Genomic DNA, 1,153,433 nt, shown 5'->3' with positions numbered 1-1,153,433 from the left:
TGTTCGTCCACGCTCCAGGTCATGTAGCAGCACTCACCATCTGGTTTGCATAACACCCAATATCCTATGTAATTGCGAGCATCCTGGCGATAAAAGAATTTTGAACCTGTAGGAAAGATGGAACTCTGCTTTAGTTGTGACTGCAGCACTCTGAATGTTTGTGTGTTCCCATCCGCCTTTGTTCCCATGTCTACTAGTATTTTAATTCCTATTGTTTTCTGGTTTGTCTTTTTACATTGTGCTATTGCTACTCTAATGACACAGAATTGGAATAATACTAACACTAATGCAGCTATGAGGGCTTTTAGACCATTCACCTTCCAAGATTTAATCCAGGAGAAGATCTACGCCAACTAGTCGTCCTCTGCCATCTTCTCACATCTTTATTGCTTCTGTGAGGGTCCCATTTTGCCCATCATTGGCAGTTAAGTATGTAGAGCAGGACGGCCCAATGTTTGTGCAGACGCTGCCCTCCATTTTTCTGATGAGGTCAAGGACATATCTATTCTTAAGAGTCATGAGCCTCATGGCCCTGAGCTCCTCCTTTATGGCTTTGAAGCCCTTTAATGTTGAGTTGATTGACCTGTAACAGCTCCCATCATGTAATCTGCAACCACGTGGCATTCACGTTTGTTTGTATATCAGGAACGACAGAACATCTCTGTCCTGCCGAACAGCTTGCGCTTCTCTGGTATTGCGTCAAGTTCTGCTTCCATCTTCTTGGAGATGTAACTTCCTCTATTTGCTCTGCTCAGCGCCACCACTACTTTCTTCCTCAAGTGTGCATCAATTTCGGCGAATCCATCTATCTTTATGTCCTTCTGAGGCACTACCAAGGCTGGTGTCTTCAGTAGCACCAAGGAACAGATTCCTTCCCAGTCTGGGGGCAGCTGCATGTAGGCTTGGGACCCGCAGGCTCAATAGTGATCCATGAGTACTGCTGATCCTATTATCATGCCAGGTATCCTCGAAATGTGTTTGCAGCCTCTGTTTTCTCCAACATTCACTGGACCATCATTCTGGTAACATAATGATGTGTTGTTGCGGGGTATTATGGGTAAGGGACCTACTTCGTTTTCTACCCTGGTGAGCAACTTTGAATACTCTGCCCAGTCATTGGGGCAATCATCATTTTCCTTCTGCACCACTTCCACTGAGACCTTTAGGAGTGTGTATGCTTTGCCCCCCATCAGCCCTTCGACCCACTCGTCTCCTGTGAAGTCCTGTCCATATACCAGCAGTTGGGGGCCCTCCCAGCATCCTAGCATTTCCCCTATCTTTTTTCTTCTGGTTTTAGGCAACTGCAGCTTTTTGTGCCACTATCCTAGCCTCCCCTCAGTGTGGGACATCCAGTATGTATTGTAGCCTTTTGTTTGTGTTCCAGTAATCTTCCATCATTGTCTGTGTCTTTATGTAGCTATCCTCATATGGAAACGTTTTCTGTGACATCCATCTTAGTGTAGCCCACTTCCCCTGAAATTGGCCCCTAGTGTTGCAATGCGCCAGATGCATTAGGCCCTGCGCTCTAGTTTCTGGGATCTCAGTGACTATGAATGTCCTGGAGGTACTCGTGGCATAGGGAATGAGCAGAGAAACATAGCATCTATCCAATGAAGCCTCTCACCCCACGCGGGTCATGTGCTGGTACCACATGTTATTGGTGGCATGGGCTGAACCAGTCATATAGAAGCATTCACATGTTTGAAGTTATTAATGATATGATATGATATGGTATTTGTAACACGCCTATACACAATTGTTTCAAGGCGCGACGAGGCAGGGAGGGGGAACAAAGGGAAGACAGACAACGATCCTACTAGGCCAGGTGTCATTCAGATCGCGCAAGTGCATGGGTAGAGGGGAAGGGAAAAGTGTAAGGGGAAAGGGAGAGGGGAAAGTGTGGTACAGGGGTAGTAGAATAACAAGATAAATAATAAGGGCCAGCTGGTGGCAAGTGCAAGGTAAGTGCAGACAATTGCTGGGAAGGGGGGCTGTAGGGATACAGAGACATTCCCGCAGTGCAGGGGTTGCCAGGGAGGCAGTGCAAGGGGAGAGTGGCTGGGCCAAGGACCGAGATCGGTGACAGTGGCCAGTTGCAGATTCAGTGCAATTTCAGTCAGGAATTTAGCAGGGGAGAGGGGGCGAGAAAGCAGAAGCAAAGAGGAAGGTTTTGAGGTGCTTCCGGAACCGGAGATGGTTCTCCTCAAGTTTCAAGGAGGCAGGAAGGCTGTTCCAGAGGGAGGCACCTGCCGCGGAGAGAGATCTACCCCCAACTCGTTGCTTGGAGAAGCGGCTGACCCTGAGGGAGTTGGAGGCAGATGAGCGAAGAGCTCGAAAAGGAAGATATTTAGGAAGAGAGAGTTGAAGGTATTCTGGCCCCAGACCACAGAAGGCCTTGTGTACAATGCAGAGGGTTTTGAACTTAATCCTCGGAGCCAATGCTTCGTTTGAGCCTCTTTATCTCTTGGTTGACTTTGGTTGTGTAAGTGATTTCAATCAGGCACACACCAAAGTCTAGCCCAGCATGTAGTGCGCAAATGAAACCCTTATTTATTTTTATCTATAAGTTCAATATTCTCAATGATATACCACTCATATCACACACTCCTCAAAATACCCCCAGGTTACACTGAACCAGGAATCAGGCTAGTTGTAGAGGTAATCATATTTTTAATGGGGAACAACAATCACCAATGGGGTGACAGGAACAATGAATATCTTTAATGCACTAGGAATAAAGTAATGAGCACAAAAAGAATGCAGCAAAGAAAAGAATACTTCTGAGTTGGTTTGGAAGAGATAGGGGTTCCCCTTGCAACACCTTTCAACCCACCAATAGGCAATTTAAATAGATGTGAGGAGAGAGCAGGTATTCAGGAATAATGCAGACCAAACCAAATATCACTCCCACCTTCCCCCCCTTAAACACAAGAGAAAAACGGATTTGACTTTTCAACCGTCAGCATGGCTTTGAAATTGGCTGAGCAAACACACAAAATATGTTCAAAATGCTTAAATTATTATAAATTCCTACGGGAGCTGCTTTGAGCATATGCAAGCAAACACAAGCAATGATTTAATCAAAAGGAAACAATTGAGATATCAAAGGCCAAGTTGGAAATAATTTAAAGGTAATTCACAAGTGTAAAAACTTTTCCAAAGGTCAATTCACGGCAAACTTTTACTTAGTGCGATTGACCCGTTATATCAAATATCGCATGTTTCGCAATGCGATTTGGAGTTGTAGATGTAGCTTAGGATGTTAGGTACAAGTGGGAGTTGAAATTTCACTTCTATCTTAAAAACTGAGGCTGTTATAGAGGTTTTAGTGAGAGGTGTTTTTCGAAAATAAAGACACGAATTTGGACAAGGACTTCAGTTTAGAATCAGAAAATATGGCTTATGCTTTCATTCAAGGCTAGAGCATTCAGGTTAGGCAACCAAGTCAGGATGAAGTAAGCTCTGAGACTGATTCATGACTTCAGTAACAGATCCCCATCACCTTCCCCAGCGGCACCAGTCCAAACACCCAAAGTGGGATTTATGGATCAGAGTTACAGAAATAAAGATGACTATAAAAATGGCGCTTTAGCAACTAGACAGAATAAGATAGCACTAAAGATTTTGACACTGTTACTGGTTAGAAAAGTAGGGATAGTTCAGAGATCAGAATGGAACAAGATAATACAAGGTATACAATAGTTCTCTAGCGTCCTATTAATACTCCCAATCCACTGGGATCTAAGATTTTTGGACAGTTACGGTTCTGGTCAATGGATTGGATCTATCAAGGAAAGACAGCACATCAGGGGCGGGACTGGATCAGCTAGGCCGGTCACCGGAACTGCACAGGAACTGCCCTTCTTGTTTCTGGGTATTTCAAATCTGGTGGATGGCGAGTTTATCAGGCAAGCATTATGGTAGCAAGCGAGATAGTTTTAGGATGCTAGTTTCAGGATGCTTTCTCACACCACAGCGCTTCACTGGGTTGTAAAGATTATTTTGAGGATTGAGAACTAACTGAAATGGTTCAGCTACTGCTTAGCCTGGTCCTTGGCATCTGGAAGGATGTTGAATGCTGGATGTTGAATGCCGGATCATAGTGAGTCCCTATGTGTTGTCAGATGTCCCTATTTATCCTTTCAAATGACATCACAAAAATGGGTGTATGGGCCGGCTTAACTAAACTCACCCATGTGGACTGGGCTTGGATCAGAGCCTCATCTCCGCCTTGCATCTGAGTGATTGGATCAAGGACGGATGATGTCACATTTATGGTTTGGCTTTTACAGTCCTTAGAAACCTCCCCTAGCCACTAGTATCAAAATCGAATTTTGTCCTAAATACATATTTATACATTTGTAACCTCTATGAAAATTACATACAAGGATTTCATATTTTATGGAGTATCTGGTCATCAAAATCCCGCAGCTGTGAAATCTTGTTTCGCCTTTTTGCAGCATTTTGTCCATTTCTTCATGAAAACAATTTCCAACCTTTCTCCAAATTTCCACAAATATGTGTGTTTACCATAGGGATGTATGTGTAAAGTTTAACAATTCTAGCATAAATACAGTTCCCATAAAATCACATATATCGCCATTCCTGTTCAGAATATGCTACACAGTTCCACCACATTTTGAAGTGTAGTGCCAAAAATTAGACTAACAAATCTGGCCTTTTGATATTTTTCACCATTTCTGATAACAAGTTATAAGTCTCTAAAAATTGTTCATTACATGTTCTTTAACAGCAAATGGTCCGCCTTTTGTCCCTCCCTGGAGCTCAAGGTGTAGCCCCCACCTTTGGGAACCTTCTGCAAGCCAGGTTTATGACGTCTTCACACGTCCATTTCCTGGCCTGGAGAATCTGCCATTGTTCAGTCTCTGGCTGTAGACAAAGGTCTGTCCTACCCCATAATTATCATATGCCAGTGAGTATCTGCTGAGAGGAATTCCCTCCCCGTGGGGGGAAACCTGTTTTTCCACTTCTTGCAACCCAGCCAGGCTAATTTATTCTTGATTTCTTGACTTAAAATCCAGCAGAAAACAAACTTGTTGCATCAAATGACATATATAAATTACATTCTTAGATTTCAACCTGTGGGATCAAAAACAACTGAAATCTGTGTTTCTTTCAGCCACAATCCTTTTATATTTGCTAATCTGGCAGACTTTTAGTTTAAATAACTTTAAAGTTTAACCAGGATAGCACATTTTACAGGAACTGTCATTCACAGGTAGCCCAGTGTGCTGCACTCAGATTTTTGACAGGAACTGTCATTCACAGGCAATCCAGTTTTGCTGGAAAATGTTTTGCTCTTAACCTTTCAGGACTTTGTACATTCACAGTGCTTCATTAGGTTAAATGAATTTTAGAGCCAAGCAAGATTTTGAATGTTGAGAAGTGTTGTGTACAGGCATTTTGGAGTTTTAGCAGCAAAGTTAAATGTCATTTACAGGCGAATTTTGGAGTTTTACTTGCAAAGCGCTGTTTTTCACTCTGCACTCTGTTTGCTTGTCATGGAGCCCACTGGCACTTTTTCTGCAGCATGTGCTCTATTCCATCACACATGCACCATGGGTGGCAGGTTGTGCAGCCATCTTTTTGTGTGTTGAAAAACGCCGTTTTGGAGGTTTTGTCACACACAGAGGTTTTGCCGCCATTTCACTGTTTCTTGCACCATAGATAGCAGAGTGATGCTGCATAATATAGCAGAGTCAATACATCCCACAAATCCCCCCTCACAACTTCATTTTGACTTCCAGTCGAGAGGGAATTGGGCGATTGGGATGTTCTTTTCTGTCCACGTGGAGAAATTCAGTTACGTCTCCTATCACTGATTGAGGCAACACGCTCTCCTTGCCGGTTCAGGTTAGGATGGGACGATACTCCGGATTCCTTGGGTCCCCGAGTGGTCCTCCTCCTTGGTGATTCTTGGGATGATTCTTAGTTCAAATGCTAGAAAACAGAACATAGCATGGTTATGGAAATGTGTCCACGACTGTGTCCACACATCTTCGGGGGATGTCAACAGTGGGAAAGACACTTGCATTCCTTAACAATTGGCCTTATTCCCCCATCTATTATTCAGTGATAATTTACCTATTTTCTCAGTTGTAATCAATGAATATTTAATAATTTTTCTAGCTGTCCGGATTTTCCCCCTCTAGGTTTCCGGTAAGCCCTTCCATCTGCCGCAAAGTATGCCTGGGGTGGCAACTCTTTAGCTGGTTTATGTGGACTCACTTGTCTTCCCCTTATGTCAAATTGCCCTTGGGGATGCGGATTCTGTAGGCGAATGGTGAGATTCTGTCCACAATTTGAAAAGGACCCTGCCAAGTTGGGAGGAATTTGCGCTCTTTGGCTTGGTTCCTTTTGGAAATTGTACAAGTAGACCCGGTCTCCAACTTGATATTCGTTTTTAGTTGTTTTAAGGTCGTAGTGGGTCTTCATACTGTCTGCAGATCTTTCTAGATTCCGCTGAGCATAGCAAAATCATGCTGAAGGTGTTTTCTCAGATTTTCAACATACTCATGAATTGAGGAGGCATTTATCAAGGTCTGCTCTTGGGTTCTGTAGAGCAGATGCTGTGGCAGCACCATCCTTCGTCCAGTCATCAGCTCAAATGGATACATTTTTGTTGCAGAAGACGGGGTAAATCTGATGGCCATCAGGACAAGGGGTAATCGAGTGTCCCAACTTGGCCCAGAATCTGCCACATACTTTTTTTAATATGCTCACAACAGTTTTATTGTACCTCTCAACTCCACCACTAGAGGACTGCCGTTAGGCAATGTGTAGTTCCTTTTTACCTCAAGTATCTCTCACATCTTTGTCATCACTTCCCTAGTGAAGTGACTACCCCAGTCTGACTCAATCCTTTGGGGTAGTCGAAAACACGAGAAGATGTGATTTATCATCAGAGCAGCTGCTGTTTCTGCCTTGCAATTTGGGGCCGGGAGACATTCCACCCATTTAGTAAACAAGCATGTTACTAGAGGAGCGAATCACGGGCCCGATAAGATCGACTTGCAGATCTGACCAAGGCAGTTTCATCCCCCTCTTTTGGAGGGGAGCACAGTGTGTGAGTGATGTTGGCTGAAATTGTGCACACACAAGACACCCCTTCAAGTATTGGTCGAGGTCCTTCCCCATGTGTGGCCATTATGCAAACTCTCGTAAGATTTCTAATGTTGTATCAAACCCCCGATGACTGGAGTGGCCGCATCATGGGCGTGACTTAGCATCAGGCTTCGTAATGAGGTAGGGACCACCCACTGGTCATGGCCAGATATGGATCTCCTCACCAACAAACCGTCTTTGATTCAGAACACTTTTGGACATTTCATCAACACTCTGAGGTCCTCTTTCCCAATGCAATCAGTATCCGTCAGGGGAAAGTTCTCAGGGTCCTCAATGTGTTGATAAAACTTACCAATTATTTGATCCCCTTTTTGAGCCATAATCAAATCAGCATCTGGGGTCTCCTTACTACATTGGGCAGATGAGAATTCATTGTGAGCATTTGTCTGCAACCTAGTGATAGCAGTGACCTGGATTTCCCCCAAAAGGGACTCAATCTCAAGTAGATCCCCTTGGATGGCTCTGGTTTTGGCCAGCTGATCAGCTAGGTCATTTCCAGTTTTGTCTGGTCCCTCTACTTTAGAATGACCCTTACTCTTTTTCCAGTAGATGGTCATCCCATTTGAGGTGACCAGATCATCAATATTTTGTATTAATTTTCCATGTTTTAATGGTTTATTATTAGCACATAACATGCCTCTGGTTTTCCAGTTAACCAGGTGCTCCACGAACCCGTTTTGTACATAATCTGAATCAGTGATTATGACCAGTTTGTGGAGTTGGTGTTGGACAGCAGTGAGGATGGCTTGATGCACAGTCATCAGCTCTGCCACTTGACTACTACGGGGACCAATTTTGTACCCAGCGGAGGGTCCTGGGGCATCATTCCCCCATGCATTCCCCACACCGGTCACAAGTTCCTTTTCCTCATTGTTGTCAACATGGTAGGAGCACCCATCCACATAGACAGTGGGCATTCCCTCACACTGGTCTTCTTCATAGACTTTGTGTGGGGAATTAAGGTATGCCTCCATGTTGTCCTTGATTTTAAGACTTTCGTCCTTGAGACAGTTTTCTCTGGCACAATCATGCAAGTCAGCCAGACCTTGCGCGAGGGGACTCTTCTTGTTTTGGCCATATCTGACCTCCACAGGAAAGCCTTGCATTGACAGAATCCAGGAAATAATTTGGAAATTACTCACATTTCCGGTCTGGATTCTGTCACTTAGAAGATATTGCAGCGGCTGCTGTGGAGTCTCCACTATGATGTGTTCCCTCTGGATAAACGGGCGGTAATTTTTCGTTGCCAGGAGTGCCTTCTCACAATCGTTGAATTTTTCCTCCACAAAGGATAAAGTCTTACTCGCATAGGAGATTACTTTATTGGACCTTGTCATGCTTTTGGTATAATACTGCAGTCAAGCATGTATTTGAGAACCCTGTCTCCAAGAAGAACTCCTTGTTTTTGACAGGGTAAGCTAGGCAAGGTGCTTGTGAGAGGCTTCTTTTGAGTTGTCTTACTGCCTCGGCTTGTTCTGGACCCCACTCCCACTTGACCCCCCCCTCAACAGATGGATCAGGGGTCTAGTGATCTCTGCGTAGTCCTCAATTAACTTTCTGCTGTAATTAGTCAGTTCAAAGAGGCTCCTTAGCTCCCGCAGAGTTGTGGGATCTTTTAGTTTCTGGAGTGCTACTACTTTCTTTTCCTGGGGACAGAGACCCTCAGGAGTTATCTCATGCCCCAAGAAATTGACACGGGTCCTGCACCACTGTGCCTTTTGGAAAGAGAGTTTTGATCCGGCAGCCCTCAACTGTGTCAGAACGGATCTCTGCTATGTGTTCCTCCACAGTTGAGCTTTTGATTAGAACATCGTCTACATAGGCCAGGTTACCCCTTTCACCCAAGTCGGGCATGACCTTATGCAGGAAAATATTAAATTAATTGCCGGAGTTGATGTATCTGAAGGGAGTCCGGGTCCAAGTGTACTGCTGCTCCCCGAAGGTAAAGGCCAGCTTGTATTGGTCTTCCCTACTGACAGGTACAGTCCAGTACCCATTGGTCAAGTCAATGGTAGTGTATACCTTTGACCCCTGGATCTGGGCCAGCCCAGGGTCAATGTAGGGAAGAGGCCATCGGGAAGTGTGGACCCGTTTGTTGAGCTCCCATAGGTCAGCACAGAGTCTCCACTGGCCGTTTGGTTTCAAAATCCCCAGCACCGGATTATTGAACGTGCTGTGCACTGGACAAATTATCCCACGGGACTCCAGGTTCTTAATTATTTCTGTAAGGGACTCCATTGATGCGAGGGGCAAGCAATATTGCTTCACAAACACTGCAGTCATCCCAGGGTCCGTGGGAATTGTTGTGTGGATTTTGGTGTGACCACAGTCATATGAGTCTGCCGCAAAGAGATCTTCAAAATCTAAGAAAACTTGTTTCAATGTTTGCTTCTGCTCCAGAGTCTCACAGGCATCAGCTAGGTTGACTCTCTCTTCAAACATCTGCCTGAAGCCCAGAAAGACTTCTGGTTTGGCTATCTCAGCTGCCTCTTTCAGCTGGGTGGAGAAGTCCCTAGTTAAAGGACTGACTTGGATTGATGGCTTCAGGTGGGGAAGGCAGTCCTGGTGGGCTTGAAAGATCTCCTCATCCCTCCTGAAGTCACAGGTCACCTCTTCCTTACCATAAGGGCAGGAAGAGTACACCAGGAAATTCCCCCCATGCCGGGTGAAGATCCTGTCTGGGGTTGTGTCACTGTCACTATCACTGTCAAAACAGTCATTGGGGATTGGTCCTACCAGTTTATTACCTCAATCTATGGAAAAATGTCGGTCATCAACCACCATTCCAATAATGGTGTCTGCGCCCAGAGTGATACTCCTAAGGTCGCTGTTATCCACCACTATTGGAATGGTGTTGTGTTCTGTAGTGACTAGTGACGTTGGGTTTAACCCCAACCTTTGCAGTTGGAAACGGGCATTGAGGAGAACGTATGCGTCAGGATTTTTTAGTTTTTGTCCTCTTTTAATTTTTACTTTAAGTAAATTGTCAGGTCCGTTCTGTGATGGTGACTTCCTCTCCAATCTGAATTTCAACTGCATATGGCAGCAATTGAGCTGATCGAAATGCTTTCTCTGAGTCATCAAAGTCCATGGGATTACCCGCTAATCAGGACCAGGCTTTGAAGTTTATAGGTCCAAACTAATGGCAAAGTGAATGAGAATGTCACTGCCTAAATAAAATGCAGCAGGGACATCTCGCACGACCCAACAATTATGGACTATGCTCTTGTTGCCTATGGAAATTTTTAGCATACACCTGCTAGGTAGGAGATGTTTTGAATTGGGTGTTTACAGGTCCATTTCCTATTTATCTATCAATTTAAATGTGGAAATGGCTGGATCTTTTAGGAGTTTCCGGAACATGGCCTCACTGATGAAGCGCTTACCGTTGTTCATGCACACTCGGGCGAGAACAGAGTCCTTCCCCCCATTTAACTGAACGGGGATGAACAACTGTTCTCCAATTTTCTGAATGTCCGCCAAGCTTTGAGCTGGTTTCTCATCATTTTGAACTATAGCAGTGGGATTTTCTGATTGTGAATTTGTATAGAATTTCAGAGTATTCCCTTCCAGTGTGGAATGCTACTTGAGACTGGAAGGAAGGTTGATTTTCAGAAATAGAGAGGACTTCCCATCACCAGTTTGTTGTCCTACTGCAATTACTGTCACATCAGGCATTTGATTGTTTCGCAAATGGAATTCAATTTGGTCAGGTTTTTGTTCAATCATGCGGCATGTGCCATTTAAACTAACATGGTTGACACTATGCTTTATGACCTTGTTTACACAATCTATGAGGGGAAACAATCTAAGCAGGATGTCGTTCCCTAGTAAACATGGTGTTCCCTCTGGAGTCACAACTATGACCGGGTGTTTCACCTTGTGTCGTCCAATTTTAATGTCTAAATCCGCAGTCCCCTCGACGGGAATTTAATTCCCATCAATGTTCTGAAGTTGTCCAGGAAGAGGGGTCAGAGTGATCTGGTATCTCTCCCCCGTACCCGAATGCAGCTGATCAAAGGCCCCTTTTGACAGAAGGGTGGCTTGGGATCCATTGTCCACCAGTGCCAAGAATGTACATTGCCCCTGTATTTGGACTGGGGCATGAAATGTTCCCTCCTTTTCCTCAAGGGGGCAAAGATAATGCACCTTTTGGGCCAATTGGTGGGTTAATTTCTTTGCTCTGGATTCTGACAGAGGGGTAGTTTGGGCAGAATTTTGTTTGGGATTTTGGGAACCTGTAAGAAAAGGGGACAGTTGGATATTGAGGAGTTTTGGACTCCCCTGGTTCTGATTCTGGGCTGCCCCCCCTTTTTGGAGGCAGTCACCAGAATTGGTTTGGCCCAGGTGATTTTCTGGCTAGTCATTCTGGGGTTCAATGCTGGGCGGCTTTAACTCAATCCCCACATCTACCCAGCCTGAATTAGGATCTCTTGGGACCCATTTTTCTTTGGGAGGAGTTCTCCCATCCCTGAAGGAGAAGATCCTTTTCCCAGAATCCTCCGAGAACCCCCCTCCTTCAAATTGGGGGATTCTAACCTCCTCCACAAAATGGGTCTTTTTAGGCTCTTTATTTCTCCTACCCGCCCTCTTTTCCTTAGGTTGCAGATTTTCAGGGGCAGGAGATTTTGGTTCCGGTTCCTGGGTTTCCAGGGGCTTTTCACAAGTGGGGAAGGATGCGTCCTCTAATGCTTTACACCCCCCTTCCCCCTGTGCCTCCTCCCTGGGAACCGGTGGGTTGTCGGGGTTCTCTCCCCGTCATTGCTCTGGAGTACCAGACCCATGATTTGAGGGGTTCTGGGCCGCCATGTTCATCTGAGGGTTTTGCTGAGCCCTCAACATGTGACCCAGATCCTGTGCCAAGTTCTGGACCTGGCGCTCCAGTTGGGACACCCGCTCTGGCTGGTACGGGGTTCTCTGGTCCATCCTAAGCTGATCACGGGAAGGATAACTGTCCCTTCTCCTATAATACCCTTGCTTGGGATAGTTCTGGTACCCCTCCACCCTTGGCCTCCCCTCTCCCGGAATGGCCTGTCTAGGCTCAGGAAAGTGGGGAAGGAAAGAAGGGTTGTTTTGGGGGTTGCTGTTTGGCGGGTACGGGGGAAAGAAACTCAACCCGGCATTTGGGGGATTACTGCCCTCATGAGGAAAGTTAGGAGGGAAGTTTCCTGGGTTGGTAGCTGCCTTTTTGGATCACCCCCCCCCCTTGGGCTGGGGAGTCTGCTGCCCTTGTAACGGGGGCTGATGTAGTCAGGGGTGTTAGGGGTCTCATTTGTGGGGTTACCTCCCTGACTACCTGTTTGGGATTGGCCTGAGGGCCTTCTGGGTCTTTGGTTAGGAGGATTTTGCGCAGGAATGTGTTTAGGACCCCCATCTCCAAATCTAAAATGGGGGCAACCTTCACCTCCGCCGCCTTAACAGCAGCAGGGGTGTTGGTTGGTTTGGGGGTTTTATTGGTACTTTTATTTTCCACCTGTTCAATGACCCAGTCTAGTGATCTCTTCTCATGAAAGTCCCTCACAAGCTGGGTCATGATGTATTTAGGGAGTGCATGAAAGAAGGTATTGATGAACTCCCTACTGTATTTAGGGAGTGCATGAAAGAAGGTATTGATGAACTCCCTACTGTCTGTGCGCACCCTCCTGGTGGTCTGCGCAAAGGCACATTTCAACTCTTGTACAAATTCTTGTGGGGCCTGGTCTTCCCCACATTTCAGATTGTAGCGGCCTTGCAGGCCTCTTGTGGGGTTTCTGAGAAATGCTTTAAGACGGCCGCCCTATAGGTGGGCCATCTTGAGTGGTTCTGATCCTCCAGCCCCGCAAAGAAGCTGGAGGATTCTGGGGAAAATGTCCACTTGACATATTGAATGCAACTTTGGCTATCCTTCAGGTGGAAAGTATCCATCATTGCTCATACAACTTGAGGTGCTCCCACACTGAATATTTAGCATTTTTACGATAGAGAGTTATGACACTCCTAATGGCCTTGATTTGTTTCAGGGGACCTTTCAGTAGGGCCCTCTTAATTTTGTTGGCCTTTTTAGTCTTAGTCACCCTTGTCCACTCATCCTCTGACTGAGAGGCACTGCTACAGGAGGTGGCTATCTGATCCTCCAGGCTCTCCCTGATTCTGCGAGCTTGGGAATGGCTGGCAGAATTTGGGGCCTAGTCTCTTGAGACCTGTGGCACTCAGAAGAGTCTTCTGACTCTCCCTTGCCCCCAGGATTGGCTGAGTACCCCCCACTGCCCTAGCTGGGAAGAGGTTTTTAGGATGCTCTTGGTGGGTCTAGTTTCATGACGTTCCCCACGAAATTTGACAGACTGATCCCTTGGTGAGCGATATTTTTGAGGATCCAATTCTCTGATTCTTCGCTCACTGGAGTCTTCTTGATCAGAGAGGCTAGCCCTCACATTTGGGAATCTGTACAGCGATGCCCGCAAATCCATTTCTGGGAGGCGCTGATCTGTCAGTCCCATGTTTCCCATTGTGCTGAAGTCTACCATCCCCGTGGCCCTTGTCTCATATGAGCTAGTGAACATGAGGGTGGCAGAGTCCATTGAACTGTAGGGATTAAAGTCCCTGATGACAGGGGTCCTGAGGTTATGCTCGGGGGTTTCTCTTTCCCATCTTACCTCATCTCTTTCAGCCCCATTCCGTGATGACATGCCAAAATCTGACCCTTTTGCTCCTCTATTAAGGCCTTACTGGTCTCTATGATTTGTTCCTGCACAGCTATCTGCTTGTGTAGCCTTTCATTCTTTTCACAGAGAGCCACATTGTCTCTCTGTGCTTCCTGCCTAGATTGGAAATACTGAGCCAATTTTTGCTGCAGGAGACTTACCTCCTGAGTTTGGTCCTTATTGAGCTGATTGTTCTTGGCCAGAGCATCCTCCACCCGTTTAGTGAGCTCTAGTAGCTTTTCATAATCAGTTTTGATTTCACTAAACTCATGAAGGGCCAGCTTTCTTTCCTCCAACTTAGTTTTTAATTGGCTGACTTCCTGGCCTAAGGCGTCCGTTTCCTGAGTTAGAGTGCCCCTCTGCTCAGCCAGGTCATCCCTCTGTTTTTTAAACGCACTAGACTCCTGGTGCTCCTCATCAAATTCCTCTTGAGAGAGGATGTCTTTAATAATTAATGTATTGTTTTCCTCTTTCAATTTGTCTATGCGGTCTTCTGGGACAACTAACTGTTCTGCGCAGACTGTTAAAAGTTAATTGCTGCTCCACCTTTTGTTGACTCTGTTGTAAAGAGTCAAACCTTTCTTGACACTCTTTTTGCAGTGTCTGTACCTGGGCATCTTGCTCTGCATTCTTTTGCAATGACTTAAAAAATACTCTGATAGAAGACAGCGCCAAATCCAGTTTTTCAAAAACAAGTGTTTGATTTATTGCATTAGAGTTGCCCTTGTTGATGACACGTGTTTCGGCTGTTCTAAAAAGCCTTTTCAAATCAGGACCAAGTCACTCCTTATTTATGCAAGCTTATAACAAAAAATAATAAATAATAGATAGTATTGATAAAATTGGACAGTTTGCCAATTCAAAAAATCATACAAAATAACAGCATTGTTAAGAGTAATTAATCAATATATATCACCATTATGTGGATTAAACCACCAAACAGAAATATAAGTAAAATTAAAAGACATTGAAAATAGGTGGGCTGGATGAGGAGAGGGTAGGAAGAGAGGAGGGGTTTGGTAGAGAGTCAAAAAAGGTGGAATTACATTCATAATATATATGATATGCACCAGTATTCAATAGACAATCACAGAGAAGCATGGGTTGGAAATGGGGAGGATTCATAGGGTGTAGACAACAATCAAATGGGAGCGGGTCAAAGGAATGAGAAAAATAGAAAAAATATATATAGAGTTAGTCCATGTACTTCAATGTAAATTTGTTAACAAATCACCTTTCATTTCATGAGGTAATTAAGTAGTGTCACCTTTAATTGCATATTCCCATATGTTAGTCTGTCTGTCATTCGCCAATAATTGGGTTCAATCCCTTTAAAATTAATGTACATGTTGAGACCCTTTACATGTGTCAGTTATAACTGTGCCCATAACATATACATGTCGCCTTGACAGACCAGGCCCACAAAGCCAACACTACTCACATATTCTTTTGCAGTGAGATAGCCAGATCTTTTAGTTTGGCGATGTACTGCCTAGCCTCTGTTTCAGATTCTTGGCTATCCGGGAGCCTTTGCTCTGTAGAGTCCAGATTGGTCTGGATTTTCTGCAGTGCTTCCTCTTGCCTCTTTGACAAATCTATATGGTCTGCATGCTTTTCCTGTATGATTCATATGTGTAGGTACAGGTAGGCTACTATTTTGGCAATTTTACACTGCTCCTCTTTTATTTTTGGGGCCATATACAATTTGCTAAGCGCTTGATGTAATGGACCCTTGTCCTGCCAGGTATCATTGCAGTGACTTGTTGTTTTATTTCCTTCAACATACCTGTTCATCCTGTTCTGGCCATTCACCCCTGACTAACAGTTTGTGCAGGAAGTGTTCCCTAGTAATATTAATTTGTACTGGGGTTGCCATTCCAGAAATATTAATTTCCTTCTGACGTATCTCAGGGTTAATTTACCTTTGCAAACAGGTCCAATTATTTTGAGTATTTCTTTTGAGGGGTGCTTGTACAGTGTAGCACAGTATGCCAACCCAACAAGGTGTATGTACCCCGCCGGCTAGTATGCAGTGTTGGACTGTCATGAGTGGTATGTCAAATTCAGGATCCCGGACCCGAGCCCCCAAGCTGTAAGTGATTTCCATCAGGCACACACCCAAGTATCACCCAGCATGTAGTGCGCAAATGAAACCCTTATTTATTTTTATCTATAAGTTCAATATTCTGAATGATATACCACCATATCACACCCTCCTCAAAATACCCCCATGTTACACTGGACCAGGAATCAGGCTAGTTGTAAATGTAATTATTTGTTTATTTATTTAGAATTTAAAATCACAATATATTTTTAATAGGGAACAGCAATCACCAATGGGGTGACAGGAACAATGTATAATATCTTTAATGCACTAGGAATGAAGTAATGAACACAAAAAGAATGCAGCAAAGAAAGGAATACTTCTGAGTTGGTTTGGAACAGATAGCACTATGGTTAGGGGTTCCAATTCCAACACTGGTCAACCGGCCAATACGCAATTTAAATAGATGTGAGGAGAGAGCGGGTATTCAGGAATATTGCAGACCAATAATGCAGACCAAACTGAAGATCACTCCCACCTTCCTCCCTTAAACACAAGAGAAAAACGGATTTGACTTTTCAACTGTCAGATGGCTGAGCAAAAACACAAAATATGTTCAAAATGCTTAAATTATATACGGGAGCCGCTTTGAATAGATGCAAGCAAACACAAGCAATGATTTAATCAAAAGGAAACAGTTGGGATCTCAAAGGCCAAGTGGGAAATAAGGTAATTCACACGTGTAAAAACCTTTCCAAATGTCATTTTGCAGCAAACTTTTACTTTTGCGATTTTTGATATAACCAGTCATTCGCACTGTTTCGCAATGCGATTTGGAGATGTAGCTAATGATGTTAGGTACAAGTGGGAGTTGAAATTTCACTTCTATCTTAAAAATTGAGGGAGTATAGAGGTTTTAGTGAGAGGTGTTTTTCAAAAATAAAGACACAAATTTGGATAAGGACTTCAGTTTAGAATCAGAAAATATGGCTTATGCTTTTATTCAAGGCTAAAGGGTTCAGGCTAGGCAACCAAGTCAGGACGAAGTAAGCTCTGAGACTGATTCATGACTTCAGTAACAGATCCCCATCATCTTCCCCGGGGGCACCAGTCCAAACACTCAAAGTGGGATTTATGGATCAGAGTTACACAAATAAAGATGACTATAAAATGGCGCTTTAGCAACTAGACAGAATAAAATAGCACTAAAGATTTTGACACTGTTACTGGTTAGGAAAGTAGCGATAGTGCAGGGATCAGAATGGAACAAGATAATGCAAGGTATACAATAGTTCTCTAGCATCCTATTAATACTCACAATCCACTGTGATCTAAGATTTTTAGACAGTCACGGTTTTGGTCAATGGATTGGATCTATCAAGGAAAGACAGCACATCAGGCGCGGGACTGGATCAGCTAGGCCAGTCACTTGAACTGCACAGGATCTGCCCTTCTTGTTTCTGGGTATTTCAAATCAGCGGGATGGCGAGTTCATCAGGCAAGCAGTATGGTAGCAAGCCAAATAGTTTCAGGGTGCTAGTTTCAGGATGCTTTCTCACACCACAGCGCTTCACTGAGTTGTAAGGATTATTTTGAGGATTGAGGCCTAACTGAAAATGGTTGAGCTACTGCTTGGCCTGGTCCTTCGCATCTGGATCTGGAAGGATGTTGAATGCTGGATCAGAGTGCTTTGCTGGAATCAGAAGAGTGTGTCCCTATGTGTTGTCAGATGTCCCTAATTATCCTTTCAAATGACATCACAAAAATGGGTGTATGGGCCGGCTTAACTAAACCCGCCCCTGTGGACTGGGATTGGATCAGAGCCTCATCTCCGCCTTGCATCTGAGTGATTGGATCAAGGACGGATGATGTCACATTTATGGTTTGGCTTTTACAGTCCTTAGAAACCTCCCCTAGCCACTAGTATTCAAATCGAATTTTGTCCTAAATACATATTTCTACATTTGTAACCTCTATCAAAATTACATACAAGGATTCCATATTTTATGGAGTATCTGTTCATCAAAATCCCACAGCTGTGAGATCTTGTTTCGCCTTTTTGCAGCATTTTGTCAATTTCTTCATGAAAACAATTTCCAACCTTTCTCCAAATTTCCACAAATATGTGTGTTTACCATAGGGATGTGTGTGTAAAGTTTAACAATTCTAGCATAAATACAGTTCCCATAAAATCACATATATCGCCATTCCTGTTCAGAATATGCTACACAGTTCCACAACATTTTGAAGTGTAGTGCCAAAAATTAGACGAACAAATCTGCCCTTTTGATATTTTTCACCATTTCTGATAACAGGTTATGAGTCTCTAAAAATTGTTCATTACGTGTTCTTTAACAGCAAATGGTCCGCCTTTTGTCTCTCCCTGGAGCTCAAGGAGTAGCCCCCACTTTTGGGAACCTTCTGCAAGCCAAATGTACGACTTCTTCACACGTCCATTTCCTGCCCTGGAGAATCTTCCATTGTTCAGTCTCTGGCTGTAGACAAAAGTCTGTCCTACCCCACAATTATCATATGCCAGTGAGTATCTTCTGAGAGGAATGCCCTCCCCTTGGGGGAAACCTGTTTTTCCACTTCTTGCAGTCCAGCCAGGCTAATTTCTCCTTGATTTCTTGACTTAAAATTCAGCAGAAAAGAAACTTGTTTCATCAAGTGACATAGATAAAATACATTCTTAGATTTAAACCTGTGGGATCAAAAACAACTGAAATCTGTGTTTTTTTCAGCCACAATCCTTTTATATTTGCTAATCTGGCAGACTTTTAGTTTAAATAACTTTGAAGTTTAATCAGGAGAGCCCATTTTACAGGGACTGTCATTCACAGGTAGCCCAGTGTGCTGCACTCAGATTTTTGGCAGGAACTGTCATTCACAGGCAATCCAGTTTTACTGAAAAAAAAATGTGCTTTTAACTTTTCAGGACTTTGTACATTCACAGTGCTTCATTAGGTTAAATAAATTATAGCGTCAAGCAAGATTTTGAGTGTTGAGAAGTGTTGTGTACAGCATTTTGGAGTTTCAGCAGCAAAGTAAATATCATTTACAGTTGAATTTTGGAGTTTCACTTGCAAAGTGCTGTTTTTCCCTCTGCACTCTGTTTGCTTGTCATGGAGCCCACTGGCACTTTTTCTGCAGCACGTGATCTATTCCATCACACATGCACCAGGTTGTGCAGCCATCTTTTTGGGTGTTGAAAAACGAGGTTTTGGCGTGCACAAAGGTTTTGCCGCTATTTTTCTGTTACTTGCACCATAGATAGCAGAGTGATGCCGCATAGTATAGCAGAGTGGGTCAATACATCCCACAGTTGGGATGGGGTTGTTACTTCGGTTAGTAGGGAAACAGGTGTCATATTGGCATACACAGGTTCAGGTACATAATACATTGCCGCTTTTTTTTAATGCTAGGAGGGTAAAGAGATAGAGACAGCAGCATGCAAAAAATGTAATCACGATTGCCATAGTTTTATATTGCATGTGTGGTATGTGTGCATGTCCATTCTTTGTCTAAACGCAATAACTCTGTTTAGCAATGTACACAGCATTATTGATAATAACCATTTTTGTCATTGTTTGCGTTTCTCACCCTTGTGTTTAGGTGCTACACTCTTATGAGAAAACTGTGTTAGGATCGCTATTAGTGTGCACTCAAAGATGAGCTGAGAACAGTTGAGGCTTTACTTTCAAATACTGTTTTGTTAAACCCTGTTTATTTCTAGATGTGAGGGCTAGCATATGTTTTGACACAGATAGACATTTGATTTGGACTTACAGACACAGGGCCTCATCATGAATTGAGCGACATCCCAGCGCTAGATGTGCTGGGTTACCGCCCAATACAATTAACATTACTGCAACTCTGTCAGGCGCAATATGTGCCGGATCCCGAGTTGTAGGGGGGGTGGTAAGTCCCCATTCCCATTGGGTCCATTGAACTGAACAGGGTTGGGGGGTGATATTACCGCCGGCGGTAATAGCGGCATCAGTAATAGCACCGAAAATGGGCTTGAAGCCGGTAGAGTCACCTCCAGCTCAGAGCTGGAGGTGAAGGCCCCGGGACATGGGATTGTGCAGCACGGTAAATGCAGCGGGAATAGCGTTACCACCACATTTTCCCACTCCACCCAACTCATGATGAGGCCCACAGACTTTCCTTAGTTTTCTTTGGGCAGGTGGAATCCATACCTTAGTTAGGCCTTACATCATCCTGACATTTTAATATAGGTCTTGGAAACTTGAATTTCGTTGTCTGTGTCGTCTCTCTTGATACCATGCCTGTCCCACAGTTCCTCGCTTTACATGTCCATTCGGCATAGTGCAATTTATTTGCTTTAAGGATTTCTGCTTTGTAGATCTGTATCTGTTCTTGGTATGAGATTTTGTCCTGTCCATTGGAATCTTTCCTCCAAGATTTTTCAATTTTCCTGTTTGTTTTCTTCAGGAGACTCTGAGATGGGTGAGATCCATCTTGCTGCAATTTGTTTGGGAGGGGGGTGAAGCATGTTATCGGTGCTACATCATCTAATGCATCTGAGATCCATTTTGCAGTGTCTTGATCATTTCTTCTGTTAGATGTATTGTTGATGGTGTTAATATGCAAATGCAATGTCCTAAACTTAAAGGGAATTACAGACTGTGAGGCTACTCAAAATGTGAGGGTTCCATATTTTGTTAGTGCCCCTACTCTTTTTTATTAGGCCTCATTTCCACTGCATCCAAAATAACTTTTTTAAGTTGCCAAGTGGCTGGATAGCAAGGTAGTCAAATATTAATCATATTAGTTATTGCTTCAAAGATAAGGCTCCTGTTATCCTTTCAAATGGAGTCTATCCCAGGGAATTAGAGCACATGGAATAATTACAATGTATGTCTTTAGCATGAAAACACAATAGTTGCAAAAGACGTGTTCTGGTGTGAACTAGACCTCGTATTGAGATACTGCCAAAATACTGAATCAGGCTTTGGATATACTGCTCTCTACGGACATCTTAGGACTGCCTTTGTGGCTGAGTTGCTTGGTAGCACAAATAATACAAGCAATTACCTCTCAAACGTGGAGTCTCAATTACATGTTTTTCTATGAGGAGCTCTCTTTCCCAAGTAAGAGGAACGTCCCGCAAACTAACAGTTTATGTCCTTGGCCTAGCTAGAAGGATGAGTAACGGGGACAGTCACATGTATCAATGTGGTTGTTGCAAATATATGTTTCACAGTGAGGAAGCTGCAAGGTCTGGAACAATCTCGGGTGCCAAAATGTCTGGTGTCATGGGAAAGGATGTTAGTGTATCTACTATTGTTGCCAGGAGGTGGTGATGTCACTCTTTCGCTAATTGCCTTATTGGGTCATCTGCAGCACAATGGATTTGGAATATCACGTGTAATGTACTAATCAATAAAGTAGGGCAATGTATGTTGTTCTTTAGGTTTGTAAATGGGGAGAGCTAGTAGGAGAATAGGCATTTGCATTCATTTAATTTCTGGAATGTATTGTAATTTTTAGTTTTTTGACTATAAATATTGTAGCCCGATGAGGGTGGGTTGAGAGTTCTCAGCCTTTGGGTCACTAGAAACTGACTGACCCCCCCCGGCCGATAACTGAATGCATCAAAATCTGTCACGCTACAATTTTGCACCTCGTTATTGTTTCCTGGATTTATTTGGAGTCAAACAGCTGTTCTTCCAGTTTCTTTTTCTGATTGGTGTCTGATTTATGTGGTTGTCATGTACTTGCGTTGGAGCATGTATGATGAAGGGTATCGTAAGTTGGTCACTCAAGAGATTGTTTTTTGGGGGTGCAATTGTAACAGTTTTTTTATTGTAGAAGATTGAATCCAAGGTGTTTCCGGCTGAGTGAGTTACCCCCTTCACCAGTTGTTGTAGGTGTAGTGGATAGTTGTGAGATCAGAGATTTTGCAAAGCCTGTTTTCCTCTTCAAACCATATACTGTAGTCTCCTAATATGACCAAGTGGTTGTGGTCAATGGTGATGACGGTTAAGGCATTGATAAATGTTTCTGTAAAGAATGAGTTGTATGTGGGTGGCCTGTACATAGGTAGGAATGATAGGATGGTTTAATGGTCCAGAGTTCAGTGGAGGAAGGCCGATTCACAGTTTGGAATATTTTAAGAGAGTGCTTTTGGGAGGTTTAGATGATCTTTGTATGCATCGGCTAGGCCAAGTCCCCTTTTTCTGACTCAGTTGGCCTGCCTGAAATGTTGAAATGTTTAGCGAATGATTTGTGTCTAACTACTGTGAAATCCTCCATTAGCATGGTTTCTATGAGGGATAGGATGTCAATTCCATCTTCTCTCAGGAGCTCAGTGCTCTGTGCTCTGTTTTGACATTGATCTGACGTTCATTAGATTGCAGTGAATCCTCTTACTTTCCAAGGTTTGTTGTGTCAGTAGGTTGATCTGCCATTGGTTTGAACTTTCTTTCACTCGAGTGGTTGGCTCTGATGTGTGGGTTGTGGTGATAACTTTCTTTATTTCTGGTTCTTTATTGGGAAGCTTGAGTAAGTTGCATGTCAGGTCAGTGATGTCTTTGAAGGTGGCTGTGTGTTCATAACCTCGAGTTTGGTTGTCTCTCCAATTTTTGTGACAGTGTGTTAATGTGGTGTGTTGCTGTTCAGGTTTTTTGGTACTTGTTAAGTCCATGCATGGTGTTTTCTTCTTCTTTCCCTCTGTAGTTAAAGTGTATTTGGACTGCTGGTTGAGATGGTTTGTAGGCATATAGAAATCATGAGACAGAGTGCTTTTGGTTGAAATGCTGTAAAGGAGCTTTCTTCCATTAAGGGGTTTTATAAGTGGGTTCCCGATGTGTTTAGGTTTCGTGATGTAGCAGGTTGTGATGTTTTTTTCCCACTGTTGTATGCATTCTTTTAAGTACTTAAGATAGTGACATGTACTACTTATTTGTAAATAACATTTACACGTGGAAGTCCTTATTGGCCTCCCCTGTGCCAATCAGAAATGTTCAGAATGCAGTCAATTACTGCTGGTATTGACTGTATTGTAGACAACCTGACTTCAGGAGCAGCCAGAGAAACAATTCTCTGCATTCAAGAACAATAATACAATTTCTGCGCAAGATTTCTTTCAACAGGACACTCCAACCTAATTGAACACAACAAAGCAAAAGCTAGAAAAAATTTACCAACACTTTCACATGTCTAAAGAAAAACAAATCATGTTAATATTGCACCTAAAGCAAGCTCATTCAAGTTTACAATTCGACTGCTTACCTTATAATGACAGCATGGTTGTTTAAACAATACAAAATTAAATCACATTTAATTTACTAACACATTTTGTATAATTTACTCATTATTAAACTATTACATTTTACTTTACCACCATAACTCCGAAACCTTCATTTGCTACTAGCAATATGCTCTAATATGCATTGAAGACCTCCGGAGGGGTAGTTATCGTTTGGGATAATGACCTTTCTCAGCTTATTGCCCTTGGTTCTGCCTCAGTTCATAACTTTGCAGCAGGTCATTATCCCATGATATTCACCCCTCACACGGTCTTTAAGGCTTAAATAGATCATTCAAATGTTCACATCTACATTGTTTGCAACACAAAGGGAGCATGCTCCAATTTTAATAGTGTCCACTGCCTGAACATGAACATTCTGTCATTCTGCCTGATCCCATCCCATGACTCTCTCTTGCCAAACCTAACCCTAGCCGCTTAAGAAGATCAGCAGGGGAGATGGAAACGCCGGCCCTGAGATTGTGGCAAGATTCATAAGGTCAGTCTCACTCCGTAAGTGTGTTACTATTGATCAGTTGCAAAATGGGTAATGAGAGAAGGGCAGGGAGAATAATCATCCTTATTAAGCTTAGCTCTGCCAGACTCTGTGTTAAAGGCAGGGGTGAGGAAGGACCTATAGAGGGAGGTGGTCAAGGACACTGCAACTGTTGAGCAGTAGATCAGGCCTCCACATCCCTTCACCTGCAGCTCCCGCTCAAACATAATGCAAGAGTCACAGATGAAGGGAAGGGAAACCTGCTCTGCTTTGCCTGGGGTGAAAAGGGAGCTCGTATTTCAAAAAGAAATAAATTAATTTTTTAAGTCTCTCTGACTGACTTCAAAAAGAAATTATTCCCATTACGGTTTTACGTAATGGGAATAATTTATTTTTGAAGTCAGTCAGAGTGACTTCAAAAATAAATGATGTCTTTTTGAAATGCGAGCCCCTCCCCCACCGCTCCAGTACATGGAGTCATCTGACGCCTCTGCTCTGCGACACATTCGTTGAACATGGGAGTCAGAGGCCTGCCTGATGACGATTTCCTCAGACGAAAAGGCAAGGACATGTATATTGCATGGGGTGCCCAGCCTCTCTTTTGTTCCTTAATGAGAGGAGCTGACCCTAGCTGGCAGCCTATTTAGCCAAAGAGCCGTGCATGCTTAAAGCGCTGCCTGCAGGTGTCTTCACGGTTAATTAGGAACAAGGAGCAGCATCTCTTCTTTTTCATAATCAGAAACTCGACAACTGCAGACCACTCTTTAACCATGTGCAGCACTTTGGCTAAATGGGCTGCCAGCTGGGGGTCGTTGTAAATGGGGCTAGTCGTGCAGGGCCCCTGGCTGAGGAGTCTTTAAAACATAACGGGCATCCATGATGAAGCAGGCATGATGTGTGTTATTTGTGGCTAGACTGGAATTTTGGTACAGCCAGTTTAGCCCTTTCTTACTGTGGCATAACATTTTTACTGGGCATCAATAATAAATCAGGCATGATAACTGTTATTACCTATCTAGACTGGTATTGGTTGTATACTAATTAACCTTTTCACAATTGACCTTCGGGAGAAATGACTGCAGGAGAATTGACCTAATTTAGAAGGTCAATTAGGACATATATGGGGGAAACCCCCCCCGCAACCACCCCACCCAATCCAAAAGGTCAATTGTGCAGAAGGTCAATTAGGACCACTATAATTAGGTCAATTCAATTGTAAAAGGTCAATTTGGGTAATGCCCTGGTATTTAGGTGCGGCCAGTCTAGCCTTTTCTTATTGTGTCATTGCATATTTCTTGGGCACATATGATAAGGTAAGCATCGTAAGGTTTACTACATGGTTAGATTGGCATTTTGGTGCAGCCAGTCTTGGTATGACTTACTGTGGCATAGCATTTTCTACTGTGCATTATCAAGGCTACAGCAAACATAAGCAAATTTATTGCATGTCTGGCCTAAATTGTGCAGCCAGTTTTGACATGTTTTCTGATTGTGACATTGCACTTCTAAGAAGCAAAGCAGTAAGATAGTCCAGTGGGTTTAGCGCTCGCTGCTGCAATTTGTGTGATCTGGAGGTTCGCAGGTTCGAATCCCGGCTAGTCCACCTCAGCCTTTCATTTTCTGTAGTTGATAAATGAGTACCAACTTTGTTTGGGATGATAATTGTATGATAATTGTATGTAAATATGTGCTATTGTGTGTCATGTCACTTTCGCCACCCCTGGCATGTTGGTGAAATGACGTCCCTGGAAAGGCCATTGCCATCTACGGTGGGCATCTAACTGTGGTGTAGGTAAATTAACCCACAATAAGGACTACCGAGACATTCGCTAATGTGTTGCGCCTGACATTATTATTTAATAATCGACAGCAGTCCAGCGGGAAAAGGATATCCTGCTCCAGTGAGATGGAAATGTCAGTTCCTGGATCCCCACTGACTCAAATTGAACATTCATGAATTCTACTTGAGCTTCTGTAAACACACGATAATGAGGGAAGAGAAATCAGCACGCTAATGCTCTCTCATGAGTGCACTGGGATTCGGCACAGCTCCTGCGTACTTTCTCACTGTTAATCGGAGCAACCACAAAAAGAACGTGCATTTTATCCTTCAAAAATGTGCTTATCTAGGCCTGACAGGATACGTTTTTTAACAGAAGAAATTGTAACCAACAACGAATAACAAACGAGCAATACAGCTCTCCTGCAAGTGTTAGTTTAAAATATGTATATTTAATATTGTTTTCCATAGGAGAGACACAAAATTAAGCAAAAGAAAGAAATAACAGTCCTTTGCAATGTGTTTTCTGGTCACATATAGCTCCATTATAGAGCAACTCAGAACGTATGCCTGCTTCTTCCCAGGCAACCTTCCCCATCCTTCCCTTTCTGTGGACCGAGCTACCCTCTACTCTCTACCCTCACCCTCCAGGCTGCATACTTGCTCCACTGCCTTGCAATTTCAGTGCAACAAAACCCTTGAACTTCACCGAACAAATCTTGACCTGAAGTGACGATAAGGTGCTGATTCAGTCAGTTTAGATTTGGTTTCAGATCAAATTGTATAACATGGGGCGTATTATGAACGATCGCCTGTAGTCAGCGCTAATGGGTTATCATCTCGGGAAATAGTGCTGTGCAGAGGAACTTGGCAGAGCTGTCCCCATCTCACCACTATTGTTTGCATTTGTAATAAACACCTTTGTGGAAGCAATACACAGATCAGAGGGGGTGACAGGGATTCGAATGGAGGAGGAGAAGGGGGAGGAGGAGGAGAAATACAAACTGGGGCTGTCAGCAGATGATATTGTACTTATTGTTTTGCTAACCCTGCCCAGAAGCTTCCACTGGGTCCAGACATGCAGCAGACAAGAGAGATATTGAGGATTGCTCCTTTTAAAGTTTGTGGAGAAAAAATTAACTACCTGGAAATAGGGCTATGTAAAGACTTAGGGAAACTATATCAGGGGATTCCCCCCCCTCCTTTGTGGGAACAACTTAAGACGGATATTCCGCGGTGGGGTACTTTGAGGTTTGGGTCTCTGGGATGACATAACACAGTTAAGGGGAACGACCTTCCCAGGATCCTGATTTTGTTCACACTGTTAACTATTCTGCGCCCATTCTATACAATCATCTGAGTCCAATGAAAGAAAGACTGTGCGTTCGGATGGAAACCACACTGCTACATCAAGTACCAGTTGGGAAGTGGCTTTGGGTGCCAAGGAACTGTTTTTCCCGAAAATGGTGGGGAAGAGATCCTACATTCAGCCCATTGTGGCAAATGTGGACGAGCGGCAGAATTACGAATAGGCTTTATTGTGGCCTTCTCGGTTGACCTCACTACGAGCCTTGTGGTTACTGGCAGAGATAGAGGCGAGGCGGTTTCAGTCCAGGTTACTTTATGGTATTTATTGAGCACTGGCCTAGCTTCTTGAAGCAACTGAGAACTTTAGAGAGGTATACAACAATACCGATACACAACAGAGCGCTTTACAGAGGTATACAACAGTACAAAGGGGGTTTGGAAAGGGTGGGTCTGCTCTGAAGAGATGGCACGTTTTGACATATACTGTTTGGAGAGGGAAACTCTCTCCCTTGCTCTGTTTGCAATTGAAAGGGTCACTTTCACAGGAGACGTGGGAAGGGGAAATCGCATGACCCCTGACAGGTTTTGAACAGATTTTGACCCTATTTCGCGGCACAGGATTAATTACATTGATATCTAGATGTACAGTGAACGTGCAGAGCCCAACCTCAGACAAACTGAGAAGGAAATGGTTTTGCAAGTATGGATGGATGGATTGTGGTAAGGAGCAAATCCTTCAGGACATCCAAAACTATGTAATTAAACGTTTTGTTCCTAGCATACATATTAAAACACATATGTTATCATTCAGTCTGCATGCACTTTCTGTTTCTAAAAAAAAGAAATCGACTATTTATTGGGAACAAATACATATTGTTTTTTTTTTTTTAAAGAAGACATACCAGACAGATATGCATACCAATAAATGACAAAGGCAAAATACTTCAATCATGAAGCAATCATGTCACAGGCACACACATCATTCATACAAACGTACAAAGGGCAATTCAAAATAACAAATATCAATTAATTTGCGTTGAAACTAAATTAGCTATATACATAGTGGATGCCTAACTATTCCACAAGTAATTTTATAACAGCGGTAAGTGCAGGGTGGTGGCTCAAGTAAGTGCAGAGAGGCAGGGGACTGTAGGGTTGCAGATACAGTCGCTAAGTGGGTGGGAGGCCTGGAGGCAGTGCAAGGGGCTACTGGTCATGCAGGAGCTTGGTGCCTGTGAGGTTCAGTGGGTGGCAAGGTAACCAGTTAGTACAGCAGACAGGAGCATCAGCAGTGCAAAGAGAGAGAAAACAGGAGCAAAAAGGAAGGTCTTGGGTTGCTTCCAGAACCTTAGGTGGTCCTGCCCAAGTTTGAGAGAGGCAGGGAGGCTGTTCCGGAGGGAGGCCCCAGTCGAGAACAGAGATCTACCCCCCACTCTCTGCCTGGAGAAGCGTCTGACATTCAGAGAGTTGGAGGTGGATGAGCAGAGAGCTTGAGAAGGAAGATGCTTAAGAAGAGAGAGTTGGATGTAGTGTTGTCCCCGGCCCCAGAAAGCCTTGTGGACAATGCCCAGGGTCTTGAACTCGACCCTTGCAGCCACAGGGAGCCAGTGGAGAGATTTCAGGGCTGGAGAGATACGATCCCTGGGGTTGAGGTCAAGGACAAGTCTTGCAGTCCTGTTCTGGATTAGTTGCAAAGAGCAATGAGTAGAGGCAGGTAGATTTAGAAAGAGGCTGTTGCAGTAGTCCAGCCTAGAGAGAACCACCAGGGATCTGAAGACAGTGAGTTTCTGGGGGGAAAGTGTGAAAAGGAAGAATACCTCTGAGGAGGTGCAGCTGTTAGTGTGACTTTTTAGAGATGTCTGAGATGTGAGGAGAGAAGGAGAGGGTAGAGGGAAGATGACTCCACGGTTCTTTGCCTCACAGGAAGGTGAGAGTGGAGTGCCCAGGTTGGGCGGGCAAATGGCCCCTCCAATTGCAGCCACATTTCCCATGGCAAGCACAGGGAGGCTTCTGCACTATATGTCAGAATTGGGGATACCTTCTGCTTATAAAAGTTAAAGACCGGTATTGGGGAAATATTTCCAAGTTTTTTGTGGATCACCCTACGCTGTGTTGTTCCTGACCTTTGATTAACTCAAGCATTCACTGAGCATCAGATATGCTTGAGTTAATCTTAATTCCCATGCACTTAGTGTTATCCAGTTTACTAATCTCTTCATTCGCCGAGCACCAAGTGAATTTCTTTTTTTTCCTCTTAAACTCTGCAAAACTAAAATAGCAGATTTACATACGTTGATCTTTAAACCGTTGGCCCGTACATATTTTTGCAAGGACTATGTTTACATTGCAGACCAATCTGGGTCTGATTGAGGATGATCAAGTTGTCTGCATAAATAACCACCCTGTCAGCTCGTCATTTATCTTGGGTGGAAAAGAACCATCCTCCATCATTGCATCCTTTATAGCCGAGATAAACAGGTTAAAATGTTCCAGAGCCGGCGGGCAGCCCCTCTTTAGGCCTCTCTTGGCAGGTATCTTCTTAGATAAGAGCCCCGCTTGGTTCAATTTTCCCTGCATTGAGGTGTCAGTATACAAGGCCATAATAGAGGATAGAATGTCTGATTGACAGTTCTAGGCTGCCAATATTGCCCATAATAGATCCCAGTCAATGCTATTAAATGCCTGGGCAAAGTCAACAAACGCAATATAGATTTTCGTGCCCTCGTTTAGTGCTCTAACTTTAAAGATGTTTAGCAGCAATAGGTTTAAACTGCACACTACCCCTTTCACAAATCCGGAATGTCTCAGATAATAGTGTCCCGAGTCAAGGACCCATCTCTTCAATCGAGATAAAAGTAGGGATGCAAATATCTTACCCAGAACATCCAGGAGGAGTAATTTTTTGGATTGGTCCTAATGCCCTTCTTAAAAATTGGGATCACCACCACCCTTTTCCAAGAGTCAGGGATCTAGCCCTGGAACATGATCTCAGTGTAGAGGTTCATACAAAACTCCACACATTCTTCTGGTGCCTTCTTGAGCATACAATTTGATAGACCATACGGGTCCAAAGCCCTGGAATTACTAGCCTTTTTAATCAAAACTATGACCTCCTCCTGTGAGATACTCAAGTCCCATAGCCCCTTTATCTGCGGGGGCCGGGTGCTCCAATTTTAAAGATTTCTCATGTAGATCTCCATAAAAAGCCACAGAAGCATCCTCATTTACTGCACTGTACTGGAGGGTCCTCTGAGGGGCCCCTGTTTCATTTAGTAACAGTCACAGGCTCCGTGAATCTTTGCTCAACAAAACATTTAGCATTTTCTCTGCATCATTTTGTAAAGTTATGGCTTTTTGCGAGATTAGCCAATTTCTATCTTTCTGCCTTCGTTTTTTATTAAATCCCCCTTTCCTGGATTTCTATTGCATTTTAGATGTCTAATATCTTTAATTAGCTCACATTTTTTAGCTGCTATCTCCTTATCACATTGGTGTTTCGGTTTATACTGGGGTTTACCCCCTGCCTCTTTAAACTCCCAATAGTCACTCAAGAGAGGTAAATAATCGTGGCTGGTGTTCTTGCAAGTCAGAGCATCAATGTATCGGTTGCTCAGCAAGGTCACCTCGTTGTGAATTAGAGAAAGGCGATTTCTTCCTGGGGCTAGTTCCACACTGATTTTCTACTTATCCCCTGCCTTATGGGTCATTAAGAACAATGACAGTTTAACCAGCTCATGATTGCTATGCAGCATACCGACGACCTCCAGTTTTTTAACCATTGGGACGATGTCATCTGAAACAAAGAAAGAGTCCAACGTTGAGTGTTGGCTGCCGCTTCCCCATGTTGGTGCTCCTGGGATATCCCCCGGGGTGTAACCATTTAGCATATGGAAGTTCTGTTCTGCAATTTTATTCAGACAGATTTCAGCCCTAGATGCTTTCTTTTGCCTCAGAATTGGATCAGTATTTGAACTCTCTATTTTCTTCACAGTCTTCATACAATTCATGTTAAAGTCCCCACAAGTCATGATCATTGGATCCACAAAACATGCAACAAAATCATCTATCACTTTCATGACCATGTCCACAAAACAGATGTCTTTCCAGACTGACGGGTTCCAGTAGCTATTTAAAAATTCTCATGAAGCTGAGAGCCTACACCTTCGCCATTGCCCATTCCACTACTGCTGTTTGTATGTATGGGTTTGGATTATGTGATTCTATGATTTTTATTCCCAAATCCTTTTTAATTAGTGTCAAAAGGCCTGTAGTGTGTCTCCCTTAACCACCCTTTAAGGCTGGATTTAGGAACAAGTTGAAACCCTCAACCCCTGGGGCGACCGAGAGCCTGGTTTCCTGAAGGCACAGGATATCAAAGACATCAAAACCATTTCTGGTACTGTTAAACAGATGGCTGAAGACCCTGGTATTCTGTGACCCAATTACCACTTGCTCTCTACCGAGGGGCTCCTTGCATTAACCTTGCATTGCATTAACCTTGCATTGCCTTTAACATTCGGCATCCCCAGATGAGCAGATGAGCCCCCTTGCGCCCCCTGGCCTCTCTAAAATCTTGGCCCTTGATTTTGCTGCCCCCAGGCCCTGTGTGCTGCCTTTCAGCCCCGGCTCCCTCTGCTGCTCTTCCCCGTCCCAAAGCCCGCCTCCCAGCCCTTCCCCACCCGTGATTGGATGTCTGTATCAGGCACTGGGGAATATGCTTGCTGCACCCGGGGATCACGCCTTTAACATCCAGTGTCCCCAGGTGAGCATGTGAGCCCCCTTGAGCCCCTGGCCTCTCTAAAATCTTGGGCCTTGCGTTTTGCTGCCCCCAGTCCCCATGTGCTGCCTTGCAGCCCTGGCTCCCTCTCCTGCTCTTCCTCATCCCAAAGCCCGCCTCGCAGCCCTCCCCTACCCATGATTGGCTAGTTCCCTGGCCTTAACTGTTCCTCCCAGGGCAGCGCTCTGCCCGTTGCAGCCCCTGCGGCTAAGGGCCCCGAGGCAAAGGGCGGCTCCTACATTGGCAGCTCCAAGGTGTGTCTGCAGGTGTCTGCAGGGGAAGCCAACGAAACCAGCAGTCAACCGACACCAACAAAAACTGTGAGCGTGGCATGGGTAGGGTGTAGAGGAATTACTCTACTCCAGAAAGCCCCTGTCACTCTACCTTACCTCTCCATTACGTAGACTGCCATAGACTTACACCATGAACACCTGCCTAAATCTATTCATGGCTGGGACTGTAAATATTGCATTGCATTACACACTAACATACTCGCAAAAACTTTAGCCTGCGTCATGTCTAGATAGAAATATGACTGTTAGCATGCACCAAACTTAGATGGAATTCTTAACTTTAGCCTACGTCACACCCAGATAGGATTGTGAATGTTAGCATGTGCCACACTTAGATGAAACTCTTAACTTTAGGTTGCGTCACACCCAGATAGGATTGTGAATGTTAGCATACACCAAATTTAGATGGAATTCTTAATTTTAGCCTGTGTCACACCCAGATAGCATTATGTATGTTTAGCATGTGTTGCGTCTAGATAGAAATCGGAATGCTATCATGTGCCACACTTAGATGGAATTCTTAACTTTAGACTGCGTCACACCCAGATAGGATTGTGAATGATAGCATCTGCCACACTTAGATGGAATTAGATGTAATGCTTAACCTTAGCCTGTGTCACACCTAGATATGATTGTGAATGTTAGCCTGCACCAAACTTAGATGGAATTCTTAACTTAAGCCTGCAGCGCATCTAGAAATGTGAATGCTAGCATGCGCCACACTTAGAAAAAGCTGTGAATGTTGCCAAGTGCCACACTTAGATAGAATAGTGAATGATAAGCAAGCATCACACCTAGACATAATAGCAAGAACAGCAAGGCCAATGAAACAATCCACTAACGATTTCACTCCTCTGCATATACCTCTCAAACTCTAACCAAACACAACCACAAGCCTACAACACAACAACCCATGCAAACTTCACTACATTGCAACAACAAAACAAAGCACACAGACTTGCACAACAGCACACGGTGACTACCAACCGTAAACTACCACAAGCTCAGACAACGGACCCACCGGGCTGAGACTGCCAACAGCACATCACTGCTTTCTTGCACTTTTCCAGCTTATTCCCACTAACTCACCCCCCTTCCCTTTTTCAGAGCCGCCAGAGCACCAGGGGACCACTCCGGTGGGGATAGTGTGCGGTACAAATATCCTTTAACATTAACATTAACCGTTTCGGTTTACGTTTAAGGCACCTGCCACCCACCCCCAACTTTAATCCATGAGGTGGCTACATCTTGGGTTTGCTTGCACCGTTATCCTCTTTGAATCCTGTTGTTGGTCAAATGTAATTTTAATTGGGCGTTTCCCCAACGGCGTATCCTCTTTAGACTGTAAATCAACTGCCTTCCCAAGGGTCCCCTCACGCTCTCTTACTACTCTCAAGGTCGGCCCTCTTTCTTCTATGGTATCATCAACCCGTTGATTTCCTGTCCCGGTTCTGTTTTGTGAGGTGTCTTGAGGAATCGTTCTGCCACTTATGTCAAAGCCCAAGGCCATAGATGTTGTGCTGACTCGAATAACAGATTACAAATTAGTTTCAAGCTAATATGTAGGCAAACAAAGTCAGAATTCAGTGGAATGGGAAATTCTACTGCTCTAATGCCTCCCGATTCTATTGCCTTAAGAGACGGGATATGATGAAGGAGTTTTAGGATGTTTGTATGATTCATCCTCAGACCGTCGTTCACAGACAACATTCTATCCGGATATATCTTTTGTGTCTCATTGCCATTGCCTGGGGGAAATAGTTGAATGATTCACGGGCATCTTGATTTTTGTGACACTGAGTCTTGAGCTCCTTTTTAATCGTTGATGCGTTATTTTGAGGTCTGTCATGGGCTGTTTGTTCCGGGCACGCAACATAACCTTATGGCAAATAGTTTCCACTCTCTACTACCCGAACATGATGGAGATCTCACTCGGTTCATAGGTATGAGCGGGTATATCCCCTATGGCTGTTGGGTTTGACTGAGGTAATAGGACCAGTGAATATCTATTGTCCTCTCTGGCTATGAACAATTTATGTTCCTCCTTCAGAGTTAGAAACCACACAGCTGACTGCTGCTGGATTGGCAAGATTACCTGGGAGTTCCTTTCATGATCAATCGGGGGTGTGAAGAGCTCAGAGATCTCCCCACTCTCTTCCAAGGGTGGGGAGTGAGCGACTCCTGTTCAATATCTTCAAATTCATAGACTAACAGCTCCAAAGGTTCCTGGTCTATCTGAACATCCACCCCATGTTGGTTGATTTCATTTGGGTTTCCTCCCGTCTCACTATTTTGATCTAGTGTGTGTAGTACTGGTTCTTTCTCCTTTCTTGGACGTCCATTTTTTTCCTCCAGCAAAGGATTTTTTAAAGTTTCTTAACAAGCCACGGGCGCCATTAGATCTAGGTGGTTTTTTCACTGGTATATTCTTAGATTTGTTTGTTGTTGTTGTTGAGCTTGTACGGAATGTACATTATTTGTGGCCATTCGCTTCTTATTTTTTCTTGAATAGAAGATTTCATAAGTATTGCCTTCAACTTGCTCCTCTTCAGCCAGCGCAGTGTCAGAGAGCTCAGTCTCGCCAACCCCAGACACAATAGCAGCTGCGATAGTCCCTGCTCCGAGGAGTTTGATGGAATAACATAATAATAATAATAGATGGTGAGGGGATTCTGGGTTAGAGCTTGCTGTTCTCAGTATAGTCCACAGGGGAAATCAGAGAATGGACATTTGAGTTTCTTTAAGAGTGCCTTTAGGCATTTTTTTAGATGATTATTTCCCCCATTTCAAAATAAATCTCTCTTGCCGCTTCTAATTGCAATTTTTAATGCGCCCCCACTTCCGCCATGTGATCAGACAGTAGTTTCTGTAATAGGCTATCGGACTCATGTTCTCTATCCAGGCGACTTTGCAAAAGAGTTGACAAAGGCTTTGATATGGATCAGTTTGGAGTATGCCATAGCCAACAATGTGGCTTGATCTTTATAGCTATCATTGATAGCTTCATAAAGTTTCATAAATGGCACAAGTGTGATTATCAATGCTGACATCAAGCTGCATTGAGTTTGTAGATATGGTTAGTTGTCTATGTTGTTCATTCCAAAGCTTTTTTTGTGCAAATCTGCAAGCATTTACGTAAGGGCCAGGGCACTGCCTTTGTTCCAACGAAGAAGAGGAGCCAGAAATAGAGTCCAGTGTGTCTTTTGATGCACTGCAGGACTGGGCATTTCCTCGGCTGGCCGTGTTTCCATTCCAACCAACAAGCTCCTTCAATATTTCCGACTTTTCAGACGTAGTTTGGGAGGAATCAACACTAAGTCGAGATCATGAGGTAACTTGTTGGTTTTTTTCAATTAGTAATGATATGGAAACAATATCCTTAATCAAGCAAGCATTCACTGAGGTTAGTTCAGGTTCCGGTAAGGCCAGAGCTTTAAGCAGATGCTCATCCACCACACCGTGGTTTGCCAGATTTTTGAATCTCATCCACACACCAACTTTTTTGCACCACCCTGATAGACCATGGTATTTTTCCTGTACAGGGGGGCATAGATGTTATCACCACACCCTTGAGAGGCATAATCAGTAGAGTCAGTGAAGGTTTCAAGCAGAATTTTGTTTACAAATAGAATCTGGTTGGAGAGTTAATTTAAAGGCCCCCCCCCTGCAGGTTTCCTCCGGCTCCGTGCCCGAGGATCTGATTATCATTGCAGGTACTGCCTTGGGCAGAAACAGTGATGTTTTTGTAATGTTAGTGTGGGGTGACTCTGTCAAATGTAGCCCTTGGATTTTTTCAATTTCCAAGCAATGTGCCTTTTCCCCTTTCTTCTCAATTGGGGCCTCAGCGGGTGGGACCGACGGGGAAGCATTCGCATCGAAAAGAGGCGAATCTGGATGCGAAGGTCGGCCTCCAAACCAGCTAAATGCACAATAGCTGTAGTCAGAAATTGCATGCTAAGATGTGACCTCCCATCCAAGCATGCCTCCGTGGTCAGCTTAGTAATTTTGTTCATTGCCAGCAGGGAACCTAGGTCTTGGCGTGCAATTGTTTTTTTTGGTTCCCAGCGGAGATTTCCCTTTTCCCTTTGCTCTGGATAAAGCAGAGGACCAAGGAAGCAACGTGGAGGAAGCTCCACATTCCGAGCCCTCCCCATTTTTCAGTCACCGTGAATTTACCATATTCTCATTGGTATTCCCCTCCACCTCAGTCTCAAGCTTGGATAACATTGGCAACCTTTCCCCTCCTCCCCCGTGCTTGTTCTGCTCACCTGGTCTTCTAGAGGTGGCTTATCCCTTGCAGATAGGCAGGCTTGTCTTCTCAAAATCGGGGAGGTGGGCAAGGCGAGTCCGCCCGTTCACCCTCAGACATCTCTCATTCTCCACTCCGCTCCACTCCTCTCATTTTTTACACATCAGATTTTTTGGGAACAGGGTGGAGAGAATTGAGAATGCTGCTGGTCAATATTCTATATTAGGTCTATAGAGTCTGGCAATCTGTTCACAACCGTCCACACCTTCTACAAGTACAATTCAAAACCGCACATTGATAGCTTGCAGCCTTCAAGGGAAATTGCCAGAGCCTTTCATTGCAAATATGCCAAAACGAAACTTGGGTGAGGAACAGGTAGAAACTACAGACTCTGCAATAGAGGTTGAGGAAGTCCTTGTGCTTCTACATTGTTGCAGCAGTCAAAGTCCCTGGTTGTGATGGACATATATTCATTTTGTTGTGAGTTTTCCCACTTTGCTATCACCATGTCATGTAACATCTGGGATGAAAGAAATATGGAGTTAACTCTAACCCAAAATGCAGCCAGCACTGATCTTGAAACCAAGAGGAGACGCCATTGAATGGGGTAATTACAGGCCTATATCACTACTACAGTTTTAATATGAAAATTCTGGCCACAAGTTGTACTTTCCAATTGCAGAAATATTCACGCTTTGCAAACTAGATTTGCCAAAGGCAGATACAGCACAAACAAAACAAGGTTATAGCATGGTTCATTGTCAACATGTGACGTATGGGGGGGACATTTCACTTTCCAAGGTCATTGACGCTGAGAGGGCTGTTGACCCCGTTAACAGGACCTACATGGATCATACCCTTGAGAAATTTGCCTTTGTAAGTTTTTAGGTATAGTTTGAAAGGGCTAGACTAGGACCCTAGTGTGTGGGTCTCTAATCAAGGGATTGTATAGCAGTTTAGTGATACACAGCAAGGATGTCCACTACTGAATCCTACTTTTTGATCACAGAACTGAACCTATTTTGGTGGCAATCCACTAGAATCGGTCCATTACGGGGATGTTGTTATACAAGGAAGAATTGAAAACTTTTATTTAGAGGACTTACTGACTGTACAGTTCATCCCCTTCGTAGGATTTTTGAGGAGGAGGCTCTGTTGATCAGGTCAATTGGGCTAAATCAGCTGCTTTTTTTTTATCTAAAAACTGATTTAAGCAATACTTGAAAATGTCCAAAGGTGGGCAGGGGAAGATGTTAGATACTAAGGAGTCTAGGTTATAATGGAAATCTAACATTGCTGGCTAACAACGCACTAAGTTTTGGAAGCAGGACGGAAACATACCAAAAGATGAAAACATCTGCATCTGACTGTGTGGGGTAAAATTGGAATTATTAAACTGGTGATTTTGCCAAAACTATTACACACATTTAAAGCTTTACCCCTTCCTCTAACTGCAGCTAACCGTAAATAAAGATAAACGGTGCTGGGGGCATTCTATGGGGGATGGGGGTGAAGGGAAAAGGGCAAAGCTGGGCTGTATTATTTTGACCTTACTAATTGTATGGAATAGCATAAAGTGTTTCCTCCTTCAAGTTATTCATTATTGGGTCAAGAATTGTAGTGAAGGTAAGTTAGACTACAGTCACCACATACAGTGCTGTGTGGCGGAGGCATTAGAGACCATGCATCACAATGGCAGCTCTTATGTCAAGTCTGTGTCTGCAACACCAAACAAAACTGCCGGCCTAATTTTGTAGTTACCAGAATAAATTTGGCTTCTCAAGCTCTTAGTGTGAAGTGAAGCTCTCAGGGTCATTCACTTCCTTCCCGGCTTATATAAGTAGAGGAATCGCAGGACTGACTGCCTTTTTCAAGCACAAGGGATACAGCCACCATTTCACTCCTAGGCTCCAGGAGGAAAGTCTGTTTACTGGCCCACTACTCATGCTGCACCCGAGCCTGCCAGTGCAGCAGGGACGACATCTTCCACCTCAGATCCTCCTGTGTCCATCCCGGTGGATGCCCCGACTTGTTGCGTACAATGGCTCTGTCATTTCAGCCTCCTGGATGACATCCCTGGTACCCAATTGACAGGCCTGGGGCTTAAATAGGTTGGCCTGCTCTTGCATCTAGACACAAGGCATTTGCAGGGTAGTCCTGCTCTTGGCTTCTCACTCTATGCTTGCTCCAGCTGTTTGCATGAAGCTGCATGGTTTGTTCAGGAGACATGTGGCAAGAGTGGGCATTGTCTAAGGACTTGTGTGCTGAGTGTGAAAACACTCCCAAGGTTCGCAGACCCCAGGGGCGCATGAACAATACCAACTGCTATACACTATTTCTGTGCCCACCCATTGCCCTGTGTTATGCTTATTCTGAACAGGAAAAGATTCTATGGGGGAGTGAATGAAGAACTCACCACATATACTCTAGTTTAGATTCTGTGAGCTGTTACTCCATTCCTCCAGTGGCATGTTATAGCCCAGTTCATTTAAACATTTGTAGCTCCTGGATTGGATACCTTTGTTGGGTACTGGAGCCACCTTGGATGCACTTAGGTGAATACTATTTGTCGGTATGCTGGAGGAAGCAGTGGACAGTACTGCTGGAGTGTAAGTGTTTGGTAGGCCGATGACCACTGCAGTTTGCAGATTCCAGTCTGGGTCCAGCAGTTCAGTGCCTTTTGATACAGTGGGCTGTTGGTCCATATATGAAGGTGTTTTATAGAAAGGAATTTGCTTAGTTCACTTTTTCCATTCTTATGCCATGGACCTTACTTCTTGCACACGGAGAGAAGGAGCAGTTTGGGGAGGCAAGGATGACGCTGTGAGCCAAGCAGATGAACCAGTAAGTTATTTATTATAAGTGAGAGCGCAGAGAGCAGTGGGTACATCAACCATCAGTCACCAAGCTCTCTGCCTAACGAACCATGCGTTCCAGAACACACATGTGTTCTGGAACATCAACATCAGTAACCAACATCAGTAAGACGTAACACATCTTCCCCCTCACGAAGGAACAGAAACAAATTAGGGAAAGGAAACAAGAAATTGGGAAATAACAACAGATTGTAGAAATTAGTAATTGAGACAGCCAAATCTATAACATGATATGGGCTAAATCACAAAGCCAATGAATAAAGTATAATTGATCACACGCAAAATCCTTAAGCTTGGTGGGAAACATTTTAGTTTTCCCACTCACAGGGCACTCAGCGGACGTTCCATCATCTGACATTCTTACAAAACTTTCACCCTCACTGACCACAACTCCATCATCACAGTTCCTGAATGGAACCAACCCCTCCTCGCATAAACCCAACCTACCCTTGGGCCATACTTCTCCTCCATCCACCACCACAACACTGTTCCTCCCTGCTGCAATCCTTTTAGGCCCCAGGAATTTGCTCTCTAAGCATTTGAGACCATAACTGAGATTCTTTATCAAAACCCAATCCCTAACCAGCCACTCGCATTCCTTAATCTTGAAATGTTCATCAAACACGCCTTTATATTGACACTGTACCTCTTCCACCATCATCATCACCTCTTCTTGATCCACACTCACAGTGCACGCCAACCCCATTCATCCCGGACACAATTTCATCCCCAGCTGGCGTCCTTTCAACGAAACAAAAGGGGACACTTTAGTCACTTAGTGGGATGTGATGCAGTAGCTCCATACCATTTGTTTCAAAACAAACCGCACTCCACAACAACTGCAACGCCATAGCCAACTGAATGCCACCCTAGAGAAACCTATTGACACATTCCACCAGCCCATTTGCTCTGGGGTGGTACAAGGCTGTGCACCTGTGCTTAATTCCAAACTGCACCAAACATGTCCTCATCATTTCCGAACAGAACTGCACACCATTATTGGTCACAATTTCTGTGAGAAACCCCTCATGAAAGAAAATCTGCTAAAAAAATGCCATTGATAACACAGTGGTTGCATCCCTCATACCCTTCCACTCTATCCATTTCGAGTGGTAATCAACTAAGACAAAAATGTACTTGAACACTTCACCCAGCCCTTGAATGGGTCCCATTATGTCCACTGCCAGCTTTGCCAAGGCTTCCTGGGCACCTACACTGGCCGGAGTGGTGTCTCACACACCACTTCACTCTTGTCACTTGTTAAGCAGCTCCTACAATTCCTTATTTCTCTTTCCACACCACTATCCATTGCTGGACGCCAGTAATTCTCTCTCGGCATCCTTTTCATGCTATTGGCAACACAATGCCCTTGGTGAGCAATTCCTATCAATTTGTCAATGATGCCTTCAGGGGGGAATCACTTTATGACCCCTCCTGAGTTTTCCTCCAACCAGCACTAATTCCTCCTTCACTTCATAAAAACGTTCAGGTTTCCTCTCAACATTGTTCCTGCTGGGCCACCCTGCCCACTCAGCCACTTTGCTAAACATTACATCATCTCTCTCCGCCAGCATCCATTCTTCTTCACTCAAAGCACCCTGCTCAATGCCGGGAACAATCATTTCCTCTTCCTTTCCTTCCGTCTTTTCAGCATCATTGCCACATTCCACTAGAAGACGAGAAAGACAATCCCCTTACCAGGCACACCGCATGCCTGAAAGTCATAATTCTGCAACCCTAATATCCATTTATATATCCTGGGCAGACCTGTGTACCAATTTCCACAAGCTAACATTTGTACCAAAGGTCTGTGATCCGTTTTCACTATAAACCGTTGGCCCCACAGGAAGAACTTAAAATGCAAAATAACCCAAAACACAGCCAAAGTTTCTCTTTCAACCACTGAGTATTTTATTTATGCACCCCTTCATGGCCTAGACGCAAAGGTTATCAGATGCTCTTCCTTCTCACTGTCCTGTTGCGACAAAGACGCTTCCAATCCCAATAAACTGGTGTCCACAGTCAACAATGTCTTTCGTCCACTCACAAACCCCCCTAAAGAGGGTACATCAGAGATCCCTTTCTTAATCTCTTGCAATGCTTCCCTACATTCATCTGACCACGTAAAAGTAACCCCTTTCTTCAATAGGAAAGATTATGTAAAAATGTGTGATAAAGCTCTGCCATGCCCATAAATGATCTCAAATGATTTGTATCTTGTGGTGCTGGGGCCTTACTCATTGCTACTACTAAACTGTGTTTAGGAGATAGTCCTTGAGCCAAAATCCTGTGCCCAAGTTACTCTACCTCACGAACCCCAATCTAACATTTACTGCACTGCACTGTTAAACCAGCCTCACACAACCTCTCAGGCACACTCCTCAACACCTCGTCATGTTTCTCGATACAGTCAGCAAAAATGAGAATGTCATCCTGAAAAACCATCACGTTATGGACACCCTCCAAAACTTTGTCCATATTGCATTAAAAGACAGCCGCAGCTGAAGCGAATCCAAAAGGAATCCTAAGATACTTAAAAGTTCTTTCCGTGGTGATGAACGCTGTTACATCCTGACATTCTTGTGACAACGGCACCTGGTGGTAAGCAGCAGGCACATCCATAACCGTGAACCAACTCGATTCTCCAAGTACATTCAGAACCTCAGATAAGACCTGCAAAGCGTGTCTCGCCACTAAAATGTTTTTGTTGAAGTCTCTCAAATCGATGCATAAACTGATCTTCCCATTGCTTTTTGCCACTAGGACAATCCATCCCATGTATATGTTCTATCAGTCCTCTTTGCAAAAGTCCAATAGGTTCCCAATGTAGTTGCTCCTTCATGTCGTGAGGAACAGGCCATACCTTATGTATCAGTGGCTGTGCCCTTGACTTCATCTTAATACAGTGCTCAAAGTCCCTTAATCTCCCTAGTCTCTCCGGGAACACCATGGGAAATTTTAAGGCCCATTTATCATCCACTTCTGCTATCGTCACCGGAACAGATGCACCTGCTTGGATGCAAACCCCAGGTTCCTTTGTTCCTCCAATCCCAGTAAGGATGATCCCTTCTTTGCTACAAGAATATCTGTGGTGCACTCCCTGCCTTTGTAGCCAATAATCACCTGAGACGATCCCTACCAGTTCATTCTCTGTCTCACCATATCCACAGGGCTGATTGCTCTTCCCTTGACAACGTTCCTGTGAGCGTATCTTTAGAAATGATAGTCCAAGAAGAAGCACTGACCACCTTTATTGAGAGGTCTGAGCCAATACCGTGAAATTTATCTGCAGGACCTCCCATTCCTGTGTCTATGCTCCACTGTATTGATGGTATTCTCCTTACACATGTGTGCAAAGTGACCCTTGCACTTGCACCTAATGCAGTCTGCATTCTAGCTGGACAAAATACATTGGCCTCTCCATGCCTTGGGTTCCCACATCTGAAGCATTTCGGTTCCATTTTCCCCTCAGTGTTCCTCCTCTGCCTTAATGCACACCTCCTGGTGGGCTTTTCTATTTTCATCTCCTTCATGTATTGTGTCATCTGCTCAATGCTCCTGGTGAGTTCCACAACCTGTTCTAGGGTCAAATTTTTTGCCAATAGCTTTTCTTGCACCCTGGCATTATTGGTGCACCTTACAAACTGATCTATGATGAGGGAATTTGTGAAAGCACCAAACTCACAGAAGTGATTCAGTGCCCTCAACATAGACACGTACCCTTCCACTGGCTCCATTGGTTCTTGTAATCTCTGAAAAAACGTATCTCTCTCAAAGGTCACATTTTACTTTGGTTCAAAATGTTCTTCAATCTTACTTATTATTATTGCGAGGGTGAAGTCATCCAGGTTGCCTGCCCCTTCACCTTGCGGTTCTGGTAAGCCATAAAATATGCTGCAGCCCTCTTGGCCCAGATTATGTAGCAACAAAGCCCGTTTCATGGAAGGATTAAACTTGTCCCCACCCAAGGCCACAATGTAGATTTCAAACATTTTCTTCCACCTCTCCCACCTTATAGGCCATGTCCCGAGTTCAGCTAAGAATGAGCGTGGAGGACATATTGCTGCTGTGGCCATGGTTAATTGTAGGTGTAACACTATTTCTTATTTTTTTTTTACACTGAATTGAAGAGAGCAGACCTAAAATAGCCTCAGACCTTGAACATAAACAACAAGCACTGCTATCACTTTGAAACATCCATAGGCCTTTTAATTGTGCGAGCAACAAACACTGCTTTCTTTTTCAGCCTTTGTTTCCCTTAGCTTGCCGCGGATTGCAGCTTTGGAGTTTTCGTAGCAACCTCCAAACAATGACCTTCATTAAGGGAGGACGCTCGTCGACGTAGCATCCTGCGTTGAGAGGTCCTTTCCTCTAATGTGTTTTGGGCCCGGCCACATCACCTTCCAGGCCTTGGCCTCCTTTCCTTGTCCCTCCTCCAGGCACTGATTCGGGAGTGGGAACGAACACCTCCCTTCTCACCTCAGGTCCAGCGAGTCAGGGAAGAGAATCCTTCAGGTACCGGCTGCTGCACAGAGATGCCTCTATGCTCTCTTCCGCCCCCTTGTACCGTTTCCAGTCCTCTCCGCCAGTGTGGGGAGGCAAGGATGACGCCATGAGCCAAGCAGATGAACCAGTAAGTTATTTATTATAAGTGAGAGCACAGAGATCAGCGGGTACCTCAACCATCAGGCAACAAGCTCTCTGCCTAACAAACCAAGCGTTCCAGAACACACATTCTGGAACATCAGTAACCAACATCAGTAAGACGTAAGAGGCAGCTCTCTGGATTTTGTATAGAAGGCCCCAATGCCCTTACTCAGTGGCTCCCTCTTTGCAGGCCAGTAGCCAGGAGTGTATGTTTATTCTAGGTGTATCAAAAGGAACACACAATCTGGGATGACCTCCGCCCTAGGGCTTACTTTTAAAGTACTGAATTGTACAATACATGTTTGGCTAATAAATAGCACAGGTATCGAACGGCACAACCACTGCTCATTATATATGATGTTCTTTATAGATGATGTGCCAGAAAAAAAGGTCCATCAAAATTGCTATGGCAGTGGTCATACTGTACATCTGACCTATTTTTCTCAAGAATAACATACTTACAACACTTGCTGGGAAAATTGTGACAGAATGTCATCTGGTGAGGGTGGGATAGCCAGAGGTTTTTTTTATTTTTATTAATGAAATGATGCAGGTAATTCTGTTTCTGAAAGGGAGTGCTGCTAATCAGACAACCCTTTTATTATACTCTGAGATTTATAGTTAACTCAAGTGGCTTTGCTGAGACAGTGGGCCTCATTACGAGGTCGGCGGTAACCCACTGGTGCCACTAGCAGGTTGCTGCCAACCCGGAAACACTGAATCCGCCACCTGATTTGCCGGTGCCACCGGGACTTTACAAGTCCTGGCAGCGCGGGAAGTCAGGCGGCAGATTTGGTAACTCCCCATTCCTGTCGAGTCCCATAGAACTGGAGGACATTGGACATTGGAGTTGGGAGACAGAAGCACCAACACCATTGTAAACAGTGACAGTGCTTCTGTGAAAAGTCTGCCTGCAGGGGCCATTGCGCCGGGCAGGTCTGACCCTGGTTGTTGTTTCATAGTTGATTTTTTCCACATGATAAATGTGGACACTGGTGTGCACCAAATACCTGTTTTAATTTTACTTACTTTACAATACTCGTTATTATCAATAAGGTAGTAAATAATTGCTCGTCTTGCTCCACTGCTGTGGATCCAGGCGTCTTTGTTGCCTCTGCACTAGAACCATGATCCTGCGCACTTGAGGTGAAGGTGCTAGACAACCTTCCTGGAGTGGAAGTGCAGAACTAAGTACTCACTGTGTCCCTGGAGACCCTGGATTGGGTCTCTCAGCAACCCAGAAGTCCAAAAGCAGCTGTTTGCAGAGACATCTAGCCGGCTCATCTGTGCTCACCTCAATGAGAGCCGCTAAAGGACCCAAAATTCTCCTTTTGACACTCTGTGCTCTTCAAACCGCTGATCTGCTATATGAGCCATCCAGATGCCAGATCAACCTATTGAAGTGGACCAATCTGATCTCTGGTTAGTCTCTGTGAAAGCAACTGGCAGAACTCCAACTCAACCTACCTCGTAGTTTTGAATGCTGACTCGACTCTGCAAAAGCATTGATTCACCACTGACTCCATCGCTAAACTGAACCGCTGGAAGTCATCGAATCAATCATCTCGAACTCTAACTGAATCCAACGTGTGCCCGTGCCTCGAAACGATTTAACAACGACTCGCCATTGGGACCACACAATCCAATCAGTTACTGTAACAAATATGCATGAGAAACCCTTCATGTGCTAGGGATGACTTACCCATTAGTTCATGTGCCAGCAAATACCTGACCTCCATTTAATATGAACTTAATATCATTTTATATCTAACACATCGTGATGGGTTAATCCTACTTCTAAGTGCTGAAATAGTAGGTGTTAAGGTGTTCTCCTTACTAAATGTAATGGCACAAGGTGTATCTTACCCATCAGCTACAATGTACATGTTGCCTGCCATTCTATTATTGCATCATAGATCAGTTGACCCCTTAATTTTATTGTCATACAATGCCCGTACATTAATCACTGGATGCATAATGTGGGCCCACCAGTTACTGTACATTGATTATCTAATCATCAGTACTGTGTAAATAATGTTTGCTCACAGGTTACTGTGCCACAGAATGCCTTGCTAATTATTATTCTGACAAGGAGGGGCGTTTACCAATTCATTTGTATGGCGTGCTTACCTATCATTTACTGCACATGGAATTGTGTTGCATTGGTTACTGTGCCAAATAGGGCATTCCCAGCAGTGCCTCTGTACTTGCTGCCTCTGCATCCTTTTCTGCACATAGAAAGCGCACCCATCATTCCTCTTGCCGCGCACAAATTTCCCCCACGTTATGTGCACTTCATTACCTCCCGGTAATTGGCAGAATTAAGTTAAAAACACTTTGTATTGCCCACCATGCAGAGGAGCTGAATTTCTGCAGAACAAATTTTGTCCCCATGCACCCTCCAGAGTTCTTTGCTCAGCCAATGCTCTATCTATCCAGATTTCTCGGTTTCGACTCACCAGAGTTGGTGGCCACACATTTTCCATTTCAGCTGCCACTCTGTGGAATACGCTGCCACTCTCCATTCACACTGTTTGAAGACCATCTTTTGTTTTGCCACCAGGTGAAAACATTTATTTGTTTATCTTTCTCAGCCACCTCTCCTTCCCCCTGGGATACTTTCCTTCCTCTGCACCACGATGCCTTTGGGCGACCACTGCGCTATACAAGTATACCTAACATAACATCATTTGACCTGGCTAAATAGTGTCCAGTTGTGTGTGTCTGTCACAATGCTTGGGAGTTAAAAGTCTGCTGATACAGTGACACTCATCAATCATGGCAGCCACTGACCAATGACCTTTAATGTGTCTTTTTGATGCTTCTCTAGCTCCCTTAAGACCTTTCTCTTTCTCACACTCTTCCATATGTAAAAGTTACACAGTTTGCGCAGATGGTTGGATGTGACCATCACATGTGTGTGTGAAGTCTTCCTCATAGATGTGATACTCCTAGGATGGCAGACTCATTGGGTGCAAGTCTCTAACAAATGTGGCATAGTCAAGCACATGTGGTCTAATTTGTACACAGAGAGTGGTATCATTCACTGGGTGGGAGTATCAAATAGCCCAGTATCACTCATTGGGTGTAAATCTCACAACTTGCAGCCCTGTTTCGCTCATTTGGCGTGAGCCATACTTATGGGAGGATAGTCTCAGATTTTGATCTGAATTGGACATTTGTCAGTTTAGTTAGCTAAGTCTCACTCACCATGTACACAACACTCACACTCATCGGATGAAAGTCTTACACCCTGCACCACCGCCCCTCTTCTTGGATGTGAAAATCACACATTGAATGAGAGCTTCTCTGGGTACACGGCATAATCTGTGGAACGTAGACTCCCTCAATGACCATCTCTTACTCCTGGTAGCCCATCCCTGCAATATGGTGTAAGTCTCACCCCTTAGAGCATTGTCTTAATGATTATGTTGGAGTCTTTGTTGTGTTGACTGAACTCTCCATCCTGACATATGGGGAAGCAAGCCACCAAAGACCTGGCTGGCTGGTTGAGCTGCTAACTGACTTGCCTCCCAGAGGGGGCATCAGGAGGGATCCTACCAGCTTCACACCCTCAAAGAGACATGGTTAATTAGCCCCAGGACACCTCCCCTACACTAAAGTCAAGAAGGAATTCAGATCCCTGGGAGCATTGTCCAGGAATGAAACGGTCCAAGGACCGGAACAACAAACTTCCACAGGGGACTGCTCACGAACCTGTAACAATACCAAAAGCATTTCCAATTGGTGCCATGTGGGTGTCACGTGAGTGTGGCATAGCACTGGGTTGCTGCACACTGGCCACTCTCAGGGACTGTGGGGGTATTGCTAGCTCATGCGGGAATGAGAAAGTCAAGTCCTGACAAAGACTGAAGACAGGTACTATCTAGAAACCCTGGGGAGAAAGTGCTAATCACTGTGATGGCAGTATCCTCTCTCACGTTTGTGGGGAAACCAGATTAGCAGAAGTTACACCTCCCTTTAGTAACGTTTCAGATAGAGAAACCATACCCAGGGCAGGAGGTTGGTTAAACATTGCCTGGAGATGGAATGCAGGGTTTGGGGGAGAATACTTATTCAGATGTAAATGCTGAACCAAAGGTTAAAGAGAGACCTGAACAAGTGATCGCTGATGTCTATTAGAGACCTAAACAAGTGAATGCTGGACCTGATGTCTAGAGAGACCTGATCTGGTGACCACGGATCCAGAGGCCTTTAAGAGACCTAGTGCGAATACTCAAAAACCCATGGTCTGGGAGATACCTGATGTGAATGCTAATAAACCTATTGTCTAAGACAGACCTTTTGAGAAACCCCCAATGCCCAGTGTGACCCTACAAGTGAATACTGCAAGTCTTTGAAAATCTGAGGAGAAAGGTGTGGAGATTGATACCCGAGAGAGGTCTTAAGAAATGTGGTGAAAGCAGAGAGGCTAAAGAAGAATTCAGACTGTGAGTGTGACTCCCCAGGAAACATTTTTGTTTTGTTTTGATTAACACAGAGAAGGACATTTAAGATAAGGCTTTTGAGAACTCTTTTATTGGCCAAGACTTAGTTATTTGTGTGGTTGCTCAGGAGCTATTAAGAATAGGTTTGGGAACTAGTCTGTTTACTACTACATTGCGCATTGCTTTATAGACTAGGGTGTTCCTGGCTGGACAAGGTATTAAAAGACTAGGCTAGTTACTTTCTATCTTTGAAGGTGTGGAAAACCTAAAAAAAAAACTCATGTTTGAGTTGCCAGAACCCTGACACTTTCTTCTATAGAAACGTGCTTACTATTTCTAGTTACCTCCTTAGGACCCATAGTCATTTAGACCAACCCCTTTCCTGACAAAAATACCAACTTTGATGAATCACACTTCTAGAGCATCACATGTCATTGCCTGGCCTTACCACACGTTTCACACTTTAAAGCACAGTTGCACTGATTGTATCACACCGTGGGCACAGTTAGACTCATTGCATAAGTCTCACAACTGGGTGTACGGTCTTAATCATTGTTCAGCCTCACTCCGGGGACAAAGATTCACTCACAGGGTGAGATAACTTAGTTTCCTGCCTGATCTATTTGTGAGCCTCAATACAGGGAGAATCATCTCACTCATTCGGTGTGAGACGCCTACCTCATTTTACAAAAAGATCACAGTCATTGGTTATGAGTCTTTCACATGGGCGTACAGACTCACTCCTAGTCCGTGTGTGTTACACCTCAGAGCAAGGATTGTGACTTGCATTCCTGTGAGCTTGATCCTATACCTTTGGTGCAAATTTCACAGTTTGAGGGGGCAGTCTCAATCATCCAGTATTATGCTCATTTGGTGCGACTCCTACTCTTGAGAACAGTCTTATTTACTCTACTTGAGTCTCACATGTTGAAACTGAGATGTTGATTGGGTGTGTGCCACACAGCTTGGACCGTAGTATCAATCACTGCCTGGTAATCCCATTCCTGCTCTTCACTTTTGGTTGTTTGTGTTAATGGAGTCAGTCTCAGGCTTGGGGAAAATCACATTCATTTTTAAGCATTAACATTTGCACACAAAAAAAGGAGCAGGGTGAGAGCAACTCTAAGGCCAACAGGGACGAAACGATCTTCCCAGATAAACTCCAATGGAAAATATGCTCTACATTAATTGCTCAAAAGTATCTAACTCCTCGCATATAGCCACCCAGTGTTTAAAATCTTAATATAAGTAATTTTTGTGTGAATGTCTTAGCACACATTTGCCTTATGGAGAGTAATTAGAAATGTCATTTAAGAAAATTGTCCTTTCATTTATCCTCTACCTCGTCTTTCTCTCCTAGTATCCCTACCTCTCCCTGACCCTCTCTTCCATCCAGGATTAAGATTCTTTCCACCTCCTGTCTTTCCACCTCTTCTCCTGCAATATGTATCCATTGCTCTCTGTCTCCCCCTGTGGTGAAGATGCCTCTCTGCCTATCGAGCTCCTTGTGCCCTGTCTTGTCACATATCTGTTTGTGCTCATCTCTCTGTCACGTTTGTGTCCTGCCCCACCTCAGTGGTCGAAGTGGTTGGGAGTGGTGGTCCTCTAATTTTTAATATTAAGCTTTACCGTTCCTATACTTTCATTTTAAAAAGAAACCGTTCCAGAATGGCTTAGTTTTAAAATAAAAGCGTAGGGAGTAGTTGAAACTTGTACTTCAGTGCACTGAACTGAACGTTTCCTTAAAGAGCAGGTGTGTTTGTTCAGGGGTTTGCATTCACGTGGGAGGGGTGCAGCCGGGGGAGTTGCTAGGTCTGGAAAAGACCCGGGGCTAAGCTGATGTTGGAACTGTTGGGACTGGGTGCTAGCTAGCCTTTTGGCTGTAGCTCCTGAGATTCTATCCGGGGCTACAACCAAAAGATCAGGGGCTACAGCCCTCTTAGCCCCCCCCTAGCAACGCCCCTGGGTGCAGCAATGGCGTTTGTGTGGAAATGGTTCAGGCCAGCAAGGAACAGTTCTACTACTTCTTTTTGAATACTTCGACTACTGCCCCACCCTATTTGTGCCCCATCTCTATTACCAACCCAATAATATTCATATGTACGCTCTGTGTCTCATCATTGTACTCTCTCCCTCAGTCTACCAGTCTCTCCATCTTTCTCACTCTCGCTTTCTGTCAATCATTATTTGTGCACCTTAACCCTATCTGCTCCATCTTACTGTGCAAATCTTACCTTGTACATATCTGGCGAGAAGGCTGCTCTTTAGAAATCTTTCCAGAAAATAAACACTGTCTTGTCATTCTTTTTGGGGCAGGCAAAAAATAATTTGGGCTAGCCGGCCCCTGCAGGCCTCCATGTAGCTACAGCCAGCAGTACCCTGCACTTAGCAGGTCCTCTTCAGTATCAGATACCACAGTCATCCTTAGCCAGATGAAGGCTGGTTTTGGGTCAGTGGGCTTAAAGATCGAGAATTTAGAGGTGGCCTGAACACAGAATTAATGGTGCTCAATGTGAGAAACTGATAGGATATAAAACTCATGCGAGCTTAGACAGATGACCTTAAATGCTTCAGGGCAAGGGAGGGAACGAGGGAAAAAACAATGACATTCTTACAGGCCATGAACAGTAAGGATGTGAAATTAACTATCGTACTCGGCCTGACGACATTTCAGATAGTGCAAGAGCTAAAACATAGATAAGGAAGGGAGGGGGAGAGTGTGAAGGAAATGGAAACAGACAGGCGATTACCATGCTAGGACTGACAACATTTCTGGTAGAGCCGGAAAAAAAACAAGAGGTGAGGGAGTGGGGTGCAGAAAGGTAGGGGAGGAACAAAACAAGCGACTATCATATTAGGCCTGACGACATTTCAGATAGTGCTGGAGGGTGGTTGGGCAGGAAAAACCAGTAAGGGGAGGGAGGAGGAGACAGACGAGGTTGCTATCATACTAAGTCCAGGGACAATTCTGATAGAGTAAGTGCATAGAAGAAAGTAAGGGGAGGAGATAGGAAAAGGGAGAAGGGAAAGAAGGAGAGAACAGAGAGTTAGCAGTCAAAAGAGTGGATAAGCAAGAGGGGAGAGTGAATACAATTGCTGAAGTCAGTAGTAACACATAATGTTGCAAGCCAGGATACAAGATGAAGATGGGAACAGCATGATTCAGGGCCACCATGAGTACAAGATGCAAAAGAAGTTCAGCGTGAGAGTTGAGAAAGGGTGACGCACCATGAATGAATGAAGTCCATAAAAGTCAAATCCAGCTTTGTCCACAAGACGGTAATGGTGAAACCAGGATGTATCAGGACAGACTCCTGCAGAAGTAGGCTTGAGTGGGGAGAAGGGGGAGCAGGGTAGAAGAATCAAGCAAAACAGGCAACACCTGTGTGCGAGAATGGGGGGACACAAGGGAACATCACGGGGGGACCAGAGGGAGTAACACATGTTGGTGCATGCCTACCTGCTGTCTGAGCAGGGGGTCGGGCCCTGGGTCCTCCTGGTCCGAACAGGTCCAAACAGGAATTTCCCTTTTCTTCGTCTGCCCTTCGCTTAGGACGCCTGGGTGAGAGACGCCCTTGATCTAATAGTTAGGAGCAGGAAGGAAGAGGCAGGGCTAAGAAGGTGGGTGGTGCTTGCTAAGTGGTGAAAAAGAGTGGCAAACAGGAAGGCACCAGGTGGGCGGGGCTTGGTAAGTGGTGAAAAAAAGTAGCAATCAGGAAGGCACCAGGTGTTTATTTATTTTATATAGCGCTCCAGACCCAGGGGTAAAAGGGCACTTAAGGATAGGTTACAGAAAGAAGTACAATATATATAAATTTTGCAGTTATACATTTTTAGAGGTAATATACAATATACAACATATACAAACAATGGTAGTTAGAGCATGCGGTTAAACATTTGTATCGTACGTACAGTATATACATTTTGTATTGTGCTTAGTCTGACTTGGGATTGGTTTTATCCATTAGCCAGCCAATCACTAATTTCTTGAACAATTGGAAGGATTTGGTCGATTTGATGTTCAACGGCAGGGTGTTCCAAAGTTGAGGGGCAAGGACCGTAAAACTAGAGCCACCGGCTATTTTAGTGGTGAATCTGGGCATGGTGAGGCAGTCTATTGGAGGATCTAGTAATTCTGGTGCTCGGCTTCAAAGTGAGTTTGTTAGTGAGATAGGGGGGGCTAGGCGGTTTAAGGATTTGTAGGTGAGGCAGAGGGTTTTTAAGTCAATGTTTTGTTGAATGGAGAGCCATTTGCAAGATATTCTTATGTGGGAAATGTGCTCTCATCTGGGAATGTTTAGTGCTGCTCGCAGCGCATTGTTTTGGAGAACCTGAAGTTTATTGATTATAGCTTGGTTGACACCTAGGTAGAGGCTATTGCAGTAGTGAAGCTTCGATTGTATGAGAGCCCTGACCAGTGTGAGGCAGCTATTCATGGATAGAAAAGGTCTGCAGGCCCTAATTAGTTTCCCGGTGTAGGCGGTGGCTGAGGCGGTCATGTTGACTTGTTTAGAGAGGTTGGTATTGGCATCAAGGTAAAAGCCTAAGGTTTTCACGTTTTTAACGACTGGGGTGGTGTTAATATCGATGATGATGTTGGTGTAGTCAAGGCTGAGTTTCTGTAGGTTGTTGGGTGATTTGACTAGGAGGAGCTCGGTCTTCTCATCATTCAGGCAAAGGCCATGTGTGGCCATCCATGCCTGAATGATAGAGAAGATTTCATTAGTCCTAGTGACGTCGACATTGTAGTTGCCAGTCATGGTGAGGAGTATCTGGGTGTCATCTGCGTAGTTGGTGTAGGTGACACCCAGATGGTCCAGTTTGTCAAAGAGAGGCTTTGTAAAGATATTATATAGGGTGGGGAGACACAAGATCCTTGTGGGACACCGCAGGTAATGGGGATGGGGTCTGCTGCAGCCGCAGATGAAAAGACCCTCATGGTTCTGTTGGCAAAGAAGGATTGTATCCACATGACAGCAGAGGGGGAAAAGTGGGCAGCAGATGAGAGGTGGTTGCAGAGTATTTTGTGGTCGACCAGGTCGAAGGCTGCTGAGAGGTCTAGAAGGCGTAGGATAGCTGCTTTGCCTTTGTCCTTGATGTCATCAATCTGACTTTTGAGGTCAACAAGGGCAGTTTCTGTTCCATGTTGAGGTCGAAAGCCAGATTGACGCAAGCCTAGCAATTGATTGGACTCTAAGTAGTCTTGAATTTGCAAGTAGGCAACTCTGTCAATGATTTTTAGCAGGAAGAGGACCGTGGTGATAGGCCTGTAATTAGTGGGAATGTCAGGGTCAAGGGATTGTTTTTTTTAGAGGACGGAGAACCCAGGAATGTTTCAGGTTGTTAGGTACAGAGTTGGTCGAGAAGGATAGGTTTATTAGTTTGGAGATGAAGGGGGATAGGTCTCTCGCTGCATATTTGATGATCTGGGCGTGGCAGCTATCCCCTTTGCAATTAGAGGGTTTGAGGGATGCTATAATTTTTTGGATTTCAGGTATAGTGACCTTTTTGAACGTGAAGCCAGATGTGGTATTGGTAGGGGTGGATATGCTAGGGGTGGTGGCGTTACTGTTGGAAAGTTGTAGTCGTTTGGCCTCGATTTTGGTTTGAAGACCAGTGATTTTGTTGGCAAGGGCATTTTGGATGCTAGTGCACCATGGTTTGTCTTTCACACAGATGTCCGTCGGTGGGTTGGGATTTTCTAGTTCCTTCAGAATGGTGAAGAGTTCTTTAGCAGAGGATCCTGCTTTGTTTATTCTAACGTTGTAAGCTTCCTTCATGGTGCAGATTATCTCTTTTTTGTAATGGGAGGAGATAGTCGTGAGATTAGTTTTGTTCTCAGCTGAAGGAGTTATTTTCCATAGGGCTTCCATCTTGGCTTTCTTTTTTCTGAGAGTTTTGAGTTCAGGTGTGTAGCAAGAGTTCAGATGAGCTCTGGTTTACCTTTGCGTAACTTTAGTGGGGCAACAGCGTCAATGGCATTAGTCATGGCGTCATTGTAGGTGCTGACTAGAAGATTGAGGTCAGCAGTGGCTGGGAGCGTGTTTAGGAGGGGGAGAACCAGTGGTGTAAGGGTATCCGCAGTAATGTTATGCTTGTTTCTGGTCAAGCAGGCTGGTGCGTGGGGGCACTGCTTGGGGTTAGGGTTGTTAATGCTAATGTCAAAAGGTATGAGGAAATGGTCAGTCCATACAAGAGGTTGTGGGGCTTTGCAGGTGATATTGCAGGTATGGGCTGCGACCCAATCAATAGTTCTGCCTTTCTGATGGGAGGGTAGTGTACTGACTTGAGTAAAGTCATGCTCAGATAGGGCGTTAGCCAGGGAGGCGGCGGGAGAGTCGTTAGGGTCGTTGTACCCTAGATTAAAGTCTCCTAGAATGATATTTTGGGAGAAGGGCTTAGAGTTCTCGGCTATGAGGGAGGTTATGTCTTCCTCGAATGTACCTGTGGGACCTGGGGGTCTGTATATTAGTTGCAAAGTAATTGTACTCTTAGGGGTGGTTTGTATTTTGATGGTGAGGTGCTTGCATGATTTTAGTGGGAGGGAGGTAATAGATCTAAGGTCGAGTGAGGATTTGAATATGAATGCTACACTTCCTCCGCAAGCATTAGGTCTGTCAGCTCTGAGGATAGAGTAATTGTCGGGAACAGCAAGGGTTAGGTAGGGTCCTGCTGCTTCATGCAGCCATGTTTCTGTAGTAGCAAGGAAGTCGAGGTCTGCTGAGAGGATGATGTCAGCGATTTCGGTGGAGTGAGCAACTAGGGATCTGACATTGAGTAGTGCTCCTTTTAGAGATGCCGTGTTGGTAGCATTTGCGCTAATCTTATAGGTAGCCTTGGACATAGGTGTTGCAGGAAACTTGCTGGATGTGGTGTGGAGTCTAGAGCCTAGTCTGTTGTTGCGGGAAGAGAAGATGGGGTTGGTTGTGGGGCGGTATCCTGGTGGATAAATCTTCATTTTAACAACTCAATAGTTCTATTTATACCGACTTCACCTCCTCCATAAGAGCAGCATGCTGCAACGTCACTGATTTCTAATGAGGCTACCCAATCAGGGGCTGCAGCATATATATATATAATGCCCTCTACAAGAAGAAACCCTATTTTTTTTCCTTTCCTGCCCCCGTAGCAGGCCAACACATTTTTTGAATGTCTGTCTAGTACTTCTTCTTACAAAAGTTAATCAAGTTACCTGGAAGTTCTACATCATCTACTACTGGCTTATGGGAATCTGAAAACTGTTGTTCGTGTTCTTAACGAGTGATACCTAAGCTTTCGTTTGGTCAATGGATGTCAAATTGTGTAGGCCACGGGCCTGCAACCTTTTACTCTCCAGATATTTTAGACGAAAACTTACATGGGCCATAGCCCGCATAGTCTGGTCAAGCCAACAGTCTGGTAAGGGATCATGGAAGTCATAGGGCCTCATCATAAGTTGGGCGGTATCCCAACTGGGATACCGCCCACCCGTCCGGCGGTATTACTGCCGGATGACGGGTTGGGCGTTAAACTTTATTTTTATTCCCAATTTTCGGAGCAATTGCAGCTGGCGGTATTACCTGAGCTGCAGGTAAACACGCCATACCCATGACTGGGCGGACTCTTAAATGCAGCAGTAACCCCGTTACCACCGCATTTAAGGGATACTGCCCAACTCATGATGAGGACCATAGTCTAGACCACCTAGAGAACCGCAGGAGTCAGACCTCTAGTGCATGTGCTATGCTATTTAACCAAATGTTTGTTTTGTTCAACTGTTTTAGCTGTAGGTTCATACCATGTTCCCCGCTGCCATGCCCATAAAAGTTGTATACAGTGTACTGGGACTGACGCAAGTTGATGGGCATTTTTACTTCGTATACAGCTCCTTATCACCACCAATTGTTTATACATTATCCAGGTAACATTCAGTGAGTGCAGTGATGTATTTGCTCAGTCTTATGTTGTTTCGTATTCAAAACCCTTTCTCTTCATATACAAATCTGAGCATCTTTAAAGCTTGCTGCCTGGTAGGTTGGCGTGAGCACCTTGAAGAGCTGTCTTCTACTCGGACACTGAGGTAGTGGCCAGCTCTAATTTATGCTTGGTAGTATTATAGGGTAACATGTTTATGGGTGGTTTCTTCACTGCTAGTTGTGGTGGTCCAGCGTTCTGCATGGTTGGGATACAGTGTATGGGGAGCATTGTTGAGGTACAAAATTGGATTGCAGCTTACACTGTCAAAATGGCATATTAATGCAAGCAGCAAACATTGCCATTTTTTGATGCACTGCGTGGACCACTGGGGCGGAACATAGATGGGCCACATTGAGCTCCCTTGTGCTAGGCAGTTGGAATGTGCACGATTTAAATCCTTACACCAAAGGCCACACAATCTTTGTTCCCTTGATAGACTGGGAATAATTATTGCATTTCTCCAAGATATTTCCCCAAGAAATTAAACTTGATGGGCTCAGGAAATGAAACCATTGTGAAAGTCTAGAACTCTTCACCTTTTTAGGTCGTAATCATTATGCTGCGGAGATGTAGATATCCTTATTCGCAGGACCCTTCCCTTTGTTCGGGATGCAGTCAAACTTAATAATGAAGGGAAATGTGTTCATGTTTCAGATGCAATGCACTGGATTCACATTACACGAGTCAATGTGTACGCACCAACAATTGACGGCCCTACATTCCTTTTTACAGCTCATGAATAGGTGTCATAGATTTGTTATACAATTTTGGATACATTTGTAGACAGGTCAACAGTCACCTCCACATTGCGTAGGTGCTTCGTGTGAAATCTTTAATTCCACATCACATTTAATGCTGGTGGGTGTGTGCATTCTAGGATAAATATTTTTATATCAAATCCAGGCTTCCTGCCATTTCAGAATGCAAAATACTGCCCCGTACCTATTCCAATAATCCGCCAAGCCAGCTCCGGGTTGCTCTTACTATATTCCCCTTAGCATGTCCTCCTTGGTGATTTAAACCTATTGCCAGCTGGGATATTAAATTTAAAAGTGTATTTTAGAGCCCTGATCCTTTAGTATTTTTAAGGCAATGTTGGTTCGGTATGCCATGCGTCCAAGCTTTACAAGGCCTTTATTATATTACTGTGAGTTATATGCATTGGGCAGAGGGAGAGGTTCTTAAAACAGCTGGGCACAAGCTCTCTAATCTGGTGTGTTAAGACGCCTTGAAAATCACAATACCACATCACAACTCTTCCTCACACCATTAAACGAAACCTTGACAAGTTGTACTCCACTGCAGTTAAATCAAATTCCCAACTAAAACTGGCAGGGTGTATGGCAAAGGTGATGGGCCAGGCAGGGTAGTGCATGGTTTCTTCATAGAGTCAGAGTGCCTACCTCAATCTCTGCGATCAGGGGTGAGGCCAGTAAGGTCTGAACTGGCCCAGAGATGGTAAAGGAAATCTTCCCTTGGTACTTCACTAGCCTCTATTCTAAAAGAAAAACCTAGTAAGCACAGTGTATTTGGAGTGCATACTTATTATACAGTTGCACATCATCAATATCGATTATCTCAATGAACCTGTTACTCTATAGGAGATTGAGTAATCAATGCATTCCCAACATCAAAAACCCCAGGTATGAATGGCATACCATCTGCATTTGACAAAGATGGTGTCCTTTTTCTTGCCCCTCTTCACTTGAAGCTATGGGAAGAAGAGATGGAGAATCTTTCATGACCACCATTCAGTTCGGATCACTCAACGGTTAAAGCAAGTCAAAGGGTCCACTGGCTTGGGGCTAGTATCACCCCTCAGCCCCCTGTGATGAATCAAGGGAATTCGTCCCTTCTCCCCAAGAGGCAGCCCCCACCCCCCCACTGAGGCTAGGTAGTTGATCCCCCTACGCAATACCCTCCCTTAGGGGTAGAGGCAAGTTGGGCCTCACCAGGCGAGACTTCCCCTTAGGGGAAAAGGACTTACATTCCTGTGAGGGACTACCTAAACCATTTCACATGATGGCCTACATGGTACTATCTAATATGCCAAATGGTTTTAAGTCCCGAGACTTGAATGAAGAGAAAATGGACTTACAGCATTATAAGGAAGAAAAGGAAATTGTCCCTTTAAATGAGAACCTCCAATTATCGGGAACGAGTGCGCTGATGGAGTCCACACTAAACAAAGGCGAGAGAGAGGAATGCATACACAGGCAGGGGAGGTCCCCTGGGTGCGTAACACCCGATGGAGGCGGAGCGAGAGAGAGACACAGAGCCTACGACAAGCAGGCTGGCCTCGAATGGCAGAAGAGGACGCTGGAAGCCCATCTTGTGCGAGAAAGGAGAAACATGAGCAACGGGGGTTCCTACCTCGGTAGTGGCGTGACCATAAGGAGTTCATGGTGGGTAGATTACCCCTCCAACTACACCAACACCACCAAGCACAAACCGCAGCAAACGGTCTTGTTAACCGTTATGTTATTAAAATGTTTAGAGCGCACCTACACCAACTGGGGCATCCTAGCGCTAACAAGATAAGGAACTGAAAGCAAAACAATCTGAAGAAGGCGGGCAGCGAGGAATTAAGTTGAAAACAAGTAAGCCTTCAGGGCCTACCTAAAGGAGAGACTATTAACCATCACTCGGCGAGACAGAGAGGTGGAATTCCATAACTGGCACGCTGCTACGGAGAACGAGCGGCCATCAACACGTGCGAGTTTGAAACAGGGTACCGGTGGAGAAACGCAGAGAATGTAATGACAGAATTTGGCCTGAAGGTATACAGGCTCTCTCCCATAGAGACCTCACGTACGGCTGTAAATTTGTCTTGCTATCCACCAGACAAAGGCCTTCTGGGCCTACAGACCCAAGCTACTCCTCACTGATGAGGTCCAACAAGGCTGAAACATGTTTGGGGATGCTTGTGGTCTCGTGCAGAAGGGATGTGACTTAGCAGTTCGGGCTGGACTGCCCCTTTTAGGGTGGGACCAAGCCTGATTTGCATATGGTCTTTCCCCTTTTGTAATGGCTTGGCAGGCAAAGAACGATGGTCTGGGGGGTTACCCAGAGAAATGCCAGTGGTTAAGATTGATACTAAACCTTCCAGCCATCACCTTTTGCTAAAGTCACCCTTAGTGGGACGGGTATGCCCAGACGTGGGTCCTGTGCCTGCTGGGCCTAGAGACCCAAGCTACTCCTCACTGATGAGGCCAACAAGGCTGAAACATGTTTGGGGATGCTTGTGGTCTCGTGCAGAAGGGAAGTGACTTAGCAGTTTGGGCTGGACTGCCCCTTTTGGGGTGTGACGAAGCCTGATTTGCATATGGTATTTCCCCTTCTGTAATGGCTTGGCAGAAGAAGAACGATGGTCTAGAGCAATGCCAGTGGTTAAGATTGATTCTAAACCTTCCAGCCATCACCTCTTGTGTTTCGCTAACCACCAGTGCAGTTTGTTAAAAATCGGGGAAGAGGAACAGAAATAGGAGGCCCCAAATGCCAGCCTGGTGGCCGAGTTTAGAAGTACTTGCAACCGCTAGAGGAGAAAAGCCGGTTAAGCAAAATATAGTGCGTTGCAGTAATCCAGGGAGCCAGAAGTAAGAGAGGACACAACCAGACCTCAGAGAGTGGAAGGGTTGTAGGGAAGAACTTTACAAAGTATGCGCAGCTTAAAATTGACTGGCTGGCAAACCGCACTAATCTGGCTCAGCATCGATAAGAACTCAGAGAACTTAACACCCAGGTTCTTAATAACTGGGGAAGGAGAAGGCAAAGGGCCAAGTTTGGCGGGCCAGAAGGCAGGGGACTACCCAGACATTTTCGGCGGGAACAGACTATCATCATCTCAGTTTTTTCTCCATTAGGGCTAAGCCAATTCTTACTCATTCAACGATGGATCACCAAGAGTCAAGAACGGCACAACTCAGCGAAGGCTACCAGGAAGATCAAGCCGCATCAAGATCTATATATCATCGGCATAGGAGAAATACCGAAATCTGAAAGAGTTAATCAGTTTAGGGAGAGGCTGAATATACAGATTAAAGAGAAGAGGGGGGAAGAGCAGAGCCTTGAGGAACACCACATGAGAAGGGCTTAGCCACCAAAGTGAAAGGAGGAAGGGAAATAGACTGGAAATGACCAGTAAGAAATGTCTCAAACCAGTCCAGGACCTGGCCCGAAATGCCGGCTGATGAAAACCTCTCCACAAACGAACAGAAGAGAGGAGTGACCAAAGCTTCAAGCAGCTTCATTGGAAACGAGAGAAGAGAAATAGGGCAAAAATTAGATAGAGTGTGCGCCTTAGATATGGATGAGTTTACCTCTGAGGTGAATGCATGCTAGATCCTAGGGAAAATGTCTTTAAAAATGCTGAGTGGGATGGGATCAGCAGGAGAAGCTTATTTCGAGCTGAGGGTCGGCTGAGGTAACGTTGGATTCCCCGAAGACTGGAAAGGTGTACCAGCCATGAAGGGGTGAACTCGCGCACACAGTGTCCACAGATGGGGATACCAGGGCAGGAGTGCCGGAAATTGTCTGTCTGATAATGATTTTATCATCAAAATAAGTGGACAGTGAGTCACAAAGCCTTTGGGAAGGAACCATCAAGTTCAAGTTCGGGGACGGGGAGAGGAGAGGGAGTGAACCAATTTAAATAATTATTTCAGAGAGTTGATGGCAACTTCCACCCAAGCAGCAAAAAACAAGCACTTGGCTTGCATAATGTCGAGTTGGTAAGCAACAGTGGCTTTGCAAAAGGATAAGCGAGCCATAGAGCAGTTGGAAATGAACCACTTGCGTTCTGCTTATGGGCAAGCCGAAGCTTGCGGATGTCAGAAGAAAACCAGGGGAAATCGCGACACAGAGTAAAAAAACGTCCATGCTGAGCGTGTCCTGAAGAAGGAGAACAGTGCATACATAATTAACATGATAAAGCATAGCAATCCCACCCCCAGAATGGGGGAGGGCCCTATCCAGGTTAAGTATGCGATAATCAGTGGGTATGGTATGAACCAGGAGAGGAGCAGAGGTATCTTTGAGCCAAGTCTCCATAACGAACACAGGGTCAGGGGAGCGATCCTGCAAGAGAGCATGGCAGCCAGCAGCATGTGCCCGATAGTGAACGTGCATTGAATAACAAACATTTGACAATTTGACAATATGGTGGTTCAGCAGTAGGTGCCACAACCAGCGTGTCAGGCAACCAGCCGGGAGGAAGCACAGTTTCAGAAGGGTCTATATTAATAAGAAAGCTGTGCGAGAGAGAAGGCTTTTTTCCAGGAATAATGGCACACAGCCCATCCGAAGTACCAAGATGTTGTGAAGGAGAAAGAAATCGCAAGAAGAGGAGTATGGCGGTGAAACCAAACCCACCAAAGAGAAGGTCCCAAACCAATACGGGTCCCGGAGATGTTCCCATGGAGCAGTGCAGGTAACTAACGAGAGAACAGGAAGTCCGGGAGTCCAAAAGAGGCGTGTTGTGTAATATGAGGTACTGATCCCAGTAAAAGTGATGAACACCTGAAACAAAAGCTAATGAACTTGAACTGTACGAATGTGAGAAATAGAATCACAGAAGACCCTGATCGGGAAGCCAATAGTGCTTGGGGATCACTACCCTGGGAAGAGGGGGGAACTATCCTATTATTCAACAACAAAAGAGTACAATATAACTGAGAAAACATTGTGAACTGAAAGACAGAGAAATCCCTAAGATAAATAATATACAAAAGAGACCAGGCTGGAAAAAGCTGAACTATAATTATCCAAACAGCATGAGCCACAAAGAGAAATATACTTTACAAAGGTAATCAAAGTCCATTGACCCAGATTCGAAGATTCGATAAAGGTTAAAGAAACACATTTCTAAAGAGAAGATAAAAGCCAACAATACCTAGAGAGAACTACATGAATTGATAAAGAAGGTAACAAAAGGTGATTACAAAATTGCATTTTAACAAGAGAAAGAAAGAACACAACTGCAAGAAGCGATAATCAGGAGAACGGACTCATTCTCCTGACCGTAGTTTGTTTCGAAGAGTGTTTGTGTCAGTTAGGGCTAGTTTGGGCCGGCAGACCTATTCCTTTTGGACATTCACCGATGGCTGACGAGCACCTTAGTTAGTAAAATAAGTAGGGACCACCCCATAGTCACACGGAAAGATAGGTCTTATCCTTATTATTTAATAAACACACGTTGGAAATGTCCTCAGAGTGTCCACATCCTTCGTCTGACCAACCATAACCCCATCACTGGTTAATACAGATCTGAACATCTTTGATGAGATCTTAGCAGATGGGTTGCTGAAGCACATGTCCCTCTTGGTTCCCCCTGGATCAGTCTTGTTTCATCCCAGTCAGATTAAATGCACTTCATTTGCTATGGCACTTTTATGTCCTAACCCAGCCGAATACCTAGACACAGGCTGTTGGTTGCATTTTTAGATGCAGAGAAAGGCTTCAATGTTGTGTCATTAGCATATCACTTTGCCAGTCTAGTGAAAAACCATGGCTATTTACTCCAGTCAACTCAGTTAGAGAGTACAAAGCAGGCCACCAATCAGATGGCTCCTATCCGTGTGCGGGTCCAGGCAGGGGTACCCTCTCTTCCCACTTTTATGTGCTCTTGCCATGGGACCACTGGCATCCTTGTTCAGAGCAACCCTACTCAAAACAGACTTGCAAAAGGAGGCAACATGGCTGCGATTTCTCTTTATGAGCACATCCTCATATATTAAGAACCCATCCCACGTGAAGTTGTCAATTTGTGAATATGTGGTCTACAGAAACTGCTTGAAGTCTGATATATTTCAAATAACAGACTCTACTTTCTGACCAGGATTGTATGGATGTCTGCCACTCCCTTATCCCCCGTCCAACTTAACATCCCTGTGCATACGCTCCTTGTCACACTCTCTCTGGGGACACTGCTGGGACTCCCATTATCCCTCCACCTATATCCTGTCCCTTCCCACAGTTCACCTCATCCATTATCTGGGGGATAGCACCTTTCATCCCTCTTCCCAAATGTATCGAACACCCTCACCCTTATCTCTTCCCACTCCTCCCCCAGCTCACCCCTCACAGTGCCAGATCTCATTGCCTTTTTCCACTCCCTACTCCTCCAGCATGCTGTGCTATTTTCAGCCCACCTGCCTCCTGGCACAGTGCCTATTTTTCAAAAACATGTAGGCACTGAATGGGGAAGGACAAAGCACAAACACTTTCCACTAGAATGGTAACATCTTGGCCAGAAAGGCTTGGGGACTGTAGTCAGATACTATAAGGTTTCTGGGAGTGCGGATTTGCAGGAGTGACACCAGATTGAAAATTATTGAATCATTATGCACCCTATACGATTTTCTCTAAATGTCTAAAGATGGGCTTGCCTGCTCCTCTCTGTTTCAGGGAAGATTTAAAAAATGATAAAACTTCCCAAACAATTGTATTGTTTTCAGGACCCTTCACTTTCACATAAGTAGGGGTTCTTCAAGAAGCAGACACAACTGAGAAAATATTGTGGGGTGTGCAGAGTATTTCACTCTTGCAATCCATCCATGTAAAAATCCAGGGAAGTGCCGTCGATTCGTCGCCTTGCTGATATGTACCCAGAAGGAGTCTTTGTATCACTGGGGAATTTTTCGAATGAGATCTGGGCTAGCCAGATTGCACTTCTTCAATTCTACCTCATGCATAAAGAATTGTGGGTGTACTGACCAAGAACCTTGCACTATTTGTGATGCTGGAAATGCTTTGGAGGGACGGGGCCTCCTCGTCCTTATCCCTCTACTTCCCTCTATGTGTTTTTCTGGTCTGCCACAAGAGCCTGTTCTGGACCTCTGGCAGTGCAACTCTTCATTTTTATTATAGGTGGGCAAGGCCGCCTAAGGCACCGATGTATAGTGGTACATCTTGGTACCCTTAGTATGTGGTTTTAGGCACCAGTGTGTTGCCCCCACTGAGCAGGGTATGGGCTGGTGGCAGCTACATGCCTAGTTTGCAGTGGTTCCGGGTCTCCTTCATTTTGGATACCCAGGGCCTGCCATCGGAATCAATGGATTCCTGAACAAAGGTAAGAAAGCCTCATGGCTTCCTGCCTTTCCCTGCTTGTTTCGCAAACTCCTTGGAAGCCCTGGCTCTGTCCCCTTCCCCTTGATTGGATTTTGGGTGGAAGGACCATATATGGCTCTGGGGCTGCCACTGCTAGACTAGCAGAAACCTTCCCAGGGACTGCCTGTTTCGGTACACCCAAGGGGTGGGACCTGAATGAATGGAGAGAGGAGTCAAACCAAATTCTGTGTTGTGGGTGTCTGGTTTTGGTTGTGTGTCCCAAAGCCTGTGGTCTGCATGAGCCAGTCCTGTCTGAAACTGCAATGAATTCAATGTGTGCTCTAAAAGTCTGTTTCCATTGTTTTGGGTAAATGGTCTGTGAGCCTTATTGGGTGATGCATGATGAATGCCCTATTGTGTGATTGGCAGATCAGGCCTATCTCAGCCTGAGTGAATGGGGGATTTGTGTATAACAGAAAACCCCTCACTTACCTCTGTGTCAGAAGCCCAAAGTCAGAAACTTGTATCTTGAATCCAGTTGGAGGAAGAAGTATGTGGCTGCAGCTCTTCAGGAAATCCAAATGCTGCTGTGCGGATTCAAGGACTGATCAAGAGAGGACCTGGGAAGGTAACCTCTTCCCATAGTTATGAGAGTACATTGTGCAACTTCTGTTCTTAACCCTAAGTGTCCTGGAAGCCAGTCCTGAGTGCCTGCCGTCCTGCAGAGGTATATTCGTGGGTCCAAGAATATTGATTGGACATCTTAAGCCCAAGAAGTCCCCCAGCACAATCCATTGCCCGGAGGCTATCCGTGACCAGAAGCAAGCCAGTCTGCTGTGTATCGCCCAGAAGAGGGGGTACCCAAACATAGTGCTGTTGGGTGCCTGCAGATTGTCAAGTTCCAACTGACTGAAGACCTCTCCAAGTGGCATTGCAGCTACTATTTCTGTCCACTTTTCCATAGCTGAAGAAGTCCAGTATCGCCGTCTGCAGAGAAGTGGCTTCCAGTGGGTTTCCCGCAATTCGGAACCAAAGAATGAATCCTGAGGGTCAAAACTTGGTAGTGGTCCGCAGAGAAGTCCAGCGCTCGAATCAAAGTTGCCAGAAGCCATCCTGCCATCTGTGTGCTGTGACTGCAGAACCAAAGAACCGAACAGCAGCCAACTGTGAAATATGGAAACCAGACACCTACTTCCGTCACTGCACCTGTCACCACCGAAGGTCTCTGACAAAACCCAAAGGACTCATCCTCACCTCCCAAGCCTTGTCGAGGTCCACAGGGAGTTTCATCTTTGTGGGACATCCACAGCTGGTGAAGCAACCCGACCAAGGAGACCACAGCTACAGACCTTCACTGCTGCCTTTCTGACACTGCTTGGTTCCCTTCTCCTGCTAGATAGCAATGATCCAGTGATGGCTTCTTGCAGATGGGGTCCATCCTCATGGGGCATCATCAAGTTAAGCTGACAAACTCCACGACTTCGCCTACCAAGGCACCGAAGGTACTGCTTCTTCCCTCAGGGTCCATCCAGGGGTCTCAGATTCATCTTGGGCCCTGCCCTCCTGTTGCTTCCCAGGTACGCTGGGGTGGTGGTACCTGTAGAAACAAAAGCGACAATTAATGAACACATACGTACTGGAAATTGCCATAAAATCAAAGTATAATTTATCTTTTCTTACAGGTTGCCCAGGTGGGGAGATCTCCACACAGAATTGCATTTCTACTCTGAATGGTATTCTGCCAGTATTCTAAAGTATTACCTGCATTTCTACATTTATGTCTGTGGGTTGAAACAGTGTTTAGTAATTGTAATGCTTTTTAATAACTGTTACCAGTTATTGGTGAAAGAAGAATAACTGTGGTACCACATGGTACTATACATAGAGTTAACTATTTGAGTAGAATTTCATAGTGCAAAGTGAGTCTTATTTGTATATATACACCTAACATTTATCCTTTGATAAAAGAACTTTGTTAGCACATAAAATAGTGTGAAGACCATCCTTTGTGGGGCTATGGGGATTCACTGTACCTAAGAATCAGCCTGCATCACATCCCTTGAGTCTGAGCCCTGGTTGCTCGTCCATTGCTACACTTTGAGAGCCTTGGCTAGGGTACCTCTGTGCCCCACCCCAACCATATAGTGGGTAGTACCACATACATCCCCCTCCAGTCTTGACACTATTCATGTGCATTTCCAAAGCAATACATTAATTGTGTCCATGCTCTATCAGACGGTGTAAGACACCATTCCACCTGAATCATCTAGAGTTAGCTCTAAAAGGGAGATTCAACGTGGGGGTTCTATTACCTGATAAACAGTGGGCTCGAGTGTGCGCAAAATCAAACACTCCCCCTCATCTCACAAGACAGGTGGATTTAGGTGGAGCTTTTAAACGGGATATGTTATGCCTATGAGACAGGCGTCCTTATCGTGGGAGGGTGCAATCCAAAGTGATGTGGATATAAGGGTATGCAGTAATAAAATCGCAGCACAAATTTTGCCTTTACAAAAACATTGCGGCAAAAATGCTGTGGTTTGACCCGGTAAAGGTGTACCCCATTATACCATTTAAGGGGAGCAGGGGTTGCGGGGGGAAAACCACAGCCTTTTGCCGCAATTTTTGTGTAAACAGCTATTTTTGCCGCGATTTTAACACATGGAACCGATATAAGCAAACCACTGTTTACCATAGTATTATGATATTTTATTTATATTACGCACATACACAAGTGTTTCAAGGCACGACCATGCTTTGGGAGTGCCGTTCAGTCCATTCTTTTGGTCAGATGTTAAGGCAAGTTGACTGATCTCAATGGTCCATGGTGCAGGTGCAACATTTAGATTATTGCTGTATGGAGTGGCTAGAGCCTATGATGATATATGATATGATAGGTTATTTATAACGCGCCTAATATCAAGAGGTTTCTAAGCGCAGACCCAGGAATTGGACTTGTGTTGCTCCGTGTCGCCTTGCTTCCAAGGTGAGCGCGTTGCTGCTGAACCATCCCCCCCCCGAGACCTTGATGGGTTCGCATGTAAAGAATATAAACCATAAGACTGAGGATGTGACGCAAGACCCTGTTGATGTGAAGCAAGACCCTGTTGAGAACAAGGCTACACTTCGTATAGGGCTAACACAGCATCAGGCTTGGAAACAAGACTCAGCCTCGCTCTAAGCATGACAGGGATGTCATCTGGGTTGGTGGCTACCAGGCTGGTAATGCTTAGGTATGTTGGTCTTTCCACCGGATGCAAGGGGAACATGGCATGTGGTTAAGAAAGGTGAGGAAGGAAAAGCAGGAGATGTGGTTTCACTAAAAAGTGTTCAAGATTAAAGGATGCCTCACTAGGAGGCAAGATGTTCAAATGTGACTAAATGTATCACGCCATCTATCTATGATTTTCATTGTTTAAAACCCTGTCAAAATACACTGCAGCTGAATGTTGGCACACCATTATTTGGGAGGGGGTACTCTTCTGGTTTTCTTGTATCTCTACAGCTGTAAAGAAATAAACTGTTGCCCGCTGCTTTTGAGAACAGAGTATGGAGGTGTGTGTGCCAACCGTTTTGGTGTGATAAAGCCTTGGATCATCATGAAAAGTTAAGACAGAAATGGAAGCTGCAGTCTCCCTCCAAAGAGCAGTGCACACATCTGGAAAGGTAAGAGGCTGAATTCAAACCTGAGGAATCGCAGAGGAGGGTTGCCCTTAAGGTTGGCTTTTTTTCTTGTGGCACAAAGCCACATTATTAATATTTAATGCAGCGGGGATAGACACAGTCTGGGGCAAGAATGAAAATAAGACTGGGACTAGTAACTAGACTACTAAGGAAGGCACCTCTGGTTTGTGTATACATGATCAATATAAGAGTGTAAATAGAAGCAATAAGTTACTTACCTGTACCTCCTGTTCTACAGCATTGGTATCTTTCATAGATTCACATGTCGTTTGAATATTCCCCATCGTTACAGCGGGAATCCTTGGTAACATTAAAGCAGTTTAATTTGAAATGAAGAAAACTGTAGTCACTTTAGTGTTCTCTCAGTGTTGTTTTGGGCCATTTAACCATCAACCACTAGGCAGTGCCTCCTATAGCTCCACCCTTGGTGGCCATCATCAGATTCTCATAACACACGTTATAGTGCCAAAACAAATCAAGGAGAGCCAATTGCGAGGTAGGAGGGAGGGTTGCATGTAAATCTATAAAAGCTACCAATGCAGCAGAACACGAGTTTCAGGTAAGTAATTTATTCCTTCTCCAGCATCGGATCTTTCATAGATTCATATGCTATTTGAATAGATTATATGGCAGTACAAAGAGATTTCTAAACATGTAATGCCACGCTGGGAGGACGATGAGGATCACCTTCAGAAAAAAGCTCACCTCAGGTGAACAGATATTGCAGGACAGCCTGCTGAACTCAAGATTTCTCCTTCAAGTTTTTGTCAGCTCAGCAAAACATGGTGAAGGTGTGAACAGACCTCAACCTTGCTAGCCTGCAGATGTCAATGAGCAGGTCACCAGAAAGGAGGGTAGTGGCAAACAAGACCGCTCTAGTAGAAAATGCCTTAGGCCAACTGGGAAAAGGCCAGTTGGCCAGGTTAAGAAAATGAAAATGCAGGCAGAAAACCATTGGGAGATGGTGGACCTGGCCAGCCCATTGCAGATGTATGTGGGTCCAAATGTCATGAACAGCAGCGAAGACCTTTGAAATGGCTTAGAACGAGCAGCATAGTACTTACCAAAGGCTCATCGATGGGAAACTATGAGGGTACAGTAGTTCCAAACATACAGTTAAAAATTAATAAGTCCTTAGACGTGTACAAAACAAGGGAAGGCAGCAAGATGAACAGCACCTGGATGTCACCCACCCTCCTGGCAGAGGTGATGGTGACCGAGAAAGCCCTCTTCCATGATAGAAAATTGATGCAGTTCGAATGGATCAGCCTTTTGTGATACAAATTGCCAAGAAACAAATCAACAGGTGTTTATGGCCTTTATCGACCTGAATGCAGCTTTTGATTCTGTGAGTCGTCCTCTACTATTAAATAAGCTCGCTAGAGATGACTGTCCAGCGACCTTATACGACATCATACATTTACTGCATCATGATACGTCGATAAGAGTACGTATTACACTTGATGGTTTATTAACAAACAGTATACGGACTTTTCGTGGTTTAAAACAGGGTTGCTCCCTAGCTTCAGCAGTATTTAATTATTTCATCTATGATGTCAAATTTGCGTTTTCTACTGTCATATCAGACTCCCCTAGACTGTGTAATCGAGAAGTTCAATCACTTATGTACGCAGATGATCTAGTACTTATATCCAGAACCCAGGTGGGGTTACAACGACTTCTTGACACGTTCCATCAATATGTCTTAGCTAATGAATTATCTGTCAACACGTCCAAAACCCATATCATCCAATATTCTCCCAAGCGTACAGGCCCAGCTTCATATGTGTGGTCCATAGGTAATACCCCACTTAGTCTAGTCCCCAGCCATTGTTATCTAGGCATGATTTTTGAAGGGCTGCTAAAAGCAAATGGGCAGATTGAGAGGATTGAGTCCAAGCTACTTGCATCCATTTCCCAAGCTCGTGTAATTATGTACAGATATGGTAAATTCTCTATTCTTCCAGCATGGCATTATTGGACTAAGAAAGTTGTCCCCACATTACTATATGGCCTGGAAACTCTTCCTGTAGATTCTGCTTTTAAATTCGATCAATGGGAAGCAAAATACTGGCGTGCAATTCTCCATCTACCGCAATGCGTCCCCATATCATGGATGAGATATGAGCTTGGTCTAACCTCTCTTGAAGCCCATTATAACTGGCGAACATGTTCACTCTTTGGGAAATGCTTGGTGTCCTCTAATGAAAACGTATTATTAAACACGCTTTCTCGCCTTGTATTCGCGATAAAAAAATCTAGATATATTTCAGAGTGGTTACTACGAGTATATCAAATAATGGTAAAAGCAGACGTCTCACTCGATTTGTTGTTGTTGAACCCTGTTAAAGCCAAATTCAATATCTATCAAACAGACTGGATTAAGACACGTGAATTAAGTATCATGTATCGTCACAGTGATCCTGCTCGCTTTCCTCCAAAAAAACTTAAAACTCTCCCAGCGTACCTAGTACGCTCTCCTGCCCTAAAATATAGAGCAGGAATAATGCGTCTTCGCTTTAACCTATGGGCCACTATGGAAGTCAGGGCTAAACGTAGACTAGTGAGTCCAGAACAAAATATCTGTAGATTTTGTCAAGCCTCACCGAAAGGTGAAACATTGGCTCATTTATTTACAGAATGTGTATCTCTTAGTGTTAACAGACAAATTGCCTTTGCTAGGCACTGTCAATACTTGGGTAATGTCTCACAGGATGAATGCTGGTCGGTTCTGTTGAGTTCAAACAACATTGCAATCCAAATAGCGGCTGTTAACTTTCTCATCAGTCTTAAACTAGACAATTAATCTAAGCGAGAATTTAATTAAATGTTGCATACTATAGCTTTTTCAAACTCTTTTAAGTGGTGAATAATGTATATAAAAATGTTGTCTTTTAAGATTTATATAATGTTTGCTGAAATCTATGTTAAATGTTGTACTCTTTACTTTTTCTTTTTCTTGTGTTTGAAAGGTTGATTAAATTCAACCAAATCAATAAAAAAAAAAAAAAAAAAAAGATACAAATTTTATGTCTGTCCCATGTAGAGACTGAAAAGGATGCCCCATGCATTGTGTCCCTAAGCAGGAGCCAGTGCTAGTACTGGCGTAAATCCAAAGCAGGATTTTAGGAAGTACTTTAATGAGCAAAGAGGGAAACAGCAGCCATGTGAACTTATGAGAGACATGGGCTAGATCACTGCATATCATAGAGAGCTGATAAGACAGAGTGTGTTGCAGTTGGAAGTGGAGGGTGTCTGCTCCATATGCAGCAATCCAAACTCTGAAAGGGTTCCTTTTGCAGTCGTAGCAAGAAACAGCAGCAGACGCTTGAGCTTTCGCCAGCATGTCTCTGCAGTAGTAAGGCATGTATACCTGGTTGAACTTTAAGGAAGTAGTAGCCAGGATGTAAGGTGGAGTGAGGCGGGTCGAGGAGGCAGACCTCTCCCTAGTCCACAGAAAAGAGGTTGAAAACTGGCAGGAGCCTGACTGGCGGTGCCGATGAAAGAGCCAGGAGCAACGAAAATCAAACTGACTTGGTCATGCAAGGGCCACCAGAAACAGTTTGCACCGCCGGTGCAAGACGGTGTACAAGACTGCAGGTATGAGAAGAACTTGTTTGACCATGTAATTAAAAAGTGTCACCCAAGCTGCATGGTTGCAGGAATCGACTCTCAAAGGCAAAGCATTTTGAATTGGCCCAGGTGGCAAGCAGGTCTATGTGAGATGTACCCATATTCAAAATATGCCCATAACTTGACAGTGGAGCGGTGCCTTCTTGTGGCAGGAATGGAGTTCCCTGCTGAGGGAATTGGCTATGGAGTTGTGGATTCCTGATAGGTGGATAGAATACAGAAACATCACTTGAGAAATATGCAATTTCCAGAGGAATTCTGCTCTGGTGGACAGGATGTGGTTTGTGTATGATGAAAGGAGCACCCTGCGTGAAACAGGAGCTTTCAGAAGAGCAACATGAAATGGATATGTGAGGAAAAAGAAGCCATTTCAATAATCTGTAGTCTGTTGCAAGTGGGTATCTGCGAACTCCTGGACAGATCGCTTGGTTGTAGCGGGGGATTTTTGTGTCTGGACTAAGGCAATCTTGTTGCTGCAAGAGTGTTTTGGCCGGAATGGTGTTCACCCATTCAGAGTACCGGGTAGTGGTCTAAGGGACCTTGTCAAATTGAACACCCAGGAAGATAGCATGTGCTGCCAGGGCCTATCCAAGGAAATGCAGTAGGGATATTGAATTGCAATTGATGGCCTGCCATAAACCAGCACAAGAACTTGCGACAACAGTGGTAAAAGAGAACATGGAATAAGTGTCCTACACATCCAGGGATGATGGAAACAAATCTTCTTCGGGGAGAAAACAGCTCTTTTCTTTTTTGTTTTCCATTTAAATGATAGTGAGCGGAGGAATATGTTGAGGTAGCATAGGTTTCCCAACTTTGCTTGGACCAGGAAATAGTGCAAGTAGGGACCCTGATCTTTCTAAGAATGAGGAACTTGTTCCGCAGCTCTTTTAAGCAGGAACACTACTACCACTAGTTGAAGTGTCTGAAAATGTTTGCTGGCTTGTCGGCAGGGAGAATTGTTGGCAGCCTTAGTACTAACTGAGAGTTGCAGTCATTTGCCAATATGAAAAGCATCAAGTTGACTGCTGATGTTATTCGTCTCCATTGGAGGTCAGAATGAAGATAGGCATCCGCCCACTGTGGTGCCAAAAAGGAAGGGTGTCAATGGGCAACAGTAAAGCCTGTTGGATTTGCCTGTAGGTTGGGAAGAGCTGCGATATATATGGAACCATCCATAGGGCTGAAACTAGACTTGCTGCATAAAAGGAGGATTAAGCCTCTTGGGCAGACTTGAGGGACTGGCTCTATTGTCCCTTTTCTCAACATGACCTGAAATTCCTGTAGCAGTTGTGCCATGTGAGGTTCTTGACCTGCGACTGGAGGAATGCAAGTGCACCTGTCCTGAAATTTCAAAGCGTGCCCTTGCAGAAGAATGTCCAGCACCTATTTGTCTGTGGTGATGTTTCTCCACTGTTCGACAACGTTTGATAGTCAGCCTCCCACTGGGGTGTGAAAGTGTGGGTGCCGATCCAAAGCCAGTTCAGGCCTCCTTGGTCAGCTGCGTCCTGGCCTGTTTACGATGCTGGCCTATGCTGCTGTAGGTCTGGGAGCGCCCCCTGTAGGCTTCCTTGGTGGAGAAGAGGGAGGTCTGATGGTAGGGAGTAGTATACCCCTTGAAGAACGTGGAACCTGTTCCCCTTAGGGAACAAAAGGACAAACTTCTTTGCTGCAGGGTCCCCAGAGAGCATGCTGTCTATGTGTCGGTCTTAATAGCTTGAAGAGGCTAATCCACTGCCTTCCCAAAAAGGTTGTCTCCATCAAAAGGCATGTCCATAGCCTTGGGCTGCATGTCCACTTGAGCATTCATGGCCTTCAGCCATCCCTGGTGCCGCAGGGCCCCACCATTCCCCATCTGGTGGAACCCTGAGTCTACCATGTCCAGCACCACTGTAATAAAATTATCCAAACCATACTTACCTTCCTGGAACAGGACCAGGGCCTCTGCCTTTTTGTCATCCAGTAATGGCCTGAGCTTGTACCACAGCTCCCTGTCATAACGTGTCAGGATTGCAAGAGCATTGGCAGCCATGATGGTTGAAGCTGCGGTGTAGATGATGTGCTTGCCCACTGCATCAAGCTTCATTTCCTCCTGGTCCAGGGGCACCATTGAAGAGGGTGAGGGACTGGATTAGCAGTTCCTGGCGGCAGCAGACAACACTGAGTCCGGAAAAGGCTGCAACCTGAGACACCTGGGAGCTGAGTCCCAGACCCTGTATTTCTTCTCTCGCCTGTCTCGCTTGGAGGATGTGGTACTTGGTGTCTTCATAAGGGCCTCCCAGATGTCATCCAACAATGGAACCGACACCAGTCTTGCTCGAGGACTCACACGGCTGAAAGAGAAACCCCTTCTTTTCCTCCTGGACCAGAGTGAAGAGTTTGGAGGACTTTGAGATAATGGCATGGCAGGAGCCAATTTCGTCCGGTGGCAAAGAGCTGGTGGGCTCATCAATACCCAGAGGTTACCAGTCCACAGGGACATAATCTTCATACTAGTTCGCATGAGTAGCTATGTCAGTGCCAGTGGCCGTACACAGTGGCTCTTCCTCTACTGTTGGCGAACACAGAACAGCCCAAAGGTGTCAGCACTAGTCTTTCAAATTCATTTATATTAGTTCCATCAAAATTCCCAGAAATGCTGTCATTCCATCTACCGAAAAATAGTGCTCTAAGCGAGGCGTAACAGGGAGTGCTAAGAGGTAAGGGATGTATATACCAACCCAACCCTCTTTCCCCATGCTGAGGTAAATGTGAGCATACCCAGCAGTTGGTCTTATGAGAATAGCATGTGTTGCATTCATTATCATCAAGAGAGTATTTTTGTCATAGCCCCCTCTGTGTTTAACGTCCCGGCGACGAAGAATATGAGAAAGTACATGTGGCGGAATCATGGTGTAACACTAGCAGTTGGCAGTAGAGTATCAAGTGGATGCGTGTGTTCCATGTACCATAACATAGGTATCAAAATCATTGCACTTACAAACAATTACTGTGATCAGTATCCTTTTGGTCTTGGAGGACCTTGGCCCTCTAGGGACAGGCCCAATTTCAACAAAGTGATCAATGTTTTCATTGGTGCGAGTGGCAGCCCCAAACGCGGGCATAGTTCTACAAAGTTTCTCAGTGTCCGTTAAGAAGCCTCACTGTTAAGCTTTTTATAGTTCATCCATCAGTGGCGCTTGACCACGTGGGCGATCGTGCTTGCAGGTAATTCAGTCTGCTCTTACCCACCACTGCCTCGTTCATACGTTGGTATTTCGAGTGCTGATCAAAACTGATTCCAAAGCACTGTGGTGTCGGAACAGTGACCTCCTGCTTGTCCCCTCAGGGGCCAAAGTCCTTCCCCTAAAATAAGGTAGCACCGGGAAAACGCGTGTCAGAGCCTTGTTCCAAGCTCATACACAGTTGCTCCGTTTCCTAGCCCTCTTCCCCCAGCCCTTCAAGTGGCAGGGCCGGAGGCAAAGGCTACTGTGCAAGTGTAATTATTTTCTGTTCCGTGGACGTAGATCAACCATGCACAGAGTGGGCTGAAAACAACGTGCTGTTGTCTGCAGGGGATGCAGAAAAAGTATAGGTCAGTGATGAAGACAATGAAGAAGGCTGTGATTGTGGTGTTGCATTCTCCGAAGGCCTCACGGGCTCGGGAAGCAGATTAAATTCAGATTTGGTATCTTTGCTGTCAGTCAGAGCTGATGCATTCTGGGAGTTGGAGTCATCAACCTCTTTTTCGTCCCATTTGTCGTATGGCAAAGGAAGAGGAATTCTTTTCACATGTGTCTCGTGGATCCAGTGTCATTTGCTGCTCACTGGGACAGCTGTCTGTGTTGTCAGGAGAATTTGGAAAGGGCCTTTCCATCGAGGTGCAAGACAGGTACCTCTTTCATAGTTTTTGATAAGGACCCAGTCCCCGGCCGCAATTGATGACCTGGCCCCTCGTATTCGACAGGAAGGGCCTCACGCACCTGCTGATTAATCAAAGGCAAGTTTTGAGTCAACTGATCACAGTAATCTTACAATAATGGATACTCTATTTCCCCCAATTTCTTAGGCCTGGGTGCATTCCACACATTAGCTGGTCTACCTATAACGATCTCAAAGGGAGAAAGTCCCGTTTTTGACTGCGCAGTCATTCGAATTGACAACAAAGCTAGCGGTAAAGCGTCGGGCCATTTGAGTTTACTATGAGCACAGATTTTTTCAGTATTCCGTTGTGACGTTGCACAAGTCCGACACTCTGCGAGTGCCTGGGCGAGTGAAAATGCTTATCAATCTGTAGGCCTGCACATATCTGCAGCTGCAGATATATTACAGCTGCGATAAAATGTGGGCCATTGGCGGACCATATGACTCGTGGCAAGCCAAACCTCAGAAAAAATTCCTTGAGCATGGACTTGGACTTGAATTGATGTGCAATCTCTGAGCGGGTATGCCTCAACCCATTTGCTAAAGGTGCAGACCACTACAAGAACATGCTTCTAATTTTTGCAACATTCCATCTCAATGACGTCAAAGTGAATTACCTCGAAGGGCATAGAAGGACCACCAAAACTTCCCCTTGGTGTAGGTGTTCCCTTCCCAATATTATGTTGCAGACAGATCATGCAATTCTGAACCAATCGTTCAGCAATCTTTAGAATGCTTTCGTTGTACCAGACAGGGTCTAATTGCTGACAAATCATTCTAGCACAGATGTTGTTATGCTCACCTGGTATCCACGGGAATGCCACCCAGCCAGTTGGTCGCTGGTATCCTTCTCAGTGATTCCCTGGTATGGTTCTCGGTGGAAGTTCTGCCTGGAAATACAGGAGGACTGTGTTTAGGACTGGCCGACCAAGGTAAGTTTTCCCCCCACCTTCCGTATGACTTCAGCCCCTCTGGGCCCTCTTCTCACCTTGTTGTAGAAGTTGGCGAGCTCTCCGTCCTGCTTTCTGGGCAGGGGCTTGTTGTCTTTCGTGGGCGTGTGCGGACTAGTTACTTCACTGACAGCGCCCCAAGTAATGTCTTTCAGGTAGGTCTTATTGCTGTTTATGAGTTGTTATTCTTGCATGCCTTTCTCTGTTTGATAATGTCTCTTTTTATCTCCCTTAGATGTGCAGAGCGTCCGCGTGCTGAACTGGCTAAGGTGGGCCTCCCCGGTAAATGATGGCGCACAATAAGCGCTATGATGCGGTAAGTAAGCGCTTTGCGCAGCGCTGCAATGTCTTGTCTTCGCGGACCTGTGTTTTCTCCCTTTTTCGTAGGTCGCGGTGTGCTCCCAGCACGTGTGGATTCCCGGAGCGATGCCGGCCGAAAGGCGATCAGCCAGGTAAGTCTTTTAAGCAATTTGTGGTTGAAATGTCTCTAATACCTCCTTTAATGATGTCTTTTCTTCCTTTTTCAGGTCCTTTGGTCCGGGCGGAGTGCAGATCCAACGGAGCTACCCAGGAGCTGTGAGCAATGAAGGATGGAGATTGCAGGTAAGATGTTGCTGCTAACGATGTTCTTTTGTCTTTCTGCAGGTTCAAATTTCCCGGTTCGTGAGTAAGCTGGACACGGTGAGCGTCACGTTGCTAGCTGCAAAGTAGTCCAGGTAAAGTAGTCCCCAGGCCACCACACCCAAAACACTATACCGCATAGCTTGGTTCTTAGGAATCAAGCAATGTGGATGCTTCCATGTTGGATGAAAGCCTAAATAAAGTAGTTCCCTGAGCAGATGTCTTTCAATGTGTATGAGCCTGGCGCCAAAGGTGCCAGGACTGGCCCCAAGAGGGCCCGAGACTTGGATGCCAGGCCTTATTTGAGATCCGAGTCCTGATTCCACCTGGCCAATGGGCTTGCCAGTGGGGATCAGGGCTGAGGGTCATGAAAGATGTGTGTCAGGTCATGGGCCATGTTGACTATTGCAGTTACATAAGCATTGGACAGCATCCATCTTTGTTTGTCATCATGCACCCAACAACCCTGATTGTCTAATTTCGCTGGACCCTCTGACCATTGTTTAATTTCCTCGGAAGTGGCCTCCGCCTGTATCTCTTTCACGCTACTAATGCCTTCTTCCACCATACAAGTGTTAATAACCAATTTTGCTGAATCAAGGATGAACATTTTCGAATGTAAATCATTAAGTCTGTTTGGCAATTCTGTCGGCAAAAGCGTTTCCTTTCAGTATCTCGTCCATCACTTTCTGGTGTGCGGCACATTTTATTATTGCTAATCATGTAGGAATCGCAAGTGCAGACAACAATTGTACTATTAAATCACCATGCTGAATGTTTGTCCCATGTGATGTCAGGAATTCCCTCTCAGCCCAGAGGCGACCAAAGTTATGAACCACCCCAAAGGCATATTGGCTGTCTGTGAAAATGTTTACGCTGAGCCCTTCAGAAATCTCACATGCTGTAGTCAAAGCAATTATCTCAGCAGCTTGTGCCGAGGTGTGCAGCATTCACTCACTTTCTACAACAGTGGTCAATGTGGTGATTGGATAGGCAGCAGTAGATGTGCCATTCGGTAACTTAAAGCAAGAGCCATCACAAAACAGCTCTCCATTTGGATCTTTCAAGGGTATGGGCCTCATTACGACCCAGGCGGTAAGTTACCGCCTGGGCCGTGACTTTACCACCATGGCGTAAACTACGTTTACGCCATGGTGGTTGGCGGACTTACCGCCCCATTCCGACCTTGGCGGGGCGGTAAGTCCCCAATCCCCATTTACCCTTCCCCATTCCCATTTTTGCCCCATAGGGCATAATGGGAGTGGGGAAGGCGTTAATTACGCCACCGTAAATTACGGTGGCGTAATTAACTCCATGGTCCCTTAGCGCCATGGATTTTAACACCTGCTAAAAGCAGGTGTTAAAAGCGCCATGGCGCTAAGGGACCTCATAATTGGCGGTAAGGGGTCGGCGCAGCTAACGCTGGCGTAAACCCCTTACCGCCAGGGTCGTAATGAGGCTGTATGTCAGTTAAATCAACTCTCCCATTCGTATCTTGTTCGGTTACAAAAAGACAATCATGTGACGTACTGTCACTATTCTCCATTTCTTGTGGAGAAGGCAATAATTCGGCCGGATTCAAGGAACAACATCTCTTAATTTGGATATGCAGTGCGAAGAGGATTCGCTCGTATCTCATTAGTCGAGCAGATGTAAAATGTTGCGTCTGTGTTCTATTTAGTAGAACGTCCACTGAGTGGGGTACCATCACGGTTAAAGAATTACCTAAAACCATCCCCTCACTTTGTTTAACTGACACAGCAGCAGCAACAGCTCTTAAACAACGTGGCAAAGCGCATGCGACAGGATCCAACGTAGAGAAAAAATACCTGCACGGTCTATTTTTGCCCCCATGGTCCTGTGTCAAAACAGCCAAAGCACATCTTCCACACTCATGGACAAATAAAACAGACTATTTCTCATAATTAGGCGTACCCAGAACTGGGGCTGAACACAATGCAGCCTTGATCGAATCGAATGCAGAATGTCAATCCATGCTCCATGGCAAAGGCGAAGGAATATCCTTCTTCGTCAGTGCCAGTATAGGCTTAACTATACAAGAAACATTTGAGATCCATTGTCTACAATATGAAGCCATGCCAATTAAAGCCCTAACTTCCTTCTGTATAGTTGGAATGGACATATCAGAGATGCTTTGTATAGGTTCAGGTGTTAAACGTCTACCCACCTTTGATAGGAGGTAGCCGAGATAGGCAACCTCCTGTTGACAATACTGAAACTTCTTCAACTAAGCCTTGTGACCATGATCTGCTAAATGGCCCCCTATCCCTGGGTGACCTCTAGACCTTCTAGTAATGGTGCCATTCGATCTCTGCTGGAGAACCGGGCATTGCACTCGCTAATGGTCTTCTTGTCTACGATATGCGCACTGGTTAATATTCAACGGACCCATCTGTGCGTTACCCTGTGGTGTATACTGGCCTCCAGATTGTGTATTCCCCCCCTTCCAGCTCCTCTTGTTACCCGATGTAGCAAGACTCTAGTCTTCAATTCACCTTTCTTCTTCTCTACTTTCTCCTTCTCAGCATTAACTCCATTCTCATAATATTGTGCCATGTGCAACACTTCAGACTGTGATTTCGCTTGCCATGCACTCTCAGTAGCAATACTGTGCCCTTCTTGCAAGCTTCCTCAGAATCTGCTGCAATAAGCAGATCATCAATACATTGCAATAATGTATACAAGGAGGGCAAATCAAGCGTATCAAGATGTTCTTTCAAAGCCCGACAGTAAATAATCTGACTCTCAGTGCAGCCCTGCAGAACACATGTGAATGTGAAAGAGCGTCCCCCTAACGTGAACGCAAACAGATACCTACTATCAGCATGCAGAGGAATACTAAAGAACACATTTTTCAAATCAACAACACTAAAATGTGTAGCCGTGGCTGGAATCCTAGCCAAAATAGTAGTGACATCGGGAACAATCGGGAATTGTGGGGCAACAACTTTGTTAATCGCACGAAAATCAATTATGAAATGAAAAGGAATCGCATTCCCCCCTTTCTTGTAAACCGGAAGAATCGGACTGTTACACACACTCCCTGTAATTTCCTCAATTACTCCTCTGTGTATTAGGTCTGAGACAATACTTTTCAAGGCCTGCTCTCCTTCGACCGACATTTTATACTGTGGGATACGTGGCAAAGTGACACCTGCTTTCAAAACAATTTTAACTGGTTCTACCTGCAGAATTACTACATCATTGTCATTCACTGGCCACAAATATGCTGGAACCTTACTGAATTCAGTTGGCAAAGGCAAAGACAGGACTTGCGACATGGGACGTTGTTGCAACAAAATCGACAAATACACTCCATCTGGAGAACAATAAATCACAGCATTCAATTTCTTCAACCGATTTAATCCCAACAAATTCTCGCTGCAATTTGTTGTCAGTAAGAATGGACAAGACTCAGTGAATGGACCTAGCGTAACCGGTACCGGCGCGAGACCGGGCTGACTACTGGCGTACCTGAGAACCCTACAGAAACATTGCTCTGGCCTGACAGTGGTATATCTGAAACACGCTGATGGTCAATAGAACACTTTTGTGCCCCTGTATCTACAAGAAAGATATATTCCCTATTCACAACTTTCATCTCAATGTAGGGTCCCTTCTGATCGACGGGAATAGGTACTGGTTTCAGACCCTACTTTGGGCTGTCCTAGTGAAACAGTACATCGTGAGATGTGAAATCTTCTGAATAATAAGCATTGGAAGGATTATCAAAGACATTCCCTCCACTCGTGGTGTTCTGCTATTGATTCCCTTGGTTGTTTTGGGACTGTGATTGAGAATTATGCGTGAACAGATTTCTTTTTGGGCCCCCTATCCCTGGGTGACCTCTAGACCTTCTAGTAATGGTGCCATTCGATCTCTGCTGGAGAACCGGGCATTGCGCTCGCTAACGGCCTCCTTGTCTGCAATATGCGCACTGGTTAATATTCAACGGACCCATCTGTGCGTTACCCTGTGGTGTATACGGGCCTCCAGATTGTGTATTCTCCCCCCCAGCTCCTCTTGCTACCTGATGTAGCAAGACTCTAGTCTTCAATTCACCTTTCTTCTTCTCTACTTAATCCTTCTCAGCATTAACTCTATTCTCGTAATATTGTGCCATGTGCAACACTTCAGACTGTGATTTCGCTTTTCATGCACTCTCAGAGGTCATAATTAGTGCTTGTATCTCTGGCAACAATCCTTGTACAAACTTATTGACATACAACCTCTTGGTTCCGTACTCAAATCTTGACCACTAAAGTCAGCAAACACTACCTCAAATCTATTAAAATATTCCGTTGCAGCTTCTAATATGCCCTTCATACAGGCCGTAAGTTTGTCCCAAATTATCCTCTTCTCAGGTACCAGAGTATTCAATTTAGTCACTATTCGCGAGGGCAGCATTAAAATGACCTGTGGTGGTTTCTTGCCGGCATTCCTCTCTCTATTGACTCAGTTCAAAGCATCCCACGTATCACCCAAACAGTGCGCATCATCTACGGATCTAATTTGCTTTCATATGTCAGCAGGAAGGATCACAGGGAACAATAAATCAATATCACCCAGGGTAAAAACAGAAGAATTCAGGACAGATTCTATTTTCTTGTAAAACCCAGCCAGATTCTTTCTAATGTCAGGAACCGACTGTTTAATTGTATTCACTTCTTGTCTCGAAAATGGGACATGGACAAACTGTGCAATATGTGCTTCAATGGTACGAACTGGAGTCTGCCAAACGGCAGGAGTCTCTACCTTCGGAACAAATGTCGGAGGCACCGCTTGCATGGGCAATTCTAAAGTGGGAAGATCTAAACGTCTATTAAACGGTAAGGCAAAATTGAGCGACAGAGATGTCGGTGCAGTGTCGGGTGAAAATGCACTTTTATAAATGACCATTAAATGAGCGGGACAACATGCGTTTCTCTTCATACAATAATCCTGTAAATATTCTACCATTACTTGCAACACTTTCCTCTGCACAGCCGGCGTATATTGACAAAACGTATCATGCACTTCAGTGCGTCTCTTGTACAAATACGCATTTCCTCACTAACGGGTTTCAATGGGGGAAGGAATCACTTCTGCACATACGAAGTATGTTGCTCATGCTTATCCATCACATCTTTATGTAAATGATCAAGTTGTCTCTTAAACACAAATATCCGTCCTACATGTTCTCGTACTTTCGCAGCGTTATCTCTCGAACGGGCAAGGAAAATCAAATTGTGCAAATCTTGTGGCACAACTGTATCAGACATATCACCCCACACCTCTGCAAGATAGGCTCCCATTCTTTCAATCAGTACCTGCTGTTCGGGAATGCCCCCATGATCACACATTGCACTCAGAGCAGCGGTTTCGTCAACCCTTATCTATATATGTCTGAGCCCACTGTTTCAGTTCTTCCCTTCGTTCTTTGTTGATCATACTACGGGTCTGTCTAGGATCAGTACTTCCTTTATTAACTACTACCGGTGGAGCAGAACCACTTGGCAAAGATAACACATACAAATCATGCTCTGTGGGCGGCGGAGGAAATGACGCTGTTGGCGCTGATGGAACTATGGGGATGGAGGCTTCAACAATTGGCATGGGTGCTGGTGCAGGAGTAGCAACGGGAGGCGACGCATAGGGCGGCTGTGTAGTCGGGTCAGTACTTGGATCAGATCTACGCTCATTCAATATTTTGTTTATTAACTCGTCTGATGTATGCAAATCGTCAGATGGGTATATCTTCTGCACATCTAATTGGAAGGCCCTATCCATACTTCAAATCACTTCAGATTGCTTCTGCTCATCATGCACTAGCGCTTTCTCTGCATTTGTCATATGTCTACGTGCATGCTTCTCCCTACTTTTCAGGTGTTGGGTTGTTCCTTTCTCCAATCTCCAACAGCGTCAAATGCTGCAGGCCTAGCCTTTTTCTGTAATAAGATGGACTCTAAATGCTCTATGCGGGCAAGCTCACAACTGCCAAAATCTGGCCACTGTTGTTCAGGTACATGTCTGGTTTGTGTATGCCAAATTGCATTGAATACGATTGCCCCTGAACTGTGTCGAACAGACATTTCATATGACAATTTCCCACGCATAGTTAATTCCCACTCTTACCTGGGCGTTTGTACTTGCAAGTGCAACACTACCAACAAACAAATATCAGGATATTTACGAATCGGGCACGACTCACCTGATTCCAACCAATTGTCCTGAGGACGCACATCGGTGTGGCTGGCGTGTCTGGCAAAACAAGCCTCGATTCCAGGACCTTCGCCATGATGCCCACTAGGCGCGGCCCGTCGTCCAGGGATCGGCTGTGTGCAGATCTGCAGAGAAATCACTTCTCACTTTGCAGGGGCGCCCCATCACTCTCCGATCCCGGACCAATGGCCTCGTCCTCGACTCTGCGATGGGGCATCACTCGGAGGGTCCCTATTCGGGCGCCATTTTGTTAGGCCATATAAGGAATTAAGGCTTACACCCATATACTAATGGCACGCCAGTCACGGGGTTCAAAGGCAAAACATGTTTTTATTCCAAGTACACATTTGGCCAAGTGGATCTCAACACCCCACGACGTGTGCACGCAGACACTGCGAGAGGAGAGAGAGCGAGCATCAGAAAAGCTTCAACATATATACAGGTCAATTTGCAGTATCAAAGCATTGCCCACCACCCCTGCATGTAACTCATGAGCTAGGGTTCACAAATCATATACGTAGTTTGTTCGCCTAAACATTCAACATTCTTTGCCGCCGTTTCCAAGACGATTTACTGTCTGGGAACAAGGCGCATCTGAATGGCAGAGAATATCTTGTTCTCTCGCAAGGGGACATTCCTTGCTCCACCAACTAACGTTATCTTGTTGCTGCTTTCTTGGGCTAAGTTCAGACAGTTCTAAAGCAGAGAAAATACCAGCTTCCGCGGAGGAGCACATACAGCCTCACGTAATTCTTATTTTACTGCCTTCTACAATAGCACTAACGAGACTGGATTGCACCTGGTTTGCTGATTAGTCGTGCTCATGCACAGCTTCAAGGTTCTACGATGCAAGACAAACAATATATTGCAGTTGCTGCCGATGTAAACATTTCAGAGTTCAAATCGCAGCTACCTTACCACGTTTTAGGCCTATGACATAGAATATTGTGCGGAGCATCAGAGAATAGAGAGACAACAAAATGGCGGACAGAACAAAATGGCTTCTCAGTTGTCACTTTCTGGTGCAGCTATTCGTAATGCTACAGTGTGATGCAAGTGTGCGTCAGGCCAACATATTACCAGGCGGTATTACAGCAAACACGTTTTCACAGGTTCAAGGTCCAAAGTCCAGAACCAGATGCGACAGGCAGGCACCCTATGGGTCAGCCTCGGCTGACGCTTTGGCCGGGGAGGACTCATGGTTGGAGGTCCGGGAGGACTGAGGGCCAGCCCAGGCACAGGGGCAGTAGGCAGCCTCTGTTGAATTACCACCACCAAAGCGTGCAATGTGGTGAGGATATCCAGCAAGGCATCCCTGGGTGTTGGTTGGGGTGCGAGCAGTGCAGCCGGGAATGAGTTGGGCTGAAACCCTGTGGCGGGGGAAATGGCTGGTATGGTTCATGATGTGGAGACTCCTCTTAGTACATGGGCCCTTTGGCCCCCTTCATGGTTTGAGTAGAAATCCTCAGGCAGGTCATCCTAAAAACTACTATAGATGTGAGGAGATTTCCTTGGCGACCGCACAGGTGCTGAAGGCGATACACTTGCGGGTCTCGGCAGGAAGTCTGGCGGAGGCAGCAACTACCTCACCCCACCAGAGTCCTTCAGGAAGGAGGCACTGATGGAGGTCTGCAAAATTAGAGTCACCGCCAACGAGGTCCTGGTTGTTATCGCCAACAGAGACCGTGGAGGCAAAGAAACCCTCAGCGTCATAATTGTCAAAAAGGTAGAAACGACTGTAGCTGCTGAATTCATTGACAAAGGAAGGACTGATTTTGTTAACGGGGTCGCCAAAGAGGTGGTCGCTGATGGAGTGGTCACCGATGGTGCCGTCGACAAGGTAGTGGGCTTGGCAGACAAGTCGTTGTCATTGACGAGGTAGTGGGCTTGGCAGACAAAGTTGTCGACAGGGCCCTTTCTGCCGATGGTGAGGGAGTCGCCTATGGGTCTCTGCCACAGGTCTGTCCTTCGACGACTTGTCCTTTGAAGAAGACTTGTGTTTGGAAGGATTTAGGGACTTCCTCGAAGACAGAGGTAACCCACCAGTCGGTAGGCTGTCGACAGGGACCCACCCCCTCCTGAACCAGATACTGCACCAGCAGCGACCTTCGTGACAGAAGATGAGTGATGTTTTGCCTTAGTTTGGATCTTCTCGGATGGGGCGTCCTCAAAGGACCTCAACCTCTTATTCTTAGGGGGAGCACTCTCATGGGACCTGCCTATGCTTGACGAGGCAATACTGCACCCGGAGGCCACACCAGAGGCCTTCTTCTGGTTGATCCAAGTCACTAACCTCTGGTAGCAATCTCTTGGAAGCCGTGGCAGATCTCGCACCCGTCCCCTTTGTGCTCAGGGTGGAGACAAAGGCATGTGGGGTGCCGGTCCTCAACCTAGACGTTCTTCAGGCCACAGGATTTGCAGGCCCTGAAGAGACTTCTCTTGGCCACGCTGGACATGGTTGAGGTGAGATGTAGGCCCAAGACTGGGCCTGCCAAAAGCACAGAGAAGATCCAACATTGGAAAGATGATCTTTGCTGATAAGGGTCCCCGCTGCCGGTAGTCAACTTGTGATGGTTGATGAGAGATAGTCTTCTTCTATCAAAACTATTTTTTAAAAAAATGTTCAAGTAGCGATGCACAAGGACTTCGAACATTGCAACTGGGGTAAAAATCTGAAGATGGGCACCTGGAGTGGAGCTTAGGACAAGTGTCAGTGGCTGGGGCAGTATGTCCCAAAGGACAATGATTGGTTATAGAGCAGACAAGCAGTTTCAGTCTAAAGACTGCTTTCTTTTTACAGGGAATTCCCTGCCTGGCAATGGGGTATATTCATAAGCATCATGCTGGGAATCCTCTGTAAAAACAAAGCAATAATTAGGACACATTTAAACATAATGGAGCATACACAATAGCACAAAGTTTCTCCAGCATGAATCCAACTTATGTGCCATTATGTATGATCCAGAATGTTTAGATGTGTCCTAGTTATTCTTTATTAACATTTTCAAACACTCCAAGTTGATGTCACATATGCATGCGTGTAAGGCACCACTTGGACTGGGGAGCTAAAAGAAGTTCATGGTAGCTGTTGGTTTCAAGGTAACCAGGCTCTCATGTCCTTGGAATGGGAGCCTGTTGTCTGTCTTTACTGTCATGGGGATTCCCCATTCGCTAAACAGTTCATCTAGCACTGCAGCTGTGTGGTAGAACGCTGTTGACGGCACGTGTTTGACAAGGGGAAACCTTGAGTATTCTTCTTCTATGACCAGCAGGTGCCCCCCTTCAAGTGGGCCGTAGAAGTCCATGGCTATTTTCTGCCATGGTCTGTCTGGCAGGGGTACTAGCTGCAGTGGGCACGGGGGCCCGTTTGATCCTAATTTTTGGCAGGGTCCACAATGAGTCAGTGCGTCTTCCACAATGCCGTCCATGTATGGGAAACATTCCTGGTTCCTTAATATTTTCTTTGTGTTCTCTATCCTTCGGTGACCCTCGTGAGCTATCATCACTAATGTCCTTCTGAGGCCTTTGGGGGCTACTAGTCATTTCTTTCTTAGCAGTATGCCTTGTTCTGTCGTTGCCAGCTCTGTTTGTACTTTGGCTAGCCTTGCCAGGTCTTTCTTGTCAACCTCCCCTTCTGTGAAGTGTTCTGTGCTGAGATGTTTCCATTTGTTTTCGTTGGTGAGGCGCACAGCTGCCTGTATGGTGGGGTCATCTCTGCTTCTAGTCCGAAGGCTTTGGTGGTGACGGCAGCGGGGAGGGCATTTGTGGATAGGTACAAGATGTCCTCTGCCTTCTGTGCTGTGGTGTTTTCTGTTCGTCCTTCGGTGTGTCGGGATAAGTAGTCCACCGGGTTGGTATCCCCCCCCCAATTTGTGAATGATTTTGTAGTGGTACGCCTGGAGTCTGATGACCATCTCTCGTTGCGAGGGGGCGTTTTGGTCTTCGGGTTGCCGAACAGGGATAGCAGTGCCTGGTGGTCGGTGATGAGAGTGAATCTCCTCCCAATTGTGAAATTTCTCGCAGGCCCAAATGGCGGCCAGGCTCTCCCGTTCCGCTTGGGAGTATGCTTTTTCAGGGTGCGAGAGAGCTCTTCTGGCATATGCTACGATGTTGTGTTTGTTGCCGTCCTCAGGTCGGACTGGGCTTGGATGGCGCCAAGACCCACAGGGCTGGCGTCAACCATGAGGTCGGTGTCCCAGGTTGGGTTAAATTATGCCAGCTGCCGTCTGTTGGCTAGCTCTGTTTTTATGGCGTGGAAAGCATCCTGGCACGGTTTGTCCCATGTGAACACGGAGTCTTTCTTGAGGAGGTTCCTAAAGGGGTCTGTGATGGTGGCGTAGTTCGGGAGATAATGGGCACAGTATCCCACCATTCCGAGGAATTATCTCAGTTCGGAGGGTCCGGTGAGGGCTTCCAGGTTGACACTGGTGCAGATTTTCTCTGGGTCAGCTGTGATTCCTTGAGCTGAAAAGATGTGGCCGAAGAAGGCTGGTTTTGTTGATGGCGCCCTTCGGGCCATTGAGCGAGGCCGGCAGTGTGGAGGATGTCACACACAGCCACCAGCGCTTTGTCATGCCGTTCCTGCGTGGTCCCAAAAATAGGGATGTCATCACTGTAATTTAGGGCAATTAGCACTGGGGAGATTTATCTTCGGATGGTCTCCTGGAAGATCTGCGCGGCTGAGGAGATCCGAAGTTAAGTCGTTTGTACCTGAATAGGCCATCGTGCATAGCAAAAGTGGTGATGGGCCTAGATGCAGGGCCAATCACCAGTTGATGGAACCCTTGGGTTAGGTCCAGTTTGGAAAAGTGTGTGGCTTGGTTTAATCTCACGAACATGTCTTCTATGCTGGGCCCCTGGTGTCCTTCTCTTTGGATTGCTGCATTTGGGATGCACGGATCAATGAATAGGCGTATCCGCCCGCTGTCTTTTGGTACCACGACTAGAGACGACACCCATGGTGTGGGACCTACCACCCGTTCGATGATGTCATTTTACAGGAGTAGGTGGAGTTCTCGTGTCACCTGTGCCTGGAGGTGGAAACCGACCCTGCGAGGTTGTTGGAGCACGTGGATGACATTTGGCTCAATGTGAAGACTGATGACGGTGTCCTTCAGCATGCCGATGCCATCAAACAGTTTAGGGAATAGGGCTTTGAGCCCTTCCATGTCTATTGTCTGGGGGAATATCGATTGTATTATCTGCATGTTTGGCGGGAGGACCAGGATGACTTCTGACTTCTGACTTCTCATACTGAACATCGATCAAGGACAGAGCCCGGGGCCGTTCAGTAGCTAAGGAGGCAGTGTCCTATCGAGGGGCTCTATTACATGAATGGTTGTGGAAACACTGCGGCCTCTGTGAGTCAGGTTGCAGAGGAATTGTCCTTTGGACGTTAGCAGCTGGGTGGCACCCCACTGGAAAATTTGGGCGCGAGACTAGCAAAGTAGGTAAGCATCCGTTATTTCAAGTTGCAATGCGCAAGGACTCCCAACACTGCAAATGGTGTAAAATTCTAAAGATGGCCACCAGGGTTGGAGCTTAGGACAAGTCATTGGCTGGGGCAGTATGACCCAAATGACGATGATTGGTTATAGAGGTTATAGAGGAGACAAGCAGTTCAAGTCTAAAGCAAAACTGCTTTCTTTTTACACAGGATTCCCAGCCTGGCGATGGGGTATGTTCATGAGCATCAGGCTGGGAATCCTCTGTAAAAAGAAAGCAATAATTAGGACACATTTAAACATAATGGATCATACATAATAGCACCAAGGTTCTTCAGCATGTATCCCACTTTTGTGCTATTATATATAATCCATTATGTATAAATGTGTCGTAGATGTGTCCTAGTTATTCTTTATTAACATTTTCAAACACTCAAAGTTGATGTCACATATGCATGCTTGTAAGGCACCACTTGAACTGGGGAGATAAAAGTAGTTCCTGGTAGCTGTTGGTTTTAAGGTAACCAGGCTCTGGTATGGTAGAGGTAGGCGCTAAATAGCTCTCAGCAATTTCGTACCTTGCACTGTTATATTACTATGTCAGACTGCTAGTTAAAATAATAAAGTTGCCAAAATACCACAACATAATGAAGCTGGAATCACCACTAAGTGCTGGGGCTGATCCCCCAACAAGCCCCTTCCCCTGCCCCCCTCCCTCCCAAATTAAGCACTGGGAAACGGTAACTGGAGCTGCTGATGTATGCCATTAATTTTGTGTGTTCAGTTTCCTGAATCATGAGGTAGTTCGGAAAAATGCTTTACTCTATTACTGTCTTGATGGGCGGGGGCTCCTCTCTTTAGTGATATTCACCCTCCTCGTGTTACCCTGCCACTTCTTAGTTCATGGTGTTTTTTGCACCTGCTGCGGTGCTCCAACAGCATGGAATTGAGAAGCAGTCGGCCTTATGTCCAGAGCACGTATTCGTAAGCCTAAATGCATGCTGTTAGTTCAATACTGCATCAAAGGACTTCACATATTAACAGTGCACCATCGAAATGTAAAACGCGCCCTTCAGTGCCGCGGTCAAGCACTATCTTAGTATGTAGGTCTGATTTGTTTCACAAGGTTTTATTTGAAACAGGTTAAGTGGAGTCCCATAAATATATGTTTCTTAAAAACACAGAGGGTTGGGACAGTATCATGTTTACACCACTCCTGCAAGCACAAACCAACTGCTGTCTGAAGGAGAGTTAGCAGTAACAGGTACACACCTTTAATTTGGAAGGTTTGTACACATAGTGAACATATCATGATGCGAATGTAGGGCTGCAGTTAAAAGTAAAAGGGAGATGTGTATGCGGCGTGGAGAGTATTGTTGGGGCAACTGTTCACAGCAGCGGACGCGATGCATAATAATGAGTAGCGAGTTTTAAAGCCATTCGGTTAATTCTTCGTTTTCTGAGTAGTGTTAGATGAGCGCGGGGGGCTTGTTTACAGACCTTAAGGTCTAAGGCGTTAGTGCTCTAATGGGGCTGGACTTTGCACATCTGCAGGGCACTGGACAAAAGGGTAAAAAATGGTTTATGGTTAAAAAAAAAACTATTCATCCTTTAATAACAAACATAAAAATAAACACATTACAATTAATTACAGAAATTCAATTTTCAAATACCATAAATAAAAATATATAGCCAGGTCAATGCCATTGCATCCTCAGCTGCCTATACGACTAAGCTAATCAATGCAGCCAGAGCTTTTCTAGCCCCGAACATTTGCCTCACTATTGCTAGAGCCATCATTGGAGCCAGGCTAGTCTATTGCAATGTCCTTTTCGCCGGCACTTTGGCTCACAACATCCGCAGGCTCCAAGTGATCCAGAACAATACGATCCATGCGGCCTTCAACATCCCTCGAAGGGAGCACATATGCAAGTCTCGAAGAAATGCCCACTGGCTGTCCATAAAGGAAAGGATCATCCTCAAAACACTATCCATCACACACAGATGCCTTTCTAACTCTGCCCCTCCCTACTTCTTGCTTCCAATATCCAAGCGAGCAAAATGCAGAGGTTCCAGCTTCCCCTGTGGGCACGCACCAATGGAATTCGGTCCATCCACACCTAAGAGCAGAGCAGTACTACTGGGTCTATAGAAGAGTTGCTCATCTAGAACTCTGACTTTGTTCCACCTATACACCCTGTTAGGGAGAATTCTCATTTATGGCTAATTTCCCCTCACCTAGTGAGTCCCCCAGCAGCTTTGCTGGACTTCTGGAGTTTATTTTTGTTTCCACTTGGTAAGAGTGAGAGCTTTTCCCCCACTCTTACCTGTGTTTTGCTGTGTGTTTCCATCTGTTTTTGTGATTGTGGACTCTGAAGTACACCACTTCAGTAGCCCCCTTATTAGTGTGTGTCACACAGCACCTTCTGTGCCGTGGCACAGGGTTGTCTTTGAGACTTCATTCGACTCCATTTCTGAGGCGACTACTGTCCCCGAGAAAAGGGAAAAGCTACCATTAACTTTACTTAGTCAATCTACCACAGATGCAGTACAGCCCATATTCCATGGAACTGGAAAAGGTTAACTCGTATCCCTTTTTATCTGTACCTCCTAGAACATTGTTTCGCTCTTTTAACATTTAGACTTGGCTGGTGGCAGTGGCATCTACCCTAACTTTTCTATCGCGATTATATTAGATAAACGTGGTACTGTTCTTGGCTATTATATTAGCATCGAACATGAACCCGCTTGAACAAATCTTCTTTCTTTTGGCTCCGGTAGGCTTTATTCACCATTTCTTTTTGTTAAAGTCCTTCTTATGTTTTACTTTGCGCGGCAAACTAGGTTCGCCTTCTTTGTTCACAGTCTTTTGGTGGGTTTCTGCCCAGAAGCCCTCCTCAAGGCGCCTGGGTGTCTAGGTGGGCTGAATGTGAGGGAGGGGTGTAGTCGCCCCCTGCACAGGGTAACCTAGGAAACCCAAGTCGCACTTTGTCATGATTGGCCAGGGTAGTTGTCCGGGCTGGACAACCCCCCTGCTGGGTGATTGACAGCCAGGCTGCGTGAATGGGGGTTTTTCGCATAAAAGGCGTGTCTCTTCGGCTAGAAGTCAGAGAAACGCCACTGGAACTACAAGGAACTGAAGAGAAGCGGAGAGAACGACGGCTGCTGCAACTACCCCATCCCGGTGAAGCCTTGCTGCTGTCCTGAGCTATCTGCCCTTCAACGACTCAGAGAAGATCCAGTCCGGAGTCTTCTTCCCTTGAGCTTGGTGGGGATAACCAGCTCATCTTCTTCAGCCAGAGGATCCTCTTCCGTGGTCAAAATCGCTGCACACTGCTGTAGTGGTCTGGATAGCCACCTGAAGAGCCTCTGCTGTTTTTAAGGAGCGCACCTTTTATTCCGTGTCGCTCCTGCCAGCCTCATCCCTATGTGGTGCAGACCCCCTCCTTCAGACGTCCTCCCTTCTCGACAAAGCTCCAGGAATCGTGGGTCTGCGGGAAACCAACAGGAACAACTGCCAGGACACCAGCTCCACCATTGAAACAAAGTACTGTGTTCTGTTGAGGAAACTGGGTGAATCCCTTTTTCTTCATTCCCAAGGTTTGACCTTGTCTTCCCTCCTTCTTATAACTTTTGCTTCCGACCATTGACAATATCGAAGTACTTTTGGCTCCGTTGAATCGTGAACTGTTAGACCGTGTGATCTTCGTTAACTGGCCCCGGTGTCTTTCGACCCTGGCTCCGGCCCTTTGACTTTTGAACTCCTGTCACTAAATGTTTCTTGATTCTGCCTGCCTAACCAAAATATTGCCTGCGATTTTTGCCTCCAACTCCCTCTGGGTATCTCAGGTGCTAAGTGTGTTTTTGCCCCGGTAGCACTTCATGTCACAGATACGCGTTTGTTTAGTAGACCGAACTGTCAAAAAGTGATCGCAATCGTATCCGCAGTAACATGTATTTGTGCCTAACACCGGTTCGTGTCAACACAGGGTACTTACCTTGAGACTTACTGTACAAAGTGAATTGGTTAGTTGTAGTATTTTTAACATGTGGTTTTCATTTGAGTTTAATGGCAGTGTTGCGTTTATAACGAATGGTTTCAAAATAAATGTAATTATATTTTTCTACCTGAAACCTTGAGTCAGTGTTTGCTTAAGTCACAGTAATTGTGGTCCCTTTGTGTAATCTCTGCTACTGCTCATATACTCTTGAGATAAGCATGGCTGCTCCGCCACTGTTACCACTATGACATAGTAGTACAGGCTTGTACCAAAGGTAAAACTTGTATCACCACCTGAAGTCTTAATTGTGTGTAGTGGTCCCTAAGGGCACTGCACAGGATTCTGCCTAACACAGCCTTTCCATAAACTATGTGTAATTGGTTGTAACAGCAACCAAATACCTAAGGGTTATGTGCACTTAATAAATGCTAAAATAAATAAAATCTATAAAAATTCATCAAATAAAATCACATCAATTCTAAAATCATCTCATTGGATTTATGAACAAGTAAAACCATACGTATTTAATCAGTTAATCACATTCCTATTAATGAAATACCCACTTCACCTTTTACCCGTTAGCAGCAAACTCTTTCAGATTCAGTGCTTTAATGAATCCCACAACTGCTACCACTATGGTGGTAGTTCGCCCCGCCAAACAAGTAAACCATAATTGGTTAGCTTTATCACTCCTTGAAAAGTAGAGGAGTTTTTTTAGGTATAAAGATCTTAGGCCTTTTAAATCGTCACATTCATTTAATCAGTGTCTAAGTGTCTCTCTACTTCCTACAGATTTACAAAAACAGCAGGCTAGTTGTTCATGCACTAGCAGTCCATACCTATCCAAAATCTCTTTAGACAAAATCAAATTCCAGCTGAAGCAGAGAAAAATACTCTATCTGGATAAATACTAAAGATACAGGGCAAAATATTCCCATTGTTCTATAATTGGAATGAAGATGGATTAGCGAGGGGTACTTATGCATGGACTCTTGCGCTCTGATCCAGTCTTGTTGATATAAAGTACTTCTCACTTTCGCTGGAGCAAAAAACTATTCAGAGAAAGAACTGCCTAGGGTGTCCAATATGTTAATACACAGTTCCTGGGTTATTTTAATCCAAACACAACCCTGTTCCAAATAGATGTAGTTAAAATTCATATACAAAGATTTCCCCAGCGGGCATCGAATTTTACGCATTGTCGACAATCTCCAATGTGCTCTCGCTCTTAGTGAGACGATCCCCAATTCATATCTGATAGCATCAATTAGCAGTGATTTGGGTAATCTCAATGTCTTCTTCCATTTTTTCCCTTCCAATTCAGGTAGATAGCATAACATAATAAGAGAATAAGTTTTAATGCTATACAAAGGTTTGGGCACTATTTTGGTTTCATAAGAACGAACTGCGGATTACAGTGTGAATTTACCAAATCTTGTATCCACCCTAACCAACTGGTTGGCCAAACTAGAGGCTTGAATTTTGAACCACCTAAGACAAGTAGACAGCAAAGGCCCTGAATTGATAAAAAATCGCAAATAAAACAACAACAAATTAACATTAGACACTACATCATTCCCAATATGCCAGCAACATTTGCTCTTTTTCCTAATTTTAGTTAGCTTGATAACCTTTGATTTTCAGGGAATTACCTTCTACAAATTCCACAAAAGCATTTATTAATCGCTGCAGGCCAGCCGTGATACAATCAAATAATAAATAATCATCTGCATAGGCCAACCAGCAAAATCTCATCCGCATAGGCCAACCAGCAAAATCTCAGACTATGAAGTTTAGGCGATACAAAGGATGCAGGAGATAACTGTTTATCGGTACCTGCAAGATAGAAGGTAAACAGGGAGGGTGCAAAAACGCAACCCTGCCTGACACCACTGGCAGTCACACTTGTGTGTGAGAGATCGCTTGAATGATTCAAACGCACTTGGATGTCTGTGTTTGAATACAATCCAGTAATTAATTTCAGCAATCCTGGAGGGATACCCCATGAGTGTAACATAGCCCATAAAAGCCCTTGTTCCACCGAATCAAAAGCTGCACTCAGGTCCAGCGAGGAGACATATATATATTCTCATATCTCCCAGTCCAGGCAGGGTTTTATAAATGGTTCACTGCAAGACCATTCAAAGTGGTTCCCATATTTCGCCTAAAACCAATCTGCCATTTTCCCATGATACCCGTCGCATCTATCCACAACTCCAGATGCAACAGAGGGATTGATGCAAATACCTTACAGTCAGCATTGAGAATCGCGATTGGCCTGTAGCTCAGAGGACTGGATCGATCCCCTGGTTTATATATGGGGGACTACGTAAGCTGTGGACCACGTGTCTAGGTACACTCCTGTTCTTAAAATATTTCCAAAGAGTACAGATAAGATCTCAGCTCATGCAGTCCGATCCCGCTAAATACAAGGTAAGATAGTCTGTTTGGACCAGGTGCACACAAGGCACTGATCTATGTCAGTACCTTGTGTACCTTCTAAGAAAAATCTTCAGGGACAAGATCTACAGGATTACTCACCCACTCAGAGACAAGATCTACAGAATTACTCATCCACTGAGGCACCACCGACTTACCCCTAGATTGATCTTCGAATACCTTGGTGGAGTGAGACACCCAAGCAGATTCAGGCACTGCATTAATTTGATGGTTGGGTTTGGTCACATTAGTAGCGTTAATGTATTGCCAAAAAGCTTTTGTATTTTTTCTTTCACACACTTTAACATCACCTCTGCATCTCTCTGCAATCTGTTCGCCCTAGTCTGGAACAGTTTTTATAGCACTTCTGTAACTTATTAATTCTGCCTAGCTTTTCATCTAAAGAGATGGCCCTCATCTTTTTCAACTGAGAGAACGTATATCTGGTATCCTTCTTACATCTAACAAAATTCCTCATTGTATGCATGACAGTGTACCTTTCTTCCTTTTTTTTTAACATTTTCCTGCCGCTCTCCCAGTTTCGACTAAAATGTTTACAAAATTAGGTGTGAAGGTTAGAAATGTCCCATCCTCAGCTAGAGTGTTTGGATGGTTACTGACACTCAAAACCCCCTTAGGATACCAGGAAATCTGGTTACCCGCCACATTAAATGAGGTCTCTCACACACCTTGAGTGTGGTCCCTCTTCACTCAGATTCATGTTACAACAAGTTTCCAACATGGTATAATCACTGTATGGGGTAAAAATAACTTAAAATTTGGCACAATTTGAGGAAAAAGATTCATCCACAAACACGTAGTCTACTGTAGATTTAATATGTTCATTTGTCCATGTTGGCACTAAATGTGTGGGAGAATTAACACAATCATTCAGAGGTACCAAACCAAATCCTCCCTAACAAAACCATCGCCTCCCATTCCCTCTTTTATTCTTGCTCCATTGTCCATTTTTGCCAATCTCTTACCAGTATTCTGGGTGTACAGTCTGGGTTTAGATCATCCATCAACATAACATGAGTTCCGGGGTAGCAGTTATTCCATTCAGAAATGCATTCAGTGATACATTTAAGCATGTCCTCAATATTTCCCACCAGTAGACATTCATCACTAACAAATTCAGAGGCTCTTCTTTCAACAACCTCATATGCGTTGCCAACACACCCCAACATACATCAAATAATCCAGCCTTTTCAATTATTCTGGATGATTTAATTTGCGTAAACAATCCACCATATGGACGATCAATGAGCTCTTGTTTGCTGATTGAAAAAACACTGCATAACCAAACGATGGAGGGATGGTTAACCAAGTTTCGTGTAAGGCTATGATCCAGAAGGTTTGAAGTTTATGGCCCAGTTCAGGAGAAGAGATCAATCACCTGTGGCCCCTAGTATTTAATGATAACATATTAATTTGAGCACTCTAATAGTTGTCCATAACTTCATTATGCTCCTTTATGGTGCATAGCTTTCAGCAACCAAGACCAGTTATTAGTAGATTCAGAGTGTTCTATTTTTTGTTTCAAATATTCTATTTCCGCTCTTGGTGTCTGCTCGTCCACCACCCCGCCCTCATCTGTGTCATGGTCCCACTCTCTTTTATTCAAGCGTGAAATGTCAAAACCAGATACTCAAATGTTATCTCTTTCTCTCAAAATACAATAAAAAACAAATCCTGAGTTAAAGGCTGATATTGAGCACTGTGTCCTTTGCTGATCGATAAAATCCACCCTACTTATATCATTAGATGAGACTTCCGCCAAACTAGGAATTCCTGACAATAGATGTAAAATCGTAGTTCATCTCATTATAACTCTTTTATTTTCTGTTAGAACACTTTAAAAAACGATTGTATATGGAAAATCTTCAGGGCGGATTGACGAGCAACTACGCTTGTTACTTTGTTTGTGTTTTGCAAAATTTGTCCCACTAGTAATATCATGGCCGATTCCACCCATTCGGGCTGGACACCCCGCCTGGAGTCAAGAGCCAGTTGACTTGGAGATTTACATACAGGTAGTTTCCTGCACCCAACCCAAACCATCCCTGCAACTACTAGAGGCGGTGCCAAAGTTCTTGGGCCATTACCAGAGTCTAGCTTTGATACATCCAGGGTCTTAGCAGCAAGTGAAAATCGTCTTGAGGCTGGCCCTTACCTTCCCATAGCTAATTGCCTGGTCTCGACACCTGCAGTGGCCCCTGCCAACCCTGTGGTAGAGCATTTCCCACGCCCATCTCTAGTAAGGTTGCCAGTCAACCCGCTACTTTGGGGTGGCAAGGGACTACTGAATAGCAAACCATCAACGTAAGCTAAAGTATCTAAGGCACAACAATTGCATTCCATTCTACCGTCAGTATTTCCCACTCCACCATACTCAGTCAAAATCATTGTCTGTTTACAACTACCATGCTTAATGACTTCTCTCAGTTGTTGGAGACACGTTGATTTTACAATCGATTCTGTGTGGTTTACTTTTGGTGAGAGGTTTACATTTTTCTCTTTTTTGGACATAAACTCTCTAACAGTGGGTTGATTTGGAAACTAACTTATAAAGTGTTTTGTTGAACGGCTGTTGGCCTTCTCTGCATGAATATGCCTAGATTTCTGCTGATGGCTAGTAGCCTTTTTCACATGATTTTTCATTTTTTTGGCATGTGTAGGTCACCATAGTGGGTAAAAGCGACTTATCATTAAAACCGGAAACCTCTGTATCAAATTCCCTAGAGGTGTTATCCACTTGTGGCCAAGATTTAACAAAAACTACATCATCCTCAAGCTTAATTGGGGACGCAACAGTAGGTGACAATACTCTCCCCCATTAATGACACCGCTCCCACACATTTAGTGGATATAAACACAGAACTAATGTTGTTTGCTTACTTCAAATCTGATGGCACTCTGTCAACATGGTTACTCTCATTTTCAATATATTAACACCCCCTTGTTCAATCACTACTTGTTTGTGGCAGGAATCATGCGCCATGGCGTACCCCTTGATGAGAGCTTTAATACTTCAAGCACCCCCGAGTTAGCCTTAACATCAGTCTTCAGGCCCTCATACAAAGAAACCAAAATGCAAAGGATTTGGTTATTTTCTATTACTGTCTCATTTGTAGGTGTATTCCGTCGAAAATTAGTTCCCGGAGTCGCAACAGATGGCCATATCAATGGGTCTAAGAGGGCCGGGGGGAGGAAGAGTAAAAAACTATTCTAATTCTTGTGCAAACCTATCACTACTCTGAGTTAAAGTATCTTGAGCCATAAAATCCACCAAGTTATTTGTGCGACAGAGAGATATCTGACATTCGTTGACCTCTGGTGAAACTGCACAAGGAGTTTAGAAGGACCCAACTGATCACCAATACTCTGCGACGCTCTTGCACTTGTCATTTCATTAAGAGCCTCTTTAGAAAAATAGAACAACGTGATTTTGTCATTTGTTTTCTTGGTTAAAACGTCATGTGGGTGCTCTGCCCCTCTGGCTTCTGCCCCAGCCGTGCTTTCTCCCATCCTAATACTCAACCCAGTGACCACTCTCCGAGATTGGCCATCCTCTGGAGAGCATGGGAGAGGGAGATTGATAGCTCTCAACATGTCATCCGAGATATAAGCCCGCCACCCCAGCTGAGCCATTGAAATGTTCCCACCCCGGAGATCATACATATGAGGCTGGCCCATTACAACTCCAATTAAGTGTTGCTTAATCCTTACTTAAATTAATCTGTGGACAATTTTTTCACTTCGGCCTCACTTGTTACCATGGCTGTTTTCCTGCCACAGATGTTTCCCCCAGGACTGTGTCTCAGGCTATGAGTCAGATAATACGACCCCCACTCCTCATAGTCCGTATGCTCAAATTCGTAACAGTATTAAAGGACAGGAAAAGCCCTGAGGTTCTCAAACATAGACCACAGAATTGAGCGTGGTGGTCTTGCCCATCCACTCACAAGCTTAATCCATGATCTTTGCAACCGGGTCACCATTGCCACTCCAGCCGCCCCAGCCAAACTGCAAAACTGAAACCACACACATCTCGCCCCTCACACTGTGTTGGAGTTTTTAGTTGGTTTGATCCCTCCTCCCACAAATAGTCACTAAAAGCAGACTTCCGCACCAGAAGAGTTTCTCCTGCAAAACTGCAACCACACACGTCAGCTCATTTGGTTAAAGCATTAGTTTCATTTGTTGCTAATGTCAATCTGGAAAAATGAATACCCTTCATTTGAATGATAGATGTAACTTGATGGCTGTGGGCCAACCATCTTATGCACCAATTATAGAAATATAATCTGCTATGCTTGACCGACGAGCGGCCATTTTAAATGTAGCAAGAATCGCCATTTTGCTTGTTAACCATTGCTCATTGCTTTCTGTCTAAAAAACTGCTTTGCAGCTTGCAATTCTTGCGGATTCTGCTTACTCTGCTCAACTGTTAACATTGGTGTCTGAATATGAAAGGACAAGGTCACGGGACTGAAGAGTTTGCTGAAACTCCTCATGAGTAGCCCAGAGAGGAATGCCCACGCTCCCTCTCTAGCCTTGGGAGGAAGCTTCAGGGCATTTAATCACTTCACAGCTGCCAGCCAGTCTCGTACGATGGTAGAATATGTTAGAATAATACAGTTAAAGTCTAGAATTATGCTTTTCTTACGGCCCCCCTTCGCAAAACCCTTTAGAACGTGTCGGCTCCCAGGGCACGAATAGTACCTCATAGATAGCAAAGCTTGGAATGTGGCTCTTCCCCCGTGTGCAGCTTGCTTCCAAGAACAGAACCACCGTGTTCTAAAAGATGCCTCCGCACTTTCTAATTGCACATTGTTACTAGAATAGACATCGAAAGCATTATAATCGTCATACTCGTCGGATATGTCCATCGTCATCCCGAGTTCAAAGGAACTTAATAAAGAGGGGTGTTGAACATGACTTTGCTGATTGTATGATATGCATTTTGTATATATGTAACTGATGTACGTAATTCGCTCTCTTGCGTCCCTCGAGGTCTAGGAAACTCACGTCGCGGAACGTGAGATCAGAATTGGCCAATTGATACTATCTTTTGCTTGCAATAAACCCTAGCATTGGGAATTTGAACCTCGTGTCTGGCGCATCTTTTCGTGTATGGTTATTGCCTTGTTTCCATTGCACGAGGGACCCCTAGGGGCCCCTTTCACGAAGGTCATTGTTCCAAGGCCAGTTTGAGAATTCTACAGAGGTTAATACATCTTAGGAGTCTGTAGCAACTAACAGTAAGTTGTTTAGCATTGCACTGTTAATTGAAAGAGTTCGTTGGGACCGTTATTTCCTCAAATATATTGGATTAAGACATTTTGCTGGGTTCTGTGCTCTTGATCCAAGAAAGGTAAACCTTTACATTAGTAGGTTTGAACATTTAGCAGAAGTTATTTAACCTAAAGGGTCCGTCAGCCAGGACTGGTACTAACTTTCACGAGTCCGCTAGGTGAACAGATTTGTAGTGCCACAATTTATTGCAGATCCCTTAATGTACATAAACATTCGACATCAGAAGACACAGTACAGGAAGCTACTCTACAAGGCACATCACCAGACCAGCTTCTCCAGCGCATCATTGCTCGAGGTTTCCATGTATAAGCCAACAGTGCAATATAGGCATGCTAGCTACTGTCAAGCATGTCCCAGAAAGTACACAAAAACTAAGACACTACCTGAGAAAGTTACATACTAATACATACTTTAGCAAAAATAATGATTAGGACTTGAATTTCCGAATAGAATGTTACAATAGCAGCCTGTAAAGGTGTATGATTCTCAACAATCTTATTGGGTTTGAAATCTGTACCCACAAAGAAGAAACTGCAATTTAAAGTCCTCGGCGTGAGTCATTGCACAAACATACAGGTTTATGCTGCCCAGCCCATGTCATTTGCATAATGCTCTGTACAATGCTTGTTGGTATAAAGCGAGACGGCAGGGGCAGGTGCAGCGGCTGTGCTCCGCTCAGATTTCAGATATTACCTGGAAGTGTTGAGCTGGTAATGCTACAAGCCTATCCTGCTGACTAGGAACGAAAACATTTTACGTGTACCGGGCAGGCCTTGTGCGCAAAATGCCCCCCTGAAATAGGGACACCCCAGCAAAATTATGGGACGGCCGTCCACCCAACCATTCCCTTCCCGCCACACCTTCCCTCGTAAAACCCACTTACCTTGGGGAGGTTAAAGAAAGAGAAGGAAAATAAAACAACATCTTGCCAGCTTCTAGCTAGCCATAAAAGTCACTCGCCACCTGCATTCTACACAGGTATGCAGTGCACCAATTCTTACTCGCCAATACCAGTATTATAAGCGAGTAAGCTGTATGCTGCAGAGGTCTTGTGCAGGTGCCTAGACAGGGTAGGGTCCGAGAGGCCAAAGCCCACCCAAAATCTGCAAATGCCCATTCAGCCGCGCTGTGTGGGTGTTTACAGATGTTAATGTCACTGCAGTGGGCCCAACTACATTAGCTTCAGGCACCACTTGTTAGACAATCCTGGCGTCGCCTCTGGTCTTTTGGCTGCATAAGGTATGAGAGCAGTGAGTTTGAAGAGCAGCAGCAAGGAGGAGTCTGCGCTGGTTGCTATAACAAGATGTATTGCTATAGTGGCACAGCTGGTCTGGGGTGTAGGCCCATGGTAAAGAGTTGGGTTCCTTACAGGAGCTAAGCAGAAAGTGTCTTTTGGGGTAGTCAAGTACATACTAGCGCAGGGGGCAGAAGGGAGCTGAAGTTCGTGCAGTGACAGCACAGAGACGGCGTTAGCTGGTTATAAGTGTTGGTGTAACAGAAAAGTATCCAAAAGTCTCGGATACTCCCGTTCCCTTTACACCTTGGTACTGAATATTCAGTCAAAAATAGGTAGAAACGTTGTTATTTATATCTAAGGCAAGAATATCCATTAATTCTTCAATATGTATGATAGAAAGAAAAGTTCGATTCCACAGGAGTTCAAAAAGTAAAACAATGTTTCTTTATGAGTAGTGTCATCAGTACAACAAGGTTAGGGACCCAGGCTCCCTTCATCAGGTGCAATTGAAGGTGAGGGTGGCGCTGGAGAGCCTGACAAAGATGGCGGGTCTCTGTGAGCTCTGTAAGGCTTAGAGTGGGGACCCTGCAAATCCTGTCAGTATCCTGTCCCTGTGGTGTGTCGGCTAATGCACAGACTCGGTGAAGTGCAGAGCCTTCCATGAATCGGCAATCCCCTGGATTGATGAGGCTCGGAGGAGCGTTCACTAGCTGAGGCCAGCGGTCCAGCTTTGATCTGCAAGGCGTCTGTCTAGCTTTGTGGTGCGCGCAGTTGTGAAGGCAGGCAGAGGAGCGGGGGCTGGAGTATGCCCGGTGCCTGGAGCTGCCTGTGGATCACAGCGAACAGTGATCTGGGAGGTTGAAGCACAGAGAGATCACCCCTTGAGGGCACAGAAGCATCCGCTGGGTCCGCAAGAAGGTGTGCGCAGACTGCCGTGGAGCTGCCCTAAACAACCAGCCATTAACGGGCAGGAAGCCCAGACTGCAGCTGAGGTGGCCCTAAGTACGGATCCCACCGCGAAATCCAACACGCTGAGGCTGCCTGGCTCAGTACGGGGAGCTGGATGTCTCTGGTCTCGATCGGCTTGCGGGCTGTGGTGCAGCGATGGAGGTGGCTGAGGGCCTTTGTGTAGCGACTGGCAGACCTTGTTTCCCCGAGTCTGCCTATGTGGCTAGGTGAGGCCGTGGAGCTATGCTGCTCTGGGGGGCCCTAGTGAGCTACTGATAGCACACAACTATTACTGCACAGTGGTCTCTAGGTGCTGCAGATGGAGGGAGAGCTGAAGTAGAGGGCTAACTGGACCGGCACTGCTGGAAGGGCGGACCTGGGAGCTTGGAAGGTTAATTGCTGGCTTGGGGCTGTTGGGTGAGCTGTGCACTGTGGTCGTTGTTTGGGGCTACCTGGGCCAACGAGTTGCAAATCCCCTGACTGGTGGGACTGGAGATGCAGGATCTGCTCCATCACAGAGCGGCCCACCTGAAGACGTACCTATCTTGACTGGGCTGGAAGGGGTCCTCTGGATAGCGCCTTGGGTGCCGGACAGTGCACAAGGTAGGGGCCCGCTTGAAAATGGTGACGGGCCAACAAGAATTGGAGCAGTGCATGGGTGGTAGGGACAAGCAAACTCAATTGAAAATGTCTACTTATGTGGACCCCACCCGGCTCCACCAGAAGAGACAGTTACCATGGGAAAATTACTGGCAGCCATTCAAGACTCTAGGAGATCGCGTCAGGGCAAGGTGCAGACTGTGACAGTGGAGTTATCATTGGTACAAGCAGACCTCAAGAAGATGGGTGGGAGTCACAGAAACAGAAAGGAGGGTGGGCAAAGTTGAAGATGTGGTCACGGTACTGCAGGTTAGGTTGAATGCGCTTGCAACGGCGATGAGAGCCCTTGAGAATCGGGCATAGGACGCTGAGGGCCGAACCAGGCGTAGCAACATAAAGATCCTGGGGATTGCAGAAGGCAAGGAGGGTCCTAGTATGGAACTATACATGGAACATCTTTTTGGGGATGTGCTAAAGGTCAAAGGACTATAAATGCAGTTTACTTTTGTGATGGCACACAGCGTAACGAGAGGGCAGCCCCCAGTTGGTGCTCCTACAAGACCAATTGTGGCAAAACTGCTGCACTACAGAGACTGCAACACAATTCTACAGGATGCACGCATTCAGTTTACAAGATGGGGGGGTGTGTGTATCATGGTTTTTCCAGATTTCACCCAGAGGTGCAAAAACAGCACAAATCCTATGATGTGTTAGGAGAAGGCTCAGTGATCTGGGTCTGAAATACATGTTCTTTCCTGCGAAGTTAGAGGTACTTGCAAATGGCCAATCCCACTTCTTTCAACATCCGGCCAAGGTATGGGACTGGTTGGAGTCTGAGAATTGGGGCAAGAAGGCCACCCAACGTGGGAGTGGCCGTGGATGGGGCATGAGTGGAGCGAGCACTTCCCGCCAACCGGAGAAATCAACAATAGACGACAACACTGGGAGAATCTGGGTGTCTAGAGATAGCACGATTGAGAGCCGGCAGAAGGGGGGCCTGGCTGGATCCGGTTGCAGTGTTGTCCTCGATGTGGTGGAGACTGGTGGAACAGGTCCTACAGATGTAGAGAACAATGGCTGAGGGCTGCAATATGGGGTGTTGGGTGGGATCACTCTCTGACCTGTGTACTCGGATGGTCTATTTACTTGTGCAGGGGTTTGGGGCACTGAGAAATGTTGGTGGCACAAGGTGTTAATGGGTTTTGACCACTCTGGGCATTATGGGAGCACAATGTTGGTATTTGCATAGGGGTATCCACCCTGAGCCGAAGGGAGTGAAACGCCACAAACGTTCTACCTTCACCTTTGTAACTGGCCTTGTTGGTTGGAAATTAGGATTGAGGGGGGACCTGCAGTTTTAAAGGGTCTTGACTGGTCGCAGAGTCTTTGGGGGCCAACTCTGTTGCTTTCCTGATCCAGTGTGCTAGCCCACTTTTGCTGACTATCAGTCAATCCTTTAAAACCTGCGTGAGCGGCCGCGGAGTCTGGTCACAGAGTCCTTGGGTCTTCGTGCTCTGCGGGATCACGAGCCACGACCCGACAGTGGTGAAAGAAATACAGTCGACACCGGGAAGAGAGGATCAAAGAATACCATTGCGTCTGCACCCGACTCCCTACCACCTTCCCAAAACGGAGCAGAACTACATTACCAATGTAAAGAAGATGGCAAACAAGACAAGTCCGCGCACCAGATTGTGTGGGAAGGAGGATCCTACTGAAATGACCATGCCTCCGCCCATAACAGGTCCACTGATGGCGGAACAGCTGGTACCCAAATCCCTACACAAGACGTTGAAACACTCCTCTACACAAGAAATGCAGCCAGAACCGAAGGTGAGTGTAAACAACCCGGCTCCGCAACTTGAGAATGCATGTGCAATCGTGGCTAAGATTACAGACATACGCGAAGGGAGAGGGACGGCTCATGTAGAACCTGGTGTGGGGCTCAATGACAAGTGTATGCAACATGACAGAGAAAACCGAGATGGCAACGGCACAAGAGGCGGAAAGACACATACTTCCCGACTGAAACGTAGAATTAGAGCCCGCGCCACACAACTGTGCTAGCACGAGCACGACCACACCGGAAAACATACCACAAGTAGAATGAGACAATTCTATCAAACTGCCCGATGAACATGAAGACGCGCAAGCAGATAGAGCAGAGCGCAAAGCCCAGACCAAAGATTCCCTAATCACCAATATAGCGAAACTGAAGCTAACCCAGAATTCATGGACTCGATGACGATGCCTCCAGAGACGTTACCACAGGGGTGCAGTGCTGACGAGACAAGCAACCACCGAGAAGAGGGAATGGCAGTGCACGCCCAGCAGGCCAACGGTAATGAGGCTCAGATTCAAACTGCTCTGCAGCTCGAGATGATGGCACATCCTCATGCAAACACAGTGATAACGAACTGTCGAAAGCTTCCCCAAGAGAAATTAACAATAATATCCAGGAACATGAAGCTGGAACAGCAACACAACCAAGAACCTGTGAAGAGCACGCAGAAAGAGCAGCATACATGGGCACCTGATAAAAGAGGTGACGTGCCATTAGAGCTTTTTCTTTCATTGACATAACAAGGGTGGCAAAGAATGTTCGCCCAAGGAATGAAAGCGGAAGCCAATTCGTTCCAGATGAACCAACCATCAAACACGTGCGTAGTGCGCCTTTCCCTAGATATCACCGAAACAGAAACTCTCATGAGCAGTCACAAGAAAAGGAGAGAAGTTTTCGGTGCACCAAATGATCCGAAGGAGGCATGAACCCCAAATTACATCAATGCCAATGGTCAGAAGAGCTATAAATAATCAACAATCAGCCCTACAGCAAGACTGACCTCATAGAACAACCAACGACCAGGTGTTACAAAACAGTGAACACGGGAGAAGTGCCAATGAAACCCCACACCTTCAGCGTACACATGGTAATAATGACAATAAATGCCAGTGTGATACAATAGAGCATGCACAATGAGATAATAGTCCGACCACCATGTTAGATTTGAAGAACATGCTCATTTGGACTACCACACAGGCCATGATTCCCTTTCTGAATTTACAAGAAGCAACAATCGATGCAACGAAGGACCAAGCAACATTATTTGCCCTTATTCATTCTCTTTGGATCTCTTGTTTTTTGTTGTTTGTCTCTTTTCCTTTCTCCTGTGTGGGCCCTGAGGCCTTTGGGTTAGTGGTGCAGTACAAGAACACAGATCAAAAGATAGAAGCAGATTTACCTTGAAACCTTCATCACAAAAATCCAAGAACGCCTAAATGCAGAAGCAGAGGCGAGTGTAACGTGGCAAACAAGACTCTTTGACATTGCAAGAGCCAATAGAGCTGATAAAAATCAAATAATGATCGAGTTAACAACTCTGATGAAGAGAACATCTGATAACGCGATGAATACAATGCACAACAATTAGATCAGATGGGAGATTGAGAAGATAAAACAATCGATGAAACACAATTTAAACTTAGTAACTAAGGACGATACAACATCAAAGCCACCTTTGAAAGAGTCAATCCATGAAGGATAAGCAGCAAACAGCCGCAAAGATTCAGCTTGAGCCCTTTGATATCTTTGCGACAACAAAACGCAACATGCCAGCTCCTCAGAAAAAAGAGAAATGGAAAAAACCAACAACAAGCAAACAGGCTCGAGGGCCTTCTTATGCAAATTACAAACGACAAAGACGAACCTACTTAAAGAAACTAGCAAAAAAGCTCTCACAGATAAACAAAGAAACAAAGCTGTGAAACAAACCTACGGAGATCTCCACACCCGGGTCAATAAACCGGCCTCTGAAATACAGCAATGAAACCCTGAAGAGTAAATCCAACAAGAAGATTTTCTGAATCTAACGACACACACAGGAGAGGCCTCAGTGTTGATAATAGATTCAGAGACAGATCCGAACGATGCATCCTTGATAATCCTCAATCAATATCAGGATGACCTCTCGATTCAATCTATATCGGTCGAACTCTCCTGCGTGGATATTTCGAATGCCGACTTAGAATCAACAGTGATGACCCAAGGGACAGTGATAGACCTCACATCTGAACATGAACAAGCAGGGCTGGAGAGTCTGACAACGCGACACGAGTACGATATGTACATGGCGGCCTCGACCAGAGGACTGAGAGCCATGAAGACTGGAAAACACTATGAAAGAATCAACGGCTGGAGTGGAACCGACTTGCAATTACAGACATTTCTGGATCCTCGGAAGCATATAACACCAAACAGAATAACAATAGAACGAATTGAAACAACAGAGGAGACATTGATCTTAAACAGAACAAATGTATTACGGTTGTTTCAAGTTATACCCCAGCTTAAAGTAATACGATCGGAAGACATCAAGCTGGTCCGATTTCTCGATGAATATACCCAGGAAAAATTTGAGATCGACCTACAATCCGAGTACACAAAGAAACTCATTTCAGAAACAGAACCACATCTTTATGGGCTAGGATTCGATTGCAGAGAAGCACGATGGAACAACGCCAACGAAGGGGCGAGGCCAGCACATAGGAAACAAGAACGGCATGTGGCTGACTCACATAGAACTACAAAGGAGGTTGATGGAAAATAAACCAAGCCGACACATGAACAATCAATACAAGATGAACTAGAAGTAACGGGTAAGGCGAGTAGAATGCCAAGATCAAACTTTACTAAACATTTTATATGGATCAGGATGACAATTGGAGGGCAGCCAGAAAAAACAGCTGTGCATAGCAATTAGACGCACAACAGACCACCCGCTTGTGTTCATGGAACACTTGAGGACCTGGCCATCTCTTCCAGCAGACGATCCCAGAATTTGTGAAATCTCATGATATGTTTACAAGAAACATGGCTTGGATTTGAACCAATTTGCGATGGATTCATTACCCATATGAACCCAGCTATTGCTCGTAAACAAGGCAGATCTTCATCTGGTATGCTGACAATGCTAAAGGTCGATTCACATCTGAAAATTCTAGATTCAAGCAATCTGAATCCATGGGCCCAATGTTCGATCATAAAACTAGTAGATGATTCCCCAGGAAACGACACAGATCAAAAGAAAGACAAACAAGTGAAAACAGTGTGGATCTTCAACCTTTACTGGAACCCCATGGCAATTATTGACACTATCTTTCTTGACAACGTCTTCACGGCCATGGATGAAGCAAGTGTCAAATATAATAACATGGAATTCATTCTATGTGGTGACTTGAACATCAATTTATACGATCCAAAAGGGCACCTACTCGAGCCTACGAAATTAAATGGACAAAAGAAATGGCAATGAGAAACCCTACGCTAACTGGCAAAGCAACAAATAAAGAAGGTCACTTAATACCAACCTGGTCGTGAGGCAAGTCCTCAGCCATAATAAACTACATGTATGTATCATCTGGTATAAAGGTCTGCATGACCAATATTGGAAACATACCTTCACTTAACAGCGACCACCATCAATTAACAATATCATGGGATGAAAGTATGTTGCAAACAAAGAACCATTTACTGCCACTGTTAGAACTAACGGACTGAACAGACTGCGGTTAAAACCAAACCAAATAGGCCAGCTGTCAGATAATTTCAGGAACACTGCCTGGAAAGGGATGTCAAAACTGAACTAAGGATGGCTCCTCCATTCATTCCAACAACCTGCAACAGGGAATCAAAGAGCACTGTTTCCCCATAAACACTGTTTTAACATCCAAATCAGGGGGAAAAAGAAGGAACTTTGCAAAAAAGTGCGAGAATTAGTGAAGCAGGATAACGAAGTTAGCAGGCAGCGAATAAAAACAGTAAAACAACGTTATAATAACTGGCTTAAGTCCATGAGAATGACATTAAAACAAGCCGATGCGGAAAATATTCCGGCAGCTGTCAAAAACAGAAACTCTAGAAACCTATGGTCTCTGCTGAACCCCAACTCAAAAAGCAAAGATTTCCTAATGCAGGATGTCCCGGAACTAAAGTGGATAAAACACTTTACACACCTTTACAAGTAGAGGAGCCATTTCAACAGCTATGACGCACACAGAACATCGGAGAAATGGCAACCAGCCTGGAGCCAAGAAGACATCCTGGAGACAATCATTAAATTGAACGCTTCTCGAGCACCAGGTCTGGACGGTCTTTATAACACAATCATAAAAATGGCTCCAGTGGAGTGGACAAACGTTGTTGTCTAAATATTCAGTTTAATTGTGGAAACTAAACAAATTCCAAAGACCTGGAAAGTGGCAACACGGATCTCAATTTTCAAGCAAGGCAACAGGAAGGACCCGGCCAACTATAGACTGATCGCCTTGCTGGATCCACTGGGAAAGCTGTTCGCCTCCTTCTTGTTGAAACAACTTACATCCTTGGCGAAGAACAATAACAGACAGGCTGTCTGGCAAACAGGATTCATCCAAAAAGTTGGCACTAACATGTAACCACTTCCTACTAAATCTGGTTAAGCAAGAAGCCATCATGATGAAAATCCAAGTATTTGCATAATTTGTCAACCTACAAATGGCGTTTGACGCAGTAAACAGACAAATGCTATAAATAAGCTGCTACATTGGAACTGTCCATCTGAAATCCTGGAGCAGATAAAACAGCTTTACTCGAATACAACGATCCAAATCAGGTTGTCTAAAGAAGGAGTAAGGCCGATAAAGACATGGAATGGATTGAAGCAAGGGTGCCCCCTAGCTGCCACACTCTTCAATCTATACATGTCAGACTACGAAGAACAAACATATTCCACATTAATGAATCCACCAAAAATCAATTCAGTGCCACTGCCTGTCATGATGTATGCAGATGGCATTGTACTGCTTGACAAAATGGCCAGAGGACTACAAGCTAGCGTGACAAAGATGGAGGACTACATGAAGAAGAACAAATTGAAAATAAACATTGTTAAAACCAAAATAATGATGTTAACAAAAACGTCAAACACGAAAGGAAGCACTCCAAAAGTTGTACTGCGAGGGAAGATCCTATCAGTAGTGAAAACCATCAAATATTTAGGAGTCCTGATCAACTAATCACGAGACGAAAAAGAGTGGAACGAACACCCCGATACAAAGGCACCATCGCTTGCCCGACAACTCCATTGCAAATACCTTGGATTGTCACTTAAACCAATCATGCCATTTTATAGACAAAAAGGTAGTCCCCATCCTGACCTTTGGCAGTGAAACAATGCTTAACCAACAGCATACAAAGTGGCAAAAACATGAAGCCACCTTTTGGAGGAAAGTCCTCGCCCTTCCCCCGGCTTTTCCCATGCCAAGAATTTGCTTCGAACTAGGATCGCAATCCATAGAGTCCATGGTCCTGTGGAAACAACTGGACCTCTATAGAAAAGTGACGAGCGAAGAACATATACCAGCAGTTGAAGTACTCTGGGACAAGCCAAATCCCATGAATGTCAAAGCCCTGAATGTCTGGAAACGAGAAATAGCAAAGAAAATGGAGAAAGAAGAATTATTGCTAGAAATGCTGACATTACGTCCACAATATGCAAAACAAATGATCCAACATAATGATTGGATAAAGACCTTACAGCAAAAAGCAAGATAACAGCTCAATTTGACCTGTGACATAAACGTAAGACCTATCAACCAACTTCCAGACTAATTGATAATCTTTCTGGACCAAGCAATTTGCGATACATTCCTGAAACTTTGCTTAAATCTACTCCCGACAAGAGAACTCCAAGCAAAAGCGAGAGGATTCCGCCAACGTTACAACATTGCCGTTTCTGTAAACAGGAGTGATAGAAATGTTCTATCATTTATTGATAGAATGCCTCGCATTGACAGAAAAGAGAAACGAATTCCGCAACTTCTTGAGGATATCTGAGTATTAGACGGAACCAGAGGAAAGATGGGCACAGATCCTGCTAGGAAAAGACACAAAAGTGATCTTTACCATTGTCCAATTCTGGAACAGTATTATGAAGATCTATCCTAACAATCCAGCGAAAAGAAATTAAAGATATCCTGAAGCAACAGCACTGAGCTCAGAACCAGTCAAAGATGGAACAATAATAAAGTAACTGGAACAGTACTAAAGATCTAGCTTAACAATCCAGCGAAAAGAAATTGAAGATAGACTGAAGCAGTAACACCGATCTTGGAACCAGTTAAGGATGTAACAATAATTACGTAAATGCTATAAATTAAAGGATTGTGAACAAACTACATTTTAATACAAAATATTTTTTAAAAAAAGGGTCTTGAGGGAGGTTTGGGGGGAGGGGTAGGATAATGGGGAGGCGCCCTGGGTTGGGGTGGGGATGGGATGTTATTGGTTTATGGTTCACTTGTTTGATCTGTGAGGGAGTTGAATGGATGCGGGATCTTAGCGGGGTGGATACAAACTGCTGTCAATGTGTGGAATGGCTATGTTGAGGCTACTCAGTTGGAATGTGAGAGGGTTAAAAAATGTAATTAAAAGGGGCAAGATCCAGTTGTACCTTCATAGGCACAAAATTGACTTGGCTATCCTTCAAGAGACTTATCTGGATGCACACGGGTTGCAGGAAGTTCAGAAATGCTGGCGAGGGGTGGTGGTTGGCACTACATTCTCTACTTATGCCAGGGGAGTGCTGGTTTGGATTAGGGACGCCATGTTGTTCAAGGTTTTGCAATCTATGGTGGACAAGGAGGGCAGATTTGTGGGGATTGAGTGGGGTTACTGGGGACAGTGGTGTTCTTGCTTGGGATATATACCCCTAATGTAGCTCAAGCTGAGTTTTTTCACGGCTTGCAGGACTTGCTAGTGCGCCATAGGGATGTCTGGCTTGGGGACTTCAATTGTGTACTGAATGGCATGTTAGATGTGGCTAGTACCACAGTTAGGCCAACTGGTGCGGCAACGAGAACTCTGGTGCATGTGGTTGGTGACCTCTGTCTGAGAGATGCCTGAAGGGAGCGCCATGGGGTTGAGTGTAGCTACACTTACTTCTCTGCTGTCCAAGGATCCTATTCTCAAATTGATTATGCATTTCTGGGGGGAAGAGACGTTGGATTGGTTGTCTAGGGCCGAGTACTTAGATAGGTCATTATCACACCACTTGCCTCTTCTGGTGGTGTTGGTTCGTAGAGAGGTTCCCCCGCTCATACCAACATGGAAGTTTGACAATCGGATGCTGAAGGATGTTGGATTCAGGGCTTCATTGGGTGACATTTGCCAGTTTATTACAGATAATTGGGGCACTACTGCATGTAGATCTACTGAATGGGAAGACTTGAAGATTTTTATAAGGGAGCTGTGTATATCCACTAATGTGGGAGTGACTAGAGTTATAAACAAGTGACTGGGTTGGTTCTCCCAGTTGGCTGGAAGGACCTACGTGGAAATCCACTCTAGTTATTTCTTTGATTCTTCACAATATATTTTCATGTTCATTGAAGATTCTTCAACAACTTTGTCCATTCAAATATAGTTCTCTTTATTGTTCAAAACCACTTTACGGTAGGCCTATTGCAATGATTATTTCGTCCAATGCATTTTGGTCTTTATATAACCTTCTTCAGGGACGGTTATAAGCAAATAGAAAATAATAATAATGATAATAAATGAAGGTTAATGTAAATGCATCATATAATTTAAACATTGTTCGTATCGCTTGAAACCATTTATAAATGTACCTGTGTTGCAATTTCCTTGTATTCTTGGCTTTGTTCTTAAATTCTTCCTTTTGGAAAAATGTTTCCAAACTTTTTTTATCCACTCTCACTTAGTTGTTTTTGGATTCTGTACAAAGGTTGGATAAACGTTCATTCTAATTTTACTGCATATTGCATATGCATTACTTCCATAGTATATAAAAATGTGTAATTTAGCAATTGGCACAACTCATACCTTTTCTTTAATCTTGCGTGCTCCTCATAAAATGGGTTGTTCTAGATGACCTGGATAACAAAAAATACACCAGTTGCTAAATTCTATTGCTTTTGATTTAATAATGTACACAAATATCAAAAGGATATAGTTTCACCTCCCTAATTGGGGAGTCTTACCTATTTCTGATCTGTCTCTCAGAAGCAGGGCACCTCGCTCACTTGGACATGTGTTGCTGGTTGCCCTGTCTGCTTTTATATTTACAAAATGGCGACGGCACACAACGTGATGATGTCATCGACGTGAGGACGTCATTGCGTGCCAGCGGCCATTTTGGAATCATTATTCTAGTTGAAAGAGGCTTTGTTTTACTAATCAAGCCAATTGCGCTTATTTACAATGCATTTTCTTGAATGACGTCTTTTTTCTTTTGATGCTGATGATATTTACTCATTATAGTGGCTTAATAAATAACGGAATGAAAATAAATATAATTCCTGCTTGGCAACAGTAAGTGGTGCAACCTCAACACTAACCCATGAAACTGTCCCTAGTAATTTCTTTTTTTTTTTAAAAAACGAATTATTGAATTACGTTAATCCAATTGAGTGTTCCAAATTTAAAATAACAAATAAGATTGTGGAATTCTTGTGCATATTCTAAACAATCAAAGATACTTACATTTCTTGATGTGATACATTTGTTACAGTATCTAGCACACTAATTTCAAATAGCCTTCATTAGTACTAACAAAAAAACAAATTAATAAAGAAGCATGTTAACGTGTTTTAGATGAATTAGTTCCTTTCTTGACAGCAGGTTTAGTACTCGTATTTGTAAGTGTAACAAGCTCCTCAGTGTCCTACTTCTATTGAGTGCTATTCACTCAATTGTTAAGCAGGTTAAAGGAAACATGAATAATTACATTCTTTGTTAAGACCTCCTGGATGCAAAGAGTTCAATTTTTCTATCCAATAGGTTTCTTTTTGACTTAGAAGTTTGTTGATATCCACATTGACTCTGTGTCTTGGTTTTATCACATCTAGTATTTGGAATTCAATTTGTGCTATGTGATGTTTCGCTTCCTTGAAATGTCTCGATACAGGGATTTGTGGGATGTTTTTACCCATGCATTCGAGCCCTACCACAAAAACTGTGCATTACTGGCATTGAAAACATCATGATGGCCAGAGCTTCCCAGAAAATGCACAGGGAAATGCATGAAGAATAGGCTGCCACCCATTTTTGCCGATGTTATGGGCACAGAAGGGCACTACCTAAAGCCACCATTGGGCTACACACAGTAGCCTGAAACCATTGCAAAAGGGGCAATGCTGATTGCCAAAAGCAACCCACAACTATTGGGAATTCATTCCTTCAACTGGCACAAACTTATTTTACTGCAGAACCACACCAGTGCCATGTGCTGAACCTGGATAATATACTTCCATGTAAAATCTCTTGTTTGGAATGCATTCATTCAAGACTGATCCAAAAAATGGACGCAGTACCGATAAATACCTCAAGGCGGCGCTAGCGGTCTAAACTCTGACAGGGAAACTGCATGTCAGGAGTTGCAGGAGAGGCCTTTACATCAAAGGCTGGGAGTTATTTAAAATCTTAACCACATGCTGTTCCCAGAAGACAATCTGATTTAATTAACAGACCAAAAGGCTGGGAACCCTTCTCACCTCAGGAAGCCCAGGAAACCACATGGTCATACTAACCAAATGCAAAGTGGCTCCCTGGTCTACTCACCTCAGCCTCCCAGAGACCACACAATAGGCTCTTGCACTTGAATAGAATATGCTGATGTTGACTGTACACAAAGAGCTCCCAGCAGAAGAGACATGTGATCACTGACCCACCCAAGTCTTGGAGGCGGACTCCAACACTCTGAGAGCTTAATTGAAAGCAAAATATATATTTTACAGAAACACTGATAACTCTTGGTAACCGGATGACAGAAATGTGAAATGTGGGGAACCTTAAAATGGAAACTTTGCCTACAATTCAAGCCCAAACTCCAATTTGTGTAATGTTCTGGGGCAAAACCCCGCCATTTATTGACACCACAGGCACTGTATTTAAGCTAGACAAATGGAAAGTTACTGAGATATGTGTAGTAGGGGGGTGTATATGTGTATCAATTTTAATGAAAAACCAATGTTGCATAACCCACTAAAAAGCGCAAAATATTGCCATTTCTGGATGCAAGCTCTTAGAAACGTCAGAGTTTGAACAGAGTATACCTCATGTGATACGTGATGGGTGCATGTAATTTCAAACCACTGTGTATCTATGAAATATGTCTTAGGTCAAATATAGATTTGTGTGTAATTTGACAGGGGTGTGTCCTTTCTGCAAGCCATTAAATGACATCATTCTGACACACAATCCTGCTCTCCAGTGAGAACGCAAAGAATTCTCCAACCTATCAGAACTCTGAAGGGGTTGGGCCTAGAAAGCTAGCCTCTCCACCCACTTTCAAACCACATAAAAAGGGACCACTGAAATCTAGAGAGGACTTCATTTTCCATTTTCTTGCGGGAAGCTTTGCCGGACCACACAACATCCAGAAGATACCAGTTCCAGACTGACTCCAGCTACATATTCCAGAACCTAGAACTTATACTTTAGAACCTAAATCAGAGGCCTAAAACCACAAGCTGAGTTCTCTGCCGCAGGCCTCAAATCATTGCAAGCTACTCACAGCCGGGCGAGCTGCTTGTATCCCTTGCCAAGAACTTTTGCCAGGACCAGTGCAGAGATCCAGGAGCCGTGCAGAGACCGCTGTATCCGGACAGACCAGCGATCCAGAGTGACCCAGACCGCTGTGAGCAGAACCAGAGAGCTCACCCAGATCACTGTGAGGTGCCGAGACCAGAACCGGAGTCCAGTCCAAAACCTGACCAGATCCGTGGCGAGGCCTATTTCAAAAATATATTGTGATATATGTTTCCGCAATCACGATTCACGCACTCGCGAATTTTGTCGTGATATGCGATTTGGCCCGATTTCTTTACTTGTAAAAAGATAGCTGCTTTTGCCTGAACTGCTAAAATTCGTTTGCATCTTAAGAACCATCCCTGAATCATTGCTAAAGTGAGCCTGAACTCATCCCAAGTAGCTACCACTCCCCCTGAACCTCCTAAAGGGAATTAAAAGCATTTTCAGCATATTTTTCATCCATTGCCATCACATTTAAAAAGCATTTTGGGCCTGTGTTTTAAAACTCATACCGGTTTTATCTAAGCTTGCTGGGGGGGAACTGAATTTCGTATTGTATTTGATTGCATTCCTGAGAACTCTGTGCTCCTCTTTCCATCTACTTCCATGTCTTACATTGCATAGGGGAGGGGGGTGAATTGCCAGAGAAAAAGTGATTATTTTATCTTTTGCTAAAATCATATCAAGTATTTCTGTACTGCATTTTATTCCTCATTGCTTTTCCCTTGAAATCATAAAAGTAATTTTGCTACTTTATCCATCCTATACTAACTCCTCATTGATTGTAAAGAAGTGTGCTAGTGCCAGATTACCCATTGTTGATCAACATCATATGTTTAAGTGTACTATCAGATATTAATTTATTATAAAGTGTGATATATATATATTGTTTAAATTCTCAAATAAACCTTTTAAACTTGCAAAACAGAACTACTTCTTGGGTCAGGGGGATTCTAAGAGAGGGGTGTTATATAGGGGTAGTCATCCAGAACTCATGAACTGGACATAAAGATATATCAATAAGGGTTTCCATTCAGTATCCCAGACTAGGCATTGACTTAGCTGTAGTGTTGAATTGAATCTTCTTACAAATTGGGGGCTCGAGCCGGACGTCTGGGTTAGATCTATCACTTGTGCAGCTTAATACAGTGTGCTAACTGACGGGATACATACATCCGGTCGGATCACCACGCTGTTTTACGCTGTAAAACACTCTTCAAAGGGACACTCTAAGGAAAAGGTCTGTTTGCAAAAATAAAATACTCATTTCAGTAAGTCAGGACAGAGATCAATCTCTAGAATGACAACCTTGGTAGACATGAAAATAGCGAGGGAGCACCTCCTACATAAGCTATTTGTGAGAGGTGAGTGGACTCACCAGGACCAAACGGTCTGGTTGCAGGCCATCGCGCAACAGGTCACTGAAACAGGGTCAGACATATGGAGAGATCAGGGTCCATTACATGTGGCCCTGAGTGAACTATATATGGCTCCTAAAGCCAAAGATGAACACAATAAGATTGCCAGGATAGCGGCATACCTGTACCTATATATGGGAGACATGCAGGATAAATGTACTGAAAGCCAAGATCTGCCAAATAGGCGACAGATGGCGTTAGAGAAGGTCCAATCTGACCTGGTCTCTTCTGAGCAGAGGCTGCAGAGGAGCCAGGAGTTAGAAAATGATAGTAGGCAGTATATCATTAAAATAAAAGAGGATATGGACATCCTGCAACAGGAAAAGGCTGACCAGGATACCAGATTGCTGGCCTTGCAAAAGGAGTACCAAGAAGGTTTGGACTCCCAACTACTGAGCCAGAAAAAGCTGGAGCAACAATTAGATTTCAATAGGGTATGTGCTGAGCAGGTAGTCACTCTGCAAAGCCACCTAGATAGGGAAAAGGCAGAAAGCAATAAATTGATTCTGAAAGACCTGGATACCCAGGCAAGGTTTTATCAGGAGCGCCAGAGAGCTGGTGCCTTCCAAAGGCAAAGGGACGACCTGGCGGCACAGATGCAGACGCTTAGGAGAGGGACACCTTAGGCCAGTAAGTCTGCCATTTAAAAAGGAAAATGGAAGAAAATCACCTGGCCCTCCAGGGACTGGGTGACCTCCAAAAAGAACACCAGAACTTGTTAGAGCACACCAGGAGGGTGGAGGAGGCTCTGGCAAGAAAGAAGCAGGCCAGTAGGGAAGGGACTCAGGAGGTAACCCTCCTGCAGCAAAGACTGGCCCAGTACTCCAGGACCAATCAGGAGGCACAGAGAGAAAATGAGGCTCTCTGTCAGCACAATGATAGGCTCCAACAACAGGTAGCGATGCAGGAGAGACTGATAGAGTCTAGTAAGGCCTTAACTGAGGAATTGAAAGCGCAGGCTCTTGCATTGCAACAGGGAGCAGGGGCGGATAGAGACCAGGTTCGCTGGGAGAGGGAGACTCCTGAGCATAACCTCAGGAGCCCTAGTACCAGAGGCCTTCATATCTCTCAGTCCCTGGACTCTGCCACCCGCATGTGCCCTCGCGCACATGAGCCCAGGGCCACGGGGTTGGCAGATTACTATCCAACCAGAAGTATGGGGCTCATAGGCCAGTACCTCCCAGGAATGGAGGGGCGGGCATCCGGGTATGGCACCCAAGCACAGTGCAATTTAGTGGGGAACCCCAGGAGAGTAGGCCCATTAAGGGCATCCTGAAAACTTCTGCCCAGTTAGGTCAGTGGGGGGGTACCCATCAAATCCTGGCAGCAAGGAGGAATCTGAAGACTCCTCTGAATGGCGCAGGACACAGGAGACCAGGTCCCCACATTCTGCCAGCCATTCCCAGGCTCGCAGAATCTGGGAAAACCTGGAAGAGCAGACAGGAACCTCTGGGAGCAGTGCCTCTGAGTCAGAGGATGAATGGACCAGGGTTACCCGAACCAAAAAGGCCAATAAGGCAAAAAGGGCCTTGCTTAAGGACCCATTGAAGCAAATAAAGGCAATAAGGAGTGTCATCACGCCTTATCATAAGAACGCCAAGTATTCCGTTTGGGAACACTTGGAGCTCTATGAGCAAATGATGGAGACTTTCCATTTGAAGGACAGCAGTAGCTGCATCCAGTACGTCAAATGGACATTCTCCCCAGAATACTCCAGTTTCTTTGCGGGGCTGGAGGACCAAAATCATTTAAGATGGTCCACCTATAAGGCGGCCATCTTGAAACATTTTTCTATTCACAGAAATCCTCAAGAGGCTCGCAAGGCAGCCTACAATTTGCAATGTGGGGAGGATCAGGCCCCACAAGAGTTTGTGCAAGAATTAAAGCGTGCTTTTGCGCAGACCACCAGAAGGGTGCGCACGGATAGCAGAGAATTTATCAATACGTTTTTCCATGCCTTACCCAAATACATATTGACCCAGCTCGTGAGAGATTTTCATGAGAAAAGATCTTTAGACTGGGTCATTGAACAGGCTACCCGGATCTATGAGGTGCAGAAGCCTATCGAAAATAAAAATAACGCACCGAAAAACCCCAAAACCAACAGCACCCCTGCTGCTGCCAAGGTGGCAGAGGTAAAGGTTGCCCCCGTTTTAGATTTGGAGATGGGGGGGCCTAAAAACCTGCCTGCACCAAATAATTCACAGCCCAGAAGGCCCTCGGGCCAGTCACAGACAGGGAGTCGAGAAGGTAGTCCCACAAATGGGGTCCCCTGCTCCCCTGACTATGTAAGTCCCCGCTATAAGAGAAACCGACCAATCCTGGGTTATGTGTGGACTCCTCCAGTCCAAGGGGGGGGGATCCAGCCAAGCACTTAACCCAGGGAACTTCCCTCCCAACTTCCCACAGGAGGGCAGACATTCTCCAAATCCTGGGCAGAACTTTTTCCCCAGGTATCCACCCAATTTCCCGCCCCAAAATCATCCATCCTTCTTTCCCCAATTCCCTGAGCCCAGACAACCTAATCCGGGAGAGGGGAGGCCAAGGGTGGAGGGGTACCAAAATCTTCCCAACCAGGGGTACTACCAGAGAAGGGATAGCTACCCTTCCCGGGATCAGCCCAGGGGAGAAAATAGAGCCCTGTATCAGCCTGAGCGGGTTTCCCAGTTAGAGCGCCAGGTCAAAAATATGGCACGGGATCTGGGTCACATACTGAGGGCTCAACAGAACCCTTAGATGAGCATGCCACCGCGGAATGCCCCAAACTCTGGACCTGGTGCTCCAGAACAATGACGGGGGTAGCACCCCGATAACACACCGGTTCCCAGGGAGGAGGCACAAGGGGAAGGGGGGTGTAAAGCCTTGGAGGAAGCTTCCTTCCCAACTTGTAAACAGCCCCTGGAAACCAGGAACCGGAAACAAAATCTACTACCCCTGAAAGTCTGCCACCCAAGGAGCAGAGAGGAGGTAGGAGAAACAAAGGACCCAAACAGACCCACTTTGTGGAGGAGGTTCAGGTCTTCCAATTTGAGGGAGAGGGATCCTCAGAAGATCCTGGGAAAAGGATCTTCTCCTTCAGAGATGGGGGAACTCCTCCCAAAGAAAAATGGGTCCCAAGGGATTCCAATCCAGACTGGGGAGATATGGAGACTGAGCTACCGCTGCCCATCATCTCATCCCAAAACCCACAACACCGAAATCCCCTGATTCAAACCCATCCTGGTGACTGCCTCCAAAAAGGGGGGGCGGCCCAGAACCGGAACCAGGGGAACCCACAATGGCTCTGATCTCCAGTTGCCAACTTTTTCTTTCAGATTCCCAAGGCTCTCCACAGAATTCTGCCCAAATCTCTTCGCTACCAATGTCCAAAACCAGAAAGTTAGCCCAGCAGTTGTCCAAAAATGTGCATTATCTGTGCCCCCTTGAGGAGAAGGAGGGAAGATACTATGCCCCGGTACAAGTACAGGGGCAGGGTACAATTTTGGCACTGGTGGACACTGGATCCCAAGCTACCCTTCTGTCCAAAAGGGCCTTTGAGGAACTAAATGCAGGAAGGGGGGAGAATTACCGAATTCCTCTCACCTCTCTTCCTGGACAACTGCAGAACTTTGACGGGAAGGAAATTCCCGTTGAGGGGACTGCAGACTTGGACATTAAAATTGGGCGACACAAGGTGAAACACCCAGTCATAGTTGTGACTCCAGAGGGCACCCTTTGTTTACTAGGGAATGACCTCCTGAGAAGGTTGTCACCCCTAATAGATTGTGTAAACAAGGTCCTCTGGACCCAGACTAGCCGACCAATAAAATTAAAACTGAGTGTCAACCATGTTAGTTTAAACGGCACCTGCCACATGGTTGAACAAAAATCTGACCAAGTAGAATTTCACTTCCAGAACAACCAAACTCCAAACTTGACAGTAATAGCAGTAGGACAACAGACTGGTGATGGCGGGTCCTCTCTATTTCTGAAAATCAACCTTCCTTCCAGTTTAAGGTGGTATTCCACACTGGAAGGAAACACCCTGAAATTCTTTACTAATCCACAATCAGACACTCCCACTCCTATAGTCCAGAAAGATGTGAAATCAGCTCAGAGCCTGGCTGATATTCAGCAAATTGGAGAGCAGTTGTTCATCCCTGTTCAGTTAAATGATGGGAAGGACTCTGTTCTCGCTCGAGTGTGTGTGAACAACGGTAAGAGCTTCATCAGCGAAGCCATGTTCCGCCACCTCCCAAAAGATCCAGCCATTCCCACATTCAAACTGGTAGACAAATGGGAAATGGACCTGGAAGCACCTAATTCCCAACATCTCCTGCCAAGCAGGTGTATGCTCAAAATCTCCATTGGCAACAAGAGCATAGTCCATAATTGTTGGGTCGTGCGAGATGTCACTGCCGCCTTTTACTTAGGCAGTGACATTCTCAATCGCTTTGCCATTAGTTTGGACCTAATAAACTTCAAAGCTTGGTCCCGATTAGCGGATAATCCCATGGGCTTTGATGATTCAGAAAAAGCATTTAGGTCAGCTCAATTGCTACCTTATGCAGTTGAAATTCAGATCAAAGAGGAAGTCACCATCCCAGAAAGGACCCGACAATTCTCCCTGGAAGTGAAAGTTAAAAGAGGACAACATTTGAAAAACCCTGATGCTTACATACATCTAAACGCTTCCCTCCAACAGCAAGGGTTGGGGTTAAACCCAACTCCATTAGTCAATATAGAACATGACACCATTCTAATAGAGGTGGATAACAGCGACTTAAAGAGTATTACTCTAGCCGCAGGCACCATTATTGGAATGGCGGTTGATGACCGACATTTCTCCATTGATTTAGAAAATGAACTGTTAGGACCAATCCCCAAGGACTGTTTTGACAGTGACAGTGAGGACAATACAACACCAGACAGGATTTTCACCCGGCATGGGGGGAAGTTCCTGGTGTACACTTCTTGCCCTTATGGTAAGGAAGATGTGACTTGTGACTTCAGAGGGGATGAGGTGATTTTCCAGGTCCATGAGGGCTGCCTTGCCCACCTGAAGCCTCCGGTCCAAATCAGCACTCTGACCAGGGACTTCTCCACCCAGCTGGAGGAAGCCGCTGAGATAGCCAAACCAGAGGTCTTTCCAGGCTTCAGGCAGATGGTGGAAGAGAGAGTCAACCTAGCTGATGCCTGTGTGACTCTGGAACAGAAGCAAAAGTTGAAATAAGTTTTCTTGGATTTCCAAGATCTCTTTGCGGTAGACTCATATGACTGTGGCCGCACCGACATCCACACAACAATCCGCACGGACCTTGGAATGACTCCAGTGTTTGTGAAGCAATATCGCTTGCCTCTTGCATCCATGGAGTCCCTTATTGAAATAATTAAGAACCTTGAGTCCCGGGGAATAATCCGTCCAGTTCACAGCACCTTCAATAACCTGGTGCTGGGAATATTGAAGCCAAACGGCCAGTGGACACTCTGCGCCGACCTCAGGGAGCTCAACAAATGGGTCCATACTTCCCGATGGCCTCTGCCCTACATTGACCAAGGGCTGGCCCAGATTCAGGGGTCACAGGTATTCACAGCAATAGACCTGACCAATGGATACTGGACCGCGCCTGTCAGTAGGGAGGACCAATACAAACTGGCTTTTACCTTTGGGGGCCAGCAGTACATATGGACCCGGACTCCCTTCGGATACCTCAACTCCGGCAATGAATTCAACATTTTCCTACACAAGGCCATGCCCGACCTGGGTGCAAGGGGTAACCTGGCTTATGAAGATGATGTCCTCATCAAAAGTTCATCTGTGGAGGAACACATGGCGGAGATCTGTTATGTTCTGACCCAGTTGAGGGCCGCCGGAGCAAAACTTTCCTTTCAGAAAGCACAGTGGTGTAGAACCCGTGTTAATTTCTTGGGGCATGAGATTACTCCTCAGGGTCTCTGTCCCCAGGAAAAGAAAGTGGAAGCACTTCAGAAACTGAAAGACCCCACAACTCTGCGGGAACTAAGGAGCCTCCTTGGACTGACTAATTACAGCAGAAAGTTCATTGAGGGCTACGCAGAGATCACTAGACCCCTGATTCATCTCCTGAAAGGGGGGGTCAAGTGGGAATGGGGTCCAGAACAATCTGAGGCAGTAAAACAACTCAAAAGAACCCTCTCACAAGCGCCTTGCCTAGCTTACCCTGTCAGAAACAAGGAGTTCTTCCTGGAGACGGGGTTCTCTAATACGTGCTTGACGGCAGTATTATACCAAAAGCATGACAAGGTCAATAAAGTAATCTCCTATGCGAGCAAAACTTTATCCTCTGTGGAGGAAAAATTCAACGATTGTGAGAAGGCACTCCTGGCAACGGTGTGGGCATTGAAGAATTACCGCCCGTTTATCCAGGGGGAACACATCATAGTGGAGACACCACACCAGCCTCTGCAATATCTCCAAAGTGACAGAATCCGGGCCGGAAATGTGAGTAATTCCCGAATTACTTCCTGGATTCTGTCAATGCAAGGCTTTCCTGTGGAGGTCAGATATGGCCAAAAAAGAAGAGTCCCCTCGCGCAAGTTCTGGCTGACTTGCATGATTGTGCCAGAGAAAACTGTCTCGAGGACGAAAGTCTAAAAATCAAGGACAACATGGAGGCATACCTTAATTCCCCACACAAAGTCTTTGAAGAGGACAAGTGTGAGGGAATGCCCAGTGTCTATGTGGATGGATGCTCGTACCATGTTGACAACAACGGGGAGAAAGAACTGGTGGCCGGCGTAGGGAATGCCTGGGTGAAGGAGTTTCCAGAACCCTCCGCTGGATACAAAATTGGTCCCCGAAGTAGTCAGGTGGCAGAATTGATGGCTGTGCATCAGGCCATCCTCACTGCTGTCCAGCATCAACTCCACGAACTGGTCATAATCACAGATTCGGATTATGTACGGAACGGGTTCGTGGAGCACCTGGTTAATTGGAAAACCAGAGGCATGTTATGTGCTAATAACAAACCTCTGAAACATGGGAAGTTAATCCAAAACATTGATGATCTGGTCACCTCGAATGGGATGGCCATCTACTGGAAGAAGATCAAGGGTCATTCCAAAGTAGAGGGACCAGACAAAACTGGAAATGACTTAGCTGATCAGCTGGCCAAAACCGGGGCCATCCAAGGGGATCTAATAGAAATAGAGTCGCTGTTGGGGGAAATCCAGGTCACTGCTATCACTAGGTCCCAGACAAATGCTCACAATGATCTTTCAACTGCCCAATGGAGCAGGGAGACCCCAGATGCTGATTTGATTACAGCTCAGAAGGGGGATCCAATTATTGGTAAGTTTTACCAACACCTTGAGGACCCTGAGAACTTTCCCCTGACGGATACCGATTACATTGGGAAAGAGGACCTAAGAGTGTTGATGAAATGTCCAAAAATGTTCTGAATCCAAGACGGTTTGCTGGTAAGAAAATCCAAAGCTGGCCACGATCAGTGGGTGGTTCCTACCTCATTCCGAAGCCTGATGTTAAGTCACGCCCATGATGCCGCCACCGCCGGTCATAGGGGGTTTCACACAACACTGGAAATCTTAAGAGAGGTTGCATACTGGCCACACATGGGCAAGACCTCGAACAATACTTGAAGGGGTGTCTTGTGTGTGCACAATTTCAGCGTGCGCCTCTCCAAAAGAGGGGGGATGACACTGCCATGGTCAGATTTGCAAATCGACTTTGTAGGCCCTGTGATTCGCTAGTCTAGAGGAAACAAGTACATGTTGACCGTTACATGCTTGTTTACCAAGTGGGTGGAATGTCTCCCAGCCCCAAACTGCAAGGCAGAAACAGCAGCTGCCCTGATGATTAACCACATCTTTTCCCGTTTTGGTCTACCTCCAAGGATTGAGTCAGACAGGGGTAGCCACTTCACCAGTGAAGTAATGACAAAGATGTGGGAGATACTGGGGGTCAAATGGAAGTTACATATTGCTTACCGGCCAGCTTCTTCTGGGGCAGAAGAGAGATATAACCAAACCATTGTGAGCATATTAAAGAAGTTTGTGGCAGATTCTGGGCCAAGTTGGGATATCCGATTACCTCTGGTCCTAATGGCCATCAGATCTACCCCTTCATCTGCAACCAAAATGTCACCATTTGAGTTGCTGACTGGACGCAAGATGGTGCTTCCTCAGCATTTGCTCTACAGAACCCAAGAGCAAACGTTGATAAATGCCTCCACAACTCATGAGTATGTGGAGAATTTAAGGAAACACCTTCAGCATGCTTTTGCCTATGCTCAGCGGAATCTAGAAAGATCAGCCGAGAGCATGAAGACCCACTATGATTTAAAAACTACCCGAAAGGAATATAAGGTGGGTGATCAGGCCCATATATACAATTTCCAAAAGGAACCAGGCCAAACAGCGAAAATTCTTGCCTACATGGAAGGGACAGTTTGAAATTATAGACAAGATCTCCCCTGTAGCCTACAAGATCCGCATCCCCAAAGGCGGTTTGGCAGAGGGGGAAGACAAGTGGGTCCACATAAACCAGTTGAAGTGTTGCCATCCCAGGCACACTTTGCAGCAACTGGAGGAGTCCTCTGTAATCCCAGAGGGTACCGCTCCAGAGTAATTCAATTCCAACCCTAAAATATCCTACACATAGCCTATCAAATTCTGTGTTTCTCAAGTTTATGTGTTCCTGTCGCTTAATTTAAAAAAATGTGCATGTTCATTTCTGTTGAGTTCTAAAATATATATGCCACCCCACTATATCAATGGTGGGGGAGAAATGTCCATGAATAGGTATTGCCGCTTTTCCTTTGTCGTCCTAGGAGAAAGAAAACCTGGAGACTGGCCAAGGAGGATGATCCGGAGACCGGGAGCAGAGACCCAAGGGGCCCGGGGTACCGTCCAATCTTCCCGGCGAGGAGAACCGATCGATCCGACCGGATGGAGAAAAAGATGCTGAACTGTGCCATCTACCGGAAGAAGATGAGGAGAACATCCCAGATCTTGCGAGTTCCATCAGTGAAACAGAATGGCCAACGCAAGAGGGGGGCTTGTGGGATGTTTTTACCCATGCATCCGAGCCCTACCACAAACACTGTGCATTACTGGCATTGAAAACATCATGATGGCCAGAGCTTCCCAGAAAACGCACAGGGAAATGCATGAAGAATAGGCCGCCACCCATTTTTGCCGATGTTATGGGCACAGAAGGGCACTGCCTAACACCACCATTGGGCTACACACAGTAGCCTGAAACCATTGCAAAAGGGGCAATGCTGATTGCCAAAAGCAACCCACAACTATTGGGAATTCATTCCTTCAACGGGCACAACATTATTTTACTGCAGAACCACACCAGTGCCATGTGCTGAACCTGGATAATATACTTCCATGTAAAATCTCTTGTTTAGAATGCATTCATTCAAGACTGATCCAAAAAATGGACTCAGCACCGATAAATACCTCAAGGCGGCGCTAGCGGTCTAAACTCTGACAGGGAAACTGCATGTCAGGAGTTGCAGGAGAGGCCTTTACATCAAAGGCTGGGAGTTAATTAAAATCTTAACCACATGCTGTTCCCAGAAGACAATCTGATTTAATTAACAGGCCAAAAAGCTGGGAACCCTTCTCACCTCAGGAAGCCCAGGAAACCACATGGTCATACTAACCAAATGCAAAGTGGCTCCCTGGTCTGCTGACCTCAGCCTCCCAGAGACCACACAATAGGCTCTTGCACTTGAATAGAATATGCTGATGTTGACTGTACACAAAGAGCTCCCAGCAGAAGAGACATGTGATCACTGACCCACCCAAGTCTTGGAGGCGGACTCCAACACTCTGAGAGCTTAATTGAAAGCAAAATATATATTTTACAGAAACACTGATAACTCTTGGTAACCGGATGACAGAAATGTGAAATGTGCGCAACCTTAAAATGGAAACTTTGCCTACAATTCAAGCCCAAACTCCAATTTGTGTGATGTTCTGGGGCAAAACCCCGCCATTTATTGACACCACAGACACTGTATTTAAGCTAGACAAATGGAAAGTTACTGAGATATGTGTAGTAGGGGGGTGTATATGTGTATCAATTTTAATGAAAAACCAATGTTGCATAACCCACTAAAAAGCGCAAAATCTTGCCATTTCTGGATGCAAGCTCTTAGAAACATCAGAGTTTGAACAGAGTATACCTCATGTGATACGTGATGGGTGCATGTAATTTCAAACCACTGTGTATCTATGAAATATGTCTTTAGGTCAAATATAGATGTGTGTAATTTGACAGGGGAGTGTCCTTTCTGCAAGCCATTAAATGACATCATTCTGACACACAATCCTGCTCTCCAGTGAGAACGCAAAGAATTCTCCAACCTATCAGAACTCTGAAGGGGTTGGGCCTAGAAAGATAGTGTCATGAGCACTGTTTCCAAGGAGTCAGGACAAGCCCAACATCCCCGGAAGCAGGCTCACAACCCCCGCCCCTGGTCCCAACCGACCCCTATCGGGGCCCTCTGGACCATGTCCTGGCGCCGTTGGCGTCAGGCTCATAAGAATCACCGGTCCCGGCGCCAGAGGTGCCGGGCTCATACTTTGCATAAAGGTGCTTGGGTGGACTTACCTGTAGCAGACCATGCTGCATACTCACCTTCACAAGCCCTGGCAAAATGAAGCCTCAGCCTTCTGCTGGGTGGGACTATTTTTCCAATCTGGAACTACTTTCTTACCTGGGTGGGGCTGGCATCACTCCTTGACTCTGGAACACAGGAACTCTTTTTCTCTTGGGCGAGGCTGAGGAGGAAGACACCTAATCACCTCAACACTATTTAAACCACACCCGATTGGAAGAATGTGCTTCGCGTTATTCTGCATCTGCAGCAGGACACTCACCGAGTCAGCTCCAGTCTTCTAGTGATATCTTCTGCTCCAGCCTGTGAAAACAAGTCAGATCTTCACTTACGATCCAGTCTCCGGCCGCATCTGTCAGCAAAGGAACATCAGGTTAGCAAAAGACAATGCTTTAGCAGCCGCGCTTACTTACCTGAATCCACGGCATCTTCCGAATCCCGCGGCCTCTACCTGCAAGACAAAGAACTCTGGTTAGTTCAAAAAGGGGGGAATTGGACGCAATTATATTTTCACTTACCGGAGCTGTGCGCTCCTCGCCATCTCCTCTTCTGCTGCATCTCCGCACCTGCAAATCAAGAAAAAGACATTAAGAGGTGCGAATAAACCTGTCAGCAAGCATATTACTTACGTGCTCCTCCACGTGCACGGACCTTCATACTTACGTGCATCCGTATGCTCAGCATATAGCATTTCGGCACCTAAGAAACAAAGGCAAAGACTTCATTAAAAGGTGCTCTCGAACTTTACAAACCGACCAGCATCCGCTCGTGCAGAAAACGACGGCATTGCTTCTTCAGCAGCTTTAAACCCTCTGAGGCTACAAGAGACTTAAAGCAATCCCAGTGAAGTAACTTGAACCCAGCGCCCCTGCATGAGTCGCAGGATGGAGAGCCCAGCATTTACATATCTAAGGTGAGAGCTCATTCAGACTGTGGGCCTCAGGGGAAAAAACGAATAAGGAGGAGAAGTCAAACCAACAACCAGCCATTAATCCCTTTTTCTTCCGCCTGCAGACACCTTACTCTACAAGTCAGACATTCCATAAGAGGAGGTCCGGTCCAGAGAACCATCCGAGTCCTGCGCTTCTCAATTGAAGACACGGTAACTGTCCAGCCAGGATCTGCGCCTCCGTGGGAACCAGGTGAGCGTTACAGAACGCGAAGCCGTCCAATAACTTCCTACCCAGGCGCAATGGAAACTTCATACACTGACCAACTAGCCCAGCTATTAGGGGAATTAAGAGCAGAGGTACATGCAGCCCGCCAGGAAATGAATGCCCGGAGGAGAGAATTAATTGTATCAAAAGAACGAACTGATGATCTTGCCAGACAGTTGTTACAATCACAAGCGGGGCAAACCCCTTTGCCTACAGGAGGGAGCTACATTCCTGCAGCCTCGGCCAGTCCGGTACAAATCAACCTACCCGGAAACGTGCCTTTGGCTCCGCCAGAACGCTTCTCCGGTGATCCTTAAAGGTTTGCGGTTTTCATCAACCAGTGCCGATTGCACTTTCTGTGTAGACCAGCTGCTTTTCCGACGGACCAGACTAAGGTAGCCTTTGTGCTTTCGTATCTTAGCGGCAGTGCTGCTGATTGGTCGGTCCCTCTAGTAGCACAGGATGATCCGATTCTTCACGATTTCCAAGCCTTCCAGACCAGCATGGAAAGACTGTTTGCAAGACATTCCCAGGGCCAGGCCTTGGATAACGAACTCCTTTCCCTACGGCAAGGCAATCAGGATCTCCTGGCTTATATTGCATCATTTAATAGGCTAGTAGTTGAAACCAGATGGCCCGAGGACAAGAGGATCACGCTGTTCCACAGAGGTGTGCGGGGAGAACTCAAAGATGTTCTAGCCCAGGTAGTGAATCCTCCTCAGGATTGTTCTGAATACATCGATTTAGTGGTCCAATTGGATCACAGCTTGCAAAATAGGAAGGCAGACCGCTCCAGGTTCGAAACTCGAGTGTTTTCCAAACCACAGATTTCCACCAAGGGAGCTGAAGCCGTAGAACCCGTGCAAATAGGGGTCATGAAGGGCCCTTTAACCCAGAAAGAACGCGACAGGAGAAGACAGTTGCAGTTATGCCTCTATTGTGGAAATTCAGGACATTTCCTTCGAGAATGCCCAGTGAAACCTTCAAAGAAGACAGTGGGAGCTTCTGATAAAAATACCGAAAGGCCCGAGCCGGGAAACTACCTCGCCCGACAAGTGTAGAGGTCCGCTTGCCGAGCGTTAAAACCAGTTCTTTGACCGCGCATTTCATAGTTCCAATGGTCCTGATGAATCCAGAGCAACCGGATCGTTTGCATGCTATTAAAGCATACATTGATAGCGGAGCAATCGGTAATTATGTAGACCACGAAATGGCTTCCAGGATGTACCTACCCCTCTGTCCTAAGGCAATTAAAGACGTTATTACCACAGTGGATGGTACGGAAATAGCTTCTGGACCAGTGACCCATACCACCACGGAAGTGACGTTATTAAGTCAAGATGGACATTGTGAGGTGATCATGTTCGATGTGATCAAGGCTCCTCAATTCCAAGTAATATTGGGGATTCCCTCGTTGGAGAAACACAATCCTAAAATTGATTGGCGAGCAAAGACAATACGGTTTCCAGAGTGTGCCCCCACTTGTTATCCTCGACCCAGTATTGGACTAGCAGCGACAACACCCGAACGTCCGCAACTGCCTATAGAGTATCAGGAATTCCAAGACGTTTTTCAGAAGGAGCAGGCCAATACTCTACCTCCCCACAGGTCGTACGACTGTCAGATAGACCTGATACCCGGATCCACTCCCCCCTGTAGTAGAATTTATGCTCTTACCGAGCCTGAGAATCTTCATTTGCGACAGTACCTAGCCAACGGATTTATCCGTCCTTCAAAGTCTCCAGTATCCTCAGCTCTGTTCTTCGTGCCGAAAAAAGAAGGTGACCTTAGGACCTGTATAGATTATCGTGCCCTGAACCAAATCACGGTAAAGAATAGGTATCCCTTACCTCTAATTCCGGAACTCCTTGACCAAGTTAAAAACGCCTGTATATACACAAAGCTAGATCTTCGGGGAGCGTACCACTTGGTACGGATCAAAGAAGGCGACGAATGGAAGACGGCCTTTCGCACCAAGTATGGACTATTTGAATACCAAGTGATGCCCTTTATTCTTTGCAATGCTCCGGCCGCCTTCCAGTACTTCATGAATGACGTTCTTAGAGAACTTATAGACGTTTGTGTAGTCATCTACATTGATGACATCCTTGTGTACTCATCTTCTGAAGCAGATCATCGGAAACACGTCAGAGCTGTTCTTGAAAGGCTTCGCCAACATAAACTTTTTGCCAAGCTTGAAAAGTGTGTTTTTCAGGTCACCGAGGTCGAATTTTTAGGTTTCATTTTGACACCCAACGGGGTCCACATGGACTCGAGAAAAGTTGACGCTATCATCAAGTGGCCATCACCAACTTCCGTGAAGGGAGTCCAAAGCATGTTAGGTTTCGCCAACTTTTACCACAGGTTTATCCCGGAATTTTCACGAATAGTTCAGCCCATTACGGCTCTTTTAAAAAAGAATAAGCGTTTCGAGTGGACAGCAGCGGCAGAACAGGCCTTTCAGGAGTTAAAAGCCAAATTCATCTCAGCACCTATATTAAAACAACCGCGCCCGGACTTTCCTTATATCTTTGAGACCGACGCCTCCAGTTTGGCAATGGGGGCGGTTTTATCGCAGAGGGATCCAGAAACCAACCAATTACACCCTGTGGCATTCTGGTCCCGCAAGTTCTCGGCGCCCGAAATCAACTACACCATCACTGATAAAGAACTTCTAGCTATTAAGTCCGCCTTTAAGGCCTGGCGGCACTACCTCCTTGGAGCCAAACACACAGTCACAGTAATCACCGATCATCGCAACTTACAGTATTTGAAGACCGCTAAAGCTCAATCCTCCAGACAACTTCGCTGAACTCTGTTTTTTGCCGAATTTGACTTTGTAATCACTTATCGTCCAGCCAACAAGAATGGCAAAGCAGATGCCCTTTCCCGGATTGGAATGGAGGAACACATGGTCAATCCTGAACCCGTACCTATAATTCCCGAACAAAGAATCCTGGGCCTGGTCTCCTCGCAATCCATCGAAGAAATCGAAGCAAAGGCCAAACAACTTGTGACTCCTTCAGATCTACAGAATTGGCAACAGAAAGGAAAGGACTTCACCGTGACTAGGGATTTGCTTTATTTTCAAGGACGACTATACTTACCTGGTACTGATTTAGCAAGACAGGTAATCTCTTGCTACCATGATTCTTTTATGGAGGGACATCCTGGCATTGCCAAAACCTCAGAAAAGATCAAGAGACACTTCTGGTGGCCGTCATGGAGAAAGGACATCAAGGACTTTGTAATGTTTTGTGGAGTGTGCGCCCAAAACAAAAGTCAGAAAGAAAAACCAGCAGGCCTCTTACACCCACTAGACATCCCGCCACACCCCTGGCATACCCTTTCCATGGACTTCATTACTGATTTACCCTCATGCTCCGGATACAACACCATTTTAGTAATCGTGGATTTGTTTTCTAAAATGGCCCACTTCATCCCACTGAAGGGCTTACCCTCAGCTTCAGTCCTGGCCCGAGAATTCCTCGAAAACATTGTTCGGTTACATGGTTTCCCTTCAATTTTGATCTCAGATAGCGGAAGCCAGTTGATCTCGCACTTTTGGCGAAATTGCTGTTGTCTAGCTCAAATCGATGTGAGACTTTCAACCAGCCATCACCCCCAGACCACGGGCAAACCGAGAGGACAAATCAAACTCTGGAACAATATCTACGGTGTATGCTGCAACAGTCAGAAAGTAATTGGAAAGACATCCTTTGGATCGCCGAATATGCCTACAACAATTCGATCCATTCAGGAACCGGAAAAAGTCCCTTTTACCTCTTATACGGGATTCACCCTCGAACCTCCAATCTTGATCCACCTCAGGATCTCGGAACACCTGCCGTAGATCATCTACACACTGCTATCACTCAAGCTTTCAAGGAAGCCACGACCCATCTTCAACTAGCCAAAGAACAGTATAAAAAGGGAGCAGACCGACATCGAAGGGAGGCCCCCCAATACCGGGTTGGAGACCTAGTTTGGTTATCCACTAAACATTTAACTCTTAAAGGACCTCGCACCTTCAATCCAAAATATCTGGGACCATATCCTGCCACCGCCATAATAAATCCAGTGGCTGTCAAGTTGGGCTTGCCGTCCCACATGAAAATACATCCAGTTTTCCACGTATCTCTACTAAAACCAATGCAGCCTGGAACCCGATTGACTAAAGCTCCAGAACCTATTCAAGTTAATGGAGAACTCGAATTTGAGGTTAAAAACATCCTGGACTCCAAGATCATCAAGTCCAAGCTATACTATCTGATTGACTGGAAGGGCTACGGGCCTCAAGAACGATCATGGGAACCCTCTGAATACGTCCACGCACCTCGCCTAATCAAAAAATTCCACCGAACTTTTCCCGACAAACCAAAACCCCCGGGGGAGACAATTTTGGGAGGGGCCTTGAGGGGGGGTGCTGTCATGAGCACTTTTTCCAAGGAGTCAGGACAAGCCCAACATCCCCGGAAGCAGGCTCACAACCCCCGCCCCTGGTCCCAACCGACCCCTATCGGGGCCCTCTGGACCATGTCCTGGCGCCGTTGGCGTCAGGCTCATAAGAATCACCTGTCCCGACGCCAGAGGTGCCGGGCTCATACTTTGGGTAAAGGTGCTTGGGTGGACTTACCTGTAGCAGACCATGCTGCATACTCACCTTCACAAGTCCTGGCAAAATGAAGCCTCAGCCTTCTGCTGGGTGGGACTATTTTTCCAATCTGGAACTACTTTCTTACCTGGGTGGGGCTGGCATCACTCCTTGACTCTGGAACACAGGAACTCTTTTTCTCTTGGGCGAGGCTGAGGAGGAAGACACCTAATCACCTCAACACTATTTAAACCACACCCGATTGGAAGAATGTGCTTTGCGTTATTCTGCATCTGCAGCAGGACGCTCACCGAGTCAGCTCCAGTCTTCTAGTGATATCTTCTGCTCCAGCCTGTGAAAACAAGTCAGATCTTCACTTACCATCCAGGGATCCAGTCTCCGGCCGCATCTGTCAGCAAAGGAACATCAGGTTAGCAAAAGACAACGCTTTAGCAGCCGCGCTTACTTACCTGAATCCACGGCATCTTCCGAATCCCGCGGCCTCTACCTGCAAGACAAAGAACTCCGGTTAGTTCAAAAAGGGGGGAATTGGACGCAATTATATTTTCACTTACCGGAGCTGTGCGCTCCTCGCCATCTCCTCTTCTGCTGCATCTCCGCACCTGCAAATCAAGAAAAAGACATTAAGAGGTGCGAATAAACCTGTCAGCAAGCATATTACTTACGTGCTCCTCCACGTGCACGGACCTTCATACTTACGTGCATCCGTATGCTCAGCATATAGCATTTCGGCACCTAAGAAACAAAGGCAAAGACTTCATTAAAAGGTGCTCTCGAACTTTACAAACCGACCAGCATCCGCTCGTGCAGAAAACGACGGCATTGCTTCTTCAGCAGCTTTAAACCCTCTGAGGCTACAAGAGACTTAAAGCAATCCCAGTGAAGTAACTGGAACCCAGCGCCCCTGCATGAGTCGCAGGATGGCGAGCCCAGCATTTACATATCTAAGGTGAGAGCTCATTCAGACTTTGGGCCTCAGGGGAAAAAACGAATAAGGAGGAGAAGTCCAACCAACAACCAGCCATTAATCCTTTTTCTTCCGCCTGCAGACACCTTACTCTACAAGTCAGACATTCCATAAGAGGAGGTCCGGTCCAGAGAACCATCCGAGTCCTGCGCTTCTCAATTGAAGACACGGTAACTGTCCAGCCAGGATCTGCGCCTCCGTGGGAACCAGGTGAGCGTTACAGATAGCCTCTCCACCCACTTTCAAACCACATAAAAAGGGACCACTGAAATCTAGAGAGGACTTCATTTTCCATTTTCTTGCGGGAAGCTTTACCGGACCACACAACATCCAGAAGATACCAGTTCCAGACTGACTCCAGCTACATATTCCAGAACCTAGAACTTATACTTTAGAACCTAAATCAGAGGCCTAAAACCACAAGCTGAGTTCTCTGCCGCAGGCCTTAAATCATTGCAAGCTACTCACAGCCGGGCGAGCTGCTTGAATCCCTTGCCAAGAACTTTTGCCAGGACCAGTGCAGAGATCCAGGAGCCGTGCAGAGACCGCTGTATCCGGACAGACCAGACCAGAGATCCAGAGTGACCCAGACCGCTGTGAGCAGAACCAGAGAGCTGACCCAGATCACTGTGAAGTGCCGAGACCAGAACCGGAGTCCAGTCCAAAACCTGACCAGATCCGTGGCAAGGCCTATTTCAAAAATATATTGCGAGTACCTAGCAGAGCTGTGCAGAACCAATCTCTTAGTTAAAATAATCTAATCCAAACTATTTTAATCTAACCAGAAATGCCTCCTAACTGTCACCTGTCATTTGTAAAGCTGCACCACTGTCATTTGTCAATTCTGCAGCTGCAAAGCTGTCACCTGTCATTTTGAGTTTACTTAAAATCAGAAAAACTACCTTTATTTAATCGTCCGTATCTCTGGAACCATTTGGGCTACAAACTTGGTTTAACTTTCCTCTGAAAGCTACTCCTTATACTTTTTCCGCAATCACGATTCACGCACTCGCAAATTTTGTCCCGATTTGCGATTTGGCCCGATTTCTTTACTTGTAAAAAGATAGCTGCTTTTGCCTGAACTGCTAAAATTCGTTTGCATCTTAAGAACCATCCCTGAATCATTGCTAAAGTGAGCCTGAACTCATCCCAAGTAGCTACCACTCCCCCCGAACCTCCTAAAGGGAATTAAAAGCATTTTCAGCATATTTTTCATCCATTGCCATCACATTTAAAAAGCATTTTGGGCCTGTGTTTTAAAACTCATACCGGTTTTCTCTAAGCTTGCTGGGGGGGGGAACTGAATTTCGTTTGTATTTGATTGCATTCCTGAGACCTGTGTGCTCCTCTTTCCATCTACTTCCATGTCTTACATTGCATAGGGGAGGGGGATGAATTGCCAGAGAAAAAGTGATTATTTTATCTTTTGCTAAAATCATATCAAGTATTTCTGTACTGCATTTTATTCCTCATTGCTTTTCCCTTGAAATCATAAAAGTAATTTTGCTACTTTATCCATCCTATACTAACTCCTCATTGATTGTAAAGAAGTGTGCTAGTGCCAGATTACCCATTGTTGATCAACATCATATGTCTAAGTGTACTATCAGATATTAATTTATTATAAAGTGTAATATATGTATATTGTTTAAATTCTCAAATAAACCTTTTAAACTTGCAAAACAGAACTACTTCTTGGCTCAGTGGGGTCAGGGGGATTCTAAGAGAGGGGTGTTATATAGGGGTAGTCATCCAGAACTCATGGACTGGACATAAAGATATATCAATAAGGGTTTCCATTCAGTATCCCAGACTAGGCATTGACTTAGCTGTAGTGTTGAATTGAATCTTCTTACAGATTTGATGTTGCCTGTATGTATATTTGACCGGTGTTCGTTCTACCGTACTTTAGCCTTTCATGTTGTCTGCCCCACATAATATTTGCCAAAGGGGAATTTGATACTGTATATCGCATTCATTGTGTCACATGTTGCAAAGTTCTTCAAAAAGATTCTTTGTCCTGAGTTTGGATGGAATATGATATCTCCTTTCTGAACCATGTTACAATTTGAACATTTCAAACATGGATATGTACCCTTTCTTTATATTTTCTCTTTTGAACCTGGGCATCACTTCTTATTAGCATATCTTTAAAGTTCTTGCTTCTAGTATAAGCAAACATAGGTGATGCATAAAGATTTCCCAAAACTCGGTCTTCTGAAAAAAATTTCAATGTTTTTAGATAATCTTCTTTATTCTGTTGCTTTCTCTAGAGTATTTGGTTACATATATTAATGGTGTTTCTTTAATACTTTGTTCTTTTTCCAATATCATTTTTCTATCCATTGTTGCCACCTTAGTTATTGAGTTGTTTATCTCTTGTGATGGATAACCTCTTCGTAAGAATCTTGTTGCCATTTCTTGCATTTGTTTTCCACATTCTACTTCATCTTGTACTATTTTTGTGAACCATAAGAATTGGCTGTACAGGAGGCTTTTTAAGGTATTTGGTGGATGGAAACTTAATTGGTGTAAAAGATTGTTACGATCGCTTGGTTTACGATACAAAGTTGTCATGAGTTTGGAATCCTTGTACATCAGAGTAACATCTAGAAAATTAACTTCATGTCGGCTGTGAGTCGTAGTAAATTGTATGGGTTCATCAATCGTATTCAAAAACTCTGCTAATGAAGTCAACTGTTCTTCAGTTCCTTGCCAGATTCCAAAAACGTCGTCAATGTACCTCCCCCAGTAATGGAGGTGTTTTTTCCAGGTAATGTGATTCAAGATGTTATCTGTTTCAAATTTGTACATGAAGCTGTTTGCATAACTCGGAGCCGTGGTTGCTCCCATTGAATTGAAGTTCTACTGGTCTGTAGATAGTACTGTTCCTTATATCTGAAATATGAGTTCTGGGAAATAAATTCTAGCAAAAGCATTAAGAATTCTTTGGATGCTCCTAAATCTCTGGTATTTAGCAGAAGCCATTCCACCGATTCTTGACCATGGTTATGCAGTATTGAAGTATACAAGTTTCGTACATCAGTGGTAGAGTGTAATGTCACCTTGTAATGTTATGGTCGTAAGGATATTGAGAAAATGAGTTGTATCTTTTATATAGGTCTTTGTGTTTTGTTTGATGGGTTGCAGAAAGTAGTCCAAATATGTTCATAATGGTTGAAGAATGCCATTCCTCGTGGACACGATGGGTCTGCCAGGTGGTTTGGATAATGTTTTATGAATCTTTGGAATGGTGCAAAATACAGCTATTCTGGGATTCGTCGTTGTTAGAAACCGACATGTTTTTTCTGTTATCCAATCTTTCTCTTGTGCTAGAGCTTGTAGGTATTCTACGTTTTTCTGTATTTCATTAGTAGGATCTTTATCTATAGAGCTGTATACGGACCTATCCATTAATTGTTGTGAACATTCTTCATTATAGTCCTTAGTATTTTGTATGACTAGGGTTCCCCCTTTGTCAGCTGGTTTGAATGTAATATTTTCATTTGAAAACATTCTTTGGATAATGTTCAAATCTTTTTTGCTGGAATTGCTGCTGCGGGATTGTTTATATGATAAGTCTTGAAGTTGTTAGTCACCATTCTTTGAAATATGTCAATTATTGGATAGTTTACTGGTGGTATAAAGGTGCTTTTTGGCTTAAATTCTTTATAGTGTGTGTTTTGCGGTGGGTTCTCTGTGGAACTGTCTTCCAGTGTGGCAAAAAAGGCTTCCAGCCTTAGTTTTCTGGAGAAATTGAAAAGTTCAATTTTCTTTTCAAATAAATTGGAGTTATATGTTGGGACAAAATGAAGTCCTTTTTGTAGTAGATCGTTTTCTTCATTACTTAATGGATAGTTCAACAGAGTGACCACTAGTTTTTCCTGAGGTTCTGTCGAGTGTTCGGACGTTGTTGGTTTCTGTCTCCGTCCCCTCCTGGTCCTTTTCCTCTTGGGCCCACTCACCCCTCACTCTGGAGTGACTAGAGTCCTCACGCAGGAAATTTGAGGCCTCAAATGCAAAGTGGCACGGCTGGACCAGACACTGGCGAGGGCCCAGCCTGATGAGATGAATGCCACAAAAAGGGAATTACATGAAGCAAGGGAACACATGAACGCCCACTCTTACGCTGGGTAGGTCATCAACATGCCGAAGGCGATAGGGCTAGTAAATTGCTGGCCTGGTTGGTTAGAAAAGCAGTGGTGCGAGGGGATCTGCGGCCTAGATGGGTCAGTTGTCACAAATAACGATGGGATATGTGCAGCAATTTTATATTTCTACGCTGAATTGTAGCAGGAAAAGGAAGAATCTAACGCTCAGCTGTCAAATCGGTGGATAGATGAGGCTGAGCTAGGATGTCTGGACAATCAGCAGAGGGAGCAGCTGGAATGGGAGGTGGATGTACAGGATGTAACTAGAACAATCAGTGGTCTGACCCAAGGTAAAACCAGAGGGATGGACAGAATATCAGTTGCAGTATACCGAGAATATGCGGATATGCTTGCCCTTAAGTTGCTGGAAGTTTTTCTGGATGCTAAGTCGAGAGGGGGGGGGTCTGTCATTGTCCATGCTAGCAGCCCTGGTAGTCAACGTGCCTGAGGATGGGAGGGATCCAACTGAGTGTGTCTGATCAACCCCTGTCCATGTTAAACATGGATGATAAGATCCTGTGCAAGGTGTTGGTGGGACGATTGACCCTGTTTATGCAGGCCTTGGTCCACCCCGCACATACTGGGTTTATCCCAGGGAGGGCTACTATGGATAAGCGTAGGTGTCTATTCCTGGTCTTGGACAAACAGACGTACCAAGGAGAGGATGGCAGTGATCAGCTTAGACTCGTACAATGCATTAGATTTGGTTTCTTGGGATTTTCAGTGTCTGGTTTTAGAGAGGATGGGACTGGGGTTCGGGTTCATTAAGTGGGTGAAGTTGCTGTGCAAAGGCTCGACATCCCGGGTGCAGGTGAACAGGGTGATCTCTACCTCGTGGTGTTTGCGTAGGGGGGGGGGCGCGGCAGGGCTGCAGGGCTGTCCGCTTTCCCTGCTATTTGCTCTGGTCATCAAACCGCTGTGGAGGCACAAGGAAATGGGTTTACCAATAGGGGTGGTCAGACACTGTATATTGTTATATGTAGATGAAGTGCTACTATATATTCAGAAGCCAGATTTGAACCTGGGGCAAGCCATGCAAACAGCAGATAACCCTGCCTAACTCCTTGACTAAGGTGGTTAACAAATCCAAGTCAGCCATGTATGTGTTGCCCAGGGGAGCCAGCGAAGGACTTGGGCATTTTGGGATGGAAATGCTGGTCATGGGATTTAAATAGTTGGGGATAATGGTTAGTGTGGACTGCAAGCAGAATGTTGGGAGACTTCTGGTAGCATTAGAGAGGCTTATTCTGCAAGTGTCTATGTGCACTCCTTGTATTCCTATTGTTTTTTGTAAATTACTGATAAGTAATGCGGTGCTTGGGAGAAAAAACAACCCTGACACAAGGTTGTACAATCAATTAGAAACAGCAGATGTCGACACATTTGTGTAACTCTCCCGTCCCCTGCACACCCAATTTGTATTGTAAACACAAACAATCGCTCCATTTATAGTAAGTCATTCAATAATACCTCTTGGTACACAATGTTCAATACTGTTGTCTTGTTCCTTATTCACAATAAATTCTGAAACATAATTAGTTCATTAAAATCATCATCTTTTTCAGTAATAGTAATTGAAATCAACAACAAAATTATTCCACAATATTCAAAATGTTTTACATATGAATGGATCAATAGTCTTGGTAATGTTACAAACCCTTGTGTATTTCTCTACGCGTTTTGGGAAATATTTCCCTTCTTTAGGAGCTGTCTATTCAATTATTTGTATTCTTTTTTCATATCTAGAACAGATCATGAATGACAATCTATTTAATACCATATTTCAATTCTCATTTGCATTATTACAAATATCTGTCATGAACCCTCTCTTAATAATAACCTGGATGATTCCGGTTTGCACCACTTTTCTAAATATGACCCACTTTTCTAAGTATCTTCCCTCTATCAGAATTCCTATTATGGATCAAGGTTCCTCCTACAAACCAAAAAAGTGTTGAAAAACATTAAAACCTCTACTCTTCATTACTGTTTATTAATATCTAAGTTGTTAAAAATAACTAATTCTATGCTACTCGCCTTGACATCCCCGGCTGCTTCGATCTTGGCAAGTACGAACTTGTTGAGGTCGTTTGGGGAAGCCTCGGGACTAAAGATTAATGTTAGTAAGTCCAAACTTCTAAATCTAACGCTGAAGGCTCCAGAGCGGGAGGATTTGAGGGCGACCACTTCATTCATTTGGAGCCCGGGGGGAGTGCGGTATTTGGGGGTGCGGATAACAGCACACCTGACCGATTGGTACTCTGCCAATTATCCCTCTCTACTGAGGGAGATTAAAAGAAATTACCAGCGATGGAAAACCCTTAGGGTTTCCTGGCTCGGGCAGATAGCCGCGATTAAGATGGTCACTCTCCCGCACCTGTTATATTTTTTTCAGGCAATTCCTCAACCGATTCCACCGGGGTTTTTTAAGGAGTTGGGCTCACTGACTAGCGAATTTCTATGGGAAGGGAAGAGGGCTAGGCTGCGACACCACTTTCTTATGGCATCCAGGGGGGACGGGGGGGCTGGCACTACCAAATTTTAGACAGTATTATGAGGCGGCGCAATTGCGGGTCATTAGGGAGTGGCTGAGGGGTGAAGTTAATGGGCAAGGCAAGTTGTGGGTGAGGATGGATCGAGCTGTGGCCCACCTCTATCTGGCAGAGGTGTTGTGGCTGCCCAAAAAGCACACACCTCAACACTTATATGAGTTCCATTACCAAACTTATGGCGGACGTATGGGATAGACTAGTGGGATCCAGGGGAATCACTTCCTTTCCTTCACCATTTACTCCTATTTTTGGTAATGGGGAATTTACCCCGGACCTGGAGAAGGGAGCGGTCAGGCAGTGGCAGGAAGGGGCTGCAGGAAATTGTGCGATATGTTTCTAAACGGGGAGCTACTGTCTTTTGAGGAGTGCAAGCGGGAGTTCGCTATACACGAGACAGAAAGGCTAAGGTATGCACAAATACGGCATTGGGTGTCACAACCTGAGACTAGAAAAGGAGCAACCAGGGAACCGACCTACTTTGAGAGCTTTCTCCTGTCCAATGATGGCTCTAAGGGTCTAATATCTAATCTGTATAAGATTCTAGAAGGGGGGGGGTGTAGAAGATAGGTGGCCTTATATGCAGGATTGGGATCGGTACTTGGGAAGGAAATTTAATAGGGCAGATTGGGAAAGATTGTGGAAGAAAATACCAAAAATGGCGAAAGCTTCCCAACTGCAAGAAATATGGTACAAGGTATTGCTCGGGTGGCATTACACACCAGTCCGTCTACAGAAAATATATCTGGAACCCTCGGGGAAATATTGGAGGGGTTGTGGGATGGTAGGGACGGCTGTTCATGTCTGGTGGGACTGCCCTAAAATAGAACCATTCTGGAGGGAAGTCCGGCGGGCGCAAGATCAGGCCTTTGGCCCAGGGGATGGGAGGACTCCGGCCCAGATCCTCCTAGGCGTCAGGGGTGTCACTGGGGTAGGAGAACCTAAGACAAGGGAAAAAGCTAAAGCGATACTGACATTGGCAGCTATGATGTTAATAGCCCAAAGATGGAAGAGTTCCCATGTCCCCATGCTCCAAGACTGGCTGCTGAAAATTTGGGAACTTGTGGCCCTAGAATGGGAAACATACGCTATGGACAATAAGATCCAGAACTTCGCTGTAGAGTGGGGGGAATTAATGACTTTACTTAAGCATGACTTTAGGGTGATGTGGTGTCCGCAGCGCCTGAAACTGTTAGAACTGCAATGAACGGGGAGGGTGAGCCTGGACTGCTTGAATTTTCTATGAAGGGATGGTCAGATGCCTCAGGGGAAGGAAGGGGGGTGGAGGGTTTGGGGAGGGGAACATTTTCGTTTTTTTTCTTTTCTTCATAGTGTTGTAAAATTCAATAAAGAGAATATTAAAAAAATGTAAAAAAATAGCATCTTTGGTTTTTAATTGATGTGTGAATTAGTTGTCTTCACTTAGATGTGTGGGGCGTATTACTCATGAAAGTATAGTCATGAAAGCATGTCCCATACAACGCACTTGGTTAACCATTTGCGGCCACCACGGTCGGCTTCTTGATTCACACGGATCGGCTCACATTAAGCTCCCAATAGAGGACACAGGCAAGGCTGTTGCATCCAGAATCGTATAGATTTGCGTCATTTGGTCGGCATAGAGCACGTTGTGGTATTGTTTTCAATATACCTATACCATTCTTCATCCCTTTGCAGGATTACATTTCTCGAACTTTCTGTATATTTTCTCAGCTGCATTCCTAGCAACATGTGCTACAGCATATGGTTATTTATTGTGATTGGAGCATCCCTACTGGTGGTTCCAGCTACACATAATTTAGATTTTTTTTTCACAATTCTATTCATTCTTTTTTTCCCTTTGATCACAGTGGCTAGTTTACTAGCATTGGACAATGTATTTCTTATTTTCGGTATATGGCTTACTGTACTAGATTGTTCTCCTCACCACAGGGTTCAGAGACAAAATCCAGATATACTCTTTTTACACAAGGGTGGCTCATTAACTATAAGACTTAAGGATACATTGTTGCAATTCACTACTAAAATTGGAATCAGTTTGGTTTTCTAATGGCTGTATATGATGAGAATTGGAAACTGTTTTTGAACACTATAAACGACAGTTTGCTGTGAGAACATTACTGTATGTTATGCTGACACATTGTCATGTTACACTGTAGACCTTGAATTGTACCTGATTAAGGGAGCCTGGATCCCAAAACGCAGCACGATGATGACCCTAATCAAAGAATCATGTGGAATCGAGAATTTCTTTCTACCATAACTATTGAAGAATGAATGGATATTCTTGCTCTAGATATGAATTACTAAATGTGCCTACCTATTTCTGACTGAATCCTCAGTATGAAGTTGTGCATACTTTTCTGTTTCAGTTGTATTTTCAACCTAGTGTCACGGTTGAGTTACCTCCTCTGCACTCACGTTTTCTTCACTTCATTTGATCGATTCATCATTATTTGCTAGGTGTGCACTTACACTAGGGGTGATGTTGCTCCATTAGAAAAGTGCTGAGCCATTCATTTTAAGGGCTTCCCTTCATTCATGGGCCTGCAGGGAATGCAGCAGCTGGACCCGTCTCTCAGATGCATACATTTTCATGGGAGGGAAGTGCTCTGGACCAGACATGTTGGGGAAATCAGAACATGTCGTAATACTCCTAAAGCAGTAGGATGTCCCTTGTATTTCTTTAAAACTGCTCATTGTCACAGAGGATCCTAAACCTACTAATGGGTAATATCCAACAGCATCTCCATCTATGAAAGATACTAATGCTTGAGAACTGGTGTTACAGGTAAGTAGCGCATTGCATAACTGTCTTCTCTATGTTTTACTGCAGAGGTCACATACGTTAACGTCTTTGTGCCCGGTGTTTTACAAGGGCCCATAAGAGGCTGCAGCTAAGAGTGAGGAACTCTGGTGGCCAGGCCTTATTTTGCAGTCCAGCACGCGCCATTTTCAATTTAAGACGTGAAAAATAAAGCTACAATGATTCTTTTAGCTTAACTTGTTTCTTCAAGGATTCATATGGCAATGAGTGTATTTTGCAAGTAAACTTTATCATACCATATTACTGCAGGCCTTGAAATCCAAAACGTAAATACTTGTACTAAGTAAACATTGGGAAGCGTGTGGTCGACTGCTTAAATTGCAGAGTGGGTTAAAATCACTGCTTTACTATTTAGACAAAGTGTGTAATCCAAAGCAGAATATGCAATCCCAGTCAGATGCACTCATTAGAAATAATTACGTTTACACTAGGCAGGGGGAGGTGGGAATGACGAACAATTGGGCCATGATTTTAGTGGCCAAATGATAAACTCATTCTCCTTTGAAATTACCCACCATGCCGTCACCTAGAAGTGCATTACTGTTCCATTGGCCCTACCTCGATCCCATATCATTTAGTTGGACAAAGGGATATATAGTCTCAACAAAAGCTCACCCCTTCTCTCTCATCTTGCACAGTCACTTTCCTCACCTTGGACCATTCCTTCTCATGCCCTTACTCTACCTTTCATCTGGACACCTTTGAAGATATCACCCTCTTGCACCCTCATTCCAACTCTCACCTTTGCTTGCAGCCCTTACTTTTCCCCTCATGCCTCCGCACACACATTTTCTCTTACTCTCACCCTTTCTCATTCACATTTCCTCGTGCTCATCGTCGATAATGCCCTCTCAATGGCTTCCTCCCTTTCTCGATTCCTCTTTTCATTCACACCTACCATTTTCAATTAGGTGACATTGTATGTAAATATGTGCTCTGTAAAGCGCTTAGATAAAGGCTCTATGTAAATAACACATAATTATCATTAATCTCCTTGTACCTATTGGCTTTGCAAATGCTTGTTTCTGCTATGTGATGTCAGGAAGGAGGATTTTGATATTTGTTTCTGCATATAAGAGAAACAAACATTGGCTTTGATACATGGAACTATTTTGGCCATGCAGGTCCCCCGACAGATCCCAGGCAAAGACAAAACCACTTCCTGTTCAGCCTGTCAAAACACCACAGAAGCAAGTAACCCATTACTTGAGAGCTTCCTCTATGAAAATGTACCATTAGTGAACCAAGGAAAAGATCCCAAAGGCAAAGCACCCTTCTTGGCAACTGCTAAGAGTTCCCAAGGAAGGACAAACATTAAGTGAAAACAAAGCATCATTCTGGCGTTTCTTTTGAACCAGGGTACGTCTTGTGAATAGTCGAGCCCGCAGACCGCCTGTCAACTGCCTTGTCATCCAGGAAGCCTTTGTCGACTGAAAGACTCCAGTCCGTAGGAAAAACTCCAACAGACAAAGACCAGTAAACAGGTAAGACCTCATTGCAGGCACAGCACCTCCATAATTGAAGACGGGGCACCAATCCGCCCATCAGCCATTAGGTTTGGGTCTATTTGACCTAAAACATTTGACCTAATCACATTTTATCGAATTTATTTGACCTTTTATTCGGTCTAAAATGCGGGGGGAGACCCCCACAACCCACCCCCCTCCACTCAACCTAATCTATATCCTTACTCACCCCATATATATTTAATTAAATTTGACCGAAAAACCGGTCACAAAAATTCGATCAAACGTTTTAGGTCAAATATTTTTAGGTCAATTATGCTAATACCACCCATTATGGTCGAGCCAAAGCCAACACAGGGAACGTTCACCCAAACACTCCTGGGCTGACTGTCAATGGGAAACATAATTTCCATTTGACAGTTTAAGATACTGAGCGTGCATGGCCAATGGGCTGTGCAGGGCCGTGGATATTTTGCTTCCTCAGCTTTGCATGGCCCATTTGGGGATGCAGACTAGGGAACAGCAGTCCAAAATGTATCTTGGGGGCTCTCCCGCACATTTAAGCCTCCCTGGTCATTATTTGGGAGACGTCTCGGCTCCCCCACACTTGCCTTTAGGAACCAGAAAGCCCAGAGCTTCCTGGTTCCAGTTAATGACGCGTGAGAGTCAGAGGGCCTCTGTGGACGATGGCATCCGGACATGGGAGGCAGGTAAGCACATTTTTTTTTGTTAACATATGTGCAAGTGCTTGTATATGTAAGTGTGCGCAAGTGAATGAGCGTGAGTTGTGTGTGTGCGTGAGTGAATGGAGAAACGAATGGACGTTTGAATGAGAGTGTAAGGAGAGAAGCGGATGAATAAACGTGTGCATGTCTGCGTGGGGAGAGAGGGTGTTTGGGGTTGGGGAGGGGGAGGCTGCAATGTCATACCAAGGTACACACACTGTGATGATCGGGGGGGCCGCCGGTGTCATGCGGGCCCCAATGGCGTATATGCCCTGCGCGCAGCAACGCCGCGCAGGAACAGATACCGAGGCGTCTGCTCGTTCCGGCGCTCCGGCTCCAACTGCCGGGCGCCGCCTTTATTATCAACTATGCATGCGCGGCGTATACGCCGCGCATGCGCATACTGTGTACTACGTACACAACATCCCTCCTTTTCCCCCCAAACAACAAACCATCAAACATGGGGCCAACGTGGCTCAAACATTGTATACTTAACAGACTTTTGTTGCTCAGGTCGCTGAGTCCATGATAAAGTCTTGGAACCTTTGTGGAGGGCGGCGCCCCTCTCTGCGGGGGTACCTGGGCGGTCCCCGTTCGACATTCTCTGGCTCCGCAGGGTCTCCGGGCGTGTCGACGTCCTCTGGTGGTGCGTCTGCCGCCTGCCTTTGGCCAGGGTCCAGTTCTTCTTCAGAGGTTACTGGTCCTATACGTTTGAAGAAGGACACATTTCTGGTCACTGTCCCACGCGCGTTCGCCGCTGTGACCATGGATCCCTTGATGTGGGTAACACCCATCGGGTGTGTTTCATATGTCATTGAGAGCTTCCCCTCTGGCCTCCTGTTTCGGACCAGGACGGTGTCTCCTACCGCTATTTCTTTTTCCGGCAGCCTCCGCCTCACTGTCTCCTTTTCGTTCCTCGCGGCCCTGTCCGCTGCCACCTGTGTGTCATCAATCACCCCCGGGCGTCGCTCTCCCGCTTCCGGTATCAGCCCTCTGGGTATGCGCTTGAATAGTGCTTCGGCGGGCGCGATTCCGGTGGACTGATGTGGGGTGGACCGGTACTCACGGAGGAATTCGATCAGATTATGGCGCAGGTCTTCCCCTCCATTGACGGAGATGCGAAAAATTTTGTTAAGGGTCCGCATGAACCGTTCAACCTCTCCATTGTCTCTTGGCCACAGTGGGGTCACTTTACGGTGTTTGATGCCTCGTTCTGCGCAGTATCTGGCGAAACGCTGCCCTTGGAATGGAGCGCCGTTGTCTGAACAGATCTCGAGCGGGAAGCCGTGGGTGGCGAAGATTTTGTCCATGGCCAGGATGGTGTGATCGCTGGCGGTGGATTCTACTAGCTCCACCTCCGGGTACCTTGACCACTGGTCTGTTACCACTACGAAGTGTAGGCCTCTGCCGGTCGAGCCAAAGTCTGCGTGGACAGTACCCCACGGCACGTCGCTCCGTGGCATGGCTTGGATGGGCGGGCTCTTTTCTGCCGGACTCGCGGCTTGGCAAGGGATGCATGCCTTTACGAACTCGGTCACTCGGTGTTCCAGGTCGGGGAACCAGACTTTCAGCCTCAGGCGCGCCTTCATCTTGGCCATGCCTTGATGTCCTGTGTGGGCTAGCTGGAGAACCCTTGTGAGCAGGGATCTGGGGATCACGATCTGGTCACCTCGTAGCAGTAGGCCGTCCGTGGACACTGAGAGCTCGTGTCGAGCCTTCCACAACAGTTGCAGGTCCCTCTGCGTCTCTGGGTGTCTTCTGGCGTTGTTCAGGAGGACGTCTCGCCATTCCCCTGTGGCAACCGCTCTTTTCACTCGCAAGAATGCTTCGTCAGAGTTCGAGTCATCTGCAATGTTCTCCCTCGACAGGGCCACTGGCAGGGCTGACTCGACGACGAGATGCACAGCGTCCGCCGCGTCAGATAGCTCTACCGGATTCTGGGCGTCCCTCGTGCCGGGGTGGCGGGACAGGTAGTCTGCGGGGTTGTGGGTGCCCGGGCGGTACACCAGCTTGACGCTGTATTCGATGAGCGATAGCATCCATCTTTCGATCCGGGGAGGCGGCTTTGAGGAGGTGCCTGACAGGATGGGAATCAGGGGTTTATGGTCAGTGACCACGACGACGGGTTTGCCGAGGATATATATCCTGAAGTGTTTGCATCCCCACAGGATGGCAAGGGCCTCTCTCTCGATTTGCGAGTAGCGCCTTTCCGTGTCGGTGAGGGCCTTGCTAGCGTAGGCAATGGGTCTCATCGCTCCTAGTTCGTCGGCCTGCATGAGGACTGCCCCTAGACCTACGGGGCTGGCGTCAACCACGATCTCTGATTCCCGGCTGGGGTGGAAGTAGGCCATCGTCTCCTGCTCTGACAGGGCCTCTTTGATGGCATTGAATGATCTTTGTTCTGCCGCTGTCCATTGCCACGGTACGTCATTCCTGGTGAGTGCTCTCAATGGTTCTGATAGGGAGGCTAGGTCTTTGATGAATCTGCCACAGTAATTGACCATCCCCAGGAAGCTCCGAACTTCTGCAGGAGATGTGGGCGGAGGCGCATCTCTTATGTCTTTTACCTTGCCGGGGTCAGGTGAAATGCCGTTCGCATGGAAGGTGAACCCAAAGAATTCCAGCCGATCTTTCAGGAATTCGCATTTTTCCTGGTGTAGTGTAAGACCTACCGCCTGGAGTCTCTCAAACGTGCGTTCCAGCCTTTTGAGGTGTTCGCTCTCTGACTTGGCGAAGACCAGAATGTCGTCGGACATGTTAATGACACCCCTCAGGCCGGACAACGCTCCTCTTATTGCGTTCTGGAAGACCTCAGCCGCGGATGAGATCCCGAAGTTGAGTCTCTTGTATTGGTACAATCCTTCGTGCGTTGTGAACGTAGTGATGTACCTCGACTCGGGGTGCAGTTCCAGTTGATGGTAGCCGGATCTGAGGTCTAGTTTGGAGAAGACCTTGGCGCCTTGGAGTTCTCCAACGATATCGTCCAGGGTGGGCGTGAGGTGGCGCTCTCTTTTGATGGCAGCATTGGGTAGCCTCATGTCTACGCAGATGCGTACAGCCCCTGGTTGCTTCGGCTTCGGGGCCACTACGATGGGTGAAACCCACGGGGTGGGCCCTTCTACCCGTTCGATGATGTCTCGGTCCATTAGCTGTTGCAGTTCCGCCTCCACTTGTGCCCTCAGGTGAAATGGAATTCGGCGGTGCTTGAGGGCTGTCGGCCTTACGGATTTGTCGATGTGCAAGCGAATGGGGTCCGCGTTCAGCTTGCCGATACCCTTGAAGAGACTCGCGAACTTGTGTAGCATGCTCTTAAGATCTGCATGGTATACCCCAAATGTGAAATGCACGATGTCGAGCGCTTCTGACGCCGCACAGCTTAGCAGCGAATGGGGGCTGACGTCGGTGACGAAGAATCTTGCCATGATGGAGTTCTGTCCATGCGATACTGGGGCAATAAATGCACCTTGGATGGGTAAGGGGGTGTCGCCACCGAATGCATATATCCTCGCTGTTGATGTCGACAGTTCTGGTGGGCCTGGCAGGGCTACGTAGTGTTTGGTGGCTAGCACGCAGACTGAAGCCCCGGTGTCGATGAGGATGGGGGTGGGAGTGCCCTTGATGTCGACGGTGCATTTGGGTTGGCGTTTTGTGCTGGAACATCTCGCGATGCTGGAGATGAAGAAGACTTCTTCCTCTTCCTCCTCTTCTTCTTCTGAGAGATCTAGGTCTTGCAGGCCTTGATCAATGGAGGAGATGCCTCTCACTCTGCGGGAACTGCTTCGCCCCACTCTCTCCGGTCCTCTCGTCGTTGTGACAGGGGCAGCCGCACGGCACGTTCTGGCAAAGTGACCCGGTATACCGCACCGGGCGCATGTTCTTGACTTGGCTGGGCAGTCACCGCTGTGGGGGAGGTCATACCCACAGTTCGAGCACGATGGGGCGGTGCTTGGAGCGGACGCGGTGTCGGGCTTTCTCGGCGCCCACCTTGACCTGTTCGCAGCCGACCGTCCTACTGCAAATGCGTCTTCGTTGTGCCCTGGTCGCAAGGCAGCGTCCATTTTCGCACCTCTGGCCTCTGCTAGTTCGTGTGCTCTGCCCAGGTCCAGGATCTGCTGGAGGGTTAGGCCAGGCTCCCTCAACACTTGCCTCCGAAGTTTACTGGAGCTGCACCCCTGCAGTAATTGGTTGCGGACCATCTCCTCTTCGTCGGCCCATCTGCACGAGGTCGCCAGGTGTCTCAGGCGGGCGCAGAATTTGTCCAGGGGTTCATCGTCTAACTGTTTCTCAGCGCCCATGACGAACCTGTCAAAATCCACATTGGCCATGGGTAAGAAATGGTCTTTAAGTGCCTGCTTGACGGCGTCATAGGTGACCACGGGGATGGTCAGGGAGTCATAGATCTTGTGGACTTCTGCGCCTGCTGAATAGATCATGGTCGCAACCTTTTCATCATCGTCGTTAACCCCTGCTGCCCTGAAGAACATGTCCAGTCTTTTAACCCACAGCAGCCACCTTGGTCCTAGCTTGGAAGGGGGTCCAGTGGCATCAAACTCTGGCATGGGGCTAGGGAGCTGCGGGCTCTGCGGGGAATCGGGGCTGCGGCACCCTCATCGTCTGCGCCGTCGCCCGTTTTCTTTTGCTAGGTACTCACAGGTGGTAGATGTGGCCTTGTGGTAGTGGTGGGAGCGAAATCCTCTTCTTTCTTCTTGTGTGCCACAGCCTTGCACCAGCAAGACTGTGGGTGTTCCAAAAATTGTTATTTATTTATTTATTATTTTTTTTCCTCTCTGCTAGCGCCGTCGGCGAGTGGCGCACGAGCACCCTGTTGGGCCGCAACCACGGTCGCCGCACGTGACGGGGAGCGGATCGAAGAAAAAAAAAAAAAAAAATGGCCGCCGGTGCGTCGTTAGTCCGTGACGCGGCGGGCTTAACACAGCGTTGCAGCCGGGCACGGGAGTGGGCCGTGGCTCATCCTCGTCGCCAGTGTGATGATCGGGGGGGCCGCTGGTGTCATGCGGGCCCCAATGGCGTATATGCCCTGCGCGCAGCAACGCCGCGCAGGAACAGATACGGAGGCGTCTGCTCGTTCCGGCGCTCCGGCTCCAACTGCCGGGCGCCGCCTTTATTATCAACTACGCATGCGCGGCGTACACGCCGCGCATGCGCATACTGTGTACTACGTACACAACACACACCTTTTCACCTTCACAATGAGGTTGATGGGGTATGCCAGGACATTACATTGCCTGTTTTTATGGCCATCAAGAGTAAAAACAAACATGATTCATGTTCCATTTACTGTTGAAACCCATTTTGTTTTGTTGCACAGTAAAAATAAACACATATCCAGACTGGTCCACCAACGTAGGCCAGTCCCGTCAAGGCAGCGTGAGGCCGAGTGGATGGGAAGTCAGAGCGGGGCTGCAGGTAGGAACATTTTTTTAAAAACATGTATTTGTGTGCGTTTATGTATGCACGGGTTTGAATCTGTAAGTGGGTGCCCGAATGAGAGAGTATATGTTGTTTCGGTGCATGTGATTATGTGAGAGCGTATGAATGCTGTAAGGGTGCAAGGGTAAATGTGAGCGTCAAAGTGAATGAAGAGAGAATGAATGTGTATGAATGAAGAATAATTGCTATATAAACGATGACTGCTGATGCACGTGAGTGAATGAGCAATCATTGATGGGTGCGTGTGTGCCAGCTGGGCAGCAGGCTTCTTACTGGGGGTAGAGCAGAAACCAGAAGGACTTCTTTTTTCAATAGTGTTAACCCGTGACTGGTTGGGCCGCTAGGTAGGCCTGGATAAACAACACAGGAGCCGTGGTCTCGTTCAACCTTCTCTTTATTCTCCTCCTGCCAAACTGTGTTGCTTTCCCCGCCGTCCCTGCCGCCTCCCATTCCCTCCTACCGCCCTATGGTTTTCCTTTCTTAAAGGGGCCCATCATGTTCTGCCTGGTAAGACCTCCCCCCTCACTTAGCGAGAAAGTTCCTGGTCACATCTGTTCGATCAGGCGCTGGGGCTTCCGTGTGGGCTGCTGGGGCCGGCCGGGTGATTTGGGGGTCTCGCCTGAGCTTGCTGCTTGTGTTGCTTCCGCAGGATCCTCTTCGTCATCCTCATCTACTTCGTCCGCGGATTTCTCTTGCAGTTCTGATTCTTCTTCGAAGAGCTTGCAGAAGAATGAGACATTCGATTCCTCGTTATGTCCCCTTGGTCTCCTGTTGCGGCCCTTTGATGGCTGTGACTACAAGCAGGTCTGGGTCATACCGGGTGTCTGTCTTTCTGCTGTTTTTGCCGCACTATCAGTTTCTCCTAGTCAGAGCTGTTGTTCTTTGCCTTTCCTCTTTCAGTCAGCCCATTCCTTGGCTTGCCTCTTATCCTCGTCTCTCTCTCGGATCTCTGTTTCCTGCTCCGGGGTGTAGTCCTCCACGTGGGGAAGGCGGGTTTGTGGCTTGTACTTCACCATGAGTTCTGCTGGTGTTCGTCCCGTTGTTTCATGAGGGGTGTTCCGATAGCTGCGCAACATTTGGCACATGGCTTGTGGCTGGGGCATTTGGTCTAGCATCGCCTTTTGTCTGGTTCTTTTGATTGTGGCCATACATCTTTCCGCCATCCCGTTGGCTTGCAGCCACAGTGGCGTCACCTTGTGTTGGTGAAAGCCTAGGTGGGTGACGAGTTTCCAAAAATCATGTCCTTGGAATGGGGGCCCGTTGTCTGTCTTTACTGCCATGGGGATTCCCCATTCGTAAACAGTTCATCTAGCACTGCAGCTGTGTGGTAGAACGCCGTCGACTGCCCATGTTTGACAAGGCGAAACCTTGAGTATTCTTCTACTACAACCAGCAGGTGCCCCCCTTCAAGCGGGCCGTAGAAGTCCATGGCTATTTTCTGCCATGGTCTGTCTGGCAGTGGTACTAGCTGCAGTGGGCACGGGGGCCTGTTTGATGCTGCTATTTAGCAGGGTCCACAATGAGTCAGTGCGTCTTCCACAATGCCGTCCATGTATGGGAACCATTCCTGGTTTCTTAATATTTTCTTTGTGTTCTCGATCCCTCAGGGACGCTTGTGGGCTATAATCACTAGCATCTTTCTGAGGCCTTTGGGGACTACTAGTCGGTTTCTTTGTAGCAGCATCCCTTGTTCCGTCGTTGCCAGCTCTGTCTGTACCTTGGCTAGCCTTGCCAGGTCTTTCTTGTCAACCTCCCCTTCTGTGAAGCGTTCTGTGCTGGGATGTTTCCATTTGTTTTCGTTGGTGGCGCACGGCTGCCTGTATGGTGGGGTCTGCTCTGCTTCTGGTGGCGAAGGCTTTGGTGGTGAGGGCATGGGGGAGGGCATTTTTTTGGATAGATACAGGATGTAGTCCTCTGCCTCCCATGCTGTGGTGTTTCTGTTTGTCCTTCAGGGTGTCGGGATAGGTAGTCCATTATGACATTTCTTGCAGGCCCAAATGGCGGCCAGGCTCTCCCGTTCCGCTTGGGAGTATGCTTTTTCAGGGTCAGACAGGGCTCTGCTGGCATATGCTACGATGTTGTGTTTGTTGCCGTCCTCGGGTAGGACTGGGCTAGGATGGTGCCAAGACCCACGGGGCTGGCGTCAACCGTTAGGTCGGTGTCCCAGGTTGGGTTAAAGCATGCCAGCTGCTGTTGGTTGGCTAGCTCCGTTTTTATGGCATGGAAAGCATCCTGGCACGGTTTGTCCCATGTGAACACAGAGTCTTTCTTGAGGAGGTTCCTGAGGGGGCACAGTACCCCAACATTCAGAGGAATGATCTCAGTTCGCAAGGTCCGGTGGGGGCTTCCAGGTTGACAATGGTGCAGATTTTCTCTGGGTCAGCTGTGATTCCTTGAGCTGAAAAGATGTGGCCGAAGAAGCACAGGCTGGTTTTGTTGATGGTGCACTTCGGGCCGTTGAGCTCGAGGCCGGCAGTGTGGAGGATGTCGCAAACAGCCACCAGCGCTTTGTCATGCCGTTCCTGGGTGGTCCCAAAAATGAGAATGCCATCACTATAATTTAGGGCATTTAGCACCAGGGAGATTAACCTTCGGATGGTCTCCTGGAAGATCTCCGCGGCTGAGGAGATCCTGAAGTTAAGTCATTTGTACCTGAATAGGCCGTCGTGTGTAGCAAAAAGTGGTGATGGGCCTAGATGCAGGGTCAATTACCAGTTGATGGTACCCTTGGTTTAGGTCCAGTTTGGAAAAGTGCGTGGCTTGGTTTAATCTCACGAGCAGGTCTTCTATGCTAGGCCCCTGGTGTCCCTCTCTTTGGATCGCTGCGCTTGGGATGCACATGTCAACGCATAAGCATATCCACTGTTGTCTTTTGGTACCACAACTAGAGGTGTGTGACCTACCACCCTTACAATGTCATTTTGCAGGAGTAAGAGTTCTCGTGTCAACTGTGCCTGGAGGCGAAAACCGACCCTGCGAGGGTGTTGGGCACGGGGATGACATTTGGGTCAATGTGAAGACTGATGACGGTGTCCTTCAGCATGCCGATGCCGTCAAACTGTTTAGGGAATAGGGCTTTGAGGCCTTCCATGTCCATTGTCTGGGGGAATATCGATTGTATGATCTGCATGTTTGGCGGGAGGTCCAGGATGACTTCTGACTTCTCATACTGAACGTCGATCAAGGATAGAGCCCAGGTGGTCCGGTAGCTAAGGAGGCAGTGTCCTATCGAGGGGCTCCGTATTACATGAATAGTTGTGGAAACACTGCGGCCTCTGTGAGTCAGGTCGCAGAGGAATTATTCTTTGGACGTTAGCGGCTGGGTGGCACCCCACTGGAAAATTTGGGCGTGAGACTTGCAAAGTGGGTAAGCATCCGCTATGGCGTGATATAGGTGTTCATTCATGACATTCACGGTGGCTCCCATGTCTACGACAAACTGGTTATGTGTGTCTCGAAGTTGGAGGGCTACTTTGGGTGTCATGGTGTCGTCCGATGAGGTGCTTATATGCCTGACATTCTCTGCTGTACCTGTCGTAGGGGTAGGGTTGGACTTCAAGTTCCTGTGGCTCACTTGAAGGCAGGTTCTCGTATGGATGGTAAATGTAGCGTAGGGCTGCGGGCACGCTCAGGTCGTGCTCTTGGAGGGGTCCGGGTCCCCCTTGGTAGTTTGGCTCTAGGTTGGCTTGGTAGTCCTGCACATCGGTATCGGGTCATAGGCATCTGAGTGGCACCTGGGTGGCTCGATGGTCATGTCTTCCATGGCTCTTATAATCTCTTGACTGGCTGCCACTGTGTTTGAGTACTCTTCCTGAAATGATATCTGTGGGTCTCTCTCCGGCTCATCGGTCCCTGGGTTCCCTGGTTTGCTCCGGGTATCTGGACGGGCCTGCCAGCGGTGACGGTCTGAGGACAGCGGGGTTGGGGAACTTCTGTCTGCACATTAACTGGAAATGGTTCTCCTGGCCACAGCGCATGCACCTATGCTCTATTGCTGGGCATGGGCCCCAGTGGGGGTCTTCAAATCCACACCGGCAGCATTGCTTGTCACTCAGGGGGTCACTGTTGTGGGACTCTCAATCCTGGTCTCCCTGGGAATCCTGGTCTCCCTGGGAATCCTGTGTACCTGGTATATACTTGTCAGTCCTGCTGCTACGGCTGCAATCATGTCGCACCTTTGGGGGGGCCTTCAATGGCTGCCGCCTGGGCGTCAACCCTTTCGTAGATATGTGCTAGGTTGATGATCTCCTTTAGGGATAAGTGTTTCTTCAGCAGGTGCTTTCTGAATAGCGACGAGGTGCACCCTTCAATGATCCTCAGGCGGATCACTTCCTCGTCATTAAAACTGGCAAAGTCACAATATAGGATCTTTCTCTGTAGGCGGATAACAAATGACCCTATGGACTCATGTGGGAGCTGGGTGCATTGGTTGAAGGCATACCTCTCAGTCTCGGTTGGGGAGTACTATCAGTTTGTTGTTTATTGCGGTGAGGAGGCACTGGTAGATACTTCTTTCTTGTGCGGGTATTGTTTTGATTATCGTTTTGATTTCCTTTCCTGCCAGGCAACTATGTCTAGCTTGTTGGGCGAGTCGCTGTCTCCTACCGCCCTCATGAAGTCCTCAAATTCTTCAACCCATTCTTCCCAGCGTTGGCCTTGGTCGTGGTGTGGGTGCAGAATAAATGAGTTGGGTCTTCTTAGAAACGTGGCATGGGACGTGGGCCCCATGTTTGCGAGGGCACGTGTTCCCACGTCGGCTGCTTGCTGTGCTTGTTCCACCATCTTGCAGAGGCTGTGTTGTCAGGCTCTTGGGTGATTTCTTTGGGTATTTTGCTTGTTCAACCCGTGGGCGTATAGGCTGGTCATTGGGCACTGGCACTGGCGTGTTCCCACGGCATTGACTGGTGTCCCCGTGGGGGTCGCTCCTGTGCTCCTAGTGTGGGGGTGGGTAGAATATCAGGCTTCCTTTGGCTCTGACCTTTACTTGGCTGCTGGTGGGCCAGGTACCAGGCTTTCTTTGGGCACTGGCATGGACCTTTATCTGTGCGGCTGGTTGTGGGTCTTGGGCGCGATGTGTGGGCTGGTGTCGCCGCCCAACGGTGTAGCTCCGGACTGCCTTGTTCCCTGTGTGCAGCTGCAGTGTTCCATTTTGTGCTCTGCCATGCCCGTGGTGTGTGGGCTGGGTAGTCCATTCGGGCTGGAGGTGTGGTCTGCTGTTCTCCTCTCCTGTTGGCGTCCTGATCCACCTTACCGTTTGTATTGTGGCTTGTGCGCACGTGGCTCCCCCACTGGCCGCTCTGCAGGCGCGTCTTGGTCCGCTGTGGGCGCCGTTGTGTGTAGCCCTTCTCCTGCTGCACCGATCTCTTGACCTTCAACTGCCAGCACACAGCTGCTATTTATTTGGGCTCTGGGTCCGCTGTGGTCCGCACTCCACACCGCCGTGTGCTGCCCCATAACTGCAGCATAGGTTGTGTGCTCCTTTTTTGACACACGGGACTCTTCTCCTCTGCTGGCAAATGGGCCGCTTCTCTCTCTCGGGCACGTCTACTGTGGTGCACGCTTTCTTCAAGGGGCTGCTGTGCTCCTCTCTCCGGGGCACTCCACCCCCGTCGTCCTGCTAGGCCGTGGTGACATGCCACTGCCTCCCCTGCTGGGTGTTCAACACCCGTCATTCTGCTGGGCACTGTCGGTGGCTGACGCCACCAGCCACACTGCTGGGTGGATGGTATCTACCCTCCTGTTACAAGCTGTGGTCGTTCGATCACTTTGTTGCCAATTGTTACCCGTGACTGGTTGGGTCACTAGGTAGGCTTAGATAAACGACACAGGAGCCGTGGTCTCGTTCAACCTTCTCTTTATTCTCATGCTCCCAAACTGTGTTGCGTTTTAATGGGCATAAGATGACGGCATCACAATGAGTCTTCCTATGTGGTACTAGCCCACATTGGTAGGTCTAATTCAGACACATTTTCACAAAAGCATGGCAATTTTAAATGGGCATCAAGGGTGAAGACAGCATGAGTGTTCCAAAGGGGTATTAGCCCACATTGGTGTGTCTAATCCGGACATATTTTCTTACGGTATCATTGCACTTGGTTACTGGTAAAGCCAACAGGCGTATGTTTTTACATTTTAACACTGGTATATATGGATGCAACCTCCATGGGGTATGTATAGGCATAGACAATATGATCATCATTGCTTTTTATACTTGCATATATTGTGTGCAAAGTCATCATGAACATGAGCTGGAAAATGCTCTTGTGCAATGTTGTAAACTTGCAGATATGCAATATTTTTTCCAGGCATTAACCTAAAAAAAAAAAACATTACACACTACACTCAATTATTTGCAGACAGTCTGCTAAAAATTCCCAATTTTAACCCAATATTTAGTTCGCTTAGTTCGAGGCCACGTCAATTCAGTGAGTCACTCCCATATATTTAGGAGAAACATTTCCACCCCTAAAATTAAAACTTCAGTCGCAGATTCTTTGGGAAATCAGACTCTGAAAGAAGTTGCAGCAGTTCCAGTCCTCTTTCTATTATGATCGAGTGTCGAAGTTAAAATTTTCCAGAATCTGCGGAACAGCCACAGAGTCAGTCGCAGTCTCTTTGGGTCTTCGGGCTCTGAGCGCGACCCCACTCTACGCGGTCCATTTGATTTGAAGTCGTGGACCTCTATTGGTGTTTCCAGAGCCTGGAGTCCGGACTGAGCCTGCCAACTACCGTGGACCACCTCGAATTGGCACAAACAACAAGAATGAGCTACAAGAAGAACACTGTTAAAGAATTTTCCCCGGACGTAACATTTCCCTGGGCCAAGGACCCACCATAGAGGGAAAACAGAACCGGGTCTAAACGAAGCTCTGTTGGACACCAAGAAACAAGTACCTATTACACAAGCCTTTTCTAAACTCCCCAAGGCGAAGAACATATCGTGTCCAGCGGTACTTTCGAAAGAAAGATCAGACTCCTCATGTTCAAAAAAATGTGGTGCTTCAGTAAATTAAGGTACGCGTGCACAGCACAACTGTTTCAGTTTTTGACATTTCAGTGAACAGAATTTTGTTGTACGGAGAACAAAAGACGTGACATACATTAACAACTCACAATCTCGACATTCAAATCCTCAATTAACAACCGTCACTCTGAATGTATCCTTTCCCTTTCAGCCAAGCCCGACGAGCCCTCGCAGGCCGCCGGCCTCTACGAAACAGGATCTGGGCAGGCTACTGTAGTCTGAGAGGGGCGCGGACGAGGTAAACCGGCTTGGAAGGGGCCCGATCAGGGCTGGGCAGTGGACAAATCCTCGATAAGGGAGGCGCCGACCACGCAGTGGGGTGAAGGCTCCGCCGATCTGGTTAGTGATTCCCCCGATGCACGCGTGGGAGCAGGAGGGGGCATGTCCAGCCGCAGACGCTGTGTCTACAGTCGAGGGCACCCTCAATGGTGTAGTCCAAATGCCATACTCTGTTGTTATGACGCAACTTCAGCAGATGAGTGTCAAAGTCCCTGAACAAGAAGATTCAAAACAGAGGCAAGAAAAAACTAACGAGCAAGCTCACACGGCAGTCTCTTCTCTAGACAGTTTAGTACAAAGGCAGTCACAGGAGAAAACATCACAGGCAATTAAATTAAAATCAACAAATCATCAATGTCCAGTGGAGATCAATGAAAAACAATCAAAAGGAAAGAGAAAGCAATGTGTGCTAGAGCACTAAGGCTGCAACTGCAGGAAAAGAAGACAGTTAACAGCTCACAGACTTATGAAATGGTTCATCAAATGATGAATAGACCAGCACACCTCTCGCTAGACATTATGGAATTAAATTTATTGATGAGTCCACACAAGATGTGAGGAGAGCGTGAAGCCCAACAAAGACTTTACAATGTCACACTACCACCCCGCTATTTAAATCAGAAGGAACAACACTCCTTTTTTCATTGGAAAGATAAATCAAAGGAATTACAGGAGCAAATGAAGAAGGGCAAGCACAGGAAAAAAAAAGCCTATATCCAACACTCACAGAATTTGACATGTGAATGAGAAATCCTAGAAGACGACCAGGAGATCCCTGTCCTTGCTCGTTTGCCAACAACAATGATGGAATTACAGAAACGTCTGATCACTACAACTGTGCAGTCATTAATTCCATATCTAAAACTTTTTTGGGATTTTTTAAAACTGTTACAAACAATCACACCCACATTAGGTGCGCGTTCCTCATCCGTCAACCTCCTCCCACCACCCCTCCCACCAGACCCATCCCTCTCCGTCAATAGAGTTGGTGGTGGATTGTTTCTTCCTCCAAGTGCCATGGTAGGTGCGCTGGTTTTATTGTCTGGGTAAGTTAAGCCTCCGCATCTTGGATGCGTTGTCTTCCTGACGAGGATGATGCGTCTCCACTCATTTGTGAAACACCGTTTCAGAGGTCAAGGGGATCCCTGGTATGAATTTTACCGGGAGGAGGGGCGAGTATCTCACTTGGACTTAGAATTTTTGGGCGAGCTTCCTCCAGATCCCATAGGTCACAAGGACCACGTTCATGGTATTAAAGGGCACTGGGAGCTGGCTGATGATGACCACCCTGAGTAGATTGGGAGTTGCCAGGGCACGCTAAATTTGCACGTGTGGTCTGATGAAAAGCATTGCGTACCAGTGGCTTAGGAACTGCGCCTGGGCCACCCAGAAGTATCTCTCTAGGTCTGGAAGGGCTAGTCCTCCAATGGTTATTGGAAGTATTAGTGTCAAGTGGGCAACTCTAGCTGGTTTGCCCACCCACAGTAGTTCAAGGACCAGGCTCTTGATTCTTTTTAAAAAGGATTGTGGGATCAGGATGGGGATGTTGGCAAAGAGGTATAGAAGTTTTGGTAGGATCACCATTTTGACTAATGAGGCTCTCCCGCACAGAGTCAGAGGGAGAGACTTCCAACGGTTTATCTTCTCTTGTAGTGTTTTAAACACTACTTCGTTATTGTCTCGGACTACGTCTTGGTAGTTTAATGACATTAGTATCCCCAGGTAGTGAACCCGTGAGGTCGCCCATGCGAAGTGATAATCGTCAGTAAATACTTTGGTGGCTGGGGTGAGCGGGAATATGATAGATTTAGTATGATTAATTTTCAAACCTGATATTGCCCCGAATTTAATTACTTCTCTCATGACCGGGTTTTCACTGGGGTCGCGGATGAATAGTGCTACATCGTCCGCGTATAGAGATATAATTAGCCTGTGTGAGCGGATGCTGAGCTCTCTGTGAAGTTGTTGAGAACGAAGATTTGATGCTAGGGGTTCCATTATCAGTGCAAATATTAGTGCCGACAGGGGGCATCCCTGTCTAGTGCCTCACTGTAATTGGATCGTGGAGGATCTCGCTGAGCCCACTACTATGTTAGCTTGAGGGTTTTTGTACAACAGAGAGACAAGACTAATTAATCCGGCCCCCAGGCCCATCTGGGTGAGTACTGCAAATAAAAAGGGCCATTCTACCGAGTCGAAGGTCTTTTCGACATCGAGCAGGACAGCAGTGGCCTGGTGAGTGGGGTTAAGGGCCTCAATGATTCCAAACAACCTCCTGATGCCAAATGTCATACTGCGACCGGGCACAAAACCTGCCTGATCCGTGAGTACGAGGGCGGGCATCAGCGGTAGTAACCTGTTTGTGAGAATCCTGGCCAATATCTTGTTATCAAGGTTTAGAAGGGCTATGGGTCAATAGGAAGCACAGTCCTCTGGGGGTTTGCCCATCTTGTGCAGGAGAATTATATTTGCCTCAAGGGTGGACTGTGGGAGGGAGCCGATGTCTAGCGCCTCTCCATATACCTCCACTAGAAGGGGGGCTAGTGTGCTGGCAAAGGCTTTGTAAAATTCACCCGTCGGACCCTGGGGCTTTGGTGTTTGGAAGGGTTTTAATGGCCTCTACTATCTCCTCTGCTGTGATAGGTTCATTGAGGGGTTTGCGCAGCTCTCGCTCTACCCAGTAGAGTTCAGCGTCTTCGAGGTACCTTTGCAGAGTGTCAGTGTCTGAGATGTAGCTTGAGGAGTACAGGTTTTGGTAAAAGGATTTAAATTCTTTGGCTATTTCTTCGTCTGTGTGTGCAAGCGTGCCTTGTCTGGTCCGTACCCTTTCGACTGTCGTCGGCTTCCTGTCGGCATTGAGTAGTCTTGCAAGGAGGGCACCCGGTTTTTGGCCTTCGCTGTATTGGCGAATCAGACTGTTTCGGCCAAGGAATTTTAACTCCGGTTCCGCCATGGATCTGAACGTTTGTAGCTCTTCTTTTAGTGTTGCCTGGTAGCGTGGGTCGTTCGTGATAGAGATTTTAACCCTTTAAGTGCCATGGGTATTTCTCCCCAGTGCCAGAGCCTTTTTTGGTGATTTTGGTATGTGGCCATTCAATGGCTTGTAACTTTTTCGTTACATGAGATATCTCGGCCAAATTTGGCTCCTTTTTTTCCCCACATGTAGGCGGTCGTAACGCCACCCAGGAATCCCAGGTTGCTGTAGGGGGGTGAGAGAAAATAAGGAAAATGTGCGAAAATTTTGGGTTTTTTCAAAAAATGCCAATAAAATGATGTACAAAGAAGCCTGTGGTTTTTTTCCTTGTAAGAGCTAGGAACAAATGGTTTGCTGTGCTGAGTTCCCCAATGTGTTGGCTTTCAGGAACAGGTTGAGTGGAAATGGAAAAAAATTATTTTGATGGGGTTATCAACCGTTTTGTGAGAGGTAGGCGATTTTTGCCATTTTTGCCAATTGGACATGCATGGACGGAATGGAAGAAAAGGGCAGGAAAGCCAAATTGGAGGACAGAAAGGCATATATTTCTGAAAAGTAGACAAAATTCCAAGTTTAGGAAGGGGTGATTTGCATAGGTCAGGCAACAACTAGGTAGGGGAAACTGCCATCGAATGGGGGAAAAGCGGGAAAATGACTGAAAAAAAAGGTATGTGTTGGACATGGTTGGCTTGGTACGGCAATGGCTTCTATGAATTTTGAGAAAAGCAATGCTCCGCTACATTCCCCCGACTCTTGCAGTTAGGAGAACATACCATTTTTGTAGTGTTTGTACAAAACAAGCAATACCACAAGCCAAACACTGAGCCATGGTACACAGGAGTTTTACGCTCACGGCCTGACCAGACGCACTTAGCATGTGTAAATTGGGAAAACCAATTTGGTGAGGAACAGCAGCCATACATTTTTTGAAAGACCACAGGCAGACCTTTTCAAGGGTAGGTGACTTGTGCAGGTTACAAAAGTGTATGGTGGCTAAAGCAGCGACTAAATGTAGGTCACATTTGGAAAAGAAAGGGTTGTGAGACAAAGGGCTCCAGCAAATGGGTCAAAACGTTATGAAAACCACACAAACACAACACATGGCCTACCGTCCCGCGTTCCCACAGGTGTCCCGATGAAAACGGTACCCCACATGTGTGGGTTCACCTACCTGGCCGGCAAGGGGAAAGCCTAAAACACAAGTAACCCCAAGTCTGTTTTCAGAGGGAAATCTCAGACATTCTGCCGACCGGCACAACGTACAGATATGGGCCTCGGGTGTCCAAGCCACCGAAGAAAACGAGGAACCCCATGCATTTCTGAAAAGAGGACATCCGTGGGAATCCGCAGAGGTATGATTTGCGCACATCGCCCCAGATTTTTTTACCCAGACACCCCTGCAAAGTCCGAAATGTGGGAAAAATATGCAATTTCCGCACATTTTGCTCGGCTCACCCATCGAAACACGCCCCCAACAACACATGGCCTACTGTTACGCGTTCCCACAGGTGTCCCGATGAAAACGGTACCTCACATGTGTGGGTGCACCTACCTGGCCGCCAAGGGGAAAGCCTAAAACACAAGTAACCCCAAGTCTGTTTTCACACCGGAAATGTCACACTCTCACATCATACAGATATGGGCCTCGGGTGTCCAAGCCACCAAGGAAAACAGGGAACCCCATGCATTTCCGAAAAGAGGACACCCGTGGGAATCTGCAAAGGTATGATATGCCCAAATTGCCCAGATTTTATTACCCAGACACCCCTGCAAAGTCCGAAATGTGGGAAAAAATACGCAATTTCCGCACATTTCGCTCGGCTCACCCATCGAAACACGCCCCCAACAACACATGGCCTACCGTCACGTGTTCCCACAGGTGTCCCGATGAAAACGGTACCTCACATGTGTGGGTGCACCTACCTGGCCGCCAAGGGGAAAGCCTAAAACACAAGTAACCCCAAGTCTGTTTTCAGAGGGAAATCTCAGACATTCTGCCAACCGGCACAACGTACAGATATGGGCCTCGGGTGTCCAAGCCACCGAGGAAAACAGGGAACCCCATGCATTTCCAAAAAGAGGACACCCGTGGGAATCCGCAGAGATATGATATGCCCAAATTGCCCCAGAATTTATTACCCAGACACCCCCGCAAAGTCCGAAATGTGGGGAAAAAAATGCATTTTCCGCACATTTCACTAGACGCACCCATCGAAAAACGCCCCCAACAACACATGGCCTACCGTCCCGCGTTCCCACAGGTATCCCGATGAAAATGGTACCTCACATGCGTGGGTGCACCTACCTGGCCGGCAAGGGGCAAGCCGAAAACGCAAGCAACCCCCAGTCTGTTTGCAGAGGGGAATCTCAGCCATTCTGCCGACCGGCACAACATACAGATATGGGCCTAGGGTGTCGAAGCCAGCAAGGAAAACAGGGAACCCCATGCATTTCCGAAAAGAGGACACCCGTGGGAAAGCACAGAGGTCTGATTTGCGCGAAGCGGGCCAGAATTTATTACCCTGACACCCCCGCAAAGTCTGAAATGTGGGGAAAAAAAGGCATTTTCCGCACATTTCACTCGACGCACCCATCGAAACACGCCCCCAACAACACATGGCCTACCGTCCCGCGTTCCCACAGGTGTCCCGATGAAAACGGTACCTCACATGCGTGGGTGCACCTACCTGGCCGGCAAGGGGCAAGCCGAAAACGCAAGCAACCCCCAGTCTGTTTGCAGAGGGGAATCTCAGCCATTCTGCCGACCGGCACAACATACAGATATGGGCCTCGGGTGTCCAAGCCACCAAAGAAAACAGGGAGCCCCATGCATTTCCGAAAAGAGGACACCCGTGGGAATCCGCAGAGGTGTGATTTGCGCACATCGCCCCAGATTTTTTTACCCAGACACCCCTGCAAAGTCCGAAATGTGGGGAAAAAAACGCTTTTTCCGCACATTTCGCTCGACGCACCCATCGAAACACGCCCCCAACAACACATGGCCTACCGTCCCGCGTTCCCACAGGAGTCCCGATGAAAACGGTACCTCACATGCGTGGGTGCACCTACCTGGCCGGCAAGGGGCAAGCCGAAAACGCAAGCAACCCCCAGTCTGTTTGCAGAGGGGAATCTCAGCCATTCTGCCGACCGGCACAACATACAGATATGGGCCTCGGGTGTCCAAGCCACCAAGGAAAACAGGGAGCCCCATGCATTTCCGAAAAGAGGACACCCGTGGGAATCCGCAGAGGTGTGATTTGCGCACATCGCCCCAGATTTTTTTACCCAGACACCCCTGCAAAGTCCGAAATGTGGAGAAAAAAACGCTTTTTCCGCACATTTCGCTCGACGCACCCATCGAAACACGCCCTCAACAACACATGCCCTACCGTCCCGCGTTCCCACAGGTGTCCCGATGAAAACGGTACCTCACATGCGTGGGTGCACCTACCTGGCCGGCAAGGGGCAAGCCGAAAACGCAAGCAACCCCCAGTCTGTTTGCAGAGGGGAATCTCAGCCATTCTGCCGACCGGCACAACATACAAATATGGGCCTCGGGTGTCCAAGCCACCAAGGAAAACAGGGAGCCCCATGCATTTCCGAAAAGAGGACACCCGTGGGAAACCGCAGAGGTGTGATTTGCGCACATCGCCCCAGATTTTTTTACCCAGACACCCCTGCAAAGTCCGAAATGTGGGGGAAAAAACACTTTTTCCGCACATTTCGCTCGACGCACCCATTGAAACACGCCCCCAACAACACATGGCCTACCGTCCCGCGTTCCCACAGGTGTCCCGATGAAAACGGTACCTCACATGCGTGGGTGCACCTACCTGGCCGGCAAGGGGCAAGCCGAAAACGCAAGCAACCCCCAGTCTGTTTGCAGAGGGGAATCTCAGCCATTCTGCCGACCGGCACAACATACAGATATGGGCCTCGGTGTCCAAGCCACCAAGGAAAACAGGGAGCCCCATGCGTTTCCGAAAAGAGGACACCCGTGGGAATCCGCAGAGGTGTGATTTGCGCACATCGCCCCAGATTTTTTTACCCAGACACCCCTGCAAAGTCCAAAATGTGGGGAAAAAAACGCTTTTTCCGCACATTTCGCTCGACGCACCCATCGAAACACGCCCCCAACAACACATGGCCTACCGTCCCGCATTCCCACAGGTGTCCCAATGAAAACGGTACCTCACATGTGTCCTCTTTTGGGAAATGCATGGGGTTCCCTGTTTTCCTTGCTGGCTTGGACACCCTAGGCCCAAATCTGTAGGTTGCCCACATGAACAAATTGTGCTGTGGCGAAAGGCTTGGGGTTACCAGCGGGTTACCCTTTTCCTTTTGCGCCCCCGGTAGGTGCACCCACTTTGACTTACGCAAATCGGCCCAGAATGTAATACCCAGAACCACCAGCAAAGACCCACATGGGAGAAGGGTGCCCAAGGCCAGGGATATTACCGCCGACTTTGCTGGAGCCCTGGCTGCCCTGCGTTACAGCTTCTCCCCACCAAGGAGTCTCGGCAGTGTGCCAATACCTCCCCGAAGGAAAAAGCTGTAATGCAGCCCAGCCGCAACTCCAGGACAGTTGGAGGTGATCTGCCCAGACGGGCCATTCCCACCCACACCACCAACAATCCAGCCCCAGTCTCACCCACCCCACTGACAGTGGGCCCTAACTATAGAATAATAAAAAACAGTACTCACATAACGTTGCAGATGCTCGGGTACAAAAAGCTGTAAACAAAACAAAGAACATGCGTTACCTACGGTCACACCAGCAAAATGTAGCCCTCCCCGGGGACAGATGGGGGGGGGGGGGGGTTGTCCTGCACTCCTCCCTGGGCTCAGGCGTCCTTCCTAGGAGCAGATATCTGGTCCCAGGAAGGGCTGCATGACTTGGCACCCACTCCATTGCGGGTGGGGGGGAGGGGGTCAACACCCCATCCCATTAGAAAATTCCCTGACCCTTTGGGGTGCCCCACCGCCCCCCCTAAAAAGCGTTCCACCATTTTCATTTTTTTCCTTTGGTAACCCAACTCCCCTTGGTGCAGAGGGTCACATTGGTGTGCCAATCTGGCGCCGGGGTGCCCAAACCTTACTGCCCCACCCACTGGGGGGGCCTGTCCCACCATTTTTGGGGGCCCTCTCCCCCCTCACCCCAAATGGCTGGGGGACACACCTCATGCAACCCTCCCTGGGGGCAGATATCTGCTCCTAGGAAGGGGCATCTGACCCCAGGGAGGGATGCATGAGGTGAGGCCCCCCTATCTGCGCCCAGGGAGGGTTGCATGAGGTGGGGCCCTCCATTTGGGGTGGGGGGGGTTGAGGGCCACCCCCGTTGTGGTACATCATGTGCTGCCAATTTAGGGTGGCCCTCAGCCCCCCCTAAAAAAGCAGCCTGTGATTTTGTATATTTTTTTTGTTTACCCAACTTTGCTTGGTGCAGGTGGCCACATTAGTGTGGCTTTCTGCCCCCAGGGTGCCCAAACTCTACTGCCCCATCTATTGGGGGTCCTGCCCCACCTTTTGGGGTGCCCCCCCACCCCCAATGGCCGGGGGACACACCTCATGCAGGCCTCCCTGGGCCTCCTCCAAACGGCTGCGTGAGGTACACCCCACCTCCATTTGGGGTGAGGGGGGAGAGGGCCACCCCAAAAGGTGGGGCAGGACCCCAATAGATGGGGCAGTAGGGTTTGGGCACCCTGGGGGCAGATAGCCACACTAATGTGGCCATCTGCACCAAGCAAAGTTGGGTAAACAAAATAAAATATACAAAATCACAGGCTGCTTTTTAGGGGGGGCTGAGGGCCACCCTAAATTGGCAGCGCATGATGTACCGCAACGGGGGGTGGCCCCCAACCCCCCCACCCAAAATGGAGGGCCCCACCTCATGCAACCCTCCCTGGGGGCAGATATCTGCTCCTAGGAAGGGGCATCTGACCCCAGGGAGGGCTGCATGAGGTGAGGCCCCCCTATCTGCGGTGGAATTACTTTCCGTTTCACGCCGACGTGAAACTGAAGGAAATCCAACCCCCGGGCAGTGAGGGGGGACCTCCCCCTCACATAGCCCGGGGGTTGGATTACTGTTTTGTGTGATCCCTGCTTTGCAGGGATCACACAAAACAAAGTGCCGAAAAGGACGAGCTATCTCATCCTTGGCACTGCGTGTGCACTGTCAAGGACGAGATACCTCGCCCTTGGCACTTAAAGGGTTAAGCTCTAGGTGTTTTAGACATTCCTCGCTGGAGGCAAGCTTGTGTCGGATTAGCTTAAGGATGCCATTCTCCTTTGCCAGGCAGACGCCTCTTATGAAGAACTTCAGTGTTTCCCAAATTGTGCCCATCGAGTCCACTGTGCCTAGATTTATTTCTAAAAAAGAGGAGATTTTGTCTTGTAGTTTTGAAGCAAACACTTGGTCGTGTAGGGACCCAGGTTTGAAGTGCCAGTGCAAAAGGCGCGATTTAGGGGTGGACGGGTTGCATACAAGGGTTACCGGGGAGTGATCTGAGAAGGTTTTAGGTAGGATTTGAAAGAGCCCCCAGTGAAGAGGTCCCCTGGCCGAGACAAATAGGTAATCAATTCTGGAGCTGGTGTTATGCACTGCCGAGTGGAACGTGTAGTCGCGTTGCTCCCCGTTGCTGTGTCTCCACGCATCCACAAGATCGTAGGCTCTGCATATTTCTTGCACCTGGAGGCTAGCTTTAGAGATGGTCGAGGACATGATCTGTGACTTGTCTTTCGTGGGGTCTAGGGTAGTATTTAGATCGCTGCCCCAGATGATCGAAGAGGTATGTGCCGAGAGGTGTGTGAACACCCAGTCAAAGTTATTAGTTATTTGTTCCATCTATGTTGGGCCCATCAAAGTTGACCAAATTGATCTTTTTGCCTGCGATGATCCCTCTGACCAAAAGAGATCTGCCTTCAGTATCCTTCTCGCTGTTTATCAGACGAAAGCCGGCTTTTCGGCTAATTAGGATCGCTTCACCTCTGGCATACGACGAAAATGAGGAAAAGTATCTATGACACATACTTTCAGGAAGTAGATGCATCTCCTGGATCATTGCCACATCGATGTCGTGTCTTTTCAGATATTGTAGGATCTTTCTTGTTTTTGAGGGGAGGGTGCCTCCCCTAATGTTCCATGTGGCGACTTTGAATTATGCGATTGACGTGCGGGTTTAAGCTAGTGTTGCTGCAACTGGCTGGAGAGGTTGCTGCGTGCTTTGTGGGATGTTTCAACCCACTGGTCCAGGCCCTGCTGTGCATTGCTGCCAGCAGCAGAAACCTCAGAAATGGCCACTGGAAAGCATGCTGCTTGCTAAAAATCACCCAAAAGTGCGCAGTAAAAATCTGAAAAATAGGCCGCCATCCACTTTTGCCTATCTTAGTGAGCACAGGAGACCACTGACGAAACCCACTACTGGGCTACCACAAGTAGCCTGAAACCACTTGAAAAAGCAATTCTGATTGCCAAAAGAAACACAGAGCTGTTTGGAAATCCGTTTTTTTGGTTGTCAAATTTGGTTTTTTTGGTTGTCAAATTTGGAAAAAATCATGGCTCACAAACCACCCAAAAGACCCAACCTTCTTGTTGGGTGTTCCACATCATGCTACTTCAAAAACCCATACAATTAGAATATCAGCAAGAATCATACGTTATCAGAACCAAATCCACTTTTAAAGATACTTGATGGAAAGAAATCTGTCAAAATGGGTGCAGTACCGTTACTCGCCTCCGACAGACGCTGGCGATCTCTAAATCTGACAGGAGAAACTTGTGTTTTCAAAGTTAAATGTGTCAAAGAAGAGATTTCATCAAATGCCAGATAGAGTGCCACACATTTGATTTTCATGTTGAAAAAGACTGGAATTAAATAAATGTTGTCTTATTTTAAATTTATAAATGTAATGTCACAAGGAACTATTTTACAATTGACCACCATAAGGTAACCTGATTTAGCTAAAACTTCCAAAAGGCTTTCTTTCCCTGAGAAGCTCCCACCTTGTTCATTCCCACCAAAAGGAGAGGATTTCGCATTGCCATGTTAATCAGAAGGGGAGGAGATTGCTGCCCAGAGAAAGAAACAATGGGTTCCTTGAACTGAATAGAAAATGCTAATTCGGGTGTGACTGACAACAGCAGCTCTGGCAGGGAGGCAGGTGTCACGCTCACCTGATTCCCACGGAGGCGCAGGTCTGGCTTCGAGTGCTGATGCTTCTTCAATGATGAAGCGCAGGACTCTGATGATGGGCAGGAAGGGCCCCTCTACTCTGGCTTTTCTGGCTCGCAGGAATATTCCCCTGTGCGTGAAAAGGGAGTATTACCTACTGACGGAATAATGCTCAATGCTCCCACTCCCTTCCAACCCTCCTCGATACCCTTCCAAGATTCCCCGTGAAGTCTCACCTTAGGGTCTGGAAGGATGAGTTCTCCATCCTGCTTCTGATGCAGGGGCGCGTTGAAACCCAGTTACTTCACTGGTTTGAGGTTTGATGGGAGTTCAAAATAAGCTTGACTATTCAGGTGAGGCGCTGTAAGAGTTCTGTTGCAAGTTCAAAAGTTCAAGCTTAATAATAATGTTCATTGTCTTATTGCAGCAAGCGCTAATGCTTATGTCTTTTTCCCCTTAGGGTCCGGGGTTCGGAATGCCGGAGATATGGCGACGACCCGAAGTGTAAGTTCCGGATGAGCGTTCAGGTAATGTCTTTGCATTTGCTCATTCAATGTCTTTGTCTTTTTTCCCCATTGGGGCCGGGGTCCGGAATGCCAGGAAGCGGCAGGACCCGAAACGAAATGGGAATGACCCAACAGGTAAGTCTTAGAAGGAAAGTGAGCTTTTCCTATTTCCCTTCCTTCTCTCACCTTGTTTTCTTGTCTTTTCTCTCTAGGCTATGGGAAGTGGGTGCGGATCCGGATGATCGCTGCTGAAGATGGAGGCGCCCAGGAAAGGTGAGTGAAATGCAGCGCTGCAGCGATTGAAGCGAAATGCTTTTAAAATGATGTCTTCCCTTTCAGGATCGTCGGTGTGATGTCCCCGTGATGCAGCTTTAGCAGGTAAGGTCTTCTTTCTCTGCAATTCTCTCTTATCTCCTTTTTCAGGCGACCCAGGATGCTGACAGGCGTGGCTGAAGTCCAGATGCAGGAGCTGACACGGTGAGCATCCAGCTGCGAGGAGCAGAACAACGCGAAGCGTGAGTTGCTGATCGGGCGTGGTTTAAATAGCTTTGGAAGAAGTTCCAGGCATGTATCCTTCCACCGATCAGGTATGCATCCTTCCCCGGCCACACCCAGGTGGAAAGTAGTCCCACAGGTAAAGTAGTTCCATTCAGGCCTCAAGAGGGCCTGGATGTAGCAGCATGGTCTGCATCAGGTAAGTGCACATTAAAACACTTGAACACATGTCTAGCTTTATGAGCCTGGCGCCTAAGGCGCCAGGACAGGGGTCCAACGTGAGCCTGGTGCCTAAGGCGCCAGGACTGTGTCCAAAGGGCCCCAACTTGGGCCCGCTGGCACTTCCCTGGGGGGAATGATGCCTGCCTCTGGGGTTGCTGGGTCGGACCTGGCACGTGACCCTCTGACTCAGCCCAGCTTTGGAGGCGGGCCAGACTGAAAATGTGGATTGAAGTTGAAGTAAATGTATGTTTTAGAAAAATGCTTATAGCAAATTGTACTGAACTGACAAAAATATGAAACGTAGAGATTGTTAAAATGAAAAATTCGCTCACAGTTTAAGACTAATCTGGAATCTGTGTGATGTTCTGAGACTGAACATCGGAAATTATTCATATTCCAGCCATTGTGTTTATGTTAGGAACATGTAAAATTACAGGAATATGCCCAGATGGGATGTGTATGCATGTATAAAAATTGGTGCAGAACTAACATTGAGAAACCCACCAAAAGTGCGAAAAATGTGTCATTTATTAACTAAAGCTCGCAGGAAGATGAGAGTTGGACAGCAATGTACCTTAAACAATCTGTCATGTAATTATGTATTATTAACAAGTTGTGCATCTTGGAAATATGTTTTGGGGGGGAAATAGATTTCCTAAGTAAAAGCAAAGGGGAGGGCTTTCCTTTGGACCATAAACACAGTGTCACTCTGACACATATGACACACTGCTCCTGTCTCAAATCAGGAGAGGGGAAATTCTCTGACCTATCAGATCCTTAGAGGGTTGGGCATAGATAATCAGCCTCCCCACCCCCTTTGGAAATGGATAAATAGGGACTGCTGAGGACAGACAACACACACTTTCACTCATCAACCGATTTCTTGGCGAAGCACCCTGCAGGAAGATCCAGAATCTAGAACCAGACTCTAGAACTTTGAAGCAGAGAGGCCTAACCCAAAAAGCTGAACTCTTCTCAGCTGGCCTTCAGAATCTTAAGCAACCTGATTTTAACCCTTAAACTTCCAAGGGGCACCGCATAATCCAACAGCCTGGCTGAGCTGTTTTGCTGTTCTAGCTAAGAACCCTGTGCTAGAACCAAGATCCAGACCCACAGAGCAGAGTTGTAACCCAGAACCCGTCAGATCCAGTCCAAGAGGCCACGCAGACCAGAGGGCCTTGCTGAGAGCAGAACCCAGTGCCTGAGACCTGTCCGGTGGCGAGTGAAGTCCAAACCCTTGACCAGATCTTTGTCGGGCCCATTCCATTCCAAAGCCATAGGAGTGAGTATTTAGTATAGAACTGTCCATAGTCATCTCTTAGTTTAAAGTAATCCTATTCAATACATTTCAACCGATCCAGAACTGCATTATAGAATCGTGTGTCCATCCTGAATTCTTCTCATTATATTGTCTGTGATAATTGTAGCGATAATCATCTATGCGCTGATATTTTTGAAGAAAGTCAAGTGTCCTGACACACAACAATCAGAGTGGAAGGCATCCTGTTCTGGTGGTTGTCCCGTTGGGTATCTTGTACTTTCATAGCTCCTTAGTATAAGTCCATCTTGGTTCCTAATCTTTAAAGCGCATCTTTCATTTTGGAAATCTTGACTTTGTTTCTGAAAAATCTACCTTCACCAAAACCTCTAACTTTTGAACCGTACGTCCTAGAAACAAAGTTTAAATGTCATTTTGAAGCCAACATTCAAACGACATTCCAATTCCTCATAGTTTTTCTGTAATCGCATTTTCTGCATGCAGAAAAGTTGCTGCGATTTGCAATTTGGCTCTATTTCATTCTATGTAAAACAGCAGTTTCTTGCTTTCAACTTCTGAATTTCGTTTTCCTTCTGCTAATCATTCTACAATCATTGCCAGTGTTGACCTGAACCAATCCAAAGCAACTCTCACTAGTCCTGAATCTCATTTACCGAATTAAAATCATTTTTAGCATTTTTCCCTTTCATTGCAAATCACATTTAAAAGCATTTTGACCTGTTTAAAATCAGTCCCGTTTCTCTCTGCTGGTTGGGGGGAATTGGGATTGAACTGCATTGTTGATTGTTACTCCTGATACCTGTGTGCCCCCATTCCATATCTTCATATTGCATGTTGGGGGGAGTGAGTAGTAACAAGGGAAAGAGTGATCATATTGTCTTTTTATTGAAGTCATATCAAGTTTATTTCTGTGTTGCATTCTTTCATATCACTGCATTTCCTTGAACCCATACAAAGTATTCTTCCTATTCCTACTCCTAATTGATTAAAGAGATTGTTGATATTGTAATATTACCCATTGCTGATAATTGTTCATATGTGGGATATTCAGATATTATTCATAAAAGTGTAATCTATATATTGTTCAATTCTTCAAATAAATCTTTTAATTTGCAAAACAAACCTATTTCTTGGTTCAGTGAGACCGGGGGAATTCAAAGAGAGGGGCGTTACTTAAGGGTGCATCGTCCAGAATTAAACAAACTTTGACATACAAATATATAAATAAGGGTTTCCATTGGGCATCCCATACTAGGAATTGACTTAATTGGAGTGCCGAATTGAAATCACTTACAAATTGGGGGCTTGTGGCCAGAATTTCTGGATTAGACCTTCCACTTGTGCAGCTTAATATAGTGTGCTAACTAATAGGATACATAAATCCTGTTGGGCTAACACGCTGTGTTACACTGTAAAAGCACCCCTAAAAAGGGAACGCTCTAAGGAAACGGTCTGTTTTGCAAAGTAAAATAAACTTCTGTAAGTCAGGAAGGAAATCAACATTTCCAAAATGGCGACATTGGTAGACATCAAGATAGCACCTTTTACATACGTTATTTGTGAAAGGTGAGTGGACTGAGCAGGACCAGAATGTGTGGTTGCAGGCAATCACACCACAGATCACTGCAACATGTTCAGATATATGGAGAGACAAGGGTCCCTTACATGTGGCCCTGAGCGAACTATATATGGCCCCTAAGGCCAAGGATGAGCAAAACAAGATTGCCAAGATAGCGGCATATCTATATTTGTCTATTGGAGCCATACAGGATCAATATGCTGAAGGCAAAGATCTGGCAAGTAGGCAACTGATGGCATTAGACAAGGCCCAATCTGATCTGGACGCTTCTGAGCAGAGGCTGCAGAAGAGCCAGGGGTCAGAAAATGAAAGCACGCAGTATATAGTTAGAATAAAAGAGGACATGGGTATCCTACAGCAGGAAAAGGCAGACCAGGAAACCAGAATTGTGGCCTTGCAGAAGGAGTACCAAGAAAGTTTGGACTCCCTACTGCATAGCCAGAAACAAACTGGAGCAACAGATAGATTTCAACAGGGCATGCACCAAGCAGGTAGCCACCCTGCAAAGCCAATTAGATAGAGAAAAAGAGGAGAGCAATAAATTGATTTTGAAAGACCTGGATACCCAGCAGAGTTTTATGAAGAGCACCAGAAAGCTGCTGCCCTTCAAAGACAGAGGGACGACCTGGCGGCACAGAGGCAGGCTCTTACTCAGGAAAGGGACTCCTTAGCCAGGAAGTCTGTCACTTAAAAGGGAAACTGGAAGAAAATCACCTGGCCCTCCAGGGACTGCGTGACCTCAAAAAAGAGCATCAAACCTTGTTAGAGCACACCAGGAGGGTGGAAGATGCCCTGGCAAGGAAGGAGCAGGCCAGTATGGACAGGACACAGGAGGTAACCCTCCTGCAGCAAAGACTGGCCCAGTACTCAAAAGCAACCCAGGAAGCACAGAGAAAATGAGTCTCTCTGTGAGAATAATGACAGGCTCCTCAGACACATAGCCATGCAAGAGAGACTGATAGAGACTAGTAAGGCCTTGATTGAGGACCAGAAAGCTCAGGTTCTGGCAATGCAAAAGGGAGCAGGGGCTGATAAAGATGAGGTTCGCTGGGAAAGGGAAACACCCGAGCATAACCTCAGGAACCCTACTACCAGAGGGCTTCATCTCTCCCAGTCCCAGGACTCTGCCACCCCCATGTCCACTGGCACACATGAGCCCAGGGCCACGGGGATGGCAGATTACTATCCAGTCAGAAGTATGGGACTCATGGACAAGCACCTCCCAGGTATGGATGGGCGGGCACCCGGGTATGGGCACCCAAGTACTGTGAAGATTAGTGGGGAACTCCAGGAGAGTAGGCCCACTAAGGGCCTACTGAAAACCTCTGCCCAGTTAGGACAGTGGGGGGTACCCATCAAATCCTGGGGTCAAGGAGGAATCAGAAGACTCCTCTGAGCACCCCAGGACACAGGAGACTAGGTCCCCACATTCTGCCAGCCATTCCCAGGCTCACAGAATCCGGGAGAACCTGGAAGACCAGACCGACACCTCTGGAAGCAGTGCCTCTGAGTCAGAGTATGAATGGACCCGGGTTACCCGAACCAAGAAGGCCAATAAGGCAAAAAGGGCCCTGCTTAAGGACCCCTTAAAACAAATTAAGGCAATAAGGAGCGTCATCACACCTTATCATAAGAACGCTAAGTATTCTGTTTGGGAACATTTAGAGCTCTTTGAGCAAATGATGGAGACTTTCCATTTGAAAGACAGCAGTAGCTGCATTCAGTATGTGAAATGGACATTCTCCCCAGAATACTCCAGTTTCTTTGCGGGGCTGGAGGACCAAAATCATTCACGAGGGTCCACATATAGGGCGGCCATCCTAAAGCATTTTTCTGTTCACAGAATTCCCCAAGAGGCTCGCAAGGCAGCCTACAACTTGCAACGTGGGGAGGATCAGGCCACACAAGAATTTGTGCAGGAGTTAAAGCGTGCCTTTGCAAAGACTACCAGAAGGGTGCGCACGGACAGCCGAGAATTTGTTAACACTTTTTTCCCACACTCTACCAAAATACATCATGACCCAGCTAGTGAGAGATTTTCATGAGTAAAGATCACTAGACTGGGTCATTGAACAGGCCACCCGGATCTATGAGGTGCAAAAGCCCATAGACAACAAGAATACTAAAAAACAAAGCCCCAAAACAACCAACCCCCCCCCCCGCTGCTGCTAAGGTGGCAGAGGTAAAGGTTGCCCCCATTTTAGATTTGGAGATGGGGGGGCCTAAAAACTTGCCTGCACAACAGAATAATCCCAAGCCAAGAAGGCCCTCGGGCCAGTCACAGACACGGAGCCAAGGAGATAGTCCCACCAATGGGATCCCTCATTCCCCTGACTATGTAAGTCCCCGCTACCAGGGGAACAGACCCATCCTGGGTTATGTGTTGACCCCTCCAGCCTAAGGGGGGGGATCCAACCAGGCACCTAACCCAGGGAACTTCCCTCCTCACTTCCCCCAGGAGGGCAGAAATTCCCCAAATCCTGGACAGAACTTCTTCCCCAGGTATCCACAAAACTTTCAACCCCAAAATCATCCATCCTTCTTTCCCCAACTTTCCGAGCCCAGACCACCTAATCCGGGAGAGGGGAGGCCAAGGGTGGAGGGGTACCCAAATCTTGCCAAACCCGGGTTATTACCAGAGAAGGGATAGCTACCCTTCCCGGGATCAGCCCAGCGCCAGGTGCAAAATATGGCACAGGATCTGGGTCGCATGCTGAGGGCTCAACAGAACCCTCAGATGGGCATGCCGGCACAGAATGCCCCAAACTCTGGACCTGGTGCTCCAGAACAATGACGGGGCAGCACCCCGACAACCCACCAGTTCCCAGGGAGGAGGCACAAGGGGAAGGGGGGTGTGAAGCCTTGTAGGAAGCTTCCTTCCCCACTTTTAAAAAGCCCCTGGAAACCCAGGAACCGGAAACAAAATCTCCTGCCCCTGAAAGCCTGCCACCCAAGGAGCAGAGAGGGGGTAGGAGAAACAAAGATTCCAAACAGACCCATTTTGTGGAGGAGGTACAGATCTTCCAATTTGAAGGAGAGTGGTCCTCAGAGGATCCTGGGAAAAGCATCTTCTCCTTCAGAGATGGCGGAACTCCTCCCAAAGAGAAATGGGTCCCAAAGGATTCAAATCCAGACTGGGTAGATGTGGGGAATGAGCTAGCGCCGCCCATCATCCAATCCCAGGTGACTGCCTCCAAGAAGGGGGGGGGGGGCGGCCAGAACCAGGGGGAACTCAAAACTTCTCCCATCTCTAGTTGCCACCTTTTTCTTTCAGATTCCGTAGGCTCCCCACAGAATTCTGCCCAAGTCTCTTTTCTCTCAATGTCCAAAACTAAAAAACTAGCCCACCAGTTGTCCAAAACGTGCATTATCTGTGCCCCCTTGCGGAGAAGGAGGGAAGATACTATGCCCCGGTACAAATACAGGGGCAGGGTACAAATCTGGCACTGGTGGACACTGTATCCCAAGCTACCCTTCTGTCCAAAAAGGCCTTTGATGAACTGAATTCAGGAAGGGGGGAGAAATATCAAATTCCTCTCACCTCTCTTCCTGGACAACTTCAGAACTTTGACAGGAAGGAAATTCCCGTCGAGGGGACTGTGGATTTGGACATTAAAATTGGCCGACACAAGGTGAAGCACTCGGTCATAGTTGTGACTCCAGAGGGCACCCCTTGTTTACTAGGGAATGACCTCCTGAGAAGATTGTCACCCCTAATAGACTGTCTAAACAAGGTCCTCTGGACCCAGACTAGCCGACAAATAAAATTGAAACAGAGCGTCAACCATGTTAGTTTAAACGGCACATGCCACATGGTTGAACAAAAATCTGACCAAGTAGAATTTCACTTCCAGAACAACCGAATTCCAGACCTGACAGTAATAGCAGTAGGACAGCAAACTGGTAATGGGGGGGGGGTCCTCTCCATTTCTGAAAATCAACCTTCCTTCCAGTCTAAGGTGGTATTCCACACTGGAAGGAAACACTCTGAAATTCTTTACCAATCCCCAATCAGATATTCCCACTCCTGTTGTCCAGAAAGATGAGAAATCAGCTCAGAGCCTGGCTGATATTCAGCAAATTGGAGAGCAGTTGTTCATTCCTGTTCAGTTAAATGAAGGGAAGGACTCTGTTCTCACCAGATTGTGTGTGAACAACGGTAAGAGCTTCATCAGCGAAGCCATGTTCCGCCAACTCCCAAAAGATCCAGCCATTTAGACTGATAGACAAATAGGAAATGGGTCTGGAAGCACCAAATTCCAAACATCTCCTGCCAAGCAGGTGCATGCTCAAGATCCCCAAAGGCAACAAGAGCATAGTCCATAATTGTTGGGTCGTGCGAGGTGTCACTGCCGCCTTTTACTTAGGCAGTGACATTCTCAATCGCTTCGCCATTAGTTTTGACCCAATAAACTTCAAAGCTTGGTCCCGATTAGCAGATAATCCAGAGAAAGCATTTAGGTCAGCTCAGTTGCTGCCTTATGCAGTTGAAATTCAGATTGGAGAGGAAATCACCATCCCAGAAAGGACCCGACAATTCTCCCTGGAAGTGAAAGTTAAGAGGACAGAAATTGAAAAACCATGATGCTTATATTCATCTAAATGTTTCTCTCCAACAGCAAGGGTTGGGGGTAAACCCAACACCACTAGTGAATATAGGACATGAAACCATTCCAATAGAGATGGATAACAGCGACTTAAAGAGTATCACTCTAGCCGCAGGCACCATTATTGGAATGGCGGTTGATGACCGACATTTCTCCATAGATCTAGGAAATTAACTGTTAAGACCAATCCCCAAGGACTGTTTTGACAGGGACCGTGATGACAACACAACACCAGACAGGATCTTCACCCGGCATGGGGGGGAACTTCCTGCCCTTATGGTAAGGAAGATGTGACCTGTGAAGCCACCAGTCCATATCAGTACTTTGACCAGGGACTTCTCCACCCAGCTGGAGGAGGCCGCTGAGATATCGAAACCAGAAGTCTTTTCAGGATTCATGCAGATGGTTGAAGAGAGTGTCAACCTAGCTGATGCCTGTGAGACTCTGGAGCCGAAGCAAAAGTTGAAAAAAGTTTTCTTGGATTTTCAGGATCTCTTTGTTGTGGACTCATACGACTGTGGTCGCACCTACATCCACACATTTCCCACGGACCCTGGCATGACTCCAGTGTTTGTGAAGCAATATCGCTTGCCTCTCGCATCAAGGGAGTCCCTTACTGAAATAATTAAGAACCTTGAGTCCCGTGGGATAATCAGTCCAGTCCACAGCACCTTCAATAATCCGGTGCTGGAGATATTGAAGCCAAACGGCCAGTGTAGAGACTGCGCCGACCTTAGGGAGCTCAACAAACGGGTCCATACTTCCCGATTGCCTCTTCCCTACATTGAACAAGGGCTGGCCCAGATCCAGGGGTTACAGGTATTCACTGGAATAGACCTGGCCAATGGATACTGGACTGTACCTGTCAGTAGGGAGGACCAATACAAGCTGGCTTTTACATTTGGGGGCCAGCAGTACACATGGACCCGGACTCCCTTTGGATACCTCAACTCCGGCAATGAATTCAACATTTTTCTAAATAAGGCCAGGCCCGACCTGGGTGAAAGGGGTAACCTGGCTTATGTAGATGATGTCCTCATCAAAAGCTCAACTGTGGAGGATCACATAGCAGAGATCCGTTATTTTCTGACACAGTTGAGGGCTGCCGGAGCAAAACCTTCCTTTCAAAAGGCACAGTGGTGTAGAACCCGTGTAAATTTCTTGGGGCATGAGATTACTCATCAGGGTCTCTGTCCCCAGGAAAAGAAAGTGGAAGCACTCCAGAAATTGAAAGATCCCACAACTCTGCGGGAACTAAGGAGCCTCCTTGGACTGACTAATTACAGCAGAAAGTTAATTGAGGGCTACGCAGAGATCACCAGACCCCTCATTCATCTTTTGAAGGGGGGGGGGGGTCAAGTGGGAATGGGGTCCAGAACAAGCCGAGGCAGTTGACAACTCAAAAGAAGCCTCTCACAAGCGCCTTGCCTAGCTTACCCTGTCAGAAACAAGGAGTTCTTCTTGGAGACAGGGTTCTCTAATATATGCTTGACTGCAGTATTAGACCAAAAGCATGACAAGGTCAATAAAGTAATCTTCTATGCGAGTAAAACTTTATCCTCGGTGGAGGAAAAATTCAATGATTGTGAGAAGGCACTCCTGGCAACGGTGTGGGCATTGAAGAATTAACGCCCGTTTATCCAGGGGGAACGCATCATAGTGGAGACTCCACACCAGCCTCTGCAATATCTCCAAAGTGACACAATCCGGGCCTCTAATGTGAGTAATTCCCAAATTACTTCCTGGATTCTGTCAATGCAAGGCTTTCCTGTGGAGGTCAGATATGGCCAAAACAAGAAGAGACACCTCGCGCAAGGTCTGGCAGAGTTTATGGCTGTGCATCAAGCCATCCTCACTGCCGCCCAACATCAACTCCACGAACTGGTCATAATCACTGATTCAGATTATGTACGGAACGGGTTCGTGGAGCACCTGGTTAATTGGAAAACCAGAGGCATGTTATGTGCGAATAACAAAGCCTTGAAACATGGGAAATTAATTCAAAACATTGATGATCTGGTCATCTCGAATGGGATGACCGTATACTGGAAAAAGTTCAAGGGTCATTCCGAAGTAGAGGGACCAGACAAAACTGGAAATGACTTAGCCGATCAGCTGGCCAAAACCGGGGCTATCCAAGGGGATCTAATAGAGATCGAGCCCCTGTTGGGGGAAATCCAGGTCACTGCTATCACTAGGTCCCAGACAAATGCTCACAATGATCTCTCAACTGCACAATGGAGTAAGGAGACCCCCCGATGCTGATTTGATTACGGCTCAGAAGGGGGATCCAATAATTGGTAAGTTTTATCAACACATTGAGGACCCTGAGAACTTTCCTCTGACGGATACCGATAACATAGGGAAAGAGGACCTCAGAGTGTTGATGAAATGTCCAAAAATGTTCCGAATCCAAGACGGTTTGTTGGTGAGGAAATCCCTAGCTGACCATGATCAGCCGGTGGTTCCTACCTCATTCCGAAGCCTGATGTTAAGTCACGGCCATGATGCGGCCACCGCCAGTCATAGGGGGTTTCATACAACACTTGAAATCTTAAAAGAGGTTGCATACTGGCCACACATGGGGCAGGACCTCGACCAATACTTGAAGGGGTGTCTTGTGTGTGCACAATTTCAGCCAACATCCCTCACACACCGTGCGCCTCTCCAAAAGAGGGGGATGACACGGCCATGGTCAGATTTGCAAGTAGATTTCATTGGGCCTGTGAATCGCTCCTGTAAGGGGAACAAGTACATGTTGACCGTGACATGCTCGTTTACTAAATGGGTGCAATGTCTCCCGGCCCCAAACTGCAAGGCAGAAACAGCAGCTGCCCTGATGATCAACCACATTTTTTCGTGTTTTGGACTACCCCAAAGGATTGAGTCAGACAGAGGTAGCCATTTCACCAGCAAAGTAATGACAAAGATGTGGGAGATACTTGGGGTCAAAAGGAAGCTACACATTGCTTATCAGCCAGCCTCTAGTGGTGCAGTAGAGAGATATAATAGAACAATTGTGAGCATATTAAAAAAGTGTGTGGCAGATTCTGTGCCAACTTGGGATATTCGATTACCTCTTGTCCTAATGGCCATCAGATCTACCCCTTCATCTGCAACCAAAATGTCACCGTTTGAGCTGATGACTGGACGCAGGATGGTGCTTCCCCAGCATCTGCTCTACAGGACCCAAGAGCAGACATTGATCAATGCCTCCACAACTCATGAGTATGTTGAAAATCTAAGAAAACACCTTCAACATGCTTTTACCTATGCTCAGCGAAATCTAGAAAGATCAGCCGACAGCATGAAGACCCACTATGACTTAAAGACTACCAGGAAAGAATACAATGTGGGAGACCGGGTATAGTTATACAATTTCCAAAGGAACCAGGCCAAACAACGCACATTTCTGCCTATCTGGAGGGGTCCTTTTGAAATTGTAGACAAAATCTCAGTCGCCTACAAGATCCGCATCCCCAAAGGCAGTTTGGCAGAAGGGGAAGATAAGTGGGTCCATATTAATCAACTAAAGTGTTGCCACCCGAGGCACACCCTGCAGCAAATGGAGGAGTCTCCTGGAACCCCAGAGGGGACCACTCAAGATCCATACAATTCCAACTATAAAATATTCCACATATAGCCTATAAAATACAATAATACAAAAGTGTTCCGATTATCAAAATGTATGTGTCCGCCCCACTACATTAATAGTGGTGGGGAAATATCTACAAATATGTTTTTGCTTGGTCATCCTAGGAAAGATAACCTATAGGAGAGAGAGAGATAAACTATGTAGACAGAAACCAAGGAGGATTACCCAGGGACTGGGGGCAAAGATCTGAGGGGCTGGAGTATCGCTCAATACTCACATCAGGATAAGATGCAGAACTTTGCCATTTTTGGAATCAGAAGAGATGAGGCTGACATCCCAGTCTTGCGAGTTTCCATTGATGGACGGTCAACACCAATCACAAGAGGGGGGCTTGTGGGATGTTTCAACCCACTGGTCCAGGCCCTGCAACATTACGGTGGATTGCTGGCAGCAGAAACCTCAGAAATGGCCACTGAAAAGCATGCTGCTCGCTAAAAATCACCCAAAATTGCACAGTAAAAATCTGAAAAATAGGCTGCCATCCACTTTTGCTTATCTTAGCGAGCACAGGAGACCACTGCCGAAACCCACTATTGGGATACCCACAAGTAGCCTGACACCACTTGAAAAAGCAATGCTAATTGCCAAAAGAAACACAGAGCTGTTTGGAAATCCGTTTTCTTGGTTGTCAAATTTGGAAAAAATCATGGCTCACAAACCACCCCGAAGATCCAACCGCCTTGTTGGGTGTTCCACATAATGCTACTTCAAGAACCCATACAATTAGAATGTCAGCAAGAATCATATGCTATCAGAACCAAATCCACTTTTAAAGATACTTGATGGAAAGAAATCTGTCAAAATGATTGCAGTACCGTTACTCGCCTCCGACAGACTCTGGCGATCTTTAAATCTGACAGGAGAAACTTGTGTTTTCAAAGTTAAATGTGTCAAAGAAGGGATTTCATCAAATGCCATATAGGAGTGCCACACATTTGAATTTCAAGTTGAAAAAGAATGGAATTAAATAAATGTTGGTTTATTTTAAATTTATAAATGTAATATTTTCACAAGGAACTATGTTACAATTGACCATAAGGTAACCTGATTTAGTTAAAACTTCCAAAATGCTTTCTTTCCCCGAGAACCTCCAACCTTGTTCATTCCCACCAAAAGGAGAGGATTTCGCAGTGACATGTTAATCAGAAGGGGAGGAGATTTCCTCTGCTGCCCAGAGAAAGAAACAATGGGTTCCTTGAACTGAATAGAAAATGCTAATTCGGTGACAACAGCAGCTCTGGCAGGAAGGCAAGCCATTTGACCCTCTGACTCAGCCCAGCTTTGGAGGCGGGCCAGACTGAAAATGTGGATTGAAGTAAATGTATGTTTTAGAAAAATGCTTATAGCAAATTGTACTGAACTGACAAAAATATGAAACTTCGAGATTGTTAAAATGAAAAATGTGCTCACAGTTTAAGACTAATCCGGAAAAATAACAGGAATATGCCCAGATGGGATGTGTATGCATGTATAAAAATTGGTGCAGAACTAACATTGAGAAACCCACCAAAAGCGCGAAAAAGTTGTCATTTATGAACTAAAGCTCGCAGGAAGATGAGAGCTGGACAGCAATGTACCTTAAACAATCTGTCATGTAATTATGTATTATTAACAAGTTGTGCATCTTGGAAATATGTTTTTTTGGGGGGAATAGATTTCCTAAGTAAAAGCAAAGGGGAGGGATTTCCTTTGGACCATAAACACAGTGTTACTCTGACACATGACACACTGCTCCTGTTTCAAATCAGGAGAGGGGAAATTCTCTGACCTATCAGATCCTTAGAGGGTTGGGCATAGATAATCAGCCTCCCCACCCCCTTTGGATATGGATAAATAGGGACTGCTGAGGACAGACAACACACACTTTTTCACTCATCAACCGATTTCTTGGCGAAGCACCCTGCAGGAAGATCCAGACTTCAGACTCTAGAACTTAACTCTAGAACCAGACTCTAGAACTTTGAAGCAGAGAGGCCTAACCCAAAAAAGCTGAACTCTTCTCAGCTGGCCTTCAGAATCTTAAGCAACCTGATTTTAAACCCTAAACTTCCCAGGGCCACCGCAAAATCCAACAGCCTGGCTGAGCTGTTTTGCTGTTCTAGCTACGAATCCTGTGCTAGAACCAAGATCCAGACCCGCAGAGCAGAGCTGTAACCCAGAACCTGTCAGATCCAGTCCAAGAGGCCGCGCAGACCAGAGGGCCTTGCTGAAAGCAGAACCCAGTGCCTGAGACATGTCCGGTGGTGAGTGAAGTCTAAACCCTGATCTTTGTCGGGCCCATTCCATTCCAAAGCCATAGGAGTGAGTATTTAGTATAGAACTGTCCATAGTCATCTCTTAGTTTAAAGTAATCCTATTCAATCCATTTCAACCGATCCAGAACTGCATTATAGAATCTTGTGTCCATCCTGAATTCTTCTCATTATATTGTCTGTGATAATTGTAGTGATAATCATCTATGTGCTGATATTTTTGAAGAAAGTCAAGTGTCCGGGCGCACAACAATCAGAGTGGAAGTCGCCCTGTTCTGGTGGTTGTCCCATTGGGTATCTTGTACTTTCATAGCTCCTTAGTATAAGTCCATCTTGGTTCCTATTCTTTAAAGCGCATCAAACCCTTCCCTGAAGTCTACTCGACCGAGACTGGGCCTGAAACACAGGATTGGTGGGGTTTAACTCTATATTGTCCCTGCATGCTCGAACCCCTTCTTCCCCGGGGTCCAACCCTTACCCTTGGTCCACACCTCACCTTGTTTTCTTGTGTAGTGTGCTCTCCGTCCTGCTTTCAGCGCAGGGGGTGCATTGATTGATGCGGGCTCGTTGCTGCCTAGTTACTTCACTGGCGAGAGTCCGTCGGGTAAGTATAAAGAGTCTCTATGAACAGTTCTCCAATTCTCGTTCCTTTCCTTCCCCAGGTGATTGCCGGCATCCGGGGATGACGACGTGCTGCTCGAGTTGAGTAACACTGAAGGTTAGTGAGGGCGCGATGTGACCTCTTCGTACTTGTATTGAACAGAGTTCGTTTTTCTGTGTATTTAGGTGCCGCAATGTTTTCAGTGTGGACGCCTGTTAAGAAAAAGAAACGCGGTGAGTAGCGCAATATGTGGCGTCTCTCAATGCTTTCCAAAGCTAACCTGGTGTTTCTTTTCCCACTTGCAGATGGAAGAGAAGCTCCGGAGATGAAGTTTCCCCAGAACGGCTTGGATTCAGGTAAGCGTTTGAATCTAGTACAGTCTTTAAGTAAGCAAAGGTTTGCAGAATGCTTACTAATGTCTTCTTTCTGTTCTTTTCCCTAGGAAGCGGCGTGCCGGCAAGAAGATAACACCGCCGAAGGAGCCCGCAGAACTGAAGAAGCGATGGAAGATGGGCAGATGCTCCACAATGTAAGGCAATTCCTAATGGTGTTCTTGTTCTTGCAGGTGCTGAGCGCAGATGAAAGGTGTACGCCTTCTGGAGACCGATCCGAACACGGTGAGTGTCACGCTGCAGGTGCAGAGAAACGCAAAGCGTGCTTCCCGGCCTGGGCGTGGCTTAAATAGTTTCTGGGTATCCCAGGTGTCTCTGGGCTGAACCACACCCAAAAAGCTAGACTGCATATGCAGTTCTAGGAACCGGAGCAAGTGGGGTCATCCATCTTGTCCCACCTATGCACTACAAGTCCAATGCTCACTGCCATCCTATGGAAGTGTGTGTGTGTGTGTCTGGTGCCACCGGCTCCAGGTCTGACTCCAAGTGGGTCTTTGGAGGGATGGAGAGGCCCTTAAGGGCCAGGTAGATGATCGTGGCCTGATTCCTGCACAACATTTTGGAGGGCTGGTGACATGAGGGGCAGGAATCATGACAGCCACTGACCTTGAGTCGGTTATGTTGGTTTTCTGTGGAATCTTTCCCTCTGCGCACGTGCCTTGTTGGAATTTGGCCCCGGACATCCTGCATGATCCAGAAATGCATTTGTTTCCTCTGGTATTAGGAAGATGTGGACTTTACCACCGTGTTGTATTCTCAGCTGTGCAGGGAAGAGCATAGAATACGATATTTGATTGTATTTGAGAGTTTGTCTGATGGACGTAAAGGATCTCCTTTGCGACTGGACTGCCGGGGAGAAGTCGGGGTAAAAGTGGATCCTGTATCCGTCGTGGTGTAGTTCGCCCTTCTCTCTGGCCAGCCAGAGAATGGTATCATGGTCTTTATAATTGAGTAACTTCGCAATTATCAGCCTGGAGGGAGCTTCTGGGGTGGGTTTAGTGGATGGGATTCTATGGACTCTCTCCACCACGAACATGTGAGAGAGGGCTTCTCGACTGAACAGGGTGGTGCAGAGCGACTCAATGAAGTCCTCCATTTTGGCTTGCGGTTAGTGTTCTCTCACTCCAACAATCCTGATGTTATTTCTTCTGGAGCGACCTTCCAAATCTTCACATCTGGCGTTAGTTGCTTTCATTTGCGTTTCAATTTGGGTGACTTTTGCCGCGAGGGTCGCTGCGCCATCTTCTAGACTGGAGACGCATTGTTCTACCTCGTTCAGGTGCTCGGTCTGGGTGTCCATTCGGTGCTGAAGGAGATCAACTTTGGAGGAGAGTCCGTCCATCTTGTTTAAGCTTCCAATGCCTGCTTTCAGGTCTAGTAGGAGTCCTTTGATATCGATGGCGGAGGTTCCTCATCCATTTGGTGTGAGTCAGGTATTGGGGGGTTCCAGATCTTCCTGTAGCCTGTGGGTCTTAGGGGCTGTTCCAGTCTCAAAGGTGAGTTTCCTCTGAGATTTGTCAGTTTTCCCCATTGGCTTTTCGTGGCTGGAGGTGGCCCAGCGTGAAAAGTGATGTTCGTGGATGAATTGGCTTGCGGCTGCAATGTCTTGGCACCGGAGTGAAATGTGAGTTGTGTGGGGACAGCTGGTGATGGAGAAATGGCCCTCTGGGGCAAGACAGCTGGAAGTGGTGCCTGGTTCTGGTGCAGTCTACGATTGTGAGGCACCTGGGAGGGCCTATGGGTTTAGTAGTAGGATCTGGGGGGAAAGTACGCCGCCTTCCTGGTGGTGCATCTTTGAGCTCGCTTCTCTCGGCCGTTGAGTAAGAGAGCTGATGTCTGCGGCCGTCTGTTGAGGGAGGGTGAACTGAGGCGCGGAGCTTGCGTGCGGCTGAGGGGTGATGCTGGAGGGGAGCTGGCTTGAGGGGCGCTTTTTTTTTTAATTAAAAAAAAAAAAATTCCCTCTCCCCCCTGGATTGCAGTCTGTTCGGGCGTGGGAAGAACACAGTAGTGGTGCGGGGGCCCAGGCTCTTAGGACATGAGCATGCGCCGTACCTGCTTGTGATGGATGGGCAGTGGGGCGTCCGTTGCGGGCTTCCTCTGGTCGTTCAGGCACCATTGCTGGATGGCTGCCGCCCGTGGGGGAGGGCCCCCGTCTGAGGCTTCCGAGGCACTTTTTTCCCCCTTCTTCCCTCCTCCTGGGCGCGGAGCGAGGGGGGCGCCGCATCTGGACCTAGCAGCGCGATAGGGATGGGGGTAGCTCTGAGGGCTTGTGTCTCCTGTGCCCCTCCGCTACCGCTGCGGGAGCAAATCCACCTCTCCCACCGCTCCTCGGCATAAACCACGGCCTGAAGGCGACCCGTGGTCGTCATGGCTGCTGGCGCTGGGCCGCGATGGTGTCTCCGCAGGGGAAGGAGGTGTGGGGGAGGCACTCACACCAGCCCCGGCCGCTGTTTGACGAGGCTCACCTGGATCGTGCCTCTAAGGAGTGTGTTGGGGGCCAGCCATAATCTCCCGCCTGGTCACAGCGCGGTTGCGGGCAGCCCCTTGTTGTCTCTCGGCCCCTGGGCCCGTAGACCCGCCTCCGGTGTCGGAGTGGAATGGCTTCATTTGGGGTGGCCACTTCTCTGTTTTTACACGGAACGTCGCTGGTATACTGGGTGACGTGCCGCTTACGGGGCTGGTAGGTGGTCAGGGCAAAAGGGTACTGATTTGGGTCAGATTCATCAGGATTGATGTTGGGCCATGCGGGAGCTCGCTAAGATGCGGCCATCTTGGTTGCCCTCTCCATATCTAAAACTTCATGAAGCGAACGTTGAAGCAATTAAGGACCCGGCAACTTTAATCGCCTTGATGCATACGAAACAGATCCACATTGAAAACTTCATCATCCAAATACAGCAATGTCTAGATCAAGAATCTGAGATGAGTCGACTATGGCAAAATAGATTGGCTGACATTGCAAGCGCAGACTGAATAGAAAGAATACAAGCAACAGCCGCCCTCATGTCTCTTATGAAAGAAATGACAAATTTACAACAAAACTGACTAAATCTCCTGGTCTGGGTAAAGTCCCAGCCCAGACTGAACAACAGTTATCAGCAATAAAGCCGGAGAATGTGAACCCCTCGACTGTCACCCAGTTACAACAACAAGACCAAAAAAGGCAATGCGAGCTATGTCGCAAAACGAGCCTCAGTCTTTCGAGATATTTACAAACCAGAATGGACAAGGGAACATAAAAGGAAATAAAAATAGAACAAAGAAAGGCCAAACTGGATCACGTGCGTTCCTATGAAATCTGACGAATCGGCAGGTGAGTCGCCTTTTTTTCGAACATGATGAGTTTGATCTTTCTTTCGAAAGTACCGCTGGACACGATACGTTCTTCGCTTTGGGGAGTTTAGGTGCGGCCAGGACTGGCATTCTGTACAACTCAAATACCTTGCAAGGAAATTATATTAACAAAACGAGGTAAAACAACAAGCTGAATTACTGGAACTGTCAAAGTATACAGTAGAATCGAATTCGGATGACTCAGTCTAAATTCAAGAACAGGATGTCATAGATATGATTCTTCTGGACCAATATCGGTCTGTTCAAAATACTTCTGAGCAACACAGAGCTCACTTGTGATGAGATATCAGGCGACTATTTACAAAGCGATCTGAATCTGGAGAGGACAACAGCAAGTAACTTAAACCAACTCAGAGCACAGAACATTTCATTAAGAGATCGACAAAGAAATGTGGCGGATACAGTTCCACGCCCACTAACCAAAGAAGAGAGGCAATTTGTATATCCACAGTTGAAAACGCCAATATTTGTGGATCCACTAAAAGTGCATGAGAAATATAGAAATGCCCGACGTATATACTACAACCAATAAAATTACTCTACACAACAACTATGATACGAGTAAGGCTAACCAAGGATGGGGTATTAACCGCATACATAGAGACCTGGAATGGCCTTAAACAAGGATTCCCGCTGGCGGCGACGCTTTTCAACTTGTTCACAGCAGATTTACAACAGGAAATGATTTTAGAGATAACAAATCCGCCAAGAATAAATTCAACAACCTTATCCTTGATGATGTATGCGGACGACATCATTTTGCTCGATAAGAAGCCGAGAGGCCAACAACATAATCTTGATGCGCTGGGAGAATATATGGCTAAAGATGAGCTAAAATTAAACATTTCTAAAAAAAAAAAATCATGGCCATTACAAAACCTCAGCAGAAGGAAAGAAAGCCAGTGCTATACATCGATTCCTGTCCCCTTAATATAGTTACAACCTATAAATATCTGGGGATTGTAATCAGTCACTGGACTCATATAAACCGATCATAGCATTTTGTGGAATAAACCGATTCCCGTTTTGACCTACGGAAGCAAAACGTGGAAAATAATGCAGTTGCCACACTCCTTCCCTGTGGCACGGAACCGTTTTAAGATAGCTTTGCAATCCCTCACTTGAATCATAATATGGAAAAAAAATAGATAAATACCGGAAGATAACCAGCAAATAACAAGTCCTGCACTCGAGGTTTTCAGAACTAAGACTGAGTCTTTCAAAAATTTCTTATGGGGTTCAGGGAAAAGACCTAGAATAGCTTGTTATTTGATAATTTCAAGTGTAGGCAATGGGGGCTTTGGTTACCCTATTCTTGAAAACTATTAGCAACTAATTTAAAAACAATACTTGCTACCAAAGATGCAATCACTTCACTGGTTGTGGACAGGGAATTTGCATGTATGAGGAGGCCTCCATCTGGCAGAATCCAGGACTACAGATTGATATGTTATGTTGGAGAAGTTGGATTAATAAAGGTATATTGCTAATAAGAGCTGTCTAGTGAGGGGAGGGAATGTTTTCTTTCGAGTTTTTAAAACCGTGTGCTAAGGAGATATCATTTGTTAAAAAATGTAATAGAAGAGAGATTATTAATGTTTGATGTACCTTTGTCAGAAAGACTGGAGTGATTTAATTTACCTTCTGTTGCTCCTCGGGTGGGGTTAAGTTATTCAAAAGTCTTCCAGATAGAAATTTGCATGGGATAGTTTGCGGACTGCGTGGTCTGAAGAAATAGGTGGGGACATTATGATGAAAGATTGGGAAAGTTTATGGTAGGTCCCGGTTAGGATGAAAATTAATTTGAATCTGTGTTATATTTAACAAAGGATCTTGCTGCGTCATTTATGGACCCCAGATAAAATGCACAGATTGGGATTAAAAATTGATAATGTATGTTGGAGTTGCTCCAAGGAAAAAAGGAACTATGCTTCATATGTTGTGGGGTTGTGTAAGGGTTAAGAGTTTTTGGAGTGATATTCTGGATAGGGTTGATTTAGTTTGGAAAATAAATTTGCAAAGAACACCATTAACTGTACTTTTGAAATCTTCAATTGTAACACACCATCTGAGTTTTGCAACATTATTTTGGGTTAATAAGGTCCTTTTGTGTCATGATGCCTACCCCCGGGCATCCGGATCAAGCCCATCAGCCCCGGGGGCAGGCATCCAGATATTTAATAAAACGCTAGCAGCCCTGGCTGTGGGCTGTCTGGGTTCAGTCCTGGCGCCTTAGGCGCCAGCCTCATAATAGAAATCAGTCCTGGCGCCAGGCTCATAGTCTTTATTTACCTCATGCAGACCATGCTGCAAATGAATCCAAGCCAACGTGAGGCCTGGATGGGACTCTTTTTTACTCGGGTGTGGTTCTAGGGACTTCTTACTTGGAACTACTTTGGAGCCTATTTAAACCACGCCCGAACAGCAGCACATGCTTCACGTTATTCTGCATCCAGCAGCGTAACGCTCACCGTGCCTGCAGTCAGCATCCAGTCTTCAGCCACGCCCCGAATCCAGAGCTCTTAGCAATAGAAGAAAGAAGAAGGACATGTTAGAAAACAGATATTATTTCAATCCTTACCTGAATTCCGGATCCATCACGTCTTTGAACTTGAAAAGGACATTATTCTACATGCGTCGCATCGCCAGCAGCAGCGCCGCACCATACTCACCAGTCCTGACAGCATTTTTCGATCCGGCGCAGCCTCCATCATTTTCTCCACCGAATTCCACCATCTAGGGGACAAAAGAAACATAAGGTGAGCCGAAAAAACCAACAAACACAACCTCTCCACCATAGACTTACCTGATTAACAACCGGAGGCATTATACTGTAACAAACCGCAACTTCTTACACTGCACCTGTAAGGAGAGAGAAACCAGCAATTTAAACACACGCATCTTTTGCCAGACAGTGTTGGGTAATACAGACTCTTACCTGAACACCATCAGCTGCCACAAGACAATCTTCCCTTGGACCCAGCTGCAACACAAGAAAGGAATGTACAAGAGTGAACATCGGACATATTGAACTCTGAACTGTATACTTACGGGTTCTCGGCTGGAACCTCGGAGTCAATATTCATCTGGAACTCTTCCACCGCCTTCAAACCAGTGAAGTAACTGGTATCTACGCGCCCCTGCATTCCACACAGGATGGAGAGCTCATCATTTACAAACATAGGTGAGCTTACTGAAAGTGAATCAGTGGTGATTAGTGGGGAGAACAGTGGGGTGCCATTACTAGAATCCACGGGTGGCTGAATCCCTTTCTCCACTCTACTTCTACGGGTCAAGCAGACGAGGTTAGGCGGTCCAGTCCAGTCTGTCATCTCTGCACTACTCTTCACGTTGGAGGAGGTCGCAGCTGTCCGGGTCCGATCGACGCCCCTGTGGGAGCCAGGTGAGCGTAACAGAACGCGAAGCCTATCTACAAATCGCCACCCAGGCGTTATGGAAACCTCCGAAACAGACCAACTAGCCCAATTATTAGGGGAACTTAGGGCGGAAGTGCACTCTGCGCGCCAAGAGACTAATGCCCTCAGGAGAGAACTGATTGTGTCAAAGGAACGCACAGATCTTGCTAGACAACTGCTGCAAAATCAAGCTGGGCAAATACCCCTACCTGGACTCGGGGGGGAAACCCAGCTCCTGTTTCTTGGAGCAATCCTGTGTAAGTAATCCTACCAGGGGCTATTCCTTTGGCTCCACGCGAACGCTTTGCTGGGGACCCAAAAAGGTTTCCAGTGTTTATGAATCAATGCTGCTTACACTTTTTATGCAGACCTGGAGCTTTCCCAAATGACCAAGCCAAAGTAGCCTTTGTACTATCAAATCTTAGTGGCAGCGCAGCTGACTGGTCAATTCCACTAGTCAACCAGGATGACCCTCTTCTTCGGAATTTTCAGGGTTTTCAAAGAAGCATGGAAAGACTGTTCACCAGACATTCACAGGGACCGGCCCTGGATAACGAACCTTTATCCCTATGACAGGGTAATCAGGGTCTGCTAACCTATATCGCAACCTTCAATAGGTTGGTGGTGGAAACCGGATGGCCTGAGGCGAAACAAAACATTATTTCATCGTGGGCTTCGGGGAGAACTCAAAGATGTTTTGCCTCAAGTTGTGAACCCACCTCAGGATTGCGCAGAATATATAGACTTAGTGGTCCAGTTAGACCACAGACTTCAGAATAGAAAGGCTGTTTGAGCCAAGTTCGAGAGTCGGGTATGGGTTAAACCCAATGTTACCCCCAAAAGGACCCTTAACTCAAAAGGAAGAGAAAAAAGACGGCAGATGCAATTGTGTTTGTACTGTGGAACCGCAGGACATTTTCTACGGATTGCCCTATTTTGTTTTTTGATTTTTTAATTTGATTACAAACTTTTCCATTGTTTCTTTTTCTTTGTGCTCAATTCAGTATTTAAGCATCTTTTGCATTCAGTTCCAGGATGCTGGTGAGAAACAAGGTAATTGTGTATATGTATTTGTTGTTTTTGCCGCTGAGGATAGCGCCCCATCTTTCTTCTGTACTCATTTGTTGAGTTGAGAGATTGAAGTAGGTTCCGAATTGTTTGCGTTGTTGTGTGAGGACCTGACATTCCATAACCAGGTGGAATATGGTTTCCGGTATGGTTTCGTTTTTGCAGAATCGGCAGTAGTTTTCTGTTCTGACAATTTGCCTTGTTGTTGCAAGGTAGGATTTTGTTGGTAGAATATTCAGGTGAATTCTTAAAAATCTTGACTTGATGGTTTGGTCCAGGAATAGAAGAAGATACGGTGGAGGTTGATGTATTTTTCTGTTGTCCATGTTACATTAAAGCGTCTGTTTGTAGGTATTTTTCAGTTGGATAGTGTTGATCCAGTCATTCTATAGAAGTTTAGTTTTGGCATGTTGTGGCCGCATGATTAGGAGTTCTTCAGTTATTTCTTCCGTTTCCATTTCTTTAGTGATGGATTTTTTCCATGTTTCTAGCACCGTGTTGTTGAAGGCGTTCGGTTGCGATTTCAGAATTTGGATTGCAGGAGTTTTTCCATCAGATAGGATTTTTCGATAAATGTCCAATCTTTTCCATCGTACAATAGATCCTATAGATTGGATTGCCAGTTCATGTCGTATCCTCGGCATTGGAAAAGTCTGGAGGGAGATGGAGAATCTTTCGCCAAAAGGTTGACTCAAATTTCATCCAGTTTACTTTTTCGGTGTTTATCATTGCTTCTGTTCCATAGGTTATTGTTGGGATGTATTTCAGTCTGTAATAAGCGATGATAGGTCTGAATGAAAATTTTCCATATTTTCTGTGGAGTATGCAACCTTGGCGTGCCAGTGTTTGTGCCTTTTGATCTAATGTGTCCAACCATTGTTCTTCAGTCTTTGATTGATTGTTATGCCAAGGTATTTGAACGTTGTGACGCTTTCTAAACAGGTTCCACTGATGTTGAATACTGGATGGTGTGTCTTTTTCGATTGTGGTTTGCTTAGAGTCATTGTCTTTGTTTTTGAGATGTTGATTGTTAATTCATTATTGGACATGTAATTACTCAGTGATGTTAAGGCGACTTGAAGACCAGAGGCAGTTTTATCAAGCAAGACAATGTCGTCGGCATATGCCATGACAGGGACAGGAGTGGAATTTAGTTTTGGCGGATTTGTTTGAGTACTGATTAAGTGCTGGTTAATATCCGATGTAAACAGATTATAAAGGGTTGCTGCTAAGTGGCACCCTTGCTTTAGGCCATTCAATGTGGTGATCGGTTTGGTGGTTGTGCCTTGCTTAGTAAGTCTTACTTTTATCAAGGTTTCTGAAAATAGTAAGATAATTGGTTCCAGAATGTTTGAGGGGCAGTTCCATGTTTTAAGTTTCGCCCATAACTTGTGCCGTGATATAGCGTCGAAGGCCATCTTCAGGTCAATAAACGCAGCATATAATGTGTTCTTGTTGTGGATAGCTTTGTATTTGATGAGATGTAGGAGCAGCAGATTGATATTGGTTCCTACGTTGGCAGTGAAACCCGTTTGTCGTGTTGAAATCTGGCCGTTTTGTGTGGCCCATGTGTTTAGTTGTCTTAGTAGTGTTGTCGCAAAAAGTTTTCCAAGTGGGCCCAGAAGGGCGATTGGCCGAAAGTCTTGTGGTTGATCGCGGGGTCCTTGTTTGTGGATGGGAACGATGATGGCTGATCTCCAAGAATTTGGGATTTGGTGGAGTCTTTTTATGATGGATATTATCTGGCACATGAAGTTTGCCCATGCTGGAGGGTCTTGCTTGAGTACAGCATTTGAAAGTCCGTCGGGGCCAGGTGCTCTTGATGTACTTAGAGTTTTAGAGTTTTAATCATGCAAATCAGGTCATCGTAGTCAAATCTTACTGTCCATGTCGGTATGTTATTTGTTTCTTCTTTAGGTTGAGATGGTCGGGTTGCATAGATTGATGAGAAGTGTGCAATCCAGGTTTGTTCTGATATGTTGGCCGTTAGCTTGTGTTGCTTTTGTGAGTTGTCATTAAGGAGGTTCCAGAGTTCTCTGGAATTGTTTGAATTATATGTCTTCATTATTGTTTCTGCATCTGTTTGCAAGAGGATCTTTTGGTGCGATTTTTTCCAGTTGTTGTATCTTTGTTTCAGTTTTGTAATCTGCATGATGTTTTCTGCCGTTTTTTTCCTTCTTCATCTGCCTTAGTGATTTTGCTAAGCATTTTTTCTTTTCAACTATTTCATGGTTGTATGTATAGAGATGGATTTTTTGAGGTCGGTTTCTGACAGTTTGTTGGAAAGGTAGTAGGAGGCAATCATAGTTCAGTTTTTCTGTGTCTGTTTTCTTTGAGGCAAGGAGTTTGATCGGTAGTTCAGGTATCGCTGCTTGAGGAATGCAGAGCCTTGAGAATGTTCCATCGAGTTCTACTGGGCACGATATTGGAGTTGCAATTAGATTAACGAAGGAATGTGAGTGAACTGTTAGTGGACTATGATTGCTTTTGTCAGAGACTATTGGTTTGGGCTGACTTGACCGATTCGTGCAGGGTTTGAGAGAGAAATATGTAGTCGATGGTTGCAGTTGAAGCTCCTCTAGCCCAGGTTGGGACATACAGTGTCGAGTTGTTCTTCGCGTGGTTTAAGTGGATGAGATCCCCAGCAGAGATCTCGTTCATCCATCTAATTGCTTTTGGCGAGAGTTGAGTTTGAGGAGTGCCGTTCTGAGTAAATAAGTGAATGTTGAGGTCTCCGCAGAGTATTAATTCAAGTTGATAGTGAGTTCCTGCTAGTTTATCGATTGTGATAAATACTCCATCGATTAATCTTTCGGTTGTTATTGCTGCAGGATTCCAATATATGTTTAGTATTGCAATTCTTGTTTCTTTTTTATTTGTGAGTCTGGTGATTGTCAATCATCTTTATTATTGTTAGTTGTGTCCACGGGTTGATGTTTTCGCTGGTCAGTACTGTCCATTGAGGATGTATTTTGATGAGTGCGAGTAGTCCTGATGCTGGTCTTCCTTGTTTGACTATTGCGGGCTTGAGATAAGTGAGAAATCCATCACATGCTGGCGTTTCGCTGATCCAGGTCTCTTGTAGACATATGATTTGATAATTTTCTAGATCGGTTGAAGGATGGGTGAACAAGTGGAGGTTCCCTCTAGTGTTCTATGAGCAGAGTGACCATGTGACATCTTGTCTCAGTGGTTGTTATGATTGAGAGTTGAAAGAAGATCTTGAAGATACGGTTTCTATAGTAGAAGTTTCGCAGTCGTATATTCTTTTGAAGGCTCGTTCTGATTTGTTCCGATCTTCAGGTTGTTGAGCGCGAGTGTTGGAGGTTAGGGGTTCTGTGTGATCAGCGCTGTACTTGCTCATGTGGGTTCTTGGTTGGTATTTTCTTGTTGTTGTAGAGGCCCAGCATTTAAAGCCAAGATTGAGGAGTTGGCAGCGGTTTGATAGGATCAACTCTTGGTCTCTTGGGTCAGAAAGTTCTGCAGTTATCTTATCTAGATGATTGTCGTCTTTGAATGTTATGAGATCAATTTATTTTGTTGTTATTTTTCGTAATTGCGGAATTGCACCGAAGAGGCGCAAGATGTTGGTTCTGTTCAATATTAGTTGTTCAGATCGGTTTGTGTCATTTTCAATATGAATTTCATAGATTTGATTTTGCTGTAACGGATTGACGAATGAAGGCAGCGAGCAATCGTTGGTGCATGAAGCTCGTGATCTGATAGTCATCTGAGATTTGGTCGTAGGATTCTGCTACTATTGAGATTAAAGTGTCAGTTTTGGAGGATAGAGTTGAGATTTCTTGAAAAGAGTTTTCAGATATTTCTTCGTAAAGGTCCAATAGTTGCGGTTCGTAGCCAGTAGTGTATTCGTCTATTATAATGAAGCTTGAGGGCTCTGCAAGGTGTCTAGGCGGTGGTGTATCCTCTATTAACTGATCTTCGTGCGTTGAGATGTTAAGTAGTTCTTCATCGTTGTTGGAGGGATCAGTGGTTCTAGGGTTCCGCAGATTGTAGGGGCCTTATTAGCCCGCTTCTGTTTTGTTGTGTTGTCCAGTTCGGAAGGACAGCAAGTCGTCTCTGTTGATGGTTGATGTATTTGATCTGTCGTCTTCGCTGTCAGTATTGGGGGTAAGTTTTCTTTCATCTTCACTGTTCTCAGGAAGGCTCTTGAGCCTGTTTGCCTTTTTTTGGTTAGGTTTTTTTTGTGTTGGTTTCGTGGCCTGTGCTTGTTTTTCCTTGGAAAAATCTGGTATTGCCCTGTAGAGTTCTTAGTTGAGGAATTGGGATCTTGCGGTTCTAGTTGTGGGTTTATGACGTCTGCAGCCTTCCCTTGTAGAGGGCAATTGTCAATGGTTCGAGCTCCGTGAGTTGGCAGTTGGAGTGTTATCAGGAGGAGCCGATGGTACTTGCTTTATCATTGAGTTCACCGGATGCACTGTTTGATGTTGATGGTGTGCTGTAAGGAAGGCTAGCACTTCTGAGGTTAGTTTGTTTTTTTTCTTGACGGTCGCTTCTTGCTATTTCTGACAGGCGCTGTTGCCATTGGTTGGATTGTTCTGCTTCAAAATTCAAACGGGATTCGATAGAGTTGACATTTTCAATGTAGATCTGTTTTGAATGTATGAGAGCCAGAAGGGTTGCTTGATCTTTGATGTTGTCGTTCATAGTTTCGTGTAACTTCATGAAGGGGATCATCAATTGGGCATCATCACTGCAATGAGCATGTTTTGTAAGTTTAGCATAGTGGTTGGAATTCTGGGGTTGCTGGAATCCTCGTGATCCTATTTTTTGGTAGTTTTACTTCCACGTGCACTCGGTTGAGGGGTAGGCTGTTGGTTTTTGGTCGAAGGATCAGGTGTGTAATAGGATTCATCCGTGTCATAGTTGAAGCGTGTGGGAATGTTTTGGATTCCTTTTGAGTTCGTTCCAGATTCTCTTTTCATTGGTCGTTGACCAATTTCTTGTATCGTACACGGAGTCGAGGTTAGATGCGATTGATGGTTTCCTGCGATTTTACCAAATATTTCTTTTCGTTTGTCTAGGTTTACCATGATTGATTCTATTTCTGTAATGTCCATCGAAAGTCTTCTTGCCTTAGTGATTGTTTGGGTTGCAGCATATTCTGGCGGTTGAATGAGTTTGATGGAGTTGTGAGTGTGAAGCCATGCCAATTTGGCTAATCTTGCTTTTTCTTTCTTTGTTTACTGAGTGATACTGTTTGGAGGTTTTTGTAAAGTAGAGGGAAATCCTGGTTCATCTGATTGTGATTTTTCGAAGTCAGGGATAAAACTTCTTGGGTGGCAAGCTGGGAAGTCTAGTGAGATGAAGTGGGTATTATATCTTGTGGTTCAGGAGCAGAGATGGGCGGTGGTTGTACTCCTAGATGTGATTTAAGTCCTTCCTGTAGGACAGAGGCATTGCTATTAGAGGTCGTTCGTGAAGAGTGAATGTTCGCAGTATCCTTGGTGGTAGTTGCTAGTTGATCCCTATCTGCACTTGTAGGGTTATGTTGATTCTGAGTGGGTAGTTGATTGCAAGATGGCAATGTCTGTATTTCTTCCTTTTCAGTATAGGTTCGTAATTTAGCTTCTGTTGAAGTGAGGTTATTAGTTGGTTGGGTGGTAGAGGATATTGGTTGTAATGAAACTGGTTCTGAATGGTTCTGTTGCTTCTGAGTTGATAGTTGGTTCCAAGGTGTAGATGTCGGTATTTCTTCCTTTCAGTATAGGTTCGTAAGTTAGCTTCTGTTTGAGTGAGGTTATTAGTTGGTTGGGTGGTAAGGGATGTTGGTTGTAAGGAAACTGGTTCCGGATGGTTCTGGGTTTCGGAGACTTGGAGTTCATGGTGATCAATTGTGGTGTCATTGGTATGAATTTGTGCTAGGATGTTTTGCTGGTTTGGTCGATTTGTCTGCATGTTCTGTTGTTGAACGAGCTCGGGATTCACTCGGGCAGTCTTCGTTGTTGGGGGGACTTCCGGGTTGGGTGCATGATCGTTGTCCAAGTCTATCTGCTCTTTCGGGTTGATCGAGTCCATTTTTGGTGTGTGGGCTCTCGAAAGGGATTGTTCCAGGGTTAATTGCGAGGAATCTAAGGCAGACAAGGCAGCGGTGGTGAGGCAGCGGTGGTGAGTTTTGTTCTTTGTCTTGTTTTTTGGGCACACGATTGGTTGCCGTTTGGGTCGGATGATCAACATTTCTCCTTTGTTTGTTACCAGGGATTCTGTGAGGTCCAAAGTGTGGGCCTTGTGAGCAATTGTGAGGTGTGGAGAGAGCAGGATCCAAGGGACGTGCCCTTTCGGTCTCCTGGGTAGGGGTTAAAATTCCTTTTGGCCTTCTTGCCTGACGTAAGGAGCGGCGGTGTTGCTGTAATACAGGATCGGATTGTTACGTCCTTTCAGTCTTCTTGGTAGGATTGTGGCACAAGGTGTGTTGAGGACTTGTTAAGTGGTTGTTAGGATCCAAGGGCCGAACCCTGTCGGTCTCCTAACAGGTGAGGTTAGGTAAAGTAGATAAGGTGTAGCCGCAAATGTGCTGGAGGAGGAGTTGTTTCTGTGTTAGGATCCAAGGCCGAACCCTTTCGGTCTCCTAACAGGATTGCTGGTATGATGTTGTGCCTGTGATCTGCAGGATCCAATGGACGAGCCCTTTCGGTTTCCTGAGCGAAAAGGGGCTATGCTTTCTCTGTCAAGATCCAAGGGACAAGCCCTTTCGGTCTCCTGGCAGAGAGGTTCAATGCGTTGCAGTCCCTTCAATGTGAGTTCACCTTTCAGACTGTTGGTCCAGGGGGCGACCCTTGCCGGTTTCGTGGACAGGAAGTATGTAGAATGCTCTGTCAAGATCCAAGGGACGAGCCCTTTCGGTCTCTTGGCAGAGGAAATCGATGTTTAACAGTTTCTTCAGTTCGCTCCGACCTTTTAGTGTATTGGTACAAAGGGTACAGCTTTGGTAGTTCTTTGTTCTGCAAAGGTTGGAAGCTCGTATAAAAGGGTGACAAATTGGGAATCTCTTTGGGCGAGTTTTTCGTTTTCTGCAGCGTAGGTGGAGAAGCTGATACAGATAAGTGTTGGATAACAGTAGAGGGGTTTTGCTGTTTTGGTCTCCTGGGCGAATTGTTTGAGTTAATTTCTTTATAGCTTTTGGAATAGCAGTAGAGGGGTGCTTCGGTGGGTGTACAGCGGATTTGAGAGTTGAGGAAGCTAGTCAGAGGTAAGCTTCTTTTGAGATCCCGCTGTATGATGTGGTATAGCTTTTGGAATGGCAGTAGAAGGGTGCTCCGTTGGGTGTACAGCGGATTTGAGAGTTGAGGAAGCTAGTCAGAGGTGAGCTTCTTTTGAGATCCTGCTGTATGGTGTGGTATGGAGGGCGTTGTCAGAGGCTTTGCTGTGGTTGGTAGCGGGCGGGGTCCCTTCTGTATTCGCCAGCGGTGGTGATATTCACATCAATGAGGTGGTGCGGGTGGAGGTGGATTTTTGCTCATAATCAGGCTGCGAGGATCAGGGGCTCTCAGGAGAGTTCAGTTGCAATTCAGTTTCAATAGCAGTTGCAGTGCTGAAAGTGGCCACTAAGTGGAGGGAGGCGGTAGCGAGCTGTGTAATTGCTTCGTTTGCTCCGTAGTAGAGTGTAGAGTCTGATGACACGGCACCGAGTGTCGCAGCCAGGAGAGGAGCTCCGGGGGGCTGGGAGCGGCCGCGGACCGCGAGCGGCCGTCGGAGGTGTGCTCGCTTTGCTGTTCTCGCCTATCTGCGATGAGTAGTGGCCAAGCTGTCTCTGCGCGTGCTCCGGCACTGAAAGCAGTAGGAGGGTCGCGAGGCCCGTCAAGACGCGTGCTCTTTCACTTCAGCACGGGTGGTCTGCAGGGTTCACCAGGCCCGCAGGGTGGGAGAACTCGCCTGGGAGAGAGTGCAGGAGGTAAGATTTTTTTTTGCAAGATGGAGGGTTTCATTTCTAATACGTTGGTACTACTTGCTCCTCTGTTGTTGTGTAGACTCTACGCGCCGCCGAGTCGGCCGAGCAGGACGATATATATATATATATATATATATATATATAATTTTCAGGCGTGCATAAATTTACTCGAGGCAGGATCGGCACTGGTAGTACGTCGAGCTGCGAGGTCTTCTGTAGACAGGAGGCCTGGCGTGCGGGTTGAAAGTGGAGTTGAAAGTGATGGTCGCTGGGGTCTTTATGTGCCCTGGGTAGGGACAGGATCCTGATAGCTGAGCGCACTCCGATGGAATCAATGAGATCAATGAGGTAAGATCAAAGAGTCAGCAAACAGTTGCCGTGAGAATGGTCGAGGGCTGCGGAGTCCGTAGAGCCCACAGAGCACAAAGACAAAAAGACTCTGCAGCAGACTCTGCGTCCGTTCCGCGGTGTTCTGGGTATTTTAAGCTGGTAAAAGGTAACAATAGAAAGTGGACTGGGACAGCCCAAAAAAAGTTGAAGTCAGCAGCAGGCAAACAGTAGAACCTTCTCTCACACAGACAAAAAGACTCTGCACTATAAAACCACCCAAGAAAGTAGTAGGAGTTGCTGACAAAAGTCAAATGGAGCCCGATTTGGGAAACGACCACGCCGACAAGCGTAGAAGTCCGCTTGCCGAGCTTAAAGGACACTCAGACCTCCCACCTAATTATACCAATGGTCCTAATTGATCCAAGGCAGCCATCACGTATGCACGCAGTAAGGGTATACATTGATAGCGGTGCCGTAGGAAACTACATGGACCACGAATTGGCCTTAAGGATGAATCTACACCTTTGCGAAAAAGACCGCTTCGGATGTCATCACTACAGTCGATGGAACTGAAATTGCCTCTGGGCCTGTAACTCATTCCACTACTGAGCCGACACTGTTGGGTCAAGATGGGCATCGAGAAACTATTGTGTTTGATTTAATCAGGGCCCCGCAATTCCCAATAATTCTGGGTATGCCATGGTGGGAAACACATAATCCTTGTATTGATTGGCAAGAGAAGAGAGTGACCTTCTCAGATTGTGCACACACCTGTTACCTGGAAAAAACCTTGAACAAAAGCCTGTCCACCGTTACTAATCCAGTTGTGCAGTTACCTCAGGAATATCAAGAATTTCAAGATTTTTTCAAAAAGAACAGGCAAATACCTTACCACCTCACAGATCATACGATTGTCAAATCGACCTAGTACTCGGTGCACAACCTCCAGGCAGTAGAATCTATGCCCTTACGGAACCCGAAAATCTTCACTTACGACAATATCTGGACCAATACCTTGCTAATGGCTTCATTCGTCCATCCAAATCTCCTGCATCCTCAGCTCTATTCTTCGTGCCTAAAAAGGAAGGTGACCTTAGATAGTGCATAGACTACTGCGCATTAAATCAGATTACGGTAAAAAAACGATACCCTTTGCCTCTGATCCCCGAATTACTAGACCAAGTAAAGGATACTTTTATCTACACTAAGTTAGACCTCCAAGGGGCATATCATCTGGTACGTGTAAAGAAAGGCGATGAATGGAAGACTGCCTTTCGCACCAAGTACGGGTTATTCGAATACCAGGTGATGCCCTTCGGGTTGTGCAATGCACCAGCAGTCTTCCAGTATTTTATGAACAATGTCCTTCGTGAACTCATGGACGTCTATGTTGTCGTATACATAGACGATATTCTAGTGTACTCCTCCTCAGAATCAGACAATGTTAAGCACGTTCGTGCAGTCCTTGAGAAACTATGCCAGCACAAGTTATACGCAAAATTGGAGAAATGTGTTTTTCATTCTACAGAAGATGAATTCCTGGGATGTATCCCGACTCCAAAAGGAGTTTGAATGGACTCTCGAAAGGTGGACGCAATCCTCAAGTGGCCATCACCCAGTTCAGTTAAAGGGGTACAAAGCATGCTTGGATTTGCTAATTTCTATCGCAGATTTATTCCTGAATTCTCACATATTGTACACCCCATCACAGCACTTTTGCGAAAAAACAAACGTTTTTTGTGGACTGAAGAGGCTGAAAGAGCCTTCCAAGAGCTAAAATCGAGATTCACGTCTGCACCTGTCTTAAAGCATCCACGCCCTGAGCTTCCATACATAGTTGAAACTAATGCATCCAGTTTAGCCATGGGAGCTGTCCTGTCCCAGAAGGATCCCAAAACTGGTCAACTTCATCCAGTAGCATTCTGGTCAAGAAAGTTCTCAGCACCCGAATTAAACTTTGCGGTTACTGATAAGGAGTTATTAGCCATCAAGTCCACCTTCAAGGCTTGGCGGCATTATCTTCTCGGTGCCAGGCATACCATCACTGTAATCACCGATCACAGGAATCTGCAGTATTTTAAAACAGCCAAGGCCCAATCATCGCGTCAACTTCGGTGGGCATTATTCTTTGCCGAATTCGATTTCGTGATCACTTATCGACCAGGTTGTAAAAATGGCAAGGCAGATGCCCTATCCCGAATAGGGATGGGAGAAGTATATTCGAACCCGGAACCGGTGCCTATAATTTCAGAACAAAGAATTCTTGGCATAACTACTCTACACACTCTAGAAAACATTCACTTAAAAATCCAACAACTTTTCGATCCAGCAGCCCTGCAGGACTGGGTAAAGACAGGCCAAGATTATTCATTCATCAATGACCTGCCTTACTATCAAGGACGTCTTTCTACCACACAAGGAACTACAAGAACTAGTCATCTCCAATTATCATGACGCCCTTATGGAAGGACACCCAGGTATCACAAAAACTGAAGCTAAAATTAAAAGACAATTCTGGTGGCCCACCTGGCGAAAGGACGTAAAGTCATTTGTGATGTCTTGTGGCATCTGCGCCCAAAACAAAAGTCAGAAGAAAAAAAACAGCTGGCCTTTTACAACCTTTGGATATTCCACCTACACCATGGCACGCCTTGTCTTTAGACTTCATTACAGATCTACCTCCGTGTAATGGATTTAACACCATTCTAGTTATTGTAGATCTTTTTTCCAAAATGGCCCACTTTATTCCTTTAAAAGGATTACCTTCCGCTTCAATTTTGGCCAAGGATTTTCTCGAAAACATTGTTCGAATCCATGGATTTCCTTCCGTATTGGTCTCTGACCGAGGTAGTCAATTCATTACGCAATTTTGGAAGAAATGCTGTCAATTGGCGCAAATCGACGTAAGGCTATCAACCAGTCACCACCCCCAAACTGATGGTCAGACGGAGAGGACCAACCAGACTCTTGAACAATACCTACGTTGTGTGCTACACCAAACCGAAAGCAATTGGAAAGATATTTTCTGGATATCCGAATACGCATACAATAACTCCGTACATCCAGGAACCGGACAAAACCCCTTTTATACCATATATGGACATCATCCTCGAACCTCAGAACTCGATTCGCCTCAACACTTAGAGTGCAGATGAGTCACTGCAGGCATTTCTACTATTACACAAGCCTTTAAGGAAGCAATAGAACACTTGAAACAAGCAAAGGAGAAATACAAGAAAAATGCTGATCGACATAGAAGTGAAACTCCACAATACCAGATTGGAGATCAAGTTTGGCTGGCTACAAAACATACCTCTAAAGGGAACTCGAACTTTCAATCCCAGATATTTGGGACCTTACACCATTAAGGCCATCTGGATCAAGCCCATCAGCCCCCGGGAGCAGGCATCCAGATATTTAATAAAACCCCAGCAGCCCCGGCTGGGGGCTGTCTGGGTTCAGTCCTGGCGCCTTAGGCGCCAGGCTCATAATAGAAATCAGTCCTGGCGCCATAGGCGCAAGGCTCATAGTCTTTACTTACCTCATGCAGACCATGCTGCAAATGAATCCAAGCCAACGTGAGGCCTGGATGGGACTATTTTACTACATGGACTATTTTTTACTCGGGTGTGGTTCTAGGGACTTACCTCGAACTACTTTGGAGGCTATTTAAACCACGGCCAAACAGCAGCACATGCTTCGCGTTATTCTGCATCCAGCAGCGTAACGCTCACTGTGCCTGCAGTCAGAATCCAGTCTTCAGCCACGCCCTTCTCGAATCCAGAGCTCCTAGCAATAGAAGAAAGAAGGAGGAAAGGTTAGAAAACCGATATTATTTCAATCCTTACCTGAATTCCGGATCCATCACGTCTTTGAACTTGAAAAGGACATTATTCTACACGCGTCGTATCGCCAGCTGCAGCGCTGCGCCATACTCACCAGTCCTCACAGCATTTTTCGATCCGGCACAGCCTCCATCATTTTCTCCGCCAAATTCCACCATCTAGGGGACAAAAGAAACATAAGGTGAGCCGAAAAAGCCAACAAATACAACCTCTCCACCATAGACTTACCCGATTAACAACCGGAGGCATTATTCTGTAACAAACCGCAACTTCTTACACCGTACCTGTAAGGAGAGAGAAACCAGCAATTTAAACACACGCATCTTTTGCTGGACAGTGTTGGGTAATACAGGCTCTTACCTGAACACCATCAGCTGCCACAAGACAATCTTCCCTTGGACCCAGCTGCAACACAAGAAAGGAATGTACAAGAGTGTACATCGGACATATTGAACTCTTTGAACTTTATACTTACGGGTTCTCTGCTGGAACCTCGGAGTCAATATTCATCCGGAACTCTTCCAACGCCTTCAAACCAGTGAAGTAACTGGTATCTACACGCCCCTGCATTCCACGCAGGATGGAGAGCTCATCATTTACAAACATAAGGTGAGCTTACTGAAAGTGAATCAGTGGTGATTAGTGGGGAGAACAGTGGGGTGCCATTACTAGAATCCACAGGTGGCTAAATCCCTTTCTCCACTTGCAGGAGAATACTTCTACGGGTCAAGCAGACGAGGTTAGGCGGTCCAGTCCAGTCTGTCATCTCTGCACTACGCTTCACGTTGGAGGAGGTCGCAGCTATCCGGGTCCGATCGATGCCCCCGTGGGAGCCAGGTGAGCTTAACATTTTGGTGGCGACACAGCAAATTCTGCACCTTTGGAAAACAAGGAAAAAACCATGTGTTGAGGAATGGATAGTACCGGTGCAGCTGCTTTCACATTTTGAAAAGATCAAATTTGATGCGTTAAATAGAAAAGAACTTTATGAAGAGCAATGGGGTGTATTTAATGAGTTTTATGCATGGATTTTGTCAAAACAGGTTTTATTTTGATTTAAATCTGATGGAGTGAATCATTTGATGGGGGATTAATTGTGTCGTCTTGTTTTGTGTATTTGCATATAATATATTAGCTTATTTTGATTTTGTCTCATTTCACAGTAAAATGGTCAGATTATTATTAATTGTATATTTGTAATCTTCAAATTGTTTGTTTTACCTGTGCTAATTAAATTTCCGTTTTAATATTTTATTGGTATTCTGATAATTATTTTAGCTTATGATCTGTGTTGACATGTTACTGTTTGAAAAATTTAAATAAAGTATAAAAAAAAAACTAAGACTGACGCCATTGGCACGAGAGTACTGACGCAATGGAAACAACAAATGATACAAATACTCGCAAAAGAAGATATTGCAACTGAAATGCTGCAATTGAGACCAGAAAACGCTAAGAAAAATATCATGTATAATGACTGGATAGCTACTATCAGATATAAAAATCAATATAAAGAAAACCTTGTATCTGAAATAGAAGAGCTCTTAATGAACTTCCACCATATCTTCTGCTATTTCCAGACAATGGAACACAAGCGTTGTTCATGAAACTACGTTTGAATATTCTCCCTACAAGAGAGAGACTAGTGAGAATCAAACAACAAGACCCAAACCGCCAATACTGCAAGATATGCAAAACCCAAGATACAATAGAGACGCTGTACCATCTCATCATGATCTGTCCTGACCTACAACAGGAGAGAAATGTATGCAGGACCTATTTTGAGACTAGACACGAAATACTTAGCCCAGAGGATAGATGGGCCTGGATTCTGTTGGGCCAGGAAAAAAAGATGGTTTTTAGAATTTCTCAGTTTTGGATTAAGATTATGGACATATTTGCTAAAGAGGAAGTATAGCCACTACTTATGAATGATCAGATGGTCTAAATGTATATGAATGATGAGTTATAAGATAAAACGAAAAGTTTACATGTAAACTAAAATATTTTAAAGAAAATCAAAAAATATTTACCAGCCACCACTGTCTCATTGAAAGACAAACACCCATTGATGGGTAGAACCTCCTTCATGAGCTCATCCTCAGTTAAATAAATCCCTGTTAACTGTAAGGCATTTCATAGACTAAGAATCACCCATATTCAATGGAAATACATTCATCGTCAGTATCCAAGAACTTTCACAGACGAAAATTCAATGATGCTCATCCACCACCCCAGGTCTACATAGTAGTGCTCTGTGACCAATAAAGGAACTATTGAATCAACCACATGTAATACTGAATGGAGCAAACAAATCAAAACGTTTCGACTATTGCTCTAGGCACCAGCTCCCCCCAAAAGTAGCTCATAGGGAAACCAATCCTGATGGCAGTGTTTTCGGCCCCCACCCTGCTCCCACACAAGCAGTATCCAAATGGTCTGCAGATTACACTGACACCTACAGACCAAAGTATTTAAAGGCAGAGGCTAGATATCAACCGGGCCACCTGTACCCTGAGCAGCTCCCAGAGCACATGGGGTCGCAGAGACATGGCCTTGCCATGCTTGGGAATCCCAACAAGTGTCACAGTGGTCTGAGGGACTGGGATACATGCATTCAAAAGAATAGTATTGTTACAGACTTTACTAAAGAATTTTCAAATCAATGCCAATCCTAGGAAAGTAAAAAATTATAAGTTACTCACCATAGTGACCAACATACTCCTAGTCCATAGTTCCATTTACTCCATACTGTATGGGCGTCCATCGCTAGGGACGGGAGACAGAACCCTTTTCACCTGAAAAATCATCTTCCCCTTTAATTTAGATGCACATTGGGGCGCGGGCTCTGGGAGCATGCGCTCCCATGACTCTGCCCCCCAGCACCACTCCTCAGTCCCCTTTGACGCATCGACAATATTAACATTGTCCAATGACACCAGTTTTATTAAGGTGTTGAGGGGGGTGGTGGGTCGTGTGGAGGAAATGAGACTATGGACTAGGAGTAGGTTAGTCACTACAGTGAGTAACTTATAATTACTCCTACATTCCTTCCCCTTTCCTCCATACTGTATGGGTGGGTACAACTGAATGTAGCCCCAGGGCGGCGAGGTGCTTCCTTAAGAAAACAAGTTCCTTAACACTGCCTGACCAAATGCAGCGTATGACCTTGAGCCGACAGCCAAGCAGTTTTGCTTACAGAATGCTGGGGGTGTAGCCCATGTAACCGCCTTGCTGATAACCTGCCACGGAACATGCTTCTGGAAAGCAACCAGCATGGCTTTAACTCTGATTGTGTGGGCATGCATATTTGCTGGAAGCGGTTTGTGCTTCCCCTCTTAAGCCTCCTTGAGGGACATACCCCTCCACCTTGCTATGGAAGCTTTGGAGGATTGACAGCCAGGCTTTGACGCACCAAAATGTGACAAAGAGGGCATCTGATTTGCGGAAGCTCTTGGTCCTGGCTAGGTAGAATCTCTGCGCATGCCTCACATCCAGACAGTGCAATATCCTCTGAGCGTCATCGTTGGGGTTCGCAAATAATGTTGGTAGCACTATCTCCTCATTTATGTGAAAAGAGGAGACAAACTTAGGAATGAATGTGGGGTGAGCACCACCTTGTCCTTATGAAAAGTAGTATACGGCTCTGAAGCCACCAGCGCCTGGATTTCACTGATCCGGCGTGCTGATATAAGGCCCGCCAGGAGAGCCACCTCAATGGTGACTAGTCTGATATCCACAGACACTATAGGTTCGAATGGTTTATGAGCCAGGGCATCCAACACCACATTGAGGTGCCACACGGTATGGTTTCTTGATAGGCAGATACAGCCTGGTCAGGCCCGCCAAGGGCCTTTTGCCCACCGGGTTAGAGGATAAGAACACCTCCTCAGAGTTCCTGTAGGCTCCAATGGACGCCAGGTATCAGCACCATGTGTCTACCTGCACCCCAGATCTACGAGGTGTGCAGAGAAGGAAAGCACGTCATCCAACATGCAGGTCAAAGGATCGACTTCCGTTAATTTAGCCCAGTGACCTGGTCCACTTGCTTTTGTACTGGCTCCTGGTTGCAATGCTCCTAGCATCTTGTATAACATCTAGGTTAGCTTGTGACAGATGCAGATGCCTCAGTGTGACTTGCTCAGGAACCACGCTGCGAGGGCTAACTTCTGGGGGGTGGGGTGGGTGACCGTGTCTTCCTGCTGAGAGAGTAGGTGTGCTAGTCCAGCGGAAGGTTTAGCGGGGGCTGATCCAAAAGTCTGAGTAGGTCCAAGAACCATGGCCACCACCAAACTATCAGAATGATGCAGAGGTGCCAAGTCTCCCTGATCTTGCAGATTACCCTGTGTACCAGAGGAGTGGGGGGGGAAACCATATGCATTCATGTTGTTCCACTTGATTTGCATTGCGTCAACCAGAGAGCCCATGCCCTGTTCCGGCCAGGATGCAAACTGAGGGCACCTCCTGTTGGCCCATGTAGCAAAGACATCAACTTGAGGGTGACCCCACCTGTTGGAAATCCCCTGAAGGACCTGTTCGTTCCACTGCCATTTGTAGTTGTCCGCACCCAGCCTGTTGAGCCTGTCCACCTCTAGGTTGGATTCCCTAGATCAGTTAAGAACAGTTTTAAAAGAGCAGCTACCTGCAGACTATAGTCCCGGAGAGAACCATGGCAGGGACCCTTTTCTCTGAACATTGTTTGAACACAGTTTAAACACTTGCACGATTTTTACTACATGCATTGCTGCGGTTTATAGTCATAATGTCAAAACAAAAATGTCGACAAACAAAAATGTCGAAAAAAAAATGTAGAAAACAATGTCGACATCCTATACATATAATGTAAAGTCATTTTTTAGAAAAAAAAATGTCGACAAAAAAATGTCAATTAGAACTATCAACACCTCACCCAACACCCCCCCTGCCACCCCCCCACCACACCCCCCCACCCTCTCACCCCTCATACTCAACACATTCTAATTATATATTTATTTTTTCAATAAATAAACAAAAAGAGTATCATTTACTATGGGGGGTCCCCCCCAACCCCCCCCTCACCCAACACACCCTGCCACCCCCCCACACCCCCCCACCACCCTCTCACCCCTCATTCTCAACACATGGTAATTATATATATTTTTTTTTTCAATAAATAAACAAAAAGAGTATCATTTACTATGGGGGGTCCCCCCAACCCCCCCTCACCAACACCCCCCTGCCACCCCCCCCACACCCCTCATTCTCAACACATAGTAATTATATATTTATTTATTCAATAATTAAATAAATAAAAAGAGTATCATTTACTATGGGGGTGTCCCCCCAACCCCCCTCACCCAACACCCCCTGCCACCCCCCTCTCACCCCTCATACTCAACACATTTTAGTTATATATATATATATATATACAATAGAAAATTTCGAAAAAATATTGAAAAAATGTCGACATTGTTTGTCGACATTATTTTTTTCGACATTTATTTTTCGAAATTTTGACTGTCGACATTTTTACTGTCGAAATTATGACTGACCACCGTTGCTGCAGCTCATTGGGAAACAACCTTGAAGCGCCCAGCTCCGCCCCAGCCTCCCAAAATTCTACATACTGCTAATGCACGCGCATTGCGCGCATTTCGTTAGAGCAGTTTTACAAGAGCAGTTACCTGCAGTTAGGCGCAGGGCTTATACTTTAGGAGATTTACTCTTGCTTATTTTGCATGTTTTATAAGTGGAATTAGTATTTTATTTGAGAACCCTGTTGTCACCTTCAATGTATTCGCAAGCAGATTCTACTGTTTTGATTAATGAAAGTAATTCTGTACCTTGTGTTCGCTGAGCAGGGGGCCCATGGTCAGTGCACCTACTGTGCTTTTGCACAATTATATTGGTGGTTTAATTTAAATGTTATTCTATTGTATCTTATTTTGTTTGTTAGTTGAAGTATTGTTATTAGATTATTTTACCGAGTGTACTACGGTGTGCTGAAGTTTGGAATCCCAGGTTCGCTCTGCCCCAGTTAAGGATACTTTTCGACCTTTCCCTATAAATACCATTTGGTTTGTGCTAGTTGCTTGAACTCTGTTATTACCTATTGTAAATTGGCTTAAATAGAGTTGGTACAGCTTCAGCGTGTTTGAACCCTTATGGCTTTCACATTAAAAACAGATATGCCGCTCTTAAAGGAGGCTCCAGTGGACCAGCCCAGTGTACTCCAAAATCCACCACGAAAGTTATTTACTTTTCGCGTAACAGTAAAACAGCTGATAATGTCCGGCCTGCATTACTAATGGCGGATATTCATAAATGTTGCACAGCATATTCTAAGAATGCTGAGCTAAAGCGGACTCAGATTCCAGCTGCTACGAAACAAATAACCTAGTTTTGCTAATCAAGGCCAAGTCGGGGGAGATAGTGATGTGTCAATCTCTCCTACTGATTCTCTACTTCAAGCCGGAGTTCTAATACTAACATCCTTGCAGCATTCGCGTTCTATTGCGGAGGTGATGGCCATCTCGGATGACGACTCAACTCAGGGGAGCGAGGCTGTGGCGACTTCGCCTCCTTTGCTGAGCTGTTTCAATCCTGGCATAGTTTGTAACCTGAGTGTTCAATCTTTGACTTCTCATGATATGATCTAGTAAACGAGCAAGATTCTACCCAGGTTAGTAGCGTTTTTTCTCAATCTCCTGCTATGTTCCCCCCCCCCCACAGCCCAAAATACTTCAGCCTTTGTCCTTGTCCTTTATACAACCAACCCCAAGGAGAAATATAGCAACTATGGGGCCCTCGCCTGGAGGTAAGGAGGGGAATTATGTGGTGGGCTTAGAAACATCGCTGCAGTTTTTGAACGCAGCCCTGTTTGCACTTACAAGGCTATACGAAACCTTAGACGCAAAAATAAGTGTTCAACATGAACTCCTATCTTCGTTAATAAAACAAAAGCAGTCCTCAGACCTGTTCTGGTGTTAGCTCCTGTCCTTAGAGTCGGGACGTTCTATTGATTGATTGCTCTTTGACGCAGCAATCACATTTGTTGCAATTGGCTAATTCTGAAACTAGCCACTCAGACAAAATAGCTGTGGTGGCCTTGAAGAAAGTCTTAGGCAGAGCTGAGAATACCCCTACTATTGACAAGGATCAGGAACAGCACTGTCTGCAGGTCCTATCTGACACTAGAAAAAAAAAAGCAGAACCTTAAGCATGTCACTCAGGCAAACTCTGTTGCTCTTGGTTCTGCGGCTATTAACACAGCTGAGGGTGATTTAGATTATAGAAAACCATTTGCAAACTATTCTTCTTATCGAGTTCCTCGTCCGTGGTCGAATGGAACAGACCGCCCACCCTCGGAAGGAAGGTCCAGTATACACTCCTGGACATCAGGGTTGAACTTAGCCAACCTGAGCCAAGCCACCGTCCTCATGTCGGTAGCAATGCAAATGGCATGACCTGATGTATCAATGTGAACCACTGTAGACTCCATTAGATCCGGTGCCACTATTTTGGCTTCCGCCAGCCCTGCCTTGAAGCGAGCCTGGCTCTGAGCAGGGAGTTCAGGTAAGAAGTCCGCGATCTCTCGCCAGAGCCTCTGGTTGACCACTGCCAGCATGGCATCCACATTGGACTGGCACAGATGGAGAGTAGCGTTGGAATAGATTTTCTTTCCGAACACCTTCAGGATCTTTTCCTCCAGGAGTGCAGCGGCTGATGTAGCCACGGACGATTGCAGCTTAGAGTAGAGTGAAGCTGCAGCAATCACTGAGGAGTGTGCTGGGGGTGCACCGAAAGTAAGAGGGGGTCCCCTTCCAATTGGCTAAACTTAGCGTTGAGGCACTGATTGGTAGTCTGGGTGTAACAAAGCTTGAGCCATCCTTTTTTGGCAGGCGCCACCATGTCCTTTTGCAGTGGGATCCCCATTCTAGCCGTGGGGTGTAGAGTGAGACCCTCTGCCAATACCCCCACCTCTGGTTGTTCCACCTATGGCTGTGGGATCCCCAAATACTCAGCAAGGCTTGCCAACCATTCATGAAAGGCTTTGGCTGATAATGGAGTGTCGGGGTCCTACTCCTCATCAGTGTCCACCATTGTGTATTGCTGGTCCGGTACTGCCGGTGGAGTGCTGGGATCAGGAAGCTGCAGCATACTAATGATCAGCGCCGGAGGCTGCTGTGGCAGCAGAGACAGGGCTGCAGTGACTGGGTCAAGCATTGGAGCCGGTGTAGTAGGGACTGGTGCGGGCAGTTGAGGCTCCGCTGGACCCAGAGGAGCTGGCCCCAAAGACGGCATGGTCGTGGGTGCTAGCGGCTGTATCATAGAGAGCATGTCACTGGTGACATCCCTAAGAATGCAGCCCATCTGTTGGGACCTCATAAGTGTAAGGAATACCTCAAAAAACCTGTCTTCACAGGCCGGGGGAGCGCCTGATGGCACCGGCATAAGTGCTGGGGTCTGAGGTGGCTGCGGTCTAGGCATGCCCTGTCTCGCTGTATGGGGCGAGGTGCATCTGCCCGGCGAAGTAGAGGGGTATGCCGTGAGACAAGTGCCAGGCGTAGACCAGTCCCACATGGAGACTCGTTCCCCTAACTGGTCCCCAAAGGGGGACGGTGTTGGGTGAGCCGCCATTTTGTCTGGCCCAGCGGCCATTTTGTCTTGCTGCATATCTCGTGCCTGCATCGTGGCACTCTCTGCGCTGGGCCCGGCTTCCTCCAGTATGCGGAGCAGTGGAAGTTGACACCTACCCTGCACCTCAGGACAGGGCCTGGTAGGCGGAGTGCCTTCTGTAGCGCCTGTAGTGGTGCATAGAGGCGCACCATCAGACATCATTCCAGTGTTAGGGCGGAGCGCCTCAGGCTGAAGCCCGGTAGCAGAACCTTGCGGTCCCTCAGCGGAATCATCAGTAGGATCTCACGACCCCTTGGCCTGGAGGCCGGTAGCTGAAGCAGCCTTGGTACTTGTGCTGGTTATAGGACCTGTTAGGTCCCTCCCGCTTGTGCACTTCCCCGGGAAGAAGTCGCCCTTGCGGGGTGCAGAGGAGAATGGTGCACCAACCTTGGGCCTAGTCTTCTGCTTGACAAACGCCTTTAGGTCCTCTGGTGGCGACCTACCGAAGAGCTCCCTCCACCTGGCTAATCTGTTCTGGCGGTACAGCCTTGCCAGCTGTGATCAGAGCGGAGGCAGAGGGCGTGGGGGTCAGATGTTGGGAAGGGACCCTCCCAGGCTGAACACCTGCTGAAGCCCGCCATCGTTGAGGGGGAGCGTCAGGGAAGAGCGTGGCGCCAGAGGACAGAGCAGTACCAAAAGTTCTTCTCCAGGGAAGAGCATGTGGAATAACTAGGCCAAAAGCCTAAACCAGGAGCGCAGGTCAAAGCGGTCCGTTCCAGTTCACGCGGAAAAGAGGACTGAGGAGTGGCGCAAGTGGGCGGAGTCAGGGGCGCACATGCTCCCAGGGCCGACCCCCTCCCCTCCCAAGCACATCTAAATTTAAAGCGGAAGATGATTTTTCTGGTGAAAAAAGTTCAGTCTCCCATCCCTAGCAAGGGATGCCCATTCAGTATGGAGGAAAGGGGATGGGACGTAGGAGTATGGAACTTAATAGGGGGCGGGGCTAGGTACTTGTCAGCCACTGGTAAGATGGCAGCTTAAGTGTGGAGCTACTAAGCCACCAGTTTAAGTGTGGAGGCTACTAAGTCACCATTCACCCCCCCAACCCGCAGCCGGGTTGTGTGGAACCAGGAGCGCCAGAGTTCCAAAATATGGCGGTCAGAAACACCAACGCAGACCCTGGCAAGACACTGACCTGGTCACAACAGGTGGAGGCTGGCGCGATGGAGAAAGGGCTGCCGGCGTCCTTCTCGGTCTAGCTTCCTCAGTGGGAGTTGTGGGATATATTTACCCACTCAGCAGTACTTCCTCCACATCACCAAGCTGCACTTCAGCAGAACCAGCATAATGGTTGTGCTGGCTCCTGTCAGCACCATTGCCTCACACCAAAACTGCATTTTGCAGCGCCAAAAGGATGGCTGCACCACATTGCCAAGCACATATTGGGCAGGATGGAACAAGGAGGCACACTGAAAAAGCTTGCCAGTGTTTTCTTACATGTACAAAAGAAGGGGGGAGGGGTGAAAAAGCAGCGCTGTTTTGCTGCAAGCCCAAAATTCCCATTGAAAAAAGGGAATATTTCACCTTTAAAATAATGCCACTCTGATGCTATTTGTCCCTGTTCTGCATCACAATACCTTTTCTCCATCAGAAAAGAGCCTTATTCCTGAAAGACAGGCTGTGCCAGCCAAACCTGAGAAAATCAACAAAAGCTTTCCTTCAGCTACACGGGAAACGCTTAAATTGTCCTACAAAATTGTCAAAAATCACTGCTTCAAAAGAAAATCATAGCTTTATGTGCACATGTCAATTTCATGAAGACTTTTGCCTTGTACCGACAAAACCATGTAGGAATCCAGATGGAAGAGCAAATCAGAATTTGAAAGGTATATGCCAGCTTTCACCACATGTGTCTAAATGAGCTTTTACAAACCAGAGAGAAAAAAATTCCTGTTTTAAAAAGTACAATGATTAATGAAAGCTTGTCTGTGCCTAGCAATGTAAATGGGTTTGTTGCCAGGGAAACATATATAGGCTGTTTTGATTCAGGACAAAATAAAATTAAAATAAAACTGTTAAACTGCCTGGGCTGGATTTTGCAAGCTCCCAAAACAGGTTCTTCCTGTTGGCAGAGCTAAGGCTTCCCCCAAAAGGGAACCACCATAAATTTCCAGGACACGAAAGTGATCATTGCTAGGTTGGAAAACTTTGACTGACCAGGACAAAAAAAGTTCACATACTCAGACTTTGGTCTGGGCAGGGGCCTCTTACAATAGCACTTTTACGACACGGATGTGCAAAGTGGAAAATCACACTTCCTTGTGACTTTTACCAGAAGCTTCAAATGTAATCTCTGAAAATCCTGGACTTAGCGGAATGGCCTGGAAGCAGTGCCCATATATGGGGAGCAATACTGAACATTTGTTTCCAAAGACTATTTTATCAATGAAACTTGTAAGACTTATCTTTGCAGCAGAAATTTGCAAAAATGTGAAAAGTTAACCATTTAAATGTGATTTTATGGACTTCAATTTAAGACATCATAGACTTCAGACACATGGGGAATAGAAATGGCACATGCCATTGCAAATTTTAATACTTATATGCCTAATAATAATCTATACACGTGCGTAAAGTTATATAACTTTAAGTAATATAATTCTCACTGAAAAGCGAAAAAACTGGTAGAAGGGTGAAACAAGGTCCCACAACCGTGAGGATTGGACTGCTATGCTCTACATACAATATGCAATCTGCCCATGTGATTTGTTAAAGTGCCACAAATGTATAAATGTGTAAATTCGGTTAGGACTGATTTTTGGCAAAAAGGACTGTGGGGTGGCTTTTTACCTCATAAAATGCAACCTCAATCTGGGACACCTTCTCGAGGAGGCAACCAACATTGATGGTCCTATACGCTTCTTGGTGGTAGGCCTAGATCAGTTCTGCCCACCAATAATTCTGTGATGTCACCATGCTCTATAAATAAGTCACAGAGCTCTAGACACACTCTTCTCCTGAATTTCCAGCACCTGCGTTCCTGATCTTCCACATTCATCCTGCCAGACTCCAGATTCCATTACAAGGCCAAAGCAAAGCTGACCAATTTCACTGCCAGGCCAAAGCATAGCTGACTCTACTCCAGCAAAGGCCTAGAATAAGAAAACCCCACTAACATCCCATCAAAAAGGGGAAAGGTAGTGGTACCTTAGCATCCCGAGACCAGACCAGCTTGTCCACTACCTGTGCCATCCAGTGACCCGAATTGCCCAGCTGCACTTGCCATCCGGTGACCAGACCTTTGCCCAGCTGTCTTGCCAGGAGAGTCTGCTGCCTGGTGACCCGAGCGGTGCAGTGACCAGAACCCTGTTGACCTTTCCAAAATTCCCAAACAAAAGCGTGGACTGTGAGTATCCCACATCCCATAACACAGTCTACCCCATCTTGACCAGTTTGTCTTTGTTCCACTCTCTAAGCAATCCTATCCCTACCCTGGTAACTTGTTAAAACTGTTAGAATTCTCTGTGCACCCGGTCATTGAATTTCCCAGCGTTAGCGCCACTTTCCTATTTTTCCTTTGTTCTGCATAGGTTATGGATTTTCACTTTTAAAACAAATTCTCTTTTTCACTGCTCGATTTTCCTAAAAACTAACATCACTCTACCTTCCATATCTCTCTCAATTCACCAGCTAGAGACCTATTTTCACCTCTATATTGTCCTTGTGATCTACATCTATCCCCCAGTCCAGAAACTGCATTCCAATTCAGTGTTTTCCACCTGTTTTTTTGCCAAAACCGTTTTACATTTAAAGCTGAAAAAAAGCATAAATGCAACATTTCCACATGTGAATTCGGCTGCACTGGGTTTTCACTTTTAACTTGCTTTGTAAACTGTATGCTTCTATTATACTTTGCCTGATGGTTGCTAGTGATAACATCCCTGATGGCGAAACTCCCGCACTTGGTGTTCGTCCCTGTCGCGAATAGGTCGATCTGGGTTTGCCCCATCGCTTGAATAGTAAATCCACTTGATCCTGCCGCAGTTCCAACTTGTGGCACGAGCGCAGCTCCCTGCTGAGTGAGCCGGCGATGGTGTTCTTTATTCCTGCCAGATGGAGGGATACCAGAACCATCCCTTCGACGACGGCCCAGGGCCACAGATCCTGGGCTTCCTTGGATAGGTCTGGGGATCTGGTGCCTCCCTGCTTCTGGATGTAGAACATCGTGGTGGTGTTGTCGGTGAAGATCCTTACCACCTTGCCCTTGAGGGACGGAAGGAACGACCTGAGTGCCCAGAACATGGCTCTAAGCTCCAGGACATTGACGTGTAGTGACCTTTCCTCTGGGAGCCAAAGGCCTCTTGCGTGGATATCTCTGGTGTGCGCTCCCCATCCTTCCAGGGAGGCGTCCGTCATCACCGTCTCCTGATGTGCCAGGGTCTGGAAGCCCATACCCGCCACCAGATGCGTGCAGGTGCCCCACCACCAGATTGCTTGGCGGAAGGTCTTGTTGAGCGAGATCCTGTCTTCGAAGTTGCCTGCCGCTTGCATCCAACGGGCATCGAGGATCTCTTGCAGTGGACGCATCCGCAGCCTGCACAAGGTAGATGCACGTGGACATCATGCCGAGCAGGGACTCGATGGACCTCACCCTGGCCACGTCCATGGTCGACAGCCGTTGCACCTTGCCCAGGATGGCCTTCCTCCTTTCCTCTGATGGAGAAGCCAATCGCGCCACTGTGTCGAGCTTGGCTCCCAGGAACAGGGCGACTTGTGATGGTACCAAATGGGATTTCGCGAAGTTGATCGAGAATCCCAGATCTGTTAGCAGTTGGACGGTCTTTGCTGTGTGCACGACGGCAAGTTCCATTGTCTTTGCTCAGATGAGCCAATCGTCCAGGTAGGGGTAGACGTGGATCCCCTGCAGGTGCAGCGGCACACAAACTGGTGCTAGGCACTTGAACACCCTGGGCGCCGACTTCAATCCGAAGGGAAGGGCCTTGAACTGATGGTGTCTCCCTTGGACCACGAATCGCATGAACTTTCGATGTGCTTTTAGAATGGGGATATGAAGTAGGCATCCTCCAAGTCAAGCGACGATAGTCGCCTTCCTCCAGCTGTCCCAGTAAGTGTTGGAGGGTGACCATCCAGAACTTCGGGGACTTGATGTACTTGTTCAGACGACGAAGGTCCAGGATGGGTTGCCAGCAGCCGGTCTTCTTACTTACGAGGAAGTATCGTGAGTACACTCCGGTGCCCCAGAGCCTCTTTGGGACGAGCTTGATGGCCTGTTTCTTCAGCATCGCCCTTACTTCCAGAAGCAGTTGAGGGACGTGGTTTTCCTTCCTGGCCACAGGTGGAATGCAGGGACACTTCCTTAGAAACTCGAGTGTTCCCGCGGGCCAGGGCATCCAGCACCCAACGGTCAGTGGAGATGGACTCCCACACGCTGACTAGCTTCGCCAGCCGGCCTCCCACCGGGGTGCATAGGTGAGGGCCCGACGCTACGGCCAGTTCAGTCCTGCTTGGCAGCAGCCTTGCGGTCTTGGCCTCCTTGGCGACGATGAGATCCTCCCGTCTTGCTGCTTCCTCTGTAGGCCTCCTGCAACGAGGAGCAGGCCGCCTGGCGGTAAGTCGAGGAGCCGCCACCGAATCCTTTGGAGGCACCCTGCTTGCCTCCGGAGTTCCAAAAGGGCGGCCGTCGTTGCTGAAGAACACCCAAGGCCCGAGTCATCTCCGTGTCGGCCTTGATGGCCTGCAGTGACTCATCTACTGTCTTGCCAAACAGGTTGTTCCTGTCGAAAGGCATGTCCAGAACACCAGTCTGCACGTCTTGGCGGAAATCGGTTGCCTTGAGCCAACCATGTTGGCGAAGGCAAACGCTGTTGCCCATTTGGCGAAAACTGGTGTCAGCAAGGTCCGTGGCCACCGTTATGTTGTGGTCCGAAGCCACCTCGCCTTCCTGTAGGATCTCCAGGGCCTCAGCCCTCTTGTCATCCGGGAGGAAGTCCAGCAGGGGAGCGATCTTAAACCACAGCTCCCTGTCGTAGTAAGCCACAATTGTGAGGGCGTTGGCCGCTTTAATCGTCGTCGCTGCCAACGAGATGACCCGCCATCCCATGGCGTCTAGTTTCTTCCCCTCGCCGTCCGGCGGGAAGGTCGAAGTTGAAGCCACCACTCCCGCCGCTTTATTCAAGGCTGCCGCAGAGACGACCAAATCCGGGGTTGGCTGCGCCCTAAGGCACATGGGGCAGAATCCGGGATCTGGTACTTCTCGTACCGGTCTCTCTTGACAGGAGTCGTGGACGGGTTCTTCAGGAGTGACAGCCCCTCGACCCAGATGTCGTCCAGTAATGGAAACGAGAAGACAGTCTTCCTCTTGGCCTCACGCCGTTGATGGAGGAAACCTTCCTTCTTCTGTTCTTCTTGGGTGCAGAGCTGGAAGAGCTCAGATGCCCTGGTGATCATGACCTCCTCAAACTTCTTGTTCAGGATCTTAGCGACTCCAGCCAGCTCCTCTTCAGAAGCGGCATCTGTGTCCGTGATGGCCACCGGGCACCCCCCACTTTTTCCACCCAGTGTTTCACAGGGGTCTTATCGATGGGCTGAAAAGAGGATTCCCTCTGCGGTAGCATGGAAAACTCTAGGCCCGAGGTCGCCTCCACTGGGGTAGCCTCCACAGGCTTCGCCAGGGCTGCCACGACTCCCTCGATAGAGGCCTTCGCCGGGTGAATCAGGGCCTTCTTGACTTTGGGCACGCTCAAGGCCTTCACCTTGGGGAGGGTCACCGCCTCGCTCCCCCTCGGCTGTCTCTGTTGGGATCAACCATGGCTTCTCCCGAAGCTTACCCGGGTTCTCCGATTTCCTCTTCCCCGAGCCAGAGCGTTGGCTCGTGGTTGATGGCGTTGGTGAAAGTGCGCCCTGCCTGGCAGCCGAAGACCGCTCGGACTTCTTCTCACCTGCTGCTGGGCACTTGCCTTCCAGCCAGTAGGTGAGCTGGATACGCCGATCCCTCAGACATGTTCATGCAAAACGCACAGTCCTTCACCATGTGCGTTTTGTCTTCGTGAAGGCAGTAGAGCCATCTAGAATGTTCATCCTCCTTGAAGACATTCTGCAATCCGCATCCAGGGCAGCTCCTGAACAGCTTGGATCCGGGCGTTGTTTCCTTTGTCCTGGGCCATGTCGACACGGGGCAGGCCTCAAAGATCTTCCGGGATCCTCCAAGAAGCGAAACACGACGAAAACTTCGCCCTTGAGGGGTGAAGAAAATTCTGAAATGGGTCCCCGTTGATCGGAAGTAGACACGTTGGAGCTTGAGGCTCAATTGACCGAAAAAACGAGGTTAAACTCTTTGAAAAAATTGCAAAACGCAGTAAAAACTCAAGAGCTACAGGACGAGGACTCCCAACACTTGAACGTGCGGTAAAAATCTGAAGATGGCTGCCAAAGGAGGGGCTTAGGTAGAGGGCAGACATTGCCTGGGGGCAGTATGACCCAGAGACCAGTGATTGGTTATTAGGAGAAAGACAGTTCAGAAACGAAACTGATTTTTTCTTTACCGAGGATTCCCAGCCTGACGACGGGGAATATTCATGAGCATGTGAATGCATGCCAGACCCCATGCTGAAGAAATATTGTATTTCACCAAACGGCCTGGTTCATGGTCCATTGTGACCCGGGATATTTGTAAAAGGGGGTGTGAGACGTGTCATTTATCGGCTCAATTTGAATTCATTGACATTAAAGAAAAAGCATTCCTATTGAGCAGCACATACCAGGCTAAGACCAATTGTCCTGGTCCAGTGTGTGACCCCCGATTGGTATCCTTAACAGAGTACAGCGCTGCAGCAGCAAAGAGCCATCAACGCGGTTTGAGCCGCAAGGAGGCTTAGTGCTCAGAAAGGGCCAAACTGGGCCAGAGGGCCCGGCACAACCATTTGGTTGGAAGAGGCAACAGCGTAGCGGTGAGCGAGGCTGGATCCTGGTGGCTTCATGAATGCGAAGACAGCAATGGAGGGCCGAGCTGCAGGCTTCTCCCCACCCAAGCTGCTCTCTGTACCAGGAGAGGTGGTGCTGGAGGCCCAACAGTGATGGTGTCGGCCGAGCCAGGGTCTGACTGGCCGGAACCTCCTCTGCAACAAGAGCCTAGACTGCATTCCATGCGAGCACGCCTTAGTGGGTGCTGTTTCTGCTGCCAGAGAGGTATATTGGCGAGGGAGGACGGCTCCCAGTTCCCTTAGTATTATGTGCAGGCTATCAAGGTTGGAGGAGATAAGGGGCGGGGTCAGGCACATATTTTACACTGATGGGCTTACTGGGGCCTGGGTTTGGAGGCACTACCTGCGTAGTGGCTGCATGAAACTGACGTCGCCTGCTTTACAGGAAGGCACTAGCTACAGCAGACAGCATGCCCATATGGCTAAGGGCAACAAGAAATGTTTAAGTGTCTGTCATGGATTCAAAGGCTCATGAAGATTCTGCGTCATCAGGCTGGGAATCCTCGGTAAAAGAAAAAAGTTTCACTTTGACTTTAAAACTGTTTTTCTACCCTTAACCAATCAGTCTCCTCTGGGTCATACTGCCCCCAACCAATGGCAGTCCCCTCCCTAACCCCGCCTCTGGCAGGCATCTTCAGATTTGGTAAGAACATAAAGTGGCAGTATGACCAAGAAGAGCTGCTGAGGGGCCAGACGGAGGGTTTGCATGTGAATCCATGCCAGACCCATGCTGGAGAACAATAGTTACAGGTAAGCAACTTGTACCTTCTCCAGCATGGGGTCTGGCATGGATTCACATGCTCATGAATAACACAGCGCAATATATATGACAACCACAGGAGGTGGCAAGGTGCCTTTATCTACAAGCATTGGATGCCATTTGGCCATTGTTTGTTACACGAGGCTCTTTGCCATTCCAAGATGGCCGCCTCAAGTGCCTGTACCTCCTCCACCCCTCTGAGTTCGTATCTACCAGCCCTGATTGGCCTCTTAGCAGCAGAGGGAGCCAATCAAGTAACTGGATAGGCGTGAGCCAGCCTCTGTGAAAAGGCATTGTGAAAAGGTATCGTGAAAAGGTATCGTGAAAAGGCTCAGGTGCTGACTAAGCTGACCGAGCGGCAGGCTGCGCCAGGACATTAAGCCCGACCACCATTAGTCCTGTTTACTGCCCAGTTATGTCCCTTGGCTCCTGAACCTACCCAGACTATCCACTGGACCTGACCCTCGCAGCACACCATACTTCATTGGTGTTCCGTCGCCGTACTCCATCCCATTGAGGTAACTTACATGTGAACACTGATTACCTGCTACATGTAACTGTGATGCCAGTTGGCCCATTGGCAATAACACTTGATAATTGCTCCCAAGTTATGCTGTATATTATCTAAACCCAGCCACCTGCTGCATCACCCTTTGTCAGATATACTCATTGTATGGCCCCACAGCTGTACATGCATATGCATTTACATGTTACTGTGCCACACTTGATAGCTGCATTTAGCTATTTAATTGTGCACCACCATTGAAAGTATCATTTAGCCTGCCTGCCACTTCACTGTATTTTTGATATTTGCATTTAGCCTGCCATTGTATGTTGCATTTAGCATGCCATAGAAAGTTGCATTTAGCCTGCCTGCCACTACACTGTATTTTTGATAGTTGCATTTAGCCTGCCATGGAAAGTTGCATTTAGCCTGCCTGCCACTTCACTGTAGTTTTGATAGTTGCATTTAGCCTGCCATGGAAAGTTGCATTTAGCCTGCCTGCCACTTCACTGTATTTTTGATAGTTGCATTTAGCCTGCCATGGAAAGTTGCATTTAGCCTGCCTGCCTGCCACTACAGTGTATTTTGATATGTATCTTGATTGTTCCATTTAGCTATCTATGCGGCATCTAGTCTCCAATTGCTGCATACTCATCCTAGTTCAGCTTCGCCACCTGACCTACACACCCCACTTACAACCAACAAAATGTGCATCTACACAGTACTGCTGAGTCATTCTCTCCCTTATCAATTCTTCCACCGTTCTAAGTTTTACCCCTAGCGTGGCCCCCATAGGCACTATTGCAACACCTTCCAGTATGCCTTACTTCATAACCACTCTGCGCTACTTCTCCAAACCATGTAGCCTCCCTGCGAGAAATACCAGACTACGCGCCAGACTACCTAAATTATATGAGCCTCGAGCCAGAGACGCCACCCAGTCTATACTGACTAACCGCTCCCCAACTATGCATACGACCACTATCACCAACCTACCTTTGGAAAGACCCAAGCATAACCCAACTAATACCTTGACTAAGCATAAGGTGCATAACACAGACTCTAATCCTACTCGCACCAAAAGTACCGTCTCGCCCATAAGAGGCGCCCTAATCAATGCGCGCTGTATAGTAGCCCATGCCACAGACTTAGCAGACCTCATTCTAGCAGAATATCTAGACTTCATAGCCAGTAGCGAGTCCTGGCTCCATGCAGCCGCAGGCCCAGCCCTTTCGCTAGCCATTCCCGATGACTACACCATCCTCCGTGCGGATAGAACAGAATCTAGAGGTGGTGGCCTGGCCATCATTGCCAAAACACACCTCAACATTAGACTTCACTCCTCGAACCACCTCCCATCCTGTGAATCACTCACAGCTAAGCTGCCTACCGCCAATTCCCAAACCATATCCATTCACTTATTCTACAGACCTCCTGGACCCCTAGGTTCTTTCGAGGAAGACCTCACTACTATCCATACCAATAACCTAAGAAACACCTCCCAGTGCCTCCTCCTAGGTGAATTAAACTTAGGCCTAAAAGACCCCAAAGACCCCCAGGCCACCCTCATCAACAATACACTGTCAGAACTAGGCTTTACCCAAAGAGTGTTCACCCCTACCCACAATAAAGGGAGAACCCTTGACTGGGTAGCAGACCATAACTGTGTGGCCTCCATTTCAGCTAACTCCCCTCAACCATGGTCTGACCACCATCTCCTCTCCTTTGCCCTCGAAGCCTCAAGCCCCATCACCAATAATGTGCTAGCCTCAGCCATCCCTATGAGAAGAAAAATATCAGAGTGGAAAAACTAATCCCACTCATCTTACCGACTCTAAACCAACTCCCAGCTACCTCCACCCCTCATGACCTTGTAGAAGGTTACAACAAAATCATGAGCTCAGCCCTTGACTCTATTGCACCGCTAAAACTTAGAAAATGCAAGCCGAAAAAACACCTGAATTCCGGGTTCTCCTCTCACCTTAAAACCCTTAGACTCGAGAAACGCATAAAGGAACAAGCCTGGAGACAATCCCCCACAGACAAGAACAAGTTGATTCTCAATAAAATAACATCCACCTACAAAAAATAAGTCATAGCCGCCAAACAAGAGTCCTACAACCAGAGAATAACACAAGCCAATTCTAGTACCAAAGAATTATTCACTATCATTAAAGAATTGGAAACACCTGTTTTAATCCCAGACACATGCGTAAAAGAGAAACAATGGTGCAGCAGTGTCCAAAATGCCCTGTCTAACAAAGTAGCAGGCCTTCAAATTAAAATTAACAAAAAGAAAGAATCCATAACTAAATTGACGAACTCCTCTAACACTACCCCGTTGCCCACACCCCAACACCCCATTCCCAACCCACTTACCCGCTTCAGCTTTTCCAAAGTCTCCACCCTAGAAGTGGAAAAAATCATTCTCAGCCTTAAACCATCAAACTGCAAGGGTGACACTTGCCCTTCACAAATCATTAAAGATGCAGCAAGAGACCTCCCACCATTCATTACCAAACTCCTTAATGCCTCCTTTTCCTCAGGCACCATCCCCAGCAACCTTAGGGTCCTGGGTCCTCCCTCATCTCAAAAAACCTTCTCTTGACCCTTCTATACCCACCAACTACAGGCCTATTACCACTGTGCCTCTCTTGCTCAAAATATTAGACAAGACAGCATACCAACAAATACAAAAATACCTTCAACAAAACCATCTCCTGGGTATCCGGCAATCAGGCTTTAGACCCCAACATGGGACAGAAACAGCCCTAATCGATCTGAAGGCTCAAATTGACACCCTGAGAGATAATGGGAAAACTGCTCTACTGCTCCTCTTAGACCTCTCGGCAGCATTCGATCTAGTAGATCGCAAAATTCTATGCAACCACTTGGACTCAGCTGCCCACTTCTCCCAAGAAGCCATCGGCTGGATCGAGTCATTCCTAAGTAACAGATCTATGCATGTCTTCTCCACCTCAGCCGCCACCGACCCCTTCCCAATCACTTGCGGAGTCCCTCAGGGATCTTGTGTCTCCCCCACACTGTACAACATGTTCACTAAGCCTGTTTGATGATCTCGATGGCCTGGGTATCACCTACACTAACTATGCCGATGATACCCAGATCCTCATCCCGTTGACGCGAGATTACAACCATGATTTGGCCTTGGTGAACAGGTTGTACCTCATCATCCAGGCATGGATGGCCTCTTATAATCTATGCCTGAATGATAAGACCGAACTCATCATCCTCGGTTCCACCCCCAACGTCACCAAATTGGATCAAAAATACACCAGCTTCATCATTGACGGGAACCTGATCATGGTAGCCAAAGAAGTGAAAACATTAGGAATATACATAGACTCCTCCCTCTCCTTCCACACACAGGTCAGTTCCATGGCATACACATGTAAGCTAATAAGAGCAGTCAAACCCTTCCTATACCCACAGAGACGCATCACTCTAGCCAGAGCTCTTGTACTATCAAAACTGGACTACTGCAACACCCTTTACGTAGGAGCCAAAAAACAGGTTACCAACAAAATCCAGATGTTGCAAAATAATGCTCAGAGCAGCGCTCAGCATCCCTAAGAGAGAACATATTTCCATTACAGACACAATCCTGCTAAAAGTAGCCTCCCTAACTCAAATGCCTCAACAATGCTGCCCACCACTACCTAGTCGACAGAATAAATAGATATACCCCCAACAGACCCACAAGGACCTCAAATGCTAATCTGCTCACAGTTCCCAGGTTCAAACGAACCAAAACGGGCGGCAACAGCTTTCAGGTGAAAGCAGCCCAACATTGGAACTCCCTACCGCCTTCCTTAAGGACTCCTCAATCCTACACCCACTTTAGACATAACTACATCCAGTGGATAAAACACGACTGTTGACTGCCTAACCTACCATGCCACTGTAAACCATGTAAATATGTAGATCTTTAAATTGTATATCACTGCCTTTATTGTAACTGTTCCAACCAATGTACTCACTGTAACTACTGTACAGCACTGTAACTAAGCTGAGAATAATCTTGTTTGCTCCTGCGCCCTCTTACCCTTGGGTCTGGCGCGCAATATAAATGAATAAACTAAACTAACAAAAGTAATCACCACTCACCCCTGGAACACTCACCTCAAGCGAACAGGTTGCATAGCACTGCCTGGCCGACTCTAGACGCCTCCCCGTAATCCCTCTCGACGCAGTAGAACCTTGGAAAGGTATGTGTGGACCTCCATGGCAGCAGCCCTGCAGATGCCGTGCAGGGCTACTACGGAAAGGAACGCAGTCACAATTGTTCTGGTGGAGTGGGCTCTCGAGCAGCCCCGCAGAGGTCGGTTAGCCAGCCGATGACAGTGCATGCGGCAGCCAGAGTAGCCATCTTGAGATGAAGCCTTCCATTATTTACAGGTCCAAAATTGACAAACAATTGAGAAGTTGTGCCATGTAGAAATACAAGGCACGAGAAACATCCAGCAAATCCAGGGTCCTCTCCGCTAAGGACAAAGGTTTCAGGAAGAAAACAGGCAGCACCAAAGGCTTGTTGAGGTGTAATTCCGACAACCTCCAGCCTGAAAGAGGGTTGCGTACGCAGCACCACCATCGACACATGGAAAGTCAGATACAGCTGCTTGCAAGACAGGGCCTGGATCTCACCCACTCATCTGTTAAGATAGATTTCTGAAATCCGACCTGGTGGGCAGAGGTTCAGAAGGGCAGCCTAGTTTCTTGGAACAGGGTAACCTTCTGGACAAGCCAGACCAATCAAGGTAGCTCTGGCGGCGGTCAATCCTACGTCTCAGGAGGGGTCAGGGTGACTGAAAGACCTCAATGAGCACACAGAGTAAAGGACACTTACAAATCACTCCCAGTCAGGTGTATATACATTAAAAATACAGATATATTTATTTCAAGGCCTTTGAGTTTCAACACAGTAGTTATTAACAGTAACACTTTCAAACCAACACAATCCAACTAAAATACATATATACAAGACAAAAAGGCCCTAAAGGGTTAATGCACAAAATGGGTCCACAGCCTAGAAAAGGGGAGGAAGCAGGTAGTGCTAAGATGTACATGCAATTCTGGAGCAAGCAGTAGTGCAGCTGGGCGAAACAGGGTCTTTTGTAGGGTCTGTAGCAGCTCAGGAAGGCAGGAGATGTGATGCAGAATAAGTTCCCACTATTTGAGGAGGGTCTCCCCAACAGGGCAGAGCAGGTTCCATGACTTTGCACTAGCAGGGGAAAGGAGAGGGGCCCTCATGGGCTACTTGTGCGTAAAAATGGATGGATCCGCTAGGGGCCACCGGTAAAGGTTGCCATTACTCACTGACCCCAGGCGCACTGCACACCAAACTTTGGCAGTCGAGTCCACTTTGGTTGCAGTTTCAAATACGGCAATCTCGTGGCTCTGCGGCTTTCAGCGACAAAGTTACAGCTTTGATTCCCAAATGGGACAGTGGCGATTTCTCCGCTAATGGTGGAGGGATCAGGCCAGTTTCGCTGTAGCAGGCTTCAGGGCACAGAGGGTCACAGCTGCAATGCAGTTGCAAAGTTCGTCACCACGGCTGGGAAACACGGTAACCACGTGTACTACGATTCGGGCGCTCTCTTTACTCTAGACCTGGGAATGCCAAGTGTACAAAATTCGGTGTGATTGCTGTGATAATAGAGCTTGCGATGTACCAAGTTTCAAGGGCCTCCTCGAAACAGCAGCGGTATCAGAGCAAAAGTCCTGCACAAGCTGGTCAGCCCACTGGTTGGCCCAGGGACACTTCAGAGAAGGCTTACTTGCAGGGTTTGATGAAGGTGCCGAGAATAGTTGGTCCCACTATTACAATGGGTCGAAGCGCCTTCGCAGACGACCTGGGACGATCAGATGCAGAGGTCCAGCGGGATGACACCGGAGTCAGGGTGCCAAACCTTCCAGTGGGTCACCAGCGGTTCCTCGACTCGGCTTCTTAATTTCAGGATACTTGGATCCTATCCTTCGTTCAGTGAGAACTCCAGAGATCGACATGGTATGGTTGTTTGGAGCCTTCTTTTATCCAAAATCGCCTTTGCGCCAAAATGAGGAGCCAATGGGAGATTTGCTCACATACAGGCATACCATATGTGGACCAATCATGGCCCAGGGTGGTCCCAGGCATTCACAGCACACCAGACTCTCTGGCACCCATGATGTGTATTGGAACCAGACAGACCAGCCCACATCCTGGAAGCTCACACACAAGGGGAAGGTGAAGGGGCAAGATGGCCAAAGGGCAGGACAAAAACTTGTGGCATGGACATTTTGGAACCAGGCCAACTATTTGAGCCAAACACGATTTACGTCGCAGGAAAGCGTTAAAAATACATGAAGATAAGCTGCCACCAGCCCTCTCCAAGGCACACCTGCACTTCTCCTAAAAAATCCTTTGAGAGTATCTAGGGCCTTTAGAAATTACAGGAAGACCCAAGTGCACTATACTGTAAGGTACATTGTGCACTTGCAACATGTTGCAGAAAGGTTGCAACACTGACAAGGACTAAGGGAAACAAAGTTTTGCAGTACTGACCATCTTTAAGGGCATGTCTGTTTCCCCATAATAAAGTAAGCGAAAAGCCCAGGGGAGTGCAGCAGAAGGCTGTGCTCCTTTGGCAAAGTCAGACTATGGTGTTTAACATCAGCAGAAAGTTGGGGGTACACAACTGGGGGGAAAATTACATATGAAATGGAAATCTTTCCAAATTTAAGGCAAGAGAAACTAATCCAAGTAATCCAAGTAATGTCCCCGCGGCTGAAACTACCGCGGGCAAAACGTTCGCATGAGAAAGGTGCAAACTACCAAAAGTTTGCAGCTTTCCCATGCGCACACACATACTCACACCCACACCACACCCATAACACCCCTCCACCCACACCCTCAGCACACCCCCACCCACACCTCCAAAATAAACAAACCCCACTTACCTTCATCTTCACGCTGGGTTCCTGCAGCGCCAGTTCCCTTTCACTTCCGTGATCGGGAACCGGCGCCACAGGGTCCGGTTCTTTTCTTTTTTTTATAAACGGAAGGCTGCAGGGGTGTCCCCCACAGCCCCTGCACACTATAAAGTATAGTGAGTGGGGCAATGCAGGGGACACCCCCGCAGCCCCCGTTTTTGTTTTTTTACAATACTACCACCAAAGGTTCGAACTTTTGGTGTTCGCACCTCTGGTGGTAGCATTTTTAGATTTTTTGGTCATTGCGACCATTTGTTTTCGCTAAAATCGTTGTGAGCCCGAGAAACATCCAGTGAATGCAGGGTCTTCTCCACCAAGGACAAAGGTTTCGGCAAGAAAACAGCCAACACTAAAGGCTCGTTGAGGGGGAATTTCCGATAGAACCTTCATGATGAAAGAGGGGTGCGTAAGCAGCACCACCCTCGATATGTGGAAAGTCAGATATGGCTGCTTGCAAAACAGGGCCTGGATCTCATCCACTCATCGGACTGAAGTGATGGCCACGAGGAATGCCATCTTGTACAAGAGAAACTTGAGTGGGGCTTGATGGATATGTTCTAAGGGTTCCCCCATAAGTCTTGTCAGGACTATTTAGAGTTCCCATGGCGGGGTCGGCACCTTCACCGCGGGAAAGATCAAAAAAGCCCCTGGAGAAACTCCTTTACAATTCTGTGGGCCCACAACGAGGAACTTTGCAGGGATCTGGTGAGATGGCGGCCAGGTGTACCTTGATGGGACGCGTGAGCTAGTCCAGCTTTTGCCAAGGAAAGCAAGTATGGAAGCATCTGTGGGGCCATGACCCTCAGAGGGGTAATCTTCTGCGACCGGCACCACGTAAAAAGAAAGCTTCCACTTATGGCTGTAGCACTTTCGTGTCGACTACACCCTGGCTTTGGCGAGGACCTCCCTGCAGTCCGCTGGCAGCTCCTAACTTCCAAACTCTAAGGCTGCAGGTTGACTGGAGGCGACACCGACAGGCTGAGTAAGTCTTGATAACAAACCTGCCTCGGCCACAGCGGGACAACGAGTATCATCCTGCACTGTTGATCACATGTAGCAGGTGAGGAAATGGAGGAAAAGCATACAGAAACGGACCCTCCTACGGGAAGAACGCATCCCCCAAGCTCCTCGGTTAGTACAAATCTGCGGGTGAACTTCTGGCATTTGGCGCTCGACGCCGTGGCAAAGAGATCGATCGGGGTTCTGCCTCCATTTGATGAACATGTGATCCACCTGATCCTGATGAAGTTCCCACTCACGACATGCATGTAGTTCCCCGCTGAGGGAGTTTGCAATGCGGTTCTTGATGGGCCCTAGGAAAGACTTGAAGGCCCAGAACACTGCCAGAAGTTCTAGTATGTTGATGTGCAGATCCTGGTCTTCCGGAAGCCACAGACCTCTGGCGTGTAGACATTCAGTGAGAGCCACCAAACCTTCCAGAGAGGCACCCTTGGTGACAGTCTCCTGGTATGGTGGGGTTTGAAATCCCATCCCGTGGGCGATGTGGGAGCACCCCCCCCCACCACAATCACCCGCCATAACTCTTCATTCATTGAGGAAGATCTTGTCCGCAAAACTACCAGACACTTGTATCCAATGTGCATCCAAGTATTCCTATAGTGGTTGCATCTGTAACCTGGAGATACGGACGAGGTAGATGCTGGACATCCTGCCTAGCAATTAGTTGATGGCCCGAACCTGTGGCCGTCTTTGTCGACGATAGTCACTGCACCTTCCCTTGAATGGCTGCTAGCCTCTCCTCCGAGGGTGATGGCAGGCAGGCCACTTTGTTGAGTCTGGTGCTGAGAAACAGTGCGTTCTGCGATGGCCATAAGCAGGACTTCGGATAGCTTACAGAGAACCCCAGCTCTGTCAGCAGTCGGATGGTCTCCTTCGTGTGGTCAGTCAGTTCCCAGGAGCGTGCGCATATCAGTCAATCGTCCAGTTATGGGTATAAGTGTATGCCCTGCAGACGCAGGTGGGGCACCACATGGGCCAGTCACTTTGTGAACACTCTTGGAGCCGACTAAGTTGAATGGTAGGGCATTGAATTGGTAGTGTTGGCCTTGTACCGCAAACATCTTTCTGACCAGAAAGTATCTGGAATAGATTCCGGACCCCCGGAGCTGTTCAGGGGCAAGCTCTGTTGTACCTTTCCATAACATGGCTCGCACCTCTTCTAGGAGCCGAGGGATGTGCTCCTGATGGGGAACCAATGGCATATGAGGGCACCTGTGTTGGAACTCCAAGGTGTGTCCCTGGGTGAGAGCATCCAGCACCCATCTGTCAGTGGTGATCTTCCACTCGCTGACAAAGTCCATCAGCCGGCCTCCCAATGGGGTACACAAGTGGGGGCCCGATTGTTAAGATGGATTTCTGAACTCTGACCTGGAGGGGCAGAGGTTCAGAAGGCCAACCTAGTTTCTTGGAACAGGGTAACCTCTTGAGAAGCCAGACCAATCAGGGTAGCTATGGCAGGCGGTCAAGACTAAGTCTCAAGAGGGGTGAGGGTGACTGAAAGACCTCAATGAGCACACAAAGCAAGGACACATACACATTACTCCAGAAAGGTGTTATATTAAAAATATAGACACATTTATTACAAGGCCTTTGTAGCAAAGAATCACAATAATACTGAAATAAACACACATCACAATCAACACGATACATATACCAGACCAGAGGGGTCTAACGGATTAAGAAGCACAAAATATGTAGTCCACCTAGATGGGGAGGAAAACAGGCAGTGCAAGTAATCTTTAGACCCAGTTCCACATCAAGAATACACCTAACTAAGAGGCAGTCCAAGCCCTACGAAAAGAGGAGCCTTATGCTCAATAGTACATGCACACGTTTGTGCCACTGGACAAAATAGGGTCTCTTCAAAGGTCACTAGCAGTTCAGGAAGGTGGGTAAGGTCGATGAAGAACAAGTCCCCACTATTAGAGCAGGAGCTCCATTTACGGGCAGAGGCAAATTGATAGTGCGGGATAGTCTTGCTATTTCGCAACAGCGGTAGAAAAGAAATTGGCTCCTGCGTTAGGGGCCAGAGGTTGGGGTATGGACTACTCACCGGTCCCCGACACAGGCAGACCCAGACTTCGCCAGTTCAGTCCACTTTGCTGGCAGGTTCGAATGCGACAATCAGGACGTCTCGACACTGTAGTTTCCGCGGTAGCAGGCTTCAGGGTCAAGAGGGTCACAAGTGCAGCGAACTTGCACAGGTCATTGCCACAGTTGGGCAACACGGTAACCGCGTTTAATCCGGTCCGGGCGCACTCGTCTCACTTCAGACCTGGGAATGCCAAGTGTACGAAATTCGGTGTGAGGGTGCCGTGGACACAGAGCAAGCAGTATACCCAGTTTCGAGGGCTTCCTCGAAACTGCGGCGGAGACAGAGCAAACGCCCTGTGTAAGCTGGTCAGCCCACTGGTTGGCCCAGGGACACTTCCGAAGAGGCTTATTTGCAGGGTTTGATGAAGGTGCCGCGAATAGTTAATCCCACTATTCCAATGGGTCGAAGCGCCTTTGCAGACCTTCTAGGATGATCAGATGCAGAGGGGTCTCGTAGGACGACAGCTAGCTCAGTGTGCCAAACCTTCCAGCGGGTCACCAGCGTTTCCTCGACTCGGCTTCTTGTTGCAGGATACTTGGCTCCTTATCCTTTGTTCGTGTGGACTCAGGAGATCGACCTGGTAGTGGTGTTTTCGGCCTCCTCTTATCCAAAGTTCCCTTCGCGCCAAAACGGAGAGGATCCAATGGGAGATCTGCTCACAAACACTCTCTATACGTGGACCAATCCCGGACCACTGTGGTCCCAGGCATTCAGGGCACTCCAGACTCTCTGGCACCAAGGATGTGTATTGGGAACAGACATCCCAGCCCACATCCTGGAGGCACACACACAAGGCATGCAGAAGCCCGCAAAAGCTTTGGGTTTCGCGGGAAAGTGCATGACCAAACAAGGACTGACCCGGGTCGGCTCGAATTGGGGAAGGTGAAGGGGCAAGATGGCCAAATGACAGGATAAAGAACCTCGTGGCATGGCCATTTTGGAGCCATCCCACCTATTTGTGCCAAACGCGGTAAGCGCAGATAACATGGCAAAAAAGGGTTCAAAACATAAGATAAATGATAGCTGCTACCAGTCCTGTCCGTGACACTTCTGCACAGTTCATAATAAGTCCAGCGAGAGTTTCTAGGGCCTTTGGAATGACTAGAGACCCAAGGGTGCGGTAAAGTAAGTTACATTGCACTCTTGTTCCATGCTGCACAAAAGCTGCAACATGAGGAAAGGACTAAGGGAAACAAAGTCTCCCAGTACTGACTGTCGTAAGGGCATGTCAGTTTCCCCATGTCAGTTTCCCTATAAGAAGTGAGCGAAAGCCCAGAGGAGTGCGGCTGAGGGCTGTGCTTCTCTGGCAAAGGTTAGATCAGGGTGTAAAACAGCAGCAAAAGGTTTGGGGGTAATTTCAAATTCAAATATGAAATCTTTCCTAACACCGATGTCTTGGCCAGTTCAGGCTGCTTGGGCGCCCTGCCTGTGGGCGACGACACTGACCTATGCTACCGTAGGCCTGGGAGCGACCCCTTAGACTTCCTGCGTGGAGGATCAGAAAGGTTGTCTGTACGTCGAGGAGGATCCCTTGGATGATCTGCGCCATTTCCCACTGGAGGAGCGAAAAGACAAGCAATGCTGCAGCAGAGTTCAAAGAGAACGTGCTGTCTCCGTCTTTATGGCTTGAAGGGATTCGTTGACCGCCTTCCCAAAAAGATTTTCACTGTCGAACGGCAGGTAGAGCACCTTTGTATGAACTTCCTGGCGAAAGTTAGCTGACTTCAAACATGCTTGCCGACAAAGGCAAACGTCGTTTCCCATCTATTGGATACCCGAGTCATCGATGTCTAGTGCCACCATATTGGCATGGTCTGACACCACCTCCCCTTCCTGGAAGAGGGCATGAGCCTCTGGTTTCTTGTCATTGGGAAGGAATTCCAGGATAGGGCCCAGCTTGTACCAAAGCTTCCGGTTGTACCGGGTCAAGATAGCCAGAGCATTAGCCGCTTTGATCATTGATGCAGCCATGGGATAGATAACTCTTTCCCATGGTGTCCATGTTCTTCCCCTTGTTGTCTGAAGGGACAGAAGATGCGAATGCCTGGCTGGCTAAACGTTTTCTTGCGGCGGCCATCACTACCGAGTACAGCAACAGTTGTGACCTCAAACACTTGGGTGCAGAGTCCAGCACCCTGTATTTGTTCTCCAACCGGTCTTGTTAAATCGGAGCCGTGCATGGATTCTTCAGGAAGGCCTTCCTCTGAAATGTAGTCCAAAAAGGGTACAGCCATGCTCATCTTCCACTTGGACTCCGGACCCCGATATAGGAAGTCCTCCTTTTTGGTTTCCTCGGGCACCGGCTGGAACAGCTCGAAGGCCTTGGAGATCACTGAGTGGAATGATCCCACCTCATCTGGAGGAGAGCCTCTGAGGGTAGTCCAGGTGCGGCGATGTGCCATCTGCCGCGGGACGAAATCCACATCCTTGTCGGTTTCCGTGGCCGTCTCCGTGCCAGTGTGTGTGTATCCAGGTCCGCTGCTGGAGTCAGGTCCTGACGTGGTGGAGGTGGCTGATGCGGCCGCAGGTGAGGCTTCCTCTTCTTGCGAGAAGGCTGGTCAGGGGTCTGCGGAACAGGTGCTGGAGGCAACCATGCTGGATCTCCATCACTAGGGTGTGGAGAGTTCACAAGGTGTCCATGTCCTTCGGATGATGACGAGGGAATGATTGAGTGCTAGGCCATGGACTGTCGTCGTCCTCGTAAACTGTGAGCGAGCGCTTGGTCGTCAACCATGGAGGAGATGTCCATTGGCTGAGAGTAAACCTTGGAGGGCTGTTTTGGGGCCCCCTTGACACCACCATGGGCCGTCTTCCTTGTAAACTGTGCGAGTGAGCGCTTGGTTGTCATCCCTGGAGATGTCTGCTGGCTGAACACAAACCTTGGTGGGCTGCTTTCGGCCCCCCTCTGCCCTCCCCTTTTTACCTCCTGAGGGTGGTGTACGGAGACCAGACCCGGCACCGCCTCCCCCCCCCCCCCCCCCCCCTCAGGGGTGCCCGCATCGTTTCATTGCAGCCTCGGTGGCCGTGTTATGCCTGGGAGGCATAGATACCCTGCACTGTAGAGACCACCCTTGCCAGTTCGGTACCACCCACCACAGCAGTCGCCCCAGAGGATGTTGACAAAGCAATCGTCAGCGTCTTCGGCTGCGCCTGATGAGCCCAAGAGGCCTTCTCTTCCTCCGGCCTTTGTTTCTCAGATTTCTCCCATAACTTGCCTGGGGTAGAGGACTTCCTCTTTGAGGAGGAACTAGATGGCAGGCTGGCTAAGGAGGTGTACGCCGATCGTGGTCTATCCGACCTGGGACCCGCATCAGTGGGAAACCCAGCGGAATCTGTCTTGCGGTTCTTTGCTTTGGAACCCCACGGATGAGGCACCCTCAAAGAACTTCAACATCCTCGCAGAGGGAGAGCGCTCCTCAAACCGACCGGTCCTAGGTGAGTCATGATCCTGCCCGGAGCAGGCATCACTCGACTTGAGCAAATACCCTAGCCTGCTATACCTGTCTTTCTTAATTTTCTTCGAGAAGCCCAGGCATATCATGCACCATCCTCATTGTGGTCTGGGTGCAGGCAGTATAGACACTTTAGATGTTTGTCCTCCACAAAGACGTTCCTTAGTCCCCATTGGCTGCAGGGCCTGCAAAGTGTCAACCCCTCCTTTTGCTCCTCCGTCATGGTCGGAGGGCACGAAGTAGGCCCAAGACTGCCTTCCAGAAACTTCGATAAACAATTGCCCATCAACGGATCCCCGCTGCCAGCCGATGAAGACAGGAGCACACGGGGTCCAATGGGACAAAAATAGAACTTTTCTATGAAAAAATATGGGGGAAAAAAGTACAAAATAGCTCAGAGAGCAACGCTAGGACTCCCAACACTGAAGCGTGCAGTAATAATCGGAAGATGGCTGCCAGAGGCCAGGCTTAGGGAGAGGACTTTAATTGGATGGGGCAGTATGACCCAGAGGACAGAGATTGGTTTAGAGGAGAACAAGTTACTTTTTACCTTGTAACGTTCTTTCAACGGGATGTTCCTCCGACGTATTCCTTATCTTTGATAATACGTTTCCAGCTTGATGGCCTCAGAAATTTTTTTCTGTAGAGGGTGCCTCGCGTCGACGTCCGCTGAGTCGATGTCCATCGACGGCCACCGTATCGGCGCCGACGTCACCATGCCCATAAATAGCCACGCGCTGCGTCCGTTGCTCAGTTCCGTTTTGTAGCATAAGAAAAGTCATGCCTGAATTGGTCATTGACCTTGAAGGAGCGTAAGCTGCAACCACAAGGGAAGTATCGCTGCAGGGATGGATGGGAGGGGCGATCAGGAATACGTGATTGTGTCCTCCGACGTATTCCTTATCTTGGATAGACTTCCATAGCAGTGGCATGTAATTGGAGGTGGGAGTGAGAATGTTATGTATCCCTTTAGGGATGGACCGAATGTAATACGGCCTTGCCAAATCTGGTCTCTTGAGTAGTGGAGGAATCCAGATTGTAAAATTATGTGAATGTATGTGCGGACGACCATGTGGCAGCCGCACATATGTCTCGGACCGGCACCCCTCTTTGGAGAGCCAAAGAAGCTGCGATGGCCCTGGTTGAATGAGCCGTGAGCTTTTGGGGTGGCTCTTTCCCTGCCAGTTTGTAACATTCCAGAATGGCCAAAATAATCCAACTGGAGATGGTTTGCTTTGTTATGGGTAGTCCCAACTTGTGACCTGAGTATCCTACAAACAGTTGGTCTGCTTGCCTGATCCTAGCCATTCTGCTGATATACAAGCTGAGAGCTCGCCTTGAGTCCAGCCTATGTATCCTTTCCTCCTCTTTCCCCGGATGGGGAGGATGGTAGAACGAAGGTAAGGTAATTTTCTGAGTAATATGAAATTCAGAAACCACCTTTGGGAGGAAATTAGGCTTCACCTGTAGGACAACTTTATCCTTGTGGAAAAATGTATGTGGGGGTTTACAGGAGAGAGCTTGTAGCTCGCTCACCCTCCTAGCAGATGTTAGTGCTACCAATAGGACAGTTTTAAGCGCGAGAAATCTCAGCGAACAAGAGTGAAGTGGTTCGAATGGAGTGCCCATTAGGAAGTTTAAGACTAAATTTAAGTCCCATACGGGAACCTGGAATGGTTTTGGGGGATACACATTAGTTAATCCCTTGAGAAATTGTACCATTAGAGGAAGTTTGAAATACGATGGTTCCTCCGCAGTGCGCTTGAAGATAGAAAGCGCTGCGAGATAGCCTTTTACAGTGCCAACTTGAAGGCCTGAGTTTGCCAAGTAGAGTAGAAACGATAACACCGTTGGTGTACCACATGAAAAAGGGTTGATATTCTCTTCCCTACACCAGCTGCAAAATTTGTTCCAACAGCAGCGGTATAAGGACTTTGTTGCTGGCCTTCTGGCCGAAAGACACCTCCATGACATCAGGGAGATCCCAATCCTTGTACCTCACCCTTTCAGAAGCCAAGCATGAAGGTTGAGGGTTCTGGCGTCTGGATGGAGAACCTGACCTCCCTTCTGCGAGAGAAGATTCTCTTTGAGTGGAAGACGGATTGGAGGGCAGATGGACATATCTAGAAGGTTCAGGTACCACGTTCTCCTGGCCCAATCCGGGGCAATTAGGATCATGGTTTTCCGGAATCTTCTCAACCTCCTGATCATTTGAGGAATAACAGGGACTGGTGGAAACGCGTAAAGGAGCGGAAACTCCCAGTCCACTACGAACGCATCTCCCAGAGCGCCTCTCGGGGGAAATTTCCTTGAACAGAACAGATTTCACTTCCTGTTGGTGCTTGTGGTGAACAGATCCACCTGAGGGGTTCCCCAAAGGGCGTAGATCTCTTGAAGGACTTCCTGAGCTAGCTCCCACTCGTGGGAGACTGCTCTGCCTGCTCAGAGCATCCGCTGTCAAGTTCTTCTCTCCGGCTAGGTGGACTGCCGATAGAGAGCTTCCTTCCCGAATTGGCCAAAACCAGAGCTGCATCGCCTCTCTGCACAGTGGCAGTGATCCTACGCCTCCTCTTTTGTTGAGGTAGTGCATGGCCACCGTGTTGTCCGTCATTATCAGGACATTTCTCCCCTGTACTGATGGCAGGAAAGCTTTCAGCGCTAGTCTGATCGCTCTCAGCTCCAATAGGTTGATGTGTAGTCTGGACTCCGATGGAGACCAACGACAGCTGATGGGCAAGTCATTGGCATGGGCTCCCCACCCCGTGAGTGAGGCGTCTGTGACTACTGTTATCTCCGGCCATGGTTGCCAAAACAGTTCTCCTTTCAAGATGTTCTCTGGATAGGCCCACCATTGAAGGTCGTGGGCTAACTTGTCCGGAATCCGGAGATCTGTCATTCTCCCTGAGAATTGCGACCACTTCTCAGTGCCCACTGAAGAGATCTCATTCTCAGGCGAGCCTCTGGCACAAGGAAGATGCAGGATGCCATGAGGCCTAGCAACCGCAAAATGTCGAAGGCTGGGAGACGTTGGGCATTTTGAAACTTGGTGACCATCTGTAGAATATCTTGAGCCCTCACCTCTGGTGACGAGGCTTTTCCCAGGGAAGTGTCCAGGACCGCTCCAATGAACTGGAGTCTCTGTGATGGTATCATCTGTGACTTCTTTAAATTGAGGGAGAAGCCCAGTTTGTAAAGGAAGTGGCAGACATAGTCTAGCTGGATCTGAGCTTGTTCCGAAGATACAGCCCTGATCAGCCAATCATCCAGGTAGGGGTAGACGTGGATCCCTTCCCTCCTTAGACTCGCAGCCACTTCCGACATTAGCTTGGTGAAGACCCTTGGGGAGGAGGTCAGCCCAAATGGCAGAACTCGAAATTGATAATGAGAGTCGCCAATTGCGAACCTCAGGTATTTCCTGTGTTTTAGATGGATTGGCACATGGAAATAAGCATCCTGAAGGTCCAGAGATACCAGCCAGTCCTGGAACTGGAGGGCCTGAAGGATCAGAGAGAGTTACCATATTGAACTTGTCCTTCCTGAGGAACTTGTTCAATTCTCGTAAGTCCAGGATGGGTCTCAGTCCTCCGTCCTTCTTTGGTATGAGAAAGTAGGGGGAGTAACAGCCCTTGTTCCTGTCCGCTACAGGTACCGGTTCTATGGCACCTTTCTCTAGCAGGTCTATAATTTCCTGCAAGAGGAGCGAATCTGGAACTTTTAGCGAGCTGTTCCCCGGTGGATGACTGAGGGATGTGTAGAAAGGGTAGGCAGTAACCCTGGGCAACTGTCTCCAATGCCCAAGCATCTGATGTGATAGCCTGCCATTCCGTCAGATGGTGAGTTAACCTGCCCCCTACAAGTGTATTGTGTGGAAAGGCCTCAGAGTGGTTTGGGGCGGCTGATGCAGATGCAGAGGATAAAGAGGCACCTGCTGCTGCTGCGTCCTTAGTACTTTTGACCCGTCCACCTCGGGTGGATCTCCTTTGGCCTCTTTGAGCCGGGCTGTCCTCTGTCTTTCCCGAATGCGGAATAATAGCGAAAGGACCTTCCTCTCCCAGAGGTTCCTGAGGGGCGAAAAGGAGTTTGGGGGATAGCAGCTCCTAAAGATTTTGCTGCTGCTTTAGAAGTCTAACTTTTCCAGACTGTCATCAGCCTTTTTTCCGAATAGTGAAGAGCCGTCAAAGTACATATTCAAAAGTCTGGCCTGTACATCTGGAGCAAAGCCAGACTTTCGCAACCACGCATGCCTGCGGATTGTTGTACTTGCCGCCATGGCCCTGCTGATACTGTCAGCGGAATAAATGCCAGTTTGAAGTGATTAGCACATGGCATACTTACCTGTAACTGTTGTTCTCCAGCATGGGTCTGGCATGGATTCACATGCTCATGAATATTCCCCGTCGTCAGGCTGGGAATCCTCGGTAAAGAAAAAAAAATCAGTATCAGTTTCGTTTCTGATCTGTCTTTCGTAGTAGTAACCAATCACTGATCTGAGTCATACTGACCACAGCCAATGACTGCCCTCTACCTAAACCCCGCCTCTGGCAGCCATCTTCAGATTTGGTAGCACGTGAAGTGGCAGTATGACCAAGTGAAGAGCCGCAGAGGGATAGGCGGGAGGGTTCGCATGTGAATCCATGCCAGACCCATGCTGGAGAACAACAGTTACAGGTAAGTAACTTGTTCCTTCTCCAGCATGGGGTCTGGCATGGATTAACATGCTCATGAATAAAGAATACATAGCAGTACACACATGCACAACCACGGGAGGTGGCAAAGGCTCAACATTAAGCATTACATCAAACTCAAGATTAAGCAATTCTTACCGCCTCACCAGGCTCACCTTAGACGAACAGATTGCGCAGCACTGCTTGGCCGACCCTGGACTCCTCCCTGGAATCCCGATCGACACAGTAGAATTTCGTGAAGGTGTGCGTCGACCTCCACGTAGCAGCCCTGCAGATGTCCAGCAAGGGCACACCAGATAGGAACGCCGTGGTAGCTGCGATCGCTCTGGTGGAATGGGCTCTCGGACGGCCAGGCAGCGGTCGGTTTGCCAACCGATGACAGTACATGATACAGCCGGAGAGCCATCTGGAAATGGAGGCCTTTGAGAGAGCCTTCCCCTGATTGACAGGTCCAAAGTTCACAAAAAGTTGTGACGTCTCCCGAAAACACTTCGTGGGGTCCACGTAAAACTTCAGCGCTCTAGCCAAAGTTCTTTCGGCCGGCGACGAAGGCGACGGGAAGAAAACAGGCAACACCAAGGGTTTGTTGAGGTGGAAGTCCGACGGCACCTTGGGCATGAAGGAGGGGTGCGTCCTGAGCACTACCCTTGTGTCGTGAAAAGTCAAGTACGGGCGCTTGCAGGAGAGGGCCTGGATCTCCCCCACTCTTCGTGCAGAGGTGATGGCCACAAGAAACGCTGTTTTCCACGACAAGAACTTCAACGGAGCTGAGTGCAGAGGCTCGAACGGAGGTCCCATGAGCTTGGCCAGCACCACATTGAGCTCCCACTCCGGGGCCGGAGCCTTCACCAGCGGGAACGATCTGAACAGTCCCTTCATGAATTCTTTCACCAGACGATGAGACCACAACGACGTCCGCCCCGTGGTTCTGGTGTATCGGGAGATCGCAGCAAGATGAATCTTGATGGACGTGTGCGCCAGTCCAGCCTTGGCCAGCGTCAGAAGGTACGGCAGTACTTTGGGAGCCGTAATCCGTAGAGGGTTAATCTTCTGTGCGTGGCACCAGACAGAGAAGCTCTTCCATTTGTGTCCATAGCATTTAAGAGTTGAGGACGCCCTGGCCTTTGCAAGAACCTCTCTGCAGTCGGCCGGTATGTCGTATCCTCCAAACTAACGCTGCAGGAGCAAGGCCTGCAAATTCAGCGACTTCGGGTCGTGATGGAGGATGGCGCCTCCTTCCCTGGAGAGAAGATCCGCGTCCACTGGCAGCTTGATTGACGGGGACGCTGACAAGTCCAGAAGGTCCGGGAACCATATCTGCCTCGGCCACGCGGGTGCGACGAGGATCATCCTGCACCGTGACCTCTTGAGCTGGTTGATGAGCCAGATCAGCAATGGAGGGAACGCGTATAGAAACAGGCCCTCCCAAGGGAACGAGAAAGCATCGCCCATGCTCCTCGGCTGGGGAAACCTGCTGGCGAACCTCCGGCACTTGGAGTTCGTTGCCGTCGCGAACAGATCGATCTGGGGGGTGCCACACCGTCGGAAGAGGCGGTCCACTAGATCCTGTCGTAGTTCCCCACTCGTGGCACGAGCGCAGCTCTCTGCTGAGCGAGTCGGCGATGGTGTTTTTTATCCCTGCCAGATGAAACGGCACCAGAAACATCCTTTGGGCGACGGCCCAATGCCACAGATCCTGCGCCTCCTTGGACAGGGCAGGGGATCTGGTACTGCCCTGCTTCCTGATGTAGAACATGGTGGTGGTGTTGTCGGTGAAGATCCTCACCACCTTGCCCTTGAGGGACGAAAGAAAGGACCTGAGGGCCCAAAACACTGCACGGAGCTCCAGGACGTTGATATGGAGGGACTTCTCCGTCGGAAGCCAAAGGCCTCTCGCGTGCAGATTTTCGGTGTGCGCTCCCCACCCTTCCAGGGAGGCATCCGTGGTCACTGTCTCCTGGTGGCCGGGGGTCTAGAAGTCCATGCCCGCCGTCAAATGCGCGCGGGTGCCCCGCCACCGGATCGCTCGTCGGAAACTCTCGTCGAGTGTGATCCTCTCCTCGAAGCTGCCCGTCGTCTGGATCTAGCGCGCGTCCAGGAACTCCTGCAATGGGCGCACCCGGAGCCTGCACAGGCGGATGAGATAAATGCAAGAAGACATTCCGAGGAGGGACTTGATGGCCCTCACCCTGGCTGCGACCGCAACCAGCATCCGCTGCACCTTGCCCAAGATGGCCCTCGTCCTTTCCTCCGACGGAGAGGCCAGAAGCGACACTGTCGAGCTTCGCTCCCAGAAACAGTGCGTCTTGCGCGGGCACCAGGTGGGACTTGGCGTAGTTTATGGAGAATCCCAGGTCCGTGAGTAGTTGGACGGTCCTTGCCGTGTGCTCCACGGCGAGCTCCTTCGTCTTTGCTCGGATGAGCCAGTCGTCCAGGTAGGGGTAGACGTGGATCCCCTCTCGGCGCAGCTGCGCTGCCACCGGTGCGAGGCACTTGAACACCCTGGGTGCCGACCTCAATCCGAAGGGAAGGGCTCTGAACTGGTAGTGACGCCCTTGGACCACGAACCTGAGAAACTTTCGGTGTCCCTTTAGGATGGGAATATGGAAGTAGGCATCCTCCAAATCCAACGACGACAGGAAATCGCCCTCCTCCAGTTGACCCAGGACGTGTTGGAGGGTGACCATCCGGAACTTCTGTGCCTTGATGAATTTGTTCAGTCGTCGTAGGTCCAGGATGGAACCCCATCCGCAGTCTTCTTCACGAGGAAGTATCTTGAGTAAACTCCGGAGCCCCAAAGCCTCTTTGGGACGAGCTCGATGGCGCCCTTCTTGAGCATCGCCTTTACCTCCAAGAGAAGTTGAGGGACGTGATGTTCTTTCCTGGCCACAGGGGGGACGCGTGGGCACCTCTTTAGAAACTCGAGCGCGTGACCCTGAGCTAGGGCGTCCAGCACCCAACAGTCAGTGGAGATGGACTCCCACACGCTGACGAAGCTCGCCAGCCGGCCTCCCACCGGGGTGCTTCGGTGGGGGCCCGACCCCACGGCCGGTTCAGTCCTGCTTCGACGAGGCTTTGCCGCCTGTCCTCCTTGGCGACGATGGCGGGGTCCGCCTGACTTGCCTCGTCCCCTGTAAGCTTCCTGTGATGACGAACGGGCCGCTTGATGGTAGGTGGAAAATCCACCGCTGGAACCTTTGGAGGCACCCTGTTTGCCTCCGCCGCTCCGAAAGGGTGGCCGCCGTTGCTGGAGAACCCCAAGAGCCCGGGCCGTCTCCGTGTCCGCCTTGATGGCTTGAAGGGAATCGTCCACTGTTTTCCCAAACAGGTTGTTTCCGTCGAACGGCATGTCCAAGACTCTGGTCTGCACTTCCTGACGGAAGTCAGTAGCCTTGAGCCATCCACGCCGCCTAAGGCACACGCTGTTGCCCAACTGGCGAAATCCAGTGTCAGCGATGTCCGTCGCAATCGTAATGGCGTGGTCCGACGCCACCTCTCCTTCCTGCAAGATCTCTAGGGCTTCCGCCCTCTTGTCGTCTGGTAGGAAGTCCAGCAGGGGGGCCAGTTTGTACCACAACTCCCTGTCGTAGTGGGCTACGATAGCCAAGGCATTGGCCGCCTTAATCGTCGTCGCTGCCGACGAGATGACTCTGCGTCCCATCGTGTCTAATTTCTTTCCCTCGCCGTCCAGCGGGGAGGTTGACGTAGAGGCCACGCCCCCCCCCGCTTTCTTCCTGGCCGCCGCAGAGACGACCGAGTCCGGGGTCGGCTGTGCCCGAAGGCACAAGGGGGCCACGTCTGGGACCCGGTACTTCTTCTCGTACCGATCCCTTCTAGCCGGCGTCGTGGATGGGTTCTTGAGGAGGGCGAGGACTTCATCCCAAATATTATCTAGTAGTGGTACAGCGAGGACCGTCTTCCTCTTGGTCTCGCGCCGTTCCTTCTTCTCTTCCGGGCAGAGCTGGAAAAGCTCGGATGCCCTGGCGATCATGGAGTGAAAAGATCCAATCTCGTCGGGCGGGGAAGCCCGGGTAGGAGGTGACGACGGGAGATCCTCGTCGTATGTACCCGTCGCGGCCGTGTCAGTCCCCGTATCATCCCCACGTGTCGTGGACGGGGAGGAGGGCTGAACAGGGCGCGACGGCTGAAAAGGAGGTGGAGGATGAATCCTCCTTCTCTTAGGGGGGAGGGCTCCCAGAAGGGCCTGGCTCCGGGTCCCCCGTCGGGAGCGGTTCCTCCGTTGGTGGTAATGACAGTCTCGTCCTTATCTCCGAGCAAAAGGACTGTATAGCCAACAAAATGGCCGCCGAGTTGTCTTGCGGCACTGGTTGAGGGAGATCCGGCGGGCGATCAGAAGCCCCGTCGGCATCTTCTACGCCCTCGTCTTCCACGTCGGGGTCCCTCCCGACAGGATGGCCTTCGTCCACGCCAGAGCCGTGGGCTAAGACTTCGATCAGCTCCTACTCAGAGGTGGAGGCCAAGTCAACGACAACCTCCTGCCCCCCCTTTTTCTTCTCCGTCGGAGGTTTCACGGGGGTCCTGTCGATGGGCATGAAAGAAGACTCCCTCCGCGGTGGCAGGGAGATTCTGGGCCCCGGGGTCGCCACCACTGGTGTAGCCTCCACAGGCTGAGCCAGGGCCGCCGCGACTGTCTCGATAGAGGCCTTGGCCGGATGGATCAAGGCTTTCACCACCTTAGGTGCGCTCACCGCCTTCTCCTTGGGGGGAGGGTCACCACCTCGCTCCCCCTCCGATGGGGCCTTAGGGCACGACCGGGGTCTCTCCAGGAGTTTCGCAGGGTGCTCGTCCTTCCTCTTACCCGAGCCAGAGCGTTGGCTTGTGGTTGATGGCGCCGGGGAGGATGCGCCCTGCCTGGCGCCCGTAGAGCCCGACCGTTCGGCGCTCCCGGTGCCAGCGGACTCGCGGTGCTTGGCCTTCTGTTGGACCCCCGTCACCGGGGCGCCCTCAAAGGTCTTAGAAGACCGCTCGGACTTCTTCTTCTCGCCTGACGGGCCCTTTCCTTCCAGCTCGTTAGCGGGACGTTGATGGCGGTCCTTCATGGTCCGCTCCGACATATTGCCGCAAAACGCACAGTCCTTCTCCACATGCGTCTTGTCCTCATGTAGGCAGTAAAGGCAAAGGGAGTGTTCGTCCTCAAAGACATTCTGAAGCTGGCATCCAGGGCAGACCATGAACAGCTTTCCGGGCGTCGAGCTTCCCTTCTCCTGGGCCATGTCTGAGAAACTTCTGGAGTCCTCCAAAAGCGTGGCTCGACGAAATCTTCACCCTTGAGGGGCGTAGACGAATCCGACACGGGGCCCCGTTGATTGGATGAAGAAACAGTGGAGCTTGAGGCTCTTCTGACCGAAAAAAGAGACATTTTCTGAGAAAAAACTTGAATAGCACTAACGCTCGAGAGCAATAGCACGAGGATCCCAACACTTGAACGTGCGGTAAAAATCTGAAGATGGCTGCCAGAGGCGGGGCTTAGGGTAGAGGGCAGTCATTGGCTGTGGTCAGTATGATGCAGAGATCAGTGATTGGTTACTACTACGAAAGACCGATCAGAAACAAAACTGATACTGATTTTTTCTTTACCGAGGATTCCCAGCCTGACGGGGAATATTCATGAGCATGTGAATCCATGCCAGACCCCATGCTGGAGAAGGCTTCTTTTTCCTCTCCTTCGGGTATGCAGTCAGCCGCTGATTAAGCACACTCCCATAGTGTGTGACTGAACCTGGCGAGCGTACAGGTGGCGTTGATGGACTTCAACGCCATACTACAAGCAGAGAAGACTTTCTTCGCCATAGAATCGTACCTCTCATCATCTCTATCCTGTGGGACAGTCGGGTAAGCGGTCCTACCGCTAGATGAAGTTGCCGCTTGAACCACCAGGCTCTCTGGAGTCGGGTGTTTTGATAAGTATTCAGGGTCAGCAGCCGCTACCCTATACTTGGCTGACAATTTTGTATTGACCGCAGGATTAACTTCAGGAGTTTCCCAATTAGATGTAATTTTCCTTTGCAAGGCTGCATGGAAGGGGACCACAGGGTCCTCCTGTGGACCTTTGTCTATGTCTGTTAAATCATCCTGTTGATAAACAGGGGAAGGCGCAGACCAACCCATAAATTCAATAATTCTTGTCATAAGGGTTCTATAGGGTGTTTCGGCATGTTCCCCTGGGTCTGGCTTAACAAATTCCACTTCTGGGGAAGTGTCCAGCCCACTTGCCTCATGTAGTGACTCTTGTAGGTCCTTCAGCCTTCTTTCCTCAGAGGTGAAATCCTCTGAAATAGGCAGTGTGGTCCTCTGTAACCCAAATGTTTCCTGGTCAGAATCTTCCCCCTCTTCATAAATTGAAGATAGTCCAGGGTACTCTGAAACCCATCTCTAAGGCAAAAGGAGCCAAACTCGTCATTATTGGGCGAGAAAACGTCGATGTCGTCAATGCCGATGTGACAGGCTTCAAAGGCGCCGAGAACGGCGTCAAAAAAACTGGAAGGGGTCTCGACGAACTCGAGAGGATCGGGATCCTACTCAAGGACATCGACGACGGTCTTGGCGTCGTGCCGGAGGCCCTTGGAATCACTGTTGGCTGTGGAGTAGCCTTGGTCTTCTCTTTCATCGGCGTCGACGATTGCGTCGAGGAACCCTTTGACAACGGCGTCGATGGCGCCGATCCATGCGTCGAAGGAATCCTCGACGACTGCGTCGAAGATGGTGCCTTCTTACCCGATGGCTCTCGGGTGGAATGTTTCGCCGGGTGCTGCGACTCGCGGCGTTTTGATTTTTTTGGGTTTTTCACCCGGGGTATCACCCCTCAGCTGTCTTCGAGGGGGTCGAGGCCGCGTTCTCGAAGACGCTTAACATTTTCTTTCTGTATTCCTCCCACTCAGCTTGAGAGCTGTGTTTTGTGGGACAGGAGACCCTTTCTGGGGACACAGAAGACGAGGAAGAGGATCTTCGACGTCTTTTTTGAGTGTCTTGATCTCGACGAATGATGGGAGCTACTTCGAGATCTAGAATGGGAATGTTTTCGACGGCGAGGAGACGAATGCCTCGACTCAGCCGAAGAAACCTTCGAGGAGGTTTTTGACTTACCTCTCGAGCTTCCCCTTGCGCTCCTTCAAGGCTTTCGCCATCATGGACATGCAGTCCTCACACTCTGAACAATGGTGCTCGGATCCCAAGCACCACAAGCAGATCCTGTGTGGATCCGTTATCGACATTTTTTTACCGCAGTCTCGACATTTCTTGAAGCCGGATCGCGCCGTCGTCGGTTCCGATGAAGATGCCATCGAGAACGAGTGGGTATTATTCGAGTAGATATAGAGTTATCCTGACTGAACTGAGCAACGACATTCCGAGGCCCCACGAAGCGCGGGAAAACGGAACTGAGCAATGGACGCAGCGCGTGGCTATTTATGGGCATGGTGAAGTCGGCGCCGATACGGTGCCTGTCGAGGGACATCGACGGACGTCGACGCGCAGCGCCCTCTACAGAAATAAAATTCCGAGGCCAGCAAGCTGGAAACGTATTATCAAAGATATGGAATACGTCGGAGGACACAATCCCTTCGAAATACAGTTTTAAAGTCAAAGGGAAACAGTTTTTTTTCCTTTTACCGAGGATACCCAGCCTGATAACGGAGAATATTCTTGAGCATGTAAATCCATGCCAGACCCCATACTGGAGAACACATGCAACTCAACCTTGACCGCAAGTCCAGAGATAGTGGCAAATCCACAACACGGCAGGGGCTTCAGTGACATCCATCGGCAGGCTGGTGAAATCATGATAAAGCCCCATTCCTCCCAGGGCAACAGGGCAGCTGTAGCACCAGACATATTGCTGATACTCTTTCAGCTGAAAAAGGAATTTGAATCCTTGAACAGCAAGCTAGAAGCCTAACATACAAGGTAGACCCTATGCAGCAACAGATCGATAAGGTAAGAGGCCGCATAACCGTCGATATAGATCACACTCGTGCACTGGAGGACAGGGATACCCAGAAGAGGTGAGCACTGCAGCATCTGCAGTCCTACATGAAAGTGTTTGTGTTGTGGGACTGACTGAATATGTCTCGTCAAGCAACATGGAAACCTTTATTGAAACCTTCAAGGATATACTAAAGGATCCTTCCTCTTTCACCTCAATACCTGACAGAGGGCACAGATCCATGGGCAAGGTTCTGAAGCCAGAACAAAACCCTCACTCAATAATTGCCTGCCTACTCAACTACTGCAACAGGGACACTATCCTGCAGAGCATGCAAGCTGTAGAGCTCCCATTTCAAGAGGCTCGGATCTCCTTCTACCCGGACCTCAAACTGACCACACAGAAGACTCTTGCGTTCATCAAGCAACTTTTCCAGGATGAACATCAAATACGCCATGCTATTCCCAGGGAACAAGAAAATCCTCTTTCACAGCTCCACAGAAGGTCCACTCCTTTCTCGTCTCGCTGCCCCATGGCGTGCACTCGGAATATCTTCTGTGGCAAGACCCAGCTGAAGTGGGCATTGCTGAGACAACCAACTGCAATATTTATTAGGTGAATGATCTAGCTGTTCCGAGATGTTTTTAAAATTCTAAGTAGGAATGTAATGCATCGGTTTAAATTGTTTCAATAATTTCTCAAGGAACTGGTGGTTCCGACGTCCCCATCCAGGCCTCATTAGGCCCGACCTCTAGTGCACCAGTAGACCTCAGCCGTTGTTGGAAATGGGGGACACCACTGCTAGCCAGAGAGGGCAGATTGGGGAAGGGGGGCGCGTTTAAAATGATGGGTTGTTTGTTGGGCAGGGGTCTTCAAGTGTACTGTTCTATAAAATGATATTGGCAGCTGTTTGTAATTGTTTAGCTATTCCCAACTGTCAGTTGTATTAGTTTAAGGGGCAATTGGATGGCCAGCATACATCCACAGATAGATAATGGGGAGCCTGATTTTTTTGTTGTAATGTCCGGGGCCTAAATGTGGTCAAAGCTAGGAAGATTCAGGCTTACTGTGAGCAATAACACGCCAAGATACTACAGATCCAAGAATCCCACCAGGCAGGACCACACACAATTTCTTTTTCGAAGTCGTGGGGGCCAGCTATTTCATGTTACTCATCAAATTGCCAGGGGGTGCAAACACTGATCCACCAAACCCTTCCATTCACTGTGGAGATTGTAGAGAGAGATTAGGAGGGCATTTACATTCCAGTACATGGGTACCTGTTTGGGCATGTATTCCACTGGTCAACATGTACACCCCTCAATCCCCCAAAACTGACAATCCCGAATTCTACTCAACCCCGTCAGACAAATACCTGAAATATGTAGGCTCCCAGATTTGGGCGGGATATTTTCATACAATATTGGACACTACCCAGGAAAGGTCCATTATGAATGTATTCATTTCTAACTCACCAAAGCCTGCAGGCATCAGGGTGCACATAGACACACAGGCACTTCAGCAGGACAGGACAGAGGTGGGTAACAGGAGGGATTACTCAAAGAATAACGTTTTGAAATATTTTCTGAGAGTAGATTTGTTTTCCGACCGCATGCTTGCTGGGAGAGTATTCCATGTGTGGGCAGCTCCAAGGGAACAATATCTGCCCTTTCCTCTGGCTAGTTTCACACCGGGAATGGGAAGGAGCTTTTCTGAGCTAGATCACAAGGTCCTGTTGGGGTTGTATCGCGTCACTGCGTTCTTACGATAATCTGGGGCACCACCATATACACATATATGAGTTAGGACAAGGTTTTGAATTGAATCCTCTTTTCCACAGGCAGCCAGTGTAACTCCCTCCGGAAATTCGCTAGGTTTACTTTTCTGGAAATGTATATTATCCGGATAGCGTCATTCTGGATAATTTGTAGTTTATGAATATTTTCCTTGCTGGCTCAAATAAATAGGGTGTTGCAGTAATCCAGCAAGTGCAGTATTTTAGCTCTGAAATCTTGCAGTTTTCATGCGAGTCAAGTGGATTAATTTGACGTAGGACTTTGAGATGGTAGTATGAATTTTTAGCAACATTGTTGACATGCACATCCAAGTTGAGTCATGCCACCAAAACTGTGCCTAATGTTTTTACTTTTCCAACCACTGGGATGAGGCAATCTACCTTCAAACTTGAAAATGCCTGATTTAGATGATCACATGCTTGTTTGGAGCCGAAAATCATGAGCTCCGTTTCAGGAGTTGAGGCACATCCAGTTTACTATCCATTCCCTAATGGTTGCGTAGATGTCGTTTAGATTAGTTGAATCAGTAGCTTAATTTCCACCAAGGACCATTATGAGCTGGAAATCATCCACATAGTTGGTGAAATGGAGACCCTTTGTCTCCAGTTGCTCACAGAGGTTTTATATAAATATTAGGGGGCTTGTATTTATTATATGATATTTTATTTATATCGTGCTCGTACACAGGTGTTTCAGAGCGCAACCAGGCAAAGGGAGGGGAACAGGGAAGAAAACAAAAACAATCTTACTAGGCCCAGTGACATTGAGAACGCGCAAGTGCATGGGGAAGGGGAAAAAGGGGGAAGTGCATGGGAGGGGAGAAATTGGAAAGTGCAGAGCAAAGGAGAGAACAAGATAAATAATAGGTAAATAGGGTGATCAGAAACAGTGATAGTGCAGTCTGAGTAGCAAAGTGCGAGGTTAGTCCAATAGGGTGTATCTGATAAGTGCAGAAGAATGGGGGGGGGCTGTATGGGTACAGATACAGGCCCCAGTGCAAGGGTTGGCCAATAGGCAGTGCAGGGGGGGGGCAGGGTGAGCAGGCATCTGGGTCCGAAGGACAGAGGGTGGCCAGGTGGCGAAGAGGAAGGGCTTGAGAAGCTTCAGGAACCGTAAATGGTTCTCAAGGTGGCAGGGCGGCAGTTCCAAACGGAGACTCCAGCCGAAGACAGATCTACCCCCAGCTTGTTTCTTTGCAAAACTACTGAACCTGGGGGAGTTGGAGGAGCGAAGGGCTCGAGAGGGGAGGTATTTACGGAGGGATAGTTGAAGGTATTTTGGACCCAGGCCCCAGAAAGCCTTGTGGACAATGCAAAGGGTTTCAAATGTAGTCCTTGCATCCACTGGGAGCCAGATAAGGGATGTCAGAGCTGGAAAGATACAATCCCAGGGCTTGAGGCCAAGGACAAGTCTCGCAGTCCTGTTCTGGATTAGTTGTAAAGGGCAGAGTGTGGAGGCAGGTAGATTTAGAAAGAGGCTGTTACAGTAGTCCAACCTAGAAAGAATCAGAGCTTGGGCGACAGTGAGCTTCTGTGGGAAGGAGAGGAAAGGAAAAGTATCTTTAAGGAGGTGCAGCAAGAAGTTTGACTTTTTAGAGAAGTCAGATGTGTGCGGAGAAGGAAAGTGTGGAATCAAAGATGAGACCCAAGGTTCTTAGCTTCGCAGGTAGGGGCAGGAGGGCGGCCAAGGGAGGCTGGCCAGAGAGTGAGGGGAGAGGATGGAGAGGGTGTACCAATGAGGAGGAACTCAGTCTTGTTGGTATTTAAACAAAGATCATTGCCGGCACGCCAAGTTTGAATGGCGATTAGACAGAGATGAGGGAAGGAGAGGAGGTAGCTGAAGGAAGCCTGAAAATGAGTTGGGTGTCGTCAGTATAGCACTGGAAATTTGACCAAAAAATGGAAATGCAGTAGGCAAGAGTTGCCAGGTATTGGTTGAAATGCCAGAGCGAGAAGTTATACCCCCTGGGGAACACCGCAGGTAGATAGGGAGATAGAAGATAGGAAGGACCCAAGTCGTACCTGGGAGGGTCGATCAGAGAGAAAAAAGGTCAGCCAGGCCAGAGCCCGATCAGTGATACCCAGGTTGTCACAGGGACGATTGAGCAGGGTGGTATGGTTGACCATGTCGATAACTGAGGAGAGATCAAGTAGGATGAGGACAAAGGGAATGTTAGAGTCAAGGTTGGAGAGCAGGACTTCACGGATGTTCAGGAGAGCAGTTTCTGTACTTCTGGCCGCTCTGAAACTGGATTGGTGGTCAGAGAGCCAACAGAGTCAGAATGAAGGTTAAGATAGGAGATGGCAAGCTTTTCCAGGAGCTTACCCAGAAAGGGAGTACTGGAAATTGGACGATAGTTAGCTGGACAAGAAGGATAAGCTGTGGGTTTCTTGAGAGGATGAACAAGCAAGTGCTTCAGAGGGAAGGGGAGAGACAGCTGGAGATGAGGCGAGGGAACCACCTATCAGCGACAGATTGGCCCGAGGGCCTTGCACCATGACAGTGCCATTTAGGCAGACATTAATGGTGACTCTGGAGGAGTCAAAGGATTCCATACGGACTTCCCAGCGGGTGGCACCATTAATGGGAGAGGAGGATGCAGGACAGAGCACAGAGATCATATGAGGGGTCCAAAGATCAGGCGAAGGAACGACAAAGAGGATCTCAGTTAGGGTTTGTCTGGCAGAAGTGCTGGAATAGGTATCAATGGGGAGACCTGGGTTGGAGGCCAGGATATCCTTATTAAATTTCTTCTTACCAGACTTAGTGAGTAGGAGAAGGGAGGGATAGTTGATAGTAAAGCAGTTTGAGTAGATCAGAGAAACAGATAGCGCCATGGGCCGGTAGGGAGAGGGGGTAGTGGGAGAAATATGCAAGTGCAATGGTAAGGAACAGTCACCGGGCTAGTAGGTTACAGTTGAGGGCCAAAGTGAAATTAAAAAACGCACCCAAATTTGCTTACAGAAAAACACACAAATTTGATTTTCTAAAATGCTCCCAAATTTGCTTATAGAAGGGGAGGGTGAAGGTTCAGGAAGAGAAAGGAATAAAAGGAGGAGAGAGCTAAACCCAAGGAGAGGAAAGTAATGTCGAGTTAGTACATACTTTTAGACCCGTCCACGCACAAGCCGGTACAGTGCTTTTTCCGGTAGCATCACAGTCAGCTGGGCACCCCATAGGGTAATGCGAAGTGCATCAATGCTCTTTTAGTGCATCTACTCTTACCACTCTTACTATTCAGCGTATTTAGTACTCCATTGACCGGTCACTAGCATTCCTATACTTTTGTTGGTAATTTACTAACTGGTCCAGCTGAGTGAGCCCAAGCCCCCACCTCTCCTTTTTTCTCGGGTGCTGTCCTGCCTTATGAGTCCGCCAAGGCTAGTTGATTAGTTTCCTTCTGGCTTTTGTATTCCAGCTAACCAGTTCATATAATTTTGGACAGCCGGCTCCACACCACAATTGATCAGGTGGTTATTTTCTGATGCTTACCACTGAAGTGCAAATCTCACAGTAGTTGGAACGACATTCTGGTGGGCCTTCCTATAGCATGTGGCATGCAACTGCTAGTCTTTTTTGGGTACTTGGGCCCGTATTGCTTAATTTTCATTCCTTTTTTAATTCAGGTTCTGTTAATCTTCCCAATATTGGTTGGGGCTACTCCACCCCATTTACATTTTGGATGTGGCAGTCCACACACAAGGTTAGTCCATGAGCACTTTTGTGTAGTTCTAAAGGTGCCCTGGGCTTTCGGCATCACACGCTCTTTTTATTAGACTCGGCTTCACCAGGGTGTTGTCTGTCTGCCACCACCAAGCACAGTTCTCCCTGGTTGGGTTTCACTAACCCCTTTCTCTGGTCTTTAACTCTGTGGATTGGGGACGTCTTTATTGGGCTTTATAGACGTCCATTGTGCTTTTTTATTTTTAATGTAGGCTTTTCTTGCCAATATATTTTAACTGCACAGGTTGCATGTGTTGTAGGCACTAATGTTATTACAGTTAGGTTCTGGGCAGGGCATTGTCGCATATTTATGCAGTTATGCTCTTGTCTTGCAGTATGGTTACATCTTCCTCCTGATGAAGACGTTGACAAATCAACATTCCCTTTCGAAACCGGTCAAGCTAATTTCAAAAGGATGCGATCCTCTCATCTTCCCGTTTAGATCCACCTTTGCGATACATTGTTTCATCTAATAAGTTCTATTGCTGACTTTAAAAATACAAAAATAATCAGATTGGTTGTGGGGAGAATTTGTAAATCCCTCTTCCTAATGTTAATGGTTTTGGTATATCTTTTAGCATCTGTTGTATGTTTTAATGACACCGTTTGTTGAGTATGGTTTGAATGTTGCACTATGAATGTACAGTGTTGCAGACTTTTTTAGCTATTTTTAGGTACACCCTTGCTGTCCTGTTGTGTTATATAATAATGAAGTGTGCAATAGCATGTGATTAATTGACTTCCTTGAATTTTTGTATCATGTCAAATAAATTTTGGTACACCATTGCAGTAAATAAATTCGTCCTCTGGACAATTTTTTCAGGTTTCTGCATTACAATAGTACTCTGGTCCAGAGTTTAGAGTTTTCCTGCTCCTTTCAGTGATTGGAGGAAAGAAAGAGTCAAAGTAATCCAATTACATGGCTGAGTGAGCTGGCAGCCCCATGAACAAGGACCAAAGGGTTGGGCTGTTGTAGTAGCGTCATGTTGCAGCCCGGTAAGCGGACAGGGAACAGATGGGGGCCTTAGGAATTGGCCTTCGAACAAAGGGCCAGGTCCCACCTCTCTGTCCAGCCAATGAGAAGATGTAGAGGGAGTTAACCAATCAACAAGGAGCAAGTACAGGCTGAAGAGACAACATGGAGAAATTGACAGCCATCTTGGAATGGGTGGATGGGACCGGATATCTAGGCCCAGGAGTAGAAAGTCTCACAAAGTTAGGAGCACACGAAGTTTGGAAAGGCGAACAAAGCTTGTAATCAATCACGTGATTCAGTAGCAACAGGAGATGCAAGTTCAAATAAAATGTTTTAAAAATTGGAAATTTCTCCAGCTCTCTGAGGCACTCCATAATCAATAGGGGCTGAGTCAGCTAAAGTAGTGCCCCCGCAGATTTTGCACCTTTCAGTCAAAAAAGGTGTATTCATTCAATGGTGTGGTTGGAGCAGTTTCAAGTTGTTGCAAGTGTTTTGAGCAGGCGTGAGTAATCTAGCAAGTCAAACGTGGCAGATAGATCCAAAAGGATCAGCAGCCCAGTGTCGCTTTCGCCCAACCTCTCCAACATTTGGGTCTGCAAGTCTAGCAGGGGACTTTCTGTCCCATGGTTGATTTTGAAGACCGATTGTTTAGGGTGTAAAGCCCCGGATGTCCCAAAATGTGCCTGTAGTTGCAAAGTGGCAACCTTAATCAGGATTTATAGCAAAAAATTTTTATTTGTGATGCAAAGTTAGTAGGATCACTGGGACAAAGACAAGGCTTCTTCACAAGGAGGGTTACCGCTACTTCCTGAATTGCTACGGTGGATTAAGAGGATTCAAAAGATGACCTAATTCTTTGTTGAAGGATAGCATCTCCGGCAGGGGTCAATAGATTAAGAGCAGGCTAATACAATTAATGTTGTTAGGGATCATTTTTACATGTATGACTTCACATCCTGAGCATTCAATATTTGACTTATGATTGCCACTCTGCCCCCCCTTGCCCATAGAATTTTTTTTTATAGAACATGTTATATCATGGAGGAATAGCTAGGTCGATACTTGTGCCGCTTCCTTCCTGCAGCCATGTTTGTGACGAGCATGATGTCGACCCTGTTATCGACAATCTACTTGTGTTTTTCTAGGGCATGTTCGGCAGCGACCTGATGTTTAACAGAACATTTCAATCAGTTGGTCAAGGCCCCTGCATGGTCACCCTATGATTCCGATTGAGTGTGGCGTTTATTGTTCTAGTGTTATTTTGCACTGAGAGGGAGGTGAACTGTTCCATACTGCCATTTGCTATAGCAGCTTGCTTAGACGAGTGGGTTCCTTCTGGTTCTAGGTCAATTACAGTTCCAGGGATATTTACCCGGGAGTAAAGTATCAGTGGTAGCTAAATTCTTAGAGCGGGCGGTAAAGCTTGTGTGCCTATATTTAGTAAAAAAAGCTTTTTATCAACACCTCTCTGTATTTTGTGTGCTGCGAGGAGCAGCACGATTTCGGGATGTAATCCCATAGTTCGTGAGATTAGATCAGGAGTGGTGTCTGTTTATCCTTGTTCGTAGAAAGCATATGTGAGGCAACCCATCCCAATCGCACCTGGACATGGAGCGGCGCGCGTCATCACGAACGTGACAACAGAAGGAATAGCCCTGCACGCGCAGGGAAATGCAGTTTTGTAGTACTGCATTCCGGTCACAGCGTGGCCAGCAGCATGCCAAGGCTGCTCGGCTCACTGCAAGCTCTGCTGCAATTTCCTCAAATACGCAGAAGTCGAACCTAGGTGGTTTCACAATTCCGTAATGGGTTTTACTTTTCCATAAAGCACAATCTTGCAATTTTCAATTTATAAATCTTTCAACACAATTTCTTAAAATATAATCAGTTTTTAGGCATAACTGTCCAATTACTCAAACAGTGAATCATTCGTCCCAATTTGAATTATTTCCCTAGCGTTCCTTTATACACCATACATTCAAACTCACAATGCACCATTTTCTTACACTGGCAGCACACGGAATACACAAGGCAATGTCCTTTCTCAAAATACAGGATCTCTGACATACTCTTAATGGGTAACATACAGACCTTTCTTTTTACCGTTCAGTGCAGAGACATGCGCTCCCGCATATACCTTAACTACCCTAGAACTGATATGCAACACTGTGGACTGTGCCATACTGGACATTTTCAGACCACTCTCCCATAAAGTGGGCCCTCACCTTTGATAAAACACTGTGGAAAAAGCCCATGTGGCGCTTTAAACCCCAAGCAATGCTCAATGTTGCTTTCAAGAGGGAACTAGATATGGCATCAACTACCTACTTTGAGGCTAACCTGAACTGGGTACCACTGTTGGCAACAGTCTGGGAAGCCTTCAAAGTCCATATAAGAAGGATACGTATAGGACCAGATATGGGCCTTCTACATGTGGTAAGACCGGAACTAGATGTGCTGCAAAGGGAAATTAATTGTTGGAGCTGCAATTGGCAGGCTCTCCAGAAAGGGTACTTCTCCCTATGCTGAAGGATAACCTGGATAGATACAGGCAAACTGCTGACTGTGAAGTTCGGTATATGCAGGGCCCTGTGATGGGCCCATACCTATGTGGGGGCCGGACACGGTAGCTGGGCGCTAGGATGGGTCACCAGTGGCCAAAAAGGGAGTGCAGACATTGCAGCCCTTGAGGGTGCAGGTGGGGTGTTAAAGACCTTCCCCACTGGTATCCTAAATACACTCCGGGACTTCTACACCAATATTTATACAGCCGATGATGATGTCCCCCTGGACAACCTGCATAACTATTTGCAGAGTCACACCCAGGTAAACTGGGTGTAGAGGCGATGCAATCGCCCAAGAAAGTTCTGTTGGCAATTAAAGACCATCCAACAGTGAAGTCACTGGGCTTGGATGGTCTAGGGGACGATTTTTACAAGAAGTATGGCCCACAGCTGCCCCCCCCCTCTCTCCCATATGGTGATGGTTTGGGTGGAAGCCCTCACACGAGGAGCCCTCCCCAGTCTAAGAGTCACTTATTACCCTGATCCTCAATCCTAATAAAGCCCCACCTATCAAGAAATTCAATCTGAAGACTGACACTGCATGCTATCCACCAGTGCTCAGTAATCTGGTGTGTAGCTTGAAAACAGCATCTCTCACATGCTGTCAGACTTGATCAGTTTGCCTGAAAAAGGAAGATTCGCAGATCTAGGTAAACATAGCGCAGATACCCTCCTTGCCAGTGTGTGCACTTAACTGCACACCTGACATGGCATATATAAATTCAGGACAGTTTTTAATATCGTTTACAACAGACAAGTCAATGCACCCTTCACAAATGCAAGAGTACATTTGTTTTTCATTCACAATAAGAATTTGAACCTCTAACAGTATTTGCATTGCAACATTTAGTTTACCTACTTTGCAAGATCAAAGTAGCAGACCGCTTCCATTGTGAAAAATATTTTCATAATTTGTATGCATAATTGCAAAATGCTTTTCAATAGCACTCTTTTTCCCCCGCTGTATCTTAGGCACCGTACTTTAAAGATGCACATTTTCTTGTTACACTGGAAGAAAGAATGGTTTCCCTCTCTGGATGGAAATGGTACATCTTTTACCTTTGGTTGGATGGTGTGTCTGCATCTGCCTCCACGATTTGAACAAGGGTAGTTTGTAACTTTTGGCACTGCATGTGCAAAAACAACCTGATGAGTATATCAATGCCTTACATTTTTTTTTAAATGTCCGGATATACCACGCTCTACTTTGTCAAAAAATTAAATCCTCTGCCAGTTTAGCATATCCCCAATTCATGCAAACTGCTCACATGCCAGGTCACAGAATTCAGCCATGGAAAAGTAGGCCAAATCCTACTTTGACTACCCTTAAAAGTTATGTAAAATTAATTGACAAGATTGAAAAAACTGAACATGTGGGACCCATGTGATCAAGTTATATGCAAAACAGGTCTAAATCACAAGGCTAAAATAACATTGTTTTATAGCAATGACTTTAAATGTACACAAACCATACAACACCCAACCAGACAATATATGAATCGTTACATTAACATTTTGAGCAAGGAGTGTATGGTTGTAGTGAGGTGCCACTTATTCATAATGAGCAGTGACCCATCTGCCCTTTATGAAGGATGCAGGTCCACAGAACAGCTCCCACAATCGCTGCCTCATCCGGCAGGTATACAGGATATTCTTTTGCATGACCAATGTGCCATGACTGGCTTTGCACATACAGCTCAGACATTTTGGAATTTTCCATGGTTAGAGAATTACTTATACAGTGTACGGCATCTGGCAAAACATTTTTTATAGCAGAAACACTGCTCATAAATTGCACCATTTTAACCCAGTACTGAAATCCTGAAAATCTCCTGGCAGACTTTGAACATATTTGTACAGGTTCCCCACAAATCTCTGTAGATCTCCCAATTTGTTTACATAGCCAAAGGGGATCAACACTATTCATTTTTTTCCCATCCCATGGCTCTCAATGTTTTCTCCCTGCATTCACTACCCTGTTTTCTACAGTGTTCTGTTAGTAAGTAGGTGCAAGCTACATTAATCATATACATATCAGAATATATACATACCACAACCACTGCTCACTTTCACCACGCAAATACTTAATTCTTACTCTTGTTTTGTAAAAAAAACAAAAAAAAACAAAGGCTGAAACAGAACTCTCAAATCATGTTTTCCTAAACCCTGGCATTGATAGTACATGTCATTTTACATTCCGGTTTAGTTTTATACATTTAAAGGCATGGTCTAGTAAAAAATTTTATTGTCCCTATGGGTCGGCCATGTTTAAGCCTAAGTGGCTCGATTTCAGAAAACTTTCCTATGGACCTTACCCGAGTTTTCGTCCATTAAACGCATGCGAAAACAGGCACCAGGGAGCCGCCATTTTGTGATAATCCTATCACTTGCAGCATCGCCCTGGCTGACCTGCTTCTGCGGCACTAAATCAATTCCCCCGCCCCTGAGCCTGACATTATCCAAACATTCATATTCCTCGCCTCTCTCCGTGACGTTACTGTGCTGTGTAGGCAAACACGCCCAGTCGTCTTCTACGCGACTCCACACAGAACCCGGAAACCAACATAGACCATCTCACAATACAGCGCGCCACAATTCGGAATATGAAACTGTACTTTAAAATCAAACAGCAACACGGTACATTTGGTAAAGTACATTTATTTGACATTAAATGTTTAGAGAATATTCAGCAATTGCCATATGACCTCCGAAAGCCATTTAATTTCTTTTGTCTGTATCCGCCATGGTACACAGGGTGTTGCTTTTCGTAAAAAGAAGCACTTTGGAAGCACGGTGAACCGCAAGGCTGTTCCATCAACTAGGCACTAGTTCATCGTAAAGGTTATGTTGCTTTTAGCCACTAGTATAGCGTAAGGGAATGTGGGCCCTTGGCGATCGTCCCATAAAATTGTCAGTGTGCTCCAGTTGTTCACACAAAGCTGCAGGTGTCTACTGTAAAAGCCATCTGCTGGTGTCTCAAACCGATGGCAGTAGCAGAAGGGGAGCAAATACCTGTTATGAAAACAAAAAGATTATAATTAGTCTCGCCAGCCGATCTTCATTAATATTACTCATTTTATTTATTACAGCCGATCAGAAACTATTTGCTTGCAAGGATAGTTCAATGGAGTATGTTCGGCACTAAAATCAATGCGAAAAGTAACAAAATAAATCGAGGCCAACACACAATGATAAACAACAGTCTACATGCGTGTGGAATGATATATATGATATGGCATTTGTAACGCGCCTATACTCAAGTGTTTCAAGGCACGACGAGGCAGGTGGGGAACAAGGGCAGACAGGCAACGATCCTACTAGGCCAGGTGTCTTTCTGATCGCGCATGGGGAAGGGGGGGGTAAATATGCTGTACATGGTTAGTTGAATACAAATTAAATAATAGGGCCAGCTGGTGGCAAGTGCAAGGTAAATGCCGGGAGAAGGGGCTGAAGGATTACAGAGACAGTCCCGTAGTGCAGGTAGGAAGTGCAGGGAAAATGGCTGGGCCAAGGACCGAGATCGGTGAGACCAGTGGACCTGCATGCCCATGTGCCCACTACGAACACGTTTTCCTTGCTTTTCCTAGCTCTTCATTCATTCATTTATTCATGCATCCATTAAATCTTTATTCCGGTATAAAAGCGTGTAAAGATTTACTTACATTATATTTGAAATTTCCATTGTGTCTCTTCGTAATGCAGTCTGTAAAACGGACCGTGCTCTTGACAACGATTTTTCGTATACTGAACTAAAAAGAAACTCAGTCTAGTTTCTGGATTTTCTGCCTTATCGTCTTACGTTATTTCGCACCCCCTTCAAATGTAGTTCTTTCGGCATGGTCCCTGTCTCAAGGTCAAAAAACAATAGACCCTTATACTTCCAGTGCGACTTGTGGGCCTCATCTGGGCGCTAGCTGAAAATCAAAGCCGCTGTCCTTCGCATTCTTTATTTGCAACATCACATAGTATAGGCATCTGTGAGAACTTGAAGTTCAGAATCCCTCTATGTAGTGCGCCTCAATGTGCAAATGCAAACTGGCTTCTCTCCCAAATGCCACGGCCCGCTTGGCGCGTTCTAAGTGTCCCAATTTTGTCCCCGTTGTCTGCGAGCTTTGCAGCCCAAATTGAGACATTGAATTTTTGGCGGAAGGTCAGGGAAAAAGTACCACAGGAGTGGAGTTAAAAGTAAGATTTATTGTTTGTTTTATTATTTGCAATACGCAAGCCTCCCCTCCGTTAATAGTGCGCAACAGTGCGCAGCATTTACATGAGATGAGACATGAGAAAAATATATACATACACATATATGAGGTGAATATAGAGAATTCAAAGATGACACCCAGCTTGTTCGCCACCCATGATGGTGAAGATAGGGGTTAGGGTTACAGGTACACTGTACAATAACATTTATTTACAAAAAGACAATCGTATTGCAATTATTTAAACCGGGATTTGTACTTCACAACCAGCTGTGCTTCGGGTGGGCATGGCACAGTCGCAATGTTCGGTGGCAATGGATCACTGCTCTGCACAGAAACGTCCAAAATTCCATTATCTGTGCTTCTCTAACACAGCAACAATAAGGCCTTTCACAAAGTCGAACTGCATTTCATCATAGACTGGTTTGATCACCCATTGCTTACTTCGTTTTGAAAACACCTTAGTGTAGCGAGGCATCCTTACTTTACCCCTAGTCCTAGATTGTTCACGTCCGACATTGCTGTTATGGGCCAAGACCGCTAGTAGAGTGCGATGTTTCATGCCCCGAAAGCTAAAATGCAAGCGCTTTGGCCTGTACTTTAGGCACATATTGTGCGACGGAATTCTGTCAGTCCTCTCAAATCTCTTGAGAGTTTTGTCAAAAACAATCTTCTCAATGACTTTGTGTGTCGGTGAAGATGGAATCAACCACTTCTTCCGTGCCTCCTCTGGGGACAAAGGGCCATGTTCACATTGGTGGAAATGTTGATTTGCTGTCCAGCGGTGAACGTTGGTACAGTGGTGCATCAGTGACCGCCATTTTTCAAGTAGTATTTCCACTGACCCTTCACAAGTATTTGAGCTCCACCAAAGATGGTTGGTGATAGAATGGGACCACTGCAAAATACTTTCAAAACCCTTTTTTCCTGCAGCCGATATTTTCTTACTGATTGATTTAGCAAGATGCCATACTTCAAATTGATGATTAATATGTGGGAACCGCTCGCTCATTGTCTTGGCAATTGAAACATGTCTGTCCTTGGCTATGAGGTCGATGTGCATTCCCCTTGATTGTAGATATTCCACTGATTTTATAAATCCTAGTTTCCCCATGGCCACTGACGATGTACATTGTGTTACCTGCACGACCACCGAACTCACAATTTTCTTACTATCCATTTCCTGAAAGTTGTAGGTGCAGTACTTGGCAGAAAATCCAGGGCTGTCGCACTGTCCATCGCCGGCTAGCCTGAATCTTTTCCTTCGAATGTACTTGCTAGAGACAATTGTTCAATTTTCCAAGCATCACTAATGGCCGGAAACAGATAATCACGTTGGTATATGTAGTCCAGCGCTTTAGAAATGAAATGGAGTCCCACAAACTAAAAGAAAGCCTCTAACTTTCTAAAACTGGAGCCACTAAAAAGTGATGCAGCTGCACACAGTAGATTGCCTGCTGGCAGTTTCCCCAGCATCGGTTGTGCAGACCATGAGAACCTATGATTTAATCTACAGGCAGCATTTATTTTGACGTTACTGCCTTTTATTTGACGAGTCACATTGATCAATGGCTTCCCACATACTTTCCCTCTAATGGAATGCACGCATTTCAGCATACTTATAATTTCCATCAAACAACTGTCGAATACAATGTATTTGCTCTCTTTCATTAGACTGTCTTCCTGCGTCAACGTTGTTTCGGCCTGTGACGTTGTGGAGATTTCAACACATTGGAAAGTAATATCGCTGATATCAAGTTCTGATGCGTCTATGGATGCTGCGGCTGGTTCATTCTCTGTCATTTCGACATCTATTACTTCAAAATTGATGGGAGAACACAACAATGTCGACAGGTTTTTGGGTGGCAAATTTTTGGCGGGTGTAGATTGTGTGAATTGATCTGCAACTACTTCAGAGCTATCTTCAATACATTCAATAACATCTTCTTGTGGTGGTGCGGTCGCACTGTAGCTATGGTCCAATGCAACTTTGCTGTAGTCTCCAAACACAGTTAATTCATGTTCTGGCCATTGGACATGAGCATCTCGAGCCTGAACACGCCTCGCCTCAATTAATAGTTCCTCCATAGTGTACATGGTCTGGCAAGCAACATCTCTCATTCGCTTCACTGTCTGTGTATGTATAGTTCTGATACCCACGGGTAACTGGAGTAGAGATTGGAAAAGGGATGTTCAGTTTAAACACAAGATAAAGTGTAGTCCAATTGACTGGAAAAAAACATAAAATAGTCCCCAGCACAAACATTTTTTTAAAGTTATGAACTGTTTGTAACTAACCTTTTTTTGTTTTTTTTTTCTTTGCAACTTTTTTGACTCGACCTTCAACATCTGCACGCTGTAGCTCCGATTCTTTTCCGCATGTCCTCCCTTCCTCTTGCGCTGCAACGACTATATTTTCTGTATCCGCATAGGCAGCACGGAATGAGGCTCCATCGTCTCCCTGAAACATAGTACTTTCATTACTATGTATCAAAATATTGTTAGCATGAACACACGGGTACATCTCAATAGCCAAACACGATTTAAACATTGTGTGCAACAATCAAACGACAAGTATTCAACCAGTGATGATCTATTTCGATGGAGCTGTCAGTATCCATACCTCTGGCTCTGCATGGACTGCCATGAATGGTTGTATTGGAGTGGAGGCATCCGCATCTCCCTGAAACACAGGACTTGCATTAGTATGCTTTTCAATATTGTAAACATAACACACACTTGGGGTCGACGGCACAGGTACATATAAAGAGATAACCACAAATGATGCATTGGCTAAAACAACCAAGGAAAATATAAGTATGCAGATTTCATCGACTTATTTCTCCGATTCCTTTACATCTGCATCATCTAAATGGGATGTTGTGATTGTAGTGGAAGCTGCGTCGTCTCCCTGAAACACAGCACTTGCGCTAATAGGGAACAAAGTATAGCAAATGGAATCACGTTATATGACCACGCATGATGGAGCTGTCAGTATCCATACCTCATGCTCCTGAAGAATATCTATGATGTTGCAAATGTAGTGCGCACTTCCGAAAGCTGTTGTGCCGATTCGTATACACATGGTCCCGCTTCCACTTCCCCTGGAATTACTTGAATGTCAGGCTCTGCATCAAGTGCAGGAGTTGACGCTCCATCAACTGCCTGAAACATAGTACTTGCATTAGTAAGGATTACAATAGTGAAAACATAACACCTGGGGTCGACAGCACAGGTACATATCAACGGCTAACCACGAATGAAACATTGTGTAGAACAATCAAACAACAAGAATTCCAGCTCTGATGATGACGCTCGATGGAGCTGTCAGTATCCATACCTCCTGCTGGTGAAGAACATCTAGAAATGTTGTAGATGTGGCGGACGCTTCAGCATCTCCCTGAAAGACAGTGCTTGCATTAGTATGGATAACACTAATTATAACTGAAAACAAACACCAGTGGATTATAACTAAGGTGTATATCAATTGGAAAGCACTAACCAAACATTCAGTAAAATAATTACACGATAGAATAAAACTATTACTTGACATGCATAAAACAAGTCTGTAGCGGATTAGCCTAGTAAGATTACCTGATACGCGCTAGAAGTGGTTGATAACTGCGACCATGTGAAGGATGTAGAATGTTCTTGCTTCAGATTCAAGGGATAGTCAAGAAGTTGTAAAGGTAAATTAATGATTGATAATGAAATGCCAATATTAAAAATAGCCATGTAAGGCGACAGAATACTTGAAAAATGCTCAATACAGCACAGTTCCTTGTTCCCATATATATATATACACATTGCGTTTGTGGGTTTTGAAATCGAAAAAGAATATATTGATAAATGTCATTATTCAAAAAACTATACACTCATATCAATATCGAAATTATTACAAGGGATAGAACACCTACAATATCAATTAATCCATTCGGCTACCTACACACTACCGCAAGGCCTAAAGCTAAATCCGGACACTTGACTCACTGGTGGCGGAATGTGGACGAATAGAGTGGGAATAGCGTTTGAGCAATTTCCGTGTCGTTCGCCGTTTATTCTTCTTTGTTAGCCAAGATGTTGTGTACATGTCCAAGGAAAAGTGCCGGCTGCAGATGCGGTATCGATCACCCCTCTTGTCCTGTAAGACTTGTTGGACTCTACTTTCCAGCTCATCCAGTGGATATCCGCAATGTCTGACCCATTCTCTTATTCGATCAACAGTTTTCGGGAATACATGCATTGTAGTGCCTTCAGATTTCGCATGGGTATTCGAAGGGCAACCGCTAATCGAACAGGCAGGCATTGTTGATAAATCTGAAAAGTAAATATCGACATTATTATACAATCTTCAAGAATAAAGATTTGATACAAAAGTAAATGAATCATACAATGATCAATGCAAGGTTTGTTTTGGTCGCGGGAACTATACCAGTTCATTATGTGCGGCTTAGTATTTGCATAAATTGCAGAAATGTATAAATGATGTGTCTAAAATCTGAACATGTGACTCATCCCTTGGATGTTCTGTCTTGCACGAGAAGGAAGGGAATAGTTTCTTACCTGTAACTCCATTTCTCCAGCATTGGTATCTTTCATGGATTCACATGCTTAGAATATTCCCCGTCGTCAGGCTGGGAATCCCCGGTACATTATATAGACCCTTTCCCTTAGGAAAACTTTCGACGCTTATGCGTCCTATCCACCTAGTTTTGTATCATGCGTGCCCGCGCCGTCAGGACGCCTTGATATAAATACAGGACCCGCCCCCGCGCTCCCTCAGATTTCGACCCCCAAAGTCGTGGGGGAACCAGTTTGCATGCCCAGGGGAGGCAGGCGGGCGCATGTGAATCCATGAAAGATACCAATGCTGGAGAAATGGAGTTACAGGTAAGAAACTATTCCCTTCTCCAGCATTGGATCTTTCATGGATTCACATGCTTAGAATAGATTACATAGCAGTACCATCCCGAAAAGAGGAGGCGTGCATGCAAACTCGCATACTTTGCTCACAATGCCCGTTCCCTATGGTCGTGTACCCATCAGCAATTGTTAACATAGAAAACGAACAATATTCAATCATAATTGCAACAAGATCTAACCCCTCAACCGGGGCTTACCTTATTGGAATAGGTGTCGAAGCACCGCCGGTCCCATCCGAGTATCTTCGGCATGTTGTTGTGACAGGCAGTAATGGCGGATAAAAGTGTGTGTAGCCGCCCAGGTAGCCGCCATGCAGATGTCCCCCAGAGGGACTCCAGACCACAGCGCCGTCGACGATGCCGCCGCTCTAGTTGAATGAGCTCTTGGTCGTCGCAGAGGCGGCTTCCCAGCCTTGGAATGGCAGTACGAAATGGTAGACGATACCCATCTTGACAGTCCTTGCTTTGAAATGGCTTTGCCTTTAGCACCCAGAACATAGGCCACGAACAATTGCCTCGTTTTCCTGAAAGGTTGCGTGCGATGAAGATAAAACTTGAGAGCCCTCTTCACGTCTAATGTGTGTAACGTGCGCACCGCTCCCGAGCATGGCTCTGGAAAAACGTAGGTAAGACGATAGAGGAATGTTTATGGAACACTGAAGGAGCTTTCGGTATGAACTAGTGGCAAGGACCACCTTGTTCTTAAAAAATCTTAAGTATGGTGGGTCTACCATTAGAGCTTGGATTTCCGAAATACGTCGGGCTGAAGTGATGGCCACCAGAAAGGCCAATTTCCACGACAAAAACTTTAGAGACGACGATGACATTGGTGCAAAAGGAGGTTTCATAAGAGACGCTAACGCCAGATTGAGGCTCCACACCGGAGGAAATCTCTTCTCGGGAGGGAAACTCCTGAACAACCCTTTAAGGAAGTGCTTAATCAGGCGGTCGCTGAATAATGGTGCGGAATGTCGTTGACGTGTAAACCTGGAGATGGCGGCCAGGTGTACTTTTATCGACGACACCGATAAGCCCTTTTGAGCTAAGAACAGCAAGTATGGAAGGAGCTGTTCCGGCGTAATCGACTGCGGAACCAACCCTCGTTGATCCCCACACCACTGACAAACTCCTCCATTTGTACGAGTATGAAGTGTTTGTGGAAGGTGCTCTTGTCGCTTGCAGAATACGACGACACTCCTCCAGAATCGTTAGCTGGCCAAATTCGGCGAAGTCAGGAGCCAGGCCGTCAACTTGAGACTGTCTGGGTCGTGATGCCAAACGATACCCTCCTGTCGAGACAGAAGGTTGGGGATCTTCCTGAACCTCATTGGCTCTGCCGCCGCTAAGTGCAGCAGGTCTGAAAACCACACCTGTCTGGCCCAATACGGGGCCACCAGAATCACCCGACATGGGTACTTGAGGATCCATTGCAACGTCCTCCGGATAAGAGGAAATGGAGGGAATGCGTACAGGAATTTGTTCGTCCATGGGAAGGAGAACGCATCCCCCAGTGAGCCCTGCTGAGGCCATCTGCTTGCATACTGCGGGCATTTCCTGTTGTCCTTCGTCGCGAACAGATCGATGGAAGGATGTCCCCACTTCTTGAATACATGTTGTAGTTGCTGGTCGTTCAGCACCCATTCGTGAACTTAGTTCATTTCCCTGCTGAGGGCATCTGCCTCCACATTTCTCACACCTGCCAGGTGGAACGCCAAGATTAGCATGTTGTGTTGCAGGGCCCAATGCCAGATTTTCTGTGCCTCCGTCGACAGGGACCTGGAACGTGTTCCTCCTTGTTTCCTTAAGTAAAACATTGTAGTCGTGTTGTCCGTCATGACACGCACCACAGAGTCTCTCAGTTGAGGAAGAAAAGATTTTAGAGCCCACCGCACTGCTCTCAGTTCTAGCAGGTTGATATGCAGGGAGGACTCTTGTAACGACCACCGGCTTTGTACCTGTAACGTATCCAGATGAGCTCCCCATCCGCTCAGCGACGCATCCGTCACCACCGTCTTCTGGAACTCCGGTTCCATCAGAGGCATTCCTTTCGTTAGATGAGTAGAAACTCTCCACCAACAGAGTGCTTGTACCAGTTGTTCGTCGATGACCAGTCTGTCGGACCAGCGACCTTGGCTCTGCGCCCAACGGTCCGCTAGGAATTCCTGGCAAGGCCTCAAACAGACGGCAGTTGTTTATCAACGGAATGCAGGATGACATGGTCCCTAGCAGGGACATGTATTTGCGCACCGACACCCTGGTACCGCATCTCCATTCCGACGCCTTGCTTTGTAGCTTCTGTATTCTTTCGCTGGATGGTCTTACAAGGCTTGTGTGCGTATGAAACTCCGCTCCTAGAAAGACCAAGGTCCTCGAAGGCTCTATGGAGGACTTGCTGAAGTTTATCGCGTAGCCCAGTTCCTGTAAGAGGGACATCGTGGCCCCCAGACTGTTTCGTGTTTGTTCCATGGACGAGCCTCTGACCAGCCAGTCGTCTAGATAGGGATAGACATGGTGACCGTCCTTCCTTAAATGGGCCGCTATGGGGGCCAAGCACTTGGTGAACGTCCTGGGGGAGGACTTGAGACCTAACGGGAGGACCTTGAACTGAAAATGCTTTCGCCCGACGACGAACCTTAAATATCTCCTGTGTCGTGGACGTATTGGGATATGAAAATATGCGTCCTGAAGGTCTAGCGACGACAGATAATCCATGGGTTGCACTGACCTGATAACCTCCTGGAGCTTTAGCATTTTGAATTTTGAGCTCTTTAGCCATTTGTTGAGTACCCTCAGGTCGAGAATGGGCCTCCATTTTCCATTTGGCTTCTTGACGACGAAGAACCAGGAATAAACCCCTTGTCCTTCCTGTGCCACAGGAACCCGTTCTACCGCTCCTTTTTGTAGCATAAGCGCCACCTCTTGTCTTAGAACTCGAAGGTGGGGCTGGGCCGAAAACACTGGCGGGAGACTTTGAGGCTTTTTCTTGAATTGCAGCGCATGACCCATGCGAATCGTGTCCAGAACCCATCGATCTGTGGTGATGCATTTCCATTGGTCGATATGAGACTCGACCCCCCAGGACGTTCCGAAGGCCGTCATTGGTTGCTGGTTTGCTTGTCCTTCGTCGACGAGGGACCCGAGCCGCGTCGTCTGGAGGCTTGATAATCTCTGCCTCTACGTGCCGACTGGGATGCCCGTCTGTAACCTTGTGAGGAGTATGAGGGCCTGTTAAATCCACGGTCCCTAGAGGCTCCAAAGCGGGAGTTTCCGGAAGCACCCCTGAAGGGGCGAAAAGAGCGAAAACTTCTACCTGTCTGGAGGGCGCCAAGAGACCTAGCGGTATCCGTGTCTTCTTTCATCCCCTTCAAGGCTTCATCTACCTTGTCTCCAAACAGATGTTCTCCTTCACATGGCATGTCTAGGACTTTGTACTGGACTTCAGGTCTAAAAGTAGTACACTTGAACCATGCTTGTCGAAGTACTACGCCATGATTGATTTGTTTGAACCCAGACTCTGCTAGGTCCACCGCAATATTAATTGCATGGTTCAAGGCCTCCTCGCCATCCCGTACTAGCAACATGGCTGCTTTTCGATGTTCTTCCGGCAGATGTTCTAGGATAGGGGCTATTTTATGCCACATCTCCCTATCGTAACGTGATACAATCGCCAAGGAGTTGGCTGCTCTTACCGTCGTGGCGCCGACTGAGAGCACCTTTTTCCCAAAGGCGTCCTGCCTCCTTGCCTCGCTTTCTGGTGGGGTTGAACATTTTTGCTGTACTCTGGCCTTCCTAGCCGCTGCCGCCGATACCACAGAGTCTGACAGTGGCTGTGATGTTAGACATTTTGGAGTGGACTCCGGAGCTTTAAACTTTTTCTCAATACGCCCCTTAATAGCCGGTTCCGAGAACGGATGACGCATCGTCTTGAGGCCTTCTTGCCATACGTGGTCCAGGATTGGGATGGCAAATACCGATTTCCTCCTTTGACCCATGTGATCAAAAAGAAAGCAATCTTTCTTTTGCTCCTCAGCAATTAAGCCGAACTCGGAACACACTTTTCCCATCATTGCATGGAAGGCTCCCACATCATCCGGAGGAGATGGTTGTGCCTGGCTCCTCGTAGACTCTACCTCTACATCCGAATTCCATGTTGGGTCTCTCGACGGCGACAGGGAGATGTCCGACCCTGAGTCACCTCGTATAGAATCGGACTCCGATAGCTCACCCTCCCCTCCTGCGCTCGAGGACGATCCTTCACCACCTGGGAGGCCGACGGGCTTTTGGTCGTCGAGCGAGCTGCTTGAGTTTGTTCGTCGACGGAAGGTGCAGAAAATATCGACGATGAAGTGCCAGGCTGAGGGATCTGCGTATCCAGACGCTGCAGGAGCTTCTGAAGTGTATTAAGCACATCCAGAGACAAAACCGTCTGGGGGGTCAGCAACGTCGAGGATAGAGGGACCACACCCCCACTCGCACTCGTCGTCGACATATTGGAAGGCCGTAGGCCCAAGTCCGACGGTTGCATAACCATGCCACATTCTCCTTCCACCGACACCCCCGACAGGGCCGTGTCTGGCTGCAGTAGGACCTCAGGGGGGGCCGGGTCACAAACCTCTGGCTGCCAGGCCATAGATTGAGTCACCGTCGACGAAGGAATCCCCACCGCTGCTGCCTGAATAGTAATAGGCATCGTCAGCGACACCGGGGTCGACGAGCAAGTAGCCGGCACCGAGCCTTTAGACTTCGTAGCTGATTTCGTTGCCGACTTCCCTGCTGAAGCGTCTCGACTCACGGAAGACCTAGGACGGTCCCCTGAGGAGGATTTTGATGCCGCTTGCCTCTCCGTCTTAGAGGATGAGGAGGAGGAGGTCTTTTTGTGTGATGAGGAAGACCCAGCATGCTTCCCCGTATGCTTGTCCGCAGGGCATTTTTCGACAGGCCGCACCTTCTTCGAGGGAGGTTCTGACTTGCTCCTGGAGGCCGTGGAGCCAACTTCTGATGCCGGATAGGCACCCGCTCCGTCGTTAAGCCAGTCGACCAGCCTTCTTTTCCGGTCTTTAAGGGTTTTTTGGGAGAAACCCTGGCATATCGCGCATGTATCCGCCGTGTGGTGCGGGTGGAGACAGTAGATACAATCCATGTGGGCATCACCTTCATAGACTTTTTTGAGTCCACATGTCGCACAAGGACGAAATAAAGCATTTCCGGACATATTTTTTCCAGAATGCAACGTCGCCGAAGCGAAAATACAACCTAATTTCGATTAGCAGTAACCACGAGGATCCCACTACTTTGAAAGACGGTTGAAATCTGAGGGAGCGCGGGGGCGGGTCCTGTATTTATATCAAGGCGTCCTGACAGCGCGGGCACGCATGATACAAAACGAGGTGGATAGGACGCATAAGCGTCGAAAAAGTTTTCCTACAGGAAAGGGTCTATATAATGTACCGGGGATTCCCAGCCTGACGGGGAATATTCTAAGCATGTGAATCCATGAAAGATCCAATGCTGGAGAAACATGCTTACATTATAGACTGGACCCCCGAAGGATGCAATTCGATGACAATAGACAGATGAAAATAAATAGATCTATTGATAGCATAGCAATGGAAACTCAAGTCAGTAGCAATGAGACCAATGAACATAGCACTGTTGTGTACTCTACTCGCAAATAGATAGAAATTTAAAAATCTGAGAAATATGACTAGGATACATGGCCTTACCTTGACCAACAAACAGTTGGATTCAGCAAGCAGAGCAGTATGTTGCAGGAGAATAGGTGGGTAGCCACAGGTAGCACACTGATGGGTTTGCTCTAAGCGGTCACAGAAGTTCACTGATAGCACGACAAGCAGATTAGCGTAGATCTCAGTGGTTGCCAGGTAGCACGTTCAGGAGTTGACTTGCAAAGCACAAAGATGTTCTCATGAGACATATCAAGTGGTTTATAAAGTATTAGAAACAGGGGTGTGTTTGTGAATGAATGACGCATGTATGTCGTGGTCTTAGGGGGGGGCGGCCTGCTTGAAGGGGAGGCCTGGCTGGAGACACGGGGTCTGAGGAGGCCATGTGAGCGATGGCCCCTGGGCGTGGGATACCTTTTGAAGTGTACATGCCGTTTGGCACCTTGACCGTTTGCACCCGTCACAGCCCCCCATGCCAGCGCTCATCCCCGGGTGCGAACCGCCTTTGATAGAGGGGGGTGGGATGGATGGGCCTGGGGCGTGCAGATAAGGCACAGGAAGACTGCTCAATGGAGACACACTTATTTGGATTGCAGGGGGGTGGCCTGCTTCAAGGGGAGGCCTGGCTGGAGACACAGGGTCTGAGGAGGCCATGTGAGCAATGGCCCCTTGGCATGGGATACCTTTTTAAGTGTATATGCAGTTTGGCACCTTGGCCTTTCGCGCCCCCCATGCCAGCGCTCATCCCCGGGTGCGAACCGCCTTTGATAGAGGGGGGTGGGATGGATGGGCCTGGGGCGTGCAGATAAGGCACAGGAAGACTGCTGAATGGAGACACACTTATGTGGACTGCAGGGGGGGGGGCAGCCTGCTTCAAGGGGAAGCCTGGCTGGAGACACGGGATCTGAGGAGGCCATGTGAGCAATGGCCCCTTGGCATGGGATACCTTTTGAAGTGTACATGCAGTTTGGCACCTTGGCCTTTCGCGCCCCTGACAACACCCCATGCCAGCCCTCATCCACTGGCACGAACCGCCTTTGATAGTATATCGCTGCTTATCAATAACAAATGCCACATACCGGAGATTCTTGTGAGCACAGACCCACACTTCAACCGGTGTATTATAGTGGTCAAGACCCTAAGGACTGTATAATCCAATGGTAATTGTTAGTATAGATATATGTGTGACTTTTATAGAGACATAACCTACTGAAAGACTTTGAACAAGTGTTATTTAGTGCATGCATTATCGAGAATATGTTATGTTAGCTTAGATAGATAGTGACCACCCTGCTTCACAGCGACCAGACCGTCACCCATTCGGAGCACAGATGTCTGACATCCATTCTTGAATGGAGACACACTTGATTCATTTAAAAAATCGAAACAACCTTTGTTAACATATATGTGGTGTTTTATTTTGTATCTTATTTTCATGACACAAAAATACAAGACTTTAAAGATTATACAGGTCAGGTTGCAGCACAGCGAGAGGAAATCCCCTGTCCTGACCGCTGTCATTCGGGAACGTTTCTCTAATGGCACGAATGGCACAGGCGGGTATCACTTCGAACGCGGTGTCCAAGCCTCCCATGGAGCCACCATGGTAAAGGAACGATAGGCCACCAGCCTGTACCACCTGTGAAAAGGAATGAAACAAACTGTTTTTAAATGACCAAGATAAGTTTAATAAACGTTTGTTGTCAATGACAATTCTTATAACGAATGGCATTCTGCACGGACAAATGCTATCTAGACAATGCACACTATTGAACGACTTACATACGTTACAATGATATGTAGATGTAATTTTGGATATAGTTGAAGAACATGAAATAGGAGGGGCATGACAAGCAGAGTGTACTTACTCGTTACTCGGATTACGAGGACGAACAGTTGCGAAGTTTGTGCATAAGCACCATCATTATTCTCAACACGGCCCGTGTGAGGCAGGCTGCCCTGAAGTCTGGCAGCTCGGTGATGCATTGTGGTCGTGGCTCGCCTTCCGAAATGTAGGCCAGGAATCCCGAGTTTTCTCGGCAGCAGCAGTTCTCCTCGGTTGGCATTAGCTTGCACCGATTGCATGTGCACCAGGTGGAGAGGCCGTCCATGCGACTAGGCCCAGGCTCTTCATCTGTTGATTCGTCCTGCCAACTGCCATCCGAATCCCCATCGTTTACGCGTGGTTCCCTTTCCAGTAGTTACTCCTCGGTATACTCTGGCTCGTACATGTAGGGCAATATTGTAGCCATTGTGTGGTAAACAAAGTAAAATAATTTACCGAGATGGTACAGGTGTTCACACGGGCTACAAGCGGCGAAGGGAGCTGACCAGAGCACAGAAACGAGTCATAAAATACTCAGACGAATGGAATCGAAAATCTGCTGCTGTGTGTTGTGAAACGGTCTGTTTATACTTATTGAGGAAAGAGGCGTCCTGCCATTTCCATGGCAACACGTCATTAGCTGAAGCGCAGCGAATGTTGACACAAGACGTGCTTTGGCGTTGGGAAATGGGCGGTACGAGTCTGCTGATGACAGGCTCAGGGGTGGGGGATATGGTTTAGTGCCGCAAAAGCAGGTCAGCCAGGGCGATGGGGCAAGTGATAGGATTATCACAAAATGGCAGCTCCCGGGTGCCTGTTTTCGCGTGCGTTTAATGGACGAAAACTCGGGTAAGGTCCATAGGAAAGTTTTCTAAAATCGAGCCACTTAGGCTTAAAAAAACATGGCCGACCCGTAGGGACAATAACATTTTTTACTAGACCATGCCTTTAAGTGGAGAAGCACCAAAATGCAGTGCAGCTGGTCGTTTTCCACATTTACTTAAATCTAACATTGCCTTTAGCATTGGGGCATGCATAGAGGCGACTTTCTACATCTCATGGTAAATATCAACGTATTCTTTAATAGAGTTGGGAGACTACTGCCTTTAAAAAAAAATGTTTTTAAAAAACACGGTTTTTCCATAAGCATCAACTCGAAATACAAGATGTACCCTTTTTCTTGCAAGCTGTGACCCACATGTCTTTTCTACGTGCACACACAAATACACTGAGCAAAAACCAACAGCATTAGCTTTATTTTCCCCATTCTGATTGACAGCCTAAAATGACTAGCATGCAAAATAATACTAACTGAAATAAATCTAAACAGTGAGACGGAAATCATCACGGCCCCAGCGTTGCTTCACATGGCATGCAGATTTATGCACCCCTTCTCTTTCTAATCAGTCATCATGTGGACCTCTTGGTGACAATGGCCACAAGAACACATTTACTTTTGTTATTGATAGTTAATAGCTTGTTGGGCCACTGGTCCGAGCACTTCAAGCCCAGATGAAGCCTCTCCTCCAACTGTGGACACAGCTTTTCACTATTTGCTTTGCAGGAGAGGGAGGGGGAAGAGGCCAAGGGATTTAATAAACCTACAGAGTGCTCATTTTGGTATCTCATGCAAAGAGCTATTGGGAAGCCTCAGGCGAGCTACCTGTGGCCCGCGTTCTACTGGAAACCACGGCCTTAGAGCAACTGCACCACTAAGTGCCCAGGAGGGCACTGCCTTTGTTGGTTTGGGGTTGTGTCCCTCCTCAAGATGCTCATACTTAACAAAATGATAGATCTTTCAAAATATCACAATATACCCAGAGAAGCAGCTTTTTTGACCAACTACAATCACTTCTAGTCCACCCGATATGGCGCCCCAAAAAAGCCCAAATACGTTGGAATGTATCAACTAGATCATTCGAGCAGGGAGACATGTCTGCTTTTGATATGGAGCTCTACTACTTGACTGCTCATGCCCACTTTGCATAATACTGGATGCCCAATAATCTTCCGTACTGAGTCAAACGCATAACAGCACATACCCTCAAGTTACCGTCTCTACCCATTTATTTGGACAGGCATGACGACAGTAAGTTAAACCGTTTTAGTTACACCTTAGACTACAAAAAAAGAGTACTGGCATGACAGTGGCATATGCGCCCAAAGTGGAATTATGTGGGGACAGTTCCCTGTGACAAGTGGATCACGGACTCTTGGACGAAACTGGGCATCATATCTAGTAAACATTTACTGGGTAGGCTCATTTGTTACGAGAGCCCAGTTTATAAAGGTAGGTGGGTGGAAGGCTTGGTCCTATTTTTCAATAGAGGGAAGCTTTCCGAACCAGGGAGCCCAGTTTTCCCTCCAAACACCCACAGTCCACTCACCTGAAATTCAAAGTGGACTCATGGGTGTGCAAACAGGTGTTCTCCACTCTAAACAAACACACCTCCTCCCCAGTTCAACACAACCACCTACAATGGCAACAAGACTTTCAGAAGGCCATTGATGAAGCCTTGAAAAAACAATGCACTGCAGGGTCACCCTAAATACATGCTTATACAATTTAAGGTCATACATTGTGCACACCTCTCCTGAGCACATCAGGCAAAATTTGACCCAACACAAGACGAAACCTGTAAGAAACGTAGTAGTGAAGGGGCATGGTTATACCAACTGATAGGGCCCTGTACACACATACAGATTTATTGGCAGGAGGTTCTTCCCTTAATTGACAAGATATTAGGTAGAGTGGTTTCCCCAAGGCCCCAAGACTGATTGTTGGGAAGAGCGTGCTATTTTTGTGCCTGCTCCTAGCAAAACACAGGATCCTACTTACATGGTGGCATCGAGTCCCTCCAACTACAAAAGAATGTATAAGGGACTTGATCTGGAGTGCCGATATAGATTACTGGAACTTGAGGACCCCCCCCCCCACTGTCGCAGAGGTCTGCCACCTGATAAGAACTCAAGACTATCTGAAGGCTCTCATTGTGAGAAAGGGGTTGGAAACATCCCGGCGGAAGGATCATGAGAAGTGACCTTCCCCTAAGGAGGTGGGGCAAGAGTGTTCTTTAGAATATTTATAGCATGTGAACATACTGCATACAAGGTCCCTCATGTGGAAGATTATTATAGCAATGTATACAAATTTGAATTTTAAAGGCGTTTTGTGATTAAGTGTAGCCAGATTAATTGTATTGTGTACTAGGTATACAAAACAGGGGCGGGGGGTCCTGGGAAACTCTCTACCAGCACGAACACAGCCCATTGACTTGTTCTTGGGTGGATGGCCCCTGGGAAGAGTCTCAACCAAGTCTTTAGCTCACTGTTCTTTTCACAGAGAAGACATTTCCACACATATCAGTCTTTGTCCTTCCCAGGGGCGGACCAGCACTGAAATGCCAGGCAATTCTCCTCTGAACAAGAGTACCACAGCAACCCCATACACGTGTTTCAGCCTAGTTGGGCATCATCAGTGAGATGAAGCTGTCTCTCTAAGAGCAAAGAGCAAGGGGGGCACGTCTGAGTCCCCTGGTAACTTATGGTGAGACCCAAAGTTACTTGGTATGCAAAACAGGGGGGTCTAGGAAACGACCAGCACGAACACAGCCCATTGACTTGTTCTTGGGTAGATAGCCCCTGGGAGAGTCTCAACCAAGTCTTTAGCTCACTCTCACTTTTCACAGAGAAGAAATGTCCGCACATATCAGTCTTTGTCCTGCCCAGGGCCAGGCAATTCTCCTCTGAACAAGAGTACCACAGCAACCCCATACACATGTTTCAGCCTAGTTGGGCATCATCAGTGAGGGGGTTGCTGTTGGTACTCCCTGAATTCTGGATATGCGGGTCAAATACACTTTTTGGGCGCATTTCCAGTGAGTCTTCATTGGTCACCTTAGGTTCCATATCAGACCGAGTCAAAAAATAGCTTTAGCCTTACTTTTCTCAATCTGTGTAGGCAGATTTTTCTCCTGAGAGAGAGAGGTGTTGCAAGTAGGAACAAGGGAAAGCCCCTTATTAAGTATGTTTAATTGTTCGTTTGCTTGAGATGTTGACTACCAGATTATTAGTCCTTACTTATTTTTCTTTTTTGTGGGCTGTTTCCTTGCCTCTCCTTGTTTTTCTCTTAAACCTAAAAACACACAACTGGCAGTTCTTCTCAGTCGCCCTATCCGGTGGGGATGTCGGATCTCTCGAAGGAACCGTTTCCTCAGGTTGATTGCGTTCTCTTGATTTTTGGGGAGCTGATTTTTGTATTGGTTCACCAATACTGCTATCGCTACTATTGCCAGAGTTTGAAGAGTCTGTATTTTGTGGTCTATTGCGATTAAAGATTCTTTGGCGATAACATTCCTGCCAGTTGTAAACTGTCGTTTAAATAGTCAAAAGTATCTCTTAACACATTTATGTTCCGATTTGAAAGTCTACAGGTGCTAGAACACCCGGCATGGTCTTCATATATCCTCACGTGGAAAAGATTCATAGATGACATATTTGGTATTTGGTGCGGTACAAGGGATGACCTACAATCACTCTTTGAATATATTAACCTATTATTACACCCAAGAATTAAATTCACAATATAGATCGGCAAACCTTCATTACATTTTCTGGATGTGAGCTTGTTGATTACTGAGGGAAATATCACTACATCAGTATACCATAAACCAACAGATGCAAACAGCCCACTTCATTTCTCAAGCTTTCACCCAAGGGCAATGCTCCAAAGCCTGCCGTACAGCCAGATTTTGCGGCTGAAAAGGATTACCTCTAACCCAGAAGAACTTGACAAAGAATGTACCGCACTAATTGACAAATTCCATGACAGAGGATACCCCTCTAACATTCTAGTAGAGGCTAAAAATAGAGCCGTGACTGTAACATGAACTGACCTTCTAAAAACAAAAACACAAGTGAAGGAAACACCCCTTCTCTTCATATCGAAATTTGAGACAAAGCTTTAAAATTTTCAAGAGTATTAAAAAAAACACTGGAACATCTTGCATAATGACTCCACTCTCCTAAGGCTATTCCCTACAGCACCAATGATGTGTTTCAAAAGGGGAAAGAACATCAGAGATAAATTGGTAAAGGCTGGAAGGATACCCAAAGACAAACAACAATTCCTAACAACTAGAAAACTTGGAACTTTCCCTTGCTTGGGATGTACACATTGTAATAATGTTATCAAAAGAAATACAGTAACTCAACCAAATACTGGTAAACAAATTAAATTGAGAGACTACTCGACTTGCTTATCAGCTGGAGTAATCTACATGATCAAATGCCCTTGTGGGAAAGTCTATGTTGGACAGACAAAAAGAACTGTGAAACTCAGATTGTTACAGCGTATATTGGATTTATGCTCACTCAATCAATACTCACCAGTGGCCAGACACTTTAAACATTCTGTTGCACAATTGAAATTTCAGATCCTAGAGGTTTTGAAGCGCCCCCCTAGAGGCGCTGATTATCAATCACTGTTACAAAGGGAATCATATTGGATTGACTTGATGCACTTGATCCATCCACAAGGTCTGAATGAAGACCTCACTAAATTGCATTTTATGAGGATGTATAATGAGAGCTCTTGTAAGACAGCATTTTGCGGTTTCCTTTTTATGTAAATACTCAAATGCTTTGTTTATGACTATGTTGAATATATTAGTGATAGAAGTAATTTTGGGCTTTCTTATGTCTAGATATTAGATGAGACAAACACCCCCATTTTAAAAAAATCTATGCTATCGATATCTGCGCAGAAATGTACATGAATGGTATAATGTTGAAAATCCTTGAATATGTAAAATGTGTGCAACAGCTGTGGTCCACTTGATCCTATGTAAGATACTCTGAATATTGCACTGCATGCATACAAAAAGGTTAAAATCGCAAGCTCGAACATATGTGATCTATTCTGAATTTTATCTAAAGATGCGAGTATGCTTTAACATCTGTAGGCGGGAATGACCATCTATGAGGCAAACACGAGCTATTGGAATATTCAATGTTGGCCTGTAGTCCTTTCTCCTTCTAATACTATTTATTGGTAATAGTTTATCTTTTTTCGTCTACCTTTGTAGACTTTGCCTTTATTCCATCCACCTTCTAATACACTGAGATGCAGAACCTTTTGGCACTTTTCCGTCATTTCATTACGGGACTTTATTGTCGTATAATTCATTGTAATGGCATTGGTCCATGTCAACATCATTTAAATTTCTTATTTTCTCTTCATAATGGATTGTCATCTCCATGGTGAAGGATTACAGTAACCCGTATTTTTTCACATTTCCCCTTAGACACGCACTTAGAATGACAATAACTGTGGAGGCTTTGGTACCACTAGCAAACCAGTCCTCTCTCTATATCTATTACCTTAGTAGTACGACGTCTTACCATTTGTAGAGTCTGCTCTCTATATCTAATAACTGTGGCTCTTAAAACCCTGAGCAATATGGCACGAGGCATTTCCGTGACTATGGACTCAGACGCCAGCTTTAGCTTTCTGCTATTCATATCGCGTTCGACTCGAACAAGGTATGTGTTGAGGCTGACTTATGCTAGACAATTAGGGACTCCCTACAAAGTGTTATCTCGACGCACATCCGGCGCTTTTTCACTATAGAATCGGACGGATTGTAGGGTGTACAAACTCTAGATAAGTGCTTCTGAAAATCTGAAGATGATAGAGAACTCGGCAAATATTACACAAGACTGATTTTTACAGAAGGTATGCATTTTTTGTCTATCTCTGAGATGAATCGTGTAGTTGTACGCTCTATACAAAAAAAATGTAATCTATAAATTCCCTCTGTTTACTACTTCTTGTAGCTCAGCTGAGCACACAGACTGGGACCTAAGGAACAACGCACGTTGTAATAAATGCGTACATTTTGTAACGCTATTCCAGAACAATATACATCGAGATATGATAAACACTATTCTGCAGGGTATGTCACTTTACATTAATTGCGTACTGGAGAGAGAAGCTCACCTCAGATCTTTTGCATTAAAGCATTTGGTGTACTTCACCCATGACTGAAATGTAGATAATCTTATCTACATGCCTACATTTTTCTAGGCAGGCATTTTCTCTGCGCCATGTGAACTCTTTATAACTGAACAGCACGACGAATGCTACTGCTGCTGATCCCGGCTCCTTCACGTTCCTTTTTGGATCCTTACTCTTATTACCTCATAGTAGGTATGTTGCCACCATTTTACTCCTCATCTCTCTTCTTGACCAGTCAGGAATATTTAAATTAGTTCATCCTCTCCTCCAATTGCTTCTTCACGAGTTTTTGAATAAACAGTGCCTTCATTGGATCTTCACTCAAGGGGCTTGCGCCAATTGTGATAATAGCATGTAATAGTTATATGGTATTAAACAACCATAAATCAGACACGTTTTACCTGTCAGTTACATCAGGAATGAATATTTGTAATGAATGAATCTCCAGACCAATGGCCTAATGTTGAAAAAATATATGGATAGAAAAGCTTATAAATCATTGAATTTCACGATCACCAGGTTGCATTTATTATGTATTCTGTAATAACTGGATTGTAATACTGTAAATTATCTTTCCTCCAATAGTCCATTTTGGCCATTGAAGAAGGGGGATACTCCTCGAAACGCGTCGCCCCTGACCATGGACTCTTCTTGTTTTTATAAAATATGCACCAATGCTGGATTGATGGTTTATATGTAAATTCATCTTTTTCTTTGAAATACAATCCCTTTTTTCCCATAAAACTTGTCTGTTTATGACTAAATTATTCTAAATGTAGAATATAGAACTAATTGATCAAATATTTTAAAAAACACTCTAGTAATTGGATTTTATCCAACAACTGATAGTGTGCAGGGGACGGGAGAATTCCTAGGCTGAATCTTCACCATTTTTTCTTGCGATTCTGTGTAGCCAGATTAATTGTGTTGTGAACGAGGTAGTCTGTTCTTATTAGATTGGATTTTAGAGAAAGATGCTTCTCTTCTTTTAATGAATTTTATCATTAATGTTTTAGGAAAGCTCTGCGCTCCCATTCTCACGCTGAAGCTGGAGAAAGTTGCAACAACCAATATGATAGTTTTCTTCCTCTGAGATCACTGCTAACATGTGAACCAGGATGAGCTAAGCACTTTTTGCTCGTTCGTCCCCATAAACGTGCAAGCCACCCACCCCCATTTAGAGTGATTTATTGCCATCCTGACCCGGCGCTCCCTGTAAGGTATTTCTTTCAAGTGCCAGACCCTCGCCTGCGCTGCGAAACCCACCCAACGCACCCACTACTAACCTTAAGCACTTTGCCACAATATATGTTTTTACTAAAGCTTAGGAGATATGTGAAACACAGCTTGACTCTTTAAATGCACAATAAAGGTCAAGGCCTCCAATTAAAGCCACGAATGACCCAATTGTACTGATAATAAATACTGTGTGTGATTTGTGTAGAAATATGAAAAGTAGCATAAAATGTTTAGATAATTTGTTATTTAGTGTTTTACGAATGCAACATATTAGCTTAGGTAGTGACCACAGTGACCGGACCCTGACCTGCGTGGAGCACAAGATATGTGACGTCCATCATCTCGTCAGACACTCAGCCAATCAGGAGGAAGAAATGCCACCCACACCTACAGCACCACACCGCCTGGCCAATCGGGTCCATTTAGTATTTTTTGTTAGAGTTACTTTAATTGATATATGAGTGGTGATGTAAATGGTTTTGAGGGCTTTTTTGGGTTATTTCCTAGCTGGAGAAATAAACCATCCTTTGAACTCTTGCAGCCGGTTCTCAGTGCCTCATTCCCCGACAGGGGTTGTGTTGGTTATTTTATTTTCTCTTACACGTAGTAAGCCGGGGAGAGGCACCTACAATAGCCTCCAACATTACCTTGTGTATGAATAGCTTCATATAGTTGCAGCACATTTAGTAATACTCTACAAACAGCGCCATTTTCCTTGTAACGTATCCCCAGTAATTTCCTGCTAACAAACTTACCATTCTCCAGCTTTATGCCGTGTGTTACAGCTAACAATAGCTTCTCCTACCTTTCAACTTCAAGCAATTCAAGTCCCACCTACAAACACCCTAACAACTTTACTGGTATTACAAACCAACAATCTTTAGCCTTCATCATATTCGTCCTTTCGCCTGCTAGCACCAGTTTTGATTGAATGGTAGCTAGACATAAAAAATAGCTCGAGTGCTGAACAGTTAAGATGCCAACCACAAAGAGTAGACCACTGAAAATCAAGTGATAGATAATGACACACAGTGTGTGGGGAAACAAGCCATGCATTCCAATTAAAATGTTATCCAAAAATATGTGGGGAAAAATGCTAAAACTATGTACAAATCCATTTAACACAACAAACAGAACATTTGGGAAAAGCACATCAGCAAAAAATTGGCATTTCACAATGAAATGATTAGGCCATTTGCTAAGAAAACATTGTAAGCCTTTATTTACAAAAGCTTTAAAAACAAATATCTTCCGTTTTGCAAATGTTTTTCCTAGGGCTTTAAAAAAGGGTCACTCTGTTGCAATGCAGTAACTTTACGAAACAAAAACAAGGTAGCTATTGTACTAGGCAATAAACTAGGGAGACTTGCCAAAAGTACAGACTTTAAGAATGTGCATGGGCAGAGGAGCACACTACGCTTGTAACTTTGTACCAAAGCATTCAACCCAATCAAATCAATTGGAAAATGCACGAGTTTTGGTGGTGCAACTGAACGCACAAATGGAGGACATGGAAGATGATGTCCATCACCATAAGCAAGTATTTAAGCTATCCAGGACCAACAAACACTTCCTCCATAAATGCACTGTGCGCACATAATGCATGATAAAAAAAAGTACTTTGCCACCCTATGTGTCAAAATAGATCTATATTTATGTATATACCCATTTACAAAGCTATCCAGAAAAACAAACTGGATTAACAATCCTCGCCCATTTTTTATTAGCTACAAATTATACTGTTTGGGTTTACAGTGAATTCTTGTACCATCTCTTTGTAGCAAAATGCATCTTAACAATTTATTCAGTACAAAGTATAAATCATTCATTTCTACCTTTGTGTTCTTACCGTAACAAAACAGACCTTTTCAGTCCTTAAATCAAGCACATAATAAATAGGATGTTTTCAAATAAAAAAAATATATTTAGGGTAAACATTGCTGGAATAAAAGCGAAGAACAGTATACAGGCAAGGTGGCTGTTGGTTTAAGATCATGAAGCCCATTTGTGCTTGAAGGCTTTATATAGAAACAAAAATCGCACAGGACTTGACCTGGTCAACATCAAGTAGGGAATTCGGTTAAATGGTTCAGTAAAAGAGCTGCATGTTGTATCAGATGATGCTGTTCTGCACTGGCTGAGTGCATGGAAGACGAGACCGGTCAAAGCTGGTATTTGACGTCTGTGGGACTGAGTGTGTAGGTAGTGCTTCAGGTTAACACGAGTTTTCAGAAATTAATGGTTTCTGTTCCATGGGTTCCAAAATAAATGCTATTGTAGTCTGATGCTGCTGTAGTTGGCAGACAATAGTTATTTTCCATAGCTAAGAAAAAGGAAACTTGAGATAAAACAGAGGATCTGAGTCACTCTCTAAAGTGCAAAAATTGATGGTCCACAATCTCGAATAGCTAAAACGCCTGCATTCTGAAGGGGATAAGGGAGATGGGATGACAGTCTGGTCTAGTTAGCTTTGGAAGAGAAACAAAGGCCAACTGGGTATGTTTCTGATAACACTCACTATTAAGCTCTCTTTCTTCTGCCATACTGGTCCCATGGCTGAATTTACAGGCAAGATTGTAACTCTTAAAGTGTTCTGCCTCCACGTGGATATCTGGGATCAGAATGCTTACATCACATAACACAAAGGCAGAAAAGAAAAGGTGCCGAGTAAGCAAAGAAAGCATCATTGTCCAAGTGATTCAACCAGAGATAAAACGTATATACAAGCTAGTGTAGCTCAGGAAAATCCCTTCTCCTTTCATGTCATGACTGCTGCTTGTTGGCTTCCTCTTCGTAAGCATTTCCTGTGCCATTTTGTACATATGAAGATCCAGAGCCCAAGCCATATAAATGACCACAATATTTGGCGTCATCAATATGATCTTCAAAAAACATCTAGAAAAAAAAATTAAAAAACACATTACACAAGCTGTGAATAAAGTACAAATAAATGTATTTGAGTCAAATAAAACCAGTTTCAGTCCCATAACATGTCTCCAAAGAAAACATGTGCCCCTTTCAGATGCTCTGTTAAATCTATAAGCAGTGTTCAGTATGGACACCAAAATATGTATCCTGAAAACCTATGCATTTCACATGCTACTGCTTCAGAACTCAGAACAAATCTTACGGCAGAAAACTGAAAATGTGGATGCAAAGAGAATGGACAAAATGGATCTCGAAGGAGCAGTTCTGATGTGTGCTTTTATTCTTTTTGCATCTATTCGCTTATACCACGACAGGAACCTGCAGGCATCAGGGGGCCAACAAAAACACGAAGGGACAACAAAGAAGAACACAAGACACATATAGACTGATAATCTAACTTCCTTCAGGATTTGCATATTCACTTCAAAAGCAAAGTTTTTAGTGACATGTGGAAGGACATATTTTTGTCCAGTCGGAGGGAACTAGGAAGGGAGTTCCACACTAACAACTCGTGTGGAAAGCCCTCACAAGGACGCCAGTTCTTCTAAACCTCAAAACGCTGATCAATCCCTGATCAGCAGATCAGAGGGCGCGCATAGGTGTGTAGAGAAAAATGCAAGCCTTCAGGTATTATGGGGCCTTTCCACAGAGGCATTTATGGACCAGTGTGGCCATTTTAAAGTGGATTCCAGCCTCAATTGGAAGCCAATTTAACAAGGTCCTCTATGAAATAGGATATTTTCTTGAAATGCCCATAATGATACGAACAGCATCATTTTGGAGCATTTGCAATCAGTGTAAGCATTTTTTGTGGCCCCTATGAACAAAGTGTTGAAGTAATCTAATCACGAGAGAATGTTAGCTCAACCTATTGCATCAAACAGGTGCATCAAAACCTGTCTGATGTTCTTCAAGAGCCTCAGATCATTACAATTTTTTAGATTATGTAGCTAGTCTGTCTCAGTCCCCAAGGAGGCATTAAATAAGACCCAAGGTTTTCACTTTCTCCGCTACAGCAATTATACAGTTCTTAATGCTAAAGTTATCATATACTTTCCCCAACTTAGCTCTTGCCCCTGAACAGCCGTTTAACACCTAATGTCCCTGCAAGTAATGCATTTCAGCTAAACCTACTTGACTAGTTCATTACTAATCTGGCAAATTAAGTGAATATCGTCTCTCACAAACCAAACCGAAGACACAAATCACATGGACAGAAGCGGTCAAGCCAGAAGAGATGCTTGAAGGTTGTCGGGGACTGGTTAAATCCGTTACAGTGATGGGGGACAAACTTCATCAGAATTGGGCCTAGATCATCTGATAGTCTGCTTAGGAAACACTGAAGCTTGGCCTCCAGTAACACTGAAGGCAATATGCCAAACTGACAATGCAACTTTTGGAGCCTAACCTGATGCCAGTCAGCACAAAAACAGAATGGATTCCCCCTTTCAGACATTTGCGAGATTACAGGGAGATTAATTGGGTCATATACATTTAAAAAGAAGAAACAGCCCTTTCCACATCCAGACGTCTTCATATACTCAAGGGGAAAAGATGGGTTTTTTCCACCCCTTACGAGAGTTTCACATGGCCGGTTTTCCGTACTCTTTTTCGGTTGTTTATAATGTTTCGGTACTCAGAAACCTACCAGGTTCCTCAATAGTTCCCTACCCATCAGTCGATGAATTAGATTTTCATATTCAAATATTGTAAATCCTGCCCAACCCAGCTTTCCAAAACGTACACTTCTCCCGAATCCAATGCCTGGTGGCGCATGATTTGTTGAAATCCATCAACGTGTGCAGTTCTTTTAGTTGATCTCTTCAGAACAGTCAAAGATGCTTAGATATTTTTGCCATCGGAGGACCTTTACACTTCCCGGGCATCTGTAGGGGATTAGCAGGACTTCTGCTCCCTGTAGTACTCTACACAACAATATTTTAATCAGGAGCCTCTATACTGATGATGGAGCAAGGAGTCTCACCAGCCTAATTACTTCCTGGGTGCAGAGTATTTCTCTGGATGGACGCTACGAGTATAATGATAAAGCAACCAGAGTGTTTCCAAGACTGAAATTGGAGTTTAACCAGGGGTTGTGCCCAGGAGATGTGCTGGTCCAGTTACTGTGTCAAATTATCCAGGAGAATGGTACAGAGGTTTCTTACACAAATTGAGAAAAGCAGTTAGGGAACATAGTGGCCCTCCTTACCATTTATGAATTGTGTCAATTCAGACAAAAAGCTATGCGCTTGTGAAGAAAAGAACATTTCAAAATCTTCCAGGACAGGTAGATCGAGGCAACAGGGGACCTCACGCTAGGGTCCAGAGACGACAGATTCAAGAAGTCAGGCACATAAATCTGTCATATCAGCAAGTTGGAGGATGCCCGGAGTCCTCAAAGTTCAGGAAAGGAACAAGTTACTTTTTTTTTTTCTCTTTATTAGCATTTTTTTTTATATTACCTTACTTCGGAAAAGCACAAAAAGGACCCCCCCAAAAGAAAAAAAAAAAAAAAAAAAAAAAAATCACAAATGCCAACACTTGCACATTGAATCAATACAGTCACATTTAGGGTATCCGGTGTCCAGCCCATCTCTGTATTGTAAAACTGTAATGCAATCGTATAGCCCGAATGGTATGAATAGTGTGTTGGCCAGAAGCGAATCGCACCATGTGACAAACATTGCAAACTATGAAAACCTGAATGTGACCATTGGGAGTCCATTTTGTAATTGCATGCCATTTTCTTTTCTAAATGCTTTTGCTGAATATTTTCTGTGCTTGCTTCAGATCTACACAAGGTGCGAGGCCACAGCCAGAACTTTGAATGCCAACGTAGGCAGGAATGTGAAACCCTGCAAAAATACATTGTTTTTCTTATTCTGTGAAGCCTTGAAGCTGTACATAAGCAGCGACTAATCAGCAACCCAGGTGCCAGCCTGTCTTGTAAACGCTGTTGTAGAAGGCAGTTAAATAAGAATTATATGCAACTAATGGTGCTCCTCCACGAAAGATGGTATTTTCTCTGCTTCAGAACTGTCTGACCCTTAGCCCATGAGCGCAGCGAATAGATAACATTAGTTGGAATGTCTCCCTGCTAGAACATATCCTTACCCGTGCCAGTGCCCAGTGTTCCCCAAAACAGTAAACTGTCTCTGCAGCCTCGGCTAGAAATACCAAATGTTTAGACTGAATGAAGTTACGTGCATAACTGTCAATTACTGAACCCTAGCTTGTATGTCATGTATATGGGCTGACCGAATAATGCTGTGCAATGATGGTGTTATGTATATATATTACTGCTTTACCAATGCTTGCTCTTTCTCCTCTCACGGTGCCTGAACACACGTCGTGAGGTGTTGAGACCCGGTCGGCCGGCTGAGATACTCTGAAAATAAACCAGACTTGTTTGGGAAATGAACCTCACTACTGGCGTGTCATTAGTATGTCGTTATTGTGCCTTTATTCCATATATGGTCTTACAGTATGGCAGATGTTTGGTTTCTGTCTTCATTCCCCCTCACATTTGAGGTTCCCAACTCGCGTATTTCTTCAGTGCTGTCTAACACCACAGGGGATGGGGCTCGATTCATTTGCGCGAATTGGGTGTGGTCAGATAATGAACATCAATGGATCTGCTCTGACAGCATGATAGTCTACTATACGATTCCATATCATTAAAGTATAGGGAGTCTGCTTGCCACTGAACCAGTCTGGGCACCTGGGTCCCTTCCCACACCATCGCTACTCGTCTTTTGGCTAAAAGCAGCCCAGTCCATTTTTTAAGACCTCTAATGAACTGTTTTGTGTTTACCAGAGGTGCGATCATAGGGTTTAGGTGTAATACTTCACCCATCATTTCACCGAGTGTCTCGAAGACGCCCACCCAGAAGTTCAGGATTTTGGGGCAACCCCATGCAGGATGCAAAGAGTCAGCTGTTGTATTACCACATCTTCGACAGTTCTCCAAGGTGTCAGAGAAGAATCTATGCATTAGAGTTGGTGTGTAGTAAAACTGATGTAGGTATTTAAAGTGGATCAGTTTGAATCTGGCATTGATCGCCCCCTTCCTAGTCTCCTCACAGCAGTAACTCCACTCTTCCTCCAGAATCTTATGACCCAGTGATAATTCCCATTTCTCTGGGGGGGTGGTGGGGGAGGAGCCCGTTATCACCCAGGCTTTAATGCATATTCCGTACATAATGGAGACTGAGTTGCCATTGTGATTACCTTTAAGCATCTTGTCAAGTATCGGGTTCCCCAAGGAATAATCGAGACTACCTGCTTTAAGGAGTTTCTAAGTCAAAAGTATAGAAGTATATCCAGGGATGTGAGCTCTCCCTCCACCTTATTTCTTCTATGGTTATAAATTGACCATTGGGGAAGAGATCTCGGAAGCGAGACACCTTCAGTTGTTTCACGAAGACAACATAGCAGTTTTCACTAGTTAACGTGATTCCAGGTACGTAGATGACTGACAAATCTGGAGAGTATAAGACCTTGCCTCTAGATTTGCGCTCAACTCTGGTCCACGCTCTACAAATCAATTGCACCGTATTGTTTGCTTTGGAGGACCAGTCTGGTGCTTTCAGAATGACTGATCTAAGAAGGAATGGTGCCGCCAGGGCTCTCCCCACTTCTACGTATCTCCTGTCCATCTCCCCATACCAATGAAGGAGGGACCCAGCTTGGGCTACATCATAGTATATTTCAAAGTCCGGTAGTGCCAGTCAACCCTCTCCTTTATCAGTGGAGCTAATATGTGCCAGGAGATCCTGGCTTGTTTCCCTGCCCATATGAATTGCAGTATCATACACGTCAAGTCCCGAAAGTATTCTCTAGGTGGTAGGACATTACGAAACACAAAAACCGGGGTAGTAACATCATTGTGACCAAGGAGATTCTACCATAGAGATTATGAGCCAAATCCTTCCACTGCCGTTTTTGCCTGCTCCAGTACCTTTTGGTAGTTGTGTATATAAGACATTCGGGGCGCAGGGTAGGTTTATCCCCAAGTACCGAGTGCAGTGCTCATGCCACTGGAACCCCCACCCGTCCAAAAAGCGCTTAGCACCATCTGTTAGCGTGAACAGGACCGATTTTGTGGCATTAATTCTGAGTCTGCAGAAGTCTCCGAATGCCGACACTTCTTGCATGATCGGGTCAAGATTGTATTTGGGATTGGAGACAAAGAGCACCATTTAATCTGCGTATAGTGAGATCACCACTCTGTTTGCACAGCTGGATACCTCTGTGGAGATGGCGCTCCCAGACTAGCTCGGCTAGGGGCTCCATTGCTAATTCGAATAGTGGCGGCAAGAGAGGGCACCCTTGTCGAGTGCCTCCACCTAGTGCTATACCTGTTAATAGCCCATTCACTCTTACCTTGGCATAGGTGTGCGTGTATAGTACCAAAACTAGCAAGATGACCTGCTCCCCCATCTTACGTAGTACTGCAAATAGAAACGGCCATTCCACTGAGTCGAATGCCTTTGTGGCATCCAAGAGTGCTGCCACAATCGGATCATCTTGCTGAGCCGGTGATATCTGCCCAACATTCTACACAGTCCATATAAGTGGGAGTTCCCTGGTATGAACCCGGATTGATCAGCCTTAACTATTCTATGCCAATCTTGATGCCAATATCTTAGCCAGGAGTATGTTGTACATGTCGATAAGTGAGATGGGTTGGTAAGAGGAAGAGTCGTCTGCCTCCTTACCAGGTTTCAACACCACCACCACCACCGCTTCTCTTAAAGAGTCCGGTAAGCGGCCATCTCACAACCCTTGATACATCTGTAATAAATGAGGAGCCAATTTCCTGGCATAGTGTTTGTAAAATGTTGCTGCATATCTGTCCAGCCCAGTGAATTTCCCAGACGGGAGGGATTTCATAGCCAGCAATACCTCCTCCAGCGAAACAGGTCGGCCTAACCAGTCTCTCCTCCTCTGTACACCAGTACAGGGCTACCTGGTCTAAATAGTTATGCACCTTTCGTTGAAATAACAGTAATTGGGAAGAGTAAAGTTGTACATAAAACTTACAGAATTCCTGAACTATTTCCATGTCTGCAAACTTCTACACCCCTTGTGTGTCTTAAAGCCAGAACTCGATTATGGGGCCTTTCCAATCGGGCTGCCCTTGCCAGGAGTCTGCCTGGGCGTTGTCCCTCTCCACATTGTCATACCGCGATTTTTCCCCGGGGGGATTTCACCTCCCTATGTGCCAGTTTGTTAAATAATTGCAACTGTTTTTTAATCTCCACTTGTTCAGTCATTGTGGGCGGCGTTGTTGGATTACATTCTACGTATACGTGCCTCTGTCCGGGAGTTCACTACGGATTTGTTTCAACACCCCAGTTTCTCTCGAAATACAATGTCCTCTGATCACACATTTAAAACTCTCCCACAGTACTGATGACTCCACATTTGTTTCAAAGAAGTTATCTATAGCGCGGGTTAACCCCTCCCGAAACACCCAATCTGTTAGTCCCTCGCTCTTGAATACCCAGGGCGGCCTCCCTCTCTCTCTCGACTGGTCAGTTCAATGGTAATCAGTACCGGGGCAAGGTCTGATAGTGTGCACGTTAAGATGGACACCTTGGGTACCTTACCCATAATTGCCTGGGAGACTTAAGTCGTCCAACCTGGACACAGTGTGAACGGAAGAGTAAAACGTGTGCTCCCTTTCCGCTACGTGCATGGTTCTCCAAACGTCAACTAACTCCCAGGCTCAGCACATATCCTGCAGTTTACCTATTTTGGTAATTAGGCGGTGAGGCCCCCTGTGTGGTCCCGGTCAGGCTACCGTGTTGAAATCCCCACCCCAGTATACTTCAACAGGGGACAGTCCCCCCCTCTAGCTGACGGTGAATCAAGCCCAAGGTGTCTATTGAGTCTTGATTAGGGCCATAGTAGTTGACCAGTGAGTAAACTCGGCCCTATATGGTACAATGTAATACCAGACCTCTTCCTTTGAACCCTGCTCAGTTGTGTTTAAGGACACACTCCCCTTGAGTATGAAGAGAAGGAAAAATAGCAATGGCATCCCCAGTTTCCCCCCCCCCCCACCCAAGTTTCGATTCCCCGCATTGTACCGAATGTGTCTCTTGTAGGAATGCTATCTCCACGTGGTGTCTCTGCATATACAACAACGCTTTACGATTCTTGGATGGACAGTTCAAACCCCTCACATTCCAAGTGATACACCCAAGTAACATGTTCATGTGTTACCCACATCATATACATGCTGTGATATTTTCCATTTCCCCCAACCCGAGACCCTCCGACATCCCTTTGTTCATCACTGTAGTGCTGGTTTGGATTACACTGTACCGTTCTAACAGTAACTCCTTCAACCAAACTGCCCCCACCAGCAACCCCAATCCGCAAGTTTCCCCTGTCTAAACCAGCCATAAGATCACACATGGGGGCTAGCCAGGGCCAGCCCTCTGGGCAAACTTCGGTCAGGGCAATACCCTGTCCACCAGTGCACACCAAGCACTCGCTCTTCTAACAGTCATCGACCCATTCCAAGTGTGTGCAGCAAGCGGTTCTTGAAGCATGGTTGCCTCTGCAGCATGATGCCCAAGGCAGGGTCTCCAGAAATGTGTACGCCTCCTCCTGAGTGTGGACAAAAAAAAAAAAAAAGTCTTGAGTTCCACTTACAGTTTTGCTGGGAATAGCATAGCGTATTTTATGTTTGTTGCTCCCCCCTGCTCTCACCCCCCCCCCCAAATCTTTTCTTGATATCTATGAACGTCTCCCTGGATGTCCGGGAACAGCCATATCTGCGCATCATGATATATCAAGGGGCCTTTTTCTCTGGCTTTGCGGAGAGCCAAGTCCTGTCCTGACAGTTCAGCAGCCTAGCAATCAGCTTGGGACCGGATGGGCCATCTCCACTTTGGACACTGCAGAGAATTCCCCATCTCCCAGTACCTCCTTCAGTAGAATTCCCACCATGGCTTCCATATTGCGCTGGTCTGCTGCCTCTGTCACGCGCCCAATCCATAGGTTATTGCATCGGGAGCGCAAATCTAAATCACCCTGTTTATCCGCAAGTTCCTTCAGTGCTTTGTTGATCGTGATCAGGTCTCTCCTCGTTGTCCTGGACTCATCTTCAACTGTCGATACTCTACCCTCCACCTCACCCAGGTGGGCGCTGTGTTTATCCAGTCGCATTTGCATATGGTTCACTTTGCAAGTTAGGGTATCCATTTTGCCGTCCAACGATTGAATACTTGTTTGAACCTGACCAGATATTATTGAGGACTCCCCCCATGGTACGAAACAGGCAGTAGTTGGGCTTAAATCATGGAGCCATACCCATTTTGGTTTGCCGTTTACTCGATTTCTGTCTGGAAAGCTTGCCTAATTTATCCCCGGCCTATTGTGGACCTTCCCACTCAAAGGGCACACTAGTGCTATTCACAGTTTCTCAGTTGCGCTGGCCACTAGCACCAGCAGCAGGACGTCTCGCCAGCATCTAGGGGCCAGCACGTTTGTAGGGAGGGGCCCAATCAGGAGAGTGTCACCACCAAATGTCCCATCACTTCGGCCAACGGCTTCTATCCAGCGCTGAGAGGTGTTTGGTGCTCAGCCCTGTCACCTTGCCTCAATGCCACCATGCGTTATATTGCCAGGACAATTGGGGACTGAATAGGTCCAACTGGGCCTAGGGGGCACCCAGTGCCTCCCCACATCCGTCTCCCCAATGTGGTCCACGCTGTGCACGTTACGTGTGCTGGAAACCTCGGAGGATCGTGTAAAACCATGGTACTGGGCTCCGCGCCCTCGCCACAGTTCCTCCGTGCATGCACTATCCCTCAATGAAGTCGTGCGGGGAGTCCCACTCCCTCGCAGCCACCGCCCTCACTGCCATTCAGGTGATAGAGGGATCACTGGTTGCATGCCTCGGAGCCCAGCCTCAGTCCCACGCTCGTACCTCTGTCACTGATGTGATACAGGGCCCAGGGTTTTTTTGTGTTGGTCCCAGTACTTGAGTGTTGCTCCTTGCAATCAGGCACAGCGCCTCCTGGTGTCCGTGGGACCCCCTCTGTGCAGGGATGGGCGGCACACTCCAAGTTTCTCTTCTCCTGTGGTGTGCATATTCCGACAGGGAGTTCGGAGTGGATGGCCCCGCCTCTGCGAGTCGGATGGCTGTGCTCGTACCAGTATCGCAGTCCTTCAGGCACTGTTTCAACCCGAGGGTGGTACAATATGGGCAGGGCAGCTTCACACAGCACCAGGAGAGTATCTGGAGGCTGTGGTGGCTTTAACAGGGCAGGATGATGACCAGATTGTAGAAAGTTGCCCAGGAGCTCACGGCCATCTTGGCTGGGCCCTCTAGCACCACCCCCCCAGTAACAAGTTACTTACCTGTAACTTGTTCTCTAGGACGGATTCACATGCTCATGGATATTCCCTGTCATGCTGGGGAATCCTTTGTAAGTGAACGTTTTTTCTTTTACCAACTGTATTTCTCCTTTCAACTAATCACTGTCATCTGGGTTATTCTGCCCCCATCCAATGACATCCCTCTCCTGAAGCCCCTCCTCTGGCAGCCATCTTCAGATTTGGTAAGCACGTAAAGTGGCAGTATGACCAAGAAGAGCCACACAGGGGTCGGAGGGAGGGTTTGCATGCGAATCCATGCCAGACCCATGCTGGAGAACAAAGTAACTTGTTCCTTCTCCACCATTGTGTCTGGCAAGGATTCACATGCTCCTGAATAACGAATACTTAGCAGTACAGCATTACACATCTACTAGAGGTGGCAAGGCTCAACAGAAGCAATTACCTCTGGAAGAGACTCACCTCAAGCAAACAGGGTACGCAGCACTACTTGGCTGACTCTGGACTCCTCCCTGGAATCCCTGTCAACACAGCAGAACTTCGTGAAGGTGTGCATGGACCTCCACATAACAGCTGCAGATGTCGAGCAGTGGCACACCAGATTGGAATGCTGTTGAAGCGGTCGTTCTGGTGGAGTGGGTTGTCGGACGGCTGTGCAGCAGTCAGTTCGCCAACCGATGACCGTGCCTGATGCAGCCGGAGAGCCACCTTGGACAAGGCCTTCCCATGGTTAGCATGTCCCAAGTTCACAAACAGTTGTGAAGTCTTCCAAAAACACTGTGCGTGTCACAGAGCTTCAAGGCATGAGCAGCCTCCAGCTAGTGCTAGGCCCTTTCAGCTGGTCACAAAGGCTTCGGGGGGGAAAAAAACCAGGTTACACCAAAGGCTTCAGATGGAATTCCAACAGAACCTCCGGCATGAAAGAGGGGTGCGTCTGCAGCACCACCTTCTATTCGTGGAAAGTCCGGTATGGTTGTTTGCAGGATAAGGCCTGGATCTCACCCACCCTCTTGGGGGAGGTGATGGCTAGAAGGAACGCAGTCTTCTATGAGAGGAACGTGAGGGGCCTGATGGTTAGGCTTGAAAGGGCCCCCATAACCTTCGTCATAACCACGTTTTACCACATGGGGGCAGGAGCCTTCACCGACACGGAAGATCAAATAAGTCCTTTGAGGAATTCCTTGACTAGTCGATGAGACCAGAGTGAAAACCTTCATGGAGACCTGGTGTAGCGGGAGATAGCCGCAAGATGTATCTTGAAAGAGGCGTGCACCAGTCCGGCCTTAGCCAAGGATATTAAGTATGGAAGAATCTGCAGGGCTGGGACCCTCAGAGGGGTAATGTTCTGAGACCAGCACCACATAGTTACAGTACGCAGGCAACTCATATGCTCCAAACTCTAAGGCTGCAGTAGCCAAGCCCTTGGGTTCAGCTATCATGGGTCGTGATTAAGGCTAGCGCCTCTCCTTCTCTGGTGAGAAGATCCAGAACCACTAGCAGCTTGACCGAGGCGACGCTGACATGCTGAGAAGGTCCAGATACGATATCTGCCTCATCCATGCCAGGGCGAGGAGTATCATCCTGCATTGGGACTGTATTTGATTGGCATTTTTAGACAGACATACAGTTAAATGCACAGTGTTGCAGTCTTATTTTAGTAGAGCGTCCATTGTTCTTAACCAACAATATATATAAACAAAATAATTAAACGGTTCCTGTCTTTCGGCTACATTATGGTTGTGTAGTTTCCTTTTTCTTCTTAGGTTGCGGGAGCTGTATGTCTGGGGAGGTCCGTGTGGGGGGCGCGGTCCGTGTCTTATCCATGTTGCATCATGTTTGTACTGAGTGGTACGTATGGATTCAAGGGGTTTGTGATCTACCGAAAAGGACATGTCTCTTATTAGGGCTTTCCACGATGACTTGTAGCAGGAGAGGCAACGGAGGAAACGCATACAGAAACCTCCCTTCCCACGGGAAGGAGAATGCGTCCCCTAGGCTACTCAGTTGGTGGAATCTGCTGACAAACGTCTGCCATTTGCCGAGGGAGTCTGCAAGGGTGTTCAACTCCCACTAGGTGAAGAGGGACAACCAATATCTCTTGTCCAACGGTCCAGCGCCACAAGTCCTGTGCTTCCTTGGAGAGTATGTAAAACATGGCGGTTGTATGGCCCGTGAAGATCCTCACCACCTTGCGCTTCAGGGACACAAGGAACGACTTGAGGGCCCAGAACACTGCCTATAGCTCTAGGATGTGGATATGGAGATCCTTCCTCTGGCAGTCACAGGATTCTGGCGGGCAGATGCCTGGTGTGGGCTCCCCAGCCTTCGAGGGAAGCGTCCGTGGTGACTGCTGGTATGGAGGGTTTGTTGGACGATGTTGGATCGGACCAACCACCACCGACCAGCAGGACAGTGATTGGTTTAAAGGAGAAATACAGTTTGAAAGTGAAACATTTTTCTTTTACCAATGATTCCCAGTCAGAAGGGGAATATTCATTAGCATGTGATCCATGCCAGACCCCATGCTGGAGAATGTGTGCTTTCTGACCCCATATTAAAGGATTTGGAATCCAATTGTGGGTGCTTTGGCTATGATGGCTCCTACTTCCCAGTTTTCATCTATTGAGAGGTCTGAATAAGTTACAGAGCAAAGCAAAATTCAGGACCATTACACTGCTCCAAAATCTAGTAAAGAGGTCTGCTATTCGCTCTCTAAACTACCACTCAAGTGTTTAAGGCCATTCCACAATTTTGCCTTACAAAATTGATGTGCAAAATGGAACAAGTTACTTACCTGTAACTGTTGTTCTCCAGCATGGGTCTGGCATGGATTCACATGCTCATGAATATTCCCAGTCAGGCTGGGAATCCTCGGTAAAGAAAAAAAACAGTATCAGTTTAGTTTCTGATCGGTCTTTCTTAGTAGTAACCAATCACTGGTCTCTGGATCATACTGCCCTCAGCCAATGACTGCCCTCTCCCTAAGCCCCTCCCCCGGCAGGCATCCTCAGATTTGGTAGCACGCAAAGTGGCAGTATGACCAAGTGAAGAGCCGCAGAGGGGAAGGAGGGAGGGTTCGCATGTGAATCCATGCCAGACCCATGCTGGAGAACAACAGTTACAGGTAAGTAACTTGTTCCTTCTCTAGCATGGGGTCTGGCATGGATTCACATGCTCATAAATACAAGAATACATAGCAGTACACATGCACAACCACAGGAGGTGGCAAAAGGCTCAACATTAAGCATTACATAAACTCAATATTAAGCAACTCTTACCTCCTCACCAGACCCACCTTCAGGCAAACAGGTTGTGCAGCACTGCTTGGCCGACTCTGGACACCTCCCTGGAATCCCGGTTGATGCAGTAGAATCTCGTGAAGGTGTGCGTCGACCTCCACGTAGAAGCCCTGCAGATGTCCAGCAGGGGCACACCAGACAAGAACGCCGTAGTAGCAGCGATCGCTCTGGTCGAATGGGCTCTCGGAGGGCTGGGCAACGGTCGGTTGGCCAACCGATTACAGTGCATGATGCAGCCGTAGAGCCATCTGGAAGTGGAAGCCTTCCCTTGGTTCACAGGTCTAAAGTTCACAAACAGCTGTGAAGTCTTCCGAAAACTCTTTGTCCGCATAGAACTTAAGCGCTCTAGCTACATCCAGCGAGGGCAAAGGCCGCTCAGCCGGCAACGAAGGCGACGGAAAGAAAACTGGCAACACCAAGGGCTCGTTAAGATTGGAGTCCGACGGCACCTTGGCCATGAAAGAGGGGTGCATCCTCAGCGTCGTGAGGAGGTGATGCCCACAAGGAATGCGGTCTTCAACGGAGCCGAATGCAAAGGCTCAAATGGCGGCCCCAAGAGCCTGGTCAGCACCACGTTGAGCTCCCACGCCGGGGCTGGAGCCTTCACCGGCGGGAACGATCGGAACAGTCCCTTCATAAATTCCTTCACTAGTCGATGAGACCACAAGGACGGCCGTCCTGCAGTTCTGGTGTATTGGGAGGTCGCTGCCAGATGTATCTTGATGGAAGCATGAGCTAGTCCAGCTTTGGCCAGTGACAGTAGGTATGGTAGCACTTGAGGTGCCGTAATCCGTAGAGGGTTGGTTTTCTATGCACGGCACCAGAGAATCTCTTCCACTTATGTCCGTAGCACTTGAGAGTTGAGGACGCCCTGGCCTTTGCAAGAACCTCTCTGCAGTCAGCCGGGATATCGTACCCTCCAAACTCTAGTGCTGCAGGAGCCAGGCCTGCAAGTTCAGCGACTCCGGGATGTGATGAAGAATGCCGCCTCCCTATCTGGAGAGAAGATCTGCGTCCGTCGGCAGCTTGACTGGTGGGGACGCCGAGAGGTCCAGAAGGTCTGGGAACCAGATCTGTCTCGGCCACGCCCGTGCGACGAGGATCATCCTGCACTGGGACCTCTTGAGCTGGCTGATGAGTCGAAGCAGCAGCGGCAACAGAGGAAACTCCTACAGGAACAGGCCGTCCCAGGGGAATGAGAAAGCATCGCCCCTGCTCCTCGGCTGAGGAAACCAGCTGGTGAACCTCTGGCACTTGGAGTTCGTCTCCGTCGGGAACAGGTCGATCTGGGGTTTGCCCCATCGTTGGAAGAGCTGATCCACTTGATCCTGGCAGAGATCCACTTGTGGCACGAGCGCAGCTCCCTGCTGAGTGAGTCGGCGATGGTGTTTTTTTATTCCTGCCAGATGGAAGGGAACCAGAAACATCCCCTGGGAGACGGCCCAGTGTTAGGGAGAATTCTCTGTTGAGGCTAATTTCCCTAGTGAGTCCCCCAGCCGCTTTGCTGGATTTTTTGGGGTTTATTTTTTTTCTCCTGCTAAGAGTGAGACTCTTTTTCTCCCACTCTTAGACATGATTTGAGGTGTTCCTTTGACTTTGTATGTTTTTTATGGGCTCCTTTACCCCATAGGACTACATATGTTTTTGCTATGTGGGTTACACAGCACCCTCCGTGCAGTAACCCAGGGGGTGTCGTAGCGACCCCCAAACAGACTCCATACCCTGGGACTGACTACTGTCTCTCAGGGCACGTAAAGTCACCATTGTACTTTTGTACAATTCGATTGCCCCGGGGTCTGTTGTTCGAGGGGGCACTGTCCAGTCCCCCACGACCGAGTTTTGGCTGGTGGCAGTGGATACTAGTTTTTATATTCTACCGCAAATATATTCCTATGGGATTTTCCCATTGTTCGAGGCTACCACTTTTTAATACAGCCTTGAACATACCGCCGGTTTATTAAATTAATATAAATTCACCGGTTCGTATTTTTTGCCGAAACTCTGTTCCAAAATGGCGTTTGTGTTCGCTTCTGTGACTCCAACCCAAGTCGAGCCCTTTGTTCCACTTTTTGGCGGGCTTCTCCACAGAAGCCTCCAAAAGTGGTGCCCCTCTGTATGGATACTACAGGGGGTGTGGGAGGGGTTTTAGGCACCCTGGACTGAGTTGCCTCGGCAACTCAAGTCGCACGCTGGTGTGATTGGCCCAGTGGTGAGCCGCCACTTAGCATGTTTGAGTGACAGCTAGGACTGATGAATGGGGGTTTTCTGCATAAAAGCAGGGCTTTGGGGACTGGGACTTCAGACGTCGCCACAGGACCAAAGAATCCTAAGAGGGAGAAGCTGAGCTGACCTGCAACGACGACACCCGCGGTGGAGCCATGCTGAACTGTCACCACTTTTCCCGACGACAGAGGAGATCTTCAATCCGAAGAGTCTTCTTCCTTTGACTGGTGGGGATAACCAGTTTGCCCGCCTTTTCGCCTTCCCGGATCATCTCGTGGCCGCCTTGCCTGTGCCAAGTACCCCGGCAACCGGGATACCACGTTTTCTCCACTACCGCGAATAAAAGGGTAGTACCTTTTAACCAGAGAACTCCACAGCTGGTTTCTTCCCTGGCAGTGCAATGACCTTCAGCCTTCCTAGACGTCGAGATCCTCTCTTCCTCTGGACGACGCCGCGACTTGCACCCGCTGCCAGGAACAACTGCCCCCGCTGAGGATCCTCTCCACATTAAAGGTACTGTGTCCGCCTGGCTTCCCTCGCAACGGTCTGTGTGAGGTGACTCTTAAAGCCTCAATTTACCACTTGGGTTGGCTCTAGGCTGGCTAACTGAACTTTTGTAAACTGAACTGATTCCTGTCTGAACTCTCTGCAAGACTCTCCAAGCCTTTTAAACTGTGTGATCTTGGGCGCATTGGTGTTCTACTCTCTCCAAGAGGGAGCCTCGCCTCTGAACTTTTTGCTCACAAGTAGACTTTGACTTTCCTGCCTTGCTAAGTGCTTCTGAAGGATTGTGTTGTGTGCTGTTCCTAATTTCTGCCTTTTCGCTCACTTTTTCTTAAAGTTATAGGAGTGCCATCTTTAGTTAGGCGCTCACCTCTGTCTGGAAATAAGTGGTGTTAACTAAGACTTGTCTAATAAGGAATAAGGGGTGTACATATGGCAATAGTGATTGTGTTTTTGAACGTACTTATAATAATAGTGCTAGAGTGTTTCCAAGTGTGTGTTTAAGTAATTATATACTTGATACCAAAGCTCTGGTCAGTGTTTGCTTGTGCTACTGTATTTTGGTACCTACCTTGTATACTCTATATACTGTCTAACTCTTCTTGAGAGAAGTCTGGCTACTCAGCCACAGCTACCAGGTAAATCTGGGTGGTACAGACTGCTACTAATTGGGTTTACTGCCAACACCTGTACTCTTAAGCCTTTTGCAGCGGTCCCTAAGGGAACTGCACAGGTTTCTGCCTAACACCCAGTGCCGGGGTCTGGAAGTCCGTGTCCGCCATGAGGTGTGCACGGGTGCCCCAACACTGAATCGCTCAACGGAAAACCTCGATGAGTTGGATCTTATCTTCGAAGCTGCCCACGCTTGCATCCAGCGGGCGTCGAGGAACTCCTGTAGAGGACGCATCCGTAGCCTGCACAGGCGCACTAGCTAGATGCATGGGGACATCATTCCGAGGAGGGACTTGATGGATCTCACCCTGGCCACGTCCGTGGCTAGCAGGCGCTGCACCTTGCCTAAAATGGCCTTCGTCCTTTCCTCCGAAGGAGACGCCAATCGTTCCACTGTATCGATCTTCGCTCCCAGAAACAGTGCCACCTGCAACAGAACCAAATGGGATTTCGGGTAGTTGATGGAGAAACCTAGCTCTGTGAGTAAGCGGACGGTCTTCGCTGTGTGCTCGACAGCAAGTTCTCTTGTTCTTGCACGGATGAGCCAGTCGTCCAGGTAGGGGTTAGACGTGGATCCCCTGCAGGCGCAGCCGCGCCGCCACTGGTGCTAGGCACTTGGTGAACACCCTGGGTGCTGACTTCAACCCGAATGGCAGAGCTCTGAATTGGTAGTGGCGTCCTTGGACTACGAATCTGAGGAACTTTCGGTGTCCTTTTAGGATGGGGAAGTAAGCATCCTCGAAGTCCAACGACGATAGGAAGTCGCCCTCCTCCAGCTGTCCCAGCATGTGTTGGTGAGTGACCATCCTGAACTTCTGTGCCTTGATGTATTTGTTCAACCGACGTAGGTCCAGGATGGCGCGCCAACCGCCTGTCTTCTTTCTGACGAGGAAGTATCTTGAGTATGCTCCGGAGCCTCTTGGGGATGAGCTCGACGGCACCTTTCTTGAGCATCGCCTTTACCTCCAACAGCAGTTGAGGGAAGCGATTTTCCTTCCTGGCCATGGGAGGAATGCAGGGACACTTCTTTTGTAATTCGAGGGTGCCCGTGGGCTAGGGCATCCAGCACCCAACGGTTGGTGGAGATGGACTCCCACACGCTGACAAACCTCACCAGCTGGCCTCCTACCAGGGTGCTTCGGAGGGGGCCCGACGCTACGGCCGGTTCAATCTTGCTTGAAGGCAGCCTTGCCGCCTTGGCCTCCTTCGCGACGATGCCGAGATCCTCCTTGCTTGCCGCAACCGCTGTAAGTCTCCTGGGACGAGGAGCGGGCTGCCTGGCGGTACGTAGAGGAGACACCGCCTGATCCCTTGGAGGCCCCCCGTCAGCCTCCGGCGCACTAAAAGGGCCGTCGTTGCTGAAGGACTCCCAGGGCTCGGGCCGTCTGTCGGCCTTGATGGCCTGCAGCGACTCATCCACTGTTTTCCCAAACAGGTTGTTGCTGTCGAACGGCATGTCCAAAACCCTGGTCTGCACGTCCTGACTGAAGTCTGTTGCCTCGAGCCAGCCACATCGTCGAAGGCAAACACCGTAGCCCAACTGGCGAAACTCGGTGTTGGCAATGTCCATTGCCACCGTTATGGCGTGGTCCGACGCCACCTCACCTTCCGGCAGAATCTCCAGGTCCTCCTCCCTCTTGTCCTCTGGTAGGAAGTCCAGTGGGGGGGGCTATCTTGTACCATAGCTCCCTGTCGTAACAGGCCACAATCGCTAAGGAGTTGGCCGCCTCAATTGTCGTTGCCGCCAACGAGATGACCTGTCGCCCCATGGCATCCAATTTCTTACCTTCGCCGTCAGGAGGGGAAGTAGAGGTTGAGGCTGTCGCCCCCGCCGCCACCTTCTTGGCCGCCACTGAGACGACCAAATCCGGTGTAGGTTGAGCCCTGAGGCACAAAGGGGCGGCGTCGGGGACCCGGTACTTGTTCTCGTACCTGTCCGTCTTGGCAGGCGTCATGGACGGGTTCTTCAGTATCGCAAGTCCCTCGTCCCAGATATCGTTGAGTAACGGTACCGCGAGGACCGTCTTTCTCTTGGCCTCTCGCCGTTGATAGAGGAAACCCTCCTCCTGTTCCTCGGGGCAGAGCTGGAAGAGCTCACATGCCCTGGCGATCCTGGCGTGAAATGAGTCAATTTCGTTGGGCGAGGAAGCACGAGGGAGTGGTGATGGAAGGTCCGTCCCGTTGTCACCACCGTTGTCATCCGTCCCCGTCGTCGTATCTGTTGCTGTGTCATCCCTGGTGTCCGGTGAGGGGGATGAGGGCTCCACGGGTCGTGGGGGCATGAAGGGAAGAACTCTCCTCCGCTTGTTCGGAGGGCTTCCCGAAGGGCCCGATTCTGGATCGTTTGCCGGGGTTCGTGGTAATCTCGTCCTTATCTCCATGCATAAGGTTTGGATTGCCATCAGAATGGCTGCGGAGTTGTCCAGAGGCTTGGGCAATGGCTGCGACAGGAGGGATGGCTGCTCCTCCACTGGGGCCTCGTCGGCACCACCGTCGCTTTCTTCGACCACCTCTTCGGGATCCCTCCCGTGGGATCGTACCTTCTCGAACCTCTCGTTGAGGTTCTTCAAGGTTTCCACCAGCTCCTCCTCAGAGGCTGAATCCGTGTCCGTGATGGCCACCGGCCCCACCCCCTCTTTTCCCACCGGGGTCTTCATGGGGGTCTCGTCGATGGGCTGGAAAGAGGATTCCCTCCGCGGTGGAAGGGAAACTCTGGGCCCCGAGTTAGCCTCCACTGGTGTAGCCTCCCCAGGCTTCACCAGGGCCGCTGCGACTCCCTCGATAGAGGCCTTAGCCGGGTGAATCAAGGCCTTTGCCACCTTTGGCGTACTTGAGGTCTTCACCTTGGGGGGAGGGTCACCACCTCGCTCCCCCTCGGCCGAATCCTTCGAGATCGACCGGGGCTTCTCCAGAAGCTTACCCGGGTACTCTGATTTCCTCTTCCCCGAACCAGAGCGTTGGCTCGTGGTCAATGGTGCCGAAGAAGGCAAACCCTGCCTGGCAGCCGAAGAGCCCGACCGTTCGGCGCTCCCGGTGCCCGCGGACTCGCAATGCTTAGCCTTCTGTTGGGCCCCCATCGCCGGGGAGCCCTCACAGGACTTAGAAGACCGCTCTGACCTTTTCTTCTTCTCACCTGCTGGGCCCTTCTCCAGCCAGCTGGTGAGGCGGGAACGACAATCCCTCATGGCCCGTTCCGATAGGTTCCTGCAGAACGCACAGTCCTTCTCCACGTGCGTCTTGTCCTCATGAAGGCAGTACAGACATCTCGAATGCTCGTCCTCCTTGAAAACATTCTGTAACCCACATCCAGGGCAGTTCCTGAACAGCTTGGATCCAGGCGTCGAGCTTCCCTTGTCCTGGGCCATGTCCATGGTAGGCCTCAGATCTTCTGGAATCCTCCAAGAAGCGTAACTCAAGGAAAACTTCACCCTTGAGGGGGCATAGAAAATTCCGAAACGGGTCCCCGTTGATCAGAAGTAGAACAGTGGAGCTTGAGGCTCGATTTAACCGAAAAATGAGAAAATCTCTTTAGAAAAGCACAAAAACACAGTAAAAGCTCGAGAACTATAGCACGAGGACTTCCAACACTTGAATGTGCGGTAAAAATCTGAGGATGACTGCCCAGGGAGGGGCTTAGGGAGAGGGAAGTCATTGGCTGGGGGCAGTATGACCCAGAGACCAGTGATTGGTTACTAAGTAAGACAGATCAGAAACGAAATTGATACCGATTTTTTCTTTACCAAGGATCCCCAGTCTGACGGGGAATATTCATGAGCATGTGAATCCATGCCAGAGCCCATGCTGGAGAAAAAGATAAAACTCTGGGCATAATTCTTGACCAAAACCTTAATATGAGGGCACAGATTAGTGGATTGGTCTGTGTCTTTTTATTATATTAAACTTCTAGCGTCTCTACGGCCTTTTACTTCACAGGGGAATGCTGAGACTATTGCACTGGCAATCGGTTCTAAGCTGGATTATTGCTGTAGTTTATTCATTGGCAGTACACAATTAGATTGTGAATGCCTTCAAGTGATTCAGAATAGTGCGGTCAGGGTAGTCTCTGGACTCAAATGGCGAGACCATGTCTCTGATGCCAGGCAACACCTGAACTGGCTCCCGGTGAGGGCCAGATTTCAGTTCCGACTTCTGATCACTCAAAAATAAACTTATGCTGTCCTATCTAATTGCACACTTGGCGACAAAGCATAATGTGAGACATTTACGATCCAATAATACAAATCAATTAAAGATTCCACATTGTAAAACCACAAAAACACTTGCAGGCTCATTTGCCAATGCAGACCCCAGAGCCTGGAATGCTCTTCCAGCTGACCTTAGGGAACTAAAGTCAGTGGAAATATTTAAGGAGAAACTTAAAACATTCTGGTTCTATTAATAAGATATGATATGGCATTTATAACGCACCTATACACAAATGTTTTACGGAGTGACAAGGCAAGGGAGGGGGAACCGAGGGAAGACAGACAAGGATCCTACTATGCCAGGTGCCATTGATATCGCGCAAGTGCAGGAAGTGCAAGAGGGAAAGGGGAGGGGCAGTGCAGTACATAGGATAACAGTAAATAAAGAAAATAAATAAAAGTGCGGCCAGCTGGTGGCAAGTGCAAGGGTAAGTGCCGGCATCCGGTGTCAAGCGCTAGAAGGGGCTGTAGGGATATAGAAACAGTCCCTGAGTTCAAGGGTTGCCAAGGGGGCAGTGCAGATGTGCAACTGGCAGGGGGATGGGGGGGACCTGGGCTTGAGATCAGAGGGTAGCCAGGTAACCAGTGCAATATCAGATTCAGCCAGGAGATCAGCAGAGAAAGCAGAAGCAAAGTCTTGAGGTGCTTCCGGAACCGGAGATGGTTCCCCTCAAGTTTCAGAGGCAGGGGGCTGTTGCAGAGGGAGGCCCCAGCAGAATAAAGATCTACCACCAACTCGCTGCTTGGAGAAGCGACTAGCCCTAATGGAGTTGGAGGCAGATGAGCGAAGAGCTCGAGAGGGAAGAAATTTAGGAAGAGAGAGTTGAAGGTATTGAGGTCCCAGCCCCCAGAAGGCCTTGTGGACAATGCAGAGGGTTTTTAACTTGATCCTCGCCGCCACTGAGAGCCAGTGCAAAGATTTCAGTCCTGTAGAGAGGCGATCCCTGGGCTTGAGGCCAAGGACAAGTCTTGCAGTCCTGTTTAGGGTGAGTTACAGAGGGCAGAGAGTAGAGGCAGGCAGCTTTAGAAAGGCTGTTACAGTAGTCAAGCCTAGAGAGACCTCTGGAGACAGAACTTCTGGGGGAAGGAGAGGCAGGGAAGAATACCTCTGCGGAAGTGCAGCTAGTAGTGTGACTTCTTAGAGACGTCAGATGTGAGGAGAGAAGGAAAGTGCGGAGTCGAAGATGACCCGAGGTTTTTAGCCTCAAAGGTGGGAGCAGGAAGAGGGCCAAGGGAGGCCAGCCAGAGTGACAGATAAGGAGGGAGCAGGTGTGTTGATGAGGAGAATCTTGGTCTTACTGGCATTAAAGGCAGAGATCATTGGCAGCACACCACTCCTGGATGGCGGACAGAGATGAGAGAAGGAGAAGAGGTGGCAGAAGGGAGCTTAAAAATTAGTTTAGTGTCATCCGCATAGCACTGAAAGTTAGGGCAATGCGGTGGCCAATAAGGACTCTGGTCTGCATAGAGAATACGCGCAGCTGTGGGTATATGTTAATGCAGCGTTAGAGATGCTCTGTTCTCATCTGTTCGGTTTGTTTGTGGGCACCCGCAAGCCTTCGGGTCATTGGAGCGTGGTACAAATAACCAAACAAACATACAATATTGACTGTAAACCACCCGTAAGGGTGTCCTCCCTAAATGTGGCAAATCACATGAGTGCATTATCTGCCAGCACATTATGGTTCTGTTGGTCAATTTACACAATGACCCCTCTAATATCACTGCACAAGGTAACTTTAATTGGGACAGGTTGGGATATGGCCCATATTCTCCTTCAGAGGAGAAAGATTGCCTTTCTTATGGCTTTAGACTGTCTGACAGAAGTTAAACAGTGATGTCCGAAGAAAAAGACAAAACACCTTCAAAACTAAGGTTAAGACCAATGTGCATGCATACACCCATTACTGCCATGGCTCCTAGCTTTCCTTCCCCAATGTCTTTTTGCAAATGCTGACAGAAGAATTTGTTTCAGGGGTACAAAGTGTGGGATGTTTCAAACCACTAGTCCAGGCCATGCAACATTACTGTGCATTGCTTGCATCAGGAACATCAGAATGGCCGCCGGAAAGCATGCTGCTCGCTAAAAAAAAAAATCACCCAAAAGTGTTCAGTAAAAATCTGAAAAATAGCCCGCCATCCACTTTTTCGTATGTCAGTGGTAACACAGGAGACCACTGCCAAAACCCATCATTTGGCGGCCCACAGAGCAAGGCTGATTGCAAAAGAAACAGCTGTGTGAAAATCTGTTTTTTCTTGGTTGTCAAATGTGCAAAAATCATGGCTCACAAACCACCCAAAAGATCCAACCTCCTGTTGGGTGTTGTACATCATTCTACTTCAAGAATCCACATAAATATAATGTCAGCAGAATTATATGTTATCTGAACAAAGTCCACTTTTGAAGATGGTTGCTGGAAAGAAATCTGTCAAAAATGGGTGCAATACCGTTACTCGCCTCTGTCAGATGCTGGCGATTCTAAATCTGACAGGAGAAACTGTTTCAAAAGCTAAATATGCCAAAGAAGGGATTTCCATCAAATGCAATATAGGGTACCACACATTGATTTTCATGTTGAAAAAGACTGGGATTGAAGATACGTTTGCTGATTTTAAATTTGTAACTGTAATTTTTCACAAGGAACTATGTCACAATTGACCATAAGATAACCTGAATCAGCTAACGCTTCAAAGAGGCTTTCTTCCCCTGAGAACACCCCACCCTGTTCCTTCCCACCAAAAGGAGAGGATATCGCTTTGGGATGCTAATGAGAAGGGGAGGAGACTTCCTCTGCTATTCTGGGAAAGAGACAATGGAGTCCTTGAACTGAATGGAAATGCTATTTCAGGTGTGACTGACAACTGCCCTGGCAGGAAGACAAGCCATGTGACTCTGACTCAGCCAAGCTTTGGAGGCGGGCCAGACAAAATGTGGATTTGAAATTGCACTAAATATATGTTTAAGGAAAAGACTTATGAAATAGTGTACCAAACTGACAAAAATATGAAACTTAGAGATTATTAAAATGAAAAATTCACTCACAGTTTAAAACTAATCTGGAATCTGTGCGACATTGAGACTGAAACACGAACTTTTTAATATTGTATCTATTATGATTATGCTAGGAACATGAAAAATTACAGGAATATGCCCAGACGCTATGTGCATTTATGTGTAAAAAAATCGTACAGATCCAAAAATGTGTAACCAACCAAAAGCGTGAAAAATTGTCACTTATGAACCAAAACTCGTAGGAAGATAAGATTTGGACAAAACGTACCTTAGGCAATCTGTGATGTGTATATGTATTATTAACAAGTTGTGCATATTGAAAATATGTTTTTGGGGAAAAATAGATTTTCTGGGTAAAAGCAAAGGAGAGGTTCTTCCCTAGATTGTAAATGGCACCATCACTGACACATGATGACACCTCATGACACACTGTTACTTTCTCAAATCAGGGGAAAGGGAAGTCTGACCTATCAGATCCTTAGAGGGTTGGGCATAGACAATCAGCCTCCCCACTTACTTTGGAAAATGGATAAATAGGGACTGCTGAGGACAGGCAAGACACATTCTTTCACTCATCAACTGATCCACTGGCGAAGCACCCTGCAGGAAGATCCAGACTCAAGAACCAGACTCCAGATTCCAGACCCCTGAAGCAGAGGCCTAATCCAAAAAGCTGAACCCTTTTCAGCAGGCCTTTAAAAACCTTGCAAACCTGATTTAACCCTTAACTTCCACGGGGCCTAACCTAACTGATCCAACAGCCTGGCTGAGCTGTTTGCTGCTTCTGGCCAACAACCTTTGCTAGAACCCAAGATCCAGATCAGTCTAGCAGAGCTGTAACCCAGAACCCGTCAGATCCAGTCCAAGAGGCCGCGCAGAGACCAGAGTGCTGAGAGCAGAACCAAGCGCCCAAGACCTGTCCGGTGGTGAGCGGAGTACAAGCCAAACCCATGACCAGATCTTTGACGGGCCCATTCCATTCCAAAACCAGAGTTGGGTATTTAGCGTAGAACTGTCCATAGTCATCTCTTAGTTTAAAGTAATCCATCCAACCCATTCCAACATATCCAGACTGCATTGTAGAATCTCTTTTGTCCATTCTGAATCCTTTCTCATCCATCTAATCCTGTGAGAATTGTTAGTGTAAGCCAACCTTTTTGCAATTCAAAGTGCAATTTCATTAGAAATCTTGACCCTTTCCTGAAAAATTGACCTCTACTAAAACCTCTAACTTTTGAACCGTATGTCCTAGAAACTTTAAATGTAATTTTGAAGCCAACATCCTCAGCTTTCAAACGAACCCAAAACGACATTCCAATTCCTTATAGTTTTTCCATAATCGCGTTTCCCGCACGCGGAAAAGTTGCCGCAAATTTGCATTTGGCTCAATTACAAAAACAGCAATTTGTTTTCAACTTCTGAATTTCGTTTTCCATCTGCTAACCATTCAACAATCATTGCTAGCGTCTACCTGAACCAATCCAAAGTCACTCTCACTAGTTCTGAATCCCATTTAGCGAATTAAAATCATTTTTAGCATTGTTCCCATTCAATTCAACCACATTTAAAAGCAAATGACCCGTTTTAAAATCATTACTGTTCTCTCTAAGCTTGCTGGGGGGGGGGGGGGAATCTGAATTGTAACTGCAATTGTTGATTGTTATTCCTGATACCTGTGTGCCCTCATTCAGCTCTTCATATTGCATATTGGGGGGAGTGAGTACCAGGGGGAAAGAGTGATTATATTGTCTTTGGTTGAACTCATATCCAGTTTCTTTCTGTGTTGCATTCTTTCCTAGCATTGCATTTCCTTGAACCACACAAAGTTATTCTCTGCTATATTATTCTTCCTACTCCTGATTAAAGAGCTTGTTGATATTGTGATATTACCCATTGCTGATCATTGTTCATATTCGTAAGTGTGATATTCAGATATCCATATTTATAAAAGTGTGATATATATATTGTTCAATTCTTCAAATAAATCTTTTAATTTGCAAAACAAACCTATTTCTTGGTTCAGTGAGACCGGGAGAATTCAAAGAGGGGCATTATATAAGGGTACATCATCCAGAATTAAAAACTTTTGACATAAAAATATATAAATAAGGGTTTCCATGGGGCATCCCATACTAGGCATTGACTTAGTTGGAGTGCTGGGTTGAAATCACTTACAAAAGGAAAGGGGATTTGTGTGAATTCACTACAGTCTGCAATGTGTACACTTACCGGTAAGTTCTGTCCCACTACCTCAGGACTCACGAGATTCAGTAACGAAGAATCCATGGAATTGGGTGACAAGAGTCCTGAAGCACCCATTTAGCCAAACCACTTCCTCCGCACACCCTTGCTAAATGAACAGCTTTTGAGCTCGCATTCAGTTTGTAATGACAGAATACATGTGGAATCACACGTGTCACTGCTTTGCAGATTACTTCTATGGAAACATCTGGCTGATATGACGCTATCAGCACCTTTGTCCGGAAAGTACTCTAGCCGGTACGAGGAGCCAAAATACACTGCGAGAAGCATTCACAGATGCACTACACCCCAGACAGCTATGGATGTTTTAGGTACTGCTCTACCAGGGAAGGAACACTTGTACTTAACAATATAACAGAGGTCCTGTAATGTTCCAGTGCTCCAGATAAACCATCAATGCCCTCCACACATGGTGCATGAAGTATCCCATTCACAACCAAACAAAGAAAATAGGTCATGTACATTTTTTAAATTAATGTAAAGGCAGGCATATTTTATCAGACGAGGGGTACTTCAGCAAAATCACATTTTCTCAAAAGGAAACTGCATTGGATTCCCCTTGGGACAAAGCCAACAGTTCCCTGAAGTGGCATGACAAGGTGATGGATAGCAGGAATAGTGTCTTTCAGGTCACTGTCTTCATGTCACAGGTTGGCATGGGATCAAATAGCATATAAGCCAAAGCAGACCCCAACCACCAAATCCAAATGGGGTGAGGCCTACTAATGGGAGGAAACATTTTCTTAAAGAAAAACAATAGCTCTCAAAATTCCTGCAGACCCCAATCTCACATCGATACAACTGGTCACACAATCTAAATAACAGAGTAAGCCAGATGAGAAACAAACATAAAAACAGGATCCATAGATTGCTTAGTCCTGTACTGCCACATGGATGATTTCAAGGTTCATCCCAGCGAGAATGGTGACCCATTATCATCTCAGGAACCAAGTGATCAACTTAAAGGAGAGGGGAGCATTGGAAAACTTTCAACCTCTCACCTCCCTCCATGCTAGGACAAGAGGTCCCTCCTGCCCAGGAGCCAAACCTGCCCCTTCAATGTCAGTTCCAACAGGACGGAGACCAAGAGTAGTGGAGTCAAACTGGCGCAAGCAGAATCATGGAGTAATGTCCGCAACAGCTGAACGTGTGCAGCACTTCTGCCATCTTGCATTTGGCATTCCCATTCAGGGAGAAGAGGTCTACCTCGTGTGAAATACTACTGAAAAAGTGGTGCCAAAATCTGTGTTGAAAATATTTGGGCCAATGATTGAGCCCCACTCAGAATCCAGTATCACTGCCAGGTGGCTTATCCACCCGATCTAACTGAGACAACCACTCCCACAGATACACTGAGGCTACAGTTCTGAAGACCTTGTCCCACCACCCCTCCTTTTCCCGTCCTCTCCTACCCCACACTGCTTGTGCATGAAGAAAATAGACCTGTTGTCTGTGGGAAGCCACGCATCTTGCCCTCACCAAGGGAAGGGAATCTTTCTGGGCAAGAAAAATGACGTTCAGCTCCATCACACTACACTGGAGCGTTCCATCCTCTGCACCTAAATCTTGCACCTAAAAGGAGCTCAAGAAAGCCACCAAGCCATCAGACAAAAATTGGAGGGGGAACAAAAGGAAAACAAATAATAAAAACGTGTCCTATGTCCACCAGGCCAGATCCACGAGAATCTCATGAGAATTGTGATATGGCAGACAGTGGGGGTCTCTCCTGGCACCATGTGGAGATGAGGCGGAATTGCTGTACCTGGAGCATGGCCTTAGGGAGCACCTGAATATAGGGATCCATGAGACAGTTTTTCAGACCCATAATGCCCTAGCCCCGGTTTTGGTGCTGAAGTGATGAACACCTGGTGTAAAGTCAGCACCAAGTCCGCTGGAGGAGAGGCCCAGACCGTATCCCAGATAATTCCAATGAAAGCAATCCTATGCGTCAGAATCAGGGCGCACTTTAGCTTGCAACCTACAACCACAGGGGGACCAAGGCAACCATGACATGATGTATGGTTGAAGTTTTCAGAAGACTGTTGCCTAGATGCAGAAATATGTGCAGCCACCCGTTGGTGCAAAAATGCTAAAATGAGCACCCTCACTGTTACACTCAGGTAGCCTGTTGCACAGGTGCCAATTATTTGTCAAAACACATGAACATCCTGTTTGGGGGCTACAACAAGAGGTGGTTGTAGGAATCCTTGATGTAGACGTACCTAGCCCATCACCTTGTGGGTGACAGATAAGGATCTGGTCCACAACCAATCTTTAAAATATTGTCTGGCAGGAACTAATTGAACATGCAGACTACAAATCAGTTAGTCCAATGATAATCAGTGGTGGAGAATGGAAGCCCCGCCCAATCTCCCTTGTTGGAACATGATTCACGACCCCATCTTTACCAGCAGTTTAATCTCTGCGGGCCAAAATGACAAAAGGGGTGAAGGGAAGACCGAAGAAGGCAGTACCCATGGGCCTCTAACTGACAGTAGATTAGATTACTCTTCCCCAGACAGACCGACTACTCTTGTGCTGAATCTAGTTGGTTTGCAGAACTGAGTCAGGCACACATTGAGGTTTCCACACCAATGGTCATCACCCTTGCAGCCCTGTGGACATAGTGCAACACCAAGCTAAGTAAGGCAGGAGACTAATTTGCACGTGTACATCTCTACCATAAAGCATTCATTCTTATTCAGGGGAAGCTACTCTATTGTCAGCCATCCTCTGCCACAGATTGCTGTAAACATCCAAAGCAGCATTTGCATTAGCCTAAAAGAGGACCATGAAATAGTCAGTCTTCCTCAAGTAGTCCGGTTGTTTACATTTTGCCAGTGGGAGGAGGAAGACAATGCAGGGACCTTGCTCTTGTTAAGAGCAGCAGTCACCATAAATGACTGCAGGTGGATGGAAAGCAACACATACAGGTTTTGGGTATGGTCTGATATTTTATACCTTGCTTACCACCAAGTTTCTGTGGTCAATGGAGTCCCCACCTCACGTACTGGGCAGAGAGGAATGTAGCAAATCCATGTTCCCAAAGCGAGCACATCATTTCATAAGTACCATCACCTGACTCACAAGCAGATGTTTAAATTCCGAAGCTGACTCACAAGCATATGTAACACAAGACATGGAGAGGTTCTGCCCCTGCTACCTTGAAGGATCTGTTTCCAACAACGTTGGTACATTTGGGGAAGTAACTCCTCATGGAGGGTACAATCACAACTGGAGCCTCAGCATAATGTCAGTGGTATGGAGAACGGCACTGCAGTCACCAACAGGAACTCAGAAAGGGTGGCACTAGAAGAGGGACCAGATCATCAATCATGACCTTGAAGAAGCTATTCATAGGGTCCGAGAGAGGACACTTGTGAATCTACCCTCTCCCTGCTCTCAGCCCCTCCTTCCTGCGAAATGCCACACGCAGCTGCACAGGAGTGGAAGGGTTGCCCTTGCACTCAGGCCGAGTATAGCAAATGAAACAGGGTGCTTAATAACCAAATCCACTCTGTACTAAAATCATAGCCCCCGCATATGATATCTGTGAAAGAATCCTCCCAGGCATAGCTAAGGTCTGAAACCCCTCCCCCCCCCAAAGATGCTACTCAACACAGACCATTGCTTTTCTCATTGCAAATTTCCACTACAGATGTCGATGGATCTCCCCTCCACCCCCCTCCAAAAGTATTTTTTTGTTCTGATCCTAGCTGATCTTTGAAGTGAGGCCTTTTTACCTCACCCTCACTTGTTTCATTTGGTGTACACGACTCAGTACTTATGGCTTGCAGTGCAGGGAGCAAGTCTCACATGATTTTTCACCTTCAGTGGACTGCTCCAGGAACACATTGTGTCACTTTCTTTTCTCCAAATAACATCAGAGTTCCTTTTGTGATGTGCACTATACAGGCTGGTAGCAATGAAGCAGTTTTTGTTATTACCCCCGCCCCCCTGAGAACTGCACAGCTGTGATCTTTTACCACAATAATCACTTTTGATTAACAGTCAGGATGGCTGCCCCTCATGGTACAAGCCCTGTTCTTTTATTTTTTTTGTTTTTGGTTTGTTAAAAACCTTTACAAAATGTAATCTATTATTAACTAATACATAAAACAATTTCATATCCTTATCACAATTCACATTTTAAATAGCAATCTTTGTAACAGACTTCGCAATGTCAGATTCTCACAATGGCCATTCCCCCTCTAATTGTCCAGATCCAGAGAAAAAAGGAATTTCACAATTGCTATCTGAACTTTCAATCTTCTTGTGTGGAGGATCCGTCTATAAAAAGATGTTTGAGATATTGATTTCTCCCTCTTAGTTTTGGACATTCCATTAGCAGGTGCTGCAGAGTTTGATTGTCCAAGCCCTGTTCTTTGTGCCATACTTGTTAGCCATCTTCCTTCCCCTAAAGGTTGGAAATTGCCATACAAGTGCATGCACTTTAGCAGGAGCCTTGCAAAAAGGTTGTTGGTCAGTGCTTGGTCTTCTTCCAATACACACTTCAACTAGAATATGTCCCGCAGCTGAGTGTGCGGTTGTTGGCTGTCCATAATTGGAGAGAATCCACCTGTTGGAATGTTGTAAGTCCCTTACATTGGTGGACTAGGCTACCCCCTTAGTCTAAACTGTATAAAAAGGAGAGTTCTTGGAACGATTCATTATCCACCACAAGAGCTATGCCTCTGAAGCTGTAAGACCACAAGGAACAAGTTACTTACCTGTAACTCTTGTTCTCCAGCATGGGTTTTGCATGAGACTCTCCCGCGCCTCAGAGGACCACACAGCGTGGTACAGGGAGACTGAGAGGCGGCGGCCAGCGAGGGAGCTGGATCGGGGGCTCAGTGGAACCCCGAGGGGAAGAACCGCCCCCCCACCCCACCAACGAGCGCGGAGTACTGTGGAGAGCGGAGACGCTGCGGCAGCAGCTGCGGCCAGGGAAGTGGTGCGGCGCCGGGAGAAGGCAGCGCGATCAGGGCGGACCGCTGGAGAGAAGCGGGGGCTGCCCGGAAACATAGCGCATGAAGTGGAAAAGGTGAGCCAACCTGGGGGGGACCCCAAAAAGACGCGGTATAATCAAACAAAAAAAAATCCCTGCAAGGCGAAAACACTCCGGCATCAACTCGATAGGGGATCCCCCCCCGGTCCTAAAGAATACACTACGCAAGACCCCCCCCCCCCCACGCAGGCCGGATCCAAGGAGAGGCCTCCTCCCCCACAAGCGGGGGGGGGGGAACAATTAAGGAGAAACACGTAACTGCCATTAGCATTTAGGCACTGAGAGACGACGGGAAAGAAGCGGAAACGCAGATAGCACGTCTACCCAAGAACCCCCCGCGCACAAGAACATTTCAGAGGACAGGAACTGGTGGAGGGCCCACCGGAGGGCTACACGAGGGCGCAGAAGCCCCATAGACAAGCTAACGAAACACTACCATGTCTAGAGCAAAAGGAAAGGGGAACCCCATCCAACAGACTCCTCAATCTGCAAAACAAGGCGCGGATATACTTCAAATGTGGTCAACAGAGGGCCCATCGCAACCGAGAGGGAGAACCCAGGGAGAGCCCATGGGGGAGGCAGAATCACTATCCCAGCAACAACCACCATTGACTAAGGAAGACATGCAAACCTGGTTCATGGACTTGCAAGAAAAATTCATGTCTACAGTTCAAGAACAATTTGCAACCATGAAGAATGAAATGAAACAAGCGGTACAAGACATGAGAATCGATAAGCAACCTAGAAGAAAGAACTGACATAGTGGAAAAAACTGTGCAAAGTCTTGAAGAAGACAAGACAAACAAGCGAAACGCAAGAGCACTTGGTGTTGGAGAACCGCTCTAGACGCTCCAACATTCGAATCAAGAACATGGCGGAATCAGTGCTAGACAAAGATCTGAAAGAGGCGGTAAAGGAGGTGTTCAGGAAATACTGGGGACGCAAGATTCTGATGATATCGGAGTCGACAGAGATCACAGGGTAGGACCGAAAAGATCTGGGGCCCCAGGGGAAAGACCACGCGATGTCCTGGTGGCTATCTCCTCCTACCCGCAGAAAGAACAGATCCTCAGAAGAGCCAGGGAAATGGAGCATATTAAAATGAATTGGCAAGACATCCAATTGTATCAGGACCTTGCTCTAATAACCCTCCAAAAAAGAAGAGCAATGTCCCCACTGGTGAAAGTATTAATAGAAAAACAAATCCGTTACAAATGGACCTTCCCATTTGGGCTGCTATTTACGTGGGAAGGAAAACAGAAGAGTGACCACGGTGGAAGAAGGCCTTAGCACTATGGGTCTCCAGGATGAAGAGATGGAACAGGGGGAGACCTCAAACAGGAGAGATCGAACGAGAAGACCAATGGGCTGGGAAACAAGCACGCAAAAGAAGGCAAATGCAGGGAGGGAGACCCGGAGAAAAGTACCATGAAGAACCCAGGAATACACATTCTTGGGGAACGGACACGGAAAGGTCGTTTTTGAAACCCTGTCGGGGTGAGGGAGGAGAGCAGAACGGACAACACACAGATGGCGGTCGGGTTAAGAACCGACGGTCTGGGAATCGGCGAAGACCAATGGGTCAATGGGGTTTAGGACTCCCCATTACAGAACCCCTCCCCCCCCCCCCCCGAGGGTATAGAGGGCAGGGAGCAAAGGGCGCAACGCCCTAGCATCAATAGGAACCCTCGCCCTACTCTGGGGACAGTTTGGTTGGTTTAAAGTTCAAAGTAGGGGGGGGGGGGATTCAAGGGAGGGGAAGGTATCGGAGGAATCAAAGAAATGAAACAAGAACAGAAGGGGACCCGATGCAACGGCATACAAATATAACAGAATGGGGATGATTCACGTTTTGACCTACAATATTAGGGACATGAATCACCCAACAAAAAGAGCGAAACTGGAGAAAGTTAAATAGGGGGAAGGCAGATATACTACTTCTCCAGGAAACCCATATTAGAACAAGAGATAAGCAGAAAATGCGGATAAAAGGATACAAAATTTGGGCTCTGGCAATGGCAACTGAGAAAAAAGCTGGGGTGCTGATTGCGGTGAAAGAAGGAAAGGACACTAAACTGCTAGATACAAGCATAAAGGGAGATATGCTTTCGCCAATGTGGTAATCAAAGGATTTCGCATAACACTCGCCTCAATATATGCACCCAATCAGGGACAGGATGGCTTTCTCAGAGTTGTACTATCAAAATTGGAAGACTATGCTAAAGGGGAAGTGATTATGGGGGGAGATCTTAATATGGCGTGGAACCCACGTCGAGATAGGAGTACAGGGAACACACATGGCCAGGGGGCGCCATCAAAGCGTCTGAGACAACAAATGGACCAGATGGCCCTGAATGATGTCTGGAGGGAACTGAAGGGTGAACAGGGGGGTACACATTTCTCACATGTCCACAACACTATGTCTAGGATTGACTACTTCTGGGTATCGGTGAGACTACTGGGAAAGATACATGGGCTTGATAAAGGCACAATAGCCCTCTTGGACCATGCCCCGCTATGATTAGAAGTGACTCTCCCAGGGAGGAAGAATGGGCTCTGGAGGTGGAAGCTACCGCAGGAGTTGATCCAGGACCCAATTACAGGGGAGTCCATAAGGGAAATGATAGAGGAATACTTCATACAAAATGACACCGGGGAGGTCGCAATGAGCGCAGTCTGGGACGCGTTTAAAGCAGTTTTGAGGGGGAAAATCATAGCGTTGAAAATCACAAGAGATAAACAAATGTTTCTGTGGGAAAAAGAGCTGGAAAAAACAATTGAAGATATCCAAGAGAAATTACTGACACACCCCACTAAGATACTAAAAACAAATCACTGAAACATACACAGGGTCAACTAGAGATGCTACCCACGAGGGGCGCAGAGAGGAACCTACTCTATCTGAAACAGAGATATTACATAAGAGCGAACAAAGCAGACAGACTCCTGGTGAGACAATTAAGGGCAAAACAGAAAGAAACAACGATTAAGGCCATATATGATGCGAAGGGTGACCTCCAAACACGCACATGCGACATGGGGGAAGCACTGAGGCAATACCATCAAACTCTCTACTCCACAGAATATCCCGATGCAAACGCCCAGGTCTCATTCCTAGAAGCCCTAAAGTTCCCGAAAATTTCAGAAGAGGACAGTCACTAGAGACTCCTATCAGTGAAGAGGAAGTCAGTAAAGCCATAAAAGGACTCCCAAGTAATAAAGCCCCAGGCCCAGATGGGTTTACGGCCCCATTTTATAAAAAATATGCAGACATATTGACCCCGATCCTAACGAGGCTCCTGAACTCCTTTAAGGATAGCGGTAACTTGACCCCCACTATGAATGAAGCGAAGGTACTGCTGTTTCACAAACCAGGTAAAGATCCAGTAAACCCAGCATTAACAAGGATATCCCCGCTTCTCCCCCAACTGATTAGTGAAGATCAATCAGGCTTTATTCCCGGCAGGCAAACCCACGACAACACAAGGAGGCTAGCCCATCTAGTGGAAAAAATAGGTATAACCCACACCCCAGCGATACTACTTTCGGTAGACGCCGAGAAGGCTTTTGACAGGGTGGAGTGGTCAATATTGTTCAAAATTCTGGAGCGCATGGGGTTTGGGGACCAGTATATTGCGAGCATTAGAGCGAACTACAATTCCCCATCCAGTAGAATAGTCATTAATGGCGAGGTTACGAACATGGTGAAGATATCGAGAGGAACGAAACAGGGATGCCCCCTTTCACCACTCCTAATTAAAATATGGGAATCAATACACATTAAAGGGATAGAAATGGCAGGTCAGCAATACAAAGTGATCGCGTATGCGGATGATATGTTAATAACCCTAGAGCACCCAGAATCCACGTCATCAGCTGCAGTGAGAGAACTAGAAAATTATGGGGCCATCTCAGGCCTAAAAATAGGAAAAAATCAGAGATCCTAATCCTGGCAGGGGACAGAGCAAACATAGAAAGGGAAGCAAAACTACTGGACCTTAAGATCATACAGAAAGGTATAAAGTATCTGGGAGTAATTGTACCTCAAAAAATAGAGCAATTCTATGGGGAAAACTACCCGCCACTAATTACAAACATCCGAAGGGAAATAGGCAGATGGAACCCACTACAGATATCCTGGTGGGGTAGAATTCAATCTGTCAATATGACCATCCTCCCAAGGGTACTATATTATTTTCAGGCTCTCCCGGTGGGTGTCCCAGACATGTTCTTCAAAACATTAACAAAAGTGGTATCGTCCTTTGTATGGAAGGGAAAAACGCCTAGAATAGCCAGGATGGTCCTCACAGCCCCAACCAGAGAAGGAGGGATGGCGCCCCCCCATTTTAAAAAATTCTATCAGGCAGCACAGCTTAAAGTCCTGAGGGAGTGGGTCGGGGAGAATCCGCAGCAGATATGGGCCAAACAAGACAGAGCAGTAGCGAGGACCCCACTGGTAGAACTTCTCTGGAAACAGAGCAGCATAGAGATGAAAACTTAGGAATAAGCGAAATTATGAAGACCACGTTGGAAGCATGGGACTGCCAAACACGAAAAGGCATAAGGACCACGGCGATAGGACCCTTTACACCCATCTGCAGAAATCCACAATTTCCACCGGGGATGTAACAAGGGGCATACGATAGCTGGGAGAAGGTGGGCATTACTAAAATTGGCGAGATGTTCGCAGACAAGGAAGTCTCCAACACGGGGGAAAAAAAGTGGGTATCAACTCTGTACAAATACATAAACTCACAAGGGGAAAGCATTAAATGGTCACACAGAATAAAATGGGGGAGAACATTGGGGGAGGAACCAACGGATAGACAATGGGAAGACCTATGGAAGCAGATCCCCAGAATGACCCGATCGGCACAAACCAGGGAGATGTGGGTCAAAATTATGACACAGTGGCATACTCCAGAGAGGCTCCACTCGATGTACCCAAATACGCCAAACCACTGCTGGAGAGGATGTGACGAAGTGGGAACATGGAGACACATATGGTGGGACTGTAAAGGCATAAAACCCTTTTGGGAAGAAGTGAAAAACGAAATGGGCAAAATATTCCCGGATGTGGGGTTTATTGGGGAGGAGGTGTGGCTCTGCGGAATAAGAAATGATACAGCAAGGCTATACAGTAAATCACAATGGAGAAGCTTTATGGGACTACTCATTGCGGAATGGACCACCATAGCACAAAATTGGAAAAATAAGAATACCCCACTGACATATATGGCTACAGAAGGTTTGGGCCCATATAACAATGGAGAAAATCACCCACAATATTCAAGGCACTGGAGACAAATTTGTAAAAGAATGGGAAGGGACACTGCAATATCTCCAGACAGACTTTGTGGAACAATGGTGCCCCCATAATATCAAAGTTTCAGACATTTTCAACGCATAATAGGAACCCGGGACAATATGATTTCATCCGATCCGAGGGGAGGGAGGGGGAAGGGAAAGTGATAAGATTCAATGTTATCTCTTCTGTTTTATTTATGTAAAACTAATACATACAAGTTATAAAAAAAATATATAAAAGATACTAAAACAGCAGCAAGTGTACATATGAACAACAAACCACACTGAATTAGTGACCAAAGCAACCTGGTTTACAAACAGCTTCCGTCCATTCAATATTTAACACACCTAGGAGGCGCGAGGAAGAAAAATAAACCCTTTCTCCTTTGTAGAACTAAGTGCCCTCAGGCCCCGCGTCTCCCTGTGACCCCATTTTGCCTAAATTTGTTGAACTATGTGCCTCTAGACCCGCGTTCCCCCACAAGCCCATTTCGCCTAAATTTGTTTAAGTGCCCCCAGGCCCCACATCCCCATTTTGCCCAATATTGGTGGAATTAATTACCCCCAGGCCCCGCATCACCCCATTTTGCCTACATTTCTTGAACTATGTGCCCCCGGGCTCTGCGTCCCCCCGCGACCCCATTTTGCCCAATATTGGTTGAATTAAGTAACTCCAGGCACCACGTGCTGTTTGCATCTCCCCGGCTCTCCTTCCTGTCAGCGCTCCCGCCTCCCGTCCCGCCCCCACCCTCTGATTGGCTGTGCTTCTCAGTGCATCAAGTCCAATGACCCGCTCGCCCCCACCTGCTTCCCTTTACATCGCTGAAGCAGGTGAGTGGCGTTGTGCCGCAGCGACCCCTTTCTTTGCCCATTCCCCTTCCTGGTCAGCGCTTCTGTCCTGCCCCCACCCTCTGATTGGCTTACTCACCTGGTCATAATTAGCCCACCCAGGGCAGCCCTCTGCCTGGCTGACCATGCGGCTAAGGTGCCCCAAGGCAAAGGGCAGCTCTAACAGGCAGATCCAGAAAGTGTCTGCAGGTGTCCGCAGGGGAAGCCAATGAAGCCAGCAGTGAACAGACACGAACAGAACTGTAAGTGTGGCATGGGTGGGGAGTACTCTACTCCAGAAAGCCCCTGCCACTCTACCTTACCTTTCCAGAACGTAAACTGCCATAGACTTACACCATGCACACCTAGAGAGATTTATGACCACCAACATAAAGCTATTCATGGCGGGACTGTAAATGTTGTCTTGCATAACATACTAGCATACTAACATACTTGCTAATGTTAGCTAGTGCCACAACTAGAGTGAACAGTGAAGATTAGCCAGCCTCACAGGTGTAACAATGTTAGCATGCGCCACACTTAAATGGAATTCTTAACTCTAGCATGTGTCGCATCCAGTTAGAAATGTGAACTCTAGCATGTGCCACACTTAAATGGAATCCTTAACTTTAGCCTGCGTCGCATCTAGATAGTATAGTGAATGCTAGCATGTGCCATGCCTAAATTGAACTGTGAATATTAACAAGTGCCACACTAAGATGTAATGGTGATCACTGGCCTGCCTCGCAGCTAGATAGGATATTGAGGATTAGCAGATGCCACACTAAGATGAAATAGTGAATGATAGCAGGCATCACCCCTAGACATAATTGCAAGGACAACAATTCCAAATCCACTAACAATTTCACCCCTCTGCATACACCTCTCAAACACTAACCAAACACTAACCAAACACAATCACAAGCCTATAACACACCAATCTGCACAAACGTCACTACACTGCAAAAACAAAACAAACCACACAGACTCGCCTAACAGCACACAACGACTACCGACCGTAAAACACCCCAAGCCCAGCCAACGGACCCACTGGGCTGAGGCTGCCAACAGCACATCACTGCTCTCTTGCACTTTTCCAGCTTATTCCCACTAACTCACCCCACCTTCCCTTTTTTCAGAGCCGCCAGAGGACCACGCCAGTGGCGATAGTGTGCGGTACAAATATCCTTTAACATACACCAAATCAAATTTTCAAAACTTTTAGTAACCTAATAGAAAGGGAAATTTCATTAGTATTAAGGATTCCAAGACATAAATCCTCTTTAAGTGTGCTTGGGCGCAGTGCAGCGTTTTCCAATCACAACACATGCAGTATTGGACACGTTACACACAAGTGTTTTAAGTTTTCGCATATAAAGCACAATATCTGCAGAGCCTTTTCTTTTGAGCCACCTTTCTCCTTCGGGCCAAAACATCCATAGTGGGGAGCAGATTTAACGTTAGCTTTAATATGTGGACCCTGAATTCCCTAGACGGATGCTTTCCGAGGTATGGTGCTGGGGTGTTGTAATTCCTCAGCGTCCAATTAACATGATCATTAAATCAATGATATTCCAACAAAGCAGCCCTAAGCTGTATACACACATTTAAACAGCTTTTGCTATACTGTGTTAGGATTAGTCGATAATTCGTCCGCTGAGGATTCAATTTTAGAAAGTCTGTGTACCACAACCCAATTCATTAGTGCTTTACAAGAACCGTTGACCCATCGTAATTCATTCAGGTAAACAAAAAACGAGGAATTGGGTGGTGAGACTATGCCAGCATACAGCTGAAGCTTTGCCCAATCAATCACAGTCTGAATTGGCAATTTCCCCAACTCAAAGAATTCCAGCAATTGGGTCTGAGGCCGGTCGGTTCAGCACCCTTCTCCACAACTTGGCCTCTACCCTTGCCCCGCAAACCGGTCATCCCTTGTTTGGGCACCATAAACTAACTTCGGCACAATTTTCTGTTTGAACAATTTCCAAGACGGGCGAAAGAGAAATCCTTCCACACTTGTAATCAAATTGAATCAGCTAGTTGGTGGCAGCCAGAAATTTCGACTCAGCCTCAGTCACCATTTTACTGTTTCCATCATAAATGCACAAGCCCATGTATGTGTTAAACACTTCCAAACCATGACCTATCAAACCACAACAAAATGTCTTCCATTTACTCCTTGCCCTGTTGAGCACCAACATTATTAGATTTCAAGGTGTTAGTTGAGTGGTCAAGCTTACTAAATAACTCCTTGACTGCCTGCAAAGCTCTTTGCAAGCCTATCAGAGTCCTATCAAAGATGACGTCATCTGTGTAAACCATGTATTGTACTGCCAGGTGTCCCAGTTTAGGCGGCTTTGTCCTAGCAGTTCTGAAGCAGGCAAGCATGTCCTTTCTATAAAAACAAAATAAAAAAGGTCCAATGACACACCCCTGTCTGAGTGTCCAGGTTTGTTTTTATTCAACCAGAGAAGCTTATGTGAATCCAATGTAATTTAAATTTTTGTTCCATGATGCATAGCCTCCAGTAAGCCAATTTGCACTTGGGGCACATACACTATCAGATAGACTTTTCCAGAGGCTGGCCCTGTTAACATGATCAAAAGCTTTACTAATATCCAGGAAGGCCAAATAAACAGACATCCCCTGGTCCTTAGCTTGCGCCAGCAAGAGCGCCAAAACCAAGCTATTGAGGGATGTTCCCACCCTCTTCTTGAAACCTGCCTGATATGGATCCAAGCAATTAGTACACAAAACGCACTCTTTCAGTTGGTTTAGAATCATTTTTGCGAACATTTTATTTGGATGCATCTAACAAAGAAAATCGGCCTGTAATGCGTCAGGGACAATCTGTCGCCTCTCTTGTAGATTAAGAAAATCAGGGCCTTAAACCTAGTACATGGGAGATGCCTAGTTACCAGAAAATTACCAAACAAGAGAAAAGTTGGTCCCAAAAAAAAAAACATTCGAGAGTCAAGCTCGTCAGTCAAACCATCCAGCACAGGAGCATTCGATTTTTTACTAGAATTAATCAGCATAGCAATATCATCCAGCGTCCAACCAAGGGGCCCCCTCTGCCAACCAGCATATGCAAATTGGGAATCGCTCAAACCCCCTTCTTAGTGTACACTTCAGAAAAATAAGTAACCCATGCTTCTTTAGATATTGCTTTGATTTGCAGATATTGGTCAGTCCCCCTTGGCTTAATCAGCTGCCAGAATCTCTATTATTTCCCAGCATACAGGCCAACATTTTCTCTGCATCATTAATCATAAGGAATGTGGCCCGTTATCCAATTTTTGTATGCTTGCTTAACCCTACAAACCTCCCTTATGACCCCGGGCAGCCTAATCCTCCTGATCTCTAGTCACATCATCTTGTTCTGCTCCTGGACGAAGGGATCAAAAGCGCGATTGTGACCCATCTTCCTTGATCCCTTTCCCAGATGTTTAACTGGCAATAAAGTACCTACGTCGTTACAGATCAAGGGTGCAAACCCATCCGGGGAACACAAGACACCCACCTCTCAAGACCAGAGACTCACAATCTTTCTATCAAAAGGCCATATCTATACTTGGGGGGACCATTTTACTAGATGGTAAATTGGGTGAATTTCAACATTCAAGGCCTTACTCTCAAATCGTGCCAACTCAATCACCAGGAGCTGGCAACAGACCTTGGCGTGGTCACTCAATCCTAAGGTTTTTACATTCAGGGAACCCCCTTTCTGAAACAGATCTGCTGAAAGGAAGTAATCAATGGTCGTCTTCGAGAGACTGTTGTGCCAAGTAAAACTCGGGGGAACGTCACCCATGAAGTTTCCATGCAACGCCACAAGGTCCCACACCTCAAACTCCTGGAGTACCCTTGTCCCCTTTCATGCGCTTTCCTTGCCGTTTTGACATTGCCGGTTCATGATACCAAAAATCGCCACAACATTCCACATTTAAATCCCCCAGAACCATCACCAAAAGGTCCATCTTAAGGAATATCCCCCAGCACTAAAAAGTACAGGAAATTTAAAGCTTCCTCCATTTTACCAGGATCCGGGTTTAGATATATGTTTACCAACAAGCAATGGTTAAACCCTCCCCAGTCTTTCCCCATCCCTTCTAGCAAAATTGACAGCATGTCCCTTTTTCTCAAATATATTTTTCGGAAATACAAGGCCCAAACCTCTTAATAGCAATGAGTAATCCTCCAAATGGGCGACCCCATGTGTCTCGATCAGCCTCGACATAGGCTACATCACACCCATATATTATTGGCATATCCATCAACAGATTTTCCTGCATGCACACAATATCAAAACAGGTAAACAAATCTGGTTGTTCACAATATTCACAAAACCCCTAGAGTTCCAGGACACAAGAGTAAAGTCCTCATTTCAGGCTGCCTGATTGTAATCCAACCATCCAGGCTGACTGTTTCACTTCATTTTGCTCAAACTTTACAGAGTGCCACAAGGACCTAGCCATATCTGGCTGTGAGGCAACGTGATGATTCACTTCCCTTCCCCTAACCCCAAAGACTTGAGACATGTTTTGATACAATAGAAACCCCCACATAAGCAACTTCAAAGCCTAAAGAAAGGAATTATTTGTTTTCATCCAAGATTGCATTTTTTCCCAATTTGAAACAGTAAATACAATTTAACAATATCCAAGCAATCATTGTAAACAAATTCACTAACCCAATGTCGCCACTTGTAACCAACCTTAAGTTCAGGATTTCAAACAGAAGGGAGAGAATGTAATTTCTGTTTAGAGGGATTCTATTAGAGTTTCCTCCAACGTTTTCTTTGTAGTAGGTACCCTGGTTTGCCCCTTAACCTGCTCGCCAACTTCACCAGCCATTGGTAGGAGATGTTTAACACCCCCCCAAGCTCTTTTCTTCAATAGTACGAGTCATGGGCACAGGAATTGATATTGGGGAACCCTCCATATTGCCAATTACTGCCTCCGTTACAGAAGTAGGCTTTGAAAATATTGCGAACAATTTCTGAACCCCCAATTTAGGTCTCAAATCCACCATCCCAGGTTCAGAACCTGCTACCGTCCCTGGTATAACTCCATGGAGGCAGTGAGTGACTGTGCCTCATGACACAAACCTTACCCCCTCCCAACCCCACAATCGGGTCAATCATAGGTGGACCATCTTGAATCCTCACCTCTCCTCCCTGTGATCTCGTCCTCCACTCGATACACTGAGATGTTACTTAAATCAAAGGACGGACTATCTTCAACTAGCTTAACTTCAGTCTTACTTCTACCGGCACCGATTCAGTGGCCGGCTCAGTCCTTCCCTTTCCCTTCCTACTTTCCAAAAAAGTACCTTTTTTTGGTCAAGATCTTCTTCCGGCAGAGCCGTTCCCTTGTCAACATCCCTCCTTAAATTCCTAAGGCATTTACGTGACCCTCTATTATTCCGTTTAGGAGGAGGATAGCTGTTTTATGGCTTCTTTGCAACCACTATTTTTACTTTCTTTTTAGGACCCCTAAGTGGCAGCAGCACCTCAACCAAACTACTACATAGAATGGCTTTAGCATCCTCAGCCCATCCCCAAAATTGACACTGGTGGTAAAAGTGCCACTCCAGAGTCCGCCACCCAAACTTCCTCCATACATGGCCCCAGGAGGGCCTCCTTTTGTATATTGATTACAGGCTCGTTTAGACCCCTCCTGGACTCCATGATCACTAGAGCCTGTGTTAAGGTAACAACATACCCTTCCAGGAAATTCACTTTTAGAGTTTGCCATACCTCTCAACTCAGAATTCGAGTCGTCGTACCCCCTGTCCATAGAATCCAATACATGTGCCAATATTGGGAATAACTCCTCAACCACACATGTCCCCCTACCGCCCCCCATTCCGGAATGGGATGTCCCATCAGCCAAATGGCCCTCATGGGACTGTATATTCTGAAAAGCCTCCGGACCCCCCCCTTAAAACTAACTGCCATGCCCACGCTACCAGGCAAGCAGTTCTAGGGGGCAGGTAAGTAGGAGGCATCCACTGTGCCGGGGTTAAACAATTCAGGTTGAAACAATCTGATTTCTGTAAGACCCTGGGATTGCGTTGGGGATTCCGGGCGAGCCCATTGGTTGGTTTTAAATTCCAGTGATAGTCTTACTCGCTTCGACAGGAGCCAGCATAGATACATCCGAGAGTAGGTCTGTCCCTGGTGTGAGATCCCCCTCCTCCATAGAGTGAATGTTTTCCTCCATCCTGGATAGGGCCTGGGTCACATTTCCCATAACCACAGTTAAAGAGTTGCCAAGGGAGTCTCTTTCCATGTTTTCCAGGCCACGGTCTCACTGTTCCAAATGAACCTGTTGCCCGGCATCACCCGCAGCAACACGCTGTACACTTGGGTATGACTTTCACCCATTTCCATGCCCCGTGATTCTGCCAACTTATTCCCCTCAAGGATAGGTCCCGGTGCCAATCCTGTACACCCGAGGGTAGCCACCATTGTCTGCAAAATAGTTATTAGTATCCTCTTGTCACAGCGAAACAAATTTTGGGACAGTTGCACGCCACTAGAGAACAACCACTAATGAGGGGCTCAACGGACAGTTACCTGCAGTCACTCCTGAACACTCAGTTCCTTATTAGCCTTTCCGCGTAATACTGCTCAGTCTTTCTGTAGGGGGTTCAAAGGCCCACAGTCACCCAAAACACATACTCTTACCGATATATGCTTTTTGTATTTCAGGTGGCTATAGGTATTGACGGACTGAAGAGGGATATAGTCAGATATCCGAAACGCATTGGCTAATATGTATAACCGCTTGCGTCGATTGCATAAAAAGTTATGTATGAACAATTTAAGCGAACATATTGAACATTTGTATTTGATTTTGTTCTTGATTGGTTTAAGCCCTGGTTTTGGGCCAAACTGCATTTATTATTTTGGATAAATGTGATTAAAATGTGTGTATTCTACATGCAATTCTGCTCTAAATGTTTTTTGGAGTAATGTATTTGGAGTAATGTATTGAAGGACTTGTCTGTCAAGAGTGCACATGGTCACCCATGGGCAACTACAGGCTTTTTTGTTTTACCGGATCTACCGCGGCCACACCGGTGCAATGAGGATCATCCTGTAATGGAAACATCTCAGTGTGTTGCACACGTAACAGGAGTGGAATCGGAGGGAAAGCGTACAGAAAGAGCCCATCCCATCAGAATGAGAAGGCATCCCCCAGACTCCTCGATTCAGGATTGGCAAACTTCCGGCACTTCGAGTTACCAAATGTCGCTAAGAGGCCTAGATCTGGGGAGGACCCCCACCTGCTGAAGAGCTGAGACTAACAAGTTACTTACCCCTGGTAACGTTTTTTCAACTGGATGTTACTTCCATGTATTGCTAATCTTTGATATACGTATCTCGTCAGCTTTGCTGCTTCGGAAAAAAGACTCTCGGCACAGGGCGTTGTGCACGATGTCATGGCGTCAATGTTCCTCGAGGGCCGCCATCCAGCATCAACATTAGCAGTATAAATAGTTTGTGCAACGCCCGTTCTGTTTTTTTCGTTCCATCATTCGAGGAACAAACCAGGCATACCCCAGACTGCAAGCTCTCAGGTAACCCAGAGTGTAAATCACAAATTGTACGGTGGGGTATATTGGGAGGAACATCCAGTCGAAAGAATGTTCTTTGAATGGATTGTGTCCTCCCATGTATTCAACATCTTTGATAGACTCCCAAAGCAGTGACAATTTGTAAGAGGGAGTGGTATTTAAATTAATTGTGAATGGAATGAAGGACTGCGTTACAAAAAATACCTCCTTGAGTGGAAGAGGAGTCCAAGCAATAATGCTTAACAAATGTATGAATGGACGACCAAGTCACTGCAGAGCAAATGTCAATTATAGGGACACCCTTTTGTAGAGCCGCAGAAGTTGCCATGCCCCTCGTGGAATGAGCTCTAAGCCCTTCCGGTGGGTCTTTGCCACCAATCTGCAGCATTCGCTAATAGCCAGTGTAATCCACCAGGATATGGTTTGTTTAGTTACTGCAGATCCCAATTTAGGGCCGGTATATCCCACAAATATTTGGTCATCATGGCAAACTTGTGCCATTCTTGCAATTTAAAAGCTTAGAGCCCTTTTTGGGTCAAGCCTGTGCAGCCTTTCCTCCTCTTTGCCCAAATGAGGGGCGGATAAAAAGATTGAAGTGTTAACGTTCTGCGACAAATGGAAGTAAGACTACTTTCAGCAAATGTAGTACGAGGAGGATTGCATGAAAGAGCCTGCAACTCACTTACCCTGCATGCTGATGTTAATGCCACAAGAAGTGCATTTTTCAGAGTTAAGAGCCTTAACAGGCAGGAATGTAAAGGCTCAAAAGGGGTACAATTTAGACATTTTAACACAAGGTTTAGATCCCAAGCAGGGACATAAAACGCGACTGGAGGATACAAATTAGTGAGTCCCTTCAGGAATTGAACAATTAAAGGTGTTTTGAAATAAGAAACCTCTCTAGAGGAGCGCTTCAAAATAGAACGCACCGCCAGGTATCCTTTATGTTTCCAATCTGGAGCGCCAGATTAGCAAATCCAACAGGGAAGAACGCACCTTATGGGTGCCACATTGAAAAGTGTTCACATTCTTGCCCTTGCACCAGTTACTAAATTTATTCGAACACCACCAAGGATTTGGTTGCTGGCCTTCCCAATCCTTATATCTCAGCCGCTCAGAAACCATGCGTGAAGGCTGAGTGTCATGACCTCTGGATGGAGAAACCGACCTTCCTCTTGCGAGAGAAGATCCTCTTTGTGGAAATATTGGGGGGCAGATGGCCATGTCCAGACAGTCCAGGTACCACGTCCTCCCGGCCCAAGCCAGGGCAATTAGGATCATGGATTTCCCAAACTTTCTCAACCTCCTGATAACATGAGGAATGATGGGGACTGGAGGAAACTTGTACAGAAGTGGGTACTCCCAGTCCACTACGAACAAGTCTCCTAGAGCTCTTCTTGGGGGAAATTCTCTGAAGCAGTACTGTTCGCACTTCCGATTGACACTGGTCACGAACAGATCCCCCCTGAAGGGTTCCCCAAAGGGTGAAGATCTCTTGAAGGATTTCTTGAGCTAGTTCCCCACTCATGGGAGACTGCTCGTCCTTCTCAAGAGCATCCTCCGCCGTGTTGTGCTCTCCGGCTAGGTGAACTGCCGATAGAGAGATTCCTTCTTGTATTGCCCAGAACCAGAGCTGCATTGCCTCTCTGCACAGTGGTAGTGACCCTACACCTCCACTCTTATTGAGGTAGTACATGGCCAGTGTGTTGTCCATCATCAGGACATTTTTCTCACCGTAGAGAGGGCAGAAAGGCCTTCAGTGCTACTTTGATTGCCCTCAGCTCCAAAAGGTTGAGGTGTAGTTTGGACTCCGATGAGTGAGGCGTCAGTACTACTGTTCTCAGCCCATGGTTGCCAAAAAGATTCTCCCTTGAGAATGTTGTCGTTGCAAGGCCACCAAAGGTGGTCTCGAGCAACCCTGCTCGGAACTTGCAGTTGATCTGACATTCCCTGAAAATTGGGACCACTGAGCCCTGAGAGCCCATTGAAGGGATCTCATCCTCAATCACGCCTCTGGCACCAGGAAAATGCAGTATGCCATGAGACCGAGCAACCTCACAAAATCGAGGGCTGGAAGATGCTGGCCATTCTGGAATTTTGCTACCATCTGCTGAATGTGTTGAGCTCTCACCTCGGGAGGCGAGGCTTTCCCTGAGGAAGTATCCAAGACCTTTCCGATATATTGGAGTCTTTGGAATGGTATCATATGGGACTTCTTGCAATTGAGGGAGAAGCCCAATCTGTGTAGGGAGTGGCAGGTGATACTGAGATGTTCCTGGGCTTGCTCGGGTGAACGAGCCCTGATCAGCCAATCGTCCACGTAGGGGTAGATGTGAATCCCCCCCACTCTCGTGAGACTCACTGCCATCAGTTTGGTGAAAGCCCTCGGGTGGAGGTCAGCCCGAATAGCAGAACTCGAAACGGATAATGAGAACCGCAGGTACTTCCTGTGCTTCAGATGGATTGGCACATGAAAGTAAGCATCCGGAAGGTCCAATATTCCCTCCAGGAAGATGGGCACGAGTAGGGGTGTTGAGGTTGTCCAATGGAGGCGCTAAGGGACTTAATCGCCGCCTTGGAGGTCTGCAGCTTTTGCAGACTGTCATCCACCTTGCTGCGAAACAACCTCGAGCCATCGAAGGGCATGTTGAGCAGTCTAGTCTGCAAATCTGGTGCAAACCCAGACTTTCTCAACCACACAAACCTGCGCAGTATGGTGCTTGCAGCTATGGATCTGCTGATGCGGTCAGCAGTATCCAACCCCGATTGGAGACACTGATGTGAAGACCTTGCAAGCCCATACATCAACCTTCTTGTCATCTCTATCTGGGGAATAGAGGGATCGGCTGATTGGTTGAAGTAGCAGCCTGGACTACTAAACTCTCAGGCGTAGGATGTTTGGTGAGATAGTCTGGATCGCTGCTAGAGGGTCTATACTTCCTAGAGAAGTTCCTGTTCACAGCAGGCCTGGATTCTGGAGCTCCCCAAATGGCCACAACCTTCCTTTGAAGGGCCTTGTGTAAGGGTAAGATCGGGTCCTTCTGAGGTCCCTGACCTAGGATGTCCGTCATGTCATCCTAGTCATATGCTGGAGAAGCCCTACTCCACCCCGTATACTCCGACTCCGTTCATAAGGTTTCTGTAACTGAATCAGCATGCTTTGATGGGTCAGGCCTGCCAAAACACCAGTTCTGGAGAAGTATCAAGACCACTAGCAGACTGCAGGGAGTCACAGAGGTCTCATCCTTGACTCTGGGCCAATGCGCTCTTCAGGTAAATTTTGAGTGCCAAACTGCACCCCAAAGGATGAAGTCTCCTCATCAGAAGCACGGTCCTCTTCCTAAATGGAGGACATTGACTTGAAAAATAATTTTTTCGGTACAGACTTAAAGATCTTTTCCTGAACCGGTATGGACTTCGATGGGATCAAAGCTTCCGTCAACTGTGTCGAAGACGGCTTTGAAAAAGGGGTCCATTTGCTAGGAATCCCCCTCGATTTTGTCAAAGCACTCAGGCCGATGGTGTCGACACAATCATCGAAGACTTTGACGATGTAAACTTTTTTTCGACTGTATCGGAGATGGACTTGATTCTCAAGTCGATACCTTCGATGCCTTTGTCGGGTCGAGAATCTCGATGACCATCCGACTTACTCTGCTTTGACGAAGTAGCTTTTGACTTCTGAGTCGTCCAATGGACAGACCGGGGCATGGCTCTTGAGTGATTCTTTTGAGGGGGAGGGGTCGAAGCCACATTCTCAAAAATCCACATTTCCACTCTAAAGGCATCCCAATTACGTGGGGAATCCGACCTAGTCGGGCACTTTATAACCTCTGTAGAGGAATCCGATGAAGAGGGACATCTATGGCATCTCTTCTTTGAAGAAGATTAAGACTGCCTCGATCGACTCCTCGACCGGGACCTTGAACGTTTACGCAGAAGTCTCGACTACCCAGACTTTCTTCTACAAAGCCTCCCTCCCCCACCACCAATTTACCTCTGCATTCCCAGAGAGCTTTTTCTGTCATGGACTGACAGGATCCACAATCAGCAGTACAGTGCCCGGAACCGAGACACCAAAGTCACACACAGTGAGGATCATTTACGGACATCTTAGCCCTGCAGTCGGAACATTTCTTAAATCCCAACTTTGCGTTAGAAGGGGTTGAACATTAAAACAATTTGAGAAAACTAAAACAAAGCGCACAGTTAGTACTCGAAGCAAAAGCTTTCGGAAAAATGGAACTGAAGCCAACGGGCGCTGCACAAGCTATTTATACTGCTAATGACGTTGATGCTCCACGGCGGCCCTCGAGGGACATAGACGCCACAACATCGTGCACAGCGCCCACTGCCAAGAATTTATTTTACGACACAATCCATTTGAAATGTGCACTTGTTGAAACTTCAACTCGTGAAAGGACCGCAGCGATAAAAGTGCTCATGGCACCTGCCAGGTGAAAGGGCACGAGGAACATGTCCCGAAGAATGGCACAGCGCCACAGTGACTGGGTTTCCAGGGAGAGCGGGGGACTGTTCCGCCCTGTTTCTGGATGTAAAACATGGTGGTGGTGTTGTCTGTGAAGATGTGCACCTCCTTCCACTGCAACAGACTGGAACAACTTGAGGGCCCAGAAGATCGCCCAGAGCTCCAGGACTTTTGTGCAAGTCCTTCTCCAGGAACCAGAGGCCTTTGGCATGAGATTGCTCTGTGTGAACCCCCCAACCCTCCAGAGAGGCATAGGTAGTGACTGTTGCATGGGACAAGGGATCTGGAAAGGAGCTCCTTGAGTCAGATGTGAACAAACCGACCACCATTGAAGGTGGTGACAGAAAGCCCGATTGAGGGCGATTTTGTCTGTCCATGTGCCTGTGACCTGCTGCCAGCTGGTGTCCACGAATTCCTGGAGGGGTTGCATAGATGCAGAAGTCCATCATGCCCAACAGGGATTGGATGGACCGGACTGTTGCAATGGACGGTGTGGACAGCCGCTGAACCTTCCCAAGGATGGCTTTCCCCCTCTCCTTCGAGGGGGTTGCTAGACACAAGACCGCACTGAGCCAGGCTCTCGGTAACAAAGCGTTCCATGATGACACCAAGCAGGACTTCAAATAATTGCTGGAGCATCAGATTGAAGGCAGAAGGCATATGGTCTCTGTGGTGTGCTGGGGCATCAGTGCGTGAGAACGGGACTGAATGAGTCAGTCCAGATAAGGGTAGACGTGCATTCCCTTGCGGCGTAGGTGTGCTGCCACCGGGGCCAAGCATATCGTGAATACCCTTGGAGACGATTTCAGGCCGAAGGGCAGGACCTTGAATTTGTAGCGTCGCCCCTAGAAGACCAAGCACAGAAACTTCCGGTGTTTGCGATGAATGGGTATGTGGAAGTATGTTCCCTCCAGGTCGAGTCACCAGAAAATCCCCTTCCTCCAGCTGGTCGAGCATGTGGCGCAACATAACCATCCTGAAATGTTGGCAGTTTGGGTACTTGTTTAGGCATCTTAAGTCTAGAATCGGTCGCCACCCTCCAGACTTCTTCCTAGCCAGGAAGTATCTGGAGTATACTCCGTAGCCCCAGAGGTACTGAGGGAAACGGTTCTATTGCCCCTTTTCGCGAAATGGCCTGAACCTCCTCATGCAGTTGGGCTATGACGTTCTTCACATGTGACAGGAGGAATGCAGGTTCACCTGTACTGAAATTCGAGAGTGTGCCCTTGCTGAAGAATGTCCAGCAACCATTTATCAAGCAGTGTACAAAAGATCACCACAGTCAGATAGCCGGCCTCCCACCGGGGTCTGAAAGTGGGGGCGTGGGTCCACAGCCGTTTCAGGCCTGCTTGGGACACTGTCCTGGAGGGTGGACAACTAAATTGAGCCCCACTGCCATAGGCCTGGGAGTGGCCCATGTAGGCTTCTTGGTAGGTGGAGCGGGAGGGGTGAGAATAGGGGGTAGTGTACCCCTTGGAGGACCTGTAAATGCTTCCCTCAGGAAACGAAAGGATGAACCTCTCTGCTTCAGGGTCCCCAGTGAGCGTGCCGGTTTTGATGTCCTGAAGCGCTACATCCACTGCCTTCCCATGTAGGTTGTCCCCGTCAAACGGCATGTCCACAACCTTGGTCTGCACGTCAGTGTGAAAATTTGTGGCCTTCAGCCAATCTTGGAGCCGGAGGGCCACACCATTCCCCATCTGGCAGAACCCTCAAACTGCTATATCGAGTGCAACAAATGGTGCGATTGCCACCACCTCTCCTTCCTGGAGGAGGGCCATGGTTTCGGCCTTCTTGTCATCACAGAGGAAGTCCAGACTGGACCTGAGCTTGTACCAAAGGTCCCAGTCTTATCGAGACCGGAATGGCGAGGGCGTTGGCAGCGTCGATGGAGGCTGTGATGTAAATCATGTGCTTGCCAGCCGCATCCAACTACTTGCCTTCCTGGTCCGGAGGCACCATAAATTGAGGGCTTGATCGCTTCCTGGCAGCGGCCGACACCAGAGTCGAGAGAGGGCCAAGACCAGAGACACCTCGGTGCTGAATCTGGGACATGGTACTTCAGCCTGTCATACTTCGATGGTGTGGTATTCTGAGCCTTCATGATAGCCAAACTGTCTTCTCAAACATCGTCCAACAACGCGACCGGCAAGACTGCTCTCCTTGAGATCCGTGTTGAAAAAAGAACCCTTCCTTCTTTTTCTCCTCTGGCACCAGATTGAAGAGTTTAGCCACCTTCGAGATGGAGTGGAAGGAGACAATTTCATCTGGTGGTGAAGCCCTGGTGGGTTTGTCAACATCTGGTAGTTCCCTCATCAGCAGGTACATAATCCTCAAATTCATCAGTGAGTCGTGGTGGTATCAGTGTCTGTGCAAACACGGGGCAAGGCCCCAAGTCCCAGCCCAGGGGTGACAGGCAACCTACGGGTAAGTGTCAGCAGACTCCTAGGTACCTGGGAGGCCTCTAGGCTGGACCAGGTGCAGGAGCAGCAGGCAGCTGCTGTTGAATCTCTGCCACTAAAGTATGTAGGGTGGTCAGGATGTCCAGTGGCCTGCCCTCGGTGCATGAGGGGGTGGACATGGTGCAGCCGGAGCAGGAGCCAGGCTTAAGCCCTTGGAGGGTCAAATGGCTGGAATGGCTCACAAGATGTTGATTCTTCCTGAGACATGGGTCCCTGGCCTCCCTCATTGTCTGAGAAGAAATCCTCTGAAAGATTGTCCTCAGAACTTGTGTATATATGCTGAGACTTCCTCCGAGATCCCACGGAAACACAAGGCGACCCCTTGGTGGGCCAGGGCAGAAAATTTAAAGGTGGAAGCAAGCCTCTCAATGTCCCGAATCCTTCGGGAAGGAGGCCACGATAGGAAAAGGCACCACTGATGGGGCAAAGCGACCCTCGGAGTAGTCACGTAGGTGGAGACAACAGTCACTGCTTGTTTATTTTATTTACATAGCGCGCCTGACTCAGGAGGTATCTGGGTGCTTTTGTAAACAGTTGCATATATAGTGAATAAGGAATACATTACTGACTGCAATCGTATTTCTAGTGCTTGTATCTGCTTAGATTCACATGCTATGCATAGGCCGACATCTAGTGGAAGCTGCAGAGTATTACAGTTTTTCGAAACTCGAAAATGGGTGTCAAAATAGGGCATGGCAGTAATACTAGCCCTATTGCGACGTCCCCTGTGCCCATGATCCCTCATGCGTGTAGTCCCTCAGATTTCATTTTTTCTGACATGATGTAGCACGAGGAGTAGTGCGAGTACAGACACATATATGTAAAGCTCATGTAAACATCTATGCACCTTCTCTCAGGGGAGGAAGGGTGGGCGCATGTGAATCTAAGCAGATTCAAGCACCAGAAATACAATTACGGTGAGTAATGCATTCCTTCTGTTGCTTGTGTAATCTGCTTAGATCACATGCTATGCATAGATTAGCGAGCAGTGTTATCAGAAGGTGGTGGGTTGTGAGAAGGAGTAGGGGCAAAATAAGTTTTAGAACCGCTTGTCCCACCTGTGTATCTGTCCTGGAATGTGCGTCAATGCAGCAGTGCTGAGTGAAGGTGTGAACTGAGCTCCATGTAGCTGCTCTGCAAATGTTGTCTAATGGTACATTTGCAAGAAAAGCTAAAGTAGCCCCAGTGCCCCGTGTGGAATGGGCTCTAGATGTAGAAGGCAGTGTCTTGTTCGATAATGAATAGCATAACTGTATACATTTGACTATCCATTTGGAGATTGCTCTCTTTGAAATGCGCTCTCCTTGCCTGCCTGTAGCCATGGAGACAAACAGTTGATCCGTTTTCCTAAGCGCTTTGGTCTTATCTACACAGAGAACCGCTCTCCTCACATCTAGTGTGTGGAGTTTGACCTCAGCTGAGCTAGTTGGCTTTTGAAAGAAGGCCGGGAGCTCAAGAGACTGGTTTACGTGAAACTTGGAAATAATTTTAGGTGAAAACCTAGGGTGAGTCCGTAAAACCAATTTGCCTTTATGGATGACAAAGAAGGGGCCCTGCACTGACAAGGCTTGGATCTCGCTGACTCTTATGGAAGTGATAGCCACTAAGAAGGCAGTTTAATAGGTAATGTCTTTAAGGGTAGCCTGTTGCAAAGGCTCGGGGGGGTTGGGGGATTGGGGTGCGGGGTCCCATGAGTTTTGCTAGTACTATGTTTAGATCCCAACCAGGCGGGGTGGGGGCAGGGGGGGGTTAGAGACTGGAGGATGTATTCTTTTCACTCCCTCCATGAAAGCTTTAATGACTGCCACTTTCCACCACAAGATTTTACTTTGCGAGGTGGTGTAAGCTGATAAAGCTGCTAGGTGGACTTTGAGAGGTAAAGACCAATCCTGAATCCAATAGGTGGCGCATGCAAGTAAGAATGTGTGATGCTCTATGGGGTTGATCGGTTTAGATTGGCACCAAATGATACATCTCTTCCACTTGTGGAAATAGCAGTGTCTGGCGTTTGGTTTCCGTGCTTCTTTTAGGATGTCCATATACCATTGTGGAAGATTAAGGTGTCCGAACTCTATGACTTCAGGAGCCATGCTGCCAAGTTCAAAGAGTGAGGTTGTGGGTGTAACGTGGATCCCCCGTGTTGGGTGAACAGGTTGACCTGGTATGGGAGCTTGATGGGATCGCACATCACCAGCTTGCGCAGATGTGGATACCACGGTTGTCTCGCCCACATAAGAGCAATTAGGATGTGTGTCATCTGTTCCCTGTGTATTTTGTTCACTATGCTGTGGATTAATGGAGTTGGGGGAAAAGCGTAAGCAAATATCCCTGACCAGTTCATCCATAGGGCGTTCCCCTTGGAGTGTGGCTAGGGGAACCTGGATGCGAAGTCTGGGCATTGCTTGTTTTCTTTTGTAGGGAACAAGTCTAGAGAGGGGTATCCCCAAAGAGAGAAGATGTGGTCTACGACATCTGTGTGTAGTTGCCACTCGTGCTCTTCTGGTAGAGGGTCTCTGCTGAGAGAGTCCACTAGTGTGTTCAGTACCCCTAGAACATGTTGAGAGGATAGGGACATCCATCATCTAGTGCCCGCTTCCATATTTTCTGTGCCATTTTGGACAGATTTGGAGAATGTGTACCTCGCTGCTTGTTGACATAGAACACTGCAGTTGTGCTGTTAGGACTTGTACCGACATGTTCATCAGGTGTTCTTCGAAGGCTTGTAGGGCCTTGAGTACTGCCAATAACTCCAGTACGTTTATGTGCTTCTGTGCAGTCACTTGTGACCACAGGCCGTGTGGTGAAGGTAGTGGGCCCCCCCACCCGGAAAGGGACGCAGTAGTCGTGGCGACCACCTGTACTTCTGGTTCGTGGAAGGGTTTTCTCCTTTAGTAGATTTTCCCTTGACCATCAGAGTAAGTTCTGAACCAGTGTTGGTGAAACAACCACTAGTGCATCCCAATGACCACTTGCCTGAGACCATTGTTTTGCCAACCATTCCTGCATTGGTCACATGTGCAGGCGCGCGTGGGGGACCAGGTAAATGCACGATGCCATCATACCTAGCAGAAGCATTGCTTTGTGTACGCTTATCTGGAGACCGGCTTGATACTAGGGTATTTGCCGAAGCATATTTTGTACTCTCTCTCCATGGATGGGTAGGCTAAGCCTGTTCTTGTATCTAATACAGCTCCTAGGAACTGTTTTGATGTGTTTGGTATCAGACTTGATTTTTTCTCATTTATTGAGAAGCCCAATTGAAAGAGAAGGTCTATTGTTCTTTACGTGTTTAGTTTGCAAAGATGGTAGTTTTCTCCCGTGATCAGCCAGTCGTCCAGGTAAGGGAACACTGGGATTGACTCTCTGCGTGGGTGCGCTGCCACAAACAGCAGTACCTTGGTGAACACCCTTGGAGCCGAGGCTATTCCGAAGGGCAGCACCTTGAACTGATAGCGTTGGTCTGCTACTTTGAACCGCAAGAATCTTCCGTGTGCTGGGAACATTGAGATATGAAAATAAGCATCTTTCATTTCCAATGTCATGTAATCTCCCTGTTTTAACAGAGGGATTACTTCTTGTAGCGTTGTCATGCAAAATTTTTGTGGTTTTACAAATTTGTTTGCAGGGTGCAGGTCTAGTACCGGGAGCATTGGCCAGATCGTTTTTGGAACAAGGAAGTACGTTGAATAAATACCCTTGTTTACCTCCATGTGAGGCACGACCTCGATGGCGGTGTTGAGTAGAGCTTTCACTTATTCTAGCAGGATAAGTTGTTCCTCTGGCGATGGTTTGTTTTGGTGCGGGGGGAGGATTGACGGTCTTCCTTGAAGCTCTATACAATAACCCCCTGGTCACCATTGACAACACCCATTTGTCCGATGTTATCGCCTCCCATGCCTGGGTGAAAAAAAATATATTAGTCATTGCTTAGATAGTGTCCCTCCACCGCTGGTGGGGGAGACTCCCTTTTCCGCGGCCCATGCGCGGACCTCTGGGGTAACCCTGGGTCATTGGTTGATTGTTAATCCAAAAGGAACCTTGGTTTTGGCTGTATTCGGTTCCCCTCTGCGCGTTTTGCCCCCGAAAATGGCGAAAATTACAATTACCTTTGGTCTGCTTGTTTATTCATCAGTTGGCCAAGGGATTTACAGTCTCATACTCTTCCTTGGCGGACTTGAGAGCATCTTCAACTGCTTTACCAAACACGTTTGGCTCAACTGGAATATTTAGTAGGGTAGCTTGAGTCTCAAGTTTAAAGCCCAACTGTCTAAGCCAGGCGTGGCGTTTTAATATGGTGGCTTCTGCAATAACGCGTCCAGCGTTGTCAGCTGGGTCAAAGTTATTTTTCAGGCGGACGCCTGCTGTTGCTCTGCCTTTGGCAGATAGAAGTGAGAGTTTGGCCTTTAGTGGTTCTGGCGCGGACTCTGCCAGGGCCTTTACCTCATCCCACTTTGTGGGGTCATAGCTGGATAGCAAGGTGGAATTATTTGCTATCCGCACCTGGTATGCTGCAGTGGACGCCATCTTTCTACCCATGGAATATCATTTTTTGCTCTCCTTGTACGGAGGGGCTTCGGAGGAGGCCAAGGGGGTACCAGCTCTCTTGGGGGTGGAGGTAACAACCAGAGAGTCAGGTTGAAGTTGGCCCCTTATATATAAGGGGTCGGAAGGAGCTGGTTTGAAAAGTTTCTCGATCGTAGGGTTCACCGCCCTGGTATCGTTTTGCAGTTCTAGGGAAGGCTGAATCCTTCGTTGGACTGACTTTAGCAGGGGGATAAATTGGGTTCCAGGTTTTTTATCGGCCAACATATTTTCTGCAAAATCCTTGTCCTGTTGGACGTCCTGCGTTTCGATTCCGAAAAGTTCTGCAGCCCTTGTGAGGATTTTTTTTTCAATTTTTATTACGTTTATTTCAACAACCAACACAAACCAAACTTAGTGTTCATGACAATAATAATACACATCATTTTATCTTGTCCACTGTGTTCTACCCCTTGCCACCCTCCCCCCTCAAGCCTACTTTCCTTCCTGTTCCGTTTCTTCATCATGTGTTAGGGTTTCTGTATTGATTACTCTTGGTGGGTCCTGATCACTAGTCCCGTAACTTGTGGACCCAAATAGTTCTGCAATTAGTTGTTTCCAGGCTATAAAGGTACTTGCTTCCTCCTCCCCTCAAACATTACTCGCCTCTTGCCATACTGTTTCTGCCTCTGTCCATTTTTGTAGATCCTTCCACCACGCTTCTAGTCTTGGTCTATGACATGCTTTCCACCTCATCGCAATTTTCCTCTTTGCTAGTACATACACCAGGTCTTTCAATTTGCTCACATGCTTTAGCTTGCGTGGTCTACGGAACCCTCCCAGTAGGCAAGCTCATGCTGTATCTATCCCTACTTTGATCCCTTTATCTTCCATCCTGTGTGCTACTTCATCCGAAAAGCATTCTGTTTCTGGGCATGACCAGAACATGTGTACCATTCCAGCATTTTCTTCATTACATTTGGGGCATGCTTGTCGCCCTGCATTTTTAAACTTAGCTATGCTTTGTGGCGTCATATACGCCCCATGGGTGATATGACAATGCATTACTTACCGTAAAAGCATTTCTGATGGTTGTATCTGCTTAGATTCACATGCTGTGCATAGGTCCGACATCCAGTGGTCACTGCGGCGTATTGCATTCTGTTTTTCGTAGTCGAAAAGGGGACGTCGACAAGGCGTGTCTGTAACACTATCCCTATAGTGACGTGCGTTGTACCCACAATCCCTCACGCGTCGAGGTCCCTCTGTATTTTTTCTGCCGTGAGGGAGCCTTCTATACGTGAGTGAGTACAGAAAAGAGAGATGTAGAAAGGTGTCTATGTTCCTTCCATCCGAGCGGGGAGGAAGGGTGGGCGCATGTGAATCTAAGCAGATACAACCATCAGAAATGCTTTTACGGTAAGTATTGCATTGTCTTCTGATGTTTGTTAATCAGCTTAGAATCACATGCTGTGCATAGACTAGCGAGCAGTACCCGGAGTTGGCGGTGGGTTATGAGAAGGAACAGTAGAGAAAAGATGTCTTAATACTGCCTGTCCCACCTGGGAGTCAGATCTAGAGCGTGCATCTAGACAGTAGTGTTTTGTAAAGGTGTGCACAGAACTCCAGGTAGCCGCTTTGCAGATGGACTCAAGGGGAACATTTGCAATGAACGCTATGAAAGCCCCAGTGCCTCGAGTAGAATGTGCTCTTGGCTTGAAGGGTAGTTCTCTCTTAGCAAGAGTGTAACAGAGTGATGCATTGAACAATCCATCTAGATATAGTGGACTTTGAGACTGCATCTCCCTCTCTTCCTGCTGCCACCGAGACAAAGAACTGATTAGTCTTTCTCAGTGGTCTGGTTCTTTCCATGTAGAACACGACAGCTCTGCGCACATCTAGTGTATGCAGACTTTTTTCTCCCAAGCTGGAAGGGTTTTGAAAGAACTTTGGTAGTTCTATTGACTGGTTTACATGGAATTTTGAGATGAATTTTGGTGCAAACCTTGGGTGTGTGCGTAGAACCACCTTATCCTTGTGAACTGTTACGAAGGGGTCTAGAACAGAAAGAGCCTGTAGTTCACTTACTCTCCTAATGGAGGCGATAGCCATTAGGAAAGCAGTCTTAAGAGTGAGGTCTTTAAGAGTTGCCTTGTGCATGGGTTCAAAAGGCGGGCCCATGAGTCTAGAAAGTACCACATTTAAGTCCCATCCGGGAGCTGGGTTAGCTATCGGAGGTTGTATTCTCTTTACCCCCTCCATGAAGGCCTTGATAACTGGTATCTTCCACCACGACACTAAGTTGGGAAGTGGTGTATGCAGAAAGTGCCACCAGGTGGACTTTAATGGAATTGAACACTAGACCTGAATCCAGTAAATGGGTCAAGTACAGAACAATGTGTGTGTGGGAGAGCAGTCAACCGGGTTGATGCTCTTACCTCTACACCAGATGACAAATATTTTCCACTTGCTAGAATAGCAGTGGCGAGTATTAGGTTTTCTGGCTTCCCTGAGGATGTCCATACATCTCTGCGGGAGTTGTAGAGGTCCAAATTCTATGATCTCTTGAGCCAGGCTGCTAAGTTCAAGGTCTGAGGGCATGGATGCAGTGTCCTGCCCTTGTCCTGTGACAGCATGTTGTACGGGCAGGGAAGTTTCACTGGGGGAGATAGGGACATCTCCATCAAGTGAGCGAACCATGGCTGCGGGCCCACATTGGGGCCACTAGTATCATGGTAACCTGCTCCTGGTGCATCTTGTGCACCACTTTGTTGAGAAGGGGAGTCGGGGGGAAAGGCGTTAACAAATTTCCCTGACCATTGAATCGACAGACCGTTCCCCTTGGACTGGTTCTGGGGGTACCTGGAGGCGTAACTTTGGCATTGTGAGTTCTCCAGAGTTGCGAACAGGTCTATTTCCGGGAATCCCCATTGCGTGAAGACGTCTAAGACTATGTCTTCGTGCAATTGCCATTCGTACTCTTCGGGCAGGGGGAAGTCTCTGCTGAGTTTGTCTGCTAGCAGATTGAGTTCCCCTGGTACGTGTTGTGACAGTTGGAACATGTGTTTGAGAGCCCACTTCCATATGTTCTGGGACAGCTTGGACAGTCCTGGAGAGTGGGTGCCCCCCCTGCTTGTTGATGTAGTACATGGCTGTGGTGCTGTCTGTAAGGACCATCACTGTCTTCTTCTTTTGTAGGTGTTCCTGGAAGGCTTTTAGTGCTTTGAACACAGCCAGTAGCTCCAGTAGGTTTATGTGCTTGGATGCTACGTTCGGAGTCCACACTCCGTGAGCAGTCTGATGGGATAGGTGAGCCCCCCATCCTGTGAGGGATGCGTCCGTGGTTAGAGTGGCCTCCACCGCGGGTGTGGCAAAGGGTTTCCCTATTATCAGGTTTTCCTTTGTCCACCACCGTAGCGAGAGAACCAAGGCTTGCAAGACCACCACTAGATCGTCCCATTGTCCACTGGCCTGACACCACTGGCTGTTGAGCCACTCTTGCATTGGGCGCATGCGCAGGCGCGCGTGAGGTACCAAATAAATACACAACGCCATCATTCCTAGCAATCGCATCGCTTTGCGCACCGTCACCTCTCGACCTGCCACATATTGGGGGATTTGAAACAGCATGTTTTGGACCCTCTCGTTGGAGGGGGAAGACGAGGCCGTCCTTTGTTCGAATTAGAGCCCCTAGGAATTGTTTGACTTGGCTGGGGTCTAAGTTGGACTTCTTCTCGTTGATGGAGAAGCCCAGTTGGAACAAAAGGTCTACAGTCTTTTGGGTGTTTGAGAAGCATGTCTCGTAAGAATCCCCTGTTATGAGCCAGTCGTCGAGGTAAGGGTATACTGGGATGGATAACCTGCGCAGGTGGGCCGCTGCCACTACTTTCGTGAATACCCTTGGTGCAGATGCTATGCCGAAGGGTAGCACTCTGAACTGGTAGTGTTTGCCCTCTATCATGAACCTGCGGTATTTTCTGTGCGCTGGCAACATTAAAATATGAAAGTATGCATCTTTCATGTCCAGTGTTGTCATGTAATCTCCCTGTGATAGTAGTGGGATCACTTCCTGTAAGGTCACCATATGAAACTTTTGGGGTTTGACAAACTTGTTCGCTGGGCGCAGATCTAATACAGGGCGCATGGTTAGATCCTTTTTGGGTACAAGGAAGCACACTGAATAAATTTCTTCCATTACCTGAGATAGAGGCACGACCTCTATGGCTCCTTTTTCCAGCAGTTGGTCCACTTCTTGGAGAAGGATGGCGAGGTGTTCTGGTGTCATGCGGCGTCCCCTCGGGGGTCTGTATGTTGGGGAACTGTTGAACTCTATACAGTAGCCGCAGGCTACGGTGGAAAGTACCCAGCGGTGTGATGTTATACCCTCCCATGCTGGAAGAAAGGATGTTAACCGGCCCCCGACCGGCGTTGCATGGGAGGGGACGCGAATCTTCGCGTCACTTGGTGGTGTTGTTGGCTTGGGAGCCTCTGGGGGTGGAACCCCGGCCTCTTCCCTTGCCACGACATTGACCCCTCTGATTGTACTGGCCGCTATTACCCTGGTAGTTGCTGGCAGAGTACTGTTGTTGTTGGTGGCGGTTTTGTTGCTGGCGTTGTCCACGAAAAAAGCGCTTATTACCAAATCCCCGCCTGTTAGGGGGTTTTGAAATTTGGTCTAAGGTCTTTATTGTATCAAATTCTTTCTTCGCGTTCTCCAGCGCGTCATCCACTGCTCTCCCAAAGAGGTTGGATTCCTCTATGGGTTTATTAATAAGGGACGCTTGTGTTTCCGCCTTAAAACCGGAATTGCAAAGCCAGACGTGACGCTTCAATAAAATTCCTTGTACCAAGGTGCGGCCAGCCATCTCTGCTGCATCGAGGATATTCTTGACGATGCTCTTATTGACCAGAGAGCCCTCGTTAACTGTAGCCAGTAAACGAGTCCTTAGGGGTTCGGGAACTTCTTCGATGTCCTGTTTGAGCTTAGCCCATTGAGCATCGGCGTAGCTTGCCAATAGGGTATTATTACTGGCGATTCTGGTAGAGAATGCTGCAGAGGTGGTTATTCTCTTGGCTAGGGCATACAGCTTCTTCCCCTCTTTATCCAGGGGTGCCTCGCTAGTAGATAGTGGGACTCCTGCCCTTTTCCTGGTGTTGGTCACGACCAGGGAGTCCGGGATTGAGTGACCCTTAATATATAATGGGTCTGATTGAGAGGGAGAGAACAGTTTCTCAATCCTCGGATTGACCCCTCTCACCAATGCAGGAGTGGAAAGAGAAGGTGTAATACGTCTCTTAACTGAGGCGAGGATGGGTATAATCTGGCTAGTGGGGGGTTTTTCTTTGATAATCCTCTCCACAAAATCGGTGTCTGGGGTGACCTCCCCAGTTTCGATTTCGAAATGTGCTGCTGCCTTCTTCAGCAGTGCATTGAAGGTGGATTGATCATCGACAGGCGAAGGGTTCCTGACTGGTGCAGTTTCAGTAGACCCGATGACTATACTGCTACTGCCTGTGTCAGTCGACCTAGTCGGTGACTGCCAGGGATTTGGGTCGCCCTCGCCTGTGTCTTCCTGGAATCCTTCCTCACATAGGTTAGTTTCCTCGTGAAAACCTTCCTCTCCTTGTTGGTCCTCAACATAGGTGAAGTCCTCTTCCTCTTGGAAGAAGGTGTCTTCCTCAGTGGGATTGTAAGAGTATATGTCCTCCTGTATGGGGTTATAAAACTTCTGGTATTTAGCCCTTGGACTCTCCAGGGGTGCCTCCCTTGGTCTCTTGGGTGCCCTGTATTCTGGGATGGACATGAACCTGTCTAGTTTGTCCATACAGGTCTGGAACCTTTCAAAGGTCCACTGAGGTCGGCCAGGACGGTCTGGGAAAGAAAAGGGGGTTTCTTCCTCCTGTAATTGTCTGGTTCTGTCCCATAACGTCGAAGAAAGAGAGCCTTCGCCTTCCGAGTAGCCTTCTTGCTGGCTAGGGCCTTCTGTCGGCGTCGGGAACTGGCCTGATCTGTTTTCCGGCGCTTTCGGCGTATCTTTGGCCTTGTGCGCGGTTTTCGGCGTTTCACTCGTCGTACGTCTCTGGCCGTCCTTAGATGCTATGCGCGTGAGGCTTTCGGCGATCATTCTCTCTTCCGAGGGATCGGTCGCCGTCGCGCTACGTAACGTCGAGCCTTTGCTCGTCGAGTCCTTGCTCGTTGAGTCCTTGTTGGCAACATGAGCGCTCTTGCGATGCGCGTCGAAGGTTTTGGTGTTAGCGCCCTTATTTTTAGAATGCCCATTCGCCTGTCGCGGAAGCGGTGGTGGGGAGGGCTGACTACCCTTACGGTCGGCGGAAGACGCCGGTGGGCCCGGCGTCCCCGTTGGCGCTATGGCTGCCTTCGTCTTCGACGAATGTGTGCCGGGGGTATGTGCTTTGGTGTTTTTCTGTGTGCGTCCTTGTCGCCGGGGTGTTCATCCCCATAAGCTGGGCGTGAGCTGGGCTTGCCGGGGACGGACAACGAGCGTGAACGCTCCTTTGAGAGGTCTACAGCCTCCGTTACGGGGGCCGTGTAGTCACTGTCCTCGTCACACTCGGCGGCAGCGGGCGAGGAGTCAGGCCTAGACATGGCGTAGGCCGCCCACCTTTTGACCCTGCGGTTTTTTAGAGTTTTGGGCTTTAGTAATTTACAGGCCGCACAGCCGTCCTCCTGGTGATCGAGGGGTAAGCAACGGTTGCACCGTTTGTGCTTCTCCTTCCAGGTATATTTACCCTTGCAAAGCGGGCAAAACCTAAATGGCGTCCTCTCCATAGCTGAGGGTAATAAGTGTGACTACGACCTCGAAAGAGAGGGAGGGGAAAGAGAAAGGCATTCTTAAAGAAAAGAAAGACCACAAAACCCCACTCTCCCTACTGTGTATGGCCGGTGAGGCCAGGCCACGTGTTCGGCAGCGCCGAAGGATCCCCTCTGCTCGTCCTTCCGTCGAAGATCTTGCTCGGCGGAGAAACGGCTCTGCGTCGAGGGAGGGATCTACGCTATTGATATTAATAACAAACGACCAAAGGTCGAAGAAACTATTTGGCAATGTCTCTCGAGGAGCTCTGCATAAAGGCGACCAGTAGCTGGGCGGAAAAAAACAATCTGAGGGACCTCGACGCGTGAGGGATTGTGGGTACAACGCACATCACTATAGGGATAGTGTTACAGACACGCCTTGTCGACGTCTCCTTTTCGACTACGAAAAACAGAATGCAATACTCCGCAGTGACCACTGGATGTCGGACCTATGCACAGCATGTGATTCTAAGCAGATTAACAAACATCAGAAATAACTATCTGCTGTAGCTTGGCATTCCTCAACGCTTTTCTGTGATATAGTTGAGCGTGCTCCCACATCTCATCACTCATTGGGGTCCCCGCTTCTTCTTCCCAGTCTTTTCTAAGTTGTACCACTTCTCTTCCCACCTTGGTCATCACCAGCTCATAGTCTTGATATTTCGTGGCCCCCCTCTGCTATGTCATATTATGTCAATGGTGGTATCAGGTTCACTCGATAGTTTTTCTTCAGACCATGTCTTTGATCCGCTGCACCACCCTGTGATATGTAAATATACTGTCCTGCATGTACCCCTGTTTCTTCCACCAGCCCCTCGAAATCCCTTATATTCCCATCTTGCCATATGTCTCCCATAGTCACTATCCGCACGGGCTCCCAATGCTTCCTGATCATTAATCTTAGTTTTTCTTTTCCCACCAGAGCTACCAATGGCACCTGCAGGGAGTATGGATAAGGGTCTTCCATCATCTTACAAGCTCTTCGCCATATCTCCCACCCAAGTACCATCATTCTGAGGCGCCCCTCCATGTCCACTTTAGGTAACCACATCATCTCTTTAAGGAAGAATGGGGCACAATCTTGTTGGAACAACCTGGTTTCCGAGGTCGGCTCCTCTGAAAGCCATTTAGCTACGTACTGGAGTTGGCTTGCTATGTAATAAACCTCATAATTTGGTAATTTTATGCCTCTCTTCTCGTGTGAGTTTTGCAGTTTCCAAAGGGCCATTCTGTTCCTTATTTGCCAAAGGAATTCCCTGCATATACTGTTCAACTTATCGCTTGGCTATCAAGTATGGGATATTCCCGAAGTAATGTAACAGTCTTGGCAGGACCACCATCATAAGCATTGCCCCTCTACCCATCATCGCCAAGGGGATTTTTACCCAAAATCTCATACTATATGTTTCGTACAGCCTTCTCAGTACCCTGCTTCTACCGTATGATCTATATCTATTCCCAGATATCGAAAACGTGTTGACCTTCCGTGGTATCTGAAGGATCAGTAATTGCTCTAGTGGGATCCCTTTATACCTCACCAGTGGAAACAAGACTTTTTGGGGTTCACTGCTATGCCTGAGAGTCCTGCAAATCGGTCCAGCACTTTCCAGGACATAATGTAGGTTTACTTCCGGGTAGCGCAGATACAGCAACATGTCATCAGCATATAGGGAAATCAAATGGGATTCCCCTAATGGCGATGCCTATTGTGTCATATTGCTGGCTCAAATATATCGCCAAAGGCTCTAAAGCCAGGATATACAACATGGGGGACCACAGGCATCCCTGTCTGGTGCCTCTTCCAAACTGCCACTTCTCTGATATAACTGACCCTGTCTTCACTCTGGCCAGCGGCTCGCTATATAGTAATTTGGCCCATCTTAGATGCCCCAGTCCTATTCCATAATTTGTCAAGGCAGCAATCAACCATGGCCACTTGACCGAGTCAAAGGCCTTAATTGCATCCAACGACAATTGCCATTTCATTTGTCTCTTCATTAGCATATTCAATGACTCGATGGAGTCGCCTAAGATTGTTGGACATGTTACTGTCAGGGACATAATCAGTTTGATCGGGATGCATCAATTTAGTAATGACTCTTCATTCTATTTGCCAGGACCGTTGTCAGTATTTTGCTGTTCTGGTTCAACATCGACAGGAGTCTGTAGGATCCGCACTTACTGCCAGGCTGATTGGGTTTGGGGAGCGGAATGATTATCGCATCTCAAGGATTCTGGTAACTTCCCGACTTTGCATGATTCGTTTAGCATTTCCAAGAGTGGTGGGAGTACCTCATTTGTATACATCTTGTAAAATTCACTGGGGAGTCCATTGGCCCCCGGGGTCTTACAAGTGGGTAGCTGCCTCACCACTCCTTCCAATTCCTCTAGAGTAATTGGCGCATCTAGCTCCTCTCGTTCTTCAGCACTAATCTGCGGCAATCCTATATCCTCTAAAATTTCGCTTATTGCGTTATTATCACTTTCCTCCACGTCTCCATACAGGACATGGTAATAGTTTGCAAAATCTAGATTCACGTCCTCCTGGGTATCTGTTATGCTTCCATTTTCTTTCACTATCGTCCTGATTACTGGTTTGGGAGTCTTTATATAGCCATGCCAAAACCCTCCCAGGTGCATCTCCCCCCGCATGCTGTCTCTCTATATATTTTTTATAGTTTAGATTGCACAGCCTTTCCCAATATCCTGCGCATTTCTGTTGTATCCTAAGTATTGTTACGTTATCTTTGGTGCTGCCTTCCCCCTTCAATGCCTTTTCCAGCTCCCTCTCCGCTTGTTGTAGGTCTGCTATAATCCCTCCTTGTAGCCCCTTGGACTTGGCTATTGCTATCCCCCTCACCACTACATTAAAGGCTTCACAGAGAACCCCCTCTGACACCACACTACCTGTATTGATTTCGAAGTCGCTTATTATTTCCTCCCTCATGTCTTCTCTGAAGATGCTGTTTTTTAGCGCTTCTGCTCTGAGACGCCATGTTGGTATTTTCGCTCTCGGAGGTCGATACTGCCATGTCAATATAAGCGGCGAATGGTCCGATAGGACCCTCGCCTTGTATTCTATCTGTGTTATCTCTGTCGTCAGCGCATGTGTGACAAACACGTAGTGTAATCTGGTGTGTAGATTCTGAGGGGCTGAGTAATGCGAATATTGTCGATCTCGCGGGTAGTGTGTTCTCCATGCGTCCTCCAACCCGAAGTCCGTTATCAAGGACTGCAGTATCCTGGCTGCTGGGGTCGGTCTATCTATTTTGGAGTCTAACCTATCTTCAGGTCTATTGCGCAGTTATAATCTCCCCCCCCCCCCAAAATCACTGCCTCTCCCAGGCTTGCACTGCGTTTACTATATAGGGTTCTGAAGTATGCCACCATATTCTGATTCGGGGCATAGGTGTGTACCACAGAAATCTTCTTGTTTTCCACTAAACCCTTTAATATTACCATCCTTCCATCTGCCTCCACCGTAGATTTCAATGGCTGAAACGGTACATGCGGCCCCACCCAGGTGATTAACCCCCTAGCATAAGCCGAGTATGTTGCCCCCACTACATTTTTTCCGTATCACCTCCAGTTTTTCTTGCGTCAGGCGAGTCTCTTGCAATAAAGCTATGTCTATTTTCTGCCGTCGCAAATACATCATAACCTTATTTCTTTTTAAGTAACTATTGAGCCCTCTCACATTCCAGGTGACTACTTTAAGGTCTCCCATAGCATATTGGGGTCTGCCCCCTCCCTCCCCAAGTACCCTCCAGTTCCATCAGATCTCAGATCTTCCCCTTGTTCATGTAGGCTTGTTCCCCAATACAAACACTGCTAACTCTACCCCAACTCCCCACCCTCTCAACCCCCAAACTTCCCTCCCTCCCGCCTCCCTTCCCTGCCCCAACTCACTCCCCTGTGCCCCCACCACCCTCAACATTCTCTCCAGCTGTTGCCCAGCTCCATCCCTGGATCTCGGGCACCCCCGCATCTAGCCCCTTTCTGGCAATATCCTGTACTCGCGGCTCAGCAGGGTGCAGTCACCCTAGTGGCTGTCCTACTACTACTACTTCCGGGGGGTAGGTCGCTCCCATGCTGCTGCTTCTGTTTGCTCATAATGCAGCGCGCTTAATGCTACACACTTTACTTGTACGTCTTATATCCTAGTACAATAAATCCAATCCAATCAAATCAAAAGTCCCTTGTTACAATTTTCAATATTGTCCCTCTATTTTGTCCCTCCTCTGTCATCCATGCCACTGTCTTTCCCAGGCCTCCCCCGACCCCGCCTGGTATAATTTAAGTTGTTTCCCCATCACTTATTGTGGTCCTCATGATCTTGCTTCTCTTGTTCTGGCCAGCCCTGCGTGTCCAGCCATGTCGCTGCTTCCTCCGGGGTGTCAAAGAAAAACGCCCTACTTTTGTGCAGGACTTTGAGTTTCGCAGGGTACAAAAACATGTACTTGATTCCAGCTGTGCGCAGTCTCCTCTTGACCGCCACATAGCTATGTCGCTGCTTCTGCACCAGCATGGTGTAATCGAGATATGCCATGATGTTTGCAGACGCCCTCTTTATCGTGCCACCTTTGCGAAAATACTCCAAGATCTTCTCTCTGTCTTTGTAATTCAGGATCTTGGCTATTATTGCTCGGGGGGGGGGGGGGGGGGCTCCAGGTCATGCTTTTCTTATAAGAGCCCTATGCGCTCGTTCGACAGTAAATCCTTGCAAAAGTTTTTCGGCCCCTATCTCCTGCACGATCATTTTCTCCACATAGTCCGTGGGGTCCTGGCCTTCCTCTCCCTCCGGCAGGCAGACCACTCGTATGTTTCGTCTCGCCCTTCCCTCAGCCTCCTCCGCATGGTTCTCGAGGTTAGCCACCTGTTGCTTCAGTATGTGGACCTCCCTTGCATTGCGCGTGCTGGTTTCCGTATTGGTTTTCACTGCGCTCTCTAGTCCACTTGTTCTTTCCGTCAGCGCTCTCACATCTTGACGCAGCAAGGTGATTTCTATTCCCACTGCATCTACTTTGTTTTCCAGGGCAGTCCTTAGGTCCCCCATTATTGTCCCCCATGAGACTTAACTCGTTGATGGCTGTTAGGAGCAGATGGTCCACTTTTTCTGGGGTACCCTCCGTGGACGCGGCCACCGCACCTTGTGCCTGGCCAGTGGGAGTCTGTTGCGTCTTAGCAAAGACGTCCATTGTAGGATGCTTGCTCTTTGTTTTGACTCCTCTCACCGACATTGCGTAGCCCTGTCTATATGTCTGAGTCCAGCTCTCCTAGGCGTGCAAAGCTTGCTTCTCCGTCCTTCCGTAGCTCCCCAGGGTTTGCTAATGTTTGGGAGTGGTCCCCTCCATGGGCTGCAGTGGACGTTGGCATGCACTCTCCGTGCTATGCTCCGAGTGAATTTTATCCCCCCACTTTTGTTCGCTGCTGTGTCTGCAGGTGGGCACCCTTTGGCTCTTGGCAGGACCTCTTATTGCCTGCACATTCTGTAGTCTTGAGCCCGCATCAATGGTCATGCAGGTCTTGCTCACGTGTCCATACGGATCAGGCTTCATGGCATGGGTCCCGGCTGAGGCAGCAGGCCCTCATCATTCCACTCAGTTGAAGTGCCAGCGTGCATCATAGTGCCTGCTCATAACATCACACGCGGATTGCCAGCCGTGTTCTTGGTGCGCAACATTTTTACAACTGTATTCACTGTGGGAATAGACCTTATTCCCGTGGGGCATGCCAGTCCTCAGCTTCTTATCAATTATTCCGGCGTGGCACTGCAGTTCGCCAGAAGCCACTTGCCTCCCTGCTACTGCTCGCCTCACTGAGCCTTCAAGCTGTGTTTAATCCAGTCCTGCTATTCTGCCATTGCCGCTCGCATTGTGTTGCTCCAGGTTGCTTTCTTTAGCACTTCAGCCCGCAACAATTATCCCTCGCAGTGTCGCCATTGCAAGGGAACACAGCCGCAGCAGCCCGTACAGCACCCTCCTTCGCCACAGCTCGTTGCTCGTAACTCCTAACCCAGGAGGGCCGATTCCACTTAATGGTGCCGGCGCACCCCCTCCACAATCTCTTCACGTCGCCCGCGGCCACAGGGGCTATTCACTCCGGCTGCTGCGGACTGCGCGTTAGTGAAGACTCGATGTCATGCTGTTATTTCCGAGTCACCCTACAGGTCTCCTTTGTTTAGGGGACAGCAGCCATTATTTTTTGGATCCTTCGTTGCCTTCTGGCGCTTCTAACATCCACAACTTTGCTTGTACGTGCCCCAGCTGCATGAAGCCACTTTCATCCAGGTGCGCTTAGTGTCACACAGCATCTTGCCTCTTAACATCAATTCACGGGGTTTAAAGGATCGCGCTTCGATCGGATCATTTGCCGGATGCTGGAGCTCAGGATTCGTGCAGCCTACTCCATGGCTGCCAAGCCACGCTCCCAACCCTTATGAGGATATCGTTGAATAGGGGCTGGTTGTCCACCGGGGAGTCTGGTAAGGGAGGGTCTTGCGGGACTGGAGAGTCAATCGCAAAAACCACAGAGTCAGTGTCACCTTGGTTTTGATAGTCTTCCCCCCCACCCAGCGCCGTAACCCTCAATGTTGTCATAACAGGGTCCACCCTCATCCAAGTACTCCTCCTCCTCTGCATCATGGTCGTAAGAGGCGAGGAGTTGTGTGTGCTGGTTCAGCAGCCAATTCTACTGGGGGAAGAGATCTCTTTATACAGTAAAGCCGTTGCCTGGGACTGAGAGGCTGTAAGTGTTGTATTGGAACCAGACGCCTGTGTAGTGGGAGGCGTGGAGGCCAGGTTGTCCAGAACATGTTGATGTTCTTCGAAGATGTTTGCTAAGCAGGTCATGCGACTCACGACCGTCAATATCTTATGCAGTCCATTTGGCTGAACTGGGTAGACCGCCCAGGTATGAGGAGGCAGGTGTGGGGGTATGTTATGTTATTTTGCATTTATATAGCGCCTTATGTACCATTGGTATGGTCTGAAGGCGCTGGTAGGTTGAACGCCCTTGGGAACCGGAGTTCAAGTCAGTAGAGAGTGTAGAGAGGCATAGGTGCGTGTGAGCACCGGATGTGTACAGCTGGTGTGGCAATTATGTAATCGCTGCTTCTTAGCAGTAGGTGTTGCGGTTGAGAGATCAAGAGTATGTGTTCGTTCTGGCAGGATTTATCCAGACCTATTGTGGCTGCGTTAGGCCTGAGGAGAACACCTGGCTGGGGGGTGTGTAACCAGCAGTGTTTAGAGTGATGGGAAGTATGCGGCAGATGTTGGTATGAGAACAGCTATACCGAATGGTGTCATAGTATCTCTGTGTTCTAGTTGAGTGATGGTGTAAGGAAGAGAGTAAGCGTGGTGATGTGATATGATGGGTTACATGCTCTTTCCAACGTTCCATGCACTCCAGACCATTCCATGTAAGTTGCGCACTTCTATGCCCTCCAATTCGCTCCACGCACACCAAGCTGCTCCACGCACTCCAATCTTTTCTGTGTATTTCAAAGTTGTTTTATGCACTCCATCCATGTATTTCACCCGTACCATCCACATACTTCTCCATACCTTTCGCATATTATCCTTGTTCATTCCGCATACGTCACCCGTTCCATCCGCATACGTCACCCGTTCCATCCGCTCTGGGCACGCATTTGCTCTAGGCATTCATCCGCTCTATATGCTCTGCACACTCATCCGCTCTGCACACTCATCCGCTCTGCACACTCATCCGCTCTGCACACTCATCAACACGGACAGTGTCAGGCTGATGTGCATGATCAGGCTCTACTATAGTGTCCTGGATGGGCCTACTCTTATGTTGGCTAGAGGGTTGCTCCCTAGCCTTATCCTTCCTAAGTGAGTCCCTCTCCCTAGAGGAACTGGACCTATGTCTTTCCTTATGGTCCTTGCTCTTAGATAACGACTTCTTCGGATAACTCCCTGGGTTTGTCCCCGGATGTAGGCCGAATTTCGACCGCAGGGATGGCTTGCGTGGCATCTTTCGCTGTCGCTGGGCCAGACGGGGGAGTTTTGAGTCGGGCGTCCTTTGTCTTGATGGGCTTGTGCGGCAGCCGCTCCGGGCGCCCAAAGAACTTCTGATCGGAAGATTTGCCCTTCGCCGTCGACTCTTGGCATGCGACTTCACTTGCATCGCCGTGGGGCGTGTGTTTGTGGGGGAGTGTGGTGCCCTTGCCACGGGGTGTCTTCCCCATAACAGGACCTCCGGCCTGTCTATTAGGGTCGGGGGCTGGCACTGTGGAACGTGGAGGCACTGCGGAACGTGGAGGTTCCCCGTCACCCTCGCCGTCCGAAGGGATGGCGTCAATGCCGTTGCTGGATGACCCTTCGACGTCAATGGAGGCCTCGGCCTGCATGGCGTAATGGGCCCAACGTTTAGTTTGCTTGTCTTTGAGGATTTTAGGTCGGAGTAACTTACAAGCCCGACAATTAACCTTGTTGTGGTCTCTATTCAAGCAGAGGTTCCAGACCCTATCTTGTCGACCCACGTGAACTTCCTATTGCAGGAGATGCAGAACTTAAGGGAGTACGCTCCATAATATTGGTAGGCAGCTGGGCGACTATGGGAAAGGATGGGAATATGGGATACATTACTCACCATAATTGTATTTCTGATGCTTGTATCTGCTTAGATTCACATGCTGTGCATAGGCCGACATCTAGTGGCAGCCGCACAGTATTAGTTTGTTTTTCGAAACTCGAAAAGGGGCGTTCAACCAGGGCGTGCCAGTAATACTATCCCTAGTGTGACGCCCCCTGTACCCATGATCCCACACGCGCGTAGGACCCTCAGATTGTATTTTTTCTGACATGAGGTAGCATGAGGAGTAGCTTGTGTACCGAGTATCCAAGCAGATAAGATAGATAAGACTACAAGCATCCATGCACCTTCTCTCAGAGGGGAGGAAGGGCAGGCGCATGTGAATCTAAGCAGACACACAAGCATCAAAAATACGATTACGGGGAGTAATGTATCCCTTCTGAGGCTTGTGGAATCTGCTTAGATCCCATGCTGTGCATAGATTAGCGAGCAGTGTTAAAAGGAGGTGGGATGTGAGAAGGTTCATGAGCGAACAAGCCTTTTACAACCGCCTGTCCCACTTGAGTATCTGTCTTGGAATGAGTGTCAATGTAGTAGTGCTGAGTAAAGGTGAGAATAGAGCTCCATGTAGCTGCTTTGCAAATGCTGTCAAGGGGTACATTTGCAATGAAAGCCAGAGTGGCTCAGTACCTTTTGTAGAGTGGGCCCCTGGCGTAAAAGGCAGCGTTTTATCTGAAAGGGAATAGCACAGTTGAATACATCCGACTATCCACGTAGAGGTGGAATTCTTAGAGACACAATCTCCCTCTGCCTGGAGCTATGGAGACGAACAGCTGATCTATTTTTCTTAGCAGTCTGGTCTTGTCTACATAGTAGAGGACCACCCTCCTCACATCTGCAGAGGTCTTGGGTTCTTGGAAGAAGGCCAGTAGCTCAATAGACTAGTTAACATGGAATTTGGAAATGAACTTCGAGGAGAACCTAGGGTGAGTGTGTAAAACCAGTTTATCCTTATGAATAGTAACGAAAGCATCCTGCACTGACAGAGCTTGAATTTCACAGACCCTTTGTTCGGCAGAAACCTGTGCAGTTCCCTTAGCGACCACTGCAAAAAGTTTAAGACCACAGGAGTAAGCAGTAAACCCAATTGGTAGCAGTCTGCACCACCCAGATTTACCTGGTTGCTGTGGCTGAGCAGTCAGACTTCTCTCAAGACGAGTTAGGCAGTATATAGAGTATGCACAATAGGGCTAACTGACCAGAGCTTTGGTATAAAAGTATATAATTATTTATTTAAAAACACACTTCTGAAAATACACTGGCACTAATATATCAAGCATGTCCAAACACAAACACTATAAGTATATACACCTCCCTAGTTAATTATTCGACAGGTCTAAGTTAAGACACCATTTATTTAGCAAAACAGAGGTGAGCGCGTAACCGTAGATGGCACTTCAATAATTCGTTTAAAAAGGGAGAGAAAAGGCAGAGTAGGAAAATAACAGTACCAACACTTTTGAAACCACAGCAAGTCGAGAAAGGCAGGGTCTACTGTAGAGAAAAAAGTTCATAGGCCAGGCCCACTCTTGGAGAGAGCAAGGCGGAATGTGCCCAAAATCACACAGTGGAAATGCACTCAAAGTCTTTGCAGAAAAGTCAAAAGAGGTTGGATCATTTCAGAAAGGCACAGTTAGCAGGTCTGAGGTCAACCCAGATAGAAAGTCAAGGATTAACGAGACACCTTGGGCAATCTGTTGCAGGGGAGACCAGGCGGGACACAGTACCTGAAATGGTGAGAAAGCTCCAGCGGTGGCAAGTCATGGCTTCAACCAGAGGAAGAGATGATCTCGACGAGGAAGAAAGCTGGAGGTTGTTGCACTGCCAGGGAAGAAACCAGCCGCAGAGTTTCCCGGTTAAAAGGTACAACCCTTTTATTCGCGGTAGTGTTGAAGCGTGGCTATCCGGCCGCCGGGGTGCTTGGCACAGGCGATTTGACCACGAGACGATCCAAGAAGGTGAAAAAAAGGCAAACTGGTTGGTCCCACCAGCTCAAAGGGAAGAAGATCTCCTGGAAGAAGATCTGTCGTCGGGGGAAGTGGCGACTTCGTACAGCGGGGCTCCACCGGTGGTGTCGTTGTAGATGGCTCAGCTTCTCCCCTCTTCGGATTCTTTAGGTCCTGTGGCGACTTCTTTTATGCAGAAAACCCCCATTCAACAGACTAGCTGTCACTCAAACATGCCAAGTGGTGAGCCGGGCGGCTCACCACTGGGCCAATCGCACAAGAGTGCGACTTGAGTTGCCAAGGCAACTCAGTCCAGGGTGTCTAATCCCCCTCCCACGCATCCTGTTGACCCCAGACAGAGTGGAACCATTTGGAGGGTTTATGTGCAGATGCCTGCCAAAAAGTGGAACAAAGGGCTCGACTTGGGTTAGAGTTTCAGAGGCGAACACAAACGCCATTTTAAAACCGAGTCCTGGCCAAAAGATCCAAAACCGGGGAATAAATATTAAATAACCCGGCGGTATCTTTAAACATTGCACCAAAAAGTGGTGCGTTTAAAATGAATGGGAAAATCCCATAAGAAATATTTCAGTGGGATATTTCGCGTGGTATCCACTGCCACCAGCCAGAAACTCGACAAGGGGGGACTGGGCAGTGCCCCCTTGGAAAACAGACCCAGGGGCAATCAAATTACCCCTACCAGTACTTCTACAATATGATGTTTTGTACTGGTTCTGTTCACAATTTGAGACTAGTAAAGCCAATGGTGACTTTACATGCCCTGGGAGACAGTAGCCAGTCCCAGGGTATGGAGTCTATGGTGGGGGGTCACTATGACACCCCTGTGTAACTGCACTCAGAGTGCTGTGTAACATACCAAAACACATGAAGCCTTATGGGGTGAAAGACCCCATAGCCCATAAAACACACAGTCAAAGGACATTCTCAAATCATGCCTAAGAGTGGGAGAAAAAGCGTCTCACTCTTAGCAGGAGAAGGCAGTTTTATAAGTTGGGTGTTTGAGACTAGATTTGTTCATGGGCTAGAAGGGAGGTCCCATGAGCTTAGCAAGTACCACATTAAGGTCCCAAACGGTGGTGTGTTAGAAATTGGAGGGTGGACCCCTTCCATAAATGCTTTCACAACAGGCATTTTCCAGCATGACACCTTGTTATGGGAAAGTGGTGTAGGCTGATAAAGCAGCCAGGTGCACTTTAAGTGAGTTAAACATTAACCCACATCCCATAGGTGGAGCATATAGGTGACATTAGAAGGAGTACAATCAACTGGGTTGATTTGCTTATTCTGGCACCAAATAACGAATCGTTTCCATTCGTCATCGTAACAGTGCCTTGCGTTAGGTTTTCTTGACTCTTTCAAGATATCCATACATCTCTGGGGTAAATTGAGATGTCCGAACTATATGACTTCAGGAGTAATGCTGTTTGCGTAGGTGTGGATACCATGGCTGTCTTGCCCACATAGGAGCAACCAGGATGAGCGTCATCAGTTCCTTGTGGCTCTTGTTCACCACCTTCCTCAACAGAGGGGTTGATGGAAAAGCGTAGTCAAACATCCCTGACCAATTCATCCATAGGGCGTTCCCCTTGGAGCCTGGCTGGGGGAACCTGGATGCGAAGTTTGGGCATTGCCCGTTTTAGTTTGTGGCGAATAGGTCTATAGTGGGGAAACCCCACCGAGAGAAGAGGTCTCCTACGACTTCTTCGTGTAGTCTCCACTCATGCTCTTCTGGGAGGGAATCCCTGCTCAGAGCATCTGCTAGTGAGTTGAAATCCCCTGGAACATGTTGGGATGACAGGTATATCTTACGTTTGAGTGCCCATTTCCAAATTTTCTGGGCAAGCTTGGACAGATTTGGTGAACAAGTGCCCCCTTGTTTGTTTAGGTAAAACAATGCATTCGTGCTGTCTGTTAGGATCTGCACTAACTGGTTGGATAGGAGGGGTTTGAACGCCCGAAGCGCTCTGAAGACTGCCAGAACTTCTAGCAGATTGATGTGGTTGAGCCGCTGTGCGAGACCAGAGACCCTGAGCTGTATGGTGAAGGTAGTGGGCTACCCACCTTGCTAGGGAGGCGTCTGTTGTGACAACGGCCTGTATTTCTGGATGGAAGAAGGGTTTCCCCTTCCAACAGCTTGTCTCTTGTCCACCAGCGAAGACTCTGTACTAGTGTTGGCGAAACAACCACTAGATCGTCCCATGGACCACTTGCTTGAGACCACTGTTTTGCCAACTATTCCTGCATGGGTCGCAGGCATGCGTGGGGAACCAGGTAAATGCAAGATGCCATCATGCCTAGCAAACGCATCGCTTTGCGCACCCTTATTTGCCGGCCGGCCTGAATGAGGAATTTGCAGCAATAGATTTCAAATTCTTTCCTCTGATGGAAAGGTCAACCCCTCTTGGGTGTTTAGGACAGCTCCTAGGAACTGTTTCGAGGTGCTTGGCACCAGGCCTAATTTTTTCTCGTTGATTGACAAGCCCAATATGAAGAGGAGGTTGATTGTTCTTTGGATGTTTAGTCTGCAAATTAAGGGGGATTCCCCTGTAATGAGCCAGTCGTCCAGGTAAGGGTACACTGGGATTGCCTCCCTGCGTAGGTGCGCCGCCACCACTGCCAGTACCTTGGTGAATACCCTTGGAGCCGAGGCTATTCTGAAGGGCACCTTCAACTGGTAGTGCTGGGTGTCCATTTTGAAACGCAAGAATCTTCTGTGCGCTTGGAACATTGAAATATGAAAATAGGCATCTTTCATATCCAATGCTGCCATGTAATCCCCTTTTTTAGTAGGGGGATTACCTCTTGTAGTGTAGTCATGTAGAATTTTTGTGGCTTGACATGCAAAATCTAATACTGGGTGCATTGTTAAATTTTTTTTGGCACAAGGAAGTAGGTTGAATAAATACCCGTTTACCAGGCTGCCCGGGACGAGTTCTATGGCGTCCTTTGCAAGCAGAATGGCGATTTCCCCGAGGAGGATTTTCTGGTGTTTCAACCATGTACCTTCTGTCTCGGAGGATGGTCGTGGGGGCGTCCTAGTTGCTCTATACAGTATACAGTTGCTCTATACAGTATACAGCACTATACTGCAGACACTGAACAGCACCATCTGTCTGAAGCGGAACGTCACCGTTTACTGGGTGGCGTAACACCTCTGGCGGGGCTGTCTCTTCCCCTAGTGCGGCCTCTGCGCATCCCTCTGGGGAAGCTTTGTGATGATTGGAACTGATTGTTGCCCCATGAGGTTCCTTGATTCTGATAGTAGTTTGAACCCCTCTGGGAGCTTTGGCCCCGAAAGCGATGAAAATGTGTGTTTATTCGTGAGTTGTCCGTGAGATTTTAGGGTCTCGTACACATCCTTCGCTGTTTTTAAGGCTCCCTACACTGCCTTGCCGAATAGTATGTTCGGCTCTACCGGAATGTCTAAGAGTGGGTTGGGTTTCGGGTTTGACCCCCGACTGTCTTAACCAAGCGTGATGCTTTATTACAGTGCCTTTGACGATTAATCTTCCAGCATTATCTGTTGCATCAAAGTTGGTTTTCAGTATGCATCCGGATACGGGCCCACCATCTGCTGCCAGCTGAGCCAACTGGCTCTTCAGCAGTTCAGGTGCGGAGGATACTAAAGCAGCTACTTCTTCCCACTGATGGCAATTGTAGCTTGCCAAAAGGGTGGCACTGTTAGAAATTTGTGCCTGATAGGCGGAAGTGGAGGCAACTTTCCTGCCCAGAGCATATAGTCTTTTGCTCTCTTTATCGTGAGGTACTTCAGAAAAAGCAAGTGGTGTACCCGCCCTCTTTAGTCTGGTTTTAATTGACCCCTAATGTACAGGGGATCAGAGGGTGCGGCACAGAATACATTTTCAATTCGTGAATTAACAACCGCACAAGTAAGATTTGGAGATACCAGCAAGGGGTCAATTCTACGCTGGATAGATTTTAATATAGGGATAGCCTAAGTAATGGCTCTTGTCACCTAGGATCTCTACCACAAAATCCCCGTCCTCTTGGACACCTTGTGCGTCAATATGAAAATGGGCTGCTACCTTAGCCAGTACCTCGTTGAGGAGTGGTTGATTATCTATGGGTGAGTCATTCACCAGGGGGTCTTTAGGAATTGGGGAGTCAAGATTGTAGGCTTCAGCCTCATCATCATCATCATCATCATCCTCCTCCTCCTCCTCCTCCCCCCCATAATAAGAGACCCCTGGCTGGTCTTCCAGCATTTGTGGTTCTGTTTCCTCACAATATGACTCGGGATGGTAAGGTTCAATGACCACAGGGTCTGTGACCAAGCCCTGCGTCGGGGCATCAGAGCGGAGTCCTTTAGCAGGGGGTTGAGAGGCCTTGGCCTACAAAGGGGCAGAGGTAGCTGGTGGGTTGGCATAACTATGAAAATAATTAGGGTCTTTTTCATGACATTCTTCTCATAACCCTATCGATATCAGCTGAATTCCATTCTCTGCAGCTAGGGATAACCACAACATCTTCTGTTTCCTCCTCCATGCCCATATCTTGAGCAGTAGGAGGGATGATTTTACCTTTAGTGGGAGGGTCAGGTACCTTGGACGTTCCTACTGATTTAGGGGCCTTTTGTTTCTCCTTATGAACATGGTGTTCTAAAGGCTTTTTGTGTTGTTTATCCCCCTTCCCATGACTAGAGGAATGTTTCCCAGTGGTTTTAGGGGCTTCCGAAGGATCTGATGCCTTGCATCGAGAATCAGAGGTGGTACGAAATTCGGAGGTTGTCTTGGAGAAAGGACATTGAATCTCATGAGTAGACGCTACGCGCCTTGACTGAGGCTAGAGGTCGGAATAGTCTGACGATCCTGCCTCTGGGACAATTGGGAGTGGGACACCTTTTCCAACCGCGGACGGTTGGTCTTGATCAGGAGGCGATTGCAAACGCCCAGAGGACGCATTCGTTGGACCGCTCTCTCGGTGTCTTCTGTTGCCGATCGCTCGACACGCGTGGAGTCACGGCCAGGCCTGATGTGTTTAGTGGAAGTAGTGTGTGTCGCACTTATGCCGCCAGGTGTTGTCCCCATAACCGGGCCGCTGGTCAGTCACCGGGGACAAGGGCTTGAGCGTGGGTGTCTGAAGTTGCCGCTCTGCCCTCGTCGTCCGATACGGCGGCGTTGCGGTCATTGCTAAATGACCCTTCGGCGTCCATGGCCTCTAGTTGCCTGGCATAGTGGGCCCAGCGTTTAGTGGAGGGGTCCTTAAGTGTTTCCGGCTTGAAGAGCAGGTAGCCTCGGGATAGTCTCGTGGGAGACACAGATTGCACGTATTGTGCTCATCTATCCAGGGAAAATTCCTGTTACACCTAGGGCAGAATTTGAAAGGAGTACTCTCCATATGTCTCAAATTGGCAGCGGGCGGGTATATGTAGGAAATAAAGGTTGGAAAGCCTGGATGGCCACTCTCCCTACTTGTACAGGGCCAAGCCAGAGGCCTTTGAGGGCCCGGGCCGAGGCCAGAGGCCTTCCAAGGCCCAAAGTCCATCGTGGAGTTCTCAACGCCTGGTTTCCTCGATCTTCGGCGTAGTGTGGAAGAGAACGGGGAAGTTTAACAATAATTTTAGTATAATTGGCTAATGCCAAGGGAACTCCGCAACATGCGTCCGAATAGTATGGTGGAAAAAAACAATCGAGTGTCCTACACGCGTGAGGTATCATGGGTAGAGTGGACGTCACACTAGGGATGATATTACTGACACAATTTGGTTCAACGCCCCTTTTTGTGTTTCGAAAAACAAACTAATACTCCGCAGCTTCCACTAGATGTCGGCCTATGTAGTCTTCTTCAGTCTTCACCACGTCGAGTCACGGCATCGGCAAAGGACAGGAAGAACTAACTTCATTATTAAAATTCAATGGCGTACGCCGAAAATGGACTCTGCTTATATTTGTGCGACCGCTCACGATGGTGGAAAAAAACAATCTGAAGGACCTACACGCGTAAGGGATCATGGGTACAGGGGACGTCAAAATAGGGATAGTATTACTGGCACGCCCTATTTCGACGCCCATTTTCAAATTTCGGAAAAACAACTAATACTCTGCAGCTTCCACTAGATGTCGGTCTATGCATAGCATGTAATCTAAGCAGATTACACAAGCAACAGAAGAACAAGTTATTCTCTTACCTGGTAACGTTCTTTCGATGGGATGGTCCGACGACATATTCCATATCTATGACAGTAATCACCACAGCTGTGCTGCTTCGGAAAATCTTTCGGCGTCTGTGTCGATGACGTCGATACGCCGCCCTCGAGGACCTCCTCCGACGTCACTGGATGTTATAAGTAGGACGCACGACGCCCGTAGCCTCAGTTGTAGTTTTTTCCCAGAACGTGTGGCACCAGTCTTCTGCCAGTCTGACCACACAAAGTCTTGCGGAAACGTAAGCTGCAATCGCATAAGAAATTCTGTAGCGGGGAAGGCAGGGAGGGAGCGATATGGCATACGTCGGACCATCCCATCAAAAGAACGTTTCCAGGTAAGAGAGTAACTTGTTCTTCAAGGGGATTGGGTCCTCTGACGTATTCCATATCTATGACAGACTCCCAAAGCAGTACCAATGCAAGGAGGTGGGAAAAGAATTTAGAAAACAGATATTTAGAATGCCCAATCAAATTGCGGAGTAAAGGACCGCCTTGCCAAAGGCCAGATCCTGCCCCCAGATGGAATCGAGGGAGTAGTGACGTACAAAAGTATGTACCGAAGCCCATGTGGCTGCATCACAGATGTTACGACTAGGAACACCCGTCTGTAGGGCAGTAGAGGCAGCCATACCCCTGGTAGAATGGGCCTGTAAGCCGACCGGTGGGTCCTTACCCACCAAGCGGTAATACTCAGATAGCCAAAATAATCCAGCGAGACAAAGTCTGTTTCGTCACAGCTTGTCCCAAATGCTTTCCAGCGTAACCAATGAAGAGTTGATCGTCCACTCTGACCCGGGACATGCGTGAAATATAAAAGCTTCACGCTCTCCTAGGATCAAGGCTATGGAGCCTCTCCTCCTCATCAGGATGTGGCGGAGGATAAAACGCCGGAAGAACAACCTTCTGGCCTAAATGAAATTCCGACACCACCTTCAGGAAAGGAAAGGAAGGACGAACTCTAAGGACAACCCTGTCCTTATGAGAAACAGTGAACGGTGGCTTAACTGAAAGTGCCTGTAACTCGCTCACTCTGCGAGCAGAAGTGACTGCAACCAAAAATACAGTTTTAAGAGTCAACAGTCTCAAAGGGCATGAATGCAAAGGCTCAAACGGAGCACCCATCAGAAACCGGAGAACAAGGTTCAAATCCCAACCGGGCACCTGGAAAGGTGACGGAGGGAACACATTAGTGAGCCCTTTCAGAAACTGAGAAATCAAAGGAATTTTAAAATAGGAACACTCTTCAGACGAGCGCTTAAATATGGACAGCGCCGCCATGTAACCTTTAACGGTACCCACTTGCAGGCCCCCGTGGGCCAAAGAAAGCAAAAATAGACAGACCTACAGGAATGTCACATGAAAAAGGATCCACATTCTTAACCATGCACCAGTCGCAGAACTTACGCCAACGGTACAAGGACTTTGTTGCTGGCCGTCTGTCCGAGAGCAACACCTCTATCACGTCTTCAGGGAGGTCCCAATCCTTATACCTCAACCTTTCAGAAACCAAGCGTAAAGGTTGAGGGATCTGACCTGTGGATGGAGAACCTGACCCCCCCCCCTCCCGTGAGAGCAGATCGTCTCGGTAGGGAAGACAATGTGGAGGGCAGATGGACAAGTCGAGAAGGTCCGGGTACCACGTCCTCCGGGCCCACGCCGGAGCAATGAGGATTATCTAGGAACCGAACCTCCGTAACCTCCCCAGCACTTGCGGAATGACGGGGACTGGAGGAAACGCATACAGCAGTGGGAATGACCACTCCACCACGAACGCGTCTCCTAAGGCTCCTTTCGGAGGAATTTCCTGCAAACAGAACCTCTCCCACTTCCGGTTGACACTGGAGGCGAAGAGATCCACTTGAGGGGTCCCCCAAAGGGCGAAGATCTCCAGGAGAATCTCCCGCGCCAACTCCCACTCGTGAGAGATTGCGCTCTGCCTGCTCAGAGCGCAGCCGTCTTGTTTTCATCTCCGGCCAGATTAACTGCAGAGATCGAAACTTCCTGCTGGATTGCCCAGAACTAGAGCTGCATTGCCTCCCTGCACAGAGGGAGGGACCCTGCCCACCCCCCTTTTTGTTGAGGTAGTGCATGGCCACCGTGTTGTCCGTCAGGATCAGGACATTCTTCCCTCGCACAGTCGGCAGAAAAGCCTTCAGGGCTAGCCTGACGACCCTCAGCTCCAACAGATTGATATAGAGTCTGGACCCCGACAGAGATCAACGACCGCTGACTGTCAACTCGTGGGCATGAGCTCCCCATCCCGTGAGGGATGCGTCCGTCACGATCGTCAACTCGGGCCAGGGTAGCCAAAATGGAGCCCCCTTCATCAGATTGTCTTGGACGGCCCACCACAGAAGATCCTGGGCGACCGAGGACGGCACGTGAACAGGGTCCGACATGCTGCCGGAGGACTGAGACCACTGGAGCTTGAGTGCCCATTGCAAAGATCTCACCCGCAACCTGGCCTCCGGCACCAGAAGAATGCAGGATGCCATGAGGCCGAGCAATCTCAAGAACGCGAATGCTGGGAGATTATGGGCAAGCTGAAACTTGTGCACCATCTTCTGAATGTGATGAGCCCTCACCTGGGGAGGAAAACACTGCACTAGGGACGTGTCGAGCACTGCTCCGATGTACTGGAGCCTCTGAGTTGGTGTCAAATGGGACTTCTTTAAACTGAGGGAGAAGCCCAGCTTGTGGAGGGAGTGGCAGGTGACTGACAGATGATCCAGGACTTGCTTGGGAGAGCGCGCCCTGATCAACCAATCGTCCAGGGAGGGGTAGACGTGAATCCCCACTTTCCTGAGGTGCACTGCCACCACTACCATGAGCTTGGTGAAAACCCTCGGGGTGGAGGTCAATCCGAACGAACGGCAGGACCCGAAACTGAAAGTGCGGGTCGCCAACTGCGAACCTCAGGTACTTCTTATGCTTTGGATGTATCGGCACATGAAAATAAGCGTCCTTGAGGTCGAGACACACCAACCAGTCCTGAGGTTGAAGGGCCTGGAGGACTTGAGAGAGAGTAACCATCTTGAACTTGTCCTTCCTAAGGAGTTTGTTCAAACCGCGCAAGTCCATGATGGATCTCAATCCCCCATCTTTCTTGGAAATCAAAAAATAAGGGGAATACCATCCCTTGTTCCTCTCCGCTACAGGTACCAGTTCTATGGCGCCTTTCTCCAGCAGGGCTTGAAATTCCTGCGCAAGGAGCGGATCCGGACTCTTCAAAGAGATTCCCCGGTGGATTGTCTTAAGGCCCCTGCCGGAAAGGAAGACCGTAGCCGTGGGTTATGATCTCCAGAACCCACACATCTGAAGTAATGGCGCGCCACTCTACAAGATGCTGCGCCAGCCTTCCCCCAACCGGCGAACCATGGGACATGGCCTCATGACTGAGCTGAAGCGGCTGCGGCATTGCCGGAGGCCAAAGAGGCAACAGCCCGAGCGGCCTTGGCACCTCGAGTACCCCGTTTTCCACCTCCGGCACTCCTACGGTGGCCCCTTTGACTGGCAGCTCCTCTCGCTTTACCAAAGCATGAGTAATAACAAAAAGGCACCTACCCTGCATTGCTGTCCCCTAGGACGAAAAGGCAGAGGTTGTCTAACTGCAGCATTCAACGACTTCGCTGCAGCTTTTGAGGTCTGCAACCTCTCAAGGCTCTCGCCAGCCTTGCTGCCAAAAAGATATTCCCCGTCAAAGGGCATGTTGAGGAGCCGGGCCTGCACATCAGGAGCAAACCCCGACTTCCGCAACCACACAAACCTGCGTATCACTGTGCTCGCCGCCATGGACCGGCTGACGCAATCTGCCATGTCCAAACCCGACTGAACGGCCTCACATGGCATCCTTGCCATCCTGAACCATGGCAAGGAAACCATCCCGTTAGTCCCCTTCAGGAATATGTTCAGCCGCTAAGGAAACAGCTCCACAGAGAGTGCGTGAAATGTGACAAGGCACATACGGAGTTGGCCATCTGAAGCGCCATACCCCCTGAAGAAAACACTTTCTTCGCCCAGCCGTCAAAACGCTTGTCGGGGCCGTAGCCGCCTGCACCACAAAACTCTCCGGAGTGGGGTGCTTGGACAAGTAGCAGGGGTCGCTACTGGCTGGGTGGTATTTTCACGCCAAAGACTAGCCCACTGTCGTGAGACTCTCCGGAGCAGTCCAAGCCGCCGCCGCCACAACCCTCCTCTGTAGAGCCATATGAAACGGCAGTAACGGGTCAGTTGGTGGACCAAGGTCGAGGATATCCGTAAGAACATCCTGAAGAAACTCCCCCGGGGGAGCAGACCATCCAAAGTACTCAGTGAGCCTCGACATAAGGCGCCGGTACGAGGAGTCGGCATGAGTGCCAGGCTCAGGCCTACAAAACTCCACCTCCAGAGAGGTGTCCTTCCCACTAGCATCATGCAGGGACTGCTTCAGGTCCTCAAATTGGCTGTGGCCCGAGAGAATCTCGTCTGGCACCCCATTAGGAACCATGCCATCATCAGAGCCCTCATCCACCTCTGAAATAAACTAAAGATGGCGTAAGAAGAAACAGAATGTGAACCAAAGCCATGCTTGACCTTGGCCAGAGCCTTTCTAGGGGGTTCCACCGAGCCTCGTGGTACCCCTGTCGACACAGCCTCGAAAGGCGTCGAGGGCATCGAGTGAATCGGTGAACGCGGCGCCGACAGCATCGATGGTGTTGACACAGGCCTTGAGGCCGGAGCCCCGAGCGTGACCGACAGCCTGGGCGCCGACGACTTCTTCGGAGGCGGGGCCTTGAAGGAGTCCGTCGACGACCTCAGTGCCACCGGCGTCGACATCTTCCTCGAAGACATCACAGGTTCACACGGTCTCGAGCGCGTCGAGGACCGGGACCTGGACCGGGCATGACGAGAACGATTCCCCTTGTCCGAGCAGGACCTCTCCCGCGAATCGTGCCGACCACCCGAGCCCGAAGGCATGAGAGCGGTGTCTCGACTGATCACGACCGACCCCACTCAGAACCGCGGATGGCCCGGTGTCCTGCGATTCGAGAATCGCTAACATTTCCTTCCCGAAGGAAGCCCATTCCTCTGGCGTCGCCTGCTTGGTAGGGTAAGCGACCAGCCGACTGGCGGAGTCCTCGGAAGAGGACTGGGAAGGCGACCAATGACAGCGCTTCCGGGAGTGCCTCAAAGAGGCAGAGGAGTGGCGGGACCGACTCCGGGACCGAGACCCACTGGACTTCCGACGACGATATGGAGAATCGCCTCTCGAATCGTCCGTCAAAAGCACCGCAGACCTCGACTTCCGTGGTTTAGACACCTTACCTACCAATAACTTCTTGCGCTCCCGCAAGGCTTTAGACGTGAGCGACTGACAGTCGACACAGTCATCCGTGTCATGGGCTGTTAGGGAGAATTCTCTGTTTAGGCTGAATTTCCTAACCTAGTGAGTCCCCCCCCCCCAGCAGCTTTGCTGGATTTTTGGGGTTTATTTTTTTCTCCTGCCAAGAGCGAGACTCTTTCCCTCACTCTTGGGCATGATTTGAGTGTGTTTCTTTGAATCTAGATGTGTTTTATGGGCTATGGGGTCTTTTACTCTATAGGGCTTCATGTGTTTTTGTGATGTGTCATAGTAGTCAGTCCCAGGTTATGGAGTCTATACCTGGGGGTCACTGTCTCCCAGGGCATGTAAAGTCACCATTGACTTTACTAGTCTTAAATTCTGAACAGAACCAGTACAAACCATCATATTGTGGACGTACTGGCTGGGGCAATTCAATTGCCCCGGGGTCTGTTAGTCGAGGGGGTACGTCTCCGTCCCCCCTGATCGAGTTTTGGCTGGTGGCAGTGGATACTACTTTTTATATTCAACCGCGAATATTTTCCTATGGGATTTCCCATTGTTTTAGGCTACTATCTTTATTTAATTATTTATGGTAGCCTCGAACATACCGCCGGTTTATTTAATTAATATTAATTCTCCGGTTGGTATTTTTTGCCAAAACTTGATTCTAAAATGGCGTTTGTGTTCCCTTCTGCGACTCCAACCCAAGTCGAGCCCTTTGTTCCCCTTTTTGGCGGGCTTCTCCACAGAAGCCCTCCACAGTGGTGCCACTATGTCTGGGGTACTTAGGAGGGGTGGAGGGGAATTTAGGCACCCTGGACTGAGTTGCCTAGGCAACTCAAGTCGCACTCCATCCTGATTGGCCCAAGTGGTGAGCTGGCCGGCTCACCACTTAGCATGTTTGAGTGACAGCTAGGCTGAGTGAATGGGGGTTTGCTGCATAAAAGCAGGGCTTTGGGGACTGGAACTTCAGAAGTCGCCACAGGACCTAAGAATCCGACGAGGGAGAAGCTGAGCCGACCTGCCACGACACCACTACCGGTGGAGCCCTGCTGGACCGTCTCACCACTTTTTCCCCAACGACAGAGGAGATCTCCCGCCGGAGAGTCTTCTTCCTTTAACTGGTGGGGATAACCAGTTTCATCGTCTTTTCGCTTTCCCGACGTATCTCGTGGCCGCCTTGCCCGTGCCAATCACCCCGGCAACTGGGATACCACGTTTTACCACGACCGCGAAACCAAGGTACCACCTTTAACCGGAAAACTCTGCGGCTGGTTTCTGCCCTGGTAGTGCAACGACCTTCATCTTTCCTCCAAGTCGAGATCTTCTCTTCACCTGGACGATGACGCAACTTGCACCCACTACCAGGAACAACTGCCACCGCTTGAGGATCCTTCCCGCTTAAGGTACCGTGTCCCGCCTGGCTTCCCTTGCTACCGACTGTACAGGGTAGATTTAGCCCCCGGCTTTCGAACCTGGGTTAGCCTGGGACACCCTGGCTAAACTTTTCTAAGCCTCTCTAAACTCTTTTCTGAACCCTCTGCAAGACTAAGCCTAGTGTAACTGTGTGATCTTGGGCGAATTTGTGCTCTGCTCTCTCTCTAAGAGTGGGCCCAGCCTTTGGGCTTTGGCTCACCAGTGACTTTTCGCTCTCTGCCTTGCTAACAGTGTTCTTGAATCGTAGAGTGGTGTACCTCTTCATATTCTGTCTTTTTCTCTCCCTTTTTCACAAACTTATTAGAGTGCAATCTAGTTAAGCGCTCACCTCTGTATGAAAATAAGTGGTGTTTTACTGTGATTTTTCTAATAGGGAAAAAGGGGTATATATATCATAATAGTAACTTTGTGTAGGATATTTTACAATAAGAGTGCTGAAGTGTTTTAACTGTGTTTTTAAATAAATAATTATATGACAAGGCATTACTTACCGTAAAAGCATTTCTGATGGTTGTATCTGCTTAGATTCACATGCTGTGCATAGGTCCGACATCCAGTGGTCACTGCGGAGTATTGCATTTTGTTTTTCGTAGTCGAAAAGGGGACGTCGACAAGGCGTGTCTGTAACACTATCCCTATAGTGACGTGCGTTGTACCCACAATCTCTCACGTGTCGAGGTCCCTCTGTTTGTATTTTTCTGCCCTGAGGGAGCCTTCTAGCCGTGAGTGAGTACAGAAAAGAGAGAAATATAATAGAGGATGTCTATGTTCCTTCCATCCGAGCGGGGAGGAAGGGCGGGCGCATGTGAATCTAAGCAGATACAACCATTAGAAATGCTTTTATGGTAAGTAATGCATTGTCTTCTGATGTTTGTTAATCTGCTTAGAATCACATGCTGTGCATAGACTAGCGAGCAGTACCCGGAGTTGGCGGTGGGTTATGAGAAGGAACAGTAGAGAAAAGATGTCTTAATACTGCCTGTCCCACCTGGGAGTCAGATCTAGAGTGTGCATCTAGACAGTAGTGTTTTGTAAAGGTGTGCACAGAACTCCAGGTAGCCGCTTTGCAGATGGACTCAAGGGGAACATTTGCAATGAATGCTATGGAAGCCCCGGTGCCTCGAGTGGAATGTGCTCTTGGCTTGAAGGGTAGTTCTCTCTTAGCAAGAGTGTAACAGAGAGTGATCCATTGTACAATCCATCTAGATATAGTGGACTTAGAGACTGCATCTCCTTCTCTTCCTGCTGCCACGAGACAAAGAACTGATTAGTCTTTCTCAGTGGTCTGGTTCTTTCCATGTAGAACATGACAGCTCTGTGTACATCTAGTGTATGCAGACTTTTTTCTCCCAAGCTGGAAGGGTTTTGAAAGAACGTTGGTAGTTCTATAGATTGGTTTACATGAAATTTCGAGATGAATTTTGGTGCAAACCTTGGGTGTGTGCGAAGAACCACCTTTTCCTTGTGAACTGATACGAAGGGGTCTAGTACAGAAAGAGCCTATAGTTCACTTACTCTCCTAATGGAGGTGATAGCTATTAGGAAAGCAGTCTTAAGGGTGAGGTATTTAAGAGTTGCCTTGTGCATGGGTTCGAAGGGAGTGCCCATGAGTCTAGAAAGTACCACGTTTAAGTCCCATCCGGGAGCTGGGTTAGCTATCGGGGGGTGTATTCTCTTTACCCCTTCCATAAAGGCCTTGATAACTGGTATCTTCCACCACGACACTAAGTTGGGAAGTGGTGTATGCAGAAAGTGCCGCTAGGTGGACTTTAATGGAATTAAACACTAGACCTGAATCCAGTAAATGGGTCAAGTACAGAATAATGTTAGTGGCAGAGCAGTCAACCGGGCTGATGTTCTTACTTCTACACCAGATGACAAATCCTTTCCACTTGCTAGAATAGCAGTGGCGAGTATTAGGTTTTCTGGCTTCCCTGAGGATGTCCATACATCTGAGGGAGATGTAAATGTCCAAATTCTATGATCTCAGGAGCCAGGCTGCTAAGTTCATGGTCTGAGGGCATGGATGCAGTGTCCTGCCCTTGTCTTGTGACAGCATGTTGTACGGGCAGGGAAGTTTCATTGGGGGAGATAGGGACATCTCCATCAAGTGAGCGAACCATGGCTGCCGAGCCCACATTGGGGCTACTAGTATCATGGTAACCTGTTCTTGGTGCATCTTGTGCACCACTCTGTTGAGGAGGGGAGTCGGGGGAAAGGCGTAAACAAATTTCCCTGACCATTGAATCAACAGACCGTTCCCCTTGGACTGGTTCTGGGGGTACCTGGAGGCGTTGTGAGTTCTCCAGGGTTGCGAACAGGTCTATTTCCGGGAAACCCCATTGCGTGAAGACGTCTAAGACGATGTTTTCGTGCAATTGCCATTCGTACTCTTTGGGTAGGGGGAAGTCTCTGCTGAGTTTGTCTGCTAGTAGATTGAGTTCCCCTGGTACATGTTGTGATAGTAGGAACATGTGTTTGAGAGCCCACTTCCATATATTCTGGGACAGCTTGGACAGTCCTGGAGAGTGAGTGCCCCCTTGCTTGTTGAGATAGTGCATGGCTGTGGTGCTGTCTGTGAGGACCATCACTGTCTTTCCTTGTAAGTGTTCCTGAAAGACTTTCAGTGCTTTGAACACTGCTAACAGTTCCAGCAGGTTTATATGCTTGGATGCTAAGCTCGGAGTCCACACTACGTGAGCAGTCTGATGGGATAGGTGAGCCCCCCCATCCTGTAAGGGATGCGTCTGTGGTTAGAGTGGCTTCCACTGCGGGTGTGGCAAAAGTTTTCCCTAATAACAGGTTTTCCTTTGTCCACCACCGTAGCGAGAGAACCAAGGCCTGCGAGACCACCACCAGATCGTCCCATTGTCCGCTGGCCTGACACCACTGGCTGTAGAGCCACTCTTGCAGTGGGCGCATGCGCAGGCGCGCGTGAGGTACCAAATAAATACATGACGCCATCATCCCTAGCAAGCGCATTGCTTTGCGTACCGTGACCTCTCGACCTGCCACATATTGGGGGATCTGAAACAGCATGTTTTGGACCCTCTCGTTGGAGGGGAAGACGAGGCCGTCCTTTGTTCGAATTAGAGCCCCTAGGAATTGTTTGATTTGGCTGGGGTCTAAGCTGGACTTCTTCTCGTTGATGGAGAAGCCCAGTTGGGACAAAAGGTCTACGGTCCTTTGGGTATTGGAGAAGCATGTTTCGTAAGAATCCCCTGTTATGAGCCAGTCGTCGAGGTACGGGTAAACCGGGATGGATAATCTGCGCAGGTAGGCCGCTGCCACTGCCAGTACTTTCGTAAATACCCTTGGTGCAGATGCTATCCCGAAGGGTAGTACTCTGAACTGATAGTGTTTGTTCTCTATCTTGAACCTGAGGTATTTTCTGTGCGCTGGCAACATTAAAATATGAAAGTATGCATCTTTCATGTCTAGTGTTGTCATGTAATCCCCCTGTGATAACAGTGGGATTACTTCCTGCAAGGTCACCATACGAAACTTTTGGGCTTTGACAAAGTTGTTCGCTGGGCGCAGATCTAATACAGGGCGCATGGTTAAGTCCTTTTTGGGTACAAGGAAGTACACTGAATAAATACCTTCTGTTACCTGAGATAGGGGGACAGCCTCTATAGCTTCTTTTTTCAGTAGCTCTTCTACTTCTTGAAGAAGAATAGTGAGGTGTTCGGGTGTCATGCGTCGGTTCCGTGGGGGGTCTGTATTTCGGGGAACCGTTGAATTCGATGCAGTATCCGTGGGCTATGGTGGATAATACCCTGCGGTCTGACGTTATTCCCTCCCATGCTGAAAGGAACGATGTTAGCCGGCCCCCGACCGGTGATGCATGGGAGGGGACCCGAATCTTTGGGTCATTTGTTGGTATTGGGCGTGGGGCCTTTAGGACTGGAGCCGCGCCCTCTTCCTTTGCCACGACGTTGGCCTCTTTGACTGAACTGGGCGCTTTGGTTAGAGGGCCAGTTGGTAGCAGAGCAAAATTGTTGTTGGCTTTGCTGCTGGCGTTAGCCACGAAAGGAGCGTCTATTGCCATAGCTGCGTCTGTTAGGAGGCCTAGAAATTTGGTCAAGAGTCTTGATGGTATCAAACTCCTTCGCATGTTCTAGGGCCTCATCAACTGCTTTCCCAAACAGATGTGTTTGCTCTATGGGCTTATTTATTAGGGAAGCCTGGGTTTCTGGCTTAAATCCCGAATTGCGCAGCGAGACATGGCGTTTGAGAAGTATTCCCTGAACCAGGGAGCGGCCAGCTGTCTCTGCGGCATCTAAGGAGTTCTTTACGATGCCCTGGTTTACAAGAGTTCCCTCTGATATAGTAGCCAACAGGCGTGAACGCAGGGGTTCTGGTGCATCCTCTGCTTCGCTGCGCAGCTTGCTCCACTGTGCATCTGCGTAGCTAGCTAGTAGGGAATTGTTATTCACGATCCTGGTTAAGAAGGCGGCGGATGTCGTGATTCTCTTCCCAAGTGCATAGAGCTTCTTGCCCTCTTTGTCAGGTGGTGCCTCACTAGTAGATAGTGGTACCCCCGCTCTCTTTCTTGTGTTAGTCACTACCAGAGAGTCTGGAATAGAATGTCCCCTGATGTACAAAGGGTCAGAAGACGAAGGGCTGAAGAGCTTTTCTATCCGAGGGTTGACCCCTCTGACTAAGGCCAGATTGGAAAGGGAAGGAGTTATTCTTCTCTTTAGAGAAGCCAGGAGCGGAATGGACTGGCTGACCGGGGCTTTTTCTTTAATAACCTTTTCTACAAAGTCTATGTCCGGAAGGGTTTCCCCTGTGTCTATTTCAAAATGCGCTGCTGCCTTGCGCAATAGTGCATTAAGTGAAGGCTGGTCATCTATGGGGGAGGTGTTCCCAATAGGTGAGTCCTTGGGAGGAGAAGGATGAAAGACATCAGGGTCTGAGTGCACTGATGGGGAGTGCCAGGGCTGTGAGGTAGCTGTATCTTCTTCAAAAGCTCCTGCGCTAGTGTAAGGGTCTTCCTCAAACCTCTCCTCCTCGAGTTCTTCCTCTCCACCTAAACACTCCTCAGCTTCCTGGAGGTATTTCTCCTCTTCAGTGAGGTCATATGCATCTGTAGAAGGGGGAAACAGCCTAGGAATCTTGACCCTAGGGTCATCCTGGGTCCATTCTCTTGGTCTTTTGGGTGTGGGTGGGTTTTGGCTACCTAAAAACCTCTCCATCTTTTCCATACAAGAATGGAGTCTTTCCAGGGTCTCATGGGGAACCCCTGAATAGTCTAGAGGGGGGAAATCAGTGTTCACCTTCAAAACGCTTCGAACGCTCCCACAACGTCGACGAAAGGTTTCCGTCGCCCTCAGAAAAGCCCTCCGGTAGTTCGGAAGTGCCTTTAGATGGATGGGGCAGTTCCTGGCTACTCTTGTGCTTTTTCAGCGTTTCTATATCCTTGGGTGCGGCATTCGACGTTTGTTTCGTCGTCCGCTTACGTTTGTCCTCGGAAACAATTCTCGCCAGACTCTCGACGACGAGTTTGTCAGTCGAGGGTTCTGGAGTCGGCGTTGCGCGTTGTTTTTCGACGGCCGCTCTATGGAGCGTTACGTCGGATGTTTTTGAGGAAGCGCCCGTATTCGATAAAAACCCAATCGCTAGTCGCGGCTGCGTTTGCGGGTGGGGCTTGAGACCCTTGCGGTCTGAGGTCGACGCCGGAGTGCCCTGCGTCCCCTTCGGCGCTGGTGGATCCTTCGTCCTGGACGAAGAAGAGCCGTGGGTTGTGTGCTTAGGCCTATGGGGTCTGTGTGCGTCCTTGTCGCCGGGGTGTTCATCCCCATAAGCAGGGCGTGAGCCGAGCCCGTCGGGGCCGGGGACGGACGTCGATGAGCGCGAGCGCGCCTTCTGGGGGTTAAAGACCTCTGTAACGGACGTCGAGTTATCACCCTCCTCGTCACTTTCTGTAACAGCGGCGGGTGAGGAAACTGACTTCGACATCGCGTAGTCCGCCCACCTCTTAACTTTCCGTTCTTTAAGAGTTCTTGGTTTCAAGAGCTTACAGGCCGCGCAGCTGTCCTCTTTATGATCGAGGGGCAAGCAACGATTACAGAGCTTGTGTTTGTCCTTCCAAGTATATTTGCCCCTACAGCGTGGGCAAAACTTAAAAGGTGTCCTCTCCATAGCTGAGGCAATAAAAACTGGTGATGACAACCCCAAGGGAAAGATAGGGGAGAAAGAAAGACATTCTCGACGAGAAGGTAAAAGTTGGAAACCCCCACTCTCCCTACTGTACGTTGGCCGGCGAGGCCTGGCCACGTGTTCGGCAGCGCCGAAGGATCTCCTCCGTCGAAAACTTGCTCGGCGGAGAAACAGCTTCACAGCTAACGTCGAGGGGAGGAATCTTTTAACAATAAGTATATATTAAGGACCGAGGTCCGTAGTAATTGTTTAGCAATGTCTCTCTAGGAGCTCCGCGTAAGGCGACCATAAGCTGGGCGGAAAAAAACAATCTGAGGGACCTCGACGCGTGAGGGATTGTGGGTACAACGCACATCACTATAGGGATAGTGTTACAGACACGCCTTGTCGACGTCCCCTTTTCGACTACGAAAAACAAAATGCAATACTCCGCAGTGACCACTGGATGTCGGACCTATGCACAGCATGTGATTCTGAGCAGATTAACAAACATCAGAAACTTTGATACCAAAGCTCTGGTCAGTGTTTGCTTGTATTATTGCATCTGTGTGCCTATTGAGTATACTTTGCATACTGCCTAACTCTTCTTGAGGGAAGTCTGACTGCTCAGCCACAGCTACCAGGTAAATCTGGGTGGTACAGACTGCTACCAAGTGGGTTTACTGCCAACACCTGTAGTCTTAAATCTTTTGCAGTGGTCCCTAAGGGAACTGCACAGGTTTCTGCCCAACATGGGCCTCCCCGAGGCACCAGAGGCAGGCGTTGTGCGAGTCCATAACCGACATCTTGGACCCACAGTCCCTGCACTAAAATCCCGGACGCAGGGTGGAAGGTGAGGTAGACGTCCTTCACGAAGAAGAAACTTCACAAAATGAACAGGTTCGAAGAACCGAGAAAGAACTCCAAATAGTCGAGGCGCGCCGAGATCTCCAAAGCGAACATGTTCGCGGAAAAAAAGGAACTGAGGCTACGGGTGTCGTGTGTCCTACTTATAACATCCACTTATGTCGGCCGTCGGAGGAGGTCCTCGAGGGCGGCGTATCGACGTCATCAACGCAGGCGCCGAAAGATTTTCCGAAGCAGCAGAGCTGTGGTGATTACTGTCAGATATGGAATACGTCTGAGGACCCAATCCCCTCGAACTACAATTACATATACAGAGAATGAGTTTAACAGCGTATAGCGTAAAAAATCAGTGAGGTGAGGCAAATATAGAGTAGATAACAAATAACATAGGAGAGGTTGATCGTATCAAGGGAGGAGATGGGGCTGAAGGACAGATTTGGCGGTAGCAGAGTAGGTGTTTTATCCGGCTAGCGAATATCTTCCATTAGGGTTGAGGTCATGATAGATTGGCAGTTAGTTCTTGTTGAGTATCCAGGAGAGAACACTTCTTCTGAAGTTGGCCGATACTTGTATAGACTTGATGGAGCGGCTGAACCTTCAGTCTGCAACAGAAGAGCTGATTTTCCTGACTTCGTCAACGGGGTCATTGACAAGGATCTCGTTGACGAGGCAATTGTCTACAGGGACGGGTCTTGATCGCTGACGAAGACGCAGCCGACGAAGTGGTGGTCCTGGTGGACAGGGTTGTCCTTGACGGGGCCCGCAACACCAACTAAGACGGCAGAGCTGCTGACGGGCCTCCAAGAGGTCTGCTCTTTGACAGCTTCTGCCTAGATGGGGTCAAGGACTTCCTCGCAGACGGTGGTAACCCACCAGTCGGCAGGCTAACCATCAACGAAAATGGCAACTGGTCCCGACCCCTTCCAGAACTTGGTCCCACAGCAACTGTTGAGGGAGAAGATGGAGCGTGGCGTTTCACCTTTTGGATCTCCCTTGAAAGGGCATTCTCATAGGATCTCGACCTCTTCTTTCCAGAGGAAGTACGCCCATTGGACCTGCTGGCCCTGGATGAGTCATGACTGCGCCCAGAGGCCACAGAGGCCTTCTCCTGCTCGATCCAAGCCACTAACAGTATCCCTTACTTTCAAGTGCCTTAACAACGCAGCACCCCCCCGTACCCAACAGAGAGAATAGTTAGAAAATCCTCCACCCCGCCCCTCTAGAGCAGCCAACTCTTTGCCTGAACATAACCAGATTCAAGCGTAAAAAACACATTTTTTTAAAAAAAGAATCAGGTGGTAATAGCTTCCCATTTAAAGCCGCTCAATCCTGGAACGCACTACCGCTGTCACCCAGATAGGATCAATCCTTTAGCTTTAGACGTAACACCTTGAACTGGCTGCGATCCAATGACATTTGATTTCTCTTTATTTATCTGCTCTGTGTCACCTATTGTATAATTTATATGCACTTTTTATGCACAAATCTGTTGCCTAATCGGTCTTAAATGTGTAATCTAAGCTTAAAAGAATCCCTGTACTGGTTGCGCCCAACTACCTCCAGGTTCGGTGCGCCTTATAAATTAATAAGCAAACCTCTGGTGGTGAACCTTCTTGGTCTTCGATGAGAAATTATGGCAGATGTCGCAGCCATCTGCATAGTGATCCGGGTGAAGACAATACAGGCACTTGAGGTGCCGATCCTCAACGAAAATTTTCAGGCAAAAGGACTCACAGGCCATGAATAGAGTTTCTTCACAAGATCGGACATGGTTGTGAGGTGAAGATGTAGGCCCAAGCCTGGGCCTGCTGGAGCCTTGGGGAGACAATCCAACGATGAAAGACCATCTTCGCCGGCAACTGGGCCCACTGTCAGTAGTCACCACGTGATGGTTGATTAAGAAATTCCTTAGAAAAAGCCCAAAACCAGCACACAAAAAACACGAATATCAAGGAGCGAAGCACGAGGACTCCCAACACTTGAAATGTGCAGTAAAATCTGAAGATGGCCATCAGGGGTGGAGCTAAGGGGGATTAGAGTTGTTGGCTGGGGCAGTATGACCCAAAGGAAAGTGATAGGCTACAGATGAGACTAGCAGTTTCAGTTTAAAAACAAAATGGTTTTCTTTTTACCGAGGAGTCCCAGCCTGACAGGGAATATTCTTGGAGCATGGAAATCCATCCATGACCCCATGCTGAAAGAGAGATCCACCAGAGGACTATTGCAGCGCTAAGCATCGACAAAGCCAACCACTGCGTACCATACCTCTGCTTTCAAGTCAATAGGGAATACCTTAACTGGTTGCCTCCGCCTCCCACGCAGTCCAAAGCCCATCCATCACATCCCCACAATCTGAGTCATTGTCTGGTCTGTCTAGGCATGGACTGCAGCACTTTACAAGCATCAGCCCACCTTGTCACTCACTACGCTGCTGGGACCCTGGCAATGTACTACTCGCCACAAGGAAAGGACTGCTGGAACCTGAATTGGGACTGTTGGTGCTCCTGAGGGACTGCCAACCCAGTCCTCAGTCAAACCAATGTCTGCTCTTGCCTGCTGATCGAACCAAAAATCAATAATTCTCAACCATGTCAGGGGTCTATACATGGGCCTGACCCAACAGTCGGTGAAAGCCTCCAATTTGCAGCCTGTGACCCTTCTGCACCAGTAAACATGAGCCCCGTTGTCCCCACTGATGGCCTGTCCTAGGGTGACAGTGGTTTTGAAATCATCTGGGGGTTGAGATGGCAAATGTCCACGAGCGTATGAAGCAGCTACTTTGAGACCATGGGCAGTTACGCCTTGTCAGGAGACCAGGCCTTCAGCTCCCTCCGTAGCTAATAGTGGAACCTATCCATAGCTGGAAAACAGACATTTCTACAGTGAATGTTCTTCAAAAAACCTGGTTGATAAGCCTGCCTGCCAACAGACTACTCACACAAGAAGGAAGCTTTGGAAGACAACCCCTGCACTTAAGAGTTCAGACTAGCCACTTTAAGGCTTGTGAATTTACCTCTAACCTTTTCTCCCACACTATATCTTACAGTGTATGACAAACTTTAATTAACCAGTAAATAGTTCTGATGCTTGGATCCGTTTAAAATGATATGCTGTGCCATCTAGTGGTAGGCCCAGAGTATTTTCTTTCCAAAGCGAAAGCAGGCATTGGCAGCCATTCCTGTCATACATGTGTAGGTACCCACAATTCCTACACCCTTAGATTGTTGGTCTTCTGTGTATTGGAAGCTGTGTGGCAAAAATGTTGAGAACGATGCGGGGTGCTTGAATCATTTGTGTCCAACTCTGGGAAACCTGGATGGGCACATTTGATGCTAAACCGATATTTAATAACAAGCAATTGTGTTTTGGGCTTTTTAATCTATTTAGATTAGTGAACAGTGCTGCTTTGGAAGTGGGTATGTTTCCGGTAAAGTAGCAAACGGGTCCCTCCTGAAAGTCTGCTCTGGTTTGAGTATCTATACAGTAATGCCATTTAACTGTGTGAAAAGAGCAGCATGTGCCGCTTTAAATAACAAGTCCAGAAGAACATTGGCTAAAACAGCCAAAGTGGCACCTGTTCCAAATGTTGTGTGCCCTTGAAACTGTTGGCAAAACCTTTTGTGCCAGTGTGCATTGCTTCCATATACAGTGCACATTCCATCAAATAATATTGGCCTTTGAGACATGGACTGACCTCTTGGCGTAGTGCATGTTTGTCTTGCGAATTTTGTTCAGTCTATAGAGTACATTAAACAGTACACAACCACCCCGTCCAACATTAAGGGTGTGTAGTGTTTTTTCTGCTCAGGAATGGAAGAAAACAGGTACATTGATTTAGAAGAACAAGTTACTTCACCATGGTAACGTTCTTTCAACTGGATGTTCCTTCTAAGTATTCCTTATCTTTGATATTTCCGAATAATCAGCTTGCTGCCTCTGAATCTTTTTTCCAGTAGTGGGCGCTGTGCGTCGATGCCTGGTCAAGTCGATGTCCCTCGGAGGCCTGCGTCTTGACATCAACGTCATCACAGGTATAAGTAGATCGCGCAGCGCCCATTGCTCAGTTCCGTTTTGAAGAGCGAAGCACTGTCTTGAGTTAAACGGTTACACCCCTTGAGAGAGCGCAGACTAACCACAAGGGAAATTTTACTGCAGGGTAGGATGGAAGGGGTGATAAGGAATACGTGGGAGAAACATCCAGTCGAAAGAACGTTACCATGGGTAACTTGTTCTTTGAATGGATTGCGTCCTCCCACGTATTCCATATCTTTGATGCACTCCCAAAGCAGTTACATAATTTGGAGGAGTGGGTAAAATTCAAGTGATCAAGTATGCACGGAGTGCAGTACTGCGTTTTCAAAAACAATCTTAGCTAGTGGAGGAATTCAGACTGTAGCATTTCATGAATGTGTGTGTAGACGACCATGTGGCAGCTGCACAAATATCCTTTATTGGAACTCCCCTCTCCAAAGCAGATGAAGTTGCAACACCCCTGGTCGGGTGAGCCCTTACATGTTCTGGGGGGTCTTTACCGGCCAGTCTAACATTCGAAAACTGTTAAAATAATCCATCTAGAGATGGCTTGTTCGGTGATGGCTAGACCCAATTTATGACCTCTATGGCCCACAAACAACTGATCATTCTGTCTCAGGTTTGACAATCTGGTAATGTAAAAACTCAGTGTACGCCTAGGGTAGAGTCTGAAGTCTTTGGTTATTGCAGGAAAGTTAGGCAGTAACCATGGGAATCTGTTTCCAGTGCCCAAGCATCTCAAGTAATTGCCTGTCATTCTGTCAGATGTTGTGACAACCTGACTCCTACAGCAGTCTTGTGTACGAAGACCCCAGAGAGGTTTTGGAGCGGCTGAAGGTAAGGCAGCCTCTGCTGTTGCAGTCTTGGTACCTCTACCCCGTCCATCACGGGGGAATGATCCTTTGACCTCTTTGAGCTGGCAATCCTCTGCCTTTTCCGAATGCGGAATAATAACGGAAGTACCTACCCCTCCAGGGGTGCTTGTGGGGTGGTTTGGAGTTTGCCTTCTTGCAGCTCAAAGGGATTTGGCCGTCGCCTTGGACTTTTGCAGCTTCTCCAAACTCATCAGCTTTATTCCCAAATAAATGATGCTGTCAGAGTAAAGACCAGTCGGGAGGGATTCGCATATAGCGTCCTTCCCATCCTTGACAATGTTCAAGAAACAGTCTAGTTGCTCCCCTTCAAGGATGTGGTCAGCCGCCATAGAAATGCAGTCCTGAAGGGTGTGGATAAATCTCACCAGCGTGCTAGCATTAGAAGATTTGAACGTCATACTACCGGCCGAGAAAACCATTTTGGCCATGGCATCATATCTTATCATCCCCATCTTGTGGAATCGTGGGATAGGCATTTTGTCTACCAGAATAAGTAGCTGCCGGGGGGGCGCCGTTGTGCGCCGAGCAAGATGGCCGCCTAAAGCGTGAGCTCCGTGGTGGGCAGACTTCACGATCCTGTTTTTGGCACATTTGCCCCTTTGCAGCCGCTCACGGGGCACACGGCTCTGTAGCCGCTACCTCAGGGATCCCGTGGACCCAGTCCCAACGTGACTCGGGGGCCGGGAGGAGCCTTCCCCGGACTTCGCGGTGCCCATCCCCCAGCCTGCGGCGCTCCTGTGCGTCTAAACCCGGCCCCGGCGGAGAGTGGACGATCCCGCCCAGTGTCTTGCCGCACTTCTTCCCCCATCTGCTTGCATAGGTGGGGGCCGGCCTGCCTTACCCTTCTCGGCGACAGGGTCGACGGAGACCTGGGACCGTGACCCGCCGGCCGAGCTACTGTTTCGGCTGGTGCCGGGTGGCCTGAGGCGCCCTGCCCCGGCGCTCCTGGAGGAGCGTCCGGCCTGCGGCAAGGCCACCCCGCTCTTCCTCCCCGGCTGCGGGAGCCGCCGCGAGATCTCCTCGCCCTCTCCTTGGAAGTCTTCCCCCCCCCCCCTCCATCAGCACACGCTGCGCTGCTGGAGCGGTGCGGCTTCCGGGTGCGTGCTGTGGGGGCTCCACTGTGATCCTGTGGTCCCAGCCCCGGAGTGAGTGGTGGGTCCGGGAAGAGCTTTCCCCGGACATGGATGTGCCCACCCCCCCGCCTGCGACACTCCTGCGCGCCTACACCCAGCCCTGGCGGAGAGTGGACGAACCCGCCCGGGGTCTTGCCGCACCTCTTCCCGCATCTGCTTGCATAAGTGGGGGCTGGCCAGCCTCTCCCTTCTCGGCGGCGGGGTCGACGGAGACCTGGGACCATGACCCGCCGGCCGAGCTACTGTTTCTGCTGTGCCGGGTGGCCAAAGGCGTGCTGCCCAGGCGTTCCTGGGGGGACGTCCGGCCTCCGGCGAGGCCGCCCCGCTCTTTCTCCCCAGTTGCTGCAACCGCCGCGGGGACTCCTCGCCTCCTCTCGTGAAGTCTTCATCGCCCGTGAGGGGGTTGCTGGCCCCCCCCCCCCCGTCAGCGTGCGCTGTGCTGCTGGAGCAGCGCGGCCTCCAGATATGTGCTGTGGGGGGCTTCACTGACTTCCCGTGCCGGAGTTGCTGCCTTCTTCCCTCTGTTGAGGGGTGCCCGTGGTTCTTTCACTGGCGGCTCCCGGCCTCGGGGCCCTGGTGTCACCCCTATCTGGGGGGCCGTCTCTCCTGCGGTGGGGGCATCGGAGGCCCACAAACAACAACAACTGACCCCGCCTGGTGAGCTCGAACTCTTCCTGGCCCTCCTACTTGGAGGCCCCGCTCTTGACTATCCCCCCCACTGGGGGCCACTCTGCCTTCGCTGCCCACGCATTTTCTCCACCCTGACTGGAATCCTAGGCTCTGGGTGGCCCTACTGCTCATCGGTGGCCCTACTGCTCATCGGTGGCCTGTTTCTCCCCGCTTCATTACTCTCGGGGCTGCTGCCTCTCCACCCGGAGGGATACTTTGCTGGGGGGTGCTGGCGGTGCCGCTGGTCCCCACTCTCCCATATCTGGGGTCTCCCACCTTCAAAGCCCTCTGGTGCTGATTCCTACGCCCCCCTGAGTGGGCTGGTCCCCCGCGGTTTACACTGACAGCCATAACACTTCACCGGTACGGTCTCGCGGCCACGGCTTTCCCTGCTTCCCTCTCTTGTTACACACCCTACCTGGGTTATTGGCTCGCGTGGCCCGGGGCCCGCCCCGCCCAATTCTCCCCCCCCACCCCCCCGTCCCCCCCTATCGGGGCGGCCAGCGCTTCCCCCTTCATCCCACTCAACCACCATCTTCGTCAAGATGACCAAGGGGGGGCGCGAGGAAACAGAGCTCCATTAACATGTTTGCGAGGGCTGCTGTGAGATCGCCGGAGGAGCCCACTGAGCAGGCCCCTGTTGCATCATCATCCGTCGAGGCACCGGAATCCCAAAACATGATGGACTTTATCAGGGAGGGCTTCACTGCTCTGCACTCAAAACTGGATGATATGAACGGCACAATATCTTCGATCAAAGCCCACATTGAGAGGACCGATAGTCGTGTATCTGAGGTCGAGACACGGGTCGGTTCTGCAGAGGATGCACTGGGTGCCCTGCGCTCCGAGGTTGTCGCTCTCTCTGGCCGAGTCCTCGAGGTGGAGAAGAAGAACGAGGACTTGGAATCCCGCTCAAGGCGTAATAACCTTCGCATTATCGGGGTTCCTGAGAACGAAGTCCACGAGCCAATGGAGGATTTCGTTGAGCACACACTAATGTCACTTCTGGATTCACCCAAGCTCTCCCCTCACTTCGCTATTGAGCGGGCGCACCGTGCCCTTACGGCTAAACCCAAACCCGGGGCTCCGCCTCGGCCCATCATTGCCCGGGTCCTGAACTACCGAGATCGTGATACCCTGCTTAGGGCCGCGAGGATCAAGGTCGAGCTGTTCTTGGGTGGTGCAAAGATTCATCTTTACCCCGATTTTTCGACTGCCGTCCAACGGGAGCGTAAGACTTTCCAAGCGGTGAAGCGGAGGCTGCGAGATCACTCCATTAAATATGCTATGCTTTACCCCGCCAAACTGCGCATAGAACATGCTAACTAGGTGTTCTTCTTCAAGCTCCCGGAGGAGGCCTCCAAGTTTTTGGACGAACACTTCCCAGGTTGACTCCCTTCTCCTGTCCACGGCTCTGCAGCTACCCCCTTGGGCCCTGCGGGGGGAGGCCAGGTCCGGCCGTTCCCCGGCACTGGAGCCGCATTGATCCTCTTCCTCGGATTCGGCTTGTTCAAGTTTGTTTAGTACAAATAAGTGCCATATCGCTATGTGCAAGATACTTTGCCTAACTCATGTACAATGTTTGTAGTTGCACCTTAAGCTCTACTGGTTCTGCTGCAGCCCGGAGCGCTGCGGCCAGCCCGGCCTACAGGCCCCCAGGCGCTGATGCCTCTAGTTTGGTTTTGGTTGAGGGGGGTTGGGACTGTCATTCCTCTGTTTGGGAGGGGGATGTGGGTGGGGGTGGGACATGTTTGGGGTGTTATCAGAAAATTGGCGCTGGCAGCGAAGGCGGACCGTGATGCTGCATTCATCCATTGGTCTTAGTCACTTTTTTTGACTGTAACACCATCGTATCTATGGCTGAAGGGGACTTGACCTTTATGAGTTGGAACATACGGGGGTTGGGTAACTATAAAAAGATGAGGCAGCTCCAGCTGCAGGCTGAGCGCCACGGATCCAAGATTCTTTTTTTGCAGGAGACATGCTCGCACGGAACAATGCGTGCGTTTCGCCAAAACCTGGGGCCCCCCCATAGATTCTTTACCGATTTCTCTACTCAAAGTCGTGGGGTCATGACCCTCATTCACAAAAGTCTCCGGTTCACCCTCATTTCCTCACAAATTAACTCCCTGGGCAGGTATGTTCCGTTACATGCCACGCTTCAGGGGAAGGAAGTGGTTCTGCTGAACATTTATGGCCCCAACCTGGATGACCCTGAGTTTTACAGACAGGTCACGTCTCTTCTGGATGGCTTCCCCCTTGTTCCAATTCTCTGGGGGGGTGATTTTAATACTATCTTCGACGTAGCCCTTGATAGATCTGGGTCCAAGCCCCGTCATCTCTCCAGGGCAGCCTATGCTGCATTATCATCCTTACCTCGCTTGGCCATGGTGGACGCATGGAGGTTTTTACCCCGACTCCCGCGTTTATTCGTTCTACTCCTCAGTCCATGACTCATACTCCCGAATTGACCGTTGGGTGATCTCCAATACTTTGGTTAAGGACGTGATACAGTTAATGATTCTGCCCAGAACCTTGTCCGACCACTCTCCAGTGACTATCACCGTGAGTTGGAGTCCTGATCCCGGCCGGACCCGCTGTTGGAGATTGAAACCCCTCGCTCTGCTCGACCCAGAGTTCCGCTCCAAGCTCGAGGACTCTATTGAGGAGTTCTTTGAGATGAACGCGGGGTCGGTACCATCACTGGCCACAATATGGGAGTCTTTTAAGGCTTATATTAGAGGGATTGCACTTTCCAAAGAAAATGGGGTCCTTAATTCGATCCGGAGAGACCTAGCCGAGAGTGAGTCCAAGTTATCGACCCTAGAGGCTGCGAGCTCACTTCACTCTTCCCCGGGTAACCTAGCGGCCATTGGGGCGGAATTAGATACGTTCCGCTCCCTTGCTGAGCGCGAACAGCGGTTTCTGGACAACCCAGGCACTGCGAGGAAATACGGGGAGGGCGAGCGCCCTGGTCGCCTCCTTGCGAGGTTGATACGACATGAGACGGGTTCCCCCCACATACACGAGATCGAGAGACCTGACGGCTCCTTGGCTGTCTCCTCTCGGGATGTCAACACGGAATTCTGTAATTTTTACGAGTCCCTATACTCTAACTCAGACAAAGTGTCGGTGGTAGAGATTGACTCCTTTCTCGATTCCCTCCCCTTGTCGACTTTACCCCGAGGCCGCGGGCTCTCTTGATTCCCCACTCACACTGGAGGAGCTCTCTGACGCTATCGACTCCTTATCCTCGGGGAAGGCCCCCGGCTCGGATGGTATCCCAGTCGAATTTTACAGGTCCTATAAGTCACTCCTGCTTCCCCACTTGTTGGCTGTTTGGGAGGAGTCAGTGGAGGCGGGGGTGTTCCCTCCTTCACTTCGTGAGAGCACGATTACAGTATTACTAAAGGCTGGCAAACCCCCCCTCGCATTGTGGCTCGTATCGTCCGCTTTCACTTATGAATTGTGACGCCAAAATATATGCAAAGGCCCTGGCGCTCAGGTTAGCCCCTCCTACCATCCATCATTCACCCCGATCAAGCCGGCTTTGTCCCGGGGCGCTCCACCTCCCTTAACTTAAGATGTATATTTAATATAATCGATAGGATTAGCCCAGAGACTCAGGCTGTGGCGGCCACGCTTGACATGCAAAAGGCCTTTGACTCGGTCTCATGGCAGTTTCTTTGGTGGGTTCTCGAGAGCTGTAAATTTGGTCCCTCCTTTCTCTCTTGGGTCAAGCTACTCTATTCATCTCCCGTGGCTAGGGTCCGCACTGACGATCACTGCTCCCCTCTCTTTGGGATCGCCAGGGGGACGAGGCAGGGGTGTCCATTTTCTCCCTTGGTTTTCGCGATTGCCATTGAGCCCTTCGCGGACCTGCTCCGTCATCGTCATGCCCACAGAGGCCTCCGAACTGCGGGTAAGGTGGACATAGTCTCCCTATATGCGGATGACGCACTGTTGTTCATTCGTTCTCCATCCATTAACTTGCCTCCAGTGCTTGAGGATATTCATTTTGGCCGGGTCGCGGGCCTTAGGGTGAATTGCTCGAAGTCCACCCTTTTTCCACTAACGGAATGCACTCTCTCCCCCCCTGACACTCTGGGATTCACATGGGCTCAATCCACGTTCACCTACCTGGGGATAGAAGTAACGCGTCAGCGGGCGCTGACCTTCGAGGAGAACTTTCGGAAGTACCTTACACATCTGTCCGTTAAAGTTTTAGCCTGGGACAAGCTCCCGCTTTCCCTCGCAGGCAGAATGGGACTCCTGAAAATGGTGATGTTACCCCAGCTGCTTTATAGGTTTGCCAATATACCCTTGTGGCCAGGCGCGGACTTTTTTCACGACTTGACTCGTACAGTTAACTCCTTCCTTTGGCACTCAGATGCGGTCCGGCTTAAGTTTGGGACCCTACCCACTCCTATGGCCAACAGGGGCTTTGGCGCTCCTGATTTTCTTAAATACTGGCTGGTATCCCAGATCCAATATATCTCTCATTGGTTTAACACGACTGACCCCCCTCCTCATGTCCGGCTCGAGAAGCTCGCGGTCTGCGACCGCGACATCCGCTCTTTGGTAATAAAACCCGCTCCTCTGGTACTGAATTCACAGAGCCCGGTCGCGTGCACATCCCTTGCAATGGCCAAAACATGGAAGCTGCTTGGAATTGCCCACGTCTTCCACGGCAACCTTCCTCTCTGGAACTTCCTCCCAGGGGTCCCCCAGGTTGCACCACTCACTGTTCGTTGCTGTGCCGAAGCGGGTTATGAGTTGCTGCGGGACGTGTTTGACCAGGGTACATTCATCGAATGGCTTGACCTCCCTCTGCCCTTGAGGAAGGACAGGAGTGTCTGGCTTCAATACGCGTCACTCCGCAAGACCCTCAAGCGTAATTATCAAATGTTCCCTGCTTTACCACCAGACGATCCGCCCATTGAGGAACTTACCTCCCCCTCACCCATGAGAGGTAAAATCTCCAGGTTATATTCTATGCTGCAGTCCAGATCCTTCCCTGAATTTGCTAAACTTAGACGGTCTTGGGAGGTGGACTTGGGGGTGGAAATGTCAGATGACCGCTGGGCACACTTATGTGAACGCACTCAGCGGGTGTCCTTTAATTCTCGATTTAAACTTATTCAGTTCAAGGTGCTGCATAGGTTCCACTATACGCCGGTCAGATTGCATCGCATGTCCAGTGACCATCCCTCCAGTTGCCCTCGTTGCGGTCATGTAGATGCGGACTACATCCATATGATTTGGTCCTGCCCCCGCCTCTCAGTTCTGGGGAGCGGTTTGCTTGAAGGTATCTATTTTCGATCACCCCATTGACCCTTCCCCAGCATTGTGTCTCTTCCACGACCTCCCTGGCCTCTCACAAAACTCCAAAAAATTGGCCTGCCTCTGCATGCTCTTAGCGGTTCGGTCCATCCTGCTTTGCTGGCTTCGCCCCTCTACCCCCACACATGCCCAATGGTTAAGGGCGGTCACGTGGGCCTCTGACTCCGAGGAAACCTGGTCTCACATGCAGCCCTTCCACTCCAGGCCTAGGGACATCTGGCTTAGGTTCCGTTCCTACATGTCCGACCTCAACATGACTCCGGTAGCTTCCCCTCCACCTGCTCTTCCTCACTAGTTTGAGATCTCCCTCCATATCATGGGGTTTGGCCACCCTTCTTCACATGTTACTTGTATCTATGTTCCTAAATCGTTTTGTGTGCAATCTCTGTATGCCTGTACCATGAATAATATTGACAGATTGTACTTGCTGGGCGCTGTTCGCCTGTTTTGCTGCCACGCTGCCTAATAAAAAAAGAATTTAAAAAAAAAAAGAATAAGTAGCTGCCTGTACTAGCAGGCTTTCTGGTGTTGGATGTTTCGAAAGGTATAGAGAATCAGTAGTTGAAGCTTTGTATTTGGCTGTTAGCCGCTTATTCACTGCCAGGACAACCTCTGGTGTGTCCCAGTTGGAAGTTACCCTCCTCTGCAGAGCACTATGAAATGGGACAATTGCCGTGGTCCTTCATCCAATATGTCTGTTAAATCGCCCTGTTCAAAAACAGATGTGTGTCTGAACATCCCATGTATTCCATGACTCTTCTCATGCGTTGTCGATACATGCCCTTGGCATGATCTCCTGGATCTGCCTTACCAAAATCCATTTCAGGGGAAGTGTCGATAACACTTGCCTCAGGAAGACGAGCCTGCAGGTTTTTCATACGGGCCTCTTCCGATACGAGTTCCTCTGGTACAGAAGTGGTCCCATATTCGAGACCGAATCGTCTTTCCTTCTCAGAGGACTCTTCTGCATCTTCATTAATTAAAGAGCTTTTTTAAAAACTGAGCGAGGTTGTGGTGTACAAATCTCTTCAAAAGAAGAAGGCGCTATAGACTTCATAATGGTAGCTGACAGTGTCAAAATCGTCTATGTTGAAGTCGACGGCTTTGACAAAACTTTCAACGGCTTGGAAGGTTTCCACAAAGTCGACGATAGCGTCGAAGGAATTGGGATATACAGCGTCGAGGAGGTCGGCACTCGTGGCATAGTGTGGGATGTTTTTACCCGTGCATCCAAGCCCTACCACAGAACTGTGCATTACTGGCATTGAAAACATCATGATGGCCAGAACTCCCCAGAAAATACACAGGGAAAACATGAAAAATAGGTTGCCATCCATTTTTGCCTCCGTTAATGTTAATACAAGAGACTATTGCCAGGCCCTATCCTTTGGCTACACACAGAGCAAAAACCAGTGCAAAGAAATATGGTGCTGTTCAAAATCCGAAATGCATTAATTCAAGACAGCTCCCAAAAAGGGTGCAGTACTGGCACTCGACACTAACCGGCGCTAGCGGTCTAAACTCTGACAGGAGACCTGTCTTTCAGGAACTGCCAAGGAACCTCAGTTAGCTGGAAACTTCAAAGCCTTGCTGGTTAATGAGAATTCTTAAAACCTACTGTTCACAGGCCCCACATCAGAAGGCAGTCTGATCTAATTAAAAGTTCAAGAGGCCTCTGTCCATGGGAAGCATTCACACCTGCCCTTACCAGCAACAGCACAAGGAGATCACAGGTTTCTGTTAACCATATGCAGAGTGGCACCCTGCTCTGCAGACCTCAGTCAACACAATATACTCTTCAGCTGAATAGGATATACTGATTTGAGGTGTAATTGTCAACAGTTGCTCTGGGGGAAGGAAGACATTTGATCTCAGAGTCAAGCCAAGCTCCTGGGGGCGGACCCAGACTCAGATGTGAATTCCATTAAGGGCAAATGTAGGTTTTATTTAATTGCTTGTAAATATTGTATTAAGCTTACAGAAATGTACAATTTGGCGATTCTTTATATGAAAAATGTACCTACGATTTGAGACTAAGCTCAGCGCTGTGTGATGTTCTGGGACCGAACCCTGCGATTTATTAATCTTGCAGACACTGGGTTTATGCTAGAGAAATAACATTAATATGCTCAGGGAGAGGGTGCAGGTCTGTGTAAATTTTGAGGAAAAACCAATATGGCGAAAGTCACTAAAAAGCGCAAAATGTTGTCGTTTCTAAACCCAAGCTCGTAGAAACATGTGCCTTGAACCAAACTGTACCTTAAGCAATCTGTGATGTGTACATGTAATTTCAACGACGTGTGTATCTGGGAAACCTGTTAGTTATGAAAAATTCATTTTCTAAGTAAAAGCAAAGGGGCGTTTCTTCAATAGATTGTAAAATGTAGCAACACTCTGACTCACAACTCTGTTCTCCAGTGAGAGCCCAGAACATCCTTTAACCTATCAGGATCTTCAGAGGGTTGGGCATAGAAGGTCAGCCTTCCCACCCACTTTCAAAAGATATAAAAAGACCCACTGAAACCCTGGTAGGGACTGCTCTTTGCACTTGCTTGCGAAGCACTTTGCCGGACGACTTCAAATCCAGACAATATTCAGAGACCAGAACTTAGAAAACCAGACTCCAGAACTTTTAGCAGAAGGTCCTAGTCCACAAGCTGAAGCCTTTCCAGAGGCCTCAGAATCCAGCAACCTAACCAAACCATTAAACAGCCGGGCGAGCTGTGTGATTCTGGCTAGAACCCTGTGCCAAGAACTGTTGCCAGAACCCAGAAAGCAGAGCTGTATCCAGACCGCCGAGCAGTGCCATAACTTTTGCCAGAACCAGAGATCCAGACCAGCAGAGCAGTGAGAACCGCAGCTAAACCTGTTGACCAGATCTGTGACGAGGCCCATTCCTTCCAAAATTAGGAGTGAATATCCAGCCAGAGCTGTGCAAACCTATCTCTTAGTTTAAAATAATCTAATTCAAACCATTTCTACCTATTTAGAACTGCATAGAAACCGTGTGTCCATTCTGTGATTCAAACCTGTAATTGCCATTCTAAAGCATACGTGCTAGGAACGAGATTTCAGCTTTCCAACAAGCCCTAAACCGACTTTCTACTCCTAGTTTTTCAGTAATCAGGCTTTACACACTGCCGCAAATTGCAATTTGACTCAAACTTCTTCACCTGTCAAAAAAATAGCTGTCTTTTGCTTGCATTGCTGAAATTCGTTTTCAACCTGATAATCCCTCATGAATCATTGCTAGTGTAGACCTAAACTAATTCAAAGTAGCTGTTACCTACCCTGAATCTCCTATAGGGAATTAAAATCATTTTTAGCATATTTTCACTTCATTACAAATCACATTAAAAGTATTTCTGCATGTTTTAAAAGCATACCCGTTGCTCTAAGTTTGCTAGGGGGTTGTGGGGGGGGGGACTAGAATTTGTATTGCATTTGATTATATTCCTGAAAATCGTGTGCTCTTTTCCATCTCGTTATAGTGCATAGGGGGGGGGGGGTGTGAATTGTCAAAAGAAAAAGTGATATTATCTCTTGTTGAAAACCTTGTTATTTATTTCTGTGCTGCATTCTTTTCCATCATTGCATTTCCTTGAACCCATAAAATCATTCTCAGCTACTTTATCCTCTCTATACCAACTCATAAATAATTAAAAAAGTGCGCTAGTGTAATATCCATTGTTGATCACTGTCATATTCATAAGTGTGCTATCAAATATTAATTTATTTATAAAAGTGTGATAGATATCGTGTTTAATTTTTCAATAAATCTTTTAATTTGCAAAACAAACCTACTTCTTGGCTCAGTGAGGTCAGGGGGATTCAAAGAGGGGTGTTATAGAAGGGTTTATCATCCAGATCTATGAACGTGTCATAAAAATATATAAATAAGGGCTACCCTTGGGCATCCCAGACTAGGCATTGACTTAGTTGGAGTGCTGAATTGAAGTCACTTAACAGTAGATGGCTTCTCCTTCAATTTTGGCGCAGAGGGCAAAGACTCCCTTTTTGGGCTTGCTGAATGGGATGACAACGATTTTTTTATGTTTCATGGAGGCTATAGACTCGAGGGAGGAGCTTGCTCGAGAAGTTTCCACAGCCAGGTTCGAAGACTCACGGCTCCTGTGCTTCCCAGGTGTTTTGTCGGGTATATCGCCTCTAGGTGTTGTCGAGGTGGGCAAGACAGCGTTCTCAAATACCATCATACTAACTGAATTCCTCCATTGAGCCAGGGTACTATGTTTTGAGGGACAAACAATCCGTTCGGATGAACTGGATGAGGAAGTGGAAGGCGACCTATGGGGCCTCTTTTTGCCATGCCTCGAAGAAGAGGAATGATGCAACCCACTTCGCGAACGTTTAGGTTTTTTATGATGAGACGAAGGCCTTGACTCGTCAGACGATTTACGTTTGGAGGGGGTAATAGAATTTTTAGGCTTACCTCTCTCCAACTTCCCTCTGCGCTCTCTCAAGGCCTTGGCCGTAATTGACATGCATTTGTCGCACTCCAAACACAGATGTTCTGACCCTAGACACCACCGGCAGATCCTTCTGCGGGTCTGTCACAGACAATTTAGCACCGCAGTCCTGGCACTTTTTTATTCCGGACAGAGGAGTAGACTGAGCAGATAAAGCCACCTCGTCGAAAACTTGAATTTAAAAAAAAAACGAAAAAAAAAAAACGAAGTATCACATGGAACCAAGCATTACGTTACCGAAGTTATGAAGCACAGAAAAACTGAACTGAGCAACGGGCGCAAGATACTTATACCTGTGATGACGTCAACACTGAGGCCTCCAAGGGACCTCGACCAGGCATCAACGCACAGCACCCTCTACTGAAAATAAAATTCCTAGGCAGCAAGCTGGATATTAGGAAATATCAAAGATAAGAAATACGTGGGATGACACAATCCATTCAAAATAAATTTTGGTGGGAACCTACGATAGCACAGCGAGTAGAGTGCTCGCTTTGACATCCGTGCAGAGCAAGCCGACGCAAGTTCGAATCCTGGCAGGGCCAAACTCAGCCCTTCATCCTTCCGATGTCGATTCGATACAATGAGCACCACACACAGTGGGTAATAAGAAGCAGCGCGCAGATACCCGAGGTTTCGTAGCACTATATAAATGCTAAATTATTATTATGTATTCTAAATACCAACTTCTTGTGTATTGCTACCAAGGGTTTGACCACCAAGAGTGCTTGCAACTCACTCTTCTGATGCAAGTGATAACTACTGCAAGGGTGTCAAACCAGACACAAAGGTGGCATGGTTTTGGTTATAAACTTTTATTTCACAAATAGAAAACCTATCTGTCCCCATCTCTAAGAGGGGTTTCCCTGCCTTAAACTAAATGAATTGTCAGAATGTCCGTCAAATCAAAGTTCCACTGTCCTGTGTGAAATCCTACTCTAACCACCACACTATTGTTGGGGGAGGCATGGCATCGACCACCCCCCTTGCCATTCCCGCAGTGGATAGACCAGATATAACATTAGCCATCATGTGAATAGTATAACAAATGTGCATGCTTAGAAACTCCATTTTGTGCCATAGCAGACGCCATCTTCCACTAGGCCCAACATTTATCCCTCTAACACCAGCTCTCCCTTACCCAGCACTACAGACAGCCCAAGCCCCCACCACTCCCCAGTCAGCTCTGTGCGAGCCCTGTTCTCACGTATTTCCAGCCATTTACTGTCGCAATTGTTTAGTATCATTCTCTCTCAGAATGGGCTCACTGCAAAGTGAGACCGGAGCAAACTCGAGACCTTGGGTCCATCCATCTCAGTTGACCTGTCAATGCTCTCTCCACCCCTTTCCTTCCTGCCAAGCCCTGCTCCACTCGCCCCCTACCCACAACTCTCCTTCTGATGCAACACATGCAGGACCCCTCTCACTGACCACTCCAGAACACCCACCATACACTTAATCCTGAGCAGCAATATATGCTTCCCAAAGCTAACAAGTCTATATGTCTGATCGTATCATGAGGCACCAGGGAGCATAAATAACAGATCAAACCCCATAGAGAAGGCACCTTGGAGAGGGACCCGGTACCAATATAGCCCCCTGAATGCTGAGGTCGGAGTGCCAGTATATCTGCCTATACTTTCCAAGTGCCCGCCATTCATGTAATGACTTCTGCTCACCATTATTCCCTCTATGCCAGCCCATGTTGTTTAGTTTAGTTAGAAATGTATCACGTTCGCCCTGACCTTCACCGCAGAGATGAGCCCAGCTGACCCACGTGCCACCCGATCGACTGGGACGCAGCAGCCATTTGCATCCTGGCGTCACCTATAGAGCAGGCTGCGCCATGAGGGCCAACCAATTGACACAGATATTATTTACTGTATATCGTGGCGTCACCAACTACGACAAATGGGTTCATAATGTGCTGTCTGTATTATTTAGCAGAACGCTCCTGGACAGTAGAGTTCTTTGCTTGCTAATTTCATCTCATATAAAATGTGTATCTTTGCAATTTATCTCTTGGTCTCATTCGCTAGCAGGGTCTGTCCTTTATTTTGGTCTATTGGATATTGCGTGCTTTTGGGTGCAAGCCTTCATTCGGTGACCCCTCGTGTGATATTCCGCGAGACCCCCCCCCCCGTGCTTGTGGTAAGATCCAGGGCTTCTCTGGCAGGGCCGCCCCCACCTACAGCTGACCCGTCCGCAAAAATGGGCACGCAGAAGAAAAAGAAGGTTCTTGTGGGTTCCGGCTTTGCGAATACCCCTCTGCTCGCCTGAGCGGGGTGCTGCCCCCAGGGGAAGGCTAGGCGTCATGCGAGTCCATAACCGACATCTTGGACCCATAGTCCCCGCACTTCTTAAATCCCGGATGCGGGGTGGAAGACGAAGAAGAAACTTCACAAAGCGAACAGGTTCGAAGAACTGAGAAACAAACTCCAAAGAGTCGAGGCGCGCCGAGATTCCCGAAGCGAACACGTTCGCGGAAAAAAACGGAACTGAGGCTATGGGCGTTGTGCATCCTACTTATAACATCCAGTGACGTCGGAGGTCGTCCACGAGGGCGGCGTATCGACACCATCGACGCAGGACGCAGAAAGAGTTTTTCCGAAGCAGCACAGCTGTGGTGATTACTGTCAGATATGGAATACGTCGGAAGACTCAATCCCTTCGAAAAGATACATTTGGGAAGTGTGGGGAATTTAGAGCAGAATGATTGAAGGGAATGCGCTCGAGTAGGATGTGGATGAATAGTGATTGACGTAAAGCATTTTTTCTTTTTTCATGGCCATTAGCTTTTTATACAAAGAATAAGGTGAAGATATAAGAGGAGAAACTAGAACCTAGCTCCGAAAGGTGGTGGAAGGCGGTGCCGCAGTGCACTGTCCCGACCAGTGCAGATAGTAATTAAGGAGGAAAAAAGTAGGAGCCCCATATAATTAGTGAGCTCGGGAACAAATAGTGGTAGTTGTGTCAGCATTGGCTTTTTAGCTTATCTTTTTCCATTATTTTTTTTAATCATATTCAGAGGTAGGCCAAGAGGGACAGAGGTGATTAATGTGGAGAAAGCAAGAGAATGGTTATTGATTTATTTATTGCTTGCATTTGTTGTACGCCTAAATCCTGTGGTGTCACAGCGTAGTTACAGACATTTTAACTATCATTTGGCAACAAAGTACAAGCATATAAAGAAAATAAGCAGTAAGTTACATAATATAGACACATGGAATAAGATTACAAAGAATACTAAAAAGGCATAATCAGGTAACAATCCTCCTTAACTTTCTAGAATGGAAGGTGACTACTTAGCGTTGGGTGAATGTCGAATATCTAGAATTGGTTAAAAATACAGGTTTTTGATAGCTTTTTCAAACACTGGAAGGACTCTTCATTTTTGATGTTAGAGGGGAGGGTGATCCAGTGTTTAGGGGCCATGACTGGGAAACTCCTCCCTCCTGCCTGCTCTGGAGCTGTTGTATCGAGGGACCACGAGGAGTGATGCGTTATTAGATCTGAGTGTTCTGTTAGGTTTTTTGACTATAGAGTTATTGATATATATTGGTGCTTTCTTGGCCAGGCATTTGTGATTAACACAGTGTCTTGAAGATAGTTCTGGCCTTAATGGGTAGCCAATGGGTCTCCCTTCTGATGTTTGAGATGTGATCAGACTTTTAGTCCTAGGGCAGCTTATAGGGCTTTATTTTGCATAAGTTGCAATTTGGCTAGGTTGGCATTTGAGGTACATAGGAGTACATTGCAGTAGTCCAACTTGGATAATATCAGCGCTCTGGCTAATGTGGTGCAGTTTGTAGGCATGAGAAACTGTCGACTTAGGGCAATTAGTTTGGAGGTGTAAGATGTAGATGAGGATAAGCCATTTACATGTTTTGTCATAGTTAAGTTGGCATCTAAGTAAAGGCCTAGAGTTTTTACCTGTTTCAGTGCTGGAATCAGAGTACCATCAATGTTGATTTAGGAATAGTCCGGGTGAAGGCTGTTAATTTTGGTTGGGGATCCTATGATGAGAATCAGTTTTCTCATCGTTGAGACAAAGGCTGTTCAGCGGCATCCAATTTGTATTATTGCGTACATTTTATTGATGAGCAGTGTACCTTGGTCATAGTTCCCAGTGATGGGTATGAGGATCTGGGTGTCAGGGAAATTGGTATATATGACACCCACATCATCCAAAGCCGCAAATAAGAGCTTGGTGTAAGCGCTGTAGAGGTGGGCGAGACATGATCCTTGGGCTATACCTTTAGAGACTGGGATGGGATCTACAGCCTCTTTACCAATGGAAACTCTGGAGGTACGATCCGCTAGAAAGGATTTCACCCAGAGAGAGGCATTCTTTGCGAAGCTAAAGTCATTTGCTAGTGTCACGCAGAGTTTGTCATGATCCTCATGATCCACTAGATTGAATGCTGCAGATACATCTAGCAGCAGTAATATGCAGAGTTTGACTCAGTCGCTAATGGTATCCATTTGGATTTTCAGATCAAGGAATGCCGTTTGTTCTATGGTTGGACCGAAATTCAGATTGTCTGGCTCCCAGGAGCTGGTTTTGTTCCAGATGGGCCTGGATTTGGGTGTAGGCTATCTTGTCTATGATTTTAAGCAGGAATGGGACCGTTGTTATTGGTCGGTAATTCGTAGGTACTGTAGGGTCCAGGGAAGATTTTTTCAAAAGTGGGGTTACCCGCGCTTCTTTTATGCTAGCTGGGACTGGGTTCGTATTGAACGAGGCATTGACAAAGTTAGTTATGAGGGGAGTGAGGGTGGGTGCTTAAGGTTTAACTAGATGGGCTGGGAAATCATCCCCTTTGCAATTAGAGGCTTTTAATTTGGATATGGTGTCTAGCACAAATTCTTGAGTTACCTGAGTAAAGTGGAATAGAGGGGTGGATTTGTTAATTGTATTAGAGTTGGAGGCAGGAAGATTTGTGGCGGCGAAGAGTTTTCTTTTAGTAATTATTTAGTTTTGTAGTAACTAAAAAAGGAGGGTGGGGCATTTGATTTTGTATTGGGGGTATATGTTTTTTGTTCAATGTTGTTGGTTTATTGTTGGCGTGTTTTTGTGGGCCTTTTAAATGTCCAATGTTTTTGTGTGTAATGGTACAATGTTTGTGATGTCCTAAGATAAGGAAGGCAAGACATTGACTCACCCAGAGAATAAGGTACTAGAGTGACATTAGAAGAGTAGCATTCCGGTCATGGGAATGGATACCCCACTGTCGCACATTTGTAAGCATCTCCCCCATACAGTGAATGGATAAAGTAGTATCATAGCCAATGGGTGACTGAAACAAAGGGACAGGTGTCACCTCATGCCTGGCCAGAAAAAGTGTATTTTGATAAGGGGATATTAGACCATTTATCAAAATATCTTTTTATTATAAATTTATTTATTTACAAATTTACATAAACATGAATAGACATCGCAAATGAAATGCAACATACAGAATAGAGGAGGAAACCATAACAAAATACAACAGTAAAACAAACGCCATTAAAAAAAAAATTATATATATATATATATATATATACATACATACACAGAGAAAAAAAAACTTTGTTAAAGGGACGTTATGCACTGCTAACACTAACACCCAGGACATCAAAGATGACATCACAAATGTCATTGATGACATCACTGATGACATCACATGGCTGGCTCTCCCTTTTTCCCCTTTACTGACATATCTAAGCCACACTATTCTTCAGTAACAGTCAGGAAGTAAAAATTGAAAAGGTACTATATTTGTAGACTTAGGGTCAAGTCATATCATATGAAACATATATATAGCGGAAGACACATGCTTGAAAGAGCAATCCTTTCAGTGCATGAAGATAATCATTAGAGTTAGCATTTTCTCAGTTTTATTTTTATTACTATACCTTCCCTGTATATGCTCATATTTGTATACATTGTACTCACACCCCTTTCCTTAGGGTTCACTGACATCATTTGATACACATATATACAGTAAGTAGCACCTTTGAAACAGAGCAATCATTTCTCTGCATAAAGATAATCAGGTTATGAACTCTTTCTGATACTGCAGATGCTTTTTTGCTGATATCTGTCCCTGTATATACTCATATTTGTATGTATTTTTGTCTGTGTTTTGTCTGTATTAAGTGTAATTATGTATTAAGTGGGTTTTATTAGCTACTTATTACATGTTAATTATGAATATTGCACCTTCATCATGTATACTGCACACACTGCCTAAGTTTCTGCATGAGTTGCTTAGTATACTGGATAGAACTTCATAATAGAATGCTATTTATATCAATGGATTGCTTAATGCACTAAATTAGCTCATGATATTTATTGAAATGATCCTTCACACTTTTTGGTCAACATTAGAATTAACGGACAAACATGCCACCACATTGGCATTTGATGCAAAAGAAGCATCTCTGATCTTATCCTTAATAAAGGACACCGATAGCACTCTACTGAGCAAAACTAATCCGGTCAAACTAATATCACAATTGGAAAAACTCATAAGATGCAAAATATCCCAGAAACTCCATGCGACAACACTTGTGGAATACTACAAAGCACAAAGGATTCCCAGAGGATTACGAGTCTCTCAGGCCAACTTTATGTAGCGAAAGCAAAGAGTTTATAGCCAAAAGGGATCAGATCTTGAATAAGTGTTCGCTACACTTAATTCTATTAACTATACAAGAACTATCGAAATCTCTGATAACAATTGATACAGACATTATTGCATTAAAAACACAGCTACTGGAGTTTAAAACAGAACAGGAACTATCAGATCTCCTTGAGGAAGTCAATTTAAAACTCGCAGGCTATAAGGCCGACATTGAACAACGTAAATTAAGGAAATTCAAACGAGATACCTTCGACTATTTAAACGATATAGTCTACAATTGGCAAGAATACTACCATCACCGTAACCTGAACAGAGGGAGACCACACAACCCTAATCCAAATGGGTCTAACACCAGCAGTAGCAATAGCAGTATTGGGGAACCAATCACCATTGAAGGATCCCGGAGACCAAGAAGTGAAGCCCTTGAAAACAGTGAGTACAGAACCACGTGTAGTGAGCCCTTTAAGAGCAATTGAACCAGCAACATCTACATCCCCAAAGGGGGCTTTTTTAGGCATTCGGAAACATCAAAAGAAAAACAAGGCGTGGGAAACAAAAATCAAAGAAAGAAAACCAAATGAGTGATAACCTAGTGGTTAATATTTCCAGTAAAAACTTAACAGGTGGACAATTGGACATGCTCAATCGTGGGCTTTCTTTTGTATCCACGAGCAATACATCACTTTTTGATGAGAAGATATGTCTACATAGATTACTTAGGAAACTCCGACTCAAAATTTTCTTTTGACACTGATTGTAACATGGAACCCACACAAGGTCCTGAGGATGAACTAGAACTGAGCCCCAAGAGCTATTTTGATCCTCCTACACACAATCTGATTCTTCATATGTTCGAGAAAAATGTACTTACTGATCTCAAAAGGATTAACTATCATAGAACCACACTCCATAACATTAGACATTTTCAACTAGACCACATTGAAGCACTGGCCAGAGATGAGAGTATCACAATTAAACCAGCAGAAAAAAGGTGGGGCCATTGTAGTCATGGACACCGTTGACTACAACAATAAATGTATGATTCTTCTGAATGACTCTTCTACTTACACTAAACTCGATGGCGATACCATTCATAGGATTAAGGCAGATATTGAAAAAACCATCAGTGAAGCATTCAAAAACGAATGGATCAGTGAAAAAATCAGCAAGTTTCTTGTTAACCAACATCCTATAACACCTGTTTTCTATGGTCTTCCTAAGATTCATAAAAACCGAGATTCTCCACCACTCAGACCAATAGTAGCTGGAACAGACATCTTTGATCCGCTCGCTACCTACATTGATCGTTCATTACAACCCCTGATACAAAGTATCCCCACATACCTTAGGGATACCACCAACTTTCTAAATTGTATTAATGAGGTTAGAGCCTTAGACTCTGACTGCATACTTTTTAGTATGGATGTCTGCAGTCTATATACATCAATTCCTCACAGAGGGCATCGAGTCAGTTGAATGGTTGCTCCTTAACTCTCCATCTTCCAGTGGAAAGCCAGAATTTATCCTATAACTACTCAACCTAATACTACATAACAGTTACTTCAGATTTCAGAACACTTTCTACAAACAGGCACGTCCATGGGGTCATCAATGGCCCCAGTGTATGCAAATACATTTATGTATCGTTTCGAGAAGCAATTTGTGTTAGATCAACCTCGGTGGTCTGCATACATCTTGATGTGGAAGCGTTATATTGATGACGTGTTTGGCATATGGTGTGGTCCAGAGGAAGATTTGCTATCATTTTTGGAATACCTCAATTCAGTGCATACCAATATTAAATTCACCATGGAAGTTGGCAAACCACTACTACATTTCCTTGATGTCAACATAGAAATCAAGAATAATACCCTATCCACATCGATATACCATAAACCAACAGACACCAATAATCTCCTTCACTTAACGAGCTTTCACCCAAGAGCAATGCTTAAAAGTCTTCCATACAGCCAAATGTTAAGGCTGAAGAGGATTACATCAGAACCAGCGGGATTTGACATGGAGTGCTCTAAATTGATTGAGAAGTTTGAATCAAGAGGTTACCCATCGTCAGTTTTGAATGAGGCAAAGGAAAGGTCTGACCTTAAAACCAAGGAACAATTATTGTCTGTCAAAAATAAAGAGAAGGAACCACCACATTTGTATGTTTCCAAATTCTCACGTCAGAGCTTCCAAATAAGCAAGGCAATCAGGAAACATTGGGGAATCCTTCAAAATTACCCAACACTACATAAATTGTTTCCCAAAGCACCAATGATGGCGTTCAAGAGAGGCCGCAACTTGCGTGATAAATTGTTGAAAGCAGAGAGACCGCCCAAAGAGAAACAACAATTTTTAACCACAAAAAAGAAAGGCACCTTTCTGTGTCTATCTTGTTCTCATTGTAACAATGTAATGAAAGGTGACTTTATCAATAATCCCCAGACGGGTAAGAAAATTAAACTAAAGGACTATGCAACATGTCTCACATCAGGTGTCATATTCCATCAAATGCCCGTGTGGCCTGTTGTACATTGGCCAAACAACCAGACCCGTCAAAGAATGGTGGACGGAGCACAAATCTACAATCCGATGTAAAAATACCAAATCTCCATTGGTAAGACATTTTCTTGATAACAACCACTCTATAGCTCAACTCAAATTTCAAATTCTTGAAGTGGTGAAACGTAACCACAGGGGAGGAGATTATCAGTCGATCCTATCAAGACGCGAGAAATATTGGATACATTTCCTGGAAACATTGGACCCTAAAGGGCTTAATGAAGAATTTTCACTAAAATGTTACATCTGAGTCAGATGATCACCATATGGTATCCCACATGTGTCCTACATGTAGTGTTCTGAGATGGAATCCTTTATGAACATTATCTCATTCTCTCTATACATTTCCAATTGTTCACATTTACAAAACAATTTTTTCATTCCCTTTCCCTGTATCACAAATATTGATCCTAAAGAACAAAGCATCTCCACATGTTTAGGTGATTAGCCAGTGTGTTACCTTGAGCAATTGCTCACACCATTGTTTTGTACGGTACATTCAATGTTAATTGGAACTACTGATACTTTTTCCTTAAATCATAATTCATGAGTGGCCAGTTGACTGCGGTCACCTCCATCTGTATATAATTGATGTAGCTTTGATGAAGAACATAATTATCAATGCTGTGACTTGTTCATCTCTTTACATGAATGGTACCGGCACACATGATTAATCGGTATAACAACGGCGAGTTCGTCGTTAGGTGACACTTGGTGCGCTTCACAATTAAATATTCTTTGTAATGAACGATTATGTGATAATTGGTCTTCGAGAAGGAGCACCCGTTTCACACCTACTTAGAACACTTATTTAAGTTTCACACTACTGTTTACTAAAGATTGCCCGTCACAAGATGGACCTCGGACTTGAACATCCAGTTTTGTTTAGTCCGCTTTTTATCTTCATCACTCCCTTAGTCTTACGTGCTCATTAGCGTATCACGATCCTCATCATGTGATTCGCTGACTTAAATTTCTATGGTAACCACTACGCTTCCCTGAGCGTAACCTGTTTTGGAAACGACTAACGCCGCTTGGAGACAGGTAATTTTTCCGTTCTCACGGAGCATCCAGAATCACTTTTTGAGCGAATTCGCCAATGACGTTGTGTCCACTTGTCCACAGATAACCCACACAGGCCACTGTATGGAACAACGCTCCATTCTATATATAGCTACTAACGCTTCCTCCGACCAATGTTGAAGCGACAAGCATGTTTTATGCTATTACCCTTGACTAGTCTCCTTCAGTCCACACCAGGTAATGAATGTAAACACTCATGTTTTGTGCTTTATCTAAACATTTAGTTTCTACGAAAATGTAATGCACATTTATATCACATTTTCACTAGGGAGCGCATGCCGCTTTTCACTGAAATGAAAATATAGAAGCTCCACATATTGACGTCCCATAGATCTGCGGTCACTCATACTTCCCTGCATTTGAATGCCCGTTGGGACATTTGCATGAGTAAGTCTCTATTTTCACTACTTTGGTCAAACGAGTTCTAGAAAGTCTATTCCTCATCACCCTTAGTTCAACAGGATTTTCCACCTAATTAGTGTTCTATTGAGTTGGTGCTCACCGGGTCCTCCTTTGCCATAACAGTGGCTAGTAGAAATATGTGATTTAGGAACTATGCATTGAATGTATAGTTCGGTAGAGAATTATCACTTGACCAATTCTTTAAAGCATTGCTTTTTAATTAGCGGCACTGGTTTTATTTCTCTTCTAACATGTGTTATGTGATGCTCGTTATACAGAATTATGGAAAATATCCATTTCTCCTTTTTTTTAAAAAAAACTTTTCTTTTCTCCACTTTCTGTTGAACAGTTCATTTGTGTCAGAGTGCTAATAGGCTCAAGAAGAGGATTTCACCTCGAAACGCGTCAGCCAAGCACAGTCTAATCTATGGATACTTTCCTTTGCTATGTTTTGCATTTTTGATGCCTATTGACCGACAGTCAATAATGACTATTGTACATTGTTCTTGTCAAAATTACATTTCTCTACCTTCTTCATATTGAGATTTCTTTTGATTATTATTGATCATACTGCATATGCAAAATCGTACGTAATTTATTGAATGTCTTTGTTGACAATATTATACAGTGTGCAGGGGACGGGAGGGCTCCCAATCTGGATCCTCTTACTTCTTCTTTCAACATTATAAGAATCCCTCCTACAGAGTTTGCATGAAAAGTAAATACACATGTGATGTCATCAGTGATGTCATCAATGACATTTGTGATGTCATCTTTGATGTCCTGGGTGTTAGTGTTAGCAGTGCACGGTGGCGCAAGTTATGGTTGCTTATCTTACCATAACTGCCGAATTTCAGGGGTTTTACTTTGAACCATAACGTCCCTTTAACAAAGTTTTTTTTACTGAATTTGATAGGTTTTTAGTAGCGCAACTTAACCATAACATCCCTTTTAACAAAGTTTTTTCACTGAATTTCATAGGTTTATAGTAGCACAACTTAACCATAATATCCCTGACTTTATATACATGTAAATAGAACATACTGAACCCCTAGCTAGTGATTTCGATGTCCGCGGACTACCGGCATATCCGCGGACATGTCGAAAATCTGAGCGTGGTGAATGTAAATTTAAATAGTGTGCCCCATTTCCCCTTTGAGGTTGGCTCTGAAAAGAGCGTTTTTTTTCATTTTTTTTGCAGATGCTTGACAGACACCTGTTATTTTGTATTTTTTTAAATTTATTTTTCTTATTTTACTCCTAAAATCTTCACATAACCTTCTCCAAAGCAACCCTTACATTCAAAAACAGAATGGCATTTCCCATAAAAGATAAGGAAATGCCATCTTCTTTAAAATAAACAGCATTACTGGAATCAATATTCTCATTATTACAGAAGAACATACCAGCTCTAAGCATGAAGGCACACATGCCTCGGTTGATTACACACCTAGCATTGTTTTGCTGAGGACAAAAAACAGAACTATTGTCCCATATTGCCCTAGGTACTAATCCAGAAAAAATTACTTTGGCATTTGGAAGGATGTTCATTATTGCTTGAACCAAGTGTTCCAAATCTGCCAACAAAGTAGGGGCACTGACATAGCCCAAATGGAAAGCACTATAGTGCAAAACTACCACATGGGGACTGTTGATCCTGCCCATATCTTCACAAACTTGTACAATTCCCTATACATTGCAATCAGGCACAGTGCTCAACACCACCTCCACTCCTTTAACATCAAAATTCTTTGCAACATGCCTGCATTGAGCATACTGTTGTAAACCATGCACAAACATATCTCCGAGCACCAACACCCTGACTTTCTCCACTTCTGCCATCTTCCCTACACACAGTTTCTTTGACCACAAATCCACAACCTCAATATCTGATTGGCTGATTCCTACAGTCTTCTTTCCATGCTGGAAAACCCTGGATGTAGCACGCCCCGTCCGCAGACCGCATAACTCTTAGACAGCCCTTCTACCATTTCCACTTCATTCTCTGTGCCATTCCCTCATTGGATACAGCTAACCAGGCACACAATACAGAGAACGTCCTCAGAACACCCCCATTTTCTTTATGTACGAACATTTCAGGTCACCGCGAGTGTTCTTAGAACACATTCAACTTGCCAGCGAACAATACGGACAACGTCCTCAGAAAACCCCCATTTTCTTTATGTACGAACATTTCAGGTCACCGCGAGGGTTCTTAGAACACTTTCAGCTTGACAACGAACAATACAGACGTCGTCTTCAGGACACCCCCTGCGAGCATTCCAGGACCCCCACGAGTCTTCTTAGAACACTTGCAACGGTTTGCTTCCAACTTGACACCGAATCCATTCCGTTTATTTACGAATATTCCAGTACAGCCGTGTTGTCTGCAGAAAAATCGAACACAACAAAAAAGTGTCTAGCACATAAAAAAAACAGAACATTGAACCTATCTCAGACTCCACCACCCTCCCCAAACACTTACACACCAACACACTCCACTAAATACAATTTTTAATCCAAGTTTAACCACGCTGTCCGCGGTCATCCGCGAATGCAAGATTGCGGGCGCCACAGAAAATCTGACTCGCTTCACGCACCAAGCCGTCCAATCAGCGAACACGTTGCATGTCCGCGGACATCACGCAAGCCGCTCGGCCAATCAGGGCACTGTCCGCGGAGCGAACTGGGAAGTCTGTCCGCGAAGCGAACAGAGATATAACTAATTGTTTTGTCTTACATTTTGGTCATTTTAAAAAAAACGACTGGACGGATTTACATAAAATTTGCAAAAGCACGCTTTCGGGACCAAGCCCCCGCTCCTGTCGCAAATTTGGTGTAAATCCGTCCAGCGGTTTGGACTGAAGGCGTGCGCAAAGTTTTTTCCCTATTATGTCTATGGGAAAAAACTAAAGTTTTGGGACCCCCCCTAGACCAAACCGCTCCAAACTTTGGTGAGGATTCGTCCAGAGGGAGCGAAGTTATAAACCACCCAAAAAATGCTCTTCCTATGGAAACACCAATTTAACCATAAATATATAATTATACATATACACACACATACAAATGAAAGCGAATCAAGACAACGAAAATCCAAAATGTCCAGCAACAATTGCTCACCAGAAGAGTTCACTCAGAGGGATCCAACAGAGGACGGCTACACAGCAACCAGTTTGGCTTTTAAAAAGTTCAAGTTTTATTTAGATAAATCTAACAATAAGAAACGTCTTCCCAGTCGCAAGGAGGCTGACTAACGCGTTCACCACACTCCTGTGGCTTGTTCACAGTAGCTCCACCCAGTTATGGGAGCTCCTTTAACCCATGACACATTAGTAAACATCAACAAGGTAACTCACAGATATGTACTGCTCTACATTTGCGTTCGGCCATCTTATAAAGTGCAAATAATATATATATATATATATAAAAAAAAAAGTAGCATGTCTGCATACTCAGTCGTTCCGACATCTATTACATTTCATAAATGAAAGAGGATGTATAATCTCAAAGTGCATTTTGTTGTACTTTAACAATTACTTGTACATTTTGTGTTTACAATGTTGCCAACAATGTCCAGATATATATATATATATATATATATATATATATATATATATGATACATTACTCACCGTAATCGTATTTCTGATGCTTGTATCTGCTTAGATTCACATGCTGTGCATAGGCCGACATCTAGTGGAAGCTGCGGAGTATTACAGTTTGTTTTTCGAAACTCGAAAATGGGCGTCGACACAGGGCGTGCCAGTAATACTATCCCTAGTGTGACGTCCACTGTACCCAAGATCCCTCACGCGTCTAAGATCCTCAGATTGTATTTTTTCTGACATGAGGAAGCATGAGGAGTAGCGCGAGTACAGATAATCCAAGCAGATAGACAGAAGGTAAGACTACAAGCAATCATGCGCCTTCTCTCGGAGGGGAGGAAGGGTGGGTCGCATGTGAATCTAAGCAGATACAAGCATCAGAAATACGATTACGGTGAGTAATGTATCCCTTCTGAGGCTTGTGGAATCTGCTTAGATCACATGCTGTGCATAGATTAGCGAGCAGTACCAACAGAAGGAGGTGGGATGTGAGAAGGGTCATGAGCAAACAGGTGTCTTAGAACCGCTTGTCCCACTTGTGTATCTGTCTTGGAATGAGTGTCAATGCAGTAATGCTGAGTAAAAGTGTGAATAGAGCTCCAAGTAGCTGCTTTGCAAATGGTGTCGAGGGGAACATTTGCAATGAAAGCCAGAGTGGCCCCAATGCCTCTAGTAGAATGGGCCCTTGGCGTAAAAGGCAAAGTTTTTTCAGAAAGAGAGTAACACAGCTGTATACAGTTGACAATCCACTTCGCTGATCGCGCCTTTAGAGACGCGATCCCCCTCTCTGCCTGTAGCTACGGAGACAAACAGTTGATCTGTTTTATTTACATAGTAGAGGACCGCCCTACGCACATCAAGGGTGTGTAGTTTCACCTGAGCTGAGCTTTGCGGGTTCGGGAAGAAAGCCGGAAGCTCGATGGACTGGTTTACATGGAACTTAGATATAAATTTAGGTGAGAACCTAGGGTGTGTGCGTAAAACCAGTTTGTCTTTGTGGATAGTAAAGAAAGGATCCTGCACTGACGGAGCTTGAATTTCACTGACCCTTCTTATAGAGGTAATGGCTACTAAGAAGGCCGTTTTATAAGTCAGGTGTTTGAGACTACTTTTATGCATGGGTTCGAAAGGGGGCCCCATGAGCTTAGCTAGCACCACATTGAGGTCCCATCCTGGCGGTGGGTTCGAAATAGGAGGGTGAAGTCTCATTACTCCTTCCATGAAGGCTTTAACTACTGGTACTTTCCACCACGATACTTTGTTATGGGATGTGGTGTAAGCCGAGAGGGCTGCCAGGTGTACCTTCAGAGAGTTAAAAACCAAACCTGCGTCCAGCAGGTGGAGCATGTATGTTACAACGTTGGAAGGAGTGCAATCAACTGGGTTGATTTGTTTATTCTGGCACCAAATAACAAATCTCTTCCACTTGTCAAAGTAACAGTGCCTTGTGTTTGGTTTCTTGGATTCTTTTAGGATGTCCATACACCTCTGTGGTAATTTGAGATGGCCAAACTCTATGACCTCAGGAGCCATGCTGCCAGGTTCATTGAGTTGGGTTCCTGGTGCACTGTTTGACCTTGCTGCTGGGACAGTAGGTTGTACCAGGCTGGGAGTTTGATGGGTTCGCACACCGCCATCCTGCGTAGGTGTGGAAACCATGGTTGTCTCGCCCACATGGGAGCAACTAGGATGAGCGTCATCGATTCCTTGTTCATCTTGTATACCACCTTCCTGGAGAGGAGTTGGTGGAAAAGCGTACGCAAACATCCCTGACCAGTTCATCCACAGGGCGTTCCCTTGGGAGTCTGGCTGGGGGAACCTGGATGCAAATCCTGGGCATTGTTCGTTTTCGCTTGTGGCGAATAGGTCTATAGTGGGGAAACCCCACTGAGAGAAGAGATCTTCTACGATATCTCTGTGAAGGACCCATTCGTGTTCTTCTGGGAGGGAGTCTCTGCTTAGGGCATCCGCTAGGGAATTGAGCTCCCCTGGAACATGTTGCGATGACAGGAAGATGTTCCGTCTGAGTGCCCATATCCAGATTTTCTGGGCAAGCTTGGACAGATTTGGCGAGCGAGTCCCTCCTTGTTTGTTCAGATAGAACATGGCTGTCGTGCTGTCCGTCCGGATCTGCACCGACAAGTTCAGCAGATGGGGCTCGAACGCCCGAAGCGCTCGGAATACTGCCAGAAGCTCTAGCAGGTTGATGTGGTTCTTGGCTACTGAGTGAGACCAGAGACCCTGAGCTGTGTGGTGGTGAAGGTGAGCTCCCCACCCAGTCAGGCATGCATCTGTAGTTACCACTGCCTGTACTTCGGGATCGTAAAAGGGTTTTCCCCTTGCGAGATTCTCTCTTGTCCACCAGTGTAAGCTCTGTACGAGTGTTGGCAAAACGACCACTAGATCGTCCCACTGACCACTTGCCCGAGACCACTGTTTCGCCAACCATTCCTGCATGGGACGCATGCGCAGACGCGCGTGGGGGACCAGGTAAATGCATGACGCCATCATGCCCAGTAACCGCATTGCTTTGCGTACCGTTATTTGTTGACCTGACTGATAATGTGGAATTTGCAGTAGTATATTCCGAATTCTCTCTTCCGAAGGGAAGGTCAACCCTTTCTGAGTATCTAGGATTGCTCCTAGGAACTGTTTTGAGGTGCTTGGCACCAGACTTGACTTCTTCTCGTTGATAGAGAAGCCTAATTCGTGGAGGAGGTCGATAGTCCTCTGAATATTTGACCTGCAAATTCCTGGGGTTTCCCCCGTTATGAGCCAGTCGTCCAGATAAGGGTACACTGGGATTGCCTCCCTGCGTAGGTGTGCAGCTGCCACCGCCAGTACCTTGGTGAATACCCTTGGTGCTGAAGCTATCCCGAAGGGCAGTACCTTGAATTGGTAGTGGCGACTGTCCACCTTGAAGCGCAAGTATTTTCTGTGCGCTGGGAGCATGGAAATATGAAAATAAGCATCTTTCATATCCAAGGTTGCCATGTAATCCCCCTTTTCTAGGAGGGGGATTACCTCTTGTAGCGTGGTCATACGGAATTTTTGGGGCTTGACATACTTGTTGGCAGGCCGTAAGTCCAATACTGGGCGCATTGTCAAATCTTTCTTTGGCACAAGGAAGTAAGTTGAATAGATACCCTTGTTTACCTGGTGTCCTGGGACGAGATCTATCGCGTCCTTTTCTAGCAGAATGGCGATCTCCTCGAGAAGGATCTTCTGATGTTCTAAGGAGTGTATTCTTTGTCGTGGAGGGTGGTTCCGGGGACGCTGCAGTCATTCTATACAATATCCTGTGGACACTGTTGACAGCACCCATCTGTCTGAGGTGATCCCTTCCCAAGCCTGGGTGAAGTTGGAAATGCGTCCCCCTACTGGGGTTGCGTGAGAAGGGACCCTGAACTGAGCGTCACTGCTTTGGTGGAGGCGTGCCACCTCCCTTGTTGGGGCTGCCTCTGCCACGACCTCTCGTTACCCCTGCCGTAACTTTGGGTAGACTGCTGGTTGTTGTTCCATTGTGTACCCTGTCCTTGGGCATAGTTGCCTCTGTGAATTTTGGCCGCGTGGGCGACGAAAATTACTGTTCCCCCTCTGGTTAGGGGGTTTGTTGGTAAGCTGGCCAAGGGATTTGATAGTCTCGTATTCGTCCTTGGCATTTTTAAGTGCGTCTTCGACCGCTTTCCCAAACAATAGATCGGGTTCCACCGGCTTGTTTATTAATGAAGCCTGGGTTTCTGTTTTGAACCCCGACTGCCGTAACCACGCATGTCTCTTGATAACAGTACCTTCTGCTATCAATCTTCCTGCGTTTTCCGCGGCGTCGAAAGTTGCTTTTAATATGCAACCAGACACGGCTCTCCCTTCTGCCGAGATCCGAGCCAAGTGGCCCTTTAACGGTTCAGGAGCAGAGGCTATGAGCGCCGCGACCTCTTCCCATTGATGGCAGTTGTAACTTGCCAACAGGGTGGTGGAGTTTGCAATCCTTGCTTGGTAGGCGGACGTTGAGGCTACTTTCCTGCCAAACCCATACAGTTTTTTGCTCTCGTCGGGAGGAGCTTCTGACGACGATAAGGGTGTCCCAGCCCTCTTCCGAGTGTTGGTAACCACTAGGGAGTCTGGTTTAAGATGTCCTCTTATATAAAGAGGGTCAGACTGGGCTGCCCGAAAAAGTTTTTCAACTCTGGGGTTGACGGCTCTGGTGAGGTTAGGATTCAGCAGGGATGGATCTATTCTACGTTGGATGGATTTAAGGATAGGGATGGTCTGAGCGACCGGCCTCCTCTCTCCCACCAACTCTTCTGCGAAGTCCCTTTCCTCCTGTACACCGTGGGTGTCGATGTGAAAATGTTCTGCTGCGCGAGCGAGAACTTCATTAAGGAGGGGCTGGTTATCAACTGGCGAGTCGGTAACTGGGGCTTCGCTCTCTACCGGGGAATCTACTCTGTAAATTTCCTGCTCATCTTCTACCTCCTCCAGGTCCTCATTATCAGCATAGTATTCAGTCCCGGTTTGTTCCTCCATAATTTCAAACTCCTGGTATCTGGGGTGTGGAGTAGAGTATGGAGTAGAATAATGCTGCACCTCTAAGGGTTCAGGTCTTTCGAACCGGGCCTTTTTACTTAGGGGGATAGGATCAGAGGAGCCTGAGGGTGTGGCCCCTTGAGGGTCATACGAAAGGAAATGTTCTGGGTTTTTGTCATAAAAATCAGCTAAGGAAGACATCCTTGACATGACCCTGTCTATGTCTTCACTGGACCATTCTTTGGAACAGGGTATGACTTTAGTAGGCAACTTAGAGGACTTATCAAGGGTACCCTTGCTGGATGTTGATGTCCCAGTAGATTTGTGTTTGTCTGCTTAGGAGTGGAAGGCTGTGCTTTCCGCTGTTTCCCCCCCTCCCCGTGCGTGGAAAAATGTTTTCCCTGCCCCTTGGAGGCCCCAGAGACTTTCGACACCTGGCGTCGAGGGTCGGGAGAGGTATCTGTGTTTCGAGCGTGGGGCCTCGCTGGTGTTAACTGCGGCCTCGGTCTCCTGGAGCGCGGCCTGGGGGTGGAAGTCGTCTTCCTCTTCCGACGATCGAACTTCCGTTAATCTAGAGAGCGAGGCACTCTTGGCAAGAGTGGATGATTGCCTTGCGTCATGAGGCGATCTCGAGCGAGAGCGCCCAGAGGACACCGAGTCGGACCGTTCTATCTGTGCCTCTTTCCGAGAAGTCGACTTCGTCGAGGTTCGGTTGGACTTAGTGTGCTTTGTGTGTGTAGGGTGTGTAGCGCTTGCGTCGCCGGGGGTCTTCCCCATAGCCGCCCTGCCGGACAACCTTCCGAGGTCGGGGACCTGCGCTCGGCAGTCTTTCGACGCCGTAATGCCCTCGCCGTCCCAAAGTACGGCGTCACTGCCATCGCTGAAGGTGCCCTCCGCTGCCATGGCCGCCTGCCTGGCGTGGTGGGCCCAACGCTTTGTTGAACGGTCCTTAAGTGTTTTAGGCTTAAACCTACTACACGCTCTGCAGTTCGCTTCGGGGTGGTCCCTCAGCAAGCAGAGATTGCAAGTGGCGTGCCTGTCGACCCAAGGGTATTTGCGGTTGCACTTGGGGCAGAATTGGAAAGGGGTACCCTCCATACGCACCTTGAGGCAGCGGGCTGGTAAGTGTAGGAAATATATAAGGTGTACCTATATACCAAGAGTGAAGAGTATGTACCACCCCCCACTCTCCCTACTTGCAAGGCCGAGGCCAGCGGCCTACTAGGCCCGGGCCGAGGCCAGCGGCCTTCCGAGGCCCAGATCCGTCGTGCAGCCGCCGACGGTCAATGTCTTCTCCAGCCGTCGTCGAGGGTCGACGTTGGGGTGGGGAAGGATGTCAATAAATAATTTTAAACTTCAATAATTAGTAAAAGTATGGCTAAGGCCAGGGGACTCCGCAAGATGCTTCCGACCAGTATGGCGGAAAAAAACAATCTGAGGATCCTAGACGCGTGAGGGATCTTGGGTACAGTGGATGTCACACTAGGGATAGTATTACTGGCACGCCCTGTGTCGACGCCCATTTTCGAGTTTCGAAAAACAAACTGTAATACTCTGCAGCTTCCACTAGATGTCGGCCTATGCACAGCATGTGATCTAAGCAGATTCCACAAGCCTCAGAAATATATATAATACATTACTCACCGTAATCGTATTTCTGATGCTTGTATCTGCTTAGATTCACATGCTGTGCATAGGCCGACATCTAGTGGAAGCTGCGGAGTATTACAGTTTGTTTTTCGAAACTCGAAAATGGGCGTCGACACAGGGCGTGCCAGTAATACTATCCCTAGTGTGACGTCCACAGTACCCAAGATCCCTCACGCGTCTAGGATCCTCAGATTGTATTTTTTCTGACATGAGGTAGCATGAGGAGTAGCGCGAGTACAGATAATCCAAGCAGATAGACAGAAAGGTAAGACTACAAGCAATCATGCGCCTTCTCTCGGAGGGGAGGAAGGGTGGGTCGCATGTGAATCTAAGCAGATACAAGCATCAGAAATACGATTACGGTGAGTAATGTATCCCTTCTGAGGCTTGTGGAATCTGCTTAGATCACATGCTGTGCATAGATTAGCGAGCAGTACCAGAAGGAGGAGGTGGGATGTGAGAAGGGTCATGAGCAAATAAGTGTCTTAGAACCGCTTGTCCCACTTGTGTATCTGCCTTGGAATGGGTGTCAATGCAGTAACGCTGAGTAAAAGTGTGAATAGAGCACCAAGTAGCTGCTTTGCAAATGGTGTCAAGGGGTACATTTGCAATGAAAGCCAGAGTGGCCCCAATGCCTCTAGTAGGGTGGGCCCTTGGCGTAAAAGGCAGTCTTTTCACAGAGTGAGTAACACAGCTGGATACAGTTAATAATCCACTTTGAGATGGCACCTTTAGAGACACGATCCCCTCTCTGCCTGTAGCTACGGAGACAAACACTTGATCTGTTTTCCTTAGCGATCTGGTTTTATTTACATAGTAGAGGACCACCCTACGCACATCTAGGGTGTGTAGTTTCACCTCAGCCGAGCTTTGCGGGTTCTGGAAGAAAGCCGGAAACTCGATGGACTGGTTTACATGGAATTTTGATATAAATTTAGGCGAGAACCTAGGGTGTGTGCGTAAAACCAGTTTGTCTTTGTGGATGGTAAAGAAGGGATCCTGCACTGACAGAGCGTGAATTTCACTGACCCTTCTTATAGAAGTAATAGCTACTAAGAAGGCCGTTTTATAAGTCAGGTGTTTGAGACTGCTTTTATGCATGGGTTCGAAAGGGGGGCCCATGAGCTTGGCTAGCACCACATTAAGGTCCCACCCTGGTGGTGGGTTTGAAATAGGAGGGTGAAGTCTCTTTACTCCTTCCATGAAGGCTTGAACTACTGGTACTTTCCACCACGAAACCTTGCTATGGGAAGTGGTGTAAGCCGAGGGGGCTGCCAGGTGTACTTTCAGTGAGTTAAAAACCAATCCTGCATCTAGCAGGTGGAGCATTTATGTAACAATAGTGGAAGGAGTGCAATCAACTGGGTTGATTTGTCTACTCTGGCACCAGATAACGAACCTCTTCCACTTGTCAAAGTAACAGTGCCTTGTGTTTGGTTTCCTAGATTCCTTTAGGATGTCCATACACCTCTGTGGTAAATTGAGGTGTCCAAACTCTATGACCTCAGGAGCCATGCTGCCAGGTTCATTGAGTTGGGTTGCTGGTGCACTGTTTGACCTTGGTGCTGGGACAGTAGGCTGTACCAGGCTGGAAGTTTGATGGGTTCGCACACCGCCATCCTGTGTAGGTGTGGGAACCACGGTTGTCTTGCCCACATGGGAGCAACTAGGACGAGCGTCATCGATACCCTGTTCATCTTGTTCACCACTTTCCTGGAGAGGAGTTGGTGGAAAAGCGTACGCAAACATCCCTGACTAGTTCATCCACAGGGCGTTCCCCCTGGGAGTCTGGTTGGGGGAACCTGGATGCAAATCCTGGGCATTGTCTGTTTTCGCTTGTGGTGAATAAGTCTATAGTGGGGAATCCCCACTGAGAGAAGAGATCTTCTACGACCTCTCTGAAGAATCCATTCGTGTTCCTCTGGGAGGGAGTCTCTGCTCAGAGCATCCGCTAGGGAATTGAGCTCCCCTGGAACATGTGTGATGACAGGAAGATGTTCCGTCTGAGTGCCCATATCCAGATTTTCTGGGCAAGCTTGGACAGATTTGGCGAGCGAGTCCCTCCTTGCTTGTTCAGGTAGAACATGGCTGTAGTGCTGTCCGTCCGGATTTGCACTGACAGGTTTAGTAGGTGGGGCTCGAACGCCTGAAGCGCTCTGAATACTGCCAGAAGCTCTAGCAGGTTGATGTGGTTCTTGGCCACTGAGTGAGACCAGAGACCCTGAGCTGTGTGGTGGAGATGGTGAGCTCCCCCACCCCGTCAGACATGCATCTGTAGTGACTACTGCCTGTACTTCGGGATCGTAAAAGGGTTTCCCCTGTGCAAGATTTTCTCTTGACCACCAGTGAAGGCTTTGTACCAGTGTTGGCGAAACAACCACTAGATCGTCCCACTGACCACTTGCCTGAGACCACTGTTTCGCCAACCATTCCTGCATGGGACGCATGCGCAGGCGCGCATGGGGTCCAGGTAAATGCATGACGCCATCATGCCCAGTAAACGCATTGCTTTGCGTACCGTTATTTGTTGACCGGACTGATAATGCGGAATTTGCAGTAGTATATTCCGAATTTTTTCTTCTGCAGGAAAGGTCAACCCCCTCCTGGGTATCCAGGATTGCTCCTAGAAATTGTTTTGAGGTGCTTGGCACCAGGCTGGACTTCTTCTCATTGATTGAGAAGCCTAACTCGTGGAGGAGGTTGATAGTCCTTTGAATGTTTGTCCTGCAAATTCCTGGGGTTTCCCCCGTTATGAGCCAGTCGTCCAGATAAGGGTACACTGGGATTGCCTCCCTGCGTAGGTGTGCAGCCGCCACCGCCAGTACCTTGGTGAATACCCTTGGTGCTGAAGCTATCCCGAAGGGCAGTACCTTGAATTGGTAGTGCCGACTGTCCACCTTGAAGCGCAAGTACTTTCTGTGCGCTGGGAACATGGAAATATGAAAATAAGCATCTTTCATATCCAAGGTTGCCATGTAATCCCTCTTTTTTAGGAGGGGGATTACCTCTTGTAGCATGGTCATACGAAATTTTTGGGGCTTGACATACTCACCCATCTGTCTGATGTGCTCCCTTCCCAAGCCTGGGTGAAGTTTGAAATGCGTCCCCCTACTGGGGTTGCGTGAGAAGGGACCCTGAACTGAGCGTCACTGCTTTGGTGGAGGCGTGCCGCCTCCCTTGCTGGGGCTGCCTCTGCCTTTACCACGACCTCTCCTAGTACCTCTGCCGTAACCCTGGGTAGACTGTTGGCTGTTGTTCCACTGTGTACCCTGCCCCTGGGAATAGTTAGATCCTCTCTGGGAATTTTGGCCGCGTGGGCGACGAAAATTACTATTCCCTCTCTGGTTAGGGGGTTTATTGGTTAACTGGCCAAGGGATTTGAGTGTCTCGTATTCGTCCTTGGCATTTTTCAGTGCGTCTTCGACTGCCTTACCAAACAGATCGGCTTCCACCGGTTTGTCTAACAATGATGCCTGAGTTTCTGCCTTAAAACCAGACTGCCGTAACCACGCATGTCTCTTGGTAACAGTACCTTCTGCTATCAACCTGCCTGCGTTGTCCGCGGCGTCGAAGGTTGCTTTCAAAATGCAACCAGACACGGCTCTACCCTCTGCGGAAATCTGAGCTAATTGGCCCTTTAACGGTTCAGGAGCAGAGGCTATGAGAGCCGCGACTTCTTCCCACTGATGGCAGTTGTAGCTGGCCAACAGGGTGGTGGAGTTAGCAATCCTTGCTTGATAGGCGGACTTTGAGGCTACCTTCCTGCCGAAACCGTATAGTTTTTTGCTCTCCTTGTCGGGAGGAGCTTCTGACGAAGACAAGGGTGTCCCAGCCCGCTTAAGAGTGTTGGTGACAACTAGGGAGTCTGGCTTCAGATGTCCTCTTATATAGAGAGGGTCAGACTGAGCTGCCCTGGAAAGTTTTTCAACCCTGGGATTGACTGCTCTGGTGAGGTTTGGGTTCATCAGGGACAGATCTATTCTCCGCTGAATGGATTTAAGGATAGGGATGGTCTGGGCAACAGGCCTCCTTTCTCCCACTAACTCTTCTGCGAAGTCCCTTTCCTCCTGTACACCGTGGGTGTCAATGTGGAAATGTTCTGCTGCGCGAGCGAGAACCTCATTTAGGAGGGGTTGGTTATCGACCGGGGAGTCGGTAACCGGGGCTTCGTTCTCTACCGGGGAATCTACTCTGTATGTTTCCGGGTCATCCTCTTCTTCCTCCTGGTCCTCATCATCCCCATAGTAGCCCGTCCCCGTTTGCTCTTCTATCAACCCAAATTCTTGGTCTTCACAAAAGGAAGCCTCTCCTTGATACCGTGAGTATGGTCTTGCGTAAGGTTGTACCTCGAAGGGTTCGGATCTCATTGGAGTTTCAAACCGGGCCTTCTTACTCGGGGGGGGAGGGGGGGGGTAGGATCACTAGAGCCTGAGGGTGTGGCCCCTTGTGGATCATACGAGAGGAAATGTTCTGGATTTTTATCATAAAAATCAGCCAAAGAAGACATTCTTGACGTGACCCTATCTATGTCTTCACTGGACCATTTTTTGGAACTGGGAATGACTCTCTCAGCAAGTCTATGGGATTTATCTGAAGTAGCTTTGCTGGTTGTGGACCTATCAGCAGACCTGGGCTTGTCTGTCTGTTTAGGGGGGGTGGAGTGTTTCACAGGTGTGGAAGAATGTACAGGTAGTTTCTTCTGCTGTTTCCCCCCCCCCCGTGCGTAGAAAAATGTTTTCCCTGTCCCTTAGTGGCTCCGGAGTTCTTCGACGCCTGGCGTCGAGGATCGGGAGAGGTGTCCCTGTCCTTCGAGCGTGGGGCCTCGCTGGCTTTAATTGCGGGCTCCGACTCCTGGAGCGTGGCCTGGGGGTGGAAGTCGTCTTCGTCTTCCGACGATCGAACTTCTGTTAGCCTAGGGAGCGAGGCACTCTTGGCAAGAGTGGATGATTGCCTGGAGTCATGCGGCGATCTTGAGAGAGAGCGCCCAGAGGACACCGAATCGGACCGTTTTGTCTGTGCCTCTTTCCGAGAACTCGACGTCGAGTCTCGGTTGGACTTAGTGTGTGTAGTATGTGAAGCGCTTGTGTCGCCGGGGGTCTTCCCCATAGCCGCCCTGCTGGACGACCTTCCGAGGTCGGGGACCTGCGCTCGGCTGTCTTTCGACGCCGTAATGCCCTCGCCGTCCGAAAGTACGGCGTCGCTGGCGTCGCTGAAGGCGCCCTCCGCTGCCATGGCCGCCTGCCTGGCGTGGTGGGCCCAACGCTTCGTCGAACGGTCCTTAAGTGTCTTAGGTTTAAACCTACTACACGCTCTGCAGTTCGCTTCGGGGTGGTCCCTCGGCAAGCAGAGATTGCACGTGGCGTGCCTGTCGACCCAAGGTTATTTGCGATTGCACTTGGGGCAGAATTGAAAAGGGGTACCCTCCATATGCACCTTGAGGCAGCGGGCTGTTAAGTGTAGGAAATGTATAAGGTGTACCTATATACCAAGAGTGCAGAGTATGTACCACCCCACACTCTCCCTACTTGCAGGGCAGAGGCCAGCGGCCTACCAGGCCCGGGCCTAGGCCAGCGGCCTTCCGAGGCCCAAATCCGTCGTGCAGCAGCAGACGGTCGATTTCTTCTCTAGCCGGCGTCGAGTGTCGAAGTTCGACGTTGGGGTGGGAAAGGATGTCAATAGAATATTATTTTAAATTCTAGCAAAAGTATGGCTAAGGCCAGGGGACTCCGCAAAATGCTTCCGACCAGTATGGTGGAAAAAAACAATCTGAGGATCCTAGACGCGTGAGGGATCTTGGGTACAGTGGACGTCACACTAGGGATAGTATTACTGGCACGCCCTGTGTCGACGCCCATTGAGTTTCGAAAAACAAACTAATACTCTGCAGCTTCCACTAGATGTCAGCCTATGCACAGCATGTGATCTAAGCAGATTCCACAAGCCTCAGAAATGTATATATCTTTTCAATTTTAGAAAGATTGTGCATCTCCTCAACCAAGACATCAAATAAAGGAGCAATCCCAGTTTTCCATCCTCGAAGAACCAGGCGTTTGCCAGTGAGCATGCACCTGAAAAGCCATTTTTTTTATGTGCAGAACAGAGTCCAACCAGTTCGGAATCATCTCCCACCGTCTTGAAATCTAAATTCAAATTCAGACCAATAATTTTCACACAAGTCTCACATATCTCTGATCAAAAACTTAAGACACGTACACAACTCCATAACCTATGCTCCAAGGAGCCAATATTTTGTATATAGCCCCAGCATTCATCATCATTCGACGGGCCTCTCTTTTCCAAATTCTCAGGGCACCAATACACAGGGTTCAAAATTTCAATTTGTCGAGATCTTTCTCCCTAATTCATTGAACAAAGTGCTACATTTCTACACATTACGCCAAATTTGAGAAATATCAAAATCCTTTTGCCCCATTCCTCTCGTAGTTTGTCATTTTTTTGAATTTTTTTTACAATTCTTATATATTCATCTAGCAAGACGGCCTTCACCCTCTCTTGGTTTTGCAAGAAAGATATCCAATTCTAGCGCGTCAGACCAATCCACCTCACCAACTGACTTCTTCAAACGCCTATAGGTCAAATCCGACAAACTCCCAAAGTCATTTTTCTCTCATCTCATTCGTGGTCAACCGACCATCCTCACCTAGATCATCAATCTTTTTAATGCCACATAAAAACCAATCGGGCCATAAAAGTGTCTTGGCATTATCTTTAATCTTAGGATTTAACCAAATTGAAGCTTCCAGATCTTTACATGCATCTTTACCCAAATGTTCTAATAACTCACACCATGCAGTGCGTAAAGATCTAGTCACCACTGATCTAAATCCGCGTTCCTTTGAATTTGTAGAAAGCAAAGCCTCCGGGCCAAGCAGGCCAAAGGCATTAGATTCCGCAATCGCCCATGGATCACACACTGTACTCAGAAATGGGATAAATGATTCTGAATTCAAGGCCAAATCATATGTTTTAAAATTTGGCACCCCAATCCACCTTCATCAACTGGGAGTTGTAATTTCCAAATTTTAAGTCTTGGAAGCTTCCTGCCCCATAGTAATTCCTGTAATTTATCAACATATCTGATGGCAAAGTATAAAGGGAAACTGCTCCAAAATGGGAGAGAAGTGTTAGATGTATGGAAGATGTTCTAGGAGACACCCCCCACAAACAATAAGGAGAAAGGGGCAGAGGCACCAATGGTGCCAAGGGAGGAAAAGAAAACGGAAGAACCAAAGAAAATATACCTCATGAGACCCTCAGAGGGATACTTGGAGCCCAGTCTATATACCAAGGGGAAGTGTGCCAACACCACATGTCACGGCCCCACCATCTCTTTATGTCCCAACAGCTCCGCACCCGCACAGTGCCAAGTACACGGGATCTAGAGGTAGCACTAACACCTAATCAAACGGAATTGGCCCGGTTGCGAGCAATTTGCGAAATGACAGGTAGCTGGGGGAGGGCCTCTGCCTTTGAAAAGCTCTTCACTGCCAGAAGATGAATGGAAATCAGGTAACTCTATAGGGTAGACAGTGACCCTATACGAACAGTACAAATGGAAGGGGAGATAGAAAATGTAGGATACAACACAGTGGCCTCTGAGGGATGAAGAGGATTGGAGTGATTTTGATGAAAGTGAAGGGGCCGTGGGAGGAATACAGCAAGTGCAATGGGTGTCCCCACGGGCGAGCGAGGAAGATGGATGGGAGGGGAGGCTCCAGAACAGAATGGGCAGGATAGCATTAGCAAAAAAGAAAGCAGTTAAAGTAAACAGCGGAAAGACAAAAGCAAAATTAGATGCCCCTTATCCATAAGGGGGCATGACGGCCCCACTATGTGCCTTGGGCACTAATAGATAAAAATAACCTCCTTAAGTTCCTCCCCCCGCTCACAGCGGGCGTAGGAAAATGAATCCATACGTTTGAGAAGAACACTGCGGGGGTGCCTCTAGCCATAGGCGATATTAAAAGCCTTTTGATGTCGGCAGTGGGAGATCAAGCAGACTGTGGGTGAAAGCTGGGTTTCTGGGTGTCGCCACAAGCAATGATACACACGATGGGGCATCATTTAATAATGTTTGTGCACAGGTGTGCGATGCCCTGCGGTGAACCTTCCAAGAGACCACAGATTTACACTATAACGCAATGCACTATGGGGGGTGAGGAAGATGCTGCGCAGTTCATTCTTCGGGTGCAGGAGATGTGGCGCGCGGAGACGGGCACGGCATGGGACCAATCCATCTCCCCATTTTATTTCATCATTAAAAGAGGCCTCTCAAAGGAGGTAGAGAAGGCTCTTGAAAGAATAGCTGGGATAGAAGACAACGGCTGGCCTGAAATACAGAGCATTATCGTACACCATTGTAGGAGGATCGAAGAGGGAAAAATAAATCGTGCAGAGAAGAAGAGCTGAAGAACCAATGCTGGTACAGAGCAAGTTAGTGAAGGTAGCAGCAGTAACAGCAGCAGGGCCCTCAGAGCAGCTGGGAGAAGAGGGGTTGTGTCAGTGGCAACGCAAGCTAGGATCGCTGCAGTATGGACAGACAACTGGCAGGAGCAGTGGGGAGGAGAGCAACAAAACAGGACCCCAGTGGCTAGGAAGACCTGCACATGGAAGAGGTGGGTTCCGAGGGTCAAAAGGAGGGGGATACAAAGGGAGAAAGGGCCCAGAGGGGGAGGGATTAACGGGCAATGCAGGACATGTGGGAGATGGAGTCACTTTACAGGAATGTCATAGCCGACAAGGAGGAAACTATCAATACAACCAACCGTATCATAATCGGCATCAATGCAGACATCCCCACCCGGGCAGCCCATACAGCCTCCCCAGGGAAGGTGATCAACCACACCACCCACCCAATCCAGGCTACAATACCTTTTGCCACCCCCCACATGATATGCAGACACGCTTAACCCGCCAGAACCAAGTGGCCCATCGCCATAACAACCCTTTTGCTACTACCCCAAATGGTGCACCGGCACCGTACCCAGGAATGTGCGTACTCGATGAGAATGCCTTCTCTTGCCCTGGGACAGATGCACAACCAGATTAGGACAGCCCACAAAGAGCATTTGTGTCTCCAGTCTAATCCACTACCTTAAGACCAGACGAGGAACCACTGGTGGAGGCAGGGATGGGAATCAAGCAGTTCATCTTTATGGTGGACTCGGCAGTGGAGAAATCATGTGTATGAAGTTGATTTTCCGTTGTTTGATAACAATCTGGAGATGTAGGGGATTCGCTGGGGCTGTGGTCACTGTTCCATTTACAGAAGAATTGGATGTTAAAAAAGGGGGAGAACAGTACGGCCGCCCTACTGTATTTTGAAGGTTCACCTATTAATTTGCTAGGGCGCTTATTTGCTCAGTAAGTTAAATATGACCATATTGTACACTGACGGAGGAATTGTTTGTTCAACTCCCGGCATGTGCCCCCTCAGTGCAATGCTGTTGATGCACACTGTAGCTAATGAATTCAAGGTGGGAGGGGTGCCATTAGATCACATGTTTGTATACAGGATAAGGGTCTTGGCCAGAGCAGACTAGAAAAGAATGGAGGGTACCCTCTGATTTTGTGTTTCGTCCTGTAGCTGCCCCCGGATTGGTTACTAGCACAATATTATCACTGGACTTAGGAGTACAAGTATCTTCAAAAAGAATAGTGGCCATAGGAATGGACACGCATGGCTGCAAATGGCCTACAGTTGTGCATTGACTCAAACATACCATTGCGCGAATTAACAGATGAGGAACTGTCCACTGAAGGGGAAATTATTTTGGAGATAAGTATCCCTTGTGAAGTAATGGTACAATACAGAAGGGTGCCAAATCCCTCATGGCCGTCAGTGAATCGCATTCCTATTATGAACCAACATGCAGCAACTGCCCCCGCACCTGTGGACCACAAACCCTCATGATGTAGGCTTGCTGAGAGAAGTGACACCTTAAAAATTACATTAAAAGCAGGAGCAATATTACCCAGGGTTAAACAATACCCACTGTCAAGGGAGGCGGAGGACAGGATAGAGGAAACAATGCATTACTGCAGCAAGGCATAATCGTCCCCTCAAATTCACCATTTAATACTTGCATGTACCCAATCAAAAGAGTTACAGGGGATGGGGGGGGGGGTCATGGCAGATCCAGGACCTCCGCCCACTTAATGATTTTGTTAAAAAAGAAATCCCTCGTCCCAAATCCTGTGTCCATTTTATGCAGCATCCCAAAAGGGGCCACCCATTTCACCGCAGTGGATTTTAAATGTTTTTTTTCTCAGTGCCACTAGACCCCAGACTGCCAGTATCTCACAGCATTTACACTGAGCGGGAGGAGGTATGAACACCGTTGTTTGCCCGAAGGGTACTGTTAGAGCCTCAGCGTATTCAACAGGTTTTTTTCATGAATACCTCAGCAATATTCAAGTCCCAAGCACCATCATACAATACGTAGATGACCTCTTGGTCTGCAGTGAGGATGAAGAGAGCTGTTCAAGGGATTCCATAGTGCTCCTCCAGTTACTTGCCCATAAGGAGTACAAAGTAGACAGGAAGAAATTACAGTACTGCCTGGCTGAGGTGCTCTACTTGGTCTAATGGATCTCAAAAGATGGAAAATGAATAATAACCAACAGGGCAGCAACAGTGCGTGCCTCAGTTAGACCACATACTGTCAAAGACATGCACAGGTCTTTGGGGATTTGCAATTATTGCAGAGCATGGATTTTGGATTATTCAGCATATACCAGGCCCCTATTGCATGGTCTTAAGGAAGCACAGAAAAAAAGAGACAAACCTCTGAAATGCAAGCAGCATTCAATAGCTTAAAAGACTTAATTAGCACAGCACCAGTTCTAGCTACACCCAATTACAAGTGGGAATTTCACTTGTTCTCACATTCAAACGGAACCCTCATGACGGCTGTCCATCTTTGGGACACAAGCCACTGGCATATTACAGCGGCATGCTGGAGTCAGTAATGCAAGGCCAATTCGTGTGCGAGCAAGCCATGGCAGCTGCCGTCTTCGCAATAGAAAAGAGTTCAACAATGGTCATGGGATGCTCCGTCACTTTGTACGTGGAACACTCACTATTTGTCATACTCGAAAGGTCAAAATCCACCCTCACCACACAAAGAGCAACAGCTTACGAGATAATCTTATCCAGCCCTAATATCCACGTGGTGTGATGCAAAATTATAAACCCAGCCACGTTCCTCTCAGAGCCATGCAAGAACATGACTGCCACATATGAGGGAGAAGGGGATGACATTCCAAAAGAAGGGGAAAATGCATTACAGGAAGAAGAAGTGTTCTTTGTGGATGGCTACGTGTCCATTTGCCCAGAAACAGGTGAAAAGAATGTCGGCGGCAGTAGTAAGATGGGGAATACGAGGTACTCTTTCAGAAACACTTGCCTCATCATTTCTCAGCCCAGGTCGCAGAGCTAGTAGCATTAATTGAAGCACTACATGCTGCAAAAGGGTGTGCAGTAACAATTTACTCAAATTCAGCGCATTCCACCACTACGGTACACACTGGACTATCCAGATGGAAAAGGGGATGCAGGATAGCAGATGGGTCCCCTGTACAGCATGCAAATTTACTAAATAAATTGACGCACTAGCAGAGCCCTCCGTGGTAGAACTAGTAAAATGCCAAGCCCACACCGACAATGACGAAATATCCATCGGAAATGCAGCTGCAGACACGGCTGCCAAAGAAGCAACTCACCTGCCAAAACCTACGAGTTCCGAATGCCAATTAATAAGTAAACAAGAAGGCCCGAAAACAGATGGATATACTTCTCTACCCATTGCCCAAATAATAGAGCTTCAAAAGAACACCACCTGCAGAGCAAGAGTTATAGGCCAAAAGTGGATGCACACAATCGCCCACTGATTTACTGTGGAGGCACGACAGGAAAAGTAGTAATGGTTGTAGAATTATTGCATGTAGCATTTGAACTACATTTCCCAGCACACACTTCAAAACAGCATATCGCAGCAGATCTCGAGGATTGGTTCATCCCAAACCTCCATTAGAATCTTAATAAAATCGTGATAGAATTTACAATGTGCCAAGGGTTTAATTCAGGAATGACACTCAGAACACTAAGAGGAACTTTACCCCGCCCCATAGGACCCTCCCGTGAGCTGCACATTGATTACACAGCATGGGCGAGAGATGTAATAGAGCAAGATATTTGATCGTGCTGGTCTATCCCTTTTCACGATGGGTGGAAGCAGGACCCTGTGCCCACCCAGAAGCAAAGTGAGCAGCTACATTTCTTGTGAGGGAAGTGTTCCCAAGTTAGGGAATATGCAATGTCATGCGATCCGACAACGGAACACTTTGTCAATGACCTCTTCAAAGAAGTAACAGCATTAGGGGTCAAACACAGAATGTGCTCAATTTGTCACCCATGAGCGAACGGGGTGGTCGAAACTATGCCACTCCCTAAAAAACAAGTGGGTATGCCGTTTGCCCTTAGCCCTGTTCCAGCTGCGCACCCAACCTAGTAAGGACCACTACCAGTCTCCCCACGAAATAGTAACTGGTCCGCGATTGCAAAAGCCCCCATCTCCAGTGAGAATGTCTTACACGCACAGAACGGCAGCAGTGCTAGGAGAAGAGTTCAAAGAATATCTCGCCCATCTCACTCGAGCAGTAAGATGCATTGCCAAACAAATTGCACCGCTATTTACAAGAGAAAATGGAGACAGACAACCGCTGCAGCAGCAGAGAGCCCAACAAACCCATTGATGCCAGTTTTGTGAGGAAATGGAACTCCCCAAGGCCCCATGCACCCTACGAGGTGATCTACTGTACCCCCTTGGCGGTAAAAATGAAGGGATTAAGGTACTGGATCCACCTCTCAGACGTTAGAAAGCCCATGATAGTGTGACACCAGAAACACTTCACAGCAATGACGGAGAAGCAGCGGTTCCTTAAAAAATAACAGTACAAAAGAAAAGCAGGATAAAACAAATTGTGAATATGGTAAAAAAGACAGGTGTACATATAGAAAATGCTAGGATTTATTGTATTGATTGAAATGTACAGTATTGTTTTCTTTCTTGTTGTCCCCCCCCCCCTTCCATGCCTGCTTACGATTCCATTTTCTCCCACCTTATTCTGTTTCCAACTTTATTAATCCCGGTCCCGTTATATCCCTCTCTGTAGGTGCTACCATGGTGGAGACAACACCACTTGCAACTGGAAATACTGAGATAGATAGTAGGAATAGAATTGGTGCCACTAGAGCATATAGCTACAACTGTGGCATCAACTTTGTAGCCATTGTGTTTAGTACAGTAATGTTGGGTGTGGGAATATACTGGAGTGCATCTTTTATCTGGGGTGCCCATCTAAAAGGGGGAGGGGTAAAACTGACATGGAATGATAAAGCGTTGCTAAACCTTACTACCCTGCACAAGAATGTAACAAGAATCATTCGAGGATTTGTAAATAATGAAAATGGGAGTGCATCTAACGCAGTGTGTGTCTTAAAGCAAACCCCTACTATGTTTACAGCACCACAAGCTACCTCACAACCTAACAGAAGCTACCTCATGTTTTTATAAAATATATAATATGTTTTCGAATAATACAGTAACGAGTTGCCCATATTGGCAACTCCCCGACATGTGAAGTGACAAATACAGGCATTTTCCCAATGTATCGGTTGAAACTCATGAATGTACATAAACCATTGTGTCTCACAAATGGGATTTGAAAAAGGTCAATAGGGAAACGACAATCTATCCTGCAAAATAGTAGAAGGAAAAGAAACTAATCAATATAAATATGATGCCTATCATGGTTTAGGTTAGGATAAAGTAGAGGACCACCATCCGGGCCAGTCTAACAAATGGTACTCTGATATCAGTGCCACTGGTAGACGAGCTAAGAATGATAGTTATGGGTATTCACTGATAACGCAGGCTTCTGGAACGCCTAAGGTTTTAGTTTGTTTTATTCACTTATAAAGCGCACCAAACTCAAAGGTAGCCGGGCGCAGCATTACAGAAAATGCGAAGCTTAAGTTACAGGGTAGGGTCATGGGTTACATACAGAATACAAAATACAGTATATTATAGGTAGACAGCAAGTGCAAATTACAAACAGGCATAATGAGTACAAAGTACAACAAGGACAGTATACGTACAGGCACTAGATGGATATTAGCTCATCGGCCAGATGGGCAGAGTGAGGAGGTCCATAAGAGCAAAGGTTATCAGGATAATGATGTGTCTAAACAAGGGTCTTGTGGGGATGAGTAGGCACTAGTGGGCTAATCATTGGCAGTTAGCAGATTAATGTAGTTGGATCTAAATTTCAGAAAGGGCTGCTCCTCATGTAAAGGGTAAGGCAGTGAGTTCCATAGTTGGGCCGCTCGAACCTGGAAGCTACTCCCCCCACCCCCTCACACCCCGCCTTGGTTAGCCTAAATCTTGGTATGATGAGGCTATTGGCATTTGAGGTTCTAGCTGGGTGTGTATGGTTTCTTTTTGCAAGTTTATTTGTGAGATAGCTCAGTGCGGCATTGTTCAGGGCTTTGTGAATAAGGGATGCTACTTTTAAATAGATTTTATTTTGGGTGGAGAGCCAGTTGTTTTGGCGCCTGATCTTTGAAATATGCGATCTTTTGGAGAAACCGAGGGCAGGGCGTTCTTTTGTAAAATTTGAATTTGATGGGTGATTGATTTATTGGCCCCAATGTAGGGGGCATTAGTACCCCAAGAAACCCCCATTGTAGAAGCACGTCTCATCCACCTCGCACTATGCAGAAAAAAGAGCACCTTCAAGGCATCCAGAGTACGACTGTAGCATCTCCCGCCAGATGAGAACATTTGTAAGAAAAAAAACCTGAAGGCACAACATGCTTTAAAGAACCGTTTCTGGTGATAAAAGGAACATTTGCAGAAATCAAGTGGCAAGAATCGACCTACATGTGCAAGGCTGAAGGATTGGGTGGTCTGACAGATACAAGGCTGGAATGGATGGAGAGCACGTGTACACAAATATGGACTGACCACATTTCCAAAACTACATGGGTCACATCCCTTGAATAACCGAATAAGATCCGACATGAAAAAAGATACTAACTTTGCTTCTGTGGGAAAGGTAGAGTGCCTATGGGTTCTAACACACTGCAACAGAACCCTTGTCATCCCAGAGCTGTAAAAAAGGCACTGCTGCCTTAATGGACCACTATTAGGTGTGCAGAAAACATGCATACTTGCACCTGTCGTCATCATGGAGGGGCTTCTGTGCTCTGGGAACGTTGCATTCTGCCCTGCTGGTGATACCGGAGGAGCATGTCAACGGGGGAGTGGTGCCCAGCGGACAACCACCGGCACCCAGACCGACCAATGAAGTGCCCCCCCCCCATATTCAACATATTATCTGAAGAAAAGCTGCATAATCAGGTATCTTGCAAAAAGAGCATCCAATTACTTGAATACAAGCTCTTTAACTTGGCAGAGAAATGTTCTGCATCACTGATACCCAGCATTCAAGCACAAGCAAATGCCAAGTGGTTGCAGATTGTGCAATTTGAGCCAATCCAGCTGGCAAACGACACTGAGGAGGGCTTCAACATCAAGGTAGAACTCAGAGCCCTCTGACTAATGACAATCCAGAATAGGTATGTGCTAGATCTACTCACTGCAATGGAAGGTGGCATTTGCAAGAAAATTGGGAGTGCATGTTGCACATTCGTACCTTCTCTAGACGCTGACAATGGAACACTTTCACACATAATTGCAGCAGTGCCTGAACTTGGGGTCAGAAATAAAGAAGGTGGCGTGCGGCAAAACGACTGGTTCAGCGCGACCTTCAACTGGGTGCCCTCAATGCTCGAAACTGCTGGTCCCCATCATTGTATTTCTGCTGCTGATCGTCTGTGTGTGCCAGTTAGGGGTTCAGTGCTGTCCAAAAGCTGTTCCAAGTAGTGTGATGATGGTGACAATTGAAACTAGGAAGGGAATAGTTTCTTACCTGTAACTCCATTTCTCCAGCATTGGTATCTTTCATGGATTCACATGCTTAGAATATTCCCCGTCGTCAGGCTGGGAATCCCCGGTACATTATATAGACCCTTTCCCGTAGGAAAACTTTTTCGACGCTTATGCGTCCTATCCACCTCGTTTTGTATCATGCGTGCCCGCGCCGTCAGGGCGTCATGATATAAATACAGGCCCCGCCCCCGCGCTCCCTCAGATTTCGGCCCCCAAAGTAGTGGGGGAACCGGTTTGCATATTCAGGGGAGGCAGGTGGGCGCATGTGAATCCATGAAAGATACCAATGCTGGAGAAATGGAGTTACAGGTAAGAAACTATTCCCTTCTCCAGCATTGGATCTTTCATGGATTCACATGCTTAGAATAGATTACACAGCAGTACAACCCCCAAAGAGGAGGCGTGCATGCAAACCCATATACTTTGTTCGCAAAGCCCGTTTCCTATGATCATGTATACATCAGTAATCGTTAACACAGGAAAAACGAACCACATACAGTCATAAATTCCATAGGATGCAACCCCTCAGCCGGGGCTTACCTTACTGGAATAGGTGTCGAAGCACCGCCTGTCCCATCCGGGTATCTTCGGCATGTTGCTGCGACAGGCAGTAATGGCGGGTAAAGGTGTGTGTAGCCGCCCAGGTAGCCGCCATGCAAATGTCCCCCAGAGGGACTCCGGCCCACAGTGCCGTCGACGATGCCGCTGCTCTAGTTGAGTGAGCTCTTGGCCGTCGTAGAAGAGGCTTCCCTGCCCTAGAATGGCAGTACGAAATGGTAGATGACACCCATCTTGACAGTCCTTGCTTCGAAATGGCTTTTCCTTTAGCACCCAAACCATAGGCCACGAACAGCTGTCTCGTTTCTCTGAACGGTTGCGTACGATGGAGATAAAACTTAAGAGCCCTTTTTACATCCAATGTGTGTAGCATGCGCTCCGCTCCCGAGCATGGCTCCGGAAAAAACGTAGGCAACACAATAGAGGAGTGTTTATGGAACATCGAAGGAGCTTTTGGTATAAACTGCGGGTTAGTGGCTAGGACTACCTTGTTCTTGAAAAATCGTAAGTATGGTGGGTCTACCATTAGAGCCTGAACTTCTGAAATACGTCGTGCTGAAGTGATGGCCACCAGGAAGGCCAATTTCCACAACAGAAACTTTAGAGACGATGATGACATTGGCTCAAAAGGAGGCTTCATAAGAGATGTTAAGACCAGATTGAGGCTCCACTCCGGCGGAAATTTCTTCTCTGGAGGGAAACTCCGAAAGAGGCCTTTAAGGAAGTGCTTAATCAGGCGGTCGCTGAACAAAGGTGCCGAGTGCCGTCGACGAGTAAACCTGGAAATGGCTGCTAGGTGTACTTTTATTGAAGATACCAACAGGCCCTTTTGAGCTAAGAGCAGCAAGTATGGAAGGAGCTGTTCTGGCTTAATCGATTGCGGGGCCAAGCCTGGTTGATCCTCACACCATTGACAGAAACGTTTCCATTTGTACGCGTATGAGGCGTTTGTGGAAGGTGTTCTTGCCGCTTGTAGGATACGCCGACAGTCCTCCGGAATCATTAGCCGACCAAACTCGGCGAAGTCAGGAGCCAGGCCGTCAACTGGAGGTTGTCCGGGTCGTGATGCCAAACAACACCGTCCTGTCGAGACAGAAGGTCGGGGGTCTTCTTGAATCTCATCGGTTCCGCCGCCGCTAAGTGTAGCAGGTCTGAAAACCACACCTGTCTGGCCCAGTATGGGGCCACCAGAATTACACTACATGGGTACCTGAGGATCCATTGCAATGTCCTCCGGACCAGGGGAAATGGAGGGAATGCGTACATGAATTTGTTTGTCCATGGGAAGGAGAACGCATCCCCCAGAGAGCCCTTCTGAGGCCATCTGCTTGCGTACTGATGGCATTTTTTGTTGTTCTTCGTTGCAAACAGGTCTATGGACGGGTGTCCCCATTTCTTGAATACTTGTTGTAGTTGTTGGTCGTTCAGTACCCACTCGTGAACTTCGTTCATTTCTCTGCTGAGGGCATCGGCTTCCACGTTTCTCACGCCTGGTAGGTGGCACGCTAAGATTTGCATGTTGTGTTGTAGGGCCCAATGCCAGATTTTCTGTGCCTCCGTCGATAGGGACCTGGAACGTGTCCCTCCTTGTTTTCTCAAGTAGAACATCGTAGTGGTGTTGTCCGTCATGACACGCACCACCGAGTCCCTCAGTTGCGGAAGAAAAGAATTTAGAGCCCATCGCACTGCTCTCAGTTCTAGCAGGTTGATATGCAGGGAGGACTCCTGCAAGGACCACTGGCCTTGTACCTGTAACATATCCAGATGAGCTCCCCATCCGCTCAGCGATGCATCCGTCACCACCGTCTTTTGGAACTCTGGTTCCAGTAGAGGCATCCCTTTCGTTAGATGAGTAGACTCTCCACCAGCCGAGTGCTTGAACTAGTTGTTCGTCGACGACCAGTCTGTCGGACCAGCGACCTCGGCTCTGCGCCCAACGGTCCGCTAGAAATTCCTGGCAAGGTCTCATAAACAGACGGCAGTTGTTTATTAGCGCAATGCAGGACGACATGGTCCCTAGCAGGGACATGTACTTGCGCACCGAGACCTTGGTACCGCCTCTCCATTCCGACGCCTTGTTTTGAAGTTTTTGAATTCTTTCGCTGGATGGTCTCACCAGGCTTGTGTGTGTATGAAACTCCGCTCCTAGGAAGACCAAGGTCCTCGAAGGCTCTACGGAGGACTTGTTGAAGTTTATTGCGAAGCCCAGTTCCTGTAAGAGGGACATTGTGGCTCGTAGACTGTCTCTTGTTTGTTCCTTGGATGACCCTCTGACCAGCCAGTCGTCTAGATATGGATAGACATGATGACCGTCCTTCCTTAAATGGGCCGCTATAGGGGCCAAGCACTTGGTGAACGTCCTGGGGGAGGACTTGAGCCCGAACGGGAGGACCTTGAACTGAAAATGCTTTCTCCCGACGACGAATCTTAAATATCTCCTGTGTCGTGGGCGTATTGGAATGTGAAAATAAGCATCTTGAAGGTCTAGTGATGATAGATAATCCATGGGTTGCACCGACCTGATAACCTCTTGGAGCTTTAGCATTTTGAATTTTAGGCTCTTTAGCCACTTGTTGAGTACCCTCAGGTCGAGAATGGGCCTCCATTTGCCGTTTGGCTTTTTTACAACAAAGAACCTGGAATAAACTCCTTGTCCTTCCTGTGCTACAGGAACTCTCTCTACCGCCCCTTTTCGCAACATAAGCGCCGCCTCTTGTCGTAGGATTCGGAGGTGGGGCTGTGTCGAGAATAAAGGAGGAAGACGCGGAGGCTTGTCTTTGAATTGCAGCGCATGACCCATGCGAATCATGTCTAGGACCCATCGATCTGTGGTGATGGATTTCCATCGGTCGAAGTGATGAGAGACTCGACCCCCCAGGACGTTCCGAAGGCCGTCATTGGTTGCTGTTTGCTTGGTCTTCGTTGACGACGGACCTGAGCCTCGCCGTCTGGAGGCTTGATAATCCCTGCTTCTACGTGCCGACTGGGACGCTCGCCTGAACCATTGTGAAGAATAAGAGGGCCTGTTGAATCCACGGTCCCTCGAGGCTCCAAAGCGGGAGTTTCCAGAAGCACCCCTGAAGGGGCGAAAAGAACGAAAATTTCTACCCGTTTGAAGGGCGCCGAGGGACCTAGCAGTATCCGTGTCTTCTTTCATCCCTTTCAGCGCTTCATCGACCTTTTCGCCAAACAGGTGTTCCCCTTCGCATGGCATGTCAAGGACTTTGTACTGTACTTCAGGACGGAAAGTAGTACATTTGAGCCACGCTTGCCGACGAAGCACCACTCCATGGTTGATTTGCTTGAACCCAGATTCTGCTAGGTCAACTGCGATATTGATAGCGTGGTTCGAGGCCTCTTCGCTATCCCGCACCAGTAACATAGCTGCTTTCCGGTGTTCGTCTGGCAGGTGTTCTAGGATAGGGGCTAGTTTGTGCAACATTTCCCTATCATATCGTGACACGATCGCTAAGGAATTGGCTGCTCTTACTGTCGTCGCTCCGACCGAGAGCACCTTCTTTCCAAAGGCGTCCTGTCTCCTAGCCTCGCTCTCAGGTGGCGTTGAACATTTTTGCTGGACCCTGGCCTTCCTAGCCGCTGCCGCCGACACCACCGAGTCAGACAGAGGCTGTGATGTTAGACATTTTGGAGTGGACTCCGGAGCTTTAAACTTTTTCTCGATCCGTCCCTTTATGGCGGGCTCCGAGAACGGATGGTGCATCGTCTTGAGACCTTCTTGCCACACGTGGTCCAGGATTGGGATGGCAAATAGCGATTTTCTCCTTTGACCCATATGGTCAAAAAGGAAACAGTCTTTCTTCTGCTCCTCCGGAATCAAGCCGAATTCGGAACAAGCTTTCCCCATCATTGCATGGAAGACTCCCACGTCATCCGGGGGAGATGGCTGTGACTGGCTCCTCGTAGACTCTACCTCTACATCCGAATTCCATGTTGGGTCCCTCGAAGGTGACAGGGAGATGTCTGATCCTGAGTCACCCAGTACAGAATCGGACTCCGACAACTCACCCTCCTCCTGTGCTCGAGGACGATCTTTTACTGCCTGGGGAGCCGATGGGTGTTTCGTCGTCGATCGAGCCGTACAAGTTTGCTCGTCGACGGAAGGTACGGACAAAAGTGACGATGACGTCCCGGGCTGAGGGAACTGCGTATCCAGCCGCTGCAGGAGCTTCTGAAGAGTATTAAGCACATCCAGAGACAAAACCGTCTGGGGGGTCAATAACGTGGACGATATCGGTACCATACCCCCGTTCGCACTCGTCGCCATCGTCGTCGACGTGGAAGGCCGTAAGCCTAAATCCGATGGCTGCAGAACCAGATCACCTTCTCCTTCCGCCGAGCCGGCCGTGTCTGGCTGCAGTAAGACCTCCGGGGGGGGATCGGGTCATAGACCTCGGGCAGCCAAGCCATGGACTGAGTCTCCGTCGACGGGGGAATCCCCAACGCTGCTGCTTGAACGGTAATAGGCATCGTCAATGACACCGCGGTCGACAAGCAAGTAGTCGTCGAGCCCTTAGACTTCGTCGTCGATTTGGACGCCGACTTCCCGGCTGAGGCATCCCGACTCATGGAAGACCTGGGACGGTCCCGAGGAGGATTTTGACAGCGCTAGCCTCTCCGTCTTGGATGAGGAGGAGGAGGGGGAGGACTTTTTATGTGATGAGGAAGATCCATCCTGTTTCCTCTTATGCTTGTCCTCAGAGCGCATTTCAGCTGGCCGTACCTTCTTCGATGGCGGTTCGGACTTACTCCTGGAGGCCGTGGAGCCAACTTCCGAAGCCGGGTAGGCCCCTGCTCCGTCATTAAGCCAGTCGACCAGCCTTCTTTTACGGTCCTTAAGGGTTTTTTGGGAGAAACCCTGACAAATTTCACATGTATCCGCCGAGTGGTGCGGGTGGAGACAGTAGATACAGTCCATGTGGCCATCTCCTTCATAAACCTTTTTGAGGCCACAAGTTGCACACGGGCGAAATAACGCTTTTCCAGACATAATTCTCCAGAATTTGAACTTCGCCGAAGCGAAACAGACAAAACAACCTAGTTTTCACTAGTAGTAAAACACGAGGATCCCACTACTTTGAAAGACGGTTGAAATCTGAGGGAGCGCGGGGGCGGGGCCTGTATTTATATCATGACGCCCTGACGGCGCGGGCACGCATGATACAAAACGAGGTGGATAGGACGCATAAGCGTCGAAAAAGTTTTCCTACGGGAAAGGGTCTATATAATGTACCGGGGATTCCCAGCCTGACGACGGGGAATATTCCAAGCATGTGAATCCATGAAAGATCCAATGCTGGAGAATATTAATAACAAGGTGCCTCATGATAGTAGGAAAGCACAAGTGCAAACGGGGGAAGAGTGATTAGCCCAAATACTGCATGGTGGCAATATATAACACAGGAGATGTAGTAGACAATCTCTACCACACTACCATTAAGCAGCCCCAGGATCTCGAGAATTACAAAGAGATATGGGTTGACCTAGACAGGGATGGGGGATGTATTTACACAACATGTACTCCAGAAGAATATGCACGCCGTGGGGAAAGCTTAAGAATTGTGTGTAGAGCATGGTTGCCCAAAAGGTCCTTCCGCCTGGGAGGAGGCAGTAAGAAATGCAGAAGAACGTAGATGTACCGGGGAGGGTATTCTTTACTTAAGGAGTAACGAAAGGGGCAAATGTTGGGGGAGAGGTGACATCATCCCCCCGCCATTCCTGCAGTGGCTAGATCACATATAGGCCAAGGAGGGGGGGGGACGCCCCCACCCCAGAGCACGCATTCCACACAATACATTAGCCATCATTTAAATAGTATAACAAATGTGCAAGCTTAGAAACTCCATTTTGTGCCATACCAGACGCCATCTTCCACTAGGCCCAACATTTATCCCTCAAACACCAGCTCTCCCTTCTCCAGCACTACAGACAGCCCAAGCCCCCTGTCAGCTCTGCGCGAGCCCTGCTCTCACGGATGACCAGCCATTTACTGTGGCAATTGTTTAGTATTGTTTTCTCTCAGAATGTGCTCACTGCAAAGTGTAAGACCGGAGTAAGCTCCAGACCTTCTGTCCATCCAGCTCTGCTGACCTGTCCATGCTCTCTCCACCCGCTCCTTGCCAGGCCGTGGTCCACTCGCCCCCTACCCTCCACTCTCCTTTTGATTTAATACATCCAGGACCCCTCTCACCGACCACCCCAGAACACCCACCATATACTTAATCCTGAGTAGCAATATATTCTTCCCAAAGCTAACATGTCTATATGTATGTTCGTAACATGAGGCATCAGGGCGAATAAATAACAGATCAAACCACACAGATAAGGCACCTGGGAGATGGACCCAGTACCAATATATCTGCCTGTACTTTCTAAGTGCCCCCATTCATGTAATGACTTATGCTCGCCATTATCCTCTCTATGCCAGTCCATGTTGTTTAGTTTAGACTAGTTAGAAATGTATCACGTTCGCCCTGACCTTCACCGCAGAGATGAGCCCAGCTGACCCACGTGCCACCCTATCGACTAGGAAGCAGTAGCCAATTGCAGCCTGGTGTCACCTATAGAGCAGGCTGCGCCATGAAGGCCAACCAGTTGACAGATCTTTTTATTGTACATCATTGTGTCAACAATGCCAAATGGGTTCATAATCTGCTTCCGGTTTATTGTTTGGCAGAACGCTCTCGGGTAGCAGAGTTCTTTGCTTGCAAACTTTATCTTATATAAAATTTGCTTATCTTTGCAATTTATCGCTTGGTCTCATTCCCTAGCTTGGTGTGTCCTTTATTTTGGTCTATTGGATATTAAGTGCTTTTGGGTGCAAGCCTTCACTATAAAGGATAAATTAACAAAGTTCCTTCTTCAGAGAATGGCTCCCTTCTCCTGGTGTCTTGAACAGTATCCAAAGAACGTTCTCGTACAACAAAAGCCTGGGGGAACGACTCCCTTCCACTGGCTTATAGATTTCACCCAGTCTTTATGCAATTTCACATAGCTCCATTCCCCGGGTGTAGATTTACAATAAAACTAGGGGGAATGATTCCCTTCCCCTGATGTCTCCAGTACAACTCTCAGCCCAGGACCAAGAGAATACTTCCCTTTCTCCTGGGTATTACTTGGTAGAGCAAAATTAAAAACGATGATAGCTGGAAGGTTTAGAATAAACCTCAACCTTCCAACCATCATTTCTTTTGTTTTGCATAAGCCACCCCGAGTGGGATGGATATGCCCAGAGGTGGGTCCCACGGCTGCTGGGCCTAGAGACCCAAGCTACTCTTCATTGATGAGGCACAACAAAAACATTGTTCTCACTAGTGCTTGGTGGTACACCATTGAACCTGCCCTCCCCACCTCCTGCTCCATGCTAGCCTTTGTCTTGTCCCTGCTGTCCATCCACTTCTCCTGCCCTATCACTAAAGTCTTACCATGAAGCATCTTTCTGTCCCTCGTGTACAAGTTTCGTCATCAACCCAGCCCCCCTGCACCACCTAGTAAGGCTCTGCTGGTTTGTGTTCCCACTTTATCTTCCCTTTCACCTATTCTCCGGCATCCCAGCCCCACACACCACATGGTGAGCCTTTCCAATCTGGGCACTTACAATGATACTGCCGATTACCTCCCTGTATTTGCTGCATTTTACCTTACTTGCCATAACCAATGGATTGACATTTGCAGCCCTGGACAGTACTTTGTATTGAACTACCTGTGACCACTGGATTGTCATTCGCAGCCCTGCGCTGCATTTTGTACTCAACCCACCTGCCACCACTGGATGGTCTCTATGCCCTGCGCTGTACTATCCATTGCACCTGTCCATTGTTGTAGAATCTATGACTATGAGGCGAGGCTTCCCAGCCCTGCGCTGTACTTTGTACGTAACCTATTCGTTGGCCATATTTGAAGTAGCCCCCCCACATCACCTTAGGGGAGGCAGTCAAATTTGGCATTTTACCCATTTGTTCCTGCATACTTGTTGTAGCCCCCCTCACCATAGGGTGAAGCTTTCCCAAATTGGGCACACTCCATTGTCATTCATTTCCAGCCTTTTGACGTGTTAGAACCTGTTCAGTTGCACTTTCGTACTCTCTTCCATACCTCCTGAACATTACTCCTTCCTCCCCGTCCTGCACTCCCCCCCCCACTCCCCTCTTTCTGTTACTGCACTTGCACGCTCCAAATTGTCTAACCACCTAGTAGGAACGCTATAGTTTGTCTTCCCTGTTCATCCCCAACTTTCGCTTCCCCTCCACATTTCTGTTACTGCACTTGCACGCTCTGAATGTCTCAAGACCTAGTGGGAACGCTGTTTTTTCTTCCCTGTACCTCACCCTCCCTTGGTCTTGAATCGCTTTGAAATATTTTGCTATACAGGTGCATTATAAAACACCCACTAAGTAAATGTTGGGGATGCTGGTCTCTCGTGCAGAAGGTATGTGACCAAGAAGTTGTGGCTGGACTGCCCCTTTTGGGGTGGGACCAAGCCTGATTTGCATATCGTCTTTCCTCTTTTGTAATGGCTTGGCAGTCGAAGAACGATGGTCTGGAAGATTGCCCAGAGGAATGCAAGCAGTTAGGATGAATTCCAGACATCAATTCTTTTGTTTTGCATTACTTGATAGTGTTCACCAAAAGGCCAGGGGGAATTACGCCCTTGCCCTGGAGTCTTCAACACAAGTCGTAAGCCTGTACCAGGAGAAGGGCTCCAGTCTCTTGGCGTTAGTTGGTTCAGTTCACAATACGGCCAGGGGGAATGCCTCCCTTTCCCTGGTATTTCGTGGCAAAGTTCTTTCCAACTGTTGGGGTCCCAAACCTTCTCTGGTGGCCAGTGGTTTCCTCGTGAACACTGAGCCGAGGAAGGCTAGCTTTCTCACTCTTGGAGCACCAGGCCATTCTATGCTTATGCCTATTACCGTCCTTGCTAATACTGGGCTGCGGAAAAGCCTCTGTCAACCCACTGGGTCCCCTCCAGTTCTCGTGTACCTCCCCATATCTTTTACGGGGCTATGGTACATTTCCTGCGACCAGGCACACTTTCCAACTCTGTGAGCTTCTCTCCTCTGCACTCGTGGTCTCTTCCTGGCTTTGGTCTGCCTCAACTTGGCGGGCAGAGAACTTGTTCAGCGTTCTCTTGCCACTCTCTGCTTTTCCCTAGCTGTCGGTCAGTGGTTGAATCTCGCGCGCTGGAGATTTCAAACACCGACTGCTTTCCCCAACAGGACTGGATACTGCTGTGCCTGCCACCAATGTGCTTTTTGTTACGGCTGCGTTCAGCTCTGTGGCTGGGCTTAACACTTCAGTTCTTTGTTCCTTTTCATATATTGTATCCAGTTCCTCCCACGCGGATTGCACAAGTCCTTTATTACAGATTTAATCCTCATGCCTCCTTGGAACCGCCTTATACCAGTGTTATCACAGTCAATGATGTGTATGTCTCCGGTGTTTTTCCTAGTACTTTCTTTTAGGCTGTATGTTACAATAATACATAGGTTTGATGTCAATGTAGTGGCTCTGTACATTAGGGAAGGCTAAGGAAAGTCGGGGAGTGACATTTAATGGGCTGTACCCAAGGTTATCGTCCTTACCCACAGAGGTCCTCCTGTATTAAACCACCCCTAGCAGCCACACTTTACTAGCCTCATGGAAAAGAACTGCCCCCATGGAGAGAAATAACACCTTGTGAATAGTCACTACTAGAAACCTTTGTATGCGAGATGGTTGAATCTAGTTTTTTGCAATGGTGGAAGCATTAATCTCTGCAGTACCACATTACAATCCCACGTAGGTGGTGGTTTTGTGACGGGAAGGTTTACCCCATCTATAAAGAATTTTATAACTAGTCAACTGTGTTCTTTGAAGTAGTGTATGCTGAAGTTCAGTTAAACAGCAATTCTGAATCCAAAAGGTATTATAGGTAAGTCACTGCAATAACCGGTGTGTATTCTATGGGATTGATGGTATGTTTGTTTTATCAGAGCACAAATCATGTTCATTTACTAAAATAGCAGATGTGAATATTTGATGTACATATCTCCCTCAGGACATCTTGAGTTGTAATGTCCAAATTATGACTTCAGGAGCCAAGCTGCAAAATTGTTCCTTGTTATGGATGGGTTATCTGCTGGAATTGTGTTACCATGTCGTGTATTGGTATTTGCACAGTCATCTGAAGAGTAGGTGTGGGAACCACACCAATTTGGCACCCAATGGGGTTAGAGTCTTGCTTTCTTGTTTGTGAACAGCCCTGTTTACCTGTGGCATAGAGGGGAAAAACATATGAAAGCCACACCTGATGTTCGCCATAATACATTTCCTACTGACCCAGTTGGTGGGTATGGGACGGGAAGGTTTTGGCATTTTGGGTTTGTATTTGTGATGAACAGATGTATAGCTGGCATTCCTCACCAATGGAAGCTCTGTTTGAAGGATTCTGTGTTTAACTCCGTTATTCTCGTCTGCCTAGTGTGTTCACCAAGCAGCTATATATTTTCTTTTTTCCAAAGTTATATTTATATTGAAATCTCGATGGACAGTCATGTAAATAATGCAACATCAGTTGAACATTGAAAATTAATTATCCTTACAGCCATCAGTAGATATCAGCTCCAATCTGGGGACCGGAAACGGGAGAGTGCCATCCTCTGGAGAATCCTCTAATAGTGTCAGAGCGCACAAGAAAAGCAAACAGCCCGTAATGTCTGATTCTAGAGCAGATCTTCTGGCAATACGTTTGCATGATCGGGCAGTGCCACCACATGTGCTAAGACCCCCAATTGCCCACAGCCATGCCCACATTAGTCAGAGTACTCTGAATGAATAGTGCTTGTGGGGTCTTGTACTACCTCAAGCAGATCTGCAGGGCACCGTCCTTAATAGCAGTGCATCGGGAACTTTGAACCCTAGCCCAAATCCTCGAACATGATTCCTCAGCGATATCCATGTTCAAATCCCTCTCCCACCGTGCCACGTAAGGGAGCTGTTCCCCAGGGAAGGTGTTCTCTGATGAGTGATTACAGGTGGAGACCATGCCTGATTCTTGCCCTTCCAAAGCTTCGAGCTCGACCGCTATCGAGGGCCAACATCCCGTCTAACTGTGCTGTGGGAGACCCAGTGCCATATTTAGGCATAGCGAATCCGTTCAGTTTCAACCAGTTGAAATTGTTCTTTAGATTCCGTAAATTAAGTGGTGCGTAATCATTACACAAGTCCCTTAGTATTAAAGTGCCCTGCGACTCCCAGTGTGCGAACGCCTTGTTATCCAGACCCAGCGAGAACGCTGGATTACCAAACACCAGGGAAAGCAGACCCGGCCCCCAACCCCGCCCGAAGCCCTTTCTGGGCGCATACTTATGCCATTGTTGTAATGTGATGCAAGAGGATATGAGAGGTTTTTGATGCTGGCATCTGGCTTCCTCGGAAAGGAAGGTCGGATAAAAGCAGGGTGCACAGGTTTGCTCTATTACTGTTCATTTCGGAGCCCTGTCTTCTAGAGCCCAATCTAGTATTGGGGAGATCTGGACCGCCTGGAAATACCTCTGGATAGATGGGATCCCCAAGCCGCCCATGCCCTTGGACGAGTGAAAATTTCACGCGAAATTCTAGGGGGTTTGCAGTGCCAAATAAATTGCACCACCACTTTTTGCATATCGAGTAGGTTGCTCTCTGGGCTACAAATTGGGAGGGCTGGGAAACAACAGAGATTTGAGAGTAGGGACATCTTAACTGCATTTACCTGACCAAGCCATGAGATCTCCTGCATGTCCCACCTCTGTAGCATCTCTTTGGCCCCTTCCACAATATTGAAATGTTGGCTAAGAGGGAATTGTATTGCGGCGTGATGTGAACACCCAAGTATGTGAATTCCCTGTCAGCCCAGTGGAAAGGGAAGGATTCCCTCAGGCAGTTCACCACGTCTGGAGGCTCTTTGATAGAAAGCCCTATAGATTTCTCGTGATTAATTGTAAACCCTGATACCAAGGCGAATTGACCCATTGCTGGTAAGGAAGTCAGTTGGTCTTTGGGGAAGAACAAGATGTCGGCATGCAGTGCCACCTTCTGAGCAGACACTCCACATTATCCCTGCTATATCGAGATGAAGTCGAGTCCTCTGAGCTAGTGGCTCCATCACCAGTGCAAACACTATGGGGACAGGAGGCAGCCCCGTCTAGTCCGCCTGTCTAATGGAAGCAACGGAGACCATTGGGCATTCACCTCGACACGCGTGGCTGGGACTTAAGAATCCGCCATGACTAGCTTGGAAAACTTCATGCCAAAACCGTAAGCAGGCAACAACAAATTTCAAATAGTCCCAGAACATGCTGTTGAAGGCACAATGTACGTGCAGTGAAAGCGGGGACAGTCCCTCTGGGGGGTGAGGGGGGGCCAGGGCCATCGGGTTCACAACCGTCCTAATGTTATCATAGGTTCCCCAGTTTTTAATAAACCCGGTCTGATAGCTTTAAATTATGAGCGAGAGAACTTCACTTAAGTGGGAAGAAAGTATCTTACTGTACAGCCTGGCTTCAGTGTTTAGGAGAGCTATGGGATGGTAGGAGGAGCAGATCTCTGGGTCTTTCTTGGCTTAAGTATGAGGTGGTGGGTGATTCCGCCATAGTCGGTGACATTGCCGGAGATTAAAAATAAATTGAAAAGCTTGGTAAGGTGTGAGACCAGGGCAGCCGGTGTCACATTTATTGGAAATCCCATCCGGGCCCGGGTCTTTCACTGTCGGGAGGGCCCTAATTATCTGGGCTATTTCTTGTGCCATTATGTCCCAAATGGGACTCGGGGCAACAGAGAATGGGCGACAGTTACGTACAAGAGCATGATTCCCATGGTGCGCTGCTGACACTGAACATAACTCCTCCATTATGCCCAGTTTCGAAGGCTCCATAACCACCCGGCCTCCCAAACCCATCTTTCAGGGCCCCAATGTAATTGCACGTGGCCATCTTTTTTAGTTTTGCAACCAATATTTTGTTGGCCTTGTTTCCTTTAGTTTAATAGTATATTAGTTAACAGGATGGAGTGAGCCGCCTTCCCCATGAGATGAGATTCCAAGGCCTGCTTGGTCACCAGGAGATCGCGAAAAGGGAGCAGCGAGAGCACCTTCGAGCATGTTCCTGCTCTCTTTGACGGACCTAGTCTTCTAAATGAGATTGAATTAGTTTTTACATCCACCCCCAAGCTACCGACTGCTCAGCTCCTCGGATCACCGCTTTTCCCATGTACCAAACCGTTCCAAAATCAAGAAGGCCAGTATCATTCTCTCTGAAATAGAGATTGCTTCCGCTATATGGGCTTTCACTGCCACATCACTTAGAAGGAAGTCATTGATCCTCCAGTGAGATTTGCTCTGAGAAGGTGGTAGTGCCAGGGCGAGAGTGAGCTTAAAGGGGGGGGAGGGGGGGCGTGGTTCGAGAGGGCCTTCCGGTGTATGTCTATCTCAACCATTGCAGGGATGAGTGTATTAGAGATGAGGAACAGGTCTAACCTAGAGAAACCTTTGTGCACCGCCAAGTAGAAAGTGTATTCCCTTTCCCTCGGGTGGCAGAACCGCCATGCCTCCATTAGTGAGTGCTCTCTTAAAAGCGTTGTCATGGATAAGAAGGTTATCATTAGGAGCGGGGGCTAATGATTGGTCTACTGTCGGATCTACCACATGTTAAAGTCCCCTCGATTGAGGAGTTCGCTCTCCATAAAACTCGCCAGTACCTTTGGGAACAATGCCATGAACCCCTCCTGTTTGTCATTAGGGCCATATAGGGAGGCTAATGTAATTTTACATCCCTACACCACTGACATGATTAGTAGATATCTCCCAACCCCGTCCCTCAAAACTCAGCACCTTCAGGGGTGTGCCCTTATGAACCATGATGGCGACTCTACGCTTTTTAAAGCCTCTAGAGGCAAAGTATGCTTTGGGGTATGCTTTATTGACGAGGTGGGCCTCATCTACAGGCGAGTCTCCTGGAGAAAAACTAGTATGGCGTCAAGGGCAGCTAATCTATGCAATAGGGCCCTGCATTTTACCTGAGAATTTGCTCCCTGCACATTTAGGGTAACACAGGTTAAGTTGTTGCCATCATGTGTTCCTTCGGGTTTGCCCTATAAACCAAAGGCACCTGTTGGAAAGATATTGACAAGCTACCCACCCCCCAACCCCAGCGGAGCAAGAGAACTCTGCTATGTGGTTAAAGGAAAAACGTAACCCCATCCTACAAAAGTAAAAATTTGATTCATAACAAGATCATTTTGAAACTCCCAAGTAAGGAACAAAAGGTCGCCAATCACCTTGGGCAGCCAAATTTGTGTTCCTCTCTCCCCTTTTCAAACTGCATTTAGAAGAAACCTTTGCATAACATCTTTTAACAAGCAAACCATACTCACAGACCCAGACAATGGAGGCTCTAACAATTCTAGAGATAAAGTGGCGATCAAATGGCCAGCTCAGACATTTCAGTTCGGGTCAGCAGGCAGGGGCTCAATGTCCAACCCAAATGATTTCTTCCCCACATCGCGTATCCCCCTGGGCTTCCTGGATTTATCCTGAACCGCAGATCCCGTGCCATCTGCCGAATCAGTTCTGCCGCCCTTCTCCCAAGGCTTTGACTGGGCTTCCATTAGGTCCAACACCTCGTCTGAGATGATTGCATAGTGCAGGTTTTGGTATTCAAATAACAGCTTACAAGGGATCCCCACAACTATAGCAGATCTGCCATGACTGCAGCCACAATGACACCAGCTGCAGCTTCCTCCTGTTGGCTATAGTAGGAGATCTTTAAACAACAAGGGCTCCCCCCCCCCCCACACACACAACGGAATTCCACCAGCTTTTTTATCGGGCTGCTGCTATGATAGCCCCTTCTGCTGATAATAATGTACCCTTGAAAGTACATCGGGGACCAGATTGCGACGCTGCAGGGCAGAGGAAACTACACTGTGCGTTCGATCTGCAGCCGTCTCCGGGAGGTCCAATAGAGTTCGGACATAGTTAGCCAACTCCTGGTCAGGTATGTGATGCAGGACCCCACGGAGCCAGATATTGTTCCTGTGTTATTAATTTTCTAGGTTCTCTTGTTTGGCCCAGATTAGTTCCAGCTGCTCTTCTATTCCCACCACTCTACTGGCCAGCTCTGCATGGTGGGGGGCTTGGTCACATGCCGTAGCTTCCATATCCCCGACTCAGGAATCCAGATCAGAAAGGAGTGCGTTAAACTCGGCTATTGATGGTCACTGCCTCCTTGGTGGATTAATTTCAGTCATGACATCTTGCCTCAAAGAGAACATTTCCAGGATGTCCCGCTTCGTGAAAGAGGGTTCCAAGGGCACACTACAGGGGACTGGGGGGGATTTCGGGGGTGTGGAGCTCTGTCCTGACCGCCTGCATCTGCTTCCCCTTGCCATACTGCATGGTCAGGAGTCTTGATGTCCCCCGCTTTGGCCTTCGCTCGAGCCTTGGCCATCACTGATGAGGCCGCACTGCGGCAGTCTCTGCATGGTCATCAAAATGTACACCGAGGAAGGAGAACCAGATCACTATAGTCCAGCTAGCTGGCACGCAGCACGGGCCACTACCAGATCTCACGAAGCAAAACACCACCTCCTTTCAACTCCGCATCCACTTCAGAGGCTCCCAAACCTCCCCTCTCCACATTCCAGCCAGCATGCAAGAACAGGGGAGAGGTAGGTGGTAACAGGTTGGTCCTGCATTTCGAGGAGCCCGTGGGGGATCTGGGATGTCAGGCAAGGGTCAGAGATGGCAGGGGGCCCACAGACCCACCCAGAGGCTCAGTGAGGTAGATAGGGGTACTCCAGGGCAGAAGCCTGCTTAGACCCAGTGTTAGACACCTCAAAACACTTGTGTATAGGCGAGTTACAAATCACATATCACAAGGCCCAGGTCCGTAATATGCAAGGAGGAGAGCCACACAGGCTAATGGGAAACCTCTGAGACACCACAAGTGCTTCTAAGCCAATATATACAAATGCAAGGAAAAAGGGGTATTTTCCATAAGTCTCCATTCAGAGTTCCAATAGATGCCAAGGGCCCCGCTCAGTCTCTCCAGATGAGCCCCTGCAGGCTCTCCAGCACACCGGGCTGCGGCTCCCTAACTGGTGAAAGTCATTGAGAACAGCCACTCCAGTCTGCATGCTCTCCTTTGATCCTGGTGCCCCACTGGCAGTGTAGGAGAGCGCAGCACTATCTCAAGGCTTCGGCAACCGGGAAACTCTCCAGCCCACAATGCTCACCTTCAAGCAGGGTGCACCAGGTGATAACGGGGGACAAAAAGGCCTCCTCAGGCACTCCCCTGTACAGCCTTTTATGATGCCAGCACGTGGTCTCCCCACCGCGGTCCGCTGCGATATCCCCACCAGCGAGTTTGGGTCCCCGGGAGTCATCTGGATCTTCATGAGGGTCCGGACTGGCCGAAGCTCAGTGCAACACCAGGGCTCTTTCCATCGTTCCAGCTGGGGAGGCAGCGCAGGCCACTACGAGCCCAGAAGGGCTCTTCATCAGCTGCTAACCTTCATGCAGGAAGGCTGACACCACCATTTTGTCAGTCAAAAGGACAGCCACTGTGCCAAGCAAATGGGCCTCAGTGCACCTCGGGTCCACAGGATCTAGAAAAGGAGCAGGGTAGGCTTTAGCCAATATACAGTCTGGAAGGGGTAAACTGTGAACATGTATTCCAGAATAGGCATTGGGGATCTTTGGGTGTTGCAAGACAGTCTACAGCAGGCACGTCTTCATATGTTGCTGCCTGGCCAAGCCCCCTCCTCCCCCACCCAGGTATCTATTTTCTGCATATGTATCCCTCATGGTATGCACCTATGCCATATTTGCTGCACCACTCTTGAGTTATAGAAGTGTGTTACACCTGTTTAAGTAAAACACTCCTGTGGTATTGGCTGTTCTGATGGGAATACCTTTCGCTATTTGGGTTTGAAAACTCAGACAGAGTGACCTGTAAGGCCAAAGCGTTGGACGTGGTCTCCAACCATTCTAGGGTGAAGAAAGTCCCCACCCCCTTTACCAGGAACGAGTAGCAAGCCTGTCTGAGGTTTGGTGCCCTTGGGTGGGGACAGCAGCCGCTGCAACGCCACCCTGCAGGGAACCCTTTCATCTACCACTTGGGAAGTGCATGCCCTATTCTTGGGGAACTAACCACAGTCCCTCTGGGAAAAGGTGGGAAATGGGCAACCACCCTGCCCAGAGACTAGCACAAGGCTCTTTCACCGCTAGCCCCAAGGACGTAGCAGTTGCCTTAAATGACTGAACCATCTGGAGGGTTTTGGGTCCAAAAAGGATTTGGCTGTCAAAAGGCATGTCCAACAACGTGGTTGGGTGTCGGCTGCAAACCCATACGTCCTTAGCCGTGAGTGGCCGTGGACCCGCCCACAGTATGCCATGTCCGGTCCTGATGGTAGCATTCGGCATGCTGCCTCCTTGACATAAAAAGACAAAGGACAGAAAACTATCCCTCATCTCTCCCTCCGTGATGTACTAATCCCATTGTCTACCACGGTCCAAAGGCCAAAGAAGAACTTGACCATGGCGCAAGAGGCATTCACGGCCCACAGGGCAACACTGCCCGACGCAAACACCTTCTTGCCCCATGCGTCAAACCTCTTAATCTCCTGTCCGGTGGCAGGGACGGGATAGTGGAAGTTTTCAGGCTAGATGTTGCAGCCTTAACCACCAAGCTTTTAGGCAAAGCATGGGAGGAAGGAAAAGCCGGGTCCGACGGAGTGGAACAGTTTCCTCGCCAGATTCCTGCTGGAACAGAGGCAGGTTTTTCATACACCGCCAATACGGGGGCCTCCACAGCCACATTGAAGAGCCGCAGCATCTCTCTCTTGAGGGCATTGTCCAGAAAATTACTAAGTTTGCACTGAAGCTTGGTCCTGGATGGAGAAGATGGGCCCCAGAGTACTGGCCACCTTAGCCATCAAACGCTGGAAGGCGGCTTGAGGCTTTCCTGGGGTGGGAGCCGGCAAAATGTCCATCTCTGAGGAAGTGTTAAGGCCACTGACATCTTGTGGTTTCCCCTGCCAGGCACAGCACATCTCACCTTCCACATAGAATTCTTCACAGAAATACCTCCCCTCCGTAAGCCCATGGGTACAAACCCAAATGGGACCAGATCACCCTCTCCTTCATAGAGGTCATAAATCTGACATAAAAGCGTCCCTATGAAGTGGGATGTACTCCTGTGGAGCCACGCTGTCCACGACACAGGTCTGCGCTGTTGCCAGACACGACACCAGTGCTGGCAACAAGACTGAAGCAGACGGTGCGGTCTGTGCCACAGACGTAGAGGACAAAGCCGCTGGCACCTTGTCGAACATGGCAAAGTTCCCATTCCTCTGGCATGGAGGATTGGGTTGGACGGCCAGACTCTCCAAGGACTCGCTGAAGGGGAAGATTAATGTCAGTGTGAGGACAGAGCAGGACCTCTTCCGATGCTGCGGCTTTTCCTTGCGCAGTCGCTTTTTCTTCGGGGTGTTGTTCCGAGCCATGCAACCTTCACCTTTCGCCTTGTGGACAAATGTGTACATCTTCACCGTCCTTTACCGGAGGGCCTTCGGGTGCATGGACTGGCAATGCTGGGTGTCATGGTCCCAACACAAGCAGTTTAGACACATCTGGTGCGGATCAAACAATGACATCTGCTGGCAGCAAGCCGGAGGCCTTAAATGTAGTATGCCTGGTTTAGTTTAGAAAAAAATAGCTCAACGAGCGTGTTCCTAAGTAACGAACACGGCAGAAAAACTTCCCGGAGAACAGCTACGCTGGGCATGGGATGTCACATGAGGATTCTGTGGGATGAAAGAAAACATTAGATTAACAGTAGAGCTCCAATAAAATCAGCGACTCTGGAGGGAACCTCTTGCACCTGTTGAGTTGAGTGCATGACAAGTTTTTTTTAAACTTTCTTCATTATGCACTTGTGTACACACCTCATAGGAGAGACAGAATAACAAATACACAGTACTATATAGTGTGTGGATATTCAAAGTCCATAACTGTTAGGTATACTTGTTGCATCACAACCATACATACAAATGTCGGAGCAAGAAAGAAAAGGTCATAGCACCATCCATGAGAGACACTTACTTGCATTCAAGACAATTGTTAGCAGAGTTGGAGTTATTGCCGTATGTCTTTGGGACAGTGCGTACTAGGCATCATAGATCTATATAGTTCTTCCGTGGAAATCGCCCATATCACCTCATGGAGCCAGTCTGACCACTTTGGGGGATTCTTCCACGTCCAACGCTGTAGAATGCATCTCTTAGCAAGTAATAAGTACATTTAACAACCTGCTTTTTACCCATCTTTTCAGTATATCCCAATATAAAATGCACGTGCGATAGGTGTAATCTCTGTTGCAATATGTCATCTAAGGTGTCCCCGATTTTCATCAGCTGGGGGCAGTCCCATAGCATATGCAGCAGATTAGGCCCTGCAGTGTTACATCTGGGACACGCTCTAGTACTTATTTATTTGAATTGGTAAAGTGCCAACTGCCCTCGGGCATTGTGGCGCTGTTAAGGCGGCTTACTTAGTTACAAAAGTGCATTGGGAGGCATGCATACATGTTGTTTCATAAGATTCCAATAAGTGCATAACAGTAGTTACATAGATTGGTAAGCAAGTATATGGTGCCAGCCACATCTCACACAGCGGCAGCTACATAAAGTTGAAAGGTCAACATTGGTAGGCAAGAGCATTGTGCCAGCCACATGTTGCATGGCGGCAACTACAGTTGCATGGTCAGAAGTAAGTATGCATATACAGGTACCAACCAAAAGTTGCAAGGTGGCAGCATCAAATATATGCGTTGTCAAAGTCCATGGGTAAATGCGTAGTGCCTGGCACAGGATACCGAGGCAGTAAGCTACACATAGTTGCATTGTTGGTGTCAACATAGAATAGCATGGGGCCAGTCCTTTATTGGACGGTGGCAAGTGCAAACTAGTACATAGGTTTCCATCAATGGGTAATGACATGGAGCAAATCTCAGGTATGGCTGGCAACTACAGGCACTTACTGGGGTGGGGAGGGAGGGGTGGCAAGGCGACTAACAGGGTGAAGGGGCATACAGGAGGCAGCAGAGGGGTGGTGGGGTGTAAGGACATACAGGGGGCAGCAAAGGGGTGGGGGATGTGGAGACATACAGGGGGGCAGCAGAGGGGTGGGGGGGCTGTGCGCGAGATACAGGGGGCAGCAGAGGGGTGGGGGTATAAGGACATACAGGGGGCAGCGGAGGGGTGGTAGGGTGCAAGGACATACAGAGGGCATACTTAGGGAGCAGAATTCTGAAAATTTTGCCGGTGTGTAGTGTAGCCTATTTATAATCTTAAAATGTTAAAGACGATGCTTCAAGTTCAAAGACACCCCCTTAATCAAATGAAATTTTGGTTACCACAGTGCTTCTGGGATCGTCACCCCTAGATCAGTTTCCCACTTTGTAATGATGTCTGGGCTGTTACAATGTCATTGTATATGCTAATTTATACAGTCTCGAAATGGTTTTCCTGGCCCCACCTTGTGACAATATGTACTTTAAGCACACATGTGAGTCAGGTTCAGAAGACCACTTCCATCAGTGTGCCGCTACTGCTGATCTGGTGCATAAATACTGAAGTTTCTGGCGTGGCGCATCTCCACCATGAGGCTTCACTGTATCCCCCTCAATGAACCTACCCTCCACAAATAGGACCCCCATCCTTACGATCCTAGCCCCTCTCCATACTCTCGAACTTGTCCGCAGCAGGCTTCACGACTCATCCACCCAAAGAGCTAAGTTCTGATCATAAGGGGCTAGTGAATTCGTCATCTTGTACAATCTAACCCAGGCATTCCATATCGCCCCCACCCGGTCCAGTACATGCATACTACGGTACGAGTTACCTGCCAGTAGTAACAGTGAGAAGGAACCTCCCTGGAGTCGTTCTAATCAGACATGAGGCAATTTGGAGTGCTCCTCAACCCAGCATGCGGCATAGTGTGACTGAGCCGCCAGGTAGTATAATGCAAAGTCTGGGGCAGCAACGTTACGCGATCGCGGCCTTTATAAAGGATAGAAAATAGCACTGAAAGGTAGCGCGGACTATGGCGGACTGGAGGCAATCGTACAGAGTTAAAATAAAAGGTAATTCAATTTAATTTCTTTGAGATAATTTTGGGTATGAACAGCATTTTAAAACTTTTGTATCCTGGAACTTTGGGGGAGAGCTTCACAGTAGCTCTACCTTTACAATAAATGTGACTGCTCTGAAGAGGGCACTTGAATGAAGTTTGAAAAATGATACAAAGAGTCAGGTTAAACTGATGTTACCCTCATTGTTTACAGAAATTTACTAATAAAAATGAGACAAAATGAAAGATGAATTATTAATCAGATATGTTTACTCAATAAGGAACTTAGGTGAGTATAACTATTAGGCTAATATAATCAGAGTTGCTCACCCAACAAACCACTACTAAATTATTAAAATAATTTTAAAAATAATTCACTCATTTCTTTTCTTACTTTTTCATATTCATTCTTTATTTAGCATCTCTCCTGAAGAACCACGTGTTGAGAGGCAAAAAAACTATCAGTTTGTGAATTAATGTTGGGAAAAAAGGATATTGCATGCTATTAATGCAAAAAATAATTACTTAAAAAGTGAACTTGCTGGTGTGACGGATATATTATTTTGCCTGAAGTGCAATCCACATAAGTGTTTTCCAAAAAGAAAATTTGAATAAATATTGCAGCAGCCGCAATTCTCACTTAAGGGTGCAGCATCGAGGCAAACAGTTTATTATTTGCCCTTAGAAAACGCCCAAAGAGGAAGTAAAAGCCGAAAAGGACTGCAAACAGTTAAACAAAACGCCCACCCTTATGTTAGGCTAAGCTAGTCGCGTCAACTTCACACGTACTGATCCCCCTGCCCACACGTTCTGAGAAAAATGCATGCCCCAGCAGCATAGGAATGTTGTGGAAATAGTATAAAAGTTTAACCAAACCAAGTTTCCCGGCAAGCAATAATGGGACATGGCCCCATCTTTGTAATTTAACCTTTAAATTTGCCAAATAACTGCCACTGTTCAATTCGCACGTCAAGGTTCTTGTGCGGACTATCCTGATCCCCAGAGATCTGAAGTCCGATGGAGCCCATGACAGTCCCGAGATGTCCGCAGGTTGTCGTGTGGCCTCTGTCAAAGGGAATATTTCAGATTTGGAAGAGTTTAGGCGCAAGCCAGAATGTCTGCCAAACTCAGCCACCAGTCCCCACCCCCCGCAATCTCCCATAATGCAAACCCTGCATTACCAAACCGATCCCAAATGAGATCAGCCAGAGGTTCAATACCAAGGTAAACAGTGACAGGGGGGCAGCCCTGTCTCGTGCCACCTTCCAGTGCAAGATCTGAGAAATGCATACCATTCATATAGACTCTGGAGAACGGCTGCGAGTGCAGCAGGCATATCCATGCAACAAATTTAGGACCAAACCCATAGTTTAGCAGGACCTGGAACAGAAGATGTGGATGGACATAGTATCAAAATCCTTTTGCATGTCCAACGCCAGTGATTGTCTGGCTATCCCTTTGGCACACTCGTAAAAATATTGTAAAAACTCTATGTTCCTGTGCCGCAAGACGCCCAGGTATAAAGCCAGACTGGTCCACATGAACCATATGTGGCATCAATGACTAGAGTCGTGTGGCAATGGTTTTATCAGAGAAAAATGAATGCTGTAAGGGAAATGAGCGTCACTGGCCTTAAAGCACCGTCAACTTTCATACCGATAAATTCCATGGTTACTCCAGCCATCGTAGCCTTTGAAAGCAAAGTAGTAGGGGAAACAAAAAATCTACTCAAAGTGACAAACAACCATAGAGATAACATGACAAAGAAGAAAGAATTGCCTTAACATTGCTACATAAAAACAACACCTTTGTTATCAAACCGGCTGACAAAGGGGGAGGTATTGTTCTTTGGGACAAGATACTATATGAAACTGAGGTTATGAACCAATTACAAAATGATCTATTCTATCTTAACTTAAACTAGACAGAGATCCAACTGCACGCTTATGTGAAGAAATAAAAAGTCTGAAGGATTATGCCTTAGCTGAAACTTGGATTGAACAAAAACATCAATTTCTAATAAATAAGAACCCTACCATACCAGCTTTCTATTTTCTTCCAAAAGTGCATAGGAGCCAAACTGTTCCACCAGGACGCCCTATAATATCGGCTAGTAATTCAATCTTAGAACCTTTGCCAGTATATTCAGACTGGTTTCTACACCCTTTTGTCAAGAACCTGCGGTCTTTCATAAAAGATACGAGCATGATAGAAATATTATCACTACCCTATACCGCAAACCCACAGACAGGAATACCTTGCTGCAATAAAATAGTTGTCATCCTTCAAGTTTACGACAGAGCCTACCTGTGGGACAGTGCCTATGAATTAGAAGAAACTGTACAGACATTGCTGAAAACACACAACAAACCAAAAACCTGAAGCAACGGTTGAAAGATCGTGGGTACCCCAAAGGGATCATTCACACTTCGTACAAAAGAGCACAACATGCCAATAGGAAAAGATGTTTAAATCCCTCTAAGAAAATACAAGACGACAAAATCTTGTGTGTGAGCACTTTTAGCCCCATCAGCAACGGCCTCAGAAAAATCATGAAGAAAAATTGGCACTTTTTGAAAACTGACGACTTCAACCCTCCATTGCCGAGATTTGCCTTTAAGAGGCAAAAGATTCTCAGGGATACGTTAGTACATACATACCCAAAAAAAGATCAAGATCTTTTGAGAAAAGGAACCCTATGGGACCTCCCCCCAGTCATCGGCCACTTTAAAATGTGGACAATGTGCAGTGTGTTCTTTAACCAGGACCATCAAGACTATTGAACTAAAAGGAAAAAACTGGAAACGTTGCAATTTTCCTTGCACCACAACGTAGGTCATATGGCATAAAATGCCCCTGTAATTTGATATATATAGGGAAGACTAAACGTCAAATTAAACAAAGGATCTGCGAGCAGCGCTCGTGTTTAAAGAATAAGGTCGGGAATAAACCTTTGGTTTCTCATTTCACATCAACACAAACATACAGATATGTTATGGTTTGTAATCAAAGTCATCAAACCCACTGAAAGAGGTGCTAATCGAGAGTTCCTGTTATCGAAAAGCGAACAACGCTGGATATATAATCTAGATACAATGAAACACGTTTTAAACTCCTCAATTGAGTGGAACATTTTGATATGATGGGTGTATTACAGATCATCAATAAGAAGGCATAGCACCGAACAAGTAGAAGAAATACAACAATACAAGGTAATCTTCGTATAACCTTTGTTGATATGCTGGGACTTAAAGATAAAAGAAAAAAAAAAACTAAGAATGTTTAGATACACAATGAGGCTTTCTTTACCTCTATTAGTAGAATCTGCCAAAATGTTCTCCAAAATATTTGTGGCGGTGCAAGGTACCCATATGGTTTTAGAACCAGGTCCTGTTTTTACAGAAACGCAACATAAAATAGTGCTTGACCCACATTTGGCCATTATCATCCAGTGTACCCGATACGGACACCAGGTCAGCACATGATCTTGGTAGACATGAAGCATAAAAAATAACACTACTGAAAGAAACTGACTACAATATGCCCAGGAAATGTTTTGCCGCACCTTCATAAAAGCAAAGATGCGGTGGACATAAAAAAAATTATTAATGGTCTCCAAAATTGCGAGATAAAAAAAACTTGTATTTTCACTACAAGATGGCTGTTTTTTCTGAGTGCCCTCAAGACATCAAAGATGGTGGTTTGATCATGTGACTAGTAATGAAAAAAGTCACGTGAGAAATATACTATAAAAAATAATTCCTTATAACAGTGGCGTTTGTTTTGGAAAACGCAATTGTGCAGAGGCGGATACTCGAAGGATGGATGACCTGTAGATGCAGACTTTCCCTTCCTTAAAATAGAAGCAATCACTTGGTAAGTAGAATGCAGTTGAGATAACAATCTAGTCGTGTCACCTTGAAAAATTAAGTTTGATAAAATGCTGCCTTTCACTAGAAAGAATTCTTATGCCTAGGGGGTCTTTTTTAATAGTTCTACATCCTGAACGGCATTAGAAACAATAGTTCAAAAGCAGGAGGCTATGAAAAAATGTTGTCCACCCAAGAGATTGTTGAGGCACTCCGTGCTTTTAGTAATCACTACTATTAGGTCTTGTTGCAGCAGCAAGTTGTGCAAGAAGGAACAGAATTGTGTAAAGGACTTCGCAAGGTTTTTTCATCTGAAACCATGGAAAATTAAGCAGGACCTTTAGCCCCATATCTGAAACTGGTGGAATATAGTGGCATTTATACAGTAACGAATAAATACGGGCAAAATAGATATATAATTGAATAGCAAGTTAAGAATCAATTGGGTAAAAATAATGTAAAGGAAACAACAAAGACTAAATCGAGAAAGATTGGGAATTCTCCCTCGGCACTTCTTTCTCCTCCGTTTTGGAATATGTTTTTCGAAAATGCATGAAACATTTCCTTTAGATCCTAAGTGACTTCTGGTTGGTGTGTTTCTTCCCCCCCTTTCTCCCGACAGTTCACAGAACCAACGTGATGTGCCACATGGAAGAGTAAGCCGTGTAAACAAGGGCCCTGAAATTACAGAATTTCATAAGGTAAAACATGAATGATGAATTCATCCAGAAATTAATGAATCCTTTGAGAACCATGTCAAATATGTAAGGTTTGTGAAGAATTTGGGCCACTAAAATAGTGATGATAAAATAGATAACCGTTGGGAGCAATAATTGAGCCCTGCTAGAACCTTTCTACTAATACAAAGGTCCGCATGGCCATATCTTTTGCGGAAAGGTATAGCCTGGTGAAAAGATTGTTCAAAACTAGGTTTTGACAAAAAGTGTATTTTTACAACATGATACAGTCAAGTTCATGTAATACTGAGTAAATTAGTCCCGCCATGAATCAAAGTTATGGCACTGTTTTTATGTTTCTATGTTATTTGTAGTGCAATCACCCTTATATCATGGGGGTATAGAAGACTAACGCAATGATGTAAGAAATATTCATGTCCTGAAGAAGGCCAGTAAAACAATCTGAAAAAGACACTATAGTGTCTCATCAAGAACGTGGCCGAAACATGGCGACCATCTTATAAGACAGGAATAAAAAGTCTTGTTTTGTTGTTTAAACAGGAATTTATGACTAGCTCTTTATAGAAAAATATGTATAAAAGGGTGTTCGATCCAATTAACAGACACCTTCTTTTGAAACTGTGACGACAGGAAAACCTCAAACTTTTCCTGTTTTCTACCCCATTTAATGGACTGTTTTATCCCTGGATTGTTTTTTTAACCATTGTTAATTTACACCACACTTCTTGTGTTTGAAATAACAAAACAAAAAAAAAATTGTATGCGATAAATAAAATGTAATTGTTTGAATATACATAATTGTTTTACTTATGCTTCATGGCGGAGAACTTTTGAAGACATTTTTTAACCAGTCATCACAATATTGGCACAGAGGGGGGTAATCAGTTTTTCTGTTCTGCCTGATGAATGGTTTTGGCAAACATTTTAGAGTCTGTATTTATAAGAGACCAGGGACTATACGATCCGCACCAATACACCTCCTTTGTCAGGCTTCAAGAAGAGTATAATTATCGCCTCCCGCATACCTTCCAGCACCATTCCTGCCGTAAGTGCCTCAGTCCACAAATTCAATAAATGAAGGGCTAACTCACCCTTAAACACCTTATAGAATTCGGCACTAAAGCCGTCCAACCCTGGTGCTTTCCCATTAGGGAGGTCCACTATAGCAGCTTCGATTTCCCAAAGAGTCAATGGGGTCTCAAGTGACTGCCTAGTGTCTTCGGACAGCAAGGTTGTCGGAATTTGTACCCAGATAACTGCCAACCTTGGTCGCAGATGTCATGCCCTTAAGCAAATACAGTGCAGTGTAAAACCGGTGGAACACTGAGTTTATGTTGCTGTCTGTGTGTACCGTGATGCCGTCCCCATCTACTGTACACAGTATATACATATTTCCCTTCTCCTTGTAAGTGGCTCGAGATAGGAATCTGCCATGTCCGTCTGCTTCTCTAGCGTCTTGCCATGATAGGTCTATTCAAGTATTTCAATTCCCTATCAGCAGTCTCCCTAAACGCATCTAAGCTCACTTTTATGTCGTGCCTAATCTGGGGAGTAGGATTTGCTGCGTATGCCTGCTGAAGCTGAAAAATCTCAGTGTTTTAATTCATCCCTAATGACCTTCAGGACTCCAAACTCCATTGAGAATTACCCCCTGTGTATATGCCCTAAATGCTTGCCACAGCATAGCAGCGGACTCCACCAATCCCACATTTGTGTCGAAATACAATGCAATTTGGTCTCGCAAATTGGTATGAAACACCGGATCCCTCAGCGCTACAGGCTTAAAAGGGCCACGGTGCACGTCTCCAACCTCCCACCCTCAAATGCAATACTAATATGAGAGAATGATCGGATAATTTTACATTCCTTCATCAATCATTAGTGATCCGGATACTAAACACATCGTGCACTGTCGAATAATACATGCAACTCCTCTCGGCCGTATGCGTCGCCCTCCAAGCGTCCATTTGGTCCAAGTCTGACATATGCACCCTTACGGTTGCCACAGCTTTAGTAAGATCTCTAGGTGTGTCAGAGATTCAATCTAATTTTGTGCACAGTATGGTGTTCAGGTCACCTCCATATATCATTGAGGCCATTGGGTACTTGGAGCAGAGGCCAAATATCCCTTCATAAAACTCAGGGTCATCTACATTTGGGGCCATAAACGTTTACCAGGAGGACCTCACACCAACATACTGTCCACACACATCAACCACATTGTCAAGGTATACAAATTGCAGAAAACGGTGCACCAGCATCATGGAATACGAGGTATACCATTTGCTTCTCCCCCACCCCTTAGCAAATTGCTCTGCCTGTTGTACCCACCATATGTGTCCTGAAGGAATAGTATCTTAGCCCCTCTTCTGTTATCATACGTTATCACCTTGCGTACTTTAATAGTGTTGTCCATCCCCCGGGCATCCCTCATTCCGTAACACAGTAGTCGGATCACGGGCTCCTGCAAGAGCGCCTGATGAACAGAACCCTGCCCTCCGCAGCTCACCCATTCATGGGAGAATTGGTGTAGCCAAGCGTATAGGCCTCAGAAGGGTGCGCCAGTATCTTCAGTGTTCAAGCAGAGGGCGAGTTGACATAAGGACAATTGGTGCTCAGCGACTTCATAGTTGCTGAAAAGGTATCAACTTGCAGGTTTGCCAGATACAGACAGCTTTGCTGATCAGGTCCCACTTTGCACAGAGTTTGAGAGGTCCGCCATACTGGCTCGAAGCTCAACAGCACCCCCCAGTGCGTAATAAGTTGAAGAAGCAAGAGTACATATTTGAAGGCCTGGGTAAACAGTTTTGAGGGCCTTGCAGAACTTCTGGTTGTCTTTTTAAGCTTTCTAATTCTCTGGGAGACGGTGCCACAGCTTCAGGGTAGTCAACTTTCGCATCCCATTACTTTGGATTTGCTACTGCAAATCTGTTTTGTTGATTTGTTATTATATGTAGCAATGTATAGATCAACTAGTTTCGATAAGTATCTAGGGCTGGTGTTTCAAACTACTATGTATGATGCACATGTCCGTCAAAGAGATTCTGCGTTTAATGGAAGCCAACGCAGATATTTCAGCACTGGTGAGAGGAGTCCGATGTCCATGATAGGTCTGCCTGCTTCTGGAAAAGCTAAAGCTGATTAGCAAGTACTTTCTAATCGGCTAGAGCGAGCGTGCTGTTAGTATGTGCCTTGGTTGGTGGGAAAGGTGCTGAGAAAAACAAACTTGGTTGATTGCTTCCTTTCCATCTGTCAACACTTCTTGGAGAATGTGCTACAGAAAACATGACAAGGGTTTGAGTTCTTTACTCCGAAAAAGAGGTTGGCATACAGCCTATGCTTCTCAGAGAAAGAAACTTTAAAAAAAGTGAGTTTATTGGATCTTTTCTTTCTCTTGGTGAGGGTCCCATCAGTGACCAAAATCAGAAGGGCAGAAGATCCTTCCCGATCCCAAACATGCTTTAACTCCTGGGTGTGTACCTATGATATGGTCCTATTGGTACCCACTCCTAGTCATTTTATGGGATTTGATGGGCCCTAAAGGGAACCTTGGAAAGCATTTTGTGAGGACGTTTTTGGTGAATGTTTCTCAAAGGTCATAGCAATACCCACCTGGACCAGTATTGTTCGAATGGTACAAAGACTCTCCCCACCTGGACCCCTCTCTCAAGAACAAGGGACATTGTCACAAGAAGACAAACGAAAATGCATCACAAAAAATGCAAAGAGGCAATGTGTAATCTGGGCCTAGGTTCTCCAAAGGCAGCTTGTGGGGATGATTGACTGAATAATGGCGAGTACAGGTCTGGCAGGCCTTCAGACCTGCCCTGGTCAGAGTAGGTGAATACCACTCTTAGCCATGGACATATGAAAAATTAAAACAATTTAGATGCGAACAGCAAACAGCTGGAAAGCATCTGGTCCTAAAAGAGCAGAGAAAATGATTGGGAGGTGAAAGATGCAGAGTAAACTGGTGACACTTGGCAAAAGCAGACACACGTGCAACTCAGATTGATTTTTTCATAATCCTACTGGCAGGCATGAAACAATCTCGAGTGTTGAATAAAGCAGATGCAACATAAGCGTACAAAGAACTTGTGGTATTTGCCGCTAGATCGTTCCACGTGGCAGAATAAGAGAGCGGTAAAATGTAATTAAAAAATGGTATGAGGACCATCGATCCAAAAATCAGCACATCCATACTACTCTAGCTACCCCCCTCAGTTGGGACAGAAATTATTATGGGGTTGTAGGCAGGGACATTCTAAGACGACCATGCTTACCAAAGGTAAAAAATTGTAATTGGTTATTTATAACGCGCATAATACTCAGAAGTTTCCAAGCGTGGACCCAGGGATGGAACCTGCGTTTCTCTGCATCGTCTTGCTTCCAAGGCGAGCGTGTTGCCGCTGAGCTATCCACACCTGGGACAAAATGCATCTGTTCCCCAGATTCATACACATCCATGTCTCAAACTTTATTTCTGGAGACATTCAAGCATTTGCGTTTGGAGATCACCACCTAGTGAGGAAACAAAGGTCTAAATTCTGCAAACACTGAAGAACCTCATAATAGCAGATGTTCTGAGATGGCCAGCAGACTGCAAGAAATGACTTACATGCGGACTATGGCAGAAATAATGGGATGATCCCAAAATTATAATAGGGGCTTGACATTTATAAAACAAAGTTAGTTGTGTTTAATTCATGAAGCTACAGAAGCGTCCATGCTAAAGAAAACCGTTTTACATTCAGCATGAAAAAATGGTCCAGTTAGGTGAAAAGCTTTCTTATAGGAAGTTCATTACAGCTTAAGTCACCAAATGTGTACCAGGGTCGTTTTTAAACCATTATTTTGAAGTGCATTAAAAAAAAGGTTTGAGCGTTTGAATATTGTGACAATACCGTGTAACATTTCCTGTGAACCATTAAACCTTACTATTCTTGGAATACTCTGCCAGTAAAATCGCCTTTGTCGCTAGGGTTACAAACAATAGTCATACTTCTCTCATTTTGAAAAAGGCCATCCCAGTCAGTAAAGAATCTGATCCTGCTTGATGCTGCGGTCCTATCCTTTCCAGTTCGAGCTGCTCTGCTACTTCTTGTAATCCACCCTAAAGAAATTCCACACAAATGAAATGGCAATGATTAGGCACAAATGAAAGGACAGGATTTCTACCTTTACTTTTAAAAGTGCAACCTCCACAAAAATATTGACATCCTTCGAGCATATTCCAGCTCAGGTACACAACAGGCCATTCCTGACAAATGAGAGGGGATACAATTACATTCAAACCGACCTTGCTACATTCCTAACATTGCCATTTGGTGCTAGCTGTATAGGCTACTTTGGCCGTCACAAAACCAGAAGTGCAGTGGACTTATTTTGTTAACGCTACAAAGATTACTTCGGTTGTCAGTAGGTGATGAAGGCAGATGTGTGGGTAATTTAATAGCTGCGAGAAGGAATATATCGGTGCTAAATCTAGAGAAGTTCCTCAGTGCAACGGCATGTAAAACAAGCATTGGCAATGCCAACAGTTTGGGCTCTGTGTAGGCATGGGAAAGGCACTTCGCCAGGCGCTGCCGTAGTGGTATTAACCAGCTATTGATCGTAGCAGCTGCAAAACGGCGCAAGTACCTGGGCATCGAATATACATGAGACATCAAACTGTTGGCTTTTCCAATGCTTGTTTTAATAGGACTTCATTGAAGAACATGCATAGTGCTTATCAGGGGAGTTGCTAGGTCTGGAAAAGACCCGGGGCTAAGCTGATGTCGGAAAGGTTGGGACTGGGTGCTAGCTAGTCTCTTGGCTATAGCTCCTGAGATTCTATCCGGGGCTACAACCAAAAGATCAGGGGCTAAAGCCCCCTTAGCCCCCCCCCCCTAGCAACGCCCCTGGTGCTTATAAATCGATTGGCTGAAGGCAGACCGGGTTAATACATTTTTCCTTACACCAGGAGCACGTTTACAACTCCAATGAAGTCATTAACTCCCAGACACTGCTTTAAAAACACTGGCAGGCACCGTGAGTGTTACGTTTGATGGCAAGGCTCGAGTGAAGCGAGCTTGTGAGGAGTTCTTTCAGGCAGGAAGGGTCACGCCACAGGGACTTGCATGGGCAGTCAAATAACCTAACACCTACAAGCTGTGTGTCACGTCACTCGTATGCCATTTCTCCCCATCTGTACTATAATGCAATAGTTTCAACGCACAATAGCCCAAACTAACAAGGAACAAGGATTAACAAAGCCAAGAAGTTTGACATTGGTATACAGTACTTCACATCACATTTGTAATATCCGCAGACACAGGATGCACGCTGTGTGGGCCGAATTACATTTTTGGGAACCCTAAACCTTTTGCAATATTCTAGGTGGCTTACTCATTTTTCACTTTGCAGTTTGAGATCATTCTACTGAAGCCTCCATCCCCGAGACCACTCCAAACCTTTTTCGGATATGCTGTCAGGGAAGGGCTATGGTCCAACACCCTACAAGTGTGTTATGGAGTAGGTTTGGTGGCAGCGGTAATTTAGTTTTTTGCTTCATGAGGGGTGCAATAATTTTTACTGTATGTGTAGCCTAATGCGCCAGTATAGTTTTTTTTTTATTTGTCCTTGGTTCAATACAAAAGTAGAACCTTCACAAAAAAGATTTATAACCTGTTTCATTAAAAACTTTCAATCACATTTGGCTAATTCCATAAAACAAAAATCTTCAGTGCAATGAGTAAGGACTTCAGTGCAATAAGTGAGAACATTTAAAAGCAAAGAAGATAAATAGAAATCTACAATGATTATTTACATAAAAACAACAATTTCATTTAATACATTTCGTACAAAAAGGCATATGTTCTGTTAAAAATGTTAAAATACAGAAATGAATATTCATTTAGAATCATATATAAGTTCTTTTTCTATAAATTTGCAAAAGGATACTAGAGCATATATTAACGGCTTGCGATTTCCCTGCATCATTCATGCCCACAAAAACTCAAGACAATCCCTGTATTCTTTGTTTACAAATTTCATCAACAAGGTTCTCTTAGTTTTAAAATAAGGGCAAAATAGAATCAAGTGTTTTAGGGTCTCCTTTGGTTCAATACAGGATGGGAAGCAACATTTTTCAAATATTAAAGTTTCACTTGATTCATTCCAATGCTTGGTCCTTTCCTTAGTGTAATATAAGTTAAATTTGAACCATATGAAGGCTCTTGTAAAATGATTGCAAGGGAAAAAATCAATACAATGGTATCTAGGTCCACGTTTTTTAGTATGAACAGAGTATTCTTTGTACAATTAATATTTCACTATTTGATCTATAGTTATGCACCAATCTTTCTCAAAAAGCTTTTTCTTGGCATACCTTGGAGGAAAATGAATATCTACTGTAAGATTCACATCATTCAGTATTGCTTGCATATTAGAGTAATATAGAGTGATCGAAAGAGTATGTGTTACATCGAGTTTGGTACAGAAATGGGAAAACGCACAGCAGATTTCAACAGGGTTCCTTCTAGGCGATCTAATATTATACTCATATCACAGACATATCAAGTGAATATAGTAATAAACTTTCAATCTTCAATGTCATGAATTCAATCACCGGGACTAATGAGAATTTACAGTATTTTGCATGCATCACTTTCAGTTGAGAAAGTAAGGGTCTACTCTTACGCTGTAATAAATTGGACCAAGCCTCGATTGAATTTTCTTCTGAAAGAGGATATCCCAGATAGGGCGTGTTAAGAATCAGGGGAATCGAGATCTTCATAAGCTGCCATTGGTAATCTCCATGCTTTTGTTTCGGCCCAAATTTCATAATGGCCGTTTTGGCTGGATTCGGGGGATAGATTATGTGCACTGGCGAATTCCTCAAACAGCTTTAATTTAATTTGAAGACCTGCCAGTGTAGGACGAAAAATAATATCGGCAAATGCGATCCACTTGAGACGTAGGGTGCCTACTTTTACTGAAAATAGGTTTTTGGCATCCCACTCGGGTGTTATCCAAGTCCGATAAGTACAGATTAAAGAATGTAGCTGCTAAATTACAACCCTGCTTTAAACCTAAATAAGTATTTATGGGCCTGGTAGTCCCCCTTTCTGCTGATATTTTTATCTTACATGATGTGTTTGAATGGAGTTTGATAAACCAGTAAAGACAGACATGCGGAATTCCCATATTTAGCATTTTCCTCCAGCGGTGGTTACTGACCACATTGTCAAATGCTGATGTCATATCAATTAGTGCAATGTATGCGGGGTACGATTTCTTTCAGTTTCGAATCCGCTATTATATGTGCCATAATTGTAGCATTTAATGAAGTACCCATACCTCTGCGAAATCCGGTTTGGTATTTCAAGTATAAGCCTTTGGTTTCGATGCATTTTTCAAGATCATACAAAAGCAGAATTGCAAACAGTTTAGCTTCTGTGTCAATTAGCGAGACGGGCCGATAATTGATTGGTGAGGTAGGATCCCATTTTTTAAACAATATTGGAAGTTAACCAAGAGCAAGGAATAGTTCCCGATTTAATGATGGACTGACCTTTTTTTTTTAATATTGACGCCACATGTATGGATCTATTTTATACAGGCATGGAGGTTTCAATCCGGGCCTGCTGATTTTGAATAGGTTAATTTAGATATATCCCCTATGACCAGTCTAGTCGGTGCATCTCGCTATAACAGAGACACTTCAGGTTCATTCCTGAATTTTATAGGAAGCTGAAATTTGTGTGTGATGTAATCATGCCATATCTCTTCTAAAATAGTTTGGCATTTATCATGCTAGCCGATTGACATCACCTGATTGTACGCCAGATGGTTCTCATATCATGCGACGATATCGCTCGGATTAATGTGCAATTAGTTTTATTGTACATCATGAAAAGGAGCGTGTTTTAGATTCTGCTTGTATGTAAGCAATATTTTCTTGCGTGAGATTTGATAGGTACTCGATTTCTCATTTTTCTTTCTCTGTTGTCTCAGCGCTTTGTTCTTTTCCCGTTTCAAATACTTGCAAGTAGGATCGAAAGGATGAGGACGTAATTTATTCCGATATTTAGCACTAAAATATTCCAAGGCCGTTTGTTATTTCTGAGCATAGGCGTGCTATTTCAGTTATAGATTTCTTTTTCTCATAATTAATCATGTCCATATATCTTTTAACATTCTACAAACTGTTTACATAGACCCTGGCTCCACCTAAGCGAGAGTTGATGGCAATCTACTTCTGGAAGACCCAAAGAAGGATCAATCTGCAGTAAGGGACATTCAAATTTCAAAAAAGTGGATAATTAAGCATGGTCTCCATACCGTACCGGACTAATTGATAATGGGGTGATATGGACTAAAATGTTGTGTGTTGCAAATACGAAGTCTATCATTGAGCTATTCGAGCCACGCTTCCATGTAATTTTGCACTTCATGTCATTAGTTTCTACCATATCCATATCCCAGTCCCGTAGGTACTCTCTCCACTGAGCTCCTCTCATACAGGAGGAGCTATTGCATTTCATTTCCTCTAACTCAGCTCTATTTCTACAATCAGATTTGAAACCCCCTCTTATTTCCAGAGCCGGATATTCTTTTAATAGGGTTAAGAAACAGTTATCTATTTCATCGAATATAGCATCAATAGACGTACTTGCAGGGTTCCTGTATGGAGTAATTATGAGAATGGGACAGTATTTATTTCTATTTATAGTCAGCAGGATGCCCAGAAGGCTCGGAGATTCCCATACCAGCTTTGATTGTACATTCAAAGAGTTGTTAACTGCAATAGCAAGTACTCCTGAAGGGCGTCCTTGGGATAATCTTATAGCAGGCGAACAATACAACATAAATCTAGACAAAATAAAGGCATCAAGTTTCATAGTTTCTAGTAAGAGTATTATAGAAGGGAAATCAGCAGGCTGGAGTGTCGAATACCAATTCATTATATTATGAAAGCTGCATGAATTCCAGGAAAGAATCGTGATTTCCGTAACTTGCAGTGGCTATGTCGCGGATGTTGATGGGTTAGAAGTGAATAATGATTTAAGCATAGGTTCAAGCCAAGGTAAGCCATTAGTATTGGCTATGTTCATCAACTCATGAACCGCACAATCTCGATCAGATGTCGCATAATGGCTTGATGCATTGCTAGTCGAGTTGGCAATAGTAAAAGGGCAAGAGTATGAAAGAAATTCCTTCGCAGAAGGCTTGTCTGCAAAAGTGATTAAATGAAATCCCTGATCATTTATATCTGCACGACTAAACCATAGGAATTTCATTATTGATTCCGAAGATAGCAAATGGCCCTATAATTGTTAGTTCTTGGACGAGATACTCTCAGAATATCCCGATTTCAAAATCCTTAATTGAGGTATTCGTTAGAGTAATGCAAGAAGAAATGCACGGTTAATGCGCGAGTTACCTAGGGAAGCCAGGTTTCCTTCAAGGCCAACTATGTAGTTTATTTGTAGATAGATTTTCACAAGGTAATGCGGGGGGACCATATACCCCTGAATCAGATTGATTTGTAATCGAGGAAATGTTCTCTCCACTAGGGCGAGAGTCTGAAGCAATAACCTTGGATATCATTTGTACAGAAATTGTGCCTTCATGTATAGCTTTTCTCAATATTTCCAAGGTTTCAGCTTCGGAGAGAGCCCTGCTCATCCCCGGACGATGTATAGATGTGTGTTTGTTATCTAAGTTGGAGTCAGGCAGATTGGTGCCTATTCCCAACTGAGACGTTACATTTACAATAGATTGGGGGGGAGTGGTCATTAGATTAAGTTCTAATTTTACTCCCACCGTTACAATTGCTCTTTTATCATCACTCGGGGCAAGAGGTTTCATACTGGACAAGGGTGATAGAGAATTATCCAAACATGCTTCTCTATAGGATTTCCCTGCAGGTTTGGTCATACGTGTACCGACAGAGGAACCAGCGTTATTGATACCCAATTGTAAGGGAGTAGTGATAGTTTGACTCCTACCAACTACAGGGAAGTAACTATTCAAGTTTGTTTTTTGTGTCTGTATCAACAGCACAGCTTCTGGAGGTTTTAGATCATTACATTTTGAAGCTCCATTAGAAGTTAAGAGAAGAGGATTGGGCGTTTTGCAATCAAAAGTAGGTTTCAGCGTTCGCATATTAACGCTCCCCCCTAGAGTGATTAGTGAAGTTTTTTTGCTTTTGATGATTGGCAGTTCAAGAGATTTGGTCTTTGAAGTAGGAATTAAGGCTTGACTTTCATTTGACAGTTGATGCAAATCAATATGGTCATGGTACACCTAAATCATTGCTCACCATGGCCTGAGACTTTTCAAGATCCATATTCATCTTTTTTTCCTTTAGTAGCGCATCCTTGCGTCTTTTGGTGTAGCGTTTCACAGCTCGTGAATGCGTCCTTTTAGTGCAACGCGAGAAGAAACCAGGATTGTCAGACTGGGGAGATTTATTCTCATCTTGTTTCATTTGATCCAAAGCCTTTATGAGAACCGACGGACTATCCGGGGGAGTATTTTGGTGGGCTTGTTTCAAAAACTGCTGAGCAATTGTTATATTGATCTCATCAACTGATGCTTTCAGTTCAGTACCACAATCACAGGTCTTTGATGTGGGAGAAACAATGATAGGCTGTAAGGTCGGTACAGGTAGAGTAGGAATGCATGCCTCAGATAGATGTGAGGAATCTAAGCTGCATTGCATACTTTTCACATTTGTCAAAGATGGAGATTTCAAAGGCCCAGTTTTAGTACTCATCATTAATAGCTCTTAAAGTGTCAGCGGCCATTATAAACCCTTCCATGCTATCCATTATAGAGCACACGTGAAGCATTATCGATTTGATTTCTCTCAGTTATAAATGACACAAATTGTGTCCTTTGTCAAGGAGATCGAGAATTGTTATCACTGGAAATGTTTGAGGGGATCTGCCTTCATTGTTCTCCAATTGGCCAGGACCCCTGAAAGATTCAGATTGTGAAGGCTTTAGATGTGCATCATCAGAATCAGGGGAATATAACAGTTGAGCAGGCGGGGATTCCTTATTTATGTCAGCGTTAATGGCTTTGCCAACTTCATAAGTTTGCATTGGGTTGCTCGGAGATCTAGGTGTTGGAATTTTCCTTTTAACTGAGCCATAGGCCAAGGGTGTTAACAAGCCTATAGTGCGGCATACCTGCTCGTCAAGAGCCGCCATGTCACGCATTGAGATGTCAAACTGTTCCTTTGCACGCAAGCAGGCAGACGGGGATTCAGAGCAACTACTAAACACTTCACCAAACCTCCTTTCTTCCGGACTCATCATGCTTTTGTGCGAAATGAATTCTGAATGCACGGAGACAGAGGTACCAGTGGGCTGAGTGGAGTGTATTTGTACAGCATGCGTTGAGAAGCTAGTGTGGTTGATATTACTTTTAAAAAGACTAGAATTTGTCGCCTCTAATATAGCAGGCTCAATATATGAGGCTCTACCAGGACAAACAAGTGAATCAATGCTTCTGGATGTGAGAGCTGCAGGTGTTGATTTGTTACACCGTCCGCAGTGCAGCCGCTCGCCATACTCTTAACGAGACGGGCAGCGGTGTATGTGTAATTAATGAGTGACAGGTGTCAGACGATGTTGAGAATTTAGGGAAAGTAAGCAGAGCTGACCAAAACTCACTTGGAGCCAATTGGTGTAGTTAACAGTTCCTCGCTCGTGACAGTCAACCAAAAAAGGTCAAAGAGCAGCCGTTTACCGTTAAGCAACCTTGGATAGTCAAGACAGATTCCAGCGAATCAACCTGCCAAGATATGGGAATTTTCAAGTAATTGGGCAGTATGTCAAAGAAAAGTGTTGCTGCGAGCTGGCGAGTGTGATGCTGGAAATGCATTGGAGGGACAGGGCCTCCCTGTCCTTGTCCTGTAGTCCTTTTTCATTGTGTTCCATGTGGGACTCCTGGCAGTGCATCTCTTCCTGTTTTTGGTTTGGTGTACAGACCCATGGGATACCCTTATGGCACCCATGGGTGGGATTACAACCCTATGCCCCTAGTGTATGTTTTTGGGCACCTGTGGGTGGCCCACAGAGCAGGGTATGGGCTCCATGCTGAATTTGACAGGTGTTCTGAGTATCCTCCATTTTGGGATACCCAGGCCCTGCCATTGGAATCAGTTGATTCCTGATAGGAAACAAGATGGCCCCTGTGGCCTCTTGCTTTCTATTGCCTGTTACCTTGTTTTCCCAAAGTCCTGGGAAGCCCCGACTCTGTCCCTTCCCCCGACTGGCTGTTGGGTGGAATTTCCATATATGGTGTTGTGAGGTCCAGTCCAGACTGGCTGGAGCCTTCCAAGTGGGTACACCCTGTGTTGTGGGTACACCTGTGGGTGGGACATGGGTGAATGGAGTGTCTGACCAATATGCACTTCTTGTTGTGGCTGTCTGGTTTCTGGTATGATAGACTGAGACAGCCCTGCCCGAAACTGGCCTGAATGCAGTGTGTAGTGTTGAATGGCTGGGTACTTGTCCCAATCCACATTCCTTGTTGCGAGTGTCTGAGAGGGAGGAGGATGATGGCCTGAATGCACGGTGTGCCTGGTTGGCTGACAGAGCAGCCAATCATACAGAAGGGCATTCATGCAGATTGTGACTGTCATGATGCCTACCCCCCGGGACCCAGACCAAGTCCAGCAACCCCGGAAGCAGGCATCAAGTTATCCCAATAAGCCCAACAACCCCTGCTAGAGGCTATTTGGGTGCAGTCCTGGCGTCTATGGCGCCAGGCTCAGATGGAGAGTCAGTCCTGGCGCCATAGGCTCCAGGCTCATAGATTAAAACTTACCTGATGCAGACCATGCTGCAAGAGCTCCAAGCCAAACGAGGCTTGGAAGGGACTACTTTACCTAGGGACTATTTTTTACTCGGGTGGAGCTGGCGAGGAACACTTACCTGGGACTACTTTGGAGGCTATTTAAACCACGCCCGAAGAGCAGCACAGGCTTCGCGTTAAATCTGTATCCAGCTGCGTAACGCTCACCGTGCCTGCAAGTCTGCATCCAGTCTTCTGCCACGCCCGCCTCGAGTCTGGAGCTCCTAGAAAAAGGGAGAAAGAAGGAGAAAAGGTTAGAACAAGAGCAATACCTTTGATCCTTACCTGAATTCCCGATCCATCGCTCCTTCGAGCTGGAAGAAAGAAGTTATTTTATGCGTGTCGCCTCGCTGAACTCACCGGCCTTCGCAGCATCTTCACATTCCACCGCATCCTCCTGCATGTTCCCACCGCACTCCGGCACCTAAGGGGAAGACAAGAACAGCAAGGTGAGCCAAGGGAATACACAGAGGCAATATTAGTCACCCCCCATAGACTTACCTGATTTTACCACCGGATGTACTATTCCTCTTCACGGGTCGGCACAGCTTCCACTGCATATTCGCCGAACCCCAGCCCCTAAGGGGAAAACAAAAGGACAGCAAGGTGAAACAAAGGGACAAACAAGGGGAAACCTCCTCACCACAATAGACTTACCTGATTTGTCCGCCGGGGGCATTATTCCCGAGACTTCATACTTTCTCTCAGCGCCTGAATAAGGGAGAAAGCAACAGGTTACATATTGACATTTTATCGAACTGTGTTGGATAATACAAATCCTTACCTGAATATTACCGGTTGCCACGAGGAACTCTTTGCTAGGGTGAAGCTACAACCTGCAAGGAATCGGACAAGAGTGAAAGTCAGACATTTGAACTCTTACGAACTACACACTTACGGCATCCTGCCGGGAATCTCAGAGTCAATATTGTTCTGGAACTCACCAATTCCTTCGAGCCAGTGAAGCAACTGGTTATCTACGCGCCCCTACGCTCAATGCAGGATGGAGAGCTCATCTTTCCAAACCATCAGAAGAATATTCCTACGGGCCAAGCAAACGAAGCTAGGTGGACCAGTTCAGTCTGTCATCTCGGCACTACGCCTCACATTGGTGGAGACCGCAGCTTTCCAGTTCAGATCGACGCCCCTGTGGGAGCCAGGTGAGCGTAACAGTGACCCACCAGTGTGGATGAGAGGCAGAATAGTATATCTGGGCACCTCTCACCACTGGAAATTGTTCAGAAGCTGTGTCTACACTTGAAGAGTAACTGGAACTGCTGATCCTCGACGCCCAGCTGGAAGAAGACTTGCTGTTGCATTTGCTTCAACCTGATCTGAAAGCTGCCGAATTCGTCGACGACTGATCCGAGAGAGGACCTGGTAAGGTGCCCCCTTCCCGTGCTCCGAGGGACCATTGAGCACTGCTAACCTTTGCCGAAGCTCCCTGGAAGTCAGACCCTCAAAAGGCTGCCGACCCGAGACAGGACCGCCGAGGAGAATGAAGCAAAGCACCCGGGCTTCGCCGCTGTCGAAGTCCATCGCCGTCGACCAGGGTTCGCAGGTTGGTGTAACCGCTGGAGGCCCGTCGAAGTTGTGTTGCCCCAGAAGAGGGGACCGCTTGACGCCATGCCGCTGACGACCGGAGCCGCCCACTCCTTTGCCTAAGACCATTTGAATTGAAGGACTCCCTTGTCCGCAACGTCGACCACTTTGTCCTGCCGGAGAAAGTCAAGGACGCCGACGTGGCGAGGAGAATCCGCCGGTGGGTTTCCCGCCACCTGAAGGCCACAAAGACTTCGACGACTCGACTCTCTTTGCGAATTGTAGATATTTACCATTGTTGATTTCTGAGTATGAAGTGTGTTATTGTGATAGTGTACATACCTTTGAATATTAATTATATAAAGATTGTGTTTTCACTCATCCTTTGTGGGGGTTTGGGGACTACACTGTACTTAAGAACCAGCCTGCATCACCTCCTGCGAAGCTAGGCCTTGATTGCTCGTCCATTGCTACCACAATAGAGAATCTTGGCTGGGGTCCTCTGTGCCTCTCCTCTACCATATAGAGAGCAGGAGTACAGACCCCCCTCCAGTCTTTACAGTGAGCCAGCAAACAGCGCTACTTAGAGCGCGTACTTGATGCGCGCGCCCCAGAGTATTTGAGGGATTCTGGGTAGGGATGGGTGGAGCCACCTATACAAGTGTATAAATTCCAAATATCAGTACATTATAACAGTAGGTAAGTGTTAATATTAGGTAATATACTAATTTAAGCATTCATTATACTGTGGGAGTCCACAATAGTAGAAAATTCCAATGTAGAAATGAGGGCAGTTCACACGACGTAGTCCACAGTTGCAGAGCAGTGCCTGATGCCAGCAAACAGCGCTACTTAGAGAGCGTACTTGATGCGCCAGTATAGTAGCCATTGGGCTAATTTATTTTCAAGCCCAACTCCTGGCCATTTGGTGGTGGGCTATCTCTGAGTGGACTACAGGGCAACCTAAATTGGCAGTTGTGCTGGTATGGGCTCACTCAGCACAAAACTGCCTGATAAAGTGGTTTAATTTGGGTTAGCCCATTTTTCTTCCCAACAACATGCCCAGTACATGCATCTTTTATGTGGGCCGATCCTGTGCGGTTGGCGTTTTTAGTGACAGCTCAATTCACTGGCCACCAAAACCTGTGTGCCTTTCTGGTGTGGGATTGAAGAGCTGGCTTCAACTAGCACTGAGTGAAAATAAATCTAGGGCAGACCCTGCACATTCCTCAGATTACCAGGAGAATTGTTGAAACAGTGCTGCCAAGAGGTTGTCTGGATCCTGGCTTCTTAGTCCTTGCTCCTGGGTTCATACATAAACTGGAGGCCAGCTCTGGGCTCAGACTCTTCTTCCTCTCCCTCCCAGACTCGATGTTGGTTGGCATGGCTGTCTCATGTTAGGACAGTATCCTAGCTGTTGCTGTGCTAACTCCCTGGAAATCCTTTTGGACCAAGCATCTCGAGGTGGGAGTCTCCACTACCCGTACGAGTGAGGGCACACTACTATGCCACCACAGCTCTGACTTGGGCTATCTTGGATCGCCTACATCTGTTGTCTCCATTGTGGAATTGTTCATTGCTGGTTGGATACTCCTTGAGTTGACCATATCCTTTTGGCGCGATAACTTAGTGCTCTTGGTGCCCTCTGTTGCTGCTATTGCTTCTGCCTAGTGGGCAATTGTCCAGGTACACAGATTAGTCCCATTTTCATCAGTCTGCTCTCACTGACAGAGGTTTAAAACCTCTGGGTACCAAATGTCTCCCAGGATCTGTAAAAGAAGCCCTTTACTTACAATGTCCTCCCGCTGCTTTCAAACAGAATCAGGAGTGACTGGTAGTTAAGTATTTGTCCCAGGGTCCGGTTTGACTCCCTTGAATTCTCTTCCAAGTTATGCCCATAAGTTAGGAAGTAGTGTGTTGCGGGCCCCCCTCAGAGCATATTACGACCAACTTGCATTGGCCCCCCATCACCTGCTTTACATCCATCCATCTGCTGTTTCTTCAACCTGGAGTTGGCACTCCAGGAACTTGGTGTGGGGGACCCCTGTGGTGTTGGACTTGGCTGCTTCTTTGGCTGCACCCGAGGGGTAGATATCTTGACCATAACACCCTGTTTTACCAATTAACAGTCAATTTGTCTAAAGTAAACAGCAGTACTTTCATGGAATTGGGTATTTTTCTCTGATCCCCTTTGGTACGTGGAGTTCCCTACCAAAAACGGACGGTGATTTGTTGGGGATTTAATGTAATAAATTACTGCAGTTTACCATTTCCTCATAGCATAACAAGGTCACTTTGTTATACTTAGAACCTTTACAAAAGCTGCCTTTTGGGGCGACCCAAGCTAGGCCCAATGCAGTGTCTAGTTTTACAGATTTTTTGTTATTTAGGAGCGGTACTCTGGGCCGGTTGGAAAATAGTTTTAACCCTTTCACCATCTCTTTATAATGCATTGCGTCTCTAACCCTTCCAGGGGTTTGTGTAGTATGATATATTCAAGACTGCATAGAACAATTGTTAAACCGATGTGCTAGCATTGAAATTCACGTAGATCTGTTTTGTGACCATTCCAGTAACCCAGCCTTGGTCAAGAGGGCATGGGGCACCCTTTCATCCCGGGAAGAGAGTACTACCAGGAAGCAATCCAGAGATAGTCTTACCCATGACGACAGTAGCAGCTGAGATGGTCCCCAACTTCTGCACCTCTTCTGCCAGCCTGTACTTGTGCAGAACTGCTTTATCCCACACCATGCCTCAAAAAAATGCTTGCCAGTTAATGCAGCCAAGATGAATAAAGACAAGCAGTTGTTCTTAAAGGACAGGAATAGTGTAGTTTGAGGGTTTTATGAATGTTGGACAACCGTCTACCCGTGTGTCTAGAAATAAAGGCAAGCAGTGACGGAGAACAAACACTTCCGCGCCACACGTCTCCTAAAAGGAATCCAGACTGAGCCTGGAGAGAACAACCCTTAAGATCCGGCCAGTTTTGAAGAAGCTAAGAGGAGTGGGGGAAGGGGTGTTAAGAGGAGAGAGCGAGATCAAACTGCATACATGGCAGGTGCAACACAATCTGAGCCTGTAAGCCACCAGGGAACACAAATCCCCAAACAAAGCTCACTTACTCTACGAGAGCGAGAACCAAGGCACCCCAACACACACTGGAGAGTTATTGTTTGTTCTGGTGAGGTCAGGAGGAGGCGTATCGAGAGGCCAGCAGAAGGAGGGAAAGAGCAGTATGTGAAGGAGATTTCTTGAGAGGGTGAGGTATTAGTGTAGTGAGTGCAAGTGCCACTGCATTTTGAGTGCGCGTTTGGAAAGTGTGGTTAGAAGAAAGTAGGAGATGGTTTGAGGCACTGTAGGTCAGAGGGTGCCACTGTAGTGTGGAAAGGAAAGAAATGCTAGAGGGTGGAGGCATGGCTTAGAAAGGAGTGAAAGAGCAGAGTGATGGGAAGAAATAGACAGTAAGGTGGGTGGAGTTGTAAGGCAGAGAGTAGCGAGGCGTGACCATCAGGAAGGGAGAGAAATATGTGGACATGAAAGGAAAGAATGAATCAGACAGTGTCTGTGCAGCACATCCAAATAGCCCCTTAGAGTACCAACCATTGGATAGTGTAAGGAAAGTTCGAATTCCCTGAGGGAGTTCAGCTAGAGTATGCAAACCGCCTTCAGGTCTTAACTACAGGAACAGACACTACGGTAAAATCTGCTGTATATAATAACCTGGGGCATAGGGATGCCTGGGTTATGGAGGACGGTGCTTTTTAGACGATGGGGGGGGTGGGGGACACCATAGGTACACTCAAGAATTGAATAAAAGAGACCGCCACCAGGGGGGCTCCGAATGCTGACCTAGCCCTGTGTCGTTCTGCCGGGACTGCCCATATCCTTCAAGACCCTGCTGTCTTTTTGATGCAAAAACAAAATAAAAAGACATACTCCTGGGGGAGTTTACCCGCGTCACTCCCCACCCCCGAAATCCTGATCAACATCGGAGCAGTTGAAGACCTATCTGCCGCGGTCTGGGTGGAAGAGACCGCATGACAGGACCTACAGAGGAGGAGGCGGCGGCGGACGCTGGCAAACGAGACAGATGGGAAGCAACCCCTCTCATCGCGGGCCACTGCGGGGTACAGGCAGAGTGCCCGAGCCACCTGCAGCCTCGGGATAGCTAACGAGGGAGTCGGAGGCTTGGAGAGGATCCCGACTGGGTGTCAAGACAGGGAAATCCAGTATACCTGAAACTGAGCTCGAGGAGGCAAACGCAGGCTGCATCACCCATCCCCCATCCGGGGCCCCGACGCCAGACTACTGGTGGGAGGCACCCAGCGCCCGCCAGCACTTGCTGGACACGGCTGCAATCTGGCGAGGTATCCCCTCCACGAACCACCCTCGTGCGGTCCCTCCCTACTACCCCCTGGTGCCTGCAGTGTACGCTCTGCGCAAGCGGCAGGGCGGGCCGGGTTGAGGGGAGCCAGCCAGAGCAGCAAGTCGGAAAAAAGTTACGTCCCGGGGCCTGCGGGGAGGGGCGGACCAGGCTGGATCCCGGACCCAAAGTGGGGGGAGCCACGCCAACGGCATTAAAGACCCGGCACCAACATTAGCAGGGGCTGGAGGGGACAGGGACATGCCCCGCCTGAACTGGGGGGGACAAACTTGCTGGTGCTGCTCCCCGGCACAGAGGTGGAGGCTATCAGGACAGGGCTGACGCCTGGGACTCACCAGAACGCACTCCAAACCTAAAGTTGGCGCATTTGAGGAAATCTTTTACGCCTGGGAGCCCCGATATAACGGGTAGGGGCACAGGCAAGCCCTCAAGCACCCGCCTCCAGGCCGACAAGGTACGCATAGCGGACCCCATGGGATGGGGTACTAAAGGGGAAGGAGCTGGATGTCAGCCCTGAGGCCCAGGTGAGGAGTGGGACAATCTATGGTACGGTAGGAGGCATAAGAGAACACAGTAGGGGGGCAGGACCCCGAAAGACCTGAACACAGGGCGCACACCTGAAGCAAGGACCCTCTGGCACTGGGACTACTACTCCCCCACCGACAGAGCATGGGTTGAAACAAGGACCACCCCAGAACAAAGGGCAGGGGTCCATCCCGGGGGATCCGGCCCGACGGAACACACCTGCACCCTGAGCCACCTCAACAAGCCAAAATGGGGAAGGACCTGCCCCGTAGGGGAACAACACAGAACAAAATCGGCAAATACACCGAGTACCCCAGCACAACTCCCTGGACTGGCGAGCGAGGCGGAGGAGGAGACCGTGAATGGGGGCATGGGCCCCACGCTGTCACTCACAGACACCATGGCAGCAATCAGCGACTCCAGGACTTCAGTGGAGACAAAAATAGATGGCCTAGCCTCTGAAGTGTCCTTTCCGAGACAAGACCTAAGGAACCGGATGTCCAGGGTAGGCGAAACAGAGAAACTGACACGAGGACACTGTTCAGAATCTGGGAGACCGCCTGGAGTAAATGGAGCAGAAAATCACCACGTTGGAGACCAGAGCCGAGGACAGTGAGGGGAGGTCCCGCCGCAACAACCTTCGCATACTTGGCTGCCCGAAAAAGAGGGACCCTCGGTGGAACTCTTCCTGGAAGACTGGCTAACGGATCTGATGGCCCCTAAAAAAACTCTCCACATTTTTCTCTATAGAAAGAGCGCACAGGGTCCCGGCAGGCAGACCAATCCCGGCGTCCCCTTGCCACCCCCCCACACGGTGATTGCAAAACTAATGAACTATAGGGATCAGGATAAATTCCTGCCGATGACGAGGGCTACCGGCCCAAATTACCTACAACGGTAATCGGATTGGATTCTTTCCAGATTACACGAGGCAAGTCCAGAAGTTGCATCAATCTTATGACTCCATAAAGAAGAAACTGATGTCCCTGGGCATCAAATATGTACTTTTCTTCCCGGCAACCTTAAAATTGTACCACAACAGCAAGGTGCATGTGTTTTACAACCCCCGGGAGGCTTGGGAGTGGTTAGAGAGACAGGTCCTCTCAGCCCCACGCCTCGAGAGGAAACGCACCCTGCAAACACAATGAAGGCGATGCCCAACCCTCCGAGCAAACCACAACAGTACGTGGGGAAGCAGGGGAAGTCGGATCTCTGGCCGAACTCAGACCCGCTTGAAATCTGATTGCGCACAATGATAACCATAAGAGAACCAGGAAAGGACCCTCGCATTGGCAGTCCCGGCAGGGAAGTCAAGATAAGACAGGAGCGCCCCCCCCCCACCCTTTTTGCTTGGTTCTACCTCCCTCTCTCTCTGAGGGATTGTCTTTCCTTTCTTCCACTCACATTTCTTGGTATTGTAAGTTTCACAAGGCTGGGCAGGGGGTCCTCCTGAGCCCCCCTCCCCCCATTGGAGTTTTTCATGGTTCAATTGGTTTGGGGAAGAGGTACTTTTGGTTGGGGGGGAGTGAGGGTTGGGGGGGGGGGTTTGGGGGTTCCAGTTAAGGGGAAAGGCTTGATGACACAAGCAACAACTCCACAGGTCGGCGAAATGGAAGATCAGAGAAATCCTAGCGTCAGACACGGGGGAGGCCGAAACATAGCCTTTAGCGACCCGCACACACACGCTCATACAGCTATGGCCCATGTTTCACAGTTTGCGGTTTTAGGGTTTGCACATTTAGTACACAAAAGGGATCTTACAACGAAGGAAACGAGCACACACCGAGACTCTGCGCACTCCATGGTAACGGACACGACAGAAACACAGCAGATACATCACATCCTTCCGAATAACCCCACAATAGGAGACAAGTGGACGTAACACAGGCAAGACAGATATCCTTGTTAACCTGGGACGTGAATGGCTTGGGGTCGAGTATAAAACGAAGACTGGTACTTCAGTACCTCAACCGACACTCTCCGGACATCGCATTTATCACAGAAACCCATCTAACAGGTACCAACAGAGGACTCTTTAGGAAATCTAATTAACCGCACGCATACCTTGCAGGGTTCTCCAGGGGCGTTATGATCCTTCTACATAAACGGGTTCCATTCAAGCCCAGAAAGGTGAGAGCAGACCCCCGGGGTCAGTTTGTAATAGTACTGAGGGAAACGTGGGGTGAGACCTGGGGCCTGATGGAAGTGTACGCGCCTCCCACGCTGATGTCAGAACTCCTTACCGAGCTCCAAGACATACTGTTAGAAGAGTGAGCAGACTCGTGGGCAATCGGGGGGGACTTTAATGAAGTCATGGTGGCAGCTTCCGATAGAACACACATGGGCAACAGGACAGCGGATACCCTGACCAAGCTGTGCACCTTTGCCGATGCAATGGGGCTATTGGATACTTTGAGGGCACTCCACGCATCAGGCAGGGGCTATTCCTTCTACTCCAACGCACATAGGTCCTTCTCCAGACTTGACTCTTTCTTCACCCTGAAGAACATGGCCCACAGATTATCATCTGCAGAATTCCTGACCAGAGGGATTTCTGACCATTCCCCCCTACTGATCAAACTCAAGGGCACATTACACAAAGGGGAACCCAATGGCGTTTGAATGCCTATTATCTGGGAATACCGGAAATAATGGAAGGGCTCGCAAACAAAACGTTGGGAATACTTCGACTTAAATGAAGGAGCAGTGGACTGTCCAATACTACTGTGGGAAGCATTCAAGACATTCATAAGAGGGGAAGCAATATCCTTGATGGCTGCCGACCGCAAGCGACACAATGAGGCAATTTCCGAAGCAGAGACCAAAGTAACTAGGCGGGAGGAACAATTGCTAGAGGAGGGGACCCAGGAGGCGCATGACGCCCAAGCGATTTTGAAGGACAGGGCCCTAGACAACGCTCGAACCGCCCAGTGGGTGGGCCGAAGCCAGCTATACGAGCGAGGGGGCAAAGCAAATAAGACCCTAGCCTGGCTAGAACAACGGGAGCAGAGCAATGGGCAAGTACGGGCTATTCATACTCAGGAAGGAGAAACTATAACGAGCGACTCCGAAATTGCAGATGCATTTGTAAAATACTATGAGGAACTATATTCCCCACTGGTACAGGGACCCATACCAAATACACCATGTTTTTTAGACTCAGTCGAAATCCCCCACCTCTCAGGGCCACAGTCAGAACAGCTAGACACAGCCATTACTGAACACTAGGTAGGGAAAGCCCTCTCACAATTACAGATGGGGAAGACCACAGTCCCCAGTGGTTTTGCGGCAGAGATGTGGAAAAGCCAGGTGGAAACCACAACTAAGCACATGTACGGCATGTTCCTCCGCAGCAGGGAACGGGGCAGCCTTCCCCCGGATCTCCGGAAAACAACTATTGTGGTGATCCCCAAAGGGGGGAGACCCCCAGAGAGTTGGGCTTCATATAGATCTATATCTCTAATAAACGGGGAGGCCGAAATACTAGAGTCCTTGCAAATAGACTGCATCGGGTCCCTAATCCACCCAGATCAGTGCGGATTCATTCCAGGTAAATCCACACAAATTAATCTCGGCAGGGTCCAGGTTGTCCTTGACCGGGCAGTCGAGATCCCGTCTCCATTGTCCCTCCTCTCAGTCGACTTCGAAAAGGCCTTTGATTTGGTGGGGTGGAGCGCCCTATGGGCCATAATGGAACGTATGGGTTTTGGGCAACACTAGGTCATGGGTCAAGCTCCTGGCCATTTAACCTCTCGCAATTAGGCTACGCACAGACACACAATGGACGGGGTTCACCTAGCGAAACGGTGAGAGGAACGCGTCTCGTATGCGGATGACCTCCTGCTATACCTTAGTAAACCAAAAAGCTCATGCCCGATTGTGACCAGAACCCTGGAGGGATATCAACACTTCGGGGGACTGCAAACGGGGGACAGCAAACGAGTGGCTACATGGGGACCCACCGCTCCCACATACTCGGGTCGAGATGAACACTGCGGACTTCCCTTCGCCCCCATGCATACTATACGACGAAAAGAACTTAAGGGGGGTCCTGAGCGGGCCCCTTCACATCCACCGGGTCTGGAAGGAAACACATGGATACATTGGCTGGGGCGGCAGACCAACCCTGATCCAACCCCTATGGCACAATGCACACCTCCCAGAAATCCAGAGAATGCGACACGTTGAAACCTGGGAGAGAAAGGGGCTATCTACACTGGCAGACATTATTCAGGAGGGGAGATTGATAGACTTTGAAACTCTACAATTGAAACATGGATTGCTACCTATGGACCGCTTTAGATACCTCCAACTCACACAAGTTATCAACACCCAATTTATGAACCTCACTGATATACCCGCCTGCTCCCCCCTGGAAACAAATGTCCTCCCACACCGCATTCCCTCCAAGGTCACCTCCACCCTCTACCAAGCAATGAACTCCTTTGGCTCTGAGGAACTCACCCACCTCAGAGGAAAATGGGAACAGGACCTCGGTGTACTAGAGGCGGAATAATGGGTGGAGGCACTGATGTCCCCAAGGGAAATGGGTATTGACGCTAAACTCAGATGGATACAGCTGCGAATCATACACAGGTTTTACTAGTCCAGAACGCAAATGGCTAGGTGGGGAAGGGGGGAGGATACAAGGTGTCTAATGCAAGAGAGCGGCAGGCACCTTTTACCACATGATTTGGCAATGTGGGGTGTTGCAGGAGTTCTGGACAACATGTTTATTGCGCCTCTCCAGGACATTGGGTGCCACAATCCCGAAAGACCCCAAACTCATCCTGCTGGGATTAGGAGGAGAGTCCAACCTCACGAAAAATGAGGACACTTTTTGGGGTGGCCCTAGGGGCAGGCAAAAGACTAACGGCGGCTACCTGGGGCTCGGCGGACAAGATAAACATAGACCGGTGGTCCAACGAAATGGACAGATGCGCCTCCCTAGAAAGACAAATCTATAATGCAAGGGGGTGCCCCCGGAAGTCCCAGAAAATATGGAGAAGATCAAACATAGAAACCAGGGGGAAAAGAGAGACTGTGCACCCAGTGCGCCCATCTGATGGGCAATACGAACATTTTGCTCCTGTCGTGTCATTTATGGTGAACTGTTGTGCTATGGCTGCGCGCCCTGGTGAAAGCGCCCCTACTGTCAGTGTGTACTCATGTGGTTGTTTTCTTGTTGTACAAAACCTAATAAAAAGAACTTGAAAAAAAAAATAATTGAATAAAAACCTAACCGTATTGGAGTATTATTCAAGCCATCTGTGACAAAATGAAATTACCTTTACAAATTGTGCCCCCCACATACATACACACACACACACACACACAAACTTCCTGAACATTTCGATGTGTAGCGTTTCTGACCAGACATATGGTTAACATTAGCTCAGGTGTGGAAAGGGTTTACAGCAGACATTTTGCAGTTTTTATGCATACGTGTTCAGTGTAACTTGTCCCCCTGATCTGACCCCCAAAGATATCTGTTCGGGCAAGATAGACAAGCACTCAGAGAAAATCAGAAGACTATTCAACATTTCTTGTGCGGTTGCAAAAAAAAGGTATTTTATTAAAATGGAAAAGCGCCCTGCGACTCAGCTTGAACCAATTCCTGCAAGAACTGACACATGTCAATGAGTCGGAGGAACAGTTTGTTTTGACTCAACCCTCGAAGTGTAGACCCAAGGACATTTGGGGCCCGTTTAGAGCTTACCTATGTAATATGATTGCTGATGATTTGTCGCCATAATATTGTTTTTTAAACTGTATTGACCAATGTACTCCCGTTTTATTTTTTTTAAATGAACTGTGCAATGGTGCTGTTGACCTCTGTTGCCACTAATAAAAAAAGTTTAAAAAAAAAAAAGATTGGATTCTTTTCTGTAAAACAAATTGAAATATATTCAAATTATTTTAGTATTGTATTTTTCTGAAAACTAAAAATTACATTTTTACTAGCTCAAAACTAATGAACTAACATTTAGAATTTGTGTCATGAGAAAAACCTGCTGCCCAGACAGGGTAAATTTCCAAAGCTGTAATAATGAAAGATAAAATGTGTGTCACCATAAAGTGATCGTCAGCAAATGGGGCGGTGGTGTGCAGAGGGAACAGTCGCTGTGGTAACCGCTGGGTCCCCCTGCTCATCACCTGCTTTATACGAGTCTCAAAAGTGATACTTGTTTTACAGAATTGCATCTTTCACTCACCACTCTCAAAGTAGTCGAGTCTGTGGGACACTGCCCGCGTCTCGCCTGTTTACATATCGGGAAACCCTGCAAAGAACATCAGGGGTAGATCTTAGGAAACGTGCTGGATGCGGTTATAAAGGATTCAAATGACTAGTCAACTTTTCTCATGATTCCTACCTTGATCGTATGTAGGCAGTTGCTTCCTTGCTTCAAGATAACCGAAGTTGGTAAATGACAAGCTTTTTCGAACGGCTTTTACTGGGTCCTTCCAAATTTATACTTCTCTCGTCAATCTATAATAATGAATTTTGGGTTAGTGCTAAACTAAAAATGCTACGTTGGGCATCATCTACGTAGATGCAATTCTGTAAAACACGTATCACTTCTGAGACTCGTATAAAGCAGGTGATGAGCAGGGGGACCCAGCGCTTACCACAGCGACTGTTCCCTCTGCACACCACCGCCCCATTTACTGACAATCATTTTATGGTGACACACATTTTATCTTTCATTATTACAGCTTTGGAAATTTACCCTGTCTGGGCAGCAAGCTTTTCTCTTGACACGAATTCTAAATGTTAGTTCATTAGTTTTGAGCTAGTAAAAGTGTAATTTTTAGTTTTCAGAAAAATACAATACTAAAATAATTTGAATATATTTCAATTTGTTTTACAGAAAAGAATCCAATCCTCTTAAAAACCTGAATGGCATTAATTGCCCGAAACGCGTAGTTTAGAAGATAGGCAACTAGATTTGGAAACCTATCAAGATTATTGGATCACGTGAACAATTAACAGTTTGTAACACAAGAGAAAAATATGTGAAAGAAATATGTATTGTCAGAAAAAATGTATATGAGTGAATAACATTTGTTTGTGAAGTATAACAATCTATGAAACACTAATGATTATATGAAAATAAATGTCTTATGACTATAAAGATGATTAATTTGAATTAACATGCACCAATTGAATGATGAACCACTAAGTTTTTGGTAATTGCAAAAGAACCCAGAGCAAAATTTGTTTTGCCTTATGCTGTGCCTCAGTTTGTACAACGAAGTTTTCGTTGTACCTTTTCTTTTCACATTTTGTTAGAGTAGGGGTAGCACTCTACTACCTGTGAGCACCTTGAGAATCCACTCAAGAACAACAGAAATTGATCTTATTCTAAGAAGAAAATATTTAACACAGAGTGCACCTCCACACACTTCATACCCATTTCAAGTTCTAGCGGGCCAATCTTCATAATGAGTGGAGCACACCAGACCTCTGAGAAAGCCAGCAAAGTTTCCAGTAATGACCCAGGAAAGGGGCCGTGCAAAGCTGCAGTCCAGTAAGTCGGGTGCACACCAGATGCAGACCTACCGATAATTGACCTTGCAACACTAATTTACGATTCAGACCTCGTCTCCTCTAGCCTAGACGAAGGCACTTGGTTCAAGTCTTCCCAGACGATTTGAAGGCGAATATTCATAATTTTACGAACAAAATATCTATGTAAACGTGAATGTATTGTTTTAACAAATTCTTACACTATTTCCTATTAATGAAGTATTGTGCATCAGTTTCGTAACATTGTATCTCATGCTTTATTTTATCACCGTGGTTGAAGTGGGCAAGAGCTGTGCTCCTCTACTTTGAATTAAGTTTTATTGTTCCTAAACTTTTATTTTAAAAAGAAACTGTTCCGGAACAATTTTGTTTTAAAATAAAAGTGTAGAAAGTAGTTGAAACTTGCACTTTAAGTGCAATGCACTGAACGTTCCCCTAAACAGCAGGTGCATGTTTTTAGGGGTTTGTATTGTGCGTGGGAGGGTGCATGGCGATGGGGTTTGTGGGGAGCTGTGCAGGCCAGTGGGGAGCATAGTTCCACTTCTTTCCGTACACTTCTACCACTGCTATGTCTTGACAGTATTTGTGTGACAAATACTAACATTGTTATGATCTTATGTCATTTGTTTCAGGTCACTGTATCTTACATTTTAAAATTATGTTAAAAAAAAGCCCCAACAGGTTAAATTATACTAAATAACCTGGAGGTTACTTTCAAAATGAATGATTCCGGACAGAGTCCCTGTACCAATCCACTTAAAGTAGCTGATGCTGAGAGAAGCCGCTGAGTGGGGGAAAAGGGGCCAATCTCACCCCAAAAATCAGTAAGGATCCAGACAAAGGAGATGAGCTGGGACCTCCCACTGAAGCCAATGGAGGAAAGTTGCAAAAAGAAAAAGCCCAACATATCTTTAAAGTGTTTACAGTACACAGTAAGCGAATAGGTCATACCTATACCCTAGAACATTGCCTAAGAAAAATCTCCCTAAAACGAATCCATAAAAACAATGCCATGTATGCCAGTCACAGTATGTGGTTTTATTTTTTTACCAAACATAGGTGCAACAAGGCACTAGCAGCAACGAACAAAGACAGCATTATAAACACTTGCACCTCCTGTCTTGCAGATGTACAACTAAGAAAAAAACAATACAAGGAAGGTATTTAATGAGAGAAGATCTAGGATAGAAAAAAGCAACATTTTTGCAGCTACCAAACTCAGACTTAATGTGATGCCTTCTGTAGCAGGTAAAGGGTAAATGTGGCATAATAAATGCTACAGGGATAACCGGGTTTTAAATTGCAGGGAAGTATGTAGTTTCAGCTTGTAGTGTAGAAAAGCCTGGCACACCTATATCTAGCAGGATCCATAGGGTCAAACAAACATACCCGTGTGACAGTAACCCTGTGTATGGGAAGGTTTATTAACGAACATTAGGGCACTTCTAGAAAACAAAGCCAAATGTGTCACATTAATGGACGTTTAATAGTAGGGGGCATAATTTCAAGTTGCAAGCTACTAGCCAGGCATAGAAAGTCACTGGACACCTCATTTCTGCACATACACACAGCACACCATTTCTTACCAATTAATGGCAAGTGCACATTTTTTTACCCCCGTTACACCTTGCATTTCATGTGGATATTCTATGAGCTATGAACCCTCTGTGTTCGAAGAAAGCAGCTTATGGTACTGGGTGATGCCAAACCATCAACTGCTTCTGGCTCAGACTCGACTTGTATTTCTGTCTTTCCTTACACTTTCCTGTTCGCTTAGCCAACTGCCAGTCACTTGAGCCAGCACCAGTACATGCATTGGTGTCCACACAATACCCATTCTGGGATTGTGCAACTACTTTCACTGTTCAATTAAAAATATCCATTCATACAAAAAGGTATACACAAAAACTTTGTGCACCGATTTAAAAGGAGGATCTACTAGATTGTTGAAATCGTCTAATTTCCCTTATCTGCTGCACAAAGCAACCAGAATTCCATGTAAAAACCGGAGGCGAGCATTATGCTTTAACTTCTTTATTACTGCTTCCAACAGCATTTTAAATCTCAACTTTTTTTTTTAATGTCAGCTTGAAGTTGCAAACACGAAAAAACAAAAAAAAAAAAATGGCATCAAAAAACTACAATCCACATGAGTCCCTGCAGCATGGTAGGCCTGAGCCTCTGTCTCACTGTCCAATCAGGGCACGTCCTTGGGTACAAATACCTGTTGCCCTAGGTCGTTTCCTCCTCTTTTTTGCTGCAACCGACAGTCGAGTAACTCATATTGCTTTCATAATGATATGTTAAGTGTTTGTGGATATTTGATATATTTATTGAATGCTTCGTATTTCACGCGCGACAAATAAGCATGTTATTTAGATGAAACGTGCAAGTTTACCGGCGCACCGCCGTCCTTCATTCAATACGAGCGCAGCTTTCGCGTAACCAATACTTCAACGCAGACCGGGCCCGCAAGCGATCTCACCCTCACAGGGCTCCGGTCTGCTTTTTCGCATTTGTAGTATCAGCCTTACTTGGCAGGCCGCTCACACGTCAAACAGATTTATGACGCGGCAAGCGTCCAGCAGCGCATTAACCCAAAGAAGATACATGTACCGAACTAACATTTAGCACAATTCCTGAGCTCCTCAGGCACACAGGTTGTTAAAAGAAGGGCGAATACAGCGTTTCAGCAGCAATTACGAGGCTAAAGAATTATATTTGATACAGAATACATTTTAAAAAATACCAGCACAATATTGGCTGCACAGGTCAGTGTCACAGCTCAAACTGCTGGTGACAGCGCCTCCTTTGCCCTACTACACAGCCTACATTTAAACTAAGAATGGCTTGTGATATGGGGGATGATGTTTTGAGCAAGGAATGTGAACAAGGAGGAGAGAAAGCAGCAGACCCCTCAAAGTTTCAAGAAGGTATTAGGAGACTGCCTAGTGAAAGCAGTAGCTCAGGGAGTTAAGCCTCTGCAGGACAGACTGCAGGTCCTAGAAGACATTATGGGCAAGAAAGCTGTCAAACGAAGACCCAGGTGAAGGGACCTCCATTGGTAAACCTCTGAAAGACAGTAAAATAAAGGGAGCAACTCAGCTTGGACGAGAAAGGCCTCTTCTAATACCCCAGGCTCAAATATGGGGACGAAAAAGATGCCCCAGGGGCAGCTGATGCCTTTAATAGGCGTAAGAGCGCTTTCTTAGCAAAGTCCGCCTTGGCCAGCCTCGTATTCCCTACCCCAGCGGCGAAACACACAGGGGATTCATCCTCAGAAGAGTTTGAGCAGTATGATGAAGAGGATGGCAATGTGAGTGGTGATAATGAGAGCATGGAGCCGCAGAAGAAATCTACCTGCGAGATGAAAGCCAGCAAAGTGGAGAGTCCCCAAGATCAAGAGGCCATGTCTGACATGTTTGAACCAGATTCAATCAGACACACCAGATCCACCGAATGGGCCCCATCCCCTAAAGTGGTGTTATACATGGTGCAGAAAATGCGCAAACCCTTAAAGGAGACTAGATTTCGGCTAAGAGCAGAATGTCCAAGGCCCGAACTTACAAGAAAAGTAGTAGACAAGCAGGAACTGTATCCCAAAATCCTCACCTTTGTTACAAAAGCTGGGAAAGACTCCAGAAAGAACACGGACCGCACCTGGAGGATATGCCAAGACAAAATCTTAGAGCTAGTACGAGCCATTGCGAAAATCATGGACCTGCAGAAAGATCTTAAGACACAGGAGAACCAGTCGACCCACACATCCTAGCAGGCTGGGCGCAGCGAGCGGTATGTATGCTCGGGAATGCAAACTGCAGTTTCATCAGAGAGGCACAGGACAAATTAGGAGACCTAGCCTCTCATGAGGCAGGTGAAGGAGCGCAAGGCTTACTCTTTGGTGACACATTAGTTAAGGAGAGGACTACATTTGTAGGAACATTTACAGCCCAGGAAAGTTTCCCCTGAAGAGTTTTTGCAGGGGCCGGTCAATACAGGGGCGTTCGACAGGCGGCTTCAAATCAAACAGAAGGCTCCAAGGCCCCAGAGCACAATACTCGGAATCAAGGCAGCAGGATACCTCCTCCACCTACCACCCCTGTCCTTCCCCAACAGAGGCCGAGGCTACATAGGTCGTAGAGGCCGAGGATACTACAGGCAGCAAGGAAATGCCACAGGTGAGAGCAAGCATAACATACCCTCAAGTGGGAGGGTCAGTGGGAGGACAATACTTTTCATAGACAACTGGCGCAAGCTGTCTTCAGGCGGGTTGGTGTCGCGAAAAGTGCAAGATTTCAAGCTGGAGTTCGTAGAGACTCCCAAGCTGCGCATACCTCCCCTGCACATGCACATCTCCCAAGCAAAGAGCATATTGTTAGACACAGAAATTCAGGCTCTAGCGCAAAAGAATGCCATAGAGCGGGCACAACCACATACAGCAAGGTTTCTGAGGAACATGTTCTTGGTCCACCACAAAGGCAAAGTGCGACCAGTCGTCAATCTGAAAGCATTCAACAGTGGGCTAGTGTACAGACTTCAAGATAGAGGGAATCGATCTGTTGGGAGATTTACTCAGGAAGAGCGATTGGCTAGCACGCCTAATTTGAAAGACATGCATCTGACAATACCAATAGCAGCAGAATACCGTTCCTTCGTGAGGTTTGTTTGAAAGAGGGAGATATGGCAGCTCAAGAGTCTGCCTTTCAGCCCTGCGTCATCACTGTGAGCTTTCACCAAGCTCATGAGACCCCTAGCAGCCACGCTCCGAGATCAGGGAATTCGAATGATCATCTATTAAGATGACATCCGGTTTATGGCAGGAGACAAAGAAAGGTTACAGAGACAAGTACACTGGGCAATATAAATAACAGGTCTAGGATTCTTGGTAACAAGGAGAAATCCGCACTGACCCCAAGCAAGAGCACAGAATTCTTAGGCTTCACGATAGATACAAAGAAGGCAACGCTAGAGCTCGCAGCAACCAAGATGAGATTCATAAAGAAAGATCTGAGAGCAGCTCTCAAGAATCCGGTTATATCGCTTTGGAATCTAGCCAGGATAGTGGGACTTCTGGCAGCTTCTATCCAGGCAATTCTCCCCAGACCCCTGCACTATCAAGCCTTACAGCGGCTCAAGATCAAATACCTACAAAAAGGCTGGAGATACCATCAACTAGTGCCACTGGACAAGGACAGCAAGACAGCTTCTCTGGTGGCTCCACAATATGAAGGCATGGAACGGCAGAGCTCTCTTCGGAGACGTTCCAGAACTAATTGTACAATAAGACGCCAACAGATCAGGCCGGGGAGCCAGATGCGGGCAGACAGAACAGGAGGAAAATGGTCCCAAGAAGCACTGGAACTACATATCAACTGCTAAGAGCTACTGGCAGGCTCTTTCGCCATAAAAGCATTTACCAAGGACAAGGCGCAATGCTGTATTCTGCTGCAGATGGAGAACATCTCTGCAGTAAAATACATAAACAAGCTAGGTGGCACAAAATCTAAGATGCTTGCAGAGCTGGCAAAGGACTTCTGGCAATTCTGCCTAGAGAAATATATATCAGTCATGGCAGAGTACCTTCCAGGGGCTCTGAATGCAGTAGCAGACTGGAACTCCAGATATTTAGTAGACTCGAGTGACTGGAAACTACACAAGTCAGTCTTCGAGAAGTTGCAACAGAAACGGGCACCTTTCAACATAGACCTGTTTGCCTTGAGGCTGAACACCCAACTAACGAAATACTTCAGCTGGAGACTAGACTTGGAGGCTCTGGGGACGTATGCCTTCCTGCACAGTTGGAGACCAGATCCATTATACCTTTCCCTGCAATGCTTGTGAGGGCACTAGCAAAGATATGCAGAGACAACGCAGCGTTGGCGATAATGACATCAGAATGGAAATCGCAAGCTTGGTTTCCAGTTCTGATGGAACTTTACTCCGATTTCCCCCAGATTTCTCAGAGCAGATCTCCTTACGGATCCGTCGGTAGCCCCGCATCCACTGGTGCAAGATCAAACGCTAATGCTACTAGCCTGCAGATTTCCAGGCGCAGATGGGGTTTGCCTGGACTTTCAGAAGATGCTATAGAGCTCATCAAGGTATCATGGGCCCCTTCCACAGTTCGGAGCCATCATTACACTCGGCAGGCCTGGGAGCTATGGTGCAGGGGGAGGGGTATTCCTCCTGTTTCAGCCCCTACAGTGGAAGTAATCCATTTTCTAGCAAGCCTGTCCAGCCAAGGCAGAGCCTTCTGGACCATCTGGGTGCATAGATCAGCGATCTCAGCCAGATACAAGCTGGTAGATGGGACTCCAGTGTGGGGGGTGGGGGCGGTCGGAACATCTATCAGTAGTTTGGTTCATAAAATGAGTAAAGGTTAGCAAACCTCCCCAGCCAAAATACTCCTCTCTATGGGATGTTAACAGATTTTGAAATGTGTTTGAACAATGGCCAAGCTTCTCTCGGGAAGTCAATTATCAGGGAAATTAGCCGTGCTATTTTGCCTAGTATCCTGTAGAAGAGTTTCAGACGTGAAGGCTTTAAGATCGACAGGAAAGTGTTCTACCCAGAGGGCATAGTGTTTAATATTGTGCAGAGTACGAAGACTAACTCCAAAGTGATCTTGTATCCATATTTACTGAATAGCAAACTGTGTAGCTCAGTGCATACAGTGTTGAGACAGCAACAGTAGCAATAAGACCACAGGTTGTCAAGCAAACTATTGATAGCGCGCAGAAAGCCATATAACGCACTAGCGCCAGCCACCATAGTAAGATGGGTGAAGGAGTTAATGGCCCTGGCAGGGATAGACATTTCTGTATTCGGGGCTCACTCGACCAAAGGAGCTATGGCTTCCTGAGCTTTAGCAGCAGGAGTTCCACTGCAAGAGATAATGAAGGCAGCCGACTGGTCAAGCGACTCAGTTTTCAGGACCTACTATTTTAAGCCAGTTTCTAATATTGCCACAGCTGTGGTAGGCAGCTTTGAACAAGCATAATGCTTGCCTCCGGTCTTGACATAGAATGAAGATTGCCCAAACGCATAGCGCAGGTAGTCTTGATTCTATTAAAGACACAGATGAGCATTATCCCGCCCAATGTGAATACGCTGAATGTTAATTATACAGTATGCCATGTTGAAACAACAATAACAGCAGTTTCCCTTCCCTAACGATATGAATCTTTTCACATAGGAGAGGATCACAAGAGTACTCGAGATTAGCCGCAGTAGAACTGGCAGGGAGAATATTAAGACTAGGGCCTCTAAAGTGGTTGGAGTGCAGCACAGCTCGAGACATAAAAGTGCAATGAAGTTACCCAAGAATGTTTTAGACTGTTGCAGAGTTTAAAAGCAGCACCTACAAAGAAGAGTAAAGGACCTAGGGCTACAGGGATTTGGAACTAAGGAGGTGCCCTGATTGGACAGTGAGACAGAGGCTCAGGACTACGATGTTGCAGGGACTCATGGGGATTTTAGTTTTTCACTACCATGTTGGTTTTTTCGTGTTTGCAGCTTCAAGCTGATATAAAAAAAGAAGAGAGAAAAAGTTGAGATTTAAAATGCTGTTGGAAGCAGTAATACAGACGTTAAAGCATAATGCGTGGCTCTGTATCTTTAATAGACGACTACCTGTGCTATGCACTTGAGCAGTCTTCATTGTCTGTCAAAACACAAGAAGCTACGCAGTAACTCAGTTGACAAGGCTACCATAAGAGGTAAGACAAGATGAGTAGAAGTGGCTTCATTTGAGATTGTAAAACTAGAGAAGTGAGGCAAATGATTACTTGAGGTAAAACGAAAGGCCAATTAACACTTCACAGTCAAGCGAGGCTGACATTTTAATTTTACAAAGTCGCAGAAGGAACAAGTTACTTACCTGTAACTGTTGTTCTCCAGCATGGGTCTGGCATAGATTCTCTTGTCTACCATAACAGGAACTTCAAAGGCACCAATGCATAGGCTCGAATGGGGCCCCCATGAGCCTGGTCAGCACCACATTAAGCTCCCACGCTGGGGCAGGAGCCTTCACCGGCGGGAATGATCGGTATCGTCCTTTCATAATTTCCTTCACCAGACGATGAGACCACAAGGACGCCCGTCCCGTAGTCCTGGTATATCTGGAGATGGCAGCCAGATGTATTTTGATGGAGGCGTGAGCCAGTCCAGCTTTGGCCAGCGACAGTAGGTACGGCAGTACTTGAGGGGCCGTAATCCGCTGAGGGTTGAGCTGGTTGATGAGGCGGAGCAGCAACGGCAAGAACGCATATATAAACAGGCCATCCCAGGGGACCGAGAAAGCATCGCCCATGCTCCTAGGCTGTGGGAACCTGCTGGGGAACCTCTGGCAATTGAAGTTCGTCGCCGTTGCGAACAGGTCGATCTGGGGTTTGCCCCATAGTTGGAAGAGTCGATCCACTTGATCTTGGCGCAGTTCCCACTCGTGGCACGAGCGCAGCTCCCTGCTGAGTGAGTCGGCGATGGTGTTTTTTATTCCTGCCAAGTGGAAGGGAACCAGAAATATCCCCTGGGCGACAGCCCAGTGCCACAGATCCTGGGCCTCCTTGGATAGGGCTGGGGCTCTGGTGCCCCCTTGCTTCCGTATGTAGAACATCTTGGTGGTGTGTCGGGGAATATCCTCACCACCTTGTCCTTAAGGGACGGAAGGAACGACCTGAGAGCCCAGAACACTGCTCGGAGCTCCAGAATGTTGATGTGGAGAGACCTCTACACCGGGAGCCAAAGGCCTCTTGCGTGGAGATCGCAGGTGTGGGCCCCCCCCCCAACCCTCCAGAGAGGTGTCCTTCGTCACCGTCTCCTGAAATGCCAGGGTTTTAAAGTCCGTGCCTGTAGTGAGGTGAGCACGGGTGCCCCACCATAGGATCGCCCGACGGAATTCCTCGTTGAGATGGATCCTGTCCTCGAAACAGCCCGTCGCCTGAAACCAGCGGGCGTCGAGAAACTCCTGTAGCGGACGCATCCGAAGTCTGCAGAGGGGTACAAGATAGATGCATGAGGACATCATCCCGAGAAGGGACTTGATGGACCTCGCCCTGGCCACGTCCGTGGCTAACAGGCGCCGCACCTTGCCCAGGATGGTCTTGGCCCTCTCCTCTGAAGGGGAGGCCAATTTCTCCACTATCGAGCTTTGCTCCCAGAAACAGTGCTACTTGCGATGGAACCAGGTGGGATTTGGGGTAGTTGATGGCGAACCCCAGCTCCGTGAGCAACCGGACGGTCCTTGCCGTGTGTTCGATGGCGAGTTTCCTTGTCCTTGCCCGGATTAGCCAGTCGTCCAGGTAGGTGTAGACTAGGATCCCCTGCAGGCGCAGCCGCGCCGCCACTGGTGCCAGGCACTTGGGGAAAACCCTGGGTGCCGACTTTAATCCGAACGGTAGGGCTTTGAATTGGTAGTGGCGTCCCTGAACCACGAACCTGAGGAACTTCCTGTGCCTTTTTAGAATGGGGATGTGGAAGTAAGCATCCTCCAGGTCCAACGACGATAGGATGTTGCCTTCCTCCAGCTGTCCCAGCACGTGCTGGAGGGTGACCATCCTGAATTTCTGCGCCTTGTTGTATTTGTTTAAGCAACGCAGGTCCAGGATGGGGCGCCAAACGCCTGTCTTCTTTATGACGAGGAAGTACCTCGAGTACACTCCGGAGCACCGGAGCCTCCTGGGGACGAGCTCGATGGCACCTTTCTTGAGCATCATCCTTACCTCCAACAGCAGTTGAGGGACGCGATTCTCCTTCCTGGCCACAGGAGGAATGCGAGGGCACTTCTTTTGGAATTCCAGCGAGTGCCCAATGGTCGGTGGAGATGGACTCCCACACGCTGACAAACTTCGTCAGCCGGCCTCCCACCGGGGTGCTTCGTGGGGGCCCGACAACACGGCCGTGTCAGTCTTGCTTGGAGGCGGCCTTGCCGCCGACGGCGGGAACCCCCTTGCTTGCCGCGCCCTCTAGGCCTCCTGGGAAGAGGAGCAGGCCGCCTGGCGGTAGGTGGAGGAGCCACCTCCGGATCCTTTGGAGGCACCCTGTCTGCCTCCGGAGCTCCGAAAGGGCCTTCGCCGTTGAAGCACCCCTAGGGCCCGGGCCTTGATGGCTTGTAGCTACTCGTCCACCGCCTTACCAGAAAGGTTGTTGCCGTCGAACGGCATGTCCAACACTCTGGTCTGGACATCCTGGCGAAAGTCTGTCACCTTGAGCCATCCTCGCTGTCGGAGGCAAACTTCATTGCCCAGTTGGCGAAATCCGGTATCAGCAATGTCCGTTGCCACAGTTATGGTGTGATCCGACGCCACCTCGCCTTCCTGCAGAATTTCTAGGGCCTCCGCCCTCTTGTCAGATAGGAAGTCTAGCAGGGGAGCTATCTTGAACCAGAGCTCCCTGTCGTAGCGGGCCACGATCGCTAAGGCATTGGCCGCCTTAATCGGTGTCGCCGTCGACATAATGACTCGTCGTCCCATGGAGTCCAACTTCTTGCCCTCGCTGTCCCGAAGGGAAGTTGAAGCCGCCGCAGCCGCTGCCTTCTTCTTAGCCGCCACCGAGACGACAGTCTGGCGTGGGCTGGGCCCTGAGGCACAAGGGGGCGGCATCGGGGACTCGGTACTTCTTCTCGTACCTGTCCCTCTTGGCGGGTGTCGTCGTGGAAGGGTTCTTGAGGACAGCATGCCCCTCGTCCCAGATGTCATCGAGCAAAGGCACCGCGAGGACAGTCTTCCTTTTGGCCTCTCGTCGTTGGTACAGACACCCTTCCTTTTTTTTTCTTCAGGGCAGAGCTGGAAGAGCTCGGATGCCCTGGTTATCATGGCGTGGAAAGAGCCAATTTCGTCGGCTGGAGAAGCCCGCGGGGGGTGGGGGTGAGGGAGGCATGGGGGGGTGATGACGGGATGTCTGCTGTGTCATTGCCGCCATCGTCTGTCCCCGTTGCTGTATCCATCGCCGTATCCGCTCTAGGGTCCGGCGAGGGGGATGAGGGGTCCACAGGTCTCGCAGGCACGAAGGGCGGAGCGGGGTGGACTCTCCTCCGCTTCTTCGGAGGACTTCCTGATGGGCCCAGTTCTGGATCCTCAGTCGGGGTCCGTGGTAATCTCGTCCTTATCTCGGTACATAAGGATTGGATTGCCAACAAAACGGCCACCGAGCTATCCTGGGGCTCGGGTAATGGCCGCGACGGACGTGATGGCAGATCCACTGGGCCCTCTTCATCGCCATCTTCGATCACGTCAGCAGGGACCGCCCCCTGGGATCGAACCTTCTCGAACCTCTCGTTGAGGCCTATGGACCTTTCGTTGAGGCCTATGGACCTCTCGGTTTCCACCAGCTCCTCCTCAGAGGCGGATTCCGAGTCTGTAATGGCCACCAGCCCCCCCTCCCCCCTCTTTTACCGCCGGAGACTTCACGGGGGTCTTAACGATGGGCTGGAAAGAGGATTCCCTCCGCGGTGGCAGGGATACTCTGGGCCCAGAGGCCATTTCCACTGGCGTAGTCTCAGCCGGCTTCGCCAGGGTCGCATCGACCACTTCGATAGAGGCCTTTGCTGGCTGGATCAAAGCCCTCACCACCTTAGGTGCGTCCTGGGCCTTCGCCTTGGGGGGAGGGTCAGCGCCTCACTCCCCCTTCAAGATCGACCGGGTCCGCTCCAGCGGCTTACCCGGGTTCTCGGACTTCCTCTTCCCCGATCCAGAGCGCTGGCTCGTGGTCGAACGTACTGGGGAAGTAGCGCCCTGCCTGGCAGCCGAAGAGCCCGACCTTCCGGCGCTCCTGGTGCCCGCGGACTTGCGGTGCTTGGCCTTCTGTTGGGCCCCCGTCGCCGGGGTGCCCTCACAGGACTTAGAAGCCCGCTCAGACTTTTTCTTCGCCTTCTCACCTGCTGTGCCCTTCTCCAGCCAGGTGGCGAGGCGGGAACGACGATCTTGTTTGGTCCATTCCGAAAGGTTCTTGCAGAACGCACAGTCCTCCTCCACGTGCGTCTTGTCCTCATGAAGGCAGTAGAAACATTGCAAGTGCTCGTCCTCCTTGAAAAGGTTTTGCAATCCGCATCCAGGGCAGCACCTGAACAGCTTGGATCCGGGCGTCGAGCTTCCCTTGTCCTGGGCCATGTCCGTTGAGGTAGGCCGCAGATCTTCCGGAATCCTCCAAGAAGTGTAAACTCGACAAAAACTTCACCCTTGAGGGGCGTAGAAGAATTCCGAACCGGGTCCTCATTGTCGGAAGTAGAAACGGTGGAGCTTGAGGCTCGATTAAACCGAAAATATGAGAAATCTCCTGAAAAAGCGTGAAAACGCAGCAAAAGAACTTGAGCTAAAGCACGAGGACTCCCAACACTTGAGTGTGCGGTAAAAATCTGAGGATGGCTGCCAGAGGCGGGGCTTAGGGAGAGGGCAGTCATTGGCTGGGGGCAGTATGACCCAGAGATCAGTGATTGGTTACTACCAAGAAAGATCAGAAACGAAACTGATACTGATTTTTTTCTTTACCGAGGATTCCCAGCCTGACGAGGGGGAATATTCATGAGCATGTGAATCCATTCCAGACCCCATGCTGGAGAACAGTCAAGCTAGCTATTCATCGAATGTGAAAACTACACCCTGTGGTTAAAACAGTTTTGGATGCTTGTCTATGGCAGACATGAACAGGGATAGTTATTTCAAATTCAGCAAATGTGATGGAGGGACAGACCAGTAAACAAAAGGAGGTTAGTCAGAAGCTAGGGGCACACACATTGCCTTACAAAAAAGACCGGATTAATTTTCTAGGTCCAAGCGTCTTAAGAGTACAAGAAAAAACCACACGTTTAAATGGATTTCTAGAATATGGCTTTGTGGACAGATTTTAGAAGGCCATCCTAGGTATGGTGAACAGGGAGCTCTGAGAGGTTATCCAAAACCCAATCAAGGTAACAATGGAGAGCAGTCAAGTCTTAGTCCCGTGAGGTGTCAAGAGGCCATCAATGAGTCCACACAGAGCAATTCAATTTAGAGAGCAATTTATAAATTTACAAAGACTGGGGACAGAGGTGGAAACTGCCGGGGCTAGAGCCATGGTTCCATGTCATTCTATAGCCAGTTTATTTTCGCAGTGTTTTGCAGCTGATTTTTTAACAACCTATTCCCCACGCCCCTACCCATTATATTTTTTTACCACTGCCACCACCCTCCCCCATATTTTCTGATTAGTTTTTTCAGCAGAAAATCGGTCGCAAAAACTGAAAATATCCTGCATAACAAATGAACGTTTTGTACCAGAGCCATGCCACAATGTCGTGGCCAGTAAAAACCTCCCCATGTGCACCAGGGCCGAAGTTGCGCTGTTCAGAAGTGTGGAATGTGACTTGAGGACTGCCAAGGTTCTCTAAGCCATTGATGAACAGTAAGTGAGCCTGATTTAAGACCATCCTAAGAAACGGAACATAGGATTGTGTCAGCAACCTCCAGGTTGTCTACGCTTCGAAGTGCAGCCAGATCTCTCCCCACGAGTATGAATCCAAAGGCTTGTGTAAAGGGGATGGTCTATGAAGAGAAATACAAGTGCTTGGCTTTGACAATCTTGGTCAAATCTACTATAACTCTGCTGGTAACTCTGTCCTGAGGAGCGGGCGACAATTTTTGGCACCTCCTGTAGGATCTATGACAAAGTGGCATGGCAGCCTACTCTATTGACCATCTTTTGATCTACTGATCCCAGCACACTTTATGAGGTGCCTGCTTCCATTGATACTAGAGGAGTAGGATTATGACAGAGGGGCATACAGACTATGGCTTCCCCTTCAGCCAGTCGGGCCCTCAACCGGGCCAGAGGGACATTTCAACCTTACAAACATACATCAAAAGACAAATAAATGAAAATCATTTTCAAAACACTTAATTTAAGTTCAAATTCCCAACCAAACACTCAAATAGAAAAACGAAAAAATATCATATTGATACAATTATAAAAAGAATTACTATTTTATATTCACCAATTTCATTTCTGCTAAAAGCGTTATAACTGTTAAAACAGTCTCCTGACCACTTGCAGCATGATTCCAGATTGTATTTAACCAATCTATATGTGACACAAAAACATTCTAGTTCTTACTTCTTCCAATGCTATACATTCGATTAGAAAATGCTTTCAGACGTGTAATTGTTGTGTATCTACATTGTTTTCAGCACAGAGCTGCAAGAAGGGCAGCTGATGGTTGATGAATTTGCTCATTCTTTCCCCAATAGGTCATTTTTCTAAGATCAAAGTGGAAAGAAGGGTGGTTTTCTTTTCTTGGCTATTTTAATGTTTCGTCGTTTGAATCCTTTTCAACATTTGTGCATACTTTTTAATTGGACAAAAAAACTTTATATATTACACTAGCACTTTTTCCCCTTACCTTCCATTTGCACTTCTTCCCTTGCTTTAGTAACTTGGTAAGCGGAGTTCATTCTTAAGTTAAATGTGTGCATAAGCAGAACAGTAAGGGTAGGAAAGCAAATTAAATCATATCAGCTCTCTCATATTTTGGGCGTTTTACATATTGACTTAAGTTTGATTCATATTAGATCTCTTGGTGGGGAAATGAAAGGGTGGTGCTCAAACGAGCGCAAGGGTACAAAGCCCAAGCCATACAAGGTATTACTATCTAAATGCAAAGCAACAACCCAAATTCACATGCCCAAGGGTCTAGGAGACCGTCCCAGCTAACTGCCCCAGTTCAGAAAGTAAATACAATCAATTAAATAGAGGCTCTTAGACAACAGATCTCAAAAAGGAGGGTAGAGGAGAGGGTATCCACAAAGGACGGTAAGCAAAGAGCCCTTGTGAAGGGTTGTATAAACTAAGGAGGGGAAAGGGGGAGACTGCAGCAAACTAAACTATCTTTTGTGAAATCTATAAAGAGCTCCTAAGCTTGAAAAATCTAAATTCTAGGACACTAATCCTATAGCTATCACCCAATTAGAACATCAAGAGGTGGGATGTAACTATGTATTTCCTGTTGAAGTACATGGAAATATAGGATGTGCTGGTAGTGCCTTCCTTTCTCAACATCCTCCTAAGGATAGTAACACATCACCTCCTTAACATACAGAAAATCTCTCCCCAGCCCCATTATAAACAGCCGTCCCTACAGCAAACCGTTTCCTTCCCCTTCCAGAATTGTGAAATACAAAAGCCACCATTACTGAGGGGGAGGGGGCTGCTCCCCCCCCAATGTGGGTGTAAAACAGATTTTGAAACAAAAGATGATAGGGGAACAAATACAGCTACAAATACATCTGCATTAATGAGCAGCCCTACAAAGGGTGTCAAACATGTGCACTAATTGTTTGACAATGGGGAGCGAAATAACTGAATTACTTAAATTGTTAATTGGGTAATGTTCTTTCGACTGGAGGTTCCTCCCAAGTACTCATCTTTGATATCTTGTTCCAGCCTTCTGCAGTGTGTGCTGGGCATAGTCTACTCAATGTCCCTCAACTGCCACCGACCAGTCTCGAGTAGGACGTCAGCGACTGTACATATAAACACGCACCACAACCGTTACTTCAATTCTAGTTTTTCTCCTCTTCTAGAGCCAAGCCATTCGCGAAGACAAAAAGACCTGACTGTAAAAAAGAGGAAGGTGTAATGCACAGCAATTCTACTGAGAGGTAGGATGGGAGGGGCAAGTAATACGTGGGAGGAACATCCAGTCAACAGAACTTTACTCTGGATTAGTAGCTTGTTCTTCGAATGGATTGTGTCCTCCCACTTATTCCTCATCTTAAATATATTGGAGGTGGGAACAAGAATATACTTCTCATTAATGCTGTGAAGTACAGTTTACCCAAATCCTGACGTAGGGTCCAGGCACTTGTTTTGAAAATGTATGCAGCGAGGAACAGGTGGCAGCAGCACAGATGTCTTGCATCAGTAGCGCTCTGTAAAACCGATGATGGGGCCACACACTTCGTAGAGTGCAATCGTAGTCACGTCTTTACCCTCTGAATTATAGCATTCAAGTATAATCCAGTGGAACAAGGTTTGCTGGGTCACAGAGTCCTAGCCTGTGACCCGTGTAACCCACAAACAATTGGTCGTCTTGCCTAAGGTTTGTCATCAGAGATGTAAAACCTCAGGACCACTCAGGGGCAACACCAAGCAGTCTCCTCAGATGGATGAGGTGGAGGGGAAAAGTAGGAAGGATATTTTTAGAGCCAGATAGAAAAATAAAAGTACACTAGGTGGATATGTAGGGCAGACTCAAAATTAACTTCTCCTTATAAAAAGGTGGTAAAAGGCAGCTTGCACGAAAGAGCCTGTAGGCCACCAACACTATGCAACGATGTGAATGCTGTTAGGAAAACCAGTTTTGAGAGTCAACATCCTCAGAGGACATGAATGTAGAAGCTCAAATGGAGCACACAAGGTATTTGAGTACACGGTTCAAGTCCCAGACTGGTATTGTGAAAGGGACTTGAGGGATAACATTAGAGAGTACTTTAAAAAAATGAGACTACGATCGGGATATTGAAATCAGATCCCTGCTCTGGCAAGAGCTTAACGATGGATAGCTTCACCAAGAAGCCTTTTACCTGAGGTCCGTGGTTGGCCAAATGAATCAACAAGGACACCATTGGTGTGTCACAAACAAAAAGGATCCACATTATTAGCTCTGCAGCAGAAACATAACTTATTCCAACAGCAGCAGTACAGATACTTTGTTGTTCGCCTTCTAGCCGAAAGCAACACTTCCATTTAGTCTTCCGGGAAGTCCTAATCTTTGCAACTCAACCCCTCAGAAACTAGACATGAAGGTTGAGAATGGTGATCTGGGTGAAGAATGAAACCCTCTTGCGAGAGTAGGTTCTCTCTTTGGGGAAGATGAATTGGAGGGCAGATGGACATGTCCAGAAGGTCTGGGTGCCACGTCCTCCTAGCCCAATTCCAAGCAATCAGGATCGTGGTTTTCCTGAACATCCTCAACCTCCTGATTACGTGCGGAATGGCAGGGACTGGAGGAAACGCGTACAGGAGGGAAACTCCCAGTCCACTTCGAACACGTCACCCAGAGCTCCTCTGAGGAAATTCCCTAGAGCAGAACAGGTCGCACTTACACTGGACATGAAAAGATCCATTTGATTTCCCAAAGGGCAAAGATCTCTTGAAGGACTTCCTGCGCTTGTTCCCACTTGTGGTAGACTCTGTTCTGCCTGCTCAGAGCATCCGTCACCATGTTCTCTCTGGCAAATTGAACAGCTGTGAGAAATTGCTTCTTGCAGTGCCAAAAACCAGAGCTGCATTGCCTCTTTGCACAGTGGTAGTGACCCACCATCACCTCTCGTTGAGATAATACATGGCCACTGTATGGTCTAATTATCAGGACATTCATCCCCCGTACAGAGGGCAGAAACGCCATCAGCACTAGTCCGATTGCCCTCAGCGCCAAAAGGTTGACGTGTAGTTTGGACTACGATGGAGACCAACAACCGCTGATAGTCAGATGGTTGGCGTGGGCTCCCCAACCAGTTAGGACGCATCAATAACTACCGTGGATGCCAGAAAGGCTCACCTTTCAGTACGTTATCCTCGCAGGCCCACAACAGGAGATCCTGTGTGACCCTGCTCGAGACCTGAAGTAGGTCCGTCATCTGCCACAGAACAGACCATTGGGACCAGAGTGCCCATTAGAGAAACAGCATTTGCAGACTATCGTGTGGCAACAGGACAATGCAGGCTGCTAGAAGGATGAGCAACTCAAAAAGAAAAAACAAACAAAAAGGAAAAAAAAAAAATCAAAGGCCTGAAGAGGTTGGGCATTCAGAAAAAATTTCAGCATCTGCCGAATGTGTTGAGCCCTCACCTCAGGTGGCAAGACTTTCCATGGACAAGCATCCAGGACTGCTCCAATGAATTGAAGCTTTTGAGAGGGTATCATGTGGGACTTCTTGAAATTGAGGGAGAAGCCCAGTCTGGAGAGATTGGCAGGTGACACAGATGTTCCAGGACCTGTTCGGGAGAACAGGCCCTCATCAGCCAATCGTCCAGGTAGGGGTAGATGTGAATCCTCACCCTTCTGAAACTTACTGACACTACCGGCATCAACTTGGTGAAAAAAATCTCAGACAAATAAGAGCTTGAATGTGAACCCGAAACTGAAAGTGAAAACAGCTAATGGGGTACCTTAGGTACTTCCTGTGCTCGTGATTAATAGGCACAAGTAAGCAGCCTGAAGGTCCAATGTTATCATTCAGTCGGATCTGGAGGGCCTGAATGATCTGAGAATGTGACCATTTTGAACTTGTCCTTCCTGATTAACTTGTTCCAAGTATCTCAAGTCCAAAATGGGTCTCAATCCCCCGATCCTATCTGACCACGCCCCAGTAATCATGGCGTTTCGGGCACACGACCCCAAGCCTAACTCCCCACGGAGATGGTCCCTTTACGACCCAATCCTCAACGATATGTCGGCGAGAGACAGGATCGCAACCGCGATCAAGAACTTCCTCGAAGAAAACCCGGTCTCAGACACTTCTCCAGCAAATAACAGGGATGCCATGAAGGCAGTGATCAGAGGAATTTTGATTGCACAAGGGGTGGCCTACCACCGAAACAGGCGACAGATCCGGATGGCCTTGGAGGAGGAACTTGGAGTGGCAGAGGAAATACATAAGGAAAAAGGCTGGTCCCCTAAGACGCAGCGAGCCATCCGCATAGCCAGGAAGAAACAAGAAGCCCACTCTGCTGAACAAACCGCGCAATTAATGGCCAAGGCCAAACAATCTTACTACGCAAAGAACAATAAAGCAAACAAGATCCTGGTAGCCAAAATGGCCAAAACAAGACGAACTGATACCATCGCCGGCTTGTGCGACTCCCATGGAGTCATCCAATATTCAGAACTCAAAGAACAACTGGCAGTGGACCACCTGACCCAGGTGATTACTGCCCTGCCGAGAGACCAGCCTAAGCAGGTAGAATATCTGCGAAGAGCGGCCTTGCCCCGACTCGGCAAGAGAGCCTAGAGGCGCCCATCACAGACGAGGTGGTCGAGGAAGCCATTAAAGCTCTTAAATCTCAGGCCCCAGGGCCAGGTGGGTTCACCGCCAGATTCTACAAGCTATTCAAACCCCAACTGGTCCCCCCCTTGGTAACACTTTCCAACTCCTTCAGAGAAACGGGATCTGTGACTTCTTCAATGCAGGAATCTACCACCATCCTCCTGCCCAAGCCAGGAAAAGACCAGAGAGACCTGGCCTCATACAGGCCAATAGCTCTCTTAAATATAGATGCGAACCTGTATTCCAAAATTCTTGCAAACCGCCTAGGTCATATACTACCGGAGATAATCCATCCTGATCAGGCGGGCTTCATCTTAAACAGAACAGCAGGCGACAATATTCGCAGAACCTTGAATTTGGTTGACCTCGCCACACGAAGCTCCCAGACACTAGTACTAATGGCCTTGGACGCCACCAAGGCATTTGACAAGGTGGACTGGTCATTCATGAAACTCACCTTAGAGGCCTTTGGATTTGGAGCAACGTTCCAGACAATGATACTGGCTAACTACAAAGCCCCAAAGACATTTCTGAGGACCAATGGATCCCTCTCTGCCCCAATCACCCTGTCCCGCGGAACCAGACAGGGCTGCCCGCTATCGCCCCTGCTTTTTGCGCTCACCATGGAACCCATTGCTCAGAGGATTAGACAGAACCACCACATCAAAGGCCCTCAGGTCGGTTCATCGCAGCATAGAATCGCCCTATACGCTGACGACATGCTGCTTACGATCTTGGAGGCCCGCTCCTCTTTAAAGCACGCCCTGATGGAAATAACCAGCTATGGAGAGGTTTCCGGCTTCTCAGTCAACTTCACCAAATCGGTGAACCTGGGCATTGGCCTTCCCCCATAGGAACGGTAAGCATTGGCCAAGATGTGGCCAATCACATGGAAAAGAGAGGCCATCCCCTACCTGGGAGTCCACATTCTGGTGAACCCAAGAGACATAGCAGGCCAACTTTCCCCAGCTGTTTATGGAACTGGAAGGAGATCTGAAAAACGCTGGACGACCCAGGAAATCTCACTTATGGGACGCATAACAGCCTTCAAAATGAACCTTCTCCAGAGGTTTCTCTATGCCTGCTTTTAACGCTCACCTGGTATCCACGGGGACGTCACTCAGCCTGTTCTGACCTCTTACGACCTCAAACTCTTCCCTGCAGTCTACTCGACTGGAGACTGGGCCTTGTTTTCTTGGAAAGTGTGCTCTCCGTCCTGCTTTCAGCGCAGGAGCGCGTTCATTGATGCAGGCTCGTTGCTGCCTACTTACTTCACTGGCAAGAGTCCGACAGGTAAGTATACAGTTCTCTAACTTCGTTCCTTTCCTTCCTTAGATGATGGCCGGCGTCCGGGGATGGTGATGTGCTGCTGAGATGAGTAGCGCTGAAGGTGAGAGAGCGATGCGACCCTTTCGTATTTGTATTGAACGGAGTTCTTTTTCTGTGTCTTTTAGGTGCCGTGACGTTTTCAGCGTGGATGCCGGTTATGAAGAAAATGCAGTGAGTAAGCGCGGTATACGGCACCTCTAGATGTTTCCACGCTAACCTGGAGTGTCTTTTCCCTCTTGCAGATGGATGAGAAGTTCCAGAGACAGAGTTCCCCCAGAGCGGCTGGCATTCAGGTAAGCGTTTGAAGCTCGTACAGTTTTTAAAAAAAGCAAAGACTTACTGAATGCTTACTAATGCCTTTTTTCTGTTCTTTTCCCTTAGGAAGCGGCGTGCCGGGATGGGAATGACACCGCCGAAGATGCCCGCAGAATAGAAGGAGCGATGAATGATGGGCAGAAGCGCTGCAAGGTAAGGCTGTTCCTAATGGTCTTCTTGCAGGAGCTGATCGCAGAAGAAAGATGCAGGCCTACTGGAGACCGATCCGAACACGGTGAGTGTCACGCTGCAGGTGCGGAAAACACAAAGCATGTTCCTCAGCCTGGGGGCTCGTAGCTTCCAGAATCCTCGTAGCTTCCAGAATTGGATAAACGGGGGCCTCGAGACCCTATAACAGCTATACTCGGGAAACATACCACTGACATTCGAACAGTGTAAGGAAAGGTTCCAACTCCAAGAAAGGGACAGATTTACATATATATTGCTGCGCCATTGGTGCTCACACCCCCAGGCTCTCCAGGCGGCGATGCACCCTCTCACCCCCTTGAACTGACACTTGGGGACCTCCCGACACATCGCAGGGTCTCCACCCTATATAGGCGCTTTTTGGGAGACTTCCTGGCATCAAAGACCCGATGCATGGCCCAATGGGAGGCCGACCTGGGTCACCCAATTGAAGATCAGACATTGGTAGACATCTGGGCCCGAGCACACTCCTCGTCCACCTGTGTCACCAATAGGGAATGCGCATACAAGATCATGCTGCGGTGGTACTACCCCCCCCCCTTAGGCTAGGCTTCACCACATGAACCCCCAGGTGGACCATAGTTGGAGGGTGCAGTCAACCAGGCTCCTTTCACATGTGGTGGACGTGCCCGAAGATCCAGCAATTCTGGAGGCTATGTCTGGTGACCATTGCACAGATCACCGGGACAGCAATTCCGCTGGAGCCAGAACCTGTTCTATTAGGGGTCCCAGTCCCCGCGATCTACCCACGTGCCGGTAACAGAGCGAAACTACTGACCCAATGTTTCCTAGCCGGGAAAACAGTGCTGGCCCGCTTCTGGAAAGCCCCGGACGGTCCCATCATGCCCCAGTGGTGGATGAAGCTATGGGACATTCTGATTGCAGAGAAGGTGACAGCGGCAAGAGCCGGAGTTCTCCACCGATTCCAGAACATTTGGGCCCCAGTGCTGGAATTTGATCAGCGATTCCCCGTCTTGACCTACAAATCCGCCAATGCCCGGTGGACCCTGAGGGACCACGAGGATCCCACTTAGCCGCCTGCCGCAGAAAGCCACAAGATAAAAGCCAGAGCAACTACCTCGAGTCATGAAAAGGTGGAGGGTCAGACCTGCTAGGCGAAGGGAAATCCCTCATGTCTATAGTCCGCTTCTCTTATTAGAATGTAGCAGGACTGCAACGGGATCCCGTTTCCTTCAATGCTTCCCAGTCACCCGTACCCAACCTTAATGAGTCGTAGGATGCACTAAGCTCAAGAACAACCAAACTTCTGCCCGAGGACTGGTGCTAAAAACGGTACAGTGGGAGGATGCTGGCCTACCCTGAGAAGCGGGGTGTCGCACCATTGGGAACACTTCATTTTCCGCACCACATGGGAGTCGCTCTCTTTGAGCAATAAAACCACGTTGACACCCAGCTTTATCAGGCACTCTACCCAGTCCACGGGGAGGCACCGGTAACCTGAGATGCCATGGGGGAACTTGCAGTGCAGAAGACACAAATAAACTTACTGTGACACTGCGGACAGCTTTTAAAAAGCATATTTTTGGCATTGTGTAACATGTTGCAACTGTTCGCATTTACTTCAAGACTACCTACCATGCTTGTTCGTAACAATCAAACATGTATGCATTGTTATTGATACTTTGTTTTTAAATGGCTTTGCACTGTAGGTTGCTACGCTTGGCTGCATAAAATACTGCTGGCTTAAAACGCTTTGGAGGTTTATAAAATCAAGTGAGGTCCTAGGTTAGTTTGACAGCTCAGCTTTTGAACCTCGGTCCTCTTATAAAACATTTGGTGGGCAGCACTACCTACGTGCCTAGTTTTTGACTTCTCCCTGTGGCACTTAGACATCTGATGAAGCAACGACTTGGGCTCCGGCTTTACTTTTCCTCTCCCCACTGCGGCCACGACGAACTTGAGTTCCAATTTATTAAGCGTGTTTTTAAGCATTGTGTGTGTGCACCTTCACCAAATACTGTAAGTCCTGTCTGTAGGAACAATTATTTGCACAAATTGCACAAAGTTAGGGAACTTCAACATGAATCGGGCCTGGAACTGTAGGCTTGGCCCCGGGCCGAGATTGATAGGAGGGGACTTGAGGGGAATGCTTGAGGGGAGCGAGGGGGTCTCCTCCTTGCATCTTTCACTCATGTTTGTCAACCTGTCTTGATTTAAAATAAACCTATTTTTTTAAAAAAGGGGGGGACCGGGCATACCAGCACACTATATGCAGATCTCACTACTGAATGCAAGTAGCAAAATGAATCACAAAGTCCTACAAAGTAGACTAGAAAAGTGGGTAATTGAAACAGATTTCCTTAGCCATCTGCAGGCCAGTTTCACTAAAGAGGCAAGTATCAGATCAGGTATGCAGATTCAGTTTGATCCTGAACAAATATATGAACATAACAGGTGGGGCAATATGCATTTACTTATTATAGACTAAAATGTGACATTCAACAGCATTCCAAGACCTGCATTATGGCAAGCATACTCCCACGGTTGCTCAAGGCAATAATGGAATTATATGAAGACAAGATGGGGCCCGTAGGGAGGTGTACAAACACCTTCCCAGTTGGGAAAGGGACTATTTGTTGCTGATGTTGCAATTATATAGCCAAGCACCATTGGGCATTTCAAGATTAGCAGGTCACTCACTTTTTGTAAGAAGCACGGGCAGGAAGTTAATACAAAAGTGAAAATTCAGGGGATCTTCATCCAATTTTAACCCCCACTCAGTAGAGAAACTAAAGGGTTGGTCTCTAGAGGATATCACATGGGCATTAGGGAAGCTAAATAAATCAAGAGCCCCTGGACCGGACTGTATTCCTCCATGTGTACTTAAAGAAAATGTGCAACTATGGGCCCCGGTGCTTAAAACTCAATTTGATGAAATTATTCAGACTTCTTGTGTCCCTCTTTCATGGCTGCAGTCTGTTCTAGTTCCCATTCATAAGAAAGAGGTGAGAACAAATCCTGGTAATTTCCGCCCCATTGCATTAATTGATGCAAGTGCAAAGACCTTTGCTGTCTTATTATTACAGCAACTAAAAGGGACCGTAAATCGGCTTGCTATTCTTTCACCATTTCAGATTAGCTTTCGTGCCAGAATGGGAACTGCACTGAATGCAACTGTTTTAGCGCATCTAATAGCCCGATCAAAAATCCCAAATTCAGGCGCCTTATACATGGCATCCGTGTCATGATGCCTACCTCTAAGGAGCCAGGCCGGGCCCAGCAACCCCAGAGGCAGACATTTTCCCCAGGGAAGTTTCAGTGGGCCCAAGTCGGGGCCCTTTGGACTCAGTCCTGGCGCCTTAGGCGCCAGGCTCATAGAAGAGGATATGTGTTTAAGTGCTTGGGTGCACACTTACCTGATGCAGACCTTGCTGCTTCATCCAGGCCCTCTTGAGGCCTGAATGGGACTACTTAACCTGTAGGACTACTTCACCACCCGGGTGTGGTCGGGGAAGGATACATACCTGATTGGTGGAAGGATACATACCAGGAACTTCTTCCAAGGCTATTTAAACCCCACCCGAACACCCACACATGCTTCGCGTTGTTCTGCACCTAGCAGCTGGATGCTCACCGTGTCAGCTCCTGCATCCTGACTTCAGCCACGCCTGCCAGCACCCTGGAACACCTGCAAGGGGAGAAAGGAAGAGAATAGGAGAAGAAAAGCCCTTACCTGCTAAATCTGCATCCCGGAGTCATTTCTCCAACGGCCCTGAAAAGGAAGACATCATTTTAAAGGCATTTCGTTTCGATCGCTGCATTTTACTCACCTTTGCAAGGCGCTTCCATCTTCAGCAGCGATCTTCCGGATTCAGCTACGCCCCGGCGCCTAGAGGAAAAAAGACAAGAACAAAGGTGAGAGGGTGAAAAGGAATAAGGAAAGCTCAGTTTCCTTTTAAGTCTTACCTGTTGGATTATTCCCACTGCATTTCGGGTCCTGCCGCTTCCTGGCATCTCCGGACCCCGGCCCCTATGGGGAAAAAAGACAAAGACATTGAATGAGCGAATGCAAAGACATTACCTAAGCGCTCATCCAGAACTGTTTCACTTCGGGTCGGCGCCATATCTTCGGCACTCCGAACCCCGGCCCCTAAGGGGAAAAAGACATAAGCATTGGCGCTTGCTGCAATTAGACAACGAACATTATTATTAAGCTTGAACTTTTGAACAGAAAATTTACAGCGCCTTACCTGAACAGTCAAGCTTACCTGAACTCCCATCAATCCTCAATCCAGTGAAGTAACTGGGTTTCAACGCGCCCCTGCATCAGAAGCAGGATGGAGAGCTCATCCTTCCAAACCCTAAGGTGAGGCTTCACGGGGAATCGTGGAGGAGGTATCGTGGAGGGTTGGAAGGGAGTGGGAGGTTTGAGCATTGTTCCACAGTTGGTAATACTCCCTTTTCGCGCACAGGAGGGTATCCAACGAGCCAGGGAAGCCAGAATAGAGGGGCCCTTCCTGTCCATCTTCAGAGTTCTGCGCCTTCGACGCCGCGCCTCCGTGGGAACCAGGTGAGCGTTACAATCCGTTGCTTTATCCGCAGTATTTGACTGTGTGATTAGAAATTTACTTTGGGAAAAACTTGATGCAAAGGGGATTCCACAGTGCCTAATAGCAATGCTGGCTACACTACACTAAGGCACTTCATATTTGGTTCATATGAACAATTCTGGTTCAACAACAACTCCCATTTCAACAGAGGTGGGGGTTAAACAGGGCTGCAACTTGGCGGCTACCCGGTTTAATCTCTACCTCTCTGATATATAACAGATTTGGAAAACTGAGATCACTTACCCCGCAATATTGGGACATCTCCGGATACAATGGATCGCATTTGCGGATGATATGCTAATCTTTGATAGTACACCATTTGGATTACAAAAAAGTTTGTAATCTTTGTAGAATACTTATACAAACACAATTTAACATGTAATGTGGAAAAGACTAGTATCTTTAGTTTAAAAACATGAAAAAAAGAATCTCCACAATGAAATGGTCCATAAATTTCATTCCTATGCCTATAAACTTGAATATGAGAGACTTGGGATATGACCTGATAGATTCCTCAAGAAAAAATTGGCTACTAAACTTAAATGAGAACAAAACTGTTCTGATGACAGATGCGGATCATATTCATGAAATACTGTACATTTTCAATACTACCCCTGTTACAATTTTATATGCTGAAAGTGGAAGCCATCTTATTATATGGGCTTGATTTATGTTTGTGTAATATTGATCCAATCCTCGACCAAATTCAAGGACAACTGTGGAAATCCACACTGAGACTACCAAATTCTTTACCAAATTGTATATAGCGACAAGAGCTAGGAATCTCAGCTCTATCAGCAAGATTCCATTGGCGACAGCTAACAAATTATGGAAAGATGTTATTTCCACCTCAGCAAACGCTTTATGAGGAATTCTCAATTGTGATAAAAAAATCAAGCCCCTGCTTTGGTGGTCAATTTTTCAAATCTTATGATCAATAAACCCAATGAATGTGGTTTAAAAGCAATAGATCTTGAATATCGCTCGGCATATGTAAAGAAACGACTATATGAACACAAGTGGTTAATGACATTGAATGATATGCACTCAAAAAAATTATATTCTGAAGCAGCAAAATTTGCTGCTCTTAGAATTCCTCAGAGCTTATTTGCTAAAGTTTCCTGCTAACCGCTATCGCAATGTATATTTGAGATTTAAGCTCAACCAACTGCACACCTTGGAAAAACAATCTCTTGGAATAAGCAATCATCAATGAGTCAGATCCCATGGTGTAGATTTTGCGATGGAAATATTAGCATGGAAAACTTAAAACATCTAACCATGTATTGTACTCACTTTGAAGCTCTGAGATATTCTCTTATTGGAACTAATGTATTAGGTTTGACAAAAGAAGCCAGAGAATGGTGCTGGAAGAAATGTATGTGGGGATACTCATTTAAAACAATTGTTCTATTGTGTATGTTTGAGAAATTGGTTTTCAAATTGGATAAGAAGTAATTGAATCCACAAACATGAATTAGTCATCTAAAGTGATGCATTATGCTTTCAAAAAATATTTTAATTTTTTATATGGGATTCAAATTATGAACATAACTATTATGTCATGTATAAGAATTGTTAATGATTATGAATCTTATTTTTGTTTATTGTGTTGTAAAAAGTTTGTTAATCAAACTAATAAAACAACCATCTTTAAAAAAAAAAATACAAACGTGATTGAGATGTGGCAGACAGCATGGGCCTTGTACACAAGTAGATATCACCACCACCAATGAGGGTGAGAACAAATTACTTAACCCTGGTAACGTTCTATCGACTGGATGTTCCTCCCACGTATTCCTCATCTTTGACACATGTGGTCCAGCTTCAGAATCATTTTTTGGCAGAGGGCGCTGTGCATCGATGGAGTCAAGTGGATGTCCCTCAAAGGCCTCGGTCAAGGATGTCATCAAAGGCATATATAGCCTGCGCAGTGCCCGCTGGCCTCAGTTCTGTTTCTCCCACTTTAACAGCAGAAATACCCGTAAAACACAGCAGTGACAGTACTCTGCCTTTATGGAACGGATGCTGTACTAGCATGGGAAATTCTACTGAGGGGTAGGATGGGAGGACGATGAGGAATAGGTGGGAAGAACATCCAGTTGAAAGAAAGTTACCCGGAGTAAGTAACTTGTTCTTCAAATGTATTGTGTCCTCCCACGTATTCCTCAAATTTAATAAACTCCCACAGCAGTATTTGGACTGAAGGAGGGAGTAGAATTTGAATTCATATATTTTCATGGACGGAGTGTAGGACCGCCTTGCCAAAAGTACCATCCTGACCAAGGGAAGATTCCAGGATATATTGCTTTGTGAATGTGTGGATCGAAGACCACGTTGCCGCTTCACAAATGTGTTTAATTGGTATGTGCGTTTGGGACAAAGATGTAGCCATGCCCCTGGTGGATTGGACTCAAACCTCCAGGAGGGTCTTTCCCCGCCAGCCTGTAACATTCTGAGATTGCCAGAATTATCCATCTGGATAAGGTCTGTTTATTAACAGCCTGATCCAGCGTATGTCCTGTATATCCAATGAAAAGTTGGACATCAATATGTATCTTTGACATTCTAGGTCTGTAAAAGCTTAACGCTCCTAGAGTCTAACCTATGTAGTCTTTCCTCCTTACCAGGATGTGGTGACGGATAGAAGGAACGTAGAACTATTTTCTGACCTATATGAAAATCAAACTACTTTGGGCAAAATGAAGGTTCGACCCTTAAAACAACCCTATCATTGTGGAAGATAGTATAGGGTGGCTTGGCCTAAAGTGCCTGCAACTTGTTCACTCTACCGGTTGAAGTTAGAGCTACCAATAGAATGGTATGAAAGGTTAACAACCTTAACAGACACGAGTGTAAGGGTTCAAAAGGTGCACACATTAGGAATTTTAGAACCAGATTAAGGTCCCAAACTGCAACCTGGAAAGGAGATAGTGGGAACACATTGGTGAGCCCCTAAGAAATTGTGTCACCAGCGAAGTTTTGAAGTAGGAACAGTCCTCCGACGTGCGCTTAAAGATGGACAGCGCTGCCAAGTAGCCTTTAATGGTACCAATCCCGAGCCCCAGATTGGCTAAAGATCGAAGAAAGGATGAAACATCTGGTGTTTCACATAGAAAAGGATCTACAATCTTTTCCCTGCACCAGTTGCAGAATTTATTAAGACTTTGTTGCTGGCCTTCTGGCCGAAAGCAAATCCTCCATTACGTCATCCGGGAGGTCCCAATCCTTATGTCTGAGCCTTTCAGAAACCAAGCGTGAAGGTTGATTGTTTTGACCTCTGGATGGAGAACCTGACACTCCTTTCGCGAGGGACAGTCCTCTCTTTGTGGAAGACTCATCGGAGGACAGATGGCCATGCATTTCCTGAACCTTCTTAACCCCCTGATCACATGAGGAATGATTTGCTGGAGGTAACACCCAGTCCACTACGAACGTGTCTCCTAGAGCTCCTCTTGGAGGAAATTCCCTGGAGCACTAACGTTTGCACTTCCGGTTGACCTCGGTCGCGAACAGATCTACTTGAGGGGTTCGCCAAAGGGTGAGGATCTCTTGAAGGACTTCCTGAGCTAGTTCCCAGTCGTGGGAGATTGTGCTCTGCCTGCTCAGAGCGTCCACCAAGGTGTTCTCTCTGGGTAGGTGAACTGCTGATAGGGAGATTCCTTCTTGAATTGCCCAGTACCAGAGTTGCTTTGCCTCTCTGCAGTGGTAGTGACCCTACACCACACCTGTTTTTGAGATAGTACATGGCCACTGTGTTGTCCGTCATTATCAGAACAGGCTTTCCCCGTACAGAGGGCAGAAAGGCCTTCAGCGCTAGTCCGATTGCCCTCAGCTCCAAAAGATTGACATGTAGTTTGGGCTCCGATGGAGACCAATGACCGCTGACTGTCAGATCTTTGGCATGGGCTCGCCACCCAGTGAGTGAGGCGTCCGTCACTACTGATAGATCCTGCGAGACCCTGGTTGGAATCTGAAGTAGGTCCAACATTCAGCAATGCCTGTAACGCCTCAACAGCAGGGGCCTGGCCTATCCATCTCATCTGATCTGTCAACCCTCTGATTCAATACGCAGTTGAAGTCCCCTCCCCAGATCATCGCGCTTTCCACGCATGCCCTCAAATTAGTACAAGATGTTCTAATGTACGTCGCTGTATTCTGGTTCGGGGCGTATGTATTGACTATACTTATCTCCCTATTTTCCACCAGTCCCCTCAGTACAACCATCCTCCCGTCCATCTCAGCTATCACTTGCAATCTCTGAAAAGGGACATGTGGCGCCACCCAAATAAGCACTCCCCTCGCATACGCAGGGTATGATGAGCCCACCACCACTCCCTTCGATTTCCCTGCTATCTTACCCATTCTCTCTTGTGTGAGGTGGGTTTCCTGCAGCAGTGCAATAACCATTTTTTTTGCCTACGCAGGTACAACATGACTTTGTTCCTCTTTAAGTAACTGTTGAGCCCCCGTACATTCCATGTAACTATTTTAAGGTCTCACATGGCCTATTCAAATTCCATTCCTCTTCCCGCAGGTGCCGACTCCTCTTAGTTCCATTCCAATCCGTATAGGCTCGTTCCCCAATTTTGAACTCCCCTGAACCAAAAACACCCCAAACTCCCCACCCCCCCCCCTCCTGCCTCCCATCCCTGCCCCACCATCACTCCCCTTAACTGTTGCCCAGCTCCATCCCTGGATCTCAGGCTCCCCCGCATCTAGCCCTTCCCAGCCCTTGCCTGTACTCGAAGCTCCGCAGGGTGAGGCCGCCCTAGTGGCTAGCCTACTAATACTACAACTATCATTCGGGGGATAGGGTGATTTCGCTCTGCTGTTCCTGTTCTAGCTACACAATTTGCACATATTTACACATTGCTATATTCCAGTCCTTAAAATTCGTTATCAATCTTCAACTAGGCACCACTAAGGTAGCCACGCTGCGCCTTATAAGTATGCACACAATGTATCAGTCACTTATCGTGTTCCCCTTGAACCTGCTACGCGTCTTGTTCCGGGCAACCCTGCAGGTCCAGCCATGTTGTTGCTTCTTCTGGAGAATCAAAAACATGCATTTTGCTCGTGTACAACCTTCAATCTCGCTGGGTACAGATGCATGTATTTTATGCCTGCCACTCGTAGTCTCCTTTTGATTGCCACGTAGCTGTACCGTTGCCTCTGGACCAACATTGTATAGTCAGGATACGCCGTAACGGTACTCGAAGCCCTTGCAATCGTCCCTCCTTTTCGAAAGTACTCCAATATCTTCTCACGATCTTTATAGTTCAGTATTTTGGCAATGATCGCTCGGGGAGGGGCCCCAGGCTTAGGCTTCCTCATAAGGGCTCTATGTGCGCGCTCCACTGCAAACCCCTGCAAGAGTTTTTCGGCCCCCATTTCTTGTAAAAGTAGATTCTCAATGTAGTCTGTCAGGTCCTGTCCTTCCTCTCCCTCCGGCAGTCCTACCACACGGATATTGTTCATTCTCGCTCTCCCTTCCCCTTCCTCCGCACGAGTCTCCAGATTGGTTACCTGGTTAAATATGTGGATCTCCCTTACGGTGCTGGTGTCCATATTGATTTTCACTGCACTTTCCAAGCTACACGTTCTTTCCGCTAACCCCCTAACATCTTGCCTCAGCAGGGTGACTTCTATACCTACTGCGTCTATTTTAGCCTCCAGGGAGGTGCGTAGGTCCGACATCGCTGTTCCCCATGAGTCTCGCAGCTCTGTTATGGCCGCTAATATCTGTTGGTTGTCAGTCACTGCGGCACTCTCCCCCAGTGCCAACAAGCCTTTGGGCGTTATGGCTGCTGGAGATTGTTGCGTTTTGGCGAATGCCTCCATCGTGGGTTGCTTGTTCTTGTTTTTGCTCACAGCCCCTTGCCCGGTCATCTTTCAGCTTCTATTTCACATTCAAGGTTGATCGGCCTCAGATGTATAGTCTGTTTTTCTGTATAAGCTCGGCACCAGTGTGCCTCATCGGGTATGGGGCAGCCGTCCCAGAGGAGCCCTGGCGCAAGCCCATGTATAAGAGCTTATGTATAATGCGCTCCCACTCAGAGTGGGTTGTGCCCTCCCACGTATCAAGGCGCTACTCCTTGGTGTAGTCTCCTAGCTTCCATGACCCTTCCTTTGTTATGGCCTGCTTGCAAGTGTTACTTAAAATTTGCGCTACCTTGGTTACATGAGTGCCGCCCTCCGTGCCAATGTCAATGTCTATTCCACTTCACTTCTCTCGCTGAGCTTCTGCGAGGTCCTGCGCCTTCTTCCTGGCCGCTTATGCTTCAGTGTTGCAGGCCTTCCCGCTCGCTCTCTTCCTCGACTCGTGGATCACTGCCCTGCACCTTCGGTGCGGCGCCTGCCATTGCAGCCTATCCCCCTCCGGGCAACCTGCTCTCCAGCCCCGGAGGCACTGCTCACCAGCCTGATCCTCAACTCTGCGCCCTGCGTGTTGCTGCCGCCCGGGGGGGGGGGGGCGCCTCTATATGTGCACAATTTGCCCATACGTTAGTGGCTCATATGGACAGTCACTTTGCTTTCCGATGCTGCCCTGCCTTACTTCAGTCTTCCGGGGTGCTTGATGGTGCGGATGTATAAGCAGGGCTCGGTGCTTTATAGTAGATGGCTGCCACTCCATTGTGTTCATCCCGTTTCATTTGTCGCCATAGTGTGATTGTCATTGCAGCCCACCCCCTGTGGACATCTTATGCAGCCTAGCTTTGTGCCTCAAGGGTGCCTTGCTACTGCGGGTGTGGGGGCAGGGTTCAGTGTGATCAGGCTTCCTATTAGACGGCTGCCACTCGGCTACGGTCCTCCCGTTACTTCTGTTCCGGCCGTGCGTGTTCAGATGGCCTCAGCAGAGAGGCCGCGACCTTCCGTGTTGGAGACTTGTTTCCGACGCATTCGCAAGTGCTCCGGTGCTCCCTTCGATGCCGCCAGTGCCGCACTCCCTCCTTTGTCGGGTCCCCTGTCTGGTCTTCGGTCCCCGGGCCGTTCTGACTTCTACAGTAGCATTGCCCCACATTCCTCGGTCTCCATGGGTGCCGAAATCGCTGCCAATGCCAAGCCTCTGCTACCGCCACCTGAGCGAAGCGTTTGTTTATTCCGCAGGCCAAGGCTTCTTGTTCAAAACAAAGTTGCCGGCGGTCCTTCAGAAGTCCGAATCCGCCATTTTGTTTCCTTTGTTAGCGACCTGTCGTGGCTCCCGACACAATTATCTCGGCATCCTGCAGGGTTTCGCTCACGTTGTGCAGAGGTTCTTTGCAGTGCACCTTCCGACGCTCTCTCCGTTGTTAACAGGGCTTTCTCACAACAATATGCATGTTTAATGCACAGATCAATTGCGGATCATCAGGAGCCGCCAGGAAAAGACGTCCTACTGCATGGCTAGTTAGCCACGCCCCGAGTAGGTCCAACATTTTTCCTGAACTGGGACCACTGATTTCTGAGAGCCCATTGAAGGGATCTCATTCTCAGGCAGGCCTCTGGCACCATAAAAATGCAGGATGCCATGGGACCAGTAGACTCTGGGCATTCTAAAACTTGGTAACTATCTCAAGAATGTCTTGAGCCCTCACCTCAGGTGGAAAGCTCTTTCCCAAGGATGTATCTCGTACAGCTCTGATGTACTGGAGATTTTGAGAAGGTGTCATATGGGACTTCTTGTAATTAAGGGAGAAGCTCAGTCTGAAGAGAGTGACAGGCGACGTTGAGATGATGCCGAACTGGTCAGGAGAACGCACCCTGATCAGCCCAATGTCCAGGTAGGGGTAGACGTGAATGCACCTCTCCTGAGACTCGCTACCACCACCATCAGTTTGTTGAAAACCCATTCAGGGTGGAGGTTACCCAGAGTGGCAGAACTCGAAATTTATAATGAGAACCACCAACTGTGAATCTCAGGTATTTGTGTGCTTGAGATGGATTGGTACATGGAAATGAGCATCCTGAAGGTCCAATGACACCAACCAATCCCGGAGTTGGTGGGCCTGAAGGATCTGAGAAAGTGAGACCATCTTGAACTTGTCCTTCCTGAGGAACTTGTTAAGTATCGTAAGTTCAAGATGGGTCCAAGTCCTCCGTCCTTCTTGAGCATTAGAAAATAGGGGCAGTACCATCCCTTGTTCCTCTCCGCTACAGGCACTGGTTCTATAGCACCTTTCTCTAGCAGGGTTAACATTTCCTGCACAAGGAGGGGATCAGGAATCCTCAAAGAGGTATTCCCCAGTGGATGGTTCTGAGGTCTCCTTATGAAAGGGATGCAGTAAACGTGGGCTACAGTTTCTAGAGCCCAAGCATCCGAAGCAATGTATCGCCATACTTCTAGGCGCTGAGACAGTCTGACTCCCACTGGTGAACTTCATGACCTCAAAAGGTTTTGAGGCGGCTGATGCAGTGGCCGAAAGTAAGGAGGCTGCTGCTTGAGCTGGCTTTGCACCTCGTCCACCACAAGCACATTTTCTCTGGCCCCTTTGACTGACCATTCCTCTCGCCCTTCAAACTGAGTAGTAGCAAAAAGACCTACCCCTCCAAGCTTGCCCACTAGGACGAAAAGGTTGAAGTTGGCTAATATCAGCGCCTAAACATTTGGCTGCCGCCTTTGAGGTCTGTAACTTCTCAAGGCTCTCGTCAGCCTGGTTGCATAAAAGGGGAGACCCGTCAAAATGCATGCTGCAAAGTCTAGATTGCACATCCGGTGCAAACCCAGACTTCCCCAAGAACGCAAACCTGTGCATAACAGTGCTGGTAGCCATGGCTCTGCTGATGCGATCAGCAGAACCCAAACCTGACTGAAGAGACTCGCACATGTCCTCTTTTCCGTCTCCAACAAATTATAAGTTACTCACCATAGTGACTAGCATACTCTAGTCCATAGTCCCTTCCAAGGGATGGGAGACAGTACCTTTTTCACCAGAAAGAACCTTCCTCCCCTGTAAATTTAGAGGTGCGTGGGGGCACGGGCCAGGAGCATGTGCTGCCCCGACTCCGCCCTCCAGCGTCACACCTCACTCCCCACTGATGCATCGACAATAGATTTAATATTGCCTAATGACACCAGTATTATTCGGGGGGAGGTTGGTGGGACGTATGGAGGAAAGGAGACTATGGACCAACAGTATGTTAGTCACTACGGCGAGTAACTTATAATTACTCTTACGTCCCGTCCCCTTTCCTCCATACTGTATGGGTGATAACTGATTGTAGCCCCAGGGTGGAGAGGAGACCCGCCTTAAGCAAATAGGTTCCTGAGAACCGCCTGTCCGAAAGCCGCATCTGGTCTAGAGCCGGCATCCAAACAGTAATACTTGCAGAAAACCGAGACAGAGGCCCAAGTAGCCGCCCTGCTTATGACTTGCCAAGGGATATGGCGTTTGAATGCGATGGCCGTTGCCGTCGCCCTGACTGCGTGGGCATGCATGTTGGCCGAAAGCGGCTTGTGCTGGCCCTCGTATGCTTCCTTGATGGCTGGACCATCCAGTGGGATATGGAGGCCTTAGAGGCCCGATAGCCTGGCCTCGAGCCTCTGAAAGTGACAGAGCGTCCGACTTGCGGAAGACCTTGGACCTGTCCAAGTAGAATTTTAGGGCACGCCTGACCTCCAGGCAGTGCAGCACTCTGTGCTTCGTCCTTGGGATCAGGAAAGAACGTAGGAAGGACTATTTCTTCGTACAAGTGAAATGCAGATGGAACCTTGGGCAGAAATGCGGTTGCGTCCGCATGACTACCTTGTCCTTGTGAAAGGTGGTATATGGTTCAGAGGCGACCAGCACCCTTATCTCGCTGACTCTGCGAGCCGAGGTAAGACCGACTAGTAAGGCCGTCTTGATGGTGACCAGCCTAATGTCTACGGACACCATTGGCTTGAATGGTTTGTGCGCCAGGGTGCCCAAGACTATGTTAAGGTCCCACACAGGGTGCGGTCTCTTGACGGGCAGGTAGAGCCTGCAAAGGAGAGCACTTTGTCCAACTGCAGGCCAGGGGGGGGGGGATCAATTCCCTTGGAGTCTGCCCAGTGGATGAATCTGGTCCATTTGCTTTTGTACTGGGCCTTGGTGGCTTTGCTACTGGCGCCCTGTATGATCTCCAGATTAGCCTGTGAGAGGCTAAGGTGCCGAAGCGTTACCTGCTCAGGTACCACGCTGTAAGGGCTAGTTTCCCTGGTGCAGGGTGGATGATTCTGCGCCCCTGCTGCGCCAGAAGATGTGCTTGTCTCGTCGGAAAGTCTATACGGGGCACCTCAGAGGCTGAGGAGCTCCGAAAACCATGGCCTGGCCAGCCACCATGGAGCTATCAGAATGATGAGGAGTCTGAGACTCCTTGAACTTGAAAATTACCCTGTGGATCAGAGGAGTGGTTGGAAACGCGTAGGCTTTCATGCCGGTCCACTGGAGTTGAAATTCATCGCCCAGAGAGCCGGGGACCTGACCCTACCAGGATGCGAACTGGGGACACTACTTGTTGTGCCAGGTGGCAAAGAGATCCACGTGGGGGTGACCCCACCGGTTGAAGATCTCCTGAATAACGAGGTTGTTTAGCTGCCACTCGTAATTGTCTGCTTCCAGGTTGGATTCACCCGGGAGGTGGACTGCCGAGAGGTAAATTTAGTTTTCCAGGGCCCATTCCCACATGCTGATCGTGAGTCTGCACAGAGGAGGGGATCTGGTGCCTCCCTGCTTGTTGACGTAGTACATGCTTGTCGAGTTGTCTGTCTGGATGAGGACAACCTTTCCCTTGAGAAGTGGTAGGAATGCTCCGAGCGCCAGCCAGATGGTGTTCAGCTCCAACCAACTGATGTGGTATTCCTGCTCATGTCGGGTCCAGGTGCCGTGGACGGAAAGATTGGGGTCCAGGGTGTCTCCCCAGCCCTTCAGCAAGGAGTCTGGTGATGGTGGCCTGCGGAGAGGGTGGCCGAAAGGGCTTGCCCGTCCGTAGGTTGCAGTCCATGGACCACCAAGTTAAGTCCGGGTGGAGAGATGGAGGAACGATGGAGCCCCGCTACCAATTCCATGAGGCCGCGAACTGCACCTGAATCCTTCTCATCCTTAGTCTCATGTGCGGCACAGTTAACAGGACCACCGCCAGTGGACCCAGGAGATGTTGGTACCACCATGCCGAGATCGCCTCTCTGCTGAGGAAGTGGGCGATGGCCCTCTTGATAGCAGAGATTTTGTCTTCCAACTGGAAAACCCTTGGAGCACATGTCCCAAATGAGTCCCGGGAATGTCAGTCTGCGTAGTGTGCAGCTGTGACTTGAGGTGGAGCGAGAAGCTCGGGTCATGCAGTGTGTTCATAACGGCATGGGAAAAGTGGCGAACCGCTTCCGGTAATGTAGCCCCGACGAGCCAGTCATCTAGGTATGGGTAGATGTGGAGGCCCTGCGCTCTGAGGAGGGCAGCCACAGCGTTCCTGAGTTTGGTAAAGACCCTGGGGGCCGAGCTGAGGCCAAATGGAAGGACTTTGCATTGGAAATGGTAGCCCATGATCCTGAACCGTAGGAAAGAACGAAGGGGCTGTCAAATCGGCACGTGTAGGTAGGCGTCCTTCAGGTCCAAGGAGCACATCCTGTCTCCCTTATCCAAAATCTCCACTATAAAAGCTGGCGCAACCATCTTGAATTTTTGCAGGCGTAGGGGGTAGTTGAGGATGGAAAAGTCCAGCACAACTCTCAGGCCCGCCTGGTTCTTCTGAACGACGAAAATCAAGGAGTAGAAGCCGAAGCCTCACTGGGAGGCTGGGACTTCCTCCACTGCCTGGCTCTCTAGGAGCGACCGGATCTCCGTCAAAAGAGTTGTCCCAACCTGTGGGAGTGGAGGGGAGGAGATAGGAGAGGTTGGGATAGGAAGGCAGTGCCATGTGGATACTACCGAGAGGATCCAGGGGTCCGCGAAATTCTGACGCCATAATTGTGCATGGAGAGCAGGCCAGCCCCCCACAGCAGACACGTGGACCCGAAAGCTGACGAGGGGTTCTGGAAAAAGCCCTTACCCCCCCCTGTTTGTGCCAGTTCTGAGACGGTGAGCGGCCTGGCTGCCTGGGTCTGCTTTCTGGGAAGCCGCAGAACCCTCCATATGTAGGACCCTTTTCCGAGCGCTGCTGAGATTGGGTGTACGATTTGGGCACGGTCTTTGTAAGAATGGATAAAAACTTTGCAGTTTGTGAGCTCTTCTTGTCCAGCTCTTCATCCGTAGTGGAGTGGAAGAGGGCCCTCCCTAGTGAACGGTAGATCTAGAATGCGCTCCTGGGCATCCAGGTTGAATTTTCTTGCCCGGAGCCAGGCTGTTCTCATTTCCGTGGCAATGCAGATGGCACGGCCCGAGGTATCGCTATGAGCCACTGGATTAAAGAGGTCATGCGCCACGAGCTTGGATTTCGATAGCCCCGCTTTAAAGTGCGATTGGCACTGGGTGGGGAGTTCCGAGAGGAAGTCTGCAATTTCCCGCCATAACCATTGGTTGGCGGCAGCCAGCATGGCATCTGCGTTGGCCTGACACAGGTGCAAAGAGGCGGAGTAGATCTTCTTGCTGTCCGCCTCTAAGATCTTCTCCTTGCCTAGCAGCGCCGTAGAGGACGAGGCTGAGGACAGGCTTTGAGTATAGTGATGCAGCAGCGATCACCGAAAAGTGTGGCTGAGAATGGGTCGAGAGCAAGAGTGTATCCCCCTCCATCTGTCTGAACTTCACGTTCAGGCGTCGGTTGACCGGCTGGACTGAGTGGGGCTTGGGCCAACCCTTCTTGGCCAGGGAGGCTACATCGGATTGCAGTGGAATCCCTGTGTTGGCAGAGGGGCATCTCTCGAGGACTTCAGACAGAACCCCCTCTGCCGGCTGTTCGACCTCGGGTTGGGGAGGCCCAAGTACTCCGCCAGGCCAGCAAGACTTTCATGGAAGGCTCTGGCTGAGGATAGAGGATCTTGTGGAGGAGGAGTAGATGGAGCCGGAGGCTGGGGTACAGGGACCGGAGCCGGAGGCTGAGGCGGCGGCAGAGGTTGCGGAGTTGCCTGTGGAGCTGGAGGAAGCGGCTGCACCAGAGCCTGAGGGCCCGATGGAGGCCTGTCTGGTGCCATTACCATGGCAGAGAGGACTTCCCTAACTGTGTCTTTGATAAACCCCCCCCCCATCTGAGGAGACCTCATGAGGCCAAGAAACTTCGAGGAGCACCTCCTCACTGGCCAAAGAGGTGGCGCGGGTTACCAACAGGCTGCTGGAGCCGCTGCATACCCTGTACACATAGACAAAAAGGAAAGTTGCCCTGCGCAAATGTAGGGTAGACTGTAGGCCACGTATCTGGTTGAGGCCAGTCCCACCTTGACACTGCCAAATTTGTGGAATGGTGCCAGAAGGGCGCCCCTTTCTGGCGTAGCTGGCCTTTTGTCGAGCTGCGTGCCACGTGCCTGCGACGTGTTGCTCAGCCCGCTGGGCCTGGTCTCGTCCAAGACTCTTGCATGTGGATCACAAGGCCTACCCTGCTCCTCGGCCCGGTAGATGTAACAGTCTCAACCAAGGGGCGCGCACTCGGACGTATTGCTGGTATTAGGGCATAGCCCCTCGGATGTATTGCCAGTGTTAGGGCACAGCCCCTCGGGTGTAGACCCGGTACAAGAACCTTCCGGTCCCTCAACACTGTGCCCAGGAGGATCCGAGAACCCCTTGACCCGAAGGCCGGTAGCTGTAGCAGTCTTGGTGCACGTGCCGGTAAAAGTACCTGGCTGGTCACACTCGCGCAGGAGAGTCCCTGGAAAGGTGTCTCCCTTGCGGGGTGCACTGGAAAATATCAGCCCTAGCTTGGGCCTGGTTCGATGCTTCACAAAGTTCTCAAGAACCTCTGGAGGCGACCTCTGGAAGAGCTCCCTCCACCTGGCTAGCCTGTTCTTCAGCACCTTCGAGGACAGCGAGCGACACGCTGAATATGATTGCCAACCGTGGTCTGAGCCAAGGCAACATAGGCAGAGAGCGTGGGGGTCTGAAGTTGGAAAGAGCCCGTTGCAGGATTGACACCTGCTGAACCCTTTAGAAGTCCACATGCGCCAGGGAGGAGCGCGACGCCTGAGGACCGAGTACCTGAATTATAGATGAGACAAAAAAGACAAAGAAGAAGTATCCGCGAGTGGAATTACGGCCTGTTCCTGTCGACGCAGAAAAGGGGACTGGGGTGTGGCACCAGAGGACAGAGTCGAGGCAGCGCATGCTCCCTGGGCTGCGCGCCTCTAAATTTAAAGGGGAAGAAGGTTTTTTCTGGCAAAAAAGGTTAAATCTCCCGTCCCTTGGAAGGGACGCTCATACAGTATGGAGGAAAGGGGACGGGACGTAAGAGTATGGTTAAGAAGCAGTCTCTTTCATCCCCTTCCCGAACATGCTCTGCCGCCATGGAAATGCAGTCCCATAGAGTGAACTTAACTCTGCAAGGGCACAAGTGGAGGTGGCAGATTTTAGTGCCATGTTCCCCCCAGAGAATACCTTCCTCGCACATCTATCTACACATTTGCTGTCCCCATCAGGAAGGATGGTAGGGTACGCCGCTTGTTTTGATGATGTAGTAGCTGTCTGCACCACCAGGCTCTCCGGAGTGGGTTGTTTTGACAGGTAGACTGGTCACTACTGGAAGGGCGGTACTTTTTGGTTCCTTTTTTTCAACTACTGGATTGGCCTCCAGAATCTCCTTTCCTGGCCACTCTTTTCTGCAAGGCTATACGGAATGGTAAGATGGGATCTGACTGTCAATCGTTGTCAAGAATGTCAGTAAGGTTGTCCTGTTCATATGGTAAAGGAGGCCTACTCCAACCCATGTAATCCACCACCTTTGAGACAAGCTGCCTGTAAGATGCATCTGCATGTTCCCCAGCCTCTGGCTTCCAAAACTCAACTTCAGGTGATTTCCATCATCGTAGATTCTTCCGCAATGAAACTCTGGTACATTGGGCGTGCCATATTCTAGACAAAATGGGGCCTCTTCATCAGACTGCTCCTGTCTTTCATAAATTGAAGAAATACTTAAGTAGGCAGTGGAACATAAGCTTCGTCAGGAATTTTAGATTTTGGCAGAATTGGCTTTGATGCCGCAGTAGGTTAGGTTTTCATTAACAGCACCATTGGCTTAGGAGCGGCGCTCGACGTTGACAGCACAGCCGGTAAAGATGGCACAGCTCGCGTCAAAGTTTTCGGCAGACGGAGGCGTCGACAACCTCGACCTGTGCTCAAGTCTCGAGTGATCCTTCGATCAACCATCAGATTGAGGCCTAGAAGGCTCACAATGTGGATCAAGCCTTTTTCCCGGGCTCGAGGACACGCAAGATTTAGGACAACAGCTTTCCCTTTTCGGCTTCTTTCGAAGGCTCAGTAGGAGCATGGCTATGTTTTTGCTTTTCAAAAATCTTAAGCATCTCAGCCCTGAAGGCTTCCCACTTGGCCAGAGTGGATTTTTTGGTTGATCAAGCAACTCTTTCGGAGGAAGTGTCCGCCGACCAAGTCTATGAAGAAGACCTACGATGTCTTTGCTTCGACTTCTTCAAAGACAAAATAAGAGCGGTGTGAGCCACTCCTCAACCCCGACCGCTTCGCCTTCTTCCTGCCAGGAGAGTCGCCTCTCGTCTAGTCAACCGAAAGTTACACAGATCGGGTAGGGTATTTTGCCTACCTTAAGCTTACCCTTCCGTTCCCCTAAAGGCCTTTCCAGTCATAGAATGGCACTTTGAGCTGTCAGAGGTCTCATAGTCTGCTCTGAGGCACCAAACTGATATGGTGCAGATCAGTCATGGACATTTCGATCCGCAATCCCGACACTTTAAAACTGTACTTCGGAGTAGTCCGTGTCAATGAAGACATCTCATTGTCAAAGATTATAACAAAAATGTCAGACACGCCGAATTTCGTCAAAGCTATTGCTGTCATGGAACAACTGAACCGAGGCTAACAGGCTCACTTCGTGCTATATATGCCTTCGATGACATCGTCCTCGACGGAGGCCTTCGAGGGACGACGACTTGATCGACGCACCGTGCCCTCTGCTGAAATATTTTTCCCAAGCAGCTAGAGAACGTGCGTCAAAAAAAGAGGAATACGTGGGAGGACACAATCCATACAAAAATAGGTTTCCCACTTTGATTACATGAGTGTTAGATTCAAACGGCCACTATAGGACTCCATCTTTAGCTGTGACAGAAATCCACTTTAGATTGTGGGTCCTGAAAAGACCATCCCAATATACACCTACACATGGAACCTGGTATCACCTGCCGGTGAACAGATAGCACTAAGCATTTGGTCATGCAAAATATAGGGCTGGATTAAAAGATCTTGTCCTATCGAAATGTACTTTCCCATAAATGGTTTAAAATGATTAAAACATATCTCCATCTACTTAAACTAGAAGATCTGGTTTTCATTCAAAAAATCAATGTCCACTCTAGACAAATAGTTATAGATGCATACGCAGATAGTTTGATGGGCCAATATGCAACAGTGTTTAGCCATCTATGGGATATGCGTACTTGTTTATCAAAACAAGTCATGCTATAGAAGACCATTTTGGGCTTATTAAAAGCCCAATACTGATATCCCAGTTTAAAAAAAGGCATCTCTTTTATATTCTACCTACAGCCAAGATCAGGGAAAGGTGGAATAATACAGCAGATCAATGTTCTCTCTGCCCTGGGGAAGTTAAATCCCTGCAGAACTTGTTTTATGCCTACAGTAGAGAGATCAAAAATAGAAATTTGAACAAATGTTTAACAGGCATTCGATGTGTGCTTGAAGGTGAAGAGCTGTGTAAAAAGGCATGTTCAATAGATAATATATGTAGTTTCTAATTACCTAAACAATGGTTGGAGAAAGGGATTAAAAACATTCCACAATATGCCTCTGATGCTTTAAGACTTTAAGAAGGTTATGGCCTTTATACTCTGCGTTACAAGAATGATGTGCAAACCAATTTGTGGTGCACAGAAACCTAAATTACGCTAATAGAAGATTTAAATGAGTACATCAACTGTCTTGAATGTTTCCATTTTATGATTTTAATATGTATTTTTATATTTTTAAGTATTTGCCCACCACTTTGTATTTTGTATTTTATAATTCTGTTCTATGCATAATTTGCTTGTACTTTTACGGTTGTATACCAAAATAAAGTAAACAATGAAAAATGCAGTCATTTATTGAGGCCTTTATAACGCAATAAAAAATGAAACTAGCAGGTAGTACAATGAAAAATAAAACTAGCAGGTAACGCAATCACACAAGACTTATACAAATATATACAACCACCATTTGGGTCACTTAATGTACATCAAATAACTTAACCAGGAATGTACGCAAGTAATGCATAAGCAGTAAAATGATGGTAACCAGTCACAAGTACAATATCCTAACTTTAGATGGCCAAACCCTAAGATGAATGGGGCCTTGTGCCCAAAAGTAATGGTTACAATACAGTGTTTCTCACAGGTAGGAGTTGTTAAAAAAGGAAACATTGGGCTTGAAGTGGTGATTAGTTTTCAAATAATTAAAAGTTCAATTACAATTTGCAGATCAGTACATTTTCTCCTTTCTTCCAGACCCAAGGCTAACCCAGGGACAGCATACCGACGCAGATTAGACGACCAAAGGAATGGAAGATAGAGAGGGGACAAAGGGACTTGTTCCCAATAGTACCCTTTGGAGACATCAGGGGACAGGCCCAGGTATATGTGCTTACGCATATCCCCCCCACCGACTCCAATTTTCCCCAGATGTGATGGATCGTCTCGATGCGCGGGCTTGAGTGGTGTCCTGGCATTGGAGGTACAAGAAATGTTCCTGTCGGGGGCAACTCCAAGACTCAATCCCCATCACCAAAGAAATGCAGAATCCAATTTTTATTTTTAAATTTGTTTATTGGCATTTGTAAACACAGATATTTCTAAAAGCGAAATGAAAGGCAGGGGAGATAAAACAATGATCAAAGGTGATAAACTCTGGAGAAGTGAAAATAAGCCAGAAGATTGCCCCGATCTTCCTGAAAATGCCCCAAGTTCAGAAAAAATTATCACTCCCAGTGGAGGAAACAAAACTAGAGAAGGCAAATATAGGATGATCGGGGATTTTAGGAACAGTGCAGCAAAATTCAAGGCAACAGATGAGTGATCACAGACGGTTACTTTGGTTTCAGATGAAAAACGAAGTGTACAAGGGGGAAGAGAAATCAAAACTACATCACCATTTGCAATGCTGATAATCTGCTTAACATTGAATACAAAAAAAAAGAAAAAATTCCTAAAATGGGGGGATTTGGGAGACAAGGGTGATCTTGTCCATATTAAAAGCAAGTACCAAGTCTCCTACTCAATAGTCAAGATATAGAGGCTGTAAGATTTCTGGATAAAAACAACCCCGGGGTTGCGGAAGTAGGCTGTGCTTCAAAAGAGATGTATGAGGCTATCGATCAAGCAAAACTGGACTTGAAGAAACATTATATGCTGGTGTTGGGTTAGGTCAAGAACCTCTTTAAAAATTAAGGATTGGGGCGTGGATAACCGCACTAACATCCTGATATAAAAAAGCCCGTTTTCAGGGGTAATAAGAGCTGGAAATACTCCGATACGATAGCAAACACCCCTGGGCACCCTTGGGCATACCTGCAGCGAAGATCGAAGAGAACTGCGGTCGGATTCCCCGGAGATGACGGTGTAAGTTTGCTAGCGACAGCAGCCAGCCCGCCTTCAAAAAGGCCACGGGCGCACGCAGCTGAACGTCCTGTGCACACCCAGCGAGGCTGAGACGGTGGCCAAACCACAACCGACTGATCGATCACAGCGCCCCTCGGGGACCTGGCCGGAGCACCATCACTGGCCGGGAAGTCAAGAAGGTCTGCAAGGGGAGAGAAGACTACACCCCCGGTGAGCCCTGCCCTCCGAGCGGGGCGGCCCTGTGAGGCGACCCCAGTATCATACGCGTGGACCCGTGGGCCGGTGAGAGAGCGAAGGACACGCCTTACCCCGGGAGGCACGCTACTGCTGGGCGACGGGCGGTTCCGTCGGCCCTGGAGGGTGGACATATCCCCAGAGCACAGCAGCTACGAAGGGTGCGATTTGCCGACAAGGTAAGAGAGACAAGGGGCACACCTGGCAGCGTGGTGCCCAGGCAAAGCTGACTAGACGGGCGCCCACATCGGCCCATATAGCGTACACGTGGACCGGCGCTATGGGGAAAGACAGGCCTAGGAAGCTTCACGCCCAAAGCAAAATGATCAATACACCATTCCTCCTCCCCAACCCACTGAACTCTCAGACGACATGAAGACGGGCCAAGGAATATCGCTCAAAGACATCATGGCCGCCATTACCAACTCCCGCACGTCCATGGTGCAGAAAATGGACGGAATTAGTATGGATGTCTCCCTCCTCAGGCACGACCTCCAAAAATTGACGGCACGCACCGGGGAAGCTGAGCAGCGCATTTCTAATACAGAGGACAGAATGAACACCGTGAAACAACAACTTCATAACACAATGTCCAAACTGAAGGTGCTGGAAGACAGAATTCATGAGGGAGACGGCAGGTCCAGGCGCAATAATGTAAGCATCCTGGGTATACCGGAAAGGGCAGAGGGGCCCTGCATGGAACTCTTTCTAGAACAATGGCTCTCTGAGCTATACGAGCCCGATGGCTTTTCCAAGTTCTTTCCCATAGAAAGGGCACATAGGGTGCCCACAGGCAGGCCACCGCCTGGAGCCCCTCCAAGAACTGTGATAGCACGATTCTTAAATTACAGAGACCGAGACGCCCTGCTGCAACATGCGCGTGCCAAAGGAGCGGTCACGTTCAATGGCTCCAAAATCGCCTTTTTTCCGGATTACACGAGGGAAGTGCAAAGGGCAAGGCAATCCTTTGACTCCCTGAAAAGACAGCTACACACGATGGGCGTGAAATAGGGCCTGCTCTTCCCTGCACAACTCAAGATTTACCATAAAGGCACAACAGTCCACTTTAGTGACCCTAAGGAGGCGGGAGACTGCTCCGCCTCCCGTGAAAATAGGGGGAGAAACCGAAGACCTCCGCCAGACCAGCGGCAAGAACCCCACCGACCACCGCAGGACCCACCGGAAGACCTAGGGGGGGGGTGATAACCTCCTCAACACGGCTGCCAATCCTGTGTCCATACGGAGATACTCAAGTCAGACCATAGATCTTCTCACAGTACACACAATTATAGGCAGCACAAATCCACCTGTAGCGGCTGCGGTACGCCCTAGGCCCTACGATCGGAAAAGAGCCCTTCTCCCCCTCCCCCCCCCTGAGAGTGCAACAAATCCCAGGTGTAGTTTACGTGTGGCTTGCCCTTGGGGATCACCTTTAGAGGAGTACTACCTCCCCCCCGTCCCCCCCAGGCTCTCTCTAGAGGGGGACCTCTTTTGTTTGATATTAAGTTCGGTGCATGTTAGGTGTCCAGTTGACACCATAGAGTTTTTGTTTAGGCGACCGATGCTTCTAGTTTGGAGGAGTATGGGGTGGGGGGCTTTGGGTTTGTTAAGCACAGCTTCATCAGGGACCTATCAAGCTAATGGAGGAACATGGCCAGGAAGGTTGCCAGTACACCACTGGCATGTTTCCAACAGGCGCATAACGCTGCTGGTGACAAGCAGGGCAGCCACCGACACACACTCACATGGCAGAGTATCGTAATAAAGTCTACACTCTCAGAACACTGAGGCTCATGTCATGGAACGTCAATGTCCTAGGCAATGCAATTAAGCGCTGCCTGGTGCGCCAATTTTTGAACAGACGGGGGGCTGACGGTGTTCCTGTCCGAGACACATCTTGCAGGCACAGAATGCACCCTATTTAAGCGTACAAAATTATAAGCGGATATTTCACTCAGGCTTTACGATGGGCTCAAGAGGCGTTATAATCCTGATGCAAAAAACCTGCCCCTCCACCTCTACACAGTGACCCATGATACAGGAGGCAGATACATATATGTGACGGGCGACCTATGGGGGCAGTCCATTGCACCGATAGCCATCTATGCACCACCGACCCTTCTAGAATCACTGCTCACTGACATTACCCCGTTAATTGCTAATGACACCTCTGACTGCCTGATACTTGGCGGCGACTTCAATGAAGTCATGAATGTCACCCTGGATATACGAAATAGGAACCCCAAAGTCCCCACTAGGCTTGCTACGTTCGCCAACACACTCGGCCTGTGCGATGTGTGGAGGGAACTGCACCCAGACGCTAACGCGTACTCTTTCCACTCAGGGGCCCATGCCTCACTCTCCAGACTGGACTACTTCTTCACTCCCGCAACTGACCTACACAGGGCACAGGAAATAAACATACTACGTAGAGGCATCTCTGATCACTCTCTGCTAAAAATGCTACTTATAACGTCCCGGAGGGTCCCACCGCCATGTTGGCGCCTGAACAGTTACTATTTGGGAGACCGAGAGCTGATAGATAAACTACAGGAGACCACCAACTCATACTTTGAGTTAAACACACAGACTGCAACGAACCCTGAAATGCTATGGGAAGCCTATAAAACAGTGCTGAGGGGCGAACTAATATGGACAGCAGCCAAAAAGAGGCTGCACATGAGTAAGATCCTTGAAGCGGAGCTCCAAGTCAAACAGGCAGAGGAGAGGCGTGTAGACGAAACTACGCCGGCCTCTAACCGGATGTTGCTACTTGCACAAAAAAGACTGCAAAGCATAGCGATGGACAATGTGCGCCAAGCGCACACTGCAATGAGAGCAAGTATCTATAAAACCGGTGACAAGGCGAGTAAGATGATGGCATGGCTGGAAAGGAAGGAGCGGGGACGTAGCCATGTCCGGAGACTTGAAGCGGACAGTTCGAACGCAAGGGTGACAGACCAGGAAATAACCCAGGGCTTTGCGGAATACTACGCAGAGCTATACAGTGAATCCACAACCCCGATGGACGCCACGATTATGGATCGAATTGAAACCCCTAGCCTGAATGAGGCGCAAAGGCAACAAGTGGAGCGGGAGATCACGGAGGATGAGATCCTAGCTGCCATCTCTGAGCTCCAGACCGGTAAGACTCCTGGTCCAAACGGCTTCCCGATAGATCTATGGCGAAGGGTGGGCACTAACGTGATAGCCCCCAGCTCCTGCAAATGTAGCTCCATGCTCGTGAAAAGGGCATTCTCCCCCCCAGATCTCCGAGAAGCAACAATTGTAGTGATCCCTAAACCGGACAAGCCCCCAGACAGAGGTAGCTCGTACAGGCCCATCTCTCATCAACTCAAACTAAAATACTGGCGAAGCTTCTAGTGGACCGTCTACAAGAGGCAATTCCCTCCTTGATCCACCCGGACCAGTGCGGTTTCATGCCACAGAGATCAACTCGCATGAACCTCCGCAGACTATTCGCGGCTTTGGAAAGAGCTGGCAGCATACAGGGACCACTGGCCCTGTTGGCAATTGACTTTGAAAAAGCCTTCGATTCGGTGAGATGGGAGGCTGTCTGGACCATTATGCGCCGCATGGGCTTTGGCGAGAACTTCATGAGTTGGGTGAAGCTACTATACGAATCCCCGGTTGCTAGGACCAGGGTCAACGGTTGGCGATCAGAACTCTTCGGTCTGGGAAGGGGTACAAGGCAGGGCTGCCCACTATCCGCCATGATCTTTGCCATTGCGATCGAACCCCTGGCGATCCCGTTACGAAACGACCCAACATGGGAGGGTTTCCGATGGTCCGATACCTGAGAAGACAGAATATCCCTTTACACAGATGACCTACTCATCTACCTGAAGGACCCAAATACCTCCTGCCCCAGAGTCGTGCAGCTGCTGGGCCAATATGAGGCATTCTGTGGACTACGCGTGAACTGGTCCAAGTCCACCCTTTTTCCTATAGGGAACACTCCGTCGTGTCTGGCGACCGGCCCCTACCAAATCGAGAAGGAACAATTCAAATACCTGGGGATACACAGTACAATGCACCTTACTGACTATAGTGCCCTGAACCTGTCCCCCTTGATGGCAAAATTTGCAGATGACACAGGCCACTGGATCTCCTTGCCGCGGACACTGATGGGTAGGGCAGCATTGTTCAAAATGATCGCCCTCCCGAAATTTCTATACATCCTGCAAAATGCGCCATTAAATATCGACCAACGGGACTTCCACAAAATCGAATGCACCCTCCGGAAACTGCTCTGGAAAGGAGGCCACCCAAGAATTGCTCTTGCGACCCTTCAGAGGTCTGTTTGGGAGGGGGGGGGGAGATTGGGCTGCTCAGGATGCAATCATACTACTGGGCCAGTCAGATGGAGGTAGTAAACGACATGCTTCACGGTGACGGGAGTCTCCCGCATATCAAGGGCTTCCATTGCAACACTACAATCAAGCCAATAGAGCACTTCTACAGAGACTTGGGCCGCCCTCCGAAATCTGACATGGCATCCCACATAACGAGAATTTGGAAGGAAGCGCTTCGATTCGTGGGCTGGGGCGGGGCAGGAAAACAACACTGGCCCAGCCGTTGTGCAACAATTGCAACCTCCCCGAAGTACGGTAACTGCCGAAATGGCCCGAATGGACCCAGCGTGGAATCTCTACCGTTGGAGATGTGGTACAGGAAGACATCCTGGCAACGTTTGAGATGATGCAAGAAAGGTTCTCCCTGCCGGACATGGAAAGGTTCCACCACATTCAGCTAAATCATGCCCGGACAGCCCACCGACGGACCATACAAGATCTGCCCGAAAGCTCCCCGCTTGAACGAAACATAGTTCTGGATCGGGTAGAGCGGAAGGTCACCTCCACCATGTACAATGTAATAACCTCCTTCGCAACATCAGAGCTATCCGACCTGAAAACAAAATGGGAGCGAGATGTGGGCCCCCTCCTTCCGGAAGACTGGACGGAGGCCCTGATGTACCAGCGTGAAACCATCATCTCTTCGAGACTCCGACTCGTCCAGCTGAAGATCCTGCACCGCACCTACTACCCGAGAGTGGCACTCTTCCGATGGGGCAGGGCCGTGGACACAAAGTGCCTATGCTGCAAGCGAGAGGAAGGTACCTTTTTTCATATCCTGTGGGAGTGTAGCAGTATTCAGTTGCTCTGGCAGAAATGCTGCGATAAACTGTCTAACTTTCTGGGAAAGACGATACAGAGGTGCCCGAAACAATTGCTTCTGGGGGTCTCCAGAGAAACTGACTTATCTCGCTATGAGAAACTGCTGTGGTCAACCACGTTCGCAGTCCTTAGGCGGAACATTGCACAACTATGGGGTTCGGAGCGCACACCCAGCTATGACCAGTGGGTCACGGACGTGGACATATGTGCGGTAATGGAGCACCGGGTGTACAAAGCAAGAGGGTGCCCCCATAAAGCAGGAAAAATATGGAGAAGATGGGAAGAGGACGGCTGAAGGCCGAGGCCGACCCTGTATCCACTGTGATGGTGTGAGACCCATTAAAAGGGAAATACTGTTAAGACCGCCCTGTGCCATGAAATCACCCTATGCAAAAATTGATTGTCTGTTGGACCAAGGTCCCTGAAGTTGAGTTCGTAACGGTTAATGTTGTTTCTTTTGATTACATTGCTCTCCCCTCCCCCTTCTCTCTCCCCCTCTGCCCCCCCCCTCCCATGGCCCCTCCCTGGAATGTTGAGATGTTTGTAATGTTTAACCTTGAAAACCAATAAAATCTTTGATAAAAAAAAAAAAATGAAGGGTTGAATATTATTTGTTGGAACACACAGGGGCCCAATAATATCACATCTAAGGAAATGAAACTATCTTTTTTGAGAGGGGGATGCACTGATGCTGCAAGAGACATGGATAACCAACCAAATTGCAGTAGAGGGATACCATATAGAGGTGCATGTTGCCTCCCAGAAAGCTAGAGGGCGGCCTAGTGGTGGGTTACTTATGGCCTTCAAATGTTCGAAATTCAAAGATGTGTCCATGATAGAATCGAATATACAGGGTTTGCAAATGTGTAAAGCAATTCTAAGAAGGGAGTAGTTTCTTACATGTAGCCCTGTAGCTCCATTTCTCCAGCGTTGGTATCTTTCATGGATTCACATGCTTAGAATATTCCCCGTCAGGGCGGGAACCTCGGTATATTTAGAAAAAGTTTTCCCTCGGAAAAAACCCGACACTTGTGTCCTATCGACGTCCTTTTGGGCCGCTTATGCATGATCCAATAGGACGTACGGTATAAATAGACTTCCCCCGTGGCTCCCTTCAGATTTGAACCCCCAAAGTATTAGGGGCATATAAAGTTTGCATTCAGGGGAGGCCGGCCGGCGCATGTGAATCCATGAAAGATACCAACGCTGGAGAAATGGAGTTACAGGTAAGAAACTACTCCCTTCTCCAGCATTGGATCTTTCATGGATTCACATGCTTAGAATAGATTATATAGCAGTACTCTTAATATGGAGGTTTGCTATGCAAAACAATACTACACGAACAGCACATGCAGCTAGCAAGAAAACCCCAACCATGGTACATTGACAGGAGGGTACTCCCCTCTGTGGGGCTTACCTTACTGAAACAGGGGTCGCAGGACTGCCCGTCCCATCTGCACATCCGCTGCATGCTGTGGCTCTAGGCAATAATGCTGAGTAAATGTATGCAGCACTGAACATGATGCCGCCTGACATGTCCCCAAGCGGGATTCCGGACCACAATGCCACAGATGATGAGGTGGATCTTGTTGAGTGAGCATTTGGACGTCTTTCCAGAGGCTTCCCTGCTTTAGAGTGGCAGAAGGCAATCGTTGACTAAACCCAGCGTGCTAGTCCTTGTTTGGAGAATGGTCTTCCCTTTACAGAGGGTCCATAAGCCACAAACAGTTGTCTCGTACACCTGAAATCTTTAGTACGACTCAGATAAAACTTCAATGCTCTTTAGACATCCAATGTATGGAGAGCTTTTTCTGCGAAATAAGAGGCCGCAGCGAAGAATGCTGGTAGCACAATCGAAGAGTACTTGTGGAAAGTAGTTGGAACCGTTGGCATAAAATGAGGGTTAGTTGCCAACACCACCTTGTCCTTAAAGAAACACAAGTATGGGGGAATCAATCAGCAGTGCTTGTAGCTCCGACAGTCTTCTTGCTGAATTAATAGCTACCAAAAAGGCCATTTTCACAACATAAATTTGAGGGGTGATGACAACATAGACTCAAAAGGAGCTTTCATTAGCCCTGACAGCACCAGATTGAGACTCCAACTAGGAGGGAACTTTTTGGCCAGAGGAAAGGTTTGAAATAACCCTCTCAGGAAATGCTGGACTAGTCGATCACTGAACAGAGTCGAGTGCCTTTTTCTTTATGGAGGAGAAAGACAACCGTTTTTCGCCAAGTGTAAGCAAATAAGGCAGAACCTGTTCTGACGAGATGTTTAACGGGTCCACCCCGTTTGATTCCCTACACCACACACAGAAACTCTTCCACTTACATGCCTACGATGTATTTGTGGACTAAGCCCTTGCTGCCTCTGAAATTTAGCGACAATCTGAAGAAATGGTCAGGGCCCCAAACTCGGAGAAGTCAGGAGCCAAGCCTTCAGGCTGAGGGAGCCCGGGTCATGCCGCCAAATCGCTCCCTTGTCTTGGAAAAGAAGGTCCGGTGTCTCTTAGAACCTCACCGGCTCTACCACAGACAGCTGGAGCAGGTCCGAAAACCACGACTGTCTCGCCCAGTGAGGAGCAATTAGAATCACAGCATGGATATTTGTGAATCCACTGGAGGGTCCGTCGAATAAGCAGAAACGGAGGGAACGCATATGTGAACCTGCCCGTCCACGGGAAGGAGAGCGCGTCCCCCAGCGAGTTGGGTTGTGGCCATCTGCTGGCGAATTGCTTGCACTTCTGGTTCTCCCGGGTTGCAAAAAGATCCAGAGAAGGATGACCCTATTTTCTGAAGATGCAACACTTGTTGATCGTTCAACTCCCACTCATGGAGCTGGTTCATCTCTCTGCTTAGAGAGTCTGCCTGTACATTTTTCACCCCTTGTAGATGGTAAGCCACCATGCTCATTTCTTGTTCAAGGGCCCAATGCCATATTTCCTGAGCTTCGCTCGAAAGCGTTCTAGAATGAGTGCCCCCTTGTTTCCCGAGGTAGGACATTGTGGTTGTATGGTCTATTAATATTCTCACCACCGATCCCCGGTATGCGCGGCAAAAAGGACTTCAGAGCCCAACATACCACTCTTAATTCCAGCACATTGATGTGAAGGGTCGACTCTCCTGGGGACCATTGCCCTTGAACTTGTAGGGATCCCAGATGGGCTCCCCATCATGTCTGAGATGCATCCGTCACAACTGTCAATTGAAAATCCGGTTCCAGCAGAGGCATCCCTCTTGTCAGATTGTCTGAGGGTTGCCACCACTGAAACGCTTCTAGAAGCTTGCTGCTGATCAACTTGTCGGACCACAATCCGTGACTTTTAGACCATCGGTCTGCTAGAAATTCCTGTATCGGTCTCATGAAGAGACAGTTGACTAGCGGAATACATGACGCCATGACTCCTAACAGCGACATGTATTTTCTGACTGACACCCTGGCGCCAGTTTTCCACTCCTTCGCTTTTTGTTTGACTTTTTGAACTCTCTAAGGAAGGCTTCACTAGTCCTGATTGAGTCTGGAACTCCACGCCCAAAAATAACAAGCTCCTTGAGGGAGCAAGAAAGGATTTTACAAAGTTGACTGCAAAGCCCAACCGCTGTAGCAGTTGCATGGTGGCCTCTAGGCTTGCTTGCGCCACTGCCGGCGACGAGCCCCTTACTAGCCAGTCGTCCAGGTAAGGGTAGACATGATGATCTTTCCTTTGTAGCCATGCTGCCACCGGAGCCAAGCATTTCGTAAACGTCCTGGGAGATGATTTCAGGCCGAATGGAAGCACTATGAACTGGTAACTGGTAACGACTCGGACCCACCACTAACCTCAGGAATTTTCTGAGTCGTCGACGCATGGGTATGTGGAAATATGCGTCTTGTAGGTCTAAGGACGCCAGAAAATCCCCCGGCTATATAGATCAGATGACCTCCTGAAGCGTAAGCATTTTGAACTTCAGGCGTTGCAGAATAAGGTCTAGAATGGGTCGCCACTTGCCGTTGGGTTTTTTGTCCACGAAGTAACGGGAGTAAACCCCTAGACCTCTCTCGGCCACAGGAACAAATTCTATCGCCCCTTTTTGCAGCATAAGCACAACCTCCTGCTGTAATATGTGAAGATGTGGTTGCGCCAAATACACAGGTGGAATGTGAGATGGCATGGTCTTGAACTGCAAAGGGTGGCATAGTTTCACTGTGTCCAACACCCAACGGTCTGATGTTATTCTCTCCCACTCGTCGACGCGATGGGACACTCTGCCTCCCAGGACGTCCTGAAGATTGTCATTGCTGAGACTGATTGCTTACTTACTTAGAAAGGCTAAACCACGAGCACACCTCAACTCATGGTTCACTCCACAGCTAAGAATCCTTCGCAAGGCCAAACGCTGCGCAGAAAACCGGTGGAAAAGCCACCCATCTGATGAGCATAAAGACGGCTTCCTCCTCGCCTCCCTCATTTATAAAGACGCCATCATCATTGCTAAAAAAAGAATCGCTTAATAATCGTATCACACAAGCCGACTCTAATTCCAAGGAAGAGTAGAGTCCTAAAAGAGCTCGAAACCCCAGTATCCCCGCCAGATACTTGCACAAAAGACAGCAAATGGTGTGCTAACATTCAAGCAGCCCTCCTAAACAAAATCTCTATGCTCTAATCTAAAATAAAAGATAAGCAGGACTGCCTGAGGCGTGACAACCGCTCATCCTGCCCCACTAGGCCCACCCTCTCCAACTCTGCCAACATCAAACCCTTCACCTTCGCACCTGGCACTATCATCGAAGTAGAAAATATCATCCTCAGAATGAAACCTTCCAACTGCCAAGGTGACCCGTGCCCAGCTCCCATCATTAAGGACTCCGCCCATGACCTAGCCCCATTCATTAGAGCCTTCATTAACTCTTCCTTTGAAACAGGTATTGTCCCGGACAACCTTAAAGACGCCTGGGTGATCCCGCTACTAAAAAAACCTTCCCTTGACCCAAGCATACCTACGAATTTCCGACCTATTACTACAGTACCATTGTTGCTGAAGATACTGGACCGTGCAGCTTACCTGCAGATCCAAAACTACCTTGAATCAAACAATCTGCTAGGTCTACGACAATCCGGATTTCGGCCCAGACACGGGACCGAAACGGCTCTATTAGACCTAAAAACCCAGATCGAAGTCCTGAAGGACAAGGGCAAATTAGCAATGCTATTACTCCTCGACCTTTCCGCCACATTTGATTTGGTTAACCACCAGATCCTTTGCAGGCACCTCCACTCTGCTGCCAACTTCTCTCCCTCCGCAGCGGCCTGGATCAAATCCTTCCTGAGCAACAGATCTATGAGGGTCTTTGCACCCTCCGCTGCCGCAGCTCCCTCCCCTATTCATTGCGGTGTTCCTCAGGGCTCTTGCGTGTCTCCTACCCTTTACAATATCTTCACGAAACCACTCTTCGATGTGCTCTATTATCTGGGTGTCTCCTACACCAACTATGCGGACGACACCCAGATACTCATTCCCATCTCGGGTGATTATCTTGCTGACACCAAGGCCCTCAAAGACGTCTACTTGGTCATCCAAGCCTGGATGGCCCAGCACCAGCTATGTCTGAACGACGATAAGACGGAGCTACTTATTCTAGGTACTTCACAACGCCTGAGCAAACTGGAGCCATCCTATCAGTCATTCATCATAAACGGCAACTCCATACAAGTCTCGAAAGACACCAAAACACTAGGATTCTACCTGGATTCCACCTTTTCCTTGTCAAGACAAACTAATGCAGTCAGATCCACCTCCGCCTACACGTGCAAACTCATTTCAGCCTGCAGACCTTTCCTCACCACCCACAATAGCGTCACACTAGCGAGAACACTTATCACGGCAAAAATAGATTACTGCAGTGCCCTATATCTAGGCACCAGCCAAGAAAACCTGTCCAAACTCCAAACCACCCAGAACAATGCAATTCGAGCGGCTCTGAACATCCCTCGTAACCACCACATCTCAGAAGCCAGAGCTAGCCTTAAGTGGTTACCCGTGAAGCAGAGAATTTCCCTAAAAACGCTTGCCCTCACGCACAAATGCCTAGCCAACAAGGCTCCGATCTATCTCTGCAGTCGGCTTACGCGCCACTCCACTGCCCGACCACTAAGAATTGCTCAGACTCACTGCCTTACTATCCCTAGGTTTAAGCTCCAAAAAGCGGGAGGCACTAGCTTCCCTGTCCTAGCCTCCAAACTTTGGAACACCCTCCCCGCTGCCATCAGAGCTGAAGACTCCTTCAACGCCTTCAAGAATAAAACCAAATCTTGGCTCTTTGACCAGCAATAGCTGTGTCAGACATCGGTCCTACTTACCCAACCCGCCTGTTCCCCTGCACGATTTCCGGTCTGCTACCTTTCCCAACTACCTCATGGATACTTCCTCTGCAGAGCCTAGGGACACTGTACCATGTGTAAGATATGTAATTATTAAGTTTGTTTATTATGCTGTATTGTTATACTTTTTTTGTAATTTATCCCCCTGTATGTTCTTTTCTTGCAACCCTGTACAAATTGCGCCCTGATGCCCCCGGGCCTGATGGTCTGCGCGTTATAAATAAACAAATACAAATACTTCTGGTGGACGAAGACTGTCTCCTCCTAGAAACCTGGAAATCTCGGCTTCTTTGTGTCGCCTGGACAGCCTGCCTGTACACTTTGGAGGAGTATGATCTGTTGAAACTCCAATCCCTGGATGCCGCCAACCGGGAATTCCCCAAAGCTCTGCGGAAGGGCGAAAAAGCCGAAATGCTTGTCCACTTTGTAAGGCTCTGAGCGACCTTGCCATATCTGAATCTTCCTTCCTGCCTTTAAGAGTGTCATCCACCTTTTCCCCGAATAACTTCTCACGGCATATCAAGCACTTTATACTGGACCTCTCGCCTAAAGTTTGTATATTTTAGCTAGGCTTGCCTTCTTAGCACCACTCCATTATTTGTTTGAATCCCGACTGTCAAATCCACAGCGATGTTGATAGAGTGGTGTGATGCCTCTTCCCCCTCACACACCAGTAAGATGGCTGTTTTCCTGTGCTCTTCGGGCAGGTGTTCCAAGATGGGGGCCAAACGATGCCACATTTCACGGTCGTATCGTGCCATGATAGCTAACGAGTTAGCCGCCTTGACCGTCGTCGCTCCCACTGCCAAGACTTTCTTACCAAAGGTATCCTTGCCTTCTAGCTTCACTGTCTGGAGGCGTTGTGCACTTGTGTTGCAATCTAGCTTTTCTGCCAGCTGCTAACACTACTGATTCTGGGGAGGGCTGCGCGGTCACACATTTAGCTGTAGATTTCAGGGCTTTAAATTTCTTTTCTAACCTGCCCTTGATTGCAGGCTCCAAAAATGGATGGCGCAAGGTACGCAAGCCTTCCTGCCAAACATGGTCCAGAACGGGGACCGAGAAGATTGACTTTCTCCTCTTCCCCATATGGTCAAATAAGCATTCATTCTTTTCTTCCTATGGGGTCAGACCAAATTCGATACAGGCTTTCGCCATCATAGCATGAAAGGCCCCAATGTCATCTGGAGGTGACGGCTGTGCCGGGCTTCTAGGAGTTTCCACTTCTACTTCCGATTCCCACATAGGGTCCCTCGAAGGTGACGATGAAACGTCCGAGAAGGAGTCTCTAGGACCTTGATCTGACTCAGAATCCTGCAATTCACCTTCCTCTGGGTGTGAGGGGGGAGGTTCTTCACTAACCGGAAGGGAGACCGGCAAACCCGTCGTCGACGTTGACCGTGGAGCGGGACCTGCCGTTTCGCCGACAGGTATCACTGGTATCCCTGGAGGTGTACCAATGGGAGGCAATCTTGCATCTAACTGGCTTAAGAGGGATTGCAGCGTAGACAACACTTGTAAAGGCAACACAGACTGCAGATTTAGCAGACTATGTAGATGGGGCATTCTGCATCCCTGAGGCAGTCGACGGGCCAATGCCCTGCAAGCCAAAATCTGTTAGACAAACAATCTGTTCCTGCTCCTCCTCCACCGACGAAACCGAGAAAGCCGATTCCTGCTGTAATAGGGTATCCGGCAGAACTCTATCATACACCACCGGGCCAAACCTCTGGAGGATCCCCTGTCGACGATGGAAATTTAGGAGCCACTTCCCTGTCGATCATCGCCGCCCGGGTCGAAGAGGCCACTGCAGGTATTGACTGCACAGGCGGTAGTGGAGCCGTAGACTATTGGATTCCTGTTGGTGGTGGTTATGACGCAGACTCTTTAGGCAATCCCGCCTTTTTGGAGTCTCTAGACCGGTGCTTCGTCTTATCTCTGCTGGAGGAAGAGCTATGATGGTCCCCTGAGAAGGAGCTCCATAAAGGGTCTTTCTTGTCCTTTCTTGACAAAAGAGGAAGATTTTCTTTGTGGACAGGCCTGGTCCACAAGACCATGCTTTGATGAGGAAAGGGCGTCTTTCGCCAGGTGTTTCCCCAACGAGGAACAACTCTTTTCTGTGGGGCGTGGCCTCTTTGCCGGAGGCGCCGCTGACACAGAGCAGCGAGAAACTACAGGGGACTTAGGCCTGTTCGATGCCAGACTGTGCACTGACCCTACCTCAGATGGAGGGTAGGCCCCTTCATTCAGCCACGTTACTAGACGCAGATTATGGTCCATCAGCGTCTTTTGTGAGAACCCCTTGCAAATATCACAGCTATCCGCCGAGTGATGGGGATAAAGACAATAAAAGCAATCCATGTGCCCACCTCCTTCATTCAACACGTGGCTCACAGGCAGAACAATGCCTTCCCAGACATTGGGAAAAAAAACAACCTTACAAAGAGTAGAACCACGAGGTGATCCCGACTACTTTGGAGATGGTTGAAATCTGAAGGGAGCCGCGGGGGTGGGGCTATTTATACCGTACGTCCTATTGGATGTGCAAGTAGCCCAAAAGGACATCGATGGGACACAAAAGTGTTGGTTTTTTTCTGAGGGAAAACGTTTTATAAATATACCGAGGTTCCCGGCCTGACGACGGGGAATATTCTAAGCATGTGAATCCACGAAAGATCCAATTCTGGAGAAATACCAAATGTGATCGAATGATGTTCTTTTGTAACATTTATTGGAATCCTGTGTGTGCAGAGCTTTGTGTCTTTTTGGCCCAACTAGCCAAATCCCTGGGGAACTTCAACGCACAATGTATCCATCTGACAAGACATCAAACAAACAGGGAGGAGAATGACAAAGAATGGTCATTTATGGGTGATACTCCTAAACGACTGGGATTTGAAAATGACAAATGGAAATTTACCAGGAGATATCCCAGCCAAACCTTCCAGAATTTAGGGTACCTCAGTCTCAACATTGGATTATTTGTTCCTTTCAGGTTCCCTCTGAATGAAAAGTTACCCTGAATATCAGAGAAGGGGGTGGGAGTGATCATCTCCGGCTAGAGCTCCCTTTCCCAGAAATCTCATTAGAAACTCAACAAAGAATCATTCAGAGCTATGACATTAGGAATGGAAGAGTTTATTTGCTCAAATATAAAGCTGGGGGAACAAAACTTAACATAAGGTTATTAGCATTGCCCGAGCATACTCAGAACTGCTCCCCATTGAGCTTTATAAAGTTTGTTTGGTTAACTTGTCCATCCAAAACCAATGGAGGTGGATTAAAACAAGTTCACCGACCTGTGTATGACGAGGAAACAATGAAAAAAAAATTAAATAACTTAAGATTGATAAAAAAACAAAGGCAGCAATGAGGATTAAAAAAAAAGGAAAAAAATGCTCTAAAAAAGTGGTCAATATCTAGGAACATAAAAAGACATCAACAGGATGGGGAACACATGTTAGAGCTTCTAGGGAAAAGGGATGCAAAGGGGTTCTGGTCTGTAATACAGGAGTTGGTAGGGAAAAAATAAACCAACAATGCAATTTTGTATCAGAGAAAGAGTGGATTAATTACTTAAAATTAGCATTTGGTAAGTAGGAAAAAACGATATGCCAATATAACAGGTGAACTGGCACTTAACCTTTAATGAATCATATTGAAGAATTCATTTTGAAACGGTCCACCTCGAAAGCAGCAGTACCGAATGGTCTCACCTATCAAGTACTAAGAAATAGCCCGGGCCAATGGGCAACCCTGCTTAATTGGCTTTTTAGAGAGATCGTGGCCAAAAAGCAGCTGCCACCATCATGGCGTACCACTACCATTATTCCACTGTTCAAGGGGGGTGCTATAGGATAGTGGTCAAATTACCACCCTATCGCCCTCCTGGACATTGACAGCAAGCTTTTCAACGTATGCCAGATTTGTAAAAACCCAGAAAATCAATCCATTAAACACTTGGTGTGAAGGAACTAGATGGGCCAGACAATTTTTAAGCAAATTTGTCTGATGCAGAATCGTGGGTGCAAGAGCTAGTATGAGAACTATTGATCGATGGGCAGTCACAGCAGAAATCAATAGCAGTGATATAAATGCTTGAGAGCTGCAAGATAGGGCTTTAAGCACATGTAAAGAAGGGCAGTTTGCTTTATGTCAAGTTTTATGCTAAAGTTCTAGTTGTATTACTGTCTGGCCCTTTTTAGTTTTCTCAAATACTTTTACTTACTTCCAACCAATTATTTGCAATAATGTTTATTGATTTCAATCAATTTTGTAATTATTTTATTGCCATTTAGTTTAATATGATGGAAAATTGTTTCCATTTGGGTATTGTGGCAATATGGATTTGTTGATTGTAAAAGGTTAACTTGTAACAATATACAATAAAAAAATGTAAACAAACTGATATCGTAAATCTTGTGCATTTGTTACAAGTATACATTGAGCTTGAGGAAATAATGAACAGATTAAACCTAACAATTCTCCACGCAAAGGATTAGCGAGTTCAACTATCTATGCAACATTTCAAGCGGTGACAGGGCGCTCACAGTGGCTTATCTGCGGGGTGAAACTTATCCCACACCAGTTGTTTCCATGACTCAGGCTCCAACCGCGGTGTGTCTAGGCTCTGTGCCGACTTACCCCACACTTTGGTCTCCGCCTCAGCCCAAGCCTCAAAGTCCCTATGCCAGCGTGAATACTGCGGTCCCCCAGCTGATTTCCAAGACATGGCAATGCAACGTTTAACAAGGCTGCATGCCAGATCCATAAGCTTAATGAAATGTTCGCGCTTACTGTTCCTCGGGTATGCACCAAATAGGCACTCCACTGGATTCCAAGAATATCTTGCGACCCCGGCCTTCCTACATGCTTGTTCCACTCAGGACCGAAGACACTGCGCCTTTGTGTACTAACATGTGTACTAGATCGGCCTCCCCCGCCCCGACACCAGGGACAGGTTAACTGTTTACCTCTATTGAATTTGGCTACTTTACTTGGTGTCATAGGTGCAGTGAACCACATTTGGGTCAATTTGAAGCGGGCATTTCACCTCCCTGGGAAACCTAAGAATACGCTCCCACTCCAGCTCCCCAATCACTACTCCCTGGTAGGATTCCAGGCATGCTTTCAGTTTGGAGCTCCGGGTATTGGGTCTATCCATTAAGGCACCATGTAGTCTAGACACTGGCTGCTAACCAACCATCTTCCAGAGAGTACATTAAGTCCAACAGCGCAGTTGCTGCCGGTTCCGCCGGACACCCAGACCATCTCTGCTTAGCCACCCCCGTTATTCACGTATATTGCCGGAACTGCCCCCAGGTAGTCCCGTTTGCTCCACTATTGTGCTCTCTTTAAATTTGGCATTTTCTACCATGTGGCCCCAGGTAGAGACTCAAACCCTCCCAGCGTTGTGCCACCGCAAGATCATCTGTTTCTGCACAGGCCCGCCGGTAACAGTACATCTGGCGAGCAAGGGCAGTCTATCTGCAGCAGTTTGTGTTCTATGCCACACTTTCTTGCCCAAGCTGACTAATAAGGGTGTAGTGCCCCACGCAGTTCAGTGGTAGCCATAATCATGTACTTGAGGTCGGCAGGCGCCACTAGCTGCTGTAGCAGCCGCGACTCAGATATAACCACGTTCGATAGCCACTTCATTATAAAACTAAGTTGCGCCGTCAGGTAGTAACATTACAAATTCGAGGGAGCTGAACACCACCCTCCTTATAAGGCAGACAACGTTGCAAGGGCAATCCTAAGCCTAGACGAGCCCCACATGAATCGTCTGACCAAAGAGAACAATAAATGGAAAAAGGAGACAGATATAGTGATGGATATTAGTAAAGAAGTACAAGAATCTAGGTAGGACAATTTTCATAATCGCTACTCTGCCCATCAGCAAAAGTGGGCACCTAGACCAAAAGGACATCGACCTTCTTAACCCTTGAACCACTCCTGCTGTGTTACATGCACACGTCTTCAGGTGTATGCATGATATGTTCAGCCAAGTATCTAAAAGGAACACTTCCCATGGTAAAGTCACAACCTCGATCCCGCGGAGTCCCGCTAATAGAAAACTGCAAGAGTTCTCTCTATTAAAGGATATTCTGGACTATTTATCAAAGTTGTCCAACACTTCCAGGATTGGCAGATTGTGTTGCGGCTCCACAATATTCAACAAGACATCGTCGGCATACAAATAAGTTACTCACCATAGTGACTAGCGTACTTAGTCGCCTTTCCATCATACTGCATGGGCGTCCCTTCAAAAGGGACGCGAGACGCAACTTTTCACCAGAAAAAAACCTGCTCTTTAAATTTAGAGTCGCACAGGGGTGCAGCGCAGGTTAAATGCGTTGCCCTGACTCAGCGCTCCGGCGCCACACCTCAGTCCCCATTGACGAATCGACAAATTTTACATTGCCTAATGACAACAGTAATATTAGGGGGGAGGTTGGTGGGACGTATGCAGGAAAAGAGTACGTTAGTCACTACAGTGAGTAATAATTACTCTTACGTCCTGTACCCTTGTCTCCATACTTTAGGGGTGAGTACAACAGATTGTAGCCCCAGGGTGCAGAGGAGACCCTCCTTAAGCAAATAGGATCCTGAGAAGCACCTGTCCGAAAGCTGCATCAGATCTAGAGCCGGCATCCAAACAGTAATGCTTGCAGAAAGCCAAGGGAGAGGCCCACGTGGCCACCCTGCTTATGACCTGCCAAGGGACATGGCGCTGGAATGCGATGGCTATTGCTTTGGCCCCGACTGCGTGGGCATGCATGTTGACCGGGAGCGGCTTGCGCTGGCCCTCATACACTTCTTTGATGGAATAGACCATCCAGCGGGATATGGAAGCCTTAGAGGCCTAATAGCCTGGTCTTGAGCCTCCGAAAGTGACAAACAGGGTGTCCGATTTGCCGAGGCCCTTGGTCCTGTCCAAGTAGAATTTCAGGGCACGCCTGTCTTCCAGGCAGTGCAGCACTCTGTGCTAAATTCTTGGGATCGGGGAAAAACATAGGAAGGACCATTTCCTCGTTCAAGTGGAAAGCAGATGGAACCTTGGGTAGAAATGCCGGGTGAGTCCGCAGGACTACTTTGTCCTTGTGAAAGATAGTATATGGTTCCAAGGTGACCAACGCCTGAATTTCACTGACTCTACGAGCCAAGCCCGACTAGTAAAGCCGTCTTGATAGTGACTAGCCTGATGTCCACGGACGCCATTGGCTCGAACGGTTTGTGCACCAGTGTGCCCAAGACTATTTTAAGTTCCCACACGGGGTGCAGCCCCTTGACTGGCGGGTAGAGCCTTGTGAGTCTAGTCAGATGTTTCACGAAAGGAATGAGGAGGAGAAGAAGATGCCTTCCTCCATGTTCCTGTAAGCCCCAATGGCTGTGAGGTATGTGCAGCCGGTGTCCACCTGCACGCCTGAATGGGCGAGGGGCGCCTAGAAGGAGAGCACGTCATCTAAGGTGCATTACAGGGGGTCGATTCCCTTGGAGTCTGCCCAGTGGCAGAATCTGGTCCATTTGCTTTTGTACTGGGCCCTGGTAGCCTTGCTCCGGGCGCCCTGTGTGATCTCCAGATTGGCCTGTGAGAGGCTGAGGTGCCGAAGAGTTACCTGCTCAGGTAACACGCTGTGAGGGCTAGTCTCCCTGGCACCGGGTGGATGAGACTGCACCCCTGCTGTGCCAAAAGATGTGCTGGGCCCTTCGGGAGGTGAATCGGGGGCACCTCCGAGAGACAAGCTCCGAAAACCAAGGCCTGGTCGGCCACCATGGAGCTGTTAGAATGATGAGGAGTTGTCGAGACTCCTTGATCTTGCAAATTACCCTGTGAATCAGGGGTGAGGGCGGAAAGGCGTAGGTTTCATGCCGGTCCACCGGGGGAGAAATGCATCACCCAGAGAACCGGGGCCCTAACCATGCCAGGATGCGAACAGGGACACTATGTTGTGCCAGGTGGCAAAGAGATCCACCTGGGGTGACCCCACCTGTTGAAGATCTCCTGAACAACAAGGTCATTTAGCTGCCACTCGTAATTGTCTGCTCCCAGCCTGCTGAGTCTGTCCGCTTCCAGGTTGGATTCCCCCTGGAGGTGGGACTGCTGTGAGGTAAATGTCCTTTTCCAGGGCCCACTCCCACCTGCTGATCGCCTGTCTGCACAGAGGGGGGGGGGGCGGGTGGGGATTTGGTGCCTCCCTGCTTTTTGACGTAGTACATGCTGGTCGAGTTGTCCATCTGGATGAGGACAACCTTGCCCTCAGAAGTGGTAGGAAGGCCCTGAACGCCAGCCAGATGTATTTCAGCTCTAGACAATTGATGTGGTATTCCTGCTCCTGTAGAGTCCAGGTTTCGTGGACCGAGAGATCTTTCATGGTGGCTCCCCAGCCCTCGAGCGAGGAATCCGTGGTGACGGTGGCCTGCAGAGTGGGCAGACGGAAGGGCTTGCCCATCCATAGCTTGCAGTCTGTGGCTCACCAAGTTAGGTCCGGGTGGAGAGATGGAAGATGGAGGAGCGTTGATCAGCTCTGATTGAGAGCCTCGCTCCTGGTTCCATGAGGCCAAGAAGTGCAGCTGAATCCTCCTCATCCTTGGCCCTTGTGTGCGGGACGGCTAATGAGACCGGTGCCATTAGACCCAGGAGATGTTGGTACCACCATGCCGAGGTTGCTTCTCTGCTGAGGAAGTGGGTGGTTGCCCGCTTGAAAGCCAAGATTTTGTCCTTCGAAGGAAACACCTTCTGGGAGCAAGTGTGCCAGATGAGGCCCAAAAATGTGATCCATCATGTGACCCACATTACGGGCTTAGACCCATTTAGTGGATCACCGTCTAACTTAAAACGCTACGCGCACATTGCGCTTCGCGTGTGGACTGCTTAAATGAATTACAGCCGTCCAGGCCGCCTATGGATCTACTTTAAACACACCAGGCTATTTCCCATTGACACAACTTTCTCTGCTGCATCTACCACCCAGGAGGCAACCCCATTACACTCATTGCAGGGGGCTACTGAGAGCAGCGTTTTTCCAATTGCAGTTCTGTTTGTGCTCTCATTCCAGCGCATTTTCCATCTCTTATTTTTCATACGAATGGCAAAATATATGAGCCTTTCGCCTTATATCTCCTGACGAAGATGTCGTCCGATATACATTTTACGTCGAAACCCGTTGAGTTTATTTTCCAGGGATGTGATCTACACAACATTCTCTCTCAGATCCACCCTCGCGATAGATTGTTTTTAATTGGGTCTATTGTTGTATGTCAATCAATTTCTAAATATGAAATTAGATGGGACGTGAGGAATGGTTATCCCACTCCCAATTGTTAATCAAGTTTGTCACTTTTTAGCTACTGTTGGTTGGTCGAATGTCACTATGTATGATGTATGGATTGAATGCTGCTCTATGAATGGTTGTGGACGGACTCATTTTAGCCATGTGTTATGTGATATAATGATGTTTTCTAAAGTAATGTGTCATTAATTGACTTTTTTGAATATTTTCTGTATCATGACAAATAAAATTTGATGCACTTTTGTAAGCAACACAGTTTTGTTCTCTGGACATTTCTTCAGATTCTTGCTTTATAAAAATACTCTGGTACAGGGTATAGAGTTTTCCTGCTTCTTTCTGCTTTTGTGGCCCAAAAATGTCAGTCTGCGTAGGTTGCGGCTGCGACTACTTGAGGTTGAGAGAAAAGCCCAGATCATGCAGCGAGTTCATAAGGGCATGGGAAGAGTGGTGAAACGCTTCCGGAGATGTAGCCCTGACAAGCCAGTCATCGAGGTACGGGTAAACGTTATGTTATGTGCATCCTTCTAACGTGCCGAAAGCCCGCAGGTATCAGGGCGCGGAGAGCCGGAAAAGACATTCACATTTTGATCTCAAATTACCAGTTTGAACCTGCCTGCCAAAAGGCAGGCACATTTTATTGTAACAGGAAAGTTTTCAATGACTTTCTGAAAGTCAGATGGTTTTCCTCTTGCCTGAGAGCCAGCAGCAGTTTGTTCCAATATTGTGCTGCCTTGAGCGGGAAAGATCTCTCGTCCTAGAGCGCGGTTTACCCAAGGTATATTCAGTAAGCCCATGTCAACTGATCTAAGGCATCTCCAAGGAATATAATAAGAAAATTGTTTTTTGAAGTAGCTCAGGGCCTCTCCAAATAAACTCCTGTGGACGAACGTCATGGCTTTAAATTTGACTCCATCTTCCACTCTGAGCCAGTGTAAGGCTCTTCTCCCTGTTGATATGTGTTCTCTCTTTTTGATGCCCTTAACTATATGGACGGGTTGCCAGATATTTGGTCGAAAACAATTGGTCGACCAGACAAATGGTCGAACCAATTTGGTCGAAAACCAAATGGTCGAAATTTTTTTTTATTTTTATTTTAACCCTTTTTTTTATTTTTTTGGGGGGGTCCCCCCCCCCCCCCAACTCCCTTTTTTTCTCTAAAAACCCCTTTTTTAACTAAACGAAAACCCGAAAAATAAATATATAAATTAAAAAAAAAATTCGACCATTTGGTTTTCGACCAAATTGCAGTCGACCAGTTTTTTTTTTCGACGAATTGACTGGACACCATATGGACGGCATAATTTTCCATTACTTGGCACCTTCCCACTTCCCTCTTGGTGGCTCCAAGCAATAGGGTGTTGCCATAGTCTAGACGTGACCGTATAATTGCTCTTGCAATGGTAGCTGTATTTTCTTCATTGATGTAAGGTCTAATAGTTGTCAGAAGACGCAGATAGTAGGAACTGTTTATGTAGGTAGTTAACCTGTGCTTCGGAACCCACTGATGCTTCAACCATCCTCCCAAGGGTTTTAAACATAGGGCATTACCATGATATTGGCCTCTTTGATGGTAAAAGCGTTATATTCCACCCCAAGCTTAGATCTGGCCTGTCATGAACCAAAAATCATCAATTCGGTCTTATTATTTAAACACATCCAATGAAGTTGCATCCAGATGCTATTTTTGCATCGATGGTATGGTCGTCTGAGTGTTCAAAAATGAGCTGTGTATCATCGGTGTAATTCGTAAAGAATATGCCGATATGCTCTAAGAGCTCACAGAAGCTTCTCATATAGAGATTGAACATTAAAGGGGACAAACTTGCTCGCTGTGGGACTCCATAAATGATGGGGTGGCCTCAGAATGTGTCATCCCAATGTACTCTTGCGCTGCAGTCCTTCAGAAAAGATGCAAGCCATGCCAAGGCTTTAGGAGAACATCCAGATATTTTGTCCAGCGCTGCTTGAAGGAGCCGATGATCCACCAGGTCAAAAGCAGCGCTGGAGGTCAAGCAGCATGAGAATCCCTGTTTCACCTTGTCTACCAGATCCAGCATGTGGGTCTGAAGATCTAACATGGCAGATTCGGTGCTATGAGAGGCCCTAAACCCGGATTGTTGTACGTGCAGTAGCTTTAGAGCTTCCACATGTTTTTGCAGTTGATTTGTGGCAATTTTTGCAAGGATTTTCAGGATGAAATTTGAGTTAGTGATGGGACGTAGGTTACTGGGATCTTCTAACAGTGTAATTGTTACGTCCTTGATCACCTTTGGCACAGCGCCCTCTCTAAAAGATGTGTTAACCATCCTAGTTAGGACTGAAGAGAAGTTTGTTATGGTCAAGAAGGGAATAGTTTCTTACCTGTAACTCCATTTCGCCAGCATTGGTATCTTTCATGGATTCACATACTTAGAATATTCCCCGTCAGGCTGGGAACCCTCGGTACATTTATAAAGACGTTTTCCATAGGGAAATTTGACACCTGTGTCCCATTTACGTAGTTTTGGGCTGCTTACGCATGCCCCAATAGGACGTAGCGGTATAAATGCCCCGCCCCCGCGGCTCCCTTCAGATTTTAACCCCCCCAAAGTAGTATGGGGGATATGTTTGCATGCAGAGGAGGCAGGCGGGCGCATGTGAATCCATGAAAGATACCAATGTTGGAGAAATGGAGTTACAGGTAAGAAACTATTTCCTTCTCCAGCATTGGGTCTTTCATGGATTCAAATGCTTAGAATAGATTGTATAGCAGTACTCTTGATTTGGCGGTATAAATGCAAACCAATACCATCACAACCACACTTATTTTCATTGAGTAACTTCAGCGGTTACACGTTAGTCTAAAAAACAAAATACATTACGATATATATTGATCAAAGGACATTCCCCTGAATAGGGCTTACCTTACTGAAACAGATGACGTAGGACTGCTCGTCCCATCTGTATATCTTCTGCATCTTGCTGTTCGAGGCAATAATGGCGGGTAAATTTATGTATCACCGACCAGGATGCCGCCTGACATATCTCCCAGCGGAATCCTGGCCCACAATGCCGAAGATGAAGTTGATCTCGTGGAATGGACTCTGACGCCTGTCCAGCGGCTTCCCCGCTTTCGAGTGACAAAAGGCAATCTTCGAGGAAACCCACCGAGCCAGTCCTCGTTTTGAGATCACTTTTCCTTCTGCCGACGGCCCATAAGCCACAAACAGTTGTTTTGTATCTCTAAATTGTCGAGTACGATGAAGGTAAAACTTTAGAGCTCTTTTCACATCCAGTGTATGGAGAGCTTTTTCCGCGACAGATGAAGGAGTCGCGAAGAATGTAGGTAGTATAATAGACAAAGGTTTATGAAAGACAGTAGGAATTTTCGGTATGAAATGAGGGTTGGTCGCCAACACCACCTTGTCTTTAAAAAATCTCAAGTATGGAGGATCAATGACTAATGCTTGTATTTCCGAAAGTCGTCGTGCCGAAGTGATAGCCACCAAAAAAGCCAACTTCCACGACAAGATTTGTAAAGCCAAAAAAGCCATAGGTTCAAAGGGAGCCTTCATTAGTTCTGTCAATACTAGGTTAAGCCTCCAGTTCAGAGGAAACTTTTTAATTGGTGGAAAGGTACGAAATAAGCATTTAATAAAGTGTTTTATCAGCCGATCACTAAACAGTGGTGATTAATGCCTTCTACGAGTGAATCTCGAAATGGCTGCCAGATGAACCTTTATCAATGAAAAAGACAGACCTCTTTCTGCTAAATGCAGCAAATATGGAAGAAGCTGCTCCGGGACGATATTCAGAGGCTCTAAACCTGGTTGATCCTTACACCACATGCAGAATCTCCTCCACTTACATGCATACGAAGTGTTCATGGACGGAGCCTGTGCGGCTTGCAAAATTCGACGGCAATCCGATGAAATAGTTAGGGTACCAAACTGAGAAGTCAGGAGCCAGGCTGTCAGGCTGAGACTGTCCGGATCGTGATGCCACACTGTTCCTTTGTCCCGAGACAGGAGGTTCGGAATCTTATGAAACCTCACCGGTCGCGCCATCGATAGCTGGAGCAGGTCGGAGAACCATGCCTGCCTCGACCAATAAGGAGCCACTAAGATCACCCGACACGGGTATCTGTGAATCTATTGCAGGGTCCGTCGTATGAGTGGAAACGGGGGGGGAAAAGCATACACAAACTTGTCCGTCCACGGGAAGGAGAATGCTTCCCCCAGCGAATCGGGTTGCGGCCATCTGCTCGCATACTGTGCACATTTCTTGTTCTCCCTTGTCGCAAAGAGATCCAGGGAAGGTTGTCCCCACTTTTTTGAAAACCTTTGACAACTGTTGGTCGTTCAATTCCCATTCGTCCAGCCCATCCATTTCCCTGCTGGGAGAATCTGCTTGTACATTTTTTACTCCCGGAAGATGGTAGGCCACTATACTTATATTTTGTTCTAGAGCCCAATGCCATATTTCTTGAGCTTCGGTCGAGAGTTCTGGAGCCGGTACCTCCTTGTTTTCTTAGGTAGAACATTGTTGTCTTATTGTCTGTCAATATTCTCACTAATGATCCTTTTATGTGTGGCAGAAAAGCTTTCAGGGCCCAACGTATCGCCCCCAACTCCAGCACGTTGATATGAAGGGCTAACTCCTCAGACGACCACAGGCCTTGCACTTGAAGAGAACCGAGATGCGCTCCCCATCCAGTCAGAGACGCACCCGTCACTATCGTTATGTGAAATTCTGGCTCCTGCAGGGGCATCCCTCTCGATAGATTTTTCGAAGATTTGCCACCATCGAAGTGCTCGTAGAAGCTTGTTGCTGACAGTCAGTTTGTCCGACCAAAGTCCCTGACTCTGGGACCATTGGTCTGCCAGGAATTGTTGAATTGGCCTCATGAAGAGACAGTGGTTTACCAAGGGGATACACAAAGCCATGGCCCCCAGTAGTGACATATCTCCTCACCGACACTCTGGTGTTGACCTTCCACTCTTGCTTGTAGGCTGAGCTTGTGAATCCTCTCCACAGATGGTTTCACCAATCCTGAGTCTCGAACTCCGCACCCAAAAACACCAAGTTCTTTGAGGGAGTTAAGGAGGACTTTTCGAAGTTGACCGCAAATCCTAACTGTCGCAGAAGTTGCATGGTGGCCTTTAGACTTGCTTGCGTTTTTTTATAGGGGACGATCCCCTTACCAACCAATCGTCCAGATAAGGGTAAACGCGATGACCCTGCTTTCTTAACCAAGCTGCTACGGGAGCTAAGCACTTTGTGAACGTCCTGGGAGATGACTAATCCAAATGGGAGCACTTTGAACTGATAGTGGGTTCGTCCGACTACAAACCTCAGGAACTCTGTCGTCGACGCATTGGTATATGAAAATACGCGTCCTGGAAATCCAACAATGCCAGAAAATCTCCCAGTTGAATAGACCGGATCACTTCTTGAAGTGTGAGCATCTTGAACTTCAGATTTATTAGCGTTTTGTTGAGGTCTCCAAGATCGAGAATGGGACGCCACTTGCCATTGGGTTTCTTCACAACGAAGTATCGGGAGTAAACTCCTTGACACCTCTCTGATACCGCAACCAGTTCTATTGCCCCTTTTCTGTAGCATAAGCACTACTACTTGTTTTAATATTTGTAGATGGGGATGAGCCGAAAACACTGGTGGAATGTGCGATGGCTTGATTTTGAACTCTAAGGAATGGCCCAACTCCACTGTGTCCAATACCCACTGGTCTTATGTGATCTTCTCCCACTCGTCGACACGGTGAGACCCTGCATCCCAGGACGTTCTGAAACTCGTCATTGCTGGTCCTTTGTTTGTCCTTCGTCGACGATGGATAACCTCCCCTTTTTCTTGAGGCTTGATGGCCTCGACGTCTTCTAGAGGTTTGGGAAGCCCGCATGTAGCCTTAAGAGGCGTACAACGTCTACTGAAGGTCCGGTCCCTGGATGACGAGAATCGGGAATTTCCTGACGCTCCCCTAAAGGGGCGAAACGAACAAAAACTTCTGCCACTCTGATGGGCTCCAAGAGAGCGTGCTGTGTCCGAGTCTCCTTTCATGCCCCTCAAGGCCTCGTCCACCTTCTCTCCAAATAGGTGTTCTCCTTCAAAGGGCATATCCAGCACTTCATATTGTACTTCTGGTCGAAAGTTGGTGCATTTGAGCCAGGCTTGTCTCCTTAAAACCACTCCATAGTTATTTTGTTTAAAGCCTGATTCTGCCAGGTCTACGGCAATGTTTATTGAGTGATTTGACGCCTCTTCCCCCTCACGCACAAGTAACATTGCAGATTTATGTTCAACCAGTAGATGTTCCTGTATGTGTGCTAAATGATACCACATCTCTGTTATATCTCGCCATAATAGCTAGAGAATTGGCCGCCTTCACCGTTGTTGCTCCTAACGACAACACCTTCTTGACAAAGGCATCTGGTCTCCTGGCCTCGCTCTCCGGAGGAGTTGTGCATTTATGTTGTGACCTTGCCTTTCCTGTAGCAGCTGCCGATACCACTGATTCTGGAGAAGGTTGAGAAGACAAACATTTTGGAGTAGACTCAGGAGCGTTACATTTCTTTTCAAGTCTGCCTTTAACCGCAGGCTCCGAGAATGGATGGCATATTGTTTGTAATCCCTCTTGCCATACAGAATCTAAAATGGAAACCGAAAATACTGATTTTCTCCTCTTTCCCATATGTTCAAACAAGAAACAATCTTTCTTTTCCTCCTCCTGGGCAAGGCCAAACTTGGTACATGCCTTACCCATCATTGTGTGGAAGGAACCAATGTCATCCGGAGGTGACGGTTGAGTCGGACTTCTTGGAGCTTCCATCTCCGCCTCCGACTCCCATGTCGGGTCCCTAGAAGGGGATAACGATATATCCGATACAAACTCTACTCGTTCCGACTCAGACTCAGGTAGTTCTCCTTCCTCCGGGCGCGGGCATGGAGGGTCTTCACGAACCGGAACGGCCATTGACGCCATAGGAGCCGGCCGGTGGGAAGGGCTTGGCTCGTAGTCGGCTGGTGTAGTATGCAGTCCCGCCGGAGCAGTAACCTGAGGCAACTTCGCATCCAGTTTCCTCAAAGTCTGTACAGCAGACAATACCTCCAGCGATAAAACAGCCTGAGGATTGAGTAACGGAGCTGTAACTGGGACACTTGTCCCACACGAAAGTGTCAGCGAGCTAACCCCTTGCTATCCAAGTTCCATAGGCCCAACCACTGGTTCATGGTCCTCTTCCACGGAACATCTGGAAAAAGCTGCCTCCTGCTGCAACAGGGTCTCTAGTAAAACCGGATAATACACCTCCGGTCGCCAGCCCTCCAGCGGAGCCTCCGTCAATGAGGTTAACTTCGACAGATGTCGTCGCCGTATGCCTCGGCGGAGCTACTGAAGAGAGGGCGTCGACGATCGAAATCCTGTCGACAGCGGTGGATGCGCAAAATCCTGAGGCACTCCCGCCTTTCTTGAACTTGATTTGTGTTTCGACGAATCTCGACTCGAGGATGATCTATGATGATCACCTAGGAGGTTCTCGGCAGGTCTTCTCTCCTTTTTTGATGAGGAGGAAGACAAAGCTTTTCTTTTCGATGACGATTCCCTCGTGGAATGTTTTTCCGAGGAACTTTTCTCCATCGAACGCACCTTCTTCGCCGGAGGTTCCGCCGATACGGAACAGCGGGGGACCACCAGAGATTTAGCCCTTGAGGCCAAGCTATGTGTGGAGCATACCTTCGAGGGGGGGTACGCACCCGCTCCGTCATTCAGCCACGCCACCAGCCATCTATTTCGGTCTTTCAGGGTCTTCTGCGAGAAGCCTTTACAAATTTCACAATTGTCAGCCGAATGGTGAGGGTGGAGACAATATAGACAGTCCATATGTCCATCTCCTTCGTACACCTTTTTTAATCCGCATGTAGCACATGGACGAAATAGAGCCTTCACAGACATTGGGAAAAAGACGAAAAAACAAACTTGTAAAATAGTAGATGACACAAGGTGATCCCACTACTTTGGAAGACGGTTGAAATCTGAAGGGAGCCGCGGGGGAGGGGCATTTATACCGCTACGTCCTATTGGGACATGTGTAAGCAGCCCAAAACGACGTAGAAAGGACACAGAAGTGTTGAAAATGTTCCTATGGAAAACGTCTTTTTATTAATGTACCGAGGGTTCCCAGCATGATGACGGGGAATATTCTAAGCATATGAATCCATGAAAGATCCAATGCTGCAGAATGATTTTTGTGGGTAGAATATTCTCTGCACAAGAAGTTGGCTTCATTTTGGCCATTACCTGGCATAAGTCTTCCTCTGAGATAGAGGAGAAGCTAAAACTCTTTCTTCCGATTTAGGAGGGTCATCTGGGAGAACTAATCTATCTCCACCTGTTCTAGCTGAGATAATGTTAGTTCTAGCTTTCAAGATCTTAGCAGCGAAAGCTTATTGAACCTTATCACAGTCTTCCCTGGTGGGTGTAAAGGGAGGTAAACGCGTCTTGGTTTTTCAATACCCTTGAGTATCTTGAATATTTTGCTGGACGTGTTCGAGGCTGCCTCCATTTATTTATTATAATAGCTTTTCTTAGCTTATTTAACTCCTTTCCTGTAGCTGAGATTTGAGCATTTCAAATGGTCTTCATTTTCCTGGGTGGGGGGTTCTGACGCCATTTTCTTTCTTTGGCTCTTTTATCTAGTTTAAGTTTATTTAAATCTCCATTGTACCACGTATGGTGGTTATTTTTTCTAACCAATTACATTTTGCAAAGGGGCAATTTCATCCACTATGACCTGCATATATTTGTTATACTTCTGCAACATGCTTTCACAATCATCTTTTTTGTGGCATGGTTTAGTACCTCAGGGCCTAAGTGTTTGAAATTTCGGCTCCAAACCTTGATATGGGGATTCTCGATCTGTTTGATCCAAGTATTAAGTTGTATCTCTAGGGTGACCAGATAGTGGTCTGACCATATGCATGGCTGTGTGACCACATTTTGGGATTTCACATTGTTAGTGAAGACTCAATCTAGCACCGCTCTGAGGAGGGCTGCCACTGCATTCATGAGCCTGGTGAAGACCCTGGGGGCCAAGGTGAGGCCAAACGGAAGGACCTTGTACTGAAAATGGTAACCCATGATCCTGAACCACAGGAAAGAACGATGGGGCTGCCAGATCGGGACGGGCAGGGATGCGGCCTTCAGGTCCAGGGAGCACATCCAGTCTCTTTTGTTCAATGTCTCCGCTATAAAAGCTGGTGTAACCATCTTGAATTTTTTCAGGGGTAAGGAGCGTTTGAGGGTGGAAAGGTCCAGCACAACTCTCACGCCCACCTGGTGGTTCTTCTGAATGGCGAAAATCCTGGAGTAAAAGCCAAAGCCTCGCTGGGAGGCTGGGACTTCCTCCACTGCCTGGATCTCTATGAGAGACCGGATCTCCGCCAAAAAAGTTGCTGTCCCAACCTGGGGGAGGGAGGCGAGGCTGGGATATGCAGCACCCTGTGGCTACTATGGAGAGGAACCAGGGGTCCGCAAAATTCTGGCGCCAGAAATGTGCATGAGAGCTAGCCTGCCCCTCACCGGAGACATGTGGACCCAAAGGGGCATGTCATGCCTTCTTTCTCTCGGAGGCGGTCGCAGAGGAGCAGGACTGGAAAAAGCCCTTACTCTCCCCCCGAACCCCTTTTTGTAACTTGCGCCGGTTCCGAGTCAGTGAGCGGTCCGGCTGCCTGCATCTACGTTCCTGGAAGCCTTCAAACCCTCCATACGTATGACCCCCCCCCCCACTCTCGGAGCGCTGCTGAGATTGGGTGTACGCTTTGGGCGTGGTCTTGGTAAGGACGGATAAAGACATGGCCGTTTGTGAGCTGTTCTATTTGTCCAGCTCTTCGTCCGTGGAGGAGTGGATCAGCCCCTGCCCCTCAAACGGTAGATCTAGTATGCGTTCCTGGATGTCTGGGTTGAATTTTGTTGCCCGGAGTCAGGCGGTACTCATGTCCGTGGCAATGCAGATGGCACGGCCAGAGATGTCAATATGGGCCACTGTGGATGCCATGAGATCGTGCGCCACCAGCTTAACCTCGGCTAGCCCCGCCTTAAAATGTGATTGGCTCTGGGCGGGGAGTTCCAGAAGGAATTCCGCAATTTCCCGCCATAATCTTTGGTTGGCGGCAGCCAGGAGGGCATCTGCGTTGGCCTGACGAAGATGCAAGGATGCGTTGGAATAGAGTTTATTGCTGTACGTCTCAAAGATCTTCTCCGATGAGTGCAGCTGACAATGGGCCGAGAGCAAGAGTGCATCCCCTCCATCTGCCTGTACTTGGCGTCCACGCGTCGATTGACCAGCTGGGCCGAGTGGGGCTTGAGCCAACCCTTTTTGGCCAGGGAGTCTACATCGGTTTGCATAGGAATCCCTGTTTTGGCAGAGGGACTTTGCGTGAGGACTTCAGCCAGTACCCCCTCTACCGGCTCTCAACCTCAGGCTGGGGCAGGCCCAGATACTCTGCCAGTCCAGCAAGACGTTCGTGGAAGGCCCTGGCTGAGGATGGCGTGTCAGGATCCTCCTCCTCATCCGTATCCTGTGGATCTGGGGGATCCTGTGGAGGAGGCGTAGTAGTTGGTGCCGGAGGCTGGGGTACAGGGACCGCCGCCGAAGGCTCAGGAGGCAACAGCGGCTGATACGGAACCGCATGAGGAGTCGTCTGGGGTGCCGGAGGAGGCGGCTATGGTGCCACTAGCATTGCGGGAAGGACTTCCCTGATGGCTTTTTGATAACCCCCGTCCGAGGTGACTTCATGAGGACGAGGAACTTCTCGAAGAGGACCTCTTCACTGGCCGAGGATGTGGCAGGGGTTGCCGACAGGGTAGTGGGGAGCTGCTGGAGCCGCTGTATACCCTGTCCATATGGACGCAAAGGAAAGCTGCCCTGCGCAAAAGAGGGGTAGACTGTAGGCTACGTACCTGGTTGAGGCCAGTTCCACCTTGAAACTTGTTCTTCACCGAAGTCCTGGAATGGCGTCAGACAGGTGCCTCTGTCTGGCGCAACGGCCATTTTGTCGAGCTGCCTGCAACGTGTTGCTCAGCCCGCTGGGTCCGGCCTCGTCCAAGACTCTTGCGTGTGGATCAATAGGCCTACCCTGCTCCTCGGGCCTAGGCCCGGTAGGTGCGACACCCTCGACCTGGGGGGGGGGGGGTGGGTCAGTAGAGCTGCGTTTAGGAGACCCCTCTGATGTATTGCCGGTATTGGGGCGTAGCCCCTCAGCCATGCTGCCGGTACAAGGGTGGAGCCCCTCGGAGGAAGACCCGGTAAAAGAAACTTCTGGTCCCTCAACAATGCGCCCAGGAGGATCCGAGGACCCCTCGTCCCGGATGCCAGTAGCTGCAGCAGCCTCGGTGCATGTGCTGGCAGAAGGACCTACCCGGGAGAGGACCTGGGAAGGAGTTTCCCTTGCGGGGTGCGATGGAGGATATCACCCCTACCTTGGGCCTGGTTCGATGTTATCACAAAGTTCTTGAGGTCCTCTGGAGGCGACTTCTGGAAGAGCTCCCTGGCTAGTTTGTTCAGCTCTTTCGAACACAGCGAGCTGCACGCTGAACAAGCTTGCCAACCGTGGTCTGGGCCAAGGCAACATAGGCAGAGGACATTTGGGGGGGGGGGGGGGGGGGTATGAAGTTGGGAATAGCCTGTTGCAGGCTGGACATCTGCTGGACCCTGTAGAAGTTGGCACGTGCCGGGAGGAGCAGGACGCCTGAGGACAGAGTACCTGAATGACAAAAAAGAAGAAGTATCTGTGCATAGAATTACATGGCCGAAGCCAAACCCAGGAGCACTGGTGAGTTCGGCCCGTTCCCGTCGACGCGGAAAAGGGGACTATGGTATTGCGCCGGAGGGCAGAGTCAGGGCAGTGCATGCTCCCTGGGCCGCACCCCAGCACTCATCTAAATTGAAAGGGGAAAGGTGTTTTTTTCTGCTGAAAAAGGTTCCAGTCCCCCGTCCCTTGGAAGGGACGCCCATACAGTATGGAGGAAAGGAGACCGTACGCAAAAGTAAACTTAACTTTATTATAGGTCCCAAAACTCAACGAGGGGGTCACCCAATATGGGGGAACGGGTTAAACTAAAATAAGCGAAAGCCCAACTGCTGGACACGATGTCAGCTTCAGTTTCATCAACCTTGGCACAAAGAAGGTACATTGCAGAAGTTGACCTGCCTTGCCTATCCCGGGAGGAGATGGAGGCCTTCGAGGCCACAATTCAACAGGAAGAGGTGGCAGCAGTAATACAATCTTTGAAATCTAGAGCCCCAGGCCCGACAGATTTTCACCAAAATATTACAAACTCTTTAGTAGCCAAATGCTCCCTCCTTTAACGGCCCTCTTTAATTCCTTTAGAGAAGGAGGTAGTGCGACTCCCCCCGCCCCCATGCAAACCTAGACCACGATATTAAAATCCGCTAAGGATCCAAGGGACTGTGCCTCTTATAGGCCGATTTTTCTCCTGAATATCAATGCGAATATTTACTCGAAGGTATTGGCAAACTGCTTAGCCCCACTGCTACCTACACCGATCAATGCAGACCAGACAGGGTGTGTCCTGGGTAGGAATACGGGAGAAATTAGGCAAGCCCTGAACCAAATAGAGACTACCACTATTAACAAAGGAACGTTAGCCTTTTTAGCCCTAGACGCTACTAAGTCATTTGACAAAGTCAACTGGTCCTTTAAGCATTTAACCTTAGACACCTTCTGTTTCGGACACTGATTTAGGAGTATGATCGCGACCAACTAACCCTCCCTGAATACTTTACTTCAGATTATCCGGTAACGATCATCTCCGATACCCCTAACTTGTGGAAAACGACAGGGCTGCCCCCTCTTGGTTGCCTTAATCATGGAACCACTGGCATAAAATATACGTAGGAATGTATCAATTCAAGTGGTCGGGATTCTCCCCACAAGGTGTCCTTGTATGCCGATGTTTTACTCTCTATTCCTAATATTCATGTTTTCCTCCAAGCGGCCCTTCAAGAACTCGGATCGTTCAGCCAAGCAGCAGACTTCAAAATAAATTATGGGAAATAGATGGCATTAGGGGTGGGGTTATCCCCACAAGACATCACTTGTCTCCAATCACAATGCCCAATTCACTGGGATACCAAATCTGTTGAATATCTAGGGGTTTGGCTCACAGCTTCTCCGAAAGATCTCTTTATGGCCAACTTCCCCCCTCTCATCAAATCACTAGAAAAGGACTTTGAGAGATGGGCAGGCCAGGAGATTTCACTGTTGGGCCGAATCACAGCAGTTAAAATGAACTTACTCCCTTCACCACCACTATTTTTGCTCATCCCTCCCGGTAGAAATAGTATTGGACCTCCTCCAACATAAACATTTGCGATTTATATGGTAGGCTAAGAAATCCAGGATCCCCAAGAAGGTGATGATGGGTGGTTCTCGGTTGGGAGGTTCCTAACTTACATAACTGCAGAGGCAGCACAGATATTGCCCCCATTGACACAGATGTCCATTTCCACTAAACCGAAGTGGGCTGAGATCAAACAGTCTAAACTCTCTCCCTAGGTTTCCTACCCTTTTATCCACCATGCGATGCGCAGTATCTGCGCTCGTCAACAAAGGTTACTCTGAAGTCATGGGATGAGGCTCTAAAACAGAAAAATATTCCTAGAGGCATAGGCCCATTTTCTCCAGTCTTTGGCAACCCTGCCTTCTCTCCGGGTATGCAATCAGAAGCCTTTGGGAACTGTAGGCGGGGTGGGGGTTTACATAAACTAACAACTATCTGACGAAGGCCAACCTCGCTTATTTGAGGAATGCAAACAGGCGTTCCACCTCTCGGAAACAGATGGGTTCTCATGTACTCAGTTACGCCATTGGATCACACACCCAGAGACAAGGAAAAAAAGGCAAATCAAACTCTGTACCCATTTGAATTAACAGCCTTGGAGGGTCTAGGGATGGGCGGAGTCTCTAAACTGTATAAACTGTGGAATATATTGACCCACTCAGATGTGCTTTACCACAACACTTTGCTGCATTGTTGCAAGAAACAGCAAAATGGCTGCACCAACTCCGGTGTGCGCCAGGATCTCAAAATTGCGTTTTTATAACCACCAAAGAAAATGGCTGCATCACTCTGCCATACTATTGGCTGGATAGGTTGTTCCAGTCTGCTGGAAGGACCCAAGTGAGAATTCCCGCTAATTATTACTCGGATAAATTCAGGGTTGCTTGGATATGCGTTGAAAATCTTGATACACTCAGTTGGTTTGAATATAGGTATATTTATTATTCAATTGTTTTCTCCAGTAGGCCTTTTGTCGTCCAATGAATTTCAGTCTATCCCAGACCTCCTACAGGGACTATCAATAAGTCTAAATAAATAAAATGTTCAACAACATGTTCATTCAAAAATAAACCATCTGTGTATTACACGCATTTACTCAAGGTTAGCAGTATTATAACTGCTGAAAAATGTACCCGTGTCAATGTTGCTTTAAAACCTCGGCCATATTTGTACATTCTTTCTTGTGGAAAAATGTTCAAGTTCATAATACACTTGAGCGCTTTCACTTTAATTCGCTGATGTGAAACATCTATACTTCTTGTATAAGGTAATCTAGATAATGAAAAATATTAAATGTACTGGAGTTCTAATCTTGACATAAATCAAGCTTTTAACTATTAGCGTCTCACCTCCCCAAGTGGGGAGACTTACCTGTTTGTGTGCAGTACTGGAGCAGCAGGGCACCTCGCTCGCGTTGACACATGTCGCGGGTGGCTCTGACTGCTTACATATTTACAAAATGGCGCCGGCACGCAACACGATGACATCAACATAACGTCATTGCGTGCCAGTGGCCATTTTGGACTCGTAATTTAAAGTCTGTAAATACATTTCAGTTGCAGACTAATGTCTACAATGCTGATATGTTAAACATGTTAGGAACAATAATATTCATGCATTATTTAAAACTCAATCATTATGAGTACTATTTTTCATTTCAATTACAGACTAACATCTACAATGTTGATGTGTTCTAGATGTTAGGAACAATAATATTGGACATATATTGTTAAAACTCATCCATTATGGGTAATATTGTGTTAACCTTAAACTTAGGTAGAAGTACATCACCTATTGATATTGCGTGTTAGTGTGCTTGTGAGTAAAATATCTGGGAGCACAAAAAACAACTGAGAAGATATTAAATGTTTCATGGTAAAGAAACTCTACTGATCTACGTGACTAAATATTCCACAGAAAGTAACAAGATCAAAAGAATCATTTTGAAACATTGGCATTTTTTGTCCGAAGACAGAACTTTGGGAAATCTCTACAATTCCACCAATGTTTGCCTATACCAGAAGCAGAAATATCAGATATGCTCATACGCAGTGATTTTCAGGTTCAAAAGCAAAGACCCAAAAAGAAAGGCACTTATCCATGTATCAATTGCTCAAACTGTCACATGGTCCAGAAAGTATCATTGTATTCCACCCAAACTCAGGACGCAAAATCTTTTTGAAGAAATTTGCAACATGCAATACCATGAATGTTATATACAGTCAAGTGCCCATGCGGAAAATATGTGGGGCAGACAACACGCAAGGCCAAATTAAGGTGGAATGAATATCGGTCAAACATTCGCACAAGCAACATCAAATCTCCTGTATCAAGACACTTTAAAGAAGCAAACATCAAATAGCGCAAATTAAATTCCAAATTCTTGATGTGCTAGAAGTTACACAAGGAGCCAAGGTGGACATTAACAGACTTTTGTCAAAAAGAAATCTTTTGGATAGAGAAATTGAACTCTTTACATCCAGGTGGCCTCAATGAGGATTGTAATTACGCATGTTTTCTTTAACTTATTATATTGTAACAAAGTTGGGGATTGAGAAGCACAGTAATCAATTATATGTATGTGTAACATATTGGAAATGGAACTGAATTAAGTATTTTGACATCTGTGCAATAACTGATCCAAACATGAATGAGCGGGTATTTTGCATGAAACATTTAATATCTTCTCAGTATAAGGTTAATCAATGTTTTTTGTGTTCCCAGATATTTTACTCACAAGCACACTAACACGCAATATCAATAGGTGATGTACTTCTACCCAAGTTGAAGGATAACACATTACTACCCATAATGGATGAGTTTCTAACAATATTTGTCCAATATTATTGTTCCTAACATCTAGAACACATCAATATTGTAGATGTTAGTCTGTAATTGAAATGCAAAATAGTACTCATAATGGATAAGTTTTAAATAATGCATGACTAATATTATTGTTCCTAACATGTATAACATATCAGCATTGTAGACATTAGTCTGCAACTGAAATGCATTTACAGACTTTAAATTATGAATCCAAAATGGCCGCCGGCACGCGATGAGGTCATCACGTTGAAGAGGTCATTGCGTTGCGTGCCAGCGCCATTTTGTAAATATATAAGCAGTCAGCCACCAGCAACGCGTGTATACGCGAACGAGGTGCCCTGCTGCTCCAGTACTGCACACCAACAGGTAAGACTCCCCACTTGGGGAGGTGAGACTAATAGTTAGAAGCTTGATTTATGTCAAGATTAGAACTCCAGTCCATTTAACATTTTTCATTATCTAAATTACCTTATACAAGGAGTATAGATGTTTCACATCAGCGAAATAAAGTGAAAGCGCTCAAGTGGATTATGAACTTGGACATTTTTCCACAAGACAGAATGTACGAATAAGGCCAAGGTTTTAAAGCAACATTGAGACGGGTACATTTTTCAGCAGTTATAGCACTGCTAACCTTGAGTAAATACATGTAATACACAGATGGTTTATTTTTGAATGAATATGTTGAACATTAATTATTTTGACTTTTTTCTTCTTATTGATAATGGTCCCTGAAGGAGGTCTGGGATAGACCGAAATGCATTGGAAGACAAAATGTTTGCAAAATGCCTACTATAGAAAACAATTGAATAATAAATATACCTATATTCAAACCAACTGAGTATCAAGATTTTTCAACGCATATCCAAGCAACATTGAATGTATTCGAGTAATAATTAGTGGCAATTCTCATTTCGGTCCTTCCAGCAGACTGGAACAACCTATCCAGCCAATAGTATATCATTATTTCTTACCACCCCTTGCAATCGGTGAGGCATCTGGCGACAGGACCAAATACTTTTTTCTAAAATTAGTATTCAACAAACAAGGAATAATAGTGGTGCCCACTCATTTCTCTGTACATTGCATCACTCTGCCACACACATTTCAGGTGTGGAGGAACAGAGTACACACCGCAGGAGTGTGCCAGTGTGCTCTGCAACGTTTAACATTGAAGTGAAATAGGCAACATTGCCTTGTTGAAAACCCCAAAATTCCCTTTAAAATGACACCTTTTCCAACCTTTAAAAATGCTGTTTTGAGGCTAAATCCATTTATGTACTATGAAACTGCTGTGATTGAAAAGGTCTGGCCATGCCCAGGAGAAGTCATTGTGCATTAGCAAAACCATTCCTGAATGACAGGTCCAGTCATCTTAGCTTGGAAAGACATCAACCAGGGGCTTTGTTTTCAGTTTACATGGGAAATACATCTATTTGCTTTGTAAAATTATCTAAAAATCAGCTGTTCAGAGAAAGACTTTAAATAGCTGAGCCATGCCTGTTTAAATGTATCCATGTTGCAGAACAACTCCAGCATTCAAAAGAATACCATGGCAGCGTGTGAATTAGCTGGAGATGAAAATCGAATTTAGAAAGAAATGTTAGCAGTTGTTAAACACGTGGTAAAATGGGGTTTGCTGACTGAAGAAAAATGGCCTATTTCAAAGTAAATTGTTGAGTGAAGGCCTGCTTACTTAGCAATGTAAATGGATTAGGTGGATGGTGATAATACATGCATAGGCTATTTTTATTCCACAGGTTTGTTAAATCAAGACTCAAATCAGGAAATAAAAACTTTTAAATCAACTGAGCCGAGTTGGCAAGCTCTTAAAAAACCTGGTCTTCCAGTTAAAGTTCCAGCCCTGTAACTTCCAGGACACCAAAAGTGCCAATTGCCAGCTTGAAACACTTTGTATGGGACAGGACAATGGGAGTTCACAACATCAGACATTTGTCTGTGCTCCAGACTGGGACAATAGCAGGCCTGGAACACTCATCTGTCAAGTGTGAAGGGCAATACAAACTTCAATTGAGAGAGTCCCCCCACCCCATCCTGCTTAGAAGAAACTGCCAGTTGGTGTTAGCTGGGAAGAAAAAAATGACAGACAATGACTCCCATTTGTCTTAATATTTTATACAGAACTTTAAAAAGACTTATATCCCAGCTGCCAAAACTGGTAAAAATTGGGAATTTTCACAGCATAAAAGTGGAATTGTGTCGCTGTGTTTGAAAACTTGGTAGAATGACGTGACACACTCTGGACAGAAATGATGATATATGTTGCATTACCAGAAAAGCATTCATGTTGCAAATGTCAAATATGTAACCTGTGTATCTGATTTACTAAGAGGTGGCAACTGCTTAAATAGCTGTTTTTGGCAAAATCGGATTCTCAGTAAACTAAATTTTTTTAAAAACCACCTCATAAACGTGACATTCTTTTTCTGAAATCCAATCAGTGAATAGGTAGGCGGAGACTTCTACCCTTGCCCAATCCTGTTATGGGAGGCAGCATAGTGAATCCTGCCCCTGTCATATACTGTAATGATGTCATCTGGCATTATAAATATGGCTCCCGACTAGACTCAAGTGACTGATTCCTGACTCTTCCCGATTCCTGCACTGCGTTCCTGTACCAGTCATCTTTCTGATCCAGAATCCAACTACAAGGCCAAGCATTGCTGCTCCTAACCTTGGGTCCTCTGCAAAACTTAAGCAGTGCTGACCCCATTCCAAGCAAGGCCTCAAATTCTGAAAACCACTAAATCTCCTATCAGCAAAGGAGAAAACTGGTATTTTTTGTGTCCTGACCCAGCCTGGCTTGCTACCACTCACTGCATGCTGCTGCCATCATGCTCTCCTGATGCCCCATCTTATCCAGTAACCAGAAGTGCTACTCGTTATCCAGTCCATGTCCGCTGATTTTGTCCGGCTGTCCTGTGTTAGACCAGATCCGTGTGGTGATCCAGAGCGCCGACTGTCCAAAATCCAAATTAAAAGCGGACTGAGTATCAATAGGAACCATAGAACCATAGCATAACTTGCCTTGTCCTATCTTAATCTCTAAACCATCCTATCCTTACCTTAATAACTTGTAACATGTCAGAATACTTACTACAACCCAGTCATTGATTTATTTTGCTAAACACCATTTTTGTAGTCATTTTTATCTCGCCTTGTAAATCCTAAACTACCAATCCTATTTCGAGTGATCGAACCGGTTCTGCCAGGGCGGGCGCTGGGGAACTAGGGTTGAACTAATAATTCAACCCTGGAGCTTACTGTGTCCCTCTTTGGTATTCTAGCCTGAATGCTCTAGTATAGAGTAAAACTATTCTTGTCCAAATTGTTTTTTGTTTTTGCTACCCGATTTTTCAAAAAACGCACCTCATACTACTTTGCATATCTCCCTCTGTTTAAGAGACAGAGACTTCATTTCACCTCCCGATTGTAATTAAGATCTATAGCTACAACCCACCCAAAAATGTCACCCGTTTTGATCAAAAACAGTTTGTAAAATGCTCATTCCTGCCTGAAATTAACCAAAGTTTTATACATGTTATTTTTACTATCAATTGTTTTAAACCTTCCATTCATTTTCAAATTGTATGCTGTTGCTCAATCTATTGCTTATGATTGCTTTTAACTTTCCAGTATTGCTCCAGTAAAGATTTTTACTTATTTAGGGATTTTTGCACACTCATTGTTTTATTCAGCCATTTCTGAGTGTCCTTTTACCATTACAAGGGTTCAAATCCGTTCTCTCGTTTGGGGAGGGAAGGTTGGGTTTGAATTTAGTTTCTTATTCCAGATTACGTGCTGCTTCCTTATATCTATTTAGAATTGCTTATTTGTGGGTTGAGGAATATTGCAGGGGGAAATCCTAACTTGAGTGCTATCTTTCCCAAAATTCAAAAGTGTCTATTCTCTGGTGTTTTCTATCTGTGTTGCTAAAGGGTTAATTTAAGTGCATTGCCTACATTCCTATTGTATTATCACATTGGTGATTGCTGCCCCATATTAAAAAGTGTATGATTTCTTTGAATTTTAAATAAATGTTGCCTTTACCAACCAGCCTGGTTCCTGATCCACCAAACTCCTGACGGATGATCTACTGACCTCCCGCCCGGACTATATGAGCAGATGGTAGGTGGACTTGGCCCACCGACTGGAAGATCAAGCTTGGTTGACATTTCTGTCAGGGGGTCACTTCCTCCAGATGCATGACCAACAATGAATGTGCTTTCAAACTGCTATTTCGCTGGTATTATCCCCCAGCACAGATGCATCACTTCTAGGCTTTGATTCCCCTTCTTGCTGGCGAAACTGTGGGGCACTAGGTTCTTACTTCCACATGTGGTGGGACTACACCCCCCCCACCCCCCCGATTCATTCCTTTTGGTAAACCATTGTGGCAACCATAGAATCTATCAATGGCAGCAAACTCCTGATGTGTGCCAAAACCTTGCTCTTGGGGGCCACATATGAGGTGGTGTACCCTAAATCTGGGGTGCGAGAGAGACTATTGACGCATTTGTTAGCGTCTCACATCACAATTGCCCGCCGCTGAAAATCGATAGAGGGCCCGGACCTCCCTTTATGGTGGATTATGGTATGGGAAGTGCAGGAGGCAGAAATGGTTACAGCAAAGGAGGGAAAGATAAACACATTTCTGTTTATATGGACTCCCCTACTGGACTATGACCTTAAATACCCAGCGTTGCCTTTTAAACCCCGCCTGGCAAGACTACCCGGGTGAAACAAACCATGCAAGCTTTGGGGGGTATGGGGCGGTGGAGGAGGGGTGATTGCTTTCTTTGGTGTACTGTCCATCCAATTAATTGTAAACGGGAGGACTCGTGTTGAATGCTATAACTTTCATGCAATGGTTTATGTAATTTGTCGATTTTCCTTACTCCAACCGTTTAATAACAAAAATGCACCCACAGTCAAAGGTAGGCTGGGAGGACGAAAAGCAAATCTGTGGGAGGAACATCCAGTAGAATAACAAAGTTACTCACCATAGTGACTACCTTACTCCTAGTCCCCTTTCCCTCCATACTTGTGGGACATTCCGTCGGGACGGGACCGGAGCACTTTTTTTAAAAAAAGCATTAGAAAAAGGGAACTTTTTTGTTGTCCTCTTTTTACGCTGGGTTCCGCACGTGGCCGTAACCCCACCCCTCCTGAGCTCTGCCTCGCCCTTCAGTCCTTCTCTATCGCCAGGCCTGCAACCATTTAAGCAATAATAGAGGATACTTATTAGAAGGGACGTGCGTATGGAGGAAAGGGGAATATGGACTAGGAGTAAGGTAGTCACTACGGTGAGTAACTTTGTTCTACTCCTACGTCCCGTCCCATTTCCTCCATACTTGTGGGAGATTCCCAAGCACTCCTCACAGGCAATATGGGTAGATGGAAACTCCTTACCGAAAAAGTTTAAGGCGAGTTGAGCATCGGCCCTGGAGCTCAGGTCCAAGCAGTAATGCTAACAAAAAGCTGATGGGGAGGCCAACCAAGCCACTTTGGCAATTGTTTCCCAGGGAACATATTTTTGGAAGGCAACAGCAGCCACTTTGCCACGTACAAGAGGGGCAAGAATGCCCTTCGGAGGTTGAAGGCCCTGAATGGTATACGCCTCTGAGTTACAAGAGGCAACCCATCATGAGATAGTAGCTTTTGAAGCGGGTTTCCCTTTCTGGTCTCCGTATGGAACAAAGAGTTGGGAGGAGCCCCTGAGTTCAGTTCTGTCTAGATTGAACTTCAGAGCTCGTCTGACATGTAAATTGTGTACTACTCTCTCGGCATCCGAGGTCGGATTCGGAAAAAAGACAGGTAATGATATAGATGGATTCCAATGAAAATCTGTCACTACTTTAGGAAGGAAAGAAGGAGGAGTGCAGAGCACAACCTTGACCTTCTGGAAGGTGAGGAACGATGTTCCACAGACAAAGCTTGAAGCTCGTTTGCTCGGCTTGCCGAAGTTACTGCAATCAGAAATGCAACCTTCTGTGAAAGGTTCTTTCGATCCGCCGAAGCCATGGGTTCAAATGGTTTATGGAATAAGGCGCTGAGGAGCACACTCAAATCCCATTTTGGATGAGGATTGCTTAAAGGTTGGAAAAAGATGCAAAAGACCTGCAAAATGCCTTTTAATAACTGGGTTTGTCAAGGAAAAGGAACAGTTGTCAGACAGGTAGGCGGCAATAGCCGACAAGTAAGTCCTACAAGACATGAATGCCTGAAGCTGCCAGATGAGATATGAACGAGAGGACAGTGTAAATCATATCATGTCTGGGGTCCAGCTGCTTAGCTAAACACCAGTGGCAAAACCAGAGCCACTTGCTCCTATACGGAGACCTCGTAGAGGGTTTCCTGGCCGCTTGGATAATGCGCATATTGTCCTCGGACAAGTTAAAAGCTTTTGAATTCAGGCACCAGGCCACCAAGCTGAAACATTGTGGGGAGGGGGGCCACATCTGCTGATCGCACTGGTGAAGCAGGTTGGAAAACAGCAGTCTGATCCGAGGACAAAAATCGACAGATACTGAAGTTCCGAGAACCAGAATCTGGCTAGCTACCAAGGAGCTATGAACAGGAGAGTGCAATTTGATGTAATCCTGAGCTTGCAAAGTGACCGATGAATCTGAGGAAGAGGCGGGAAGGCACAGGCCTTCATGTCGTGCCACCGAATTTCGAGAGCGTCCTCTAGAGCGAAGGCCCAGAGACTGTTCCTGGATGCATTAAGAGGAAGTTTCCGGTTTGTGGAAGACACAAAGATGTCCACTTCCGGAGTGCCCCACTGGCGAAAGATGGTGGCGAGGACCTCAGTGTTCAGTTGCTATTGGTAACTGGCCGCTGTCTGTCGGGGGAGTGAGTCTACAGTCACATTGAATTGACCCGTAATGTGCACCGCCAGAAGCCAAATGCCGTGCTGGATGGCCCATTCACAAATTTGAATGGAAAGGTCCACAAGAGGTGGTGATTTGGTGCCGCCCTGCTTGTTGATCTAAAACATTGACACTGAGTTGTCTTTGCGGATGCCAACCACCCAGTTCGTGATGGACGATTGGAAAGCTTTCAGTGCCAGAAATACAGCCAGGAGTTCTATAATTTATATGAAACTGTCTGTCCTGCAGCGTCCCTAGATCGAAAACCAAGAGATGATCCAGGGTCCCGCCCAGCCCCAGAAGGGAGTCTGTCGTAATTGTCACTTGTGGGCATGGCTCATGAAAGGAGGTCCCCACTGTAAGATTGCTGGTCAAAGCCCACCATAAAAGGTCTGCCATCATGCAGGATGGAACTGGGATCATCTCTGAAACCAAGTCCGAAGCCTGACACCAAGAGCTCAGAAGAGCCAGCTGCGTACGCCTCATTTTGAGACGCGCAAGAGTAAGAGCAAGTACACACGAGGCCATGAGGCCCAGAAGTCTCTGGAACAACCAAGCAGTCATGTGCTCTGACTGGATGAAGAGCTGACATGTGGCAAATAGATCCACGATCCTGTCCACAGTCAAATACACCGTGGAGTCGATAGTGTTCCAACGGAAACACAGGACAATCCGGTCTTGGGAGACAGTCATAGAAGACTTCCGCCAGTTCACTGACAGCCCAAGATGGAATAGGAGCTGGAGGAGCGACTGGACATTGCTTGAAGCCAACAGTGAACAAAGGCTGCGTAGAAGCCAGTCAGTCAAGTACAGATATACATGAACACCCTGTAGCAGAAGGAGAGCTGCCATGACATACATCTTGGTAAAGACATGCAGCGCTGAGCTGAGACCAAAAGGGAACATGCAGAACTGGAAATACTCCCCTCCCAGCGAGAACCGCAGATATTTTCGATGTGTTCTCCATATCAGGATGTGCATATACGCATCCTGCAGGTCCACTACACTGAGCCATTCGCCCTTCCGAAGAGAGGACGTTATTTGGCAGGGTGTGATCATCTTGAATTTCTCTTGGGGAAGAGAAAGGTTGATCTGGGAAAGGCCGAGGATGGTGCGCAGGGTAGCCTGGTTGGGTTTGGGCACCGTGAACAGAGTAGAAGCCCTCCCCTTGTTCCCCAAGCGTGAACAGGTTCCACCGCCCTGAGGTCTAGAAGCTTCTGAAACGTGGCTCCGAGGGAGGGTGTCCCAATCTGTTGGAAGGAAGGAAGGAAGGGTTGGGTAGGGGGAAGGGGCAAGTGAAAGCCCGCCGGAGCGATGGACAAAACCCACCGGTCTTTGGTGATGGTCTGCCACGCCTCTAGATGAGACAAGATTCGTACTCCCACCCGAGTCTCGTGCGACCGACAAATATTTTGCAGATTTGTCAGCGGGGAGACTACCTGCTCCTGGAGAGGAGGCCCATTGCGAGAGAGAAGAAGAAGAAGAAAAAAAAAAAAGACCATGAGCTGATTTATCTACGTCAGACGTCGCCAAACGGTCGATCGCGGGCGACTAGTACGCCCGCGCTGTAAATACTGAAAAAGGAACACTAAGTTAAATTATTTAATGCCGTGTTTTTGCGGTTATTTTCTTTGATCAGGATCCGAACCCTGGTTGTCCCAATTGCAGGCGGCGAGCTTGGCTGCTGCCCCACCTGGAGCTGCTTGCAAATTCCCTGACAGATGTCAGTATCACGTTCTGCTTCTGCAGGCCACCTGTAGTACCAGAGTTGGCCTTGTGCGCCCCCGACACCGTCTTGCTAAAGCAAGATGCTCTTGTTTGCCAGAGATGACAGAGGGGTTGGGGCAGGATCAGGATCATTGTGACCACGCAATGAAAAGATCACAGTAGCACTGCTGCTCGCCTGGAAATGTTCAAAATAATATTTAAAAAATGGTGAAATTTCTTTCATGTGGCTTCTTTCCAAACTCCACACTGTACATTTCCACTTTATAATCACTTCCATGACACAGGTACACCCACTTTTAGTACATTAAGCGATCCATAGACACGCTGTACAGTAGAAGCCTACCAGGGTAGTTCAGCAGGTTGACAAACCGATGCTGAGATGTTATATATTCAAAACTAAATGCCATATCATATCATAAGTGTTTCAAGGCGCGACAAGGCAAGGGAGGGGGAAAAGAGAGAAGACAGACAATGATCCTACTAGGCCAGGTGTCATTCAGATCGCACAAGTGCATGGGAAGGGGGAAGGAGGAAAGGGAGGGGGCGAGGGGAAGAGGACATTGCAGTACATGGGATAATAAATAATCGGTAGCAGCCAGCTGGTGGCAAGTGCAAGGGTAGTGCAGACATCAGGTGTCAAGTGCTAGTGGTGGAGCTGTAGGGGTACAGAACAGTCCCTAAGTGCGGGAGGTTGCCAGGAAGGCAGTACAGGTGTGCGACTGGGGGGGGGGGGCTGGGCTTGAGATCAGGGGGGGGTTGCCAGGTGACCAGTGCAGTTTCAGTATCAGCCAGGAAGTCAGCAGGGGAGAGGAGGAGAAAAGGCAGAAGCAAAGAGAAAGGTTTTGAGGTGTTTCCGGAACCGGAGATGAGTCTCCTCAAGTTTCAGGGAGACAGGGAGGCTGTTCCAGAGGGAGGCCCCAGCCGAGTAAAGAGATCTACCACCAACTCGTTGCTTGGAGAAGCGACTGACCCTAAAGGAGTTGGAGGCGGATGAGCGAAGAGCTCAAAAAGGATGATATTTTGGAAGAGCTGAAGGTATCGAGACCCCAGGCCCCAGAAGGCCTTGTGGACCATACAGAGGGTTTTGAACTTAATCCTTGCAGCCACTGGGAGCCAGTGCAGAGATTTCAGTCCTGGAGAGATACGATCCCTGGGCTTGAGGCCAAGGACAAGTCTCGCAGTCCTGTTCTGGATGAGTTGCAGAGGGCAGATAGTAGAAGTAGGCAGATTTAGAAAGAGAATGTTGCAAAAGTCCAGCTTAGAGAGAACCAGAGCTCTGGAGACATTGAGCACCTGGGGGAAGGGGAGGAAAGGAAGAAAGCCTCTGAGGAGGTGCAGCTGGTAGTGTGACTTCTTAGAGATGTCAGATGTGATGAGAGAAGGAGAGTGTGGAGTCGAAGATGACCCCGACGTTTTTAGCCTCACAGGTAGAAGCAGGAGGAGGGCCAAGGGAGGCCGGCCAGAGAGCGACAGGAAAGGAGGGAGCAGGTGTTCCAATGAGGAGAATCTCGGTCTTACTGGCATTAAGGCAGAGATCATTGGCGGCACACCACTCCTGGGTGGCGGACAGGCAGTCATAGATGAGGGAGGGAGAAGAGGTGGCTGAGGGTAGCCTGAAAATGAGCCGAGTGTCGTCCGCATAGCACTGGAATCATAGAAAAAGTGCTATACAATGTGTTTGTCCAGGGTATGGGTTGGGCTGGTTGCTTGCTTATATTAAGGATGCAGGTGGGGATATTTCTGCCCCTGTAGTGAAAATCAAAAGTTGGCACCCATGAACCCACAATTTAATTTCCTAAACTGCTGTTAGCACAACAGAAGCATTTATTTGTGATTAACCAGTTTGACAAGCATTTAACATCTTTATAAATATAACCTGTGCTAAAAAACAGAGGGGCACACAAATAACAGTATGTGTGGTGTCTGACAAAAAAAAACATTTAAACGAAAACTAGCGAACGCTAGCAGCATTTTTCAATTTGGAAATTACTTTTGTTTTTTTATGGAAGTGTGAAATGCACATTTGCAAAACAATAGTGTGCCTAGCATGTAGAAAGCCTGCATAAAACACAAAGGAAGGGCACAAAAATTACAGGATATTTGTGTGGTAGTCCAACAAATATCTGTCTTTTTGAGGCAGCTACGGATAAATAATAATGCAACAAAGAGGTTTTTGAAGTTCTTAATATAATCGTGAAGGCATATGTTATGCCATCTGTTTATAGAGAGGAAGAAATTGGGCCAAAAAAATATTGGTCAAAATTCAGAGGTTTATAAATATCCCCACCCCGATATCGCCCACTAGTAGCTCTCCACTGTTAGCCTCCACTACAAGTAGCTCTAGCTAACGTAAAGGTTGGAGACCCCTGATCTACGTAGTGCGCCGCAGCTTCTAGCAGATCCTGTGCCAACACCCTGGCGTACAACAGACCACCTTTGAAGTCGTCTAGCCTATCTGCAGAAATACACTCCTGGAAATCAGCGAACTACTTCCTCAGCCTCATTCGCTGCAGCCAGGGTGAGCTTGGTATTCGCTTGACGAAGTTGAAGGGGTGAATTGGCAAAGACTTTCTTTCCCAAGGAGTCCAGAATCTTATCTTCCTTGGACAGAATCTGAGCCGCCGCTGTTGTGGTCGCAGAGGCCGGCTTGGATTGAAGTGTGGCCGCAGCTACCACCTCTGAGGAAGGGAGCAGACAAGATGCCAAGGCTATCTCCTCAGAAGTGTGAAGCCCGTAACTGGCGTCGATTCTCTTATTGATATACAACCCGGTGTGGGTCTCATCTCAGACCTTAAGGGCCTCAGCCAAAACATCCTTCTGGGGTAACAGGCCAGTACGCTCTTGTGACAAGGTGAATGCTCCCGAAAGCACCCCTTAATGCAGAGCAGGGGCCTCGGTACTGGAATGTCAAGCAGGGCCATCATATCCAGAACCCGTTCATGGAATGATCCGACAAAGCGGGGCTGCTCATCAATATCCTGATCTGTTGAGCGTTATCCAGTGAGTCAGGAGCCAACAGCTGGGCCGCCACAGGTTTTAAAGTGCTATCCCATTCTACCAGTGTCTTATCTATGGGAGACAGCGGGTGTAGGGGAGGAAGCGCTGGAGGCGGACCAATAGAAAGAGGTGGTACCGCCACTGGAACCACCAGGGTGGAAGGTGGGTGGAAGGTGGGGCCGGAGGTTCAGGGTAGATTTCCTTGAAAAGACCCTTAAAATACTCCTTCATAGGGTCAGAGTGCATGAGCCTCTGAAATCTCCCGAAAAAAACATCCTCCGATGAAGGTTTAGGCGCTGGAGTAGGCAGAGGCCTCTCATATGGGGCATACCCCCACGAACGGCCACCACCAATAGGGTCTGCATAGACAAGTGTGGAAGAAGAAGGTGAGAGACAGTATAAGGCAGCAGCATCCGAGCACGCCAGTCATAAGAAGGGCAGAACGGATTTTTACCTTCCACCAGAGTTGAAAATGGCTGCTCAGCCCCAAAATTAAGCTTCCCAGCACCCGCCGTCGAGAACATGTGTAAGGGAAGAATCAAAAATGCCTGCCGTGGACCATGAGGGTTGGGCCTCCACTTTGTTGATGCCTGAAGAGAACTGCGTCACATGTGCAGATGAGGCAACAGTCTCCTCAGGCTGGTCAGGGAACTTAACACCTTAGCCTTGACACAAGGATCCTCGGCAGAGCCGGTACTAGGGGGTCTCTGATGTTTACTGGACAAACTGGAGGTGGCCCCAAAATTAGCCTCCAGAGGAGGAACCTCTGCAGAGCAGGTAACAGGAGTTACGGTTTATGACCACCCTCTTTGCCCCTCGACAGAACCGGTATCACCGCGTTCCTGAGCGCGGGAATACTGAGGAATTACCCTTCCAAACAAGACCTTCAGAGCATGTGTCTCGGTTTTGTCGGTACAGACCTTAGACTTAAGAGGAACCTCAGGTTTCCTACCGGTATGTGTAGCTCCTCCGTGGCTTGGTACAGAAAGCTCCAGAAACAGATCTCGGAGCGAACCCCGGTGTCCAAAGCCACAGATAAACTGGGCTGAAGTTTAGCACCTGACAGGTGAACCTCGGAAAGTGGTGCGGTCCTGGAAGGTCTGGCGTGGGAACTCGGAGAAAACTCTGGTATGCCTATTAGGCCTGCGAGGCACCTCAGGGGAACCCCTGTTAGTAGAGCTGCTCAAGCACCTCCTGGACCTAGAAGACCCTGACCGCGTGGAGAAAAGGACTGAAGGGACAATGCAGAGCTCAGGAGGGCAGGGTTACAGCTGCATGCAGTACCCAGTGTAAAAAGAGAAGGACAACATTTTTCTATTTTTGATGCTTTTTTTAAAAAAAGTGCTCCAGGCCCGTCCCGAAGGACAGAATGTCTCACAAGTATGGAGGAAAGGTGACGGGACGTATGAGTATCAACATTACCATTGGTAATTTGTTCTTCTAATCTATTGTGTGCTCCCACACATTCCGCATCTTTGATGGACTTCCATAGCAACTCTGGAGATGGGAAAAGCCATTTTTGTCACCATTGATCAATGTTGTGCAGAACCACTCTCCGAAACCAAGCGTCTTGACCCGAAGTGTCTAAGCAGTAGTGCCGCAAGAAAGTTTATGACAACCAGGTAGCAACATTACAAATCTACAGCACTGAACAGCTCTTTGATGAGCCCAAGTGGTAGCCACTCCTCTAGTGGAATGCACTCAAAAGATGAACTAACGTGATAAAGTGTGTTTGCTCACTGGCCTAGCCTGTAGAGCCGATAAATAGTTGCCCATCTTGCCTGACATTTTCCATCCTAGACATGTAGAAGCTAGGAGCCCTTTTTGGGTCTAGCCTCTTCATCCGTTGGAGCCTGAGCCGGTGGCTAAAAAGCAAGTCGTTTCATTTTCTGTATCAGATGGAATGCAGACAAAGCTTTGGGAAGGGACGAATGCTCAAGACTACCTTTCCATTGAACATATTCTAAAAGGAGGTTTACATGACTTGGCTTGTAGCTCGCTCACCCAATTGATGGCTACCAGGAAGATTGTTTTCAAAGTTAATAACCTGAGTGAACAAGAATGGAGAAGTTCAAATGGAGCTCCCATTAAGGTTAATACCAGGTTCAAATCCTGGGTCAGGACCGGAAAGGGCACCAGTGGGGAAGCATTTGTCAATCCCTTGAGGAATTGAATGACAATTGGCATCTTAAAGTAAGAGCCTTGCTCTGGTGCACGTTTAAAAATGGATAACACTACTAGGTAACCCTTGACGGTAGCCACCCGATGGGCTAGTGGAAGCACAAAGCAAAGCACTGCAGGTTTATTACAAGAAAAAGGATTGATATCTTTAGCTCTACACCAGCTGCAAAACCTGTTCCAATGACAGCAAATGATGCTTTCGTTGCTGGTCTTCTGGCCGAAAGCAACACTGCTATGACGTATTTGTGGAGGTCCCAATCTTTGAATCTTAAACTTTCAGAAAGGATGCATGAATGTTCAGAGTTCTGATCTTTGGGTGAAGAAGACAGCCTCTCTTGTGAGAGTAAGTCCACTCTCTGGGGAAGACTGAATGGAGGGCATATGACCCGTCTAGAAAGTCCAGGTACCATATCCTCCTGGCCCAATGCGGAGCACTTAGGATCATGGACTTAACAAACTTACTCAACCTCCTGATGACACGAGGAATGATAGGGACTGGTGGGAATGCATACTGGAGTAGAAATTCCCAGTCCACTGAACATGTCCCCCACAGCTCCACTCTGAAGACATTCCCTTTTACAGAACCTGTTGCATTTCCTGTTGATAGTGGATGCAAACGGTCTACTTGAGGGGTTCCCCAAAGGGTGAAAATCTCTAGGACTACTTCCCGAGCCAAATCCTGCTTGTGGGAGACCAAGCTCTGCCTGCTCACAGCATCCGCCATCTTATTCTCTTCTCTGGCTAGGTGAATGGCCAACAGAGCAACATTATTTTGTAGCGCCCAAAACCAAAGCTGCATTGCATCCCCGGCACAGTGGTATGAACCAACACCAACTCTCTTGTTGAGGTAATGCATGGCCACTGTGTTGTCTGTCATCAGGACGTTCTTCTCCAGTATGGACAGCAGAAAGGCCAACGCCATTCGGCCAGGGTTGCCAAAAAGGTTCCCCCACCATCGCATTCTGTTTAGCAGGCACACCACAGGAGATCCTGTGCAACCTTGTTCAGGACCTGAAGAAAGTTCATCATCCTGCCCGAGAATTTCAGCCATTGGCATCAGAGGGTGCATCGCAATGACCTCATCCGTAGGCAAGTTTCTGGCATCATGAAAAGCAGGATGCCATAAGGCCCAGCAACCTCAGAGTCAAATGGCGGTAGATGCTGGGCTTTCTGACATCTCAACCATCTGCAATATATGTTGAACCCTCAATTTGGGGAGGTAAAGTCTTCCCCAAGGTAGAGTCCATGACCGCTCCAATGAATTGCAGCTTTTGGGACGTGTCACTTGAGACTTCTTGAATGGAGCAAGAAGCCCAGTCTGTAGAGGGAGTGGCAGGTGCTGTTGAGAGGTGCCACAGCCTGTTTTCGGGAGAATAGACTGATCAGCCAATCGTCTAGTTATGGAAAGATGTGAATCCCTCTCCTCAGATAGCTGCCACCCCCTCAATAAACTTGAAGACCCTCAAGCCGTAGGCAAGCCCAAAAGGAAGTAATCTAAACAGATAGTGAGAACAGCCAATGGCAAACCCCAGGTACTTTCTGTTCTTAGGGTTTATAGGCAGATCAAAGTAAGCATCCTGAAGATGGAGTGGCATCCAATCCTGGTGCTGGAGGGCCTGGAGGATCTGTGAAAGAATTACCATCTTGAATCAGTCCTTCCTGAGAAGCTTGTTCAAGTGTCTCAGGTCCAAGAAGGGTGACAGTCCTCAGTCTTTCTAGGGAACCAGAAAATAGGTGGAATACCAACCATTGTATTTTCCCGCTTTAGGTACCCCCCCTTTCCATGGCACCTTTCTCCAACAGACAGGAAAAGAATCTCCAGTAGAAGCACCAGATCTGGTTACTGAAGAGATTGGTCACAATGAGGACAATCTGGGTGCCTTTGTAGGAACGGGAGACAGTACCCTTGAGCTACTGTGATGTGCCCATGCATCTGAAATAACACCATTCTTGCAGAAGCTGGGTCAACCTGCATCCTGCCAGAGTCCTGTAAGCTAAGTGCTCAGAGGATTTGGAGCTGTGGCAGAGGGCAGTGAGGAGGTGGCTGCCTGAGCAGTTTCTCCTCCATGACCTCTGGGGGCACGCAAGAACCTCCTTTGCCCTTTTTGGATAGTCTGGCCTCTACTCATTTGGCCAAAAGAGTAACAAAAGGAATGCCCTCTTCAAACCTGCAAAGGCGGGTGTTGCTGTTGTGGCTGACGGATGACTGACCCCAATTATTTTTTCAGCAGCTTTAGAAGCTGGCAGTTTTTCCTAAGCAGTCCTTTGCCTTTGGCCCAAAAAGGTTAGACCCATCAAAGGGCATATCCAGGAGTCTTGATTGGACATCTGGGGCAAAATCAGACTTGCGCAACCATGCAAACCTCATCACGGCACAATAGCACATAGACCGAACGCTGTCTGATGCATCTAGACTCAACTGAAGGTACTGGCAAGAGGCCTCTCTACCATTGTTGATGAGATTGTAGAATTCCTGTCACCTTCAGGGATGTTATCTGCAGCCTGTGCAATGGTATTCTCTGCAGCCTGTGCAATGGTATTCCATAATGCACAGGAGTGTTTTGCCAGAGAACAAGATGCATTAATGGCCTTTAAAGCCATGCTTCCAGCAGAGAATACGGTTTGCTAAGCAGACGTATTTTTAAAAAAATATCCTCATTCCATTGCAGGCCCATTTGCTCGAGATCCACTTTTTTGCAATTCTGTAACACATTTCCTTGCAAATATATAGGGTGCGGGGTGGATTTAGGTACTTAAATATGGCGGGGGATGGTGGGTAAGGGAGAGTCTCCCCAGCCTTATATTTGCAGAGAAATGCGTTTCAAACAGAAAATTGCAAACAAAATTGGCCAGAGCAATTTTACCTGAACAAATAACATACAACCATTTTTTATCATCCCTATCCAGGCGAGGGTGGGGGGTGGTTAGATAAGCCGCTGCCTTCAAAGTGGAGGCAGCTGACAGCACCTTCAACCTCTGGAGTAAGTTGCCTTGAAATAAAATCAGGGTCCACAGAAGATGGTCTATTTTTTTAACCAACTCCTTGTCGACAGCTAAAGTGGTGTCAGGAGTTTGCCAGTTCAACTGAATGGGGTTTTTAAGGCAGAATGAAAGGGCCACCCAGGCACCTTTTGGGGACCTTTATCCAGGATGTCTAATGTCATCCTCGGTTGTGTTTTTTACAAGATTCCACCAGCCCAAAAGAACTACCTTGTTCATGACCATCCTATAGACCACATGAGGGTGTGCATTTCTATCTGGAGTATCGAATTTTACCTCGGGGGAGGTATCAAGACTGGGGCGTGCTTCTTTCAGACAGGTAGCCAGGTCCTGTAGACGAGATTGGTAGTAGAGCAACTCTTCTGGAACATAGGGGACTACACAGCGTTCATACCTGAAGGGTACAATGTTGTTGTCCTAGTCTTCCTCAAAAATGTATCCAAAAGATTTGAATTTTTCTTTTTGATTGAGGTTTCAAACTCGAATTTGGATCCGAGGACTACATCAAAGAGCCCTTCAACTGAGATTTCATTTGACAAGGACGGCACTGAAGCCTTTGGCTTCGATGTGGTATCTGGTCAGCACGGTCAAGACTTCTTGAGGCGACATTATAGAGGCCTTCTGTCTGCGGATTTTAGGCACACAAGTCAAAGTCTTACTCGATTCCCTGCTGGTCTGAGAAGACACGTAGCCGCATTTGGGAAGAAGTCCATCATTTATAGACAGAAATGTTCCCACTCAGCCGCCTAGGTGGTCATATCAGCAAAACGTACCAGACGCTTGTTGGGCAAGGATTAGGAAGACTAGGAGAAATTGAGTTGTTTCTTCAACTTTCTTCACCACTGGATTGCAAACGCTTAGTGTTTAGAGCATTTCTTTGGCCTTTCTGGAGACTCGTCTCCGTTAGAACTTCTTCCTTCAGAAGATTCTCTAAACAGTAGAAGATGGCCATTTTGAAACCGACCGACCTAGGGTGAGTTTTGACCTTCACTCCAAGACCTTACTGGTCAACGACTGGCAGGAGCTGCGCTCAACAACCTCCTGTTCTTTGCCAAGGGCCCCAGAGGCTAATTCTGTGCAGATCAGTGATCAACATCTTTGAGTCAGAGTCCACATCTCTTACAGCCTGTCTTGAGCGTAGACATGAAGATTTACTCAAAAGTAAAGACGTTCAGAAAAAAAGGACCTGAGGCAATGGGCTCAGTGAGTGCCATTTATACTCAGGTGTCATGTCTGGATGCAGGAATTGTAACAGTCGAGGGACAACTATGCTGCACAGCACCCTCTGCTGTCCAAACACATCTGAGATGGCACAGCAGGATATGAATATATAAAAAATAAGGAAACTACAGGAGGACATAGTCCGCTAGAAACTTATTTGTCGACCACAGTCTGCACAGGGCTGGAAGGCAGAGACCTTAGATGCATTAGGCATTGCAAACATTCAGAGTAGCGGTGGTCCCAAAGCTAACCGTGTGCATTAAAAAGAAGTAGAGGCCATTGGGCGTGGTGCCTGGAATTCTAGTTGCCACGACTTGTCAGCCTCAGTACTTAAAGGCGTCAAGCAGAGCCGACACAAAGCTGCACTGTGCTTCCTGGTTGAAGAAACGTTTCCAAAGATAAGCTGTGCTGCAGATAAAATAGAAATTAGTATTTAACTAATCGTATCCTGGAGCATGTGAATTGTTCAAAAAAGGAACCTGGCTTGTGCGGCAACTAATATTCTATTCTGTGCTCTTGGGGCAGATTAAGCACTTCATTGTGTAATCAGAACTCTGAACTAACTGGATGTTCAATACACAACATATTTGTAACAGCACCAGTACTTGACCATACAAGCGAACAGTCAGAGCTGGGCAAGTATACCAGTGCAAGCAACATCAGACAAACATCACTACAACTCTAAAGAATCAGTAAACCAGAAGCAAAAGGCAATAAACAAATTGGATTTTAAATCCATTTATGTTCATGAAACATTTTCATATAATAGCCCTGAACTGGTCGACATTGCAACCAAAGCAGGTTTTAATGAGCATTCAGGTATTAGCTTGCAGAATTAGTTCCAAACAGTGTCATTACTGAACTAGCACCATCGATTTATGGCATCTTATCAAGAACAAATTAAATGTGTTCACGTGCCAAGGAGAAAATATAAATAGAAGTGGCTGATACGGTTACAAAGTTAACAGCAGAAATATAACCATTTGTCATGCAAATGGTTGTTGGCAGATCCTTGTAACAAGAGGATTTATGTGTAGCATTAGAGCTCTATGAATTCTCTCGTGTGGCATTAGAGCTATATGAATTCTCTCCTGTTGTGTGATCACGGTTTAGTACTGATGGCTCTATGCACCTGGCAACAATATCAAAGTCCATCTCGTCAGCACCGCAAAGCAGCAGCAGTGCAAACTGCAATCACAATTACTATACATGAAGATACAAGTGTCAATGGCATGACAGATGCACGCTTTGGATTAGTCAAAAAGACATGCACAGATGTGTCCGACAAGTACACCAAAATAAAAAGAATAGGAGCATAATGAAATACAACAAAAAGAAAACTGAATAAAGACTAGTGAAAAAAGGCTCTAGGGAAATGCACTAACCAATTACACAATCATGGGCAACACAAGCATTGCTATTACTATGACGAAGCTACTTTCTTTCGCACATTAACACCAAAGATGAACTGCTCACATAGCTGAAAAAAGGCTTCAAGGTGAACAGCCACAAAAAAAAAAAAAAAACGATGTACCTTACAGAAGCCGATGCCATCTTTGGATTGTCTTAGCAGAGCACAAGAGGCAGCAGACCCAAAGATAATGTTTCATGCCATCAATGACACACAAGGAAGAGCTACAAAACTATATTTACACAGGTCACAGATCTTTACATTATTGCTTTATGGTATCCGAAAAAACACCCGAGTCATAAGTTGTGCCTACTACAAAACAGATCATGCCAATTCCACAGATTTTCCCATCACTAGCCTCAAAAGCATTTCCATTACCTGAATTCACGTATGGCTGGATCTGAAAGTATGGGTACTTCGCTTTCTAGTAGGATATTTTCCCTTTACTTGAATTTCACTTCAGCAACTAAAAACATTTTTGGCACTTAATTCACTAGGGACATATGAACAAATGAAGAATCAAAAGTTTAACTGAAAGCATTAATTTGCAAAGCCAGCCAACACAAAACCAGTATAACAAAACTTGCAGAACTATGTTGAACTACGTTTTCTAAGAAACAGACAAGCTGCTTTCGTACATGCAATTAAGAGTAAACTACTAAAACGTGATCTGGAACCAAGATGACCAATCACTATCAATGATTCAATTCCCCCTTGAACATGGATGGACCATGGAGGATGGAGACATCGCTATAGTACTCCGTGAAATGATATGTGCTGCAGAACGCAGCCAGCAGTTAAGATGTTAGTGTGTGAAGAACCAATGGAGTACAGTAACAGTTTAGGAAGCAACCTACATTTTACAGACATGCAAGAGTGAAAGAAAAACTAATGATTCAAACTGTACAAAACATCGAGGACTGACATTAAAGATGATTGCAGCAAAGATGTTAATCACAATTAATGACAAACTAAAAGGACAGTGTCTAATTAGGTGATCTCAGGATTAGCAGTTTCAATAGTTGAGTCCTAGTATAACACCGACTCAACATCACTTCAACGCTAATAGTACTAGACACATCAGCAGCCTTTGATACAGTCCACCACAGAAACCTCAAAAAAAAAAAAGACTGAGAAACTCTTTCCTGACAGAAGGAACATAAACGTGGCTGAACATCCCCCTTTCAACTCAACAGCACACAACCGCTGCCGAGTTCCAAAAGGCTCACCCCTCTCAACATCTACATGCCCCCACTCATCAAAAGACAGACTCCGCTGCTCAACTACACAGACCAGCTGTTTACAAAATGAACACTACTGGAGAACCAGGCCCAACCCTTAACTACTTCACAGAAAAACGATTGCCAACAACCTGATCAAAACAGGAATCATGATCACGCCCAACAAGCCTGTTGAACTAACACCACATTCCAAGGCACACTGAAATGGGAAATCGACCAAAACCTTCCAAAGCAGTTAGACTTATTATTGACAGACTTAATACTCGAACCACATGTCAATGCAGTAGTAAATAATTCAACATCAGTTAAGTTTATTCGGAAAAAAATCCATAAAACGAATTACAAACAATACATAGAAATTACAATGTTCAACAAAAATTTTAAAAAATGCAGTTCCAGTAAGACAAACAGAGCGATCTTAAAACATTAAAATAGCATGATAAAAAACAATCCATGTCTAATACCATCTTGCGAGCAGTTTGTTCCGTTGATACCAGGCTTTTCTTAAAAAATCAACACAGCCCCATGCCACGGGGATAGTTTCGGCACGTAGCAAAAAAGATCAGGGCAGGTCTGACCTGGTTGAAACATGCGTTTAAGAAGAGGTAAAATAGTCCTTTTTCTTATATCCTTATAAGCGGGGAAAAATATTACAAAGTGTAAAAGGTCCTCCTCGGGCCAAACACAGCACAGACAAACTGTTGGCTGTTCCATACTTAAACAATTCTTTGTTTGCGATTTAAGCCATAAAGAATTAAAGCGTACATGGGTCAATGCCCAGCGGTCAGAGGGCCTATGGCTAAGCAAAAAGGAATGGCTGAATGCCCTCTGCATCACAAATAAGTATGTTCTTTTGGCTCGCCTCAACCCTCAGCCTGAAAGTTTCTCTGTGAAAAGAATTGAATTAAACAATTGCTTAGATTTGTTTGCGGTGTTCGATGGCAGAAGAGCAAGAGGACATTGAAGGTGCTGGGCATTCAACTGAGAAATACATTTGTAAATATAAGAGCCATGGTATTTTAGATTTTGGGGGGCTGGTCGTCCAGACCCTGAAAATCAAATGAGGTAAGGTAGCTTTCGGGTTTGACCATACCGCCAGCCAGTGCACCAAAGGGGCCATCTGCCAGTCATCACCAATGTGGGAGCTGCCAAGTTCCATATGTGTAGCAAAATTAGGTGCTGAGCACGGTAAACCAAGCAGTTTTTTTAGAAAGGTGTTTTCTATGGTTTCAATTTGGGTAATTTTCTCCATGCACCAGAGGGCAGCCCCATAATTGGTAGCAGCCTTCGTTTGGGCTCTGTATACCTCCAGGATCATCTTGATCGGTTGCCCCGAACAGGTTCTGGAAACGAGACAAGCCACAGCGCCCCCAGAGCCTGCCTCATTCTCAGAAACTGCTTCTTTATGTGACCGGACCCCGGCAAATTTTCACTGAAGGTCTCTCCAAGATAGTCAAATCTATCCACCCTCGGGGATTAATTCAATGCCACTCCATATTTTTCGCATCTTTAGCGGTCTACCACCTCTACCAGAGCAAGCAAAATACTGCAGATTTCTTTGAATTTACTGTTAGCTTAAGATTAGACAAACTGGGTGGGTGTAGGCCTCCACCAAATGTTGTAAATCTATGGGTTCTAGCGATTAGGACCATGTCATCCCCGTAACCAAGTACTCGGAGCGGCAATCCACCCAGCCTGATTAAGTCTGCGTTAGTTTCCAATAGTGCCGGTAGACCTTTAATATAGAGGGCAAAAAGCACTGGGGCAACCATGCATCCCTGACGGACTCCCAGGGCCACCTCAAAATAACCTGTACATTGGCCTTGTTCCCCAAATCTCAGCACGCGGAGGTATTTTTGTGAATGATCTGCAGCACCTTTACCAGCTCCTGTGGGCATCCCATGGATCTGAGCACACCCCACAGCAAGGCTCCATCCACCTTGTTGAACGCTGTGCTCAGGTCCATGAACGCCAGGTAGAGGGGTTCACCTCTCACAAAAATGGAGGTTGATCCACCAAGTACAAATTTAGAACTTTATCTTGGGTCCCCAAGCCTGGGCGGAAGCCATACTAAATATCTGCGAGAGCCTCACTATCGGAAGTTCCACTGTTCCATATGCTCCAGGACAGCCCGATCAAAGATCTTAAATTAGGTGTCTAGCAGAGAGATTGGCCTGTAAGCTAAAGGACTCCCTGCATTGCCCTTTTTAAAGATGGGGTAAATTATTGCTTGGCGCCGTGAAGATGGATATTCACCCAGTTCGAGGTAAGCATTAAAGCAATTAGTTAGAAAGGGGGCCCACAGAGCTATCTCTTCCCTAAAAAGGTCTGCTGGTATTGCATCCGGGCCCGGCGCTCGGTTGTGTAATTGCTTGTTCACTGCCATTTGGACCTCCTTCACTGTTAAGCATACAGTAGTACCACGCACCCGGTCAAATTTACTAAGGGCCTCTGCCTTGTATAGAGAACTAAAGTGGTCAGGCGTAGCTTTCGCACTCATTGTTCTGTTTCAGGCTCTTTTATAAACCTGCCCATCTGCCACAAATTCCCAAAATGTTTTGGAGTCGTTACGGCCGGTACAAGTTCTTTTTCTGCTTGCCAAAAACGGATTTATAATGAGTGCGGGCACTGATTATCTCACCTGGCAAGATTCATCGAACCAGCTCCGAGTATTAGGTCTCCCAGTTTCAAAATCCTGCTGAAAGAGGTCCGTTATGGATTTCCAAATGTTTTATGAGGCCAGGATAATTTCCCTTGGGTTTACATTCTTCGAGAAAATGGAAGCGATTTGCTCCCTGTTAGCACAGACCACCTTGGTCTGGGTGGCCATTGGGTCCATTTTAGCCCATTTTATTCTGCGCTTGCAGAGAGGGTTAACTTCACAGTGATCCAGGTGCGGTAAACTGACGTGTGGGACCACAGAATGGCCAAGCCACCATACCAACCTCAGGGGGTAGTGATCACTGTACAGTTTTTCCAACACCTGGAATTTCATAATTAGGGGCCAGTCTCTTGCATAAATACAAAAGTAGACTATCATGGTGGTCCCTTGGGGGCATTGAAATGTGGGCTTCCCAGGTCGATCCAGGCCAACTCTGCCCTTTTGGGAGCAAACGCCCCAGTCCAGAAACCAAGTATTGAACTGAATGCCCATAGCACATATTCTTTCATCTATCATTTGGGGCGGTGCTATCCCATATGCAAAGTCTTAGCTCGGGTTCACCATTTCACTAGTAATCCCTTGACCGATTTCGGCGTTAAAATGCCCATCCAATATGAAGAACAGGTTTTGGCTCCGTGTTGATATGCACTCTGATTGAATAAGATTACTCAGTGCCCCTGGGCAGCCCTTATTAAGGATGTGTGGACTGTTGTACACTGGAATAGTTCGACCCTGCTCGGGCCACACTCCGATATATTATTATTATATTATTATTGCACTATTTTGGGCAAAGAATTTAAGAGACCACCACTCTGGGTTAAGAGAAGACACTAGATAATCCAACATAGCCAGGGCGGTCAAAGACTTGAACACAGTCGCCCTGAGCCCATTTTGTTTCCTTCCCTACCCAAGCTATCCTTCTTGCCATTGGGATACCTCTCGGGTTAATCTTCATCTCTGGCAAATGCGTGTTTATCTATTGAGATGTATTTATGAGGAACATTGTGGATTCTGTAATACCCTGTTCTAGGCAGGGCAAACCGATGATCACTCCCACCAAAGGTGCTGCTTCCGGGGCTAAGTGAAAGACTGCTTGTTGTGCAGTTGACCAGAGCCTTTACAAATTGTATGAGACACCACTGCAGAGGCGACCAAGGCCCTTGATTCCCAGCCGTGCGCAGCCCTCTGTGGAGGTCACCTTCTGGCAAGTATAAACAGGAGCTGACATGGTAGCAGCCTGTGGCTTCAATTCAATTTGGACTTTCACAGGGAGAGTATGGACAGTATTTAACTGCAAGGTGGTTGGACTTGCCACTGGCCCTGTTACTAGGGGTGTGTTTCCTCCTTCCATACATTTAAGTTCCAAAATATTTTTTTAGCCTTCTGATTAAATAGTCTATGATAGAGCAACCTGCTCAGAATGTAATTGAGGGAGGCGATTCTAGAGAAGACCGGTGCCAGCTTTTTGTCCAGTACCTCATCCAATACTTTAAAATCACTGGAGACGTGAGTCCAGTGAATCATTCACCAAAATGAAGTCTGTTGGGTTGAACTCTATTCCCCTCACATCCCCTGTAGTGGCTCTCCCTCCCACCATGTGAGGTTCCAAACCCGGGGAGCCGTGCCCCACAATGGAGTACCTCACTACATCACTGGCATTACGACTACCAGTGAGGCACTGAGAAAGAGTTGAGGGGCTAGTGTTTGGAGATGGAAGCGGGGGCATTATATTTTCACGGTCACTAGAGTGAAGGATGGCAACCTCAATTGCCCTTTCGGTATGCTGGATTCTTCAAGTTTACCAGCCATTTGTTTCAAATAGTCATTTAGGGACAGTTGGTTTGAGTGCACTTTATTATTTTTGCCCGTCTTCTTCAATTTGGTAGCAGCAATGTTACAGTCAGGTCGCCAAGACCAGCTGCTAAACTGGACTTGCTTCGTTTTGTTTTATTGGCCACTTGAAGTGGGTCCTTAGCCTTACGCTTAGGCGTATGGGGCCGTGTACATCAACCAGGCTGCAAAATATGGTGCAATACAGTGCAATGACTAGAAAGTGCAAATGCAAATATATAAAAGATGTAACCAACCAATAGGAAACACTCTAATCGGCTTTCCTTAGCTAACACTTGTAGGTGGAAAGCTAAAAAAAAAACAAATGCAAGTTTGAGGATCGATAAAAACAAAACGCAGGATCAAGAAAAAGCTGGCCAAAATCAGTAAAAACCGGGCATATGTTGGACATTGGCAGTGAATCAAAAAGGCTACCCAGGGTGCAGCAAATAATCACTGCGGTAAGCCCCCAGAAATTTAGGTCATGAGGGGAGAGAACCCTCACAGCCCCTCAGCCTAATTAAGGGGCAAACAAACAGTCTACCCAAGAGAACTGCCAAGATCACAAGAGGTTCAATAATTCATGCTGTAGACAATACTATAAATGTTAGTGGTTTAAAAAAATGTACAAGAATAAAACAAGCTCCGAGGACAGGCCACTCCCGATGGCTCAGGAGCTGCCTTAGTCCTTCTCTCCCCCTGTCCCTTGGGCTTCACAAGGAGCTATAGCAGTAGGCAGCATGCATTAAATGTGGGACCAATAGTGGCGGTGCTTCAAAAGGTTCCCATAACGTGCAGCAAATAAAAGATTGCTACATGTCACATTAAGCCCCCAAGCCAGGTGAAGAGGGGAGAAGCCTCGCAGCCCCCCTGCTTAGTGGGGGGTAACAAAGAATCCTCCAAGAATAACTGCCAGAGCAACTGAAGATCCAAATATTCATAAAAGTGACTGACAGAATGTAAATGCTGCACTAACGTTGATTTTTTTTTTATACACTTTATTTTTAGTTCAGAGGCATACAAGTATATCGAAACAGTAATTCAACATTCTTAAACAGCTACCCTCTCTTTCTGATGTTGACCAACTTTAGGTGAAGTGTCTTAGCCTCTGAAAGTTCTTCATTTTCCATTTTGTAATTCCCTTTCCCCTTTTTGTCTTTCCCTTCCCTTTCCCTCCCCCCACCCTGCTTTAACTAACATTACAAAATACCATAACAGAGTACAGAGAACAATATGTGAAAGGGTTCCGTTTAGGATTAGTCCCGAGTTCATTCCTGCGTGCAGTTGTGTTCCCTCATATGACATGTATACTCCTGAGAAGACAGGGTTTAAAGAAGAGGGCCTCTCTTTCGCTCACATACTCGGGTCCAAGTCGCTAAACATTTTTGATATTTTCCAGCCGTGAGTGTGCAGATTTTCTCCATAGCCATCACTCCCCAGATCTTGACCCACCACCATGCCACGATGGGCCCCTCCTCATTTTTCCAGTTTTGCGCTAAAGTCATCCTTGCAGCTGATAGCAAATGGGTAATGAAAGTGGCATTCGCACCGGACATTGCATACTTCCCCTCAATCGGGACACCTAATAGGATAGTTTTCGGGGACATCGGAAGTTCCACACCTGAGATATCTTTAATGTGGCCCAGAATCTCCTTCCAAAAGATCGTTGCCTTGGGGCATGACCACCACATGTGGATTAAGTCCCCTCTCTCTCTCCACAGTTTCTCCAGCAGAACGGTGAGTAGGTCTTGGTGATCTTATGTAGGCCGTGTTGGGGCATATACCACCTAAAGCATATTTTATAGGCGGATTCTTTAATCGTGGTGCATCTGGAGGCACCATGCGCACGTGACCATATTTTGCACCACTCTTCTTCCGATATGGTTTCTTGCAAGTCTCTTTCCCAGTTCACTTGATAAGGGAGACGATCTGACGTTTGGGAGTTTGAAAGAAGTTGGTAGAGTCTGGTGATCCTTTTTTGGTCTGTCCCTCCTGTAAGGTTAGTTCCAAGCCGGACGGGGGTCGTGTGCCCGCTCTTTTCACCATGGGTTGAGTTATCCAATGTCTGATTTGCAGGTACCTGTATCGCTCTCTTTCTCCTATATCAAACTTCTGCTGGCAGTCTGTAAAATGTAGTGGGGAGCCATCTCTGTACATCTCTGCCAAAGTCAGGATCCCCGCCTCAGTCAAACTCTCCCAGCCTTTGTCTCGAAAGCACGGGGTGAATTCTGGGTTATGCAGTATAGGTGAATATGGGCCCAGACCCAGTGGGATACGCTTCTGTTTCCTGGCCACATCCCAGCTCTGTAGAGACCCCTTTGTGGATTCCAGGAGGGCACCACCGCCCGCTCTGTGTTTAGCTTTCAGACCTAGGAGTGAAATCAGAGGGGTCGTAGTGACTGACTGTTGAATTCTGCACCATCCTTTATGTTGTTCAACCTTGGCCCATCACAGCATAGGGGCTAGGTGTGCTGCCAATATGTATCTGCCCAAATCTGGTACACCGCAGCCTCCCAAAAGCGGAGGTCGCATTAAGATACTCTTCTGAATCCTTGGCCTCTTGCCTTGCCATATGAATTTGCCGATTGCTTTCTGCAGTTCTTTGACCTTAATTGGTGGTATGGGCACCGGGATTGAGTTTACCGCATAAATTAAGCGTGGAAGTATGGTCATTTTCACTGCCGTGATGCGGGCAAACCACGATAGTTCCTGGGATTCCCATTTGAGCATGTCTTCTTATAATTGCTTCCATAGGGGGATGATGTTCGCCTGGAAGAGTTTCTTTGGTTCCGTGGTGAGTCGAATTCCCAGGTAGTCCAGGGAGTCTGTCGTCCATGTCACTGGGTATGATTGCTCCAGCCATGCTATCGTTTCCCTCTTCGCCGTGATGTTCATTGCTTTTGATTTAGGGAAATTAATAGAGAATCCTGAGACTTGTCTGAATTCCTCTAATCTGGCCATTGCTCGGGGCATTGTGTTACCTGGATCACCCATGTAGAGAATAGTGTCATCCGCGTATAATGCCAGTTTATGAGTTTCGGAGCCTAGGGTCACGCCCTTGATGTTGGGGTCTAATCTGAACAGGGTGGCACATGGTTCCACTGCGAATATCAGCGGAGAGAGAGGGCATTCCTGTCTTGTGCCTCTTCTGACTATAATCGGTTCCGTTTTCTGGCCGTTGATCATGAGGGTTGTCGACGGAGTTTGATAGTTGGCTAATACCATCTTGGTAAACATCGTGCCACAACCAAAGCGCTCCAGGATTAGAGACAGATAGTTCCAGTCCACACTGTCAAATGCACGGGAGGCATCCAAGGCAGCTATTGCAAACTCCTGTTGCGTCCTTCGCCCTGCATCTATAACATCAATTGACCTTCTGATATTATCCTCAGTGTGACGGTCTATGATGAATCCCGCTTGGCCGTCATAAATTATATCTGGGAGTACTTTCATCAGACGGGTGGCCAGTATCTTCGCATACATCTTAGCATCAGTATTCAATAGCGTTATAGGGCGGTAACTTGCGCAATTGCACGGATCCCTCCCAGGCTTCAAGGGAAGAATAGTTGTGGACTTTTCCATATCAGGAGTTACTCTCCCTTCTTCTCTGATAGTGTTGTAAAGCTTTGTCAATGGGCCTAGTAATTGGGTACGAAAGGTTTTATGGTATCCGTTGCTGAAGCAATCCAGGCCTGGTGTTTTGTTGACTGGCAAGGCTGAGATGGCGTCGCTGACCTCTTGCGCTGAGATAGGACTTCCAAGGCTAATTCTGTCTTGTTCTGTTATTTGGGGTAGAGGTAGAGAGCTTAAATAGGCAATCTGCTGTGTGGGGTCAAGTTTTTCAGAGCTCTGGAATGTCTCATGGAAATGTTTCATTATTTTCATTTTGTCTGGCTCAGCTATGTGCCGTTTCCCATGTTCATCGACCAGTTGTAATATGTAGTTGCAGGCTCTACGCTTCCTCAGTTTGGCCGCAAGAAAACCGTTTGCCTTGCCCCCATGAATGTAGTAGGACTGTTCCGTGCGGAGTAGTGACAGGGCCATCTGGTCCGCGGTGTGATGTTCCAGCTGTGTTCCAATCTTGCGTAGAATTCGCAGTGATTTCCTCAAGCGACAGGTTTTATGTTGTGTTTCCGCATTTCTCACCTCTGTTTCTAACCGATAAAGCTGATGTTAATCAACTTTTCAATATAGAAAACAAGTTACAAATTAAATACAAATTTATACATGTCGCATTTACAATTTAGCTTCTCGTCTACCATTTAGAAATCACCATTTGTCACATTGCATTTTGTTACTGCTTGTTGATTAGTTAGAAATATAGAGATACTGCATATTCAAGTTCATGTAATTTTAACTCATTCAAAAATGCAATTGTTCTTATTGACACCACAGTGGAAATACCAGAGTATATAGTTCGCCATAGTGCGTCCGATGTAGAAACACCAAATGGTTCTGTCAACTGTTTAAAGTATTTTACTCGATGGTTGAGGAGTGTCTCGCACTCAGTGTCTCAATGTTTCTATTTTGTCTTGCGTTTTGCAAAATCTGCAGCATTTTCGTTCAATGTTGATGAGCTTTCGTCGAGACATCACCTGGTTTGTTGGCCATAAATTCAAGCGAAGTCGAAGAAAATCGTTTCTATGTTTCATAGATGGTGACTTGATCAGATCTTGTTCTGGATAAGAGTGTCTTTTTACTGTTATCGTTGAGGGATCATAATCACGGTAGTTGGAGCATTGAACTCTTGTTTTGTCCCAATCCATTGCAAAAATCCTTGTCTTTATCTGCATGGGATTCTGAAGCAAAATTGCTAATGAGGCATTTATTGTCGCAAAGGCGTGGATGACTAAATTTCGCCATTTAGATTTGAAACAGTCTTTAGATGCAAAAATGTAAGCAGCCAGCGTTCCCAAAACTGTAGATGAGTTCCAAGCTAGTAGGCATGGTCTAAATAATGCTATTACTGGCCATGTATATCTCATGTTGAGAGATATCAGTCCCAACTCATTTCTAATAATGGGTAATGGAGTTGATGTAGGTAGATGAAGTACTTCCCACCAATATTTTGCTTCTAGACTATTCCAAAAATCTTTTATGATGGATTTAGTTTCTGAAGAATATAACAATTTTGGTGTTACTTTTTGATTGTAGAATGTTAAGGCAGGAACTAAAGTAAACTTCCCGTATGTTCCTAAAATGATTTTGGTTTGTTGGATGAATGTTCTTACTCTGTCTTGTTGCTGTTGTTTGAACACAGCAGTTTGATTAAGTGACAAAATAAGAGCTCCTAGATATGTGTAGTGATTCACTACTTGGAGACTCTCCCCCATGAGATTCCACTGGTATGATTTTTTGAGTGTCTCTTTAGAGATATTAAAGATCATAACTTTTGTTTTTTCACGATTGATGCTTAGATGATTAGCATTCGTATATGTTATGATTGCATCCATTGCTTTCTTTAGTCCCATGGGGTTTTTTGACATTCTAACCAAATCATCCGCATACATTAGAAAGGGTATGCTTTTATTTGCTAATTTTGGGGGATCCTTGCAGATGTTGTTAAAGGTCTTTCCCACATCAGCTATAAAACTATAAAAAAAAATTGAACCACGCAGATGCCAGCGTAAGCCCCGTCTCAGCCCTCTAAATGTTTTGACTGCATGTGATAGTTTGCCATCATTCGTTAATCTGACCTGAACGCGGTTGTCTGTATGCAGATCTTCAATTAGGTGTATGATATATTTTGGGCAACCTTGGCATGTGAGTTTATTAGCAGTTGACGAGAGACAGTCAAACGCTGCCCGTAGGGGTGTGTGTGTGTGTGTGTGTGTGTGTATATATATATATATATATATATATATATATACACACACACATACACATACACATATACATATATATATGTATATGTGTATGTATATATGTGTATGTATATATGATGTAGAACGGCTGTTTGTTTTATGATGCTCAATAATTGATGTTAAGGTAAGTAGGTTTACACAAGTTCCCATTCCGGCTACAAAAACTGTTTGTAGTGGATCTCTGGCTCCCAATTGAAACGTCCATTGAAGTCTCTGAGAATAAATCGAGAAAAGCTTGCCTGATGCATCTAGCAAAGAGATTGGTCTGTAATTTTTGGGTAACTTTCTGTCTCTGAAAATTGGGATAATAATCGCCGATTTCCACGTTAACGGAATTTTGTTTGCTTTTATAACCTGGCTGAAAATGAGAGTTAGGATCTTTGCCCATTGTGTTGGATTTTGTTTGAACGTGAGCTTGCTCATGCCAACGTCGGGACCAACGTTGATGTTAATGTTGAAGCGTCAGAGTATCGAAAGTAAGATGAGAAAGCACAGAAGAGCCGTCTTAGTCCGTCTCCCGCCTGTCCCTCCGGCTATAAAAAAAACTGTAGCTGTAGGCAGCAGGCAACACATTGTAGAAAGGAAGCTGAAACGCTTGCAGACAGTCGATGGCGTTTCACTAAGAGTTATTTTCATTTCATGTTATTGTACGCATTGTTTGTGGGATTGCGTGTGTATGGTGTGTGTCTTCAATAATGTATCATATTACATAATGGATAATGAGCACCCCAACCGATAGGTTTCTGTATATAAGCAACTTCTGCGTCTCTGGCCCATGACAATAACTCTGCTTGATAAAAACTGGATATTAATCCAGCCTTTACGCCCTGCCCGACCACAGGCTATCCCTTAGGTTACAAATAAAAACTGGATAGCGGTGGTATGCATTGATGGATAGGCTGATGTTTTGCACATGGAATGTTATGCGGCTGAACTGTCCACTTAAAAGGAAAAAGGTTCTGTCACGAATATGGCAAGCTAGAGCCGACATTGCTTTCTTACAAAAGACTCACCAACTAGTGGAGTAGAATTCATTATCTTAGGGGGTGATTTCAATTGTGTCCTGGATTATAAATTGGACCGCTCAGCCAACTGCAGATACTCTGCAAAGGGAGCTAGCACGGAATTTGGCAGACTAATGCATACATTTGACTTGGTGGATTCCTGGAGAAATTGGAACCCTGGAACAAGGGAATATCCTTTTTATACCCATACATGACTCTTATGCGAGATTGGAAACTAGTTTAAAGGACGGACTGAAATCATTCTTATTAGAGGATCAGGAGGTTTTGAAACATATGGAAAAGTTTATAAAATGGTTCTTGGAGGAAGATTTAGGCTCGGCAAATTTACTGGTGTGTGGGACAGTTTTAAAGCTACTGTACGTGGTGAACTAATGAACTCGACATCACGTGCAAGAAAGTCGTGTCTTAGTGAACTGAAGCATCTGGAAAGGAACCTTGGTGAGCTGCAATGTAGATGCCAAACTAGCAGGAAATTCGAGGACAGGATACAAATGTTCAGGGCAAAAGAAGCACGGAAATGTGAGATAGATATACAAACAGAGAAAGGGATGTACTATATGAAACAAATACTGGGAGGAGGGGGATAAAGGTGGACTCCTCGCTAACAAGCTTAAAAAGGTATGGCTGAAATGTATGTTCACAGGATTGAATATGGCTTCGGTGGTGTAGCGGTAAGAAAGTGATATTTGTGAAAATCTACACAGCTTTTATGAATCCCTATATGCTGAAGCCGTTTTCCCGGCCGAGTCTGACCCTGAAGGATTCTTTGGAAATATTGAGCTTCTAAAATTGACTACTGACAATGCAGAAACTTTTTTTTTTTTAAATATAACAATATTGATTTTATAGTCATAAACCATAACAAACATTCACTTTGACATCACACATCGGTGTTATCACTTTGGCATTCCGAACCCGCATTAACCAATCATACTCCCGGCCCATTATTCAGAAATCAAACAGTATAGTTCTCAATTACCCTCTTCCCATTTGCACCAAATCTTTGCCTATTCAGGGCTCCCTCTTGCAGTTTATATACGCTGTTACATAGCCATGCAGATGCCTACATCAGCAACCAATTGTTCAAAAAGAGGGCACTAATGCTATCCCCACAGCTTTGCAATATTACGCTTAATCTGTCCTGTCGCTTTAGATAGAAAGATCCTCTCATAGTGAGTAGTAAGTCCTTCCTCACCAGTTCCTAACAATAACATCTTGGGGTCCATTGGCACCTCTCGTCCCAACACTCCCGCCAGTTTATCACAGCACTGCTGCTAGAAGCGCTGGACCTGCGGGCCTTCCCATAGGATCTGGATGAACGTGCCCTCACCCATGACAGCGTAGACAGTTTGGGCTAGTAGCTCGATTCAAACTATGCAACGCGACCCTAGGATAATACACTCTATGCAAGATCTTAAGTTATATTAGACCGAGTCGAGGAGATAGCAATCTCACGTGGATACATCAGTGCCAATATCCAGGCCTCTGGTTCACTGGTCCCTACATCCACTTCCCATTTCGCTTCAAGGTTAGACAACTCTGGTGTTGTGAAGGCGGTTATACAATGTGGAGGTGACCTTGGTGAGTATGTGTTCCAAGAGAACTTTCTGCTCTAATGGTGTACATTGTGGCATGTCTGACAGTATGGGAAGATGTGCGGGCAAACTGGAGATGGTGATAATGTTCTGTGCGTGGGAGACCGAATCTGCACCTCAGTTCTTCAAAAGGGGCGACTATTCCCTCTGATCATCTCACCAATCGTCACAACCCCAGCTTCCACCCATTCCGACCAGACTCTGTTTGTCTATCTCTGGCAGGTTACATTTCTTCCATAATGGTAGTACCAGGGTCACCTTTTCATTGCAACCTATATGCTTGTGGGCGTCCCTCCATATTAGTGCAGTGTGTATTGCCATTGTCCGGTGGGGGGGGGGGGGAGATCTACCGAGGGGTATAGGTATAGTGGAGACATATCCTGCAGCACCAGAACCTCAGCTTGAATGTGGGTATTTCCCGGTCGCCATGAAGCACATCATTGACGACCACCATTTGACTCACCCAGTATTACGATTGAAGGTGTGGTGGCCCGATACCACCCCTCCCAATCAGAGCGCTGTAGTGTATGAAGAGCAATTCGTGGATGCCCCTAACCCCCACAGGAGACCTCTCAGAATACTTTCTATTTTGTGAAACTCCAGGTCTGGAATTCGCAGAGGGGCGTTTAGCATGATGTATAAAAAGCACAGTAGTGCGAGTATTTTGAAAAGGACTGCTCTACCCAGTAAGGTCAATGGAAGCAGTGCCCAATGTCGGACATCAGCAGTGACTCATTCAGTGACTGGGTATAGGTTTCGGGTAAGATATAGAGAAATCCGGTGCCGCTTGAATCCCCAGGTAGTGTAAATTATCATATTCAATATGTGGGGGGGGGGGTTAAGTGTGTGATCTGCTCCTCTTATCGGGAAGAAGCTAGATTTATTCCAGTTACTCTGTAAACATCTAAATGCACCATATTGCTCTATTATTCATGTGACAATTGGAAAGGAGCGGGGCGAGTCGCTTAGGTATATCAAGAGGTCGTCAGCGTATGGTGTTCGCTTATCTTCTCTGCCCTCAGGCCATCAAAATCCCACCCACAACTGTTTGACAGAGCAGCGCGGCAAGGGGTTCAATAGCCATTGCAAATAACTATGGGGACAGGGGGCACCCTCTCCCTCCCCCCCCCCCCCCCAACACGTCCCTCTTCCCAACAGGAAGGTTTTGGAGGGCCACCTGTTGACCCTGACATCCACCAGAGGAGACTCATAATAATTGGACCAAACCCAGAGGTCTGCCCAATCTTAAAAATCAGCGATGTTTGGAGGGATGGAAAAAATGGTGCCTTTTCGTAAACTGAGTTAAGACTTTGGGGAATTTAGAAGCTATGAAGAATTGAGTGAACTTTTATCAGGGACAATGTATGTTCGACATTCCAATGAGAACACAACCTTTGGCTTGTAACCTGCTTGGATTCACCTCCATGCATGGTAACAACTTTAGTGAAAATTATGCCTTTAAATTCTTCAAATTCTGGTTCCTGGGAAGGTTACAACAGGCCTGGTCGGAGGGAAACAACCGCTAAGGAATGGGATTATTTGTCACGAGTGGGGATCAGATCTAAGATTAACCTGAATCTGCGATTCATTTGTCAGAAGATTTCGTTTAGTTTGTATTGGACACCTGTGCGATGTTTAAGTTGGGTATGACGAATAAGTCTTGTTGGGGCTGTGGTCAAAGGGGTAGCACATTGTTAGATATGCTGTGGAAATGGTCTAGAGTGACTGACTTCTGGAGAGAGGTTCTTGACGGATTGGATATGATCCTGGGAAAATGTCCTCGATTGGCGTGTGATGTAATTCTGCTTGCAAAATCATGAAAGCGTGATGAGGCAAGAAGTCATGGTGTTTGGATTGATAAGATGCTGGTAATGACCACCAAACAGATACTTCTAGTTTGGAAAACAAGGATGAAACCTTGAGTATATAGCTGGCTGCTGGATTTGCAAACATTGGGTAGCTATGAGAAATTCATGATGCGTAAACAGACGCAAAGGGAGTATATGTCGATGTGGGGCAAATTAAACGAGTTGTATGGCTGAAGACTGTTTCGAATGAGGTTAAAACTTAACAGTGGGACCAATTTAGGTAGTGATACTAGACTAGTGGGTATTTGTGTGTGTGTGTGTGTGTGTGTGTGTGTGTGTGTGTGTGTGTGTGTGTGTGTGTGTGTGTGTGTGTGTGTGTGTGTGTGTGTGTACAACTGTGTTTGGTGTGATTGATGTTTGTCTTTTCTTTTCAGACTGTCTAAATTGAATGCATAGGCTTGATAATTTTAGTTGGTCATGTACCAAGGATAGTTGGGTTAGTGAAGGAACAAGTCCTTTTATTTGCCACTTACGAGGCTGTCACTTGATTCCCTGTAAAATTGACTTGTCAAGCCTGTGTTAATATTTTGTTTACCGTTAATGTTTAAAAATGACAGTTTATAAAAAATAAATAAGACAAAGATATTGAAGGCTTTATGAATTTCAGTGGCAGGCATCTAGATAGCATCTTTAATACACACCACACAATAGACTTGATCATATGGACATTATTAATCGATCAGCACTTTCATAAAACAACTCCCATTGTTTCCTCAGACTGACGAAAAAATTACAAATTCGACCCTGCTAACTGGTACACAAGCTTTGTCAGAGTAGCTACTGGCCAGGGGACTCTGCAGCCCAAATCCCTTCTTAAAACATCACTGAACTATTCAAGGCATTTGGTGAGCAGACGCAAGTGGCTCTAGGTCACATGGCCCAAGCCCCACCCACACATCAATCACTGCTAATCTGTTGGTGCCTTCTTGTTTTGCTGCCCCTTTTCCCCCTATGTAAGCGGCTCACTAGCCTCTTTTCCTTTGCAGTTGGCGAGTATGTGCCAGTGGATCCAAGTCACATGCCCCAAGTCCCACCCACCTTCTTAGCCATGCCTCTTCCTTTCTGCTTTTAACTCTTAGATCAAGGGCGTCTCTGCCCAGCCGTCCAAATTGAAGGGCAGATGAACAACTGGGCAATTCCTGTTTGCACCTTTTCCCGGGAGGACCCAGGATCAGAACCCCTGCCCTCACATCAGGTAAGCTCCCTTGAATATGTGTTTCACTCCTCTCTCCCAACAGCCCATTCCTACGATTATCAACCACGCCACAGCAGCAACATTAGAGAGCGCATTGCAGCAACATCAACCATGTCACTATACACCCCATTATCACTCCATCCACCCTTACACGAAAACTGATGCTTGCCAAGGTCCGTTTCGCAATCAACCATGCAGCCAACATCGCTGACCTCATCACCACACATTACTTAGATGGCATCTTCATTACTTAGATCATGATGGCATCTACCACCACGCACATCCTAGATGTCCTCACCCCCAATGGCTACAGAGTTCTAAGATGAGACCATCCAGACAAGTTGGGCAGAGGCCTCGCAGCCATGCACACAAACTGGACATCTCCACCATTGGCTCTTTCTAAAATCTACCCTGCCACGGCCCACTCTACCCAACGAACACAGTCACGTAATCTCATAACAGACCAACCAAGCCCAACACCTCCTTCATCAAAGACGTCACGGACTTGGTCAGCACCATGTGTGTCACGCATGCCAACATCTTACTCACCAATGTCAGCATCCCTGGCAACCCAGCAACAAAATCAAAGAACGATGTCCACTGCCTACTCGACACTACCTCACACAGCACACGAAAGAACCAACACACAGTAACGTTAATATCCTCAGCCTCATCACCACACTACCCAGACTTCATCACAGCTCTCGTATTCCGCTCGACTGGTCAGACAATCTGCCAATTCTCTGAAATTAGTTGCACCACAACATTAAAGCAAAGCCATTGGAAACCAAGCATTCAAGCCTACAGATCCTTCAATAACTTCCCAGTGGAGGCCCTCACAGAAGACCTCTCCTCAACTGAACCTCACTTGGGCCGATGTACCTCTGACAAACCAGGACTGCAACTCGCTCATCCAACAAATCAACACCTGCCTCACAAACAACCACCATGTCCCAGCGAAACAGCACACCCTCCAGCCTAAACCTTCAGCACCATGGTACACTGAAGAACTCAACCTCAACAAACGAACCATCAGATAAAGCCCATGGCAAGGGCAAACTTGTTTGGCATTGTTCGTTTGCACGGGGGCAAGAGGAGGATGCTGGAGCCCTACCTGCTCTTGAAAGAGGAAGCCAGTCGCCAAGGGTGTGCTCATGAGGCGTTGTCCAGTGGTGAAGCCAGGCAGCTTCCTCTGATCTCCTGTACGCTTGCCGTTCACAGCTATGTCACATTGCTGTGCCATGTTGGGAATTTGAAATACCAATCAGAGTAGAAATGCAAACAAAAACAGAAATAAAAACAAGTGTTTCTGCACAGGAGTGTAGGTACTGTGTCAACCTTGTGTTAACCCTGCGTTTCCTTCGTTATTCTACAACTCCGACCTGGGCTGTGGCCTCGAAAGGCAGGGGTGGGTAGGTGTATAGCAGCCCATTGCACAGTGACGTGTACAGTTGCGTTGACACTTGATGGTCTTGAGGGTTTTTGAGCTGTCGCAGTGTGCCCGCAGTCCACGGCAGAGCCAACCTAGTTGCACACTCTTCCTCTACTTGACCACATACTTTCTCTGAACTTGAATATCTCCTTTGTACTGTGGATTTCAATTGTTAACTGAATACCATTATCTGATTAGACATGTGATTTTTATAGGGTTATGTGCTAGAGTGAGTTGAACCAATTGTATGCATAAGAGCACTATAATTAACCCATTGGAAGTAAGTTGTGGCTTTGTTTACTGCCAGGTTATTGCATTGGCAGCTTGTCAAGAGGTTAGTGGGTTTCTAAAAGGAAAGCCACATTACTTTCATAGCGCTAAAACATTTAAACTGTCAGCCCAGTTCACTGAAAAGATTGATGCAGCAAATGTAATGAGGAAATTGCGTGTGTCCTTCAAAATATTGAAGGGCCCAACCATATTACTGTACCAGATAAGGCCATCAAGAAGAAGCCCATTGGTAAATCAAACAGCGCGTCTATGCAATCTGATCTTGGAGATTGATCATAAATGTAGGCAAGAAAGCACTGGTACTGGCAATAACTGCACCCACAAGGGGAGGGCAGCATGGCTAGCTGGTGCACCATCCACGGGCCAAGTAACCATTCTTTGCACACATTTGGATAAAGCAAGCCTACCCACCTTAGTTAATGTCTGGAGAACCCTTGCAAATTACGAGATAACTCAACCCGCACTACAGGTGGAGGGCAAATGTTATAAATTGCCTGTAGGGGTAGTTACTAATTATACCAACAGGGCGAAGAGTGGTTTAGCAGAGGTAGTCCAGGAAGGGGGACGCAGTAATAGCATAGTGCCACCCTTAACGTATCCAGCATATCACCAATATATGTGAACCACTCTCTGGAAACAATCTGGCTGGGGTCAACCAAGAGGGCTGTAGTCCCCCGTTGTGGTATGTGCAGGAGAGAGTGTAATGCGCCACCTCAATACTGAAAATGCAGCCTTGCGCAAAGGGCTTGATGAGCTTAAAGCCAAGACTGCTACCAATTGTAAAACACTAGTAAGCACAACAGGCACCGTTGGTTTAAAAAAAAAAAAACAGGTTAGCGCCAAGGGTAGTTCATAATGTTCCCCATGAAGTAGGAAGAGTTAGATTTTTTTTCAAACAACTAACCCTCTTGATAGTACAATGCTAATGTTAACGCTAATCTCCCACCCCTGGCCCGAAAGGGAAAGCAGAATGCAATTTATAGCGCACTCATTAAGCCTATGAACCCAGTTATCTGGTTAATCTCCCATAAATCACCCCAAAATACCCAGACTCATTGGATTTGCTGCTTAATAAAATTATACATTGGTTCAGCCATAGGGAGGGGATGCTACTCAATTATAAGAAGCCATTTAGTTCATTGCTCTAGTCACCACTGCCCCATCAGGAAGAATAGAGACTACATTCAGGTAGAACTCGAGACAAATATCTACTCGATGGTTTGCTAATAATGGAACAGAGATCTTTAGCCCCCTCCTCCTTGTACATACATATTGCTTTTAGTCAAACTATTTGTTCTGACAAATTGAAGCCCAATGAGCTAAGTTGCATTGGAGTGGTTTGGGATTTGGATATTTTGCTTGCAACATGCCAGTATGTGTACCTAGGCTTGATACTATGTCATCAAACTTTAGTGCCACCCACATTCCCAATGTTTCATCCTCAGCAGGTGGTAACTGAGACGTAACAACCTTAGCATAAACCAATGAGAAATAGCATTGTAGGAAGCTGAAGCAGCGGGATGAGGTTAAACCCCGCAGCACAGGTACATGATAGGGATTGCAGTATGACCAACTGTACCACGACCTGCACTTGGCTGCCCTAGGAAGTAGATTGGACAGCCTGGAAGAGTCAGCTTCACATCCTGTCTTGGAACATTGCGGGGCTGACTAGTAACTTAGGGGATGACCAGTGCATAGAGTTCATACGAGCACAAGATAGTCTACAGGAAACCTGAGCAACGAAGGGTCCCCACTGCAAAAGTTATGGTACCTTTGAGATCCCATCTGTGAAGGGCAATCAGGGGAGATTTAGTCTCATTAAGTACTGTTGCTTCCCAGATTGACAATGCTAGCCACAACTTGCTGGAGCTCCTGCTCAAGCGTAGGGATGGTTCTGAAGCACTGCTGATAAGTGTTTATAATAAACATGTCGCAAGCAAAAAGCTGCAACTATTTTAACTACTTAGGGCCAGGGTGAACGAATGGAGAGAGGCACCCTTTTAATCCTTAATCACTCATTATTGGTGACCTCAACCTCCAGTATGAGCCCTTGCCTCCGACTGAGGACTTATGTGAGGAAGGGGACAGACTAATGTGGAAGGCCTCTGTGCTGCAAGCCCAACACATCCCATAAAGAATGCAGCAGAGGTAGCAAGCATTATGACTGAGCATGAGAGCATGTAATGGAAGATTCCATGGGCACTTTCTAGCAAATAATGCCTTTGTAAATGGTTTGCGAGTAGTACTAATTGATTACATTCTGGCTAACTTGGAATTGTGTAATCAAATCCAGGATTTCGAAATCCTTGACAGACTGGAAAGCGACCATCGGCTGTTGGTGCAGAGTGTAGCCCCCTCACGTTTCGGACTGATGCGGGTCAGCAAAGGGATGGAAAACACTGCCCAAATGATATCTAGATAGCCAGTAATGCAAGAAAGACTGAAACGGGGGAAAATCAACACTGGTGAAAAAAAAACAAATTCATGAATCTATCCTCCCTGTATTAGAAGGCCTTTCCCAAGGCAATGATGCCCCCATCTCCCAATGACCCCTCCACCCCCAGGTGCGATTACAGCACACCCCATTACTTGTAGCTGGATTGCGACCCTTTTTTTACAACTAATCCAAGATTGATGCGGAAATGCGCACTAAAGGGTAATTCTTGGTTCAATAACGATTGTAGGGGTGCCAAAGAGAATAATCAGAAGAGCGAAAATTCTCTTTTGGTGGTAAAGAGCACTACCAAGAATCGTGTGCCTGCTTTAAACAACTGCTAAAAGAAGAGTATGCAGGATCGACCTGGGAAGCCCTCATGAAGTCCATACAAGATCAGGACTCAAAAAGCTTTTGGAAACTTCTAGGGACAGGAAGCAGCGATGTCCAGATGCAAATCCTGTGTAAAATCTGTCTGGCACTTGCACTTTACAGCATTATATGCGGAATCTACTGTATTTTCGGGTCCAAGGTGCATCGATACAACCAGTACCACAGAGGTACATGTTCCTCTCAGTCTGTCTTTGGATGAGCATTGCTCTTGCTAGCCATAAAGCCAAGAAAGCACCGGGAGCTGATAAAGCACCAGTGGAAGTCAGAGCTAGTTATCTGGGTGGGCAAACCTCACTGGTCTCTTTAATGCAGCTCTGTTAAATTCTGTCCAAGATACATGGATTAAAGCAGAGATTGTCCCGCTGTACAAGAAAGGTGGTAGGGATGACCCAGGGAATTGTCTCCCTGTTAGATGTGGACAGTAAAGTGTTTGCCAAGGCTTTGTTGTTGTACCTGGAGACCTGGCTAGACTGTCGTAATAAAATCCATCATTTACAGGCTGGCTTCCAGGCATGCCCAAGTACTATCAATGAGTGTCTGAGATTGTACTTCCTCTGTTGACAAGTACATGAAACTGAGAAGCATGAAGTTGCATGTGATATTTGTCGACTTAAACATGGCATTCGATAGGACGAGGCTATAAAATGGCCTGATAGACGTGAATATTTCCCACAGCCCTGCTGAGAGCAATCCAAAACCTCTAGACTGAATGCAGCTGTAATCAGATGGAGTGCTGATGCTAGGGTAGTGATAATGTCCTGATTCAGATGGGGTGCATACTTGGAGCAAAACATTTTTGCCTTTTTATCAATTGTATTATTCTTAAACTAATTGATATACACTGTGACGCACCTATACTAGCTGGAGAAAAATGTGCCATATTAATGTTCGCAGATGATGCAGCACTTTTGTCCAACTTAAATAGGCTCCAAAACAGTTGTCATGGAACTATAAATTGAAATTAAATGAGTCCATTGAACAGGTTAATGAATTGGACTACTTAGATTCTCTGAAAATTTCAAGTGCCTATCGCAGGCCTACAAGTTAATTTAGCCTGCTATAGTGGGGCTATTGACAAGTTTGCTCGTGACTTTGGAACTGGGGCAGTAAAAGTGTCACAATGTGCATATTCAGCTCAGGCTAGCAAGCACCTTTTTAGGGGGCAGAATTATGGGAGGAACAAATTGTGACCTACTAACAAGTGAAAACAAATTTGTTAAAAGTATTAGGACTTCCAGAAATGCTTCTACACTACGTTTTTCTAGAGGTGGATTTATGAAGAAATGATTGGATTTTCAAATCGAAACTGCAGCTAAATTGGATCATGGTTTGGCCTTGGAGGATATTTTATCACAAGAGGGCTGACGCTTCTTACCATAACTGGCGTAAAGGATTCACTTGCCACGTTAGATTAGAATGAATTTGAGTGATGTTCAGCACATTGATCGCAGTCTCATCAAATTACTCAACAATGCCTTGCGCTCAGGTGGAAAATGTACACTATTCAAAAGTGTTGAAAGTCTCAGGGGCCTAAAGAGAGCGGGGCTAAAAAATCTTGGTTATGAATGATATCTGGACGTTGCATACATCAAATTCACAAGAGCATTGCATCTTAAGTTACGCATGGGCATACTACCACTCGCAGAGCTATTACACAAATGGAAAAGCGATGTCTCAAACAAATTCCCCTCTTGTGAGGACATGATTGAGAACACATTTATTTTATTTCCCCACATTACCTAGGAATACGAAAAATGTATTTGAAGCCATTATTCGGGGCTAGAGCTATCAGAACCACTCAACAAGCAACCATGTTTCTCCTAAATTCGAAATATGATTTGGCAGTTCACTTTGTAGCCAATTATCTCACATTGAGAAAACGGCTACGTCTCATTTACTGATGTTGGTTTAATATTTTGCTTATTTGCACATCTTGCATTCAGGGATTACATTATCAAATTATGGACCTAGGCTTTACTGACAAGTAATAATTCATGTTTTGCTTCGATCTATGTTCCCCGTTTTCATCTTGTAGATAATTGTTTCGAGTTAATTTAATCTTGTATATTTTACTGTGTATATTTGTGATTTTAAAAATGTTTTTGTATTTATATGATTCACTATGATTATCGGATGTGTTTGTGATAACTGCCTTTATGGTCAGCAATGTGCTCGCCTTGGAAGCAAGATGCAGAGCAACACAGGTCTGATCCCCGGGTCCACACTTCGAAACCTCAGGTTATTAAGCACGTAATAAATAACCAATTGCATTTACAATTCTATCCATCACCTGTGGAGTCACTCAAGGATCCATCATGTCCTCTGTGTTCTTCGATCTTTACATGGAACCACTCAGGACCCACCTCTCTCCAGACAACATCCACCAATAAGCAGATTACACGCAGATCTACCTCAAGACATCTTGCATCAAGGCATGCCTCACATTGATCCAGTGCTCGATGTCCAGTGCTTACCTGAAGCTCAAACCCTCCAAGACTGAATTCCTATTGCTGAACAACAAGACCGAACATCCAGACATGGGTCTCAGCTATGAACCTCAATGGATTCATAGCCCAGCTGGTCCCCTGTGCCAAGTCCCTTGGGTTCAACATCAGCTTGACACCTCACGTTCAAAGTGCACATAGCAAGGAAGACACAGCCTGGTACCAACTTTCTCTCCTGCAGAAAATCAAGCCCTTCATCCCAGAAAACTACTTCATATCCGCTGTCCAAGTCTTGGTCCTCTCCCACCTGGATGGTGGCAATGCCCTTTGAGATGGTCTTCCGGCAACTACCCTGCCCCCCCTGAAATGTGTCCTGCATTCTGCAAAGACACTCATTAAAAGGACTGCGAAAATTCTACCACATCACCCTGACCCTCATCAAACTGCACTGGCTCCCACTGCAAGCCAGTACCATCTGAAAATCCTGTTGCATCATCTACGAGGCTGCCATCATGAAGCCCCTAAAATACCTCACTGAGAAGCTCAGCATCTCCAGAGGCCCGAAATCCACCAGAAGTAAGGAAATGTGCAGTCTTGAATTAGGACGGTGCAGGAAGGAACGAATAAGACAGGCCTTCTCTGTCTATGCTCCAAGACTCTGGAACCTACTCCCCGTCAACATCAGACTTGCCCCATCATTTCTATAGTTCAGGTAAGATCTCAAAGCCTTCCTCTTCAAAGAACGGCCTCCTTAAAACCTATGTCCACACATCCTGCTCTCTCCACCCCGAGACTCTGATCTGCTCCCAACCGTCTTCCCCCAGGCTGCCAATTACCTACCATTCCCTGTTAGCTCCCTGCTCCTTCCCTCACTGTGTTCTTCCTCCTATGATTGTAAAGTGCTCCGTTGCTTCCCGAAGCTAAGTCTGCGCTCAATAAATACCCCAATAAAATCTGCAAAGTCAGATAAAGAGCAGATAAGGCCCCCCCCCAAAGGTTGTGGTCAAACAGAACAAAGGGGGAACAAGACTGTTTCGGCATGTCTTGGTCTTTGGGAGTGCCTTCTGCGAGGTACAATACATACAGAAAGCCTTGTGAAACACTAAAATCACAAAACACACCAGAACTCACATCAGTTGGTTTGCAAGTTTAGAGAAGGAGGTTGTGGCAGGCAGTTTTTGCAAGTTGGCAGTCATACAAGGACTGGCAAGGAGGTTTAATATGTAATCGACCTCCCAGGCCTAACATGGATTTTGATCAAGTCTGGTTATCTGTGATGGAAGACAAGTACAATTTTAACCAGGGTGTTTGATGCTGTCACAAACGCTGCACATCATGGAGGGTCTGGCATGAAATGGCCAAGATGGATTTTGGCATTTGCTTAGTCTCTTACGCAGGAAAGGCTTCTTCCAGAAGGGGTGCATGAGCTTGCGATCTAACGTAAGTAGATAACAGAAATCCAGGACTTCAATCACCAGACTTTCACTAGTGGCATTGTTGAAGAGATCACATAATCAAACATACCTGGTGTGATGTGAGCAGAGTAGCCAGTTATGTGACACATTCTGCTGCACATCCAATCAGTTGGAGAGGTTCCAAGAAAGGTTGCATCAATTTCATAACAATTGGGTATGGACCTTGGAGATTTCTTTAGGAGTGTACCCCCATCCTTGAGGAGGTTTTAAAAGACCCCTGGCCATTCACCTCACTGAAAGTCAAAAAGCAGTGGTTACTGTGCTACAAGGACGTCTGCACAGAGTGGAGCAGGTTTCCAACTCAAAACCATTTACTTTTAAAGAGGTTAAAAAAAGGTTTAATGCTAGATTACAATGAGAACTCTGAAGTGGGGAAAGCATTCCTTAAACCCATTTTCTGTACCTATGCCGAGAAAGAAAGCTGAAACCTTTGCATTTGTGCATTTAAAGAGCAGAGTTTTTCATCATCATGCTAAGATGTCAAAGTTGTTTATATGTGGTAGCAGCCATACAGATTTGCAGCATACAAGAAGAAAACCAGCAAATCACCACAACATTGAAAAATGAAGAAAACTACTCCAAACACAAAAAACGGACGGCGTATACTGACGCCTGCTCCTGCCAACTCTGCTCCACAGATATGTTTGAGTGGTACCAGCAGAGCAGTGTCACAGGAAGGTATCACCACATTACTGGGAGATATAAGCAGGTACAAATGTATACTTTAATCTGTAAAGTACAGATTACAAAGCCATTTCCATTTTAGAGTAAACTTTTTGCCTGAAAAAGAAACTCCACTCCCCAACCCACCCCACCACCAAACTAGGAATGGGATCAACACATTTTACTCCCAACTTCACAAAGAAAAGGAAAGTAAAACGCTCCCTCTCTAAAACTTGAAAAATGCATCTGGAGCCCTGAGTAGCAGTATTGCAGATCTTCAGTTATCTGCAAATCAGTAGCAGTATCCCAAAAATAGCCTTGGTTGGGAGGCTTCGTGTAACTAGGTTTGCTTAGCAACTGAAAAAAAGCTCTTTTGATCAAACTATTTCTTAAACTGAGCCAAATACTTTTTGCCAAGCATCTAGCATTCCATCTTTGGCATTCAACATTAGCGCGCTGGGCAGGTGTAGCCAATAAGTTTGCTCGGATCACAGGCTAAATCCCATGATCCAAGTCTGCTTTCTGAGCAAGCTCGGAGCTTCAGCGGCAGCCATCTTCCCCCCCCCCCACCCTCCGGTCTTTGCACCCTTCCCTCCAAACCCCATTATCTCACCTACCCACTTCCTTCGGCAGTATTGCCACCCCTGCCTCTTAGCAATATATTTTGTTTGAAGGATAGGGACACCCTTAGGGACTTTACTATCAGCACACTCTAATAAAAAATAAAGTATGATGCATGCAGTAATGGCAACCAGGCCCATCATTAACTTGGGCACTGGGCCATCAGCACCAAATATGGCCCTGAAAGGCCTACCGTGTATATATGTGCAACTGTTCCGGAAAAAAATTCATGTCCGTTCCATCATAATAGGAACTGTATGCATTAGCAAAATAAGCGCTTTTACTTTCATCTTAAAACAAAGTGGAAAACCGTCACAAAAAGCATTAGTTGAAACAATGGCACAGCATTTCTACAAATGCGTCATAGGGGTTTTCAGACGCAGTAAAGTGTACAACACAAAATAGTATACAGCAAACTCCACACATTCACATTCCATTGACAATACAACGATCAATATACAACAAACTGAAAACTGGTACTGTTCAATGTTGTACCTTGAGGTTTTTGCAGCTCTTCATGAGGTACTTCACATCATAGATTATAGGAAAAAACAACCGAAGGATTTCAAAGAAATCAAGTTCCTCTTCGGGCAAATTAGCATTAGTCAGGATTTTGATAAGGTAACCAAAATCATACCCACTGCAAGACAAAGGAAAATCAAATTAGTAGAACTATACAACTAACATTTGAAATTATGGACAATACTTTAGAGCAATGCAAGACAAAATAATATCAATATATTGTATATAAAAATCCAAATTTCCTGAAGACTATCCTAAAAACTAGAATCTGCAAGAGTAAGGGTTTGCATACGCGTGAGCACAGGAAGGCACCTCATCCCTACAACACCACATTTTAGGATTATTTTGCCTGTACTGTAATTCTTACAGCAGTCCTTAATTCAGCCATTATCATTTAAGTGTTTAAACCTGTGTATTAATTCCTTAGATTTTCTGAGTGGAGGCCAGGCCACTGTAGAGTGCTGCTCAAGTCTCCACCATCTTGCTGCTTTGAGGGTGTGAGCTGAGAGCAACAGATACACCAAGGTGTGGTGTCAGGATTCTCATCTCACTTCGTCATCAGGTTAACAGGCAGAGAGAAAAGAAACCTGGCCTTTTGTTTAGTAGAGGATTAAGTTCAAAACCCTCTGCATTGGCCACAAGGCCTTCTGGGGCCTGGGACTTCAATACCTTCAACTCTCACTTCCTAAATATCTTCCTTCGAGATCTTTGCTCATCCGCCTCCAACTCCCTCAGGGTTAGTCGCTTCTCCAAGCAGCGAGTTGGTGGTAGATATTTCTTCTGCTGGGGTCTCCCTCTGAAACAGCCTCCCTGCCTCTCTGAAACTTGAGGAGAACCATCTCTGGTTCCGGAAGCACCTCAAGACCTTCCTCTTTGCTTCCGATTTCTCTCCTCCTCTCCCCTGCTGATCTCCTGGCTGAATCTGTAATTGCACTGGTTACCCGACTACCCTCTGATCTCAGGCCCAGGTCCCCTCCCCACCAGTTGCACACCTGCACTACCCCCCCTGACAACCCTTGCACTCGGGGACTGTTTCTGTATCCCTACAGCCCCTACTAGCACTTGCCACCAGCTGTCCGCACTTGTATTTATTGTCTTTATTTATTTTACTGTTATACTATGTACTGCTCTGGCCCCTCCCCTGCACGATCTTAATGTCACCTGGCCTAGTAGGATCGTTGTCGGTCTTCCATCCGTTTCCCCCCCCTTTGTCTCGTCACGCCTCGAAACACTGGTGATTAGGCACGTTATAAATGCCATATCATAGGATGAGTTGCTACTGATGAGCAGTCTTCTCCTCAATGCGAACCTGTGCATCTGTGGGCTTGCACTGAAGCAACTTGATAGTCAGTGAAGGCAGTACTAGCCTTTGTTTTTATAAGATGTGGGCCAGGTAATTCTTCCGAGTTCCTCAGTCTGAGAGGGAACAGGCAACCACATTCAAAAAGCAGCCCAAAAGAAATTTAACTAACAAAACTTTTTTTAAGCATACTTCATAAACAAGTCAAACATCCCATGAATAGTTTGTTCAGTAAGCTCTAGCTCAGGAACCTAGAAACTTTGCTGCTTTAGGACCGATGAGTTGTATCCCTAAACCTGTGTCGAGACAGTCAATGGTGAAGGATCATGAGAGTCCGTTCAAAACATCCGCAGCCCTCAATTGCAGACCTCAGCCCTAGATAATGCCCAAGAGAAATTCTTTCCACATTACTTCCACTTCTAAGGGCTGTAATACAGGGGCAAAATTAAAGTTGCAAGCTACTAGCCAGCGATAAGAAGGGTACCTCACCAGCCAATGGCTAGAGAAGAGTGCACATTTTGCACCGTGCTGTAATGTGCAACTTTTTAGAGTGCTAAATCACATTAAAAACCCAAGTTGCATTTCATAATGTCGAGAACAAGAGGGTCTCGCCTCAATGACTCAGTGAATAGCAGCAGTATTTCACTCTTTGGCTCTCAAAGTGTTGTGAACTGCACTTCTCATGATCCTCTTGCAACTGACTATGGCTAGCTTTGATGGGAGTTGTAATCCAAAACATCTCCACCCAAAGGCTGCAGAACCCTGGTGCTTAGCAATATATGGAATTCACAATGGGGCTTAGAGTGTGATTTAGTACTAACACCTGTATTGTGCAGAACATGAGGCGCCTGGCAGGACTGGCCTCGCCACCTTGATGATTCAATGTATAGCAATTACAGAACACCATGAAAGTAGAATAAACTCACCAAATCATCCCAAATAAATAGAGTATGTAAATTTCCACTTTATTTCCAAATGTTTATCTAAACTGATGTAAATACCCTTCGAAAGGAAATTTGAATCCAGGAAGGATACCCACCTGCAGCATATATTAGATTGAACGTTACAGGAAATCTCAGATTATATTACAACACACACAAATCAGGTGGCATGTTCTGTCCGCTCAATACAACATCTGAACAATTTAATTCTCGACCTGCTGATCAGCCTTCAGGGAAATTCTGTGAAGTCCTGAATAAGGCAGGATGAAGATTACCCAAGCCGAAATCACAGGGAGTCTAGATTTTATTAAAGACACGGAGGCGAGCATTATCCCTCCCACTGAATACAACTTACACAGTGAACTGTGCGACTCCTTTTGCTGCAAGCTTGGGCAATCTTCATTCTATGTCTAGACCGGAGACTAGCAATATGCTTTTTCAAAGCTCTCCACTACTACCGCTTTGATGCCCGATACCGGCTTGAAAAAAAGGGTCTTAAATGTGAAGTAGTTGGATTAATCTGCAACTCATATCTTGCATTGATACGCCTGCAGCAAAAGCCTTGGAAGCTGTGGCTCCCTGGACAAAATGTGCCCTGAAAATTGACACATCTATTCCAGCTAGGGCCATTACGTCCCTCACCCACCTCGCTATGGTGGTGGACACCACGGCAGGAAAAGGCTTCCTGCGTGCAATTAAAACTGCTATGCACCGTGCGGCCCGACTTCTGCAGTAGCCGCCTCGTATCGCTTAATGCATTGTGCTACGCACAACTTGGCATTATGGGGAAAGTATGTGTAAGATTACTGTGCAGTTGCCCTTAGTAAACGCAACTCCTTCTGGGTAAAACACCTTCCGGTCTACTGAAGGTGAGAGGCCCCAAGGCCTACTGGTGAATCGCCCAACAGAGTCAATAAAGGTACATCCCAGGAAGGAATAAGACCAAGTGCGAGTACGATTAAGGGCTGTTTATCTAAAGTTAGGGCAAACGGAATCTACTCTGCTCACGAGAGAGCTCTGCAGAAAACATGTTAAAATTCATTTTTATACAGAACAACAAGGGGAAGGCCTAAGGGGCACATGTTTGATCAGGATTGGTCACTAAGAGGCACCTATGGGTGCTATACGGTCAGTGATGGCTGATTGGTCCACAGGCACGTGACGAGATTATGTGATACGTGGGGTCAAACGTTCAGCTGGGCTCATCACTCCGACATCCGTTGGCACTTGACATCCTACTGCGGCAACATTTTGTCCTTGTGGCCACACATTCTCATCCATTCATACTTTTCACCAGTTCGTCCGGCAGCAGAGCTGGCCGTTTGCACGTGTGAAAACAAGACTGATGCATGCGTATTCATTACTGGACATGAACATTAATTATATCTATCAACAGTATCACTCTCCTGTTCAAACATAGACAAGAAGCGAGGTAGGGGGTGGGGGTTATGGGGTCAATTATATGGTTGGGGGTGTTTTAGTCGATATTGACAGGGGGGGGAAGATTGGATTATATGGTTACGATGCATGAGTTACAAACAATAGGTCTCATCTTAGACGTGTGATTCCTTGGAGGGGCTTCAGTGACTGTTCAAACATGACTCTTTATGAGGCCAAGGTGATCGGAGATGGGCCGAGGCCCCCCTCTTTCATGGCTTTTAGTCCCACGCTACATGACTGGCGACTTATATTTACATGCAACATGTTACCGTCTCACACACATCTAGCCGATTTATATTTGAGTGAAATACATTTGAGGCATACTTCTAATCTTGATACAATTTAAACAATATTATAACAAAAAACAGGGAATGGTAAGAAAGGATTCGCTGACAAATAATCACACAACAAGGGCAGTCAGGGGCGACTAGGTTTCATATGGTGTTTTCTAACAGCATACATACAATTACATTCTGTATTATCAACCGCGAGGTAGCATTGTGTGAGCTTGCACAGATCTATGGTTCGTTACTTATAAGATTACAGTTAGTTGTGTAAATAGTTCAACCTTATAAGTCGACATATTCTACTTTCAATATAACAGGTTAGCATAGAAACTTCCAGTGCGACATGTATATGTATTTACATTGTTTACTCATTAGCCTTCTTAGGGTATCAGCAGGTTTATCTAATTTCACACACAATGAGAAGCCATGCCTTCGCTCATGTAGGTCAGGAGGGAAGGTTTGTTCACTGATTTAAGGGTCTCTTTGGTTGTTGACTTTGCTCTGGGGGAAACGGGGTTAGGTTTTAATGGCCAGGGTCTGTGGGGTGCAGGGCAGGTTTACAGAGACAGATAGTCCTGGTTCTAGCCCTCTACTTCGGAGCTGTATCTGAATCAATGGAGGGAGTCAGACGGCAAGTGATAATGTGGATTTTGTTGCATTCCTGCTGCCAGCCTTCTCATGGGAACCACGCAGTTATGTGGACGGCAGAGAGGAGGTGGTGGGGAGAGAGACGCGCTGGCTGTGCGCTTGACGGAGATGGCTGCAGCCTGGGGTGAAATCAAAATGGTCTTTTGCTATTTGCAAATGGAGTCTGTATGTTACAAAATGGAGTCCTGGTTTTGCTATACAAGAGTATGCACGGAGATATGGCAACACCCATGGATGTACTTGTAAGAAAGGGGTCATGGTTCTCAGAGGTGTTCCCGCATGAGTGCCCCAGGGCCGGGGCCCTGGACCTGAAGCAGCCATGGCAGGGCCCACTCGGGAAGCATAGGAATAAAGGGGGAGGGGGAGCTCTTAATTGTCCCCTCCTTCCACTCACTACCTCTAGAGCACTCGCATCTGACACGCATCTACAAATGTTTAGCAAGATGGCACACTTGCCGGATAGCTGCCGCACCGACAGCAACTCGTTACGCGGCCACTGATTGTATAGCTCGAGCACTACCTAGACGTCCCACAAAGAGCAATATTTCGGTTAAGGGGGCTTGCTAACCTTCACCCCCTTTGATCAACTCAACTACTGCTGGATGCTACTACACCGGCACACCTTAAACTAGCTTGTGCCCAGCTGAAATGGCAGATCTGTAAACCCCCAGTGTCCAAAGCTCTTCCCCGTCTGCGTAAGCCTGCTAAGAAATTAATCACCTGCACTACAGGGGCAGAATCGAGATGAATACTCTGGAGTCCATACCATCCCTCCCATGTATGTCATGCAGCACTATAGCTCCTGACTGTGGATGGGGCCCAAGATACTTTGATGAACTTGACAGTTTTCTCTGAAAGTCCCAGCATATTCCATTTGTGCCTAAAACCCTGCACACCACCTGACCGAGGCTATGCTGCTGCACTAGCGGGGTGTATACTACTCCCAAAGGGTCGGTCAGAAGGTTCGCCTGACAGGAAATTCTCTGCGGAAAGATCCATCACAACTGGAAACCAGGTTTGTGACATCCAATCTGATGTCATTATCGCCACCTCCACTCTGTCTCTGCGAATCTTTTCCAGTGCCCTCGCCAGCATCGAGAAACATTACCTGTCCAATGATGTAGGAATGCGTCCGTACCTAGTGCCTCCAGATCTAGCATCCAGCTGAAGTATCTCAGCAGTTTAGTGTTACATCTGGGAGAGGTCCGTATTGAGCAGCCCCCATTCGTGTTGTAGTTTCTCAAACACTGCTCTGTGTAACCGACAATAGCTCGAATTCCGTAAATAGCAGGGGTTCCTATCGGCTAACGTGTTCTGCGAACCCAGCAGATACTCTGCTGTGATCGACATCTTCCGGCCCAGACAAAAATGCCAGAAACCTTTCACGAGCTTCACTAGCATTCTAGAGCTTGTTCTCCCCCCGCTCCCACCCCCAATAATGTACTGCTGATATATTGCCATCCGCAGCAGAACACAACATTGCGCCTTCCCCCTGGCAATGCTTTTATTGCAAAAGAGCCTGCTAGCAGCTCTACACAGTTGATGTATAATTCTAGTTCTGCCAGAGACCATTTTCCTCCTGTTTGCATCTGCCTGCATCTGGCACCCCAACTTGACTGGCGTGCGTCAGATTCTATAAGGAGCACTGGAACGTCTCTGAATATGGCACGACCGTTCCATGCCAACATATTGTGGTGCCACCACCGAAGCGTTGACCTGCTCTGCACTCACTAACCTCAGGTCTAGCCTCGCTAACCAGTTGCCTTTTCCCGAGCATATCCTATAGGAGGAGGATCCCCTCCATTTTGAAATGTCTGTAAACCAATCAGCTATTGAGCTCCTTGAGGTTTATGATTGGTTGCGCCTTGCCGTGGCGATGGACTAACATACTGCTGTGGAAACCTGGGATTATGGCGCTTGCCAGCTCCATCGCCTGCTTCTGTACCAGCAGTTCTAACAGGGAAACCTCCTCCTGCGAGGTCTGCAGCCGAGGGGGGCGGTTGCGCTTGCTTGGGCGTCTACAAATTCTAAGCAAAACCCTGCCACCATTTGGAGCACCCATCCATCGCTTGCACCAATTTTCCACAAATTGCTCCATTCTGCCCCCCCACTGGCGAGTATCACATGCTGCGTCCACTCACCTGTGGGTGCACCTTGGTGACTGTAGTCGCCTCTAACCTCTGGAGCCTCTACCATCCTGGTGCCTTGTCTCCCAATACTACACCCTTCGTCCCTTGGAGTCTTCTTTAGAAACTAAAGCGAAAGGTCGAACAACCCCTGTGTCAGCTGGTCCCTGAAAAAACCCTACTGGGGAAAACTTTGCTTATGGATGCTTGCACTTTATTCAGTGCTGTAAATGTCCCCACAAATTTGTTCATCTCTGACAAAAGCCTCCCCAAAGAGAAACCCCTGGGCTCCTTCACAAGCCTCATAAGAAGTCAAGTACCCTAACTTGTTAAGAGTAGGCTTCTCCGCCTTTCAGAAGAGATGGTGCAATTTGCATTGCTGAGCATAAACAGCGCGTTGTGATTAATTTGCTAGCACCTGTGCCTCCACCAGCTCCCCGGTGACCCTGGCTCGCTCCCCGAGGTGCATGATTTTCAATATGGGAACTTTATCTTGGCAGTTCTTCCATGTGCAGCCCATTGCTTTCCTGACATCCTTGGATGCTTTCATTACGAATGTGAGCATCTTGGGGTCCAGTTCCATGGTCTCCGCTACTTCGCCCGACAGCTCTGGTCTAGGGCATTCTGACTTTAACCGCAATCTGGTTTCCTTCTCTGGGGGTTGCACATTTTTTTTAAACATGCAGAGCTCTACTCTGAGGGACGGCAACCAGTCCATTGATCTAGGGTGTCTTATAGTGTCTGGCTCGAACATAGGCTGGGAAGGCAGCTCAGGGACAACACGTTTGTCTTGGAAGCAAGACAACGCATAACAGGTTCGAATCCAAGGCTTGCGCTTAGAAACTGGTCCCCAGTATTAAGCATGCTACTAAAGCACAATTTTAATTATATCCGACATATCGTTGGGGTCATCCTGTGGGGCCTCTCCACTTTGCTGGCTTTAGGCTCATAGGTATCCACTATGTCCCCTGTTTGGGCATCGGTACCTGCTCATCAGTGCGGTCGTCCTCTTCTGTGGACGCCTGTGCATCCCCTGTAGTTATCGGCCCTGGGGTAGGGGTATGAGGCTGGGAAAAACTGTTCCGGGCAAGAAAGCATTCTATAGGTTAAGGAACGCATCAGATGCCTCTTGAGGCTTTCTTTTTATCCCCATATCAGCCCCCGGAGGGGATTAGAAAAGGCCTTTCTCTTCCAGATTATTTGTGCCATTTGTCTATCCCCTTTTCGGTGTTACCTGTGGAAGGCACCTCACCAGGATCATCTCTTTTCTCTTCACAAGCATTTTTCCTTAATATTCTTGTCCAGAAGGTTCTTTGGGCATTGTAACCTGTCCTATAAAGGGGTTCACTCCTGGTGCTACTGCCTGTATCAAGAAATATTACCCTCTTAAAACACAATTTGAGGCCATTAACCTCTGCCATCTCATGCTCACTCTCCCCACTCCACATGGGATCTGCCTGGCTACAAGCCATCTGTGGCTTATGAAGTGCAATCTGAGCTAGGAAAAACTGATTCTATAGAAAACAGCTTGTGTGTGTAGAGCGTATATCTAGCTGCCCCCTATCTGTATAAATGCTTTGGGTTGAGTTCTACACAGCCGCTGAGCTTTAGGAACATCCGCTCCGTGTGCTTTTACTTTCGCTCTGCCAGTCTTACTGTAGGCATCCTACAGAACGTTGCGCACAGCCCCCTTTCTGCCAAGGATGTATGAAACGCTGCATTGTTGCAGCGATGGCTGGAGTGGGTACTGTAGTTCCTTTGTTCTTTTTGTCTAATATTTTATTAGGCATGTTAATTTACATTTGAAACCGGCATAAGTAAAAAGAACATTTTTGTAGGTTTGGAAGTCAGTTAAATCCTTTGTACTAATCTGAAATGGAGAGGAGAGGAGAAGCCAGAGTAAGCGAGTCCGCTCACGGGCCCGGCTACCTCTCCCATCTCTCAAAAGCAGAAAATGCATATATGCGCGCCTGGGGACGTGGCGATTCCACTTCCGTTACCTTGGTAACACTGAAAATCTACTCCCATCTGGGAGCGCAACATAAGTTAACCATGCAAGTGGCCACAGGACCCAGTGCGGATAGCTGCACCCCCGGCAGCACGAGCATGACACTGTGCAGCCAGGAAAAATAAAGGTGCCACAAATAAACCACTTGCCTCACTTTAGCAGGCCAACGTTTTTGAAGAAATTAATGTTCCACAACACGATCATTCATATTAAGAAAATGAAAATAACTCATGTTACTGTATTATATAGGGTGAACAGATTCCGGAAGCACAGGAAGGGCCTGGCATGTGGAGGAGGAGTGCACAATAATTGGATAGGAGCAGGGCACTCAGGACTACCAGGAAGAAAGGAACTATTCCAGTGTTCCCTCTAAGCTGTGTGCATGCGTGTTTGCCCAGCTTCCATCTGGGTGCAGCTCAGAAGAGTTTTAGCAGCGCACGCAGACAATTCTCGCCTATTAAAAAAATATGTAATAAGGCACAAGCCACAGCAATTAATAGAAATTTGTTTTCTCTTTTAAAATAAGCAAATAGTCTTGATATTCTGCTAATTTTCATTACATTACTATGCAAGGGTGACCGTAAACACCTAAAATGCCCAACAGCAAAATGCACACATAAGAGGTTAGAAAACAAATATGAAAAACCAGCTCCATGAACAGAAGAATCTAACCAAGATATGCCTGCACACATTAACCAAATAATGTTCCCTCCCCACCCATGATTACTAAACTTGATTCTACCACACTTACCTTATGACTCTGCCCCAGAACACATTAAGATAGTACTGGACAACCTTGACTCTTCCTCTCTGCGAAAGGTTAGCAGACGTGTACCTACATCCACTTGTTTTTTGTTTGTTGTAATATGAATAATGTGGATACCGTTAACATGCCAGAAGAACAAGTTACTTACCAACTGGTAACGTTCTTTCGATTGGATGTTCCTCCAACGTATTCCTCATCTTAGATATTCCTCATCTTAGATGTATTCCATCCAGCTTTGCTGCTCTTAGGAAATTTTTTCGGCAGAGGGCGCCGTGCGTCAATGTCGTCGAGTCGGTGGTCCCTCAATGGCCTCCGTCGAGGGGGATGTCATTGGGTGTATAAGTAGCATGCGCGGCACCCGTTGGCCTCTGTTCTGTTTTTTCCCCCTTTTCATCTTTGATCTTGTACTGTGTAGATTGTGCCGGCAGACAGGTATGAGCCTTGCGAGATTTGAGATGGCAATAACCTGGAAAAATCTACAGAGGGGTAGGCTGGGAGGGCGATGACGAATACGTTGGAGGAACATCCAATCGAAAGAAAGTTACCAGTTGGTAAGTAACTTGTTCTTCGAGTGGATTGTGTCCTCCAACGTATTCCTCATCTTAGATAGACTCCCAAAGCAGTATAGACAATTCCTCTGGAAAAGGGGGTAGATTTTTCGATACTCTTAGATGGCTGAGCATAGTACTGGTTTTCCAAAAGTTAGCTCCCTAGACTGGGAAGCATCCAGGTTATAGAATTTTGAGAAGGTGTGTAGCGGAGACCAAGTTGCTGCTTCGCAAATGGATCTTATTGGAACACCTCTTTGAAGGGCAGTGGAAGAGGCGATGCCTCTAGTGAAATGAGCCCTTAACCCTTCCGGAGGGTCTTTTTGAGCTAGTCTGTAGCTTTCTGAAATGCAAAGCGCAATCCAGCATGAAATTGTTTGTTTTGTCACAGATTTACCCAGTTTCCTTCCTGTGTAACCTATAAAAAGCTGGTTGTCCACTCTAAGTCTGGAAAGTCTAGAGATGTAAAAGCTTAAAGCTCTTTTCGGATCCAACCTGTGTAATCTTTCCTCCTCCTAAGGATAGGGTGGAGGATAGAATGCGGGTAAGAATTTTCTGACAAATGAAAATCAGATATTACTTTCGGTAAAAATGATTGTTTTACCCTCAACACAACTCTGTCCTTATGGAACACAGTATAGGGTGGCCCAGAAGACAGTGCCTGCAATTCACTCACTCTTCTTGCTGATATTAGAGCAACCAAACGGGCTGTTTTCCACGTTCGTAATCTTAATGGACACGTGTGCATAGGCTCAAAAGGAGCACACATTAAGAATTTTAGGACTAAATTTAGATCCCAGATCGGTACTTGTAATGGGTGAGGAGGAAACGCATTATTGAGTCCTTTTAAGAATTGTATTATCAAAGGAATTTTGAAGTAGGAGCATTCTTCCGATGAGCGCTTGAAAATGGAAAGCGCCGCAAGGTAACCTTTTATTGTTCTAATATAATGACCTCTATGTGCTAGGGTCCGAAGGAAAGATAATACTTCCGGAATAGAACATAGAAAATGATCAATATTCTTTTCCCTGCACCAGTTGCAAAACTTTTTCCAACAGCAACGGTATAGAGACTTTGTTGCTGGCCTTCTTGCCGAAAGCAACACCTCCATAACGTCATCTGGAAGGTTCCAATCCCTGTATCTCAGCCTTTCAGATACCAAGCATGAAGGTTGAGCGTTTTGACCTCTGGATGGAGAACCTGACAATTCCATTTGAGAGAGAAGGTTCTCTCTGAGGAAGACGTACTGGAGGGCAGATGGACATGTCTAGAAGGTCCGGGTACCACGTTCTCCTTGGCCAATCCGGGGCAATTAGGATCATGCGGCTCCGAAACCTTCTCAGCCTCGTGATGACCTGAGGAATGACGGGAATCGGAGGGAATGCGTACAATAGTGGGAAACTCCACTCGACCACGAATGCGTCCCCCAGGGCTCCTCTCGGGGGAAATTCACTTGAGCAATACCTTTCGCACTTTCGGTGGATTGCGGTTGGAAACAGGTCTGCTTTAGGGGTTCCCCAAAGGGCGAAGATCTCTTGAAGGACTTCCTGAGCCAGTTCCCATTCGTGGGATACCGTGCTCTGCCTGCTCAGAGCATCTGCCGTCATATTCTCTTCCTGGCTAGATGAATTGCCGATAAAGAGTCCCTCCTGAATCGCCCAATACCAGACCTGCATTGCCTCTCTGCACAGGGGTAGTAACCCCACGCCTCCTTTGTTTAGGGCTAGTCTGATTGCCCTCAGCTCTAACAGGTTGATATGTAGTTCGGACTCCGATGGAGACCAACGACCGCGGATTGTCAAATCGTTGGCATGAGCTCCCCACCCCAGGAGTGAGGCGTCCGTCACTACTGTGATCTCCGGCCATGGTTGCCAAAAAGGTTCTCCTTTTTGGATGTTCTCTGTACAGGTCCACCATAGAAGGTCGTCTCTGACCCTGTTCGGAATCTGAAGCAGATCTGTCATTTGACCCGAGAACTGGGACCACTGAGTCTTTAGGGCCCATTGAAGGAATCTCATCCTCAAGAGTGCCTCTGGCACCAGAAAGATGCAGGATGCCATGAGGCCGAGCAACCTTAAAAAGTCGTAAGCCTGGACATTTTGGGCATTTTGGAATTTGGAAACCATCTGAAGAATGTCTTGAGCCCTCGACTTGGGAGGCGAGCTCTTTCCCGAAGGACGTGTCTAATACAGCTCCTATGTACTGAAGCTGCTGGGAAGGTGTAATCTGCGACTTCTTGAAATTGAGGGCAAAGCCCAGTTTGTGGAGGAAGTGGCATGTGACTTTCAGATGATCCAGTGCTTGCTCGGCACAGCGCGCTCTGATCAACCAATCATCCAGGTAGGGGTAGACATGAAGCCCCCCTCTCCTGAGGTGCGCTGCCACCACGACCATTAACTTGGTGAAGACCCTCGGGGCGGAGGTCAACCTGAATGGCAGGACTCGAAACTGATAGTGTGAGTCGTCAACTACGAACCTCAGGTATTTTCTGTGTTTGAGATGAATCAGCACATGAAAATAAGCATCCTGGAGGTCCAATGACACCAACCGGTCCTGGAGTTGAAGGGCCTGAAGGATCTGAGAAAGGGTAAGCATCTTGAAATTGTCCTTCCTGAGGAACTTGTTCAAGTTTCTTAAGTCCAAGATGGGTCTCAGTCCCCTGTCCTTTTTGGGGATCAAAAAATACGGGGAGTACCAACCCTTGTTCCTCTCCGCTGCTGGTACTGGTTCTATAACACCTTTCTCCAGCAGGGTTAGAATTTCCTGCTGTGGGAGCGGGTTTGAAAGTTTCAACTGGTGTCTCCCTGGTGGATTGCTTTGAGGTTGCTTTAGAAAAGGAAGGCAATAGCCTTGGGCTATTATTTCTAGAGCCCAAACATCTGAAGTAATGGCTCACCATTCTTGCAGATGCTGCGACAGCCTGCCTCCTACAGGTGTTTTGTGGTGCAAGTCCTCAAAGTGGTTTTGTGGCGGATGTTGCAGCTGCTGATGGCAAAGAGGCTGCAGCTGGAGCTGGCTTAGCACGTTTTCCTCGTCCACCACGAGTGGCCTTTCTTTGGCCCCTTTGACTGGCCATTCCACTAGTCTTCCCACATGAGGTGTAATAACGATAGGATCGTCCCCTCCATGATTGCCCTTGCGCATGAAAAGGCTGAGGTTGCCTACTAGCAGCTCCTAAGGATTTTGCTGCTGCTTTTGAGGTCTGCAACCTCTCAAGGCTCTCGTCAGCCTTGTTGCCAAAAAGGTGAGACCCGTCAAAAGGCATGTTTAGGAGGCGGTTCTGTACATCCGGTGCAAAACCCAACTTCTGTAACCACGCAAACCTGCGCATTACCGTGCTAGTGCCCATGGACCTGCTTACACTATCCGCAGTGTCCAATCCAGATTGAAGGGATTCCTGCATGGCCTCCTTTCCATCTCCAACGATGGCTAGGAAACTTTCCCTTTCTTCCCCTTCTGGTATGTTCTCCACCGACATTGCGATGCACTCCCATAGTGTGTACGAAAATTTTGCCAAGGCACATGTGGAGTTGGCAGATTTTAATGCCATGCTCCCCGCTGAAAATACCTTCCGCGCCGAACCATCCACACACTTATCGTCCCTGTCTGGAGGGATAGACGGGTACGCAAGTTTGTTGGAAGCTGTGGCTGCCTGTATGACCAAACTCTCAGGAGGTGTATGTTTCGACAGATAGCCGGGGTCGCTACTGGCTGGGCGGTATTTCGATGCAAGGGATTCATTTACCGGAGGAATAGAATCCGGAGTTCCCCAATTCTTGGCCACCCTGTTTTGTAAGGCTACATGAAAAGGTAGTACTGGGTCTTCAGTGGGACCATGGTCCAATATGTCAAATCGTCCTGGACGAATTGGGCTGGTGGTCTAGCCCATCCCAAGTAATCTACCACCTTGGTCATTAACTGACGGTAAGATGGACTGGCATGCTCTCCTGGATCTGGTCTACCGAAGTCATTCTCAGGAGAGGTGTCAATGAAACTTGCATTGTGTAAAGACTCCACCAAATCCCTCATTCCGCTTTCCTCTGAGATCAAGCATTCTGGGACATTTGGGGTGCCATACTCCAATCCAAAAGGTACATTTTCCTCCTCTGATCTCTTCTGTTCCTCAAAAATTGAGGTCAAGGATTTGAAAAACTCCTTCCTAGGGAGAGGCTTGAAAACCTTCTCTGTGAAAGGAGGAGGAAGAGGTGTAGTACCAGGCTCTGAAGGAATTACGTGTTTTTTTTTTACTTTTTCCTTCTCTTTTTCGGGCTGCCCTGGCTTGGTTGGAGCCTTTGGCGCCGAGGGTTTCGGCGTCGATAAAGGCGTCGATGACATAGTGGTCATCGACAGGGTCTGCTTCGAGGGCGTCGAGGTGGCCTTCGACGTTTTTCCCTTCGAGGTATGATAAGTCTCGGACGGCGTCGGTGACCTCGAGCGGTCGACTCGACCCGAGCATTTATCGCTCGGCGTCCTGGAAGGTTCTCTATCCTTCCTTTTACAATCACCCGGGTTCAAGGGCGCGCGAGTGTCGGAGCGATGACGCTCCTGGCCGGCTTTCAAAGGCGGCGCGGACCGAGGCTTCGCCTTCTCAAACACCTCCATTTTGACCCTGAATGGTTCCCACTCTTCGGTAGACGAATGTTTTGTGGGGCATTTCATTTTCGGAGACTCGTCTGACGACGAGGTGGGAGACCTATGGCGTCCTTTCTTCGACTTTTTCAACGAAGACGACGAGCGATGAGAATCGCTTTGGGATCTAGATCGATGCCTTTCGCATCAAGGAGATGTTTCCCCATGGGGTCTCGACTCAACGCTAGAGGCTTTTCGATCCTTCCGACCTACCTGTAGCTTCCCTCTCCTTTCTCGCAAGGCCTTCCCCGTCATCGCCTGACACTTCGAACAGGCCTCCATGTCGTGGCCTTCCGAGACACCACAAACACTCGCGGTGCGGGTCCGTGATCGGCATTTTTGAGCCGCACGACATGCATTTCTTAAAACACGATCTCTGGGTCGGTGTTGATGACGAGGACATAATTACTTCTTCGTTATATTACATTTCTTGACAGAACTCGAGGTGCACCGAATGTCCGAAGCAACGTAACTGCGGAAAAACGGAACTGAGGCCAATGGGCGCCGCGTGTGCTACTTGTACACCCGATGATGTCACCCTCGACGGAGGCCTTCGAGGGACCATCGACTCTACATCGACGCACGGTGCCCTCTGCCGAAAAAATTTCCGAAGAGCAGCAAAGCTGGATGGAATACATCTAAGATGAGGAATATCTAAGATGAGGAATACGTTGGAGGACACAATCCACTCGAATTTCTGTTGCTCATGGTTTCTTATCAAAAGCATCACCCACACGATACAATCAAACTAACAGCTAAAATATTGGATACCGACTGTAAGTAAGCAGGCTACCTAGATGGGTAACATTATCCCATACTTCCTCTTCTTTGTACATATGTCACGCAAGTGTTTTGAAGTGGTCCCCTTGCAAGTTAATGCATTATAAAACTCAAATATTAATTTGCCCTGTAAGGATTTTGAGAAGACAAATGTGATGCTCAGTATCTCCTACTTTAGCATTACTAACATTACCAAATAAGCGGAGAGCAACATTGTAATATCATTTACATTGCCTACAAGGGATAATGGGTATGGAGTATGCCTGGGATTACTCGGCCATAGTAACAGGGCACTGGATATTCAGACAGGAGAATGCTTTTCACACAATCTACCCCTTTTCCGAATTCCTTTGGGCATAGACCTTCACACATATGGTAACTTGCTGCTATGCAAAAACTTTCACTGGGCACTGTGTAACCCCACACAATGGTATAAGGGTGGGGTATGTTGGAAACAATCTAGTATAAACTGCAAAAGAATTGCGTACATGCAGTCATGACATTCTTAAAACGCAAATATGTTAAAGCATTAAATATGCCTTGCTTGCAAAGTATTGTGGGTCTGCAAATATCCCAGTGAGAGTCGACTGCTACAATCCCTCACTTTTTACACTGCTCTATCAACTAGTATTGGAGGTTAGCACAGGAGCCGGGGAAGGGTATGGGAGGAAGAGCACAGGTCATCACTTCTTGCGAGTGATTAACAAAGTAGCAAACCAAGTCAGACGTTTCGGCAGTACACTGAAGAAAGTGTGTTGCTTGTTTGCTAAAGGATAGGAAATGACAGTACTCGTCTAGACAACAGCACGTTCTTTCTTTCAATGCTCAGCTGCGGAGGGCTTTTCAATATAACCATGTGTTCTGTGTATATCGTCTCTAGCATCCCCCTGCATCTTATTTAACTGATGACCAAGAATTACAGAATAGAGATTCATAGTTACAGAAAAAGGCACTCAATCAGTTGCATCTCTGATGAATTAATGCCATTAACTTAAAAGGCATATACATATATATGTGTGATTTTCTTCAGCAGGGCTCCATAATAAACCTCAGTAAGGCTCTTATTTAATTCTATCTAGGCTGTGGTGCGGAGGGCGGGAAAAACTATAGACTATTGTGTGTCCTGTCATTTAACTTCCTATGTAAGGGATATAAGCAGGGCTCTAATCAGATTTTGTTCCCTACTTTCAGTCAAATGATTTTACAGGGAGTAAAAAAGTAATTAGCTTTGCCAATAGGGATACTTTCTGCTTATTAAAATATGTTCTTCCCCTTAAAATTCCTGTTGAGATCTGGCATTAATATTATTAGAGTTCCTTTCTATGCCACTGCTCTACTGGTAACTAATTCGAAAAAATATCAGTGGAGCTCTGTGGATTGAAGCAACAAAGTTCATTGTTTCTCGTTTTTGTTGGGCACATTTTCCTTTTTAGGGAGTAAAAAGGGATGGTATATAGGTCTCTTGGCTGTAAGGCTGGTCTAATCGCTACCCAAAGGACAACGTAATGTGGATAGTAAGCAGAGGCACAGGAATATTTGATCATATTCTGGAGGTGCAGTTATTCTGATGCGATTATCCTTACACATTATTAGAAGCATGTTCTCCTGGTCCTTCAAATACTCCATTAAAGTGGCACTTGAACTCCTAACAGCATGTTTTTTGACATTACTTTTAATTGCCATTAACCATCGGCAAATGTGTATTCTGTCTGAATTTGACAGCCACATCAGTTTATGACAAGAGATATTTGTGTTTTGTTGTACGCGATTGATTTTCCAGTGGCATAAAACGTTTGCAAGGTACTGTGGCAGATGTTGCAGTTTTGGACTGGTTGATGAGTTTTCTGTTTAATCACATATGACATTCTACTTAAGCCAATGTGTTCGGAAAAAGTGTTAAGATTTGTTAAGAATTGCAGTGGCTGGCAAGAGGAAAATCCTTTCCAAACTCTCTTCTACAACAGTAGTTCAATAAATATGCATGTTCACAAAGTGGCTTACCGCATTAGTCAGTTGCGCACATGGAAAATAATGTGCGCACAACAGCAAACCAGTTCCGCACAAAGAAAAATAATTAGAGGGAACATTGATTGGGACTACTAGTTCCCTTTTTCTACAGTACGTTACTGGTGTGTTAAAGAACAATTCAAAGTTTTGAAGGGCCCTGGGAGCGTAGCTAATGTAAGAAGTTAAGCATAATGCTCCCCTACGGTCTTGAAATAGAATTAACCTTTTTAGGTTTCTTTGGTCACAATGGATTCAAAATCAAATGTAATTATGACCTAAAGTCATCCAAACTGGCATATTTCTTGTTTAACTTTGTTTTTGCTGTCAGCAGGGCTTCTACTTGAGTCCACCAGCAGTTGCAACATTTTGTTGGTTTGCTGCCTTTAGCAGCACATACGGCTAGTGGGGCTGGGGAGCGTTTTAAGAACTCGCATTTGCTTCCTTGGCGAGTTTTCACCAATTAAGGTATAAGCTAGTGGCAAGTGTTCCTTTGTTTTTGGTACCAAAAAACAAGATGGGTGAAGATTATGAAATCATTATAAACACTGGCAGTGCTTTAGGCATCCTTCCACCACACCATGTTTTAGCCTGACTGCAGAAAGGAACCATCTAAACGTCAGTCTTGTTTGGCCAGCCAAGGGCGCAGTCAAGCCAGAGCGGGTCGGCCATGTCCTCTCCACATGGAAACAAGCAACACTAGACTTGTTTTGGCCTTTTTGCAGCTCATCATTGAGGTGCCGCTTGGTTTCCTGTGCGACTCGCACGAGTTCATGCTCTCACACAGATCAAAACTAGAAACAAAAAATGTGAGAAACGTTTTAACTAATCTTAATTCGTACCAATACTGAATTGAACATATCTGTTCCCCTTCAGCAATGGAGCATTCAGGCTTACAAAACTATGCCGTGTAAGGTTACCCAAAGCAGCACCTGTTGAGATTAATTTTAAACTTCAACTCATCACATTTTTAGGTTATCATTTGTTTTTGGTTACAAGTCTGAAGCCTTTTGATTGTGGTATTAGCCAAATTCACAATATGTGGTGGCCATTTGGATGACATTACAACTTTAAAGTCGTACACCCTGGCATTTTCTTGTAGCCTCCTTTTGCTTCGGCCCAGAGAAAGGGAAATGTCTTCTCTATGTGGGATCGGCCCGGCCCCCACAAAGGCCTGTGTCAATTGTTTACAGTTAAGGTTGGATCAGACTCTGCCAGACATCACAGCCTACATTTCAGTGGTGTGCCTAAAGTGAATGGTGTTTGGCAGAGCATCCAAGATGGATTAGCTACCAAAACCTTGAATGGTACAGGACTGGATTGGAGAGCTAGGCTAGCCCAGCTCTGGTGTGTTTTGGGGATAACTAGGGAAACCCTTTACTGTTCGAGATGAGCTGCTCAACCTGATAGGAAGGCACATTTAGAAATGGGCTGCCTTTGAAGATCCTGGCGCTGTGCTGGTTGAGCCCCTAGTCCTGCGCTGCAGCATCCTAATCTTCATGCTGGGAGAATCGGCCATTTGTTTTTTTCTGCTTCTCTCCATTCTATAGTGCTTTAAAAATGGTTGCAGCCTCTGATGCTCCTGGAGAAGACTCCCTGGTTCTCAATTTTTCACTGGACGCAAGGTGGGAAACCCTCTGCTTTACTGGCAAGAACTTGAGTGGCAAATGCTACTATGGCTCTTCACTGCTTCCTCATGGGATATATTGGATTGCATCTTCAGCTACACTTTTAGCTTTGACCCACTCATTTAAATGTGTAACGGCCAAATCCTGTTAACGCATTCCAATCTAGCTTTTGGGTCATGAGTCCCTACGCATGATCACCACACCCTGAAGGGCCTTCATGCCCTGACATTCTGTATAAAAATAAGTTTGGAAATAAATATCACAAGTTAAGCTCAGCGAGGCGAACATATTTCATGTTCATGATCGATTTGCTAGCTCTTTATAGGTTAAAAAAAAAAAAAGGAAATCAGAGTGTTCGGGATGCAGGAAACAAACTCCATATGCCACTCCTTAAGGAAATCCCCAGGCTGGTCATAGCTGTCATGACTTCCTTTAAATTGTGTTTTCTTGTATAATGCTTGTGATATTAGGGTGCTATTTTTGAGTCATCCAATTCAGCAGTTCAACAGTTTTCTATTACACTTCTTGTTCACCAGGGGACTATTTTTCAGATGTTTTCATATTTGGTATGTACGTGGTTCTCACATTACTAGGAGTGCACAGGTTGATGCAGACCAATATCCAGTGGCCAATTTCCCTCACTAAATGTAGATTCTGTGCTCCGTGTTTGCGACAAGCACCGATATTGGGGTATGGATTGTGGGGGGAGAGGGTCTGCTTTATGAGGAGATAACAGGGAGAAATGGGTTGAGAAAGTAATGCAATATATCACAGAAATAATTCCTCATGTCAGGACATCTTAAAATATTTCGTGCAGGAACGGACCACTCCTGGCAAACGACTCCGTTCTTGTGGGCCCAGCCTCACTGGAAATGGAAACTCGATTAATGCAGGTAGATACATTTTAAGAAAAGAATTGAGATTTCAACCCCTTTACATTTGTCTGGTTCAATGACCAGGAGTAGGGATGATTTTTTTCTTCTTTTTTAAATAATGCAATTTTATTAATCAAGATTTATATCAGGGTATGGACAGCTATTTGGTGGGGAAAATAAGGCATTCTGAATGTCAAAACCACCCATATTCTCGATCATCAGCCTAAATGACAATCAAGAATTCATAAAGCTCGAAATGCTATTGAGAAGGGAAAGGAATGGAGGAATTGCACTTAATAGAACCCGGTCAACTCTCCATGCTGTGGAGCGGGATTATTCTTTCCACTGTTAGGTCCACAACGTCTATTCCCGACTAGAATATTTCTTGGTGTTCTACAGTGCTCTCCCCCTGGTTAAAGGCCACTACAATCAGTGCTCGTCTACTATCTGACCATTCCCATGTAGAGCTTATCCAAAGTTTTCCGTAGCATGTTAAACCAAAATACTGTGGTTTACTGATGACTTGTAGAGAATGGGCAACTATACATAATCCTGCAAAAAACATTGAGAGGGAAGAGTATGTATACGCCTTAATTCTTCACAATATAAAGGAAGATGGCTAGAACTCCCTTTAAGTTACAAGAGTTTGTAATAGAGGCTGAAGCATTACATTTAACAATGAAGGGAACAAAGCATATTAGTGGATGATAACGAAGGGACACTTTCCACACTACGGGCAGACAAGACCAGCATAAGTTTGTTGCACACCAAACAAATTTTACTACAAAAATAAGGTTACAGCTTGCACACTATTAAAGTATTAGGCTATGATACATAAGGGAAAACCTGACTTCTTTATAACACGTCCCTCTAATTTATATAAGCAGTAAACTGAACACTGATAATCAGAAGTCGTACCTCTCTGGGATATCCCTTCCCAGTTTGTCTGCTACTGATAGACACTAAGATCCCATTGCAAAGCATGAAATGTATGCAATTATTTTTTTCTTTTTTTTAAACCAATATTACGTTGCCAGCCTTGGACAGTTTCACTGTTGCTTTTTATTAAAAATATCCAGACCTTGCTTGTGCCTCATCTGAAATTGCTGTTCAATAGTATTGATTAAATGATATGGACTCCTTCCTCACTCGCCAGCTAATCCCTGTAAAGACCCTACTTTATACGGGTCATACTGCCCATTTGTTTTATTGAATACAGGTGCAAACATTTTCTACAAGGTCCTTGCAAACCGTCCAGTCTCAATGTCCTCCCTCATTCAATGGGCTAAAAATCGTATCAACCTGGATGGCAAGCCTTAGACATATCTACAGAATGTGCTCAGAGGGGCCTGCACACAATTGTAAAACTCCACTAACCTGGTTACCTCTCAATGCCAAGATGGTATTCGATCAGATCAGTTTATTTCTATTCAAATTCAGATTTTTCCAGATATATGTAGAAGGATTCTTGCTAATGTTCAAGAATCCATGTGTATCAAAATGAACTGCAGCTTTGCTAATATAGCACCAAAAGGGCAGGAGGTACATAGGGACGTCATTTCACCAAAATGCCTGGAGTCGTGGAAGTGACATCACATGACCCTTGACCTCTGGTGACATCACAGGTAGTGGTCATTTGACCCCTGCGCCCAAGTGACACCACATGAAGTGATGTCACACAACCTTTAACCCCTTGACAAATCAGGAAGTGGCATCACATAGCATTGTTCCACAGTAGAAGAACAATATGGTTACGATATTTCTGTACTACATGTCCAAACACGTCACCACAACAACTACAAACTGCTCTTGGTGATTCAGAAATGCACTGATATCTAAACAATAGAGTGCAATGCCTAAACAACTACAAAAGCTAAACTAGAGGCTTGAGCCAACAGATTTAAAACATTCCAAATGTAGCGCTTGCATAGGACAAAACTGCTGGCGAATATCCCAGGCGCGTTTGAGAATATAAGAGGCTGTCCCTGGTTCCAAAATTATTTGCACATTCAGCCGCCTTTCAACGCAGCAGATAATTCTTTTAGTGGACAGTTTTAATAGCTAATACTTACTGGATGAAAGCTCACAAAAATGTTAGATGGAAGCATTCTTTGCAGAAATGACCACTGTAAAGTAACAGGGTACTGATGTAAAAGCCCTCATCTTCAATGGACAAATGCACATTCTGTCAAATGTCATCTGGGGACACAATTTACAAATGCATACTGCACACAGAACTTTTATGCAGCATGAGAAACTCAAGGGGGTTGTGGGGAGGCGGTGGAGCATGTACCTAGTGCGGAATAAAGAAATTGGCCCCAAATGGGTCAAAGATGAAATCCAGAAGCCAGGTCTTCTTCATTCTTTCTCACGTATAGCAGAGCAACTGTGCATACATCCCCATCAATAAAGGTTAAAAAAAAAAAGCCATGACCCATTCAAGAAGAAAAAAACAGCAGCATAAACTGTGAATGAATGTTAAATCCAGATGAGGAAAGGGAAAACTTACTCCTACCACATAGGGACCATGAACCGTTATACGGCATGGCACAATATTTGTGACAAAATTTGACTACTATACTAATGCCAGTGAAGCGCCATCAGCGCCCACCATACTTTGCGCATATGAAATGGTTCCAGTCAACAGAAGACAGTTTAATTGCACCAGCAGTGTTTGTACAGTGTGTCATTTTTCAAATAAAATGGACACGTACAGATGCATACAAAAGTAGCATGTCCACAATCGCCCCAACACTCACCCACATGCTGGTTGTAGCCGCCGCACGGCCGCAGACATCATTCCGCGCTTTGGGGCCAGCACCTGCCCTCTGAGCAGGTGGAAGGGGCAAGCGGTATCAGTGTCATCTGGTGGTGCCCAGCCTCTGTGCAGAAACACCGAGGCGGGGCATCAAATTAAGATTAATTTCCCCCCTTGGGAGCGCCGCGGGCCTGCACGCAGTACATTTTTAGTCTTTGTTTCAGCCATCGCCAGGCCCTGGGGCTGGGCTCTGATAAAGACGCAATGCATTGCTCTCGGTTAATCTAACGGTTGCTAAGCAACCCTTGCAAGGCTTGACTTGAGGAGACACATTGACGCCTGTGCTCGCCCGGTGAATTGAGTAAAGCACTCTAGCATCGGAAATTCACCGGCCGATCCCCACAGCCGGCCTGGATGTCAGACCAACAACCAAAGTGAGCTTGAGAACGTTCAGTGCAGACACAGTGGCTAGTAGTTTGCTGTTTTCAACAGGGGTCTGTCCCCTGTTCAAAACGACAAACCTTTTCTTAAACAAATACCGGCCAAGCCCATACTTCAGTCCAGAGGTCGCAGGAGGTCGGCAGAGGTTGCAACTGACCACAGAGGTCGCACTAACCCCCAAATGACATCCCTGGAGGTACAAAGCAAAGATGTACCCTCTCACTGTTTCAAATTAATTCAAGTCTGGAACCCGAAGTAACAGGAATATTATGGGCTATGCAATAGGAACTCAAACCCACAGGTTGTACCGATGTAGTTTGAAGAGGAATGATCGACTATTCCAGACTGTCCTTTATTGAAATAGATAACTACAGTCCAGTCTCAGGTTTAAAAATCAATTTCCAGAAATCTATTGCTAGCAACATAGTGAACAATAACACATTAAACTGTGACCCATAAACATTCCAGTGGAAAGGAAAGAATTTGGGGTAAATGGGACAGACCCTTTCATACATTACATGGCAATGTCCCTGGCCAGAGTTATTGAAAGAATTATTTGAAGACTACAGAGATGTGCTCTTGCACATTGTCAGGTTTCAGGAGGATAGCAAGTGTTGCGATGAACTTACTTCCTCAGTCTTCTATCCATTCTCCAGGCACTTCCTATTAAACTTCCACATGTTAAAAATGAACAAAGTAGCATTTCCAGTTTTATCTTGCAACACAAAAGTCCCAGAATTTCTAGAAAGAGATTAATGCAATTCTGGGGCCACAGTGGTTTATCAGTACCAGATTTTTTTTTTTAAATTAAAATGTTTGTTTATTTCTAAACTTTGCATTACATTTCATTTCCGAATTTACAAATTTAAAATTCATTATCTTGACTTTCTAATTCTCTAAATTCACAGCAATGATATTTCTCCAGAATTGAATAATCGTATATGTTAGTTTTTTGTTATTTCCTAATAGGATTTGTTCCCATCGGTCTTAAGGACTTAAAACTAGTGATGGTTTCAAATACATTTCTTTGAACAGATTTATTTCTTCAACCAAGTCTTCACATTCCATTATGACATGATAAAGGGATTCAGTCTGATCTTGCTGTTTACAGAATCTGCAGCACCCCTGGGCCTTTTATATCCATCTTAGATAGGTATTCGTGGGTAGGGAGGACGTTGAGGCATAATCTCAGAAATTGATCTCTAATATGTTTGTCCGGGAATTGTTTCAGATATTCAGGAAGCTGATTGACCGCTCTTATATCAATATCGCAATTGAGGTTAATGCTGTATGGTCGCTTTTCTTGCGTTGTACTAATCCAGTCATTTGGGAGTATTCTCTGCGCATGTTGCAGCCGTTGAATCAACATTTCCATCGAGATCTCATCCTTCGAGTCGTTTTTCCAATCCTGCAGTATATATTTCTTAACTATTGCAGAGTTCTCACAAAGTATCTCTACTGTGGGAATTTTATCCTCGCACTGAATTTTTCGAAAAAACAAATCAAGCTGTTTCCACTCCACTATTGACTGGAGCGACTGAGTCACAATTTCATTGCGTATCCTCGTTATTGGGAAGTTGGGTGGTAAGGCTAATAACTTAAGCCAAAAAATGGCTTCCAGTTGTTGCCATATACTTGGATGAAGGTTTATCATTGCTTCCGCTCCATATGCTAGGATTGCAACTACTTTGTAGATAGAAAGTTATCACATGTCTCACCGAGTAATATCCATATTTTGCTTTAAGGTGCTGGATCCAGTCTTTCATTTTTGGATTGATTGATCCATACACCTAAGTACTTCACCATCTTCACCTGCGTAAGTTTATTATGCTGTAAAAACCAGGCGTATTTTGTTTTACTCCGTTTATTCGTCAGAGGCATAATCTATGTTTTCTGTGTATTGATTTTTAATCATTCAACTTCATATAACTTTCTAGTCTGTCCAGAGTTTTGTAAGCCTTGTTGTGTTTTATCAAATATCACAATGTCATCTGAATACATCATTTGCGGTAAGGGACTAGCATTAACCTTTGGTGGATTTCACATGCTGATGTTCATATATTCGTCGCAATCTGAACTGGAGAATAAAGAGCGCTGCCGCCAAAGGGCATCGCTGTTTCAAACCATTGTGTTGTGATTGGAGCGGATACTACGCCATCTGCTGTCATGCATATCAAAAGTTGGTGTTGCTATATAAAAGAGTTTGATCGGCTCCAAAACTTCACTTGGACATCGCCACGCTTCATTTTTTCCAGAGTAGCTGTCGACTGATCATATCAAACGCAAGTTTTAGGTCAATGAACCCCTCATATCTGAATTTTATCTGGAAGCGCTCCCTGCTTCAGAAGATTCAACAGGAATAAATTAATGCTGGTGCTGGCCTTCTTGACAAATCCAGTTTGCCTCTTCGGTTGTCGATTGTTCCTCAGCCCACATCGTTAATTTTTTCATTAAATGTGATGCGAAGATTTTCCCCAAGGGGTCAAGCAAGGTAATTGGACGGTAGTTCGGCTGTTTCCCATCATCCTGCTTAAAGATTGGAACAAGAATAGCACATTGCCACGTTCTAGGCACAGCATTTGTTTCAGCGATCAACTCGAACAACTGAGAGCAAATTTGTATCCAATGTTCAGGGTTCTTTTTAATGACCGCATTGGATAGATCGTCCGGTCCTGGAGTGTGGGATATATTCAAGTTGGAGATCGCTATCTGAATATCAGTTTGATCAAATGCGAATCTCAATTTTTGCGGCAGTTTTCCTTGCAGCTCTGCGTTTATGCGCTCTCCCCTTATACAACTCTGAAAAATGGCCAATCCACATATGTTCCGGAACATCAAGGATCATTCTGATATTCGGATTACCACGTTGGTTAATGATATTCCACAGATTTCTGGTATTTCTATTTGTTAACGCTTCCAACATCTTTTCGGCATCTTGTAATATTAGAGCTCTATTACTTTTACACCAATTTGTACATCTCAGTTTCTCCTTTATCAGCTTTACCTTGTTTTCCGCCATAGCTTTTATGATGATTTTGATATACTTGCGCATTTCTACTTTGCTTTTCTTTTACTATTAAATCAGTGTTTATGATCCAATCTAGATTTGGGTCTACCAATTACTTTTTGGTGGTAAGGTGTTAATAACCATTCATAACATTTTTCTGTTCCTGCTCATGTCGTCACCAGGAGAGCTTCAGATATGGCTCTTATCTGGGTGTCATGCAAACGTAATCTCGTCAGGCGACCACCAAGTTCTAATTGTGGCAAGCTTATTTTCTCGCAACTGTTTTTTTATCCCCAGGCTGTAGCATCCATTGGTCGCTCATTCAAATATATGGTGTCCATTTTAGTAAGTTCGTCATGAGTACTTGGTGAGGTATAGATATAGTCAATTATTGACTTGGTCGATCCTCTCAACCAAGTTGGCTGTATTTCCTTTTTATTATTTTGTGTTTTTATTGTCATCAATCGACTACGGTCCTCCATTTCTTTAGCCCAAAGACCTCCTCCAAGTGGGATGTTCCTCTCGTCTTGTCTTTCTCCTTGGGAATCATAAATGCAAATTCAGATCACCACAAATGATCAGTTCTGTTCCTTGGAATCAATCTGCAAGTTTATCAATAGCGGTAAACACTGCATCTATAAAAGTCGCATTTATTGCTGAAGGATTCCATTACACTCACTATTGTCAAGGTCTTTTTTTCTCCAGGCCAACACCCATTTCCTTCTACCTTAGATATCACTGAGTTATAGCTCAGTATAGTAATTTGAATCCAAGGACTTACATTTATTGCTTCAACTGGTTCCATATTTTCATCTATTTTTATTAGCGTCAAGAGACCAGCTGATGGACGACGTTTCAGATTTTGTAATGCTGGATTCATGAAGGTAAGGTATCTTTCACAGACCGGCTGGTGGGTCATCCATGTCTCTTGTAGGCAAATAATCTTGAAATTGTCAAGTTGTTTATTCTGTTGAAGGTGTCTATGGCCACGTGAGTTCCATGAACATAAAGAGAGCTCCCACTTGTTCCCCTGATTTAATGGTTAATATCTGGGTGTGTTCGTTTGGGACCGTGACAATTCTCTATTGTATATCTCTCCATATAGGGTACTGTCTATTTCGTTCCCCATCATGTTGGTAGTTGCTCCAATTTCTCTCCAATCTCATATGTGGCTGAGCAATAGTTTCTTACTTGACTTAAAGTTTGCTGTTCATTCAGCTCTCGTTCTTGTTTCATGCTAGAGAGGCGATCCCTTGCCATTTAGTTGTTGAACATTGTCATACATTTGAAGCCCATTCGATAAAGTACCTTTTTATGTGTCACAATTTTTTCCATTATTTCTTTATCATAGAAGTCCACCCATACCTCATCCAATGGGCATTGCTCTAAAAATTGGACTAATTTTATGTCACATGAGCAATTGAATTTCAGCTGCGGTATCGCATGTAACAGATATACGTTTGTTCGGTTTAGTATCAATGATGCTTTAGATTCCACTATTTTTTGTATCTGTAGTCTATTTTCAACCCGTTTCTTTCTTGGGTCAATAAACTTGGGTAGTTGCATGGAGCCATTTTTGGCATTCCTGTCCCGGTCTTCATGATTTTCGCTCATCTCCATTGTAGTCTCCATCAATGAGCTTTCATCAATCGAGATTAGATCAATGATTTCTGAGTGATTTCGGCAGGAGTTCTCTAAATCGGTACTTGACACGTCTTTGCATTAAAGCTGCCATGTAGCACCGTTTAGGTCATCCCGAGTTATTTCTCTGCACGAAAGAAGGGTCTGGACCCTTCAATCAGAGTCATCATACTGGTCGATTATTATTACCGAACTCATGGTGTAATTATTCTCATTCGTCAATGTTACTTGGGTCATCTCTTCTCATTTCTTGTGAGGAGTATTTCCTTTGCTCATGAACATCAATATCTTGCATTAAAAGGGCAGGAGTCACTGCTGTCCATTTCCTTCTTAGCCATTTGTTGGGAGCAATTGGATCCCTTTGCTGTCAAATTTGGTTGCCTGTACATGGATCTGCATTTCTTTTAAGTTCGTTGTGAATTCAACCTTGCTAGATTGCTGGTCTGATGCAAATGTTTAACTTTTATTTTGGGTCACTTGTTTTATTGTTGTTTTGTGGTAATGATAGTCGTAAAAAAGCTCTAGAACCTTTGTTTTGTTTTCATTTTGGTCTATGAATCATGTTTCTGGTTTGTCTTGTTCTGATAGTATTGGGCAGCAATCTCATTTCCTTTTGAATTTGGATTGTGGAAACAATATTTGTGCGGCCGTCCATCCGATTTCCTTTTGTTCCTTCTTTTCCATCCAAATTAGGTTCCATTTCCACTTCTGTCCGAGCATTTAGTAACTGTAACTTAGCTTTTTGTTGGAACTGATTTTGTAATGCTTCCTCTTGTTGCGTGTTCTTCCTTTGATCTCTATCAAGTAGTTTTAGCTCTTCCATTGTTCTCCTAGCCAACTGCTAAGTTTGTTGATATTTCCTTTTATATGCAGTAATTCTTCTCTTATGTTATTTGGGTTTATCATAGTTAAGAGGGATTTACTTAACTCAGTTTCCTCAGGTCTATCGTTTCTTGCTAATTCAAACAATCTATTCTGCCATCGAATGCTTTCTTCTGCTTGCACATTAATTTGGTCCTGAAATTTATTCTGGAAGGCTTCGGTATATATCCATCTGCTTTGAGTGAATTAAAGCAAGGAGGGTCGCTTGATCCTTCAGTGTCTTCACATTAGTTTCATATAGTTTCCATAAAGGTAGTAGAGCTTGCGACGTAGTTGCCACCAACATATTTTGCAAATCCGCCATAGTTGTCGGAATTGGCCCCTTTTGAGAATCTCTTGTCGGGGTGCAATGGCACTTGTCATTTGAGTTCTGGCTCCTAGGTAATGCATCAATAGATTGCTGTGCTGATATCTTTCCTTATAGTATTTACAGCTGTTCGATTCTTTATATGACCTTTGGGGAGTCATCTCGTCAATTGGAGCAAAGCTCTTTGCTATCGTTGGTGTTGATGTAGGTTGCTGTAGTCTCCTATTGGTCTTTCCAATCCCCGCAAATACTTCCTTCCCTTTCTCCTGGTTTGACATAAGGAGCTCAATTTCCGTAATGTCAAGCGACAAGTGCTCTGCAAGCACGATTGGAGTTTGAAAAACCAGGAACATTTCGTCATCAGCTTTTATTTGTTGGTCATGTTTTAGTTGCCATTGCTGCTTTGCTAGGAATGCGCTCTGCCTTTGCGAAATTTCCCACTTAGCTGGGGGGGGTGTACATAACTTGCATCAGAATCCAATGGTGGCGTTATCCCAGTCATTGAGTCTTCTCTTTGCATAGTGTTGATCTTTGATATCTTTGCAGTATGCATCTTAATCATAGTTTTGGATTCCATCTGCAAAGAACCATTTATAGAATTTTTCTGATGTTGTATTGGGAATTGCTTTCTCTCTTCCATTTCTATGTTTTCTCCTTTTCGATTCTTATGTGTAGACTCCGGGTCATTCAGAGACTGTGGTACAGTTAGTTCAGCTCCTGGTCCTGTTAGGGTCTCTTCAGAACACTTCTGTTGACAATCGTGAACCATTCAGGGCAAGCAACTGTTGTTTCTATAGCGTTGAGTATTTTCAATCTATGTCGCGTCAACAGCCCTGCTACAGTCAGCATGGTGTGTAAATTCAGTAACCGGTGCACCGTTTCGAGTTATGATCCGGACACTTGGTTTATTTAAAGTTGTGCTTATCTGCTTTTTCCAATTATCTGTTCAGCCGTGTGGCAGATGTAGCGGGGCTCCATCTCCGTACTCAGTACTGCAGACTGCTCTGCCTTTGCTTTCCCTTCGCGGTCCGCTTCGCGGGGAAATGGCATTTCAAACAAACATTGTTGAAGAAGCACGCCTTCAAGCATGCCTCCAATGCCCACAATGATCCACAGGACGCAATAGAAATTTAATAGCCAGCGTTCAGTTCCAGATATAAAGAGAAGTCACTGCTTCACAGCTGCAGGGAGTGGTATTATGAGATAACAGGATAAAATGTGGGTGGATATTGAAGCAAGTAAGACTATCCCTTTGAATATTGGACTATGGCTAGCCTCCAACTATGTATCCATGAGCTCTTCCTCTAGCAAGATAGTCGACATGCTTCACAACGTTGCACTATTTTGAGAACATTCAAAACCGGCATACCAATCTACCCTCACGCATATTTTCAGCAATCATGTCTTCACAACATGTAAAGCCAGATCCAATCTTGGGGGAACAAGAAAGATACCAATATATCCGGATTCAACATTGGATTTTCAATCTGGCAACCCTTACAGGTGCATGTTGATATATATCCATCCCAATGAGCTACTGACTGATTGGCATTCATACCACCACAAGGTTGCATCTCACTTGCATAGCTATGGAAGTGTAACCCGAACTATTTCACATAGATGCAAAGCTGGGAGACGGATCATTAGGGAGAATAATCAGGACGAGAAGCAACCTAGTTGGCTAATTGCAGCATCATTCTCATCAAGCTCCCTTGTGAAGAATGCATTTAATGTTTTGTGGATATGGCTTCCAATGCTGCACAAACGTAAACCCATACATTGCACTCCTTCAGACATATTGTACTGTGACCCAATCAGCCTTTTATTCATATTTGGTGGAAGTAAACTAGCATTGCAGAATGTTCCATTAGTACTTTTTTTAATTGAATTAGTTTAGAAAAAGAAAAGCTTTTTTGTCATCACATTTCCATCAATACCAAACAATTTGTCCTAAAACTAAAGAACCAAAGGAAATCCTAACAGTTACTATTGAACATTTGGTGAGCTCATGTCCATAAAATTAATGGTGGCGCAAGTTAATTGAACATTAGTTCCAGAAATAAGAACTCCACCATTCATGTTGCCATTTTTCGGTCCAAACTGGCCTAAATGTAAGGAGCACTGTTCAGCGATTTTGGAACACTCGATCACTAATGTTTTATGGATTCCACAGCACTCGTACAGAATCGACAATGGTTAGACTTTGTCGCCGGGTCTCTTCTCTTCAAAACCTCATTCGTGTTATAAAGGTTTAGGCGTAGCCTTATAAATTGATCACGATGATCGAGACGGAAATTTGGACAAGTATTTTGGAAGTTCACCCATTCTTTGCGTCGAGGTTCCCAAGTCTATTGCTGAAGCTAGCTTCCTTCGCTTTTCGATGTTAACAATCCAGTTCCTTTGGCGGCAAAACATTTTTGTGCAACTTGTGGAATTTGAAGAACTTGCGACATGGTCGTATCAGCCTCTTTCAGTATCAGTAACAATTTTTCTTTCGAGCTGTTAAGTAAAATCGCTGATAAATCCGTGCTTTTTTCATTCAAGATCAGATAGGGCTTCGCTGCGGGGGTAAGATGCATTTTTCGCAATACAGCAATCGATTTCCAAAGTACTGTGGTGTACAGAGAGTCCAAACCAAGTTCAGGCCGAATGGCCACAACAGATACATTTTGTGAAAGTTTAAGGACCTTGCACCAATATTTCCCCTCCATTCGGCACCAGAAACTTGCCTCGATGTTCCAACCAGCTTCGCTTCCAAAAGAAACGGCAGGAATAACTTTTTGCAAATAGAATGTTGTTAGTACTATTAAGCGATCCACAGCAAATTCGTGAATATTCAGTATGATTGCAGGTGGGAAAACTGATTACATACGTCTTAACTAGTGCTAAAATAACCATCCGTCATATGTGGAAAACCCTGTGGCCATGTCACCATCTGGTGTCAAATCATGGGAAAGAGAATAGCAGCCATAATCCATTTCAGACACATAGGGCAATATGGACACCATTTATGGAGTATGTAGACCTCAATGACCATGGGTGACCTCTAGACCAGTTAATTGGAGGGATTTTTCACTGCCAATTTGTGTGAGATGCATCTCTGACATCATAGCCGTTTTTACCAGCTTCCCTATGCTAGTTCTTCTCTTATATATGCCATTTCTTTTCTCTACTGGTATAGGACAACATTTAATTATTAGACCCATAGCATACATTAGGTTGGAAGGGTGCCATTTCAGCTTATATGTAATTACGTGGTAAATGCAGAAGAACTATACATAAGCTGTCCTGTGACAGTTTGGTTCATAAGGGTTTCTAATTTCTTACATAATTGTTGCAAAGAGATTCTTCTAATAAGTCTATTGTATTAATTACTGAGGTTATTGACAACTCATGTTGGCAGACTGCCAATCAACGGATTACTGTCATTTCTGATGAGTCACCAAACTAACTTCATACATAAAATCAATAAAGAAAAAAGTAATTTGATTTTATGATTTGTATCATGCAGAACTGCAATCCAATTTCATGAAATCAAAACTGGTTTTGTGGACTTCCTTTATAACTCCTTGTTAACATGCTGCCTGCTCATATACTATCCTCCAACAAACCCTATTCTTGAATCTCCAGATGTTGTAGGCTATACCTCCCAAAATCCTTAGGCAGAAGTGCCAATTGGGAAGGATCATGGGAGTCATGGTCCAAAAAGAGAGATACATTTAAGAAGAAACACTACTGTCTTTAACCAAAAATCTGTGCTGAGGTCTCTTATGGGAGGCATATCACTGCAAACCATTGAGTCTTTTAGAAACGCCCATTTGCTGAAAAATATGTTCACTCGTTCTCCAAGGACTGGAGCTAGTACTTCATCCAGTTGTAACACATGCCAGTGGCGATGGAAAATGTTGGGTATAATTGCAGAGTGGGCGCCATAGGTGAGAATTCGTCAGTTTGATTATTTTCCTCTGATTCGATTTGTGTTTTATTAGTGGATAATAAATCCGGTCCAGGTTTCACACTTTCATGTATGCCCTTTCTAAGATGGCTTCAGGGTATCTGTTTATGAAAGATCTGCGCAGTTATTTGGCATTCTTTATCAAAACATTCCAATTTAGAGCAGTTGCGGCGTATTCTTAAAAATTCACCATACGCTATGCTCCACTTTAGTGATGTTGGGCGATTACTGCTCGCATATAATGGCACGTTAGAACTTGTCGGTTTGCAATGGAGTTCGGTTACAATTTCCCCCTGGCTTGATTGAACCAAGAAATCAAGGAACATTATCGACTCTCTGCTGTGTGACTGAATTTCAGACTGGGCGTGTTTTCATTCAATATTTTGACAAAGTCTTGCCAATCTTTCCACTCCATCACACGGGATGAATAAATCAATGAATCTGAGCCATAGGATGATCTTATTAGTATATTGGCTATTTTTGTATATCCATACCACAAACTTCTCCCACCAACCTATTGTAAGGTTTGCGCATGTGGGGCAAAACTTGTGCCCATAGCAGCTCCTCGAAATTGATTCTAGTAATTGTTGTTAAATAGGAACACATTATTAAGTAAACACATTGATCATTTGTCTGTGTGATCGGTAGTTTAAAGATCTGCTCTCCTGAAAGTCTTTGCATGCTCTCTTGCCATCACTGCTGTAGGGAGTTATAAAGCAAGACCACATCAAGTGTGGCAAACTTGCTTTCTCATGCTACTCCATTCATTTTGCTTAAAACGAGCTATGATGGCAGGGTAAAGAAGATGGATACATTTTCAAGGGATGCTCTATTCAAGGTCACAAGGTCTGCCTGGTGGTCTTATCAGGTGTTTATGTAATTTTGGAAGAAAATAGATGGTAGGCATAGTGGGACATTTTTGATAAAGATAACTGCAATCATCTTCACCCAGAATGCCTAGATCTGACCACTTGCACAGTAAGCCTGTCAATTTTAATTTCTTCTGATGAATTTGCTTCTAGTTTTTCATAGCAATTGCTATCCATAAATTGGCTGTGTGCCACCAAGACATTTTATTTTGGATAACTACCTTCGTACCTTTCTCAGAAGCTTTTCTGACATAATCCGTAAGATTTTATAATTCCTTGAGAATATATGTTTCCTTCAATGAAAAATTGCCCTTTACATCACTTTTTTTGAGTCTAGCTTTTTTTGAGATCATGTATAACCAAATCCTAGAAGGCCTCAATGTGTCCACCCGGTTGAAATAATGAACTGAACCTAGACTTGGTCTTCAACTTGCTCCTTGCAGGCCAATCTGTATTAATGTTTAGCATTTCTAGATTAATTTGTGGGCTTCTATCCTCTGGTTGTGTTTCTAATTCCAGTTGCGCTAAATCCAATAGGGCATCCAGATCTTAAATGGCTACTTCCGTGCTGCCTTCCAATCTAATTTTAGGTCCATTTCTTGTTGCAAACAAATCTTCTGCATGTACTTGTCAAAGTCGATTCTTGTTTCTGCATAGTCATTTGATGTAGGGCAGAAGTTGAAGCCATTTTGAGGTACTTTTATTTGTTCTTTTGTTAGTACCCAATCGGATAGACTCAAAATGCTATTGTCATTAATGGCACTGCTCAATTCACTGTTTTCTTCGCAGAGCGAGTTCTTGCACTTCTGTCTGAGTCTGTACTGCTTATTCCTTTGTCCCCAACCACGTCTTCCTTATAGAGAGAGTGAGTAGGAACAAGTTACTTACTTGTAACTGTTGTTCTCCAGCATGGGTCTGGCATGGATTCACATGCTCATGAATATTCCCCGTCGTCAGGCCGGGAATCCTCGGTATAGAAAAAAAAATCAATATCAGTTTCGTTTCTGATCTGTCTTTCTCAGTAGTAACCAATCACTGGTCTCTGGGTCATACTGCCCCCCAGCCAATGACTGCCCTCTCCCTAAGCCCGGCCCCTGGCAGCCATCCTCAGATTTGGTAGCACGTGAAGTGGCAGTATGACCAAGTGAAGAGCCGCAGAGGGGTAGGCGGGAGGGTTCGCATGTGAATCCATGCCAGACCCATGCTGGAGAACAACAGTTACAGGTAAGTAACTTGTTCCTTCTCCAGCATGGGGTCTGGCATGGATTCACATGCTCATGAATATAAGAATACATAGCAGTATACACGCACAACCACGGGAGGTGGCAAAAGGCTCAATATCAAGCAATACAACAACTCAACATTAAGCAACTCTTACCTCCTCACCAGGCTCACCTTAGGCGAACAGGTTGCGCAGCACAGCCTGGCCGACTCTGGACTCCTCCCTGGAATCCCGGTCGATGCAGTAGAATCTCGTGAAGGTGTGCGTCGACCTCCACGTAGCAGCCCTGCAGATGTCGAGCAGGGGCACACCAGACAGGAACGCCGTAGTAGCGATCGCTCTGGTCGAATGGGCCCTCGGACGGCCTGGCAACGGTCGGCTTGCCAACCGGTGACAGGGCATGATGCAGCCGGCGAGCCATCTGGCAATGGAAGTCTCGAGAGAGCCTTCCCTTGATTCACAGGTCCAAAGTTCACAAACAGCTGTGATGTCTTCCGAAAACTCTTCGTGCGGTCCACGTAGAACTTCAGCGCTCTAGCTACATCCAGCGAGTGCAAAGTCCTCTCAGCCGGCGACAAAGGCGACAGTAAGAAAACTGGCAACACCAAGGGCTCGTTGAGGTGGAAGTCCGACGGCACCTTGGGCATGAAGGAGGGGTGCGTCCTCAGCACCACCCTCGTGTCGTGAAAAGTCAAGTATGGAGGCTTGCAAGACAGGGCCTGGATCTCTCACACTCGTCCTGCAGAGGTGATGGCCACAAGGAATGCTGTTTTCCACGACAAACTTCAACGGCACTGAAAGCATAGGCTCGAATGTGGCCCCCATGAGCCTAGTTCGCACCACGTTGAGCTCCCGGGCAGGGGCCTTCACCGGCGGGAATGATCGGAGCAGTCCTTTCATAAATTCCTTCACCAGACGATGAGACCACAAGGACGCCCGTCCTGTAGTTCTGCTGTAACCTGAGACGGCAGCCAGATGTACCTTGATGGAAGCGTGAGATAGGCCAGCCTTGGCCAAAGACAGTAGGTACGGCAATACTTGAGGGGCCGTAATCCGCAGAGGGTGAATCTTCTGTGCACGGCACCAGACAGAGAACCTCTTCCATTTATGTCCGTAGCACTTGAGAGTTGAGGACGCCCTGGCCTTTGCAAGAACCTCTCTGCAGTCGGCCGGGATGTCGTATCCTCCAAACTCTAGTGCTGCAGGAGCCAGGCCTACAAGTTCAGCGACTCTGGTTCGTGATGAAGAATGGCGCCTCCTCTGGAGAGAAGATCCACGTCCGTCGGCAGCTTGACTGGTGTGGACGCTGACAAGTCTAGAAGGTCCTGGAACCAGATCTGCCTCAGCCACGCTGGTGCAACGAGGATCATCCTGCACCGGGACCTCTTGAGCAGGTTGACGAGCCGGAGTAGCAACTACAACGGCGGGAATGCATAAAGGAACAGGCCGTCCCAGGGGAACGAGAAAGCATCGCCCATGCTCCTCGGTTGGGGAAACCTGCTGACGAACCTCCGGCACTTGGAGTTTGCCGCCGTCGCGAAGAGATCGATCTGGGGTTTGCCCCATCTTCGGAAGAGTCGGTCCACTTGATCCTGGCGCAGTTCCCACTCGTGGCACGAGTGCAGCTCTCTGCTGAGTGAGTCGGCGATGGTGTTTTTTATCCCTGCCAGATGAAAGGGTACCAGAAACATCCCTTGGGGGACGGCCCAATGCCACAGATCCTGGGCTTCCTTGGATAGGGCAGGGGATCTGGTTCCGCCCTGCTTCCGAATGTAAAACATCGTGGTGGTGTTGTCAGTGAAGATCCTCACCACCTTGCCCTTGAGAGACGGAAGGAAGGACCTGAGGGCCCAGAACACTGCACGGAGCTCCAAGATGTTGATGTGGAGCGTCTTCTCCTCCGGGAGCCAAAGGCCTCTCGCGTGGAGACTCCCAGTGTGCGCTCCCCAACCTTCCAGGGAGGCATCCGTCATCAAAGTCACCTGGTGGGCCGGGGCTAGGAAACCTGTTCCCGCTGTCAGATGAGCGCGGACACCTCACCATCGTATCGCCTGAAGGAACGCTTCGTTGAGGGGGATCCTGTCCTCGAAGCTGCCCGTCGTCTGGATCCAGTGGGCGTCGAGGAATTCTTGCAAGGGCCGCATCCAAAGTCTGCAGTGGGGCACCAGATAAATGCAGGAGGACATCATTCCGAGGAGGGACTTGATAAACCTCACTCTGGCCACGTCCGTGGCCAGCAAATGTTGCACCTTTCCTAGGATGGTCCTTATCCTTTCCTCCGTCGGTGAGGCCCGCCACCCCACTGTGTCGAGCTGTGCTCCCAAAAACAGGGCTACCTGCGACGGGACCAGGTGGGATTTTGGAAAGTTGATGGAGAACCCCAGGTCTGTGAGCAGCTGGACGGTCTTCGCAGTGTGTTCCACGGCGAGCTCACTTGTCCTTGTCCGTATGAGCCAGTCGTCCAGGTAGGGGTAGACGTGGATCCCCTGCAGGCACAGCCGCACTGCCACTGGTGCTAGGCACTTGGTGAACACGGGAGGGCCTTGAACTGGTAGTGCCGCCCTTTGACCACGAACCTGAGGAACTTTCGGTGTCTCTTTAGAATAGGGATGTGGAAGTAAGCATCCTCCAAGTCCAACGACGACAGGAAATCGCCCTCCTCCAGCTGTCCCAGCACGTGCTGGAGCGTGACCATCCGGAACTTCTGTGCCTTGATGTATTTGTTTAGTCGTCGCAGGTCCAGGATGGGACGCCATCCTCCTGTCTTCTTCACGAGGAAGAATCTTGAGTAAACTCCGGAGCCCCGAAGCCTCTTCGGGACAAGCTCGATGGCCCCTTTCCTGAGCATCGCCCTTACTTCCAACAGCAGTTGAGGGACGTGATTTTCCTTCCTGGCCACGGGAGGAATGCGGGGGCACCTCTTCTGGAACTCGAGGGCGTGCCCAAGGGCCAGCACCCAACGGTCGGTGGAGATGACTCCCACACGCCGATGAACTTAGTCAGCCGAACTCCCACCGGGGTGCTTCGGCGGGGGCCCGACCTGACGGTCTGTTCAATCTTGCTTGGAGGCCGCTTTGCCTCCTTGGCGACAACGGCGGGATCCACCTGACTTGCCGCGTCCCCTGTAGGCCTCCTGCGACGAAGACCTTGCCGCTTGATAGTACGTAGAGGAGCTGCTCCCGGCTCCCTTGAAGGCACCCTGTCTGCCTCCGGAGCTCCGAAAGGACGGCCGTCGCTGTTGGAGCACACCCACTGCACGGGCCGTGTCCGTCTTGATCGCCTGAAGGGATTCATCAACCGCCTTGCCAAAAAGGTTGTTCCCATCAAAAGGCATGTCCAAAACCTTGGTCTGAACGTACAGGCGGAAATCTGTCGCCTTGAGCCATCCTCGTCGTCTCAGGCAAACGCCGTTGCCCAACTGACAAACCGGTGTCGGCGGTGTCCGTAGCCACCGCAATGGCGTGGTCTGAGGCAATCTCACCTTCCTGCAAGATTTCCAGGGCCTCAGCCCTCTTGGCATCCGGAAGGAAGTCCAACAGAGGGGCGATTTTGAACCACAACTCCCTGTCGTAGCGGGCTATAATGGCCAGGGCATTGGCCGCCTTGATGGTCGTCGCTGCAGATGAGATGACCCGTCGTCCCATCGCATTCAGCTTCCTACCCTCGCCGTCCGGAGGGGAGGTTGAAGTCTAGGCCGATGCCCCACCCCCGCTTTCTTCTTGGCCGCCGCCGAAACGACCGAGTCCGGGGTAGGTTGCGCCCTAAGGCACAAGGGGCAGCGTCGGGGACCCGGTACTTCTTCTCGTACCGGTCCCTCTTCGCAGGAGCCGTGGCAGGGTTCTTGAGGAGGGCGAGTCCCTCATCCCAGATGTCATCAAGAAGCGGTACGGCGAGGACCGTCTTCCTTTTAGCCTCGCGCCGTTGGTAAAGGAACTCTTCCTTTTCCTCGGGGCAGAGCTGGAAGAGCTCGGATGCCCTGGAAATCATTGCATGGAAGGATCCAATCTCGTCGGGGACGCCCGGGCAGGGGGCGACACTTCCCGTCGTCGCCTACGTCATCCGTACCCGTCGTAGTCGTGTCCATGCCTGTATCATCCCCGTGAGTAGTGGACAGGGGGGAACGCAGAGAAGGCCGCAGAGGTGGGAGAGGAGGCCTAGGATGCGTCCTCCTCCTCTTAAGTGGTGGGCTCTCCGAAGGTCCTGGCTCAGGTTCCTCCGTCGGGTCTGGCTCAGGCACCTCCGTCGGGGGAAGGGGCAACCTAGTCCTTATCTCCGAGCATAAGGACTGGATGGCTGACAAAATGGCCGGCGAGGTGTCTTGCGGCGCCGGAAACGACGGGAGCGAGGGCTCTTGAGGAGCCTCGTCTGCGTCACCGTCGTCCTCGCCGTTGCCCTCGTCGGGATCCCTCCCGATGGGCTGGGCCTCCTCCACCACTTGGATGAGCTCCTCTTCAGAGGTCGTGTCCGTATCCACGATGGCCACCAACCCCTCCCCCACCTTTTCCAACGAGGACTTCGTGGGGGTCTTCTCGATGGGCCTGAAAGACGATTCCCTCCGCGGTGGCAGGGAGACTCTGGTACCTGGGGGCGCCTCCACAGGCTGAGCCAGGGCCGCAGCGACATCCTCAATCGAGGTCTTAGAAGGGTGAATTAAGGCCAACGTCACCTTCTGTACGCCTGGGGCCTTCACCTTGGGGGGAGGGTCCGAGCCTCGCTCCCCCTCTGCCGGAATCTTCGAGATCGACCAGGGCCTCTCCAGAAGCTTCGCCGGGTTCTCGGACATTTAGACCCGTTTCAAGCAAGTGACACAACCCTTTGGCATCTTAGCGTTCCTTTTAGAATGCGGGGGCCAGCATAGGATTTCAGACATAGGACATTTAGTTCGGACATTTTGACACAGGACAGACCCTTAGTTTTGATAGAGGTAGGGAAATACCGCAGAGCAGGGACAGCAAGGCATTTCACAGCCTTTTACGATTTAAATAAAAGTTCATAATAACCATTAGCTCCCCGTGTACGTGTCTAATTCCTGGTTCAAACAACCTAAAAGCGTTTTTTCCTTTTCTGTCCACATCTAAATAAAGAGACCAAACTTTCTAAGCCAGAGTAGGGTTTCTAATGATGCTAAACTCACTGTCCTAATCCACTCTAGTGGTATTGAATTAGGTAATCTAAAGGCGGGCCGATACAAATGACTCCAATACAGCCAACCAGTATAAAGGGCTCCAAACCAGTCTCCGTTCCATAAGTATTGTTGGATGACTAGGGGTGAATAATTTCATAGGCTTCTAACAGGGGCAGCAATGCAGAGACCCATAATTGATGGCAAAACCAATCTGGCTATGGGAGCGCATACCCTTCTAATTTTTCTCCTGCTATGCCCCTTATCCCATCATTGAGATCCTATCCACACTCCATTAGACAGATTCCATATCAATGTATTGTTCTCAGCATACTCCACTGGTGCACAAACTTCACTGCAGGCAAATCCAGGTAACAATAACCACATCATCCGCACAAGCCAGCCAGGTAATATGATCTGGACATACCTTGTGTGGGGGATGGAATGATCATTGACACTACCTTGGAGCACCACCTCTTGGTCTGCCAAGTTAAAAAGGGCTCCAAGATGCATCCTTTTTGTTTTATTCCTCGGTTGGTAATCTTGTGATTAAATGTCCTGACCAATAATTCTTGTGCGCACGGACGAAGCTCAATTTGCTGCAATACGTCATTATCTAGTTCCCCCAGGCAGCAATTCTTGCCATAAACTAATCGTGTCTACCATATCACATCCAGTAGATAAGTCCAGAAAAGCAATATAAAGAGGGGTCTGTTCTACATGCTATATTTTCTCTCCAACACATTAACTATCATGATGTTAACAGTTTGTTATATGGAAGAATATTCTTCTCCGTAATCCAACTATTTAACTCCCCCAGCAAAAGATCTGCAAAAAAAAACATGCTTGAAACCTCTAATGGCGCAATCAAGCAGCATGAACGAGGATCTCCTTACCCCATTTTATATACTGGTACTATCAAAGATTCAACACAGGTTTCATGTATCTTAAAGGTTATTCTGTTTTATTCAAACAGGATTTCAAGGATATAAACCCAATCCTCTCGACTAATCGAGCACCACCTTAGCTAACCCATCCAATATTGGTGCTCTTGACATTTTTAAATCTCTTCATCAGTGAATGACCCCATCATAAACTTCTCTTTAAATGTGATCCTGTCTTGCAGAGAAATATTAAATGTTCACTAATAGCCCACTGTAAAGACCAATCAGATTTACTTAGGGAATCCCTTATCAATATGCCCCCAATAAGAGCACAGAGCTCAATTATTGCTCACAGATCTACATTTGTCCAAGAGGCTCCAATGTTATTTTATGAACTTTTAACCAATTTCTACAATGTTTTTTTCTCAAACTCTTAAGTTTCATATGTAAATTTCCCTTTAAAATAAAAAAAAAACTTAAGTCATATAATTGTCAAAAATGTTTCTTTTCAGAAGGGGCACAGTTCTTTTCCACCTTTTTGGAGCTAGATTTAAATCCCCACTCATACCCTCAGATGACATTTTGAGCTGGTAGTTTTACATAAGATATGCAGATTTCTTTTTCTGTAGACTGCTGTGATAATAACGGACCTGCGCTGAAATAGGATTAAACTTTCAGTTTTCTATCCATGCACCTCAGCCATTCTGCATGTTTAATCCTCAAGATCCCCTCAACTGTTATTGCTGGTTTTGAATTGACAGTATGTCCCTGTCTTGTTTTGATATAGCGCAGCGTTATTGATTTTGCTGTTCTATTGACATTGCTGTACAAGTGTAGGTGTCATTTCTTTGATTTTTTGTCTGACATTTAATTGCTGCAACTCCGACACTGATTTTGTTCTGCTTCACAAGTGCTGCCTATTCGTTTTAATAATTTTTCTTAGTTCACATCAGGAAAAAAAAATATTGGTTTGTATAACTGCATTAGTGTATAAGTGTTACTTTAAACGTGTGCACTTATTAGATGGCTTATTATTGCTTACAAAGTCCAGCAGGTGGCGCCAGTGCTCCATGTAGCCTCCAAGAAACACGAGCCACAAAACAAAAGAATGCTCCATGCGTCAATGTAAGGAAAATGAATTCAATCTGCTTTTCCGCTCAGCTGGTTAAATGATTATTTCTTCATTTCGATTTTCTTTAACGCTGCAAACGTATCAGGGCTCACTTTCATTTGCATGTCTTACTTTGTCTCCGATGTGTTGCTATGACAACATTCCGATTTCACTCAGGCAAAACAAGTATGGCTACACGTTTTCTACGCAATGCCTTTATTATCATTATCTCGAGTGCTGTGCCTCACGCATTGTAAAAATGCTTTCTTTGTACAGCGTTCCATGTTACATTTTTAGCCTTTGTATATGCCCTATATTTGGTCACTCAAGCTTTATAGTTCCGATTGTAAAATAAAATAAGTAACTGTGCTGCACAGGCTTACCGTCACCACAAATATTTCCTCCTCCGCAGTCTTCACATTTGTGCTACATTTCCACTCCGAAATTTCTCCTGCTTGACTTTCAACTCCATCCTCGGATAATGTATCTGTTTCTTTGATTTATTCGGCTTCTTCTGCTTCCATTTTTCGGTTTATCTTGTCTTCATGCTATTTGGCTCCTCACCAGTCATTTTCTTCGTCACCTCCACAGACCATCTGTGTCTTGATCGTTTATTTTTTCCTGTTTTACAGCATGAGTCAGTCACGACCTCATCGCCAAATATTATGCATCTGATTAGATCATTAGTCACCATGTTTCTATTAAATAATGCCAGGAGACAACCTTCATGTCTCAACTCCTTTTTTCCATTTCTTAACTGACTGCTCTTCAATCCTTTTCCTGGCATACCCATTCTAGTTCTATTCTCTTCATTCCACAAGCCACAACACCGTCCGCACCAGTCAGCCCCTACACGCACTTGTGCGTCACAAGGGCTGACAGATTTGGAAAGACCACCGAGTGATCTCTGAGCGGTCTTTCTAAAAGTAAAATTACATTTTATTTTTCAAAAACAATTCACTCCAAAAGGCGGATCAAAAAAATCACATGATCTCACTCTGAGCCAACCCTGCCCACTGTCGTGTGCACTGGCTGTAACCAGCCCCTAACCGCAGACCGGCCATTCCACATTCTGTGTGTGGGTGAACCTAAATGTTTGGCAGTTTTTAGGGCCAATATGATTTGATGGCTGACACATCCTTTGTTAGGTCCCCTGGGAGGACAAGACATGAGCTCCTGGCATTGTAGCTGGTTGAATAGGTTTATCAGGAGGAAGCATCAGTTGGTTGCCTCAGGCAACCTCTTGGGCAACGTCCGCCTGAAGTAGGGATGGTTGACATGGTGGGGACAAAGGTTTAAGTTACTTACCTGTAACTATTGTTCACGAGCATGGGTCAGGCATGGATTCACATGCTCATGAATATTCTCAGTCAGGCTGGGAATCCTGGGTAAAAGAAAAAGTTGTGTTTCTGAACGGTCTTTCTCCTAATAACCAATCACTGGTCTCTGGGTCATACTGACCCCAGCCAATTACTGCCCACTACCCAAGCCCCTACTCTGGCAGCCATCTTCAGATTTGGTAGCACGTAAAGTGGCAGTAGGACCAAGATAAGAGCCGCAGAGGGGTAGGCGAGAGGGTCCGCATGTGAATCCATGCCAGACCCATGCTGGAGAACAACAATTACAGGTAAGTAACTTGTTCCTTCTCCAGCATGGTATCCGGCATTGATTCACATGCTCATGAATAAAGAATAAATAGCAGTACACACATGCACAACCATGGGAGGTGGCAAGGCTCAACATTAAGCATCGCTTACCTCCTCACCAGGCTCGCCTTCAAGCAAACAGGATGCACAGCATTGCTTGGCCGACTCTGGACTCCTCCCTGGAATCCCAGTCGACGCAGTAGAATCTCGTGAAGGTGTGCATCGACCTCCAAGTAGCAGCCCCGCAGATGTCCAGCAGGGGCACACCAGACAGGAACGCCGTGGTTGCAGCGATCGCTCTGGTCAAATGGGCTCTCGGACGGCCAGGCAATGGTCGGTTTGCTAACTGATGACAATGGGTGATGCAGACGGAGAGCCATCTGGAAATGGAAGCCTCGGAGAGGGCCTTCCCTTGGTTCACAGAGCCAAAGTTCACAAAAGGTTGCGACGTCTTACGGAAACTCTTTGTGCGGTCCACGTAGAACTTCAGCACTCTAGCCACATCCGGCGAGTGCAAAGTCCTCTCAGCCGGCGATTAAGGCGTCGGGAAGAATACAGGAAACACCAAGGGCTCATTTAGATGAAAGTCTGACGGCACCTTGGGCATGAAGGAGTGGTGCGTCCGTAGCACTACCCTCGTCTCATGGAATGTCAAATAAGGTGGTTTACAAGAGAGGGCCTGGATCTCTCCCACATGTTGTGCGGAGGTGATGGCCACAAGAAAAGCGGTTTTCCATGACAAAAATGTCCGTGGTGCAGAATGCATAGGCTCAAACGGAGGCCCCATGAGCCTAGTAAGCACCACGTTGAGCTCCCACCCCAGAGCCGGAGCCTTCACCGGCCGGAACAAGCAAAATAGTCCTTTGACAAACTCCTTGACCAATCAATGCGACCATAGGGATGATCGTCTAGGAGATCTGGTGTAGCTGGAGATAGCCACCAGATAAACTATGATGGAAGCATGGGCCAGTCCTGCGTTGGACAACCACCACCAATACGGAAGCACCTGGCCTTCTGCTGGGAGATCGTAGCCCCCAAACTCTAGTGCCGCAGGAGCTGGGCCTTCAGGTTCAGTGACCTGGGTCGTGGTGCAGAATCGCGCCTCCTTCCCAGGCGAGAATATCTGCGACAGCCAGAAACTTGACTGGAGGTGATGCTGACATGTCCAGAAGGTCCGGGTACCAAATCTGTCTCTGCCACGCCGGTGCAGTATCATCCTGCACCAGGACCGTCTGAGTTGATTGACTAGTTGAAGAAGCAATGGCAACAGAGGGAATGCATACAGAAACAGGCCGTCCCAGGCGAAAGAATGCGTCGCCCATGCTCCCCGGCTGGGAAAACTTAATGACGAACCTCCGGCACTTGGTGTTCGTCGCCGCCGCAAACAGATCAATCTGGGGATTGCCCCATCTGCGGAACAGGCGATTCACTTGGTCCTGCTGAAGTTCCCACTCGTGGCAAGAGCTCAGCTCCCTGCTGAGAGAGTGGGTGAGTGTTCTCCATGAAACGGGATGAGGAACATCCCCTGGGCTACAGCCCAGTGCCATAGGTCCTACGCCGCTTTGGAGAGCGCCAGGGATTTGGTGTCCCCCTGCTTCCTAGAAAATCGTGGTGGTGTTGTCCATGAAGACTGATACCAACTTGCCCTTGAGGGACGGAAGTAAAGATTTAAGGGCCCAAAACACTGCCCGCAGCTCCAACACGATGTGCAACAGCTCTCCTCCGGTAGCCACAGGCATCTTGCATGAAGACTTCCGGTGTGAGCACCCCCAACCTTCCAGCGAGTCATCTGTTGTGATCGTCTCCTGTATGGTGGGGTCTGGAAATATGCGCCTTCAGACAGATGTGAGCGGATTCCCCACCATTGTATCGCTCGACGGAAGCTCTAGTCGAGCTTGATCCTGTCCTGGAAGCTTCTCTACACTTGTTTCCAACATCCCTTGAGGAACTCTTGTAGTGGACGCATCTACAGCCTGCATAGTCAAATGAAGTAAATGAACGACATCATGCCTAGCAGAGACTTGATGGATCACACTGTGGCGACCTTTAGGGCCAACAGCCGTTGACATTGCCCAAAATGGCAGCTATCCTTTCCTCCAACGGGGAAGCCAGTCGCGACACTTTAGTCGGATCCCAGAAACACTGCATCCTGCGATGGCATCAAGCAGGACTTTGCATAGTTCACCGAGAACCCCAGATCCGTTAGGAATCGGACGGTCCGCACCGTGTGTTAGACGGCAATGTCCTTAGAGCTTGCCCCGGATGAGCCAGTTGTCCAGGTAAGGGTACACTTGGATCCCTCGTAGACGCAGCTGCGCCGGCTCTGGCGCCAGGTACTAGGTTAAAACTCTTGGCACCGACTTCAATCGAAGGGAAGGGCCTTGAACTGCTAATGTTGCCCTTGAACTACGAAGCGCAGGAACTTGCAGTGGACATTGCGTATGGAGATGTGAAAATAGGCATCTTCCAAGTCCAGCGACAATCGATAATCCCCTCCTCTAGCTGTCCTAGCACGTGCTGAAGTCACCATCCGAAACTTTTGAGACTTGATGTATTTGTTCAGATGGCAGAGGTCTCTAGTATAGGCCTCCAACCCCCGGTTTTCTTGACAAATTAAAAAGTGTACACTCCAGAGCCCTGGAGCCTTTTTGGGACGGGCTCTATTGCACCCTTTTTTTAGAATGGCCCACACCTCTAGCAAAAGCTGAGACGTGGTTTTCCTGCAGTGCCACTGATGGTATATGGGGACACTTTCGTTGGAACTCCAGGGTGTGCCAGTGGACGAGACCGTCCAGCACCCAACGGTCGGTGGAGATGGTCTTCCACACACGCTGACGAAGTTCGCCAGCCGACCTCCCACTGGGGTGCACGGGTGGGGGCCCCAACACCACGGTCGGTTCAATCCGGTTTTGATGTTGAAACGCCACCTTGGGGACCTTGGCGACGAAGTCCTCCTCCAGATTTGGCACGGGCCCTGTAGGTCTCCTGGGCCGACAAGCGGGAGGGTTGACGGTAGGACGAAGCACCTCTACCGAATCCTTTCGAAGAACCTTGGGATTTTCAGCCAGAAGTCCAAAAGGACGGATGTTGTTGAAGCATGCCCAAGGCATGAGCCGTTTCAGTGTCCACCTAGATGGCCTGAAGAGACTCATCACTCTTCCCGAACAAATTGTCCCTGAAGTGCATGTCCAACACCTTCGACTGAACATCCTGGCGAAAATGAGTGACCCTCAGCCAGCCCCGCCGAGGGCAAACGCTGTTGCCCATTTGGCAGAACCCTGTGTCGGCGATGTCCGTTCCCACTGTAATGGCATGGTCCGATGCCAACTCGCCTTCCTGTAAGTTCTTCAAAGCTTCTGCCCTCTTGTCGGGAAGGAGGTCCAGGAGGGGAGCGATTTTGAACCAAAGCTCCCTGTCGTAACGTGCCACGATAGCGAGGGAGTTGGCAGCGACTACCATCAAGGCCACCGACGTGATAACTTCGCCCCATGGCATCCAACTTCTTCCCCTCACTGGGGGAGGAGTGGGGGGCGGGGGGGTTTGGCGCCAAAGAGGAGGAGCCCGAAGATTTCTTCTTGGCTGCTGCTGAAACCACAGAGTCTGGAGACTGTTGGGACTGCAAGCACTTGGGAGCAGAGTCCGGCACCCTGTATTTCTTCTCTTAACTGTCCCTCTTCGCCGAGGAAGGGTGCTTCACAAGGGACTACCCCACGTCCCAAATGTCATTCAAGAGCGGAATTCAGAGCACGGTCCTCTTCGCCTCGTATCGCTGGTTTAGGAAACCCTCCTTCCTCTCCTTAGGGACAAGCTGGAACAGCTTCGAAGCCCTTGACATCATTGAGTGAAACAAGCCCATCTCGTCGGGCGGTGAAGATCTGGGAGGTGGAGACAGGAGATCTTCCAACCCGCCGTCCGCGCCTGTCGTCGCTGTGTCGGGATCCGTCTCATCCCTCGGGGTTGCTGAGGTGGCTGTGGTGACGGAGGCAAGGGCGTTTGCGGATTAGGCTGGTCCTCCAAGGCCCAACGCCTTGCTGATCTTCGTCGTCACCTTCGTCTGGATTCTCCCTGTAGGGCCTGCTCTCTACGCATTGTTCCTCCTGGAAGGTCTGGAGGTTGGTAAGCTCCTCAGAGGAGATATCCGTGCCCTGGAGGGCTACCGTGCCCCCCCGTTCTCTGCGACCAAAGGAGACTGTTTCGGTGAAATGAGAGGCATCTTCTCCTGTGTCTTTTCGATGGGCTGAAAAGAGGACTCCCTCCTGGCAGGCAGGGTATCCTCTTGCCTTCGTGGCCGTGCCCTGCGGATCCGCCACAGCAGTCTTGGCGAGGGAGACCACCACTCCTTCGATGGAAGGTTGGGCCTTTGTCAGATGTACCTGGGCCTTCACTTTAGGGGGGAGGGTCTGAGCCCTGCTCCCCTTGGCCTTCTCCAGGGGGCTTGTCCTGGTCTTCTCCAAGAGTTTGCCCGGATGGTCCGACATCCTCTTTGAAGATCCTGAGTGTTGGCTCGTGGTCAAAGCCGTTGGAGACGCTGTACTCGCCCTGGCTGCTGAGGAGCCCATTGCAACAGCGCTCCAAGTGACCGTGGACTCACGGTGCTTAGCCTTATGTTGGGCCCCCGTGGGAGGAGCACCATCAAAAGTCTTAGAACGCTCAACTTTCTTCTGGGCAGTGGAGGCATGCTGCCGGGACTCACACAGAGCAGCGGCATTGGCCTGCAGCCACTCGTTGAGACTCCTGCGCCGATCACCATGTCCTGACAAAACACACAGTCATCCTCCACGTGTGTCGGGTCCGAGTGCAGGCAGTAGAGGCACAGGGAACGCCCGTCGCCCGAAAAGATGTTACACAGGCCGCATCCCGGGCAAATCTTGAACAGGGGCGCTGAGTCCTTTTCATCCGCCATGTCCACGCACCGTAGGCCTTGAAGAAGCTTCTGGAATCCTCCAAGAAGTAAACTTGATGAAATTTGCCCTTGAGGGGCGCTGAAGAATCCAAAAAAACGGGCCCCATTAATCGGAAGGTAGATCGATGGAGCTTGAGGCTCGATTGACCGAAAAAATAGAATAAAATTCTTAAAATGCACAAAACGCAGTAAAATCCTGAGAGCTAAGCATGAGGACTCCCAACACTTGAACATGTGGTACAAATCTGAAGATGGCTGTCACAGGAAGGGCTTAGGAAGAGGGCAGTCATTGGCTAGTGGAAGTATGACCCAGAGACCAGTGATTGGTTGTTAGGAGAAAGACAGTTCAGAAATGAAACAAACTGATTTTTTTTACAGAGGATTGCCAGCCTGATGACGGGGAAGATTCACGAGCATGTGAATCCATGCTGGGGAAACTCAATACCCCATCATAATTCAGGAGGTCCAGTTGGCCAGCCAAGCATTACCAAGGGCGAGCGCAGGGGAAGGAATCGCCTAAGCCAGATGGGCTGTGGGCAGACTTCTAGAAGGCCGATGCTGCATGGCAGGCCCCTGCACCTGCTTCCTGTGGGATGCATTGGTGACTACTATTTAAGCCATCAAAAGATATCCTAGACTGCTTGGTCGATCTCCGTCAAACAGTGATAATAAACTCCTTGCCACGGTTCTGGTCAATAAGCTGGCACCTCATGTTTAGATGCGTAAGGACGAACCAGTCTGCTTTTATACCGGGCAGATACACTTCATACATACAGGTTCTGCCGCATCTTTGGCCCGATTGATGTGTTATACCTGGATGTTCCGGTGATGGGGGCCCTCTTGGACGCAGAGAAGGCCTTTGACTCAGAATGGCCTTTTTAGACTTGCTGTGCTTAGAAGGATGGAGACCCTACAATAACCATCAAACAGTCCTTCTCAATACTTCGGAGGAGAGAATACCAGCATTTTAAGCACTCCCGAAACTTCAAAGATGCCATCCGACCTCCAGGAACACCTATTGTGTCAGGCTGTGGTTCTATTCTTGAACCCCTCTGTAAATGTATCAATTTCTTTCTGAAACCTCTGTCAACTCACTCCCACATACATCAAAGACACAATGTCGACCAACATTTTTGAAAACATAGCCTTTAACAATAAGACATATCTTGGTGACACTGGATATAAAAGCACTACACACCAGCATCCCACAAACTGCAGCTTTGAATTGCATACGGAACCATCTCACCCACCACATGGTCCCAGTCAATTTCATCTTGGAATTGTAAGAAATAGCTCTCACCAAGAATTCTTCATGTTTAACGATACTTTCTATCTCCAAACATATGGCACAGCCATGGGGGCCACCTTTGCCCCAAGCCTTGCAATAATTTTCATGGCAGAATTTGAATCCATCCATGTACAAAACAATCTTAACCCATTTTGGAACATCACTCGATGGTTCAGATACATTGACGATATCATCTTCATTTGGAAAGGTTCTGCCTCTGCACTCTGACTTCCATGAATGGCTGAACACACAGTCCACCGTTCTACAATTCACCATTAATAGCAGTACGACAGCAATCAACTTTCTGGATTTAACAATCAAAGTTGAGGAGGGCAAACTCGCCTGCACCCTCTTCAGAAAAGAAACGATAGAAACTCACTACTTCACTACCGCAGCAACCATCTGCAGAGCCTGAAGACCAATCTTCCTTTTGGCGAATTCCTGAGACTCGGGCGCAACTGTTCTGACACCAATATTGGTACCATGCAGAAATCCTGGAATCCAAACTAATAGCTTGTGGTTACCCAAAGAAATTTCTGAAAAAACACCAGAGAGAGTCCTTTGCATCCTCAGAGATACATTGCTCCAGCCCAAAAACAGGGACACTGAGAACAACCTGTTACCACCTTTAGACCTAACACCAACAGGATAAAGAGCATCATTAAACGATTCTGGCCACTGCTTCACCAGATACTACCCGATAAACCACCACCCAGAATGGTCTCAAGCAGTCCAAGAACATAAGCGAATGGCTCACACACGCAAGTCTCCCAAAGAAAACCCTCAGAAAAGGACTGTGAACATAAGAGATCACGGGCCACCGCCCATGTGGCTCCTGCACAGTATGCAGTTTCTCCAACAAAATAAAAACTTACGAAATTGAAGGCAAGGACTGGACTTCACGTCAATTTACCAACTGTAAGACACCAAATGTCTATGCAATAGAATTCCCTTGCAGCTTGCGTTACATAGGCCAGACCAGCAGACCGGTACACAAACGCATTGTGGAACATCGGTCCAGTATCAGATGCCGGACAACAGCTCCACTGGTTTCTCACTTTTTGGAACTACAACATGACCTGGACCAATTAAAGTGGTGGGTCCTCGAGAAAATACAAAACAGTGAATGTGAGAAATGCCCTCAACTACAAAGAAGCCTGGTGGGCTTTCAAACTGCGCTCTGTCGAAAAAGGTCTCAATGAAGCAAGGACCTTGGACAAATGACATTAAGGGACTGCTCCGGCCAATTACACTGCCTCTGGACCCCCAGTACACACCACCAACATTCAATTATTTTACTTTTTTTCACTTCTCCTGTGACTAGTACCCACATATAGTGCTTCCCTGAGCAGCACCATTACTGAGTCAATGCCTCTCTAATTTAATCATAGCTTCCTTCACAGCCTCCAGGCACTTTGACTCCTATGTCTGCAATACGTTTCTATTATACTGTTGGGACCCCGTGGAGCCCTTGGACTAGTTCACCTTGCAATGCACATCAGCTTGGTAATACAACATCCCTATGAGCTTTCTCGCCTGATTTCATAGGCCCATTACATACCCCCCTTTTTATTGTGCGTCCCGGGCCAAGTCATTGCTACTGTGGGTGCCTGCCAATACGTTTTCATACTGGCAGGTCTTTGCAGCTGCCCTATACGTTGCTCAAGCAACGTTTACATGATTTCGTTAACAGGCTGCGAGCCAAGTGCCTCCGGCTTCTGAGCATGCACCTGGGAGCAGCAGTCTGCCTACTGAGCATGCGCAGCCTGACCCCAGCACATACACAGCTCTCTCCAAGGATTTGGACACGACAGCGTCCATTCACCCGTACTTCGCTCTTGCGAAAGGTAAGCAGCACGCTTTACCTTGCGTGTGGCTCACATTTCGGGACAGCTACTCGCTACGATTTTTGTGCGCACACATTCCATTTCTTGTGCCTCACCCGGTGGGCATGCGTTTGGTTTTTACAGCTCTGTTTCTCTTTATCCCCATAGTGCCCAGATCTTGGTCACACGACAGGGGCTTCATTCCCCAGCCGCTCCTCCACAACTAGCCTCATTGGGGTCTCCACACTGTCCTCAACTCGTTTGGGGGCCATAAGTGCAAATTCTTTTTGCTCCTGATCTGCGCAGCACCACCCCCTGAAGGCTCCTTCCACTGCCGCAGGGCATTAAGGTAAGCAGACCAGCTATACCATTTGTTTTATTTTGCACACTAAGGCTGAGCCCGGCACACGCCAAGTACTGACATAGGGTTACTGCCATCTTACAGATTGACCCACTTGGATTCATTTCCAGGCCTTCACAGTAGATCTGTGGGTTACACCTGTTGCCTGCTGATTGAACATGGCTCAAGCAGGGTGAACTACTACTGAACATCTCTTCCACCCACCCCCCTGGACCCACGCTCAAGGTTGGCTTGCATTTGTTTTTAATAAGGTTTTTTCTCTTTTAGCCACATAGTGCTGTGCTCGTGTAGACATCACTGGCACCACTTGTTGGGACATTCCACCTTGTGAAAGTCTAATACGCCCTTATTTTGTGTTAAATACCCATAGGGAGACAAACCTTTGGCCCAGAAGAAGGCACCAAAACCTGGAAGCTGAAACGTCCCAGGGCCCAGCCTCACCCCTGCTGGCCCCAGTTAGACCTCTGGGAATTTTATGTTCCCGACATAGACCGAGGATTGGTCACCAACAGATCACAAACAAATGTATAAAAACATGGGGCATTTCCCGACTTTGCAAGGACAAGCTTTCCCCTCTTACATTTGTCTGTGCACCACTAATTAGTGCCCACTAGACTTGCTTATGCTTCACTGCAGTCTACTTTTTCATTTCACTTTTCTAAGTTGTTGAAAATGTACTCACTCCTATGTTTTTTCCCTACACTCTTCATTTTACAATTTTCCTTTATGATGCAGTGCAAATGTATGTGAACAATCTGTCACTACAATTTATGTTTTTGAAATTCCTTTGTTGCAGAATACATCTGAGACATGCTCTAATGTTATCCATCTGTTTATAAAGGTACCACAATGTTCTACCTTGATTGTTGTTGGTCCGGTACCAGAAGCTTTATGTAATAAATTTGCACCCAAAAAAAGCTTTTTCTTGTTAATACTGTGTATACATGTACAAATGAATGTGCCTGTAGTCTCTACCCCATAGGTTCTCTTAGACTATACCACAAGTATGGACCATCAGTGATTCTTGTAACACCATAATTACCCAGTTTCAAATAATAACATACAAAATCAATAGTAGGTTTTAACTCTAGTTTGGCGGCTACCCCCTTTTGTGATATACTAGAAGGATGGAGCAGGCACTTATTTCTCTGGTCTCACTACTATACAAGCAACCCTCGGCCAAGCTACTCGTTAATGGCCACCTAGCTGACTCAATTTTATTGGGCAGGGATACCAGACAGGGGTGTCCCCTCTCCCTGCTACTGTTTGCACCAACTATAGAGCCACTAGCGGGGCTGCTCAGGGACCGTCATTTGCATAGGGGTGTGCAACTATATACACACAAACTACTAGCCTCATTTGCAGACAATATGACGCTTTCCATTTAAAACCCTAAAATGAATATCATGCCAATCATGACGCTACTCTGGCCAAAAGATCAATGCCAAGGAAACAGCCCTCTTCCCCCTCAAAGGAGTAGTGAAATTTCAGGATGGGTTAGGGTTTCAGTGGCATATCGACAGAAGGCGATACTTAAGGGTGGAACTGGCAAGAAGTACAGAGGTATTAATTGAGGGAAAACTATGGTAAGGCACTAACAAATGCAGAAGGGGCAGTCAGTGGATAAAGCCATCACTCTCGCTATATGGCAGAATAGCAGTTAAAATGGTTTTGCTGCCCCAGTTTCTCGATCTATTTCTCAACATCCCACTAACCGACCCAAGGACCTTTAAGAAATTGAAAAACAGCATTACAGGTTTCATTTGGGCACGCAAGAGGGTGCAGGTTACTTGGGCTACACTGGTCAACCCCTCCGCCGCCCCCTACTTGAAGGGGGAGGGGGGCTGGAGTTTTGTCCCTACTGGATTTTCAGAACTATTACCTGGCCGTGCAGGCGCAGTTCCTATCCCACTGGGGTTCTGTTGGCCGCCCCATCACTCCTTAGAGCGGCTATTCTCCGGGCACCAGTTACAATAACTAGGGGGAGGTATGTGGTCAATTTCACATGTTTGGCTTAGTGCAAATTAGTGCACAAAATAGGTGCGACTCTTCTCTACTCACCACAGCTGTCCACCTACATAGCAGGGGTTCCCCTCACCAGTTCAAAGGCCCATGTACAATGCACGAGTAAGGTGGTCCAGTCCCGGTTCCCAAAGGTCGATTCTTAGCTCTTGAAGAGTTTAAGATCTTGGGAAATGTCACATTGCTGGATATAGTCCTCTACTTTATATTGCCTAACATGGTAATGGGGCTCTTCGCTAAATTCCCTGCTCAACCGGACACTACGCAACTGATGCACTATGCAATAGCGGCTGAAAGTAGGTTGATGTTTTACAGGTCTGGAAGAGAAAGCATATTGTAAATGGGAGAAGTCCCTAGGGCAATCAATTCCTGAGGTATGGGAATACTGCTGCATGCAAACTAGAAGGATTTCCCTTAACAGTCGATTTAAACTACTGCACTTTAAATATTTACATCAGGAATACTATACACCGCCAACCCTCCATACATTTTGCGGATGAATGCAAGTGTTGTGCCAGCACACCTGCCACCTTTTTCATTTAGCTTGGGAGTGTGTTCTGATAGCCTACTAGTCTGAAGTCATCCCAATTATTCATATGATAGTGGGGGAGCAGGCTGAGTGCTTCCCAAGGGTAGCACTCCTCAGCAATATGGGAGATGTGTGCAAATGAGGCACCTCTTGAGAGGCAGGTAACTAATGTACTCCTAGTCCATAGTCCACTTTCCTCCATCCTGTATGGGCGTCCCTCGCGAGGGATGGGCACAGAACCTCTTTTCCACCAGAAAGAGACATTTCCCCATTAATTTTATTGGCGGGCACGGCCCGGGTGGAGAACCGACTCCCTTAACCCTGCCCACCAGCACCACACCTCCGTCACCTTTTCACGCATCGGCTGTATTATACTATAACACTACTGGTCTTATTATATGGGGATGGATGGTGGGACGTATGGAGGAAAGGGGACTATGAACTAGGAGTACGTTAGTCACTACGGTGAGCAACACTTAATTACTGCTACATCCCCTGCCCCTTTCCTCCATCCTGTATGGGCGATTACAACAATGCCCTGGGGAGGAGAGCCTGACATTCTAGGTAAATAGATACGCAGCACTGCTTGGCCAAATGTTGCAACAGCCTTGGCACAGGTATCCAAGCAGCAGTGATTGCAAAAAGCTGAAGGTGTGGCCCACGTGGCCACCCTGCTGATCACCTGCCAGGGAATGGGGTGCTGGAACATTGACGGCAGTCGCCTTAGCTCTTACCACATGCGCATGATCTTCACGTTGCACCTTGTATGCCTCTTGGATAGCTGCTGTGATCCATTGCGCTATGAATGCCTTGGAGGCCTGCTGCCCAGGCACAGAGCCTCTGAATGTTACAAACAATGCATCAGTCTTGCGGATGTCATTCTGTCTAGATAGAATTTCAATGCCCTTGTGACTTCAAAGCAGTGGAGAGTTTTCTCCACACCTTCCTTGGGTTCTGGGAAGAATGTGGGGAGCACAATCCCCTCGTTGATATAGAAGGATGGAAACACCATCGGGATAAATTTGGGGTGTGCGGAGCACGACCCGGTCCTTGTGAAATCTAGTGTATGGCTCTGAGGCGACTAACGCCTGGATGTCTTACTGTACGTGCTGATGTAAACCTAACCAGAAGGGCTGTCTGTAGAGCGACAAACCTAATGTCTGCTGTGGCCATAGGTTCAAATGATTTAAATGCTATAGCGCTTAGGACTACATCCAGGTCCCAAACAGTGTGAGGACAGTTGACCGGAGGGTACAGCCTGGTCAGTCCCATGAGCTGCTTTTTACTACAGGATTGGCCGAAGAGAGGTCGGAGTTCCTATACACACTGATAACGGTCAGGTAAGTTGTACTCCAAGTATCAACCTGGACATCAGACCTGGCAAGATAGACCAAAAAATGAGAACTTGGTTGAGGGTGCATGTCAGTGGGTTCACTCTGTTCCTTAGCCCAAAAGCAGAATTGTGTCCATTTGCTTTTGTACTGCTTGCATGTAGCTTGGCACTTTGGATCTCCATATTGTCAGACAGCTGAAGGTGCTGGAGCGTCCGCTGCTCAGGAACCAGGCCGCTACAGCTAGCCTATGGAAAGGGTGTAGCACCGCGCCTCCCTGCTGCACTAGAAAAGGGCCCTTCAAGTGAAGAGTAGAATTTCCAGCTGAAGCGACAGCTGTCATAGGTCTGAGAACCAGGTCTGTGCTGGCCAGCGAGGCGCTGCAAGAATGATCCTGAGGTTCTTTGAGCTCCTGATCTTGCTCACAACCTTGTGCACAAGTGGTGTGGGTGGAAATGCATACGCCCACAACCCGTACCAGTGTATCTGGAGTGCGTCTCCTAGAAAGCCGTGTCACCTTACTACCCAGGACGCAAACTGCTGGCATGTCCAGTTGAGAGCTGTCATAAAGATGTCTGTTGTTGGGTGACCCCATCTGCTGAACACTTCCTGGAGTATTCTCCTGTTCAGCTGCCATTCATAATTGTCGGTGGCCAGACAGCTGAACTTGTCCGCTTCCAGATTGGACTCCCCCGGAAGGTGGACCACTGAGAGCCACACTCTCTGGCTGATAGCCCATTCCCAGATGTGCAGGGTCAACACGCACATTTGCATGGGCTCTGGTGCACCCCCCCCTGCCCGTTGATATAGAACATGCAGGTCGCATTGTTTGTCTTTATGCACACCGACCTATCGGTTGAAAAGACTAGTGCTAACTGTATAGCCATAAGCTCCAGCCAGTTGATGAGATTCTGCCGGTTGGTTGAGGTCCAGAGACTGGAAATTACACCCCCAGGGTGGCTCCCAAGCCGCGGAGCAAGAAAGCTGTGGTAATGGTGTACTGTAGGGGGTGGATGGAAGGGCTTGCCCACCAGAGTAGTCTCCTGTTGCCACCATCTGAGGTCATGGTCAAGGTGTTGTGGAATGGAGATATGGGGGGGCCCCCGATGCCAGGAATCAGCAAAATGTAGCTGGAGCCTCCTCATGTGCAGCCCAGTGTATGGGGATTGCCAGGAGTCATGCCGCCAGCACTCACAGAAGGTGTTGATACCACCAAGTGATTCTGCAAAAATGGGAAACTGCTGATCAGATCACCATCACCTTGTCCCCCGTGGGGAAGACTCTCTGCTGCTGTGTGTCTCACAACAGGCCCAGAAACACTAGCGTCCGAGTAGGGGTGAGCTGAGATTTCTGGTAGTTGATTGAAAACCCCAGTTCGAATAGGGTAGAGATGAGTGATTAGCCTCGAACCTGCTCCAGAGAGGTACCCGTGACTAGCCAGTCGTCGAGGTACGGGTAGACGTGTGCAACCCCTCCAATCTCAGAAGAGCCACCACTGCATTCATAAGCCTACTAAAGACTCTCTGTGCTGAATTTAACCCGAAGGGCAGAACACTACTAGAAATGCAGACCCATGACCCGGACCCGAGGAAGGCTGGGTGAGTCTGCACAATGGGGGTGTGGAGATACGCGTCCTTCAGGTCCAGGGAACACGTCCAGTCTCCCCCACAGAGTCTCTGCAATAAACACTGGCATCACCATCTTGAACTTCTGCCAGGGTAGGTAAAGACAGAGGGAAGATGGATCCAACACAGCTTGCAGGCCCGCCGGGTTCTTTTGGATAGTGAAGATGCAGGAATAAAAGGCATGTACCTGCTGGGAAGGGGTACGGGGGGTTGCTCTAGCGCTTAATTCTCGACAAGGGAGCAAATCTCTGCTAAGAGTGATCGTGTGCCGATCTGTTGAAGGGTAGGGGAACTCGGGGGAGGGGGAGATTAAGGGGATTGCAGAGATAACCGGACGATCAAGACAGTACTCAGAGCACACATGCGTCCGCAAACTTCGCCCGCCATGACTGACTGACTGAGCAGGTCCAGCCTGCCCCCCCAACTGGGGTGCTGTGGATCTGAAGCGGGACGTCATTGTTTCTTCTGGTTAGAGGCTGAGGTAGAGGAGGGGGACTGAAAGGGCAACTAATGGGCTGTTTTATGGTGCTTACTCCTGTGCCGGCTGGAAGACCTTCCAGGCTGTCTGGCTTCGTGGTCATGGGACCCCTGGAAGCAGCCAAATGATCGCCCCTTGTCTGAGCAGGACTGACTGGACAAAATGGTTTAGTCGCTGCTTTGTTAAGTATGGCCAGAGACTTTGCTGTCTGGGAGATGGTGGTCCTTTTTAATCAAGCACATCATGCCCTTGGAATGGAAGAGATCCCCCCCCCCCCCAAACCACCCTCAAACGGAAGAACAAGGATTCTGTCCTGCACATCCTGGTTTAACCTTGTGGCCTTCAACAAAGCAGTGCGCCTCATGGCTGTTGCCAGACAGATTGCTCTATTAGCCATGTCTATGTGGCCCAGAGAAGTCTCAATCATGTCCTGGACTACGATTTCGACCTCTGCCAGACCCACCTTGAATGAGGCTTGCTTGTCCTTCGGGATATCAGGCAGAAAGTCAGATCTCCCTCCACAGGCGTTGATTAGCCGCAGCGAGTATAGCCTGCCTGAGATGTAGCCCGCCATTTGAAAAGACCTTGCTATATGAATCAAGGGTCTTCCCTTCCTTGTTGAGGTCGGTCGTGGCAGTACTAGACTAGGAAGCCTGGGATTTACGATACATAGACGCAACAGCGATTACTGAGGACGGGGGGTTGCGTGTAGGGTAGTGTGCTGTCCCCCTCAGTTTGCCTGAACCTAGCATTAAGCTTTTTGTTCACAGGTTGCATGGAGTGGGGCTTGAGCCAGCCCTTTTTGGCCAAAGCTTCCAGTTCCTTTTGTAGGGGGATGCCTGACCAAGCCTCTGCCTTGATGCTCAGGCCCCTGCCAGAACTCCAGCTTCAGTGAGCTCCTGTTGTGGCTGGGGGATACCCAGGTATTCTGACAAGTCTGCAATCCTGTCATAAAATGCTTTCACTGAGGAGGGCGTATCCTGCCCATCTGTGTCAACTTGGTCCATGGTCACTATTGGGTGGGGGGGGCGGAGGGGCGCCTCGGGGGTCCTCCATGGTGGGCTGGGACAACACCAGTTACTGCTGGGCTGCGGAGCCTGCCGTGGACTGCGCCGGGGAGGCCAGTGGCAACATGTCTTTAATAATGCCCCTGAGGAGTGTGCCCATTTGAGGGAAGCGCATGGGTGACATGAACTTGTCAAAGAACCCGTCCTTACAGTCTGGCTGTGAGCGGTCTTGCACGGGAGGAGGGGGTGAATATGCCAGTTGTCTCCCGAGCCCCTGTCCATACATGGGGGTGGTGCCCAGTCTGTCCTAGGTGGCAACCCTCTTTTGTTGATCGCTGGCTTGACAGGCCTCAGCGCCCGCCTGCGAGGCTTCCCGCCTTTGTTGCTCAGGAGTGGCAGCCATATTACCTGGAGTAGACTCAATTTTGTCCACACCTTGAGGTGTTCCCAGGCTCTGCCTGCATGCACTGGCTCTGTTCCGCCCCCTGCACCTCTGGCGTACACCCGGTAGGCAGTAAGCCCTATGCCTACCGGTAGTGTTGATCCTGCACAAAGGTGTCCCCTCGGGTAGGACCCGGTATCTGGGAAATGCCCCTTGCGAGAGGCCCCCTGTGGTCAGAGCTCACAAGGCCGCCGGTAGTCAGAGCTCACAGGCCCCTCGGCTGCAGGACTGGGAGAGCCCTTGGACCCCTCGGCATTGAGGCCGGTAGCTTCTTGAGCCTCGGTGCTCCCAGAACTGGTGTGAGGGCCAGACTGACCCCTCCCGCAAGAGGGCTTCACCGGGAAGGAGTCGTCTCTGTGGGGTGCTTTGGAAAACAACGCACCAGTCTGAGTCTTCCTCCGGACGTAGTCCTTGATGTTCTGCACAAGTAAGTCCTGTTGAAGAGTTGCCAACGTTCAAGTCGGTGCTTGAGCGACCTGGGAGTGAGGGAGTCACATGCGGAGCATCCATCCCAACTGTGGTCCTCACCAAGGAATCTAAGACCAAGCGTGTGAGAGTATGCTGTTGGGAAGGAACCGTTGCACGACAGACCCTTGATAAAGCATGTTGGGTCGACATGCGCCAGGAACAGAGCTAGGGCACCGGTGGGCAGTGTTCCCAAGTCTGCAATAAAAAGAGAAAAATTAGATAAAATACTGGGGAAGCACGTGGAATTACGAGGCAAGGCCTTACCCAGGAACAGTGGTGGAGCGATCCGTTCCAGTGAACGCGGAAAAGGGGACTGAGGTGTGGTGCCACAGGGTGGGCTTAAGGGAGCCTGTGCACCCTGGTAAATTTAAAGGGGAAATGTCTTTCTCGTGGAAATCCCTCAAATACACTAGGTAAAATATGCATTTATGCATGAGTATTAACATAGCATTCACAAGACATGAAGAATACTAACATACATAATGTATAAGGTGAATGCCACAAACGACACGCAAATCTAGCTCACTAACAGAAACAAGAGGGCAATGTGGCAGTCGGCTTTCCTAAAACAGAAGCAGCAGCATGCTTTTAAACAAAAAGCTGAATACTTGCAGAGCTCAGACAAAAGTTGGCAATGTTAGGTAAGATTTCCGCAGAGCTGGTAAATCTTCCTTTCCTGGTTCAACTCCAGAACCTTTTGCTTTTCCAGTGGGATATTTTTCATTAATACCTCAGTGAGTGGGAACCTTTTTCCACACTCACCTCATCTTTAACTCTTTTTATGGGTGTCATTTTTAAGACTCTCCATAGTGTCTTTTTAAAGTTATCATGTCTAACAACTTATTGGCAATAAGTGCCTGTTGTTGCTGGGTTGCTCTAGGGGCTCCCCATTTAACTTTCTTGTGCTAACCTTGAGTGAACTACAGTTCTCAAGGGTGGAAAAGATCTTTGGATCCCTTTTACATTTTATTCTGTGAAACCAGCACGCCCCACCTTATGTGGAGTGCTGGGGAGATACAATGTATCCCCTTTCACATTAAACTAACAATTCTGTTAGTGACAAGCTTATCTTTAATGGCTGGTGGCAGTGATACCTTTTACTAATTTGGTGCACCTTTACTGCGGGCTGTGATTACAGCTGCAGTAAAGGCACCTAAGGGTGCTCATTTTACCAAAATGGCCCCGGTCTTCTTTTTCTGCCATTTTAGTGTTTGTTTCTTCCCCTGACATCCATGGCAGGAAATTCCTTTGTTGGAGTTTTGTCTTTGGCTGGAGTCCCCTGGACACCCCGCCCAGACGCCAGTCAGTCTGCAAGCACAGGAAGTGGGGGAGGGGTCCAAAACTTCCCCCTCCTTTGTCTTATGCCTTCCTTCAACTGGGACAAATCCCAGTGGCGGGTTGGCTGTCCTGATTCGACAGCCAAACGCCCCCTTCTTGTAAAATGCGGGGAGAGAATGCAGAGGTTGTGTTGCAGTTCCTGATAAATACTGGAAACCTGGAAGCTGAAGTCATGTCGACCACTGAAACAGAAAACCGAAGAGGATGACGAAGGAAAAGCAGCGGGAATGATTTCCAGCGACCGGAGAGCCTGCTGTGTAACCAGAGCCTGCTGCAGCCCTTCCTTCCGATCGACCTGGGGTCTCCGAAAACGACGACCCGAACCCAGAGCCTGGTGAGACCCACTAGACTCAAGACGACCTGCATTTTGAGCCATCCAACGGGTTGCTGTGACCTTGCGTTCTTGCAATACCCTGGGACCTCCAGCCACTGTGCAGTGCACGGTCTTCCGAATCTCGCTGAAACTTCGTGGGCATCCTGGTGGATCTCCAGACACACGAATAGAGTCCAGAAAGTCACCTCGCAAGAGTGCAGGACCTTTTAAACAACAAGAATTCAACCGCGATTTTCTGTCTTCTGTGCTCCTTGAAAAGGCGCCAAACCGGCAGAACCGCATTCAGCCGCGAGAGAAATCTTGCCTAGAGCCTTCTTCATCGATCCCTGCTGCAAAGTCCCTTCTGAGGTCTTGTGTTCAGTCTCCAGGACAAGGAATCCACTGACCGGGTATTTGGCTGCAGTCCCTGAAGTTCTCCTGCTGCAATCTCTTCTTCATTGCTGAGGTACTGTGTTGGCTTGGGTATATACTTACCTTAAGCCTGTTGGGATTTCTGTGTAGTCCTGGGGTGTTTTCTGTGATTGGGAGGTCCCTCGTCCAGTACACCCAGTCCCACTGCTAGAATCCCGCTGGGGTGTCTTCTGTGAAGCCCATGGACCCTCTTCTAACCCTAGAAGTAAAGTACTCACTTGTTTGCCAGTTTTCCTAAGGAAACTGACTTTTGCTACTAAAGAACTTATTCTAACACTGCCTGTTGGTCACTAGTCCTAGTGACCCCCCCCCCCTTTCTGGCACTGAGAACACTCATGCTCTAAGGGAAAGACTTTGAAGGGATTGGGACTTCTGCCTAGAAAAGAACTCAAGTGTTTTACTTACTTATAAAGAGTTGGTGGGTAACTGTAATTCTCAGAGTGAACAGTTACAAAAGTTCTTACTGATCTTGAATGTGTGATGCACTATGCTTAAAAGTATGGTTAACATCTTTTCTTCCTTAGCCACTGTAAAGGTATTTTACTCTCCTGTGATTACTTTTGTAAAGAGGCACAACCTAATGTGTTGGCTTCACCAGATTATTCCGGTAGGGTAATTGTACGAGTGTCCTCCAGCTGTTGGTATCACCAGGTTAGTCCTGTTAGGATAACTGTATGAGTGTCCCCCAACTGGGTCTTGCTTCCCCTGACTGGAGCAGAAGGACTGTTCTGGGGGTGGGTTCGCCTTCTACTTCTGCAGCATGGTCCGATTCCTTGAGGCCCACCACTTTAGGTGAACTTCCTACTCCGGTGAAGGTGTTCAAGAATCTGGGGATCTTGCTGTCCTCCGACTTGTTCATATTGCCTCAAATCAGCGCGTTCTGAGTGTGCTGCGCAAAGTTTTGCCCTTAATCCCGGAGCCTTTGCTACCTCGGGTGTTGGCCTCTATTGTCAGTTGGATCGACTATTGTAATGCTCTGTATTGGATCCACAAGCTGCAACTGTGGCAGCCAGGGTGGCACCGCCTCCCCCATATGGAGCTCATATGCCCAGTGCTTTGCACTTTGCAGTGGCTCCCTGTGCCACAGAGGGTTAGGTTCAAGGCCCTGTGCCTGGTGCATCATGCTCTTTCTAGGCAGGGCCCGCAATTCTTGAGGGACACATTTTCACCGTACGTTCCGGGTAGGGCTCTCCGCTCCTGTGAGGCCAACTTAGTGGTCACCCCCAAAATCCGCCTGGCCAATGTTGGTGGGCGCACCTTCTCCTATGCAGCGAATAGACTGTGGAACGGGCTCCCTGTTGGTCTCAGACGCTTGGATAATCCCTTACAATTTAGAAGGGCGCTGAAGACCTTGTTTCAGGGTCATGGTTTGGGCCAGTATGTCTTTTCCTCGCACCAAGATGTCTTTGGGCGATCGTGCACGTTATAAGTTCATATAACCTAACAAGGACATAGGCACAAGATAATGCGCACATCTCAGCAACCAGGCGAGATGTCCACTATCTGCCTATCAGAGCGCGGATTGTTTTTGTTTTTAAAACAACTTTAGCCCACAAGTTAATCTACAATGAGGCAACCACCTACCTAAACGCCAGTCCCACGCAGAACATTCCAGGGCACTCCCTAAGATCCAGCTCAGTCTCTCCTTGTTATCCTTTGCTACAAAAGCAAAAGGGAAGGAAGACCTATTTTCACAGTTCACTACTATTGAAGTTAAGTATTAAGGTAACTTAACCATCTGCCCCATTAGCTGGGCCTATGCTATAACCGTCCAGTGGCGTCTTGATAAAAGCTTCCAATTTTCACCTACTATAATACCCTAGGAAGGATGCAGCGTTTGAATTGTAGATCTTACACTACCATAGTGCCAATCATATTGCCTGCATGATTTTGCCCTCCCACCATCAGGTTTCTGATGTTGATGCAGGGTTGCCTCACTTCAATTGTTGTGTGGCAACCACTGAGTCATCCATACGGTCTACCCCCAATAAAGTGATTGTGGAGGGATGGTTTACATTTCATCTCAGTGAGGTTGACAACATACCTAGCCAGAACGTGCATGGTGTACGGTTTGACCAACCTCATTAAGAGACATTGAATGAGCTATTGTTTTCAGCTCATCGAAAGTCTTCTTCCTCTTGCATTGTAAAATTGAGGCCATCTCCAAATAATGCATTTTACTTTCTAATGTTTCAGAATCAAGATGGCAAAGGTAGTTCCATATCTGTTAAGACCATGGAGTAATCTTCCCATACACTCACCACCTACTCTTGGATTAATAATTGTTACACTCATTCTATGAGGAAAAAAAAACTTTTTTGGCATGTGGCTCAGTGTCTTGGACTCGACACCTTGGCAGCATTGGCACCTATACTGCTTGGCGTATCGCAGACCTCTCCTTGTGCTTCCCTTTCTTTCATTAGCAAATCTAGATTTCATAAAAAAAAATATTTGCTACTCCTTGGGAAATCAATCAGTATTTCTAACTAGGGAGGTTTATTGGCCTGTTAATTTCCCGGATGCCTAGCGTTTTGTCCTCTTCTAAAGACTGACAAATATTCCTATGCTCCTGAACCTATAGGAGAATGAAGTGCCTTTGGTGTCATGCTGGTCTGTGAAATCTCATGGCTTTTGTATCATTTGTTACTTTTAGAAATGTGCAATTGTTAAAGATTTTGTGACCAAAACAAAAAAGAAATGTTATTAACGTAAGGGTCTGCCATATATGGTGCTGCTTCTACATTCTTCTGTCTGTGGTAAGACATCTGTGTTCTCTTGATACGGGTCGGCACAACAGTCTTGTCCTTCTGCATATACTTCCAGAATTTTGGTACCAAAGCTTTCAAAGCCATGGTGTCCAGAAATTGTAGGCCACCGCTTGGTGTGTTTTAAGAGAACGTCAAGCTCTTTGACCGTGAGCTATGTCATAGGCTGCTCTATATCGTTACATCACCCTCTTTCTGACACGGAACTCAAGCGTGTCTCCCTTACCACAACAGTTCCCTACTTCAGCTAAAGCACTGGTCCACTCCTTTTGTTCAAACGGGTGCCCACTCACTCCTTTGTTTATGTTGTCCATATTTTTAAAGGTGGTCCCTCCTTCTCCGGGATTGCCTCTCCTTCCCCCGACCTGCTAGTTTTCTCCACGCCAGATGCCCCTTCATGTTTGTCGGTCTGCACCAGCTCCTTTCTTACTGTCAGTTTTGCCCCAATTTGGATTCCCAACCCCTACAAGTCTTCTATCACACTTCTCCCACCCCCATCATACTGCCAGTCCCTGCAGCGTGCTTTGTGGCACACTAAAGCTGTAAACGGAAAGACATGCCACCTTCTGAAGCAGTCCTTTACATGTCAGTTTTGCCCTCCCGGGCAACAGGGAGAAAAGAAACAACTTCGAAGGAGCAGTATGAAGCTTGACTGGGACTGCTGTGCATCATACATTTAACCCATAGGTTGGTCCCTTTAAGGTCCTGGATCTCACCAGACACGACCACCAGTCATTTGGCATTTAAAACGTACAACTCTTCCTCGGGAGTCGCCTTGGTTGTGTCTGCTCCATCTGCCTCCATGATGAATGATGCCCAACGGTGAAGTTTTATTACATCCTTTCAAAAATGCCCTCCACTTGGTCTCATGGGAGGCACTGTTTGCTCACCCTGTGTGTATCAATGCAGGTGAAACGATTTCACAATGCATAAGGGGTGCCCCTCCTCTACTTCCATCCCTAGTCTCCAACTCATAGGAATTTTTGGAACATGCGCCATCGCCTCCGTTACTGCTTGCAATAGATTTCTCACTATGCTCAAATTCAGTACACTTTAACCACCTCACCTGGCCTCCATAAACCTGTCCTTGACTAAAGACATAATATGCTGGAAGGAACAAGTTACTTACCTGTAACTGTTGTTCTCCAGCATGGGTCTGGCATGGATTCACATGCTCATGAATATTCCCCGTTGTCAGACCGGGAATCCTCGGTAAAGAAAAAAAATCAGTTTCACTTCTGCACTGTCTTTCTCCCAACAACCAATCACTGGTCTCTGGGTCATACTGCCACCAGCCAATGAATGCCCTCGACCCAAGTCCCTCTGGCAGCCATCTTCAGATTCGGTAGCACGTAAAGTGGCAGTGGGACCAAGAGAAGAGTCGCAGAGGGGTAGGCGGGAGGGTTCGCATGTGAATCCATGCCAGACCCATGCTGGAGAACAACAGTTACAAGTAAGTAACTTGTTCCTTCTCCAACATGGGGTCTGGCATGGATTCACATGCGCATGAATAAAGAATACATAGCAGTACACATGCACAACCACGGGAGGTGGCAAGGCTCAACATTAAGCATCTCAACATTAAGCATCTCTTACCTCCTCACCAGGCTCAACTTCAAGCAAACAGGTTGCGCAGCACTGCTTGGCCGACTCTGGACTCCTCCCTGGAATCCCTGTCGACACAGTAGAACTTCATGAAGCTGTGTGTCGGCCTCCACGTAGCAGCATTGCAGATATCCAGCAGGGGCACAACAGACAGGAACGCCGTAGTTGCAGCGTTCGCTCTGGTCGAGTGGGCTCTCGGACGGCCAGGCACTGGTCGGTTCGCCAACCGATTACAATGGGTGATGCAGCCGGAGAGTCACCTGTAAATGGAAGCCTTGGAGAGGGCCTTCCCATGGTTCACAGTGCCAAAGTTCATAAAAAGTTGCAACGTCTTCCAAAAACTCTGTGCGGTCCACATAGAACTTCAGCACTCCAGCCACATCCACTTAGCCGGAGACAAAGGCGTCGGGAAGAATACAAGTAAAACCAAGGGCTTATTTAGATGAAAGTCCGACAGCACCTTGGGCATGAAGGAGGGGTGCGTCTGTAGCACCGCCCTCGTCTCGTGGAATGTCAAGTAAGGTGGTTTACAAGAGAGGGCCTGGATCTCTCCCACTCATCATGCAGAGGTGATGGCCACAAGAAATGCTGTGGCGCAGAATGCATAGGCTCGAACAGGGGACCCATGAGCCTAGTCAGCACCACATTGCGCTCCCTCGCCGGGGTCAGAGCCTTCACTGGCAGGAACGAACAGAAAAGTCCTTTGATTAACTCCTTGACCAGGCGGTGTGACCACAACGACCGTCCCGGAGTTCCGGTGTAGCGGGAGCTAGCCGCCAGATGAACCTTGGAGGCATGGGTCAGCCCTGCTTTGGTCAGCGACAGCTAATACGGCAGCACCTGCAGAGCTGTAATCCGTAGAGGGTCGATCTTCTGTGTACGGCACCAGACGGCAAACCTCTTCCACTTATGTCTGTAGCATTTCAGTGTAGACAAAGCCCTGGCCTTGGCAAGCACCTCCTTGCAGTCTGCCGGGATATCGTATCCTCCAAACTCTAGTGCTGCAGGAGCCCGTCCTGCAAGTTCAGCGACCCGGGGTGGTGGTGCAGGATCGCGCCTCCTTCTCTGGTGAGAATATCAGCGGCCGCCGGAAGTTTGACTGGAGGGGACGCCAACATGTCCAGAAGGTCCAGGTACCATATCTGTTTCGACCACGCCAGTGCAACGAGGATCATCCTGTACCGGGACTGTCCGTTGATTGACTAATCGAAGAAGCAACAGCAACGGAGGGAACGCATACAGAAACAGGCAGTCCCAGGGGAATGATAATGCGTCCCCCATGCTCCCCAGCTGGGGAAACCTGCTGGCGAACCTCTGGCACTGTGTTCGTCGCCGTCGCAAACAGATCGATCTGGGGATTGCCCCAACGACGGAACGGAAGATCCACTTGGTCCTGCCGAAGCTCCCACTCATGGCAAGAGCGCAACTCCCTGCTGAGGGAGTCGGCGATGGTGTTCTTCACTCCTGTCAAATGAAAAGGGACGAGGAACATCCCCTGGGCAACGGCCCAGTGCCATAGGTGCTGCGCCTCTCTGTAGCGCGCTGGGTATCTGTTGCCACCTTGCTTCCGGATGTTAAACACTGTGGTGGCGTTGTCCGTGAAGACCAGAATCACCTTGCCCTTGAGGGACGGAAGGAAAGACTTGAGGTCCAAAACACTGCCTGCAGCTCCAGTACTTTGATATGCAAGGACTTCTTCTCCGGTAGCCACAGGCCCCTTGCATGGTGACCTACGTGTGCGCGCCACAACCTTCCAGGGAGGCGTCCGTCGTGACAGTCTCCTGATTAGGCACTGTCTGGAAGGCTGTGCCTGCCGACAAATGACTCCCCCCGCACCCCCTACCACCGTATCGCTCAACAGAAACTCTTGTCGAGAGAGATCTTGTCCTCGAAGCTTTCCGATACCTGAATCCAACGGGCATCGAGGAACTCTTACAGTCGCTGCATCCACAGCCTGCACAGCCAAATGAGGTAGATGCATGACAACATCACACTGTTGAGCCGAGACGCCAGAAACGGTGCGTATTGCGATGGAACCAAGCAAGACTTTGCATAGTTCACCGAGAACCCCAGCTCCGTCAGCAACTGGACAGTTTTCGCTGTGTGTGCGACGGCAATCTCCCTCGATTTCGCTCAGATGAGCCAGTTGTCCAGATAGGGGAAACTTGGATCCCTCGTAGACGCAACTGCGCCACCAATGGCCCCAGGCACTTGGTGAAAACCCCTGGCCCTGACTTCAATCTGAAGGAAAGGGGCTTGAACTGGTAATGTTGCCCTTGAACCACGAAGCGCAAAAACACGGTGTCCCTTGTGAATGGGGATGTGAAAGTAGGCATCCTCTGAGTCCAGCGATGACAGGAAATCCCCCCTCTACCAGCTGTCCTAGCATGTGCTGAAGGGTGACCATTCGAAACTTCTGGGATCTTATGTACTTGTTTAGACGGCGGAGGTCTAGGATGGGCCTTCAACCGCCAGTCTTCTTCTTGACGAGGAAGTACCGAGAGTACACTCCTGAGCCCTGGAGCCTTTTTGGAACGAGCTCCATCGTGCACTTCTTCAGCATGGCCTGCACCTCCAGCAGAAGCTGAGGGATGTGATTTTCCTGCCTGGCCACTGGTGATATGCGAGGATACTTTCGTTGGAATGTCAGGGTGTGTCCATGGGCCAGAGCATCCAGCACCCAATGATCGGTGGAGATGGATTTCCACACGCTGACGAAGTTCACAAGCCGGCCTCTCACCAGGTTGGGCAAGTGGGGGCCCGACATCAAGGCCGGTTCAATCTTGCTTCGCCATGGAGGCACCGCCTTGGGGACCTTGTCGATGAGGGCGACCTCCTCCAGACTAGCTGCAGCCCCTGTAAGCCTCCTGGGCCGAATAGCAGGACGGTTGACGGTAGGACTAAGAACTTCCACCAAAGCCTTTGGAGGAACCTTGGGGTTTACCCCCAGAATTCCAAAAGGACGGCCGTCGCTGCTGAAGCGTACCCAGGATCTCCAACACTTCCGCTCTCTTGTAACCGGGAAGGAAGTTCAGGAGGGGAGCGATTTTAAACCAAAGCTCCCGGTCATAGCGCACCATGATGGCGAGGGTGTTGGCCACCTTGATTGTCACCGCCACTGATGTGATGACTCGTCATCACATAGCGACAAACTTCTTCCCCTCGCTGTCAGGGGGGAGGGAGGAGGTCGTTGACGCAGAAGACCCAGAAGATTTCTTCCTCACCGCCGCTGAGACTACCGATTCTGGGGAAGGCTGGGACCTCAAACACTTGGGTGCAGAATCTGGCACCCTGTACTTCTTTTCGTACCGGTCTCTCTTCGCCGGGCCGAAGACTGGTTATTCATAAGGGGCAGCCCCTCGTCCAAATGTCCAATAGAGGGACCAACAGCACAGTCTTCCTCTTTGCCTCGCAGCGTTGGTACAGGAACCCCTCTTTTCCTCGGGGGTCAGCTGAACAGGTCCGAGGCCCTAGAGATCATGGCATGGAATGAGCCTATCTCGTCAGGCGGTGAGGCTCTGGCCGGTGGAGACGGGAGGTCTAACCCAGAGTCAGCGTCTTTGCCGTCATGTTCAGGTCTGTAGCCTCCCTCGGCGGAGGGAGGGGGTCAACTGGTGACAAGGCGGTGGAGGGTGCACTCTCCTCTTCTTGGTAGGGGGCGTGCCCGATGGCCCTGGTGCCCGGGATCTTCGGTTGCTGTGGGATCTTCGGTCAGCGGAAGGAAGCATCCTTGTCCGAATCTCCGACCATAAGGTGTGGAGTGCCTGGAGAATGTCCACCGAAATGTCCGCTGGGTTGATGTGGTTGCGGAAGTGGGAGCGACGGAGGCAGCAGTGTAGGGTTCTTCACAGCCTGCTCCTCCTAGTCGGTCTTGTCGCCACTCTCATCGTCTCCCTCGTCGGGATCCTTCCCGTAGGACTGGACTTCGACGAACCTCTTGTCCAAAATGGTCTGGAGAGTAGAAAGCTCCTTAGAGGAGAAGTCTGTGCCCTGCAGGACTACCGTGCCCGCCACCCCACCTTCTCCAGGGGCATCTGAGGGAGATGATGACATTGTCCTCTCCAGCGTCTTCTCTACGGGTTGAAAAGACTATCCCCTCCTGGCAGGCAGGGAAACTCACCTTGGGGACCATACCATGCGAACCTGGAAAGGCTTTGCCGTGGTAAATCTGGGCCTGCATGACCTTGGTTGGGCTAGAGGCCCTCACCTTGGGGGAAGGGTCAGCGCCCCGCACCCCCCCCCCCCACTTGGCCTTCTCCAACTGGCCCGTCCGGGACTTCTCCAGAAGCTTACTCGGGTGGTCCGACTTCCTATTAGCCGAACCGGAGCATTGGCTCGTGGTTGAATGTGCTGGAGACGCTGAGCACCCCCTCGCCGGGGGGCCCGTCGCAACGGCGCTACTGGTGCCCGTGGACTTGCAGTGCTTAGCTTTATTTTGGGCCCCCTTGCCGGAGCACCCTCATAGGTCTTAGAAGACCGCTCAGTGTTCTTGTGGCTGAGGGAGGCATGCTGCAGGGCCTTGGCCTGGAGCCACTTGGTGAGACTCCTGCGCCGATCCTTCACGGTACAGGGGACCATCTCCTTGAAAAAACACAGTCTTCCTCCATGTGCGTTTGGTCCGAATGTAGGAAAGAGGTACAGGGAGTGCCCATCGTCCAAGTAGATGTTCCGTAGGCCACATCCTGGACAAATCCTGAACAGAGGCGTTGGGTCTTCCTTCTCAGCCATGTCCACGCGGAGGAGGCCTTGCAGAATCTTCTGGAATCCTAGCTCGACGAAATTGAGCCCTTGAGGGGCGCTGGAAAATCCAAAAACGGGTCCCTTTTAATCGGATGATGGGTCAATGGAGCTTATGGCTCGATTGACCGGAAAAATGAGAGTAAAACGCTGGAACAAAAGCGCAAAATGCAGTAAAAAGCCTGAGAGCTAATCAAAGGGACTCCCACCACTCGAACGTGCGGTAAAAATCTGAAGATGGCTGCCAGAGGAGGGGATTGGGTGGAGGGGAGTCATTGGGTGGGGGCACTATGACCCAGAGACCAGTGATTGGTTGTTAGGAGAAAGACAGTTCAGAAGTGAAACTGAAACAGATTTTCTCTTTACTGAGGATTCCTAGCCTGGCGACTGGGAATATTCATGAGCATGTTAATCCATTCCATACACCATGCTGGAGAACCAACGGTCTGCTTTTCATGTTATCTGCATCCAAATCAGTAATCAGGCCAACTCGTATGGTTCTGGTGGCCTCATATGCACATCGACAAAAGCAAGTGGCGGTAGCCCAGCAGTGGTACTTTGGGGTCATCGGCGTCTCAAATCAAACCTCACCGATTTCCAAATTAGCAACACCTGCAGAAGTGCTGCACACAGGCATCCTGCCAAACAAGGCATGCTTATGGAAGCAGAAAATAAATAGCACTGGCAAATCACGGCAAACCATCAACTCTCTGAACGCACAAATCACTGCAGATCAGATGTAAAATGATAATTAAAATTAAAACACTTTCCATAAAGAGATTTAGTATGAGGCCAGCCTTAAACACTTACAAATATTGATGAAATATGAAAAACAAAAGCCCTACAGAAGGAAAACAATGATGCAAAGAACACTTCAAAAGCATAAACTGGTGGTGTGGGTTATTGGTGAAGCTAGATAAACCGAGCTCTCAATGGATATGTGGATATAGTTTTAGAAATCCAAGTGATAAGGTCTGGTATACTGCAGGAGTAGGGCTAACAGCACGTCAGGGAGAGTGTCCAGACCAGGGTGGGCCGGAAACTAGGGCACCTCTCCTTAATATTCATGAAAATAAATTTGCCTATATTTACAATCATAGTATGCAAATTTATATAATGAATAATGAGGGATATCCTGAAAATCCTGCATGTTTCTAGCCCTCGAGTTGGTCAACCGTGGTCTAAACCCAAGAGCAACCAGCCTTTGTAGAGAAAAAAAAACTACCTGCTGGAGATGCAACAAGAAAAAGCAGCAGACCGGGTACAAAAGCTACAGTACAAACAAATAGTGTCTACATCTATTCAGTAATAATTGGGGGAGACACCAGCCAAGACAGGTTGGAACAATAATTGGAATAGAAGATGAAAGCCATCCAGGTTACTAAAAAACCACTTCTAAACACAGGGGTGTGACATGCATGTGCTCTCCAGAGTCTCACTTACCACTGCCTAGCAAGGTACCAGACACTGAAGAACCTGCACTGATCAATGGAAGAAATAGGAAACCGCATTCAAGAACCAAGGTGCGAAAGGATTCATCTTCACTCATTCAGAAGAGGCACTTGCCCCTTTCCTATGCTGTTCTACTTGCAATCATCTCTCATCGGAAAAGGTTACTCAAATTAAACAGCAACATCGAGATGTGGGCATCTAGCCTTCTTTCATCAAGAAAAGGGATAGCTCTATAGCAGGTGGTTTAGACCAAAGGTGCACTGCGAAGTAGAGAACAAATCAAAGCAACTGATGAAAATGTATATACTATATATATTTTTGTAAAACTCATTACATTTTCTGAAGACATTTGATGGCACCAGCACAAAAGAAACAGTAGTAAATACCGATTTAGAGAACGCAATTTCGGAAAGGTTTACAGAATTTACCTATGAAATGAAAGCCATTTGACCCCTTCGCATAATATTACGCCGGATGTCATTAGCACCTCAGCAAAATGCAGAGCTTCAATTCCTTCATCTTCATGCTTTTTAAACTGGATTCCTGATGACGTTAAGAGCTCTATGGAGTCCTGTGCATACATGTCCTCCCTAGCAAAGAAACAGAAAAGTGGTTATGTGCTGCCAGAGGAGATTCTCACACACCTTTAGATTGGTTTACCAAAAGAGTAAACAAATGTCCCAATCGGCTAATAGTGGAATACTGGAAATGACACCACAAACATTACTTCAATTAAGCTTTACCCCTCAAACTTAATAGCAAAACAAATCTAGAGCTATATTACAGAATCCAAGTGCTTCGAACTGGGCTCCCAAATGTATTTTATTCCACATTGGAAAACATATATATTTTTTAAAACATTGTGCATGTGGGGTTGTGGCTTGGAGCGCCAACGATGTTGCAGCTCTGCTAAGAGCCTCCGTGCGGAGTAGGGACCTGAATCCGGCCATGTGCCGAGCTGAGGGCTAAAATTGTGGAAGCCCCTGGGGGAGATGTCCGTTAACATCTAGGCGAGAGCAGAGGTGGGGGGAGCACGGAATCCCAATCCTGCCACCTTTGAAGGTCCAGAGGGAGCAGCCAGTGCGGCAAGCCAAGATGCCGGGCACCAACGATTACCTTCAACAGCAGGGGCGCACTGCCGACAGCAGGGTCGGTGGGGAGTGGCAGCGAACAAGTCACCGGTCAGAGCAGCATCCACGAGCAGAATTATATGGGAAAACCTCAAGATGGAGTCGGGCCTAGCTGCGAGACTCAGGCGCTCCAGTGTTCATGTGGTCGGAGAACCATCACCAAGGAGCCAACAGCAACAAACACCCGTGAGGATGCAGTGCCGGGGATTCCTCCATCCAGATCCCTGGACAGCTACGGACAGAGTGCGCAGGGCCTCAAATTCCTGCAATGTGTGCAGTGTGAGGAAGTCTTTCATCCGCCCCGGCACTGGCAGTAACGTCGCTATCCAGAAACCTGGAAGTGTTTTAGTGTGGGGGAGGCATGCAGGGTGACAAGTGACAGATGACAGTTATAATAAAATAATTATGTAATGACAATGTCGCAAAAGGAAGAGGCCAAACGTGATTGAGGTGGAAAAGCTTTGGCCACAAACTTTATTGTAACAATAGCAATGGTGCAAAAGAAAACCAACCATAAATCATAAGAAAAATATTTTGTGAACAGGGGCATCAGGTGAGCGGGGACCCTACTCCCATGTAGGGCCAACTCAAGGCTGATCCCTGCCGCCCTTCATACAAAATGCTTGTGATGTTGGATGGATCCAGCCTGTGAGCTGTGGCTGGCGTCTCTTCTTTGACTTTGCAGTTGACCTTCCTCTGCATTCTTTTTGTCTTTCCCATGCAAGGTGGAGAGGTATTTGCCGTTCGACTGTTGTGCACTTTTTCATTTGGTGGGGGGCTGGAGGCTGTCTCCCCGCTCACTGTAGTGAGTGGGATGTTGCAGGGAACAACCCCCAGCCCCAAGTCCGACCCCACCAAAACACAACACGAAAAGTTTGGACTTTTGGTAGTCCGAATTTTGTGATGTGCGTTTTAGGTCTTTTGGTGGGGGTCGGACTTTTAAACTTGGTAAATTCGCACAATACCGTTCTGACCTACTTGTGATATGGCCTGATGAGAGGCGCCATTGCTTTTTAATCCTTAGAGGTGGTTCTGGAGCTTTGGCATTGCCTCCAACAGGCTTTCAGTTTTGGGGATTGTCCGTTCCTTGCACCCCGTGTGGGGGGGTTGTGCCTTTACCCACTGTATGTAGGCATTTCTTTTGCTCTGATCCACGTGGGATGTGTCACATTGTGAGACGCTATTAATTTTTATCCTCGGAGGGGAGTTCAAGCTTCAGCTTGCATCCAAATTGATTTGAGGGGATTACCCTTCCCATGAACCCTGTAGAGGCATTTTGCCTTTCTCCCCGTCATGCACCTTTATTCCTCGTTTTGAAGCATGTGTCGGCATTCTTTATGCTCCATGATCCACTCGGGATTTGGCCCCATGTGGGGCGTTATTGGTCCTCATCCTCAGTGGTGGATTCTTGAACTACGTCTTTCATCAACTTACTTCACGTTTGGCAGTCTGTACTTTGTTTTTTGGTTATTTACTTGATATGCTTTATGGGTATTTGCCTTTTACGTTATCTGATGTCTTTCCTTCTTTGGTTGGTCATTCCTAGGCTTCGGCATTCATCCAAAGTCCAAGTTTTGGCAACCTGCCTTTGCAATTTAGATACTTATTTAGATTTATTGAGTTTTAGGATAACGTCTTTAGTTTGCCTGTTCCTGTGACCCTAGGTCTTAATTTGGTGCATGTTCTATTTTGGGGATTTTTCTATTTTACCATTAGTGCCTGTCCTATTTGATCCCCCATTATATACTTCTATGTTGCCACTATTTAGCAGGAGGGAAGGATTTCTTTTTTTTTTTTTTTAAATCACTGTCCTGCAGCTCCAGTATCTGCCAGGACAGGGGAACAGATGACTGGGGGCTACCTTGCCCGCCTTATAGGCCAAAACTGGCCTGAAGGCAAGGTATTGGGCCCCTTGTCTCTGCATCCGTCCGGATGAGAGGGGGGCCTTTGATGTGGCGTGTCAGGGGCAGGGACTACCTTTTGTCACCTGCCCCTGCCACCTCCCTGCTGTCTGGGTCGCCATTGTAGCTGGGGCTTGGAGGCCCGCCGGGTCACTGGGATGTTAATTGGGCAAGCACCTGGAAGGTGCTGCCCCGGCCCACAACCACCACCAACTCCCAGTTTATGCCCCTGGGTCTTCCATTCCAGTGGGCCCATATCTAGGAGAGCAGCTGTGGAACCTGGCGGGGATCACAGGAAGCCGTTGCTCATGCCTCCCTCAAGAACAAACGCAGGACCTGATTTGTCTCCATCTGTGGGAAGTCCCATGCATTGCAGAGGTGCCTTCAGGAAGAGTGGGGTGTGGGGAGGGTGTGGGGGTGTAGCTGCACATCTTTTCCCTCCCCCAGCCAAGTCTCCAAGTGGGCAAGTGAGTCTGGCAGCCCCCCGAGCAGTGGTGGCAAGTGCCCAAAGGCTGGGGCAGCAGAAGATCCTGGCCTAAGAAAAGGGAAAGCCAGGGTGGATTTCTGGCAGCTCGCTCCGATTTCAGCACAAACATGAGGCCCAAAGGCACAGGGGCCATCGGTCTGGGTGGTCTCCAGTGTCTCACACTTTGGACGGGCCCTCCAATATCAGCTTCTACTTCTAATCTGCAAGTAGGGACCCCCTGGGCATGTGGCCCCCTTGTGAGCCGAATATGGCCAAGCAGAAGAACAGCAAAGTCCCAGACATTGACACCATGCTGCAGTCTCAGGAGAAAGGGCGGAGGACGTAGACAGTTAGAGCCGTGTCCTCTCCCCTGAGAGGCCCAGAGAGGCAGGGGTGTAGGAGACCCATAAAATGTGGGGGGTGGGGGGGGAGAACAGGGGACACCTTGGGGACTTGGGCGGGGAGAGGCAGGAATTGCCTGCTCGCAGATACTCCTTTGCATCTTTCCCCAGTCACTGACGTATGCAGTAGATTGTACAGGGGCTTACCCAAATGGATGGAAATACTTTGGTCTTAATATTCCCCCCACAGGCCTGGTTTTTCTCTTCCACCTCAATTGGTGCGATGATCCGTTTCACTTCTTGTGTTTCTCCAGGTCTACCAGTGATGGACCTTTAGAGAGATATTTTATAATACTCTCACCTGCGCTTCAAGTGCAGATACTTTATGGAGTTTCGCCATCCGATCCTATTCCACTTGAACCCTCAATGATAGAACGTGTGTGCCCCTTTATAGCAGTGTATGAGCTGCAATCATACCTCGGCACAAGGGTATTCACTAGATTTACATGGATAGTGGAACAAGTGCTGTTGTGAATCTCGAGGCTCCGCTTTATTTTTTTCTGGGTCACCCAGATGGCTTATGGTGGCCTCAATTTAAACTTGTCTAAAACTCATTCAGCTTGTGGTGGGTACCAGAAATTCAGTGGCATCCCTATTTTAAAACAAGCGCCGGCAACGCCAACTGTTTGGGTTTTAATGTAGGCATGGAAAAGGCACTTGCCAGGCACCGCCATAGTGGTAATTAGATACCCTCTGATGGTAGCAGCTGCAAAATGGTGCAAGTACCTGGACATTTAATGGTAGTGCCTGACAAATGCCCAATATGTATATAAAAGCAAACACTTGCCATTGCTGGTTTTTAGCAGGACTTCAGTGAAGGAAATGCAAAGTGCTAATAGAGTGGCTGAAGGCATCCCTGGATAAGACATTTGTATTACACCAATAGTATGTTCCCAGCCCCAATTAAGTTATTAACTATACAGGGCTTTGTAGTATGGAATGATACTGCATTTATAACACGCCTATACACAAGTGTTTCAAGGTACGACGAGGCAAGGGAGGGGGAACAGAGGGAAGAGAGACAATCCTACTAGGCCAGGTGTCATTCAGATCGTGCAAGTGCAGGGGAAAGAGTAAAGTGCGGAGGGGGTGGGGGGATGGGACAGTGCAGTACATGGGATAATAAGGTAAATAAAGTAAAAGTAAGGCCAGCAGGTGGCAAATGCAAGGGTAAGTGCAGACAACAGGTGTCAAGTGCTGGTAGTGGGACTGTAGGGATACAGAAAACAGTCCACAAGTGCAGGAGTTGTCAGGAAGGCAGTGCAGGAGGGCGACTGGCGGGGGAGGGGGTCTGTGTCTGAGATCAAAAGGGTGGCCAGGTAACCAGTGCAGTTTCAGTATCAGCCAGGAAGTCCGCTAGGGGAGAGGAGGAGAAAAAGCAGAAGCAAAGAGAAAGGTTTTGAGGTGCTTCCGGAACCGGAGATGGTTCTCCTCAAGTTTCAGGGAGGCAGGGAGGCTGTTCCAGAGTGAGGCCCCAGCCAAAGATCTACCACCAACTCGTTGCTTGGAGGAGCGTCTGATCCTGAGGGAGTTGGAGGCGGATGAGCGAAGAGCTTGAGAAGGAAGATATTTAGGAAGTAAGAGTTGAAGGTATTGAGGCCCCAGAAGGCCTTATGGACAATGCAGAGGGTTTTGAACGTAATCCTCACAACCACTGGGAGCCAATGCAGAAATTTCAGTCCTGGAGAGATACGATCCCTGGGCTTGAGGCCAAGGACAAGTCTCGCAGTCCTGTTCTGGATGAGTTGCAGAGGGCAGAGGGTAGCAGGCAGATTTAGAAAGAGGCTGTCACCAGTACAACCTAGAGAGAACCAGAGCTCTGGAGACAGTGAGCTTCTGGGGGAAGGAGAAAAATTGAATACCTCCGAGGAGGTGCAGCTGGTAGTGAGACTTCTTAGAGACATCAAGAGATGTGAGGCGAGAAGGAGAGTGCGGAGTCGAAGATGACGCTGAGGTTTTTGGCCTCACAGGTGGGAGCAGGAAGAGGGCCAAGAGAGGCCGGCCAGAGAGTGACAGGAAAGGAGGGAGCGGGTGTGTTGATGAGGCAAATCTCGGTCTTACTGGCATTAAGGCAGAGATCATTGGCGGCACACCATTCCTGTATGGCGGGATGACAGAGGGAGAAGAGGTGGCTGAGGGTAGCTTGAAAGTGAGCCGAGTCATCCGCACAGCACTGGAAGTTGGGGCAGAGCACGGTAATGCAGTGGGCAAGAGGTGCCAGGTATTGGTTGAACAGCCAGGGGGAGAGAGAGAGTTAAACCCCTGGGGAACAACACATGTATAGATGGAGGAGAGGAAGGACCCAAGTTGAACCTGGGAGGGTCCATCAGAGAGGAAACAAGTCAGCCACGCCAGGGCCTCACCGGTGATCCCCAGGTTATCACGGAGACGGTTGAGCGGGATGGCATGGTTGACTGTGTCAAAGGCAGAAGAGAGATCAAGTAAGATGAGGACACAGGGGGTGTTGGACTCCAGGTTGGAGAGCAGGTCTTAACGGATGTTGAGGAGAGCAGTTTCCGTGCTTCTGGCAGCTCTGGAGCCATACTGATGATCATGGGGACAACCAACACATTCAGTGTGAAGATTGAGCTGGGAGATGGCCAGCTTTTCCAAGGGTTTGCCCAGGAAAGGAGTGATGGAGATTGGGTGATAGTTGGCCGAGCAAGACGGGTCAGCAGAGGGTTTCTTAAGGAGAGGGTGCACAAGGGAAGACTCCAGTAGTGAAGGAGTGGTTGCAGAAGTCGGCCAGGGCAGGAGCCAGGGAGTCAATGTGGTCCTTGGTGGCTTTGGAGGAACAGGGATGAACCTGTTTTGATGAGACTTTCATAGATTGGACTGGTCTAGAAACCTCATCTGGGAGAACAGTTGAAAGGCAGAGAAGGAGGGAGAGAGGTGGCCGAAGAAGGGTCAGTGGAAGAGCAAGGAGTAGAGGGAGGAAGTTGAGAGGAGGAAGGAGAGGACAGGATGTCCTGAGTTTTAGAGATGAAATGAGAAGCCAGTGCTGTGCAAACATCCCTAACTCAATGGCTTTATCGAAACCCGAAGCACATCCTATGCCATTTCTGCCCTACACCACTATCCCTGTGTTCTCGTCTTTCCTGAACTCTTCCCTCCCCTGCAAACACTGGTCACCCTGTGCTGCAAACCATCCCCATCTTTCATCTGCAATCCCTTCTTGTTCCCATCTCTCCCCTCCCTTGCTCCTCTCTTTGTCCTCTGCACTCCCCCCACTCTGCTGCACCCCAGTCCCTCACTTCCCATTCCCCTATGGCCAGAACCCCACAACTCATCTGTACACTTACTCAGCACTTTCTCCTCAGTCTTCAGAGAACCCTCTATATCCTTGGGCGCTTTTCTACAAATATTAGACATGTTCCATTGTCGTACCTCATTTTGGGGTCTACTCCAGGTCACTGTTGAGACAAGGCCCAGCCAGTGCTGTGCACACATGCTTGTATTTATTATTGACACTATAATGCTGTTTGCTGGATGCTGCCCCCCCCCCATACTGTCCTGCACCGCACTGGTCCGAGACCACATGTTTGCCACATCTGCACTGTATGCAGTGTCAGTATACATACACTCATCGCTCTGTGGTGAGGAAGTCCAGGTATGGACCCAGCAGGGGGTTGAGGGGGGCAAGTTGGTAATGGGGATTATAAGCCACTTGGACTTCCATAAGCTAGTGCCCTGTTCTGGATGTGCTAAGGGAACGGAAGGGAAGATGGCAAAATGCTTCTTCTCACAGCAACAAAATTAATATTGCATATACCATAGGGACCCCTGGGAGGCGCAAACACCACAAGGGAAAGGAAACTGCAACGGAGCATGGACAGGAAAGTGCACTGGCACGCAGGTCCATGGGGGAAAGAGGCCCGCTAACAAAGCCATACAGTGCTGTCTCAGGGCACTGTCACCAGGTAAGTATCACGATGTAAGTGACTGACCTGCATTTATTTTCGGGGTGTTGAGCTGTGGGGTCAGGTCTTTTTAGTGTTTACACATTAGCCTGCAGTGAAGGTGTAAGTAATTTCTCATTTCTGCATTCATGTAATACAGACTATTCTTTACAGTCGACACGCTTTCCAAACGGTCATCTCCCTATCATGGCTTTTTAATTCCCACAAGGCGCAGGTGGCGGTGCTCTGACCTCACACTACACTTCTGGTTCCTAAATCAGAATTAGAGCTCTGCAGAGCCTAAACAAGCCCCCCCCTCTTGACACAGGCCAACCCCTCCCTGCGTCGCACACCTCCCCTCAGCCACAGCCACCACAGTACCTTAGTTAGTTTCAACTGCTTCAAATAAATCCACAGACGTGTGAGCACATCCCTTTGCTCCGGGTACAGGCCGAGGCAACTTGCATTTCACACCCATTTTTATGGTCCTCATGAATGCCCTCATTATCGGGAAGACCACACTGCACAACGAACCTCATTATAAGCTTCAACATAAACAAATAGCTTAATTTTCTAAACAATGGAGACCTTCCCAGAGTAGCACTCCGGTGCATGTGCTCCAGGTATGTCACCACAAGCCAGTTTGCTGCCGACCTATAAAGAGTTCCACCAGCTAGTAAAAATGGGTAAATATTGAATCCCTCTGAGCTGGGGTCTTTTTTCTAAAGTCGTGTAGGTTTGCGATGCACTCGTGAGCACCTTGCGCAACACAGGGGTCTTGGGTGGTGATTTATCATTTATGGTCTGTAATCGGGCTATGCAAAATGTGAACAGTGCATACAACACATCAGGGACGCATGTATTTTGCTCATCATTTAAAAGTGCACATTGCATGCACAGAACAGCCCAATTTAGCACTTCTGTGCTGTTGGGTCACCTGCATGCAATTTGAAACCTTCACAAGGCATGGGGCAAAGCCGGTCTTTTCCTGTTATGGTGAAATAAAACGAGGGTTGGACCCTCAGGTTTTTCAACTCATGATGAAACATTAAGAGGCCAGGATTCCCTGATCAGTTTGCAACGCGCTGTCCAGGTTTAGAAACTGTTTAAATATGATGTTGGCACATTCCCCCTAATAAATCCTCCCTATGCCGGCCTGCACTGCACCTGGCAGAGGGGGGCCATTTGACTTACCTTAATTACGGTAGCTGAATTCTCAGGAGGTCGAGTTGCACTCAGTCTCACTGTCTCCCTCGATATTAACACAAGCTGTCAGTCACTCAGCAGGAGCACGCGTCACTGCCTGGCTTCTCCTTCGTTCTGGATGCTGAGGCTGGGCAGCAGTACACAACGCAGGGGCACGTGCAGTTCCCCGGCCTGGGCACATTCCAAATGCACAGGCATGGGGCACGCATGAGCAAGCAGCAGAAGTTCTTGTTTTAGCCCGCTGCTGCAGACAGTCTGAAGTTAACTTGTACTTTTGCACGCATGACCAGGGATGTCATTTCACTAAAATGCCAGGGGTAGCAGAAGTGAAATCACACGACCCTTGATCTCTGATGACATCACAGGAGGTGATGTCCTTTGACCACACCCCGAAGTGATATTGCGGGAAGTGATGGAACTCAACCCTTCATCCATTGACAAAACAGGAAGTGGCATCATATAGCATTGTTCCCAAGTACACTACTGAACAAATTACTTCTTACCTTGTAACGTTCTTTCGATGGGATGTTCCTCCGACGTATTCCTTATCTATGATATTTGTATCTCCAGCTTGCTGGCCTCGGAAATTTTTTTTTTTCAGTAGAGGGCGCTGTGCGTCGACGTCCGTCGGGTAGGTGCTCCTTGACGGCCACCGTATCGACGCCGACGTCATCATGCCTATAAATGGCCACACGCAGCGTCCGTTGCTCAGTTCCGTTTTGTAGAGTAAAGTAGTTATTGTATGAATGGTTACTACCCTTGAAGGAGCGTAAGCTGCAACCACAAGGGAAATGTTACTGCGGGGATGGATGGGAGGGGCGATAAGGAATACGTCGGAGGAACATCCCATCGAAAGAACGTTACAAGGTAAGAATTAACTAGTTCTTCGAAGGGATTGTGTCCTCTGACATATTCCTTATCTATGATAGACTCCCATAGCAGTGGTATGTGATTGGAGGCGGGAGTAAGAGATGCCATATTACCCTTTAAGAATGAACAGAGTGTAACACAGCTTTGCCAAATCTAGTCTCTTGACTAGAGGAGGAATCCAGGATATAAAATTTGGTAAAGATATGTGCGGACGACCATGTGGCAGCCGGACATATGTCTCTAATTGGTACCCCTCTTTGAAGAGCTGAGGATGCTGCGATACCCCTGGTCGAATGAGCCCTTAGATTTTGAGGGGCTCTTTCCCTGCCAGTTTGTAGCATTCCAGAATGGCTAAAATAATCTATCTGGAGATGGTTTGTTTGGTTATTGGTAATCCTAATTTATGTCCTGCGTAACCTACAAAGAGTTGGTCTGCTTGTCCAATTTTAGCAAGTCTAATAATATAAAAACTCAAGGATCGCTTAGGGTCCAGCCTGTGTAGTCTCTCTTCCTCTTTCCCCGGATGGGGAGGAGGATAGAAAGGTAAAGTAATCTTCTGAGTAATGTGAAATTCCGAAACTACCTTTGGGAGGAAGTTAGGCTTCACCTATAGAACTACTTTGTCCTTGTGAAAAGTTGTATGAGGAGGTTTACAAGACAGGGCTTGTATCTCGCTAACCCTTCTAGCAGATGTTAATGCTACCAATAAAACAGTTTTGAGGGTGAGAAACTTCAATGAACAAGAGTGGAGTGGTTCAAAGGGAGCGCCCTTTAGGAAGTTTAAAACTAGATTTAAGTCCCATAAGGTAACTTGGAATGGTCTTGGAGGGTAAACATTAGTTAGACCTTTCAGGTATTGTATTACCAATGGAATTTTGAAATACGATGGCTCCTCCGCAGTGCGCTTAAAGATCGATCGCGCTGCGAGATAGCCCTTAATAGTGCCAATTTTGAAGGCCCGAATTTGCCAAATAAAGTAAGAAGGATAACACTGCAGGTGTACCACATGAAAAGGGTTGGATATTCTTTTCTCTGCACCAGCTGCAATTCCAACGGCAGCGGTATAGAGTCTTAGTTGCTGGTCTTCTGGCCGAAAGCAACACCTCCATGACGTCATCTGGAAGGTCCCAATCCTTGTACCTCAACCTTTCAGATACCAAGCGTGAAGGTTGAGGGTCCTGATGGCTGGATAGAGAACATGACCTCCCTTCTGCGAGAGAAGATCCTCTGTACGGTACACGAATTGGAGGACAGATGGACATGTCCAGAAGGTCCAGGTACCACGTTCTCCTGGCCCAATCCGGGGCAATTAGGATCATGGTCTTCCGAAACCTTCTCAACCTCCTGATCATTTGAGGAATGACAGGGACCGGAGGAAATGCGTACAGAAGTGGGAACTCCCAGTCCACTACGAACGCGTCTCCTAGAGATCCTCTCAGGGGAAATTCCCTTGAGCAAAATCTGTCGCACTTCCTGTTGATACTGGTGGCGAACAGATCCACTTGAGGGGTTCCCCAAAGGGCGAAGATCTCTTGAAGGACTTCCTGAGCTATCTCCCATTCGTGGGAGACTGTTCTGCCTGCTCACAGCGTCCGCTGTCAAGTTCTCTCCGGCTAGGTGAATTGCCGATAGAGAGATTCCTTGCTGAATTGCCCAAAACCAGAGCTGCATCGCCTCTCTGCACAGTGGCAGTGACCCTACGCCTCCTTTTGTTGAGGTAGTGCATGGCCACTGTATTGTCCGTCATTATCAGGACGTTTCTCCCCCGTACAGACGGCAGAAAAGCCTTCAGCGCCAGTCTGATGGCTCTCAGCTCCAACAGGTTGATGCGTAGTCTGGACTCCGATGGAGACCAACGACCGCTGATGGTCAAGTCGTTGGCATGGGCTCCCCACCCCGTGAGTGAGGTGTCTGTGACTACTATTATCTCCGGCCATGGTTGCCAAAACAGTTCTCCTTTCAAGATGTTCTCTGGAGAGGCCCACCATAGAAGGTCGTGGGCTACCTTGTCCGGAATCCGGAGGAGATCTGTCATCCTCCATGAGAATTGCGACCACCGAGTCCTCAGCGCCCACTGAAGGGATCTCATTCTCAGGCAAGCCTCTGGCACAAGGGATATGCAGGATGCCATGAGGCCTAGCAACCTCAAAAAGTCGTAGGCTGGGAGACGTTGGGCATTTTGAAACCTGGTGACCATCTGCAGAATATCTTGAGCCCTCACCTCTGGTGGCGAGGCTTTTCCCAGGGACGTGTCCAGGACTGCTCCAATGAACTGGAGTCTCTGATGGTATCATCTGTGACTTCGTTAAATTGAGGGAGAAGCCCAGCCTGTGAAGGGAGTGGCAGACAATCTAGTTGGATCCGAGCTTGTTCCGGAGAAACTGCTCTGATCAACCAATCGTCCAGGTAGGGGTAGACGTGAACCCCTTCCCTCCTTAGACTTGCAGCCACAACCGACATTAGCTTGGTGAAGACCCTTGGGGCGGAGGTCAGCCCAAATGGCAGAACTCGAAATTGATAATGAGAGTTGCCAATTGCAAACCTCAGGTACTTCCTGTGCTTGGGATGGATTGGCACATGGAAATAAGCATCCTGAAGGTCCAGAGATACCAACCAGTCCTGAAGCTGGAGGGCCTGAAGGATCTGAGAGAGAGTTACCATCTTGAACTTGTCCTTCCTGAGGAACTTGTTCAATTCTCATAGGTCCAGGATGGGTCTCAGTCCTCAGTCTTTCTTTGGTATGAGAAAGTAGGGGGGAGTACCAGCCCTTGTTCCTGTCCGCTACAGGTACCAGTTCTATGGCACCTTTCTCTAGCAGGTCTACAACTTCCTGCAAGAGGAGCGGATCCGGCACTTTCAGAGAGCTGTTCCCTGGTGGATGTCTGAGGGATGCGTAGAAAAGGCAGGCAGTAACCTTGGGCAACTGTCTCCAATGCCCAAGCATCTGACGTAATAGCCTGCCATTCCGTCAGATGGTGAGTTAACCTGCCCCCTACAGGTGTCTTGTGATGTGAGACCTCAGAGTAGTTTGGGAGCGGCTGATGCAGTTGCCGAAGGTAAAGCGGCTCCTGCTGATGCGGCTTTCTTTCCTTTACCCCGTCCACCACAGGTAAATTTTCCTTGGCCTCTTTGAGCCGGCCGTCCTCTGCCTCTTCCAAATGAGGAATAATAGCGAAAGGACCTTCCTCTCCAAGAGGATCCTGAGGGACGAAAATTAGTTTGTCGGATTGCAGCTCCTAGTGACTTGGCTGCTGCTTTAGATGTTTGGAAAAACTACAAACTGTCATCCGCCTTTTTACCAAATAGGGAAGAGCCGTCAAAGGGCATATTTAAAAGTCTGGCCTGTACGTCAGAAGCAAAGCCTGACTTTCTCAACCACGCATCCCTGCGGATTGTGTTACTTGCCGCCATGGCCCTGCTGATACTGTCAGCAGAATCAATGCCAGTTTGAAGGGACTCACACATTGCATCTTTACCATCTCTGATATTTAAAAATGCGTCCCTTTCTTCTCCTTCCGGTATGCAGTCAGCCGCCGATGAAGCACACTCCCAAAGAGTGTGGCTGAACCTAGCGAGCGTACAAGTTGCATTAATAGATTTTAAAGCCATGCTACAGGCTGAGAAGACTTTCTTAGCCATGGCATCATATTTTTTATCATCCCTATCCTGAGGAACAGTGGGGTAAGCAGAAGTACTGCCTGATGAAGTTGCAGCCTGGACCACAAGAGACTCTGGAGTATGGTGCTTAGATTCAGGGTCAGCAGCAGATACCCTATATTTCGCTGACAACTTCTTGTTAACCGCAGGGACAACTTCGGGAGTTTCCCAGTTAGTTAAAATCTTTCTTTGTAAAGCAGAATGAAAGGGAACCACAGGATCCTCCTGTGGACCTTTATCCAGAATATCTGTGAGGTCATCCTGTTGAAAAACAGGTGAAGGCGCAGACCAACCCATGAACTCCATAATTCTTGACATTGGGGTTCTATAAGGGGTATCAGCATGTTCCCCTGGGTCTGGTTTGACAAATTCCACTTCTGGGGACGTGTCTAGGCCACTTGCTTCCTGTAATGCATCCTGAAGGTCTTTCAACCTTCTTTCCTCAGAGGCAAAAGTCTCTGGTTCAGGTAATGTGGTCCTCTGCAGCCCAAAAGGCCTTTCTTGGTCAGAATCTTCCCTTTCTTCAAAAATTGAAGTTAAGGGGGGATGCTCTGGTCTGTGAAATGGTATAAAACCCATCTCTAAGGCAGAGGGAGCCATCATCAGTGGCCTTGAAAAGGTCGAGGTCGTCAACGCTAATGTAAAAATCCTCGAAGGCGCCGAGAAAACTGGAAGAGGCCTCGAAGAACTCGAGAGGATCGGAATCCTGCTCGAGGATGACGACGACGTTCTTGACGTCGTGTCGGAGGCTCTCGGTGTAACCGCTGGCTGTGGAGTAGCTGTGGGTTTTTCTTTTATCGGCGTCGATGTTGGCGTCGCCGCCGGCGTCGACTCGATCGACGGATGCGTCGAAGAACCCTTCGATAACGGCTTCGATGGCGTCGATCTATGCTTCGAAGGGGCTTTCGACGAGTGTCTAGACCTCGACGAGTGGTGGGAGCCACTTCGAGACCTAGACCGAGAATGCTTTCAACGGTGAGGAGACGAATGTTAAAATTGGCTTACCACTCTCGAGCTTCCCCTTACGCTCCTTCAAGGCTTTTGCCGTCATGGATAGGCATTCCTCACACTCCGAACACTGGTGTTCGATTCCCAGACACCACAAACAGATCCTGTGAGGATCCGTCAACGACATTTTCTTCCCACAGTCTCGGCATTTTTTGAAACCGTACCGAGGAGTCGTCGGGTCGGAGGAGGAAGCCATCGAGTACGAGTCGGTTTTCTCGAGGAAATGTGAATATATATCGACTGACGAACTGAGCAACGGTATTCTGAGGCACACGAAGCGCGGAAAAACAGAACTGTACAATGGACGCTGCGCGTGGCCATTTATAGGCACGATGTCGGCGTCGATACGGTGGCCGTCAAGGAGCACCTATCCGACGGACGTCGACGCACAGCGCCCTCTACTGAAAATAAAAAATTTCCGAGGCCAGCAAGCTGGAGATACAAATATCATAGATAAGGAATACGTCGGAGGACACAATCCCTTCGAAAATATGTTTACGATATCACTATAATGTGATGTACATTTCATACAAGAATGGATTGCCATATGATATGTTAGGATCAGTGTGTATAGACCCATATTACCAAATTACTGTGAATGCAAGCAGACACCCATGGCCAAATAAGGATGTGTTATTATATAGCACTTACGCTTAAGCGCTTTATATAGAAAATATATTCACCCATGATCACCCAACCTGTGTTGGTACTCATTTATCGACCTCAGAAGGATGAAAGGCTGAGTTGAGGTGTTTAAGAACCGACTAAATCAGCGACTCACCCCCTGAAGTGTGCCTGAAATGAACCTTTAATTAGCCTAGCAATTATTGTATATAATTCCAGAAATACACATTTGGTTTGACTTGTGGCACCCCTGTTTTTCCTTCTTTTATTTTTAGAGGCCTGAACAAGAAAGCCAGCCACTCCAGAAGTAAAGAGCCACATGGTGCTGGCCACAGCCCAGGAACTTGCATTAAACTTTTTTTTATAAAAACACTTTTTTTCCATTTTTTTTTTTAGGGGCAGCAAGGGAGACCTCAGAGGTCACAGTTGCTACCTCTGGCGACCCCTAAATGACGTCCCTGTGCATTACATCTGCAGCTTGCAGTGCAGGCTGCAGACGTATTTCACATGCTGAAGTGAAAAATTCTGGGGGGGGGATAAATGACATATCCCCCCACTTAAAATTGTGGGGGGGGATTTCCTACGCCCATGCAGAGGCGCCAAGACCCCCTGCCTCCATCCCCCGCGGGGCAGCTAGCCACAAAGGAGGACATCCAGGCCTTCATGACAAACATTAAGGCGGAAATCCGGAATTGCATGTTGGAGCTAACAAAGCTGGAACGTCTGGATGGCCGGGTAGTGGAGGTGGAACAGAGGCTGCGAGAGGTGGAGTACTTGACTTCAGAGCAGGTGGGGTTGCTTGCTGACTTGCAGCATAGGATCCAGGCCCTCAAAGGGGAGAGTGCATCCATGGCATTGAAGCAGGAGGACATGGAGAATAAGATGCAGAGAAATAATAGGAGCATCATGGTGTCCCATCCGCGATTCCAGACCAAGCCCTGGACGAATATGTGGGCAACGTCTTCCAGAAGTTTCTAACGCACCATGAGCGAGCTGCCCTGCTTTTGGGCCGCACGCATAGAGTGCAGGGCAAGTGAGGCCAGGGATTATCGGACCACCCAGCAGATGTCATTACAAGAATCAATTTTTACGCCACCAAGCAAGAAACTGACTGCGGCCCACTAGCAGGGGGACATCATGTATCAGGAGGCATCCCTGCAGATTTTCCAGGACTTGGCGATGGCGACCGTGCAGAAAAGTTAAGCCCTGAGGCCACGGACTACTATTCTCCAAGATAAAAAACAATTTGCTACAGGTGGATCTTCTAAGCCATTGTTCAGTTTACCATCGCAGACACTACGAGAACGACCAGCTCCCTCGTGGTGGCGGAAGACCTGTGGGCTGACTAGGACTCTTCTCCATAGCGCCGAGCAACCCGAAGGGGGAAGACCCATAAGTCACAGCGCACCCCTTGATCCTGGAACTCATTCGAAACGATCACATACACAACACCTGCCCAAATATGCTGAGCTTTTGGAGCAATGTCCCAGGATCGGCGTAGTGGCTTTCGTGGAGTTGGACATGATCAGAACTCTGAGCAATGTCGCTCGCTGGTCACATGGGCAGTGATCCCAACTTGGTTAGTGCATAGTTGGCTTGGCACTAGTACACTTTATGTTTAAAACATTTTTGGTTGCATCAGTTGTCATAGAAGCTGTAGTTCCAGATGACAGACGATCCCCATCCGGCTACTCCCTCCGTAGCAGAGGGCACAATGTCATAGCAAGCATCCCTAACCCCCACAGACCCCCACCGTAAGCTAAAATTCACAACGCCAAACGCCTGAACGCCCAGTCTAAACACAGAATCATGCTGCAGCGACTAGTGTACTTGGATAGCGCAATAGTATTTCTTCAAGAAATCCATCTGGTACCCCAAGACTTTCCCAGGCTGCGTAGTAAGCATTTTCCAAAGCAATTCCTGGCCTCCAGTGGCACCAAGAAAGGGGGCAATGCGATCCTCTGTGCAAGAGGGTTCCCATTTGTGGGACTGAAAACCCTACAGGGCCTGGAAGGTAGATTCCTGGGAGCGAAACGCATGTTTGGACAGTTGCACACCATGATTGCAGTCTATTGCCCGAACAAGAGACGGGAGATATTCTTGCAGGAGCTGGAGGCAGAGTTACCTCCTTTTGTAGAGGGCCAGCTAATCATAGGAGGGGACTTCAATGGGGAGTCGGACCCACTGGTTGACAGTACGCGCACCCACTGGCATGAGGGACCATAAAATTGCATTGGGACTGCTGCATCTTTTTAAGACCTGGGGGTGGTGGACACTTGGTTGTGGCACAGGACTACTCCATTTTCTCTCACATACACATTCGAGCATAGACTTACTCCTGGAGAGCCCCCCCAAGTGATGCCATTCGTGGAGGAGGTTGAGATCAGGACAAGAACCCTATCGGACAAAGCTCTGGTCTGACTATCCACGAACCAACCCCTACCCTCAAGCCCCCGTGGAGACTGTGACCCAATCCTTAGCGACATGACCCTACGAGACTTGATATCAGGAGCCATCAGAAACTACTTCCAGGAGAATGTAGAGGGCCCCACCCCGATCGCAATAGTGTTGGACGCCATAAAGGTGGTTATCAGGGGAAGCTTTTAGCCCACGGAGCAGCTTACCAGAAGCGCTGTGCAGAAGTAAAATCACGACTAGCGGCGGAGGTCACAAAGAAGGAAGCTATGCATAAGAAAGGATGGTCCCCAAAGGCGCAAAGAGCATGGCAGGCGGTATGCAATAAGTTAGAAGCACTCCTAGTGGACACGGCCCAGGCCCTCAAGACTAAGCAGGTTTACTATGCAAAGGGAAGCAAGGCTAATACATACCTAGTCATGAAGCTGGCCAAAGTAAGGCAACAGAACTTGGTGACTGGGTTGCGAGACCCTGAAGGCACAGTACAATATTCGGAGGCAGCTAAATTACAGCTATTGGGTGGAGCAAACGCAATACATTGCAGAGGCACCTTACTGGGTCCTATCGGGAGGACCAAGAGGGGCCTATTACTGTAGAGGAGGTAGGTACAGCAATTAAAACCCTAAAGTCCAGAGACCCGGGCACAGATGGCTTCACACCTCTATTTTACAAAATATTCCAGGTGCAACTCTTGACACCCTTAAAGCTCTTCAATTCCTTTAGAAAGACTGGGGCAACAACAGCATCCATGCAGAAATCGTCCACCATCCTCCTGCTGAAGCCTGGGAAAGACCCCAGAGTGTGCGTCTTACAGGCCAATCTCGTTGAATATTGACGCCAACATATACTCAAAGGTTTTGGACAACCGGCTGGTGGAGGTCCTGCCCAGAATAGTTGACGCAGCCCCAAGTGGGTTCATCCAGGTCAGAGCAATGGGGGACAACATTCGTCAGCCCATGGACTTGGTGGAGGTCGCTGCATCACAGCACAGTCCCGGGAGGATAGCTTAACAGCAACGTGCGCGCCTTGGAAGCAAGACGACACGAAGCAACACAGGTTCGATCCCCGGGTCCGCGCTTAGAAACCTCTGGGTGTTTAACGCGTTATAAATACAAGACCAAAAAAAAAAACTATTACGCAACTAAAAAAAAAACGAACAATTCCTGTAACAGCGCCTCGATGCCCGTGGGCTGTGAGAGCGCTTTAAAAATGCAAAATAAAGTAAAGTGGCGCTGCTGGCTTTAGACGCTACCAAGGCCTACAACAAGGTTGACTGTGCCTTCATGAAGCAGACTCTAGAGACATTTCAATTTTGGCCCCCGTTTCAAACAATGGTTTTAGCCAACCATCACCCGCCCTGAACGTCCAAGGATTAACCAGAGACAGACTGGTCCGATCCCATAGATATACAGCACCAGACAAGGATGACATCTATCCCAGATCATCTTTGCCCTCATCATGGAGCCCTTTGCCCAGCAAGTCTGCAATAACCCTGCGATCGAAGAGGTTTGTTGGGGGATGAGGGGAGCAATGCAAAGTGTCCCTCTATGCCGTTGATGTGATGCTCACCCTTACAAACTCCGTCCTCCCAACAACACTCCCTTACAGAGTTAGAGTCCTTTAGGCGTACAGCAGGGTTCACAGTTAACTTCTCCAAATCTGGGTTATTAGAGGTGGGTCTGACTTCAGGCGAGATAGAGGCCCTTCGCCCCTATTGCTCAATTAAAAGGGAAAATAAAGCATTAAGCTATTTGGGGGACCAGATTCCATTAAATCCTAAGGTCGTCTATGGTGTTAATTTCCCACAGCTTTTCAAAGCCCTAGAGGTAGACCTAGAGCAGTGGAAATCCCAAGAAATCTCTGTGATGGGCTGCATCACGGCCTGCAAGATGAACTTACACCCGAGGTTGCTCTACCAGTGCACATCGCTCCCAATATAGGTCACCAATGCGCCCTTGCTCCACTTGCAGCGCAGGGTCTTTTGATTTATTTGGCGTGGGAAGAGGGGTGAATTCCTGAGGCAGTAATGATGGGCACTGAGTCTGGGAGGGATGTGGTACCCAACCTACGACACTATTATGCAGCAGCACAGTTGGCACGTGTCCCAGCTTGGCTTGATACGCTCAAGTCCCCTGATGGGTCGATTTAGAACAGTCTAGATTTCAGTTGCCCCTCTCCTCCTTACCCCATATCTCTCCGCCAGTGCAAAGGTACTGGCCTGGTACTCGCAGCCTCAAGAACCACAGAAAGGACCTGGGATTAGGTGATGAAGCTGGTGAGTACCTAGAGTGGGGCCAGATCCGCAAACACACATCTTTCACAACTCAAGATGTTTGCCCCAGGCCTTCAGCCTACTGAGGTCAGCAGATGGAGAAGAGGCGTCTACGGGGGCCAGCTATTTAATAATGGGGTACCATTAACACATGCAGAGTGTAAGTAGAGGTTTGCCTCGATGGAAACCGACCGATACGGTTACGGCCAAATTAGACATTGGATAGTTCACCTTCAGGTGCAACACAGGGCAACTCGAGAGCTGGGGGCCATGGAGCGAGTCTGACAGGAAGGTGCACAAGCAGCCACCATTTCTAAACAGTACCAACTTATGCAGACAGATATGTGGACCCTTTGGCCACATTACATAGACCAGCAGAAAACTGCCTTTGGTCACCCTATCAACAAGACATGGGTGGACCTATGACCCCAGAACTAATTCTCCTCTAAATGCGGGTCCAGACGTTTTGGAGCAAGTAACATCTGTAATTGGGGCCATAATGCAGACAAAGCTTCCCCTAGAGCCTGATGTGCTGCTCTTGGGGACACCAGTCCCGGGAATCTTACCCAGATCGGGGATGACAGCTAGACTGCTCACACTTCCTGGTGGCAGCGCGGATCACCATTGTCTGGACTTGGAAGGCACCCGAGGGCCCACTTATCCCCCACTGGTGAACTGAGATTTGGGACATGTGGGTGGCAGAGAAGGTTACAGCAGCCAAGGAGGGGGTGCTACACCGCTTCACAGAAACTTGGTCCCCCATTCTGGAATATTGCCTAGACGTCCCGGCACATACAAACCATGACAGGTGGCGCTGTTTCTGCAAAGCGATGGATGGAGCGGACATGGGAAGTGAGGTGCATGACGAGGTGGGGGTGGGGGGGGGGCAGGGAGAAGAGACTGCTCTAGGCTTTGCAAGTCGCGTTGTTTTTCATCTGGTGCTCAAAGAAAGCCCTTTCTGCTTTCAATTTGTCTCTGCAACCGAATAGACCAGCTCGCTGATCTTGGGCCAAGTGTGAAGATACGAAATAAAGCTTTATTATTCAGCTGCCACAGGCACATGCATGCATCACAGTTGGCCTATCTAGCCACTAGTGATGACAACACTTTTGCCACATTGTACAACCTGGTAAGTTCCCTAGGTATAGCATACCCAAGATGACTTGCACACTTTGCACCAAAGTAATGACTGGTTTTGCCCATTCTTCATTATTTTGGCCAGCATGCCCTCCAAACACTGAGAGGTTCAAAGACCTATGGGAATGCCTTCGGCACATTTTGCAGAACCTATTCCCAAACAATAGGATCCAACTTTATTCCAAAACTCTTCTCTACGATCTTCACACAGATAGGGATATTGTTCTCTTCACTGCTGGTGCTCATACCTTAAGCACAACTGCCAAAACTACTAAATAAATCTTCTCATAACAGCAGGATACAAAGTTGGAAGCTCGCAATTCTTAGATCAACGCAAAGAACAAGTATTTTTATTGCTTCTGAATCAAAATTGATTTAAATTACCCGTTTCTCCATCTAAGAATGAGATTAAACCCATACACATCATGTAACAAATTCCCAGCAATGCTCCTTCAGATTTACACGTAAATACAACTTACTTAAATTAACTGCACAATGGGTGAATGATTCAAATTGTCTTTACATTAGTCTGCCTCCATTTTCTTAAAAAAATGTTCCTATGGATGGCATTTTACAAGGCTGTAAAAATCATAACAAGTACCATTTGCTTATTCATTTATAGCTAGAGCCGATTTTCTCATCTCCTTCAATAAAGTCAAACTGTCTTCTCTCAATAATATAGTTACTTACCAAAAGAAGCAGCCTGCTGGATTGGGCATTTCTTTGGGATGTTTTTTGTGGATTTTAGATTACAAACAACCTGCACCACACGAAAAAAGGGCAATTAAATAAGATATTTGCCTTTTTCCTCTAATCCGGCAACATTATGAATTTGTTAATGAACCCTTTTCCGGATATAGCTCTCTAAATTGAATGCACAATAGAGCACATGGCGACGGGCCTCAAAACGTTCGCTCGCCACTAGCCATTGGCTAATAGCTGACTCTTGGTAAGTAAGAAATTGTGTGCTGTATGTATGTGGCCAACTGAAGGGGGAAGCAGCGAGAAAACCTATTCCGCCAGTCTAGTAGTTTGTATCATTACCCAAATCTAACTTCACTGCCTTGATAAATGCAGCCAAACAGTGAATAGAGCTTTCTTTTTTTATTCAATTATTATTGATTTTTGAAAACAGCATAGGTACACGAGTTACAAGATTTGGGCATTCGCCCTCAAATCAAACTACAGGCCATTATTCCCTGAGTTTGTTCCCACCCCCTCCCACCCACCCCACACAGTATCTCGAGCACTGCAGTCTGCTTATAGAAATGATGCGGCATAGGGCGGGGTCAATCCGGGTTTTCAAGTTCCAGGGCCAGTCGTTCCATGTCGGAGCTTGTTTTTGGGCCGGGCCAAGGACGCTTGAGGGTCTCAGGACGTGGCCTATGTATTGCCAAACAGCTCTTGAAATTGCAGCCAGTCTGTCTCTATTTGGGTGCTTGAACCATGTAGAGCCGCTGTAAGTCTTTCCATAAGGAAAATGGCTTTGGCAATCACCACCCATTCTTTCTTCGTGTGGAGGGCGGGCCTCTTCCACGTTCTGGCACGAGCCGCTCTGGCTGCCAACAGTAGGGAGTGTGAGGTCCGGTAGTTTTTCCCAGTGGTCATCCTTATGCTGCAGGCCAAACAGTATCAACATCGCGTCTAGTGGGAGCACACCTTCTCCCACCTCTTTCAGCCAGCTGAGGACTTCGGCCCAATAAGTTCGGACCTTCCCGCATGTCCACCACATGTGCCAATAGTTTGCCCTTTCCCCACACCCGTGCCAGCAAAGGGGGGGGGGGGGATTACGTCTGGGAACATCCTAGAGAGAGTGATCGGGTCATACTGCCATCTGTGCAGGAGTTTAACAGCATGGGTTTTGTATTGGCAGGAAATCGAGGTCTTAAATCATCTACTACAGAGTCTCCCCCAGAGACAGTCTCCGATCCTAGAGCCCAAGTCTTCCCCATTTCCCTCTGAGGCTTTTAGTGGTTCCCTCCCAGGGCTAAGGGTTAAAAGGGCCGAGTAAAGGGAGTGAGATGAGCCCTTTCATTTCTACATGGGTATCTAAGATTTTCTCAACTGGGGTGAGTTTTCTTTGTAATTTGGGCTTTAGTTTTGGTTTCATTAGGATTCCCTTAAGTCTCAGGTAAAGGAGTGGGGAGAGCCTACCTATTCCCAAGGATTCTTCAAGCTCCTGGATACTTATAAAGGACTCCTCCCTGACCAACTCTGCATAGGCCCGCGTCAAACCAGGGCTGATAGTGTTCATGGCCTGGGATTTCCTCTAAAACTGATGTGGACCAGATGTGGCTCATGGGGGAGGGCCAAGTGGTCACCTTCTCACCGTGTCCCTTACCCTCCAGCGCCTTCCACATTGTTACTAGTATTGGGTGATTCCTAATTCTCCTTGGGAGCTTTTTCATCGGGACCCATAACCACTCACCCACTGTGACAGGGCTCAGGGAGTTTTCAAGCAAGACCCATTGTTTGTTGGGGTCCTCCATGAGGTGGGGGGCCAGGGTTCTGAGCTGGGCTGCTCTGTGGTAAGTACGTAAGTCTTGGAGGCCAACCCCCCCCCCTCTATCCTTGGGGAGGGTGAGTGTTTCATAACCTATTGTGGGTCTCTGGCCTTGCCATATGAATTTCATTATGCGTTTTTTGGCTTCTTTAAGGGGTGCTTCTGGGGCTTCTAAGGGGAGCATCTGGAAAAGGTACAGGACCCTGGGGAGGAGGTTCATCTTTACGGCGTTTATCCTTCCCATCCACGAGATTTGCCCCTTACCCCATGTCTCCATTTCTTTGAATAAGTTGTCAAAAAGCGGGGGGTAATTTGCCTGGCTTAGATCTTCGTGGGGCCAGACGATGTTGATCCCCAGGTATTTAATCCCTTCGGTACGAATTTTAAACCCCAGGGGGGACAGTTCCGTGAGGTTCCTGTCTGCATCTGGGGCAAAGGGGAAGATCATTGGCTTTCCTATGTTCATCCTGAAGCCTGAGAATTGTCCAAACCGTTCAATAACCCGAACGGCAGCCGGGACCGAACTAGTGGGTTCCCTCAGGTGGAGCAGTATGCCGTCTGCAAAGAGGCCGAGCTTGAAGGTCTGACCTCCAACGTCAATACCGCGGACCATCGGGGCACATCTGATGTACTCCGCGAGTATTTCCATGGTCATGGCGAACAGGATTGGGGAGAGGGGCAGCCCTGCCTCGTCCCCCTTTGAAGGCTGAATGTTTGTTGTTGGGTGTCCTGACCCACGTTTAAGCTATCATGCCACAACATTTGGTGCTGTGGGCTTAGAAAATTCAAGATGGCGGAAAACCCACATGTGCGCCGAAATCCAGGAAAGCTGCGCAGTTTGTGCGCACACCGAAATGGTTGCCTCACTTGCCACCCACCAGTGCGAGAACGAAAGGCCGGGTTGCCATGAGGGAAATGGGTTGCCAAAGGAAAAACATTAGCGCCGGTTAGCTTCAAAGCGCTTTAAAACCACCATTGGACTACCCGCACAGTAGTCTGAAACCATTGGGAATGGAAATGCTGATTGCCAAATGCATCCTATAATGATGGGGAATTCATTTCTTAAATCTCAAAAATTGGTGCAGTACCAGTACTCACCACTATCCAAAAGCCGGCATTTTAAAACCACACCAGATTTTACTTTTATGTGTAAAACTGAATGAACCCAAAGCAGGCTAAAGAAAGACTTACTGAGAGGTGGATACAATGTAAAGTGATATTCTGAAGTGACTTGAAGGTTTATAACAAGACTGGCTGAGCTGTGGATTGCAGCAGTTTAAGTTGCACTGGATTTAAAGACACTAAAATCGAAAATGTTTAGATTAAATGAGTGACCTATGTTTGGTGTCACATGCCTTTGTAACTGTTTAAATGTCATAGTTTTAAACTTAGAATCAGCCTTCTAGCTGCATATGTGAAAATGTTTAGTTTTATTTGAATGCAGAAACTGGGGAACAGAAATGACAGCTTAAAGAGATTCCAATTTGCCTGGCAACTACCCCCATCAGGAGTGAAACTTGAGTCACAGCTGTGTTCCCAGGCCTAGCTGCCCTTTTGCTGCTCACACTAAGGATATGCCATCTATCTGATAATTGAATTACCTGTGCTCTGCAGGAGAGTGAACAATGCAGCTCCCTTCACCCAGGCAGAGGGTTTAGTGAGAGGATCATAAATGGCTTCCTCTTGAACAATGAGCCTCTCCTGACTCAGGCAAAGGTTTTATTACAGCAGTCGTAAAATGTAGCTTCCACTTGGCAGAAGCTGGGAGGAGCACTGCCTGTGAGAGCAAGCTGGCTTGGCAGAACTGGATAAACCAGTATTTCTACCTTGTGCTGAGAGGAAACCACACCCCTTTGTAGCCAGAATATTGTTTAGAAAAAGATGAATAACTCATAGAGCAGACATGTGAAAATTTTATAAATGATACCATAATTCTTGTGATTTTCCTGCCCACATTTTAAGAGGTTTTTCGACCCGGTGGCGTGTTCAGGGGGGTTTTAGCGGAAAAGTGGATATTACTCTAAATGTATGCATGTTAAAAATCTGAAACTTCATCAGTTAATGTCCATACTCCCTGCGCACATGTATGTAAAGTTGGGTCAATGTCAGAAATTGAAAAATCAGTTAAAAAGTCAATTATGTGCCATTTCTGAATGCAAGCTCTTAGAAACAGCAGATTTGGACAGAGACATGGCTAAATTCAGCCACACCATGTATATGTAATTTCAAGCAACTGTGTAACTGTGAAATATGTCTTTTATTATCAAATATAGAATGTGTGCAATCTGACAGAGGAGTGTCCTATCTGCAAGCCATAAAATGACATCCCTCTGACTCACAGTTCATTCCCCAATCAAATGATAAATGGAAGTTTGACCAATTAGAAGCTGAGAGAGAGGTAGGGTCAGTGATGCTAGAACACACCCACATTCTAAACACATAAAAGCAGACAGACAGGACAGATAGGGACCTTCAATTCCATCTGCAGCGGGACGCTCTGCCGGAAAAATCCATACTTACCTCCATCAACCTCCAGAGAGCCAAACTAGAGACTTCAATCTATCCAGAACTAGAGACCCAGACCAGAGATCCAGAAAGAGAGAGACCCAGATCACTGTGAAGTGCAGAGACCAGAGGCGAGTCTAAAACCCTGACCAGATCCGTGATGAGGCCCATTTCACTCAAGAATATAGTGTGAGTACATAGTAAAACTGTGTAGAACCCATCTCTTAGTTAAAATAATATAATTCAATCCATTTTTTATCTAAGTAGAACTGCAGCTTAGCAATTGTGTTATTCTGCCATCATTTTTAAAGCTGAAAAAGTGTGCGTTTAAAATTTGCAAAACCAAAAACGACCTTTACTAAATCGCTCATATCTCCGCGACCGTTTGTGCTAGAGACTTGCAGTAACTTTCATTTGGAAGCTGAGATCCTAGGCTTTCCTAGGACCCCAAAACGATAGAGATAGTCCTTGTGGTTCCTCTGTAATAGTGCTCGGCGCATCCGCGAATTTTGCCGCGATTTGCAAATTTCTTCACGTGTAAAAAGACAGCAGTTTTGCCTTCCATTTGCCAGAAATTCGTTTAACCTGCTAACTATCCTTGCATCATTGCTAGTGTGAGCCTGGACTAATATTAACTAGATACCACTCACCCTGAACCTCTGAAAGGGAATTAAAAGCATTTCCAGCATATTTCTCATCCATTGCTAGCACATATCAAAGCATTTGGGCCTGTGTTTTCAAAACTCCTATCTGTTTTCTGTAAGCTTGCTGGGATTGAACTGAATCACATTTGATTGCATTTCTGAGAACTGTGTGCTTCCTTCCATTTCCTTGCATTGCATCAAGGGGGGGGGAGGGGATTGCCAGAGAAAAGTGATTACCTTGTTTGTTGAAATCATATTGAGTATTTTCTGTATTGCATTTTCATTCAACATTACATCCAGTTGAACTCTATAAAGCATTCTCTACCACATTATACTTCTGTACCTATTTACCAGTGTGCTATCTTATCCATTTCATGTCAACTCATTAGTGATTATAAAGAAGTGTGCTAGTGCCAGATTCTCCATTGTTAATCTTTATCATATCAGATTAAGGGTGATATTCAATTATTAATTTATTATAAAGTGTGATATATATATATATTTTAATTTATCAAATAAACCTTTTAAACTTGCAAAACAGAACTACTTCTTGGCTCAGTGGGGTCAGGGGGATTCCAAGAGAGGGGTGTTATATAGGGGTAGTCATCCAGAACGCATGAACTGGACATAAAGATATATCAATAAGGGTTTTCATTCAGTATTCTAGACTAGGCGTTAACTTAGCTGTAGTGCTGAATTGAATCCTCTTACATTGTGAAAGGCGACCATTTACCGTGACTCTAGCAGAGGGGTCTGTGTATAAGGCCTTAACGGCTCGCCTGATTCCCTCGCCAAAGCCCAGTTTGACAAGGACTCCATTTAAAAACTCCCAGTCCACCCTGTCGAACGCCTTTTCGGCGTCGATGGCCACCAGGACAGGGTTGCCTCCCTTGGGGGCTGCTTCCCTCATCAGGTGCAGGGTTTTTCGGAGGGTATCCGCCCCGTCTCACCTGTATGAAGCCCACCTGGTCGGAGTGGATGAGTACCGGCATATGGCTGTCTAGTCTCGTGGCTATGATCCTGGTGAATAGTTTAGCGTCCACATTCAGGAGGGAAATTGGTCTATATGACCGCCAGTCTCTTGGATCTTTGCCCTCCTTCAGGATCACTGTTATCAGTGCCTTGCCAAAAGACGGAGGCGCACTCCCGGTCCTCATGATATTCGTGAATAGGCCTGCCAAAAACCCCGCTAGTAAGCCTCCAAAGGCCTTATAGAAGCCTGTGGTGAATCCATCCTCCCCGGGGGCCCTGCCCAGCTTAAGACCCGATATTGCCTCGAGTACCTCCTCGCTCGTTATTGGGGCGTCTAAGGCTGATGCCTCTGGGGGGTCCATCACAGGTAATGTTACTCCTCCGAGGTATGCTCCCAGTGCCTCCGCCTCCACTTCTCCTTCCCTCCCGTAGAGAGTATCATAGAACCCCGAGCTTTCTTTTTTGACACTTTAATTATCCCATAATGGGATGATAAACATGGAGAATATACTGCTTAAAATTAGTGCGCTTATCGTGTGTCTCAACGAAATGGATATATACCTTTTTCAACAGGGCTAAATATTAATTGGTTATATTTTGCTCTTACATAATTCAGAGTGTTTCAATACAAAATAGTCTCCGCACATACCAGTCATGTTACAATGATTTAAGCGATTAAGCGAAGTGGTTTCATATTGGACATTCGATTTTAAATTAATAGTTTTGATGTTACCCATGTTGCGAATCAAAGCATGGTAGAATCAGCAAGTTGCTTGCCTGCAACTCTTGTTCTTCAGCATTGGCATCTTTCACATGCATTGAATATTCCCAGTCAGGCTGGGAATCTTTGGTTACACACTTAGAAAAAACAGCATTGTTTTGTAGTCTATCCATGTCCTTTTGGGCACATTAGGCCCCAGCCAATGAGAAATCAAGTATATAGCTCCACCCCAAAGGCCATCTTCAGATTCCAACACCAGAGTGACCACTCCTAATGTAGCCTTTCGCCTTGGGGTGGATGGCAGGCGCATGTGAATCCATGAAAAATACCAATGCTAGAGAACAGTAGTTCCAAGTAAGCAACTTACTCCTTCAGCATTGGATCTTTAATGGATTCACATGCTTTGAATAGAATACATAGCAGTTCATATAGCAGTTTGGTGGTGTAAAGGCCTACCTTACTGAAATAGGCACTTCGGGCTCTTGCTTCCGCTGCATCCAGATCTTCTAGGCAATAGTGTCTTGTGAATGTGTGCAGCACTGCCCAGGTAGCGGCTTTGCACATGTCAGTGAAGGGAATCCCTGACCAATGAACGCTGATGCTCCCGTTGCTCTAGTGGAATGGGCGTGCCCGGCACCCCTAGAGGCTTTTTAGCTTCCACATGGCATCTTGGGATGGCGGATGTGAAACACCTGGCTATGCCATGCTTTGAAATTACATTACCTTTGTTTGGTGGGGCGAAGGTCACAAATCGTTGAGCTGCGAGTCTGAACAAACTTGTTCCAAGTAAAACCTAATGTCCCTTCTAAAATCCAGGGAGTGTAGGGCTATTTCTGCTTGAGACGAAGGAGCTGGGAGGAACGCTGGCAGGAAAATAGTGGATTGTATATGGAAGTTTGTTAGTACTTTAGGAATCAAGTGGGGATTCGTCCTGAGGGTCACTGTCCTTTGTAAACCGTAAATATGGTTGTTTGACAGTGAGTGCATATCCAAAATCCTTCTGAATGGGGTGATTGCAACCAGGAACACTGCCTTCCAGGAAGCATGCTTAATGTGTACCATTGCCATTTGTACATAGGGCGGTTTCATCAGTGCTGCAAGGACTGTATTAAGACTCAACTGTGGCAGGTTTGAAACAAAACCCTCATGTAGTGCTTTATAATTCGTCCGCTGTATAGAGGGCCTCTACCTTTTCCTTTATTTTGCATAGAAATTGCAGTTAGGTACACTCGGATTGATCAATGTGACAATCCACCCTTTGCCATCTTAAGAAGGCATGGCAGAAGGTGTTGTGGTATCCATAGAGGATCCCGCTGCTGTTGGCAACACCATTTACAAAAACTGGTCCATTTATGGCTGACTTATTGGTTGACTCTGCCCTAGCCACCTGCAGGACCTTCCTGCAGTCCGGAATTTCTATTTGACCAAACTCCGCGAAGTCGAGAGCCATGCTGTGAGGTTTAGGTATGCCAGATTGTGGTGAAAGATTTTTCCATCGTCTTGGGACAAAAGGGCTGGATAGCACCCTAGACGAATTGGTCGCTCTTCTGACAGGTGGAGAAGATCAGAGAACCATGCATGCCGTGCCCATGATGGAGCCACCAGAATGATTCAACAAGGTGTGCGTGATCAATTGGACCACTGCACACCACGGGTATTGAGCTGAGGGAAGCATACATGAACATCCCATTCCAGGCCAGAGACCACCCATCTCCTAGCAACCCTTCCTGTGGGTACCTGCTGGCGAAGTCCTGACATTTCTTGTTCCGTGTCTCAAACAGGTCTACGGTGGGTATGCCACATTGTTTGAACACCTTTTTCAGCTAGTTGTCAGACAACTCCCACCCGCGACACAGGTCTGTTGCTCTGCTTAAGTCTTTGTTTTCTGTATTCCAGGTAGGTGAAATGCCTGCATTGTGATGCAGTTAGTGCTCGCCCAGTTCCATAGCTTCTGTGTGGTTTCTTCTAAATCAGGCACCACCCGGTTTCATTATGTATTACATAGTGGTGGTGTAGTCAGTTAGTATTCTTACTACCAACCACTTGAGAACTGTTTGAAATTAACATAGTGCTCACAACACTGCTTTCAACTCCAGGATGACTATATGTAGCTTCACTTTTCGTTCATTGCCCCTTCACACACACAACTGGCCTGTGTGCCCCAGCCTGTTAAGAACCCGTTTGTTATTAGAGTTTTCTGATGGGGGCTTCTTTGAAGGGCATCGCCCTGGTGAAGTGGTGGGGGGTGGAAGGGATTCCACATATGTAGCCTGGAATCTGGGTTTAGGGGTATTGTTACAAACCTTCCGTAGGCATCACTTCTCCCGAGAGGAGAGCCCCTTTCCATGAAGCCAAGTAGGCTGCTAACCTATAGTCCCCGAGGGAGGACCTCATGGGGAGGAACTCCCCTCCTGGGGATAAGGACGTGAGCCTGAGATACAGCCACTTTAACTTCCAAGCAGACAACCACACCACATCCTTGTGGGATAAGAAACTGGCTCTGAGGCATGGCCTCACTAACCGTCACCCTTAGAACAACATGGTGTTATGAGATTCTGGGGTTAAGAGTGATCATCCCATGACTGAGCCTTGCCATTATTTCACAGTGGAGACCAAAAAGCCTATAAAAAAGCTCCTTTAACATTGCTAATATGTACCACTGCGATATCAGTTCTTCTAAGTCTATTGGTCACGATGTTAAGACGACGCTAGACCTATGAGCTAATTCTAACCTTTGCTTTAACAGTACTGAGACAAAGACTGATGGCAATATAAATAGTAGACTACCTCAAGGTTTTGGCGAGTACAGGGACGAAGATCATCATCAGGAACATAGCTATCCAAGTACTGGTATGAGGTGATGCACTAGCAATAAAGAACAACGCTAACAAGGAAATGCAGCGGTATAGACTTCGAGGCGTGGTCCCACTTCCGCAATAAAGAAGATGGACTGCTTGTTAGATGCAGTCAACCAGGACGAGAGACCGTGAAGCACGAAGTAGACGTGGCTGAAGGCCTGGAATGAGCCAAGAGCAGTCGGCTCCTGGAGTCAAAAGGACAAAGGGACTCCTTCACCCAATAGTGTCCAAGGGGTACCGGGAGGCTGGCAGATGGTGATGCAAAGGCAAGAAGCAGCATCCATACCATCACTGCAAGGGCCAGGCAGGAGATTTGCAAGTCAAAGGAAATGAGATGCAGAGAAGATCGCAACATTCCGAACAGGAGAAGGGGCCCAAGAAGAATCAGCCATGCATCCTGGGTGCAGACATCCCTATAACGAGATTACGAGCGGCACTATCTTTGTGTCAGTATTTGGCAAGTGAGGCAGCCAAGGTGGCATAAAGACAGGGGGAGAAACTGAAGTCCAAGACCCCATCCAAGAAGGAGTCATCTTCTTAGTGCCAGTATTTGGCAGGGAAGTGGACCAAACTAAAGAAGAGAAAACATGGTTGAGGACCCTCAAACACTCAGAGTTGGGTGTTGTAAGCGTGAAACCTATTGCGAAGGCTAGGGGAAGGGAGTCGTTCCCACCTGGTTGTAGGAGACCAATAACTGGATGTATACGTTTGGCCTTGGCACTATTGTTCGTGGCCGAATTGACTGGTCAATTTTGCTGCAAAGCCAATTTTGTCGCAGCCAAATCCACACAAACGAAAAAAAACAAAAAAAAAACCCCATACATTCCCCCTACTTTAACTTTTCGCTGTCTGCTTTGTTTCCAACCCTGCGGCGCTGGATCCGTCCCTCCTACGCGGGTTGCATCAGACACTGCAGGGTCCGCTTTTCTTTTTTTTCTTCCTGTCCCCGGCCTCCAAACCTCAGGAAGGTGGGACACCGCCACTCCCCATGTTTGGTAGTTATTACCTGCCCAAAATTATTGTTTACAAACGATCAAATGGTACAGGTCGAATTCTGACAGATTTACCATATGATCGTTTGTAATCAATCAATTTGGGCGATACCTCATAACTGCCAGGAGAAGGGAGTCATTCTTCTGGTAACGTCGACAGGGAAGAAGGTCCAACAAGCCTGGGGAAGGGAGTCATTCCCCAGGAAAATTTGAGACTGAGACCAAACGCCAGGAGAAGGAAGGCATTCTACTAGCCTATGAATTAACTGTTATTTTGGAACTTTGTGACCTGGGGATGGGAGTCATTCAATCAGGTTATCGGAGGCTAAAAGCCCGCAAAAGGGAGGCACTACAAAGGAAACATTGTGTGGAACTTTACAATAATCTAGGAGAAGGGAGGCATTCTTCTGTGATCTGAACACTACTTTGTTCTTTATTAGTTTATAGTGTAAGGGTCGGAAGTAGGGTTTTCTTGACACGACGGTGCAAACTTACTTTAAAGGACATCTGGACAGTCACCTTAGATCTTTAGTTGAGGCAGGGAAACCCCTCTTATAAAGAGGGAAAGATAGAGACCTCCTAGTCCCACTCCAGTCGCAAGTGTATGAGGAAGCTATAGAGAAAGACCAACTCCCACCAACACTCTACCATGGCTAACATAGTCCTGCATAAACCAGGCAAACCAAAAGAGGATTGTGCCTCCTAAAGACCCATATATATCAACCTAGATAATAAAATCCTTGTGAAAATCCTGACCAGGAGACTGATGCCACTAATGCCCGCTATGGTACTGGCGGACCAAGCAGGGTTTGTCCTGGGCAGAAATAGGTCATTCGGTCAGAAGAATCTTTGGAGTGATGGGAGCCCTCAACCCAGAAGACCAGGCAGTAGCGGTGTTGCTAGATGCTGAAAAAGCTATTTGCCCTGGTTATGGAACCCTTCGCATCGGTACTCAGATTATACTATTTACACAGAGGCCTCGCCCTTGGACCGCACAAATCAGTGGTATCACTATACGCTGACGACATAACACTTTCTCTGTGACCCTCAAGATAATCTAAACCCGGTAATGCGAGCAGTGCTCAAATTCGGCAACTTCTCAGGACTAAAAATCAAAAAAAGAATTAAAAAAAATCGATAATCTCCCCTCTCACCGAATCAACTTAGGAATTCAAAGACTATGACTTTAACTGGCAGCATTCAAAAGGCAGGTACCTAGGCATCTTGATGTCCAAATCCAGCACCAACATCATGCAAGATAACTATGAAAACACGCTAGACACGGTCCAAAACAAAGTGAACAGGTGGAAAGCGCTCCCACTCACGCTCTGGGGTAGAGTATCCCTAACTAAAATGGTAATGCTACCTAAACTGCTTTACCTTTTTACAAACATCTCCCTAATACTCCCACTGCGGTTCCTACATCGAATTAGAACCATACTTCTTGACCTAGTATGGGGAGGCAAAGTTGCCAGAGTGGCACACAGCACGATGATCCTTTCCGTAACACAAGGTGGACTTCCGGACATAGAACGCTACTACTGGGCAACGCAGGCACAATACCTCAGCCACTGGTATGCTGTACATTTCATTCAACCCCATGTACAGATTGAGAGAGCCCTGGTAACCCCTCATCTCCTCCGGGCGATTATATTCGGCCAACAACAATCACCCTCAACACCAATGAACACAGTGTTCACTACTTACACAACCTGGAAAAGAATAGCTAAAAGTAGTGAAATCCCTACCAAATACTCCCCTCTCCTCCCAGTGGGAAGCGTCCCAGGAATCCCAATCACATCAGAAAAAGTATTCCAGCAATGGACCAAAACATTGCAGATGAACACAGTATGTGACCTCTTTCCAGATGGAGCATTCTTGTCCATGCAACGCCGCTCTGGACACTTTCATCTACTACAGGTTTCGGCACACCATGCAGAACATTATTCCCACCTTTCCACTCCAACCCCCAACCTGGCCATTGCTACATGGAGTAATTCAAGGCCAAGATGAAGGCTGATTGGGGTCAAACATCTATAAAACCCTACTAACCGAAAAAGCCCCAAGCTGCTCAAATTCCAGAAGATGTGATGTTTAAGGATCTTTCCCAATTCCTGAAGACGACACATATATATATATGATACATTACTCACTGTAATCGTATTTCTGATGCTTGTATCTGCTTAGATTCACATGCTGTGCATAGGCCGACATCTAGTGGAAGCTGCGGAGTATTACAGTTTGTTTTTTGAAACTCGAAAATGGGCGTAGACACAGGGCGTGCCAGTAATACTATCCCTAGTGTGACGTCCACTGTACCCAAGATCCCTCACGCGTCTAGGATCCTCAGATTGTATTTTTTCTGACATGAGGTAGCATGAGGAGTCGCGTGAATACAGATAATCCAAGCAGACAGATAGAAAGGTAAGACTACAAGCAACCATGCGCCTTCTCTCAGAGGGGAGGAAGGGTGGGTCGCATGTGAATATAAGCAGATACAAGCATCAGAAATACGATTACGGTGAGTATGTATCCCTTCTGAGACTTGTGGAATCTGCTTAGATCACATGCTGTGCATAGATTAGCGAGCAGTACCTGAAGGAGGTGGGATGTGATAATGGTCATGAGAAAATAAGTGTCTTAGAAATGCTTGTCCCACTTGTGTATCTGCCTTGGAATGGTTGTCAATGCAGTAATGCTGAGAAAGTGTGAATAGAGCTCCAAGTAGCTGCTTTGCAAATGGTGTCAAGGGGTACATTTGCAATGAAAGCCAGAGTGGCCCCAATGCCTCTAGTAGAGTGGGCTCTTGGCGTGAAAGGCAGAGTTCTTTCAGAGAGTGAGTAACACAGCTGGATACAGTTAATAATCCACTTCGAGATGGCACCTTTAGAGACGCGATCCCCCTCTCTGCCTGTAGCTACAGAGACAAACAGTTGATCTGTTTTTCTTAGCGGTCTGGTCTTATTTACATAGAAGAGGCCCGCCCCACGCACATCTAGGGTGTGTAGTTTCACCTAGCCGAGCTTTGAGGGTCCTGGAAGAAAGCCGGAAGCTCGATGGACTGGTTTACGTGGAATTTAGATATAAACTTAGGTGAGAACCTAGGGTGTGTGCGTAAAACCAGTTTGTCTTTATGGACAGTAAAGAAGGGATCATGCACTGACAGAGCCTGAATTTCACTGACTCTTCTTATAGAAGTAATAGCTACTAAGAAGGCTGTTTTATAAGTCAGGTGTTTGAGACTGCTTTTATGCATGGGTTTGAAAGGGGGTCCCATGAGCTTGGATAGCACCACATTAAGGTCCCACCCTGGTGGTAGGTTTGAAATAGGAGGGTGAAGTCTCTACTCCTTCCATGAAGGCTTTAACTACTGGTACTTTCCACCACGAGACCTTGCTATGGGAAGTGGTGTATGCCGACAGGGACGGCAGGTGTACTTTCAGTGAGTTAAAAACTAATCCTGCATCTAGCAGGTGGAGCATGTATGTAACAATAGTGGAAGGAGTGCAATCAACAGGGTTGATTTGTCTACTCTGGCACCAGATAACAAACCTCTTCCACTTGTCAAAGTAACAGTGTCTTGGGTTTGGTTTCCTAGATTCTTTTAGGATGTCCATACACCTCTGTGGTAAATTGAGATGTCCAAACTCTATGACCTCAGGAGCCATGCTGCCAGGTTCATTGAGTTGGGTTGCTGGTGCACTGTTTGACCTTGGTGCTGGGACAGTAGGTTGTACCAGGCTGGAAGTTTGATGGGCTCGCACACCGCCATCCTGCGTAGGTGTGGGAACCACGGTTGTCTTGCCCACATGGGAGCAACTAGAACGAGCGTCATCGACTCTGTTCATCTTGTTCACCACCTTCCTGATGAGGAGTTGGTGGAAAAGCGTACGCAAACATCCCTGACCAGTTCATCCACAGGGCGTTCCCCTGGGAGTCTGGTTGGGGGAACCTGGATGCAAATCCTGGGCATTGTCTGTTTTCGCTTGTGGCGAATAAGTCTATAGTGGGGAAACCCCACTGTCGTGATGCCTACCTCCAAGGAGCCAGGTCCGACCCAGGAACCCCAGAGGCAGGCATTTCCCCCAGGGGAGTGCCAGCGGGCCCAAGCTGGGGCCCTTTGGACGCAGTCCTGGCGCCTTAGGCGCCAGGCTCATGTTGGACCCCTGTCCTGGCGCCTTAGGCGCCAGGCTCATAAAGCTAGACATGTGTTCAAGTGTTTTAATGTGCACTTACCTGATGCAGACCATGCTGCCACATCCAGGCCCTCTTGAGGCCTGAATGGAACTACTTTACCTGTAGGATTACTTTCCACCCGGGTGTGGTCGGGGAAGGATACATACCCGATTGGAGGAAGGATACACACTTGGAACTTCTTCCAAAGCTATTTAAACCACACCCGATCAGCAACTCACGCTTCGCGTTGTTCTGCTCCTCGCAGCTGGACGCTCAGTGTCAGCTCCTGCATCTGGACCTCAGCCACACCTGTCAGTATCCTGGGTCACCTGCAAAGGGAGACAAAAGACCTTACCATGCTACATCAGCACCATAGAGACATCACACCGACGATCCTGAAAAGGAAGACATCATTTTAAAAGAATTTCGCTACGATCGCTGCAGCGCTGCATTTCACTCACCTTTCCTGGACGCCACCATCTTCAGCAGCGATCATCCATATCCACAGCCACTTCCCAGAACCTAGAGAGAAAGACAAGAACAAGGTGAGAGAAAGAAGGGAATAGGAAAAGCTCAGTTTCCTTCTAAGTCTTACCTGTTGGGTCATTCCCATTTCATTTCGGGTCTTGCCGCTTCCAGGCATCCGGACCCCGGCCCCTATGGGGAAAAAAGACAAAGACATTGAATGAGCGAATGCAAAGACATTACCCGAGCGCTCATCCAGAACTTACCTGTCATTTACTGGAACGGCACGTTTCACTTCGGGTCTGCGCCATATCTCCGGCATTCCGAACCCCGGCCCCTAAGGGGAAAAAGACAATAAACATTATTATTAAGCTTGGACTTTTGAACTTGCAACAGAACTTTTACAGAGCCTTACCTGAATAGTCAAGCTTACCTGAACTCCCGTAATCCTCAATCCAGTGAAGTAACTGGGTTTCAACGCGCCCCTGCATCAGAAGCAGGATGGAGAGCTCATCCTTCCTGACCCTAAGGTGAGACATCACGGGGAATCGCAGAAGGGTATTGTGGAGGGTTGGAAGAGTGGGAGGCTTGAGCATAACTCAGTCAGTAGGTAATACTCCCTTTTCACGCACAGGGGAATATTCCTGCAAGCCGGAGAAGCCAGAGTAGAGGGGCCCTTCCTGTCCATCTTCAGAGTCCTGCGCTTCACCATTGAAGAAGCATCAGCACTTAAAGCCAGACCTGCGCTTCCGTGGGAATCAGGTGAGCGTTACAGAACGCGAAGACTACCCACAATTTCCCACCCGGGCGCTGTGGAGACTTCCGAGACTGACCAGCTGGCCCAGCTTTTGGGGGAATTACGGGCGGAGGTGCACTCAGCCCGCCAGGAGACTAACGCTCTCAAAAGAAAACTGATCTTATCCAAGGAAAGAACAGATGACCTAGCCAAAAGGTTATTACAGGCCCAGGCAGGGCACACTCCTTTACCTAATTCCGGAGACATTTCCACATCAATGGGTTTGAGTAACCCGGTACAAATTAATCTACCTGGACACATGCCTTTGGCCCCGCCTGAACGTTTTGTGGGGGATCCCAAGAAATATGCCGTCTTTATGAACCAATGTCGTTTACACTTTCTGTGCAAACCCGGAGCCTTCCCTAACGATCAGACCAAGGTAGCCTTTATACTATCTTACCTCAGTGGCAGTGCTGCCGATTGGTCTATTCCATTGGTAAATCAGGATGATCCCATTCTCCAGGATTTTCAGGGCTTCCAGGCCAGCATGGAAAGATTGTTCGCTCGACACTCTCAAGGACAGGCCCTTGATAACGAACTGCTATCCTTACGACAAGGTAATCAGGATCTTCTGTTCTACATTGCCACCTTTAACAGACTGGTTGTGGAAACTGGATGGCCAGAAAACAAAAGGATCACATTGTTTCATCGAGGCCTGCGCGGAGAGCTAAAGGATGTTCTAGCTCAGATAGTAAACCCACCCCAGGTCTGCGCAGACTACATAGACTTGGTGGTTCAACTTGATCACAGACTTCAAAATAGAAAAGCAGATCGGTTCAAGTATGAAAACCGAGTACCGATCAAAACCCACGCTAACTCCAAGAGTACCGACGTATCTGAACCTATGCAAATCGGTGGCGTTAAAGGACCATTAATGCAGAAAGAACGAGAGAGAAGGCGGCAAATGCAACTTTGTCTGTATTGCGGGACTTCCGGTCACTTTCTTCGAAATTGTCCAGTTAAACCACTTAAGAAGGTGGTTGGAGCTACTGATAACGAATTATTGACACCTGATTCGGGAAACGACCTAGCCCGACAAGCGTAGGGGTCCGCTTGCCGAGCTTGAAAACTAACTCTGACCTCGCATTTTGTCATGCCAATGGTGCTCGTGAACCCAAAACAGCCTCAGCAGTTGCATGCTACAAAAGCATACATCGACAGTGGAGCTATTGGAAATTACATACACCGTGAATTGGCTTCCAGGATCAAGCTTCCTCTCCGCCCGAAAGTAACCCAAGATAGATGGAACTGAAATAGCCTCAGGGCCAGTAACGCATTCCACTGTTGAAGTAACTCTGGTGGGTCAGGATGGACATCGGGAAGCAATCGTGTTTGATGTGATCAAGACCCCACAATTTCAAGTAATTCTTGGAATTCCTTGGTTAGAAACACATAATCCCAGAATTGACTGGCGAGCAAAGATGATAAGTTTTCCTGATTGTGAACCAACTTGTTATTCAAGGAATCCAGCTATGGGTCTAGCCTCAGCAACTTCCACCCCTGTACAGCTACCGTCAGAATACTAAGAATTCCAAGACGTTTTTCAGAAAGAACAGGCTAACACGTTACCTCCCTATCGGTCTTATGATTGCCAAATCGATCTGGTACCCAATGCTCAACTACCTTGTAGTAGGATTTATGCTCTTACGGAACCTGAGAACATGCATTTGCGTCAGCATTTAGATCAGTACCTAGCCAATGGTTTTATACGCCCGTCCAAGTCTGTCTCTTCAGCTCTGTTCTTCGTGCCGAAAAAAGAAGGCGACCTTAGAACGTGTATTGACTATCGCGCCCTAAATCGCGATCCTCTGCCCTTGATCCTTGAGCTTATCGACCAGGTGAAAGACGTTTGTGTGTACACCAAGTTAGATCTCCGAGGAGCTGATCACCTGGTGCGCATAAAAGAAGGCGACGAATGGAAGACTGCATTCCGCACCAAATTTGGGCTCTTCGAGTATCAGGTGATGCCTTTCGGGTTGTGCAATGCACCTGCCGCCTTCCAGTACTTTATGAATGATGTTCTTCGGGAACTTATCGATGTCTGTGTCATTGTTTACATTGACGACATCCTGGTGTACTCTTCTTCAGAATCTGATCACAGAAAACATGTTAGGGCAGTTCTTGAGAAATTGCGCCAGCACAGACTATTTGCAAAACTCGAAAAATGCGTTTTTCATACCACAGAAGTTGAGTTTCTCGGATTCATCCTGACACCTCAAGGAGTCCGAATGGACTCGCGAAAGGTGGACGCCATCCTCAAATGGCCATCTCCTAGCTCGGTGAAGGGAGTTCAGAGCATGCTCGGCTTTGCCAATTTCTATTGAAGATTCATCCCGGAATTTTCCCAAACAGGCCAACCCATCACCGCTCTCCTAAAGAAAAACAAACGCTTTGAATGGACTCTTTAAGCCGAACAAGCCTTCCAGGACCTGAAAACCAAATTCACCTCTGCGCCTGTACTGAAACACCCACACCCAGATCTCCCGTACATAGTGGAAACCGATGCATCCAGTTCTGCCATGGGAGCTGTCCTGTCGCAAAGAGACCCAAAAACTAACCAACTACACCCAGTGGCCTTTTGGTCCAGAAAATTTTCTCCTCCTGAAATCAACTATGCAATTACCGATAAAGAGTTACTGGCCATCAAATCTGCTTTCAAGGCTTGGCGTCACTATCTTCTCGGGGCAAGACACACCATTACCGTAATTACGGACCATAGAAACTTACAGTATTTAAAGACGGCCAAAGCTCAATCTTCACGACAACTCCGATGGGCTCTATTCTTTGCAGAATTTGATTTTGTAATTACCGATCGCCCTGGCTGCAAGAATGGAAAAGCGGACGCCTTATCCCAGATTGGCATGCAAGAACCTAATTCGAGCTTAGAACCTGTGCCCATCATACCTGAGCAAAGAATCTTAGGCTTAACTTCATTGCACACGATTGAGGACATCCAAACGCAAGTAAAACAACTTCTAGACTCTTCATCCTTACTGGAATGGAGTCAGAAGGGTCCTCATTACACCATTAAGGAAGACTTACCCTACTTCCAGGAGCGGTTGTTTCTGCCAAGTAAAGAATTGCAAGAACTTATTTCCCATCATCATGAATCTTTAATGGAAGGACATCCTGGTATCGCTAAAACGGAGGAAAAAGTCAAACGTCACTTCTGGTGGCCTTCTTGGAGAAAAGACAAAGTCTTTTGTTCTGTCTTGCGGAATTTGCACCCAAAACAAGGCTCAAAAGAAAAGGCCAGCCGGCCTACTTCAACCCTTGGATATTCCACCGGCACCATGGCACACCCTGTCAATGGACTTTATAACCGACCTGCCTCCTTGTGCTGGTTACAACACAATCCTTGTAATTGTGGACCTATTCACCTAAATGGCCCACTTTATCCCTTTAAAGGGTTTGCCTTCTGCTTCCACCTTGGCCAAGGAATTCCTGGAGAATGTAGTTCGCATACATGGTTTCCCTTCCATATTAGTCTCGGATCGTGGAAGTCAATTTATCTCCCATTTTTGGAAGAAGTGTTGCCAACTAGCACAAATAGATGTGCGGTTATCCACCAGCCACCACCCCCAGATCGACTGACAAACCAAGAGAACCAATCAGACTCTCAAGCAATATCTTCGGTGCATGTTACACCAATCCGAGTTAGATTGGAAAGACATCCTTTGGATCGCAGAATATGCATACAACAATTCAGTGCATTCTGGAACCGGACAAACCCCCTTTTATACTTTATATGGTCACCATCCTCGGACCTCTGATCTAGATCCACCTCTGACCCTGGAAATGCCCGCAGTAAATAATCTGCATTCCACAATAACCCGAGCCTTCAAAGAAGCTGCAACTCATCTACAGCAAGCCAAGAAAAAGTATAAAGAAAACGCAGATTTGCACCGAAGTAAAACTCCTTACCAAGTAGGAGACCACGTATGGCTAGCAACTAAACACTTATCCCTCAAGGGCCCGCGAACCTTCAATCCCAGATTCATAGGACCTTATCCCATCAAGGCTATAATCAACCCAGTGGCCTTTAAACTGGATCTACCGTCCAAAATGCGTATAAATCCAGTTTTTCATGCATCACTTTTGAAGCCCGTACAACCTGGAACCAGATTGTCCAAGCCTCCAGATCCAGTTCAAATTGAAGGGGAATTAGAATTCGAAGTTAGACATTTTAGACTCCAAGGTGGTAAAATCGAAACTCTTCTATCTTGTTGACTGGAAGGGATATGGACCTCAGGAGAGATCGTGGGAGCCTAGTAACCATGTCCACGCACCTCGATTAGTACAAAGGTGTCACCAGAGATTTCCGAACAAGCCAAAACCCCCGGAAGGAAGAACCTTGGGGGGGGTACTGTCATGATGCCTACCTCCAAGGAGCCAGGTCTGACCCAGCAACCCCAGAGGCAGGCATTTCCCCCAGGGGAGTGCCAGCGGGCCCAAGCTGGGGCCCTTTGGACGCAGTCCTGGCGCCTTAGGCGCCAGGCTCATGTTGGACCCCTGTCCTGGCGCCAGGCTCATAAAGCTAGACATGTGTTCAAGTGTTTTAATGTGCACTTACCTGATGCAGATCATGCTGCCACATCCAGGCCCTCTTGAGGCCTGAATGGAACTACTTTACCTGTGGGATTACTTTCCACCCGGGTGTGGTCAGGGAAGGATACATACCTGATCGGAGGAAGGATACACACTTTGAACTTCTTCCAAAGCTATTTAAACCACACCCGATCAGCAACTCACGCTTCGCGTTGTTCTGCTCCTCGCAGCTGGACGCTCACCGTGTCAGCTCCTGCATCTGGATCTCAGCCACGCCTGTCAGTATCCTGGGTCACCTGCAAAGGGAGACAAAAGACCTTACCTGCTACATCAGCACCACAGAGACATCACACCGACGATCCTGAAAAGGAAGACATCATTTTAAAAGCATTTCGCTACGATCGCTGCAGCGCTGCATTTCACTCACCTTTCCTGGACGCCACCATCTTCAGCAGCGATCATCCCGATCCACAGCCACTTCCCAGAACCTAGAGAGAAAGACAAGAACAAGGTGAGAGAAGGAAGGGCATAGGAAAAGCTCAGTTTCCTTCTAAGTCTTACCTGTTGGGTCATTCCCATTTCATTTCGGGTCTTGCCGCTTCCAGGCATCCGGCCCCCGGCCCCTATGGGGGAAAAAAAGACAAAGACATTGAATGAGCGAATGCAAAGACATTACCCGAGCGCTCATCCAGAACTTACCCGTCATTTACTGGAACTGCACGTTTCACTTCGGGTCGGCGCCATATCTCCGGCATTCCGAACCCCGGCCCCTAAAGGGAAAAAGACAATGAACATTATTATTAAACTTGGACTTTTGAACTTGCAACAGAACTTTTACAGAGCCTTACCTGAATAGTCAAGCTTACCTGAACTCCCCTAATCCTCAATCCAGTGAAGTAACTGGGTTTCAACGCGCCCCTGCATCAGAAGCAGGATGGAGAGCTCATCCTTCCTGACCCTAAGGTGAGACTTCACGGGGAATCGTGGAAGGGTATCGTGGAGGGTTGGAAGAGAGTGGGAGGCTGGAGCATAACTCAGTCAGTAGGTAATACTCCCTTTTCACGCACAGGGGAATATTCCTGCGAGCCGTAGAAGCCTGAGTAGAGGGGCCCTTCCTGTCCATCTTCAGAGTCCTGCGCTTCACCATTGAAGAAGCATCAGCACTCGAAGCCAGACCTGCGCCTCCGTGGGAATCAGGTGAGTGTTACACCCACTGAGAGAAGATATCTTCTACAACCTCTGTGTAGAACCCATTCGTGTTCCTCTGGGAGGGAGTCTCTGCTCAGAGCATCCGCTAGGGAATTGAGCTCCCCTGGAACATGTGATGACAGGAAGATGTTCCGTCTGAGTGCCCATATCCAGATTTTCTGGGCAAGCTTGGACAGATTTGGCGAACGAGTCCCTCCTTGCTTGTTCAGGTAGAACATGGCTGTTGTGCTGTCCGTCCGGATTTGCACTGACAGGTTTAGTAGGTGGGGCTCGAACGCTTGAAGCGCTCTGAATACTGCCAGAAGCTCTAGCAGGTTGATGTGGTTCTTGGCCACTGAGGGAGACCAGAGACCCTGAGCTGTGTGGTGGAGATGGTGAGCTCCCCACCCCGTCAGACATGCATCGGTAGTGACTACTGCCTGTACTTCGGGATCGTAAAAGGGTTTTCCCTGTGCAAGATTCTCTTGTCCACCAGTGAAGACTTTGTACTAGTGTTGGCGAAACGACCACTAGATCGTCCCACTGACCACTTGCCTGAGACCACTGTTTCGCCAACCATTCCTGCATGGGACGCAGGCGCGCGTGGGGGACCAGGCAAATACATGACGCCATCATGCCCAGTAAACGCATTGCTTTGCGTATCGTTATTTGGTGACCGGACTGATAATGCGGAATTTGCAGTAATATATTCCGAATTCTTTCCTCTAAAGGAAAGGTCAACCCCTCTTGAGTATCTAGGATTGCTCCTAGGAACTGTTTGGAGGTGCTTGGCACCCGGCTTGACTTTTTCTCATTGAGAAGCCTAACCCGTGAAGGAGGTCGATAGTCCTTTGAATGTTTGTCCTGCAAATTACTGGGGTTTCCCCCGTTATGAGCCAGTCGTCCAGATAAGGGTACACCGGGATTGCCTCCCTGCGTAGGTGTGCAGCCGCCACCGCCAGTTCCTTGGTGAATACCCTTGGTGCCGAAGCTATCCCGAAGGGCAGTACCTTGAATTGGTAGTGCCGACTGTCCACCTTGAGGCGCAAGTACCTTCTGTGCGCTGGGAACATGGAAATATGAAAATAAGCATCTTTCATATCCAAGGTTGCCATATAATCCCCTTTTTTAGGAGGGGGATTACCTCTGGTAGCGTAGTCATACAAAGCTTTTGGGGCTCGACATACTTGTTGGCAGGCCGTAAATCCAATACTGGGCGCATTGTCAAATCTTTCTTTGGCACAAGGAAGTAAGTTGAATAAATACCCTTGTTTACCTGGTGTCCCGGGACGAGTTCTATCGCGTCCTTTCCTAGCAGAATGGCGATCACCTCGAGGAGAATCTTCTGATGTTCTAAAGAGTGTACTCTGTCGTGGAGGATGGTTCCGGGGACGCTGCAGTAGTTCTATAAAGTACCCTGTGGATACTGTTGACAGCACCCATCTGTCTGATGTGATCCCTTCCCAAGCCTGGGTGAAGTTGTAAATGCGTCCCCCTACTGGGGTTGCGCGAGAAGGGACCCTGAACTGAGCGTCACTGCTTTGGTGGAGGCGTGCTGCCTCCTTTGCTGGGGCTGCCTCTGCCTTTACCACGTCCTCTCCTATTACCCCCTGCCGTAACCCAGGGTAGACTGTTGGCTGTTGTTCCACTGTGTACCCTGCCCCTGGGAATAGTTAGATCCTCTCTGGGAATTTTGGCCGCGTGGGCGACGAAAATTACTATTCCCTCTCTGGTTAGGGGGTTTATTGGTTAACTGGCCAAGGGTCTTGAGTGTCTCATTAGTCCTTGGCATTCTTCAGTGTGTCCTCGACCGCCTTACCAAACAGATCGGCTTCCACCGGTTTGTCCAACAATGATGCCTGGGTTTCTGCCTTAAAACCAGACTGCCGTAACCACGCATGTCTCTTGATAACAGTGCCTTCTGCTATCAATCTGCCTGCGTTGTCTGCGGCGTCAAAGGTTGCTTTCAAAATGCAAGCAGACACGGCTCTACCCTCTGCGGAAATCCGAGCTAACTGGCCCTTTAAAGGTTCCGGAGCAGAGGCTATGAGTGCCGCGACTTCTTCCCACTGATGGCAGTTGTAGCTGGCCAACAGGGTGGTGGAGTTAGCAATCCTTGCTTGATAGGCGGACGTTGAGGCTCCTTTCCTGCAGAAACCATATAGTTTTTTGCTCTCCTTGTCGGGAGGAGCTTCGGACGATGACAAGGGTGTTCCAGCCCTCTTACGAGTGTTAGTGACAACTAGGGAGTCTGGCTTCATATGTCCTCTTATATAGAGAGGGTCAGACTGGGCTGCCCTGAAAAGTTTTTCAACCCTGGGATTGACTGCTCTGGTGAGGTTCGGGTTCACCAGGGACGGGTCTATTCTACGCTGAATGGACTTAAGGACAGGGATGGTCTGGGCAACAGGCCTCCTTTCTCCCACTAACTCCTCTGCGAAGTCCCTCTCCTTCTGGACACCGTGTGTGTCAATATGGAAATGTTCTGCTGCACGTGCGAGAACCTCGTTTAGGAGGGGTTGGTTATCAACAGGGGAGTCGGTAACCGGGGCTTCGTTTTCTACCGGGGAATCTTCTCTATGTTTCAGGGTCTTCCTCTTCTTGGTCCTCATCATCCCCATAGTAGCCCGTCCCGGTTTGCTCTTCTACCATGCCAAATTCTTGGTCCTCACCAAAGGAAGCCTCTCCTTGATACAGTGAGTATGGTAGTGAGTGTGGTTGTACCTCGAAGGGGTCTGTAAACTTCATCGGTGTCTTAAACCGGGGCTTCTTACTCGGGGGGATAGGATCGTTAGAGCCTGAAGTGTCGCCCCTTGTGGATCATACGAAAGGAAATGGTCTGGATTTTTATCGTAAAAGTCAGCCAAAGAAGATATCCTTGACATGACCCTATCTATGTCTTCACTCGCCCATTTTTTGGAACTGGGAATGACTCTCTCAGCAAGTCTCTGGGATTTATCTTGAGTAGATTTGCTGGTTTTAGACATATCAGCAGACCTGGTCTTGTCTGTTTAGGGGGAGTGGTGTGTTTCACAGGTGTGGAAGAGTGCAAAGGCTGCTTCTTCTGCTGTTTTCCCCCCTCCCTGTGAGTGGAAAAATGTTTTCCCTGTCCTTTTGAGGCTCTGGAGGTTTTTGACGCCTATCGTCGAGGATCGGGGGTAGAGTCCCTGTCCTTCGAGCATGGGGCCTCGCTGATCTTGTCTGCGGGCTCCGACTCCTGGAGCGCGGCCTGGGAGTGGAAGTCGTCTTCCTCCTCCGACAATCGAACTTCCGTTAGCCTAGGGAGCGAGGCACTCTTGGCAAGAGTGGATGATTGCCTGGAGTCATGCGGCGATCTCGATCGAGAATGCCCAGAGGACACTGAATCGGACCGTTCTGTTTGTGCCTCTTTCCGAGAACTCGACGTCGTCGAGTCTCGGTTGGACTTAGTGTGTGTGTGGTGTGTGAAGAACTTGTGTCGTCGGGGGTCTTCCCCATAGCCGCCCTGCTGGACGACCTTCCGAGGTCGGGGACCTGCGCTCGGCTGTCTTTCGACGCCGTAATGCCCTTGCCGTCCGAAAGTACGGCGTCGCTGCCGTCGCTGAAGGCGCCCTCTGCTGCCATGGCCGCCTGCCTGGTGTGGTGGGCCCAACGCTTCGTCGAACGGTCCTTAAGTGTCTTAGGATTAAACCGACTACACGCTCTGCAGTTCGCTTCGGGGTGGTCCCTCGGCAAGCAGAGATTGCACGTGGCGTGCTTGTCGACCCAAGGGTATTTGCGATTGCACTTGGGGCAGAATTGAAAAGGGGTACCCTCCATACGCACCTTGAGGCAGCGGCCTGTTAAGTGTAGGAAATGTATAAGGTGTACCTATATACCAAGAGTGTAGAGTATGTCCAACCCCCCACTCTCCCTACTTGCAGGGCTGAGGCCAGAGGCCTTCCAAGGCCCGGGCCGAGGCCAGAGGCCTTCCGAGGCCCAAATCTGTCGTGCGGCAGCAGACGGTCGATTTCTTCTCCAGCCGGCGTCGAGTGTCGAAGTTCGACGTTGGGATGGGGAAGGATGTAAATAAATTAATATTTTAGCAAAAGTATGGCTAAGGCCAGGGGACTCCGCAAAATGCTTCTGACCAGTATGGCGGAAAAAAACAATCTGAGGATCCTAGACGCGTGAGGGATCTTGGGTACAGTGGACGTCACACTAGGAATAGTATTACTGGCACGCCCTGTGTCGACACCCATTTTCAAGTTTCGAAAAACAAACTGTAATACTCCACAGCTTCCACTAGATGTCGGCCTATGCACAGCATGTGATCTAAGCAGATTCCACAAGCCTCAGATAGATGTATATACACACTTCGACTCACTAAAAAGGTCGCAATAAAAACGAGGTATAAACAGATGCACGTTAACTTGGTCCATCAAGTGTACCATACCCCAGCAAAAATTTCACACCCAGAGAGCAACAATATTCGCTGCATGCTCCCAATGCGGCTACCCAGGAGCAGACTTAGTTCATCTCGCATGGTCCTTCCCCGAAATAGCAACTTTCTGGAACTGCATACTAGAGAAAATATCAGCGATAATCTGAATACAACTGAACTCTGACCCAGTGATGACTCTGCTGAGCCTGACCAACCAATTACCCGAACCCGCCTGGAAATTAGCAAACCTGCTCCTTGTCCTAGCACGCAGACGAATAGCATGCAACTGGGGGAGAGGGCCACCACCGAAGCTACAACAATGGCTACGGACGTCACATACCGTCAAGATGTCGAGACCAGCTACATTAAGACGCTACCTCCCCATGCCGCCTCCACCCCCCCTGGATATCTGGGGCCTGTACATAGCATACCTAATATCGACCGACGAGGAACTGTTTCCACAGACTCCATCCCCAGCGCAAATCCAGCGCGAACTACCAGAAACTGTAATGGAATCTCCAAATCTCACAGAACAATAAAACCTGAATCCTCAAACACCACAACTGACTAAGGAGGAAGACTTGGGCAGGGTGGGGGGGGGATGAGGACTGGGGGCTTGGTTCATGTTGGCCGGTGCATGGTCTTGAAGTTTACCTTTTTCTTTTTTTCTCTTTCCTTGTTTAATAACCCGATAAAGAAATGTTTAAAAAAAATTATAAATAAAGAGGGAAAGATGGGTTTTCTCTTGCTTTACCTTTACTAATAAAAGTCTATAGCCCCAAACATGCAACTTATGTCAGTCTTTCTGCACCCTTACAGTATACAGGACAGTCTACAACAGCTGCATGCACTTTAACAGAAAGCCACTTGTTTGGCCAGAATGCGCTTAGCAGTCGAGGGATGGACTACGCTCTATCCTGCAATGGACTGACTAGGGAGTTCCTGGTTGAAAATTGCACTTTCATGAAAACCGTATTGTTGGAGGGTACAATGCAAGATTTGGTGGTTGATGGAGAACCCCAGCCTTGTCGTCAGCTAGTGCACTGTTTGTTGCATTGCCTGAGACAGCCAATCGTCTAGGTAGTAGTATATGTATAGCCCCTCCTTCATTGGAACGGCTGCCACTAGAGCGAGACACTATCAACGTTATTGGCATAGACGTGAGAACAAATGGCAATACTGTTAACTGGTAGTGGCTGCTTCCAACGATGAATCTTGGAAACATGAGATCTGTGGACTGGGACGTGGAAAAACATGTCCTGCAGATCTAGTGAGGTGAGAAACGTTTGCTGGACCGCCTTGACATCCGTCACTGAGCATTTTTAACCTTTGTTTGCTTATATACTTGTTTAGGATTCACAGGTCTAGGCTGGGTCTCCATTTTCTGTCCAAGTATACCCGCTGCCCGCAGTGCTTCTTTGCTACCTTCTGTACTACCCGATTATCATTTTTTTTACTTCTCGCAGGACTGGTAGATAGTTGACTTTGCGTGCCTGACGGTACTGTGGGCGTTTTTGTTTTGCCAAACTCTAGGATGTACCCTTGCCAGAATCCAGGCATCTGTAGTAGCCTTCTCTCATTGATCCAGATGATTTCGGAGGGTGCTTCCCACTTTCACCTGTGTGGTGCATGTCGAGTGTGGGGAGTCATGCTGGCTTCTGTTGCCCCCCCCCCCCATTGAGAGAAGGATGCTGATTTCTGCCTTTCTTGAACTCCTTGGTCCTGTATCCCTACTACAATCTAAATCCTTGGGAGTAGTATGTATAAATCCTTGGGAGTAGTATGATCCCGGTTGATGAGGTCGTAGAGCGACCGGATGCTCCATGAAAGGGTCACATATTACACTTAGATTGTAAAGCAGTCAATGATCTTGAAGTGTCATCATAAGTTTAAATAGCATTCAATGCCTTGTGAATTTTTGGGCGGGACAGTTTCTCCTTCAAAAAGGCATGTCTAGTATCTTGTACTAGGCACTCGTCTGAAAATCCATACAGGGAAACCATCCCTGCCAGTGGAGGACTACCCAGTTTCCAATTTGCTTGAATCCGGGCTCCACCATGTCCACTGCGATATTGATTGTGTGGTTGAACGCCTAGTCTCCCTCATGAAGCAATGAAGGATAGCTAGTGCCTTTATCATTTTCTCTTCAGGCCGATGTACTAAAATAGGCGCCATGAGGATCCACATCTCCCTGTCGTAACGTGTCATAATCGCTAAGGAGTTGGCTACTTTGATGGTGGTTGCCCCTAAAGCAAGGACCTTTTTTACAGAAAGTCTGTTTTCCTCCCCTCATTATCTGAGGACACTGCACCTGCGACTTCCTTCCAGCTGCCGCCGACACTACAGAGTCTGGTGTTGGTTGTGCTGGCAGGCATTTGGGAGATGTGTCTGGCACCCCAACTTCTTTTCCAGCCTTTCCTCAAGTGCTGGTTTTGAAAACTGCATCATGGAGGAGCCCTTTCTCCTCACATAGTCCAATATTGATTTGGACACAACTGATTTTCATCTCTTGTTCATTAGATCAAAAGTTTTTTGTTTCAGAGGAAACTAGTCCAGATTCTTCACATGCCGTGAAACACTCCCAATTCGTCCAGAGGAGACTGCTTGGCTGGCTCATTCAGAACTGAGTCTTTGCCATTGTCGTCTGTGTCCCAGTCTTGTGCCACTGATGGAGGCTGTGGCATCAGTATCTCTACTATCAACATCTGTAGCAATTAGCTCAGCCTCCTCTGGTTACATGGGGGAGGGGCAGAACAACTCGTCTGCTGGTGAAAGCTGTGGACCTAGTGACTCTTCTTCGGACAAGTGACTTTTCAGTGTCTTATTGGAGAGCTCCATCTCCTTGGAGACCTTGATGATGAAGTTGTTGGAGACTTCAACCTAGACATCGTTGCCGGGGACCATGTCCGGGGCCATGAGAAGAAGGGTCCAGAGAGCGAATCACCATTGGCTGTGGTTGCCTCAGCAGTAGGGATTGTACTGGCAGCTGTGGGTGTAGATATCTGCATTTGCGGTTTTAGCATCTGCTGATTCATGCTTGGGGCGGGTAGTGGGTGCAGTGGCTTTGCAATGTGCGTTTGTGGGTCCTCATCCACCGAAAACAGGTGAGTAACCCCATTTGAATTCTGAATAAATGAATAATCTCAGACACTAGTGACAATGATGGTGAAATTAGCTTTTTACCCTCGTTCTTTTTACCATTCGATTTCTTCAGAGCCTTGTTCAGATTATATTTTTGCTTCTGATGGGAGTATCAACTCACAATGACTGAAATTGCTGCAACCTGAATTGGTATTACCATGGACGGTTCCCATTTAGGCGCTTTTTCTGTCTGCCATTAACAGGTGGTTCCCCTGTAGATAGTGGAGGAGTTTTTGTAACCTGATTGGTAGTCAGTGACTTTGTTCCGTTCGTGTGCATGGACGAGGACAGTTTTTGGCTGGATGACGCTTCTTGTGTCATTGATTATTTTTCCATGGAAGAGGGGTCTTTGTCGTCAACAAGGATCAGACAACGTTGTGTTGTTGGTGTGCCATAGGACGATAATTATTTAGTTATCGACCAAGACTTCGTTGACAAAACATAGGACATCAGAGACCGTTTCCCCGCTCGTCAATGGCTCAAAGGTCATTGGCACAAAAGTAACCGCCGACAATCTGCGGTAAAATAATAGACGGGCATGCTGTTAGGTTGGCCGTTGACGAAACCTTTATAGAAGACTATTTCGTAGCCATTGATGTTGACGAGCTTTTCACTTTAGACGTTAGGGCCTGAAATCCATGGATTACAGAGGATGTTTGTACATGGATGATGGCGGGCTTTGTCGCGGTCGGGGACCGCTACAAGTTCTCCTCTGTTGACGATTGCTTCTTAGGAAGCACTGATGGATCTCCTTTGAGGCCTTTTCTGATCGTGGGAGGATTTCTGGGATGGCTTTACTGCTACGGTCTTGGGAGAATTCTGCCTCAGATGGGGGCTATCTGCCCTCAGTGAGCCAGCAAACTAGTCTTCTATGACAGTCTTCATGTTTTAGCAAGAAAACCTTGGCAAATGTCACAGTCAAAAGTGTGTCTGCATGCCTGTCCCCTTCATACACATTAACACAGGACTTAACGATTTATTTGACCTTCCCTCCATAGCAAACTATTGAAGTAAGGTTGTTATAAAAGTTGGTTGATTTGCTCTGAACGTTGGTTTTAGAAGTTTCTCTGCAGGAGAAAAAGGTGCAAGGACTCCTCAGCACAGTTTAGAAACTGAAGAGGGCTTTCTACATTCCATTGGCTAGGGGCTAATGCACACAAAAGGAGATGGATAGAGTACAACATAATTGTTTTCTTTATAGTAAAGTATATATTAAGTGTATATCCGCCAATTCCCAGCCCGACGAAGGGGAATATTCAAAGCATGTGAATCCATGAAAGATACAATGCTGGAGAACATATGTATTGAATTGTGCCAAATTACTTCTGATCATTGTGCTCAAGGAGAGCCAGGTTGGAATAAACACCAATTTTCAGAGTTGCTACCCATTATATTTCTTTGCCTTACGTAATGGAAATTCATTCAATGACCACACCCCTCACTATTGAAAATACTGTATTCCCTTCGATTTCACACGAGTTTAAACGAATCAAATGTAACCAAGCTCACCCTTTGCTGCACAGTAATATGCTCCTGAAGCAAATATTCTGATCTCATTTGAGAGTATGAAACAATTTTGTATGCATGCATTTCTCAAGAAAGAATACTTTCTATTAGGGCTTGAGAATGCAGATGTGTATACTGTCTAGAAGACCCACACATACTTAAATTGATGGATCTTCATCTTCCATTTCTAAGTAAACTTTTCAGAAACAATTATTTAATATTGGCTTAGAGATGGCCAACGAATAATCCAATTTAAGCGCTTCTAATGGCAATTACTTTTGGGCATATTTTTTCTGCCCTGTGAAGCTCTAACATGGTAAACCTTACATCTTGCTTGCCATAATTGTTACAAAAGCTGTTCCAGCAGTAGCTTACTGTTTTATTCCTTGCACAGCTTCAAAGATAAATCTTTCTCTTGGTTTCCACCACGTATTGTAAATTACGTGAAATGGATAAATGAGCATCTTTATTGCAATTTTCAAAAATCACACTGTCCCCATATTTTGTGCTTTATCCAATTATTGTCATTGTCCTGTCTGTTGGCAAACAGAAAAGGGGCCACATGAGTATGGGCTTGTACTCGTGTTCTGTTCCGTGAAAGTTCCATCGTTTTCTCAATCTTTTTTGGTTGCATGTAGTTGGCACTTAATTGCTCATCAATATTCCAACTTATTATAAAGGGCACATTGGGTCCCCAATTTCACTTGCTGTTTTTAATAATGCCAGAGTTTCATTGTTGACGGTCCGATTTTCTGATTCACTTTGGTGGTAAATGTTAGGACTGATTTTCTATACTCTGGCCTGGTGGCCAGATGTAGAGCAGGCCAACCTAGTTTAGTGACGGGGACAACTGATAGCTGTAGCCAAACCAGTTCAAGGTAGCAAATGGAGTGGCCAAGGCTAGGTCTCCGGATGGGTGAGCCTGGAAAGGGGTCATCAATGAGCACAGTGAAAAGTCAAGGAACACTTACACAACCAGTTATAAAAATACATATTTATGGTCATAACACTATGAAAAATGACTGCCATGTAATATCACAAGACTAAATAAAAGATACATTTAAACAATCACTGGAGAAGCGCAAAAGACCAACCCATGCAAAGGAAGGTAAGCATTAGTATGCTGCATTACATGTGCCCAGAGATACAATACTAACTTTACGAAATCCATCCCCAAGATGTATGGGGCATTGTGCCCAAAGGTTGACCGTTCCACAATTTTCTAAGACAGGAAAAAGTTAGTGGAGGGCTTATGAGGTCCAAAGAAACGTTCCAAGGGGTGGAGGACAAGTTATCATAGCTAATAAAAGTGTTTACCATTTCTGGAACGATTGTGCGAACAAGCATTGGCAAAGCCGAACTGTTATAAAAAGTGACCAAACTTTTAAAAAGGGAGTTTAGGGGTTCAGGAGAGTACTGAAAGAACTCACCCCCATACTCAGATTCTGCTTAGGACTTGGCTGGTCTTCTGAAGAGGGTCCAAGGTTGCTTTTCCCGCCTTCAGCTCCGGTCCTTGATGCCCAGGGGTTGCAGGCTCAAGCACTTCTGGTCAGCAACAAATGCTGGTGCAAGGTCTTCAGGACGGAAAATGCAGAAGAATTCGAAGCATGGCCCCTCACCACAGGGCTGGATGCAGGAAAGCGGTTTTGGAAGACCGCTACCGATGCATGGCAACACAGGGAGACACTGTCGCGGTCAGACTTTGCATCCTATTTCAGGTCCCCTCAATGCTGGAACCACATTTGGCAGAGAGGAGTCCTGTACCACAAGCTGCCGATCCCCAAAGTTCCAAGCCTCAACAAAGAACGGCGACGTATGCAGCACGGTAACCCAAACTCTGAGCTGGGCAGCCACTGTGTGATCCAGAGGCACTTCTGAGGGCTCTTCTTTGCAGGACTCGGAGCTGGCATTGAGAATGGAAGTTGCCTCCACTGCAATGGTCGAAGCTCCTTTGCATGACTTCTAAAGATCACCTACAGGACAGCAGCAAATGTTGGTTGTCAGGCCACCTTCAAACGGGTCCATGGTCTCTTTATATGTCTTGCCGCTGGACAGGATACTTGGCTCCTTCCAGGATCTCTGAAGAAAGAGTGCAGGGGTCCTCTTATTCAACAAGCAGCAACACACATGTCCAATCAGGACCACTGGTGGCTCAGCTCATGCATATCATGCAGTCCCAACCCACTTCCTGGCAGCAAACACATGTGGTCCAGCAGTAGCCTGTGAAACGGCTCAGCTTTCCCCAGGCACTGGAAATCCATATAAGGATTGTCCTGTCCTCACAGGTCAGGAAGAAGGGGTAGAGAAAAGATGGCCAAGGGACAAATGAAAAAATGTATGGCACGGCCCTCTTTGGACACTAACCACAGGAGGTAGCCAAACGCCATAAGGCTAAAGTAAAAACATCTAAAAATTGCAAAAAGTAACTGCTGCCATCAGCTTGTTCATTAGGCACACCTAAAGTAACCAAAAATCCTCAGTGTTAGTCTAGGGCAAAACAAAAAGTGTACCGCATTGTAAGATGCATTGTACAATGATAAAGTTACCAAAAGTAGCAACAAAGTACCACAACTAAGAAACGATGTTTCCCAGTATCGACAGCCTGAAGGATCCCCTGACAAATGAGCAACAGCCAGTGCAGTGAAGCTGGAGGCTTCAGTGCATTGCACTGCAAAAAGAGTGGACAAGTTAAAAAGTAAAACAAAAAAGGTTTTTTTGGGGTGGGGGGGCTGGGGGTGTTCGATAAAAATTGAGGGACAGTTGAAGTTAAGCAAAATCTTTCCCAACAGTAACATGCAATATCGTATCGTCTGCTTTTTTCTACAGTTCTCCAATTGATCTTTTCCAAGCTGCCCCAATTACCTTTCGTGAGTGGATTTCCTAGATTGTCTCTTCAAATATTTCAGTGGCATAATCATTCATATTAGTACAATTTCATCCTATTTTTGGAAATAGATCTTATGCAAACGTTTATGAACTTGAAGTTGGACATGCACAATGATTGTATTTTTATCTATTTGGAAGGCATCGGGGCGCCCATAACACTTGCACGGCAGGACGACCATCAAGGAACAGGACAAAAAGGAGCGTACAATCAGGGGGGAGAAATCACTTGAAGATACATTTTCAAAGCTTTTCACAAAGTTCCTAGTGCCTCTTCCGACTTCAAGGTAATGGGCAGAGCGTTCCAAAAGATTGCTGCCTTAACTGGAAAAGATTTGCCAAGTCCATTAATACGTCTATGACCAGAGAAGATCATCTGCTTCTTTCCACTAGAGCACAGATTTCTTTGCGAGCAATATTCCAGAAGGGGTGATTTTAGATAAGCAGAGGATTGTCCCGACATGCATTTGAAAAACCATATTTCTTAGCTTAAACAGGATTCGTTCCTTGACAAGAAGCCAGTGAAGGTTATGTCCTTGATTGGAGGGGTTAGCACACCTAGCAACCTTTTTGATGATACGTACAGCATTGTTTTGCAGAACCTGACATTTCTTTAGGCATGAGTTTGAGGCTCCAATCAATAGGGAGTTGCAATAATCTAACCTCGAGTGGATTACTGCTCGAGCTATGGTGGCATGCTATAGTGGCACTGTTCTCTTCCGAAATGTACGGATGAATGTTTCTGAGAAGGTGCAGCTGGTAATTAGAATTTCAGATTAGCTGATTAACATGTGCATCGGAACTCAATGGCCGTCATCTGAACACCAACTGTTTTCTCCTTAGTTTTAACCTGGAAGGTGTGCTCTCCGATTCTAAAACTCGTGAAAGCCAAGTTGAGTGCGCCCGGGCCTGCCTGTAGCCAAAAACCAGAATCTGTCTAGTTGGTGTTCAGATAGCCAGTTGGAGGCCTTCCAGAGTTCCATCTAGCGCAAGAGGTGGGAGATGGCTCGGTTATCCTTGAAATGGTCCCCAGTGGATTCTAGGACCAGTTGGGTGTCATCGGCGTAGTTTGTAAAACATATGTTCAACAATAGTGAACAAAGTTCTTGTGTAGATGTTGAAGATAGGGGACAAACTTGCCCCTTGAGGAACTCTGCACCAAATGGGAGCTGACGGAGCGAGGAGCGATCACCACTGAATTTTGGATTTGTGTCCTGATAGAAAAGAATTTAACAAATCAACCACACTCTCAGAGAAAAGTCCCAGATGGCGGAAGGACTGCAGGAGGCAATCATGAGCAACCAAGTCGAAAGCCGCTGACTGGTCCAGAAGTACCAGCATTCCCACTTTGCCCTTTGACGATACTCAACATTTGAGATTGTAGATCGAGTAGTGCTGTCTTGGGATTTCTGTCATGGAGGATGTTATGAGTTTCTACGAAGCTTGAATTTGCATGCAAGCAGTTTCATCCAAGATTTTAAAGAGGAATTCACAGTTGGTTATAAGTCTCATTACCTGGATCCCTAGGGTCCAGACTTTTTTCTTGAGCAGTGGAGTAACTAACCGCTTTAATTGCTGATGGCACCAAGCTATCTCTAAAGGATGCATTAATAAACCTGATCAGAAAAGGGGCAAAAAAGGTCTCCGTGTTCCAAGATGAGCTTAGGCGGGATGATGTTTCAGAGCATGAGGTGAGATGCATAGTGGATAAAAGATTCTGCATCTCCAGAACAGATATAGGGCAGAAGGCGAAAAGATCAGTAGTTTCGCTTCAAGGAGCACGACCATGACACGGACATAGTCGAGAGTGCAACATTAGGCAGTGCTTCACCGATTTTCTCTGGCCTTCATTATTTTGGATTCAAATGCGGTTTGTACATCTATGGAGTACTAAGAAGGGACTTTGGCTTTTCAAGAAGTCTAAGAATTTATTTCAAAAGAACAAGTTACTCTTACCTGGCAACGTTCTTTCGATGGGATGGTCCGACGACGTATTCCAGATCCATGACAGTAATCACCACAGCTGTGCTGCTTCGGAAAATCTTTCGGCGTCTGCGTCGATGACGTTGATACGCTGTCCTCGAGGGCCTCCGTCGAGCCGACGTCAATGGATGTTATAAGTAGGACGCACGACACGCGTAGTCTCAGTTGTAGTTTTTTCCCCAGAACGTGTGGCACCAAACCACTGCCAGTATGACCACAGAAAGCCTTGCGGAAACGTAAGCTGCAATAGCATAAGAAATTCGGTAGCGGGGCAAGTGTGGAGGGAGCTATATTGAATAAGTCATCGGACCATCCCATCGAAAGAACGTTACCAGGTAAGAGAATAACTTGTTCTTCGAGGGGATTGGGTCCTCCGACGTATTCCATATCTATGACAGACTCCCAAAGCAGTACCAACGTATGGAAGAGGGAAAAGAATTTAGAATATAGAAATTTAGAATGCCCTATCAAATTGCAGAGTAAAGGACCGCCTTGCCAAAGGCCAGATCCTGCCCATGGATAAAATCGAGGTAGTAGTGACGTACAAAAGTATGGACCAAAGCCCAAGTGGCTGCATCACAGATGTTACGAATAGGAACACCCCTCTGCAGGGCATTAGAGGCAGCCATACCCCTAGTAGAATGGCCCCTTCCGGAGGGTCCTTAATCGCCAAGCGGTAACATTCAGAAATTGCCAAGATAATCCATTTGGACAAAGTCTGCTTAGTCACAGCTTGTCCCAGCCTATGGAGCCTCTCCTCTTTCTTACCAGGATGTGGAGAAGGTTAAAATGCCGGAAGAATAACCTTCTGGCTAAAATGAAAGTCTGACACCACCTTTGAAAGAAAGTAAGGACGAACTCTAAGGCCAACCCTGTCCTTATGAAACACAGTGAATTGTGGATTAACTGAAAGTGCCTGCAACTCACTCTGCGAGCGGAAGTGACCGCAACTAAAAACAGTTTTAAGGGTTAACAGCCGCGAAGGACAAGAATGTAAAGGCTCAAACGGAGCACCCATAAGGAATTTCAGAACAAGGTTCAAATCCCAACCAGGCACCTGGAAAGGTGCCGGCGGAAACACATTAGTGAGTCCTTTGAGGAATTTTAAAATAACACTCCTCAGACGAGCGCTTAAATGTAGACAGAGCTGCCAGGTAACCTTTAACAGTACCCACTAGCAGGCCCCTGTGGGCCAACAAAAGCAAAAAAGACAACCACAGGAATGTCACATGAAAAAGGATCCACATTCTTAACCCTGCACCAGTCGCAGAACTTTCTCCAACGGCACAGACTTTGTTGCCGGCTGTCTGGCCGAAAGCAATACCTCCATCACGTCTTCAGGGAGGTCCCAATCCTTATACCACAACCTTTCAGAAGCCAGGCGTGAAGGTTGAGGGATCTGACCTCAGGCTGGAGAACCTGACCCCCCCCTCCCGTGAGCAGGACGTCTCGGTAGAGAAGATGACGTGGAGGACAGATGGACAAGTCGAGAAGATCCGGGTACCACGTCCTTCGAGCCCAAGCCGGAGCAATGAGGATCATCCGGGAACCGAACCTCCGTAACCTCAGCAGCACTTGCAGGATGACGGGGACTGGAGGAAACACGTACAGCAGTGGGAAGGACCACTCCACCACGAACGCGTCTCCTAAGCCTCCTTTTGGAGGAAATTCCCACGAGCAGAACCCTTCGCACTTCCGGTTGACACTGGCGGTGAAGAGATCCACCTGAGGGGTCCCCCTAAGGGCGAAGATCTCCAGGAGAATCTCCTGAGCCAGCTCCCACTTGTGAGAAATCGCGCTCTGCCTGCTCAGAGCATCAACTGGATGGCCCAGAACCAGAGCTGCATTGCCTCCCTGCACAGAGGAAGGGACCCTGCGCCCCCCCCCCCTTTTTGTTGAGGTAGTGCATGGCAACTGTGTTGTCCGTCAGAATCAGGACATTCCTTCCTCACACAGTCGGCAGAAAAGCCTTCAGGGCAAGCCTGATGGCCCGAAGCTCCAACAGATTGATATGGAGTCTGGACACCGACTGAGCCCAACGACCGCTGATTCAACTTGTTGGCATGAGCTCCCCATCCCATGAGGGATGTGTCCTTCACGATCGTAACCTCTGGCCAGGGTAGCCAAAACGGAGCCCCCTTCATCAGACTGCCATTGACGACACCACCACAGAAGGTCCTGGGCGACCAAGGACGGCACCTGAACGGGATCTGACATCCTGCCGGAGGACTGCGACCACTGCATCTTGAGGGCCCACTGCAGTGATCTCGTCTGCAACCTGGCCTCCGGCACCAGAAAAATGCAGGATGCCATGAGGTCGAGCAACCTCAAGAACTCAAAAACCGGGAGACTCTGGGCGTGTTGAAACTTGTGCACCACCTGCTGAATGTGATGAGCCCTCACCTGGGGAGGAAAACACTGCCCCAGGGAAGTGTTGAGCACTGCTCCGATGTACTGGAGCCGCTGGGTTGGCGTCAAATGGACTTCTTTAAATTGTGGGAGAAGCCCAGCCTGTGACGGAGTGACAGGTGACGGAGATGATCCAGGACTTGCTCGGGAGAGTGCGCCCTGATCAACCAATCGTCCAGGTAGGGGTAGACGTGAATCCCTCCTTTCCTGAGGTGCGCTGCCACCACTACCATGAGCTTGGTGAAGACCCTCGGGGGCGGAGGTCAATCCGAACGGCAGGACCCAAAACTGAAAGTGCCAGTCGCCAACCGCAAACCTCAGGTACTTCGGATGGATCGGCACATGAAAATAAGCGTCCTTGAGGTCGAGAGACACCAACCAGTCCTGAAGTTGAAGGGCCTGGAGGAAGGACTTGAGAAAGAGTAACCATCTTGAACTTGTCCTACCAGAGGAGCTTGTTCAAACCACGCAAGTCCATGATGGGTCTCAATCCCCAGTCTTTCTTGGAAGTAAAAAAATAAGGGGAATACCATCCCTTGTTCCTCTCCACTACAGGCACTAGTTCTATGGCGCCTTTCTCCGGCAGGGATTGAATTTCCTGCGCAAGGAGCGGATCCGGACTCTTCAAAGAGATTCCCTGGTGGATTGTCATGAGGCCTCTGCCGGAAAGGAAGACAGTAGCCGTGGGTTATGATCTCCAGAACCCACACATCTAAAGTAATGGCGTGCCACGCTACAAGATGCTGAGCCAGCCTTCCCCCCAACCGGCGAACCATGGGACATGGCCTCATGAATGAGCTGAAGCGGCTGCAGCGTTGCCTGAGGGCAAAGAGGCAACAGCCCGAGCGGCCTTGGCACCTCGAGTACCTCGTTTTCCACCTCGGGCACTCCTACGGTGGCCCCTTTGACTGGCAGCTCCTCTCGCTTTACCAAAGGATGAGTAATAAGGAAAGGAACCTCCCCTCCATTGCTGTCCCCTAGGACGAAAAGGCGGAGTTTGGCGAACTGCAGCGCCCATTGACTTCGCTGCAGCCTTTGAGGTCTGCAACCTCAAGGCTCTCGTCAGCCTTGCTGCCAAAAAGTATGTTCGCCGTCAAAGGGAATGTTGAGGAGCCGGGCCTGCACATCAGGAGCAAACCCCGACTTCCGCAACCACGCAAACCTGCATATCACGGTGGTCGCCGCCATGGACCTGCTGACACAATCTTCCATGTCCAAACCCGACAGAACGGCCTCACACATAGCATCCTTGCTATCCTGACCCATGGCAAGGAAACCATCCCGTTCACCTCCTTCAGGAATATGTTCAGCCGCCAAGGAAACAGTTCCACAGAGTGCGTGAAACGAGACAAGGCACAAATGGAGTTGGCCGCCTGAAGCGCCATACCCCCTGCAGAAAACACTTTCTTCGCCCAGCCGTTAAAACGCTTGTCGTCCCCATCAGGAGGGATGGTAGGGTAAGACGCCTGCTTTGCTGGGGCCGTAGCCGACTGCACCACCAAACTCTCCGGAGTAGGGTGCTTGGACAAGTAGCAGGGGTCACTACTGGCTGGGCAGTATTTTCGCGGCAAAGACTTGCTCACTGCCGGGGGACTCGCCGGAGCAGTCCAAGCCGCTGCCACCCTTCTTTGCAGAGCCATATGGAATGGCAGTACCGGGTCAGTTGGTGGACCAATCTCGAGGCTATCCGTAAGGTCATCCTGAACGAACTCCCCTGGGGGAGCAGACCATCCTAAGTACTTGGTGATCCGTGACTTAAGTCGCCGGTACGAAGAATTGGCATGAGTGCCAGGCTCAGGCCTACAAAACTCCACCTACGGAGAGGTGTCCAGCCCACTAGCATCATGCAGGGACTGCCTCAGGTCCTCAAACTGGCTATAGCCTGAGAGAATCTCGTCAGGCACCGTGTCAGGCACCATGCCATCATCAGAGCCCTCATCCACCTCTGAAATGAACTCCAGATGGGGGTAAGAAGGCATAGAACTGGAACCAAAGCCATGCTTGACCTTGGCCAGAGCCTTTCTAGGCGGTTCCCCCGAGCCACGGGGTACCCCCGTCGACACAGCCCCGAAAGGCGTAGAGAGAATCGGCGTAGACGACAGACGCGGTGCCGACAGCATCGACACAGGCCTCGAAGACTGAGCCCCGAGCGGGTCCCTCGACATCCTGGGTGCCGACAGCGTCGACAACTTCCTCGGAGGCGGAGCCTCGAGAGAGTCAGTCGACGACCTCAGCGCCACACGCATCGATGTCTTCCTCGAAGAGTTCACAGGCTCACTCGGTCTCGAGTGCGTCGAGGACCGGGACCTGGACCAGTCATGCCGAGAACGATTTCCCCCTTGTCTGAGCGGGACCGTTCCCGCGAATTGTGACGACCACCCGAGCCCGAAGGCGTGCAAGCGGCGTCTCTCGGCTGATCACAACCGACCCCTCTCGGAGGCGCGGACGGACCAGTGCCCTGCGATTCGAGAATCGCCAACATTTTCTTGCCGAAGGAAGCCCATTCCTCTGGTGTCGCATGCTTGGTGGGGTAAGCGACCCGCCGACGGGAAGAGTCCTCGGATGAGGACAGGGAAGGTGACCGATGACTGTGCTTCCGCCCCTCGAGTCGTCCGTCGAAAGCCCCGCAGACCTCGATTTCCGGGGCTTGGACACCTTACCTACCGATAACTTCTTGCGCTCCCGCAAGGCTTTCGACGTGAGCAGTCGACAGTCATCCGTGTCATGGGCCTCCCCGAGGCACCAGAGGCAGGCGTCGTGCGAGTCCGTGACCGAGATCTTGGACCCACAGTCCCTGCACTACTTAAAGCCCAGACGCGGTGTGGAAGACGAGGTAGATATCTTCACGAAGAATAACTTCACAAACGAACAGGTTCAAAGAACCGAGATGAACAGAAACTCCAAAGAGTCGAGGCGTAACGAGATTCACAAAGCGAACACGTTCGCGGAAAAAACGGAACTGAGGCTACGGGCTTCGTGGATCCTACTTATAACATCCAGTGACGTCGGCTGGAGGAGGTCCTCGAGGGCGTCGTATCGACGTCGACGACGCAGGAGCCGAAGATTTTCCAAAGCAGCAGAGCTGTGGTGATTACTGTCAGATATGGAATGCGTCGGAGGACCCAATCCCCTCGAAACAGAGCCGCCAGCACTCTCTCCACTTCAAAGTGTCTGACTGATCCACATACTAGTGTAGGAGAAACCCTGCCTGAGCCACTGGAACCCCATCCCCTCTGTGTGATGTTTGGTGCTATTCGTTAGAGGGAAAAGAACAGATTTTGCAGCATTGATTCTGAGCCCGTAAAAAAAATAAAAAAATCGCCAAATGTTAATATGTTCTGCATGATCGGGTCAAAGTTACGTCTCAGTTCTTTGACAAAGAGCACCATGTCATCTGCATAGAGTGAGACACCAGCTCTATGCCCACATAGCCACATCCCTTTACGTAGATGGCAATCCTTAATTATCTCAGCCAGGTGCTATATCAGTAGGGCGAATAGTAACAGGAAAAAGGAGCATCCCTGTCTTGTACCTCTTTCCAGTATTATAGCATGGGTAAGTTGCCTATCCACCATGACCCTAGCATTGGGTGGTGCATATAGCAGTGAAAACCAGGGATATACATTGGTCCACCATTCCCATCCTATCCAAAATAGCCAACAGAAATGTCCACTCCACAGAGTCTAGTGCTTTAGTCATGTCCAACAGTGCAGCCACCACCTGGTCCTCTTGTTGCACCGCTGACATCAACCCACACATTCTATGCAGTCCATATGAGTTGGAGCACCCTGGGATAAACCCCGACTGATCCACTTTCGCAATCTTATGCATCGGAGATGCCAGCCTGGACGCCAGTACTTTGGCCAGGATGTTATTGTCCAGGTTGATAAGGGATATGGGGCAGTAGGAAGAGCAGTCATCCGCTGCCTTGTCTGGTTTCAGCACCACCACCAGCACTGCTGCTTCCCTTGTGGAATCCGACAGCCACCAGTCTTCCAGGCATTGCTGGTATACCTGAAATAGGTGGGGGCCTATTTCCCGGCAAAGTGTTTGTAAAATTCAGCTGTATAGCCGTCCGGTCCAGGGGCTTTCCCGGACAGGTGATATCGAATAGCTGATCAGCTCTCTTCCACCGCCACGGGGCGGCCTAACCCCTCCCTTTCCTCATCAGTGCACCAATATAATGCATTTTGGTCTAGGTTATTATCCACACCTGATTGGTAAGCCTGTGTGGGGAGGAGGGGGAATACAGTTGACTAACATTTATAAAATTCTTGAACCATCTCCAAATCTACACATTTTTCTTTAACCTGACCATTTATTCCTAATTGGATCCGATCCCTAGACCCATCTGTTCTCACGGCCCTCGCCAGTAATTTGCTCGGGTGCTTTCCCTCCCCATATTGCTGTACTACTTTTTTCCCCAGGAGGAATTTCACCTCCGTCTCAATTCCCTGAATTTCTGCAAGTACTTTTTCACCTCCAATTGTTCTTTCAGTGACAGTGTGGATGCTCACACCTGAGGTATTTGCAAAGAGGTCTCAGTATCCGTTAGTTTCCCACGGATTAGTTTAAGTATCCCTGCTTCCTTCGAAATACACTCCTCTGATTACGCATTAAAAAACATTCCTATATCTTTGCCTGTGGCTCCACCGTACCCTCATTCAAAAATCAAAAAATGGGTCTATAAACTTGGCTAACTCCTCATTAACACCCCATCGACTAGGCCATAGCCTTTGAATACCCAGGGTGTCTTTTCCCCTTCTCTAATCCTGTAGCTCAATGGTTATCAGCACTGGGGCATGGTCCGATTGCGTGCTATAACGGACACATCAGACACGGCACTTGCAAGTGTGGGAAACCAAAATATTATCTAGTTGGGATGTAGGCTTGTGGGCAGATGAGTAGAACGTGTATTCTGCCTTTCCTGCATTTCTAAGCCTTCAGACATCAAGGACCTCCCAGACCCGGCACATATCTTGTAGTTTACGTGACCCTTTCTGTAACAGACGAACCTCCCTGGTGCTGTTCCAGTCGGGCTCCATGACCGCATTCAAATCCCCGGCCCATCCGATTTCCCCAGGTGGTGACCCTTCAAGTTGGTGGCTGAGCCACTCTAGTCCTGAATAGGACCGTAGTAATTGATCAGCATGTATAGTCGACCATGTATCGTGCCCTGAACAAGTAGGCCCATACCCTCCTGATCTGTCACTGTAGCAATATGGCGGAACCCTACTGAGTTGCGTAAGTTGATACAAACAGCCGTGGAGTCGCATCAGTGACATCCCGAACCCCTCCCAAATGTAGACTCCCCTCCTGGAGTTAAGTGCATCTCCTCGATGTCCCTGCATGTATAAGCGGACCGTGCAGCATTTAGAGAGAGTTCAAACCCCTCACATGCCATGTCATGTTGTTAAGTGACTTGGCCATCTCTCCCCAGTTCTCTTTACCGCCACATATGTTGCATGGAAAACACATGACTGCTTCACACTTCGCTTCCATGAAGCTGAACGATTCTCGATTCAACTGTGCAACCCTAACAACTCCAGTAACACCCGCCCCCACCAGCAACCCCAATCTGCCAGTTACCCACCTCCCGCAGAACCAGAACATAACACCATAGCTCCCGCATGAAGACACCATGGCCCAAATTCTGGGCAAACCACAGGGTCAGGTTGCAACCGGACTGCTAGTGTTCCAATTTGTCCTCCGCCCTGGGAGAGTTATGCAGCAAAGTGTAGTGTGAGTTAACACCCCCTCAGTTATTGTAACTTACGCGCAGTCCTCTGGGCAGAGTTTCAAGAAATGTTTGAGCTTCGATCTTCCCTTCGTTGCTTCGGAACATTGCTTTCCCAAAGTCGCCTTTTAATGTCAATGAACTTCTTCCGAGAGGACTGTATTTTGTCTAAAAAGTCTAGGAATAGCAGAATCTGACTACCATGATGTGTCAGGGGGATCTTCTCTCTGGCTTTACATAGAGCCAGACCACTATCCCGATAGTTGGGTAATGGTTTCCTGGCACTTGGGATGCTATGCGCCCCTTTCCACTATAAACGCAGCGGAAAATTCTTCACTGCCCACAGTTTCGCTGATCAGCCCTTTTCAGGCACCACCACAATTCGCAGGTTATTGCGTCTAGAGCGAGAATGTAGGTCATCTGGCTTCTCTATCAATTCCTTGACCACTTGCTCAATCGTGGCCTCCCCTCCTGGCAGTGATGGTATCATACTCCAAAGTGGACACACTGCCCTCAACTTCATCCAAACGGTGTCCGTGCTTGTCAAGACGCCCCTGCATATGGTCAACCTTACAAAGGGGGTATGGGGGAACAGGCCTCAGAAGCTGAAGTCTTAGCGAGGGTTTCAAAGCCTAGATTGGCCTGCCGCTTGCCTGATTTCTGAGATTTGGACATCCGAGCAGGCTGTTCCTTCCATCACACCAGAAGACCGACTGCGGCTTGATGGTACCTTCCAAAGATCTCATCACAAATCTGGGATTGTCTGTCCAGCTTACAGACCAGGCTGCGATAAGCAGGAGAGCCGAGTTGCAAGGGTTAGGCTCTTGCAGTCAATGTCCTTATTTAATTACACTGCGCTCCCAGCGCGTCAACACTGCTTCCCCTGCCCTCTCCCCCCTGCCGATCAAGACCATGTCCCACAATGGTCCATGAGGGGTCCTAGCAGGAATTATACCCTATGGAACAAGTTACTTACCTGTAACTGTTCTCCAGCATTGGTCTGGCATGGATTCACATGCTCATGAATATTCCCCGCCAGGCTGGGAATCCTCGGTAAAGAAAGAAAATCAGTATCAGTTTTGTTTCTGATCTATCTTTCTTAGTAATAACCAATCACTGGTCTCTGGGTCATACTGCCCCCAGCCAATGACTGCCCTCTCCCTAAACCCTGCCCCTGGCAGCCATCCTCAGATTTGGTAGCACGTAAAGTGGCAGTATGACCAAGTGAAGAGCCGCAGAGGGGTAGGAGGGAGGGTTCGCATGTGAATCCATGCCAGACCCCATGCTGGAGAAGCACAGCACCCTGGTGTTCCTCCGATTTATTCCCCTCACCTGGGTCTCCACTGGTCAGGTCCGTGCAGTCCGCTAGTCAGAGCACAAGTGTCAGCCCCACTTCGTATCAGTAAGTTCCCCACTGGCACCTACCTTCACTTTGTGCATTTACGGGCCACACCAACACATCTCCCTCTGGATGCAGACCACCGATTAAGTCAGGAGCTCATTCTCCCTGCCGCAGTTCAACCATGCAGCTGTCCGTATCCTGCTGGCAATATGTCAGGCTGCTGCTGTGTGGTTTCTTCCCCCTCTGCCCCCATCCTGCAATATATCCTCTATCTCCCTTTCCGTGCTGTGCAACTCCACCATTATACCTCCTTGTAATTTGCTTGACCTCGAGATCGCTTCCCCTCCGATTACCACCTTAAATGCTTCCCAAAGCGCCCCCACTGTTTGGACGCTGCCAGTGTTTAATTTGAAATATTCCTGTATGGCCTTCCTTAGGTCTTCTCTAAAGATGGTGTCTTTAAGGGCTTCAGTTCTAAGCTTCCACGTCAGTATTTTCGGTCTGGCCGGTGAGACCTGCCAACTTATGACCTGAGGCGTATGGTCCGATAGGACAGCTGCCTTTTACATGGCGCTTTTTGTCCTCCACCAGAGAACCAGCCACAAATATATAATCCAGCCTGGTGTGCAAATCATGTGGGGCCGAGTAATGAGTACCCCCTGCGCTGTAAGTGAAGCCTTCTCCATATCTCGGTCAGCTGGAAATCCTGTGCAAGCATGTCTAGGGCCTTCACCGCTGGGTTCGGCCTATTTACCTTGTTATCAGATCTATCCAGCCTAGGATCTAGTGTGCAGTTAAAGTTTCCTTCCATTATGGTCAATCTGTCCGTGTAGAAGCTGATCTTGGCGTACAAGTTTCTGTAATACAGTGCCGTATCATTGTTCGAGCCGTACACATTAATGAGGTTGATCTCTTTATTGCCCACCAGTCCCTTAAGCAATACTATTCTACCGTCCGCCTCTACGTCCTGCTGTAACTATTTGAAGTGGACGTGGGGTGCTATCCATGTGAGAACCCCGCTTGCATATACGGAATACGTGACCCCCACCGTAGTTCCCTTCCATTTATTCTTTATCACCTCTAATTTCTCATTAGTCAGGTGGGTTTCTTGCAACATTGCTATATCAATTTTTTGCTGTTTCAAGTACATCATAATTTTATTACGTTTAATATAGCTGTTCAACCCCCGTACGTTCCAGGTCAATTCTTAGATCTCCCATTTTAGCCGTACCCCACCCCACCGACCTTCCCTTTCATCCTCCTCCTGTTTCGCCTGTGTTGGTTTTGTAGACTCTTTGCATTACCTGCCTGAAGCCACTCTGCAACCTCCCTGCTCCCCCACCCCCTCCCTAACCCCAACTTCCCCTAAATCTAGCCCCCCCCACCCAAACCCCCCCCTCTCCTCCCAACTATTGCCCAGCTCCATCCCTGGATCTGAGGCTCCCCCACACCTCGTTCTCCACACAGCTACGCCGGTACAGAGGTTGCAGCAGGTGGAAACTGTTCTACAATATCCTACCTAAACTCCATAGTGGGGTTGAGGTCTTGCTCTCCGGTGTTGCTCCGTTAACATACCTTCAGTGTCTTGCACATTATTCACTTAAATAGCCCCTCCCTTTCGCAGAGCCCAAGAGGAACTACCGGCCCCCATTATTTTAGCCCTCCAAAGGGTATCCCAGGTGTTATTACTAGTCATTTCCCGCTTCCGGGTAATAACCAGTCTCAGCCCACCAGTCCCAATTTTCCATAAGGAGGAAACCGCAGTTCATTTATCCTCCGACCGACTGCCCCGTCTGGGCAGCCGGTCGCGTCCATCCATGTCGCAGCATCCTCTGGAGTCTGAGAAAAGCGCTTTGTCCCTGTGTAGGAGGTTGAGTTTCGCTGGGTAGAGCAGTCTGTACTTCAGGCTGGAATTCTGTAGTCTCTTGCCTCCACAAAGCTCAGGCGTCGTTTTTGCACCACAAATGTGTAATCCGGGTACGCTGTGATAGTCGCTGAGGCCCTGTTGATTGTTCCGCCTTTCCGGAAGTACTCCAGGATGATCCTTCTGTCTCTGTAGCTCAATATTTTGGCTATTATCGGGCGGGATGGGGCTCCAGGTGAGGGTTTCCTAGTTAGGGCTCTATGTGCCCTCTCCACTGCGAATCCTTGGGAGAGCGATCCTGCGCCTATCATGGGCTCTATATAATGGGTGGGGTTGAGATTCTCTTCCCCCTCGGGGAGCCCAACGATGCAGATGTTTCTTCTCGCCCTTCCTTCAGCTTCCTCTGCACTGTTTTCCAAGTTGTCCACTTTCTGTAGCAGGATATGTATCTCCTTGCTGTTAGTTTCTGCATTAGCTTTCGCTTCCTTCTCTGGTGTTCCTGTTTGTTCCGCTATGGACCCGACAGCTTGTCTCAGAAGATTGACGTCCACACTGATCGCGTCTATCTTAGCTTCCAGGGAGGTTTTCAGTCCAGTTTGGATTCCCACGCTGCTTGCAACGCAGCTATTTCTTCTAGGAATTGCCGATCCTCTCGAGGTGGTCCCACTTTGCCTGGTGTAGGTGGCCCCGCTGGGCCAGCTCCTTCCCCGCTTTGGCTGGGTTTGATGAACATGTCTAGTGAGGACTGTTTCGCCTTTGACTTGACTGTTTTGGTCATCATCGTGCCTTCCCAGGCCAGGCCACGCCACTGCCTGCTTCTGCGTGGTTTGACAGCTGAGTCTCTCTCTTGTGGGCCCCGCCGGAGTGCCCTGCTGTGGTTAGTCCACCTGTTCTGTGTGTCGCTCTTCTGGGCGTTACCCCCCCCCCCACTTATGTTGCATCCGGCTTGATTCCTCAGGCACTGTGGCTTTGCTGCCATGGGGGCTTCCGGTCCCTTCCAGGGCCTGGCCTCTTTCCTTGGGACTTCGTGTAGGCCTCCGCCTGATGTGGCATACCCCTGTATCGTGTATTATGGGTTTTGACAAGTCTAGGGCGGGCCTGGCCTGTCCCTAAAACCCTCTATGCGGGCGGGCCAGCTCCTCTCAGTGTCATGTCAGACTGTCCGCCTCACTGCCGGGTGGTGGTCCTTCGGGGTTCCTCGGATTCTGTTGTCTCCAGCTTCTCATCCCAATCTCAGTTGTGGTTCCCTATGGGCATCTTTATGGGGTGCACTGCGGGTTTGTTAGATTGCAGCCCCTCGGGTCAGTCAGCTTGTCTGAAAGGCTTCCCTATTACTGCCCATGTGTATGCCCCCCCACACTAAGTTCCTCATCCCCCGGCCTCTATCCAGGTGTCGTCTGTCATTGGCCATGTGAGTCCCTCTACGCATTCTTCCATGTGGCGTTGGGGGCCCTTCTAGTAATGTTGCCCAATGTATTAGTCACTTCCAGCTGTTGGATGCATACGAAGGTGCATGGCTCATGCCGTGATTATTCTGTGGTCGTCCTCTCCCTTAGTGCATTCCTCGCCAGTGTCCTATGTGCCGCCTGGCTGTCTTATCTGTGCTCTCAATCCTTGTGTATATTTCCTTTAAATGTTGTCCAGCTCGGATGAGTGTAGGTGTTTAGACGAGGGGTCCATCAGCCCTTTGTTTCACGAGGCATACCCTTAGGGGCAGGGATTTCCAGGTTCGGCTTGCTGCAGATGACCGTGTCTCTGGTCCCGTCTGTCCATGGTGTGCCCCCAAACCAGTTGTATACCGCTTCGGGCGCCTGTTGCTTGCTTCGTTTGCCGTCCACTGTGGATGGCTTTAATCACTGTGCCCTTTGTACTCCCTCCGGGCCGCCATTTTGTCTGGCATCTCTCAGGCTGTCACGAACGAGTACTTCACAGACTACTAGACTGCCCCCTTCATGAATGCTCATCCTTGTCAGTTACACTGTGCCGCTGCTCGTCTGGGCTGTATCCTTAAAAAGTCTAAGGATGCGCTGCAGTCACGCCGTTCACCACGTTCCATATTCATTGAGCTGGAGCCACAATGTATCCGCGACATAGCCTTCCGAACTTAGGCTGCAACAGTTGCGGCTTGGGCAATGCCTCAATCCGTGTGTGCAGTGTTCGTTAATGTGTCTTCTCCGTGCTCTTGTTTACCGGTGTTCGCGAGTCAGGCGGATCACGGCTTACATCTGCGCGTATAATGCAATACGCTTCCCCAGCTTGCTTCACGCTGAGCATTCCATTATCGCAATTTTGTCTGTCCCTTGTGTGGGGCTCCCTGCCCTAAATCTTCTAGTCGGTGGCCAGCGTGCTTTAATCCCCGATGTCACGGGCCGGTGGCGAGTCTGTCCAACGAGCATCTTTGTTCTTCAGACATCCGCTATCTTGATACTGAACGTTCGACAGTGCAGTCCCGATTGTGTCCCGCTCTGTTGCTATCCCTTGTCCTGCGGGTGCACTCCTGCCTCCAGTCGGGCTTCATATATTCATAATTCCGATCCTGCTTGTCCGACCATCATTGTTGCCAGCAAGTCCACTTATTTTACGGATCCTTGTCCGATGAACGGGAGCCCCTCAGAGAGCACTTCTCTTCACATGGCTCTCAAGCCACGCCCCACCTGCATTTGTTGCTTATAAGTTACTGTCCAAATGGTAATCCCATAATTATGTCTACTTCCATAATATGAAAATGTAAATAGCTGCCAGGAGCTGTGAGGAAATCTAGGATAAGCTATGCCTGTGGAGAATCCCCAAATTAACTTTATCACTATGGAAGAAGAGGGATATCCAACATGTGCATACGAGAAACAAAACATTAAGTTACGTCAGTGCAAAAAAGATTATGAACAGATCAATGGACTCAGATGCTAGATCTCTTAAAGGACACTACCAAAAGGGGTCAAAAGAAATCAACACCTTCAACACCCAAAAAAAATTAAAAAATACCTTCACAGAGGTAGGGAGCAAGAAATGTGGTAGCGATTGGCTTATCCTCAAATTGCACAATAACAGACTTAAGCATTGCCAATGCCAACAGTTTAATCTTTTGAGTAGGCATGGCAAAGACACTTGCCAGGCACAGCCATAGTAGCATTAACTGCCCATTGACGGTAGTAGGTGCACAAGGGTGCAAGTACCTGGGCATATAATAGCAGTGCCTGGCAAATGGCTAATACTTTTACACATACCAAAATTGTTGGCTTTTGCTTGTTTTTTTACAGGACTTCAGTGAAGACAGAGTGCTTATAGGGGGGTTGAATGCAGACCTGGTTAAGATATTCTTACACCAGTAGCAGGATATACAGCTCCAATTAAGTCATTAACTCTCAGATGACCGCTTTGAGGAAACACTGGCAGTCACTTTCGAGTGCAGAATTTGATGGCAAGGCTTGATTAAAGCGAGCTCAAAGAGTTCCAAGGAGGTGTTTTGGGCAGGGGGGGGGGGGGGGGGGTGGGAATGGCCATGGGCAGTCAATGGGTGGGCAAATAACCAAACTCCTAAAAGCTGTGTCCCCCTATGCCATATTTTATTTCTTCATTTTTTACATTTAGATAGCGCACAAGCAGCCCAGGGCATTGTGATGCTGTTACAAGGCTTACTTAATTGCAAGAGAAGGACAACAGTGAGAAGGCAAGACAATGGAGACAAAAGGAACAGCCTGACTGTGGTTCATGGTTACAGAGAACCTAGTATCAGTTAGGTATCAAAGTAAATGAACAATGCTATAGCTAGAGTAATAAGTGACGCAGTTACAGGGGACTGGATGGAGAGGGTCCATGAATAGGAAATAAAGGCTGCTGGTTGATGTAGGAAGAAATGGATTAGTTAAAGAGAATAGTGTTCAGTGTTTGTCGAGAGGACAGGTGTCAGGTCTCAGCCCCAAGGGTTTTTGGGAGGGCATTCCATAGTTTAGAAGCAATGTGAGGGAAGCTGGCTCCGCCTGCATGGGCCCTTTTTTGTAGTAGGAATGTGCAACTGGTCGGCGTGATGAACTCTTAGGTCTGGATGAAGTGCCTAAAAATTTTCTCAGACAGGTAAGTGGGGTCTGTCAGCACCATGCACTTACGAGTAATGGCTAAGGTCTTGAAGGGAATCCGGTCCAACAGGGAGCCAGTGAGCCGCACATCTGGCCTGTGAAAAGTGGTTTATTTTAGGGATATTTAAAGCAGCTCAGAGTATTATTTTGAATGACTTGAAGTTTACTCGAGATGCCAGCTAGAAAGACATTACAATAATTTCAATCTTGCCCCAATGGTAGCTCTAGCAATTGAGAGACAATTCTGGTTGGATAGGTAGGGTTTAACTGTTTATAAGTTTAGTTGTGAATGACACAGAGGAGTTGATGGCGCTCACCTGGCGTGACATCAAGAGCGTGGAGTCTAGGTACACCCCTAAAGTCTTTACTGATGACGAGAGAGATGATCGTGTTGATGGAAAAGTCACTACATTGTTTACCTAGTTTGCTGAGAGTTTCGTTGAAGCAGACTAGGAGAATCTCAGTTTGGTGTCCATTGAGACAAAGCCTGTTTGCTGCCATCCAAGCCTGAATGGTGGCGTAGATTTTGTGGAAAGACTTGGCGTCTTGGTCATAGGAGCCCGTGAGGGGTATGAGGACCTGAGTGTCATCGGCGTAATTTGTATATGCTATGCCAAGGGTGTCCAAGATGTCAAAAAGAGAAATGGGTGCCATGCAGGTACCCGGAGGGGCATCGCAGTGGATGGTGGTTTGTGCTGGACATGCCTGGTTAGATAAGACCTTTGTGGCTCTCCCTTCCAAGAAGGAAGTAATCCAAGTAATACTTCTGGGGAAAATTGTGCTGCATTGGTGAGAAGTCTGCTGAGAGTCTTGTGGTCCACAAGATCGAGCGGAGAGGTCCAAGAGAAGAGCGGTTTTACCTTCGTCCATGATTTCCATCATTTGGTTTTTAAAGTCAAGAAAAGCAGATTCTGGAAAGGGACCGTGGTGATGGGGTGGTAGTTTGAGGAGGTGGGATCTAGTGAGTTTTTTTCTTTTTAGGAGAGGGTACAACCAGTCTTTCTTGAAACAAGACGGGACAAGGCCAGATGCAAAAGAGGCATTAATGAAGGCTGTCAAAAAAAGGTGCAAGGGAGTCCGCACATTCTTTAATGATATCGGCTGGGCAGATCTCACCTTTGCAAATGGATGGTTTTAGGTGTTTGAGGAGGTCTAATACCTCAGTTTCTGTAAAATCTTTGAGGGAGAAGAGGCATTTGTCTTGGAGAGTGGCGTAATTGGTTAGTGGCATGGGAGTGTCAGACTTGAGCACAGCTTCATGGTGGGCTCTTATTTTGTTCTGCAGAATGTCTTTTGTAGCATGGCTGTTTGAATACTAGAACACCATGCTTCATCTTTAACGATGTATCAGAGCTCTTAGGAGTGACAAGGTCTCTGAATATGGAGAATATTTCCTTTGAGTGCTACTTGGTATTTGTAATTCTGGTATTGAAGGAGTTAGCCTTGGCTTGGATGATAGCTTTTTTATATTGGGCAGAGAGTTTGTTGAATTCAACCTTCAGTGAGGGGGTATTATCTTGCTAATTGGTCAATGCAGTGTGTTTAAGTCGGTGTAGGGCCTGAAGTTCTGCAGTGTACCAGGAATTAAAGTGCAGAGATTGTTTTGTTTTTTTGTCATTCTAGTGGGGCGATAGAGGGCGCTAGAGAGCCGTCCAAGATAGCAACTCACTAGAGAGCTCTGCACTGATCCCGAGAAAGATCCAGGCAAAATAGCTTCATACACCCACAAATCCCCCTCCACCAGTCACGATATCGTGTCCCAAGACACAAGCGTCTGGAGAGTACAGTTTCAACACCATCCGCCAACATCCTGGTCAACCCGGCGTCGGCGGGAGAAAGGCCGCAACAGTGCTGCACTACGGCAATGTGGTGATCGACCCTCCGGCAACATCCTCACCCAACTGACCGCCCCCGGTCCCAACCAAAGTGCAGGCTGCGGAGCAAAGAGAACAGCACCCAGGACCCCTGGAGGTGGTGACTGCGGTGGGCCGGAGATCCGCTATATTCGGGCCGCGGAGGCAGCTGAGAACCCGCCCGGCCTACCTGCAACATCGGGCCTCCAGATGGGCTGGGCACTGCCGTTCACCTCCGGCTCACAGGGCCCTCCAGACACAGCCGAAGCGGAGAGGGAAGGAGCCCGGATACACCGTCGGTGCCAGGTAGGAGAAACACTGACCCGACCTCGTCCACCCCGCCCCGGGTATCTGGCCCGGCCTGCAGGCTCCCGAGCTGCTGGCGGACGGGCCCAGCCCTGCCCCTCCGACCCCCGTAGGGGTGAGATTCGCTGGAGCCTGTGACGATCCACAAGCCTCCGACTCCTCAAAATCCCAACGGCCCCAGCCCCACCTCCAGCGAACATTCCGCCAATATCGTAGATTGCCGTCAGACAACCCGTGTGGTGAGCAGGCGAGAGGCCCACGCGGCTACTCCAGCCAGGCCCCTCTGGCCCGGCTGAGGAAGAACATTAAAGCCCTCGGCGTGCTACAAACTCTCCAGCTCCTCAAACCCAAACTGCTCCGGGCCCCATCATCGACAGTCTGCCAACAGTACCCTGATCACGGCCGAGCAAACAAAGGGCACAGCACAGAGCAAAGATTGACCGCTTGGGCCTGTACCGCTGCCCACACACCCTCAGCGGCCGGGGCAGCCCCCGGCCTACACTACAGAGGAACAGCCTGCAACTACCGCACATTCACAAAAGTAGCGGGGGGAAAAGTGGACTAATATTGGCAACGACAAGTCCCACCAATGCTGCGATAACTCCACGAAGGCTCCAGCTGCCAGCCCGGCAGCAGCAGCCACGAGGAAAGCTCCTGTTATTCTGAGACCCAACAGCGGGGCTCGACAACCACTGCCCCACTTAAATATCACACAAGCCGCCCACTCAATCTTCCGCCGGAATCAGAACGCATAAGACCAGTAGCACCCCCAGGACAGTCGAGTGTGCCCTCTACAACCAGAGGCGTAACTCCAAGCAGCACACGCTCATCCGAGCTGAGAGCCGCGCTGCCGACCCAGCAAAGTAAAGAAACCACACCAGCATGGGCAAAACGGACAAATCACAGTGAAAATTAATGTTAGAGACCGGGGCCATAGCCAAAACTCCCAAGCAGACGAATCGAGAAATAGCGCCAACACCAAGCATGGAACAGGAAACCAAATCAACACCCCCCCAATCTCTCGACATACGAGAAATACTGCTCGAACTCAAAACAGGCATAGGCAACCTAGATGCCAAAATCGACACCCTCTCATCCAAAGTGGACCAAATACAACACCACCTTGATAAACATGGTGAAAGGCTAGACACTGTAGAACAGAGGGTCTCCGATCTTGAAGCCAACGCCACATCCCTGTCCTCCAAAGTGACTTCACTAGAGCGCCAAGTAAAAGAAATCGTTGCTAAAAACAAAGACTTAGAAGGGCGCAGCCGCCCCAACAACATTAGGCTGGTAGGGATCAGAGAGCAACAACATCCTGCGAAAATGGAAGACTTTGTGGAACAACTATGCAAAGAAATCTTCGGAGAAACCACCTTCTCACCTCTATTCGTAGTTGAAAGGGCTCACAGGATTCCAACCAATCGCCTAATCCCAGGAACGGCACCTCGCCCTGTCATCGCCAAACTGCTGAATTTCAGAGACCGCGACCTAATACTCAGGCTAGCCAGGGACAAGGGCGACATGCAATACGATGGCGACAAAGTCCAAATTTTCCCTGATTTCTCACCGGCGGTGCAAGCATCCCGCAGTGCCTTCGGTGGAGTTAAGCGCCGCCTCTGAGAGGAACAAATCCAATATTCAATGCTCTTTCCAGCCAAATTAAGCATCCTCTTTGCTGGAAAAACACAATTCTTCTTGTCAGAGGAAGCCAAGACCTTTCTAGACAATATTGGATGCCGCCCAATACGTGAAATGCCTAGACCACGAAGGAGAGCGAGGAACGGGAGCGATCCGCCCTGAAAAAAGCTCCACATCCAGCTCGACTTGGGGGATCGGAACATGAGCAAAAGTCCGTTATATACACCTCGGGATAGGTGTTCCTTGGATGGCACCAGCGCCCCGAACACAGCACTGATCACCAAGTTATCTAGAGAGGGGTTATCTTCGGGCCGTTTGGGGGTTGCCCGACAGAGGGGAAAAGGGAAGATGGGACTAAAGTTGGGGGAAGAGTTCCCAGAAGAAACAAGCCAGCAGTTTGAGACGTGCACCGACCAGGGCCAAAACCCGACCGAGACCAACGACAACTTCGAATATATGAATATCTTTTTCGGAACGACAAGCACTCAAGAAAAGCCGCTTTAAGCACCCAAAAAACCCAATAGAAACAAAGCAGCAGAAACGACGTAGTAACACTAAGCAAATTCAAACTAGCCACATGGAACATTAAAGGGGGCAACCAGCCTTCCGAAACAAGGAAGTTGTTACAATACCTCCGTCGTCATAATGTCGATGTGGCCCTTATCCAAGAGACGCACTTATGACCCAACTCAGAAAACCACTGGGCAAAAACATGGGGTTGCCACAGATACTTCGCCTCGTTCTCATACGCAAGAGTCGCCGCCATACTGCAAAAACAACAAATTTTAAGTTAATCCGGACCCAGAATGACTCCAAAGGAAGAACACTGCTCGTCCACGGAACCATAGACGGGGAAGAAATAATCATGATCAACTCCTATGCCCCAACATAGATGGCTCCAATAACTTCGACTGGGTCCAGACCCACATTCAATCAAACAGGGAAGCCACAATAATATGGGGAGGCGATCTAAATACCCCACTTGATCTACGCATAGACAAAACACACAAGACAACCGCCCCACGGCGAGTCTACAAATAACCGAAATATGCAAAGCACATGATCCCATTGACATATGGAGAAGCAAACACCGGGACTCTCACGAATTCACCTTTTACTCCTGGGTACACAAATCCAGCTCGAGATTGGATTACATCTTTGTGTCGGCTCATAGTAGACTTCAATGGGGTGAATGCCAAATTCTCCCCAGGTCCATCTCAGATCATTCAGTGGTCACCTTAGTGTGCACAACATCTCGGAGCGACTTCACCAGACCCCAATGGAGATTCAAGCACAGAGCCCTCCAAGATCAAATCTTTGCCGATGAACTGCGTACTGAACTGAGCACATTTATAGAGATAAATCAAGGCACGGTAGCATCGCCGGGAACACACTGGGAGACACTGAAATGTTTCATCAGAGGAGTGTGCCTAGCAAAAGAAAATGGAATCCTAACGAGGTTGAAGAAACAATTAAACACATGCGAAGATCGCCTCAAAACAAGCAGCAACAGTCACAAATACTCCCAGCTCGCTAGCTGCACTTAAGACAGAACTAGAAACCTTCAGAACACTAGCAGACAAAGAAGCCAAATTCCTAGCAAGTCACCACAAGATCCGCCAGTATGGCGAAGGTCAACGACCCGGTGCACTACTTGCAAGACTGATCACTGCAGAACGAAAACCCACGACAGTCGAAGCAGTGCTGGACACATCAGGAACCCTCGTGTACTCTGAAGACGACATATTAGAAACATTCTGTAAATGTTACCAAAATCTATACAACTCCAATTATTCCAGGGATGCTACCGAAATAACAATACCTAAACACAACCGAACTATATTGGACGAGTGCAGAGTTACCTGAGCCGTTGAACGCACCCATCACCATGGAAGAGATCCTAGAAGTCATCAAGGAATTACCGAGCACCAAAGCCCCAGGACCTGGCGGCCTAACATGTGAATTTTACAAATTCTTCGCGGACATCCTAGCCCCGCTCCTACTCCAGGTCTACGAAGAAGCCATAGCAAAAGACCAGCTACCACCAACACTCTACATGGCGAATATCATTCTCCTACACAAAACGGGTAAACCCAAGGAAGATTGCGCCTCCTACAGGCCCATATCGTTAATAAACTTTGATAACAAAATGTTTGCAAAAATCCTGACTAGAAGTTTGATGCCACTCATGCCCGCAATGGTGCTGGCGGACCAAGCTGGATTCGTTCCAGGCAGAAACACATCATTCGGCCTCAGAAGAATGTTCGGAGCAATGGAGGCCCTTAACCCAGAAAACCAAGTGGTAGCAGTGCTTCTCGATGCCGAGAAAGCGTTCGACTCTGTGGAACGGCCCTTTCTATTTGCAATATTATAACGAATGGGCCTCAGCAAACGATTTATCCAAATGATAGGCCTCCTCTACAAACGCCCAACATATAAAATTAAACTTGGAAAAAAAGCTCCTCCAAAATCCTCTTACGCAGAGGGCCCCGACAGGGCTGCCCACTGTCAGCATTGCTCTTCGCCCTGGTCATGGGACCCCTAGCGTTCGACCTAAGGCTTTAGCACCTGCACATAGGTCTCGCCTTCGGCCCGCACAAATTGGTGGTTTCACTATATGCTGACGACATAGCACTCTTCCTTCGCGACCCACACGACAACCTGAACCCAGTGATGCAAGCAGTTCTCAAATTCGGCAACTGTTCAGGACTAAAAATCAATAATTCAAAATCGATAATCTTCCCTCTCACAGAATCAACCAAAGAATTTCAGGACGACTGGCTTCCACTGGCAACACTCAAAGGTCCGATATCTAGGGATTGTTATGTCCAGATCCAGCACTGACATCATGCAAGACAACTACGAGACGATGCTCGACACTATCCAAGCTAACGTGAACAGATGGAAAACGCCTCGCCTCACGCTTCTCGACCTAGTCTCGGCGGGCAGGGTTGCAGAGTAGCACACAGCATTATGATCCTGCCCATAACGCAAGGCGGACTGGCTTTACCCGATATAGAGGGCTACTACTGGGCAGCGCAAGCCCAGTTCCTGAGCAATTGGTATGCAACACATTCCATCCGGCCACATATGCAAATCAAAAGAGCTCTAGCAACGCCCTATCTACTTCGTGCAGTCATATTCAACAAACCACCGACACCCTCAACACCGATCAACACAATGGTCACGACGCACACGATATGGAAAAAAAATTGCTAAAAGAAATGGAATCCAAACCAGATACTCTCCCCTTCTTCTGGTGAGAAGCATTCCAGGGATACCTATAACATCAGAAAAAGTGTTCCAGCTATGGACCAAGAAATTGCAAATCCACTCGTTGGGCGGCCTGTTTCCAAATGGCACGTTCCTGTCGATCCAAGAAGCCCGCGACAAAGGAAGTGACAACGCCCTGGACGTCTTCATGTACTAGCGAACCCGACACGCCATGCAAACCAACATTGCTACATTCCCACTCCAACCCCCAACATGGCCACTGCTCCACGGAGTGATACAGGCCCAGGGTGATGGCCGCCTGGTGTTGAATATCTATAAAGCCCTGCTAACTGAAAAACTCACGCTGCTCAAAAGCTCGAACAAGGTTGGAGAGAGCTCTGAACATTACAATACCTGATGAAGACTTGTCATATATACTTCGACTCACAAATAAAGTGGCAATAAACACAAGGTACAAACAAATTCACTTCAACTTTGTCCATCAGGTCTACCACACTCCAGCAAAACTGCACACCCAAAGGACGACAATATCTGCCTCCTGCTCTCGCTGCGGGCATTCGGAAGCAGACTTTGTCCACCTGGCATGGTCCTGCCCCGAAATAGGAACATTCTGGACAGCAGTCCTAGGGAAAATTTCTGCAATAATCGGAGTGCAACTGGATCCCGACCCAACACTGACCATGTTGGGCTTAACCAACCAACTACCAGAATATATATCAGAAAACTGGCAAACCTACTCCTTGTCCTGGCACGAAGACGAATAGCTTGCAACTGGGGCAAAGGACCGCCACCAAAACTGAAGCAGTGGCTACAGGATATCACCTACTGTCAAGATGTCGAAATGAACTACATACGGACTCTGCCCCTCCATGCACGTCCATCAGATATCTGGGGCCTCTACATAGCATACCTGTTAGATGCAGATGACACGATCTCGCAGTCTCCACCACCAATACAAAACCGACACAAACAACCGGAAACCTCAACAGCAGCCACGAGTGCCGAACAACGACGACAATAGAACTGATAAGAAACTGTGTCCTGATATCAAGTGGGGACCGAACCAAGGGAGGGAAGGGGGGGGGGGGTTAAGGGGTCACGTTGACCGGTGCACGGTCTTGTAATGTCATATCATATTGTTGTAAAACCAATACAGAAAGTTCACAAAAAAAATTCTAGTGGGGCGATGGAGTCAAATACTAGTTTGAGGGTGTCATTGTATCGATCTGCTAGCAGAGCCGGGTCATTGGAGAAAAGGGGCTTAAAAGCAGGGGCTTCAAGGAAGTGTAGGAGGTTGTCTTTGGAGAGTTTACATGCACTTCTGACCAGCACTGGTGGTGCGGAATTGAGAGGTTCTGGGAATGGTGAATTGAATGAGGTGGTGGTCAGTCCAAGAGCAGCTGTGTTGGAGCTGACAGTACCAGAGCAATTGTTGTCAGCCACCCAGTCTAGGGTACGACCTTTGCAGTGGGTAGGGTTGGTGATTCTTTGCAGGAAACCCAGGTCCTTGAGTTCTTTTGCCAGTGCTTTATCTGCTTTGCCTTTAGGGTCATGAGGCCCAGGTTGAAGTGGCCAAGTAGAATACTTTTGGGGGATATCTTCAGTTGGTCACCAATGAGATGGCGTAAATTACCCTGGAAGTCTGAAACCGAGCCTGGAGGCCAGCAAATAATATGAATGGTGATAGTGCAATTCAACGAGATGCATATTTTGGCAGAGATGGTGTGAGCGTTGCCTTCCAATGAAGAGTTGACTATTCTAAGTGATAGCGCATCTTTAATTATAATAGCTACTCCGCCACCTTTCAGGTGCTGTCTTATCTTGTCGGTAGATGGTACAGCCTGGTGGTAGTGCTATGGTGGGACCCGCTGCTTCATGAAGCCAAGACTCAGTAATGGCTAGGAGGTCAAGATTGGAGAGAAGGTCACAGATCTCCGTGGCATGGGCAGGGAGAGAACTTGTATTTATGAGGTTGCATTTGAGCGTGGGGTGCTGTTCTTTGTTAGGTGAATGATAGAGGATGTATTAGGCAGATGGTAAGGGACAAGTAAAGAGAGCAATGGAAATGCATAAGAAAAGGGGGCCTAGAATGCGGATTGGCCCAACTGTAAAATAGTTGCTTTATTAACAGGATAGAAAGGACAACTAAGAGGACAGTAAAAAATTGCCTACATTACTGCAATATCCTACAATCTAACAAATCTAAAATGAAATTGTGATGTGCCACCTGCTGAGTTGACATTTCAGTGGTTACTGTGATGCTGGAAATGCATCGGAGGGACAGGGCCTCTGTATCCTTGTCCTTTAATGCTTTTTATCGTGTGTTCTGCCGTGTTTTCCGCACAGGAGTTCATGTGGGACTCCTGGCGGTGCAGCTCTTTTGGTTTGGTGTACAGACCTATGGGATACCCTTATGGCACCCATGGGTGCGGGTACAACCCTGTGCCCCTAGTGTATGTTTTTGGGCACCTGTGTGTGGCCCACAGAGCAGGGCAGCTCCATGCTGAATTTGACAGGTGCTCCGAGTATCCTCCGTTTTGGGATACCTAGGCCCTGCCTTTGGGATCAGTTGATTCCTGATAGGAAACCAGATGCCCCCCATAGCCGCTTGCTTTCTATTGCCGGTTACCTTGTTTTCCCAAAGTCCTGGGAAGCCCCGACTCTGTCCCTTCCCCCTGACCGGCTGTTGGGTGGAAGTTCCATATATGGTGGTGTTGTGAAGTCCAGGCCAGACTGGCTGGAGCCTTCCCAGTGACTATATGTTGTGGGTACACCCTGTGGGTGGGACCTGGGTGAATGGAGTGTGTGACGAATACGCATACTGTGTTGTGGCTGTCTAGTATCTGGTGGTTGACACAATGACAGACAGCCCTGCCCGAAACTGGTATGAATGCAGTGTGGAGTGTTGAATGGCTGGGTACTTGTCCCAATACACAATACTTGTTGAGTGTCTGGTGAGGAGTGAATGGCCTGAATACACTATGCACCTGATTGGATGCCTGCATGCATGAATGAATGCCCTTCTGACCGATTGGTTGCCCGATTGTGACCCAGCAGAATGAATGGGAGATCAACTAGTATATCTGGGGGCTTCTCACTGCTAGAATTTGTGTTCAGAAGCTGAAGTCCACTACGACGAGTAACTGGAGTAATTGAAGCTTGACCTTGAAGCCCTGCTGGACGAGAAGAGTTGCTGTTGCTCTCCTTCACAATCTGAAAGCTGCTGTGTCTCCAAGGACTGACCCATAGAGGACCTGGTAAGGCTCCCTCTTCCCGAACTACGAGGGACCATCGTGCACCAGCTGATCTTTGCCAAAGCTCCCTGGTAGACAGACCTTCGACAGGCTGCCGACCCGAGACCGGGACTGCTGCAGAATCCCAAGGAGAAGTGCCCAGACTGTTGTCCGCCCTGTTTTGCCTAAAAACTTTCAAGTCCAAGGGCGCTCTCGTCCTCATAGTCACCGCTGTATCCCGCTGGAGAAGGCCTGACCGTCGACGCGCCGAGGAGTATCCACCGGTGGGTTTCCCGCCACCCAAAGACCACAGACGCCGACGACTCGACGCCCTTGCTGGTCCACAGTTCTTCAAACTCTTTGCTGTCCAGATCTATTGACACCGAGGTGCCCTGCACGCCTCTTCCTTGCAGGAAGTTTACACTTCCCCGTCAACGAGCACCGCTAGGAACGAAGCTGCCATTCACCATCGTAGCTCACCCTGTTCTCCGTCGGACATTTGACGACACGTGACTCCTGCCTTAAAGGGAGGACACTCAGAAGGGCCGTTGATTCCCCGACGAGGGATGCTACAACGACAAGTACTTTGGGGTTGCAGAACTATTGAGTAGTCTATTGTGAGCAATACATGGACTGGGCTTGTATCTTTTGTCTACAGGTTGCCCAGGTGGGGGGAGGGCGGGGGGGAAGAGGGGATCTCAACACAGATGTGTTGAACAGTAGTGACCAGTATTTCTGCCAATTGTTCTCATCAACTGCTTTCCTCTACTGTTGGTTTCCTTTCCGACTTGATTTGTGTGCCATTTAACCGTACAGTTGATGCACTTTACAGAGATCTAATAGTAACTGATACCACGTAGAACTGTATATTTGCCATTATAGATAACGGAGTACAAAGTGCGTTATCGTGATATTGTATATAACCTTGAATATTAATTATATAGACTGTTTTAATCGATAGTGTGCGGACATTCCTTTGTGGGTGCTTGGGGACTACACTGTAATTAAGAATCAGCCCGCATCACCTTCCCGAGAAGCTAGGCCTTGATTGCTCGACCACGTACCAATATTGAGAATCTTGGCAGGGGTCCTCTGTGCCTCTCCTCTACCAAATAGAGAGAGAAAGTACAGACCCCCCTCCTCCGGTCCCTCACAGTTACGCTTTGTACAATTTAGTTGCATGCCCACATCCCTGATATTTAGAGTGCCCGGAAAGTTACTGTTTGCTTCTGAAGACATGGAAGAAATATATTTCCGAAAGTGTAACTTAGCTAGAATGCTGTGTTTTCATTGCCCAATACTCAAACCTGCCGCTTCTGTTCATGTATGCACATTGTATCCAACTGTGTATGGGATCATACTGATTGCTTTTGGGTGCTACTGTTAAGAATCCAATTTGTTTGTAGCCTTATGTTAAAAGCATAATGAAAATATTCTAAAAAAAAGGGCGAAAGATTTTTTTTTTTTAAACCAACACATCCTCACCACAAAAGCAGTCCAAAATTTAACAGCAAATTAGAAAATTGTGATCAAAGGAGAAGTCCATGTGATTACGGAGTGATCATATGTGCAGGAAGCAACGGACAGTTAAAGGATGGTACTGGCTATATAAAAGTAAGAAGCCAACAGAAAGCCTTCTTGTGGATATCAAATCTGAAATAAGCTGCAGAATAAAGTTGTATTTTGTAGAAACACAGCGTTGGGTTCAGCATTCCATTTGAGCCCAAAAAAGTCCAGACACAAATCTCCCTGGTAGACCATACCTGATGTGAAATTATTTGTAAATCTTTGCGACAAATATTTTGACAACTTCTTGCGTGTATTCTTAACAAAGTACTACAGAGATCGTACAGACAATTAAAAAGTGGAAAACATTGATTTTGATAGCAGTGTCAAATTGTGAAACTTGGATACTGTAAATTTACACAAATCCTGTTATTTAATACACCAGAGGCGATAACCACTTCATGTGGTGTACACAGGCCTCGAAGTTCGCACTATCCACCGGCTGTTGGCTAGTGAGAATTGACACTTGGCAAGTGAGAAGTGGTGCATGGTCTTATGAATGCCTAGTTGCTTGCTTCTAATGTTTAAACCCTGGACAGATAATGCAAATGAGGAAAAATAGGAGGTTGCTTTGCGCTGGCAACGCCCGAACTGGCCACCTAAATTGGGCTACTTCTGCCCAGCGTTTCGACTGGGCGGGGCAGAGGTGTGGGAAGGTGCCGAAATTAAATAAAAAGAATGTTGAAAGAAAAAAAAAAAGCAGTTTCCCAACGCAGCCTCAAGAGCATCAGGGAGAACCCCTCCCGTTGGGTGTTCTGAATAGCTCTCAACATGGCAGTCCTCGGAACATGAGCAGAGGCAGAACGAATGCTTCCCCTTGAAGTGGGGCCTGTGGAGGGGAATGGAATGAGTGAGTGAGCCCAGACTGGACCACAAGCTATACTTGCTTCTTACCTCATTCAGAAAAAGTTGCAATTCCAGTGAACTAGCTGAGTTTGCGGCACCTCACTGCAAAGGCAGAGAACAGACTAGGCTTTGGTGGCTTAGGGGAGCACAAGGCTGCCACAGTAGAGGCCACTTTGTGGCCTGTAAGAAGGGGACAGGAGTTAATGGACAGGTCCTGCACGGACACCCTACAGTAGGGTCTGCAGCAATAGGCAAGCAAATGTTTATTTATTTATTTTAAAGGCAGCGGTTCTTGCTGTTAAGGGCACCAAACATCTGCTGGGCAATGAAGTAATTTGCCTACAGCCACTGCAATCACCAATTAATCAGCTTACACCTCCCTCAACAATTAGCCGTGAGGTGCTGCCTCCTAAACTATTGGAGGTCAAAGAAAAATGCAAATTTAAAATGATCACTGTACCCATTTTGAGCCCTGGTATTTATTTCATCCAGTGCAAAAGAAATCTATTCGGATTGCAATTTGAACGCACAGGTCATTGCGTGAGAGGAATGGCTAATTCTCCCGACAGTAGGCTGAAGATACCCTGTTGTAGGCACCCGGACACTTTGCCGAAACTTGGAGGTGGGTTATGGCATTGCTTTGTCACTCAATATATTCTCATATGAATCTGGGAGGGCTGTGACACGAGAACCACCATTTCTGTGACTTGATTGCGCCTCACACCACTACAATAGAAGTAAACACTTAATTCTTCAATCCAAACTAATATTAGAGGCGCTTTAAAACCTTGTTCGATATTCCTTAAGTTTTGGGAGCACAATTATAATAAATTGCTGGACTAATAAGTTATTTATAGGGAATAGGTGGTGGCAGGCTTCAGTGTGGTCTCTGGACTAGAGTTAATTATCAAATTAACTAAGAAGTTACTTTGACGTAGTATATGAAGGAGTACATGATCTATGGGAACCCCAAAACTGTTAATACTGATGATCTCCGTATACCAGTACAAATGCTGCCTGGGCTTTGTGTTCTATCATATTAAGTCCCCTCTCGTCTCTGAAAAGTGTTTTATACGTGTAGCTATATGCTTGATAGAGCCTGACTGCGAAGCGGAGAGTGGTCAATTTTCTCAGCTGACCGAGGTTCTTATAATCTGCAGGGATTGCCTCCAAAATTAGCATTTATTGAAGCCCTCAGGAATGAGACATGGGGGAAGGAAAGGGCAGAGGGTACTCTTGGTCTGTAGGAAGGATGGTCCTATCCAACTGGCTGATCAGCAGGTTTTCACGTTTACTATGCACCTTTTTAACATCCAAATCGCTTAATATCAGAGCCTGGACAGCTCATGCATTCAGTATCTGTGCAACAATTCACCTAGCCAGGTCTTCAGTCTATATCCACAGTTGCATGTGATCATATCATACACTTAGCACTGCACCCCATAGCATACAGCAGAGTCCCACGGATATTCAGTCCAGCTGTTCACATAATGCCTACCATTAACATTTGCATGTACACTGCACATAGTATAATAGAGCACTGAATTATGGACAGCTGCCATCAGCCACCAGCATGCAATGCAAAGGACCTTTGAAACCACAGTGTGCCGAAGCCCTAACACAAGGCAGCAGGAACTATACAAATACCACACACCCGAACAGTTCTACAATCCCTCTGGATTGCAAACCAAAAAAAAGCAAATCTCCAGCAGACTATTTAGACTGACTCAAGGTAGTGTTCGTTCAACATTCGGATATTACCAAGCCTGAAAAAAAAACTGCACAAGAAGCTACAGCACATTTCCTTGTAGCTGGGCTATCGCCCAAGGTAAACGCACAGTTAAACTTGTGTATATAGGATGGCAGACTAAACCCTTATCAGAGCTAGTGGAAGTTGCAAACCACTGTAGCATGCCATGAAAATAATGTAAAGGTTAAATGAATGACCCTCCAGATGCAAAGCTTAAAAGAGACTGATACAAACGAGGCTGAATACTGCTTGGGGGGAGCAGGGAAACCACAGAAACAGGGAAGAGGTCTGCCACTAGGACAGATGGGCTAGCTAAGACCTGTGTGGGGCGGGGCAAGGCAGGTGAACAGGGTCAACAGAATGGTAAGGACAGACAGCGAGGTCAACCGGGACAAACAGAACCTTGGGTCACACAAGGACCACAGACGAACACGATTGGTCCAACTATTGTATAAACAAAAGACATTGGAAGAATGAGTGCTCTATAGACCACAGACCGTACGTTCAGGGTAATCAAGGACAAGAAAATACCCTAATGCTCCTGTAGTCAACCCTGCCCCCTTCATATCAACCAGGAGCCTCCTAACCCTTTTCCAAATTCGAACGCTGCGACAGCCCCCGAAACATCCCTGATCCTCCATAATGACCAAGACCCAGTCCAACAGCATCTTGAATTCTGTGACGACATGGCAAATAGAAGGGTCTCAGACTGTGGATCTTTTTACAGAAAGATCTTAACTGTGTAACAGAAGTGGGGTTTAAAAAATAAAAAGCAAAATATTCAAACATAAGTGTTTTAGCAGTCTATACCCGAGTAAATAATGCAATATGAAGGTGCACTTCACCTATGAAACCAAAAAAATGCCCAAAGTACTAAAAAACGATGGTACATTCATTACAACTAATCCTCAACTTAATATAAAGGTTTCCTGACTCAAATGTTCCTTGAAAGTGAGTTGTCAGAATAGCTAAATCAAATGGTACAATGGAGACTATAAACCTAAAGTCCAACTTCAAGTCAATACCTAAATAACAAAAGTCCAACGGAGGTTTCCTCTTACAGTTTCCGCAGATAAACAGGGCTATCTGCAGGGACTCTTAGGCGAGGGATAAGCGGGGTCCTGTGCTTTGGTTCTCTCTGCCCTTCAGATGATTCGTCCCTCTCCGGTTCACCCCTTTCCTTACGGAGTATCTTCATTACCTTCCTTCTCTCTCCCTCATGTCCTCAGGGAACCTGGATTGTCACCCCTCTTCTCTTCAGGGGCTCATTGCTTTCCACCCCTCTTCTCCTCAGGGGTCCGACTTCTGTTCTGGTCACTCTACCAGGATCTTAGCAAGGTTTTGCCTTGACCCAGGTGGGTCTGCTCTTTCACCCTTTTGGCTTAGGTGTGCTTCAGGGGTACTCTCCTTCCCCTGGGTCAGCGAATATCCTTAGCCTCTTAGACTTCTGAGGCAGGTCAGCTCTTCCACCCTTTATCTTAGGTGAAGATGCAGGGATACACTCCTCCAGGGTCTTCAGGCAGCTTGCAGGCAGGCAGAGCGATCCAGGGCAGTCCAGGCTCCTTCACCCAGGTAGCAACTCCACCTTCAGAATACAGCTCCTCTTCATGCAGCAGCATCTGGAGAGAAGTACAGGGAACCTGTCCCTGACCAAGACCGGTTGGGAACGAGCAGGCTCTGCTTTTATAGCCAGACTCCTGCTCATCGTACATATTCCCCATCCCCTTTTGTACATTTTCCCCTTCTTCCATCTTTTGACCCCCTATTGCCTGTATAACATTTTGTGCTCATTATTTATAACCCGTAACTGAAAGCTTCACATATAATGTACTGCTGTGCCCGGTTAATTCGGGTTTGGTGCGCATTATAAGTGAATAAAACAAACATCCTGGTGGCTGCCGATTGGTGGAAAGCCCTGCTTACAGGATTGTCTAGCAGTGTTTCAACACTGTTCCTCCTGTGTTAAGGCTCTCTTTCTATTGGCCAGTTGGGCTTTTATTAGTACAATTGTAGACTGACCATTTGCTTTGTCTATTCTTGTTTTAGCCTGAGCACCTTTTAAATATATGGGCAATCCTTGTGACTACGGTTTTTATTTAATTTAAGTATCTTTTACTTACATTTCCCCACGTTTGTCTATGGGGAATTGAACCGAGATCCTCCCATAGGTTTTAGGGATACCCAAACATTTGGGACTTCGCCTGTCGCAGTTGAAGGCAAAGACTAGGGTTGTTCCTCTGAGGGCCTGCTGTGTTTCTCTGCCATCCTCCCTCATCTGACTTCCATTCCTCTGAGCAGAGGACGCTGCAGTCCTGGCTCCCGGTGTTGCAGCACAGGCATGTTAAGAGGTGGGTGCCCATTTGTTTCTCCATGTGTCGGGAGATGCACAAGTCTGTTGCCGTCCAGCAACAGAGGGCATTGATGCTGCCAATGCACAGCAGTCCTGGGTAAGTCTCTTGTGGGCATCAGGGGCACTGCAATTCACCACAGATTCCTATGGATCCATTGCTCCAACTGACGAAGATTCACACTGAATCTGTTGGTTGTCTCCATGACCATCAGTCTGGCTTTAGAGCTGCCAGAAGCATGGAAACTGCTTTCCTGAACATCGGGTGAAGACCTGCTCTCTAATCTGGATTCTAATCTCCCCTCTGTCCTCAACCTACTTGATCCCTCTTCTGCCTTTGATACGTCTACTATGCCATCCTTAACCAGCTCTGTGATAATCTGGGTATCACTGATCAGGCTCTGGCCTGGCTCACTTTTCTCTCTGACCGAACCTTCCAGGTCTAACTTGGTTCCTTCCTCTCCTCCATCTCTCTCCACCTGCGGTATCCCCCCAGGATCCAACCTTTCGCCCTGGTTCTTCAACCAAAACCTGGCACCTCTCGCCCACCACATTGCCACTCTCTGCTCCAATTTCCAGCGGTATGCGGATGACACCCAGCTCGCCTTCAGGCTCCCCTCTGCCACATCTTCTCTCCAATATCCAGGATTGTCTGACTGCAATCCAGGAGTGGTGCACCGCCGATCTCTGCCTGAATGCAAGCAAGACTGAGATCCTCCTCATCGGCACACCCACACCCGTCTTTCCTGCCACTCTCTGGCCGACCTCCCTTGGCCCTCCTCCTGCTCCCACCTCCGAGGCAAAAAACCTTGGGGTTATCTTTGACTCCTCTCCCTTTCCTTCGCTTCTCATATTTCCAACGTCCCTAAGAAGTCGAACTACCAACTGCACCACCTAGGAGGTATTCTTCCTTTCCTCTCCTTCCCCCAGAAGCTCACTGTATCTAGAGCTCTGGTCCTCTCTAGGCTTCACTATTGTAATAGCCTCCTTTGAAATCTGCCTGCCTTTACTCTCCGTCCTCTGCAAATCATCCAGAACAGGACTGCAAGATTTGTCCTGGCCTCAAGCCCAGGGACAAGATCCCTCCATTGGCTGCCAATGGCTGAAAGGATCACGTTTAATACCCTTCGCATTGTCTACGTCTAGAAAGTCTACTGGGGCCTTGGACCTAAATATCTCCAGCTTTCTCTTCTGAAGTATCTTCCTACTCAAGCACTTCGGTATTCCAACTCCTTCAGGGTCAGATGTTTTTCCAAGAAACGAGTTGGGGCAGATCTTCCTCTTTTCGGCCAACAAGACTTTCCTCTTTGCTTCTGCCTTCTCTCTTCCACTACCTTGCTGATCATCTCTCCGGTCCTGCACTGGCTACCCTCTGAACCACAGGCCCAGGTACCAGCCCTCCCAGATGCACACCTGCACTGAAACCCCCTGGCAACCCTGCACTTGGGGCTGTATCTGCAACCCTACAACCCCCCTTACTTGCACTTATCCATCATCTGTTTTTGCACTTAGCCCCTTCCATTGCTGGCTGCACTTCGTTTCATTGTCTGATCCTATTTCTTGCACTTGCTCCTCCTCCCCTTCCCGCTCCCCTGCACTTGCGTGATCTCAATATCAGCGGACCTAGTAAGATAGTTGTCTTGTTCCCTTTTATTTCCCTCCCCCGCCTCGTAACGTCTTGAAACACTTGTGTATAGGTGCGATGTAAATACAGTACATCATGGCCCATATGTACAGGGCAACGTGGAAGGTATATTAGTCGCTTGTTTGGTTGACAGTGCAGCTAGTATTTCAGCCCTATGCATGGACAAAAACCTGAATTTGGCAGACCGAACAAAGTGTTAAGTCAAATAATTTGAGTCAGCATTCATTTATATATTCCCTTTAAATGAACAAAGAACTGACCTGTGTCTTAAAGCGTGAAAAATAAGTGAATTAACTGAATGAGTTCTCAGATAGAAAAAATGTATTTGATATTTGGTCTCTCACACTGATGTGATTCATGGGGCCAATAAATGACGCAAGCATGTTTTTACATAACTCTTTATATTCTTTTTGTCTTCACCCAACCATCTTCGAATTTCAGGGTTCCTACTAGTCTGTGCCGAAACAAGGCCATCACTCCTTTCGGGTCTACTATATTGGAACATTTTGCCCATTTCTTCTGATAACCCATTTTATTTACTCTACTTCACTCCAAGGCCCTGGGGCCCTTGGACTGATATACGGATTGTTTAATTTTTCCTTTATGTATGAACACAAAATTATTGCCTTTTAAAAGAACAAGTTACTTATCTTACCTGGTAACGTTCTTTCGATGGGATGTTCCTCTGACGTATTCAACATCTTTGACAGTAATTACCACAGCTGTGCTGCTTTGGAAAACTTTCAGCGTAGGCGTCCTGCGTCGATACGCTGTCCCTCGACGGACTGTCAACAGTCGACCTCACCGGATGTTATATCTAGGATGCACGACACCCGTAGACTCAGTTGTAGTTTTTTCCCAGAAAGTGTGGCACCAATCACCTGCCAGTATGACTGCAGAAAGCCTTGCGGAAAAACATAGGCTGCAATCGCATAAGAAATTCTGTAGAGGGGCAGGCTGGGAGGGTACGATGTGGAATACGTTGGAGTAACATCCCATCGAAAGAACATTAGGTAAGATAGGTAACTTGTTCTTCGAGGGATTGTGTCCTCCGACGTATTCCACAACTTTGACAGACTCCCAAAACAGTACCAACGTATGGAGGTAGGAAAAGAATTTACAATTTCATTAATTTAGAATGCACAATCAAATCGCTGAATATAGGACTGCCTTACCAAAGGCCAAATCTTGTCCATGGATAGAGTCCAGGGAATAGTGTCTCAAAGGTATGGACAGAAGCCGACATGGCTGCTTCGCAAATACTGCAAATCGGAACGCCCCTCTGTAGAGCTGTGGAGGCAGCCACACCCCTAGTAGAGTGAGCCCGTAAGCCTACTGGAGGATCCTTACCCGCTAACTGGTAACATTCAGAGATCGTCAAAATGATCCATCTGGACATGGTCTGTTTGGAAACAGCCTGACCTAAATGCCTTCCAGTGTAACCAACAAAGAGCTGATCATCCACTCTGACCCGTGACATCCGTGAGAGATAGAAACTCAAAGCTCTCCAAGGATCAAACCTATGGAGCCTCTCCTCTTCCTTACCAGGATGCGGAGGCTGATAGAAGGCCGGAAGAATCACCTTCTGACTTAAATGAAATTCCGACACAACCTTTGGAACAAAAGGAAAGACCCCAAGGACAACCCTGTCCTTATGGAACACCGTGAAAGGTGGCTTGGCGGAAAGGGCCTGCAACTCACACACACTGCGTGCCGAAGTAACCGCAACTAAAAATACAGTCTTAAAGGACAACAGTCTCAGTGGGCAAGAATGTAAGGGCTCAAAGGGAGCTCCCATTAGGATTTTTAAAACCAAATTCAAAACCCATCCCGGCACCTGGAAAGGTGATGGTGGAAATACATTAGTTAGCCCTTTTATAAACTGAGAAATCAAAGGGATCTTAAAAGAACATTCCTCAGATGAGCACTTAAATATGAACATCGTCGCCAGGTACCCCTTAATGGTACCTACTTGCAGGCCATTGTGGGCTAAAGAAAGCAAAAAAGACAAAACCAAAAGGAATGGAGCATTGAAAAGGATCCACATTATGTACCCTGCACCAGTCACAGAATTTCTGCCAACGGTACAGGGATTCCGTTGCGGGCCTTCTGGCCGAAAGCAACACCTCCATCACGGCTTCAGGGAGGTCCCAATCCTTATACCTCAGCCTTTCAGATACCAAGCATGAAGGCTGAGAGACTTGACCTCTGGATGGAGAACTCGACCCCACCCCCTCCCGTGAAAGCAGATCGTCTCGGTAGGGAAGACGATGTGGAGGGCAGATGGATATGTCTAGAAGGTCCGGGTACCACGCTCTCTGGCCCATGCCGGAGCAATGAGGATCATCCGGGAACCGAACCTCTGTAACACTTGCGGAATGACAGGGACTGGAGGGAACGCGTACAGCAGTGGAGGAAATTCCTGCGAGCAGAATCTTTCGCACTTCCGGTTGACACTGGTGGCGAAGAGATCCACTTGCAGGGTTCCCCAAAGGGCAAAGATCTCCAACAGAACTTCCTGAGCCACTCGTGAGAGACCGTGCTCTGCCTGCTCCAAGCGTCCGCCGCAGATGAACTGCCGGAATGGCCTAGAACCAGAGCTGCATCGCCGCCCTGCACAATGAGTGATGCTGCCCCCCTTTTTGTTGAGGTAGTGCATGGCCACTGTATAGTCCGTCATAATCAGGACATTCTTCCCCCGCACAGATGGCAGAAAAGCTTTCAGGGCTAGCCAGACAGCCCGCAGCTCTAACAGATTGATGTGGAGTCTGGACTCCGGAGACCAACGGACGCTGGCCGTCAACATGAGCTCCCCACCCCGTGAGGGATGAGTCCCATCACAATCGTCACCTCCGCCCATAGTTGCCAAAACGGAGTCCCTTTCAACAGATTTCCTTCAACGTCCCAACTCAGATTGTCCTGGGTGACCAAGGGCGGGATCCGACATCCCCACTTCAGAGATCTCATCCGCAGCCTGGCCTCTGGCACCAGGAAGATGCAGGATGCCATGAGACCGAGCAACCTCATGAACTCCAACGCCGGGAGACTCTGGGCACGTTGAAACTTGTTTACCATCTGCAGAATGTGATGAGCCCTCGCCTGGGAAGGCGAACACAGCCTCAGGGATGTGTCGAGCACTGCTCTGATGTACTGGAGCCGCTGGGTAGGTGTCAAATGAGACTTCTTTAAATTGAGGGGGAAGCCCACCTTGTGAAGTGGGTGGCAGGTGACGTACAGATTATCCAGGACTTGCTCGGGAGAGCGCGCCCTGATCAACCAATCGTCCAGGTAGGGGTAGACGTGAATTCCCCCCCCCCCCTTTCCTGAGATACGATGCCACCACCACCATCACCTTGGTGAAGACCCTCGGGGCGAAGGTCAATCCGAATGGCAGGACATGAAACTGAAAATGCGAGTCATCAACTGCGAACCTCAGGTACTTCCTGTGCTTGGGATGAATCGGCACATGAAAGTAAGCACCCTTGAGGTCGAGAGACACCAACCAATCCTGAAGTTGAAGGGCCTGGAGGAAAGAGTAACCATCTTGAACTTGTACTTCCTGAGGAGCTTGTCTGATGATGGGTCTCAAGCCTCTGTCTTTTTTCAGGATCAAAAAATATGGGGATACCATCCTGTGTTCCTCTCCGCTACAGGCAACAGTTCTATGATGCCTTTCTCCAGCAGGGACAGCATTTCCTGCGCAGGGAGCGGATCCGGACGCTTCAAAGAGAGTTTCCCTGATTGGATTGTCGTGAGAACTCTGCCGGAAGGGAAGACAATAGCCGTGGGCTATGATCTCCAGAAGCCACACATCTGAAGTAATGGCACGCCATTCTACAAGATGCTGCACCTGTCTTCCCCCAACCATGACTGAGCTGACGCGGCTGCGGCAGTGCCTGAGGGCAAAGAGGCAACTGCCCGAGCAGCTTTGGCACCTCGAGTACCTTGCTTTCCACCTCTGGTACTCTTACGTTGGCCCCTTTGACTGGCAGCTCCTCTCGATCTACCAAAGGAAGAGTAGTACCGAAAGGAACCTCCCCTCCATTGCTGGCCCCTAGGACGAAAAGGCGGAGGTTGGCGTACTGCAGCGCTTAAAAGACTTTGCTGCAGCTTTGGAGGTCCGCAACATCAAGGCTCTGGTCAGCCTTGCTGCCCAAAAGTTGGACACCATCAAAGGGCATGTTGAGAAGCTGGGATTGCACATCTGGAGCAAACGCCGACTTCCGCAACCACTAAAACCTGCGCATCACGGTGCTCGCCGCCATGGCCCGGCTGACAGAGTGCCACGTCCAGACCCGACTGAACGTATTCACACATGGCATCTTTGCCATCTTGGAAGAGGGCAAAAAAAACATCCCGTTCCTCCCCTTCAGGAATATGTTCAGCCGCCAAAGACGCACAATTCCACAGAGTGCGAGTGAATCTTGCCAAGGTACAAACGGTGTTGGCTGCCTTTAAAGCCATACCCCCAGAAGAAAATACCTTCGCCCAACCATCAAAGCGCTTGTCATCGCCATCAGGAGGGATGTTCAGGTACGCAGACTGCTTTGCTAGTGCCATAGCCGCCTGCACCACCAAACTCTCTGGAGTGGGGTGCGTAGACAAGTAGCAGGGGTCACCACGGGCTGGACGGTATTTTTTCGGAAGCGACTTATTCACTGCCGGGAGAGACTCCGGAGCAGTCCAAGACGCCGCCACCACCCTTCTTTGTAACGCCATAATATGAAATGGCAACACCGGGTCAGTGGGTGGACCTTGGTCCAGTATATCTGTCAGATAATCCTGCAGAAAAATCAACAGGTGGAGCAGACCACCCCAAGTACTCAGTCACCCTCGACAGGAGACACCGATACGAGGATTCGGCATGTTTACCAGGCTCAGGCCTGCCAAACTCAACCTCCGGAGAGGTGTCAAGACCACTGACGTATGTCTTCCATTTGACTGTGACCAGACAACAGGTCATCAGGAACCTCAGGAGGCACAACCCCCACCTCATCCGACCCTTCTTCCACCTCTGAAATGTAGTCCAGATGCTGGAATAAATCAAGCCGGGGAGGCGGGGGCAGGGGGTGACCAAAGAAGGGCTCAAAGACAGGCCTCACTGACTTACTGAGGGCCGTCCTCAGTTTCCACCACCCTCCGGGGCACCTCCGGTGAATTCTCCTCAAAAGGCATCGAGGGAGCTGATGGAATTGGTGTCGATTACTTCGACAACGGCTTTGAGGCCGGAGCCCCGAGCGGGTCCTTCGACGGCCTCGGCGGCGATACCTTCTTAGAAGGCCTCGACGGTCTCGAGGGCGTCGAGAACCTGGAGCTGGCACGGCTATGGCGATCAACCTTGTCAATCGGGACCTAGACGGCTCCCGATGATCGCGCCGACCGCCTGTGGCCGAAGGCGTGAGCGCGGTGGCTCTAGCTCGTTCCTTGCCGGCTTCTCTCGAAGGCGCGGACGGAACAGTGCCCTACGATTCGAAAATCGCCATCATCTGCTGGCGGAATGCGTCCCATTCGGCCGGCGATGAAGACTTGGGGGGACAAGTCAACCGCTGTCTGAGGACGGGGAAGGCGACCGGTGAGAGCACTTCCGAGAATGCCTAGAAGAGGCAGAAGAATGGAGGACCCACTCCGAAACCGAGACCCCCTGGACTTACGCCGACACGGAGAGTCGCCCCTCGAGTCGTCGGTCGAAAGGCTAGCAGATTTCGACTTACGGGTTTTAGATACCCTACCAACCATTAACAACTTCTTCCGCTCCCGCAAAGCCTTCGAAGTCAGGGACTGGTAGTCATTGCAGTCGTCGGTGGCGTGGCTTTCGCCGAGGCACCAGAGGCAGACATTGTGTGCGTCTGATGGACATCTTGGAACCGCAGTCCTGGCACTTTTTGAAGCCCGAATTCGGGGTAGAAGACGGACATTTTCTCAAACTTTTGCAATCGAAGTACAAGAATCGAGCGCGCCGAGATTCCGAAGCGAACACGTTTGCAGAAAAAATGGAACCGAGACTACGGGCGTCGTGCGTCCTAGATATAACATCCAGTGACGTCAACCGAGGCCCTCGCGGGATAGCATATCGACGTCATCCATGCCTACGCCGAAAGTTTTACGAAGCAGCACAGCTGTGGTAATTACTGTCAAAGATGTGGAATACGTCAGAGGACACAATCCCCTCGAAACATGGTTACAAATACTCCCTTCCAGTGTTTCATACCACTTTAATGACTAGCACTTACTCCTCACTCCTTACTCAAGTTAAATAAGGTTGAACTATAAATATTACATAACTTCCAGCAGAAGAATATTACATTATGTTTTGCTAATGTGTTTCCCCAACTTCCGCCAATAGTAGGGGTTCGTCCTACCTTTTGTTAACTTCCCAAATGCACCAGTATCCATTGAAACTAAGTGCTGCAGGTATCTTGAACAATTCTGTCAAACACAGTCACAGAGCCTATCGCATTGCGACCTAAAAAAGACATGCATTTTTTTGTTGAGCCCCAGTTAAATTATTAAGAGACCTACTCTGCAAGCTTAGGCACACCACATATGGTAATTCTAAGGGTTCCTTACTTTACGCCAAGGTCATTCTAGCAACACTGCAAGCAGATCCGGGGGAGAAACCATCAGGCAGAATTGTCAGGTGATATTAAGGATATGGTTAACTCCATACCTGCCTCTTTATGGTCAACAAATAAATATTAATATCATGAGGGAATTTCAGCACAGACCTAACTTTGAGATGCAAAAGAAGTGATTTACAATCATAGGGGAAACAGTGAGGGGAGCAGAGAAACAAGGAAGTGGGCGTGGGGTGCTAACCGGGTACAGGGGAGGTGGGCAATTTGTCAGCAAAGTATCTACAACCAATCAGGGGAGGAACCAATGGGGGGGGGGGGAACCAGGTCACTGAGTCGCCGGTAGGGTGGGGAGTGTAGGGTGAGTGGACCTATGTGTTCGGGAGAAGCCATTCCTTGGAGGAGGGGCATGCTCTCCTTCCTGAACTGTACAAGAAAAGTCTGATGTTGACAGGGATGAGGTTCAAGAGTTTTGGGGCGTAGACAGAAAAGGCCATTTTTCTGGTTCCTTCCTTCTGTCACCAGTGTTCGAGTCTACACATGTACTTAATTCTGGTGGACTGAAGGCCTTCAGAGATGCTGAGTTCCTCAGTGAGGTAGATTGGTGACAAAGGTGGAAGCCTTGTAGATGATGCAGCAAGATTTGACGATGAAATGGGCTTGCAGCAGGATCCAGTGCTGTTCTATGAGGGTACGAGGCAATGTGGTCAAATTTGCGGAGTCCGTCAATGACTTTCTCCAACACCGTGGGGGGGGGGAGGGAGAGGCAGGGTAGTCGCTGGAAGGCCTTCAGAAAGGGCACTGACACCATCCAGGTGGGAGAGGACAAAGGCTTGGACAGCAAATTTGAAGTGGTTTTCTGGGATGAAGGCCTTGATTTCCGACAGGAGAAAAATGTTGGTACCAAGCGGTGTCTTCCTTGCTATGTGCTGTTTGAAGAAGAGGTGTACATATGTCCAACCCAAGGGAAATGATGCAGGTGGTCAGCTGGGATATAAAGTCCTAGAGGTTCTAGACAGAGCCAGGTCTGGATGTCAGGGTGTTCATCGTTGATTAGGAATTCAGTCTTGGAGGGGTTATGCTTAAGTTAAGTACTGGACATCTACGACTGGATCAATGAGGTAGGCTTTTAGCCTCTAGCTGACTTTGACGGGAGGATATCTTGCAGTATAGCTGCGAGTCAGAGTATTGGTGATGTGTGGAGCAAGGAGAGTTCCAAGTAGTTCCATGTAAAGATGGGGTGGATGGATCCTTGCAGATGGGGAGAGTGGGTGATAGGATACATCCTATCAACAGAAACAGTGTTCATCACTTGAAGAAACTCCCTCAAATTCCATGGTACCCCCTGAAACTAGAAGCCGAGCAAGGCATCACCCCTGTTATTGAGGCACTTCTGAGCCAGTGTGCAATCACTTACTATTAGCCATGTAACACTGATATTGACTTAAAAAGCCAGGAAAACAACAAGACAGTATGGAGGTGTCTCGATTATGGTCCTGTAAGGACGGTTGTAACTTAACTAACCATGGGAAACATTTGCAATGCCTTTGATGTATGAATGGAAGTACTGTTTGAATGTTGTATGTTTTACAGAAAATACAATAAATTGTGTTATAAAAATAAAGTGTCAGGAAAAACAACCTACCATTTCATTCAAGACCGAAGAGCTGTGAATACAGTTTGTCACTTCATTGCCAATAGTGCCAAACCCTGCAACTATAAAGTCTTGCATTCCACCAGACTCAACACTACACAGTAGTCTACTTCTGCTCAGCATTTTTCTCCAAGTCCATCCATAAATGTTGCCAAAAGCGTTTGCATTTTCACACACAGGAATGAAGTACACCTGGACTTGTTTGCCACAAGGGTACGCTGAATAAGCCACTCTTTTTTCTTAGCAGTTAAAAGACAAAAACAATACAATTCCCCCCCCCCCACCCTGGTCAGCCCTGGTTCAGTACATGGATGATTCATTGATTGCTCACCAGCATACAAGGTTTGCAAACATGACACTGAACTCTTATTGACTGCCCTTGCTCAGAAGGGTCAAGGAATCCAAGACTAAATTACAGCCATGTAGACGGGCAGTGCATTTGGGACATGAAATAACCAGAGGGCCTCTTCTAGGAAGGAGGCAATGCACAAGATACTGAAGCCCCTGACAATTACACAGATGGGCTAGCTTTGGGATATATTCGGGTATTGCCGATAGTGGATCATGGGAAACCTAGAGATCATTAAGCCTCTGCAGCAATACAATCAAGAGAATACCATATAACCTTTACAGTGGGCTCCTGAGGCTAAAGAAGGCTTTGTTGAAATAAAGGATAGCTTAGCAGTGTACCAACACTGGCCCTTCACAATTACAAGAAATGGTTTACATTCTAATGCCGAGAGATCTAGATTCACAGTAGCGGTCCTGACGGAGAAATATGCCAAACACCAGTAGCTTATCATAGCAAAAATATCACAGACCTAGTTGCTACGGAATGCATCCCTGCCTAAGATAATTTGCAGCAGCTGCAAAAGTAGTACAATACTAGAATGTTAGGCTCACCCCTTCATGTTGCAGTGGTCTCACTTTTACTGAAAAATACAAACGGTTTATTTCCCATGGTTGTAAATCTGAAATTCTCCTATTTAATTCCTCCAGTGTCACCCTAACAAGTTCAGTACTGAATCCGACATCTCTATTCCATACACCCGAAGATGGAGGAACTGAACATAATTGAATTTCAGGACTATGTAATTACCACTGATTGCCCATCAACCACTTTAACTGATCGGACTGATTTACCTCTACCTGAGGCTGTTCCGACCCATTTAGTTGACGGATCTTGTTACCAGAGCTAGAATGGGACATTGGCTGCAAACTATTGCGAGAGCCGGGATAGGTGCTGGAGATTGGAGTGAACTCAGGTCAGCTCAGGTGGCAGAGTTCATAGCACCAACAAGAGTATAGAGCCTCACTGTGCAGCAGTCCGTTATATATATATATATATTTATTAATTTACACACACCGACTCCTGTTATTCTTTTGGTGTAGTCGACTATTTTGGTCAACTCTAGAAGCACAGTATGCATCACAAGCTTTGGGTCTTTATGCCTTTGTGGTATCTAAGCTGTGCTGTGATGTGATTGTGTTTTTGTTTATGTTTTGTTGTTACTTTTAAAACTTAACAAATTAAAAAAAAATAAACTCTATAAAGGAGGTTTCTGCACCGACAGAATCCCCCATTAAGAACAGTCAATAAGTAAAGGCCCTCCTAGATGTCATGATGCTACACGAAGAGAGCCATTATCAAGTGTACCACACACCAGTCCTTAGATGAGATCAGTTGCAGCAACTATTTTGCAGAGCAAGCCATCAAACTGGCATCAGTACTAGATTCAGAAATATGTCCCTGTCAAGCGCAGTTCCATCCCCTCACCACACCAGACCATGGAGGATCTGGCCGAGAAGCAAGAAAATGCAACCTCAAGTGAAAGACAATTGGATGCGAAACCACCAGGGGGCGCAGACGGAATGGCTGCTCGAGCAGGTTATCTAATCATTGCATCGACAACCAAACTATCTAAAACCAAACCAGCAAATTTTTTCCATCGAAATACCATTCCATAGTTGCCCATTTCGTTGAATAAAATTCGATGGATCCATCCAAATGTAATGTTAAGATTAGGAGTTAGATTAGGGTTAGGGTTGGGTTAGGGCTGGGGCTAGGGTTAGATTAAGGGTTACATTAGGGTTATATTAAGGGTTATGTTAGGTTTAGGGGTGGGGGTTAGATTAATGGTTACATTAGTGTTAGGGCTGAGGCTAGGGTTAAAATAGAGTTAGGGTTAGATTAGGGGATGGGCGAGGGGGGGCTGAGGGGAGAACCACACACCCAATATACTTAAAAAATTAAAACGTTACTAAAAAAATGCATTGAAATGCTATCTTTTACATGTAAAAGTGCATTTCCATTGAAACCAGTCCATTTATATTTTCGATGGACTGGTTTAGATGGAAAGGCACTTTTCCATGTTAAAGATAGACTGTCGATACTTTGGCATTAGATGCTTTGGTGTGTCGACCCATTTTTTTTAGATGCACTCACTATAAACCCTTGAGCAGTCTACCCAGCAACCCGTAGTGCAATGTCGGGATACCAGAAGAAAACTATGAAAATAATATATCCCGAGAGAGAAAGCACTCGGCACCAGGCAGGAAGCTTCCTGGGGGGAAAAAAAGCAGCTGCCCCCGAACATGGTGCGGAAAGGCATCCTCCCCAAAGGCCTGTACCTAACGCTCACTGGAGACGGAGCACACCAGCAGCTCAGCCTCGCAGTTGCACAGCGGGTCCCGCAAACCCCGCAGTGAGGGACAAGTCGGGAGCGAGCACCAATTTGCAGCAAAGTGAAGAGAAATCAAGAAAGCCAAGAGGGGGTGGGGGGGAGGCAGACCCCATCCAGAAGAGCTGCACTGTCCGAAAGAGCAGTGATGACGGTCAGTGAAAGTGAGGACCGGCGCCAGGGTGTAAAGCAGTGTGCATCGCTGCAGAAGGGGCCACAGAGCAAACGGAACCCCCAACTCCCAAGCTGCAAGCGCTTCATCCCTGGCAACCCTCTCAAACCCTACCCTCCCCGCTAAAACACCCCGACACCCAAGAAGAAGTCACAGAATGCATGGCAGCGTTCGTGTCAATAGCCCTAGCGGCACCTTTTCCTGCAATATCGGGTGCGCAGGCCATCCCCAGAGGAAGAACCACGGGGGCCAGTAAAAACAACCAGCATGGACAATGCTGCAAAGCACACAGAAAGTAGCAGGATTTCAGGGCTTTAGGCACATCGCTTTGCACGCAGCTGATCCCGGCGCCCAGTTCTAACAGCAGAACCTGGGAACTACAAGCATGCAGGACAAGCAGCATAAATAAGGCAATGCAGCAGTAAACTGGTACACTCAGCATTGAGATGCCAGCAGAGTGGGCAAAGCGCATATAACTAATCGGGCAGCTGCGACAAACACCAGAGCATATCCACTTTGTGGCATACGCACTCCTCTGCAAAGCATACTCAGGAGCGCCTAGGCAGGAAACAATGATAGCCCAAAGCAGCCAGTTGAAACTCTGCCCCACACAGCTCCTGCACATTTGGAATGCACATGCCAAGCGACCTAGACCCAGCGACAACCCAGAAGGTGCAGGAATATCGCCGCACAGGCCCAGCAATGGCAGCCCACCCACAAGCAGACTAGCAGAGTATTCCAGGAGCGGATCACGACACCTCCACAAAAGCTGGCATTCGCTTGCTTTTGGGTGAAATCAGATCATTGAGAAGCAGCATGTCATCTACAGTAAACGACCTGCAAGATAGAGTGGGCAAAATTGAGGACAAAGTCGTCCTGGAGAACTACCAACTTTCGGCCACCCTTGTAGAAATGAAAACCGAAGCTTGCTTTCAAGACCTAGAGCAGAGGAAATCGGACAAAGCTGCTAAAGTGGATGACCCGGAGAACAGGGAGAGGAGATCTAAAATACGGATACAAGGCCTCTGGTAAATTTTCTATTCTCATCTCCTCTGACACTGGACCTGGAATTCCAGAGGGTGCACAGAGCAGGGCGCCCCCCCCCCCCCAAATGGTCCAAGGTCAGTCCTAGTCAAGAGTCATCACTATAAGCAAAAGGTGAAGATATTGCAGCAGGCAAGAGAGCATGATCAAATGGACTATGAAGGCTCACAGGTTAAGATCTTTCAAGACCTCAACTTCAACCCTCACCAAAAGGAGGGATTGCCGCCCACGGACCACATGGCTTCGAGAACAAAACGCTCGCTATAGATGGGCTTCCCTTTTGCATAGACCTTTGAACACGGAAATGAGGAATACAGGATAGTTGGAACCATCAAGGAAACCAATGGGCCCTGGCCTAAGAGAGGGCGAGCCAAATGCACGAGGACGTTCAAGAGGTTCAACATCCCATGAAATGAAGGGGGTGCATGGCTTTATACAAGATCAGTTCACTGCACACGCAACGCATTGGGAAAAGTGCACCTGGCTGCGTATTCGCGTTTGACAGGACTAATGGGTGCACCAATATTTGTCTGACAGACCGAACTTCTTGTTGCTCACATGTCTCGTCTAAAAACGGGCCGAGCAGCTATGTGTTGGTAGTTGAGAATAAGAGCTGACTAAAAGCAAGTATATTGTAGTTCGATGTTGTGTTTCAGGGAGTTCCCCATAGTGTGCCCCTATGTTTTTTTCTAGGGCATCTGCGGTGTCAAGGGGAAACCTTATTTTACATGTTGGAGATTCGGGGTGAGGGGAGATACACTGGGGGCGGGAGGTAATTACAAGGAAGGTTCAGCTAACAGAACTACATCCTAATTTGGCCAGCATCATAGATACACGGGTGGCACCTCTAAAGAGCAGTTTTACGACCCCGGGTTACAGCGTCTAGAGAATGTACAATGAGCACTGAAAGGCTAAAGACTGGGCAGCAGAAGGATCTACCTGTAAAAAAAAGGGGCATGGGAGATAACTGAGATTCGGGTCGCTGAAAGTGAAGCACCGAACTCCCACAAAAAAGATCTATGCTAATGAGGGCGTTTAGTGAGTCCAGCCTAGATGTACTTTTCCATTCAAGAAACCACCTTTTGTAGTGGAGAGGATACTTGTTACGCTCACCTGGTATCCACAGGGACGCCACCCAGCCGGGTTACTCGCTGGTATGCTTCTCAGCTTTACCCTGATGTGGTCTACGGGGAAGGTTCTGCCTGAAAATACAGGACGACTGTGTTCAAGACTGACCGACTGGGCTAAGTATCCTCCCTCCACCCCCGTATGATTTCAGTCCCTCTGGCGCCCTCTCCTCACCTTGTGGTAGAATTAGGCGTGCTCTCCGTTCTGCCTTCTTTGCAGGGGCGCGTTGTCTTTCATATGCGAGTGCGGTCCAGTTACTTCACTAACGCCGGCCCGTTTGATATTGTTCAGGTAGGACTTATTGCTGTTCTTTAGTTTTGTTGCTATCCTGCATGCCTTTCTTTGTTTAAAATGTCTCTTTTTCCACCCTTAGGTATGCGGAGCTTCAGCGCGGCGAACTGGCTTGGTTGAGCCCCGCTGGTAAATGATGGCGCTATGCGCAGCGCAGCAAAGTGTTGCCTTTGCTAACCTGTGTTTTCCTTCCTTGTCGGTCGCGGTGTTCTTCAGCGCGAGTGGAATGTCCAGAGTGGTGCCAGCCAAGAGGCGACCAGCCAGGTAAGCCTTTTGAGCAGTTCGTAATTTGTAAATATCTCTGCTTTCTTTAATGTTGCCTCTATCTTCCTCTTTCAGGTCGTTCTGTCCGAGAGGTGTGCAGATTCGAGGAAGCTGTTCTCAGTAGCTGCGAGTGTTTAAAGATGAAGACTGCAGGTAAGATGCTGCTGCTAATGATGTTCCTTCTGTCTCCTTGCAGGTTCTGCTTCTCCGAAGTTCGAGGGAATAGCTGGACATGGTGAGCGTCACGTTGCAAGCTGCAAAGTAACGCGAATCGTGTTGTCTTGCTCGGGTGTGGTTTAAATAGCCCCAACAAAATAGTTCAGGTAAAGTAGTCCCTAGGCTACCACACCCAAAACACTAGACCGCATAGCTTGGTTCCTAGGAACCAAGCTATGTTGATGCCTCCATGTTGGCTGACAATTCAATAAAGTAGTTCCCAAGCACATTCTATTTCATGGTGTATGAGCCTGGCCCCATGAGGGCTTTTGAAGAGGATGCCAGGCTCTAGAGGCCAGAGTCCTGACTCCACCTGGCCAATGGGTTTGCCAGAGGGGGTTTTGGGCGAGGGTCGTGACAAGACTCTCCTAAAGGGCAGACACTTTGGGGTGCTGTGTGGGCATCAGGACTAACCCAAAAGGGAGGGGTAGGCATTTTCTATCGAACAACAGTGGGCTGCAGATCACACAGATCGACCCGAGTCTGGATGGGAGATTTCTCGCAATAAACTGAACCATTCGATCAAGAGCAGTCACATTATGCACAGCATATGCACCAAACAAATGGCATTTAGCAGGGATCTCTTTGCATTCTTAGAAGAATGGAGGACCCGGGACCTGATCTGTGAGGGGTGGGGGGGGGGGGTTGAACAGGGTGATGGCCCCGCCTCTTAACTGGGTCTCCTATAGGGAGGGGGCCACACCGCCCCAGGGCAAAGGGGTAATTCCAGCATCTTGTGAAAGACCACTTTCTGGTAGACACGTCGAGGTCCCGCAACCAAAGCATACACATTTTATTCGCCCCCACACCAGACATTTAACCGCATAGATTAAATGTTCTTGGATGCAGCACTGGAACATAGTATTGAGGGGGCAGCGATTGAAGTAGTGGGATGGTCGGACCAGGACATGAGCACCATGAATCTCGACTTAGGCCAACGCACCAAAACGGAAACTAAGGATTTGTAATGCCACTTTAAAGGTCGGGATATAGGGACTCCCTAGATACCAAGATCACTTTTTTTTTTTAAAGCGCAATGACATAGGAGAACCCTCACGAGCCACAGTGTGGGAAGCAGCAAAAGCAACGATAAGGGGGCTCCTAATAGCGCAAGATACATTCATCAAGAAATCCAGACTTCGGGAGTCACAATTGAGGAAGGGGAATAAGACGCAAAGAAGCAGAACTGTCAGGAGAAATTAATTGATGCGGGTGCGAGCAAGAGAAAATGAATGAAGTAAAAACAAAATAGTTGGGCAACCCACATTAATTAATTTCTGATGTGATATGTCCTTGCTACTGCCTCTATAACATGCGGTGTGCAGGCTCCTATGGTTTACTCACCCAAGATGGCGCCCTTTCCCTGCCACTTAGACTTCGTTGCAGCATTTGGGCTCATGTCTTAACGAGTGCAGGAGCCGCGCACGCCTTGCTCCGGTCCTCACTTACAGCAGACACGTGCAGGCCCCTAATCCGCCAGAGGGGCTACGCGCCTCGTTAATGACTGACTAGACGCACACCTTAGGCCAATACCTAATTGATTGTCTTTCATGTCTTTCACTTGTCCTTCCTCATGCTGGGATCGTATCCTCACGGCTACTTTCATTTTTCGTTCCTGCATCCAGTTTTCAACACGAACTCGCAATTAATTGTGCTTGCAACTGCATTATAAGGTATGTAGGCTCACGCCACAATTTTATAAAATATATCCCACTCAAGCTCCGTTATGTCTCCTACTCACTACCTTCAGCGTTAGTAACAATTTATTGCATGTTACATTTACAGTGGAGCCCGAAGTTTCCCTTTTTCCTTGCGCTTACCACACAAACTTTTGGTAAGTTTAATTTATAGTTTTTCTCATCTGGCTCCCATGCATTTCTCTGGTAAATACCTCATTTAATTCAGCTAATACCCATTTTCATTCATTTCCTTATCTTTTCTCTTTAGTCCCAATTAAAGAGTTTCCCTATTACAGGTACTTCAAATGTTCTTTCTTTCCAAGATAAACTGACTGTGTGGCTGACCTTGATCAACACTGCTAACGTGTCTTATTTTTTCACCCCCCTTCTCATTTTTGTTTTGGTTTGTGTGCTTTATATTTCGTTTTCCCTCTATGCTCTATCATGACATTGGATGTATTATATTGTTTCACCTTGTGTATTGGTATATTTTGTTGTGTAAATATTTTTGTCAATATGCAATTGCCTATACAATGTGGCTGATAATCTTTACCCATATGTTTTATTCTGCTTTGGTGTATTGACCTCCACTTGGTTGTGGGCCCCCTTGTTTGGGTCGTTCATATGTCACTTCTAAATTCTTTGTACTGGCTCATCTCACATGTACATACACCTGTAGCCTCAGTAGAAGAGCTTTGCTCGAAACACGTGTCAGGCTACCTTGCTGCGGATTAAATATACATCAACTTGCATTTAATTTGTGTGTGTGCACAGTGCGTTTGTAAAAACAACCCTTTTCTGTTCTACCTTAATTCTTATGTCACTACTCAGTTTCCAAACTGCAGGAAGGTGGCTGATTAGTCTCCAACAGCATAAGGAGTTATGTAGAGTAAGACAAAAGGGATGTAGCTGGGCAAGGGTCAGGAGGTAGCTCAATATGGAGGGGGCTCGGGTAGTGGAACAGTGCTAAGGCGTGTCGTACTGTGGTTGTAATGCAAATTATGAAAAAAACATTGTTTCAGAAAAAAAGAAAAGGTAAGTAGCCGACTGCATTTGGGATGGGGCAAACAGCCATTGCAGGTTGGTGAATCTACAAAGGTCAAAATGTAGATAGCCGTTGAGGTCACCAAGAACGAGCTACAAAGCTCATCTCTGGGGCACAGCTTACGAATTCAAAAACACACATTAGGGAGTTGCACATTACTGGCACACTCAGCAAGCTCATACGATACGCCCTTATCCAGCTGATCCCTAGTGCGGTGATGCCAAGGTGAAAACCACAATGGGACATTAAACCTGTCAGTATCCGAGAAGATGTGCAACATAACAGCTAGCTGAGAATCCTGGGAAATTATTACAAAGTACCCAAAGATCTGATGAACTGGAAAGACTTCTTGCAGTACAGTGAACAGATGTCGAGACTGCACCATCAAAGCCAAGAGGGCAATCAAAGGCAACTGAGCCCCCGCCAGCAAGATTCTACCAGGCCTGGCTTCAACTGGGACTAGGTAACACACTGAGACGTGTGGGAAGTGCGACCACCTTGCAGGTATCCAACATTTGCCTTCGGGATAACCATCAACGTGTGGGTAGGATTTTGCAGCTGTGGTGACTGAAGAGACCTCAACTGCCATGTCAAATTAGAAAAAGGATTTGGGTTTTTCCAAAATGGCGGCCGAGCTGGTCAAACATGCGTGAGCGGAGCTCCATCCCCTAGTTATAGGCTGCAATAATAAAGATCGAAAATCAGCAGCCCCACGGCCCCAAAAGGAGTCCGAGTGTAGGTGGACAGTAGCCAGAGACCAATCCCCTGAAAACGAGCGGAATCCAGAAGGAGCGGAGGCAAAGCAGCACGCCCACCCGACAGCAGCTCGGTGGCCAGAGTAGAACGGAAGGGAACCGCCCGCGCGGAGTAGAATGGAAGGGAACCGCCCGCGCGGAGTACGCGGCCGGCGGAAACAGGTTGCAGGGAAACTGAAGAGCAGAGAACAGGCTACCCCATCCCGACGGGAGAAAACGCGCAGAGTCTGCCACAGCAGATGAGACTACCAACACGTCGTCAGCACCATCCAGCAGGACGAGGGCGCTAACAGAGAAGACTGGATTCTCCCACAGCGCCGCCAGAGCCTCCAATGGCGGACGGGAGAGGAGCACAACACCCAAACAGCATCCTGCGACGAGGCAAAGCACCGGGGAGCCCAGGAGACCAGAGAGCTGTCCAGAAACGGCAGGGGACCCAAGGAGAACGGGGACAGCGGGAGAGGGGGCAACCCAGCCGGGGAGCCGACGCTGTACATACCTCCTTCCACCCACGGCCACAGACTACGCGGCTAGACTGAGGTGTCATTGGATGACCAGCGGACCCGGACCAGCACTGCGGGAGATCCACCGGAGAGGACAGTCGCGCGCGGACAGAGCGGAGGAAGTGGCAGAGGATCCCACGCAGCGACGCATAGAGGCCGCACCGAGAGAGAAACAGTAAGATGAGGAGCTGGAACAGGAGGAGCCGATAAGGAAACCAATATAGAGAAGCCCCATTGCAGGCCCAGAGACTCCAAAATCACAGTAAGGGAAATTGGGCCCCCCCGGACATATTGTGAAGGTCACAACAGGGTGCCACCCTCCCTCCACCCGGAGCGGCTAACCAAATAAGAACAGAGGGACACACGGGATGGTACAGATCCCGAACATCTGAACTCTGCATCGGGGGGAGCAGATGGGGAGGCAAGCAACGACAGAACCCACACATCCAGTGCCAGACTCCACGGAGGGCCAAAACAAGAACAAATGGGGGAAGAGAAACAAGGCATAACCTCCACCCCAAAATGCCCTGAATAAGCCAAGAGTGGGCAAAACCAATAGACGAAGGAGAACCGCATACCCCTGAGAAGATAGCTAGAAACAGAGGGGCGGATACCCCCACCCCCAATTAAGGACAGATACAAAAGAAGACAGGACTTACCAAAACAATTAGGCCACGCACGGACTGGGGGAGCACACATGTCCAAATCCAGGGGCAAGCAAGCACAGGCCACGAGCGTCAAGCCAAAGCAAGACCAAAATCTGGAACGGCTCTGGGGGACGACCACACCAACAACCCAGAAAACCACAACACAAAAAGGGCAGGGGAGAATGATCAAGGGGAGGAAGAGAACTCAGACATGAGCACCAAAGAGGACATGAAAGAATGGTTTAAAGAATTCGAGGAACAATGAATTCCATGTACACCCAATTTGAGTCCATGAAGGGAGAAATGGAACAAGCGGTGCAGGAACTGAAAATAGACATAGGGAATTTGGAGGCATGCACAGACATACTGGAAAAGACAGTGCAGAACTTAGACGAGGAGATACAACAATATGCAGAAACGCAGTAGAGGCTGGCTAGGCTATCCCATAATCTAGAAATCCAAAGTGAGGACCTGGAAAATCGATCCCGCAGGTCCAACATACGACTCAAAAATCCGGTGCAGTCAGTTGAAGATAAAGACCTCCAACTGGCAGTGCAACAAGTCTTCCGGGACATACTAGATGTGGAAGAAGCGACACATACAGATCGACTACGTAGGGTAGGCCCACGCCGTACGGGAGAACTTGGAGCCCCCCCAAGAGATGTCCTAGTAGCAATGGCATCATACCCACAAAAAGAGCAGATCCTGCGGAAAGCACAGACGATGGACCAAATCAGGATGAATGGAACAGATGCAACTCTACCAAGACCTAGCACAGACGACCCTCCAGAAACGTCGGGAGATGACCCCAATAACAAAAGAACTAACAGCGAGACAGATCCGCTACAAATGGATGTTCCCCTTTGGACTGTTCTTCACTTGGGAGGGAAAACAGAATTACCACGTGTGAGGAAGGGGAAGGGATCATGAATCTACAAGAAAAGGAAGGGGCACAAGCCAGTGTCAGAGAACATATACAAGAGCCCCAAGAGGGTGGAACACAAACCCAAAATCCAGATGCCCCCGAAAACCACAAGATACAAATTAAGAAACACCAACCTCAAACAGACAAGAATAGCAAGACCACCCAAGACTCCGACAGACACCATTGAAACGTAGAAATGACCGCAGGCAGTCGCGCCTTGAAACACCTGTGTATAGGCGCGTTACAAATACCATATCATATCATTAAGAGGCAGCAAGCTGGGACCACCTAGGAATCCCAAGAGACACTAAGTGGGGTTTGGGACTCCCCACGCCATTGTTATACCAGAGTCTAAGAGGGCATGGTGCGAAGGAAAATACAACCAGAGCCGCCCTCAGTGAAGTTATGGGACGGGGTGTGGCGGGGGGTAGTTGGGGAATGTAAGGGGGGGCCAAGAACAGGGGGGTTGAGGGTGGAGTTAAGGGACAATTGCAAAGGGGGCAAGGGCAAACCACCGGCACGTACTGCTACCATGAAAAACCCACCCGACAGAGCCACAACAGAAAGGAGCCACACACAACACGATGGGGCTGAAAATCCTAACAAACATCAGAGGATTAAACTCCCCAGTCAAGAGGAAAAAGGTGGAACACTTTCTCCAAAAAGAAGTATGATATAATTATGCTGCAGGAGACGCATATAAAGAAGGAAAAAGGGAAACTCCACCTGAAAGGCTACAACCAGATAATACAAGAAAATTATGGGGAAAAGAAAAAGGGGGTTCCGATTGCATTCGCCAAATCTCTCAACGTTCATATTCGAGAAACACAAGCTGACAAACAAGGAAGATTCCGGTTTGTAGAAATCCGAAAACCGCCCACTGACACTTGCAACACTGTATGCCCCAAATATGGGCCAAGATAGATTCATTAAGGATACTTTGAACAAATTAGATAACTTTACAGAAGGAAAGAGAATATTAGCAGGAGATTTCAACCTGGCATGGGATCCCAGAGAAGATCAATCAAATCCTAAGCTTTCATACCAGGGAACCCTGACACAATAGCTAAAGAATACCATGGGGAATCCGGCACTAGAAGATGTCTGGCATGGCATCAGGGGTTTGTCTCCGGGATTCACATATCACTCCCATGTGCATAGCACAAGTACAAGTTTTGATTATATGTGGGCATCGGCGAGCCGGATAGGGGAGATTCAGAATGTATAGAAGGGCCCCATATTATCAGACCACGCACCTCTGTGGTCATCACTCCCCACATTTCGCAAAACAATCAGGCTTATGGCAATGGACACTACCACGGGAAGTCATACAAGATACAGTAATGCGAGAGACAATCAAAACAAATAATGGACTATTTCTAACGAAACAAGCCCAAAGTGACAAAATCTACAGTATAGGAAGCCTTCAAAGCGGTAATGCGGGGACAGATCGCACTCAAAGCGCAGAAGGTCAGACAATCCCGAAAATGGGAAGAAGAACTGGAAGGAAATCTAGCGAAGATAAGAGGAAATGTCAAACAATCACACAAAACTGAAGAGAGCCTATAGACATATACAGGGGCAGCTAGAATCTATTCGAACTAAATTAGCAGAGAACCAACTGCTACATTTCTAACACTGGTATGCTATGAAAGCAAATAAAGCGGACAAACTCCTAGCAAGACAATTAAAAGGCAAACAAAGCCAGATGGTGAAGGCATTGAGAGACAAGAACGATCAGACGAGAACGCAGTCGAAAGACATATGAAATATTTAGAGAAAGAATACTAAAGACTATACATCAGCCAAACCAAACGATGAGGAACAGGCGAGTTAAACCTCAGGATAGAACGCTCCCAAGCATATCTTCAGAGGAGAAACTACTGCTCGAAGAACCAATTAAGATGGACGAAGTATCAAAAGCAATCAAAGAACTCCTGAAAAACAAAGCCCTGGGGCCAGACGGCTACACAGGTATTTCCTAAAACCTACGCCGGAGCCCTTATGCCGATCCTAAGACTTTTACAACACCTTCAAGGACACGGCCAACATCACAAACTCCATGAACGAAGCAAAAATTCTGGTCTTACACAAGAAAGGGAAAGACCCGGAGAACCCAAGCTCATATCGCCCCCATAGCACTAATAAACTTGGACGCCAAATTTTGTAACAAAATATTAGCCAATAGACTCACGCCGCTGCTCCCTGAACTGATACATGGACCAATTTGGATTGATCTCCAACAGACCACCACATGACAATATTAGACGGATAGTGCATCTGATCGAGAAAGTAGGGTTTACAAAACTTCCGGCAGCAGTACTGGCACTAGACGCAGAAAAAGCATTTGACCGAGTAGAGTGGTCCATACTGTTTTACATCTTGGAGAAAATGGGTATTGGCGAAACATGCTTAAAAATGATACAGGCCAACTACAACACACCCTCGGCCAGAATAGCGGTGAACGGGAAACTATCAGACACGATCAGGATAGAAAGAGGTACAAAACAGGGATGCCCCACCTCCCCGCTGTTATATGCAATATTTCTGGAGCCATTGCTGATGAAAATTAGAGAAACACCCAGCATCAAAAGAATAACAATGGGAGGTATCGCCCATAAAACAGCGGCATATGCAGACGACATGATGGCGACCCTGGCGGACCCAGTGGAAATGCTTTCTTCTCATACACACAATAGATGAATACGGAATGATCTCCAGTATGAAGATCAATAAGCAAAAAGCAGAGGTAATGGCACTACATGGAGACAAACAAGAAATCCATAAGCGGGTAGGAGAACTTCACCAATGGGTGGTGAACGAAGGGTTAAAGTATCTGGGTGTCACGCTGACCAATACAATCAAAGGCCTCTATGCAGGGAACTACCCGATCCTCCTAGAACAAGTGAGAAGAGACTTGGAAAGATGGATCCCACTCAACAGAATTACGGTCATAAAAATGACGATCCTGCCCAGACTGCTATACTTCTTCCAGGTGCTCCCCATACCAATCCACCCACGTTCTTTAAAGCACTTTCCAAAATGATATCCAAATACATCTGGCAGAACAAGACCCCCAAGACTCTGCAATATTGCACTCACAGCGCAAAGGGCAATGGAGGCATGGCACTCCTACACTTTAGGAAAATGTATGAGGCGGCCCAGATGTGGGTCTTAAAAGAATGGATCCCAAACAAATCCAAGAAGCTATGGGAAGCACAAGACAGGGCAGTGGCAAAGACAAGCCTGCGGCATCTACTACGGATAGGTCCGGAACAGACACCCAAATGGTCACATAAGCAAGATTATGAGTACATTAGAAATTTCGAACAGAGCAACCTAAAAAAAGAAACATGGACAAAAGATCCGGCTCCCTTCATGTCGCTTTGAGAACCCCGAATTCCAAACAGGCACAGAGAAAGGAGCATTCCAGAAGTGGATTGAGGCAGAGTGTACAAAAGGTGGGGGGACATGTACGAAGACCAACAAATTAGAACCTTCGCAGAATGCCGGGAACTCCTCGGCCTCATGGAAAATAGATACAAATACGAACAACTTCATCATTGGCTATCCACCCCAAGAATAACACAGGCGGCAACAAGAGCCCTAACCCCATTTGAATCATATCATATGACACAACCGGGAGTCCAACCGGAAGAGACGAAGTGGCAGTATATGAAGAGATGGGAAAAGGCACTGGGAAGAGAGATCACGAGGGAACAGTGGACATATGTATGGCAGATAATCCCCAAGTGGACACGGGCGATCCAGACAAGAGGAGCATGGACAAAGATAATGATCAAATGTCACTACACCCTGGAAAAACTATACAGAATGTACAACACCACACAAATTAAAACCTGGAGAGGCTGTGAAGGGGAAGGCAACTGGAGACACATGGTGGGAATGGCCGAAACCTCCGTTTCTGGACGGAGATAAAGGCCCAAATGCAGGAAATGTTTAAGAGAGCAGAAAACCTAAGAGAAGAGGTATGGATGTGTGGCATGTGGAATCCCTGGGATAGGACAATGTCAAAAACGCAAAAGAGAAATTTCATGGTACTCCTAACGGCCGCCTGGCTGGCCATAGCTCAAAAATGGAAGCAGAAGACATCTCCATCCAACCTAGAATGGCTACAGAGGGTGTGGCAACACATAGCAATGGAGAGCATAACATTCAAGGAGCTCGTCAAAGCTTTTTGTCAGACTGGGGGATAGCGCTAGAATACTTACAAAGTGACTATATGCTACAGTGGTGCCCACACAAAATAGGAATATTGAACATCAGGAAATGGACTCTGAGGGAATAGGAACGAAATGCTAAGAACTAATGCCGGTGGGGAGGGGGGGGGGGTGAAGGGGAGGGATGGGATAAGGAACGATCTTGGGAGTCCCACTGTTAATGTTTAAGAAATTCTAATGAAAATAATTTTTTTTAAAAAAAGTATTTGTTGGGACGGGCAGGCAATTGGGAGACCGTTAAGAGGCAGGTTATTTCATGGTGAGGACAGGTGCGCAAGTTAGTGTCTATACCGGCTACCGATTTGCATTTGGTCAAACATCCAAAAGCCACACAATTCAATGCCTACTGGCCCGCAGTAGAGAGAAAGTGGATGCATGTTCAGATCAAATTCTTGAAAGGATGGCCGAAGTTTGTGACTAGGACTTGAGTCTACAGGTGTTAGAAGGGGTTTTCAATTAACAGAAAAAAAGCCTGCGGGCCCGGGTACTACAAGGGGCAACTTTTCAGCATGGGGGGGTGAGGGAGGGGAGGTTACACCTTTGCTGTGCCGATTTACTGTGGTCGCCTCTGGGGGCTGCTGGACCTCAGACGGGGTGCAAGCTTGGACGGAACACTGCTGCCGGAGGTATGTCTGGACGGCAATGGTGACTGGTGGTGACAGCAGGCAAACCCGTTTCATGGTGAGAGTTGTGCCTGGCTGTCTGCTCTGGGCCACGGCCCCTGCCTTTCTGGTGGGCTCCGATGTCACCTCAACTGTGCTCTGACCCAGACAGCATGGTGTGAGCAGAGATAGCTACCGGTAGTCACGGCAGACCTGGACTGATTGGACATACACAACCCTCCGAGCCTACATATTGCTTGCGGCTTCCCCCAGTCCCTGCGAGCAGCCCAGGGCACAGAGTGGAAGCACCTGGGAATCTCCTTTATACTAGCTGGAAATAGGTGCAATTTCAGACAGACCACCATAGCTCCTGCTCTGGAGACATGGGAGGATACATAGGGAGCAGAAGAGCATGTATCAAAGCCAATAGTTTATATATGTGGAGCTGCTGGTGGTGAACTTGAGGGACAAATTCAGTCTGCCTGGTGGTGTGTGGTGAAAGTCTGGGCCAGGGACAGGACCTGCCCCAGCGCTTCTCTACAGCAAGGCAACCACCTGGGGGATCCGTCATCTGCCTGGGCTGCAGTGCTTCTCCATCATCATGGCTGCGCCAGTGCAGCCATCATTTTTAATATTTTGCCGAGATCCATGTGCTCAGGCTGAGTACAGCTGAGGTGGAGGGGTAAGAGAAGGTGGGGCCCCCGGTGCTGTATATCCAAAGGCTGCAGATTTGGAGCCGTGCTCAAACTGCGCTGCAGCACACTCAGTCTTATTTACCTACGAGGCCGAGGCAGTAACACTGTTCATTACATACCTGTGGCCCTTCTACCTTTTGGTCTTGTTCCATATAAACAACTTGGCGTACACTATTAGTGGTGGCTGCTTCTGTGCCTGCAGCAAGTTTGTAATTGAGTGGCACTCCAGAGACCTTTTGGCGTACTGAGTAGTGTGCTGGTGGCTCTTGAGCTGAAATAGTTGCATCTACCCGGTGTTAGCTCCTGGACCAAATGACATGTGGCAGCGGAAAAGGAAAAAAGGGGCCCTACGAACTCCTTCACTAGTACCCCACACAGAGATGCTGGACCAGGGATGCCTCAGTGGACAATGATCCCCACGAGTGCTGCCAACATGGATCCATAGATGTCAATGCAGGCCGGCTTTGCATCAGGTAATTCTAAACTTGATGACATTGTATCCACCATCCACTCCCAAATTAGGGTGAATGACAGCTGTGGAGACGTGAGTCAGTGACCTAGATGACAGTGAGGAGTCACAATCGGGATCTTAAGAGTTCCCGAGAAGTCGATCTGAGGCCCAATGGAGCAGTTTGTTGAAGGCATCCTGAAGTCCATTTTTGATGAAACACAGTTCGACAGTTCCTGGTGGAAAGGGCTCACCAGTCCCAGGCCCCGGCCCCAAAGCCTGGAGCTGCCCCAAGCAGCATTATTGCCACGCTTTTAAACTATCGCGACCGTGACCTAATCCTCAAGTTGGTGAGAGAGCGGGGAGCACTCCAATTCGACTCTGCAAGGATCCACATGTGCCTGGTTTTCTCAGCTGGGGTCCAGGTGTTGAGGACAACCTTTGATCAAGTTAAACGCCTCCTGCGGGAGACAAGTCCAGTATTCCATGATATACCCGGCCAAATTGCGTATACAGCACAGGGGAAGGGCACACTTTTTTGAATTCCTGGATGAGGTCGCAACATACATCGAAAGATACATACCCGTCCCAGTGGGCCACGGTCCTTATCCTGGCTGGAAAGACCAGGAGGAGACAGACATTAAGCGGACGCTGGGCGATTTGACTGTCCTTTTTTGGTTTTGTCCGATGACTAAACATACAGTTCCTTGAAATGGTCTACTGCTGTGTTGCATTGGACGCTATGCTGAATATACTTATGCTGTTATAGTTGGCGTTCGCGGTGTGCTCCATGTTACAAGTGGGGGTACACTCAGGTTGAGGTGGATGCTGGGGGGGTTCTGGGAAGGTTTCTAATGTTACAATGTTCGACAGTTTGGGGGCGGCAGGGAGCGGGTCATTGCCACAGGTCTTGGGAGCTCATGTGAAAGAAACTGGAAATGGAGTGGTGGTTGAGCAAGGGCTTTCGCTCTCCTTATTAACATGGAGCCTACATGGGCTGAATAATCCTCTCAAGGCCCGTAATATCCTCACCTATTTTGAAACACTGGCCCCAGGATAATCATGTTGCAGGAGACTCATGCAATGGGGAAGGTTCATGAGAAGGTCTGCAATTTAACACAGACTGCTCCTCACATCAATCCATCACTCCCTGGGGTTCAGAGTTTCCAAAAGTACTGTGGACCCCCCCTTTGCCCCCTGGGTGTACGTTTTGGTTTGGGGACACTGGCAGAACGCCAGATCATTCTTGTAAACCTGTCTGGTGCACATTTTGATGACCCCGAGTTCTACCAACGTATATCTGAGGAACTGACCGAAAACATAGGGGCAATGATAATTTGGGGTGGGGACTTCAATACAATCCTGGATGTCCAAATGGACAGAACATCGGAGGCACCTCGATCTTTAACTAAGGCTGCTCAAACGCTGCACCAGCCAATATTGTACCTACCGCTGGCCAATGTATTGCGACAAATACATCTGCACCAAAGGGAATACAAATATTATTCCTCGTCCATGATTCTGGATCGCATATAGATTTTGGGTTGCTGACCCATGCTTCATTCGATGGTTAAGGACTGCAGAAACTACCCGCTAACACGGTATGACCACTCCATGGTGGTTTCGGCATTGTTGCTTGTGGACGTCCCCAGACCACATTCCTCTGGAGAATGGCACCGACTATGCTCCAAGACGAGAACATTGTTGAAACACTACATACAGACATAGCAACAGTCTCAGTAACTGAGGTTAAGCTACAAACCAGTGTTGGAGCCATTCAAGGCGTGGGTGCTTTTGACCGCATCCATGGATGCCCTTAAGGCTATTAGGTGTGAATTGGGTGACGTGGAATGTCAGCAAAAGGTATTGGAAAATTTACATGGGTACACTGGCCAGGTTTGACTTAGGGCAGATCCAAGAGTTGCTGTCAAGGTTCCATACCCCGGCCAATCAGGAAATTTGACACATTGCTGCTTCAGCAAGAGCCCGGAGATATGAGGGTGTTAAGTCAGACTGGTTATTAGCTAGATTGCCCAAGAGTTTGACAAACTGTTGCAATCATACAGAGGGGGGAGGGATGAGAGTACGGGAGGTTGATATTAATGACACTTTCTACTCCGCCCGATACTTCCCCATGACACAGTTCTCCCGATATCTGGCTGGCATTCATCTGTCGACACTACCAGCTGAGGTTATACTGGCCTTGGAAACACCCCATACCGTCTGAAGAAAAGTCAAGGCGGTGAAATCTTTGGCTACTGGTAAAGTACCAGGTGCAGATGGACTAGGGATTGAACTCTAAAATCATCCACCAAGAGTTGGCCTCCAGGCTGTTGCAGGTTTGGGAAGAATCTCTAGCAATGGGGAGCTCCTTCGAACCATGCGTGAAATTATAACTAACGTTGAAGCCCCGCAGACCCATTCATGACGTGGCCTTGTACAGGCCGCTGTCATTGATTAATGCTGATACTAAGGTTTTTGCCAAGGTCTTGGCTACACGCCTTCTCCCATATATGCTGCTGCTGGTCCACCCAGACAAGTCTGGCTTTATTTCTACCAGGAATAACAACTCAAGAGACTAAGGGTAGGTAAGGATGTTGGGATCTTACTGTGAAACAGACCAAAACTCAGAAAAAGGTCCTAACACCACTATACTGTTCCTCACAAACATGGCACTGTGCAACTCAATTTAGGGCATAACAATTTAAAATTACTACATCAATATCCTGCAACTTACACTTCGTGACAACCCATCATCTCTAGAAGAACACTTACGCAATTTAAAATTACAACAACAACAAAATACACACCAACATTAGTAAAAAAGGTGATCAACGTGACAAGTGCAATAGATCCAATACAAAATGCGATATTTCCAATTACAATTTCATTTCATGAAGAGGCCACAGGCAGGTATTCTATTACCATCACATTATTCACTGCCAGTATATACTCATTCAATTCAAGATGTATTCAGCTAGCATAGCACATTGCACTTTTAACGTACACATGTGCCCAGGTCCTAATAAAACTGAATGTTTTATTCCTACACACCCAACCATAACAGTGGTCCAAACCAAACATATTTAGTTCCTTTAGTATTCAACTAAAATTCAAAGAACTTCTTCAGGGGACAACTATATAACGTTAAGGAAAGTTCAACACTCATTAGTTCAGTTCTGAATGTTCAGTGCTGCAAGTTCAGTAGTGGAATTTTGCTTCTATTGTGCACATAGTCCTAAAGAAACAGTATAAACAGTCATAATTTGTGCTGCTTTTTAAAACATTTCTACATGTCCTTCTATAAGAGAATTAACTTAGAGGACTTACCGCTGTCTTTTTCATTAGTATGGACTGACTGTTATGGGGTCTCACAAGTAGGCAGAGATCTGTGATCACGAATAAAGGCAAACCTAGAGGAGATTGTGAGAATTCGTCCTCATTACTTTGAGAGATGCTTGAATTAACCCCAAAGCGCTCTACGCGGGTGCTCCCCCTTCCATCTGTAAGAGTTAGTCCACCTCCTGGGTACAACTGTAAAGACTGATTTTAATTGTCCATTAATAGCTCCACTTTTCCAGGGAACGGTAAATCAACCGCATAGTCATGTACATAAACTCCATATCCCTACTCCGGCTGATGTGTCAGCTATACCAAAAGCAAGTGTCGACTGCGTCAATTGGGTTATTTAAAAACGGCCCAGGATACGATACCGACATTTCACGCCTTTGCATCCACATCTCGTACACCCTTCTTCATTTCTTCAAAGTCACGAGTTTGGTATTGGCGTGCTATTCATCAGTACCACGTCGGGATTGACAAGCTAAAGAACACCACAAATCCCAGCATCTGAATAAATTAAATGGTCCAAACTCCCGAAACACACTACGGCTCAACTCAGTCATACTACCGATTCTGGTAACCTTATTTGAACAAAGCCGTGTCATGAGCGTCTTGGGATCCTAAGTGCCGTAAAGTCGAACATCCAGACTGGCAATGGGAACCTACAGCAATTGTTGTCCAAATATAGTACTGGGAAGCTAGATGCATAATTGATAACACGAGAAGTCTGTTTTCTACTTCAAACTCTAGGGTTCTTGGTTCATAGCCTAGCGGCCATCTTAAGAAGGTGTAGTTCTAAAGCAACTCACAATCCTAACCACAATCGTTATGGGTGGACATTGGAAACGTGGCCGCATATCACATCCATTCAATTGTAACAATGTTATACTCAAACATTCAGTAATGGATTACCATTTATCAATTCAAGGCGGTAGGAAGGCACATCAGCTAATGTAAATTCTGCCAATCCACCATCTCATTAAGACAGCATTCTACAGTATTACATATGAAAATGAGACAATGCTCTCATACAGTCTTTATCCTGGGCTAATGTTCCAAAAGGTGAAAACTGGAAAAGGACAGTCCATCTCAAGGTGTCACACGAGTGCCCCATAACATTGAAATGGCCCACCTGAGGTGCTACAAGGACCCTGTTCTTAATGCAACTTTTGTGTTCAGTAACTCGCAATTTAACTTTCTGTTCAGTCATTCCTATATATATAGTTTGTCACACGGGCGCCAAATAGCAAACACCACCATGCATGAATTACAGTTGTAAATTGCTTTTGTGCCCAGGGTCCTGTAAATCCAAGGTCTAGTCAAAGTACAATTACTGCACATCCCACAAGGCGTATGACCTACCTGTCTCAGAGATTCGGCGATACTTATTTGCATTTGATTTGGTGTACATTTAGCGATTGTCAACATATATCTTTCAAATTTGAACCACGTTTAAATGCATCTCTAGCACTCAGTACCATGGTCAATGACTTGTCAAGGATGTTTCGTAGGATGCAGATACCCTACCATAAGGTCGTCCCGCTCTAGAACTTTCCATGCATTGCTACCAAGTTTGACAGGGACCTACAAAAACCTTGGGACCCAACGAAGAAGCCGACTCTGGGGGACATGTCTGAAGGGAGATGTGTGTCTTGGGAGATTTGCTCAGCGTTTGGAAAGTATCCCCTCCAAATCTTGCAGTATCATCAAAAGCCTGTTGCTTTCCGGGAACGGGGGTCTTCCTTTCCCTGTTGAAACAGAGATGAATCTGTATTGGCTTGTTTTTTTCGGGAGGGTCACGTTGGTGGGTGTCCAGATTGTACAGTTTGTTACAATCACATATACAAATCGAGCAATTGTATTAAGGCAGTGTGGGAGAGAGAGTTTAGTATCTCATTAGGGGATGAGCAATGGCGTAAAATGCTGCCAATTGTTTAAGGCTGCCTCCTTGAATGCTGGCCTCCGCCCAATACAATTTAAGGTGCTCAGTTACATTACACGCTGGCCAAACAGGCCAAATTCTCCATAGACACTAGTCCCATTTGTGTAAAATGCAGAGGTGTGCGGGCGGACTCCTTTCACATGTACTGGGCGTGCTCCCCTACTATAGAATTCTGGAGCAGGGTGGAAGCAACACCCTGCTATGATACTAGATATCCCGCCATCCCTCTCGCCCATTTATTGGGAGACATAGGGAAAATGTCTAACCACATACGCAGTAGCCAAGAAATTGTTACTCATCGTAGTAACTAAAGTACACGTAGTCCCCTTTCCGCCATACTGCATGGGTGTCCCTCGCTAGAGATGGGAGACTTTTTCACCAGATAAAAACGTCCCCTTTAAAATTTAGAAGCGCGTGGTGGTGCTGCCCTGGTAGCATGTGCTCCCCTGTCTGCCCACCGACACCACTCACTCCCCACTGACGCATCGACAATATTAACATTGCCTAATGACAACAGTATTATTAGGGGGGGTGGTGAAAGATGGTGGGACGTATGGAGGAAAGGGGAATATGGACTAAGTTAGTCACTACGGTGAGTAACTATCAATTACTCTTCCGTCCCGTCCCCTTTCCTCCATACTGCATGGGCGATTACAACAGAATGTAGCCCCAGGAAAGGAGACCCTGCTTAAGAAAACAAGTTGCTTAGACCCACCGTCCGAAAGCCACGTCCGATTTAGAGCTGGCGTCCAAACGGTAGTGCTTACAGAAAGCCGAAGGGGAGGCCGAAGTGGCCGCCCTGCTGCTCTGCCATGGGACATGCCGTTGGACGGCGACGGCCGTGGCCTTGGCTCTGACAGCGTGGGCGTGCAGGTTAGCTGGCAGTGGTTTGTGCTGTCCCTCATAGGCCTCCTTGAAGGTTGAAACCATCCACCTTGCTATAGAGGCCTTGGATGCTGTGATAACCTAGCCTTGATGACCTTCTCCCCACCCCCGATGGTGGAAACACCCATCCCCAGTCCTGGACACGTGTGAAAGACCAACAATGGTGTACTAGCATCCAAAATGCCCTTTCCAATAAAGTTGCAGGCCTACAATTCAAAAACCAACAACAAGAAAGAATCCCTCCTCTGCACCGCCAGTGCAGCCAACATCACCCCTCCCTCTCAAAAACCTACACCGAACCACCCCCCTTCACTTCAGCTTCTCCAAAGTATCCACATTAGAGGTTGAAAAAAACATTTTCACCCTTAAACCATCAAACTGCCAGGGTGACCCCTGTCCCTCTCAAATCAAAGATGCTGCTAGAGACCTCCCACCCTTCATCACCAAGCTCATCAACTCCTCCTCAGGTACTATCCCCAGCAACCTCAAAGAGTCATGGGTTCTCCCTCTACTCAAAAAACCTTTAGACCCTTCAATACCCACGAACTACAGACCCATAACCACTGTCCCCTTCCTGCTTAAAATACTAGATAAGAGCCTATTATTGTATAGAAAATACAATAATATTTAGAAAAAACCACCTCCTGGGAATCCGTCAGTCGGGCTTCAGACCGCAACATAGGACTGAGACAGCCCTCATTGACCTGAAGGCACAAATTGATACTCTCAGAGACAATGGAAAGACTGCACTACTACTTCTACTTGACCCTTCAGCAGCATTAGATTTAGTAGACTCCAAAATACTCTGTAACCACCTAGACTCAGCAGCCCACGCTCCGCAAGAGGCTATCAGCTGGATTCAATCCTTCCTCAGCAACAGGTCTAAGCATGTCTCCTCTAATTCAGCTTCCGCCCCCAAGGTTCAGGTGTCTCCCCCACTCTGTACAATGTGTTCGCAAAGCTCTTGTTCGATGATCTTGGTATCACCTACACGAACTATGCAGATGATACCCACATCCTCATCCCACTGACGGGAGATGTTCACCAAGGCCAAATCCTTGTCGTAAAGTGTACCTCATCATCCAGGCATGGATGGCTTCTCATAGTCTATGCCTGAATGATGACAAGACCGAGCTTATTATCCTTGGCACCACCCTCAATTTAAAGAAACTTGATCACAAATATGCAAGCGTCATCATTGATGGTAACTATCAATGTAGCCAAAGAAGTTAAAACGCTAGGATTTTATCTTGAAGCCACCCTTTCCTTCTGAAAACGGGTCTGCTCCATGGCCTCCTCCACAGCCTACACCTGTAAATTAGAGCAGCTAAACCGTTCCTCTCGACCCATAGATGCATTACTCTAGCCAGAGCCCTCGTCCTATCTAAACTGAATTACTGTAATGCCTTAAATGTTGGAGCCAACAAATGTTACACAGATCTTGCAAAATAATGCTCTCAGAGCAGCTCTGAGCATCTCCAAAAAAGAACATCTCTAACACTAGAATAGCCAACAACTGGCTCATCAAAACGGACAAAATTATGCTGAAGGTAGCTTCACTTACTTACAAATGCCTCAATAATGCAGCCCCTCGCTACCTTGTAGACAGTTTCAAGAGATACACCCCCAACCAATCTACCAGAACAGCGTATTCCAACCTCTTCACAGTGCCTAGAATTAAACGCTCCAAAACCGGAGGTAATAGCTTCCAGGTGAAAGCGGCCCAACATTGGAACTCCCTGGCACCCACTTTAAGGACAGCCCAAACCTACCGTCACTTCAGGCGCAACTACATTCACTGGATAAAGGAAAATGGCCGCTAACCCCACCCATCCACGCCTTCCCTATGTACATTTTGTAAAGTGTTAGTGCATCTGCCTCGTACCTGTATTACCTATGCATATACTTGTAAATTATTGTACAGTAATGTAACCAAGCTGAAAATGTCCTTGTTGCTCATGCACCCCGATACCCTTGGGTCTGGCGCACTTTACAAATTAATAAAACAAACAGCATCTGACTTGAAGTCCTTGGTCCTGTCCAGGTAAAATTTCAGAGCGCGTCTGACATCCAGACAGTGCAAGACCCTTTGAGCATCGTCCTTAGGATTAGTGAAAAAGGTGGGCAAGACTATCCTCATTCAGATGGAAAGTAGACACTACTTTGGGTAGGAAAGCGGGGTGCGTTCTTAGAGCCACCTTATACTTGTGAAAAGTAGTGTAGGGCTATACTTGTGGATTCAGCGAGATACAGGCACTGGTGGCTTCAGAAGTGAGACCCACCAACAGAGCCATTTTAATGGTGACCAGTCTGATGTCCACGGACGCCACTGGCTCGAAGGGTTTGTATACCAGTGCGTCCAACTTGGCTTCTTGATGGGCGGGTAGAGCCTGGTGAGGCCCACCAGATGTCGTTTGACCACCGGGTTGGAAGACTTCCTCCTCAGAATTCCTGTAAGCGCTGATGGCTGCCTAGTTGCAGCATGTGCACACCTGCAACCCAGAGTGAGCGAGGTATGCAGAAAAGGAGAACACATCGTCCAATGTGCAAGGTAAGGGGGGTGGGGTCGATCTCCTTAGAGTCCGCCCAGTGACAGAACCTAGTCCATTTACTCTTGTACTGGGTTCTAGTAGCCTTGCTCCTAGCGCCTGAATGATGCCCAGGTTAGCCTGAGACAGGCTCAGGTGCTTCAGTGTGACCTGCTCAGAGATCACGCTGCGAGCACTAATTTCTGTGGAGCGGGGTGGATGACCATGCCCCCCTGCTGCGAAAGGAGGTGAGCTGAGCACAGCAGTAGGTGAAAAGGAAGCCTGTCCGAGAGGCTGAGGAGCTCAAAGAACCATGGCCAGGCCAGCCACCACAGAGCTTTCAGAATGATGCAGAGGTTGACATGATTCTCTTATCTTGTAGATCACCCTGTGGACCAGTGGTGTGGCCGGGAATGAAAACGCTGTCATGCCATTCCATTGTATTTGGAGTGCGTTACACAGAGAGCCAGGGCCCAGCCCCTGCCAGGACGCAAACTTGTTGGCACTCCCTGTAGGCTCCACCTGAGGATGACTCCATCTGCTGAAGATCCTGAGCAGAACCCGATAGTTCAATTGCCATTTGTAATTGTCTGCTCCCGGTCTGCCGATTGCCATCCACCTCCCGGGGGAGTCCAACCTGGAAGCGGACAATCAGGTAGATGCTGTTCTCCAGGGCCCATTCCCACATGCTGCCCGCTAGGATACACAGTGGAGCGGACCTGGTGCCACCCCGCTTGTTGAAATAGTACATGTTGGTGGAGTTGTCTGTCTGGATGAGGACAACCTTGCCCTCGCTGAGCGGGAGGAAAGCTTTGAGAGCTAACCAGATAGCTTTCAGCTCCAGCCAATTGATATGAGACTCCTGCTCTTGAAGAGCCCAGACTCCATGGACACTGGCTGTCCAGGATGCCCCCCCCCCAGACTTCGGGGGCAGAATCTGTGGTGATGGTGACCTGAGGGGTCGGCTGTGGAAAGGGGTTACCCGTCCTCAGGTTGCAGTCCATGGACAACCAATTGAGGTCTGGGTGGAGAGACGGAGGAATGACGACATGCTGCTCTTGGGAGCCCAGCTCCTGATTCCATGAGACTTTGAAGTGCAGCTGTAATCCCCTCATCCTGCGTCTCGTGTGAGGTACAGCCAGCAGAACTGCAGCCATGATACCAAAGAGAAGCTGGTACCACCAGGCCGAGGTCGCCTCTCAGCTGAGGAAGTGATTTGCGGACCCCTTGGTGGCCAGGATCTTGTCCTCTGAGGGGAAAACTGAGCTTGTATCCCAGATGAGGCCCAGAAAGGTCAGGCTCCAAATAGGCTGCAGCTGAGATTTCTTGAGCTAGATAAAAAAAAAAAAAAAAAAAAAAAAAAAATTTAAAAAAATCCCAGCTCATGAAGAGTGGCCATTAGCGCGTCAGTGGTATGATAACCACCTCCGGAGATCTCGCCCTGATGAGCCAGTCGTCCAGGTATGGGTAGAGGTGGTGGCCTTGGGCCCCCAAAGAGTGCCGCCACTGTATTCATCAGTCTGGTAAATACCCTGGGGGCTGAGTTGAAGCCTAAGGGTAGAACCTTGTATTGGAAATGGCAGCCCATGATCCTGAACTGCAGAAAGGTGCAATGAGGCTGCCAAATAGGGACGTGTAAATAAGCGTCCTTCAGATCGAGGGAGCACATCTAGTCTCCCCTGCAAAGTGTCTCTGCTATGAGTGCTGGCGTAACTATCTTGAATTTTTGAAGTGGGAGGGAGAGGTTGAGGGTGGAGAGGTCCAACAACTCTCAGGCCAACCTGGTTCATTTGTATGGCGAAAAATCCTGGAATAGAAGCCTAAGCCTCTCTGGGAGGTTGGGACTTCTTCACTACCTGGCTCTCGACGAGCGACTGCATTTCCGCCAGAGTTGCTGTCCCAATCTGTGGGAGTCGAGGAGAGAGGGGAATCTGTAGACGGTACCCCTTGGACACTACCAAGAGGATCCAGGGGTCCGCACACGTCCGACGCCAAAACTGTGTATGAAGGGCAAGCCTGCCCCAACCGGAGACCCGTCGACCCGAAGGGGCGTGTTATGCAGTCATCCTCTCAAAGGATGTTGCGAAGGAGGGGGACTGAAAGAAGCCCTTGCTTCCCCCCACCTCCCCTTTTGTTGTTTGCGCCACTGCTGACTCAGAATGGTCAGGTTGTCTAGACCTCCGTTCTTGAAAGCCCCAGAACTCGCAAAACTTCCACCCCTTATCCGAGCGTTTATGCACCTGGGTGTTTGGCTTGGGCGTGGCCTTCGTAAGGATAAAGGCTTTGCAGTTTGGGAACTTCACTATCTGGAGTGAAAGAGGTCGCCACCCTCAAATGGAAGGTTCAATTTGCGTTCCTAGACATCTGGGTTGAATTTAGTAGCCCGAAGCCAGGCTGTCCTCATGTCCGTGGCGATGCATGTGGTCCGGCCAGAGGTGTCAATTTGGGCCAGGGTCGACTCCATGTCATCATGTGCCACCAGGTTGGCCTCCGCTAACCTCGCCTTGAAGTGTGCCTGGCTCTGCACAGGAAGTTCTGGAAGGAAGTCAGCTATTTCCCGCCAAAGCCTCTGGTTAAGCGCTGCCAGCATGGCATCCGCGTTGGATTGACAAAGGTGCAGAGAGGCGTTGGAATAATGCTTTTTACCGTAAGCCTCCAAGACAATCTTCTCCTTGCCTAGCAGCGACGAGGACGACGAGGTGGCCGAGGACGACTGAGGCTTTGAGTAGAGTGATGTTGCAGCGATCACTGAAGAGTGCGGTTGAGGGTGTGCCAATAAGAGTGGATCCCCCTCCCGTTGCCTGTACTTGGCATTGAGGTGCCGATTGACGGGCTGGGCCGAGTTGGGCTTAAGCCATCCCTTTTTGGCCAGAGTGACAAAGTCCTTCTGCATCAGAATCCCTGTTCTAGCTGGGGGGGTGTAGAGTGAGGACTTCGGCCAGGACCCCCGCCTCTGGTTGTTCGTCCTCGGGTTGAAGAAGCCCCAAGTACTTTGCCAAACCTGCTAGCCGTTCATGGAAGGGCTTGGCTGCCGACGCCGTGTCGGGGTCCTCATCCTCGTCAATGTCCACCAGGGTATCCAGTTGGTCTGGAGCAGGTGGAGGGGTGTTGGGAGCTGAGGGCTGCGGTGTAGGAACCAGAGCCGGTGGTTGCAGCGGAGGCTGGGGTGGAACCGCCTGAACTGTGGGAGGCAGGGGAGCCGGAATCAAAGGAGTCGGCAGGGGCAGCACCGGGGCCTGCAGCGCTGGAGCCATAGGAGGAATGACTAGCATGCCCCCGATGACATGTCGAAGGATGGCCCCCATCTGAGGAGATCTCATGAGAGGAATTATTCAAAAAAACTGTCCTCACAGGCGGATGGGGTGGCAGGTGATGTTGATAGGGTAGCGGGCGACTGCTGGGGCCGGTGTGTTCTCTGTCTAAATAGTTGTGGGGTAAACGTGCACTGCTGATGGATAAGCAGTAGGCCACGTACCCTTTTGCCACCAGTCCCACATTGTCACTTGTTCACCCACCTGCTCCGCTCCGAGGGGCGGTATCGCACGAGAGGCCATTTTGTCCGGCGTGGCAGCCATCTTGTCGAGCTGCATGCCACGTGCCAAAGTCATGGTGCTTGGCTCACTGGGCCCAGCCTCCTCCAGGGCTCTTGGCGGTGGAGCATGAGACCTAACCTGCACCGCAGGACGGGGCCTGGTAGGCATGTTGCCCTCAGCAGGGTCGCCGGTAGTGCAGTATGCAGGCACCCCCTCAGACGTCTGGCCGGTACTAGGGCATAACCCACCGGGTGTCGTACTAGGGCATAACCCACCGGGTGTCGACCCGCTAAAAGAACCTTGTGGTCCCTCTGCACCATCTACGGAAGGATCCGATTACCCCTCGGCCTGGTACCGGTGAGAGAACCCGATGGTTCCTCTCGGGCGTTTCCTTGGGAAGGAGTCCACCCTTGCGGGGTGCGCTGAAAAAAAGCGGCCCTACCCCGGGCCTTGTCTTAGGTCTGACGAGGTCCTTCAAGTCCTCTGGAGGCGACTTCTCGAAGAGCTCCCTACACCGAGCTAGCCTGTTCTTGAGAGCATGCGGTGTAAGCGTGTTGCACGCGGTACAACCTTCGCAGCCGTGGTCGGGGCCAAGGCAGCGGAGGCAAAGAGCATGGTGATCGGATGTGGGGCAGAGCCCTAGCAGGCTGGGCACCTGCTGAAGCCAGTTGACCTCCAAATGCTGAGCGGGGGTTGGGGTGCGTGGCGCCAGAGGACAAAGTACCTAATTGATCAAAAGCGCAGAGCGAAGAGCGTGTAGTATTTCAAGGCCGAAGCCAAACCCAGGAGCGCTGGAGAAATCTGCCCAGGACTCGGGCAGGGGGGAGGCTACGCCAGTGGGTGGAGTCAGGGGAGCACATGCTCTCAGGGCCGCACCCCAGCATGCCTCTAAATGTATGTAGTATGGAGGAAAGGGGGCAGGGCGTAAAAGTAAGGTATTTTGAAATACTGGAAATCGGGACACCCTTCGAACCGTGCAGAATGGCTGCGTGCCCTCGTTTGTGTAAACAACCGAGAAGAGAGCTATGTGCGAACAGTAGCGACTCTGAGTTGCCCTAAGGATATCTGGGGCCGGCTCAAGGGATATCTGGCAGACCGACAAGGGGGGGGGGGGGGGGTGCAGACCGGGCTTTGGTTGCCAAGTGATAAGGTACAGAGCAATGACGATACAGTAACATCTTTCATGCTGCACCTGCATATGCTTGAGATCACACACCATGTTGGTATTGTTGTACCTCTGTGCACTTGTCCTTGTAAACTGCTCGCTCCATCACTGTCTTATAAAGGTTTATAAAAATTAAAAATTTAATGGTTTACTAGATATTTTAGAAAAATGCAGTAGCAATAAACTTCTACTAATGCTTAGATTGCACCTAGAGTAACATTAAAATCCAGATGTTTATGGCCCAGCCCCCAAAAATGTTCCACAGCTAAAAAAAAATAGAATGAAAAACAAATAACTGATCAATGATTGCAATGATAGTTGCATAGGAAGTGTAAAGTGGGGTGGAGTGGGGTTGCGGAAGGTCAGACCAGGCCCGCCCCAATCCCGGCAAGAAATAGCACAATAAGTAAATGAGGGAAATTAAGCTTAAAACGGGGATGAATGGGATAACTAATTGGGAGGGGGTAAGTCTAGCACCTTCCATAATAAAAAGGAAGCAAACAAAAATGTTCTCCAACACTTTGCCAAAACGCCATTCAGCATGCCCTTAGTGTTTATTTTCCCTTAAATCTCAGCAGACTGCCTGATCAGGCTGCACAGATGCACTGAATTGGACAGTCGCAGATTACTGGGAAAAAGGTCGCCAGCCCAGTGCCAATGGATCCAGCTGGTAATAATTGGTTTGCACAAAGGATGTTCAACTGCGACTGAAGTTGTAATGAGGGTAGAGCCTACGCCCCTCGCATGAGGATGCCGCCACTGGAATGATGTAATCATTGGCATTTTTTTTACCAAGCACTGGTTAGTCAGGTGATGCCCAGTGGACATGAACATAAGTGAGCGACTAATCCCAAGGGACAAAGAAAATGTGGGAATAGTGGACTGGAAGGCAAATTAAGTGCCTTTGATGGAGTCAGTTTTCTGCACAAAAAAGGGGTGTCCTGCCAATTGGTCGACTGCAATTTGGTCGAATTTTTTTTTTTTATTTATATATTTTTTTTGTGGGTTTTCGTGTGGGGAAAGAAAAAAAGGGGGGTTGGGGGACCCCCCCAAAAAAACCAAAAAAGGGGTAAAAAAAAAAAAAAAGAAATTCGACCATTTGGCATTCGACCAAATGGTGTCGACCAATTGTCCTGTCGACCAAATGTTTTCGACCAATTGACTGGTAACCCACAAAAGGTACTCATCTGGAGAGCAGGATGGGTTAGTTGGGCTGGGATTAGGTTGATGCTAGGACACTATTACAGTAAGTCTTGCAAGACAAACGGACAGTCTGCGTATCTCATAGAAGGAAATTAATATGTTTTGGAGTGGGTTGGTAAACTACCATAAAATAGAGGTTCACAGTTTGTTGCATCTCTACTCAAATTGGATCAAACATGTGGTTGAGACCAAAGTACATAAATGGTTCCGATTGTGGAGATGGAACCTGCTTTTATGTTTTTCAAAAACATAAAATGCACTCACATAAAATTGGCCCTAACTTTCCAAACCCCCAATTGCACCATTTTCAACTGAAAAAATATTCCAATATTTTTAATTAAATAAAGTAGCAACTGATCCCATGATGAAATATTAAATGAGTGGCACGAGGCGAGAAGCGAAAGTGTTTCGTTTTCTGCTCTTAATCTTTTTAGGAAAGCTGTTGGCTCATCACAAACGTGTTTTTGGGAACAGGAAATTAATGTTAATGTTCAAATGTTGCTGTCACAGGAGCAGTACCACCATCTCACTTTCCTTTTTTCAAACTAGGACATTTTAGGCCCAAGCCCCCACAAACTGAATATATACTGAAAGGTAAAGCTGTAGCCACTCGTTCCCTGTACTTTGGGTTACGGTGCAGTGGGGAACGAAAGCTTATTCGATTCACAATTGCAGTTGAACGGTTATGTGTCAAAGGCCTTGTGACGGGCTGAGTGGCATTTAAATGTATTACCAATTTCAAGGTTTTGAAGAATGCCACATGTCTCCTTGCGCCACATTAAAAGTCCACTCTCCGCGACCTTTGTGAATGGGGTCAAGGACGACGATTCATCCTAGTCGAACCTAGAGGCCCTTATTGCATCATCATTCAATATGTTATTTAATCTGGGTAAAACATGAGACCTGCAGAACATTCTCTGATTGGTGGAATCCAGGTAACTACACGGAGGAATGTCACGGGAGGTGGCTGCAATCTAATCTATTTGTGGTTCCCATGCCGGCCCAAATAAGGAGCATTTAGACCCAAGCTACTTGCCAGTCTGAGCGCAGTAGCATCCTGCCAGCTGGGGGTGCAAGCCGCAAAAAGGCCTCTGTCAAGCTCTTGCAATGCCCATAAAGTAGTGAGTAGCACCTACTAAACGTTGGGCACAAACTATATGGACTACGGGAAGGGAAACAGGGTGGTGCAACTAAGCATTCTCAAACATAACATGGCACAACAAAGTATTGTATAACAAAGCATGAACTAAAAAAGGCTTAAGTACGAGCCCTCCTTGATAAAGGGAGTACATTGCCTAACTTGGCATGAGAATGAGATTGCAGGTCACGAATAAGATAGGCTTGGGTGATTTTTACAACACAGGGTCACCGAAAATGAGGACAGAAAGACCAAGGAACATTTGATCAAAACATCCTTTGCGTGCAGACTTTGCATACAACTGCAACAAAAGGGTCTGGACTCAACAATGCTACTAGTTCCATTAAATGTAGGCATTCAGCTGTAAGGTGTCAGTCAAGTAGAAGGGTGGGCAGTTATGAGGGTTTCAATCAAATCCTAACGGCCTTCCCAGAACAGAAAAGGCTATTCAGGAGGGAAGATGATGCAGCGGGGACGGGAGGCAGGGGTAAGTCGTCAACACGGTGGTTGTGGGACCATACCCACAGTACATTGCTCTATCCAGTGCATCTTCATTCTTACAGCATTTCATTATAATGGGGCAGGCACCCAGAATTGATGTACTGGTCCTAATCCATCTGCACAATAACCAACCACCACAATGGACATGGAGAAAAATAGTGATGGGTTTAAAACGAAATGCATAGGTTTAAGATGGATTCAGTTACTAAAACCGGATGGTTGAGTGTAAAGGTACCAAACTAACTACAAAGAAAACAGCTAGGAAAATGTTAGAAGCCCTAGGCTGAAAGGTTCAGCAGCTAGTAACTAGGACAACATACCCGAATTACTCAAAGCAAATCTATGAACAGAATACAATTAAGCTGTGGGGGGTAACTTACGTTAAATTAAATTTAAAATTAAATTGCCATGTCGACGTTCCTGGGGGATATTCTTCTTGCTCATTCATGAACGTCAGGCCTAGTTGTATTATTTTCAATAAGTCCACGTTACAGCGCAAAAGCTGGTACTGATAGTCTGCATTGCTTCTGAATTCTCCAATCGGTCTTGCAACAACTCCCGGGAACTCTGTGTCCTGGAAAATAGAGATTGGTGCTCAATTTAAAGAATGGATCACGAGGATTGCAACTTGATTTATACTGGCATTACAACCCAAGTTAACAAATCTAAATAAAAGGATTTTGACCCTGAAAATAATTCCCCCCCCATTCCCATAAAACACTATTCGCTCCAATCCAGCACATTACTAGGCACAGCTACTAAATCCAGCATGTTCGTCAATGTGCGAAATTTCTACTACATTTCTGCAGCAATGATCTGTATGTGTTTGCATTTACAGGATTCAAAAATTGTGTATCAAAGTTACTTTATTGAAAAAGGACATTGCTTGAGGCCACAAATGCACCGAACTAAGATATGAAATTCAGATACTGATAAAGAAACGCCAGGTTTCAGTTCAACTATTAGGATTTTAATAGTAGAGTGGACACTTGCTTGGTATATATTGGTGAGATGCAACGGCACACAATTCTACAACAGAAGCTCAAGGAATAACATTTTGCATCTCTACTTCCCATGCATTATTCCAGCTCTGCTTAAACATTAGTGACAAAACATGTCCAGCTTCTGTGGTCTTTACAGTATGTTCTCTTGTCAGGGTCATTTGAATTTTGTTGTCAATCCCACCACAAAAGTCAGTATTTGTTTATAAAAAGCTATGTAAAAGCTTTAAATATTTTATGGAGAACCTTTTAGGATCCCCAACTGCTAAATGCAAAAATACTTTGAAAAGTTGATCCAACAATCTTATTCTGATAAAGGTTAGACTGCGTATATAATCAGCCAACAACGCGGGTTTTTCCTCAGATGAATATGCAGAAACAGATAACTTCTGTACCATTGTTTAGTAATTTAGTGCAACTCTTCCTCCACACTAAAAAGTTGTGTTTGAAGTAAGGTACTGATTATACTTAAGATCCAAGTTTAAAACTAGCGTTTTCTTTCATAATCTTACTATGTACTTATATAGTGCATTACAGAACACACATTTCTTTAAGAAAATTGGTCAGCAGAGTTTTCCAATTAAAAAGTACTTGATTGGCAAACAAACTTATTTGATTAGCAATTTTGTATTACATAAATTTGATATATGAGACTAAAAACCGTTTTCAGTTCAAGGTTCTATGCAGCTGGCTGCAGTCGGTGTCGATCAGGGCAGTCTCTGGACTGTATTGTATGCTTTACCGATCCCTTGCTGTGCGAGGAGAAGTTATGATATTTTATAAATCAAAAAGTTAAATGCCAATAGAAACTCATAGCTGGAGACCTAGAATGGCATTGCGGCCTGCAGAGTAATTGCTATCTTCAGGTGGATAAGAAGGCCCCCTTCCTGTCATTGATAACTGTTTTCAATATAGTTAATACCACTTTGGGGAGGGTATCTGAGCCAGGCAGGCCCAAGCAAAGTATTCCAGCCTGGCACCATTTATAGTTATTAGAACTCCGAGCCACCATAATCTGGGGAACGGATACTTTTTTTTGCTTATAAGAAATCCCGGCTTTGCACAATTAATGCTACCCTTAAAAAGAAAATTTTCGGAAATGGAAAGAACCATTTCAGGGACATGGAGGTAGATAGGAGGTGCGCACGTGAGTGGGGAGGATTACAATCGAGGTGTGGCACTCCAGTAGGTGGTCTGCTTGGGGCTTAATGTTGAGCCTGTTGCCACCTCCCGTGGTTGTGCATGTGTATACTGCCATCTATTCTTTTATTCATGAGCATGTGAATCCATGCCAGACCCCATGCTGGATGGAAGGAACAAGTTACTTACCTGTAACTGTTGTTCTCCAGCATGGATTCACATGCTCATGAATAGGGGAATCCTCGGCAAAGAAAGAAATCAGTTTCGTTTCTGATCTGTCTTTCTTAGTAGTAACCAATCACTGATCTCTGGGTCATACTGCCCCCAGCCAATGACTGCCTTCTCCCTAAGCCCCGCCTCGGGCAGCCATCCTCAGATTTGGTAGCACGCCAAGTGGCAGTATGACCAAGTGAAGAGCCGCAGAGGGGTAGGTGGGAGGGTTTGCATGTGAATCCATGCCAGACCCATGCTGGAGAACAACCGTTACAGGTAAGTAACTTGTACCTTCTCCAGCATGGGGTCTGGCATGGATACACATGCTCATGAATAAAATACATAGCAGTATACACATGCACAACCACGGGAGGTGGCAACAGGCTCAACATTAAGCAAAACAACTCAACATTAAGCATCTCTGATCTCCTCACCAGGCTCACCTTAAGCGAACAGGTTGCGCAGCACTGCTTGGCCGACCCTGGACTCCTCCCTGGAGTCCGGATCGACGCAGTAGAATCTTGTGAAGGTGCGCGTCGACCTCCACGTAGCAGCCCTGCAGATGTCCAGCAGGGGCACACCAGACAGGAACGCTGTGGTAGCAGCGATCGCTCTGGTCGAATGGGCTCTCGGACGGCTGGGCAGCGGTCGGTTTGCCAACCGGTGACAATGCATGATGCAGCCGGAGAGCCATCTGGAAATGGAAGTCTTCGAGAGAGCCTTCCCTTGATTCACAGACCCAAAGTTCAAACAGTTGTGACGTCTTCCGAAAACTCTTCGTGCGGTCCACGTAGAACTTCAGCGCTCTAGCTACATCCAGCGAGTTCAAAGTCCTCTCGGCCGGCATCAAAGGCGACAGGAAGAAAACTGGTAACACCAAGGGCTCGTTGAGGTGGAAGTCCGACAGCACCTTGGGCATGAAGGAGGTGTGCGTCCTCAGCACTACCCTCGTGTCATAAAAAGTCAAGTATGGAGGCTTGCAAGATAGGGCCTCAATCTCTCCCACTCGTCGTGCAGAGGTGATGGCCACGAGGAACGCTGTCTTCCATGACAGGAACTTCAAAGGCGCCAAATGCATAGGCTCGAATGGGGCTCCCATGAGCCTGGTCAGCACCACATTAAGCTCCCACGCCGAGGCAGGGGCCTTCACCGGCGGGAATGATCGGAATAGCCCCTTCATAAATTCCTTTACCAGGTGATGAGACCACAAGGACACCCGTCCCATAGTCCCGGTATATCGGGAGATGGCAGCCAGATGTATTTTTATGGAGGCGTGAGCCAGTCCAGCTTTGGCCAGCGACAGTAGGTACGGCAGCACTTGAGGGGCAGTAATCCGCAGAGGGTTAATCTTCTGTGCACGGCACCAGACAGAGAACCTCTTCCACTTATGACCGTAACACTTGAGAGTCGAGGACGCCCTGGCCTTTGCAAGAACCTCTCTGCAATCAGCCGGGAAATCGTACCCTCCAAACTCTAGTGCTGCAGGAGCCAGGCCTGCAAGTTCAGCAACTGTGGGTCGTGATGGAGAATGGCGCCTCCTTCTCTGGAGAGAAGATCCGCGTCCGCCGGCAGCTTGACTGGTGGGGACGTTGACAAGTCCAGAAGGTCCGGGAACCAGATCTGCCTCGGCCACGCCGGTGCGACGAGGATCATCCTGCACCTGGACTTCTTGAGCTGGTTGATGAGGCGGAGCAGCAACGGCAACACGTATAGAAACAGGCCGTCCCAAGGGAACGAGAAAGCATCGCCCATGCTCCTCGGCTTGGGAACCTGCTGGCGAACCTCATGCACTTGGAGTTCGTCGCCGTCGCAAACAGGTCGATCTGGGGTTTGCCCAATCGTTGGAAGAGTCGATCCACTTGGTCCTGGCGCAGTTCCCACTCGTGGCACGAGCGCAGCTCCCGGCTGAGTGAGTCCGCAATGGTTTTTATTCCGGCCAGGTGGAAGGTAACCAGAAACATCCCCTGGGCGACGGCCTAGTGCCACAGATCCTGGGCCTCCTTGGATAGGGCTGGGGATCTGCTGCCTCCTTAATTCCGTATATAAAACATCACAATGGTGTTGTCGGTGAAGAGCCTCACCACTTTGTCCTTGAGGGACGGAAGGAACGATTTGAGAGCCCAGAACACTGCTTGGAGCTCCAGAATGTTGATGTGGAGAGACCTCTCCTGCGGGAGCCAGAAGGCCTCTTGCGTGGAGGTCTCCGGTGTGGGCCCCCCCCAACCCTCCAGAGAGGTGTTCGTCGTCAACGTCTCCTGAAACGCCGGGATTTGAATTTCCGTGCCTGTCGTGAGGTGAGCATGGATGCCCCACCATAAGATCGCCCGATGGAACTCCTCGTCGAGAGGGATCCTGTCCTCGAAACAGCCCCTCATCTGAAGCCAGCAGGCATTGAGGAACTCCTGTAGCGGACACATCCTTAGTCTGCAAAGGGGTACAAGATAGATGCATGAGGACATCATCCCGAGGAGGGACTTGACGGACCTCACCCTGGCCACGTCCGTGGCTAGCGGGCACCGCACCTTGCCCAGGATGGTCTTGGTCCTCTCCTCTGCGGGGGAGGCCAATTGCCCCACTGTCTCGAGCTTCGCTCCCAGAAACCGTGCTAGCTGCAATGGAACCAGGTGGGATTTGGGGGTAGTTGATGGCGAACCCCAGCTCCGTGAGTAACAGGATGGTCCTCGCCGTGTGTTCGACTGCGAGTTCCCTTGTCCATGCCCGGATTAGGAGTCGTCCAGGTAGGGGTAAACATGGATACCCTGCAGACGCGCCGCCACTGGTGCCAGGCACTTGGTGAAAACCCTGGGTGCCAACTTTAATCCGAACGGTAGGGCCCTGAATTGGTAGTGGCGTCCCTGAACCACGAACCTGGGGAACTTCCTGTGCCTTTTTAGGATAGAGATGTGGAAGTAAGCATCCTCCAGGTCCAAAGACGATAGGAAGTCGCCTTCCTCCAGCTGTCCCAGCACGTGCTCGAGGGTGACCATCCTGAATTTCTGCGCCTTGATGTACTTGTTTAAGCGACGCAGATCCAGGATGGGGCGCCAACCGACTGTCTTTTTATTGACGAGGAAGTACCTTAAGTACACTCCGGAGCCCCGGAGCCTCCTGGGGACGAGCTCAATGGCACCTTCCTTAAACATCGCCCTTACCTCCAACAGCAGTTGAGGGACGCGATTCTCCTTCCTAACCACGGGAGGAATGCGAGGACACTTCTTTTGGAATTCCAGCGAGTGCCCGTTGGCAAGGGTGTCCAGCACCGTACGGTCAGTGGAGATGGACTCCCACACGCTGACGAACTTTGTCAGCCGGCCTCCCACCGGAGTGCTTCGGTGGGGGCCAGACGACACAGCTGGGTCAGTCTTGCTTGGAGGCGGCCTTGCCGAGGACGGCGGGATCCCCCTTGCTTGCCGCGACCTCTGTAGGCCTCCTGGGAAGAGGAGCGGGCCGCCTGGCGGTAAGTGGAGGCGCCACCGCTGGATCCTTTGGAGGCACCCTGTCTGCCTCCGGAGCTCCAAAACTGCTGTCACTGTTGAAGTACCCCTAGTGCCCGGGCCGTTTCCGAGTCGGTCTTGATGGCCTGTAGAGACTCATCTACCGCCTTACCAAAAAGGTTGTTGCCGTCTAACGGCATATCCAACACTCTGGTCTGGATGTCCTGGCGAAAGTCTTTCGCCTTGAGCCATCCTCGTCGTCGGAGGCAAACTGTTGCCCAGTTGACGAAATCCAGTATCGGCAATGTCCGTTGCCACCGTTATGGCGTGATCCGACGCCACCTCACCTTCCTGCAGAATTTCTAGGACCTCCGCCCTCTTGTCAGGTAGGAAAGTCTAGCAGGGGAGCTATCTATAACCAGAGCTCCCTGTCGTAGCGGGCCACGATCGCTAAGGCATTGGCCGCCTTAATCGTCATCGCCGCCGACGAGATGACTCGTCGTCCCATGGAGTTGAACTTCTTGCCCTCGCTGTCCGGCAGGGAAGTGGAAGTTGAAGCCACCGCACACGCTGCTTTCTTCTTAGCCGCTGCCGAGACGACAGAGTCCGGCGTGGGCTGGGCCCTGAGGCACAAGGGGGCAGCATCGGGGACTCGGTACTTCTCGTACCTGTCCCTCTTGGTGGGTGTCGTGGAAGGGTTCTTGACAGCAAGCCCCTCGTCCCAGATGTCGTTGAGCAAAGACACAGCAAGGACCGTCTTCCTCTTGGCCTCTCGTTGTTGGTAAAGAAAACCTTTTTTGTTCTTCAGGGCAGAGCTGGAAGAGCTCGGATGCCCTGGTTATCATGGCGTGGAAGGAGCCAATTCCGTCGGCTGGAGAAGCCCGAGGGGGGGGCTGGGGGGGTGGGGTGATGACAGGATGTCCGCTGTGTCATCGCCGCTGTCGTCGTCCGTCCCCGTCGCTGTATCCGTCGCCGTATCCTCTCTAGGGTCTGGCGAGGGAGATGAGGGGTCCACAGGCCTCGCAGGCACGAAGGGCAGCGAGGGGTGGACTCTCCGCTTGTTCGGAGGGTTTCCCGACGGGCCTGGTTCTGCATCCTCCGTCGGGGTGGTCCCTGTAATCTCGTCCATCTCAGTACGTAAGGATTGGATCGCCAACAAAATGGCCGCCAAGCTATCCTGGGGCTCGGGTAATGGCTGCGACGGACGGGATGGCCGCTCCACTGGGCCCTATTCGTCGCCATCGTCGCTATCTTCGATCATGTCCGCGGGGACCGTCCGTTGGGATCAAACCTTCTCGAACCCCTCGTTGATGCCTATGAACCTCTCGTTGAGGCCCTTCTCGGTTTCCACCAGCTCCTCCTCAGAGGCTGAATCCGAGTCTGTAATGGCCACCGCCCCCCCCCTCTTTTTCCGCCAGGGACTCCCAACGATGGGCTGGAAAGAGGATTCCCTCCGCGGTGGCAGGGATACTCTGGGCCCAGAGGCAGTTTCCACTGGCGTAGTTAGTCTCAGCCGGCTTCGCCAGGGTCGCAGCGACCACTTCGATAGATCAAAGCCTTCACCACCTTAGGTGCGTCCTGGGCCTTCGACTTGGGGGGGGGGGGGGGGTCAGCGCCTCGCTCCCCCTTCGAGATCGACCAGGGCCACTCCAGCAGCTTACCCGGGTTCTCGGACTTCCTCTTCCCCGAACCAGAGCGCTGGCTCGTGGTTGAACGTGCCGGGGAAGTGGCGCCCTGCCTGGCAGCCGAAGAGCCTGACCTTTCAGCGCTCCCGGTGCCCGCGGACTCGAAGTTGGGCCTTCTGTTGGGCCCTGTCGCCAGGGCGCCCTCACAGGACTTAGAAGCCCGCTCAGACTTTTTCTTCACCTTCTCATCTGCTGTGCCCTTCTCCAGCCAGGCCGCGAGGTGGGAACGACGATCTTGTTTGGTCCATTCCTAAAGGTTCTTGCAGAACGCACAGTCCTCCTCCACGTGCGTCTTGTCCTCATGAAGGCAGTAGAGACATTGCGAATGCTTGTCCTTGAAAACATTTTGTAATCCGCATCCAGGGCAGAACCTGAACAGCTTGGATCCGGGCGACGAGCTTCCCTTGTCCTGGGCCATGTCCGTTGAGGTAGGCCGCAGATCTTCCGGAATCCTCCCAGAAGCATAAACTCGACGAAAACTTCACCCTTGAGGGGGCGTAGAAGAAATCCGAAACGGGTCCCCGTTATCGGAAGTAGAAACGGTGGAGCTTGAGGCTCGATTAAACTGAAAAAATAAAATCTGAAAAAGCGCGAAAACGCAGCAAAAACTTGAGAGCTAAAGCACGAGGACTCCCAACACTTGAGCGTGCGGTAAAAATCTGAGGATGGCTGCCAGAGGCGGGGCTTAGGGAGAGGGCAGTCATTGGCTGGGGGCAGTATGACCCAGAGATCAGTGATTGGTTACTAAGAAAGACAGATCAGAAACAAAACTGATACTGATTTTTTCTTTACCGAGGATTCCCAGCCTGACGGGGAATATTCATGAGCATGTGAATCCATGCCAGACCCCATGCTGAAGAAGAAGAACAAGTTACTTCTTACCTTGTAACGTTCCTTCAACGGGATGTTCCTCCGACGTATTCCTTATCTTTGATAATACGTTTCCAGCTTGCTGGCCTCAGAAATGTTTTCTGTAGAGGGCGCTGCGCGTCGACGTCCGCCGAGTCGATGACCCTCGACGGCCACCGTATCGGCGCCGACGTCGCCATGCACATAAATAGCCACGCGCTGCGTCCGTTGCTCAGTTCCGTTTTGTAGCATAAGAAAAGTCATGCCTGAATTGGTTGACCTTGAAGGAGCGTAAACTGCAACCACAAGGGAAGTATTACTGTGGGGATGGATAGGAGGGGCGATAAGGAATACGTCGGAGGAACATCCGGTCGAAAGAACGTTACAAGGTAAGAAGTAACTTGTTCTTTGAAGGGATTGTGTCCTCCGACGTATTCCTTATCTTTGATAGACGCCCAGAGCAGTTGCATGTAATTGGAGGTGGGAGTAAGAATGTTATGTATCCCTTTAGGGATGGACCGAATTTAATACAGCCTTGCCAAATCTGGTCTCTTGACTAGTGGAGGAATCCAGGTTGTAAAATTTTGTGAATGTATGTGCGGACGACCATGTGGCAGCCGCACATGTCTCGGACCGGTACTCCTCTTTGGAGGGCCGAAGAGGCTGCGATACCCCTGGCTGAATGAGCCCTAAGATTTTGAGGTGACTCTTTCCCTGCCAGCTTGTAACAATCCAGAATGGCCAAAATAATCCACCTGGAAATGGTTTGTTTTGTTATGGGTAGTCCCAACTTGTGACCCGAGTATCCTACAAACAGTTGGTCTGCTTGCCTGATCCTAGCCATTCTGCGGATGTAAAAGCTGAGAGCTCGCCTTGGGTCCAGCCTATGTAGCCTTTCTTCCTCTTCGCCGGATGGGGAGGAGGGTAGACCGAAGGTAAGGTAATTTTCTTAGTAATATGAAATTCAGAAAGCACTTTTGGGAGGAAATTAGGCTTCACCTGTAGGACAACTTTGTCCTTGTTGAAAATCGTATGTGGGGGTTTACAGGAGAGAGCTTGTAGTTGGCACACCCTCCTAGAAGATGTTAGTGCTACCAATAGGACAGTTTTAAGCGTGAGAAATCTCAGCGAACAAGAGTGATGTGGTTCGAATGGAGTGCCCATTAGGTAGTTTAAAACTAAATTTAAGTCCCATAAGGGAACCTGGAATGGTTTTGGAGGATAAACATTAGTTAATCCCTTGAGAAATTGTATCACTAGAAGTAGTTTGAAATACGATGGTTCCTCCGCAGTGCGCTTGAAGATAGAAAGCGCTGCGAGATAGCCTTTTACAGTGCCAACTTGAAGGCCTGTGTTTGCCAAGTAGAGTAGAAACGATAACACCTTTGGTGTACCACATGAAAAAGGGTTGATATTCTCTTCCCTACACCAGCTGCAAAATGTGTTCCAACGGCAGCGGTATAAAGACTTTGTTGCTGGCCTTCTGGCCGAAAGCAACACCTCCATGACGTCATCAGGGAGATCCCAATCCTTGTACCTCACCCTTTCAGAAGCCAAGCGTGAAGTTTGAGGGTTCTGGTGTCTGGATGGAGAACCTGACCTCCCTTCTGCGAGAGAAGATTCTCTTTGAGTCGAAGACGGATTGGAGGGCAGATGGACATATCTAGAAGGTACGGGTACCACGTTCTTCTAGCCCAGACTGGGGCAATTAGGATCATGGTTTTCCGGAATCTTCTCAACCTCCTGATCATTTGAGGAGTAACAGGGACTGGTGGAAAAGCGTAAAGGAGTCGAAACTCCCAGTCCACTACGAGCGCGTTTCCTAGAGCTCCTCTCGGGGGAAGTCGCGGGCTACTTTGTCTGGAATCCGGAGGAGATCTGTCATTCTCCCTGAGAATTGTGACCACTGAGTTCTCAGTGCCCACTGAAGAGATCTCATTCTCAGGCGAGCCTCTGGCAAAAGGAAGATGCAGGATGCCATGAGGCCTAGCAACCTCAAAAAGTCGAAGGCTGGGAGACGTTGGGCATTTTGAAACTTGTTGACCATCTGCAGAATGTCTTGAGCCCTCACCTCTGGTGGCGAGGCTTTTCCCATGGAAGTGTCCAGGACCGCTCCAATGAACTGGAGTTTGTGATGGTATCATCTGTGACTTCTTTAAAATGAGGGAGAAGCCCAGTTTGTGAAGGAAGTGGCAGACATAATCTAGCTGGACCTGGGCCTGTTTCGAAGATACAGCCCTGATCAGCCAATCGTCCAGGTAGGGGTAGACTTGGATCCCTTCCCTCCTTAGACTCGCCGCCACTACTGACATTAGCTTGGTGAAGACACTCGGGGCGGAGGTCAGCCCAAATGGCAGAACTCGAAATTGATAATGAAAGGTGTCAATTGCGAACCTCAGGTATTTCCTGTGTTTGAGATGGATTGGCACATGGAAATAAGCATCCTGAAGGTCCAGAGATACCAGCCAGTCCTGTAGCTAGAGGGCCTGAAGGATCTGAGAGAGAGTTACCATATTGAACTTGTCCTTCCTGAGGAACTTGTTCAATTCTCATAAGTCCAGGATGGGTCTCAGTCCTCCGTCCTTCTTTGGTATGAGAAAGTAGGGGGGGGGGAACCAGCCCTTGTTCCTGTCCGCTACAGGTACCGGTTCTATGGCACCTTTCTCTAGCAGGTCTATAATTTCCTGCAAGAGGAGCGGATCTGGAACTTTTAGAGAGCTGTTCCCCGGTGGATGACTGAGGGATGTGTAGAAAGGGTAGGCAGTAACCCTGGGCAACTGTCTCCAATGCCCAAGCATCTGACGTTATAGCCTGCCATTCCGTCAGATGGCGAGTTAACCTGCCCCCTACAGGTGTTTTGTGTGGAAAGACCTCAGTGGTTTGGGGGCGGCTGATGCAGATGCCGAGGGTAATGAGGCACCTGCTGCGGCCTTAGTACCTTTGACCCGTCCACCTCGGGTGGATCTCCTTTGCCCTCTGAGCCGGCTGTCCTCTGCCTTTCCCGAATGCGGAATAATAGCGAAAGGACTTTCCTCTCCCAGAGGTTCCTGAGGGGCGAAAAGGAGTTTGGCGGATAGCAGCTCTTAGAGATTGTGCTGCTGCTTTAGAAGTCTGCAACCTTTCCAGACTGTCATCAGCCTTTTTTCCGAATAATGAAGAGCCGTCAAAGGGCATATTCAAAAGTCTGGCCTGTACGTCTGGAGCAAAGCCAGACTTTCGCAACCACGCATGCCTGCGGATTGTTGTACTTGCCGCCATGGCCCTGCTGATACTGTCAGCGGAATCGATGCCAGTTTGAAGTGATTTGCACATGGCACCTTTGCCATCTTTAATCATGTTAAGGAAGGCTTCTTTTTCCTCTCCTTCGGGTATGCAGTCAGCCGCTGATGAAGCACACTCCCACAGTGTGACTGAACCTGGCGAGCGTACAGTTGGCATTGATGGACTTCAACGCCATACTACGAGCAGAAAAGACTTTCTTCGCCATAGAATCGTACCTCTTGTCATCTATTCTGTGGGACAGTAGGGTAAGCGGTCCTACTGCTAGATGAAGTTGACGCTTGGACCACCAGGCTCTCTGGAGTCGGGTGTTTTGATAAGTATTCAGGGTCAGCAGCCGCTACCCTATACTTGCCTGAATCTTTTATTGACCGCAGGGATAACTTCAGGAGGAGTTTCCCAATTTGATGTAATTTTCCTTTGTAAGGCTGCATGGAAGGGGACCACAGGGTCCACCTGTGGACCTTTGTCAATATGTCTCTCAGGTCATCCTGCTGAGAAACAGGCGAAGGCGCAGACCAACCCATAAATGCAATCATTCCTGCCATAAGGGTTCTATAGAGTGTTCGGCATGTTCGCCTGGGTCTGGCTTAACAAATTCCACTTCTGGGGAAGTGTCCAGCCCACTTGCCTCATGTAGTGACTCCTGTAGGTCCTTCAACCTTCTTTCCTCAGAGGTGAAATCCTCTGAAATAGGCAGTGTGGTCCGCTGCAACCAAAATGTTTCCTGGTCAGAATCTTCCCCCTCTTCATGAATTGAAGATAGTCCAGGGTACTCTGACCTCTGAAATGGTGTAAAACCCATCTCTAAGGCAGAAGGAGCCAAACTCGTCATTATTGGGCGAGAAAACGTTGATGTCGTCGACGCCGATGTGACAGGCTTCGAAGGCGTTGAGAAAACTGGAAGGGGTCTCTAAGAACTCGAGAGGATCGGGATCCTACTCGAGGACATCGACGACGGTCTCGTCGTTGTGCCGGAGGCCTTTGGAATCACTGTTGGCTGTGGAGTAGCCTTGGTCTTCTCCTTCATCGGCGTCTATGTCGGCGTCGACGATGGCGTCGAGTCGATCGACCAATGTGTCGAAGAACCCTTCGACAACGGTGTCGATGGCGCCGATCCCTGCGTCGAAGGAATCTTCGACGACGGCGAAGATAGTGCCTTCTTACCCGATGGCTCGTGGTGCTCTCGGGTGGAATGTTTCACCGGGTGCAGCGACTCGCGGTGTTTTGATTTTTTGGTTTTTCACCCGTGGTATCACCCCCAGCTGTCTTCGAGGGGGTCGAGGCCGCTTTCTCGAAGACGCTTAACATTTCCTTTCTGAATTCCTCCCACTCAGCCTGAGAGCTGCGTTTTGTGGGACAGGAGACCCTTTCTGGGGAAACAGAAGACGAGGAAGGGGATCTTCGACGTCTTTTTTGAGTGTCTTGATCTCGACGAATGGTGGGAGCTACTTCGAGATCTAGAATGGGAATGTTTGACCGCGAGGAGACTAATGCCTCGACTCAGCCGAAGAAACCTTCGAGGAGGTTTTGACTGACTTACCTCTCTCGGGCTTCCCCTTGCGCTCCTTCAAGGCTTTCGCCGTCATGGACATGCAGTCCTCACATTCCGAACAATGGTGCTCGGCTCCCAAGCAGATCCTGTGTGGATCCGTTAGACATTTTTTTACGGCAGTCTCGACATTTCTCAAAGCCGGATCGCGGCGTTGTCAGTTCCGATGAAGATACCATTGAGACGAGTTGCTATTTATTAGAGTAGATATAGAGGGTTATCCTGACTGAACTGAGCAACGACGTCTGAGGCCCCACGAAGCGCGGAAAAACGGAACTGAACAACGGACGCAACACGTGGCTATTTATGGGCATGGTTACGTCGGCACGGATACAGTGGCCGACGAGCGTCATCGACTCGGCAGAGGTCGACGCGCAGCGCCTTCTACAGAAAAAATTTCCGAGGCCAGCAAGCTGGAAACGTATTATCAAAGATAAGGAATACGTCGGAGGACACAATCCTTTTGAAATGTATCTTCTGCACTTCTTACTTGTGTTCCAAACCCTCCCGTTATGAGTGCCAATTAAGTGCCTTTGAAAGCTGCAGTCCAATATATGGGACTTAATCTGGCAAGGGAAGTCTAGAAAAATGTGCAGACTTGTACTCAGAAACTAAAGGAAGGAAAGAATTAGAAGCCAGGTGTTCATCTACGCTCCAGGACTCTGGAAACTTCTCCCCATCAACTTCAGGCTTCCCCTTTCACTTCTACAGTTCAAGAAAGCGCTCAAGACATTCCTTTTCAAGGAATGCTTCTTCACAAAGACCTAGGTCCAGACACCCTGCACTCCCCACCATACGAGAGTGTGATCTGCTCACCACCATCTCCTTCCCAGGTTGCTTGTAGATCCCTTGCAGCCAACAGCCCATCCTCCCCTTTTCTCTGCTTCCCTCACTGTGTTCTTCCCCCTAGGATTGTAAAGCACTCTGTTGCTTCGCAAAGGTAGGTCTAGTGCTCAATAAATATACAAATAAAAGCTTCCCTGAGTGTCTAGAAAAAGGTTAACCCGGACCATACAACAAGGTGGAATAGCAATGCGGAATTTACAAAAGTATTTGATGGAGACAGACCAAGACACCCGATTTTGCGGGCATGCAAATACACAAAATATGTAAGCCAAACAAACACATGGACCCTTCCTTTAGTCTCCCTCCCTTGGTTGCCACCCAATAGTAGGCCATCAAAGCAGTTTTTGAAAACCTTGAGCTTATCTTACTGGGACCAGTCGGTGCGCAGGTTCAAGCTCTCCTCCTGCCGCTCACCTCTGGCACCAATTTTCCAAATTCCTAACTTTACACCTGGTATAGGAACTCACAATTCTGCCAGGTGGAGGGACAGTGATCTTAAACTATCAGCTTTATGACGATGGCACCACTAACATTTGGCCAACGTAAAGTAGCATTCACCCCTTCCTGAATCCAAGCGATTTCAATGCATACAATTGATAGTGAATATCCCAACCAGATATTACAAATGGCGCTAGCTGAGATCTTGCACCCTTTGAGAAACGGATATCTTAACCTCATTACACAAAATGTCCAACATATACAAAATACTATTGGAATAAGGACCGTAGGGTACTCCAAGTTGCATGTCGGTGGGAGGAGGAACTGAGATGCTTCGTCTCAACAACATGGTGGGAAATTATATGTAAAATAGCCAAATCGGTTTATATGCACCCTGATCACTGAAAATTCATATAAAGTTCTTAATCGTTGGTGCATTACTCCAGACAAATTGCATCGAATATACCCACAGCTGTCCCCACGTTACTGGAGAGAGTGCAGAGTTAGGGGGTCAGTCCCAAGGCTCACATTTGGTGGCAACGCCCGAAGGTTAAGTCCTTTTGGCTAGATATAATTAATCTGATTCAAAGAATTCTAGGTATCCATCTTCCTTTAGAGTGTTTGGTGGTGTTACTGGGAGAGGACGAACAGATTATTCCGGGGGCAACCCATTCTAGATTAACCAGTCATATGCCAACAGCTGTAAGACTCACTATTCCACATAATTGGAAGAAGGCAGATGCTGCCCTGCTGCACATGTGGCGGGCACACATTTGGCATCCGTGCACCCATGGAGAAAATTACTGCAACTCTTGCCAATACATTAACCAAAAAGATCTATTTGGGACCCATTCAACAGATAGGTTAATTTCGACAATTACTGCTCTACGATTCCACAGCAATTTAAGCCTCTCTGACTGCCCCAATATAACCATGCAATTGCTTTTAACATAACATACAACTAGAGAATAATCTGGTAGACCAACCTCTACAGAAAAACCTCAAAGTAGCCTTAAGGAAACTACTCATTTTACATCATGTCTGTTAGGAAAGATTTCCATTTACGAGTAATTTTCCCTCCAGTTGTAAACCCCCAACTTTTTGTTGTCTGACCATCCTAGCTTGACTGACCAGTGGAGCCCAGCCTTCTGCCATACTCCGCTGGGCTTTTGCTCATTTTGTTATGGGGACACCGGCATGACCTTCAGACTGTCAGTACTGGGAGTTTATTTCCCTAGTCTTTCACTTTGTTGCTATTTCTTAGTAACATTTTATCAGTGCACAATGTACCTTACAGTACGCTGGGGTATTTCATTTTTAAGGCCCCAAACACCTTCGAAGGAATTTTGATGAATGTACAAGTGTGAAGTGTGTCCAGGACAGAGCTGGTGGCAGCTGCTTCTTTTAAAGCATTTTTTGACTTTCTATGGTCCAAACCGTGTTTACTGCACTTGGGCCAGGACAGTGGCCAGTGCATACAATGGCACTGCCACAAGGTCCTTTTGTCTGTCCTTTGTCCTTTGCCTTCCCCATTTCGAACAGACCTGGGAAATTCCTTATTTCGTCATGCAGACCCCCGCAGAAACCGAAGATTTCACGGGATTCTGCATGCCTTGTGTGTGCACCGAGAGACAGCAAAAAGTAAAGGGCTGTAGCCTTCTTTTTTTGTTAAAGGGGGGGCCTGGTGCTAGAAGGCAAAATGGGTATCACGACAAAAAGGAAAAGACACCAGACTACCCCTCCCTTAGGCGTATAGGGGGGGTTGGACATATTCAGAAAACTAGTAATTGCTTAGACTAGTTATAGAGGATCACACTTGGATTTATAAAACAAAGTTTAATTGAAAATACATGTTTAAAAACATACATAAAACATGGTTACAATTGTTAACCAAAAAGACAAAAAAAGGTTAAGTCCTTTTGGCTAGATATTATATGGGATACATTACTCACCGTAATCGTATTTCTGATGCTTGTATCTGCTTAGATTCACATGCTGTGCATAGGCCGACATCTAGTGGAAGCTGCGGAGTATTACAGTTTGTTTTTCGAAAATCGAAAATGGGCGTCGACACAGGGCGTGCCAGTAATACTATCCCTAGTGTGACGTCCACTGTACCCATGATCCCTCACGCGTCTAGGATCCCCAGATTGTGTTTTTCCTGACATGAGGTAGCATGAGGAGTAGCGTGAGTACAGATAATCCAAGCAGATAGGTAGAAAGGTAGGACTACAAGCAACCATGCGCCTTCTCTCAGAGGGGAGGAAGGGTGGGTCGCATGTGAATCTAAGCAGATACAAGCATCAGAAATACGATTACGGTGAGTAATGTATCCCTTCTGAGGCTTGTGGAATCTGCTTAGATCACATGCTGTGCATAGATTAGCGAGCAGTACCTGAAGAAGGAGGTGGGGTGTGAGAAGGGTCATGAGCAAATAAATGTCTTAGAACCGCTTGTCCCACTTGTGTATCTGTCTTGGAATGAGTGTCAATGCAGTAGTGCTGAGTAAAAGTGTGAATAGAGCTCCAAGTAGCTGCTTTGCAAATGGTGTCAAGGGGTACATTTGCAATGAAAGCCAGAGTGGCCCCAATACCTCTTGTAGAGTGGGCCCTAGGCGTGAAAGGCAGAGTCTTTTCAGCGAGTAACACAGCTGGATACAGTTAACAATCCACTTAGAGATGGCACCCTTAGAGACGCGATCCCCCTCTCTGCCTGTAGCTACGGAGACAAACAGCTGATCTGTTTTTCGTAACGGTCTGGTCTTGTTTACATAGTAGAGGACCGCCCTACGCACATCTAGTGTGTGTAGTTTCACCTCAGCCGAGCTTTGTGGGTTTTGGAAGAAAGCCGGAAGCTCGATGGACTGGTTTACGTGGAATTTAGAGATAAATTTAGGTGAGAACCTAGGGTGTGTGCGTAAAACCAGTTTGTCCTTGTGGACAGTAAAGAAGGGATCCTGCACTGACAGAGCCTTGATTTCACTGACCCTTCTTATAGAAGTAATGGCTACTAAGAAGGCTGTTTTATAAGTCAGATGTTTGAGACTACTTTTATGCATGGGCTCGAAGGGCGGGCCCATGAGTTTAGATAGCACCACGTTCAGGTCCCATCCTGGTGGTGGGTTGGAAATTGGAGGATGAAGTCTCTTTACTCCTTCCATGAAAGCTTTAACCACTGGTATTTTCCACCACGATACCTTGTTATGGGAGGTGGTGTAGGCTGATAGAGCTGCCAGGTGCACCTTTAGTGAGTTAAAAACTAGACCTGCATCTAGCAGGTGGAGCATGTATGTAACAATAGTGGAAGGAGTGCATTCAATTGGGTTGATTTGTTTATTCTGGCACCAAATAACAAATCTCCTCCATTTGTCAAAGTAGCAGTGCCTTGTGTTTGGTTTCCTAGATTCTTTTAGGATGTCCATACATCTTTGTGGTAGATTGAGATGTCCAAACTCTATGACCTCAGGAGCCATGCTGCGAGGTTCATTGAGTTGGGTTGAGGATGCACTGTTTGACCCTGGTGCTGGGACAGAAGGTTGTACCAGGTTGGAAGTCTGATGGGTTCGCACACCGCCATCCTGCGTAAGTGTGGGAACCAAGGTTGTCTTGCCCACATGGGAGCAATTAGGACGAGCGTCATCGACTCTCTGTTCATCTTGTTGACCACCTTCCTGGAGAGGAGTTGGTGGAAAAGCGTACGCAAACATCCCTGACCAGTTCATCCACAGGGCGTTCCCCTGGGAGTCTGGTTGGGGGAACCTGGATGCAAATCCTGGGCATTGTCTGTTTTCGCTTGTGGCGAATAAGTCTATAGTGGGGCAACCCCACTGAGAGAAGATGTCTTCTACGACCTCTTTGTGTAGAACCCATTCGTGTTCCTCTGGGAGGGAGTCTCTGCTTAAAGCATCAGCTAGGGAATTGAGTTCCCCTGGAACATGTTGTGCTAACAGGAAGATGTTCCGTCTGAGTGCCCATATCCAGATTTTCTGGGCAAGCTTGGACAGATTTGGTGAACGAGTCCCTCCTTGCTTGTTCAGGTAGAACATGGCTGTTGTGCTGTCCGTCCGGATTTGCACTGCCAGGTTGAGCAGGTAGGGCTCGAATGCTAGAAGTGCTCTGAATACTGCCAGAAGTTCTAGCAGGTTGATGTGGTTCCTGGCTACTGAGGGAGACCAGAGACCTTGGGCTGTGTGGAGGAGATGGTGAGCTCCCCACCCAGTGAGGCATGCATCGGTAGTGACTATTGCCTGTACCTCGGGATCGTGAAAAGGTTTCCCCTGAGCAAGATTTACTCTTGTCCACCAGTGAAGGCTTTGTACCAATGTTGGCGAAACGACCACTAGATCGTCCCACTGACCCCTTGCCTGAGACCACTGTTTCGCCAACCATTCCTGCATGGGACGCATGCGCAGTCGCGCGTGGGGGACCAGGTAAATGCATGAAGCCAACATGCCCAGCAAACGCATTGCCCTGCGTACCGTTATTTGGCGACCGGCCTGATATTGCGGAATTTGCAGTAGTATATTCCGAATTCTTTCCTCTGAAGGAAACGTTAACCCTCTTTGAGTATCCAGGATAGCTCCTAGGAACTGTTTGGAGGTTCTTGGCACTAGGCTTGATTTCTTCTCGTTGATTGAGAAGCCTAATTCGTGAAGGAGGTCGATAGTCCTTTGAATGTTTGTCCTGCAAATCACTGGGGTTTCCCCCGTTATGAGCCAGTCGTCCAGATAAGGGTATACTGGGATAGCTTTCCTGCGTAGGTGTGCAGCCGCCACCGCCAGTACCTTGGTGAATACCCTTGGTGCCGAAGCTATCCCGAAGGGCAGCACTTTGAACTGATAGTGTTGACTGTCCACCTTGAAGCGTAGGTACTTTCTGTGCGCTGGGAGCATGGAAATATGAAAATAGGCATCTTTCATATCCAAAGTTGCCATGTAATCCCCCTTTTTTAGGAGGGGGATTACCTCTTGTAGTGTAGTCATACGAAACTTTTGGGGCTTGACATACTTGTTGGCAGGCCGCAAGTCCAATACTGGGCGCATTGTTAAGTCTTTCTTTGGAACAAGGAAGTAAGTTGAATAAATACCCTTGTTTACCTGGTGGCTTGGGACGATTTCTATCGCGTCCTTTTGGAGCAGATTGTAGATCTCCTCGAGGAGGATCTTCTGATCTTCTAAAGAGTGGACTTTTTGTCTTGGAGGATGGTTTCGGGGACGTTGCAGTAGTTCTATACAGTACCCATTGGATACCGTTGACAGCACCCACCTGTCGGATGTTATCCCTTCCCATGCCTGGGTGAAGCTGGATATTCGTCCCCCTACTGGGGTTGTATGGGAAGGGACCCTGAAATGAGCGTCACTGCTTTGGTGGAGGCGTGCCGCCTCCTTTACTGGGGCTGCCTCTGCCTCTACCACGTCCTCTTCTACTAGCCCTACCATACCCCTGGGTAGACTGTTGTGAGTTGGTGTTCCACTGTGTACCCTGGGTGTGGGAATAGCTATTTCCTCTATTGGAATTTTGGCCGCGGGGGCGACGAAAATTGCTGTTCCCTCTTTGGTTAGGTGGTTTTGTAGTTAACTGGCCAAGGGATTTGAGGGTGTCGAATTCCTCCTTAGCGTTTTTTAGAGCGTCCTCGACTGCCTTTCCAAACAGGAGATCACTTTCCACTGGTTTGTCTAAGAGTGCAGCTTGTGTTTCTGCTTTGAATCCCGACTGCCTCAACCAAGCATGTCTTTTGATGACAGTCCCCTCTGCTATAATTCTACCCGCATTGTCTGCGGCGTCCAAAGTTGCTTTTAAAATGCAGCCTGAGACGTTTCTTCCCTCTGCACAAATGCGAGATAGTTGGCTCTTAAGGGGTTCGGGAGCGGAATCTATTAGTGCTGCCACTTCTTCCCACTGATGGCAGTTGTAGCTGGCCAACAGTGTGGTGGAATTCGCGATTCTGGTTTAGTAGGCTGCCGTGGAAGCTACTTTTCTACCAAAACCATAGAGTTTCTTACTTTCCTTGTCGGGGGGAGCCTCAGAGGAAGATAATGGGGTTCCAGCTCTCTTGCGGGTGTTAGTTACGACTAGAGAGTCTGGCTTAAGTTGACCTCTAACATATAGAGGGTCCGACTGGGCTGCTTTAAACAGCTTCTCTACTCTCGGGTTTACAGGTCTTGTCAGGTTTGGGTTGATAAGGGATGGTGCTATTCTGCGTTGAATAGATTTCAGGATGGGAATGGTCTGGGCTACTGTCTTCCTTTCCCCTATTAGTTCCTCCGCGAAGTCCCTCTCTTCTTGGACACCTTGTGTGTCTATGTGGAAGTGGTTAGCTGCCCGAGAGAGCAGTTCATTCAGGAGGGGCTGATTATCTATTGGGGAATCAGACACTGGGGCTTCCCTTTCGACTGGTGAGTCCATTCTGAAAATATCTGGGCTATTTTCTGGCTCATCCTCGTCTTCGTCCTCCCCGAAATAATCTGACACTGCGAGATCTTCTGGCGTCTCAAATTCCTGACCCTCTATAAGGGAAGAGTCTCCTTGGCCTGTAGGGAAAAGGCAAGAATAGGGTTGGACCTCAAAGGGGTCTGAAGCCTTTAATGGTGTCTCGACCCGGGGCCTTTTATTTGAAGGGATAGGGTCCCTTGAACCTGAGGGAGAAGATTCCTGAGGGTTTAAAGCTAGGAGTTGGTCAGGGTGTCTTTCGAAGAAATTTGCCAAGGAAGACATCCTTGACATTACTCTGTCAATGTCCTCGCATGACCAGAGTTTGGAGCTTGGGGTGACCTTGCTGGAACTTTCTATGGACTGTCCCTGAGAAGACTTGGACGGGGAAGTCAGTTCTCTTGTTGTGGAGGATTGCAAGGGTTGTTTCCGTTGCTGCTTACCCCCTTCCCCGTGGGTGGAAGTGTGTTTACCATTTCCCTTATCTTTCGACGCCTGGCGTCGAGGATCGGAGGTGGAATGCCTGTGTTTCGAACTAGGCTTCGAAACTGGGCCCTCCTTACTCCCAAGTGATGTACCCTTTTCCTGGGGTGCAGGCTGGGGATGGAAGTCGTGTTCGTCTCCGGACGAGTGATCTTCCGTGATGTTAATGGGCGAGGCACTATGTGCAAGTGTGGAGGCTTGCCTGACGTCGTGCGGCGACCTCGACCGGGACCGCCCAGAGGACGTCCTTTCGGACCGCTCCTTCTGTGCCTCTTTTCGAGGTTTCGACGACGTCGAATCTCGGGTGGCTTTTTTGTGTTTAGCGTGTGTATGTGTTTGTCGCCGGGGGACTTCCCCATAGTCGCCGGGACGGACGACCTTCCGAGGCCGGGGACGTGCGTTAGGCTGTCTTTCGACGCCTTGGTGCCCTCGCCGTCCGAAAGTCCGGCGTCGCTGAAGGTACCCTCCGCCTCCATAGCTGCTAGCTTGGCGTGGTGGGCCCAACGCTTGGTGGAGCGGTCCTTAAGAGTTTTGGTCTTAAACCTACTACAGGCCCTGCAACCCGCCTCGGGGTGGTCTCTGGGCAGGTAAAGATTGCACGTAGCGTGCTTATCTACCCAAGGGTATTTCTTATTACACTTGGGGCAAAACTGAAAGGGCGTACCCTCCATACGCGCCTGTGGGCAGCGGGCAAGTGTGTGTAGGTAAGAAGGTGTCTATATGATTATATATATAACCGAGTGTGGAAGTGTACCACCCCCCACTCTCCCTACTTGTAGGGCCGAGGCCAGCGGCCCAGGCCCGAGCCGAGGCGGAAGCCTCAAGGCCCAATCCGTCGGGTATTCGACATTGATCTCCTCCCCGGTTCGACGTCGAGATGTTGATCGACGTAAGGGTGACAAAACGGGGCAAATTAGAATTAGTTTTGAGTGCAAATATGGCAAAGCCAGGGAACTCCGATGAAGTGCTTCCGACCAGAATGGCGGAAAAAAACAATCTGGGGATCCTAGACGCGTGAGGGATCATGGGTACCGTGGACGTCACACTAGGGATAGTATTACTGGCACGCCCTGTGTCGACGCCCATTTTCGATTTTCGAAAAACAAACTGTAATACTCCGCAGCTTCCACTAGATGTCGGCCTATGCACAGCATGTGATCTAAGCAGATTCCACAAGCCTCAGAAATATATATATATATATATATATGTGTCTTGACGTTAGAAAGATGAAATTGATGTGTAGTAGCAGATACTAGACACATTTTGGCGTTAAAATGTGTCTAGTATCTGCTACTACACATCAATTAATTTCATCTTACTAACGTCAAGACACACGTGTTGGGGAGAATTCTCCAGAATGGCTAATTTCCCTTAACTTTTGAGTCCCTCAGCAGCTTTGCTGGATTTCTAGGGTTCACATTTTTTACCTGGTAAGAGCATGAGCCTTTTTTCCTACTCTTGCATGCGTTTTGCTGTGTGTTGTACATTTTTATGCTCATGGACGATGGAGTCTCACCCACCCCATAGGCATCTTTTTACTGTGCGTCACCCAGCACCTTTAGTGCAGTGATACAGGGTTGTCTTTTCAGACTTCCCACTTTAAATTTCATTTTCTGGGACCGACTACTGTCTCCCAGAACATGCAGTTACAATTGACTTTACTAGTTTTAAATTTACAGACCCAGTACACCCCATCTTCCAATAGAGTACTGGAGGGATTAATAGTTATCCCCTATTGTCTTATTCTCATGGAACATGATGTTCCCATTGCTCTATGATTTGGCTGGTGGTAGTGGTATCTACCATTTTTATTCGACCACAGACTACGAAAATAACCTTTGGTACCATTGGAAGCTATGGTGGTAGCCTCAAACTCAAACCCGGTAATCCAATTTTATTTTAACTTGGTTCCGGTCGAGTTTTTATTTACCATACCTTTTTGTAAAGGTCTTTCTAGTGTTTTACTCTGCGTGCCAAACCAGGTTTGGTTCCTTTGTCCGCCGTCCCTCGCCATAGGCGTCTGGGTGGATAGGATGCGAGGGAGGGGTTTAAGGCTCCCTGCACATGGTCTCCTTGGAGACCCAAGTCGCACTCTTGTTTGATTGGCTGGGTGGCTGCCCTGCCAGGACAGCCACCCTGCTGTGTGAATGGGGGATTTGGTGCAAAAGAGAAGCTGAAGGAAGACTACTGCTGCAACTACTGGGCACCTGGTGAAGCCCTGCTGCAGGACCGAATCACCTGAAACTTCAACAGAGGATATCAGCAAGTAATCTTCTTGCCTTGAGATTGGTGGGAACAACCAGCTCGCCAAACACCAGACACTGGTCCTCATCCTGGTCGAATTTACTGTGCATCGCTGCAGTAGATCGGATAGCCAATGGGAAGAAAACCAGTTTGGGTTTTAAGGAGCACACCTTTTATTCGTCGTTTTGCTCCGCTGCTGGCTTCTTCCCTGAGCAGGTCAGGACCCTCCAGCCGTCCTTGTCACCACGACTGAAGCTTCAAGAACCGCAAGCCTGCAGGAACAACTTCCTCAGCTACAGCATTCTTCTTCTTTAAAAAGATACTGTGCAAATTCGGTCGTTCTTTCCATCTGACCGCAGTGAAAGCGCGGGAAATCGCGGTGAAAGGCAGTAACTCTTTCACCGCTCCGAAGGCTTGTCCTTCTCTTCTCCTTTAAGTAACTTTTCCTCTGACCAAATTAGTTTTGAACTCTTGGCAAAGACTTAACCGCAAACTACTTTGAACTGTGTGATCCTCTGTAAAGACTCTGAACCATTAACATTGGCCCAGACCTATTGACTTGAATCCTAGTTGTAGTAGCCTTTTCTAGATTGCCCTGCCTATAACTTGTTGGTGCTATTGATTTTGGCTAACCTTGTCTTTTCTCCTTTTTAAATTGCTGGAGTGCCATTTTCCTCACACTTCATTTTGAGCCCAACTTGTCCAGAATTGATTGGGTGTTATTGTAGTATATTAAGACTACTTTTCTGTTGCTTTATAATAGTGAACTGTTTTATAAATGGTGTAAATAAATGTATATTCTTTTACTCAAACCTTGAATCAGTGTTTGTTTGAACCATAGTAATTGTTATCCTTTGTGTAACCTCTTGTACTGCTCACTTTACTCTTGAGATAAGTCTGGCTGCTCAGCCACCGCTACCAAATACTGTGTAGTACGGGCTTGTACCAAAGGTGAATTTGTACTTGCACTTGTAGTCTTAATTGTGTGTGGTATTCCCAAAGGGTACTACATATGATTCTGCCAAACACGTCCTTTTTTGGTCTTTTTGGTTAACAATTGTAACCCTGATTTATGTATGTTTTTAAACATGTTTATATCAATTAAACTTTGTTTTATAAATCCAAGTGTGATCCTCTATAACTAGTCTAAGCAATTACTAGTTTTCTGAATAGGTCCAACCCCCCTATATGCCTAAGGGCCTGGTGTCTTTTCCTTTTTGTCTTGTGTGAACCTTCAGGATGTGGGCTGGAGCCATCCTGGGTTCCAGGATGTCTGGTGTGCTGAAATGGCTGGGGCCACCGTGGTCTGTGATTTATACACGTCTGAAATAGCTGAATGTGAGCAGATCTCTTATTGGTTTCTCTTTGTTTTGGCACAAAGGAGATTTTGGATAAGAGAAGGCACCGTGCACCCATTCCAGGTCGATCTTCAGAGTTCACACCGAACTTATTAAAAGGAGCCAAGTTTCCTGAACCGAAGAAGCAGATCCGTGGAACTGCTGGTGACCCGCTGGAAGGTTTGGCACCCTAACACTGCTGTTTTCCCGTCAGAGCCACTGTTTCTCATGAATCATACAAGGCATGCAAGAGCGCTTCGACACGTTGGGAGTAGTGGGACCAACTACTCTCGGCACCTTCTGCTTAACGTTTGAGAGCCTTTTTGGAAGTGTTCCATGACCACCCACTCAACTGACCAGCTCGTACACGACCTTTGCCCTGTAACCACCGCCGTCTTGAGTTTCGACCTGAGCGTTTGAGGACCGTAAGCTTGTTTTATATAAGGCACTCTCCGGCCAAGTTTTGTACACCTAGCATTCCTAGTTCAGGAATTAGGGGAGTCCGCCTGAACCGGAGCATACGCCGTTCCCGTGTTGCCCCGGTGTTGGGGACTATATTCGTGTGTGCCTTGCTGCTGTGCCCCCCTGTCCCCCAAGATAAGCTGCAGTGGAACTGGCCCAATCCCTTCACCAGAAAGAAGCGGAGACATCGCCACTGCGCAGCCATAGACTTTTAGGCACAAGTGTCCCCTGAGGGCCACTCTCCTTCGTTAAGGTAGCCTGTGCTCCCAAGCTGTTCCTGATCCTTGGAAATCACTCTACCCTCTTGTGGAGACCCTCCTTTAATAGTAGGAACTTATTCTTCATCACCTCACCCACGTTCATGAGCCAGTACAGCCGCCCTGAAGAACACCAGTTTTGAACTTAACTGCACAATCGCGTGCTCCGTCACTGAATGTACATTTGTGCGCAAGACTCCACACTTCTTAGGGACTGGACTACCCATTAGTTAGGGTTTGATCTGTTGAAGGACTGCCTAAAGCATATTCACACTGTATGACCCCTTTCTTTGCAGTTTATGGTTCTCTACTTGTGTAATATTCCTTTAGTCCACTAGTTACTGTACGTATGTTTCCTTGTTAGTGTTACGTTAGTTTTGTTAATATTGCTGAGATTTACTTCGATTTAAAAGGCCTTTAATAAATGTGTATGTATGTTTGATATATACACACCTGACTGAGTAATTTGTGATGTCGGTTACTGTGTGTGCTCATTGTAGGCTTTCAATTACCCACACCTCTCCTAAGACCTAGTCTTTATGGCCGCCAATACTACCTTGATTGGTTATTTTGCATTAATATAGCGCCTTACATACCATTGGTATGATCTCAAGGCACTGGTAGGTTGAACGCCCTCGGGAACCAAAGTTCAGGTCAGTAGAGAGTCAAAAGGTGCGTGTGAGCACCGGATGTGTGCAGCAGGAGTACTATTCGTGTGATGGCTACTTCTTAGCGGTAGGTGTGGTGGTTGGGAGATCAGAAGTATGCGTTTGTTCTGGCAGGTTGTTATCCAGCCCGAATCTGGCTGTGTTAGGCCTGAGGAGACCGCCTAGGCTGGGGGGTGGGTAACCAGATGTGTTTATTAGGATGATGGGGAGTATGAGGCTTTTGATGGTATGAGAACAGCTATACCGAATAGTGTCATAGTATCGCTGTGTTCTAGTTGTGTGGTGGTGTGAAGGAGAGTAAGTGTGTCGATGTGATTTAGTAGTTTGCCTTAGGTGCTTGAGATCGAGCACACTCCTATAGTTCCCTGCACTCCGACAGTTTCGTGCACCCAAAACCATTCCGTGCACCCAAAACCATTCCGTGCATCCCAATCGTTTCATGGACTTTGATCGTTTTATGCTCGATCTTTGGTTCCACTCACTTCATCTAGCAACGTTATCCATACAACCATCTATTTCACTGGTTCCATCCATACACTTCATCCGATTGACCCAACTCCACCCGTTCCAACCCCATACTTCGCCCATTCTCTTGTGCAGAACGTTACCCTGTTCCAGGAAATTAGGCTCGCCTTCTGAACTTCTGTTCACCAGGTCAGAGTTCAGAAATCCCTCTCAACAATGCCAGTTGCCAATTCAAGGTTTTTGTAATTGTTGATTCTTGAAAAATGTAATAATTTTCTTTTTCAACAAATTCTAAAAAGAATCCTGAAGTAACAGAAGAGATGCAACCTCAGAAATGGGTGCCAGTCTCCTATAATATAAAGGGAATTATTTCCCCTACCAAGAGAAACAAACTAATGCAAAAATTGAAGGCTATGCAAGGCGATGTGGTCTGCCTCCATGAGAACCATCTCCGTGCCAGTGACACAAGTAGAATGAAATGTAGACATTTCACTCTACAAAGACTTTCTGGAGCAAGTTGGGAGAAAAAGAGAAGTAGGAATCTTAAGTGCCAGATTAAACTGTACATTGTTCAATAGTAAAGAAAAGGAGGGACAATACCTGTACCTTAAAGAAAGAAAAAAAAAGACCAAAATAACCATAGCAACCATTTATGACCCAAACAAAGGGAAACATTGATACCTATGTGGAGCAATACTTGACCTGGTGTCCTCTGACCAAGGACTGACAGTGGATCAGGAGACATTAACTTGATTTTGGAACATAAATGGGATGTGACGAAGCCTAAGGGATTTCTGGCTCATCAGTAACCAAGATGGCTGAACGAGCCTCAGACTTCGGACGAGACCTGCCACAGAGCTATGCGGTGTGCCTGCTGCTGTGTGCGCCAAGCCCTGCGCTACTGCTTTTATGCTCCTAAGATGCGGATCAAGGGGTCCAGACGTCAGGAGATACTGGAGTGGCCGTGACACGTGGGGCTGTGAGTGGCCTGGGCAGGCTGCGTGGCAGCCCAACAGTAGTGCCTGGCAGTTACGAAGCAGAACTCAGCTTTGGCTTCAGCACCGTCCCCCCTGCTCCCCTGGGCCGCGTGTGAAGCCGGACCCGGCTGGTGTGTAGCAGGTCCTTTCATCGGCTCCTTCAGAGTCCCAGCGCTGCTCGCCTTGGTCATATGGTGAGGCCTGCAGATCTGGGTGGCCCTGGGAGCTCCTTACTTTGCGGTTTTGCCGACTTTCCAGCAGACAAGGCTGGGCAGGCCTGAGGTGCGCTCTCCCAGCTTGAATCAGTGGAGCTATAAATAAGGCAGAGGCAGCAACCGCTACGCAGAGGCTCCCTGGAGGGGGCCCTACAGACAGGCAGCCATCACTGGAGAAGGTCTATGTAGGGCACTGGCAACCTTTGTGCTGGACTATCCTGGACAAAATCATGACTCTCCTCTAGGTCCCTCGCTGGTGGAGCTGGGTTCACAAGTCTCCAGAGGTCGGTGAGACTGTTCCAGGCCTTGGACCAGCCTGGTGTGGGGTTGCTGTGCCTCTTGCTGGGAAGTTTTCCCCATTCCAGCTACCCGTGGGGAGACTGAGCATTTGGTCCTGAATCCGGTGAGGTGGGCGGGCCCAGTGGACTGAGCAGCCAATCACATTGTGGAGTCTAACCCAGGCTGTTTTGAAGCTAGCCCTTAGAGCTTGATCCACCTCGTCATTATTCAGACCAGACCTGAACAGCTTTCCTGGTGGCAGGCCCAGCAGGGCATTGCTGGGAGGAGACTGGGCTCTCCAGATGAGCGAGTAGAGGAGGAGGCTGCAGGCTGCATGTCGCCACGGAAGGCGAAGAAGCAGCCAAGGTCTGACTGCCCTGTGGTCCCCGGTTGTGGAACAGTAAGCTTCCAGTGGGCCCGGTAAGCTGACTGGCAAAGCTATGGCGCTGGCAAAGGAAGCCGGTGCAGGGCCAGGGCCCCAAAATAAATAAATAAAAACGTGCTGGAATGTATGGCTACTCTTGAGGATAAGCACTGCTTCAGTACGGAAACATATTGCTGCAGTGACAGTGTCTACAGAAATCACTTGATGCTCAAATGAGCGGAGGCAAGTTAATACTCAAGTGGGAGACACTGAAGGCCATTCACTCCCTCCAGTAGGATGCTATTCACCTACAAAGAACTAGCTGGAGTGAATTAGGGTATGGAGGAGCTGATCTCCACTAATGAGGATCTGGAGAATCGGCACTGACTGGAGAACCTCAGGATCTGGGGGCTTGAGTCTGCAGAAGGCACAGATCTGAAGAAGTGGGTTCTCCGTTTCTTTAAGGACACCTTCCCCCAACATCTCCTTGGAATGCATTTTGCTGGATAGGGCCCGTGGAGTCAGCAGAGGGACATTCTGATGAAATTACACACCTTCACAGTTAAGGCAGAGATCCTGCAGGCAGCCAAATCACAGTGCAAGATTCCAATGGCAGGGACAAGCTCATCTTTCACAACCTGGCCGCCCTTACACTACAGAAGCACGGGCTCTTTCGACCAGTGACCAGGAAGCTCAGACGGGAGCAGGTCCCATACCGGTGGACATTCCCCTTGGGTCTACTTTTCACATGGGAAGGGAAGCAATGTAGCTGCACGACGGCAAATGAGGCGGCAATGAACCTGGGGATCTCCCCTGGCATACATGATGAAACATGTACTAAGTGATATTTTGATTAGTGGTGCTCTGCCTGGGGGAGGGGAGGCGGGCCTGTTCTGTAGAGGGGAATGCTCTTTGGTGGGACAATTCTCCCAGACCACTGAAGGGGTTTTTGGGGGCATGGTTAATTGTTGTAGTTTTGGTGGAGGATTGTTGGGATGTCTGGATGCATGGGGAATGGGTATGTTGGCAATCTCAGCCTGCAGGAAGGCGCAATGGGGGTGGTGTTCTTATTCTGGGTAGTCGCATGGGGGGGATAGTGAGCAGCTGGTAGATTTTCAACTTTTGCTACAGGTGGGTTGGAGTGGAGGTGTCTATCCCATAATGTTCAGAATCTGAACTCTCCCAGGAAGAGGAGCACTTTGATACATAGATTGAAGCAATCACAGCCTGATGTTGCATTCCTTCAGGAAATGCACCCGAGCCAGGTGGATGTCGGGCTCCACTCAAAGGAATACCCACAGCAGTTTCTCTCCACATATCACCTCAATAAACAGGGAGTAGGCATCCTTCTAGGGAAGCAGGTCCTGTTCCAGACTTAGGGGACCAAATACTGCATTGAAGGGAGCTCTTTGTAACAGGCTTCCTGGGCGGTGGTCAGGTTACGCTTGCTGTGATGCATGCAAGGCATTTATAAAAGTTGTTTGCATCTCCAAAAAAGCAGGATAAATCGACTCAGAAGGGAGTAAACCATCCTACTTGCGCAAGAGGTAAAGAGTAGGGAAACACTCTTTCCGGGATCTCCAAGCTGCCCACAGGTAAGTGAATATGATGGAAGCATCAAAGGCGGAATGTAGCATCTTACGAGCTAAGCAGAGGTATTTTGAAGGGAACGGAGGTGGTAAAATACTGGCATGGAAACGAATGCAGAAGGCTGCGTCCAGGTGGTTAGCTGGTATTTGGAAGAGAGGAATCTGCGGGGCTAGTTGCTTAATGATCATTGCGACCTGCTGGGGGAGTTTGACACTATAGTAAATTGCATACTTCAGAAGCCTCACTATAGCAGCCTGGTCTGGTTGGCCTAAGTCAGTGCCCTTTGGCCAGCCTGCCCGACCGAGCAGGCTCGCTTTTAGATGGGGAAAATTACTACGGAAGAAATAGTGCAGGCAATCTCATCCCTGCAGGTGGGGGAAGGCCCCCAGGCTTGGTCCGATTAAGTCCTTCAAGCAACTTTCAGACGTTCTCCTGGAGCCCATTTATGACTTGTTTAACCAAATGTTCTCCAGGTGTGCTTCCTCGCAGACTATAGGGCAGGCCAGGATTTCTCTCATAGCAAAGCCAAATAAGGACCCTACTGCATGCTCGTCATACATACCCATTGCGCTGCTAGGTACATACGTACAGAAAGATTTTAGCTCCAAGGTTAGATAAGGTTCTGCCGCTTCGTGTAGGGGAAGAACAGGCTGGATTCATAAAGGGCATCAAGAGGTGGACAGTGACCAGAAAATTACTAACCTCAGATGTAGCTCACCGTACAGGCACCCTAGCCATACTGCTAGGGCTGAACGCTGAGAAGGAGGTCATGCATGTGGAGTGGCCTTTTTTCTGGAAGGTTCTACACAGGTGTAACTTTGGGGCTTTATTAAGGGTGTGTTCGCCCTGTATTCTTGCCCGACAGCGCAGTTATCAGACAATGATGCAATATCTCAGGGTTTCGCACGCTCCAGGTGGTACTAGGCTGGGATAATTCTCTTTCCCATCTCCACTGGCAGTGGAGCCTCTCGCAGCCAGGGGCAGGGCGGAAGAGGGCAAGTATGGTATTCCCTACAGGGGGTGAGGCGCATGAAATCACTTTTCGCAGAGGACGTGCTTCTGACCCTGGCAAAGCTGGAGGCCTCGGTCCCCAAGCTGATGGAGATTGTTTTTTGTACAATATCAGCGTTAAAGGATAACCTCAGTGAAAGCGAGGTTTTGAATATCTCCTGTGGGGCTGAGGGTATGAACACTGAAGCGGACAACGCTGTTCTCCTGGGTATATGAGAAACTTAAATATATGGGGATCCATCTCACGTCCCACTGTGGGCTCGGTTCCGTGCCAAGTACGGGGCTCAGTTTGAGGCCATTAAATCCGACCTGTGGGAGATCACCAGGGTGGCGCAGAGGGCAATGGCTGCCTGAAGCGTTGCCCCGCAGTGCAAGGGGGGAGCAGGGGGAGGGGGACAGAAGAGATGATTAAGAGTACTTCCCAACCGAAGAATTAAACGTAAAAGGAAGGATATCCCCTGAAACCAGCCTGGAAAAGGAAATTTAAGAGGTGGATGTCGAGAATACAGAGACTACCATCCCCCTCCGGGTAGCTGGAAAATGGCAGGCAGACATAGCGGTCACTGAAACTGGGGCCGGAACAAGAGAGGCCTGACCGTGGTGACGTTGTGAGGAGACACCAGAGGGAACGGTGCAGGGCGCAGACCACAGCGGTACCCACCGCAGTCAGTGAAGCAATCAGGAAAGTGAGGGTGGCTGCATAGAGGAGCCTGCTGGTCCACCTGAAAAGGAGCCCCAGTGCGTGGGGAAATCAGTCAAGCGGGAGCGGAACAGAAGCTGCAGCCGGACCGTGCGTGCTGCAGTGAAGCACTCGTTTGATAAAGGTCGCGGTGCGTAGGAGGTCGGCAGACCCGCCCAGGACGGGGGACTGAGGTGGACACAGAGCGGATAAGGGAGAGCAGCGCGGCTTCCGTGTGAGGCTCTGGGGACCAACACGGAGGACGTGGAAAGAAGCTCTGGCAGCAGATGTGAGGGAAAGCAGCCCGCATACAAGCGAGCTGGCGCCAAGGACTAAGGAAAGGCGAGAGTGGAGCTGGAGGACAGAGGCGGAGAGCAGCAGAGGACAGGACCGGTACAAACAGGACTGAGCACTCGGTAAGGAGCGGGGGCTGGAGCAGGGGTGCCAACTCCCCTATGTAAGCAGTGGTAAAGGGGAAGACTCTCCAAGTCGACGCCAATTAACAGCGAGCAGCCCAAAACTGGACTCCAGAGCGTTTGGAACGGGCCCGCAATCTATTGTGGTCAAATTCCTGAGCTACAAGGAAGAGACTGAAATTTTGGTCAGAGCCAAACAGACAGGAAATAGATTATCAAGGATCCAAAATTAAAATACATCAGGATCTCTTGAGCATGAACCTGGCGAGGACAACGACTTGTAGACCGCTCACAATATGGCTCACAGAAAAGAAAGTCAGAAACAGAGGGGGATACCAGTTTGACCTCACTAGTATCGTGGAGGACTACAGGGTCACCACTGCTGAGGAGGCCAGCCGGTTCTTAAAGGGGCTGAGAGAGACAAAAGACATGCAAGGTCCGATGGGACCATAGGAAGTTTCTAGCTCACAAGTGGATAAACAAAGGAGGGGCCCACAGCAGCAAAGGGCTAAAGTGGGAAGGAAATACTTTAAAACGAACCCGGTGTCCCCCAGTGAAACCGTCTTGAGGAAGATATGAACGCTGAGAAAGTATAGGACATAAACTTCAGAGCTTGGGGTATGAAATCCTGGAGGAAAGCGTGAAATGGGAAGGCAGGTAAATTAAGGATTCCCTTTAGGAATGCGGCTAACAATCCCTGATGGTCCTCAAGTTCGGGGGTGTCTCCAATGAGGGACCTAATGCAGCCTATTCTAGCTGTGGTTCAGTTTATGGTTTATCCAGTTTGTTGTTGTTGTTGGGGCAAATGGGGGAGTGAGAGGGAGGAAAGGGGACATGAACGGAACAACTTGGAAGATTGCGGGGAGGAATTAAGGAAAGCAACAAGGTGCAATGGGAAATGACATAGTAATGTTGCAACAGGCGGATCAAAGGAGGGGGGAGGTCGGTATTGAGGGTGGGTACCCTTCATGTCAAGGGACTTAATTCCCCCTACCAAGAGGTCCCTTGTGAGCAGGGAATTTGCTAGGGTAGAATTGGATGTCCTCTTTATTCAGGAAACCAGACTCAAGGCGGGGGAGGAGAGGCCAATAAGGGGAAGAGGAATGAGTCAAATATTCTGGGAGTCAGGGAGCCCAAAAAAGGGGAGAGTGGGGATACTCTTAAGTAAACGACTCAGGCTGGAAAATTTGGCGGTGGAGCAGTCACCAGAGGGCAGACGGATAATACTCAGGGGGGAGTGGGAAGGAATACAGATTGCGTTGGTGGGAGTATATACTCCTAATCAGGGTCAGGGTACTTTCAGGCCCTCACAGCATTGGGAGGGAATGAGGAGAAGCTGGTGGTGATAGGGGGGAAGGGGGGGATTTTAATACCTGGGCAGGATAGATAGCAGACAAAGATCCAAATTAAAGGAGTCCAGCGGGGGAGACCTGTAGGTTTGCAACCACCTTGCAGGAGGAGGGATTGATAGATATCTGGAGAGAATGCAACCCAGGCGAAAGGTGTTATACCTTCAAATCAGAGGTCCATGATACCTTCAAGTGAATTGATTACCTGTTGGTAAATAAAGAACAGAGAGCCAGGGTACAGGATTAGAGTATTCGCCCAGTGGGGTGGACTGAAGAGGATATGGTCGTGGCAAACAGATTGAAGCCACAGAAATACCAAATGGAAGTGCAATGATTCCCTATGGCTGGATAAGCTCTATGATAGGGAATTGAGGGAAGCAATGGAGGAGTACTTTCGAATCAATAATGGTGAAGTGGACACGACCACGGTATGGGAAGCAGGCAAAGCAGTCTGGAGAGGCCACCTCATAAGGGAAGGAGCGAGATGAAAAAGGGAACATAAAATAATTGGAGGTTGAAAGGGGAAATAATGGGGCTTGAGAAGCTGGACGCCCATGGGTCATACCATAAAGAACACCTACTGACCCTTAAGGAAAAGCGGGAGTAGTTGAGAAAACTTGGAAATGGGGGGGTAATAAAAGTTGAAATTCCTAAAACAAACATTTTACGAGAGGGGATAAAGCGGATAAAATGCTTGCTGCCAGGCTTCGGGCGCAAAGAACGGAGAGGTGGATGGAAGGCCTTCGAACGGAGGAGGGGGGAACTAACTAGACCGTTAAAAGAAATAGCGAACCAATTTGCCAAATTTTATGAAACTCTTTATATGTCTGAGACGGCGCAGGAGGGAGAAGGAAATGGGGGAGTACATAGCAAAGGCAGGTCTGACTCATCTACTGGAGGCAGAGCGAGTCAGTTTGGAATCGGACATAACTCCAGAGGAGGTACTCCAGGCCATAAAGAGATCATCACCAGAGGGGGCACCAGGGGAGGATGGCTATGGCATGAGATTTTATAAACACTTTGGAGACATCCTGGCTCCACACTTAGCGAGTCTCTTTAAAGCCATACGGGAGAAGGGAGCCGCACCGCAGTCGTTTTCTAAAGCACAGATAGTTATCCCAAAGGGAGGGAAATACCCCACGTTATGTAAGTCTTATAGGCCGATATCGTGCCACAACACGGATGCTAAAATATATACCAGGGTATTGGCCTCGCGAATGTAGGGTATTATGCCACGAACGGTCCACCCAGACCAGGTTGGTTTCATAAAGGGTAGGCAGGGAGCAGACGCAATGCGAACAACCTTATACTTAATGGAATATACGATGGGTGAGGAGGGGACCAGGTGCTCCTTAGCATGGACTCCGAAAAGGCGTTCGATCGAGTGGAGTGGAGCTTCTTGTGGGTGGTGATGAGGGACATGGGATTCGGGGAGGAATTCCTACGCGGGGGGTTCAGGCATTCTATAGGTCTGAGCGGCGGGGGGGTTGTGGTGAATAATCAGATGTCAGAAGAGATGCGCATGACTAGAGGGACCAAGCAGGGATGCCCCATGTCGCCTCTGCTATATGCACTCTACATCGAGGCCCTTGGAAACAATATAAGGGAAAATCAGATTAGAGGGATAAGAGTGGGGGCAAATGTATACAAACTGGCAATGTTTGCCGATGATATATTAATTTACTTGGCTTATCCACATGAAGACGGTCCTAATGTCATCAAAGTTATTCAGGAATTTGGGAAATGGTCTGTCTTAAAGTGAACGTGAATAAATCCACTTTTATACAAAAGCAAGGGTAATGAAGGCAGCAGCAATGCGTCAATAGGGGGAATACCAACAAACTATAAGACTCTTAGCTATCTGGGAATTAATATCGCGAGAACCACAAGGACTTATCGAGGCTAATTTTCCACAGCTTATGAAGGAAGTAAAGAAGGACATGGGGAAGTGGCCACTTAACCATATCGTGGCTGGGTCGAGTTAATGCCTTAAAGATGGCGGTCCTCCAGAAATTATTGCATCTATATCAAATGCTCCCCATCACTATCCCAAAAGGGCATTTCGTGGAAATAAAGGGGATGATCAATAGGTTTGTCTGGCAGGGCAAATAGCAAAGAATAGCATATGAAGTCCTGGCCCAGCGGAAAGAGAAAGGGGGAGTGGGACTGCCTGATATGTATGAGTACTACCGAGCCTCACAGTTCAGGGCACTAGTGCCTCATTTGAGAGAAGAGAACCAAAAACAATGGGTGGCGATTGAAAATTATACAATGAGACCAGCTTCGGCTGGGGGAGTGGTTGTGGGCTCCAAATAATTATTTTTCCGAGCAGCATCATTAATCATTTTGCTATGGGCACCCTTCTGAGGCTTTGGTGGAATAAGAGGGAAAATAAACTACTCACAACATGGTCGTCGCCAATGAGTTGTATATGGGCTCCCCCGATTCGGGAGACGTAAGAGATCCGTTAAAGTTCCAAAGTTGATACGAGGCGGGGTTGATGAGGAGCAGCCAAATGGTAAAACAGGAGGGATGTATATCAATATAAGAGCTAGATGCTGGCGTATTTTAATTTATGCAACTGAAGGGGGTCTTGTTGGCAAGGAAATGGAGGGAACAATAGAAGCGGGATCTCACCCCCATGGAAAATATCTTGGGTGGGTCAACACGAAGGGTCTCATCTCCAGGTTATATGCAACCTTGATGGAAGCAAAGGATATTAAAGTAGAGGGTCCGAGAAAGATGGGGGGGGGTGGGAAGACCTGGGGGCACCGATCTCCGGCGCCTTGTGGTCTCGAATCTGCACGGCGGCACATAAGACGTCCATCTCAGTGCAATATAAAATGCACGGATTGAAGTTGCTGCACAGATGGCAATTAGACCCTAAAAGACTTTCCAAGATGTTTGCCCAAAGTCCAAAGTGCTGGAGGGGATGTAATGTAGAAGCAAATTATTGGCACATGTGGTGGTCTTGCCCCAAGTTAAACCTATTGAAGGGAAGTCCTGGGCTGGATCAGAAAAGTGGAAAGGGTCTCGAGAGATAGTGATCCTAGATTGGTTCTTTTTGGTCTGGAAACGCATGGTAATCAATGGGAGAGGGTACCGCATATGGTGCATTTTTTGCTCTCGGCTGCAATAGCTTGCATAGCAATAGGGTGGAAATTGGAAACTCTCCCGACGGTGCAGATGTGGACTAAAAAGGCCAAAGCACTATGAGATGGAGAATTTAACAGCTCAACTCCACAACATGGCATTCACCAGAGAGATGGAATGGGCCCCCTTCAATGAAGCCTACAGATAATTGATGAAGAGTGTTTGTTGCCGTTTTCATTTTGTGATTGCCCGAATAGTGAGAACTGATTCCAATTGTTCCTTGGTTAGAAATGGGATGTAGGGAGGGGTGGGAAGGTATGGGGGAGACAGTTTTTTTGGGGAATGCGAGATCTATGTTATTGATATGAACAAGTTACTTACCAACTGGTAACGTTCTTTCGAATGGATGTTCCTCCAACGTATTCCTCATCTTCGATGTATTCCATCCAGCTTTGCTGCTCTTCGGAATTTTTTTCGGCAGAGGGCGCTGTGCGTCGATGTCGAGTCGATGGTCCCTCGAAGGCCTCCGTCGAGGGTGACGTTATCGGGTGTATAAGTAGCACGCACGGCGCCCGTTGGCTTCAGTTCTGTTTTTCCCCGCTTTTGTATCTGTGATCTTGTACTGTGTAGATTGTACCGGCAGACAGGTATCAGCCTTTCGAGATTTGAGATGGCAATAACCCGGAAAAAATCTACAAAGGGGTAGGTTGGGAGGGCGATGAGGAATACGTTGGAGGAACTGTTAGGGAGAATTCTCTGTTTAGGCTGAATTTCCTAACCTAGTGAGTCCCCCAGCAGCTTGGCTGGATTTTTGGAGTTTATTCTTTTTCTCCTGCCAAGAGTGAGACTTTTACCCTCACTCTTGGACATGATTCGAGTGTGTTCCTTTGACTCTAGATGTGTTTAATGGGCTATGGGGTCTTAACTCCATAGTGCTTCATGTGTGTTTGTGATGTGTGTTACACAGCACCCTCAGTGCAGTAACACAGGGGTGTCATAGTGACCCCTCAGTATAGACTCCATACCCTGGGACTGACTACTGTCTCCCAGGGCATGTAAAGTCACCATTGACTTTACTAGTCTTGAATTCTGAACAGAACCAGTACAAACCATCATATTGTGGACGTACTGGCTGGGGCAATTCAATTGCCCCGGGGTCTGTTAGTCGAGGGGGCACGTCTCCGTCCCCCATGATCGAGTTTTGGCTGGTGGCAGTGGATACTATTTATATTCAACCGCAAATATTTCTCTATGGGATTTTCCCATTGTTCGAGGCTACTATCTTTATTTAATTACGATAGCCTCGAACATACCGCCGGTTTATTTATTAATTTTCCGGTTGGCATTTTTTGCCAAACCTCGGTTCTAAAATGGCAGTTGTGTCCTCTTCTGTGACTCAAACCCAAGTCGAGCACTTTGTTCCACTTTTGGCGGGCTTCTCCACAGAAGCCCTCCAAAGTGGTGCCACTCTGTCTGGGGTACTTAGGAGGGGTGGAGGGGGATTTAGGCACCCTGGACTGAGTTGCCTAGGCAACTCAAGTCGCACTCCGTCCTGATTGGCCCAAGTGGTGAGCCGGCCGACTCACCACTTAGCATGTTTGAGTGACAGCTAGGCTGAGTGAATGGGGGTTTTCTGCATAAAAGCAGGGCTTTGGGGACTGGACCTTCAGAAGTCGCCACAGGACCCAAGAATCCGACGAGGGAGAAGCTGAGCCGACCTGCTACAACGACACCACCGGTGGAGCCCTGCTGAACCGTCTCACCACTTTTCCCAACGACAGAGGAGATCTCGCGCTGGAGAGTCTTCTTCCTTTGACTGGTGGGGATAACCAGTTTCACCGTCTTATCGCCTTCCCGATGCATCTCGTGGCCGCCTTGCATGTGCCAAGCACCCCGGCAACCGGAATACCACGTTTTACCACGACCGCGAAATTAAGTGTAATACCTTTAACCGGAAAACTCTGCGGCTGGTTTCTTCCCTGGCAGTGCAACGACCTTCATCTTCTCTTCCCCTGGACGACGCCGAGACTTGCACCCGCGGCCAGGAACAACCGCCACCGCTGGAGGATCATTCCCACTTAAGGTACCGTGTTCCGCCTGGCTTCCCTTGCCACCTACGGGGTAGATTTAGCCCCCGGCTTTCGAACCTGCGTTAGCCTGGGACACCCTGGCTAAACTTTTCTGAGCCTCTCTAAACTCTTTTTCGAACTCTCTGCAAGACTTTCAAAGCCTAGTGTAACTGATCTTGGGCGCATTTGTGCTCTGCTCTCTCTAAGAGTGGGCCCAGCCTATGGACTTTGGCTCAACAGTGACTTTTGCTCTTCTGCCTTGCTAAAAGGGTTCATAAATCTTAGAGTGGTGTATCTTCACATATGCTGCCTTTTCCCCTCCCTTTTTCATGAACTTATTGGAGTGCCATCTATAGTTAAGCGCTCACCTCTGTCTGGAAATAAGTGGTGTTAACTAAGACTTGTCTGATAAGGAATAAGGGTTGTATATATGATAATAGTAACTGTGTTTAGAGTTTTTTACAATAAGAGTGCTGGAGTGTTTGTGTGTTTTTAAATAAATAATTATATACTTTGATACCAAAGCTCTGGTCAGTGTTTGCTTGTGCTATTGTATCTGAGTGCCTATTGTGTATACTTTGCATACTGCCTAACTCTTCTTGAGGGAAGTCTGACTGCTCAGCCACAGCTACCAGGTAAATCTGGGTGGTACAGACTGCTACCAAGTGGGTTTACTGCTAACACCTGTAGTCCTAAATCTGTTGCAGTGTTCCCAAAGGGAACTGCACAGGTTTCTGCCTAACAGGAACATCCAATCGAAAGAACGTTACCAGTTGGTAAGTAACTTGTTCTTCGAGTGGATTGTGTCCTCCAATGTATTCCTCATCTTAGATAGGCTAGCAAAGCAATATTTTGCATAGTTCCTCTGGAGGAGGGGTCAGATTCTTTCCCAATACCTTTAGATGGCGGAATAAAGCACTGCTTTTCCAAAAGTCAGCTCCCTAGACTGGGAAGCATCCAGGCTATAGAATTTTGAGAAGGTGTGAAGTGAAGACCAAGTTGCTGCTTCGCAAATGGACCTTATTGGGACACCTCTTTGAAGGGCTGTGGAAGAGGCGATGCCTCTGGTGGAATGAGCCCTTAACCCTTCTGGTGGGTCTTTTTGTGCTAGTCTGTAGCATTCTGAAATGCAAAGCACGATCCAGCGTGAAATTGTCCGTTTCGTTGCTGATTGACAGTTTTCTCCCTGTGTAGCCTATAAACAACTGGTTGTGCACTCTAAGCCTAGAAATTCTAGAGATGTAAAAGCTTAAAGCTCTTTTTGCGTCCAGTCTGTGTAATCTTTCTTCCTCCTTAGAAGGAGGAGGTGGAGGATAGCAGGAGGGTAAAACAATTTTCTGACTTAAATGAAAATCAGGTATTACCTTCGGTAAAAATGATGGTTTAACCCTCAATACAACTCTGTCCCTATGGAACACAGTATAGGGTGGCCCAGAAAACAGTGCCTGCAATTCGTGCACTCTTCTTGCTGATGTTAGAGCAGCTAAAAAGGTTGTTTTCCATGTTAATAATCTTAATGGACACGTGTGCATAGGCTCAAAAGGGGCACACACATTAAGAATTTTAAGACTAAATTTAGATCCCAAACCGGTACTTGAAATGGGTGAGGAGGAAACACATTAGTGGGACCTTTAAAGAATTGTGTTAAAGGAATTTTGAAGTAGGAGCATTCTTCCGATGAGCGCTTGAAAATGGAAAGCGCTGCAAGGGAACCTTTTATTGTTCCCATATTCAGACCTCTATGTGCTAGGGTCAGAAGAAAAGATAGTACTTCCGGAATAGAACATAGAAAAGGATCTACATTCTTTTCCCTGCACCAGTTGCAAAACTTTTTCCAACGGTACAGAGACTTTGTTGCTGGCCTTCATGCCGAAAGCAACACCTCCATAACATCATCTGGAAGGTTCCAATCCCTGTATCACAGCCTTTCAGATACCAAGCATGAAGGTTGAGTGTTCTGACCTCTGGGTGGAGAACCTGACCTTCCATTTGAGAGAGAAGGTTCTCTCTCTGAGGAAGACGTACTGGAGGACAGATGGACATACCTAGAAGGTCCGGATACCACGTTCTCCTGGCCCAATCCGGAGCAATTAGGATCATGCGGTTCCCGAAGCCTCTCAGCCTCCTGATGACCTGAGGAATGACCGGAATCGGAGGGAACGCGTACAATAGTGGGAAATTCCAATCCACCACGAATGCCTCCCCCAGGGCTCCTCTCGGAGGAAATTCCCTTGAGCAATACCTTTTGCATTTTCGGGTTGGTACTGGTTGCAAATAGGTCTACCTGAGAGGTTCCCCAAAGGGGGAAGATCTCTTGAATGACTTCCTGAGCCAATTCCCATTCGTGGGATACCGTGCTCTGCCTGCTCAGAGCATCTGCCGTCATATTCTGTTCCCCAGCTAGATGAATTGCCGTTAAAGAGAGATTCCTTCCTGAATCGCCCAATACCAGAGCTGCATTGCCTCTCTGCACAGGGGTAGTGACCCCCACACCACCTCTTGCATGGCCACTGTGTTGTCCGTCATTATCAAGACATTCTTTCCCCTGACAGATGGCAGGAAGGCCTTCAGCGCTAGTCTGATTGCCCTCAGCTCCAAAAGGTTGATATGTAGTTTGGACTCCGATGGAGACCAACAACCGTTTATTGTCAAATCGTTGGCTTTATCTCCCCACCCCAGGAGTGAGGCGTCCGTCACGCTGATCTCCGGCCATGGTTGCCAAAAAGGTTCTCCCTTTAGGATGTTCTCTGCACAGGTCCACCAAAGAAGGTCTTGTCTTAACTTGTTCGGAATCTGAAGAAGATCCGTCATTTGACCCGAGAAGTGGGACCACTGAGTCTTTAGGGCCCATCGAAGGGATCTCATCCTCAAGCGTGCCTCTGGCACCAGAAAGATGCAGGATGCCATGAGGCCGAGCAACCTTAAAAAGTCGTAAGCCTGGAGATTTTGGGCATTTTGAAATTTGGAAACCATCTGAAGAATGTCTTGAGCCCTCGTCTTGGGAGGCAAGCTCTTTCCCAAGGATGTGTCTAATACAGCTCCTATGCACTGAAGCTGTTGGGAAGGTGTCATTTGAGACTTCTTTAAATTGAGGGAGAAGCCCAGTTTGTGGAGGCAGTGGCAGGTGACTTTCAGATGATCCGGTGCTTGCTCAGCAGAGCGCGCTCTGATCAACCAATCATCCAGGTAGGGGTAGACATGAATCCCCCCCCCCCCTCTCCTGAGGTGCGCTGCCACCACTACCATTAACTTGGTGAAGACCCTCGGGGAGGAGGTCAACCCGAATGGCAGGACTCGAAACTGATAGTGAGTCGCCAACTACGAACCTCAGGTATTTTCTGAGTTTGAGATGAATCCGCACATGAAAATAAGCATCCTGGAGGTCCAATGACACCAACCAGTCCTGGAGTTGAAGGGCCTGAAGGATCCGAGAAAGGGTAACCATCTTGAACTTGTCCTTCCTGAGGAACTTGTTCAAGTTTCTCAAGTCCAAGAAGGGTCTCAGTCCTCCATCCTTTTTGGGGATCAAAAAATACTGGGAGTACCTGTAAAGACTGGTAGGTGGGTGCCTGTACCTCTGCCCTCTATATGATAGAGGAGAGGCACAGAAGACCCCAGCCAAGATTCTCTATAAGGTAGCAATGGACGAGCAATCAAGGCCTAGCTTCTCAGGTGGTGATGCGGGCTGGTTCTTAAGTACAGTGTAGGAAAGTCCACACACTATTACTGAAAACAGTCTTTATATAATTAATATTCAAAGGTATGTACACGATCACAATAAGGCACTTTGTACTCGGAAGTCAATAATGAAAAATATATACAATTCTAAAGTAGTACCACAAATGTTATCGAATCTCATTAAAGTGCATCAATTGTACGGTTAAAATGTCACACAGATTAATAACGAGGAGACCAGCAATAGAGATAGGCAGGAACGTAAGATGGTTGAAACAATAGGCAGAATGCTGGCCCCGTTACCCAGACACAGTTCTGTGTGGAGATCTCCCCCCCCCCCCCCCCAACCTGGGCAACCTGTAAAATAAAGATATATCGCACAAGCCCAGTCCATATGTTTGATAGTCTCACTTCTTCCTATTAAGGTTTTACCCCTCACCCCCCCCCCAATGAACCTGGTGGAGTAGAGTTCTCCGACGATGCGTCAACCGATTCTTCTTGAGTGCCTCCCTTTCAAGTGGGAGCCACGGATCGTCGAGGTGTCGGGGAACTTGGCGTTAGGTGTCGGGGAATCGACGGCCCTTCTTGAGTGCCCTCCCTTTAAGGCGGGAGTCACGGGTCGAATGTCCGACGGTGAACAGGTTGAACTACGGAAGGCAAGTGACAGCTTCGTTCCTAGCGGTGCTCGTCGACGACAGAGCGTGGGCGTCCTGCAAGGAAGAGGCGTGCGGGGCACCTCAGTGATGATAGTTCTGGACTGCAAAGAGATAAAGAACTGTGGCCCAGCAAGGGCGTCGAGTCGTCGGCGTCGCTGGTCTTTAGGTGGCGGAAAACCCACCGGTGGATGCTCATCGGCGCGTCGACGGTCGGGTCTTCTCCAGCGAGACAAGCGGACGACAATGCAGGCGAGAGCGTCCGATGATCACTTGAAGTTCTTAGGCAAACGGGAGCACGGCGGCTCCGATCGGCGACGGTCTTCAACAGTGGCAGACAACAGTCCGAGTGCTTCTCCTTGGAGTTCCGCAGCAGCCCCCGTATCGGGTCGACAGCCTGTCGTAGGTCTACCTACCAGGGAGCTTTGGCAAAGATCAGCTGTGCACGATGGTCCCTCGTAGCTCGGGAAGAGGGGGCCTTACCAGGTCCTCTCTGGGTCAGTCCTTGGAAACATAGCAGCTTTCAGATTGCGAAGGAGAGCAACAGCAATCCTTCTCGTCCAGCAAGGCTTCAAAGTCAAGCGTCAGTTACTCCAGTTACTCGTCGTAGTGGACTTCAGCTTCTGAACACGATTCCTAGCAGTGAGAGGTCCCCAGATATAATGTTGATCTCCCATTCATTCCGCTGGGTCACACTCAAGCATCCAATCACGACTACGGGCATTCATGCAGACAGGCAGCCAATCAGGCACACAAGTTATTCAGGCCATTCACTTCTCTCCAGACACTCACAACAAGTTATGTGTACTGGGACAAGTACCGAGCCATTCAACACTCCAAGCTGCATTAATACCGGTTTCGGGCAGGGCTGTCTCAGTCATTGTGTCAACCACCAGATACTAGACATCCACAACACAGAATGCATATTCGTCACACACTCTATTCACCCAGGTCCCACCCACAGGAGGTACCCACAACATACATCACCGGGAAGGCTCCAGCTAGTCTGGCCGGGCCTTCATAACACCATATATGGCATTTCCACCCAACAGCCAGTCAGGGGGGAAGGGACAGAGTCAGGGCTTCCCAGGACTTTGGGAAAACAAGGTAATGGGTAATAGAAAGCAAGAGGCCACAGGGGCCATCTTGTTTTCCATCAGGAATCAGCTGATCCCATGGCAGGGCTGGGGTATACCAAAATGGAGGATACTCCGCACACCTATCAAATTCAGCATGGAGCTGCCACCAGCCCATACCCTGATCTACGGGCCACCCACAGGTGCCCAAAAACACACTAGGGGCACATGGTTGTACCCCCACCCATGGGTGCCATAAGGGTATCCCACAGGTCCGTTCTCCAAACCAAAAGAGAGCTGCACCGCCAGGAGTCCCACATGAACTCCTGCGCGGAAAACACAACAGAACACACGATAAAAACCAGTAAAGGACAAGGATACGGAGGCCTTGTCCCTCCGATTCATTTCCAGCATCACAGTACCAACCCTTGTTCCTCTCCGCTGCAGGTACTGGTTCGGTGTCCAGTCATTTGGTCGACTACAAACTGGTCGACGTCATTTGGTCGAAAACCAAATGGTCGAATTTTTTTTTTTTTTTATCTATATATGTGTTTAGTGGGTTTTCGTGTAGAAAAAAAAAAAGAAAAAAAAGTGGGTTGGGGGACCCCCCCCCCAAAAAAAAGGGGTAAAAATAAAAAAAAATAAAAATGCGACCATTTGGTTTTCGACCAAATTGATTCGACCAGTTGTCCAGTCGACCAATTGTTCGACCAAATGACTGGCAACCTACTGGTTCTATAGCACCTTTCGCCAGCAGGGTTAGAACTTCCTGCTGTAGGAGCGGGTTTGAAAGTTTCAACGGGTGTCTCCCTGGTGGATTGCTTTGAGGTTGCTTTAGAAAAGGAAGGCAATAGCCTTGGGCTTTTATTTCTAGAGCCCAAACATCTGAAGGAATGGCTCGCCATTCTTGCAGATGCTGCGACAGCCTGCCTCCTACAGGTGTTTTGTGGTGCAAGTCCTCAAAGTGGTTTTGTGGCAGATGTTGCAGCTGCTGATGGCAAAGAGGCTGCAGCTGGAGCTGGCTTAGCACGTTTTCCTCGTCCACCACAAGTGGCCTTTCTTTGGCCCCTTTGACTGGCCATTCCTCTTGCCTTCCCGTATGAGGTGTAATAACGATAGGATCGTCCCCTCCATGATTGCCCTTGCGCACGAAAAGGCTGAGGTTGCCTAATAGCAGCTCCTAAGGATTTTGCAGCTGCTTTTGAGGTCTGCAACCTCTCGAGGCTCTCGTCAGCCTTGTTGCCAAAAAAGGTGAGACCCGTCAAAAGGCATGTTCAGGAGGCGGTTCTGTACGTCCGGTGCAAACCTGCGCATTACCGTGCTAGTGCCCATGGACCTGCTTACACTATCCGCAGTGTCCAATCCAGATTGAAGGGATTCCTGCATGGCCTCCTTTCCATCTCTAACGATGGCTAGGAAACCTTCCCTTTCTTCCCCTTCTGGTATGTGCTCTGCCGCCATTGCGATGCACTCCCACAGAGTGTACGAAACTTTTGCCAAGGCACATGTGGAGTTGGCAGATTTTAATGCCAGGCTCCTGGCTGAAAAAACCTTCCGTGCCCAACCATCCACACGCTTATCGTCCCAGTCTGGAGGGATAGACGGGTACGCAAGTTTGTTGGAAGCTGTGGCTGCCTGTATGACCAAACTCTCGGGAGTTGGATGTTTTGACAGATAGCCGGCGTCGCTACTGGCTGGGCGGTATTTTGATGCGAGGGATTTATTTACCGGAGGAATAGAATCTGGGGTTTCCCCAATTCTTGGCCACCCTGGTTTGTAAGGCTACATGAAAAGGTAGTACTGGGTCTTCAATGGGACCATGGTCCAATATGTCTTAAATCGTCCTGGACGAATTGGGCTGGTGGTCTAGCCCATGCCAAGTAATCTACCACCTTGGTCATCAACTGACGGTAAAATGGACTGGCATTCTCTCCTGGATCTGGTCTACCAAAGTCATTCTCAGGAGAGGTGTCAATGCCACTTGCATTGTGTAAAGACTCCACCAAATCCCACATTCTGCTTTCCTCTGAGATCAAGCATTCTGGGACATTTGGGGTGCCATATTCCAAAAGGTACATTTTCCTCCTTGGATCTCTCCTGTTCCTCAAAAATTGAGGTCAAGGATTTGAAAAACTCCTTCCTAGGGAGAGGCTTGAAAACCTTCTCTGGGAGAGGAGGAGCAAGAGGTGTAGTACCAGGCTCTGAACACATTACATGCTTTGTAACTTTCTCCTCTTTCTAGCTGCCCTGGCTTGGTTGGAGCCTTTGGCGCCGAGGGTTTCGGCGTCGAAAAAGGGATTGACGGCGTCAATGACATAGTGGTCGTCGACAGGGTCTGCTTCGAGGGCGTTGAGGCGGCCTTTGACGGTTTCCCCTTCGAGGTGTGATACGTCTCGGATGGCGGTGACCTCGAGCGGTCGACTCGAGCGTTTATCACTCGGCGTCCTGGAAGGTTCCCTATCCTTCCTTTTACGATCACACGGGCTCGAGGGCACGCGAGTGTCGGAGCGATGACGCTCCCGGCCGGCTTCCGAAAAAAGCGCGGACCGAGGCTTCGCCTTCTCAAACACCTCCATCATTTTGACTCTGAATGCTTCACACTCTTCGGTAGACAAATGTTTTGTGGGGCATTTCATTTTCGGAGACTCGTCTGACGAGTTAGAGGGAGACCTGTGGCGTTGTTTCTTCGACTTTTTCGACGAAGACGAGCGGTGAGAATCGCTTCAGGATCTAGATCGATGCCTTTCGCGTCAAGATTTTTCCCCATGGGGTCTCGACGCTAGAGGCTATTCGATCCGTCCGACCTACCTGTAGCTTTCCTCTCCTTTCTCGCAAGGCCTTCCCCATCATCGCCTAACACTTCGAACAGGCTTCCATGTCGCGGCCTTCCCCGAGACACCACAAACACTCGCAGTGCGGGTCCGTGATCGACATTTTTGAGCCGCACGACTTGCATTTCTTAAAACCAGACCTCGGGGTCGGCGTCGATGACGAGGACATAATTACTTCTCGTTATATTATATTTCTTGACAGAGCTCGAGGCGTGCCGAATGTCCGAAGCAACGGAACTGCAGAAAAACGGAACTGAGGCCAACGGACGCCGCGCATGCTACTTATACACCAGATGACGTCACCCTCGACGGAGGCCTTCGAGGGACCATCGACTCGACATCGGCACACGTCGCCCTCTGCCAAAAAAAATTCCAAAGAGCAGCAAAGCTGGATGGAATACATCTAAGATGAGGAATACGTTGGGAGGACACAATCCACTCGAAATTGTTTCTGTTTTAAACACAAAATGACAAAATCACAAAAAAAGAAAAAAGAAAAAAGAAAAAAAAAACGGACCTGCACTCTGGGGATGAGGGCCATATTGTGGTTTGGGAAGGTGCAGCCATTAAGATTCATATTTTACAGAGGCTGCTTTACAATTTTCAGGCACTCCTGGTTAATGTTCCAGCCGGTTCTGAAGCTAGGCTACAGAAGGAGATCATGGGATCTGTTTGGTGGTGGGACAGAGGGGAAGAGAATACATCTACAAATCAACAATCTATAGGCCTAGGGACAATGGGGTATGGTGCTACCTGACATAAGGAGATAAATGGGCAGCTCAATTACAGGTAATTCGGGATTGGATCAACCCAACTACTAATAAAGTTTGGCGACGCCTGGAAGAGGACATGGCAGGCAAGAACTTCCATATCTCTCTTGGCTGCCTAAGGGGGGTGCACACACCTAAGTATATATGAGCTTCCTGCTACTGGGGTGACCATGAGAGTGTGGAACTCAGTGAATGAACACTTGGGCATCTTTTTTCACTCCCCTACTCATTATTTTAATCCTGGCTTCCAATCAGCCTATGATGGCAAAGCCTTCTCCAGATGGAGCGGGAGGTTGTGAATTCTTGGTGCATCTATTTGACGAGGACCAGATTTGCTCTTTCGCATCCTGCAGGGACACTGAGGGAGTGAGTCAGGTTTTAATATTGGCAGCTTCGGCACTGGGAAAAACACCTGCATAATAGGCAAGCAGCCACCAGACCTTTTACCGATTTCGGGTAGCTAGTCTTCTCGATAACTCTGGTTGTATCGTGTGCAACCTTTATTCCTGCCTGGACAGAGACAATGGGGGTCCTATGTGGATGCATGGCATAGGGACATGGGCTCTCACCCAAGAGTGGAAGGGTGTGGAGGCGGGGGCCGTGTGGGGGGGGGGGGGATGGGGGAGTAGAAGCAGCTGTGGGAGGGCAACCAGAAGTGTGCAATACTCAGAGCGAGTGTACAAGTTTCTGGCAAGAGGCTATTTACCTGGAGGAAACCTATACAGCAGTGGGAAGGACCACTCCACGAAAGCGTCCCCCCAAGGCTCCTCTTGGAGGAAATTCCCACAAGCAGAATCTCTCGCACTCCTGGTTGACACTGGTGGCGAAGAGATACATTTGTGGGGTTCCCCAAAGGACGAAGATCAACAAAAGAACTTCCTGAGCCAGCTCCCATTCGTGAGAGACCATGCTCTGCCTGATAAGAGCGTCCGCCAACGCTTTTCGTCTCCGGCCAGATGAACTGCCGAAATCGAAATTTCCTGCTGGATAGCCCAGAACCAAAACTGCATCGCCTCCCTGCACAACGGGAATGACCCTGCCCCCCCCCCCTTTTTTGTTGACATAGTGTATGGCCACTGTATTGTCCGTCATAATCAGGACATTCTTCCCCCACACAGATGGCAGAAAAGCCTTCAGGGCTAGCCTGACGGCCCTCAGCTCTCACAGATTGATGTGGAGTCTGGACTCCGATGGAGACCAACCTCCGCTGGCTGTCAACTCATTAGCATGAGCTCCCCAACCTGTGAGGGATGCGTCCATCACGATTGTCACCTCCGGCCATGGCTGCCAAAATGGTGCTCCCTTCATCAGATTGCCTTCGGCAGCCTACCATAGAAGATCCTGGGCGACCTAGGTTGGAATCTGAATGGGATCCGACATCCTGCCAGAGAATGCGACCACTGCATCTTGAGAGCCCACTGCAGAGGTCTCATCCGCAGCCTGGCCTCTGGCACCAGGAAAAGGCAGAATGCCATGAGGCCGAGCAACCTCAAGAATTCGAACGCCGGGACACTCTGGGCACGTTGAAATTTGTCCACCATCTGCAGAATGTGATGAGCCCTCACCGGGGGAGGGTAACACTGCCCCAGGGATGTGTCGAGCACTGCTCCGATGTACTGGAGCCGCTGGTAGGTGTCAAATGGGACTTCTTTAAATTGAGGGAGAAGCCCAGCTTGTGAAGGGAGTAGCAGGTGATGGACAGATGATCCAGATCTTGCTAGGGAGAGCATGCCCTGATCAACCAATCGTCCAGGTAGGGGTAGACGTGAATCCCCCTTTCCCGAGATACGCTGCCACCACCACCATCAGCTTGGTGAAGACCCTCGGGGCGGAGGTCAATCCGAACGGCAGGACCAGAAACTGAAAATGCAAGTCGCAAACCTCAGGTACTTCCTGTGCTTGGGATGAATCGGCACATGAAAGTAAGCATCCTTGAGGTACAGAGACACCAACCAATCCTGAAGTTGAAGGGCCTGGAGGACCTGAGAAATTTGCCATCTTGAAGGAACAAGTTACTTACCTGTAACTGTCGTTCTCCAGCATGGGTCTGGCATGGATTCACATGCTCATGAATATTCCCCGTCGTCAGGCTGGGAATCCTCGGTAAAGAAAAAACCAGTATCAGTTTCATTTCTGATCTGTCTTTCGTAGTAATAACCAATCACTGGTCTCTGCGTCATACTGACCACAGCCAATGACTGCCCTCTACCTAAGCACCGCCTCTGGCAGCCATCTTCAGATTTGAAAGCACGTGAAGTGGCAGTATGACCAAGTGAAGAGCCGCAGAGGGGTAGGCGGGAGGGTTCGCATGTGAATCCATGCCAGACCCATGCTGGAGAACAACAGTTACAGGTAAGTAACTTGTTCCTTCTCCAGCATGGGGTCTGGCATGGATTCACATGCTCATGAATAAAGAATACATAGCAGTACACACATGCACAACCACGGGAGGTGGCAAAGGCTCAACATTAAGCATTGCATCAAACTCAACATTAAGCATCTTACCTCCTCACCAGGCTCACCTCAGGCAAACAGGTTGCGCAGCACTGCTTGGCCGACCCTGGACTCCTCCCTGGAATCCCGATCGACGCAGTAGAACTTCGTGAAGGTGTGCGTCGACCTCCACGTAGCAGCCCTGCATATGTCCAGCAGGGACACACCAGAAAGGAACGCCGTGGTAGCTGCGATCGCTCTGGTGGAATGGGCTCTCGGACGGCCAGGCAGCGGTCGGTTTGCCAACCGATGACAGTACATGATACAGCCGGAGAGCCATCTGGAAATGGAAGCCTTCGAGAGAGCCTTCCCCTGATTAACAGGTCCAAAGTTCACAAAGAGTTGTGACGTCTTCCGAAAACACTTTGTGCGGTCCACGTAGAACTTCAGCGCTCTAGCCACATCCAGCGAGTGCAAAGTCCTCTCAGCCGGCGACGAAGGCGACGGGAAGAATACAGGCAACACCAAGGGTTCGTTGAGATGGAAGTCCGACGGTACCTTGGGCATGAAGGAGGGGTGCGTCCTGAGCACTACCCTCGTGTCGTGAAAGGTCAAGTACGGGGCCTTGCAGGAAAGGGCCTGGATCTCTCCCACCCGTCGTGCGGAGGTGATGGCCACAAGAAACGCTGTTTTCCACGACAGAAACTTCAACGGGGCCGAGTGCAGAGGCTCGAACGGAGGTCCCATGAGCTTGGTCAGCACCACGTTGAGCTCCCACGCCGGGGCCGGAGCCTTCACCGGCGGGAACGATCTGAACAGTCCCTTCATGAACTCTTTCACCAGACGATGAGACCACAAGGACGTGCGCCCCGTGGTTCTGGTGTATCGGGAGATCGCAGCAAGATGAATCTTGATGGACGCGTGTGCCAGTCCAGCTTTGGCCAGCGTCAGCAGGTACGGCAGTACTTGGGGAGCCGTAATCCGTAGAGGGTTAATCTTCTGTGCGTGGCACCAGACAGAGAACCTCTTCCATTTGTGTCCGTACCATTTAAGAGTCGAGGACGCCCTGGCCTGTGCAAGAACCTCTCTGCAGTCGGCCGGTATGTAGTATCCTCCAAACTCTAGCGCTGCAGGAGCCAGGCCTGCAAGTTCAGCGATTTCGGGTCGTGGTGGAGGATGGCGCCTCCTTCCCTGGAGAGCAGATCCGCGTCCACCGGCAGCTTGATTGGCGGGGACGCTGACAAGTCCAGAAGGTCCGGGAACCATATCTGCCTCGGCCACGCAGGTGCGACGAGGATCATCCTGCACCGTGACCTCTTGAGCTGGTTGACGAGCCGGATTAGCAGTGGCAAAGGAGGGAACACGTAGAGGAACAGGCCATCCCAGGGGAACGAGAAAGCATCGCCCATGCTCCTCGCCTGGGGAAACCTGCTGTCGAACCTCCGGCACTTGGAGTTCGTCGCCGTCGCGAACAGGTCGATCTGGGGTGTGCCCCACCGTCGGAAGAGGCGATCCACTAGATCCTGCCGTAGTTCCCACTCGTGGCACGAGCGCAGCTCCCTGCTGAGTGAGTCGGCGATGGTGTTTTTTATCCCTGCCAGATGAAACGGCACCAGAAACATCCCTTGGGCGACTGCCCAATGCCACAGGTCCTGCGCCTCCCTGGACAGTGCTGGGGACCTGGTTCCGCCCTGTTTCCTGATGTAAAACATGGTGGTGGTGTTGTCGGTGAGGATCCTCACCACCTTGCCCTTGAGGGACGGAAGGAAGGAAGGACCTGAGGGCCCAAAACACTGCACGGAGCTCCAGGACGTTGATATGTAGGGATTTCTCCGTCGGGAGCCAAAGGCCTCTTGCGTGCAGATTTTCGGTGTGCGCTCCCCACCCTTCCAGGGAGGCATCCGTGGTCCCTGTCTCCTGGTGGGCTGGGGTCTGGAAGTCCATGCCCGCCGTCAGATGCGCGCGGGTGCCCCACCACCGGATCGCTCGTTGGAAACTCTCGTAGAGTGTGATCCTTTCCTCGAAGCTGCCCGTCGTTTGGATCCAGCGCACGTCCAGGAACTCCTGCAACGGGCGCATCCGGAGCCTGCACATGGGAATGAGATAGATGCAGGAAGACATCATTCCGAGGAGGGACTTGATGGACCTCACCTTGGCCGCGTCGGCCACCAACATCCGCTGCACCTTGCCCAGGATGGTCCTGGTCCTCTCCTCCGACGGGGAGGCCAGAAGGGACACTGTTGAGCCTCGCTCCCAGAAACAGAGCGTCTTGCGCGGGCACCAGGTGGGATTTGGCGTAGTTCACGGAGAATCCCAAGTCCGTGAGAAGTTGGACGGTCCTTGCCGTGTGAACCACGGCAAGCTCCCTTGTCTTGGCTCGGATGAGCCAGTCGTCCAGGTAGGGGTAGACGTGGATCCCTTCGCGGCGCAGCTGCGCCGCCACCGGTGCGAGGCACTTGGTGAACACCCTGGGTGCCGACCGTAGTCCGAAGGGGAGGGCTTTGAACTGGTAATGACGCCCTTGGACCACAAACCTGAGGAATTTTCGGTGCCCCTTTAGGATGGGAATATGGAAGTAGGCATCCTCCAAATCCAACGACGACAGGAAGTCTCCTTCCTCCAGCTGACCCAGGACGTGCTGGAGGGTGACCATCCGGAACTTTTGCGCCTTGATGAACTTCAGACGTCGTAGGTCCAGGATGGGGCGCCATCCCCCCATCTTCTTCATGAGGAAGTATCTCGAGTAAACTCCGGAGCCCCGAAGCCTCTTTGGGACGAGTTCGATGGCGCCCTTCCTGAGCATCGCCTTTACCTCCAGGAGAAGTTGAGGGACGTGAAGTTCTTTCCTGGCCATGGGGGGGACGCGCGGACACTTTCTTTGAAACTCTAGCGCGTGGCCCCGGGCCAAGGCGTCCAGCACCCAACGGTCGGTGGAGATGGACTCCCACACGCTGACGAAGCTCGCCAGCCGGCCTCCCACCGGGGTGCTTCGGTGGGGGCCCGACCCCACAGCCGGTTCAATCCTGCTTCGACGAGGCTTTGCCGCCTTGACCTCCTTGGCGACGACGGCGGGGTCCGCCAGACTTTCCTCGTCCTCTGTAGGCCTCCAGAGACGACGAGCGGGCCGCTTGACGGTAGGAGGAGAAACCGCCGCCGGAACCTTTGGAGGCGCCCTTGCCTCCGCTGCTCCGAAAGGGCGTCCGTCGTTGTTGCAGAACTCCAAGGGCCCGGGCCGTCTCGGTGTCCACTTTAATGGCCTGAAGGGAATCGTCCACTGTTTTCCCAAACAGGTTGTTCCCATCGAAGGGCATGTCCAGGACTCTGGTCTGAACGTCTTGACGGAAGTCCGTAGCCTTGAGCCATCCACGCCGCCTAAGGCAAACGCCATTGCCCAACTGGCGGAACCCAGTGTCGGCGATGTCCGTCGCAACGGTAATGGCGTGGTCCGAAGCCACCTCACCTTCCTGCAGGATCTCCAGGGCCTCAGCCCTCTTGTCGTCCGGCAAGAAGTCCAGCAGGGGAGCCAGTTTGTACCAGAGCTCCCTGTCGTATCAGGCCACGATAGCCAAGGCGTTGGCAGCTTTAATCGTCGTCGCTGCAGACGAGATGACTCTGCGTCCCATAGCGTCCAATTTCTTTCCCTCGCCGTCCTTTGGGGAAGTCGATGTGGAGGCCGCACCCCCCCCCACTTTTTTCCTGGCCGCCGCGGAGACGACGGAGTCCGGGGTAGGCTGCGCCCGGAGGCACAGGGGGCCGTGTCCGGGACCCGGTACTTTTTCTCGTACCGGTCTCTTCTAGCTGGCGTCGTGGAAGGGTTCTTGAGGAGGGTGAGGCCCTCATCCCAAATGTCGTCCAATAGAGGCACTGCGAGGACCGTCTTCCTCTTGGCCTCGCGCCGCTGATAAAGGAAACCTTCCTTCTTCTCCTCAGGGCAGAGTTGGAAAAGCTCGGATGCCCTGGTGATCATGGAGTGGAACGATCCAATCTCGTCGGGAGGAGAAGCCCTGGTGGGAGGCGACGACTGTACATCCTCGTCGTATACCTCGTCGTCCGTACCCGTCGCTGCCGTGTCAGTCCCCGTATCATCCCCTAGGGTGGACGGGGAGGAGGGCTGGAAGGGGCGCGACGGCTGAAGAGGAGGAGGGTGGATCCTTCTTTTCTTGGTAGGGGGAACCGCAGAAGGTCCCGGTTCTGGGTCCCCCGACGGGAGAGGTTCCGTCGGCAACAGTAGTCTTGTCCTTATCTCTGAGCATAAGGACTGTATAGCCAACAAAATGGCCGCCGAGCTGTCTCGCGGCGCTGGCAGAGGGGAATCCGACGGGCGATCAGGGGCCCCGTTGGTACCCTCGACGATGTCGTCGTCACCTGCGTCGGGATCCATCCCGACGGGCCGGTCTTCTTCCACGCCGAGGCCGTGGCTTAAGACCTCGACCAGCTCCTCCTCCGAGGTTGAGGCCGAATCTACGACGACGCCCTGGCCCCCCTTTTTCTTCCCCACGGGGGATTTCACGGGGGTCCTATCGATGGGCACAAAAGAGGACTCCCTCCGAGGTGGCAGGGAGACTGAGCCCCGAGGTCGCCACCACTGGTGTAGCCTCCACAGGCTGAGCCAGGGCCGCAGCGACAGTTTCGATAGAGGGCTTGGCCGGATGGATTAAGGCCTTCACCACCTTAGGTGCGCTCACCGCCTTATCCTTGAGGGGGGGACAGTGCCTCGCTCCCCCTCCGAGCTCGACCGGGGCCTCTCCAGGAGCCTCGCCGGGTGCTCGGCCTTCCTCTTACCCGACCCAGAGCATTGGCTCGTGGTTGATGGTGCCGGGGAGGGTGCGCCCAGCCTGGCGCCCGTAGAGCCCGACCGTTCGGCGCTCCCGGTGCCAGCGGACTCGTGGTGCTTGGCCTTATGTTGGACCCCCGTCGCCGGGGCGTCCTCAAAGGTCTTAGAAGACCGCTCGGATTTCTTCCTCTTCTTCTCGCCGGACGGGCTCTTCCCTTCCAGCCAGTTGGCGAGACGTTGATGGCGGTCCTTCATGGTCCGCTCCGACATGTTGCCGCAAAACGCACAGTCCTTCTCCACGTGCGTCTTGTCCTCATGTAGGCAGTAAAGGCAAAAAGAGTGTTCGTCCTCCTTGAAGACGTTCTGCAGCTGGCATCCAGGGCAGACCCTGAACAGCTTTCCGGGCGTCGAGCTTCCCTTCTCCTGGGCCATGACCGGGCCTGAGAAACTTCTGAAGTCCTCCAAAAGCGTAGCTCAACGAGATCTTCACCCTTGAGGGGCGCAGACGAATCCGACACGGGTCCCCGTTGATCGGCTGGAGAGTCGGTGGAGCTTGAGGCTCTTTTGACCGAAAAAACGTGAAAAAAATTAGCACTAACGCTCGAGAGCAATAGCACGAGGATCCCAACACATGAACGTGCGGTAAAAATCTGAAGATGGCTGCCAGAGGCGGTGCTTAGGTAGAGGGCAGTCATTGGCTGTGGTCAGTATGACGCAGAGACCAGTGATTGGTTATTACTACGAAAGACAGATCAGAAACGAAACTGATACTGGTTTTTTCTTTACCGAGGATTCCCAGCCTGACGACGGGGAATATTCATGAGCATGTGAATCCATGCCAGACCCCATGCTGGAGAACTTTACCTTCCTGAGGAGCTTGTTCAACCAACGCAAATCCATGATGGGTCTCAATTCCCCCCCGGTCTATTCCGGATAAAAAATTAAGGGGAATACCATCCCTTGTTCCTCTCTGCTACTCGCACCAGTTCTATGGCGCCTTTCTCCAGCAGGGATAGGATTTCCTGCGCAAGGAGCAGATCTGGACGCTTCAAAGAGCTTCCCCGGTGGATTGTCGTGAGGCCTATGCCGGAAGGGAAGACAGTAGCCATGGGCTATGATCTCCAGAACCCACACATCTGAAGTAATGGCCCACCTTTCTCCAAGAGGCTGTGCAAGTCTGCCCCCAACCCGTGAACATGGGCCTCATGACTGCGCAGACGCGGCAGTGCCTGAGGGCAAAGAGGAAACTGCCCGAGCGGCTTTGGCACCTCGAGTACCTTGCTTTCCACCTTGGGTTCTCCTACGGTGGCCCCTTTGACTGGCAGCTCCTCTCAATCTACCAAAGGAAGTGTAGTACCGAAAGGAACCTCCCCTCCATTGCTGTCCCCTAGGACGAAAAGGCGGAGGTTGACGTACTGCAGCTCTGCAGCTCTGGAGGTCTGCAACCTCTCAAGGCTCTCGTCCGCCTAACAGATGACCATCAAAGGGCATGTTCAGAAGACGGGATTGCACATCAGGAGCAAACCCCGACTTCCACAACCACGCAAACCTACGTAGCACGGTGCTCGCAGCCATGGACTGGCTGACAGTCTGCCATGTCCAAACCTGACTGAATGGACTCCCACATGGCATCCTTGCCGTCTTGCACAAGGGCTAGAAAACCATCCCGTTCCTCCCCTTCGGGAATATGCTCAGCCGCCAAAGACGCAGTGTTCCAGTGTGTGTGTGAATCTGACTAAGGCAAAAGTGGAGTTGGCAGTCTTTAACGCCATACCCCCAGCCGAAAATACCTTCCCCGCCCAACCATCAAAGCGCTTATCCCCCCCCCCCCCCCATCAGGAAGGATGGTAGGGTACACAGCCTGCTTAGAGGAGGCCGTAGCCGCCTGCACTACCAAACTGTGGAGTAGGGTGCGTCGATAAGTAGCAGGGGTCACCACTGGATGGACAGTATTTTTCGGAAGCTAATTATTACCTGCCGGTAGACTCTTCGGAGCAGTCCAAGCCACCGCCACCCTCCTTTACAAAGCCATGTAAAACGGCACCACACTGTCAGTTGGTGGCCCTTGATCCAGGATGTCCGTCAAATCAAAAGAGCAAAATCAACAGGTCGAGCAGACCACCCCAAATATTCTGCCACCCTTGACATGAGACGCCGATAGGAGAAGTCCTCATGCGCCCCAGGCTCAGGTCGGCCAAACTCCACCTCCGGAAGGTGTCAAGGCCACTAGCATCATGCAATGGCTGACTGAGTTCCTCCATCTGACTATGTCGAGACAAAAGATCATCATCAAGGACATCAGGAGGCACAACCATCTCCTCAGACAGTTCCACAACCTCTGAAATGTCTTGTAAAGGCTGGAAAAAAACTCCAATCTAGGAGTAGGAACAGAATAGGGCTCAAAAACACGCCTCACAGACTTACCGAAAGCCTTCCTCAGAGGTTCCACAGCCCTCCGGGGCACCTCCGGCAAATCCTCCACAAATGGCGTGGACCGAGGCGCGACAGCGACAACTTATTCGAGGGCGGACCCCCGAGAGTGCCCCTTGACGGACACGGCGCGATGGCGTTGACGACTTCTTCGAAGGCTTCACAGGTTCCGACGGTCTCGATGGCGTCGAGGACCGGGACCTGGATCTAGCACGGCTATGGCGATCTCCCTTGTCCGAACGGGACCTAGACAGCTCCAGATGATCGCTCCGACAGCCGAGCCTCAAGGCTTGAGAGTGGTGGAGTAAGCCCGGTCCTTGCCAGCTTCTTTCAAAGGGCGCGGACGGAACTGTGCCTTGCGACTCGAAAATCGCTAGCATCTGCTGGCGGAAGGATTCCCATTAAGACGGCAACAAAGACTTGGTGGGACAAGTCAACCGTCTGGCGGAGGAGTCCTCAGACGAGGAAGGCGACCGGTGACGGCACTTCCTAGAATGCCTCGATGAGGCAGAGGAATGGCGGGAACCAGTCCTAGACCGAGACCCCCCCCCCGGATTTTCGCCGACGCAGAGAGTCGCCCCTCGAGTCATCGGTAGAAAGCCCAGTGGATTTCAATTCATGGGGCTTAGACAGCCTACCTACCTTCAATTTCTTCTTAAATTCCCGCAAGGCCTTAGATGTCAGGGACTGGCAATCCACGCAGTAGTCTGTGGTGTGGCTTTCGCCGAGGCAACAGAGGCAGATGTCGTGCGGGTCCGTGATGGACATCTTCGAACCGCAGTCCTGACATTTTTAAAAGCCCGACTTCGGGGTAGTAGAAGAAGACTAAGACATAGCTTTCGAAGAGCACACATGAGTGCGCCGAGACTCCGAAGTAAACACATTTGCGGAAAATAAAACGGAACTGAGGCTACGGACGCCATGCGTCCTATATACAACATCCGGTGACGTCGACCCTCGAGGGACAACGGATCGATGCAATATGGGGGATGGGTGTCCAACCCACTTGCAAATTGCAGGGTTTCACAAAGGTCTTTTATTCTCGAATCCTCCGAGAATAAGGTCTCTGGATCACTTAGTCTTATGCATTGGGGTGAATCTTTTCCCTACTTCCTTCGAGGGTTTAGCCAATTGCGAAGACTTCGACAACGGGGGTTTCGACGGTTGTGGGATGAAGCTATTTTAGGTATCGATTTGGAGACTTTCGGCACCAATGATTTTGGCTTCGAAGGAATTTTCTCTACTCCAGGGAATCCTAAAGGGCTCCCGAGGAGTTTTCTCCTGGACACTCTGGCCCAAAGGTGCCCAGGTTTTGTCCTTAGCTAGTCCCATGTCAACCAACACGACAAAAAGGCACAGATCTTTCTTTGAGGGGGAACAAGGCTGCATTCTCAAATACTTAGAGCATCTTTAGTCTGAACTTCTCCCACTCAGCCCGTGAAGCCGATTTGGTCACGCATGAGACCAATTCCGGGGAGGAACTCGACAGTGCATCTGTGGCACCCTTTCTTCAACCGCCTTGAGGACGAGTGGTGTGAGCCACTGCATAATGCGGACCTTCTAGCTTTCTTCCGACGAGTCGTCTCTCGACTCAGAGGATCGCTTTTTGAACAGGGTTGTCGGAGGGGATTTATGAAACCTACCTGCAGCCAACCCAACTTCCCTCTACACTCTTTCAGGACTTTTGCCGTTTAATAGGCAGAGGACCCACACTCCAGAGTGGATCCTAAGCACCACAGACACCCGATGGGGGTCCGTAAGATCCATTTTCACCTCACAGTCATGACATTTTTTTAACCCTGATCACGGAGTCAAAGAAGCAAATGTCATCTTTTTCACTCAATACAAAAGGTTTCTTAACAAGGAACTGAAGCTCACTGATATACCGAAGCGATCGCTCAGAAAACAGAACTGAAGCCAACGGTCGCTGCATGCACTGTATGCCATAGATGACGTCGACAGACAGACATTGAGTCGATGTGCAGCGGCCCCTGCTGCGGAAACATTTGAGCAGCTGAAGCGGACTATGGAGATGTCATAAGATGAGGAATAGGTGGGAGGACACAATCTATTCAAAAAGGGTATACAGGAATGCTGTCTATGCATACGTTTGCTGCCATCACCGATAGCTATGTAAATACTCTAGGTACTGATGTAGTTCCAAAAGGGAGTACACTGAACTGATAATGTGCAGGACTTAGCTTGAACCTGGAGTACTTTCGTGCTGGCAGCATGGAAAAATCAAAGCAAGCATCTTTCATATCCAGCTTTGCCATGAATTCTCCCTTTTTGGGCAGAGGAATGACTTCTTGCAACGTTGTCATTCTGAACTTTTGGGGTATGACATATGTATTTGCCGACCTTCGATCGAACACTGGTCTGACTTGCTTCGAATCAAGTAAGTACAGAGTATAAATAGCCTCATTTACCATTGAGAGGAACCAGTCTGATGGCTCCCTTTTCTTTTGGGTGACAGCACCGATAACATATACAGATGTAAACAGATATCACAGACCTTTGATAACTAAGAGCATGATGAATAAGCAAGTAGAGACAGAATTATTTTACATTAAGCATATCAACTGGCAGCACTCCGGTCCGTTCCCAGTCTTAGAGCAGGGCTAGGTATTTGCCTAGCATAGGATTGGGCCCGCCATGATAGACCTCTTGTGTATAGTCTATAAAGGACAACTAGGTTGCCACATAAGAGGAGTACCTCCCTTCTAGAAGGGTAGTAATTTTCTCTGAAGCCAACATCTCCCATAGCTATCCCCACCACCAGCCCATCCACAGCTTTGCAATTTCTAACTAACGGCATCTTAGCTGCAAGAAGGAGAGTAAGGAGCCTGGCTTTACAGCCTGTGAGGATAAAGCCCATTGCTGCAGTCCCCCAACAGAATGATCAGAGGGTACAAAGGAAAGTCAATTGCTAGCATTGTTCTGATGCGTGAAAGGACCTCCTACTAGTAGGATTGGGTCTTCATGTTGAGGTAGGTTCTGCTCAGTTGACAGCCTCTTCAGCAGTTCTCAGGATACAAGGGGGCCATGTGGTGGAGTCTATCTGGGTCATAATACCAACGTTTGAGCTGGCACGCCTTGTCTGTAGTGCACCTACAGGCCTTATGGTTTCATGCCCAAATGTGCCGCCAAGAGTCCTTATCAATAATCACTCCCTGGTCCTTCTCCCAGCCTACCATATATGGCAATCGTTCTTGTGGATCAAAGCGGTCAAGCAGGCCGTAAAGCCTGGAAATTCTGCCCTTAGTTCTGCCCGCTAAGCAAGTAAGTTCCAGAGCGTTCAGGGCTCTAGTGTCTCCCTGTCAAACTGACGGGTGGCTCCCTCAGTGCTGCAGTTGGAAGTAGCAGAACCTTTCCCATTCCCATAAAGAAAATGTTTGTTTGCAATGCTCAAATGTGAGCGGGACCTCCTCCTTGAAAAGTTGTCCAAGTTTCCTCAGCAGTCGAGACCACAAATGTTGCAGCGTGTTTGCCCGGGATAAACTCATGGTTGTTGAACACAGGCAATAGTGGGCCTAGACTTGTATGAGTGTTCCATCATTTGGTTGCCTGATTCCAGGAGGTGAGTGTGTGGAGACTTGAGGAGATGAGAGCAGGTCTGATCGGGCTGCCTGCTCAATTTAACAAAGAGCAGCTGTTTCAGGGATGCTGCCTGTTCAATCAGCGGGATCTCCTAGACTGGCCCAATGTAAAAAAAGTGTGACAGGTACGAGGCAAGATTATCGGTAAATGTAGGATAGCTCTGCCCCCACGCCCCAGATTCTCCGTACGCATTAGGACTTTTTAGGCCACCCTCAGCTTGCGTTGCCTAATGTAGGTCAGGATTTCCCCTATAGCTCATGCAGTTTTTGAATGGGGATGGCGGTAGGGAGGGCCAAGAAGTGGTAACGGAACATAGGAACAATGGTCATTTTAACAGCAGTGACGCGCCCAAGCCACAAGGTTGTTTGCGTCACCGTTTCAGGTCTGATTCCACCCCTGTGAAAAGAGAAGGAACGTAGGCAGAGTACAGCGATTTGATGGAACTGGGGATATAAATATACACCCAAGGATTCGACTTCATCTCGGTTCCACTTAATCGGACAGATGCCAACAAGCGTGCCGAGGTCCCCGGGTGTTAATGCAATTGCCAGGCCAAGGGATTGCGTTTAACGGACTGCAAAGCCTGAGGCCATAGACCACCAGTTCAACCATAAGGGCTGGAATTGTGTGCCGCACTTCAGTCAAAGAGCAATAAGTAGTCTGTGTATAGACTCCTGACTCAGATAGAGGATGCCCCAAACATCTGGGCGATTACACACGCGAGTCGCCAAATGTTCCATAGATAGGGCAAACGGGAGAGTGGATGGGGCACCCTTGCCTCTGCACATTTTGATTGGGGGGGGGGGGGGCATGTCGTTGCTGTTGAGTAGAATCTGGGACATTGGGGCCAGACTTCTGGAGGACAGCTGCAAGGTAGGACCAGTCCAGCCCATCGAAAGCCTTGTGAGCGCTCAAGGCCAAAAGGCTGGCCTTAATCTTTGCCCAAACCGTTATCTCAATCAGGTTGAGGGCCCTCCAGATGTTACCTTGAGTGGATCGAAGGAAGATAAGGAACAAGTTACTTACCTGTAACTGTTGTTCTCCAGCATGGATCTGGCATGGATATACATGCTCATGAAAATTCCCAGTCAGGCTGGGAATCCTCAGTAAAGAAAAAAATCAGTATCAGTTTCGTTTCTGATCCGTCTTTTAGTAGTAACCAATCACTGATCTCTGGGTCATACTGCCCCCAGACAATGACTGCCCTCTCCCTAAGCCCCGCCTCTGGCAGCCATTCTCAGATTTGGTAGCACGCCAGGTGGCAGTATGACCAAGTGAAGCGCCCCAGAGGGGTAGGCGGGAGGGTTCGCATGTGAATCCATGCGAGACCCATGCTGGAGAACAACAGTTACAGGTAAGTAACTTGTTCCTTCTCGAGCATGGGGTCTGGCATGCATTCACATGCTCATGAATAAAAGAATACATAGCAGTATACACATGCACAACCACGGGAGGTGGCAAAGGCTCAATATTAAGCATTACATACAAACTCAACATTAAGCAATTACCTCCTAACCAGACTCACCTTAGGCAAACCAGTTGCGCAGTACTGCTTGGCCGACCCTGGACTCCTCCCTCGAGTCCCGATCGAGACAGTAGAATCTTGTAAAGGTGTGCGTCGACCTCCACATAGCAGCCCTGCAGATGTCCAGCAGGGGCACATCAGACAGGAACGCTGTGGTAGCAGTGATCGCTCTGGTCGAATGGGCTCCGACGGCCAGGCAGCGGTCAGTTTGCCAACCAGTGACAGTGCATGATGCAGCCGGAGAGCCATCTGGAAATGGAAGTCTTCGAGAGAGCCTTCCCTTGATTCATAGATCCAAAGTTCACAAACAGTTGTGACGTCCTCCGAAAACTCTTTGTGCGGTAAACGTAGAACTTCAGCGCTCTAGCTACGTCCAGCGAGTGCAAAGTCCTCTCGGCCGGCATCGAAGGCGACGGGAAGAAGAACAAGTTACTTTCTTACCTGGTAACGTTCTTTCGATGGGATGGTCCGACGACGTATTCCATATCTATGACATGTAATCACCACAGCTGTGCTGCTTCGGAAACTTTTTTCGGCGTCTGCGTCCTGCATCGATGACGTCGATGCGCCGTGTCGAGGACCTCCTCCGATGTCCAACGTCATCCGATGTGATAAGTAGAACGCACGTAGCCTCAGTTGTAGTTTTTTCCCCCCCGAGAACGTGTGACATTAGTCAACTGCCAGTCAGACACAGAGCGTTGCGGAACAAACTGCAATCGCAAAAGAAATTATGCAGCGGGGAAGGCAGGGAGGGAGCGATATGGAATACGTCGGACCATCCCATCGAAAGAACGTTACCAGGTAAGAAAGTAACTTGTTCTTCGAGGGGATTGGGTCCTCCGACGTATTCCATATTTATGACAGACTCCCAAAGCAGTACCAGCGCAAGGAGGAGGGAAAGAATTTGGAATCAAAATTTAGAATTGCCAATCAAATAGAGCAAAGGACCGCCTTGCCAAAGGCCAGATCCTGTCCTCGGATGGAATCGAGGGAATAGTGACATACAAATGTAGGTACTGAAGCCCAAGTGGCTGCATCACAGATGTTGCGAATAGGAACACCCCTCTGCAGGGCAGTAGATCCAGCCATACCCCTGGTAGAATGGGCCCGCAAGCCAGCGGGTCCTTACCCGCCAAGCGGTAACACTCCGAGATGGCCAAAATAATCCAGCGAGACAAAGTCTGTTTCGTCAAAGCCTGTCCCAAACGTTTTCCAGCGTAACCAATGAAGAGTTGATCATCCACTCTGACCCGGGACATGCGTGAAACATAAAAGCTTAAAGCTCTCCTAGGATCAAGCCTATGGAGCCTCTCCTCTTCCTTACCAGGATGCGGAGGAGGATAGAAAGCCGGAAGAACAACCTTCTGGGCCAAATGAAATTCCGAAACCACCTTCGGAAGAAAAGGACGAACTCTAAGGACAACCCTGTCCTTGAGAAATACAGTGAAGGGTGGCTAAACTGAAAGTGCCTGTAACTCTCACACACTGCGAGCGGAAGTAACCGCAACGAAAAACACAGTTTTCAGAGTTAACAGCCTCAAAGGGCAAGAATGCAAAGGCTCAAACGGAGCATCCATAAGAAACTTAACAAGGTTTAAATCCCAACCGAGCACCAGGAAAGGTGACGGAGGGAACACATTAGTGAGTCCTTCCAGAAACTGAAATTAAAGGGATTTTAAAGTAGGTCCACTCTTCAGACAAACGCTTAAAGATGGACAGCGCCGCCAGATAACCTTTAATGGTACCCACTTGCAAGCCCCTGTGGGCCAAAAAAAGTAAAAAGGACAGAACCCTGGGGATGTCACATGCAAAAGGATCCACATTCTGAACTCTGCACCAGTCGCTGAACTTACGGCAACGGTACAGAGACTTTGTTGCTGGCAGTCGGGCCGAGAGCAACACCTCCATCACATCTTCAGGGAGGTCCCAATCCTTATACCTCAACCTTTCAGAAGACAAGCGTGAAGGTTGAGGGATCTGACCTCTGGATGGAGAACCAGACAACCCTCCAGTGAGAGGAGATCGTCTCAGTAGTGAAGACGACGTGGAGGGCAGATGGACAAGTTGAGAAGGTCCAGGTACCACGTCCACCGAGCCCACGCCGGAGCAATGAGGATCATCCGGGAACCGAACTTCCGTAACCTCTGCAGCACTTGCAGGATGACGGGGACTGGAGGAAACGCGTACAGCAGTGGGAATGACAACTCCACCACGAACGCGTCTCCCAAGGCTCCTTTTGGAGGAAATTCACACGAGCAGAACCTCTCGCACTTCCGGTTGACACTGGAGGCGAAGAGATCCACTTGAGGGGTCCCCCAAAGGGCGAAGATCTCCAGGAGAATCTCCTGAGCCAACTCCCACTCGTGAGAGATCGTGCTCTGCCTGCTCAGAGCGTCCGCCGTCACGTTTTCGTCTCCGGCCAGATAAACTGCCGAGATTGAAACTTCCTGCTAGATGGCCCAGAACTCGAGCTGCATCGCCTCCCTGCACAGAGGAAGTGACCCTGCCCCCCCCCTTTTTGTTGAGGTAGTGCATGGCCACTGTTGTCCGTCAGGATCAGGACATTCTTTCCTCGCACAGTCGGCAGAAAAGCCTTCAGGGCTAGCCTGACGGCCCTCAGCTCCAACAGATTGATAGAGAGTCTGGACTCCGACGGAGACCAACGACCGCTGACTGTCAGCTCGTTGGCATGAGAACCCCATCCTGTGAGGGATGCATCCGTCACGATCATCACCTTCGGCCAGGGAAGCCAAAATGGAGCCCCCTTCATCAAGTTGCCTTCGACGGCCCACCACAGAAGGTCCCAGGCGACCGAGGGCGGCACCTGAACTGGGTCCGACATCCTGCCGGAGGACTGTGACCATTGCATCTTGAGTGCCCACTGCAAAGATCTCATCCGCAGGCGAGCCTCTGGCACCAGAAAAATGCAGGATGCCATGAGGCCAAGCAACCTCAAGAACTCGAACGCTGGGAGCGTCTGGGAATGCTGAATGTGAAGAGCCCTCACCTGGGGAGGAAAACACTGCCCCAGGCAAGTGTCGAGCACTGCTCCGATATACTGGAGCCGCTGTGTTGGCGTCAAATGGGACTTCTTTAAATTAAGGGAGAAGCCCAGCCTGTGAAGGGAGTGGCAGGTGACGGACAGATGATCCAGGACTTGCTCGGGAGAGCTCCCCCTGATCAACCAATCGTCCAGGTAGGGGTAGATGTGAATCCCCCCTTGCCTGAGATGCGCTGCCACCACCACCATGAGCCTGGTGAAAACCCTCGGGGCGGAGGTCAATCCGAACGGCAGGACCCGAAACAAAGTGCGAGTCGCCAACCGCAAACCTCAGGTACTTCTTGTGTTTGGGATGGATCGGCACATGAAGTAAGCATCCTTGAGGTCGAGAGACACCAACCAGTCCTGAAGCTGAAGGGCCTAGAGGACTTGAGAGAGAGTAACCATCTTGAACTTGTCCTTCCTGAGGAGTTTGTTCAAACCGCGCAAGTCCATGATGGGTCTCAATCCCCCAGTCTTTCTTTGAAATCAAAAAATAAGGGGAATACCAACCCTTGTTCCTCTCCGCTACAGACACCGGTTCTATGGCACCTTTCTCCAGCAGGGCTTGAATTTCCTGCGCAAGGAGCAGATCTGGACTCTGCAAAGAGAGGCTCCCCGGTGGATTGTCGTGAGGCCTCTGCCTCTGCCGAAAGGGAAGACAGTAGCCGTGGGTTATGATCTCCAGAACCCACACATCTGAAGTAATGGCACGCCACTCTACAAGATGCTGTGCCAGCCTTCCCCCAACCGGCGAACCATGGGACATGGCCTCATGACTGAGTGGTAGCGGCTGCGGCGTTACCTGAGGGCAAAGAGGCAACTGCCCGAGCGGCCTGTCGTCCACCTCTGGTACCCCTGCGTTGGCCTCTTTGACTGACAGCTCCTCTCGCTTTACTGAAGGACGAGTAATAGCGAAAGGAACCAACCCTCCATTGCTGTCCCCTAGGACGAAAAGGCGGAGGTTGGCGAACTGCAGCACCCAACGACTTTGCTGCAGCTTTGGAGGTCTGCAACCTCTCAAGGCTCTCGTCAGCCTTGCTGCCAAAAAGGTGGTCACCGTCAAAGGGCATGAGGAGTGGGGACTGCACATCAGGAGCAAACCCCGACTTCGGCAACCACGCAAACCTGCATATCATGGTGCTCGCCGCCATGGACCTGCTGACGCATTCAGCCATGTCCAAACCCGACTGAACGGACTCACACATGGCATCCTTACCATCCTGGACCATGGCAAGGAAACCATCCCGTTCGCCCCCTTCGGGAATATGTTCAGCCCCTAACGCTCCACAGAGTGTGTGTGAAACGAGACAAGGCACAAATGGAGTTGGCCGCCTGAAGCGCCATACCACCAGAAGAAAACACTTTCTTCGCCCAGCCATCAAAACGTTTGTCATCCCTATCAGGAGGGATGGTAGGGTACGACGCCTGCTTTGCCATGGCCGTGGCCGTGGCCGCCTGCACCACCAAACTCTCCGGAGTGGGGTGCCCGGTCAAGTAGCAGGGGTCGCTACTGGCTGGACGGTATTTTCGCGACAAGGACCTGCCCACCGCCGGGAGACTCTCCGGAGCAGTCCAAGCCGCCGCCACCCTTCTCTGTAGAGACCTATGAAACGGCAAGACTGGGTCAGTTGGGGGACCAACAAATAGGATGTCCATGAGATCATCCAGCACAAACTCCCCTGGGGGAGCAGACCATCCCAAGTACTCAAACCCTAGCCATAAGGCGCCGGTACGAGGAATCGGCATGAGAGCCAGGCTCAGGCCTACAAAACTCTACCTCCGGAGAGGTGTCCAGTCCACTGGCATCATGCAGTGACTGCCTCAAATCGTCAAACTGACTATGGCCCGAGACCATTTCATCTGGAACCTGACTAGGAACCAGGCCATCAGAATCCTCATCCACCTCCGAAATATATTCCAGGTGGCAAAAAGAAGGCACCCAAGAATGCTTGCTCTTAACCAGAGCCTTCCTAAGGGTTCCCCCGGGGTACCTCCGACACCCCGGCCTCGAAAGGCGCCGAGAGGATCGGCGTCGACGTCAGATGCAGTAAAGCCAGCATCGACGGCGCCAACAGTCCTCGAAGCCGGAGCTCCGAGCGTGTCCTTAGACGACCTGAGCGTCGACGGCTTCGACGACTTCCTCGGAGCCGGAGCCTCGAGAAAGCCTGTCGACGCCCTCTACGCCTCAGGCGTCGATGTCTTCCTCGAAGACATTACAGGTGCACACGGTCTCGAACGCGTCGAGGACCGGGACCTGGAACGGGTACGTCGAGAACGATTCCCCTTGTCCGAACGGGACCTCTGCCATGACTCGTGCCTACCACTCATGCGAGTGGTGTCTCTCGACCTCTCACGGCCGACCCCACTCGGGGGCGCGGACGGCTTAGTACCCTGCGACTCAAGAATCGACAGCATTTTATTCCCGAAGGAAGCCCATTCCTCCTGCGTCGCACGGCTGGTGGGGTAAGCGACATGCCAGGCAGTGTCCTCTGAAGAGGACCTGGAAGACTACCGCTGTCGGCGCTTCCGAGAATGCCTCGAAGAGGCGAGACCGACTCCTAGAAGGAGACCCACGAGACTTCCGACGATGACGCGGAGAGTCACCTCTCGAATCATCCGTCGAAAGCCCCGCAGACTTCGACTTCCGGGGCTTGGACACCCGACCTACAGACAACAACTTCTTACGTTCCCGTAAGGCCTTGGACGTGAGCGACTGGCAGTCGATAGTCATCCGTGTCGTGGGCCTCCCCGAGGAACCAGAGGCAGGCGTCGTGCGAGTCCGTCACCGACATCTTGGACCCACACTCCCCGCACTTATTGAAGCCTGGACGTGGGGTCAAAGACGAAGTAGAAAACATCTTCACACAAAGGATATTCACACAAAAACGAACAGGTTCGAAGAACCAAGAAGAACAGAACTCCAAAGAGTCGAGGCGTAACCGAGATTCACGAAGCAACACGTTGTCACGCTCACCTGATTCCCACGGAGGCGCAGGTCTGGCTTCGAGTGCTGATGCTTCTTCAATGGTGAAGCGCAGGACTCTGAGGATGGACAGGTAGGGCCCCTCTACTCTGGCTTCTGTGGCTCGCAGGAATATTCCCCTGTGCGTGAAAAGGGAGTATTACCTACTGACGGAATAATGCTCAAGCCTCCCACTCCCTTCCAACCTTCCACGATTCCCCGTGAAGTCTCACCTTAGGGTCTGGAAGGATGAGTTCTCCATCCTGCTTCTGATGCAGGGGCGCGTTGAAACCCAGTTACTTCACTGGATTGAGGTTTGATGGGAGTTCAAATAAGCTCGACTATTCAGGTAAGGCGCTGTAAGAGTTCTGTTGCAAGTTCAAAAGTCCAAGCTTAATAATAATGTTCATTGTCTTTTTCCCCTTAGGGGCCGGGGATCGGATTGCCGGAGATATGGCGCCGACCCGAAGTGAAACGTGCAGTTCCAGTAAATGACAGGTAGGTTCTGGATGAGCGTTCGGGTAATGTCTTTGCATTCGCTCATTCAATGTCTGTCTTTTTTCCCCATAGGGGCCGGGGTCCGGAATGCCAGGAAGCGGCAGGACCCGAAATGAAATGGGAATGACCCAACAGGTAAGTCTTAGAAGGAAACTGAGCTTTTCCTATTCCCTTCCTTCTCTCACCTTGTGTTCTTGTCTTTCTCTCTAGGCTCTGGGAAGTGGCTGCGGATCCGGATGATTGCTGCTGAAGATGGAGGTGCCCAGGAAAGGTGAGTGAAATGCAGCGCTGCAGCGATCGAAGCGAAATGCTTTTAAAAATGATGTCTGCCCTTTCAGGATCGTCGGTGTGATGTCTGTGATGCAGCTTTAGCAGGTAAGGTCTTCTTTCTCTCTCTCCAAATCTCTCTTAGCAGATGACCCAGGATGCTGACAGGCGTGGCTGAAGTCCAGATGCAGGAGCTGACACGGTGAGCGTCCAGCTGCGAGGAGCAGAACAACGCGAAGCGTGAGTTGCTGATCGGGCGTGGTTTAAATAGCTTTGGAAGAAGTTCCAGGTACGTATCCTTCCACCGATCAGGTATGTATCCTTCCCCGACCACACCCAGGTGGAAAGTAGTCCCACAGGTAAAGTAGTTCCATTCAGGCCTCAAGAGGGCCTGGATGTAGCAGCATGGTCTGCATCAGGTAAGTGCACATTAAAACACTTGAACACATGTCTAGCTTTATGAGCCTGGCGCCTAAGGCGCCAGGACTGTGTCCAAAGGGCCCCAGCTTGGGCCCGCTGGCACTTCCCTGGGGGGAATGATGCCTGCCTCTGGGGTTGCTGGGTCGGACCTGGGTCCTTGGAGGTAGGCATCATGACACACGCTCGCGGAAAAACCGAACTGAGGCTACGGGCGTCGTGCGTCCTACTTATCACATCGGATGATGTCGGACGAGGTCCTCGACACGGCGCATCGACGCAGAAAAAAAGTTACCGAAGCAGCACAGCTGTGGTGATTACATGTCAGATATGGAATACGTCGGAGGACCCAATTCCCTCAAAAACTGGTAAAACCAAGGGCTCGTTGAGGTGGAAGTCTGACAGCACCTTGGGCATGAAGGAGGGGTGCGTCCTCAGCACCACCCTCGTGTCATGAAAAGTCAAGTATGGAGGCTTGCAAGGGCCTAGATCTCTCCCACTCGTCGTGCGGAGGTGATGGCCACAAGGAACACTGTCTTCCATGACAGGAACTTCAAAGGCACTGAATGCATAGGCTCGATTGGGGCCCCCCCCCCCGATGAGCCTGGTCAGCACCACATTAAGTTCCCACGCCGGGGCAGGAGCCTTCACCGGTGGGAATGATCGGAATAGTCCCTTCATAAATTCCTTCACTAGGTGATGAGACCACAAGGACGCCCCCGTGGCGTAGTCCTGGTATATCGGGAAATGGCAGCCAGATGTATTTTGATGGAGGCATGAGCCAGTCCAGCTTTGGCCAGCGACAGTAGGTACGGCAGTACTTGAGGGGCCGTAATCCGCAGAGGGTTAATCTTCTGTGCACAGCAACAGACAGAGAACCTCTTCCATTTATGACCGTAACACGAGAGTTGAGGACGCCCTGGCCTTTGCAAGAACCTCTCTGCAATCAGCCGGTATATCGTACCCTCCAAACTCTAGTGCTGCAGGAGCCAGGCCTGCAAGTTCAGCGACTGTGGGTCGTGATGGAGAATGGCGCCTCCTTCTCTGGAGAGAAGATCCGCGTCTTCCGGCAGCTTGACTGGTGGGGACGTTGACAAGTCCAGAAGGTCCGGGAACCAGATCTGCCTCGGCCACACCGGTGCAACGAGGATCATCCTGCACCTGGACTTCTTGAGCTGGTTGATGAGGCGGAGCAGCAACGGCAACGGAGGGAACGCATATAGAAACAGGCTGTTCCAGGGGAACGAGAAAGCATCGCCCATGCTCCTCGGCTGTGGGAACCTGCTGGCGAACCTCTGGCAATTGAGGTTCGTCGCCGTTGCGAACAGGTCGATCTGGGGTTTGCCCCATCGTTGGAAGAGCCGATCCACTTGATCCTGGCGCAGTTCCCACTCGTGGCACGAGCGCAGCTCCCTGCTGAGTGAGTCTGCAATGGTGTTTTTTATTCCTGCCAAGTGGAAGGGAACCAGAAACATCCCCAGGGTGACAGCCCAGTGCCACAGATCCTGGGCCTCCTTGGATAGGGCTGGGGATCTGGTGCCCCCTTTCTTCCGTATTTAGAACATTGTGGTGGTGTTGTCGGTGAAGATCCTCACCACTTTGTCCTTGAGGGACGGAAGGAACGACTTTAGCGCCCAGAACACTGCTCGGAGCTCCAGAAAGTTGATGTGGAGAGACCTCTCCTCCGGGAGCCAAAGGCCTCTTGCGTGGAGATCTCTGGTGTGGGGCCCCCAACCCTCCAGAGAGGCGTCCATCGTCAGCGTCTCCTGAAACACCGGGGTTTGAAAGTATGTGCCTGTAGTGAGCTGAGCCCGGGTGCCCCACCACAGGATCGCCTGACGGAACTCCTCGTTGAGGGATCCTGTCCTCGAAGCAGCCCCTCGCCTGAAACCAGCGGGCGTCGAGGAACTCCTGCAGTGGACGCATCCAAAGTCTGCAAAGGGGTACAAGGTAGATGCATGAGGACATCATCCCAAGAAGGGACTTTATGGACCTCACCCTGGCCACGTCTGTGGCCAACAGGCGCCGCGCACCTTGCCCAGGATGGTCTTGGTCCTCTCTTCTGAAGGGGTGGCCAATTGCCCCACTGTATCGAGCTTCGCTCCCAGAAACAGTGCTACCTGCAATGGAACCAGGTGGGATTTGGGGTAGTTGATGGTGAACCCCAGCTCCGTATGTACGGCGGCGAGTTCCCTTGTCCTTGCCCGGATTAGCCAGTCATCCAGGTAGGGGTAGACGTGGATCCCCTGCAGGCGCAGCCATGCCGCCACTGGTGCCAGGCACTTGGTGAAAACCCTGGGTACAGACTTTAATCCGAACGGTAGGGCTCTGAATTGGTTGCTACGTCCCTGAACACGAACCTGAGGAACTTCCTGTGCCTTTTTAGAATGGGGATGTGAAAGTAAGCATCCTCCAGGTCCGACGACGATAGGAAGTCGCCTCCCTCCAGCTGTCCCAGCTCGTGCTGGAGGGTGACAATCCTGAATTTCTGCACCTTGATGTACTTGTTCAACCGACGCAGGTCCAGGATGGGGCGCCAACCGCTGGTTTTCTTTCTGACGAGGAAGTACCTTGAGTACACTCCGGAGCCCCGGAGCTTCCTGGGGACGAGCTCGATGACACCTTTCTTGAGCATCGCCTTCACCTCCCACAGCAGTTGAGGGACGCGATTCTCCTTCCTGGTCACGGAAGGAATGCAAGGGCACTTTTGGAATTTCAGCGAGTGCCCGTTGGCCAGAGTGTCCAACACCCAACGATCGGTGGAGATGGACTCCCACATGCTGACGAACTTTGGGGTGCTTCGGGCGGGACCCGACAACTCAGCCTGGTCAGTCTTGCTTGGAGGCGGCCCTGTCGCCTTGGCCTCCCTGGGGACGACGGCGGGATCCCCCTTGCTTGCCGCAACCTCTGTAGGCCTCCTGGGAAGAGGAGCGGGCCACCTGGCGGTAAGTGGAGGAGCCACCGCTGGATCCTTTGGAGGCACACTGTCTGCCTCCGGAGCTCCGAAAGGGCCGTCGCTATTGAAGCACTCCAAGAGCCCGGGCCGTCTCAGAGTTGGTCTTGATGGCCTGTAGAGACTCGTCCACCGCCTTACCAAAAAGGTTGTTGCCGTCGAACGGCATGTGCAACGTCCTGGCGAAAGTCTGTCGCCTTGAGCCATCCTCGTCGTCAGAGGCAAACTGTTGCCCAGTTGGCGAAATCCGGTATCAGCAATGTCCGTTGCCACCGTTATGGCGTGATCCGACGCCACCTCACCTTCCTGCAGAATTTCTAGGGCCGCCGCCCTTTTGTCATCAGGCAGGAAGTCTAGCAGGGGAGCCATCTTGTATCAGAGCTCCCTGTCGTAGCGGGAAACTATCGCTAAGGCATTGGCCGCCTTAATCGTAGTCGCCGAAGAGATGACTCGCCGTCCCATAGAGTCCAACTTCTTGCCCTCCCTGTCCGGCGGGGAAGTGGAAGTTGAAGCCGCGGCACCCGCTGCCTTCTTAGCCGCTGCCGAGACGACCGAGTCCAGCGTGCGTGGGCTGGGCCCTGAGGCACAAGGGGGCGGCATCGGGGACTCGGTACTTCTCGTACCTGTCCCTCTTGGCGGGTGTCGTGGACGGGTTCTTGAGGACAGCAAGCCCCTCGTCCCAGATGTCGTCGAGTAAAGGCACTGTGAGGACTGTCTTCCTCTTGGCCTCTCGTCGCTGGTACAGAAGCCCCTCCTTTTTCGGTTCTTCAGGGCAGAGCTGGAAGAGCTTGGATGCCCTGGTTATCATGGCGTGGAAAGAGCCAATCTCATCGGCTGTAGACGCCCGCGGGGGGGTGACGATGGGATGTCCGCTGTCATCGCCGCCTTCGTCCGTCCCCGTATCCGTCGCCATATCCTCTCTAGGGTCCGGCGAGGGGCATGAGGGGTCCACCAGTCTCGCAGGCACGAAGGGCGGAGCGGGTGGACTCTCCTCCGCTTGTTCGGAGGGCTTCCCGACGGGCCTGGTTCTGGATCCTCCGTCGGGGTCCGTGGTAATCTCGTCCTTATCTCGGTACATAAGGATTGGATCACCAACAAAATGGCCGCCGAGCTATCCAGGGGCTCGGGTAATGGCTGCGACGGACGGGATGGCCGCTTCACTGGGCCCTGTTCGAAGATAGCGACGATCACGTCAGCAGGGACCGTCCCCTGGGATCGAACCTTCTCGAACCTCTCGTTGAGGCCTATGAACCCCTCGTTGAGGCCTATGGACCTTTCGTTGAGGCCCTTCTTGGTTTCCACCAGTTCCTCCTCAGAGGCTGATTCCGAGTCTGTAATAGCCACCGCCTCCCCCCTTCTTTTTCAGCCGGGGGCTTCACGGGGGTCTTAGCGATGGGCTGGAAAGAGGAATCCCTCTGCGGTGGCAGGGATACTCTGGGCCCAGAGGACGTTTCCACAGGCGTAGTCTCAGCCGGCTTCGCCAGGGTCGCAGCGACCACTTCGGTAGAGGCCTTTGCCGGCTGGATCAAAGCCCTCACCACCTTAGGTGCGTCCTGGGCCTTCACCTTAGGGGGAGGGTCAGCGCCTCGCTCCCCTTCGAGATCGACCGGGTCCGCTCCAGCGGCTTACCCGGGTTCTCAGACTTCCTCTTCCCCGAACCAGAGCGCTGGCTCGTGGTCAAACGTGCCGGGGAAGTAGCGCCCTGCATGGCAACCGAAGAGCCCGACCTTTCGGCGCTCCTGGTGCCCGCGGACTCGCAGTGCTTGGCCTTCTGTTGGGCCCCCGTTGCCGGGCACCCTCACAGGACTTAGAAGCCCGCTCAGACTTCTTCACCTCCTCACCTGCAGTGCCCGTCTCCAGCCAGGCAGGAATGACGATCTTGTTTGGTGCGTTCCGAAAGGTTCTTGCAGAACGAACAGTCTTTCTCCACGTGCGTCTTGTCCTCATGAAGGCAGCAGAGACATTGCGAATGCTCGTCCTCCTTGAAAACGTTCTGTAATCCGCATCCAAGGCAACACCTGAACAGCTTGGATCCGGGCGTGGAGCTTCCCTTGTCCTGGGCAATGTCCGTTGAGGTAGGCCGCAGATCTTCCGGAATCCTCCAAGAAGTATAAACTCAACGAAAACTTCACCCTTGAGGGGCGTAGAAGAATTCCGAAACGTGTCCCAGTTATCGGAAGTAGAAATGGTGGAGCTGGAGGCTCGATTAAACCGAAAAAAATGAGAAAATCTCCTGAAAAAGCGTGAAATGCAGTAAAAAAACTTGAGTTAAACACGAGGACTCCCAACACTTGAGCGTGCGGTAAAAATCTGAGGATGACTGCCAGAGGCGGGGCTTAGGGAGAGGGCAGTCATTGGCTGGGGGCAGTATGACCCAGAGATCAGTGATTGGTTACTACTAAGAAAGACAGATCAGAAACAAAACTGATACGGATTTATTCTTTACCGAGGATTCCCAGCCTGACGGGGAATATTCATGAGCATGTGAATCCATGCCAGACCCCATGCTGGAGAAAACCAGTCTTGTCTGTGGATGATGGCTCTTCCAACTCTGATCCACTCAGTGTGGAAAGAACTTTGGAATACAGTTCAGTGTCAATGTTGATAAGAGATTGGTCGATATGAGTCGAGCCGGCAGGGATATTTATGAGGTTTTAGAATTAGAAAGGTGGAGGTTTCAAGCATGGTGGATGTGAGCGTGCCTGCCTTAGGGAAAGAATTAAAGAGACGGGTCAGGTGAGGGGAGACGGTCGCACAGTAGGCCTCATAAAAACCTGAAGTAAGGCTGTATTTTTCTGAGATTTAATGGCCGCTGTGACTTTCGCAACCAATTTCAGCTGTTAAAGTTTCATGATCAGAGTGGGAGCTAGGGCTGAGAAAGTGACGGGCTCCAAGTAGTCCCTCAGGATATGCATGCTCGTTGGGGAGGACAATGCTGCATCCTTCTAGTAAGTGTGGACCCAATTTAACATATACTCTCCCCAAACCCCACCCATCGTCAAGCAAGGCTTGAACATTGTTGCAGGCTGTTTACGGAGCAGGATCTTACTGGCGTTTTTCCCTCTGGTATAGTAGTATTGTTTGACCTTAAGATCAGGTTGATACAGGAGCACCCAAGTGTATGTGTGGGTAGAGTGTGTGTAGTCTCTGGCAGTGGAGTTCCGTAGCCTCCAGATGGCCACTAAACACCGCTCACGCAATAACCGCTAGAGAGCCAATGAGTTCCTGTAATCTGTCCTAGCGGCCAGGAGAGTTTTAACAATGTTAGGGTCTGGTGTCGCGTTGAAACCACCCCCTCCCCACCCGCCCTATAACAAGTTCTCCTTCAGTGAACAGTCAAATTGTCCAGGAGGCCCTGCAAGAATATGTCCTGTTGATCATTGGGGGAAAAATACAGTGACAAACGTAAAGGTGTTACCCAAGAAGGTGCCCTTAACACCCAGAAATCTCTCCTCAGGGTTGCAGAGGATCCTGTTCTAGTGAAGGGAGTGTCCTTATTGAATAGAATAACTACCCCACCCCCTTTTTTACTCCGCTAGTTGTGAACCACCCAGGCGAGAAGTTGGCGTGCCTTTGTCTGCCTTCAAGAGGTGAGTCTCCTATAGGAAGACCACTGAGTCGCCAAACTTTGCCAGCACGGATCTGCGCTTGACAGGTATATTTAGGCCTTGTATGTTCCAGATTAGCAAGCATAGAGTACTATCCAGCCAGAGTGTCATTGCCAACCATCTGGCTTCCGGGGACAACCCTGTGTCCAGCTAATCCGCTACATCAGTAAACCTAAAAGTACTGTCACGTGCGGTCCACCCTCTGTCCCAAAATGTATCCCATCCAAAGTTCCTACACCCCACCCACCTAAACAAAACTAGAATCTTCCCAACAAACAGTTAATATTACGAATCTTGGTTACCAAGGGACCAATAGAGTAAAGTAGGGGGAAACCTGTGACATGACTGCTTCTCCCAACCAGGAGTATCTTGTCCCGGTCCCAGGAGGGTAACTGAGTACCGCCTGCACACAGATGTAGATTTACGGGGGACAGAGGCATTCCAACTGCCAGTCTCCAGGCCCTGCGCAGTCATCTAGGAACCTTTTCTTCCTCTGGCCTTTCCCTACTTTGGACCAGAGACCGACTCTAGCTCTGGCCCTCAACGATGGATCCAGGTCTGGACCCCCCCCCCCTCTGCCAGCGGACCAGCCATGCCAGGAGCAAGGAGTTTCTCAGCCTCCATCGCTGAGACACATCAGAAGCGGTTCCGATAGGTGAAGTGGAGGGCCTTGGGGAAACCCCACCTGTAGCGCACATCTCACAGAACCATTCTGTTAGTGTCCGAAGTGCTTTGCACTTAAATAAGGTTATGCCCACTAGGTCCTGGTAGAGGACCAAGGAGGATCCGCAGAAGCAAAATTTCAGCTGCTCGGCACGCTCGGGATAAGATCTTCCCATCCACTTTGTAAAAGTGGACTCGAGAGGACGTTAGGGGTTTTTTGGGCAAGTCCACCGCATGCTGTTCTGTCCAGCTCAATCTGTTCTTCTGCCGGGGCGTCCAGAATCTGGTGAAAGTTCTGTGATGTAAGCCTCCTGTTTGTGGTCCGGTACCTCAGAGGGAACCCCCCCCACGATCCAAAAGTTGTTGCGCCGAGAACGGTTCTCATACTTGTCCCCCAGAAAGGCCACTATCTTCAAGCGCTTCCATGCTTTGGGCCCACTCGCTTGTCTCTTAAGATTGCACGCATAGGGTGGTTTTGAACACTTCCACTCTCCACTTGGTATCGGCCAGGAGCTTGTCGATAACTGACACCTTCACTGCCATCTCAGCCAGGCTGCCCTGAATGCCCTTACCAATCTCAGCCATTGTAGCAGATCATCTTTCATGGTCTGAATGTCTGCTTGTAAAATACATAAATGCTTCATCATCCTTCTGCCTATAGGAGGTAGATTGCGTGGGTTTTGTACAAGTTCCACACAATACCCCTTTTTGACAGTTGACAACACCCACTTGTATGACATGATCCCCTCCCATGTGTCAGCAAATTATATTTATGAGACTCCTACTGGGGAGACATGGGAAGGGACCAGAATCAATTCATTGTTTGGAGAACGAGTCAGAACCTTTGGTGGTTTGGCCTCTACCTCTGCTTTGCCCTCTTCTAAATTGCCTTGGAAAGGACGATTGTGTCCATGTCTGCTGATCCTGGTTGGTAAACCATATGCTTGTGTAGCAAGGTTGAGGAGGATCATAGGAAGCATTGGCAATGATAGAGCTATAACCTTTACTGATACGACCTTCGTTATTTTCCCCAATGTTTTAAGAGTGCCATGCTCCTTTTTGCAGTATCTAGAGCATAGTCTACCGCCTTGCCAAATGAGACATCTTCAACGGACATGTTTAATTATGTGGCTGGAGACTCTAGTTTAAATCCAGCGCCTCAACAATGCATGTCTTTTAATTAGCTTTCGGGGTTTTAAAGTTTAATGAGTGCCTTCTGCAAATATTCAAGCTGTTTCAGCAGCATCTAGAGTATTTTTAATGGCAGAATTAGCGGTTTGCTTGCCCTCTGCTAATGTTTTCAGTGTTTGTGACATTAGGGACTCATGTACATGCAAGATCCTACACATTTGATCCTTGTTAAAGCTGGCCATATGCAATGTATTAGCAAAACGCATCTGGTAGACGCTGATGTGGCTATCTTTTTCCTCCAGTGTGTAAACCTTTTTGCTTTATCAGGTGGTGCCTGACGTTGCTAAAGGGGTTCCGACCCTTTTACGGGTTCAGTGACAACCTGGTTTTAGATGGCTTCCGGTATGCACAGGGTCCGTCTACGCAGGTTTAAAGAGCTTATCAAAGCTGGGATTTACTGACTTTTTTTTACAGCTAAGTGGAAAGGGAGTCAATCTTCTCTTGATTCATTGCAGCAGAGGAATGTATTGCCCCATTTATTTCTCATCTTTGAGATCAACTAAGACTATCTTCTCGGACTCAGGAGTTTTTATTTTAAGGAGATCAGCAGCCTTTTTCAGCAGGTCAATAATACAATGTGGTCATCTATGGATGATATTGGGTAATCTACTAGGGAGATGGTAACCTGGAAGTCATCGGGGTCAGTGCTTGGGTCTTCAAATGAGTCTCCCTCATCTGTTAAAACCTCAATTTCAATGTACTCTTCAAAAATGGGTGTGGGTTGCTCCCATGCCTTTTTCTGTGGCAACTCTGCATATACAATAGGTGTGCATTTAATTTGACTTTCTAAAATAAAAGATAATTAATATCTAAAAGCAATTCTAACAGATAATATTGTCTCTAGTGTTTGTTCAAACCTCAGTTTTGTCCAAGTAGAGGACGTAGTAGGAAAGGGAAAAAAAAAATACTCCTGATGCCCCTGCTCTTCCACATGTGGCTGTTTTCTCTTGTTTAATGCCTCTGCTAAAGAGGAAAAACTTCCTATACGGCTGGACTTTTTCTACAGGTGTTTTTATTCAGCACCTGTGCCTTATTGTGGTACTGTGATGTTGATTTTGCTGTCAAAGTGGTTATTTTCGGCGTCTGCAATGTTTGACACGTGCGTAGTGTGAAAAGCACTTCGTGCTGAATTTTTATTTCTTCCCTCTGTTTTTCGACAAATGTGGCATGGAGCATTTGTGCAGTTCAGAACGCTTGGATTTACTGGGTGCATTTTGATTTGTCGCCAGTGGAGGCTTCCATAACAGTTAGAAGGTGCTGCTCAGTGCTGGGGACTAGCACACATGAAAGTAACGTTTCCCTATCTGATGTCGCATTGTGGTCGCTAGCGAAACCAGGACCTGTCCTACTCGGCCCCGTACTCTTCTGCGCTGTCTGAGTGTTTCACTGATGCCTCATCTTGTATTACGTAATCCTCCCAGCACTGCAACTGTCGATCTTTAAGCGTCTTCGGTCTAAAGAGCTTACACGCTCGACATCCATTCTCATGGTGATCTCATGGAAGGCAGTTACATAGATTGGGTGCATTTTTCTAGTAGAATTTTTTGTTGCATTTAGGGCAAAATTTAAAAGGGGTATTTTCCATGGGCGAAGCTGGACAGTGACACAGTTTATATTAAAAGGGAAACATACAGAGACTCCTATACAATAAAAAACACTCCGTACTGTGTAGGCCAAAGCCTGTAAACGCTGTAGGCCATCAATCCTCCAGAACCTCGAGAGTCGTACGTGATCTACTCTTTAAACCACAGGCTCATTGCAGTGGTGTCAGGACAGCGATTATATATATATATATATATATATATATATATATATATATATATATATATATATATATATATATATATATATATATATATATATATATATATAGGCTACATTACTCACCGTAATCGTATTTCTGATGCTTGTATCTGCTTGGATTCACATGCTGTGCATAGGCCGACATCTAGTGGAAGCTGCGGAGTATTACAGTTTGTTTTTCGAAACTCGAAAATGGGCGTCGACACAGGGCGTGCCCGTAATACTATCCCTAGTGTGACGTCCACTGTACCCAAGATCCCTCACGAGTCTAGGATCCTCAGATTGTATTCTTTCTGACATGAGGTAGCATGAGGAGTAGCGTGAGTACAGATAATCCAAGCAGATAGACAGAAAGGTAAGACTACCAGCAATCATGCGCCTTCTCTCAGAGGGGAGGAAGGGTGGGTCGCATGTGAATCTAAGCAGATACAAGCATCAGAAATACGATTACGGTGAGTAATGTATCCCTTCTGAGGCTTGTGGAATCTGCTTAGATCACATGCTGTGCATAGATTAGCGAGCAGTACCTGAAGGAGGTGGGATGTGAGAAGGGTCATGAGCAAATAAGTGTCTTAGAACCGCTTGTCCCACTTGTGTATCTGCCTTGGAATGGTTGTCAATGCAGTAATGCTGAGAAAGTGTGAATAGAGCTCCAAGTAGCTGCTTTGCTAATGGTGTCAAGGGGTACATTTGCAATGAAAGCCAGAGTAGCCCCAATGCCTCTAGTAGAGTGGGCTCTTGGCGTGAAAGGCAGAGTTCTTTCAGAGTGTGAGGAACACAGCTGGATACAGTTAATAATCCACTTTGAGATGGCACCTTTAGAGACGCAATCCCCCTCTCTGCCTGTAGCTACGGAGACAAACAGTTGATCTGTTTTTCTTAGCAGTCTGGTTTTATTTACATAGTAGAGGACCGCCCTACGCACATCTAGGATGTGTAGTTTCACCTCAGCCGAGCTTTGCGGGTCCTGGAAGAAAGCCGGAAGCTCGATGGACTGGTTTACATGGAATTTTGATATAAATTTAGGCGAGAACCTAGGGTGTGTGCGTAAAACCAGTTTGTCTTTATGGACAGTAAAGAAGGGATCCTGCACTGACAGAGCCTGAATTTCACTGACCCTTCTTATAGAAGTAATAGCTACTAAGAAGGCCGTTTTATAAGTCGGGTGTTTGAGACTGCTTTTATGCATGGGTTCGAAAGGGGGGCCCCCATGAGCTTGGCTAGCACCACATTAAGGTCCCACCCTGGTGGTGGGTTAGAAATAGGAGGGTGAAGTCTCTTTACTCCTTCCATGAAGGCTTTAACTACTGGTACTTTCCACCACAAAACTTTGCTATGGGAAGTGGTGTAAGCCGACAGGGCTGCCAGGTGTACTTTGTGAGTTAAAAACCAATCCTGCATCTAGCAGGTGGAGCATGTATGTAACAATAGTGGAAGGAGTGCAATCAACTGGGTTGATTGGTCTACTCTGGCACCAGATAACAAACCTCTTCCACTTGTCAAAGTAACAGTGCCTTGTGTTTGGTTTCCTAGATTCTTTTAGGATGTCCATACACCTCTGTGGCAAATTGAGATGTCCAAACTCTATGACCTCAGGAGCCATGCTGTCAGGTTCATGGAGTTGGGTTGCTGGTGCACTGTTTGACCTTGGTGCTGGGACAGCAGGTTGTATCAGGGTGGAAGTTTGATGGGCTCGCACACCGCCATCCTGCGTAGGTGTGGGTACCACGGTTGTCTTGCCCACATGGGAGCAACTAGGACGAGCGTCATCGATTCCCTGTTCATCTTGTTCACCACTTTCCTGGAGAGGAGTTGGTGGAAAAGCGTACGCAAACATCCCTGACCAGTTCATCCACAGGGCGTTCCCCTGGGAGTCTGGTTGGGGGAACCTGGATGCAAATCCTGGGCATTGTCTGTTTTTGCTTGTGGCGAATAGGTCTATAGTGGGGAAACCCCAATATGAGAAGATCTCTTCTGCGACCTCTCTGTGTAGAACCCATTCGTGTTCCTCTGGGAGGGAGTCTCTGCTCAGAGCATCCGCTAGTGAATTGAGCTCCCCTGGAACACGTGATGACAGGAAGATGTTCCGTCTGAGTACCCATATCCAGATTTTCTGGGCCAGCTTGGACAGATTTGGCGAGCGAGTCCCTCCTTGCTTGTTCAGGTAGAACATGGCTGTTGTGCTGTCCGTCCGGATTTGCACTGACAGGTTTAGTAGGTGGGGCTCGAACGCCTGAAGTGCTCTGAATACTGCCAGAAGCTCTAGCAGGTTGATGTGGTCCTTGGCCACTGAGTGAGACCAGAGACCCTGAGCTGTGTGGTGGAGATGGTGAGCTCCCCACCCCGTCAGACATGCATCTGTAGTGACTACTGCCTGTACTTCAGGAATCGTAAAAGGGTTTCCCCTGTGCGAGATTCTCTCTTGTCCACCAGTGAAGGCTTTGTACCAGTGTTGGCGAAACGACCACTAGATCATCCCACTGACCACTTGCCTGAGACCACTGTTTCGCCAACCATTCCTGCATGGGACGCATGCGCAGGCGCGCGTGGGGGACCAGGTAAATACATGACGCCATCATGCCCAGTAAACGCATTGCTTTGCGTACCGTTATTTGTTGACCGGACTGATAATGAATTTGCAGTAGTATATTCCGAATTCTTTCTTCTGAAGGAAAGGTCAACCCCTCTTGGATATCCAGGATTGCTCCCAGGAATTGTTTTGAGGTGCTTGGCACCAAGCTTGACTTCTTCTCATTGATTGAGAAGCCTAACTCGTGGAGGAGGTCGATAGTCCTTTGAATGTTTGTCCTGCAAATTCCTGGGGTTTCCCCCGTTATGAGCCAGTCGTCCAGATAAGGGTACACCGGGATTGCCTCCCTGCGTTGGTGTGCAGCCGCCACTGCCAGTACCTTGGTGAATACCCTTGGAGCTGAAGGTATCCCGAAGGGCAGTACCTTGAATTGGTAGTGTCTACTGTCCACCTTGAAGCGCAAGTACTTTGTGCGCTGGGAACATGGACATATGAAAATAAGCATCTTTCATATCCAAGGTTGCCATGTAATCCCCTTTTTTAGGAGGGGGATTACCTCTTGTAGCGTGGTCATACGAAATTTTTGGGGCTTGACATACTTGTTGGCGGGCCGTAAGTCCAATACTGGGCGCATTGTCAAGTCTTTCTTTGGCACAAGGAAGTAAGTTGAATAAATACCCTTGTTTACCTGGTGTCCCGGGACGAGTTCTATCGCGTCCTTTTGTAGCAGAATGGCGATCTCCTCGAGGAGAATCTTCTGATGTTCTAAGGAGTGTACTCTTTGTCGTGGAGGATGGTTCCGGGGACGCTGCAGTAGCTCTATACAATATCCTGTGGATACTGTTGACAGCACCCACCTGTCTGATGTGATCCCTTCCCAAGCCTGGGTGAAGTTGGAAATGCGTCCCCCTACTGGGGTTGCGTGAGAAGGGACCCTGAACTGAGCGTCACTGCTTTGGTGGAGGCGTGCCGCCTCCCTTGCTGGGGCTGCCTCTGCCACGACCTCTCCTATTACCCCTGTCGTAACCCTGGGTAGACTGTTGGTGGTTGTTCCACTGTGTACCCTGCCCCTGGGAATAGTTCGATCCTCTGGGAATTTTGGCCGCGTGGGCGACGAAAATTACTATTCCCTCTCTTGTTAGGGGGTTTATTGGTTAACTGGCCAAGGGACTTTAGTGTCTCGTATTCGTCCTTGGCATTTTTCAGTGCGTCTTCGACCACCTTCCCAAACAGATCGGTTTCCACCGGTTTGTCCAACAATGATGCCTGTGTTTCTGCCTTAAAACCAGACTGCCGTAACCACGCATGTCTCTTGATAACAGTACCTTCTGCTATCAATCTGCCTGCGTTGTCCGCGGCATCGAAGGTTGCTTTCAAAATGCAACCAGACACGGCTCTACCCTCTGCGGAAATCCGAGCTAACTGGCTAACGGTTCAGGAGCAGAGGCTATGAGAGCCGCAACTTCTTCCCACTGATGGCAGTTGTAGCTGGCCAACAGGGTGGTGGAGTTAGCAATCCTTGCTTGATAGGCGGACGTTGAGGCTACCTTCCTGCTGAAACTGTATAGTTTTTTGCTCTCCTTGTCGGGAGGAGCTTCTGACGAAGACAAGGGTGTCCCAGCCCTCTTACGAGTGTTGGTGACAACTAGGGAGTCTGGCTTCAGATGTCCTCTTATATAGAGAGGGTCAGACTGTGCCGCCCTGAAAAATTTTTCAACCCTGGGATTGACTGCTCTGGTGAGGTTTGGTTTCACCAGGGACGGATCTATTCTCCGCTGAATGGATTTAAGGATGGGGATGGTCTGGGCAACAGGCCTCATTTCACCCACTGACTCTTCTGCGAAGTCCCTTTCCTCCTGTACACCGTGGGTGTCAATGTGGAAATGTTCTGCTGCGCGAGCGAGAACCTCATTTAGGAGGGGTTGGTTATCGACCGGGGAGTCGGTAACCGGGGCTTCGTTCTCTACCGGGGAATCTACTCTCTATGTTTCCGGGTCATCCTCTTCTTCTTCCTGGTCCTCATCGTCCCCATAGTAGCCAGTCCCGGTTTGCTCTTCTATCATACCAAATTCTACTTGGTCTTCACAAAGGGAAGCCTCCCCTTGATACCTCGAGTATGGTGTTGCGTAAGGTTGTACCTCGAAGGGTTCAGGCCTCATCGGGGTTTCAAACCGGGCCTTCTTACTCGGGGGGGATAGGATCAGTAGAGCCTGAGGGTGTTGCCCCTTGTGGATCATACGAGAGGAAATGTTCCGGTTTTTTATCATAGAAATCAGCCAAAGAAGACATTCTTGACATGACCCTATCTATGTCTTCACTGGACCATTTTTCGAACTGGGGATGACCCTCTCAGCAAGTCTATGGGATTTATCTTGAGTAGCTTTGCTGGTTGTGGACCTATCAGCAGACCTGGGCTTGTCTGTCTGTTTAGGGGGGGTGGAGTGTTTCACAGGTGTAGAAGAATGTACAGGTAGTTTCTTCTGCTGTTTTCCCCCCCTCCCCGTGCGTAGAAAAATGTTTTCCCTGTCCTTTAGTGGCTCCGGAGTTTTTCGACGCCTGGCGTCGAGGATCGGGAGAGGTGTCCCTGTTCTTCGAGCGTGGGGCCTCGCTGACTTTAGGTGCGGGCTCCGACTCCTGGAGCGCGGCCTGGAGGTGGAAGTCGTCTTCGTCTTCCGACGATCGAACTTCTGTTAGCCTAGGGAGCGAGGCACTCTTGGCAAGAGTGGATGATTGCCTGGAGTCATGCGGCGATCTTGAGAGAGAGCGCCCAGAGGACACCGAATCGGACCGTTCTGTCTGTGCCTCTTTCCGAGAACTCGACGTTGTCGAGTCTTGGTTGGACTTAGTGTGTTTAGTATGTGAAGCGCTTGTGTCGCCGGGGGCCTTCCCCATAGCCGCCCTGCCGGACGACCTTCCGAGGTCGGGGACCTGCGCTCGGCTGTCTTTCGACGCCGTAATGCCCTCACGGTCCGAAAGTACGGCGTCGCTGCCATCGCTGAAGGCGCCCTCTGCTGCCATGGCCGCCTGCCTGGCGTGGTGGGCCCAACGCGTCGAACGGTCCTCAAGTGTCTTAGGTTTAAACCTACTACACGATCTGCAGTTCGCTTCGGGGTGGTTCCTCGGCAAGCAGAGATTGCACGTGGCGTGCCTGTCGACCCAAGGGTATTTGTGATTGCACTTGGGGCAGAATTGAAAAGGGGTACCCTCCATACGCACCTGGAGGCAGCGGGCTGGTAAGTGTAGGAAATGTATAAGGTGTACCTATATACCAAGAGTGTAGAGTATGTACCACCCCCCACTCTCCCTACTTGCAGGGCCGAGGCCAGCGGCCTACAGGCCCGGGCCGAGGCCAGCGGCCTTCCGAGGCCCAAATCTGTCGTGCAGCAGCCGACGGTCGATTTCTTCTCCAGCCGGCGTCGAGTGTCGAAGTTCGACGTTGGGGTGGGGAAGGGTGTCAATAGATTATTTTAAATTTTAGCAAAAATATGGCTAAGGCCAGGGGACTCCTCAAAATGCTTCCGACCAGTATGGCGGAAAAGAAACAAATCTGAGTATCCTAGACGCGTGAGGGATCTTGGGTACAGTGGACGTCACACTAGGGATAGTATTACTGGCACGCCCTGTGTCGACGCCCATTTTCGAGTTTCGAAAAACAAACTGTAATACTCTGCAGCTTCCACTAGATGTCGGCCTATGCACAGCATGTGGATCTAAGCAGATTCCACAAGCCTCAGAAATATATATACACACACACCACAAGCAAAGACTATAGTAATTAAAAAGCTCCACATAATGCAACCAGCATGATGGCAGAAAGTAAATGATTGAGGACCGCAACACCTGAAGGATCATTGGTACTGTACACACCCAAGTAGGGATAGTATAACGGGAACGCCCTGCCAACATTCTATTTGACTTCAAAAACAAATCATGTACTAGTCTGCACCAACCACTAGATGTCAGCCTATGCAAAGCAGATACACAAGCCTCAGAAATACATATATATCTGAAACATGACATATCTGTAATCATCTTTCTGATGCTTGTATCTGCTTAAATGCACATGTTTTGCATAAGCGAACATCTAGTGCTTGGTGCAGAGCATTACACCATTTTCGATTTTGGAAAAGAAAGCGGACGTCTACGGGTGCACTACACTGCACACATTTAATCCTACTGCAAAATTGCATTGTAAAGTTCAGTCTCTGTGTCCTGCAGCCTTTGGTGGCCATCCAACTCCTGTTTTGGGTAGGAAAAGGCCATATATGGTCTTCTTTCAGAGACCAGGTAAGGAAGCTGCATTGCTTGCAACTGGTAAGGACTAGTTTAGGGTATAGGCAACATAATGCACATCCACCTCTGAGCTACTCAGAGGAATGAACTGTTTGAATGGTTCAAGTTTCAACAGATGGATTGGGGTCAAGCCAGCCCAGCACACTGGTATATGTGGGAAGGGAGTAGTTTCTTACCTGTAACTCCATTTCTCCAGCGTTGGTATCTTTCATAGATTCACATGCTTAGAATATTCCCCGTCATCAAGCTGGGAACCCTCGGTATATTTATTAAGACTTTTCCAAAAAACATGACACTTGTGTCCTATCTAAGTTGTTTTGGGCTGCTTACGCATGACCCAATAGGACGTATGGTATAAATAGCCCCACTCCCGCGGCTCGCTTCAGATTTTAAGCCCCCCCCAAGTAGTAAGCGCATATCAAGTTTGCATTCAAGGGAGAGCCCGGCGGGCGCATGTGTATCCATGAAAGATACTAACGCTGGAGAAATGGAGTTACAGGTAAGAAACTACTCCCTTCTCCAGCATTGGATCTTTCATGGATTCACGTGCTTAGAATAGATTATATAGCAGTACGCAAAATCTGGAGGTGTGCAATGCAAACCAATATTACCAGAGCCGCACCTCAGTTAGCAATACAAAACCCCAATCATGGTACATTCAGAGGAGGATACACCCCTCTGTGGGGCTTACCTTACTGAAACAGGTGTCGCAGGACTGCTCGTCCCATCTGCACATCCACTGCATGCTGTTGCTCTAGGCAATAATTCTGAGGAAATGTATGCCGCACTGACCAGGATGCCGCTTGACAGATGTCCACCAGCGGGATTCCGGACCACAACACCGCCGATGACGAAGTGGATCTTGTTGAGTGAGCCTTTGGACGTCTTTCCAGAGGCTTCCCTGACTTAGAGTGGCAGTAGTAGACACCCTGCGGGCTAGTCCTTGTTTGGAGATCGGTTTTTTCCCTTTACCGAAGGCCCATAAGCCACAAACAGTTGTCCCGTACGCCTAAAGTAAAACTGAGATAAAACTTCAAAGCTCTTTTGACATCCAATGTATGAGAGCTTTTTCCGCGAAAGGTCGACGCGGAGAAAGTTGGCAGCACAATTGAAGAATGCTTGTGGAATGTAGTTGGAACTTTTGGTATGAAATGAGGGTTGGTTGCCAATACCACCTTATCCTTGAAAAAACACAATATGGGGGATCAATCACCAATGCTTGCAGCTCCGACAATTTTCTTGCTGAAGTAATAGCCACTAAAGGTCATTTTCCATGACAAGAATTTTAGGCATGACGACATAGGGTCGAAAGGAGCCTTCATTAGTCCTGACAGCACCAGATTGAGACTCCAATTAGGAGGGAACTTTTTGGCTGGAGGAAAGGTCCGAAATAAGCCTCTCAGGAAATACTTAACCAGTCGATCGCTGAACAACAGAGTTGAATGTCTTTTACAAGTAAATCTTGAAATGGCTGCCAAATGAACCTTTATTAGGAGAAAGACGACCCTCTTTCCGCTAAGTGTAGCAAATATGGAAGAACTTGCTCTGACGCGATGTTTAGTGAGTCCACCCCCGGTTGATCCCTGCACCACAGAATATTTTCCACTTACATGGATATGAAACATTCGTGGGTGGAGCTCGCTTCTGCCTCTAAAATTCGGCGGCAATCCGAGGAAATGAAGTCAGGAGCCAAGCCGTTAGGCTGAGGGCGCCCGGGTCGTGATGCCAAGCTGCTCCCTTGTCTTGGGATAGAAGGTCCGAAATCTTCTGGAACCTCACTGCTCTGTTATCGACAGCTGAAGCAGGTCCAAAAAGCACGACTGTCTCGCCCAGTAAGGAGCAACTAGAATCACACGACATGGGTATTTGTGAACCCACTGGAGGGTCCGTCAAATGAGCGGAAAAGGAGGGAACACATACGCAAACCTGCCCGTCCACGGGAAGTAGAATGCCTCCCCCAACGAGACGAGTTGTGGCCATCTGCTCCTGTAATGTCTGCACTTGTTCTCTCGGGTTGCGAAAAGATCCGAAGGAGGATGACCCCACTTCTTGAAGATATTCGGCAATTGTTGATCGTTCAACTCCCACTCGTGCAGTTGATTCATCTCTCTGCTCAGAGAGTCTGCTTGTACATTGTTCACCCCTGGCAGATGGTAAGCCATTATGCTCATTTCCTGTTCGAGGGCCCAATGCCATATTTCCAGAGCTTCGCTCGCGAGCGTTCCGAGTGCCTCCTTGCTTCCTGAGGTAGAACATTGTTGTTCTATTGTCCGTTAATATTCTTACGACTGATCCCCGTATGCGTGGTAAAAATTATTTCAGAGCCCAAAGTACCGCTCTTAACTCCAGCACGTTGATGCGAAGGGTCGACTCTCCTGGGTACCATTGGCCTTAAACTTGCAGGGATCCCACATGGGCTCCCCATCCTGTCTGCAATGCATCCTTTATCACCGTCAACTCAAAATCCAGTTCCTGCAGGGGCATCCCTCTCGTCACATTGTCTGAGAGCTGCCACCACTGAAGCACTTGTCTGCCAGAAATTCCTGTATTGGTCTCATGAAGAGACAACAGTTCACTAAAGGGATACACAACGCCATGGCCCCTAGCAGTGACATGCATTTCCTGACTGACACTCTGGTGCCAGTTTTCTACTCCTTCGCTTTTTGTTTGTGCTTTTGAACTCTCCAAGGACGGTTTCACTAGTGGAATTCCGCGCCCAAAAATACCAAGCTCCTTGCGGGAGCCAAGCAGGATTTCTCGTAGTTTATTGCAAAGCCTAACCGCTGCAGAAGTTGCATGGTGGCCTCTAGGCTTGCTTGCGCCATTCCCGGCGATGAGCCCCTTACCAGCCGATCGTCCAGGTAAGGGTAAACATGATGACCTTTTCTTCACAGCCATGCTGCCACTGGAGCCAAGCATTTTATGAACGTTCTGGGAGACTTTCAGTCCGAGTGGAAGCACTTTGAATTGGTAATGACTCTGACCGACGACGAACCTTAGAAACTGTGTTGTCGACGCATGGGTATGTGGAAATGTGTCTTGTAGATCTAACGACGCCAGAAAATCCCCGGCTGTATAGACCGGAAGACCTGCTGAAGTGTAAGCATTTTGAACTTCAGGCGTTGTAGAGTCTTGTTGAGAGCTCGAAGGTCCAGAGAATGGGTCGCCACTTGCCGTTGGGTTTTTTGAGCACGAAGTAACGGGAGTAAACTCCCAGACCTCTCTCGGCCACCGGAACAAATTCTATAGCCCCTTTTTGCAGCATAAACACCACTTCCTGTTGTAATATGTGAAGATGGGGTTGCGCCGAATACACAGGTGGAATGTGAGATGGTATATTCTTGAACTGCAAAGAGTGGCCTAGTTTTACCGTGTCCAACACCCAACGGTCTGATGTTATCCTTTCCCACTCGTCGACACAACGGGACACTCTGCCTCCCAGGACGTCCTGAAACTCGTCATTGTTGGGACTTTGACTGCTTGCCTTTGGTGGACGAAGACTGTCCTCTTCTCCTAGAAGCCTGAAAGTCTCGGCTTCTTCGTGTCGCTTGGACAGCTCGCCTGTAACCTTGGGAGGAGCATGAGTACATGTTGAAACTCCGATCTCTGGATGCCACAAATCGGGAATTCCCCGACGCTCCACGGAAGGGGCAAAAGGACCGAAATGCTCTACCACTTTGTAAGGCTCCGAGCGACCTTGCCGTGTCTGAATCTTCCTTCATGCCTTTAAGGGCCTCGTCCACTTTCTCCCCGAACAACTGCACACCCTCACATGGCATATCAAGCACTTTATATTGGACCTCCGGTCTAAAGTTCGACATTTCAGCCAGGCTTGTCTTCTCAATACCACTCTTATTTGTTTGAAACCGGATTCCGTCAAGTCCATGGCGATTTTGATAGAGTGGTTTGCTGCCTCTTCCTCCCTCACGGACCAGTAACATGGCTGTTTTTCTGTGCCCCTCAGGCAGGTGTTCCAGGATGGGGGCCAAACGATGCCACATCTCACGGTCGTATCTTGCCATGATAGCCAGCGAGTTAGCCGCTTGACAGTCGCTCTCACTGACAAGACCTTCTTACCAAAACCATCCTGCCTTCTAGCTTCACTGTCCAGAGGTGTTGTACACTTTTGCTGCAATCTGGCTTTTCTGGCAGCCGCTGCCGACACTACAGATTCCAGGGAGGGCTGTGCGGTCAAACAGTTAGGAGTAGAGTCCGGTGCTTGGAACTTCTTTTCCAACCTGCCCTTGATTGCAGGTTCCGAAAATGGATGGTGCATGGTTTGCAAGCCTTCCTGCCAGACGTGGTCCAGAATGGGAACCAAGAAGACTGACTTCCTCCTCTTCCCCATATGGTCAAATAAGCATTCCTTCTTTTCTTCCTCTGGGGTCAGACCAAATTCAATACAGCCTTTCCCCCATCATCGAGTGAAAGGAGCCGATGTCATCTGGCGGTGACCTGTGAGCCGGGCTTCTAGGAGCTTCCACTTCTGCCTCCGATTCCCATGTAGGATCTCTCGAAAGGGATGATGAAATGTCAGAGAAAGTCTCTAGGCCCTTGATCTGACTCAATCTTGCAACTCCCCTTCTTCCGGGTGTGAACGGAAGGCTCCTCGCTAACTGGACGGGAGGCCGGCAACCCGGTTGCCGACATTGACCGCAGAGCGGGACCCGGTTCGTCGTCGGCAGGTATCGCCGGTATCTCTGGAGGTGTACCTATGGGGGGCGGGGGGGGTAACCTTGAGTCCAATTGGCTCAATAGAGACTGCAGCGTGGTCAACACCTGTAAGGATAACACTGACTGAGGATTTAGCAAAGACGATGTAACGGGGACACTTTGCATTCCCGAGATAGTCGACGAGCCAACACCTTGCAAGCCAGCCAAGATCAGTTGGACAAAATTTGTTCACGGTCTTCCTCCATCGACGATATTGAGAACGCCGATTCCTGCTGCAATAGGGTATCTGGCAAAACTGCATTGTACACTGCCGGTTGCCAAACCTCTGGAGGATCCACCGTCGACGATGTCAATCTCGGAGCCCCTTCAATCGTCGCTGCCGGGATAGACGAATCCACTGCAGGTATTGCGTGCGCCAGTGGTAATGAACCCATCAACGGCAGAATTCCCGTTGAGGGTGGTGGCTGTGACGCAGACTCTTTAGGCAATCCCACCTTTTTTGAGTTAGACCTATGCTTCGTCGAGTCCCTACTCGAGGAAGACCTGCGATGGTCCCCTGAGGTCTTTAAAGGATCTTTCCTGTCTTTTTTTGACGAAGATGAAGAAGATTTTCCTTGTTGGCGGTCCTGGTCCACACTACCATGTTTCGATGACGAAGAGGATTCTTTCGCCGGATGTTTTCCCAACGAGGGACGTTTCTCTGTAGAATGTGGCTTCTTCACCGGAGGCTCTGCAGCTACAGAGCAGCGATGAACTATCGGAGATTTAGGCCTCGTGCCAGACTCTGCTCGGCGCCTACCTCCGATGAAGGGTAGGTCCTTTCATTCAGCCACGTCACCAGACGCCTATTACGGTCTTTCAACATCTTCTGTGAGTATCCCTTACAAATCTCACAGCTGTCTGCAGAATGAGGCGGGTGAAGACAAAGGCAATCCATGTGCCTATCTCCTTCAGACTTTCTTCAGTCCGCCCGTGGAAAACACTAGGTGCTCCCGCTACTTTGGAGACCGTTGAAATCTGAAGGGAGCCGCGGGGCAGGGCTATTTATACTGTACGTCCTATTGGGTCTTGGGTAAGCGGCCCAAAACGACATAGCTAGGACACAAGTGTCGAGTTTTTGCCAATGGAAAACGTCTTAATAAATATACTGAGGGTTCCCAGCCGGACGACGGGGAATATTCTAAGCATGTGAATCCATGAAAGATCCAATGCTGGAGAAGAGTAATTCTTCAGTCAACCGCTGAAATGAGACTCCAAAGCACCAAGAGGATCCTGAAGGACTATGTCTGCTGCCGAAACCACCATTGGCCAGACCAACTTACGTAGGTCAAAACAACCTCTTTGGACTAGGGGAAGCCTACCACAGCAGTTTCACTTCCTCAAGCCAATGTATGATATGCTATATGAGTTTATTTATATAGCGCCTATACACAATGTGTTCCAAAGCACTTCACAGCAAGGGAGGGAACAAAGGAAAATACAAGGGAGGGATGGGGAGGGGGAGGAGACAAACATTTGTTGCCATCATGCTAGGTCTAGGGACAATTCTGATAAGTGCATAGAAAAATGTAAAGGAGGGCAGGAAGAGAGGGAGAACAGGAGGAGAAAACAGAATAAAACAGTAAGAAAAGAAAAAAAAAAAAAAAAAAAAATCAGACACCTCTTTGTCCTGCACTTAGTTTGCAGTGCTCCCATCTCTTGTAGTACCTGCAGACCCAATCCCATTCAGAAGGTCCAGAGAGATCACTTTTTGAAAAAGGACAGAGCAGCTGTCCTGTGGCTCCTTTGCTATGCATAAGTGAGGGAAATCCTCCTTTTGCCTCCAATGCTCTTCATGGTCACAGGTTGATTTATCACACCATAGTTGAAGTAATTTGTCTTCTCATTACCAGCAGGCTTTGACTGAAGACTACTCAAATGCCAAAAGCAATAGTAGCCCTTCTCTAGCACCATGGGACTCCTGTAGAGGCCCTCCTTATTCCGATTCCTGAAGGTGATCTAAAGGAGCCATAGGTTTATGTTATGTTGATTTATAAACCAAGATGCTGACATTTTCCTGGTCTCCAGGCGCTCATGTGGCTCTAAGAAAAAACGGGCCATTGAGGGAGCGAGGGATAGACTATAGGTTATGCTCATCTGTTGTGTGTAGAACAAGAGGGAACTGGCGCCTGTGCAAGTGAGGTTTCAGAGTGAGTTTTGTGCACCAAGCTTGGGTCTGGAAGGGCAGTATCCAGTCTTTGAATTGTCAAATGTCAGAGGTTATTGGGTTTGTAGTTTGGTTGAGGTAATATGCTGTTTACATGTTTTGGTGGGTTGATTCACTACCCCTCTTAGTGGGTGTTAAAGATGGGAGGTGTGGGTTGAGCGGAAGAGAGAAGTGGTTAGTGATTAAGTCATCTCTGGGTATTTGTAGCAATGTTATTGTTTTCCATTCTGTATTTATCCCTAGTTTCTGGCTTCTGGTTTGTAGCAGCAGGCACCGATTGGTTGGGGCTGTCTACTCGCAAGGGTGGTTGTTGTATAACTGGCCTACGTTTAGCTCAGCAAGTTGAATAGCCAGGTTTTTAGTTATTTCCCCAAAGTTAGGTGGTCTTCCATCATACTTATTACCTTCGTGATAGAGCTGCATAGTTTGGCCATCAGACAGGAGAAGGTGCTTCTCTGAATTTTCTTTTCTCGTAGTGTCTGGTCTCTATTTGAAGGTCAGTGCTAGTTCCAAGTCTCCTCTCGGTTGGCATCAGGTGATTTTTGCTTTGATGAATTCAGCACCTTGTCTGTGTAATCAATCATGGGCAATGCATAGGTCTTTACTCATAGTGTAGACCTGGGGCCAGTGTGATGTGGTCTCTTCTATTTAAAGAAAAGTATTGCTGCAGTATTTTGGATACATTGTACTTTTTGGTGAGGTATTCGGTCATTCCAAGGTAGGGACTATTTGCGTAGTGCATCTTCAATAATACCAAGGAGATTGCTGCGAGGGTACCGTGTGCGAATTAAAAGGTAGAGGAGACTCCCTTTCATTATTATCATCATCAGGAGGTAGAAACTTTTTTGCTATTGCGTTGATGTGCGGTTCTAAGTTGAGACCATCGTCCAAGAGGACGACCAGATTTTATTTTATCACTGCTGACATCTTCATTTGGGTTCCAACGTTCGGGGGCCAGGTGAGGGATTGTCTGTGTTGGACTGTCTTCTCGTGGGGTGATCATTATTTCTGTTTTGGTTGCATTTAGTTTGAGGTTGTGGTTTGCCATCTATGCGTTTGTCAGTGAGGTATTTATTGAGTGTGTTTTCAAGGTCGTCTGATCTTGAAGAGGTGTCTGCGTAGTAGTAGCGTTCAGTCCATGGTTTTGAAGGAGCATTACGGGATGGGAAGATTGTTTGGTCATATAAAATGTTGAAAAGGAGTAGGAAGACGCTGGATCCTTGGGGTAAACCACAGATATTTTGTGTGATGTAAATAGTGGAACGTGGGCTCTTTCAGTTCAGTTGGTGAGGAACGATTTAGCCATAGTAGTGCAGAGCTTTGAATGCTGGATTTCTCCAATCTCGATTAGAATTGTGAGTTTGATCGGATCAAAGCCAGCCGATATGTCCAATAAAATGAGGGCCTATTGGGGGTGTTGGCGTGAAGTCATCCCATATGGAGGAATGCAGATTGTTCCTCTCATGGGTCTCATGCCAACCTGGGATTGGTCAAGTATTCCGTTGCCCTCTACGTGACTGAGTAGTCCTTTATACGTGTGGTTTTCAAAGATCTTCGCTGGGATAAGTAGGTTTCAAATGGATCTGTAGTTAGTTGGGTTATCGGTTTCCAGTCTCGTTTTTTAGGAGAGGTTGGATGTACACAAATTTGAATGGCTTTGGTACTGTTCACATGTTCTGAGAGAGATTAATTAGTAGTTGGATGTAGAGGGCTGGTGTTTAGAGAGTAGCTTTTTGTAGAGGTCGGTGGAAATGGGTCACTGCGAGATGCAGATATGTTGGTATCTTGGAATATTTCCTTGCTTATCAGTTCAGATTGAGTGCTGTGTTGATTGTTGGGGTCCTGGTTTGCCGGGTGAGTGTTATTGGTCCTGCATCAATGATCTGGTTTATTGCTTCTATCTTTGTTCTTAAGTGGGTCGTGGTGCGGTCGCATAGGGTTTGCGAGGGCACGATGCTGTTGCATGAAGTTTTTATTTCCTGGATTCTAAACATTTCTTTGTAGAACAGTTCCTCTGTGAACCATTTTGCTGTGACTTTTTTCGGTGTGTGTTTGAAGAGTATTAGGTGGTTTAATGCGCTTGAACCAGGTGTGAAGGTTCTCTTCAACTGTGTCTGGAGTCCATATGAAAAAAATTGAGACTAGAGCACCGCAAGCCAATCCCAAACTAGACAACCAACGTCACATCTGTGCACAAGACCCCTGGGTCTTCTTCACTAAGTAACGACATGAGAAATCCCCAAACCTTGACTCCCAAGTCTTCACACTTTCCTTGAGTCATCACTGGTACTCTCGTGGGGAGACTTTCATGGGTGTAATGTGATTAACTGTTTCACCCCCACTATGCTTAAGCACCATATTGTTCAAAGTCCTTACATGGATGGTCTCTTTAGTTGTGGATTCAGGAAGATTCTTTGGGGTCACCGACAACACAGATTGGGGTCTGCCCTATTTTCCTATGGAAACCTGCAATACCTACTTGCCACTGCAACAGCCTTGACCCACCCAGTGCCTACACAGCATATTTTCAAGAGCAAGGTAAAGTATAATTTCAGAGCATACTGGACGATCTGATTACACGGCTACACAAAAGCAAAGCTCCAACTGAGGCTCAAGGTACGTACCACTTCAGTGGAAACCAGCCACGGGCACAGCCGCCCACCCGCATTCACCTCCATACACAAGACAAACAAAGCACAACATCTCTACCATCAGAATGTAGCTACATCCAACAACAAGAAATTCAGTATAGTTGTACAAAACGAGTTTCTCACACGTGCACTCTTGACCACCCCAGCACCCCATCCACACGCTGGACCATCACAGGAGACTTACTGGGGCTCAGCCATCCCACCAAACGCCCCATTTTGAGCAAATGCACACGCATTCTAATCTTTATAACAATTTTCCCATACCTTTGACGTTCGTCCCCAGAGGGTGTTCTGCGCCACACAAGCGCGTTGAGGCCATACTAATGGGATTAAGACGCTATATAAATGACAAACTACTAAGGCAAAGCACAATACACATACCTGCCTATTGACTTTGTCCTAGGTTAGCTTATGGGAGGAGTGAACACTTGCTCAGGGACAAGGGCTGGACTTGGAAAAAAGTATAGGTCGTTGCGTTGGTTTGCTTTACGAGTTCGGTCTGAAATACATTTACCAATTGTCTTTTTTCCTCCCACTTTGATATAATTGTACACTGTTCTACCTAGACTGCTGGTGTTGCCTTTTAGAAAACTGTTAATTATGCATATTTAGTTTAAGTAAAAGTGAGTTCTTAAAATGTTGCCTTTTTATATCAAGTAAAAATAATTATCAGCTGAAAAAGCCACATAGGTGATGCTTTGGCCCTACCAATCTACAGGTGAAGCAGGCCATATGATGCAGTCGGTTGTTCACCGCCATTTAATAGTACCTGTACCTTAATGGGCTAGACACAAGAACAGTGCAAGGAGTTTGTGACGTAGGCTTTTCAGACACCCAGTGCTCTGTGCAACGGCAACAAGGCATATTTAAGACGTATGGACAGGTCCATTCACTTAAAGCAGAGACTACAGGCAGCAGATTAGAATTAGCTAGACTATCACAAGTCAGTTTCAGGACAAGGGGCACACTCCCGACCGCCTCACTTGCTCAGTCCCCCAATTAATACTACATAGACCACTCTTTCAAAGCACCCACACAGCATTCCAACATTCTAGGGGCTTAGAGGAAAACATTCAACATTCTAGATCCCATTAAATGTAGCCTTGCAGGACAAGCAAAGAGGCAACTGCTGAATTCTACCCTGCAATAGACTTGGAAACAAGGTCAGCAACTGCTGCTCACCAATCAATTGGTAAAGTGTCTTGAAGTACTATATGCTCCAACACCAGCACTTAATTATCCATAAAAATACACACCATTTTAATACACATTGCAGGGCTAAACAGCATAGTGACGCACTAACGCAGAGTAGGTATAGTAATTAATAATTACTCACCGTAGTGATTAACGTACTCTTAGTCCATTTGGACTCCCAGATTTTTTACTACCTTCGATGGTGTTGGTGCGTTTCCCATTTCCGTAGGCCATGGGATGGTGGTTTCGTTCTCATGGTCTTTGGATACGATCATGATTTCTGTCTTTCCTGGGTTGATTTTCAGGTTGTTGGCATCCATCCAGTTGAAGACTTCTTTTAGACAGTCGGTTAGGGCTGAGTGGTCGGCAACAGTGTCTGATTTTGTAGATGATCCGTCATCTGCGTAGTTGTAACATGTAATGTTGTATTTTTTGAAGATTGATGACCAGAGTCTGATAGATGTTGAAATATAGTGGAGATGGAGGATCCTTGTGGCACTCCACAGTCATTAACTCGTGGAGTGGATTTGAAAGGTTTTATCCATACGGTTTCTGTTCTGTCTGCTAGGAATGATTTGGTCCAGCATAGTGCTGTGTCTGATATGCCAATGTCTTCTAGTCTTTTGGTCAGGGTGTCGTAGCTAACTGTGTCAAAGGCTGCGGAGAGGTCGAGCAGAATAAGGGCGGAGGTAGTGTTTGAGTCTGCGTTAGTTTTGAGGTCGTCCCAGATGGATAGTAGTGCTGTTTCCGTTCCTCTCGCTGGTCTGAAACCGATTTTAGCTTGGTCCAGCAGGCAGTGTTTTTCTACGTGTTCTTGGGTTAGTTTATATACGTAGGGTTCTAGAAGTTTTGCTGGGTAGGGGATGTTAGAGATCAGCCTGTAGTTGGAAAGGTCGTCTAAGTCACCACTTGTGTTTTTTTAAGAGTGGCTTGATGTATGCTGATTTGAAGATCTTCTGTACAGCCCCTGTTGATAGTGAAAGATTTAGAAGGTTTCTGTAGTGTTCTGCTGGCGATCCTTGCACGAGTATTGATTTGTAGATGTCTGGGGGACAGGGGTCCATGGGGGATCCCGCTTTCTTGCTTCGTTTAACCAGCATTGTGAATGCCTCTGCTGATATTTCAGGAAAGCTTTGGAGTTTGAGCCGTGGTTCAGTGTTAGGTTCGTTAGGTTGTGTGTTGTGGTTGGTCACTTTTGCATGGTTTGTCAGATGTCATTGATTTTTTTTTTTTTTTTTTAAGTGGCGGGCTGCCACCACATCCATTAACCTGGTAAATATCTTGTGGGCCGAGTTAAGGCCAAAGGGTAGCACCTTGTATTGGAAATGGCAGCCCATGAACCTGAACCTTAGAAAGGACCGTTATGGCTTCCCAATAGGGACGTGATGATACGTGTCCTTCAGATCCAGGGAGCACATCAAGTCTCCCTTGTTCAGTGTCTCCATAATGAGTGCTGGCGTAACCATCTTGAATTTTTGAAGAGGGAGGGAGAAGTTGAGGGTGGAAAGGTCCAACAACTCTCAGGCCAGCTTGGTTCTTCTGTATGGCAAAAATCCTGGCAGAGAAGCCCAAACCTCGCTGGGAGGCTGGGACTACCTCCACTGACTGGCTCTCGACGAGCGAGTGGATCTCCGCCAACAGAGTTGCTGTCCAAATCTGTGGGAGAGGAAGGGACCGACAGGCAGTATCTCGTGGATACTACTGAGAGGATCCAGGGGTCCGAAAATTTGGCGCCAAATTGCACGTGGAAGGCAAGCCTGCCCCCCCACTGGAGACACATGGATACAAAGGGCTGTGTCATGCCTTTTCTTTTGAGGCTGTTGTGGAGGAGGGGGATTGGAAAAAGCCCTTTCCCCAAGCTTTGTTTCCTCCGGTGCTGACTCAGGGAACAGTCAGGTTGTCTGGACCTCTGTTCGTGGAACCACCAGAAAACTCCAGACAGCCGCCCCTTGTCGGAGCGTTGAGGTGACTGAATGTAGAACTTGGGTGTGGCCTTCGTAAGAATAAAGACTTTGTGGTTTGCAAACTGTTCTTTTTATCCAATTTTTCATCCGTGGTGGCGTGGAAGAGGTCCCTACTCTCGAATGGAAGGTGCAATATGCGTTCCTAGACGCCTGGGTTAAACTTAGTAGCCTGGAGCCAGGCCGTCCTTCTCATGTCTGTGGTGATGCAGAGGGACAGGCCAGAGATATCGACATGTGCCACCGAGGACTCCATGATGTCCTGCGTTACCAGCCTGGCTTCTCATCCCGCCTTGAAGCGAGCTTGGCTGTGTGCTGGAAGTTCCAGGAGGAAGTCCGCAATTTTCCCCAGAGCCTTTAGTTAACAGCTGCCAGTATGGCATCGGCTTGACACAGGTGCAAGGCGGCGTACAGCTTTTTCCCATATGCCTCCAAGATCATCTCCTTGTTACACTCACCTGGTATCCACGGGGACGCCACCCAGCCAGTTGGTCGCTGGTATCATTCTCAGTGATTCCCTGGTATGGTTCTCGGTGAAAGTTCCGCCTGGAAATACAGGAGGACTCTGTTTAGGACTGGCCGACCAAGGTAAGTTTTCCCCCGACCTCCCGTATGACTTCAGCCCCTCTGGGCCCTCTTCTCACCTTGTTGTAGAAGTTGGCGTGCTCTCCGTCCTGCTTTTGGGAAAGGGGCGCGTTATCTTTTGTGGGCGTGTGCGGTCCAGTTACTTCACTGACAGCAGCCCAAGTAATGTCTTTCAGGTAGGTCTTATTGCTGTTTATTGAGTTATTCTTGCATGCCTTTCTCTGTTTGATAATGTCTCTTTATCTCCCTTAGATGTGCGGAGCGTCCGCGTGGCGAACTGGCCAAGCTGGGCCTCGCCGGTAAATGATGGCGCACAATAAGCGCTATGATGCGGTAAGTAAGCACTTTGCGCAGCGCTGCGATGTCTTGTCTTCGCTGACCTGTGTTTTCTCCCCTTTTCATAGGTCGCGGTGTGCTCCCAGCGCGTGTGGATTCCCGGAGCGGTGCCGGCCGAAAGGCGATCAGCCAGGTAAGTCTTTTAAGCAATTTGTGGTTGAAATGTCTCTAATGCCTACCTTAATGATGTCTTTTCTTCCTTTTTCCGGTCCTTTGGTCCGGGCGGAGCGCAGATCCAACAGGGCTACCCAGGAGCTGCGAGCAGTGAAGGATGGAGATCGCAGGTAAGATGCTGCTGCCAACAATGTTCTAATGTCTTTCTGCAGGTTCCGATTTCCCAGGCTCGTGAATAAACTGGACACGGTGAGCGTCACGTTGCTAGCTGCAAAGTAACAGGAAGCGTGTTTTGTTCGGGTGTGGTTTAAATAGCCTCTGCAAAGTAGTCCAGGTAAAGTAGTCTCTAGGCCACCACACCCAAAACACTATACCGCATAGATTGGTTCTTAGGAATCAAGCTATGTGGATGCCTCCATGTTGGATGAAAGCCTAAATAAAGTAGTTCCCTGAGCAGATGTCTTTCACTGTGTAGGAGCTTGGTGCCAGGACTGGCCCCAAGAGGGCCTGAGACGTGGATGCCAGGCCTTATTTGAGATCTGAGTCCTGATTCCACCTGGCCAATGGGCTTGCCAGTGGGGATCAGAGCTGAGGGTCGTGACACTACTCCTTGCCTAGCAGTGTAGAGGACGAGGAAGCAGAGGACGACTGAGGCTTAGAGTAGAGTGACACCGCAACCATCACTGAAGAGTGCAGTTGAGGGTGCACCGAAAGCAAGAGTGTATAACCCCCCCAACCCCCTTCCATCTATCAACTTGGCGCTGATTGACAGGCTGAGTCAAGTGCATCTTGAGTCACCCCTTTTTGGCCAGGGCAACAATGTCCTTCTGCATCGGGATCCCCGTCTTGGTAGGGGGGGTTAGGGTGAGCACTTCTGCCAAGACCCCCCCCTCCTCGGGCTGTTCGACCTCAAGTTGAGGAAAGCCCAAATACTCTGCCAGCGCTGCCAGGCATTTGTGGAAGGACTTGGCTGAATATTGCGTGTCCTCGTCTGTGTCCACCCAAGTGCTCGGAGGATCCAGATCAGGTGGAGGAGTACTGGGCACCGTGGGCTGAGGTGTGGAGACCAGAGCCGGTTGCTGGTGAGGGGGTTGTTGTGGAACTGCCTGCGGGGATGCCGGCAGGGGCAGCGCGGGCTGCACTGGGGCTTGATGCACCAAAGCCAATGCAGGAATGACTAGGCAGGATTACTAGGGTAATCTAAACCTGGACCCCTTGCTCACACTGCCGTAGAAAAGCTCAGCTTCACCTCACTGAGGAGGCCAAACAAGGCCTAAACACGTATCTGGGGTTGCTGATGGTAATCTTGTTCAGAGAATTGCCTAGCATTTCAGTGCTGTACTGCCCTGGTGGGTGGGACAAAGACTGATCTGGAAATGGGTGTGTCAGCATTAAACTATGAAAGTATGCATCTTTCATGTCAAGTACTGCCATGAAGTCTCCCTTTTTGGGCAATGGGTTGGTTTCCTGCAATGTTGTCCTTCAGAACTTGTGGTTTGACATACGATTGCAGGTTTAAGGTCAATTGGACATTTGGTTTCGTCTTTCTTTGGAACAAGACAGTACAATACTCATGATTACCACTGTTGGTGGAACGGGTTCTATGGCTCCTTTCTACAATAGAGTACCTACTTCAAGTTGAAGAATCATTTGATGGTTTAACGGTATCTGTGTCTTGGTGGGTGAAGGCTTGTTTTTTTTCTTGGAATTCCACACGTTTTAATGTTGATGACACCCAATTGTCTCATGTGATGCCCTATGGCCCCTTCTAAACTGTCCGGAAATCAAGATTTAGATGTGGACAATTGTCCCTGGTTGGTATACCATGAGCTGGAGCCCACGTCCAAGGTATAGTCCAACTGGCCTGAAGATCTAGGAAAGCTTTTGTTACAAAAACTACAGCCATTAGAGAAGGAAAGGGCTGTTGAAAAGGCTTACTAGAAATCTTTTTCTAATGTTTTAAGAGTCTCATACTCCTTTTTTGCAGTTTCAAGAGCATCGTTTACTGCTTTGTCAAATAGGACACGGTCTGCCACAAGCATGTTTAGCAGTGGGGCCTGAGTCTTTGGTCCAAACCAAGAAAGTTTTAGTCACACGTCAATGATGGTGCCCTCTGCAACCATTCTACCAGCGGTATCTGCAGCATGAAGAGTGTTCTTGAGGAGGATAGCCATCTGCTTGCCCTCTGTTACAGTCCAACTATTTGGGACCTAAGGGACACATGGAGGCCATTAACAAGGTCCTCCACATAATACCATTGTGCTCTATTAAAACTTACCCTAAATGTTTTATTAATGGCAATACCATTTGACAAAGTTGATGTTGCTACCTTTTTCCCCTAGGACATATACATCTGTTTGCTCTCATTATCAAGAGGTGCCTCGGATGAGGCGAAGGGCAGCCCTCCAGATAAGGTGTGTCAGGCCTTTCAACACAAATCATGTCAATATGGCTCTTTTATGTCTACCTTGCGTACAGCTTATGCAGGCTATTTATGGCAGCACCCCAATAAATCATGGTGCTCACTGGCGACAGCTTGGCTAGTAGCAGCTTGCAAATCCACTCAACTCTAGTAATCCACACAATTCCTTGAAAGAAGCAACAGGGACGAGTCCTGGTCTGTTTATTATTTCAACAGTCTCCTCTGTTAATAATTCTATCATGATAATACTTTGAACGTAGAAGGGAAATTGGGTTTTGTTCACTTTAACACTGTAACCTACAAAATGTAGGCAGTTTAGCAAAGCATTTTGGATCATGAACATGCTTTTCACATTACTTAAGGACAAATGTAGCATTGCGTAAAATGAACTGTCTTAACTAGGGCTGCATTTTTGCTTCATTGTCCTCAGTTTTAGTCCGCATTAATAAAAGGCAGCGCAGTTGCAGCAGCATGGGCATCTCATTTCATCACAGAAGCACATCAATTGCAATCAATGGCTTGGTGTTCTTGATGTCTTGACGTTTTAGGAGATCCTCCCAGTAAGTAGTTTGACATTTGTGAGAAGGAAATCTTTTGTTCAATATGATGTGTTTTTTTTTTGTTTTAAGAATGCGTGCGTGTGCATGCATGAAAGGGCAACGTACGTAGTTTGTCTTTGAGAGCACAGAATAGCTGGGCATGTGGTCTTGGCTTTACTTTAACTCCCTTCCTGACCAGACCCGCAAGCAGGTTGAATGGATGCAGGCAGAAGCAGTGCTGCATATATTTTCAGTGGCACAGATTGTACTAGTACCTCCCAACAGAACTACTATATTTTCAGGCAAAGTAGTCTAATCAGCAGAGCTGCAATCCGCATGTCATGGCACAATGCCAATTATTTACAGCATGGGGGATTGCATCATAGCCACATTTCTTAGCAGGACTGCTGTGTTTTGGGACAGTACCTGAATTTCTCAACAGAGCTGCTGTAATGACAAAGCACAAACATGTGTTGGTATTTTCTGAGCAGGAACAGAGTCTCAGCTCTTCCCACCGATATCACTACAAAATACCAAATCCCATTACTGAGAGGTAGAAAACCTTGCATGAAAATAAATGAATTTCCCCCCAAAAATAGATTTGGGGGTTGGGGTATTTAATAAAGTGGGGGGGGTGACGGAGGATCTGCCCCACACTAAAAATACAGAAAATGGGTTTTACAAGCAAGATTTGTCTTCAGAGTAAAGTAAATTTGGTATGTTCATGTATATCCTTCCCACCATCCTCCTGAGCTGGTGTGATGCACAATGGTGGACACTGAAGATAGTCATTTACATCGATCCCTCCAACTTGGTCTGACGCTTTTCAAAACTTCTGCTTCTCCCATGTCCCATTACTGAGTGCCCACTGCCAAAAGTCTAGCACATTTCAAAGCCTCATGAATCTCTTGACTCATGTAGGATTAGTGCAAACAGGATGGGGGCTTTTGACAAGCCAGTTATGTCAGGCAAGCCTCACATAGAACTGCCAGTGACCTACCCCTATGTTCCTTTCAGTCTATTGGGAAAGATAGCTCAGTGGGTCAATAACCCTGCTTCAGAGATAACCTGTTAGTACAAATTGTGTTGCTAGGTGAATTAATGAGTCTGCATCAGAGGTATGTGTTTAAGATGCAGGTAACATTCAGTTGTTACAAAGCGGACTTAGCTTTCGACTTATCAAAAGGAATACTAAATAAAGGAATACTAAATGTTCAGTGATTCAGAACCCAGCTTTCATCAGGTATGCTATACCTGTAATGGCTCAGAAGTAGAACACCCCATGAAGGCTGCTAGACTTGTAATGGCTCAGAACAGGCATTTCATCAGGGCGCTTCTACTTGGAATGGCAAACAGTGCTGGTAAAACATCTGCATTCGAACAACTGCATCTGGTGAGACAACCCTCTAACTCTAGAATGCCCGCCTAATGGCAAAAAGATGGTTTGCACACATCTGAAAAGGTGCAGCCAGTGGTCAAGCTGCACTAGATTTGTAAACGGAAAATGCATTTTCAGCTTTTTGAATATTTATTGGTGCCGTGTAAAAAAAAGACAGCGAGAGAACACAGAATGTATTAGACAATCCAAAACAGGAAGTCGAACAAAAGGAAGAAAGACCAATGAGCTACATAAGAGCTACAAAGAAAGTGAAAAGGGAAACCGGTAAATAATAGGACACAATAGGAGTGAGGTATAGAGTCAGAGAAAAATACAGTAAAATGAGCTGTGTTTTTCTTAACAGCAGATTGGGAGAGCTGGAAACAGAAAAGCCAGACTAGAGAAAAAGGCAGGCAAATAACATAAGAGGAGCAGTGCAGCAGTGCAAGGAAGACAATCGGAAGGAGTAGCAACTGTAACCGAAAACATGAAAAAACATAGCCAGGAGTAATGACATGAGTGGAAAAAAAAGTTATATCAACCGATACAGCACAATGTAGGAGGGGAAACCGCAAGAATAGAAGGCAGCAGAGTGACAGAGCAACCACCTCAAAATGTGGCATAGCAACACTTAAGGGTGAGAGGCAGAGCATCAGAAAGTGAGAGGGGAACAGAGTAGCAAAGGGAAGGCGAGATGGAACAAAAACATGGAGTTGCTGTCAAGCAGGTAGTTCCAGGCAGCAATAGTAGGCCTCAGGGGCAGAGAAGTGATTCTGATTGAGTAAGGGGTTTGATTTATGATGTAATTAGCTGAGCTTTAAGTATAATGAAGATGAAGCTTGATAGTACGCATTGACAAGTTTTGCCACTAATGTCTTCGAACACAGTTAATTTTACGCACAAACTGGATAGCTGTCAGACATTTTCACTCTTGCGAAGGAGGAAACATTTTTACTCTTGAAATTGGCTTTACTCTCCATTTCTAAAAAATAGGATTAAAATACTCACGCCAAAATCCTTTCTGGGGCACTGGCTAAGGGAGTCCAACTCTTTCACGGGTAGTACTAAGAATCTGGCTTCAGATGCTCTTTAATAAAACACTTTTTTAAAAAAAAGAAAATAAAAGAAAAAAGTTTATAGGTGCAGGCTTGAAAAGCTTCTCAATGTGTGGATTCACTGCTCTGTTGAGAGCTGGTGCTGAGAGGGGTGGTTTTAATATTTTAAATAGACTAATACCGGGATATATTAACCCATTTGCTTTTTCTCGTTGAGAATCAAAAAACAAAATCAGTATCCTGCTCAGACTAACAGGTGTCGATTTTGGTGGCTGGCAGGGAAGATTATACAAAATCTGATCATCTTCGGGGTAAGATAATGGATCATCCATGTCTGGGGACAGAACAGTATAATAATCTGGCTCAGTATATGGGGTTCCTCTTCCAACTGATCTGCATCACGCTCAATTATGTGCTCCTCATAAGAAAATGAGTGATCTATTCTACCTGGAACCTCCTCTTTTCCTGAATAGGTTATGGTTTATAAGGGATTTGTCTAAATAAATTCATGAGAGGCCATTTCAGCTAATATGCGTTCAAATTGATCTTTTGTCCAAGAACCACTAGGAATGGCTTGCAGTGGAAAAAAACCACATCTTCCTCCTGACTGTGTCCAAGTTACTTTTTAGTGTATCCACTAAAGGGGAACTGCTACCTGTGTACCCAGACTTCCGTGTTCCTATTAACATAAAAACGGTCTGTTTCGATTTAGGTTTATGCAAATGTGCAGTTATTTTTGGTGTGGAACTAGGCAGACACTGTGTGTGATTTGTGAGCATGTGTCAGCAGAGAGGTCTTTGGTACTGCAGAGCTGCTTGCCGAGGATACTTGTACCACTGACGTTTGTGCCCTTCGACGAATGTGTTGAAATGGGCAATGTGTGTTTTAGTGAAACAGGCTTCTTCGGTTTGCTTGACTTCAGAGCACTGTGCCAAGCCGACCCCATGCAGGAATTTTGTATTTTGGCCTTATCGCCAGAGGAAGCCTCCATAAAATAGAGTGTGATGCCTATCCTTTCGGAGCTGGGAACTGCCATCTGGGAAACTTCAGTTTCCCCATCTCACGTCTCAGCGTCACCAATGAAACCAGGATTTTCCTGCTAGGACTCAGATTTTGGGTCATTCCGTCAATGCCTCACGTTGCATCTCATAGGCCGCACAGCGTTTTGATAATCTTTCAGCGTTTTCAGTTAGAAGAGCTGACAAACTTGACATTTGGCCTCCTGGAAGACAATGGTTACACACGTTTTGTACGTGCATCCTTCCAGGGAAACGTGTGTTTACATGTGGGGCAAAGTTTTAAAAGAGTTTTCTCCATGGTTAACGCTGGTGAAGAGTGAGACTATATATTATTATGGGACAAAAGTAATGAGACATTCTTTTAATGTGCAAAGGGCTCCCCTACCCCCCACTCTCCCTACTGTGTAGGCCGATGCCTGAAGTAGCCTGTCTAGGCGGGGGAGGGGGGGCGCCGATGCTCCAGAGCCCTCAAAAGTCACAAAGCTGTTGACGAAAGTGATAAAGTGGAGTGGTCTCAGCGAAGAAGGCAGTATGAATTATTGCTAAGCTGTATATTAAATCGCGAACTTTAAATGCTCAATCACAAGCAACCAACTCTGAAGTGCTACCAACCCAATGGCGGAAAATAAATGAGAACCACGATACGTGAAGTATCATGGGTACACTACACGGCCAAGAAGGGATAGTATTACAAACCCGCCCTGTTGAGATCTCTTTTCAAAATCAAAACTCTGCGCCAACCACTATCAGCCTATGCAAAACATTTGATTCCAAGCAGATCCACAAGCCTCAGAACTATATATCTTGCTTACTGTGCAGTATGCTTTTAGGCAGTTCAGAATGCCCACTTCCCAATGAAATATGAAGGTATACATCCCAGCCCCATTGATCACATTCCAAAATGGCAGTTACTGTAAAGCACTATATCAGAGCAATATTAGGTATACAGAAAGATCCAGCTATATTGTCCGTACGTAAACCAATATCCTCTCGGCCCCACATGCATACAATGTGACCGCAACAATGCGGCTATCCTCCCAGCTTCCAACCTCCAGCACCAGCACGCTCTGAATGTTCACAAGGCCTAGTAGGGCCGCCTCTTTCACTGTTATATTTGCCTCTCATTTCCATGATCCCTCCCTGTTGCCCTGTGGGCGCTTTAAAACAATTTACTTGCTGTGTAAGCGCCTTACAAAAGCCAATAAATAAAAATTAAGAGTTCGCACACTAGTTTCCAGAAGCATTTTGCTTTTGGCAAGGTGTCCCAAGCTAAAACTAGGGTGGCTGGAGGGGAGAAGGCTTGTTGCAGCCGACCAACGTTTTAGCTTTTTTAAGCAAGGGAGGTGCCCTATGGGCAAATCTTCACATTAACAATATCACTACAAACTTAAGTACACCAAAATTGGCAGAATAGAAAACAAACAGCAGGACAGCAATCTCATACAAGAGATACTTCAGGCATTTAATAATGCTTTTATTCACAGGCTTGTAACAGTAAGAGCACTATAGTAGCGATTTAAAAATGGTATTTAATGACGATTTCATGTTTTCACTTTGAAGGCTACTGGTTTCTAATCTTTATATGCGTGAAAGGTTTTAAGAAAAATCAGACAAATAAATTGTAACCATTACCCACTCGACACTGTACTATGTGTAGCAACAGAAGCTGTAAAGCAAGCGACGATCAGATAAGTCTGTTAGCAGTATTGATTATTACTGCAAGAACAGCTTGAAAGGATGGGATTCCACCATCAGCTGAAAGAATTATTGTGGTGGCTCAGATTGGTACCCGAAGCATTGCCACATGTAGGCAAGAAGCCCCCGCTGAGAATAGTAGCCCACAGCATCTGCATAAGGAAATACCTCATGTATTGTCAGGAAAAATCATACAACAGTATTGATGGTCTAGGACTAGTGGACAAGCTGGTCAATTGCACTCAGCCTTATAGTTATCACCACAACCACTTGCCAACAATATCTAGCAGAGCGTCTCCAGCCTCCACCGCACACCAGGGTGCCCAAAACTCACCGACATCTTGCTACAGTACTATAGGTTTATACAATGGAATGGGAAGATTTCATCAGTACTCTTGCCCACCAAACCACGTGGTTGTAACAATAGCCTGTTGGCGAGAACGCAGCCAACTCGGCAACAAATCCCATTACAGTACTGTGCAGACATGGTGTAAAGCATCCAACGAAGCGGTAAACGCAAGATCAATTTTAGTGGCCAGGCTCTGCAGTAGTGAAAAATATACAGTTAACTCTTGCCGTCGGGTCAAGAGTTAACATACACAACCGTGGACAGAGCCCATCTTTGTGCAATAATTCAAGTGAACAAAAGCATTTTTACCTAACCAAGGTCACAGAGCAGAGCATCCCAGGTGTGAGCAGTGTGCAATACCTGTGACAGTATAGAATGGCGTTGCTTTGAGTTACAAGCTGAAGCAAAATTACCGCCCCTGATCGCAGGCCATACCTGTGGGGGGACCTCTGAAGCGCTTTTTTTCTTCGAATGAATCACCAAAAATGTGTTCCCCCCCCACACATGCTTGAAATACCGTCATTGGGGCCTGGGTCGTAATTTGTGGGCCCAAACAGAAGGGGTTACTTTCACTAATTACTAAGAGGGCAAGCAATTGATTGTAAGGTGATCAATTAAAAGGCACTGTACAAAGAACAGTACAACAAAATGGATAAGCATGAACAATTACAAATCAAGCAAGCTGAAAAAGACTTCAAAGATTACAAAATAAATAGACAGAAATCGAACAAAGAGTAAGGGAGGGTGTTTATAGAGGGGGATAGAAGACTAAAAGTACAAAAACGAGATTCAGCACAAGGGGGCTGAGGTGCCACAAAGAGAAATTGAGGAACGGAGAGAACGAGAAGGTGTATCAAAGGATACCAAAAGAGAAAGATAGTCCAGAGCAACTTCATTAAAGTGACTTGAAGATTAGGCATAAAAATTCAATTTGAGTTGAGTGAAAAGATAGCCAGCCAAGAGTAGTGAAGGAAGATGAGATGGAATCTCGAAAAGAAAGCAGACAAATAGATGAGTTAAAAACAGATTTTAGAGGGGCAAGACGAGAAGTTGGGAGCCCAAAAATAGCAGAGGAACAGTAGAAGAGTCAGGAAAAATAAAAAACCGTTTTGAAACTTGAAACGTGAGAAATGGGCGTGCTTTACAGATATTGTGTAAATGAAAGTGGCAAGTGCGCAATGTTAGAGAAATGTGGCGAGAAGAACAAGTTATTTACCAACTGGTAACGTTCTTTCGATTGGACGTTCCTCCAACGTATTCCTCATTTTAGATGTATTCCATCCAACTTTGCTGCTCTTCGGAAATTTTTTCGGCAGAGGGCGCCGATGTCGTCGAGTCGATGGTCCCTCGAAGGCCTCCGTCGAGGGTGAAGTCATCGGGTGTATAAGTAGCACCCGCAGTGCCCATTGGCCTCAGTTCTGTTTTTCCCCTTTTGATCTTTGATTTTGTACTGTCTAGATTGTGCCGGCAGACAGGCATCAGCCTTGCGATAGTTGAGTTGGAATAACCCGGAAAAATCTACAGAGGGGTAGGCTGGGAGGGCGATGAGGAATACGTTGGAGGAGGACCATCCAATCGAAAGAACGTGAGAAGTTGGTAAGGAACTTGTTCTTCGAGTGGATTGTATCCTCCAATGTATTCCTCTTCTTAGATAGACTCCCAAAGCAGTATGGATAATTTCTCTGGAGGGGTTGGATTTTTCAATGCCTTTAGATGGCTGAATATAGTACTGCTTTACAAAAACTCAGCTCCTTAGACTGGGAAGCATCCAGACTATAGAATTTTGAAAAGGTGTGCAGTGAAGACCAAGTTGCTGCTTCACAAATGGACCTTATTGGAACACCTCTTTGAAGGGCTGTCGAAGAGGGGATGCCTCTGGTGGAATGAGCCCTTAAACCTTCTGGTGGGTCTTTTTGTGCTAATCTAGCATTCTGAAATGCAAAGCACAATAGAGCGTGATATTGTCTGTTTTGTCACCGATTGACCCAGTTTCCTTCTGGTGTAACCGATAAACAGTTGGTTATCCACTCTAAGCTTGGAAAGCCTAGAGATGTAAAAGCTTAAAGCTCTTTTTGGATCCAACCTGGGTTACCTTTCCTCCTCCTTAGTAGGATGGGGTGGAGGATAGAATGCGGGCAAAAAATGTTCTGACTTAAATGAAAATCAGATACTTTAGGTAAAAATAAGGGTTTAACCCTCAACACAACTCTGTCCTTATGGAACACAGTATAGGGTGGCCCAGAAGACAGTGCCTGCAATTCGCTCACTCTTCTTGCAGATGTTAAAGCAACTAGGAAAGCAGTTTTCCATGTCAGTAATCTTAATGGACAAGTTTTCAAAGGCTCAAAAGGAGCACACTAAGTATTTTAGAACCGGATTGAGATCCCAAATTGGCACTTGGAATGGGTAAGGAGGAAACACATTAGTGAGTCCCTTTAGGAATAGGAATTGCACTACCAAAGGAATTTTGAAATAGGAGCATTCTTCCGATGAGCGCTTAAAGATGGAAAGCGCTGCAAGATGACCTTTAATGGTACCAACATTTAGACCTCTATGCGCTAGGGACAAGAGGAAGGACAGTACTTCCGGGATAGAACAAAGAAAAGGATCAACATTCCTTTTTCTCTGCACCAGTTGCAAAACGTCCTCCAACGGCAAAGAGATTTTGTTGCTGGCCTTCTTGCCGGAAGCAACACCTCCATGACGTCATCTGGAAGGTCCCAATCCTTGCACCTCAGCCTTTCAGATACCAAGCATTAAGGCTGAGAGTTTTGACCTCTGGATGGAGAACCTGACCCTCCATTTGTGAGAGAAGGTCCTCTCTCTGAGGCAGACTTACTGGGGGACAGATGGACATGTCTAGAAGGTCCGAGTGCCACGTTCTCCTGTCCCAATCTGGGGCAATTAGGATCATGCGATTCCCAAACCATCTGTCTCCTGATGACCTGAGGAATGACAGAAATCGGGGGGCACGCGTACAATAGTGGGACATTCCACTCCACCACAAACGCGTCTCCCAGGGCTCCTCTCGGGGGAAATTGCCATGAGCAATACCTTTCGCACTTCCTTTTGATTTCGGTCGCAAATAGGTCTACTTGAGGGGTTCCCCAAAGGGCGAAGATCTCTTGAATGACTTCCTGAGCCAGTTCCCATTCGTGGGACACCGTGCTCTGCCTGCTCAGAGCATCTGCTGTCATTCTCCCCGGCTAGATGAACTGCCGTTAAAGAGATTCCTCCTGAATTGCCCAATACCAGAGCTGCATTGCCTCTCTGCACAGAGGTAGTGACCCTACACCACCTCTTTTCTTTAGATAATGCATGGCCACTGTGTTGTCCGTCATTATCAGGACATTCTTTCCCCTGACAGATGGCAGGAAAGCTTTCAGCGCTAGTCTGATTGCTCTCAGCTCCAAAAGGTTGATGTGTAGTTTGGACTCCGATGGAGACCAACGACCGCCGATTGTCAGATCGTTGGCATGGGCTCCCCACCCATGAGTGAGGCGTCCATCATTACTGTGATCTCCGGCCATGGTTGCCAAAAAGGTCCTCATTTTAGGATGTTCTCTGTACAAGTCCACCATACAAGAGCTTGTCGAAACTTGTTCGGAATCTGGAGAAAATCCGTCATTTGACCCGAGAACTGGGACCACTGAGTCTTTAGAGCCCATTGAAGGGATCTCATCCTCAAACGTGCCTCTGGCACCAGGAAGATGCAGGATGCCATGAGGCCGAGCAACCTTAAGTCATAAGCCTGGAGATTTTGGGCATTTTGGAATTTGGAAACCATCTGAAGAATGTCTTGAGCCCTCGTCTTGGGAGGCAAGCTCTTTCCCAAGGATGTGTCTAATACAGCTCCTATGTACTGAAGCTGTTAGGAAGGCGTCATTTGCGACTTCTTCAAATTTAGGGAGAAGCCCTGTCTGTGGAGGAAGTGGCAGGTGACTTTCAGATGATCCAGTGCTTATTCGGCAGAACGTGCCCTGATCAACCAATCGCCCAGGTAGGGGTAGACGTGAATCCCCCTCTCCTGAGGTGCGCTGCCACCACTACCATTAACTTGGTGAAGACCCTTGGGGCGGAGGTCAATCCAAATGGCAGGACTCGAAACTGATAGTGAGAGTCTCCAACTAGGAACCTCAGGTATTTTCTGTGCTTGAGATGAATCGGCACATGTAAATAAGCATCCTGAAGGTCCAATGACACCAACCAGTCCTGAAGTTGAAGGGCCTGAAGGATCTGAGAAAGGGTAACCATCTTGAAATTGTCCTTCATGAGGAACTTGTTCAAGTTTCTCAAGTCCAAGATGGGTCTCAGTCCTCCGTCTTTTTTGGGGATCAAAAAATATGGGGAGTACCATCCCTTGTTCCTCTCTGGTACTGGTTCTATAGCACCTTTCTCCAGCAGGGTTAGAACTTCCTGCTGTAGGAGCGGGTCTGAAAACTTCAAAGGGTGTCTCCCTGGTGGATTGCTTTGAGGTTGCGTTAAAAAGGGAAGGCAGTAACCTTGGGCTATTATTTCTAGAGCCCAAACATCTGAAGTAATGGCTTGCTATTCTTGCAGATGCTGCAACAGCCTGCCTCCTACAGGTGTTTTGTGATGCAACTCCACAATGTGAGACGTAAAACCAAAAACAGTATTGCTGAGGTGTGCCAGGCTGTGGAAGAGCTTGAGCGTATCCCAATAGAAGAAAACCACTTCAATCAATTCATTCTAGCTGCTGCATACTAGTGGAACAAGTAGGCACCTCAAACCTACTACACATCAAACAGAAACAGTAATTGTTCCACTACTAGATCCGCTGCTAGCTCACACAGAATAAATGTATGATTAGTTAGCGATTGTACATGTCACAATGAAGCTCCCGGCCGGCTTCCGAAGAAGGCGCGGACCGAGGCTTCGCTTTCTCAAACACCTCCATCATTTTGACCTTGAATGCTTCCCACTCTTCGGAAGACTAATGTTTCGTGGGGCATTTCATCCTTTTTGGGGACTCTGAGGACGAGGTGGGAGAGAGACCCGTAGCGTTGTTTCTTCGACTTTTTCCTCAAAGACGAGCGATGGGAATCGCTTCGGGGCCTGTACGGATGCCTTTCGCGTCGAGGAGATTTCTCCTCACGGGACTCCGACTGGACGCTAGAGGCTTTACGGTCAGGTTTGCGACCTACCTGTAGTTTTCCTCTCCTTTCTCGCAAGGCCTTCCCCGTCATCGCCTGACACTTCGTACAGGCCTCCATGTCGTGGCCTTCTCGGAGGCACCACAAACACTCTCTCTCGAACCGCACGACTTGCACTTTTTAAAACCCGATCTCGGGTCGTGGTCAGCGTCGATGACGAGGGCATATTAATTTATTTACTATTCTTCACAGAACTCGAGGCGCGCCGAATCTCCGAAGCAACGTATATTGCGGAAAAACGGAACTGAGGCCAACGGGCGCCGTGCGTGTTACTTATACACTCGATGGCGTCACCCTCGACGGAGGCCGTTGAGGGACCATCGACTCAATATCGAAGCACGGCGCCCTCTGCCGAAAAAATATCTTAAGAGCAGCAAAGCTGGATGGAATACATCCAAGATGAGGAATACGTTGGAGGACACAATCCACTCGAAGGATAGGTCAGAGTCGATATAAAGCCCCAGATTTAGAGCTTTAGACTAGATTGGAAGCTGGGATGGGGGAAGGAAATAAAAGGACAGAGGGTGGGGGGGGGGGGGGGGGAGAGAAGAGAGTTAGAAGGGAAAAAGAGAACCTCTGTTTTTCCAGCATCAAGTGTGAGATACTGAGAACACAGGATTTCATGGCTAGAAAAAGTGTTGTGAATCTCAGAGGAAAAGGGAAAGGTAAAGTTGTGTCATCAGCATAAAAGTGTTGACAGACCAAAGGAATAGATAACGGCAGCAAGAGGGAAAGTGGAGAGAGAACACAGAAATGGACCAAAGACTGACTCTTCCGGAACGCCATGAGCAAGCAAAAGTTATTTAGATTTGTCAGCCCATGAGACAGAAAAGGTTCTTTAAGATAGATAGAATTGAAGCCAGGAAAGGATCAAGCCCTCGAAAACAAACGAAGAAACATGACAGTAGAATTGAATGGTCGACGTTGTCCAACGCAGCAGATGGTCTAGGACAATAAGAAGGGATGAATGTTTAGAATAGCGTGCAGTATGCAGTGAGTTCAAAGCAGAGGAGAGCAGCTTCAGTGGAATGACTAGGGCGAAAACCTGACTGGAATTGTGGGAGAACAGAAAAAGGGACAAAAGTAGAACTTGAGACTAGACCAACTGTTTGAGTAATTGAGAGAGAGGGTAGCAGAGAAATACATACAGAACTAAACAAAAGAACAAAGAAAGTTGACATGGCTACCTCCGGCCCTGAAAATACTTTGTTGACGGAGATGAGGCCATGTCCTAATAATGGTATCTGCCACGATGATTTGGGAATGGCCTTGTATGATCTAGACGATGAAAGTAGGCGGCATCTGCAGATCGCTGCCTTGAAGATCGGAAACACGCAGACTGTGCCCCGCCCCCCGGCTAGGGCAGGCACTGATAAACTACAACCTAAGATGCACTGCTTCTTCCCCAATACTGGCTCTAAAAAAGTGGTTATAGGGTTGACAGCGGCCAAGTTAGAGGCAGAAACGGTGCCTCTACAGAGTCCCCCTTCTATCCAGGAGATACCCATTACGGTTAATCCGGATGTCCAGGGGACCCTGGGCCCCGCTGCCTCACAGGAGGGCCCGCTTGTAGAGCCGAGCAGTTCCGCTAGGGCAGCATTAGTTACTTCAGCTTCAGTGTCTCCGGTGGCGGCTCCCTGTGTTGAAGTTGAGCCTCCACCCTTAGTAGATCCGCGAGGATCTGATCCAGAAGCGCCATCTTTTGGGCAAACGCTAAAGGATATGAAACTAATAATAGGCTGGACTAGCAATCCAGAGATAAATGGGTCCGCACGTATTAATAGATCCAAATTCCAGCATTAAGAAACCTCTCATCCAAAGATCTGGACTGGGTTAAATTAGCGACCCACAATAACAACAGAGTACTCTGCAGAGTCCAATCGCAAATTATTACCAAAATGCTATTTGAATTTGCTGAAGACTTTTACTCCATTGGTCTTATCCCTAGATTGTTCTCTGATATGGACTCTGCATGGGCATTCCTCGAATGGGTCCAACCCCCCCCAGTATGTCCAAAAGCTTTGGTTGGTGAACTGCCTGACTCACAAGTTAACAAATTATCTATTCAATTGGCGTCACTTTCGCAAGCCTTAAATGGTTTAGCCTGGTTAGAACCTTTGATAAAAGTGGCTGTTGCCAATATAGAGCCCAACCCAGGCTCATAACTTTCATACTTGTATGTGGCCTCTTGGAATTGTTGTGGGTTAGGTAATCTCACAGCATGGCATAAACAAGTTCAGCCAGACAAGAGGCCTGATATTTTGTTTCTTCAAGAAACTGTCACTAAATGCCTTCAGCCTAGATGGCTATTCTGGTTTCTCCACGGTGGCTGAAAGGTTTAGTACAGGCCGCCCCTCAGGAGGTATAGCAGTGCTTATAAATAACAGACTGAAAGCCATAGCCTCCATAGTGGATTTATCTGCCTCTTGGGTGTTAGTAAAATTGACGCTTAAAGGCTGCAAGGATTTGAATCTGCTTTTACTATCCATATATTGGAATCCTAAAGTAGTTCCCCTGGATCTGTTATTGGAGGATCTGCAAAGGATTCTATCCTATGCAGCTAGGGCCTGCCCCGATTACGAAATCATGATCGGAGGCGACCTGAACTGTTATCTACATCTAAAGAGCGCAATATGCCCCCTTTCTAGATGTTCAGCCTATACGCAACAGGCCAAGGACAGAGGTCAGAAATTATTATCTTTCTTCCATTCATGGGGGCTATATCCAATCCAATTGGCTTCACATTCCATTCAGTTCTCTTGGCAGCGTGGTTTAGCCACCTCACTTATTGACTATTTATTGGCCTCTAAAGCGAGTTCTGGGTTGCTCGATCCCATACTGATATTAGATCTGGGTCTGAGCGATCATCATATGCTGTATTCTCGTCTGCATATGGGGGGTGAATGTTACGCAGCTTCTGCCCCCGCAGCCCTAATGGTATGTGACAGAAACAATATTTCTGTAAACTGGCATCCTGCCGTGTGCAGGAAAGTGACATTTTTGGTAAATAGAGATATCTTGGTGAGCTGGGACGCTAATATTTCTACAGAGAATGAGACCAGAATTAATGAAATAAATGCTAAAATGATTTATAGGCATCTGGTAGGTGTTGCGAAAGATTCTTTGGGGAAGGCTAAAAACAGGGCTGCCCAGATTAATGCTTCCCAGGTCGCATGCCAAAAAAAGCAAAGAAACTGCGAGCTTCGGCTACTAAGGAAGCATATCATATGCCAGTTTGGTTATAATCGCCAAAAAAACATGATTGAGGCGTGTTATAAGCACCAACTAATCCTGCTGCGTCGGGCAGCCCATATTCTAGCTAATCAACATATGATTGGTCTGTTGTGTAAAAAAAAAGTCAGGGACATATGGGCTATTTTAAGAAATCCAACAGGAAAGGTCGATTCTCGCATGGTGGCGGTTATTTTAGGCACTGAATGGGAGAGGTTCTTTAGTTAGAAATTCTCTCTACCTGATAGGTTTATCGAGTCAGAAAGCATCCCCGTGCACTTGTCCCTTCCGGTGATCTGTCCATGGGAAGTAAAGGATATTATATGGGCAATTGAGCAGTTAAATCCATCTAAAGCAGCCGGCCCTGATGGGCTTCCCCCTTGTGTGTTTAAGTCCGACCCCCACTTTTGGGCCAGTTACTTACTTCCGTGTTATCAGTTGATTTATCATACCGGAATCATTCCGGCATCATGGCTAATAGCCATTATCATTCCCATACATAAAAAGGGGGTGTTAAGCAATCCTGCGAACTTCAGACCCATTGCTCTGATTGATACAGCGGCGAAAATTTTTACACGACTTATTTTGGTTGACCTAGAAAATCATATAAGGACCCTCAATATTTTGTCCAAAGCTCAGGTAGGTTTTTGTAGGGCTATGGGTTCTCAATTAAATGCTTCAATTCTAGCACACTTAAGGAGATCTGTGCATAGAGAATCAAAGGGCTCCATTTATATGGCTGCCGTGGACCTCTCATGTGCCTTCGACAATGTCCTTCGAGCTCTTCTTTGGCAGAAGATGTTGGCTTATGGCATTCCATCCACCTTGGTGGCCCTAGTTGCTGCCCTACAGAACACCTCATGTCAGATTCGGATAAATGCTAAAGGGTTCCTCTCTGCTAATATTCCTACGAGGATAGGGGTCAAACAGGGCTGCAACCTAGCTGCGGTCTTATTCAATTTATATCTTGCAGATATTGAGAATCTCTGGAAAGATATTAATTCATTTCCTGTAATACTGGGCTGTATGCGACTACATTGGTTGGCTTTTGCTGATGACATTATCCTATTTGACAGAGTGCCTTTTGGTCTTCAGAACAAATTAAATACATTCTATGAATACTGCCTGCAGAACAACATGACCGTTAACCCGGCGAAATCCCATATGATCTTTACGGCAAAAAAAAAACTGCCTAGATTTACTTTTACTATCAACCAGCAGCCTATTTTTAGGAAGGACGCGATCATTTACCTGGGTTATCACTTGTCTAATGGGAATTCAATTGATGGATGGCGGTCATTGCTGAATGCGAAGCTTAGCCCTTTAATGGGCCAAATGCGAATAATATACGCTAAATACTGCAGCTTCTCTCTCTTGCCCCTCATCCAATTTTACACGATGAAAATAGAGCCCATTTTGCTTTATACGCTCGATATATGTTTGTTGAAACTGGGGCCTTTGTTAAATCAGATCCAAGGGCAACTTTGGAAGAAAATTTTAGGGCTTCCAGGCTATGTACCAAATTCCATCATATTACATGAGTTGGGGCTCTATCCTTTAGCTGATAAATACCTTTGGAGGAAGGTAAATGCTTTTTGTAAATTCCTTTTGCCTCCCCCTAATTCTCTATATGAGGAGTTTCAAACAATGTTGGATAAAAATTGCCCGGCCTCGGTATTAGAAACGAAAGAAGTAATAATGGAGACTCTAATCTCGCTTAACATGACTCTGCTAGACTTGACCAATACTCCAATCAAAGTTAAAACTCGCTTCTTTCGTAACTCCTGGGCTCAAAATTCTGATAAGGTCGGGGGTTATTCCTCCTTTTCGACCTATGCTAGGTCGAGACATGCAATTACTCCAAGGTTGCCCTATATTCTATGTTTTCCTGAAAAAAGGGCCAGACAGATCTATATGCGTTTCCGTTTGGATCTTATACCCACTGGAGCACGCATTCGGTCCTGGGCTGGGTATGGGGATTTGGCAGGGGGGCATGACTGTCGATTTTGCCTGAATAAGTTTGAAAATGAAACTCTAGAACATCTCTATGTATTGTGAATTTTTCGCAAAGCAAAGATTATGCTGTCTGGATTCTGTGTTTTTTTCTTACTCGAGCTTTGAAGCCAACTTAGTATGGCTAAGATGTATGCAGGGATCCTCGAATGCCATTATTTTAGCCACTGTTAGACTTGTTTCATTGATTGAAGAACAGCTGTTACCAATGAATTGTGCAACTTTTAATAGGAGGGGTTTGCCCTACCCGCATAGGTAATATGGGATTTGGGTATAGTAACTAGTATGTACTACGGCTTATTACTGTATTTTCCTCTGTTTTGTTGAGTTCTTGATCATTTTGATTGATTGTTTGTTGTGTTTTTTTCTCTTCTCTTTTTCGGTTTGCATTATTATTTTTTTTTGGGAGTATTTAGGTGGAGGAGATTCTGTTTAATGTATTGTAAGTGCCTTATGGTTGCGCATACAGCGCATGTGCTTATTTGAAGAGTTTTTCCTTAAGGTCCCTTTAGAGGAAATTAATTTTGGTGAGGTGAGCAAAATGATTGTATGATTTCCATGTATATAATAGGTTTTAAATGTATTTTTATGATGATCAAATTTTGTAAAGGTGTAAAGTAAATTTACTACCAAAACAATAAAAGATTTTAAAAAAAAACATTTAAGATAAACGGTTTTCCTACACATATAGTAAAAATATACAGGTATTGCTGGACTCACCCCTGCAATGAGGTTTGCAAAATTGTCACACTGGTTTATATTAGCTTATACTTCTGCCACATTCGCCTGAAAGTCATAATTTGGTGCATATTTGGTTACTTTCCTGAAAACCTTGGTTCGTCAATGCCCATGCGTGTCTCGCAGTTGGTAAGCGGATGACTTCTGGGGGCAGTCCTGACATTAAAAAGCCATGCAGCCCTGGATTGCTCACCGTTGCTGGAACGTCACTCTTGCCTCAGTTTGACTCCAGAGAAATCATTCAAGGGTACAACTGCCTTTTCATACCAACTGCAGTCAAATTATCCAGACGAAACTGTGGATTTACAACCTACTACTGGATCCCTCGAAGCACACGTGATACAGCCCCAAAGTCAAAGGCATCCAGAGATGACAAAGGCACCCCAGATGGCACGCAAGAACAACTTCAGCACATAACTTTGTTTGAACTTTACTGTATGGAGGCAGTACTGTACAGTAGATCCCAGTCTTCCGCACTGCCATGGGAAATCTAAACAAGCTTGCCATTTATTTTTGCCGAAACACCCGCTTCCTTGCTGGACTGGTCACCAGCACCATCAGAGAAGGAGATCTTGGATGCAACCCTCACGTGGAAATCTGAACTTACCCAAGGCGTGCAAGGCTCTGGCACAAAGGGGACTTTGTAAACTTCCCATGACCTCATAATGGACATCAGCAGTGCTAAAAAAAAAATTACAAAAAAAAAAGGTAGGTGCCAGCATTGCGCTATCCTGGCACTACAGTGAACAATGCATTACATGATCAGAATGGAATGCACGTATCCACAAAAGCCAGGCAGCACTATACAAAAACATAGGTTATGTTTAGTAAACAATGTGCACTGAATGCTTTTACTCAAGATTGGGGATCAGGAGCATATAAGGAACAAGTTACTTACCTGTAACTGTTCTCCAGCATGGGTCTGGCATGGATTCACATGCTCATGAATATTCGCCGTCGTCAGGCCGGGAATCCTCGGTATAGAAAAAAAAATCAGCATCAGTTTCGTTTCCGATCTGTCTGTCTTAGTAGTAACCAATCACTGGTCTCTGGGTCATACTGCCCCCAGCCAATGACTGCCCTCTCCATAAGCCCCGCCTCTGGCAGCCATCCTCAGATTAGGTAGCACGTAAAGTGGCAGTATGACCAAGTGAAGAGCCGCAGAGGGGTAGGCGGAGGGTTCGCATGTAAATCCATGCCAGACCCATGCTGGAGAACAACAGTTACAGGTAAGTAACTTGTTCCTTCTCCAACATGGGGTCTGGCATGGATTCACATGCTCATGAATAAGAGAATACATAGCAGTACACACATGCACAACCACGGGAGGTGGCACCAGGCTCAACATTAAGCATCTCTTACCTCCTCACCAGGCTCACCTTGGGCGAACAGGTTGCGCAGCACTGCTTGGCCGACCCTGGACTCCTCCCTGGAGTCCCGATCGACGCAGTAGAATCTTGTGAAGGTGTGCGTCGACCTACACGTCGCAGCCCTGCAGATGTCCAGCAGGGGCACACCAGACAAGAGCGTCGTGGTAGCAGCGATCGCTCTGGTCGAATGGGCTCTCGGACGGCCGGGCAGCGGTCGGTTTGCCAACCGGTGACAGTGCATGATGCAGCCGGAGAGCCATCTGGAAATGGAAGTCTTCGAGAGAGCCTTCCCTTGACTCACAGACCCAAAGTTCACAAAGAGCTGTGACGTCTTCCGAAAACTCTTTGTGCGGTCCATGTAGAACTTCAGCGCTCTAGCTACATCCAGCGAGTGCAAAGTCCTCTCGGCCGGCGACGAAGGCGACGGGAAGAAAACTGGCAACACCAAGGGCTTGTTGAGGTGGAAGTCTGACGGCACCTTGGGCATAAAGGAGGGGTGCGTCCTCAGCACCACCCTCGTGTCATGAAAAGTCAAGTATGGAGGCTTGCAAGATAGGGGCTGGACCTCTCCCACTCGTCGTGCGGAGGTGATGGCCACGAGGAAAGCTGTCTTCCATGACAGGAACTTCAAAGACGCCGAATGCATAGGCTCGAATGCCCCCCCCCCCCCCCCAATGAGCCTGGTCAGCACCACATTAAGCTCCCACACCGGGGCAGGAGCCTTCAGCGGCGGGAATGATCGAATAGTCCCTTCATGAATTCTTTCACCAGGCAAGGAGAGCACAAGGATGCCCGTCCCGTAGTCCTGGTATATCGGGAGATTGCAGCCAGATGTATTTTGATGGAGGCGTGAGCCAGTCCAGCTTTGGCCAGCGACAGTAGGTACGGCAGTACTTGAGGGGCCGTAATCCGCAGAGGGTTAATCTTCTGTGCACAGCAGCAGACAGAGAACCTCTTCCATTTATGTCCGTAGCACTTGAGAGTTGAGGACGCCCTGGCCTTTGCAAGAACCTCTCTGCAGTCGGCCGGGATGTCGTACCCTCCAAACTCTAGTGCTGCAGGAGCCAGGCCTGAAAGTTCAGCGACTCCGGGTTGTGGTGAAGAATGGCACCTCCTTCTCTGGAGAGAAGGTCTGCGTCCGTCGGTAGCTTGACTGGTGGGGACGTTGACAAGTCCAGAAGGTCCGGGAACCAGATCTGTCTCGGCCACGCCGGTGCGACGAGGATCATCCTGCACCGGGACCTCTTGAGCTGGTTGATGAGCCGGACCAGCAACGGCAGCGGAGGGAATGCATAAAGTAATAGGCCGTCCCAGGGGAACGAGAAAGCATCGCCCATGCTCCTCGGCTGGGGGAACCTGCTGGCGAACCTCCGGCACTTGGAATTTCTTCGCCGTCGCTAAGAGATCGATTTGGGGGTTCGCCCCATCGTCGGAAGAGTCGATCCACTTGATCCTGGCGTAGTTCCCACTTGTGGCATGAGCGCAGCTCCCTGCTGAGTGAGTCGGCGATCGTGTTTTTTATTCCTGCCAGATGAAGAGGCACCAGAAACATCCCTTGGGCAACGGCCCAATGCCACAGATCCTGGGCTTCCTTGGATAGGGCCGGGGACCTGGTTCCGCCCTGCTTCCGGATGTAGAACATCGTAGTGGTGTTGTCGGTGAAGATCCTCACCACCTTGCCCTTGAGGGACGGAAGAAAGGACCTGAGGGCCCAGAACACTGCGCGGAGCTCCAAGATGTTGATGTGAAGTGACTTCTCCTGCGGGAGCCAAAGGCCTCTCCCGTGAAGATCTCCGGAGTGCGCTCGCCAAACTTCCAGGGAGGTGTCCGTCGTCACCGTCACCTGGTGAGCTGGGGTCTGAAAGTCCGTGCCCGCCGACAGATGGGAGCGGGTACCCCACCACCAGATCACCTGACGGAGCGTCTCGTTGAGGTATCCTGTCCTCGAAGCTGCCCGTCGATTGGACCCAGCGGGCGTCGAGGAACTCTTTAGGGGCACATCCGAAGCCTACAAAGGCCCACCAGATAAATGTAGGAGGACATCATCCCGAGGAGGGACTTGATATATCTTACCCTGGCCATGTCCGTGACCAGCAGACGCTGCACCTTGCCCAGAATGGTCCTGGTCCTTTCCTCCGAGGGCGAGGCCAGCCGCACCACTGTCAAGCTTGGCTCCCAGAAACAGGGCAACTTGCGACGGAACCAGGTGGGATCTCGGAAAGGATGCAGCGTCCTCTTATGCGGTGGACTTTCCGAAGGTCCTGGCTCCGGTTCCCCCGTCGGGTCTGGCTCAGGTACCTCGTCGGGGGGAGGGGCAACCTTGTCCTTATCTCCGAGCATAAGGACTGAATCGCTGACAAAATGGCCGCCGAAGTGTCCTGCGGCGCCGGAAACTACGGGCGCGAGGGCTCTTGAGGAGCCTCATCGGCGACACCGTCGCTCTAGTCATCGCCCTCGTCGGGATCCCTCCTGATAGGCTGGGCCTCTTCCACGACTTCGATGAGCTCTTCTTCAGAGGTCGTGTCCGTATCCACGATGGCCACCTGCCCCTCCCCCACCTTTTCCAACGAGGACTTTGTGGGGTTCTTCTCAATGGGCCTGAAAGACTACTCCCTCCGCGGTGGCAGGGAGACCCTGGGTCCGGAGGTCGCCTCCACTGGTGTAGCCTCCACAGGCTGAGCCAGGGCCGCGGCGACATCCTCAATCGAGGTCTTAGCAGGGTGAATTAAGGCCATCGTCACCTTCTGTAAGCCTGGGGCCTTCACCTTGGGGGGGGGGGGGCCCCCAAGCATCGCTCCCCCTCTGCCGGAATCTTCGAGATCGACCGGGGCCTCTCGGACTTCCTCTTACCCGAGCCAGAGCGTTGGCTTGTGGGTGATGGCGCCGGGGAGGATGCGCCCTGCCTGGCAGCCAAGGAGCCCGACCGTTCGGCGCTCCTGGTGCCCGCGGACTCGCGGTGCTTAGCCTTTTGTTGGGCCCCCATCGCCGGGGCGCCCTCATCGGACTTAGAAGACCGCTCCGACTTTTTTCTTCTCGCCCGACGGGCTCTTCCCCTTCCAGCCAGTTGGCAAGATGGAGGTGGCAATCCTTCATGGTCCGCTCCGACATGTTCCCACAAAACGCACAGTCCTTCTCCGTGTGTCTCGTCTTCATGGAGACAGTAGAGGCATAACAAATGAAGCTGGCATACAGGGCAGGTCCTGAATAGCTTCCCCGGCGTCGAGCTTCCTTTCTCCTTCCTGGGCCATGTCCGGGGTAGGCCTCAGAACTTCTGGAATCCTCCAAAAGCGTAACTCGACGAAATCTTCACCCTTGAGGGGCATAGAAAACTCTGAAACGGATCCCCATTGATCGGATGTAGAAACGGTGGAGCTTGAGGCTCTATTGAACCCAAAATGAGAAAAATCTCCTGAAAAAAGCGCGAAAACGCAGCAAAAGCTCGAGAGCTACAGCACGAGGACTCCCAACACTTGAACGTGCGGTAAAAAGCTGAGGATGGCTGCCAGAGGTGGGGCTTAAGGAGAGGGCAGTCATTGGCTGGGGGCAGTATGACCCAGAGACCAGTGATTGGTTACTACCAAGAAAGACAGATCAGAAACGAAACTGATAATGATTTTTTTCTACCGAGGATTCCCGGCCTGACGGGAATATTCCTGAGCATGTGAATCCATGCCACACCCCATGCTGGAGAAACCCAATTATCAAGATTTCTTTGGGAGAGTAAGAACATTTTTAGTAAGGACCAGAGGTGTTGTGGAATTGGCCTCTTGGAGAAACGCATGCTGAGGGAATTAACAACGTTGGGTGATACAACTCAGACAGGGAAGATCCCTCTTGAAGATCTGTAGAGCTTGAATTTGAGGCTCTCAAGGCGACACCCATGCTAATTTAGCCTCCCTAAAATGTTACATCCCTAGGCCTATTAGGAGGAGGATCCACCCTTGTTACAGCTAATCCGCCAATTGCCAAACGAACATCCTTCACATCAAATTGAACTGCTCCTGCTTAGTACAAGGGCAAGGGCATCATAGTTGTGACTGGATACGGTTTCCAACGAGGGTCCTTACTTAATCCAGGCCTTACCCAACCCAATCGGCAGACACATTTGAGACTTGAAAATACCAACTATAATATATATATATGCTTGCCATTTACTCGTTTGGAAGGACAAAAGACCACAAGTGTCCCACAAAATTCTGATGGCACCTAGATATTTTGGGTGCATGCGTGTGGTAGAGTTTCAATAACCAAACTAGTAGGTGACATGGAACTCAATAGTGCGGAAACATGGCATCACATTTCCAATCCCAGTTTACCCCATTATTTAGTAATCCCCAGAATTCTCCACGGGTACGGAGGAACTGGCCTTCAAAGTAAAACAAGCAGGATGCCGCAAATTGAAGGACCTCTTTGAGGGGTCAGCAATTGGAACCTTTCTAGAGTGTAAACAAATGTTTCTATTCAATGAAAGTGTGTCACCACTACTTTTTATTCAGACACTGGCATTCAACCCTGATAATAAGCAAGCGGCACTCAGACCCTCACACCTTATGAAACATTTTTAGCAACCAAACCGGGGGCCAGTTGGTCGATTTCATCCCTCTACAGGGAAGGGGGTCGGGAGCGGATTGGCTATATGTGGTCAAATGGGGGCATGCCAGTTGAAGGACCTGGGTATACCTACACAAGCTGATGAGCCATGCAGATCAGGGCAATGTGGTATAAAATAATGTTACCAGTGACACTATACAGCAGCAAGTGCAGATGAAGCGTACCTGCAGACATCCATGTGCTGGCGTGGATGTGGGCAAAGGGACGTTTGGTTGAACATATGGTGGAGTTATCTGAAAATACAAGCCTTTTGGGAGAAAATAAAAGTAAATTCAGGGAATATTTAATCTATCCACCCTAACATCCACAGTGGTTTGCCTCTTCAGGTTGTGGGATCCAGAGTTAACAGAAAGGGGCGGTAAGAAAAGCAATTGCTATGATGTTACTAGCAGCCTTCTTGTTAACCACCGAAAGATAGAACCGAGCAGAGGTACCCACAATCCATGACTAACAAAAATGGATGTTCTGCACAGTGAAAAGGTGTGCACATATCAATTGCAGGTAGCAGCACTGTAGAAGGGGAGTGGGCTCTTTTTGGTCCTTATACAAGTCAAGCCCAAAATATGAGTGAATCGCATATAAAAGAAATATAGGGGCACAAATAAGTACAACCAAACTTAGGGGTAGGCTGAAACTTTGTAAATGGGCCTTAAAGCATGCGTGGGTTAGCTTTATTAATATGCAACAAAGCTGCAGTGGCTGGTAACATCACAGGTCCGACAATCCCAGGTTGGCATGTTAAGAAGCAAACTATTTTTTTCAAGGTCAGATTAAAACCGACAGGTCCTGTTGACAGACAATGAGGGCATAACCATTTTAGAATTCAAAATGGTTTGCAAAACATGATTTTAGAAGGAGTCAAAACCGCAGCAATTTCAAATTGTCCCTTAGTAAGATTCTCCTGGGAAGAAGGTCAAAGAGTTCTTAATATGCAACATTTGTATAGCAGTAGGTTTGTGGTTCAAGCCTCTGATAGTGCCATGGTAGAGAGTGCTTCTCATGAGAACTTAGATGAGATGACCTGGACAGCAGAATAAAATTCTGCTGCTCTGAAATGTTCAATGAATGGTCATAATGTGGAAAGTGGGGGTTGGATTGCAACGTCACATTGTAATTAAGGGTGGTGTCGGAAGGTTTGTGGACCCAATTACAGAACATAATGTATATTCCCCAACCCTCCTGCGCCCCACCCCCCCCCCCCCCCAAAGTGTAAACTGTACAAGCGCCAATCAGCTTGGTGCGGGAGTTTTTTTCATGTTGAAAATGTACTAATGTTAATTAGCTCGAGTGTTGTAAAAGTTTTAGATTTGGGGGTGCTTCTTTGACAGCGCCTTTTCACAGAGTGCTCTTCCGTGAACTGTTAGAATATGGCTGTCCTAGTTGAGTCTGTGCCCGGAGTAAACCTGTGTTACTTCTTGCCTGCATACAGTGCTTTTGTCACTATTGTAATTTTTATTGGCGAATCCCGAGGAGACCCCCCCACACAACTGGATGCAGAAAATATGGGAATTTGTAGCACTTCCTTGCACTTGCCAGCTGAGTGGGTCGGACCAGAGGGATGAATGGTGAGGGAAACACTGAGGCTGCATAAAATTCCAGTGGCCGAATCAGGAGAGTCAAGGTCAATATTGAAGTGTGAGGAGGAGAAGTCTGGAGATGGCGACAAGAGAAGAGGTGACGTCAAACTCCGAAAGGAAGGAGACCGGACCATAGGTACTGTAGATGTGTGGTGAGAGTCAACGAGAGGGTTGGCGAGAAACCGAGCTGCAGACAAGGGATTCGAAGGGAGAGTTGCCTTCTCTGAATGGATCCCTGACACGATCATTCCCACTCTGCCTCCAACGGTTAGGCCTGGGCTTCGAGAGGATCTTCTAGCCATCAGGGAGGAGTGTCAAAAGCAGTGACAGAGCTGGCAGTGAGCCACGTCTCAGAGCAGGAACGTCAAAGTCTTCAAGAAGGAGACTGATGGAGTCATGTTTAACAGCAGAGCGAGAGTTAAGTAGCTAGGTGAAGCTAGCTGCCACCTTTGAAGGTCTTCCGAGGAGGGGTAGAGGGGTGTAGTATGCCCGTCGGTGGTGGTGAATGGGCAAGAGGGGCAGCAGACATGAGTGGCAGTAGAAGGGAGGAAGTTGATGAGACAGAAAATGCTTTAAGGAGGAGGAGTTTGCGTTCCCTGGGCCATGACAGTGCCATTCTGACATTAATGATGCACCTAAAGGATGAGAAGCATGCCATGAGTACTGCCCATCTGGTGTCACCATTAATGGGCAACGAAGAGAAAGGGGAGATGACAGGCCATGTGGGGAGTCCACAGGTCCGGATTAATGGGTTACATACATACTGCATCAGGACTACCAGATCCAGGACTATACCAGATACCCCTCTGCCATTTCTGAAAGAGGTCTTTAGTCCACCAATATGTCTGCAAGGTTGAAACGGTTGAACATTGAATAGACATTAGTAGCTGGCTGTAAATCTGCAGTACAACTGGTACTGTTCAAAATGTGAGGGGGTACAACTGTTTAATATCAGGTTATTGTGTTGCAGTAAACGTTTACATTGTGAAACAGAAAATTGCGTAAAAAGATAAGTTAAAAAAGAAATAGTACCACATCTCAGCAGTACTGCAAATCTGCCAGCTTACAGAGAAATCCCCCTTCAATGTTAAGCAGAATTCACAAAGGTCTACATATCCTCACTACGGACAGTGCCACAACCTCATATCCTCTTAAGGCAGAAAAGTAAAAATTGAGTGGTCAAAGAAAATGCACCATCAATTAACAGTCAAACTATGCCGTGGCTATTAAAGAGATCCAGAAGTAATTATTACAGTCAAGATATGGGATAGTGGAAACCTAAAAGACGGCGACATGCAACTCAAAACATTTCCCTACGATGGTGCATATAGCGCTGCAAACTGAACCCAATACTTACCAAGAACAATCTTTAGTTTCACCTGCTCTTCACCCTCTATACCTCTGCCCTAGGAGGACTTTGCATCCTTTGGCTTTCACAATCCCCTTTTTGCCAAGTACGCTGAAATATATTTATTAAATGGCAACAGGCTCCTGACTAATGTCCTCATACCTGTCATTTTCGGTAGTAAATGACAAAACATTTTCTTTATAGTGTAACACGATCACATCCTGAAAAAACTCATCAGGCTAATTAAACCTATTTGGTGTAATTTCATTTCTCCAAAGGAACGCATTCATATGGCCCAAATAATGCAACCTATAAAAATCAGCATTTGACCTCAGATCTAAAAAAAACATAACCACATGCTGAGCGATTCTAAAGTGCAACAATACATTAAAGTGCTTGTGATAAAAATGAAGCATCAATGCAAAAAAATATATAAAGGCAAAACTGCTGAAAATAATGTACACACTGAGAATGATAAAGTTGTAAGCAAGCTTCAGCTTCGTTCATGCAGGATTTAAAATTAACCAGGGAGTGAGTTACTACTACTCGCCATTTTTTCTAAAAGCATAATGACCTGGGTCCATGCCCTATAATCTCGTGGCTACGTCCCCAGTCAATGTGTGTGTGCACAAATTCCTAACTCCTCTATAACCGAGGAAGTTAGTGAGTCATTGCAGAGAAGTTTCGGCTGAATAAGCTTTCAAAACCACATTCTTCTGAGAACAACCTTCATGGATCAACCCTGCAAACAAACATGCGCACTTTTTAGCCAAAGTAGCTCTAGCTAAATATATAATACAATTATTAGACCGTGTGTGCGTGTGTATTTTGCTAAAACCAATAGAACAAATGACCTTATCTTATGCTCCAAAAGCCAGCACCAATGGGACCCTCATTCCAAGTCAAAGGGCAAGCTAGAGTAGCGATCCCCACCAGTTGACTTTAGAAAAAATCCCAAGACATAACACGAAGAAATATGGATAAATATGTGCTGCAAATAGGGAAACCCAACATGCCCAAGCCAATTCATTGGATCTATTAAGCAAGTACTAAGTCCGCCTGAACTTTAGCAAGGAAGAGTTCCCAAAACTCTTGCCACTGTACTCCGGTCAGCTCAGTCACCAGGACTGGTTTGACCGAATACTGGTCATTTAGAAAAATGAGAAGGCATGTGTAAGCCCACTTTCCTTGTATCTGACCTGACAACCCTTGAAAATCCCCACCCCCCAAATACCAGTTGCAGCGACTACCCGCACTAGTTTGTCTCACTTCAAAGTACTTGTAGCCATAACCAAGTCAGTAAAGGACTGCCCATTTCACGAACATGAATGTCTTTCCCTTTCGGTTTTGAATTGACCCAGTCGCGCTGAAAAGACCAGGCGGAGAAACATTATCAAGATCTCGTCACGTCGTCGAGGCAGCCACATTAAAAATGGTAAGGGGATAGACGACAGTACGAGGGCTCGGGGCTTTTGCAATAACGGGTGCGATTCCTCCCTAACCCCCGTAGCAATTACAAATGCTTCTGAATAAGTCCAGCCATGCTGAACGGCCCTCATCTCCGCAGTTATCTGTTTTCATGTAATACATGTTACTTTGTCTGGAGCTGTGCCAAACAAAGCAGACCTTAGCCGATAGTCTATTAGTGGCGCCCTCTTGGGTAGGAGCACACCTTAGAAATCATGCATCTTGTAATGGCTTGATATACTGCAGGAAAACACCAACATGTCCGACACACGCATCACGATTTCGAATTTGAAGATTCTAAAAACATTCTACGTCACCAGCCTGCAATATAGCAAGGAAACACTCGAAAATATATTACTCCTAGCACTGGGTGTTGTGCTCCCATTATCTTCGGGCACGCAGTAAACCAATAAGAGAAAAATCACTCCTTACTCAAAGGGGAGTTCCTCATTCAGCCCTTAAATATGAGTGCAAAGTTTAAAAATCCACCACCGTTCATTGTGGTTCAAAGTACTGACTGAATTCACTCGCATTCCCACTTTATCCAGTACCAACCACAGGATATCCTCCTGCGAGTGTTGAAACTCCACATAGTGGGAAGCCATTGGGGCACCAAGTTTCTGACACCTGATCTTGGCTCCAGGATTCTCTTTTGCACTGGTCTGCACGTTTGGCCCACATACTTCATTTGCACAGACACTGTATACAGTACACAACGTGCAAGGTTTTGCATTTCGAAAAGTGTCTCCATTTCCATGATAATCTCCTTTCCCGCCTTCACACAAGCCCTCTCGGAACAGATTACGACTGGCCCACTGAAATTTGTCACTGGAAGGCGCGTTGCTGCCTCACCCTGAACTCTCCCAAAAAATGGAAGTAATCTTTCTCTGAGCGTCTAATGCTATCCCTACCATCCCTTCTCCCTTTTGGCTCCCTCACGCAAGGCTTGCAATCTTGGGATTCTTTTTAGTGACCTACCACTGCATCTGCTACTTGTATTAACCTCACCATTTGGAAAATGTGTCCTTTTCTTACTCACTACTCTACAAAAACTTGAATCTCCACACTTGTGCTCAGCAAACTTTACTACTGCTCAAGCCTATTCCTTACCGTTCCTCTCTACTCGTTACTCCCCAAGTCTCAACTTTGCTACCTGTACCATCTGCAACATACCTGGGTCCTCTGCCACTTCTACCTACCAACATCATGCTGGTTGACTCTTGATGCATGCACAACCACTCTTCAAGTTTCTTCTAGTCTAGAAAGCCATCAATCGTCTTGCTCCTCATCTCGTTTCTTCCAATACTCTTCTGCATTACCTCACCATCCCATGCCCTCCCTGTTCCTCCTCTCGCTTACACTCTTGCCCCCAACTTGCCTCACACCACTAGAACATTGCCTATTAAATATCAAAGCCACCCCAACTGTGGAGCTCGTCAAAGCTCAGCTTACAATTCCTTAATTTGCTACAGAGGGAGCTCCGACGCCATCTTGATGTGTCCAGTGATGCTTAATGTAATTTTGCAGATTTAACTATTACTCAATAGTGTGAGGCATCTTCCCCCTTATGCTAATGTTAGCTTTGTACATTATACATTCATTTACTCGGGTGTTTTTTTGATTATATTTAACAGAAAAGTTCTATACATTTTCAGAGCAATTTGCAGAGAAACCTAATTTTTCACACAATTCTTTTTTGTTAAAATACAACAACAGAACGCAGTGGCATTTATCTCCAAGAGAACCATACAAAAACATTTAGTTTACATAAATGGCCGATACAAGGGTGTAAATGCAATCATGAACAAAAACATACCATTGCAACATAATTATACTTCCGTATAACTTGGCGAATTCTCTTCATCTCATCTTCCAGGTTGCATGCCCATACTTCACAAATTCTTTGACTATGGTCCACTGTGGCCGCTGGCATAGTTGGGGGCAGGTGTGATGCCACGCACAGAGTGGCCTACACAAGCAATGTGTATATTGCATAAGATCCGGTGTACGTCTCTCGTGTCTTTAACCTAAAACAATTACAAATAAACAGAAAGTTGGTGAGGTAAGCACATGTATGCATAATACACTTAAAGTGTGCATTAATGAAAGATTCACAAACCATTCAATTTATAAAATACATACTGCTACTTAAACATTTTAAATGTGCAAAGTGTAAGTTAATACCAAGAAATAACTGCAAGAAATGTTAATGATCTCGTGTATTACTGGAATCTTCCTCAATGGTAATTTTTTAGAACAAAACCGTGGAAAGTACGTCCTAAATGTCAACACTAGGTTTTGAATGGAATCATGCCAACTTACTAAATAACTTAAGAGGCAAGGAGGATGCGCCAACACAAAGCCATAGGAATACCTACTAAAAACACTTGCAACTTCCTCAGAAAGCTTATTTTGTTATGGTATTTCTAAATGCAGGTCAAACAAACTTGATTGGGCATTCATTCAAATTGGGTGCCAGTGAATAGTAAAACAATATTTGGGCCAGTACAAATCCAGAAGCTCCAGACAATTTTAAAAAGTATATTACTCACGGTTGATAGAAGAAAAATACTTCTAATACCAAGGGAGGTTTTCTAGGCAAGTGAACAGTTTACTGCTAAAGACATCTTTTTCTAATCTACATTACTTAACTTGCATGAATTACTAGGTACACAGAGGTATTTTTATCTTAAACAATCAGGCAGTAATATATAGGATAAAGTACCCCCTACCATATATTCTAAGGATTGCAAGTCACGAAGGAGTTTATTTAGGTCCATTACCAAATAGTAAAATGAGGCCCAAGGCAGAGTTCCTGTAGTAGTAATTTGCATAGCACCTTTATCCCATTAATATGGCCTCAATGCGCTTGTGGTGGGAATGCCCTCAGAGGACCCAAGTCAAAAGGTGTGGGAAATTGTGTGTAGGCTAGAATGGGTGTGCGCATTTGGCCGACATAAGGAGTTATGAGGGCTGGCCGGGCTCCAAAAGTGCAACCCATGAGGTCAGGCAAATAAATGGGTGCAGAGTGGGGAGGGTCGACCACATCGGGAGAATGTGGGATAGCTAGAAGAGTCGCTATGTGTCCAGCAAGTCCGAATTTTGCCGTAGTCACTGCATTCCAATACGTGCAGTGGGTAGCCGTGCCTGTGGACGAAGATAGTTGAAGAGTTACATGCATACGTACCTTGAGGCTCAGACGGAGCCATATCTGAAGTACTTTGATGTTTAAGTCATCTGTAGAGGCTACATTATCTCTTGAAGGAATAAACATGATGGCCGACTATATCTTCCAAGCATAAGACACAAGCTGTCTTCCTGGTATCCAAAAATATCTTCTGGGTGGATTTATCAGCAATCCACCATAAATCTTGGACAGCATCCTCTGGATGTGCAGCCAAGGCTGGGTTCTTTCAACTGGAAACCTGGTACTTATTGTGTGCCCTGGGCAGGCAATCCCAAGACATTTGAGTAATATACTGGCTACCCTCAAACTGTCAGGCGTTATATGCAGTGTGTGCGCACTCCAGGCTGTGAGGAGGCATGGTGGGCAGCTGTGCGCTAGTGTTCCTTGAGTGGTATGCAGAATGAGAGTAGGCGGGTCACCGCTACAGCAGCCGGCATCCACCTGTAGGTGTATGTACACGTGAACTTAGTGTTTTAATATGGGTGAGTGATGCATGCATATTATGCGTTGATGAGTGGTGGGGGGAAAGGATTTCAGGTCGTTGTGGGAAATGCCACGTTTCGAGAGTCTTTATGAAGGAGTGGATGTTGAAAATGCGGCAGATGGTGGTAGAGTTCCAGAGGGACGGGGCTTGGAAGGAGAACGAGGGGCCTCTCAATCTGGTGGAGTGACAATGGGGATAACCAGTAGAAGAGCAGAACCAGATCTGAGGGTTCTGGTTGGTCGATAGCGTGTGAGCTTATCCAGGAGGAATTCTGGCCCCGAGTTACGAAGGCTCGGTGAGTGACGCACAGAGCTTTAAAGGTAGTCCGATAGGAAGCCTGGTAGGGAGTACTCTTGGTGAGAGGGCACGGAGGAGACGGATGGCGGAATTTGGGATTATTTGGCGCTACATGACCTGGTAAAGTAAAGGGAGTTTCTATAGTCTATGCGGGAGAGGATGATGGCAAGGATTGCATAGAATGGACATGAAAGGTTCAGGAAGATCGCCCGAGGATGCGTAGGTGGAAGAGGCAGGTTCTGGACAGTTGATGTGGTGGGAGAGCATGGAACCAAGATATTTTTACAAAGGTGGATGTGGCACGAGCGGGTCATAGGGAGTGTGAATCCGGTTGGGGAAGGAGAGCATTTACCTCATTTTAGGACTTCCGTTTTGCCAGGTTTGAGGAGGTTGGTGGTTAACAGTTATCCATTGGTCGATTTCAGAGAGAAAGAAGGCGAGGTCAGAGCTTGGGAGCCTAGCTTCTTGGGGATATGCAGTTAATCTGGGCTTCAACCGCATAATTATAGCAGACAAGGTTAAGAAAGCAAATATTGATGAGAAAGAAACTCAAGTGCGCCAACCCTTATTTTTGAAATATTGGTTGGTGAGTCAATTGAGGAAATGATGCATTGAAACTTTGAGGTTCAAACAAAAATGAAAAAGTCCAATTTTATTTGTTGCAATTGAAGAAAAGTTTTCGTGTGTTACATCATACCTTTATTTTATGCTCCATTCAAATATACAAAGATTATGGATTTTGCCACAGTGTAGCTTGTAACGCAAACCAATACTTTCATGTAGCTTTTATAGCAGGTTAAGGCTGTTTCACCACACCTTATGCTGTATGCTCCATTCAAATAAACACAGAATGTGGGTTTTCCAGTGCAGCTTCATATGGCAAGTGATGCTCTATTGTAGCTTGTATAGAAAATTACACTCTCAACACGTGTTTCCCCATTGCTTGTGGCAATGATCAGGAGAGAAGGGTGTTCCTAGTTCTCATTTCTTTCAAAATAGGATTTCTTATTTTGTCCCGATAGGATTTCTATTGTACCTATTGGATTTACACTACCATACTAGCCTATGTCAAGTTGTGCCAAAGGTCAGTCCATATTCTGACTATAGGGTTAAGATGTGTGCCATAAGCGCCAGGATAGTGGTGTCCAGGTTATGAAAGCGGACGAGTGCAGGGAGGGAGCTAAGGTACATATTGACGAGGACGACGTCACAGGGAGGCTCCGTGCACGACCCCTTTTGGAACTGGAAGAGCGAGGGAGGAGAAAGGAGGGTGTATAATCTGCGAGTGCTTCCAGATGAAGGAAGCAATCTATGTTACAGCAGATTCTTTGATCCCTAAAGAGTGGAGCCTGTCTGCAAGTATGGTGCGGTGTGGTCAATTATGTCGAAGGCGGCCAACAGATCGAGGAGGATAAGCGCAGCACGATTGGGCTAGGTCAAGAAGGTTGTTGGTTTTTGTTATGAGCACAGCTCTTTGTACACAGTGCAGTCGAAGAGCTTGGCAACAAAGTGGGTTTTAAAAATAGGGTGGGGTAGAGAGGGTTTGAGAGGCTTCTGGGAAGAGACCCAAGAGAGGAACCTGTTAATGAATGGCTGTGCAATGCTGGCTATACACATTGTCGGTCGGATGTTCTTAACAGGGGTGTGGGGGAGGGAGGCCCCTCTCCTCCCCAGTGAGCCTGAAGGTCAGCTTTGTGCTAGAAGTTTGAGAAACTTCAGATGGGAGATTGGGGTAAAAGACCAAGACTGGCATAGAGGGAGGACTAGTGCTGGGACTTGGTGGTGCATAGGATGGAACAGTGTGTCAACAGCTATATTGTGTACACGGACGCATAGTGTCGCAGAGTGATTAGTAGTTAGAAGGGGGAAGAGCAGTGATTCTGTGCCGTTCCTGGCTAGGATTATTGGAGTTGCAAATACGGTTCCCATAGGTTTTTTGGTTTTTCTAATTTCAGACCAGTAGGCCCTGGTCAGTCTTGCAAGAGAGGTTTTGTTATGGGGTTGGGGTGCAAAGATTGCTGTAAGGGCGGTGCTTGATGGTTGAGAGATTTGAGGTGGGCTGTGTAGCACTTGGGGTTGGGGCCCGGTCTCTGGTAGGTAGGTATCAGAGCGAGGGGGATAAGGGCGCTGAAGAGCCAGTGATCAAAAAGTTCAATTGAAGAAGGACCTTCAAGTAGTGAGTGCTGTAAGTGATCTGGCTAGATCGGGGTTAATGTGACTTTGTTCCAAAGAGCAATGGGAGGGAAGGCTAGTGTGATAGAAGCGGGAGGATGGGTAGGTCGGGGGGGGGAGATCACAGAGTGATCAGTCAAGATAAGAGGGTGGGGGGGCAGGATGGCCATCAGATGTGTGGAGCTAAAAACAGCGTCAACGGTGTGTCTTGCAGGTGGGTAGGGCAAGTTGGGTCAAGTGGAGGGCTTCTAGGTATCGCCGGAGGGTATGGGTCATGGGGTTGGAGAGGGTGTCAAACTAAACTAAACTGAAATCCACTAATATGGTGAAAGATGGATGCTGAACTAAGGTGCCCAGTGTAAGGGAGAATTCTCTGTATAGGCTAATTTCCCAAACCTAGTGAGTCCCCCAGCAGCTTTGCTGGATTTTTGGGATTTATATTTTTCTCCTGCTAAGAGTGAGACTCTTTTCCTCCCACTCTTAGACATGATTAGAGGTGTTCCTTTGACTTTGTATGTCTTTTATGGGCTATGGGGTCCTTTTCCCCATAGGGCTTCATGTGTTTTTGGTATGTGGGTTACACAGCACCCTCCGTGCCGTAACCCAGGGGTGTCGTAGCAACCCCCCCACCCAACATAGACTACATACCCTGGGACTGACTACTGTCTCCCAGGAGATGTAAAGTCACCATTGGCTTTACTAGTCTCAAATTGTGAACAGAACCAGTACAAACCATCCTATTGTGGACGTACTGGTCGGGGCAATTCGATTGCCTTGGGGTCTGTTGTTCGAGGGGGCACTGTCCAGTCCCCCCGACCGAGTTTTGGCTGGTGGCAGTGGATACTACTTTATATTCGACCGCAAATATATTCCTATGGGATTTTCCCATTGTTTGAGGCCACCACTTTTTAATATAGCTTTGAACATACCGCCGGTTTATTAAATTAATATAAATTCACTGGTTGGTATTTTTTGCCGGAACTTGGTTCCAAAATGGCGTTTGTGTTCGCTTCTGTGACTCCAACCCAAGTCGAGCCCTTTGTTCCACTTTTTGGTGGGCTTCTCCACAGAAGCCTCCAAAGTGGTGCAACTCTGTCTGGGTACTACAGAGGGTGTGGAGGGGGGGTTTAGGCACCCTGGACTGAGTTGCCTCGGCAACTCAAGTCGCACTCTTGTGTGATTGGCCCAAGTGGTGAGCCGCCCGGCTCACCACTTAGCATGTTTGAGTGACAGCTAGGCTGAATGAATGGGGGTTTTCTGCATAAAAGCAGGGCTTTGGGGACTGGAACTTCAGAAGTAGCCACAGGACCTAAGGAATCCGAGGAGAGAGAAGCCGAGCCGACCTGCAACGACGACACCACCGGTGGAGCCCTGCTGAACCGTCTCACCACTTTTCCCGACGACAGAGGAGATCTCCAGTCCGGAGAGGCTTCTTCCTTTGACTGGTGGGGATAACCAGTTTGCCTGTCTTTTCGCCTTCCTGGACCATCTCGTGGCCGCCTTGCCCGTGCCAAGCACCCCAGCACCCGGAATACCACGGCTTACCACTACCGCGATGAAATGAACAAGTTACTTACCTGTAACTGTTCTCCAGCATGGGTCTGGCATGGATTCACATGCTCATGAATATTCCCCGTCATCAGGCTGGGAATCCTCGGTAAAGAAAAAAACAGTATCAGTTTCGTTTCTGATCTGTCTTTCGTAGTAGTAACCAATCACTGATCTCTGAGTCATACTGACCACAGCCAATGACTACTCTACCTAAGCCCCGCCTCTGGCAGCCATCTTCAGATTTGGTAGCACGTGAAGTGGCAGTATGACCAAGTGAAGAGCTGCAGAGGGGTAGGCGGGAGGGTTCGCATGTGAATCCATGCCAGACCCATGCTGGAGAACAACAATTACAGGTAAGTAACTTGTTCCTTCTCCAGCATGGGCTCTGGCATGGATTCACATGCTCATGAATAAAGAATACATAGCAGTACACACATGCACAACCACGGGAGGTGGCAAAGGCTCAACATTAAGCATTACATCAAACTCAACATTAAGCAAATCTTACCTCCTCCCCAGGCTCACCTTAGGCGAACAGGTTGCGCAGCACTGCTTGGATGACCCTGGACTCCTCCCTGGAATCCCGATCGACGCAGTAGAATTTCGTGAAGGTGTGCGTCGACCTCCACGTAGCAGCCCTGCAGATGTCCAGCAAGGGCACACCAGATAGGAATGCCGTGGTAGCTGCGATCGCTCTGGTGGAATGGGCCCTCGGACGGCCAGGCAGCGGTCGGGTTGCCAACCAATGACAGTACATGATACAGCCGGGAGCCATCTGGAAATGCAAGCCTTCGATAGAGCCTTCCCCTGATTGACAGGTCCAAAGTTCACAAAGAGTTGTGACGTCTTCCGAGAACACTTCGTGCGGTCCACGTAGAACTTCAGCACTCTAGCCACATCCAGCGAGTGCAAAGTCCTTTCAGCCGGCGACGAAGGCGACGGGAAGAAAACAGGCAACACCAAGGGTTCGTTGAGGTGGAAGTCCGACGGCACCTTGGGCATGAAGGAGGGGTGCGTCCTGAGCACTACCCTCATGTCGTGAAAAGTCAAGTACGGGGCCTTGCAGGAAAGGGCCTGGATCTCTCCCACCCGTCGTGCGGAGGTGATGGCCACAAGAAACGCTGTTTTCCACGACAAGAACTTCAACGGAGTCGAGTGCAGAGGCTCGAACGGAGGTCCCATGAGCTTGGTCAGCACCACGTTGAGCTCCAACGCCGGGGCCGGAGCCGTCACCGGCGGGAACGATCTGAACAGTCCCTTCATGAACTTTTTCACCAGACGATGAGACCACAAAGACGTCCGCCCCGTGGTTCTGGTGTATCAGGAGATCGCAGCAAGATGAATCTTGATGGACGCATGCGCCAGTCCAGCCTTGGCCAGCGTCAGTAGGTACGGCAGTACTTGGGGAGCCGTAATCCGTAGAGGGTCAATCTTCTGTGCGTGGCACCAGACAGAGAACCTCTTCCATTTGTGTCCGTAGCATTTAAGAGTTGAGGACGCCCTGGCCTTTGCAAGAACCTCTCTGCAGTCGGCCGGTATGTCGTATCCTCCAAACTAACGCTGCAGGAGCAAGGCCTGCAAATTCAGCGACTTCGGGTCGTGATGGAGGATGGCGCCTCCTTCCCTGGAGAGCAGATCCGCGTCCACTGGCAGCTTGATTGACGGGGACGCTGACAAGTCCAGAAGGTCCGGGAACCATATCTGCCTCGGCCACGCAGGTGCGACGAGGATCATCCTGCACCGGGACCTCTTGAGCTGGTTGATGAGCCGGATCAGCAATGGCAATGGAGGGAACGCGTATAGGAACAGGCCCTCCCAGGGGAACGAGAAAGCATCGCCCATGCTCCTCGGCTGGGGAAACCTGCTGGCGAACCTCTGGCACTTGTCGTCGCCGTCGCGAACAGATCGATCTGGGGTGTGCCCCACCGTCGGAAGAGGCGGTCCACTAGATCCTGTCGTAGTTCCCACTCGTGGCACGAGCGCAACTCCCTGCTGAGTGAGTCGGCGATGGTGTTTATCCCTGCCAGGATGAAACGGCACCAGAAACATCCTTTGGGCGACGGCCCAATGCCACAGATTCTGCGCCTCCCTGGACAGGGCTGGGGACCTGGTTCCGCCCTGTTTCCTGATGTAGAACATGGTGGTGGTGTTGTCGGTGAAGATCCACCACCTTGCCCTTGAGGGACGGAAGGAAGGACCTGAGGGCCCAAAACACTGCACGGAGCTCCAGGACGTTGATATGGAGGGCCTTCTCCGTCAGGAGCCAAAGGCCTCTTGCGTGCAGATTCTCGGTGTGCGCTCCCCACACTTCCAGGGAGGCATCCGTGGTCACTGTCTCCTGGTGGCCGGGGGTCTGGAAGTCCATGCCCGCTGTCAGATGTGCGCGGGTGCCCCACCACCGGATCGCTCGTCGGAAACTCTCGTCGAGTGTGATCCTCTCCTCGAAGCTGCCCGTCGTCTGGATCCAGCGCGCGTCCAGGAACTCCTGCAACGGGCGCATCCGGAGCCTGCACAGGGGGATGAGGTAGATGCAAGAAGACATCATTCCGAGGAGGGACTTGATGGACCTCACTCTGGCCGCGTCCGCAACCAGCATCCGCTGCACCTTGCCCAAAATGGTCCTCGTCCTTTCCTCCGACGGGGAGGCCAAAAGCGACACCGTCGAGCTTCGCTCCCAGAAACAGTGCGTCCTGCGCGGGCAACAGGTGGGACTTGGCGTAGTTTACGGAGAATCCCAGGTCCGTGAGAAGTTGGACGGTCCTTGCCGTGTGCTCCACGGCGAGCTCCCTCGTCTTGGCTCGGATGAGCCAGTCGTCCAGGTAGGGGTAGACGTGGATCCCCTCTCGGCGCAGCTGCGCCGCCACCGGTGCGAGGCACTTGGTGAACACCCTGGGTGCCGACCTTAGTCCGAAGGGAAGGGCTCTGAACTGATAGTGACGCCCTTGGACCACGAACCTGAGAAATTTTCGGTGTCCCTTTAGGATGGGAATATGGAAGTAGGAATCCTCCAAATCCAACGACGACAGGAAATCGCCCTCCTCCAGCTGACCCAGGACGTGTTGGAGGGTAACCATCCGGAACTTCTGTGCCTTGATGAATTTGTTCAGTCGTCGTAGGTCCAGGATGGGACGCCATCCTCCCATCTTCTTCTTCACGAGGAAGTATCTTGAGTAAACTCTGGAGCCCCGAAGCCTCTTTGGGACGAGCTCGATGGCGCCCTTCCTGAGCATCGCCTTTACCTCCAAGAGAAGTTAAGGGACGTGAAGTTCTTTCCTGGCCACAAGGGGGACGCCGGGGCACTTTCTTTGAAACTCGAGCGCATGACCCTGGGCTAGGGCGTCCAGCACCCAACGTTTGGTGGAGATGGACTCCCACACGCTGACGAAGCTCGCCAGCCGGCCTCCCACCGGGGTGCTTCGGTGGGGGCCCGACCCCATGGCCGGTTCAGTCCTGCTTCGACGAGGCTTTGCCGCCTTGACCTCCTTGGCGATGACGGCGGGGTCCGCCTGACTTGCCTCGTCCCCTGTAAGCTTCCTGCGACGATGATCGGGCCGCTTAACGGTAGGTGGAAAATCCGCCGCCGGAACCTTTGGAGGCACCCTTGCCTCCGCCGCTCCGAAAGGGCGGCCGCCGTTGCTGGAGAATCGACGCCACCTCACCTTCCTGCAAGATCTCTAGGGCATCCGCCCTCTTGTCGTCCGGTAGGAAGTCCAGCAGGGGGGCCAGTTTGTACCACAGCTCCCTGTCGTAGCGGGCTACGATAGCCCAGGCGTTGGCCGCTTTAATCGTCGTCGCTGCAGACGAGATGACCCTGCGTCCCATCGTATCCAATTTCTTTCCCTCGCCGTCTGGCGGGGAAGTCGACGTGGAGGCCGCACCCCCCCACCCCGCTTTCTTCCTGGCTGCCGCGGAGACGACGGAGTCCGGGGTCGGCTGTGCCCGGAGGCACAAGGGGGCCGCGTCCGGGACCCGGTACTTCTTCTCGTACCGATACCTTCTAGCCGGCGTCGTGGATGGGTTCTTGAGGAGGGCGAGGCCCTCATCCCAAATATCGTCCAGTAGAGGCACGGAGAGGACCGTCTTCCTCTTGGCCTCGCGCCGTTGATAAAGGAAACCTTCCTTCTCCTCCGGGCAGAGCTGGAAGAGCTTGGATGCCCTGGCGATCCTGGAGTGAAACGATCCAATCTCGTCGGGCGGGGAAGCCCGGGTGGGAGGTGACGACGGCAGATTCTCGTCGTAAACCTCGTCGTCCGTACCAGTCGCGGCCGTGTCAGTCCCCGTATCATCCCCCACAAGTCGGGGAGGAGGGCTGAACAGGGCGCGATGGCTGAAAAGGAGGTGGAGGGTGAATCATCCTTCTCTTAGGGGGAGGGCTCCCAGAAAGGCCTGGCTCCGGGTCCCCCGTCGGGAGTGGTTCCTCCGCTGGTGGGAACGGCAGTCTCGTCCTTATCTCCGAGCAGAAGGCCTGTATAGCCAACAAAATGGCCGCCGAGTTGTCTTGCGGCGCTGGTTGAGGGGAGCCCGACGGGCAGTCAGGGGCCCCGTCGGCACCCTCGACGATATTGTCGTCTCCTACGTCGGGATCCCTCCCGACGGGATGGTCTTCTCCCACGCCAATGCCGTGGCTTAAGACCTCGATCAGCTCTTCCTCAGAGGTTGAGGCCGAATCCACAACGACCTCCTGCCCCCCCTTTTTCTTCTCCGTCGGAGGTTTCACGGGGGTCCTATCGATGGGCATAAAAGAGGACTCCCTCCGCGGTGGCAGGGAGACTGAGCCCCAAGGTGGCCACCACTGGTGCAGCCTCCACAGGCTGAGCCAGGGCCGCCGCGACTGTCTCGATAGAGGCCTTGGCCGGATGGATTAAGGCTTTCACCACCTTAGGTGCGCTCACCGCCTTCTCCTTGGGGGGGGGGGGGGAACACTGCCTCGCTCTCCCTCCGATGGGGCCTTCGAGCTCGACCGGGGCCTCTCCAGGAGCTTCGCCGGGTGCTCGGCCTTCCTCTTACCCGAACCAGAGCGTTGGCTCGTGGTTGATGGTGCCGGAGAGGATGCGCCCTGCCTGGCGCCCGTAGAGCCCGACCGTTCGGCGCTCCCGGTGCCAGCGGACTTGCGGTGCTTGGCCTCGTGTTGGACCCCGTCGCCGGGGCATCCTCAAAGGTCTTAGAAGACCGCTCGGATTTCTTCCTCTTCTTCTCGCCTGACTGGCTCTTCCCTTCCAGCCAGTTGGCGAGACGTTGATGGCGGTCCTTCATGGTCCGCTCCGACATATTGCCGCATAACGCACAGTCCTTCTCCACGTGTGTCTTGTCCTCATGTAGGCAGTAAAGACAAAAGGAGTGTTCGTCCTCCTTAAAGACATTCTGAAGCTGGCATCCAGGGCAGACCCTGAACAGCTTTCCGGGCGTCGAGCTTGCCTTCTCCTGGGCCATGTCCGAGATGGGCCTGAGAAACTTCGAGTCCTCCAAAAGCGTAGCTCGACGAAATCTTCACCCTTGAGGGGCGTAGACGAATCCGACACGGGTCCCCGTTGATCGGATGAAGAATCGGTGGAGCTTGAGGCTCTTTTTGACCGAAAAATCGAAGTTTTGAGAAAAAACGTGAAAAAAATAGCACTAACGCTCGAGAGCAATAGCATGAGGATCCCAACACTTGAACGTGCGGAAAAAATCTGAAGATGGCTGCCAGAGGCGGGGCTTAGGTAGAGGGCAGTCATTGGCTGTGGTCAGTATGACGCAGAGATCAGTGATTGGTTACTACTACGAAAGACAGATCAGAAACGAAACTGATACTGGTTTTTTCTTTACCGAGGATTACCAGCCTGACGACGGGGAATATTCATGAGCATGTGAATCCATGCCAGACCCCATGCTGGAGAAAGGGTGGTACCTTGTAATCTGTAAACTCTGCGGCTGGTTTCTTCCCTGGCAGTGCAACGACCTTCAGCTTTCCTCCACGTCGAGACCTCCTCTTCCTCTGGACGAAACACCGACTTGCACCCGTTGCCAGGAACAACTGCCCCCGCTGGAGACTTCTTCCCACTTTCAGGTACTGTGTCCCACCTGGCTTCCCTTGCGACAGATTGTTCGGGGTGACAGTAAATCCTCGACTTTCTAACCTCGGTTAGCCTAGGACCTGTTAACTATCTTTTCCTGACTCAATCTTTTGGGAACTTTCTACAAAGACTCTTTGGGCATAACCCCACTGTGTGATCCTGGACACATTTCGCTTACTCTCTCCAAGAGTGGGCCTGGCATTTGAACTTCCTTGCTCTCCAGTAGACTGCCTAAACCTGCCTCTGTGGTTCTTTTAAAAGTATTGAAATTTGTGTGCTTCATAACTCTGCCTTTTTCCCTCCCTTTTTAAATAACTTATTATAGTGCCATCTTATGCTAAGCGCTCACCTCTGTCTGAAAATAAGTGGTGTTTCTCATTAAGACTTGTCTAATAAGTAATTAGGGTTGTATATATATAATAGTGACTGTGTTGAATTTACTTACCTCTTGTGTGCTAGTGTAATTTACAAGTTTAGAAGTGTGTCTTTAAATAAATGATATACTTTTACACCAAAGCTCTGGTCAGTGTTTGCTTGTGCTACTGTATCTCTGTACCTATTGTGTATACTCTATATACTGCCTAACTCATCTTGAGAGAAGTCTGACTGCTCAGCCACAGCTACCAGGTAAATCTGGGTGGTACAGACTGCTACCAATTGGGTTTGCTGCCAACCACCTGTAGTCCTAAATCTTTTGCAGTGGTCCCTAAGGGAACTGCACAGGTTTCTGCCTAAACCCATCAAGGCATCGCTAAGGGAGTCTGCAAACTTCCTGTTATAGCCATGGGGTCTGTAAAGGAGTATGAAGATGTGGGTGGCAGATGGGGAGAGTTGCATCTTTACTAGCAGTGATTTGCAGTCCTACTATTTGCAATCAGAGCTGCAGGGAAGATTATCCTAGAGTAGGACTGAGGTGGGGTTTGTGGAGGATGGCTAGTCCTCAACCTCTGCTGGATCTATTCTGTACCATCAGGGTGTACCCTGGGGAGGGAGGGATTGTGTGCGATGGCTTGGTAGTCGGAGAACAATGTGCGATAGAAATGATGTCCCGGTTTTCATCAGAGATACATTTGCAGATGTTATATTTGTTTTTGGAGACCAGCCTGGCTTTCATGACTATGCAAGAAAGCAGGTTCGGTTTCTGGAGGAAGGATGTGCGTGAGATAAAAGGGGGTTGGCATGTGAAGTGGTGGAGGAGGGAGGCGATTGGGAGGGTCTGACCGGGTTTTGTTCGAGAGGTATGTTGGTATAAGACTGGAGGGTACAGGGGTGGCAGTGGAGAGATGAGGGGTTTCAGAAGAAGGCTGGTAGGTCTTGGGGGGTGGTGGAGAGGAGAAGAACGCTAGAACCGGATTGGGAATGGGAGGAGAGTGTTGGAGGCAAAGAGTGGGATCTCGGGTGGAGAACGGGTGAGGAATGAGGATGGGACGTCCTGAGGTGAATGAGACCAGTGCCCTTTGAGGGAAGTTTGGGGTGGTGGGGGGGATGCCAAGGGAGTGAGTAGGGCAAGTGTGGGGGTGATGTTGAAATGGGTGTATTGGCCAGGGCGGCTCTTGATGAGCTTATGGATGGGAAGTGAGTTGGTGCGGGGGAGGTTGTATGGATGAAGTGGGTAGGGGAGTTTAGTGGGGGGATGGTGGGGGTGAAGAGGAGGGAAGGCTAAGGGGTAGGCGTTCAATGCTTAAACGCCAGAGTGCAGCTCTGTTCTGGAGGTGTGAGATCTGCATGCAGGGATGGTAACAGGGCAGGTGGGAGGGGGTAGGGAGGTCGGCGCGGCAGATGAGCATTTAAGTGGGTATGGTGCCGAGGCAGCTGCGTGAAGGAGGGGGGTCAGGGAGGGTTGAAGGGGGGTGGTGTTGGCTCAGTGGGGCATTCTATTGGTTTCAAAGCATGAGCAGTGCGCCTGGAGAGCCATCCCAAACTCAAAATGCCAAACAGCGCTTAAAAGGAGGACCAAATTTAAACATGAACATTGCCCAGGGCTTGTCCAAGTTCAAACCAGGCACGATACCTGCAGGACTAAATTCAAAATGTTAACAGTGCCTGAAAGTTGTCCAAATTCAGGCTTGCACATTGTGGAACCAATGCCTCTAGATGGACAAGTTACTTTCTTACCTGGTAACGTTCTTTCGATGGGATGCTCCTCCAACATATTCCACATCCGACAGTCACCACAGCTGTACTGCTTTGGAAACATTTTCAGCGTCTGTCCCACGTCGATGACGTCAATACGCTGTCCCTCGAGGGCCTCCGTCGATGGACGACCGTAGCCTCAGTTGTAGTTTTTTTCCCCAGAACGTGTGTCACCAATCTTCTGCCAGTATGACTACAGAAAGCCTTGCGGAAACGATTGCATAAGAAATTCCTTAGAGGGGCAGGGAGGGTTCGATGTGGAATACCGAGGAGGAACATCCCATCGAAGAACAAGTTACTTCTTACCTTGTAACGTTCTTTCGACGGGATGTTCCTCCGACGTATTCCTCATCTTAGATATATCCTTCCAGCTCTGCTGGCCTGGCAAATTTTTTTTCTCTAGAGGGCGCTGCGCGTCGACGTCCCTCGAGTCGATGTCCCTCGACAGCCGCCGTAGCGACGCTCGACGTCATCCTGCCTATAAAGGCCGCGCGCAGCGTCCGTTGCTCAGTTCCGTTTTGTAGCCCACAGTATTACTGTCTGGACTAGACTAATCACCCTGAAGGAGCGTAAGCTGCAACAACAAGGGAAGTAGAACTGCGGGATGGATGGGAGGGTCGATGAGGAATACGTCGGAGGAACATCCCGTCGAAAGAACGTTACAAGGTAAGAAGTAACTTGTTCTTTGAAGGGATTGTGTCCTCCGACGTATTCCTCATCTTAGATAGGCCCCCATAGCAGTATTCTATATTCGGAGGAGGGAGTACTGACTTCACGCTGTCTTCTATTGATGAATAGAATGCAGTACAGTCCTTCCAAACCTAGTCTCTTGACTGGAGGAGGAATCCAGATTGTAAAAACGTGTAAAGGTATGGACAGACGACCATGTAGCGGCCACACATATATCTTTAATTGGCACGCCTCTTTTGAGGGCCGATGAAGCTGCAATACCTCTGGTCGAATGAGCCCTAAGGTTTTGAGGGGGCTCTTTCCCTGCCAGTTTATAACATTCCAGAATGGCTAGAATGATCCATCTGGAAATGGTCTGCTTAGTTATTGGTAACCCCAGCTTGTGACCTGCGTAACCTACAAACAGCTGGTCTGCCTGTCTTATCCAGGCTAGTCTACTAATGTAAAAACTTAAAACCCTCCTAGGGTCTAGTCTGTGTAACCTCTCTTCCTCTTTCCCCGGGTGAGGAGGAGGATAGAAAGATGGTAGGGTAATCTTCTGAGTGATAGGGAATTCAGAAACCACCTTTGGGAGGAAATTAGGCTTCACTTGCAGGACAACTTTGTCTTTGTGAAAGATTGTATGAGGGGGTTTACAAGAAAGCTTGTAATTCGCTCACCCTTCTAGCAGATGTAAGTGCTATTAATAAAACAGTTTTAAGGGTAAGGAATTTTAACGAACAAGAATGGAGAGGTTCGAAAGGTGTACCCATCAGGAAAGTTAGTACTAAGTTTAAATCCCATAGGGGAACTTGGAATGGTCTTGGGGGATAAACATTGGTTAACCCCTTTAGAAACTGTATTACCAAGGGTAATTTGAAATAGGATGGTTCTTCCGCAGTATGCTTAAAGATAGATAGCGCTGCGAGATAGCCCTTAATTGTGCCAACTTGAAGGCCTGAATTTGCCAAATATAGTAGGCAGGACAAAACCATTGGTGTACCACATGAAAATGTGGTCAATATTCTGTTCTCTACACCAGCTGCAAAATCTGTTCCAACGGCAGCGGTATAAAGACTTTGTTGCTGGCCTCCTTGCCGAAAGCAACACCTCCATAACATCATCAGGGAGGTCCCAATCCTTGTACCTCAGCCGTTCAGAAGCCAAGCGTGAAGGTTGAGGGTTTTGATGTCTGGATGGAGAACCTGACCTCCCTTCTGAGAGTAGGTTCTCTCTGAGAGGAAGTCGAATTGGAGGGCAGATGGACAAGTCTAGAAGGTCCGGGTACCACGTTCTCCTGGCCCAATCCGGGGCAATTAGGATCGTGGTTCGCCGGAATCTTCTCAACCTCCTGATCATTTGAGGAATGACAGGGACCGGTGGGAACGCGTACAGAAGCGGAAACTCCCAGTCCACTATGAACGCGTCTCCCAGAGCTCCTCTCGGAGGAAATTCCCTTGAGCAGAACATGTCGCATTTCCTGTTTAGGCTGGTGGCGAACAGATCTACCTGAGGGGTTCCCCAAAGGGCGAAGATCTCTTGAAGGACTTCCTGAGCTAGCTCCCACTCGTGGGAGACTGTGTTCTGCCTGCTCAGAGCGTCCGCTGGCAAGTTCTTCTCTCCGGCTAGGTGAACTGCCGATAGAGAGATTCCTTCTTGGATTGCCCAAAACCAGAGCTGCATCGCCTCTCTGCACAGGGGTAGTGATCCTACGCCTCCTCTTTTGTTGAGGTAATGCATGGCCACCGTGTTGTCCGTCATTATCAGGACGTTCTTCCCTTGTACAGCTGGCAGGAAAGCCTTCAACGCAAGTCTGATGGCTCTCAGCTCTAACAGATTGATGTGTAGTCTGGACTCCGATGGAGACCAACGACCGCTGATGGTCAAGTCGTTGGCGTGGGCTCCCCACCCCGTGAGTGAGGCATCCGTGACTACTGTTATCTCCGGCCAGGGTTGCCAAAACTGTTCTCCTTTCAGAATGTTCTCCTGACAGGCCCACCACTGAAGGTCTCGAGCCACCCTGCCGGGAACCTGAAGAAGATCTGTCATTCTCCCTGAGAATTGTGACCACTGAGTCCTCAGTGCCCACTGGAGGGATCTCATTCTCAGGCGAGCCTCTGGCACAAGGAAAATGCAGGATGCCATGAGGCCTAGCAACCTCAAAAAGTCGAAGGCTGGGAGACGTTGGGCATGCTAGAACTTGGTAACCATCTGTAGAATATCTTGAGCCCTCACCTCTGGTGGCGAGGCTTTTCCCAGGGAAGTATCCAGGATCGCTCCTATGAACTGGAGTCTCTGCGATGGTATCATTTGTGACTTCTTTAAATTGAGGGAGAAGCCCAGTCTGTGAAGGAAATGGCACACGTGATTTAGCTGGATCTGAGCTTGCTCCGGAGAAACAGCCCTGACCAGCCAATCGTCCAGGTAGGGGTAGACGTGAATCCCTTCCCTCCTTAGACTTGCAGCCACTACCGACATTAACTTGGTGAAGACCCTCGGGCGGAGGTCAGCCCAAATGGCAGTAATCGAAATTGATAGTGAGAGTTGCCAATTGCGAACCTCAGGTATTTCCTGTGTTTGAGATGGATAGGCACATGGAAATAAGCGTCCTGAAGGTCCAGAGATACCAACCAGTCCTGAAACTGAAGGGCCTGGAGGATCTGAGAAAGAGTGACCATCTTGAATTTGTCTTTTCTGAGGAATTTGTTCAATTCTCGCAAGTCCAAGATGGGTCTCGGTCCTCCGTCTTTCTTCGGAATGAGAAAGTAAGGGGAGTACCAGCCCTTGTCCCTCTCCGCTACAGGTACCGGTTCTATGGCACCTTTCTCTAGCAGGTCCAAAATTTCCTGCAAGAGGAGCGGATCTGGAGCTTTCTGAGAGCTGATCCCCGGTGGATGACTGAGGTATACGTAGGAAAGGCAGGCAGTAACCTTGGGCGACTGTTTCCAATGCCCAAGCATCTGACGTCATAGCCTGCCATACCGTCAGATGTTGAGTCAATCTGCCTCCTACAGGTGTCCTGTTAGGGGAGTCCTCAGAGTGGTTTTGGGGCGGCTGATGCAGATGCCGATGGTAAAGAGGCACCTGCTGTTGCTGCGGCTTTAGAATATCTACCCCGTCCACCTCGGGTAGTTCTTCTTTGACCCCTTTGAGCTGGTCGTCCTCTACCTCTTCTGAATGCGGAGTAGAAGCGAAAGGACTTGCCCCTCGCAGAGGTTCCTGTGGGACGAAAAGGAGTGACGGATTGCAGCTCCTAGGGATTTTGCTGCAGCTTTTGAAGTTTGCAGTTTATCTAAACTGTCATCCGCCTTTTTCCCCGAACAAAGAAGAGCCATTGAATGGCATGTTCAAGAGCCTGGCTTGCACATCTGGGGCAAAACCCGACTTTCTCAACCAAGCGAATCTCCTGGTTGATGTACTTGCCGCCATTGCTCTGCTGATACTGTCAGCCGAATCAATGCCTGTCTGGAGGGATTCGCACATAGCGTCTTTACCGTCCTGTATAATATTCAGGAACGCATCCCTTTCTTCTCCCTCCGGGATGCAGTCAGCCGCTGTAGAAGCACACTCCCAAAGTGTATGGCTGAACCTAGCAAGGGTGCAAGTAGCATTAACAGACTTTAACGCCATGCTACATGCTGAAAAGACTTTCTTTGCCATAGCATCATATTTTTTATCGTCCCTGTCCTGTGGGACTGTAGGATAAGCCGTCTTGACATCGGTAGATGATGATGCTGCTTGTACCGCCAGACTTTCTGGGGATGGATGTTTAGACAAAAACTCTGGGTCTGTGGAAGATACCCTGTACTTTGCAGACAGTTTTTTATTTACTGCTGGTATTACATCTGGGGTTTCCCAGTTTATCATGATCTTTCTCTGAAGAGCTTTATGAAAGGGCACCACAGGATCCTCTTGTGGGCCTTTGTCAAGAATATCCGTGAGGTCATCTTGCTGGAAAGATTGTGAAGGTGCAGACCACCCCATGAACTCTGTAATCCTGGCCATTAAGGCTCTGTAGGGGGTTTTAGCATGCTCCCCCGGGTCTAGCTTAGCAAAGTCCACCTCAGGGGAAGTGTCTAACCCACTTGCCTCATGTAAAGAATCATGAAGATCCTTTAATCTGCGCTCTTCAGAGGAAAATTCCTCTCTAACTGGGGTTACAGGTCCCTGTAACTCAAATGTGTCTTGTTCAGACAAATCACCCTCTTCTAAAATGGAGGATATAGTTCTCAATTGTGCTGAACTCATAAAGGGAGTAAATCCCATTTCCAAGGCAGAGGGTGCCGAACTTGTCATTATTGGCCTCGAAAACGTCGATGTAGAGGGCTTCGAGCGTGGCGTCGAAAACAGAGGTGGAGGCCTCGAGGACCTCGACAGAATTGGAATTCTACTCGACAATATCGACGCCATCGACGTCGAGGGCCTGGGGCTAGTCACTGGATGTGTGGTCACCGTGACTTTTCTTGGCGTCGACGCCGGTGTCGAGGCCGGCGTCGAGGCCGGCGTCGAGGCCGGCGTCGAGTCGACAGACCCGTGTGTCGAAGGTCCCCTCGACAACGGCGCCGAAGACATCGACCTCGACGGGACCTTAGTCGACGGCGTCGACGGAACCTTTGAGGAAGGTTTGGAGGTCATAGTCCTGCTCGAGCGTTCGAAACGCGCTCGAGAGGTTTCTTTCGCCGGGTACTGCGACTCGCAGCGTTTTTGACCTTCGGGTCTTTCGACCAGAGCATCGCTCTCGGCAGTCTTCGAGGGGGGGTCGAGGCCGCTTTCTCGAAGACGCTCATCATATTCTTTCGGAATTCCTCCCATTCAGCCCGGGAACTATGTTTCGTGGGGCAAGGGATTCTTTTTGGCGAAACAGAGGAAGAGGAAGACGGAGAACGGGATCTTCGACGCCTCCTCTTCAAGTGCTTCGATCTCGAGGAGTGATGAGACCCACTCCGAGACCTGGAGCGCGAATGGTGACGAGGAGACGAATGTCTCAACTTCGTCGACGAAGAAGAAGCTTTAAAAGTCTTACCTTTCTCCAGCTTCCCCCTACGCTCCTTCAGGGCCTTAGCCGTCATGGACATACAGTCCTCGCATTCCGAACAATGGTGTTCAGCTCCCAAGCACCACAGACAATTTCTGTGAGGATCGGTCAACGACATCTTTTTCCCACAATCTCGACATTTTTTGAAGCCGGATCGAGGAGTTGTCGGTTCCAACGAGGAAGCCATCGAGTATGGATCGAATAACTCGAGGTAAATAGGATTAATCTGACTAAGAACTGAGCAACGGTATTCCGAGGCACCGAGTAAGCGCGGAAAAACGGAACTGAGCAACGGACGCTGCGCGCAGCCTTTATAGGCAGGACGACGTTGAGCGTCGATACGGCGGCTGTCGAGGGACATTGACTCGAGGGACGTCGACGCGCAGCACCCTCTAGAGAAAAATTTTTCCGAGGCCAGGCCAGCAGAGCTGGAAGGATATATCTAAGATGAGGAATACATCGGAGGACACAATCCCTTCGAAAGAATGTTACCAGGTAAGAAAGTAACTTGTTCGAGGGGATTGGGTCCTCCGAGGTATTCCACATCTTTGACAGACTCCGAAATCAGTACCAACGAATGGGGGTGGGAAAAGAATTTAGAATTTTAGAATGCCCAATCAAATTGCAGAATAGAGGACCGCCTTAGCAAAGGCCAAATCTTGCCCATGGATAGAGTCCAGGGAAAAGTGTTTTACAAAAGTATGGACAGAGGCCCATGTGGCTGCTTCACAAATATTACGAATGGGAACACCCCTCTGGAGAGCAGTAGAGGCAGCCACACCCCTAGTAGAATGAGCCCGTAAGCCTACCGGAGGGTCCTTACCCGCCAAACGGTAACTTAGATCGTCAAAATGATTCATCTGGACAAGGACTGCTGGGTAACAGCTTGACCTAAACGCCTTCCAGCGTATCCTTCAAATAGCTGATCGTCCACTCTGACCCGGGACATCTGCGAGAGACAGGTTGGATCCGAGGAGAGCTTGGAGCTTCTATGGAGCCTCTACCTCTTCCTTACCAGGATGCAGAGGAGGATAGAACGACGGAAGAATTACCTTCTGGCTCAAAGGAGAAAAGAGGACGAACTCTAAGGACAACCCTGTCCTTATGGAACACCGTGAAAAGTGGCTTGGCGGACAGTGCCTGTAACTCACTCACTCTGCGAGCGGAAGTAACCGCAACTAAAAATACAGTCTTAAAGGTCAAGAATGTAAGGGCTCAAACGGAGCTCCCATTAGGAATTTTAGAACCAAGTTCAAATCCTATCCCGGCACCTGGATGTGGAAACATACTAGTCAGCCCTTTTAGAAATCAAAAGGAATCTTAAAATAAGAACACTCCTCAGACAAGAGCTTAAAAATGGACAGCACGGCCAGGTAACCCTTAATGGTACCCACTTGCAGACCCTTGTGGGCTAATGAAAGCAGAAAAGACAGAACCACAGGAATTGAACATTGAAAAGGATCCACATTCTGTACCCTGTACAAGTCGCAGAACTTTCTCCAACGGCAACGGTACAGGGATTTTTATTGCGGGCCTTCTGGCCGAAACACCTCCATCACGTCTTCGGGGAGGTCCGAATCCTTATACCTCAACCTTACAGATACCAAGCATGAAAGCTGAGGGACTTGACCTCGGGATGGAGAACCCGACCCCCCGCCCGTGAGAGCAAATTGTCTTGGTAGGGATGATGGCGTGGAGGGCAGATGGACATGCCTAGAAGGTCCGGGTACCACGCTCTCCTGGCCCATGCCGGAGCAATGAGGATCATTCAGGAACCGAACCTCTGCAACACTTGCGGAATGACTGGGACTGGAGGAAATGCAGACAGTGACACTAGTGGCGAAGAGATCCACTTGTGAGGTCCCCCAAAGGGCAAAGATCTCCAAAAGAACTTCCTGAGCCAGCTCCCACTCGTGAGACCGTGCTCTGCCTGCACAGAGCGTCCGCCGCCGCGTTTGTCACCGGCCAGATGAACTGCCAAGATCGAAGTTTCCTGCTGGATGGCCCAGAACCAGAGCTGCATTGCCTCTCGGCACAGTGGGAGTGACCCTGCCCCCGCTTTTTGTTGAGGTAGTGCATTGCCACCGTATTGTCAGTCATGATCAGGACATTTTCCCCCCGCACAGATGGCAGAAAAGCCTTCAGGGCTAGCCTGACAGCCCGCAGCTCCAACAGATTGATGTGGAGTCGGGACTACAAAGGAGACCAACGACTGCTGACTGTCATTGGCATGAGCTCCCCATCGCGTGAGGGATGCGTCCGTTACGATCGTCACCTCCGGCTAGGGAAGCCGAAATGGCGCTCCCTTCATCAGAGTGCCTTTGTCAGACCACCACAAAATATCCTGGGCAACCGATGGCGGCACCTGAACGGGATCCGACATCCTGCCGGAGGACTGCGACCACTGCATCTTGAGAGCTCACTGCAGAGATCTCCTCCGCAGCCTGGCCTCTGGCACCAGTAGAATGCAGGATGCCATGAGGCCGAGCAACCTCAAGAACTCGAATGCCGGGAGACTCTGGGCATGTTGAAACTTGTCCACCATCTACCGAATGTGATGAGCCCTCACCTGGGGAGGGTAACACTGCCCCAGGGATGTGTCGAGCACTGCTCCAATGTACTGAAGCCGCTGGCTAGGTGTCAATTGAGACTTAAGTTGAAGGCGAAGCCCAGCTTGTGAAGGGAGTGGCAGGTGACGAACAGATGATCCATGGCCTGCTCGGGAGAGCGCGCCCTAATCAACCAAACGTCCAGGTAGGGGTTGATGTGAACCCCCCCTTTACTGAGATATGCTGCCACCACCATTAGCTTGGTGAAGAACCTCGGGCGGAGGTTAATCGGAACAGCAAGACCCGAAACTGAAAATGCAAGTCACCAACCGCGAACCTCAGGTACTTCCTGTGCTTGGGATGAATCGGCACATGAAAGTAAGCATCCTTGAGGTCGAGAGATATCAACCAATCATGAAGTTGAAGGGCCTGGAGGACTTGAGAAAGAGTAACCATCTTGAACTTGTCATTCCTGAGTAGCTTGTTCAAACCACGCAGGTCCATGATGGGTCTCAATCCCCCGTCTTTTTACAGAAAAAAATGGGGAATACCATACCTTGTTCCTCTCCACCACAGACAGCAGTTCTATGGCGCCTTTCTCCAGCAGAGACAGGATTTCCTGCGCAAGGAGCGGATCCGGACTCTACAAAGAGCTTCCCCGGTGAATTGTCATGAGGCCTCTGCCTGAAAGGAAGACTGTAGCTGTGGGCTGTGATCTCCAGAACACACATCTGAAGTAATGACACGCCATTCTACCAGATGCTGCGCCAGCCTTCCCCCAACCGGCGAACCATGGGACATTGCCTCATGACTGAGCGGAAGTGGCTGCGGCAGTGCCCAAGGGCAAAGGCAACTGCCCGAGCAGCTTTGGCACCTCAAGTACCTTGTTTTCCACCTCTGGTACTCCAACGTTGGCCCCTTTGACTGGCAGCTCCTCTCGATCTACCAAAGGAAGAGTACCACCGAAAGGAACCTCCCCTCCATTGCTGTCCCCTAGGACGAAAAGGCAGAGATTGACGTACTGCAGCGCTCAACGACTTCGCTGCAGCTTTGGAGGTCTGCAACCTCTCAAGGTTCTCGTCAGCCTTGCTGCCAAAAAGAGGGACACCATCAAGAAGCCGGTCCTGTACATCAGGAGCAAACCCAGACTTCTGCAACCACGCAAAACTGCGCATCACGGTGCTCGCTGCCATGGACCGGCTGACAGACTGCCACGTCCAGACCGGACTAAACAGATTCACAAATGGCATCCTTGCCATCCTGAACGAGGGCAAGAAAACCATCCCGTTCCTCCCCTTCGGGAATATTTTCTTTCAGCCGCCAAAGAGACAATTCCACAGAGTGGGAGTGAATCTTGCCAAGGCACAAATGGAGTTTGCTGCCTTTAAAGCCATACCCCCGGATGAAAATACTTTCTTCGCCCAACCATCAAAGCGCTCGTCATCCCTATACGGAGGGATGGTAGGGTACGTAGCCTGCTTTGCTGGGGCCATAGCCACCTGCACCACCAAACTCTCCGTAGTGGGGTATGTAGACAAGTAGCAGGGGTCGCCACAGGCTGGACAGTATTTTTTTGGTAGCGACTTATTCACTGCCGGGAGACTCTCCGGAGCAGTCCAAGCCACCGCCACCCTTCTTTGTAAAGCCATATGAAATGGCAGCACCGGGTCAGTGGGTGGACCTTGGTCCAATATATCTGTCAGGTCATCCTGCAGAAAATCCACAGGTGGAGCAGACCACCCCAAGTACTCAATCACCCTTGACATGAGACGCCTGTACGAGGACTCAGCATGTGTACCAGGCTCAGGCCTGCCAAACTCAACCTCCAGAGAGGTGTCCAGACCACTGGCGTCATGCAAGGACTGGCGCAGGTCTTCCATCTGGCTGTGACCAGACAACAGGTCATCAGGAACCTCAGGAGGTACAAACCCCTCCTCTTCTGACCCTTCTTACACCTCTGAAATGTTACCCAAAGGCTGGAATAAATCTCTGGATGAAGGTACAGAAAAAGGCTCAAATACAGGCCTCACCGACACAGAGAGCCTTCCTCGGAGTTTCCACAGTCCTCCGGGGCACCTCTGGCAAATACTCCTCAAAAGGCGTCGACATCGAGCGAGACGCCGATGACTTCGACAACGGTTTCAAGGCCGGAGCCCTGAGCGTGTCCTTTCGACAGCCTCGGTGCCGATCGCGTCAACGACTTCATCGGAGCCGGAGCCTTGAGAGAGTCCCGACGGACATGGCACAGACTGCGTCGATGCCTTCTTAGAAGGCCTCACAGGCTCCGACGGTCTCAAGCGTTTTGAGGTACCGGGACCTGGCACGGCTATGGCGATCAACCTTGTCCGATTGGGACCTTGACGGCTCCCGATCGCGCTGACCGCCCAAGGTGTGCGAGCAGTGGCCCTAGCTCGTTCCTTGCCGGCTTCTCTCGTAGGCGCGGACGGAACAGTGCCCTGCGATTTGAAAATCACCATCAACTCCTTGCGGAATGCGTCCCATTCCGCCGGCAATGAATGCTTGTTGGGACAAGCTACCCGCCGTCTGGCTGAGTCCTGACGAGGACGGGGAAGGTGACCGGTGACGGCGCTTCCGACAGGGCCTAGAAGAGGGAGAGGAATGGCGGGACCCACTCCGAGAACAAGACCCCCTGGACTTACGCCGACACAGAGAGTCGCCCCTCGAATCGGTCGAATACCTACAGACAACTTCTTCCGCAAGGCCTTCGACGTCAAGGACCGGCATTCATCGCAGTCAGTGACGTGGCTCTCGCTGAGGCACCAGAGGCAGACTTTGTGCGGGTCCGTAAGGGACATTTTGGAACCGCAGTCCCCACACTTCTTGAAACCCGACTTCGGGGTAGAAGACAAAGACATTCTCAATACAAAGTTACAAGAATCAATTCAAAGGAGAAGAACCAAGGCGCGCCGAGATTCCGAAGCTAAAACGTTTGCGGAAAAAAACAGAACTGAGGCTACGGGCGTCGTGTGTCCTACATATAACATCCGGTGACGTCGGCTCTCGGCGGAGGCCCTCGGGGGACAGCGCATCAACATAGGACACGGCCGCCGAAAAATGTTCCCAAGCAGCACATCTGTGGTGATTACCGTTGGAGATGTGGAATACATCGGAGGACACAATCCCCTTGAATCAAATCTTACATGGTGTGGAGAGTGTACCCAACTTTGAGACATACCCTATATTGGGAAGAATGCGCTTACATTCAAATCATACACTGTAGCTGGAAAATACACCCATATTCAAAGCCTTCACTGTAGTTGGAAAACAATCCAAGATTCCTAAAGAGTAGTGATAAATGCCCTATACACTCTGTGGGTTGATCCAGAACGCACAAGTCCCCCTGAATCAATTACTTTATCAGGTGCAATACCCACAGTGATGAATCCAATGGCGTAATCACTACTTTCCCAGCAGTGACTCTCCCCATGTGGCCAGGGGAGCCAGCCTAGATGTGAACTCAAACTTGAGGCAGCTATATGAGGGAGGATCACATGGGGGGAGGGAGGTGAGGCAACCCTCAAGGGAGTTACAACATAATCTAACGAAACATGGTATCCCTTTATCTTTTATGGATCCCCCCCTCCATTCCCCATGCCTTAAAGGCATGTTGTCAAGGCTCCCTTGACACACCCATCAGAAGACAAGAAAACCTGCTCATGCTCCATCTATAAGTCACCAAGAACCGACTTCCCTTTTCATGAATGTAAAATTACAGTTATGAGAAAGCGGAGTGGAATACTGAAGATCGGTAAAGACCAGAAGCACAGGCTGTGCTCTAGTGGTTGCGAGCGCATAATTGGTGCCAGGAAATATAATAAACCACTGGAACAGCTGACAGGAGGGAGAAGCTGGCTGGAAAATCTTGTTCTCTCAGTACTTACGAGGGACCACTGTGCTGCTGGGAATAAGACCGTGGAGCCAACCAGCTCACTGAGAAGGCCAAGGAAAGAAGGCTGCCGGTACACCGCAAGGATGCCATGAGAGGTAGAGTAGAGAAGACCTCCTGGCCTTCGCAAGTCATGGAGAGCAGCATCCATGCCACTCAAGCACAGAAGCGCACAGCATACAAAACGAGAGTCACAAGGAACGTGGAAGCCCCAAATCGAGTTTGGTGAACCTGGGGAGAAGGACTGGAATGTCGGAGAACTGCTGCATGCTTACCGCGGGAGAACCGAAGCATGCCACAGAGAACCGGTGAGTCCACACGAGAGAACTGGGACACCTTGGCACTTAAGCAACCAAACCTAAGGTAAATAAGAAGGAAGTATAGGTTACTCAATATTTCCAAAAGAGAAATAATGGAATCAAGAAATTGTCAATTGTGTCAAGAGAAGCGCATGAGAAAGTGTACCAGGCAAAGTCAAGTTGGCAAGTGTGTAAAGTAGATTACATGACGTAGTCCTGATATGAAGATACATCAGATATAGCCAAAGACCATTTTGAAATGACATTGAAGAAAAACCTGGCAAGGGAATACACGAAATTAAGACTAACAGCCAAGTTGTTGAACATACCAACTATTTTTGCTGAACAGAGAGGCTCCTAGCCTTTGGAGCTAAAACCTTGGGAAGGAACAATCCCCCCGGAACTGTGATCTTCCATTGGGAACTTGTGTTGGAGTTGCAGCTTCCTTTTTTGTGTTTGAACATGTGTGCACTTTCAGGGTGAAATTCATTACCCATAACGCCTTTGAGTTACTTTTAGAATGTGAGGGCCAGAAAAGGATTGGACAGGAAACGTTGCTTTGGGCATCTTAACATCAAACAGAACATTTGTTTTGGATTCGGTAGGGAAGATATCACTTGAGTAAGTATTTGCCATCCCCTTTTTGAAAATGTCTATAGCCAAAACTGGCATGTGTCCACGTTGTCATTCCTGGCTCCTCACACCACCCTCTCTTCCAGTCCCCCAAGCCTTGCACCAGTGCAACAGTTTGAACACCCCACCTAATTCTCTAGAACCGAAGCAGTGGCAGTGCAATGGCGGCCTAAAGAACACAGTGAAATCAGTACAGTGCCAGGCACAGGTAGTAATGTAAGAGTTGTCAGGTTTTACCCAAGCACAGTAATGGATGTGCTCACCAGCCTTACCACCTTACCTTAGTTGTCACTGTAGCTTGTTCCGTCTACTATCCATGGGCGAACAGTGGCAAACAGAGAAAGTGGACTGCCCATAGTGGTAGCCCTTTGGTGGCTGACCTGAGGGCCACTAAGGTGTGCTGTTCCTGTCACGTGGCTAGCAGAGCACGACCAATGGGCTATTAGCAGGGGTGAGAGCAGTAGCACGCAAACACAGTGAGCTGATCAATGTAAATGCTTGGAAATGGATGGGCAGGGAAGAGGTGGGGTGTGGGGGGTTAGGAGCACACTCCCGCTATTATGTCCGCAGTGTCACGGAACTCCATGGTAACATGCATTATTCTTTTTGCATATGATCGGGGTTATTTTGTTCCTTACAGTCATCCCCTTTTATAGATAGCTTATTGCTTAATGTAATGTAAGCAACTCCAGTTGCTTACATTACATGTAATACATGTAATCAATTTGGACACAAAAAATATATTAAACTAATATGTGCAGCTGTGTTGCAGAACAAAAATGTTTAAACAGATTAATATCAAACTCCAGCAGTGCACAAAAGAAACAAAAAATATACTGCAATAAATCAGCTGGGAGGATAGCTCCGAAGCAATGAGTGTCTTGAAAGCAAAATGCAGAGCAGCACGGAGTCAGAGGTTGTGTTTTATTTGGGTGCAAGAACCTATGGTTTTCAAATGGAACCGTGACTATCCCGCAGGCTCGCCATACGAGAGGCGCGTCACCATTTACAGGCCTGTTCCTGTTGTATGTCCAAGAAGTAGCATTGCTCCACTCAGTTGCTGGGAAGGACCTCTCGGCTCTTTGGCAAAGTTTGTTACTACTGCATAGCGAGTGTGCAGCAGCAGGAGCACTATCAGCACTTGGCCAGACCTTTGGGTGAAAAGGATTGAAAAGGACTGGGGATTGAAAACTAAACAGGGATGGGGGGCATCTGTACTTCGCCCTCTATATGTTAGAGTAAAGGCACATAGCACCCCAGCCAGGGCTCTCAATTTGGTAGCAATGGACGAGTAAACAGGCTTAAGCTTTCAGGAGGTGATGCAGGCTGGTTCTTAAGTACAGTGAATCCCCAAGGCTCCCACAAAGGTATGTCCACACCGTTCAGTGAGAACACTGCTTCTTTAAATAAAATGAAGTTACTAACAACTGGTTCTTTCGACTGGATGTTCCTCTAATGTATTACTCATCTTTGATATGTCCACCAGCTTCAGCTGCTTTTGGAAAACATTTTTCCGGCAGCGGGCGATGTGCGTCGATGGCATTGAGTCAATGTCCCTCAAAGGCCTCTGTCGAGGGCGAGTCATCGGGTGTACAAGTAGCATGAACTGCGTCAGTTGGCCTCAGTTCTGTTTTTTCCTCCTGTTCGTGTTGTGCTGTCAGGTTACGCAAGCAGTTTGCCCTGCGAGAACGGAAGCTGCAATAGAATAGGACATTTTACAGCGGGGTAGGCTGGGAGAGCGATGAGGAATACGTTGGAGGAACATCGTCGAAAGAACGTTACGAGTTGTTAAGTCAATTGTTCTTCTAATGGATTGTGTCCTCCAACGTATTCCTCATCTTTATAGACTCCCCAAGCAGTATGCAGAATTTGGTGGAGCGAGTAGAATTTGAAATTGTCGGCATTTTATAAGGCCAAATACAGTACTGCCTTACCAAAGACAACCTCCAGAGAGTGGGAACCATCTAAACAGCAATGCTTGTGAATGTATGCAGCGATGACCAGGGTGCTGCATCACAGGTAGATTTAATAGGTATGCCCCTTTGAAGAGCTGCAGAAGAGGCTATACCTCTGGTAGAATGAGCTCTCAAGCCTTCTGGCGGATCCTTGCCTGCCAATTGTAACATTGAGATGCTAAGAATAATCCACCTTGATCATGTCTGTTTTGAAACAGCTTGACCTAATTTCCTTCCGGTGTATCCAATGAAGAGTTGGTCATTCACTCAAAGTTGAGAGCCAAAGCTTAAAGCTCTTCTAGGGTACAACCTATGGAGCCTTTCTCCCTCTTTACCGGGATGCGGCGAGGGGTAGAATGCTGGTAGAACAATCTGATTTTTTTTTTTACCCTCAACATAACCCTGTCCTTGTGTAATACAGTATAGGGTGAGCTAGAGGAAAGTGCCTGCAACTCGCTCACTCTAAGTGCAGATGTCAATGCAATCAACAATATGGTTTTGAAGGTCAACCTCAATGGACATGTGTGAAAGGGTTCAAATGGGGCACACATTGAAAACTTTAGAACCACATTAAGATCCCAAACTGGGACTTGAAAAGAAGATGTGAATATGTTTGTGAGCCCTTTCAGAAATTGAATCACCCAAGGGAATTTTAAAGTAGGAGCATTCCTCTGAAGAGCGCTGCCAGGTAACCTGTAATGGTCCCAACATTGAGACCTTTGTGTGCCAATGATAATAGGAAAGATAACACCTCTGGAGTTGAACATAGAAAAGGATCAACATTCTTTTCCCTGCACCAATCGCAAAACTTGTTCCAACAGCAACGGTACAAAGATTTTGTTGCTGGACTTCTTGCCGAACGCAACCAATCCTTGCATCTCAGCCTTTCAGAAACCAAGCGTGAGGTTTGAGAGAGTGTTGACCTCAGGAAGGAGATCCTGCCCCTTCCTTTGTGAGAGAAGATCCTCGCTCTGCGGAAGACGAATCAGCGGACAGATGGCCATATCTAGAAGGTCCTGGTACCACATTCTCCTGGCCCAATCCGAGGCAATTAGGATCATGCGGCTTCCGAACTGTCTCAACCTCCTGATTACTTGAGGAATGACTGGGATCGGTGGAAACTCATAAAGGAGTGGAAATTCCCAATCCACCACTAACACATCTCCTAGAGCTCCTCTCGGAGGAAATTCCCTTGAACAGTACCTTGCGCACTTACGGTTGACTCCAATCGCAAACAGGTCTACTTGAGGGGGGTTCCCCAAAGGGCGAAGATCTCTTGAAGGACTTCCTGAGCTAGTTCCACCCATGGGAGACTATGCCCTGCATGCTTAGAGCGTCCGCCGTTCCTCCCCAGCTAGGGGAACGGCCGATAAGATTCCTTCTTGAATTGCCCAGTACCAGAGCTGCCTTGCCTCTCCGCACAGTGGTAGTGACCCTACACCCCCTCTTGAGGTAATGCATGGACACTGTGTTGTCCGTCATTATCGGGACATTCTTTCCCCTGACTAAGGGCAGGACGGACTTCAGCGCTAGTCTTATTGCCCTGAGCTCCAAAAGGTTGATGTGTAGTTTGGACTCCAACGACCACCGATTGTTAGACCATTGGCATGGGCTCCCCACCCCGTGAGTGAGGCGTCCGTCACTACTGTAATCTCTGGCCATGGCTGCCAAAAATGTCCTCCCTTCAGAATATTTTTCTCGCAGGCCCACCACAGAAGATCCTGTGCGACCCTGCTTGGAACCTAAAGTAGGTCCGACATTCTTCCTGAGAAATGGGACAAATTTGTTCTTACAGCCCATTGAAGGAATCTCATTCTCGGGCGGGCTTCTGGCACCAGAAAAATGCAGAATGCCAGGATGCTGAGCAATCTCAAGAAATCGAAGGCCAGAAGATTCTGGGAAGTTTGGAATTTGGCAAACATCTGAAGAATGTGTTGAGCCCTCACCTTGGGTGGCAAGCTCTTTCCCAAGGATGTGTCTAGTACGGCTCTGATGTACTGAAGCTACTGGGAAGGCACCATCTGTGACTTCTTGTAATTGAGAGAGAAGCCCAGTCTGTAAAGGGAGTGGCAGGTGGCGGTCATGGCCACAGGCCCCAGAACACAACAACCACACCATCTAGTGATAGGGGCAATGTGTCACTTGACTCACTTACGTCCCTTTGGGACCCATAAACACAGGGGCCCTCGCTGGACTCGGGCTCATATAGAGATGCGAGCAGGAACACTTTTCAGTGCAGGAGTGCTTTTATTTTACAAGAACTTTTAAGGAGCTGAAAGCCTTTATTCCAAAGAACATTCTCATGTGCCGACTCATCGGGTGCGACAGGGTGCGGCAGGCAGGCTGAACCTGGTGGGCGTGGCTTCAGAAGCTCAGCTATATAAGCTGCTCCATCCTTGAGGCTGGGGCTTCACGTTACTGTGCACTTTCGTCCAACATGACGCTCACCGCCGTTTGGACCAGTTTACTTCCCTTTGAAACCAGGCGTTCTCCTGCATACTCACCTCCAGGAAATCGGTGCTCCATAGCTTCATCTGCAGACTCATCTCCTGACATCCAGTGATCTTGATCCAGACGCCGTAGCACTGCACTCCGCATCCACAAACTCGGACCCAGTTAAGAAGGAGGACATGGTTAAAACATCTGTCCTGGGGCCGCGCTGCATTTGAACCCTGCGTGCCCCCTAGTTAACAACTTACTAGCTACTGTACCGCTGCAGCTTCGTTACTCATTCCCTACGGCTGCCGCCTCGAGCTCTGCAGCTTCTGCCGGGAAAACAACATCACCTGCAAGGGAAGAAAGCAAAAGAGCAATCATCAAAAGGGGAACGGACAGCAATACAAGACAACAAACTTTACAATCCAACAAAAACAGACCAGGAAAGACAAAGGCAAACAGGAACACTTACCTGAAGTATAGTGGCTTAGTTGCAGCAGGACTGGACTACCACGTGCAAGGGACCAGTGAAGGAACTTGGTCCAGATCATACAAGCGCCCCTGCCAGAAGCAGCAGGATGGAGTGCTCGTCAAAACTAATCAACAGGTGAGCTTTCCAGGGACAGCGCATCCCACAGGTACCAGGGTTTGGGAGAAGGGGTCTGGGAGGAGATCAGGCGCACAAGCTGGCATACTCACGCCCCCTATTCTCTATGCAGGAGCAGTCCCGAGCAGCATCACCTATTACCACCAGTCACCACATAAGCGCAGTGGGCGAAGTCGGACCCGAGCAACCTCACCACCAGGAGGGCTGCAACTGTGTCCCAACGCCTCCACAGAGACCAGGTGAGTGTAACAGTGACAGATGATCCAGAGCTTGTTCAGGAGAATGTGTCCTGATCAGCCAATCGTCCAGTTAGGGGTAGACATGAATCCCCCCCACCCCTCGTTTTTGGGGATCAAAAATATGGGGAATACCAACCCTTGTTACTCTCCGTTACAGGCACTGGTTCTATAGCACCTTTCTCTAGCAGGGTTATTTCCTGCACAAGGAGCGGAGAGCGTTTCCCCGGTGGATTGTTGTGAGGATGCGTTAGTGGAAGGCGGTAACCTTGGCCTATTGTCTCCAGAGCCCAAGCATCTGAAGTAATGGTGCTTTGTGACGCAAGCGCTCAAAGTGGTTTTGAAGCGGTTGCTACAGCTGCCGATGGCAAGGAATTTGTAGCTGGAGCTGGCTTTGCACTTTTTCCTCGTTCACCACGAGGGTTGTTTCTTTGGCCTCTGACTGGCCATTTCCCTCGCCTTTCCAAATGAGGAGTAGTAACGATCGCCTCCTCCATGGTTGTCCTGAAGAACGAAAAGGCTGATGTTGCCCAACAGCAGCCCCTAAAGATTTGGCAGCCACTTATGAGGTCTGCAACCTCTCAAGGCTCTCATCAGCCTGGTTATCAAAAAGGTGAGACCCGTCAAATGGCATGTTTAAAAGACTGGCATGCACATCTTGTGCGAAACACGAATTCCGCAACCATGCAAACCTGCGCATAACCGTGCTTGTAGCCATGGACCTGCTGACGCTGTCTGCAGTATTTAATTCAGATTGAAGGGATTCCTGCATGGCTTCTTTGCCATCCTTAACGATAGCTAGGACCTTCCCTTCCCTCCCCTTCTGGTAGGTACTCTGCTGCCATTTATATGCATTCCCATAGAGTGTACGAAAAGTTGGCTAAGGCACATGTGGAGTTGGCTATCTTAAGGGCCCCACTTCCAGCTGAAAATACCCTGCGCGCCCATCCATCCACACGCTTGTCGTCCCTATACGGAACAATGGTAGGGAATGCCGCTTTATTAGATGCAGCTGTGGCTGCCTGGCCCACCAGACTCTCAGGAGTGGGGTGTTTGGACAGATAGCCGGGGTTGCTACTGGAAGGGATTTATTCACCGTAGGGATAGAATCCAGGGGCTCCTAATTTCTGGCCACTCTATTTTGTAAAGCCATGTGAAAGGGTAAGATTGTGTCTGTAGGTGGACCTTGGTCCAGAATATCAGTAAGGTCATCCTGGATGAATTGAGCTGGTGGTTTAGCCCAACTTAGGTATTCAACTACCTTTGACATCAGGTGCCGATACGAGGAATCAGCGTGTTCCCCCGGCTCCCGAACTCAGTTTCAGGTGATGTGTCCACACCACTAGCATTGTGCAGTGCGTCAACCAGATCCCTCATCTTACTCTCCTCTGAGATTAAACTATCTGGCCCATAAGGAGTTCCATACTTCAGGCCAAAGGGAACCTCCTCATCCTCAGATCCCTCTTCCTCAAAAATCGAAGAGAGGGATTCATACTTCTCCTTTCTATGCAAAGGAGTGTACATTTTGTCAGGAACTACCAAGAGGTGAAGGCTTCGATTTGGCCTCTTTCCCAGTTTTAACTTGCTCAGAAGGCTGAGTTGGAGCCACATTGATTTTTGGCGCCAATTATTTTGATGTCGACAAGGGCGTCAATGGAAATGCCGCTGATGAGTATTCGATGGTCGTCTTCAAAAGTATGTGGAGTCTTCGATGGCATCGAGCTCCCCTCTCGACTCGTGTGACTTTTTCATCAGAGACCCAGAGGGTTCTCGAAGGGTCTTTCTTAGATCACCCGGGCTCGAGGGTCAACGGGACCCCTCGTCCGGCTTCCGAAGCACGCACGGATGGAGCCTTACCCTTCTCGAAAAGTTTGCATTTTCATACGAAATACCTCCCACTGTGCAGATGAATGTTTTGTGGGGCACGTAACATTTTCTGGGGGATTCGTCAGACGATTAAGAGGTTGTGACCGATGGTGCAGTCTCTTCGATCGTCTCGGACTAGTGGCGGGAGGCACTACGGGATCTTAATCTTTGTCCTTTTTGCGTCGAGGAGAACGATCTCCAGACTAGACAGTCAAGGAACAGTTAGTTTTACAGCCTACCTGCAATTTTCCCTTCCTTTCTTGCAGGGCTTTACTCGTCATCGCCTGACATTTCGAGCACCAATCCGTGTCGTGGGCCTCCCGCGAACACCACAGGCACGAGTGATGCAGATCCGTGATGGACATTTTCAAATCGCATTCTCTGCACTTTTTGAAACCCGAACGAGGTGTAGTCGGGGTTGATGACTAAGGCAGGTCGATGTTTTTCTTGATTTTTGAAGAACTACCTAGTAAACAAATACTAACAAGGCGCGCCGAGTCTCCGAAGCAAACATGTTTGCAGGAAAACAGAACTGAGGCCAATGGGCGCCGCGCGTGCTACTTGTACACCCGACGAAGTCACCCTCGATGGAGGCCTTTGAGGGACTTCGACTCGATTGATGCATGGCACCGTTAGGGAGAATTCTCAGAAATTTGCCAATTCCTTCCACCTTTGAGACCCCCAGCAACTTTGCTGGATTTTGAGGACTTGATTTATTTTTAACCTGGAGAGTGTGTGACCCTTTTTCCCCCACTCTCATGCATGTTAATGTGATTTTGTACACCATTTCTTTTGGTTGTGGAGTCTGACAAACTCCATAGGCATCTTTTACATTGTGTCACACAGAACCTTCAGTGCAGGGACACAGGAAAGTCTTTCAGATTTTCCAAAGGTTTAAATACCTTCACTTGGTTAAACTATTGTTTCCAAGAGCAGTAAAGTGAAATTGACGACTTACAATTGTAACTTTCTAGACCCAGCACACACCATCTTACAATAGGGTGCTGGAGGGGTTACCTAGTATCCCTTTGTCTAGCATCTCATGTAACATTTTTTATGTTACCCTTTTCTCACTGAATGGCTGGTGGCAGTGGTTTCGTTTCAACTACCAAGGTGTGCATTTACCGCAGGCTGCATTCACAACTTCAGTAAAGTACCCAAGGGTGCCACTTTTGTCAAAATGGCCCCGGTCGTCTTTTTTCGCCATTTCTTTGTGGAAAGGTCCTTCTTGAGATTTACTCTGCGTGCCAAACCAGGTTTGGCGCCATTGTTCACTTTGCCTTTGACGGGATTCACAAGTGAAGCCCGCTTCTGGCTCCAGGGTGTCTGGGATAGGCAGGAAGTGAGGGAGGTGTCCGAAACTCCCTGTGCTTAGTCTCCTGGGAGACCCAAATGCACTCTGGGATGATTGGCAGGCACGTTGACTGGCAAGGACAGCCACCCTGCTGGGTGACTGACAGCTAGGCTGGTATGAATGGGAGAGAACTGAATAAAAAGGTGAGTCTTTTGGCTTAGAAGGCAGAGTCGACCACTGGACGAAGGAATCGAAGACGAACTTGAAGAGGATGCCTGCTGCAACTCCTGGACCGTTGGTTTGCCCGGTGAAGCCCTTCTGCAGCGCCGAAACACCAAGTTCGCATTGACAGAGAAGCCTCTGCAAGAACAACTTCTCCCCTCGAGTTGGTGGAACCAATCAACTCCAGAATAAGCCACCTGGACATGCATTTCAGAGCTGGATTAATTTCCAGAGTTGCTGCTGGAAACTGTATAGCCAGGGAGAGGAACACCAGATTGTGTGCATTGCTTTTAAGATTGCCAAGAGCTCCAGGAAGATCCTCCGAACTCCCAGGAAGCAAGAATGGCCGAGCCTGAGCACCAACAGAGTGTGGGGCCCCAGAAGCAAGGAAGGTCCATCTTTACAGCCAGGAACCGCAGTGTTGTGTTGCTATTTGCGGTAGACGAAAGGAGCTGAAACACTGAAAAGCCACTGAAAGTGAAGTTTGCGAGTTTTGACCGTCCCAGTGCATTGCGGAAGTCCGACGTCCTCCATCTTGTCCCCACGACTGAGGCCCAGGAACAGTTAGAAATGCCGAGCTGCACAGGAACCGGAATCATCTGCTGCATCTTTTTCATAATCTTTAAAAGGTACTGTACAAAGTCAGATAACTTACCTCTTGCTGTAGAGTTGCTTGCGTCTTCTACTCACAAGTTTAATCAGATCGTGGCCCAACATTTGATTCTTCTTTTCTTCAAAGACTTCTACAACATTGTGCAAAGACTTTACCATTTACCTACCAGAGGTGCTTCATCCCATATAGGACTTTGGCCCATTGACTTTGGCTTAGCCTATTGTAACGAAATGACTCTTTCTGGGGGGATCCAAAAGTATTTGACTGCTTAAGAATATTTGTGGTCTCTTGTATGTTCCAAGTAATCTTTTCCTTTGACATCTTACTCCATTATTCCAAATGCAACAGTGATATATTAATGTCCCCAGCACCTTAGCAATTTAAGTCACCCGAAGGGTGCAGGTAGTGTCCGTGGGCCATCCCAAAAGGGCATCTACTGATTTATAGATATTAAGAGTTTGTATTTCATGAAGTGTATTTGAGTAGAAGTGTTATATTTCTCCCTTCTGAAGAAGGCTTATTCTAACTGACTGATAAATTGTTTATTCAAGAAACCTTGAATGTACGTTTATTTGAACACTTGCAAATGTAAATCTCTAACCCCACTACAGTTCACATTGACCCCTCTTGAGATAAGCCTGGCTGCTCAACACGCTACCAAAACTGTAGTACAAGCTTATACCAAAGGTTGGGTTTCCTATACCTGTAGTCAGAGTTGTTTGTAGTGTTCCCCGAGGGTACTGCATACAAACATTGCCTAAGAGGCGCCCTCTGGCGAGAATTATTTTTCCAAAACTCGAAAAGGGACGTCGATAGGGCGTGCCAGTAATACCATCCCTAGTGCGATGTCCAATGTACCCATGGTCCTTCACACATAGAGGTCCTAAGATTGTTTTGTTTCTGACGAGGTGCATGAAGTGTAGCACGAGTCCAGGTGTATCCAAGCAGCTAAATATCAGAAGCTCATAACATCGGTGCACCTTCTCTCAGGGGAGGAAGGGTGGGCGCATGTGAATCTAAGCAGATACAAGCATCAGCAATACGATTACGGTGACTTACGTATCCCTTCTGAGGCTTGCAGAATCTGTTTAGATCACATGCTATGCATAGATTAGCGAACAGTGTTAGGAGAAGGTGGTGGGTTGTGAGAAGGTTCAGCGGCAAATAGAGGTTTTAGAACAGATTGTGCCTTAGCTGCTTTGCAAATGCTGTTTAAAGGAACATTTGAGATAAATGCCAGAGTAGCTCCTGTGCTCCTTCTGGAGAGAGCTCTTGGTATGAAAGGCAGGGTCTGGTTTGATAATGAATAGCACAGTTGTATGCATCTTACTATCCATCTGGAGATGGCATTTTTGAAAATGCAGTCTCCTTCTCTGCCTGGTGCTACAGAGACAAACAGTTGGTCTGTTATCCTAAGTGGTCTGGTCTTGTTTACGTAGTAAAGGACGGCCTTCCTTGGAGTTTTACCTGAGCTGAGTAGTTGGATTCTGGAAGAAAGCAGGGTTCAATGTGTTAACAAATAAATAAATGCAGCAAAAATGGCTGTGAACACAAAATATTGCTGCAAAAATGCTGTGGTTTTGATGCCGCAATCCATGTAAAGGATGCGGGGGACACCCCTGGACCCATTAAACCATTTAAGGGGAGCAGGGAACACCCCTGCAACCCTGCTCCCCTTAAATGGTGTAATGTGGTACACCTTTAACGGGTCAAGCCACAGCATTTTTGCCGTGATTTTATCACTGCATACCGAAAGCTGGTAGCTCAAAGGACTGCTTTACGTGGAATTTGGAAATGAACGAGAGAAACTAGGATGTGTACGTAAAACTAGTTTGTCTTTGTGTATGACAAAGAAAGGGTCCTCGACGGACAATGCTTGCAATTCACCAATTTCTTATGGAAGTAATCGCCACTAAGGCAGTCTTGTATGTCAGGTGTTTAAGACTTGACTTATGCATAGGCCCCTCCCCCCATGAGCTTTGCAAGTTTTACATTAGATCCCAGCCTTACGGTGGGTTTGAAATTGGAGGGTGGAGTCTCTTTACTCCCTCCATGAATGCCTCGATGACCAGCACTTTCCACCACAATACTTTATTCTGGGAAGCGGTGTAAGCCGATAAAGCCACTATGTGGACCTTTATAGAATTGAATGCTAACCCTGAGTCTAGCAAGTGGGGCATATAATTTAGAATGTGAGAAGGAGTACATTCTATAGGGTTTATTTGTTTAGCCTGGCACCAAGTGACAAATCTCCTACACTTCTCAAAATAACAGCGTCTGGTTTATGTGCCTCATTGAGGATATCCATACACCATTGTGGTAGATTAAGATGTCCGAACTCTATGACCTCAGGAGCCATGCTGCCAACTTTTGGGGAGATTCTCCGAAATGTGCTAATTCCATTCACCTTAGAGACCCCAGCAACTTTGCTGGATTATGAGGACTTGATTTTTTTAACCTGGAAAGAGTGAGCATTTTTTCTCACTCATGTAATTTGATGTGTTTTACATTTGTGTTCACTGATTATGGAGTTTTAGATCACTCCATAGGCATCTTTTCATGTGCGTTACACAGCACTCAGTGCAGTGAGACAGGGATGTCCTTTAGACTTCCCAAAGGTACTGTTTCCCAGAGAATGTAAAGTGAAATTGACTTTCCTAGTCTTTCCAAATTCATAGACCCAGCACACACCACCTTACAATGGAGTGCTGATGGGTTACATAGTATCCCTTGTGTCTAAATACTCATGTAGCAGTCAAATGCTAGCCTTTCCTATTGAAAAGGCTGGTTTCAGTGGTTTTACAACTAACTACCGTGATTTTTCCCGACCGTGAACACCGGTAGCTATAAACCATGGGAGCCATGTTTTCAAGATGGCCCCTTAAGCCCCTTTGTTTAAACAGGTCCCGGTCTTTTTTCGCCATTTCCTTTTGTAAAGGTCCTTCTAGTGTTGGGCTCTGCGCGCCAAACCACGTTTGGTCCCTTTGGCGAGCTTTAGGATTCAAGTCTGCCTTTGGCGTCCGAGTGTCTGGGATGGGCAGGAAGTAGGGTGACCAGATTTTTTCACTAAAAAAACCAGGACAGGCCATAGACAAAAGTAGGACTAAAATAAAAATACAGTCCTACTTTTATGTCGCTGGCCTGTTGCTGGGGGGGGGGGGGGGGGTCGTAGAGGGGGTGTGCTCACATACATACCCCTCTTATTGGAGGAAAGTGGCCGGGTAGGGGAAGGGAGAGGAAATGGGGGCGTGAAATGCTTTTCACGCCCCCATTCGCGCAGAGTTGTGCCGGGACCCGATTTCAGGATTTCGAAGTACCCATTTGGGACCTGCCCACATTGGGTCTCTGCAAAAACAGGGACCTTGGGCACCCACCCTTGCAAACCCCAGACGGGGTTTGCAAAATGAAAAAACTCTGGGACTCCAGGACGGATGGCGATTTTCCCAGACTGTCCCGGGAAAACCAGGACGTCTGGTCACCCTAGCAGGAAGTGAGAGAGGTGCCCGAAACTCCCTGTGCTTAGTCTCCTAGTAGACCCAAATGCACTCTGGCGTATGAAAATTTCCCTGACCAGCTCATCCATAGGGCGTTCCCCTTGCAGTCTAGTTGGGGAACCTGGACACTAAGTCTGGGCATTGCTCGTTTTCTCTTGTGGCGAACAAGTCTAGCGAGGGGTAACCCCACTGTGAGAAGATGTGGTCTACGACACTTTAGTTTAGTTGCCACTCATGTTCCTCTGGTAAGGGGATCTCTGCTCAGAGAGTCTGCTAGAGTGTTGAGCGGATAGAAACATCCCCCGTCTGAGTGCCCATCTCTATATTTGCAGTGCCAGCTTGGACAGATTTGGAGAGTGTGCCCCCCCCCCCTGCTTGCTGACATAGAACATTGCAGTGGTGCCGTCTGTTAGGATTTAAACAGACTGGTTTGTCACCTGCGCTTCGAATGCTTGAAGCGCTTTGACCTCTGCTAGGAGTTCCAGCAGGTTGATGTGGTTCTGTGCAGTGATGTGGGTCCACAGACCATGTGCTGTGTGGTGAAGGTAGTGTGATCCCCCCCCCCCTCCGGAGAGTGATGCATCTGTTGTAACGAACGAACGATTGCGCTTCCGGGTTGTGGAAGGGTTTTCCCTTTAGCAGGTTCTCCTTTGTCCACCAGCGTAGGTTTTGTACTTATGTTGGCGAAAAAACGACCACTAGATCGTCCCACTGACCGCTTGCCCAAGACCATTGCTTCGCCAACCACTCCTGCATGGGGCACATGCGCAGACGAGTGTAGGACCAGGTAAATGCACAAGGCCATCATGCCTAGTAATCACATTGCTTTGTGTACGCTTATCTGGCGACCGGCTTGATAGAGGTATTTGCCGTAGAAAGTTTTGAACCCTTTCCATTCATGGAAACACCCTGCTTCCGTGTTTAAGACAGCTCCTAGGAACTGTTTTGTTGTGTTTGGCACAAGGCTGGACTTTTCCTCGTTTATGGAGAAGCCCAATTGGAAGAGAACGTTTATGGTTCTGTGTATGTTTTGCTTGCAAAGATGGGGTGATTCCCCTGTGATCAGCCAGTCGTCCAGGTAGGGGTATACTGGGATTGCCTCCCTGCGCAGGTGCGCTGCCACCACCACCAGTACCTTAGTAAATACCCTTGGAACAGATGCTATTCCGAAGGGACGCACATTTATTTGGTAGTGCTGGTTGGTTATTTTGAAACGCAAGAGCTTTGTGTGCTGGGAACATTTAAATATGAATCTAGGCATCTTTCATATCCAGTGTTGCCACATAGTCTCCCCACTTTTGCAGGGGGATTACCACTTGTAGCATGGTCATGCAGAATTTTTGTGGCTTTACATAAGTGTTTGCAGGGCGTAAGTCAAACACTGGGCGCATAGATTTTTTTTTGGCACAAGGAAGTAAGTTGAATAGAAACCCTTGTTTGCCTCATTCGCTGGTACGATCTCTATGGTGTCATTGCGTAGCAGCGCACTGACCTCTTCGAGAAGGATGAGTTATTTTGTTGATTTTCTCTGACGTGCGGAATGGTTTGATGGTTTTTGGATGAGCTCCACACAATAGCCTCCCACTACTGTCGAAAGCACACTGTGGTGATTACCTCCCATGCATGGGTGAAGTATGAGAAGCGCACTCCTACTGGAGATACATGGGACGGGACCTGTAGCGTGCTGTCATTGCTAAGGAGGTGTACCTCCACCTCTAGATGTGGAGGACCTCCCCTGGCCACGAGATCAGCGCTGGCCTCTTTGGTATCCCTGTAAGGCTTGGCCATGGTTGTTATTCCAGGAAGAGCCTTGACCCGGTCCGTAACCAGAGCCTCTCAGAGTTTTGGGCACGGAACAGACGAAAAGTTCTTCCGCCTCTCTGGCCTGGTGGTTTGTCAGCTGCCCAAGAGATTTTAGGGTGCAATTCTTCCTTGGCAGATGTTAATGAGCCTTCTATGGCTTTGCCGAATAATACGGTAGGTTCCACCGGCATGTTAAGTAGTGGCGGCTGCTGAAGTTGCTACATTTCTCCCACTGTGTAGAGTTTTTTGCTCTCCCTATCTGGGGGTGCCTCTGAAGAGGCTAGCAGTGTCCCTGCCCTTTTACATGTTTTGGTAACCACAAGCAAATCTGGCCTCTAATGTAGAGTGGGTCAGATGGCCCTGGGCGGAAAGGTTATTCAACCCGCGGGTTGACTGCCTGTGTCTGGGTTGGTGTCTCTAGGGAAAGTTGAATCCTTCTTTGGACAGATTGTAGAATAGGGATGAATTGGGTGGAGGCTTTCTTGTCCCCCAATATATCATCTACAAATTCTTTGTCTAGCTGAGTTTCTTTGGTATTCAAACCCAAGTGTTCAGCTGCCTTGATTAACATGTCATTATGGAGAGGCTGATTGACCACTGGCGAATCCAGCTGAATTGTTGAGGCCAGGTTATAGAAATTGTTGAGGCCAGGTTATAGACTACCTCCTCCTCATCATCATCAGCATCAAAGTAATGATCAATCTCTTGATAGGTTTCATTGTCATCCCTGTGCACATCATACAGATCACTTTGGATTGGTTGAACTGGACTTGGAATAGGGAGAGTATCCGGTTGAGCTTTCTTAGCTGAGAGGTGGAATCCTCAGCTGTAGGGTGTGTGCTTTGAATGTTCTGGTATGCATGTGGGTTTCTTTCAAAGAAATTGGCCAGAAAGATCACCCTAGTCATGACCCAGTCTAGGTCCTCCGCAGTCCATGAGGCTGAACTCAGAATGACACCAAGGTACTGAGGGGGTAGAATCCTGTCCTAGGGGTGTAGGATGGCCCTGGGGTATAGGCTGGGCCGGAGTCTGAGGCTGGCCTTTGTTCTTTAAGGCTTCTGCCAAGGAACCTTCCTCCTGGGGGACAGCGTTTTCCCCTATGGGTATGGGTAGACTTGTCCTTATTAGACTTATCTTCAGGATTGGGGCTCTTGGAGGAGTGTTCGAGTGTTTGGACTTGATCAGGCTCTCAGGGACATGTTTCACTAGGTGGGATAAACTAGTGTGTTTAGAGCTTATAGTAGTTTGACATTTGATGTCGACTTTAGACTATGGGGAGGACCACAGCCTAGTCTGCCAACTTTTGGTAGACGTTTTGTGGACGGCATCTTGTTGGGTCCTTAGACTTACGGGGCCTGTCATGAGGCGATCCGGACCTCGAGTGCTCAGAGGACAGGGTTCTGTAGACCTTCCCCTTGATGCTGTGTGTGGCTGTTTGTCAACAGCGTTGACTCCTTGTCACAGGCTGTGTGCTTAGTGCCGGGGGTCATGGTAGTGCTTTAGCTGCCGAGTGTTTTCCCCATAACAGAGCCGTCAGTCTGTCTTTTGGTGTCAAGGGCCTGCACTTGGGAGACTAACAGTTCCCTGTCGCCTTCGCTGCCTGTAAAGACTGCAGCGCTGCCATCACTGGAGGCAACCGCCACGTCCATGGCGGCCTCGGCCTGCAAGGCGTGACGGGCCCAGCGTTTACTTCTGCGGTCTCAAAGAGTCTTTGGTTTGAAGAGCTTGCAGGCTCGACAATGCCCCTCGTGATCGCATGCTAGACACAAATTGCACACCCGGTGCTAGTCTATCCACGGGAATCTTTATTGCACGTGGGGCAAAATGTTTTCTCCATGTTTATGGGGAATGGCAGCCAGGAGAGAAATGGGAGGGGAAAATGCATTCTACAATGACCACGCCCCACTCTCCCTACTTTAAGAGCCTAGACCTGGTGCGGCCTTCCAAGGCCGAAAGCTTCCGTCAGGTCTGAGACTTCGTTAGACGGTTGTCTTTTCCACCGTGTCAATGAAGGAGTCGAAGCCAGTATGGAAAAGGACAGAGTATACTAGTCTTAATTTCTCATAAGTAAATGGCGTTAGCTGAACTCTTTTTTTCTGCCATCGTGATGGACGCTTATCGCAATCTGGAGGGGCCTCGACGCATGAAGGATCATGGGTACAATGGATGTCACACTAGGGATAGCATTACTATCACGCAGCCTGTTAACGTCCCTTTTTCGAGTTTCTAAAACTGTAATACTCTGCAACTTCCATTCTATGTTGGCCTAAGCATAGCATGTGATCCAAGCAGATTCCACAAGCATCAAATATATATATACACACACATTTGAATAAGTATTTCCTAGTACACATTATTTAAAGAATGGTAAATATATACACTATGTGGTACAACACAATACTTATATTCAGTAAACGGTACTTACTGCAGTTTTTAAATAGGCATGTGAATTCTTAGGTGAGGTGTACCAGCATAGAATAGGGAAGAAAGGCAGGTTAGTTGTGAGCAGTGGCAGAATCCTTTCTTTAGACTAGATCTACAATTCTGTGTGAAGATTCCCCCCACCTGGGCAACCTGTAAGGGAAAGGTTAAAGAGTAATTTATCTGGTCTTTCACAGCCCAGTCAATAAAGTTCAATAACCTTCTGCTTTACCATCTTAAAGTACCCGAGAGGCCGCAAGAGAACAGGATCCAAGACGAATCTGGGACCCCTGGACGACTCCTGAGGCTAAAAGATGCTCTTCAGAGTACCTTTGGTGCCTTGGCAGGCAAAGTGGCAGAGTTTCTGTTTCACTCGGCGATTTCCTCTGAGGAGGGACCCCCTTGGAAGAAGGAGCCACTGGGATACAGATGTCACGAGAAAAACGGAACCAAAGTCTTTATGAAGAGTAGCAGTTTTTCTCTTTGAGGTGTTTGTTAGCATTTTCTCTCACTGTAGAAGTCCTGTGAAGATGAAACATTGTGTGGGCTCCTTAAAGGCTTGGCAGATGAGTAAGACCCCTGTGATCCTTCGTCGACGTCTGGTGAGGTCACTTTATGTGTCAGGTTTTGGAATATCGCATTTTCCGACTTTGTTAGTCGGTGCTGCAGCACAGGCCTCTGGACAGCTTCTGGTGACCTGGACTCGACCACTGGAGTGGACCTCGGACTTACAAAGTCTGGACCCTCAGGACGTTTTAGCTTCTGGTGGCGTGAAACCCAGACAGACCTTCCTCTGCACCCAGTAATCCTGGACTCTCCGGCAGGAAAAGTGGTCAATGACCATGGCAAGGATGTCCCTTGAAATTTTCTTAGGCAGTTCAGAGCTCTGGGTGTCCAGCAGCACTATGCCAGGGTACCCTCTCTTCTGGGCGGTAGACAGTAACAGCTTCCAGTGGTCCCGAAACCCTTCCGAACCCTGTGCGACACCAATGGACTCGAGATGTCTGGGCACTCCTCTTCAGGACTTCCAAAGACCTCTTCGCAGGCACACAAGACTGGCTCCCAGGGTACTTCAGATGAAGAGCAGCAGTTTGCACGATGGTCCCCCATAGCTCGGGGAGAGGTCTCCTTTGCAGGTCCTCTGTGGATCAGTCCGCTGAAGAACACAGCAGCTTTTGGATTACACAAAGAAATGGAGCAGCAAACTCCTCCTCCAGCTGGGCTTCAAGGAACAGTAACTTCGACTTCAGCTTCTGAACAAGTTGGTAAGTGAGAGGACCCCAGATATACACATCTGTTCCCCATTTACTCTGGCTGAGCCAGGCTCAGTCAGCCAATCACACAGAAGGGGATTCACGCTATGGGATATATTGACCCACTCTACAGCATTGCTCCACATCACTAAGCTGCATTTGCGCAGAAACAACCACATGGCGCTCCTGTGAAACAGGCCATGGTGCTCCTGTGAGCGCCATGGCTCAAAACTGCGTTTTGCAACAATAAAAATGACTGCACCGTCCTGCCAAACACACATCGGGCAGGATGCGACCAGGGGGCACATTAAAGGAGATTGCCAGTGGGTTCCCACATAAACAAAAAGGAAGAAAGTAGAAAAAGCAGCGTTGCTTTGCTGCAAAAGCCAAAATCTCCATTGAAAAGAAACCCCTTTTCAACTGTAAAAAAATAAAAATGCAGTTTTGACGCGAAGTCCCCTTGTTCATTAAAGCCACTGATTAATAGCCCTACCAAGCCCAGCGTGTTTCACTGTCCTGTCCCGCCAGGGAGTCCTGATCCTGGCTAGAACCCTAAACTCCAGAATCGACTACTGTAATGCCCTATACAGTGGTGCCAATAAATCTACCATCCAAAAGCTACAAACACTACAGAACAATGCCCCAAGAGCAACCCTAGGCATAGAAAATTCACATCTCCTCGAGATGCCAACACAAATGGTTATCCACATCCAACAAAATGCAACTAAAAACGCTTTCCTTGACCTACAAAGCCCTTAATAACGCAGCCCCCAGCTACCTTATAAACTCCAGAGAAGAACTTCTCTCAAACCTACCAGAACTGGAAATGTTAACTGTCTGACCATACCTAAATATAAGCTCACCACTATTGGGGTAACAGCTTTACTGTAAAGGCAGCTACATTCTAGAACTCACTGCCTCATGATCCAAGAGCTTACGAACCCTACCTACATTTCAGAAAAAAATCTAATAAAACATTGCTACTGACCCCTAGTCTCCCAGTACCCGTTTGGGACCTGCCCACATCTGAAGAGACCGTTCACCCTGCATTAATAGTGTACTACTGCGTTAACTTTTGAAGTCCATGTGTAATCTAGTCTACTTGGGAGCCTAAGTGTTATACGAAGGCCCCACTTTTGTCATATATATTTCTTGTAGTGTTTATTGCTCATTTCTGTAACTACATTGCCCATTCTTAGTCTTTGCCCCCATTTTGTACATTGTGTATATCCTGTAATCATGTAAAAACTGTATCCTGTGCATATTTCGCAACCTTTGTAAGCTTTGCATCTCCAACCTGCTGCACCCTTTTACTTACGAGTCTGGTGCGCCTAACAAATGAATAAACAAACTGGGCCTCAGAAAAAAACAGCATGATTCGGAATTGACAAGCCCAGTCATACCAACTCAACCAGGAACTTTACTTTTACTTACACAGGAAACGCGTTCATTTCTTTGCAAAAGTATCCAAAACTCAGCTGTTCAGAGAGATTAACCAGCTGAGCCATATCTGTGTCGATGTATCTGTGCTGCAGACCAACTCCAGCATTCAAGAGAATAACTATAGCTGCAAGACAGTGTGTCAAGCTGCTGGAGATGAAAAGTTGTATTCAAGAAGGAAAGGACAGCTGCACCATGTGTAAAAAATTTAAATGGCTTTTGCAAACTAAAGAAAAATGCCTGTATGTTGGAACAGTACACTGGTGAATGAAAGTTTGCCAGTCTTAAGCAATATGAAGGGTTTTTTATGGTGAGACTATATAACATGGGTTATTTTATGCAACCAGCTTGCTTTAATTCGGGATCCAAGATCAGAAATTAAAAGGTTAAAAATATGGTGGCTGGAGCTGCAAGTTGATAAACAGGTTTTCCGCTTGAAGCGGTGGCACCAAAAGGAGGGATCTCTCAGCAGATACGGACAACCCCTGATAACTACGGGGTTGAACAGACTTGTCTCTGCTGGGACCCAAACAATGAAGCTCCCAGGGAAGGAAGTCTGAGGTGTGAAGAGGGAAATATAACTTCAATCAAGGGCGAAAACCCCACCAAGCTCTAAAGGAAATGACAGTTGGCAGCAGTGAAGGACAGAAGAGAAAATAAAAATGGACCCAGGAACAAAGACTGCCATTGGGTGCCAAAGAAAATTTCAGGAATAAACTCTAAAGACTTCCATCTTTGCAGCAAGACTTTTAAACTGACATTTTTACAATTTTTCAAAGTGATTTTTCGTGCTTTCTTTTGAGACATGGTAGAACTCATCGACACCTCAGGGGCAGAAAGGGCTATTGAGGATAAATTGAAAAAAGTATCAATGTTGCAAACATACATTTTTGTACATACATCCCTTGGGATAATTCGCATCAGTGTATAAAGTTATGGAATTTTAGGCCAAACCTTTAAGGCAAAAGATTACCAAAATGCATCAGAAGGACGAAACAAGGTCCCACAGACTTGAGGATTGGACTGATATGTGCTGCACATATGTAACCTGGGTATATAATATACTAAGATTACAATTGCATAAATGTCTGTTTTTGGCAAAATCAGAGTTTAAAGAAAATGTGGGAGTTGTTGGACATTGTAAAATTCAGCTCATAAACCTGACTTCATTCCCTTGGAAATCCAACCAGTTGAGAGCAAGGCGGAGACTAGCACTCCTGCCCAATCCAAGTAGTTTAGGGGTGTGGTTGGTTAACCCTGCCCAACCTATACTTTGATGTCATTATGCACTAGAAATAAGGGTCCCTGACAAGACTCGAGACAGACACTCTTCCCGATTTCCTGCGCTGTGTTTCTGTTCCCGTCATCTTCCAGATCCAGATTCCAACTACAAGGCCAAGCATTGCTGATCTTACTCCCAGCAAGGCCTACAATATATAAAAAAAAACATTAAATGTCCCATTAGCAAGGGGGAAAAACTGTGGTACCTTTGGCATACTGATCCAGCTTGGCTTGCTGCCACTCACTGCATGCTGCTGCAATCCTGCTACCCTGATGACCTATGGTATCCAGTGACCATAACTGCCAGTCCAGAAGTCCTACCCGGTAACCAGAACTGCCCAGCTGTTTGCCAGGCGCCCTGCCATGTAGTGACCAGAACAGTGACTGTCCAAAAATCCTAAATTAAAGTGGATTATCAATAGAAATCCATCCAAATACATAGTACATCTAAACCCATAGCCTATCTTGTCTTTGTTCTCATCCCACTCTCCAAGTCACCCTATCATTATCCTCACTACTTGTTTAAACGGTCACAATCATTCTTGCAACCCTGCACCTGATTTCTAGTGCTAGCGCCATCTCTTTAGTCATTTTTCTTGTGTAATCCTAATTCATTAATCCTATTTCGAGTTATTGGACTGGTTCCGCCGGGGTGGGCGCAGGGGCGAGAGGGTTGAACTTGTGAATCAACCCTGGAGCTTACTGTGTCCCTTCTGGATGTCCTAGCCTGAATACTCTAGTGTAGAGTAAAACTATTCTTGTCGCAACTGATTTTCCTTTTTCGCGCCTTCATTTACTCAAAGTGCACCTTCTTAGATCTTGCATAACTCATTCAATTTACCAGTTAGAGACTTATTTTCACTTCCATAGTGTACCTGTGATGTGTAGCTATCCCCCCCCCCAACACAAAAACAGATTTACAATATTTCACCTGTTTTTCAGAGAAAGTTTTAGTAAATTTACACGGAAAACAAATATTTGAAAAGTTTACGTGTCATTTTGATTGTGAACGGTTTTAAATCTTCCATTAATTTTTCGAAGTATATGCTCTTGATAATTCATTGCTTGTGATTGTTAGTACCTTTACATTGTTGCTTTAATGAAGACGAATTTGTTTCAAGGTTTTTGCACACATTCATTATTCTATTCATCCATCTCCGAGTGTGCTTTTAACATTGCAAGGGTTCCAAATCTGTTTTTCACTCTTATTTGGGTAGGGAAGGTCGGATTTGGATTCCATTTTCAGCTTCTTATTCCTGATCACCTGCTGCTTCCGTATAACCATTCAGAATGCATCATTTGTGGTTTGAGGGAACTGTGCAGGGCAAAACCCTAACTTGAGTGCTATCTGTCCTAAATTAAAAAAGTGCTCCTATTCCGCTGTGCAAGTACTCCACTAAAAAGGCAAACCCAGCGCATTCCTCACATTCTTAATTTGATTGCTGCCCTATATTAAAAAAGTGTGTGATTTCTTTAGAATTTTAAATAAATATTGCATTTGACCAACCAGCCTGGTTCATGGTCCACTGTGACCCGGGGCATTTGAAAAGTTGAAAATGGGGTGCGATATGAGTGGTGTACCATCCCAAAATTGAATCTACATAAATAAGGAGAAATGCACCTCAGTTAGGCGCTACATACTAGGCGGAGACCACAGTGTGCGCGTCACGTGATTAAAATCCTTAAACCAGAAGGGAATTCATCCCGGAAGGCTACTAATCTGGCTCACATGCATTCAGACCATTCACTCCACCCACACGCCATAACAAAGAATGTGGATTGGGGTGGGGTAAGTACCCATCCTTTCAGCACACTACACTGCATTCATGTCAGTTTCAGTCAGGGCTGTCCTATGCATTGTGTGTGTCACGCACATACACACACACACACACACACACACACAGAAACCACCCATAACACAGAATGCAAGTTCACTTCAGACTCCATTCATACAGGTCCCACCCCTGGGGTTTACCCACAACACAGCCCCTTGGAAGGCTCCAGTCAGTCTGACAGAAGGTAGCCACAGAGCCATATATGGTGTTTCCACCCAACTACCACTGAGGAGGGAGGGAGCAGAGACAGGGCTTCCCAGGACTTGGGAAACAAGGTAAATAGAAACCAAGAGGCCACAGATGCCACCTTGCCTTCTATCAGGAATCCATAGATTCCGATGGCAGAGCGTTCCAAAATGGACAGTCCAAGCCTCGGCCAAGTCAGTATGTAGCTGCAACCAGCCCATACGCCCTGCTCTGTGGCCAACACACGGGTGCCCAAAAACACATAAGGTGTACCTCGACCCATGAGTGCAGGGTATCTCATGGGTCTTAACCCAAAGGAAAACATGAAGAGCTGTACTGCCAGAGGTCCAGTTGGACATGAGGCAGAAAACCGATAAAACACAGAAGGCATTTCCAACATCACAAAAACAATGGGTATTCCGACAGCCACAGTTATACCAGGCAGAAAGTCATTGGACAGATGATCAGTTCAATACTGATGCAGAGAGGGGACGGCATCATAGAGATTGGGGGGGGGGAGCAAATGCACAATGGATTCACTACTTGATTGCTGCGGTGGATTGAGTGCAGTACCAGTCAGTGGAACAGATGGAAGGTAGCGGGGAGTGGTCAGTATGCTTATATTCCACTGAGACAAGGTACAGGACAATTTATTGAAGATGTAGGGTCAAATGAGAGTTGTCCATTTGTAAGCCTATGCTGCCGCCTCTCCTTCTCTTATCTGTCTGCTATCCAGGAATGGTGTGCCACAAATGACCTCTGCCTTAATGCCAGTAAGACTGAGATTCTACTCATCGGCACACCCACTCCCTCCTTCCCTGCAGCTCTCCGGCCGGCCTCTTGGCCCTCTTCCTGTTCCTACCTGCAAGGCAAAAAACCTTGGGGTCATCTTCGACTCCACACTCTCCTTCTCTCTTCACATATCTGACATCTCTAAGAAGTCAGACTACCAGCTGCACCTCCTCAGAGGTCTTCCTTTCCTCTCCTTCCCCCAGATGCTCACTGTCTCCAGAGCCCTGGTTCTCTCCAAGCTTGACTACTGTAACAGCCTCCATCTAAATCTGCCTGCCTCTACTCTCTGCCCTCTGCAACTCATCCAGAACAGGACTGCGAGACTTGCCCTTGGCCTGAAGCCCAGGGACCGTATCTCTCCAGGACTGAAATCTCTACAGTGGCTCCCAGTGGCTACGAGGATTAAGTTAAAAATCCTCTGCGTTGTCCACAAGGCCTTCTGGGGCCTGGGGCCAAAATACCTTCAACTCCCTCTTCCTAAATATCTTCCTTCTGAAGCTCTTCGCTCATCCGCCTCCAACTGCCTCAGGGTCAGCCGCTTCTCCAAGCAACGAGTTGGGGGTAGATCTCTCTCTGCGGCAGGGGCCTCCCTCTGTAACAGCCGGTCTCCCTGAAACTTGAGGAGAAGCATCTCTGGTTCCGGAAGCACCTCAAAACCTTCCTCTTTGCTTCTGCTTTCTCTCCCCTGCTAAATTCCAGACTGAAACTGCACTGAATCTGCAACTGGGCCACTCTCACGATCTCGGTCCTTGGCCCAGCCACTCTCCCCTTGCACTGCCTCCCTGGCAACCCCTGCACTGCGGGACCGTCTCTGTATCCCTACAGCCCCCCTTCCCAGCACTTGTCTGCACTTACTTTGCACTTGCCACCAGCTGGCCCTTATTTATCTTGTTATTCTACTACCCCTGTACTACACTTTCCCCTCCCCCTTTCCCCTTGCACTTTTCCCTTCCCCTCTACCCATGCATTTGTACAATCTGAATGACACCTGGCCTAGTAGGATCGTTGTCTGTCTTCCCTTTGTTCCCCCCCTCCCTGCCTCGTTGCGCCTTGAAACACTTGTGTATAGGCGTGTTACAAATGCCAGATCATATTTTTGAGCACTTGCACCACTGGCGATGGAGAGTAGGGTCTGCCTTTCTAGCCTTGGGGCATATAGTCAGAAAACGTCTGCAGACGAAGCATAGGCTGCAAGAGAAGGACCGATTTCCCAGGGGACAGGCGTCATGGGGCTTGAGCGAGGCATGTAAAATCATTTCCAGCAAACCTGGCCTGGAGATGACAGGGACTTGCCAACGTGGGTCGGGGGCTGCATCGCCACCACCCCCTCGCATTGTTCCAGAAAACCAAAGCAGCAGCTAGACCCTAGAGGCGCACAGATCTGGGCCAGAGGAATCAAATAGCTAAAGAAATCTCAATATCCCTATCTAGTGGGTAGAATGTTGGCCAGTATACCCACTCCGGGAAACACCGGGAAAGGATATACTTGAAGTGGCAAGAAAGCAAACTGGAATCCAGGGGGTGGGGAGCTGGTTGGAGTGTATGAGTCGGTAATGGGAACACCAATCAGGAAAAGGGAAGAATAATCGTAAGGAAGATTTCAAGACTATGGTTATTCTTTACTCCTAGTTTCTGCACTCGGATCAGGAGGACTACACTTGGGCATATGGACCACAGTTGGTCATTTTGTAGTGGTTTCTGCCAGGATGGCATAGATGCATTCTAAGGTTTTTCATTTGAAGACCTCAAGCATGTGTCACTAGTACATAGATCCCCAGGGAAGGAGTGGCTAGGAGATTCAATTTCCATCAGTGGTATGGGTGGAAGGTTGCCACTTCCGATGACTGTAGCAGATCCATTGACAGGACAAATTAAGACTGGAATTCGGCAAGGCTTGCGAGGTTCAGCAAGGTCCTGCTTTGACTTGCCACGCGTACGCTTCCGTGCAGAATACTGAAGATGGGTGTTGTATCTGGATCTGTGTGATATTAATGGAAACGATAACACTGAATCACATCGAAAGCGATTTGATATTTAGTTTAAAGGCACTAAACGCTCTCCCAAAAATATTTTAGGACTTCAGTAAATATATAATCAAACTCCAGTCCTAAAATATTTGGGGAAGCGCTGGATTGTGCCTTAAAAATAAATAAATAAAAAACAATCTATGTCGTTCAGTGTTATTGTTTAAGTTAATATCACTAGATACCATCAAGGACACTGTGCAGCTGTTCAGGCCAGTCTCACCTATCAGAGCATCGATGAAGCACAGGCCAGGATCTACACTTTGGCATGGAAGGAAGAGTAGCTGGGTCAGGGAAAGAAGCTTGGATGGGTACATAAGAGGCTGGAGGCTGCCATGTGTACTCCTAATGGGATGGCAGCCACAGTAGGCCTATAAAAGTTAGCTGCAGTTGGAGTCCATTTCTATACAAGAGCAGTAGAGAAGAGGCAGAAGGCTGCAATTGTGAGCCTCAATGATGCGCAGAATCCAATGTATTAGAGGAAATAAGGAAACTGATCAAGAGCCCTCACCAACCTGTTCAGGTTGAAGGAGTCTTCCAGGGAGGGGAGGCCCAACGCCTGACAAGAAGCATATTTCAGAAAGATTGCTTTCAGTCACAATCTCCGTCACAAACAAAACCACGGTGTGAAAACCCCGTTTCTGAAAAGAAAGTTAGGATGGCTGACTTGTTCACCTCCCAACAACGCACGATATGCAAGAACCAGCTCAGGAAGTAAATATTTGCGCTCCCCTCCCTATCCAGATGAGACAGACGCAACAGAATGAACGTGGTTCTGAAGGCACAACTCCGAAAGCTTGCAGGTGAGGCGGCAGGGTGTGTTGGGGTCGGGAGAGGTGAGGGGGCGGGAATTCATACCCCACTGCTTGTTCAAATAGAACGCAGTGTTTTTCAACACTTTAACCACCTTCCCCTGGTGAAGAGGGAGGAAAAAAACTGGAGGCTCAGAAAGTGTCCTTCAACTCCAAGAGGTTTATGTGAAGAAGTCCACCATGGGTGCTCCACAAGCTGATAGTTTGGTGGACTTAATCATGACCTCCCCAATCTGAGGGGTGGTCTGGGGGGAATCTGGTCAGATTTCAGAAGGAGGGGGGGGGCTTCCCTTCCCGCACAGAGGTGGGTATCTTCTAGAGTCCAATACTTGGGGTAAAACTCTGGATCTGACGGTTGGTGTCAGTTTGCCAGTAAATGCAAGTGTCTCATTCTGAGCATAGGCACAACTAGAATGCAAAAGGCTGATTAACCTTCCGAACCAACAGACAGATGTTGGGAGTCCTGATGGAGAAGTGGTGAACAGTCTGTCAAAATGCAAATATCCACTAGGGGGAGAACATACCTATCCCTGGGCACAAGATCTCCAGGGATGGAATGAAAGACTTACGTGTTGACTGAAAACCTCTAAATGGTCATGATGTTACACACAACTGTGAGACAGTCACATTTTCCTCCAGAGGGAGCCCTGTTCGACCAATCATCCAGGTGGCGATAAATGTGGATTTTGAGCAGAAGAAGAGCTGCTACCGCCAAAAGCACTTATCATGCAGAGCGGCATTCGAGCCAAATGGAAGTCACCCGGATTGATCGTGCCATCAGTCGGGAGTGAACCTGTGAGGTACAGACACTGCTCCTTCTTGAGGATGATGTTGACAAAGGAGTCTCGAGGATCCATATGTTGGCTAGTCCTGGAGGGCCCTCCAAAATCTTTGTCAGGGTGTCATATGAAACGTCTCCAAGGAAAGGAGATCAAAGATTGGTCTGATTTCACCAGTTTTCTTCCACACATCAAAAACAAGAGTAGTACCGTGGAAACATTTTTATGGCTCTGAAGTATAACATTTTGAATCTCCTGCGTGAGCATTGGAGTAGAACTTAATCTTTGGAGGGGAGAGCATTGATGGAAAGGTGAATGTTTAAGGAACGGCCTTCCTGAATGATAAAGAGTATCCAGGTATCTGATTTGATGCTCAACCAGGCTTCATAAAAATAGGAGGAAAGCCTTCCACCTACTGGGGATGCAGGATGCCTGGGTGCAAACGGAAGTGCATTAACACCCCCTTTTAAGTCAATCTGATTTTGGAGCAGTGCCCAGATTGGTAGAGGTGGACGCTGCTGGTATAGATCTGGACCAAAATTGGGAAACCCATGCATCAGATTTTCTTGCCTTTAAGGCTTTGATGCAGCAGAAGGTTGGAAATCCAATCTAGAGGGTACAGAAATGGAACTTCATGATTTTGCAGTAACTACACCGGTCTTACATGTTTGTAATATCTGGTCAGCGAAAGGAGACAAATGAGATGTCAAATCAAACGTCAAATCCATTACCTTTTCCTGAATATCAGAAAATAGTAAAGTTCAGATGGGCATGCCTTCTCATACAGGACTGAGCAATATAGACCTCTAGTAGTAGCATTGGTGCGATCTTCATTGGACTGCAGCTGTTGCAATGCTGCTTCCTTGCCCCCACGACACCCCAAAAGAGAAATTCCTCCTGTGCTTCATGGGGGGGGGTGGACAAAATGCCCAATGTCTCCAGAGCCTACAAGTTTGTAAAATTATAACAATCCAGAATGGAGGGCGCATTAATCAGAGATAATGATTGTTAGGGAGATTTACATTATTGCACTTCATATCTCCGCTCCTAGTGAGACCACAAGCACTTTTTGCTGGACTTCCGGACCTTTTTCTTTTAATCCTGAATGAGTGGAGCGTTTTTTCACTCATTCTTATGGGCTCTGTCTTTTGGAACTATTCTTTGTAAATCTACCTTCACTATGGAGTCTGTCTGCTCCATAGCTCTTAACTGTGTTTTACTAATGCAGCACCCAGCTCCTTATGCACAGTGTTGCTGGGAACCCCTAGGGTCCTCCTTTTCCAATTTCCTTAGGTAAACTACAGTTCTTATGGAGATACTTAGAATCTCTCCCAAAACTGTATAGTCTGAAAGATTGGCACACACCAGTTTCAGTAGAGTGTCGATGGGAAACCTAGTATGCCCCTTCTCTCTGCTCCTGTGACTTTCTAGTCACAATCACCTAGTTACGGCTGGTGGCAGTGGATTCATTCTACCAACTATTGTGTATTCTTTATACCACAGGCTATGTGCATAGCCTCAGTAGGGCACAGGGGGTCTGGCTGTCCCGACTGGCCTGCCAAATGCCCTTCTGTAAAATGCTGACAGATTGCAGGGGAGTGTGTGCTGGAACTGTATAAAATGAGAGACTTCTGGAGTGTAAAGCAAGTCAACCACTGGAAAAAGTAGTAACTGAAGACGACAACTACCAGAGACACCTGCAGACCCTTTGCAAGACCATGAAGTGACCACTGCTGTCCTGACCCGTTTTCTATGCAACAGAGGAGCTGCGAAGAGGACTCATTCCCTTTGGCTGGTGGGGACAACCAGTCCCAAGACTCATTTTGAAACCAACCATTTCCCGGGGTCCTAGGAGCTTCCAGAGCTGAGGAACCCAAATACCAGGAGACCTGCTGCCCATTTCAAGTGCATCGTTGTGGAAAGGAAGAATACGTCCAAATCTGTGCTGAGCCCTCAAGGACACTCCAGAGATCCAATGCAACTCGCCCAGATCCCCCTCAGAGTGTGGGACTGCAGGAAGCAAAGAAGATTCACCGGGCAATCCGTGTCCTTTGTTGGTGCTGCCGCAGAGTGAACCAAGAAGTTGCTGAAAGTCGCGCTACAGGTCCTCCCTCGAGATTGCTGCTGGAAGACACCGTCCAGTGTCCTGCCTTTCATCACCAGACCAAGGAATCCGGACATCAGGGCCAGAGCTGCTACATCACGGAGAAGTCACAAACACCTTCTTCAAACTAAGGATACTGTTGGGGGAGCAGGGGGAGGTACTGCTTACCAGATTCAAAGAAGTCGCTCCAGAACATTGGAGTGCATGTAGGTGTCCAGGGCAACCCCCCCTCTTACCTCCGACCCAAGCTGCTGCTTGTGTCCCCTTAGAGTCTGTTTTTAGGTCTCCTTGTTAGTTGCTAACTTGCTGCTTCAAAAACTTTAGACACTGGAAGAAATCCGCAGGAACTTTCATTATTCGCCATTTGCCAAGACTTCAAGCCCTCACCGCACTGCCTTTATCTAGGGTTGCGTTTTTGGACTTTAAAGACTTGCCAGGCGAAGAAACCATACCTAGAACCTTGAACTAAGCTCATGTTGCACTAACCACTTATTTCCACCCCTTAAGTGACTTTTCTATATGTGTTTGCAGAGTAAATGCATTACTTTATGACCCATCGAAAATCACGAGTGCTCCTTACTGATAAAATTATAACCTTGTCTTCTCCCTTTCCAATGTTGCTACAATTGTAACCGCGAAGAAACACAAAAGTGAAAGTGCCCTTTTAAGTGCATTATCTATTATTCCACCATAACATCTGAAATACTTAATGTAATTCGGGTGTAAATGTAAATATAAATATGGGATACATTACTCACCATAATCTTATTTCTGGTGCTTGTATCTGCCAAGATTCACATGCTCTGCATAATCCAACTTATTAGTGAGTAAAAGAATATAAATACACATGCAAGGTTTATAATTTGGCTTTATTCTGATAAGTGACAAAATCCAGGTTACAACTGCAGTGACTTCCAGCTGCATGTTCCGCGCAAACCCGCTCTCCTTGGAACCTGGAACCCCAGTCAGCATGCAGGTTCCATGATGACAGGATTCCAATGAGGTGGAACCTGACCCCGGTTTTGTTGAGCCAGCATAACAATGTTAAGCAAACACTAACAACAGTATGAACTTGTTTACACAGAACACCAAAGGGACAGAACATTTAGTGGGAGATGGACAACCAAGCAATCATGCATAGCTAACACCTCCATTTCTCCCACCAACACACTCGACAAGCCAGATTAATCATGTGCTTCCTGACTGATGCTCCTAAATTGCACTCGCACCACTTCTCGCTGTCCATCCAGTGTTCTTCTTTAAGGAATTACAGCCACCTCTCCTTGCTTAAAGTGCAGCCACCCCCCCTTCACTAAAACTGAAGATCCCAAATCTTTCACTACTACTTTGGGTTCCGAAAACAGAGTATCCTTTCTTCACCATTACCAGAAGCTTCACTTTGATGACATCACCTGGTACTACCATAAAATCTTTACAAACATGTTTCTCATCAAACCTCATTTTTGACATGTGTCCACTGATCAATACTGTCTACATCAACTCTCACAATCTGATCTCTCCCATCCACCCTCGGCACAGGTGCATGTTGAGATTCCTCCCACGCACTAACTCGAACAAGGGTTGGGGGGGGGGGGGGGGGGAACGACATCTGTCACAGCATGGGGTTCCAACCTGTATCGAAACGTTCTTTTCCTCACCGCTCTCACCCAATCACCTCCAGTGGCAACATCTATCCAGATTACCTCCATCAGGATGCGATTAAAGCTCAACACATCCATTCCCTATGGGATGCTTAAGTGCTGTGGTGACTTGCTCAATAACATTTCTCCAAGAACGCCTTAAACTCCTTAGACACAAACTGCATCAGATTATCCGACAAGCATCAGTGTGGAAAGCCCCCTCTCCAGAAAAGTGGTTCCCAAAAAAAATCACTACTGCTAGACATCTTTCAACACACATACCTTCGGCCACTTTGACAAAAGATCCATTATCACCAACAGGTATGTATCCTTGGCAACCCTGAAGTTACATGGTCCCAGCAAATCCAGGTCAATGGCATCCCAAGACACTTTGGGACAGTCTAACCATCATAGGCACGTATCACCCCCAACACAGTCGGGGCATTCCTTAACCATTTTCTCTGCATCTCCGTCCACACCCGGCCACCAAAAGTCAGACCTAGATCAGACCCTTCGTCCTTCCTATGCCTAGATGTCGACTGTGACCCCCAACTATCACCATTTTCCTCATACCCTCCGGCACGACCAGTTTGTGCCCTCTACAAAAGGTAGTTCTCGGATACAAAGTTAATTCTTCACTCTACTCTACTGTAATTTCCAGCACTTTCACACATGTCTCTGGACCTCGCGTTCACAAGTGCCAACACCACCTGGTATGCTCTGTTATCCATGCATGCAGCTGCATCCCACTCCACTCTTGATGCACTCCTGAACGTGAACATTTCCCCATCATCCTCGCTACACTCTTCCCCAGTTGGATCTACCACCGAAGATCTAGAAAGAGCATCAGCCACTACATCGTTTTTCCCTTGAACATGATCCATTTGGTACTGCAGTCCCTGTAGGCTGCTCACCCATTTCATTATTCTCCTGGCGACATCCTCCAATCCACCCTTGGAGAAAATGCTAACCAAAGGCTTGTGATCAGTTCTGATCAAGACCTTGAGACCCCATAGGAACATCTTGAACTTGCTCACAGCCCATGTGCATGCCAAAGCCTCTTTCTCTACCACCGAGTACCTCACTTCTGCCTCAGTGTCCTTGAAGCAAATGCCACCGTTAACAACTTGTCACCTTTCTCCTGCATCAGGACAGCACCCAATCCATAATCACTGGCATCTGCATAAATCATCTTGCGACCCTCTACAAAACTCGGCGCATTTTTAATGTCCTGTTTAATAGTCTCAAACTTTTTGGAACAAACTCCATCCCAACAAAAGACAACTCCTTTCCTTGTGAGCCTTCTCATATTTCTTGTTCCATCAGCCAACTTCTGAATAAACTTGCTGTAAAATACCACCAAACCAAGAAAATACCTGATATCACTCTTGCTCTTGGGGAACTCAATTTTCCTGATGGCTTCAACAGTGTGAAATCTCGGCCTCACACCCTCTACAGATATCTCATGACCTAGCTATGTGACCTTGCGTGCTCTGAATGTGCACTTCTCCTTGGCAATCGTAAGACCCACTTGACGCAAAATCTCAAGCACTCTCCCAAACAGCTGGTCATGCTCCTCCACATTCATCCCACAAATCAGCACATCATCCTGATAGAATACCCAACTCTCACTACCCAAGAAGCAATGCGTCCATTCTGAAAGACACTGGCTGCTGAGGCCAGCCCAAACGGCATTCTGCATCTGAACAATTCAATAGGCGTAATAAAGGCAGTTAGATCAATTGAATCTTGGAGTTCTATATGTGATAGGCCACCGAGGTCCAATATCGAGTAAACCTGTGCTCCAGTGTTAGGCAGAAACCTGTGCAGTTCCCTTAGGGACCACTGCAAAAAGTTTAAGACTACAGGTGTTAGCAGTAAACCCAATTGGTAGCAGTCTGCACCACCCAGATTTACCTTGTGGCTGAGCAGTCAGACTTCTCTCAAGTAGAGTTAGGCAGTATATAGAGTATACACAATAGGGCCAAGAATACCGTAGCACAAGCAAACACTGACCAGAGCTTTGGTATAAAAGTATATAATTATTTAAAAACACACTTGCAAAAATACACTGGCACTAATATGTCAAGCAAGTTCAAACACAGTCACTAGAAATATATACACCTCCCTAATTAATTATTTGACATGTCTAGGTTAAGACACCACTTATTTAGCAAAACAGAGGTGAGCGCGTAACCATAGATGGCACTCCAATAATTTGTTAAAAAGAGAGAAAAGGCAGAAATAGGAAAAACACAGTACCAACACTTAAGAAACCACAGCAAGTTAAGAAAGGCAGGGTCTACTGTAGAGCAAAAAGTTCATAGGCCAGGCCCACTCTTGAGAGCAAGGTGGAATGTGCCCAAGATCACACACTGGAAATGCACTCAAAGTCTTTGCAGGAAAGTCAAAAAGAGGTTGGATCAAGTTGGAAAGGGAATGTTAACAGGTCCGAGGTCACCCCAGGATAGAGAGACAAGGCTTCACGGGACACCTTGGACAGTCTGTTGCAAGGGAGACCAGGCGGGACAGTACCTGAAATGGTGAGAAAGCTCCAGCAGGGGCAGTTCCTGGCAGCGGGTGCAAGTCGGGGCTTCGTCCAGGGAAAGAGAAGATCGACGCGGAGGAAAGCTGGAGGTCGTTGCACTGCCAGGGACGAAACTAGCCACGGAGTTTCCCGGTTAAAAGGTACTACCCTTTTATTCGTGGTAGTGGTGAAGCGTGGCTATCCGGCTGCTGGGGTGCTTGGCACGGGCGATTCGACCACGAGACGATCCAGGAGGCGAAAAAGGTGAACTGGATGGTCCCACCAGCTCAAAGGGAAGAAGACTCTCCTGGAAGAAGATCTTCTCCGTCATCGGGAAAGTGGCGATTTTCGTACAGCAAGGCTCCACCGGTGGTGTCGTCGTTTTAGATGGCTCAGCTTCTCCCCTCTTTGGATTCTTTAGGTCCTGTGGCGACTTCTGAAGTTCCAGTCCCCAAAGCCCTGCTTTTATGCAGAAAAACCCCCATTCATCAGCCTAGCTGTCAATTAAACATGATAAGTGGTGAGCCGGGCGGCTCACCACTGGGCCAATCACACAAGAGTGCGACTTGAGCTGCCAAGGCAACTCAGTCCAGGGTACCCATTTCCCTCCCCCCACCACGCATCCTGTACACCCAGACAGAGTGGCATCACTTTTGGAGGCTTCTGTGCAGAAGCCCGCCAAAAGTGGAACAAAGGGCTCGACTTGGGTTGGAGTTACAGAGGCGAGCACAAACGCCATTTTAAACCGAGTCCTGACAAAAAGACCCAACCGGAATAAATATTAAATAGATAACCCGGCGGTCTCTAATATTGCACCAAAAAAGTGGTGCGTTTAAAATGAATGGGAAAATCCCATAGGACATATTCCAGTGGAATATTTCGCGTGGTATCCACTGCCACCAGCCAGAAACTCGACATGGGGGGACCGGATAGTGCCCCCTTGGAAAACAGACCCAGGGGCAATCAAATTACTCCTACCAGTACTTCCACAATATGATGTTTTGTACTGGTTCTGTTCACAATTTAAGACTAGTAAAGCCAATGGTGACTTTACATGCCCTGGGAGACAGTAGTCAGTCCCAGGGTATGGAGTCTATGTTTGGGGGTCACTATGACACCCCTGTGTTACTGTACTGAGGGTGCTGTGTAACACACTTACCAAAAACACATGAAGCCCTATGGAGTAAAAGACCCCATAGCCCATAAAACACATTACAAAGTCAAAGGACATTCTCAAATCATGCCCAAGAGTGGGAGAAAAAGAGTCACTCTTAGCAGGAGAAAAAATGAAATCCCAAAAATCCAGCAAAGCTGCTGGGGGACTCACTAGGTTTGGGAAATTAGCCTGAACAGAGAATTCTCCCTAACATCCAGCGATCCCAGTCAGCAAAATCAACCAAGCAATCATATGCAGAAAACATTAACAGATACAAGCACCAGAAATACAATTACGGTGAGTAATGTATCCCTTCTGGAGCTTGTGGATCTGCTTAGATAACATGCTCTACATAGATTAGCGAGCAGTGTAGAAGGAGGTGGGAAGTTAGATGGTAAATCTGCAAAGATGTTTTAGGACGGCTTATCCCACCTGTGAATCTGCTTTAGTGTGTGTCAATGCAATAATGCTGCATCTTTCATATCCAATGCGTCAACGTATGGATGGAACTCATGTAGCAGCTTTGCAGATGGACGTTTCCAATGAAAGCCAAGGTAGCTCCAGTACCTAATGGTGTGCCCTGGGGGTGAAAGGTAAGACTTTCTTGGATAGGGTATAGCAGTGCTGTATGCACTTGACTATCCATCTGGAGATGGCATTCTTTGATAGATGTTCGCCCTTGATATTAGGCGCTAGGGGAACAAATAGTTGATCTGTTTTCCTTAGAAGTTTTGTTCACATAGTACAATCTCGCCCTCCGTACATCAACTGTATGGAGGCTTCTTTCTGCTGAGTTTGATGGATTTTGAAAGAAGGTAGGTAGTTCTATGGATTGATTTACATGGAACTTTGAAATGAACTTGGGTGAGAACCTAGGATGTGTTCGGAGGACAACCTTGTCCTTGTGTATAATGAAAAAGGGGTCTTGTACAGACAAAGCCTGTAGCTCACTGACTTGTTTTATGGATGTGATGGCTACTAGGAACGCAGTCTTTTAAGCAAGAGGTTTTAGGCTGGCCTTGTGCATTGTCTCAAATGGTGGACCCATGAGCATTGAGAGCACAACATTGAAATCCCAACCCGCATGAGGGCTGGAAATTCCTTGGGAGGCGGGGGGAGGTTACAGGGGGCGGTGGCAATAGCCTCTTTACCCCTTCGATGAATGCCTTAAGGACAGACTGTCCACCAGGACACCTTGTTCTGTGACGTGGTGTAAGCTGACATAGCCGCCAGATGCACTTTTATGCAATTAAATACTAGGACGGAGTCTAGTAGGTAAAGCATATAGTGTAGCATGTTAGCTGGAGAACATTCTGCTAAGTTTCGCGATTGTGGTGTGCACCATATCAAAAATCTTTTCCACTTATTAAAATAGCAGTGCCTGGTGTTGGGTTTTCATGCCTCTAAGGATATCCATACACCTCTATGGAAGATTTTAGTGGCCAAACCATCGACTTCAGGAGCCAAGCTGCCAGGTTCATAGACTGGGTGTGGGTGAAGGATGCCTCTTTGTGTTGTGTCGGCATGTTGTATGGGCACACCAGCTTGATTGGGTCGCAAATTGCCAGTTTGAGCAGGTGTGGAAACCAAGGATATCTTGCCCACATAAGAGCCACCAGGATCTGTTACTTGTGCACTATCTTGCTGTGGAGTGGTGTCAGGGGGGAAAAGCGTAAGCAAATTTCCCTGACCAGTTCATCCACAGGACGTTCCGCCTTGGGCTCTGGTTGCGGAAACCTGGACGCGAAGTCTGGGCACTGTGGGTTTAGGTTTGTGGCGAATACGTCTAGTGGGGGGGGGGGGTGCCCCATTGTGAAAATATTCCGTCTAGGGTATCTGTCAAGTTGCCACTCGTGCTCTTCTGGTAGAGGGTGTCTGCCAGAGAATTGAGTTCACCTGGAACATGTTGAGATGTTAGAACACGTAATTGGTTATTTATAACATGCGTAATACCCAGGATTTCTAAGCACGGACCCGGGGATCGAACCTGTGTTACTCCGCATCGTCTTGCCTCCAAGACAAGCGCATTACCCCTGAGCCATCATCCCGAGACGATGTTCCGCTTGAGTGGCCACTTCCATATTTTTTGAGATTGCTTGGACAAAGTGTGCCTCCTTGCTGGTTTAGATAGAACATGGCCGAGGACCTGCACTGTTTTACCCTTGAGATGTTGAAAAGGCCTGAAGTGTCTTGGGGACTTCCATGAGTTCTAGGAAGTTGATCTGTCTTTGGCAGTAGCGTGTGTTCACTGGCCATGGGCTGTGTGGTGGAGGAAGTGGGCCCCCCCCCCCCCCAATCCGGCGAGTGAGGAATCTGTACTTAGGATCGCTTGTGCTGAAGGAGCGCAAAAAGGTTTTTCTTTTAACAGGTTGTCCTTGGAACACCAGCCAAGAGCCTGAACCAGGGTTAAGGAAACAACCACTAGATCATCCCCACTGTGCACTTCCCTGAGACCACCATTTTGTTAACCATTCCTGCATTCGATGCATGTGCACGTGCGGAACCAAGTGAATACATGAGGCCATCATCCCGAGCAAGCGCATTGCTTTGCGTACAGTTACCTGGCCACCGACCTTGTAGTGAGGTACTTGCAACAGCAAATTTTGTAATCTATCGTTTGTAGGGAAAGCCAGCTTCTCTTGTGTGTTTAGGATAGCCCCTAGAAATTTGGCTGGGAACTAGACTATTTCTTCTTGATGGAAAAACCCATATTGAAAAAAAGGTTTGTCATTTGCCTATTTAACCTGCAAACTTGAGGAGATTCCCCAGTGATCAGCCATTCGCCCAGAAGAGGGTATACTGGGATGGACTTTCTGCGCAGGTGTGCTGCCACTACCACCTTTGGGAATACTCTTGGTGCAGAGGCAATGCCGAATGGGAGTAGTTTGAACTGGTAGTGTACTCCCGCCATCTTGAAACATAGGTATTTTCTGTGTGCAGAGTGCATTGAAATATGAAAGTAGGCATCTTTCATATCCAATGTTGCTATGTAGTCTCCCCATATTAGGAGTGGAATCACCTCTTGAAGCGTGGTCATTCAATAACTTTGGGGTATGACATTTGTTTGCATGGCGCAGATCTAGTACTGGGGGCAAGGTAAGGTCTTTCTTTGGCACAAGGAAGTACGTTGAATAAATACCCATGTTTACCTAATTTGCCGGAAATCTCTCTATGGCGTATTTTCCAGCAGCGCATTTATTTCCTCCAACAGTATGCTCTGTTCCTCCTAGCTTGGCGAGCAACAAGGTGGTTTTGTAGCAACTTTATACAATACCCACCTGCCATTGTGGGCAACACCCACTTGTCTGACATTATCCCCTCCCATGCGTGTGTGAAGTGTGAAATTTTGCTTCCTACTGGAGTGGCACGGGAGGGGACCCGAAACAGTAGGTCATTGTTTCGAAGGGGTTTAGACTCTCCCAGCGGAGGTTATGCTCCTTCCTCTGCCTCTTTAATTTCCAATTTGAAAATTGGACGAGGAACTTTGGCTTTGCGAATGGCCCCAAGACAAGGACTTTCTGCTCTGAGTGTAGCCTGAAGAACGTTGAGCACCCTGGCTTAGAAATCTCCGGGTTTGGGGAGCCCCGTTGGAAATGGGGTTTGTCAACTGTCCAAGTGATTTAAAATGATCTTATTCCTCCTCGGCACTCTTAGGGGCGTTTTCTACCCTTCTCCCAAAAGTTATCTTTTTGCTTTCCTTGTCTGGCGGGGCTTCTGTCGACGCCAGGGGAGTGCCTACCCTCTTTCTGGTGGTGGTGACAACTAGGGAATCTGGTTTAAACTGATCCCTAATATACAGGGCATCAGTGGGCGTGGGTCTGAATAGTTTCTCTATTCTGGGGTTGACCGTCCTCATGAGACTAGGCACCAGTAGGGATGGCTGGATGAGTCAGACTGCAGCAGAAATGGTATAAACTGATGGCAGACTTTGTCCCCCAGAATATCCTCCACAAAGTCCTTGTCGACCTGTGCCTCCTAAGTGTCGATATTAAAATGTTGTACTGAAGTAGATTGTCAAAAGGCGAATCTGCTACCGGCTAGTCCTGGGGGTCTGGCAACTCATCACGTAAATGTCAGTCATGAAACTGGTCTTGGCCGTAGAGGTCCCAGAGACCCTAGGTCTCCTTGGTCATCATAATACAAGTGCTGGGAGGGGTCTTGGTATGTTGAGGCTGGAGTACCTAGAGCAGGTGAGCCAAGCTCGGACGAGACTTCTTGACAGGGGCCTGCTGTGCCGATGCCCCTGGCTGTGAGGCATCTTTAAGAATTGGCAATTGGTCAGGGTGTATGTCCATGAAGTCTACGAAACTAGACATTCTCCTTATAATTCTATTGAACCGCTCACATGAGGGCAGGAAGCCTGAAATGACAGGGATGGCCAGGGAGGGAATTACATCATGCATGGCTTCTGAGAGAGCGTCCAAGGAGGTTGAAAACCCTGTGTGTATTTTGGGGACAAGGGCATAGTAGAAGGAGTTTTTCGGAAACCTCACTTTAAGCAGGTAAGTACCTACATGTTTCTTAATTAGCTCCTGTATCTTCAGCGTTTTCTTGGGGGACGCCGAAACGCCTTTCACCGCCCGTTTTTCGGCACGCGAAAGGGGTTCCTTTTTATGTGCAGTGTCCTTTTGGTTTCGGGCAACTGTCGTGAGGCGAAAGCAAGAAAAAATTAAGGGTGCCTGGCGGGGTCCCGATATACCCAGGTAGGTACATATAAAGCAAAACAATCAGGATGAGAGATCTGAGTGCCTGTGTGTGATTCTGAACATGTGAATTTATTTCAAAATCCACAGAAAAATTTCAATTCCGTGCTTATCGAAAGTTCTGTAAAATAACTGAAAGTAAGTTTGACAGACGGACAGATAGTGATTAAATACAGTGGAAATATCAGTTGAAAATCAACCTCTATGTTGTAGAGGTAACAAATCCACATGAGTGCACAGTAGCAAAAGGTAGGACGGACCTACAGTTGCAGTAATGTGCACCCAGGACGGGGAGTAGTCCAGAGTTTTATTAACACAAGGTGTACACAACATAAACTACAGAACATACACAGAAGGGAGTTTTTTGCAGTTGTGTTACAGGAGATCGACACAGGTGTGTTTCGGCCATCTTGGGCTGGATTTGTAGCCTGTCTGGGTGTTGGCCTTCATCAGGATTAAACACCAAATGTGGTGCTGTCTGAAATCTGGTGGTGAAAGAGGCTTTTTTAGGATCTCGAGGTTTAGTTCAAAATTTGAGGGAATTCATAAATAATGGCTTGGTAGTGCCATGAGGATGCATTTTTCAATGTATCGATGCACAGCTTACCTGCTGCTGCGTGTAGCAGTTCGGCGCTGTGTAACAACAATCCTCAGTGTTTGTTGGATTGTAGGTGCGGGATGCACTTGAAGTTAGCCGGCGGTTTCCTGGTTGCTAAGTAACAGGATCCCCAAAGGGCTGGAACTGGGCCCAAACTAGGTCCCAAAACTAAAGGAGAAAGCACAATCCCATTAGGAGGGGTCAGTACTACTTTACAAGTTGGTGGTATCTCTTGTGAGAGTTCCAGTAGTAAAATGGGAAGACCCAAGGGGGGGGGGGGGGGGTCTATTTGTTCCATTTAGACAAAGGGACCTAAAGGTGGGTGCTCGTGGTGGTTAAGGTCGAAATGGCCTGATGTGAGGGACACTATTTCACCAACAGATTTCACGGACAGCACCACATTTGGTGTTTAATCCTGATGAAGGCCAACACCCAGACAGCTACAAATCCAGCCCAAGATGGCCAAAACACACCTGTGTCGATCTCCTGTGAGACAACTGCAAAAAACTCCCTTCTGTCTATGTTCTGTAGTTTATATTGTGTACACCTTGTGTTAATAAAACCCTGAACTACTCCCAGTCCTGGGTGCACATGACTGCAACTGTAGGTCCGTCCTACCACCTTTTGCTACTGTGCTCTCATGTGGATTTTTTACCTCTACAACATAGAGGTCGATTTTCAACTGATATTTCCACTGTATTTAATCACCATCTGTCCGTCTGTCAAACTCACTTTCGTGCTTATCGATAGTTCTGTAAAATAACTGAAGTTGAAAATATTCTGTGGATTTTGAAATAAATTCACATGTTCAGAATCACGCAAAGGCTCTCGGATCCCTCATCCCGATTGTTTTGCTTTATGTGAGGCGAAAGCATATGCAATGGCCCAGAGGCTTTGTCCATGGACACTGCATGGGCCTCGACACTGCAGTCGATAGTCAGTCGTGGGCTATGTTTTCAGTGTTTGTGTGCGCCCTGGCTGCAGGGTGTCTTCTCCCGTCACAGAGCAGCTGGCCTGCTTCTTGGAGTCAGGGGCCCGCACATGGGGTTCCGAAAGACCCAGATCACCTTTGATGTCACTCATGACCCCGATCCTGCCCACACTGGAGTCTTCCATCACGCTGATGGAGGCCTCAGCCTGCATGGCGTGAGCAGCCCTGCGTTTGGTCCGCCGATCCATTATGGTCTTTGGCCGAACAAGCTTTACAATCTTTCGGGATGATCCCTCAGGTGACAGTGCACACACTGTGCATGTCCATCGTCCTTCCACAGGAAATTTCGGTGCAGGAGGGGCAAAACTTGAAACTGTCCATTATATTTTAAAAAGGGCAGATTGGCAAGAAAAGAAAAGGGATAAACCATGAAGGCTGCGTCTGGTCGATCAGTCAGTCGTCAACGAGGAGGATGTTCGTCAAAAAGTCAGGTGGTTGTGCGGCAAAGCAAAAAAAAAAGAAAGGCATCAGCCTGGAAGAGAACTCCACATTTACGACCGACTTCGGTGGCGGAAAAAAAAACTAATCTGGAGGGACCTCAACATGTGAAGGATCATGGGTACAGTAAACGTCACTAGGGATAGTATTACTAACACGCCCTGTCAACATCAGTTTGAGTTTCAAAAATCTGCGACTTCCACTTGATGTCAGACTATGCACAGCATGTGATCTAAGCAAATCCACATGATCCAGAAATATCTTCTTTACAAATATAAGTGTAAGTGCTTCTTTGCGGTGCCCGTCTAAGATTCAGAGAACTTAACTACAGCTCACATCTTCCTTTTAAGGTAAGCCCGACTGCTGTGCCACACTACCAAGGTCATGAGCTAGTACGGACTGGTACTAAGTTGTGGGGGGGAACAGGGGGGTCTAACCACTGGGATAGCAAGTTTTACTGCCAGTAGGACTTTAGGAAAACTCCCCAAACAATGGAATTCTAGTAATTCTCCTTGCCCAAAGATTCGCACAGCTTACACAATCTGTCCAGGATGCCAAAGGATTCTGAATAGGGTATTCATCCCTTATGCAAAGCAGCAGAAACTATTACTGATTTGTGCAGACATGTTCCCCATAACTACAAAGGGTTCATCCTTTGGCATTTTAGATTCAGAATCCAAAGATTTTGATTGTTCTGAATGAGATCTTGACCGCTTACTCAGTTATGGAGACCTATTGTCAGAAGAGTTATCTGGGCCTTTCTTCAAATGCTCTCCTCTTCCATCCCAAAGAGGTCGGCTTTTAGAAAGCCAATAAATGCAAAGGTTTCCGGTCTACCAGATGGAACTGCCTTGAAGAATGAATATGAATTTCATTGTCCTTGTTCTGAAGTGCAAAGAACATAGAAACCATCCGCTCCCACCTAGTTGGTCTGATTTGACCAAGATCTACTCGTTCACCTGTCGGTATGTGAAATCTTAGTAGCTAAAACCAGTGAGACTGCAGAAGCATCCATTGGAAACATAGAAGTCTATAAAAGTTGGAAAATCAGCTCTGGGTAATTGAGTCATGGAAATGTTAACCGTATTTTGGTACACATCAATACTACCAACCTTGGTAACTGAACATTGGTTAGTGAGATAGGTACCGAGGACTGAAGCTCAACAGAACCCAACTCCAGGGAGAATTGAGTTACAGGAGAGACTTTGTTTGCAAAACATTCCTGAGGCTGCACCATAAAATGATCAGAGGGATCTAAATGGTCAGCCTAAGAATGTGAAACCTGAATCTGTTCAGCGGTACAACTATGCACATCAGAGTGCTGATAATTGTACATATGTTTAGACAAAATCAGTCGGTAGTGAAGTCGATGCTGAGTGGGGCCTAATCTTTCCTTTTATGGGGATCTGAGGAAGAGTTACCTTGTTTATGATTTGCCAGTACTGAAGCAGTGGGTTTATGTTACGCTGGTACAGACTTTGCATTTATTGGAGCCTTGGGTGGAGATTTACTCCACCTCTGGATAGTTGGGAGCTGGACTCGCCTTCTTGTGGTCCTTAGACTGACTTTTTCCTGTTCAGGACAGAGCAGATAGAGGAAGACTTGTCTCCAGCATCTTCTGAAACTTTTTGGGAGTGAAAAGGGCCAAAGGAGACCTTGTGCTTTCCCACAGAGAGGTACTCTAACAGGTGTGTGCATAGAGCTAACTGGAAGGGCTTTGAAGATCTCAAAGATATCAGATCTTCACCACCCTTTCAGTCTGAAGTGGTGATGTTAAGGGTGCCGAAAGGCACTACAGATTCTAAGTGTGCACTGCCCAGACCCCTCTTACCAATAGGGTGACAAGTCTTCAGTCTCTCCATGACGTAGGTGGGGGCCTACCGTACTGGACCATTCTTGAGCACAAAGGCTCCAGAGGTTCTCAGCGACTTGGGTTTGATGCCAAGACAGAATTGACAGGACCTATGTAAGCGCTACCATATATAAGTGCTAACCACATTCTATTTTTATTTTTTTTATTTCTTTAACACGACTTAAAGGGTTATACAAACGACAACCTTTAGTCGCAGCTCATCTTGGTACTAAAAAAAATAAATAACAGAATAAGATCAATGCTTAAAAATGAAGTTCATCTATCATCAGCTAGCTTCTTCTGGATGACAATTAACAATTTTGTCAGTTATTGGTATTTTTTTGCCCGACATCTTCCACCATAAGTCCTTAGGTCCGTGTCCATACTTATTACATCGATCATTAGAAAATCTTTGTGATGACAGAGCGGTGCAAGCCATTACCAAATGTTGCAGATTTTTGATTGAGTCGTCTTCTTTACATAATCTGCAATTGGAAGAATTTTGTTAGTGGCCTTGGACAAGAGGTTTCCTTTGTCTTTAATAAGTTCAATCGAAATCTGAACAATTGATTGCTAGAAAAACAAAATGAGGAAAGTCAGAGGTAACTCTGTAAAGAATTAGGTTTTTTGATATCCTCCCATGATTTGCCATAGGCCGTATAAACTAATCTTTCCTCCTCTGTTCTAAACCAATCCTGAGGATATAGTTTCTTTTTGACTTTGTCAGGATAGTTGGTCAGAATGGCAGATTATTCCCCCATATTTTGTAGCAGAGCTTGTCATTTTGCTTCCCACTGGATCAATTCCGGTTCCCAATGTTCAATTAAAGCTTTTTTCAAACACACAAACCCCCCCCACCCTTGGGTAATTCATAGATACATTTCCTATCAAAAGGGAAGTAGCTTCCTTTCTGCTACTGCCATAAGGGAGGTCAGACCCAATTCCATTCTGACAGCCTAAATGGGGGTGCCCTTCGGCAATCTCAATGTCCTTTTCCAGAAACTCCCCTCCAGCTTGGATCAGTTCTTCATTTCAAAGTTGGTCTCTTCTCAGTACGTTAAGATGGGAAAGACCCACAATAACATCGGAGTAGAATCTTCCCTAGGCCTGCCAAATGTATTGCTTTTTTAGCTAAAGCTTCGTACCTCGGAGAGTCCACCTTACTCATGTTTAAACAAACACCCAGATACACGAGTTGAGGACCACTGGGATTTTCACCCCTAGCAAGATCCAATTCAACTTGTTCACTCTCCCTGGCCCTCTGCGAACACCCAGGGGCATAATAAGACGTTTTTGAATTGATTGAGTCCGTTTTTTGCTTATATAGGCCTGTAAGGCGTAGAACTGTCTCTGAAGGCCCACTGGGGTCTTGTCTATGAGGACCACATCTGCATACATGAGTCTTCCCAATTCCATGTCTGCTAATGGAGGAAAACATTGTTTCTACAAATGCTGAATCTACAGAGAGTAAGAGGTTAAATAGTTCTGATGCCATCAGACACCCCTGCTTTAGGCCCTTTTTGATATGCATTGCTCTGGTTAGTAGGCCTGCTTTATTGAGTCGAACTTTCATGATGGTATCTTGTTGGAATTCCTTAATAGGCGCTAATAACGAAGTCGGCACCCCCATTGTGAGAGTTTAGACCATAGCAAGGAACGCAAAACGCTATCAAAAGCTTGCTTAAGATCGATAAACGCAATATATATTTTCTGATCTTGTTTCTTTTCGGTACAACTCTTTAATAAGTTTAAGATAAAGATGTTGAGTGGTCCCAATCCCGATTGCCAATGGTCCAGGTGGCCAGAAGATCTCGACCAAACCCGTAAGGATTTTAGTATTAGTGTTCCAAAAATGTTACCCGGGGCATCTAGCAGGGCAATGGGACGGTAATTGGATGGGTCCCACCAACTTCCCTTTTTGTGAATGGGGTCAATTATGGACTCTTTCGATTAAGAAGGGATTTCTGAGGATTTGGAGTTGTAAGCAAAGAGGATTGATAAAAACTTGCCCCATTGGACTATGTCCTCTTTCAGTGTCACGTTGCTGAGCCAGTCAGGGCCACCTGCTCTTGAGTGAGACCCTTTTTTGAAGAATGTCTGCAATTGCTTCCACGGAAGTGTCTATTAACCCCCACTCTAAATTAGAGGTACTAGATGGTGAAACCTTTTCAGCTTGGTCAAAAAAGGAACCAAAGTAAGAAACCCACACCTCGGCTAGAATGGGAGCCATCATTAATGAGTCCCGAGGAGTGTCCAACTGATTTAACAATGTCCACATCGCCGAGGTAAATTTCCAAATGTCTCCAGCATCTTCTCTGCATCTAGTCACTCTTGCGTCTTTTTATGGCGGAGTAACCAGTTGTGTTAGTACTGCTGTATTTTTTTTTTTCTTTGTATTATTGCCAGGGGGGAATGGTCACGTTTTAAGATGTCGAGTTGTTGCCTCTTAAGCTTATATTGACAGGCAACCTGGTCATCGTAGACATGGCGATGAGGCAAGTTTCTAGAGCCAGATTGATTGGGTTTAGTCTCAAAAAATTTAAAGAAGGTCAAAAAATCTAATGTTTCAATGGCTCCCTCTGCCTGAAAGTGTCTTACTGAAGACAAGCCATTGATCAACCCAGACAATTTCGGAGGAGGAATTATTATTAGATTTCTCCCCATCGTTACCTCTGTTGATGTTAAATTGGTATAAATACAGTTGTTTGAAACTAGCATCAAGGTAGCAGAAAGTAAGTTGTGATCGCTGTCATTCATATGTTCTACCATCCTGTTTGTTGGGGAAATCAACTCTTCCGAAATGCGTATATATTCCAGGATTGGACCTCTACAGTCTTTCCTTGTGATTTTTGCAGTTATATCTCCTACAGTGATGCAAAGGATGTGCAGCTGTTTTGCTTCCACAGTTGCAAGCCACTGTTGCCCTCTTTTTTCAACTGGTGTAGTTGTAGAAGACACGTGATTTATGAGTTCACCTCCTTTATCAAAACAGTTAAGGTCAATACAGATCATGGACCAGGGGTCAAGCAACTTGAGCTTGCAGAGGTTGATCCATTTCTCCACCTGCGCTGGATACCTTAGGCTTGCCATGCAACCAGGGTTCCAAAACAGATTAAAAACAATAAGTGTTTAATTAACATTGGCTTTATTGAATTTTCCTACTAAGATTTGAATCAATGGAGTAGGAGTTAATTCTTCTGTTATTGCAATCTGTAATTGGTTTCTAATGAGGATTAGGAGACCTGACATGGGTCTTCCTTTCTCTCCCTTGACTGCAGGATTTAGATAGGTGGAATAACCCTCCACGATGGGTGGATCCCGCAACCAGGTTTCCTGCAGACAAAATATATCATGCTCATTGGTTTTGTCACCCCCTTCTGTAAAGAGGTGAGAAAAGCCCCTTGTGTTCCACTATGCAATTGTTAGGGGCTTTAATGCAATCAAGGCCTCGGCCTATGGCATTTTAATCTTATCTGCCACCAGGCCCATCAACCACTTCCAACTTTCTTCTGTGCCCTTTGATGACAACCTCTGATCTTTCCTTGATGAATTTTTATGTTGGAAACCTCAAAGGGCAGCGAATGGGTGCTGTGCAGATCTTCCCATCTTTCCTTCTTGTAGGGCCGCCTCTCATGGAGTTTGTTGCGCACTGCTCTTGCTGGAATTTCTCCTCTGCGACCACCTACGTCTACTAGTAGGACTTACTTTTTGGACATGATTGTGATCCACTCTTGCTGGCGCACACAGTGGTTTGTATAGACATGATGGAAATATAGGCCGTTAGATCAAATCCTAATCGTAGTTGGGTAACTTCTTGGTTTAGCAACTGAGTTATTAGTGGAGTCATTGGGTAGATGAGTACTGTCTGACCAATACTAATCAATAAAATCCTCTATAGCCAGGTCACTGGATGTCAGTGGTCTTCGAGGGCACGTGATGCAATAATCTTACCACATTCGCTCGATTTAAAATCAGATCATCCTTTTCCTAAGTAATCCTTTCCAACAACAGGCCATCTTCAGAATCAACAAGCTTGTCCTGTCCATTTTTTTTTCCAGCCAGGCTCCTTTCTCATCACGTTTCGATTCTACCTTGTGATTTCTCCGAGGATGGCAGTTTAACAGTGAAATTCGATAAGGTTCTTCATCAGCAGGGACATTAATGTTGGGGCCTCTTAACATTTTCAATTGCATCAGCGGTGAAATTCGAGCCGCTGGTGTCTTTGCTTCATTTTGGGTGCTGGGGATCTCCTTGCACCCTTCTGTTTTAATTGAAATGATGAGTCAATGCCCTGTGGAATGTATTGACCCACTCCGCTATGCTATGTGGCATCACCCTGCCAATTATGGGGAAAGAAACAGCAATAATGGTGCCAAAACCCTTGTGCGCGTCAAAAACCCACAAAAACCGTGCGCTTCAGCACACAAAAAGAGGGGTGCACAACCTGCCACCCATGGTACATGTGTGGTGGAATAGAGCACACCCTGCAGAAAATGTGCCAGTGGACTCCATGACCAGCAAACAGAGTGCAGAGAGAAAAGCAGCACTTTGCAAGCGAAACCCCAAAATGTGCCTACAAATTTCTATTGCCAAAAAAATCCAAAATGCCCATAACACTCTTCAACCTTCACAATCTTGCCTGGTACTAAAATGCATGCATCTAATGAAACATTGTGAACATACAAAGTCCCAGTGTGAAGAGCAAAACATTCTTGAGATAAACTGGATTGTATGAAAAATGACAGCATATGCCAAAATCTGGATGCAGTACCCGGGGCTACCTGAATGACAGCTGTCAGAGGAGTACTGAGGAAACTTTAAAAGGACCTAAAACTAAAAAGTCTGCTGAATTAGCAAACAAACAGGATTGTTGCCAAAAAGGAATACAGATTTTAGTTGTGTTTTTCCCCAAAGATTTTAAGGCCGAGAAAGAAATGTATTTATGTTTGATGTAACAACTTTGTTTTTTGCTGGATTTAAGAAGTTCATTAGCCTGGCTGAATCTGCAAGAACTGGAAAAGCAGGTTTTTCTCCCATAAGGAGGGCCTTCCTCTCAGCAGAAACTCACTGGGAGGTGTTAATTGCGGGTTAGAACAGAATCTGGTCTACAGAAAGCGAAGGAACAATGACAATGCTTCAGCCCAGGAAACTGGAAGTGTGAAGGGGGTCGTAAATGGCCTCTGGAAGGAACAAGCAAGGAGGGGGATGCCCTGGACTGCAGGGAGACAAAAAGGGGCGGATCATGTGTTGCTAAACATGAACAAAATGTTTAAAAGACTCAACTTGCTATTCAAAATGGTGAAAAATATAAAAAAGGACAGTTAATTTAATTTCTGGCTGCACGTGGGAAGAGGCGGTAGAACTGTGCGACCTGTTCTGAACAGCAATATATGTGGTTTTATGCAAAATGTATTACTATTGGATTTGTGAAAATTTACAAGCATATCCCTATGTTAAACGCGCACATTTGTGGAAATTTGCATAAAATTTGGAAATTGTGTTCATAGCGAAAAGGGCAAAATTCTGTAGAAAGTTGAGACAAGATCCCACGGCTGCGGGGTTTTGAGGAATAGCTGCTACGTAAAATATGGCATCTTTATGTGCGATTTGTATAAAGGTGACCAATGTAGAAATGTACATTCAGTATCAAATCCGATTTTGAAACAGGGGCTAAAGGGAGGTCTCTGAGGACTGTAAAGCAAATCATAAAATGTGACAACATCCGGCCTTGATCCAATCACTCAAATTGCAAGGCGGAGATGAAGTGTGGTCCTATCCCAGCTCACAGGGGCAGGCTTGGCCAAGCCGGCCCACACACCCCCTTTGTGATGTTATCCTATAGCATAAATAGAGACAGCTGACAACACATACTGTCTGATCCAGCCACTTTCCTGATTCCGGTGAAGCACTCTGATCCAGCATCCTACATCCAGCTTTAATATTCTTCCAGATCCAGATGCCAAATCTCTTGCCAGCAATAGAGAACTATTGAGTTCCAGCAAAGCCCAAATCCTCAAATGTATTCTATCTACCCAGTGAAGCGCTGGGTGGTGTGAGAAGGCCTCTTGAACCAGTATCCTGAAATTCTCTGGCTTTCCACCACTAGGCTTGCCTGAGGAACTCGCAATCCAGCCAATTAAAATACCCACAGACTAGGAGAGCAGATCCTGTGCAAATCCGGCGACCGGCATAGCTGATCCAGTACCCTGCCTGATGTGCTGTCTTTCCTAGACCAGGCCCAATCCATGACCAGAACAGACTGTCCCATTTAAAAACGTATCCTGTGAGTATTAATAGGAAGAACTGTGGCCCATAGTATATTTGCATGGTCTTATCCCTATTTCAAGCCATCCTCTTTCATTCAGAACCAGTATCGTTAGAACCATCTTTGCGCTGACCCTTTTCTCATCTGAAGAAGTCTAGTTTCCTCAGCAGGCGGGTCACCCTAATCAAGTGACTAAGATCCCTGTGTGGTATTCGCTTTTTCATAGTCATCCTCTAGTGTAAGCAAACCCATTTGTCATTTTCAAAAGTGCATTTCTGTTTTCCATTCTCGCGCCCATCTCGAAAAAACAACCTTTACTAAAACCTCTAACACTCCCTCAGTTTTTGTGATAGAAACGAAATTCCAACTCCTACCTGTACCTAGCATCCATAGCTATCCATAGAACTCAAAACCGCACTGCAAATCAGTGCGATTCTCCCGTTATCGCGAATATCGCACAATGAAAAGTTTGCCGCGATTTTAAAAATCTGAAAGGTTTACACGTGTGAAATGGCTCTAAAACTGCTTCCAACTTGGACTTTAAGAATATTTTCTTGGGACTAAATCATTGCTTGTGCTTGTGTGCAACTGTTCAAAGCGGCTACCATAGGAATTTATAACAATTGCAGACCTTAAATCTGCTCCTGAAGATAGGGCAAAACTTCTGAGCTTGATCTTCAAAAGATGCTCCACACAAAGCAGGATCCCACCCTCTTAGACCTCAGCGGAGATTATACCGATATTTAAAAAGGGTAGGAAAGATGACCCAAGGAATGTCAGTCCCGTGGCTCTATTGGATGTCATAGGGAAGGTTTACGGCACCTTACTTCTGAGGCCTTTCAATCTCTGGGCAAAAACAGCAATGCGTGAAGACCCGTTACAATCAGGGTCCAAAAAGAACACGAACTAGCATCAACATCTTGCTATTGAGTATATTAAAAGCTAAAGCCCTGGAGGGGAATCAAAAAACTATCTGGCGTTCATAGACCCCACCCAGGCGTGTGATTTAGTCAACAGCGCAAAACTCTGGAGGAGGCCAAGTGCCTGTAACTGTCCACCGGAGATCCTGGGACCTCTACAAGCACTACACGCCAATACTAGCGTCCAGGTCCGGCTGAATTCCAGGGATCTGCTATTGTCCGCGATACCAACATCCCGAGGAGTTAAACAGGGTTGCCCCCTTGCTCCGGCTTTTTTTTTGGCGTACTTTGGAGATTACAAAGAAGCAAACGCTGAGGCAAGATCTTTTCCTCCGGTGATAGGCAATGTGAAAGTTCCTAGAATACTCTATGCTGACAACCTGATCGGACACCAATCAGCCTACAACGTCAGCTGGCTTCTTTAAACACGTACACTAAAGCCAACGACCTGGAAGTAACAGACAAAAAACCAAGATAATGATCTTTGAAAAAAGGTCCTGAAGAGGAAATCCTACATGGTTCTTGTCAGGAGAGAAAGTGGAACAAGTATCAGACTTCAAATATCTTGGGGTCCTGATGACTTGGCAAAAAGAAAAAAATCTCACAGGCCAAAGTCCTTGACAGACAATACGGTTGCTTTTCATTGATGCCTTATGTTTTACTGCGGGAAAGTGATACCCACAGTCACTTACGGAGCGGAAGCCATGCCATCTCTACCCAACCTTTTATGGCCTAGACTGGAGAGTCTTTTCTGGCGATCAGTCCTTACTCTTCCGACTTCTACACCGATAGCATTGATTAGACGAGAACTTTCACTATCATCCCTGGCGGCAATAGTAACTAGAGCAACTATAATGCGGTTATCGGAAGATTAAGGATCCATCTTCTCCAACAAACTTTTTCCCCTGGTCCAAGAAGAGCTGAATTCTGGCAAATGCAAATTCCTGGCCACTTGGGAGAATAGATGTAAACTGAACCTAGAAGCCTTTGGAAGTTCCATTGAAGAATTAGTTTTGAATCCTACCAAAACAAAAAAACGCTTAGAAGAAACAGACTGGATTGATACGCTAGAGAAAGCAGCCACCTACAAACTGACAGCATCTACCCACAAAGGTCAGAAAACTGAATAAAATACAACCGTTCCTCATTAGGCACCCAAGTAGGAAAACAAGATCTACACTTCTTCATGCCAGGCTTAATTTACTTCCTACAAATGAGATTCTTCACATAAGAGGAGCTTCCGTGACTAACAGCTGTCGTTTTTGCAAAGCAAACCAACCAATTGAAACACTACGGCACCTTTTGCCATCATGCCCGGGCACAAATTCATACAGATCCCCTTACTTGCTACACCACTTGGAGAAAGTTTATTTAACGGAAGAAGAGCTGTGGTGGGAGCGATTAATAAGGCGCCTTAGACCTTCATGGGCGATCGCTGCTACCAACATTTTGGACCTAATTTTTAAGGACAAAGTAATAGAGCTCCTGTCAGAAGCTTTGAGCCCCTTTCTCGGTTTAAACAGCATATCTTACAACCTATAGACGGTGTCGTTTTGATACCAACTGATCTACTGTATTTTGAATTGGCACTTACTCTACCTCGGCTTCTCTTTCTTCGATTGATTTTACTACTTGCTTGTAAAAATCACTTTGGGGATTATAACTCGTAAATAGAAAAATAAAAAACAATTGCAGTATTTTTGACCATGATTGGTGTTTTTGCCCAGTCAATCCTTAAGACAAATGTAAAATGCCATGCTGACAGCTGAAAGGTCAATTCTGTTTTTCTCTTGTGTTTTATGGGGGTATGGTGGGACTGATATTCTGTTTGATTTGTGCTATTCCTGAATACCTGCTCTCTCCTCCTATCTCTTTACATTGCCTATTGGGGGCTGAGGGGTGTTGCAGGGGGAACCTCTAACCATAGTGCTATCCGATTTGAACCAACACAAGTATTTTTTTGTGCTGCATTTGTTTTGCTCATTACTCATTCCAGTGTATTAAAGATATTATTCGGTGTTCTGTCACCCAAATGGTGATTGTTTATCTATTCAAACATAGGGATTAAATTTTAAATACATAAATATTTACCTTTGCAAACTAGCCCGATTCCTGGTTTAGTGTGACCGGGGCCTGGGGGGTTCCAGGAGTGATATGAGTGGTATATCGTTCAGAATATTGAACTTAGACAAAAGTAAATAAGGATTTCATGCTGGGCTTTGACTTGGGTGTGTGCCAGATTGAAATCACTTACAGCTCTTTCGATGGTTTTTGAGAGGTTGAATTCCGTGCGTCAACAAAGGTGCACACAGAATTTTTTTTCATCGATTTTGTTCCATCTTTGTCGGGCTGAGTGTCCGTCGTTTCCATTCCGTTTTTTTTGTTTAGTTACATATTATCGTTTTCATCTTTACTATCGAGAGAAGAGGCCTCAATTGAGTCTTCCTCAACTTCGACAGTCTTCAGCCACACAGTCTTCATCAATGGAATATGTGGAAAGGTACAGCAAGTCAATCGAGGGAGTGCCCCCTACCTTTGTGACCCACTTTGGCCCTTGCTCTTTTGTTACTCTTGGAACTTGAGGTACAGCTATTATCGCAGTGCCATTAATAGCTTGTTCTTGGGGCTGGTTAATGGCAGGTTCCACTGGTGGGGCATTTGCACTTTGACTTTTTAGGACAGATTTTTCTGGTGTTCCATCATTTGTCATTTCAGACTCACCCTTTTGCTTTTTAGTTTCCATTGCTTTGGAATGGTTTGCGTGCCTCTTGTTGACAATTGTCTTCTGTTTGGCTGCGTTCTGGCTTTTTACTTTTGGTGGGGTGAATTAGTTCCAGACGTGAGATGAGTCACTCCAGCTTTATTCTTTTGGTCTTTTTTTAGTTTTGCCAGGCCTTTGACCCGATTTGCGCTCTGTCATAATTAGGCCTTTAATGAAAATTGGGCACAGTTTGTTAATTTAGAGGTCGCAGCAATTGGGCGGTTAGATCTTATAGCGTTTCATCGGTTGTCTCAACAGTTCAAGGGAGGTGGTCGCCAACATCTTCAGCAGCTGCATCAGGCAGAGAATTCATCTCACTTACTCTCTCCTGGTTTGGTTTTGGTAATTGGCCATCCTCTGCTTTCTGAGTCTGTCCAGTTTGTAACAAACAAGGCGCCACAACTTCAAAGGGATTCACAATTTGATCTAGGGTTTTCCGTGGCAACTCCCCCGTTTCTGCTGAATCCAGACGCCTCGAGAGTCGCCAGCCTTCTCTCTTTAATCAATGGATCCAAAATGGAGTGGAGCAAGGTAGCCACCTTTGCTTGACTCTCGTCCATGTCTTTTTGTATGGCAGAGACAAATGCTTCTACAAATATCACTTTAGAAGTGAGGATAGCCAGTACAGTCGTTTTGTCTTTTAATTGTTCAACCATCTGTTCATGCAACTTCATGAACGGGGCCAAAACTGAGGTCAATGTAGTAATCAGTGAAGTTTGTCTCTGTATTTACGCCACAAGTGTGCTCCTTCATTGAAGCGTTGCAATCCATGTTCTCAGTTTGTGTTGCAGCTTCTTCTCTTCATATAAAGATTAATAGAGATGCCATCCGATTGAGCAGAGGTGTTGCCATTCACTCGAGAGGCTTCACCCTCTAGATGACAATTGTTTGTTTAGGGCAATGATAGAGTTGGCCTCCATGTTATTCAAATTGGGGGAAGGAACTACACCACCTTGAACTTTGTCTTGAAACCTTTCCATTAGGGACACTGGCGAAGGACTAGTTCTAATGCCCTTCAACTGGCCTTCTCGTGCTTCAAAAGAGGAAGTGGTAACAATTGGTCTGAGACTGCCAACCCAAATGGCACCACAGATTTGGACAAGCCAGAATAATGCAAACGCCCATTAACAATTTGTCGTTTGTCCTCACAGTTGTGTCTTCATTTCACAGAGCCTCCCGTCTTCCATATAGATTTTTCTGACAGAAAATATGGCATAGAAAGCTTTTTTCTTGGGGGGATGCTCCGTAGTTTTGTCTTCCCACCGGCCATCAATTACATCATTGCCGGCGTGAGAGGCACCACCACCCACCACGTTATTCCATGACTTGTGGAGTTATTCCCTTCCACACACTGCCCTGTTGGGGGAACCAGGGAAGACAATGTGACAGAGGGATTAGATTCTGTAGTGTAATCCTTTGGTGACATAGGCGACCCCACCACCCGATTGATTATACATTCCCTCATTTGTCGAGGATAGTCTAGGTGTAGATCAGGTCTCATGCTAGAAGGTTCATCATTTGCAGGCAATGTAAATCCTGCTCCCCGCTTCAGGGGGTTGGGTTATGATCTGTTCATTAGCGATATCACTCGCCTCCCGCCCTCCCAAAGCTGAACAAACAGGTGAAGTATCCGGAATAAGGTGAGAGGGCAACCCTTCCATAATCGTCGATGGAATAATCAATGGAGTAGTCAATGGAATGGTAGGCTTCATTACTGGAGCCATTGGTGCTGGAGTAAGAGCAGCCGTTATAGAAGCTGCAGGTTCGGGCTCCAACACAGGTGCCATAATACATGGACTGTGGTGGCAGTAATCACAACATTCACGCGCTTCAAGGGTCAAGGGCAAGATTTGGAAGCCGTTAGTCACGTCGGGGCTGACGTCAATCACCTCACTTATTAAGACGCAATCCATGGGGTTCGCTTCTAGGCTTATCCTTCTCCTTTAACAACTCCTCTAGTCGTACGTTCATGGTTTCTCTGCTCCACACCTAGCTGCGGAATGCTCGGGAATCCGCTTAGATAGACACTCTCCATCACTCTAAACTCTGAACAGTTCACCACCAGTGAATCAGGTGGCAATGTTGCACCCGCGGCTAGCAGCTGGTTGAACGCACAACACCACCTCACTGTTGCTCTCCATCCCGGCCAAACACTGCCACGCTATGCTCGTGGTGAGTTTTGTTTTGGCAGGCTCCTCCTTATTGGTGAACAGACTCTGGAACAGAACTTTGACGCAACAGAAAGGTCATAGTGTTTGTCACTCTGCCAAACACCCCCTCACACTTCTTTTCATTGCTTTAACCCAGTCAGAGGCATGTCTGGAGGAGGCGGCAATTTAAGGATTAAAAGGTTAACAAAACACACCACTCTAAGAAGCGAGACAGCAAAAAGGAGAAACCAAACACCACGGAAAAAGGTTCACAGAAGCTCTTCCCATGTCCAATTACATAAGCAGAAAATAACAGGGAGGCATCAGTCAGATGCCCAGGTGGGAGAGCAGGATGGGCACATACAAGTCCCTAGTCTAAAAACTTTGACTTGACAGCTACCTCTTTTGGAGAAGCTTTTTCTTACCCATCCAGTGTGCAGTGCAGGCTATCCCAACCAATTGGGAAGGAGGGAGAGCAGGGTGCTGCAGCACTCTTGATACTTACAAACAGCATGTCCCAACTACTTTCATCATTAGTCATCCATCTGCCCACTGTTCTTTGCCACTTTTTCCATGACTGAACACTTACTGCAATAACTGCCACTGAAGTCCTGGCTATACTAATAAATTCTTCAAAAAAAAAAAGCCCGGTCTTCAGCTCGACAATGACTCAGGCCCCTTCTCACCCTCTCGAACAAACCTCAACACATGCAAGGCAACTTACTAGATCCCACATTTCTTGCAACCTCAACCCCGCCATCACCCGCTCCAATCACTCCCTCCCGCACTGGACTGCTTCTGTCTCCCCTTCCCTCCGGCCCTCATTCACCAAGAACAAATTCTAACCAACTCCATGGCTTTGCATGTAGTTGGACATGGCAAGAGCTTCTGTGAGCATTTTTTGTGGCGTTTGATTTTTCCTTTTTGCTGTCTTGCCTCTTTGAGGGGTGTATTTATTCTGACTTTGTATCCCTAAATTACTGCCTCCTCCACACATGCCGTTGATGACCGGGTTAAAGCAATACATAGAATGTGGTTAGCACTTAATGCAGCAGACCCGCTTGCATAGTCGTGATGGAAAGGCATTCCCATGGGAGATAGAAGAGGCGACCAGGGCAGAGTATTAAAGTTCTGCTGGTCGTCTCAAATGTTTCAATCATAATTTTGAGTTGTGGGAATTGGGGGTGGATTGTGACATCACAAAATTGTAATTGAGGGCGGTGTGGGAAGGTATATGGACCAAATTGTCCAGAGTAATGTACACAGTTCAATAGGTGTCCAACGTGCAAGAACCAATCATTTTTGTGTGATATTTTTTCTATGTCGCACACTCAGGAATGCCAATTCTTTTACTGTGTATGAAAGATTTAACTTCAACGGCGATACTTTGATCGCGTCTTTTCATGCAATTCTGTTCCGCGTTCGGTTTGAATTTGCTGTCCCAGCTGCGCCTGGGACCCCGAATAACATGGTAATTACTTCTTGCACCAGCGAACACTCCTTTGTGACTACTTTTGTAATTTTTGGTGAGTGCTACGAGGCATTCCCCCCGACACATTACCAACATGCAGAAGGAGACGTTTCCTATAGATCACTAGCTGGACAACACAACCTGCTTAGTAGTTAGGTTAAACATCTCACCTCAGTAGTTCAAATAATTCCAAGTGTGTTATTTATGTCAAGCAAGCACTGTTGCCACCAGTCCTGCACAGCCCCATAGCCTCTAGCTCTCTAGCCCCCATCCCATCAGAATAGTTGGCGCACACATGCCCACCCTCCATCCCCTGACTCCGATGAAGGAAGACCACTCATCTCACTACTCACAAATTTAACTACTTCAGACTCTGGACAGATGTTTTCTTTGGCCTCCTTTTACCCCTTCTGGCTCACGAACACCATGTGCTAGATTAATGTTCTATTTGCTGCTTGAGCGGTCTGCATCCAATTACGATATGGTCCACTCGGAATCAGGGCTGGGCTAGACTTGATGACCATTCTCCAGCATGGAAGAAGCCCGACAATCAGCTGCAGTTTAGGGCTGGATGGGTTCAAATACAGCACAAGAAGTGCACGCCACCTAATCCAGATGCCTTTTAACTGGCAAATGCTTGCCGCCTACCCTTATTTTCAAACTGAAAAAAAAAAACGTGCTAATAGTTGTTAGCCTTAAATTCAGGCCTTGCGCATCATAACCTCGTTTGGGTGCTGAATTTAATAATGGCAATCACCCCCACCATAACATTTAATTTAACACATCACTCAAAACACTGAACCACACAGACTGTATAATTTATGAAATTATCCATTTATGCATTTTTGTCTTTGTGCCACTCCTCTCCCCGCTCTTGAAATCTCCCGTCCTCACTTTGTTATATTTTGTATAATTGTGTTTCATGCAGACATGGTCAGACCCCACACAATACCAGATATATGCACTATACAATTAATTTCACCTTAACAGGCTTCTTCTTTGTTATGTTATCCATTTTGTACCGAGTACAGCGCCACCGACACCAAAAGGCAACCTGGCGCTTACAAGAATGATAAAGCATTGACAGCCAGGCACAGGAAATCAGAAGGGCAGAGTTTTTGAATTGCCGATGGGCCACCGTAGACTGAAGTGCAATGGGCAAGGCATTCCACAGCTTGGCAGCCATCAGAATGAACAGCATCCAATTCGGACAAACCGAAATCTAGGTACAGAAATGAGATACATGTCCTTCGAGCGCAGAAGACGGCCAGGAACATAAGGTCGATACTAATGCGCCAGGTACTCGGGCCCTACAGAGTGAAAGGCCCTGTGTACAAGGCACAGATTTGAAGTGCACACTATTGGCCACAGGAAGCCAATGAAGAGCACGCAGAATATGAAAGGTGTCATCCCTGAAAGGGGTGCCGGTAGAATTCTGTAGGATCTGTAAGCGTTGCACCAAATAAGCAAGATGCACCAGATACAGAGAGTTGCAGTAGTCAATGCGACTAAGAACTAAGGCTGCAAACACCAGGCCACGAAGATGACCGGGGATATACTGCAACACCTTTCTCAGAATCTTCAGCCGGAAATGTCCCGCCTTGCACACTGAGCTGTTCTGGGAAGACATGGAGAGGGAGGCAGAAAATGTAACAGCAAGATTTTTAACAGCAGGGACAGGAAAAGACGAAATAGACGAAGGCCAAAATGAGGGAGTGCACAGTGAGGCGGCGGTGGCAGATCCCACAACCAAAACCCGATTAGACCAATTTGAGCCATTTGTCGCTCATCCAGCTCCAACGGCCTGCAGGTAGTCACTCAGCTGAATGGCATGGGAAGGGTGGAGGCAATCCAGCCGTACTATGATCTGAGTATCAGCATAAGAGTAGCATTTGAAGCCATGGGAGCGGATGAGTGTAACAATAGGCTGTAAATACTGAACTGGGTGGGTGAGAGGGCAGAGTCCTGAGGAACCCCACAAACCAAGGAAGATAGAGCAGAGAAGAAAGACTTTAGAGGTCGCGACAGAACAATTGGAGGAGAAAGTGAAACCAAGAGAACCAAGCTACATATCCCAGTGGCAGAAAGAAGACTGATCAGAATGAAGTGATCGACCCTATCAAAAGCAGCCAAAAGATGTAACAATCAATGCTGCCACTACACACTGGTCAGAAATACGTGTCAACATGTCAAATCAGCCAACACAGAGACCAGAACAGTTTTGGTACCCCAACCAGGACTAAGCCTGTACTGAAAGGCATCAACCAGAAGCGTGTCTTCACAGAACCTCTCAAGGGGGTAACCAATGATGTAGAAGCTTCATAGAAGGAAAAAAATTAAAAAAAAATAAAAAAAACATTCTACAACATGTACACCCTCAACAACAACCTCTAGCACTAGCTCAGATAGAGATCATACCTTGGCTGACCACACAGGCAGATAGGTAGGCACACCACACAGGCAGATAGGTAGGCACATACACCAACCAGTCAGACGTCAACCCAGCTGCCAGTTGATATCGCATCATTGCGGCAGAAAGCACAATGAAGGTCAGAATACAAATGTTATTCAAGCAGTCTTAGGTAACAAAAACAGTGCTTTTGACTTAAACACCCTCAGTTCTCTTCCAAGCAAACAGTGTTCAACGTAGCAATCAATACAGCCCGCTCACACATACACCAGGCAGTATACATGCAATTCCTTTGACCTCTAGTCTGATGAAGTATTGTATCCCACCCCCATCCAGAGCCAGACCCTTGCGCCTCAGCTTCGCGAACATTCAAGTTGGCATCAGATCTGATGGTGTCTGGAGAAGGTCCCAAACCTCATACCAGATGCTGTAAGGACCACCTGCATTTTCATCCCAGCCCAACCTATCCATAATATTAAACTCTGCCTCAACATATCTCTGGAAGGTCTTCATCCTTCCAGCGTCAGACCTCCTGGGTGACCTCTGTGCCATTGCAATTAACCTTTTAGCCAAGTTCAACCCTAGGGAGACTACTCTGTTAAGCATTTTGTGTCTTGCGTTTCCTTTGTTGCAGTATACCCAGCAGGCAGACCCTAGGTGATGCCTTGATCTGCAATTTGGTAACCTCCTTCAATGGGTCAACCACGATTCCAGAATACCTCAATTATGTTGCAACTCCACCAAATATGCAAGTTTGTCCAAACCTCTCTTTTGCACCACCAGCAGTCTGAGGCCGCCCCCAGTTCTATTTTCCCTACTTGTACCAGGGGGATATACATTTGCATAATGCCCTTATATTGCATCCACTGAAATCTAGAACCTCGAAACCTGCTTCACATTAAGGACAACCTTGGCCCATTCTGCATCCAAGGCTCACCCATTTGTTATGCACTTGAACCTTTGCATCCTCCCTAGACCCAATCTCAGCAGTGTAAATCTACGACAAATGCTTGCCCCCCTTCTGCCTACCTTTGCAGCATGACATTAACATGCTGCTTGGATCTTGCCTGAAATCCATGCCACGAGTCCCCAATAATAGCCATCACCTTAGCGACAAGAAAATCATCATCCCTCTATAGATTGCCAATCCGACCACCTCAACTCATTCGATACAGTCTATCGCCACACCCTCCCTGTTGCCCCCACCCGTTGGGGACATGTCCAAACCTACTACTAATCAAACATCTCAGGGAGTAAGGACTACCTCTGAGCCTGGTAGTCTTATGGCTCGGCACCTTACGCATATTGTTGTGGCCACTGGAGAGGGAAAGGAACCAGAGCGCTCTCTCACGCACACAGCAGCTCAAACGACACGGCTTGCACATATCAACCAACAATTCAATAATTACCTCCCTGTGCGGGGATACAAACTAATCCACTAATTGCTATAATGTGGCAACCCTGCAATAAGTCAAAATCAGAGCTCCCACACCACTCCCAACAGCGGATAATTACGTCGACAGCGCCAACCACGAGCATGTACCCTTCCAGATTAACTTCCCCAATATTGCATGAAGTTTATAGAAGCATTCACTAGGAATCAGCATCACCTAAAAGAAGTACAACAGCCTTGGTAATGCCATCATTTGTCAATGCCACTCGACCTAGCAGGGACGGAGGGAATTTCAGCCAGAATTCAGTCGATCTGTCAAAGACAATCAGCCCGGGTTTGCCGTTTCGTAGATAGACCAAGCTCCCACTTCAATATCAAGATACCAGAATCCACCATCCAGAGTTTCCATACCTAGATTCTGTCAGCCACTACCGCAGGGAGCGTATATAGAACAGATTTCAACCCAACTATCAGACCAGACAGAATCCCAAACTCACTAGTCAACCACCTGCTCCAAATTACTCACTGGGTCACACAAAATCTCATCTGCATTTAACGCTATACTAGGAGTTTGTCCTCCCAGGCGTAGCCCAACCTCGCATGTCTCCTACGTACCACTCCCGCCAGTGGCTCCATTACCAGGGCAAAGATTGTGACAAGGGGCACGCCCATTGTGGGCCTCTACTCACTCGCCATGCAGCAAATACAACCTTATTAACAACTACCCTGGAAGTAGACCCCTCATACAGGAGGAGTTACCCACTTAACGAACCCAGTACCCAACAGCATTTTCTCAAGTAGCAACCATTGAAAATCCCAATCAACAGATTCAAAAGCCTCGCGAGTGTGGTAAAAAGGTGTGAGCTTAGCTGCAAGATTAGCCCACTAAAAGGGAAGGGGGCTTAGTTGATAGCCACTCAGTTTGATGGACTAGGCTGGAGAAAGCCCTAAATAATTGTGCTACAAGCAAATAAACAATAAAGTTTGGGTTACAGAAGTATATCAGACCAAGGTGCTGTAAACAGGCTTCAGAGCATGTTTTTCACTAGAAACGAATACTCCTTTTAATAACTTTCTCTGTAGCTTCAGAGGCTGGCAGCACATTGTAAATTATACGTTCCCAGGATCACACGGAAAGAGCTAAAAGCTCGTGGGTTCCGGAGAAAAGTAGTGAATGCACAATTTTTTTATTATTCAACATTACTTTATGAAGCTGGTCCACTGACTGTTTCAAAATGTCCCATGGCTAATTTAAATTGCCCCTGGCACATCTCAGCATGGGAAGTGGTTTGAAGAGTTCCTAAGGTGCAACATACCGTAGCTTGTCAATGGTTCAAGGCTCTTTTAGTGTCATGATTGGTTGTATTCCCATGAGAGAAATATGGAGATCTGTGACAGATGAAAAGATCCACTGGTCGTCTCAAATTATCTCAATGTTTTGGCACTATGATGTGGTAATTGTGGGTTGAACTGTAACATTACAGATGTGGTTGAGGGTGGTGTGGCAGGATTTGCAGGACCCAATCATTTCAGGATACTATATGTCCCACTATACGGGAAATGACATGGCTCCACCAATAAGCCTCATATGGAGGATTAATCTAATGTTGCAATGTCAATTAGTTTGTAGGATAAAAACCTGTGTTTTAGGGGCGTATTAACACATTTCATGCAGTTCTGTTGTGCATTCTGTATGAATTCTGCTTTCCCAGTTGTGACTGGACCCAGTATAAATAGTGTTACTTCTTGCTCGGTGTACACTACTTTTTGGATTACTTTTGTAATTTTTTTACTGGCAAGTTCAGAGGCAACCCACAGTACATAAGGTTGACCACAGCAACCCCATAGTCCTGGTTTCTATAACTAGTATCAAAAGGCCTCAAATTATGCATAGTGCGCATGATAAAAATCAGTTTGATCCGGATGTACCAAATTCCCAATCACAGGTGCAAGTTTCATTGCCATAATCACAGTATTTTAGGATTGCATGGCATCATGTTGTAGAAATGTCATTGAAAAAGAATAAAGAGTGCACCGATACAAACATTGTTCCTAAGACTTTCTGGAGATGTGAGAAATCTAATTTTTAAGCCCTTAAGTGAAAAGAACCAAGACATGCCATCCAGTGATTAAGCAAAGCGGCTGAAAACCATGTGCAAATGTGTAACTGCTTACACAAGACTAAGAAATCACTAGACGTGGGGGAAGCCAAAAGGAACAAAGACCAGCCCTACCGGAGGAGCTGGCCTTCGTAACATCACAGCGAAAGCAAGGAGGGAAGTCGCTGAAAACCTCCAGCCGGAAACAATCCATCCCCTCCTCCCCCTCAACAACATTCACCCACCCACCCACCCAGCCACCCATCCATTCAGCCAGCTTCACGCAAACAATACGCCAAGAAAAGAAAAACAGTTGGTAACGGCGAAACAGCGGCCAACGCCTAGGGAGATTCGACCCAGACAACGAGGCATACCAAGCATGGACCAGTAAGCCCAGCAGTGCTCGAGGAGACCATCACCCACCACAATAGCTTCACCAGCATAGTGAGACGACCTGCCTGTGATCAGCCAGCCATAAGAGGACTGCGACCATGGAGGAATTGGAGGAGAGTGGCGAGCACTCTCAAGGGGGTAACCAATGATGTAGAAGCTTCATAGAAGGAAAAAAATTAAAAAAAAATAAAAAAAACATTCTACAACATGTACACCCTCAACAACAACCTCTAGCACTAGCTCAGATAGAGATCATACCTTGGCTGACCACACAGGCAGATAGGTAGGCACACCACACAGGCAGATAGGTAGGCACATACACCAACCAGTCAGACGTCAACCCAGCTGCCAGTTGATATCGCATCATTGCGGCAGAAAGCACAATGAAGGTCAGAATACAAATGTTATTCAAGCAGTCTTAGGTAACAAAAACAGTGCTTTTGACTTAAACACCCTCAGTTCTCTTCCAAGCAAACAGTGTTCAACGTAGCAATCAATACAGCCCGCTCACACATACACCAGGCAGTATACATGCAATTCCTTTGACCTCTAGTCTGATGAAGTATTGTATCCCACCCCCATCCAGAGCCAGACCCTTGCGCCTCAGCTTCGCGAACATTCAAGTTGGCATCAGATCTGATGGTGTCTGGAGAAGGTCCCAAACCTCATACCAGATGCTGTAAGGACCACCTGCATTTTCATCCCAGCCCAACCTATCCATAATATTAAACTCTGCCTCAACATATCTCTGGAAGGTCTTCATCCTTCCAGCGTCAGACCTCCTGGGTGACCTCTGTGCCATTGCAATTAACCTTTTAGCCAAGTTCAACCCTAGGGAGACTACTCTGTTAAGCATTTTGTGTCTTGCGTTTCCTTTGTTGCAGTATACCCAGCAGGCAGACCCTAGGTGATGCCTTGATCTGCAATTTGGTAACCTCCTTCAATGGGTCAACCACGATTCCAGAATACCTCAATTATGTTGCAACTCCACCAAATATGCAAGTTTGTCCAAACCTCTCTTTTGCACCACCAGCAGTCTGAGGCCGCCCCCAGTTCTATTTTCCCTACTTGTACCAGGGGGATATACATTTGCATAATGCCCTTATATTGCATCCACTGAAATCTAGAACCTCGAAACCTGCTTCACATTAAGGACAACCTTGGCCCATTCTGCATCCAAGGCTCACCCATTTGTTATGCACTTGAACCTTTGCATCCTCCCTAGACCCAATCTCAGCAGTGTAAATCTACGACAAATGCTTGCCCCCCTTCTGCCTACCTTTGCAGCATGACATTAACATGCTGCTTGGATCTTGCCTGAAATCCATGCCACGAGTCCCCAATAATAGCCATCACCTTAGCGACAAGAAAATCATCATCCCTCTATAGATTGCCAATCCGACCACCTCAACTCATTCGATACAGTCTATCGCCACACCCTCCCTGTTGCCCCCACCCGTTGGGGACATGTCCAAACCTACTACTAATCAAACATCTCAGGGAGTAAGGACTACCTCTGAGCCTGGTAGTCTTATGGCTCGGCACCTTACGCATATTGTTGTGGCCACTGGAGAGGGAAAGGAACCAGAGCGCTCTCTCACGCACACAGCAGCTCAAACGACACGGCTTGCACATATCAACCAACAATTCAATAATTACCTCCCTGTGCGGGGATACAAACTAATCCACTAATTGCTATAATGTGGCAACCCTGCAATAAGTCAAAATCAGAGCTCCCACACCACTCCCAACAGCGGATAATTACGTCGACAGCGCCAACCACGAGCATGTACCCTTCCAGATTAACTTCCCCAATATTGCATGAAGTTTATAGAAGCATTCACTAGGAATCAGCATCACCTAAAAGAAGTACAACAGCCTTGGTAATGCCATCATTTGTCAATGCCACTCGACCTAGCAGGGACGGAGGGAATTTCAGCCAGAATTCAGTCGATCTGTCAAAGACAATCAGCCCGGGTTTGCCGTTTCGTAGATAGACCAAGCTCCCACTTCAATATCAAGATACCAGAATCCACCATCCAGAGTTTCCATACCTAGATTCTGTCAGCCACTACCGCAGGGAGCGTATATAGAACAGATTTCAACCCAACTATCAGACCAGACAGAATCCCAAACTCACTAGTCAACCACCTGCTCCAAATTACTCACTGGGTCACACAAAATCTCATCTGCATTTAACGCTATACTAGGAGTTTGTCCTCCCAGGCGTAGCCCAACCTCGCATGTCTCCTACGTACCACTCCCGCCAGTGGCTCCATTACCAGGGCAAAGATTGTGACAAGGGGCACGCCCATTGTGGGCCTCTACTCACTCGCCATGCAGCAAATACAACCTTATTAACAACTACCCTGGAAGTAGACCCCTCATACAGGAGGAGTTACCCACTTAACGAACCCAGTACCCAACAGCATTTTCTCAAGTAGCAACCATTGAAAATCCCAATCAACAGATTCAAAAGCCTCGCGAGTGTGGTAAAAAGGTGTGAGCTTAGCTGCAAGATTAGCCCACTAAAAGGGAAGGGGGCTTAGTTGATAGCCACTCAGTTTGATGGACTAGGCTGGAGAAAGCCCTAAATAATTGTGCTACAAGCAAATAAACAATAAAGTTTGGGTTACAGAAGTATATCAGACCAAGGTGCTGTAAACAGGCTTCAGAGCATGTTTTTCACTAGAAACGAATACTCCTTTTAATAACTTTCTCTGTAGCTTCAGAGGCTGGCAGCACATTGTAAATTATACGTTCCCAGGATCACACGGAAAGAGCTAAAAGCTCGTGGGTTCCGGAGAAAAGTAGTGAATGCACAATTTTTTTATTATTCAACATTACTTTATGAAGCTGGTCCACTGACTGTTTCAAAATGTCCCATGGCTAATTTAAATTGCCCCTGGCACATCTCAGCATGGGAAGTGGTTTGAAGAGTTCCTAAGGTGCAACATACCGTAGCTTGTCAATGGTTCAAGGCTCTTTTAGTGTCATGATTGGTTGTATTCCCATGAGAGAAATATGGAGATCTGTGACAGATGAAAAGATCCACTGGTCGTCTCAAATTATCTCAATGTTTTGGCACTATGATGTGGTAATTGTGGGTTGAACTGTAACATTACAGATGTGGTTGAGGGTGGTGTGGCAGGATTTGCAGGACCCAATCATTTCAGGATACTATATGTCCCACTATACGGGAAATGACATGGCTCCACCAATAAGCCTCATATGGAGGATTAATCTAATGTTGCAATGTCAATTAGTTTGTAGGATAAAAACCTGTGTTTTAGGGGCGTATTAACACATTTCATGCAGTTCTGTTGTGCATTCTGTATGAATTCTGCTTTCCCAGTTGTGACTGGACCCAGTATAAATAGTGTTACTTCTTGCTCGGTGTACACTACTTTTTGGATTACTTTTGTAATTTTTTTACTGGCAAGTTCAGAGGCAACCCACAGTACATAAGGTTGACCACAGCAACCCCATAGTCCTGGTTTCTATAACTAGTATCAAAAGGCCTCAAATTATGCATAGTGCGCATGATAAAAATCAGTTTGATCCGGATGTACCAAATTCCCAATCACAGGTGCAAGTTTCATTGCCATAATCACAGTATTTTAGGATTGCATGGCATCATGTTGTAGAAATGTCATTGAAAAAGAATAAAGAGTGCACCGATACAAACATTGTTCCTAAGACTTTCTGGAGATGTGAGAAATCTAATTTTTAAGCCCTTAAGTGAAAAGAACCAAGACATGCCATCCAGTGATTAAGCAAAGCGGCTGAAAACCATGTGCAAATGTGTAACTGCTTACACAAGACTAAGAAATCACTAGACGTGGGGGAAGCCAAAAGGAACAAAGACCAGCCCTACCGGAGGAGCTGGCCTTCGTAACATCACAGCGAAAGCAAGGAGGGAAGTCGCTGAAAACCTCCAGCCGGAAACAATCCATCCCCTCCTCCCCCTCAACAACATTCACCCACCCACCCACCCAGCCACCCATCCATTCAGCCAGCTTCACGCAAACAATACGCCAAGAAAAGAAAAACAGTTGGTAACGGCGAAACAGCGGCCAACGCCTAGGGAGATTCGACCCAGACAACGAGGCATACCAAGCATGGACCAGTAAGCCCAGCAGTGCTCGAGGAGACCATCACCCACCACAATAGCTTCACCAGCATAGTGAGACGACCTGCCTGTGATCAGCCAGCCATAAGAGGACTGCGACCATGGAGGAATTGGAGGAGAGTGGCGAGCAGTACCTCAGAAAAGACAAAGGCAACAGCACACGACGGGCGCGAGGGGCCATGGACACAAACGTGCATCACGAACCACCATGCGCCCGCCCCTTACAAGGCCCATAAACATCAACCCACGGTGCCCCAGACCAAAGCCACCAAAATAGCTGGTACAACGAGCAGGAGACATCCCTCATGACCACAGGGGCTACCCAAATATGCGCAAGACGCATACCTTGGCACCCGCAACACAATTGGCAGCAAGAAACCAGCCGCAAGGCGGCAACCTAAGGCCCATCCACTGGGCCACATCTACCACCACCAAAGGGCACAACAAAGGGAAACAGGGGCAGGAAACCCTTGGACCAAAAAAGAACGACCAAAAGGGACAAAAGGGAACCCCAAGGCAAGAGGGGCCAACCAAGGCAGGGTCCAGACAGGAAAGTAGCAGGGAGAAACTGCAGCACCAACAATCCCAAAGCCACGAGGGAATAAAGGCCCCAAAACTGCCCAAGATCTGTTACCACGAGTAAAGCAAAAACACACAGGGCAGTGATCAAGGGAAGGAGGGACAAACCAAATGGACTAATTGACACGATACACAAAACTAGTGACAAGGTCCAGCAGACCTAGATCCAGAAGGGAAACCACCCTCCACGGGCCGGGAGGGACAGCGACAGGAGCCATACGAGTGGGTCTTCACCCACGACCATAAGAGGACGGAGCCCCAGCAACTCAGCAAACCCCTCCCCACCTCCCAAAGGGGAAGCATTGGAAGGGAGACATTTTGGTCACACGCCAGCACAGACCAAGGATGTGAACGAAGACCCTGGGCCAACTCTGGTCCACAGACTACAACAATCGACAAGAACAGGGGAAGCCACAATAGAACCGCAAAACGCAGTACAACCAAACATGGAGGGACAACTCTATGACCAAAGCAGACATGCAAAACTGCTTCAAGGAACTGCAGTCAATTTTTGCTATCTATTCAGGAACAGTTCAGACATTGAAGGAAGACATGAAACAGCCACTCCAAGAGGGAAAACTGGATATTGCAAAGATTGAAGAAAGGACGGATATACTCAAAAAAGTGGTCCAACAGGAGGAGGACACAGAAATCGGACGAGATGCTCGAGCAACTGGCTTGCGCCTCAAGTAACCTAGAACTTCAATGTGAAGACCTGGAAAATCAGTCGAGAAGATCAGATATCAGAATTAAAAACTTGCCGGTATCAATTGAGGATAAAGACCTGCACGAAGTGTCATTCAGCTTTTTGTGGAAATTCTAGCGGAAGACAGACCCAAAAGGTTAAAGTAGATAGGCTACACCAGGTGGGCCCTAAAAGAACAGAACCAGGGACAAGACCAAGAGACGTCCTAGCTGCCATAACTTCCTAGACAGAAAGAGCAAATACTACGGAAAGCGAGGTTTGCTGGCCCAATGCAGATAAATGGCCTAATAAGTATAACTATACCAAGATCTAGCACAGTCTACCTTGCTGAAAAGACAAAAAGTGGGCCCAGTGGTCCACCATCTTACGGCCAACCAAGTGAAATATAAATGGACTTTTCCGTTTGGTCTCCTGTTCAACTGGGAAGCAAATCAACACCGGATTACATCGTGTGAAGAATGGGAAACACATCCTGGGGCTGCAACAGGAAGACGGGGACGGCCAGGACAGACAAGAGGAGAGCAGGAGGCCCCAACAAGACGGACGGGTGGAAAACAGTGACGAAGAAAAGTAGAGGGAGGAAACGAGCACCACAATTTTACCAACATAGCATAAGACAGAACGTCTGAACAGGAGCAACGATATAAATCATGGGGAGAGGAATCGCCCGGAAAAACAGAACAGGCCCAAGGATGAGGAAGGAGGAAGGGCATGTATGGAATCCAACGTGGTGTTTAGGACTTCCCACAACCGGTATCCGAGGTGGATAGGGGGCCAGGAGCGCGGGACACTTCGTCCGGAGGAGGGGTGGGGAACAGGCGGGGGGAGAGGGGAAGAGTTAAGGGGATGGGGGACGATGCTGGGAAAAAAAAAAGGGGCAGAGAAACACTACTAAAGGAGGAGACAGGAGCAAGAGAGCCAGGGAATAGAGGACCATGGATAGTGGAAGCACGAGCAGGATAAAGATCCTCACGCATAACGTCAGAGTAATGAATACCCAAATTAAAAGAAAAAAATTGGAACGCCAAGCTTCGAGGGTGAGAGCGGACATTATTATGCATCAGGAAACGCACATAAAGCAGGGGGACAAAACACAGGTCAGGATAAGGGGGGCCTTGCAAATCTACCAGGCCAATGCGGAAGGAAAGAAAGGAGGGTTTATAGCCATACAGGACAAACTCGGGGCACAGGTCTAGAGCTCTTGGGCGGACAAAGAGGGGTGTTACATCTTCTTGAATATAACAATAGGCGGCAGGCACCTTACACTAGCATCCATATATGCACCCAATACGGGGAAAGACGGATTCCTCAGAAGAACCCTTATGGCACTGGAAGAATTCGCTACAGGGGGACATCGTCTTGGGCGGCGAACTCAATACAGCATGGGACCTTAAATTAGACAGAAGCACCAAAACACGAACGGTTGCAAATACCCCCACAAAGGCATTAAAGTAAGCCTTCGAGACACTTGCCCTCCATGATGTCCAGCGCAACAAGAAGGGGGACACACAAGGCTTCACTCACTACTCACATCTACAACACAATCCAGAATAGAGGTCGGGGCCTCCATAGGGTTAATGGGAAATGCGGTAGACCTAGAAATTGGCCCAATCTCCCTCTCGAACCATGCCCCGGTAATAACCATGTTCAGCATCAAGAAGAGTAGGAGCTGGCCTGGAGGTCCCCAACCGATATCTTACAAGATAGCACAATAGTGGAATCAATAAAGGGAAAGAAAGAACTACACTTTGCCGAGAAAGACATGGGCACAACACTACTGGGAATCATCTGGGACGCATTCAAGGCAAGTACTGAGGGGAGAGCTGATGGCACGTTGCTTGTTCCTTTTGCTTTCTGTGCTAAGTGGGAGGAAGAACTTGAGGGGATACGCACAGAAGCACAAACTGAAATAGTGCAGAATACCACCAAGAAGGCGAAATTAGCCTCGAAACATATACAAGGCCAATTCGGGATGCTGCAGACCAAGAAGGCAGAGCTAGCACTCTTATACAAAACAGATTTATTATATTGACGGCAACAAAGGGCACAAACTCCAGGCAAGGGAATTGAGGTCAAAAGGAGGCCCCGGGCGGTCCATAACAACCCATCCCGGGTGTGGGGGTGGACAGGCTCCCGCTCAAGGCACAAGAGGCAATGTCCAGACACCCGAAATCTTCCAAACAATCCGACATTGCGACCCTATCCATCCAACAACATGGGAGAAAAAACGAAGAAAGGGGAGCCCAACGACATCTCGGGCCCCCCACCTGTCTCCAACATTGAACTGCCAACACAAGCAGTGACTAAAGCGGACACTATTTTCCGCCATAACCAAAGAGTACCAAAAAGGGACAGAAGAACTAAAGAGCAAAATCTCCCTGGACAAGAGAGTGGGGGAAGTAGAGACTAGAACAGAAGAAATTGAAACCACCCTGTTCGAGCAACACTTCGAGATCGGGGAAGGGGCTGACAGACTCTCCGCGCTGGAGGCCAGGAGCGAAGCCCTCGAGAACAAACAAGAAGCTGAAAACAGGTCCAGGCGCAACAATATCCGCCCGAGGGGAATTCCGAGCTCTGTCCCCGAAGAACTCAACGCTTATGTCAATGCCCTACTTGGCTTCATTCCAACGCTCCCAGACGGAGCTCCCGTGGAACTGGATAGGGTCCACAGGGTCAGAGCCAGACAAAACGCAAGTGGTATGCCGGATGTTCTAGCAAGAATTCACTTCTACAAAATCATGCAAGAAGCCAGAAGCTTCGCCCGAATTAGCTTCCGAGGCACCGAAATATCCCTGTACCAGGACCTAGCTGCGACCACCCTCGCAAAAAGAAAAGCCCTCAAGCCACTCGCCGAGTGGCTGCGTGAGAGGAAAACTGCACATTGTTGGGGCTTGCCCCACTTCCCTAATATTCAATTGGGAGGGCAGGTCCTGGACAATCCCAACCCCCCAGAGACGCCGAGCGATTCATGAAGCAGGGGAGTGAGGAGGGGTCCCTCGCTGAAGCCGCAGAGGCCCCCTGGGAGACCCCGTGGAGACCCCAGCAGAGCCTGGTCCAAAATGTCGGGGCGCCGCAGACCCAGAGGCCCTCCGGGCAAGCCAAAACGGGACAATAACCGCTGAGTGGGTGCCCCCCCCCCCGACTACCTGGGCCACCTGAACAGGGGCCCCCCCCCGATCCTTCCCGGCCCGATAGCTCACTGCCTGTGAGGGGGTACCGAAGAGCCTCACGTGTTCTCTATCAAATGGACTCTCCAACCTCAACCTGAATGTTTACTGGCCAACTGAAGAGGCAATGTTTGCCTCCAAGCAGAGTTATCACACCGGTCCGGCCGTATGCCCCGTTGGTCGAAGGCTGGTCCAGAAACCGCTCTGTTGTTTGGGGGGTAGGGGAGGGGGGGGAGATGGAGGGGTGTGGGGATCGAGAAGGAGAGGAGAACCTCAAATGAGGGAAGAATGGAGGAACTCAGCACCGGAAGACAAGGAACAAGAAATCTTCAAGGAAGACTACGAACCGACCTACTTAGATCTCAAAGGATGGGTTCACTAGACAAAACCCTAACCATTACGACCTGGAATGTGCAGGGGCTTAATGCACCAAGAAAGCGGAAGTCAGTGGAGCACAAACTTGACCAATTAACCGCGGACATTGTCTTCATCCAGGAAACCCATCTGATCGCGGAAGACGAAAAGCGACTACGGCTCTGGAACTACCCGAAATGCTACTTCGCTTCGGCCACACTGAAAAAGAGGAGTCGCTATATTGTTGGGTCAATAACTTCCACTAACACAAATCACGACCAAAAGAGATCCAGAGGGCAGATTCCTACTCCTGAAGGGCCTCCTAGTCGAACTACCGATCACTCTGGTAGCAATCTACGCACCAAACAAAGAGCAAGGCCAATTCATCCATAGCCTCCTCCCAACTATCACGGCCTTCTCTGTAGGCCACTTGCTAATTGGCGGGGACTTCAACATTCCCCCAGATCCGAAGGTGGATAAGTCGCTTCCAGCCTCGAGGGAAGACTTTGGCAGATCCCTGGCCCTACTGAATTCCTGTGGGAAACGGAGACAATCGACATATGGAGATTACGCAACCAGGGAGAAAGGGATTACACTTTATTTTCACATGTACACAGATGCTACTCACGTATTGACCTCTTGTTAGCCGCTAACAACTGGGCCCCCTGCGTGGATAACATTCAAATAGGACCTATTGCAATTTCGGATCACGCGCCAGTCACGATGACGCTGCGTCTTAATGGAGTCCCGGAACCTAGCCAGAGGCAATGGAAGCTGCAAGATTACATCCTAACCGTCATAACGGCCAGCTCCTACCTCACGGAGGCGATTCAGAATTACTTCACTGAGAACACAACCCCAGACTCCTCAATGGCAACAGTATGGGACGCCATGAAACCAGTGATCCGAGGGGTGGCGATGGACTCCACAGCTAGACTCAAGCGCCAAAACCTGCTGAAGCAACAAAAGCTCGAGGAAAGGCTCACATAATTAGAAAATAAGCTCAAACACTGCTACACGAAAACAACGCACCATGAACTAAATAAAAAGAGCTAAAAGGGAGTTGGAGATCCACCTAGCAGACCGGGCCGCCAGAGCATTAACCTAGTATAAACAGTACTACTACCTTAACAGTAATAAAGCGAATTGGCTCTTAGCACACAAACTGAAAAAGCTCCAGACCAGGATCCACATCCAAGCCTTGCTGGACAAAAACGGTTGCTTACGTCATATGGACCCCGAAAAACTTGATAATGGTGCAGCACCACAAGGAAGTCATGGCAGGACCCCCAACGCTAACCCCAGCCATCACTCAATTTTTGGCCCCGATCCCAAAGACAAAGCCACCTCTGTCACTAGCTGACCTGGAGGCCCCGATCTCAGCAGAGGAAGTCATCGAAACAATCCGCCACCTGAAAAACACAACACCCGGGCCATAAGGGTTTTCTTCAAAATTTTAAAAAAAAAAGGGCTCACCTGCTAGCACCACAACTGGCAAACCTGTTCAACTCATTCCTCTCCACCGGCACCATGAATGCATCCATGAATGAGTAGATAACGGTACTGATCCCTAAACCAGGGAAAGACCGTACGCAATGCGCGTCATACAGGCCCATTATTCTCCTGAACAACGATGCGAAAAAATTTGCCAAACTCCTGGCAAATAGGCTAGCCCCCTCCCTCCCGGAGATCATCCATCCAGACCAAACAGGCTTCATACTGGGACGGGGCACCCAAGATAACACCCGCAGAACCATCAACATCATCGATTCAGCGAACATGTTGGGCTCAAAGCTAGCAGTCATCTCCTTAGATGCGCGCATTTGATATGCTGGACTGGGGCTATGTGGAGAAAATCCTAAGGCACTTTGGCTTCGGCCCAAATTTCGTAAAATGGATCCTAGCCATCTACCAAAGCCCCTCCACAAAACTGCGCCTCAACAGGGGCCAAATCCAGTAGGATAAACATAACCAGAGGCACGAGGCAAGGTTGTCCACTCTCCCCACTTATTTTCTCCCCATCAATGGATCATTCGCAGACAGGATCCGCCGTAATCGATCTATACATGGCCTCACGATCAAAAAAAAGATTCCTACAAAATCGCCCTATACGCGGACGATGTGCTCTTCACACTCACCCGGCCAGCAGAATCAATAAGAGCACCATGGCAAACACTTGAAGAATTCTGTGCAGCCTCAGGGTTCACTATAAACATCTCCAAATCTGTGGCTCTGGGCATCAATATCCCAAAGAAGTCCAAATCCAACCTCAAAGCGGAGTTCCGGATCCCCTGGGCAAGAAGCAACATCAGCTATCTGGGTGTCCAGATAACCGACAGAACTGAGAAGCTGTATAAGACAAATTTTCCAGCACTCTTCAGAGACTTGAAAAACGACATCCAACGATCTCCTGGTTCGGCCGGATCACAGCGATAAAAATTAATCTAACTCCACTGCTGCTATATTACGCTCAAGCTCTGCCGGCGACGATCAGGAGAAAGCCCTAAGAAAGCTGCAAGGAGAGATCCTGAACCTGGTCTGGGAGGGAAAGAAGTCCTGCATCCCGAAACGCATCATGCTCCGAAGTACTGCCCTGGGTGGCCTAGGGGTCCCAGATGTTGCGAGATACTGCCTTGCAGCCCAGCTAGCCCCGGCCTTCGCCTGGAAGCTCCAAGCCAACCGCCCTCGGAGGTTACAATTGGAGGAAGATTGGAGTGGGACCACACTGGCATCTCTTCCCCACTCCAAAGAGCCCAAAAGGACCCATGACCCGAGCCTCCTACCAGCAACAAGAAACATGGTCACCAACTGGAAAGCGGCAGCCCGCCGGTGGAACTGCAGAGGCGCAATGGGTCCCCTTACGCCAATCTGGGACAATCCAGACTTCTCTCCCCGAGTCTCACCAAACCAGTTCATGGAGTAGAGGGCCGGGGGCTTAGAAACCATATCAGATTTCTTCGAGAATGGCCTCCCCCTAAACTTTGAGGAGTGCAAAGCAAAATTCAAGATCCCGGAAACTGAAAGGTTTCGCTATACGCAACTGAGACATTGGCTGTCGAATCCACAGGTCAGGAAACAGGGTAGTAGAGAGCAGACTGCATTAGAACTTACCCTCTCAGCAAACCCTCCAAGGGGGAAAATCTCTGCACTGTACAAACTTCTGGACAGAACAGACCCAGCTAAAAAAAGAACCATACATGCTGAAATGGGAAGACGACATCGGAAGACCGATTGAACCTGAGGAATGGCACCACATCTGGTCCCGCGCCCAGAAAAACTCAAAATGCGTAACGGACAAAGAAAGTGCGTTTAAAGTCTGCTACAGATGGTATATAACCCCTGCAATCCTAAACAAGTAACTCAACCATTCCCGCTCAATGCTGGAGGGGGTGCTCGAACCAAGGAACCCTGTTCCACCTCTTCTGGTCTTGCCCGAAAGCCACCCTATTCTGGAAGAATATCTTGGAACAAATTAAAGGAATTATTGGACTTACCATCCCCTGGGACCCAGGAATTGCGCTGTTAGGGGCGACAGGAGACGGCCAATTCCCCTAACAGGTTGTCTGGCAAACCTCTGCTCCCATTTTCTGACTGCCGCCAAAATCACTATCGCCAGACTCTGGAAAAATCCAGAGGGTCCATCCACACAAATGTGGTGGTCCAAATGTTGGGAAATCGTTGCAGTCGAGAAAGTCAGCGCCATCAGACTAGGCAATAAACCCAAATTCAATCGCATATGGGCCTCCTTTTTGGACTATGTGCAGCTATTCCCCGGAGTGGTGAGACAGCCCCCATCCTTTCGCTGGATGGAAACTCAAGACTGAAAAGAACTAAGCAGAAACCAAGCCAGAAACGTGCCCGAGCTCCTCTACACTCCTGTGCCGCCATGAACCATCAATCCAGGCTCCTTAACCTCGAGGGGCCCGAGTGGAAGAATTCACCCTAAAACCAGCCATAGACGCGCACTGAACCCTTGAAACTATTCCCTTGTTGAAAACAGTCTTCCACCCCTAATGAGTGCACAGCTCCTTGTCCCCCATACCCCCTCTTCAGTTATGACCTAAAAATGTTTTATTTTTGAAGAGAACGCATGTTTCGCTAAGTCTTAGCTATATAAAGATTGTCGGGGGGCGTGGCCTGGAGCGCCGCGGATGAGGCTGCTCCATTGGTGGCCTCCGTCGGGGTTCGCAGCTCTGACTGATCTTTCGCCAGTTCCCGCTATGCTGTAAAGGCCTCCTGGCAGGGATCTGAAGCGGAACGTCTCCTGCGCCCGTGGCTACATTCCTGGCCCTGAACGCGGCAGAGTGGCTGAAAACGCAGCGTTGGAACTTCTCCCGGTGTTCCCCGCCGTGATTCTAGATGGCGGCTGCGACTAGGGCCCTTCGCCGCCGCGGCCCGCTGGCGCGCTTCTGTCTGATGCGGGGAGGGGCAGTGTGGCTCCAACGTGTAACAGCACTCTCTTGTAGTACCTGCCGCCTCCCCCATCCCTCCCCCTCATCTGCACGGGGTCTTCAATTGATGCAGAGAATTCAATTCTCTGTGCATCGTCCCCACCCCCCCCCCCCCTCGCCTGGTGACGCTGGGCCTCCCCGCAAGACGAGCTCCGGCGGACCCTAAACCAGTGTGCCTGCAGCCACCACCTCCAGCACGCTCGGCGCTCTACTTTCCAGGCGGGCGCCGCTGGCCCCACTAAGCATTCCAAACTCCAACGGACCCGCCGCCCAGCAGCTGGCACCCTGAGGAACCGACGTGCCTACAGCCACAGGGAGCCCTTCGAGAGGAGGACCCCCCCTGCCACCATCTCCAACAGGATGGACGCGCCACTCTCCAGGTGAGCGCCTCTGTCCCCATTGAGTGAGATGACCCCTGAGCCTCCCCACTTGCATCCACGACTGGCTCCCCCCCCGGGGGCTTGCCCGGAAGCCCGCCGCCATCCCTGAGGCCTACCGGATCTCGCCCCATTCTCCCCCCCCCCAAATCCTACTGATCGTGGTCCGCTTCCACTGCGGTGGTCCTGGTGCTCCTGCAGCTTCCTGGGGCGCCCCTGCCCACCGTCACCACGCACCAGCGGAGCGGAACCACCTCCATCCCATTGCTTTGGATCCGGGCCTCTCACCTAGTGTGGCTTCTCATTACGACACGATTACTATCCCGCGAAGGGACTCCTGCCTTTTCTCCCTGAGAAATCTCCTGGGGCGTCCCGGCCCACTCCATTCCTATCGCCACCTTAGGCTCCTGTGGCCCCTGGCAGCGAGCATATTCTTCCCCTCCCCCCCCCTTAAGCCATGACCAAGGTGGTGAAATCGAGGGTCACCCACATTGCCACCATGCTGCAGGCCCCGGAGAGGGGGAAGAAAACCGACCCCCCGAATCTAACTCCCCAGAGGGCCTCCGACGTGAAGGGCACGCTGGCCACCAAGGAAGACCTCCAGGTCTTTATGTTTGATATTAAAGCGGAATTCCGGAACTGCATGACGGAACTCACAGGCAAGTTGGAACAAACCGAACAGCGGATTGACAATGTTGAACACCGAATAGTGGAGGTTGAGGAACTGGCAGTGGACCATTCTAACTCGAAGGAGATGCAACGCAATATCCAAGCATTAATGGATAAAACCGAAATCTTCCAATTTAAGCAAGAGGATATGGAAAACCGCTCTCGGCGCAATAACCTACGGATCCGAGGGGTCCCCTCATCAATCCCAAACAAGGAACTTCCTGAATATGTCAGCACCCTCTTTCAATCTTTTATTTTTCATACAACATTTTTATTGTTTTTCTACACATAAAGAAAACATACATCTCGCGCAGCGAGGTAAAGGTTATATCCCTTTCCCACCCACCAACAAATGCACACCGTGTACCCATTACAATGAAGCTTCTTAGCACTACTAATTACATTTGTTATGCCAGTAGTATATGATTTTCGATCTCTGTGCATGTCCTTGGATGTTAGCCCGATTCCTGACGGAGGATACTTCTCAGTGTGCGTCTTCCCACTTTTGCCAAATTTTTGGGCCTTTCTCAGGACAGCCCCTGGCTCTGTAGACTCTTCTCCATTGCAATACAAATGTCCACATCTGTGGTCCACTGCTCATAGCTTGGTGCCGTTTCAGAGCCCCAGAGTTGCGCTATATTTCTCTTGATTAACACAGTGGTTGTAAATGAGAGCAGTTTTTCCTAGCGTGACAGTTTCGACCTCATCTTCTATCCAACAGTAACAGTTTTGCATTTCTATGGATCGTTCTGCCCAATACCCGAGAGATCATCGCAGCATTGCTGCCAGTATTGTTGGATTATGGTACAGTCCCATAGTATGTGATAATATGAGCCCTCTTCTCGTTTGCTTCTCAAACAGGCTGAAGAGGGGATCTTACCCCATTTGAATAGTGCTACCCTCGGGTAATATATTCTATGCAGTATTTTAAGTTGGATTAATCTTAGCCTGGAGGAGATCGCTGTTTCTCTGGGGAACATCAGGGCAGTTACCCATTCCTCTGGGAGTATGTCACCCACGTCCCCCTCCCACTTGGCTTTCAGGCTCGACAGCTCCCCGGTGGCAAGGATGTTATGGCACTGTACATGATGGATGTGACTATTTTTAATCATATCCGGAAATAGGTTACGTTCTAAAGGGGTATAATCAGGCATGTCAATCATCTCAGGGAGATGGGTCTTTAGTGCATACTTGAATTGTGTGTAGTGATACTGCTCATTTATCGGCAGAGCGAAGGTAGTGATTAGGTCCGCGAATGGTATTTCGTTCCCTTTCACTACGTCGCCAATTTTGGTGATGCCCAATTGGGTCCAAGAGTGCCATTTTGGTAGTTTATTCACTTCCGGGAGTAGTGTGTTATTCCACAACGGTTGAGCTGGGGTCAACTTTTTTGTCCCAGCCTAAGTATTTGTGGGTGTCTGTCCATGTTAGGGATGTGTGACAACATGGAAGGGGCAGCAGATCGGTCTTTTTTCCGGTAGAGGTATCTTATTACGGATCTTTCATATCGTTTGGGATCTTGTTCTCTATTGTGCGGTAATGTTGTGTTCGCATGGAGTCTGTCGTTCACTATTGCCATCTGACTAGCCCAGTAGTAGGTTTGCAATCGGGGCAGCACGATTCCGCCTTCCCATACAGATCTTTGTAGTGTGGTTAATGCTAAGCGAGGGTGACCTCCATTCCATAGCAGTTTTCTGAGCGTCTGATCTATTTTATGGAATTCGCTGGGCGCTTTAGGTAGTGGCGCGTTTTGAAGTATGTAGAGGAAACGGGGAAGCGCCATCATCTTAAAGAGTGCGGCTCTGCCTAGTAGTAGGGAGATCCAGTGACGGACGTCTTCCTTGAATCTCGTCATTATTGGGTACATGTTTTTGAGCACAGTCTGTTAGGTTATTTGTAATTTGGATGCCTAGGTATCTGAATTGCTCCCTTTCCACACAGTAGGGACACTCGTCTGGCACCGCGCCATTTGCTTCAGTGGGAATAGTATGGATTTAGTCTAGTTGACGCGAAGGCCGCTAAACGCGCCGTATTTTATTAGTAATCGCGTCACTATGGGGCAGGATTCGCGTGGGTCTTTCAGATATACTAAAAAGTCGTCTGCATATAGGGTTACCCTATCCTCCCAGTCGTCTGACCATCTGAAGCCGTTCCATGTTTGTGTAGAACGTAATAAAATTGCTAATGGCTCAATTGCTATTGCAAAGATTAGGGAGGACAGAGGGCAACCCTGTCTCGTGCCCTTGCCTAGTTGAAAAGGAATGGAGACGTGCCCGTTTACCTTTGTAACCGCTTCGGGCGGTTGTATAGCAGTTTGACCCAACTCACAAAGTACGGTCCTATGCCCATGCGTTGCATAATAGCCCATATTGCCTCCCAGTAGATAGAGTCGAACGCCTTCTCGAAGTCTATGGCAAGTAAAGCCAGGGGATCCTGTATCTCAGGTAGTTTCTCCAGTGCTGTGTGTAGCCTATATGTGTTTTGTCTAGTGGATCTCTGTGGCATGAATCCACACTGGTCTGGATGTATTAGTGTGTGTATGACTTGTTGCAGGCGGTTGGCTAGCGCCTTTGCCAATATTTTGACCTCGCAGTTTATGAGAGAGATGGGCCTGTAGGAGCTACATTTGTCGGGTGGTTTATCTGCTTTGGGTAGGACTATAATTGTGACTTTCCTTAAGTCAGGAGGGAGACAGCCCTGTGAGTGTTGTAGTAAACGAAGTAAGTGTGGGGAGATTACATTTGCGCCTATTTTTTTTCCATGTTTCAATGGGGAAGCTGTTCGGACCTGGGGTCTTGCCCGATTGGAGTTCTGACATGGCTTGGGTTAGCTCTTCCTCGGTGATTACCTGTTCTAGTAGAGTAGATTATTCTGTGTTTAGGGTGGGAGAGTGATCTCCTCCAGGATGTCCATTACGGGTGGTGAGGTTGGTGCTTTGTATAACTCAGCGTAATATTTTGCAAAACCCTCCGCTATGTCTGTCTGTCACTAATGGTTCGGATTCTTCTGTTATCAGTTGCCTGACCTGGCTGAGACCCAGGTCTCTACGTTACAGCCATGCCAGCATCTTCCCGGCTTTGTCCCATTTCATATATCTTTGCGCGCATCGCAGTATGTGCCTGCTTTGCATTGTCTAGGGCTATGTGTTGAAGTTGTGTCTGCGCTAGTTGTAGTGCGCGATGCGTTTCCGAATTGTCATGGGTTAGGTGATCAGCCTCTGCTTTTTGCACTTGCGCTTCAGCATAGCGTATTGCTTCTAATTGTTTTTTCTTATGGGCTGTGGTCCAGGCTATTTCCCCTCTGAGCACCGTCTTGAATGCCTCCCATAGCGTTACCGGGCTATCCACCGAGTCAGTATTCAACTCAAAATATTCTTCAGTGGTCTTTTGAACGTGTTCAACTAGCTCTGGGAAGCCTAGGTAGTAGCTGTTCAATCGCCAGCTGGGTGGGGGGGGTGGGAGGGGGGGGGGGGGGGGGAAATCGACCTGCTGGTGTTAAGTGTTATTAGAAGTGGGGAATGATCCGATATACCTCTGGGGAGAAATTGTGCCTCACGTGCTTCATGCATGTTATTTAGTGGCAACAGAAAATAGTCCAACCTAGACAGCGAGGCGTGTGCACCAGAGTGGTATGAGTATTCCCTTGCGACAGGGTGCAGCATTCTCCATACGTCCTGCAGCCCCAATGCGCTAGTGAATGTGGCAAGTTTTGTGCGTATGTTCGGGTTTCTGGATCTTATGTGCGTTCTATCAAGGTCCACGTTCATTACCTCATTTAAGTCTCACCCAATCAACGTAAGGTCTGCAAGATTATTCATAATTAGAGGCGTAATGTTATTGGTGAGGGGGGTTAGTAGGTTAGGAGGTGCATACACCGCCAGCATAGTCACAGAGCGTTCCCCGAGTGTACCTGTCGTGAGCACAAACCTCCCTCCCGTGTCTTGCGTAATGGATGCGGGCACAAAGGGGAGTCTTGTGTACTAGGATTAGTACCCCTCGTGACCCCATGGTAAAACCGGCGTGGAATGCTAGTCTGTAATTGGTGCGTCTAAAGAATGAGCAATTGGTACCGGCTAGATGTGTCTCCGTGAGGAATGCCACATCCGGGGAGTGTCTTTTCAGTGTTTGCAATACTAGATGTCTTTTAATGCAATTGCCGAGCCCATTTACATCCCATGTCATCACTTGGATTGTCCAGTTTTTGTTCACGTTAGTGATTCCCGCCATTTGACACGTGTATAGATGACAGCTGTGTGTGTCGGGCCCTTGATAGTATTGTGGGGTTTCATACTATAATAGTATCTGCCATGGCTAAGGGCAGGCTGGTTTCCGGTCAGGACATGTGCATTAATTTGTGTTGTGTGGACTGCTGGCAAAAGTGGAGTGACAATTAGTGTGCTAGAGATGGTGTGCTTCTTAACATTATAACTGGTGTGGTTTCCTGAAAAATAACTAACATAAAACAAATTCCCACCCCCCCTCCCCATACTCCTCCCCAACATGAAGTATCTGTCGCCCTAACTCTACTGGCGCCAAACAACTATATCGCCAGTTTAACTTAGTGTGAACTCTTTACACCTTCCTCTCGACTTACTGTTCTTTAGCAAGTCTGTTGTCTCGAGTCTCAAGTCTAAGTTGAGGGTGTAGCTTTGGCCGATACAATGAGTACTTCCGTGCCTCGCGGGCCGCATGCCGCACTTAGGTCGAGGTGGCATGATAGCCCATTAAGTGGGCCGCGACCGAGTAGTATTTCTTGTTAGTGTCACTGTTTCAGCCCATTTCCTCTTGTTGTGGTGGTTCCTGCATCGGAGGTTGTGGAGCTGGGCGCCTTCTGTCTAGTGGCTCACGCCGGTTCCTGTTTCTGCTTCTGTTGCTTGCTAGTCTCCAGTCGCCTTCAATGCGTTTCTCTGCCCAGTTCCACGCTTCTTTTGGGTCAGTGAAGTGTACCGTTGTCCCACCGTGGTAGATCTTGAGCTGGGCCGGAAATAGCAAGCCGTATTTCACGTGTAGGGTGTGGAGTTGTCTTTTGAGCTGATCGAAAGACTGCCTGGCTTTCTGAACCTCCCTTGTGTAGTCAGGGAAGAATGTCACTCTGGACCCATTGAAGGTCAGTGCGCCTTTGGCCCGTGCCGTCTAGAGTAGCGCATCTCTCTCTCTATAATTCAACAGTTTTGCAAATATGGTGCGTGGAAGTGCTCCAGGTATCGGACTTCCAGTGGGCACACGGTGCGCGCATTTAATTGAGAAGAATTTCGAGAATGTCTGGGGCTCAAACATATCGATTATCCATTGTTCAAGGAACAGTTCCATGGAAGGGCCTTCTGTTTTTTCGGGTACGCCCAGGATGCGAACGTTATATCGTCTTGATCTACCTTCACTGTCTTCTGCTCTCTCTTCCAGTGTTTTCAGACGTGCCACCACCCCAGCCATGTTCCATAGTGCGCAGCCCATCCTCAGTCCCAGAGATCCGCTGTTCCGCTTCCCCTGTGCGGGAGGACAGTTTCTGTAGATCATGGCAAAGGAGCAAAACGTCTGTGCTGATGCTATCCATCTTTTGTTCCATGGAGGTTCTGGAGTTTGTTATTGCAGCCATGATATCCTTCAGGGATATGTTATCCTCTGTTTCTACCATGGTGTCTGATTGTTCGTGATCCAATTGAGTGCTCGCCGTGGTCGTGGTGAATTGGTCCATTTTGCTTTGACTTGTCAACTTTCTTGCTTTATCCTTCCCCATAGCAGCTGGCATGGTCTGTAATGTTAATCGGTAGACAGTTTGTAGCGGATTCCGCCTGTTTATCCGAGGCGGGTTGCGAGGGCGACTACTGTCCTGGGTAGTGTGAGCGTGACCGTTGTGGGAGCGGCTGCTCCGCTATAGAGCTTTTTTTCGTGACCTAGGTGTAATCTGCCGGATACTGTGTTAGGTTTGGTGTGTAGCTTGTTTTGGCTTTCAGGGGGGCTTGTGTCTTGTCCTTTGGGAGTGCTCACGGATCTTTACCCGCACAATATGGGTAGTGTTTGTTTCCTGGTCCTCTTTGCTTTCCTGCGTGAAGGCGGGTGCACCGTATCGTGTCTATGCACTGTAGCAAAGTGCCAGAAGCCGGGTTTGGTGACACCTTGGGACAACACAACGTTCCACACCACACCTTCCAGCACGTCTTTGGGGTAACTGTATCGGCGTTCCCACATAGCTAGGATTTGCGGCAGGTGCGTCGTAAACCAGTGTCACCGTGCACTATGTTCTGATCGCCTTGCCCAGAGTTCCTTATTTCGTTGAAATTTGGTCGCTTCCGCTATGCTCGGTGGGAAGGTGGTGGTAAATCCAGCAAGTGTGCTTCCATTGGGGCCACAACAACGACTCCTCTTGGGCAGTGGGGGGGGGTGAAGATGCAGGTTACTCGGGGTCCGTTGAAGTCAACCCGCGCCCACCCTAGTTGAGGATGAAAGAGTCCCTGTAGTGAGCCCACAGGCGGCGAGGGGGGAGCGCGTAAGTGTTGCCTGCTCTCCCGCCCCCCCTTCTTACCGCAGGATTGAGGTAGTAGCTGTCCGACGGTGAGCGGTGGCCCCCTCTGGCGTCTGGTAGGCGCTCAACGCTAAGCGGAGCGCCCGCGGTGCCCCGGCGGCTCGACAGCGCCAGCAGGCAGAAGTAGTGTTCGGGCACGTACGACGGTGCGGATCTAACTGCCTGTGAACGACAGCCGCCGGTGCCGCTTCCAAGGGTGTTTCCCTTCCGCCCTTCGATCTGCCGTTGGAGGGAACTGTCACGGCTCCGAGGGTTTCACCGGCGGGAGGCGGGGAGGCACACAGCGGGGTCCCGCTCCCCGCAGTCCGGGAGCGGCGCTGGGGGTGGTTCGGTTCTATTTTGGGGTCCTTTGTCCACCGTATAGCTCAACACAGTACCTCACCCTCCACTCGCTAGCCGCCGGCACTCGGGCAGGGTTTGGTGGTGGCGCACGGCGTCCTCCGTTCATCCGTGGTCTGCAGCGGCCATTTTGTGTGCTCTGTGGCGCGCAAGCTTACTTTCTTGAAAATCTCGCTAAGTGGGTCTCCCGACACCGATTTTCACCGGGAGCAGGTAGGGATGTGCAGCGGAAGTTCCCACATCAAGTAGGCACTTTGGGTACTTTTAGTCTTGCAGGAAAAACAGAGGATTGTTTCAGGATCTGGCTGGCGGCCCGGGAGCGATGCAAGCTCACGTTCCTCATCGCTCGGCTGCTGGCCACGCCCCCCACCCTCTTTCAATCTTTACTGCCGGACTTGGATGAAACGCAACTCCTACTTGACCGCACCCACCGAATGCGCCCCCGGCAGGGAACTGACACTAAGGAGGCTATCGCTACGATAGGCCGCACAAAGGACGAGCTCTCCTTCCAGGGATCCCCACTTCAAATCTTCCCAGACCTATCGCCCCTAACCCTCCAAAAACGCAGAATGCTCCGTCCTCTCACCCTTTTTCTCCGAGACCAGCAGGTGCGTTACAGATGGCCGTTTCCTACGGTGCTACAGTTTTTATATAAAGGCACTCCTCGCACCATCAGTCACCTCGAGGATGCGGCTTCCATTCTACGACCGGGCTCTCGAGAGCGCAGGGTCCTCCCTCCCACCTCAGTCAGACCCGGCCCTGGAGCCTGGCTCCCCCAAGCAGAAACGGACCCCCTGGTCACGAGTGCAGAGATCTCGCAAACCCAGATGGCCCACGCGGCACCGATACTAGCGATATTCTCTTAAGCCCACCGCGGACCCCATGCGGCCCATACCCTCCTCCAAGGTGGATGTCATCGTATTACCCTTGGAGAAAGCTTCAACCATGTCGCCCAGGTCGCCAGTTGCCGGCCTGGGACGTCCAGCGGACCCGCCGACAGTTATCAATCGGCCCCCTGGCCACAGTTCGGTCCTCCCGTTGGAGGCCGAAGCTGGAAGTTTGGATCTCCCGTTGGAGAATATTGTTTAAACCATCAGCCACAGGAGCCCTAACTCTGCTGACACATCGCAGCTATGGCTAACCTAGACCCCTCCCAATCCCGCCCCCAGCGGCAAAGGTCCTCGGACAGCCAGCCCCCAAACCAGAAATTGAAACTCACCACCCTGAATGTTAGGGGCCTGAACCCCCCCCCCCCCGAAGAGGTAATCCATCCTACACAGGCTGCAATCCGACGTAACCTCAATCGCTTTCCTTCAGGAAACACTTAATTCCAGCGGACTTTTCCCGCCTCCGAAGCAGACTCTTCCACACGCAATTCTTAGCGTCCAATTGCACCAAAAAGGGTGGCACCGCTATCCTTCTGGCTGCGGGCTTGAACCCCCAGGTCCTTGACGTCCTGCGCTGCCGAGAGGGTCGCTTTGTGGCTGTCAAATGCATCATTATGGGCCAACTCTACACTCTTGTTTCAGCATACACCCCGAATGAGTTCCAAGAAGGATTTTACCAGGACCTGGAAGAGATCCTCCTCCCGTTCACGGAGGGACAACTTGTCATCGGGGCAATTTCAACGGGGCCTCGGACCCCCTTAAAGACAGATCTCACCCCCCCACCTCAAGGGACCAGAAGCTAGCCCTGGCCCTGCTCCACTTGTTCCGCACGCTTGATGTCGACACCTGGAGAGCGTTATACCCGGAGGAGAAGGACTTCACCTTTTACTCATATGTACATCGCACTTTCTCCAGAATAGACTTCCTGTTGGCCTCACCCCGGATCCTGACCTTCACGGATGACGTCACGATCGGCCCCCCCGGATCCCCACGACCCAGATACCCCTCCATGTCGCCAATGGACCTTGTATGACCCTATCCTGGGGGACATGACGGTGAGAGATGTGATCGCCAGGACAATCAAAAACTTCTTTACGGAGAACCGTAAAGAGGACACGTCCCCCGCCAACACCTGGGACGCCATTAAGGCGGTGCTCGGAGGGGAACTGATCGCCCAAGGCGCTGCGTTTCACAAACAGGTGAACCGGGACGCCCTGGAGGGCGAGGTTCGTGCAGCCGAAGCGGTCCACAAACAGAAGGGCTGGTCCCCGAAATCCTACAAAGCCTTCCAAATGGCGAGGAAGAGGCTGGAGGCTCTACACGCCGACACCACTGCAAACCTGCTCACTAGAGCCAAAATTTGGTACTATGTCCACAATAACAAGCCAACAAGCGCCTGGTCTACAAGATATCTAGTGAGAAGACTCAGAAATCCATCCTCGGCCTTCGCGACCCACAGGGGTCGGTGCACTATGCAGACCAAGAGAAAATCCAGCTAACCGCAGCCCATCAATCCGAGACTATGACAGCGGTCCCGAGGGACTTGGAAGCGCAGCGTGCATACATCCGTAAGGTGGCCCTTCCATGCCCGACACCGGAGGTTGGCCAGGAGCTGGAAACGCTTATCACGGAGGAGGAGGTGGAAGAGGCTATAAAGAGTTTGAAATCGAGGGCCCCCGGCCCAGACGGCTTCACCACCCGGTTTTATAAACTCTTTCGTCCCCAATTGGTGGCTCCCTTGACTCGCCGCTTCAATTCATTCGCGACTACTGGAACGATCACTCCGTCCATGCAGGAATCCATTACCGTTCTCGCTTTAAAGCCCGGAAAGGACCCTCTTGAGAACAGCTCGTACAGACCAATTTCCCTGCTCAATTTGGACGCTAATATTTATTCAAAGATCTTGGCTAACCGCCTGGCTCCGGTCCTACCGAACATCATGGACCCGGACCAAACCGGCTTCATCAACTACCGGTCCACAAAAGATAACATTCACAGAGCTCTGAACCTCAGAGGTGACCACAAGAAATTCCCAACAGCTGGCTTTACTTGCCCTGGACGCGACCAAGGCCTTCGACAAGGTGGACTGGTCATTTCTTACCCTGACCCTCGAAGCCTTCAGCTTTGGCCCAATCTTCAGGAAAATGGTCCTGGCAAATTATCAAGCTCCCAAAACCAGGCTCAGGGTTAACGGCTGCCTGTCGGACCCTATCCTTCCTACCTGCGGAACGAGGCAGGGATGCTCCCAGTCACCCCTGCTTTTCGCCCTGGTCATGGAACCGTTGGGCCAACGGGTGCGGACAAACCAACTGATAAGCGGCCCGAAGATAGGCGCCACCCAGCACAAGATCGCCCTCTACGCGGATGACGTCTTGCTAACCGTCACAAACATCCAATCCTCCCCGAGGGCAGCTCTGGGGGAGCTCCGTAGCTTCGACGAGGTAGCGGGATTCGCCATCAACTTCTCAAAATCAATAGCCCTCGGTGTGGGCCTGAGCCCGGACGAAAGGGTCGCCCTGGAGAAGCAGAGCCCGTTCCAATGGAGCACCAAAGCAATCCCATACCTGGGGGTCCAGATACCAGCACAACCAACAAAAGTCTACCAGGCCAACTTCCCCCACTCTTCGAGGAATTGGAGAAGGACCTGACGCTGGCGGTCGCAGGATATCTCCCTGCTGGGCCGTATAACAACTTGCAAAATGAACCTCCTTCCCTGCTTCCTATATGCCTGTGCTTCCCTTCCCGTCTCAATCCCCCTTACCCCCCCATCATGAAGCTTCAACGGAAATTGATTGACTTTATATGGAAGGGCAAGAAAGCGAGGATTCCCTGGAAAACTATGATGGCCAGCGCTAGATTGGGAGGGCTGGGGGTCCCGGACCTCCGCAAGTATATCGCAGCACAGCTGGCCCATCTCCAGGCATGGGGGACTGGCCTCAGGTCACCCAAAGTGGGTGGACATCGAACAATCTCGCCTACCCCTGCCTCTTCGCTTCCTCCCGTTCCTCCCTAACGCTTTGCGTCGGAGTTGGCCAGATGTGCCGATGGCCACGAAAAACTCGTCAAAGGCATGGGAGTGGGCCCGCAGATACAGAGGGATCCCAAGTGACCCGAGCGTGCTCTCCCCGATCTTCCACAACCCGGCCTTCTCCCCGGGAGCTCGTCCAGCGAACTTCAGAAACTGGGTTGCAGAAGGCCTTGAAACGCTGGGACAGCTCTTCGCAGGAGACGCCCCCCTTGACTTTGAACAATGTAAATCCTCCTTTCAGCTAGCAGAGTCGGACAGATTCTCCTATGCCCAACTAAGACACTGGTGCTCCAACCCCCAGAACCGGATGGCAGCAACTCGGCCTCTTACTCCCTTGGAACTCACAGCGGCTGACCTGCCTGCCCGAGGGAAGATTTCCGCCCTCTACAAGCTACTGCTGGACGTCCCCCTCCTCTCTAAACCCTCCTACATGTCCCTGTGGGAGACGGACCTGGGTCACCCTATATAGGACCAATCCTGGGTGGATCTCTGGACCAGGACGCGCACGGCATCCCGCTGCATCCCCCTGCATCACCAACCGGGAATGCGCCCACAAACTGCTTTTGCAATGGTACTACCCCCCCCCCCCTTACATCTTCACCACTTCCAACAAGCCCTGGACCCCCACTGCTGGCGTTTATGCGGCCACTTGGGATCCTACTTCCATATGTGGTGGACCTGCCCTAAGGTAAAGGAGTTTAGGACCCAATGCCTCGCCACTATAAAAGACATTCCCCAAGTGACCATTCCGCTAGCTCCCGAACTGGTCCTCCTTGGGATCCCGCACCTGGACGCTTACCCAAGAACGGGGAGGAGGGCCACGCTGTTCACTCAACTCTTGCTGGCCGCCAAAATCACGGTAGCCCGCACCTGGAAAACTGCGGAAGGCCCCCTCATGCCCCTATGGTGGATCAAACTCTGGGACATCCTAATAGCTGAAAAGGTCACGGCAGCTAAGGCGGGCAGACTATCATTTCTTGGACGTCTGGGGCCCTGTCGTAGACTATGACCAGAAATATCCTGCGCTTACTTTTAAGCCGCGCCTGATCGCGAACGCTCTCCATTCTATGGGGGACAGCTCGGCACCTGGCGGAACGGAATGAGGCCCGGGAACAATGCCTTCTGCAGGCGTAGGGGTTAGGGGGAGGGGGGCATTTCAAATGTCATATGTTGTCTGTAACAAATGTAAGTTTATCATGCTTGCTCCTGTGCGCTGTTAATAAATAAACAAGTTAAAAAAAAAAAGCCGTTGTCTTCCATTAAATGTTTTAACATGTTTGCAAAGTATGTAATCAAAGAATCTTTATAACTTATGCCAAAATAATAAAAAAATGTTGGAAAAAAAAAGTGAAGCCACAAGACAGTTGACACCATTTGAAATATGACAACGGACACTGCCTCCCACAAACTGATCTCAAACCTATACAAACTACTGAAAGCACAAGATGAATACATCCAGTGGAACTACATGAAAAGGTGGGAGAAAATGCTGGGAGAACCAATAGCACGGACCGAGTGGCAAGAGCTATAGAACAAACTCCCAAAGTTGACATGCTCCATACGGCTGAGAGAGAGATGTGGCAAAATAAAATCCTACCGTGGCGCTACACCCCAGAAAGACTAGCGACAGCTTCTGGCGAGGATGTTCAACAATGGGGGACTGGAAACATGCTGGACTGTCCAGCCATATGACACTTCTGGAGGGTTGGGAGGGGGGGGATGAAGGAATAAGTTGGGAACATGGTGCAAGGAGCCGAAAGATTGGACGACAAGTTATGGCTGACGGGTATGTGGGACCCGAACAAAGTATGACACCGATTATAGCGGCATGGTTGACATTAGGTCAACACTGGAAGCAAAATAACCCACCACTAAATTTGATTGGCTCCAGAAAGTGTGGAAATTGGTTTCTATGAATGGATGACATGCACAATCCAAGGAATCTTGGAAGTCTTTCAAACCGAATGGGGCAGTATTCTCACATACTTACAAAGCCACTATATGCTCCACTGGTGCCCGCACAATATCAGACTCCTGGACATTGTGTGAACTAGCAAAAAGCTAAACCATATGGACCCGAGACCGCCATCCGCAGGGGGAGGTAGGAGGTGAAAGTGGTTTGGGGGTGGGGGTGGGGGTGGGCCCCCCCCCCCCCCCCCTGAGTAGTTAACTGGATATGAAAATATGTAAAACCAATAAAAATATTCTACAAAAAAAACAAACAAAAAAAACACAAATTCGGCATTCTTTGTCTCTGAACAAAGTTTTGGGGAACGACTAGATCACTGGCTTACTTACTTTAATATCAACATTCATAATATACACTTGCCTGATTTAGGGAGAGCCACTACCAGAGCCTCAAGCACAGGGCTCAGGAATCCAGCAGTGGCCATTGCCTCTATACACTTGCAACAATTTAGGGTCGAGCAGCTCCTTATACACTAGACCATCAATACTGGGCGTACTAACCAATATGACATTGAAATTTGCCCATTCAATACTTCGCAGAATAGGCGCACCAAGAGAGATACCCTGTTCATCCAACACATTTTCCAAGTTAGCTTCCTCTAGCCATGCAGCCGCATGGGTGTGGTCGAGCCCCTGACTGGTGGCAGAACAGCATTACTACTATAGGGAATGAAGCACTTCGAATATTGCGTCGCGATCTGCCACCAGAGCACATCCAAAACCCTCACACAGCAGTTTACCACCCTCCCTTCTCAGTTACCAGGCAAGGAGCTTACCCGTCTTGTTCCCTCACCCCCACCCTCCTCCGGCCACATATCCGGCATAAAGGTTTTTATGAGTATCCTCCAATTCCTTACCAATATACCTTTTAGAAGCTCATACATAGGCGCTACGCCCCCTAACCTCCCACTGTTCCAGCACTACCATTTCTTTCTCAAGATGAAGAGTTGTATCGCTCAACACCCTTTGTATCCTGACTATAGCCGAGATGCAAAATCCCCAGAGAAACACATTCAAGGGTTCCCATTTAGTGTGTATGATCTGTGGAGCCCCAATTATGCTCCGGGAACTGGGCTATTTCATACTGCATAGATGTTCCAAAGGCCAGGTCACTCAACATAAGGTTATTAAATCACCACATAGGGATAAGAGGAACACAGGAGTGTCTCTGAACTTAGAGCAACAAGGTGCCATCCAAAAGGGTCCTATCCAAGTATTCCACCCTCCAAACTGATCAGCCACCTCTTCCCCCACAAATGTGTAGTCAATCTAAGAAAAAGAGCTGGCGCTCCAGAGTAGAAGGAATAGCAATGCTGCAACTAAGTTTCATTCTCCACGCATCACACCGAAGAAAGTCTGTAACAACCTTAGCCAGAGTTTTAGAAGCCCAGCGCTGAGGCCTAGTGCTACAGCTACGCGTGTCCAGGCCTCTGTCCAATACAAAGTTCAAATCTCCCAGCCAATGCACCCAGTCTTCTTTCAATTGAGAAATAAAAATCACTCGCCGGCACAAAGAAGTAGGTTTGTTCAGTGCATATGTTGCCATCAGTAATAAGTCTGACCCCTGTAAACTACCTTCAGGATCGATCATTAGCTGGATTGCACCAAATAGGCACCAACCGCGAGGAAAGAGGTGCCAACCACCTGCCGCTTCCATCTAGTTCATCCAGTTCGACTCCAAGACGCACCTCTGGCAGTGTTGGGAAGGGGGTGGGGAACAATCATCCCAGAACTCCAAGCAGTTCCAAATGAGGCAAAGGCCTGGAAATGTACGATAGGTAGGCGGCCGAAGAGGGCATGGGGGGGCAGCAGCAGGGGCTGTCATATGGAAAAAGTAGTGTATGTTGTGGGCTTAGAGCAACACTGGGAATCAGATACCATCTAAGGTAATAGCAGCCATATTGAAATTGAGGCCCAACAGACTGCAAGCCTATGGGAATACATGTAAAATAGGTTGCATTATGGGCATTGGCGAGAAGGCCAGAGCTGCAGAGATTCATAGAACTTACATGGTCTCATGTTGCCAGTATTTCGTATTCAAGAAAGAATGTGCCCTGCAAGAGCAATCCAATGACGACAGAAGCCTCCGACCTCCCCCGTCCCAGCTCCAAGTAATAGCACCCAGCTGCCCCCATCCCAACATTCTGAGGTACCAGACCACCAACCATAAAGCTGTTAGCCCCCCCAAACGATCAGGATCAATCAAAAGGCAGGAACAGGCTGCCTTCAGCATGGGTCACAATGTGTGCTTGGAGGTGCCACGAGGGTCAAACCACAAATCTAAACGGAGGGTGGAGAGCTTTGAAAGGTTGCAGACGTGTCTGGAATCCAGTTGGGGTTTGTTAGTACAATATCCTCTTAGCCCTTGTCTGCAGTACCAGGTAGTCACTAGGTTAGAGATGAAGACTTTTTCCTTCACCTCATGCAGAATTAACTGAAGCCTCCTGCCCGATGACATGGGAGAAAATGGGACAGAGTGTTTGGAACCAATGGCCTGGGATCCCTTATGGAGCAGGTAGCCTATGTATAGGGTCGTGCCAACCAGCCACTCTGATTTGTACCTTTAAGTAATTTATATCACAGATGGCGCCGTGTGCCCTTTTAATGTGCTGCTTGTACTAACGTGCTGTGGCAGCATAGGGCTTTGCTGGCGAGTCTCTACTTTTGTGGAAAAAAGAATTCTCCTTGCAAGAGGTGTGCTAGGTCTTTTTCCCCTGGTGTGAGCGTTGTGGTTGCTCTATTTTTGGTGACCTTGACATGATCCGAGTGACCCCTGCGAAGACAGGCTTCGAAGCTGCGTCCCTGCAGGGGCCACGCACACCTGCAGTGACTAGAACCAAGCGTGCAACCCGCAGTGGTGTACAGGAGCCATTTTAGCAGAATTCCTCTTCTCTTTGGAGCAGGGCACAGCTCCTAGGAGGGTGCAGGCCGTTATTGGGAACCCGTGGCGGAAGATCTCGGGTGAACACAGATGCAGGGTGTGAAATTGAGAATCAGGAGCTAAAACCAGCCCCTGGGTGTCAGGTGTCACCCAGTAGGCAGGAGCTACCACATGAGAACAAGGAGCTACCAGAGATGCTCCTTTAACTTTGTCCATTTTGATGAACCCTTGTATTTAAATGTGCATTCGATGTGTTCCAATTCTTTTTATTAATATTCTCAAATACTAAAAGTTAATGTCACATTTACATGTTCCGAAAGTAGCTCCTGGTAGCTGTTTAAGCTAACCAGGCAATACTATGCTAAAAGCAGGAGCTAAAGAGCTCCCAGTTCCCCTCAATTTCGAAAACCCTGCAGATTTAAGTACACCTCTTGCGAGCGAAAACAGGGGTATGTGTGAGTGGGGAAGACCAGTATGTGTGTATGAAGGGAAGCATGAAAGGCCACGTGGCAAGGTTTTGTATTCTTTAGGATTATCAAGGTGATAATGAGCAGGAAAACAAAATAGGAGTGTGGGATACGTTCCTAGTAAGGGGAGAAGGGGGCGTCATATCTTTATTGTTGCAAGGTGATATAAGTGGGATCTACGTACAATTAGAGAGCTCAGATTCTTGTGCCCAATATATTTTGGGTTGGGAGGGGGTAAGAGACAAGGTAGGGGTTATTCTTGCTTATTATTTCAGTTTGTTGTTTTAGTGTATTGACATTTTATTGTGTAGGAGGTGAAGGCCAAGGGAGGGCCTGCAGAGGCAGTCTGTGTATATATATGTGTGTGTGTGTGTATGGGGGAGGAAAGAAGATGGGGTGCAAAGACGGGGCGACTGGGAGGTGGGAACAGAGGACTGGTAGTGACTCGTAACGGCTGTGTGTCACATAAGTAAAAGGTTTTTTTTGTCATAAATACCAAAATTGTCAATATGGGGGGATGACTGTTGGGAGTACATGTGTAGTGCATTGCCATTCTAGAAAGTTATGGATAGAAAAATCACAGACAGTGGGTAGCAGAGACATGGGGGATGCACTGCCCCTGGCCAGAACAGGGTACTAATATGCAGATATTGGAACACATGAGCAAGTTTAACTGCTAAATATAAAGTAAAATGTACAAAGAGAAAAGATTTTAAAAAATTGTAGAAGACTGAAGGACACCAACCGCAGATGGGAGTGGCCCAACCCCAAGAGTGGTGCAGCCAACTGCCCCAGAAGATACTCCGCTACCCCACCCCAAGTAGGGCTATGCCCGCTCACGGCCTGACCCGATGTGGAATACACAAACCCTGTGTGTAGGCACCAACCCGCCACTGCACCCACTCGCCCCCCCCAATATCGACCGGCCAACATTCTCACTACTCGGGACAATAAATCACAGGAGTAAGAGGGGGTCCTAGAGGCAACCCAGGCGGAATGAACACACTTGAGGGCAATAAAGAAGGGGAGAGCAGATCAGGGTATGGGTTGGACGAGTGGAGGGCTGGAGACATTTTGTTTAGACTAGAAGGATGTGCGTTTCGAGAAGCAAGGGAAAGGCGACCGTAGGACAGAAAGTGCGGGTTATGGGACAGTGCAGTACATCAAGAGGTGCAGTAAGAAGGATGGGACAGCGTGGAAGAGTTGGAGGACGAGGAATGGGAGGCACAAGGGGCGCCCGAGATTAAGAATAGAATGTTTGTGGACCGAGCCGTTGAGGAGCAGATTTGGATGGTTAGCAGTGGCAAGGTGATGGACTGAAAGTGAAGCAGGAAGTGGACATGCAGTGCTATTATTGCATAAAGGCCGCATTATGTGCCCTGGGCTCAGATGGACAAGAATAACTCACTGCCAGGGCTAGGAATGGATTTATGCATTTGAGAAGCAGACAGCGGGCATCCCTTTGGCAGTGGGAGACAAGAAGAGTACTTGTTGCAACTGTGGGTGATCAGACTGGGGACATGTGGGTCAAAGCAAGGTCAACAGGAATGAAGCTGGATGATGCACACGAGGGGGCCCCCTTTCAACAATATTAAAGCACAAGTTTGGGGTGCGCTGCAACGGGCGGACCCCGGCACACCGGAGTTTCAGTCCAGAATGCAATACAACATGAGGGACGATGAAGACGCTGCACAGTACCTTTTAAAAGTGCAGGAGAGGTGGCGAGCGGAGACGGGAGACCAGTGGGACCAATCGGTTCCGCTTTATTTTGTTATTAAAAGAGGGTTGCTCAAGGAAGTTCAAAAAGGGCTAAAAATATTGGGGATCGAGCTGTAGGGGTGGGCAGAAATACAGTTCTCTCACTGTAAGAGGATTAAAGAATGAGAAAAGGAAATTGCTCAGAGACTGCAGACTGAGGAGGTGAAACTGGTACAGAAATAATTTGCTAAAATAGCAGTTGAAGGAGCAGTAGTGGCAAACACACAGACTCGGCAGAGCAGATTGCACCGATGTCAGGATAGCACCGCTTTGACAAGGCAGAGGACAGGGGCAGTGGGGCGCCGGTCCTCAGCACCAGTACTCTGGATGGCAACAAGGAGGTCAGCAGCAGGGAACATGAGGGTGCAGGGGTTATGGGACCCTCTGAGTGTTGGGAGTTGTGGGAAGTGGAGCAGAATACAACCCATACTGTCAACCGCCTCTATACCACTACAGGCCTATTCCCTCCCACCTCCGAAGGTCCTCTCCATACCCTATGAAATACACCAGGCGTATACCCAACTTCACAAACACCCCCACACAAAGCCTCCAACCAGCTGCATCACCCATCACATGAGTCAAAACAGCATACTGATGCAGATATACAGGAGGACCAGTTAGTCCACAATCTCCAGGAGGCACTAAGATAGGTATACACTGCACCACATGTCAAAGTTAAAGCACTGGCCTCACGTTATGAACAATGAGGTACCCTGCCGCCCCCTACTGGCCTGTTTCGCGAGTTACATAGACTATGCGGGGATGGAGAGGGGGACAGGTGCAATGGGTCCAGTTTTCTTATAGTGGTTGTATCCCGTCTCGCAGTGGGTGGAGGCTAGTCCGTATGCACATCCCGATGCTAATGTGCAGCGAAGTTTTTTGTCCCAGAGGTTCTCCCGCGTTGGGGCATGGGCTATGCAATACGATCTGATAACACGCACTTTTTCAATGAGCTCCTCAATGAGAGAACAGCATTGCTGGGCATCAATCATTGCATGTGTACAATTGACCACCCCCCAGGCAACAGGGTTGTGGAGAGGGTCAACAGGTTATTTAAAAGCAAGTTATCTAAGCTCTGCACCGTATTAAAGAATAATTTGGTGCACTGCTTGCCCCTTGCCCAGCATGTGTACGCAACCCTGTAAGGATCACCATTTGTCGCCTCACCGGGTGGTAAGGAGACGGCCAATGCACACGCCGTTAGCTCCAATCAGGAAAGCATCTGATGCTCACCGGGCTGCATCTGTGTTGGGTGGCTAATTTAAAAAAGGAACCGGTTTGTTCTAACAAAGCCATAAAATGTATCTCCCAACAAATAGCACCACCAAGGACGGAAGACCTCACCAGCGCTGCATCCGACACATCAGCTAAGTCACCTCCTCACCAGCTGTTCCCAGGAGGCCGTTTACACATAAATTTGTCTGCCGGTGGAGTGAGCCTAGATATAACTGCCCCTTTGAGGTCGTCTATGCCGCTCCCCTTGCAGGGAAAGTTCGGGAGTTGCGATATTCGCAAAGCACCTCAGGCCCCACCCAAGTACAGTAAATAGAGGTGGCAGAACCAGTCACGTACCCAGCCTCGTACAATATTTGTGTTGTGAATACAATGTTGCAACACCTTCAACAACTATATCTACTGCTGTAATAAACAAAACGCTGCTACATATTATTTTGCACACAAGTCCCCCTCTTTATTTCTGCTTTGCAATGTACTCAGCAATATTCTTGCTTTCAGGAGTACCTTCTTATAACCGTGTTTCCCTCCACATATACCAGTGTTAGAAGTCATGTAGCTGGTATATTTGGAGTAGACAGATATATATTATAATATTTATTTAGGGTATAGTTTTATATGGGGTGGTTATAAAAAGGGGGGAATAAGATATGCAAACATTACTAATGGTTCTTTAATTGATGGTTCGTTAACACGTGACAATGCTGTAAAATATGCCTTTAATACTGCAGCCCTTCATACAAAATAAGACACCACTAATACATCTGCCTCCCCCATGAGGAAGTTTACAAATGTACTCATGTTGTCATAGTTTGCCAATGTGTTTTCTGACATAGTTGCAAATGTTAGTTTCTCTCCTAGAGTACCACATGCTACTGGTTTGAAAAGCGTCAAGACAATTTAGAAATGCCAAGTACAATCAGTACCAAGAACTGGGGTTAGATACTATAGAAGATGCGCACCACCCAGAGTTAAGTAATAGTTGGTACGCAGACATGAGCTCAGTAGGGAAAAAGAAGGTTAATGGAAGCGGTTATGTTTGTTCCTTGTAGTGCACGCGTTGAGCCTTCCCCTCCTACCCCCCCCCCTCCAAGGTATAAATACTGCAGGAAACGGATTTTGGACGCTCTATGTTTACTCTGACTTTGTGCAAATTGCGAAGCCCTTACGAAGCTTGCAACTAGAAATAATGGATCCTTACCCGCTGCAATGTGACCAAATCCCCAAAAGTGTGCAGTGCTTGCAAAGATCGTATGGAAGGTGTAAAGTTTGTAGCAAGCAGATGGCAGGAAACTACCATGAGCTCTATGGCAGGAAGACAGATTCAGAGAAGAAATTATTCAAAAAGTGAATGTGGTATGCACTGGGTACTGGAATGAGCATGTGGCAAAACTCACGTAGATTGAGGAAATGGAGAAACTAGTGACTATACAAAAAGATGGGAAGAATGTGACTTTTTATATAACGAAGGGAGCATCTTTGTGGGGGCCAAAAGCAGGTGCAATAAGACCTTTTACATTCCAGATCTCAAGAAGGGGACAGCAGCGATGGACGACTACTGGGTGTGCGGCCAGCAGGCGTTTCTGCCCCTCTCGCCATCATGGAGGGGCACCTGCTTGCTGGCCTCATTGCACTCTGTACTCCTGGTGGTCCCTGAAGAACCCTTGATAGTGGGGCCAGGTAGCTTGTCCGCCCGACACCAGTGTCCAATGTCCCCACCACGGTGCTGCCGCAGCGGCCTATATTCTGCATCCTGCCAGAAAAGGAGAAATAAATTGGGGAGAAGGTGGTCCAATTATTTGTCTCAAGACGCCTCACAGTTAGAAAGAAATACAAGATCAATATCAGCTGTACAGCAAAGAGACGTTTTTTGCATTGTTGCCGTTACCTGGAGTGCAAACTGACGCAAATGGCTTCAGACCGTGTGTTGGGAAGTGATCCAGTTGGCCAATGATACTGCACAAGGCCTAACTGCAATCAAGCTGAGATGCACATGTGCCGAATGATGACATTGCAGAACCGTTATGTACAAGACCTCCTCAAGGCTATGGAAGGAGGGGGGGTATGCAGAAAAATTGGCAATTCATGTTGCACCTAAATACCTCCCAACGATGCAGACAACAGGTCCCTCAATACAATAGGGGCCATGCACACCCTCAGCACTCACATGCAAATAGAACAACTGGTTTGACAACCTTTTTTCCTGGACACCATCCTGGATGGGGGCAATTGTGAAGCTATGGCTTCCTATGATCGTGTTTCTGTTGGTGGTGATCTTTATCTGCCAGCTGGGGCTCTGATGTTGTGCCAAACCAGTGCCTAGCACCGCAATGATGGTCAATTGGGGTACAGGGTGCACCTTGCAGTACAAAAGATGGTACAGACAGATGACCCAACCAGTGAAGAGGATAAACAAAGACAAAAGTAGGAGCCCCATAGAATTAGCAGGCTCGGGAATAATTAGGGGTTGTTGTTTTAGCTTATTGTTTTCAGGACATATGGAGGAAGGCCCGGAAGGGGCAGAGGTGTAGTGAGTGTTGACTGAGTGAGAAAATGAATCTGCTCTACGGAAGAAACGTGGGGTATAGGTTTTGTGGGTATCTGTTTTTGTTCATCGTCTTTGGATACATGTCCTTTGTTTTTGGTCTGTGTGTTTAAGACGTTTTAATGTTTTCCATATGTAAGAGTACCATGTGCTGTAATGTTTAAGACAAAAAGTTCCAAGATATTGAATGTTCCAGAAAACAAAACCCAAGTGTGGCACCAGGAAAGAGACAGAAGGCCCTACGAGGTACCTGAAGGAGGTAAAGGGGGCATTTTAGGACATGGGAATGGACAACCCATTGTCACATATTTGTAAGCATCTTCCACTGTACAATGAGCGAATTAAGAGGTACCACAGTCAATGGGTGAACGAGACAAATGGGGAGGTACTATCTCATGCTTGGCCAGAAGAGGGATCCTTTGACAAGGGAACATTCAACACTTATCTACATATTTAATGGCGAGGTATAAGGGAAAATAGTTCCAAAACATACGTGGAGTGCTAGATTTGTGGAGGATGTTTGAGGAAGCACCCGCCACAAATGGGAGGGAGAAGGGGGGGGGGGGGAGGGGGTCGTCTGAGGTAGTGAGAGGCGATGAAGGAGAGAAGGAAAAAGGAGAGGAAGAACCCAAAAGGATATATCCACTGCTTAAGAGGCCAGCAGAGGGGTATACAGATCCGACATATGTGGCTGGAGGCAGCACGATAACCCCCAACACAGCCCCACTGCCACATTATGACCCATCAGCAACCACCCCTGTCCCCACTGGACCAAGTACCCAAGATCTTGAAGTAGCACTAACATTCACCCTAACAGAACTAGCCCGCTTACAAGCTATATGCGAAGCAACACAAGCATCAGGATGGGGGCCCCAACCTCTAATAAGTGCCTCTCACCTACCGGAAGATGAATGGAAGTCGGGGGACTTCCTGGTCCGAGTAGAGAGAGAGAAGGGGAGAGAGAGTGGGATATGACACGGCAGCCTCAATATGGGATGAAAAGTACTGTAGAGATTTTGATTAAGTAGAAGCGGTTGTAGGGGGGCGGCGTGGCTAAATATGTAGGTGGACGTGTCCTCGCAGAGGCTCCTGCTGATCCAGACACTATCCTGGCACGAACCGCGTGGAAACTGACGCATTTCTACCAAAAACATAGGATCATGCAGCTAAAGCCCAGGGGCACCACCGGAGGCAGTTCGGCGGCAAAATCCTAAGAGACCACTACACTAGGAACTTGGAGGTTTGGAGTTCCGACCGCTGTGAATAAGGAAGATGGCCGCCGTCCAACAACAAAGGGATGAGCCGTGTTTAAGGCAAATCGGGAGCCACACAGCAGACTGACTTCAACTTGCGGCTCGGTGCGGCGTATGCCCCGCGGGCAGGAGTCTTGCCCGGGGATAAGCACTGCAGCTGATTGACCACGGGGACAGCGGCATCAGCACCCCAAACAAAAAGGGCAAGCCGAAGCAGTGAGCCGGAAGGAGGAGCGGAGGAGCGATGTACACAAAGGGACGGGGCGGCCCGGGGGTCAGGCGGCACCGCAAGCACGTCAGCAGGGTGCTCCGAGCCCCACAACGGACACATGAACCAAGCCGGAGCCAATTTCGCAGCAGGCGAGCGGGCCAACAGTGCCGGGGGAGAGGTTTGTGTCCCATGTGCTACAGCGGGCTCAAGATAAAACATTTAAATTCAACAGACAGGAACTGGGTCTCGCAAGCTTGGATCTGTTCAAACACAGAACTGGAATCCTGCGGGCGAAGGGCCAGAGAGACGTACCACAGACCATTAAATACGGATGATGCGTCCCAACTAAGGAACCGATCAATGTACCCCCACAGCAAAGAGAACACTCAGCCAAAGAAAGTGAGGCCCCCCCCCCACCTCCTCCGGTGCAGACAAGAACGGTCGCGTGGCGCCAGGCACCAGGTCAGAGTGGGGGCATACCTTACATGTCGTGGAACAATGGGCGTTGAGCGTCTCCCACTGCACCTGGATACTGACGCTAACAGGAGCAGGGCACGCCTTTTGAGGGGACTGGCGTGTGGGCTTCACGGGGTGGTCCCTGGTCTGCAATTGAATGAAGGCACAGCAAAGACTGAGCGCACTGAAAGGCTCCCTAGGTGACAAGCGCTGGGCAACCCACTGAAACACCAAGCACACACCCTGACGATTGAAAGAGCCACCGCGTGATCGGCCCTCCCCCCCTCCCTGGGGCAGGTCCCAAAGGCAGGAGGAAATGGCCTAACGCACAGCAAACACCTCGAACGATTGGCCAAATGCATCTGTGGAGCGAAAGGCCAGGTAAAAAACTAAAGTAATTAAGGGGTGCAGGGGGCCATACTATAACAGGGGAAGAGCTGATCAGGGCAAGATGGGAGGAGTCCATTAACAGGCCTCCCCAGAAGTTATGACTAATCCCGAGCAAACAACCTAATTTGCAGAAAGGAAGAGCCAGCATCCTGCTGAGGCGCAGAGGACCACCTTAGCACGCCGAAGGGGCTCTTTCCGGACAGAGATTCGGTCCTGTACTTGTGCAGCCTCCAGGCCGGTGGCACTAAGCCGTCAGGTACCGAGCCAAGGTAGCACGCACATAAGACATCCAGCCACACCAGACCGGACCAGAGGAGAACACGTCTGCAGTTACAAAAATGGCATCCAAACTTCCCAAAACGAAAGGGAAGCAACCCACCATGGATGAATACACCAGGTCCACCCAGTCAGCGGAGGGCACCAGCATCAAAGAAGAGCCTACAGATGGACACCGGGCCGTCGAGGAGTGAAAGGCAGATCCTAGAGGCAATAGCGGACCTAAAGATCACTTAGGAAACGAAACTGGAAGCAGCTATGGTAATCTCAAAACCTCACTCGAATTCAAGATTGATGCAGTGCAGGTGGATGTCAACCTACTGCGCCAAGACGTCAGAGCTATAGCCGAACGTACAAGTGTGCTGGAGAAAGTCGTCCAGTCCAACACCACCACCTCAAAGGCGAACGCCTCCGAGATTCACATATTGTGCCAACAAGTGGGGAACCTGAAAGTAGGGCAGAGGAGGCCGAAGGAACAATGTACGCATCATAGGGTTCCCGGAAGGCAAAGAAGGCTATAACCCCACAGACTACATAGAGACCATGTTGCTGCAAGAAATCGAAGGTGGGGTGCTCTCCCAAGGGTTTGCAGTGGAAAGAGCCCTCCTGGCACTGTCAAGAAGACCGGCCCAAGGCGCACCACCAAGGCCAATCATCGCCAAAATATTGAATTACCGTGACAGGGAACGAATCCTGGAATATTTCCACAAAGGGGGCACCATAAGAAGGGCATCTGCGGTAATATCGGCATACACCCTCCAGGTACAAAGACGCCGACTAAATTTCAGAGTTATGGACTGGCTGGATGCACAGAATGGCCCTCAGGCGGCGGCGGAACAGTGCGAGAGCCGAGATGAGAAGAGAAGAATCAGCCTGGAACACTGAGGTGCTGTATACACAAGGACAATGGGACTTGAATATAGCTTTGTACATATTTGGGGGGGAAAAGGTAGGCTGTATACACAGTGGGCAGGAATACTGAAGCTATTTGCAGGAGGCACAGAGGACCCAACTTATACCCCACTAGGCAGACTAGTCCGGTTGCCAGTAGTACGGCAGCCTCCTGCTGGGTTCCTGGCACCGATACACAGGGGTCCAGATGCGGGCAGGCCTGAGATCCAGGGGTGGAGCTGGGCTACAGTTGGGGAATGGGAAGGAGGCGGTGGGGGGGTGGAATGTTGGTGTGTGTATTGTGTATGTTTATAGTAGAAAGGGGTAGTTGTTAGGAAACGGGCTTGCACCCCAAGGGCCCCCACGCATGTATACCCCAAGTACAACTGGAGTAAAGGTCGAGGGGGAGGGAGGAGGGAGGAGGGACGGGACACCTTAGAATAGTAACCTGGAACATCAGAGGTCTTAATAGTTACCTGAAGAGAAATTAGTCATGATGTACCTTAGAAGGTAAAGGGTAGATATAACCCTTCTGCAAGAAACCCACCTCACTAAAGGGAAGCAGGAGGCGTTGAAGAAAAGGTGGAGAGGGACCACCGCGCGAGCAGCGTACTCCGCATACGCTAGGGTAGGAATCATAAGGGTGGCGCCACATGTGCCCTTCCAGATGCTACGGGTCACTGCAGAGTCGGATGGGAGGATGATAGTGATGCGGTGACTGCTAGAGAATAGTGCATTATAAACACACATGCACCCAACCAGGATACAGTGGCCTACTTCAAGACACTATATAATAAGATCAGCCCCCACTTGGGAGGATCAGTTATATGGGGGGGATTTTAATTGTACGTTAAACCCCAAAATGGACCGATCCGACACGAAACTAGATAAGCCCACCCCGCAGCGAAAACGCTACAAGCCCGGGCTTGAAGACATATGGAGGCAGCAGCACCCGACGGACAAGCAGTACTCACATTATTCCGCCCCACACAATATCTACACGAGGCTGGATTACATGTTCGCTGCTCCGGAACTGGTGGGGGAAATGACGAGCTCGGAATATAAGGCGAGAATACTATCAGATCATTTCCCCCCCCTGGTTCTGACGTGGCGGCATCAATCCCCCTCAGGCCCAGGATCCCAACATGGAGGCTTAGAGCCGAAGCACTGAAGGATACCACTTTCTGGGAGGATTTGAGGGAGGAGATACTTGGCTATTTCGAAAAAAACACGGCAAGCGTGAACTCGGAGGGTACCCTGTGGGAGGTCTTAAGGTGGTGGTGAGGGGGGGGCGGCCATATCCAAATCCATAGGGCTTCAGGGGAGTTAGAGAGAGGTTTACAGGAAACGGAAGAGACATTAGAAGCCTTTCAGAAAAAAAGCGGGTACCTCACAAGAGGATGCCAAACAGGTGGGCCAGCTACAACAGGCATGCGCTGGGCTTTGGAAGAGTATGCAACCTAAGCTACAAAAAATACATCGAGAGACAACATGCAGGGGGTGACAAACCACAGAGGCTGCTAGCATGGCTATGCAAATAACAAAACACCAAGGACAGCAATCAGTGAGATAACGGGAGAGGAGAGCCAGGTCTGGAACACCCAGGAAGGCGTAAACGAGGGATTCCTTAGATTCTATAAACACCTATATGAAGATACAGGGGAGAAGGCAGAACGGGAAACTCGGGAGACGCTAGAAGATATTGGACTTCCCCCAATTGAATGAGGAGGATAGGGAGAACCTTGATGCCCCTATTACAATAGAGGAATTGGGAACAGTAACAACTGCCCACGAGCAAAGCCCCTGGCGCAGACAGACTCCCCAGTGAATTCTACAAAACAGACATGAAGTGCTCCCCCTGCTACTTGCAATGTTAAACGAGGCCTTTGACAAGGGGAAACTTCCGGAATCTTTGAGGGAAGCCAGAATCGCACCGCTCCTAAAGCCCAACAAGCCAAGCACGGGCTGCGGTTTGTACAGACCACTGTCCATGTTAAATCAGGACAGCAAAAGCCTTACGTCAGTGTTGGTGAATAGACTTAAACGGGTACAAAATAAACTCATACACCCTGACCAGACCGGATATGTCCCAGGTAGGAGCATAGCGGATAACCACAGAAGGCTCCATCATATTATAGAACAGATAGAGGGGGATCCAAGTGAAATAGCGGTAGTTTCGCTAGACGCAGAGAAAGCCTTTGATTCAGTAAAATGGCCCTGGATGATGGCAGCCCTGAAAGAGTACGGGATGGGACCAGGGTACCTGAGGTGGTGAAAATGGTGTATAGCGCCCCAATGACCAGGGTCAAAACCGGAGCGATAATATCAGACAAATGGCAACTCAGTAGAGGCACGAGAGGGATATCCATGGTCCCGATGCTGTATATCCTCGCCTTAGAACCACTAGCGATATGCTTGAGACAGCAGCAGGAAAAAATAGGGGTCCACATCAAGGGGGGGATCGCATTAGATGATATTGTATGCAGATGATATGCTATTGTACCTGCGTTACCCAGAGGAAAATCTACAATAAGTCTTGGAGGTGATGGAGCGCTACGCAACCCTCTCGGGCATAGCAGTAAACCCCAAAAGTCATGCCCGTTCCCCCCCTGGGAAGGTACAGAGGAGCCCCGCAAGAAAACTACCTGCCTTGCAGATAGCCTGGCATACCCGAAAATGTAGATATCTGGGGATTAGCATATACCATACGATAGAAGAAGAGTACAAACACAGAGCAGTGGAAGGTATGAAGAACAGTATGAGATTCTGGGCCAAGCTCCCCCTGGCCATGGTAGGAAGGGCCGCCCTGCTCAAGATGGTGGTCCTGCCTAGGTTACTACGCGTTTTTGTGAATATCCCATACCTGCCGCCCAGGAGATTCTTTCTGAAACTCCAGAGCTTGTGTAGAGGCTTCCTGTGGCACAATTCCAGAAAAAGGGTGGCCCTATGGAAACTACAAAACTTGTATGACAGAGATGGCATAAACCTTCCGAATTTTGAAGTATACCATATGGCGGGGCAGCTGCAATATGTCCCCAGGTGGCTGTCGGAAGACGAGACAGCAGAATCCAGATTCCTGAGGGGCGAAAGCAGACCTTATTTCCTAAAAGAACTGATATGGCTACCCAAACCAGAGATGCAAGAGCGACCGAGATTGTTGCAAATGGGATGGAAGACGTAGCAAAAGATTGTCGAGCAATAGGAAACCCGACCCCATGCTCCCCGCAGGCGCCACTTGTGGCGCTCCACGGGGTGGAAGAGCATCTTAGGAAAGGGATCCGTAAATACTGGGAGCCGGTAGGCCTAGCGATGTTGGGCGACATGGCGAGATAGGGAGGCACAGGACTTCCAAACGCTAGTCGATGAAACCGGAATACACAGGGGGCAATACATTACATATACCAGAATAATTAGACGGGTGAAGGAAAGTGGCCCGGAAGAGCATCAGCAGAGAAACCATGTATTATATTTCGGAGGGAGGGCACGAGACATCCCGGATCTACGAACTGGTAATGACTAGAGTGGGCAGGGAGCTGCTCCAACTGAGACAGAAATGGGAGGAGGAAGTGGGAGAACCCATGCACGTCGGACAGTGGGAAAGAGCACAAAGATACCACAAAAGGGTGCCCAGAAACGGGAGGTTACAGCAGATACAGTTATAGGTCATCCATAGGGCATACATGAGCCCCCGAAAGATCACTGAATTTGTAACCGCAGATGTACAAAAATGTCCTAAGTGCGGGGAGGTGGATGCCAGGATGATCCATATGTTCTGGACGTGCCCACGAGGTGGGAACATTTTGGCAAGAGATCAAGGTACAACTCTCTGAGAAGGGGATCAACCTATATGTGGAATCTGTGTGGGCTTGCATGTTGGGGGGGAATTTACCAGACCATGCAATTTGAAACATGTATGCAAACTTAAAGACCTGGCTTACATCATGGCCAAAATAAGAATAGCTATGAGCTGGAAAGCAGCTGGCAGACCCAGATTGGAGGCATGGTGGAATGAGCTCTTGAAATGGGCAGATGCCGAGACAGTGGTATGGTATGAGGCAGCTAAAAAGGGGGGAGGATGGTGAAGTTGGACCACTGATAGCTAGGAGACAAATGGTAGCTACTTTGTCAGGTACCTCCCAGACCAATTCTAGTGATGGTGACACGCCCGAGAGCAGCGAAGGGGAATAACCCCAGTAGAGGGGATGCCCGGGATTGAAGTGGAAGCTCAAGTTAAAAGGGGGGGAGAGGGCAAAGACATCAATAAATAACATGCAACACACCAAAAACCTGTAGCTGAAGATGTCGGGTGTGATGTGTTTATGTTTTGTTTGCTTGAAACCAATAAAAATTGTTTAAAAAAAATAAATAAAGTAGAAGGAGCTGTAGGAGGGATACAGCAGGTGCAATGGCCCTCCCCGAGAGTAAGCAAGGGATGGGAAGGAAGGCTCCGAAATAGAATGGGAAGAACATTAGCAAAAAAGAAAGAAACAAAAAGGTGAACAGTGCAAAGGTAAAATCAAAGCTACAAATGGCCCTTATTCTTAAGGGAGCAGGGCAACCCCACTATGTACCCTGGGCACAGATGGACAAAAACAACCCCCTCAAATCCCTCCCCCCACTCAGAGCAGGCACGGGAAAATGGATTTACACTTTTGAAAAGAACACTGCGGGTGTGCCTCTAGCGATAAGCGGTATTACAAGCCTCTTGGTGTCAGCAGTAGGTGATCAGGCAGACTCAGTGTGGGTGAAAGCCGGGTTCCCGGGTGTGACAACCAACACCACCTATGATGGGCCATCATTCAATAACGCTAGAGGCCAGGAATCGGTTGCCCTGCGGAGAACCTTCCCAGATACCCCACCGATTTACATTCCATAATTCAATGCACTATGGGGGGATGAGAAAGATGCTGCGCAGTTCCTTGTTTGGGTACAGGAGATGTGGCACGCAGAGACAGGCACAGGAGGGGACCAGTCTAGCTCCCTATTCTACTTCATAATTAAGCGAGGCCTCCCAAAGGAAATACAGAAGGCCCTTGATAAAATAGCAGGGATCATAGCCATAGGCTGGCCTGAGATTCAGAGCATTTTAGTGCACCACACTAGGAGGATCAAAGAGGAAAAGGAAACAATTCAGAGACGATTAACTGAAGAAGCAAAACAGGTGAAGATGAAATTGGTGAAGGTCGCAGCAGTCACAGCAGCTCTGCCCTCAGAACAGACAGGGGAGGAGGGAGGCATTTCTGTAGCCACAAAGGCAAGGGTGGCTGCAATGGGGAGGAGAACAGCAGTACATGGGACCCCAGTGGCAAGGAAGACCTGCAAGAGGACAAGGTGGGTTCTGGGGGCAGATGGGAGGAGGATACGGGGGACAAGGACCTAGGTGATGGAGTCCTGGGCAATGTTGCTCATGCGGGAGATGGGGGTCACTTCACGAGAATGCCGCAGCGTGCAAGGTGGTAATCGGTATCACCAACCCTATCACAGTCAAGCCCAATGTGGGCACACCCACCCGGGTAACCCATACGGCCTCCACGGGACTGAGCAAGATGAGCGATCACATCATCCACCGCCACCTGGCTACAACACCCTCCGACACCCCCCACACACCATGCAATCGCACCAAAACCGCCCTAACCAGATGGCCCAGGGTAATATTAATCCTTTAGCTACCACCTCAAAAAGCATGCTAGCACCCTACCAAGGGGCTTGTGTGAATGTTTTCTCCTGCCCCGGCACAGATACCAAAGCCTCACTCCTTGCCTTCTGCAAAGCCATGAAAAGCACTCCGTTCGCCTGATCTACACCACAGTCCCTATTTGACCTTGCCCCACCCCTCCCTACAAACCTGAAAATGCATCTGCAACTAGCCGACTGCATTAATGTGTTACCAATGTAAAATATGTATATTGTACCTCCCTTATTTATATTGTATCTCCCTGTAACTAAGCTCCCTGCAAGTAACAGCGCCGTGATGCCCATGGCTGTTTTGTGCGCTATACAAATGTAAAATAATAAAATAAAAAATAAACATCCCGCTTAGGACAGCCCACAGAGAGCACTTGCGTGTCCAGTTCTATCCACTACCTTAAATCCAGAAGAGGAACCACTGGTGGGGGCAGAGATAGGAAACAGTTCATCTTTATGGTGGACTCGGGGCAGAGAAACCATGTGTATGTAAACGTTACATGGCAAAAATCTTGACACGAAAGGGTTCTCTGGGGTTGTAGTCACGGTTCCTTTTACAGATCTGGATGTCAAGATGGGGGGGGGACAAAACAAATAGTACGGGCCCCTCCTACTCTACTATGAAAGTTCGCCTGTTAATTTACTAGAGTGAGATCTGCTCAGCAAATTGAACATAATATTCACTGACAGAGGAATGGTTTGCTCCACTCTTGGCATGTGTCCCCTCAGAGCTATGCTGTTGATACATTCTGTGGCTAATAAAGTGAGAGGGGTACCAATAGATCCCGACATGTTCGTGTACGGAATCAGGGTTTTGGCTAGGGCAGTCCGTGAACCGACTAAGAATGGAGAGTGCCCTCAGATGTGTTCCAACCTGTTGCTGCCCAGAGTTTGTTGCTGGCACAATATTGTCATTAAACTTGCAAGGAGTACAGGTATCTGCAAAAATGTGGCAATAGGGATCGACATGCATGGATGCAAGGGGCGCACAGTACTAGGCATTGACCCAAAAATACCATTGCGCAAATTATCAGATAAGGAACTGTTCACTGATAACGACCGACAATGACAGGGAGACGATTTTAGAAATCTCCTGTGAAGTAATGGTGCAGTGCACAAAGTACAGAAAGGTGCCAAGCACCCTCATGGCCGTCAGTGCACCACATTCCTACTAAGACACAGACAGGCATCAAGTGCCCCCTCACCTGAGGACCACAAATCCCCATGATGTAGGGTTACTGTGGGAGGAAACGCCAGTAAAGATCACCTTAAACCCAGGAGCAATCTTACCCAGGGTGAAGCAGTACCCACTGTGCCAAGAGGCAGAAGGAATACAAGAAACAATATGTGCATTACTCCAGCAAGGTATGTGTCCCCTCAAGCTCTCCATGCAATACTGCAGTGTATCCGATCAAGAAAGCGACGTATGGTCCAGGACCTCGGCCCACTCAATGACATAGTACAAAAGGGGTTTGCTCTTGTCCCGAACCCAGCTTCCCTTTTGTGTAACAGGCCACCCATTTTACTGTGGTCGATTTGAAAAATGCCCTTTTTCTCTGTGCCCCTTGAGCCAGACTCCCAATACCTCGCTGGGTGGGAGGAGGTACGAAACCAGCAGACTGATGCAAGGGTACTGTGAGAGCCCCAGCATATTTGACAGATTAGATCTGGGAAATATACAGGTTCCCAGCACCATTATTGTTGACGACCTTCTGGTCTGCAGTGAAAGTGAGGAAAGTTGCCGAAAAGACTCCACTGCCCTCCTCCAACTACTCGCCCAAAAGAGTTACAAGGTGGATAATAAAGAACTACAGTATTGTCTGACTGAGGTCCTGTACTTGGGTCAATTGATTTCACATGATGGTAAAATAATAATACCCTACAGGGCGGCCACAGTATGCGCCTCAGCCAGACCACACTGTCAAGGATATGCAGAAATTCCTTGGAATATGCAATTACTGAAGAGCCTGGATACTCGATTATGCAGCATATACGAGGCCCCTCCAACAGGGTCTCAAGGAAGCACAGAAAGAGAAAAAAAACACAACATGGACAGCTGAGATGCAAACAGCATTTGAGAACTTAAAATTGATCCGCACAGCCCCAGTTTTATCACACCAGATGTGAACAAGGAATTCTACTTGTTCCTTCACTCCAATGGAACACTAATGACAGCAGTGCCAACACAAAAAACATCCATGGGCCACAAACCATTAGCATACTACAGTGCCACATTCGACTCAGTAATGAAAGGTCACTTTACATGCGAACAAGCCCTCACAGCTGCCGCCTTTGCTGTTGAAAAAAGTTCAACAATGTTATGGGGTGCTCCGTCATCTTGTACGTTGAGCACTCCCTACTTGCCATACTTGAAAGGTCAAAATCTACCCTCACCACGCAAAGGGCAACTGCGTATGAAATTATATTATCAAGCCCAAATATCCATGTGGTGTGGTGTAAAATAGTAAACCCTGCCATGTTCCTCACAGAACCATGCACCATAAGAAATGCAAGAACATGACTGTGCCACATATGAAGGGGAAGAAGACTATATTCCTAAAGCAAAAAAAACTGCATTACAGGAAAGGGAGGTATACTTTGATGGATCAGCATCCATTTGTCGGGGCAGAAGTAGTAGGTCCTAGTGAAAGAACGGTTGCCCATGCATTACTCCGCCCAAGCCACCAAGCTAGTGGCACTGATTGAAGCACTCAATGCAGCAAAGGGGTACGCAGTAACAATATATTCTGATTGGGCATACTTAGTCCAGCATGTACCATGGTGGCTATCTAGATGGGGAAGAAGGGGATTTAGGAGAGCAGATAGATCCCCAGTACAACATGCCAAACTGTTGAACAAATTAATTGAGGCACTCGCAGAACCCTCTGTAGTGGCCCTAGTGAAATGCCAGGCACACACACAATGACAACGAAATCTCCTTAGGGAACGCAGCCACGGATGCATCTGCCAAAGAAGCGGCATATCTGTCCATACTGTCAGGTCCCTGGGAAAATAGACACTATTAGGACCTGACAAAATAGACGTTATTACCTGCTTGCGGTTTATTGTTTTCTTAAGAAAATGTATAAGGTTTATTGTTGCTGCTACAAGTTATATGTCTGTGCAGTGGTTTGGCCTTAACTTTGGGTTGCAGAAAGCTGGTGGGAGCCCAAGCCAAGATGGAGGGAAGGAACAGGAGGCGTGATTGGTGGAAAGGAAAACAAAAAAGGACTGAGTCACACATTCTAAACTGGCTTTCATTTAAGAATGTGTGTGCGCAAATCATGTTTTTTGTGTGCTCTTGAATTGAGGCCCAAGGACTTCCAGAGAATAATTTTTAGCTTAGAAAGACCAAAACATTGAATGAGTCTCACCCTGATCTAAGCAGACCAACGTGAAGGAAAGAAGAAACATTGCTTCCTTTGAACTTCAACTAAAAGGCTAAGTAATATGTTCAACAGTTAACACTACAATAGACTACTTCCAGCCTTTGGTGAAACAGTTAGGAAATTCCAGGTGCCCAAGGGGTTAAATGTTCAGACCTCAGTGCGCGTGTGTTTTCAGGTTAAAAAGGAGTTAAATACTGTGTGCGTGTGTTGCAAGTTGTTTTGGTTGAGGGGAATCACAAGAATCCAAAACTCTAACATTGTCTAACTTGCATTGTCAGGCGATTCCTGAAACCGCTCCTGCTGACCAACGTTGCCTGCTGCTGTGTCGTGTCCATCAGAGCTCAACGGAGGTTAAATTCCGGGTTGCGTGTTCCTCTGCTGCTACGCGTCTACAGAGGAAGTTGGGAATTTCCCTTAAGCTCTGTTCTTTTTTTTACGACAAGGTAAGCATTTCGATTTTATCTTGCCGGTGCGATATGCAAATATTTTTCATTTCCGTTTTTCTTTGCACGCAGGGACTATGTAATTTACTGACTAACTCGAGTTCTTGGGTGGAGTTAGCTCATTGGGCAGGCACGGTGTGCGCAGCGACATTGGGAAGTAGCAGACTTTCGAAACGTAGTGCAACAACTACAAGTTTTCCTTTGGGAATAGTGCGACATGCGCAGTACAGCAAGAAACTGTTTTAAATCAATTTCTGCAATAAATACATATTCAAGGAGTTCCAGAGTTACGAAATAGTGAGCATTCCTCCCTGCACTCTCAAAATCAGCTCAACATATCTAATAGGGAACCATTCTAAATAAACTCAAGTTATTCAGTCACTGGTAAACTTGGACACTATTTTATGTGCCAGTGGACACCTTGATGGGTAGATGAAAAGCGCATTTCTGCAGTGGCTGGTGGTATTGTCAAATATAGGCACAAACCTCATTGAACAACAATTCCCAGAGCACACTCAATCCATTTTTGCCAAGGATTTTATGTGTCCTTCCTAACGGAATTTGTTTCTCAGTTGAGGATTTGCACATTTTCCAGCTGGTAGCATGGTAAAGGGAGGCACACTTAGTTTTGGGCAATTTTGAAGTTTGGTAACATCCTCATTCAAAGTGGATTTGGGAATCTAAGACAAGGTAAACCAAAATCACCTCCTCTAAGCTGCAGCAGAGGAGTTTTCAGGTAATGGTTTACTGTATTTTGTTGGGACAGTAATATATTGCTAGAAGATGGAAGTTACAGTTAGCTAACGGTGAATGAATCTCTCCCATGCAGATGCCGGAAGGTGTTTGTAGATCTGGTGTCTGTTTTTTTGTCTATTTCCCGCCATTCAACCACCCCGGGGTGTCACAGGCTGAGCTGTGGTTTCTGGATAGTTGAGTGTGCTACACCTCGGTGGTTCTGTGGGGCTCAGCAGCTTCTGTGTTGGTTTCGAAGATTGGTCATGACACATACCAATAAGCACAGAATGCATATTAAGAACAAAGCAAGTACAATCCAAAACGGATACAATTCATTACCCATTTCCCAGATCATAGAGTTGCAAAAAAAGCCTTATCCACAGAACAAAAGCTATGTACAAAACAAGGATGCATTCAGTCGCCCACTGACTTACTGTGGCAACAGGTAACGAAGTGGTCATGCCCGTAGAACTATTGGGTGTGACATTCAAACAATTGCACTTCCCAGCACACATCCAAACACATTGCGGCAGATCTCCAAGTTGACTGGTTTATTCCGAACCTTCAAGAATATCTCAATAAGATGATGGTTGAATGTTGTCAAGTATACAATTCAGGAACGACCCTTTGAACAGTCCAGGGAACACTGCCCCGCCCTGTAGGTCCCTTCCGTGAGCTGCACATCGATTATGCAGGCATGGGAGAAAGGTACAATGGAGCTCGATATTTGATTATGGGGGTATCCCTTCTTGATGGGTAGAGGCAGGGTCCTGTGGCCACCCAGACATGAAGTGAGCATCACAATTCCTCGTGAGAGAGGTAATCCCCCGCTGGGGAATATGCAACCGCCACCCGCTCCGATCATGGAACGCACTTTGTAAATTTATCCAAAGAGGTGACCTGACTTTTGGGTATTAAACACAAAATGTGCTCAATTTACCACCTGCAAGCGAACGGAATGGTCGAGAAAATCAACGGTCTCCTTAAAAGCAGATTGTCCAAAATGTGCCCCATACTAAAAAAAAGAAAATCCAAAAATAAATGCTCCCTGGCCCTTTACCAGCTGCGCACACTTCTCAGCAAGGACCACCACCTGTCCCCCCACGCGATAGCAACTGGTCGACAAATGCAAACGCCTCCGTCACTACTAAGGAGAAGGCCTAATGCCCACAGTACAGCAGCTGTCCTGGAGGGAAAGAGTTCAAAGAATACCTCAAACGAGCAGTACGATGCATTGCTAAACAGATTGCACCGCCATTTACAAGAGAAAGCGAAATGGACACAACCACTGCAGCACCTGCACAACCCCCAATGCCTGGTCAATTGGTTTATGTGCAGAGCTTTGTGAGGAAGTTAACTCGCCGAGATTCCATGGACCTTACGAAGTGATACACAGCACTCCCCTGGCAGTACACAGCACTCCCCTGGCAGTGAAAGTGAAGGTGCTGTAATACTGGATCCACCTTGCAAGATCAGAAAAGCACACGACAGTGTGGCAACTGGGACGTTGGACAACAACCAAACAAACCCTGCAGTACCATAAAGGGAGTACTGGGCATGACAAGATTAAAAAATGTAAATGAGAGTGCAAGTAAAATAATGTAATGTTCTTATTGTTTCTATCCCTCATTTTCCCTTTCTCATTACTCTAATCACCTCACAAACGCTTAGCTGTGTTTCCTACTGGTCCAATCCAACACCGTCTCCTCCCTCCCCCACAGTTTTATCATCCGTTTTAGGTGCCATAATGATGGAATCAACACCGGCAACTGCACAGCTACAATGCAGTAGGAATAGAATTAGCGCTACTAGAGCATATAGTAATGAGTGCGGTTTTAGTTTTATCGCAATTTTATAATCGCAATAATATTTAAAATGGTAATAATTGCCATAGGAATATATTGGTCTGCATCTTTTATCTGGGGACACAAAAGAAGGGGGTAAAACTAACGTGGAATAACAAAAGGTTTAATATTACAGTCTTGCACAAAAATAGAACCAAAGTGCCTGCCGAGAATGAAATGCTTTTAATAATATTGAAACTGACAATGTATCTAATGCAGAATAGGTTAAGCTACCGCACCCCATTAGGTTTACAGAGACACAAGCTACCTCACAACCTACTTAGTGCCTACCTCATGGTTTAGAGAAATGAACAATGTGCTCCGTAGCAAAACGTGTGTCCTCCTCTCCCCTTATGATGCACAGACAAGATCCTGCAAGTAATGATGGTATGTTTCCTATGGATAGTGAACAGTCCATAAACGCCCAAGGGTTGCCAAGTACCAATGCTGAAATTAGTAAAATGCTTACAACACAACCACAACCTCTCTTGCCAAATAGAAGAAAAGGCAAGCACGCCAACACCGATATGATGCCTAACATGGGTTGGGGTTAGACAAGGTTGAGGACCTTCACCACCCTGGCCAAACAGTTGGTACTCAGATATGAGTGCAACAGGAAAGAGCATCCAATGGTAGCCGCTACATGTATTCCCCGATACCCCATGCCTCTGGTACACCCAAAATTTTAGTGCCACAAGAAGCTCCCTTAGTAGAAGCCCAATGTCTCCATCTCGCACTTTGTAAAATAAAAAACTCCTTCCAGGCAGGCACAGTTAAATTGAAACTCCTCCCGCCAGCTGAAAAACTTTGCAAAGAAGGATCACAAGACCCAAACTGCTTCAAAGAACCCTTCCTGGCGATCGAGGGCACAGGCTTCATTGAAAATAAACGGCTGGAATCATACATGTGCAAAGCTGAAGCATTGTGTGGTCTGTCCGATCAAAGGCTACAATGGATGCACCAAACCTGTGCACAAACATGGGCTGATCATATCACAAAGTTGACATGGGTCAGCCCTCGAAAAACCAATCAAGGTCCGACAAGAAGAAAGTTACGAACTCTGTTTCTATAGCGAAGGAAAGGTGCACTGCAACAGAACCCTCGTCATTCCGGATCTAAGAAAAAGGCACGGGCGCCTTATTGGACTACTACTGGGTGTGTGGAAAACGGGCGTACTAGCACCTACCATCATAGAGGGGTTATTGTTTGCTTATAACACTGCACTCTGGCCTGTTGGCAATACCGGAAGAGCATGTAAAGGGAGGGCAGTGTATCAAGAGCAACCAAAGGCATCACGACCAACTGAGGAGGAGGAGAAGGAGGAGCCTCCCTCCACCCCCATCTTTCAAATGTTCCCTGAAGAGCACCATGATCTTCTATCCCGCAAGAAGCATGCATCAAACTACCTGTAGAAGGAATCCTGACCTCCTTGCCCGAATCCCTGATGAATACAAATGTTTTAGCTCAGCAGAAACATTCTTTGCATCACTTGTGTCCAGTATCCAGACGAGAGCGAACGCACAATGGCTCCAAATCACTGCTGAGAGCTCATCCAATTAGCAAACTACACTGAAAAAGGGTTAATCATCATCAAGGTGGAACTACGGGCACTCGGGCTCATGCCGATGCAGAATCGTTATGTGCTGGACCTTCTAACCGCCACTGAAGGTGGTGTTTGCAAGAAAATAGTCAGTTCATGTTGCAGTCATACCTTCTTCAGAAGACGATTCTTCAGATGCTGAAAATGGAACATTATCACATGTGATTACAACTGTACATGATCTGGCCGTGAAAATGAGAAAGGAGGCAGGAATACAGAACAATGACTCGTTCAGCACGGCATTTAGCTGGGTACCTTTGTCGCTTGGAACAATAATGAAGATGTTGGTACCCATCATTGTGTTCTTCCTGCTGATTTTCGGTGTGCCAGTTAGGCCTCAGGTGCTGCACAAAGGCAGTGCCGAACAGTGCGATAATGATGGTGACAATCAGCAACAGAAATGTAAACAATAAGGGGTCCCATGATACTAGGGAAGCCGAAGTGCAAACAAGTGAAAACGATGAGCCTAAATACCGCATGATGGCAATATACCACACAGGGGATGAAGTAGACAACCATCTTCACACTACTATTAAACCACCCCAAGATCTGGAAAATTATAAGGAAGTGTGGGTGGGATGGGCAATGTATGTACATGACATGCGCTCCTGAAGAATATGCATGGCGAAAGTCTGAGAAGTGTGTGCCGAGCATGGATGCCCATTATAGTTACCCCCATCTGGGATGAGGAAGTAAAAAGGGCTGAGGAACGTAGACGTAGGGGAGAAGAGCATTTGCTACTTTAGGAGTTTCGAAAGGAGGGAACGTTGGGGAGAAGGTAGTACAAGCCCACCCCCTCACCATTCCCGCAGCGCTTATACCATGCATAAGCCAAGGGGGAAGAAGTCCCCACTCCCACGGTACAGCGCCTTACGAGCCAACATAAGGATTTTCCCACGTAACAGCCCACCACTGTGTCAATATATGCCATTTTGTATTAGAACAAACGTTGCTAGGCTCAAAAATCATCCCTCTGCAGAACTCTGCTCTCCCATCCCCAGCGCCGTGCACACAGAGCCTGTCACTGCCACCTCCCTTCCCCTCCAGCTCCGCGCAAGCCTTGTTCTCACAGAATTCCAATCATTTATTGTTGCAATTGTCCAGTATCACTTCTCCAGATTATGCTGTCAGCAGAGCGCGAGATCGAAGCAAGCCTCTACACAAGTGCCCATCCATCGCCACAAAACTACCCATACCCCTTAAAACCCGACCCCACCAGGCCCTAACCCTCCACTCCGTTTGATGTCGATACCCATTTGACCTCTTTACATTGACATTCTAGAACACCCACCCTAGGCCTAATCTCGTAGGGTAATAGATTGCTCCCAATCACAACATGCCTGGTCCTGCTATGAGGCATCAGGGAACATAATATATCAAACCCCCCCCACCCCCAAGGGGAGACACCTGGGTGCAGGACCCCGGCATCAAAGAAGGTCCCAATGTGAGGTTGGAATGCTAATATATTAACCCATTTTTCTCCAAAGTAGCCCCATTCATGCAAATGTATGGTCACCATCACTCTAGTATTATCAGTTCCTGTGTATTAGTTTAGTCAGTTAGGAATGTATCATATTTGAACGGACCTTCACCGCTGAGTTGAGCCCAACGGACCCACGTGCCACCGGACTGACTGATCAGCAACGGCCAATCGCAGCCTAACAACCCTTATTGAACCAACTGTGCCACATGGCCCCTCCAATCCGCTCCCCAAATGTGTACCTTATACATTGTCGTAACTGCTGACTTTTTTTTTTTAACACTTATAATGTGCTGCCTGTGCATTGTTTGACAGAACGCTCTCGGGCAGCAGAGTTCTTTGCTTGGTAACTTTATTTTGTGAAGTTTGTTTTTCCTTGCAATTCATCTCCTGGTTTCCTTCCCTAACAGGGTGTGTTCATTGTTTTGGTTTATTGAAAATCCTGTGTTTTAGGGTGCAAGCCTTCAATAGCTACGATCAAAATGATCATACTACCGAGATTGTTATACCCCTTTCATGTAGTGCCAAAGAGGTTCTTTAAATCACTCAAAAAAATCATAACACAATGTATGTGGCAAAATAAGAAGCCAAGATTGGTTATGGAAACCATGATGGTTCCCAAACAGCGAGGTGGACTCGGACTTCCCAAATTTATAAAATATTATGAGGCAGCCCAACTTTGAGAGAATGGTTCACACAGTGGCAGCAATGCCGCTCGCAGGGCTCTTATGGCTAGATGAGCAGGACCGACCCCATGGCATCGGGCAGAGACAGATACTATCAGTAACATGTAATGTATGGGATTGACCATTAAGGAAAGGGCATTCATCAACTCATCCATCCACCCTACCCCCCCCCCTTCACCCCGCTCTTTAAAAACCCACAATTCTTCGCCAGGACAAAGCAGGGAACCTTCCATGGCTGAGGGCAAAGGGCTGTGTGAAAGTGGGGACATGGTGCGGGTCAGGTATCAATGACATCTATACCACGGAACGGCTACGCTGTATATATCCGGGCACAACCCAAGATTGCTGGAGAGGGTGCTTGGGGAAGGGGGACTGGAGACACGTTTGGTAGGAATGTCCAGTACTAGTTCCCTTTTGGGGAGAGGTGAGCAACAAGGTGCAACAGATGATTTAGGGTCCCCCGCAGTTCATGATTATGTGGGATAATGGACCCTGATCTTCAAATCCCCATGAAACCTCTACGTAAAGTGTTCACGATATTGGTTATAGCGGCCTGGCTTGTAATTGCCAGGAAATGGAAGCAGACGACCCCCCCCCCCAAAGGAATACTGATGGCTCCACAAAGTATTGAATATAGTGGCCATGGAATGGGTAACTATCATTGAGGTGCGATACTGGACTTCCTTAGAAGGGACTATATTCAACAGTGGTGCTCCCAGAACTTAATTGGACATCAAGTAGGAAAAAAGTAATTTGCGAGCATAAACTAGGTACATGCAGTGTACACTGAAGGAGGAAGGTGAGAGGGGGGGCGGCAGAGGTTGGACAGGAGGTGGGGCCTTATTTGTATAAGTATCTGGAAAATCAAGGAGATTTTTTTTTTTATAATGCCATACCACAATGAAAATATGTTCAACTGGCTGCACAATGTAGACCAGTCAAGAAATGTAATAAGTGAAATAGGAAAAACTAGGCTTCTTGGTACAGCTGGTCAGTTGGGCGACTCCTTACATATTTAGTTGAAACGTAACTGTTGTGACCTAAATATGGATTGGGGACAGGAACAAGCCCTTATTTTCCAAAAATATATAATATCACTGGATTGACGGTAAGCCAAAGATAAACCGGTCATAAACTGTGATACAAGTATGTCGAGACATACAAAAAGATCCAGGACAGTGCGCCTTGTAAAGTTGAAGAATGTATATATATATATGTTAATATCTTGCAATCAACTTTACAAGGCGCACTGTCCTGGATCTTTTTTGTATGTCTCGGCGTACTTGTATCAGAGAAATGTAATAACATTACAGTAAAGCATGCCAGGCCACATTTAGACATGCCTAGAATGGTTGGACCAAAATGCCAGTTGAAGCAATAACAGTTATGGCTACTTTATCACATATGCCCAGAAAAGTATACAATGCCACAGTAACAAACTGCTAGACTGGCTGCACCAAAATGCCTCTCTAGCCACCAATACCACATATCATGCCTGCTTAGCCTGGACATGGATGACCATTAGGATGTATCGCACAATCCCCATCAACTCTCTCACCCCAGCACCCAAAATTAGCTCCTCAGCCCAGAATTACCTCCACATCCCTCTTCCTTGTCCTACTGCTTGCACCCGAAACAAGGGGCCACGCAGGTACATACTGGGAAGAGGGGTAATAAAGATTACAGGTAACTAGGCCAGGCATTGCCTCCATGTCCGTCTACCTCATGCCAGTACTTGTGTATGAGGCAAGTACTGGGTCGAGGAAGAACATGGATAGGAGTAATAAAACTTGCCAATAACAGAAGCAGTGGCGCAACATCATTGAGCTGACAGGGCTTCAGCCTCCCCACCCCCCAAAATACTTCGGCCCATGTTACTCGACCTGGCTGACCTACAGAGCCGTTGCCGGCCAGAACAGGACACAGATGTTAAACCGTTCCTGGGTTTCCCTGTTAACAAAAGCCTGGCCCCTGCATTAAAATGCTTAATTTATGCAATTGAAATCGTGATGTGGGTTTAGTACTTGCATACAAGGGGAGCGATTCGAAAGGCAGAGAGGTGACAGGAGACCGGAGACCACACATTCTCACAACAGTCCATATGTGGGTGCTTTCAGACTTAAGGAGAAAGTAAACTGCTTGCAACTTGAAGCTGCACTTGAAGTCTCATTAGCAAGCGTAAAGCAGGTAAGATGCCCCACACAAATGTGCCCCTCCTCCACAGCCCGTGAAGTTAGCGCCTCCCCAACATTTGAAGGGTTAACCCCCCTCCCGCAGAAATGTAGGTTTCATTGCACCCCTGAACACAAGCGCAAACACCATTCACCACACACACACATATATACATACAAGCATGCACCCTTTCACCATATAGGCACACACACAGGCAGCCACTCACACACGCAAGTGTGCACCCTTTCACCATACTCACATGGTCAGCCAGCTATACATCAGGGACAGTATATGCATATACAAAACACACGCAAAGAAAACATTTTCTTACCTTGAATCCGTTGGTCCAGGGACAAGGCATTGGGCTAACGCTTGTTCCTGCCATCTGCAGAGGATCTTGAGGTCGCCATGTCATGGGATGGAGGGGAGTCCGGTTACTTCAAAAAGAAAGTTTCTTTTGAAGTCAGTTTGACTTCATAAAGAAATTTCATTTAAAAAGGACCGAACCATAACGGAAATAATTTCCTAATTGAGACCGAGCGACTTCAAAAATTAACCATTTCTTTTTGAAGTAACAGGACTCCCCCACCCCATGACAACGTAGGCCTCCAGTCTGGAGGATTCCGTGCAGCCCTCCGACTTAAAAAATAAATGGTTTCTTTTTGAGGCCTTCATAAAGAAATAGTTTGTTACACTAACAGTAATAATTGCTTTATGAAGTTAATGTCACTTAAAAAAGAAATGACCATTTTATTTGGGACATGCTACGCCAGTGGGCAATAGTTCTGTTTCGTGGCCCTGCAAATAAATTAAAATATGGAGCAGCATAAAAATCAATGCGTAAACCTTGCTACGTATTATTTTTTTTACACATCTGTTATGCCGTCATAATAAATATGATCCCCAGTCCAAAATAAACTGTCACCTGGTAGAGATTGTTTCATAAACTTCCGGCTTGCTCTAATGCATGATGTTCAGAACCTTTTTTGAACCACATAAAAGCAAACTTTTTTTACATGTCAAAGTAATGGACATCATGGGTATAAAACAATCTGTATTTTTACACAACGTGTCATGGATGCAGGCACATTAAGGAGCTGCACTGGGTCCTTCAGATTGAGAGGTCCCATAACAGTGGCTATTGCCTAAGAATGACACTGCTGATAAAAGGGAATGGCACAAACCAATGCCCGTTTCATTAACTGCAATCCGATTAATGGATTTTTTGTCTCTAGATTGTGCCCTGTTATTGCACCTGATTATTGCATCTAAATTGTGCCCCCGTTTCATTTACCGCACCCCGATTATCGTGATACCTGTATCTAGGCTGTGCTCATGATGTATTAATCGCACCATGATTACTGGATATCTGCATCTAGACTGACTGTGCCTCAGATGTACTATCTGCACCCCGATTTATAGATTACCTGGATACCTCCTTCTAGCCTGTGCCCCAGAACTATTAACTGTATTGTAATCTGATAAACACATACTACAATTAGCCAAATAAACCATGCCTATATTTGGTGCTTTCCTTCATTCCCTTCCGCTGCTGCTTAGTTCCCAGATCCTGACACCATGGCCTCCAATGATGCCAGGACTAACTTGCTGCTTCTTAATAACGACCCCAACATGCTGCCTAGGAATCCACTCATTTCTCTAGCTATGTCACAAAGATTACCTTCATCAGGTAGCATACCACCATCATTCCTACCTCCATACCGCCAAACAGTACTCCAAATTCCACGTTGAGTAACCCTGTCCCATCACACCAGCCCAATGGATCAAACAAATTGCTACAAAACCAACTCCTAACCAGCCGTGCTCACTAAATTTAAGATTAGGCTCCAGACTCCTGCCAACCTATCCCTCACCCAAGTCTAAACATACAACCAAAATAGCTGACTCGACCAAACATACAGATAAAATTGTTACGTCATCTAGAGATAATATTGCACACTCTAAAAGCAAGCAGAAAATCGCCCCCACCCAACCCAAGGGTGCCATCATTAATGCCAGGTCTTTGCCTGCTCACTCATTAGGTATTGCCGACCTTACAGTTTCCCAGGACTTGGACTTCTTAGCTATTAGAGACTTTGCTCCATGCGGCAGCAGGACCTTCACTGTCACATGCTGTTCCAGAAGTATTCTATCATCCGCCTCACTAGCGCTAGCGACTCCAATTCAGCAAAAGGCAAGTGTGTTGCCTTAATGTTCAAAATCCCCCCTAGACAAGGCTTATACCTAATCAATCCATTCCTTCAGCTGAATTACTAGCCATTAAAACTAGCTATCACAGCATCCAAAACGATTACAATCCAACTAGATATACAGACCTCTGGGGCTGCGCGCTTCTCCTTGAATCTAACACTAAGCCCATTTCTCAAATTATACTTATGGGTGATCTGAATCTAGGCTACAATGATCCTAAAGATCTTAATGCGCAAGCCCTCGCTAATATGATCTCAGAAATAGGCTTTCTTCAGCGTGTCAATGAGTCGACACATAAAGGAAGGACTCTAAACTGGTTGGCTGACCTTAACTGCGACATAACCATCCTCTCGAACACTATGTGCCTGGTCGGATCATCACCTTATCACATTCACCATTAAGGAAGGTACCCAGCCTAATCACATGTACCTTTCGCCTCCTATACACACACACAAGGAATAATCGCAACATTACAGTTGAGAAACTCCTACCAGTGTTGCAGCCAATCATAAACCCCACCACCTCACACTCTGACCCCACGGTCCTAGTTGACCCATACTCTACTCAATGCCATAAACATCAAAGCACCTCTTAAACCTCAGAAAGCTAAACCTCGATCACATCTCAACTCGTAGTTCACTCTGCACCTCAGATTGTTACGTAAAATCAAAAGAAACGCTGAAACTCTGTGCAAGAGTCTCTCTATAGCCGCTAACAAAGAAATTCTTAATAGCAGCCCTTAATTACAAAGAGGCTATATACCAGGCAAAGAAAAACACCTACAACGACCACATAACTAACGGCAAATCGAGTACCAAAGAACTCTTCAATATACGCGAGTTGGAAACACTGGTGGCGCCACCAGACACTTGTACCAAAGATATTACCTGGTGTACTCATATCCAGAAAGCATTATTGGACAAAATAACTATGCTACAAGATAAAATAGAATCTAAAAAAAAAAAAAAAAAAAAACAGTCTCTCCCCTGACAAAACGCCACCTACCCTATCGACTTCTAACACAAATATCTACACACCTTTTAACTTCTCTCCTCTCTCGATCCAAGAAGTCAAGGACATTATCAATAAACTAAAGCCTTCAAGATGTCAGGGGGACATCTGTCCGGCTCCTATTATCAAATAGGTAGCCAAAGAATTGGCTCCCTTCATCACATCACTAATTAACGCCTCCTTCAATACAAGCACAGTACCCAACTATTTAAAAGATGCCTGGGTCCTACCCCTACTAATAAAAGCCTACTGTAGACCCAAGTATCCCTACTAACTACAGACCGATCACCACCATTCCGTTTTTATAGAGCAGCTTATCTGCAGATTCAAGAACATCTCGAAATAAACCTAGGTCTCAGGCAATCAGGCTTTAGACCAAACATGGTACGGAAATGGCCCCAATTGACCTGAAGACATAAATTGAAGATTTAAAAGATAAGGGCAACCCCGCACTCCTCCTATTAGACTTGTCGGCAGCATGCGACTAGTAAATCACAAAGTCAATTGCAGCCATCTCTGTATCCAGACACAACTTGAATTGGCTCCCTGTCAACCAAAGAACTGCTTTCAAAACCTTGTCACTCGCACATAAATGTTTGGTGAACCTAGCACCAAGATACCTGAATAGCAACTTTGCACACCATACCTCAGCATGCCCTACCAGATCTGCTGAAACACCACCTTATAATCCCTAAATTCAAACTACAAAGAGCCGGAGGCAAAAGCTTCCTAGTGCTAGCAACTCAACTGTAGAACACCCTACCTCTAACTCGAAGAACTGACCCGTCTTACTTTTCCTTCATGAGGAATTTGAAAACCTGGCTCTTCGAGCAAGAGATAACCTCAGTATTTTATTCATTTGTATATGGTTTTGCAAGAAAAAAACCTTTACAGCATTTTTTCTCCAAATTTCTAAACATATAAAATATTTACATACACATTTCCCAAAAAATTCAACAAAGTTCCAAACAAGAAGAATTTTACTTACAAAAGAAAAAAACAAGAAAATATAAATGTTTAAAAACAAAAAGAATACCACAATCAGAAAAATAAAACATTTGGAATAGAATGGGAATGGACTACATTCAATTTTCAAAAATCTAACCACCGATAAATGCAGCGATGTCTTTATCGTAAAGCATGCATTTCCATAATAAATCAAGGCCCACGCCATTTAGATCTGGGACAAAGCGACCAAAATAAAGTGCTCGAGTCGATATTAAAGATGATCAATCAATAGATGCCGCAATGTCTCTACTACTCCTACCTCCTTGCAGAATCTACACACAGTAGGAATTACTAAAATGTTTCCTCGTACTGGCATTATTTCTCCCGTCAATAAGGACATTGAAGCAAAACCTCATGAAAGCATTTCTCCAGCTTCTATTTGGAAAACGCTATAAATATGGTTCTGGAAGACCTAGGCATTTATAATGAGAAATATGGGAATATAAACTCGACTGTCACTTCTTGCACTGTATTAGCCCAGTCTACATTCCAAAGGATTTGTTTAATTTTTGAGGGGATTAAGTAACAGGGTGCATAGAGTTGCTCCCGCATTTACTGTTTACATATGTTAGTTAGCTTACTGAGAGAAATGGAATTTGTACTGTCTTGTTTCAAAAAATGGTAGCCCAAGTTGGAGTACAAGTTTTTAGTGTCCTCTCTTATTAGATTTCGATACAAGGAGAGGCATTTCCATTCGAAAATGCTTTGCAGCGATTGGAGACCTAATTCATATCTCAATGCAGCTAGAGGAATGAATTTCGGTTTACACAACAACATATTTCTCAGCATGCTGGCTTCCAATTTGTTTAATTCCCAAATGCCAGCTATAAACGGTACTTCTAAACCCCAACACATTTTCGGTATGTCTTTGTTTGTAGAACAACAGCGGCAAGAAGGAGAATGCACCATACTTGCGATCAACCATTCGCATTTGGGTGATACTCAATTTGGCTTTCAGAAAATAGTGGTTTCGAATCGGACCATTGCTTGGATTGTCTATCACAAGAAAGCCAAGATAAATCATTGAATGCTTAATCACCAGATTGGTTTTGTCTACCATCGTTCCAATGATTGCTTCTTCATTCAGGAAAAACGCATTACATTAGATTTTTGCCCATTTACTAACAAACCATTAATGGCCATGAAGTCTGCGAAGGCAGACAACAGATGCTGCAGGCCCAATGGAGTCTTATCAAACAAAAAGTCATCCGCGTAAGAACACCAACTCAATTTCTTCCCCTCTAATGTAGGTTGGATGAAGGACACCTTCTGTAAACATGGACCAATATCAGATGTATATAGATTATACAAGGCTGGAGCAAAAATGCATCCTTGCCTTAATCCATTAGAGGCTATAATAGGAAAAGAAAGAAGGCCTTTGTTGTTCAAACGTATTTGGATTTTTGATCCTTCGTGCAAGTCAATCAGGATCGAAAGGATCTCCTGGGGGATGCCTAATGCGTTTAATTTCCTCCATAATAAAGATAGGTCCATACTTGCAAGGTATAGTGGTGTAACTCTCTGTTTCCATTTCTTGTAGGAGAGAGATTATAGATCCTCCTGCTGCTGTCCCCACTCCTCGCCTAAAACCAAATTGCAAATTTGATATTCTCTCATTTGCTGCGGAGCACTCTTCAATTTGTTGGGGGATAAGGCTAGCGAATATTTTTGACTCGGCATCTAGTAGGGCGATGGGACGATAATTTAATGGCAAAGTTCATGCTCTATCGCCCTTTGATTATGAAAGACATGTTCCAGGAGTTAGTTTGTTTATTTTATTTAGTATAGCGCTCCAGACCCAGGGGTAAATGGGCGCTTAAGGAGAGGTTACATAGTTACAGTATATATAAAAAATAATTGGTTATACATATTATGGCGGTAATATGCCATAAGCAGGTAGTTATATTTCACAGTTAAACATTTCAGGGTATGTACAATATATACAGTTAGTAATAGGTTTAGTCTATCTGTAGGTTGCCTTCTCTAGAAGCCAGCTAATGACTAATTTTCTGAACAATTGGAAGGTTTTGGCCAATTTAATACTCAGCGGCAGGGTGTTCCAAAGTTGAGGGGCAAGGACAGTGAAACTCGAGCCCCCAGCTCTTTTGGTGGTGAATCTGGGCACGGTGAGGCAGAGAGTATTAGAGGATCTAGTGATTCTTGTGTTTGGTTTTAAGGTGAGGTACGGGGGGGCTAGGTGGTTTAGGGCTTTTATAGGTAAGGCAGAGGTTTTTTTAAAAATCGATTTTTGTTGAATGGATAGCCATTTGCAGGATATTCTTATGTGGGAGATATGCTCTCTCCTGGGAATATTTAATGCTTCTCTCAGCGCATTATTTTGGAGGATCTGAGGTTTCTTGATTATAGCTTGGCTGGCCCCAAGGTAGAGGCTATTGCAGTAGTCAAGCTTCGATTGTATGAGGGCCCTAGCCAGAACGAGGCAGCTGTTCGTGGATAGAAAAGGTCTGCAGGCCCTAATTAGTTTTCCAGTGTAAGCGGTGGCTGAGGCGGTCATATTTACTTGTTTGGAGAGGTTGGTTTTGGCGTCAAGGTAGAAGCCTAGGGTTTTCACATTTTTCACGACTGGGATGGTGTTGCCATCTATGATGAAATTGGAGTAATCAGGGCTACGTTTCTGTAAATTGTTAGGGGATCCGAATAGGAGGAGCTCGGTATTCTCATCACTCAGGCAGAGGCTGTGTGTGGCCATCCATGTCTGAATGATGGTGAAGATTTCTTTAATCCTGGTGGCGTCTGTATTGCAGTTGCCAGCGATGGTGAGGAGTATCTGGGCGTCATCTGCGTAGTTGGTGTAGGTGACACCCAGATGGTCCAGCTTATCAAAGAGGTTTTGTAAAGATGTTAGAGGGTGCGGGAGACGCAGGACCCTTGTGGGACACTGCAGGTGATGGGGATGGGGTCTGCTGCAGCCACAGATACCCTCATAGTTCTGTTGGCTAGGAAAGATTGTATCCACATGACAGCAGAGGGGGAGAAGTGGGCAGCAGATGAGAGGTGGTTGCAGAGTATTTTGCGGTCAACCAGGTCGAAGGCTGCTGAGAGGTCTAGGAGGAGTAGGATAGCTGCTTTGTTTTTGTCCTTGATGTCATCAATCTGACGTTTGAGGTCAACAAGGGCAGTTCCTGTTCCATGTTGAGGACGAAAGCCAGATTGACGCAGGCCTACCAGTTTATTGGACTCCAAGTAATCTTGAATTTGCAGGTAGGCAACTCTGTCGAAGATTTTTAGCAGCAAGGGGACCGTGGTGATGGGCCTGTAGTTGGTGGGAATGGCAAGGTCGAGAGATTGTTTTTTTTTTTTTGGAAGGGGGAGAACCCATGACTGTTTCAAGTTGTTAGGTACCGAGTTGGTCGAGAAGGATAGGTTTACTAGTTTGGAGATGAAGGGGGCTAGGTCTCGCGCAGCATCTTTGATGATCTGGGCGGGGCAACTGTCCCCTTTGCTATTAGATGGTTTGAGGGATGCTATGATTTTTTGGATTTCGGGTATAGTGACCATTTTGAATGTGAAGCCAGAAGTGTTGCTGGTTGGGGTGGGTGTGCTAGGTATGAAGGTGTTACTGTTTGAGAGTTGTAGTCTTTTGGACTCGATTTTGTTTTGAAGACCAGTGATTTTGTTAGCCAGGGCATTTTGGATGCTGGTGCACCATGGCTTGTCCTTCACACAAGTATCGGTCGGAAGGTTAGGATTTTCGGGATGCACTTTGTTAAGCCTATATTTTCAAAGAGGAGAGATAACGCCCTTGCCCAATTATCTAGGTCACTCTTCAAGACAAAATTAGACAGGCCATTTGGTCCCGAGGCCCGAGACGAGCTAGCCAAATTAATATTTTCCCAAATTTGTGGGATTGAGAATTTACAGTTCCACTCAGTAGATAATATGACATTTGTTATTTGAAATGGCGGGCTCTAGGGGCATAGAGGGAACCAAACGGCCCGGCCCACACTTGTTCAGTATTTGGATTCAAAATAGAGTCAGTATTTGGGGGGCCACTGCCATTGATAAGGCACCAAAACTCGAACAATTCTCTCAGTGACAGCAACATGTTTTCATTATCAGCCTGATACATTGAAAATGTATGACCTCTTAGCCAATTTTGATAGTTGTTTCAGACGTTTTGCGCCTTTTTTGGATTTAACGCTCGATGCAAGAGAGTTTTGGCGGTACGTACCATGTTATCATATTAATGAATGTGGAATGTCTATCTGCTTACTAGCAGGTTGTTTAATGGATTTGTCTATCAGAGTCTTTACATATTGGCTAAATTGAGTTTGTGTAAATCTTGTTTGCTTTTCTTCATAGGTGAACATACTATAATCATGCAAAAACAAGTTACTACATGCCTGGATGTTCCCAGGATGCCAAGTGATTCTATTTCTTGCCCGATTCAGATTTAACGGTAAAGACAAACTGGGATGTTGGTGCTGATTTTAGGATCAAAATATCCACTTCAAAAATGTTATGATCACTCAATGCCGTGATAACAAAAGATTCCACTGAATTGAGTATATAATCAGAGGTAAATACATCAGTGGCAGATGACCTATGCCCTACTGACCAAGTATTGTAGTTCATTTGAACCACTAAAATAGTGTGCAGAGATCGTAAACCCCAAGAATTATACAATGTATTCCAAACCATAGTATCACATTTCTTATGTGCAGCCACAGAAAGTTCTACAGTGCCTTCCCCAGTGCAGTCCGCGTTCACATTTGGCAAAAATAAGAGAACGTCCACATATTCTGTTACAAGATTCATGTTGGTGTTAAGATACCCCATGATCAATATCTGTGGGCCTACAAATTTAGACAAACAATTCTCTATTAATAAGTCCATTTTTGTAGTTAATTCATTCAAATTGGATCCCGGGGACCAATAAACATTCAAGATCAACAAGTGCGTAATGAGACTATTTCCATCTAATTCAATTAAATCCCCAAGCACAGATGGTGGAAGCAAAAGGATTCAATGAGATAAACCAACTCCCAGCTTGATAGCTGTCAGAGGCCAACCATCTGGAGGCCTACTATGCTTTTAGTAGCAAGCAGATGACAGCATTCAAAGCCATCAAACTGGGTAGGGGGTCGTCATCCAGGTCTCTTGGATGCACTTTTACTTCTCAGTTTGTGACATAATTGAGGTGAAGATGATAAATGGGAATGACCGGAGTTCTAACATAGTATAGCTAGTCCATTGTCTGGGTTAAAGTTGTTTTAGCGATTCTAATTGAGATATAGAATCCTGCAATGTCAAGGCCAACCATCGCCAGCACATTTCCTGATCTAAAGGATTCCCTGGCTCATTTTTTTGGGGCTGCGGTAAAGAAGGCTGGGGGGGGGGGGTGGGGGGGAGTCACTTTATTTTCATTTCGTTGTGATAGCCCACCCCCAAAAACCAAAATATCGAAACCCCTACTATTGAATTGATCCAGTTCGGCTAGTACTTTATGGACGACCAATCGAGTGAAATACAACCCTCACATGATCATTACACATTGGGTGAATAAAGTCAATCTTCTTGATGTCAGCTAAGGCAAAGTTTCCTAGTGAAGCGATGTCATTAAATAGTTGTAAAGATCTTTCCCTATTCATAGAGGGTTGATTACCACAAACAGGATACAATAAGATGCTTGGAGAGTCTAGATGACAAGGTTTCCTCCATTGGATATGTTTTAGTGGTTTCCAAATAGCTTTTTGGAAACCTCCGACTTAAATCCGCCAGATTATCAGTTTTCCTGGGTACAAAGGAATTATGGATTCTTGGGCAGACAAATTTGATGAGGGAAAGGAATTGGCCGGCTGCTCTCCTCCCGTCCTCGCTATTACATTATTGGATGTCGCTTTCATGCTTAAAACATGGCATCTTGATTTGTTGGTCAAGAGGTTAGCTCGAGTCTGTTTCTCTACCAGTCCTAAGCACTTCGACTGTTTCGCGAATAAGCAATTCCAGCTCAGAGTCATTGCCTTCTTGTTTTTCCAAGAACTGCTATTCCTGCCAAAGCAATCTGTGTGTGGTCTTTAGATGAAGTCAAGTCGACTATCTCTGGGGAGGCAGCGGAAGAATCCAATTCGGGATTCAAATTGGTTGTTTAGTTTAAGAGAACCCACTTGATGCCAAAGATGCCCCAGTTGAGGAATTCAGCACTGGAAAGTTCAATACGTGCACAGATGCTGAAGCGGGAGGAAGGATTAATGGCGTTGATTTTTTTTTTTTGGTTTGGCATAAAGGCAATAGATCTCCTTTTCTCATAGAGGTATAGGCAGATCTGTCCTTAAGTGGAGCAAGTCTGGACAAGCCGGGCGGGTGTCTGGGTTTCCCGTCGGGCCGGGAATTGTTTCTTTTAGATCATTTTTATGGGTCATCTCCTGAGAGGGTATTTTCGGGTGTTATGTATTCTCCGGTATCATTACTAGGAAGCTCTCCAGGGGCCTTTACCGCTTCCACTTCCGTTAGGTGACTTTTCACCTTGTCCTCTCCAATAAAGCTGCTTTGCCAAGTATTTTTGGCCACTTTATTACAAATAGTGAAGAGTTCAATTTTTTGTCGTATTCTTATTTTTTGTGCATTTTTATTTTTTCCCTGTGCATTTCTAATTGGTGGTTGGGATACTAACATTTCTGAAACATGTGAATTAACAGTATGGTGTGGGGGATCCACTAGTTTCCAGCCTGGTCCCGTCTCTAACAGCACATTTGCACCTCTCAATTGTACTGGGAGAGATTCCAGTGTGGAATTTCCAATCTTTGATGAGGCTATCAAGCGCTCCATCAAGATTCTCATTTCCATAAAACACGTGTAATGATCTTTCAGTTCCTGTAATACTAATAAGGTTCTCGCCAAGTCAGCGCTCGGCAGAGGAGGAGGATGGTCTTATTTCCCTAGGAGGAAATTCATGATGTTGAGTTAATGCCAAAAGTGCAGAGTCAGTTGAGAAGAAGTCGGGCGGTGTATCCATAAAGGATGCATCTGGTGCTAAAAAGATTTTTATTGGATTGTGTAGCAAAAAAGACAAGAACTTGACGCTCCCTCATTTTGAGTAAGGGCAGGTCCGCCGATCGAAAGCATTGACTGTCAGGCTCTCTGCATCCAGCAAGAGAGCATCACTGGGCTCTGCGGGAGAGGGTGGAAGAGGCATTTTTAATGCCATGCGCGTAGTTTTTTTTACTGGAGTAAATACAAGGAGCGCAGATAAGATGTCATCATACATTTGCGCCCCTTGTAATTTAGAGCTTCTGGTGGCCGGGCCTGTAGACTCGGAGCAAGAGTAAACATATTCGTCGCTTGCGCATCTCTGTGACATTATTTCCTTTTCAGGCCACTAGCAGCGTGTCTACTCAGGAGTGTCAGGTTATTACGGAATGCAACTCCAATAGTAATAAAGCAATAATTAACTCGCTTTACATCCACCGGTCTATAATATTGCCACAGTACAAAATAATGAAGATGAAAAAAAATATATACATAAGTAATACACACCCTACCCCGACCCCAGGTCTAACAGGCTTAACGGGCACATCTGGCTCGGGCGTGCGAGCAAGGGCGTGGGTCCAGTATGTTGATGTTAAGTAACCGCCTTCGTGAGCCAAAAGGGGGCGTGACACGTTAAGGCCACAACGATGGTGTCAATACTACAGAACTCAACTGTGTTCATTTGTCGAAAGGGGTGCTGGGTCTATATCAGAATTCGAACCTTTGGCAAGGCAAAGCACAGACGTTTCACCAGCCGTATTTCTGAAATGACTGGAGAAAGTAAAAGTTGACTAACCTCAGTATCCATTCGATATCTCCCTACTCTACCGCACTTCATGAAAACTTTTGCATCTACTACTCAATATGTAATATTGAGTAATTTGTATATCTTCTTTCTTATCTTTATTTTTCTAAATGTATAATATGCACATTTCTCACCCTGTAACGCGGTGACAAACGTATATGCAAGACATGCGCCCAGATGCCTCAGGGCTTGGCGCGCTATACAAATAAACAAAACCAAACCAAGACTATTCAGAATCACCATTTCGTCTTGCTTATTACGGCTCCGAAGATCAGCAGCTCTCTTCGGGAATGGCCTAGAATTTTGTGTGGTGGGCTTTAGCCCAATAGCGTTACGATATGGCATTTATAATGTGCCTGTACACAAGTGTTATCAGGCGCAACAAGAAAGAGTGTGAAGACATAAAAGTGAGGACAAAACAACTATCTTACGAAGCAGAGTTCGCGTAAGTGCAGGGAAGGGAGTAGAAGTGTGTTGTAAAGCCTCTCTGTAGTCATCAGCACTCAGCACTCATACACAGACCTTCTGTGGAGGCTTTACTATACAGTATGTACATAATCCAGTTACTCGTGTAGTATTTACAGTCACGTATGGACAGGAACATGGATGGGTATTAACAGTACTAACAGAGGAGTAGACCCACCGGCCATCCTATCATCCCAGCGCAGGCCCCCAACTGACACCCTCAGAACATTCACACACAGATCCACTCAACATTCTCCTGAGCTGCATTCATGCATCAACATTCTAATAGCAAGCACCCCTAGCCAGTGACAAGACAAGACCTACAATATAACAAAGTGCCAATGGTGGGGGGGAATGGAGAAGTGTGGGAAAAAGGAGAAACAAGACGGGTGGCAAGTGGAGGTACTAGTAAGTGCAGACAATGGGTGGCGAGTAAGTACAAGAGAGGGGTCTGTAGGGTTACAGATACAGACCAAGTGAGCAGGGGGGAGCCAAGAGGCAGTGCAGGATTGCAGCTGGACAGGCCGGAACCTGGGCCCGAATTCAGAGGGTGACCAGGTAACCAGTGCATGGATCAGACAGGTGATCAGCAAGGAAGAGAAAAGGCAGAAGAGAAGGGTTGCTAGTTGCTTCTAGAACAGGAGATGGTTCTGCTCAAGTTTCAGAGAGGCAGGGAGGCCTCAGCCGAAGAAAGAAACCTGCCCCCAACTCTTTGCTTGGAAAAGCGACTGACCCTCAAGAGTTGGAGGTGAACGGACGTGCATGTTGCGCCCATGCACTTATGCCAACCACAACGTGCATCAAGAATAGAGCTAAGATAATCTTAACGGTACCCCGAACATATAAATATCCTTTCATGTGTTCTCCTGGCCAACCCGAGCGGCACAATCCCAGTAGTGCAGTGTAGCTCCCCATGGGTCAGTCTTTGTTACACATAGGATTTGTACCATTCAGTCCAAACCGAAGACTTTCTGCTATAAAAGGCACACTTTGCATCGGACTTGCCCGTTGTGGAGGCGTTGGAGGTTGCTGGGGAAACCAAAGCAGTGACAAATCACCTGACTCCTTGACTACGGCTAACCAACGTGGAATCACTGGCCACGCCTCCCTTCAGGATAAATGGGTTTGAAGAAGAGAGTTCGGCGCTTCTAATTAGCTTCATCTATTCACCCCGTTTCGTCCCGTTTGCTGTCCGATACTTCCTGGCTACCCGACTTCGGAATTCCTGACCTGACCATTCCATTTGGATAATCCTTGTCAGCCTTTAATTCCGCCCGTCTGTTATTGACCCGGAACGTTTTTTTCATTTGACTTCACAGTTTCCTTCTTGGATTCTGCCCTTTCGTTTACTGCCTGTGCATTCCGTTGCACCAACTCCTGAGAACTCCTCTCTTGGTTCTTCCGGATTTATTCAGTCTGTGTATTCCACTGCATCAATTCCTGGAACCATCTTCGTGGCAGCGACTGCTGTGTGTGGAGGCTTCCCTCCTCCCTCGTTACTGGAAACACCCCTTGCTCTACAAACACCGGGTGACAGCCAAGCGATCTGCCGCTACGACTCTCCCTTCAACAACAGTGCCTGACCCAGTCTATGGTATAGACTCACTGGTATGCAGTTTTCTTTCATATTTCTATTGTGATTCACGCCAAAGCCTTTGATCTGAACTTCCTCGTTCGAACTTACATTTATTCAACTCTGGATTATTGTTTAACTTGGAACCAATAGGCTTGGATACATGTGCAATATTGAACGCTCTGCTGCCTATTGCACCACCCCAGAACTAGTTGCGTCCCTCGTTCCGCCTGGGAAGTTACCCCATACTAATCCTGCCTTTTTATTATTTTCTCCTGTCGTCGTTGTTTTGGGAGTTTACTACTCTTCCTGAAGGGTAAGACTAGTTACACTTGGCTAAGTTGTTTGTCTTTTCCTTTAGGACCCCTCCTTAGGCAACCTGCCACCCCTCCCCCAGGTAGTTAGTGTACTTAAGTTCTGTTTAACTTTGGCATACGTACAATTGCACTAAATCCTTGTATTTCCTTTTCAGATTGGTGTGGCGGTGTGGGTATCCCCGCTCTTTTGGGTAATCCGGCGCCCTGTCTGTCTTGTATATACAACAGGGTGGTATATTGGCAAAAAGAGCTACCTCAGTTAGAGGGAGTCCGGCCTGAGTTACCCTTTTATTACGGGGTTGTCTCAGCAGTGACTGAAGTGTCCTAAATAGCTTCTTCTACTCATCGCCCCGGCCTGTCTGCACTGTCGTGAGTAACAGTCGGCCCCATCGACATGCTCAACTTCCTGTATCATCCACTGAGCCAGTCATCTCATTCAGAGCACAAACTGCATTCACAAGCACTTTGCCAGTCTGTTTTCCTAGCCACTTCAGAAGACATTGTGTGCTTCCGATTCTAGCGATTCACCGATTACCCCCTCGCCTGCGATTCACACCAGCATGGCACAATCCCTCAATCCAATCCCACACCTCCACCAGACAATTAGGATTTATCATGCACCAGTATCTTCAACCGTGCCGGGAAAAACATTTAGGTATCTTAAGTTTCCTCTTCACAGCATCGTACGACTTCCATTGCTGCAATACCTGGAGTGAAATTAGCCGTGCCAGCCATGTATATAGAGCGCTGCCTGGGGTCCTGGAGCCCAGCATCCCCATCACAGAAATTAAGGAATTCAGCAATTGTAGTTTGGGGTGGGACAACAACCAGTGGTCTTCTATCAGGGACCCTACAGGCTTGTTCTATGGTGAGACACAGACACAGCATATTACCAATTCATTTTTCCAGATGTAGCTCAATGCTTCTCCCCTCCTCTCTCAACGATACCTAAAATTCTAATATTGCATTATGTGGAGCAGGCTTCTGCTTCCTCCACCCCCTCTTTTCAAGGGATCTCGTTTCCGCTGAAGGAGCATTCATCCAAGATTGCAGAACTGAGATCACAACCTCCTCCTTAACCCCTCTGCTCAAATTCAGGAACACTCCATTTTTTTTTTTAAACCTGCTATTATCAGTGAAACTTCCACTCCCACCGAATATCTGCCTCTTCAAAGAAGTCCGGGAGACTCATGCTCCAATGTGGTAGTATCTGCATGGGTTCGAAATTGAGGGTACCTGGGAGCTATTTAGCTCCTGCTTCTAGCATAGCAGAGCCCGTTTAGCTTGAAACCAACAGCTACCATGAGCTACTTTTGGCTCTAGGGCCAACTGATGCCTTCCAAATATGTAAATGGGACATTAACTGAATATTTGAGCATGTTAATAAAGAAGAATTAGAGCACATCTAAACACAACGGTTCCTGCAAAAGGGACAAAACGTAAGGTGCATCTTTGGTAGCTCCTGGTTCCCTTGCAGTAGCTCCTGCCTCCATGGTGATGCCCGACACCTTGGAGCTGGTTTTAGCTTCTGCTCATCGAACCTCATTTTCCAACCGTCTATCAGTCTCAACCATGCTCCCAGCCAGTAGCAGGGGTAATCTAGCCTGCTTCCCCGTTTCACCCAAGAAGTGATCCAGCCCCTGCGGATGACCCTTCACTATCATGAGTTTCCGCCAGAAGTCCAAAGATGCTCCACTCAGCCCAGATAAATTTGCACACTCTGAGCATTATTTAAATCACCAGGAGGACCCAGGTACACAGTAATAGGAGTGTGCGTCGTGCCCTGGTCACCGAAGTCGCACCTGTGTTTAGAGGACATAGAGCAACCAACGTATCCACCATTCTGCCATACGCGGCCTGTCCAAGTTTTCAGGAGTTGTGGTCGGCCAGAGCAGTCCAGTCCGATGAAATCCCCAGTTCTTCCTTCCATCAATTGATCTTCAAACCCAACTATGCATCCAGTCCACTGCAGCCAGCATGTCACACTGTCCCCCAACCCAGTAGGTGGTCATGTGACAATCACTGAGCAGTCAGCTGGAGATCACCACCTCTTACCTTCCAGGTGTGCGGACCCGGGCAGGCCAGTCTCCACATCCACTATGCCCAACACAGCTTTCCTCTTGGCACCACCCGGACCACTTCTCTCATCCTAACCCCACAACAGGACCCACACCGCACATTCTATCACACCTCTAGTTATTCATACAATCGCCGCCCAACTAATCTGGCATGGTTGGGGTGGAACCAGAGTCTCTTCACCTGCCTTAAATGTCTGCAAGGATCACCGCCCGAAGCAGCTCGTTCATTCCTCAGGCCCCAGCCCAACCTCCTTCACCTAAAATTTGGTTGCCATTTTGCTCGAGCTGCGTGTGGAAATGTGTCCTAGGCTATTGAATGCTAGGTCAGGTGACACCATGTAAAAGACACAAATTTGGGGACCACAGTATATATAGGCAGTTTCCTGGTATTTCCCTTTTGAATGCACACTTACAATTCAAGGGCACTACAACTGTAGCATTGCTCAGTCATACATGGGATTATGGGACAATGCAGCTGGATATGCAGCATGAACTACCAACTGAAATCCAATCATGCACAATACAATCAAAGCAATAACATGTTGGTAGGTTCTATCAAAGTGTGTATTTTGTATTCAAATCAGCTCTTTTTGGGCAATGTCATTAGCACAAGTGGTATTAACATTCCTTTGGGAGAACGGGAATAGGGCGCATACAAGTTGCATTTGCCCCGCCAGTCTCTGCATGTAGCCCGTCTCCTATGTGACAAGTTGGCCACCACCACGCGCCACTCACCACCTGCTGCCTAATTACTTCCCTGCATAGGTGGGGGACATATAGCACGTAGTAGGAGCGGATCAGCAATGGCTAAGCTGGATCTTGCCAGCGGTTGTGCCTACCAGTTACTGTCATCACTGTCAACACAGACGCAGGAGGTGGGAAGACTGCAGTGACTCTTAACCCTGCGCACAATACAGGTAACGCTCAGCCCACGAGAATCGGTATGAGAAACTGCTCTGAAACTTTCTTTTGCTGGCCCTGGGGCGGAGGTGTGTTGCCCTCGTAGGATCCGCTTTACCTGCTGCTAGGTGCGCGCAATGGAAAGGAAAGCAGTTCCAGCCAGAGGATGCCTCGCGCCGGCTGGTCCAGGGCGCCTCTGTGAGCGCATACAGATGGGCGCGCTGGAACGCGGCGCACGTACTTGAGATCCACTTTCTCAGCAGTACCCGTCCGCCCGGCCCGGCCCAGCCCAGCACCTGCGGACTCGGTGCGTCGCACAAAGATTACATCATCACATCCCGCTATTGACTAGGACGTGCGCCTTTTCACGACGTGCGCGCGGTCGAAACTCGTGCAAGGCGCGCACAATATACGCTATAAACCGTTCAAAACAGGCTGCTCAGCGTGCGTCTGGGCGTGAAGACGGCCATTTTGAAGTCAGTTAAATGACGGTTATGTGTGATTCATGAGATGTCAAGTGTTTCGCAGACATTTTAGAGTCAGGCAAAGCCGCAAAGGACGAACCTGATGAACTAACCAACATTGTTATGAACGAGCACAGCATTACCAATCCAGGTCCATCTTCCTCCACAGTACTTAGTTGGAGTGCATTTTTTAAAAGTTGTTCAGGAGTGATACATTGCAATTTCTCCCAATAGTCAATGCCTCTTGTGCCCAAATGCCCGCGAACAGTTGTGTCTTTGCATTGCGCACTTGGACTTGGTACATACATGCCAACATTCTGTGACCAAAAATCTGTAGGAATCTTAAAGTTTCAAAAATAGTCAGGCGAGGAGGTAATGATAGGAATAGGGCGCGTCAGCAGCCCATTGTCATTGAATGAGCCCGCCGCCACGGGTGCATTCAATGACAATGAGGCGCCTGCCACGCCTTCTGCCATCACGCCAGCTTGGGGGAGCCCTTGAAAGACTTGCCGGAGTTGACGTGATGGGGGGCTAATGGCGCCTTTTGTGAAAGGCACTCGCGGCGGAGGGGCGCCCTTAGCCCACCGCCGTGGGCGCCTTTTACATCAAAGGCCTGCATGCTGCGCCTTCTCCCGCTACACCACCTCGGGGAAGTCCTTGAAAGACTCCCCTGAGCTGGCGTGGTGGGGGGCTAATGGCGCATTTTGGCCAAAGGCACCCGCGGCGGAGGGGCGCTTTTAGCCCACCGCCATGGGTGCCTTTGACATTAACAGCCTGCATGCCACGCCTTCTCCCGCTACGCCAGCTCGGGGAAGTCCTTGAAAGATTCCCCCGAGCAGGCGTGGTGGGGGGCTAATGGCGCCTTTTGCCAAAGCCACCCGCGGCGGAGGGGTGCTTTAGCCCACCGCCGTGGGTGCCTTTGACATTAAAAGCCTGCATGCCGCGCATTCTCCCGGTACGCCAGCTCGGGGGAGCCCTTGAAAGACTCCCCCGAGCTGGCATGGAAAACAAAAAAAATGTTTTTAAAAAAAAAGTATTTTTTTTTTTTTTACAAAAAAAAATCGGTGTTTGGTGTCAAAAAATCGGTAGGCGGTAGGACTGCTTTAAAAGCGGTATTCTACCGCCTAAATCGGTAGGGTTGGCAAGTATGCTTGGTAACCCAATATCAGGAGGGCTTTCCCACACCTATTTGCAAAAGAAAAAGCCTGATGATGACGCCATCGGACGCCCGGCCCCCTTTTCTCCGATACTCCGCACACATTTAAACAAAAACAATACATGTCATCGCCAAAAATACACTTAAGAAACATTTGCCTCTTATAGTAGACGCAAATTCTATCCATAATTTAGGGGCATGATAGGGGCTGCTCATTTATTTGCAGCAGAAACACAATGCTTACCCATTTCTGATGCCTGTTTATTCTCCTGCCGGTGTAACGTCAGAATATGCTTTCCATCAGAAAATGCACTCGTTAGCAAAATCTGACCGCACGTCTAACGTCAGGTTTTGCTACCCGTCAGAAAATGCTACCAAAAGCAAAAATCTAAGCACATCTAACGGCAGATTTTGCTAACCCTCAGACAATGTTACCGATAGCATTTTTTGACTGTGCTTTTGTAGCCAACCATATGTTGTACGGGCAGTGCAGCATTAACCCTAAGCAATTTTTACCCAATTTTTGTATTAACCCTGTTATCAATTTTAACCCTATGTTGCGTCATTCATGTAGCAATAGCAAAATCTGTCGGCAGCCTAAGCAAAATCTGACAGCACGTAAAGTAATATTTTGCTGTCTTGCAAAGCCGCCTGTGAGTAATTTTATCAATTTGACACTATGGTAGCTTGGCTCTGTCCTTCCTGGGTAATTGGAGTTGTGCCTCAGCAATTTTAACCCTGTGTTGCGTCATTTATGTTGCGATAGCAAAATCTGACGGCAACTTAACCCAAAAATTAAACAAAGCCATTAGCCTCTCCATAACAGGATGCCTGAATCTGCTGAACTTCCAAGGGAACCTAACAGCAGGTGGGGACACTAAACAGGGAGGCAACACAGTGCGGAACCCTGCCGGATCTGGAGGCGGTATAGTTCATTACGGGTTTTGTTCTTTGTTAACCCTGTTTGAGGTGGAGTCGTTCATTAGGAAGCTGCAGCGAGACAGCGAAAGAAAGAGTAATTGGGGAGGGGGACTTGTGAGGTGATAGGACTGTAACGTCATGATTCATGGGCATAGCTCTCAACCATTTGTCTCGCAAAGGCGGGTGAAATAATCACCCGATTTTGTTTCTGGCGGGTGAGACGCCCATTGGAATGAATGGGCGTGCAGGAGGCTTGGTGGGTGAGTCAGCCCTTTGCAAGGCGGGTGACACCCGCCAATAGCGGGTGAGTTGAGAGCTATGCATGGACTAGGACAAGTGTCATGCCTGAGGGCAATAGAGTTTCAAACTGCAAAGACTACATTGTCACAGAAAATTGTTGTTTTCTTTGATTTTTGTTGAATGTTTTTTTCTTTTTTAAGATTGCTGCTTGAGTTTTAATAAAGAAGAGTAAGCATAATACGAGCCTCTGTGTCTTTAATAGAATGATGAAAGTTAGTATGGAAAATCTGGGCTTTACCACAGTACTAACTGCCTCAATGGAGTTTACCATCAGACAGCATTTCTGGCTAGTCTTTTTTTTTCTCTCAATGTATTCCATATCGTTCCATGGAGTGCCCCCTACATTTCTCTGTCAACAGTGCTGTCAATTCTCCCTAAACTTGTGAGAGTCTCAAGCAAAAGGAGACAGACACCTGCACTCTCGTATTTGGATGGGATTTTGTTTCTACATTTGAAAAGATCTTCAACTGCCCCTCAGACAGTCTCTTTGTGGCAACGCAGGCAGAAGTAAGTAACACACTGCTGAACCCAGCACTGGACAGCATATGCTGGTCTGACTGGGGCTAAGCTGTGTCCTGTACACCTCGACTGCTGAATTTCCAGCAGATCCCAGTGGCAACCTTGGATAAAGGGGGATAAATGGGATAGATAAGATGATCATGTGTCTAATTTCAGCACAGGTGGTGTGCGAGAGGCTACACAGCCCGTGTGATGGTCTGACATGCCTATTCTGGCACACAAACATGATTGTAGTGTCTGACAGGATATATTTGTACTTTTCTTCTACATTTGATTAGAAACCACATCCTGCAGTCTCATCTTAAGCACAGTTAAGGGTTTCTAAGACAGACATTTAATGTTACATCAGGAAGGGAGAGGACCTTGCAATTCTCTTATTGATTTCCTGTGCAAGTTCATCACTAACAGGTCAGTGCTGTGGATCACGCTCAATATCAAGGGATGGGCTTTATGAAGGGACTACCTCACCTTAATTTCCACTTCCCCTAAGCCTCAGCGCGAGGAAAGTACAGACACTTCCCAACAGACTGGTTCCTCTAAATGTCGCTGTGGTTGGTATATCTCACACTCTGCCGACCTCTATTGTCCTTCAAAGGCATGCATGAAATGGACAACTGCCTTCAGGCCCACAGCTTTATGGAAGAAATGGCAGCAAATCTTTGGCTTTTCCCCTAGTCCAGTCCATGTTGGCAAGAGAGTAACAATATTCTTATACTGCGGGCCCATGGAAAAATAGCTCTGTCTTATAATCTATGTAGTATATGTTTGTCCTTCTGTAGGCAGCTGATTTCATGGAGTCATAGATGTGTGTGATGTGTTGCATTTTGATGTCATTCATTTTGTAAGGACCATTGCCTCCAAGTCACATTTAAGAGGGATCTCAGGAGTGGGTCAAAGAATATAAGAAAAGAGTGACAGGGTTTAGTTAAAAATAATATTTCCAGGGATATATTGGCTAGATAGAGCCTGGGGTCCCTGATATATTAAACAGGCCAGGCATTTCAGGAGCTACATAGGGAAAGAAGGAAAGCCCTTTACCCTGGAATAGGGAGTGCAGAGAGTGGAGGCTTAGAGAAAGGGAACCGAGTCAAAGAATGCATTAGACAAGGGACACAGGGTTGCAGGAGGCACCATCACTATGGGAGGAGGAAGTACAGAGAGAGAGCGGCCTGCCACAAGGGGCAATAGTACCCAAAGGGCAATGGGAAACTGAGGTGCCATAGCTGCCAACAAATATACGTTTAAAGTCAAGATTTTTCCATGTGGGCATGTTGGGTGGTTGTGGGATGCAAAACCCAGTCTTGCCCTTGGCATCTCTGTGCTTATCACTTTTAAACCAGCCTTCTGTTTACTTCAACTAATTCTGTGCACATCTCTCCTCTTATCCTCTTGTCTTATATTACATAACTTTCAGCAATTGCATGTTTAAATCAATTAAATCACATTCTCATAGAAAACCTGCACCCCTGTTTTGCTGAGATTTGCAAAGGTTATTTTATTTCAAGGCTTGCAGAAACAACAAATACACTTTAAAAGAATCCTATTCAAGAATAAATGTAAAGTCCATTTATATTGAAATGTAATAAAAGATGACTGTGGATTAGAACCCTTCATGACAATAGTTCAATACTCTATCACTGTGTTATCAGTGCTAACAAGGCTCTGTCATGATTCTTCTCTCATATTCTTTTCAACTAATGTGTATTTTTGCATTTTTTCCTAGTCAGTTCCTATTGCGATTGTCTTTGTTAATTATCCCATCAGCAAGTGTTCCCGTGCTGTTTGATACAGGGGTGTCAGTCAACTAGATGCCCTCGGTCCAATTCCACAGGCTGAGTCCATACTAAAACCAGCAACACCCAAAATATGACTCTACATATATGAAGTCACACAACCCCTACCAATGGAAGGAGAGTTCCATATGCACGTCTTGCACTACAGAGCCTCTACCTCCACCCCATTTTATGCTACTAGTGTGTCAAAAGACACCTTGCTCAGTTGAAACATGGCTCAGGATCTGTGACTGATCCACTTGGCATTTAATTAATAAAAAAATAGATTTATTCCAATGTTTAGAGGTTAGCTTCAAAACTTATTTTAAAGGGTAGCGTACCTTCAAGGTCCAACATTGTAGCTGCACATGATTTAGCCAGTGGCGTTGTGGCATTGCCGTATTTCATTTAATGTTACACAAAAGGTAAAATATTAACCCCAGACACTGGAAGGCTAGACATTATTGAAAGTCGAATGTCCCACACCTTGGCTTTCACTAGTATGGATTGCGAAAAAACACAAGCGTGAGGTATGCATCGTTGAGCAAAGTGACGTATGCATCGTTGGGGACTTGCGGTTACCCAGCCGGCACTGAATGGTATCATGGCTGATCTAAAAGACACAAAAATATTTTCTTCAATCAATTTGCTGTCCGCCTATTATCAGATGCCTTTACACAACGACTCATGCCCAATTGTGAGTTTTCCCTCTGATGTAGGTTTGTTTAGATACAAGTGTAACGCTCACCTGAATCCCTCGGAGGCGCAGGTCCAGGCTTGGAGATTTCAGTGTCTTCTAGGGTCACGCGCAGGCCTCTGGTAACACCCTGGATAGACCCTCTCCTCACCGTAATTTTGACCTGGAGGGTGAGGTGTCTGCAAGCAGGAGAACAAGGGGTTAATGTATGTCTGGTTGGCCAATCTGACCTTCCCCTTTTCTGGACTCCCCACGTTACTCGTAGGCTGAATATGCTCACCTTATATAGGTGAAAGCGGAGCTCTCCAACCTGCGTCTGTGCAGGGGTGCTGATGCCAGTTGCTTCACTGGTTAATTGCCCAGCCTCTTGATTGCAGAGGATGAAGTCAGGGAGCAAGGCCGTCGTTAGCTGCACGAACGGTGATTGCTTGAATATGGAGTTTTATTTACATGACCCCTTAAATGTCTCTCGCCATTGCAGGTCCGGTATGTAGATACGGTAAGCGAGAAGAATGCCGGAGCTCGTGAAGGCACGTAAGTAAAAGAATGTTATTGGAAGTTAAATGCACTTCTTAATGTCTCTTTTCCCTTTCGAAGTTAAATGCACTTCTTAATGTCTCTTTTCCCTTTTTTCAGGTAGCCGTAGCAGTCGGCGTGGAGATGGACGCCGAGGTACGTGCCGGAGAATGGGCAAGCCGATGACAGCTAGAAGGCACGTGAGTAGTGATGGCGTACTGTGCCCCTAATGATGTTCTTCTTGTTTTAGCAGGTGCGGACAAACAGCGCCTGACGAAGATCGAGGCGTACGTGGCACAGGTAAGCAGAATAATCACGGAGGTTCACTAACCAATGTCCTTTGTTTCCGCAGGATTGCCGGAGTATGAAGAGTGCGGCACGCGGCCTCAGGATGGTCCGATGGACGAGGTAAGTGCTGCGCTGGTTTTGTCTTGTCCTAACCTGGTGTCCTTGTTCTCTTTCAGACGCTGCTGAAGACTGAAGACTGATCTTCCGGGAGGTAAAACTGAAGATTTCTTATTCACAGATGCAGAAGCTGAAGATTCTCTGGAGCTGACACGGTGAGCGTCCTGCTGCTAGTGCAGAATAACGCGAAGCACGTTGCAATGATCGGGTGTGGTTTAAATAGGCCACTGGAGTGCTTAGGTGTCTCCTTCCACAGCCTCGCCCAGGCAAGAAAGAAGTTCCAGCTTCCAGAACAGTTCCAGTATCCAGTCCCAGGGAGTGGTGCTGGCCACACCCAGAAGGTAAAGTAGTTCCAGCCAGGAATGGATGAGGATATCATCTTACAGGTAAGTGAGCAGCATGGTCTGCAGCAGGTAGGTCCACCCAAGCACCATTCCTCTCAATATGAGCCCGGCGCTTCCTGTGCCGGGACTGGGTTCCCTTATGAGCCTGGCGCCACTGGCGCCAGGACAAGGTCCAAAAGGCCCCTGTGGGGACCGCGGCTGATGCCTGGAATGGAAGTTGTGACCCTGCTTCCAAGGATGTTGGGCTGGGTCTGACTCCTTGGAGACAGCGGTCATGACAGCACCCCCCTTCAAGGCCCCTCCCAAGCTTGTCTTCTCCGGAGGCTTTGGCTTGTTGGGAAAAGTTTGATGAAATTTCCTGACTAGACGAGGTGCGTGGACATATTCTGAAGGCTCCCAAGATCTCTCCTGGGGGCCAAATCCCTTCCAATCAATCAGGTAGTACAGTTTCGATTTGGAAATTTCGGAATCCAAGATGTTTCGAATTTCAAATTCGAGTTCTCCATCCACCTGGATTGGCTCTGGAGGATTAGTCAAACGGGTTCTGGGTTGCATAGGTTTAAGGAGAGAAACATGGAAAACGGGATGTATCTTCATCCGAGTAGGCAGCTCCAATTTCACAGCCACCGGATTTATCACCGCCGTGATCGTGTAGGGTCCTAAATATCTTGGGTTGAAGGTGCGTGGTCCTTTTAGGGATAAATGCTTCGTGGACAGCCAGACTTGATCTCCTACTTGGTATTGAGGGGCCTCTTTTCGATGTTGATCCGCTCCTTTCTTATACATTTCCTTGGCTCGTTGAAGGTGAGCCGTGGCTTCCTTAAATGCTTGAGTTATTGTCGCATGCAGATGGTCTACAGCGGGCGTTCCGAGAGCTTGAGGTGGATCCAAATTAGAGGTTCGAGGATGACTTCCATACAGCAGAAAGAAAGGGGTTTTTCCAGTTCCTGAATGGATTGAATTGTTGTAGGCGTATTCAGCAATCCAAAGGACATCCTTCCAAGTGCCCTCCGATTGTTGCAACATACAGCGTAGATATTGTTCCAGAGTTTGGTTAGTCCTCTCAGTCTGCCCGTCAGTTTGGGGGTGATGGCTGGTGGAAAGTCGTACATCTATTTGCGCTAAACGACAACATCTTCGCCAAAAATGGGAAATAAATTGGCTCCCTCGATCGGAGATTAACACTGAAGGGAAACCGTGCAACCGGACGATGTTTTCAAGGAATTCTCGGGCCAAAACGGGAGCTGTGGGTAAACCTTTCAGTGGAATAAAATGAGCCATTTTTGAAAAAAGGTCCACGATTACTAGAATTGTGTTGTATCCGGAGCAGGAGGGTAAATCCGTGATAAAATCCATTGAGAGAGTATGCCAAGGGCATGGTGGAATGTCTATTGGATGTAGCAGACCTGCTGGTCTTTCCTTTCGACTCTTGTTTTGTGCGCAGATGCCGCAAGAAGCCACAAAATCTTTAATGTCTTTTCTCCAATTCGGCCACCAAAAATGTCTTTTGATTTTCTCTAGGGTTTTGCCCACCCCTGGATGTCCTTCTATTAGAGAATCATGGTAGCAGGTGATGACCTGCTTCTGTAAGTCAACACATGGCAAATATAGTCTTCCTTGGAAATACAATAGATTCTGATCTATCGTAAAATCTTTCCCTTTCAGTTGCCAATTCAATGAATCTTCAGGAGTTATTAGTTGACTGACTTTTGCTTCAATATCTTCAAGGGATAGCGTGTTGATCACTCCCAGTATCTTTTGTTCGGGGATTATTGGTATCGGCTCTGAATTAGCTGAGTGTTCGTCTACTCCTATTCGGGAAAGGGCATCTGCTTTTCCGTTCTTATTCCCTGGCCGATATGTGATCACAAAATCAAATTCCGCGAAGAATAATGCCCAGCGGAGTTGTCTCGAAGATTGGGCCTTGGCTGACTTCAGATACTGGAGGTTGCGATGATCAGTGATTACAGTGACTGTGTGCCGGGCTCCCAGGAGATAATGCCGCCAGGCCTTAAAGGCGGACTTAATTGCCAGAAGTTCTTTGTCCGTAATTGTATAGTTGATTTCGGGGGCCGAAAATTTGCGGGACCAAAATGCCACAGGGTGTAATTGGTGTGTTTCGGGATCTCTTTGTGATAGCACAGCCCCCATTGCGAGGCTGGATGCGTCTGTCTCGACGACATACGGAAGTTCTGGACAAGGATGCTTTAGGACTGGAGCGGAGACAAATTTAGCTTTCAATTCTTGGAAGGCTTGTTCGGCCTCTGGAGTCCACTCGAATTTTTTATTCTTTTTCAGAAGGGCCGTGATGGGTTGAACTACTCGAGAAAATTCTGGAATGAATCTCCGGTAAAAATTAGCGAAGCCCAACATGCTCTGTACTCCTTTCACGGAAGTTGGGGACGGCCATTTGGTGATAGCGTCCACCTTTCTTGAGTCCATGTGAACTCCATTGGGTGACAAGATGAACCCCAAGAATTTGACTTCCTTTACATGAAAAGTACACTTCTCCAATTTAGCAAACAAACAGTGTTGGCGAAGTCTCTGTAGAACCGCTGTGACATGTCTTCGCTGCTCAGCTTCTGAGGATGAGTATACCAGGATATCATCGATATAAACAATTACGCATACATCAAGAAGTTCTCGGAAAACGTCATTCATGAAGAACTGAAAGGCGGCCGGTGCGTTACATAGTCCAAAGTGCATTACTTGATACTCAAACAATCCGTATTTAGTGCGAAAGGCCGTCTTCCATTCGTCACCCTCCTTAATGCGTACCAAGTGGTAAGCTCCTCTGAGATCTAGCTTTGTGTATATGCAGGCTCCTTTAACTTGGTCCAATAATTCGGGAATCAGAGGCAAAGGATATCTATTTTTGACTGTAATCTGGTTCAGGGCGCGATAATCGATACATGTTCTCAGGTCACCTTCTTTTTTCGGAACGAAGAACAAAGCTGAAGAAACTGGAGATTTCGAGGGACAAATGAATCCGTTAGCCAGGTACTGGTCCAGGTATTGCCTGAGATGGAGATTTTCTGGCTCAGTGAGAGCATATATTCTACTGCACGGAGGAGTAGATCCAGGTATTAGGTCTATCTGGCAGTCGTATGACCGATGCGGGGGCAAGGTATTGGCCTGATCTTTCTGGAAGACGTCGCGGAACTCTTGGTATTCTGGAGGCAATTGGGGGCTCTCGGAAGCGATGGCTGCTAGCCTGATATCGGGTCGAGGGTAGCAAGTTGGGGCGCATTCTGGAAACCGGATTACCTTGGCTCGCCAGTCTATGTGAGGATTGTGCTTTTCCAACCAAGGAATACCCAGGATTACTTGAAACTGCGGGGCCTTGATTACATCAAACACGATCTTCTCCCGATGTCCATCTTGGCATAGCAACATCACTTCCATGGTGGTGTGAGAAACCGGTCCGGAAGCTATTTCTGTACCATCCACTGTAGTGATTATGTCTTTAACCATCTTAGAACATAGAGGAAGATTCATCCTGGTTGCCATATCTTGATCTACATAGTTACCGATCGCTCCGCTATCAATGCATGCTTTAATTGCATGCATGCGATCTGGTCGATCTGGACTTATGAGGACCATAGCCATTACCAAATGCGAGGTCAAGGAGCTGGTTTTAACGCTCGGCAAGCGGACCTCTACACTTGTCGGGCGAGGTTGTTTCCCGATTCTAGTTTTTCAGCATTCTTATCAGAAGCTCCTACAGCCTTCTTGACCGGTTTCACTGAACAATCACGAAGGAAATGTCCGGAATTCCCACAGTAGAGGCACAGCTGTAATTGTCTTCTCCTTTCCCATTCCTTTTGGGTTAATGGTCCTTTAACAACCCCTATCTGCATGGGCTCCACGGAATCAGTTCCTTTAGCGGAGCTCTGAGGTCTTGAAAATTTTTTGGTTTCAAATCTGGAACGATCGGTCTTCCTGTTCTGTAGCCGGTGATCTAATTGGACTACTAGGTCGATATAATCGGAACAATCTTGCGGGGGATTCACCACCTGTGCTAAGACATCTTTAAGTTCTCCACGCAGCCCTCTGTAGAAAAGCGTGATTCTCTTATCCTCAGGCCACCTAGTCTCAACCACCAGTCTGTTAAAAGATGCTATGTATGCTAGGAGATCCTGATTCCCTTGTCTTAGTGATAGGAGTTCATTGTCCAAGGCCTGCCCCTGTGAGTGTCTTGCGAACAACTTTTCCATACTGGTCTGGAAATCTTGAAAGTTATGGAGGATCGGATCATCTTGTGTCACTAGAGGAACGGACCAATCTGCAGCACTACCGCTAAGATAGGAAAGTACGAACGCCACTTTGGTTTGGTCAGTTGGGAATGCGGCGGGTCTACACAGAAAGTGCAAGCGGCATTGATTGATGAATACTGCAAACCGTTTTGGATCACCTGAAAAACGTTCGGGCGGGGCCAAAGGCACATTCCCTGGCAGATTAATTTGCACCGGATTATTTGAGGTTGTAGGAGTGTAGCTCCCTCCCGAGGCAGGCAGAGGCGTCTGTCCCGCTTGTGTGTGTAACAACTGTCTGGCCAGATCATCCGTTCGTTCTTTTGAAACGATCAACTCCCTTCGTAAAGCATTTGTCTCTTGGCGGGATGCCTGTACTTCAGCTCTCAGTGCCCCAAGCAATTGGGCCAACTGATCTGTGTCCGAGGTTTCCATTGCGCCTGGGTGGGAATTTTGCGGTAGGCTTCGCGTTCTGTAACGCTCACCTGAATCCCTCGGAGGCGCAGGTCCAGGCTTGGAGATTTCAGTGTCTTCTAGGGTCACGCGCAGGCCTCTGGTAACACCCTGGATAGACCCTCTCCTCACCGTAATTTTGACCTGGAGGGTGAGGTGTCTGCAAGCAGGAGAACAAGGGGTTAAGTGCGGCACGCGGCCTCAGGATGCTCCGATGGACGAGGTAAGTGCTGCGCTGGTTTTGTCTTGTCCTAACCTGGTGTCCTTGTTCTCTTTCAGACGCTGCTGAAGACTGAAGACTGATCTTCCGGGAGGTAAAACTGAAGATTTCTTATTCACAGATGCAGAAGCTGAAGATTCTCTGGAGCTGACACGGTGAGCGTCCTGCTGCTAGTGCAGAATAACGCGAAGCACGTTGCACTGATCGGGTGTCGTTTAAATAGGCCACTGGAGTGCTTAGGTGTCTCCTTCCACAGCCTCGCCCAGGCAAGAAAGAAGTTCCAGCTTCCAGAACAGTTCCAGTATCCAGTCCCAGGGAGTGGTGCTGGCCACACCCAGAAGGTAAAGTAGTTCCAGCCAGGAATGGATGAGGATATCATCCTACAGGTAAGTGAGCAGCATGGTCTGCAGCAGGTAGGTCCACCCAAGCACCATTCCTCTCAATATGAGCCCGGCGCTTCCTGTGCCGGGACTGGGTTCCCTTATGAGCCTGGCGCCACTGGCGCCAGGACAAGGTCCAAAAGGCCCCTGTGGGGACCGGCTGGTGCCTGGAATGGAAGTTGTGACCCTGCTTCCAAGGATGTTGGGCTGGGTCTGACTCCTTGGAGACAGCGGTCATGACACAAGCCACTCATTTTCAGGTTATCATCAGCTACCAAGGTTTTTCAACATACATTGAAAGGTTTGCTACCTTGCCTAGACACTACATTATGTGAGTTATGATGTCCTGATATATTGAACAACTGAAAAAGAAAATCTCAAGACACTTCAAGTGATTTTCAGTCAATTCCGTCCGCATTGATTTGCCCTTTCATGCAGTTCAAGTTACACTTCTTTTGTTTTGTATTCCAAGGCAAAGTCATTTTAGCTGATCCTCAGAAGGTGGCGGGCATCAATGACTTTGCATATCCCATATGCCCTTCTTCAGTATGCTCTTTCCTAGTGTAGCTACATTTTTGTGGTATCTCTATCCTGAACTTGCCCAAAATAATGTAGCCACTCCATCGTCTTTTTTCCAAAAATATCAAATGGGTATTGCGTGTTGTTACAAAGCATTTGAAGACTCCAAAGCAGCTCTAGCAGAATATACCACAATGGGATTTTTCAACCCTCTTAAACAGTTGGATATATTGGTTGATGCTAGTCTTGTGGGCCTAAGGGCTGTGCTAGCTCAGATGGACAACGACTGGGTGAGACGCCCCTTGGCATTTGCTCTCAAAACATTGATACCAACAGAAATGAGACATTCACAAATAGTGTGAGGTGTTCCTTGTTCTGTTGTGGTGTCGTTATGTCCACCTTTACATTTTTGATTAGCCTATCACGATTGTGATGGACCCAAAACCCCTACTGCCAATTTTCCAAGGGTCATTTCTTCGCACACCGCTCCCATTAGAGCACTGGATGTTGCAACTGTCAGATTACGTGGTCACTGTCCATTTCGAAGCAGTGGCTGGCAACGCCATTGACTATCTGCTGGGTCACCTAGGTCTTCAGGCGTCGACACCAGTGGCAGTGGAAGGTGAGGCAAAAGCTCTGGTTAGCATGGTCAGATGGATGACTCCTATGAAATGTATGTAATGTCACTTTGATTGTTCTGCTGCTGTTCAAATTCGTTTTTAGCTGTGTGCACATCTTGATTGTCCTGCTGCTGTTTAAATTAGTTTTTAACTGTGTGCATAACCTGCTTTTCATGAGAATGTGTTAACAAGTCCACCCCCTCTGTTCTATGTCTAGTCTGCTACCTGTTGCCTCATCCTCCCTCAGTCCCATTGTCCCTCTGTTCTGTTATTCCCCTCTAATCCTACACCCGCTACCCTCTTTCCTCTTCGTGTTCACTGTTTTTCTATGCATATTACCTCCCCCAGCTCCCATTGTTTTTCTCTCAGTCTTGTGCCCTGTCTCCCTCCCCTCTTTCCTATGGCGCTCTCTATCCCTCCTATCTTCTAAACTGCTTCTGTATCTCTTATCCTTCACCCCTTACTAAGTCTGGCAGGAAGAAACTTACTGGGGTCTAACTCAGGCCTTGCAATTGGAGGCACCTGCATCACTGCCTCTGCCAGAGAGACTCTCACAGACATACTCTTTGTCGTTCCCTCACCGAACCTATGGACTCTCCATATGATCGCTCTTCTCTATCCTTTCTCTTCCTCACCCATCAATGGTGGCACCCGCTGGGATGTCCTTCTTGCCTTTTCCACCTCCAGGCTCATCATCAATGTGTACCGCAATGGTACCATCATGGTCCAGGGTCCTCAACCCAACCTTCTACTCTTTGATAGGCTCCTCCCCCACCTTATCAACCTCCCTCCACCTTCTGCATCAGTTCCTTTGTCTGCCCTGGCTCCCTTGCCAGCTGTGCCCATCTTGGCTCTCCTGCCACCTCCTAACCACCCTTCTACTCTCGCCATGGCCTTCTTGCCACCACCCCACATATTGACAACCCCGTCAGCCTCCTCCTCTTGGGTGAACCAGTCACCCACTAACACTGTATCTGGGTCTCCCTTGTCCCCTGTGGCACCTCCCGCACTGGCTCCCTCCTCAACCATTATGGTCCCGGCTCCCTTACCGGCCTTGGCTCCTCTTGCCCTTCTAACTCTGTCCCTCAGGTACTCCCGTCACTTAGGGGGTGTCCACTGTCCCCTGCTCCCCCGTAAGTCTTTCACTGATTGCAATCTGCTCCACATTGCCATGCTTAACACTCGCTCAGCTGTCAAACACTCCTCTGACATCAGCAACCTCCTTGAACTATTGGATCTTGATGTTCTTGCCCTCACTGAAATCTGGTTCAAGGATAGCTCTGTCACGAGTTTTGACACACTTCTCCCAGAAGGCTACAAGATACTCTCTCTTCCAAACATACCAGGTGGGGAAGTAGCATTGATCTTCCCTGAGTGGATCCCTGTGTCTGTCATTCCCACTCAGGCCTACTCATCCTTTGAGTACCTGGTCTGCAGGTTCTCCCTCTCTTCTAGCTCTTCACTGCTCCTGGCCACCTTCTATCGGCCACTTGGTCAGGCCTCCCTCTTCCTTTCAGAATGGGCTGATCTGGCCTCATCTCTCATTTCCTCCTCTTCTCAACTCCTCCTACTGGGTAATCTCAACATCCATCTTGACTCACCTGATTCCTCAGGACCTTTCCACAATCTCTACGACTCTCTCTCTCTTTCCATCTTACCCTCTGGCTCAACGCACATCGCTGGCCACACCTTGGATGCTCTTTTCTCCACTGACATTCCGCTATCTATCCCTCTCACTGCTTCTCTCTCCTGGATTGATCATTCTCTCCTCTCTTCTCACTTGAAGCTCTCTTCTCCTCTTGCATCAGTAAGCCCGGCACTGCCTCCCATCTACAAGGTCATCCGACCCATGAAAAGAGTCTCAGTAGCTGCCTTTGCCTCCACCTATTATGCGCCTACCACTCCTGCGGCTGACTCCCACCCTGACACAGCCCTCTCAAACTTTAACCTCTGCATTTCCAACACTCTTGATATTCTTGCCCCAGTCATGAAGGTACGACTCAAGCCTACCAAAAAGTGCAACTCTTGGTATGACTCCGAACTGGCTGCCCTTAAACGCAATTGCAGGGCAGCCAAACGGAAATGGGATTGCTCAGGCACACCCGCTGAAAAACGAGCCTGCCGCCTCCTCCAAAGGCAGTATCGACTCTGCATCCGCTCCAAGAAAAGAGTCTTTATTCAAGCCTGCATCTCTGTGACATCCAATAACACAGACAAGCTTTTCAAAGTCTGCAAGGAATTAGGCAACCCAACTGCAGCCTCTTTCACCATTGCACCCACCCAGGCAATTTGCTCGGCCCTGGCTGCACACATCACCTCAAAAACACTGGATATCCTATGCTCACTCTCTTTCTCACCACCTCATGCACCAGCATATCTTGTACCACCCTTGGCCACCTCCACCCCTCACCTTCTTCTCTCTTCTCTCTCCCCTGTCACAACTAAGGAGGTCACTAGACAAGTCCGGTCTATGAAAGCCTCCTCCAAATGGGGGGACCCCTGTCCCTCCACAACCATCAAGGTCAACATTGACTCTCTCGCCCCTGCCTTGGCTGACCTCTGCAACCTCTCCTTCACCACTGGAGTTTCCCCCACTGCTCGTAAGCACTCCCTTGTGCACCCTCTCCTCAAAAAGCTTTCTGCTGACCCTTCTATTCCGGCAAACTATTGCCCGATCTCTATCCCTCCTTTCTTGGGCAAACTCCTGGAGAAGTTGGCTATTTCCCAGTTTACGCTCCACACCGAATCTGTTGGCTGCTTTCATGTGGGATCTGCTGGGCTCATCATCTCCAGGGAACCAAGGCTAAAGAATCAATTAGTTACATTTGCAAACAGTGCTACTCTATCATTATACAATGCACCTGGCATACTCAAAGACTGGCACAGGGGGAGTCTCGAGGTGACACTAACCCACACATCCTTCACTCATCCCGATTGCGTCTCTCGGCTTTCAAGACTTCCACCCTCGCTTTTGATCGATAATTTATCCCGCCCTGTACCTCGCATTACAAATTATGTCACTATGAAATTGTTACGCTCACCTGGTATCCACAGGGACGCCAACCAGCCGGGCTACTCGCTGGTGTACTTCTCAGCTTTGCCCTGATATGGTCTGCGGGGAAGGTTCTGCCTGAAAATACAGTAGGACTGTGTTCAAGACTGACCGACTGGGGTAAGTATCCTCCCTCCACCCCCATATGATTTCAGTCCCTCTGGCGCCCTCTCCTCACCTTGTGGTAGAATTAGGCGTGCTCTCCGTCCTGCCTTCTTTGCAGTGGCGCGTTGTCTTTCATGGACGAGTGCGGTCCAGTTACTTCACTGACGCCGGCCCGTTTGATATTGTTCAGGTAGGTCTTATTGCTGTTCTTTAGTTTTGTTGCTATCCTGCATGCCTTTCTTTGTTTAAAATGTCTCTTTTCTCTCCCTTGGGTATTCAGAGCTTCAGCGCGGCGAACTGGCTTGGTTAAGCCCCGCTGGTAAATGTTGGTGTATTAAGAGCGCTATGATGCGGTAAGTAAGCACTATGTGCAGCGCTGCAAAGTCTTGCCTTTGCTAACCTGTGTTTTCCTTCCTTGTAGGTCACGGTGTTCTTCAGTGCAAGTGGAATGTCCGGAGTGGTGCCAGCCGAAAGTTGACCAGCCAGGCAAGCCTTTTGAGCAGTTCGTAATTTGTAAATGTCTCTACTGCTTTCTTTAATGTTGCCTCTATCTTCCTCTTTCAGGTCGTTCTGTCCGGGAGGCGTGCAGCTTCGAGGAAGCTGTTCTCAGTAGCTGGGAGTGTTTAAAGATGAAGACTGCAGGTGAGATGTTGCTGCTAATGATGTTCCTTTTGTCTCCTTCCAGGTTCTGCTTCTCCGAGGTTCGAGGGAATAGCTGGACACAGTGAGCGTCACGTTGCAAGCTGCAAAGTAACGCGAAGCGTGTTGTCTTGCTTGGGTGTGGTTTAAATAGCCCCAATAAAATAGTCCAGGAAAAGTAGTCCATAGGCTACCACACCCAAAACACTAGACCGCATAGCTTGGTTCTTAGGGACCTAGCTATGTGGATGCCTCCATGTTGGCTGAAAATAATAAAGTAGTTCCCAAGCACATTGTTTATTTATGGCGTATGAGCCTGGCGCAATAAGTGCCAGGACTGGCCCCATGAGGGCTTTTGAAGAGGATGCCAGGCTCTAGAGGCCCGAGTCCTGACTCCACCTGGCCAATGGGTTTGCCAGAGGGGGTTTTGGGCAGGGGTCATGACAGCACTCCCCCCTAATCCCTCTCCCATGGTGTTCCTTCTGTCTGGCCCAGGTTTGGTTGGGAGGTTCTGATGGAATTTCCTGATTAGACGTGGTGCATGGATATTCTCACTGGGCTCCCAGGATCTATCTTGTGGTCCAAATCCTTTCCAATCGACAAGATAATATAGCTTGGTCCTAGAGTATTTGGAGTCCAAGATATCTTTGACATAAAATTCTGGTTCTCCGTCAACAAGTATGGTCTTAGGTGGTGTCCCAATCCGTGTGCCGGGTTGCATTGGTTTCAGGAGGGACACATGGAATATCGGGTGAATGTGTAGATTGGGTGGTAAATCCAGTTTCACAGCTGCTGGGTTGATAATTGCCTTAATGGTATAGGGTCCTAAGAATCTGGGATGAAAGGTCCGGGTTCCTTTGATGGGTACGAATTTAGCGGCTAACCAAACTTTGTCTCAAACTTGATAATCAGGGGCCTTTTTCCGGTGTTGGTCGGCAAATCTCTTTTGTTTTTCTTTGGCATGAATAAGGTGTTGCTTTGCACTTTTGAAAGCCTGAGTAATGGTTGTGTGTAGAGTCTTTACCGCTGGCATTTCCAGGCTGGCTGGAAGGTCTAGTTCAGAGGTACGTGGATGTCTGCCATAAAGGGCATAGAAGGGCGTTTGTCCGGTGCTTGAATGCAAAGAATTGTTATATGCATATTCGGCTATCCATAGTAGGTCTTTCCAATTCCTTTGTTCGTGGTGCAGCATGCACTGTAAATATTGCTTGAGTGTCTGATTGGTTCTCTCAGTTTGGCCGCCCGTTTGGGGATGGTGACTGGTAGATAGCCGAACGTCGATCTGCGTCCCTTGCACAGCATTTTGTCCAGAAGTTTGAAACAAACTGGCTGCCTCGATCAGAGACCAGAACCGAAGGAAAGCCATGTAGCTTAACCACGCCCTCCAGGAGCACTCTTGCTAAAGTGGCTGCTTCTGGGAGGCCTTTGAGAGGAATAAAATGGGCCATATTCGAGAATAAGTCCACAACTACAAGGATGGTGTTGAACCCTTGGCTTGGAGGTAGATCAGTGATGAAGTCAAGGGAAAGAATGTGCCATGGAACTGGAGGAATGTCCAATGGTTGTAGGAGACCAGATGGGTTTTGTTTCTGTGATTTATTTTGTGCGCAGACACCGCAGGACTGAATATACTGAATGATGTCCTTACGCCAGGTAGGCCACCAAAAGTTCTCTTTCACCTTAGCTAGGGTTTTGGCGATCCCAGGATGCCCTTCCATCAGTGAATCGTGATAGTTTGAAATAATATGCTGTTGTAATTCCTTCTTGGGTACATTTAAGTGATCCCTAAAAAAGGGTAGATGGTCCTTAATGGTATATTGTTGTCCTTGATTTTGCCATGCGAGGTAGGCATCAGGATTCATTGTCCGTTGGATTTCTTTTCGTAGTTCTGCTTGTGTTAAGGCAGTGGTGATAAGAGTTTGTCTTCAGGTATAATAGGTACTGGGTCTGGAGTTGTATATACTATTTCATCTATGCCCATGCGAGACAAGGCATCTGCCTTTCCGTTTCTGACTCCTGGTCGAAATGTGATTACATAATCATATTCGGCGAAGAAAAGGGCCCACCGTAATTGGCGCGAGGACTGGGCCTTGGCTGTTTTGAGATATTGCAGGTTTTGGTGGTCTGTGATGACTGTAATGGTGTGTCTGGCCCCCAGAAGGTAGTGCCTCCAGGCTTTAAAGGTGGATTTGATAGCCAGGAGTTCCTTGTCCGTGATGACATAATTAATCTCTGGAGGTGAGAACTTTTTCGACCAGAAGGCCACAGGATGTAGCCGCCGGTTTCCGGGTCTCTCTGTGAAAGGACAGCCCCCATTGCGAAACTGGACGCATCAGTTTCAACGACATAAGGGAGGTCTGGACGAGGATGTCGCAGGATTGGACCGGAGGTAAACCTTTGTTTAAGTTCCTGAAAGGCTTCTTCTGCTTCTTCGGTCCAAGCAAACTTTTTATTGTTTTTTCGTAATATGTAATAGTACTATGATTGGGTGCACAACCTGAGAGAAGTCTGGGATGAACCGGCGGTAGAAGTTCGCAAAGCCCAGCATGCTTTGTACCCCTTTCAGAGACATCAGTGAAGGCCATTTCAGAATGGCATCTGCCTTGTGCACGTCCATTCTGATGCCTCCTGGAGTAAGGATAAAACCAAGAAATTCTACTTCGGTGACGTGAAAAAAGCATTTTTCAAGTTTTGCAAACAAGCGATGTTGACGGAGCTTGGTGAGGACTGAACGAACGTGCTTGACATGATCTTGTTCCGAGGCTGAGTATACTAAGATGTCGTCTATGTACACTTAGGCGCACACATCAATTAACTCCCTTAAGACGTCATTCATGAAATACTGGAATGCCGCAGGAGCGTTGCATAACCCGAAGGGCATGACTTGATATTCAAACAAGCCGTACTTAGTACGGAAAGCGGTTTTCCATTCATCTCCTTCTCTGACTCGGACCAGGTGGTACACTCCCCGAAGGTCCAATTTGGTATAAATCTGGGCATCTTTAACTTGGTCTAGCATTTCAGGGATAAGTGGCAAGGGGTAGTAGTTCTTCACAGTGATCTGGTTCAATGTGCGGTAGTCAATACAGGTTCTCAAGTCGCCTTCTTTTTTCGGTACGAAGAACAAAGGACCGGTTGCGGAGAACTTTGAAGGACGTATAAATCCGTTTGCAAGGTACTGGTATAAATAGGATTTCAAATGAAGGTTTTCTAGTTCTTTGAGAGCGTAGATCCTGCCGCAAGGGATTTGTGCACCAGGAACAAAGTCGATCTGACAGTCATAGGGCCTGTGCGGCGGCAATGTATTGGCTTGGTACTTTCGGAAAACATCCTGGAAATCATGGTATTCACTTGGCAAGGTATTAGTTGCTCCCAGGGTTGATACTGTCGCTCCGGGAGTCATGGGGATACAGACGTCGGGTTTCTCCTCTTGGTAATAGCAGGCATGGGAGCAGTCACCGGGGAAGGTTCATTTTTGTGCCCGCCAGTCTATCAAAGGGTTGTGAGCAACCAACTATGGCATCCCTAGTATTAGCCTGAACTGAGGTGCCTTGATGAGATCGAATGAAATAGACTCCCGATGTCCGACCTGGCACAGCAAGGTTACCCTGGCTGTGCACTGGGTTACTGGTCTGGAAGCGATTTCTGTCCCATCCACGGTGGTTACCTTGTCCATAGTTGGCTTAAAACACAAAGGAAGCCCCATCTCTGCTGCCAGTTCTTGATCAATATAATTCCCAACTGCTCCGCTATCGATGTATGCTTCAACGGCATGCATTCTTGACGACTGTTGCTGGTTAATTAAGATTACTGGTATTGCAAATGCGAGGTCAGCATTCTCACTCGACAAACTGACCTCTATGTTTGTCGAGCTTGGTAGTTTTCCGATTCCTTAGCTTCATCCTTCTCTGTGGCCCAGACTGTTCTTCTTGGGGGGTTTTACTGGACAGTCCTTCAGGAAATGTCCTGGTTTCCCACAATACAAACAAAGCTGTTGTTGTCTTCTTTTGTCCCGCTCTTGTTTTGTTAATGGAGGCCATATCCCTTCAATCTGCATGGGTTCTACAGCATTTTCAGGTACACGGGGTGTGTTTTCCCTTGGAAGAACATACACTGTCCGAGGGTCCGTCTTAGACCGGTCTGCCTTTCGGTCCTGCAACCAGTGGTCTAGCTGCACGACCAGATTTATGAATTCTGCACAGTCTCTGGGTGGATCAACTACCTGGGCTAAGACATCCTTTAATTCGCCTCGTAAGCCTCGATGGACTAACATGGTTCTTTTGTTTTCTGGCCACCTAGCTTCGGCAACCAGTCTGTTGAAGATAGCAATGTACGTTAACAAGTCCTGATTCCCCTGTCCGAGGGACAAGAGTTCATTGTCTACTGCTTGTTCCTGGGTATGGCGGGCAAAAAGTTTTTCCATTTCTCTCTGGAACCCCCCAAAGTCATGTAATAGAGGATCGTCATGGGTTACCAACAGCACCGACCAATCTGCTGCACTACCACTCAGGTATGATAAAACAAAAGCTACCCGAGCTTGGTCGTTTGGAAATGCTCCAGGCCAACAAAGAAAATGAAGGCGGCACTGATTGATGAATGCCGCATACTTCCGTGGGTCGCCTGAGAACCTTTCTGGTGGTGCCAGGGGCACTGTTCCAGGTAACGTCATCTGTACCGGAGTGGGTGGTATGGTGGGGTTTTGCATCGTTGGATTGCTTCCAGGTAGAGGCGTCTGTCCTGCCTGTGATTGGAAGTATTTCCTGCTAATCTCTTCAGTACGTTCTTTGGTCACTATTAGGTCTCTCCGGAGGACATTAGTCTCTTGTCGGGCAGAATGAACCTCAGCACGAAGCTCTCCTAGTAATTGGGCCAATTGGTCCATTTCTGATGTCTCCATGGCGCCCAGGTGGATTTGTTATGGGAGGCTTCGCGTTCTGTTACGCTCACCTGGTATCCACAGGGACACCACCCAGCCGGGTTATCTGCTGGTGTGCTTCTCAGCTTTGCCCTGATGTGATCTGCGGGGAAGGTTCTGCCTGAAAATACAGGAGGACTGTGTTCAAGACTGACCGACTGGGGTAAGTATCCTCCCTCCACCCCCTTATGATTTCAGTCCCTCTGGTGCCCTCTCCTCACCCTGTGGTAGAATTAGGCGTGCTGTCCGTCCTGCCTTCTTTGCAGGGGCGTGTTGTCTTTCATGGACAAGTGCGGTCCAGTTACTTCACTGACGCCGGCCCTTTTGATATTGTTCATGTAGGTCTTATTGCTGTTCTTTAGTTTTGTTGCTATCCTGCATGCCTTTCTTTGTTTAAAATGTCTCTTTTTTCTCCCTTGGGTATGCAGAGCTTCAGCGCGGCGAACTGGCTTGGTTGAGCCCCGCTGGTAAATGTTGGCGCATTAAGAGCGCTACGTTGCGGTAAGTAAGCACTATGCGCAGCGCTGCAAAGTCTTGCCTTTGCTAACCTGTGTTTTCCTTCCTTGTAGGTCGCGGTGTTCTTCAGCGCAAGTGGAATGTCCGGAGTGGTGCCAGCCGAGAGGCAACCAGCCAGGTAAGCCTTTTGAGCAGTTCGTAATTTGTGTGTCTCTACTGCTTTCTTTAATGTTGCCTCTATCTTCCTCTTTCAGGTCGATCTGTCCGGGAGGCGTGCAGATTCGAAGAAGCTGTTCTCAGTAGCTGGGAGTGTTTAAAGATGAAGACTGCAGGTGAGTTGTTGCTGCTTATGATGTTCCTTTTGTCTCCTTGCAGGTTCTGCTTCTCTGAGGTTCGAGGGAATAGCTGGACACGGTGAGCGTCAGGTTGCAAGCTGCAAAGTAACGCGAAGCGTGTTGTCTTGCTCGGGTGTGGTTTAAATAGCCCCAATAAAATAGTCCAGGAAAAGTAGTCCCTAGGCTACCACACCCAAAACACTAGACCGCGTAGCTTGGTTCTTAGGGACAAGCTATGTGGATGCCTCCATGTTGGCTGAAAATAATAAAGTAGTTCCCAAGCACATTGTTTATTTATGGTGTATGAGCCTGGCGCCATAGGTGCCAGGACTGGCCCCATGAGGGCTTTTGAAGAGGATGCCAGGCTCTAGAGGACCGAGTCCTGACTCCACCTGGCCAATGGGTTTGCCAGAGGGGGTTTTGGGCGAGGGTCATGACAGAAATAAAGGTGGGACGACCATGCTCTTAGATCGTTTATGGTGGATTGGCTTATGGTCGTTGGTCTGGGGTCACCTGATATCTCGGAATTCAGGGGTCTTGGGACTAAGGCAGTTGTAGGGGCTATAACTCGTGGTTGGCTGGGTGGGGGTCCGAGGCCTGCTTTGGCCTGTGTGTGATAACACATACAACATGAAGCCCAGTGCTGTCTCGTGGCCTTGCAGGGCACATTCTTTCTAGAGCACACTTATTGGCAACAATTTTAGAACAAAGAAAAGTTTCTGTAAAGGTTAGCAGCTTGGGCCTCTCTTGTCAGCACTTGGGCCTATTCAGATTTCCCCTTCAGGCTCACGGCCTCTATCTAACACACTAAATACTGCATGGCCGTGCAGGGCCTATGCTTCGACAATGGCTACTTAATATCTGCAAAATGGTGTCTGCTTATGTCTGAACGTCTAAATTGTGAACAAATTATGATCATGTGGGAACCTTTAGAATGCTCCCCTGGTCTATTATAGTTCTTCCAATGGGGCTTGCCTCACCCTAAAGCGCTTAGGGGGGTGGGATGGATTCCCTCCCTTCCCAACATTGGGACGAGGTGACATACCCTCTAGCCCAGAGGAAGACCAAGACAGCACTGAATGGGATTCCAGCAGCACTGAGAGTTCTCACCTTTTTGTGAGCTTGGCCACTCCTCAGGAAAGAGAACCGTGCAAAAGGCGCAATAAGAGCATTAAGAAATGCAGAGATGGGATTCCAAGATGGCAGCCAGGATATAAGCACCACGACCCCCGTGCTTCAGCACCAGAAGGCCGTCAAGTGGCTTGAAACGGAGCGAACAGCCCTCCCCAGGTGCCATAACGCTGATCCACCGGCATATGAAGCAGAGCAAAGGCAGCGATAGTGAAACCAGCGCCCGGTGCCTGCAGAGCATGCAGCAGATTGATCCAGAGTGGCGCTGCAAACCCACCCCAGGGATTCCCAACGCGGGAAGATCAACAGCAGGTGGTGCGGGCCTGGGCCTGGGCCAGCGCCTCATTGCCCCTTACAAGGAAATCAGCGACAGCCCAGCAGCCGGTCGCCAGCAAAGGTCGCCGGGACTCAGCGGCCGGGGAGCAGCATGCACCCAAAGACTGATGGCCACCAGTGGAACCGAAGGCTGCCCATCCCGCTCCTCCCAGTCATCTCTCAGCACAGCGGAACACGCAATCAGCGTGGACAGGGCCACTTAGAAGGACACTGCTCTGAGTGCCCGCCGACACCACAGGTGCAGCAGATTGAACCAGCGGGGTGCTGTGGCCCAAGTACCTGCCCGGGGATCCCCAGCGTGGGAGGAATAGCAGCGGCTGGTGCGTGCCTGGGCCGGGGCCTCTCTGCCCCCTACAAGCGAACCAGTGACAGCTCAGCAACAGGTCACCAGCAACGGTTGCCAACACTCAGCGGCCGCAGAGCAGCACATACCCATAGACTGATGGCTACCAGAGGAGCCGAGGGCTGCCCATCCCACTCCTCCCAGTCATCCGTTAATCAAAGTGGAACCTGCGTGCGGCGCAGACGGGGGAGCTTGGAAAGACTCGGCTCGGTGTGCCCACCGACACCACGGATGCTGTGGTTTCTCCCTGGCCACATCGACACACGGCAGAGAGGCCGTGACACGGCAGGGCCCCCCGCAGACGACTGGCCAAAGAACGGGCATCGCTTGACACCCAGGAGGCCCGGGACAATGGAGCTTGGGGGGACTCATCTTCTCCAGACAGCGGCCCGGAGGCCATCAACGAGAGGAGGAGACAGACCCGTCGTCCTCGCACACGCAGCAGCGAGGGAACACAGCACGGGTGGCCAGCGGTCCACCAAGTAAGTGGGGAGAAGGGAGGCGGCTGGGGGGGAGTGGGCACCGTCAAGTAGATGAGCACCCGCGGCGGAGGGGCCCCAGTCGTGCCACCGGCACACCCGCCTCCCGATCCCCACACCCGGAAGCAAGGTCAAGGGCCCCGATCACAGGCTTTCACCCGGACAGCAGCAATACCCGGGCTCGAGGCCCAGAGACTCCCCTGCCCTTCAGCACATGCGGGAGGCCCCCTGCCTGAAGAGGGGCCACCTCTAAGCGAGCCACGGCACAGCCCACTGCCTCCACGTCCCGGGAGTCACCCCAGGGGGAATGACTGCTTGACCCTCGGGCCCGAAGAAAACAAAGAGTGCCAGGTCCACCTCATCGGGGACACTCGCCAGCCGGCAGCAAAGGAACACTAGAGCAGCCAATCTGATAGCCCACTGTAGAAATTGTCGACCAGAAGGCCACAGGATGTAGCCGCCGGTTTCCGGGTCTCTCTGTGAAAGGACAGCCCCCATTGCGAAACTGGACGCATCAGTTTCAACGACATAAGGGAGGTCTGGACGAGGATGTCGCAGGATTGGACCGGAGGTAAACCTTTGTTTAAGTTCCTGAAAGGCTTCTTCTGCTTCTTCGGTCCAAGCAAACTTTTTATTGTTTTTTCGTAATATGTAATAGTACTATGATTGGGTGCACAACCTGAGAGAAGTCTGGGATGAACCGGCGGTAGAAGTTCGCAAAGCCCAGCATGCTTTGTACCCCTTTCAGAGACGTCAGTGAAGGCCATTTCAGAATGGCATCTGCCTTGTGCACGTCCATTCTGATGCCTCCTGGAGTAAGGATAAAACCAAGAAATTCTACTTCAGTGACGTGAAAAAAGCATTTTTCAAGTTTTGCAAACAAGCGATGTTGACGGAGCTTGGTGAGGACTGAACGAACGTGCTTGACATGATCTTGTTCCGAGGCTGAGTATACTAAGATGTCGTCTATGTACACTTAGGCGAACACATCAATTAACTCCCTTAAGACGTCATTCATGAAATACTGGAATGCCGCAGGAGCGTTGCATAACCCGAAGGGCATGACTTGATATTCAAACAAGCCGTACTTAGTACGGAAAGCGGTTTTCCATTCATCTCCTTCTCTGACTCGGACCAGGTGGTACACACCCCGAAGGTCCAATTTGGTATAAATCTGGGCATCTTTAACTTGGTCTAGCATTTCAGGGATAAGTGGCAAGGGGTAGTAGTTCTTCACAGTGATCTGGTTCAATGTGCGGTAGTCAATACAGGTTCTCAAGTCGCCTTCTTTTTTCGGTACGAAGAACAAAGGACCGGTTGCGGAGAACTTTGAAGGACGTATAAATCCGTTTGCAAGGTACTGGTATAAATAGGATTTCAAATGAAGATTTTCTAGTTCTTTGAGAGCGTAGATCCTGCCGCAAGGGATTTGTGCACCAGGAACAAAGTCGATCTGACAGTCATAGGGCCTGTGCGGCGGCAATGTATTGGCTTGGTACTTTCGGAAAACATCCTGGAAATCATGGTATTCACTTGGCAAGGTATTAGTTGCTCCCAGGGTTGATACTGTCGCTCCGGGAGTCATGGGGATACAGACGTCGGGTTTCTCCTCTTGGTAATAGCAGGCATGGGAGCAGTCACCGGGGAAGGTTCATTTTTGTGCCCGCCAGTCTATCAAAGGGTTGTGAGCAACCAACTATGGCATCCCTAGTATTAGCCTGAACTGAGGTGCCTTGATGAGATCGAATGAAATAGACTCCCGATGTCCGACCTGGCACAGCAAGGTTACCCTGGCTGTGCACTGGGTTACTGGTCTGGAAGCGATTTCTGTCCCATCCACGGTGGTTACCTTGTCCATAGTTGGCTTAAAACACAAAGGAAGCCCCATCTCTGCTGCCAGTTCTTGATCAATATAATTCCCAACTGCTCCGCTATCGATGTATGCTTCAACGGCATGCATTCTTGACGACTGTTGCTGGTTAATTAAGATTACTGGTATTGCAAATGCGAGGTCAGCATTCTCACTCGACAAACTGACCTCTATGTTTGTCGAGCTTGGTAGTTTTCCGATTCCTTAGCTTCATCCTTCTCTGTGGCCCAGACTGTTCTTCTTGGGGGGTTTTACTGGACAGTCCTTCAGGAAATGTCCTGGTTTCCCACAATACAAACAAAGCTGTTGTTGTCTTCTTTTGTCCCGCTCTTGTTTTGTTAATGGAGGCCATATCCCTTCAATCTGCATGGGTTCTACAGCATTTTCAGGTACACGGGGTGTGTTTTCCCTTGGAAGAACATACACTGTCCGAGGGTCCGTCATAGACCGGTCTGCCTTTCGGTCCTGCAACCAGTGGTCTAGCTGCACGACCAGATTTATGAATTCTGCACAGTCTCTGGGTGGATCAACTACCTGGGCTAAGACATCCTTTAATTCGCCTCGTAAGCCTTGATGGACTAACATGGTTCTTTTGTTTTCTGGCCACCTAGCTTCGGCAACCAGTCTGTTGAAGATAGCAATGTACGTTAACAAGTCCTGATTCCCCTGTCCGAGGGACAAGAGTTCATTGTCTACTGCTTGTTCCTGGGTATGGCGGGCAAAAAGTTTTTCCATTTCTCTCTGGAACCCCCCAAAGTCATGTAATAGAGGATCGTCATGGGTTACCAACAGCACCGACCAATCTGCTGCACTACCACTCAGGTATGATAAAACAAAAGCTACCCGAGCTTGGTCGTTTGGAAATGCTCCAGGCCAACAAAGAAAATGAAGGCGGCACTGATTGATGAATGCCGCATACTTCCGTGGGTCGCCTGAGAACCTTTCTGGTGGTGCCAGGGGCACTGTTCCAGGTAACGTCATCTGTACCGGAGTGGGTGGTATGGTGGGGTTTTGCATCGTTGGATTGCTTCCAGGTAGAGGCGTCTGTCCTGCCTGTGATTGGAAGTATTTCCTGCTAATCTCTTCAGTACGTTCTTTGGTCACTATTAGGTCTCTCCGGAGGACATTAGTCTCTTGTCGGGCAGAATGAACCTCAGCACGAAGCTCTCCTAGTAATTGGGCCAATTGGTCCATTTCTGATGTCTCCATGGCACCCAGGTGGATTTGTTATGGGAGGCTTCGCGTTCTGTTACGCTCACCTGGTATCCACAGGGACACCACCCAGCCGGGTTATCTGCTGGTGTGCTTCTCAGCTTTGCCCTGATGTGATCTGCGGGGAAGGTTCTGCCTGAAAATACAGGAGGACTGTGTTCAAGACTGACCGACTGGGGTAAGTATCCTCCCTCCACCCCCTTATGATTTCAGTCCCTCTGGTGCCCTCTCCTCACCCTGTGGTAGAATTAGGCGTGCTGTCCGTCCTGCCTTCTTTGCAGGGGCGTGTTGTCTTTCATGGACAAGTGCGGTCCAGTTACTTCACTGACGCCGGCCCTTTTGATATTGTTCATGTAGGTCTTATTGCTGTTCTTTAGTTTTGTTGCTATCCTGCATGCCTTTCTTTGTTTAAAATGTCTCTTTTTTCTCCCTTGGGTATGCAGAGCTTCAGCGCGGCGAACTGGCTTGGTTGAGCCCCGCTGGTAAATGTTGGCGCATTAAGAGCGCTACGTTGCGGTAAGTAAGCACTATGCGCAGCGCTGCAAAGTCTTGCCTTTGCTAACCTGTGTTTTCCTTCCTTGTAGGTCGCGGTGTTCTTCAGCGCAAGTGGAATGTCCGGAGTGGTGCCAGCCGAGAGGCAACCAGCCAGGTAAGCCTTTTGAGCAGTTCGTAATTTGTGTGTCTCTACTGCTTTCTTTAATGTTGCCTCTATCTTCCTCTTTCAGGTCGATCTGTCCGGGAGGCGTGCAGATTCGAAGAAGCTGTTCTCAGTAGCTGGGAGTGTTTAAAGATGAAGACTGCAGGTGAGTTGTTGCTGCTTATGATGTTCCTTTTGTCTCCTTGCAGGTTCTGCTTCTCTGAGGTTCGAGGGAATAGCTGGACACGGTGAGCGTCAGGTTGCAAGCTGCAAAGTAACGCGAAGCGTGTTGTCTTGCTCGGGTGTGGTTTAAATAGCCCCAATAAAATAGTCCAGGAAAAGTAGTCCCTAGGCTACCACACCCAAAACACTAGACCGCGTAGCTTGGTTCTTAGGGACAAGCTATGTGGATGCCTCCATGTTGGCTGAAAATAATAAAGTAGTTCCCAAGCACATTGTTTATTTATGGTGTATGAGCCTGGCGCCATAGGTGCCAGGACTGGCCCCATGAGGGCTTTTGAAGAGGATGCCAGGCTCTAGAGGACCGAGTCCTGACTCCACCTGGCCAATGGGTTTGCCAGAGGGGGTTTTGGGCGAGGGTCATGACAGAAATAAAGGTGGGACGACCATGCTCTTAGATCGTTTATGGTGCATTGGCTTATGGTCGTTGGTCTGGGGTCACCTGATATCTCGGAATTCAGGGGTCTTGGGACTAAGGCAGTTGTAGGGGCTATAACTCGTGGTTGGCTGGGTGGGGGTCCGAGGCCTGCTTTGGCCTGTGTGTGATAACACATACAACATGAAGCCCAGTGCTGTCTCGTGGCCTTGCAGGGCACATTCTTTCTAGAGCACACTTATTGGCAACAATTTTAGAACAAAGAAAAGTTTCTGTAAAGGTTAGCAGCTTGGGCCTCTCTTGTCAGCACTTGGGCCTATTCAGATTTCCCCTTCAGGCTCACGGCCTCTATCTAACACACTAAATACTGCATGGCCGTGCAGGGCCTATGCTTCGACAATGGCTACTTAATATCTGCAAAATGGTGTCTGCTTATGTCTGAACGTCTAAATTGTGAACAAATTATGATCATGTGGGAACCTTTAGAATGCTCCCCTGGTCTATTATAGTTCTTCCAATGGGGCTTGCCTCACCCTAAAGCGCTTAGGGGGGTGGGATGGATTCCCTCCCTTCCCAACATTGGGACGAGGTGACATACCCTCTAGCCCAGAGGAAGACCAAGACAGCACTGAATGGGATTCCAGCAGCACTGAGAGTTCTCACCTTTTTGTGAGCTTGGCCACTCCTCAGGAAAGAGAACCGTGCAAAAGGCGCAATAAGAGCATTAAGAAATGCAGAGATGGGATTCCAAGATGGCAGCCAGGATATAAGCACCACGTCCCCCGTGCTTCAGCACCAGAAGGCCGTCAAGTGGCTTGAAACGGAGCGAACAGCCCTCCCCAGGTGCCATAACGCTGATCCACCGGCATATGAAGCAGAGCAAAGGCAGCGATAGTGAAACCAGCGCCCGGTGCCTGCAGAGCATGCAGCAGATTGATCCAGAGTGGCGCTGCAAACCCACCCCAGGGATTCCCAACGCGGGAAGATCAACAGCAGGTGGTGCGGGCCTGGGCCTGGGCCAGCGCCTCATTGCCCCTTACAAGGAAATCAGCGACAGCCCAGCAGCCGGTCGCCAGCAAAGGTCGCCGGGACTCAGCGGCCGGGGAGCAGCATGCACCCAAAGACTGATGGCCACCAGTGGAACCGAAGGCTGCCCATCCCGCTCCTCCCAGTCATCTCTCAGCACAGCGGAACACGCAATCAGCGTGGACAGGGCCACTTAGAAGGACACTGCTCTGAGTGCCCGCCGACACCACAGGTGCAGCAGATTGAACCAGCGGGGTGCTGTGGCCCAAGTACCTGCCCGGGGATCCCCAGCGTGGGAGGAATAGCAGCGGCTGGTGCGTGCCTGGGCCGGGGCCTCTCTGCCCCCTACAAGCGAACCAGTGACAGCTCAGCAACAGGTCACCAGCAACGGTTGCCAACACTCAGCGGCCGCAGAGCAGCACATACCCATAGACTGATGGCTACCAGAGGAGCCGAGGGCTGCCCATCCCACTCCTCCCAGTCATCCGTTAATCAAAGTGGAACCTGCATGCGGCGCAGACGGGGGAGCTTGGAAAGACTCGGCTCGGTGTGCCCACCGACACCACGGATGCTGTGGTTTCTCCCTGGCCACATCGACACACGGCAGAGAGGCCGTGACACGGCAGGGCCCCCCGCAGACGACTGGCCAAAGAACGGGCATCGCTTGACACCCAGGAGGCCCGGGACAATGGAGCTTGGGGGGACTCATCTTCTCCAGACAGCGGCCCGGAGGCCATCAATGAGAGGAGGAGACAGACCCGTCGTCCTCGCACACGCAGCAGCGAGGGAACACAGCACGGGTGGCCAGCGGTCCACCAAGTAAGTGGGGAGAAGGGAGGCGGCTGGGGGGGAGTGGGGACCATCAAGTAGATGAGCACCCGCGGTGGAGGGGCCCCAGTCGTGCCACCGGCACACCCGCCTCCCGATCCCCACACCCGGAAGCAAGGTCAAGGGCCCCGATCACAGGCTTTCACCCGGACAGCAGCAATACCCGGGCTCGAGGCCCAGAGACTCCCCTGCCCTTCAGCACATGCGGGAGGCCCCCTGCCTGAAGAGGGGCCACCTCTAAGCGAGCCACGGCACAGCCCACTGCCTCCACGTCCCGGGAGTCACCCCAGGGGGAATGACTGCTTGACCCTCGGGCCCGAAGAAAACAAAGAGTGCCAGGTCTACCTCATCGGGGACACTCGCCAGCCGGCAGCAAAGGAACACTAGAGCAGCCAATCTGATAGCCCACTGTAGAAATTGTCTAGTGGAATGTTTGGCACGCAAACCATTCTCCTGGTTGTCTTGTTTGGAGCTTGGTTCGCGTGACACAGAGAAGAGAGCCGTTGAGAGGTGCTGCGGTGCTCTGACACGGCGGGCCCGTTATAAATAAGCTTAAATATTTATACTTACCCTGCCTCAATTATTCCTCACATTGGCGACAAGGATTGAGGGGGCCCGCCTCAGAGCCCTCGCAAGTCGCAGATCGTGCGAAAAAGAACAGCCAGCACAGCGGTTGCAGCCGCGGTGCCTCAGAAGCCCCTCCCGCTCACACATCGTTAGGGCCGGAAAAGCGGAGCAGTGCGGAGCGGCAGCACAGTAGAGCACGGCTCCCCAAGCCGCGTTGGGTTTGCTGCCAAGCTGTGTTCCGTTGGTCAGCTCGCTCGCAGTGAAGCAGAGAGCAATGGCGAGTGTTGCAGCAAAGGAGGTGAGATGGGGCAGAGGGAGGCACTCACAGGAAGACTGGAGAGGGGCGGTCCACTCGAGATTCCTGGATACAAGCCAAAAAGGAGAAAACAAGCCCAACTGACTCTGGAAAAAAAGGTTAAAAAGGGGTAAAGACACGGTCTAGAGGATGATGTTTAGGGACACATAGCCAAGTGATCTCACAGTTGACCATGGTGGGCTAGGGAGACAACAGCAATGCAGAGCATTTAAAGAATTGTGTAATTTTACACAATTATTGAGAAGTCAAAGGCTTCAAACTAGTTTTGAATTTCACTGTTCAGGCCTGTGGAAACTCCTTTTGATCATGGCGCAGCCAGCATGGCACCACCCCCACCTTTCCTACCTGAGTCAGGAGTACCTCCCATAAGGTGGGACAGGTGGAAGAAGATTTTTAACATCTACCTGGTAGCGATCAGGACTCACCAGCGCCGGTCAGAAACAAATGGAGATCTTGAGAGACAAATTTGCTGCAGGAAGGAAGGAAGCAATTAACTTACATAATCTAGGCACTCAAGGTCGGAGTGTCTATGATGGGTTACCCCAGCCCCTATTGGAAGGTCAAGGAGAAGTAGATGAATATACCCTGGCTGAAAAGAAATTGGAAATTAATTTTGAGGCGAAGAAAAACATAACATTCGAAAGTCATACATTCTTTCAGAGAGTGCAAGATCCCCAAGAACCGGTGGAGAACTTTGTAGCAGCTTTGAGATTGTTAAGTCACACATGTGATTTTGGGGTGTTGACTGATTCGCTCATTCGGGATCAATTAGTACGCTGTACTAATAACTTGAAGACACAGGAGAGGTTGTTGACTAAAGATGTGTCGGTAGAAGTGGCCATAGAGACGGCCAGAGGAATGCAGCAGACTCACAAATACATGTACACCATGAAGAATGATAAGCTAGATGGTGAAGTGGCGATGGTGAGAGGATTTAAGAAGATGAATTGGAGCAAGGAAGTCAAATGTTATAAATGTGGCAGCAATCGCCATATCTCTACCAGCACAATTTGTCCTGCAAGGAATATTTTCTGCTTGAAGTGCAAAAAAATGACATTGAAGGTAGATAGTTGCTCCCCATGGACTCTAATCTCGAAGAAGACATATGAAATTTGTTTGCAGAGGAAAGTGAGTGAGCTGATGGTACACACGCTAGAACCTTATGCAAGTATATGTGACACAAGAAAGTTTGTCACTGCTAGGATGGGAAGAACAGCGTAAACTGGGCATCAGGATACAAGCAAGCGCAGAGGAACCACTTTCAGTTGCTGAAGTGCGTGACAAGTGGGAAGAAGAATTTCCTTTGGTTTTCCAAGGTGATTTAGGGATGCTGAGGGGTTTTGAGCATGAGATCCGCTTGAAAGCGGGAGTGATCCCTAAAGTACATAAAGTGAGACCAATACTGCATGGCTTGAGAGAGAAACTTAAAACCGAAATTGCGAATTTATTACAGAAGGGAATTATTGAGGAAAGTGAGAGTTCTGAATGGCTGTCGCCGGTGGTGGTGGCAGCTAAACCCAATGGAGAGATAAGACTGTGCGTAGATATGAGAGACATCAACAGAAACATTCTAGTAGACAAGCATCCTTTACCGATAATAAGTGACAAGCTGTCGACGCTCAATGACGCAAGAGTGTTGTCTGTGATCGATCTTTCTCAAGCGTATTATCAGATCCCATTGAAGGAAGACTGCCAGCATTTGACAGCGTTCATCACTCCTTTTGGTACTTTTAAATATTGCAGGATGCCATTCGGTCTTGCTTCGGCAGCGGCCGTATTTCAAAGAGTAATGGACACGATCATGGAAGGAATGATGAACATTGTGGTGTTTCAAGATGATATGCTTGTGTTTGCTAATTCGAAGTCTGAACATGATGTAGTGCTGAGACAAGTATTAAGCAAGTTATCAGAGGCTGGTTTGACTGTGAAAAGAGATAAATGCAAGATTGCGGTGGGAAGAGTGGAGTATTTGGGACATGAAATAGATGAGTCTGGTGTGAGACCGAAGAAATGTTTGGTAGAGGCAGTGAAGGTGGCTCCCATTCCCACAGATAAAGACCAGGTGAGGTCTTTTTTAGGTCTTGCAGAATATTACCACAGGTTTTTGTAAGGATTTTGCCATGGTGTCAGCCCCCATAAGAATGATACTTAAGAAAGGAGTGAGGTTTGAGTGGTCCGCAGAGTGTAATGCGGCTTTTAATAACATTAAAAAATGTATCTGCAAGGCACCTTCAATTGGGAGATTTTATCCCGCGGACAGAACAGTTCTGGTGGTGGATGCCAGTTTACTAGGTTTGGGGGCAACATTAGTACAGTTTGACAAAGATAACAATGAAAGAGTAATTGCCTTTGCGTCTAGAGCGTTGAGTGGGGCAGAACCCAGGTATTCAGTCATTGAGAGAGAGACCTTGGCAATGTTCTGGGCGGTTATGCACTTCAAGTATTATTTGTGGGGCAGACGTTTTGTGATTCGATCTGATCATAAGCCATTAGTTCAGTTGTTTGAGAGTGGAAGATGAGCTTTTGGGTCGCCCAGGATAAGCAGGTGGGGTTTGGGCCTTCAGGGGTTCAATTTTGAACTAAGTTTTTTGCCTGGAAAGAAAAATGTGGTGGCGGATTGCCTTTCTAGGATGCCTTTGGTTGACACAGAGAATGTTGAGAGGGAAACTATTGAGGAATCGGTAGTGGCTGGAGTTGGTCGGGCGG

At 47.6% G+C, this 1,153,433-nt stretch overlaps 1 protein-coding gene across 4 annotated transcripts; it reads right to left on the bottom strand.

Moving 5' to 3' along the window:
• Positions 1 to 284,702: 284,702 nt before the first annotated feature.
• CNOT7 (CCR4-NOT transcription complex subunit 7) lies at positions 284,703 to 1,118,718 on the bottom strand. Of its 4 annotated transcripts, none has more exons than XM_069631581.1 (8): positions 1,118,444 to 1,118,716; positions 979,520 to 979,602; positions 953,024 to 953,234; positions 821,063 to 821,256; positions 688,197 to 688,358; positions 614,995 to 615,139; positions 463,837 to 463,947; positions 284,703 to 286,403 (listed from the first exon to the last, which is right to left on the bottom strand). In XM_069631581.1, the coding sequence occupies exons 3-8, from the start codon at positions 953,138 to 953,140 to the stop codon at positions 286,272 to 286,274; spliced, it is 861 nt and encodes a 286-aa protein (XP_069487682.1). In that variant the 5' UTR covers positions 953,141 to 953,234; positions 979,520 to 979,602; positions 1,118,444 to 1,118,716; the 3' UTR covers positions 284,703 to 286,271. The 4 variants fall into 4 exon arrangements, with proteins under 4 accessions (XP_069487682.1, XP_069487683.1, XP_069487681.1 ...); XM_069631582.1 differs by having other exon boundaries at positions 1,118,567 to 1,118,688; XM_069631580.1 differs by lacking the exon at positions 979,520 to 979,602 and having other exon boundaries at positions 1,118,444 to 1,118,718.
• Positions 1,118,719 to 1,153,433: the final 34,715 nt, after the last annotated feature.

Source organism: Ambystoma mexicanum, chromosome 6q, assembly GCF_040938575.1.
Source record: "Ambystoma mexicanum isolate Mex_15411 chromosome 6q, UKY_AmexF1_1, whole genome shotgun sequence".
Lineage (NCBI taxonomy): Eukaryota > Metazoa > Chordata > Amphibia > Caudata > Ambystomatidae > Ambystoma > Ambystoma mexicanum.
Note: the sequence above shows the minus strand (reverse complement) of the source record. Positions and strands in the feature narration are given on the sequence as shown.

Bases quoted from the DNA above. Each gene is read 5' to 3' on its own strand.
- CNOT7 (XM_069631580.1), bottom strand. From the start codon at position 953,140: ATGCCAGCGGCCACAGTGGACCATAGTCAAAGAATTTGTGAAGTATGG. The intron at 463,948-614,994 runs GTACAACATTGA...GAATTTCTTTAG, and splicing joins AGAGCTGCAAAAACCTCAAG to GGTGGATTACAAGAAGTAGC. The intron at 286,404-463,836 runs GTATGACTATTG...TTTTTTTTCTAG, and splicing joins CCTTTTTCAAAATGAGAGAA to ATGTTTTTTGAAGATCATAT.